This window comes from Neovison vison, chromosome 14 (genome assembly GCF_020171115.1).
Source record: "Neovison vison isolate M4711 chromosome 14, ASM_NN_V1, whole genome shotgun sequence".
Lineage (NCBI taxonomy): Eukaryota > Metazoa > Chordata > Mammalia > Carnivora > Mustelidae > Neogale > Neogale vison.
In genome coordinates this window covers 4,580,474-5,728,551 of record NC_058104.1, presented here as the reverse complement: position 1 = coordinate 5,728,551, position 1,148,078 = coordinate 4,580,474, and the positions used below count along the sequence as shown (strand labels likewise).

Sequence of the window (1,148,078 nt, the reverse complement as noted above, 5' to 3'; positions counted from 1 at the left end):
GGTAAGTTTGTGCAGAGTAAAACCTGGGCTCATACAGTTACGCACTAGCCTTTGGTGGCGGGGTCTCGGGGGTCGAGGAACCCCTCTCTGGGTCCAGGAGGTGGGACCCGTTCACAGAGCCGTGGTGGGCTCTGAGGAAGTCCTTCTAAGGCACCAGCTGGGTTTTCTTCTGTCTCTGGAATCTGACCACTCCTGGGGCCTCCTAGAAGAGGAATCGTTCAGTGCGATGGTCTCTTGTATCCCCCCACCAAATCCACTTGTTGAAATCCCGCCCCCCACTATGATGATAAAAGGAGGTGGAGCCTTTGGGAGGTCATGAGGAACACTTAGTGCCCTGTTAAAGGGACCCCAGGGATCCTTCCCCACCAAAGATGGAAGATCGGACTCTGTAAGAGCTTCTCAAAGCCCCTGTGAACCTTTCATCCCCCCGCTTTTCCTTTTGGACTGGTCTACTATTTATTTATCTGTAATTTTGGTTAGTCTGTTGTTTGCGCCGTCTGTGAATTGTTTAAGGTGCTGCACTACACTGAAGCACTATTTTCGTAACTATTTTCAACAAATGCCCCCCCGCCCTCCCCGGGAGAGGCTTTTAGCAGGAAGTGAGCTCTGAGTCAGGTCAAATAAAGAGAATTTCTCCAACGGGGACTCCAGGGAGGCAGCAGCCGTGTCCAAAGATGCTGGTTTTTTGGAGAACGAGGCTTTGGAGCACCCTCCATTCCTCCCGGCTCCTCCGGGACTGGGAACATGGGCTGCTGGTTTTCAAGGCCCCTGCTGAGCTGCCAAATGAGAGATGGGATGAGGCAGTCAAAACCCCATAAAATGCTGAACCTACCGAGATTCAGTCACTTTTCTGGAATAAACATTCCCCCGATTGCTACAGGCCTCTGGTTGATTTCCAGAGTTCTGGAAAAGTTGATTCTAATCATTTGGGGGGGGGCCGTTTTTTCCATTGCTTCTATGAGGGGTGAGTTTTAAAGGTTCCCACTTGGCCATTATTCCTCCTGTGACCGCCGTCACTTTAGACGGCTGTGTAATATTCCGCGGGTGCTGTATGCTGTATTAGGACTTCAGCTTATCCCCTGTGGCTAAATTTTTTATGGTTTTCAGTCTTCTGCTCTTCCATACGATGCTGCAAATTAAGAATAGTGCTTAACTATTACTTTACATGTGTGGAAGGGTCTGTAACAAATTCCCGGGAAGGAAGTGCTGGCTTGGAGAGCATGTGCCTTTGTGATTAGAAAGGCACCGCCTGCGTCATCCTCCACAGGGATGGGTTGAACCAACTTACATTTCCACTAACAATGTCCAAGAATCTCTGCTTCCCACCTTCTTTTTTTTTTTTTTTTTTTTTTAAAGATTTTATTTATTTATTTGACAGAGAGAAATCACAAGTAGGTGGAGAGGCAGGCAGAGAGAGAGAGAGAGGGAAGCAGGCTCCCTGCTGAGCAGAGAGCCCGATGCGGGACTCGATCCCAGGACGCTGAGATCATGACCTGAGCCGAAGGCAGCGGCTTAACCCACTGAGCCACCCAGGCGCCCCTGCTTCCCACCTTCTTGCCAATAGAGGATGTTCACTAACTTTTGAATTTTGCCCATCGGGTGGGTGAAAAATAGTTCTGAAGTGTGATTTCACTGAGCATTTCTTCTATGAGCCAAGTTGAGCTTCTTTTTCTTTATTTTAAGGGCCATTGAGAGTCTCCATTCTATGTTACTTTTTTCTTTAAATATTTATTTGAGACAGAAAGCGAGAGAGCATGCACGCTTGCACAAGCAGAGGGGAGGGGCAGAGGGAGAGGGAGAGAGAATCTTAAGCAGGCTTCCCGCTGAGTGAGTGTGGAGCCTGATGCTGTGCTCAATCCCAGGACCCTGAGATCGTGACCTGAGCCAAAACCAAGTGTTGGCCGCTCAGCCGACAGCGCCCTCAAGGCACCCTTATGTTATTTTTTTCTTACTGGTTTATAGACACTCTATCTATAAGGAAGATGAGAGCCTTTGTTTTATTTTTATTTTTTAAATTTTTAAAAAATATTTTATTTCTTTATTTGACAGAGAGAGATCACAAGTAGGCAGAGAGGCAGGCAGAGGCAGTTGGCAGGGGTGGGGGGCAGGCTCCCCAGTGAGCAGAGAGCCGGAAGCGGGGCTCGATCCCAGGACTCTGGGATCATGACTTGAGCCGGAGGCAGAGGCTTAACCCACTGAGCCACCCAGGCGCCCCAGCCTTTGTTTTATATCCTTAAGAAGTGCTTCGTTCCATTTCTTTCTGCTCCCACGGCTTGCTCTCTAGGGACCTGGAGACCATGGGAGCACAGACTCCGTAAGCAGCCCCTGCCCTCTGGGGGCAAGCCCCAGGCCCTGGGCCCTCCTGGGGGCTTCTGCTGTCTGACAAGCCAGCCTCAGGGACCCACCAGGTGTCTCCTGCCCATTCCTGTGCTGCTCCCTCCACTTCAGTGCCCTCTTCTGCCAGTGACTGTGGAAATCCCCACCCCCCGCCTGCCATGTCCCTCAACATCCAGCTGCCTTTGATGTTAGCCTCCTAGGGAGCTCTCCCCCTGGTCCGGGCCCTTCCAGACAGAAGCAACCCCCTCTTGTCCTGCACAAGACCGTTATTGTCCTGCCTTTGGCTTTGGAAGCCGTCTTTCTTTCCTAATACAATAAAGCTCATTTGAGAAACAGCCAGTATAAGCAAAGGAACACTAAAGTAATCCCAACACTAATATTTCAGCGCACATCCTTCCAGCCTTTGTCTTTGGGCTGCGGAGATGTGTGCGTAGGTATCGAAGAGATTAAAATGGGATTATATTCCACAAATGACTTCGCCCAGAGCTCTTTTCGCTTCCTGTGTATGTGGTGCACACGTTCCTGCCCCCCGTGGTCTGATACACGGAGACTTGTGATGGCTTTACTTACCGGACTTATTTAACTGGTCCCCCATGGTTGGGCAGTCAGGTCACTTCCAGTTTTGTTGTTTCTGGAAACAGCTGCAGTGTGTGTTCTTATAAACGGACTATGCGTGTGTGTTTCTTTCTTTAGAACAGAAGGCGTTCCTAGAAATCCAATTTTAGGGTCCAAAGGTGTTTAGAATTTGAGGTGTCTGTACAGCAGGGACCGTCTCCCCCAGTAGCGAATAGAGTGTGGTTCCTCTCCTACGGCTCATCTGTTCCCTCCGTGGATGAGGACCTTCCCCAGGGAAGATGCTGGCCCGTCTCCCCTGCGCAAGCACCCGGTCTAGGCGCAGGCTTGGACAGGCTGTTGGAATGTTCGGTGACATGAACTCATTCCATCAAGAGAGAGACTCTTCAGTCTGGTTCGGTCCAGGTCAGTCTCTGGGGAACGCTTGTGTCTGCAAAAACAAAAAAACAAACAACAAAAAAAAACCTGATGCTAAGGACTTTTGTTCCTAAAATGTGTTTAAAACCCTAAATGTTAAAACAAACCAATAACCAACAGCAGCGGCGAACCCTAGACAGGTTAGTGCAGTCGTCCTTGTCTTGGCAAGGTTGTAGGTCCTTCCAGGAGGAGGCGGCCAGGTCAGCCGTGAGCCACAGACCCTGTGGGGTGGCTGAGAAGAGAAGAGGTCCGGTCCCAGCAGTGTTGATCGTCCCCCCAACCCCAGCAAAGACAGGGCTGGTGCAGGGCCCCCAACCCGGGCCCCTCTCGTCCACTTGCCCTTGACCCCCGAAGCAGTCTAAGCTTTAGGACTCCCAGAGCCCAGCCGATGGGGGGTTGTCAGCGACCGTGTGAGGCTGGGGCTGGCGACCCCATGTGTGGGGTCTCCTCCAGGAGGACTCTCGACCCCTCTTTGGGCTGATGAAACCGAGGCCCAGAGCAGGCCAAGGGCCAAACTCCTGCGGGGACAGAACGGTCCCCGGGAGAGAGGTGGGCCGAGGACAACCTCGTGCGAGGGGCGATTCACGCACAAACAGCATTCGTGTGTGGAGGAAGAATCACTTCTTTGGACAAACAGGACTCTTGGCTCTGTTTCCCAGAAGCACTGTAGCTCGGAGCAGCGCTGCTCCCCAAAAAGAAAGAAAAGATATAGTGAGGGAAGAGAAAAAAACCTTTCAGTGGCGGAACCTTTCTGGGGCAGAGGGCGTCGGGCAGGGGGTAGGGGTGGTGTGGAAGGGCAGGCGGCTGCCCTTCTGCCTCCGCCGTCAGACTGGGCCAGGCCCTGCTGCAGGGACTTCAAGCCCCTGACAGACTCCTCTGCTGACAAGGACCAGGCCAGGGACGCCGCCGACTGTCATGCTGGAGTCTGCCACTCTGGCCAAACAGGCTGTTCTGAAGCAGACACAGACCACCCCCCGCTCAACCCCTGGCCAACAAAAAACCCACTAAACACGCACGCACGCACGCACGCACGTGCACACACACACACACACACACACAGAGTCTTATCCGTAGCTGTCCCGACACACAGGACCTGGGAGTAAAAGCACACTTCCTTGTGTGGCCTCCTGTCCCCTCCCTGGCCTGTCAGCCACGGTACCACAGGTCTCTGAGCCCCAGAGGTGCCCCGTGTGCCCAGCTGGCCACACTCACCATCCGGTCAGTTTCCCCCAGGGCTGCAGCCCCTACTGGTCCCTTGTGTCCCCCTTCCCTGTGAGGACAGAGGGACCTGCCGTGTCCCCCGAGCTGGGCCCAGGTATCTGGCACGTGAGAAAAGCCACCACAGTGCCGGGACTCGAGTGTGCCCTGCCCTCTGCTCCAGGTTCCTGGTAGTGGCCCCCGGTGACTTGGCTGGGCCTGGCGGGTCAGGGTGAGGCCCGCTGTCGCCATGGGCACTGGCTCTAGAGGAGATGTGGGTAGGTCTGGACACCCTTCCCAGGCGTCTGTCCCTTCTATTTGTGCATATGGGTCACAGGGTCTGATGGCCAGCAGGGGGCTCAACGGGCCCAGGACAGAGCTTCTGAGGATCCCGGTCCTGACCTCTGCCTGCTCAGAAAACACCCCCAACAAGGTGTGCCCAGGCCTGCTGTGCACGCTCCTTCGGGGTCCTTGCTGGGGCTCAGCCGTCTTACTCCTCATCCAGTGGCCGGAAACCTCCCAGGCCTTACCTCCACCGCTCGCCCCCATTCAGCGTGCGGGGCCCAGCCCAGGCCAGCCCACAGCCCACTCCTCCAGCTGGGCAGTGGGATTGTGGGAGAGCCTAATGGAGACACTGCTCCCACTGAGCTTAGGGGCACCATCCCCTCCGAGGTGTGCCCAGCCTACAGTCTCCTTTACTGCTGGGCAGCTGTGGGGCACCAAGGGCTGCAGGACACCGTGGGGGACAGACTGCGGACACCTGCTGGGGCTTGGCCACACATGTTCGCCTCCTCCTTCTGGCACACCCACAGGGATACCCCCATGACCCCACCTCGTGTTTGTGACACTTTTTTCCTCCTGGGCCCCCAGTAAGACTGTACTTTACATCATAACCTAGAATGGAGAACACAGGCATAGTACCCCAAACTAGGTGGTCGGGAAGCGGTAGTCGCCCTGAGTGAGAGGGACGCACGCTGATACTTGACCTTGTCTTCTCCTGTCCTGTTGTTTTGTCCTTCATTGGAAAACTAACCTTCAGTTGGACGGAACCCACTAAGTGGCTTTCATGGCTTGTTTACCGCATTGGGTGACGTCTTACGTCTTTGGGACATTAGCTTCCCTGGCTCCCCCCACTGCCAACCTCGTGCTCAATGCCAGGGATGCCTCATGTACCAGCAAATCAAAGCCCCCAAACATTTCCAGATGCCTCCCTGGTGTGTGGTATCGCCTCTGACCCCATGAGCGGAGGGTCGGCAGCCGGTCCTCAGGCTCCTTGGGTTGTGCAACATCCTCGCCAGCCCTTGGTTTGGTCAGTCTTTCGTTTTGGCCTGGTGGGGTGTGTGTGTGTGTGTGTGTGTGAGATATTGTTCATCCATCCACCAGAGTAACTTCTGCCTTGTATTGCCATCTATGCTGCTACGAACATGTGCATTCACATCTCTCTTCGGGTCCCTTCTTTCCATCTTCTTTGCTGGATTTTAGGGTAGTTCTGTGTCGAAAAAAATTTTTTTTCAAGTACACTCCACACCCAATGTGGGGCTTGAACCCATGACCTTGAAATCCAGAGTCCCCTGCTCTACCAGATGAGCGAGCTAGGCACCTGGTGTGTTGAATTTCCGAGGAGCTGCCGTACTGTCCTCCGCGGCGAAGGCACCATTTGTGTTCCCACCAGCAGGGAGATTCCGGTTTCTCCACGTCCCCAGCAGCCCTGTCCAGATGGGTGTGAAGTGGCTGCCCCTTCCGTTTGAACATCCCCGATGATGAGAGATGCTGAGCATTTTTTCACGCATTTATTGGCCATCGGTATGTTTCCCTGGAGAAATGGCCATTCGAGTCCATTCTCAGTGTTAGAGTTAAGATGTCGGCTGTTGTCGGGGTGGTGATCCTGTCTTAGTCTCACGCCTCACCACCCCCCAGCTGTCTGGCTCCCCAAAACCATGTCTGGCTGAGTGCTAGGCCAGTGACCCCTCTTGGAAGGGGAGCCTCAGGCCAAGTTGAGCCTTTTGATGGCTGAAGCCCCAGCCAGCAGCTTGACTGTCATCTTGAAGGAGAGCCTGAGTCACAGCCACTGGGTTAAGGGGCTTCTAGTTACGCACCCCCCTCCCCCGCAAGCAGCGTGAGACCGTGCATGCTTGTTGCGTAGAGCTGCTGAATTTAACACAAAACCCAGGCAGGTGTCTCTAGAAATAGCCGCCCACAGGGAGGCAGTGGGGAAGACCACTGGAGACGGACAAGGAAGTCCTTATAGGATCCGAGTGGAAGGACACAGATTTCGACACACAAGAATCAGGGGAGGTTTTGTGACAGAGGGGAGATCGCTAACCACCCCAAAGCCAAGGACAGCAGCATCACGGGGAGGAGGGAGAAAGGTGGGCAGGGACACTGGAGAGGACAGGGATCTGCAAGTGACAGATGTCACCCCATGTGTGCCTTCGGCTCTCAGCCTTTTCATTTTAGGACCATTCTTTTCTTCTTCTTCTTTTTTTTTTTTTTTCAGGTTTTATTTATTTATTTATTTAAGAGGGAGAGAGTGAGAGACAGCATGAGAGCTGAGAAGGTCAGAGGGAGAAGCAGACTCCCCGTGGAGTCGGGAGCCCGATGCGGGACTCGATCCTGGAATTCCGAGATCATGACCTGAGCTGAAGGCAGTTGCTTAACCAACCGAGCCATGCAGGCGCCCTTGTTCTTAGTGACTATATTACATTCACACATTGGTGTTGGAAGGACAGCAGTAGTAGCTTGTGTTTGCGGGGGTCCTCACTGCGGACCACATGCTGTTTGAAGCCCTCTCTCCATGAAGTGCGTTAGCTCAACCGCACGGCCTGGGAAGTGGGTGGCGTCATGTCCGCCATCCTGACCCGTTGACCACCAGCTTACACAGTCACAGCCCACCCGACACGGAGCGTCCTGGCGGGGTTTCGTTGCAGTGGGTTGGGTTGGGGGTGGTGATCAAATGAAATATGTGTTTTTTTTTTTTTTTTTCTCCCTGTCTCTCCCAGCTTTTTGGATCAGCTGTACATTTCATCAGGCAATTTCTATACCCTGTGCCACTTACCGAGGAATTCGTGGACCACAGCTGGGTCAAGGCAGGGCCCTGTTGGCCTGAGGTCTCCCAGCAGCCCTCCCAGTCAGAGTTCCCAGGCCAGATGTGCATTTCCCTCTGACTGCTTTCAGGGGACCAGGCCCTGGCCCCCAGGGGCAGTCGCTGTTGGCTTTCCTGCCCTAGTGACACATTGTCTCATGCCATTTCTGCACAGGCAGGTTCCTCCGTTCTGCTCCTCATCCCTCTGGGCTCCCAAATACTTAGGGGTGAAACCTCTCTAGAATGAGAAAGGCCTTACTGAGCCCTGGGCCTGCTTGTGCCCAGCTCTTTGGGGGGCAGTTGGGGTGCCCCGGAAACACCGGGCACTTCTCCCCAGCGGCTCGCTACCATGTTGCCTGGCAACAGGCTTCTCCTTATCAGCTCCGAGCCAAACTCCAGCCAGATCCTGAAACGGCCCCACCTGTTTTTCAGTTTGCGGTTTGGTTTTCGTTTTTTTGTTGTGTGTTTTTTTTTTTTTTTTTTTTAATTTTAGGAAGTGAAATGAACAACACTCGTTCTGGAAGGGGAAGATAAGGCTTGGATCTGCCGGAGCGATGTCTGCTGGAAAGAAATCTCTTTTAACTTGTGGGCAATTTTCCAGCGTGGCTCGGGTAGCGGGGAAGCTGGCGGCACAGTCGTGGAGAGACTTGGACAGCAGGCTGTGGGCACAGGCCAGCCAGGCACAGTAGCTGGGGTGGCATTTTGTCAGGACCTCACTTGGAGATCTGCTGAGCAAGGGGGCCTGGATCCCATCTCCAGGCCAGCCACCTACACCCTCCCGCTCACCCACTCGGAGCATTGCAGGCCTTTGCTGTCCAAGGGTTAAATTTCCCAGACCTTTTGTTGCTTTTTAAAATGCAGCTTGATCCTCCTTGACACTGGAGAGGCATTCCTTGCTTTATTGCCATCTGGAAACTGTTCTGTCTGGCTTCCGAGGTGGCCTCGTTGCTACCTTGAGTCTCTGGGAGAACACATTCCCGGGATGTGTTTGGAAGCAAATTCTAGAGAATAATAGAAAACATAGAGCAAAATGGCTTAATAATAAAGGGAATTTATTTCAGTTAAGAACCAGTAGGGAAGACTTCAGGTCAGGATCGATCCAGCAGCTTAGGAATAGTGTCTCCAAGGACTCAGTTTAGGATGGTGACTGGCCAACTGGGCTATGGGATTCCTTGTTTATTCCTACCCCTGAACCAATTCTTATGACCGGGGAGAAGAGAACACCCTGATTTTCTGGGTCCAATTAGGGTCCACCCAAACCATGGGGGAGACTACAGAATGGGGGTGAGACAGATTGAGTTTTATGGAGCACACAGTGTCTACTAGATCCTTTTCTGATACACAAGTATGATGACTGTGGTGGATCTGACTTGAACTGATCTGATTTGAGTTGTTCTCTGTCAACCTGCAAGTCTGTTCTTAGAGGGGATGGCCCTGGTCTGAGTCTCAGTGGTGCTGTCCCTTCCCCGTCTCATGTTCTTGCCTCTGTATGCTCTACTTTCTGCATGCCTGTCTCCCTTTGAGCCCTCTGTTGCTCTGTGCTTGGTCTACCACAGGGCCTTTGCACAGGTTGTTCCTACTGCCTGGAGTGCCAGAGACAGAGCAAGACAGAGAAGCAGAGAGAAATCAGAGGAATAGATGAGCAGGGGGCAGTCCTAGAGCATGCCACTCTTGATCTTGGGCTTATAAGTTTAAGCCCCACGCTGGGTGGAGAGATGACTTAAAATCTTTAAAACAAACGCAAACCCAACAGATTGATGCGGATGGAGAGAGGAGGGAGAGAGGCCCACAGAGAGAGAGGTTAGAGGTGTTTTGGGAGGCAAGGTTGATCTGCTGACCAGCCCATGGGGCCTCCCCTGACCCAACACATGGCTTCTGGTCACCACAGCCATGGCTATGGCCAGACTTGGCCAACATGCCCTGACTTTCTGGGCACGGATATGTAGTGGCTGCCACCAGCTTTCTGGGTGCAAGACTGGGAGCAGGTGCTGGACCAAACCCCCAGAGTGGCTGGGTACCCAGGGTGTGGTGGGCATCTAGGAAGGACTGGTCTCCCCCTCAGCCACCAGGGTCTGGGGCATCACCAAGTTGTCTGAACCAGATGGGTCTAATCTGTTGAGTACAGATGGGGACACTGAGGCCCTGGAGGTGGGGACCAACCAAAGATCCCCGACCACCTTGGGGCAAGACCAGGGCTCTCTTAGTCCTTCTGGCCCACTGCCCAATCTTAAGGGACCAATAGAGAAGGTGGCGCAATGTCCCATCACCAGGCCCCACCACTGAGTGGCCAGCTCGGAAGGCTTCCAGAAGGGTCACTGCAGCTCTCCGTTTCTGTGTACTGAGGTCCAGTGCAAGGTTCTGGGGGCAGGGAGCCCCGGGTGGGCTGTGCTGGGCGTGAGGGGTAACTTGTGTCATCTCAAAGGGCATGGTCAGCAGGGGTGGGAGAAGCCAGGAGGCACCCAAGTCAAAAAATGCTTCTCAGTGCCGGTGCTGGGCTTAGCCCAGGCACGATGGGGACCCCACAATCATAGCAGTGTCACTGGGGCACCATTGCGGGGGGGACACAATCCCCAGGTAAGGGCAGGGCCCAGAGAGGTCAGAGCTGGTGGAATGTCCTGGAAGGTTTTGCTGAACAGAGATAGAGGGAGCTGGGAAAACCGTTCTGGGAAGTGGGGATAGGATGCTTCAAGCCCCCATGTGGGAACAGCAGGCCTGTGTGGCCTGAGGGAGGATCTGGGACTTTCCCTATGGGACACACACACACACACGCACACGCATACGCACACGCACACACACACACACACTCGTGACTTTGGGGATTACAGAAGAGCAAGGGCCTGGGCCTGGGGTATGACAGCCGCCTGCATGAGGGGTGACAACCACCCAGGTGAAGGGGACGGCTGCTCAGGTGAGGGGTGACAGGCACACAGGTGAGGGGTACCTGGCCCAGAGTAGGAGGCAGGCCAGCAGTATGGAGGAGGGAAACCCGAGGAGCTGGGGTTGAGGGGAGGCACCCCCTGCCTGCCTTCTGGTGGCCCCAGTGGAGAGGGAAGGTTCATGAGGTTCATGGTGCCCGTCATGGGAACCCCTGAAGTCTGCACCCCGGGCAAGTCCTGTGGTGAGGTTTTGGGGGGGTGGACCGAAGACCCTGGCTCCGGGGTCTTTGGGGCGGTGGGGTGTGGAGGAAGGGGAGATGTAGCCAGGCAGGGTGGGGGCACAGCATTTTTTGTGGGACTCATGGGAAGCTGCCCCTGGAGTTGGCCTGCCATTCCTGGTGGGCCCCACGCTTGCGGGCCCACACTGCCCCGTCCACCAGGAGCCACCCCTACCCCATCCACTCCTTGCTGGGGGGTTGGGAGGCAGGGTCCAGGTTGCTATGGTGATGGGACGCCTGGCCAGCAGGGGTCAGCAGAGCCTGCGGAATCTGGAGGAGTAGGTGTGGCTGCATGGGGGGGTACCCTTGTCCCCTCTCCAGGGGCTCTCTCCAGCCCTGCCAGGCCCCGGGGTGGGGGAGCTCAGAGCCACCCCTGCCAGGAGCCTTGGGCAGCTACCGGCCGTGGAGTGCACAAGCAGGGAAGGCAGGGCCCTGGGGTGGGGCCCTGGGGGGCTGTGAGGAGTTTCTCCCCTCAGGAGGCCAGTGAGAACCCAGGCTCCACCACTGCGGGCTCTAGGGTGGGGCCGGCCTCTCTCTGAGCTTTGGCCTCCCGCTCTGTAGCTTCAAGCCCCGGAGAGCCGGATAGCCGTCCCGGAGTAGGGGCCCATGAAGAGAATCTGCCCTTGCTGACCGCTCCGATCTGGAAGCCTCTGTGTGCCAGGAGTCCTAGGGCACACTGGGCACACCCCTCCCCCCGTTCCCACGCGCCGGTGGACCTGCCCGCACCTCACTTCAGGGTCGGTGACCCAGGAATCCCATTGTACAGGATGGTCACTGAGGGCCAGGGAGGCAGGAGCCTGGGGCAGCCCTGGCTTTGGCGTGCTGGCTGTCCCTTCTCTCTGAGCTTCGAGGGTGGGCCCAGGTCTCCGTGGAAGGGGCCTTTCAGGCCTCTGCTCAGGCCACAGGACCGAGGAGGCTGCGGGACTCAGAGCTGGGGGCCAGAGGCCGGCTGGGCCTCTGCTGGGTGATGGAGGCAGCGGCTGCGGGCGCGATGCCACACAGGAATGAGATGAATGCACATGCTCCCTCCTCCCCCTCCTCCTCCCCTCCCCCTCCCAGGCACGCTGCCAGCGCCCGGGAAATGCTGAGGCCTGCTCTTTTTTAAACAAAGTCTCCGCTGCCTCCCTTAGCTTATTTTCTGCACAAACAAATTAAAGATGCTGCAAAGGGGCTGAGTTTGGGAGGAGGGGGGGAGCTGCTTCCGCCGAGTCCCTGCCGCTCTCCGCGTGGGTGCCTCCGGCCGGGTGGTCTCTGCAGCCTCCCGGGACCATGTGGGGCCCCATCTGGGGCAGGGAGGCCCCAGCCTGTGTAGATCAGCTTGTAGATCCCAAGCCTGCAGGAAGCCCTCTCTTCCCTGGCCCCACTGGAGGGCTGATAGCCTGGGGGTCACAGGCTCCTAGCGGTTACCTGCCTGGAGTACCCCTCCCACCGCCTCCCTCCCCAGTGCCCAGCACTCATTACGGGGTTGGGAGGGACAACGGGGTGACAGGGAGGAGAACCAAGCTCTGGTCACTGCGTCCTGCCCATTCTGGGGAACCTGCTTCCTCCCTCTGTGCTCCCCTGCCCCTGGCTCCCTGATCTCAGAGCCCCCCGCAGCGGGGGGGGGGGCAGGAACCCACTTTCAGACGCCCTTACCCCCATGTTCATTTGAGAAAAATCAGGAAGGACAGAGAATGCCAGAAAAAAAAAGAAAAAAGGAAAAACCCTCAACAAAACCCAGAACCTCCTCCTCCCCCTTTACTCTCCACCCTGAGAGTCTGGGCCTTCTCCTCCAGATGCTTTCCTTGGGTGAGAAAAATGAAATTCGGTTCAAAAGAGTGTTTATGGAAAACAGATCCTGTGCCCAGTGTGGGAGCGGCGGGAACTTAGCCCTCGGGAGCTGGGAGCCGCTGTGGGGCTGGGACTGGGCCTGGGGTGGAGGCAGCAAGGCCCCTTCCCCGTGTCCACCCTTCGGGGCCTGGCTAGGGCTTCCAGCACGGAGGTCTGTGACCCAGGTGTTGGCCGGTCCGTTCCTTCTGGAGGCTTCGACGCAGCATCTGCTCCAGGCCTTTGCCACATTCTGGTGGCTCTGGCTCTCCTTGAAAGTCGGTGTTCCCTGGCTGGAGGGTCTCCCTTTGACCTCTGCCCCCGCCTGCACACACCGTGTGTGTGTGTGTGTGTGTGTGTGTGTGTGTGTGTGTGTGTGTCTGTTAACCATATCTGCAAAAACTGTTTCCAAATAAGGTCATATCCTGAGGTTCCTGGCGAAGGTGTCTTTTGTGGGGAACACTGCTTAACCCACCACACCACTTGGCTCTGGTGGCAGGGGGGACTGTGGGCTGGGCCGAGAGGCTGCCTGGACCCCAGACCTTCAGCGATCGAAGAGGGACAGCCTTGGGCCAGCGGGAGGCTCCACCACACTGGCACTGAGTGGAGGTCTGAGTGGGGGGATTCTGCCCCGTTGGTGGCTGGGCCGATGGGTGCCCAGCAGCCCCTCCTGGAGAGGAGCGGTGTCCACCCACCTGGCACGGTTGTGGGTGCCCACATCCCACAGGAACGGGCTGCTGATGGGGCTGTGGAGGCTCGGAAGGCCCCTGGGCCCAGAGTGGGCACATGTCTCTTGTCCCTGTGGGCACAGCGGGGGAGGCTTGGGACTTTGGGAACCTCCTGCTCAGGGCTAAAAACACTCCAATTAAAATGGGAAGCTGGCGTTGCCTCAGGCCAGGAGCTGGCCTCTTCCTTGACAAGTTGGAGACTTAAAAATCCCCAGAAGGGATTAGGTCTCCAGGGACAATCTGGTTCTGGGAGGAAAGGAGGAAAATGAAACTCCCCACAGTGCCCTTGCCAGGTGGCTGGGTTCCCCCAGGAGCGGAATCCGTCCCCATCCCCAACGCCCTGGGCCCCGTTCAGGGATGTCGGGCACAGTCCCCCTCTTTCATCTTCCCGAACTGAAACTCTGTCCCCATTATACGTGCTTCCCACCCCTCTCCCTCTGCCTGGTCGCCTCCAGCCTACTTACGACTCTGACCTGGTGTCTGACCTTAGATCTGTTTGACACCTGGCCTTTCTCAGAGGCCAGCCCTGGGGTCCCTGGGGCCGCCTCGTGGGTGTGGCAGAGCCTGAGCCAGATCCTTGAAAAGAATCCCTTACCTCGGGGCAACCCTGAGCCATGACTGGCTCACCCTAGCTCGGCTTCTCCCCCTGCCCCCTCGCAGGGTACTGTGGGGGACCCTCCCTTAATGAGCCGGGTCAGGTCCCCAGACAGCATAGCCACTGCTCTCAACACCCTGATGGCTGCCACGGCCCATGCAGCCAAGTCAGCTCCCGAGCCCTGACCTCCGGAACCCCCAGAGCCCCCAGAGCACCGGGCGACAGGCCAAGGGGTCTTGGGAGGCTATAGAGCTCCAGAGACTGGCCAGCGAGCCTGAGGGTGTGTGAGTGGATACGAGGTAGGGGGCTAGGGCTGCCCACCTGTCGTGTGTGATGTTTAGCAGCCTCCCCTCTGCGGTGCCTCATTGGGACAACAACGCTGCTACCTCATCAAGCCCAGCCTCCTCTGAGGGGGAGGCTCTGCCCCCTTCCTGGGTGGTGGGTGGCTGGTGGCGGGCCCTCCAGGCATGGTGGGGGTGGGGGGCTGTGTCCTGTGGCTGCTCCCTGCAGGCCATGGCCCTGGGAGGGGAAGGACAAGAGGGTCCTGCCCGCCGCCCCCCCCCGCCGCTGCGCACCCCCCAATCCGCAGGGTGAGAAAGGAGCTTGACGCATATTTGCTGAATTTTCTCTGCTGCCAGGTGGTCCCCCTTCTTGTCCCTGCTTACAGATGGGGACACTGAGGCCCAGAGCCGACCTGCCGCTGAGCAAGGGCTGTGTAGCCCAAGCACGAGCCTGAGGGTGGAATTTCAGGAACGAGAGGGCCGCTGAAAAGCATTTTTAGAGGGAGGAGGAAGGGGAGGGGCGGGATGAAGGAGAGGGGGAGGGGAAGGAGAGGAAACTTGGTGCCCCTCAAGGCGGCTCAGGCCCCTCTACCTGCCCTAGCTGGCTGAGTCATCAGCAACCCCCGGGGGCCCTCCTCTATTTCAGCGAGGCACCCACTCCTCCCCTGTCCGTTCCTTGGGCTGGAGACCTGGAGAAGTGCCTTTGAATCCCCTGGTTTCAAGCCCGGGGGTGGGGGGCTCTGTTTGAAAAGCCACAGGATTCGGGATCTTTAATGAGCACGTTCAGATCTCGGTGGAGATGGGGAGACCACGCAGACCTGGGTCTGGCCCGGCCAAGGAAGGTGCTTCTCGGTCCTGCATCCTGGAACTGGCGGGGTACAGGGCCTGGGGACGGAGGGCCTCCAGGGAGGCAGGGAGAGGCACAGGTATTGGATGGACTTGATGTGGGGGGGGGGCTCAGCCTGTTGGAGCACGCATACAGAAGGTGCTCAATGCGTGTGCGTTTCCTTCCCAGTTTGTGCCACCCTCTTAAATGCTCACTGCCCCTCTCAGGGAGGAGGCTGGGCAGGTGAGAAGGAAGGAGGAACCAGCCAGTTCGGTTGTCAAAAAGCAGGCATTGACTGGGCTGTGGCATCTGGCCTCAACGGACCCCTGGAGGCCGCCTGGGGGGGCAGAGAGGGTGGGAAGGGCACGCCGTCGCTCTCCCTGCTCCCCTGAATCACCTCGTGTCAGCAGCGTTTCCTGCGTGCCCACCATGGGCTGTCGAGTGTCTTCAGCCCCACCGCAGATGAAACGATCGGGCCCCGGGGGACCCGTGGTGGAGCTGGGCCCGATGCCCAGCGCTCCTCCCGCGGCCCCGGCCGTCCTTCTCGGGGACAGCTTGCAGAGCGGGGCTGCATCGTTCAGAGGTCAGCCTGCATGCGAGCACATGTGCGTGTGTGCACGCCTGTGTGCACGGGCCTCTGCTGTCTTTGGGCGGGCTCAGGGGCTCTGCGCAGTGTTTAAATACCAATGTCAAGGCCGACTGAGAGGGGCCAGACGGGCAGAGCTGCTGCACAGCAGACACAATAAAGGCGTGGTGGCTGTGTTGTCACCAGGGGCCCCTCCGCCCTGTGTCTGGGACGCTGTGGGTAGAGCAGGTATTTGTACAGACAGCCGTCCGCGGGGTCCACCGAGCCCTTGGCTCCCAATGGGGCCCTGCGGGTAGGGGGGCTCTCTCTCCCACAAGCAGCAGCCACGGGCAGTCATGGGAGACCCTCCCAGCAGGCCATGGGCCATGGCCAGCTTCCCTTCTGTGTGGGGCAGACCCGCCAGGGGGAGGTGCAGGGTGTTCTGTCGGGCCCGTCCGGGCAGCCCTGCACCCCATTGTAAGCCTTAACCACACCAGCCCCCGTGGCTGTTCTAGTTACTACTGCTGTGTAACAAATTGGTATGACGCGCGGCCACTCAGTACCAGCTTTTTTTTAGCTCAGGATTTTGCGGGTCAGGAAATCAGGAAGGTGCTCAGCCCTACTCCCGCCGGTGGTCTGTGACGTGGTCACAGTCAGGTGACCCTGGGCTCCGCGGTGGTCATCACAGAGTGCGGCAGGCCTGGACCCAGGGAGGCTGGTGGCACGGGCAGGTGACCCAGTGACCGCGACAGGTGTGGGGATGCCTGTCAGGGCGCCGCCTGGTGGCTTCCTTGCAGCGTGATGGTCCTAGGCTATGGGACCCGAGACTTGGTGGCCCTCCTCAGCCGCGTGCACGGAGAACCAGGGGGAAGTTACACTGGACCACAGCCTTTCCTGACCAAGCCCCCGACATCCTATGCAATACTTTGGTCCCATTCTTGTGGTCCAGGCCTTCCCAGGCCTGCCTTGGTTCAGGGGGTAGGGTCTCAGGGGGACCCTCTTGATGGGATGTATAAAGAAGGGCGGGTTCAGGAACTGTCCGTGTCTAGAAAGAACATCCGCTCCACGTGTCGATGGCCACGTGCACCCAGTTCTTTGTGCGGCTGGGGCCCTGGGGGGGACCCTGGATGCCTGGGTTCCTAGAGCTGCCCTAGCAAATTGCCACACACACTCAGTGGCTGAGAGATGTATTTTCCCATAGTTCCAGAAGCCAGAAGTCCTAGATTACATGCTCCCTCTGCAGGCCCGAGGGGAGAACCCATCCCATCCCTCCCTCCCAGCAGCTGGTGGTGGCTGCCTGGTATGTGCACCCCAGCCCCATGTCTGTCTCTGTGGTCACATGGCCCCTTTCCTCAAGGTGGGTGTCTATATCCAAAGCTCCCAGTTCTTATAAGAATAGTAGTCATCGGATTAGGGCCTACTCCAAAAATCCATTGTGTAACTAAATAATAAATAAAATAAAGTAAGATATAAAAGTGGGGTGTCTGGGTGGCTCAGTTGGGTGGGAGCCTGCTTTCAGCTCAGGTCGTGATCCCTGGACCCTGGGATCAAGTCCCATGTCAGGCTCCCTGCTTAGCAGAGAGCTAAGCAGAGAGCTTCTCCCTCTGTCTGCTGCTCCCCCACCGCTTGTGCGTGCTCTTTCTCTCTCTCTCTCTGTGCATCTTAACCACGTTTCAATTGTAATCATCTTTTTTTTTTTTAAGATTGATTGATTGATTTGAGAGAGAGAGAGCATGGGAGGGAGGGGCAGAGGAAAGGGGAGAGAACCTCAGGCAGACTCCTCATTGAGCGTGGATCCCGACTTGGGACTCGATCTCACGACCCTAGGTTCATGACCTGAGCCAAAACCAAGAGTGAGTCAGACACCCAGCCTACGGAGCCACCCAGGTGCCCCTCAGTTGTAATCATCTTCGTGACATCTACAAAGACCCTGTTTCCCGAGAAGGTCCCATTCTGAGGTTCTGCAGACGTGCATTCTGGGGAGAAGCTTCTCAACCCAGGACGGAGCTAAGGTGTTCTCCACGCTGTGGCCCCGGGAAGACGACCGACCCGGTTCCCAACTCTAGGCTTTTCTTGAGCCCCGCCTCAGCAGCATCTGACAAGTCTCGCTGCCCAGTTCCCGGCCGAGTCGCTTCCCCCGAGCAGCCTCGGTCTGGGGCTCTGTCCAGGCTGGTTCCTCCACCTGGAGGGGCTGAGCTGTGTCCCTCAAAGCCCATGTGTTGGCATCCTAACCTCCCGTACCTCGGAAAACAGAGCTGGCACCACGGGGGAGGGCCTTTGGAGGGGAGTTCAGGTAAAGGAACTTGTGAGCTGACCACCGCAGGGAGGCCCACAGGGCAAGTCTGGGCAATGGGTACACGGGGGGCGTCGGGCCCCCACGGGAGGTGTATGTGATGTAGCCTAAGAAATTATTTTCAACTGAACCCCGTGTTTTACTTAAGCCACCTCGGTACTGATGGCCCCAGAACAATGACAGTCATTTATTTTGCTTGTGACTCCGCCGTGGGAGGGGATCTCGGCAAGGACAGTGCCTCTTGCTCCCCACGGTGCACCCCCCACCGTGGGTTCCAAGGTGATGCCACGCCCACACGTGCATGCAGGCTGTGTGGCACCTCTGTGTGGCCTTCTCCACGGGCCTGCTTGGGCTTCCTCGCAGCATGGCGACTGGGCTCAAGGAGTGTCACCCCCAAGACATAGGAAGCAGGAGGTGCCGGTTGGGGGAGACCTAGCTCAGACACAGCACCCTTGGTTCACTCCCATTCTGTCGAGAGGCCAGCTTCAACAGGGTGGCGGAAACCCCACCTTTCAGTAGGAGGCCCTGCTCGGGCCATGTTCTCACATAAGCCCCCTAGAGCAGCGGAGGCTGACCCTTCTGTGTTCATTTCTCATTTCCTTTGGCATCTCTGCCCCCCTCTTTAGGCCTTACAGAGGGCCCCATGCATGTGTCACACAGCTGGGCATGGGTGACAACCCGTGTGGAAAGCAGCACGGACAGTCTCCTATGCTAAATACTCCCGTCAACACCCATTTTTCATATGGGAAGACTGAGGCCCATCATGCTAAAGGAGGGAAAAGGGACAGAGGTGGGATTTGTTCCCCGGTCACCCCCCTTGTATCCCTTCCCCGAACCCTGGCCCTAGTGACTCAGGGGACCATGATCTGCTCAGGCCTCTGCTCCCTCTAGCCAGACTTGGCTTCTAGAACATTCTGAGCCTCCTTTGCTTGGTGCTTGGGGTAGCCTCTGATTGACGGTGAATTGAACTGACAGATAATTTGTACCTTGTGTACAAAGACGCGGTCATTGCCAGAAGAGAACCGAAACCAGCCATGAATAATTCCTGGGCTTTCAACGAAAACACCAATAACATTCAAGTTTGAATAAATAGTGCTCGAGCCACCCAGGCGTGAAGGGGAAAAGATATACCTAGAATCATTGAAGCTGGGCTCCTGGCTGGGGCCCTGCTCCATGTGGAGGCTGGATGGGCCTTGCCTTAGGTTAGGAAGTCGGCAGGTTGGCCTGTCAACCTGTGTTGACCTGGGGTGGCCAGTCACCTGGGATGGGTGCAGGGGGTGGGGTATGCCTGGCTCAGCATGCTACCAGGGAGCCAGGTAGGCCCTGCTGGGAGGTCTCTAGGCCTCAGCATGGACTGACTGTTCCTTTAGCCAGGAATGTCTGTCTCTGCCTTCTTTGCCTAGCGAACTCCTATTCATCCTTCAAAACCCTACTGGGATTATGTCATTTCTTTTGTTCACTGGGTGGACATCTACTGAGGTCTACTGGGGGAGAGGGCCTCTGGTGTGGGCTGTATTATGGACTGAATGTTTGTATCACTCCAGATTCGTATATTGAGATCCTAACCCTCAATGTGATGGTATTAGGAGGTGAGGCTTTTGGGAGGTGATTAATTCCTGAGGATGGAGCCCTCCCAGATGGGATTAGTATCCTCATAAAAGAGATCCCAGAGAGCCCCCTTGCCCTTCCACCATGTGAGGACACAGTGAGGACACATGAACCAGGACAGAGGTTCTCACCAAACACTGAGTCTGCTGCTGGCTTGATCGTGGACTTCCAGCCTCCAGAAATGTGAGAGGTACATGCCTGTTGTTTAGGACCCTCAGGCTCTGGGTTTTTGTTCTAGGAGCCCAAACAGGCTGAGTTATGTCCCCCGGAATGCGTATGTTGAAGTTCTAGCCCCTAAGGCCTCAGAACGCATTTGCATTTGGAGATGGGGCCTTGAAGGAGGGAATTAAGTTAAAAGGGGGTCACTAGGGTAGGCCGTCAGCCAATAGGACTGGTGTGCTTATGAGAAGAGGGGGTTGGGACACAGACATGCACAGGGGGATAAGCATGGAGAACACAGGGAAAGGACAGTGTCCACACGCCATGGAGGGATGGCGCAGGAGAAGCCCGTGCTGGGTGCGCTTTGATCTCGGACTTACCGCGGCCTGAGCAGACTGACCTGGGCTCCTGGCTTGTAGGCTGACTTACCGTGGGCAGTTGTGAGAGGGGTGCAGGGGCCTCCGGGAGGAATCAGCCAGGTCAGGAGGATTGGGGTTCAAGACCTTCTCATCGCCAGCCCGCCATGTGACCTTGGACAATTCACTTGCCCCACCGGGGCCTCTGTTTTTGCATTATGGCAACACCCCCGGAAAGGAGAGGGAGCTGCATGAACAGGTCAGTACAGGCCGTACAGGCAGAACTCTGGTCCAGGCATCCCGGGTCTGAGCCCTGGCTCTGCCAAGGCCCTTGCAGGGTGTGGGACGTGAGGGAGGAGGACGACTTGACTGGACACAGTCACTGGCCGAGGGTTGCTCGGGTCCCTGGGCCTCCCTAGTCGAAGCCCCTGGAGCCACAGTGGCTTTGGGCTGGATCCCTCCAGTGGGGGCACGTGCCAGGGAATGTGTGCCTCAGGGAGGTGGGTACACGAGAAGGCCTCAGTCTCCCCCTCTGCTTCACAGAAGGCTGGAGGACCCCACGCCTTCTGAGGGAGAGGCTTCCGTTGTGTTCTGGTGGCAGGATGGGGCCGAGGGGCAAGGGCCCCCGGGTCGGGGTGGCGGATTGAATTGCGTGCCCCAGAAAGACACGTTCAAGCGTGTGGCCTTATTTGGAGACAGGGTCACTGCAGATGTAATTGGGGAAGATGAGGGCCCACTGGGGTACAGCAGACCTTTCTTTAATCAAATATGACTGTTGTCCTTGTAAGAAGGGGAGAAGGGGCACAGAGACTGACCCACGCAGAGCGGAGGGCGCCACATGAAGACAGACCCAGCGGGGAGGCCGCCGTGTGACGGGAGAGGCAGAGGCCGGAGGGGCTCCTACTCAAGCCCAGGAGGGCCCAGGAGCATGGTCATTCCAGCAGCCACAAAGAAGGGCAGTCTGGGGGCAGGGTGAGCAAACCGAACTGGGTTCCAGCCCCTGCTCGGCCACCCGCCCGCCCGGTGTGTGATCTGAGCCGTCATAGTCCCCAAGCCTCACTCATGCAGCTCTGAGGAGGCTCCTTCTTCTCACCTGCTCGCACACACATCCAGGAGTCGGTGCTGGCGGGTGGCGGGACCTCACCGGGCTGTCCCCTGGAGAGACGACTCAGGGCCTCAGCATGGGGGAGGGGTTTATAGCTTGGTGGCCTTGGGCAATCCAGCTTCTCACCTGCTGGCTCACCACGTGAGCCTCTTAACACACAAGGGCGACCTGGCGTCTCCTCTTACCACCTGACCTCAAAGCCATGCGGTGTCACTTCCGAGCCTCTTGTTATAGACAACGCCACCTTGGATGGGAGGAATGTCAAGGTCACGCTGCAGCAGGGAGATACCGCGTGTGGCCATTGTCCGAGGTTACAACGGGTCGTGACTGGCGCTTGGGAAGGCTGGGACCGTGCCCTATAGTGTGGCATGTTTTCACCTGGAGCTGGGATTGTGACTTGGTGTGCGGGTGGGTGGGGTGTGCAGAGACACAGGGAGGGCAGGAGAGACAGGTCAACAGGAGACAGGGAGGTGACTCTGCAAATGTCATGGGTCTAGCAGGTGGCCGAGTCAGAACTTGAACCCCTGAGGGGGGAGACGGAGGGGGAGAGGAGGAGGAGAAGGAACACAGGGCTGGTGGCTACTGCAAGCCCCCTGGTGACTTTCTGTCTCCTTAGCAAGTCCCCATGGGGGGATCTGTCCCTCCGGCATCTCTCAGGTCTGATTTGATCTTGCCCTCAGAGAAGTGCTTGATGGGTAGAGAGCTGAGTAGGGTCTTCCTGCCTGGTGTTCTTCCTTTTACTACCAACTCTCCCCGTGTCCCTTTGGGGAGGTTCCTTTTTTTCTTGCTGCAGATCTGGCGTTGGCCAGGCCCTCCCGCACCACTGATGCTCCAGGGAGAGAGTAAGGCCAGTAGAAGCGGAGGGAGAATGGAAGGGTTGGGGGAGAGGGAGGGTCCATCCGTCCCCACGGGTGTTCTGTTTCTGGGCCTTTTAGCTGTGGGCCCCAGGATTCCTTTTATTTAAGGAGGTTGATTACCGACTCCTTCCAATACCTCTTTCCTCCTTGCGGACGGAGGGCCTGCCTGGTCTGGCCTGCGCCCCGCTCCCGGGCCCTCCGCTCCTCCTCCTCGTCTGCACTCGCCACCTCCCTGTAGGCCAAACTGTCCCACTCATTGGACCGCAGGCTCCCCGAGGACAGGACTCTGGGCCACTCTGTACCACTTAATCAGGGCTCGAAACAGACAGGAGGGTGTAAATGCAAGGACGTGAGTGTGTGGCCGCAGGAAAACATGGACCTTTAGGAGTGTCCTGACGACTGGAGTGGTCTGAGCAGAACCTCCCTGAGGCTTGCAAACCCGGGACCCGCCGGGGTGGCCCACTCCAGTGTTCCAGTTTGGTGATCACAGTGTTAAGAACAGTGCCGAAGACGGAAAACAAACAACAAATCAAAACATTAAAAATGAAAAAAACAAGAACAAAAACAACATTAAAAATGGGCAAACTTGTGCAGACTCTTCCCTAATGAAGATCTACAAATGGCTAACGAGCAAACCAAAAGGTGATCAACGTCACTGGTCCTCAGGGAAATGCCAATCAAAACCACAATGAGATACCAACTCCCCTATGTCGAATGGCAAGTGTTGGCGAGGATGTGGAGAAACTGGAACCCTTGTGCCCGGAAAACAGCATGGATGTGCCTCAAAAAAGGAGACATAAAAATGCCACAGGATGGGGCGCCGGGGTGGCTCAGTCATTAAGCATCTGCTTTCAGCTCAGGTCTTTTTATTTTTTTTTTAATTAATTAATTAATTAATTAATTTTTAAAATTTTTTTAATTTTTTTTAATTTTTTTAAAGATTTTATTTATTTATTTGAGAGAGACAGTGAGAGAGAGCATGAGCGAGGAGAAGGTCAGAGAGCGAAGCAGACTCCCCATGGAGCTGGGAGCCTGATGTGGGACTCGATCCCGGGACTCCAGGATCACGCCCTGAGCCGAAGGCAGTCGTCCAACCAACTGCGCCACCCAGGCGTCCCAATTAATTTATTTATTTAAAAGATTTTTATTTATTTATTTGACAGAGAGAGATCACAAGTAGGCAGAGAGGTGGGCAGAGAGAGAAGGGGAAGCAGACTCCGTGCTGAGCAGAGAGCCCAATGTGGGGCTCGATCCCAGGACCCTGAGATCATGACCTGAGCCGAAGGCAGAGGCTTAACCCATTGAGCCACCCAGGCGCCCCCTTTTTTTTTTTTTTTTAAAGATTTATTTTATTTATTTATTGGACAGACAGAGATCACAAGTCAGCAAGAGGCAGGCAGAGAGAGAGGAGGAAGCAGGCTCTCCACAGAGCAGAGAGCCTGATCCAGGGCTCGATCCCAGGACCCTGGGATCATGACCTGAGCCGAAGGCAGCGGCTTAATCCACTGAGCCACCCAGGCGCCCCTCAGCTCAGGTCATGATCCCAGGGTCCTGGGATCGAGCCCCGCATCAGGCTCCCTGCTCGGCAGGATGCCTGCTTCTCCCTCTCCCACTCCCCCTGCTTGTGTTCCCTCTCTCGCTGTGTCTCTTTCTGTCAAATAAATAAATAAAATCTTTAAAGAAATAAAAATGCCACAGGCTCGGGCCATTCCAATTCTGGGTAGAGACCCCGGAGACTTGGAGGGTCATCTGTTCCCAGCGGCGTTCTTCACAGGGGCTATAAGGTGGGGGCAGCCCGAGTGTCCAGCAACAGACGCACGGATAAACAAGATTCGGTCCTGCCCCACAATGGCACATTAATCAGCCTTAAAAAGGAAGGACGTTCTGCACCTGCTCCAACATGGGTGAAACCTTGAAGACATTACTCGAAGTGAAATAAGCCGGACACAAAAGGGACAGATCCTGTAGGATTCCACTTACGTTGCGGTATTGAGAGCAGTCCCGTTGATGGGGACACGAAGCAGAAGGGTGGGTGTCGGAGGCACCAAGGGAGGGGGTGGGAGCTGCTTCTGGGGGACGGGGTTTCAGTTTGAGATGATGGAAAAGTCCTAGAGACGGACGGTGGGGCTGCGGGCACGGAAATGGGAACAGACTTGGTGTCGTGAAACCGTGCGCTCAGAAACGGTTACAATGGCTAATTTTATGTTATGTGTATTTTGCCACAATTTTTAAGAAAGTGCCAAGGTCAGGGGGGGCCTGGCTGGCTCAGTCTAGAGCATGCGACCCTTGGTCTTGGGCTGCGAGTTTGAGCCCTGTGTTGGATGGAGAGATTACTTAAAATCTTAGGTTCTTGGGGCGCCTGGGTGGCTCAGTGGGTTAAGGCCTCTGCGTTCGGCTCAGGTCATGATCCCAGGGTCCTGGGATCGGGATTGAGCCCCGCATTGGGCTCTCTGCTCAGCAGGGAGCCTGCTTCCTCCTCTCTCTGACTGCCTCTCTGCCTACTTGTGGTCTCTGTCTGTCAAATTTAAAAAAAAAAAAAAAAACTTAGGTTCTTCTGTCCTTTCTGGGCACAGGGCAGGGTTGGGGGGCGACCCCCTCTTCTAGCACTGTTTCATTGGGTGTGGCCACATGGTTGGTGAGTGCAAGTGACCTACCACTTCTGGGCTCTGGCGGTTGAACCTCCCCCCCGCACCACCCCCGCCCCAGGGTGATAGTCTCCCACTGAGGTCCGAAACTCGGGTGCCTGTAAGTGGCTAGGGTGCCATGACTCGTCGCCCGGGCTCAGAGCAGACAACATGTCAGGGAGAATACATTTTTATGTGTTGTGCTAAGCCTTGAGACGTTGGGGCATTTTTGTCCCTGCAGGATAACAACAGACATTTACTGCCTCTCAGTCCTGAAGGCCAGAAGCCCATACGGTGTGAGCAGGGTGGGCTCCTTCAGGGGCTGTGAGGGGAATCTGGTCCTCGCCTCTCCCTTTGTCTCCTAGAGGGCCGTCTCTGTCTCTGTCTTTTCAGGCTTCCTCCTGTATCTGTCAGTGCCCCCCTTTTATAAGGTCCCGGTCATATTGGATTAGGGGCCCGTCCTACTCCAGTATGACCTCCCCTTAACCAATGACATCTGCAAGGACGCTGTTTCCCAAGGAGGTCACACTTTGAGGTACAGGGGTTAGGACTTGAATATCTGCATTTTGTGGGTATTCAATCTACAACAGGCAGCCTCCCAGAGGAGAGGGCTGGGAAGAGCAGGGCTGGAAAGGGGAGTGGGAGAGAGAACCCAGACACTTCCAGCAGGAGGAACTGAGTGAGCAGGCCTTTCTGGCACGGGCAGCTCTGGAAGGTTCTTAAGAGACTCCCCGTGGCCACAGAAGGTGTGGGAGTGCATTTGTGCCTGTGCTGGGGGGCTCCCTCCTGTTCATCTCCAGGGTGGAGACAGGCTAAGACATGCAGGGAAAGTAGAGGGATGCGGGAAAGGGGGGGGGCCTGTCAGGTTTGATCTTCAGGATTTGCTTTTGACTTTCTGCTGACTCTAGAAATGGATCCACATGGGGGTGGGGGCGGGAGAAAGGCAGAGCGAAGAGGGAAGCTTTCAAAGCTGTAGCCATGGGAAATGTTTTTATTTTCTGCTTGAAAGAAAATGGCAAAGAAGAATAAAAAAAAAAAAAAAAAGGGGAGGGCGGGAGGTGAACAGAGAGACACACATTGTGTGTGTCTATGCATGCACACGTGTGCGAGAGACAGACACAGAGGTCCTGGGAGCCTGAGGGTGTGGGAGGCTCCCAGGTCCCCGCTCTCAAGATGCCACTGTGGGCCCTGGAGTCACAGTGAGGAGCACAGAAGGTGGAGGGCTGGGCAGAAACAGGGCTGGGGTTGCTTGCTGCCACCCAGGCTGGGCAACCTTAGGAAGACCAGCCCATTTCTCTGGGTCACAGGGACCCTTGTGACCAGTGTATCTATGACAGGGGCACAGAGGCACAGGACAGATAGCCTGTCCTACGTGTACAAATAGCAGCATAGCAGCAACATAGTGTGTGTGTGTGTGTTTGTGTTGTGTGTTAGACACCAGAAGACCCCCATGGAGATGGAAAAGGTCCTTGTCCAGGTGTGTTCTGAGCTGGTATCTACAGCGGGTGTGGGGGAGCCCGGGTCTGCTCTCCTTAAGACCTCTCCTTCTGGCCCTGGAGTATGGAATTCGGGCTCTGCTCCCAGGGAAGACCTGACCTCACCCACCCACACCTCAGGCCCAAAGGATGCTGGGCTCTACATTTGTCCCCTTGCTTGGCTTAGTTGAGGGTATATGGTGCTACTGCTGAGCTGTGCGAACTTGTCACTTCCCCTTGGGCTTCTCGTCTGTCCAACGGGCACTATGGTACCAAAGCCAGAGGACTGTCAGAGCTGGCACGAAGCAGGGGCCAGTTTGCATTAAAAGAAATATCCAGCCTGGAAAAGAAGAAACTGGGAGTTGTGTGCCATGGATGGGGAAAGGCTTGGGTGTGCAGAGGCACACAGGTCAGGGTAGTTGGAGGGGACAGAGGTAGGTCCGGGGTGGGGGCCACGGCTGGGGTGCACTTTGCTCCAGAAATCTGAGCACACACAGGCCTGGCAGGGGGTGCTCAGAAGTCCAGACAGAGCAGGGGCCAGGCGGCCAGAAGAATGAGCCCCTAAAGGCCAGGCAGGAGGCAGCCTCCTCCGGGAGCCCTGACTCCCCACCTAGGTGCAGCCCCCTCCTCCCCCAACACACGTGCTGCCAAGCCCTCCATTAGTCACCCTGGCACTGACATTCATAAATCCCATTAGTCACACCCGCACAAACTCGCCTGCAGAGCACACCCAGTACACCCAGACAAAGAAGGAGGCCCCTGAAGAGGCCTTGTACATCCTAGAACTGTGTGGGCACCCCAGGCACTTAATAGACATGGGGCCATCCTCCCCCAAAGCAGGCAGCTCCTACAATCACCCCTACCTGCCAGGCACTCCCAGCTCCCCCAAATAACCACTGCCCCTCAATTCCAAACCTTCCCCACACCCTCTGGGCACACAAGGGCCACGGTAACGCCCACGAATGCCCTTGGCCTCCCCCCTCTCCTGCCTCTCTCGGGAGAATGGCACCGTGGCCCTCTCCCCCTCGGGGCCCGGCCTCGGTGGGGGTCTAACCAGGAAAACCATTCCCCAAGGTCAGCAGAGCTCTTCAGCGGGCAGCCCCGGGAGCTGATTTATTGGCGGTTTATTTGGAGAAACGCTATCGCTCTTGGATTCCGGAGAGAGGGGAAAAAAAAAAAAAAACCAACACACAGGCTCGTGGTGGACTTTAACCTTGGGCTGAAACCGCAGCCTTTGTTTTCCGAGAGGCTTCCTGGGGCGCCGCGGCAGGGCTGGGACCAGGGTGGGAGGCAGGGCCGGAATGCGGCCCTGCAGGCTCTTGGATCCCAGGCGGCGAAGCCAGGGCTCCACTTCCTCCGGGCCCCGCAGAGCCCTTGCAGTCCCTCCAAACAGGCTTCGAGAAATTCTAGGAAGGAGCCGAGGCTCCCACAGAAAGATCGTCTGGGGGCCAGGTTTACCAAACCTTCTGCCTCCAGCTGTGTGTCACTGGCACGGGGAGGGGGAGGCGCCTCCGAGGGGGTGAATGCCTCCCCTTTCCGCGGCCGTCCCCATCGGAGTCCCGAGCAAAGAGCAAAGACCGTTTGGAGGTGCCTGTCCCCGATCGCGCACAGCCTGTGCGGCTTCTGAGAGGTGCCCGCGTAGAGGCCTGTTCCCCGCCCCTCTGGCAAAGAGACGCACGAGGCTGGTGACATTAAGAATTATTATTGCAAATGCACCTTCTCTGGGTCTGTCCCCCAGATGCTCCGTGACTGTTCAGGTAGAAAGACCACCACCCCTACCCGGCGGCCACTAGCGCCCCGCCGATTACCCCTCTCCCCATGGTAGGGCTATTTGCGCCAAAGCCGAAAGCTGGTGGCTGATGTGGGAGCTGACTCGGGGCTGAGAGGCGAAAAGTCCGGAGTATGCCTGGCATAGAGGGAGGGATGGGCTGGTGTGGGGTGGGGAGCTGGATGAACCCCTGCCTCCCAGCACTGCTCGCATAGACACCCTGCATGGTCCTCATCACACTGGAAAAAAAAAAAGAAAAAAGAATAAAGGGGGAAAAGCCCACCTCCCTATATCCCACGCCGGAGGAGGATCCAGGGCAGAACGATGGCGCGGCATTAAAGCAGGGTCGACAGAGAAGGGGGGCTGGCTGAACTCTGAAAAGATGATCTGACCTAACCCCGGTGTCACCCCTTAATGGCGGGGCAATTGGGCTCAAGCAGGTGGCTGTGCGCCCATTCCAGCCTCACCGAACCTTCTTAGGAGCTAGTGCCCGGCCGGTGGCCCTTCCCCAGGCTGCGATCCAGTGAGGCCCGGGCTGCCTGGGGTCCGCCGACTGCAGGGATGGAAGGTGATGGCACTGAATGGGTGAGTCCGTTTCTCTCTTTGGTGAACGGGGAAGCTCCTGGCTTGATTCCCTGCACCATCCCAGGGACCCCAGGCTGTGACCGGGAGAGCAGGGCCCCCGGTGAAGTCCGGATGGGAGGCCGGCCAGGAGCACCAGCGTGTGAGCAGCGGGAAGGAGGTCCCGCATAGAGATTTATGGCTGCATCCGGCCCCCAGTGCACCCAGCACATCTCCGACCTCTCCGAGCCAAACAGTGGAATGGAAGACCCGACCCGGGGCCGGGGAAAGGGGCCAGGGCCGGAGGCGGAGCTGAGACACACCGGGATCTGCTGCAGCCGAGCCTGGTGCTTCAGCCCCGGCTCTGCCCACGAAATGAGCGCTCTTGTCCCTTCGGCGTTCCAGCTTTGGCGCTGCGTCCTCCGGCTTTCTGGAGGGCTGGGACCCCTCGTGGCCAGGCTGGCTGAACCCCAGCTCCGCTGAATCGTGGCTGAGCCAGTCGCAGAAAACGGAGGGCGAGAATGGATGTCCCGGGCGCAGCCTCTCCGGGTTTTCGAGGTGCCCGGGTCTGGAGCTCCCTGGTTGCCAGACCAGGGACCTGGAAACAGGCTCTTTTAAGCCCCAGATCCGGCCAGGGCTTCCTGAGCCGGCAGCAGAGGCCGGTGAACGCTCGGGGTCCCCTTCACCAAGAAGCCAGCACGGCGTGGGGACATACGTCCGTCCCCACCCCCCCAGACGGTTTGGGGCGTCGGGTGGAGGTGGCTCAGGTGTCCTCGCTTACAAAAAAATGCCAGTTTTCTCTGGGGGAAGGGGAGAATGTATGCATGTGGCCAGCAACACCAGGTTCCAGAAAGCGCTGGGCTCTGCAGGAATAGGGCAGCGTTGGCTGAGGCTCAGGGCTGAGCCGCTGTGACAAAGGCACCGCCAGGGAGAACCGGGCTCCAAGTTGGCCTGTTCTTTTTTTTAATGTTTTTTTAAAAGATTTTATTTATCCATTTGACAGACAGAGATCACAAGTGGGCAGAGAAGCAAACAGAGGGGGCGGGGAGCAGGCTCCCCGCAGAGCAGAGAGCCCCATGCGGGATTCAGTCCCAGGACCCCGAGATCATGACCCGAGCGGAAGGTAGAGGCCTAACCCACTGAGCCACCCAGGCGCCCCTGTTCTTTGGTTTTAAAACAAAGGGGAATAATTTTGTCAGTCGGTTCGCGTGCACAGAGCCCGACGCCTAGAACACACAAAAGGGCTCTCGGCTCCGCAGCCCAGGGTGGCCGCGGACGACTGCGCGGGCCTGGGCGCGTTCTCCGGGAGCTAAGGTTTGGGTTTCGAGACGGTTCTCCCCCACCCCCTTCCCAGCCGATTTTCTGCCCAGTCTGTACAAAACACACACATATACACACACTGCGTCAACACACTTTTTGGCCGCAGACCCCGCCGGGTAAACAGAAGTATGTTGGGGGGGGCGGAAGATGGCGGCCAGACCCGGGCGGACCGCGGACCGGGTGCCTCCACTCCGCCCCGCACAGGGCGCCCAGGCCTGGCTCTGACATCGCAACATGGTCCGCCAGGGCGGGAAGGGCGCTTCCCCAGCCCTCGAAGCTCAGCAAGGGATCCCCAGGGGGTGCCCTACGAATGGCAGGGGTCTCTAAAAGGAGCCCGGGCAGCGCCCACCCCTGGGCCTGGGATCCGTCCTTACCCCCGCCCCAAGATGGCTCCCGGACGCAGTTTACCCCGCGACTGCGGGGGCACCGGGGCGCGGTCCCAGCGGCTAGGGGCGGGGGACGTGCAAGGACCAGGGTGCGCACAGGTCGGCCGCGGCGGGCAGCCCCTCGGCAGGACCCGCTGCGCTCCCGCGCACGCTGCGCTCGGAGAGCCGGCGCGGGCAGGCCGCCCTGGGCACCGCGCCGCCAGGCCCCGGGAGCAACCGCCGCGTCCCCAGGACCGGGGCCGCGGCCGGGGCCGGGCTCCGGCGGTGACTAGCGCGGCCGCGGGCGGGCGTGTGTGCCGAGAAGGGGCTGGGGCCCACAAAGGCCCAGGAGGAGGAGGTTGGGGGAGGGGGGTCTCGCCTGCCCGGAACCGCGACCCTAATGAAATGCAGGCTCGGTTCGCCACGCAGACAAGGCACATACTTGGAAAATGCAAACGCCATTGGCAAATGCAGGGCAAACAGGCAGAATTTTTATTAGCAACTAAATGATTTATGGCGCACATACCCCGCCATCACAATTACGGCGTCTTGGAGCATCCAGGGGTGAAAACATTAAACATTTATAAAAATAGGCCTTTCCCCCCCCCAACCCTCAAGTCCTTTGTATTCCCCACCTCAACTTTGTCAAGATACGTATTTTTTGCCTGAGCTATGCGAAAATTAAATAAGAAAAAAAAACAACCCCCCCCCCCAAACCCCATTCCAGATCCAGGGCGGGGATAATGGGGTGGGGGATCAGGGTCTGGGCTCCGAATATTGGAGGGCAACCAGGGGGGTGGGGAAACGATGGGGGCTCAGGCGTGGGAGGGCCTTTTAGGAACCCACAAAGGCCTTCGGATAAGGCTCAAGGATGCTCGGCGCCTACCGGGGCTGCGCCCCTACGCACAGACCCTTCCCCTGCTTCGGCCTCCAGCAGCCCCACGCAGCTCAACTGCATTTATTTTATTTCTGCAGTCAACCCCCTCCCCCAAGGCACACAAAACACAATACCTCCTTTCTCTAACCCCCCTCTCCTCTCCGTCTTTGCTGCTGGCCGTCCCGGGGCCGCACCGGGAACCTCCCGCCGCCCCAGCCGCCACTGAGACCTGCGCGCCCTGCTCCAAGCGCGGACACCGCCGCTGTTCCCCTTGGCTCCGGCTATTTTCGTTCCTTTCTTTACTTCTCACTCCTCCCTCCTCCCCCTGCGGAGCTCCAGCTTCCAAAAGAGGGCAGCCTCGAAACCAGCGCAGAGGCTCCTGGAAGGGCAACTTGAAACTGCCCTCAAGAGGCTGAACTTTTTTTCCTCAAATTTATACTAGAATTAAATTAGACACCCCCAGTTCGCTTTCTCCAAGCCTATCCCCCCTCCCCGTTTTCTTCTAAAAGTGGAGAAAAGAAAATAGAACAAACGGGCGCTAACTAGCTCATTTTCCCCCCTCCAGAAAAGTTGCTTAAAAATGGATTTAAAAAAAAAAAAAAAAAAAGACCCAGCGATGCGAAAACGCTGAGTCCGCAGCGCGGGGCGAAAGAGCGGGCTTCTCTTGTTTTAATTAAAATCTAATCACCGCGGTTGCTCTCCGAGGCAGGATCGGCAAGGATTTCTGCCCCTCCAAGCTTCCATTTGAGGGTACGTAATGCCCAGCCCGGCTCGGGTCCCTGCGGGGCTGTAGAGAGGGTGCGGGGCCCCAGGGCGGCCCCTCCGACCGCGTCCGCAGTCCTCGCGCCCGCAGCCAAGTAGGTTGCCGCGGGCAGCTCTCGGCGACTCAACCCAGAAAGGATTTTGCTGAAAGCGCAAAATAAAAGTACAAAGTCTGGGGGATTGGGGCTCCCCTCCCCCTCCCGCCGCCGGGGCCAGCCAAGCACTTTTTGGGCTTGGCTTCTGCTTCCTCTGAGCTCAACAGATTTTTTTTTTTTTTCCCGGTCTCGCCCTCCCTGGAGGGGGCGCGGCGGATGGAAGGCGAGAGAGGACCCCAGCCAAGAGGTTTTTAATATTACACTTTAATAGGTTTCAGAAGGCCCCGTGGAGAAATGCTAATAGGCTGAAATGTCAGAATCGAGAGGGAGTCAGTTCGCGCTCAGCCGATCTAATCCTTTTTTCTGCTCTGATTTTTGGGGGGGGGGTAAAGGGAGGGGAGCGCCCACGCAAAGAAAGGCTTTGGGGAAGGGCGCGCGGTGCAAAGCGCCGCGGCCCCAGTCGGGGCCGAGCGGGGGGCGCGTCCCGGCCCGCGTTTCTATAGGAACCCCTTTTAGAAGATTAGAGACTCACCCGCTACCCGCCGCCGCGGCCTCTCCAAAATATTAATCAGTAACCATCTGACACCGCGTTTCAGGGAGGGACCCGCAGGCCGAGGCTAGGAAAACGGCCTTCACGCCTGCCCATCCCACCCAACCGCGCAGCCGGGGGAAAAGGAATGAATCGCTGCTTTGTTTTAAAAGGGGGAGTTAAAAATGGAAAAAGCAGCCCTTGTCTGTTTTGGCGTCTCCAGCGCGCGTTCTGGAAGGCGCGCCCCAGGGGAGGTAGGGGGCCAGGGCCCGGGCGCGGGGTGCAGCCCGCCGGGCCCCAGGCCCTTCCCGGCTCGCTCGGCTTGTCACCTCCTCCTGCGAGCAGGAAGCTGACAGGCGGCCCATTAAACCGCGCCTTGCAAAGCCCTGGATTGCGGCGACAACCATCTTCCTCTATTTTGATCACTCAGCCTAGACGCCGGGGGAGGGGGTAGGAAGAGGGAGGAGAGGGAGGAAAGGGGGGGGTCCGAGCTGGTGGAGGGGGAGGGCTGCCTAGAAACGGCCGGGAAAAATTCTCACCACCAGTTTTGATCATTCAGCCCCGCCGTGGGGAGCCTGGAAACTGCTGGAGCCCCTTGGTCCGTAATTGGTTTTATAGGAATGGCTGAGGGCCAAGGTGTTTACATGCGCGTGATTGGCGGTGGGCGCGGCCAATAGATGGAGGCCGGGGGCCGGCCTGGGGGGGGAGGCGGGCACCCGGGAACAATGCGTGTTTCTTCGCTGGAGAGTACTCCCCTCCCCCAGCCACCCCCTCCCCCCTCCCGCTGGCTTTTTTTTTTTTTTTTTTTTTTTTTTTAGATCCAGCGAGAGGAACTTGAAAGGGGGGTTGTGTAATGTACCTTTTCCAATCCCGGGCTGTATATGGAGATTTGGGATTCTTTAAACCGGCGCTACCTGGATTTTATTAAAAAGCGGGGAGCTCCGCGGGAGGAAAGCTGGCTTTTCCGGGGGCTGCGGGAGCCGGGCCGCGGGAGGGCGGAGGAGTTGGCGCGGCGAGCGCTCGGCCCGGGGAGCGGTTTTCTACCAAAAAAAGGAAAGGCGGGCAAAAAGTGTGAGGCGGCTGCGGGTGGCGAAGGGGAGCAGCAGCCTCGGGATGGCGGGCAGCACGGGCGCCTAGCCGCGCCGGGAGCCGGGGCCACCACCGGAGTCGCAGTCACCGGAGCCCGGAACCGGGAGCCCCGCCGCGCCAGGTACGCCGCCGGGCCGCCCGTCCGTCCCTGGCCGGGCGCGACGGTCTCCAAACTTCTCCGGCTGACCCCCCCCAACCCGCCGTCCCCTCGGGGTGCGCGGGGGGATCCCCGCAGCTCTTCGGCCCCCAAGAGCTGGATCGGGGACCGGCGTCGGCGAGGTGGGGGCACCCTGGGAAGGGTGGGGGCGGGCCACGGTGCCCCGGGCGCCCACCTGAGCTCTCAGCCCCGCTCCAGCCCGCCCAGCCGAGCTGAGGGGCGTCGGTTCCCTTCTCGGTTCCCGGCAGGCGGCGGGGGAGCCAGGGACGCCGAGACGTTTTCGATTATAGGCTGTTTTTAATTAAAAGCCGGAATTCAGCCATTTTAACTGCATTTAAGAGGGGGAGAAAAGTAGAGAGAACGCAGCGGAGCCCGCAGATGGCCGAGCCAGCTTCTCGACCAGAGCGAGGGTGTTCCGGGGGCCTTCACCTCGACTTCCCCAAAGTGGGGCGTCGGGGCAGCCTCCGAAGCGCTAGCTTTTAAAAAGAAAGCTACACAAAGAACATTTAAAAAAAAAATCACGGAAAGCTCATCGCCTCCTTAAGACATGTTTCCTCGGATGTGGCGATCTTAGATTTTTCCAAAGTAAACGCGGATCTGGTAACCAGAGCCTGATGGGAGTGAGCGAGGGAGGGAGGGAAGGGGGTGTTTGTAACCAAAACCGGGTTAAAATAAGTACCCTTAGCGAAGTTGGGGAGGGAGGCTGGAGAAGGAGACCGGTGGGGGGTTTGCGGCGGAGGGGGTCTGCAGTTCGGGGGGCTGGGCGCCGGTCGCGGGGCTCAGGGCGGGCACCCGGAGCTGGTGGCTTTGGCGTGGATCGGCGGCTCTAGGAGCGCCCGGGCCTCCCAGAATCTGGAATCCGAGCTGCTGCGGGCAGACGGAGAGCGAGGGCACGGTTGGCTCGAAGACCCCCTCCCGCCCCCATGGGAATCGGCAAAGGACAAATCTTTTAAACAAACAGCTTTAAACTGGAGCTACAGGGGGATTTACCCAGCGCTGGGGGAGGCGCCCCTTGGTCTGCCCGCGTTGCGAAGGTTTTCTTTGTAGATTATTTTTGGGTTGGGGGTGGTAAGGTAGGGTAGGAGCAAGACCCTAGAGCCCCTTGCTTCCACTCTGACCGCCCCCCTCCCCCCCAGATCCCCCGCGCCAGGCCACGTCCTCGGGCCGCAGGATTCCCAGGCCAAGGCGTTGGAAAATGAAACCAAAGCTTGTTTTGAAGGATTCTTTCCAGTCCTCGGGCGAGAATGCCACGTCTCGGGTCTTCGTACTCAGACTCTGCGACTCACAGTGGCCCGAGGGGGGCGGCGGGAGGAGGCACGAAGTCTCTTTAAAAATAATAAACTGGCTTTGCACCTTCTCTCCCGAAAAAAACTAAACCAAACCAAAACAACAACAACAACAACAAAAAAAACGCTAATTGGTGGCTCAGGGCGAGCTTAGGGAAAGTAGACTCAAAATAGGCAGGCCAGGGGCCAAGAAGGTTAAATATTAAACTTGCCGGATCAGATAGTGACACGGGGTTTAGGGAGAGATTTCGAACTGCTCGTGGAAAAAGGTTTCACGGTTTGAAACCCTGCAGCATGTGACGGCCAGGAATCAGCCCCACTTGGGAGGTTTTGTATTTATGCAGCGGGGGTGCGGCTGAGGGGCCTTCCCCACTTTCGGGAGGACCCGTGAGCCGCCGAGCCAGTCTGGGCTGGGGCGCAGCGCGCCGCCGGCCACTTACCGAGCCAAGTGCCGGGGAGCCTGAAGCCGCCGCAGGGAGCAAGGATTTTTACTTTTTATGGAAAAGGGGTTACCCCCGATTTCATTCCTGGCCACCCGATCCGCAGTCCCCGACCCCGAACGGCAAGACGACTTTCTGAAACTTTGTTTCCCCCCCCCCCTCCTTTTTCCTCCCCCCCCACCCCGTTTCTTCTGCGGCCCATCTCCTCTCCCTTCCAAGACGCCGTGTGCGCCGCCTCGCGCAGCTCCGCCTGGCCGCCCGGAGGGGCCCCACCGCCGGCCGCCTGTGCGCCCCGGGCCGCGGGCCCGCAGCCGAGCGCAAGCCCCGCTGGCCGCCGCCGCCATGCACGCCGCGGAGCCCCCGCCGCCCGAGGACTCTGGGACTACGCCGAGGCCGAACTTTTAGGTCCCACTGAGCGAGGCCCGCGGGCCGGGTGGGGGGCTGGCTGCGGCACTCCCGCGGAGGATGGATGGCCGAGACTTCGGGCCCCCGCGGTCTGTGCACGGCCCCCCGCCGCCGCTGCTGTCCGGCCTGGCTATGGACAGCCACCGCGTGGGCACCGCTGCGGCCGGACGCCTGCCCGCTTCTGGCTTGCCCGGCCCGCTGCCGCCTGGGAAGTACATGGCCGGCCTCAATCTCCACCCGCACCCGGGTAAGTGCTCCACGCTGTGGCCGCCCCCTCCGGTCCCCGCAGGATCCTGGGGAGGGAGGCCCGGGGAAAAACTGCTCGGCCTGTTCCTGCGCATTCTCGGCAGGGACGCGGCACCTCCCATTCCCTCGGCGGGTCCACGGGAGTGAGGACAGGCTCAACTCCCCGGGCCTGGGACAGAGGCCAGTCCCGAGGACCCGGCGGAAAGGGGTGCGCGGCTCGGTTGCTTTCCTCGGTGCGCCGGTGCCCTCCCAGAGCACGCGCGTCTGCCGAAATCCGAGCCACCGGGGCGAAATCCCAGGGCCCTTGCGGCTCCAGCCAAGGATGGGGTTTTCAAAATCAAGAATAAACCAGCTCCACACCCTTTGAGACATCCGTTCCCCGAGCTCGGATCCTTTTCTTGGCAAACGCCCTTGCCCGGCGCCCGTGGGCCCCGGTTCCATTCCGGCTCCTTCATTCGCACTGCGCGTGGTCTCCGGGCACCCCTCAGCAGTGGGGCTGTGGGGAGGGCGGAGATCTCGGCCTCCGGCCGGCGGGCAAACACTTGCGGGAGGAGAGCGGCTGTCCCAGAACTCACACCCCGGCAGGAGCGCAGCAGCTCCGACACCAGGAACCCGGTGTTCTCCGGCGGGCGCGCGGCGCGGTGGGGCGCAGAAACTGGGCCACCGCCATCCCGGAGCTAGGGGAAGGAAGCGGCGTGGGAGCGGATCTGGCCGGCCCCGAGCGGCGTAGGGAAAACCTTGGGTCTGACATGGAACCTCGGGGAGGAGGTGGCGGAGAGGGCCCGGAGGCCTCTGCCATTTTCCGAGAGAGCCGCTTAGGCTCGCTAGGGATGGCACCCGGGCAGGAGAAGCTTGTCCGGAGCTGGACGCGGCCGCTGCAGTCGGGAAGGGAGACTAGGGGACCTCCAGACCTGCCGCCGAAGGACACTCAGTCTCTCCCCTGGCTGCCTCTAGATTCTTCGCCAGGCGTCCTACGCTTCACTTTAAAAAGAAAAAAAAAAAAAATCGATCTCTCCCACTTCCAGAGTGTAGACTGGGAGGCTTGCGATTTCTCCGGGAAGCCACCGACTGCGCCCTCGGCGTTGGAAGGGACGCCTCTGGCCTCCCTGGCCCTGTCCCACCGATCCTACCCGCTCTAGCCGAGGCCGCGCTCGCCGGGTTTTGCCTCTCTTTGATTTTTCTCATGGAACTTTTCAGGAACCGGAGTCCCGGGGCTCCGCGGGACAAAGGGCCTTTGTGAAGCGCTGGGCAGGGGAGGGGCACTCGCGGGGCGGCAAGCGCATACATCCCCGCCCGCGGGGGCGCAAGGACTGGGTCTTGGCCTCGGCCTCGGGGCCTGCGTGTGTCCCCGTCCCCCCCCACCCCCAGGAGCGGCGGCCACATTTCCGCCCAGGGGTCCATGACCAGGGCTACGATTTTCTCTCAAATGTGTGCTGTGGGTGAGGGAGGGGTGCCGGGATTCTAGAGGAGGGGTTTGGGCTGTCCTGGGGTACAAAGGGCCGCTGGGGCCATCCCCTTTTGCGCGCCCCCAGAGGCCAGCGGTAATTTTTGTGTTCCCGTGTCTTTCGAGCTCATCCGGTCACTCAGTCCTGAGCAAGGGTGGTGAGGACCAAGTTCTTTAGCCTGGGAGTCAGAGCCTGGATCTTCCTGGCTGGCCTTCTGCCTTCCCCCAGCCAGGGAGAGGGCGCCCCATCTTGAGTCTGGTTCCTTCCTGACCAGAGGCCAAAAGCCCTAATGCAGTGCAAACAGCCTCTATCAAGGGGGTGCCTGGGTCTGCCTGCAGCGAGACTGGGCCCCGCGGCAGACCACGTAACACCCATGGGGTCAATGGGGAGGCTGAGGCAGGAGATTACTAGCAGGCAGGAGGAGGAAGTCCAGTTGGATGTGGCTGCAAAGGCCTGTCTTCTGGGCCTCCTGCTTTTGGAGCTGCCTGACTTCTGCGTGCTTGGCCGCTGAGGTCATGGAGGAAGTAGTAGGCAGGCTCTGGGAAGAGCTGGCTGGCCTGTGTTCACCTGGGAAGGAAGGCCGGGAGGGCGCTGGTGCTCCCCCTTACTCCTCCCACCGTGAGTGGCCGCTGGGAGACCCTGGACCCTAGGCCAACGCCTAGAGCCCAGCCCTGTGCTAATCCCATTAGCCTGGAGGTGGGGAGCTGCTTCCCATTCACTGCTTGGGTGGGGTGGATTACAAATTCCTCAACCCAGCACCCCTCCCCCTTTCTTTGCTGGGTGCAGGTGCTAAATTTTCTCTTTGAGGCGCTTCTCCTACTTGGCTGTCAGCAACTTAGGTCTGGCCAGCGTTATCAGCCCTATCTTTGTTTGTTTGTTTTTGTTCTGGGAACCGGGGAGAGACTGAGCCTTGTGCCCTGGGTCACACAGCAAGGCAGTGAGAGGCCCAGTTATCTCTGGACCCCTTCCCAGTCTGCTCGGCAGAGTAGGTGGGAGTGCCTGTGAATCCAGCCCTCCTAGGCAGAGGGAGTTGCCCCAGAGCTCAGGGCTGGGCTGTGACCCCATGCAGGCAGGTGTTGATGGGGGTTGTGGTGAGTGAAGAAGTCGAGGAGAAGATGCCTTTCCTGTATCATGGGTCTAGGCTGAGGGGTTGTGCGCTTTCCTGGGCAGAAGAGGAGGTAGGTCAAGAATAAAAGCTTTGGTTAGCCATTACTTTTCCCATAATCTTGAGTATTGTAGCCAGTGAGTCCTTAAATGTTAGCAGGAGTCAGTGAAATGGACAAGTAAGTGACAAGCACCTGGTAGGCTTGCCTCTCTGCTCTGGGGTTGGGAGGCCTGGACTCCAGGTCCTCCTCAGGCTGCAATTAAAGACCTATTAGCAGGATTTTGTACTTGGATGTTTATTCTCCCTGCCCCCATTCCTGGGGCTGGCTGGGCCCTGGAAGATACATGAATGGGGGGTGGAACCCAGGGATCAGTTGGAGAGAGAGGCCATGCACTTTGGACTGGCCAGTGGACAATAGGGAGGGGGCCACGGGCCTTTTCCCGGGTGCATCAGCTCTATCTCTGGAATCCAGCCCGTCGGCCTACTGGGATTGATTTAAAGAGATTAATCAGTGGGACTGGCTGGTGGAGTGATGCGATCAAGAGATAAAGGAGATGTGCTGGGTGCTTCCTCCTCCAGCCCGAAGCACGAAGCGTGGCAAAGGCCTGGGGGAGGTTCTGGACTCCAGAGGGGTCTCCCCAGCCCACTGGCTCTCTGAGCCTGCCGGTTCTTTGGCTGTCCATCCAGGCGCTTCCTTTCTTGTTCACATGGTTCGGCAAACCATTTCCAAGTGTGTCCGGCATGCCAGGCACTGCTCTGGCTCTGGGAATCCGGCAATGACCAGACAAAAATCTTTGCCCTCCTTGGAGCTCCCATCCTAGTGTGGGGACTGGGCAGCGAGCACACAAATCAGCGAAGGAAATAATTTTTAAATAGAGGTACAGGCTGTGAAGGAAAGAGTGTGCCGAGGTCTGTTTGAGCTGGAGTGAGGGGCTCCCAGGAGTGAGGGTCGCTAGGAGCAGGGCAGTGGGTGGGGGTGGGGGGGTGACGAGCTGGAGGTAGGGCAGGAGGGGGACCCTGCAGGTCCTTGAAGGCCAGTGTTGAGGTCTTGGGATTTCACGCTGAGGAATGAGAAGGCAGTTCAGGGTTTTAAAAGGAGGTAGTGATTCGAAGTGAGGAACGTTTTACAGAAAGGGTCTGGACTCTTAAAAAAAAAAAGTGTCTGTGGCATACAAGACAAAGGCAGGCCAGGAAATGTTCCTGATTAAAAGACAGAAAAAAATGTGACAGCAAAAGGCAACGTATGGCCTGCGATTGGATCTTGGATCAAGGAAGAAATTGCTCTAAAGGACATCCTGGGGGCAATTGATGAAATTGGAGTATGAGCTGTAGATTAGCTGATAGTATCAGATCAATAGTAGGTCTCATGAAGTTGATAACTGTACAGTGCTTTTGGAAGAGAATGTCCTTGCTTTTTGGAAGTAAGAACGCTGACATGCTTAGGGACAGGGGATGCGATGGCCACCGCTGACTCAGGAATGGCTCGGGAAGAGAAAAAGGAGTATCTGTAATTTATCTATACGTATGGGAGACACGGATAAATCACGGACACCGGGTAACGTAGAGGGTGAGAGAGTTCACGACGGCTGGACCTGGGGAGGGTCATGTGACGGGTCATTGTGCTACTTCAAACTTCTCTTGGAGTTTGAAATTATTTCAGAATAAGCATTTCACAGAATTAGTCTGGGTTGCCAGCTGGAGGCTGTCTGGTAGATAGTGGTGAGGAGGCGGTTGGGGAGGTGACGGTGACCAGGGAAGGAGGATGGAGGCAGCCAGGGTTTGGGGGCCTGCGAGAGGCTTGGGCTGCTAGGATGGGTCCAGAAGGGCGGAAAAGGAGGAGAAAAGTTGGATTGGCCTTGTGTGGTGTGTGTGTGTGTGTGTGTGTGTGTGTGTGTGCGCGCGCGCAGGAACAGAACTGGGGAGAAGGTGGTGATTTTAAGCATTCTTTTTTTTTTTTTTTAAAGATTTTATTTATTTATTTGACAGAGAGAAATCACAAGTAGGTGGAGAGGCAGGCAGAGAGAGGGAAGCAGGCTCCCTGCTGAGCAGAGAGCCTGATGCGGGACTCGATCCCAGGACCCTGAGATCATGACCTGAGCCGAAGGCAGCGGCTTAACCCACTGAGCCACCCAGGCGCCCCGATTTTAAGCATTCTTGATTTGGAAGTGACCAGCTCGGGGGTGGGAGCAAACTTAGCTCCCTTCTGGTCACATGGAGCCCTGTCTTCCACCCCTGTCCTCGACTTCCCAGCCCAGCTTTAGTGGGGCGGGGGGCGGGGCGTGGGAACTGGTGCCCAGACAGGTCTTGGGCCTCCTCGGGGGCTGCAGGGAGCCCTGGCCCACGGTCAGTCCTCATGAGTTCGTGAACGTGAACAAAACACCCTCGCGGTGCACCCTCACAATCTGGCACATTCTGGGCCCTCACAAGCCATCTAAAGATTCCGCCCGGCAGTCTCCAGGTTGGCCTAGGGAGGGGCTGAGGTTAGATTGGAGTCCGCCATCTTCCTTCTCTCCACGTACTGGGTGTGCAATCACTCTCTAAGCCTTGACTTTCTCATCTGTAAGATGGGGCCATTCGTGGTACTAAACGCGTTCCGCGGTTGTGACGTTAGAACGAGCAAGTCCGTTCCAGGTGCATAGCTTAGTTAGGCCTGGCCCTCTGCAAAAGTTACAGTAAAAGTGATTGCTGTAATTACTGTTATCGTTAACTGATGACTCAAGCCATCAGGCTAACAAGTTAATTCCTTGTTCTAGTCCGGTCCTCTCCAGGGGCCTCTGGAATCGTGTATATGGCCCTTGGGCTCCTGGGGCTCCCAAGGTCCCAACCTGAATCCATCAATTTAATCTCTCTCTCTCTCTCTTTTTTTTTTTTTTTTTTTTTTGGTGTAACAGATACACTGTAATACGCTTCAGTTGGGAGTGTTGAGAACATTGCATATTTCCAAAATGAGAACACCCATGTAACTACCAACAAGCTCAAGGTCAGGATGGTTCCAGTGTCCAGAAGAAGGCTCCCTCATGTTTCCCCCTAGGGACTATCAGCCCCGCCTCCAATATCATTCTTATTTCTGCTACCTTAGATTCGTTTTACCTATTTTTGAACTTCTGTCAGTGGAATCACACAGCAAGCCCTCTTTTATTTCTGGTTGGTCTCGCTCAGTGTTTTATGTGTGAAATTCATCCATCTTTGGGTGTGTGCAGTAACTGATCTCTTGTTGTAGAGTATGATACATAAAAATAGCACCATTTATCCACGCCTGTCGATGGACACTTAGATTGTTTCCAGTGTTAGCAACGGATAGAGGGGTTATGAACATGGCCTTTTGGTGCACGTACGTACACGCTTACTCTTTGGAAATAATATCTAGGAGCGGATTGCCGGGTAACAGGGTGTACGTTCAGTCTTAATAGTTGTGAATTTCCTAGTGGTTTGCACCATTGTCCATTCCAAGTGGTAGTGTTCTGGTGCCTCGGTGTCCTTGCCCATAGTAAGACATTGTCCGTTTCTTCAGCTTCTGTCCATGCTGGGGGTTGTGTGTTAGCATCTCATTGTGTGCCTTTTAAACGTTTCTCCTCTTTTATTTTATTTTATTATTTTTTTAAGATTTTATTTATTTATTTGACAGAGAGAGATCACAAGTAGGCAGAGAGTCTGATGCGGGACTCGATCCCAGGACCCTGTGATTATGACCTGAGCCGAAGGCAGAGGCTTAACCCACTGAGCCACCCAGGTGCCCACCTCTTTTATTTTTTTTATCTTTTATTGGGAAAGAAGTCTTCCTACTATAAAGCTCCCCCCCTTGACAGTATGCAGTTCTGCTTTATGCTTAATATAAACCTTAGAGTAAAAGTTCCGCCTCATTTTAAATAGTGTTACAAGGATTATGAAGATGGTTTCCAACGGGCTGTCCGAGTCTGAGTCTTTCCTGACTGTCCCATTTATTAGTGGGAGACCGTGGGCAAGTTTCTTTACTTCTCTGTACCTTAGTTTTCTCATCTGTAATATGAGGGAAAATAGTAGTTTCTATTTCATGAGATTTTTGTGAGGATTTAATAGTGAAGAACATGAAAAACATTTAAAACAGTATCTGTAATATAAGAAGCACTTCGTGGGGGCTCAGACTTTAAGCATCTGTCTTTGGCTCAGGTCACGATTCCAGGGTCCTGGGATCGAGCCCCTCATCAGGCTCCCTGCTCAGCGGGAAATCTGCGTCTCCCTCTCCCCCTCCCCCTGCTTGTGTTCCCTCTCTCACTGTGTGTCTCTCTCTGTCAAATAAAAAAATAAAATCTTAAAGAAAAAAAGAAGCACTTAGTAAGTATTAATCTTGTTTTATCACACCCCCCACCATGTTTATTTTCCCTATACAGTTGTGTTTAAACCAGGCATACTATTATGGCTTTGGCCTTATAAATATTGTCCACATTTGAGCCAGGCAGTATAGTGAAATTCACTTTTTTATTTCCTGGAGTGATTAATTACTTTTAAAAAAATTTTTCTGGAATATTTCAGAATCTCTTTCTTCCAGTCTCTTAGAGCACTTTTCATTTGGTCAGATCTGTGTGAGCTGCTGCTTTTCTTGGAGGTTTCTTTCCTAGAGTTTTCCATCTTCCTGTTCCAGTGTGGTTTGCTTGATGCTTGGGCCTGTTGTGGAGCCATTGTCCTTTAGACTCCCTTTACCTTTCTGCTGTGTTAGACCTCCTGTTTCTTGACTCCCTTGCCTGCCTTTTTTTCTGCCTTACTTCCTTTGTTTTGGTAGAGCACATCCTTCAGTAGTCTTCTGTGAAAGAATCAATCTACGGAAGGCAAGTTTTTTGGAGACGTAATATGCCTGAGAATGCCTTTAATGTGACCATCATACTTGACTGGCGTTTTGGAAATAATTTGCCCCTAATATTTTGAAGGAATTAAAGATTTTATTTATTTATTTGACAGAGAGAGAGATCACAAGTAGGCAGAGAGGCAGGCAGAGAGAGAGGGGGAAGCAGGCTCCCCGCTGAGCAGAGAGCCTGGCGTGGGGCTGGATCCCAGGACCCTGAGATCATGACCTGAGCCAAAGGCAGAGGCTTTAACCCACTGAGCCACCCAGGTGCCCTTGCAATATTACCTTTTAAAAATTCCAGTGTTGGCTCAGTGGATTAAAGCCTCTGCCTTCGGCTCAGGTCATGATCTTGGGGTCCTGGGATCGAGCCCTGCATCAGGCTCTCTGCTCAGCAGGATGCCTGCTTCCTCCTCTCTCTCTGCCTGCTTTTCTGCCTACTTGTGATCTTTGTCTGTCAAATAAATAAATTAAATCTTTAAAAAAAATAAAAATTCCAGTGTTACTGGAGTGTGATGCTATTTTGTTCTTGACCTTCATTTGTGAACCTTTTTTTTTTTTAAATTATTTTCTAAATGCTTAAAATCTTTTAGAATTACTGAAATTCGTGCTTCACCGCATACTGGCCATGTGGTCTTGGACGTGCTTTAGGGGTGTGTGTGTGTGTTTGTGTGTGTGTAATGAGGAATAGTGCCTACCTTTTCTATGAAGACTGAAAGGGCTTATACACATAAAGCCCAGAACATTATTTGGCACAAAATAAGCCTGGTAGGTAGTTAACATTGTTACTCCCTTTTTTTTTTTTTTTTTTTTTTTAAATTTTATATTACTGCTACTTTTCTTTTCTTCACTGGTGTTCTGACGTTGAGCATGGATGTGCCTTACTCTGGATTTCTTTGCCATTTGCTCTCTTGGGTACTCCATAGGCCATACTGATCTGGAAACAGGTCCCTCAGGATGAATTCTTTTTTGTAATTTTTTGGTATTAACAATAATTCTGTCAGTATTTTGTAATTCCCTTCCCACCACATTTTTCTTTTCTTTTTTTATAATTTTCTTTTTTTTTTTTAAATAATTAAACAAAGTTAATTGGGGCATCTGGGTGGCTCAGTGGGTTAAAGCCTCTGCCTTCAGCTCAGGTCATGATCCTGGGGTCCTGGGATCGAGCCCCGCATCGGGCTCTCTGCTTGGCGGGGAGCCTGCTTCCCCCTCCCTCTCTCTGCCTGTCTCTGCCTCCTTGTGATCTCTGTCAAATAAATTAAAAATCTTTAAAAAAAAATTTAAAAAATTTTATTTATTTCAGAGAGAGAAAGAGCATGTAGAGGGAGAATGAGAGGGAGAAGCAGACTCCCCGCTAAGCAGAGAGCCCGATGCGGGACTCGATCCTGTGACTCCAGGATCATGACCTGAGCCGAAGGCAGTCGCCCAACCAACTGAGCCACCCAGGCACCCATTTTTTTTTTTTTTTTTAAAAAGACTAACACCTGTGGGTGAGTGGGGGAGGGTTAGAGGGTAAGGGAGCAAGAGTGTTGAGCCAACTGCATGCCCAGCACAGAGTGTGATTTTGTGGGGTGGGGGGGTTTGAGATCATGAGATCTCATGAGATCATGAGATCATGACCTGAGCCGAAAATCCAGAGTCAGGTGCTCAACCGACTGAGCCACCCGGTGAGGGTGGTCTCCTTTCCATTCCTGTCTTGTTTTCTTTTCTCTCCATTGTAAACCGCATGGCTGTCGTTCCCATGAAATTCTGGCATTTGGGAAAGGGTTTGTCGTGAACGATCTGTGTTGTCCGGGCTTCTGGGATCCAGCCCACTCCCCTTCCCCTGGCCCAGGTGCCTGCATTCCTTGGTTCCTGCCATTTCCACTCAACAGGACTAACTTTTCTGCCCTGGGGTCCTAGAAGGCCTTAGACCTCCCTGAAAGGGAGGGGAAAAATCAGCGGGGAAGTCCTCTGGAATTGGTGTGGAAGTGAGAAGGGCAGGAGCCCTGACCCCAGGCTGGGGTAGACACGCATTTGCATATCACCGTGAGGGCTGCCACCTTGACCCCTCTGGGCTGCTTTGGGATTCCCTTTATTTCAACTTGAGTACCTACTTTGTGGGCTGGACTTTTGGTTGGGGCCAGGCAGGGGGTCCGTGGAAGTGGGACTCGAGTTCAAGCCAGATTGGCCTTCTCTGGTGGCGGGGAGCTGGAGAATGCCTGCTGGGGTCTGACCTCCTGGGTGGGGTGTGTGTGTGTGTGTGTGTGTGTGTGTCTCGGGGTTGGCTCCCAGCAGAACGGGGAGGGAGACCTGGTAGGCGGTGACTCAGAGAGGGAGCTGGAGGAACAGAACCCAGTAGCTGGAGCTGGAGGGGAGGCAGCTGGGGAGCGGAGCGGAGGGGAGGCGGGGCGGGCCCAGCAGGACTCCTCCCCTCCCGGGAAGGCCCTGCTGGAGCTGGTTGATCTGGCCTGGTGGCTCCTGCCGCTCCCAGACCTCTGCTTGGTTGGGGGGAACCTCCACTGCTGCCTCCCGTCACACTGATGGGAGCCCGGGGACAGTGGCAGTGGCCCAGCCACAGCATCAAGACAATGTAGAGAAAGCTGTCTGCCCACCATCCCAGCCTGGAGCTCTGTCCGTCTGTCTTGCTTACTCACGTCCCAGCCCTGCAGTCACGGCTTCTTTCCTGTCCCGCTGCCTTCTTTTTACTTTAGAGGAAAGGAAGGCCCAGAGAGGTTGTGGTACCCCCTCGAGGCCACACAGCTGGGAAGCCAGGGGATCTAGCAGTGAGGCCTGAGCTCGGGGTTGAGGAGAACTAGGTCCTGGGTAGGAATTTTTCTTTCTCTTTCCTTTTTCCTCTCCTGCCTCATTTTCATTTATGTACTTGCTTCAGTTTGTGCGGATTTTTCTCAGTCTGAGAGTTCATAAAAATTACCCAGAGTGCGATATTTACTGTGTTAAGGTTCAGATTGGACGCTTTCCTCCTGCCCCCGACCTTTCTTCTGTGGATATTTGTTGTTGGGGTTTAAGGTACACAGAGAAATGGGCACAGATCATAGATGTACGGCTGTTAATATTTTTCCCACAGCCTCCCCCATCCCTCTGCCCACATAACCCTGGGTCATTTCCCCCTTCCCTGTCCCCAGGTGACCCCATCGAACCCCTAGAGATTTGAGCTGTCTGTCCACACAGTTCATGTGCAGTATGAGGAAGTGTGCAGTGTATGGTCTCGTGTGTGTCTTTTATAGTGAGACTTCTCCGTGGCCCTGCTCTTGCAGGGAGGGGGGGTTGTCTTGCTGGAGGTGTTCCTCCCGTGGCGATGTCATGGTGTGCTTATCCAGCGGGTGATGGACGTTTGGGTTGTTTTCGGATTTCAACTGCTACCCTTGGTTAGCCTCTTAAATTTGGACCGGCTCTTCTCATTCCTGCGCCTCGCCCTTGGGTGTATCCCTGTGGGGGCAGGTTTCCATGTTCTGCCAAACTGTTCTCCAGAGTAGCTGGACTGTTTACGCCTCCTCCCCACGTGTATTAATGTTTAATATTGTCCCACATTCCTTATGGACCTTAACCCCTCTTAATTCACATCTCCTCCCTGGTTTGAGAGGCGGAGTACCAGGGCACTGGGAGCAAGTGACTTGTAATGTTGGGATCATGGGTTCGAGCTCCATGTTTGGTGTAGGGATTACAAATAATAAACTTAAAATAATAAACTTAAAAAACTTAAACTTAAAAAAAAATAATAAACTTAAAAAACTCCAGAGAGGCTGAGTAGTCATTTTCCTGGCCATTTGGATGAATTTGCCACCTTCCCGGTGCCCATTTCTATGTTCTGTTGTCTTTCTCGTCCTTGTGGTGGGGGTTCTTTATATATTCTGGATGCAGACCCTCCCCTGGTGACGAGATGCACAGATCTATCTGCACCACAGGGTGGCTCGCCTTTTCCTTCTCTTCATGGTGTCCTGGGATGAATAGACAATTCTCATTTTTTAAAAGTTTCTATCTTTAGATATAAGACCAGAGCAAGCGGGCTGAGGGGCAGAGGGGGAGAGAGAGAATCTCAAGCAGGCTCCCCATCGAATGCTGAGCCCAGCGCAGGGCCAGATCAGGGCCAGACCCTGAGACCATGAACGTGAACCAAACTCCGAGTCAGACGCTTCACTTCGGAGCCGCGCAGGCACCCCTGGACATTTCTTGTTCTAGTGCAGTTCCGTATAGCAATCTCAGCCTTTCGGTTTGTGTTTTCTTATGGTTTGTAAGAAACCTTTGTTTGCCCTCCAGATGTGAAGGTATTTTCCAGTGTGGCTCTTCTGGAGGCTTTCCTGTTTTTGCCTTTTGGGTGGAGACCCACAGTCTACCTAGAATTGGTGTTGACGTGCCCTGTGAAGTTAGGGGCTCTATCATGGCTTTTCCCGCACAGATGTCCAGGCTGACCAGCCGCATGTATTGACGGCACCATCTTTCCTCTGCTTGTGTACTTGTGGGGTTGTTTGTGGACCGGCCTGTCTCAGGTCTGCTCGGGTACCCCTGTGCCGATGGCACTCAGGCCTCCCTGGCATGGGTGTTCTACTTTTGGGTGTTTGATAGCAAAGACCTCCCACGTTGTTTTTCATCCTTAAGTCAAGGTCGCCTTGGCTCTTTTGGACCCTTTGTGTGTGTGTGTGTGTGTGTGTGTGTGTGTGTGTGTGTTGTTTGTTTGTTTGTTTTAAGATTTTATTTATTTGAGGGAGAGCGAGAAAGCACAAGCAGGAGGGGCAGAGGGAGCAGCAGAGGGAGGGGAGATGCAGACTCCCTGCTGAGCAGGGAGCCAGAGGTGGAACTCGACCCCAGGACCCTGGCACCTGCCCCTCCACTTTCTGTCTCTGTGAACTTGGCCACCCCAGGGACTTCATAGAAGAGGCCTCCAACTTTTGTCTCAGTGTTTGTCGTTCTGTGTCTGTCTTATTTCCACTTAGCGTAACATCCTTAAGATTCGTCCGTGTTGGAACACGTGTCAGAGCTCCCTTTCTTTTTAAGGCTGAATCATGTCCGGTTGCATGGTTGGGGCACATTCTGTTTATCCAGCGGATCCCTGGGAGGCTCCCACTTTTTGGCTCTTGTGAATAATGTTCCAGGGAATATGGGTGTGCACAGACAGACCACTCCCAGATTCTGCTTTCCATTTGTATGTAACATTTGGGGACTGTGCACGCGGGTGTGCGCGCGCCCACACAGACACACACACAGACAGACACACACACACACACAGCTTTCGGGATTTGGATTGGAGTGCACTGAAATTCTCCATCTATTTGGCCACAGTGAGCATCTTAGTAAGTGCATCTGGTGGTTTCCTCGGGAGGGACCCCCAAAAGTGGGTCTGTGCCTTTTCCCAGCCTTGAAGAGTTCTGCTGATTTGCTTTCCAAAAGCTGGGGATAGGTTGGCCCTCTGCTTACCCGCCCCTGGCTGCTTCCCGCCTCGCCCCCTCCTTCCCCACAACCAAACCCCACATGTGCTCATTCGATACAGGAAAATGACATCATCCCGTTTTAATACTTCTTTGTAATCCTAACGACAAATTTTCACCGGATTCAGCCATTTACTGTCCTTGGTGATTTGCTTAGGATTCTTACTGAATGATAAGACTCTTTATACAGCGAGGGCGGCAACCCCCCCACCTCTGGCTCAGATATTACAGAAGTCCCAGCGTCTCGGGATCAGTGGGAGTCTGAAGGTCATTTTATCCGGAGGGTCCTCACACTATTTTCAGCTGCTGTCATAGAAACGCCTGAGTCACATGTCCGTGCTCTGGGCTGGAATGAGCTCTTTTCTGGGCGATCACTCTGATTTGATCTTGCTGATGAGATGTTCTGATAGCCTTTGGTGAGACCGTCAAGGATGCAGGCTCTTTTTCCGAGGCCAGAACCTTTTAAACAGAAAGGGACAGTGTGTGTGTTTCTGTTGTGGTTCAGGGGAGGGAAAATAGGAAAATAGGGTCCGGCGTCCGGGTGGTGTGGCTTGAATGCAAGAGTGTAGATTTTGGAATTAGAGCCTTGGTTCTTCATCTCCGAAAGGGTTCAGAACTCCCCCGCACCACCCCTCCAGCAGGGTGGAGGGGGGTGGGGAGACAGAATGAATGAAGCAAAGACTTGAAGCCTTTTAGCAAGCCCTAACGCTGGCTGAAAGCATCCCCTCTTCTCCTTCCCTCAGCCCTAGCTGATCCTGATCTTGCCCATCCCTCCCATCCGTAAATCCGAATTGAGCAGCTACTGCGTGTGCAGTGTAGGGCGCACTTGGAGTGGAGTGAAGCCACATTTTAACGCAGGGGCCTGCAAACCGGCCAGATTAGGTCCATCTCCTGTTTGCTTTTTGTTCCCTTTAAAGATTTTATTTATTTAGGGTGCTGGTAGGGGGAGGGGCAGAGGGAGCCAGAGAATCTCAGGCCGACTCCATGCCGAGGCAGAACCCTATGGGGGTTCAAGCTCACGTCCCTGAAGTCATGACCTGAGCCGAAATCAAGGAGTTAGCTGCTCAGCAGACTGAGCCACCCAGGCGCCCCACCTCCTGTCTTTGTAAATAAAGTTTTATTGGAACAAAGCCCAATAGTTGAAGTGGTGTCCGAGACTGCTTTCCCTGCAGCAGGCAGAAGAGGCCCCCGGTGCGTGAATGATTTATTGTCTGGCCCTGGCAAGAAAAAGCTTGCCGACTCCTGCGCCAGTGGGTGGAGGGGGACAGTAAGTAAACAAGGAGCTACAATAAAGGAGGGACTAATGTGTATTCGGTATGATCAGTGGTGATAAGCACTGTGGAAAAAAATAATTCAGGAAAGGGTGTGGGGGTGGGGTGGGTCACAGTCTAAAATAACGTGGTTAGCAAAATAAATAAAACAGCAGGGTTAGGGAAGGCTGAATTCATCAGGTGTGACTTGAGATGTTAGAGAGAGGAATGATAGATATATATACAGATGGGAGTTTATAGACGATCTGCCGTATCTGCAGGGAGGAATGGATTCCAGGCTGAGGTGCAAAGGCCCTGGGGTGCAGCCAGTGCAGCTGTGCCGTTCCATGTTCCAGCCCAGCCCATTTGCAGTGATAAGTCCTTCAGTATTGACTAAACCTTTGTACCCACCCTGATCTCACCGAGTACCCTTCCCTGCTCCCACCGGTGAGGACTCAGGTGCCCATTTTATATAGTCAGCTTCTAGAGGGGTTCTCAGTGACTCCCATTGGTTTCAGTGGTGGGAGGCCCCCAGCCAGCTGAGGTGGCCTCACTGTTACTCCGGGTGGGGGGGGTTCTGCTAGCAGATGGGAAGGGCACAGCCCCTTTACATAATACATCTGGGTGGACTTCATTCCCCAGCCCCTAGCACACAGTAGCCCTACATAAGCATTGAGGGAGGGAGGGATGGATGGATGGACCAGATGGATGGACAGACGGAAGGATGGACCTTGTCTGGATTCGAGTTCTGCCTTCTGGTGATCTTGGCCAGCCTCAGTGGCAGCAAAACCCTGACACCCTTCCTGTGTTCCAGGTATCAGTGAGGGGGTGGTGATGGCTGAAAGCAGGCTAGCCAGCACCCCCCAGCTCTTGGCTCCCTCCTGTTCCTGAGGTCCTTGTCCATGGCCAGCAGGATGTGGGGTGGGAGGGGCAGGGATGTTGGTGGGTCTCAGCTTGGGGAGGGCAGGAAGGAGGCTAAGGTCCCCTTGCCCAGCTCCCTGCTGCTCATGCTCCCAGAGGGACCCTGAACCCCTCCCCCAGACAGTGGAGGGGGCCCACTGCACGTAGCTGGGCCTCTGTGCCTCCTTTCTTGCCCCTGCCCCCCCAGGGTGCCCTTGCCTTCTCCCTGGGGCACTGGGGACCAGAGAGGGAGAAGACCATTTTCTAAGCACCTCCTGTGGGGGCTTCCCTTCTCTCAGGGTCCAAGTAGCAGTGGCTGGCTAGAGCTAAGGCCCCGCCACAGTGGGATTCCCAAGCAGAGGGCTTGGAGTAGCATTGCCTAAACAACACGGTCCCCCATGCACCAACCCCTGAGCCTCAGTTTCTCAGTCTGTGAAATGAGGATGAGAAGGTTCCTGCGGCCCCAGGGCTGTGGGAGGTTGAGCTGGGAAGGGTGACTGCTTTGGGCATTGGGGCACCGTGGGCAGGGAGGCTGGTCGACGGGTCAAGCCTGGCCCACTGGGGGACACTGCACTGCTGGCATCAGACGTCGAGAGCAAAGCTTACCTGTGGCTGCTTCTTCAGTTCAAGGTGAAATTCAGATCCTGCACAATGAGCCGTTTGAAAGTGTGTGATGCAGTCGTAGTCAGTGCATTTATAATGGGCAGTCACCAGCTCTCTGGTTTCTAAATTAAAAATTGATTTTAGGGGGTGCCTGGGTGGCTCAGTGGGTTAAGCCTCTGCCTTTGGCTCAGGCTCAGGGTCTCAGGGTCCTGGGATCGAGCCCCGCATCAGGCTCTCTGCTCAGCGGGGAGCCTGCTCCCCCCACCCCCGCCGTCACCGCCTACGTCTCTGCCTACTTGTGATCTCTGTCAAATAGAATCTTTAAAAAAAATTTGATTTTAGGGGTGCCTGGGTGAGACTCACTCTGAAGCATCTGAGTCTTGGCTTTCCTCTCAGGACGTGGTCCTCGCTGTCGATGGATCAAGCCGCTCATGGGGTTCTGTGCTCAGCGCAGAGTTGGCTTCCGATTCTCTCTCCCTCTCCCACCTGTGCGTTCTCGCCCTCAAATAAATGAATAAATAAATAGAAAGTAAAACTTAAAAAAAATAATAAAAGTAAACTTGGATTTTAAAGAGGGGCAGGTGGAATTTGGGTAGAGGAAGCCGCCCTACTCAGACCCTGACCTTGAGCATTTGCTCTACTTCTCTGAGCCCCAGGGTTTGTCCTGGTACAGAGTGAAAACGTTGGGCCAGCATTGCTGGGGACTTCACAGAAGCATTCCACAAATCACCTTTTACTCTGTGATCCACTTCGCACAGCCTGGAGATGTTCAGAAGCCTGCCCAGAGTCCCAGAGCAAATGGGCAGTGGAGCCAGGGTCGGTCTTCCTGTCATCCCTGGGGACCCCTCTGTCACCTCCCTTCCCAGGCTTGTCAGAGGCCCCATCTCCGTCCCCACTCCCATTTCTGGCAAAGAGGATCCTTCACGGACCGTGGCTAAATGAAGTCTAAATTAATTAAAATTTAATAAAATTAAAGATGTGTTTCCTCACCAGCCACACGTCCGTGCTCTGCGGCCACAGGTACTGGTGGCTCCTGTAGGGTCCGCACAGATAGGCAGCGTGCACCCGACACAGTTGGCTATGGGCCCGGTTCCCTGGTCTGTTGTGAATGGCAAGCTGGGCACTTGGCGGGAACCCTCTGACGGGTACCCTAGTGGGCTCCGGGGTCCAGCTCTGCTCCTGGACGGGGGCACCACCATGACTTGAGACTGTTGGCTGTCCTCAGACCCGTGAGAAGATTCCAGAAACGACGCGTGGGGCAGTGAAGTGGTTTGGGCACGTGTGATGCCAGGTTCCTGTCCGTGTTGGTAGGGTGTTTGCTGTTACTCTTCCGAAGGATGATCAAGGATAATCATTGTCTGTTGTGGGTGGCTGGCATTAGTTTCCCCGGACGCCGGGAGCAGGTGGCACGTCTAGCCACCAGGGGGCAGCCTGGGATCAGGGTGGGGGCTGGCCGGACGCGCTGCCGGGGGTGGGTGTGAGTGATTTCCAGCCAAGTCTAGGGAGAGTCTAGTGGGTCCCCAGGGGTGGGTGTGAGGAGCAGCAGGGGTGCATAGCTAGATTTCGAGGAGAGCACCAGGTTTGCTGGGGTAGGGGGCGGGGCCTCACCAAGCCTCCGGGAGATGGAGCCAGATAGCCTGCGATGGCACATGGTGTCCTCGGGGGTCAGAGGGTGTACCTACCCTCTCTCTTAATCCTAACATGTCTACTGCTTTTGTCCCGAGGGCATTAGAAACAGTGTTCCCGTCATCTGTCCAAAAAGTGACACCTGCTATGTGCTGGGCAGGTCCCGGGCACTGGATGTGGCGGGGAGGGAGGATGGCGGAGGGGTCTGTGTTGTAACCAGGTGTCACTGGTGGAGGCTTGGATGCGGCGGCCGGGAGGGCCCCTGGGAGGGGTCTTCAGGGCGACCCGGGGGCTGGTTTGACGTGGGGCTGGCGTGTCCATTGGACATGGTTGTGATCCTGTGGTCTGGGAGGGGTGTGCACTGGCCCGTGGTTTTTCCGGGGCACCAGCATCCTGGCCGGACCCAGGGAAGGGAGTTGGGGCACCGTTGAGCCCCTGTGGCGGGCGGGAGCCGTTGGTGGCATCCGGGCACCAACGCCCCACCAGGCCTTGGGAGCTGCTGGGCGGGTTTCACAAGCCTGGGCAGGGGCAGGCCTGGGCCACCCGGCTTCCGCGCGGCCCGAGGCAGGAAGAGTTGGTGGCTGATGTAAGCCCTTGCGCAAACCTCTGGCTGCCGGCTTCCGGAGCCTTCTACCCGCCTGCCTGCCTGCCAAGGAGGAAGCCTGGGGCCTAGCGGGGCCCAGAGGCCCTGCTGCCCAGGCTGGGGCCACATGGGTGTACTGATCGGCCACCATGGCCCTCGGTCCCGAAGGCTTGGCTCTGGAGTCTGGTGAGGGGGCTGGGTGAGGCTGGGCTGGAGCATGGGGGGCTCCCCAGACGCGGGGTGCTGGATGGCACATGTGGCCAGAAGGTGTTCTCCTCCTGCCTGCTGCTATCTCCCCTCTGGAGGACCAAGGCGGAAGCCCTGCCCCTGCAGCCTTGGTTTCCCCGCGTGCCCCCCAAAGGGAGTGTGATGGACGTTCTGGCATCTTGTGCCCCCGGGAGGCAGCGAGTGAGCACCTGTTGTATACAGACCCTGCATACGGGGCTGCGGGAGACCCAGAGGTGGGACAGGGCTCTGGGAAACCCCTGTGGCCTGGGGCCCCCCTGGAGTCACTTCTCTGGGTCATTGCAGACAGTACCTGCTTCCGGGGATGCGGAGACTAGCTCCTGCTGGATGCTTGGTGATCCTCCGGCTCAGCTCTGTGTACAGGCCTCTGCCCCTCCTCCTGGGGGCGTTGGGGGAGGGTTCGGGATCCCTGCAGACTGTGTGCTGCCGCTGCGTTGTTACTCTTGTTCAGGTTACGCTTCCCTCTTAAGGGAGACGTTAGTGTTCCCATTTTGCCGATGAGCGAACTGAGGTCAGGGGAGGGCAGTCCCTTGCCCAAGTGTCCTAGGGCTCCCTCTGGCCCATGACCTGGAGGCCTGCTGGGATCTTCTCCTGAGGGGTGGGGTGTATGGATCCTGAGGGCCAGTGCTCCTCGGGGTGGCAGTGAGGGGGTGTCCCTCCTGGCATGGGCCTGGCCAAGTGGGGTGTGGCAGGGCCCGGTGCTTTCCACCCAGGCCCCCTGCGCATTATTCCCCAAGCGGCATCTGGCCACCGCATGCCCCATCTGCGGGACCTCGGGTGGGACGCCTGGGGCTCTCCTTCTGTGCTGTTTCTCGCGCTGACTCGCTGTAGTCCTGGGATGTTTGCTGGGTGTGTGTCCCCGGCGGTGGGTCCCTGGCTGTGGGACCAGGCACTCCCCCCCCACCCCCAACCTCTAGTATCAGCTTCCTCATGCCTTAAATGGGTGCACAGTTCCTCCCTCACGAGGCTGGCTCAGAGCTCCTCAGAGCAGGGTCCTTACCGGGGAGGTAGGGGGAGGGATCCTTCCTGAACTGGGAGCGCTCTGTCATGTAGACCCTGAGCCCCCCACCCCCACCCCCGACCCACTCTTGCTGTTGCCTCAGGAGGTCCCTGCCCCCAGCCGTGCCTCAGCTTTCATGGGCAGGTTGGGGGGACTGTCCGCTCCTGCCGAGCGCTGGGTGTCTCGGAGGCGAGGGCCTTCCGTGGCGGTGGGCTTCCTTCTGGCCTCTTCCTCTGGGGCTGTGTGTGCAGGTTTTTCAAGTACTGGGTGTGTGAGGGGACAGGCCTGTCCTGAGCCCAAGGGTCTGGGGCAGGCCAGGAAGGTTTCTTTGGTGTTCCTGCCAGTGTCAGCTCTGAGAAGCGGGGGAGACATGGGGAACTCGGGGTGTTGGGCCGGGCAGTGGGGGCCTGGTGGGTGCCTGACAGCCCCCCCTTCTCTCTGCAGGCGAGGCCTTCTTGGGCAGCTTTGTGGCCAGCGGGATGGGGCCCTCAGCCTCATCCCATGGGAGCCCCGTGCCCCTGCCCTCTGACCTCTCCTTCCGCTCCCCTACCCCCAGCAACCTGCCTATGGTCCAGCTGTGGGCCGCTCACGCCCATGAAGGTAAGGAGTGTGCCAGGTGGGCGGGGCTGAGGGCTGTGGGCTGCTGTCCCTTCCACCTCCGGTCATCTCTCCTGCGGTGGCTGGGGGTGGGGGGCAAGCCCTGGTCATTCAGCCTCCCTGCTGGTTTTCAAACGCTCAGTCCTTCCTCTGGTGCCTGCCGCAGGGCCTTTGCACAAGCCAGTTCCCTCTGCTGCAGCCCCTAACTCACCCACTGTTAATCCTGTAGGACTCAGCGGACTCCCCTCCCCTGGTGCACCTCTCACTTGTGAAGACAGATATTTTCTTACCAGAGTGAGCTCTGAGGGCAGGGCCTAGTTTGTTCTGCTCATCTCTGACTCCCTGGGGGCCCTCGATAATCACAGTTGGAGCAGTGGGACCAGGGCCAGAGGGCTCTCCTGTGGCAGTTCCTCAGTGGCACTCCAAGCTGTAGGCATCTGGGAGCCCTGCAAATCCTGGATCCCCCTGGGGCCACACTTCCCCTCTGTCAGTGAAGAGATGGGCCTGGGGGGACCCTGAGCTGCTTCTCCGCCTCTGATGGACTTTGGATGCTGGGTCCTAGGAGCACCTGCTGCAGGCTGAGGGCTTTCCTGGGCTTTTCACGGCTCACCGTCTGCCCACGTCCTCTGCCAGAGTCTCACCAAGTCCCTATCATCATCTGTACCCCCCGTGGGATGGGGGTGGTCCTGCTTCTCCAGGCCTGGGATGGTGGGCAGTCCTTTGGGACTGGGGTCTCATTTGAGCCTCCCACTTCAGCCAGCCAGGGCAGGGCTGGGGGTGGGGGGAGGCCTGGAGAGCAGAGAGGCTGCCTGGTGTCTCTGTGCTGCCAGTTTGTACCACTTTCCTTCCTGACTCCTTTTTCTCTTGTGTCGCAAACACTAGTCACGTAGAAATGGTTACAGACCTGTGCGCACACTGCACAGCGGAACTCACCGTATCCCCCACCCCTGACCAGCTGTGAGAGAGGGACTGCTAGGTCTCTTTCCCAGATGAGAGGGCGGGGAGTAGGGGGGAATCCCATGTGGTGTTTCAGGGGCAGAAAGAGATCATGAGCATTAGGTGCTCTTGATTATTCGGTGATTGTTGTTAACGCGCCATTATCCAGGAACACCATTATCAAGGGCACTGTGGGAGGAGCGTGGGTCCCCTGCGGCCAGGGTCAGGCCTTGGATCTCTGGTCTTAGAGGGGGCAGCTGGGAGCATGCGGGACCGGCGTCTCAAGGATCTCTGATAGGCCTGTGGTCCAAGAGGACCCCCAGCCCAGGCAGAGCCTCAGGACCCTCCCCTGGTGCCCAGTGCCTGCCATCCCACCAGTCTGCCTGACTTTCTGGGCCCTGCTGAGCTGCTCTTGGGCCTTCGTTCTCCGTGGGCCCTCGGAGGAGTCTCCTTTCTCTGTGGCTACCCTCCCGACTTTTCTGTCCCACGGAGCCCCGATTTTGGGCAGCCCTGGTGGGGAGAAGACTGGGAGGATTCTCCCCAGGAGGCATTGACCGACAGCTGCAGATGCTGTGTCGGCTGATAATTTAGATCAGGTGAGTGACCTGCTCGGGGTCACACAGCAGAGAATGGACTGATTAAACCAGTAAACCGCTCCACTGGTCTGTGCTAGGCTGAGGTGAATAGTCCCAGTGATTTCCATTGAACGTCACGCTCCTCTAGACTGGGCGACTTTAGCCAGGGGTCCTCTCTGAGCCTCTGTTTTCTCATCTATAAAGTGAGGATCCTACCCGCTTCACAGAGTTTTTTTGAAGTTTCTGTGAGAATAACAAAGGCAGAGCTGTTGGCAGTGTTGGGCCTGTGGTTAGGGCTGCTGTCATCGCCATCACCACACAGTCCCCTGCCTGGTTGAATCCATTTGATTCCTCTTCTTGGGGGTTTTGAGAGCCCGAGCCTCTTGGGGCTCCCTGGGCCTGGAGGGAGGCCTGAAGTGCCACAGTCTTGGGGGGGTGGGATGGGCAAGCCTGCCCTGGGGAGCTGGCAGTATATCTCAGGACTCCGTGAATAAACCAGGCTAAAATATTTTATTTTCAAGAAAAAGAGAGGGATGGAAGGAAGTTCCTCGTGGGAGTACATGTGGTGGAACAGTTCAGTTTTTCTCTTTTCTCTTTTCCAGGCTTCTCCCATCTGCCCAGCGGGCTGTACCCATCCTACCTCCACCTGAACCACCTGGAGCCCCCCAGCAGCGGGAGCCCCCTCCTCAGCCAGCTGGGCCAGCCCAGCATCTTCGATACCCAGAAAGGTATGATGAGGGGGGGCAGGAGAAGGGAGACTGGGTTTGGGGGGTAACTTCTGAGGGGCTTGTCTGGGGCCCCCACCACTACCCAGTATTGTTTTCTGAGACCCTGTCCCTAAGCTCCACCCCCTCCCTGCAGCCTTCTGGTGCCTTCTGGTGCCTTCTGGTTATGCTGTGCTCGCCCAGTCCCCTTAGGCCCTTAAAACAATCCTGGCCTCCGCCCTTTTCACAGGTGAGACTGAGGCTCGGGAAGGTCAGTCCGCAGCCAAGGCGAGATTGGGAACTCAGTACTCTTCATTTCCAGAGTCTCCCCTCCCAAAGGCTGCGCCGAGCACCGACCTCCTTCTTAACCTGGGGGTTACGGAGCGCCCCTCAGGGACCCTGCTTCTGCCTGGCTGGAGAGAGGAGACACCCTCACGCCCACACCCTCTCTTCCCCACAGACGGCTTCTACCTGCCCGCCCCGGGGGCTCCAGGCGCCCTACACTCTCACGCGCCCTCCTCCAGGACCCCGGGCGGCCACTCCTCCAGCGCCCCGGCCAAAGGCTCTTCGCGGGAAGGTCCAGCCAAGGAGCGGGCGGGCCGCGGCGGGGAGCCGCCCCCGCTGTTCGGCAAGAAGGACCCGAGGGCCCGCGAGGAGGCTGCGGGGCCGCGCGGCGTGGTGGACCTGACCCAGGAGGCGCGGGCGGAGGGGCGCCAGGACCGCGGACCCCCGCGCCTCGCCGAGCGCCTATCGCCCTTCCTGGCCGAACTGGGGCCGCCGCGCGGGCCCGGCGCAGCCGCCGAGTGCAAGGGCAAGAACCCGCCGCCGCCGCCGCCGCCGCCCCCGGCGCTGAGCCTCTGCAACGGCGCGGGCGACGCAGGGCTTCCCGCGCTGGTGGCCAAGGAGGCGGCGCGCCAGGACGAGAGCGCGCGGCTGCGGCGCGCAGAGGCCCTGCTGCCCGGGCCGTGCCCTTGCCCCTCGCCGCTCCCGCCGCCGCCCAAGGGCCCGCCCGCGCCCCCCACCGCCCCGGCGGGGGCCTTCGCCGCTCCGCAGCCCGCGTCCGCCGGCGTCTACACCATCTTCCCGGCGGCGGCGGCGGCGGCGGCGCGCGAGCCGGGCCGCGAGCACCGCGTGGTGGCGCCCACCTTCGTGCCTTCCGTGGAGGCCTTCGACGAGCGCCCGGGGCCCATCCAGATCGCGTCGCAGGCGCGCGACGCCAGGGCCCGGGAGCGCGAGGCGGGCAGGCCCGGCGTCCTGCAGGCCCCGCCCGGGTCCCCGCGGCCGCCCCCCGAGCGGCCCGAGGCGCTCCGCGAGAAGAACTCGGTCATCCGCTCGCTCAAGCGGCCGCCACCCGCCGAGGCCCCGCCGGCACGGGCCGCGCGCGCCTCCCCGGACGCCCGGGCCTACCTCCCCGCCAAGGAGCTGCTCAAGCCCGAGGCCGAGCCGCGGGCCTGCGAGCGCGCCCCCCGCGGCCCCGCCGCCGCCCCCCAGCAGGCCGCCAAGCTGTTCGGCCTGGAGCCCGCGCGGCCACCGCCGCCGCCCGCCGGCCCTGAGCCCAAGTGGAAGCCTTTCGAGCTGGGCAACTTCGCCACCACGCAGATGGCCGTGCTGGCCGCGCAGCACCACCACGCCAGCCGTGCCGAGGAGGAGGCGGCCGCCTCCAAGAAGGCCTACCTGGACCCCGGGGGCGCGCTGCCCCGCGCCGCGGCCGCCTGCGCCAGGCCCGGCGCCGATGTGCACGCCGCGGCCCACGGGCCGGGGGAGGCCTCCGCCATGCAGAGCCTCATCAAGTACAGCGGCAGCTTCACCCGCGAGGCCGTGGCCGTGCGCCCTGGCGGCTGCGGCAAGAAGAGCCCTTTTGGAGGCCTGGGCACCATGAAACCCGAGCCTGCCCCCACCACCGCGGGCGCCCCACGCACCCAGGCCCGCCTGCCACACCCTGGCGGCCCTGCGGCCGGTGGAGGGCGGCAGTTGAAGCGGGACCCGGAGAGGCCCGAGAGCGCCAAGGCTTTCGGGCGTGAGGGCTCTGGGGCCCAGGGAGAGGCAGAGGTGCGACACCCGCCCGTGGGCATTGCGGTGGCCGTGGCCCGGCAGAAGGACAGTGGCGGCAGTGGCCGGCTGGGGCCTGGGCTGGCAGACCAGGAGCGCTCCCTGTCGCTGAGCAACGTCAAAGGTGCGTCTCGGGTCCCACCTCTCACCGTCTCCACGCTTCACCCTCGCCTTCCAAATCCTGTCCACCTTTGCTTCCCATCTAGCTGTCTCAGGCTCGTTTTGACCTCTACTCCCCACTCTTCTGCTACCGTTTTTCCTTTATTCACTTGTGGGCTGCAGCTGCTATTTTGAAGCTGACTGCTTTTTCCATTATGCACGTAGAAAAACCTGTAAAAGGAAAGGGTGAAGGACAGAGATTACTCCCATTTTCCCAACACCCTGAACACTTCCCAATGATTCCCTGTTGTTGCACCTGCAGAGTTCCTAGACTACACCCAATGCCTGTCCTTGCATTCTTCATGCTTACCGTGTGGGCTTAAAACCTCTCACTGTTGGGAAATCATTATAAAAATACTTCATGGCCTTCACTGTCCTGTCTAGAGCACACACCATAGTTCAGCTAACCATTCCTCTCGTGGGCTTCCCTCTCCCCCCGCTTCTCTGATCTTTTTGTGCTTGTAATGCTGTATTGAATATTTCTGTGCGTTTCACCTTCTTGGTATTTTGAGTCATTTTCTAAGAATAGGTTCCTAGGAGCAGGCTGGTTTTAAGTCTTCAGTCCTCAGTCCTTGAGGGAGTAACTGCCTTACCTAGTTCATTGTTCCCCAGACCTAGTGTGGGGTCTGGTGCATAGTAGGTGTTTGATAAATGAGTGAATGAGTGACCGAGGGTGATGGATAGAAACTGGGTCCTTGTGTTCTCATGGGTCTTGATGTTTGGTACCTCAGTGCCTAAAAAAAAGGCTGTTGCTAATTTCGGTGGGCAAGAGTGGTGCATTTCTTTTAAGTATTGGTGAAGCTGAGTCTTTTTCTGGGGTTTGGTCCGATGTGTTTCTTTTGTCCCTTGCATATGCGCTGTTGGAATGGGGTTTTGGAGGGTTGATGTTTGTGGCGTTTTTGTTGGAACTGTGGACTTGATCTGCCGATTGTGGAGCTGAGGATGTTTTCTACAGGTTGGGTGGGTGCTAGGCCGTACCCCGTACCTGGATGGTGTCTAGTGTGTTGTGGTGTGGGGTTTGAGACTGTATCCCACTGTCCTTGCTCTTGTGACTTCTCAGTAGCTGGCCTGGATTTCTTCCCCGTGCCTCTGTTTCCAGTGTCCGGCCAGCTTCCCTTACGCAGCTGGTACCTAGCTTAGACCTTACCCATGTCCTGGCCCCTTTCTCTGGCACCCACGTGGCCCCCTTTCCTATACCTCCCAGACTTGACTCCTGGAAGCTGTGTAGGCATCTTGGGTGAATGTCTTCTGGGGCCCGCTCCCTTTCTTGGTCTGGCCTACCTGTGCTAAATTCTGGACTTTGGCCTCGGTCCATGGCGTGTAGCCACTATCCTGTCCCTGCTGTCTTAGCCTTGCTCTCCCAGGTGCGCCCAGGAAGGCACAGGGTTGCTGGCCCTCTCCCCAGCCATTTGCATGCACACAGTAGCTGCCGGGGATCTCATGCAGCCTAGAGTGAGAGACACTCTACGGATGTTTGTGGAATGACTGGGTCCATGGTTCTTTCTGGAGCCTGAGTGAAGGAAGCCTGTTCCCTGACCCAGGCGGCTGGCCCGAGGCACTGCCTCATTCTGGGATTGAAGGAGCGGATGACAGCTCTGGGTCAGTGGTGGCTGGCTTGGTGGGGGATGAGCCCTTCTGCTAGAACAGAGGTTTGCATCCAGGGAACCTTTTGGGAGGCCCGAGATCTTTTTGGGTCCTTTCTCTGAAGGAATGGTCCTGTGACATGGTATTTCACCCCTGTTGGGGGCTCACAGTCCTGAGTATCTGCCCAGGTCCAAGGGACATGTGTCCGTGGGGACCTGTGAGAGAGAGAGAGCGCGAGCGTGTTTGAGCATGTGTGAGAGAAAATGTATGTGTGTGAGAGAAGACCTATGAGCGTGTGCACGTGAACATGCGTGCGACGGTGTGTGAGTGCGTGTGCGTGTGACAGCGTGACAGGGTATGTGTGTGTGTGACAGAACGTGTGATGGTATGACGCTGTGTGACTGAGAATTTGTGATGCTGTGACAGTATGTGTGACTGCGTACGGGAATGCGTGTGACTGTAGTCGGACGAGTGTGGGTGTGAGTGTGTGAGAGAACGTGTGTGAGACAGGGTGTGTGTGAGGGTGTGTGAGAAAGTGTGACTGTGGCAGTGCGTGTGACTGGCAGGGACCGTGGCAGCACGAGGCTGTAGTAGGAATGTGAGACAAATGTGTGTGACCACGCGTGTGACTGAATGAGTGTGACCCTGACTGTGCGACTGTGTGTGAATGAATGTGTGTGACAGTGACAACGTGTGTGATGTGACGTGTGACTCCGTGACAGCGTGTGACAGTGCGTGTATATGTGTAACAGCGTATGTGTGTGACAGAATGTGGGGAGGGAGGCAGGAAGGAGGACCTCCCTGATGGGCTTGGGAGGAGACGTTCAGGCGTTGGTCTGTCACTGGCAGCCATTGAAAAGTCGGCAGCTGGGTTCTTCCCTTAACACAGTTCCCATCAGAAGTAGTGGTTTTTCCCAATACTGGCACACTTGGGGAGGGGCAGGAACTGGGGGCACCCCGGCCGAGTGGGGGGTCATCAGCCTGTGTCTCCTGGTCTCTTCTCACCGTCCCTGTCTCTTGAATTTTTGGAGAGAGCCTTCTGCTGGTCAGTGGGTTCAAAACCGGTCTTTGCCTCATCAGGTGTGTGACCTTACACAGGAGGCCTGAGCCTTCCGGGCCCTGGTGTCCGCACTGACCATGCAGCTGCTGGGCACACAGTAGGTGTGTCATAACCAGGCCTGCCTTTTCTTGGCACACGTTCAGCGTTTTGGGGTCTGAGAGCTTGTGACAGCGCCTGTGAGTTCTAGATCTTTTGGAGAAATGCTCCTGGTGGCCCATACAGGCCCGGAGATGGGGTAAGGACAGGCATGACCTATAGCCATGAGCCCTAGTGACTGGTGGTGTGTCCTCGGATACCCTACACAGCCACTGTCATTCAGCGGGTGGCCCTGGGAGCACCTGGTCGTTAGGTGGAACCAGCCCAGGCCCCCAGCAGCCCCTGGCAGGAGGATCTGTTGCTCTCTCGGCTTCCCCTTCAGGGAGAGGGGGCCCCTGAGGAGGTGAAGGGACTGGCCCAGGGTCCCTGGGCTGGAAGGGGCAGGCTGAGCTTGAACAAACCTCGGCCCAGGTTTATGGCTCCTACGTGTTCTTCTTGCCTGTTGGTGTCACCGCTGTGGTGGAGGCATGGGGATGGGGACTCTGGCCCGAGGGGCTGTGGGGGTGCGCCCGCGTCACCCCAGGCAGAGCTGGGGTCGTGTGGGTGTCAGCAGCAGCGATGGCCCCGGATCCTAGAGAGTGCTCCGTCAGCCTGAGCCAGCAGCAGCCACACCACATCTGCCAGAGGGACACCGGGATGGGGTTGCCGTGGGAACCAGGCCTCAGTCCTGGCCTCTGCTGGGATTGGAGAGGCTGTGGCCTCGTGCTCCTGGGCCCTGGGGCAGGGCTGCAAATGCGTGATAACAGCTGTGCTGCCGTGTCCCCAGCACCAGTGCCGTGCAGCTCCTCAGCGGCCGGGAAGCCACTCTGATGCCAGTCCCAGCCAGAGAAGCCGCCTTGTCAGTCTGGGGTATGACCTGGGCAGGTTGCTTGGCCTTCCTGTGCCTCAGTTTCCTAATCTAGAGTGGGTTGGGTTCTGGGACCCATGTCCTGGGTTGATGACCCCTGAGTGAGTGGATGCACGGAGAAGATCTAAGGTCCTTCTGGGCACAGAAGGGCTGGGGTGAGGTTTGTGTCTCTGGGCCCTGCCCCACATGCCTGGGTCATGGAGGAGGAGCTGGTCTCCCACTGGCCTGGGACTCAGCGTGGAGGAGTGATTGGGCCCTCCGGTTCACTCTTTCTCTGGCTTCCCCTCCCACCTTGAACAAAATCTAAACCACGTTCCCTTCCACAGCCTCCAGGACCCTGTAGTCTGTACCCACCTCTTCTGTTACCTCAAGTCCAGGCACCTCTCTTACTTATTACTATCTCTAGCCACCATGGTCTCCTTGACATTCTCTGGCACTCTTCTGCCCCAGGGCCTTTGTACTTGCTATTCCTGCTACATAGGTAGTTTTTTCTGTAGATATCTGTAGGGTTCCTTCTTTTTTTCCTCCCTTCCTCCCTCCCTTCCTTCTTTCCTTCCTTCCCTGCATATTTATTGAGTAGCTCCCCCTATGTCAGGTGTTGTGTTGGGAAGAGGTACACAGCCAGGAGTGGGACTCCTTGAACCAGAGCAGTACATAGGGTTATGGAGGAAGCAGATGGCAAACCACCAGCAAGCAGGGTAGTAGCATAATTGTGGTCACTGATGGGAGGGAGACAAATAAGGGAGCTTTGTGGAGGAGAATTGGTCTGGGAGGGCTTCCTGGAGGAGGTGGCTTTTAAGCCGAGCTCTGACAGGAGGGCCTAAGCAGTCTTGGGGAAGGGCACTCTGGATAGAGGGAACAGCATGTGTGGCCCTGAGGTGACTGGAGTGCAGGAAGCCAAGGTCATAGGGGCATGGTTCTGTGGGGCTGGCATTCTGCGGGAGGGACAGGTGTGAATAAGGGCTGTAGAGGTGACAGGTTGACATGGAAGGAGGAGGGTAGATCTGTAGTACAGCCAAGCCTGGGTAGTGTGGGCATGTCATTTCTTCAGAGACCAACCGGATTTGGAGAGAGCTGCTCTGGGGCTCTGACTTGGGGTTGGTGGGTCCCCCAAGGTGGGTGGGGCTGCAGACAGGTTTGTGGTGGGAGGTAGGGTCACAGATGGGAAGCCACTGACACCCTGAGTGATTGGTGACAGCCACGGCAATGGAGAGGCATCGGGCCAGAGGACAAGAGACTTGGAGTCAGGATACCCTGCGGGCACTTGTCCCTTTCGGGGACTTCAGGAATTAGTGCAAAGCCTGTGACTGAATCCAGGGTGGCCCAGGGAGTGGGAGGCCATCTCCTCTGGGAGAAGGAAGCTGGGCGCACATGCTGACTTCCCAGCCCAGCCACAGGACTCTGGGTGGCCGTCCACATGTTGGCCCTGCCTGCAGCCCAGGCTGCCCTTCTGGCCCTCCCTACCTCGGGGGATCCCTGAACAGGGCCCCTTCCAGTCCTTTATGAAGTGGGTGAGTGGGCTTAGGCTCCCTTTGGATACGGGAGCCACATTGAAACCGGAGGCAAGGGGCACCCTGACTGGGTCTGAGCCCAACCTGGCTGTGGCACTGCGTTCCCACGGAGGGCCTCTCCCCTCCCTGCCTGGGGCCCAGAGGGGTTGCAGTGACGTTGAGCTGGCGTACACGGTGCCTTTGCCGACCATGGCCTTGCTGAATAGTTGAGCGGGTGGCCAGGGATGTACCTTGGTGTCCTCCAGGGGCAGGCTGTGAAGCCACGGTCTCCCTTGTCCGCCCGCACTCCTGCCAGGCTGCCGGATGCCCTCGTTATTGGCGCTGATCCCCAAATGCTCCCTGCGCTCCCCTGTTGTCCCTGCCCACCTCCGGCATCCTTTCCCCAGTGCTAGGCTGCTGGCTGTCCCTCTGTGGACTTGGTCCATGGGCACATGGGCTTGGGTCTCTGGCGTGCTCTCTCAGGGCTCTTGCCCTTGGTCTTGGGGCTGGCAGGCTCCAGCCTTCCCCAGAGGACGGGGAGACGCCCTGGCACCCTGAACCTCTCCTGGGGGCTCTGTTCTTTGCGAGCTCCTCGTTTTGGGGGGTACTAAAGAGGAGATGGCAGCATTCCAAGTGGGGTTCTTTCCCACGAGGGTGGGGGCTGCTGCTGGAGCAGTAACACCTGCGTGCTGGGGGGACTGGGAGCGGCCTCCCCGCCCCCCTCCGCCCCGAGCATGAATCCCAGCCCCAGTGGGTTTCCCTTTTGACAAAAGTCTCCGGTGCTTTCTGTGTGGTCTCTGCTGCCTCCCATGCCCTAGTGTGCCCTGGACTGCTACCTGTGTCCCGAGTTCCGGCTCGTGGTGTAGAAAACGCCTAGGAAGAGGGGCTGGGACAGGAGTGGGAAGATGGTGGCAGGCCGATGAGGGACAGAGGAGACGGTGGGGGCCCTCCACGGGCTCCTGCCCTGCCCCACCTCCCCTTCGGTTAACTGGCTGAGTGCCAGGCTGGACTTGGGGACCTGCCTTCTCTGCTCTGAGGGGTCTCTGGGGGCCGGGCAGCTCATGGGAGGTGTGGTGGTACTAGCCTGGGTGGGTGGCGCGTGCCGGGCAAGGGCGGGGACGGGGGAGCCCCAGTGGCAGCTCCCGCATTTTCTGCTCACCCCCATATGGGTCATCATTGCTCTGGTTTTATTCTGTCTCGGTTTTAGAAAGACGGCTGCGTGTCTGCAGCAGCCAGCACCCCGATGAGACTTCGTGAGGCTTGAGGGTGGTGGCGGATTTCTGGGGACCTGGGTCTGGCTGTGCTGCTTTTTTGGCTTGAGGTCCTCCCTCCATCCTACCCATCCCGCCCCCAGATTCTGCCCTCCCAGCCCCAAAGTAGCAGAGCCGCGACAGTGAATGTACTTGGCCTTCTCGCAGGGTCCGTCTTAACAGCGTGCTGGGTGGCTCCCGTGGGAGTGCGAGTTATAGACGGGCCCTCTGGGGGGTGTGGAAGGGCCTGGCACCAAGGACATCTGGCCGGGAGGGGGGCTCGCTGGGGCCCTGGACTGGGGGTCACCACCTGTCTACTCCCCTCAGGGCACAGCCGAGCCGATGGTGACTGTGGGGATGAGAGGACCAGGCACCGGGAGGAGCGGCTGTTGGGGGCGCGGCTGGACCGAGACCAGGAGAAGCTCCTCAGGTGAGGGCTTGGGGGGCTGCCCAGGGGCTGGGGCGCATGACCCTAGTGGGTGTGGCCTCTTGTGTTGGGAGCTGGAGCTATCCTGGCCCAGGACCCTGATCCTAGGCCAGATGGCCCCACAGTCCCTCTCCAGGGAGTGTGTGTCCCCCCCCCTCCTGGGAGAGGCCCTGGGGGCCATTCTTTCCTGAGCCAGAGCTGGTTCCTCTTCATGCTCGGTGTCCGCTGGGTCTTTCGGGGGATAACTGTCCTTTCCCCCATCCCCTCCCTAGGCCCACGGGGCTGTTGCCAATGCCTGTTTCCCTTTCAGAGAAAGTAAGGAGCTGGCTGACCTGGCCCGTTTGCACCCCACCAGCTGTGCTGCTAATGGCCTGAACCCTAACCTCATGGTGACCGGTGGCCCATCGCTGGCAGGCTCCGGGCGCTGGTCCGCCGACCCCGCAGCCCACCTGGGCACTCATCCCTGGCTGCCCCGCTCGGGTAGCACATCCATGTGGCTCGCCGGGCACCCCTACGGTGGGTGTGGGGTGCGCGAGTTCCCTTCTCTGGTGCTTGAGGATAGCGTGGGCCCCACGTGTTCCTACCTGGAGCCCAGGGCTGGTGCCGGGGCATGACGGTGGGGGGGGGGGGGAGTTGCTCGTTGGTCCCACGCCCAGAGCGGGCTCCTGTCTTCCTGTGGCCAGGGCCTGGACCTCGCTTCCTCTGCCTGCACTTGAGCTCCCTCATGAGTCTGAGGAAGGCGGTCACTAAGACACCCGCCTTGTGGGGGTCTCTCTGCTGAGCCCATTAGGAGCTGGTGCCCAGGGGTGGGTGGCTGTGGACATGCTTGCAGCCTGTCACCCCTCAGCTTCCTGCCTGGAGGCCCCAGGAGGTGGGGGTCTGGGGAGCAGACAGCAAGTGGGTGGGCCTGTCCCCCCCGGCTCCTGGCCTTGACTCGGTTCTGGGTCCTCTTAGGCTTGGGCCCACCTCCTCTGCACCAGGGCATGGCGCCCGCCTTCCCGCCTGGCCTGGGGGGCTCCCTGCCATCAGCTTACCAGTTTGTGAGGGACCCCCAGTCGGGCCAGCTGGTGGTCATTCCCAGCGACCACCTGCCTCACTTTGGTAAGTGGTGGCCTTTGGGTGGAGGGCTCATGGGTAGGAGGCAGACCGGGGCTTCGAGGATGTTCTGATGTCCATGGTTTCCCCGTGTCATAAATCCATAGGCATCTTTGTTTTAATGTTCTCCTACCCAGAACCAAAGCAGGTTTTCCTTTCTGGGGCCTGCACACCCCTCCCCCCTGGCCCTGGTGCCTCCCATCCCTCAGGAGTCAGCTTGGCAGACCACTGGGTGTGGTGGGGAGGAGGGGATTGGAGACCCCCTGTTGGCATGCTCCTGTCGTAAGCATCCCGGGACATCCCACCTGGCGTGTGGATGGAGCGCTTGGGCCTGGGCCCTGGGCCAGGGAGGTGGGTGCAGAGGGAGGCTCCGGGCCAGCCGTGCCCCGCCTCCAGAGGGGGCGGCCGGGGGGCGCTGGGTGGCGGATGCAGCCTCACTGTGCGTCCTGCCCCTAGCGGAGCTGATGGAGCGGGCCGCGGCGCCCCCGCTCTGGGCTGCCCTGTACCCGCCGGGCCGCGGCCCCCTGCACCACGCCCAGCAGCTGCAGCTCTTCTCCCAGCAGCGCTTCCTGCGGCAGCAGGAGCTCCTGTACCTGCAGCAGCAGGCGGCCCAGGCCCTGGAACTGCAGAGGAGTGCCCAGCTCGTGGTGAGTGGCGGGGAGGGGTGGTGACGGGGCAGGGAGCCCGCTGCAGCCCCCCCAGGGATGGAGAGGCAGATGGCTCCACAGGCAGGAACTCAGCAGTTAAGAGCTGTGAGCTGTGAGGGAGAAAAGAAGGCAAAGAGGGCAGAGGCTGGTGGTCAGGGAGGGCCACCTGGAGGAGGAGGAAGCGTCAGCCCACAGACCCGAAGGAGTTGACCATGTACAAGCCCTTCAGGCACAGGGAACAACGTGAGCAGGCCCAGAGGTGGATGGGGACTGGCAGGGTACAGGGTGCAGCAGGGAAACTGAGGCAGGCGAGGCAGCCTGCTGAACTGGGGAAGTTTGCATTGGATGCTGTTTTCTGAGCCCAGGCTGACCTCCTCCTTGAGCTCCCCCGGCCAGGCTGCCAGCTCCATGGTCCCGGCTCCCTTCTCTGGCCAGGGCTGGCCTCTGACCACCATGTTGACTGATCGCAAGAGCTGGGAGACGAGGGGTTCCCCACGTGGGTGGCTCCCAAAAGTCCACAGCCCTCCTGCCTCCTCCTGCCTCCTTCCAGGACATCTGTCTTCTGCTTGGCCTGTCCCTTTTCCTTCAGGAAGTGGCCACTCCAGGGAAGTCCACCAAGGTGGCCCAAGCAGCAGGCAGGGCAGTGGACAGGGCCAGGGCCCGGGGTTTGACCCTCAGCTCTGGCGCACCTGGCTCTGTGCCCTTGAGTAAATGACTTAACGTCTCCGGGCTTAGGTTTCCTCCTCTGGAGAGTACTAGTAACCCTGCGTCATCAGGATTATCAGTGAGATTTAATAATCAGGAGAGTGGTTGGTGCTGGGAGCATTTCTTCCCAGTATGTTTTCTGTGACTGCCTGGCTCCCTGCCCCCCTCACCTCCCCCATGAGCACTGGTTGTCCTTCCATTGCCTCAAAGAGCATCAAATGCAGGAAGAGACACCCCCCCCCACAGGCATTTTGAGACCCAAAGGTGATAAGGCAGGAGGGTACTCAGTAGATAGTGAGTTCCCCGTGAGGGTAGCTATTCTAATGCCATCAAAGTGTGGGGAGTGGGGTGGCTCCTTTATCATCAGGAGCCTCATGCCTCCGCCCTGCCCTCCTTGTCCTGACAGCAGGTTCCCAGCAGGGCCAGCCTGGAGGCGCCCCCCCCCTCCCCGCACCAGCCCTGTCTGGGGGGTTCCCATCAGGGCCAGGCTGGAGGCGCCCCCCCCTCCCCGCACCAGCCCTGTCTGGGGTTCCACAAGGAACGCTGTGCTTGTTACACGCGAGTCAGGATGGAATGTCCATAGCAGGCCGGGAGGTTGGGCAGCCTGCACCCTGGACCCCGCTTGAGGGGCCCCCTGGGATTGGGGAGGTGCTGGGTGATGGCTCCTCCTGTGCTCACCCTGCCTGCCGGTCCCCTCCCCAGCAGGAACGGCTGAAGGCCCAGGAACATCGGGTGGAGATGGAGGAGAAGGTGAGCAAGCGGAGCCTGGAGGCTGCAGGCAAGGCCGGCCTGGCTGCCCCAGGCCCTGGGCTGCTGCCTCGGAAGCCCCCCGGCCTGGCTGCTGGCCCCACGGGCACCTATGGCAAGGCCATGAGCCCGCCACCATCTCCCCGCGCTTCCCCTGTGGCTGCCCTGAAGGCCAAGGTCATCCAGAAACTGGAGGATGTGTCCAAGGCACCCACCTATGCCTACCCCGCCACGCCCAGCTCCCACCCCAGCAGCCCGCCGCCCGCCTCCCCGCCGCCCACTCCTGGCATCACCCGCAAGGAGGAGGCGCCTGAGAATGTCGTGGAGAAGAAGGACTTGGAGTTGGAGAAGGAAGCCCCCAGCCCCTTCCAGGCCTTGTTCTCGGGTAGGAGTGAGGCTCAGACCCCCAGGGGCCGCGTGCTGCTTAGACTGGAGGGGGCTCGGGTTCTGGCAGAGCTGACCCCCGCCGCCGGTCCATGTACCCTCCATGGGTCCGGCCCTTCCTTCCTTCCTCTGTCTGCCGGTCCCTGCCGTGTGCCGGGTCTGCTCCCCGGCTCTGGAATGAACGCATGAGCATAGGGGGCTCGGCCTTTCTCGGGCCCCACTTCCGGGAGCACAGTTACGTTCGAACCTACCTTGGGGTGCCTGGGTGGCTCCGTCTGTAAGGACCCCTTGATCTCGGGGTCATGAGTTCAGGCCCCATGGTGGGTTCCACGGCGGGTACAGAAGCTATGGTATAAAAAAACAAAACAAAAAACCCAACTGTTTCCAAAGGACTCATTCTGAGGCTCAAGCAAAGCTAAGAACTGTCAGGCACACTGTGGCTGGCCCATGGGAGCTGCTGAGTGGGCACAGTGAGAACAGTAGCATGGGGATCCCCATTCTGGGGGTGCCCCCCGCTGCTGTGAGCACAGTGCTCTTCCCCACCCTGGCCTGGGTCAGTGGGAAGTGCAGCGGTGGCCTGAATGGCATGCCTCCTCCCTGGTGGCCCTTAGGAGTGTGAGAGCATGGCCGGGAGGATGTGAGTTCAAGTTCAGATTCTGCCACCAGAATGCTGTGTGACCCCTCTCTGGGGAGATTGCTCATGTCTGGCACGGAGCACGTGCCTGGGCCCCGGGAGGTGCTGTGTGCGCCCATCTCCCCCTGGTCAGCCCAGGGAGCACTGTGGAGATCCGCCCGCAGACCGTCCTGCTCTTGGAGAGGATGCTTCGATGGGGGGAGGGTAGAGTAGGAAGGTCGGGGGGGGGGGGAGGGCAGCACTGCATTACCGTTACTTCTTGAACAGCCTGGATGCCCCAGCTCTGCTCTAATGGGATGGGGCGGCAATGGTGGACTGGAGTTGTCCTGGGTGGGTGAGGGCTGTGGGCGGACTACTGAGTGTTTGCTTCTGGGCCAGCCTCGTGCTGGATGCTGTGGGGTTAGGGCTGGGGAGAGAAAGCAAGCCGATGATGATTTCTGCTTCTGAGACCTGAAGCCCCTTGGGGACAGGATGGTGGCTGACTTTTCTCTCTCTGGTCTGGACATGCCGATGTCCCCAGTTGCTGCCGGGAAGAGCTCCGTAGGCTGGCCGGGACAGGAGGGTGGCCACAGGGTCTCTGTCTTGGCTGGTGGGTGGATGTGCATGAGGACATGGGGGATGTCAGATGTGACAGGTCAGAGCGCCACTGCTGACTCTCCGTGTCCTCGGCAGATATCCCACCCAGGTACCCATTTCAAACCCTGCCGCCACACTACGGGAGGCCCTACCCGTTCCTGCTGCAGCCCACAGCGGCCTCCGACGCCGACGGCCGGGCCCCTGATGTGCCGCTCCCAGCCGATGGGCCCGAGCGCCTGGCGCTGTCGCCTGAAGACAAGCCTATCCGCTTGTCCCCCTCCAAGATCCCAGAGCCTCTGCGTGAGGGCCCCGATGAAGAGCCGCTGGTAGAACGGGAGGTGAAGGCCGAGGTGGAGGACATGGACGACGGCCCTGCAGAGGTGCCATCCTTGGAGTCTCCCCTGACACTGGCTCCCGAGGAAGCCCTGGCAGCCCCAAGCCCCGTGGCTGGCTGTGGAAGCGGTCTGCTGGAGGCCCAGGCGCTGAGCGCCAGCGGGCAGGGGGGCATGGAGCCCCCCGGGGGCCCGGACTTCGCGGAGGGGGCCGAAGCGCGGGTCGATTCCCCAGGCCGGACAGAACCGTGCACAGCCGCCCCGGACCTGGGGGTGCGACTGACGCCAGAGACACTGGTCGAGGCCAAGGAGGAGCCTGTGGAGGTGCCCGTCGATATGCCCATGGCTGTGTCCATGGCAGAGGCGGTGCCTGAGGAGGGCCTAGCACAGGCAGCCCCGAGCGAGCCCCGGCCCAGCCTGGAGTTGGCAGACTGTGACATGCCCGCCGGGGATGGGGAGTGCCTGAGTCTGGAGGCCAGAGAGGCTGCACCTGTGCCCAGCGGCTCCTGCTTCCTGGAGGAGGAAGGCTCCGACCAGTTTCTGCCCGGCCTGGAGGACCCACTGGCTGGTATGAACGCTCTGGCGGCGGCTGCAGAACTGCCCCAGGCCAGGCCTCTGCCCTCCCCGGGCCCCGGCACCCAGGCCCTGGAGAAGCTGGAGGCGGCGCAGAGCCTGGTCCTGGAGCAGAGTTTCTTGCACGGGATCACCCTGCTGAGTGAGATCGCCGAGCTGGAGCTGGAGAAGAGGAGCCAGGAGGTGGGAGGTGAGCCACAAGGGGTGCTTGGTGTCTGGGGCTTTTTTTTTTTTTTTTACATTTTTAACTTTGTAAGAATTTAACGATTTTGAAAATCCTTAGGAAATGGCTTGTGTTTGGTTTTTATATTTTTAAGTGGAGGCAAAATCCACATAATGAAATTGACCATTTCAGTTGGTCACAAGTCAGTAGTGTTCCAAGCGCCTTCATGTTACCATGCAGCTATGGGTTTCTTAGTGATGACGTTTCTCCTTGTTCTTTCAGTGCGGGGTTCTTCACTGGCACCATTCTTGGTGTTGCAGGGGACAGGAACTCTCCTTTGAACCTAGAAAATGGTGGGGTTAATTGATTGGCTCTTGGAACCGAAGTACAGTGGTAATTAGTAAGTTTCAGCTATGGCTGGATCTGGGCGTTTCAAGTCATCAGGAGTTTCTTTTCCTGTATACCCCTTCCCCATCTCTCTCTCCATCTGCTCCATTTTCCTCTCTGTTGGCCTCATTCACAGCAGGCCCACTGCCCCCATGGGGGTCACCAGCACTTCCTTGCAGGTCTACAGGCCTACCCGATTCAGCAGACTCTAAAAAGAGGCCACCGCTTTCTTGGGTACCTCTGGCAAATGTACTTTGATTCATTCTCATTGGCTCCCTGGGGTTCATGCTCTCTGCAGAAGCAAAGTGTGGCTGGGGAGATGGGAAGGAACAGGCTGATTGATTGTTCACTGCCCCTCACGGGGTTCTCCCTTCTGGAGGGCAGGGTGCAGGGGTCCTTTCCTCAGAAGGAAACAGGTACTGTCAGCAGAAGGGCAGTGAATTCTGGGCTAGGCACAAACCCACTGGTGTTCAACACAGAAACTCAGGGCGTTCCAAGAAATGTGTACAGAAGGAGCTGTGGGCCAGGCGAGCCTCACCACCCCACGCTCGGCCCAGAACTGGCATGAAGGAGGGAAGGGCCCAGGCGACAGCTGTCAGGGTGGTAATGTGTTGCTAGTGTTTTGGTGCATTTTTTCTAGAACTTTTTCTGTACACACACCACTTCTAAAATTAAGATCGTTTTGTAAACAATGTTCTGTGAGCCTCCCTTTTCACTTAGCATATCTGTATGAAATATTTTTCAGAGCTGTGTGTCTTGACAGTTTTTTTTAGGGACCGTCAAGTTTTCTAGATCATGGAGGGCCCACCCTTTAGTAACCTAGTCCTAGATGGTACTGCCCTTTGTTTTGTTTTGTTTTGCTGTTGTATGTAATATGATGATTATGCCTGAAGAAAAATCCTTGGCCGTCCCTCTGATTTTCCTGGGGGTCTGTTCCCAGGGGTGGAATTGCTAGGTCAGAACCAAGGCCACATTTTCAAGGCCTGTTCATTGCCATTGTCCTGTGGCCCCCTGGAAGCCTGAACGGGTGCCGCCCACCTCCCCACAGGGGTCCGTTGTCGGGTTCTTGTTGTCAAAAAGTTCATGACTTCTTTTCTCTCGTTTAAATAGTTTCGTACAAAAAATTATTTTTCAGAAGAAAACGAAAATCCTTTTGGAGTCCTGCCAGCAGGTGCTGGGTTTTCAGTGGGGGACGCAGAGGGCCCAGCTGGGAAGGAGGGGCTGAAGATGGGTCGCCTGGTTTGGGGACTGCTGCCCACCGTTGCTCCTTTGCACGCCCCTGCCTCATTTTCTGTTCGGGAGTCCTACTTGCCCTCATCTACCTGTGTGCCGGCACAGTTTTTAGACAAGGCTGTCCATGTGCAGCCCTTGGCACTGTTGGGTGGTGACAGGCAGTAATAGTGGACATAGTGGGAAGGGCACAGGGTGGAGGGGAGAAGGCCAGGGATCCTCTTCTTTTTTTTTTTTTTTTTTTTAAAGATTTTATTTATTTGACAGAGAGAGATCACAAGCAGGCAGAGAGGCAGGCAGAGAGAGAGAAGGAAGCAGGCTCCCTGGCAGAGAGCCCGATGCGGGACTCGATCCCAGGACCCTGAGATCATGACCTGAGCGGAAGGCAGTGGCTTAACCCACTGAGCCACCCAGGTGCCCAGGGATCCTCTTCTTGATTAAAGTGACCCGAGGAAGGTCAGGGAGGAACTCTTCTGGGGGAAACATTCCAGGGTGACAAAACAGTAGGTGCAAAGGCCCTGAGGTGAATGGTGGGTGTGGCTCTGTGTGTGGCACATTGGAACAGGAGCCAGGAGGCTGGGAGTAGAGTGGAGTGGAAGGAGGAGAGTGGTGGCCACAAGGAGCTTGGCGGGTTGGGCAGGGGATGGGGTCCCCGGGCCCTCCTGAAAGAGGGTGTGGAGTTGCAGTGATAGGATCAGATTTCAGTGGGGTCATTTTGGGGGCTGTGTGCATAATTGATGCTGAGACAGGTGTGGATGCAAGGGAGACCCAGGAGGAGACTCTAGGCCCTGGGGGTGGGGCGGGGCAGGTGGAGGTGAGGAGCTGGAGGATTCTGAGTGGAAGTTAAGGTGCAGCCAGTGGGCTTTTGCCAGACTCTGGGTGGGTGTAAGAGCAAGTCCAAGGTTCCTGGCCTGACCTGTGGAAGAGCACTTTTCGGGAGGTGGGGGGTTGGGGATTGGCGGGGGGGGTGGGGGGAGACTTTGTGACCTGCAGGTGGTTTCTGCTGAGGAGGTGTGGTCCAGGGCTGGCTGGGTGGCCCTGGGCTGGATCTGTGGCCCTGGTCTGGCTAGTGCACTTGGGAGGTGCTGGTGTGTAGGGGTTGTGTGTGCTGAAGGTTCTGGTAGCCCTTTTCTCTTCCCAGCAGTTGCTGACAGGATACAGAGCATCAGTCCTCCACAAAAGGCCCCAGGTGGCACTTAGAGCTTCCCCATGGCCCATGGGTCACATCCGTGCTGGTACCTCCACAGGGCTGGTGTGCTGGTTAGCGGGGGCTGCTGTCACAGACACCACCGACTGCGGGACTCAGAGAGCAGAAACGTGTCGTCTCCTAGTTGGGTGAGGGGGCAAGCAGGGCTGGGTCCTGTGGAGGCCTCTCCTGTGTCCTCGCCTGGTTGCCCCTTTTGCCTGTGTCCAGAGTTCCCTTTCCCTTAGGGACACAGTCCTCCTGGATTAGGGTTCCTCTAATAACTTGATTTCCTCTTTAGAGGCTCGCAAAATAAGGTCACTTTCTGAGGTCCTGGGGTCAGGACTTCGGCGTGTGGATTTGGCAGGGGACACAGTTCATCCCATAGCAGCTGGCCTACGGTCATCCCGCCTTCCCTGGGCTGTCAGTCGTGAGAGCCCCAGCAGGACTGGTTTGGAGGGCGATGGAGGAGACAAAGGTGCACCTTGGTCCCCTCCTCTGTAACGGGGTGGCCCTCTCCTGCCTTACCCAGCAACTGACTCTGATGGCTTGGAGGACCTTGTGGGCCCCGCACCAGCCCCCCTTGTGAGCTGATGGGGTTCACTGAGTTGCTGTCTCAGTTTCTGCAAGGATATGGAAGAGCAGAACCCTTGGCTCTTAATCGGTGGTGACACTCCTGGTTGTCACTGCTCGGGGGAGTACTGCTGACATCTAGTGGGCAAAGGTAGGAGATGCCACTGCAGCAACTGTAGCGCATGCCCAGGACAGCCACAACTTTGGGGTGGGGGGGCCGAGGAGGAGCTGAGCCAACTTGGATGGCGCCAAGGTCGAGAAGCCCTGAGCCACGTGAGAAAAGTCACTGATGTTGATTTTATGGAGCTATACGCATCGGTAGTAAAGAATATACTTTTTTCTTTGGTACACGTGAAAAACTAGCACCTCAGGTACACTCACAAAACCCGATCACACGTTAGATCACTGAGAAAACACCAGTTTAAAAAAAAAGAAAGAAAGAAAGAAAGAAAACTTCTTTAACTTTGGGAGAGACTGGAGGGGAAATGACCTCCTATGAGCCACTGCTGAGATGCTGGGTTGGTGCGCCCTTTCTGGAGGTGGCTGGAATATTTGTCAGAGAAATGTACGTACCTCTATTATGTTACTCACACAGGTGGGAATTCTAGAACACGCGTGTCCTGACTGTGTGCCTATCCACCCACTACCAAAAAAAATTTTAGAAATGACTAAAATCTCCTATTAGTAGAGGTTACTTATTTAGATTGATTAAAACTCCGCAGTGCCAGGGCGCCTGGGTGGCTCAGTGGGTTAAGCCCCTGCCTTCGGCTCAGGTCATGATCTCGGGGTCCTGGCATTGAATCCCGCATCGGGCTCTCTGCTCAGCAGGGAGCCTGCTTCCTTCACCTCCTCTCTCTGCCTGCTTGTGATCTCTCTCTGTCAAATACATAAATAAAATCTTAAAAAACAAACAAACAAACAAACACAACTCCGCAGTGCCAGAGAATTTTAGGCACCTGTTACTGGGTCTGGCCATGTAAAGTTGCTGTTATTATGGTGTCTTTGATCTGCAGAGGGGTCAGTGTTGTAAGTTTTAGGCTCATAACATGTGGTAAACATTCGTTTTGCCATGCTGCGTAGAGTCGTGAGGTGTTCTTCTGTGTTGTGGGTTGGTGCCATTTTCGTGTTTATAAAGGATGCCCACGGACATCACTTGTGTTCGAATACGGGCACCTGTTTCTGGGATCTTCTACCAGAACGTCTCCTTTGGCACTTCTGGTGGCAGGGGCAACTCTCTTGGGGAGGGGAAGGTATTCTTTCTTCACCCCTTTCTGCCAGGTTTGTGTTTCTTATGTTCTCATATTAGTTTTACAGTTTATAAAACTTAACTTGGGCTTCTTTTTTTCTGGAAGTTAAGAGTGTGCATATTCCTCATGGAAAATGTAAAGGGCAGATAGTGGAAAGAGGCACACTCCAGAAAGTACCTCTGCCGGCACTTGGTGACTTTGTATAGCAATGGACATTTGGAACGGGGTCATGCTGTGTGCTCCAACTCTCGCTCGTTCTCATTTAGCACCATGCACCATTTCTTGCTTCTTGGAAAGGCCGCGGTGTAGTCGGCATCCTTGGGGCCACCATGTGGCCTTAGGCAAGCCCTGAGCTGGTCCTGGGCCTCATTCTCCTCCCTCTTTGGGGTCGGGCTGGCTGCCAAGTCCAGGAATCCTGCCCCCAGGCAGCGCCTAGAATCCTGCCCCCCAGGGCAGGCATAGACGCATGGGCTCACCTGCCTCCCATGTGCAGGTGCAGAGCGGGGCCCAGCAGTGCGGCCCTCCCTGGAGAGCCTGCTGGCAGCCAGCAGCCACATGCTGAAGGAGGTGTTGGACAGCCCCTTCGTGGACCCACTCAAGAACCTGCGGCTTCCGCGGGAGCTGAATCCCAACAAGAAGTACAGCTGGATGCAGAAGAAAGAGGAACGGGTGAGGTGTCCCGGGCCTGTTTTTGCCTGCCTGTGGGGTCTGGGGTGGGTCCCCCAGAGATGCCATCTTGCTGGGGACATGGCTGGCTTTGGAGTTGGAAGGGCCTGATCTGAGTCCAGCTTCTGCCACTGACTTGCTGTGCAGTCCTGGGCGAACTCTTTTCCCTTTCTGGGTCTCAGTTTATCCGTGGGACAATGGGCGACAGCCTGATGGGTTGGGAAGAGCAGGCCTGCTCTTCGCTGCCTGTGGGCCCCGGGCAAGCACCTCACGTTTCTGAGCCTCCATCTATAAATGATGGGTAACGCGACGGGCCATGCTGCTTAAGCAGCTGTCCGGGGCCACACAGCCCTTGGACTTGGTTTTTGATCCCTATTCTGCGTTCTGCCCACGGCCTTGGCTAATAAGTGGCAGAGATGGGGTTCGAGCTAGGGCCCCGTCACCATCAAGCCTCGCCACTCCTGTGGGTGGCAGGAGCTGGTGGGTGTCAGCGTTCTCACCCCGCTCTCCCCGCAGATGTATGCGATGAAGTCGTCCTTGGAAAGCATGGACGCCATGGAGCTGGACTTCCGGATGCGGCTGGCCGAGGTCCAGCGGCGGTACAAGGAGAAGCAGCGAGAGCTGGTGAAGCTGCAGAGACGCCGCGACCCTGAGTGAGTGTGCCCCCAGCCACATCCCGCGGCCCCGGCCGGCCCGGTGACAAGGCTGCAGCAGGCAGAGGCCTGCTTGGGCTCTCATAGGCGTTGGCGCTCAGTAGGTTGGCTGTGGTAGGCCATTAGAGGTGTGTGTGGACCTGAGTGACGTGTGTGTATCGTGTGTCCTCCTCCGCGCCCCCTCTACCCCCCAGGTTCACAGCCAAGCGTGTGATTCTTTTTAAGGGACAGGCGCGAGGAACCCCATAGAAGCTTGGCACGCAGAGGCCCTGGCAGGCCGAGGAAACGGACCCACGCCCTGAGCGCCCTGTCGCCCCCCCGCAAGAGAGGGAAGAGCCGCAACAGTAGCGGAAAGTAAGGCTGGCCCCTCGGTGGGTCGGGAACTGGCATAGAGCTCGGAGGGGAGGAGCACAGGCCCGCAGAGGGCCTGCGTCTGGGCACCGGGGACCTCGAGTCCCTCGGACTCTGACCCGCCTGGTTGGTAGCTCTCAGGGAGCACAGTGTGCGCTGCCCGGGCCAGGAGGGTGAGCCAGGCGAGTGGCGAATGGACAGGCAGACTCATCCCCCCAGCAGTGAATGGCAGATGAGCCCAGGGAGAGAGGTGTCCCTGCTGTCAGCCAAGCCCTTCCCTCCCCTTCCTGCCACACCTGCTTCCTTCAGGGTTAGGGACGAATTCCTGCCCTTCTTCACCTGCCTCCTCCCTACAGAGGGATTCGCTGAACTTTCAGCCCCGCCAGGACGGGCTCTGACTTGTGCTGTCACTTGGTTCCCTGTGTGACTGACAGTGTTATTCCTGTCCTCCTGGCCTGACCCGTTGGCTTGTTGCACCTGAGCCTGTGACCCAGGGGTGCTCCTTTGTGTGTTCCTTGAGTGGTAGCAGAAACAGCATGTGGCACCTCTGGAGGTTTTTTTGAATGGTGGCTGGAATGAGAGCTCTTCCTCTGGGCTGGGCTGGGAGTGATGCTCCGATCTTCTTGGTGTCGGGAGTAGCATGAGCCGAATGAGGCCCATCAGAGCAGCGGGGTTGGAATGCACCTCGGCCTGGGTTATTGGGGCAGGGCAGATACTAGGCAGCCTGGTGCTTGGCTTGAGGAAGCAGAGGGGGCCGCAGGGTGGCTTCCGAAGGCACAGGAAAGGCAGTGGGTTGGCCATGGGTCTTGTCAGAAGACCTCCCCAAGGGCCCCCGTGAATTGCATTTATCCTTCTCGGATGTTCCTGTTGGAGAAGAGGATGGAGACCAGAAGAAATTCCCTACCGCTGGCCAAAGGAGGGTAGGGAAGCAATTCCTGAAGACAGCAGAGGTTGGGGTCGCCAGCAGGCAGCCCCTGCGTTGGAGCATGGCCCCGAGATGGGCACGCTTTCCTGCTTTTGCGTCCCACCTGCATCCAGTGTTTATTGTGACCTAGAGCTGTGTGCTAGCTTTTTGGAGCCTGTTTTCCCCCTGTGTAAAAAAACCAGCATGTAGAACATTGTTGTGGTTGGAATATAAAGCCCTGGCCTGGGAAAAAGCACATAGTAAGCACCAAGTAAATATTAGTTGCTCTTGTTACTTGTGAAGGTTTAGCTTAAAGTAGGTAAGAGAAGCCTTCAACCTGGGACTGTATTCTTGACTGCGTTAATCCCAGGGGTGCAGGAGACCAGCCGGAGACCCTTAATCCCCCTCCCGTTCTGGGAGTTCTTTGACATTTCTGATCCTTGTTCTTGGCACGTTTTGATAAGGGGTGTGCGTGTGTGTGTGTGAGTGAGTGTATGTATGAAGAAGCACGAGCGAGAAAGAGGCCAGCAGAGGATACTGCTGTGGAGAAGTGTTTCTTCTTTCCTGTTAAACTCACTCTGCCCCATTCACAAATAGAATCCCAGCACCATAGCTTTGCAGGATCGGTTTCCCCAGATTCGTCCCTCTGCCATCACTGTCTGTGCCTCGACATCCGGAGCCCAGCCTTCAGGGCCGTGAGGGCGGACCCCATTCCCACCCCCACCCCTTGAGTCTTCGCTGGCCAGGGTGTTGACCAGCTGTGCATCTGGGTTTCAGGCTGAGCAGCAAGCCTCTGCTGACGTCGGAGGAGTACGAGCTTGGAGCAGGCATGAGGAAGAGGCACAAGGGACCTGAGGAGGAACACGATGGCCTTGTTGCCCCGGGGAAAGCGAGGGGCAGGAGCCAGCCTTGGGACGAGCACGAATCCTCATCCGACTTCATGAGTCAGGTCAGTAAGCTGCCATCCTAGGGTAGAAGGTCTGGAAAGTGTGCCAGAGTTCACACTCCCTCTACAGGTCTGTTGATCATCCTAGTCCTGCACAGAAACTATAGAAATAATTGCTTTAGTGCCAGAGGGACTGTCCTCCAGTCTTATTGGGCTGGGGAGTGGGGTGGGGCATGGATCAAGGCCCAGAGGAAGTCAGAAACTTAGAAGTAGCACAGCCTCAGGTAGCGCTGGGACTGAAAGCCACACCCCCTGTGTGTGCTCCATGACCCTTTGCTGAAGCCACGAAGACAGGCTGCAAGTTCTTAACCAAATAATGCAATTACTGTTGTTTAACAGTGTAATCGTCTAATGAGCAGCTTCATCGTTCCATAGTTCTAAGAAACAAGGGCTTGATGCCATTGTAATTTCCTTGTGAACTCTCCAGGGGTAATGGGGTGAGAGCCAACTCCTTGATTTTTCTTATTTCTGCAGAGCATTGAAATCGTCCACTTAAGGCCCGTGTCTCTAAATACTAATGTACCTTGTCATCCCTCCTCATAAAGCTCCACAGAAGGGAACTCTTTCCGTTGATTTGGCCATCAGAGGGAAATACATAAGGGAGACTGGATCCACGAGGAGTTAACAGAGCTAGTCTGTATGTCAGGATCCTTTATTTGCAAATCGTGAGGGATGCTTCTTGGCTGTTCAAATAACCCTATCCCTCCTTTCTCGCCCGTATGATGTTAACCGATTAAAGAAAATACAGCTAAAATGTTCAGACGAGGGGCGTTAATGGCTTTGGAACTGCACATTGCACATTTCCTTTTGATAGCAAACGACTACAGCAGACATGGCAACCAGGAATTTAATCTGAGATCTCGAATCGCTGTTGACTGCTTCGGGCATCCAAGGCACACCTGAGGCATTCTCTTGGCAGCTCCCGCCTATTCATTTGGATGGGCCAGTTTAGGATGTGCTGTAGTCTTCCTGGGCTGCTTCAGGTGCTCAAGTTAAATGGATGGACCATGCTAGGATTTGAGGTTTCTGTCTTGGTTGCATGCCTCCTCCTCCCCTGCCTCCTGGCGTATCAGCAGGGCCACTTGCTTGAAGGGCTTCCCTAGGAGGCATGAGAGTGTCGGGGAGAGCCAGTGGCAGTGCCAGCGTTAGCGATCGCTGCAGCCAGGGTAACAGCACTGTGATAAGAGCTTCACGGGCCTCATCTCAGTTCACCTTCAGGACAACCCCAAGAGGCCTGCCTATAATTCTCCCCATTTTCCGGATCGGGGAGAACAGAGGCTCAGAGGGGTTGAGCAACTTGCTGGAGGCCACGGAGGCAGGGAGAAGGGACCGGAGCCCCGCTTCATCAGAGCCCGTGCGCTGAAGCCCAGTCTCGTCCTTTCGCCAAACGTCTTAACCCGTGACTTCCCGACTTCCCTCTACAGCTGAAGATTAAAAAGAAAAAGATGGCCAGTGACCAGGAGCAGCTGGCCAGCAAGCTGGACAAGGCCCTGTCGCTCACGAAGCAGGACAAGCTCAAGTCGCCCTTCAAGTTCTCGGACAGCTCTGGGGGCAAGTCCAAAGCGAGCGGGGGCTGTGGCAGGTACTTGACGCCCTACGACAGCCTGCTGGGCAAGGACAGGAAGGCGCTGGCCAAAGGCCTCAGTCTGTCCCTCAAAGCCTCCAGAGAAGGTAAACACAAAAGGGCCGCCAAAGCCAGGAAGATGGAGGTGGGCTTCAAGGCCAGAGGCCAGCCCAAGTCGGCCCACTCCCCGTTCGCCTCGGAAGTGAGCAGCTACTCCTACAGTAAGTAGCGGACGCCGCGCCGCCTCGGGCCGCTTCCTCTCTCTCCTCGGTCTCCTCTCTCTCACGGGCGCTCGAAGGTCTCTTCTGCTTCCGCGCGGGCTCTAGGCCGGAAGTGTGGGGGGGAGGGGGGCGGAGGGTATGGAAAGCGGAAGTGCCTGTGATTGGTGGGTGGGAGGGGAAGTCCGCCGGCGTGTGGCGGTCCTTCGCGCCTTTGCCAGAGGAGTCCGTGCGGAGGCCTTTGCGCGACAGAGTCAGCGGCTGCTCAGCCTAGAGTGGCCGTTTGCGACGACCGACCGTAGAGCGGAGCCTGCGTCCTCTGCCCACAGGCGGCTCTCAGTCCACTGGCGGGGCGTTCAGAGGAATAGCGTCTGTTCGCAGAGCGCACGCCGTGCCGGGCGGTGCTGGGCAGCGCGCTGAGGGCTGTGCGGGCCGTGTTTGCGTCTGTGTTTTCCACAGCACTCCAGGTGGCTGCCCTAGGTTGTGCCCGGGGCTGGATCGCCTGGGTTGGGAGCGCCGAACTGGGAAGTGCAGCTGCTGCTGGACTGAGGGGGCTGCTCGTCCTCTCACTGGCCGGGGCCTGCTGCATGGGAGCTCCTTCCCTGGGCACTCGGGAATGCGGCTTTCCTGAGCCGGGGGCCCCAGACTTGGGCCGGGGGCCTCCTCCTGTGGCGTGTAGTAGGTGCTCCTGGGTGTGCGTGCACGCCTGCGCAATGGTTGGCCTTTCACGGCCTTCGGTGGTACATAGTAGGTGCGCCTGGGTGTGCGTGCACGCGGGCAGATGGCTGGCCCTTCATGGCCTTAGGTGGCACGTAGTAGGTGCTCTGTGTGTGCACGCGTGCGTGCGTGCGCGCGGGCAGATGGCTGGCCCTTCACAGCCTTCAGTGGCACATAATAGGTGCTCCCGGGTCTGTGTGCAGTCTCTGCTGGCTCTGGGACGCTATATGGCAGATGCTGTGTGTGCAGATGGCTGGTCTTCCATGGGCCTGTGGTGATGGGTAGTAGGTGCTCCTTGGTTTGTGTGTGAGTGGAGCCCCAAATGCCCAGAACCCAGGCGCACAAAGCCAGTGGCTGCTGTAGAAAGGCCTGGAGGGGCTTTGCATGCAGCTCCCGGCAGTCCTCAGCAGGGTCTGTTGCCGGAGTCCCCATGCCCTGACTCAGGTGGAGGGCTTTTTCGTTTGGACTGCCTGGATGTGGGTATCTGGGCTTGTGATTGGCTTTGCTTGGTTTATAGGAAGAGTGGTTGGATGTCAAGTGCAGGAAAGTCGACACCTGTAATGCTATTAAAGTTTGTTTTCTTGAGGAAAGGAAATAAAGTGTTTATGGACTTGGAGTTAAATTATTGTTGCCCTCACAGGGCTGTTGTGAGCTCTAGTGAGTTCACGTTGGTAAAAGCTGGCTGTGGCATAAGTTTAAGCTGCTGCTGTTGTTGGTGTCTTTTTTTGTTTTTGTTTTTGTTTTCTTTTAACATTTGTATGTTTGGTTACTCAGGACTAATGGGTCTCTAGGACTGATGTAGAGACAAATATGTGAGGTAAACAGCTCCTTTGTGCCTTATGTGTTGAGGACATGCTTGATTGCCATAGTTTTTGTGGCCCTTAACTTAGGATGGGTATGATATGACCAGGTCCATGGCTACCATGAGCTCATCTCAGAACTCATAGCCCCAGAGGAGGAGGAAAAAAGGACTCTCTGATATTTCCATCTCTAGGTTTTAGAATGTTGGAGGGAATGGGGAGTTGCTGTCTTGACTGCAAGAAGCATCCTGTCCTTGTACATCTGGAGGTCAGAAATGAGCTCAGTTCCTGAGGTCTTTGGCGTGCTCTGAGCCATTGAGTCCCCTGTGTGCAAATGTTTGCACACACAAAGCCATATTCGGATTGCTTGTCTATAACACTGTCTATAACACTAGTGTCGAAAATTCCACTGTCCAGGTGAGAGAAGGGAGTTAAAGTGCAGCAGAGAGATCAGATCTGTGTCCAACTAGATGCTAGCTATAGTAGGTAGCTGGCTCTGAGGAGAGTTCCTCGTTTGTCTAAGTAAGCTGCATGCCCAGTGCAGAGCCCAAGGTGGGGCTCCATCTCATGACCCTGAGTTCAAGACCTGAGCTGAGATCAAGAGCTGGCCGCTTAGCCAGCTAAGCCACTCAGGCATCCCTCGTTTGTATTTTTCACGTAGGCTTTTCTGTAGGTAGATGAGAGCACGCAGTCACAAAGAAGCCAAGAGTGTTTTCTAGCACAGAGATGGGTGGCAGGATACAGGAAGAGAGAAAACGGCTTTGTTTTTCAACTTTGGGTTGTTGGGGTTGGGAGACATGCATGCTTGGTGGGAAGCCAGCTCGATCGTCATCGCCCTCAGTGTCTCCAGCCTGGGATGTGGGCCTGGAAAGGATGGACAGGCCTGATGGGGCTTGTCTGTGTTACCCCTGCCTAGAGTTCTGAGGCCATCCTGGAGTTGGGGTCTTGGTTGAAGTGGAAAGCATAGGTAGGTATAGGCGGAGGCAGCCAGAGGATGGAAACTGCCTCTGCCTCTGACTCACTCCCGCACCCGACACGTGCACGTGCCCATGTAGTTTCTTGTGGGCATGGAGATGGCAGGTGCTGCCAGAGCTTAGCTCTGGTCGTTACTGTTCTCGTGTTCAGCGTGGATTTTATCAGATCACGGGATTACAGTCTTTGGCTGTGGAGCCGTTTTTTCCAATGAAATCTTGCTGGACAGCCCAGCCCCATTTATAAAACGGATCAAAATGGTGTGAGGACGTTTGGGTTGAGGCTGGAAGGGGCCAGAGCTGTGTCCGCTTGATGGTCCCCCTTCCCTAAAGCTGGGTGACCCTCTCCCCGGAAAGTCTCCTGCCCTGTGCAGGAAGGCAGGAGACTTGGGGGAAGCCAGCAGCCGTTTGCTGGTAATGACGCCCTTTGATAGGAATCCTTGAGTTGGAACATCACTTGCCAGTTTCCTTGGTGTGACTGCATTCAGTGGCCATTGCGATGCTCCTGGGCGGGGAGTTGGGATGCGTGTGTGTGTGTGTGTGTGTGTGTGTGTGTAACTGCTCCCCAGTCTGCCTGCGCCGCCCAGCACGCCACCGCAAACTGCTCTTCTGGGGTGGAAGAGCTTTACCCAAGCCCTTCTTTTCTTGCGTCTTGTCTCTCCCCAAAAGGAGCCGTGGGCTGGGTTTAGTGACCTCCATGGCCCTGGCTCAGGCCTTCCTGAAAGTAGGGCTCTTGCCTCCCCCGGGGCCTGGAAAGGCTGTTGGCAGAGGTGGCTGCGTGGTGGGTCTGGAAAGGACGAGCTCTATGAGGCCTGTGGCCCGGGGGCCTCCCAGGCGAGAGTCAAGTTCCAGGCCAGGGAGAAGAGGTCTAGGCGGTGGGACATGGCCTGTTGCACGGCCGGTAGGCACTCGGACCTTTCTGCCCCGGCACGCGCCAGGGCGTTCTCAGAGCCACTGAGAGTGACGAGGGACGCCTCGTCCCCTCCCAGCGCTCCATGACTTACTTTATTAAAAACTACTTTGACTGCAGATACGGACTCAGAGGAAGACGAAGAATTCCTGAAGGACGAGTGGTCTGCCCAAGGCCCGTCCAGCTCCAAACTGACGTCTTCCATCCTGTGTGGCATGGTGGCAAAGAACAAGCCCCCCGGAGGCCCCAAGCTGACCAAGAGGGGCCTGGCGGCCGCCCGAACTCTGAAACCCAAGCCGGCCGCCGGCAGGAAGCAGCCCTTTTGTTTGCTGCTTCAAGAGGTCGAGGCCCGTTCCTCCTTCAGCGATTCCTCGGAGGACTCGTTTGACCAAGGTTACTAGCTCCAAACACAAAGTACCTTCCGTGTTTTCTAGCGAGAGAGTGAGTGAGAGAGAGAGCGAGAGAGCGAGCGAGCGAGCAGGAGATGGCAGGAGATGGCGGGCAGAGGTGGCCCCACCTGGGACTCCTCGGGAAGGGCGGCCGTCTGGGTTCTTGGCAGCGTAGCCTGCTGTATCCGCCTGAGTCCTTCTATTTTTGTTCTTACTTGTACCTGTATCGTTGTGATAACGCCACGGCCTGGCTCTTTTTGAGCCTTTATACGGACTGTTTTTAGTCTCCCCCTCCTCCACGCTCCCCCTCTGCCCCCCTCCTCGCCTCCTCTGCCCCCCCTAGACCACAGGCCTGGGTCGGGTTCTCTCGGAGGCCTCCCGGGGGGACATTTTGTAAATGGAATTCTGTCGTGTGGGCGTGTGACTTGATGTTTGTACCGCGATTTTGGTAATACCAAGCTTTATTAAACATACCGAGTTCATTTTTAACTAAACCCGTGTGCCTTGTCTCTCTTGCTGTGTCCTTACTAGACCATTAGGTTGCCGCTCCCCTCATTCGTTCCTCCTTCCCCTCCCCCTGCCTCCCCCACCCCTACCTCCCCCAAGGGCTAGAGCTGGAAGAGGCGGTCTGCCACTCTCCTCTGTTACTCAAATATCCCTGGTAGCTGTTGGCAGAGCTGTTGGCATGCGTTCATTTCTCAGGCTTAAAGTCAGCTGTGCTCACCTCCAGCTTCATCTTTTGTTTTTGTTTTGTTTTGTTTTTTAGCTGCCTGTTTGTTTTATTTTCTTAAAGCTCTATTTCTATGTAACAGCGGTTTAAAAATATAAACACTTGTTTTCTAACACGTATTTCTGTTTTAAAGGGCGTGTAGGCAGTGCAGGGTCAAGACCATTTGCCGCCCCGAGTTTTGTTGGGAGATTTGAAAGCGTGGGCTTCATTGCCACGTTGAGCGGCGGGGGGCCCGGGGCTTCAGAGAGAGCACTGCCCACTGAGCCCACAGGCCTGGTCAGCTGGCAGCCCCCCCCCCCCATCTGCCTCACCTGTGGGGAGAGGGTGTGGTTCTGTGATCCCTGTGGACATCCTGGTTTTGGCGTCCCAGGGACAAGTGGGGGAGCCAGGGGATTCTTAAGTGTTTCCTCACCCTGGTTTAGGGATTTGCTTCTGGGTGGAGCCCCTTCAGGGATTCCCAGAGTCTAGACCCCGTGTCCCCTGGGGTGGGGCCCGGGCATGCAGGGGCCCACCTGGACGGGAACTGGCTCAGGCCCTGGGACCAGAGGCTACCCTGACTCCAGCTGTGCTCCCGTCCCTGGTCTGCTTTCTCCCTGCCCGCACCTCCCATCCTGACTTGCCCAGGTCCATTTTGGGTGACCAGGAAATGGCACAGCAGGGAGCCAGATGCCCTTGGGACCCATGTTCTCTTGGGCTGTGCGAGAGAATGGAGTTTGGGCCAAGGAAGTGGGGAATTCACTAACTCACCAGTCAGTCTCCTTTGCCCTGAGTCCTGGCCTCTGGACCAGTCTGGCTGGTTCACCATTCTCTTTCCTCCCTCCCTGACCTGCTCCTCTCCCCTCTTGGCTCCTCCCCTTTAAAGCCAGAGTTCCAGCTTCTGTGAGTTGAAGCTCTCCTGCCCCAGCCCCGACCCCATAGAGAAGCAGGCAGCCCCTTCAGATGTCTTGGCACAGGGCCGTTTGCCCAGAGTGGGCAGAGGGAGCCAGAGGCCCCTCAGAGCAGGCCAGACGTGGCAGCGGAGAGAGCCCAGATAGGGGAGGCGAGGGGCCCTGCTGCACGCGTGCACAGACACACACACACACACACACACACACACACACACACTCTCAACACTGGTCAGGTCTTGACAGGGATATTTGGGTAATAGGGTCTTCCTGACATCCGGTACTAAAACACCTGACTGCTTGGCTTTCTAGTGTCTGCTCTCTCCCCCCAGCAGCTTGACCATACCCTCCCCCTTGATCCCTGCCCATGATGCTTTGAATGTCTGTTTTGGTCTCTTGCATTTGCTCTCACGCTGCACTCTGGACGCAAAGCGAAGGCTGGGAGTAGGGCAGACGGCGCAGCGGGTCACTGAGCTTGGGTCCGAGCCTGGCTCGTTGCTCCGTAGGTAGGCAAAACCCTTTTCTTTGTGTCCCCCTGCACCTCCCCTCCTCGGGGTTTGCCCCCACCGGCTATGGCAGCAGCGGATTGCTTTGGCATTTATCGATCGGGTTTTAGAAAACCAAACCGAACCAAGCTACACCAGACAACCCCACATACCGAGCCAAGAGTTTTTTGGTTTTGGTTTTTGTAAGAAAAAGTTTTTCTGTATTACCTTGGGCTGCTTTGTTGGGACTTCTCCTCCCTCTGCCCTTGGTAGGCTCTCTCGCCTCAGGTGTGGACAGCTCCAGAAAGGCTTCCTTGGTCCGGAGACACCCCCTCACCCCCGCCACTGCTCCCCCTGCCCCGCCTACCCCAGCCTGAGCAGACCAGCCACCATGGGAAGCAGCCAGTGGGGGCTTTTCAGGCTCATAGCAGCCGGAGGTGGGGAGGGTCTCCAGAGACCACCAATCTTGCTTTGTGGGAAGCGAACCCTGGTTTTGGGTTTTTCCTTCCAAGTACTTTTTCCATGTCGAGGTGCGGGGATTGGGCTGCTGCTGGTTGACTGGTATCCAGTATAGACATTCCAGGCATCCAGAAACCCAGAGCCAGCCCTCCCCCACTGTACATTGCTGGTGGGGAATCTTTCTGGCTGGGGGAGAGTTCTGAAGTCTCCACACCTGAGCCACCAGGGAAGGCATTCTCTAGAAGGGAAAACTGGCCACGCGTCTGATTCTGTGCCCCCACCCCAGCCAGCCACCGCCCCCCCGCCCGCCACCCTGCTCAAATTGGCCGACCCCAGGGAGGCCTGATGTGGGGGACCCAGGCGCTGCCGAAAGTCTGCCTACACTTAGCCTGCTTTGCCGCTGTGGCCCACTGGGGCGGAGACAACCATGTGATGTCCGCAATGTGGATGGATCGCAAGTGTGCACTGCCTGCTTGCCGCCTGCCTGCCCCGCTGGCCTCCATCCTGCTTCATCCATTGCTCTGGGAGCCGGGCCTCCCCCACTTCCTCTCCCTCCTCCCTCTCCTCCCCATCCTCCTCCTCTTCCTCTTAACAACCCTCTGTCTCTGCCTCCTTCCTTTCTCAACGCCCTTCAGGGATTCCTGAAACTCACGTCCACCTCCCTCACCCCAGAGACCCAGGCTCCCTTGGAAAGTTGGGTAGGCAGACCCCCTGCCGCCCTTGGTGCACCCGGGGCCACCACTTGGGACTGCTGGTTGCACCCAAGCAAGCAGAGGTGGCTCGGGGTGTGGCAGGAGAACATGGAGTTGACTGGCTGTGTCTGGCCCTCTCCATTCCCTTAGCCCAGGCATTCCCTGCCCAAGATAGAGCGGGGGGTGGGGGGTGGGGGGTATGGGCCACCTTATCTGCTGCAGAGAGTCGCCTCTGGCCTTGCCTGGCCCTGCCCTGGGCTAGTGGCCCCCAGAGCCACCATCACGTGCCCAGCACTCCAGGCAGAGTTAGCGGGTGTCCCTGGGCAGTTAGCCCCCAGTGCCCTCGCCTGCCCACTCTGGCGGTGTGAGGCTGTCTCCCCGGGAAGGTCAGGAGCAAGGTTGTAATCTCCCTGCAGTCTCTGTTCTTGGTGGAGAGCTTGGTTCACATGCAGGGGACACCCCTTTCTAGGAGACACTGGGTGACAAGACAGCCAAGGAGCCCTGGGTTTGAGTTCTGCCCGAGTGCTCGGCCACGCCAAGCCTCAGTCCCCTGGCGCAGAGTGAGGAGAACTGACCTGCGTGCCCTCCCTCCCTGGCTCCCCATAGATCAGGAGGCATAGCCAGCTGTGGCTCCCTTGGCCCTGGGGACAGTGGTTTCTTTTTGTACAACAGGCTGGTCCTGTTTCTGTTTGGTCCTTGTTCAGCCTGCAAAGTGCTTTCTCCTTAGCTGGGTGCGTGGGTTGGGAGGGCCGGCCCATGCCACAGATGAGCAAAAGTGCTCCCAGAGGGCCAGGATTTACCCCAGGCTCCCCAGCTCAGGGGAATTGCTGGGAGTCAACTTTGGACCCCAGAGCCTGCTCAAGAAGAGATCGAACTCTACCTAACTCCTGTCACTAGCCCCAGAACCCATGCCCCGCCACCCCCACCAGGCCCCTGAGTCCCCGCCACCCTCACCCCACCCCCTCTCCGCCCCTCCCTGGCCTCCTCTTTCCTCTTCTCCTGCCTCCTTTCTCAGCCTTCATGTTGTACGTCGGGGCGTGTGTGTGCGTGTGTGCGTGAGATGGTGGAGAGAGCTGTCTCCAGTCCTTGTCTGTGTGTCTGTCCCCCTCCCCACGGCACAGGTGCATGTTGGTGTTCCCCCTTACAGAAACCCTCTGATTCCCAAAGCTGCTGCCCACCTCTGGGCTGTCCGGGATGCCCACGTCTTGGGCTTGCTTTGATGGGGGCACTGGGCCATCAGCCGGGGTTGGGGGGATCTGTGGGCTGGTATTGGAACCACCCCTGGCTGATGAGGAGTGAGGTGCTAGGCTGGAGCCGTGCGCCTCTCGCTGTCGGGGCGGTGGGGGGCGGTACCTGCTGAGGCCAAGGCTCTGACTCGCCCCCTGTTTTCTGCACCAGATGAGAGCTCCGAGGAGGAGGACGAGGAGGATGAGCTGGAGGAGGAGGAGGAGGAGGCCGGCAGCGGCTATAGGCTGGGGGCCCGAGAGCGGGCCCTGTCGCCAGGCCTGGAGGAGAGTGGGCTTGGCCTGCTGGCTCGCTTTGCAGCCAGCGCCCTCCCCAGCCCCACAGTGGGGCCGTCGCTATCAGTGGTGCAGCTGGAGGCCAAGCAGAAGGCCCGGAAGAAGGAAGAGCGGCAGAACCTAATGGGTAAGTACGTACCTGCAGGCGGCACGCAGGGACACACCACTGTCCCATCCTGCAGACCGGAAACGGGCTCGGAGAAGGGTAGGGGCAGAGCTGGGGGCTGGGGGAGCCCTGCCTTGTGGGTCAGCCCCATGTGAGCAGAGTGGTACTGGTACTTGCCCCAGGAGGGGGTTCCGGAGCTATGCAGGCTGACCTTCACTGTTCATGCCCCTGACTTCCCCCGTCATAGCCTGACTCCCCCATTTTAGGTGCCCGGTGATAGGTAGCTCCAGGAAGCAGAGAGGCCTCAGGTCTGCACCGTGGGGGGCTGTAGAAGCCCAAGGGAGGCTGCTCCAGGCAGGGGACACCCAGGCTGACCCATGAGAGAGAGGTGGGAATCGGCTAAGCATACGTAAAACTAGAGGTATAGGCCCGCTAAGTCTGGGCATTCGAGGCGGTTCACTTGGTGAGATGGGCATGAGGCCTGGGGTCGGGGCCTGGAAAAGGTCATCACTGGGGGTGGTCATGTGCCGTGTCACTGTTAGCCGTGCTTACTGTCCCATTTCCCTGATGGGCAGATGGAGACAGCTGGCCCTCAGGCTCGGGCAGGAGGCTAGGCCTTGTCCTGGCCCTACTTCCTTCCTCTTTACATCCCCAGCCTTCTTGAGACAAACAGGGGACCACCTTCTAGGCCCACCCCCATTCTCGCCTGGCCAAGTATCCCCTCATGGGGTGCTGGGGAACATGTGTGTTCAGGGTGTGCACTCACCTGGCCTCAGCCTGGTTAAGTCCTCGGCCTGGCCTTCCTGCCCTTTTCTGAACCTCCGGGGTCCATGTGAGGCCCTCTGGCAGGGGCTGTGACAGGGAGAATGAGCACTGGGGTGCGAGCCTGTTCTACCCGCTGGATCTCCCCCAGTGCCCCTGGCTTCATGTCCTGCAGGCTACAGGACAAAAGCTCGTTTCTGTGGTCTGTACCGCCTCATGGGACCTCATCTCTGGGGCAGCCTCACAGTCTTTAGGCCCTGACCTTGCCTCCTTCAGCTCTTCGTTCTCCCTCCCTTTCACCCCCACCATGTCCTGCCATTGTTCCCTGGGGGATTTGGGCCTGGCTCTTCTGGGCAGTGGTGCTGGCTTCCCTTCTGCTTACTCCTCTTGGGTATTTTTCATACATAAGCAGCTAGAGGGCTCTTAAAGCTCAACCTGGACCAGACCACTTCCCCTGCTGAGAACCTCTGACTGGTTCCCTGATGTCCCGTGGTCACATGCCGCCTGTCTGACCCCTTCCCCATTAGGTTTTTGGCTACCCAGACAGCATCCTCCTGTCCACAGCCCCTGTCCTCATCCCTGAATGCGTCAGCTATCTTAGAATTCGCAGGCTTCTGTGTTTTATATCCAGGTTCTCAACTGTATTGGCAAAGAGTGCCCTTTTTATACTTTAAAGTCTGAGGGGTCTGTAGTGATGTCTCCTTTTTCATTGTCAAACCAGATAATTTGTTTCTGCTCTGTTTCTTAATCAGCATGACTGGAAGTTATCAATATCAACAATTTCTGCTCTTTCTTATTTCCTTCCTTCTCTTTTGGTGTGTTTCCAATCATTTCCTATTTTTTAACATGCAGGCCTAGGTAATCCACTGATCCACCCAGGTGCCCCTCATCTTCATATTTAAAGTGAGTCTCTTACAGACAGCTTAACAGTTGGGTCCTTTTCCTTTTCTTTTCTTTTTTTTCTTTTTAAAAAAGATTTTATTTATTTATTTATTTGTCAGAGAGAGAGAAAGAGAGAGGGGGGTAGAGAGAGCACACAGAAGCAGGCAGAATGGCAAAGGCAGAGGAGGCAGAGAGAGAAGCAGGCTCCCCACTGAGCAAGAAGCCCGATTTGGGACTGGATCCCAGGACCCTGGAATCATGACCTGAGCCAAAGGCAGCTGCTTAACAGACTGAGCCACCCAGGCGCCCCAGGGGAGTTTTAGGTTCATAGCAAAATTGAGAGGAAGATACAGAGATTTCTCTATGCCCCCTGCCTCCCCACCACATGCACAGCCTCCCCCATTATCGACATTCTCCCTCCCAGTGGTTTCACTTGTTACCACTGAGGAACCTACAGGCCACAGACGTGTCACTGTCACCCAGAATCTGTAGTTTACATTAGGATTCACTCCTGGTGTTGTACATTCTGTGGGTTTGCGCAGACGTATGTAGGCACCATTGTACGGTCATACAGAGTAGTTTCACTGCCTAAAAGTCCTCTGGACCCCACCCCTTCATCTGTCTCCTCTCTGCATGCCTGGCAGTCACCGGTACTCTGTCTCCATAGTTTTGCCTCTCCAGAATGTCATGTTGTTGGAATCATAAAGCCCGGGGGCTTTTCACATTGGCTTCTTTCAATTAATCGTATGCATTAAGAAGTTTCTGCATGTCTTTCGTGACTTGTTAGCTTGTTTCTCTTTAGCTCTGAATCCTTTCGCATTGTCTGGATGGGCCACAGTTTGTTTATTCCTTCACCTACTCAAGGGCGTCTGGGACATCTTGGTGACATCCGAGTTTGGCAGTTTTTTGGTTTTTTTTTTTAAAGATTTTATTTATTTATTTGACAGACAGAGATCACAAGGCAGAGAGGCACGCAGAGAGAGGGGAGGAAGCAGGCTCCCCACTGAGCAAAGAGTCCAATATGGGGCTCGATCCCAGGACCCCGGGATCATGACCTGAGCTGAAGGCAGAGGCTTTAACCCACTGAGCCGCCCAGGCGCCCCGAGTTTGGCAGTTTTAACCAAAGCTACTATAAACATCTGTATACGGTTTTTTTTTTTTGCATGTGGACGTAAGTTTTCAGCTCCTTTGGGTAAATACCAAGGAGTGTGACAGCTGGGTCACATGGTAGGAGTCCTTTTGGTTTTGTAAGAAATTGCTGTAATGTCTTTTGTGGTGGCCGCCCCGTCTTTGCATTCTTTTTCTTTTCTTTTTTAAGATTTTATTTATTTATTTGACAGAGATCACAAGTAGGCAGAGAGGCAGGCAGAGAGAGGGGAGGAAGCAGGCTCCCCACTGAGCAGAGAGCCCGATGCGGGGGCTTGATCCCAGGACCCTGAGATCATGACCTGAGCCGAAGGCAGAGGTCTAACCCACTGAGCCACCCAGGCACCTGTGTGATGGTATCTTGTTTGAATTTGCCTCTCCCTAGTAACACGACGTGGGACATCTTTTTGTTTGCTTATTTGCCATCCGTGTAACTTGTGGTGACATGTCTGTTAGGATTTTTGACCCACTTTTTAAATTGGGTTGTTTTCTTAATGTTGGATTTTAAGAGTTCTTTATCTGGTTTTGGAAAACAGTTTATCAGGTGTCTCTTTTGCAAATATTTTCTCCTAGGCTGTGGCTTGTCTTTTCATTCTCTTTATAGTGTCTTTCACAGAGCAGAAATGTAAAATTTTAGGAAGTCCGGCCTCTGTGGATTGGTCCTTGGTGGTGGTGTATCTAAGGGTTCACTGCGAGACTCCAGGTCATCTAAATTTCTCCTACATTATCTTCGAGGAGATTTTGAATTTTGTGTGTTACCTTTAGGCCTGTGATCCGTTTGGCGTTAATTTTTTTTTTTTCATTTTGAGTTAATTTTTTTTTTCACTTTGAGTTAATTTGTAAAGGGTGTAAGATTTGTTACATTTTCTTTCTTTCTGTGCATCTCCACTGGTTCCAATACCATTTGTTGAAAAGACCTATCCTTTTTTCCATTGTATTGCCTTTACGCCCTTGTGAAAGATTATTTGACTATATTAATGGGAGTCCATTTTTGGGGTCTCTTCTGTTCCATTGATCTGGTTGTCTTGTCTTTTGCTGATAACGTGATAACTCGTTGTCGTGATCACTGTACCTTTATAGGAAGCCTCGCAGCTGGGTACTTCTAGTCTTCAGACTTGTTATTCTTCCATCTTGAGCTGGCCATTCTGGGTGTCTTGGGTCTCCATGCAAACTTTGACATTAGTGTCTTGGTATCCACTTTTGGGATGTTGTGCAGAATTGTATTGAATCCATAGCCCAAATTGGGAAGAATGAACATTTGACAATATCAAGTCTTCCTCTCCTTGAGTGTGGAAATGATTTTCCATCAGGGTTTTGTAGTTTTCATCCGATAGATCTTGTGCATATTTTGTTAGATTAACCTAAGTATTTCATTTTGGGGGGTGCTAACGCAAACAGTCTCGTGTTCTAAATTCCAAATTCAACTGATTAATTTCTAGTATGTAGGAAAGTGAGGGACTTTTTATATATGAAGGTTGTAAAATGCGTCCTTGTTGTAATGGCTTATCAAATCCAGATTTTTTGGTTGATAGTGTGAGGTTTTCTACATAGACTCTTATGTCGTCTGTGAACAAAGGCAGCCTTCTGTCTTCTTTCCCTGTCAATATAATTTCTTAACCTTGTCTTAGTCCATTAGCTAGGACTTGCGGTATGATACTGAAAACGAGTGGTAACTGGGGACATCCTTGCCTTGTTCCTGATCTTAGTGGGAAATCCTCTAGTTTTTCTCAATAATTATGATGGAGGGTTTTTATGGTTCTTCTTTATCAAGTTCAGGAAGTTCTCTTCTATTCCTGATTTAGTGAGAGTTTTTATTATGAATTTGGGTTGGATTTTGTCAAATGCTTTCTATTAATATGATGAGATTTTTTTTCTTCTTTGGGCTGTTGATGTAATGGATTACAGTAATTGATTTTTGGATGTTGAACAATAAATCTCACTTAGTTGTATATAATTTTTTTTCGTACATTGTTGGATTTGACTTGCTCATATTTTGTTGAGTATTTTTTGCATTTATGTTCATGAGAGATACTGGTCTGTAGTTCTCTTGTATTGTCATCTTCTGGTTTAATACTTCTGGTATTAGAGTAATTCTGGCCTCTTAGAATGAGTTCGGAAGTATTCCCTCTGCTTCTATCCTCTGGAAGAGATTGTAGAGAAATGGCTTAATTTCTTCCTTAAATGTTTGGTTAAACTCAACAATGACCTCATCTGGGCGTGGCATTTTCCATTTTAAAGGTTATTAATTATCGATTCAATCTCTTTAATAGATAAAGGTCTACTCAGATTGTTTCTTCTTGTGTGACTTAAGACCTTATTGCTGGATAATACTGCATTTTATGAATGTACCACATTTGGTTTATCTACTTAATGGGTTTTGTTTCCTTTTTGGGCTGTCATGAGTAATGCAGCTGGGAACATTGGTGTATACGTTTTTGTGTGGTTGTGTGTTCAGTTGTGGCTACAGATCTAAGGGTGCACTTGCTGGGTTATTTGGTAACTTGGTATTTAACCTTTTGAGGAAATGCCAAACTTTTCCAAATATACCACTTATATTTCCCCCAGCACTCTGTGAAGGTTCCCATTTCCTCCCCAGTTCCTCCCCAATACCTGTTATTATGTCTTTTTTGATGATGCCTTATTTCTTGGAGAGGAAGCCATTCTAGTGGGTGTGCTGCGATCTTTCATTGTGGTTTTGATTTGGATTTCTCCTGGTGATAGGAGGACCCTTTCTGATGTTTAGCAGCCCTTTGTATGTGCAGAAATGCCTATTTAAACCCTTGACTGACTTCTTAATTGGGTTGTCATCCTGTCATTGAGTAAGAGTTCTTTGTATATTTACCTATAACGCTCTAATTAGAAACATGGTTTTGGAAGTATTTTTTCTCCCATTCTGTAAGTTGTCTAAAGTTTTAAATTTTGATGATGACCAAAGCTATCACTTGTACTTCTGGTGTTTGCATCTTAAAAAAAAAAAAAAAAAAAAAAAAAAAAAAAGGATTGCCCCACCCAAGGCCAAGATTCAGTCCTGTTTGCTCCTAAGATTATGGTTTGTGACTTACATTTTAGGCTGTGATCCATTTTGAGTTAATTTTTGTGTATGCAGGGATGGAGGGGTCTTTGCCTGTGGACAGTGTTGTCCCCATATCTTTGTGTTGAGAAGTCAGTTCTTTCTCCATTGAATGGTCTTGGTGCCCTAGTGGAAGGAAGATCGACAGAACATAAATATGAAGGATCATTTCTAGACCCTCGGTTCTAGTCCATCAGTGTAGACGTCTGTTCTTAGACCAGCAGCACAGTCTAGATTACCACAGGAATCTTTCTTTGTAGGAGGCTTTGCAATTGGGAAATACGAGTCCTCCATACTTGTTCTTTTTCAAGACTGTCTTTCTGCCTCAGAGACCCTTGCATTCCATATGGATTTTACGATTAGCTTGTGAATTCCTGCAAAAAAGCCCACTGGGATTACGAATAGGAATTCTGTTAAATCAATAGGTCATATTTGGGAGTACTGGCATCTTAACAGTGTAAACTTTTTGATCCATGAACATGGGATGCCTTTCCCTTTATTTATGTGCTTAATTTTTTCCAGCAGTGTTTTATCATTTTTACTGTACAAGTCTTGCACTTATTTTAATTTGTGAGTATTTTTTGATGCTGTTGTAAATCGAACTCATCTTTGCAGTGTTCATTGCTAGTATATAGAAATAGAAGTGATTTTTGCATATCGATCTTGTATCCTGCAACCTTGCTGAACTTATTTGTTCTAGTAGGTTTTTAGTAGTAGTTTCTATAATACAAGATGTGTCATCTGCAAATAGAAATAGTTTTATTTTTTCCTTTCAGATGTGTATACCTTTTATTTATTTTTCTAACCTAATTGCCTAGGGTAGAATCTTCTGTATAATGTCCAATAGAAGTGGGAAGAACAGGTATCTTTGTCTTCTAATCGTAGAGGAAGAATATTCATTCTTTCACCATTAAACGTCATGTCAGCAGTGAATTTTTATGGATGTCTTTATCAGGTTGAGAACATTTCCTTCTGTTCCTGGTTTGAGGGATTTTATCATGAAAGAGTGTTGGGTTTTGTCCGTTACTACTTCTGTGTCCGTTGAGGTTGTTTGTGTGTGTTTTTTGTCCTTTATTAATATGGTACATTACATTGATTTTCTTTTTTTAAATTGAATTTTTTTTTTTTTAAGATTTTTTATTTATTTATTTGACAGAGAGAAATCACAAGTAGGCAGAGAGGCAGGCAGGGAGAGAGAAAGGAGGAAGCAGGCTCCCTGCTGAGCAGAGAGCCCGATATGGAGCTCGATCCTAGGACCCTGGGATCATGACCTGAGCCGAAGGCAGCGGCTTAACCCACTGAGCCACCCAGGCGCCCCTACATTGATTTTCTTATATGTCGAAGCAACCTTCTGTTCCTGGAATAAATTTCACTTGGTCATGATGTATAATCTTTTTTTGTATGCTTCCCGATTACGTTCATCTCTGTTTATAAACTGTATCTTCCTAAGGGACTGACCATTTAATCATTTAAATATGTCCTCCTCTAACAATTTTTATTGTAAGGTCAGTTTTGTCTGATACTTAGTGGAGCACGTTCCGCTCTTCAGTTGCTGTTAGTGTGGTTTATATCCTTTCCATCATTTGACTTTTAGTCTCTTTGTGTTTTACCCTTCTGTTTTATATCTCTAGTGCTTTGTCGGGTCTGTTCCTCCTTTACCACCTTATTTCTTGGGGAGGGGGTAGGAGCACAGGACCCCGGGTGGAAGTCAAGGGCACGGGCTCAACTCCCTGCTGTGTCACCATGTGGCCTTGAGGCCTGGGCAAGTGCTCCTGCTCTCTGGGCTTCTTGCCTGCCCCCACCCCAGGGCCCTCCAGAGAACATACCCCCACCACGCACCGTTCTTGCTGCCCCACTGGCCTTGTCAAGTATTTAACCTCCAACCTTACTCATGCAGTCCCGCTTCCCTCTTCCAAGCACGTGTCCACTGTCCATCACTGCCCTGTCCGCCCGGCAGTCCCGCGCCCTAGGCGACGTCCCTGCAGTGTTGGATGGCGTCTAGGTTTTCCGATGGTGTTCTGTCGGAGGCAGACGTGAGGCAGGGCCTCATTCCGTTACACCCAACAGCACAAATCCAGCCTGCGTTTTATGGCCTGCACCCCTAATCAGCCATGAAAGCCCCCAGCTGCCTCCCTGTGCAGTGGGAAGTCTGTTAACAAAAGATTAATTAGTGGCATCGGTAAGCTTTGCCGGTGGCTCCCTCCCACGGAGTGTGTCCCCTCCCAGCCCAGCCCACTGCCCTGGCTGCCTCTGTTGGGTGATGGGGCTGGGCCTCCCAAAGGAGCCCTGGAGGGCAGGCTGCCAGCTGCCCCGGGGTCAGTAGGCCTGGGGTAGTGAAATTAGGGATCTGTTTCTGTGGGGCCGAGCAGGACAGGATAGACAGATCAGTGGGCTGTGTGCCTGTGGTGATTAAGTGTGGACAGAGGACTCCCCAGGGTGCCAAGTGGACCTTCTCAGATAGGAGGCTGCAGGTGTCCAAGTAGAGGCCCGGAGAGACATGGCGGTCCAGGGCCCAGCAGTAGCTCAGGTGCAGGTTTGAAGGGCTGGAGAACAGCGGGGCATCGGGAGAGGTTTGTGTGTAAAGGAGCCCAGCAGCAGCTCCAGGGCCTGGATTGAGCCCTGCCCCTTGTCTGTGGGAAGGGCTGAGCCTCAGGTGTGACAGGAGGGGGCCGGGCCCCAGGGCTGCACGAGTTCTGGCAGGGCCTCTCCTCTAAAAGGGAGTGGGTGCCAGGGACCTCCCATCTCTGAGAAGAGGCTCCAGGAAGCTGAGAGAGGCCCCGTGGGGCTCGGGGATTTCATGTGGGCTTTCCAGCTGCTTCCCTGCGGGCGTCAGGCCCTCTCTGGCCCGCCCTGGCTTCTGGGGTTCCCACGGGGCATATAGGAGGCAGAGGAGAAGCTCATGTGGGGCCAAGCAGGAATCTTCATGGTCCCTGATGATGTTCTTGTGGGGGTTGGGGGGGTGATGAGGAGGGAGCAGAGTCTGGGCAGCCACGGTGGGGGGAGGGGGCAGTTCGGGATAGCGGTGGGGCCAGCAGGGCCTGCCGCTCAGAGGCCTGTGGCCCCATGAGTCCTCCCCCTCCTCCTCCTCTGGGCCTCAGGTTCTGGAAATGAGAAGCCTCCCGTGCAGGAGGGTGCGACCGTGGCCTTCTGCTGGCAGCCAGGGTGTCTGGGTGGGTGGGAAGTGGGGGTGCCGGGAGCCCCTGTCCACAGCCGCTGCCCTCGTCCCGCATGCAGGCACGGAGTTTGAGTACACGGACTCGGAGAGCGAGGTCAAGGTGCGGAAGCGGTCGCCTACCGGGCTGCTGCGGCCCAAGAAGGGACTAGGGGAGCCCGGGCCCTCCCTGGCCTCCCCTGCGCCTAGCGCCCGGGGCCCTGGTCCCACCAGCCCCGACAAGGCCAAGCTGGCGGCAGAGAAGGGGCGCAAGACCCGCAAGCTGCGGGGCGCTAAGGAGCCGGGCTTTGAGGCGGGGCCCGAGGCCAGCGACGACGACCTGTGGACGCGGCGGCGGAGCGAGCGCATCTTCCTACACGACGCCTCGGCCGCCGCCCCAGCCCCCAGCAGCGCCGCCCCTGCTGCCACCAAGCCCAGCCGCTGCGGCAAGGGTGGCCCGCTGAGCCCCCGCAAGGACACCAGCCGTGCCAAGGACAGGAAGGACCCCAGGAAGGTAGGTGCTCCGTGCAGGGCCTGGGGGGTGGGGCGCGGCAGGAAGGGACCTGGCCTCACCCCTCCCTTACAGGGGCGGGCTCCCTCCCCTCCCGTCTCAGGGGAACACCCTCCTGTGGGAGCGAGGTGCAGGGACCCCAAAGGAGAGCACTGCCGAACCCCCCACCCCCACTGTGATAGGGAGGCACTCGGCGTGCTTCTCGAGCAAGGGCTCTGGTACGGGTGCCCGTCTCCGGGTTGGAATAAATGCCGTCACTCCAGTGAGGAGCTTGAACCATAGATCAGGGTCTCTGCGGTCACGGTCACGTGCTACATCGCTGATTGTGCCGCAGACAGAGTCTGACTCTGTCGATTCTCCTGTGGTGTGTGGCTCCCCCCGACCGCCCGCGGGATTCTTCTGAATTGTCTGCCTGGGCTCCCCAGCCGGAGGATGCTTGCTTTCTGAGCTCTCTAGGACAGGCGTACTGCTCCCGTCCTTGCGCAGGCTGTTAGGAAGCTCCTGGCCCGCTGTCTCCCCACCCCCGTTTGTGTGGTTGTGTTCAGGCCTAGCAGCCGGCAACTCGGCAGTGGCCTCTGACTCCGGCCTCCCCATCCCCAACCCCGATGGAGGGTGATCTCTCGGATAACGGTGACATTCTACAGGATGTCATGTTAAGGGATGAGACTCGGCACTGATTTCCTGTAACGGGCCCGTGAGGCAGGTGCAGTGTTCTTGGGTCCTTGGCGGTGATTGTGCTCACCTGTCTGTCCACGGCTGAAGCCCCGTTAGCCTTCCCCAGGCCTTGGAGGGAAGGTGCTGGATACTACAACATGCTCGTGGTGTTCTCACCAGATGGTCCGCCGTAGGGCTCAGGTGGCCTTTTCACCCCTTTACCACTTTGTACGTCCTTTACCAGCAAAGGGAAACTGCTGTCCGCTCACGACCCTTCTAGCACAGACTCCCTGGAGTTGGCGGAGGGCCGCGTCCCACAGTCTGCCCCTCAGCCCAGCCCCGCTTCTCACGCCCGTCCCAGGCTTCAGCTTGGCTCCGGGCTTCTGGCAGCAGCACTGGCCGTGTAGCGGGGGTTCTCTGGATCCGCGGCTCAGGGTCGATGATTCCCCAGAGTGATGCCCAGAGCCCGGGGGGCGCTTTCCTTACTGTGACGGTTGATCAGGAGGCATACAGTGCAGCCACAGATGGGAGAGAGGCCCGGGGCAGGGGAGGACGTGGTGCTTCCTGCCCTCTGCAGGTGCTCCCGACCCAGAAGCTCCCTGAACCCCTCACGTAGCGTTTATTTGGGGACTTCTTCACTTTGGCAGGATTATTAACTCAGTCTCTGGACCCTCTCCCCTATCCCCTCTCCCCTCTGCGGTGGATGTGGGGGGTATGGATTGAACTCAGAGTTCCTGGCTCCTCCACCTGGCTTGGTGTTGCTGGCAACTGGCACCCATCCCAAGGCTAGCGGGGGGCTAACCCGCAGTCTCGTCATCAGGACAAAAGGTGCTCCGATGATCCGGGATGTCCCAAGGGGCTTAGGAGCCCTGGATCAGGAGCCAGGGGGCAGAGACCAAGTATGTATTTCTTCCATTTTCGCGTATCATGAGACCCTGTGAAACAGGTTATGCGTATTAACTGGACTTCATAGGTGGCTTTGCTCCTTGCCAAGGTCGTGGCTGCTAATGATCACCCAGGCTGGAGCTTTGAATACCCCCTGGGCCACACTGGCCCCTGGGTCCTTGGCCAGGATGTGGCACCCTGTGTCGGGGAGGAGCGCAGGGGCTCACTGAGCCCAGCCTTCTGATGGCACAGTGAAGGCCTGGAACAGAGCAGGCGAGCTGTTGACCGAAAGAGGACGGAAATGCCTGTGGAACCCCCCCGGGACCAGCCAGTGCTCATAGTTTTGGGAGATACGCTTCCATATCCTTCTGAGACTTGTACATTGCTGTTTGCCGTCAGCCTTATTTTACCCTTCTTAAAAGCATTTTTATTTATTTATTTTGCGGGGGAGGGGCAGAGAGGGAATCCCAAGCAGACTCCCTGCTGAGCACAGAGCCCGATCTGGGGCTCGAACTCAGGACCCTGAGATTGCAACCTGAGCCCAAACCAAGAGTCGGATGGATGTTCAACTGACCGGTCACCCCGGCTCCCCGGGAGTTCTTTTCTTACTTAAAAAAAAGAAGGTTCGGGGTGCCTGGGTGGCTCAGGGGGTTAAGCACTGCCTTCGGCTCAGGTCATGATCTCAGGGTCCTGGGATCGAGTCCCGCATCGGGCTCTCTGCTCTGTAGGGAGCCTGCTTCCTCCTCTCTCTCTCTCTGCCTGCCTCTCTGCCTACTTGTAATCTCTCTCTGTCAAATAAATAAATAAAATCTTAAAAAAAAAAAGGTTCACAGGAAGGGGCTTTCTGGCCAGCGGGAAAGAAACCGTTGTCAGTGTTGTTGGATTAGAACTGTGGTGTGGAGTTCGCAGGAAAGGAAGGAAGTACAAGTCCACCCAGAGCCCGTCTTGCTGTCCCCTCCCTCCCACTGCCCCCGCACGCACAGCTGCAGAGACGGTCACCTTGGGGTGAGCTACTTACAACAGATGTTTGGGGGAAAAGTCAACAGAACCACATTAAAGACGGTCCTTCGACCCCCCAGGATGCCTTCCGATTTCAGAAATGTGAACAGGGTGAAGGCATGCATCCGAAACGAGAAAATGTAATTCTGTCTCGTCCCCCTGCAAGTGGGGAGCCACACCGAATACTTTCTGTCCCCGTACCGACATCTGCTCTGTCCCTTAGAATGCCATGTGCTGTGGCTGTCACTTGTCTATTGGGAAGCCATGACGTCTGCAGCGGTCTTTTTAGTATTCGCTCGGGATTCTCTCTTTATGTTTCTTCATTTCCCACATCCTCTGGTCCATGATCTTGGTTGGTGGTTTCAGGAATGTGTCTTTTAAAAAGCAAAAGGTGACCGCGCCCAATCCTGCCGCCTGCCCATCTCCCCGGGGTGGTGCAGACCCTTAGCCTGAGCTGGCTTCTAGCACCGAGTACCCCCACATTGTTCTTCCCGCTGCCACCGCTGGCCTAAAAGCTTGTAACTGGATCTGTGATGCGCCGGTGTTTCCCTAAGGTCCCGGGACAGCCGGGTGCTGGTGCTGAGGCCCGAAGCCGGTGGGTGTGCTCTTGGGGCTCTGAGACCGGTTTCCACGCCGTGGGCAGGGGCGTTGGGGGGCGGAGGGGCGGCCCATCCCGCTCCCCTATCCCTGGGGGGGGGGTTTGGAGTGTGTTGGACTTGGCTCTCCCCTCACTGCTGGGGTGCCCCAGAGGCAGTTGGAAGGGTTTTGCCTGCTCCTTCTGGCACGTGCCTATGGAACTCACCTGTATTGTCCTGTTTTTGTGGCATCCCTTGGAAGTGGAGACCCCTGTGCATCCATCGCTGCAGGGGGTTAAATGACCTGCACCCCGCCCCCCCCAACACACGCACACGCGCGCGCACACACACACACACACACACAGCTGCACATGAGCAGCGGCTGACGTGACGCAGTCTCCGTGTTTATCAGACAAACTTTGGGGAGGAGGAGTTGTAAGGCAGGACTTTTGGTAAATTCCCCTCTGTGTTTAAAAAAAGAAGAAGAACACCATGTGTGTGCAGATGTGTCTGCGTAGCCCGTGTGTTTACGTGGTTGTACGAGCTGGTGGAAGGTTCTGGAAGGATGCGCCAGGCAGCCACTGGTGATTCTAATTAGTGCTGTGGAGTGGATGGGCTGCACTGGAGAGGAAGTTACGCTTATATGCACTTGGGTACTTTTTTTTTTTCTTTTTACAGTAAGTAACTTATAGTAGTAATAAATCAATTAGGATTAAGAACAAACACACTTGTGGGAAGGAGGGGAGGTGTTTTGTTCCTCTCCCTGGAGGGTAAGTGGCGGGGGCGGGCGGCCTCTGATGGCACCTGTGATGCTTCCTCACCCAGAAGAAGAAGGGGAAGGAGGCTGGCTCAGGGGCTGCGCTGCCCCCACCCCGTGTTCCCGCCCTGCCCCCCGACGCCCGGGCTCCCCACACTGGCTCCCCGGCCGCTGCCAAGAGGAGCAAGGCCAAGGCCAAAGGGAAGGAGGTAAAGAAGGAGGTAAGGCCTGCTGTGCCGAAGAATGAGGTCCCCATGGGCCCCTGCAGACAGGGGTGAGCCCGGGTGTGCCCGGCCCCCGTGCCCTCCAGTCCCCGGCTGGGCTGTTCATCCTCAGACCCACAGTGTCTGAAGGTGCTGCGGCAGCATTTGTGGGCTCGACCATCCGACGTGTGGTCCCAGTTTGCCCTCCCTCGGGCCTGTGGGCTGAGGCCAGCTGGACCCCTGCTGCACCTGTGGCAGGTGTCCCTGCCGCCGGACGTGTGACCCTGGGTGTCTGGGGAGGGTCCTAAGCTGCAGGGCTTGGGATGGTGCGTCCTCAGGCACTGGCCTGCTGTGCTCTGTCCCCAGAATCGGGGGAAGGGGGGAGCCGTGAGCAAGCTGATGGAGAGCATGGCCGCCGAGGAGGACTTCGAACCCAACCAGGACTCCAGCTTCTCCGAGGACGAGCACCTGCCCCGCGGCGGGGCCGTGGAGCGGCCGCTAACTCCGGGTGAGTACCGCAAGGCCGTGGGGGCTCCAGCCGGCAGTGGGGGCCCCAGGAGGGAACCTGGGGAGATGGCGGGCTGGGGGCCTGGGGTTGAGTGGGGGCCTGGTGTCCATGGGGAACCGAGAGAGGCCAGCTGGACTCTGGTTTGGTGAGCTCACGGGCTGGGGGGGAGGCACGGGGTCGGGGGGCGCAGAGGCGGATGGCTGAGTCTCGCGGGCCACAGGGAGAGTGTGGTCTTTGCCCTGTGGAAACAAGGAGCTGTCAGTTTGTCTTAAGTCCGTGCGGCCGGAGCGGTTTGGAAAGTGCTTCCTGACTGCTTTGTCGCGGACGGATTTGGGGGGGTCCAGAGGGGGGACGGGGAGTCTGGGTGGGAGGCCCTGTGAGGATCCCGGTGAGCAGCGGTGGGCTGCAGCGCGGTGGGGCAGCACGGACGGAGGCGGGGTGGGATGAGGGAGACGGGGTGGGGTTGGGCACGTTGTGGGGCGGCGTGTGGACGGATGAGAAGGGGTGCGGACGGCTAGTGGTGGGGTGGGCGCGGAGGGAGCAGGGGCAGGTCCTGTGCCATGCTCTGCTGGCTGGAGTGTGGGGAGCCCGGAGGATGTCCCCGGGAAGCGACATTCGCCTGGCACGTGGCCCCCGGGGTCCGGGGCTCAGAGGATGTGAGTTGGGTGGGGCAGCTGGGAGCGAGAGGAGGAGCAGGGCTGTGGGCCTTCCGCCCAGCCGGGAGTCAGCTGTGGTGTGTGACAGCCTCTCAGTGGTGGACGGCGGGAGGTGTCCGCCCTCCCCTGTCTGCAGGCCGGCTGGGCTCGTTCCAGCAGCAGGAGGGCTCAAGGGACTGCTCGGCGCTATGGCTGTGCTGCCAGAGGCTCCCGAGGGCAAGTGGGAGCTCCTCCCTTGTGCCACTGGCCGGAGGAGTCACGTGGCCACGCTGGGCATGGAGGGGTGGGCAGTCCACGCGCCCACGGTGAGGCTGAGGCTGTGGCGTGCGTGCAGGTGGCGATGGCCAGGTGGGTGGGCCATTCTGTGTAGCCCGGTGACCTGTGTGGGCTTGCCTAACCTGGTCGCAGCCGGGTGGATCCAGGCTCAGGGTCCCACGGGGCAGGAGAGTGGGCCTGAGTGTCGGAAGCAGTGTGACCCAGCCTGGAGGAGGAAAACTGAGGCGCGTCTGGATTTGGGGTGCCAGGAGCAGGTGGCCTTCAAGCCGAAGGGCAGAGGCAGCTTCAGGATGAGGACAGGCTCAGAGGTGGTTCAAGGGGCCAGTGAGGGCTGACAGCCTTGCTGGCAAGTTTGGAGTTTGGCTTCTGCCGGGACCAGTTACATTCTCGGTGGAACGTCCTGGACGTTTGGCTGAAGGGGTAGCCAGCCCATCAGGGGTACAATGACCTGGAGCTTCTCGCCCAGGCCCCAGCAGCCGTGGTCTCTAGGGTAGAGGAGGGCCAGGACGAGCAGGCTGTCACGCCTGGTTCCTCCCTGCTTGGAAGCTTTCCAGAGGCCTGGGTCAGGACAGGAAAGGCTGTTCATGGCTCCGCCGTGTGTCCCCGCACAAGGCCTGTCTGGCACAGGGGTGGGCACACATGTGTACACACACAGCCTGCAGGGGTGGGGGAAGGGGAGCTTGGGGCAGGGAGAGTGGGTCTCTGGCTGCCCCCTGGCTCCAGCCCTGCCTCGCCACTGCCCCCTCTGCAGCCCCGCGCTCCTGCATCATCGACAAGGACGAGCTGAAGGACGGCCTGCGTGTGCTCATCCCCATGGACGACAAGCTGCTGTACGCGGGGCACGTGCAGACGGTGCACTCTCCTGACATGTGAGTGGGGCCCCCGGGGGGCTGCATGGGTCGCGGCGCTGGGCTCAGGGCCTGAGGACCCTCTGCTGGTCCCATGTCCAGGGTGCCAGGCCCCTGGGGGCAGGCGGCTTTGCTTCTCGGACCTGGGTGAACGGCCCCGGAAGCCCCCGGGATGTGCCGGCCTCTCTTGAACCCGGAACCCCTTTCCACCCAGGGGAGGAAACAGACCCAGGAGGGGAAAGACTTGCCCTAGGTTTATACAGGGTGTCTACAGCCCCCCAGGCTCCAGTGTCCCACCTGGGAGGTCTGGGAGGCAGAGCTCGCTCTTGGGGGCGGGCAGGAGGGTCCACGGGGTCCGTCCTATCAGCGCGCCCGTGCTGTGGCCTTGCAGATACCGTGTGGTGGTGGAGGGTGAACGTGGGAACCGGCCCCACATCTACTGTTTGGAGCAGCTGCTGCAGGAGGCGGTGAGGGCCGGGCTGGCGGCCGGCGGGGTGGGTGGGGGCCGGGGCCATTCCTGGTCGACCCGGTGCTCAGTCCCTGGTTTTTCCAGATCAACGATGTGAGGCCGGCCTCCACCCGCTTCCTGCCGCAGGGGACCAGGATCGCGGCCTACTGGAGCCAGCAGTACCGCTGCCTGTACCCGGGCACCGTGGTCCGAGGTGGGTCCCCCGGCGTCTTCCCGGTGTCCCCCGTTCCCCCATTCGGTCGGGCCCCAACCCCAGTGGGCACAGATGCAAGTGACTTACAAGGCCTCTGGGCTGGCCACAGCCTCAGGCCCTTGGGCCCTCTGGCTTCACATCAGCCCCTCGGGGGTCCTGCCATTGGGGGAGCCCTCTCGATCCCTGATCCCCATTTAAGTCCTGGGATGGAGCTCGGGTCACACGGGTGTCGCTGACTGTCACGGGTCTCACCCCGAACACTGAGGAGCGACATTAGCTTTCTGATTCCACATGTGGACTAAGAGGGGATGGTGGCCCCCCCGACAGTTGGGGTGCTGTTAGCAGAGTAAGAGATCTGGGAGCTCGACCGATGAAAGTAATAGGAGCTGGAACGGCACCCCCCGTAGCCATTGCAGACCCCACACTTCGGGAGACGGGGGTGTGGATGTCCATTACCTTACAAACATACTACCCCTGACCCGCTGCCCAGGACAGGACAGCCCGCGGCCATCTGGCTTCCGTGTAGACACGGGATGGTGTGGGGGTGCTGGGCAGGAGGTCTCAGTGGTCACGGTTCATCGTGATTCAGGTCCCCCGGAGTTTTCTGTGCCCCGGGCCACGGTGGGGTCACTCTAGGGACTCCCCAGTCATCCCTCTGAGAATTGGATTTCTCCTGGAGAGTCTTCTGCGTAGCTTTCTGAGAAAGCCTGTGGGAGGTAAATCCTTCCACTAGGTGGGCGCCTGATTGCCGTTCCAGTCTGTGCTTAGATACATGGTTGAGCTGGGCATCAGGCCTGGGTTGGAAATGATTTTCTGCCCCCGCCTCAGGGGCACCAGGCCATCGTCACCCGGCTTCCGATGTCTGAGAAGTTCAACGCCGTGATTACTGCCAGGGCTTTGTAGGAGGCTTGCTTTTGCTCCCTGGAAACTGTTAGGATGTTGTCATTATTCCTGGAGCTGGAAGAGAGAGAGAGAGAGAGTGTGTGTGTGTGTGTGTGTGTCTGTGTGTATGCATTGCTGGGGACTTGGGGGCGGAGGGCTCCGTGAAGCAGATGTCCTCTGTCCCCAGCCGCCTGCACTGCCCCTGTGAGCCGGTCCCTGGGACGTGCACTCCCGAGCTGGGCCGCTGGTGGCACTTCTGGCTTTTTCTTCTTGGTTGTCTGCTCCTTCGCCTTCCCCGGGGAGGACCCTCCGCTAACCGCGCTGTTCTGGCCCTTCCGTTCTCTTGAGTTTCTGAAACTCCTGCTGTCATGGGAGAAATTCCCAAGAGATTTTTATTTTCTGAATCAATCCTTCCCTCTCCTCTCCTCTCTCCTCCTTTTCTTTCCTTTTTGAACGTTTGTGTCCTGTCTTCATGGGTTTTTTTAAAAAAATTATTTTGTTTCATATCTTGTTGCTTATATCCGTGTTACTGTTTTTTTAAACTTCCCCGAGAATCTGCGGTTTCCCTGTGGGGCTTCTCCAGCTCCCTTGTCTCCTGAGTCCCCCTTCCTCCCTCGCGGGGGCTCCTGTGCTCGCTCTTTGGCCTCCCCTTTGATCTCTCTGGTCCGCATCTGCCTCTCCTGGGAGCCTGTCCTTTTGGCCCTGCTGGTCCCTAGGAAGCAGATCTGAAACTGTGTGTGTGGACAGACCTGTGTTGTGGGGACCTCAGGTCTCAGCAGCCGGGGTGCATCAGCTGCAGGCCCTGTCCTTGGGGTCTGGCGGGGCGTTTGCATGTGGGAGCGGCTCTCCTGTGCCCTAGGCGTACACTCTTAGCCTGTCTGGTGTTGTGGTCCCCCGACCCCTGGCCACGCTCCCAGCTGCCGCCAGCCCCTTGCCCGCTCCCCTCTGGCCCTTAGGCTGCCTGCCCTTGCCTCACCCCCTGTTGCTCAGGGGAGGCTCTTGGGGGAGAGTCTTGAGAGCGAGTCAGGACACCGGAATGGGAGTGCTGGTGCTCCTGCTGGGACCACGTGCCCTGGAGCTCACATTCTGCACCACTGTATACCTGTACTCGCACAGGTCAAGCCCAGGGCTGCTTACTGGCTGGTGTCTGCTCCCCTTGTGCCCCTCAGAGAGCAGGGTCCATGGGCCTCCCTCACTCTGCCCCTCTGCCAACAGGCTTGCTCGGCCTCGAGGATGACGGGGATTTGATCACCGTGGAGTTTGATGATGGGGACACGGGGAGGATCCCCCTCTCCCACATCCGTCTCCTGCCTCCCGACTATAAGATCCAGTGTGAGTGCTGGCTCTGCTGCTCAGGGATGGGGTGGGGGTGACCCTCACGTCCACACCTGGCTCCCCGCTGAGCCCGACTCTGGGCTCTGGCCACGTTCGGACCATTCACACCCCTGGGGTAGCCGTGGCAGGAGCCGTGGGTCGGGCTCCCCAAGTTGGCATCAGGAAGGGGCTCCTCGGGCTCCCCAGACCAGTCACTGGTACCGGATGTCCCATGCTCCCGGTGTCTACGAGAGCATGGAAGAAGCCCTATGTGTCATACGAAGCTTGGGTCCCCTGGCCGGGCTGCTCACTGACTTCTAGGGCTCAGTGGTTTTGAGCTTCCTCCGTGTTTTTTGAGGGGGCGGTCTTGGCTCATCTGCACCCACGCTGTTCATTTGAGGAGCCCCATGGAGCTTTCTGTGCTTGCAGACACCTGACTGCACCCCTGCAGACAGGGCCGCTCTCCCCAGCTGTGCAGCCCCTGCAGGCAGGCCACGTGGGGTCAGCCAAGGGGTCGTCCAGCCCCTGTCCCCCACGACAGGCAACACTTGGGTGGCCAGGAGAGCAGAGACCTGGGCCTGAGCCCCCGTCTGTGTGCCCTGCAGGTGCGGAGCCCTCCCCAGCTCTCCTGGTGCCAAGTGCCAAGCGCCGCAGCCGGAAGACCAGCAAAGACACTGGGGACAGCAAAGATGGCGGCACCCTGGGGACGGAGGAGCCCGGTGCCAAGGCACGAGGACGTGGGCGGAAACCCAGCACCAAAGCCAAGAGTGGTATGTCGGCCCCAGCTCGGACTTGGCCGAGGCCCAGGGGCAGGTGTGGGAGTTGGGGGGCACAGGCCACATGCCTCTGTGGGGACTTGGTCTCGGGGGTACTTGGACCGTGTGACAGATTGGGAGACCGAGGCCCTGGGAGGCACGTTGGTCTGTTGGGGGCAGAGTGGAGGTTCAGTCAGGTGGTTCACTCCAGCATCCGGGGACAAGGCTTGGAGCCGAGACCGCTGGGGACCACATTGGGGTCACCACCGATAGGATGACAGTGACTACGGAGCCCAGACTGGGCGCTGCTCGGGGCGCGCAGGGCCGGGCTTGGAACAGGGCTTTCTGGTTCGGGAAGCCCCTGGCCCCGGCCTCACAGAAGCTTTTTTCTTCTCTCTTCTAGATAGAGCTGCCATCCTGGAGGAGGGGGCCCCAACAGAGGAGGTCCCCAGTACCCCATTGGCCCTGGAGCCCATCAGCACCCCGAGTTCCAAGAAGAGCCCCCCAGAATCTGCGGACAAGCGGGCCAAAGCCCCCAAGGCCCGCCCAGCGCCCCCCCAGCCCAGCCCGGCACCGTCCACCTTCACCAGCTGTCCGGCTCCCGAGCCCTTCGGGGAGCTGCCGGCCCCCACCACGGTCCTGGCCCCCGCGCCCCTCGTCGCCATGCCCATCACCATGCCCGCCACCCGGCCCAAGCCCAAGAAAGCGCGGGCTGCTGACGAGGCGGCCCCCAAGGGCCCCCGGAGGCCCGGGGAGGAGGCCGAGCTGCTTGTCAAGCTGGACCACGAGGGCGTGACGTCGCCCAAAAGCAAGAAGGCCAAAGAGGCCCTGCTGCTGCGAGAGGACCCGGGGGCGGGGGCCTGGCAGGAGCCCAAGGGCCTCCTGACCCTGGGCGGCTACCCCTCGGCCGCGGGCGGCGGCGAGCCCAAGGCTGCCCGGCCCAAGGCCGCGGACGGCGAGCTGGCCCAGGAGCCCGGGGCCGGGCTGGAGTTCGAGAGCTCGGGCCACCCCAAGAGCCCGGACAAGGGCCAGGCGGAGCAGGACGGGGCTGAGGAGTCGGAGAGCGGCAGCAGCAGCGACAGCGGCGGCAGCAGCAGCAGCAGCAGCTCCGAGACCGAGGGGGAGGAGGAGGCCCAGGGCGGCGGCGGTCGGAACTGCAGCGCCTCCAGCTCCCGGGCGTCCTCGTCCTCGTCCTCCTCGTCCTCGTCCTCCTCGTCCTCGTCGTCCTCGTCCTCGTCCTCGTCGTCCTCGTCCTCGTCGTCATCTTCGTCCTCGTCCTCGTCCTCGTCGTCGTCCTCGTCCTCGTCCTCCTCGTCCTCGTCTTCGTCGTCGTCCTCGTCCACCACCGACGACTCTTCCTGCAGCTCCGACGACGAGGCGGCGCCCGCCCCCGCGGCCGGCCCGTCCGCCGCCCCGGCTCTCCCCAGCAAGACGCCCAAGCCGGCGGGCAAGGGGCGCTCCTCGGCCCACTCCCCGGGCAAGAAGGCGCCGGCGCCCCCGCCCCAGGCGCCCCCGCCCCCGCCCCCGCAGCCCCTGCCCGCCAAGGCTCAGGCCGGGGCGGGGGCCAAGAGCCGACCCAAGAAAAGGGAGGGCGTCCACCTCCCGACCACCAAGGAGCTGGCCAAGCGGCAGCGGCTGCCGTCCGTGGAGAACCGGCCCAAGATCGCCGCCTTCCTGCCTGCCCGGCAGCTCTGGAAGTGGTTCGGCAAGCCCACCCAGGTACCTGAGGGCCGGGGGCGGGGCGGGGGGCGTGTCTGCCGCCGTGTGCCCCTCCCCCCATCTCCTCCTGTCCGCTGAGACCCGGGGCGGGGCGGTTGGGTTGGGATGAGCTGTGCCAGGCGATCCCACATTGTGCTGGTGGCCCCCCGGGGCTGGTGTCCAAAGCCACGTCCTCCCCACCCACCCCCAGCAGTGCTGCGTGTGATGTGGGGCCCAGACCTGCCCCTCTGCAGAACGCAGGCCAGGAAGCAGGCAGGGATGGGCGCCCAGGGCGGACATCCAGGCACCATGCAGAGGGGCTCTCAGAACCCCACAGACTCTCGGTGTGGGCTTCGTGCTTAGCTGTCCTCGGGGGGGCGGGGGGGGCATGTGACCCCAGCAGGAGGCGCAGCTTTCGTTGTGGGGGCTGGGTCGGGTGCCCGCCCACCTGTGATTGAAGGGAGCAGGTGCTGGCTGCCCAGGTCTAGGGTCACTTGGCCGCCCTTGTCGTAGATGCCCACCCCCACCCCCGGGGGGAGCCTAGTGGCCGGAGGAGGGAGGGAGTGGCCACCGGTGGCGGGAAGCCTGGTGGCTGTCAGAGACAGGTTGGTGTGGGAACCGTAGCCGCCCCCTTCAGCTCGAATTTATTTTCAGCCTTGTGCTGAGAAGAACTTCAGCGGGGTTGAGGACCTATATAGGGTTCAGTGACAAGGGCATTGAGAAAGTCTGTCCCCACTGGGGTCCAGGGAATTAAAAGTAGGAAAAGAGGATGCCGCAGCAGGTTGGAAATGAGCGTGTAGGTCTCCCCTGTGCAGGCAAACTGGCCGAGTCCCCCGGCTGAGGGAGTTCAGATCTGAGTTTGGGATCGCGCTGCTTCCGTGGGGGGGGCTTAGCTTTGCTGAAGTCCGATCCGTGGGGGGATGGTTGCCCCAGAGCTACTTGGGCCTGTGGTGGGTTTTGGCGTTTTGGTGTGTTCCGTCTTTGGACCCGCATGTCCGTCTCTGTGCCAGTCTATAAACTTGTTTGTTGAGTGACTAAGAAAAACCCAGCACGCTCTGGAGGCCTGGCTGATGTGTGCTTTGTGCTGGATCATGCAGGCCTGGGGCTGACCTTAGTCAGGAATGTCCCCGGGGGGTGGATGTGGTCCAGGACAGCACCCGATCAGGCCACCTGGGCGGCCGACTCCCAGCCCCACGCTGCCTGCAGGGGTGTAAGAACGGGGCTGTGTAGGCGGTGACCTGAAGGCGGTCACAGGGAGCACAGTGTGATCACTGGGGGGGTGGGATGCTGCTGGAGCTGGAAGCCTGCCCTGTCCCCTTGATGGGGCTCACTGTCCTTCTCTGGGCACGGCTGCACGAGCCTCCTGGACAGTGGGCGCAGGGTCTGCGGGCCCTCCCAGGCGCCTGTGCCAGTACCGCCCCAGAACAGGGAACAGAAGCCCCTCCTAGCGGCGCGTTGACCGTGTCAGGTGCTCCGTGTGCGGAGGGGTGAGGAAGGCTCCCCAGCTAGCGCGAGCAGGGGGTCGGCTCCCTCCCAGGACGCCCCGAGCTCAGGGACGGGGGCGGGCCGGCCGGGTCCCCCTGACCCACAGCGTGTCCCGCAGCGCCGCGGCATGAAGGGCAAGGCTCGCAAGCTCTTCTACAAGGCCATCGTGCGTGGCAAGGAGATGATCCGCATCGGGGACTGCGCCGTGTTCCTGTCCGCCGGCCGCCCCAACCTACCGTACATCGGCCGCATCCAGAGCATGTGGGAGTCGTGGGGCAGCAACATGGTGGTCCGCGTCAAGTGGTTCTACCACCCTGAGGAGACCAGCCCGGGCAAGCGCCTCCACGAGGGCCAGGTGAGGCAGGGGGGGCCGAGCAGCCCAGAGGTGGGGGCCGGGGGTCTGGGCTCCGGGGTCGGGCAGGGCTGCGCAGCGCTCACAGCCTCCCTCTGTCCGTCCCACACGCAGCACTGGGACCAGAAGTCCGGCCGCAGCCTCCCTGCCGCCCTGCGGGCCTCCAGCCAGAGGAAGGACTTCATGGAGGTAGGGACTCGGGGTGGAGGCCAGGCCCCGCAGGCTCTCCGCACCCAGCATGGACGGGGTGCGTCCGGGCCCCCAGCCCCAGCCCCGTGTCTGGCTTGGTGCTGTCGCTGTGCTGTCTCCCTGCACTTTGGGGCCCTTAGGCCTTCGGGCCTTTGTGTTGGTCTGTGTGTCTGTCGTATCTGTCTTGTGCTCTGTGTTTGAGCGCTGGCCTCGGCCTCTCTGGGGTGGGGCGGAGGGGTCTTGCTCTGTCTCTGCCCTCAGGGGCCCCCCAGCCCTGACGCCCGCCCGCCGTGCCCGCAGCGCGCCCTCTACCAGTCCTCCCACGTGGACGAGAACGACGTGCAGACCGTGTCGCACAAGTGCCTGGTGGTGGGCCTGGAGCAGTACGAGCAGATGCTCAAGACGAAGAAGTACCAGGACAGCGAGGGTCTGTACTACCTCGCGGGCACCTACGAGCCCACCACGGGCATGATCTTCTCCACCGACGGCGTGCCCGTGCTCTGCTGAGCGCCCCACGCCCTGCCGGCTGCCTCGCGCCCCAAGCGCCGACGGGGGCCCCTCACCATCACTGCCACGTCTCGGGGACCACGCGCGTTGGTTGTGTGCATGCAAGTGTGCCCTCGGACGGCCCGGCGTACGTGAGTGTGTACATGTGTGTGCCTGTATGCATGCACGTGCGTGCACGCGTGTGCACACGTCCCCAGCTCCCCCCACCCCCAGGCGCCCCTCCCGCCGGGGCTCCTCTCTGCTATCAGGGTATGGCTCTGCTGGGCCCTGGGCTGGGGCCGCCCCTCCCAGCACCTTGTAAGCACTTGGCCGGGTGGGGCCCCCAGGACTTAGGCCCCAAGCGCCTCCAGGCTGAAGCCAAGGCCCACGCAGGGATGCAGCGGGAAGGGGGTTTCCGAGGAACCAAACTGACACTCGCTCTGGGGTTCCTGCTGCTTGAGGGCCCTCCCCGGGGCTCTTAGGGCCCAGCCCCCCTCAGCACGGAGCTGTACCCCAAGCCTCCAGCCGTGAGATGGCGTGGGGGGGCCAGATGCCTGCCCTCTCACCGGCCAGGCCAGGGCTGCTCGGGGCTCCGGCCAGGGGCCCGGCCTCTGCCCTCTCAGGATGGCCTGGACTCCGGCGCAAGAGCCAGGTGCCAGGTTGGGGGAGGCTGCTCACCCTGAGGCCAGGGGGAGTCCCACTCCTCCCGGCCTGGTCCCGTACACTACACACAACCCCAATGGTGCTGAAGCCCCGGCCCCGGCCGCCTGGAGGGAGCGGCAGCTCTCTAACCTGTACAGTTCTATTGTACCAAGACAAGAGACTCTCCCCGCCCCTGTATCATACGCCTTTAAATGGAGTCAACTTTTTAATTATATATATAAAGATAAATATATATAAATATATATAAATATAAACTTTTTAAAACTGTGAAAAAATAGCTATGAAATTATAAAAAAAGCGAACACATTCTGACGTGCAGAATATTATTTTTTGTTTCATATTAGATTGTGAGTGTCTAGCACCCAGCTTCACGGGCCTCCTTTGTCCTGAGCACACCCACCCCCCCACCCGGCCCAGGTGTACTGTACTCGTCCCCGGAACAGAGAAGCAGTTAGGGAGAGCAGAGGCGGAGGGAGGGACAGGGGGCCGGCCGGGCGCAGCGGCCCTGCTCCCCCCGCTTGGCCCCGAGAGCACTTACCAGCCCCTGCGCCTTCCAGGGGGACGGGAGGCCTCGTCCAGACAATCTTAAGGGAAGGAAAAGCCAGACTTCGGTTTTGTTTTTTGGGGGACTGTTTTCCTTTTTTTTTTTTTTTTTTTTTTAAGTTTCTTTTGGAATTTTGTTGGCGAATTCTGTGTGATCTTTTTCATAAAAAAAGAAAACAAAAGAGAAAAAGCTATAATCGGAGAACTGCTATTGTCTGGAGTGGTTCATTTCGGGGCTGGGGGGGTACCCTCTAACTTTCAGGGCCGGGACGGGGGTGGGGAGGGGGGCGCCTCCCCTCATGCGGGGCTGTTTACACCCAAGCTCCCGTCAGTGAAGGGAAATGAAGGGTTTCTCAATGGCCCTGGCCACATCAGAAGCCAGAAGTGGCCGTGCTGGGTGGCTGAGATAGGGGACAGGACCATTGGTGCCAAAAGCACTCTTGGCCAGTCCGAGGCTGGAGGTCTTGGGCTCCCAGCCACGCCCACATCTGCAGACCCCAGAATAAGGCCAGTGAGTGAACAAGGCCAGGGATCCTGGGCAGGGGTGGGGATGCGGGATGCACCCCTGCAGGTTTGGGGGGAGGCTGGGCCCTGCTCCTAGTGCTGCCAGCCCCCCTCCTGCCCTGTCAGCTCTCAGGCTGACCCCACAGGTACTTGCCCAGCGACCTGCCAAGGGAAGGACCCTGGTGGGCCTTTTGATCAGAGAAACCAAGTCACCGGCTCCCTGGCGGCCACACCTACCTGGAGCAGTGTGCTGGCGCCACCTGGTGGCCACTTGCGATATTGCCTTCAGGTCTTGGCTCCCAGGGCTGCCCAGGGCGCCCATCTGGTGGAGTGGGGTGGAGGGGGCGGTGATAACCTGCCCAGGGGGTTCCGGTGGGTGGGTCCCCGAGGCTGCAGGCCTGGACCACAGCCCCTCTGATGGCCAGCCCCTCTGTGTAACCCTTCTCCAAGGGACTCACACCAAAAAGTGGACCAACACCACTGCTTGGGGAAACTAAGACACCAAACCATACAGAAAGTCGTTCGTATCCCACGAATCAGCAGCATGAGCAAGACTGGAGCCCAGCACCCTCAGCCTCCAGTCCTGGCTCCATCCCTGTGGGCAGGGGGCAAGCTCCCCCTGCCTTTTGTCTTTTTCCCTGTTCAAAAACATGGGGTGCAGCCCTTCTCCCTGACCCGAGAGCCGAAGGAACACCAACGTGCCCTATGCACCCCCAGATGCTTCCAGTGCCCACGCCACTGTCCACCACCTGGCTGGTGCATGGAGATCCTCCCGCTACGGGACTGGTTCACCCCTGCCCCCCGCCTAGGAACTTCAGGCCAGGGTACGGACAAAGCCACTTGGCAGATGGGAAAACTGAGGGCCCAGCCATGTGGGTGGCCCCATACCGCCAGGACCCCTTCCCCAACCCCCAGTGAACGAGGTGGCGGGGACAGCCCCCACCCGCACAGATGCTACTCAGAGGCCGCAGCTGAGCAGGTCTCTGCCTTCATCTTTTAATGGCCAGTGCGGTACAGTTAGTGGACAGACGGGGGACAGGACACAGGGGCGGGGTGCTCACAGGGGTGCCATGGGCGTGGCAGGGCAGGCTCTCCTCCCCTGGAAAAGCCTGTCTTTGGCAAAACGCTCTAGGATTCCCTCAGTTCGAGGGTCCTGGCTGGGCAGGGACCCCACACCCCTCCCTCGTCGCAGGGACTCACGTCCCTCCTTGGGCCTCGCTGAATGGAGATCAAGGACTCAAGCAGGCCATGACTTCAGCCGGAGTGTGTCCCTTGTAGCAGACAGGGGGAGCAGCCAGAGACGCGGTGGGGGTCCCCAGGCAGGTGCAGACCGCCAGGCCGGTGGCATCAGGTGGGCGCCCGGGTGCACGGCAGCAGGGGGAGGGGGCACCCAGACCGGTGCAGAAGCTGTGGTCGTGGAGAGGCCAGTGGAGACCATGGTCTGAGGCCACTGGGACCCAAGGCTACTGTTCCTTTGTGGCAAATGGATTTTGCTTGGGAGAACCAGTGTTTGGGAATGGGGGGGAGTGGGGAGCCCCTCTCCTTGAGGACCTCTTCTGTCCATGAGGAGGGCTCCCTGGTGAAGGAGGGCTGGGGTCGGGGGGGCCACAGGTGGGGTGGTCTGCTCTCCAGGCCGGGGATGGCCGCGACCCCAGGGGTCACTGCACACACAGGGGGAAGGGCAGGTGTGAGACAGAACAGGGAGCACAGTGCTGGGTGGCCTGGGGTGGCCGATGGCTCAGCAGAACCCTGGGGCCAGAGTGACGGGCGTGACTGTCACGGGAGGAGGCCGGGGTCCCGCAGGCACTGTAGGCAGGGGTGTGGGAGGGGGCCTCGGGCCTCGGGTCAGGGGCTGTGGTGCGGGGAGGGGGTGGGGGTGCCCAGGCCTGGTTCAGAGGCCGGAGGGGAAGGAGAAGTTGGCGGGCGGGCGGAGACAGCTGCTGGGAGTGTCCCGGGTGAGGCTGTAGGTACAGTAGGCCACCGCCGAGCCCAGCGTCAGCCCCGTCATGTAGGACACGGTCATGGTGTTCCCTGCGGACGACACCGGACCTGAAGCGGCGGGCAGGGGAGGGCGCTCGGAGGACCAGCCCGGCAGCCCGGAGTCCGTGCTGCGGCTCCTTGGGCGTGGAGCAGGCGGCCCGCCGGGGACCGTTAGGCTCCAGTGGATTCACGGGGTCCCCAGGCCCTGCTGCTTCACTTGTCTCCTGCCCCCCCCCCCACCATCTCCACATCCCTCCTTGTCATGGACAAGCCGGGACGTCTAAGGGCTTCTCGAACCACCGTGCCCAGAACACCACTGCAGGACCCGCGTGCCCTCAACCCCCCTTCCCTTCCATCTCAGTGGGTGGCGATCTTGGAACAGCCCCAGCCTGGGGACTCCCTCTTGACCCCCGATTCCTGTGTCACGTCTGCTCTCCCAATCCACCAGCCAGCCCTGTGGGCTCTACCATCAAAACCGATCCAACACCTGCCACTTTCTTGCAAAGACACGGCACCTCTCAGAGCCCCTGTCCCCTACGGTCTGGATGAGCTTACCCTCCCGCCCCACCCCTGCTGTTCCCTCCAACCGTGGGCTGGGCTGTTCCCTTGCATTGCCCCAAGGCTGGCTCCCTCCCCACTTCTCCAGCTCTTTGCTCAAAACTCACCTCCCCCAGGAGGCCTTCCCTGACTGCCCCGCTTACATTTTAAATTCGCCAGCCCGACAGCCCCCCGATCCCTTTTCCCCTCATGGCTTTTCTCTGTCATGCTTCTGTCCACCACTCGACACGCTGCACGTGTCAACGCGTCACCTTGAGACTGTCAGCCCCACGAGCATGGGGATCACTGCCCCAGGTCCCCGGTGCCTGGAATCGGGCCCGACACAGTCAGGACTCGAGTAGTTGTGCGATGCCCAAAGGAATAAGTGACTGATGCACGTTACGCCCCTCTGAGCTCTCTGAGCTCGACTTGACCTTGGAACCCCGACGCACCTGTTGGCTACCTGGCCTTGGTTTCCGTGGGCCTCTGTTTCCCTGCCTTACCTGCCAGCTCGCGCTGCTTGGGGCTCACTTTGCCCGCCGCCAGGATCATGGGCACGCTGCCAAAGTAGCCGCTGCTGACACCCATGAGCAGAGAGAAGACGCAGGGCCAGGCCGGGTGGCGCAGGGTGGGTGCGCCGCTGGGGTAGACGCACAGGATGAAGAGGGGAATAAAGGCCACGCGCAGGCAGGAGCAGGCCAGCAGGTGGGGGCCGCGCCAGTCCACAGGCAGAGCCGCCAGGATCTGTGGGGAGCCGGGCACATTCACGGTCTCTCCGGAGCCCACTGCCCCTCCCTACTGTGGCCCCCAGACCCGGTCCCTGTCCCTGGGTGCTCCCAGCCCAGGGTGTGTCCCTGTTCTCTGTCAGCTGTGACCCCTCAATCCATCAAACCCCTTGTTACAGCAATGCACAGTCCTTGCTACACTCTGCTTCCGTCTGAGCACTGCATGGGATCCCCCCCATCCGTGTCCCTCGCACCTTCCCAGGGTGCAGACCTCCAGGCTCCTGACCCTGCCTGAGAAATGAGGCCCTGAGGGTCTGGTGCACCTGCAACAATTTGCGGAGCAGGAAGTAGCCGGAGTAGGGGTCGAGCCCACTAACTCAGCCTTGCTCCCTCGTGAACCAGATTCCTTTTTCAGACCGTGCTGCCATGTGACCTCAGGCAAAGGGCTTTACCTCTCTGAGCCTCATGTTCCTTCACCAGAAGGCGGCCCACATCAGGCCTGCCCTGGAGATGACAATCTTGAGCTTACCCTAAACCTGACCTCTAACCCTGCCCTTCGCTTGTAGTTCAGGGAGCTGTGCCCACGTTTTCCTGGCCCCTTGGGACCTGCTCCCTGGTAGTACTTTCTGTGCTGTCTGTGGAGGTCCCTTAGCTAGAGAGTGCAGACACAAAATGAGGTCGTCCCCAGCCTTTGTGGGTACCGACAGCGTGTTGTTGCCCTGCAGGGTCACTGGGGCCACCTGCGGGGTGGGTGGGGTACACCGTCTGGGGGTGTCTTAGCTTGGCTGCTCCCCTCCCCACTCGGGAGCTCAGGTGTCCTCAGCTCAGGGCCTGCCCCTCCTCAAGGACCCTCCCCACAGGGCCCCAGGCTCTGCTACCTCAACCCCGCGGTGCCCTCTCCTATCCCAGGGGCACGGGAGGGGCTGCAAACCTGCCTTGCCCACGAAGTCGGAGAGGTTAAACACGGCCATGATGAGGATGGGCAGCCACTCGCCCAGGACACAGTGGCGAACCTCAGACTCGAGCCCCGGGAATAGGCACAGCGTGATGAAGTAGGTCACGGCGATGGAGAGCATGTCGGCCCAGATGGCGCGGGCCACAGCGTAGCGGTGCAGCAGCAGGGCTGTGGGCGGGGGGCCAGGGGTCAGGGGGCGCCCCCGGCAACGTCCAGAGGCCAGCCCCAACACCCCATCCCCTGCCCCCACCTTGGAAGGAGGGCCAGCTCCGTGTCACTCTGGGCTGAGGCATGTCGAAGCGCGTGTAGGCGCCCCCGCCGGTCACCTCGTGGGCCGGGCTGTCCTTGGGGGACCCGCCATTGACCAGGCCTGGGCCTTGGTGCTCCTGGAGGGAGGACGGAGCCCGGTGGGCTATGGGAGTTGAGGGGTCTCCAGCCCCCCAAGTATCTGCCCTGGCTTTTCCCTCGGCCCCCAATGCCTTTCCTGTGGATCTTCACAGCTACCCCCAACACAGGTCAGGTTTCAGACCAGAGGCCACTTCTCAGGGAACCTCCCTGGCCACTGAGGGGCCCCGTTTGTGCCAGCACTGGGACACCTTGCAGCCCCTCCCCCCGTCTGCAAGGACTTCACTGCTGAGGACACCGTGGAGAGGGCCCCCCCCAGCAGGGATGCTGCCCCCCCAAACCCCCCTGAGCGACCCTCCTGGCGCCCTCCTATGGGCGCCCACCGTGGGCTCTCCGGGGCCATGCAGCCCTGCCACCACCAGAGGGCGCCCCACCCCGCAGGAAGGCTCCGCACAGCTCGTGCCCGCCGGGACTCGGGTCCGCAGATGGGAGGAGGGCCGCGGGAAGGAGTCCGAGACCCCAGCCTGGCCTCAGGGGGCCTGGCGGGACCTGGCGACGGCAGCGCCCAGCACACTCACGAAGTGGATGTCCCCCGCGGCGACGTCGTGGTGCACGCGGTAGCCGGCTCTGCGGCCCGGGCGGCTGTCGCGGGGCCGCGCCGTGTGGTAGAGCACGAACCGGCTGCGCCGCACCAGCAGGTGCAGCAGGAAGCAGAGCAGCTCCAGGCCCGCGGACACCAGGAAGAAGATGAGCGTGCTGGCCCGCTCGTCCGGCAGCAGCAGCTTGGTGAGGATGCGGCTGAGGGACGCCATCACGCCCGCCGTGCCTGGGTGGGGAGCATGCGCGCTGGCCCTGGGTCCCAAAGTCCACTTAAAGCCCCCCTGCCCCGACCTGGCCCCATCCCTGGCCGGCCACAGCCCAGCACCTGCCCCAGCCCAGGCACAGGCCCAGGCCCCAGACACGCAGGGAGCTGTTCACAGAATGCGCCTGCTCAGACGACTCTTCCCTGGCACTGTGACCTGCCCATATACACACCCCAAGAGCATTTATACAGCACCTGCTGTGTACCTGGCACCATCCAGCCCTGGGGACACAGTAGGGCAAGGGGGAAAGGGGTCCTACCTCCTCAACACTCAATGGGGGGGGTTGTGCTGTAAATAAGTCGCATAAAAATGCCAACATCTATGCAGGATAGGGAAGCAGGCAGAGGCTAGAGGGGAGCCCCCAGCAGGATGGGGGGTAGGCAAAGGTAGGGGGAGCCCCCAGCAGGATTGGGGGGCAGGCAGAGGCTCGGGGGGAGCTGCCCCAGCAGGGGCTGGCATGAGTGGTCCTTGTTCACGTGCCAGGAGCTGACAGGTGTGGGTGTGGTCTCAAGATCACGAGGGAGGGCAGTGGGATCTTGGCAGGCAGGATGTGGGTGTGGGGTGTGACGGTGAGCCATGAGGCAGCGTCTGGCAGAAGCAGGCCATGACCACTGTGGGCTGCTCCCAGGGAGTGGGGTTCCTGGGCGCCCAAGCCACCCCAAATCACCCCTCGACAGCCGCCGCGCTCACCTCCGTGACAAAACACACAGAAGTGATCCGCCTGCCCCGGGCCTTCCTGGAACCAAATTCCACAGACCTAAGGCTTGGAGTCCTGGGGGCATCTGAGCAACCTCCCCACATGGTAGGGGGGGGCAGAGTACCCCAAAGACAGCTTTCTGCCTGGACCGCACTGTGGGCCCTGGCCCCGCCCCACACAGAAAGAGCCTGAGAACATCTGGAGGGAGGTGCTGCAAAGGGGCCCTGATACGTGGGTGGGGGTGGCAGGGCCAGAGGGGAACGGCCACCCTGCCCTGGGCTGGAGTGCAGGGATCAGCCTGGAGGGCAAGTCTAAGGGTGCTGGGTAGGCTTCGGGTTTGGGGGTGTCATTTGCTGAGCAGGGGCAGGTGGACTGAAGAGGGGGGCTTGGGACAGTGAGTCTGAGAAGCCGAGTGGGGTGCCGGGCAGGGCTCAGTGCATGGGTCTGGGGCTCAGAAAACAGCGTAGTCTGGACAGGCTCACCAACCCCCCACCGTCCCCGCATACACGCGCACACAGACACACGGAACACCCAGCTGCCCCAGCACGCCGAGCCCCTCTAGACCCCGCCCCGCTCGGAGCAGATCGCACGTCTCCCATCACAAAGGTACGCACCCCGGTACAGAGGTGCACATGTCACAGTTGTTCCCTTCCTGCCTGGAGTCCCTGCCCCCACCCGCCAGGCAGGGGGACATGGTGGTCCCCATCCCCTGCTCGGAGCTCAGCCCCTCACTGGGGGTTCCTCCTGGGGGGGGCTGCAGATACTCACTCTCCCCGGTCATCACGCCCTGGGTGTATCTCTTGGGCAGCATCCCCGTGTACCCGTAGAAGCTGGATTGCTGCACTTGGGGGGAGAAAAAGAGAAGCAATCGTGAGACGCCACCATCACCTATAGGCACAGAGATGGGCTCCACCCACCCCGCCCACCAAACAGCGCGTGCCAGGGGCCACGGGCCGGCTGCATGACTAGTTCTGGCCAACGATCCACGAGCAGAAACAACACGCGTCACATTTGGCCGAGGCAGAGAAAAGCTCCCGTGGACTTCTGCATTTTCCTTCCCCTAGCGGCAGTGACCGAAGAGGCCCCATGTGACAGACGGGGACCACAGTGGCCCGGCTCCCAGCGATCATGTGGAGCCTCGCCTCCATCCACATGTTGGGACACGCAGCCAGAGCCAGAAATAAGTCTTGTTCTAGGAAGCCATGGAGATTGGCGTTGCCATGGCCTCCCTGTTCTCATGCTAACCAACAAAGCTTCTAGAAATTCAGCGGCATCTTGGGGGTTAAGACGCCTGGGCTCAGAGACCCTACAGGTTAGCGAATCCGTGGTGTACATGGACAGACCGGAAAGCTCAAACTAGGAAAACTAGGATCACCTGTTCTTTCCAGGCATCTGCTTTTCAACAAAACAGAACAGAACGAAACGGACCTGAGGACACTGTTTCCCGGAGCCCTGACTTCACTGAAAAACACTACACAGTCACCCAAATTCTTCCACTGGCTCATAGCATGCAACATATTTCTTTCTGCTCGAAGAGTGTGGAAGGGATACAAGGCAACGGGCCAGGACCTTTCCGAGCGTCACCGCCATCAAAGAAGGTGGCCGAGGACCATGTGGGATTAAAAGGGATTAAAGACGTGACCGTGAACACGGCGTGATCCCGGATCAGATCCTGGGTCAGAAACAGAACGCTTATAAAGGGTGCTACCAAGGCAACAGGTGATGCACGGACACCGGTCACAGAGAACAGCGCTGTGCAATGTCACGCTTCCCAACTCGGGCTGCTATAACATGGCAATGGAAGAAACATCCTACCTTCTAGAAAATACACCCTCGACCGTTAGTATCTAGGCAACTCCCACATGGTGCAAGGTGAAAACACAGATGATTTCATATGTATATGTATTCAGGGGTGAAACGTATACGTATCTATGGGTGTGACAGGGGACAGAGAGAAAGCCTGCGTGACAAGACGTCAGCCACAGGCAAGCTGACGTGAAAGGTCTATGGGGATTTTGCAAACTTTCCGTAGGCTTGAAAGAGTTTTAAAATAAAAACTTAAAAAGATAAGCTAGAAAGCCACTGTCCAAGCGAAACCCCATGGCACGGTGGCAAGTCAGGATGATTCTGGAAGTGCAGGGTACTTGGAAGCACCACTCCCCACCCCCCAGCCCTGCCCGTACCCCGGCCCAGGTTCCTACCTGTGCAGCCTAAGGCCACGGTGCCCACAGCGGCCAGGTTGATGGCGTAAGCCTGGTCATGAGAGAAGAGCTGTAGCCAGACGTCACAGATGCTGATAAAGAGGAGGGGGCCCAAGGCCAAGAGGTAGCCTAGGGGGGAGAGGCCAGAGAGGTGGGCGGTGGGCACTGGGCTGGGGTCTCCCCTCGTCCCACACTTCCTGCAGAGCCCACTCAGAAGTGCCCTCTCTGTCTGCCTTTCTTAATACTGAGGGGGCTGAGGACATTTTACAAGTGCCTGGAAGGCTTCCTGGAGGAGGCACCATTGGAGCCGGGCCTTGATGCTGGATGTTGCCACGAAGAGGATAAGGATCGGGGAAGAGCAGGCAGGGCCCCCATGGCATGGTGTTGGGGTACACAAAAGCCTGGCCCCTATTTTCACATGCTGACCCCTGTAACGTTCCTAGGAGGCGTGTCCACTTCACACACGGGGAGACTGAGTCTCTGGGACCCTGGGGAGGGGAGCGGCCGGCCAAGTGTGCGGGCAGCCTACCCGCAGTGATCCTCGTGTGCAGGCTCAGTCTCTCCACCAGCACGTTGTTCAGGAGCACGGCCGCCAGAGCCACCAGGATGTAGGTGAGGCTCATGTCGAACACGATCGAGGTCCCTGTGGGGGGAGGGGCAGCCGGCAGCAGGTGCTCAGGGGGAGCCCCGCTCTCCGCACCCCTCCTCGCCAGGTGCCCGAAAGTGGCTGACAGCCCAGAGACGGGGAGTGGCTGCCCCGAGTCACTCGGTGACACAGGCTCCCCAAGCAGAGTTTTGGGAGGGTGGCGGCCGGCCCGTGGCTGGGGCAGGGCGGGGCGCGGGGGACCCACCTGGGTACTTGTGGTGCAGGTAGTCCACGTCGGTGATGAAGCTATTGTAGGGGAGCAGGAAGCCCACGCCGGCCAGCAGCATCGCGAAGTAGATGGCATGGTAGCCGTCGTCGGGCACCGGCTCATCGACCGCTGAAGCCAGAGGCAGCTGGTAAGAGGGGGACGGACCCCTCGAAGCCCCGGCCACTGTGCCAGGACCAGAGTCTACAGTAGCACCGCCATCCCTATAACCACCACGGTCATGGCCGCCCTATCCACCGGCTTGTGGCTACCCCGCCCCCCTTCACTGTCAGAGCTGTCCCGGCAACCCCCCACGGCCATCACCAATGCGGCAGAAGGGCCGTTGGAAGACTCAGCCACGGTGAGACACCCCAGGATGCTGTCTGTGCTTTCATGGGCGGAGTCCTCCCATCAGCACTCGGGTGTCCAGGGAGCGCACACAGGGACGCGGGAACGGGACCGCCCTCGAGAACCTTCAGAGACCTGCTAGCAACGTGGCCGCCTCCCACCCCTGTGCACCGAGGCTGCAGGCCCCAAGGCAGGGTCCAGGTTCCCAAGGGAGAAACACTTCTGCGTGGAGACACGCCGGTGCCGTTGACCAGGAAGCCAAAGGCAGAGCACCGGCCACAGGCAGAGAAAAGGTCCGGCGTCCTGGCTGGGGCGGTTCGTCCTGACTACGAAGGGGAGGTCAGGGATGGAACAGAACAGGAGCACGCCTGCAAAGCAAGAGGCTCCTCACAGCACCTCTTATGACTTCCACTCCCTGGGGCTGAAGTCAACAGAACACAGAACAATCCGACTGTAACCTTTAGAAATGAAGGTCTGGGTCACCCCACTGGGCCAAGAAGCATTACCGGCTGAGGTGCTTGTGGCAAAGGGTACGGACTGGGCAGTGGGGAAAGGCGGTTATAAACCCCAGCCATGGCCACGTGACCTCCCTGACCTCGATAGGAATACATCTGTCTGTGTCTGCGTATTCACCCAAAGCCAGGGTTTTGTCCACTTCATCACTTGACGGGCTAACAGAGGATGTGCTTGTATTAAATCTCAGTATTTGAATCATGGGCTGTTAAGTGAGAGACGGAAACGAGGCACACCGGGCTTTGCGTCCTCCGGGGAAAGCATCGGCGTATTTTGGGTGGTAGAGGGCTTAGCTGTGTTGCTTTGGGCAACGGTATGACTCTGTCAAGTGTCCTTATTTGGAGATTAAGTATGGTTACAGAGCTGTGTTTGGGAGCCAAGCCGGGCAAGGGGTGGACTGTGATGGGTCAGTTTAATGGGTTCACTTGGCAGGCTGAACTAATCCGTTGTTGTTCAATCCGATGCTGAATGAGCTGCTGCTGGGAAGGGATTTTGTGGATTAAAGTCCCTCCTCAGTGGACTCTAAGTTAATCACAAGGAAATTGCCCCTGGGTGGGCCTGGCCTAATCAGGCAAGACATTCAGGTCTTCACAGAGCTGAGACCCAAAATAGCTCAGGCCCCTGGGGTTTCCTGAAGCAGTTGCTTTATGGACATCAGGCCACTTGGCCAAGCTCCACTGTAGTTGCTTTTGTTCTGAAATAAACCCATACGCAGGTACATATATCTACACCTGGATCATTCATACAACTCTGTCTACTGTCCATGTCTCTCCTACTGGCTCCATTTCTTAACTGAACCCTGAGTGACCCAGTGATTGTCACCAAGGCCACTATAGTTAAAACCACCACTGCCATGGCCACCATCCGCTTCTGTGGTCCCATAGACCAGCTGCCAGGGCCAAGGCCACTGGTAATCTAGTGCCATGCCAGGCCAGGGGACATCTGGCACCTTGGGGACGGGCCCAGAGCTGGCTCTGCCGAGGCACTGGGGAGCAACCCGCTTCAGGGCTTGGCCAGCAGGACCTCTGCTTCCCACGTGCAGAGAGGGGCAGGAACCAGAGAACAAGCCCCGATTCCCGAGCCTAGAACTATGCCAGCATAAACTAGAGCCGCCCCCAAATAAGCACAGGGACAGCCCTAAGCCATGTTCTGGGGCTACACTGAACATGGCTCCTGGACCATTCCCCTTTCATAGAAGACATAACCAAAGCCCAGACAACGGTAACTTGCCCAAGGTGCCCAAGCTGCCAGAGGAAAGGAGCTGAACCCGAACCTGTCCAGCATCAGCCCCGCACGCGGCCCTCTACCCAGCAAGTCTGGTTGCAGAGGTAACTGGCCCATTTTCTCAAGGTGAGAGAACCGACACTCAGAGAGGTTTAGGCCCTTGTGCAAGGTCACACAGCCAGGACGAAAATCAAGTTTTCACACCTCGGTCCTCCCTTCGGGCCCTTGCCCATCTCCATTGAAGGGAGGCCAGCGAAGGTGACCAAAGCGACAAAGACATCAGCTTGATCGTCCCCACGGCAGACCCCTCCTGATGGACGCCATGCCCCGTGCTAAGGAACCGCCCCCGCCAAGGCTCTGCGAGGGTTCTCGCTGCCCATCCCAGCTTGCCACCCTCCCCCAACTTACCAGAGTCCGTGAAACCCGGGACGCCCTGGCCCTGAGTCGTCCCCGCCGTCCCCTCCTCCTCCGGCCGGCAGCTGTCGAAGCTGAAGCTCATCACCACACTCCTTTCCGGTGTGCCCGCCACGCTGGGCTCCTTGAGGCGCTGGCTGCCCACGGAGCCCATGGTAGCCTGGACTGCAGAGAGGGGGAGGAGACGGGCTGAGGGATCGCGGGGGACCCTGGCCGCTGCCGTGCCCCTGCAGCTTGGCGGCCACACGCCATTCCCATCTCGGGGCACAGGGACAGGGAGCCCCATGCGGGTGGCACAGTGGCGCACAGGGCGAGAGACCGGGCGGAGGAGGAAGCCGGGGGGCAGAACGTGAGCCTCGAGGGTGCCCTCCCCCGAGTGTCACAGACAGTAAGGGGGGCCGTGCCAACCCAGGCCCAGGCCCGCGGGACACTGTGAAGCACTGCGGCGCCCCGTGCTGGGGCGGGAAGTTCTTCCTCCTGTCTCGCCTGTTTCTCATGCTTCATGTCTACTACCTTTGCCTTTAAAAGAAAGGCAGCTAATTCGTCCGTGATGAAGAGACAGCCCCACTGGGGACTGGGCTGGGGACGGGGAGAGTCTTGGGGGGTTTTCCACCCCCAAAAGAGTTATCTGTTTTTCTTTTTCATTTTTAAAGATTTTATTTTTTTTAAAGTAATCTGTGCACCCAGCATGGGGCTCGCGTTCTCAACCCTGAGATCCCACACTCTAGCGACGGGGCCAGTCAAGCCCAGCAATTTGTGTTTCTAATGATTTTTAACCATTGATCTTGCAGCTCCTCCCAGGGAACCCGAGACAGAGGCAACACCAGAGCCTTGGGTCCTGAGCGTGGCCCCTAGACACCCCCACCACGAGTGTGTGCGGAGCGCCCACCGAAGAGGCCAGCAGAAAGCCCACTTCCCGAGGGATCCCGCGTGCTGGGACTGCCCCAATCTCTGCAGTCGCCTGTCCCCACCCCTCCACCTCTGCCTGCTCCTGTTTTGTCTCATTTCCTCCTGCCCTCCTGCCTCAGTTTACCCGCTCCCAGCCTCCAGGCCTGACCATTACCGAGTGCCTCCTGCTGGCCCCGTGTTCCCACCTTTCCCATTCTCCACAGTTGGGGCCTTGGCGCCCGGAGCTGTCCTGCTTCCAGGCTGGTCCAGGGACTGGCGGAACTGGCTTTGCCAGCTGGGGACTGCCTGGGCTGATGGAAACCCACGAGCACAGAGAAGAGGGTCCAGGGTTCTCCGTCCGTCTGGGGGCTGGGAGGCAGGCGTAACCCCCGGTCGGCTCAGTGCTTTTCCTGAGTGTCCCCCAGCCCTGGGCCTCCTGCCACATTTGGAGCTGGGGGTACCAGGTGGGATTTAGGACAGAGCTGGGCCTGGTTTGAATGACCGTGGCCTTGGGCAGGATCCCCCCACAGGAGGCTCAGAGCTCCAGGGCCCTGTGCTCCTGGCCTCCCGGGCAGACAGGAAGGCTGGGGAAAGGAGCCAGCGTCAGACAGTGGTCTACAGCTGTGGAAGACTCCCCACCGCAGTCCACGCAGGGCATAAGGCCAGCCCCGGAGGATGCCTGAACCCCGGACTCCTGACCCGTGTTCTGCAAAGCTTCCCAAGATGCAGCGCCCCGGCCGCGCCTGGCCACGCCACCCGGGAAGGCGGACGTGCTCAGCATCGAACCCGGAGGGGGCCCCACTCCTCCCTCTGGCTCATCAGGGAGGCAGGCAGCTGCCGCCCATAATGCCAACCTCAGCTGCTGTCCCCACGTGCTGCTCCGGGCCCCTCCTGTGGGCAGGGGGCTCTGGCTTCCCCCGTGGCAGCCCCAGGCCTCTAGGCATGACCTCACTGGGGGCAGAATTAGGGGGAGCACTGACTCGTCTCCACCTCTCCTAGGCCAACTCGCTCCCTCCCAGACCCCTCAGTCTCTACACCCACGGCCTGGAGCCTGATGAGCTCTTACCCCTGCCCATTCCTCCTCCTCTCCTGTGCCTCTTTAGTTAAAATTTAAGGATATGCACGTGGGTTTAAAAATCCCAAACTGGGGGCACCTGGGTGGCTCAGTCATTAATAGTCTGCCTTCAGCTCAGGTCATGATCCCAGGGTCCTGGGATGGAGCCCCGCATGGGGCTCCCTGCTTGGCAGAAAGCCTCCTTCTCCCTCTCTCACTCCCCCTGCTTGCGTTCTGTCTCTCTGTGTCAAATAAATAAATAAAATCTTAAAAAAATAAAAATCCAATAGTGCACAGGCTCCTTTCTGCTCCCCCCACCCTGCCAGGACCCCTCCATGTCCACCCATAAGCCTCAGTTTCCCTCCCTCCCTGTTGTGGACAAGGAAGGTGAGACAGTACTTCACAAACTGGGGTGGGGGTGGCTGGGGGGGGGTCAAAATCCGGGCACTGCTATGGGCCTGAGTGGGCTCCTGACCCCAGCCATCATTAAACCCAGGCTCACGGGCCCCCAGTTTGCACAGAGAGTCAAGGCCAGAGGTCACGCAGCTCGCGTTAGAGTCCCAGACAGGTTGAACACCTCGGGCACCCCCATTTCACCTGTGACTGAGATGTGCCTGCAAGGCCAACTGACCCCTCTACAGCGTGTCCCCCTAGATGGGCCAAGGAACCTGAATTCGATTTGGAAAGCCTGCCCGCTGGCCCTCTTTAGGCCTCATACTCATCCTGGGCCATAAGCCCTAGCCAGCAGGACACCCTTGGATGTCCCTGGGCCCCTGTGCCTAGGCTCATTGAGTTTCTTTGCTGCTCCCCCACAGCCAAGCCCACACATTGCCCAACTACTCCCTGCTGGTTCTGCCCGCAGAAAAGGGGGTTTCAAGGTCCCAGGCCACTCCCTTCCTGCAGTTGCCACTGGAGAGGTGAAGGCACTGGCCACAGGCTCTGGCCGGCAGCTCCCACAGCCCAGACCCAGTCCCTCCTCCCTGGCCTCGGTTTCTGCGGGTCCCAGGGCTGGCAGCACCCTGCGTCCCCCAGGCTGCTTCTGTCTGTGTGGCCCTATCAGCAACAAAGTTGGTTCCCAGCCCTGCACCCCTAGGCAACAGACAGACTCCCCAGGCCACCATGAGGTGACCCCTGGGCACAGGCCCTGCCTCTTACAGCGGCTTTTCCAAAAGCTAGGAGGGAGCCGGCTGGGGGAAGAGGCGAGATAGGGCAGAGGAGGGGGTCCAGGGAGGAACTTCAGGTGGAAGGACCCTTTGGGCATGCCTAGGGAGGGAGGTGACTCTCAGACCTGGGCATGGCCTAGGACCACCGGCCACTCTCCTGGGTCTGGGTCTTTTGCTCTCAAATGGGCTGATTGTGGGGGGGTGCTGGCCCGGTCCAGATGCTCGATGGGGCAGGGTAGGAGTACCCTCTTCCCAGAACAAGGATGGGGTAGGGTAGGAGATTCGGGGTCCCCGGAGCCACGTGCCCCCGCTCCGGGACTCAGCTGCCCCGAGTCGGCGCGGAGGGGGATGGGGCGCGGAGTGGGGCCGCGCGCGCCGCAGACAAAGGCTCCGACAGGTCTCCGCGTCCCAGCCCATCGCCGTCCCCGCCCGCCACCTCCGCGGTGACCGCTTACCTCGGCACGGCCGGGCCCCGGGGTCCTCGGCGCGCCCGGCCCAGCCCGTGCCCGCCGCCCCCGCGCCGGGACCCCTGGGCGCCCGCGCCCCACGCTCGGCGCTTGGGGCCCGGCGCAGCCCGCGTCCTCCGCCGAGTCCGCTGTCCGCCCGGCCCGGGTCGGCGAGCGTGTCCGGGGGGCGCAGCCGCAGCGGCGAGCGCGACGGGGGCTACCGCGCTCCGCCCTGGCCCGCCCTCCACGCAGAGCCCCGCCTGCCTGCCCCGCCCTCCCTGCCCTCCCCGCCCCCTCCCCGCGCGGAGCCCCGCCCCCACCCTGCCCATCCCTGGGAGCCCGCAGAGGCGGGGGCGGGGCCAAGGTTGAGGTCATCGCCCCCATACCCCGGGGAGGGGCGTGGTGGCACCTGGCCACCCCCGGGGTGGGGGCGTCGTATGTAGCCTGCCACCCCCACTGATCTAGCCCACCACCTCCCCTCATGGGTGTGGAGGCCCACCACTCCCATGCCCACCTCCTCCTGCCCTGGGTCCTCTGGGGAGGGGGCAGGCCTGCGGTGCCCAGATTAGTGGGTGCAACAGGTCACGCGGGTGGCCAGACTCAAAGTTTTGAAGGATGAATAGGAGTCCGTGGGTTGGAGACCGTGAGGTACCTGGATTCCAGCCAGGTCGAGGGGTTGACTCAACCCCTGTGCCTCTTCCTTGCATGGTCCCCACCCCTGCCCAGTGTCTCCTCCCCCCAGCTTGGGAGCTTCGGTTTTCTCCCAGGTGAATGGAATTATAACTGTCTCTCAGGGCTGAGGGTCCCAGCTCACCCACTTCTCTTGGACCCTCAGTTTACTCTTTTATAACATGGTTTAAGAGAAACGCTGTGGAAGCTCAGGGGACATTGCAGAGAGAAGCCCGCAGGGTGTCTGGCAGAGGACATGAGCCAGTGATGGAGGGGGATGTCCATGGAGGGAAAGGGGTCCTACCACAAGGTGAGAACAGGACCCAGGTGAGAAGTGGACAGGTCCTGGGTCCCGCCGGGGCTGGGAACTGTGTTTGTGGGAATCAGGCGAGCCCCTTCCCCCTGCAGGACTGGACCACCAGGATGGGGTCAGAGGAGGTGGCTGCTAAGGCCCCCGTCAGGCTCCTGCCTGGATGCCTCCCCTCGCTTCCCAGCAGATTTGGTCCTCCTATTGGGGTGAGACCCACCTCTGCCACCCAGCAGTCAGCCCAGAGTTGCGGTTGGCACCATTTCTCAAAGCCTTGCCGCCCCTTCTGGAAGACCGTCAGCCCCCTGCGAGTAAGCCCCTGCTTGACTTCTGTCTGGATCCTCAGCCCTGCACCCGTTGTCTCGTGTTGTTTGAACAGGGGAGATGGCCAGCTGATCAAAGTGATTGATCTATTTATTTATTTGAGAGAGAGAGAGAACGCAAGCAGAGAGGCAGGCAGAGGGAGAGGGAAAAGCAGACCCTCTGCTGAGCAGGGAGCCGAATGAGGGACTCGATCCCAGGACCCAGAGATCATGACCGGAGCCAAAGGCAGACGTTTAATCGACTGAGCCACCCAGGTGCCCAAAATGACTGATTTTAAAGTAAACGAGTCTCGTGCTTCCTCCGTGGGTCTGGAGCTTTGAAAAGGCCTATGCAGGAAGCCATGCCGAGGAGCTCTCCTGGGTGTAAATAAAAATTATTCAGTGTGTGTGAGACGCTACCCTAGATACCATTGACACGTTGGTGGGGGGGTCTCCGCCCCCAGGGGGTGTCAGTCTAATGGGGGACGCTGGCAACAAAGAAACAGACATTTTGGGAAGCATCCAATGCCAGCAAGACAATAGGACAGAATGGTAGCCTAGTGTGTGACTGTGGGGACTGGGGTGGGCATCATCGCCTAGTGGTCAGGGAGAGCCATTCTGGGAAGGTGACTCCTGAACGGAGTGACGGAAAGGAGCCCATTGTGGGGTGGTTTGTGGTAAGAATGTTTTGGGCGCAGGGAACGGCCAGGGCGAAGTCTGGGAGCCAGAAAAGGCTCATTATATTCTAGAGCAGAAGGAAAGTCAGGAAGAACCTTCTGGTGAGAGATGGGAGGTGAGGGCAGGGCAGAAACCCAGCCCGAGGGGAGGTCTTGCTGTCAGTGGGAAGGGGTGGGAGCCCCCCAGAGTGGTTCAGCTGGAGAAAGAAGCATAACCCGACCTGGATTTTTAATCTTTGGTCGCTGGTGGGAGTGCCAATTGCAACAACCCTTCTGGAAAGTAAATTGACCTAAAAAACATGCTTACCCTTTGATCCAGAAAATCTAGCCCAAGGAAATAACTCTAAATGCAGAAAAGGCTTTGTACCCAAAGATGTGTGTTGTAACAGCCGAGCTTTGCAAATACAGCCCCATTACCCTAGGAGAGTGGGTAAAGGAAGAGTCATCGTGTGCGGACAATGTGATCATTATATTTGAAAGACCTAGGGGAGCCCGTAGACGTCTGTGTAACCACACTGAGGAGTCCTAAGTCGCCCCTGGGATGTACCATTCTGAGGTACCCCCAGACCGTGGAACCGGTCGGGGGAAAGTGGTTAGGGACGCAGAAACAGGGAATGGGAAGGAATACAAAAGACACTTGGCATCTAGGTCACAACATGTTTTTAAAAAATGGGTAAAATCGAGGTGCCTGGGTGGCTCAGTGGGTTGAGCCTCTGCCTCCCCCTCAGGTCATGGTCTCGGGGTCCTGGGATCGAGCCCCACATCGGGCTCTCTGCTCGGCGGGGAGCCTGCTTCCCCCCCCTCTGCTTGCCTCTCTGCCTACTTGTGATCTCTCTCTCTGTTAAAGAAAGAAATAAAAAATCTTAAAAAAAAATTTAAAAATGGGTAAAATGATATTCTGGGAAAATAAAAACAATCAGGCAACCTGCTCCCAGAAGAGAAAGGAATCTGCCTAGAACAATTACTAGACAGGACCTAGAGGATTCTGTTGAAGATCGATTGTCCCTTCTGCTCGAAATCCCAGGCTTGGTTGGGCAGGTTCACAGAACTGCAGAATTTTACTGAAGTTTTAAAAAAGGAGCCACAGCATGGGGAAGAAAAAAAAAAAAAAAAAAAAAGAAGAGCTTCTTCAACCTGACAGGTTTCTCTAGGAAGACAACAGACCTGTCTCACCTATGAATAGCCATATAAAATCCTCAATGAGATGGTAGCTAACAAAATCCACTGACTTTTAGCAGGCTCCACCACGTGGTACATGCAGGGATGATCTCGTGTAAAGAAAGCTTTTTTTTTTTTTTAAAGATTTTTATTTATTTATTTGACAGAAAGAGAAAGATCACAAGTAGGCAGAGAGAGAGGGGGAAGCAGGCTCCCTGCTGAGCAGAGAGCCCGATGTGGGGCTCGATCCCAGGACCCTGAGATCATGACCTGAGCTGAAGGCAGAGGCTTAAACCACTGAGCCACCCTGGCGCCCCGTAAAGAATGCTTTTGCCATCACGCGTCGTAGGAACAGGTCAAAGAAAAAAACACGGTCACGGATACGGACACTGAAATGGGTAAAATACCACATTTGGCTGGCCTTTGGTAAAAGACAATATCTATTCCTAATTATTTACGGACCCTAACGAAATGGGAATTAGGCTTTTATGTGGAGGGCAAGTCAAAGACACAGGTCTTGAAACACGAGAAGCAAGATTTGGATAACTCTGGTATTTTGCCCTTCTGCCCTCCCCCACGTCCGAGTCCTCGCTGGTAAGTCCTCGCTGGTTCAGCAAGAGAAATAAGTAAGACGTTAAAAAATCGGAAAAGAGAAGTCGAATGATTGTTCTTTGTAGGTGACAAGATTATACAACTGGAAGAGCCACGGGACCAAGATAGAAAATCTTTTGAGGGATTTCTGCAGCTCTCCCACAGGAGGCGCAAGAGACAATCAGAGAAAGGAAACAAAAGAAGATTCTTTGACATCACCAGCCCGACAGATAAAAATCCCTGGAATAAGGTTATTTTCTTTTTTTTTTAAATTTATTTGACAGAGAGAGGGATCACAAGTAGGCAGAGAGGCAGGCAGAGAGAGAGAGGAGGAAGCAGGCTCCCTGCGGAGCAGAGAGCCCGATGCAGGACTCGATCCCAGGACCCTGAGATCATGACCTGAGCCGAAGGCAGCGGCTTAACCCACTGAGCCACCCAGGCGCCCTAAGGTTATTTTCTTAACAAAGATTTGTTTATTTGAGAGAGAGAAAGAGAGCACAGAGGGAGAGGGAGACTCTCGGAAGGACTTTCCGCTGAGCACAGAGCCTTACGTGGGTCTCGATCTCACGACCCCAAGATCATGACCTGAGCTGAAATCAAGAGTCGGAGGCTTAATCGACTGAGCCACCCAGGCAGCCCCTATCCCTGGAGTAATCTTAATTAGAAACATCCAATACCCATACGAAAAACTTGTAAAAGGGCATTTAAAAAAAAAAAAGAAAGAAAGAAAAACCTCTGCCAGACACCCAGAAGAAAATAAACAGAAAGGCATGCCCCGTTCTTGCACAGGAAGACACTAAAAAGTGTGACCAGCATGTCATTTCTCTAAATTGATCCTCTGATCTAACATCATCCTAGTAAAAATAACAGCAAGATGTCCTTCCTTTGGAATTAGATAAATTGCTTCTGGAATTCACACGGGAAAATGAATTTGCAAGAATGAGCCCAGAAAAGACTGAAGGAGAAGAGGAAGGAGGAGGAGGAGAAGAAGATGTCGAGATAAACGTCTCGAGATAAACGTCGAGATACGCACCCGAAACAAAGCTCTTGTCCCACAAGTGTGGGCTAGACTTTCACGAGATGAGCTAATCAAGGGGACAGAAGGCAGTTCCAGAAGTCAACCCAAATTCATGCACTGACAAAGGCAGCTTGATGTATCCGTGAGAGAAAGATGGATTATAATATAATATATAACATAATAATATAATATAATATAATATAATATAATATAATATAATATAATTGGATTCTGATCTCGTGCCTTATACGAAACCTAAACCAGAACCTATGGGCTCTGTTTCTCTGGAGATCCTAAGGCAGTGTGAAAAACCATGGTGTTGGGGCGCCTGGGTGGCTCAGTGGGTTAAAGCCTCTGCCTTCAGCTCAGGTCATGATCCCAGTGTCCCGGGATTGAGCCCCGCATCGTGTCCTCAGGGAGCCTGCTTCCCCACCTTTTCTCTCTGCCTGCTTGTGATCTCTGTCAAATAAATAAATAAAAATATTTGGGGAAAAAAAAAAAAAAGTCAGACCCTTAACTGACTGAGCCACATGCCCCTACGTTTCACTTTTTTCAAGTGGGACACGCAGGTTACACAGTTACACAACCAGAACATTCCCTCCACATGGAGAAGTGACTAGAAGGAAATGTAGCAAACTACAGAACTGTGCTCCTGAATGTTCCTGTTTCTCCACCATTTCTACAAGCCCAGGTCGATTTGTCATGCTTTTTGCTGCGAACATGTTTTTTCATGGAAAATGAAACATGTGTTTACATGCGGAGATAGACATCTTATCTGCCTCCCCTGCCTGGTTCCCGTGCTCCCCTCCTGACGGCACCAAGTGATGGGAAGACCCGGGGCAGAGGGACCCCCGGGGGCTGGAATAACAGGAGAGCCTTTGGGGTCTGGATTAGGGCCAAAGTCCCAGCCTGTGATTGATGTCGCCCAGTGTCCAAAGGATCTGAGCAGAGGATGGTGGTGTGTGTGTGGGTTCAAGGCTGTATTGTGGGGGCTCAAGGGGCCATCGGTGGTAGGAGGGGTGGGTGCCTCTGAGAAGGTCTCAGAGCTGAGAGGTGCGGGCCATCCCCATCGCTGGCTGGGTCAGAATACTTCCTCGGGTGCTATCCAGCCGTGGGCTCTGCAGAGCACGAAGGAACCTTTGGTGTCAAGGAGGAAGTGGGGCCGGGATTCCCCGGGTGGCTCAGTTCGTTAAGCGTCTGACTCCTGATTTCAGCTGGGGTCCTGATCTCAGGGTCATGAGATCGAGCCCCTCAAAGGGTTTTGTGCTGGGCAGAGATTCTCTCTCTCTCTCCCTCTCCCCTTCTCCACTGTGTGTGTTCTCTGTCTTTCTCTCTCTCAAATAAACACAGAAATCTCAAAAAAGCAAATAAATAAATCTCCCGGCTCCCCTATGACATGGGACTATTAGCGTCCTCGCCCAAGTTATATGTGAGGCCCAGAAAGGTCCCCGGCTGGTAGGTCCACGCTGAGCCTTGTGACTTTGGATCCTTGACTCTGGGGGGCTCTGTGCAGCACCAGGAAGGGGCTCCCTGCAGGAGGCACCAGGGTGGGCAAGGCTCGGGGCCAGGCCTGCTGTCACTGCCAGTGACACCTGGGCCTCACTGATACCAGTGAGGTCTCTGCTAGTTGATGTCTGTCCTCTCAATCCTGTAAGCAACCCTCCCTTGGAGGAAAGCCACCTGCCAGGATGAAAAATGCAGCCAATAAAGGCCCCATCCATGCAGCAGGTGACAGGCTGTGGCCGGACATGTAGGAGGAGCCTGTGGCATGCCTGTCCCGTCATCTGGGCCCCTATGGCACAGCCAGCTCGGTGCCGGGAGAGGTGGTGCTGGGATCTGCCTCAGGCCCCACCAGCAGGGGTTTGCCTCAGTTCTGTTCAGTCCAGACCAATATGATTCCTTGAAAACCTCGTGGGCTTCCTGTGTATCAGATTATAACTCCCTCCAGTGGGTAAAAGCTGCACAGACACATCGTTCTGAGACATCCTTTCTCTGTTTGGGGCTCTGGGACATGGCACTTAAGGGTTTTTGGAGACTTCTAGTTAAGCCAGGAGAGTCCAAGTGTTATGATTCTCAGAAGCCTTCCCATCTCGCCAAAAGTTTCGAGTTCAGCCTGGAGGGTTGCTCAGCCCTGTCGGTTACTCCGGACAGTGGCACCTTGGAGATTTTGCCGTGTCCACACCAAAACCTGGCCACAGCCCAGGCATCCCCCAGAGGAGATGAGTACCTAGACGGTGGTCCTTCCAGACCGTGGCTTGGTTCTCAGCAATAAAGGGATCACAAGACTGACACGCCAACAATTAGAAGGCATCTCAAGAGCCCTGCAGCGAGCGGAAAGGCGTCACGGGCACAGAAGGGCACACACGCATTTATATGGAGTTCTAGACTAGGCAACGCGGCTCTAAGGCAATGAAGACGGTGGTCCCCCTCGGGAATCGTGGGGGGGGGCCCGGGGGGTTACCTGGGGTGACAGCGATGTTCTCTATCTCGGCAGAGCTCACTGTACACAGTGTGTGCATCTGTCAAAACTCATCCGGTGTCCCCATTACATTTGCGCATTTCACTGTTGGTAAATTCTGCCTAAAAAAACTCCCACCGAAAAACCAAAAACCAAAAACCAAAAAAACCCAAACCCAAACCAAATATCGACCTCTAGCTAATGACGAGCATGTTTAGCGGTGAAGTTGTCTGCCACTGACTTAGAAATGTCTTAAAAACAGCTAAGATGGGTTGATGGCTGGCGGGGGAGGGGGGGCGGCGGGGGGGACGGGCAGCTGTCCCAGAAAGCTAACGGAGCAAACACAGACAGCGAGCATATGGGTGCTCTCGGCCGCATTCTCGCGGATCTTCTTTATGTTGGAAATGTTCGTAATAAAATGTTGGAGGGGAGAGAAGAAGAAAAGAGAGCCTCGCGGTGCCCCGGCCTGCCCCGCCTGGCTCCTGCGGGGCTGTTTCGGGCCACTGCCCCAGTGCTATCGGCTCCCTACGGAGCTCAAACCTGATTTAGTCCCAACTTATTAACTTAAAGCCCATTAGAATCTTCCCATCCACCGGTACTCGCAGCCAAGAGCCTGGGGCCTGTCCAGGACACAGCCGGGGTGGCCGGGGAGGGAGCCCCCCTCCCAGGGCGGAGGAGGGAGGGACGGTGCGTGGGCTGCTGTTCGTGGACGTGCCTGGCGGGGTCGGGCTCAGCAGATCGGGGAGGGACGGGGGTCTCTGCTCCTCCATGTCCGCCTGGCGAAGACGACTTTGCCGAAGTCATCGCCTCTAATTCTTGCACAGACCGGGGTGCCTCCTGAGCCCCCTTTTAGAGGTGGAGAAGCCGGCAGGTGAGTGGTGAGGTGGGGCTCCCGCCGGGGAGGGAGGCTCTCGGCCGCATAGGCACCGCGGTTCATGGTCACAGTGGTCCCAGGACACGGGATCACGGAGGCACCCGAGGCCCCAGGGACCACGGCGGCAAAACCTATTTCTGACCGCGGACAGAAAGGCCCCTGGAGTCGCCCAGGCGCCAGCCCCAGAGAGGAGAAGGCCCTTGGCTGTCGTCCCCCGGAGAGGACACAGAGTCGGCCCAGCCCACCGCCCCTGTCTCTGTGCAAGGACGGCGACGTCAGGCTCGGGAGAAGAGGAGACCCAGCCATCTGGGCAGAAAAGGCAAATCAAATAAACAAGCAAAGCCCATCATTCTCTCCTGAGAGGGCAGAGACACCCATGCGGTGCTGAGCGGGGTGGGATGCGGGGGGAGGGGGGTGGCCCCGTAGAGACAGCAGCCGGGGCCAGGCTCTGCTCAGATTCTCACCGCGACTCGGGGAGGGGGGGAAGCTAGGACAGAGCGGGAAGGCTCCTGTCACACAGCCAAGCCAGGCTGACGCGCGTCCCTCCTCGGCCACCCCTGTCTGTCCTGTGGGTTATGCCATGCCCGGGACCCCTACAATCCCAGGCCTGGAGCTCAAAGGGGTGGCACCCCCTGACCAGGCTCGAGGACCGGGACCCCCAAGCCGTAAATGGGCTCCCAGGTCTCCACCCCTCAGGACACCCCAGGTCGGCCAGCGGGCTGCGATGAAGGCTCCCGGGGCTGCCGCCGCTGGAAGCGGGCCAGGATGACAGAAACAGCCTGGCCGGGCTCCCAGAGCGTTGAGCAAGGAGAGCTCTTCATTATGGCTGCTGTGGGTGAGGTGTGTGTCGGGGGGAACCTTGGGGACCCTGGGACCTGTGGGGAGCCCTGACGCCACCCTCCCTGCCGGGTCCAAACCTTTGGCTCGCCTGCCCCCCTGGCCCATGCGCCGCCTCCCTGTCACCCCAGCCACACCCAGTCTTCCTGTGGCGTCCCCTCCCCCGCAGGGAGGCGACTCCTTCCCGAGCTTTACTCACAGAGTTCCCTCTACCTGGGGGGCGCCTAGGTCATCCCAAGCTCCCGTCTACCCCATCAATATCCGTTTGTCTGCAAAGGCTCTGGGCCACTGTCCCCTCCTCCAGGGAGCCTCCCCGGGCTTTGGTGAGATAGGGAGGGCCCGGAGCTCTCACTGGGTATCCAGCATCGTCGAACCCTTGCTGCAACGACAGCCTGATTTACAGGTGGGGATGAGGCCCAGAGAGGTAAAGGCATCTGGCCAGCGTCACACAGCTAAGCCGCTCTCTGTGTCTCGGCACACGGCTGGGCCAGGGGGTGGGGGAGCTCCAGAGGTGAAAGGGGCTGTTCACAAGTGGAATCTTGTCCATGGGGGGCGGGGGGGTGCAGAGTGACACCAGCCCGTTCGCAGAGCCCCTACACGCTGCCTCAAGTCCCGCTGCTCTCATGCCCATTTTGCAGATGAGAGAAGGATGCCAGGGAGCCCCAGAGGCTGGCCCGGGCTTTCCCAGCCGGCCTCGGCGGAAGGGGCGGAAGCAGGGCTGGAGCCCCGCGCCTGTCTGCGCCTCGAGACAGTACCCTGCTTGCAGCCGGGGCTCCGGGCCACACCTGCGCCACATCCGGGCCTTACCTGGGGGCTTGCTGCGCTCGGTCTGAGGGCTCTCCGGTGGACTCGGAATTCGCTGGTCGGGCACGCTGTTCGCGGGAGCCTTTGTACTCTCTATTTACAAGAGGAGGCTTGTGAGCAAATTAGCAGGGTAACCAGGGAAAATGTTTGGCTTCCGTGGGTGGGAATTGGAGCCATCTGTTCCCAAGCGCCGAGAAAACACTGGAGCAGTCGCGGGGGGCCGCGGGGAGGGCTCCCTAGAGCCCGCAGGCTGTGTGTCCCAGGACGGGGAGTTCACCCTCTCTGGACCTTGCTACCTGACCCTCTGTAGAGCCGATGGGGACTGCACAGCTGCCACGACCTCAGAAGACGGCCCGGCCGCCTCCCCTCTCTGCCTGTACACCCCTACCCCCTGTGGTGTAGACGCGGCCCCTCCCCGGCAGAGGAAACACAGGAAACCGACAGGAGGACAGCGCGGGCCTTCCCAGCACCAGCTTCTGGGGTTTTATCTACCATTGGATTCGTTTTGTTCCCAAGCTGAAAATAGCTTTATTGTTTCCTCTGACTATAAAGATGGTAATTCACCCACCCAGGGAGGTCAGCCGAGTGAGAGGCGCCGCTCCTTGGTTGGAGGACATCTGTTGAGGGGGCTACGGGTCTAGACGTTGCCGTGAGCTGCTTTGCCATGTCTGTGGGGCCTCGTGTACGGTGAGATCACCGACCCGGAGACGGCAGAGAGAGACACAGGGCGGCCACCCCACCCAGGACCCTTTGGTTCCTCATCAAGGTCCCTGGAGACCGTCCCCCGGTGCCTTGTCCCTTCCTCCGCTCGGGTGAGCAGAAAGCTTGAGTTTGAGTCCCGTCATCAGACAAATCTGAGTCTACCCCGGGGCCTTTTGCCTCCTAGCCGTGGGACCGCTGAGCAGGGCTCCCTTGCCTCATTGGCCAAGAGGAGGTTCCCGACAGTGGCTGTATCACAGGGTCGTTGCTAATGACGTGAAGGACACGTGCCGACCGTCAAGCCCGCTAGCACTGAGGTCAGTGCCCGGCGGCTGTGAGCCACGCTCGGCAGGATCAACAGTAAAGTGGCCGGGGCGTCTTGCCAGGCGTGACTCTAGATGCTCTGGGCTCTGCGCCCGGCGTGCAGGGTTTCACGGTGAGGCTGGACCTCCCAGCCCGAGGTCCGTGCAGGTGGCTCTCTGCAGGCTGCCGGTGCAAGGGACAGCTCAGGCTGCAGACGCACGTGGAAGAACAGGTGACGTGCCTCGTCGGGCGGTGGGGGATGCTTTTCGTCCCTTGGTTCCAGAACATCCAGGCAACCCGGTGGGGGGGATCAGCAGCCCGGGCAGGCCTGAGCAGGAACCCCTGCAGGACAGGGCAGGAGAGGAGCGGGGGGCCCCAGAACACTTAGGGCATGCGGGCCTGGGTGCTGGGGGCCGATGCAGGAAGGTTTCCTGGGGCCCTTGGGGGGCGGTGGACCCAATACCCATGTCCCTGCATCCTGTGGGATTTAGTGAGGGAACATTCTAGATGCTTCAGCTCTGCCTTCTCAGGGCTGGGCTGGAGAACACAGCTTCCCCAGATCCTGCCAAAGGGACGCTGCCAAGCGTCCCCACGCTGGTTCCCTGTCTGAGCAGTCCCGAACCCCCTACTGGGGCTCTGCGGGGACGTTTCCCCTGATGACAGGCTATGTGGCTGGCGTGCAGCCCCGGAATGTGGGTGACCAAGGGGCGTGCAGGCGTGGAGTGCGAGGGCAGAACTTGGTCCTGAAGGCTGGGATGTCCATACTCCTGCACGTGTGACGTTTCACCGGGAGCAACAGGGCTGGTGGGGGTGGAGGAGAAGGGAGGTAGTGGACTGGGGTTGGCTAGGATGGAGGTCGAGAAGTCAGAGGTCGGCAGTGTCATTGCCCACCCCCTCCCCCAACCCCGTGTCCTGGAAGGGAGCCCAGTTCACACCAGGTTGTTAGAGGGTGTGAGACAGAACACATTTGTTCAACATGTTTGCTTGATTTATACCCACACCGGGGGCGGGGGAGGGGGTGGTGGTGTCTTCTGTTTGACCTTTGACCCAGTCCCTGCAAATTCAGGGACAAGTCTGAGCCCACGTTCCAGATGGGATGCCTTCATTCACGTGGTTGGATTCCCGCCCCCCTCGGAAGCCTTCCTGAGCTGTCAGATGCCGCCAGTGCCTGTGGTCATTACAATCAATCACGGGCTGCGGGGTTAGGGGGCGAGGTGGTCCGGAGGCCCAGGGTGTTCGCTGTGGGGTCTCCTGCCTGTTCTCCAGGGGCGGGCCGACGCTCAGAAGAAACGCAGCACTGCTGGAAGGCAGCTCTTTTAGCTCTTTCGTCCCTGGAAGGAGCTTAGCTTGGCTGCATTTTCCTAATCCCCTTGGAGGATTAAAGAAACTCGGTCCTTGTCCCTTGATAATGCCATTTAAGGATTTACAGATCTCAGACTCTCCCCCAGAGAAAGCCCAGACGACTTTGTTCTCCGCTTGCTGGGTGACCTTGATCTGAGGCTCTGCTTCTTCTCCTAGGAAAGAGGTTGGCAATGGTCAGCAGGCCCTGGAATGTCCGGTGTCTAAGGGGGTGGACTGTGGTTGCCGCAGTTAGTGCTGGTTCAAAAAGCTTCCTCATGCCACCCCACCCCCCAGCCCCTGTCGGGGAGGCAGGGCTGTCGGGCATGAGGCAGAAGGCCTGTCTCAGCACAGCATCCATGGGAACACAGTGGTTGGTCAGGCATGGGTGCATGGCTTGTGCACGGCCCCCCAGAGCCTTCCTCAGAACTGTGGCTGGATTGAGCTCGTGGGCTTCCCCTGTGGTGTCTCCTGACTTGGGAAGTTAAGATCAAGCTGTCTGCTATGTGCCAAGCACTGACAGGCAGAAGGTGAAGTTCAGGATGACAAGCAAAGGAGAGAGAGGCAAAGCCCTGACCATGCTGTGACCCTGGATCTAGCCTTACCTGATACCTACTCTATGCTCCAGTAAATTCCCTTTCTGGTAGAAAGCTGTTTCAGCTGGTGTTCCTGCTACTTGGAACTGGAGGAGATGGGGAAGTGCCTAATGCCAGGAGGAGGAACACTTAGATTTCATCAGATCCTCAGTGAGGCCCCCACTTCCTCCCAAAGACCAAGAAGCCTCCAGGGAGATTTCTTCCAGCTCTGGAGGCCGACACATCTCAGCAGCACTGATAGGATAGCCATGGTGGGCTCATCATCAGACTACATGGAACGTCTTCCTGTGTTTGCCTTTTGGCCCCCTCCCGTCTGCTCTGTGCCCAGGGAGGCTTCCCCGTAGGGGCCACACCAGCGGGGTCCCTCCCTCGGCTTCTGGTTGGGTCTGGTCAGTGGAAGTCCCCGGCGAGAGACTAGAGAGAGGGAGGAGGGTGGGCTCAGGGCATGTCTTCGCTGACTCCCACCTGGTGACCTCGGCTGGTGGCTTCTCTCCTGCTGTCGCAGCCTCCCAGGGCCCCTCTCTGAGAGATCCTCTCTTTCCAGGCTCCGGTATCTGATGCTTCCCCGACTCCCTGGGTCTGGGGACAGCTGCTCGGGTCTCTGCCCCTGCTCTTGGAGACGAATCGTCCTGGAATTATCCCAATCTGAGTGTGCCATCTATTCTCTCTGGGGGGGGGGGTGGTGGTCCAGGAGACACGCAAGCCGTGGACACCACACAGGATTGGTTGAAACGTGGCAGCTCTGGATGGAGCAGCAAGGGGGGCAGTGGGGGCCACGGGGCCAGTAACGGGCCCACGGTGGGTCTCGCACAAGCCACGTGCCTCTGGCGCTCTGCTTCCCCATGTGAGGGGCCAAGACTTCCCAGACAGCCGGGCCCCAGACGGCGCATCGCGGGCCTCACAAGCTGGTGTCTCCTATCATTTACCAACCATCAGATGGTCCCAACAGCGTTGGACGTGATGACACGCAGTGACGGTGACGTGAGGGAAGAGACCCGCCCGGCCCTTGCTGGGGGGAGCATGACATGCTGTGGCCGTTTTGGAAAGTGGGGTGCTGGCTCAGTGATCCATGCGGCCTCCCCAAAACCGAGGGCTGAGGCAATGGCAGCCACTCATTCTGCTCACGGATCGGGAAGCGAACTGGGCTCAGCCGGACGGTTCTCACTCTGCGTCTCAAATGCGGTCCATCCCGTACCGAGGGTGGGCTTTTCCCCTCGTGGATCTGCTGCCTGGGCCACGGCTCAAAGCGCAGGGGATGGAGCTGCCGTGGCTTCCTCGCCACACCGCTCCCTCCATATGGTGGCCTCGTACGTGGTGGCACGTCGTGGCTTAAATTGTGGCCACCAAAAGTACACCTAAGTCCTATGCCCCAGTGCCGGTGAATGTGACCTTGTTTGGAAATAGGGTTTCCGCACAGGTTAAGAGGAGGGCCAGATGCATTGACGTGGGCTCTATTCCAATGACCAGTGTCCTCAGAAGCAGAGGGAGATGCGGCTACAAGCCAAGGAATGCCCAGGATCGCCGGCTTTCTCTGGGAGCTGGGAGGGAGCCTGGAGCAGACCCGCCTCTAGCCCCTGCAAGATGCGGGCAGGGATGGCTTCTCTTGAGGCCTCTCTCCTTGGCATGTAGGTGGCCGTCTTCTCCCATGTCCCCACGGGGCTGTCCCTCTGTGCTTGTCTGTGCCCTGAAATCCTCCTCTTCTAAGGACACTAATCCCGCTGCATTAGGTGCCCCCCACGGGACCTCATTTTACCTTAATCCCCCTTTAAAGACCCTGTCTCCGAAGACACATTTTGCGACCCTGCGGGTTTTGGAATGCATCATTAATTTGGGGGTCGCGGTTCAGCCCACAGGATGCTCTGAGTCGTCGGTGTGTGGTACGTGCTGCAGAAGCCACAGGAGCCGGGTCCACGGCAACTCCGGGTTCCCGAGTGCCTTTCCCCAGAGACCCGGTCACCGCTGCCTTGTTCTGTCCACGGTGGGTTCGCAGACGCCCTCTGACCCCCACTGAGGGAGGCGTGGGCTAGGAGGAGAGGCGAAGATGACAAAGAAAAGAGGGAGATGGAAAGCGACTGGAAATCAAGGTTCGAGCCCGTGAGCCCCTGAGCCAGTTGCGCACACGGTGATGTTCGGGGGACCATGCGTTGCTTTGTGAAGTCCGAGTGAGACCCGTGTAATAAATATTCATGGGGACAAAGAACACCACCCTTAGCCAAAGGTTCGCCTCTGAGCTCTTGAACATCTATCCACGGAGCCCGGGGACACGGAGGATTCGGGCGTGTTGCTGATCCCACACCCTAAGGCATCACGGTCTCCAGCCCCCTGGCCCCCAACATGTCACAAGGATGAAGGACCAGGCCTGCCTGGAAATCCCTTCCCTCTTCGCAAAGGCCTGTCCTCAGCAGGGCTCAGATGTGGAGAGCTCTTGGCCTCTGGGATTTGTGGCTTCATACCCACCCCAGACCTAATTGTCCCGTTGTGGCCAGAGGCTGTGAGGGGCCCAATGGTGTCCCCATCTCAGTTTTCCTGGGCTTTTAAGGGATTTTTAATAACTGATGGTATGACTGCCTCCCGAGCCGCTGGGAGCTGAGGGGGGCTCTGGATTTTTCCATGTCCCCGCATGGGGGTGGGGGCAGCCTCCCTGAACGGGGGGCTCGGGCCAGGGAAGGCAGGGCCTCGGAAGCACTGGAACCGGAGACCGGCCTGCAGGGAGGTCCTTCTTCGCCTGGTCACTCACGGCTCCCCACCCCCATTTCCCAGGAGGGCCTGACCCTCCTCTCTCCATCCGAGCGGGAGAGGCCCAGGGCAGAGTCCTGGTCGACCCGGCGTGGGTCCCGTGGCCATCCAGTGGTTGATGGGAAGCAGTCTGACAGCCCCATGGCTGGGGGAGCTCATCCCAAGAAGGGGGTACTGTTTCCGGATAGCAGAGGATGCAGCATTCATAGTGATGAGGGTCACGCTACAGCATCTAGAATATTCGTCGGGAGGAGAAAGCCAGAAATTGAGGGAGAAAAAGAGTCGATGAGTTCAGGGGGAACCAGCCCTTCTATTCTGGTCCCTTTGATCCTTATCGGTGTTGTGAGGTGCTGTCAACTCCGTGACGACAGGGCACCTGCGCTTTGAAGCTGCAAATGATTTTTGTAAGCAACCAAGTTTGTATTTTTATCCCCTACAAACCCTCCCAACGACGACTTTCTCAGGGGCGGTGGTCAGGGCGCGGAAGGCTCTAGAGGGCTGTGCTGCCTGCAGGGCTGGGGACGCTCGGTGGGACGCTCGGTAGGGTCCCCCATGCGGGGAGCGGTGGGGGTGGGTAGCTTCAGATTCTGTCCTGTGACTTCATCGTGTGGCCGGGGCTGGGCTAGGTGCGGCCGCCCGGGGCCCCTCCCCTCGGCTGAGACAGCCCGCGTCCTTTGCGTCCTCAGGGACATTTGCCGACTCTTGAGTATCTTCCCTCAGCCTGTGTTTCACTGGAAACCACAACCTTGAGCTCGAGAGGCCACACACAGTGACACAGACACACACACACATTCAGCAGACATCCAGACATGAACATGTGCGCACACACACACACACACACTGACACGCACAGACCCTCTCTGCAGACGGGTCTCTCCACGCCGGTGCCAAGGTCGGCCTGGGTTCGAATCTTGTTCTGCTGTGTGTCTTTGGTCACTCTTCTCAACCTCCCTGAGCCCCAGGTTTCTTATAAAATGGGGAGACCCGTGCAGTGCTGATGCAAAGAACCATGCGTGTTTGGGAAGGTGCCCGTGCGGAGCCTGGTACGCGGCGGTCCAGTGGCCAGAGGCCCAGGGCCATGGCGGGCGAGTACTCTCCAGCCCCAGGGCGGCTTGGGCGGAGGCTCCCCGCTGTTCTTGGGTGGGACTCGGGCTCCCTCCAGGGGTGCAACTTGGGGCCTTGCCAGCTTCTGGAGCCTGGTCTCCTCCCTCCCTGTCCCTCGGGCTCCCCAGGTTGCCCCCAACACACCAGAGATCTGCGTCTTGGGCCTTTGCACAGTCTGGTCCCCACCTCGCGACCGCCTGCTTACTTATCCCTTTGTGGGTCATCAAAGCCCCGTCACCAGCAGCTCCCCAGGGCAGTCATTCCTGACGCCACCCGCTACCCTCATTGTGGGGCCCGAAGATCAGGGGCACACATTTTGTCTGTCTTCCTGAGAAACAGCCAGCTCCAGGGGACAGAGGCTAGTCCTGGCTCTCGTCCCAGGGCCCGACACCGTGTGTGGCACGTGGCAAGAGGACCGCGTTGTCAGGTCGGGACCAAGTGGGTCCAGAGGCTCAACGCCCTGAGAAGCACTGGCCGGCATCGGTGCAGGTGTGGCCTGGGAGTAGCAGGAGCCATCCAGCCGTGAGAAGACACGGAGGAACCTTAAAGGGACATACTTAGGTGAAAGAAGCCGGTCTGAAAATGCGTGGACTCCAGAATCCCAACTCTATGATGTTTGGGAAAACGTGAAAACTGTGGGGACAGTGGTGGATCCGTGGTTGCTGTAGGGGAGGTGGTGGGGGGCGGAGGGGCACGGAGGACTGCAGGGCTGTAAACCTTCTCTGTGGGACGCTATGATCACGGCCGTGTGTCATCACAAACCCACAGACCGTATGACCAAGAGCAAACCTGACTGTGAGTTACGGACCTTTACGTTGTGTCCCTATGGGCTCATGGATTGTAACGAAACGCGCCATCCTGGTGCGGGATGTCGGGGGGAGGCAGTGCAGGTGGGGGGTGGGCAGGGGGATACGGAAGCCTCTGGATCTCCCTCCTGATTTTGCTGTAACGTGTGGCCTCTCTGGGCTGGCGACCCCCCCGGGCCATCGTGGGGGACAGAGCGGCAGCTGCTGAGCCATGGGCTGACTGTCCACTCTCTCCCGGGTCCACCCCCGCCTCCTGCCTGCTGCCAAGAGGCCTCAGACCTCTGCTGGCACCTGGGGAGTCACTTGGAAGCCAGTCGTGCCCAGAACGAGAGCATTTTTTTTTTCTTTTTAAAGATTTTATGTATTTATTTGACAGAGAGAAATCACAAGCAGGCAGAGAGGCAGGCAGAGAGAGAGAGGGAAGCAGGCTCCCTGCTGAGCAGAGAGCCCGATGCGGGACTCGATCCCAGGACCCTGAGATGATGACCTGAGCCGAAGGCAGCGGCTTAACCCACTGAGCTACCCAGGCGCCCCACGAGAGCGTTTTAATAAACGGAAGAGTCTGGATAGAAACCAGCTGCGGGTGACATCGTCGGACGCTGTGTCCAGAGTGAGCGGAGCCAATAAACCCAACCCTGAGCCCAGAATCCAGCCTCTCCCTGACCCCCCATTCCAGGCAGTGTGACGTCCCAGGGCCTGTCCCCCAGGACGTGAAGCTCCCGTGGGCACTTGGAGGCTGAGTGTTCAACCTTCAGAAATGAGGCAAGCCACTATGAAGAACTATATTACATCAACATACGATTATATAAATAATTCTCAATGTAAAATACTAGTTTGGGAGGACACTGTCCGGAGGAGATGTCATTTGGGGGAGCCTGGGCAGCTCAGTCGGGTGAGCATCTGTCTTTGGGCCCGGGTCATGATCCCGGGGTCCTGGGTTCAAGCCCCCATCGCGGGGGTCTGCTTCTCCCTCTCCCTCTGTCCCCGCTTGTACTCATTCTCTCAAATTAAAAAAAAAAAAAAAAAAGAGAGAGAGAGAGAGATGCCCTTTGGGGGTGTCACACAGTTGTTTGTGGGCTCGTCCACCAGGGGGGCCTCCTCTAGGCCAGCTGTCTCCTCCTGGCAGCCTCAGGCCTGCGAGGACTCTGGGGGAGTCCGGGGAGTGGGGGGGGGGCGGCCCTTGGCTTCCCTCACACGGTTTCCAGTTACTCAGGCAGAAATGCTGGAGCAGAAGTTATTTCTTCTGAGATTTTAGAGGCAGTGAGAAATCTCACCCCCCCCTGGAGGAAGGCGGGGAGGGAATCTGGAGACAGCTTCCCTGGGTGATGGGGTCCTGGCACAGCTCAGGGGAGGGGGTGGCTGTTCGGGCCCTGGGCACCTGGGGGGCACCCCGCACAGCCTCTCCTGGGCGGCTCCCACAAGGAGGACTCGGGAAATCGTCCTCCGAACACGTGGGACTCGATGACATCTATAGGCTCCCAGAGGGAAGGCCTCCCAGCTGGGCGAGTGTGAGGTTTCCCGGTGAAGGGCTCTTATAGACTCTCCAAGAGGTCCCTGACCTCAAGGAGAGGCTCTTGAGCTCGGTCTTGGAGGGAGAAAATGAACACGTGCTGTGCGCTGGAGAACGTGGCCCAGGAACACGGAGGTCAGTGGCCTGGTCCCAGCTGTGCCACCACCGGCCTCGGGGAGTGGCAGGAGGTTCCCGGGACCGAGTCTGAGCCCAGACCCGCTTAGTCAGTGTGTGTGCGTCTCAGCCCGCCGCAGGAGCAAGGCTGGCTGCTCTCCCTTTTTCCCCATCACAGACTCTGAAAATCCGACATCCTGTGTTACCCCAGTATGCCAGGTTATACGTCTAAGAGAGGGCACTTCTGCAAACCATCCCTGCGGTACCGTTACCGCACTGAGGAAGAGGGAACGATATCTCCTTAACATCGCCACGGACCACCAGTGCTCGCGTTTCCCGGAATGCTTTGTAAATTTTCCCACCCTTCATTTTGAGAAGAGTCCGTCTTGGGGCGCCTGGGTGGCTCAGTGGGTTAAAGCCTCTGCTTTCGGCTCAGGTCATGATCCCAGGGTCCTGGGATCCAGCCCTGCATCGGGCTCTCTGCTCAGCGGGGAGCCTGCTTCCTCCTCTCTCTCTCTCTTCCTGCCTCTCTGCCTACTTGTGATCTTCCTCTGTGTGTCAAATAAATAAATAAAATCTTAAAAAAAAAAAAAGAAAAAAGAAAAGAGTCAGTCTTATAAAGGGGTCGGAAGGTCTGTAAAAGGAACGCCAACAGACCCTTCTGCGTTTGCTCAGATGGTCATCTGTCCTTACTGATGTCCAAAGTTTCATCCGTAGGTGCACGAACATCATTTTCACATCCCACACAAGCCATTATTACCGTTTTTGTTTTTTTGTTATGGGTCTGTAGGTCTTTGGGCACCTGGGTGAAGCCTCTGCCTTTGGCTCAGGTCATGATCTCTGGGTCCTGGGATCGAGCCCCACGTGGGGCTCCTGGCTCAGCGGGGAGTCTGCTTCTCCCTCTGCCTCTCCCTCTGCCTCTCCCCCTGCCCTTCCTCCTCCTCTCTGTATCTCCCTGTCTCAAATGAATAAGTAAAATTTTAAAAAAGATTTTATTTATTTATTTGACAGACTGAGATCGTAAGTAGGCAGAGAGGCAGGCAGAGAGAGGAAGAGAAGCCGGCTCCCTGCTGAGCAGAGAGCTCGATGCGGGGCTTGATCCCAGGACCCTGAAATCATGACCAGAGCCGAAGGCAGAGGCTTTAACCCACTGAGCCACCCAGGCGCCCCAGAATAAATAAAATCTTAAAAAAAAATCCGTACGTCTTTATATTCATCAAAAGAATCATCAATGTCCTTGCTCATCACTGTTGTTTTTTCCCTCCCAAAACAGGACACAGCTTTTCTCTTACTCGTGTCTCTTTTTCGTTGCTCTGGGGAAACGGGTTCATTCACTACACAAGGGTTACCTGAGTCGCTCCCTGTGTAGACTGGTCATTCCGTTAAGTGCACTCTTTGCTTCGTAGACCTCTGCTACCGTGAGGCTCGATCTTTAGTTGCCCGCTCCCACTGCTGTGTTTTTCTCATTATTACCAGCGCAGAAGACTTGACCTGTGTGGTTTCATGACCAGACACCTGACTGAGCATTTTTCTGTGATCGGACACACTCTCATGGGTTTTCTTGGGCTTTCCAGGGAGACGATCATGTTACTTGCAGACGATGAAAATTCACCTTCTCCTTTCCACTATATTTTATTCTGCTTTTAATTGGGGTAAAATATACATACGATAATATTTCCTATTTCAGTCATTTAAAAAAAGATTTTATTTATTTATTTGACAGACAGAGATCACAAGTAGGCAGAGAGGCAGGCAGAGAGAGAGAGCGGGAAGCAGGCTCCCTGCTGAGGAGAGAGCCCGATGTGGGGCTTGATTCCAGGACCCTGAGATCATGACCTGATCCGAAGGCAGAGGCTTAACCCACTGAACCACCCAGGTGCCCCTATTTTAGCCATTTTTAAGTGTAGAGTTCAGCGGCGTTCGGTACATGCATGTTGTGTAACCTTCACCACTAATTCCGGAACCTTCCATCATCGTTCCAGACAGAGTGTCTGTCCCCGCTCCCCGAGCCTTCCCCACACTGCCGCTGCCGCCCTGGGCACAAGGCACGGGTCCTGGGTCTTCTTCAGGGCTCGTGGCCGGGGCTGTCCTGTCCCTTTTCAGCAGAGTTGCCTTTCGAGTTTCTCACCCTGAGCATTTCCCCTTCTTTCTTTGGAGCCCTGTTAGGCGTTTGCGTTTCTAGCCGGAGTGGGGGTGCTTCTGCGTCCACCAGCTTCGTTCCTGTGGCTAGAACCCTCCACGTTTCCCTACCAGCCCACACAGACTTCCATGGCAGGCTTTCCATTTCTGGAGCAGAAACCACGACGCCCGCCTGGCTGCCTCCCCCGTGGGCTCTCCGGCATCTCCTTTCAAAAGGGAAATGCTCTATCTAGTCTCCGATCGGCTGAAGCACAGTCAGGCGAACACAGCAGACGAGTTCAGGGCTGAGCATTTTTAAGTGACAGCTGGGGAATGACATCTTCCCTTCACTGGTCGGTTTCTTTACCAGGTTTTATTTTAAGCTCCTCGGAGCATGTGTGTTGCTATTGCGAACCTTTGCTCAGAGCTCTCTGGCAGCCAAGCTCTCCCCCAGCTTATGCAAATAGAACCCCCCAGAAGGCAGCCCCCACGCGGTGGCACAGAGCTCTGGGTTCTCAATCAGCGGAGCCGTCAAGCCCGCCTCTCCACGGCCCAGGGATCTGAATTCTGCGCTCCTGCCGTGGATGTGGGGTGGCTCTTTGGACGTGGGGGGCGGGTGTGCTCCTTTTCTCCGTTGTAAAGACACACGTGTGAACCAGACGTGCAGCGTCCCGTGGGGCGGGAAGACACGCACGGACCTGAGTCTGCCCAGGCTGCGAGGGGCTGGTCCGATCTTGGAGCCGTCTCGAAGCACGGAGGTCATCACCTCTCCTGTCCTGCGGGAGCGGTGGCTCCCCGCCTCATGCCTGCCCCGACCCTCTGACCTCTTTTGGCCGGGACGATGAGGTCAAGGGAACAGTATACCAGGTTTTGTTTGTTTTAAAGAGACCTGGCAGATGCTGGGCCGTCAGCGAGCCACCATGCGGCCAGGAAGCCCAGGCAGCCACGAGGGGACAGAGGGGCCTGGGGGCCCCGGAGCGATTCCAGCCAAGTGAGCCGAGAAGCCTTCTGGGGAGCAGCGGGGTCCAGCCCGACGGCAGAATGGAGACCGACAACAAACAGAGTTTTGGGTGATCGGCTGTGCGCGAGGACGTTTGTTATGCTGTCACTATCTCGCACGGGGTACCTTGTCCCCCCCCCCGGCAACCCCACTCCTGGGTAAGAAAGAGCCCCGCAGCATGCCCCAGGACACGTGGGTACAGGGATGTGGGCAGAAACCCTGTTCGACACAGCCCTGAACAGGTGATAAGCCGCACCGCCGACCCCAGGAGGAGGTGCAAACGAGTGACCTCCCTTGCACACGACGGAGAGCGACTCGGCCACGAGGACACGCGGGGATTTCCTGAAAACCCAGGAGGAAAATGTATGTCCGTGTCCTATTCTAAATATATCCTCAGGGATAGTACGGCTGCCTGCAAAACCCAACAGAAAGCCTTTGCATTCCTTCCATCCATTCACGGATCTGCTGTGTAGCTGAAATGCGCTGTATTTGAGGGGGATGAAGGCTGTGAGCAGAGCCCCCCGAGAGGAGGCCGTGACCATGGCCAAGGCACTCAGAGAGTGGAAACATCCCCCTGGGCCTGCGGCGGGATTAGAGGGGAGAGACCCAGCCCACGGGCCCCTTCAGGCAACCATGATAAGTACTGAGGACCCGCCTGCCTTCGGGGCCACCAACAAGGCCACGGCGGAGGTTGCCTGCTCGGCCCCACGTCCAACCACCCAAGAGAACCCGGAAGAGAGTCCTGGTGGCCGGGACACTGTCCACACGAAGCCTCTGTGTTTATCATTGGATAACCGTTACCCCGGTTTCTGTTTGAACACGGAGGGGCTGGGATGAGCCTCACGCTGGAGGACCCCCGTACTCGCCACTCCTCCCTGGGCAGGAGGCAGTACTGGCCGCCAGGCCCCCGTGTCCTAGACCCAGGGAATGGGGCCTCTGGCCCGCACCTCACAAATGCCCACACAGTCCAGCAGCTCCGAGATAGAGGAAGACAGCCCGGCACCCGTCCCCATGGAGTGGCAGCCCCTATCCGGTGGCCGCCGTGGAGCGGGGGTCTGGCCCACCCCCACTGGAGGGAGGAGGGAAGGGACCGACAGCGTCATCACGGGAGGGTGGCATCTCGGGCCGATGTAGGACAGTCGTCCACCCCTCAGGAAAACCTTACCTTGAGGGTTTCCAAAAACGAGTCTCTCACTGGAGCGTAATTACAATCCAGAACAAGAGGTTTCAAGTTTTAAGTAGATTTGTCATGTTTATCCGAAAGGAGTCCAGCAACTGAGGGCCCCTCCCACCAGGCTGACCTGGGAGGTGACCTGCCCCCGTGACCTCCTAAACCCTGAAGAGCCTTGCTAGGGGCCATGCCAATGTGCCTGGCCCTTCCTCTCTGGGAGGTCATGCGCAGAGTAAGCCTGGCCTCGGGGGGAGCCAGGGACACGGGGCAGCTGGGCCGTCATGGAAACGGGAGCAAGCGCTCACTGTAAACGTCATCAGTCTCCAGGACCACAGCCACTGCAGTGATGACAAAGGCGGCAGGGAGAAACTGGTAAGGGTTTCACTGATTACACTTAAGGGCTTGCTTTAGGGCTGGTGCTAGAATTGGAACCGGAGTCCCCAGGGCATCATTTCGAAAAGGGGTCGGATTTGAGAATGCTCTCCGTTTACCAAGCACAGTGCCTTCTGCCTCCAGGGGCCTCGTGCCCTGCAGGACTGGCCCCTCATGGACACAGCCCAGCGTGTGCGATGTCGCCGATCCCCAGCTCAGCATTCCTGCCCCCGCGGACTTGCCTGAACTCGCTCGTGTCCTGGGTCTGGCAGACTCCAGCTAGCTCAGGGAGGGTCAAACGAGGGCAGTCGGGGAGGGGGGCACCTCCTCCAGAGACGTTAGAGGGTGGCAGAAAGCCCCACTGCTCTGCTGTCCCCGCCACTCCGCCTCCCGCTCCCTGGAAACGCCGTCTGGCCGCGGCAAGGGAACGCAAGTCCCTCTTCATGCTCGTCCACCAAAAAGAGATACAGCAGGAAAAAACAAAACCACAAATGCCCTCTGTAAAAAATGGGAACCAAAATGAGCCCATGGCAAGACAGAAGGAGCCTTGTGTGTTTCCCTGAAAAACTGGCTGGTGCGTCCCTGTCCTTGAGCGAGCAGCCAGTGGGACACAGCAGGCAGGCCATCCCCAGGGGCTTTGGGGACTCACCTGTTGGGGGCACTGCGGGCTCTTCAGAAGCGGAGCACTAACCAGCCCTGTTGGAGCCTTTGATTTGATGTAAAAGGAGCAAGTCCTCCCGCCTGGAGGGAGCCGCGTGGCTCAACCATGGCCCGCTCAGAAGGACACGCTTCTAATAGAAGCCACTGAACTAGTCCGCCCCCAAGTCACAGCGGAGCCCAGGTAAGAACGTGCACAGAACTCCTTCCGGGGCCTCCCCGTCACCGACAGGCCGTCATCTCCAGTGGCCTCCATGTGGGACAGCCCTCACCTGGCTGAGCCGACCCATCCCGCTTGTGAGACACAGCGTCCCGAGGACCACCTGTCAGGGGAGGCCCGGAACGCTGGTAGAAAGAACCGGGTCATCTCATTCACAAAGGACAGAAATCATCTCTGGATGAAAACCTTTATGAGATTTCAGTCGGATTGCAGGATTCTGCTTATTTTGCCATAATATTCTAGGTAAGGATTACAGTGCCTTTTATTTATTTATTTAATTTTAAAAGATTTTATTTATTTGACAGAGAGAGAGATCACAAGTAGGCAGAGAGGCAGGCAGAGAGAGAGAGGAGGAAGCAGGCTCCCCACTGAGCAGAGAGTCCGATGCGGGACTCGATCCCAGGACCCTGAGATCATGACCCGAGCCGAAGGCAGCGGCTTAACCCACTGAGCCACCCAGGCGACCTACAGTGCGTTTTAAATATGGTAACAAAAGAGACATCCAGCCTGGGAGAGGGGAACGAAGCAACCAAGGGAGGAAAAGCACATCACAGGTTTCACAGTCTTTAACGCAGTTGTAAAATGCAAACGGCAAGGGCTTCCCAGTCTGACTGGGTCTGGAATGTTACCAGTGAGCACATTTACTCATAGTACATGCGCGTGTGCACACATGGGCAAACACACGCGTGAGCACACGGGCACACACACACACTGCCGCCTTCCCCCGACCCCATACACATGGGCAGCACGTACAACAGGTTCACCTGAAAAGGAAATGTGAGAAGGAACAGAATTAAATTACAACTCAGTAAAGAATGAAATAATATGGAGAAAATGTACCAAAACAGTCCCTTAAAATTCTGAGCTTTGAAAAGATTTAATTTTTCCAAAGGAAAGACTTTCCTGGTCTGATACCAGCGAAGGAGAAGAGGGGGCTGCCAATTTTTTTGTGTGCTTCACAAAATCCACGGGATGAAAAGCTACAATATGGGCCACGGGGGTTTAGGATGTGGGTGGAAACTGGGATATGCATCAGTGAGCTCTGCTTGGCAATGAACTATTGTTACATATTTTCAGTAAGAAATCAGTTGTTCACAAAAGAGAATTCTATAGAAAGCACTCCTCCCCAGCAGAACACCAGTGGCTTGAATGTACACGGTCTTCTTACGTCTCTGACACCAAGTTCTCGACCTGTCCATCTTAAGAATTAAGTACACTTGTAAAATAACGTATTTGGATTTCCAGCTGTGTTAGCTACAGTGTCGCAAAGATATTTTAAATGAGAAGTCCTATCATTCCCTGCATGCAAAAGGTGGGACCTCCGGACGTTTAGGATGGGGGACATACAGACCAACCCAGCACGGCTGGCGCAGAGCCCGGAGGCCATTACCAAGGCTGCCACGGGCCGCTGTGTTGAGCCAGGAACACTGTTCCTGCCACCCGCCGCCTCGTTTCCCATTGTGACTCTGTGACCTGAGGATGCCTAGTCTTTTCTGTATATGACCCCGTCTTTTCATCTGCTCCCTAAATGGATCCGTGAGGAGGCAAAGCCTGGGAACTCTGTGGCTCTTGGTGGCCAGGGGGCAGACCGGCCACTGGTGGAGGGGGCTCTGCTCTGGGGCGGCCGCAGACCTGCAGAGCTCTCGCTGCACGTCTGCCCACACCCCTGCCCAAGACCCACACAGGGGCCCTCTTAGGGGCCCTGGAAACCGGGAGCGGGAAAGGCGGGGATGAAGGGGAGCCACGTGACCTCACCTGTGCCGCGTACGTTGTTATTTTCCCTTTCCCACCAGCTTAGTACTCCGAGACGAGAACGGAGAACCACCTTTGGCTCCGCTCTGTAAGACCCATTTCTGTGCCGGGGTTTGCCAGGTGCCCGTAGCCCGCCAGGCAAGGATTGTCCTGTGGTCCTGCCCAGGAGACCTGGGCCCCCAGGGGGCCCTCGCAGGCCACGGCAACAGGAAGGCGCTAGAATCGGGGGTTGCACACAGGTGTTTTCAGCTCTGGCTTCAATCCACCCATGGCTTCCGCAGCTTTAGAAACATGGTTTTGTCCCAATCCCCACGGGGCAGTGAAGGAAGCGTCTGGTTTTGTTTCCTATCCCGATCGATTCCTTCAGGAGCTTGGAACACTCTGATGTAACAGAAAGTTAACCCTGGTGTACGGTGACCAACCGAGGGCCATGTCGGGTTCAGCCGGGTGCCTTTTCGTCTCAGGAGCCCCGCGAATGGGCACCTCGGCAGCTTCTTCGGGTTCCCTCCTTTCCGGTGTCCCCACCCGCGTCTCAGGCTCGAAGCACCTGACCAGCCCTGCTGGTCACAGGCCGCTCGGGTCGCCTGTTCGAAGCGCCCGTCCTGCCACGGAGGAGATGGCGGCTGACAGGCAAGGGAGTCCCCCCGCTCCCAGGACAGACGTGGCCATGGCCTCTGCCAGGAGAAACCACGAAGCCGAACTGACTTCCCACACTTCGCTGCAAGTGTGGAAGCCAGCAAGCAGACACCAAGGTAGGCAGTATTTCACACACACAGGAGAGGTAGTTCTCTCTTCGGTAAGGAGGAGGCCGCAGCTCCGTGCCCCCTGCCCACCATGCGCACCTTTGATGCCAATTTTTGCAAGAACACTCACCCCGGCCACATGTGCCCCTGAGGACACGGAGTCCAGCGCCTTGCTCCAGAGGGGTCAGAGAGAGGGCCTCCCAGGCCTGACACAGCGAGTCTGCACCCACGAGTCCTCGGGTGAGGAGGACCCCTGCTCAGGGCTCAGCCGATGCGGAGACGGAGCTCACAGCTCATCGGAGGGGCAGGCAGGTGCCGTTGAGGGAAGCTCATCTCTGACTAGCACAGCGTCTCTGGTGGCTGCCATAACCGGCGCTTCTAGAAACTTCTGCCGCAGTTGGGATGCCCTCCGCACAGAGGCTTCCACCTAAGCGGACCGCTGGACACGCAGCCCCAGAATTGTGGACTGACCTCCAGGTTGGGCATGTGGAGTGGGCCGTCTGCGCTACTGATGACTGCCCTTCCCCTTCTCCAGGCCACACGACGGCCTCAACCAACACAACCAATAGAGCTCCGGCCCCGTCCGCTCAGAAGCCCTACAAAGGGAGACAGGAGAGCGGATCCACTGTTTTTTTTTTTTTTTTCCACTCCCGTCCTTAAGCGTCACCATTCCAAAGAATCTATCATGATTTTTCATACCATTAACTCCACTTGAATTGCCTCAAAGCTTGGACTGCTGGATGTCTTGGTTTGGAATGCAGAGTTCGAGGTACCTGCGCTTGTGTAACTCTGTAAAAATGAAAAGGGGAGCTGGGCTAACACTAGGACCTGTGACCACAATCTTGCGACACTCTGAACAACTCTGTAAGGTGAAAATAGAAAAGGCACATATCACCCCATAAAGCAGGTGCTCAGAGCCAAGTGCCGCCCTCACTGTGTTTCTGCCTCTAGTATTTCCAACACAGGTGAGAAGAGCCCCTGACAGAGGGCAGGGCTCAAGGTCAGAGGGCAGTTTGGATGCCCCCCACACTCTGATTCTGTGCTCCATGGGTATAGGGAAAGGCTACAAAATTCCCTAAAGACGAGCAAACTCCCCCCCCCACCGCAGTTTCTCACCAGGAAAATTAAAGACCAGGTCATTTAATTACACAAGTGAGACCACTTTGCTTCGCTCTGGCCTTCCAACGTAGTCTTTCCAGTGCACGTGCTGTCCGAGAGGAAGACTCTGAATACCAGAAAGAAGGCCTCTCTCCAGCACCCACATGGAAAATAAGGCCAGAAAGAAGATACAAGTCCGGCAAGCAAGAAATCCCAGAATCATCCAATTTGGAAAGAATTTAATTAACAAAATAAAATGGGGAAAAGGGCCCAGGAGGGGCTGTGGGGAGAGCGGACTCCTCCCCACAGCGGACGCCCCCCGGCCTGGCAAGCCCGGAGAGGGCTCTTGGACCCGCCCGAGCAGAACCCGCCTCGACACCCAGAACCGCTCTGCACGATGCCGTCTCGTCCTCACGTGCGTGCCTCGTTATGTGCAGGTTTTAGAAACCAAGCAACTGCAGTTGTCAAAAAGTGGCTTCTAGTTCTCCTACGCCGGCTTGGCACAATTAATGCATGCAAAGCAAGGTTTCAAGGGCTTCACCAAACAGTTAATTTTGGCAAAAAGAGAAAACAAACAAAAAGCTAAGATTCCTAAGCAGGATTAAAAGCCACTGAAGTGAAAACGATGTATTTCTCAACAATATGGAATGAGACTACAGCTACGATCTTTTTTTTTTTTTTTCTTTCTTTTTAAGTCTCTGCCATCCTCTCCCCAACTCAGGTCAAAGTTCATAGCAGCATAACAAAGTCCTCCGTCAAGCCAGTGTTCTCTGCTTCGGGGGTCAGAGTTCACAGGTCAAGTTCAGTCCGTCCGAAGAATCATAGGAGGGTGCTCGCTGTCCTCCTCCAGCCTCAGAGCGCTGGCCTCCTCCTCCAGACACGCGCCGCCCACTGCTCCCAGCTCATCTGTGTAGGCTGCAGAGAGACCGTGGCCGCTCAGGGGCTGGGGGGCGGGGAGGCGGGGAGACAGGGAGGCAGGGAGGTGGGGAGGCTGGGAGGCAGGGAGATGGGGAGGTGGGGAGGCGGGGAGGCAGGGCCTGGCAGCTGCCGGGGCCAGACCAGGACAGTTGCAGGCTACGGTGCACATCAAGACTGAACTGTGGGGGCGCCTGGGTGGCTCAGTGGGTTAAAGCCTCTGCCTTCGGCTCAGGTCATGATCCCAGGGTCCTGGGATCGAGCCCCACGTCAGGCTCTCTGCTCAGCAGGGAGCCTGCTTCCCTTCCTCTCTCTCTGCCTGCCTCTCTGTCTACTTGTGATCTCTGTCTGTCAGATAAATGAATAAAATCTTAAAAAAAAAAAAAAAGACTAAACTGTGATCCTTCTCTGACTACAAGCTTTCGGCAGCCTTGGGCAGCTCAAAATGAAGTCCTTTATTTTCCAAAATTCATAAATGTCAAAAGGACGGCTGCACAGTAAATAGAGGCTTCCCAACAGGCCCCAAGTTTCCCTCTGTGATGCCCAACGCTTGACAAAAGACGTCTGGCGCCTCACCTGACGCGGGAAGGGCCACCTCATCTCAGTCACGGTGAGCGAGCACAGTCTCCCACGGGAGCAAACCTACAGGATCGCTCACCTGTGGTCAAGCTGACTAGCGGGGAGGGGGCCGGCGCACGGTCCATCCGTCCGTCTGCTCGCCGGCCGCCCAGCACCCGCAGCGGGAGGGCCCCGAATGCCGGCCTACAGCACCGTCCTCCCAGGGCCCGAGAGCTGAGGGGCATCCCATGTGGGCTTACTGAATGATGACACAGGACCAAGGACACCTGCTTGGCAACGTCAGAATTTAGCGTAATATTTTAGCTGAGCGGCAGCAACCCAAGGACGATTCTATGTACCCAAAGCAGCCTGAGCTGTCGTGACTATTTCTCCTTCGAAAGTGGACACAGAGGATTCAGCCTGCAATCCCCAGCTGACAAGAGCTCGCCTCTGAGCCCACCTGTCCCCTGCCCGCAGGGGAAGCGGCGGGCGGGCAACACAGCTCAGGGGAAGTGTGCCAAGCGCAGACCGCCGCGCGAGGGCCTGGCACCATGCACGTTCCGGGCTCGCGTCACGGCCCTTACCAAGTCTGGTTGGAGACGAAGGCACGTGAGCACCTGTGGCGGCCGCTGTGCTGTAGGTCTGGGTCACTAAGGGGCAGTCGTGAGAGGCTGAGTCTAAGATCTCATTGGTTGTCTCCATGCTGCCATCCAACCTGGAGGAAGCAGAGTGAGAACACTGAGGCCGCTCAGGGGTCCTGACCTCATCGCCTCGGGGCCCTCGGGGCCCGCGGGGCCAGACGTGCGGCAGCAGAGGCCAGAGGCCGCTCGGGGTAGACACGTGAGCGTGCTGCTCGCCCGGCGCTCAGTCAGCTCCTTCCCCGCCTGTCTCTTTACGTGGAGCTGGCGCCAAAATTTGTCCATGGGAAGTAGTCAGATGAAAAAGTTAAAGCCAGTGAGATAATCTTGCAGTTTTAAGACCGAAGATCATAAACAACTTACTACAAAAACCCTGCCCACTTTCTCCCCCATTACAGTTACTGTATCGTAGTGTCACTTTTGAGAATTTCTGGATAGTTTTAAAAAAGCAAAAGCAAAAGCAAACTGCACTTCTTCCCAATGAACAGATACTAATGCCTTCCTTTCAGAGAGGACACCTGCAGGTCGCAGGGAGACAGCCGGCGCTCCGGGACGGGCGCCACCCGGGGGAGGACACCGAGAGCATTGCCCCTCTCTCGCGACATGCCCAGGTCCTGCCGCAGTGCGCCTCACCCCACACCAGCCACCTGTCCGCTCTCTGCCCAGACAGCAAACGGGACGCCGGCAGGGAAGCATGGGAGCGGGGGGAAGCAAGCCTCCCAGCCCAGGCCAGCTCCATGGGGATGTGTCCCCTCGCACCCCGGCTCCCGTGGGAACGGCCGGCGTGAGGCCCACTTACTTGTGCTGTTTCATCAGGGTGCACTCGCCGCCCTCCTGCGGGTCCAGGTTGTACATGTACAAGTACCCGTCGGACGCCCCCACCAGTAGCCGGGGGATCTTCTGAATTCTAGCGAGAAGAAAAGGAGCCACGTTCCAGGACCGTGGACTGCAGCCAACGCTGTTCCTACGCCCGCAGCCCTGCCTTCCGTGCGGCCGGGAGGAAGCCCCTCACCCCGGCCCCACAGGAGCCACAGGTCGGTGCCGTGCGCTCCACAGATCATCTACTGGGGACAAAGATCACACCCGCCGCCCTGCCTGAGGCCGCAGCATCGAAGCCGAGGGGGCACGTCGTGCACCTAACACCAAAGCCAACGGAAGAACAGGTGCAGACAAGGTCAGTCTCACGGCTTCTCTACTTGCTAATGGTGAGTATTTCCATAAGCTTTTTCACCTGAGTTATCAGCTGCACAAGATCGAAGTAAAATGACACAAGATTCACGGAATCAGAGACGTGCCAACCCAGGAAGGACTGTACTTCCCTGCATGGCTCTGCTTCGGGCCATCCAATGAGGCTCCCGAGACACCACGTGCGATCCGTGTGCCCCAGGGCGACACAGACAGGGCCCCACATCCTGTACCCTCCTGCAGTTTCACTCACGGTGTTTCTCCATTACCATTACAAACTTCCCAACCGATAGAGGAAGACTTTTTGGATCAGAACTCTGCAGATGAACCACTCGTGTCTAGTAACAGGGAAGCGGCACCCGCGTGCTCCCTCCACTGCCGCTTCAAACCAAGTTCCTGGCCCAGGAGAAACCTAGCCCGGCCCCTGTGCCGCCAGCTTGGGGGGCGCGGGTGGTCTGCGACCAGGCTCTCGACTGGACGGACAGCGGCAAACGGGAGAGCAGCAACCCCGGCCCTACTCACGTGGCCAGTGAGCAGATGTTCTTGTGGCCGCAGAAAGGCAGGCGGACTGTGGCAAAGGCTCTGCCCTGGTTGAACATCTCTGTCACCTGGGAAGGCAGATAGCTGGTAGAGGCCATGAGAACCTTCCCGAAGTAGCCGGTCCAGGTGGTGGGCTCCTCCTGAGGCCTGGGAAGGGGGAACCATGGTCAGACATGGATCGACTCACAGGAGCCAGGCCTGAAACCTGAGGAGGACTTCCCCATCCCTCAGGACAAAGGGGCAGAGAAGGACAATGTCTTGAGAGCCTGGGAGCACTACGGGCGTGTCTTCCGGGAAGGGTCACAGGAGGCCTGTCACAGACCAGTAGATGATTAGCAGCAAATGCGAAGCCCCCCCCCTTTGCAGCAAATGCCAAGATACACGAGGCCAAATTCACGATCCGCCCCCCGCCCCACATCCTTTTAACACGAAGTCTCCAAAAATCTGATAAGCAAAATCTCAAATTATTTTCCCAGAGCCCATTTTTGTGGTTGTCCATCTTGCATATTTTAAGTCATCTGAAATGCTCTGAGACAGCATACGGATAATGCTCACCCTAGAGGGTCTTGTGAAAACGGAACCCGCCTGTGGGCGGGGGTGCCCACCCTTAAGCGTGTCTGTGGGTTAAGGTGGTGCTAAGAGGCGGACAGGTGCACGGCCCCCAGGACGCCCATCGTCACCCTCCTGGCTTCATCGCTCAGGGAAGGCCATTTCTCTGCCGCGCCTGGACCCGGGGACACTTACTGGAGAACCAGCTCCAGGGCCTTTACTGGCAAAAATGATTGAAGGCAGGGCAGTGTCTGTGCTGGGGTTCCCATCCAGGCAGGGGAGAAGGGCCTGGTGTTTTGTGCAACAAATGTGTCTTTGCAACTCACTTTTCTTTCACAGTCTCGAGTTTGAAGATGTGCACAGTCTCGGTGTTGCTGGACGCAGAGAGGAACATGCTGTCCATGCTGAAGGCCAGCGAGCAGATGCTCACACACCTGGGGGAGAGCGGAAGGGGCGGGGTTACACCGTTGCCCACAGGCCCTGGTGCCCACGAGCTGCAACCTCTCTCCAGGGACTTTTTTTTTTTTTTAAAGATTTGATTTATTTATTTGACAGAGATCATAAGTAGGCTGAGAGGCAGGCAGAGAGAGAGGGGGAAGCAGGCTCCCTGCCGAGCAGAGAGCCCACATGGGGCTCGATCCCAGGACCCTGGGATCATGACGCGAGCCGAAACCAGAGGCTTAACCCACTGAGCCACCCAGGTGCCCCTCTCCAGGGACTTTAAAAAGTCAGAGAAGTTCCCCGAATAGGACACTTGAGTCTACCAGTATCTTTCTTACTCCTCTCCAGATCTCTTTCCTTTTTTTTTTTTACCCCCTAAAAGATTTTATTTATTTGAGAGAGAGTGAGAGAGAGCACAGAAAGGGGAGAGGGGCAGAGGGAGAGGGAGAAGCAGGCTCAATCCCAGAACCCTGGGATCACGACCAGAGCTGACGGCAGACACTCAATGGACTGAGCCACCCAGGCGCTCCTGCAGACATCTTTTCAAAAATTTTTCTGAAGAAAAGAAAATGTTTTAAAGGGAATACCAAGTTAAGAGCAATTCTTTGGTATTTTCTTAGCCCATTTTCTTTGACATTCCAAACAACAAAAGGCATCGAGGCTTCACGAAACCATTTTCAGCTGTATTAGGCTGGATTTACAGCACTAAGGTTAGCAAAAGAAAAGCCAAGAATTTAAATTACAGCAACTCTTAACGTGCAAGAAAGCAAACTGACAACCTTGATAATATTTAAGAATAAAACAAAACTTCCAACATGCTAAGACTCTACAGTTGATTCTAAGAATCACTGTAAAAATGCCAAAACCTCCAGTAAGTGCACTTCCTTGCAGCCGGACAAGGACAGCACACGTTTTGCCCTGAGGCCTTGGACAAAGCCCGGGGCATGAAGCAGGGACGGCTCAGCGAGGCGTGAGTGCGGACGGGAAACGTGCTATGAGCGAAGCTGTGCCAGGGCCGCACTGGAGGAACAGGGGCTCATGAGAGGGTCCGGAGGGTCTCCCCAAGGCAGAGACACTCAATACAGACGTCAAAGGCTCAGGAGTCGGCCCCATCATGGGTGTGACAACAGCACAGGAGACCGCGTGCGGACAGATCACTCCTCCGCGGAACCACAGTTCCACGTGGCCGGAGCTGGGAGCAACTGGGAGCAACTGGGAGAGCTGAGGAAGCAGGGTGTGGGGGGCCGGGCTTAGGGAGCAGGCCCGACGCACGTGGAGTTAGTCCTACCGGCGGGAGGCGCCCTGAAGGCTCCACATGGGCTGTGTGGACACCCTTGAAGAGCAACCGGGGCCATGGTCTGATGAACAGACCAAATGGGCCAACAGCAGAGACCAAGGGGCACGGAAGTCACACGATCGGGATCCAAACCAGGCGGGCAGGGGTCCTGGGGAGACGGAGGTTGGTGGGACTGACCTGGGCACTGACACTCTGCTATCTCGCTGGAAGCAAGAAAGGGGCCAGTGTCGAGTCCCTCTGAGCCACTCTGGCTCAGGTACTGGATCGGACAGTGCCAGTGTCTCCCAAGGTAAGGCCTATGAGCGATGACGGGCAGATAGACGGGGGCACACTCTGGCTGGTGGCTGAAGGGCCGGTACCAGGAAACAGCTCAGGAAAGCAGCCTGGGCCCCACAGACAGGGGAGGGGTCACGAGCACACGGACAACATGGCGTGGGAGCTGGGGGGCTGCACAGGACAGGATGAGAGCGGCTCCGGGGCAGAGGCGAGATATGGGAGAAGGAAACAGGGCAGGAGCAGACAAAGAGACCGATCTAGAATGGTGTGGTATAAGGAAAACAAGGGAAAAAAGGAAAGAAACCCAGGAGGCCGTGATGGGGAAGGGTTGGGGCACCGGAGATAGGACCCTAAAACACGTGTGTGCCGTCTGTGGGAAGGACCCACAGATGAAAGACAGCAGTCAAACAGTGTGAGGTCCTGGGGGGGCAGTTCTAGAACACTTCCTGGCCCAATTTCCGCCCTGAGGTGGGTGTTCTCAGCTGCCCCTTTGGAATGGGGACCAGAGCCCCCGAGCCAGTCCTGTGGCAGAGGCTCCAGGCCTCAGCAGGACAGACAATCCTTCCTTCCAAGCAGGCATCAAGGAAGGGAGGTGTGTAGACAGACAGGGAAGTAAGTGGTGACGGGGTGGAGGGGGAGCGGGGTGCAGGTTTTCGGGGGTAGAGAAGCAGGACAGGTGCAGGCTGGCCGGGTCAGAAATCACTGGCCTGCCACCTCGGAGTAGGCGGAGGAAGCCACGCGGCCCCGCCGGCCACTCCTTCCTCATTCCAGGGCTGTCCGGCCATTGCCCTCCATTCAGTGGGACCACAGACAAAGGAAAACCACTTTGCTTTATAAAAACGTCCCTTTACCCCTCCGGAGGGCTCCACAGCCTCTGCGGACCGTTCGGCTAGGCTGAAAGCACTTCCACATTCAAGTGCGGTGCCCAGCTCGGCTTGACGTCTCCGCGTGACCCCGAGAAACGGAACTGAGGTCCAGACTCAGTGCCAGATCAACGGCGAAGACTTAACGTATCTTACCTCTTCACTCCTCTCCGGAACTCAAAGAGTTTTTGTCCTTCTGGAATGGAGAACACCCGAATCACGGTCCCCTGTGACAGGTGGGAAAGGAGAGAAAAAAGGATTTTAGCCAAGGAGAGGCAGCCCGTGTCTCCTTCCCAAGAGACTCTGAAGGACAGACGAGTGGGCCTCGCGCCGGCCGCGTCTGTCCCCCAGCAGTGTTCCTTCCTTTGGATGTGGCCGCCGCGACTCACTGCTTCTCCCCAACACCAACGGCCTGGCCGTCACACGTGGGCCAGCTCTAGTCCTAAGGCCCGTGACCCCTCGCCTCTCACGCACTGAGCCCCGAAGCACATGCTGCACATCGGGGGCACCACCTAACTCAGCCTAGGTCTGAGAGGTCCGCGGCCCCCAACATCCTTCCTTGTACTTCGGGCTGAGTTACTGACCGGGGTGGGGGGTCCGGGACCCGACAGAGGAGGCTACAAGCCAGCGGTGAGCTGCCGCACTTCCCCGCGTGGAGACGAGGCACCTGCGAGATGCCAGGACTCCCAGGGCCCACCCCCCCCAAAGTGACAGGACTTGGGACATCTGGGACAGGAAGTTAAGAGAACCAAGAAAGTAAACACAAATGGGACTTTCGACACTGAAATGTTAAAAGAATACTAGCAAGCTACTAATAAAAGCACAAGAAAGAGACTCCTAGAACAAAATGGAAAACCTGAAAACAGGGAGTATTCCAAATTTGCAGGGCTGGAAGAACTATTCAGTGTGTCACCTGACACCACACACCTTGGAAGGTTCAAATTGTTCAGTATTGAAACTGTTAACATCTGACCTGTTTGTTATACATAGTAAAAATAAATTAACTACAAACAACCCAATTATAGAACACCAGAAACCGTTGCCCTTTCTTTAAAATGTTTTCTAAAAGGGGTGGTTGGGTGGCTTAGCCTGTTAAGTGTTCAATTTTTTTTTTTTTTAAAGATTTTATTTATTTATTTGACAGACAGAGATCACAAGTAGGCAGAGAGGCAGGCAGAGAGAGGGAGGAGGAGGCAGGCTCCCTGAGGGACAGAGAGCCCGATGTGGGGCTCGATCCCAGGATCCTGGGGTCATGACCTGAGCCGAAGGCAGAGGCTTTAACCCGCTGAGCCACCCAGGCGCCCAAGTGTTCAACTCTTGATTTTGGCTCAGGTCATGGTCTCGGGGTCGTGGGATGGAGCCCAGAGTCAGGTTCCGTGCTCAGCAAGAGGGCCACCCCTGCCCCGTGCCCCTCACCTGCGTGTGGCACACACACTCTCTCTCTTTCACTTTCTAAAATAAATCTTTACAATAAAATGTTTTTTTTAAAGACAATGATTCTCTCTGGATAAAAGAATACCAAATGAGTTTATAATTCTTGAGAATTAGAGGGATAAAATAGCACAATCACATAGGAAAATAACCACAGCAAAGGTTTGATCCTTTGTGGTCTCAAGTTTTTTTTTTTTTTTTTTTTTTAAGATTTTATTTATTTATTTGAGAGACAATGAGTGAGAAAGAACATGAGAGAGGAGAAGGTCAGAGGGAGAAGCAGACTCCCCAAGGAGCTGGGAGCCCGATGCGGGACTTGATCCTGGAAGTCCAGGATCATGACCTGAGCCAAAGGCAGCTGCTCAACCAACTGAGCCACCTAGGCGCCCTCAAGTTTCTTTTTTAAAAGTGTTTTATTTATTTATTTGACACAGAGAGAGAGAGAGAGAGAGATCGCCAAGTAGACAGAGGCAGGTAGCGAGAGGGGGAAGCAGACTCCATGTGGAGCAGAGAGCCCAACGCGGGACTCGATCCCAGGACCCTGAGATCATGACCTGAGCCAAAGGCAGAGGCTTTCACCCACTGAGCTACCCAGGTGCCCCTGGTCTCAACTTTCTGTTTATAGTTTTCTTTTCTTTTTTTTTTTTTTAAACTGGCATATCTAGTGCATAAAACTAATTAACAAAGGGCTGCTGGCCCCAGCCGCCCTGCGCCCCCCACCCTGCCCAGGCCCCTACCCTGCCTGCACTCTGAAAGCAGGATTAGGCACCCATCTAGGCACAGCCCCGGCACCCAGCACCCAGAAGGATGGGGAGGGACACTGGGGGGTTAAAAGGAAATCAAAAGATTGCTCCTCCTAGCCCAGGAAGAAAAAAATTGCTCTATTCTTAATGGCCTTGAGATTCCACAAAGTACTTTAGGGGGCTTCGGGGACCTAATGAAAACAAGAGAGATGAGACTATTAACCAAGGGGGCCGCTTCAGTAGCAGTGGGCAAGGTGACAGTGTCAATGGCCAGCGGTGTTTAAAAGCAAAGCCAGGCTTGGAGTCCAAGTCTCTGTGGCCGCCCAACCTGGTGACTCTGAGCAAATTATTTGAAGTCTCTGAGCCCCTGATACGAAATGAACAAGTGTTGACCTTGTTGAGGGGACGGAATGCGGTCATGAAGATAAAGGGTTCCCGAGGACTGAGTGATCCACAGATGATCTTACAGAAACCGCGTGTGAGCGTCAAGCTCGGAGACCCACACAGGGAAGTTCCAGTAGCTGACTTTTCTCGGCTCTTACTTGGTTGGCTGGGCCGAGCAGAGAGGCAGCGGGAGAGACGCTACTTTCCGTTTTTTGTGAGAAAGCATCAGAGCTCAACCAGGCAGCTGGAAAGGGGGGACTGGTGCTCGGAAGGGAAGAACAAGCCAGAACGAAGGGGATCATCAAGAGCCAGGCCGGAGAGCGGAACTATCGAGATGCGAGGACCAGCAAAGGAACAAGATGTAGCAGCCGCGCGAGCAAGGGAGCGAGGGCCCTTTGCTGTCATGGGAGCTGGAGGGAAGGCCAGAGTCACTCTGTCCTGTGTGGAGGCGGGCAGAGGAGGAGAGAGAATCTTCAGCAGGCTCCTCGCCCAGTGTAGAGCCCAACATGGAGCTCGATCTCACAACCCTGAGAGCATGATCTGAGCCAAAATCAAGAGTCAGAGGCTTAACCGACTGAGCCACTGAGATGCCCACTCACAGCAATCTCTTAAGTGAATAAAGAAGCACAAAAAAGATTCATATGTAAGAATCATCTATATTCTTAATTAGTTATGTTCCAAATGTTTTTATACCATTGCATTGCAATCTAAATGTTAGGAAAAACAGAAACATCCCCAAAGGGCAACGTTCCAGTAAACCAGGACTGAATACGGTACAGCCACTGAAGTGTTTTCCAACTCAGAGAAATCTAGCATTACACAGAGTGAAAGAGAACGGTGAATTAATAACAGAAGGAGGAAAGGAAGCACACAGAAGTGTGTTCAGCCCTGCCAGCCCCAGCACGCACTCGCAGCCCCGGGAAGCTCACTGTGGGTGGTGCTGACGCGCGCTCGCCTCCTGCGCCCGACTCGGCAGCTCCCGCCCCGACCACGGGCGCTGCGAAGGCGGGGAGCGCGCCCCAAGCGGGTTGTTACGTGCTGCTCTGGGAGCCGGTCGGCACAGAAACCTGTTTGCTACCTGGACCGTGTGCGTGCGGAGCGAGATGGGGCGCCAAACCCCCAAGCCAGTTTCCTACCGGGCCACAACAGACGTACCTTCTCCGAGGCAGTGGCGAGCTTGGTTCCAGTGGAGTCAAACGCCAGCGCTGCCAAAGGACTGTCGTGAGCCGGGATCATGTTCGCCGCTCTCTGAAAGGCAAAACCAAAGTGACACGGCTGCCACGCAGCAAGACAGGTCCTCAGGCTGAAGGGCCAGCCTAGTGGTTGTGGCTAAAACCCCAACCGGTTCAACACGAAAACCACAGGCTCTGGAATCACAGGGTGGGGTGGGGGTAGCTGAGGAAATGCCGCTCTTTGGGGCTCTTCCCACTCCCCCAAATAGCCACACGGCCAGGGGCTCCGCGCCGTGGGAGCACAGGCAGAAATCTGCAGGCAGAGGCTGCCCAGGCCTGTGCCACCACCAGGATGGCGGCAGTGAAACCCGCCTTGCCCACCCAAGGAAGAGCGGATGCTAGCGATGCCCCGGTGCTTGGGGCAGAGAGCGGGGCCGCTGGTGAGAGGGACCCGGTACAGAAGGGGCCTCACCAAGTTCATGGTGTCGAAGACTTGCACCTCTCCGATGGTGGCGCTGCCTGGGTACGCCAAGTAGCCATTGTCGTTGTGTATGGACAGCGCGCACAGGCCTGCGGGACACGCGGAACCCAACACGGACAGTCAGGCCCGGGGGGTCCTGCTGAGCTGCTACCCCCAGGTCAGCCCCTATCAGAGGTGTGTGTCTCCAGGCCCGGCCGCAGCAGCCCCCAACCACCACCCCCAGGGGCAGACTGAAGGCCACGGGTGGGACCTTGTGAGCAGCCTCCGAACTGGAAGCTGATGAAAGCAATGATTTCTGTGGCCGCCAGACTAGTGGCAGAAGGCCGGCAGCTTGCTTGGTTTAAGATCAATACTTTCAAAAGCTGTCTACCCGGGTGGGACCTACAAGGAGGAAACAGCTCATCTTTGAAAGGTACAATCAGAAAAGCGGACGATCTCACCCTGCTGAGCTTACCTGCAGGGTTGGGGGGCGTCTCCCTGATCGTGTGCAGGACCTTCATGTCCCGAATGCTGTGTATATACAGAGACTCCTCTAGACACACTATCAGCCTCTAGAAGAGATAAGAATGGAGCAGCAAACATCAAGAGCCAATTCGATCCTTGCTCCCTCCCTTACTGAACCGGCGCCTGGCCAGAGACACGCCCGGTTCCCTCCTGAACAGCACGCAGACCCGGCCATGACCGGGCGGCTTTCCTGGAGTGCCACGTCCGCAGCCAGCTGCGCCTGCCCCCGTGACCACTTCCGCCAACTGCACCAGGACTTCAACCCGTGCGACTCACTGCACGGCTGCAGAAACCAGCCAAATGCAGCTGAGGAAGGTACCGTCTGGGTTTTCAGTTTGTCTGTCCAGATCATCCCTCCCTTTGTGAAAATCAGAGCAAGTGCCTAGGACGGGTCTGGTAAAGGTCAGTTGCTTCTGGAAACCCATGCTGAACGGAGTCTGCCAAGACGGAAGTAAAAGCCTGGGGGTTTCTAAAGTTCTGAGACACCTGAGCCGCAGGTGTCGAAGTCCACACCCACCACACAGAGCAGGGACGTGCTTGTGGTCCGTGCACCCAGCAGACGGTTACGTCAGTTGGTGCGTGAGCGTACATGTGTATGTTCTACGTTTAAGGAATATTTGACATGTTGTGCCTTGTCATTTCCCATCGTAACCACGTCCTCTGGTTCGCAGAGCAAAGCCGGCAGGCCTCTGCCACAACCATCTACCCGGTAGGCATGCTGTGGACGCCCTCCCTCCAGGGCGACGTGCGAGCCACGCCGGGCAACTGCGTTAGATTTCCGCGCGTGGGGTACGTGACTGTCACAGAAAAGCTGGAGGATCTCAGGGGCCGTGCTGCAGTTGGTGGCGAAGCGAAAGCCACAAGATATTGTCGTGAACTGAACTCGATTGCCAGCCACTGAGTCCGCGCTCTGCGCCAGACGTTTTCTGAGTTTGGGGAAGACAGCAAAAGGAGTTAAGTCCTTCATCTTAAAAGTAAAGGGAAACAAGAAGATGGGAAAAAGATGCCAGCAGACTTTTTTCAAGTAACATGTACAAAAGTGGAAGAAGGTGAATAAACCACGGCACAGCCCTCCAGACAAGTGTACGGTGTGCGGAGAAACGCTACTGCTCATGTCCCGACGGATGAGGGGACTCAACCTAGGGGACAGCAAGGGACGGCGTGCTCTGAGCAAACCGCTGAGGAAACAGAGCTGAATCGGGGAGCTGGCGTGAGGCGAGCCAGTGCAGGGCCCAGGGCTGGGGGCCCAGGACCGCCAGCTGTCCTAGACCACTGCAGGAAGCCGCGATGGCGGCGACAGGCCCGAGGCACGCCGAGCAGCGAGCCGCGGCCAGCACACCGGGCAGTCTGGGCCGCGCGCCACTCACCTGCCTGTTCAGCTTCACGGCCAGTATGGTGTTCGAGTAGCTGTAGTTGCAGATCTCGGTTCCTTTCTTAAAGTGGCAAACTTTGAGCTTCCGAGGAGCTTTGAGGCTGACGATGGCCACCAGGCTGCTTGAGAACAGCCTCTCGACAATGCACACATCTTCAGTATCAGCTGCAAGCAGGAAAACAGCACGCATGCGTATTCGCGTCAACAGCTGCAGGCTGTACGCGCTCGCTCGCGCACACACACACACACACACACACACATCCAAGTGCACGCGCACACACACACACACACACACACACATCCAAGTGCACGCGCACGCCCAGCAGAGCGCCACAGGCTGATGTGGTGGCTGTCTGGTGACAGGACCGGGCTGCAGGGACGGTTCCAGAACATAGCGGAGGGTGGAGGTCAGAGCCTGCGGGCAGACAGACTGGGGCCACACTCACAGCCTATGAGCCGCAGACAGATTGCTCCCGGGTCTCCCTGCTCCCCTCCTTGTTCCTCATACCATTCTGCTCACTGGGTGGCTCCTTATACACACCCTGGAACGTGAGCTCCGTGAGGACAGAGGCCTCATTTCCCTGATCGCGCCTGCGGTCCTGGCTCTTGCCCACTGGCACTGGACAAGTCATGGGCCCCACGTAATCTCTACATGACTCGCTCTCTCCACGTCTTGTCCTCCTCGTGCGTAAAATGGGGATCACAGCTCCTCTATGTTACTGCTGAGGGGGTTGCAAATAATGGCCCATAGCCAGTACTCTATACCCATTACCTCCCCGCTCCCCCACATCAAGTGGGGACACCCTCCTTTCATAAAATGTTGAGTTAAAAGTGAGCATACACGACATCTTGCATAGAAAGTCACAGGTACAACAGAGCTTCCAAAGACAGTACCTTATACCCAGCCACCCCCACTAAATGCCCACAGGTCCCCCGATCTTTATTCCTGCCCTTGTTTCAGTGGTAAATACTTGGTAAGTTCAGACCTAGAAGCAAAGAGAAGACTGGACTGTAGAAAAATCAGAGGCAACAATCCACGTTGCTTCTGCATGTGGCCTGTCTCCGGGCCCGGTGTTTTAAGCACACACCCGTTTGTCAACCCAACCATGATCTGCAGCCATACCCTCTCTCTGAACCAGCGCTAGGCACACAGAGCAGAGATGACCAGACAGGTCCAGCCCAGAGGAACCTGGAAGGTAGGACCATCAGAAGCCACAGCAGTGTTTCCACTGTAAATCAGATGCCCGAATATGAAAACGCACACAAAAGACAAAATACAAAGTTCCTCGAAAGGATTCCTTTCCATTACCTCTGTTGCTGGATTTAAATGTTGTAACAAAGACAGGCTTAAGTTAGTTTAGAAACCCAACTACTAGAGACAAGGAAAGAACAAGCTCTAAGGGACCTTACTAAAGTAAGACAAAACGATTTCTAGGAGCACCTCAGTGGCTCAGTTGGTTAAGCGTCTGACTCTTGATTTTGGCTCAGGTCATGATATCAGGGTTGTGGGATCAAGCCCTGTGCTGGGCTCTGCACTCAGTGAGGAATCTGCTTGAGGTTCTTTCTCTCCCTCTCCCTTTGCCCCTCCCCTCTGCCTGTTCTCTCTCTAAAATAAATAAATCTTTAAAAAGAGAGAGAAACGATTTCTAGGAAAATGCGTGGTATCACCCATTTCGGTGTGGCTGTGACGGCCTGAAGCGCTCCACACGACGAGGTTCTCACATACACAGTGGTAGCCAGAATCATATGTGTATGATGTGTGACATGACACATGGCCGTGCGGGAGAATGATAGGATTCTGCTGCTCCTTAGCATGGAATAGGCCGTGACATCAAGTGTCTGATTCCCAGTCACGTTTACACAAAGCACAACTTCTCCTTCCCACAGCAGCAGGCTGGGCTCGATGCAGACAGAGTAGGTGTCAGTCGGCAGCATCTCAGAACGTGGCCGGTCCCTTCTAGGCCCTGACTCTCCGCAGAAGGGCAGAGTCAAGAGAGGTCCTGAGGCCACACGCAGGCAGGGGGTTTGGTCTGTCCTCACTGACAAGCGGGTCTCCAGCCTTCGGAGTGCTGACGGGCACACGGCAGAGCTCAATCCCCACGGCGACCGCACTCAGATGAGACCGACCGGAAACCAGACTGTTGGTCATGTGCAGTGAGAAGGCCCTTCGGGTCCCCATACTTGCTTTCCTGACCAGCCCCTTCCCCCTGGAACCTAGCGGGGACACCACATTATGATCAGAAGCTTGTTTGGTGAGCAGTGGGCCTGCTGGACTGGCAGATGCCGGGAGGGCTCCGGGCCACCAAACTTGGCTGCTCAGGCCCAGGGGCCAAGGGCACTTCCTCCATCCCTGTCCCCAGGCTCCCTCTTCAGGCTCTCCTTGCCCTTTACATCTTGGTCTTTCTTCAAGATTTAATGACTTTCTGGGATGCACTTAATCAATCACTTTCTCTGCTTCTCATTCTGGCAGTTATCCCATTACCACTGGCCAGCCAGCGGCGTCCCCAGCCAGGTCACGGTGCACCCCCCAGGTCTGGCACCCCAAGAGCAGCTGGTTAGAAGCTTGTCTGATGACTGATACAGACCTAGGATTAGATTCTGGGGTACGTCCCAAACCTTCCCAACTACCATTAAACAAAACGCAATCTCTTGAATAAGGACCTATCTAAAAATGGGCTAACGCTGCCCACAGTATTTGTGTCCATGGGGAAGGCGCACCACGCCCTTGGGTGGTCAAGTCCAAGTGCGTTCGTTCTAGCATGAGCACTGGGCAAGCGCTGCCGGTACCACAGTGCTCACGAGGTCAGGGGTATGTCGGGGACCAAGAGAGGTAGGGCACCCCATGGAAATTAGACTGAGTCCTGACTGTGCTGTTCACTAGTTATAAGACCTGGTGTGGACTCTGAGAAACAAACTGAGGGTTTTGGAGGGGAGGAGAGTTGGGGGGTTGGGTGAGCCTGGTGGTGGGTATTAAGGAGGGCACGGTTTGCATGGAGCACTGGGTGTGGTGCATAAACAATGAATTTGGCAAACACACATACAAAAACTAAATTAAAATAAATTTAAAAAATAAAATTCTCTAAATCTCCCCCCAAAAAATCAAAACAGCATATGCCAATAAAAATTTAAAATTTGATAATTCTTAAAAGAAAAAAAAAAAAAAAAGACCTGGTACCCGGTACCCACTTCCTCAATGGCGAAACAGGAGCTGGAGCCTCAGCTTCATTCACTGCACGACCGGGAAGCAGTGAAGAGGTGGCCTACGGAACACTGAGTTCTTACAAAATAAGTAAAAGTTATTGAAATTCACTACTCCTAAATTAAATCAGTGGTGAAAACAACTCATTTCCAAGTACAGTCAATCCTCATTATTCAGATTCTGTATCTGTAAATTTGCCTGGTTGCTAAAGCGTATCTGTAACTCCCCAAAATTAATACTTGAGCTGCTTCTACAGTGATCCGGGGACACACACAAGGCAGCAAGAAAATGTGGAGGCGCGGGACGCACGCGCTCCCATCAGAAGCCGAACAGGGAACTACCCGCCGCTTTCTAGTTTTCAGCTCACACCGTGAACTGTCCTTTCCACGGTCTGTGTTTTCGCCTCCTGCGCTTTCGGTCAGTGATCCCACAGCTTACAATGGCCTCCGGCCACAGCGCCGTCCGGTGCTCCCAAGGGCAAGAGGGCCAGGCTGTGTCCCCTGAAGAATCGTGTGCGGCTGGTAAGCTTTGTTTAGCATGAGTCCGTGTTATTGCTGTGAGTTCATCGTTAATAAATCAACAATATGTATTCAAATCTGATGTCTTTAAACAGAAACACATAAAACAAGCTCATGCATTCATCATCTGATGAAAACACTGTGACCAGAGGCTCACAGGAGCCCCACGCCGGGAGCAGCTCTTCCGTATCCGCTAATCCACTATTCGCGGTAACTCGACAGAACCGGATGACCGTAGTAAACAATGAGAACAGACTATTTTTCTCCAAAGAATGGATTCTACTCATCTGTCTGATACAACCTTATTTCCTTCACCCATTCGACACATGCAATTAGAGAGCTGCTCCAGGCACGAGGAGGGAGGGGTGAACAGGGGCCAACAGCCGGCCGCGTGGAGCTGTGGGCCCTGGGCGGCACTCAACAGTTCAGGGTCAGGCAGAGGAGGGGAGCCAGCAACGGAGACTGAGTGAGGGGGAGAAAAACCAGGCCCCCGTGACCCCGAAGCAAAGGGAAGATGCTGCGGTACAGAAACATCCACTGTGCCCAGAGTGGCTGTGCGGTGCGCTCACCGAATCTGGGGTGACCTTGGCAAATCTTGATGGAGAGGTGGAGGCAGAAGGGAACGCGAAAGGCGGGGAGGAAGTGATGAAGTCTGGCCACAGCAGGAGCCGAGCTATGAAGCGGGGAAGAAACACGGGGAGGGCTGGCAGCCCGTGTGTCACTCACACGCATCACCATACGGTTGAGGCGTCTGTCCTCACACACGAGCTTCCCCATGTGTCAGTGGAGCAACTGATGACATGGTAATGACTGGATAAATGGACAACTCGAAAGGGGACCACAACCTGATCCGGGTCATGTGTGACAATCAGCAGCTGACACGGCATTCACGGGTCAGCCCGGCGAGCTTCCTTCCCTAAGAGCAGGAACAGGACCAGGTCGCCCACTCTCGCCACGTCTATCCAACACAGAGCTGAAGCCCTGAGCACAGCCACAGGGAAGCAAACAAAGTAAAAGGAGGCAAGAATACCCAACGGGTAGAAAAATCTCTTCAAGACGGTGCTGCGAGGCCTGGACGGCCACACGTGGAAGGATGAGCCCGGACCCCTTCCTCACACCGCACACCAAACACACTCCAGATGGACTGAAGACTGAGATGTGAGACCTGAAACCACGAAACTGCTCAGGGAAAACACAGGCAGTGACTTCTGTGACCTCAACCTTGGCAACATTTTTCTACATGTGTCTCCTCGGGGAAGAGAAACAAAGCAAAAATAAACTATGAGGGGACGCCTGGGTGGCTCAGTGGGTTAAGCCGCTGCCTTCGGCTCAGGTCATGATCTCAGAGTCCTGGGATCGAGCCCCGCATCGGGCTCTCTGCTCAGCGGGGAGCCTGCTTCCTCCCCTCTCTCTGCCTGCCTCTCCGCCTACTTGTGATCTCTGTCTGTCACATAAATAAATAAAATCTTTAAAAAAAAAATAAATAAACTATGAGGACTGCACCAAAATAAAGTACTTCTGCACAGCAGAGGAAATGAACAAAATGGAAAGGCAACCTACTGAATGGGAGAAGATATTTGCAAATGACATATCTGATAACGGGTTAATATCATACACACACACACACACACACACACACACAGAGACACACATATATATATAAACTTGGCTCAAACAAATAATCTGATTTAAAAATGGGTAAAGGACCTGAATAAACATATTTCCAAAGACAGACATGGCCAACAGACACAAGAAGAGATGCTCAACATCACTGACTATTAGGGAAATGCAAATTAAAACCACCATGAGATACCTCCTCACACGAGTCAGAATGGCTATCCTCAAAGAGAAGCCACAAATGCTGGTGAGGATGTGGAGAGAAGGGAGCCCCGGTGCACTGCTGGTGGGAACGTGAACTGGTGCAGCCACTCTGGAAAACAGTACCGGGGCTCCGCAAAAAATTAAAAATGGAAATACCGGGGCGCCTGGGTGGCTCAGTGGGTTAAGCCTTCAGTCATGATCAGGTCATGATCTCAGGGTCCTGGGATCGAGCCCCGCATCGGGCTCTCTGATCAGCCGGGAGCCTGCTTCCCCCTCTCTCTCTGCCTACTTGTGATCTCTGTCTGTGTCAAATAAATAAAAAAAAAAGAAAAATGGAAATACCGTATGATCCAGAATTCTACTGCTGGGTACGTACCCAAAGAAAAGGAAAATACTACTCTGAAAAGATATACGCACCCCTACATTTACTGCAGCATTATTTACAATAGCCAAGACCTGGAGGCAACCCAAGTGTCCACGGATGAACGGACGGATAAAGCTGCGGTGGACACGCACACTGGAGAGTATTCAGCCACAGAAGAAGAGTGAGATCCACACGGACGCACCTAGGGGGTATTATACAGAGAGAGACGAATACCACACGGTTTCCCTTACGTGTGGAATCTAAGAACAGAACCAAAGAAAGACTCATAAATACAGGGGACAAAGTGGTGGCGACAGAGGGAACGGAGTTGGAAGGATGGGCACGAAAGGGTGGAGGGGAAAGGAGGGAGGCTCCCAGGTATGAAGTAAGCCAGGGGGACAGAAGGCCCAGCGTGGGCAATGAGGTCAGTGGCGACGCAGGAGCGCCGTATGCAGACGGGCGGTGGCTGCAGCCGCCGCGAGCACGACATGCCTTCAGAGTCGTGGAGTCACGACGTTGTACGCCGGAAACTAATGGAATGTTGTGTGTCAACCATCCACCAGCTAAAAAAAAAAAAAAAAAAAAGCAGGCAGGTAGATCAAGATACGAATCACTGTCCATCCTGCCACACGAGTGGCAGTTTTTTTCCTATTTTGGAGAGAAAAATCTGTCCTGGTTTTCCAGTAGACTAACTGATATAATCTCCCTGGGATGTGCAAATAGCTCAATCAGCCACGGGCACGGCAATGCTAGTCATGGGATTCTAAGAGAAGCGGCCCTCTGGCCTCGCCATATGACCGTTTTCTTGAAGGCCTTAAAATGGGGAGGGGCATATCCACACTGGAAAAGAAGTAAAACGATCACTACTTGTAGATCACATGATACTATAATATGGAAAACCCTCAAGACTCCACCAAAAAATCATCAGAACTTACAAATGAATTCAGTAGTCAGAGAAGAAAAATTAACATGTAGAAATCAGCTGTGTTTCTATATACTAATAATGAGCTATCAGAAAAAGAAACTAAGAAAACAATCCTATTTACAACTGCATTAGAAGAATATCAAAATAAGGGCACAGACCTGTACCCCTGCGGATAAAAACATATTATATGTTCATAAAAAATAAAAAATTAAAAAAAAAAAAAAAAAAGGGCGCCTGGGTGGCTCAGTGTTGGTTAAAGCCTCTGCCTTTGGCTTAGGTTATGATCCCAGGGTCCTGGGATTGAGCCCCGCATCAGGCTCTCTGCTCAGCAGGGAGCCTGCTTCCTGCTTCCCCCCACCCTGCCTGCCTCTCTGCCTACTTGTGATCTCTGTCAAATAAATAAATAAAATCTTAAAAAAAAATAATATCAAAATACCTAGGAATAAATTTAACCAAGGTGGTCAAAGACCCATATTCTGAAACTGTAAGACACTGATGAAAGAGACTGGAAAAGATACAAATAAATGGGAAGATAGTCCATGTTCATAGACTGGAGGATTTAATATTGTTAAATGCTCATACTACCCAATGCAATCTAGAGATTCAACACAATCTCTATCAAAACACCAAAGGCATTTTTTACAGAACCAGAAAAAGGAATCCTAAAATTTATATAGAACCAGAAAAGATCCCAAACAGCCAAACTAATCTTCAGAAAGAACAAGAAGGCTGGAATTATGCAGATTTCAAACTATACTACAAAACTACAGGCACCAAAACAGTATGGTATTGGCACAAAAACAGACACAGAGACCAACAGAACACAGAACCCCGAAAAAAACCTCACCCATACATGGTCAATGGATCTACGACAGAGGCGGAAAGAATATACAATGGGAAAAGACAGTCTCTTCAAAACACGGAGCCGGGAAAACTGGATCACTTTCTCATACCATACACAAAAAAAGTTAAAAATGGGTTAAAGACTTGAATGTGAGACCTGAAGCCATGAAACTTCCAGAAGACACCACAGGCGGTAGCTCTCTGATGTTGGTTTTAGCAACATTTTTCTGGACCAGTCTCCTCAGGCAAGGGAAACAAAAGCCAAAATAAACAAATGGGGTTATTTGAAACTTAAATGCTTTTACCCAGCAAAGGAAACCATCAGGAAAACGAAAAGGCAACCTACTGAAGGGGAGAAGGTACTCGCAAACCATATATTAGATGACAGGTTAATATGCAAAATATATTTAAAAAAAAAAAAAAACTTAGACAACACAACACCAAAAACCCAAATACCCCAATTAAAAAATGGGCAGGGGACTAGAATAGACACTTTCCCAAAGACATACAGATGGTCAACAGGAACATGAAAAGATGCTCAACATGACTAATCTTCACAATGTGACAAGCGTTGGCAGGGGCATGGAAAATAGGCAACCTCTGTACACTATTGGTGTGGTGTCAATCAATGCAGCCACTTTGGAAAAGTAGAGAGGTTCCTCAAAAAATTAAAATAGAGCTACTGGGCACCTGGGTGGCTCAGTGGGTTAAAGCCTCTGCCTTCCACTTAGGTCATGATCTCAGGGTCCTGGGATAGAGCCCTGCATCGGGCTCTCTGCTCAGTGAGCAGCCTGTTTCCCCACTTCTCTCTGCCTACTTGTGATCTCTCTCTCTCTCTCTGTGTCAAATAAATAAATAAAGTCCTTAAAAAAATAAAAAATAAAAAAACAATAGTGCTACCAGAGGCACTTTAATGGCTTAGTCAGTTAAGCACCAGGTCACGATCTCAGGGCCATGGGATCGAGCCCCTAGTCCAGCTCGTGCTCAGCAGGGAATCTTGAGATTCTTTCTCTCCCTCTCTCTCTGCCCCCCCATCTCTAAATAAAATCTTTTAAAAAAAAAACCCCACAATGACTTATCACTATGCACACATCAAAATGGTTAATATTAAAAAGATTAGTAACAGCAAACACTGGTGAGGACACAGGCCCAGAATCCCATACAGCACGGTGGGAATACAAAATGGGACAGCCTCCTAGAGGAGAATCCGGAAGTTTCTCAAAACAGAACATACTTTGCACTTCTAGATATTGACTTAAGAGAAATGAAAAGAGGTTCACAAAGGGATCTGTACAAAAATGTTCATAACAACTATATCCATAACAGCCAAAATTGGAAAAACTGTAGATGTTCATCAACAGAAGGACAAACCCATGTATTCACACAGTGGGCAAGCGAGACACGTACGGAAGCCCTCAGAAACACATATGGGAGCCCTCAGAAACACTATGTGACTGAAAGAAATCTGACCCGAAGAGTACTCACTGCATTTTCACGACATTCTGTTACAGGCAAAACTCATCTACAGCCGGGAAAACCCAGAACAAGCCTTGCCTCTTAGGGGGCGAAAGGGAGCTGGAGCTGATGGGGGGCAGGAGTACGAGGGAACTTTCTGGAGTGACAGTAAACCTTGATATGTCCGTATGACTTGTCAAAACACAGAATGTTTACCTAAGATTTATGCAGTCCATTTAAGTAGATATTGCCTCAAAAGAAAACAAACAGTGCCCCCTAGTGAGTAACATTTCCGGTGGCATGTTTATGGGAAGTATGTGCTGATGCCTGCGATGCCTGGGGAGATGCACACAAAAGAGGGACAGACGGACATGTGACAGGATGAATACCGTGAAGTGTTAATGAGACTCTAAGGGTGGACATATGGTGCAGCTGTACCAACTTCCCTGTGTTTGAAAATGTCCATGAACAAAATGGTGGGAAGAAGACAGCACGTGTCATTCATCTGCTTAAATCTGAGTGTAGAGAAAGTGAACAAGTAGTGGGTTGGGGTGTTTGCTTATTTTTTTCTACCAACTACAAATCTGAAAAAATTTTTTAAATTTTAATGGAGGAGGGGCGCCTGGGTGGCTCAGTGGGTTAAGCCGCTGCCTTGGGCTCAGGTCATGATCTCGGGTTCATGGGATCGAGTCCCGCATCGGGTCCTCTGCTCAGCAGGGAGCCTGCTTCCCTCTCTCTCTCTCTGCCTGCCTCTCTGCCTACTTGTGATTTCTCTCTGTCAAATAAATAAATAAAATCTTTAAAAAAAAATTTTAATGGAGGAAAAAAGTGGATGTAATTTTAGGATGTCTTTAAATGGGGGGATGCGGGAGTCATAAAGCTTTTTTCAACTGCAAATATTCATAAAAGAGAACAGTATAATAAACCTCCTATACCCATCGCTTGGAACACATCTTATCTTTCTGCCATTTGGCTTCAACTATGTTTTTCTTTTCTGAAGTTTTGAAAAGAGGCTCATTATTATCTTGATATTTCACCCCAAATACTTCAGCAAGTCCCTCTAAATAACAAAGGACATGGGAAAACCATCTTTTCCAGCCCATGAATACAAATGAAAGATATCATAACATCAAAATGCATTCTAGGTCGATCAAGTATTTAATGTAAAACACAATACCAAAGAAGTAAAGACACCAGCCGGAGAATGTTTTATGCACCCCCGATACAGGAAACGCCTGTCTGGAGCCTTTCTGGTGCTCCAAAGCGTGGAAGCCTTCAGAGAGCAGACAAATCAGTAGGCAAAAACTCAAGACTCCAACCCGGCAAGAAGACCACAGACAAGGTCAAAAAGCAAACAATCCAGGGGAAATATTTGCAACCTGCAACAAGTGGCTGATTTGCTTTTAAATCAGTCGAATGTATTTATTTATTACCAGACAAATAGTCCAGTAGAAAAACAGGCAAAGGAACGTTAAAAAACAAGAAAGAAACAAGCAGTTAAAAAAAAAAAAAAAAAAAAAAAAGCACATGAAAAAAATAGAGTTCCATTTCAGGTACGATTTTAGAAATGTAAAGGCAAATGAATGTATTTTTTAGCTCATTACTACGAATTTAGATCATTACTGTGAATGTTTGATAAAGCCCAGTGCCGCAGTCAGAACACAGGCACCCAGACCCTGTTAGTAAGAACCCTTTTCAAGGGCGAGTCGGCAGTATCTGTCCATTTATACATGTTCTTTTGTTGATCCCATCTTCCCAGCTCTGGTTTACGTGACCGCTCTACTCACAGTGGGCCAAAGAGAGATCTCACCCAGCAATTCCACTCGGACAGGTGTCTCTGTCCTCAAGAGACAAGAAAACACGCGTCCATACGAACGCTCACAGCGGCACCATTTACAAGAGCTGAGAAGGAGAAGCCCCCTGGCATCCCTCAACAGAACATGGTGTGTCCATGGAAGGGGAGATTGCTGGGCAGTAAAAGAAATGAGGTGCCAAGACAGGCTCCCACGTGGATAAACCTTGAAAACATTCCAAGTGAGAAAAGCTGGCCGGTCACATCGGACTCCGCTTATCTGAGCTGCCCAGGGCAGCCGTCGCGCCGTGGCAGAAAGCAGATAGGCAGCTGCAGGGAGGCGGCCAGTGGCCACGGAGGGACTCAGGGTTTCTTCTAGGGAGAACTAGGTCTTCAAGTTAGATTACGGTATGTTGTACAACTTAGGAAATGTATTAAAACCCACTGACTTGTACACTAAATCGTGATTTTTTTTTTTAAAGATTTTATTTATTTATTTGACAGAGAGAAACCACAAGTAGATGGAGAGGCAGGCAGAGAGAGAGAGAGAGGGAAGCAGGCTCCCCGCTGAGCAGAGAGCCCGACGCGGGACTCGATCCCAGGACCCTGAGATCATGACCCGAGCCGAAGGCAGCGGCTCAACCCACTGAGCCACCCTACAGTATGTAAGTTACATCTTGAAAAAGCTGTTACACAGCACAGATAGGGCATCTGGGTGGCTCAGTTCTTAAGCATTTGCCTTTGGCTCAGGTCATGATCCCTGGGTCCTGGGATAGAGCTCCGCATCCGGCTCCCTGTTCAGCAGGAAGCCTGCTTCTCCCTCTCCCACTCCTCCTGCTTGTGCTCCCTTTCTTGCTGTGTCTCTCTTTGTCAAATTAAAATAAATAAAATCTTTTTAAAATACGTAAATAAATAAATAACAGCACAAACAATTGCAGAATTGGGATTCCGGCCAAAATGTTAAGATGCAAGGTAAGAAGTGTAGACAGCGGGGGTGGAGGACGGACGCGAGTTGTTCGGTGGCACCTCCTAGGAGGGGTGGGGGTAGGTGGGGTCTTCTCAGAAACTCCAAGGCCCCAAATCCTAGAAACCTCCCATAGGCCTCGGGGTCTCAGAAGCCATCACAGCTCTCATCAAACTTCCAAAGGAGCCGGGAACCAGGAAAAGCCCAAGGTCCTTGTGCAAAGGGCAGATGAGTCGGGTGACCCCGCAGCTAACCTGCTTCCGTCCCCACTTGGGAAGCGGCAACCACACACAAGGACCGGCCTTGGGGTGCCTTTCTGTCCTGCACCAAGGGTCTCCGCCTTTTCAGAAAGAAACACACCTTCATAACTCGCACTGCCTTTCTGTGCTGTCGGTGGTTAGGGCCAGTTAATTTTCTACTGCAGGATTCCAAGAGGCTCTGTAACATTCTTACAGGATACCTCACTCCCAAGAACACCTTTAAACATGTACACACGGGCAGTCACTTTCCACTAAACCGAAGCAGACCCAACACGGCCCTCCCACGCAACTAGAGCACACCAGCCATCAACCCATAACCCAAGGGCCCTGCATCCAATGAACGCGGGATAAAGAAGGCTAAATGTTGGGGCGCCTGGGTGGCTCAGTGGGTTAAAGCCTCTGCCTTCGGCTCGGGTCATGATCCCAGGGTCCTGGGATCGAGCCCCACATCAGGCTCTCTGCTCTGCAGGGAGCCTGCTTCCTCCTCTCTCTCTGCCTGCCTCTCTGCCTACTTGTGATCTCTGTCTGTCAAGTAAATAAATAAAATCTTTAAAAAAAAAAAAAAAAAAAAAAAAGAAGGCTAAATGTCTGTGATTCTTCAAGGAGGCCTGCCACGGAGACTCGGGACCCGATAAACACTCCCCTGACCCACCAACCCCTAAGAAAGTCTGAACGTAAACCTCAGTGACCTCAGATGTTGCTGAAAGCTTGGTCTTCAAGGCCCATTCTAGGAGGCCTTGGCTTCAGTTTCCAACAAATGTTCTTCCCAGAGACTGCCCATCTGAAACTTCATTTAAGAACGCAATTACTTGATTTAAAAAAGAATGCTGTTTTGCTTCTGCAGGTGCTGCTTTGAGCTGACAAGGATAAAACTTCTAGAAACCAGGAAGAGACAAGATGCACGTCCAAACAAGGCACATCTGCCGGATACCTACAGCTGTACGGAGAGGCAAGAGCCCGCTCTTTATCACAACGGATTTAGGCAGAGAAAGGCCGCTGGATTTCTTCCCCTAAGATCCAAAACCATGTTTCATGGAAATGAATATTCCAACCAGGGTTGTCTGTCAAATCGGAACGATCTCAAGAGCACCATTTCTCAGACCTTCAGGGGCAGGTGTCGGTCTGTAGGGTCGACGACGGTGAGTCTTCAGATGACAGGTGCTCTATGTCTGGACGTCCGGCTGGTGACAAAGCAGGTGCCGGTCACCTTTGTGCAGGTCAGAACAGTCCGCATAAGCTCGATTTCAGAGCTCAATGCTCCCTGAGGTATGTTTTCTTAGCTCAGACACTTAAAAACGCAAACATACACAATGTAGAATGTGAAAAAGCCAACTTTTCCTCCCAACTTATGGGCTACTCTACAAATGACATCTACACACCCTTTATTTTGTCTACGGGGGAAGGATTTCACTTCAATCCTGTTTCAGGGAAGGGAGATCAACGTATCTGCATGTTATGTATTTATCTCCACACACACAAGGGATAGAGAGTGGAGAGACAGAGAGAGAGAATGACAGGACAAAAGGGCATGGGCACAAACGACAGGAAATACATACACAGCAGTTCCTGCAACTTCAGAAATTACAATATAGACGGGGAAAAAAAATCTTCCACTATTTCTGGGGGAAAGGCTTTTTTTGTTTGTTTGTTTAAATCACCAGCAGAAGAATGAGCAGTTGTTCATTCTGTTCTTCCCAAGACCAGTTCTGGCTCATTCTTTCTGTGACAGCAACAGTGACCGAGAGCAAAGATCTGAGTTTGTGAAATGCAGCTGAGATTACGAGCCTGCACGAAACCTCGAAGCATCACGTGTATTCTTTGCTCTGGGTCTATTTGTAGAAAAATTCTAGAAACCAAACTTTTTTTTTTTTTTTTAAAGATTTTATTTATTTGTCAGAGAGAGAGGGGGAGAGAGAGCGAGCACAGGCAGACAGAGTGGCAGGCAGAGACAGAGGGAGAAGCAGGCTCCCTGCCGAGCAAGGAGCCCGATGTGGGACTCGATCCCAGGACGCTGGGATCATGACCTGAGCCGAAGGCAGCTGCTTAACCAACTGAGCCACCCAGGTGTCCCCAATCTTGATTCGGTAGCTGACCTGTTTCGGAACAGACATTCTTTGATTCTTTGATCTACTCAATAAAAGTGTGTGTGGGAGGGGCGCCTGGGTGGCTCAGTTGGTTGAGCATCTGCCTTCGGCTCAGGTCATGATCCCAGGGTCCTGGGATCCAGCCCTACATCGGGCTCCCTGCTTGGTGGGAAATCTGCTTCTCCCTTTCCCACTCCCCCTGCTTGTGTTCCCTCTCTCACTGTTTCTCTCTGTCAAATAAATAAATAAAATCTTTAAAAAAAAAAAAAAAAAGTGTGCGAGAGAGAGGAGAGTTGGACACCGTTCAGGAGAAAAAGAGTTTCATCACTTCCCGTTTAAAGTATTAACCCTTAAAAAAATTCTTTGTTTTCATCACCTATTTCTAAGGGTCAAAGTTCACTGAGAAGACCAAAGAAATCTTCCACCTTACCATGTTGGTTGCTAAATACCCACTCTTTTCACAGTATTATCAAGACATCACATTTTGTTCCATCAAAAACCTTTTAAAAAAAATGAGGCACCAAGAATCAGTAAATAAAGTTCAAGGGAACAGATGAGTGAGTGAACTGATTCCATCTGGGGAAGGGTAAACACCCTTTCTCAGCCCGAGTCTCCGAATGGGGGCTGGGGGTGGGGGATTCTACGGATTTCGAAGCAGGTGACTGACCCTAGTCACTACAGCCACACTTTCACTGCACAATTCAGGGGCTCACTGGGGCGGAGAGTTAGTAAATGTTTTAGTCATTCATAAAAACCCGATGGAATTCAGAGATCAGGCTACCCTTCTTTGAAGAAATCCCCTGCAGGGAACAATCCTATGTGAGACCATGGGAAGGTGACCAGTTTGGAGATTTTTGCAAACTACTGACAGCCACCTGAGATAAGCAAGCACACGAGTTCCCGGCCGCTTTATCACCCAGACCGCATCTTCCAGCTACATACAAGAAAAGAGGCTTTTTGAAAAGATTTAGTAATCATCAGCAGGCCAAGTCTGAAAACAAAAAAAGGAGTAAACTCTAAGGCAACCCACAGGAAGTATGAGTCAGAAACACTGGAGAGCTCCTGGGGGAAGGCCTGGGTGCTAGCCTTTGGGGCAGCAACAAACATCGGAGAGGAGAGAAGTCCGCCACTCCACTGATGGAGGGGAGGGGTCACCCGAAGGGCTACTGAGGAGAGGGGGCCGAGGCCTGGAGGGAGGCAGTAAACCCTCTCCCCTAGTGGCAGACCACAAGAACTCCTCCATCTCAAGCAACAGGCAGAAGAAATGACATTTCCCCGACGTCTTCGTCTTATGCAACAGGGGTGGGAGGTGGTATTTGTGTCTGTGCTTGTCGCCATGTCCCCAGCCTAACACTGGACACAGATACATGTATTCTGTTGTCTCTCTCCACTTAACCACAAGTGTCAAGGGGACAGGAACGTGGCCGCTACCGCATCTCCATGCACAGAATAGGGCCTGGCACACAGCAGATCCCTGAGACGTGTTCATGGAGTGAATGGAACCAAGAACAAAGGAGAAGCCTGCTGGCCCTACTCATCCCACCTCCCCCTTCTTCAGTGCTATCGGCAGGCAGAGTAGAATTCCAGAACGGAACACCAGACCATCAAGAAAGCAAAGTTGGCAGCACTTGGAATAGTTGCTCAGGAGGGAGATACTGACATTGTTAATAAGGAAGAAATCTGACGGCACAACCGCACGCTCATAGAGCTGAAATGCTAAGTATTCAGTCTCTCCCTGAATGCACACCCCATGTGACCAATTACAAGAAGTATGCTGTGTGGACAGCTCCTAATTCTCTAACAAGGATTCTTAACAGAGGTCAGGCCACAGGCAGGTTTCGGGGCTGCTTATCATAGACAGAGAAAATACTTACAAACCGCATGTCCTGGGGCGCCTGGGTGGCTCAGTGGGTTATGCCTCTGCCTTCGGCTCAGGTCATGGTCTCAGGGTCCTGGGATCGAGCCCCACATCAAGCTCTCTGCTCAGCAGGGAGCCTGCTTCTCCCTCTCTGCCTACCTGTGATCTCTCTCTGTCAAATAAATAAATAAAATCTTCAACCAAAACAAAACAAAACAAAACACCCACATCTGACGAAGGACTAGTATCCAGAATATAAAAAGAACTCTCAAAACTCAACATCAAAAAAGAAAAACCCCAGGGCGCCTGGGTGGCTCAGTGGGTTGAGCCGCTGCCTTCAGCTCAGGTCATGATCTCAGGGTCCTGGGATCGAGTCCCGCATCGGGCTCTCTGCTCAGCGGGGAGCCTGCTTCCTCCTCTCTCTCTCTGCCTGCCTCTCTGCCTACTTGTGATCTCTCTCTCTGTCAAATAAATAAATAAAATCTTTAAAAAAAAAAAAAAAGAAAGAAAAACCCAAATAATCCCACGAGAACACGGGCGAAAACGTGGACATTTCACTAAAGAGAATATGCATGTGGCAAATAAGCATGCGAAAAGATGCTCGACCTCACTAGCTGTTAAGGAAAAGCCCATCAGAACCACAATGAGACCGCACTGCTGATACCTACCAGGATGGCCACAATGAAAAAAACTGATAACACCAAATGCCAGCAAAGACGGAGGAAGTGGTTCTCTCATACATTGTCAGTGAGAAGGTAAAACGGTACAGCCACCTGGAAAATACTTAGGCAGCTTCTTTAAAAAGAAAGAAAAAGGGACGCCTGGGTGGCGCAGTTGGTTAAACGACTGCCTCCGGCTCAGGGCGTGATCCTGGAGTCCCGGGATCGAGTCCCACATCAGGCTCCCAGCTCCATGGGGAGTCTGCTTCGCTCTCTGACTTCTCCTCGCTCATTCTCTCTCTCACTGTCTCTCTCTCTCAAATAAATAAAATAAAATCTTTAAAAAAAATAAAAATAAAATAAAAATAAAATAAAAAAGAAAGAAAAAAATGGAGGGGGGTGCCATATGACCCAGCGTATACTCTTAGGTATCTATTCCAGAGAGACAGAAACTTACATCCACCCAAAGCTCTGTTCACAGCAGCTTTATCTGTAATCGCTAAAAACCGGAGTCAGCCCAGCTGCCCTTCAACAGCGGACTGGTAAACTGTGGTCTGGCCACACCCACAGAATACTTCTCAGTCATAAAAAAGGAATTACCAACACACACACAACAGCTTGGATGAATTTCCAGAGAATTATGCTAAGTAAAAAAAAGCAAACCCCAAAAGGTTATAATCTTCCATTCACATGGCGTTTTTGAAATGACAAAATCTAAGAAACAGAGAACAGATTTGTGATGAGCCAGGATTAGGGTGGGGGACAGGAAGAAGACAAGTACGGTCATAAAAGGACAGCAGGAAGAATCCCACCGTGTCAGAACTTTCTAGAGTCTTGCTTTTGGTAGAACAGGAATGTGCAAGGGCGTTAAGACCGTACAGAACTTATAAAAACTCACACGTGTACAAGCAGAACTGGGGAAACCCGAATGGGAGCGACGGGTCCCGTCAATGTTGCTCTCCTGGCAGCTGACGCTACCCTGCGCTTTCACACAACGCTACCACGCAACTGGGAAAAGGGTGTAAGGCATCTGTATTATTTCCAACATTTGCACGTAAATCCAATCAACTCAATCTAAAAGAAGTCACGTTTTTAAAAACAAAAATAAAGAACAAAGCGTATTACAAGCTCGCCTCTATAAAACGAAAGCACACACAAAAACAAAAGTATACCTTTACGTGTATGTTACATGTGTGTAACTACTAAGTGCACAGGAAATAAGTTATGTATGTAGGAAGAGCCCCAAGCTTTCTAGCATATTCACTCTGGGGAGGAGTGGTCTGTACCTCCCATGCAATCTCCAAGCACAACTTAAACAGACACACACAAACGAAAACCAAAGAAACTCAGGTCTGCGATGAAGCAGTCTGTGTCAAGTCACAAGTGAGTGACTGAGCATGAAGTCAAAGCTCACACGACCCTTCCACAGTCCCGTATCGCCTCTGACATGTGGGTGACCCGACTGCCGGAAGACGACAACAGAAGAAAATAAATCATTCCTACAGCAGCTGTGGTTTTCCATTTTCTGGAAGCCCTTTAGAACAGAAACCAAAATGGTTTACATAATGGCATTTAAAGTGGGGAGGAATGACAGAATAATACATACAACATGGTATCATGTGTTAGAAAAAAACCACCCATAAAACAAATGTTTCTATGCGTACCCGTGGAAGTACGCGCACGCACAGACCTTGGAGGACTCGTACCATCTGTGGGGATCGAGGGACGAGAAGAGCACTGGTCAAGGGGTCTCGGGGCTTCAATCACAGTGTCACAATTTGAGAATGAGAATGCATTCCAATTCAAGTATCATTTGTCTTTTTTTTTTTTTTAAGGAAGGGGGAAAAATAAAGCAAACACTTACTGCATTCATAGATCTGTTCCAGCTTATCCACAGAAGAAAGGGAGAAAAATTTATAACCGGACTTACTACCAACAGCTAGGGACCTGCAAAAAAGCCAAATCAGAAATAAGAGCTGATACGTGTAGACAGTGATAATGCACAAACTAGCTCCAAGTTACCAACCAGCAACCACCACCTCTGCCAAACATCTGCCCCAATCATTTCAGAGAGTTAGCGGCAGGTGAGCGGTGGCTGAGCAGGAACGGGGAAAGGGGCAGGGCGAGACGGCCCGGCTCACAGCCAGGGAAAGGTGAAGGTCAGCGAAGTACAGGCCGTATTCTTGTCTAAAGCCTACAAAACCTTAAAGATAAATGTGACAAATGAATGGAAGTAATCGGCCCTAAGTCAATGAGCCCTTCGGGGCAGAGTGGGGTGTCTCAGGTGATCTCATCTACGTGCCAGTCCAAAGGCTAAATAAGCTGACGCCCCAAACTTTAAGCGAAGACAAGGACAACGCAGGGGACGAAGACACCCTTCGGCCTTTCGGCCAGACCCCAGCAAATGCAGTTCGACCACCTGTGTTACGCCCGGGCCGGACAGTGGGGTGGAAATAAAATGGAGCAAAGCGCTGACTTAGCATCTGGCAGCAGCCTACACAGCTGACCTATGAAGAAGAGGTGAAGCCCCAGGTGGTGGCTGAGAGGCCTCAAGGGACCTCACGAGAGGCCTCAAGGGACCTCACGTGCCCTCCAGGCCCCCAGCACAGGAGCCAGGGGACCCTCCATGAAGGTTTTCCTCCTCGGACGATTACTACCCGCTGGAACGTGACTGACCGCACGAAAAACAAACAAACAGAAGAAAGCACAGCTCTGAGACACAGAAGATGCGCCAAGGAAGTAGGAAGCGTGGGACATGCGAGGAAGTGGCTAATGGGACCGCTGTGAATTGTATCTGGGAGGATGTGGAGACAAGCGGGGGCAGGAGACAAAGCAGAAGACGAGACCAGGAGGATCTGCACACCAAGAGAAAAACCAGGGCCCCTCTAATAGCCATTTCACCTATTAAAAACCTTATTAAAAACTCGAGATTTCCAACCTCTCTTTCATCCATATGCAGGAGGAGAGTACATTCCAAGAACGGAGCTGCTTATAAGCACTATTAAATTTTTAAGCTGTAATGGCTTTATACATCTTAGATGTATAAAGAGAAACAAAACTCCTTCTACCAGTCTGTTTTGGGGGGAATAAAGTACTTCACTGTACTGAATTAACTGTGTCAATGAAGTGATTAGGTATTGTTACCTGTAAATATTTTGAAAAGCAATAAAGGTGCCAATAAAAAAAACAGAAGACTACCTAGGAAAGCTAAGAATAAGACAAACTCTCAGCAATCTACGACTTTTGGGAAGTTGGGTGTTTGGGAGAATGTCTTCCAGATAATTAATGGTTGCTATTATTAAGTACCAACACCTCCCCCCTACCATTTCTGATTAAAAAATGAGAAAAAGGAGGCACCTGGGTGGATCAGTGGGTTAAAGCCTCTGCCTTCGGCTCAGGTCATGACCCCAAGGTCCTGGGATCAAGCCCTGCATCAGGCTCTCTGTTCAGCGGGGAGCCTGCTTCCGCCTCTCTCTCTGCCTGCCTCTCAGTCTACTTGTGATCTCTGTCTCTCAAATAAATAAATAAAATCTTTTAAAATTTAAAAAAAAAAAAAGAGAGAAAAAGTCGCTCTTGTACTATATGCTTTCCTGTGTTCCTACCACAAGGGGATGGGAAATTCTTAACATTTTCCGGGGCTCCCATCATTAAACTTACCCTACTATTACAATACAGTGACCCTTTCAGACGCTAGCAAGGAGTTGAGGGTTTTGTGTACTGACCTCAGATGGCCAGGCTGTAGTGCTGAGTTTCTAAATACATTTTCCACCTTTTGTTCTGCTGACAGGTGTCACTTCCTTGTGGCCCTGCCCCCAGCATTAACAGCCCCTCTCCCATTCTAATTTCTTGTTGACTTAGGAACCAAATCACCAAGCTTATTGGCCTTATATATAAAAGAAGCTTTCATGGGCAGAGTTAAGGAGCTTTAACTAGTTAATGAGAACATGGATTTTGATGCTGTGCTCCCAACAGAAGCTGTCAAAACTGGGCTTTGGGGATGCCTGGGTGGCTCAGTGGGTTAAGCCTCTGCCTTCGACTCAGGTCATGATCTCAGGGTCCTGGGATTGAGCCCAGCATTGGGCTCTCTGCTCCGCGGGAAGCCTGCTTCCCCCTCTCTCTCTGCCTGCCTCTCTGCCTGCTTGTGATCTCTCTCTCTCTCTCTCTGACAAATAAATAAATAAATAAAATCTTAAAAAAACAAAACTTGAGAGAGAGAGAGAGAGAGAGAGATCTTTTACTGACAAAGGGAAAACCCAGCTCACTATAATAGAAAAAAGGACAGATCTACTCAAGCCCCTACTTCACTACTACACCCCTGCCTTCAGAGGTGCCTGCTGTCAAAATCGAGACCTCCATTATATACCGAGGAGACAAGGTCCAAGTCCTCTGCTAGGATGGGAGAGGGAGTGCTTCTGGAACATGCTTGGGGCCAATCCTCTGTATTGTCATCCTGTCCCCCTGTATCCCATTACTGGAGCTTCCCTAGACCGCCAATCCTGGGCCTGGGGATTCTGCAGTTTAAACTAGGCTGGCTCTCCGCTTTCTCCACTAGCAATTTGGAAGCCACGTTCCTTTACTACTCGTTAGCTGCCAAAATGTTTTTGCTAGTGACTCCTTCCTTACGGGTTTCAACCTTTTAAAATATCTTTTGGTATTTTACTGGTTGACATTTGTAGTAGGGTTTTGGGAGGGAGCCAAAATAAAGGCTTGTGTCTGACCCACCCTCTTTAACTGCAAGTCTGTCACTAAATTTAAACTTGAATGTCCACTATCTAAAAGACAGTGATTGCCACTAAAAACAAAACAAAACAACAAAAACAACAAAAAACCCTCAAATGTGAATCAGATCTCTTTCTTAACTCCTTTTTTCTTTTCTTTGCCTTCTTATCAGTAATTAGTCCTAAAAAGTTTTCCCTTTCCGTCACCTTCTTACCTGATTAAAGGGTTGCATAGCATCCGTCCACACCCATAAAAAGGAAACCACCTGAACTGCTGACCTTGGGCCCTAGCTTGTAAGCTAATAGAGCAGCAGGCCCTTCCCTCAGCTCACAGATTTCCAGCCTAGATCTCCACCTGTATAGTCCCACAGCCTTGAAAATTCCACAGGAGCCAAAGCAGAATTCACCCTTTGTCCCCAAATTGAAACTTCCTCTAACCTTTCCCCCATAATGGAATCACTATTCACCCCAAACCCAAACGAGGGATTTGGGAGTAACCTTAACTGCCCTGCACTTTCCACATCCCACAGGTCACACCAAGTCCCAACGGCTGACCAGGCTGCTCTCCACGGGCCACTGCTGTTGGACAATATCCTCCTGGGTGACTGTCCTGCCTTCCTCCAACACACTCTCGACCCAGCAGGCAGACTAACCTAAAACTTTAAGGCTGAAGGGTCCTTAAAATCCATCCACAACCAAGCCTCTCAATTTATTGAGGAGGAGAAAGTGGAGACTAGTGACTTTCCCAGAATAATCTCTGTAACCTAGAAGAACCTCATTTAAACAAGCGTCTCTATAACTTTTCTGGACACTAACAACAATGCTACAAACGAAAAACTTGGAAAACCAAGTCCCTTTCTTTCGTCTGCCCCTTTTGGAGTGTTGTTTAAAACAGACGTTGCCCAACTACGGGCTTCCCACAAGCTAAGTGGCATCTGATGGAGGCCTTCAGTCCCTGACATTTTCATTTAAGTGACACTCTGCCACTTATTAGTTTGTTAACTTCAATTTCAAAAGCCAAAAATTCCTCCAAAATAAACCTTCCACACTGTTACTTCCAGAAACTAGGATTGGAACTAACTAGACAATAGGTGACTGAGATCAGCTGTTTTAGTGCTTTCAGTGCTCTTGCTTAAAAACAAAACAAAACAAAAACAAAACAAAACTTATTCATACTTCCAGGGAAAGAATCCTAGAAAAATGAGCACACTTTCTGGACAAAAAAGCAGGATATAGCTTGCTATACAAGGAGTATTCTTTGTTAAGCCTTCCTGTGTAACATACACCTATTCTACTAAGTGAAATGGCTTCCAGATTTTCTCACTCAATACAGTGAATGTGGATCCCACACCAATCACCTTTGTCTTGTGAAAAACTGTGTTCCTCTATAGTTTCTAGAGATGGATAAGGGAGGCAAAGGGGTAAACCATGCAGCCTTTCCTCAGGAACTCATGTGTTTCTTTAAGACAAATTACAGTCTTTTTAACTGATAAACTTCTAGTATAATCCTAACTTACCCTTAACAATTTATATTCATACTATATCAAGGTCTCTGGCAAGTCCAAATTAGGACACAGAAATCTCAGAAATCTCTTGAACTTCAGGACCCACTGAGGAGTGGGGAAGCACATGATTTTCAAGTGTGAAAAGGTCTAATTTCAAGCCAGACTGATACAGTCTATTATATATGGGATTTGTAGCCCATTTGAAATGAGAGCCAAAGAGAACACATTCTCATATTTTATTTACTTCAAATAAATAATGGGTAGTGAAAGCCTGAAAACAAAAGGTATAAAATGTTTTGGAAATTCACTAATTTATACAAGACATAAAAACAACCACGAAGCTACCACTTCTTACCAATCTCAAAATACTAAGGGCTGAAAAACCAAATCACAGATGGTTTGAAATGCTCTATTCGCTTCTTGGATGAATATAATATAGTCTATCCCAATTACAACCATGTGCAACAGGTTGTCCAAGATGTTTCTGTTGTACTGGTTTTTGGTCACACAGTATGCTTATATATCTGGCAGTTATAATCTTCAAAGATCGCTACAGTATGATTTCTAAATTCACTGTCCTCAAACTCCTACCTTTTAGGTAGAAAAGACAGTGGGGCAAGGTTGGGAAGATCACTGGCAAAGAAGTCAGTCCCATCCTCCACTCCACTATTGGCCAAGTGGAAGATCCAAGTATAGCTCTGGACCTCTGTGAACTTCAGGTTCCTCATCTGCAGTCCCTGAAGAAGACTGGCTTCCTTTCCACCCTCGATGGGGTCCCCTTGCCGGACCCTCTGCACTAACCTCCCAAATCTGGGGAGATGCTGCTGAGCACCTGCTGCTTGCCCTTCCACAATGAACTTTTCATTAAAAAAAAATTTTTTTTCTACTTTGCTGATACCATTCAGCCAGTAACAACTCAATCAACTACTTACTATGAAGCCAATGACCCATTCCTCCTCACTTACATCACTTCCTCTTACTCACTTCCCAAGATGGCTCTCCTCCCTTCCAGTTCCACAACTCCTTCCTTCTCCAGAAACTTCATCTATTAACTATCCTCACAGGTCACCCGCACAGCCTCCGAAGAATCAGCCTCAAACCCACATGGGTTTGGACAAACACCGTTCCAAACCATGGGTGGGCATCAGTGGCCGCTCTTCCCCTTGGGACATCCCCAAGATGTCCCTCTTGGCTCAGTTTCTCCCCAGATCAGAGGCCAGGGTTATTGCTAAATCTGTTTCTTGCTCGGGCAGGACATCAAAGTCACCTAAAAAGGAACAGCGTGACAAGAAGTAAAAGAAAGCAAAGAAGGGAAAGAGGCCCTAAGGTGAGGCGACTAGGAGAAGGGCCTGAAGAAGGGAAAGAGTGGAGGAAGAGGGCTGACGAAGAAGGGGAGGTGGACTACAGGAAGAAACGCACTCTCACCGCTTCGGAAGCGTCGGAGACAACAGGTCAAGCCACAAAGTTGTGCCCCTACTTTGTGAGAAGGGAGGTCCCACAGGGTAAAGCAACCTCTCGGTGGGTGGGTGCAACACCTCCCTATCTCCATCACTTTCCCCGCCCAGAGATCGCAGCTCCAGCGCAGCGCGCGGAGGGTCCCCGAGCAGAGCGCCCCTCCCTCCACGCTCCGGGCCCGCCCCCAGGGACGCCCCCGCCCTCCCCGGCCTCCACGCCGAACCTCCAAGGCCCGATCTCGAGGCCGATCTCGGGCCCGGCCCCGGCCCCGGCCTCGGCCTCCGGATCGGGGTCCCGCCCGCTCCAGCCCCGGCCCCAGGCTCCCGCCCGTCCCGACCCCAGGCCTCGGCCCCAGGCCCCGGCCCCCCGATGCCCGCCCGGCCTTACGTGTTGTCCTGGTTGAAGTTGGCGAAGAGCAGCTGGCCGGCGCCGGCCTCGCCGCTCTGACTCGCCAGGTTCATGGTGGGCGCGCGGCGGGCGGGCCCGGCCCGGGGCTCGCGCGCGGGAGGGCGTGTCGGGTGCGCTCAGGGTCGGCGCCGGGCCCCGCTCGCCGCCTCGCTGGCCGCAGCTGGCTGCCCGGGGATCAACCGCCGCCTCATCCCGTGCCCGCTCTTGTTTATGCTCCGGAGCCGGAGCACCCTGCGCGTCTGCGCGGCCCCGCCTTCTCGGCGCACGGCCTCCCCACGGCGCAGGCGTACTGCGGAGGTCCCGCCCCTTCACCTCTGGCCGGCGCCTGGGGTTCTGGTCGAACACGCGCACGCGTGGGGACGCGCCGGCCGGGCTTGCTGGCTGACCCAGGGCGGCGCATGCGCATGGAAAAGAATAGGTGCTCGGTACACTCCATCACTTCATCAATATTAAGAGGGCCCGCCGTGTGCCAGTCGTGCTAAATATTTATGTACAGCATCTTATCTGATGCTTACAGCAATGCTACTTAGAGAACACTGCATTCCCATTTTACAGATTTGAAAACCGAAGCTCAGAAAGACTAACCTCTTTGCCGAGTGCTCGATCCGAGAACAGAAACCCCTTTCCTCAAGGCCCACGCGGAGGAGTCCACCTTATATATATTCATACATTAAATAATATTTAGGAAGTACCTTCCATGTGAACTAAATGGGCCTCCTTTCCCTTAGAGAAATTACAGATTACTTGTAATTAAACACAACTACAAGCTGGGGTACAAGAGAGCTTATAATGAGGTCACTCAACCTAGACTTAAAGGATAAGGACCGTGCAGTCAGAGAAGGCTTCCTGAAGGAGGGGAGACCTGGAATTTGAATCGTAGGTAACCAGTCCAAGGAGATGGAAGCATTCTGTATCGCAAAGGTCCACAGATGAGAGTGTGTCCCGGGAATGCTGTGCTCAGTGTGTCTGAGCTCAGATGGGATGGCGAACACGAGACAGATTTGACTTGTGAAATCGGAGGTGGCCAGACCAAGTTGGGTGTTGTTAAGCTACATTAAGCAAGAGACTGAACATTATTCTAAGAACAATGCGCTGCCATTGGAAATACTTAGGCAGGAGAACGGCACAATCAAATTTGTGGGTAGGGAAGTTATTTCTAACCACAGAGTCAAGAGTGCACTGAAAATCGTTGAGGAAGGAAGGGTCTTTTCTATAAAAGGTGCTGCCTCTCCTATCTCACGCCAAACTCAAAAACTAGTTTGAGATGAATTGTAGACATAAATGTGGGCGTAAAACAGTAAGCCTTCCGGAAGAAAACATGAGAGAATGTCTTCATGACCTTGGGGTAAATAAAGTTTTCTAAGCAAGTACTTTAAAAAGTACCAACCACAATATAAAACATTAATCTTCATCAAAATGAAGCACAACTGCTTACCAGTAGACTATCAAGAGACGTTGAGAAGGCAAACCTCAGAATGTGTTACATATACTTGCAATACATATATTTGCAAAATGAGTTTTGACAAAGGATGTCTTTCCAGAATGTTCAAAGAATTTCTGCAAATCAGTAAGGAAAACACCAACTCATTTTTTTTAAAACTGGGCAAAATACTTGCGCACTTCACAAAATAGCAAAATGGCTAATGAGTCCCTGAGAAGGTGAACATCATTAATATTCATCAAGGAAATGCAAATTAAAAGCAAATGAGATACTGCGTGCATCTACCTGTTAAAATCAAATAGAAACAAAGACTAGCCAAGGGCACCTGGTGGCTCAGTTGGCTAAACATCTACCTTCAGCTCAGGTCATGCATGATCTCAGGGTCCTGGAATTGAGTCCCACGTCAAGTCCCTGCTCTGCGGGAGTCTGCTTCTCCCTCTGCCCCTCCCACCTCCTCATCTTTTCTTTCTCTCTCTCTCAAATAAATAAATAAAATCTAAAAAAAAAAAAAGGAAGAAACAGAGACCAGATTTGAAAATACTCTGAGTATACAAAACCAGTTTAGTCAGACAAGCAAAGTTTAATTTAGCTTATTTTGCAAGACAGGCAAGGCTAACTCGTCCTGAGTCACTTCTTGCTGGTGTCTCTGAAAATCATAAGTGAAACAAAGTAGTTCCCCAAAATTGTGATAACTGCTAACCAATTCTCTTGCATTTGAGAAAATTCTAATATCGTAACCAATCACTGTGAAGAGTGAATAGTCACTGTAGGAGCTGCTGTATAATGATATACCTCTGAGGGGTGCCTGGGTGGCTCAGTGGGTTAAGCCTCTGCCTTTGGCTCAGGTCATGATCCCAGGGTCCTGGGATCGAGCCCCACATCAGGCTCTCTGCTCGGCCAGGAGCCTGCTTCCCCTTCTCTCTCTCTGCCTGCCTCTCTGCCTACTTGTGATCCCTCTCTCTCGGTCAAATAAACAAAAAACTTTAAAAAAAAAAAGGTAATCCACATTTTCTCACATTCTCTATCCCTTTCCTTGCTTTATATTTCTACATAGGACTTATCACTTCCTAGGGGACTACAAAACACCCCCTTCTGACCAGAACATAATCCTCCAGGAAGGGAGAGTTTCTGTCTGTCTTGTTTACTCTGAGCTCAGATTACCTAGAAACTTGGAACTTAGTGCCTGAAGAACTAAACTCTGGTCTCCATTCGTGGTGCCCATAATGGGCTGGAGCTGAGGGCTGTTGCCCACGCACCCTTTATTGGTCCCACGGCTCTCCTCTCTGGGTGGCACCGGGAACCACAGGCGAGTGTTGCTGGGGAGTAGTAGCCTGGATTTACGCCTGAGAGCTGACCTGTGTGTGACTCAGAAGCGCACCCTTGTGTCCCAGCTCACCTGGGGACGGCATGAGCTGACGTTCCTGACGGCAGGTATAGCAGGAAAGATGCTCGGGACCTTCTCTCATCACTTGAGGAATCCTCCAGCTAACTGACCTGACGATGCCAATCCCATGAGGAAGAGGATCCCTTCCTCCTTTCGACCTTAGAGCAGAACCGTCATCTGCTGGTCTGCTGGTGCTTAAAGCATTCCTCAAGTAGTCTTCTCATGCGCCACATTCAGAGATGAGCAATCCTCCCACGGGCGAGTTTCTAAATAAACCCGTGGGTTGAACAGCTGGCACAGAGGAGGGAACTACGGGCTGAGTGAAAGGGCGTTGGAGTGCACCTTGCAGTAGGTGAGGCAGTGGGAGGGAGGTCGGGACAAGCACAACACTGAAATCAGACAGGCACACTGAGGTTCAAATTGGAGGTATGTCTCCTTAAGTAAGATCGCACCCTCTCTGAACATCTATTTCCTGAATAATAACAAGGGCTATATAATTCGCCTCTTGGGGGCGCTATGAAGATTGGATGAATGGCAGCAAGCACTTCCGAAGAGGGGGGCAAGAATCTTTGAAAACCATCCCTCCGTGCAAGCAATGAGAACACTGCCCAAAATGAGCAAAATTAACTTCTTCGGAACTCTTAAGGCTTGCAACCTTCTAAGAGGCGTTTATACAACCACAACAGCGGAATCTCTGTAAGTAAGATTTATAGCAGTAAGATTTATAGCAGTAAGATTTATAGCATTTTTAGTTTTTCCTGATACCATCTCTCCCTCCAGACTCCATGGTACCCTTGAATATCGGTAGCTTTGAACATCAGCAGCCTTGCGATGGTGACAGGTGTAAAAACAAGCAGTCTAGCCGTCACTGGAAGGGGCGGAAAGGGCCTGGAGCTCCCCAGAAATCCCATCCCCAGAAAATGGTCACCATTCTGGTACAGTTTTTGCCCAGGAGCTCCATTTTCTTTTCTTTTCTTTTTTGAAAGATTTTATTTACTTATTTGACGCACACAGAGAGAAATCACAAGGAGGCAGAGAGGCAGGCAGAGAGAGAGGGGGAAGCAAGCTCTCTGTTGAGCAGAGAGCCCCATGCAATACTCGATCCCAGGACCCTGAGATCATGACCTGAGCCGAAGGCAGAGGCTTAACCCACTGAGCCACTTAGGCACCCCAAAGAGCTCCATTTTCAAAGCGTGTCTTTATTTGATCCAAGAGTCTGCTAGTTCATCGTGTGGATGAAGTTTCCTCCTTTATTTCTATTATTCCGAGTTGGTTGAGTTTCATTGTGAAACGTGGTTGGATTTTGCCAAAAGCATTTCTGCCTCTACAGGATGATTCCATTTGGAATTTGTTTATTTGGTCAGTGGCTTGGCCGGACTGATTCTGAGAATCGCATCCCCGAGTCCCACCCTGAGCAATCTCTGATTTTTTCCTCTTCTTTTTGCCCCTTAACATGCCTACCTAGGGGCATCCCTGGTGCAGCAGGAGCCACTGATGAGTCCAAGCTTGTGCATAAGCCCCTTGGCCAATTAGATTTCTGCCATTCTTGTTGCATGTATGGGATAGACGCTGCTCTTGTAATTCAGAGAATTTACTTGTTTCTGCCATATTCAGCCAGAAATTCGTAGCTCAGTGTTCTTTCTCTGCTCTATCCCGAGAGGGTGTAGCCCTGGGCACCGTCTTCCCTAAGGCCAGGTTGACTGGAATATCATTTGAAACCCTGGCTTGCTAGGAGGCACTATTGAGAAGCAGGAGCTAACTGCTCTGTAAATGCATGTGTGAACTTCTGGTAAGCTCCTCGTGCCAATGAGATTTCCACCTGTTTTGACGCAGCTGCATACAGCATGGAGAATGCCTTCAAGTTTACCCCGTTTACAGCCGCTCTGAATGTTCTGGAGTGGTGCATTCTTCCTGGCTCCCAGAGCTGTCCGGAATCCCAGGAGGGCTGTGGGAATCTCCCAGATTTCTCTCTAGGTTTGGAGTTTTCAACTCTGGCTTCTGCATGAAGTCAGTCTTCCCTGCTGGAGCAGGAGAGCTCCCCATCCTGGATCCCCGCATTCTGGATTTGGCTGATTACTTTCCTGTGGGTTTCACTTAACACCAGGATAATGGAGAATGTTCCTCTTGTTCTCTTTGACTTAGAACTAGAGGAAATAACATTTTGGGAAGAAGATATTATCTGTGATTCCCAGAGCGGGGGTCAATGGGACAAAGGTCTGTGCATTTTAGAAATTGACACGTATTGCTGAGAAGGTTACTCTGATTATATCCTCAGGGCGGGTTGGTGGGTGAGTAGGCCTATTCTCAGCCCGACACTTCCAGATTGAGCCAGCTCCCAGGCTTGTCATTTTTAATGTGCGATAATGTGATAATTCTGCTTCTGGCCACCAGAGGCCAGCAAGGCCCAGACAGTGGACCCGAGGGGATTCTCTACAGGCTGGATCCTATGCTTTGAATCCTCTTGTTGGGGCTGGGATTGGGGTGTCCAGTAATCAGGAAGTAGGAGAGTAGGGCAGACTGGACAGGGATGGATGAGGGCTGGGACATATTAGAGAGACCCTGGAGAGAGAAGGGCTGAAAGCCAGAGCAGGCAGTCAGCTCCCGGAAATTCAAACAGTGAACATTTCTGTGACTGATGTTAATTAAAGCTTATAATTATTAATTATAGCAAAACTGGGCCTGGGAGCACCACACACTTGAACTTTATCTCTTCTGCATATATACGCATGACAGGTACAAAGATACAGACTTTTAAAAAAATTACTGTACGGGGGGGCGCCTGGGTGGCTCAGTGGGTTAAGCCTCCGCCTTTGGCCTAGGTCATGATCTCAGGGTCCTGGGATCAAGCCCCGTATTGGGCTCTCTGCTCAGCAGGGAGTCTGCTTCCCTCTCTCTCTCTCTCTGCCTGCCTCTCTGCCTACTTGTGATCTCTGTCTGTCAAATAAATCAATAAAATCTTTTTAAAAAATTGCTATACAGGGATGGCTGGTGGCTCAGTTGTTAAGTGTCTGTCTTTGGCTCCAGTCATGATCCCAGAATCCTGGGATGGAGCCCCAAATCATGCTCCCTGCTCAGCAGGGAAGCTGCCTCCCCCTCTACCCCCTCCCCTGCTTGTGCGCACACACACTCTCACTCTCTCTCAAATAAATAAATAAATTCTTTCTAAAAAATAGAGAAGATTGTTATAGCAAAGAATCCATTGTTTTAGGCAAGATCACCCTTCTAAGGGGAATGGATGGGGTCTATTCATAGATTTCTTAGAGCTGACTGGGGAACTCGCTTATTGACCTATTAAAGGTTATGTTTCTGGGTCGTTTGAAACTGCAGTTGGATGGGCTCAAGTCTTGGCTGACTTAGGGCCTTAACCGAAGTGACGCCATTTTGGTCCTATGGTTTTCTCTTTAAACATTCAATTAAGTTTTGTGTTTCTTATACGTATAAAACCAAAACGAAGTTTTTAAAACCTACTTACCACATCACACCAGTTTTTATGAATATTTTGAAAATGATATTTTCCTCCTGGGGTCCCAGGAAAAATTTTTTTTAATTTTTTTAATTTTTAATTTTTTAAAGATTTTATTTATTTATTTGACAGAGAGAGAGATTATAAGTAGACAGAGAGGCAGGCAGAGAGAGAGAGAGAGAGGGAAGCAGGCTCACTGCTGAGCAAAGAGCCCGACGCGGGACTTGATCCCAGGATCCTGAGATCATGACCTGAGCCGAAGGCAGCAGCTTAATCCACTGAGCCACCCAGGCGCCCCCCAGGGAAATTTTTTAAATAAAAAGCCAGAGGATAATGTTGTGTTGAGGGGGAAGTCACCTCCTCCGCCAGCAAGATGTTTGGTGTACATTCTTCTCATGACAAATCAGGTTATCATTACTGATCTTACCTGCCTGGTTGTTTTTGCTTTAAATCTGAGGCCCCCAACTCAGTGGAGGGACGTGTGGACGTGTCTCTGGGTCTAATGTCCTTTGAATGGTGCCCTGGGTATTTGGCAAATGCAGAGGTAACTTCCAAGTTCCTTTCCTCCTCCAGGATTTGGATAGTGTGCTGAGATGAGGGGTGTCTAGAATGCAGAGACCAGATGCCCCAGGATCTGGCCCCCACACCCTCCCTTCCCCAGTTCACTTCCTGCTCTCATCTCTGCTGGTTTAGAAGCTCGGGATTTGGATTCCTGGCTAAGGCTGGAGTAGAGCAGAAGCAGAAGGGCATTCATCTGGAGGTGGTGGGTGGCTGGGACAGTTCAAAGAGGGTCCGATGAGGCACTTGCTAGAAAAGAGGAGGTACCCTCCAGGCTGTCAGACTCCTTAAGGGATTGCTGTGCCCACCTTGTGCCCCTTTCCTGCAGCTGTACCCAGTGATTGGTGGATAGGAAGCGCCCCCCCACCACCACCTTGCCCCTGCTGTCCGCCCCAAGAATAATCCCTTGATCAATCTCATTGCCTAATCTCCTCTCAGAGCCCAGTTCCCAGGAACCCTAGCTGGAACAAGCTGTTTTCTGGGAGCTGCTCCTTTGCCTTCCTGCAAAGATCTGAAGCTGGTTCCAGGCCCGCAAAGCTGGAAGAGAGGAAAGTCTCCCCTGCCCCGGTCACAGTGGCTTCCCCAGCTGAGCTGATCAGTGACCAGGACAAACCCTGCTCCTTCAGGCTCAGAGTCCAGCACACAGTAGGCTAAACAAAGAATGGATAGTCAGAGTCCCAGTTCTGAGCGATGACAGAGGTCAGGGGATCCTGATCAGACAAGCTCTGCAGCAGTTAGACAGACATGGTTAAAAAGAAAGCTATCGGCCCTAAATGGAGTCATTTGTGTTAAGAGCCTCACATCAGGAAACCTGGACTTAATACCTAATCTAACTGTAGTTTTCTCCCTCTACCCTTCCCGCCGCCCCTCCCCCACCCCGCAAAGGTAATCTTGAACCCATTAACCTGGAATTTCCTGGTTGGCACTAGGAAATTGACAGATAGACACTTTCCTGTTCCCCATAGGAGGGCAAACTTGTCTAAAATCACGCATTCTTTGCGTATAGTGTCCCTTTTCCGTTCTCTCTGTCTCTTGAAAAACCTTTCCTTTCTTGCAGTGGAGTTTCCCTCTGCCTGCTGGATGGGATGCTGCCCAATATTCATGAATTGATTAGTAAAACCAATTATAGCTTTACTAGATTGAATATTTGTTATTTAACAACCTGTATCAAATAAAATCTGAATATATATTATAAAATCTGATATTTACAAGTATATATATAAATTATATGTGAGTGTGTGTATGTATACAGACATACGTGTATAAATTACACATACATGTACATAGAGATGGATTATAGATAAAATATAGATATAGATACTGATGTAGGAAGTGTTGGGGTTTGGGAGCAAATGGTCAAGAAAGAATTCTCGAGATGTCTTTGGTGCAAAAAAGTGGTTTAATTAAAGCACGGGGACGGGACCCCTGGGTAGAAAGAGCCGTGCCCATTATATACTTTCAAGTGGAGAGGAGGTTAGGGAGAGCGTAAGTCTCTTAGGAATTTGGAAGCAAGGTTTCCAGGACCTTGAGGGGCTAGCTGTTGTTAGGAAAAGGATATTTATTCCTGTCTAGTAAAACCCTAGTCATGAGACCCTTCAGATGCATATCAGTGGTCCACATGCTTGGAGGATGATTGCTAAGAAAAATCTTGGGGGAGGATGTAGAGATAAAGGAAGTTTCCAAAGGATTTTTTTTGCGTGTTAAAGGAGAATTACAGGATCCCGGAGGTCAGGATAATGTTAAGCTAAGATTGCCTTTTGACCTTAGCAAAGATTAACATGGAGGCAGTTTCTAGAGGAAGGTCACTCTGCCCGTCCCAGGGACTTGTCAATGGGCTGTAAGTCGGAAGGAAATTTAATTTTTTGATCTTTTGCCTTTGTTCCCCGCATCAGATCCCATCTGAACCGACCAAGAGCAGTCAGAAACTGGAGAGAAGCTTGAAAGGAGTAACATTTGCAAGTTTGTAGCTGAGGACTGCTTCAGTGTGGATGTCAGCTTTCAGTGTTTGCAGTCATATCATTAGAGGTGCAAGGGGCTGATGGAGGATTTAAAAATGTTTCCGGCGTTTCCGCAGAGTGCACTACACTTTGACATTGACCCCTATGGTCTTCGGTCACGTAGATAGCAGTCTGGTGGGTAGTGTTTGGAGAAGAGCGTGGACAGTGAGATCTGGGATGGGGACCCTCACCTCTGGGGGGCAGGGAGACCAAGGACAGACTTACACTCTAGACCCTGTCTGGACTTCACCCAGATTATCTGTAGAACCACACAGGTACTCAGTGGCTCCCCAACCAACTGGCCAGGGGCTCTGAGAGGGGGCCCGAGGCATCAGGACTGTGGCAAGCTTCCCAGGAAACGCTGGCAGGTGAGCACCCCTGGGCCAAAGTCAGTGAGAAAGTGTTCCCACAGCGCCCCTCCGCTGCAGAACCGACCTGGGGCAGTTGTCCAGAGACAGAAAAAGAGACGGATACAGGCAAAGCACCTGTCTGGCTTTGTGATTATCATTCTTCTTCTTATTTTGCACACCAGGAAGATGTGGCTGGCTGGTGGCAAAGCCAACGCCAGAGAAAAGTTAACGTGGGACAAGCTGCCTACTGTCCACTCATCGTCTACCCACCGGGGGTGGGTGTTTACCTTGAACCCAGTCCTGTCCGTAGCCGTGGTCCCCACAGGTTAGAAGAAGCTGGGCAGGAAGCTGACCTCACGGCAGAGGGCTGAGAGAGGAAAGGGAGTCCCAGCCAGCCAGGAGCTGTCCACCCATTGCAGACATCGTCACTCTGTGACCTTGGTATAGTGAGACAGAGACCAAAACCAGCTCAAAAACGTGTCTAGCCACAGAAATTAAGGTCCCCGTGCAAAGCACAAAAATACCAAAAAGCCATACTCTCCTGGCTAACGCAAATGACTTTCACGGATTTGTCCATCACAGCCCCACCCTCCCCTTGCTCTGTCCCCCTTTTAGAGAAGAAGATACGCCACCAAAAATCGGTCCTGCTTCCTAATAGTATCCAGTAAAAAGTACAACCCCACTTCCTTGAACTTCCCCAAGCACCTAAGGCAAGTACAAATTCTGCCCTGAGTCTCTCCTGACCCTTCCTGGAGGAGACCATGGTTCTCCTGCCCTCTGACTTCTTGCAACCTTCTCATGCCCTCTGACTTCTTGCAACCAGTCAGTAAACCTCCCTGAAGTCTTTCGCTGGTGGGCTTTGACAGGATAATACTGTGGGGCCCTGGGGCTTGTTCGAAGGTGGCACAAAGAGAAGGAAAGCCCATTTCCTTAAAACCTCTGGCAAAAGTGACCTTTGAACTGGATCTGGAAGAATAACTAGAGACCTGCTAGCCAAACTGAGAGGGAAGGGCCTTCCAGGTGGAACAGCATCTGCGTAGTCACAGAGCATGAGAAAGCTGTACACATTCTGGGAGTCTGTTTGGATTCATTTGCTGGGTATGGGGGCTGGGCAAGGCTGTTTTATCCTAACTCCATCCTGAAGGGAAGGGGGCCACTGAAGGATTTTAGGGAGAGGGACTTAATCAGACTTGTGTTTCAGAAAGTTGCTCTGGTAGGGAGGGTCTATGGCTGGTGAGGCCGAGACAACGGGGACAATGGGGACTTTGTTGCTAAGCATATAGTAGATGCTCATGTGGGATCTGCTGATTGAGGATGGAAGTCACCAGGAGGGAGGAGGAGAATCAGGTCAGGTCAGAAGGGGTCATCGGATCCTGGGGACAGATGGCAGAGGGTGGCCTCATGGGAGGAGACTGGAGGTGTGGTCAATGCTCCATCCAGGGAAGGGGTGAAAAGCATGGGTGGTTGCTGGGGGGGGGGCGCGGCTTTCTCTCCCACCCCGTTTGCCACTCTGCCCCTCCAAAGAGCCAGGAAGGCAGTAGGTACTTAATCAGTGCCATTCAACAGTGCAGGGCATTTCAGGGACAGACAGATGTAGGTCTGTGTCTGCTTGAGCACAGCCCCTCACCTGCAAATTAGGAAGGGCACTCCTACCTTGTAGAGTTACAGAGGGGACTAGAGGGGTAATAACAGTGATGACACTGGGCCTGGGCTGCCTTTGTTCCTTCAGTAATCCTGCAAGGAAGGTGCTGTTATTTCTACTTCACAAGTGGGGAAACTGAGCCTCGAGCGCACACAGCTAGCTGGTGGCAGAGGCAGGTGACGGATCCTGGGAAGGCCACCTTCAGAGCTCCCAGCCGCGACTGGCCTGGCCGAGGGGGTGGCGTGGGGTGGCCTTCTGGGTCGGGGGTCAGAGAAGGAGCCCCAGAGTCCCAGGAAAGATGGGGTGGGTTTTGGCCACCTGGTTGTGGGTCCGATCTCTTAGGTGACCGTGAGCGGTCACTGTGGGAAGGGCTGCAGTTTGCATCTGGAGACAAGGGGACATGCACCCCCTCTCAGGAGTGGTGATGGACAGGCCCGGCGACAAGGCTGGGGGAGCCCAAACCCACACAGTGAGCAGGAGGTAGGCTTGCACCAGACGGCTGGCCACAGTGACATGGGCACAGGTGAACTTCTGCCATGGGGGGAAAGGACAGAGCCGGGGAGGTAGGAGTGGGGCAGCGGGGATCCCGGAGGGCTCCAGGGTCAGGAGCCCAAGGCCTGTCCGGTGGCTGCTACCACCCCTGGCACCCATCCCGTCTCCTTCATGCACAGTCTAACCCTGACTTCCCCGCGGGAGTCAGGCCCTCAGTTGCCATAACAACTGGATCCCAGCAGTAAAAATAGTAACATTTCTTATTCAACTTTTTTTTTGCTCTTTGAGAAAAAGAAAATTCAGTTTGAGGTTTGTATTTCCCTTCAGGGAGTCTCCTCTGGGGCCCCACTGAGCCCACTGCCAAGACCTGGGGAAGGTCGACCACAGGCTGGGGCCGGGAGGAGGCAGGCGGGCCAGCAGCCTGCGGAGCTCTGATCCCACACCTGTGGCTTCCCTCAGCTTCTGGATGGCTGTGCTCAATGATGATCGATGCCCCGGGCCTGCCCTGGACTCCCCGGGGAAGAGGGGGCCACAGGGAGGTCAGACCCCTGGGGGCTTTCACTTCTATAAAGTCAGCAGGGACCTTTTTGGAATTGAAGTTGAGGGCAGAAGAGGAGGTATGCCTGGCACCTAAGGACAGGTGTGTCCCAGTGGGGCTGACAATAAGGTGTTGGGGGGGGTCACAACAATGGTGAGGGAGGTTAAGGTCAGGGAAGAAGCCATGAAATGCAGGTTCAGAGCTCAGATCCTGGGCAGGTCCTCTGGCTGTGTGACCTTGGGAGGGTCCCCGGTCCCTCTCAGTCTCTTTCCCTCCTCCATTGAGAGGACAGGAGGTGTTGGTCCCTGTACCCATGAGCCTCTCCCAAAATGTAAAGAGACAACTGAAACAAGTTTCCTGAACGTGACTTATTCTCTCCTGGCACCGAGTCCTCTGGACGGAATGTCTTTTCTGTTTCATTTCCAACAGCTGCTCGTCGCCGGCTGGCTGACTCCCTGATCTTCTAGAACCACGCTGCCCCCTAGGACTTTCTGCGGTGTTGGGAATGGTCCCACACGCCAGCCACTGATCACATGTAGCTCGTGAGTGAGTACTTGAAATGTGGCTTGTGTGACCCAAGAGCTGCATTTCAAATTGCATTTCATTTTATTTAACGTAGAAATAACCAGACGCAGGAGGGTGGTGGCTTTCATGCTGGAGGTCGCCGCTCTGGGAGGTCCAGATGGAAGTTCAAAACCTGCAGCTTGCTCTGAGGAACCTTCCAGTTCACCTGGAACCTTGACCTCAAGTCCACCTGGCCAAAACCCAAATCACATCTTCCCTCAACTCCCTGCTGCTCCTCCCTTGGTCTCCTCCCCCTCTCTCCACACCCACAAATGTCATCAGTACTCACCCAGCAGGGCCAGCCAGAAGCCCAGGGGTCACCCTTCACTTTTAATCCATTTGACCTCCTAAACATCCCCAGACCCCTTTTCTGGTCCCTGTCTCCAGCCCTCCCTCTCCGCGCAGCCTGTGAATGCCTGTACCCGCAATTCTTCTTGTCCACACTAATCCTGGGTGTCTCTGTGCCCAGCATTTGGGAGTGCAGAAATGAATTCCATAGGGTGGCTTTGCCCTGGGTGGGATTATTTCCTGAATGGGTACTAGGATCTCAAAGAAAGTCTTGTTATTTAAAATCACAGGGAGCTTGGGTTTGGCAACCTAAGGGAAGAGAGAGGACAGGGGAAGGAGGTGCCTGCCTTTCAGTTTAGACACCTGTCTTTCCATGGTGAAGGTTCTTCTGTTTCCTTCAGTCCCCAAAAGTGTCATCCGCTCCTGTTGGTGGTTTCCCACAGCCTGTAACCCGAACCAAGGTCTCCTAAAGGAGAGAGCTGGATTTAGTAGAAGATGGGGGGTGGGTGAGTGGGCAGATCGTGGGTACGCTGCGATCCGACATTAAAATGCGCGTGCCCCTGTCTGGGGGTCGTGAGGGTTCCTAGAGTCACAGTCTCTGGGAGTGGAGTGGTTCCGCCAGAGACTGCGGCCATTCCCGGGCGGATCCCCTGGGCCGTCGCGCCTCGCAGGCGCTCGGAAGCAGCAGGAGCTGGCCTTGTGGGAAGCGCGAGCTACAAGTCCACTCCCCCCGCCAGCCACGCCGGGGGCCTGGACGCCTGGCGCGCCAGCAGTGTCCGCTCCCTTTCCAGCCCAGTCCCGGCCGAGGACAGCGGGGCTCCGTCTAGCAGGCCGTGACCTCGCTCTGGAAACTACCGGGGGAGGGCACACCCGGAGAGGGAGGGAAGGGGCTCCAAGGGGAAGCCCCCATCCCTCCGTATCGCCCCTCCTCCTCCCCCAGCCAGCCAGGGCGGGAGGGGTCTGCGGGGCTCCGGGAGGGGGCCGCGGCCGAGGGGACTAAGGCGATTGGCCCGGAGCCCCCCCGCCGGCTCCGCCCCCGCCCCATCTGCTAGGGATTTGGCGTCGGCGTCTCGGGCTCGGGCTCGGCTCGGCTCCAGCTCGGGCTCCGCGCGCCCCCCGGCCGGCCCCCGCCCCGCGCCCGCCTACCTGCTGCTCCCGCGCCCCGCGCCTCCCTCCCTGCCTCCCGCGCGCCCTCCTCGCGCCGGTTGTCGGAGCCTCGGGCTGGGTGCTGATGGAACCGCCGCGATGTTCGCTCCCCGGCTCCTGGATTTCCAGAAGACGAAGTACGCGAGGTGAGGTTTGGGCTCGCGCGGGGAGAAGGGGAGGAGAGGTGGCGTGCGAGGAGGGGCGTGCGGGGAGGGGCGCGCGGGGAAGGGAACGCGCGCGGGAGGGGGACGCGTGGGGAGCGGACCGCACGGGGAAGGGCGCGCGGGGAGAAGGCGAGAGGAGGGGGCGAGCCGGGAAGGGGACACGCGCGGGGAGGGGGCGCGCGGGCAGCGGACCGCACCGGGAGGGGCGCGCGAGGAAGGGGACGCGCGCGCGCGCGGTCGGGAGGGGCGCCGGAAGGGGATGCGCGGGGAGGGGGCGCGCGGGGAGGGGCGGCCGAGGCTCTCTCCCGGCCCGGCTCAGCCGGCCTCGCTCCCCCCGCCGCGCGGAGAATTCGAGTTGACAAATGGACCCTAGCTTCGGCCGGAAGAAACAGAAAGGAGACTTGGCGGTCTTTGTGAGAGTCTCGCCGCCCAGCTTTGCGCCGCGGAGCGGGAGGAGCGCGGGTTCCCAGCGCCTGCTCTCCTGGCGGCGAGCCCCGAGGCGAGTCGCTTCACCTCCCGGAACCTCAATTTCAAGGTCTGCAAAACGGGGATAATGAACGTCCCCGTCCCTGGGCACCCCGTGAGGCACTTTGCGTGGTTCCCGGAGCAGAGTAATCGCTCAGTTTTATCCGGTGTTTCTGTTAATGAGAAAAGGTGTTGGCACGCCCCAGCGGTGTTCCCCCAGTACCCTCTACACTGCCCTTGCCTTCCCCTCACCGCGCCCCCACTCCTTTTCCCCCCCAGCCTTCATCGCCCCCATGACAACTGGAGGAATGAGTTTAAAGCTCTTTTTAGGTGGGGAAACTGAGGCTTAAAACCCAGGGAGAGCTGCTTGTCCATCTCGGCTTTTTCACAGTCCTGAGGCTCAGTTTCTCCTAAAATGGTGATGGCAGATACTCCCCCCAACTCTCCGCCCCGCCCGACTGCGGAGGGGAAGCCAAGCTCCCCCCTTGCACTGATTACAAGTTAAATGGGGGAGGTTCATAACCATGAAGTTTCTCTGAGATTTTTTGGGGTCTGCTTGCCTGAAAGCTGACAGGAAAACCCTTCCTGGAAGTAGCCCTCAGCCCCTAGAGGTCATGAGGGAGGACAAGCTGTTCCAGGAGTGTGGGCGTTTGCCTGTGCTTGGGCACCCAGGGGGGGCACCCAGCCTGCTCTGCCGACTTTTTGCCCTCCCCCTTGGGTCTGCTGCTTCTGGGTGGGGTAGGCAGGGGGTGAATTTGAGTCAGAGTGGCATCATTTTTTTTTTTTTTTAAAGATCCCATTTATTTATTTGACAGAGAAAGACCACAAGTAGGCAGAGAGGCAGTCAGTTAGAGAGAGAGAAACAGGCTCCCTGCTGGGCAAAGAGCCTAATACGGGGCTCTATCCCAGGACCCTGAGATCAGGACCCAAGCCAAAGGCAGAGGCTTTAACCTGCTGAGCCACCCAGGCGCCCCAGAGTGGCATCATTTTTGATATCCACATCTATGTGGCTCATTGTCTCCTGACAATTGCTGAGGATCCCTGTCCCCAGGAGGTCTCCACACGTTCTGATCAGATGGCAGAGCTTGATCAGAGATGTTCAGGCTGAGCATGGCATGGGTAGGGGGGAGGCTGTGCATGTCTTCTTCGTAAGGTTGGGGAGTCCCACTGGAAGGGGGCACATGGGGAAGTTCTTGTGGGTTTTCATTTGGCTGGAAGGTGGGAGGGACTGGCTGCCCAAATCCATGGAATCCTCTCTGATATGGGCACTTGGATTTTCAAAGGCTTGTTCTCAGCGGTCCTGTATGCTATTCTGAGGTAGAAGTTGGTAGAGGGTACGCTGGAAGGAAAGGGAAGATTCCGGGACTTGAGGCCACAGGTGCAAACAGGCGCAGAATGAGCTCTGAAGCCTGTACCATGGTACCATGGGCCTTCGCCTGTCCTGCATCTGCTGTGTGGTCTCGGGTCAGTGTCTCAACCTCTCTGGATCTCCGCTGGTTGATTTGTAAGGACAGGAGGGTTGTTCTGAATGAGCTGTAGATTTGGACTCTGGTGCTACCCTCCCTGGCTGGGTTAGAGCTCTCCAGCTGTGCCAGGGGCTGCACCAGGAGCTTTTTCTGTTCTATGGGTGACAAGTCCAGGGAGGAAGTAGAGGACATCAATTAGAACTATTTCTGTTCCCTTCCTCGTGGCATGGCCCTTACCCTGGCACAGCCCACAAGTTAGGTCCTTAATAAAGGCTTCCTGATTGAGTGACTTTAATAGTATGAGCTAGCGTCATCCAGTAGAAATGTCACACCAGCCACATGCGTAATTGTACGTTTTTTAGTAGCCATTCAATTTAGTGTGTGACTGATTTTCTAAGGCAAAAAACAGTGAAATTACTTAAAGAATGTATTGTAATTGATCCTTAATATGCAAAATGTTGCATTTCAACATGTCATCAATATGAATGGGTCATTCATGAGATACTTAACATTCTCTTTTCATTTCATTCTCTCAACAAGTCTTTGAGATCTATTTGTGTATTTTATACTCATGGCCCGTCTCGGTTTGGACTAGCTATTTTTCAAGTACTCAAGAGCCCGACGTGCCCGGCGGCTGCTATATTCAATAGCACAGGAATATCCTCCAGGACGAGAGATGTGCGTTTGTTTCATTTAGTTCGGGCTGCTGTAAGGAAGCACCGTAGACTGATGGCTTATAAACAATAGAAAATGATTTCTTGTAGTTCTGGAGGCTGGAGGTCTGAGATCAGGGTGCCAGCATGATTGGGTCCTGGCGAGGGCCATCTTTTGGGTTACAGACTACAGACTTCTCATTGTATCTTCATGTGGTAGAAAGAGAAGGAGCCGCTCTCTGGCCTTTTAAAAGGGCACTAATCTCATTCATGAGGGCCCCACCCCCTTGAACTAATTATGTCCTACATGTCCCAGCTCCAGATGCCATCACAATGGAAATTAGATTTCAGAGTAAGAATTTTTTGTGTGTGCGGGGGCGCCTGGGTTGCTCAGTGGGTTAAGCCTCTGCCTTCGACTAAGGTCATGATCTCAGGGCCCTGGGATCGAGCCCCACATCAGGCTCTCTGCTCGGTGGGGAGCCTGCTTCCCCCTCTCTGCCTCTCTGCTACTTGTGATCTCACTCTCTGTCAAATAAAATCTCTAAAAAAAAAAAAAAAGAATTTTTTGTGGGGAGGAGGGAGAACACAACCATTCAGCCCTTACCCTTGTTCCGAGTTAAATGCTGTGTGATACTGTAAAAGATGTTTTCTCTTGTTGAGCCTCTGTTTTTCATTGGGTGGTTGGACCAGCTTATCTTTCAGGTTCTAACCGGAACCCTTGAATGGTCTGCCTAGATCAAGAAATACATTTATCATGAAGCTATAGGAATTAAAGACTGTAGTGTTGGTGCAGGGCTAGGCAGATTGGCCAGTGGAACAGAATAAAGAGGCCAGAAACAGATTCATGCCTCTAAAGACATTGATTTTTGAGAAAGGTAGTATTGCTGATCAGACGAGGCAAGCCTTGTCCATTGAATAAACAGTACTGAGACAATTCGTTATCCAGACAGAAACAGTGACACTGGAGCCCTACCACATTTCTGGATGGATTAAAAATCTTAGAAGTGAAATTTTTAAAAAATGAAAACTTTTAGAAAATAGGAATGACTATCTTTTGGATTTCATGTTAGGTAAAGATTTCTGAAGGCACAAAAAGTTCAGATCATTATAGGGTAGATGGGTAAACCAGACTGCATTAAGAATTATGGATTTTTAAGAAATATTTTATTTATTTATTTGACAGACAGAGATTTCAAATAGGCAGAGAGGCAGGCAGAGAAAGAGGAGGAAGCAGGCTCCCCGCGGAGCAGAGAGCCTGATGTGGGGCTTGATCCCAGGACCCTGGGATTGGAACCTGAGCTGAAGGCAGAGGCTTTAACCCACTGAGCCACCCAGGCGCCCCAAGAATTATGGATTTCCAGTCACTGAAAAATGCCATGAAGGAAGTAGAAGACGAGCTGTAAACTTGAAGGATATATTTGCAGCACATTTACCCACCAAGATCATTAACGTCCAGAACATGTAAACCACTACAATGAGAAAAAGACAAACAAGAAGACACAAAGTGTAAAAAGACCAATCGCTTTGCAAACGAACACGAAGAGAGAGAAGAGAGAACGAATGGGCCGTGAGCATATGAAAAGCTGCTCGTTTTCGTCGGGGATCTTCCCTGGAGGAACCTGTGCACACATGCGTCACTGGAAACGGACAAGAATTTTCTCAGCAGTGTCGTTCGTGATAAGCAAGACCAGGAGACATCCCAAAGGTCATCGGTAGCATGGTGGATATCCATAAAGACCCTGCAGGAGAGTGGCTTTCCCATTCAGTCAGCCATGTAGATAGATCTCATAGACGTGTTGAGTGATACAAAACACAAAGGAAGGTATGAATCCCATCATTCAACGCTTAAAAACACACAAACCAACTGTCGTTTAGGAATGCAGAGGAAGGAAGGTACGTGGAAAGCAAGAACACGATTATTGCAAAATCAGCTCCGTGGTTACCTCTAAGGGAGGGGAGAATACAAAGGGTGCTTCTGGGTCCTGGCAGTGTTCTAATTCTTGACTTGGGAAGAAAACCAAGCTGGATTCTCCGTGTTCTACAAGACCGTTCCCATTCCCAGGGGGAGACTTACGCATGTGGCCACGCCTTCCTGCAAGGGAGGCTGGGAAGTGTCGTCCCCGCTGTCTGTGCCCATTGTTGCCTCCCTGGGGCCCAGAATAGCACCTGTCATCTGAGTAGGTACCAGTTCGATCTGGTGAATGACTAGTGGCTGTGCACTTTTGGGCAAGGAAATTAACCTCTGGGCATTAGCCAACATCTGTGGGTCTCAGTTCCCTGTGATGCTCACTGACTGCCCAGTTTAAAAGGACCAGGTCTTGGGGTGCCCCCAGGGCTGGCCCCCATCGCGCTGTTCTTGCCACGGGTTTGAAGTTGCCGCTAAGGCCACATGAAGGTCAGGGCCCAGCTCTTCCCACAGTGGTGTCCTTGGGGAGCAGGAGTGGAAGGAGCTGGGAGCTTGTGTTCTGATTCTGCTCATCTCTTGCTGGGTTCTCTTAAGTAGGCAACTTAGTCACCGAGCCATGGCACCCTTCTTGGACCATGCACCTTCCTTTCATCATCTCCTTTGGTTCTTAGCTGTTGGGGGCAGAAGTTACTGGTTTTGTTTTGTTTGTTTATTTATTTATTTATTTGACAGGCAGAGATCACAAGTAGGCAGAGAGGCAGGCAGAGAGAGAGAGAGGGAAGCAGGCTCCCGCCGAGCAGAGAGCCCGATGTGGGGCTTGATCCCAGGACCCTGGGATCATGACCTGAGCTGAAGGCAGAGGCTTTAAACCCACCGAGCCACCCAGGCGCCCCAGGAGTTACTGTTTTTTATCCTTACATGGTTTGCCCCTGGTCCCAGAGCACATAGTGAGGTTCACATCTGGACTGTGCTTTCCTCTTCTGCCTCCCACGCAACCATGGGGATCTCGATCCCTATGGTCACCTGTGTTTGTGGCACAGGGCCAGAGCTCATGCTCTCTGTGTGCGGCCTCCTTCGTTCACCGACAGGCCCGTCCTGAGCATTGATGGGGCCAGAGCAAGTGTCCCACGGGAAGCCCACACACCATATGTCTGAATATTTTAAGTTGAAAATCTAGCTAACAGGCTTTTCAACAAAACAGGTTCTGTCCTCTTGGGCAAATATACTTCTATAATGACAAAAATGGAACACGCTGGTAAAGTGTGGCCGTCGGGCAGTTGAAGGCTGGCCGCGGGTGCCTTGGCATTTATGGCTGGACCAGCCGTGCCTGGATGGGGAGTAAGATAGGGGCATGCATAATTTGCTAATTGCTGTATATTTCATACCAGTTATTTTTCTCTTCATTGCAGCAAAATCATTAATTATGTTATTTCCACTCAAGATTTTCCCTTTAAGTTGGGTTCTAGTAATCATCTAGAGTTGTTTAATCCAGGGCAGTTGCACTAGGCCACCTGTGGCTCTTTATTTATTTATTTATTTAAATTAATTAAGTAATTAGAGTCAGCTCCATGCCCAGCATGGAGTGCAACGCTGGGCTTGAACCCACAATCCTGAGATCAAGACTTGAGCTGAGACCAAGAGTCAGACACTTAACCAACTGAACCATCTATGTGGCCTTACCTGTGGTTATTTAAACTCAAATCTAGGGGCGCTTGGATGACTCAGTCAGTTAATAAGCATCTGCCTTGGCTCAGGTCATGATCCTGGGGTCTTGGGATTGAGTCCCATATCGTGCTTCCTGCTCAACAGGGAGGCTGCTTCTCCCTCTCCTGCTCCCCCTGCATGTGCTGTCTCTCCCTCTGTCAAATAAATAAAATCTTTAAAAAAAAATAAATAAAAATAAAAGATACCCCACAATTATAAAGTAAACCAAATATATAAAAAATTGATACTCTAGAGTATCCAAACTTTTCTTAAAATTCGAAAGGCAAAATACAAATGAAGATTAATAAGCATAAAACTTGAAGTCAGAAAGTATTTACGTAAAATAAAGTATGTGTATTTTGTTTACTTAAGTGCTTAAGTACAGCTGAAGTATTTTTATTTTATTTTCTTTTATTTTTTTGCAAATGTGATGGAGTCTCCTCTTAGGAAAAGGAAACTTCTCACCTCTAGAGCCAAGGTGAAGAGTAGGTATCATGTCTCTGGTGGGCACATCGGGCCCCGACGAGGGCAAGTTCAGGGTTGATACGAATTTATTAATCATGCATGGTGTTCCTCGGCTGCCATGGGCCCCTGTTGGGAATTCTGGGTCAGGTCCTGAGTATATATGGAGCCTGGAACCATGGGCAGAGTGGGCCACGGCGGCTGAGACCGCTGGGCAGTGACTCTCGGGTAGGCACCCGTGCGCCATGTCTCCGAGAGCAAGGCTTTGATGGATGGGTTAATGGGGCTTCCTTCTGACCTCAGCACTGGGACTTCCCATGCCCTCCCCGCTACCTGGTGTCACCCACAGACCTCCACAGCACATGGACACAGTTTTTTCTTAATATGATAAAGTATACCTAACATTGCATTTACCATCTTAGCCGTTTTTAGGGGTCCAGTTCAGGGGCATAAAAGCTCGTTCACGTCGCTGTGCATCATCACTCCCACTCTGGTCCCATCACATACACCCTTCCTGCCTCCCCTTCCCCAGCCCCTGGCACTGCTGTCTGCTTTCGGTCTCTGGGACTCCGATGACTCTGGGGATCTCTCGTAAGTGGAGTCATACAGCGTTTATCCTTTCGTGGCTGGCTTATTTCACTCTGCAGAACGTCCGCAAGGTTCATCCCTTGTGTCTGAGTTTCCTTCCTCTTTAGGGCTGAACAGTACTCCACTGTATGGGTTTGCAGTTGTCTTCGGTCTCAGGGACAGGGGACAACAGAGGTGGAGAAGTCCTCTCCTGGGGCTTGCCTGGGTTAGTTATAAAGTAGATGGCTGGGGCGATAGCTCGGACTGTTGCCAGTGATGAGCACTGGATCCCCCGTGACCCAGATGCACGAGGCTCCTTTAAGTTGGTTTGTGGGTGTTGGCGAGAGCAGGACCCTCTAAGGCCGCTCTGCAGAGTTCTCCATGGATCAGTTACACTGGCGTCATCTAGTGCTTGTCAGAAATGCAGAATCACGGGCTCCATCCCAGACATATGGAAGCTCATGCTTTAGGGGAGGACTCAGTTTCCCAATAATACCATGTGAGTGATTGCAGAATTGAAATGTTGACAAGCATGCAGGGAAAGATGGGCACGGTTTCTGCTCGAGTGCCCGGGGCTAGGCGGGGGGGGGGGGTGAGTGCTTGAGGGTCAGCCAGGTCCTCTCAGGCATAAGTAGTAACAGAAAACCTCATCTTGAACTGGCTTAGAGGAGAGAGAAGGAAGGCAGGACAGAGGAAGGGAGGTAGAGAGAGAAGGAGGAGGAGGACAAGGAGAGGGAGGACGAGGAGGAGAGAGAAGGGAACATCAGAAAAAAGAAATGAGTTTGTGTCCAGAACTGAAAAGTTCAGGAATGTCTGGGTTCGGGTGCAGCTGGATCCAGGGTCTCAAAGAGGATCCCGGCTGTCTCTCTTTGTCTCTGGGCTCTCTTTCCTCTGGGGGCTGCATTGTCTGGACTGCTCGCAGCCTTTATGGACCCAGAGTTTCTCTTTCCTGGCAGGATCACTACTGTCCTGGACTCGAGTATCTGTGTCCTGGCTTGGATTGCATGGCCACTCCTGAGCCTGTCACCAGGGTCAGGGGGGAAGGGCTAGGTCAAGTCTAGATCCTTTGGAGCCTGGAGTTTGGGAGTCAGGCATGGCTTGTTGGGGGTGATGATGTGTGGTTCCACCTGAGCCCAGTGAGTTAAAGGAGGAAGGTGTGGCCAAAAAGGAAAGAGAGTGCCATCAGATAGGATTGCAGCTTGTTGCATCTGCTGAGGAGGGGATGGGGGTCAGAGTCTCAGTGTGGGGGGAATGGAACATTCTGGAGCCCGATAGTGGTGGCGGCTTCTCAACAGGGTGAACGTGCTTATCACCCCTGAACTGGACCCTGAAAACTGGTTAAGACAGTAAATTCTACACTGAGAATATTTTATCATGATGAAAAAAAGAAGATAAATAAATAAATGAAACCTAGCTGAAAACGGGGACACATGTAGGTCATTTATTAAATGCGAGGGAAAGAGGAGGGAAAAAAAAAAAAAAAGGAACGTGAGCATTGATGCAAGGTTATTTCATGAACCTTCCAGATTCCGACTTTGCCACTTTGTCCCATCACTGTCCTGGCTGCCAAGTCCGATTCGGGGGTGCCCTGTGCTGTTTCCTTAACCTCATCAAATCCAGAATTCACCCCCCCCATCTCCCTGTCAGACATCCATGTTTCCTGGGCCCGAGGTGTCCAGGCCGGGTGTTCTGGAGGCTGTCCCAGTGTGGGGGTCCCTGGGCTCTGTTTGGGGGTCTCGTGGTTAGACTGAGGCTCCATGTTTTTGGTCTCCGTGTTTTTGGTGGAAACGATGCCAGTCCTTCTAGGCAGTGAACCCCGATCGCTTGCTCACGTTGATGTCCTCCAGGTGTTCTGTCTGTAAAAGTTATTGTTGGTTTCGGTAATTGGTAGCCTTTGCGGGGAGGGATTATTTTGCGATTGTGTAAATAACTCCAGTCCTCACGTGATGAAAACTTTCATTCATAAAAGCAGAGAGAAGAATGAACCCCCGATGCCCTGTAGCCTGAACTTGACGGTTACCAACGTTTTGCTAAAGTTGCTTCATCTCTCTTCTCTCTCTGCCACCGTTTTTGAGGACAAATCCTGGAGGGTGTGATTTCAGTGCACATTTCTAGCTGGTGAGGACAGGTTTTCCCTAACCTGTGAGCGTTGGCAATAATTCCCTTGTGCTACTGATGCACTTGAATTGTAACTTTTACCTAGTTTTAGAGAAGGTGTATTTCCTTAACCACATGGGGCTCGTGCTGTGTTAGCTAGCCTACCTGTGGAGGCTAGATCAGGTTTGGGATCGCGTTCTTGGCCAGAAAGGCAAGACACTTCACCGTGCGTCTCTCCGGGGGGGGGGGGTCTTAGACATCTGAGTTCCCCATTTCCGCTGATGCCAAGATTGATCTTGGGGTCCCTTGGCTCCTTTTGAATATCCAGCCGCTCAGCACCGTCCCCCCCCCAACTCCTCTGCACTTAGTGTACCCAAGTGGTGGGATCTTCATTATTCATCCAAGAGAAAACCATGGTTCATTTCTTGGCAAGAAAGGCCTCTGGAGGACAGATGAATGAGTCTGTTTGTAGAGTAGATATTCTAAGATTGTGAGTGTGTGTGTGTGTGTGTGTGTACATGTGTGTATATGTGTGCCTTTGGTCCCAGAGAGGTGTAGATCTCCTAGCGGGCAGCCTCCGTGCTCAGGGATGGGTGCCTGAATCTTGGTCATAGGTAATGGAGCTGGGTGGAAATCCAGCTTCTGCATATCCCCCACCCCCTGCTTCGGAGTTCCTGTGGTTCTGCCTGTCCCGGGAGGGCGCGCTGGACCGTTGGCCGTCGGTGACACGAGGTTGGCAGGGCTAGTCGTTCCAGGGGCCGTCCCTATGAAAGGGATGTTTTCCATGAGCTCTCATGGGGGATGTTCTGGATTGTAATCCCATCGTGGTAGCAGGGAGGGGAAGACCACCGAGATGGGGATGGGTCAGGGAGGCCAGGGCGGCCTCATCTGGGGGAGGCTGCGGGCCACGCGTTTTGGTGGCAGAGCCAGAGAAGCCCTTGCATCCCTAAGTCAGGGTCTGGCTGTACTCTGCTGGCCGCCTTTATGAGCCTCATTTCCTCTTTGGAAAAATGGGCTAGGAAGCATCGCCGCACCCCCCCCCCCACCCCGTCCCCGCCCCGCAAGCCCCGAGGGATTTGGAGGGGAACTGAGGAGTGACTTCAGATTCATTTCAGGCTCTGCCCCAGGGAAAGCGTCAGTGAACCGAGCAGGTGTGGGTCCCGGGCTCAGGCAGCTGTTGTCGCCCGGAGGAGCCAGGGGGTGGGGTGTGAGCGAGCCTTGCGAACCGTGGAGTGCCGTACAAACAAGCCTTCTGGTGTCACAGCCGCATCCCCAGATGGGACTGGACGCACCGAGAAGTGATGGTGCTTGCTTGCCCCGGGGGCCTTGTGGCTGGTGTCCCCAGAGGCCGACTCTTAGTCACAGATAAGCCGCTTTAGTTTGGGTCTCCCCAGCAGCAGACCCCAAGCAAGGACCCAAAGGCAAGCAGCGAGTGTGAGAGGCGATCCCAAGGCACATCAAGAGAGTGGGGAATGAGCCCAGGGAAGGGCACGCAGCCGCCATGGGGTTTGTTAAGAAGCAAGCTGGTTCTGCTTGGGAGGCCGTGTGGCGCATGCGTCGGATGCTCCCCACTGGGCACAGAGGCCTGGCACCCTCCTCGGCTCACTGTGTCCCTGGCAGAGGCCGAGTGCCACAGGCAGTAAACCATTGCGCGCTTGGGTGGGGGGGTGGTCTTGCCTCTGCTCTTGTTGCAAGGACTGTGGAAGGCCCCCCGCCCAACCTAGGACTTCTGGTTCAAAAGGTCTCTCACTTGCTGTCTTCCAGCAACTTTGGTGAGGCAGGGGACAGGGGTGGTCCCTGCTTCAGAGATGGGGACTCTCATTATCCCAGAGGGGAGGACGTTCCCCAGGGAGCCGCAGGGAGGGTACGGCGCTGGGGCTGGGGTCTGTCCAGGTCTGTCCGGCCAGTCCTACCAGGTACACACCTCCAGGTGCTGTCCACATGGAATGCCCTGAGGCCCGTGTTCCCTCCTACAGACCGTGACAGAGTTCCCCCGCCCCCTTCCCACCCCTTCCTCAGTTTCCCCTTCCTGTTCCCACTCGCTTTCCCTGGGGATTTTGATCTTGAGACCACTGTGGGGAGGCACCGGCCCAAAAGCTCTCTCCCAAAGCCTGAGCCAAGATGCTGTCTGCACCCAGGAGGGGCCTGCATTCATGAATGGACACAAAGAAGCATCCTGGGACCAAGCTGGAGAAAGGGAGGCTCTCAGGGCCCAGGGCCAGCTTGGCCCTGGGCTGTCTTGGCCTCTGTGGGACAGACAGACAGACCCCCCTTTGTGTGGAAGCCTGGACGCATCTCTTTAGTCCTCTGTCCTGGGATCCCAGGGCTGCCCGCTGCCAGGCACGGCCCCGTCCGGAAGGGCCGGCCGCTCTAGTTTTCCTGGGAGAGGAGGGCGGCTTCTCTCTGGGGGCTGCAGCCCTGGGCCCGGGCTGGGAGGAGAGGGAGAAACTGCAGCAGCTCCGAGGCTGGGCCTGACAAGAGGGGCGGTGAGCAGCTGGGACGTGCTGGGGGGTCCAGGCGGTGGGGACCCGGCAGGTCAGCCACCCTTGGCCCTCCCTGGGGCAGAAATGGTTTAGAAAGCAATCCCCCACCCCTCTTTTTAAAAAATATTTTATTTGTAAGTAATCTTTACACCTAGTGTAGGGCTTGAACCCACAACCCTGAGGTCAGGTATGCTATGCTTCACCCACTGAGTCAGCCAGGCACCCCGAAAAGCCTCCCTTTTCAGACCCCACCCAGACCTAGCCCTCGGGAGCGTGGGGCTGCTCTGCGGGCTTCTGCGGGATGATAACCTACAGGAGAGCCTGCCTTTCGCTTCTAGCTCGAACCCCAGACCCGCTGGGGAATCAGCACCTAGATCAAGGTGTCCAACAGTACCAGACACCCCCCCTGAGGTGCACTCCAGACACTGCCCCCCACTCCCGAGGGTACCCATTGTCCAGGTTTTTATTACCAAAGCCTCCTGTGGCTGATTCTTTGAAGTTTCTAGAAATAGAGCCGAAGAGCGGTACCGTGGTCCAGCGCTGTGTCTCAGATGTGCGCCGGGTTCCCTGTGCAGCTGCGGGCCTGTCCACCCCGTCTGCCGTTCCATGGTGTGGCTCCCTCAGTTTCTGTCCCTCCTGCCCTGGATGAGCATTTTGGGTAGTTTCCAGCATTCTCCTTGCGACCAGCCGCTTCCCTCCTCCAACTCTGATGTAGTCGTTTTGAGAACGCCTGGTCTCGAATACGGATTTCAAATACGGACTTCTGTGTTTAAGATTTTTTTTTTGATGAGATTTTAAAAAATTACTGATGTAGTAGATGGACACTGGAGTTGGTGAAACAATGCAGAAATATAAGGGAGAAAAAAGTAGTGTTTTCCACGCTTCTCCCTGAAGTCTCTTCCCTAGGGTTCCCCATCACATCTTCTGCTTTTCCCGTTCAGCTCCTGGGCCCGTCTCTTAGGTGGCATGACCTTGGACTAACCTCTCATCCTGGCTGGATTGACCCAGATGTCTCAGGAGTCTGTCTGCTCCAAAATTTTTGGAAGATTTTAAAAGCTGGGACTTTTCTTAACTTCTCTCTCAAGTCGTAATGACTTCATAAACACTGAGATGATGGGCGATTCAGGTAGTTGACATGGGCCTTACCTGTTGCATGCCTGCCTATGCCCTGGTACTAGGAAGATGAAGGTAAATCGGGGACCGGCCCTTGTTTGCAGTTTGGGGGCCAAGACCGACCCTGAAGCACCCACAGCCATGTCGCAGGTGCTATGATAAGCGTTGTAAGGGCAATTGTGGGAGTCCAAAGGAAGGAGCCACTCTCTCTGCCTAGGAATGCCCCAGGAAGAGAAAGAAGGGGTCCATGACAGCAGTGGCTTGTGCAGAGACCCACAGGTGAGAGAGAGCTGTTTACTCTCTAGTCCAGATGGGGGTGTAAGGATCAAGAAAAGCTTTTCAGAGGGTCCTTTGGACCTGGGCTTTGAAGGCTGAATAGGAGCTCTCCAGCTAGAGAAGAGGGGAAGGGATTTTTAGGCAGAAGAAAAGATATGTGGGAGGCCCAGAAACATGATGACTGTGGGCCATGGGGAGGGCTTTTTTGGGTGGGGAAAATTGTGGGGTCTAAGGCAGGGATAGGAAACAAAAGAAGCAGGTCCCCTCTGGGACACAGGCTCTTTTTGTTCTTGTTGTGCTCTCGGTTGACCAGGGTTTTGCCCGGGTGCATGAGATCTTTGAGTCTTGGTGTTAGACTTTCTAAGATGGGAGGGACTGACAAAGCTGGGGCTTGGGTGGGGGGGGACTGGGGATCATGGGCCACTTGTGACCAGGGTTGCTGTGACCACTGGCCAATGAGGCAGTGATTTCAGGAGCTGGGAGAGGGCTCTGTCCCTTCCATTCTTTGCCTCCAGATTCTCCATCCTGGAGAGGATGCCCAGATATGTTATACTGTCGTGTAAAAGACTGATGGCAGAACCACAGACAGGGCTGAAAGGGGACGTGAGTGCAGTGCAGAGAATAAACCAGAAGTCTGAAGGTCTGGGCTCACATCTCAGTGGCACTACTTCCTAGCCTGTAGTTCAACGTCTCTGAATCCTTGTATAAGAGGGCAGTCAGAATCTCAGACCTGCTCACTTTGTACCAAGGCTCAGGCCGGAGGAGGGAAGGGAAAGCGCTTGCCACTTTAAGACAGGACTGGGACAGGCACCTCCTGGGACTCCGGTGCTATATTAGGCAGAACACTGAGCCTCAACTAAGCATAATTTATTTGAAGGAAACACTTGAAAGTGATTTGGTGTTCCTCTTGGAAAACATTTTCTGCCATCCATCCTTCTGTCCATTCAGACAGCTTTGCATCTACGTATACACTTATTTTTCTACCAGGCTGTGTACATATCTCTCCTACTCACATACTCACCCACCCCTCCCCCTTCATCCATCCATCCATCCATTCATTCCCCATCTTCTCATTCGTGGATCCATCCACCCAACCTTCCAGACGAATATCTACTTACCTAGTTACTTGCCTATCAAGCCGCTTGCCTCTCTCTCTCTGGTCTACTTACCCACCTTCCCATCCAGCTAGTTCCAAAGTTGGGAACTGGAAATGTATTGGGAAGTATGGTTGTTGTCTTGTGGACAGTGGGAGAGCCAATGAAAACATTTTATAAAGTCACGTTATCTTCTCCTTTTCATGATCAGTTAAAAATGTTCAAATTTGAGATCTGTAATACCGAGGTGCATTGATAATGTCTTTAGGGAGTTATGGGGATAAGGCAACATTTTGCAGCCGCTGAGAAAGCTCTGTCAGCCCTACAAGAGTAGGGGGACATGGGTAGACAGCCTAACTCCAGATGTTGTCCTCCAGGACTTCCTTTATTCTGGGCAGCTGTGCACTGAGTGCAGGGTCGGTTTCCTGGGGAATGAGTCAGGAATGGTTCTGGAGCTGCAATGCTGGGATCCTGGGACTGGCATTGCCTCCTGACCCCTGCCACAGGCCCAGCTCCCACTCCAGCCTGGCGGGCCCCTCCAGCTCCAGCCTCTGAGCACTCCTCCACCTTCCCACTCCTTTCCTGCTGCCCTTTGGGCTCCAGAAGTTCCCACTGCTGTCTTCCGTGTGACCATCCCCATCGTGTCTGTGACATCACCTCCCAGCAGAGGACTGGTCTTCTGTTGTTGCGATCTTTACATCATAAAAGCATTGGCATAGTGATCCTAAGAGAAGTTTCCCCAACTTTTGATTCTGAAAGATTTTGAATGTGTATCAAAAAGTCGCAAGAAGGGGCGCCTGGGTGGCTCAGTGGGTTAAGCCGCTGCCTTCGGCTCAGGTCATGATCTCAGGGTCCTGGGATCGAGTCCCGCATAGAGCTCTTTGCTCAGCAGGGAGCCTGCTTCTCTCTCTCTCTCTCTGCCTGCCTCTCTACTAGTGATCTCTCTCTCTGTCAAATAAATAAATAAAATCTTTTTTTAAAAAAAAGAGTGAATCCTATGGCCTCACCACAAATATGTATTTCATTTTTGTGCATTAATGGGACTTCTTCCATCTGTATACATATTTTGACCTTATTATAATCATAATAAGTTATATAGTCACTTTCCCACCTGATGAAAGATATATGGCAAACATTTCCTATGTCATTACACAGTTAAAAAAACTGACTTCTAATTACACACAAAGACCTTGAATATAATCCCATAAAAATTCAGACAGTATAGGGCAATGGAAAATCTCCTTTGATCTCCCACCTAAGTCCTACAAGTTCAAAGAAATAAGGGGCAGCCAAAGTCCTTTGTGACCAGAAACCCCAATACCATCCACCTCTCCTCTTTTTTTCCCAGGCATCTTTGGATGTCTTTACCACTGATCTACTGTTAGACATTCATATTAACTCCTTTACTGGGATTTTCCTGCTTGGGCTTTTCATGTACCTCACTCAGTGCTTCTCTGTCTCGGCGGCCTATTGATGTCCCAGCTTTAATACTGATGCCTGGGTCCCAGCCGTGGAACTCTAGAGATTCCAGATGATTTGATCTGGGATGTAGCTGGGGGCATTGGCATGTTTAATAGCTTCCTGGGTGATTTTTTTTCTTAGCATTAAAAGAAATTAAGGTGAGGGTGCCTGGGTGGCTCAGTGGGTTAAGCCGCTGCCTTCAGCTCAGGTCATGATCCCAGGGTCCTGGGATCGAGTCCCACATCGGGCTCTGCTCAGCAGGGAGCCTGCTTCCCTCTCTCTCTCTGCCTGCCTCTCTGTCTACTTGTGATCTCTCTCTGTAAAAATAAATAAATAAAAATTAAAAAAAAATGAAATTAAGGTGAAGTTGACTTATGGAATTTCCTATTTTATTTCATTTTAAAGTAGGCTGCATGCCCAGTGTGGAACCCAACACAAGGTTTGAACTCACAACCCCGAGATCAGGACCTGAGCTGAGATCAAGAATCAGATGCCTAACTGATTGAGCCACCCATGTGCCCCCCCAAATTTGCCATTTTAAAGTGAATGGCAAATCCCCCGAAAAGGAGACCCTGTACCCATTAAGTGGTTGCTCCTTCCAGCCTAGGGCAACCACTAATCTCTGTCATTACGGATTGGCCTATTCTGGATATTTCATATAAAAAGAACCATATAATATGAGACTTTTTGTGTCTGGCTTCTTCCACTCATGGGACAGCATCCCATGCTTGAGGTTTGTATGCGTAGCAGATATCAGAATGTCCTTCCCTTTTACCACTGAGTACTATCCTATCATATGGGTGGATCATGGTTTTTTTGACCTGCCCGTCCTTGTGCAGCTGAGGCTGAGAACCACTGGCCTAACCTTGTATGGCCTCACCTTCAAATTGGAATAATAATATCTACTTTGCTAGGATGTGGTGGGCTTTAATGGGAGGTACATGGGTGGGTCAACCATCAGTAAGAAAAATGGTGCCTGGGCTCTTTGGGCTCTCCAGGAAGAGGTGAAAAGTGTGTCTATTCTTGTGGCCTCTTGAGCCATTTTTTTAAGAAGACTTACTTATTTTAGAGAGAGGGAGAACATGAACAGGGGGAGGGGTAGAGGGAGAGGGAGAAGCAGACTCCCCACTGAGCTCAAAGCCTGCCATGGGGCTCAATTTCATGGCCCATGAGATCATGACCTGAGCCAAAATCAAGAGTCAGTTGCTTAACTGAGTGAACCATCCAGGTGCCCCACTTTTGAGCCATATCACCTCATGGTACCTGTAGGGTTGGTAGCAGTGTCTCTTTTTTTTTTTTTTTTTTTTTTTTAAACAAGGAAGCTGCAGTGCAGAGAAGGGAAGTAATTTCCCCCCAGGTCTCCAAGCACCTAAGTAACTCTGCAGAGATTTTCCATGCAGCTATGCCCAGCTCCAAAGCCCTGACTTCATCTGTTTAGAATGGAATTCAGCCTCTGTCCTTGCCTCCCTGCTGGCATGGACTCTGGATCATGACTCTGTATGGGAGCTCTCCATGTGGAGTTGCCCTCCCCTTCCCTCACAAATGCCATGGCCCCACGGTTATCTAAGCAGAAGGGTTGGCCATGGAATGGTGATTCTGTTCTTCAGAGAGGAGGCAGAAAGGCCCTCTTCCCTCCTTTAGTTTAACTAGTAACAGCCTCCTGGAAATATCAACTCTTTGGAGAGGAACTTCCCAAAATCTGGAAGGCTGCTCCTTGCCTGTCAGCTCTGTTCTAGAACATTCTAAATTTTATCTATATGCTTCATCTGTTAAAAACGAGTCCCTTATCTCTCTACTGGGAAACGGATAAACAAGCTATTGTACGTCCAGACAACAGAATAGGACTCAGCAGTAAAAAGGAAGGAGGCATCGGAACACAGTGACAACACGGATGGACCTCACATACATGATGCCCAGTAAAAAAAGCCAAACTCAAAAGGCTATGCAGGAAAAAAAAAAGAGAGAGAGAGAGAGAGAGAGAAGATGGAAGGGCTGAGAATAATCGCCAAGAACAGTAATGTGTGATTTAGGAAGGCCCATTTTCTCCTTGTATAAAACAAGTTTATCTTAGATGATTTTATTTTTATTTTTTTTAAAGATTTTATTATTCTTTTGACAGAGAGAGGCAGCAAGAGAGGGAACACAAGCAGAGTGGAACTGGAGAGGGAGAAGCAGGCTTCCCGCCGAGCAGGGAGCCTGATGCGGGGCTCGACCCCAGGACCCCCAGACCATGACCTAACGGAAGGCAGATGCTTAACTGACAGAGCCACCCAGGTGCCCCCTTAGATGGATTTTAAATAGAACTAAGTAAATCCCTGCTTGGCTTTTAGAGCCATTTCTTCCCACCTGAAAGCACTTTGACTTTATAAAATAAATTCTTTTTAGACATAAAAAAAAACAACAACCCAAAAACAAAACCGCTGCAGGCCAACCCTGCGAGGGCATTTACACGCAGAAAGACAAAGCTATAGGGGCAGAGAACAGGGTGGTGGTTACGCCCCTGGGGAGGGGTAATCAGGGATCCGTGTGTGGGTGTTTGGGGAGGATGAAGGATCTGTTATTAATCTTGATTGTGGTGGTGGTGACGTCAGTCTCCATTTGCCTGAGCTCATAATACTGGGTAGCAAAAAAGGCAAGAAATTATACTATATGTAAATGCAAAGGAAAAGTGACAACCTAAATGAAACAATCTGTTGTTCTCTTAAGAAATGTCTGCCTAGAGGCTCTGAAGGAAGAAAGTAGGCCACAAGGAGGTAAAGAAAAAGTTCTTGGTTCTGGAGGGTTGTGGGAACTCTGTTTTTTGGGCATTTGCCCCGGGGCCCTGGGCCCTCTTCTCCCAGCCTTTTTCTCGCCTGCCGTTCTCCTGTTCAGTGGCTGGAGCACGGGGCAGAGACAAGGAGGGTTTTGTGAAACCCAGAAACAAATAAAGAGCTGCCCATCGTGGGTCGCCACGGCAACGCGATGTCGCCCTTGAACCCGTGTGGCTGGCACCATGGGTAGCTTACTGGTGTTTGTTAAGGGAGCAGAGGAGAGAGTGGCCGGGCCGTGCCTGGTGGCAGGAGGACAAGTGCTCCCTCAGCCCCAGACTCGGTTTTCCACCTTGGAGAAAGACGCCGGCCGTGTCTCTGCACAGTTGGCCTCTGCCCGCCCTCAGCCTCGTTGGCACAGCCCTCTTGGGGGCTTTTGGGCGGCATCTATCAAAATGAACACAGTGCCTACCTATGTTAGTGTCTCTAGGGCTATAGTACAAATGGCCATACACTTGGTGACTGAACACAAATTTGGTCTCCCAGCTCCGGAGGCCGGAAGTGCAAGACCAAGGTGTCGACGGGGCTGACTCCTTCCTGAGGCCCTGAAGGAGAGGCTTCTGTGCCAGTCTCCCAGGCTCCGATGGTTTCAGCAGCCCTCTGTGGTCACAGCACTGTGATCTGTGTCTCCATTGTCTCGTGGGCTTCCGCTCGGTGGTTCTTTCCCCATAAACAGATTAGGGGCTCACCCTCCTCTGGTGGGACCTTATCTTAACTGAGGACACCTGCACCAGCTGTGTTTCCAGATGGGGTCACTTTCTGAGGTCCTTGGGGGTTAGGACCTCCATCCACATAGGAATTTTGGAAAGACACCAGCCCGTAACACTGCTCCGTACACACTGGGCTGCTTGCCACCCTGCTCGGCATATCCATGTCTACTTCTCCGTGGGCCAGTGCCCTTCCTTCTCCTACCTGTCTTTTTGTCTGGTAAACTCACTTATTCCTTGATACCTGTTGGCCGGTGCCCACTGTGGAGCTGGGTGCTATGTGGGTGTGCCCGTGCCTTGGGGAGCCTGCGCCCTCTTGGAGTCCTTCACACTCTGCCTTATCCCTCCTCTCAACTCCAGCCAGCATGTGGTAGGAGCTCCTGAGGGTTTCCTGAAAGGATGGGGAGCATGAATCACATGGTATTGGGATTTCTGCTTGAATCTGGTGCCTTCTGGATTGTGAGCTCCTTGAGGGCAAGGTCAGGTCACTCCAACCCACTGTCCCTAGATCTCAGTGTAAAACCAGCATACAGAAGGTGCTTTAAAAATGTTCTATGAACTGTGTGGCACTGATCTGGCATAGAGTTATTGACAGATCCTCAGTGAAGTATGCTTAATGTGGATCCAGCATACAGGAGGTGCTCCATAAATGCTCTGTGAACTTTATTGGCATAGATCCAACACACAGAAGTTGCTTCATAAATGCTCTGTGATCTGTAATGATGTGGTGCCAGCACCCAAAAGCCCAGGATATGCTCGGTGACCTGCACCAGGCAGGGACTCAGCAGACAGAAGGTGCTCCGTAAATGCTCTGTGAACTCTTCCGCGCTGAGCCCTTTGTTCTGAGCCACATGCCCGTCCCTTATGTCTGTGGGTCTTCAGAGTAATTACTGGGATCCTGGGGGGAAGTGTTTGATGTCGCAGTGGAATTTAACTCCATCCGGGGGCGGGTGACAGCAGAGTCCAGGGGGAACAGGTGAACGGCCCGTTTCCCTGATCCTGAGCCTGTGTAGTCCGGGGAGGGAACCAGGTACTTGCAGACTCACCCCCCAGCTCTCTGATGCCCCTTCCCCACCCTGCCGGGCGACCTTCCCAGCCTGACTCGCACCCCCCCCCAACCACACACAGAGTCACGCCAGCCTGGCCCGCCTGTGTCCCACCTGGGTGGGGGGCAACATTCCTATACTCTGCGCTCTAGCCTCCCCTCTGCAAAATGAATGGGGCATTGTCTCCGTCTGAGCTCCAATATGGTCAAAGGAGAGACTAGAGGGGGCCCCAGGAATGCCTACTGCTCCAGATAAAGCCTACTGGCGTTTCCACATGTGGACCTACGTGGGCAGCAATGAGTGCGATGGTCACAAAAGAAGTGTGTGCAGACGCTTACGAGCAGAGTTCTCCGTGGTGGCCCCAGATCGGACCGTCCACCTCCGGGAGAGCGGATAACATAAAACGTGTCTGGAATTCTCTATGGCAATGAGAACAGCCGATCCCTGCGTCCAACAATATGAATGAATCTCGCCAAAGTCACGTGGGACCCAAGAAGCCAGACAAAGAAGGATTTGTGCTGTGTGATCCCATTGATGGGAAGTTCAAGAACGGGCCAAACTAATCAATGATGACAGTGTCACAAGTGGTTTCCCTTGAGGGAAGAGTCACTGGGAGGGGCAGGCCATGAGCTCGGGCTCCTCCTGCGTGGTGGTGGTTATGCGGGTGGGGGCACAAGTGAGACCCGATCAGGCTGTACGAGCAGGGAGCCCTGCGCTATGTCGGTGAGACGGAGAGAAAGGAGAAACAGGAAGTGAAGAGAATTTTGTATTTAGCGAAGTTTTGTAGCGAATACCACATTGGGGATCAGGCACTACTACATGCTGGCCAGTTCAAAAAAAGTGTAATAGAAAGAGCGGGGAGAGGGAGGTGAGGAGAAGATGGGAGGGGGGAGAGGGAGGAGGGGGAGGGGAGGAGACGGAGGCGGGGGAGGGGAGGGATCCTCTTTTCCCACCAGGAGGGACCCCCAACGTCAGGTCTCCTGGGAATCCTGGGACCACAGCTGCTCCCGGCTTCCTGGCCCAGCTTCCGGGAATGATGCTTGTCTTTCCAGGTTCATGAACCACCGAGTCCCCGCCCACAAGAGGTACCAGCCCACCGAGTACGAGCATGCGGCCAACTGTGCCACCCACGCTGTGAGTTGGCTTTTGGGGGGCCGAGAGCAGGAGACACTTTCAGGCGGGAGGGGAGCAGCCTCTTCACCCTTGGAGAGAGTACATTGGGTACATTGGGTACATTGGACTGTGGTACTGAGCGTGCCTCTCTTTTGCTCTGTGAACCTTCCTGGCTCCCTGGTTCCTACACGGCACCTGGACCCTGTAGGAAGCTTGCAGCCGGTGTTAGCTCATAAGTCTGCTGGCGTCCCCCCGCCACACCCTTCTCCCAGGTTCCAGCTGTTTCCCGGGTAGAAGGTACACTTCCAGGCCTGGGCATATGCCGTTCCCTCTGCCTGGAGTCCTTGTCTTGTCTAAGAAATCCTTCTCTGGGCAGGGGACCCCTTTGGAAATCATGAAAACTCTAGACCCACGTTGTCCGGTTTGGTAGCTGCTGGCCCCGAGTGGCTATCATGTCCTTGAAATGCAGCGCGTCCCTTGGAGGTGTGCCGGGAGCGTGACCTCCATGCCCACTTGGGAAGCCATGGCAGGGAAAACGGGATGTAAAATATCTCCTTAATCTGTTTGTGTATAGTACACAGTATTTTGGGTCTACTGGGCTGAACACAATATAGTATTCACGCTCATTTCACCTGTTTGTTTCTCCCTTTAAAAACACGGGTCCCAGAACATCCAAGATGACCTGGGCGACTCACGTTACAGTTCTGTTGGCTGGGGCTACCATAGACTGTTTCTCCTGAAAAGGTGCTCCCGATACAAAGAACTGGGCACAATTTCAGGGGGGTCCCTGAAAGTGCTTTGGAGAGTTCTAGACTTCTCCAGGGAAATGATGGGTTAACCAAGGTGTGAAGAGAGAAGGGCTCTCCAGGTGGGCCTGGTGGGGAGGTCTATTTTCTCCAGAAGGCGCTAACTACATGGGCAACCACACGGGTGTGGGGCAGCGTGGCGTGCCCGGGGACCGCGAGGCTGGTGACCGGCGATGCTCCTTGAGGTGGGGAGCCTTCGTGTTTTCCACGACCTTCTCTAGAGCCGTGCTGGCCAATATGGTAGCCACGGGCTCCGTGGGGTGGCTGAAATTGAGACTAAAATCAATGAAAATGAAATAAAATAAAAAACTTCACGTTATTGGCAAGTCACGACTCAGGTGCTCGGATGTCAGGGGCCCAGTGGATCCCACGCTGGATGGTGCTGGTCTGGGACCTTCCCACCAGGGACGGAGGTTCTGTTGGACGGTGCGAGTCTGGAGGAGACGGTGGGCACATGCTCGGGGAAGCTCAGGGATTGCGTGCCTCCCTACTCCCCACGCCCAAACCTGGCCCTGCAGCACCCGCCCCCTCTCTGCTTTCAGCTCTGGATCATTCCCAGCATCCTCGGCAGCTCCAACCTCTACTTCCTGTCCGACGACGACTGGGAGACCATCTCCGCCTGGGTCTATGGGCTTGGCCTCTGTGGGCTCTTCGTGGTGTCCACCGTGTTCCACACCATCTCCTGGAAGAAGAGCCATCTCAGGTGCCTCTGCCTAGTCCACGGGAGCGATGTGGGCCGGGCAGATGACCGGGGTGGGTGGGTGGGGGGCGTGCCTAGCTGAACCCAGAGGGGTCTGGGGCGGTGACTGTCACGCTCTTTGCTTCGGCTGGCCACCCAGGATTGGGTCCCAGCTGGGCAGACCACCTCACCCCCCCAGGAGCCTCGTTTGCTCACCCCCAAGAGGCCCGGAGAGCAAGCCCCCAGCTCCCAGTATTGTTACGGGGGACCCTCCTAACTGTCAGAACCGTCAGAATGACCTCCCCCTTCTGGGCACCCCCCACACCCCGCCACCGCACCGGGTCCAGGCCTCGTGTACAGACATCACCCGTAATCTTTTCAATAATTCTGCGGTCTGGGCCTTGTCTCGGATTTTTTAAATTTTTGCTTTGCTTTCCATTTTTAAAAACACTGGGGCGAATACCCATAACATAAATGGACTCTCTTCGCCCGCCTGAAGCATCCAGCTCAGGGGCTTTAAACACATTCACACTGTGGCGCCAACACCACCGCCCAATTCCAGAACTTTCTTCCTCTTCCTGAATGGAAGCTCTGTCCCTTTTTCTGCAGTGACCCCTCATCTCCAGCTGCAGCGGCCCCCTCCTCCCCCCAGGCGCCCCGTGACTCCGCTCTAGCCCCCATTCCTGTTTCCCGTTCTTGCCTTCTCTGTGGGTCTCGGTCCTGCCCCACTGTATGAGTTTCTTGTGGCTGCTGCAACAAAAGACCACGGACGGGGCGGCTGGAAACAACAGAATTCATTCTCTTGTAGTTTAGGAGGCCAGAAGGCCGAGATCCGGGCGTCGGTGGGGCTGTGCACCCTCTAAAGTCTGTAGGGGAAAATCCCGCCTCTTCCACCTTCTGGGGGCCCCCATGTTCCTCGACTTCCGGCTTCTCACTCCCCGTTGCCTGTGTCTTCACACAGCCTTCTTCCCTGTGTGGATCTTTGTCCAAATCTCCCTCCCCTTTTTCTCACTAAGAAACCAGTCATTGGGTTTAAGGCCCGCTTAACCCCCGGTGGGACTGTGCTGGCCCTTCCTGCCCTCTCCTGTCACATAGCGGGTGAAAAAAACAGCACCTGCCTTCCAGGTGGGATTAAGAAGTTAATGCTCATAAATACCCTTAGACCAGTGATGTGCTTACGGCCCACACTGCACGCATCACGCTAGCTGCTGTTGCCACTTTCATTTCTAGGAGGACACGCGATGAAACCACATGCAGGATCCCCGGTCTGTTTTCCCGAGGGCTGCAGTTTTCTGGGCAGAATCAGTTTATAGTAGTTATCTGTGGTTCTGTAATACGTTACCCTCCGTCACAGAGGTTTTATCTTTTTTTTTTTTTTAAAGATTTATTTATTTGACAGAGAGAGAGATCACAAGTAGGCAGAGAGGCAGAGGAAGGGAAGCAGGCTCCCTGCTGAGCAGAGAGCCTGATGCGGGACTCGATCCCAGGACCCTGAGATCATGACCTGAGCCGAAGGCAGCGGCTTAACCCACTGAGCCACCCAGGCGCCCGGTTTTATCTATTTTTAAAGATTTTATTTATTTGTTTACTGGGTGAGTAAGAGCGAGAGAGCGCAAGCCAGGGGGTGGGGCAGAGAGGGAGGGAGAAGCAGGCTCCCCGCTGAGCAGGGAGCCCGATGCGGGGCTCGATCCCAGGACCCTGAAATCGTGACCTGAGCTGAAGGCTGCCAATTCAACCGACTGAGCCACCCAGGCGCCCCAGTCACAGGGGTTTTAAATAACGGGAAACCTTGGAGCGTCTATGATCCAGCCTCAGAAATCACCATATTTCTTCAGCCCTCTGTTGGTTACATGTGTTTGCCTTATTCATCGTGGGAGGGGACCACGCATGGGTGTGGATACCAGCAAGTGGGGCTCTTTGGGCACCATTTTGGAGGTTGGCCACCACACTGGGCAAACACTTTGACGGCTACCGTTGGCTACTCAACGTGAGGTCACGACAAAAACTGTGAACGTTTATCGAGCACATCCTGATATGCACGGTGCTATGCTAAGTACCAATGTGCTTAACCCGCACGGCCGCCCTGTGATGGGCTGCTGATGTCCTCCCCACCCCACAGATCAGAGAGCTGGTTCAAGGTCATAGTCCATAAGTGGTGAGGTCGGGATTAGAACTTGGGTCTTCTGGCTCCAGACCTGGACCTGAACCAGAATGCTGGCACCCGAGCCCCCAGCCCAGTCCCCTCTGCACCTACAGGCAAGGAGGCACGTTTGTCCCAGGGCGTGGCTCTGGGACCTTAACCCTGTCCCCTACCCCTTCTCTGCCCCAGGATGGTGGAGCATTGCCTGCACATGTTCGACCGTATGGTCATCTACTTCTTCATCGCGGCGTCCTACGCACCCTGGTGAGTATCTCTGTATCTTCCTGGGCATGGGTGAGGCGGTGGGGGGCCTGGCCTGGCTTCCTCTCTCTGAATGTCTTCTCTTTGGCTGGGTCATCTGTTGACCCCCGCACAAAAGCATGTCGGTAAAAAGACGCCCTCTGCCCGTTCTCCTTCTGGAAGCAACTACTTACGACCAGTTTCCTGAGTCTCTTTCCAGAGTTATTTTGTGCAAAGAGAGCCCCAGGTGTGTGCCCATAATACCGTAAATGCATCTGTGTTCATACTTTTCCTCCGCCTTCTAATACAAAAGGAGGGGCACTATACAAACTGTGATTTGCTTTTGCTCTCTTGGTGATTTCACCGGGGGCGACTCTCATTAGTACATTGAAGAATGCCCCGTCTTTTGTTTTGTTTTTCTACAACAGCATAACATTTCCTGGCCGTCCCCTGCTTGTAGATGTTTCTGGGATTGGGGCGCTCTGTCCCTTGGGTAGGAGAGACCTTGCCACAGTCAGTCTCCTTAGTACCCGCGCGTGGGTGTGTTGGCTTGAATCCTATGACGTTGCTAAGAGGCGGCCTTTTCGGACCTCCAGAAACAGTTTCATGTGGCCGAGCGGGTTGATTGGATGTGTGGGAGGAGGTAGACAGACAAAGGGGCTTGGTGACCAGTTTCCGGGCTGGGTGCATGGGAAAGCGGGACATGGGGCAAGGCGGTGTAGAATCATTTGGTGGGTATTTTTCTTTGAATAGTTTTCACGCCGTTTTCTGAAAAGCCCTGGAGGTCCCCAGAAGACCATGGAGGGGTGGGGGTGTGCGTGACCATGGGTTTCCCCCATCCTTGCCTCAGTCAGGAAACCCCATATTTTTATGTTTGTTTTTGATAGATTGGATTTACATGTAAGATTCCGGAATACAAACTTAAAGATGCTTTTTTTTTTTTTTTTAAAGATTTTATTTACTTATTGGACACACAGAGATCACAAGCAGGCAGAGAGGGGCAGGCAGAGAGAGAGTGGGAAGCAGGGTCCCTGCTGAGCAGAGAGCTTGATGCGGGGCTCGATCCCAGGACCCTGAGACTAAAGGACCCTGGGCCAAAGGCAGAGGCTTTAACTCACTGAGCCACCCAGGCGCCCCTATTCTTAAAGATTCTTGAAAGCCTCTGGAGTAGCAGAGAGCGAGCGAGGAGCAGAAATATTTGTTTGCAATGCAGCACACTTTTTTGGGGGGGGAGGGGAGGGTTCATTTTCTTCTTTTAAAGTCAGGTGGAGATTCAGTGTGATATTTTAGGAAGCAATGACCTGTGTCATCGAGGCTCCCCATGACCCCATCTGAGCCCGTCTCCTCCCTTCCCTTCCTCCGCCCGTCCCCTCCGTCCCATTTTATACTGATTCTCCTTCCCACTGGCCTGTTTTGTGTCTGTTTGGAAAGCCAGTTAGAATGATCCTCACTGATGGTTCTTCCGAGTAAGGCGTCAGTTTATTTATTTATTTATTTATTACCTTTAGATTTTCCAGTTATACATGAACTTCATAATAACAATTGGACTCAGAGCCTATTGCTTTTTGGGGGACACGGGGGTGGACAGAGGTTGTATATAAGACATTCTCATTGAAGAAATTCACTCCAGAAAAAAGTGAAAGGCTCCTTCCCCCGCAACCCCTGCCATCATCAACCATTTCTAGAAGGATCTCCTGCTCCCCACCCGACAAGGGGCTCTGATCGGTGTCCCGCACACAGTTACACGTCTCTCTTCACGTGTGCGAATAACGCAGTCCTGTTACTCTCCCCTCGCTGCCCGCCACCACATCTAGCGACACGCCAGGAGATGTCCGCACCTCAGTACGGACCGGTCTCCTGGTTCCCAGCTGCTGTGACAATGCCACAGCGTGGTGTATTTGGCAGGGTGCCATTGGGAGACAGAAACTATACAATGATTTGAACGCGGCACATCTGGTATAAAGGATTCATCGTAGAAGATCAGAGGAGGGGAGAATCGATTAATGAAGGTCAAACACAAAATCTAGAGAAGCCCGTAGTGACAGATAACGAGGGACGGCTAAGACCAGGCCCGCCTCCGTCCAGGGCAGAGATCCCCCCGCTTTCGTCGGAAAGGGCCTGGCCTTTGCCCACGGGGTGACAGAGAGGCTGCTGGAGGGGGCCGTGGGTGTGGCCTTGCTGCTGTGGCCAAATACTAGAGAGAGCCGGGCCCCTGCAGGTGCCTGCCCCAGGGGAAATGGCCTCAGCCCAGCAGCGCAGAGAGAAGCCTGCTCTCGGAAGCTGGTGGGAGAATCAGGAAGGAAGAGCCTTTTCCTCTAATCATTGCTTATTGTTTCTGTCTGTCTTTCCACCCTGAGAGCCCACATCCCACTTGCAGAGCCACGGGGCCCAGGGCTTCTCTGGCTTCCCAGGAGGGGCTGGGCCCCCGGTAACCCCCCTCAGGCTGTGCCCTTGGCTCTCTCTCAGGCTGAACCTTCGGGAGCTGGGCCCCTGGGCCTCCCATATGCGTTGGCTGGTCTGGATCATGGCCTCGGTGGGCACCATCTATGTCTTCTTTTTCCACGAGCGGTAAGCCAAGGCTGGGGACGGGGCAGGGGATTGGGTGGGCTGGGCCTCCTCCCTGGTCTTGGGGAGAGGAGGCCCCAGGATGACCCCCAAACATGAGGGCACAGCTCTGCCCGGCATCCTGGGGTTCAGGCCCCGGGGGGGTGGCCACCAGAGCCACAGCCTGTAGGGTCGATCTGAAGAGGTTTTGAAAAAGACCTTGTAGGTTCCGTGTTACCTGTGTTCCCTAAGCTGGGTTGTTAGATGAGGGGAGAGGCTCCATTCTGCTGTATGAGGAAGGAAACAGAGCTATGGAAGCAAAAAGGAGTAGCTGACTTCTGGAATTTCCAGGGAGGGCAAATCTATCAGCCAGTGAAGCCACTCGGATGGATGGAGGGCAGCTGCCTGGGCCTGGCGGGAAAGAGGTCCTGGGATCCTATGGTGTTGACAGTCCCTGGCCCGAGATGTGGCAGGGGCCCGCACATGCACTATACTTAGCAGGGACAATTCTGGCCTGTTCTCCCACCGATGGAGACCAAGTCCCAGAGGGAAGGACAGCCGCCCAGGGCCACCCAGCTCTGCCGGCACCTGCCGCGTGTCCCGGGGTGAAGTCAGAGCCCGGGAGGGCTGGGCAGAGGGCGGCGTTCTTCTCACTCTTTTGGTTGGGGTGTCCCCTCCTACCCAGAACGGGGAGCTGTGTGCCGTTCCTCCTGGGGAGGCTGTCCCGAGGCCCAGATGGCTTGTCTTCCTGCCAGGTACAAGCTGGTGGAGCTGCTCTGCTACGTCGTCATGGGTTTCTTCCCCGCCCTGGTCATCCTCTCAATGGTGAGTCCCACCCACCCGGCCAGGGGGCTCCCAGCGGGCTGGAGGGACCCCGAGTGACTCTGGGGATGGCCGTGTCTGAGCCCCGCCTCTGGTGCCTGGGCAAGCTGAGGCCTCAAGAGGTGCTCAGTAGAGCAGAGAGGCTTGCCCTGGGGGGCTCGACTCCCTGGCCTTGCAGGGGCTGACCCTGCCTAACCTCCAGGGAGCACGGCGACCCTCCCCGTGTCAGCCCCCGTCCCCCCCGCTTCAGCCCCCATCCCTGTGTCAGGCTCCCTGTGTGTTTAAGGATTCGATAGGAAGACCCACGGACAGCGAATAGGACGGTGCCTGGGACATAGTAAGTCCCAAGTCCCTGGAGATGGACATGAGGTCCTGCTCATGACGGCCTGGCTGGCTGGCGCGGGGGTGGGGCCGCCCTGCGTGGCTGAGCTGAGATTGGCCCCCATCCCCCTGACCGTGGGGACGAGGATCTTTGGGCCGCTCCGCCTGGGCCCGTGAGGGGCAGAGCCCAGGCAGAGAAGCAGCTGGGTGGGCCACACGTGGACCACCTCGCCTCTGCCAGCCTCCGTTGTCCCATCTGTCAAGTGGGCACAGTGAACTCACCAGCCTGGCACCTTTCCCGAGTTTATTATCTTATACAGTGGTTATTGGGAGGTGGTAAAATTCTACATCGTCGCGTTTAGCAGGGGTTTTGGGTTTTTAAACATTGTATAGCTTTACAAACCCAAGCGGTATGGCTAGGAGGGTCTTCTTTCTCCAAGTTCACGTAAATCTTTACCTGTGTCTTCTCCTGTCTGTCTTGTGGTTTAACCTTCCCGCTGTGGTTTCTCCTGGGCGCGGTGATCCGTCCCCGAGCCCCTAGTCAGTGATGTCAATTATCTGTCCTTTCCATGAGCTCCTTTGGTCACACGTTTAATTCACACGTAGATGGGGGGTCTCCCTTCGATATTTCAGTTCTGTGTCGCTCAGGGGCCCATCTCTATCCTGACACCAAGCTGTTTTACTTAAGGTAGCTTAATTATGTTTTAATCTGTGGCCCCATCATTTCGTCTGCTCAGCATTTTCCCAATGATTTGTATTTATTCTCACAGACAGCCTTTTCCCCTCCACGTTCACTTTTATTTAAATATATATATTTATCTATTAGGCTGTATAATATTAAATTAAATATTATATTATTGTATCTATATTAAATATTTTTAAAAATTTTTAAAGTTAAAAAATATTTAAATTTATTTTTAAAAAAATTTCTGAAAATTATTAAGTTAAACTTTACATTATATCATTATATAATTTATAATAAACAAATATTAAAGTTTAAAAAATTCTTTTAAATTTGTTTTTTGATAAAAAAATTTATAATAAATATTTTTAACATTTAAAAAAATTTAAAATATTTAAATGTATTTTTAAAAGAGTTTAAAAATCTATGAAGAGTATTTAAAAAATAAAATAAGGATGCTGTCATTTAAATGAAAAATGTTTAATTTCTTTAAATTTTAAAGAATTCACTTAAATTTATTTAAAAAATCTTATGAATTATATTAAACCAACTATTATATTGTAATATTTTGAAATTTTAAAGCAATTTAAATTTTAAAAAACTTTTAAAATTTTTTGAAGTATATTAAATATTAAATATTAAATTATATAATTTATGTTAGATAAATATTTTTTTAAAGTTTAGACTTTTAAAAAACTCTTTGAAACTTACTTAAAAATGTATAAATTTTAGGGGCACCTGGGTGGCTCGGTGGGTTAAGCCACTGCCTTCGGCTCAGGTGATGGTCCTAGGTTCCTGGGATCGAGCCCCGCATTGGGCTCTCTGCTCAGCGGGGAGCCTGCTTCCCCCACTCTCCCTGCCTGCCTCTCTGCCTACTTGTGATCTCTCTCTCTGTCAGATAAATAAATAAAATCTTTTAAAAATGTATAAATTTTATAAATTGCATGAAATAAGTACTAAGGTATACAATATCCATCAAACGATGTATTACATATGTTTAAGTACATATATATACTTCTGTATAGTCAGGGTATAGTTAAATACACAGTCCCTGCAAAAAATAAGTCTGAAAATGCGTGAAGGAACCAAGCCCCCCATCCCCCTCCTCCCCAGTACGGTGCCCCAGCTGCAACCAGCGTTCAGTTTGCGAGTCCTTTTCATTTATTTATTTCTGTGCAAATCGACGTGGCCACGCAGACATATGGACTCCGTTGTTCCTCTTCTCTGCGACTCGCTTTCCTCCCGTAGTACGTGCTGTGGGCGCGTCTCCATGACCGCCACGTGCGGTCCTGCCTGCCTCCTTTGCTGGTGGAGGGAGCAGGAGTGGGGAGGGGCTGGGTCTCCTGGGTCATTAATGCTCCAGTATGACGCTCTCGAGGACCGAGGGCATCCGTGTCCACAAGGACGCTGAAATACAGTTGGAGCTGTTTAGAAGCCGGAGGGGGCTGTCCTTGTGAGACACGGACGGGTCCCCCCACAGGGCAGTGACCCAAGGTGGAGTTGTAGCGTGGAGGAGATGGTGAAGGGACCCCTTTGTCTGGAACAGTCAGTTCCTGGGCCTCGTACATCCCCCTGAAGTGCCTAGCGTGTGTTTCTGGAAGGATACGGTCAGCAGTGGGAGCCTGTAACAGGTGTATGGGCGGCCCCGGGGAGACGGGGGGGTGGCGCTGGGGGGGGTGATGGTGTGGCAGGTTCTCCTCGCTCGGTCTCTGCCATTCCCTTTAACCACGAAGCACTCATGTGGGTGTTAACAGCGTCCATCTCTGAAAGCGACGACTCCTTTTTTCCTTAATGTTTTTTGTTTGGTTTCTTTATAATTCTTCATCCCGGACCTGTATTCCTTTTAAGAAAGTTGTGATACAGTATACATCAAACTTGGCTGCTGTGAACCTGGAATAGTCTTCGAGATTTTGATAGAAATGGTAACATCTGATAATTAAGTTGGATAGACAACACGCACCGAGACCTCCTACCCAGGCATCGGGGCTGGCTCGCCATCTACGTCTCCTTTCGTTTTTGGGCTGTGGGGGAGTGGCGGGAGGGGGCTCTCAGCCTTGGCGGCTGCCTCTCTGACCCGTGCCCCCACCCTTGTCCTTCCCGACAGCCCAACACCGAGGGCATCTGGGAGCTGATGACCGGAGGGGTCTTCTACTGCTTGGGTATGGTGTTCTTCAAGAGTGACGGGAGGATCCCCTTTGCCCACGCCATCTGGCATCTCTTTGTGGCCTTCGGGGCTGGTACCCACTACTATGCCATCTGGAGGTACCTCTATCTGCCCAGCACCCTGCAGGCCAAGGTGTCCAAATGAGGCGGCCCAGACTGCACAGGGCCAGAGCATCGCGAGAAATGTTTCTATGAACTCTGGTCCAGAGCACGGCTCCCAGGCCCGTCTGCACGTCCACGGGCAGCGTTTTGATGGGTCGGAGGCTACTCCTGGGAACAGCCAGAATGTCCTTCGGGTCCCAGGTGAGGAAGAAAGCATGTAGTCATTTTGGCAGAGAAGCAATTAACCCTGTAACGTGTTTCTATTCTAGGCAAGTGTTTCCTAATTCAACCAACATTAACATCCACAGAAAAGGGAGCAGACACTGTCCTGGCAGACGGGGGGGAGCCCTGGGCCCGTAGTGGGAGTCGGTGGAGTAGTTCGTACCCCACTGGCCAGGGTCTCCTTTGTGACCAAAGTCCTGGCTGGGGGATTGTGTCCTGTTCAGGGAAGAGGTCACCCAGCCTGTAGATCAGGGATGGTGAATATCCGTGACCACAGCAGACATCACCAATCAACTGCAGCATGGCACGGAATCAGGATTCTCCTCTGGGAGGGGCTCTGAGTGGCCACGAACCTATGGACTCATCACTCACGATGGCACCCCTTAGACTCTCCTGTCCAGTGTGCCCTGCCGTGGGAGCACTGCCAGATCATGTTGGGGAGCCTGCTTATCTCCTGCTGGGGAATCTCCCGGGGCAGGCTGTCTGGGGGGCAGTGAAGGGAGACGGAGGCAGACAGCCCGAGCAGCCGCTGGCCTTCTGCTCCGCATAGCTGCCTCTCAGAACAGAGGAGGGGTGAGTGGTAGGGGATGAGGAAGCCGTTACTTGGCCATTTCTTCTGCTGAAAAAATCCAGAGAAAGTATTGGAGCCATTCGTTCTGGGGGACTTGCTCACCTGCTCCAGATTCAGGGCTTGTGATGCTAGCATTCAGATTCTTGCTTGGTGCCGAGCAGCGGCCCTTGGAGGCTCCTCCGATGAGACCTGGAGAGAAGGCCTGGCTAGTTTGATAGGGATTTGGGCAGAGCGTCCCCAGTGTTGGGATGCCCCTACCTCTCAAGCCCCTAGAGGCCCCATGACAAGGCTTCCAGGGACCTGTCCTCAGAGCATCCCCCCAGGCCTGGGCTGGCCCCTCTGTAGCTGATACTTGGATGTTTACTGGGGAAGGGGATCCAGGCCCAGCTCCTGAGCAGAACGGGAACCTGGGAATTTCCAAATCAAGCATCTCTCAAGGCAGACAGTTCTCAGCCTCCAAGACAGGATGCCTTGTGCTTAGTTCTAGTACATTCCAAAGTATTTCAGGGCTCCTGAAATCCCATGTACTGAAGCCAGTAGGAAACCGTCAGACACATTCCTCAGACAGGCGGGTTCTGAGCTGACAGACTCTGGGGGTAAGCTTTATCCGCTTGCCGTGTGTGTGTGTGTGTGTGTGTGTGTGTGTGTCTACACTGGCACACCCAGCCTCCAGAAGCTGCCTTCATCCAGTATGCCCACCGTCATTTGGGGTCAGGGTTGGAGGTTGGGGTGGGGAGAGGAAGTTTGTGGGGGAGGGCCCCCTAGAGAGGGGCTTGCCAGTGATGGGGGCACAGGGACACTGACCTGGGACTTCTTTATTGACCCCAGAGCTGAGCTCCTTCTGTGACACCTGTATCTCCTTCTGTCCCCTCCTTTTGGCTACTTGATCTTGGATTTTCCCCAAGACAGCCTGCTCCTTTATGCCCACCTTTGGAGGTGCTGGTTCACCCCCCATCCACCCCTCTTACTCCTACTCATCCTCCAAAGCCCTGCTCAGGCATCAGTATCGAGGGACTTCTGGCCTTTCTCTGACTTAGGGCTTCCCACCTGCTTCCCATCACCCCCCCTCCACCCTGCCCCCGTGCTTACCTGCATCGGAACTCTATCCTTCATCACCCTGGTCTTTGCACCTGCCTCCCACCCCGGGAGCTCTTTAAGGGATGAGCTGTGTCTTGCTGGACTTGACATCCAGTCTGGCTGCTTCTGTTTGTAAGGGCTTGGGCAAGTTCCTTAACCTCAGCTCTAAGATGGGGATAGTAAGGCAGCACCTTGCAAGTTTGCTTTAAGATTCAGTAGGGTAATGAATGTGAAATACCCAGCCTGGTATTCTGATTAGCTCCTTTATCTGTCCTTGGGAAGCAGCCTTTGATAGTGAAGATGACCCTCATCCAGGAGTGTCAGCTGTGCTGGCCAAAGGAGTGAATCACTAATGGTGGAATTTCCGACTGTGGACAGGCTGGTGAGGACACTGCTTTAGGGCCGTGACCACGTTCCTTCCCCTTGGTCCAATTCAGGATGTTTCCCATGAACCTTTTCTCTTCCTCAGCATCATTGTGAAAGTGAGTTTCCCAGCATCCCATTTCACCCAAACCTAGGCCCCGGACCTCCCCCAAAGTGTGTCACCAGCAGTGCAGGGAAGGAAAAGATGTTCCCCAGGCCAGTCCCTCCTGTGGGTAAGTGTTCCAGTCTTTACGCTGGGCAGGTGGGGTAGAGAGGGTAGGACACTGGGAACTCAGATGCCAGCTCCCTCTTCCTGGCCACTTCTGAGGCTGTCACATGCTAGAACGATCCTGCAGAGTGGCTGTCATGTCCCAGGGAACCAGTGAGGACGTCAGAAGGACTCTTCCATGCTCCGGGCTCTTCTGTTGCTGCTCCTGAGTTAGGTGGCCTGGGGGACAGGCCTGGAGGTGACAGCCTGCTTAGCGAGTCCCCTGGCCCTCATGAGGGCCAGCCAAGGCAGGTGTGCTGGCTGGTGGAGAGTCTTGCCTGCCAGCTGGCAGGCTATCCCTGACAGGCCCTGAGCGGAGCTTGCTGACGGCTGTCCCCGGAGCCAGCAGCTTTCAGGCCGATGGGCTTAAAGCCAACATCACGGACCAGAGCTGCCTTTTTCCCTTGATTGGAAATCGTGCATATGGTGGGAACAGGGCTGAGCGTCGTTCTTTCAGGGTCAGGCTGGGGAGGATCCTAGGAAAGCGCTGGGCAGGGATGGGGGCAGGATGGGAGTTGCGAGGGGGCCTGGATGGAGGGCCCAAAGCCAGGCTGGTGGTGGGCGGGGGACCAGTACAGTGGGGTGGCCTGGAGGGCTTCCGGAAAATGCTGCCCTCCTGGGTTTTCACCGCACCAGGCTCTCCTTTCCAAATTCGTCTGCAAATGCTACGGAGCTCCGAATGTTTTCCCACAGCTCCACTGAGCTCCTGCATTTGTGGTCAGGCCCCTGCTGGGAAGCAGGGGTGGGGGACAGCTCAGGTGCTAAGAGAGGCAGGTAGAGCTCAGAGGTCTGGGAAATGAACCTAGAGACTTAGTCAAGAAGGCACTGGTCAGTTTCGTCCACACACACTGCGCGACCGGATGCTGAAAGGTGGGTTCTGGGAAACACATTGCGCGGTCCCGAAAGAGCCTGGAGCCGTCCCACGTGAGTATGAAGACACACACACTCACAGGTATGGTGCAGCGCAGGTGTGAGGGGAAGGAGCAGGAATCGGGTGGCAGAGGCTTTACCCAAAGGGCGCCCCTCCCGGGGGCCGGTCTCTGTGCTGGCGGCTTCCTAGACGCTCTTGTCCCGTTGGTTGACATAGTCCCCTCTGCTGGGTAAGGTCCATTCGCTGATCTTACAGAGTGGGAAGCCAGAGCACAGAGAAGTTTGGCGACTTCCCCAAGGGCACCCAGCGTCCATCCAGCAAAGCCAAGCTCTGAAGCCAGGACTATCTAATCTCCCAAGTGTCAGGTCCCACGGCCGCACCACCTGTTTTCAAGGACACCCACTGCCCCCACGTCTGTCCTCCAAGGAGGAATGCTGGGCTGAACATTCTTAAGAATTTCAGAAACAAAACAAAACACTGGTGTAGAGCATTTGCTGATATTCATGGCATAAATGTTCCCATGGCTGATTTCAAGCCGCTGAGGTGACATCACAGAAGAGGTCTTGGGAGGGATTCCCCCTCTCTGGCCCTTGAAGGCCCGCACGGGCCCGTCTGGCACACCACTGCCCCCACGGCTTCCCTCACTTCCCAGATCCTCACGGAGCTAGCCAGGGGGCCCTGGGGACCCTGGCAGGAAGGGGGAGTGGTCCTGGCACTGGGCTGCCCAGATGCTCTGCCTTCCGGGGTCTGAAACCTGGAGCCAGGCAGACCTGCTCAGGGTCCAGCCCTCCACGGGCCAGCATGCCAGACTCTCAACTCCCTCGGGTCTGGCCAGGGAGCCTCTGCAGGGGTTTGCTGGATCCCAGATCCCGGCTGCCACCCGCCTAGGACTGCTGCTGAGCCAGTAGATCAGGATCGTGCTCTGGAGTCTGGACACCGGTTCCAGAAGCCCCACTCTGGAGCTCATCTACTTGGAGGCCATGCCCCACATGCCAGTGATGGGGTTCCCGAGTCAGAGTCCAGAGGACAGACTCGTGTCCAGGAGCAAAGGACCTAACCACGGCTCTTGCTTTGAGCTATATCTCTCTCACTTCGTTTCCGACATTCACAAGGTAGGAAATTCACAAATACCCCTTAGCAGCCCGTGTTTCTACACGGGCCATTCCTGAAGTTGGGCTCGATCCCTAATGCTTCATAAGCTCTGTGCCCAGCCCTGGGATTTGTGTGGTCTTTATGACAACTCTGCGAAGCGGGGAGGATCCCCTTTCATCGACTTGGAGACCGAGGCTCAGAGAAGTGAAGTAACTCATCCGAGGGCACACAGTGAGTAAGTGGCCGCCATGGGCTCTCTCCCGCTCCACTGTCTGCTCCCTAAAACACTGGCAAGTCCGTTTTAGGGTTCCCAGCCTGTGAATAGCTGCTGCTGACATGCCGGTGGGCTTGTCAACTGGCCTGTGTGCTCTGACTGGTTATACTGAAGGTCTGAGGCTCCAGGTCCAGGTCCATGTTGGAAGCACTGACAGAAGCTTCCACTCAGGCTTTCCAAAGAGGCTGATCTGGGAGAATGTGTAGCCATATGGCATGGCTCCTAGTGGCCAGGAGCCCGGCAGGAGTGGTGCCGCCCCCATCCCTGGGCTCACTCCCAGGACATTCTCTGGCCTGAGGCTATCCTGCTCACACAGAAACTGGACCCCTATAAAGAGCTCCAAGCCCCAGGTCCCAGCGGGACACCCTTCCTGTGCGCAGGTGGCCGGCCGGGATCTGTGCTTCCCAGGCTGGGAGGCTGAGTAGCAAGACCTTGAACCTGACACAAAAGGGTTGGGACAGCTCGGTTTTGTACCCAGAGAGTCAGGGGGAGGGCCAAGGAGTGACCTGCCCGGGGTGCAGAGCCGGGGAGAGCTGGGGCCGGTGCCTTCTCCTCCCACACCCCTCTCTTTCCTTCCCCAGGCACCTTGGCCAGGCTTGTCCCCCTCCAGCGACAGAATGTGCAGCCTGCTGTCTCTCTCACAAACCAGCACAGGTGGCATGGGGTCTCTGCGTCTGGCAGGGAGGAAATACCAGCCCTCCCTCGTGGCCTGGTTTTCCGTGTGTGGTTGTAGTGCGCTTGAACTTCCCACATGCTGTGTGACTTGGGGCAGGTTACTTACCCTCTCTGGGCTTCCTTCTGGTCAGCTGTAAAAGGAGTTGGTGATCTCGCTTGGCTGATTGTCAGCTGCTGGTCCGTTTCCAGACTCTGCATGTCCAGGGTGGGCACAAAGCCCATATGGGGAGGGGGGCTATTTCATCATAGTGCTAGTGTTTCTCCAGCCTTTTTATGATCGTGGCGCTCCTTTGTGCTCTTAAAAACTATGGAGGACACCAAAGAGCTTTTGTTCATTATTGTTAGATATATCTAATATTAACATTCGCCATACTAGAAACTCAAACTGAAAGTATTTGAAACTGTCTATTAAATCACCTAAAGATACACTCCCTACACGTTAACATCAGTAACATTTTTTTCTATTAAAAAGAGCTACATTTTTCTAAACAAAAGAGACTTTGGGGGGGCGGCCGTGGCATGGTTTCACGTTCTTGGAAATCTCTGAAACGTCTGGCTCAGCAGAAGCCCACAGGACTCCCCTGCCTTGGGTTTCGGTGAGTGTGTGACAGTCACCTGTGCCATTGTCTCTGGAAACCATGTGCATGAAGGCAGGACGATGTCGTAGTGCTTTCATGAAAACAGCTTCATCTCGTGAGCCCCCGAAAGGACCTCGGGAGGCCCAATGTTGTGGAGAACCACTGATCTAGACTTTTCCCTCTGTTTTACAGCGGGTTACAAATGTCGCTCGAGGGGCCGAGATCCCAGACCAACACTCCCCTCATTTTAGCCCATTTTCACTCCCTAAAACACTGGTAGGATCCTGGAGATGTGAGCAGGATGGGGAGGCAGGACAGGTGTGGGCATTGGTCTGGGACACCCTTGTGGATATGTTGGCCCTTTGCATCCAGGGCCGGGCAAGTTCCCAACTGTGGTCCTCGTGGACTCTGCCCCGGCCTTTACTCTAGGCGAGTCTGAACATCAGAGGACAAGCCAGAATGCTGGTAGGAGGCTCCCGGGCTGGTTTTTCCCAACTCAAGCCTGTAGTGGGTTTGACTCTGCCCTGAGTGGGCTCTACCAAGAGCTGGTTTTTCTGGAAGGTTTAGAGCAGCCGGCTCCGGCCCTGGCATGGGGCGTGAGCTGTGGGGGGATGGGGTGGGGAGGGGAGCACGGCCCTGTTCTGCGGGTGGTCTGATTTGTAGTGGGGCTAGGGCAGAAGAGGGAGGTGTGGATCGGGGAGGGGTCCCTGCCCGCTGCCCGCTGCCTGCTACATGGCTGCTTGGGCCTACAGGATCCTGATTGTCGCTGTCCACTGCCCATGGGAGACAGGAGGCCGTGGAGGTATTGGGGTGCTCTGCGTGCTTATGACATCCTGGAGACCAGTGGTTAAATATCCCGGGACTGACAAGTTGTTAAACCAGGAGCGGTGTGAGATTGGCCTCAGTGGGTATCCTGATGTGGTGGGAATCCTGACACCGTGGGAATCGGCAAAGGCTACAGATCAGAGCCTGGTGTCTCTGGAGAGCTGTTTGAGCAGCATGCTGCGGCCTGCGGTCTGTGTACACGTCTCTGCAGTCGACGCCGTCTTTATCAGCGTAACGGGCAGTATACACATGGCTCTGAACGTGTACACATTCCCATTCTTGTGTACTTCTCCCAGCAAAATCGGCAAGACGGGGAAACTGAGGCTGTTCAGGGAGGCTATGTGACTTGCCCAAGTTCATCCGTGGTGCAGGGCCGTGCTGGAATCCGCGTCATGGCCCTTGGCTGTCACATCGTCCTCCTTCTGCTGCCTTGCTCCCTGGGAGCTGAGCTCTGGGGACCGGGGACCAGGCATCTCCTTCACGTCCTTCCGGGGCCCCGTTTCCCTGACCAGAGCAATGCTGTCCTCTGGCTGCTCGGTTCCTGCTCTCCGTCAGTTTTGCCTGAGCCCTGCGAGGCCCAAGGATGAAATGTGGGTGTTCTCTGCTCCTGCCTTTGGGAACTGGCCAGGGCTGGGGCCCTCCCCAGGGGGTGTAGGACACTGGAGCCCAATGCCTCCCACAGGGCCTGACAGCCACGGAGACCCGAGCTGTGGGGCAGCCCTTCATCACTGGGGCCCGGTGGGTGGTGGGGTGAAGCCACAGTGGGTTACCCCAGCTCTGCATGGAATCTCTCTGCCCACACAAACTCAGCTCAAAGGTGTCTGGACACCTACTCTTTGCAAAGCCGGCCTCCTGATGGGCTCTCAAACCCACCTGTACCCTCGCTGTGGCATTGCCATTGGGGGGGGGGGGTCACCGTGTCCCAGCTGCAGGCCCTCACAGGAGGCTCACCTATGTCTCAAGGGATCAGGCTGAGGCTGCGTGGGTCAGCTGTCCTCCATTTATTCCCAGGCGTCTGTGTTTTCCAAAATTTTTGATCAACATCCATCATAAGAAATGCATTTTACATTTGGATGCCGGTTCACACGTCTATCGCCGAAACAGACCTACCCGCGTGATGCACAGGGTTGTTTCCCACACTGCCCTTGACATCCTACCCTTTGTCTTTCTCTCAGCTTGCCGGGTGCAACCTGTTAACAGTGCTTGTATGGCTCACAAGTGGGTCTGGGCCATCAGCTCTGGAAACTGATCTCGGTGGTTCTGTCCCAGGAAGGCATGGGCGTTGGTATTATGTACGAAGTGCCCAGTTGTGTGATTGGCAGGGGTCCATGTGGGGCCAGACCTTGAGAACTTGGGGGCCCAGGGCCAAATGGGGACGGTTAAGGAGAAGGAAGTTAGGAGCTTTGGAGGATCTGGCTGCTCAGAACCCTGCCCCTGCTAAGAGGAATCCAAGACCCAATTTTGGGGTCTCTTGTCCTGATGATGGCCCCAGGTTCGGGGGGACCTGGGGGGGCTGGATGGTCCTAGAGACCTCAGGAACGTGGGTCATCGTGCCTTCAGTCAGGGCTAGGAAGGTAGGAGGGAGACAGCGAATCCGACTGAAAAATGAGCAACTTTGCAAAAGCTATTGTGCGTCCAGAAGCAATTTCAAATCCCAGGCCCTGGTTCCCGTGGAATGAATTTTCCGCCAGTCCTGTTTACTCCCCCGGGTTTCACGAGGAATCTTTCCACTCCTGTTGCCTGGGAAGTCCTTTCTTTTGAGGGGTGGGGCTGGGGAGCAGGAGGTCTGACTGCCTTTCACACGTGTTTTTTTAGACAAGTCGTGTCTACAGTGTTGGAGACTACCATCTGTGGCATGACTTTAAAAAAAAAAAAAAAGACGTCCTGCTGGTATTGGACCTTCTCTGTGTTTGTGAAATTTCTCTTTTGTATTAATACAACCTTTGATAAACATTTGTAGCCAAGAGGAATAATCCTGCTGGTCAATGTTATTGTTTGCCCTGAAGTAGAAAGAACTTAAAAAAAATAAAAATTCAAGATGGGTCATGCTTGTCCAGCTGTCTTTTTAAAAGTAACGTCTGTCCAGAGATGCCTGGGTGGTTCAGTTGGTGAAGCATCTGCCTTCGGCTCGGGTCATGATCCCCGGGGTCCTGGGATCGAGCCCTGCGTCCCGCTCCCTGCTCAGCGGGGAGCCTGCTTCTTCCTCTCCCTCTGCCCCTCCTGTGGTCTCATGCAACTGCTCTGTCTCTCAGACAGATAAATAAAATCTTTAAAACAAATAAGACGTATTAAAAAATGACATCTGTTCATTCTTTTTATCCGAGCCGTTCACTGTAGAAGACTTGGAATATTCAGAAAAGCGTAAAAGTAAATTAAAACCCCTTCTGTCTCTTGGTGCAAAACGAGGGACCCTAAAATACAGTGGCTTAGAACATCAGTAATCACCGGCATCTCTCATGGCTTCCGTTAGTCGGGAATTCAGAGTCTGGGCCTCAGCCCAAGGTGTGAAGGCTAGTGGCGAACTCCGTCCGCTCACAGGTCCGGTGGGTACCCTGGCAGCCGGGGAGGGCCCTGACGGACCAAGCAGCCTGTTCTAAAATGTAGATTTTATTATTCAGGGATGGTAAGGCCAAGAGATCAGGAAATGACTGACCTGGATAGGACAGTGTGTCCCTCACAGTGCCAGGGTGGGGGGGGGCACAGGATGCCACACGGGGCCACGCAGGAAGCTCTAGGGTCGATCAGGAGATAGAGAGCAAGGGGAAGACATGTGAATTGTGGCTTCCGAGGGAAAGGACGGTTAAGGTTTAGGATCAGGTTTCAGATCGACTAGTTTGAAGAATTTCCGCAGGCTCTGGGGCCCAGGGGCTGTCTGTTCTTCCTTGTGTCGTACTTGGTCCTGGGGTGAAGAGGACAGGGGAGTATTGGTCTGGAGAATATCGGAGCCCAAAAGAGAAGGTGGGGGAGGGCTGGTCGCCATCTCTTTCTGGAGACCACCTGCCTCGCAGGTGGGTTGTTGACTCTCTCCAGAGATCAACTACCCCCGGGGACGGGCAGTCTTCCCATGATGGGTGTGAGGGCTCAGCCATGAAAACATCAAAAGCAAAGACATCTTAATACACACTGAGTGACTTGCCCCTTGGTCTGAGTTTCCCTTTCCAACAGGGCGGCTGGGTCCCAAGAGAAAGAAAGAGCCAGGTACGAGACACGACCTTTTTTATGACCTAGCTCTGGAAGTCTTCACTTCTGCTATGTTCTCCAGTGGACACAGCTAAAAAGTCCTTCCAGGAAAAAAAAAAAAAAAAAAAGTCCTCCCAAGTTCAAGGGGGAGGGAAGGCAGATCTCCCCACCACCTGGAGAGTCTGAGTTACAATGGAAGGAGTGTGTAAGTTGCAGATGTATCCACAGGCCATCTTTGGCTACTGCCTCAAACTCCATCACCCAGAAATTATCACCTTTCATAATCCTGGTCTATCCCACTGGCCCCTCTTCTTGAATGTGTTTGGCGACAGAGAAGTGATGTTATTAATAACATTTCGTGTTTTGGGGCAAGTCCGTTAGCCTCTCGTGGCTTCCGTGTAGACACTGAATTAGATTAAGGCTCTGACACATGTAAAGTTTTTTTTTCCGGCGAGATAAACACAACACCAGGCAAAGTGGGTGCAAGACAAGATTTATTAAAAACACTCTCCGGTGAAGTTTCAGGGCTCAGGAGAAGGGGAGCCGGGAAAGTTGCACCGGGAGGAGGTGGGCACCCTCGGGCGAGGTTCCGAGACTCTGGAAAGCAGAGCCGCGGAAGTCGCGCCCAAGGCAGGGGGGGAAGGGGCTTATTAAGGGGTCTCAAGGGGAGCTCCGGGGTCTTTTGGCAAGTTTCCCTTATTCGGACATCTCGCCTGCTCGTCGGGGTCCCATTGGTTTACTGGAGCCCGGGGCAGGGGTCTCAGATTCCTGCTTGGGCCTTTGTTCTCCTGTCCGAGCTCAGGTCTTGTGGCAGGAAATTTCGCCATCTTAAGTAGCCCTTTCTGCCAGCCCAACAACACATGTCTCTCCTTGGGTGATAGAAAGATCTCCAGCTGGACCAAGTTGCTCTTTCAGCCCAAATTGAAAAATGACCACGTGTTCCCAATTCTCACTTCAAAAAAGTTACTGCCTCGTATTTTCTCAGTCTTAATTATTTGTTCTCGTACATTCGTCTTAAACCAAAAGGTACCCTCCGTAAGAAATGGTCCCAGGTGTCAAACCAAGTAAACAAAATAATGAATGGAAATGTCAGACTTAGCCGAACATATTTGGTTTCAGACGTGTGTTTCTTGAGACCACCTGTGCTCGTGTTCGTGATTTTATGTTGTGATCCTGTCACATGATCGTAGTTGATCCTAACTCCTACTTGGTTGGAAAGATAACTTTTTCAGTATGTTCCCCAGCCCAAGACTGGGACTAGAGTTTCCAGAGCCTGCCTCCCCATGCATAGTTTACTAACCACAAAGGTGGGTGATTTCTTAAGTCCCACTGGCACTAAAATCTTTGACAATCAAACAAATGGGGCTCAGGTTTCCTAGAACAGACCAAGCAAGCAAGGGTCAAGTGACCTTGACCTCAGCCATTTTAACGGCGTGGAAAGCTTTGTTTCAACTGGACACACCTACTCCTGGCTTCATTTCCCGTGTCTGTGCTTGGAATCAGTGTTTTCCAATGAATCGTCTCACCTGAGCTGCAGATCGAAATGCCTATTAGGCACCTACATCAGAATAACCATATCAACTTTAAACTGAGTAATATCGAATATCATTTCTCCATATTCCTGGTACCCCATACGTTCCCAGTGCCAGGAAGTACTACACTGTTGACTGGAAGTTGCTCAACATACAACACGGCAAGAAAAGTAACAATCACTGAGTTTTGGCTGACAAGTGTACAGGGAACCACCAAACCCAGATTTCGGTTTCGGTGCCGAGTTCATCGAGAATGGAATCCCAGGATTCAGTCCCTTGTTTGGACAGAAAGAAAGGCTGGGATCTAAGACCGTGCATGTGCTTGCTGCCACCTGTCCTTCCTCTCCTCTGGTCTTCCCCCCCCCCCCCCCCCGAGGGACAGGAGCCCTGTCTTTCTGCCTCTAAACAGGTCATCTCTTAGGAACCCTGCATTTGGACCTCCAGCGCCTTTCCTTGATGACATTCCGGTCTCTGTCGTCCTCTGGTGGCCATAGTGGGGTAGCTCAACACTCTGTTTTATTCCCTGGATTTCCGAAGACATTCAATCTTGCAGCTCAAAAACGTATTTTGCTCACCTGCCCATGGGCCTGGAGCAGATGAATAAAACTCAGTTGTTAGCCCTTGATAAGCCTCCAGCTGTAGGGACGAGAAGGAGATGGGTGGCGATCTATCAATTCCTTTGTTTACCCATTTAGCCAGTATTTAATTGAGCACCTGCTAGGCATCCAGTATTGCAGTAAACAAGGCAAATGAGGGGCCTGCCTTTACAGAACACGTTTGAGAACAGAAGTTCCGTGTGGCTGGAGTGCTGGGTTGGAGGGGTCATGGAGCGGTCAGCAGGCCAGGTAGGCAGGGTTTGATAGAATGCGAACCTGGGAGCACAGGAGAGTGGTGCAGGTCCAAGTCTGGAGGACAGGAAGCCCTTCCTTGAAAAGGTATTAGCTACCTATTCCCGCCTCACAAACTGTCCCCAGACTGGTGGGTTAAATCAATAAGAATCTGTTCTCATCCTGCGGTTTCCGAGGGTTGGGCATTTGGGAGCAGCTTTGCTGGGTGGGTCTGGCTCATGGACCCTGGGGAGATGTAGTCAGCCTGACGGTCAGGACAGCATCCGTCTGAGGGCTGCTGAGGCTGGAGGGCCCTTTGGGGATCCCCTTGGAGGTTGACTATCCCATAAAAAACACCAAAGCTGAGGGACGCCTGGGTGGCTCAGTGGGGTAAGCTTCTGCCTTTGGCTCAGGTCATGATCCCAGAGTCCTGGGATCGAGCCCCGCATCGGGCCCTCTGCTCGGCTGGGAGCCTGCTTCCTCCTCTCTCTCCCTGCCTGCCTCTGCCTACTTGCAATCTCCGTCAAATAATTAAATAAAATCTTAAAAAAAAAAAAAACCCACCAAATCTGAGTCCTAAAGGAAGAGTGAGGATTGGAGGAGGGATGAAGATGTGTGTGAGGGCTGAACTGGGTCCCTCTAAAATCCACAGGTTGGAGTGCTGACCCCCCAATGCCTCAGAACACAACTGGATTGGCAGATGGGTCCTTTAAGAGGGGATTAAGGCAAAACGAGGTCATTGGGGTGGGTGTTAATCCACTATGACTGGCGTTCTTAGAAGATTAGTACACAGACACACCCAGAGGGCCGTCCACATGAGACTCGGGGAGAGTGGAGCCATCCCCAGGCCAAAGACAGAGGCCTTGGGAGAAGCCAACCCTGCTGACGCCTTGATCTTGGCCTTCTAGCCTCCAGACGGTGAGAGAATAAATGTCTGCAGGTACAGCTGCCCAGCGTGTGGTGTTCTGCTACAGCAGGTCCGGAAAGCTAATACAGTTGGGAAAGTTGAAAAAGTGTTCCAAGGCCTGAGGCAAGATCTAGACGTGTGAAACAGTGTAGCAATCCCATATAGTTGGCATTATGAGATACCGAAGAACAGGGGCCACGCAACTCCTGTACAGAACCAGAGAATAGTATTTCCTTTATGTTATTCCAGGCTGTAAACTCTCTGTTGCGTAACAATGGTTACAGACAAGACATAAACAAATGGGTGGGGCTGTGTTCCAATAAAACTTTATTTACAAAAACGGCAGCCCACAGGGCATCGTTTGCCAACACCTGTTGAAGAGGGGTGCAGGGGCTGGGTCAGGCCAAGAAGTACCTTAGGAGGAGAACACAGAACCAAGCCCAGGCTCTCCTTCCAGCCCTGATATTTACCTGTTGAGGGTCGAGGTTGGGGGGGCGGTGGTATGTGGGGAGTCCTGTAAAGGGTCTTCTATAATCCAAGCTCAGTTCTGGGCTCTACCTCTGTCTGGTCTCTCTGAACCTTTTTTTCTTCATCTGAATAGTGGCAGAAAAAATGTCTGCCTCCCACGAATCAACGTGAGCTCTAAGTGAGATGACACAGTAGGTAGTCCATTAATGACTGTCCCCCCCCCCTTTCCTCTTGCATATAGGAAGTCACTCTTACAAGACTTTGTACCCCAATAGCAAGCTGTCAGCAAAAATGTTCACTGCCAGGGTCAGAATTCTGCATCTACATTCAAGACCAGGTGAATGCCCCGAGTGTGGACAAAGGGATGAGTCTTTCCCCAAGGTGAAACCCCAGCAGGAGGACTGATGCTAGACTACTAAGGACGTGAGCTTCTGTTGAAACACGTTATCCAAAGAGGGCCGTTGGGCCAGAGCCCCGGAGCTGACCTGGCCCCGTTTTGCATCGTTTTAAGCAGAAGTGCCATTATTTGATTTGTTATTTAAAACTCTGGCTGCTGGGTGGGGACAGGTTTTCTGGGAAATGGGACACTTTAAGGGTCTTAGCTGTTCATATATTGGGGCTGTCCCTTTTCTGGTAATCGTTTGCTTTGCCTTTTTCCCTCCTTTTCCTGGGCCTGTCCATTGGGGAACTAAAAAGTGGGGACAAAACAGCCCACCGGTCCCCCAAGGCCTTAGACCAGCCAGTGGCACTAGAGCATAGCACAGCTCCGCCTCTCCTGCGGAGGCCCCACCCCTTGAGGTGCGTTCAGGGGTTGGCTGCTTTGGTCCTGGCTCTCAGCGGCCAGCCCCGCCCCGGGGACCCCGCCCCTGTACTCGAGGCCACGCCTACATCCATTAATTGGCCGGCAGGTGGCGCTGGCGCTCAGCCCAACTCCTCACGAGCCCCGCCCCCCCGTCGAGGCTCCACCCCCTCGAGGTCTAACCCTCGTTCATTAGGTAGGTGGCCGTCAGGGGGAAGCCTCGCTCTGCCCTAGCAGGCCCTGCCCCACCCCACCAGGCCCCGCCCAGCAGTTGGCGGGGGTGGCAGGAGGCCCCGCCCTCCCCACAGCCCCCGCCCCTTGCAGGCCCCGCCCCGTCCGTTGGGCGGCCGGCAGGAGGCGCCGCGCCACGCGCGGGGCGTGGGGCGGGGGCGCGGGCGCAGGCTAACGGCTGTGTGGGAGCCGCGCGGGAACGCGGCGGCGGCGGCGGGCTGTGGCGGAGGTAAGCGCGGGTTGCGCGAGGAGCGGCGGCCAGGGCCCCGGGGCGCAGAGTTGGCCGGCGGGGAGGCCGCGGGGCGCGCGCTGGGGCAACGGGGCCCTCACGGGGCATCTCCCGGGCCGTTCCGGCCGGGCTTGTCCGGTTGTCATGGAGACCGGCCACTGTCTGGCCCCCGGCGCGGCCCCGGCGGGGGGAGGGAGGTGAGACCCGGAGGGGGGCGAGCGCGGGCGAGGGCGGCCGGGCCCTGCGGGTTCCAGGGTTCGGCTGCGGCCAAGGTCCCCTGAGACCCGGGAGTCTCGCCCTCCGCTGCAGGGCACCCCAGTCTCCGTGGTGGTCCGTTCAAGGAGTTCTGGCAGCGCGGGCGCTGCCGGGGAGCAGGGCATGGGGGTCCGCGCCCTCCCTCCAGGGTCGGCGTGACATACCCCCGGGCGCACAGCCGGTCCTGGTTTCCCTGCTCACATAGCCGCGCGTTTCCCACTCGTGTGCCAGCTGAAAGCATTGTCTCCCAGCTATTTCTGTACCACCTCCAGCCCCTCGACAAATAACTGCAGCTAAGAAAACAGATGCTGAGCTGGAGCTCGGCCACCCCCCCCACCCCCCCCCAGGAAGAAACTGGCTTATTTCCCATCAGGGAGCCGGTTGGTAGGACCAAGGTGGGGGGGAGCTGCAGACCCGCCTGCTCAGCACCCCCCACATACCCTGTTAAGTGGTTAATCTGAATTGCCCAAAAGAATTTGCAAGTGGAGGGTGATTACAGGTGTCTCCAGTTAGTACCTCTTGTGCATTCCAGAGAGGAGCCGGTCCTTCATCCCATTGGTGGGAAAAGTCGCCTCTCAAGAGGGTAGCCTGTCAGAATTACATCTGATTAAATTATTTTTGTAATTGACAGCACTGCTCTGGCTAGAGCTGTCAAGGTAGGATTTATGGAGGGTGGGGACAAAGCCGAGCCTGAGAGTCTACCCTCTTCCTTCCCTGTCCTGGTGGAAATTCTAATGAGTTCCACATTGCGGCATTGGGCCGGCCATGTGCCTCCACCCATTTCATCAGCCCGGTTCTGACCTCGCTCATTGCACTCACTGGTGTGACTTGAGCTTGTTTTCATCAGAAATCAGATTCTTTCTGCAGAACAAGAGAAAAACATCGCCCGAGAGAAGCAACAGCAAGTGTCTTACACCCTTGGGCCTGTGTTTCCCCCAAATGATTGCGTGGAAGAGGAGTGGGCAGCAAGGGGAAGGACAGGTCATGCCTCCAAAACCCAGATCGGGTTACCCAGGGCGCGCCCTGCTCTGGAGGGTGTGCCTGCGCTCCTGGCCTTGCTAGGGACCGTCCGGCGGCACAGGGGGACAAATAGGTCGTCCTCTGCATTCTGCAATCAGGGAGGACGCTGGCGAGGGGACACGTGGCCGCCGTCAGGGGGGGCTGCTCTCTGAAGATGGCCACAGAGGGAGTGACCATGGGGAGAAAAAGGCTTCCTGACCAGATAGACCAAACAGACCAGGGTCTGTGTTTGCCTGGACTTCTTGGGGCTTAAGAAGGCGCTCGTGAAGAGAACAGATCACAGTCTGTCCTACATTTTCTCTGCTCTTGATGTGCGTTTGCGAACTTTGCCTTGGAATCCTGCTGAAGAAAAGGGAGGGGGGGAGCTCACTTCTGAGGCCCTGGGAGGGGACCTAGCAGCTGGGTCAGTTTCTATTTCTTGTTTATTAAGGCAGAATTAATACAGAACCTGGCCCCCGTGCCAGGCACAGCAGTTCCCTTCTACGCCGCATCTGGGGGCCTTTCTTGCAGTCTTTTGACGGCATCGTATTTAAGTTCGAATTCAGACCCCTTCTCGAGAGGCAGAGGCTTCCAAGCCTCTGGGCCACTTTGGGTTTGGGCGGAGACCCTGAGACCTGTGCTTGAAGGAGGCGGCCAGGTAAGCAGAGAGTCTGGGGAGGGTTCAGGTCCTTTGAGAAGGTGCTCACCCAGAGGCTTCTGAGCCGGGGTGTCCTGAGAGGCACGTTGTGTAACGCTTGTGTAACGCGGAAGGCTCCAGTGGGAATGGGCTGCGGATGTGGCCTATGAACTTAGCATGCAGGTTCTAGCCAAAAGGCCTCAGTTCTATCTGACCGGCCCATGCAGGGGGGTGCGGGGGTGGGAGCCGGGGCCAGCTCTGGCCTCCTTAGGATTTCACAAGGAGATGGGTCTCACATTCCTTGGGAGGAGAGAAACGAAGCCTTTCTAGAGCCATTCACGGAGGCCACAGAGAGCCCCATAGGCTTGTTCTGTTGAGGACACTGACTGCATATGCTAAAGAGCTTTGGGAGAGGGCGGGCGCGGGGTGGGGGGCACGAATGATAGGCTACAGGACAGGAGTGTCCCCCGCCCGCCCCGGAGGGGCAGGCGTCAGTGTTTGGAACCTCGTCTTTGGCCTTTGGCGCATGAAGCTGTCAGAAGGTTCTGAAGCATTTGGTATTCTCTGAGGGTGCGGCGGACAGACCCAGGCTGGTCCTAGAGGAGTTGAATGGCAGGTCTGCTTCCACGCTTTCGTCCAGACTCTCCATCCCAGATGGAGTGAGGGACTTAGAGAACGTGACGGAAGCCTAGAGGACGGCTAGCAGGAGGCCCAAGCACAGGTCCTCTGTGGGCTCCCTTGGGGTCAGTGTGGGTCTTTGGTTGGAGGGGGTCCTCAGTGACTTTCTCCTGCCCTAAGCATACAGCTTCGCTTCCAGAAAGCCTTCTCTGGTGCCTATGGAACCGGGAGTGGGTCAGGACTGCAGACACTGGCTGAGTGAGTGCTGATATTTGTCCCAAAGGCAGTGGCCCACTGCTGTACTCACTGGGACCTGGGCCATTGTTTGCAGAGCCTCGAGAGGATAGACTTTTCTGGGTTAGTCTGCCTCCTGTTTCTTCAGCAAGGACATGAGCACAGGAGTTGAATGTAGGGTGGCTGGGTGATGGAGGGTTGTGGTTTTTCAGTGTCCCCGACTTGTTGCAAAGCTTCGGTGTTTAGGAAGCCGAGGCTGCCCTCCTGCTCCCATAGCTCCTGGGCAGGGAGAGCCTGGTAAACTCTCTCTTTAGAATCCTAAGCCCTTCGAGCTCTAGGTGCATGGAATTATGATTTTATGACACACCACAGTGTCCCAGAGCTGTCTTCTGATTTGTCCAGCGAGACTGTATCGCTGGACTGTATGGCTGAATACCAGGCTGGATGCGGTGGGTGGGATGCATACATTCCAGTCATGCCTCCGCTGGTTCTGGAAGAGCCCTTTTGTGTCCATTGTGATCGCGTGGACGTTGTAGAGCAGCTGTCCCAGGGAGGCAGCTCCTCCAAGCCAGGACCAGTCATCGAGGAGCCGCGTTTTGGGGGATCTGTGTTCCGGGTGTCCGATCACTCTGTTAATGTGTCCGTGTCTTTGCCCGTTTTCTTAGTTCCATTGGTGCTTGTGATTAATTTCCCGTATTAGGGGCTATGGTGTAGGAGAGGCTGAGCTTAAGGCAATGAGCGTTGCTGCCCTCTGTGGGCTGCCTCCCACGGACAGCGCCAGCCCTGTCGCAATTCTGCTGGACAAGTTTGCTCATCCACGTGCCCGCGGCCTGTTTCCTGGCTGCCTGCCACAGGGCGCATGCGCCTGGCTCTCCGCAGACATCAGAACCCCATTGCAGAGCGGGTCTTACCTCTTGGTGACCTCTTCATGCTTCCCAGTAATGGCTTTCCTTGAAGGGCACTTCAGGCTGTTCAAACCTGCTTTGTCCCCTGCGGTCCTTGCGACTTAGGTGCTCTGGTGGCCAGAGGGAGCATGCTGCTAGCTGGGTTGGGACGAGAGGCCCTGGATGACCCCTTATGTCCGCTAGACTCACCTGAGCCTCGTTTGCTCTTGCCACTCGATGGTCGATGCTAACCCACCTGACGTTTTTCTCCCAGGACACAGTGTTTTCCGTGCCATTGGCCAGAGCCACCTGCCCTTGTCCATGACGACGGGCCCGCCATGTTTTATGGGACCCACTTCATCATGTCTCCCCCCACCAAGAGCAAGCTGAAGCGGCAGAGCCAGCTGCTGTCCAGCATGCTGTCCAGGACGCTGAGCTACAAGTACCGGGACCTGGACACCACCTTCTCCAGCCTGGGTGCCAGCGACGACCCCGCGGAACTCTCCACCCAGCTCTCGGCCCCTGGGGTCCTGAAGGTGTTCGGGGACAGCGTCTGCACGGGAACGCACTATAAGAGCGTCCTGGCCACCTGCATGTCCAGCGCCCAGGAGCTGGTGAAGGAGGCGCTGGAGCGCTATGCCCTGAGCCCCGAGTGCGCCAGCCAGTACGTGCTGTGCGACGTGGTGGGCCAGGCCGGCGGCTCGGGGCAGCAGTGGCAGGCTGAGTGCTTTCGGGTCTTTGGAGATAACGAGAAGCCCCTCTTGATCCAGGAATTGTGGAAACCCCGAGAAGGCTTGTCCCGGAGGTTTGAGCTAAGAAAGAAGTCTGACGTGGAGGAGCTGGCAGCCAAGGACGTGGACACCATGACCGCAGGTGAGGAGGGGGAGAAGCCTCAGGGAAAGCGGGGGCTGGCCTGGGGAGAACAGAAAGCCAGAGGCTCGGAGCTCTGTTTGGGGGAAAACTCAGGAAGGTATGTGTGCTCTATCACGGCGTTTAAGGTCATAGATTTCCCGCTTTAATCCAAGCTGCCGTGGAGACTGCGGTCCGTCTCTCCTGCTGGACTGGGGCTGGTGCTTTAGTCTTGTGGTCAGAGCCGGGCGCACCACGTGCTCTGGGGCCCGGCGGGTGGCGGGTGCGTTAGAGAAGTCTGGACTCTTCAGGGACGAGCCGGTGGAAGGACAAGGGAGGAAGTCGGGTCTCCAGAGGGGACGGGGTGCATTGGGTGGGCCTGGGTCTGTGGCTGCCTGGGGCTGCTGGAGGCCTATGGGCCGCTGCTCTGTGTCTGCTTCTTGTTCGGTTGGTGGGAAGTTGATTATGTTAATAGGTGAACACCATAAACAATAATTTTTTTCAAACGTGAAAGACTCCTAAATGTATTTTAAGTTGTTTTTTGTTTTTTTCTTAATTTCCTGGAGAAAATGGTGGCTCTATGTAAAGAAGGGACTTGTTCTATGTGGCCCTGTGTTGTCGTTTGATTTCATGATGTCCCTGGGCTGAAAGGGGCCTTGAGCCCTCCTGACCTGTTGTGTGTGTCCCCAAGGTGTTGCAAATGCTCATTCTCTCTAGCCCTGCTTCTGCTCCGGGGCCTGCTTTGTACTTTCAGTGTGCAGAGATGAGCAGGGGGTGGGGTGGGGGTCCTTGGGTCTCCCAGGGGCTGGGGTCACTCGGGCCTGATGGGAACCTCTGAGTCTCACAGTCCAGAGGGGGCCATGGTTGACATTCAGCAGCAGTGGCCCTCTGTGACCTTGGGCAAATTAGTTTGTCTCTTGTGGCCTTGGTTTCCCAATCTGGAGAATGGGGCCATGACTTCAGCATCATGGGTGTTAGTGATACAGTAAAGCGCTTAGCATGGTGCGTGGCAGACGTGCAGGGGGTCATAGTTGCGTGTTATTAGTGTTTCCTGTATGTGGCAAGCAGTCTGTTCCGTGTGCTCCTAGGCAGAACTGAGCTGCGGACAGAGCTGGGGTCCTTCTGATGCGGGGGGAGTTACCCCTGACGGCTCTGGGAGTTGCTGGCACATGGTGAGAATCACAAGCAGGCCTGGGTGTAGTTTGTATTGTTGTTTCCAAGCCTCCCTGGACCAGCACCCCGAGTTCCCCAGCCCTCCGGCAGGCCCAGGCTTTGGTTTTTTATCTGGTCCTGCCTTGCCTCCCACCAGGCCAGGCAGACCTGCTGAGAGCCTTCACTGGTGTTCAGCTCCTGGTCACTGTCTGCCCTGGTGTTTTCTCTGCTGAGTGAAGGGCACAGGGGTCACTCTGCCCTGGGTGCCCGGCCAGGGCCTTTGAAAGCTTGCTCTGTGTCGTACAGGTGATGGCTGGTGGGGCCCTGGGGCCAGATGCCATCTATAGGACATGGGACTCTCTCCTTCTTCACCAGCCCCTTGCAGATGGCCTGCCTTTTATGTGAGTCGAGGCAAGAGAAGGCCTGATTGCCCACAGCCTATTCAACCTGGTGCTGGTTTTGCAAAACCTTTCAAATAAAGAGTCTATTGACAGGGAGCGGTCTCACTGACACACTTCTCCGGGCTGGAAACGGGTTGTGTTACCTGCCTGAAGCAGGCCTCCTGGACCCCGGGAAGTTGGCCTTTGCTGCCGGCCTTCCCTTAGGGTGTGGTCTGGGCACTCTGGGACCCCTGACCATGCTGTACCCCGCCCTGTCCGTGATGGGCAAGACGGTGCAGGGAGGCATGTGGAGGCTGTGGGTCGTCTGAGCCGCCCCCCAGGAGCCGCAGCGAACATTCTGTGTGTGTTGACGATTCTGGGCCAAGTCCGATAATGAGAAGGAATCTCAAGCTTGTTGGTCCGCCTGCTCGGGAAGACTTAGCCCAGTGTCTCCTGCCGAACCCCACCTCCCCCAGCCCCTGCTGTGCCTGCCTGTCCTCTAGAGAGGGGGCGCCTCAGCTGGCCTGTGTGTGGCCAGGAGGCTGCAGGGGGCGGGGTGTGGAGGGGATGGGGGGATGTATGCACAGGGGCAAGCAATGCCTGCTGAGGTGGGGCGTTTGGTGTTCAGGACCCGGCTGAATTCCCCTGCACTGCAGGGCTCCACGCTCCTCTGCTCTCCTTCTTCCCCCAGAAGCAGGCGAGCTTGTCCCTACTCTTCCCGTGAGCCGCAGCAGTCTACCTCGTCTGGGAAGAGTGGTGGGGAAGGGAAGGGACCGTCGGCGTGTGCACATATGCATGTGTGTGTATGTGTGCATCTGTGTGCACCAGTGTGTGCAGCGTGCATGTGACTTCATGCGGCCTGGGGGTCGGGGCTCGCTTAGCCAGTGTCCAGGGCCGTCCTGGTGGCTCTTTGGAGCTAAGCAGCAGCCGGAAGTGGCCCTCTTCCTGCAAACTCAGGGGGGTCCCCTCTGAATCAGGGCGTGAAAGGGTGCGCCGGGCGCTTCCTGGGGCTCCCCTTCACCTTTTGGACCACTGCTCTGCACCCATAGTAATGCGCTCAGGCACTCTGGGTTCTGTTTTCATAAACACTGTCTTTTCACAGCTGCCAGCTTCCCCCTGATTTCCAGAGTATCAAAATATTGTGCATCCGCTCCGGGAGAGAGGCGGCTGCGTAGGCGGGGCAGCAGGGCCTCTCCCACTCCCGTATTCCCAGGAGGCTGGTGTTTCGGACAGGGCTCTGGGTCCTGTCACTGACACGGAGATAGTGATCGCTTCTGCACACTTTGGGGAGGGGTGACAGCTGGGCCATGTGGTCTCTATCAGTGGCTTGGGAGGGGGAGAGTGAAGGTTCCTTTGTGTCTCTAGGACTGAAGGGTGTGTTTAGCCTGGGTTTCTCAGCCTTGGCCTCACTGACGTTTTCGGTCCGTGGTTTGCTGCGAGGGCCGACCCGTACACCGGAGGGTAGTTTGTAGTTCCAGGCCTCTGCCCGCTAGGTGCCAGCAACACCCCTACTCGCTGTGGCAACCGAAAATGTCTTCTGGCATTAGCGGGTGTCCCTGGGGGCAAACTGGTCCTGGACTGGGAAGCACCAGTTTGGACCCAGCGGCCTGAGCTCAGTTTGTTGGCCACAGCAAGTGCTTGACCACTGGGGCCGGTGGTCAATGTTTCCTGTATGTGGAAACGTGGCCATGTGCCTTCATGGTCCTCAGGCCATGCTCGCTCTCTGTGGCTCACGGAGGGACTTGGGTGCCTTGAAAGCCCACTAACTTAAGGGTGACATGCGGGGCTTGTTTTCCTGCCCGTGGATGCTTTTCTGTGTGGCCTGCGTGGGCCTCGGAGGCTCAGCATTGTTCCAGTCCCTGCACATGGGGCTCCTTCCCTGCTTCGGGTGTCCTCTGTGAAGGAGGAAAGCTTAGAGTGGGTCTAAAACCTCTGACCCGAGGTGTGCTGGCCATGCCACTGTAGGGCCTCTCGGCCTCGGGGCTTGTGACCAACCACCATACAAGGGTCTGTGCAGTGTGGGGCATACAGTAGGGGCTCATTAAGTGCCTGTTGAAGGACTGCTGCCTATAAGGGGAGCAAGCTCCTCCCTGAGTCCCACTTCCCACGTGTGTCTAAGACTCCAGAGTTAGAGTCCATTTTCTTTGCTGGGGGTTGGGGACAGGGAGGAGAGAGGGTGGTGTGCTGATGGGGCGGCGGTCCCTCGTCCAAGCTGCCGCTTGAGTGACTATGCTCCTTGGGCACCTGACGGTACAAGCTGCCCACCTCCCCTCTCCTTCAGGCCCAGTGTGAGTGGCCGGTGGTGGCAGATACATTGACTCTGAGCACCTGACTTCGGTGTGTGGTTCCTTAAACCTTTCCATCCACAGATGGGCAGATGGAGCCTGGGCCCCCCCACCCCCCTGCCAGTGACAGAAATGTTGGGGCTGCCCTCTGCTGTCTCCACTCATGGATTGTGCACCATGAATTCTGTCCTCACACATCCCCCAACCTCCCCGTGCTTCTGACATTTTCCTTCTGCAATGAATCTGCTCTTTAGGAACTTCTCTCAGGATAAAAGGCCATTTTCGTCTCCTTTTATTTGGGGGGTGACTGCCTTGTGAGTCTTTTTTTTTTTTTTAAAGATTTTATTTATTTATTTGATAGAGAGATCACAAGTAGATGGAGAGGCAGGCAGAGAGAGAGAGAGATGGAAGCAGGCTCCCCGCTGAGCAGAGAGCCCGATGCGGGACTCTATCCCAGGACCCTGAGATCATGACCTGAGCCGAAGGCAGTGGCTTAACCCACTGAGCCACCCAGGCGCCCCTGCCTTGTGAGTCTTGAGTGAGACTCCTTTGAGCATAGTCGCAGGGATAGAATCATTGTGGGCAGAGTTTATTTTACGTGGTTTGGTGAAAAGCAAGACAACTGCTAACTCTTCTTATCAGTCCGAAGTCATTGAGCTTAAAAGACATTTTTGAGAATTTTTAATTCAAAGAGAACATAAAGTCGAATGGTTACTTGCTTGTACCCTGTCTCATCTTTAATTCCTTGTGTAGATTTTTAAAAAGTCCAGAACCTTCAGTTTCACAAAGAAGTGCAGTGTTAGAGGCGGCTTAACAGTCCTATTCCCCTGAGCTGGGTCGCGCCCACTGGGGGCCCGGCCAGCAGCACCCTCGCCTCCCCGGGGACTTCCGGCCACTTTATACAGGGAGCCTCCAAAGCTTACCTCCAAACCCACAGTGGGAGGTCAGAACTGGTGTAAAATGTTGACAAGCTGTAAACTAGAGGGATTGGCGAAGTGGCCAGTGTGGACACTGCAGGGCAGGAATTTGGGCAGTGAAAGGGGAGTTTGTGTGCGGGTGTGCGGGCTCCCTCGGGGTGCTGGGGCCAGAGGGGTCAGGTGTCGGGGTGGGGGGACGAGCAGGAACACCAGACATCCGGCAGCCCTCAGATCCCCGGTTCCTCATCTTTCTTCCTGTTCGGCCCCCAACTGGGATGCTCACATGGGGAGAGGGGGTGATAATTGCTTGTCACTAGTAACTAGTGATTCTATAAATAACACTTAACTCATTTTCTAAAACCTCTTTACAGTTTTACCGAAACTGATTTTAAAATTCTGGAAGAAGTATGTTAAAAAAAACCAAACCCATTAGCCAGCATTTGTGCCTGGTATAACAAATCCACTGGTTCTTGATCCCTTCTGGGTTGTACCAAATTGCACCAAAGCAGATCAACCTCTTTAAAGTTGTCTTGAAACGGGTAGACATAAAACCAAAATTTTGAATCTGGTTAAATGGAAAGAGGAACCTCATTTAGTCCAGCCAACCACATGAAGCATATCCAAGAAGTATTAACATACTAACAACTATGTTTTATTAACATTTAAAGCAGGTTGATATCTGTTGGTTCCCAAAAGGGTCTTATAATTTTGGGGAAAGCTTGCCGGGGATATATTTAAATCATATAGCACAGCGTCTCTCACTGGTTTTAGATAATAATAAACAGAGAATGCTAGTTGACTCCTTTTTTCCCTTCTGATGGTTGTAGTGGCAGAAATGTCTCCAGAGATCTTGAACACATGTTCGGATGCGTATGGAGTGAAAGCAGTAAGTGAGGCCCAAGTTCACCTTCCTTTGCTGTGCTGTCCTTGCACAGACTGAGTCCATCTTTGTGAAAGGAACCTGTTCTAGATGCCCAAGATCGGTTTGAACAAGATGAGCATGGGGGCTATTGACCTCCTCAGCTCTGAGACGTGTTTTAAAACCATGGTAATTCAGACATGTGGGCAGGAATGTCCAAGCAGATGGAGGGCACAGGATAGAGAAGGCAGAGGCAGACCTATGTTGACTGACCCAATGGGAATTTGGTGCAATGTAGATTGCCTCCTAGGTAGTGGGGAAAGGATATTGTAATTGGTGTTTGGATAATTGGCCTCAGCTAAAAGAAGGAAAGACTTCACAGAAGGCTTAAAAGGCACAAACTGCAAGGGGAAAAGGTAGATGGATTTGACTATATCAAAGTTTAAACTTTTTTTAAAAATATTTTATTTATTTATTTGACAGAGATCACAAGTAGGCAGAGAGGCAGGCAGAGAAAGGGGGGAAGCAGGTTCTCTGTGGAGCAGAGAGCCCGATGTGGTGTTCAATCCCAGGACCCTGAGACCATGACCCGAGTTGAAGGCAGAGGCTTAACCCACTGAGCCACCCAGGTGCCCTATCAAAGTTTAAACTTTGATAAGATTTGATAAGATTAATATCTCCCTGTGGTGCTGTAAATTTCAGTTTGTTGCTTTTGACGGAGGCATAGTTTTCCTTCATTTACATGTATTTACATACACCACATTATCTGTTCCCCAAATCACGGGCACTCAGGTTGCATCCAGCTTCATCCTACTATGAACAATGGCACATCCACCCTCTTAAGGGTCCATCCAGAGTTCTCTGATGGTATTCTCCAGAAACAGAACTTCTGGCTTGTAGACATGTCCATTTGGTTTCCTAGTAAGCACTGCTGGACCCCAGCTTCTTCCAGAGAGGCTGCCGTGACAGTGGTGTACTTCCTTGTGTGGCCCTTCCCCATCCTCAGGCAGAGTATGAGCCCCTGACCCACGGACACCTCCCTCATCAAAAGGTGCTGTAGTGTCGTGGGCTGCTGGAGTCCTGAGGCCACAGGAACTCCCTGTAGCCTACTGGGATGAGTAGCTGCGAACCGAGCCCCGAAATGAATTGGGTTGCAATGTGTAGATCGGAAACTGACCTCTACCTAATCAAAATCCAAGAAACAAGTCTTCTGGATGTTGATTACCAGTGACTCAAAGGAGAAAGGATTTTCTTTTTCGTGCTCATTCATTAATTTGTCAACGAATGTTTGCTGAGCACTACTCCATTGGTGCCTGACCGGGTGTATATATAGATAGCCGGGAAAAAACAAATAGATCATGTTCTCATGGAACAGAGAGTCTAGTGGGAAGCAAAGGCAAAGAAACAATCACATGGAAAACGTAATTACCAACTGTGGTCAGTGCTGTGGAAGAAAAGCACATGTGCTAGTCGAGCGTGAAGGTTAGGAAAATTCTCTCTGAGGAGGTAAATTTTAAGCCAGTCTCAAGAATGACAACACGTTAACCAGGTGAAGAGTAGTGGACACCTGTGGAGCCAGAACAGCTTTCTGGGTGGAGGGAAGAGCATTGTGTGCAGACGGTGAAGCAAAGGCAAGGCACTGCCTTCAGTGCCTTCAGCACTGGAAGAAGGCCGTGTGGCTGGAGCATGGGGGGAAGCTGTGGGCATCGAGGCTGGAGAGATGGTCAGGGAAGACCGACCTGGGTTGTTGGGTATCTTAGATTTTAGACTAAGTGTAATGGGAGGTCCCTGAAGGGGTTAAAACACCACTCTGGCTCCTCATAGAAAATACTTGAAAAAGTCCGTAATAGGCAGTTAATTAAGTTATTATAGGAGTCTAAATGAGAGTTGATGGTGACCTCAAGTAGAGTTGTGAGAGAACAGGTAGAGAGAAGTATATGAACCCCAAATATATTCTGGAGGCAGAATCAACAATATTTGTAAATGAACTCGATGGTGAGTTTGAGAAAGAGGGAGGTGTTGAGAACGACTCCCCAGTTGCTGGCATGCGCATTTGTGGAGATGCCATTTACTAAAATGATAACTGAGAGAGAAACAAATTACGGAGGGAGGAGTAAGAGCTCTCTTCGGACTAGGTTAAGTTTCAGATGTTCAATGGAGATGGTAGACAGGAAGTCAGAATACAGATCTGGAGCTCAGAAGGCAGTCTGTCATGCGGCATCTGGATGACTCAGTTGGTTAGGTGTCCGTCTTTTGGTTTCGGCTCAGGTCATGATCTCAGGGTTGTGAGACTGAGCCCTGTGTGGGGCTCTCTGTGTGCTCAGGTGGAGTCTGTTTGGGATTCTCTCCCTTTCCCTCTGCTCCTCTCCCCTGTCCTCTCTCGTGTGTGCATGTGCTTTCTCTCATATACATACATACATACATACGTATGTATGTGTGTGTATATATAATCTTTAAAAAGGGTCTGTTACAGAGGCTTAAATTAAGCTGTAAATAGATGATATTTAAAGCTGTGAAAATAGGGGCACTTGGGTGGCTCAGTAGGTTAAAGCCTCTGCCTTCAGCTCAGGTCATGATCCTGGGGTCCTGGGATCGAGCCCCGCATCTGGCTCTCTGCTAAGCAGGGAGCCTGCTTCCCCCTCTCTCTCTGCCTGCTGCTCTACCTACTTGTAATCTCTCTCTCTGTCAAATAAATAAATAAAATCTTTAAAGCTGTGAAAATACAGATCAAGGTAGTGAATGTACATACAATAAGGAGAAATGAGAGCTTAATATCGAAATGAGAGAAACACCAACTTTAGAGGCCAGGTAAAGGAGGGGCCATCAGCAAATTAGCCTGAGGGGAGGCTCAGGGTATACGTGGCAGCACAAAGAGCGTGGTGCCATGGAGGCCAAGGAGAGGCTACTATAGGTCAAAAAAGATGCAGACGGTTGATCCATTGCATTAAGCAACATGGAAGTCACCAAAGACCTTACTGATAGCTGTGTTGCTGGAATGCTGAGCATGCAAACTATATTGAAATGGGTAGAAAAATAGGTACTTCTGTTTCTTGCAATATGTTGGGATTACTTACCCTAGAAAATCTTTCTATATAAAGTGCCTGGAAGTGTTGGTTGAAATATAAAAGAATCTCCTTTACGATGCATAGCTGAGTACCCAAGAAAATAAAGTAAATCAGCAGGGGTGAAAAGAAACCAAAAAGAGGTACTTCGAAACCTCAGACTCTTAGCTGGCTCTCTATGTTATGATTGTTCTGGAGGCATTTGCCGGTCTTTGCAATCAAGAAACTTTAACAGCTGCCCAAGAAAGAGACCTAGAGGGGCGCCTGGGTGGCTCAGTGGGTTAAAGCCTCTGCCTTTGGCTCAGGTCATGATCTCAGTGTCCTGGGATCGAGCCCTGCATTGGGCTCTCTGCTCAGCAGGGAGCCTGCTTCCTCCTCTCTCTCTGCCTGCTTCTCTGCCTACTTGTGATCTCTATCTGTCAAATAAAATAAAATCTTAAAAAAAAAAAGAGAGAGAGACTTCAGGACCTAAAGAGGCAGGGAGTGGGAACTGAAACCCCTGGATATGGTTGCAACTCTTGAAGGGCGACACACTGAGTGAGAAGATGGGAGAGGAAGAATCCGATAGCTGGTGAAAGAAGGTGACAGAGAGTTCTCCTTCTGGATCTGGGCTCTGGGTGGGGAAAACTCTTCCCTAGAATAAAAAACCACTCTTCCTTTAACGTATTTTTGGGATTCAGAATCACACTACTCAGGTGATCTGGCTAGTCCTTGGAAAAGGAATTCAATTACAGCGTACAATTTGATAGCATACAAGGACATCTGATAGGGACGAAACGATTCCTCTTCGGAAGGACATCCACACAGGCATCCCCAGACTCACCAGAGATGAGATTACGATCCAAAAATTATAAGACCCCTGAAGCAATGCCTGTCTGAGTCCATAGAAAATAAGCTAGACTCAGATTCTCGAGAGTATTAAGAATTAATACTCAAGAGTATTAAGAATTGGGACCATTAGTAATAGTTATAGCTAGTTATAGAATAATAAGTAAGTTTGAAATGTTTACTGAATAAAAGGTGGAAAGGAAACAGGAAGTAATAGAATGTCTTCCAAGGAGGGAATATGTGGAAAAGAACAAGATAATGCTTCCAGTAATTAAAAATGTAAGTACTTAAATAGATGCTTCCGCGATGGCTTAAACAGCAGACTAACTACAGCTGAGACTAACTACAACAACTGGAGAATTGATCACCACCCAGGAGGAAACAGGAGGTAAGAGACATGGAGAACCCAATGAGAAAGTTTATCGCTTGTCCACATGAAGAGAATCAAGAGAACAGTGTGGGGAGCATATTCTAAGGACATGCCTGAGTTCCTTCCTGAGGTCATAGAATAAAAAGCACGAATCTTATGATTCAGAAATCACGTGTGCCCCTTGACACCTAGTGGTGGTCACACCGCAGGAGACTGAGGGCACAGAGGATTTTTGCAGCTGCCAGAGGAAAGGACAGGGGAGCAGGTCAGCCAGACTGGGCACTTCTCAACAGAGACCATAGAAACCAGAGGCGGCAGCTGGGAAGAACAGAACTGGCAGCCCGGAGTTGCAGACCCAGCTACACCACCCGCCAGGCACCTGGCCGCGGAGGACGCAACGCAGGTACTTTGCACCGCAGACCCTAACTGAGAGGGGCTTCTGAAGGATGCGCCTGAGGGCGAAGGCCACCCGAAGCTGCCCCTGGAGAGGAAGACGATCTGAGGTGTATGGGAAAATGGTGATCAAGGGGCTGGACGGTAGGTGTGTGTAACCAGTACGGATGAAGCCGAGAGCGAGGCGTACCCCTGACTACCTACACCTGTCGGAGTTTTTGCGGCGGAACCTCGGAAACTACAACTCCCGTGAGGCTCCGCGCGGCACGCAGGCGCCGTGGCATACGTGTTGTGCGTGGCCGTTCTAGAACGCTGCTCTGAGGGCCCGGGCGCCATGTTGGGGCCGAGGGGACTACGGGGAGGCGCTTGAAGCGGCGGGAGTGGTGCGGGAGCGGGTTGGACCTGGGTTGGTAGGAGCCCCGCCCCTCCCGCCTCAGCGGATCATGACCCGGGCAGCGGCCGTGGAGGTCAAGGTGGCGGGGGACGTGGCGTGGCAGGGCCGGCGCTAGAGATGATGCCGTTTCCGGTGACAACCCCGGGATCACAACAGACACCGCCGCCGCCCAAGCGCTATGGCATCTCCTCCCCCATCAGCTTAGCAGCCCCCAAGGAGACTGACTGCGTACTTACCCAGAAGTTAATTGAAACCCTGAAGCCCTTTGGGGTTTTTGAAGAGGAAGAGGAACTGCAGCGCAGGATTTTAATTTTGGAAAAATTAAATAATCTGGTAAAGGAATGGATACGAGAAATCAGTGAAAGCAAGAGCCTTCCACAAGCTGTAATTGAAAATGTTGGAGGGAAAATCTTTACGTTTGGCTCATACAGGTTAGGAGTACACACGAAAGGCGCTGACATTGATGCGCTGTGCGTTGCGCCGAGACATGTTGATCGAAGTGACTTTTTCACCTCATTCTATGACAAATTGAAATTACACGAAGAAGTAAAAGATTTAAGGGCTGTTGAGGAGGCCTTTGTACCAGTTATTAAACTGTGTTTTGATGGTATAGAGATTGATATTTTGTTTGCTAGGTTGGCACTGCAGACTATTCCAGAAGATTTGGACCTAAGAGATGACAGTCTGCTTAAAAACTTAGATATTAGATGCATAAGAAGCCTTAACGGTTGCCGGGTGACAGATGAAATTTTACATCTAGTTCCAAACATTGACAACTTCAGGTTAACTCTCAGAGCCATCAAACTGTGGGCCAAATGCCACAATATCTATTCCAATATATTAGGATTCCTGGGAGGTGTTTCTTGGGCCATGCTAGTAGCGAGAACTTGCCAGCTCTACCCAAATGCAATAGCATCAACTCTTGTTCGTAAGTTTTTCTTGGTATTTTCTGAATGGGAATGGCCAAATCCAGTGCTACTGAAAGAGCCTGAAGAGCGGAATCTTAATTTGCCTGTATGGGACCCAAGAGTAAATCCCAGTGATAGGTACCATCTTATGCCCATAATCACACCAGCGTACCCACAGCAGAACTCCACATACAATGTGTCTGTTTCAACAAGGATGGTCATGATTGAGGAGTTTAAACAAGGGCTTGCTATCACACATGAAATTTTGCTGAGTAAGGCAGAGTGGTCTAAGCTTTTTGAAGCTCGAAGCTTCTTTCAAAAGTACAAGCATTATATTGTACTCCTAGCAAGTGCACCAACAGAAAAACAACATCTAGAATGGGTGGGCTTGGTGGAGTCAAAAATCCGAATCCTGGTTGGAAGCTTGGAGAAGAATGAATTTATTACTCTGGCGCATGTGAATCCTCAGTCATTTCCAGCACCTAAAGAAAATCCTGACAAGGAACAATTTCGTACAATGTGGGTGATTGGGTTAGTGTTAAAAAGGCCAGAAAACTCTGACGTTCTCAGTATTGATCTCACCTATGATATCCAGTCTTTCACAGATACAGTTTATAGGCAAGCAATAAATAGCAAGATGTTTGAGATGGATATGAAAATTGCTGCAATGCATTTAAGAAGAAAGGAACTTCATCAACTGCTGCCTAATCATGTGCTTCAGAAACGGAAAACCCATTCAACGGAAGGTGTCACTTTAACAGCTTTGAGTGACAGCAGCCTTGGCTTGTCTACAGACAGTGAAGACAGCATGTCTGTGCCTTTACCTGCTGGCACTATGAAGACCGGCCCAGCGACTGGCAGCTCTCAGGGCAGAAACAGTCCTGCTCCTGCTGTAATGGCAGCATCTGTGACCGCCGTACAAGTTACTGAAGTTTCCTTGCAACAAGGGACTCCCAGCGAAAGCTTAGGGGGTGCGTCAAGCGAAAGCATTCCTCAGACTGCCTCACAGCCAGCCCTCCTTCCACTACCAAAGGCCACAGTTGCCAGAGTTGTTTCTTCAACACGTCTGGTAAACCATCCACCCAGGCCATCAGGGAGCACTGCGACAAACATAGCTAATCCTATTGTGGGCGTCTAGTCGGCATTCTCACCTCATAAAGGACCAAGGAAACTAAAAGAAGAGGAACAGACTCATAAAGAGACAAGTACAACTCCATTAGAAACTACTCCGACCGTGCCTGGCCTTGTGGCAAACATCCAGTACAGAACTTTCTAATATCCCGGCTCTCCCTGCAAATCCTGTTACCAAGAATTTGGGAAGACAGATTGAACTGATACAAACAACCTCAAAGGTCCATAAACTATATCTGCCAACACAACCTGTTGTCTTCAAATGCTAAAGGAGGAGAACGAAGGGTACCAAACTAGATTTGACTCAAGCTAGATTTAGCCTTACTTGGTAACTTCCCTTACTTGGCTAATTTGATCAGAGGTCCAGGTTAGTATGTGATGCTAGAAGTACTACTACAAATGCGTCAGCAGCGGTTACAGTAACTTTTAAAGGAGACTGCCCATAAAGAGAAAAGAGAAAAAGCCCTCCAGCTATATTTGTACCCATGCCTGACATCTGGACTGGATTTATGTTTGATGCATTGTTGGGGAAAATTTGCAATACAAACTGGTATTGGAATTCCTTACACTGATGATGCACTTTATGTATATTTTTATTAGAAAGTAGAACTAATTTTAAGTTTTTCAGCTTGATGAGTTTTAGTTTTTTTCCTAAAGACTTTTCTTCATTATTAACTGTCAAACCGGATGCACTTGTGCAGTGTATACTAAACTCCAGAAAAAGCACAAACATCCATTTAGCTTGGTCCCCATGACGTAGCTTTAACCCTTTAAAATGAAATGTCAGCTCATTGGGTATATATCTGACACTGAAACAGTGATCAGTAATTCTTTGGTTTTGCCGGGATGCCATCAAGAAATAATATGTTGGTTTTATCTGTGGAATTGTTTTAGAGTGTGTACAATCAGCAGTCACACAGCAAATACTGTCTCATAGCTAACAGAGCTCCATGTTCATGTGTCCTTAAGCATTTGTCCTAAACAAAAAAACTTTTACTTCCCCTCCCTTCTCTTTGCTTGTATGTACGAGGTATGCTTGTATGTAAGAGTCCTAAAAAAAAACAAACCCCAGCATGCTAATGTATTCTTAACCATGATGTGAAACCCATAATCCTGTGGTCACATGGTACAAAACACTGGATTTTGATTCCATGGCTTTTGATTCATGAAAGCTTTACTGAAAGTAATGAATTGGGAAACAGTTACCAGTCTCGGATGGCTATTTGACCTATACAGAGGAGAAATTTTGTATGCACCCACAGAGTATCTGCTTACAGTAAAGCTAATTTCCAGTTTAAACCTGTAGCAAAAAGGCATCTTCTCCAAAATATTTAAGCCAATTTTTATTTTAAAGGAATCGCTAAAATTTATTGGTAAATTTTATATGTGGAAACATACAAAATAGTTCCTAGCAAGCACTTGATATCTAGTAGCTTCCGGTTTTTGTTTTATTCTACAAGAGATTAGGAATGCCTTCCTTTAAAAAAAAAAAAAAAGACTACTCATAACTAAGTGGCAGGACGTCCATGTTTAGGACACGTGAATGGCCGCAGATGTAGATGAATTGAAGTTTTGTCTTAATTTGGACACAGTGAGCCTGACAGTTTTCCGGTTAGCCTGGTCCTAATTCCTGCCTTTCTACCACATGTGCATTTTTCATGTGAAACCGTAATTTATTTCTTAAGCCCTTTCCCTATCCTTCTAGATTCTTTCCAAAGTTGGAATATAGTCTTCTTCCTTTTAGGCTCTGCAGTAATTGAGGCTTTGTTTTCACCCCTACTTTGTGATGTCAAGTTCACAGTGTTCCTATTGCCCACATCTTTGCCCCGTGCAGTCACCTTGTCCTTCCGCCACAGTAAGTCAGGTGAAGTGTGCCCGAGACCTGCGGGGTCTGGCTGGAATTGCCAGGCACAAATGTAGCTTGTCATTTTGTTTACATGTTGGCGGAAAAATTAGTTTATTAAGTGTTTTATGTAATTCTACTTGTTTAACCACATTGGAAACTTGGAGCTTTCTAGTTTTCATTAACTGAATATCAGACAAGTTTTTTTCACATGTACATAGTGTCTCATAACTGGAGTTGGCTTTGTTTTGTAAAACCAGTACCCCTTGTATTTTTCAAGCGCTGTTTTGCAAACAGATGTATTTCTCCATTGAAAACACAATAAAAATAAAGAAGCAAGCAAAGGGGTTTAAATCTGACAAAAAGAGTTCAGATGCTTGGGATGCCTGGGGGGCTCAGTTGGTTAAGTGTCTGCCTTAGTTAGGTTCAGGTCATGTTGATCTTGGAGTCTCTGGATGGAGCCCCCATGTCAGGCTCTCTGCTCAACAGGGAGTCTGCTTCTCCCTCTCCCTCTGCCCTTCCTTCTGCTCCATTTTTCTCTCCCTCTCAAAAAAAAAAAAAAAAAAGTTCAGTTGCTTTTACATTGTTGCAGAGGAGAGTAAAGACACTGATGGAATTTTTGACTTTATTGAGTCTAGAATTCATGTTATCATGCTAGGGGAACATGTGAAACCGTTAAAACTTCATTAGGCAGCTCCCTCCTCTCAGGTTCTGCCTGGGGCAGCCGTGTGGGAGGGAGGCCGAGATGGCAGATGAGATTGTCAAGGCTCAGGCCGCACGCGGCCTGGTGGCAACACAATCTTCGGGAAGATCATTCGCAAGGAAATCCCAGCCAAAATAATTTTTGAGGATGACCAGTGTCTTGCTTTCCATGACATTTCCCCTCAAGCACCAACTCATTTTCTGGTGATATCCAAGAAACATATATCCCAGATTTCTGTAGCAGAAGATGATGATGAAAGTCTTCTTGGACATTTAATGATTGTTGGCAAGAAATGTGCTGCTGATTTGGGCCTGAAGAAGGGTTATCGAAGGTGGTGAATGAAGGTTCAGATGGGGACAGTCTGTCTATCATGTTCATCTCCATGTTCTTGGAGGTCGGCAGATGAATTGGCCTCCTGGTTAAGCTTGTTTTAGGGTTGATTTTCCCTCCTCTAGGCAGTGGTCAATATTTCCCAGTTCTGTAGGTTAAACAATATACTTCCTTTTGCCTATGTATGGAGAGATTGAGGAAATAATTTTTAAAAGCCGTACATAATAAAAGACAGTGTTGCATGGTTAAAAAAAAAAAACCTTTATTAGGTAAAAAAAAAATGGAGTAAAAATTTTAATCAAAAGAAGGCAAGGGATGCCTGGGTGGCACAGTTAGTTAAGCCGCTGCCTTCGGTTCAGGTCATGATCCCAGGGTCCTGGGATTGAGTCCCACATTGGGCTCCTTGCTCAGTGGGGAACCTGCTCTCTCTCTGCCTCTGCCTGCTTGTGCATTCTCTCTCTCTCTCTCTCTCTGAGAAATAAATAAATAAATAAATAATTTTTTAAAAAGGCAAGAAAAAAGGGGGGCAGAGCATAGGAAAAAATAGGTAAAAAGAAAATACAGTCTAAGAGGGTGGAAATGAAACCAAGTATGTGTCACTATACATAACGAATGGACCAGACTTTCTGACTAAGAAGCGCGCATCGGATTACACAGAATAACTGAGCGCAGCTGTATGCTATATACGAGAGACACATCCAAAAGTTAAGATAGGAAAGAATGGAAATAATTCACGCTAAGGAAGAGAGACCGGTAGAGTGACAGTGTCACCCAGGCAGATTTCAGAGCCAATAACAACTAGGGACAAAAAGTGACCACTGTTCTAGTGGTAGAATAAATGATATACCATGAACATTGAACAATTTGAAACTTATTTGCACAGGGCGCCTGGGTGGCTCAGTGGGTTAGGCCGCTGCCTTCGGCTCAGGTCATGATCTCAGGGTCCTGGGATCGAGTCCCGCATCGGGCTCTCTGCTCAGCAGGGAGCCTGCTTCCCTCTCTCTCTCTCTCTCTGCCTGCCTCTCCGACTACTTGTGATTTCTCTCTGTCAAATAAATAAATAAAATCTTTAAAAAAAAAAAAGAAACTTATTTGCACACAATAAATGAGCCTCAACATAAAGTAACATAACAGGTGAGGATTAGCAGAAATTGCAAAGTATCATTGTCATAAAAGATTTTAAAGCAGCTCTTCCATTAACTGATACCAAGCAGACAAAAAAAAAAAAAAAAAAGGACAGGGGTAACCGTTTTGAACGTGAGAGGTTGGCAAGCTCCTATAAAGGGCTAGATAGTAAATATTTTCAGCTTCGTGAGGCCATACGGTCTCTGTCTCAACTACTTAACCCTGGCTTTGTGGAGTGCAAGTGGCCACAATATGCACACAGATGGCCGGGGCTGGGTTTGTTACCTTCCCCTACCGACCAGTGTTGGTCATCCCTGATCTATTGGACATCTATTAGAGCACCTTCCAGCCAACTGTTGGAAAGTGTGTATCATTCTCAAATAAGCCCTGGATGTGTGCAAAAATTAGCCTCCTGCTTGATCAGAAAATAAGACTCTGCATATTACAGAACATCAGATTCATAGAGCATAGTCTCTGATTACAAAACAGGTTTTATTTTATTCAGTAACAAATAGCATAGAGAAGCGTTTCCTAAAGAAGATGCCAAAAAATGACCGAAACCATTAAAGACTGATGCACAGAATCTCTTAATTGTCATAAATAACGAAGAGTGAAAAGTGAAAAACAAGCCCGTGCAGGGAGATTATAGAATACATAAAGCTGCCAAATGATTACTATCTGGACTGTATCAAGGGTGCCAGAAACAGTCTGTTCAAGATGAAACTCCCCAGTAAAACATGGGCAAGAGAAGTACATAGGCTTCTCAGAAGAGGAGCTAGGAATGCAGTCAGCACAGAAAGATGCCCCATCTCCATAGCGGTGAGGAAACGTGGGTTAAGACCACAGCAACTGGTCCTACAGAACATCAGTCTGACAACATGTGGGCTTGTGGACGAGGGGGAGCCGGGGGAGCTCTAACATGGGACTGTGAAAGTGGGAAGTGCTCTCTGCCCCTTGGGAGACAGTTTGGACTTAACCAGCACCATTGGCCCGCTCATGCATGTCTCTGCCACTAGGCTGTGCGGCATTGCTGTGGTTCTTTTTACTGGTCCCCCAAACCTTAAAGGTGCCTTTCTGCGGGCCCCCTCTGCAGCTGCCTCCAGAGTGCTACACGCCTCCAATTTTCCTCCAGTGTGCATGTAAATGGCACTTTCTACATATGCCATGATGTCAGAAGAGTCGGAAGCACTCTCCTAGAGACTCTGTTCCGTGGATCACCAGGAGACACGTACAGGAATGTTGGGAGCAGCATTTTGTAATAGCTTCAAGCTTGAAATAACCCACAAACCCATAAATGGGGGAACGGATAGATGGTGGTGTCTTCATGCAACGAGCAGCGTAGAGCTGTGAGGTCAAATGAGCCGTAGCTCCATGCATTAGCGTAGAGCTAGCTCGTAACCTGGAGTAAACAAGACAATTGCAGAAAAATAGTAGGGTACAAAGTAGAGCAGTATAACTTAGGGATACAAAACTGCATGATCCAACCGTAAATAAAGAGTAAGGGGGATGAAGCAGTGTTCGTTTTATTGTTGGTCTAAGTTATAAATGCTCTCAGACGTCTGACTATTCTGTGGTCAAAAACCCAGTACCACAGCGGTCGCTTAGAAGTGTCAGGAGCTGCATTAGGTAACGAGCTGAGCCCGAGACAGGTTTCTTTTCTTTCTACCGGCAGCGGTAGTCGGGGTCATCACAGCTGCTGCTATGTTCAGCCCCACCATTCTAGATCATGCCTGCAGTCCAGAAGGTCCCCTCCAGCACGGGATGATCCCAGGGCCACTGCCATCACATCAGCATTTGAAGCAGGAAGAGGGGGCCGGGCAAAAGTGTCTTTGCCAACCGTATCCTCCTCCCGTGGAACTTTCCTAGAAGTCCCAGTGGGAACATGCCGTCCTCGCTCAGTGACCGGACCTTTGTCGCGTGGCCCTGATGATCTGCAGGGAAGACTGGGAAAGGTAGTTTTTGTGAGCGGTGCGTGTTACCTCGTCATTGCTCACCATGCTGCTGTTAGGGAGGAGGAGAGAATGGGTCCTTCCCAGCACTGAAGGCTGTCTCCCACACAGCACTCAGATATGTAGACGTTCAAACACTTCCAAGTAACTCAGGGATCAAGAAAGACTTCAGTGTGGATCAGAACTTGGGGGAGGCAGCTGATGTGGGATTTGGAAAGACGGGGATAGCTTTTTTAAGATTTTATTTTATTTTATTTTTTAAAGATTTTATTTATTTATTTGACAGAGAGAGATCACAAGTAGGCAGAGAGGCAGGCAGAGAGAGAGAGGAGGAAGCAGGCTCCCCGCTGAGCAGAGAGCCGGATGTGGGGCTCGATCCCAGGACTCCGAGATCATGACCTGAGCTGAAGGCAGAGGCTTTAACCCACTGAGCCACCCAGGCGCCCCTTATTTTATTTTATTTTATTAAGATTTTATTTATTTATTTGACAGAGATCACAAGTAGGCAGAGAGGCTGGCAGAGAGAGGGGGGAAAGCAGTCTCCCTGCTGAGCAGAGAGCCCAATGCGGGGCTCGATCCCAGGACCCTGGGATCATGACCTGAGCCAAAGGCAGAGGCTTTAACCCACTGAGCCACCCAGGTGCCCCCAAGATTGTATTTATTTTAGAGTCCTAGCACCAGTGGGGGGAGGGGCAGAGAGTCTCTCAAGCAGACTCCGTGCTGAGCGTGGAGCCTGACACGGGGCTCAGTCTCATGACCCTGAGATCATGACCTGAGCCGAAACCAAGAGTCAGACGCTCAACTGACTGAGCCACGCAGGCGCCCCCAAGGAGGGCCATTGCTTTACATGCTTATACTGAATGAAGACTGGACACTGGTGAGCTCCCCGCCTACTGCGTCAGGTACAAATACATGTCTAATAGCCTCCGTGAGAGAAGCAAGTAAGCAGTACAGAGCAGAAAGCAAACAGAAAACGCGCAGGGGAGAGGATCAATAAAATGAAAAGTAGGTTCTTTGGAAAGACTGGTAGTGCAAGCTGGAAGTAGTGCGCGAGCAAAGACCGAACTCCTGGACAGTCTCCCTGGCGGAGAGCGTGAGCAGTTTGGACGCACGCCCAGACCAGCCCGCCGTGCGGACCCCAGACCCTGCGTCTGAACAGGCCAGTTCTTCCTCACGCTGAGGACAAGATTATTCCAATACTGCTCCCCCGAGAGTCCAGAGGACAGAAGGAGAAGCAGCAGTTTACGAAGCCCGAGCCAGAGAATTTAAGGGCGGGAAGGTGGGGAGGGTCTCTCCGGTGGGCCCTCCAGCTTGGTGAGCCCGGGGCTTTGGTTTCTCGCCGCCCCCCTGCTCTTGCTGCCTGGAGCCAACCGACGCTTCCAGGACCAGAGTAGCTTCAGAAACCCCCACCTCTGGGTTCTTTTTGGTCAGAGGTTGGCTGAACAGTTTCTTTCTCAGTTGTGTGTGCCCCGCGCGGCCAGTATCTGTTTTCAGTAGCAATGCTGTCCTTGTCCACAGTCAGCTGACTGGTCCGGATTAGATTGTTGTATTTTAGGGAACAAACACCTCTCTTGGGGCGCCTGGGTGGCTCAGTGGGTTAAAGCCTCTGCCTTCTACTCCAGTCATGATCCCTGGTTATTGGGATCAAGCCCCACATCGGGCTCCCTGCTCAGTGGGGAGCCTTCTCCCCTCCCCTGCTCCGCCGCCGCCTGCTTCTCTCCCTACATGTGATCCCTATCTGTCAAGTAGATAAATAAAATCTTTTTTAAAAACCACCTCTCTTAATGCTAACAAATTCACTCGTATAATTTTACATAAATCTGCTCACATGATAGAAACTTTTTTGTGCCGCGGAATTCTGCCATTTCACATCAGTGCCTCCGCCGTTGTGATGCTTCCTGATTTCCCTGGTAATAACGTGGTATGGGCCTGTGTTCATTTTCTCTTGCCATAGGATAGCGTTCTGTAAGCACGGCACCCAGTCCTCAGCTCCTGGGTTGGAAGTCTGTTGTGGTGTGGCTGGGATCTCCAGGCACCACAAGGTCAAATCCAAGATGTCACCCAGGCTAAGCTCGTGTCAGGAGGCTGAATTTGTTTCCTCGCGGTCAGAGGACTGAGGTTCCCACTTCCCTGCTGGCCCCCATCTCCTTTCCACATGGCCCCCCACCCCTGCAGGTCAGCAATGTTGGACCAGCCCTCCCTTGTTCTTCGAATCTTTGCCTTCCTCTTGGCTTTTAAAGGTTCATGGGCTGGGGTTAGGCACACCCCCACCCCCCGGGTAATCTCCCTTTAGATGAACCCAGAGTGAACTGATCACTCAAAAACCTCTTTTGCCCTAAAGCAGACCGTCACTCAGGGCGTGTGGTTTCCACATGTACGGGTCCCTCTGCATTCAGGGCAGGTGACGCTACAAGGGCAAGGGTCGTGGGGGTCATCTTCGGTCTGGCTACCCGAGATCCACTTCTATAACCGTAGCAATGGCAGAACATTCCCACCCCTCCAGGCCCCACAGCCTCATGCCGTCATGTGTCCGTTCAAGTGCAAATGCTTGTCGGGTACATTGTGGGAGTCGGGCGCGGAGCAGGGGCCCAAGTTCGTCCAGTAAGCACAGCCCCCCGGTGCAGGGCGCCAGCCTCCCCACCTGCCCGCCTGTGGGACTGGAGGCCCCCGGCAGGCCGTGGCGGGCCAGGGGCAGGACAAGGATCAGGTGCTCCGGGTTAGAAAGAGGACCGTGGACGGCGAGGCGGAGTCGCTGGCGGTGTTTGAAATCCAGCCAGGCAAACCGCAGCTGGAGTCTGTGGTTGCATTTCAAGGCCTGGAACGACTCCGCCTGCCGTCCGCTGGGCTCTGAGCCAGCCTCGCGTTTTCCTGAAAGTTGGGACTCCTCCGCAGCCCAGCGAGTGACTCCCTCTGGCCACAGCCGAGGGGGGGTCTCCTTGCCCGGCTAGCTCACTCTGCCTTTGTCTGAGCTGCTTGTGCTTGGGCACCTGGAGGCCCAGCCCGGCCGGGACTCCAGGGGCCTTCACCTGTCACATAGACCCCCGCCACAGACCACGCTCCTGACATGGCCCTTCTCTGCTTCCAGCTTCTGCTGAGACGTGCAGGTGCTCGTGAGCTGCTGCAGCGCCCCTGGGTGGATGGGGAGAATGGCTGAGGGGCACCCCGAGTTGGTCTCTCCACAGGGGCTTTGTGTGGCCCAGCGCTCAGACCTTCAGGCCCTTCTGAGGCGCCGAAAGAGGATGGGGCGGGACAGTGAGTCTCGTGTCTGTGCCACACTCCCCCGAGGCGGGGTCTGACTCTCGGCCTCCTCTGTCTGCCGGGAGGCTGAGCATTTGCTGTCCTGCAGTTGGGCTCCCTGTGGACTCTGAGCTCTTTGCTTCTCTCCTCTCGGTCTCTCGAGGCGGGGAGCCAGCGGAAAGCAGGTGGCTTCTGCTGAGTGGTCTGTTCGGGCCCTTCAGTTACAGGTTCTGCTGTTACAGGACCTGAGCCGAAGGCAGAGGCTTAACCCACTGAGCCACCCAGGCACCCAGGTGCTCAATATTTATCTGGATGTAGAGTTGAAAACAATGTTCTTCCTAGAACTTTGACGGTGTTGGCCCATTTCTCGTAACTTCCAGTGCCCTTCTGAGAAGCTGCTAGATACTCGTCACCTCTCATGCTCAGTGGCTTTCTTCTCCTTCTGGAAGCACATAATTTCTTTATGCTGCTCCCGCCCCAGCCTTGCCCTGAGCAGTGACCCGTGTGCCTTGGGAGGGTGTGGATTTTCGGGGCACCCGGGTGGCTCAGTGGGTTAAAGCCTCTGCCTTTGGCTCAGGTCATGATCCCAGGGTCCTGGAATCGAGCCCCGCATCAGGCTCTCTGCTCAGCAGGGAGCCTGCTTCCTCCTCTCTCTCTGCCTGCCTCTGCCTACTTGTGATCTCTGTCTGTCAAATAAATAAATAAAAATCTTTAAAAAAAATGTGGATTTTCATCAGTATTCGTTTTGCGCATACATGAAAAGATAAAGGCGAGTGAACTAAGTCCAGTGTCTGATTCTTCTTTTCAAGCCCGGGCCATGGACGTGCCCCTGTGCACACAGTGGCCTCTTCTCTGCCCTCAGGAGCACAGAGAGGGCCCCACTGTGATCTCTGCGGCCTTCTTCCCAGCAGTTGGCATGAAATTCTGTGAGTTTTGTATGTGACAGCCCATGCTCATGCTCCTTCAAATAATCTGTAACTGACTGAAATATTGTAGGATCTCCCCCGACCCCTGGCCTCGCGGGGAGTGACAACCAAGTTGTGGCCAGGCTGACCAGCCATGTGCATACAGGACAACTTACCACTTTCAAAGATGCAAATAATGGCAAGAACTTGAAATGTAAAGAAAAGTGTATCTAGGAATGGATGATATGTTGACCCTGAGTGTGTACGTTCATTCATTCGTTTAGTAGATTGAAGAGGATATATGTTTAAAAACATTTACTTACTGGGATGCCTGGTGGCTCAGTTGGTTAAGTATACAACTCTTTCTTTCTTTCTTTTTTTTAAGATTTTATTTATTTATTTGAGAGATATAGAGAACAGAGGGAGAGTAAGAGAGAAAAGCAGGTTCCCCGCTGAGCAGGGAACCCAGTACGGGGCTTGATCCCGGGACGCGAAGGCAGATGCTGAACTGACTGAGCCACCCAGACCCCCTCAAAGTGTACAACTCTTGATCTCAGCTGGGGTCTTGATCTTGGCTCGGGACTTGATCACAGGGTCATGAGTTCAAGCCCCACGTTGTGCTCTGTGCTGGGTATGGAGCTTACTTGAAAAAAAAAATTATTTTCACCAAAGTTACATAGGTGCACAGTTAAGGCAGTCATCATTAAAAACAAAACTGTAGGGGTGCCTGGATGGCTCAGTGGGGTAAGCCTCTGCCTTCGGCTCAGGTCATGATCTCAGGGTCCTGGGATCAAGTCCCGCCTCTCTGCTCAGCAGAGAGTCTGCTTCCTCCTCTCTCTCTCTGCCTGCCTCTCTGCCTACTTCTGATCTCTCTCTGTCAAATAAATTAAAAATAAAAAAATTATTTTAAAAAAATAGAAAAATAAAAACAAAACCACAAAGACCACACGTGGAGTTCCCTGCCCCAGCCTGCCCTTCTTCCCAATTTTGCACTCCTCCAAGGAAATCATTCTCATCGGTGAACTATTTCTTTCTTGTCATTTAATTCCATCAACTCCACAGCTTAAAATGACAAGCTTATCCTACTACTACTTGATTTTTTTTTTTTTTAATTTTGGGCACATGTAGTGACTTCCTACTGTGAAGGTGGGAATGGCTCTTGTTCAAACGTCCAGCTGCCGTGCATGCTCCTGTGCAGTCGGTCGGAGCGGTGGTTGGATTAGGAAACAGGGTGCACTTTTCCTTACTGCCCAACCTTTAGTTTCTTTTGAAATTAATTATTGTCATTATTGTTTGTTTTTTCTTGATACTTTTCGCTAATGCAGTATTCCCTAGCTCTCTGCCAATTACCTTATTTCAAGATGCTCAGGTATCTGGGGATGCTGGGGTGGCTCAGTTAGTTAAGCATTTGTCTTCAGCTCAGGTCACGATCCCAGGGTCCTGGGATCGAGTCCCACATTTGGCTCTCTGCTCAGTGGCGAGTCTGTTTCTCCCTCTGTCCCTCCCCTGCCTTTCTCTCAAATAAATAAATATATAAGCATCTTTTTAAAAATCAATAATATATATATTAAAGAAAAAGATGAAAAGATGCTCAGACATATGGCATATTTGATTGGCTCCAGGGTTTTGGAGTCTCCTGCCTTATTTCAGTCTGGGCTGGCCACCCCTGAAGCCTGTAGCCATGGTTCGCATGCCTCTCCCTGGGGAAGGACCCCCTGTTTCTCCTGGTTCCTCCTTCCTTGTTCTAGGTTATACGCCCCTCTCTCAGTGGGGTGTCTCCCTGGTAGCTTCCTGAGAAAGTGCGCATGGGAATTAAAATTGCTTAAGACCCTGTATGTCTCAAAAGATCATTATCCTGCTTAATGCTCAATATTTATCTGGATGTAGAGTTGAAAACAATGTTCTTCCTAGAACTTTGACGGTGTTGGCCCATTTCTCGTAACTTCCAGTACCCTTCTGAGAAGCTGCTAGATACTCCTCACCCCTCATGCTCAGTGGCTTTCTTCTCCTTCTGGAAGCACATAATTTCTTTATGCTGCTCCCGCCCCAGCCTTGCCCTGAGCAGTGACCTGTGTGCCTTGGGAGGGTGTATTTAGACTCTGATGTTAGTCTTACCTTTTCATTTAAAAAAATTATGGTTGTATATCTTGACCCTTCATGCATTTTTATTATTATTTTTTTATTTTTTAGTTTTTATTTATTTGTCAGAGAGAGAGAGAGCACACAAGCAGGCAGAGCAGCAGGCAGAGGCAGAGAGAGAGGCAGTCTCCCTGCTGAGCAAGGAGCCCAATGTGGGACTCGATCCCAGCGCTCTGGGATCATGACCTGAGCCAAAGGCAGCCACTTAGCCGACTGAGCCACCCAGGTGTCCCCCTTCATGCATTTTTAATCTCTCTTATGTGTTGGACTTTGGATGGGCCATTTTAGTCTAAAAACTCGTGATCTTCAGTTCTGAAAAGCTATGTTACTGCCTTGATGATTTCTTTTGGCTCTTCTGTTATTCAAGTCCTGGATCTGTTTTTCTGATTTTTGGTCTCCTAGTTTCTCATCTTTGTCTTTTTGCTCCACTTTCAAAGCAGCAGCCTCCACCATCTCTTCTAGCCCGTGGTGAGTGGTGAGCAAGGGGAGCTCATTCCAGGGCAGCAGTGGAGGGCCGTGGAGATGCAGAATTGGGGGGGTGCGGCAGGAGTGACCCTTCTCTGGGGGCAGGCTTCCTTAAGAGAGACGGGACTGCTCTGCTTTGGTAGAAGGAACTGCTTCTGCCGCTGGACCCAGGGGACGCCCACTGGCTGTGGCTGGAGGGGAAAGTGGCCCGGGGTCAGCCGTGTCTGTGTGTGCTAGCTGTCACGTGTCGCTCGGTCCTTCCTGAGAGAAGACTTAGCGCCATCTCGTCACCTTGGGGGAACCAGACAGGGCCTTGCGTTCAGCTAAATAACATCTTGGTACTGCCACACTGCTGTTTCTTTGCCACGGTTCTGGAAGGCTCTTCACAGTCAGTCTGTCTGTCACTGATTGACAAATGGCTTGAGCATTTTATCTACTCGGTTACCCATGATCTTAATTGAGTTATTAATTAGTTCCTCCTAAAGAGGGGATGTTACTTCCTCACTGAGGCTCGAATTAATGTGAGAGGGTCCAGGTTTCACCACGGAAATAATGCTCATCAGTGCTTTAAAATGCAGTGTCTCGGAGGTGGGGAGGGGGTAACTGGGTGACGGGCATGAAGGAGGGCACGGGATGGAAGGGGCGCTGGGTGTTCCGTGCAACTGACGAATCCCTGACCTCTACCTCTGAAACTAATGCTATACTGTATGGTAATTAAACTGAATTTAAGTAAAATAGAATAAAATTTTTAAAAAATGCAGTTTCTCTGCTTCAAAAATGACATTCCTATTGTTGAAAATTTGGAAAGTAGAGAAAGTATAAAGAAGAGACTGAAAATCACCTAAATGTCCCCGCCTATTGTTCCAGGCTCAGTGTCGTATTTACTTTCTTACACAACTAAATATACATAGTTATATCCCTTTTTTTTTAAATGGGCATTTCATTATATATTTTGTGTTCTTTATATGCCCTTTTAATAAACTTTTATTTATTTGCTCATATTGGGAACATAATTTTTTTTAAGATTTGATCTGATCTCTGACAGACAGATCACAAGTAGGCAGAGAGAGAGGAGGAAGCAGGCTCCCTGCTGAGCAGAGAGCCTGATGAGGGGCTCGATCCCAGGACCCTGAGATCATGACCTGAGCTGAAGGCAGAGGCTTTAAACCACTGAGCCATCCAGGAGCCCCAGGGAACATAATTTTTAATGCCAGTGAGTGATACCTGCCATATCTCTATTGGAGTTAAGAATAGTTCCCATTTTTGTTCATAAATAAGCTTATATAAGCACCTTGTACATAAATGTTTGATTCCTTTCTGATTATTTCTGTAGGACAGCAGCCTAAAAGTAGAATTGCTTTATGGAAGGAAGGAGACGTATCTAGATACTATGTCTCTATCTGATAGTGGTAGAGCTAACATATCTTGAGAGCTATTTTTATTTTTTATTTTTAAAAAGACTTTATTTAGGTATTTGACAGAGGCACAGCAAGAGAGTGAGCAGCAGGGTGAGGGAAGGACAGAGGACGAAGCAGGCTCCCTGCTGAGCGGGGATCCTGATGTGGGGCTCAATCCCAGGACCCTGGGATCACGACCTGAGCTGAAGGCAGACGCTTAACCACTGAGACACTGAGGCACCCCTCGAGAGCTACTTTTAAAGCTGGGGGTGGATCAGGGCCACTTTCCATCCCCACCAGCAGTTTCTGAGAATGCCCATCTCCGTACCCTCAGCATCTCGTGATTCCGTCATTTAAAATTGTCTGCTGGGGGCGCCTGGGTGGCTCAGTAGGTTAAGCCTCTGCCTTCGGCTCAGGTCATGATCTCAGAGTTCTGGGATCAAGTCCCGCATCGGGCTCTCTGCTCGGCAGGGAGCCTGCTTCCTCTCCTCTCTCTCTCTCTCTCTCTGTCTCTGTGCCTACTTGTCATCTCTCTCTGTTAAATAAATAAAATCTTAAAAAAAAAAATAAAATTGTCTGCTGGTTTGACAGGGGAACACGGTTTCTTGGGGCTGCAGTTTGTGTTCCCGGAGGATCTGCCAGGCCGACCGCTTTTATGATGTTTATCAAGTGTTTATATTTCTCATTCCGTACCGGTGTGCTTGGTTTTGAAATACGGCAAGCACGTGAGAGCAGACACAGATTGATGCGCTGAACTATTAGTGTCCGTCTGACCCCGCTGAAGGGATAGGGCTGCTACAGAGACCCGGGGGGCGGGGGGCACGTTGTTCCCGTGGAAGTTTTCCTGGATTCTCCCAGGGTACATGGAGAAAAAGTCAGGGAGCTCAGGACATCTGCATTTTCCCCGGGAATCGAGTCCCTGGGTCGCCGGCAGGAAGCAAGCATTGGCAGCTCCTTGGGGAGAGAGCTGGCAGTGCGCAGTGGCGGCGGAGCCGGGGGCAGCGGAGGCCGCAGGGCTGGCAGTGGACGGTGCGCGCCCACTGCGGACTGCCTGCGTGTGCCCAGGAGGGAGCGGACTGACTCAGCCCCTCCTGGTGGCAGCCCGTTTTCAGAACCGCTGGGGTAGAGTAGGCTGGTATAGACGGCTACTGTGAGTGGCCTCTGTGCCGTGTGCCTGGCTTCTGGGGTCCCCAGTGTCTCCTGCAGGGCCCCCCCGCCAGCCAGGTTGTGTCCTCTATGCCCTGGAGAGGCCAGGGTGGGGTATGTGTGGCGGCAGTTGGGGAGGGGACCGTGTGCAGGTGAGGCGGGAAAGCACGAGGGCTGGCCTCGGGGAAAACGGTATGAGGCCAGCACTGCCCAGCTGAGCTGTGCCTGGAGGACAGGCGTGTCCCCGCATGTCCGGGTGCATCCCTGCTCGCTTGGCTCCTGGGCGGGTCATGCTGTGCCATCCCCATCAGGTCACTCTGACTCAGCCCTCGCCTTTCCCTCTCTCAAGTCCCTGTCCTGATTTCCTCACGTCCGCCTTCCCGCTTTTCAGCGATAGCAGCCCCGTGGTTTTGCCTGCGCAGTAGTGTCATTTCAGCTGTTATGAGAGTGTGGGTCTTTGGGAAGAGGATTTGCGGAGACCCTTCCTCAGCTGTCCCAGGCGTCCCGAGCACTGTGCTGTGTCTGTGGGAAGGATCGCATGGCGTAGGCTCCTAGTCTCTGGATTTGGTGCCTTCCAGTGATTGATTGCTTTTTGTGTGTTAAATCCACCTTGCGTTCTGGCATAAATCCCGCTCGGTGGTGATGTACCCTCCTTTTTATCTCTTGCCGGATTTGGTTTGCCATTGTCTTGCTGGAGACTTTTACATCTCTGGCCTTGCTTTTGTTGTTGTTGTTGTTGTTGTTTGCTTAATATCCCGTTCTGAAGACGTGCTCACATTGCTGCTTAGGAAGCAGGTCCCTCGTTATCATTGCTGTACAGTACTGGGACGTGTGAGTGCGCACGGTTTGTGCGGCCATTCTCTTGCTGACACACACTCGGCTTGTTTCCAGGCTGGGCTCAGTCAGGTGATGCTGCTGGGCCCGTGTTGTGATGGCGTGTGCGCTTCTGTCAAGTCTGCAACTGGGAGGTGCGCCTGGGGGGACTCAGGCGATCGGGCGTCCGCCTTTGGCTTAGGTCATGATCCTGGGGTCCCAGAGTCGAGCCTCACATCAGGCTCCCTGCTCGGTGGGGCGCCTGCTTCTCACTCTGCCCTTCCTCCTTCTCGTGCTCTTTCCAATAAGTAAATAAAGCGTGCACCTGGCACTGGAGTCGGGGCCGGGGGCAGTGGGCGCGCGCACGTCCCGCGGCCAGAGATGCTGCTCAACCTTTTTCTCCTAAGTGAGCCTGCTTGTTCTCCCTCCCGCCGGCGGTGTGAGAGTTCCAGCTGTTCCGTTTTCTCTCTCACACTCGGTGCGGCCTGTCTTGTCCGTTTTAGCTCTTCTCACAGTGGTACGGTGGTACTGCTTTGTGGTTTTAATTTGTAAATCTGATGATTAATGAGGCTAACCACATTTTCCTATGTTTAAAGACCATTCGGGATACTCTTACTTTGCAGTATCTGTTCAAAGCTCTCGTCTACTTATCTGTTGGGTTCTCTGCCTTTTTCGTATTGATTTTGGAGACGAGTCTTTTTCCAATGTGTGTCCTGCAAATGTCTCCTCTTACTCTGCACTTGGCCTCTGGATTCTTCTGAAGAGAAGCTCATAATACAATGATTGTGTCAGGAAAGCAGAAACCACCCCAGATGGGGAGGGGAACTCAGGTCCCCGGTCCTGCCATATCCCTTTATGAGACCCTCCAGGTCCCACTCAGTGACGGATCAGGAGTTATTTCTCAAAGAAGAAGCCATGCTCCCAACCCCAGAGTGGCCGCAGATTCTCCTGGGGCTGTCGGATCCCCAGAGTCGGGGCAGCTTGCCTGCGGCCCAGACTCGCTGCCCATCTTCCCCTGCTCTGGTCTCCAATGAAACTTGGCCCCTGTGGGTCTAGTCGCTCACTGAGGTGTGTTCTTAAGGGCGGGAGTGGGTGTTCAGAGAGGGAGGCCTCCTCTTGTGGCTCCCACAGGAGGTTATTGTATGTTCTGGAAGCAAGGGAAGGCCGGTCTTTTTCAGATTCAGGAAGACAGTCTACTTCTCTTGGTAAGTAAGGCTCAGATTGAATCAGGGGTTCAAGCTTCTCTGTGTCATTGGAGCCCACCCTGCTTTCCCTCTTCCAAGCGTTAGGGTCCCTCTTTTTCCCAGTCAGTGTCTTAAATTACACACGGGAAACTTGGTGAGGCTGTGAATTCAGTTTTCGCTGTTATTCCACAAACCACACAGTTAAACTTTATATCCGATTTTTAGTTTGGTTGACAAAAGAAACTTTGTTTTCCTTCCGAAACTTTCTTGTTTCTCTGAGCAATGTAAGCGTCATATTGGAGAGCTGTACTTGTCAGGGTCTGTAACCTCAAGGAGGACTGCATCCGTGGGCAGTCTTCCCTTCGTGAGCAACGCCTTCCCCCCCATGCAAGAAGTCTTCGTGTGCCCAACGTCATGGACATCTTGGCCTGTGTTTTATCCTGAGTGCTTTCTTGTTCTGCCTCCGTGTCTAGATCTGTAATCCATCAGGAGTTAATTTTTGTGGATGGTGTGAGGTAGGGGTCGTGATTCATGTTTTTTCTGTATGGAGATGCAGTTGGCTCAGTATCATTTATTGAGAAGACCATCCTTCCTGTGGATGTGAGGTTCTGTTCCAGGACTCTCATTTCTGTCCCAGTGCTCCATTGGTCCGTATACCGGTGCCCCATTCTCTCAGTTCTTGTAGCTTAAAACAGGCTCTTATCTGGTAGTACGTGTGTTCAGCGTTGTCGTTGGTCTTCAAGGCTACCTCACCCTTTGCATTGCCATATGCATTTTACCAGTTTGCATATACACACACATGCATGCACACACTCGCTCATGCACACGTCCCTGCGCGCGCACGCGCACACACACAGACACACACACACACACCCCTGCCAAGACCCTATCTGCACTGCATTGGGCTTACACACCAATTTGGAGAGAACTGACCTCGTACACTCCATCAGCTTGGTATAAACCTTCTATATGTCAAGACTTCTATTTCCGTCAGCGGTGCTGTGCAGTTTTCAGTGTCGTGGTCCTGCACATTGTCTGATGGACTTACTCTGCAGTGGTTTTGTGTCATTACTTTTGCAGATCCTTTTCTCATTGTCTCTCCCGTGTGAAAACATGATGGGACGTGCACACCTGCCACATCTCGCCTCACTAATTCTAGTAATTTGTCCATAAGATCCTTCCGCAGTTTCTGGAAACACGATCACAGTGTCTGCAAAATACTTATGATTTTCTTTCTTTCTTTTCCATTCTTAGACCTTTCCTTTGTTTTCCCTGACTTAATTATACTGCCCGGGGACCTCCAATGTGATGTTGAACAGAAACGGTCAGCAGCATCCTCGTCTTCTTCCTGCGGGGGGAGAGGGCTCGGTACACACTTTGTTGAGAATTTTCTCTGCCAGTGGTCAGACTGGTCCTCAAAAGCTGTGCTAACGTATTCCCATCCTCCTGCGGCATAAACCTTTATGGGGTTTAATGTGAGAACGAAGTAGAATTAAATGCAGAATGCCCAGAAGAAGGCTGGCTATGTAGTAAGTAGGTGCTCCCAAATTATCTGTAAGTTAGTTGTTCTTTTTTGTGTATTTTGAATACAAAACATTAACTTCAAGGATTGCTTGGTACCAAGAACTCCATCCCCTGCCTTTGCTAAGGTCAAAAAGGACATTGTAATTCAAGAGGACTTGCTTGAGCCCCCCTCTGCATTAGTTAAGAGTGTATCCCAACTGTTATTAGGGATTATTTAAAATAGTTTAATTCCCCCAATTCTAGTAAAATTCCCTTACGCAGGACCGTTTTGTTGCCCTGTCCATTGCCAGTGGTAACCACATCTGTGAGACCTCCAGTCCCGGCCGGCGGCGGGTGCACACAACACTAAAATTTCCAGATCATACATACTGTTTCAAACTCTTAGAGTCCCAGAGGGAAGAGCAAACAGGATTCTGAGGTAAAACCAGCAGGTTAAATTTATTGTCCTGAACTTAGTGACGTTCAGGAAAGAGCTGTGTTTTTCTTTCCAGTGCTGTTCTGGACCCAGCGTCGAGCCCATGACTGGACGCTGGTGACAGCTACCACTGTTTTCAAAATTAATTTTGCCACCCCTGGTATGCACAGTTTTCTCCTCTCTGCCAGCAGAGGGGACATCTGCTCTAGCCTGTTGTGGCGAGAAGAGGGGATACATGTCAAAGAGTGTGGCGCCCAGGATGTCACCCCCACCTCCTCCTTCCCTGCCCGGCTGGCTGCCTCCCCACCCCCCAGCATGTCCGAGCAGGGGACGAGGAACCAGGGAGCCCTGCCCTGCGGAGCTGCACGCCGGGGGGGGCTCCTCCCCGGGCTGGCGAGGGGCAAGCTAGGGCTGGTGGCCAGGGGAAAGCAAGGCCCAGAGCTCCTTTCTGCAGACGTGACCATTCTCTCACGGTCTCGATCACGGTCACACCTGCAGGTTTGGAGCCCCTTCCCAGTTCCCGGGTCAGAGGCAGACTGCCCAGGAGAGGCTGGCGGCCCCATGCTTCCTGTTTGGGTTGTGCCTCCAGTTGCTTCAGAATCTCCTCGAGTTCAGAAATCCTCTCAAAACGTGGAAAGTAATCACTTTGCTTCTGGGTCTCGTGCCTGTGTGTATTAGCAAGTGTTAGGTGGTCTGCTGGGTCCTGTGTGTGTGTCCTTGGTTGTGAACATGACAAAGTGGATGCCTTGTGTGTGTCCTTAGTTGTGAACATGACAAAGTGGGTCTCGTGTGTGTCTTCTTGGTTGTTAACATGACAAGATAGGTGGTGTGTGTGTGTCCTTGGTTTTAACATGACAAGGTCAGTCCTGTGTATGTCCTTGGTTGTGAACATGACAAGGTGGGTCCTATGTGTTTCTTTGGCTGTGAACATGACAGGGTGGGTCCCCTTGTGTGTGTCCTTCGTTGTGAACATGACAAGGTAGGTCCTGTGTGTTTCGTTAGTTGTGAATATGACAAAGTGGGTGCTGTGTGTGTGTGTCCTTGGTTGTGAACATGACAGGGTGGGTCCCCGTGTGTGTGTCCTTGGTTATGAACACAAGACGGGTCCTGTGTGTGTCCTTGTTTGTGAACCGGACGAGGTGGGCCCCGTGTGTGCCCTGGGGCTGCACAGAACCCTCCCCAGTTTCTGATTACCCAGACCCCTGCTCTCCCTCCTCTGCTGGGTGTTTCTGCTTTTCCACTGGCGCGGGTATGTCGGGGTGGGAGTGGGGAACCTGTATCTGCCACCTTTCCGGGAGCTGACAAACACTTGCCTGGAGAAAAGAATTAGAAATCCAAAACTCAAGTTAAATTGGTAGGTGGTCAAGTAAGTTTACCGAGGGCTCCGTGCATCTCTGTAGACAGGGCTTTGGGGACAAAGGAGGGACAGTGGGCCTGCAGGAGCTCCTCTGCCTGTCTGCCGTGTTCCAGAGCCTTCTGGGTGCTTTTACGAAGTACAGATTCCTGGGTGTCCCTCAGACCTACAGAATCAGGCCAGAACCTCTGGCCCCACTGAGCTCAGTTGCAGCGGAGCAGGAAACTGTGGGATCAGCACGTCCGGCCCACGTGGGGCGGGTGGCGGGTGTGATGGGAGAGGGGGCGTCCTCTGGCCTCCCAGGCCTTGGAGCGCATCTCCACCCGCCCCGCCCACAGGCCGGGGGAGGCGGGGGGCAGGCGCCCTTCCATAGGGTGAACCGCTTTCCCCCTAGACTCCCTGTGGCCTGGAAGCTGTGGACCCTGCCGCCCTCTTATTTTATTAGAACTCCTTCGCTGGAGAACAGTACTTCCTGGTCCAGTCTCCCCCTTGTGAATGCTAAGGCAGCCTGGGCCCCGGGGGCTCAGCACCCTGAAAATTGCCGCACTGTGCAGGCCAGCGGCATGTGCCATGCTTTTGAAGGTTTCTGAGGGTAAATCTGGCCAGGATTCTGTCGGGCTGTGTGCCACCTGGCATCCCCCACCCAGAGCAGAGGACGACAAAGTTCAGCAGCTCTGTCCTTGTGCGCGGTGCGCAGACACATGTACCTGACGATGGCAAAGCTGAAGGAGAATCAGATGTCATCAGGGAAGGGGCTGTCCTACAAGCCCTCAGGAAGCCTTGGGTCCTCCTCTGAGCTGCTCCCCGGGCGCGGGGCTGGGGTTCATCTCTAGCAGCGGCATCAGGCTGGCCTGACCCCTGAGCGCCCCACCCCGCCGTGGGGAAGCCATGGTCACACGCCTGGGGCAGGCCCACAAAATGTTTTTGAATTTTACTTTAAGAAAGTTTAAAGAAGTAACAGTTTACAGAATAATTTGACTGACACCCGTATCTTCCTCCCAGAACTGACACGACATCTTGAAATCATACCGATCTAGAATTTTCTCAAGTGAAAGCAGAGCATTGTCTGTATACGGCCACAGACAGGGCCAGGTCCTGGGGCAGCACAGCATGTGGTGTCCTGCCGGCTGCGGTTCCCGGTGTCATACGCAGACTCCACATCGCCCCCTCGAGACAGCCGTTTCCCTCAGTTCGCTGCGTGTCTTTTCTGTCTGTTTTTAAGAAGAGCTTTCCGTGGGTGACCCGTAACCCGTGAGCAGCGCGTGATGACGTTTCCACACTTCTGAGGGGTGTGACTGGGAGGTCCTCCTCCTTCCGTGTTACGCTCTGGCCTGCTGCTTCCACCCCGCTTCCAGGGGCACGCTTGACCCCCCCCTTTCCCCTGCAGCATCTTTATCCTACGATCACAGTCCCTCACAGGGTCCCGTGGCCCTTTCTGTGTCCTTGCATGGGTGTCCACACATGCGTGAGGGTTCTCCCGGCGGTGCCACGGGCTGGGGGTACACGGGGTCCTGTCAGGGTCATGTCCGCTGGGTGCTGTGGGCTGCGCTGCCCTTGAGTCATGCTGGCCTGGGTGCGTCCCTTCTGATGGCCGCTGCACCCCACCGCCCCTCAGCCCTGGTCCTTCTGTGCTCACGTGGCCACCCCGGGACCCAGTAAGGGAACCTGGAAGCCAGACCGAGCTGCCTAGGAGGGTCTGAGTGCAGGGTGAGAACTGCTGCTTGCCCCAGCGGGGTCAGGGAAGCCGGCCCTGGGCCCGGGGAGGGCCATGTGCCAGGGGCTGTGGGAGCCCAGCTGCACTGGAGCCTGGTTGGCGGGGAGCTCTCCTGTGGGCTGCAGCCCGGGGACTCTGCCGTTGGTCTCAGGCCTCATCTGGGGGGCCCCTGGGAGCCCCTGGGAATCTAAGAGGAAAGGACCACCGTCTTAGGCTCCGGACTCTTGGAAGGTGGTTCTGAGGCTCTTCCCATCCTCTGGCTCCATCCCAGATGGAGAAGCTTCGGGCCTAGAACTTCATTTTGGGCTGAACTTCATTTCTTCTTTTAGGTATGGCCTCATGGTCATACTGTGCTGCCTCAAGTGCTGGGATCTGTCATCCTTAAGAGGGCAGGTGGGACAGGGCAGTTGAGGCAGGGGAGGCTGGCTTCCATCTGCCCTACCAGCCCCTGCCGGTTCCCCCTGCCTTCACCCCACCCTTGGCCCCGCTTGTCCCCACCTCCTTCTGCCTCTCCCATAGCGCCCGGTAGCCTCTGCCTCCCCCTACCTGCTCCCATGCCCTCCTGCTCCCCCACTCCCTCCTGCCTACTCTCCCCATCCCCGCCTGCCCAAGGCCCCCCCCCCCCCCCCCCCCCCCTTTCCTCCCCCCTGCCCTGGTGGTGCCTGCCAGGGGCTGGGCTGGCCAGCTCTGCAGCAGGCAGGGAGCAGCGGGCAGGGAGCAGCGGGCGCTGGGCAGACAGCCTCGCACTGCGGCTCTCCGCCAGCCGGGCCTCCTGCAGACTCGGCTTCCCGCCTCCCGCGAGCTGCAGAAGCTGGCTTCCTCTGGGAAGGGCAGGTCTCTGGTAAGGCAGCACCTCGCTGCAGCTAGCCTGCCTCTCCTTCTCGGGCTTTGTCTGGTCGGGGTGAATGGTTGTAGGAAGGGGAGGTGGCCGGGCAGTGGAGGGAGGCTGTGCAGAGCAGAGTCGGCAGAGGGCTATGGAAGAACGCGCCGGGGTCAGCCCTGCCCGTGCTGGTGACGGGAGCCCGACCTGGGCTCTGTCTGGCTTCTGGGTTTGCAGCGGCACCAGTTTATAAGACCACATCCTGGATGCATAAGACTCTTTCATGGGGGGGGGGGTGTTTGTGCACATGTGTGCGTGCGTGTTTGCATGTGTGTGTGTGTCCGTGCACGCATGTGCGTTCTGACCTGGCCCTGGCGGGGGCGGCCTCAGGGGACAAGCAGCCATGCTGTCCTAGACAGACCAGCCGGCTCAGTATGCCAGGCGATGAGGGCACGGTAAGGACGGGTGCGGGGAGACTCTGCAGGTGACGCGGGCACTGTAAACGGGGTGCGGGGGGGGATGTGCAGGTGACGCGGGCACTGTAAAGGGGGTGCAGGGGGACCATGCAGGGTTCTCGTCTCGCCTGGTCACAACACGCACTCGCGTACATGCACATGGCCACTGCCCCCCCCGCACACGTGTGCACACATGCTGGTGGGCCAGCAGGGCTCTGGGGACAGGGCAGCGATTCACATGAGCATGGTGACCCGGCAGAAGTTGATGCTGCAGTGGGTGTGGCATCTGGAGGGGAGGGGCTGCGGTGCCACTGGTAGGGATGGGGAGGGTCATGGGCTCCTGCAGGGCATCTCAGGTCATGGGCGGCTGGGCTGCCTGCTTTTCGGAGGAAGCCCCAGAGGTGTCCCGGCCTGGCCGGGATGGGGTCAAAGGGTGGAATCTCGCGCGCTTCTCCAGCTCTGCTGAGCAGACGGTGCCTGGTGTCACGCGTGGGTCCATGAGATCTGAATTCAGCGGTGCCCAGAGGCGGGACTCAGTTAGCCTCTGACCATTTGCCCCGTGTTGCTTCTGTTTCAGGGATAAACGCCCAGGCCCGGAGGCTGCAGCGGCACCGTGCCAAGGGAACCCCAGTCCTGGCTTCGGGGGGCGCCCGGAGCCCCCCCACGCCCCGGCTGCGCCGCACTGTCAGTGAGAGCAGCCTGAGCTCGGCCGCCACCCAGGGCCCCGAGGAGCGCGCCCGGGACACCATGCGCTTCTCCCTCTACGAGTCACCCCACCTGCTCCTCCTGCAGGGCTACAGCCAGCAGCACGTGAGCACCCCTGCCTGCTGCCCGGCCGCCCCCACCCCCCCACGGAGTGGTCCGAGCCACCAAGTCAGCTCTGGCGTTGAGGAGGCTGTGGAAGTGGGGCTGTCCTAGATTCTGGAGGGAGCAGAGGCTTCCCCTGTGTTTGGTTTCCAGAGCATTCTCCGTCCAGGCCCCAGCAGGAGCCCGCAGGGGGGTGGGGGGGCTCACCCAATACCAGGTTCCTTCTCAAAGAATCGTCTGCCATCTTCCAGGCGGTGTCAAAGACCATGCTGTGCCCTGGCTGTGGGGACCCCGACACAGGCCCGTCCCCTTGTTCAGATGGGTGCTTGGTAGACTTGTGAGGCACATGGCCCTGGGTGTGCTGCGGGAAGCCGCCTTTCAGGTGGCTCTGGCCCCCAGGCCCATGCTTCCCACCATGTCTGTGGGGGGCTCTTGGCTGGAGGGGCGGAGGCCCCAGAAGCTCCCGCCGGCTCTTCCTCCCGGCTCCTCTACCCCCACTGGTTTGCTGAGCCCCCTTTAGGCTCCACCGGTGCGCGCTGTGCCGCTCTCCGAGCTCAGCTTAGTCCTACCAAACCCGGCCTGGCGCCTGCAAGCCATAGACAGGAGGCCGGACAGGGTTATAGATGAGGCTTTCCTGGGGCTCCACTCCAGCCCACGGGCAAGAGCTGGAGGGAAGGAGTCCTCAGGCGGACTCCCCGCGGAGAGGTCAGGGTGGGGGGTGTTTCCTCGAGTACCAGGTGGGCAGGGTCGGGAGCGGAGGGCACCCTCGGCACGTGCGTCCTCATTGTGCTTCTTCATACACGGCGCGTCTCACTAGTACGTTAGACCTTCAGTGGTGGGTGTGACTTGTCGCATTCCTGTGAGGCGAGCTAAGTCGAGGGCCCCTGGTGGTCACCGCACACACTGGGAGGCCAGTGTCGGGGGCCCGTCTTGGTGCAGGCTGGTACGGACCGATCCCGCTGGTTCTTCTGGGTGCAGACTCTCTCTTTAGCCTGACATCTGCTTTCTGCACTGCTAAGACCTATTGCTCCAGAAACGCAGGCTCAGGAGTTTTCTTACAGGAAGTTTCTTGTTTATGAAACCGTGTCAGCGCATGAGGGTTTGGGGAGACGCTGTCTCATGAGGAGGCATCTGTCCTCGCCAAGCTGGAGCCGCAGGGGAAGGAGTTTGCCCACAGCGGGTCACAGATCACTGGCCGGGGCGGGGGGTGCCTGGCAGCTCTTGGCCATGCCTGTGAACCAGTGTCTGTGCCCTGCGTGGCCCTAGTCGGGCCTCTGTTGTCTCTGAGCTGGAGTCAACCCTGGGTGTCCGGTGTGCCCCTGAGGTCTCTCTGGGAAGCATCCTCTCCTGGGGACAGTGTGGGTGCCCAGCATGGGTCAGGCTGGGGCCAGCAGCAAGCTAGGAAGGGCTCCAGGGCAGGGATGGCCCAGGATGGCGGCCCTGGCCATGTGGCTTAGGTGACCAGAGACAGGGACACCTTTTCCTTTCTTCCCAGTGATGGATTTGCCCGAGGTGGTGTCCTGCCCCTGAGGCCTAGTATTTGTGTTTCAGGACAGCCTGGTGTACCTGCTGAACCGGGAGCAGCATACGGTGGGCCAGAGGACCCCATCCAGCAAGCCCAGCGTCAGCCTCTCGGCCCCGGACATCCTGCCCCTGCACTGCACCATCCGCAGGCACCAGACCCCAGGCCCAGAGCCGGCGGCGAGCAGGCTGGTGCTGGAGCCCATCCCCGGGGCGCCCGTCTCCGTCAACTTTGCAGAGGTCGGGGGCCGGGCCGTGGTGCTGCGCCACGGGGACCTGCTCTCCCTTGGCCTCTACTACCTGCTGCTATTCAAGGACCCGGCGCAGGCCCAGCCCCTGCCTGCCCAGGCCCTGGCCCGGCTGCGTGCCATTCCGCGGAGCTGCGGGCTGTGCGGAGCCGCACTCCGGGCCCGAGGCGCCTCGGCCTCTGGCTCCGCGCCGGCCGCCCTACCCCGGCCGCGGCTGCTGCACCTGGAGTTCGAGCCAGAGGTGGAGGACGCGCTGCTGCAGCGAATCCTGACGCTGGTTGAGCCTGGGGGGGACGACCACAAGCTGGCCCCCGCCTTCCTCCTCTGCCTCTGCATCCAGCACTCGGCTACCCGCCTGGAACCCGGCTCATTCGGGCAGCTGCTGCTCAAGATCGCCAAGGCCATCCGAGAGACAGTCTGGGTCAGTCACAGGCGTGCTGGGTGTGGTCATGGCAGGTGGGAGGGTGCTTGTGGCTGTGGGAGGTGCTGGGTGGGGGCTGGGGCCACCGTGGGAAATCTGAGGGCCAGCCTGCCCTGCCTGTGCACACCCAGCGAGCCCGGGGTGTCCTCTGTGGCGCTCTGTCTCCTGTGCAGTCAGCTGTGGCATCCTGAGCTCTGGTCCCGTGGCCCTCCCAAGCGCAGCCCAGCCACGGCATGCCCCGAAGGTCCCAAGCCCCAACACCCACTTGGCCTTCGTGCCCCGTGCTTTCTGCCAGGAGCAGGCTGGTCTTCCGCCAGCACTCTGGTGTGGAGCCCTCATCAGCCGGTGGTGGGGGCACAGGGCTGGCTGGCTTCTGTCCATGGAAACACTTCCCTCCATCGGGGTCTCTAGAGCACAGTACCACGCCTATTAGGGCCCAGCTGTGGGGCCGGCCTGCATGCGGTCCGATGTCAGCCAGCGCCCCTGGGCTCCCCCTGCTGCCTGCCAGCGCTCCCTTCCCCTCCCAGAAACGGCTCCAGGCCCCACCAGGCATCCCCTAGGGGCAAGTGCAGGCCTGTCCCTACAGGGCCGGGGCAAGCGTGCTGCAGGCTGCCTGGGTCCAGCCCTCAGGGCCCCCACCGACTCCTGGCCCCTCCCACTCTCTAGTGCCTGGACTCCCCGGGGACCCAAAGCATGGCTGATAGTTACACGCAGTCCCTCCAAGAGTTGCCCATTCATCTTGGCCTGTAAACTGCATAGGTTGTAGAAACTGGATGGGGTCCTAAGATTAAAACCCAATTTAAAATGTTCAAAACCTTTTAAAAGCAAAAACCAACATGGGCCGTCATGTCCAGAGGTTTATGTAAGTTACCATTGTGCATCGCGGGCATCTGAACCTCCCAGGGTTCCCCCGTGGATCAATGTTGGGACTGTCCTGGTGTGGTCACTTCCCTCGTGTGGTCTGTGCTCTGGCCAGGTCAAGTCCGTGCCACGCGGGAACCCGACCACACTGGGGCCTGCGGTGACTGTCTACACAGAACACTGTCCCGTCCTAAGTCAGCTCTGGGGCGGACACTTCCTAGTGAGTCAGACGCTATGATGCCTGTGCTGTAGGCTATGTCCCAGCTGGGGAAACTGAGACTTGTTGAGGTGAACAACCTCATCCAAGGTCTGGAGCTCAGAAGCAGAGGAGTCCAGACCTAGGCCATTCCCTGGGTGCCTCCCCACGTGCTTCCCCCTGTTCGTGGGCCTCAGCCCTGGTCTTCTGAGACTCCAGACATTTCGTTTGTCCGTCTGCATCTTGGGCATCAACCGCTCTGTCTCCCACCCACTCGAGGCAGATCCTAGAACAAGTAACAGGGTCCGCAGCCAGGGCTCTGCTTAGACAGAAGACAACTTGCTACAAAAGCAGGAAACGTTTCTTTTCTTTTCCTTGTTCTTTTTTAAAAAATATTTTATTTATTTATTTGACAGCGAGAGAGAGGGAGATCACAAGCAGGCAGAGAGCGGGGGAGGAAGCAGGCTCCCCGCTGAGCAGAGAGCCTGACACAGGGCTCGATCCCAGGACCCTGGGATCATGACCTGAGCCAAAGGCAGAGGCTTTAACCGACTGAGCCACCCAGGTGCCCCGCAGGAACCATTTCTTGATTAAAAAGGACAGAAAATGTTGGTTAAGCCTGCGTCCCTGCCGGGATGTTTAACTGTAGCGTGGACACCTGAGCACACGTCCATGTACTCACTGCCCCAGTGGCGGGCGCCGGAGAGCTTGTGTGTGAGGCTCAACAGTAAGCGGCGTTGAGTGTTCATTCTGGGGTGTGTGAAATACGTGACCACTTTATTTCTCACGGCGCCAGTGGTTCCGTCAGCGAGTGGGTGTAGGTTCTGTCTGCTGTGGGAAGTGCGCAGGTCACATTCAGGAACGGAGCGGGAACTCATCCTTTCCAGCCGTGCTTCCGGTAAACGGCCCGCACAGTGCAGGATGTCTGCCGCAACAGTGCCGTGGTTTTTAGGTGGACGGCGTCCCGTGGATTTAGTGGTGTTCTCTTGGAGCGCATCCTGTGGTATCCTGTGTTTTCTCATGTTTGCTCTCTTGTCTTTGCAACTGTAGGAGAAAACCAAAGAACTGGCGGAGAAGCAGGCGCAGCTGTAAGTCTGGCTTCCCCGTGGGCCCCTAGATCCCGGGAGACCTGCACCGCCCCATGGGGGCCAAGATTGGGGGGGCAGACGCCTTTGGGGTCAGCTATGGGCTTCTGTTGCACTCTCCTTCTGTCTCCGAGTGGCTGTTTCCCTGTCTGTGCTCCGCCCCTGGGAAGCGCTGGGTTTGGGGAGTTTCTCCAGGGCAGCCGTTAGACCGAGTAGGCGAGAACCTCTCCAGAGCCTCGTCCTGCCTTCACTTCCGCTAACGACTGAGCTCCAGCAAGCCCGACTGAGCTCCAGCAAGCCCGCCTCTTCCGGAGAATGCAGACTCTGGGCGTGGAGCTAGGGCGGGCCTTGTCCATTGAAAGCCCTGTCGTTGTGTGCAAAGTGCTGCGGGGACTTGGGAAACTGGTGTTAATGATGGGGACGGGCGTGTGCAGCCACCCAGCCGTGTGCACTCCCGAGGGGGCCCTGCCACAGGGTGCTGGCACACGGGGCACACGTGGCTCACTCCGAAGTCCTCGTCCATAAGCACAGAGGCTAGAACAAGCCACGTGCCCCCGGGGCAGCGTGCTGTGTGCTTGTGCCTGGATGCTCGGGAGACAGGGAGCGTGAATACCCCATGCGCTTCGCCTGCACTGGAATCCCGCCCCGGCGCGCAGTGGAGCCCCACGATGTCACTGCGAGTGCGCTTGGCCGTCCCTCTGGGCCGTGCGGGTGCAGCAGCAGCCAAGGGGCCGTGGTCACAGGGGTGGTTCCTGCCCGTCGCCGCTGGGTCCGTGGTCTGCTCGACTCTTGTGTCTGCCGCTGGTCCACGACGACTGTGCTGTAGCCACAGTGCTTCGGTGTCGTCCACGGTCCAGCGACGGGCAAGGAGGACTTGGCTCCACCCCTGTCGCAGGCAGGGACTGGAGCCTGGGGCCGTAGTCCACCCCCCCTCCCCCATGAGTGCGGCTCCTGCCGCTCGCACATACGGGCTTTTTGGCCCACGTTGACAATAGGGGACGTGTTCAGGGCCCAGTGCAGTGCCGCCAAGGCCGAGTCTGCTCCGGGAGTCCCGGGCTCTGCCGCCCAGCTCACCCTGCGGTGCTCAGTGTAGACCAGGCCCCTCAGAGGGTGGCGGAGACAACAGCACCGGCCACCGTGCGCTAGGTTTTCTGTGTGAGGGACTGGCCTTGGGGACCCAGGGGCAGGTGTGGCCACCTCACCCCTGCCCCCCTGCCTGAGGGACAGCCTGGCTTCCAGGTGGTGTTGGGGCCTGGAGGGGATGGAGCTGAGGATTTAGGGGCTCGCCCAGCCCTCACCCTAACTAGCTCCTCCTCCTCCCGAGTGCCCGCTCATCGGGGAAACTGAGGCCTCCCCCCAGCAGCTCCTGCCCGGTCTGCGTCCAGAATGCCTGTCGTTGGGGCCAAAAAACAGCCCCGTGTCCATCCCCAGGGAATGCCGCCTTTCTCCTTTTTAAACAGTTTTTGATTCACTGCCAAAATGTAGAAAAGCACAGACGACAGCAGTCACTCAAGAACCCACACCCGAGCTTCATGTTCTGAACATTGTGCCCCGTGGGCTTCAGGTTCTTGTGCTCTGCTTCTTGTCACATTGTGAGCGACTGGGGACCTTCACCGCGTGCTTTTTCTGCCCCTGTGGTCCTCAGCCTTCTCCCCGGGCGCCTGTGAGTGTGGGCGCGGCGCTAGCCGCTCTTCGGATCCGGATCCATGGCCGAGTCCCTGGGATTCAGCCCTTCGTGGCTACGGATTTGTGCAGGATGGTGACTGACCGTTTGTGGACATTTTAATTAGCATTTTCTCACCTGAATTCACACGTCAAAGTGATGGAGGATTTTTCACCCGTTGTCCTGGTCTGACTTTAATAGCAAGGTTCCCAGAAGGCAAACAGGGCTGCCTGGTCTGTTTCCAGTTCACCGCGTCGGGTCGTGTGTGGTGAGGCCGTGGGGGCTGGCGAGGTAGCCTGTGGCAGCGTCTGGGCGACCTGGCCCGGCCTGCTTCGTCAGTGGTTATCGGTGTGTCTGGTTCTGTCCCTCTGCTTGTATTGATTTTGGGGACTTCTGCTTTCGTCCTCCAAGTTACTAGGATAAAATCATTCCTTGTATTCTTTTGGGACTATTTTCATCTCTCATGTATTTAGTTCCTGTTGGATTTATGTCTTTCCACTTACCTCCCTTCGATTTATTTTCCCAGGGATTTGTTTGTCGTCATGTTTAAAAGGACCAGTTTTGTTGTTTCTGCTCACTTGGGTTTTGATTTCTACTCCATTAACCTCTTTATTATTTCCTTATTCTTGCACAATTCCCATTTTAATTTCTTTGAATTTTGAATATTTTTAGAACTTCTTAAATTTTAGTTTAATTTTTATTAGCAAAAATGCATTTGATTTTCTTTTTGGTAATAATTTCTCTCCCATATGCTTCCCAAGTAGGTTTTTAAAAATTTATATTTTTAATATTAAAAATTTATATTAGTGCAATCAGTGATTTGGCTTATTTTTATTTATTTTATTGTGGTAAAAAACACCTAATTATTATTTTTAAAAAGTTTTTTAGGGGCACCTGGGTGGCTCAGTGGGTTAAAGCCTCTGCCTTCGGCTCAGGTCATGATCCCAGGGTCCTGGGATCGAGTCCTGCATCTGACTATCTGCTCAGTGGGGAGCCCGCTTCCCTTCTTCTCTCTCTGCCTGCCTCTCTTTCTACTTGTGATCTCTGTCAAATAAATAAAATTGTAAAAAAATTTTTTTAAATTTTTATTATAATTTTATTTATTTGACAGAGAGAGAGTATGCATAAGCATGGGGAGCAGCAGAGGGAAAGGGAGAAGCAGACTTCCCGCTGAGCAGGGAGACCGATGCAGGGCTTGATCCCAGGATGCTGGGGTCACGACCTGAGCCGAAGGCAGACGCTTATCCAGCTGAGTCACCCAGGCGCCCCCAAAACCACCCCTTTAAGTTCTGAAGTGCATATTAGCAGTTTCCGGTCTCTCCCTCCCTCCAGCCCCTGGCAGCCACCATTCTGCATGAGTCGGACTGTCCCAGATATCGCAGCGGAACCTTGTGGTATTTTTCCTTCTGTGATCGGCTCAGTCCGTTTCACGGAACGTCTTTAGCACACTGCAGGGTTTCCTTGATTTTTTAAAGGCTGAAATACATTTCATCAGACCATTTTCGTTTTTACCCTGTCTTCCGTCCGTGGACACTGAGTGTGACCCACATGTCCCGTATTGGCAGCCGTGCGGCACTGACCTGGGCACCGCTCGGCGATCCCGATCGGTTCCTTCTGGTGAATACGCAGACGTGGACTTGCTGGGTCAGACGGCGGCGCCGTTGTCCATGTTCTGAGGGTGTCCGTCCTGTTTCCCACAGCGGCCGCTCCCTTTTGCACCCACCCCCAGCAGTGCACAAGGGTCTCCGGTCTCTCCACACCCTCTCTGACACTTGTCATCTCTTGCCCTCTCGATGACAGCCACTCCAACAGGTACGAGGCGAGTGCACGTCGTGGTTTTGGTTTGCGTTCACCTGGCGGTTGGCGAGGCCGAGCACCTGCCCGCGTGCCCGTTGGCCGTCCGGAGGTCTTCTCTGGAGAAGTCTCTCTTCAGGTCTTCAACCCATTTTTTATCCAGGTTGTTAGTGTTTTTTGCTTTCAATGATCGGCATTCCTTCCGGGTCTGGAAACTAGCCCCGTGCAGATGCAGGATTTGCAAGTGTTTCTCGCGCGCCGTGGGTGGCTTTTTCACTCTACTGTGGCTTCCTCTGCTGTGCAGGAGCTTGGCAGCCCGAGGTCATCCCACTTGTCTGCTTTTGGGGTCCCGTCCGTGAAACTGTTGCTTCTGCTCGGTGCTCGCTTGAAGGGAGGGCCCGGACCCCCCGAGTTCGTGCGCTGCTGCGTGTGGCCTGTGGGGACAGGTGTGCTGCGATTCGATTCCAAAACGCCGTTTGGCCATACCTGGTGGTTGACTTGTCAGGAGAGGCCCGTCTGTCCCTTTGAGTTTTGGGTGAAATTGAGAAGGGCCACGGATGTGGAAAACACAATGGAATTCAGCTCCGAAGAGCTGAATTGATCCTTTCTTACTGACCCGCAGCAGTCGGGGCTCTGGAAGACGAGCGGGGGGCGGGGGGCGGCAGCCACACATGTAGCAGTGAGAGCAGGGACACCCGGCCCAAAGCCACTGCCTTCCCTCGCGGGGAGCAGGGCAGCGCGAGTGGTCACACCATGGTGACATGAGCGAAGCTATGTCAGAGCAACGAAACTGCAGGCACAAGAGAACGTGTACATGGGAGCCTGAGGTCCCCGCCTGGGCCCACGGGGGCTGCCTCACAAACCGACTACCGTGACGCTGGCTGTGACCATCATGAACGACAGGAAGTCCCTGAGCTGCTGTGATGTCCACCAGGCAGGACAAAGGGTCCTGTACCCTGGCCGGGCCCGGGGACAGCACTGTCCTCGCAGATGCCGCCGCCTGGTCTGCCCCTCTCGGTCTGCCCGCAGGGTTGCTGTTCTGGCGCGGGGTCACTTGCACCGCTGGGCACCCGGGCGCTGTCCCTCGCAGACAGACCTGAGTCACATCTGTGTGGTTTGCTGCTCAACGGATCTGTGCTCATCTGTCAGAAGAGTGAGTCCCCGGGTGCAGTCACACCGGCCCTGGAGACCGTGTCCTGGCCCTGCAGCCACCAGGCTCGGGCATCCTCAGAGGCTACCACAGTGCAGCCTGCTGACCTGCCTCCGCTGAGTGGGTGCGACAGGACAGGACATCAGGCCCAGAGAGACTGGCCCTTGACGCTTGCAGTCGAGGAAACCCCAGAGCTCGGCACAGCCTCGCCGCCTCCCCCCGGACTTCTGGAGAGTGGCTCAGGACAGTGCTGGGGGCTTCCTGCCACAGTCACAAGGTCCTGGATCCCAGGGGCTGGTGCACGGGAGACCAGAGGCGAGGAAAGGGGCCTGGGGTGGATCTGGGCTGGGCCGGACCCCACTGGACCCGGGAGACAGGTGGCCCTGATGTCGCCATTGTCCCCCACAAAGGGAGCATGGAGTCTCGAGGTGCCGGCTCAGGAGGGAGCAGTGCCCCTGGGGCTACCTCCAGCCCGAGCTGGCTGTCGCCCAGGCTTGAAATGGGCATCAGAGGGGCGGGAAGATTCCAGCCCTGTGCCCGGTGCCTGGAAGCTTTCCGATTTAACGAGCTGCAGCGACACGTGCGGCCCTCGCAGGGGAGTCCGTGTGAAGAGCGTGTGTGGGCAGCGCCAGGCCCGAATTGGGCAGCCTCTGGTTTCCTGACTGTTAACCCTTAGTCTCCCAGTGACGCACTCTCAGGGCCTTGTCTGACCCACGGAGTCTCTACACTGTCTTCCGGCTACAACCAGAGGTTTTTAGCTAATCCCGCTCGCGCGCCTCCTACAGCAGTTGGTTTGGCCTCAGCGACAGCCGGACTCTCGGGGGGCTGCTCCTGCCGCCGGCTGCCCCCTCCGTACACACCCACGCGCTCCTCCACGCTCCCTCCTCGTCTCAGTCCCAGAAGAGAAGATGCGAGAAGAGTTTACGAGAGTCCTTTCCCAAGGGCTGTGGCCCCTGGTGGCCCTTCCTGCACCGTCTGGAGGGCGTGCGTCTCCAGCCCACATGTCCCGCGGCTTGTCTGTGTAGCCCCTGTCCCAGCCGGGCCGCGGTGGGTTTGCTTGGGTCCCACTGGAACGTCGTGTCCCGTTGGAACGAACGTCCTTGTGTGCACAGTGCTGATCCGGCCTCCCTTCCCGGGGGCCCGTCCAGGACTAACCCGGGGTCCTCTGTCTCGGCAGCCAGGAGCCCCTCTCCCTGGCCAGCTTCCCCATGGCGGGCCTGGTCCCGGACCTGCAGCACATTCTCTTCTGGATGTCCAACTCGGTGGAGCTGCTCTACTTCATCCAGCAGAAGTGCCCGCTCTACATGCAGAGTCTGGAGGAGGAGCTGGACGTCACAGGTGCGGGCTGCCGCTCCGGGGCGAGTGGGGGACGGGGGGACCCCTGGGGGGGCAGTGGCCTGGCCCCTCTTCATCCCAGGCTGGAGTCTGCCGCTCAAACCAAGGGAGGTGGCGCTGTGTCAGGGTCCCTCTGAGGGGGTGACCCTGGAGGTCAGACAGACCCAGCGTCATGTCCCCTGTCGTGTCACGCACTCAGTGTCGCCTGGGGAGGCTGGTAGAAAGCACGCGGTGCCTCGGCCCCGGGCTCTCCCTTTCTGGGGGCTCCGGGGTTTCTGAGAGGAGCCACGGTGCCCCGGGGGCTGGGTGGCTTCGGGGTCTCTGTGGCAGGGGGTGCGCCCGCAGAACCTGAGATGGCAGCAGCGGGAGAGACTGCCTGGGGCAGCCGGAGGTGGGGCTTCCAGAAGAGGGTGGCTGCGGCCGGGCCCTGAGGCTGGCTGGGACTTCAGTTGCCACATGTGTGCCTCGTGGCCCCAGGAACGAGCGGGGAAGGAGGGTGGGGTGGCTCCAGGGGCCGGGGCCGCAGCCTTCCGTGGGTGAGCCTGCTCTTGATCCAGCTCCCTCACTCCTGGGACGAAACCAGAGCCGCTCACCCGCCTCGGTCCCTGTGGGGGGTGGTCCTGGGCAGGCGTGGTCAGCGGCCCTGTCCCTGAAGGCTGCCCCCCCCTGCTCCCCCCGGAGCTGGGAGGGAAGCCAGGCAGGCAGGCCGGGCCTGGCCAAGGCTCCCCCGTGGGCTCAGTCTGCCGGACGCAGCTAGGCGTCTGTGTGCTTAGCTGTGTCTCCCGGAGGGGGGTGGCCGTGGGCTCCGCGTGGGAGAACCCGGAGCAGATAGCCTGGGGCCCTGGACCCGCCCCTGGACCTTGTCCAGGCGGTGTGGGACCCTGCTGAGCCCCCAGGAGGTGCTAGATCCCCAGAGCTGAGGCTGTCCTACTGTGTGCTGGCTTGCCCGCCTGGGGGCTCCGCAGATGGGTGGGCCGGAGGGCCAGCTGGGCCGGTGCTGGGCCACGTGGAGCCAGTGGAGGAGGCCTGGCGGGGACGTGTTGGGGTGATGGGACGCAGAGCCAGCCGCTGTGTCTGGGTCCCTTCTCGTCAGTCATGGCTTCTTTGTGTTTTCTTATCCCCCACCTCACAGCGAAAGGGACATTGGGAGCTTCCTTGGGCTTCTGGGGCCTGGGAATTAGGGCTTCTGGGGAGATACAGAGGGATATACTGGAACCTTCTGTGTCCCAGTGGGCATTCAGGCCTGCTGACCTATTTCCCCCATCCCTGTAATCCTTGGGTGAACGTTGTGCAAGGCGTCCAGTGAGACCTCGCAGGACAGGCTGCTGTGTGCTCTGTCCCAAGGCCTGGGCCTGAAGCAGCCCGTTACCTGTTTTTTCCCCCCGAATATGACATAAACGGCCTTCCCTGTGCGTCTCCAAAGCCAGGGCACTGGGCTGTCCCGAGTGTGGTGCTTCCAGAACCTCGGACCTCCCTCCTCCGAAGCCAGTCTCCTTGGGGCCTCCAGCGGTTCCAAGCGGAGGGGCCCCTCTTCTGGACGTGGCGCTGGCCGGGGAGCACTGGGCCTCTGGCTGGTCTCCAAGTGCCTGTGGCCCTTCTGAGCTTGGGGCTGTTGACAGCGAGTCCCCCCATTCTGGCCGCAGCAGAGTGAGCGGGGAGACCTGCTCCCGCCGTGGCTTCTGGGCACAGTGTTGGTGGGTGAGTCCCGCGGCCCCATCTCGTCTGCCCTGGTTTCACACGCTCTGCGGAGAGGCTGTGGTCTTTGGGTCCCGTCGGGCCTGCTGCCCGAGCACAGGGACCCCGCATCTGGCTGCGTTAAACGGGCTACTTGGAGCTGGTGCGGGCTCCGCTTCCGTAGCTGCTGTCTCTGCTCTTGGAGGGAGTTATTTTTGGTCTGGCCCTGGAGGTCGCTTAGGCTGGCTGATGCTGGCAGAGAGCTGCTGCGTGGCCGGGGCCCCGCCTCTGTCCACCCTGGGGAGTGTGTGGGCCGGGGAAGCTGTGGCAGGACCCGGGCATCCCACAAACAGTGTCCTGTGTGGGGCAGGCGCTGGAGAGCTTGGAGGAAACATCACATCAGCAGAGGCCAGAGGCCAGGTTAGAGTCGTCTCTCGGCCTCCTGACCTTCAGCAGGAAATTTCTGTGGGAAGAATTCTGAAAACAGATGTCACGTCCTGAATACTGGAAAATCGCCTTTGCGTTCCACAAACAATCTCGGTTGTTCCAAGCTCTTACCCAGGACGCCTCCCTCCCACAGGCAGCCGGGAGGTGGGCCCAGCAGGGGTTGGGGGGCATTTTATCCACGGAGAGCTCTCTGGGTACCTTCGTGGCTTTGCCTTAGCCATTGTGGATCTGGGGGCCTCCAGTAGAGGCCCCTGACCCCCTAAGGACTTGTGTGAGTGTCAGCTTGGTCAGAAACTGAGCACAGGGACCCTGTATCTGGGAGCAACCCAGCAGAGCCTGCACCACAGGAGCAAGTGTTTCAGCTGGTTTCCTGTGGCATCAGAGAGACCCATGGGGCATCTGCCGGAAGCCTCCCCATGGCTGTGCTCCGCAGAGTCCTGGCCTCCTCTTTCTGCCGTCCCTCCTCTTCCAGAGCCCTCATGCCCATGCCGGGGGTAGAGTGGGCTTTCTCAGACAAGTTGGCTGCCTAGGAGGTCCGCTGGTCTGGGCCCCGCTCTAGGGAGAGGGTTTGGAACTGGTTTCTTGGTCCGGGTCCTGCTGGCTTTGGTCGGCCGGGGGTCATGTTTGATCTACAGGGGCCGTGGTCAGCAGTGGGCACCTTGCGTGCTTCTGTAAGCCTGGGGTTGCTACAGTCCAGCAGCCTAGTAAGAGCCTCTTGCTCCCCCAAGCCATGGGACCCCCAAAGTTGCCTGATTTACCTCTCCTCTGAAAGGCAGTGGGGCTTCCGGGAGCAGCCAGACCCCATCAGGGTCAGTCCCAAGTGCAACCCCGTAGCCAGGCTCAGGGGAGGACCCTGGGCAGGTGGGGCAGGCCTCTGGCCGGTTCCAGGGGAGTGAGCCCTTCGGGGGTGGTCTGTGGGCCCAGGGGCAGGAGAGACCCGAGACCTGCAAAGAGAAGTGCCTTGAACAGTGGTGCATCCAGATGTTGCTGGGTGGGGGGTGCAGCTCTGTTTCCATCCTGTGCTCCTGGAGCCCCTCCCCAGCCCTGGGAGGAGAGCCCGAGACCGTGGGACCTGCGCTGCGTGGGAATGAAAAGGCCGTAGCAAGATGAGCAGCGCCTGTCTCTGCGGGACACACGCGTCCCAGCTGCCTGCCCGCAGCTCCGCAGTGAAGCAAGTTGCTGAGAGGGTGGGAGACCGGGCCGTGGGCACTCCGGCTGAGCGCTGCTGGGGCGCTGCGTGTCTCCCGTGTCGGGGTGGGGGTGCCCTTCAGGACATTCCCCTTCCCCCCTCCCATCCCCGGGCTTCTTGCCTTTGCAGAAACCCCTCCCAGAAGGAAGGAATCACCAGGCATCCACGGGCACCCCGTCACCCTGCTGGGCGGCCTCCCTGCCAGCCGCCCAGGCTCAGCTCCAGCCTGATGGGGGAGGTGGACGCCCCTGGGCCTGTGGTTCTGGGGGACGCGCATGGAGACCAGGCTGCCTCCCTCCGTGGGCTGTGGGGATTCCGGGCTTTCTCTCCCGGGTGCTGGGAGGAGAACGGGGCACGTAGGCCACTTGGTTTCTCTCTTCTCGGAAACGTCACGGTTCTGGGGAGTGACGGTCTCCTTCGGAGCTCTGGCCGGTGTGCCTTTGACCTGTGTGCGGAGTAGGAAGTGGCTGCAGGGGACCTGGGTCGGAATCTGCTCTTGCTGGGGCTGCTGGTTCCAGCAGAAAACGTGTCCAGAGTCTGTTCACTAATGAGCCGCGGATGCACCTCTCGTGGCTTTGGCATCGCTGGGCCTGGGAGTACAGGGCCCTGGGAAGGTGCGGCAGCCGGGCTTGGGGGGGCAGCCGGCTGGGCTGGGTGGCTTTGGCTCTTGCAGCCCCAAACCCCAGATGGGGATGTGGCCTGCGCCCTCCAGGGGTGACTGTGTGCTGCCGTCTCCCCGTAGGCTCCAGGGAGTCGCTGTTCTCCTGCGCGCTGACGGCCAGCGAGGAGGCCATGGCGGCGCTGGAGGAGGTCATTCTGCACGCCTTCCAGCAGTGCGTGTACTACGTCTCCAAGGTGCGGCGCGCGGCTGGCTCGCTCCCACGTGGCGGGGGGTGCTCCTTGTGGCGCCCCTCCGGGCTGGGGGTGGGGCGCCGGGAAGGAGACGGGTTCTCGTCCCACCACTGCTTGAGGATTTGGGGCTCTAATGGCTGCCTCTGTGCCCTTGAGGGCCGGCTCCGAGCTCCTCAACCTCCTGCTCGCATCGCCCTTGTCCTGGAGGCGGCCGGCCGTGCAGGGCCCGTGGTGCTGGAGGCTCTGGGCAGTGATTTGGAAGGGGGAGCGTGGCCTCTGTGGGCACTGGTGGCCATTGCGGTGAGCAGAGAGGGCGTCGGAGCCTCCGGGTGTGGAGAGGGTGCCAGCAGGTGGAGAGAGGAGGGGGGCCCCTGTGGCAGGTGGTCCTGACTGGGGGAGCCCAGGGGACTTGCTGAGAATGAGTGTGAACTTGGGTGGATTTGCTGGGGCATGTGGAGCCTGGCCCAGCTGCTCTCCAGCAGGAAGCAAGAAGGGTTGGTTGGGGACAGCGCGCTGGGGACAGTGCTCGGAGAACCGATGGGGTTAAGACAGTTGAGTCAGGCAGCCCTGTGCTCAGTTGCTCCCAGCTGCGCGGAGCCCTGTGTTGAGGAGGACACAGCCTCAGTGTCTCGGCCAAACGGGGAGAAGACTCCAGTCCACGTGCCCAGGGGTCCGAATGGGGATGCACGTGGCCCGTGACCTGTTGTCTCAGGATCACCTTGAGGGGTGGGGGCAGCAAGGACTCCCAGGGAGGTGTGCGTTCACCTTGTTTCTGGGGAGCAGCTGATGCTGCCCTGTCACCCCCGAGACGAGTGTGGGTGCCTGCTGTCCCCCCGGCCTTCCGCCAGGGCTGCTGCCTTGGGCCCCAGGCCGCCGTGCCTGGCTTGGCTCTGCAGGAGGGGTGCACCAGTACCGGGGGTGTGGTCCCGAGAGACCAGCTGGCTGCCCGCTGGCCACTCTTCTGTCTGCGAAAACAGGAGGGGCATAGCCCCCCTCACCCCCAGACCTGCGGGGCATCTCTGGCAGCCCTTTGGCCAGGGCTCTCTGCCCCTCCGGGTGTCCTCTGCACCTTTCCCCTGGGCTGGCCCTAGGCAGCTGGGGCCTGTCTGGCAGGACATGCACTAGGCCCAGGCAGGGCCTTGTGTGCAGCTGGTGTTTCCCTCTCGCCCCCAGTCCCTGTACGTCTGCCTCCCGGCCCTGCTGGAGTGTCCCCCTTTCCAGACAGAGCGCCGGGAGAGCTGGTGCTCCGCCCCCCAGCTGCCTGAGGAACTGCGCCATGTCGTGTCCGTGTACCAGGCCACCATGGACCTCCTGCGGCAGTTCCGGGTGCACCCCGAGATCGCCTCGCAGGTGCTGGCCTACCTCTTTTTCTTCTCCAGCACTCTGCTCTTCAACCAGCTCCTGGACAAGGGTGAGGGCCGGGTTGGGGGGGGCTGGGGACCCCTACCCCTGCTGCGGGAGAAGCCAAGCGGGTGCTGGCGGGCACTGGGGGTGCTGAGGCATCTCACTGCTTGGGGGTCCAGGTGGCTGATCGAGGCCCAGGAGAGCAGCTTCTGCGGCAGAGCGGGTACTTCCAGGAGCAGTACTGTCAGGCAGGGTCTGTAGAGCGGCCCCAGGGTAGGGGTGGGGTCTGCACAGGCCTTTTCTGTTCCTTTTATCTCCACACAGCCCAGGCGGGGAGCGAGGAGGGACAGGCTCAGAGAATGGGCGTGGCCTCTGCACCCCTGGCTCTCCTCCCTGCCAGGGGCTTGGGGTGCTAGTTCCTTCCAGCCAGGGGCCCCACTGGGACACAGGAACGTGACCATGACGTGCTGCAGACCCACGGCACATATCACGAGCGTGACCTTCCTGGGCTGGTCGGGGTCCACGGGCAGGATCTGGGTGGGAGCAGGGGTCCTCGGCTATAGGTGCGATGGTCTTTGCATTTGGGATTCTGTGGGTGTTCCAACCCTCCCCTCCCAGAGAGGGGTCCAGAAGCAGGCTAGGGGCCTTGGAAACCCGTGTACGGTTATCAGGCCTGTTCTCAGAGGCTTTGCCATCAGGGAGGACAGGCGTTGGGGAGGCCGGATACCCGCCATCTGGGAGGGGCTGCGGGGCATCAGGTGTGACCTTGTGTCCCGGCTCCAGGCCCCTCTCTGAGCTGCTTCCACTGGCCCCGCGGCGTCCAGGCCTGCGCCCGCCTGCAGCAGCTCCTGGAGTGGATGCGGAGTGCTGGCCATGGGGAGGCTGGGGAGCGCTTCTTCCGGAAGCTTTCCTGCACACTCAACTTGCTGGCCACGCCCCGTGCGCAGCTCATCCAGGTAGGGGGGCGCAGGACAGATCGGGCGAGAGTCACGGCCCTGGCTTCCGGGGCCCCGAGAGCTTGCAGAAGGCTTCTGTCCCACAGCTGTGCCCACCCGCAGCAGGAGGCCCGCACCGTCTGACCCCACACGGCCGGGGGCTCTGCATGTGTGATGAAGGTCAGGGGCCCCGGGATGGGGGCCTCCTTTGCTTGTCCACTGGGCCCCGTCTAAGCACGTGACACTTAGAAGCGGAAGGGGAGGCAGAAGCCTGGGTCCGAGAGAGGACGGGAGGAGGCGCTCGATGGCCCAGCTGGCTCTGCAGAGGGACTGTGGGCCATGCGGCCTCCAGAAGCTGGGCATGGGCCTCAGCCGGATTCGGACGGCCCACATGTGCAAGGAGGATGCAGCCGTGCTGGCTCCTCAGCTTTGGCTCCATGTCTGGGGGCGTCTGGCCCCCAGAACTGTGTGTGGTCACTTGTCGGAGGCACAATAGGAAGCTAGGACCCCCCCAATCCCCTGGTAGCTACCGGACAGTGGTCACGGATGATCCATGAAAGCGAACCAATGGTGTCCCTTTCCCGCCTGGCAGTAGTGCCGCAGGGACCACGGGGAGAGGTGCGCATGGCTGGCGCCGCCGGGAGCGTCAGGACCATGGGCACCTTGGGCATAGCCAGCAGGACACCCCTGCGGGGATCACAGACCCGCCCGTCTGGTGTCAAGTCTGAGCCTCCGTCTCAGCCTGAGGGTCTCCACACAGAAGGTCTCACGTGCTTTGGGGTCACCGGTGCTCTAAGGAACGGCGGTAGCTGCTGGCTGACTGCGCACCCGCGGGGTGTGACCAGCTGCCCGCACAGCGACCTCAGCCTCGTGCTGGCCACCCTGGGGCCCCACGGCCACGGATCGCTCAGCGGGTACAACCTCCCACGTGCTGGGGCCTAGACCCTGCTCAGGTGTCAAAATGTTGAGTTCCGGGATTGTTTTATTCTTGAAGTAACACATGGGTTCACCGGAGGAAATTCAGAAAGAGGACGTGTGGGTGCAGATCACGGATGGGACCTGGGCATCTGGTTGGCTTCTCGGTGGCACGAGCCCCCAGGGAGAAAGAACGCAGAGGAGATGCGACGCGCCAGGCTAGCAGGCGGGTGACCGTCAGCTGCGGAAAAGGCCCGAGAACGCGTCGAGAACCGGCCCGAGAGGGAAGGTCCTGGCCCGGGAGCAGCCAAACCCAGCAGTGTGAAGAGAGAGCAGAGGAGCAGCAGGCCAGGAGCGGCTCTCTGAAGAGCGGAAGAAGTGGGAGGTCACCAACAGCCAGTGTGGAAACAGAGAAGGGGACAGCTTCAGCACGGACGTTGACGGACAGTAATGACTGCGTCTTTGTCAAACTGCAGAAAACACCTGAAACTGCTCACAGGAATGGGCGAGTTTGCTGTGGCTGCCCTGCTACAGGGGCTGCGGCCCAGACGTCACAGATGCACGCACAGAGGTCACCGGGCCACCAGCGCCCCACTCGGCACCCAGCCACCCTCATCAACGTGAGACGCACAGGAAGAGGACGAAGCAGCGGCGCCGGGTCCTACTGCCCCTTCCCGCACGGCCAGGCGCCCGGGCTGAGTTCTAGAGCGCAGACGGCAAGGAGGCTTCCTGGGGGCCAGGGAGCTTCTGAGCACTGCAGGCACGACAGCTGCCTGCTCGGTGGGGGCCCGTGCCCTCCCCGTGGCACAGGCTGGCCTGGCAGTGCTGGGTGGTTGGTGACCGCCTGGGGGGTGCAGACCTGCGTCCCACCGTGAGCCGGCCGGGCAGACTCTCTGGGAATGGGAGGGAGCGGGTTCCAACACGAGAGACGGATGCGGGGAGCGGGGGTGGGGGACACGGATCGGGTTGGTGGACTTCTCTGTGAAGGGCTGCGTGGTCCATATTTCAGCCTTCGTGGGCCATGGAGAATTTGGCCATCCCAGGTTCCTTGTTGTTGTTTTAATGCTTTTATAAAAATCTGAAAACCATTTTTAGCTTGAGGGCCCTATAAATATAGGCTTCAGGCCACAGTTCACCATTCCCTGAAACAGACTTCAGGGAGAAGAAACTTAGAAAACCATCTTCATAAAGAGACGACTTAGTGTCGGTAAAATAACAACAGGACTTTATAAAAGAACCTAAAGGATTCTTGGAAACTAAAACCATGACAGCGGAGAGGAAGGACTCAGTGGCAAGACTGGGAGACAGAGTCCAGGAAGTCACCCAGAAAGTGTCCCTGCACTCAGGTAAGGACACGGGAGTGTGCTGGGCCCGCGCTGACACCAGCCCTGGATGCCACGGGAGGGAAGCCGGGATTCTAGGAACTGAGCAAACCCAAAGGCACTGACTCGGGCCAGCAGAGGCCATCCTGAGCTGGGCGGCAAGGGGGCAGCTCCCAGAGGCTGCCCTGCACCCCAACAAGGTAGCCTCAGGACACGGTTGTCCCTCCAGCGAAGGCACTGGCTACCCACAGCCCCAGCCTCTTGGCAGTAAACCCAGAAGAGACAGAAGCAGAGGAGCAAAGGGAGGGGAGAGAGGAGGACCTGCCGGCGAGGCCCAGGCTCCAAACACTGAGTCAGGAAAGAGCAGGGGAGGTGGCTGCTGCGGCATGGGGGGGACCAATACACCCCTCCCCCAACTTTCCCTGAGGTTCCAGAGCACGCTGCCAGGAGCCAAGAGCTTGAAGGGGGAGCAGACTTGCAGGGGGCTGAGCGCCGCACTGTCAGGACACGGCCATGAGAAGCCTGTGAACTTTCTGGAAGAATAAGACAGGACACATCCTGGAGATAAGCCATCAGGGTGCTTTCTGAATTTCAAGAGCCAAGTCAGAGGCTGGGGGCCCCAGAGGGCACGAGTTGGGCCAGCGCCTCCAACGGCAAGTCCTGAATGACGGCATCACAGAGAAGTGGATTCACCCGCAGAGGAGAGACGGACCCAGAAAACCAGAGAGGAGGAGCGTCCCTGGCCAGTGGAGACCAGGGTTGCAGGGGATGGTACAGGCTGTTGGATTTCATGCACAAGTTCACCTTCTTCTGCACTGCTTGGACTGCTGGTCCCACTTGAGGGAGCCTCTCTCTGCTGTGCCCACAGAGCCAATCTTGGGGGTCCCAGGTGGTAGGAGGCTTTGTGTTTATGCTTTCCTTTCAGCCTGGTGGGTCAGGTCTCTGATGTGCTGTCAAGCAGAATCCTGCTTTTCAAATCCCTGCGACTCTTTCCCTCCCTTCTCAGCCCTGGGGGTGGGTGACGTGGTGGGCATAGTCAGTACACAGAGCCCTGGGTGGGGTGCCTGCTGGCTGCCTCCAGGGCCCCTCAGTGACCTCACCGGCCACCAGGGGCACCAAGGCCCGCGTGAGTGAGCTGGGAGCATGGGGCCAGGCAGCCCAGGCCCTCTGCCCCGGCCCTCAGTGTGACTAGGACACCCTGGGGGTGTGGCTGTGCTACCCGGGAGCCTTTGATCACGAGCTGCTGCTTGTTGCATAGATGAGCTGGGCAAACCTGCGGGCCGCCTTCCCCACCCTGAGCCCCGCGCAGCTGCACCGGCTGCTGACCCAGTACCAGCTGGCCTCGGCCGTGGGCCCCATGAGTGCCTGGGAGCCAGGCGCCCAGGACAGCCCCGAAGCCTTCAAGTCAGGTGAGCTGCCTCTGGGCCACGAACTGGAGGCCCTGTGCGCCGTGTTGGGGCAAAAGGAGCTCCCTGGGTGACTTCCTACAGGAGCCTGCAGAGCCTTGGGGACCTTCATCCTGGGCCATCTTCCCCTGGAAACACCCTGCCCTGTCTCCCACCTGGGGACCTGGAGACCCTCACAGAGTGGGGTGGGGGTAGTCAGAGCCCACAGGCCATGACCCAGATCCAAGCTCTGGGTCAGGCTGGGTCCTACCCATTGAGGAGCCTGAGGCTGCGGTCTTGCTTGGGGCATAGCCGACCAAGAGGAGAGCAGGGTCTGCGCGTGGAGACAGTGTGCTTGCCACGCGCGTGCGCACACATGGCCCACATCTCTCTGCTGCATAATACACTATGACACACAAATTACAAGGACGTAGAAACTATAGTTGGAAACTGTGTCCCTGTCCCCCAGGGGCTCAGCCTGGACAGAGCCACTGCTCTGAGCAGGACTGTGGGCTCCTCACTTTGGAGGCCTGTGACATGGGGGTGCTCTGCCGGAGGCCCCCATGAGGTGGGTGTGTTTTAGGGCAGACATGCCCCCCACCATCTGGGTTCCAGGGCCACATGCAGGTCACAGTGGATGGGGGCAGTGGGTGGGGGGGTGCCCGGAGGGGAAGTGTTAGGGGCCCACTGTGGGCAGAGGTTCCAGCCGGCAGCTCGAGCTTTGCCCTGGCGGGTCACTGGACACAGACGGCGGAGCGCTGGTCTGGGCAGGCTGCCTTTGCCCGGATGCCCCACGGCCGCGTCCCCAGTCCTGATGGTATGGGGTGGGGGTGGCTGGCACACCTGGGGAGGAACAGGAAGTCTGGTCTTGCTGGGCCTGTCATGCCGTCCCCTGCCCCTCCCCCCAATAGAGGAGGTCCTGGAGTCCTATGAAAACCCCCCACCCATTGTGTTGCCGAGCGAGGGCTTCCAGGTGGACTTGGAGGCCGACTGCCTGGACGACAGCATCTACCAGCACCTTCTCTACATCCGCCACTTCCTGTGGAGTCTGCGTAGCAAGCCCAGCCCCAGTGGGGGGTCTTCCCAGCTAGGGGGCCTTGAGGTACCGGGTGCAGCTGGGGGGGGGGTGTAGACTCGGATAGCAGGGTGGCTGGGGGCAGCCAGCTCAGGGCCTGGCTGCTGCTGCCCCTGGGAGTGCCCAGAGCACCTCTACTTCTCCCACCACGCCCAGCCGCCACGTCCCTGAGTTCTTTCTCCCCTTGCCGCCCAGGGCCCACACCACACCATCTCTGAGGGCCAGAGCGGCCCACTAGTTTGCAGGGGAGCCCGTGAAGCTGGCCAGGGGCGCACTCTGGCTTCTGCGGGGGCTCCCCGTGCTGGGGGCCTTTCAGGAAGGCAGAGCCGCGGGGGCCCCCAGGCTGGCCCCCTGCACGTAGACTCCTCGTGCCTACTCACGCCTCCCAGCACCCCACTCAGCCTCGAGCCCACTGTCCCGGACTGGCCCGAGCCTAGAGGCACCTGTGGGAAAGTGCTCCTGGAAGGGAGGAGGAACGCAGCTCCAGGAGGTGAGATGTGCCCCCGGGGCTCACGCTCGCACCCCAGCCCTGTGGCCACCTGGCAGAGCCCCTTGGGAGTCCTGCCGCCGTGAGGTCCTGGCGGTATGTCCGCCTGGGGCTCGCAGTGCCTGCCCAGGATGCCAGAGGGCGGCTGGGCCGTGCAGAGCCATCTGTGGGACCAAGTTGCTACCCTGAGGATAGAGGGAGGCAGGGAGGAATGGCTCAGGAGACCAGCACAGAAGGGAAGGTGGGGAGGCAGAGGGATGGGGGTCTCTGGGCCATGGCAGCGCCAGCCGAGCTCCTGGAGATCTGAGTGCTGGGGCTGCAACCACAGGTCTTTCTGGGGCTCCCGCTCAAAAGGGGGGCAGGCTCGCTCGGGGCCCTGGTGCTGGGCTGGGGGGGCGGGTCACACGGCGGGGTGGACAGAGGTGGAGTCAGCACTTAGAGGTGCAGAGGGAAGAAGCAGGGTCTCACAAGGAGCCTGAGCAGAGGCCCCTGTTTGGCCCCTGGAAAGACCAGGGGGGTGGTGGTGGAGGTGCCACTTCCAAACGCACGGGGGTGTGGCCTGGACCCCTTACCTTGACCGTAGTTGGGGACTTGCTAGAACACAGTGAGCACCCTTCCTGGGGACAGGCCGCCACAGCAGTGCAGACAGAGCCCCCCTGCTCCTTGCCCACCCAGGGGACAGCTTGGGTCCCGCGGACGAGCCCCCTCCGGCCCCTTCCAGCCGCAGCTCCAGCACGGAGGATTTCTGCTATGTCTTCGTTGTGGAGCTGGAGCGGGGCCCCTCCGGGCTGGGGATGGGCCTGATCGACGGGCTGGTGAGTGGCCCTCTGGGCTCCACTGGGCCGGGCCCTCTCTTTCCCGGCCCCCAGCTCGTGGGGAAGGCTGGGACCAGGGCTAGGAGTGCAGCGGGTGGCTCGCAGGCATCAGAGGAGGGAAGGGCCTGCAGGGGACGTGACAGTGTCTGGTGCTGCCCTCGCAGCCCCGTGGCAGAGCTCGTGAGGGAGCCAGGCCCAGGCGCACAGAAGCCTGAGGCCGCCACTTCTCCCCCAGCATACGCCGCTGGGTGCCCCCGGGCTCTACATCCAGACCCTGCTCCCGGGCAGTCCCGCGGCTTCGGATGGCCGCCTGTCCCTGGGAGACCGCATCCTGGAGGTGAACGGCAGCAGCCTGACGGGTGTCAGCTACCTGAGGTACCCCCCGCCCTCGTGCTGCAGCCACCAGGGGAGCCCCTGGCCCATGAGCAGGTCCCATCCCGACCCTGTGCAGAGGTGTAGCGCTCAGCCGGCTCCTTCAACCTCTGAGCACACAGCTGCCCCGCCAGGGGGCCCTTCGAGGGGGTGTGTCACAGCAGGGTGACAGAGCGGGTCCCTATCCCAGGTTCCCCCAAAGCCCTGCCTGCCTCACCTGTCCCAAGGCTGGGCCTGCGGGGAGTCCCCACAACGCGAGCCTGGCTCCCTCCTCCTCCCCCTGCGCTGGGTTTCAGAGCCGTGGACCTGATCCGAAATGGGGGCAAGAAGATGCGGTTTTTGGTCGCCAAGTCCGACGTGGAAACAGCCAAGAAGATCCGCTTCCGCACGCCGCCCTCCTAGAGCGACGGCCACCTCCTGCCGTGCTGTTCCCATGTTCCCTGTTGTGGAAGACGTACACCTTAGTGTATATTTTATTTATATGACAGAGAACACTAAGTTGTGATGTTTGTTACAGAGCTTTTATGTGTAAAGATTTTAATGGAAATGCACAGATTCAATAAACTATCTTTCGTATTCTAAAAGGCTGGCCGTGTGTGGAATGAAGGTGGGCGCGGCGCCGAGCTCCCCAGGAGGACACAGGGTCCCAGTGCTGCCGGTGGGGTCTTACCTCTGCCCCCCGGCCCCCACCCTGAAGCACGGAGCTCCTGCTCAGCACACAGCATAGCTCAAAGATGGTCTAGAACCGCCTGCCCCAACCCCCGCCAGGCGGTAGCTCGAACCCTTACCCCACCGGGGGCACCTGGGCCTCCTCTCGCTCACCATAGCCATGACTGGGCCCTAACACCGCTGGTAATCTGCGGCCGGTCCGACGTCCCCCGGGTCACCCTCCCCTCACCCCAGCAGGAGACTCACCTGGTCCACCAGGTGGCTGGCTGTGGTGGGGGTCGCGGCGACAGCACGGCTTGGACACCTGCGCCAGGCGTGTTCAGCAGGCTCGGCAGCAGTGGCCGTAGCAGGGAGCTCAGGGCTGGGCTCGGGGCCAGAGTCGTCTTCTTGGAGAGGAAGAGAGACCTGGAAAAAGAGGGGCCCTGTCAGCTGCTGACACAACCCTCACAGGGAGAGGGGTCTCAGGGAGGAGCCCCCCCCCCCCGCCCAACCTGTGATGTCCTCGGTCGGTCCTGAGCACTAGGCTTCCCGCAGCCCCATGTGGCCCGCTGCTGAGTGCAGGGGAGAGGCGTGCCCGTGGCCGCATCACATGTATTTTTTAAAAAAACCTCATTCTAGGGGCGCCTGGGTGGCTCAGTGGGTTAGGCCTCTGCCTTCGGCTCAGGTCATGATCCCAGAGTCCTGGGATCGGGCCCCGCATCGGGCTCTCTGCTCTGCGGGGAGCCTGCTTCCTCCTCTCTCTCTGCCTACCTCTCTGCCTACTTGTAATCTCTGTCAGATAAATAAAGAAAAAATCTTTAAAAAAAAAAAACCAAAAACCTCATTCTAAACACATGATTGAACCCCAAAGGAAAATGCTTAGAGCCCCAGATCCAGGGGGCCAGTTCCAAAAGGCCAGCAGCAGCCCAAGGGAAGCCTGGCCAGCTCCTGGTCTCGGCGGCTCAGCACCGAAGGAGAGAAACCCGAGGGGCTGAACGGGGGCCCTACGTAGCTGAGTTCCCAAGGGGCTGGAGCCCTGGGAGTGGGGACACACGCAGAGTCCCCAGCAGGCCCCTTCCAGGCAGTAACTGTTTACTGCGCCCAGCTCCCGCCCACTTTCCCAGACGCTGCCGTAATGTCACCCCGAAACACCAGGACAGCGCTCAAGTCTCCCTCACCCGCACTCGGCGGCGCAGCTGCAGGGGACTCAGAGCTCCAGGTGGGGTCCTCGCGGCCTGAGGCCGACTCACCCGCCAGGAATGCTCTTAGCCACGGCCTAGCCCAGCTCCCCAGGATGTCTCAAGCTCCCGTCCCTCATTTCCACAGCCTGTTGGCCAAAGCACGGGGGACGGAAGCCCGCGGTGAGCGCGCAGCTCCCCGCTCCCCACCAGGCAGGTGGCAGCAATTGTGTGGACTGCAGAGTCCGGGAGTGAAAACTCCCAGGGTTTGCTTCTGTCTAGACTCTCAGGCAGCAGGGAGGCCCATCAGGCAGAGAAAACGTAAAGGCAGCATCTCTGGCCTGGCCCTGGCTCGCTGACAAGCGGGGGAACGCGTCTTTCCCAACCCACGCTCACCACCTAGTTCGCGCGCCGCTTTAGGACCCAAACTTCCAGCACCTGGAAACGCCGCAGGCCGAGCGCCGGCTGAAAACACGCCCTGAGACCCGGCAAAACCAGCAGCTCCCTCTGGACCGACCACCTCCTCAGCCCCGGCCTGCCTTCCCGCCTCGGGCCCGGGCCGAGCGGGGCGGGCAGGGGGCGGCCGAACCGGGTCTGTCCCGTCCGGCGAGGACCAGGGGGCCCCAAGCGCGCTCCGCCCCGACGCTCACCGCTCCGCTCCACGGGCGCGTTACCTGTCGTCTGCCGGAGGTCCTCGGGGGCCCGGGACGCCAGGCGGAGCCGAGGCGGACACTCTGCCGGCCGGAGCCCGGTTCGGTCCGGTCTGCGAACCGCGTCCGCCCGCCGCAGCTGCAGCGCGGTTCTGGCGTCCGCACGGTCCGGCGTCCGGGGGCGGGGCCAGGGGCGGCGGGCGGGGCGAGACCGGCGAGGCGAGACCGGCTGAGACTCGCGGAGCACCAGCGCCACCTGGTGTCCCGGATGCCTGCGCGCAGCCCGCGGAGGTGAGGGGCAGCCCTGGGAGCTAGTGTCCAAGGCAGGAAGCTGACCTCAGTGGAACTGGGGCAGGAGGCACTAAGGGGTCGCGGGAGGAACCAGGACACCTCTCTTGCGCTCCCACACTCGGCTAGTCTCCCCCACTCGGCATAATACCAGCGCGATCCTGGCTTGCGGGGGGTGGGGGGGTGTTGGCCCTGCCCTTCCTCCAGATGGCAAGAGACTGCAGGCCAGAAGAGCCGCAGCTTCTACCTCTGCCATCATTCAGTAGCATCAGAAGGCGGGCTAAGAAAGGACACTGAGCGGAGGCCCTTCCCAGAGGTGGCTGCGCCAGTGGGAGAGTCACGCGGCTCCCTTGCTGATTGCCTACATCCATGCTGTTATTTCTGTAACATCTGGGACACGGTGGGGAGTTGGTGGGAAGGAACGGCCCCGAGTGTCTGGCCCAACAGGGCGGGGGTCCCCACCTGCCCAGGGCCAGGCCTCCCAGCCCAGCAGCGCTCCCCACACCTGGCCCTCTCCCCTGCCTCGTGCACACAGGGACATTCTGGAAGAGGTTTATTGCCGCTGCACCTCCTTTTGCCTCCCAACAAGGAGCTGCCAGAAACAGACCAAGCAGCCCCCACCCACCCCCAACGGGGTGAGAACTCCAAATCAGATCTGTGTCACCACACAGCTCAGCATGGGACAGAAACAAACACCCAAAGGCTGAGGGCGGGACAGCCTGACCTGCACAGAGAGCCCCAGACCCACCTGAGGCTCCTCCCCGGGTCTCACGCCCCGCTGGTGGCAGCCGCAGCTTGCCTCTCATTCTGCGGCTGGGCCGGCGTCCCGCGGGTGGCGCCCCTCACCCCGGCAGGAGGCCCATTTCCTTCTCCACCAGGCGGCTGACCGTGCGCAGGGCCAGCGGCAGGGCGGTGTTGGCGTCACGGTGGTAGCGGGGCTTGGACAGTTCTGCGCTGGGCGTGAACGCAAACTGGGCCACACTGGGCATCTTCAGCAGCGTCAGGAGCTCAGCAGCCCGCGCGCGGACGGCTGCCGCGCCCTCCTCACGGTGCATGGAGCTCGGCGCCGGGCTCTGGGCCAGGGTCCTCATCTTTGACAGGAACAGAGAGACCCTGAGAACGAAGGGATCCCGGTCAGTCAGCTGCAGGTGCACCCCACACGTGAAAGCTGAGGCCCCACAGCGGGGCCCAGACGCCCGAAGCTCTGGGTCGGGGGGCATCAGCTGGGAGCAGCGAGGCCGTGGGGACAGTGCTACTACCGGTATCTGACCGGAGCCCTCGTGCTGCGAGCCACATGCAGACCTTGGGGACCAGGAAGGCAACCGGCACCGGCTCCCCTTCTCCTGTCCCAGCCAGTACCTGGGAATCAGGTCTTGGCTCCGGGAGGCCAGCTTGGTCAGCGTGGTCACCAGCACGGCGATGACCTGTGGGGGGCACTCGGGGAGGGCGGCAGAAGGGCGCGACTGGGTGAGCTCGAACAGCAGGGCCTCGAGGGCCTCAAAGAACCTGTTGATCTGCTCCACGGTGCACCGCCGGTCCCAGGACACAGACAGGTACTCGCCGATGGCCCAGGCCTGCATGGAGACAGAGCCTTAATCCCGGCGGGCGCCCCAGCGTGGGAGAGGGCGGTGGCGCGGCGGCCGGCCTTACCACGGAGGCGAGCATGGCCCCCCGGCTGCGGACACTGCTCACGCTCCCCACGAACTCCAGTAGCTCTTTCGCCAGCTCGACCACCAGTGACGGGTGCAGCGCGCAGAGAGCCAGGAACTGGGAGCTCAGCACCCTGCCCGGGGAGGACACTGCTGGGCCGCGGCTGCCCCCAGGCCCCAGACCGTGGCCCCCCATGTAGAACCAGAGCCAGAAGGAGAGGGGGAAAGCCTCTGAACAGGTTCAGGTCCAGATGCTTTCAGCCCCTAAAGGAACCCAAGGCCCAGCTGGGGCTGGCGAGTGGTGTGGGCACAGGCCTGTGTGGATCAGGCCTTCGGAAAGGGGCACAAATGGTCTGGAAGGCTCTATGGAGAGGAACTGGGGCCAGCACTGGAGATTATAGATCTGGGAGAGGAGGAATGGAGGCGGGGGCATTCTGGACCGGGGAGAGGAGTGTGGGCAGCGGCTGGCCCCAGGTGATGCTGGGGAGCAGGGCACAGGCTGCAGAGGGCAGCTGGAAAGGGGCACAGCGCAGGGGAGGTGGGACTCAGAGCCATGGCAGCCAGAGCTAGGGGTGGTGAAATGGGGCTGGGTCGGCGGGGGGGGGGGGTGACACCTCGTGGGGCTGGCAGGAGGGCCCACCTGTGCACACGGGCCTCGTACTGGGGCACCTGGTAAAGGGAGTCACATCTCTCCAGGAGCAGCAGTGCCAGCTGGTTGGCCAGAACCCCGTCAGCAAACTGGGGATCAGGAGGGAGACACAGACTCAGCCCCCACCCCATCAACCTTCCCCACATTCTGCTCCACACCCGCTGGTGCCCGCCCGCCTGGGGCTGCTCTTGGGGGCCGTCAGGCCGCCCTCCCGGTGCCTCTCGCTGATCCAGAGTGGGATCTGTGTTCAAGGACACCGGCTCTGCGGAGGCCCAGGGTCACCCCAGCCGCGGGAACCGAGCAGCCCGGAAGCAGGCTCACCTGAGTCACTGCGGAAAAGAAGGCCTGGAGCAGCGTGGGCACGGCCTCGGCGCACTGGACCACCCGGGCGCAGCTGGCCATGGGCTGCAGCAGCTGGTGGAGGGGCGCCAACCTGGAGGGCAGGCCGCACGTCCCACTGAGCGCCCGCAGCCTCTCCCCCGGGGCCCACAGACATGCTGGTGCCCAAAGGGACAGGGCACAGGGTCGCAGTGCTGCGGCCTGGGAGAGTTCTGAAACCACCTGCACCGCCTCCTCGGAGGACCCCCCCTGCCCCTCACCCTGGGAACCATGCACGCCGGAGGGTGCGCATGGGGGTCTGCGCTCAGGACGCCTTGTTTCGGTCCTGGCCCCCCAACCTGCTCCCCCCAATGCCACCCCTCAGTTGCTCCCTCTGGACAATGGAGTCATCACAGCACCGACTTCACAGGGTTGTGGGAACCGAACTGGCACGCTAGTAAGGGGCCGAGCGTGAGGCCTGTGCCCGGCAAGCTCCCACAGCGTGGGTAGCGACTACCAGGGCAGGGGGACAGGGGGCAACAACAGGGGCCTCTTCAGCTTAGAAGGCATGATGCTCAGGGCCGGATGTCCCCAGACGTGTCCCACCCACCCTGGGAACAGGCTCTGACCATGCGTAGTGCTCTTTGAGCCGACCCAAGGCCGTGGAGCCAGGGACCCCCACAGCCAGGCCCCACCCCAGGGCCCCCCAGCCTGAGCAGCCCTACTTCTCCACGGTTCCGCTAGCCTTGGCCCGCAGCAGGTGCTGGAGAAGAGCCTGGAACTGTGGGTCCCGGGAAGCCTCCAGGCAGCTGGGGTTCCTGAGGGAGGCGTCCCACAGCGGCCTCTCTGACGCAGCCGGTGACAGCCTGTGAGCAAGCAGACGCCTGAGACCAGGCTCAGATGTGGGCTCTGGGCCCAGGCCACCAGAGGCCCGACTCGGTCCCAGCCCTCGCGGACACAGAGCAGGCGTCATCCCGCACCAACGATGAGCCTGAGGAACTAAAAGGGACCTGGGGCTCGGTACTTGCAGGGTGAGGCTCTCCCAGCGAGAGACACAGGCCCGGGCCTCCGGGGCCTGGGGCTGGAGAGAGGTGCTCTCGTCTGGGCAGCTCGCGGAACAGCAGGGGACGGGGAGGGATCCAGTCGGCAATGGGGAGGGGACCCGGGGACAGGCATCATCCCTTAGGCTCACCTGAGCTGCAGATCCAAGGCCGCGGTCAGACAAGGCAGGTCCAGCAGCGCGTGGAGCATCTCCACAGCTGTGCCAGGGTCCACCAGCCACGGCAGGAGCTCCACGAACTCGGAGGTGAGGGGCGGGCTGTTCCAGGCCAGGAGCTGCAGGAACAAGCGTGGCGGCTCGGTGGGCACCAGGAGGGCCCATGTGGGGCGTGCGGGCCAGCAGCTGGACCCGTGGCTGCCCCAGAGGAGTGCACCTCGGTCCCGGATGGGCGGGGTGCCGGTGCCCCCTACTTTCCCTGCGCCGCCTTTTGCACCAACAGTTACAGCAAGCACTTTGCACTTGTCACTGTTTCTCCTCTACCGGAAGGACCGAGGCTCCAGTTAAATTTGCAAAGACCACACGGAGACCACGGCTGGTCACAAACAGCGCGTCGAAAGGTAACAGCACAAAGAGCTGAACACAGCCGGTGAGGCTCCCAGACGACAGGAACCTACCAGCTGCGACAATCGGGACAAATTCTAGAATGAGCCATGGTCCAGCCTCGCGGCTCCTCTGAAGGGGCTCAGCCTGGGGTTCTCCCCGGCGGGGACGCTGTTCCTACAGGACGCATGGACCCCCCGGGCTGTCCCATGGCCGGCATCCCAGGCCCCTCCCCGGATGCTAGCGACTGGTGCCAGTCTGGAGGACGAGCCGGGGGGGCGCTGTACCCCCCACCCCCCACCGGCCCGAGAACAACCGAGCGTGCCTTGAAGAGGTTGGGGAAGCTCTGCTTGAGAATGTCAAGGTTCCTGCCGAACAGGGGCAGGCTGTCCCCGCAGAAGCGGACGAACTCGAAGGCCAGCGTGGGGCTGTGGAAGAGCTCGCAGGGGATCCTGGTGAACAGGTGCTGGAGGATGGCTTCTGAGTCCACGGCGGCGGCCTCCCCTAAAACGCACCAGCCTCGTCAGGGCCTGGCCCCGGCACGAGGGACCTCACCTTGTCAGGAGGACGCCCCTCCTGCTGGGGGGCACTTAGGGTTCTAGACACCAGGGGCCCTGAGGTACGCACGCTGCACGGGGAGCCCCGGCCGAGCCTCGCCCACCCCGCCCCGAGAGCCTCTGGCGACCACCCAGTCCCTCTGGGTCACGCGACGAGGAACGCTCTTTAGAAGGTGCTGGTTCCACGGTCCCTTATATGAAACTCCCGCCAACTCTCGTGGCAAAGAGCGTTCCAAGATCAGCGTAAAGCTGCTCGGCTTCAACGAGCCCCTCAAACCCATCTAACGCCTTTCCACCGGACCACTCAAAGCCACGGTTCTACAGACGAAGGAAGCCACCGACGGAACAGAGGCCCGGGCCACCCGGCTGCTGGAGGCTCACCGTGTCTCAGGAAGAACTGCGCAATGGGCAGCAGCGCCCGCGCCCGCGCCGGGTCCCCGCACAGCCGTGTGTGCAGCGCCTTCAGGCAGGACAGCGTGCGGTACAGGAAGGACGGGTCCTGCCGGCAGAGCACGTCCAGCACCAGCACGGCCTCCACCAGGCACTGCGGAGAGGCGTGGGGGGACTGGATGACAGGGAGCCGCGTGGGGGCCTGCCCCGGCCCCCGACGCCGCGGGCACTTACAGCTTTCTGCAGGTCCGCGTCCCCCTTTCTCAGGGCTCCTGGGGAAGAAAGAAAGGCCCCCCGTCCCCGTCAGAGGCAACACAGTGAGTGAGCAGCACCCTGTTCTGGAAGCTGGAGGGGAGGGTGGACAGAGACCCCCGCAGGGCAGACGCACGGGAGGCTGGGACAGATGCCTGGGGGTTGGGGACAGGTTCTGCCCCCTGTCCAGCTCTCAGGGTCTGCGCCAGGAACACAGAGTCCTCAGGGACACAGAGGCTGTGCAGGCCCGGCCCCCAAGGAGAGCCAGGGACGCCCCCTCGGGGAGGAGACGCGGCGACAGGACTCACGCCGCGTGCTCTGCTCCGCTAGGCGCTGGCAGTACTCGAAGGCCTTCTCCCTCAGCCGCTCCTGGGGCGGCAGCAGGTGGCTGGCGGTGGACGTGGCCGATAGCACGGACAGGGTGGAGCCCTCCAGCTCCGACCTGTCATCTGGAAAGGAGAATGAGGTGCTCGAGGGGCACGGAGTCCCTGCGGCGGGCGGCTGAGGCCCAGCCCCACCGTGGCCGCCTTCACCCCCACCGGAGGCCATGGGCAGGGCGGGCTCTCTCCCGGAAGCCCGGTCTGTCCCCACCACTGGCCAGTCTGCACGGGGGAGGGCGTTCGGTGAAGCTCTCAGCACCCATGCTGCCATGTGCCCTCTGTGGCTTCTCCTGCACCATGGGGACTGGGGACGGGCCTCCTAAAGCTGATGAGGCTCAACCAGTGCTTCCAGCGCCACCTGGGGCCACACCTGGTGCCGTCCACCTCCTGTCTGTGCGACCCCCCCATGTCCCCCCGACCCCCATGTCCCACCTGAGTCCGGGGCGCTGGGGCCCTGGGGGCTGCTGGCCAGCAGCCACGCCCGCAGCATGGAGAAAGCCTGCACGTTCAGCCACTGGTCCTCCGTGAAGTGCTGGCCCGTGGACAGCACCGTGAAGAAATCTGTGGCTACTGCTCCATCCACCTCGGTGACAGGGCCCGGCTGCGGGAGGCAAGGAAGGACAGGTTGTGGGGACGCAGGCTGGGGAGGTGCTGGGGTCTAAGGCTGGGGGGTGCGGCCAACGGGCTCACAGATACCAGGGAAGGCAGGAGGGGGGCTGCGTGCCAGTGGGAGCCCCGCCCTCATGCTCTCGAGGACTGGGGGCGGCCCCCAAAAGACACATAAACGCTGGCACCTGAGTGGACGTGGTCCTCTGTCAGGAAAGTGACCCCTGCCAGTGGATTTGGCGCATAGCATCACGGGCTAGGCGGGCTGTGACCCCGGGGACCCAAAGCCCCCCCTCCCCACCTGAGTGCAGACATGAAAGAGGGATCATTCTGGAACCAGGGCAGGTGGAAGGACAGGGAGGTCCTGAGTCTCCAGGCTCACCTGCCGGGCTCTGGGTGTGGAGAAGAAGCCTCCAGAAGCATGTGGGACCCCTTGCTGGATGCTGGCATAGCGAAGCCAGTCCACCAACCTCTTGCTGAGCAGGCTGGTCTGGTCTATGGGTGGGAGGCGGGCAGGGACAACATGTGGGAAATAGTCAATCCCACAGACTCGGGCTGCAGTGGCACTGGTAGAACTTTCTAGAAAACAAGCTCTGGACAGGGTGCTGGGCCCTCAGGGCGTGCCTCTCCCTCTGAGCCCACAGTGGCCTCTCTGGAAGGGGGGCTACCTTCATGGAGGGAGTGCGGGGCCAGGCGCGTGACCTTGGACACGACTGGGAGCAGGTGCCTCAGACTGGGCCCCTCAGGCTGCCGGCTCTCGAGGACTCTGAAGGCGCGCTGGCCCACGCTTCGGACCTCCTCCTTTCTGTCACCCTTCAAATGGAACATGGGAGAATGTGAAGTGATTGCCTGCCTGTGTGTGTGAGCAACACAGCATCTAGTCTGGAAACACCAGGGAAGGGGCAGCTGGTCCTGAAGGCCGCCGCTCCACGAGCACACCTGTTTCCGTACCACCGCCGCTCACGTCCGGGGTGTCACCGGAGCAGCCGGAAACTGGGCCCTTCCCAGAGCCCTGCCCTGTCCCCGGGAACAAGGGGCAGGAGAGCAGGAGGGGGCGGGGGAGGCTAGTGGGTGCCCCAGGGCCACCAGGGGCAGGATGGGCACATCACCTGGGCCAAGAGCACCGAGGCCACCAGGCTCAGCTGCTGGCTGCTCTGGACACGGTCACAGGACAGGCTCAGGTCGTCGGAGGGCGACCTCTCTCTCAGGATGGCCGCGCACAGAAGCTGGAGCTGCTCAGGGCACTTGGGCGAGCAGAGGGTGGTCTGCAGCAGGTCCACGCACGTCTTCTCCAGCCTGGGAACGCAGGGCCGCGTGCACGGGGCGGCACATCACTCAGCACCCCACCAACGCGGCCGCACCCCCGAAGGTCGGCACACTCACCGCCTCTTGTATTTCGTGGCCGAGACGATGAGGAACAGCCTCTGTAGGGCGTCCACCGCGTCAGGCCCCGGCTCGTCCTTCTGCAGCAGCTTCGCGACCCGGGAACAGAACTTCTGCAGCTCCTCATCCTGGATCTCCCTAAATGAAAGCGGGGTGTTGGCGACCTGGAGTTGGGGGACCTGTCCGCGGGAGCCGGAAATGCCGCCCTGAGCTGGGTCTGAAGGGATATCCCCAGGGAGCAGAGAAGGCAGCATTACGGGCTTTGTGCGGCAAAGGGAGGACACCACCTGCAACTCCGCCCTCCCTGGGATGCAGCCACTGTCCCCTCTCACCCTGGGGTTAGTCCCTTCCCCTGCCGGTAAGGCTTCTAGGAGAGACGCCACACCTCCAGGTTTTTGTTGTCCCAGGAGTCAAAGAACTAAAACCCACTGATGTTAGCACACAAAATGAAGGATAGTCTGAAATAAGTTGCTTTTCCAGCAGATTCCTTCAGTGAGCCTCCTGCTCCTGGGAACAAGAGGGAAATCTGCTACCTTAGAGGACAAACACTGGGTCACGTTCTCAGGTATGACTACCACGGTTCCTAGTATTTACTCGGCTTCGTTAAAAAAAAAAAAAAAAAGTATCTTCAAGCATCAACAGAAACGGAAATCAAGACAGCAACCTGGTTTTCTGGGTTTCTCTTCCAGTCTGAAAGGCAAGCCAAGCCCAGGAAACACAGTACTAGGGACCTCTGGCTGGGCGGGGGGGGGGGGGGCGGTGTTCTCAGAGGAGGGCCCCCTCCAGCCCCCTAGCCACAGTGGAAGTCCACTGGATCCAGGCTCAACTGATCACTCGACCTCAGAACCTGGGATTCTGAACCAAGACGGGGCAGCTCCAGTCTTAGGCTGACGAGGAGGACGGCCAAGCATGTGGGGCTGGGGGCCTGGGGCTGCTTCCTCTGTTTCTTGTTCTTCCTTGAAGGTTGGCCGATGAAGCTCTGTGAATTCCCCACCACTCCCCATCTCCCTCCTACCTCCTAACCCGTTTTCATTTCTTACAAACACAACAGTCATGTGTGGGATGAGGATGTAGGAAAAAAGAGGCCTGGTCAGGTGTGTTTCTCCCCGGGCTAACGAGACGGATCGGGAAGGTACCAGGCTGCCTGAAACTCACACAGCAGACTCTTTCCTAGAATGGTGGTACCCCTCATCCCAGTGAATCCCTTCCAGTATGTTCTCTAAATCCCAGGATTCTAAAAGGCCAATTTGCTCAAACCCTCCAACAGCTCCCCAGTGCTTTCAAACCTGAACTCCTACTGACTCTAACAAGGCTGACAGGGTCCTGGGCTTGTCTTCTCGGAGAACCACGAGTCCTACTTCTCTTGTGACACCCCGAATCACAGGCTTCTTTAGGGTAGAATACAGTGAAAAACTAAGACCTAACGGATCATGACTAGCTTTCTTCAAACCCTAATGGAGAGAATTCGCGTAATTCTTGCATAATTGCATAATAATTCACGTGATTCATGCATCTTGCTTTGGGATATTGGAAAATGCACTACCCTCAACTCCCCCACTGCCCTACCTGAGACAGAGAGAGAATGCAGAGAGTGAGGACTATTCACTCTGCAGATTTATGACCTGGAGTAGAAGCTGAGCGGGGGAGAGGTGACCCCCTTGAGGTTCTGGGTGGGTCTCAGTTCTTACGTGTCTCTTGGCGAGAACACTAGGGTGACTGTGTCACATGCTGAGTGAGATGCTATCTTCACGTACTACATCCCCGAAGTTCAGGTAAGCTCGATTTCTAATCCTCGAGCTTGAATACTGGAGTATCTGTCCAACAGGGAAGGAGACGCAGCCGGTGCTATGAACCCACAAGGCACCTTCTGAGCAGATTTTTAAGGGTTATTTTGACCACAGAAGATTTTTGCCCTGTTCCGAGCCTTCAAAACCTAACTGGTATTCAGGATCTTGTTTCCCTAGCTGGCGGCAGCCTCGGCCATCCCAGTCTTTCCCGCTAACTGGTCCAGCTCCGGATCCAGTTTTAGGTTTTTTTTGTGTTTTGTTTTGAAGTTTATCACTGCCCTGTGGTCCCGAATGCATTTTCTTCTAAACAAGCGGCGTCAAGTTTTACACCGTCTGATGGACGGTGGGCTTTTAGTCCTAGCCTGCATCCTGCTTTCTCCCGTGGCTGGTTAGGGGCTCGGGAAAGGCGCTACGGACTAGTCAGTGGGAGTCCAGGGCCAGCTGGGGGCCAGAAGCCGGTGGGTAATTTCTCCACCCTATCTAATGCACCCTGAGGAGAGCGAGTTTCTAAATCCGGGATTTCGCCCCTGGCTCCCCAGAGCCCTCGGACGGTATGCGATTGCCGAGGCTGGCACGCAGAGCTCGCCGGGCCTCACTGCCAGCAGGCTCTCCAGCCTCTCGGCGGCTTCATGCTCCTGTCCCTGAGCACCGGACAGTCTCTGGCTCCCCGCCTGGCTGCGGGACGCGCGGGTGTCGCCGCAAAGCTGGGGGCCCCCGCCCCGCTTCCCCCGCACGCACCCTTCGCCGGGAAGCTCAGGCGCCGCTGCCTTCTGGGACCCGCCGGACCGCCCCGCCCCCCGGGCCTCTAGCGCGGGTCTATGTGGGCTGCTGCAGGTCGCCGCGCGCGCGCCCCGCTCTGTAAGAACACCCCCCGCCCCCGCGAGGAGCCCGAAGGGAAAGGCCGGGCCACCTGGCCTGGTGGAGCAGACTCTCGGCCCCCGCCGTGAACATGCCGCCGCCGCTGCCGCCGCCCGGAGACCCAGCCCCGCCGCTTCCGGGTCGCGTCACGTGCTGCGTCACGTGGGCGGGGCGGCCGGGACGCCGGCCAATGGACTTTGGTGGAGGCCTTTCCCTCGGGGGCGGGGCCGTCCGTGAGCCGGCCGCCAGTCCCCGTGGACTGGGACCCTGAGACCTCGGAACCTGAGCATCCCGGGTCCCAAGACCTAGGAGCTCGGCACCCCGGGATCCCGAGCTCCCAGGAGCCCATGACGCGGGAACTTACTCTGGGACCCGAGGATCCTGTGATCCCGGGACCTTGGCACCCCAAGATCCCAGGTCCTCCTCTCCCCCCGTGGACTCTGGGGCACGCGGGTGCCGTCAGGAGAGGACCTGTGGGCAGCCCCGCACCACTGCCCCATTTCTGGGTCGTCTCCTGACCATCCACGGCACTGTCCTGTGGGGGTCCTTGGCTCAGTATGATCTGAGCACCGGACACACGCTCCGTGGCTGGGCGGATCCGTGTCCAGCAGTCTGCAAGGGCAGCCGACCCCCTCCGCAGTGCAGCTTTGCTGTTCTGAGGCTCTCACATATTTAGTGCCTATCATGGGCTGTAGCGCTGCTATGAATAGTCTTATTCCCTGCCCGCCATAACCACGGACAATGGCTGCAACAGGCTTAGAAGAGGGAAACTAGCTTCTAACCCTTCTGAAAGACGTGTCTGCCACAGTATTCCCGCCTGCAGGCTGCATGTGTGGTAAATGCACCTACAGCCTGAACTGAGCAGGCAGGGGTCTCGGGGGTGGGGGTGGGTGGGGGGTGGAGAAGACTTCCAGAGGGTGTCAGACCTAGGGTGGGGAGGGGCAGGAGGGAGCCAAGGTCCTGAACAGAGCGGTTCAGGCCTGCTTCCTGAGACTACATGCACTTGACTGGAACCTGACCCCTGGCAGCAGGATAGACAGCGCGTGGGGAGGCTGCCCAAGCTAGGTACAGGCCATGAGGACAGGAAGTAGGCAGACTCAGTCACCATTCATGACTAGGATTTATAGGACCTGGAGAGGGACTGGGGACAGGAGGAGGAACAGGGCAACCGCAGGTTCCTGGCTTTCCGCGTGGTCCCTTTCCCTTGGCACTGGGGCAGAAGAGGCATCTGGGGAGTCATTCATTCAATGAGCTGGCAAGGACCGAGTCCCTTCACTGTGCTAGGGAGTATTTTAGTTCCGGGGAACAGTGAACAGGGGAGGCCAGGCCCCTGCCCTCGGGGAATTTATAGCCGACAAGTGGACAGTGATCAAATACGCAAACACACACCGCGGCCTAATAGTGGGAAATGCCACGGAGGGAGGATGGTGCCGAGTGAGAGCAGGCGCTGTGGGTAGTCGGGTGTCTGGGCAGGGTGGCGGGAGTCAGCAGCGAGGAGACGCCTGATGGAGGAGAGGGGGCGGAGAGAGGACGGGCCAGCTACTCACCTGCCACAAACCCGGACTTGACAGTTTTGAGATGCCCTGATGGTACCCAGGAGGCGTGGAGGGCGGCCGGTGCCAAGGAGTTAGGGATGGGAGCTGCAGAGGGATTCGGAGGGGAGCTGGGCCTCCAGGAAGTCTGTTACAGGGGGTCCTTGGGGAAGGCCAAGCACTGTGCATCGGCGATCTCGTTGAACCTGTCAGTCAACTCCTAGCCAAGTTTTATTACCATTTGAAGGTTGATTGGACCGAAGCTAAAACCAGGTAAGGTGCCCGAGGTGCACACCTGTCAGGGGAGAAGCATGATGAGCCAAGCAGACATGCTGTCCCCCACCTGTCACCCACTGAGGAATGGCCGGAGCACCGGGAAGACATCTGGGAGGATGCGGGGCCACAGAGGTCAAGTCCCAAGGGCTGCTGGGGCTGCACACCTGAAAGGGAGGGTGAGTCGCAGCTGCTGCTGGGAGAGGGGTGTGGGAAGATTGCAGGGGGGTGGCGGGAGGGTCCCAGGGCTAGGAGGGGTGGCCACTGGGGGTGGCCCGAGGTGCTGGCCCTGGCTGGGCTGCAGAGACTAAGCTGGCTGTTGTCAGAGCGTTTGATGAAGGATGTGACCAGGGCCAGGAAGCACCCTCCTGCCTTCCAGGTCCCGGTAGGAAAGGGAGAGGCTGGCAGAGCCGAGGCGGGGTTTGCGCCCACTGCCCTGGCTCGGCCCGGGAATCACAAGCACACAGGAGGCTGGGAGTGAAGCTGCCAGCCCGTAGCTCAGTCACCACACACAGCTGTGGAGGGAGTCTGCTGGTTTACCTGGGCACACACAGCAAATCCGCAGGTACCTGCACTGAGACCTGGAAAGGAGTTAGGATACTAACATCGGAGCTTAACGAAGCATTTATTAAGGTAAAGCATGTATAAAGTATACAGATTGTAAGTGAACTTCATGATCCTTTCCACTAATCTGAGCGTGATACACTTGGAAATGTTTAACGGGGGAGGGCAGGGAGGCGAGGGGCTGACCTGTAGTGTTTGATGATTTCCATGTACAGATACCCACCAAATGGCAGATTTTAGGCTGCCACCATGATGTCACTGCCCCGCCGGGAGAGCTGCAGATACCAAGTGGACACGAGGGATGGGGGGGTGACTGGGAGGGCACAGGGAGAGTCAGAAGATAGTAAGAAACAAACAGCGTACTTACTGCCTTTTAAATGTAATGTATTTAATCCTAAATTTATATCACTAAAATCTGAATGATGGCTTTAGCAGCTGGCTGCCCACATTCCTGAAACCATGGTAAGCCGCTGAAGCAAGCTGACCTGGCTCAGCCCTCCGCTTGCTCTCAGCACCTCCTCTTGTCGCTGTAGGTTAATCCTGCCTCTTTGCGGTTCATACAAACGGGGCCCTGCATCGTGCAGGCTTCTCTGTGGCTCCGTCCCCCATGGGCGGGGGTGGTCACAGCCGGCCGTCCTCATGGCCTCATTCTGGGAACAGATGACCGCGGGGACTTACCACCTCTCAGCCATTCCGCTGTCGGTGAACCCCCTGGTCGGCCTCCAGCTTCGGCAACCGTGAACACGGCTGGGGCATGCAGGCGGTCTGTGGCGGGGGCTGTGCCCTCTGCCCACTTCCATACCAGCCCGCCATCGCCGGCTGGCTTCACTTCTGAGAACACAGCCATGGGCCAGGACTGTTCTCTCTGCACACACGCATAGCCCAAGCCTCTTCCCAGGGGTCGTGACACACGATGGTTTCTCACGAAATTTATGTTTGTGCCAAATATTACCCAAAATCTTATTTTTATTACCTATTTTTTGAGTGGGCTCCTTGCCCAGCATGGAGCTCAGTGTGGGGCTTGAACTCACCACCTTGAGATCATGACCTGAGCTGAAATCAAGAGTCGGTCGCCTAACCCACTGAGCCACCCAGGTGCCCCTGTCTTAAGCTCTTCCGGGTGAGAGATGGTTGTCTTACTCAAAACCAAAACTGAAAAAGCCGTGCATTTCAGGAAGATGCTAACTGGCCATCAAAACCCTCGAGACTTACCATCCTCACTCTTGCTTGTGGTTTGGCTAAAATCCTCCAACCGTTGTGGTGAGGCTGACCGTTATGATCGTCCGGTGTCCGTGGGGTCACATGAAGGACCGCCGTGGTCAGATGTCAGCTACAGCTGCAGGTGCCTGTAAGACCTTGGAAAAGGCCAGTTCCTGAGCTCAGAGCGGCGACGAGCCACAAGCCACAGGCACATACACCAGAGAACATGGACCAGAGATGCGGGTGTGTGACAAGTGCACGCCTCCCGGAGATCCCAAGCCAGGGGCCTTCTCAGCAGAGGCACCCTACTTCCTGCGACGACGTAACCGTAAAGCCAGTGGGTGCTACAGAGAGATTTCACCGCTGCCGACGGGCCCTGGCCCCCGTGATCCGCAGAGCACTGCGAGGCCGGGCGCCCGTTCTGCGGATACAGAAATGGAGCTTCTTGCCACTTAAACCCCCCAGCTGTCCAGGGGCTGCTCCTCGTGGGTGCACGGGTGCAGCCGCAGAGGCAGCCATGGGCACCGGGGGCATCCCCAGCAGAGCTGCTGGTGCCTGGGTGCACCGCGAGGCTCCGTCAGCTTGTCCACGTCCGGGGGCCGATGGGAATGGTCTTCCTGTCCCTGGGGTGCAGACACTCCGATTCAGGGAACTTGCTGCGGCTCTGTGAGGCCAGGAAATCACGGGCGCCTCCCCTGACAGTCTGCGTCTTCCCCGGAGGGGGCCGCTGAGCACAAAAGGCAAATGCGCACCTTCCCCAGCGGCTGCCCCTCGGGTCAGGCGCCCCCCTCCAGGGAGCCCACGGGAGCTGCGTGTCCAGGCATCTGCCCATCCACCCGTCTGCCTCCAGGAGCCACTCCCAAGGACCACATGGAGCCCCGGGCTCGTTTCTGTAATATATAATTTTATTTCTGGTTATAGAAACAAATGCTAAGGGGAGAAACAGAACTTCCCCACCCACATACAACAATTTAATAGATAAAAGGACAGTTAAAATAAGTGGAAAACAAGTAGAAATCTTAAACTTTGTTATAGCTTTAAAACATTAATGTCTGATACAATTAGAAATCACATTCAGATCTCAAACTTTTAAAAAAAAGTATGGCTCCTTATTAAAAAAATACTGTATCCCATTTGAAATGAAAACGCAGGCAGGCCCGGCTGCTGTGGGCCTCTCGTCTTTCTGAGGACAGGACCGCCGGGGCTTCCCGCGGGCCCATGCGTGCACAGGTGGCAGAAGCCAGCAGCACGGCGGGGCCTTCGATCCCGTGAGCTGGTTTCCACCGTATGGGTACCACCGCTTTTAAAGCACTGATTATTACACGTACTGTGGAAAATACTTTAGACAGCCACTGTAAAAAACAAAAACAAAAACAAAACGCTCCCACACGCGCGCGCACGCACACCCCTCACACCCGCCCCCCAAGTTATCTTTACAGAATTGCCAGCAGGTAAGAAAACCAAGTCTCAGTACTGGTTTAATCCCTCCGCCCGCGGGCCGAGCTTCGGGGGGCAGGGGTCTGTGGGGCCCGTGCGGCTCGTGGGGCTGAACTGGGCGGACGCCAGTGAGAGTCGGGGTCACACTTTTGTTTCTTTCCTCCCCAACCCCCATCCTGAAATACAGACCGAGTCGTGTAAATTAAGAATATGGGCATCCAGAAAGCCTTCGGAAAGGAAGCTGGGAGAGAAGCACGGAAGGGCCAAATTTTAAATGTGTTGATTTTAAATCCCATTTTTAAGGATTATTTAAAAAAAAAAAAAAAAGAAAGAAAAAGATGGGGGTCAGTTAACACAGAACTTAGAGGCCAAGAGCTTAGGAGGCCACAAGCCCGTTAACTTCACGTGGGAAAACCCAGCTTGGAGTCACAGACTCGTTCCTGCCCAGCCCGCTGGCTCGGCGTTCAGGGGCCAGGTCTCAACGCGCCTTGGGACTCGGGGAGACAGCTCAGAAGGGCAAGGCCCTTTACTGCGGCTAAGAACCTTCCTCCCGGGCACTTTTTACTATTTCTGATGTGGAGAAAACCATCAATAAGTATTTGAATGAATCAAACTAACTATTCCAGAAAAAATTCCCGAACAGAGAAGGAGCCAGGATTCTTCCAATTGTATTTGAGCCTTAAAAATTAACAGGGTTGGAGCAAAGGAGAGAGGCACCTGGAGACTCTCTGGCCTGCCTGTGACGCGGGTGGGAGACTAGAATCCGCAGGAAGTAGGCTGCGGACACAGCTCCCATGCAGCGGGCTCCCGGCCGCCCCCCACCCCCGCGGTCCTGGATCCCCGCTTCTCCCATCCCCCAAGCGCACCCCAATGACAAGCAGGTGCCAGGACTGGACAAAGTGCTTGGTGGCGTTTGTCCTTAGAGACAGCGCTGCTCCGCTCACTCCCGGTTGAAACAACGAGGGCCCAAACCAGCGGTTAGAATGGACACGCAGGAGCCCCAAGTCTAATCCCAAGACTTTCAGTTCTGTCCCCTGTAAAAACGCAGCAGCGTCCCGCACCCACCTGGCCGCGTCCTGAGCGTTTAAAACCTCATGGGGGAATCGAGGTCTTGGGAAACAGCTCTGAAACGGAAAGGGCTTTATAAAACGGGGAAACAACCTGAAAACGATGGACAGAAACAGGGTGAGGGGCGGCGGCCCGTCTGGAGCAGCCGGTCTGCGAGATTTCATCCGAGCACTGTCCCTCCGAGGCAGAAGGATCGTCAAGGCGGCTGGCGAGGGACTGCGGGAAACGGTCTTTCCTTCTGGCCAAACCAGCCGTGGGGCCGAGGTCAGGCGGCCTTCCGCCTCCCAGCTTCTAGAACCTGGTTCTAGAACAAGGAGTGCCCTTACGGACTCGCTTGGACACAGGCGTCCACGCCCACGGGCTGGGCTGCCCTGAGGCCCCTTTCAGGGGAGCTGCGTCCTCCCACAGACGGGGGGCTGGGCCGTGGGCCCTCGAGGCGTCCCGCGCCCCACACAGTCGCTCACCGCCCCGGACTGACAGCTGAGCTCCAAGAGCTCAGGGCGCCGTGTCTCTTCTCTGACACGTTCTCATGTTCGATGACGCGCCCCCTTCTTTGCATGAGGCCTGTTTCTGTTCTATGAAGAAACTGACCCCAAGGCCAGATGCGAGCCTGCTCTTTCTCCGGAACTCTGGACCCACGGCAGGGCTTCCAGGGCGGGGACTCGCGTCACTCCCTCTGGAGAGGGTGCCCGCCTCGCAGTGCTCCACGGAGAGCCCGAGACCTGTTCTCAGGAAAGCGAGCGTGCGGACCCAGTGATGCTGGAGGCCTCAAGCCGGCCATCCGCCAGTCCCAGCGAGCGGCAGGAAAGGGACCAGGATGTCCCCACTGGACCCTATGTGGTCAGGCTGCTTGAGGCAAAGTGGGGACCCCCACGCTCCAGCGGTGCCAACACCCCCACCCTGAACTTGTTCCCTCCCAGCTGGAGAATCACGGATTAGTCATTTTATCAACGCAGAAAACCCCCCTCGTCTTCTCAACTTTGTTCGGTTCTTAAAGAGAAAAACAGCAAACCTCAAACATGAACCTGCCAGAGAGGGAAGCTGACGGGCTTGGCCGTGGGCACAAAGACCCCGCTGCCCCGGGTGCCCTCATGTGGCTCTGCATGGCAGACCCGGTGAGGGGCCCTGCCATCCCCGGAGCATGGGGCAGGGCCACGACGGCCATGTCCCAGCCCTCGGGGCTGTTCCGGCATCTGTCGAGACCCCTTGAGGGACACACGCCATGTAAACGTGTCAGAATTTACAGAGCTGGTGGTAAAGGGACAATCTGTCTGACTCCCCACGGTGCCGGCTGGCCGGTCCCGGCTAGCACGCGGTGCTCGGGAGAGCGTCCGCATGGATAGATGCAGACGGCTCAGGAGTCCACCCTGGGGCGCCAGGAGCCACATCTCCACGGCCTTCAGTGTCCCACACTGCCCCATGCGCTGGGCCCTGTGACACTGCCGTGACCTTGGGGTACAAGTCTCTCCCTTCCAACACGATAGCAGACTGTCTTGCTGGGAAACGCCCAACTACTGAAAAGGGGTGACGTGTGTGACTCCCTTCCTAGGCAGAGAGGGTGTTTTCCCGTCTCTGGTGCCGGTAAACATGGCGACCGGGCCAGCAGGACGACGAGACGAGGCACCTGGTACCGGGAGCACAGGGCCTGCGTGCCCCGGGGCACGGCGCGGAGGAGGTGGGCTCATCACCTTTGGCCTGGCTGACCTCTTCACACACGCGCGAACCGTGGGGTGATCAAGAAGGTCCTCGGACCCCTGAGGCCACGGTGACACTGCCCGATGCCAGAATGGACCTATTTCTGCTTCTCCCAATCCTGGTCAGGGTTGGCCTGCTCTCTAGGAGGGCGGGTGTGTTTGTGGCTTGTGATGGGTCATAGGCAGCCCCGATGCGGAGGGCCGCAGTCCTCTGGTGACGTCTGGCCTGGTGCCCTTGCTTCCCAGTTGGGGAGGCCGTCCCTTGGTTGGATCTGAGGGCACAGAGGTGGGGGCCGTCCCGGGCGTTCAGGTACCAGTCCCAGGACGTGTGGCAGCATGAGGTGACCAGAAACCCATGCAGAAGCTCACTGTCTGTGAACCCAGAGTGGCTGTTCCCCCAAGGGCCAGCCTGGGCGGACCCCACAGGGTCCCCTTCCCAGCCCCAGCAGGAGCTGGAAAGGCGCGAGCTCTCCGCGTGACCCAACACCAGCCACGGACATTCTGACCTCTCCGCGCTCCCTCCTCATGGAACCCCTGCCTGGATAGTGCGATCCTCACCCAAAATGAGCAGAAACCCAAACATCTCAAGAGCTGGGAAAGCAAAGGGTCAGAGCCAGACTGATGCTTTCAGTCTGGGCAAATGCCTGATGCGCGTCCGTGGCTGAGTGTCCTGAGTTCTCTGGAGATGGTGACAGCTTCTGCACGGTGGACAAACCTGGGCAGTCGCCCACGCAAGGACCCCGTAAACGATGACCACGGGGAAGAAGCAGCAACAGGCGAGCCGAAGGCAGGTCTTGGGGTCAGACCCTTAGAGGTAAGGCCCAAGGCAAGGACCTGAATCGCCCGCGTGCGTGCCTCAGCCTCCACCCAACTTGTGTGCCTGCTCAGGCACACACCCCACGCCACAAGAGACCAAGTTCATAAAGCAACGGGAAACACTGATGCGGAACAGAGTGCGACTTCTCATCACTGCGGACGACACACTGGCCAAGTCCATGCCCATGTCACTGAAGCCAACGGGTGTGGATGTTACAAGAGAGCTTTTTCCCCACTTTAAGTTTGGTGCAGTAGAAATGCCTCATTCGGGCTCTGAGGATGCCAAGGCAGCTGTCACCACGAGCCAGGGAGGAGGACAGGCCGCACGCGTCCCCAGCAACCAGCAGCTGCGGGCTGTGGCGGCAAGACGGCTTGTCACACCCAGCCCAGCCACAGTGCTGCCGCCAGGGCGCACGGCACATGAGCCAGTCCTGTGTGAACGGCCTGGAAGTGGAGTTCCACGGTTTTCCTCTTGTTCTGAAGCCAGTATCTGATGTGGCCCGTGAGGCCTGCTCCCCTTCTCAGCGGTTTTCTCGGGACTGCGTGCTCTCATGGGTGCTGCTGTCGGGGTGGGTGGGCGCAGGCAGCTTTGCTGGGGTGGGGGGTGGGGGACCAATGCTGAGGACAGGCTACTTCTAGGAAGAAAACTGTCCCCGCCGGACTTCGGTGCAGAGCCGGGGGCTGCTGTGCCGCACAGGGTTCAATGCCGGGGCGGCCGGCCATGTTCAGAGTCACTTTTCACAGACGCACTTGACATTTCCTGAGAACGTTCTCCACGAGGAGCTGGAGAACTGTGATCTGGCGGGCTCTCTTCCTGCTCTGGGAACCGCTCCAGGCAGCAGGGGATGTCTGCAAGCACAGGGGACCCTCCCTGGGGAAGGTGGTACCACTCGCCAGGTCCTGTGGCCAGGAGTTCGCAGGAGCCAAAGGCAGGGGCGGCCCCCACTCCCGGCCCCAGTGCCGCAGGCACGGGAGACAGCGGGACATACGGCAGGAGGTACGGGTGGTAAAGCCAGTGTGACTCGGTGACAGAGGTGGTGGGAGCGACCTGGCCAGCGCTTCCCACGGCAGCCCGGCACGGGGCCTCGGGCCGCAGAGGACATGGCGCTCACCAATTCCTAGTTTTGGAGCCTCCAGGTGAGGGGCGCCGCTCCTCCCCCAGATAACTTTCTGCCCCCAAGGGCAATCCAGGCGGCCGCCGATCTTTCTCGAAGTTAGCAGACGGAGCAGCGGTGGCGGCTCTTCTCGGGATTCATGTCGGCTCGCAGCCCAGACCCACAGCTGTTACGCCGTCCACAGACACGGCCTCACAGACACGAGCTTACTCCTGCGTTTATCTCAGATCTATGATGAAGCCTCAATTCATTTCAATGAAACAAGAAGTCTTTGGGGTCCAAAGCCAAACCAGAGTCCCCTCCCCCCGATTAATGCCAAGACTTTGCGTGTCGCTACTTTAGGGCACAAACCCCACGAGACAGTCTGAGCTTTGGCAGGTCCTCCCTCTCTCCTGCCTCCTCCCGCTCGGCGGCTCATGGGCCTTGTGCCTGCTGGGCCCTCCTGCGCACAGCCTCTGTCGTCCTCGGGGGCCAAGGCTGCTCCAGAAGCCTGGTCTGTGCGCGTGGCCGGGCCGGCCCGTGACCCAGCCCTCGACCGCAGGCCTGGGAGGAGACGGTGCAAAGGAGAAGGAAAATAAAAACAAGCATTCCCGGATCATACAATCAGCTGTCTGAACTTGTTTATGGGTTTTGTTTTAAACCACAGCAGGGGCAGGAAACAGAACAAGGAGGACGAGCGTGTCCGGGAGCAGGTCAGCGCGGAGCCTCCTCGTCACGGTCCGCGGGCGGCGGGAGGCCGGCGGTCAGGGCCCGGCCCCAGAATCCCTTTTGGCGAGCGTCCCACTCGGCCCACACACAGGGTACGTCACTCCCCGGTTCCGGGTCCCTGTGGGCCGGCGGCCGCGATCACCCCGGCCTGCGCCGTCACAGTCCCACTGGGTTCCTCCACACGTGACCTTTTAACCTCGGGTTCCCCGGTGGAAGAGGCAGAGGTGGCAGCGGTGGCCGGGGTCGCTGGGGTGGCTGGGGTGGCGGCCGCTGCTGCTGGCTCCTCGGGCCCCACCTCGCACACCCGCGTGACCACCACCGGCGTGGACGAACTAGCCTGGGCTGCCAGGAGCTGCAGGGGGCTGGTGAGGGCTAGGAGTGGAGGAAAAGAGACGTGCGTTGGGAACGGGCGAAGACCAGCGCAGGCCAGCTCTGAGCACGCGGGACCCCTGCTCCCAGCAGGCCCAGCCCCAGGGTGCCTGCCCCTCGCCGGCGGAGCCTTGCCTGCCGCGCCCTCCCTGCCCCCACCCGGCTCTCGCCCGAAGGGCCTCCTCTTGCCGTTGCCGCCGGCATCCCTGAAGACAGCCAAAGGCTCCGGCCCTCACCTCTAGCAGGTGCTTCACACAGGCCGCCTGCCCTGAGCCACCCTCCCGGTGCCCGCCGTCCCCGTCCACCTCCAACCGTCGCCCTTCCCTCCCACCTCTCGTCTGACCCAGCGGGCACAAGCACCGTGACTAAGGGATCTGCCTCTGTGGCAGGGGTTGTGCCTCGGCCCGACCACGGCGCCCGCGGACTGAGGGGACACGCGATCTCGTGCCGCAGGCCTCAATGGCAGAACAGTGGGGCTGAGGCGAGCAGGCGTGGGCAGGGCCTCACCGTAAGTGCTGCCGGCTAAACTGTTGGCGGGGACCGCGTGCTTGCCGTTCTGAGTGACGGCCCGGACGGGGAGGTGGTGCTGCCCGAGGGTCACCGGTGTGGCCGGCTGCAGGATGGTGACCGTGTGTCCGGGGACCCCTGGGGCCATCTGGCCGGCCACGGTCTGGATGACGCGGCTGGCGGTGGGGATGGTGGCGAACGCGATGGTGGGCTTCTCCTCCAGGCCTGCAGGAGAAAGGGTGTCAGAAGCCCATCCGCCCCATGGGGCGGCCCGCGCTCCTTCATGCTCAGCAGGACGTCTGGTTTGTGGGGGAACGGCCCGTGGTTTTGAAGCATCGACTATTCTCAAGAAACATCCCCCAATGAAATACATTCCAAGTGAGAGAAAAACACCTGTAGGATTTTAGAAAAACTTCTAAATACCTTGAACTTTAACCCACCAAACATAATGGGGAAAAGAAAACATTATTTGGAACAAAGACTGGCAAACTGCTTCGTTGTCACGACGCTGTGAACGGGCTGCAGATCAGCAGACAGAGGCCCGCAAGCCCAGGAGACCGTGTGTGGCTCGAGGGCTCCCGCCCAGGCAGCTGCACTCTCGGTACTGACCCCATGCCCCCCTGGGCTCCAGACGCCACACACAGGGACGTGTAGTGACGTTCTGTGGGACTGCTAAAGCCTCCCGGCCAGGGGCCCCAGAGCCATCACCCTCTGGACGGCAACGTCAAGCCCGTGTCCCAGGCCTGTCACCTCGGGGGCCGCACACCTGGAGGCGGTTTAGAGGACCATCGGCGTGGATTTAAAAGGACATACTCCCCAAGACAATAAGTAGCAGGGAGGAAAGGCAGCAGCCTGAGAATCGTGGGCCCCCGGGGACTGCCCGTTGCCCCGGCAGGTGGGCTCCATCCCCATGGCAGCCTGGTGAGCACATGCCCTCCTTACCTCTGGCCTCGCTGCCCAGGTCCAGCACGGCTGTGCCCGCTGCCTCATGGGCGCCCCCTGCCGAGGCCTGGCTGGCGAGGATGTAGCCATTGGCGGAGCTGGCGGAGGTGGTGACCACCCTGAGCATGGTGACAGGGGGGGCCTGCTGCACAACGTGGATCGCGTGGCCCGACGGCTGCTGTGCCGTCACTATGGACGCCGGCATGTAGGCGACGGGCTTGGCCACCAGGCTGGGTGGGCGGGGAGGCACGGCCATGATCACGGGCTGGGCACTGACGGGAGAGCCTGCGCGAGAAGGAACAGGAGCGCTAAGGCCCACAGACGCGCGAGGCTCCGTTCCGCCACGCCGGGGCCAGGGACGAGACCATCTTACCAGGTGCACTTTGGGAATATCGGTACTCTGGAACAGAAGCTAACTTTGACCCAAAGTCAGGGTCGTGTGGAATGGGTGAGCCCTCTCGAGACAGGCACTCTGGGGTCTGCAGGCCACTAGAACGAGGGGACATTAGCCCGGGGTGAGTGGGCGAAGCTGGAGCGCTCCTGAGGAAGACACAAGAGAAGGGACCATGGCAGTAAGTACACAGGTCAGAAATGAAAGTGGTGCTTCGCAAAACACAGACACCCCAATATCCACGCTCCGTGGCCCCTTGGCCAGCCTTTCCTGATGCTTCTCTGTCCTCACGAGGTAGTTCCCACGCTAACGTAATACCGTGCGGTTCCAACGAGCTACCGACAGACCAACGGCCAACAGGCTTAAGTCCAGGAAGTGGGAAATGCTGTCATTTGTGGCTTCCAGAGAATTTGCTTCCTGAAGGGGACCAGCCAGTCCCCCACGGGAGTGTTAAAGAGCTAGGCTTTGGTGGGATGGGTGCGAATTTCCCACCAGGACAGACCTACGGCCGGAGGACCAGACAGGCTTTGGGAGCACGGCCGTCCGGCTCACACAGCTACTAGTCTGGGGGAGGCTGCTCCCTGTCACCACTCACCATGGTCGAGGCTCGTGCTCGGCCGGGGCTATCCCGGGACTGGCTGTGCAGTGCGGGGACTCGTGGTCCCTCAGAGTCCCAGGGTCAATGCAAACTCTCCAAGGCAGGATGCCGGGGCTGCCTGGAGGGAGCAGTCTTTGCTCTGCATTTCCCGTGAGCATGGTAAACGTGCCCATGGGTGGTACTGTTCGCCCCTCCAGACATGGGGTGCTGTGAGCACCCTGGTCTCCTCAGGCACAGACCTGGCCCCCTCCCCCCGCCCCCTAAGGCTGTGACAGACAGCCTTCCTCTGACCTCAGGAGCCCAGATTCCTGGCAGGCCCTCTTCAGCTCTGCGCCGAGCCTGCCCTGCTTTCTACCCGCCCCCCACCCAACACAAACACACCCACCGCCTTCCTCCTACAGAATCCCAGCTCTGCAGCCATGAGACGCCCTCCCTCTCCTGAAGACACAGCGCGCACAGCCTTCCTCCCGGGCCCAAGAATTCCCTGCTGGCCACTGTGCGGATTCACGAGACTGTGGCCCTCACTCCCAGGGTGACGGTGAAGATAGGCCCCCTTGTCATCCTCCAGAGACACCCCCAATCAGGGTTCCCTGGGAAGTGCCGGGCGCATAGAGCCAGCCCCGTACCTACTCCCCTCGCTGGCCGCAGGCTGGTCGACAAGTGACAAGTCATGGCGCTCACCATTAGGGGCTAAGCTGCGTCCCCAGAAATCACCAGTGCCTCAACAGGGGGCCTTGCTCAGAGTTGGTGGGTAGGATGGTCCCTAACCCAGTGACCGGTGTCCTGTCACAGGGGCAATCTAGACACTGGCATGCTCGGGGAGAACGGCAGGAGAGATGCGCGTGGAGGTCGGGAGCCCCTCCGCGAGCCTGCGGGCGCCGGAGATCGCCAGCCAAGTGCCAGGAGCGGGGAGAGGCCTGGAGCGGATGCCCTCACGCCGCAGAGACACGCACCCCACTGCCACCAGGGCGTCTGGCTACAGGAGCGTGAGGGAGGAGGAGCTGTCGTAGGCCACGTCTCTGGGCCGGCCCCCAGCGAACTCAGCTCCTCCGGCAGCACTTCTCTGAAAGCCCTACTCGCAACGTGGTGTTCGGGACAACGTGAGCTCAGCTGACGCGTTCTGAATTCCTACCTTACCAGTACGACTGTCACCTTTGCTCCGATTTCTGCTCTGGCTACAGAACCGAGAATCAGGCCAGACCCCATACCAGACGTTTCTGGACGTCTGAGCAGTCTTTCGCGGAATCACATTAGCTACACGATGTGGAAAGCACAAAGTTTCCTTCCAGGGGGAGAATTTCAGAGAGCGTCTGTCCTCTCTTGCCCCATGCTCTCCCTGGACTGGCGACCTCGGGAAGACCGCTGGGCCCACCCACGTGCAGAGCGGGAGGGGCCCTGACCAGAGGGCGGACGGTGCCCACTTCGCCAAGGCAGCTTTGTTAATGACACAGCCTGTCTGAGCTCGACCCGAGCTGGCCCGTCGGGCCCTCTGCCAGCACGCTCACGTCCACGGAACCCCGCAGGCCCCTTCCACTCCTCTGGCTTCAGGTTCTGGTCCCACCACTGCCCACGTTTCAGCTTCTGAGAACGGACTGGTCAGAGGAGCAGCCCATGGCCCACTTACTAACTTCACTGTCCCAGAGTCACTGGTCTTGACACCGTCTCACTCAGAAACATAAAAGTGACGCGTCTGAAGAGCCAGAGGCGGTCCCGTGAACGTGGACGTCTGGGGAGCCAGGCTGCTGAGCGAGGGCAGAGCAGGGCCTTACCTGGAAGACAGAGGCCCGAAGGGGGTGCGGAAACAGGAGACACCCCTCTGCCTCCGTTTCCGGAATGCCTGTTCCACGAGCTTCGCTTCCGAGGCAGGGTCTATTCGCCAAAAAGACCCCTTCCCAGGCTCCTCCTGGGAACGAGGGACTTTAATAAAGTAACGGTTCAAAGAGAGGTTGTGTCGGATGGAATTCTGTGGGCAAACAGAGACAGTCACCAGTTAGCATGTCAGAAAACGGAATCTGAACGTGACACACACGAGACCAGAGGTGATGGGAGAGCCCAGCGTTCGTGCTGGTGCGGGCGCTCCACAGGGGGCAAGGTCACTGGATTCTACCAGGAAGTGCAAAGGCACAGTGGTAGCTTTTCCTAAGAAAATTTAGCACGGCATTTCTTGGACAAAAAGTGAAACCGAAAGACGGGCCATGACCCAGAGTCTGCGGATCACAACTGGTACTAAGTCAACTGGCCAGGGGAAAAGAAGAACCACGGGGAAAACATTCCTAAACAAGCCTGATAAGAGGTCTGACGGTCCCGGTATACGCGGGCCGCTGGGAGAGCACAGGGACATGGTCCATTTCCAACACAGCGCACGATCGGAAGCCACGGTAGGCTTGAAAACACCAGGCAACTGCCCTCCCTTTTTTGGACGTCGGAGGGAGACAAGACTATTTGGACTCACTAGGACTGTGGCTCAGCTCCGATGTGCCACGGGCCATCAGCAGAGACAGTCCCCCCTGGGATCACTCTGTCCCACAGAAAATGACCTCCCTGTTAACCTCCTTGTTCCCAGACTGGGAGTCTGGCTTCTTGGGCTCGGGCCTCACCTGCCAGCCTTTGTCAGCCGTGCGGTAGTAGGGGTAATGCTTGGTGATGTGGGCGTAGATCCCACTTAGTGTTAGCTGCCTGTCCTGCGCAGACGAGATGGCCTGCACGATCAGCTGAGCGTAGGAGTACGGCGGCTTCGACTCATCCTGAAGGGAAAGGCAGCAGCCGTCAGCTCCAGCAGGCTTTCCGGGCCACCCGCCGGGTGCCCCCGCTCCTGGAGAGCACCCGAGTCCAGCTAACTCAATCCCAGGGACCACCGGCGGCATGCCAATGCGCGTGCCCTCAACAAGGGACAGCCGTTCTAGCCCCACAGGGAAAAATCAGAGTTTCCTCATAATTTAATTCTGAAATTTCTCGCTTCCTTAGCAAATCGATTTAAAGATAGATATTGGAGAATGAGCTAAGACACCAAAGCTTCAGGTAAGGAAAAGCCCTGAAGCCGTCGTGTCACCCACAGAGGGGAGGAGAGCAGAAGGCCGAGGAGGTGCAGAGCCGGAGAGAGGGCCTGGGGCCTGAGCAATGTCACTGAGGGAGCCACGTGTGCTATCCAGGCAAGGGGCTGGCATCCTGCCCCCGTGAGCGGCTCCTTCTCACGCCCGCACCCCGCAAGCCCGCTGCGCTCACTGGAGCAGCCCTGGGTGTGCCCGCGCCGTGCCCCGGGCACGGTCATCACGTAGCCGCGTGTGCCGTGAGGCCTGAGACCTTAGGGCTGTCCCCTCCGGATGTGTCTGCCTGCTGTTCCGAGGCGGCCTTCGCGGCAAACTCTGCGGCCAGCTGCAGATCCGAGGTCACGTTCTGAACAAAGCGGTAGCCGGACGACCCAGCCCCACGTGGACTGGCCGGGCAGGAGTTGGGAACACTGCGGAGAGAAACAACACGGCCTGAGTTCATGACCCTGGCAAGGAAGACTTGAAGTCACAGAACTTCAGGACCTGCCAGGTGATGCCGGGTGATGCCGGGCGAAGGGGAAATGCAACCCCTTCCTTCCCTGTGCTGTCAGGATGCTACACCTTGACTCTGATGAAGGACAACCCGAGAGCAGCCAGACAACAGTGTGTGTCCACAAGCGGCAGGTGCGATGTGTGGTATTACAGCGGCAGTTTCTGACTGTGGTGCGGAGCTGTGGGTCCCGACCCCCCCCCCCCCAGCCCCGCACACAGCCTGGGCCCAGAGGGGCACCACCTACAGGGCAAGGGGTGCTGAGCCTGCCCTGGGCTGGCTGTCATGTGCTCACTGTCCACACGAGGACGCTGTGGACCAGGGCTGGGGAGACAAGGCCTTGCGCAGGGGCATCAGGACCTCCCCCAGTTTCTCCGGGCCAGGACTTTCACCTCTGTGGCCCAGTGGCTCTCTCTCCCAGGCTGCTGTGCCAATAGGAAGTGGGGAATTGCAGCCAAATACATGGGCCAGACACACCTGTGGCTCAAGCAGGTCCGGAGCACACACTGGCCACTGCCAGGCCTACAGGGTCCCTGGCCCACATCCTGCTGGAGCTCGCCTGGCCCGGCCCAGCCCAGCCCAGCGGTGACAGGCGCTGGCACAGTGCCTCTCGTTGACAAGGTGGACTTTGGTTATCAAACTACAATGAAATTCTGATTCTGAAAACTAATTCTATTATAAAATGTTCAGAGAACACCAGTGCAAACACTAGGTAACAAGCCCAGGTAAAAGGTGCCCCGTTGGCCAACCCCACGTGGGACCACAGGCGCCCCATCCCCCACGGAGTCTGGCCCACAGGGAGGGGACAAGCCAGTCACAGCGGACCTGGGCCCCTGCCCTCAGGAGAGCTCCTCCAAGGCAGCACCCCACCAGGAACGGTCCAGAAGGCCCCAGCTTTCGGAACATGCCCTATGTGCTCCTGCATCCTCCCCTGTCTCTCTCCTGAGCCGCCTGGGTGCCCCAGACTCGAGGAATCTTAGCTGAGACGTTCTCTTTTTCTTAACTTAATTCGGAACCAGATAAATAACACCCAAGCTCGTTAACGTTAGGGGACCGGTAACACAGTCACACGCTCGGAAGCAGGCTTCTCAAACACAGCCATCTGGGAACCAAATGCCACCGTGTGGCACGAAGCTGTGGTTCAGCGGTCACACGACCCTGAGGTGAGGTGCCTTTCCTGAAGATTCTCTGTGCTGTCCTCCGCCAAGCAGCGCAGAAGCACAGGATACCTGGTGGGTGGCAGCCCTGTCAGCCCGCTTGGTTCCCGCACACATGCGACGCCCCCTGTGGACCTGAACACAGTAAAGCACATCAGACCACAGGGATAAGAACCATCACTCCTGGACGCAAAGTCACACCCAGCCGGGGGGGGGGGCAGGTGGCTTCCTGCCCTTGCGTGATGCAGACTGGCCACCTCTACCAGGGGCGAGGACACACACGACCTCTGGGCTTAGGCACATGGGGCTGTGCTGGCCGCCACAGGTCACTGTTTTGCAGAAGACTGCTGAAAATGTATCTCTAGCTCTCAGAGGCAAAACCCAGAGTAAAGGCTGTCATTCACCAAGAGTGACTTTGAACGGGAATAATTCACAGGGGAGCAAGCACGGGGGCAGCCAGGGACTCATGCCGGCCAGCGCTCGCAGGGGACAGAGCGTCACTGTCGCCACAGTCCCTGCGGGCCCGTCCCGGGAGAATGTGTGTATGCGCACAGCCCTTCCAGTCTCCAAGCCTCAAGCTTCCCCGTGACCCCCTCAGTTGTCCCCGCGGGCCTGTCGGTGCTGAAACGGCTGTCCCTGGCACCCGGTGGCCCTGATGTCGCACCGCCTCGGATGAAAGCGAGAAGGATGAAAGCGAGAAGCCACATGAGCTCAGCTCCAAGATGGGCCTCCAAGGGGCGGGTGTGAGATGGGGGCTCAAGGGGCTCAGGAACCAACCAAGACACTCGGTGTCCCATACAGAGATGTATCCCACCGCACTGGAAATCTCCCTCCCTACTAGCAAAAGCTGGAAAAGAGATTTTTTTTTTTGGAGTAGACTCCATGCCCAATGTGGGGCTTGAACTCACGACCCTGAGATCAAAAGTTGCAGACTCTACTGACTGAGCCGGCCAGGCTTACTGAAGAACTGCTCACTTTGTCAGGGTGGCGGGGAGTCTACATCTGGGCACACAGGGAAGGAGCGGAGCCCGAGCGGCTGCCGCCTACCAGACGTCACACCACACGAGTGCCCATTCTTCCCAATTCAGGATTCCAGGTGGAAATGCAGCAGAACATGCACTTTCAACCATTGGTCACTGACTCCCCCCTTTCTGGGAAACCAGCTCTGAAGTCACATTTTTGTTTCAGGCACGACAGGTTCATGGTCTCGGGGGGTGGCTGCTTGGGCTGGCCTGTCCTGCCAACAGCTCTCTGGGCTGGGGCAAACCCAAGCTGCCTCTGTGACTGCCGGGCCCAGCACGGGACCTCTGTGACCACGCGGGTCACGCCTGGCTTTGACTGTGCACCCTATGTTGGCAGATTCTGGAAAAGAAGGAGCAACCGGATGGGAAAAGGTGTTTCTAGGTCTCACTACGACGGTAAGAATTCATGCTGAGAAAAACCAGCGGGAAAGAAGGCAGGCCAGCCAATTCCGTCCCTGTGGCCTTTTCCATGGCGCCCCACTGCCACCCCTCCAGGCTGCCCCAGGCTCCACCGGGCCTGGACCCCCACTCAGATGCCAGCCCGCCTGCTCTGCCCTGGGACTGTGGGCATTTTCTTTCCGTGCCAGCCTCCCCGGATTCGAACCGCAGAGCTGAGATCAGTGTGGGCGCCTGGGACCACCCAGGTGTGGGGGCTGGAAGAAGAGGCTGGGCTGAAGTCTGGAAGGCGCAATCAGGACCTCTCTCCTCCCGGGACCGTTCCTGGCCGTCATGCAGAGGACCACGGCCCCGTGCCCCTAACAGTGTGCTCAGGACGGTTGCTGGGGGCATCTATGCCCCGCTTCCCGCCCCAGCCCCTAGAGTGGCCACCGGGAACCCTCCGTGAGCCCCATACCACCGCTTCAGCGATCATCCAGATGGTTTTCTGGAAGCTCGGTCTTTTTTGTGGAATGCTACTGAGATTTTCATTAGATTATTAATTTTTAGTCAAGAAACAGAATCAGCTCCTCCACGGCGGCTGAGCGAACAGACTTTTCAAGCAGAAGATCATCCGTCCCAGGAAGACACAGAGCTGACTGGTAATTCTGTTTCTCATTCACACCTTTCGACCTTTTCTGAAGATTAGGATGTTTTTGTTCTCTAAAATAAGTGTCCCAGTTCTCTCCTGATCACTGTTCCTCGATTCCCGCAGCTCTGACCCTCCCAGAGTTTATCTTCAACAAAATAACCAAATCTGAGAATCCATCGCCCCTGTGGAAGACACGTAGGCAAATGTTTCGGGAGGGCTGCCCCTGAGGGCAGGACCCTGGAAACAGCCCCTGGGTCCCCTTGTGGGGACGCAGGGAGCAAATCCCAGCCCCTGTAGTGTGTTGACAAGGGAAGGAGAAACCCACATCAGCCCTTTGAGACAAGGGGTCGGGAGAGGGCACTGAGCCTGTCCTGGGAACAGTGCACTCCGCGAGCTTCATTCTCGGGAATGTTTGAGTTGTGTCTGATGCACACACAGTAATTCTGTAACCTGGAAAGAATGAAAGAACAGGGAAAGAAGAGCCAAAGGCCAGCTTCGGAGGCCTCTCTTAGGAACGCTTATGATAAATGTGATGCTGCGAAATCCTGGGAAGCTATTTCAAAAGCCCAACACATTTCTGCAACGCATTCTGCCCCGTGCACAGCGGTCCGCACTCTGGCCCGAGCTGCTGGTCAGCCCGGGTGCTGCCAGGCACACAGACCTTGAGGGGCAGCCTGTCTGGGGCAGACCTTGGGGGGATGCCTCCAGCCCCCGCACGCCAGGTTCTTCCTGCTTCCCAGAGTGTGGGGCCTGGGAAAGGCCCAGTATCGCGGGCTCATGGGCCCACGCCGAGCAGCAGTGCCCACAGGCTGGGCGTCACCCACAAGGCATGGCCAAGAACACTCAAAGCAGGAACCTTCAAAGGGCCCCCGTGAGATGTGGCCAAGAACCAGAAAATGGCTACTCCAGTGAAGATAAGAACTTTCTCTCAACATTTTAGACCCAAAATACATCCTGGCACAGATTTGGCAGAAGGGAAAATAGAGAGAATGCGGGGGCTCGCTTTTCTGTATGGATGATCCAATTTTTAGATCCAATTTTTATTTCTTGGGAGTTTGGGAAGGGCAAGGGCAAAGTCAGGGTGGGAGGCCCACAGGAAAGGTGCCAGAAAGGAAAGTGGCCCCCAAGTGAGCCTCAGACACTGGGGTTCCTGGAGCAACGGATGCATCAGCAGGCAAAGGCCCCTGCTGGCATGACAGAGGAGGCATCTGGAGGCAGGGCTGGGAGCTGTGACGCAGGAAACGTCACCCCAAGAAAGGGCCCCCGTTGGCTAGAAAAACTCAAGCACTTCTCCCCAACGGACGGGACGGGATGGATCGCAGGGAAGGGAAGGTGGCCGAGCTCCAACCACCGACGGTGGGGGGACTGCCTGAAGACCACGGTCAAGGGTGGTTTCAGTTTGAAGTCGGTGGCCTAGATTTTGCCAGAGTCACAACACACATTACTCAGGATTTTGAGCTCTACACCTTGAAAAAATCAAGGAAAGGAAAAGCTTCTTAAAGAAACGGCTTGTAAAGTCTGGCTCTTGTGAAGACCAGCTCCGCCCCCCGCCCCTTCTGCCTTCATTTCCGCTCTGTCCCTGAAACTCCCGGCTCCAAGAGCTCTTTATAGATTGGGGTCTCGCTTTGTAAAACCCAAAAAATGATGAACTGATTTTTTCTTCCTTTTACACCACTTTTTGTAAAAAAAGAAAAAAGTCAACAAAATACTGCTGGAGACAGCAGAATTTATTCAAAGACCATTCATTCATTTTCTGGGTGGAGTACATCAGTGCGGGGGAGGGCACACAACACACACACACACACACTCACACACACAAACACCCAAAACCAAAACACAAATCCAACTGCAGGCGCGCCACACCCCCTGGCCTGCCGGGGAAGCAGGAAAAGGCCAAACTGAAAGGAAGGTGGGTGGGGCCGCAGCATGGGGCGGGGCTGTTTGTTCTCCAGAAAGTTCCTCCCGGGATTGTTCCTCCAGGGACAGCCACTCAGAAAACCCTGGAGGGGACTGGGGGCTCAGGCCAGGGTGCTGGAGAAACCAGGTTCCGGCAAGAAAGCGACCCAGACCGAGGCCCCTAGGCGGCGCCGGTGAGCTAGCCAATGGCGAGAGCAGGACGCAGGCACACCAAACTAGGAAAAGGGGCTCCCTCCCCTCCCGCCGCTGTCTAGTCAGAAGGGACAGGAAGGGTGGACAGCTGCAGCAGGCAGGCCACTCGCAGGGGGCCAGCCCCACCCCCTCTGCCCTCGGCCCATCCCCCAGCACTGTGGGGTGGGGAGTGAGGGAGGGGGGCATCCCAGGGTGGAGGAGGGGGCGGGTGTTTGTAAACACATGGCCCCACCCCTGCACCCGCCCAGAAGATGAACAGATCTTGGCAAGTGAAACCACAAGGGCCCCTGAGGTTTCTAAACACTCAAGTGGATTCCACAGCGCTAAGATAAACGGATGTAAACAGAGGTCCTTTCTCGGATGTTTAAAGGCCAGAAGGGGAGAGAGAGCCAGTCCCACAGTGGCTACTTTCTCCCCAAGTCTGCTGCCAGATGGAAAGGAGAAGGGGGGTGGGCAGGACACAGCACCCCCACAAATCAGGCTAGGACCTGGCCCCTCGCTTCCCCGAAGGCTCAACACAGCTCCAGCCACACGGGCTCAACCCCAACAGCAGTGTCCACACTTCCCTTGACCGCTTCCAGCTCGCGCCTCCTCCTGACACAAAAGTGACGTCCGGACCACAAAGCCTGTCTTGAATATCATAACCCGGTGGCCACCGTTTGGACTCGGATTATTCCTGGGAGACAGATTTACTTTCTGCAGCCCTCCAGGTAAAAAACCAACACATTTTTCTTTCTTAGAAAGCGTCTATTGGGCTGGATCATAAGCCGATGGCCTGGGCCCCCCAGGCGCCCTCAGCCGCCAGGACCAGCCGCGAGCGACCAGCAGCACGGGCATGGCACGCGGCTGGTCACTGCGCCCACCACGGCTTTAGGCCACTCCTGGACGAAGGTGTCAGGGCAGGCCTGGTTTTGTGTCAGCTTTGCTGAGAGGGAAGTCCCGCATTAGAGCACAGCCCCGCATTTCTGGGGTACTCACGGAGTCAGCGGCCATCCCCACTGTCTCAGTGCATGGCATTTCCATCATCGCCCCAGAAACAAACATCGCAGCAGCTGGCGAGCCCGCCCTCCAACCCCAGCCCCACAGCTGCCCGCCTGTTCCAGGCGTTTCCTGTCAACGGTGTCCTAACGGTGGCGGAGTCTGCCCTGGCCGCCCTCACTCCGCATCATGTTCCCACGGGACAGCCACGCTCCGCCACGTGTCAGCACTTCATCCCTTTTTATGGCCAAATAGCATTCCACCGTGACTGCACACGTCTGACCCCCAGGGGCTCCCGCCTCGCGGCGGTTAGGGACACTGATGCCCTGGGCGCTTGTGCACAAGTTCGGGCCAGGACCTGCCGCTCCGGTGAGCTGCCCGGTCCAGAGCGGCCCGTCAGCCGTGCGAGGAAGGGCCAGAGCCTCGTCCGCTGGGGCCACCTCATCTCCCCGCGTGTCATTTCCTATCTGTGGATACATCCCAGATACTAAGTGCAGGGATATTTTCACGTGAGCATGAAACTCCCGCTCTACACGAAGTTGCAGCTCGCCATCTGGAACAAGATTACACGTTCCACGCGGGGCTTTAGAGCAGAGTCGTTCGAGGAACCCGAAGTGAGCGATGCTGCCAGCTTGGTGCCCAGCACAGGACCTCACGTGCATGTGGCTCGCAGGACGCTGCTGCTCGTCCCCATTTCCCAGAGAGCCAGGACATCTGCCTCTGGGCTCACGACAAGGAAAACAAGGCCCAAGGAGGCCCCTGGCTCTCCCATAGATACATGGCCAGAACCAGAACCAGGGGCCCAGGCTTGAGTTCCAGGCCACACCAAGATCAACACTGTCACTCCCTCCCTAAGAGGGAGACACACCTTGTCCCTGGCTCTTCAGGACCTGGACTCCAAGCCGGCTCAACGCAAGCTGTTCCCAGTGTGTGAGCAACGTGTCCTAGCAAGAGAACAGGACGCACGGTGAGGCATGACTGTTTCAGAAAGACCAAGGGACACACGGTTCTAGAACATGAGGGCCACCAGAGCGTCCCTTAGTGAGGGACGGCATGGCATCTGACCAGATGGCTGTAGGCACAGCAAAGCTCTCCCCCGAGCAGCAGCGGTTCTCTAGGCGTGGCTCGGAGACACCCTGAGGACCGAGACACCTGCAGGAGGTATGTGGGGGCAAAACCAGACTCAGACACGACCTGCCTTTTCCAGGTCTGACATTCACACCAAGGATGCAGCAGCCACGGGCAGGCGGCCGGAGCCGAGGCCGGGGCCGTGACACCAGCACCAGCAGCAGCCCCACCCGGAGAGTGGGCGGGACACGAAGTCGAGAGCCCAGTGAGCCCCTCTCTGCGGGGGTCTCCCCGAAACCCTCCTCCAAGGACTCTGCACACCACACCAAGGACGAGAACGTCTGAGGACTTTCTCTCTTTCTGACTCTAGATCAAGTCCTAAAACTTCATAAATGAAGTTTAGAAACACAAAGTTCAAGTCCTGCCGTGCACAGGTGGAAGTGCTGCCTGTGTCTTTAGAGCAACCACACCTGTGCTGCTTCTCGAGAAAGCTCCGGAGACGCAGAGCGGCAGACTGAAGAAGTGATTCGTACAGCAGGGCCTCTCCAGTCCAGGAGAAAACTCTCCGGAGATTTAAGGCCTCAGGTCCCTTGATGCACTTAAAATAGTTTCAAAATCTCCAAGCCCTGCAGTCTTCCAGAGACTTGGAACGCCCGTGTCCCCCTCCTGCTTCTCACACAGACGGCCAGAGCGGGGGGACCCCGGTGCTTGGTGGGGGGAGGGGCACTTACCTGATGGTGCCGGTTGGGGACGGGACGGGGCTGACCAAGCTGCGGAGATCCGGCTCCGGAATGTGAATCTTCAGAGGGGAGATCTGCGGGTAGAGGGGCCGGAGGGGAGACGCTGGGGCCTCCTCCGGACGGTACAGCGACGTGAACTGGATCTTTATGGCCGTGCTGGGGAATCGGAAAGTGCACCTGCAACAAGGAGAGCGTGTATCAGCGCGGGGAGACAGGGCTAAGGCCACCAGGGGGCCGCAGAATGTTCTGGTTCACCTGATGGTGGGGTCGCCTGACGTCCCAGAACCCCGGCATCACTCTGGGTTCATGGAGTGAAGCCAAAGTCCGATCTGGGACACTTGCGGACACCAATACAGGTTTTTCATTTCCTGCACACGTGCAGATAGAGGTAGGAACCCGGCGGGGCCCCAGGAGAGGCTCAGACATGCTGCCACCTCCTGTCCACCGGGCTGGCTGCAGGGGTACCCGAGAGGGGCTCACGAGCTCGCAGAGAACGCTCGTTGGGAAGCTGAACCACCATGGTTGCCGCTCAGCAGCAAGCGTAAAGACAGGCTGCGCCACGAGAAGCTCTGGAGCTGGACCACGGGGTGGCCGGCGGGCACCCCGCCGAGGAACGGCCCGTGACTCCCCGCGCGACCAGCTCTCAGCTCCGGGCCTCTGCTGGCGGGCGGCCGCACAAACTCAGCCTCACCCTGCGCGCGCCACACCAAACCAAGGTCACCTACCCTCCAAGAAACGTCTGCGTAAAATCTGGACATTACATATACGGCACACCTGACTTCCAGACGCACAAGTCATCAACAGGTTGCTAACTGCAACTTTAGTTACAAACAGAAATGTAAACTCAAATGACAGCAGAGAGGACAGTCCTGCCTGTATCAACTGCTCAGAAAAAGCTCTTTGTAAGACAAGGAGGGTGTGGTTGTGGGACGGGAGGGGACGTGTGTCCACTCCCACCATCGGTGCGCTCCCCACCGTTCCCGAAAGGTGTCTGGCGCACGCCGGGTGCTCAAACAGGCTGCGTGCCCGCTCCTGCCTGTGTTAACTCAGCAGCATGATTTACATGGCAGGGACACCTCCACACGCTGGGGGACACAGCATTCACCCTCTTCATTTGAATTTTCCTCTTCGTCAAATTGTTTTTAAAAACCTGACTTAAGAGCAGGTCAAAATCGGTTCTGGGCCCATGAGAGGCAGTGAACGTCTACAGTGGGCGCACGGGGTACTCGAGCTTTCCCCTCGGGAAGCCCCTGCTCCTGGGATGACTCAGCAGCACACGCTGGCGTCTGCTCCAACAGCCAGGCCGCCCGAACCTCCCAGGGGAAGTCAGTAACTCAAACTGGCTCGACTGGCCAGTACTCATTCTTCCAGAGATGCCCGAGCACGGGGACTGGCCATCTCCGCAAAGACGGGGAGCAAAGTGCCAGGCTGCTGTCTGACCCACAGGCACCAGCTTTGTATTTCCAAACCCAGAACCACAACATAGAGATTCTGACACCGTTTCAGTTCTGGGAGATGCGGTCCAAACACCAGCACATCAGGGGGGTGGGGTGTCCGCCCTGTCGTGTCCACATCACCCCCCGGCCCCTGTTCTGCGTAAGGCCACCTGCGGCCATCCAAACACATTCTGCAATTTTCCTCTTGTAAGCCATGGTTAAAAGACGTTTGATGTTACTTCCACTTTCCTTAGTTTTCCCACAACCCAACAGAAACCTCCTTCGTTAGTATTTTGGTTAGAAAGTTACATCACACACTTGCCTACGATGCTCTCTGAGGCCTCCGGACTCTCCAGACCTGGAGGGCAAGGAGCCAACATCCGTCCCAGCTCATGCCCGAGGACGGCTGCCGTTCCCGAACCAGAGGAGGAAGGAAAGAATTTGCAACGGGGAATCTGGCTGAAGGCTCCATGCACACGCATACCTGTGAGCGCGCGCGCACACACACACACACACACGTGAACACACCTAACCACGCACGCAGCCTTGTGCCACAGTGTCATACACAGAATTAAGGATGACGAACATTTAAAGGCAGTGATTCCGTTCTTAACCATTTGTCTCTTCCTTTGGCAGCTGCGAATGGACACAATAAACTCCACTCCGCTACCTGCCAGGAGGGCCCGGCATTGCGCCGTCCAGGCTGTGAAAGCCCCTGCACGAGGGTACACTCACAGCACCCCCTACCATCATCAGGGCAACCAGAAAGAGGATGTGGCTTCTGGCCTATGACAGGTCACAAGGCAGAGTGGAACATCAGAAAACAGGGCTGTGGGTGAAGACAAGAGTTGCCACAGGATCCTGGGAATGGGGGTGGGGAAGCCAGGCTCCAGGCAGCCCCGCCCGCCCAGGGCTGCATTGCTCCCAGACCCCAGGGCAATTCTTGGGAAGTGAGCTACGTGCCCAGGGAGGGCTTCTGAGCTCCCCATGAAGGCGAGGTGTCGGGATGGGAACTGAGAATCAGGGACACAGCCTGTAGGAAGACGGGGGCTGAGAACCGCTCCCGAGTTCAGTGCCCCAACCTCCGTAGTTCCATTCTTAGCTAACAAAAGGGGAGGCTCTGAACACACAAAATGACCTCCTAGACACCTTCCAGTTTAAAAAACAAAGATTCCAGGTAATACATGCACACATGTGGAGTTTTTAGTAAAACAAAACACAACATTTTGTAGGTCAGGGATTTGGGTTAGCAAATTAGTAGCGAAGTCAAACACCGTCTATAACGGATTCAAACACGCAATTTCCTACTGTAAGAGTCATCCCCAATTAAGGTTTAACAATAAACATTTTCTTATTATTTACTGCAACAGCTATTTCAAAAGCAGCTCCTGACCCACTCTTCCAGAAATTACCCCGAGGCAAACTGTTTCCTACCTAGGAGGAGAAACACCAGGAAGCTACTTAATTTTAAACAGACATCTCCCCAGGGTGCTCCCGGGTTCACCAATTACTTCTCTCCCTATAATATTTCCATTCCGGTTTCGGGCCCTGGTTGGTGTTTTAATGAGCATGTTTTGCAATTAAAGCTATTCTCTGGGAGGCGCTCCACATTCGACCTGACCCCAACTGAACACGGCGCCCCGCCGTCAGCGCTGGGGATCGCGGCAACAGAGGAGCGTGTGTGGGCGTGTGTGCATACGTGTGTGCACGTGCATGTGTGCGTGTGTCCGGCCCCAGCCTGCAGCACGTCCTGGAGCAGCATGCGCCCACCCTGGGAGGGACCGTCCTTCCGATCCCCCTGCAGCATGCTGGCCCTCACCTATAACAGAGAGGAAGTGGGTGCTGGTGTAGGGCTGGGGCGGGGGGAGCTGGCTTCCACGGGTGACAGAGAGACATTCTAAAATCCACATTGGTGGGAGCTGCACAACTGTCAACAGAGAACCACTGAACCGGACAACTTAAGTGGGTTAGTTGTGAGCTCCATGAATTACACGTCCCTCAGGCTCCTGTGAAAAAATGTCCGTGCCCCACAGCTCCGGCGCTCAGGGTCTGCCCCAGGCTTGCGCAGTTCCCGGGGCCACGTGGAGGCCAAAGGCTCCTAGAAATTGGGTCAAACCGCGGCGGCCCCGCAGCCACGCAAAGCTGCCCTCTTCAGCAGCAGGTCAAGATCATGGCCCAGAAGGCTGGTTCTGGCTCTGCTCAGCACGAAGGAGCCTAAGGTTTTCAGGGGTGACTGGGGTGGTCGCTTACTGTTGCTTCCACCTGGTCCTTAAAATGGAATCCCACCCCTGGCCCTACCAGCCAGGACATTGTCGGACACAAAAGGGCTCCTCTAATCCTTACCGATACAGATATAAGTACAGAGATCTTCATTCTAGACACGGGAAACAGGCAGAGAGAGAAAGAACTCCATGTGAAACTTTCCAGAAAAATTTAAAAAATTAAGGCAACAGAGCGTTCCCCTCTAAAGCTGTAATAGTCCCCGGCCTGCAGCTCATCCCACTGCGTCAAGCAGAGCCTGGGCCCACACAATGAATGGGGACGACATCTCGCACTGACTACGGAGCCTGAGATTCTGCACGCCAGCCACGCCACCCCCAACCTTCCCAACACCCCCCAGCGGACGACAGTCCAGGACGAAGGCTGCAGACGGGCATTTGTGTCCTGCCCCCGGTGAAGCCCACTGGACAAGGAACCAGCCAGCAGACCACACTGGCAGGTGCAGCAGCCGTCCGTGGGAGGACCTAGCTCTTACGTGTAGATGGAAAGCCAGGAAAGAACAGACACTTGGGGAGCATCTCTTACAGGAAGACAGGAACCAAACAATTGGGGGGCGGTCTCAGAGAAACAGATGACCTGGAGCAGAAGGCAGATCCCTTGTCTCCTAAGATAAAGGCACCTGCTGCCTATGGAGTGAGGGCCCCAAAAGTCACCTCCAGGGAAAAACAAGAAACCTGGACAATGAGACGTACAAAGGAAAGAAAACTCGAGAAGGAAGGCTAGATGAGACTGGAAAACGTCTCCTGAAAAGACACAGAAAATTTTGGTGGCTCTGGCCAAGAGCTTCACATTGGAACAAGAGTTCTTCTACAGAGGAATCCTTCTCAGGAAGCTACGGGGAAGAAGGCACGGGATCCTAGGACCAGACCCGGGGCTTCTGTATCAACTTCCTGAACATCAGAGAACCCAATGTTTGCTACCAGCTGGCTGGCTAGGAGGTCCTCAGCCCTGACGCGAGCATCACGGGCCGCAATCTGTTCACCCTTCCTGGCAGCACGTGACTGCAGGCCTGGTATGGACAGAGCCTGTACCGGGACCAGACGCACGGGGATGCCAGTGTGGCTTGCAGTGACCCAACGCAATGGGCTGCAGGAGGGGGTGCTGTGTCCTCTTCAAGCAGCTGCCATCTGGTTAGAGAACAGGAGCCAGCCTGGCAAGCCTATGGCTTTGGGGAGCCTCAAGGAAGCCCCCACTCATGGGAGACCGGCAGAGAGGGCCCGCACCAGACAACGGTAGACAAAAGACCAGTTTTCAAGAACGACACCTGCCTCCAGAGGTCCCTGCTGTGGTTCCTGCACTAGGTGGGACGGGCTGCTAGGAAGCACATCGTCTCCACGGCCCTCTTCTGACGAGGCCAGGGAGGCTGGTAGGCAGAGATCCTTCCAGAATGCAGACCCAGCAATGGCCTTGCAGGGTCATGCTTTTGAGAACGTCTGTGACCAGTGAGGGTGGTTCCTGTTCTTCTCTTTTCCAGCGGGGAGTTGGGATTGCTTTCTCCTGCCTTCTACTCACCTCAGTATTCCACAGAGGGACCACCTGAAATGCCCTGATGAGGGATGCACTCATCACCGGAGACCCTGCATTTTACGGGGTCCAGTCACCGAGTGGGACTTGGGCAGCTTCCTCTGACGATGGGAAGGAGTGCTTTTATTTTGGAAGAAGGGACACATATGTGTGTGGCCAAAAGGCAGACTATGGCAGAGACAGCTATTTTGCTGGACACACCTCCTCCTGCTCCAAAAGTGAACAGCTACGCACGCAGCTGTCTGCCTAAACAAAACGCTTCTCTGCCTCTCCTGCACCAAGAGACTGCTGGTCAATGAGATGCTAACACTCATGCCCTCAGGTGGAACAGTGTCTTCTTCACCTCTTCCCCTTCCCAATGGCCAAAGTGCGAGTGTGACAGCAGGAGCTGCAGCAGCCACCGTGGGCCATAAAATGCATACAGGGTAACACAACGATGTAATAGAAAAAAGCTGGGAACTGCTCTATCAGCTTACATTAAGACTGTTACATCCAGAAAAAAAAGATCAACTTTGCCCTTGTTACTCTCACCTTGGTTACAAAAACCAAAACTATAACCTAATTGTAAACAGTCGAAGAGCTCCCTACGGCGAAGAACTGCTGAACAGACTACGGTATGTGGTTAGGGGCAAACATTCCTGGAAGGATACATCTCATCACTGTGCATCAGCCTGCTCTCCTCATCAAGAAGCACTGGGTAAGTACAGAGCACAGCGCACAGGGTTCTTCGGGACGTAAACGGGAACAGAAAGCGAAGTGACTAGAAGCACACACAGCACCCGGGCACACCACACACTGACCACTGCCCCATGGACAAGTGTGATGGTGAGAGATCAAAGGCAGAGACCAGAGGGCTCAGAGTCATGGTGAATGGTGTGGGATCTGGAGCTGACCAGGCCCGGCTGGAGAAGGGGCTGTGGGGACAGTGTGGGGGTACCTGGAAGTCTCCGAGCCCAGATGCAGCGAGGACACCAAGCGCGAGGCCTGGCACATAGCAAGTGGCCGACAGCACACAGGTGTTCTCATGAGCAGAGAGAGCGAGGAAAAGGACAAAAGAGCCTTGGATTGGGGTGGCCTTCCAGGACCTTCCGTCTTCTATCCAAATACTCTTTTGGCATTGTTACCGGGTCCTTTAAGTAATGAAACAGTCAAGAACTAGAGAGCAAATACTTGATAACGAGTCCTTTGGATTTTGCAAGACATGACAGGTCTTCCAGAAACCTCGTGGAGAATTAATCCTGGCCCAGATCTGCCCTTGTGTCCGGATCTGGGGGGAGGAAGGTGGCAACGTGGCCAGACCTCTAGGTCTGAAGGCGAGGCCAGGAGGCCCACGGAACAGGACTCCACAGACCACCTGTAGGGCCCCTCTGGCCCGGGGGGCTCTAGCCCTGTGTTCCAGGTGGGGGCCAGGGGCAGCTGTCCTCAACGCAGCCCACAGCGGCTCCCACATACCCACGGCTGCAATTAGAAAGCGAGAGGGGCCGGAAGCTCGGACTTCTGTAAGAACCTGGGCGGAAGATAAGACTGTCCAGGACAAGGTTTTGAAAGACTTACATATCCAATCCCCAAATCAAGGGATTCTGACAATCTTATTATTATTTTTTTAAGCCTAAAAGATCAAATTTTACTAACAATTTCATACAATGAACAGCCAAAACTGCAAGAGGCAGGCTGCAGCCACGGGGGCTCATCAGGCTGTGAGGACAACCTCCCCGCGAAGCCAGGGGCCATCGGTGGAGGGGGGCACAACACAGGTGGACCAACAGGGCAGGGATCAAAATACAAGCTCGAACCAGGAAGAGCAAAAGGAAGCGACTGCCGTGGCGCTGTCCGCACGCTCAGCTCTGGTCAGTGCAGCAGCAACATGGGCGTGGGAATGAAATACGGCAACTTAAATAATTCTTGTTTAGAAGTTATCTTGGTTTTCTTCTTTGAAGATTTTTATTCATTTATTTGAGAGACAGAGAGAGAGAGAGAGAGAACGCGTGCACACACAAGGAGGAGGAGGGTTAGAGGGATGGGGGGAAGCAGGCCCCACGCCGAGCAGGGAGTCCGATGTGGGACTCGATCCCAGGACCCTGAGACCATGACCTGAGCCGAAAGCAGATGCTTCTCCGGCTGAGCCACCCACGAGCCCCTGCTTTCTTCATTAAGTATTTTTCTACGATCTATTTTCTAAAAAAATAATATAGTTTTACAGTCAGGCCAAAACTACTTTTACAGGAAAAAAAAAGAAAAAAGAAAAAAGACTGCAGAATACTCCGGCCCCTCTGGTAAACTCCAAAACCTGGTTAGAAATGCAGCCAAAGGCCTGGTCAAAGCCGGGGGTCCTTGGTAAAAATGGAGGTTTAGCCCCCAGCTGAGGAGCCCTGAGTAGAGACAGCGTGGGAGACCCCTGCCCGCAGGGAGCAGCCGTGATGACGTGCCGTCGTCTCCTGGAGAGAAGTGGGGCCCACTCACAGCAGTCCTGGGCAACCCCTGCAAGAGGCCACCAAGGAGGCGCCCTGGGGTTCCTGGTCCCTCCAGAATCATTTTCACCCCCTTTCTCGGGAGCAAGACTCTGACCAAATCCAGCCACAGGGGGTTCGGGGTCGTTTCTGGGGTGTCCCTCCGAGGACTCCTGCTGGCGTCTGCAGTGTTACTGTGTCCTCTGTGGTGGGGAGAGCCCCAACACCTGTGTTTTCAAGGGCCAGAGACTCCCCCCCCCCCAAGAAAGCCTCGTTCTCGGGCATGTTCCGGAAACTGCCGAACTCCCTGGAACGCACGGTGACGGGCCTGGCTCGGGGCTGCTCCCCCCGCTGCCAGCCCCCAAGGGAGGGGTCACTGCTGGGGCCACTCTGCTCTCCTGGCACGCGGCGCACGTGCGTGTCAGAGCCCGCGACAAGGTCACCGTAACCTATTTTTGGAACTTAAAGTCTATCAAGAGGTGAGTGCATGGGGCGCCTGGGTGGCTCAGTGGGTTAAGCCTCTGCCTTCGGCTTGGGTCATGATCTCAGGGTCCTGGGATCGAGCCCCACATTGGGCTCTCTGCTCAGTGGGGAGCCTGCTTCCCCCTCTCTCTCTGCCTGCCTCTCTGACCACTTGTGATAGCTCTGTCCAATAAATAAATAAAATCTTAAAAAAAAAAAAAGAGGCGAGGGCACAGAAACAGCTTACAGGTGGGAAGAGAGAAATTCTCGCTGGGCACCGCACAAGCCGCAGGACGAGGGAGGGGTGCAGCTGACACCTGGCTGCGGCGGAATCGCCAGAGACGAAGGACGAGAGAGTCCCCTCGTAAGGGTATGGACGGTATACACCTTCACTGTGTTTAGCAGGGCCAATGGGCCAGAGAGTCAGAGAACGTTTGGTGGGCGAGGGGAGGGCCACAGGCCATCGCTCTATCGCTCGTGGGGGCCCCGGGAGCCGCGGACTCAGCCGTTCCCATCCATGTCCGTGCCTTCTAAAGACAGGCTCAGGTGGAGATGGCACTGTTGGCAGCGGCCCTGAGCGCCGCCCAGCAGGCAGGAGACACTCTGCCCACAGAGCCCAGGGTCCTTGGGCCAAGCTGCTGGGGGTCACGGCATCACTGAAATGGTGGGGGGGGGGCAGTCAAGCAGCGACCTGTAACTGCCTAACAGTCACCTGATCTGGAGACGGGGGCCCATACTGCCCCGTCTGTACATACCGCTTCCCCTCCTCTCCTGGAGCACGGGGCACTCAGGCACGAGAGCAAAGCCACCGGGAGCTCCAGGAAAGAGAAGTCACCACCCAGTAAGTAAAGGTCCCATTTGCCCTTCAAAACTCCCTGCCCCTCCTCAGGTCACGGACCCCCACCCTATGCGGGATGACATCCAGGTGACATGAGGAACTTTGGATGGGTCATGGAGGGCTCTGACAGCCATCGGGACGTGATACTCAAAGAGAGGCATTCCATGCAAGGATAATTTGCAACACTGCAATAAACTGCAAAATAATTAGCAAAAAATAATTTGCAGAATTTAGTCTTTTGCCTAAACCTTAACACGAAATTCAATAATAACGCACTAACAGTTAAAAACTAGCATCTGCTGTTAGCGAGTGTGCCAGGGAACCATGCACCCAAGGCTCTAAACACAGGCACTAACCCGGACACCCCAATTCTCCGGACACTGCTCTTATTTCCATATGTGTACTCGGAGGACAGCACAGAGAAGCTGCTGTGGTATCGTTGCCCTGGGAAACAGAGGGGCCGAAAGGAAAGACTTGGGACAAAGCAGCTGTTGAACTGCACAAGGGGCGGAGAAACAGAAAACAAAGCAGAAATCAGCTCTGCATGTTTATCTTCTGGACTCTGGAAACTTTTGTCAAAAAGGCCCAAGTTCAATTTTGTTCAACTTGGCAGAGAAAAATGCTTTCAGAAGCTGAAGGCAGAGCCCGGGAGGGCCTGCCAGAACAGCGTCCCCACCGCAGCCGCCCAATGGAAGGTCTGTGGCAAGGCTGTCCTTCTACAGAGATGCGCGAGCTTGCCAAGAACAGGAATGTTCTGGGCAGACCACGAGGCCACCCCCCCCACACCTCACACTGCACTCAAGACCTTCCCTTCTGATACACCCCAAGACAGCAGCAAAGCCCGAGAGAGAACCGTCAAACAGAAACCGCCAGTTCACGTCCACAAAGAATAAAAGAATAAATTGTTTTTTTTTTTTTCTTTTTTCTTTTTTTAAGGTTCCACTTGTCAAAACACAACAGGGACTGCATGCGAACGCCTAACAAATCACATCCTTGCTTTATCAAGGCCGAGCTCAGCTTACTTTCCTAATTTGGAAAATGCGACTAGGCACAAAGCGAAACCTGCAGGGAGCCAGCTGGGCCAAGTGGGTGAGGGAGGGGCCGCCAGCGGGCATGTGCGGCTCTGTCGTCCCCACCCCCCCAACATCTGCGAGCCACGCTGGCGTCCAGCCACTTCCCAAAGAACTGTAAGCCCGCCAGCGGGCCTGGGAAGCTGTCACAGTTGACAGAGTTTGAGAACTGTGCACAGACCGTCCAGGCCCGTCCAGGCCCGGGCGGGCCCACTCCTGGTGCACCACGCACCCCCACACCCTGAGCAGGCCTGCAGGGCCCCAGAGCAAAAGGGAAAGTGTTCTCCTGCCCTCAGTTCCACCTGGGCTGGGTTTCACTTCAGGCACAGTTGTGGAAATGATCAGACGGGACACTGCGCTGCAACCGTACAGAGCAGCAAGCACCGTCTCGCTGATCCACGGAGCTCCTGCTAGCCCTCCTCTGTCCTCAGTGGCAGCAAAAGGGAAACAGGGGTGGCGTCCTCTGGGGGTTCGTGTGGGAGGAGAAGCTGAGGGCTGTGACTCTCAAGCGGCAGCCCCTACCTCCCAGGAGTCTTAAATGACACGAGGCTGAGTCACAGAAGGAGCTGCACAGGCAAGGCCAGGGAAGGACGTTCCATGGGGGCTGCGAGGTGAAGGGGTGCGCTGCGTGGTGGGGTGCACGGGCAGCGGCCCAGGCAAGCTTCTGCTGGAGCAAGGGGAGAAGGTGGGGCACACACCTGAACACACTTCCTTTATTCCTCCCCTCACTTTTTCCTCCGTGCCCATGTCCCAGCTAAAGGACTATTTTCTAGCTATCTCTGCGGTGGGAACTGACCAGTGAAAAGTGAGCAGAACCTCATGGGAAGGCCACGCAGAAAGTCCCCAAAGAGGCGGAGGGACAGCTACCACATGAGCATTAACTGTCCATTAGTTCTTCCTCCATTTCTTGCCTAGGATGAAACTGTGATGGCCGGTGCATCAGCAGCCACCCTGGACAAGGAGATGACCTTGAAAATAAAAGCCTCTTGCTAAGAATGGTGGGACAGAAAAACAGAAGCAGGCTTGATATTTGCTGAGCCAAGTCAGGCCTCAGTCTGTGAGATCACAGTCTGTGACAGAGGCAGCAGAACTACACTGAACACACACACACACACACACACACACACGGCAAGGTGCAAGCCTCTTATCCTTTCCACACCTTGGCTCAAAGAAAACTGCTTGGTTTTAGAAAGGAAAATAAGTCAGGGCTCCCTACTAAAGAAAAAGTTGAATTACTGTCTGTACAGTGGCTCCCAGAAGGGCGGGCTGAGTTTCCAAAACAGTCCAGGGCACAACAGGGCCCTGGGCAGTGGGCCGGGAGCCTGTCTGGCAATGCCATTATCACTTTAATGCACACAAATTAAAGACCCAAAAGGCCAATGGCTCCAGAAAACCCAAGAAGCAGAAAATGCTGACCACATCGCTTCAGTTTCTTAAAATTTAATGGTGATTATTTTGAGCAGAATGTGCCTGAAGACAGGAGGAAAACACTTCCTGGCCCCTGGAAGAACTCCTCTTCATGCTGCAGCCAGGGCAGTCCTGCCACAGCACCAGGGAAGCAAGTCCGCAGGGAGCAGGGCACACACACGCACCCTGGCCGGGCAGAATAGGCCGGCCGGCACCACACGGCACGGGCTCCTTCTGCGTGTTCAGGAGGCCTCTCACCAGCGACATCACTCAAAGACGGTCCTTGAAAGAAGTCAGCTTAGCACATTCAAAACAAACAAAGCAAAGCAGCCTTGAGAAGACAAATGAAGCCCCTATTTTTAGGCAATGCCAACCAACAGGCTCTCAGGCTACCTTTCCTGCCCCTGAGACTCGGGGGAGCAGCACCAATGTCCTGTGGGAAGGGGGTACACTTCCGAGCACCAGATCGCAGACTCCCACAGCGTTAAGGCAGACCTGGTGTGCTCCGCACTCGGACAGACAAAGGATCTGGGCTTGCAGACAGCACATGTCAGTCAGGACCATGAGGCTGAACAAGCCTCTTGTTCGGATGGCAAAGTCGGAGGGTGCCAGCGCCTGCCACCTCTTCTGGGGGTTCTCCAGGGAGACTCTGTGCTTTTGCCCACATGCCTCCAACAGACAGCTCTGCATACAAGGCTCCAGGGCATGACCCGACTTCCTGGGAGCTGGACCCAAACCCAAGGGAGAAAGGGAAGGGGCGGGGACACGGCGAAGGGTCGTGGTGGCCACTCTTGCCCCCCACCCAGCTTCACTGCCGGTCCATTGTGTTTCCTCAACATTCCTGTAGGTGGCGTTTCTGAGAGAAAGTCCACTGAGAACCTCCCACAACACGCATGAGAGTGCGCCACCGCGTAACAACTAAGCCCTAGGCTGTCTCTGCGACAGCCCAGGACACCATGCCTGCTATGCCCAGATCACAGCAGCACCCCCACACAGCCCGCACTGTCACCAACTGGGGCTCCAGACAGCCTCTGGCCAAGATGTCGTGGGACACCTACCCACAGAACACGCCTGCAGGTAAGGAAATCCTGCCAACACACGTCAGAGCTAAAACGAGAATCCAGGCACCACCCGGGACAGCTTCTATAACAGGAGCATGTGGACGGTCACCAGAGCAGGGACAATCGGGAAGGCGGCAGGGGAAGGGCACACACCCCCATTTCCTTGACTACTTGGTCAGGGCAGGACATGACCCCCACCTTGCTGCAGGCCCCCCTTCAGCAAGGTCCCCACGGATGGGGGGGACCTCCTCCGGGGCGCAGGGAAGCCACGTGTCCTGCGGGACATGGGCTGCACTGAAATGCAAGTTCAATTCTAAAATGAAACAATATGGACGTCTCTCGTTTTCCCAGTTTTATTTGTTCCACAATCTTCCTGTTCTTCTTCACTGAAGACTGAGGGGATTACCCAAGTGACGCCTTCCACACAGCCCAAGACGAGCTCCTGTCGCTGTGACTCTTAAATGTGGTCACGTTTATTACCGGGAGCGGCGGTCACCAGTGAAAGTTAAGAGGAAACACCAGTGTTTCTAGGTCTGAGGCAAACACGCCACTCGAGGAAGAAAGTCATCCTGTGACAGCTCACGACAGTTCTAAGTGACAGTGAGCAAGCTTGCTTGCTTCAGGCTTAACTCAAGGAAGGTTTAAGTATTTCTGGGCTATTTTTCTGTTAAAAATTAAGATAGTATTAAGTTTCACCAAAACTCACACATTTGTCAGATGCTGAGCTGGAATTCACAGGCCGGGCCGGGGCCTAGAGCTCTCGTCGCTAAACTCGGCTCCTCCCGTGCCCACCCCGTCATGTCCTCTGCTCTCCGCACGCCAGCGGGACGGTCTTCGTGAAGCCTCACATGGAATCAGGTTCTTCCTTGAACTACCCACAGCTCTCAGAAGAAAATGCGAACTTCAAGCCCCACGGGGCGCCCCCAATGCATCCTTCCTCTGATGGCTGCCCTGCCGGGAAGGCTCTGCCCCGACGTGGGTCCACAGCATGGTGGCCACACTCGGCGAGGCCCCCTCTGTCCCAGTGCACAGCAGCCCCACACCTGCCCTCTGATGCACGCCGTTCTTGCCCTCCCAGCACACGCTGCACTCTGGGATCACAGGGGCGGGTGCCCAGGGCGCAGGGCCAGGCCCCTCCTGCTCACGGCGGTGTTCCCAGGCCTGGCACACAGGAGAGGCCCAGCAATGCTCCCTGAAACTGGACAGAAGGAAAGTGCTTCTGAGCTGTCAGCCCAGGATTCTCACGGCTGGAGGGCTGGAATGATTCTCATTCTCAACGCTGAAAATTCTTCTCAGTGACTGCTGTCAGCTCATGGTCAGCAGTCCGGCCATTTTCTAGAATACCGCCTGCCTATTCTTGACAACAGGCTTGGTTGTCACAGGGAACGCCACCTTCTCACCAAGGCCACAGGGGAGGTGGGGAGTCACGTTGCCACCAGAGGCCACAAGGCCACAGGGGCCAGCTGGGGAATTCTGGGCTGGGGGTGGGGGTTTCCACGCACTGCGAGTGCAGCACACGCCGCAAGGCCCCTCAAAGCCCAGGACCCCGCGTGAGGCTGAGCTGATTCGTGATAACCCGCAGCTAGATCTGGGCAGAGGTGCCTGGAGGCTCGCGGCAGAGAGTGAATTACCTGGAAGGCTCCAGCAGCGACAGTGAGAATGAGCTCACCTATGAACAGACGAGCCACAGAAGTACACCAAGAAGGAACGCTGTAAAACTCCACTAAAGGACAAGGAGACCCACCTGGATGTGAAGATGTGCTAACACTTTGCCAGAGTCTAGCCGGCATCTGTCTGATTCGAAGGAGGCATCTGCCACCGGGGAGAAAGGACACTGAGCCAGGTGACCGAGACGACACTGCTCTGCATACAGAGAGCGGGGCCGGAGACACACAGGCCTTGTGCTGCTGAGGTCTGAGAGGCAGCCACAGACCCACCGTGGAGAAGAGCCCCTGCAAAACATGCCACCGCCACGTGTGCCGAGGCCAGCGACCCAGGCCGTCCCCACTGAGGGAGCATCTAGGGAACAGGTCATTCCCCTGAGGACTTGGGGACAACAAGCCATGCAGAGAGCGAGAGGCAGGCTGACCTGGGGTGGGAACGATGTGTGTGCACTGGGCACACTGCAGGGCCCATGGAGGCACGTGGGAAGAACGAGGGACATGCCCACTTCACCCACCAGAGTGGGATCAGAGATGGACTCATGAAACAAAGGATTTAAGTAAAATCCAACGTTTTCAACATGACACCCCGAACGTCCGGGTTCCGATAAAAAATGACCTGCCCTACCAAGAACGAGAAGGTCTCAAATGAAATGAGAACATGTGCCAACAGACACCAACGCAGGACGACGGTGATGTCAGGGTCACATGACAAGGGCTGAAGAGTAGCCATCGTGGAAACTCTGGCAAGCAATTATGTGGAAGCAGGGGACAGAAAGAAAGAGGGCACAAGGGACTTTCAACAAAAGATCGAACATCCATGTTGCCCGAGCCCCAGAAGGAGACCAGCACATGGAAGAGGACAGGGAACATTCGAAGAATGGCTGAAAGTTCCCCAAATCTGGCACAAGAGGTAAACCACAGATTCAAGAACACAGATGAATCTTAAGCAGGATAAATGCAAAGAAACCCACACCGACCTTCTGAACACCCAAGACCTTTTCTTCAGATCTTGGAAGCAGCCAGCATGAAACGGTGGATTCTCTATGGGGGGAGAAATTCAAATTTCAAAAAAATTTTGGGAGCTAGAGCTTGGTGCAGAGTTCTTAGACACAACACCAAACACGTGGTCTGTAAAAGAGACAAAATAACAAACTAGGCTTCACCACCATTAAAACTGTTGGTGCATGCTGGTCAGAGAACAAAGGGCTTCAGGCTGTCACCACGGGCCAGGCAGAGGCTCACACTGAGATGCCAACAGCTCTGAAAAACCAGCAGCAGAACCCAAACCACTCGGGTAGAATGCAGACAGGAAAGCACAAGCAGACACGTCGGTGAAAGGGTCCCCAGATGGCGGAGATGCAGGAGGGGAACGCCATCCCTGGCTGTCGGGAACACAAAGGCTGTCTGATACCACCCTGGCCGAAGGGCCACGGCTAGAACCAGCGCTCCCAGGTGGCCTCCCGTGGCGGAGACGCTCACAGACGGTAGGCTGGCAGCGTCTTCACCCGAACACATGCCCACGGTTCAACTTCGCAGCTATGCTCCTGGGCTTCTTCCCTGTGAAATGAAGCTCCCATCCACGTGAAACCTGGACTCCACGGTCCACAGCAGCTCTGTGGGTAACAGCCCCCAAACCGGGCCAGACAGACGTCCCTCCGTGGGTGGAGGAGGCTGCTTGGTGGGCCCAGTCACCTGGCTGCCGAGGCCAAGCACGGCTGGGGCAGGCCACACCTGCACGGAAGGTGTGATGCGGTGCCTGATATCAAAGAGCCGAACCCCAGATCACAGGCGACAGAGTCGGAGAACAGACGTGGCTGCCAGGGCCCAGGGCGTGGGCTAGGTGTGGCCGAGGGTGGGGGGTGGGGTGGCACCAGGGAAGGCTGTGCTATGCCGGGATGGTCACGTGTCTGGGGGGAGCTGGGGGGGGTTCCACAGATCCCACCGTGGGGTCACATGACATAAGCACGCATGGCAGCTTCCTGGCTCTGACCCTGTCCCACGACCACAAGATCTAACGGGCAGCGGCAAGTGGTGAGCACACGGCAGACCTCTCCGAACAGAGTCACGGCTTCCTGTGAATCTACAATGACCTCAACGTAAGAAGTGTGCGGGGGAGCTGGGACTCCTGGGGAAAGTCACACTGATGGCAGCAGGCCCTGCCCCCACCATGCAGGGGGCATCCACGCTCCTTTAATTCAAAATGGAAGTACCACGTAGGGGATAAGAAAGCCGGCGGCCAGTTCATCCACACAAAACAGTGTCCGTGCGCATTTATCAGGAAGGGGAGAGGAGAAGGTAAGGGTGCTTAAGTGGTCTTCCGCTTCTACCATAGAAAAAATAACCCCACAGCCCTCAGCACAGCTGGAGGGCAGAACCGAAAAGCCTTACCGACTCCGGGCTCCTCACCTCTGGGAAGGTACCAGTGACTCCACAAGGGAATGTGGGCAGGTGCACCAAAGCTAAGGCCAGACCAACGCAGTTAACATTTCAGAATCAACAGGACTCAGGAATACGGCTCCCAGCGACATGGCGGGGGGTGGCGGTGGGGGGATTCGGGGGCAGGTGCAGCGTGGCCTGGTCCCGGCGCATGTGCCCCACACAGCACATACCTCCCCTTCACCCAGGGAGCTGTGTCACCTCAAAAACCAGACACAAACTGACAACCAATTGTAACTCTGATTTAAAAAAAAAAAAAAAAAAAAAAGGAAAAGAGAAAGAAAAATCAAGCCATCAGCTTAAAATAAAATTATCGTAAAATTAAAACACACCAACACTGTGATGCCTCCTCTTCGTAAGCCAGCTCTGACTCTGTCAAGTGGGGTTTGGTGCTCTGCTCACGGGCTGCCGGGGACAGGGTCCACCTGCACGGTGTGCCTTTCCCACACACGTGCCCAACCTGAGCCCGCCTAACGGGCACCCTGGCTGCAGGGACACACGACTGCTCCTGGGAGGCTCCCGTTTTCTTTCCCTCCACGCAGACTGGCCTGGCCTGTGTCCGTGCATTCTAATGATGTGGACAGCCATGGCCCCGGGTACCCCTGGGAAATGTCAGAAGTGCCCTCAGACACAGAACACGGCTCCCACAGATACTCAAGAGAGGCAACCCTGTTTTGCTGGTCCTCATAGGACAGATTCCAGGTGGTGAGGTCTAGGTTCAAGTGTGGCAACTCCTAGCCTGTAGACAGGCTTGTTTTTGCTTCCATCTCTTTATCTTCCAAGAACCAGCTGTGGGCATGAGCCCGCCTTCGGGGGGAGAGGCTGGCTGTGGGGTGTCCAAGGGCACATGACTTCCCCAAATGCCCCACAAAGCCTCTGGGCCAGACCCGGCTCCTATCAGTCAGTTACAGAGGAAAACAAAGAACTTGCAAAGTTTCATATTTCACAACACCAGAGTATTTCCAAATATCCTATTCATTCATTCCAAACTTGGCTCTGCTCAAGCCAAAAGCTGAAATGTTGATATACAGAGAGCTTCTCATAGGTCAGGCATCCCCGACTCTGCCACCAGCCAGAAGGCCCAAGGCCCAGCCGGTCCGCTGGAGACGAGGAGGGCTGGGCAGAGTGGGGGCCGGGCAGACCGTCTCGCCAGGGCCTGGGCTCCGAGTCACGCTCAGCCTGACGCCAACAGTGTCACTCGGAGACATGCTCCTCCAGCAAACGGAAGCCATGAATTACGCTTGCTCCTTGAAATGAGACACCCACATGCTCCAACACAATTTCATCTAGAAGCCTTTTGAGTATTTTCTGTATTAGACAAAATCAAGAAACGCAGCTGCCCAGAAAAGCTACCTTTTCGCCTCCACGTGAAGCCCGATTTCTGTTGCTGTGGGTTTGGGTCTGTGGCTGGGGCGGGAAGGGGCAGGGCGTTGTGACAGTCACGCACACCTCTACGTGCACACATGCTCTCCGAGAATGTGCGTGAAAACATTATGCTAATCGTGGCTCTCTTTGGAGAAACAGAGGTCAGTGCAGAGGACACTTAATCTCACAGGCTTGCTGCACAAGGAAGCAGAGCCGAATTATCAGGAAGGGAAGCCGAGAAGACAGAGCAGAGACTGTGGACGGCAGACCTTTGGAATTTTGAACTGTGGGAACATGTCGCCTCTTAAGAAAACATTAAAATCAAAATTTATAAAATGTGTTTTCTAAAAGTGAAACAAGCAAAAGAGCGCCCGATTTGTACACAAATGTGAGACCTGGATCTCATCTTGCACCTGGGCTGTGTCTAGCAGACTGCGAAGGTGAAGGGAAGTTTGTCCCGTCAAACTCCACGAGGTTAACAAGAGGAGAGGGTCTCACCTCTGTCCTCGTCCATCTGTGTGGCAGTGACAAACCCTGCCAGCCGCAAAGCAAGTGCTTTGCAGTGTTCGGAACCAGGGACTTTAGGAACAGCTCCAAGATGAGAGAGAAAGCAAAGAGACGGTGGCTCTCCGAATCTTGTTTGGGAGCTGACCCCCATGGGCCCTCCTGGAGTGAGTGTCCCTGTGGGCTACACGGTCTGGTTCTTGCCCACCTAACTTGTCCACTACACCAAGCTCGGTGAAGGCAGGAGCCCCGACCTCCGTCAAGCCCGGGACCTAGCTCAGGGCCTGGCACAGAACCGTGCTGAAAAAAATCACACGAGAGAACCACTTTTCACTACTTTAAGCTTACAGTGAGCTAGAGAACAGTTAATAACTTAGCTGACTACTTAGAAACTAAGTAACTAGCAAAACAGTAGGACAGGAAGAGACTTTTTGTTAAGTTGCAAACCCGCTTGGATCAACTACCTGGACCAAGGTACCTTTCTACAAACCTGGACGTGCGGCTCACAGACGGACAGGGACCAGGGACAGGCCCTCAGAAGTACTGACCGTTACGCCCTTTCTTACCATAATGTTAAAATGAAATCTTGCTCAGAGTTCTGCAGAAGTCACAGAGCTCTGAGCACAATTTAAAAATAAACGTCCTGTCTTGTCAACTGGAAATACACAGAACAGAGAACTATGACTCCTCCCTCCCCTCCCAAGCCCCTGTCCACACCACAGCTGCTCGGTCGGTAATTCTCACGCCGCTGTCTGAGCAGCGGCTCGTCGTAAGCGGCTCTGAGCACACCCCACAGTATCAGCAGAACCAAGCGTCGCCTCCCTGAGGACCAGATGAGCAAGGAAAAGGACAGGAAGCCCGAGGGGTAAAGCGAGAAGCCAGAGAGCTGGGACACGGACACTGAAGACACACCGTGTGGCCGTTTTCGAGGTGAGGGAATAAATCCAGACTTCAGAGGGCAGTGTCGGACTCTGTCAGCTCTCCGCGCCCCTTCCGAGGAAGCATGGGAGGCCCAACAAGGGGGCTCGCCCACCTGTTAGGAGCGCCTCCCCCCCCGTAGATGGAAAAACAGGAGTGAGCGCAGTGTCCCCCGGTCTGCAGTGACCGTCCTGCAAGATGGAAGGCGCCGGGGAAGACTCGGAAGGAGTACACTCCCGTCTTCAGGGGAGCGGCCGTCCTCAGTTGGATTAGCCAGGACCATCCGCAGCGTCGACCCCAGGCCACGGCGCTCACCACACCTCCACGTCTAGGGTCTCCGGCAGGCGCGGCAGAGCTGGCAGGCACTCCCTGACAGGTCAGGCACGCGAATGCCTGGTTTTGGATGTCCTCCTAAGAAAGGACTCCCGAGGCACCCCAATGGCCGGCCATCCTCCACACACCGCCCGGCTCTAGCCCTGCCCGCCTGCCTCCCTCCAAATGCACGTCTCCCAGTGCCCGGAGGCCCTGCCCCAGTCCAAGAGGCTGAGCTCCTGTCAAGCCCAGCCCAGCTACACTCCCGGCCAACTTGAGGCTCTGGCCTGCTTCTCCCTGAGGCTACCGCGCTCCTTCATGGAGGGCACATCTGAACGTTCCCTTCCTGACGGCCGCACGTGGGGCCTGGCCTGGCTGGCTATGTGCCCCCAGGGAGGGACTCCGTGATGGCACTTCGCCTGCCACATGGGACTACGGGGAGAATGACTGGTCAGCCTGGGTGATCCGCTCAGGCCTGTGCCCAGGCCACGGGCCCAGGACTAAGAGCAGTTGCCACCATCGTCATCATCACCGCTCTCCCACAGGCCCATGGCCACCTCGATCTGACCCCCTGGTGGGCTGCTGCCGACTGGCACTCCTCACCGTGCTGCTAACCACACATGTGCCTCCTCCGAAAACTTCCAACGTCCCCACTCTCTCCACTGGCCAGCACGTCTGAGGTCCACTAGGAGCACCGTGTCCTCCTTTACCCCAGGTCCCTCCTCCTCAAACATCCGGATCGGCGGTCTCGCTAGAGTGACTGCTGGCTGCTTCTGCCAAAACCATGTCATCCTCCGGGGCCACTGCTGAACCAGCCCTCACAGCAGGCTGTGTGGCTGGGGGTGCCCCAGACCAGTTTTCTCCAAAGGAATGTGAGTGCTGGGATGGCAACCGTTTCTGGGCCAGCATCCTGAGGACAGGGTGGCTGTTCCCTGTGGCGGCCCCTCCCGCCGGGAATGAGCTCCGCTCCCCTCAGCAGCAGGGCCTGCCGACCACTCTTCCTTCCGTTCCAGCCGCTGAGAAACCATCGTCGGCGCTGTCCCTGTTACCCAGCCTCGCCTCTGGCAGACACACGGTTTCACGCATGAGCACGTGGCCTTTACCGCTGCGCGCCCGGAGGCTGCCCTCCGCAGAAGCTCCCTGGGCAGGAACGCACCACGCCTGTGCTGCTGGAGGGACCCGTCACACAAACACCAGCACACCGCGGCCCAAACCGAGCCATGGTAAACTCTGTCTCGGGCACGGCGCCATGCAGAAATACCTCTTTCCATGCCAAAAGCAATGCCGACCAAGGGTCAGAGAGGAGGGATCTGTCCCAGCTTCGGCACCTGCCAGGTTCTCGGTGCCCTGTGAGCCCTTAGTGGCTCAGAGACCGTCTCAAGTCTCGGACTTGAGGCCGGGTGTCCCGAGCACCCAATGGCCAGAACAACACCGGACGGGGGCTCCGGACATGACGCCGATGGACACATGCCTCCGTAGAAAGAAGAACTAGCAGGAAAGACACCAGTCTAGAACAGTTCCGTACATAAATCCCCCGTCTGCGTCCCGCATTCAGTTGTGAATCAAAACACAGACGGAGGCCACTGCGGCTGGAGCCCAGGCATGTGGGTCAAGTGTGCGCAGATCCTAAGGCCGCACACTGCCTCATCCAGGACTTTGCGAGGCTTCCGTCAGCCCAGGAAGGAAGTGGGTCTGCTCTGCCTTACAGAGGAGGACACCGGGGCCTGGGGGGATGAGTCATTTGTCCCAGGCCATCGAATTATCGAAGCAGTCAATGACAGCCTCTGTGTAAGCCCTGACCTTTTACCTCCTCAGATGCAAAGGCAAAGAAACCGAATTTCGTGAAAAATTTCAAGAGTGAGAACCATGGATGGTGCCGATGAGTCAGCTTTGCACTGGACGATCAAAGCTTACAGGACCACTTCCTCCTGCCTCGTGTTCTCTCCTGGAGCGTCAGACCTGAGCCACGGCGCCAGGCACGGGTCTGCGCACTTCCCGGAAAGGAAGCTGCCACTGAGTGTGGCCACGGACACACGGGGAGCACCCGGCCACTCGAGCCAGGGGCCTTCAGCACGGCATGTACCTGCAACCGCACGGCCTGAGTGTATTATTGTGTGAATGAAACCTCACGTGGCAGAATCAGTCCATGTTTTACTGAAGTTAAATTCTGAAACGCCCCCTTTCAGTGCCAGGTGGTCACCTGCCGTGCCTGCCACAGACCTAGCCACCACGTCTCCATGCCAGGAAGACCTGTCCGTGTGCGCAGGGGATAGTCTGAGCTCTGGGGCAAGGTCTGAGTCGGCTGACAAGACCCGAGTGTGGCGGTGAGGCCCACAGCAGAAGAGAGGGCAGCACTCACCGGGTCACCGGCCGGCAGCGGGAGTCACCGCAGCCTGGCCAGCGACGGTCCAGGCCACCGTGCACCCTGTAGCCGGTGACTCAGCCACCGAGAGTTAGTAGGTGCTTATGAAGCGCCCCGCTCCCCACGGGCCCTGAGAAGAAAACTAGTCCTTTGTGGGGCCTGTGACCGAGTCAGGGAGGCAAATAAACACGGCCAGGGGAGAGATGCTGCATAGGAGTGACAAGGGGGGCCAGAGCAGACACAGAGAAGGGCCTCAGCCCAGCCCCGTAAACAAAACTGGAGGAGGAGAGGTATGCGAGGCCGGGAGATAGGAGCGGACATGGCATTCGAGGCCACGCATGGAGGAGGCACTGGGGACACAGGGACGGGGCTTGAGGCTCACAGACACCTGCGCCCCACCGTCTGCATCCCACCGTCTGCGGGCCCAGGCTGCTGTGACTTCACCACAGAAACGTTTGGAGAAAACCTTTTCCCGGGTCACACAAAAGAAGCTGAAGCTTATTGTCGGGGGCAAATTGTTACATTTTTATGACACGAGTTTATTATACCCTATACACCTTTGTCCTTATTCTGACACATAAAATCCCATACTAAACCGAGAAACTTGAGATAGTTTAAGGTTGAGTGAGATTCAAAGCGATTGTCCCTTTCCTAAGGGAGCAGTCTTCTCCTGAGATGCTCTCCAAGTTACCCTCGGGCTAATCTCCCCCAAGTTAGCAGCCGTTGATAAGGCAGACGCTGGATCAGAGAATCTAGAAGCACATCCGGTTTTCCCGAGTGAAGCCGGATCATCGCTGGCAACCAAACGATGTTTACGAAATGACGGGACTCGCTGGAGAGACCTCGCTGCCATCCTGGATCAGGCCCAGAAGCAAACACAGCGAACAGCATCAGCACCAGGCAGAAAGTGAAAAGGCCTTTATCTGGCTCAGGACGCAGGCCCTTCCAAGAGCGCGGCCCTGCCCGTCCAACCCCGTGTCTGGCCACGGAGGGGAAACCGCGCCTCCTTCCCGGCTCATCGGGAGTCAGGCCTGCGCAGGACCTGCGTCCTCCTCCGCGCTGACTCAGAATCGGGAAAATGTGGGAAAACCCGAGGGTGGAGGGCGAGACACGCTTTCACACACGGAGGCCAGGCAGGACCGTGTGGCTCTTGGGGGCCATGCACATGGGAAAGATGGGGCGAGCGGCCAGCCCACCCCCCCCCATCCTCGACGGACGGCCCCGGCCGGGGGCGGAGAACAGGCCACGGGTGCCATGGAACCAGGCGCCCGCTCCCAAAGACCCCGGTCTCCGTGCGTACTTAGTGCTGGGGAGAAGAAATGAGCCATCTGGGGAAAGCGGGTCATAAAGCAGATTAATACCGCCCAAGACTCTTGCGTGGAGACAGGCCTGGTTTCGGAGGCAGCAGGGGCGGCCTACTGAACTAGTTTAATTGTTATGTAAATCGCACACCCAGCCACATCCCCAATCCCCGACTGCCTATTCATCAGCTCAGCTCGGTTTGCTCTGAAATAAAAACGGAGCAGACCCTTCTCCCGCAGCCCCGACATTCCCAGGCACTCTTCCCTCCTTCCGCATCTCTGCGGTACACATCGGCACTCCCAGCGGCACGGAAAACGGGGAGAAGGGAGAAGCATCTCTCTCCCTCCCACCGGCCACCAGGCAGGCATGCCAGAGCATCTCGTCCCGGATCGGGCGAAGGCAGAGACTCGCAGGCTGTAGTCGGCGTTTCTCCAGAGGGCAATGGAGCTGAGCCAGGGCAAAAATAGCGGAGTTAATTCTAGGGGACAGTTTTTCACGAACCGGTGTTATTTGTTCACTTTCAATAAATTCATTTGAAGACCCTGCAAATCCAAAGTGTTAAAAGAAAAGTGGCAGGTGTCTGTAGCCTCTGGAGAGGGAGCTGCCCAGGTAGGTGAAGCCCCGGAGCCCCAGGGGACCCAGCCGGCCCTTATACCCAGTCCCTCGCTCACCCTGCAAACACGGCTCTCCCATGAGAAGTCTGCAACCTGGTGCACCGGGACCTCTTCTAAGTTTTCCCACCCTGAAAACAATTCAGAAAAAACTAGCAATCATATTTGGGATTTGGTTACCACGAGCCTTATCTGGTGCAGTCTGCCAAGGACGGGTGGAGAGGTTCCTTCCCGATAAGGGGGAATCACAGAAAGCAGGGCCAGGTGCCAGGAGCTCCCTGCCAGGCCTCTGCAAGCTGGGGCCTCCCCCCTGAGGAAACTTTAGCACGAAGCCCAGTGGTGAGCGGGCTAGCAGAGGACTCCCAGCTTAGTGGGGCAGAGCAGTTAGGTTAAACAGACATTAACATTTAAAAAAGGGCACCTTATAGTCCGGTCCAGAGAGACTCAGATCATCAGTGGTTGTGAAATTGCAAATATGCACTTTCAGCAAAATGCCTTTCTTTAAAAAGGAAGCACACACAAGGAAAAGACATGGTGTTGTGTTAGCGAGGGTCCCCGCAGCAAGCAGCTGGACAGGGCTTTTCTCCTTTCCACATTTCCATGTTTTCCCAAATTTCTCTAAGTGTGGACCGCAGACAGAATAGCGAAAAGTCTCACACAGTAAAGGAAACACAGAGCACAGAAGCTACTGAGCACTGTCTGGGGCTTTCTTTTAAAAACTGGCTGTTAGAAATGACCAAAAATTGGGGCGTCTGGGTGGCTCAGTGTTGGTTAAGCCTCTGCCTTTGGCTCAGGTCATGATCTCAGGGTCCTGGGATCGAGCCCCGCATCGGGCTCTCTGTTCATCAGGGAGCCTGCTTCCTCCTCTCTCTCTGCCTGCCTTTCTGCCTGCTTGTGATCTCTGTCTGTCAAATAAATAAATAAAATCTTAAAAAAAAAAAAGACCAAAAATTTTTGACTTTTAAGAATTACAGAATGGAGGCTTATAGGATAAACTCCTAAATAAACTGCAGAACAAAAGACTTTGAGCTTTCTGCTAATTTATTAGCAGTCTGGAATCCTCCAGAACAGAAGGCATTTTGGACAGATGAATTCTCTGAAGAGATATAATCATCTGCTCCTGTGGAAAGTTACTGACTTTGAAATTTTCACATTTTAAAGTTAATTTATTAAAAACACATCTTAACCTCCCTGGCTTCGTCGGTGACCATGAACAAAATGAGATTACCGTTCTGAACTAGTTAAAGATGAAGGCAGAGTTGTAATAAAATATGGACAAAATTACTGATGAGAAAAAGAGGTATGAATGAATGCGTGCATCAAATCTCCACGTGTCAGAGTTACAGTTCAGTCCCTTAGAGGTTAGAGGGGAATCAGAAGACCAGAAACTCGAAGGATTAACCATCTCCGAACATGGGCTGACCGTGCTGCTAGGGTTTGCCGTGCTTGCGGAGGTGCCTGAAGGCGGCGCGGGAACCGAACGTCCCAGGGATGCCGACCGCACATGCACAGGGAGGAAGGGACTATTCAAACAGCCATGTCACCCGTGAGTCCTGGAAGGCGGGAGGGGACACTTACGCTCTCCTCTGCCACCACACACTCAACAGCTTGGAAGAGGCCCAGATCAATCTCACAGGCCACACCAGAAACGCTTCCACGCGTGGTTCTCACCCTCCTGGACCTTCCAGATTAACAAGGCAGGGAGGCGGGAAGGGAGGGGAGCACTAAGTCTAGAAAATACACAGTTACAAACAGCACTAATACCTTGAAAAAATGCAGAGCCTGCAAACAACAAGTGCCCCAACTGGGCCTGAGGAAGTGACACTAGAACGACGTCACGTTAGAAGCTGGACAGAGCTCCAGGCAGGGGACGGCGAGGGCTGAGGACGAGCTGGCGGGACAGCAGGCAGTTAGCAGGGACACTGCAGGGCCCGGCTGCTGGGAAGTCGTGGGCCTACACCAACACAGACGTTAAGGAGCCGTGGACGTTTGGACAGGCAAGAGGGGTAAAAGGAGGCCAGTCCAGAGAGGAGAGGGAAAGGGGGTGCTGGGGCGGGGGAGGGAGTGTTTAAGGGGGGGTGGAGCTGCGGCGGGGGGCGACTTCTGGGCCTGGGGTGGCAGGCGCGCTGCCCCTATTGGAGGGCTCAGTTTGTGCTCCCACCCCCGCTCAGTTAAAGCTGCCCAGTGAGGCCCCATCTCAAATCTCAGTGGCATTTGAAAAACAAATTAAAAAAAAATCTACTTTAGAAAAATTAAATTCTTGGGCTGACGCAAGTTCGTAAATCAAAGTATTAGGAAGGATCTTACAGGAAGGGACAGTACATGAAACAGGCGGAAGAAAAGCCGTTCTGCTCGCCCCCAGGTGAAGCCGGGGGGATCCTGGGACAGTCCGACACCCTGGCCCAGAGAGAGAAGTGGACGTCGGTCTTGTGTGTTAGAGGGAAGCACCCCCCCGCCGCGAGCCCCTGCCCAGGGCATACCTGCAGGAGTCCACAGGCCCCTGCACACAGGGACACAGCCAGGGACAGCCCCTCGCTCCACCCTGCAGTCCTGTCAGGCCGGTCTGGCTCTGTCCCACCTGCTGTTCCCTGTCACTGGCCTGCCTGCAGTCCCCCTCAGAGAGCCCCCGAGGGACACCGTTCACGTGGCTCCAGCCTCCGGGCTTTTGGAGTTCACATCCTCTCGCCCCAGTGGCTGGGTCACCTGTCTCTCTCGGCAGACAGTGACCAGGGCCACGGACAGCCCTGGCACGCACAGGGCTCCCAGCAGCCGGGAGATCCATTCTTTGGGCTCCATCTGGAGCCAAGGCCCAGGTCTCCTAGGTGCGAATGGGGTCGGCAGGGAGACGGGTGGCAGAGCTCACCCTGTGCCCCCGGGGCCTGCAGGCAAGGGGAGGCGGTGGGCCAGGGCAACAAGCACGCACGCTCTCGCCAGCGTCAGTCGGGGGCGGTCTGGCCACCCCACCGCCTCCCACAGGCCTGGCAAAGTGGCAGCAAGTGCAGACCATGGCATGTGTGGGAGAGCTGCTAACCTGGGTCCCCAATGCTAGCCTCAGCCATGACACCTGGACCCCTCTGCGGCGGTCTGCACCTCGGCTCATCGGTCTCCAAGCAGGGGTCCCCATCACTCACAAAGGACTCAGGATCCTTTGAGCCAAGACGCTTCCTGCTTCCTGCGCTGCCACCAAGCCTACAGGGGCAGGGTCTGGACCCCGCACAGCCAGCTGTTGGAGGAATTTAGCCCCACGGTCTTCTATGGAGCAAGCAGCCTCCAAACACATATCCCAAACACGGAGACAGATGCTCTTAAAACAGCCACAAGCACACACACACACACACCTTTTCCCTCCACGGGGAGGTTTTCCGTACTCACAGACACAAGCGGGGCTCAGCTCCCAGGCACAACCCACGCGACTACCACCTGCTGCTCCCCGCTCCAACCACCGGATGAAACCACGGCTGCAACGGTACTTTCATTCATTATTCCTGGAAAGATGAGCTGAAAACGTCTCCAGAGTCCGAAAGGGCCTTCCCGCCGTCTGGGCAGCGCTCTGATTCTTGGGGAGCAACAGCCCCTGCCTAGGGGGCTCCCGTCAGCTCATGAGCTTTCCTTACGGAAGCTTCTATCTTTGACACATAGAAACAATCATTCCTAATGCTGTTCTGTCCCCAACGTTCAGGGGTAAAAACCCGCCCTTGTCTACAGGCTCCATACATCTTGTGCACATTCTATTTCCTCCTGCACCACGAGTCTAGGCACGGCTGGAAAGCCCTGTGCGAGGTGAGGACCCCAGGCCCAGGAGAGGGGGGGGTCCGTCAGGAGCTCTGGGGAGTTGTACACACACACACACACACGTCTCCCACGCTCAGAGCCAGCCCATCACCGAGCCCTGCAGACTCTACAGACTTCTCCCCAGGGCCATGGTCAGCACTCTGGTCCCTGTGCCTGAGTGTGACCTCCCAGGGGGCCCTGCTGGGCTTATCACTCCTCTCCTTCAAACCTTCCCAGGGGCCCTTGAGGTCACCTCAATTTCTGGATTTCCCTATCAGAGGGTCTTCCCCCTGTCACTTCAAGCCACCGCACCTGTGGGTCCCACTCCCAGGAGAGTCCCCATCAGGAGCTCCTGCTCGCAGTTTAGATCTGAAAACAGCATTTCCCCGGAAGAGTCCTCCCATCCACCTGAAGAACATGTCCTCTGGTTTACTCCTTGCACCGGCAGAAATGACACCACATGCTCCTCTCTGTGATTATGACGTCCCCCCCCGATTCACAGAGGCGAGGAGCGAGTCTGTCCTGCTCCGTCTGCTTTTCCAGCTCCCATGGCACTGAACACACAGGGAGCACCCACTTGCAGCGAAAGGAACATCGAAGGCCTGAGGAGCCACTTGGGCATGGGGGTGTTGGGGGGGCGGGGGGGCCATCTTCCCAACTCCGTTTAGTTTCCACATGGGGATACTGGGGATGGGCACCGCACAGGGTGAGGCCCAGGGTAGACGAGCCTGGGAACGCACCTGAGAATCTCCCCAGACCGGGTAGGAGCAGAGCAGGCCTAGATGCTCCGGCGGAGACACGGAGGGGCCCCCAGCAGGCCAGTGCACACGTGGGAGCGTTAGAGGGGCTGAGAGGAAGACGGGGAAGAAGGGGACGAAGGAGAGGCAGGAGGCAGGCTGCAGAGCCGGGAAGCACGGAGGTCCGGGTACCTGAGCCATGGAGACACAGGCGCAGGCCTCTGTCTCGCGGTGTCACCTCTGAAGCCGACTTCTGGAGAAGTGCAGAATGCACACGGCACGACAAGGAGACTCACAACGCCCCCGCCCCGGCCACTGAGACAGAGCGCCGGCTCTGCACCGGGCACCAAGAGAGAGAACGGGGGCTCCGTGCCTCTGGAGAAGGGACAGAGACACCGTGGCAAGGTCACCTTGACATGATGCTTCTCCACTGAGAGTACACGGCGAAATGTGAACGAGGGTCCATTCTCCATGGGCCCCGAGCACACGCTGGATCATCTTCTGTACTTGTCTGTACCGTCAAACACCTGGACGGACAGACCGATCGCGGAACCACATCTGCCTTCCATCCCGTTCTCGCTGCTTCCCTGTGGACTGCCACAGGGTGGAGCAGGCCGATGGCGGCCAATGGGAGGAGGCCAGCCTCCCTCTCAGCGTCCTGTGTGAGCTGGGGTCTGAGCCCCACGAAGGTGACTCAAACCGATACAAGAGAAAGCCCGAGTTCATCTTTTCACATCCCCACCCTCTGGGCAAGCAGCTCAGAGAAACTCCCGACAAATCTGCTCGGCTCACACCTCTCAGGAGCTAGGAGGGACCCTGGCTGCCCGTTCTGCAGCCGTCCTCAGCGACACCCTGTCAGTGACCGGCGCCTCTGCTGGAAGTGGGAACCAGGCTACCCCACCGGGATTGGCTCCAGACCAGGGTACGGCCTCCAGGCCACTTCTGACACCCAGACGCCGCACAGACGGTCACGATGACGGCAGCGACGGTGATGATGTGGGCTTGTGGGGAGGGCACCTGGGCACCACACGCCAAGCCAGCGCTCTGGCACGCCACCTTTAGTTCTCATAAATACCCAGCAAGTGGGCAGTGCGCCCATTTTACAGATGAGGAAAGGGGAGCTTGAGGTCAGGGCACCTGCCCAAGGGCACCCAGCTGGGGGGGTGATGACAGGCCTCTCATTATTTTTTAAATTTAATTTTAAAAAGGATTTATTGATTTATTTTAGAGAGAGAGTGTGTATGAGCAAGGGTGGGGAGGGACAGGGAGAGAGAGAGAGAACCTAAAGCAGGCTCCCCACTAAGCACAGACCAAAAGCAGGACTGGATCCCAGGAGTCTGGGATCCCAACCTGAGCTGAAATCACAGGTCAGATGCCTCACCTCCTGAGCTGCCCAGGCGCCCCACACGCACACCTGTTAAACGCTAAGCTTCTATCACTTCTGATCACTGCCTCCTACCAGGTTGTTTCTGCATTCAGACCTCTTCTGTTGGCGTCTTTATTCATTCTGTCACCAATTTACAAAGTCCCAACCACGTACCCCGCCTGGGATCACTTGGGGAGGTTTGTCCTGTGGGCCAAAGGGGCTTCTGAGCAGCAAAGCTGCACCGACTCGGACATGAAAGCCTTCCTTGTAGGGCTGGGAGCAAGAACGGAGCCCACCACCATGGGATTTATTCTGTGGTATCTGGACATTCTAGCAAGTTCAACAAGACAACAAGGAATGAGATTTAAAAAAAAAAAAATCGGAAGAAAGAGACCAAATCATCATGTGTGGATGAAGATTTGACCTAGAAAATGCATGCAAAAAGTCTGTTGGGGAAATGGTAGCTGTGACTGGATACAAAATAAATATTTTATTCCGGCACTGAATGGCAAAAATTACTTATTAACTACAAAAAGAAAAACAGTAACCATCGGGTGGAGAAGCTACGGCCAATACCTAAAGCAAGCAATTCCCGTGAACTCTGCCGGGAAGGGCAGCTGCGCCTCCGAGAGATGCCAGAGGAGGGTGGGCGCCCTCCCGCCCCACATTCCAGCCCCAGGTCCCCACCCCCGATCCCAGCAGCCCAGCAGAACTCTCTCATCAGACCAATCTCATTCCAGAGGCATCTGATAAAACAGCTGTCCTGCTCTGTTTTTTTAAATGTCAAGGTCAATACAGAGAAAGGCCAAGGAACGGTCCCAGAATAAGGAGACCACAGAGCTCCACGCTGGACAGGACGCCGGACGCTGCAAGGACACCCCCGGGGCAGGTGACGTGGTCCTGGTCCCCGCAGGGGCTGACGGCCCTGGTCCCCGGGGCGGTGGGTCAGAGAGCACCACAGTGAGGTCCGGTTTCCTCAACTCCGTTACCAGGCTGTGGTTATGGAAAATACCCTTATCCTAAGGAAAAACAGACTGTAGTAGGAAGGGAGAAGGGGGTACAGTCCATTTAACCGACTCTTACGTAGCACGTACGCATGCAGGGAAAGAGTAAAGGGAATATGCTGGAATGTTAAAAATGAGTGAATCATGGCAGAGGACAGGAGTTATTTGAACTAGTCTGAACGAGTCTGGCAACTTTTCTGGAAGCTTGAAATGTTTTCAAAGTGTAAAATTTTTAAAGTAAATTGGTATTATAAAGCCCATACCAAAAAAGGGAGAGAAGAAGCACACACACATAGGTGCGCGCGCGTGCGCACGCACACACACACACCCCACCTTTCCTACATGGAAACACTAACCCTTTAGAAAATAAGAAAAAAGATCCCATTCAATATTGACCATCCCCAAGACAAATATATAAAACGTCTGAAATTGGCCATAACATATTAAAAAACATAGAAGCTCCATACAAAGAAAACCATAAGATAAAGGTGGGGATTAACCCCACTAGAAGGCATCGTCGGCAGGGAGGAAAGCGTATGAGTTAGAGCACGGGTTGGGGGGGGGAGGCACACACCGTTTCTATAAAGGGCCAGACACTAAGTAAGTTAGGTTTCCAGGCCACGCAGTCCGTCTCAACTAAGCAGCCACAGAGACCATGTAAACAAATGGGCGTGGCTGTGTTCCCATAAAACTTTATTTATACAAACAAGAGTCTGGCCACAAATGGGCGTGGCTGTGTTCCCATAAAACTTTATTTATACAAACAAGAGTCTGGCCGGACTGGGCCCACAGGGTGCAGTTTGCTGCCCAGACTGAACGGGGCTGAGACTGGCTAAGTGCCCTCCAGAGCCTTTCCTCTTCTTCCTGGACACAGGGCCCTCCGCTGGAGTGGTCGTGGCCTCCGCTCTGATCACCAGTGGGATCCGCCACTTCCAGGCCCGGCCCACCAACACTCCCCCCACAACCCTCCTGCAGCCTGGAGAGTCGCGCTACCAACGGTGGGCTTACCAGATGGTGTCAGCTGAGTCCCTCCTTTGCCACACGAAGGACACATTTTCTGACCACTGACTGGAAGCACTGATTTGGGACTGACTGTGAGCCAGATGCTGGAACTGATCTATTACAACCAGCAGCGGCCACAGAAGATTGTGTCTGTAAGTCAACATCCAGTCAATATGTGCTGCATGTCCTCCAAGTGCCATGCACTCTGCCGGCACCAGAAATACAACATGCCATGGAGAGCTCAGCCCTGCCCCCGTGGGCCGTGCCACTCCCTGCAGGGGAGGACGCAACCCACGGTCACAACACAGAATGACCAGCCACGCTGACCAGTGCCAAACGCTATGAGCAGGAGTCCACGTACGCGCCACACGGGACAGGCAGACACACGACACTCATGCGTTTGTTTATAAAGGAACTGCTCAAAAGAAATCCATCAATAACTAATATACGTGGTAAATCCAGGGCTAGAAAGGGCCACAGAGTTTTCAGAAAACTCCCTGCGCCAGCAAATTTGTCTCTTCTCTTTATTACCCCCAGGAACCATCTCTTGGGTCCCTTACTTCTTTCCTGGGGCTTCCAGAACTAGAGTAATAAAGGGGAAAATGAAAACTGCCCATTCTCCACTTATCTGCAGTTCAGAGTACTAGAAATTGAAGACAATGACCAGCCTCTTCGGCCAGAAGACGTTTCACAAATGCTTCGGCTGGCTACTTCCTCACCGTAGCCCATGGAATAGCCGTGGGTCTGCCTGAGCCCCAAGCCCAGACCAGACCAGTCGGTCTTCCTCACCTCGAAGCACACTGCAGAAAAGAACACTTGTGCCTTGGAGGTGAATGGGGTAAACTGAGGCAGCGGCCACAGCCAGGGGCTGGGGATCCAGGCTTGCATGGCCGTCAGCACGTGTGGCTACTTAAACTTAAATGAACTTCCAGCTAAAAATTAAAAACCGAGTTCTCAGCCACATTTCAAAGGCTCAGTGGCCACACAAGACTAGAGCCACCATCCTAGACGGCTCAAAGAACATCTCTATCACTGCAGAAAGTCTCGACTCCGTGAGATCTCCTGTTGGCTAACCCAAGGGTCAGCAGGTGTGGAAAATCCATTCATGCAGCAATTTGCAGAGAAGAACACAATTGCTAAGAAAACGAGATACTCTGCAGTCTTCCCGCACACTGGGAGTGCGGAAGGGAGGGCTATAAACGTTCCTGGTTAATACGGAACCAACCAAAGGGAGGTGGATACTCTAAAGGAAAAGATGTTTTGCTCAGGCTGTGATGAGTCATTGTTCCCAGCTTCAGGGATGTACCTGCCAACTGACCGGATATATTCGTGTCCCCAACGGTAGAGGAGGAGGTATACAAACTTCTGTTCATAGAAATTCATAGCCAGCAACCTGTTTGCTCTGCCATCAGATTCCCTGTTCACGTTCTTCTAAATCAGCTCCAAGAGCTCATGTGGTTCCCAAGCTCCTTCTCACTGTGTTCCAGACACAGCTTAGTGGGAGCGCACAGAAGGAACCCAAGCTTCATCAGTAAACTACAGTCAAATCATGTGATATGAGGGAGTTTTCCTGGGAAGGCTGTCCATGGACAACTGGTACTGGTCATTGCCTGTGCATAAACGTGAGCTCGAGTCGCACGGGGCTCCCCAGCACTGGGCGCCAGCAGCACTAACCGATGGGCTCATCCAAAGTCATCACGCACTGACTGCGCGCGCGTGCGCGTGCGCGCGCGCACACACACACACACACACACACACAATACGAGATGTAAGCCAAATGATGTTATGAGGTACTAATGAGACCAATGGCTACATCATATGACTTTTTTTTTTATTTCTGTAAAAATATACCGTCAACTCAACTTTTAGAGCAAATCTGAAATTAAACTATACCAAAATGCCGGATCCTTTCAAAGATTTCTGTTTTCAAATGTGATCTGTTGAGTTTGACGGGGATCAAAATATGCCTTTCTTTATATAATAAGACATACTGACATTAGAAGATCTTCTTAGTTCAGTCAATATTTCCCCCAATAATCAATGCATGAAGTAACAAAACCATGCATGGGTAATTGAAGATGTATTCAAAATGCAAGACAGAGCAATGGATTTTAAACCTAACAGAGTACAAAAGCTCCCTGAAGACGCTTCAGACCCCACAGCACAAGTGACTGTTAAGAAACCACGGCATGTGGGGCGCCTGGGTGGCTCAGTGGGTTAAAGCCTCTGCCTTCGGCTCAGGTCATGATCCTGGGGTCCTGGGATGAAGTCCCGCATCGGGCTCTCTGCTCAGCAGGGAGCCTGCTTCCTCCTCTCTCTGTCTGCCTCTCTGCCTACTTGTGATCTCTGTCAAATAAAAAAAACAAAACAAAACACCACGGCATGTCCAGTTTTGGTGCAGCATCAAGGAAGGGCATCTACTACCATCTGAAAGCCCATGAAGTGCTCGCTTCGGCAGCACATATACTGAAAGCCCAGGAAAACAGCCGTCCCCCTGCCAGCCCAGGTCTATGGAAGGCTGGCTCTTCTCCCCAAGCTGAACTGAAACCTATCACAACAGAGGAAAAGTACAAGCACCATGAGATCCCAGCTGTCCTCCACAAGCCAGACAGGAGAGACTTACAAAAAACAAATAGCCCTATTCTCTCGTTCTTTGTTTTGGGAAATACGGCGATTTTATCCCAAGAAATGATTCCGGAGATTTGTTTACTCCTGCTGTTTTTAATGGGTTCATAAATAAGTATATTTTAACTTCTTGGTTCTCATCTCTAATGAGGTGAGTGTAAGAGACAAACCGCGCCCACACATGAGCTCGCTGGGGTCCCCAGCAAAGTGTGAGGGCGTGAAAGGGCTCTTGGACCCAAAACCTTGGGTCTTCCTGGAACAGACGGAAGCAGGGGGTGGCCGGGGGTAAGAGGTGGCAGGTCACCATTAGCGACGCGGGGACCTGGGCTGAGGGGCCAGGCCCGGCCCGAGTGGGCTGGGGGCAGCTGCTGTGGCTTCCAGCAGAAAGGTGACGGTCCGAGCCCCGTTCGGCACACACGTGTGGAAGGACGAGAGCCCTTCCCCGTGGAGGAAATAACGCCCTTTCTGGGCATGGTTAAACATGTCACCAATGACTAAGGGGGGAAGTTTCTTCTTCATCAAACCATGTATAAAACACGCCTCTCTTCTCTGTGGGCCTCCTGGAAAGTATTCGTAGGAGAGAGAAGCCACACGTTTGCAATCAGCTCGTGATTTAGTGTGGGAACTGCTACGTCCAAAGACAGGAGTCCTGCGTCCTGCCGTCGGCCTCCCAGAAGCGGGGCCGCGGAGGCCCAAGGGGCACAGGCCAGCTGCACCGGCACCCCCACAGCCTCGGTCCAGGCTGCCAGGCGGCTCGCGGCACACCCTCGCGGCTTCCCTTTGTATGTTCACAAAATACGTTTACACCCAGAGATTCCATTTTCTGTCCTTTAAATCCATCAGGAACCTCTTACCAGAAAACCGGAAACTTGCAAAAGGCGAGAGAGCGGCACTGAGCGTTAACCACACGAAACCTCCTAGCAAGTCACAATGCCAGGCCCTACTTCCAGGAAATCAAAGTAAAAGCATTTCTATAATCTTCTCATTTTAATATGAAATGCTTTAAATGTAGGGTAATTATGGAGATGAGACATTGCTGTAATTTGAGTTGTCACTAATTTACCAAGTTTATCCCCTGACACTCACAAGATGCAAAAACAGCAAATAGTAAATGACTGTATCTCCAAATCAAAAGCTTTCCTTTCATCTCAGCACATGATCTGAAACAGAGCTGTGTCTCTTTTTCCAAAGCACTAACCGTGAACATCGTTAAAACTCTACAGAATACCCTTGTAGCATCCACCAACCGTCTCCCTTTATCCACATGAGGCTTTCCTAAATTATTATAATAAATATATAAATATATAAATAAACATATAAATACATAAATTCAATTCAGCACACACATCGTGAGAGACCGACGTCTACAATACCATATATGTTCTCCTGTAAGGGCGACAGGCCGGAAAAACCTCGGTGTGAACTGAATGCTGGAGAGTGGCCCATATTTTCATTAATAAAACATTCAGGGTCCTAGCCCCCAATTCACTACAGTCCCATAAATCCGGGACGCCTGGGTGGCTCAGTTGGTTGGACGACTGCCTTCGGCTCAGGGCGTGATCCTGGAGTCCCGGGATCGAGTCCCACATCAGGCTCCCAGCTCCATGGGGAGTCTGCTTCGCTCTCTGACCTTCTCCTCGCTCATGCTCTCTCTCTCTGTCTCTCTCTCTCAAATAAATAAATAAAATCTTTTAAAAAAAAAAAATCCTCACAAAGGAAGCGACAGAGTAACTCTGGAAAATGTATGTGACCCACAATGATTGTCAACGAGCAAAAAAACCAGAATAAAGGGTTTACTTAGCAAAAACGCACATGCCAGGTTTTGGCCACACTCCCCAGACACGACGCGGCTGCACCTGCTACAGCTCCATCTCCGCGGCTCCTGCTCCCAGGGTCCCCGTTTCTCCACGTGGCATTTCTCACTCCTCCAACTTCCACGTCCAAACGGGCACCAGACCAGAACGTTTCTTCCTCAGAGGCTCTTCGGGCTACTGCTCCTCTCTCTGGCCCCGCACAGCCCTGCACAGCCCTGCACACCTCCCCCACACGGGTCCGCTGAGCTGACACCCCCCGCTGCCCCCCCGTGTAAACCCCGTGCGGCACAGGGCCCGCTCCCAGGCCGACCGCCAGGGCCAAGTACTGCTGGCTGACTGCTGTCTTCAAGTCTGCAGCAGTTTCCAACGAATTTCAAAGTGACTTCAATCTGGTAACTACTCGTGTGACGGTTAGTAACTAATCCCATACTTTTTTAAGGGACCGGTTGGAAGAGCACTGGGAAACCATACGAAACAAACTCATCTGCAGTAAAATGCTATGGGGGTCACAGTCACATCCCATCGCAGTCCACGCACAGAAACTACGATCCCTCCCACAGGCCACCCTTCACATGTCCTTCCGGGGGTGGAACGCACCCACGTGGCCAAGGTGAACGGCTACAGTACGGGGAGTAAACACTTGATGGACCCAGGCAAGGACCACTAGAAGGTGCTAACATAGACAGACAGACATCTCTGCTTCCTGACAGACACACGCACTGGCGTCTATGAGGGGGCTTCTGGCCCAAAACACATCAACTCTGAGTCTGATCAAATCTCTGGGTCCCACAACTGATTTACAGTAAGCGTACACCAGGGGACCCAGTCCATAAACACAGGGGGTGGGAACTCTACAGGACAGAGGACCTGTCTCTTCAGCGAGGAAGAAAAAAAGACACAGATGGAGCCTATAGATGACAAGAGATGTAATGACACCAACCAATCATGCTGTCCGATTTAGCTCCTGATCTGAACAAACGCGCCATAAGAAATCTGTGAGGCAGCAAGGGAAATGCGAGCGCTAACCAGAAGTTTGATGACAGTAAAAAATTACAATTAACTTTTAAGGTGTGTTCATGACATTGTGGTTAGGTTTCTTTAAAAAAGGATCTTCGGAGCGCCTGGGTGACTCATTGGGTTAAGCCTCTGCCTTTGGCTTGGGTCATGATCTTGAGGTCTTGGGATTGGGCCCCGCATCAGGCTCTCTGCTCGGTGGGGAGCCTGCTTTCCCCACCCACGCCCACTCTCCATCTGACTGCCTACTTGTGATCTCTATCAAATATATAAATAAAATCCTTTTTTAAAAAATAGGATCTTCATCTTTTCCTGAAGTGTTTACACATGCAGAACGATGGGACACCTGTGACCTGCTTCCAGGTCGCCAGGGCGCTGGAAGAAAGAGGAGTGGCGACAAAGGTAAAGCAAGCTAGGTCCCGACAGGTTAACTGTTGACGATGGGGACGATCACGTTCAAGTTCACTGCTCTATTCTCACATTTGAAATCTTCGGTAACAGAAAGTGTTAAAAAAGGAAAAAAGAGCCATGCTCATTGCAGAAAGTCTGGGAAACGCAGAAAAGTAAAAAGAAAAGAAAGAATCCCATGACCTTACCACTCACAGAGGCTACCACAAACAGAAGTCTTGTTTTTACTGTAATTAATCGAGTAGTTCACGTCTATTACAAACATGTTTAAAAGAAAAAAAAAAGGATGCCAAAAAAAAAAAAAAAAAAGAGGGAAGAGCAAGTGAGGGGCTGTGTATGGGCCTGTTTCTGTGTAGTTCACATCCAATTCTAAATCTGACGGCATAAAGGACCAGTCACCAGGAACCACGCTGGCCCGCTTACCCAGAGAGGGCGGGCCACACAGCCTGGGGGAAGCTGACTTGCCACCTCTGAAAACCACGCGAAATCGATGACATTGCTTCCTCCACACCCCCGGAAGCTGCAAATTCATTCAGTTAACTCCTATGTTCATTCAACAAACACAATTCAGTTGTGCACCTCCTGCCAGCCAGTTACTGTCCTGGGTGAAAGAGAGCTATTCTCGGCCCAGCCCTCAGGGAGCTCGCGGGCTGGAAGAAATAAATGCTAGACTTGGGGCCCAGAAGCCTTTGCTGAGTCAAGTCAGGTCGGGGCTGAGTTATAACGGATGTACACTCCCTCCCTGGGAGTGTCCAGGGGACTCGGCACAGTGTGGCCACACGGCAGGAGAGCAAGATCACTTCTGAACGGGTCACAAGGAAGGGTCTTCCCGCCAATAATTTAAAAATACTGATCTTTGGGGAAGAACGTACTTGCAGTAATAAATGGGGGTAAATTCTGGTATTCATCTTAAGCACACGCTTTCTGCAGTAGGAAAGAAGAGGGAGGAAAGGCATCGTGGGAGCTGTCCCTGGGAGTGGGCAGTGCGAGCGATGCCTCCCAAGACGGACGTCACCTATCAGGAACTGGCATGCATATCATCACAAAGCTAACAAAACAAAACAAAATAAGTTCAAGGCTCATGCACCACACTCCACTAAATCCAAGCATAGCAAGTCTATGAATTGCCCAGTACAACAGGAATTTTTAATTTATGGGGGCCGCCTGGGTGGCTCAAGCCATTGAGTGTGTGTCTTTAGCTCAGGTCATGATCCCAGGGTCCTGGGATCGAGCCCCACATCGGGCTCCCTGCTCGGCGGGAAGCCTGCCTCTCCCTCTCCCACATTCCCTGCTTATGTTCCTGCTCTCGCTGTGTCTCTGTCAAATAAATGAATACAATCTTTAAAAATTAATTAATTTATGGTAAAGAAATTCATAGCTTCAAACATTAAAGGCAAAACCACGTACCAACACCCGAGAGAAAATGGACAGTAATTACTACCCTTCTTTAAAAGCCAGTAATGAATTTCCCACTTTGGAGTAACAAAAACGTACACATTCAACTTCCTTGCACTAAATTCATTAAAATTTCTTGATTGCTTTCTATGTGACAGGCCAAAGAGTCTTGACCCAGCGCTAAAAAAGGAGTTTACAACAGCCCACTCCACATACAGGACTACTCAGGTTTACACTCTCTAAAACAGAAAAAACTGTAAGCTAGCTCCAACTGCTAAACGCACAGGTCCATAGGCTCGGCCAATTTTCAGAAGCAAGCAGGAGGAGGGAGACACAGATGCCCCCTGAACGGTTCTCCTCCTGCCTGGTCGTTCTGTTCTCATGCATTTTACATCACTGCCTACGTGGAGATTGCTCAGAAGCCCAGCCGAAGGCAAACACAGGCACAGTGGGGCAAAGAACGTGGTCAGAGAGCAGTCAAGGGCTCAGGCTGTTGGCCAGAGCACAGAGCTCCATGACGTGCCCACCCAGAAGTCAAGCCCCTTGAACACAAACCAGCCGGGGGCCCACCAGCTCCCACGACACAGTGTAAACGACAGACCTGGTACTGGCCTATTCAGAGGATGATCTGAGGCCTCGGCGAGCTGGCATTCCTTCCCCTCCAGTTAGAGAACAAACTAAGGGGCACCAAATTCAGTAAGCTCAGCCCCAGTCAGGAGCGGACCTACACAGCAGGTGGGCAGGGAGCTCTAAAAATCCCACTGAATTATGGAAAGGTGCATCAGCGGAACAGGTCTCTAAGAGCCCGGGGGCAGGGCAGGGATGCGGCTGTTCTGCCCGTCACTTTCTCACCAGAGGAGTGAGTGGTTGGCCCTGAAATGTATTTAATGACCCAGAACAGACACTGAGCAGGTTAGGAAAAGAGAACAAAGTAGTAACAAAGATAGGACAGAATAACTTTGTTACTCACCAAGCCTGGCTTTACCGAACTACATACATACCTTGCACCTTTGTAAAATAAAGGTATGCTGTTCCTCTCACATCCTAAGCAGGAGTGAGTCATTGTTGAGGCTGCACTGGGAAACCAATGCAATATTTACAACCAAACACAGCGAGACCCTAGAGAGGGGAGAAGTTTACAGAAGCAAGCTTTGGTCGCTGGGAATCACCCCAGCAAAAATCCCCCGGACTCTCTCACAGAAGCATAACTAAACCATCAGAGACAAGCAGGGAACAGGAAGCCCATTGGAGAAATATAAACACTAGTGAGGGGTTCAAGGCACTTACTACACAGAAACAGAAAGTGCCCAAAGAGGAAGCACAGTAGTTAAATAAGTCCTCTCCTGATCAACAGATCCTGAGAAAGCAAGGATCACGGGGCACAGCCCATGGCAGAGAAAAGCGGACACGGGAACCAGAAGACAAGGGAAAGTGAGTCAATGTCCCTAAAAGTACCCATGGGGCATCTCAGGCCCAGCCATCCCTACAGCTGCTGGGGGCTGTCTTCTCCCTGCCCTGGCCCCCATCCCTGCTGTTTCCCCTTCCGGCCCAGGAACCCCAGCTGTGCTAGGAAAGCCTGAGTGCTGGGTACCACTGTCCTGTCCCAGAAGCTTCATCTCCAGGGACATTGGAGAGTCAGCACTTCCTGTCCTGGACCCCTGCCCCGGGGATGGGAACGTCTGTTCCTAGCCCAAGTCACTGCCATTCAGACCTGAACCCCCACTGTGGGGAAGTGGGGGGCACACCTCCAACACTGAAACCACCTGATGCTACCCTTTTCAGGAGTGCGTGCAAGGTGGACCTGGGATTCAGACCTGGTGGGGAATGGGGTGAACCTGGGGACCCAGGCTGGCCAAGCCTCAGGGGTGTCCTCTGGTCCAGGACTGGCAGAAACAAAAGTGACCCTTATACTTTAGGCCAGGCGGGGCCAGGAGACCCTCGGAGCCCAGGGTCCGGGCAGGCTGGAGGTCGGGAGCGGACCCGGGGTCCAGATTGAGCACGGATCGGACCTGGGTCGGAGAGCGTCCCTGAGGCCCCGGCTGGGCGGGGTCGGAGCCGTCTCTGGTGTCGGGCAGGACAGGGCGGGGTCGGGCCAGGGCTTGGAGTGACCCCAGGGTCTACCCAATCGGGCTACGGATCCAGGGGGTGGTCGGGTCCCGGGCCAGGGTGACCTCCGGGTCCATGCCGGGTCAAAGGCCGAAAGCGACCCCAAGTCGGAGTCGGGCCGAGGGTCCTGGTGACCCTGGCGTCCAGCCGGGTCGGGGGTCCACGGGTGGCCCGGGGTCCAGGCCGGGCGGGGGCCGTGGCACTCACTGTTTGGGCAGCTGCAGGGCGGGCGCGCCGCGCCGCTGGAAGGCCCCGTCCACGAAGACGCCGTTCTTGCCGAGGCAGCGCAGGTAGAAGTGCGGCTCCTGGAAGGTGAGCTGCAGGTGGCGCCGCGAGATGAAGCTGGACAGGCCCATGCTCAGGTCCACCGAGCCCTGCGACGAGTTGCGGCCGATGGTGACGCTGGGCTGCCGCATGAGGAACTCGAACTCGCGGCCCTCAAGGCGCGCCAGCGCGGGCCCGGGGCTCCGACGCACCGAGGCGGCCGCCGCGGCCACCAGGGCCTCGCCCGCCGCAGCCCCCGTGCCCGGGCCCGCCGCCGCGCCGCCCGCGGCCCCCGCGATCGCGCCCCCCGCGCCCGCGGCCCCCGCGCTCCCCGCGATCGCGCCCGGCAGCGGCGGCGGCGGCGGCGGCGGTGGCGGCGGCGGCGGGGGCTGGGCGGGCGGCGGCGGCGACGGGGCGGCGGGCCCGGGCGCCGGGGCCGCGGGGGCCGTGGCGGCGGGGAAGGCGGCGGCCGCGGCGGCGGCGGCGCACAGCACGGGGCTGCAGGGCGCCGAGCGCAGCGCCAGCAGGGCGCGGGCCCCGCTGTCCTCGCCGACTTCGGCCATGTTCGCGCAGCTCCGAGCGGCCTCCGGCGGCGGCGCGGCGGCGGGGGGCGGGGCTCCGCGGGGCGCGGGCGGGCGCGGCATCCCGGACCGGATCGCTGCGGAGCGGAGCCGGAGGCCGAACGAGCGCGCGCCCCCTCCGGCCGGCGCTCCCGGGGCGAGCCGGGGAGGTGTCCACGCCGGCCGGCGCACTGCCCTAACCCCGCCGCCGCCCCCGGCCCCAGCTGCCGCCTCGCCCTGAAGGGGTCGCGGAGGGGAACCCCCAAAAGTCTCCCTGGAAAGTTTTGCTCCAGGCTCCCTGGGGACAGGGACGAGTGACCTCAGCAATCTCCTGGCCGGACTCGCTCCCTCCCTCGGCCCACCCTAAATTGAGGTCACACTCACTGGAATGAACCGTTTTCGGAACTGTAATTGAAGTTTGTCAAAAGATGCTTGTGATCCCTAATGCCCCGTGTGTCTTTCTAGAGTCATTTATTCACTCAACAGCCAGCCAGCTCAAATCTCGCGGCTGCACTCTGAGCACCAGCCACCGCCTCGCCTTTCAAACCGCTGACCGGCTGGCTCACGGGGAGCCAGATGCCGGGCCAGTGTGGAATCGGGGCTCGGATCCCTTTGGTGCTCCAGTGTGCTGGTCAGGCCTTCCCCCTTCAGCCGGTCTGGTCCCGTAAGAAATGTGGCGAGTCCTGCAAGGCATTGCTGGGTGGTGGCCTGTGAGTGTGTGGGGAGATGGGGCCCCCAGGGTGGGAAGCTTGTCTGTTTACTCACTTTCCCCTGGACCTGCAGTCCATGTTGGGCCAATCATCATCTCAGCGAATACACAGAGACAGAGATAGGCATATGTAGGGGAGCAGGGTTGGTCAAGGAACATATTTTTATGAAAAGCTGTAACAAGAGAACCTTCTTGACAGAGGGAGGAGGACAGTAAAAACAGGGTCAGGGATCTCGTCCCTAAGGAATGACGCAAGTCCAAGGCTGATCTGGGGGATGGCATTCCAGCCATGCAACAGCACGTGTTAAGGAAGGGAGCGTGGCACCCTCGGGGGGATTGACAAGTCCCTGGGGATGGAAGCGAGAGTTACCAGGTCAGCTGAACCCGATTAGGGCCATTTGGGTCATGTCCGGATTTAGGTCTTATTCCACTAGCCACAGAAACCAGTGAGGGGTTATTGGCAGAAGGACATCATGTAGACCCACATATTTGAAATAGAATCACCAACTGGTATGTGGAGTCTGGATCAGAAAGGGGTCAGTGACCGTGGGTGGCCGGTTGGGAAGCTGGTGGCCCAGGCAAGGGGGTGTTGGAGGAGTGAGGTGGACAGACATTGGGGGATCCGGGCAATATTTATGTCACCCAAAGACATTTAGAAACACACTGGTGTTAAGGAGGTAGAATGGGGCAGTCACTTGAGAAAACAGGATGGCCCTTCTTCAAAACATTAAACATAAAGTGACCACACGATCCAGCAATGAGACTTCTAGGTATAAAGCCAAAAGAACGGAAAGCGGGGTCTTGAAAAGGTATTTGTACACCCACATTCAGAGCAGCATTATTTTCAACTCCCAAAGGCGTGAGCCAAAGTTCCATCGACACACGTGGGATACACAGGCAAGGGAATAGCGCTCAGCCTTGAAAAGGAAGCCAACCGACACCACGTGGAGGAAGCTCGCAGCCACACAAAGACACGTCCCGTCCCGAGAGTGGTCAAGGTCTTAGACGCGGGCAGTGGAAGGGTGGACCTCAGGGGCTGGGTGGAGCGGTGGAGAATGGAGAGCTAATGCGGACAGAGTTTGGGTTTTGCAAGATAAGGAGGTTTTGGTGCTGCATGGTGGTGGCGGTTGCCCAGTACCGTGACTGTACTCAACACCACCGAACTATACACTTAAGATCATTAAGCCGGTGAAATTTGCATGGTCTATTTTACAGTGGGATCTATATTTTTAAGAGCAAGGGATTTACATGCAACCTCCAAGTTTCTTTCTTCTGGCTCAGCTGAGGGGACTTCTTGCATTTTAATGCCAGGTCTGTTTGAAGACAAGTGGTCCATGTGTACCTCCAGGCCCTTCTGGACTACGACGCATGAAGACTTATGCACAACCTAAGCTATAGGAATCTTTTCCCGAAGACCAAGAACCTGCGTGTGCTAACACCAGGAGCTCACAGGGCTGATGCCGGGTGACCTTGCCAAGTCCAGAATCCCATCATTTGTAATTCCTTCCTCCAATAGCCAGCGGCTCGATATACTGACAGAGTCAGCAGAGGGCACAAGGAAAGGGCCAGTAAGGACCACTGAAGACAGTGGGTTCTTCTCGCTCTGTCCTGGTCTAGAGGGCACGCTGAACCTGGTCCAGAAAGCACGCGCTCAAGAAAGGAGCAATGAACGGCTGGCCGGGGAGAGCCTTGTCAACCTTTGGGATCCAAGATACGCAGGCTCTTACCCTGTTAGAAGCCTCTGGAGCTGGCTGCGGAAACAGGAAGGAACAGAAGTTAACTCCAAGGCACTAAACCATCGACAAGGAGGCCGAATTGGGAGGTGACCATTAAGGCTGTGTTGGAAAGAGGCAGTGAGCTATCTGGAGAATGAACTCATTAAAAAAGACAGACAAGACAAGACAAGACATGGGAACACATTATTTCTCCAAGAAGATACATCGATCACAGACAAGCACAGGAAAAGACGCTCAACTTCATTGCTTGTTAGGAGCCAGTTAAAACGACAGGAAGAAATTACGGGACACCTATTAAAATTACTTAAAGGAAATGATGAAGCCATCTGTCGTGGCCAACGAGGAGGGGTGCGGGCCCCCCGACATAGCGGGTGTTTGAGAAAACGGTCTGGCGGGTTCTCGTGGAGGTCAGCAGACTGACCCGATGGCTGGCAGTCCCATCGCTAGGCTTTAACCCAAGTGAAACGAAAACTTGTGTTGACACAGGGACCTGTACACAAATACTCACCACCGAGCACTGGAAACACCCCAACCACCCAGATGAACTTCAGCCGGGAATGGGGTAAACAAACCGCCGTACAGTCAGGTGATGGGCTTTGCGGCCCCAGGAAAAGGAGCAAAGTGTGAAATGACACGGAGGAACTCCCCCAATGCACTGCGTGTGCTTTCTCTTATAGGACATTCTGGGCGAAGTACAGCTCGAGAAATGGAAGCAGGTGAGTGGGGGCTGGGGGGCTGGGGAGAGGCTGAGCATAAAATGACACGTGGGAATTTTTTTTGTTGGGGGGGGTCAGTGATGGTGGTGGAGACTGTGTGACTCTGTGTGTCTGCCCAAAGTAGCAAAACTGTACACTCAGAAAAGTGAATTTTACTGTATGTAAATAGTACCTTTTTACAAATTAAAACAACTCTACAGAGCTTGTGTTTACAGACCCCCGTCAAGGATTAAGAACCAGGCTGCCCAATTCAGAAACCATGAGCCACGACTGGCTGTCTATATGTATATTCTAATTAAAATGAAGGAAAATGAAACTTTCCGCTCCTCCGTGGGCATGGGCCATGTTTCCAGTGCGGGATCTGGACAGCTGCGTGGCTGCCATGCTGATCGCTGCAGATAAAGAACATTCCCATCATTGCAGAAAGTTCTACCGGCTGCGCTGCTCCGAGGGTGGGGTGAGGCTGGGCTGCTGGCTTCTGGTTGCTCCTCTGTTTATCTTTCAAAGTCCGGATTCACGCCCTGTGCAGAGTAGCTGCGCAAAACCCACCAAGAAGGGACGGTGGGGAGCCCAGGCAGCTCTGAAAGGTTTTCACTTGGTCTTGGGGCGGATATGGGCAAAGAAGCAGAGCAGAGCCTCAGCATGAGACAGGAGGCTGAGGGAACCTTCAGCCCCAGAGCTGGCTGGTGGGGCCGAGGAGGAGAAGCCTCCGAGTTTGGAAGCTGCTGGTCCACACCAGCCTCCTGGAGGGGTGGGAACTCTCTTAACATCTGTCGAATGCCCGGGGAACCCAGACCGCCCGTCTTCTCATCCTTTTCCTGTCTGCTGAGTGTCTCTTCCTGCTGCTGCCGTATCCTCCTGGGATCCTTCCTGCGGCCCCGGGGCTGCTTCCTGCCTCTTTGCTGAGTTCCGAGGGCCTCCCGTCACACAGCCACGGGACCTCGGGCCCTTACTGGACGGGACTGCAAAAGACAGCCAGAGAGGGACACAGAGAGCGAGAGACAAAACAGTCCTCCATCGGAGCCCTGCCTTGCGGGTTTGAGAGGGCAGCCCAAGAACCCAAGAGATGTGAGCCCGGCTGCGTGCAGAGCTCCCTGGGAGCAGGCTGGCTTGTTTTTCTTTTACAGCCTACCACCCTGTCCTTCCTGAAACACCAGTTCGGGAAAAGCTGTGTCTGACTTCGGCAACACAGGACGAAACCAAGGCTGGGGTGGGAAGTTCTCTTGGCGGGATACCCTGGTGCTGGCACTCGGGAAAAGGGGCCGGCTGGGTGTGACTCATCCACTGCTGTGTGATCAGTGGCTTCCGTCAGAAACACACATGTCACCTCCCAGTTTCTGTAGGTCAGGGACTGGGGAATGATTTAGCCAGGCGGCTCTGGCTTGAGGGTCTCTGTCAAGATGGTGCTCCCCAGCTGGGGGACCTCCCCACAGGCGGGGTGGGGGCAGGGTGGCTGGCTTCCCTTAGGAGGAAGCATCCAAGAGAGAGCAGAGGGAGGGCCGCACGGTCTCTGTATGACCCTCGGAAGCCCCACCCTGCCATGTCGACCACATCCCCGTGGTTACAAGGTCAGGCCAGCTCAGTACGGGAGGGCACCCCCCGGGGAGCGCTCTGGATGGATTGCAAGAGCATTGCAGGATGGACATGCCCAGGGTAGGTATTTTCTTCTGATCTTCACCATGAAGACCTGATGGGGTGGGGAAACTCACGAAAGTCTCAGGAACCCCCCCCAGGATTGAGACTTTTCAGCTCCCAGACGTGTCCAGTGTCGTCGAGGGGTGGCTTTCCTGACCCCTGCGGGTTCCCCCTCTGCTTCCTGTTCTCAGGCTTGCACTCTGGGCAGCTGTGGCTCTCTGTGTCCACTGCCTGTCTCCCGGTGTGTGGACAGAGGTCTGCCCTGGGGCCTCGCTTCTCGGAGGGGTCTGAGAAGAGCCGTTCATTTCCCGCGTGCTCGCCTTTCTCGCGCAGTGTGGACGGAACCGTGGCGTCTATATGGCCCTGGCACGCGGGACTGGGAGCGGGAAGTGAGCATAAGTGATGGTTCAGCAGCTCCGTTTCTGCTTCTCAGCAAAGGTTTGAGCGTCCACCCCCATCGCAGACGGCTCGATCCCCCAGGAGCTCAAGTGCTAGCTCTTCTGGAGAGGGGTCTGAAGGGCCCCGTGGATCACCTCTGCACCTGGTGAACGGGGTCCCCCCAGCTTCCCGGCCTCAGGTCAGAGCCCGGACAGGGAAGCACTACGGCATGGCGATGCGGTGGCCGTTCTAAGGGTTTGCGTTCCCGGACATGTGCAGGAATGCGTGAGGGACAGCTTCCAGCCCCTGAGTTTCCAACATGCAGCCACTGGTTCCACGCAGCCACTGAGCATGTGAAATGTGGCTGGTCCAGAGATATGCTGAAAGTGTCAGGTACACTAGACAACGGATTTCAAAGACTTAGTTACAAAAAAGGCAACATATGATTGATACATTCATAGTTTTTATATGGGTTACAGTTTGAAATGATAATATTTGGGGCATACTGGGCTAAATAGTGTAACACTAAAATTAAAGTCACTTACTTATTTTCACCCTCTTAACGCAGCTCGTAGAGTATTTAGAAGTACATCTGTGTCCCACATTCTATTTCTGCGGGATGGTATGTTAGAGGCCAGCGACCCTTTTTGGGTCCGGTAGATATTTCTGTTTTCCTGACGATGCTTTCCATTTGTGTTTGAGCAGAGCGAGGACTCCTAGCTCTCAGTCTGGTGTCTCTGTGGCCGGGATTCCTTCCTCTCTTACTTGTCAGATCGCCTTGTGCAAGTCGCCGTGTCCAAGTGGCCTGCGCCCGTAGCTGAATCTGCCATGGGAGGGAGGTGTAGACGTCGAAGGGATGTGCAGAGCGTGTGCCGAGCCATGCGTGGTGTCTGCCCCAGGGTGCTTTGGTCTTTGGCCATGGGAACCAACACCGGCCAACTTAAACAATAAGGGAATTCATCCATGTGTTGCTGGGTAGTTCACAGGACCAAAGAGAGCCAAGGTCTGGGCTTCCGGAAAGGGTGGGAGTCAGCCGCCGTGGGAATTTAGAGCAGCAGCACCCCAAGGCTATTCTCTTGTGGGGGAAAGGGGAGCAGTGGGGGTCCCTGGGGATAGAACAGCTCAGGCTTCTCCCCTTCTTGCACTCTCCCTTGTGTGCAGGAATTCCCAGGGGACGGCAGCTGGCCGGCCGGCAGGGGCTCGGACCCAGGTCTGGGCCAAAGGTGGGCAGACCTCGAAGACACAAGCAGAGGGCGGCCGGTCCTCCAAGCAAAGTCTAGCCACTGTGAGCAGGAGGGGGAGGGTGTGCTGAGCAGGCAGAAACAGTACGTATCCACTGCCTCATTCCAACCTGATTTCGTCAGCGACCACTGGAGGACTCCGCCAATTCAGCTCTTTTGAGAGACTCCTTAAGTCCATCTTTGTAAACTCCGAAATGTGGAAACACATCAGACTTGTACAGAAGAGGAAGGAAAAAAATAAACCTCCATGGACCCGTCACCCAGCTTCCGGGAGGATCCAGGTAGGGTCAGTCTTGTCTCATCCATAAGCCCCCCCCAAATCCTCCTGAATCATTTCGGAGCATATCCCAGGCATTGTATCATTTCCTGGAACTCCACGGGTATCTCTCCGAGACAAGAGTTTGTTTAAAATAAATAAATAAACAGCCACGGTGTCATCACCCATAGAAGAATCCCAACAATGCTGTAATCGGACCACGTTTCTGGCCGGTGTTCAGATTCTCACTTTTTTTTTTTTTTAAGATTTTATTTATTTCTTTGACAGACAGAGATCACAAGTAGGCAGAGAGGCAGGCAGAGAGAGAGAGGAGGAAGCAGGCTCCCTGCTGAGCAGAGAGCCCCATGTGGGGCTCGATCCCAGGACCCTGAGATCCTGTCCTGAGCCAAAGGCAAAGGTTTTTTTAACCCACTGAGCACCCAGGTGCCCCAAGATTCTCACTTTTTAACAACGTTATGGAGGCAGAGATTCAACTTCACCCCGGGAGTGCAGTTTGACGAACTGTCACCCCGTCCGGTCTTTTGATGTTATTTAGGATGTTTCCGCCGCTCACAACGGCAGCCAGTCCTTGCTTGGCAGAACAGCGTAGTGAAAAGTTATAACGTACACTCAGGGCTCAGCCCTGCACCTCCACCCTGGGGAATCTGTTCAAAAGAAATGAACGCACATGCCACAGACTTCTCCGTGAATGTTCACAGCAGAATTATTCATAAAACCCGAACTGGAAATGATCCACATGTCTATCAACTAGTGGGCTGGTTTCCCTTTTTTTTTTTTTTTTTTTCTTTAAACCGGTAGATTCCTACAATCAAGCCCGATCGGCACGAACAAGGACAATAAGGATGAACCCCAAGCCTGGTGCTTAGAGAAAGCAGACCACAGACCTCACGATGAATAATTCTGGGTCTGGGAAATGGGTAAGAAGGGAAAATTTTGGAGGAGAAAGCATCTCGGGGCGGCCTAAGGGCCCCTTCTGGAACTCTTCCCTTTCTCTCCTCCCTCCTCAGAAGCTCTAGCATCAGCTAGAGGCTGGTGAGTTCAGTTCTGCAGTCCCAGCGGCCTCCACGCAAGGGCACACGAGGCTGGGCTAGGTCCAGAAATAAATGCAGACAGAACAAGATACAAATTTAGACACCAGGAAACCTCCTGCCCATGTCTTGTTAGGGACCATGTCTTTGTGTCTTAAAACAATACTTTGCTTCTGTCTTGTTCAAAGTCTTTTAAGTGGGGTGGGGGGTGTTTTAATCTGATTTGCAAGCAGATGCCAAAACGGAGAGAGATGCTGTCACATCTGTTTTCTTTTTTCTTTTTTCTTTTTTAAGATTTTATTTATTTATTTGTCAGAGAGAGAGAGGGAGAGAGAGTGAGCACAGGCAGACAGAATGGCAGGCAGAGGCAGAGGGAGAAGCAGGCTCCCTGCCGAGCAAGGAGCCCAATGTGGGACTCGATCCCAGGATGCTGGGATCATGACCTGAGCAGAAGGCAGCTGTTTAACCAATTGAGCCACCCAGGCATCCCTGTCACATCTGTTTATAACCAAGAGGCTACCCTTCAGATAGGGTGGGTCGGGGCCCCCAGCTCACAGCGTTTTGCTTGTGCCTATGAGGACGTGATCTTCCCCAAGACCTCCGGCAGCTTCTCGTCCATCCTCACAGGCCACTGTTGTCCTGGTTCGACAGCTGGGAGGACGGAGACTAGATTTGAAGTGTTGTCACAGCCCATGGAAGCTGCTGGTGAAAAATGAACCCAACTAGTCCCCAAAGCAGATCTCTCCCTTTGGCGATGCGCTGCATCATACTTTATTTCCGTTAACATTTATTGTGTGCTTGCTGTATGCCGGGCACTGTGCTAGGCACCTCGCCCGTCTTATTTCGTTCTCTAAACGACTCCGTGAAAGTGTGATCACCAGCCCTGTTTGACAGCGCAGACAAGTCAACCAAGGTTTAAAGAAGTGCAGGGGTCACCCGAGGCCCCCGGCTTGTTTAGCTGCCAGACCAGGGTGTTGTCAAAGCCCGCTTGGGCCCTTTGTACCCCCTGCTCCTTGCGGATTGCTGAAATTTATTAGGGGAAGGGGAATTTCATAAAATACACAGGCAAAAAGCTTTCCCTTAATGCTTCCTACAAAATGCTCTGTCACCCACACAGGTGACAATACGCTTCTGCTCCCTCGGTTAGGAGAGCTGATGGCTCACAGGGGTAGTGGGTGCGTGGACAACCCCCTCAGGTTCCAGGTGCGGCTCCCACACTTAAACTGCCTGCAAGTTACTCGCTCCCTCCTGTGCCTCAGTTTCCCACTTCCTGTAAACATCTGGAGTAGATGTGGGGGGTCCTGTGTGTAGAGGGCACACTGTAGCGCCTGGCAGGGAAGCCAGATCTCAGTGTGCTACTTGTCATCAGGTCCAGTCACCCCACTGCTGTTCAAGAAAGGTCACCTCTGTCCAACGGTCACTAAGCTCATATGTTTCAACCAACGGTTATCATCAGAACCCAAGCTCAAAAAAACAGACACACACCCAAGTGCAGAGTGCAACCAGAAATCCCCCGAGGTCTGTACAGGGAAGAAGATGGAGCCACACACAGCGAGACAAAACGAGACTGGACGTCACGGACGCGGCACCACAGGGGGCGGCTGCCTGCCTCTCACCCGCTTCCAAACGCACATGACCACAGTCTCGGTTTTGAAGTGGGAGGAAAGGAAGCAGCGAACGCAGCTCCCCACATCTGTGAAGAAATGCGTAGCTTAGAGAAGGAAATGGAATTCCAGAAGCCCTGGCTTCCAGCCCAACGCCCAGCCATTTATCAAAAGCATGGCTGGGCCAGACGCACTCCGATCGGGAGTCACTGAAAGCAGACGAGATGCTGGCCTCCGTTCTGCGCGTACCTTTGCCGCGGACGCGGTGCGGGGAGGCGGCGGAACACACATGACACCCGCACGGCCCAGCATCCCCCCGGTGTCCGGTATCCACCGGTCGTATTTCCCCTCCGCTGTTTACCCAATCACAGCATCAGAGGGAAAGGCAAGCTGGCTAAGAGAGTCTCACAGAGCTCATGCTAATGGAAATGGACTAAATAAGTAAGACACCATTTTGCTTCCCTCTTTGTATGTCTGTCGGTGTCCTGGAGAATGAGCAGCGAGCTGCCGAAGTTGAAGGGCACGGGCACATCCACTCACCAGGTTGGAAATCCTCCTGGGCAAGCGTTTTCTTGCCACGCCAAAAGCAGCAAATACAGGTCCTAAAGGGTATTTAGAATAAACCAAGAATAAAAGGATAACGTCTGAGAAAAGCACCAAAAATAACAACAACAACAACCACAACAACAAAAAAAAACAAAAACCAAAAAAAAACCAGAACACAGCAAAAGAAAGAAAGGAAAGAAGGGAAGAAGGAACAGAGTACAAGACCCAGGATCCCTGAACGTCTCTCAAAACTAAGAATGAAAACTGCTGATTCCCACTTGGGAAAAAGCCATGCTTGACCCCACGCACAGAGAAACGAGCGGGACTCCTATGACACATGTTTCTCTGTGGGCCGACGACCACGCAGCAGCTACTCCCGCGGGTGGGACCTGACGGCCCGGCCCCTCCCCTACAGACTTGAACTAGCCATCGAAGACTTCCAACGCTCCAGGGGGGAGGGGGCTCTCCTCTCTAGGATGCCAGAGGTGAAGCGGTGTTGGGGTGAGGAGGTCGGGCCGCACGGCCCCCGGGAAGCCACCGTGGGCAGTCGTGGCTCTGGCCCCGTGCTGCCGGCACTCACGTGCTCACAGGGGGTGCTGCGGGGTGGGTCAGGACCACAGGCTGGAGTCATGAGGGCAGAAGCACTAGCAAGCTCCTCCGTGCCTGTTCTGCACTCCTCCTAACTCGCACAACTCTGGTGTTGCCGGAGATGGCCCTGAGCCTTCCTTGAGGCCAGGGGCGGCCACTCAAGGTCACTGCGCTTCATGTGCTTCAGCACAGGTCACAGGGCTCAGGATGACCGACGCGTTCCAGTCTGCCTAGACTTTCTTGGGTGTAGTGACCAGAGTCCTGCGTCCTGGGATACCCCATGGTCCCGGGCAAACTGGAACTGTTGGCCATTCTCCCAAGAAGGTTTTTTGAAAGGGGAAGAGGCCGCTGGCCAGCACGTGTCCCTCTGCCTGTCCCCCTTCTGCTGCACGGGGTGTGGGCTCACTGGGCTGCAGTGGGTTAGCAGAGGGCTCATGGGTCAGGCCCTCTCTCCACGCACCATCCTGGCCTGTGACGTCCAGGCCTTCCTCAAGGCTCCTCTCAAATGCTAACAGCTCAGGTCACTGGCAGCTGGGAGAGTCCTTCCTCCTCAGACACGGCGTGTAGGCAGGATGACTGGATGAGTGTCCCGGGGCTGCCGAAACAAAGTACCCCGAACCGAGTGGCTTAATCCACAGAGAAGTGTTGTCTCAGTCTGGAGGCCGGAAGTCTGAGACCGAGGCACAGGAGCTAGGGCAGGACCCGTCTCCAAATTTCCCCTTTTCGTAAGAACCCCAGTCATACCGGATCCGGGGCCACCCTCCTCCTGAGCGGTTCCGTTCTAACGAATTATACCTGTCGTGACCCTGCTTCCAAGTAAGGCCACACTCAGAGGTGCCTGAGGCAGGGTTTCGACATATGACAATCGTGGGGACATAGCTCGACCCAGAACAACGACCGTAGCGTCAATCATCCGAAACTGGGGTACTCTGGAGAGAAAGATAGGACACGTGCTCAAACTGTGCCGGGATCACGGTGTGAGTGGGCTGGAGAGCCCGGGACCCGTGAGGCACCCTCCGTGACGGTGACCGGGGTTCTACATCACGCACACATGTCTAACCTCAGCACTGGCTTGGTTAGAAGGCTTTAACTGTGAAGAACAGAAAACCTGACCCCACGTGGCTGCGACACAAAGGGGACTTATGGCCTCACATGTAAGGACTTAGGAGAAAGGCTGGGCCTTGGGCGTGTGGATTTGCTAACTCTGTGGCACCACCGGGCACTCAGTTTCTTTCCGCCATGTGGCTCTTACGGCCTTGATGTGCTGACTCTGGGGCTTCTGAGGTGGCTGCAGGGGCCTTAGGCACCCTGTCCTCCCAAACCAGGATCTGGAGACCACGTTTGCTTCGTGCATCCCTTTTTCGGAACAGAGACACTCTTCTCCCTCTCCAGTCCACCTCCCTTCATGTCTTGTTGGCCAAAATTACCCTCCGTACCTGTGCCCAAACTACGTCCCGGCAAGGGCTGCGGGACCCACCACCACGCTTTTCTTAGCTCAGTCGTGATGCTCTCTTGTGAGCCGGGCCCCACTGTTCCTGCAGTGGAGAGGGGGGTAGGTATCTGGACAAAAGTGGAATTCTCTGGGCAGGAAAAGGAGGGGTAGGGAAGGGGCTGCTAGGGAGGCAGCCAGAATGCACCTGCCACAGAAGGGCAGAGAACACATGCTGAGAACCAGCGGCCCCATCGGGGGCAGCTGAAGAGGAGAGATTTCACGCCTGGGTGTGGAAGTGAAAACCAGGGCCCTGGAACCTGCAAGCTGCTACTCTGGCGGAGAAGTTAACGAAATGCAATGTTTGGGGAAGCTGGCAGCAGCCCTCACGCCTCATAAGGTGGAAGGTATGATAACTGAGAAGACGAGATGGTCTTGTTGACCGCCCTGGACAGAAGACCCTTTCGCAGCAGATGGCACCGCAATGCAGCCTCGCTAACGAGCGCGGACGAGAAGCTGGCCATCAGTAAAAATGATTGTTACCAAGCAACAAGCCAGCACGGCAGGAATGGAGTAAAGGGGGCCTGAATGGGCCACAGAAATCAATCACCAGAGAAAGGGGGCATGGAGGGGGCTGGGTGGGTAGGAATACCGGAGAGCCTTTCCCGCGGCTGGTCTAGTTCATCGTAAGAAAGGACACTTCTCCTGCTTAGAAATGCAACGTATGTTCGTTGGAGAAAATCACGAAGGAGTTACAAAAAAAGAAATGAGTCGCAGGCCTCAGCTCGCCACGGACTACTTTCCAACAGGTGAGCGCATTTCCCTGAGTGCGCACGGGCGCGCGTCACCCCCCCCAGCCCTGTGTGCGCGCGCTGGCATGTTCTGTCTCCTGGCTTACCTGTTTCGAGTCACTTCCCTGTACGTGGTATTTCCCCCACGTTATTAAAAGTTCTTAGCTGACATCATTTTAACCACAGAGCGCATACATCGATCAGTGACTTTTGGCAGAACAGCATAAATCTGTGCTTCGGGAGGACTATCACCGGGTGGGGGGGAGCGGGGAGCGGAGAACCTAAGCGTTCACGTTACTCTCTGTTGTTTTTGCTGCCTGGTGCAGGTAAGTCAGAGGCTCTGCCGCCTGCTGGTCTCTTCTAGAGCTGGGGGGCGGGGCGGGGGGAGGTGGGGAGAAAGCCTGTATCAAGGAGGAAGGGGTGGGAGGAACGTGTCTAAATTGTGTGTATGGGGGGGGGCCAGGGGGGATCCCGGAGCATTGATTTGTGCTACAAACCATAAAGCGGAACATCAAACTCTCTAATTATTAGTGGCATTTTTCAAAAAGATGAGCCATCAAGTGCCCGAGCTCTTCCTAGAATAACAGTGAGCTGCCCCCCTGCTGCACCTTAAATCTCCTCCCTTAACTGGTCTGATGGATCCTTAAGCAGCACTGGAGAGCCATTACCATAATCATCTCTATTATGACTGTCATTTTTTTAATTAAAAACAAAAAAACACAAAAAACAACCACCTCACAACAGCGAGGCTGCAGAAGAACTTTCCACCTCCCCTAGTAAGACTCCCCCTGATTTGCCCACGAGGCTGGTCTATCTACACCCCGAACACGGATATGGTCCACTCATTTAATTCCGGTAACCTTTAAGGAGTGAGGAGGCCTTGCCGATATCAAATCAAGCCACGTGATCTGTTTCTTGGGTTTATTATTTTTGCAAGGCGAGCATCTGCCCTCCTGAGCTGAAGCAACCCACTGATCACCCAGCGTGACGACGCTAGTCCCCCCCCCCATTGCATCATTCCTGTCCTCTGTACCAAACCTGGTTTAGACCCACAAGATCACCGCTGTACCCGAGCTGGGCCAAATTTTACACTTCAAAGCGTGTTCTCTGTATTGCTGGGTGAACGTTGATGCCTTTCCAGTGAATTCGTTGTCTCTGTATCCAACTGATTTTCCAAGCTAATACGATATACTGATTTTAAAAGGAAGGTCTTCCGTCCTCACGCGAACGGATGGCACGCCGCTATTCTTCAAGCCATTTTTTTTCCCCTTTTGGCTCAGTGGGTTAAAGCCTCTGCCTTCGGCTCAGGTCATGATCTCAGGGTCCTGGGATCGAGCCCCGCATTGGGCTCTCTGCTCCGCGGGGAGCCTGCTTCCCCCTCTCTCTCTCTGCCTGCCTCTCTGCCCACCTGTGATCTTTGTCTGTTGAATAAATAAATAAAATCTTAAAAAAAAATGTTTATGAAAAAGAACGTGCTTCCATTCAGAGGCGTAAAAATCTTGGACTGTTGGTCCTCATGCCTGATAGGGGCCGCAGCATCTGGACGGAAAAAGCCATTTCTCTCTGCGACAGGAAAATCCGAACGCTGGCCCACAGATACCAGGCCTGCTCCCTGGGAAATGAAGACTCATCTCGGTCAGTGACGGCTTGCTGTTTGGCCTTGGTGTGTCTGTTTAAGAAAAGAAGCCAAACTTCATATTTATAGAATAACGAATAACGCAGTACTAGTTCCTGGTTGACAGCAGAATGGCAACATCAGAATGAAAGACAAGCATGGGAGCTGAGAGTCAAGGTTATGTGAGGGGAGGGAGAGAGATGGAATTTTTTTTCCTCTTCCCACCTTCCTAGTAGGTGTCTGCTTTAAAAAAAAAAAAATCATGTAATTGGTTGTTTTTTGATTTTTAAAATAAAGAGGGGGCTGCATGCAGGCGAGACTGCTCGCTCACGGGCCCCGCCTCCCGCGTGGAGCCTTCTGGAGCATGTGGGGGACCTGGTCACGTTCCAAATCCCCCTCCAGCCGCCAGGAAGCAAGTGTTGTTTGTGTGAGTCTGGGAGCCCTAGCATCTTGTTGGTGTCATACTGGAGAGCGGTGGGGGGGTGGGGGGGTCCGTTCTGCTCAGGTCTCTACAGAGCTCTTCCTGCTTCGAAAAGGGGTTTTGTTTGACTCTTTTTGGCCTCGGGGGCACCAAAGGGAGTGATTAACAGGGAACCACCTCAAGATTTCAATAGAGAGCTCCCACGGCGGGCAGGGCCTTTGTTTGGCAGAAAACAGGCAATAAAGCCGAGATAGGGCTGCCAGCTGGGAGTCCGGTCCTGGTCCTCCGCTGCTTGGTTTTGCCCCTGCCGGGCCAACCTCAGACCTGTGCTGGTCTGTAAAAATGCATCTGCCTGCATCCTGGGCAGTGCGATTCGCAGGAGCTTTCTCCTCCGGAGTGGGCTCTGGAGTCTGGCCGGCAAAGTGGGGAGGCCTGGCCTCACAAAGCGCTCGGTGGCCAGGGGCCCAGAGACCCTGTTCTCTTTTGTGAGATCCCACAGGCAAGAGAAGAGCAAAGGCGTGGGGGGAGGGGGGCTGGGCCCTGGTGGCGTGTGGTCCTGGGGAAGGGGTTGCGAGACGGCCCCTCCATGGAGGTGCCAAGTTGGCTGGGCCTCCAGGCCTCAGTGCTGGGAGTAGAAGACAGGCTCCTATGACCACAGCAGAGTCTAGGGAGTGCTTGGGAAGTGGAAGGGAGGGGACATGGCAGAGGGGAATTAAAGCAGGAGACAAAGCAACAGCCAGGAGGTCCCGGCCCGGCAACCGTGGCCCCAGCAGGTCCCACACCAGCTTGACATTGCTTGGGTGCCTGAGTCTGAGCGCGGGCATCAGCGGGTTGTTCTAGACACAGCTGAGTGAGGGGCAATGGGGACGTTTCCCTTCCTCAGAGCACAGACCCCTTCTCTCCATTGACGAGCTGCTGGGTGCCAGGCAGGGTGGACGGCAGCCTCCGGAGCAGATTCCAAACTCAGGCTCTCAGCATCGGCGGCTCTGACTCAGTGGGAGGCCCAGCGCTAACATGGCCACCAGCGATTTCACCCAAGCGTGGAAGTGCTTTGTGACAAGACTTCAGAGGTAGGGGCGCCTGAGTGGTTCAGTGGGTGAAGCGTCTGCCTTCAGCTCAGGTCATGATCTCAGGGTCCTGGGATCGAGCCCCTCACTGGGCTCTCTGCTCAGCAGGGAGCCTGCTTCTCCCTCTCTCTCTGCTCCTCCCTCTTGCTCCTTCTCTCTCTCTCTCTTGCTCAAGTAAATAAATAAAATCTTAAAATGAAAAGAAAAAAGACTTCAGACACAATGGCGCGTACTGGTTGAAGCGGGGAGTGCATTAAGCCGCTCAGCCTGTGGCTACAAACTGCTCGGGTCCATTTACAGACAACAGACGCTGACTTCTCCCAGCCTGGAGGCCGGGAGTCCAAGCTCAAGGTGCCAGAAGACGGCAGCCAGGCGGCAGAAAGCCTCCCAGGGCTTTAGCCACGAAAACGTGGTGCCCAGCGCGCCGTGCCCAACACACCCAACTCCAGGGGGAGCTGCGGATCCAGAATCCAACATCCACCGTCCACTGTCCCTCATGCCCCCCCACTCCGCCCTCCCCAGGGTACAGCTTCACGTGATGACCTAACAAGGACGCAAACTCAGCTGTCAGGAGCCAGAAAACTCAACTCGAGATGGTCTCAACAATGCCGAGCTGTGTCGGTCCACACGATGGGGCTCTGGATGTGGGTAGAATTTGGGGCTGGCTTGACCTCACGGCCCCAACTCCCTCAGTCGGCAGTGAGGCCGGCTCTGCTTTCTTTCTGCGGCAGCCTGGAAGGCCACGGCCACAGAGCTCGCCCCTTCCCATGGCCTCTCTTCTCACAACAGCATCTCAGAAGGAAAGAATACTTTTCTGGAAATTCCTATCAAACGGAGGCCTGACCTCTCCCCGATGGCCATGAGAATGGCAGACAGCGACCGACTTAGATTCCTGAATCACTCACCATGCACAGCACAGACCCAGCTGGGCGCAGAGCTGGGGGAGCCCCCCCACCCCCCGACGGCTCCACAACACGTGAGGGCTACAAGGGACAAAGGCCACACCACACGGTCCCCTGACAGCATCTGTCCCACCGAGTCCTGTCCAGCGGTGCCCTGAGCAGTTACTCTGGTCATCTCCACGTTAAAGGTGAGCACCTAGAGGCGTGCTGAGACACACAGGCAGGGAGCTCTGGCACCGAAGTGTAAACGGGGCTTGATCCTGACCTCACACCCACCTCACAGTGCGGACAGGCCATGCAGTCAGGACAGAGAGTCATCAGGATAAAGAAAAAACCCCAAATGGAAAACCGCTGTAAGTTTCCTTACAGTCACACTGTCTAAGAGCATTCTGGTCAGCACATGGGTACAGTTCTTTCCTGCTCTTTGTATGGTGTACCGTGTACATTTCATCTCCCCAACCTTTTAAAATTGAGGAATGTAATGCATGTACACACACACACACACAGGTGCATACATCTCGCAAATAAAGATGTGTTCACTTTCTGCTTCAGTATAACAAACGACCACAAATTTGGAAACTTAAAAATGCACTTACCTCCACTTCTGTAGGGCAGGAGCTGGGGCTTGGCTATAGCTGGGTCCAGCTCAGTGTCTCCAGGGTCTATGATCCAGGGACAGGCTGACCTTTGCTCTTGTCTGGAGATGCGAATCTTTCAAGCTCATTCAGGTCAGTGGGAGATGCGTATCCTTGTGACTGCATGACCAAGGGCCCCAGCTTCTTCCTGGTTGCCGGCGGGAGGCCACCCTCAGGTTCTGGAGGCTGCCCACAGTCCCCGGCCATGTGGTCCTCTCTGGGGGCTGTTCACTTGGCTGTTTGCTCCTGCAAGGCCAGCTACAAAGTTCGTCTCCAGTCATCCTGGGAAAACAAGCATGATAGTGTGACATCCATCATCCTTCACAAATGACATGACATCGTCAAAGGAAGGACATCCCGCCCCTTTCACCAAATTCTGTTGGTCAGAAGCACATGACAAGTCCAGCACACACTCGCACGGAGAGGATGATACAGGGAATTGACTCACTGGGGGTCCCCTTGGGGTGTGCCTAAGTAGAACCTAGGTGAAGAAACGAAACATCGACCACCAACCTGGAAGCCTAACTTACCTACTCCCGTCTCCACTTAGGAGTAAGACCATTGCCAAGCCGGAACCGGCTCACGAGAACCAAATGTTAAATCTTCAGGCATCCTGTGGGCTTGCTGTTGAACAGGTACTATCAAAAGTTAAAATTAGGTAAGTTTACAGTGAAATCGGTGCTATTGACAACAAGGTTTCAAAATCCGTTACTTCCCAATTATCCTACCTTGACCTATGCTCTCCAGATTATCTACATCTATCAGATCCCTATGCTGGAAGTAGCATTCTCAACCCTGCCCTCAGACACTCCATGTTGGCCGCTTGAAATCGGCCACCGGAGGAATATTTATATTGCCAGAATCTAGAAATTTTACAGTTCAGAGCTTGGAGGTTGAAAAGGGTGGCAGACAAAACAAAGACTATGCTGCATAGATTGCACGTGTCTGGCAGAGCCTAAAGTATTTGCCATCTGACCCAACCCCTAGTCTAGACTTCAAGTAATAGAGAAAATTAACAATGTATTTAAACTTAACTTTGTGTCAAGTCTGTAGCCCTTATCTAGTAAACAGCACAAAAGCTGAGGGAAAACTGTATTTGGAAGCCACCATCGAATTTGGCAAAGCAGTTGTTCACAGCACTGATGGAATTCCCACGTCTCTTTGGCTTCCTTCCTGTCTTACTTATTAATGTAACATCAGCCGTGTTCATACCCCGGATTACATTGACTGACAAGTTTGTCGGGAAAATACTAGGTTGGGAGGCAACTCAATCTGCCAGATGGGGGGAGAATTTCAACTAGGGGTTGGCCAGGGTACAAGAGTCCAGCGAAAGCAAGTAAAAGCGTTCTCCGAGCATCAGTGGGCTCTAAGAGATTTAGAAACGAGACTTTTGTTTATCATACAGAGGGGCGCTGCCCTTGCTTGGTATCAGGGACATTCCTAATAAACTGAAGCATGCCTACAGTCCCATGGCCTGACCTTCATCATGAGCCCTTCCTGGCTTCCCCGGGGAACTCGGCCAGGTTTAGAGTCGCCTCTTTCCCACGGGTGACCCAGGCCCCTCAGAGCCCAGAGCAGCGCCTGGCACACAGGCATTTTAGATGTTGCTGAAGCATGCAAACTCCAGCGGAATACTGACTTTGACAGGGCAACCCGCAGTAGCAAAGCAAATGTGAGCCATTCCGAGAAAATGACAAAAAGGAAGGGAAAAAAAAAAAAAAGTCGGGGGTGGGGTGGGGAGTTTGCTTTCTCAGGTCGGTAGCCTCCTCCTGTCTTTCTGGCATTAATGGGGTATAAAATCAAAGGCGGGTCGAACAGCCCTACTAGGGGGCCGCACAGCCATGTGCTCAGCGTGCGCTCCGCAGCTGACGGGAGAAGCTGGACACGTCACTGCTCCACTCTCTCGGCCACCCGCCAGCGCCGCCCAGCCCGCATTCACCTCGCACGGGGCACCAGGGAGCGCCCCCCTGGCCGCCGCACAGCAACGGGGACTCAGGATGCCGGCGGCGAGCCCAGAGCTCCGCCTCCGGGGCCACGTGGACGCCGGAGGCCCCGCCCCGCCTGCCGCGGGATCCCAGGGCCAGCCCGGAGCCGGCGCCGCGGGCGCGACCTTGGGCGGGTCGTACCGCCCCCGCCCGGGACCCCGGGATGGGCGGAGGCGCAGCTGTCGCGAGGACTTAACCGACCCACGCCTCGCTCGCGCGCAGACCGGAAGGCGCGTCGTGACGCGTTGTGCGCAGGCGCGACGTGCAGTGCAGGGCGCGGGGCCGCCACCTGGGGGCGCAGCTGGCCGCCGGCGCCGCGGGGGGAAGGGAGGCGCAGCGCTGGGACCGGACCACGTGCGCACCACGTGGCGCACCCGGCAGCCCGGGACCCTGGTAGGGCGACACGACCCGCCACACCGCGCAACCAGCAAGCCAGAGAAGGCGAAAGAATCGGTCTCCCCGCTGGCACCCCTGCTGACCTCTGGCCTTCGACCCCACCACCTTTAGGGTTACCCCTGGCCAGTGGCCGCGCGGTATGTTTATAAACAGAGCTCCCGGCGGGACCTAAACCCCGGATCGCGGATTATCTCCCGGGGAGCGGAGCCTCATGCGCATGTGCTTTGTGCCCTCTGCGTGGCTCTTTCTGCGCAAGCACACTGGCGAGAGGGCACGCCTCCGCACCGGGCTGGGACGTGTGTCCGGGATGGGGAGGGCGGCGGCCAGGAAGAGCTGGGGATCACGGCTGAAGCCTCTCCAGGCCCTGCGGGGGTCCTGCCGTGGCTACACCCCGCAGCAGGCTGCCTGGGTGCCCTGAGCTGGGGTCTCGGTCTCGCCTGTGAAGGAGACCTCAGGTGGCTGGCCGGGCATGTGAGCTCTGGACCCGGCCCGATGTCCACCTTGGCCCACGTGGAGGCCCCAGAGAGTGTTTAAACACAGCAGCTGCCCGCCCCCCCCCACCCCGCCAGCCTCCTATGAAATGCATGAACAAAACGTGGTGTTTACACTAAGTGGAATGCTGCTTAGGTTTAAAGGGCATGGAAGGAACTTTTATGTTAGGTGTCTTTCATCACAATAAAAAAGGAGGGCAATTCTGACCCAAGGATAGGTGAACCTAGGGGACATTAGACTGACTGACAGAAGCCAGAACGGAAGGACGACTAATGTAGGAGTCCACTAAGAGGAGAGATCTAGAAAAATAGAGGTATCCAAGGGATGAAAATTCTTTTGATGGGGACAGTCAACGGATGGTGGTGGCAGCTGCTTCACGCCCCTGAACCCTGCACAGAAGAATGGTTAAAATGGCAAATCGTATCGGTGTATGTTTTACCACATCCTCCCCACTCAACATCACACCGACTGCTGCCCAAGGATATCCTTTCTAGGTTCTGAAAGGCTCCACCTCTCCAGTCCCTGCTCACATCATCCTGAACCCCTCCAGCCCCAACTAGCCCCCGTTCTTACCTCGAACACACCATCGTCACTGCTTCTCAGTGTTCTGATAGACATGCTTTTCCTTCTCTACACAGCTGTTTCCTTCGTGCGGACTCATTCAACAGACACAGACCAGTGCTTATTTTCTTCTAGACGTGCAAGACTGGGGGTGCACAGGGGATCCAAACAGGAAAAGACTCTCCTCGACTTTTTATTCTGGCAGAAGGCATAGTCCATAAACACCAACAGCAAAATGTCAGCAGGCAGAAGTGCTGGGAAAATCATAAGGTGGCTGGGGACCGGGGTTTGAAGCTAGTTGGGGTGCTCTGAGGGCTGGCGGCTGGAAGCGAGTCCTGAAGGACAGGGAGATTTCCATGCAAGAGATGGGGGAGAAGTGGAAAGGAGGATTTTTCTGGAGAGAGAGGACAGCTAGTGCAAAAGCCCTGAGGCCTGAGCCGTTTTTGGAGTGTTTGAGGAACAGGAAAAGACCAGGCAGTAGGAGCTTGTGAGGGAGGGAGGGGTTTAAGAGACGAAGGCAGAGACTTAGGGCTCCTGTTATTATAATTATGGGAAGTGCCCTCAAACTTGCTAGTGTAAAGCGATCGCTTTGTTGGCCCATGGTCTGGTAGGTCAGGAGTTCATTTAGGACTCAGCTAGGCAGTTCTCCATCGAGGTCTCACGCGGTTGCCGTCCAGTGTGGGTGGGAGTGTGGGCATCTGGAGGGGGCTGGCTGCCCCTGTGGCTGGTTGGTGTGGCTGGGAGCTGGGACCTCAGGGAGGGCTGCCTTGGGCTTGCCCACCTGTGGCTCCTTCAGCTCGGTGGCCTTAGGGTACTGGACTTCTCGTGTGCAGAGGCCCCCGAGTGAACCAGGCAGAAACCATCTGGCCTTTTAGGATGTATCCCCAAAAGTCACATAGCCTCACTTCTGTCATACTTTGTTTGGTAGAGCAACCCGAAATCTGTCCAGATTCAAGGGCAGGGGACACGGATCCACCTCTTGGGGGGAGGAACGTCCACGCTTTTCGGAGCCATTTTTTTAAAAAAAAATCACTACAGGTGATCTTAGCTCTTTCTACACGTGGAGAAAAGGATGTGTAAGGTGAAATGACGGGACCAGGGTTACAGAGCGGAGAGGGGCCTGGAGCTCGGCTCTCTCTCCCGCATCCATCCCAAGGCCTCTGCTCCTGGGGGCTTCAGGGTCCGAATCCAGCGGACGTCGTTTGGCTGAGATGTCTCCTCAGAGAGCGGTCCCCTCCTAAAGCAGTGCACAGCCTTCTGTTTCGTGACCCCGTCTCACTGCCTCCAGAGCCTTGGAGGGTGGTTTACCAGGCCTCGCCTGCTTCTGAGAGCCGCCCTGCTCCTGTTCCTGGGCGTGTCGGCAGCATGAAGGCCGGCCTGACACACCAGAAGCGCTCAGTAGATCCTGTGGAAGGAATCGCTGGATTCCACGCCGGGTCCGCACAAGCTTGCCATGGGTTAAAGAGGTGGTACAGGCCGGGCTTTGGTCAGCTGTGGGGTCCCACTAGTATCTGGCGAGAAAGTCTTATTAAAACGTGTGTTTGGGGCACCTGGGTGGCTCAGTGGGTTAAAGCCTCTGCCTTCGGCTCAGGCCATGATCCCAGGGTCTTGGGATCGAGCCTCGCATCGGGCTCTCTGCTCAGCAGGGAGCCTGCTTCCCTTCCTTTCTCGGCCTGCCTCTCTGCCTACTTGTGATCTCTGTCAAATAAATAAGTAAAATCTTAAAAAAAACCAAAAACCGTGTTTCCATCACACCTCCTCTCTTAAAGGTGCCGTCACCACGGGCGTGGGTCTCCCGCAGCGGGAGCGATGAGGCCCCTCATGCCTCGTCCCACGAAGCAACAGTGAGCTGAGGCGTCTTCAGTGCAGGACCTATTTTTAAACACTTAGCGTTTCTCTCCCACCCAATTGTAATTCGTTCAGAATTTTAAAACCCTAGTGTTTGGCCCAGCTTCCTCCTGCTCCTTCCCAATCCTCCAAATCTGGAGAAAATCTGTATCAATATCCGTATCTATATTTATCTTTCAGTATCACTATCTCTGTATATCTATCCTGGAATATTGTCCTTTCTTCCTCGTTTTATTTTTTTTCCCAGTTTTAGACATAAATCTACTACACACACACACACACACACACACACACACACATCAGGACTATGGAACTGACTGACCTAGCTTCCTGTACTCGGCTTAATCGCTGCTGAGGACCTCACCGTCGGGAACAGAATTTGGTACCTAGGCACGGAGCGCGAATCCTACCTAGCATCTCAAATCGTCAGAGAACAGGGCTAAAGCAACGAGACGCGGAGTGAGGTTCTGGATCTCTCCTGGTCTGCCAACTGCTCACCGGTCTGTGACCAGAAAGGACAGACGCTGGAAATTCACATTATGGAAACTTCTTTAGGATTCTGATATTTTAATGACATCTGACAGTGGCTCCCACGGACTTATCATCTGTCTTAGAAAACGCACTGGGAAGAGGCCCAGAGCCTGGTCCTCCACTGCTCCTAGCTTGGGAAGGGCTGGAAAAAGGAACTCACCTAAAACTTTTGGGCATGACATGAACCATACCTAGAAATCCAAGACAACAACTGGAAAATTACTATACGATAGATGGATATTTAAAAAAAAAAATCAGTGATATTCCTATATACAAAGTGGCAGCTCCTCAGAAAATAACAGTGGGAGAAACTATCCCTTTTACCTTGCAAAATAAATGACACCAGAAATACACGAAAAAAATGTGCAAAATATATATGAGTAACTTTCTCTCTCTGAGAACTGGAAGGCACCAGAAATTCAAGCTTACGAGGGTCCCCAGCTCACTGTGCAGGAGGCCTAGAGGACCTCCAGGTGAGCCGCGATGTGGTTCTCGAAGCTCGTGGCTCCTTGCAAAGACATATGAGTACATACATGTCTCTCTCCTCGGGCCTGCCTGTTTTAGATACTTCGTGTAAGCGGAATCATGCAGTGTTCTTTGGGTCTGGCCGGTTCCCTTCACTGAGCATCACGATTTGGGGGCTCGTCGTGTTCTGGTATGAGTGAGCACGTCATTCCCTTTTGTGGCCCCATAGGATTCTACTCTATGTCCACATTTTGCTTACTTGTGGACCTGCTGATCAACACTTGGGCTGTGTCTCCCTGTTGGCCCTTAAGAATAATGCTGCTGTGAGGGGCGCCTGGGTGGCTCAGTGGGTTAAAGTCTCTGCCTTCGGCTCAGGTCATGATCCCAGGGTCCTGGGATCGAGCCCCGCATCGGGCTCTCTGCTCAGTGGGGAAGCCTGCTTCCTCCTCTCTCTCTCTGCCTGCCTCTCTGCCTACTTGAGATCTCTCTCGGTCAAATAAATAAATAAAATCTTAAAAAAAAAAAAAAAGAATCATGCCGCTGTGAACCTGTACCTACAAGTCCTGAGGCTCTGTGTGCAATTCTTCCGAGTGTACAGCTGGGACTGCCAGCGGCTGGGTCACATGGAAATTCCATTTCAACCTTCCGAGACATTGCCAGGCCGCTTTGCACAGCGGCCACACCTTCCTACATTCCCAGCAGACGTGTGCGGAGGGTTCCAATTTCTGGACGCTCCTTGCCAGCACTTGCTAGTTTCCGTTTTAAAAATTATATCCGTTCCTTGTGGGTGCGAGGTGGTCTCTCGTGGTGTTTTGATTTGCATTTCCCTAATGATTAATGATGCTGAGTATCTTTTCACGTGCTGGTTGGACATTTATGTGTCTTCCCTGGAGAAAGGAAATGCTAATCAATATTAAAAAAAAATTAGTCAAATTTAATGAGGTTTTTTCTCTCTCTCTCTCTGGGTTTTTCTAAATGACAGCCCCGCAAACATAATTCAACATGTATTACAGCAAACCTTATAAACAATATCAAGGGGTAACAAGAAGCAAGATAAATAGTGTTTAACGTGCAAAACAGACAAAGAAAGGTCTAGAATCTACAACACTTCAGGAATCTAACAGCCAGGACGGGACCTTTTTTAAAAAATAAAATACTGAGAAAAGATTCTAATATAGAGCAAAGCCCTCAAACTCTGCTTTATGTTGGAATAACGGAAGAAGTTTCTCCAGTACCCTGATAGACAAGTTGTACCCAATAAAGACTAAATCAGGGTCTCTAGGAATTCCCACAACAGTATTTTTTTAAAGCCCCACAGGTGGTTTGTGTCAACGTGTGAACAGGGCCCGAGGACCAGCATTCGAGAACAGAGAACAGAGCATCTCACACTTCACTGTGTCTGTGACTCACTCCAGGAGGGGCGGGGACTGGATCAGATGTAGATTCCCATCCGGGAAGTCTGGCATGGGGCCCAGACTCTGTTTCTAAGGATCTCCGGATGCGGGAGCTGCCGAAACAGGACGGCACTTTGAATAGCGAAGTCTTCCAGGTGATACCGAGGCCCTTGTTGCTGGCCCTTGGTCCGCATTTTCAACATCGAGGATGGACTGTGACATAAGGCCAGCGGCAGCTGGGGTTTGCTGGGAATTCAGACTCTCAGGCTGCACCCCAGCCCCCTGCCTGGGAAGCTGCATTCGACAAGGCCTAGGGTGCTGCTCCCTGTCTTGGCCCTGTGATCTCACCAGCTCATAGTGGAGGTGATGGGCAATGGGTGTCGGGGCTTCTGGCTTCTGGCTTCTGTCCCTGGTAGATTGCCTCCGCACGCCGGGCCCCCCATTCTTGGATTGATTGCCCCTATTAGGAGGGTGGCTTTGTGTTTGCTGGCCCGGTCTGCCGCCCCTTTGGCAATCCTGGAAAGCGCCACAGCGCCCTGGAGGGGGCAGTGCAGGCCGGGGATTGAAGGAGGCCCCAGCCGCAGACCGCAGCAGCTCCTCCAGGATCAGGATGGGTTCTCCCCGGGCTTCCAGCCCTGAGCCCTGGGTGTCCTGGCAACATGGGGAATGTGAGGTGAGCACCCCTCCCGGAGCCATCCTCCGACAGGACCGTGGGGGTGGACGCGGGCAGTAGGGCCATGCTGACCGGCCAGAATGGGGAGCGTTCCATATTCGACCAGCAGTACTTAGGTTGTCTACTGTGTGACCAGCAGCCTGCCAAGTGCTGGGGACCGAGATCCAAGGCAAGAAAACCAACAGTGAGCAAGTCTCCCCGTGTCCTTGTAAACTCTAAGTGCTCCGAGGAGAGCCTCCTGGTGCTTAGGGCCGAAGGGAGAGCGCTGTGACCTCATGGGGAGGCGAGATCTAAGGGACAGATAAGGCGCTCCACAGGGTGGGCAGTGCAGAGATTGGGAGACAAAGCCTGATGCGTGTCTGTGCAAACCACACACTTCCCTACCGTCGCCCCTTATCGCTGGCTCAGACTAGTCGTAGCCAATCAGAGCTAGAGTTTATGGGACATTGTGTCACTCCCAACCCACAGAAGCCCGACTTTTGAGGAAATAGCCACCCCCGAAATAACGAGCATGTGTCCCCGGGGCGTGCACCGTGTGGCCCACGTGGCGCTAGGTCATGTGGAGAAGCAAAGCCCAGCTCTTGCCTGCAAAGAACCACTGCTTCCATCAAAGAGACGGGAAATCACCCGGGAGAAGAAGAGGACAGGCCGGCGTGGTTGTGGAGCAGGTACTGCAGGGGCGAGGAGGCACCATGGGGTTCAGAGGGAAGAGGGTGGGTGCTGGGGAGGAATGGGGGTGGTCCCGGCAGGTGAGGGACACGGCGGCGGGCAGGTTAGGGCAGTGTGGACCAGGGTCGTGAGGCATCGGTGGGCGGCACGGCTGATGCTGGGAGCAGGGAGTCCGGGCCCCCCCTCACTACGCCGAGGGACCAGACAGCACCCACCTTGCTGAAAGTCTCCTGAAGCATCCAGCTTTATCTTACAAATGCTCATGCATTTTGCAATCTACTGACAGAGGTGTGTTTAGCATAAAAACAATGTTTTGAATTACTCGCTAAATTATTAGAATTTTCTTCCTTAATAGTTCAAGACAAACAGGTTTCAGGCATTTCATTGACCCCCTCCTCCTCGGCTGGACAGATGGGCCGGGCAGACCTACTTCTCTGGGTGCATCGGGGCCTGATGGCCTGGGCTCAAATCCTGCATGACCTTCCTATGTGACCAGGTCGGCACCTGGGCTCCCTGGAAGGGGAGGAGCCAGGGGCCCCAGCTCCCAGGGTTGGTGAATCACAGGAAGTCCGGAGCACAGCACGTAGCCAACAGCTGATCTCTGTTCCATGTCACGACCCCACGTCAGTCGGTAGGTGGTAGACGTTCTGGTGATCGGCATCACTGACAGGTCATGGGGGTCTTGAATGGTTCACCTTCGAGTGTGTCCAGGTCTCAGGTTTGCAGCTGAGGTCCTAAGAGTTCAACTGTTGTGAATTTGGAGGCCAGCAGGGATGTAGCGGCAGGGTATGAGGCATGGGGATCTGGCTGCCGTTGGCCCTGGGGGAAATGTCGAGGGGAAGTCCTAACAGGCAACCAAGTTCACCAGCAGGAAAGATGATGGAGGGGCCCAATGCCGGAGGCCAGGGAGTGGAAATTGCTCCGGGCACTGTGCGGTGAGGCCACTGCGGGTGATGGATGGGCGCTGGGGCCTCTCGGAAATGCACCTGTTGAGCCTGGGCCCTCAGGGGCGCTGCATCTGGATATGCGGCCTCCGGGGAACTGATGATGTTCGATGCCAGTGGGGCCCGATCCGGTCCACTGAGTGTCCCTATTAGAGCTTCTCTCTGTCACGTAAGTTCCACCGCGAGGGGGTGGCCATCTGCAGGCCGGGGCGGGAGCTCCCACAGGCTCTGCCGGACTTGACCTCGGGCTTCCGGCCGCCGCAACTGTGCAGAAAGTGTATTTCTGTTGTGTAAGCTGCCCGGTCTGTGGCACTTTGTTGGGGGCATCTGGGTCAGCATCCTCACCATTCAGAGCATAGCTGGTGCAGGGACCGTCATTGATTAGATACCTACTGTGTGCCACGCTTGAAAGGCTCTGCACAGATGATTTTTTTTAAGCTCAGAGAGATGTGTTCTGATGCCCCACACCTTTCCCCGCTCTCTCCCTCTTTGTCATGATACGTTCTTTGGCTCATTTGTCCATTTTAATTGTCTGTCCATCTGTGGCCCCTCTGCCGGATTCCTGGCCTCTCACGGAGTACTCGGCACGAGCCGATGGCGGATCCCGGCGCTGGAAGGTCACAGTGGTCCTTACTGAACCCTTGAAACGGTGAGGGAGGTGTGGTCTGCCTCTTGCAGAGCAAGAGCAGGTCCTGAGGCTACGGGAGGGCAGGAGTGGATGCCTTGTCTCTGGCGCGCACATCTGGACCGTGGTGGCTTCCGATGGCTGGAAAGACCCCAGGCCTCCCTCGAAGCCCGGCTGCCTTCAGAGGCTGGAAAGCTCACTTGCAGACGTGTTGAGTTTGCCGACATGGCCGGTGGGGCGGGCGGCTGTGGGAGACGGGTGTCCAGAGCCTGCATCCAGGCGGGAAGGGTGCTCGATTTGGGAAGGAGGTCACTGTGCCCTTCACCTGGGACTTCACATTTCAGGGTCACAGGGGCTGCTCCCACAGACTCGGGGATGGGACGCCCCACCACAATGGCTCTCCCATTTCTTTTTTCAGACTGCTTAAGTTCTTCTCTATCCTGAGCTGGTATCTATTTCCCTAGTTTTTTAGAAGAAAGATGATAAACAGGACAGAGCCACGAGAACGGTGGGTCACAAGACCTTTCTCTTGCTTGACATCAACCCATTAATCAGAACTTTGCACTTGGCCCTTCGGCTGCTACTGAATCTGTCTCACTTGACTCCCTTCGGCTCGTGTTTGTCAAGCCCGCCCACAGGAGCCTCCTGGGGACCTCTGCCCACTGTCTGGCCAAACCCCAGACTTTCGCCTCTCCTCCCAGGAGGGGAGATAAGCTTCCTCCGGGATGGGTGGTCTCCCTGGATCCAGGCGCCCCCCTCCAAGGGCCATTTGCTTGTCCCTTCTGGTCCTAGGGTTTACAAGACTAAAGAATTTTTGCCCAGCCAGACGTCGAGGTCCGCAGCTTCTAGAATCTGCCTTTTGTTCGTTTTTGGCAAAGAAGGACCGATGTTCATCTCTCCTCTCCTGGCATCTTCCCGCGCCTCGGGGCTCTCTGAGGATGGGGGTTACCTCTGTCCTGGGCCCTGACCGGTGTGCCGCGGCACCCCCAGTGCTTGGCAGAGAACGTGCGCACAGTAACCAAGTCGATCTGCCCTGAACTGAAATGCTGCCATCCGGCCATCCCGTCTGTGGTCCTCCCGACATCCTGGATCCTCCGCCAGGCTCCTACATTAGTTCTCCTTAAAACACAGCATGTCCTCTTTGGTAACTCTACAAGTCACACATGCCCACTGAGGATCCTAAAAATAACCCGACAAAAGGCAGTCCATACTTCAGTGCTCAAGGGAATGACTGCCGAGGTGTTCTTCCGGAGTTTTCGAATCAGATTTCCAGGTACGTATGGAACAGTTCTGCTGGGGGGGGGGTCTCCAACACATCTCAAACCCTACCTGACCCCAATCAACCCATCATCCGTTGCTCTGCTTCCCGAGTTCCCTAGACTGGTTAACAGCATCGTTATCCACCAGATCACCCAAGACAGAAATCTTACATTATCTTACATTTGACCCCTTGGGAGGTCCAATTATTCATCGAGACTTGCTCGGTCTTGCTCTCTGGAATGTGGCGTCTCCTCATTACCGTAGCTTCCCTGGGCTCTGAAACAGCCCCTTATCGTGTCTCATCCGAATTACCACCACCACATTCTTGCTGGTCTCCTGACCTTTAACCTCTCCCCCTGGGGTAATCTAATCTCTACCCTCCTGCTGAGATAAGACCGTATTCTATTCTTCTGCTCAAAAACCTTCAGAGACTCTCCCATTTTCCAGAGGAAAATCCAGCGTGACATTCAAATCTCCCCATCCTTTGGTCCAAGTCGCTGTCTTCATCCTTATCTTCTACTCAAGAGTCACCTCCTCCAGGAAGCCTTCTCTGATCTTGAGGATCAAAATTAACAAGCTTTTTTCTCTGCTTTCCTGTGGTGTTTTTGCCAGGTACCTTTGACGGGTCTTACCCCATACTTTATGGTTTGTCACTTCTAGCTCTATCTCCCTCTCTGGACTGAGGACTTGTCAAGGCCGGTGACCTCTTCACTCACCTCTGTGCGGCCGGAGAGAATCACAGCGTTGTTCAGGCAGATCTCAGTGCAGGATTCATCTGGGCCTAGAAATGGGAACCCGTAAAGCACAGACACGCCATCTGAGCATCTCCTCACTTTCCTGGATCTTTGGTTTTCTCTTTTAAAAAGTTTTAAGTGGAGGTTTTAGATTACATAGTCTTTTTTTTTTTTTTTAAAGATTTTATTTTTTTTATTTGACAGACAGAGATCACAAGTAGGTAGAGAGAGAGAGAGGAGGAAGCAGGCTCCCTGCTGAGCAGAGAGCCGGATGTGGGACTCGATCCCAGGACCCTGAGATCACAACCTGAGCCGAAGGCAGAGGCTTTAACCCACTGAGCCACCCAGGCACCCCTACATTGTCTTTTGAACATCTAATTTTTATGTATTTAAAAGTTAAGAAGAGGCATATTTCCCAAGTACCCATTCCCTCTCATTCTGCCCAAGGAGTCCCCTGTCTCTTTCCTGCTGGGGACACCTCAAGGGTGATGGGTGGGGCTTATATAGAGTCCAGTGTCCACCACCCCCCCACCCCCCACCGCCAGCCACTACTGTTAGGGGGGTCACATGACCCAAGTCAGCCCCCCCCGGAGGCTTCTTCCTCTGGAAACCCCACCCAGGGCAAAGAACAAAGAGGCTACAAAATGAGTGGGGTTCTTTTCTGAGCCCCCCCTTTTAAAAGATTTTATTTATTTGACAGAGGGAGACACAGAGAGAGATGGAACACAAGCAGGGGGAGTGGAAGAGGGAGAAGCAGGCTCCCTGCCGAGCAGGGAGCCCGATATGGCACTGGATCCCAGGGCCCTGGGATCACGACCTGAGCCGAAGGCAGATGCTTAATGACTGAGCCACCAGGCGCCCCTTCTGTGCTCCTACTTATGGAGCCTTCTGTTGTCTTAGGATGTGCTGAAGAGAGGGCCCTGCCCCCTATGGGGTTAGGGGACACTTAGATTTTTGACAATTACAACATGATGGAATTTCTAGAGCTCCTGAGGGTTTGCTAATTCTCCTCGTCTTCCTTAGGGACCGCCTCGGGACACCATATTGAGGTGGCGTCCACGGTCCTTCCAGCTTTCTGCTGGAGGCTGCTGTCATTGCTTTTCTGGGGCATCTGAGGGGGCAATGCTTATCTGGTGGGGGTGTGGGCACAAGCAGCTTCTCACAGCTCACTGTTCAGCATGGTGGGGAAGTCTCTTCTGATAGAGACCTGTGGGCACATAACTTAGGTTTTATTTGAGACAAGGAGAAGGTGAGTTTTGCCCTAGAAACACCGTGACAATAAGCAACAGAACCTCCGAAGAGGGGCTTTTAGAAGGCAAATGTATAGACTTTGGTGTTTTTCTCCTTTTCCTAACCTATAGCTTGGCTTCCAGGAAAGGATGTGGTTTGCTTTCAGACCCAGGTGACTGTTTACGAACCCAGCTGCCTCCTCCAGAAGGAGGGTCCTCACATGTGGGTGAGGAGGTCACCCATAACGTTGTGGGTGTGGTTCTTCTTAACTCTTGTGTTGTCTTCCTTCTGGCCTGTTCTCAAGCCTGGCTCTCTAGCTTCTTGTGGGTCCTGTGAGCCCAGAATCACCCAGAGAAGAGCTTGCAGGCTGTAGAAAAAGAGTGACTTAAATATCAGATAGGAGCTGGTCTGGTCTGTGGCCCCACAGAGTCACTACTGTCCCAGACTCTTCCTGTCTTTCTGCTCCAACAAGGGTGTGGCTTCCATCCTCAAGGTCACATAATGCCATGACTGCTGCTGCAGCACCAGCCATCACATCACATTCATATTCCATATAGGAAGAATGAGGAGGGAGGAGGGAGAAAAGGGCATTGCCAGCACAGTCAGCCATTAAAAAAAAAAAAAAAACTTTCGCAGGATTTGAACCCAGTGGTCTTGCATTTATATCTGGTCTATCTTAAGTGTCACACAGCGACCCCAAGTTTTAAGGGAAACTGGACACATTCCACCTGACTAAAAGCAGGCTTCTATTAGGAAGGAAGAGAGACACAGAGTGGATGTTGGGGAGGTGGGGACAAATCTCACTCTTTGCCTCAGCCCCCAACATCCTTTCCAGGACTCGTCTTTTCTTAGATTCGTTAGTTTCTGTGACTTTCAGCCAAAGGAGACTGACACCGTAACTTACTTTTTTCTTCTTATAAAAACAATGCATTCAGATTTACCGTGGGGGTAAAAAAACCGAAAATACAGGGAAGAAGAAAAAAAAAAGATCAAAATCACCTGTAATACCACTACCCAGAGATAAACATCATTAATAACATATTCATAACAATAAACACTCCACCAACTTGTGGGTCTCTAGCTTTTAGGAAATAAACAGAATCATAGAGGGACACAGGATTCCACGGCACATTTGGTAACTTGGGTGGTTTCACCCTGGGGTCTGTGTGCGGCTGCTGGGCCACCATAATGGGGCTGACCACACGGGTTGTTCACGCCTGGGCTCTGTTCCGACCCGTTACTGCCCGGGGAGTACTGGCTGCTTGCTGTGTTTGTAAATAAATGATCTGTTTTTAAAAGGCTATTTATTTTGGGGGCGCCTGGGTGGCTCAGTGGGTTAAAGCCTCTGCCTTCGGCTCAGGTCATGATCTCAGGGTCCTGGGATCGAGTCCCGCATTCGGCTCTCTGCTCAGCAGGGAGCCTGCTTCCTCCTCTCTCTCTCTCTGCCTGCCTCTCTGCCTACTTGTGATCTCTGTGATTTTATTTATAAATAAATAAAATCTTAAAAAAAAAGGGCTACTTATTTTGAACAGACTGTAGGCGCTCAAAAAGTTGCAAAAAATATATATGCGGGGAGGTCCCACGGACTACATCCCGTTTTCCTCAATGGTAACACGGATAATCAGAGTCCGGTTACCTACCCAGGAAACTGACATTTGGGGAAAACTGCAGAACTCAGCTTCAGTGCCTGTGGGGGGGGCAGTTCTGTGTGCTTTTATCTCAGGTGTAGACGTGGGTAACCGTCACCACAATCAAGACCCAGAACTGTGCCACCACCACAAAGATCCCTCTTATGCTGCCCCTTTATGGTGCACACGACCCACCCACATTCCCACCCCTGGGAAACCACGAATCTGTGGTCCTTCCCTATCATTTTATCATTTAAAGAATGTTCTAGGGGCGCCTGGGTGGCTCAGTCATTAAGCATCTGCTTTCGGCTCAGGTCATGATCCAAAGTCCTGGGATCGAGCCCTGCATCGGGCTCTCTGCTTGGCGGGAAGCCTGCTTCTCCCTCTCCCTCTCCCCCAGCTTGTGTTCCCTCTCGCCCTGTCCCCCAGCCTCAAATAAATAAATAAAATCTTAAAAAAAAAAAAAAAAGAAAGAAAGTTCACTAACTGCAATCTTGTTGAGTGTAACCTTTGGAGACTGGCTTTTTCTCTCCACTCAGCATCAATCCCTTGGGATTCATAAAAGTTATTATGTGTATCAATGGTTTGTTCCTTTTCATTGCTAGGTAGCATTCGTGCTGGTGGAGGTAACCATTTTGTGGAAGGGTACTGGGTTTGTTTCCAGTCTCGGGCCGTTGCAAATAAAGCTGTTACAAACAGCCGTGTACAGGTTTTTGTGAGCACCTCAGTTTTCATCTCTGGGCGGATGCCCAGGAGCACAATTTCTGGGTTGTACGGTGAGTGCGTGTTCACTTCTGTGAGAGATCGCCAAGCCATTTTCCGGAGCGGTTGGCCCGTTTTACGATTCTGCCAGCAACGTGCGCGGGATCCAGTCTCTCCACACCCTCACCAGCATTGGGAGTTGTCACTGTGTTTTATTTTAGCCATCCTGGTAGGTGTGTGGTGACATTTCATGGTGGTTTTAATTTGCATTTCTCCAGGGGCTAATATCGTCAGACTCTCCGCACATGCTTTTTGCCATCTGTTTATTTTTTTTCAGTGAAATGCTTTTCATTCCTTTTGCCCATTTTCCAATTCGATTTTTTTCCCAATGGATTTTGGAATGAATGTTCTTTTAAAAATATATTCTAGGGGTGCCTGGGTGGCTCAGTTGGTTAAGTGACTGCCTTTGGCTTAGGTCGTAATCCCAGAGTCCTGGGATTGAGTCCCATATCGGGCTCCCAGCTCCATGGGAGTCTACTTCTCTCTCTGACCTTCTCCCTTCTCATGCTCTCTCTCTCTCAAATAAATAGATAAAATCTTTAAAAAAAAATATGTGTGTATATATGTATATATATTCTAAATACAAGTCCTTTGATAAAGAAGTTGCTTGAAAATATTCTCTCCTAGTCTGTAACTTGTTTTTTAACTCCTTAACAGGGTCTTTTTTTTTTTTTTTTAAAGAATTTACTTATTTATTTGACAGAGAGAGATCACAAGTAGGCAAAGAGGTAGGCAGAGAGAGAGAGAGGAGGAAGAAGGCTCCCCGCTGAGCAGAGAGCCCGATGCGGGATTCGATCCCAGGACCCTGGGATCATGACCTGAGCCGAAGGCAGTGGCTTAATCCACTGAGCCACCCAGGCACCCTTAACAGGGTCTTTTATCCCCCGCCCCCGCTGAGATATAATTGACATACCAGAAATTCACCCCCTTAAAGTGCACACCCCACTAGTTTTCAGTGTATTCACAATGTTGTACACAATGTTGTACAACCGTTCTCACTATTAAATTCCTTCACTTCCATCACTCCAAAAAGAAACGCCAGACCCACTAGTGGTTCCTCCTCATTCTTTCGCCTCCTCTAGCCCCCGAAATCTATTGTCTGTCTGGATTCGCCTGTTCCGGCATGAATCCCACACCACGGGACCTTGTGTGTCCGGTTTCTTTCCCGCAGCACCATGTTTTCGGGCTTTGCGCATCCTAGCAGCGGCTGGCGTCTTCTTCGCCTTTCTGACTGAATAGTATTCCCTTGTACGGACAGACCACGGTGCGTGTATCCATTGTTACAAGCTGAGTTGGGTCCTCCCCAAAGGAGATGTTGAAATCCTAACCCTCCGAACCTGATTGTGACCTTATTTGGAAATGAGGTGGCTGCAGAGGGAGCTGGTTGAGTCCGGGGCGTGCTGAGGAGTGAGCGGGGAATGGCTGGGGTCTTGATTTGAGAAGATCGGCAGAGAGAAGAGGGCGGGGTGAGAGCAGAGGCAGAAAGGGAAGGGACACACCCACGAGCGCACGAGCGGAGAAAGTCCGAGCACGGCAGGCCACCACGAGGCTGCGACGACCAAGGGAGGCTTCCCCTCCAGCTCCCAGAGGAGCGCAGCTCTGCCCATGCCCCGATTTCAAAACATCTGGTCTCCAGAGCTGTGAGACGGGACACTCCCCTGGTGGCAAGTCACCTGGTTTGCGGAAATTTGGTTCGGCAGACCTAGGAAGCTCACACACGCGTTCATGGTTCGAGGGACATCGGGATTGTGTCTCCCCGTGGCTGTTGGGAGTCCCGCTGCTGTGAACAGTCATGGACAGGTTTCCACGTGCACATGTGCTTTCACTTTGCTTGGCTCTAAACTTAGGGGAATTGCTGAGTCATATGGCAGTTCTGTGTTAGCTGTACGAGTGTGTGTGTATGCGTGTGTGTGTGTGTGTGTGTGTGTGTGTGTGTGTTTGGCAAAATACACAGAACATGAAATGTATCATTCGAGCCATTTTAAAGCGCAAAATTCAGTGTCGCTAAGTAACCGGCAAATTGTACAACCATCCCATGATCGGGTTGTAGAATGCTGTCCCTAAACTGAAACCCTGTACCCACTCCCCATTCCCTTTCCCTCCAGACCCTGCAAATCGTTCATCTGCTTTCCGTCCCTATGGATGTGTGATCTCAAGTATTTTATTTAAATGGAATTCTACCATAGATGTCCTTTTGCATCTGGCTCTTTTCACTTAGGTTTTGCAGTCCAACCACATTCTGGCATGTGGCAGTAAGCACTTCGTTCCTTCTATGGAGGAAGAATATTTTACTCCCTGGACGGACTGCATTTTGTTGATCCGTTCCTCCACTGATGGACACTGGGCTGTTTCCACCTTCTGGCTCTTGTGAATCATACTAAGGAACGTTCACGCACAGGTCTTGGTTTGAAAGCCTGTTCTCCTCTCTTCTGGTCGTTTACCCGGGAGTGAAATTGCTGGATTATTCTATGCAAAGGTGTCTACATCCCAGAAAGGGGTCTTTGCCAGAACCTGACCCCCTTGGCACCCTGATCCTGGACTTGGCAGCTTTTGGCACTGCGGGAAATAACTTTCTGTTGTTTATAAGCTACCCAGTCCGTGGGAACTTTGTTGTAGCAACCAGAACTGAGATAGTTTTGCCTGTTTTGAACCAGAGGGGGTTTGCTCCCTCTCGTTCCTGTCTCAGATTCCATCTCCAGAACATTCTACATGCTACAACTCACCGAGGGATGTCTGGGTAGCTTCCAGCTTTTGCTGGTCATAAATGAGGCTATGGTGGATATTCTTGAACTTGCCTTTGGGTGCATCCGGGCCCTTATTTCTCTTGGGAAGGGGAGAGCTTGCCAGAACGTGGGTTGTGCTCCCACGGAATGGGAGAGACTTGTCTTTTGCCCAACCTGTGATAGAGTTGTACGTTTTCTTTCTTTTTTTTTTTTTTTTTAAAGATTTTATTTATTTATTTGACAGAGATCACAGGTAGGCATAGAGGCAGGCAGAGAGAGAGGACGAAGCAGGTTCCCCGCCGAGCAGAGAGCCCGATGCGGGGCTGGATCTCAGGACGCTGGGATCTTGACCTGAGCTGAAGGCAGAGGCTTTAACCCACTGAGCCACCCAGGTGCCCCAGTTGTGCGTTTTCTTTGCATTTCTTTGGTGGTTAATCACGTAGAACACCTTTTCAGAGGCTGATCTCCCACTTAATGTTCTATTTGAATAAGACTCACGATAATCCTGAGAGGCTGGCGCTCTTGTGACCACTGGGTGGATGGGGACATTCGGAGGGCAAGCAGGGCCCGTGGCTTGTCTAAAGATGAGCAGCTTGTAAATGCTCAAGCCAGGCCTCTTCCCGTGGCAGAGGTGCACACTCACACTGGCACTGCAGAAGGGAACAATTTCTTTTCTCCCCTCAAACTGGAGGAAGACCACAAGAACTCAGTTTGTACTTTGTTTTTTTTTCCAGATGAGCGCTTTAGTCATTAAAGCTCGGCCACACGTGGGTCAAGAAGACTCTGTGGGGAGCAGGCTTTGTCAGTTACGGTGCCCTACCCGATGCTCGCTGTCGCTGTGACTTTTACGGGAAAGCGTGTTGTTCCGAGTTCCAAGCCAGGGATGTCAGAAAGAACCCTGGTGCACTGCCTGTGGGAGCCTGTCTGTGTACCCAAAGAAAACATTACAACTTGAGTAACAGCAAGTCCTGGAAATGATGACAGCCGCTTGCAAGCTTGTTGCGAGCCACTGGCTGGCCTTTGCAGAAATCTGATACTCAGGCATGCGTGTGGGAGGCAGGAGTCCCTGCCACGGCCATGACTGTCTCAGATTTCGAAACCTCCGAGATGCTAGAATCCATTTCCCCCTCTCTTCTAGGTCAGGCTCCCTGGGAGCAAACCCTGAGATGGAGATTGGCGTCCAAGTCACCCGTTAGGGTCGGTCGTGGTCCCAGGGTGGGAGGGGCCAAGGGGGAGGAGACCAAGAATGGGGTCAGTGGTTTTGGCAACTTCCCCCAGAGGGTGTGTCCAGGCTTACACCAAGGAGCTGGGCTTTCACAGTCAAATACCTGTGTGTCCCTGACCAAGGGCTCAGCTGGGGGCGCACCCTCCAGGCACCTCTCCATTTCTGCAGGTGCTTCCATCAGAAGCAAAGCTCCCCGAAGCCATCGGACGCCAAAAAGAACTTCGAGACTTTGGGGGAGCTCAGATAGTGCACACGGTCATCTCCTGGGACATGGGAGATGCTGGGTCTAGACTTCGACCTCGTGGCGTTTCCTGCCTGAACATCTCCGTTTTGGAACTGGGGTGGGGGATGGGTCCCACCTTGCTCACGAGTCACAAATCAACTTCATCAGGCTCCTGGGTGTGATAAACTGTTAAATGTGTGCTGATAACTTGTAACAGTTTCATTTCTTCCAGGAAGCAAGAGGCCAACAACGCTTTCCAGTGGTGTGGTGGTTTTCTCTTCCCCTCTCCTCCAAAGCCCTTCCCTGCCCGATGCACACATGGGACTCTCTACTGTGACGTTGTTCACTGGGCTAACGCATGCTTATGGGAAAGTGCAGAAAGCAAGAGTGTGAATGCATGGGTAGATGTACCCAAAGTGAATCTGTTTGTGTGACCACCACCCGGCTCAAGAAGCAGAGCCTTCTAGCACCTTACGAGGTTCCCTGTGTGCCCTCCCCCGCTCCCCAACCCCCGGAAAGTGCTGTCCTGATGTTGGGCACCAGAAGTGAGCTTTGCTTCCTGTTTACTTTTTTTTTTTTTTAAGATTTATTTATTTATTTGACAGACAGAGATCACAAGTAGGTAGAGAGGCAGGAAGAGGGAAAGAGGGGGAAGCAGGCTCCTGGCTGAGCAGAGAGCAGGACCCTGAGATCATGACCTGAGCTGAAGGCAGAGTCTTTAACGCACTGAGCCACCTGGGCGCCCCTCCTGTTTACGTTTTATCTGTCTCCCAGGAAGTGCTCTTGGGGGGCTGGGTTCACTTACTCATTGTGAGCTTTATGAGCTCCTCTGTGTTATGGTTTGTGGTGGTGGTTCCTCTTTTGCATGGCTCTCTACTGATCCTTCCGGTCACTGATGGACATCAGAGCTCCTTCCGGTCTGGGGTCTCTGAAACGGTGTGCTCGGGGGCAGTCTAGAACGCGTTCCCGGGTGCATGTAGGTATGTGCGCTGGTGGGCGTACACCTGTGGAACTGCCGACTCATGAGTATTTGCACGTTCACGGCCGGTTTGACAAGTGGGGCTGTGCTGATTTACCTCCCGGAGCCGCGCAGCAGCTCTGTGTCCTCCTGGAACTGCTCTGACACTTGGTTTGGAATCTCCATTTTGCAACCCAGTCGGAATGAACGGATGGGATCATACTCTTCAATACTCTCCACCCTCAGGGGGCACCTGGGTGGTTCAGTCGGTGAATCGACTGCCCTTCGCTCAGGTCACGATCTCAGGCCCCTGGAATAGAGTCCCGCATTGGGGTCCTTGCTAAGCGGGGCGTCTGCTTCTCCCTCTCCCCCTCAACTCATGTATGTCTCTCGCCTTCTCTCCCTCTCAAATAAATAAATAAATAAATAAAATATTAAAAAAAGTATTCTCCACCACTGGTTCTTACAACATTTTTGTGGGAATTAGAAAAAGGACACCCCTGCCTTAAGACACTTGGATCCAGTGAAAATGTTCTTGATAAAAGCTGATTTTGTTAGAGCATGACATGTGACTGCCCTCTGCTGGAAGACTGCTGAAATTCATAGTACCAACCTTGGATATCTGAGATGGAACCTGCGGCCTCCTAGGTGTGGTACCCTTGGGCAGTGCACACCCTGGACAACCACACATGGTGACCCTGTCGCTCTTCATCACTGAACACACACAACAGAGGTGATGGTGAGGACGGGGTAGAGATGACCCAATGAAAGTTCACAAAATGATGGCCCAGGGGCTGCATCTGGCCTGCTGTGCTATTTGGCCCACACAGGAAACAAAATTGAACTGATAAATTTTTAAATCTGGCAGATCTTGTCTAAAAATCTGGAAAAATCTGGGAAATCAGAGAAAGTAGAGAATTAGGGCTCTCACTCCCAAATTATAACACAGAGGCTATTCTGCCACTATCTCCAGTTAGCCTCAGTTTCCACCACACCATACTGTCCCCCAAGCCCAAAGCCTCTGTCAATGGTTGTAGCAAAATGGAAATATGCTAATGCTGGCACCAGATTCCTTCCCTGAGTCTTCACTTATTTATGGTAACTGCTGCTTCAGGCATATAAATCTGTGATTACTAGTCTTATACTGACAAAGGAAAGGAAAACAAAACAAAACAAAACAAAAAACCCACCCAAGCTGCTCATCAAATTGTGAGATAAAATAACTCCCATCTCCTTGGTGCTGGAGTGCAAATCCCATCGGACAAGGTTTCTGTGGAACCAAAAGGTCGAAAGGCTGCAGCTGACCAGCAGGACCTGCCCCAAGGGTTTGGTGCTTCCCACACCAGTGGCCAAGCAATGGTGAAAAGTGGGTGAATACGACGGGAAGGCAGGGCAAGCAGGAGGGGGAGGGGCCGCATCTAGGACTTGCTCGGAGGGAACCTGGGGTCCCAGGGATCAGGGCTGGAGGGGCAGCCGCTTAACCTACTGTGGGGCTGAGACAGAATTCGAAATGTCAGGTCTTTCTGTTATGTTGCTTTAAGCTAGTCTCTTCATTAACTCAAGAATTTTTCAGTATCTATCTACACCTCTCTCTCTTCCTTATCTATATATTGGCATCTGGTGGCTAAGTCAACTAACTCTGAAGTAACTGTCTTTATCATTTTTGTTCAGTGTGAATGATCAGAGTATTAGGTGTGCTTTCTGGACCCTTCCGTGTGCAGGCGCTCTGTCATCTCCAAGAGCCTTCACTGCGACGCTGTCTGCCCTACTGTGCATGCTAACAGAAGCCCCGTTTTGTAGACTGGTTTTACAGGTAAAGCCCAGGGTCCCACTCCGCGGGGGCGGGAGGGTGGGTGTGAACCCAGACCTTCCCGGTGGCGGGTCTCCTGCTCAGACGCTGTCTGATTTAGAAGCAGAACCTCTTAACCTGTGGCAGCAGATAGAATGTGGGTGGGAAGCCAGTGCTTTGTAATAATTACCAGTGTGCTGGTACAACACTGCTGCTCTCTGGGAAATGTGGGTCTTTTTGAGTTTGGAAGTCATGGACTCTGAGAGCCCACAGGCTGAAAACTCCCGGAAGCCTACCTTTATCTTCTTCTTACAGGGCCTCCCAGGGTGACCCGGCACTTTGTACAAGGTCACACGGCCCCGACGGTGGCAGAACCGGAATTAGAAGCCTGCGTCCTGACTCATTGATTTTTTCCACCCGATGTCGAGCCTCTGAGTTTCCAAATCCGGCAGGCATCAGAGCACGCTGCCTTTTAGAAGGACCAGCCAATTTACATTCTCCCCGGCAAGGGGGGAAGGCAAGGCTGCCCCCTCTCCTGGAGGAGCCTTTCTTAAATTGACGGCTGTTGGCAGCCTTGATCCTGTGTGTGGCTGTTCCGAGCAGGTGTCCTCCTGGGGGGCGGGGGTGGCCCACGGGTCATCTCTAATTCCGGGTGCGGCGCAGAGGCAGCCCCGATCCAGAGCTCCTGCTCCCGTAAACTCTGTCTTGCCCTTGAGGCTGGGCCTCTGCGGGAGAGCATGGGGAGTAACCAGGCTGGGGGGATGCCCTTGCAGGATCCCACGAGAGCTCAGCATGGGAGTGTTTGCAAAGCTCGTGGCCTGCTGGGCAAACCCAGAGTAGTGTGACTGCAGTGGTGGTGGTAGGGGGGGCACAACAGCGGGCAGGAGGAGGAGGCAGATGGGAGGGTGTGACGGTTTCTCCTCCGGAGTTGGGCCTGGAGCCCGGCGCTTCCCTCCCTTCGCTCTGACATTGCAGGGCTCACCAGGTTCCATGCCAGCCAGCGGAGGGGGTGCTGGAGCTCCCCAGCACTCGGGCTCTGCACGTTCCGCTGTGCTGGAGCCTTCCATCTGAGACATCTGCCAGCTAGATGCAAGAAGAGGTTTTTTTTTTTTTTTTAGGCCACGAACAGGTGATTATTTTACATTACATAGGAGTAGCCATCCAGGAGAATGAGATATTTCCCTCTGAGAAGGAGATAAAGAGCCGTTGCCTGAATCCTGGCCATTCTACAACTCACGGAGCCTTCTTTATCTTCGTAGGGAAGGGTGTTGGGGATGGGCAGCGGGCGGTGACGTGTGTGGAGTCCTTCCAATTTTAGTATATGTGCTGCCGAAGCGAGCACTGTGGAGTCCTTCCATGGAGGGGAGTCAAAATGGGTCGGACGTGTTCATCCATTTATTTCCTCATTTAAAAATAAGGTGTTGAATACGTGCCTTATCTCCTGTACGGACCCAGCCCTAGAGGCCTGGAGCACAGGCATCAGTGGATACCCACAAAAGTGACAAAGTCCTGGAGGGGCACTGCTGGGGGTGCGTCAGTGCTGCTGGGGAGGAGGCTGTCAAGGAATCTTCTGGAAATGAGGTAACACTTGCACTAGGTCTGAAAGGATGCATACAGTTTTCCCCTTTAGACAAAGAAAGGACAGGCAGGTATGGTGGAGGAACAGCATGAGCCAAGGCCCTGAGGCAGAAAAGTCCACGGAGTTCTGGGGCAAAAGGGGTCACCTGGGGTGGCTGGAGCATAAGGCACTTGAGGAGAAGGGGTGCAGAGAACCTCCGAGGCTGGGTGGGGGCGCCTTGCCTCCTATTTCCATGGAAAGGAGGCTTTCTCTTGGAGGGCATAGTAGGAGGGGGGAGGGGAGTTTGTCTCCCTTGCAGAAGGAGGGTGGCTCCAGGATGGGTAGGTTAGGCTGAAAGCCATTGCCAATGTGTGCTTTTCTCTTTCCTTGGAGGCCTGTTTGCCCAGACCAGAGTGTCCCCACTGTGCTCAGGAGCACAGCACGCCTGCTGGTCCCGTGTTCCCTCCCCCACGATCTTCCATGTGGACAGCCTGGAAGGTCGGCCTGGGAGACCCAGACCCACCCACGGCAGCGAAACTCCCGGGCAGGCTGGGCCCTGGAATGCCGGGGTGGAGCGGAGCCCCCAGCCCATCAGCAACACCCGGCCTGGGTCTGGTTCTCGAATGAGAGAAGTGCATTCTCACTGCTTTAAGCCCCAGCACGTTCGGGGGTTGGTTTGTTACAGCAGCTAGCCCGGGTTTGATGAATGAGGTGTTGGGAGAAGACCCGCGGGCAGGAGGAGAGGAGCAGAATTGACCGCTGAGAGGGGCTCCGGACACGCCAACGCACGGGAGACAACATACCGACCACTAGGGGGCGCTGTTGCACACGCTGCATCAAAAGTCTCCACAAACTAAGCTTTCGGTAAAAAACAGCCAGCGCGCGCGCACGCACGCACACACCCACACACCCACACCCACCCACACACGCCCCCACACACACACACAGGGCCATGGAAAACGAATTCCAGTATTGCCTCTAATCTACAAGTTTTGTGTTTTCCAAAGAAGGTAATAGTCAGTGATGTGCTGCCCTAAAACTTGAAAATACATTATTTGGGGATTGTGCACGCCCACAGACACCAAGTTCTCCCTCCTATTTGCATAAAATATGTGATTTCTTTGTCAGAGGTTGCCTTCCGTCTCCAGAGAAAACTCTGAACGTGTCAGAAGTGATCTTAGACAACGCACCACGCGCGTCTCGGATACACGGCTTGTACTCCAGTGGGCATCCCAGCGCCGCCTCTGGGAGGACCCAGGCTGAGAAAGCCCGCTGTGATCACTGATTGCACCCGACACAGAGGGACACACGACATGGGGGGCTCAGCTGGAAATGCGTTTCCAGGTCCAGGGCTGGACGTCAACCACAGATTTTGAAAGTGCAGCTGGAAACCCTGCGATCTTGTCTACTCAGGCTTCAGTTTGGGAAATTCCCCCCACCCCCCTGCCCCGTGCCTCCAACATCCAACTGAATAGTCCCAGCGGGAGCCACCATGCTTGTTCAGCACTGGCCACGGATGCTCTGGAGGGGATTTCTGACCACAGCTGGTCCAACCAGAGACTCCAGGCTGGTTAGAGTTGAGTCTGACTCACTGGACCCCGGGGAGGGAAGCCCTGTGTGCTTCGGGCAGAGGACATCTTCTCCCAGGTGACCGGGCATGCCAAGAAGGCGGACTGATGCCTGGGTTCCTTCAGCGGCTCGGGTCCCTGGCTGCCGTCTGTCCCGGAGCCTTGAGTCACGCTCACGACTCCTGCCTCCTTAGTATGCCAATCCCATCTGCTGTTGGTTGTAACCCAGAGCCAAGGAAGTCCTACCTCACATGGAAACCGAGGCTCCCTGGTGTCCAAAAAGGCTTGTCATCAAAGTGGGATCCAATTATGTTTATTAGCCAACACTTACCGAGTCTGGAGAGTAGAGAGCTTTACAACACCAAGAATCAGAGCAGAATGGCTGCAGCTCGACTCTGTCAACCAGAAACACAATTAATCAAAGCAGTGCGTTTCCCAAGCTCCCTGCCAGCCTGACGCTTTACGGTATTGGGATATGATTTAAGAGGAAGCCGACGTTACAAAGCGAGGGGACTGGCGTGCCTTAAATACGAACACTCAGACAAACAAGGGAGGGGATGGGTGGTCACAGTGATTGCTCCGGGCGACACGTAAGGTTCCTGAAGGGATGCCGGATCTCCTACAATCAGACGGGGAGTCTAAGGCGGGACGCTTCCTCCCTGCTCCACACACAGCCCAGCTTCCCAGGGCACAGGGTGGGGACTGGGCGCGGATTCGGTACTGGGTCTGCCTGGTACCTTGCAGAGACACCGCCCTGGGTCCTCATGGTTGTCTTCCTCCAGGAGCAAACCAGGCAGCAGCCTGCGAGGGAGCAGTTTCTCTCCTGAAAGGCAAATGTGGAGTCTTAAGTCTTTGAAAGCAGAGCGCGGATGCCAGGCACATAGGGGGTGCTCAATAAATAGTACCAAAAAAATGGATGAATGAATGAAGTTTACTCTTCCCAAGCCACCCGGATTCCAGGGCAGGGGACACAGGTCCTGTCACTTTGCAGAAGGAGCATCAAGTTAATATTTTTAGAAGAGCAGGTGGGATGGGAGATAGGACTGTGGTCACTTTCAGAAAACGCGACCTGCTAAAGACTGGAGGGAGACAGTGATGCCAAGGAACCTTCGACCTGCACCTCCCCCACACATGAGAGCTGGAGTGTGCAGTGAGTGGTGGCCGAGGTGCCTGTTAGGGTCACCGCCCCAGGTCAGCTGCCAGGCCCTTTGCACGTCTTAACTGCCGTGCGTATGGTCTGTATGTGACATGGCTTGTGCTGTCAGGAAGACTGATGTCTACCACAGACTTTGTTGGGACAGGCAGATTTTGCGGCAGAGAATTTTTTTTTTTTTTAATTTGACAGACAGAGAGCACAAGTAGGCAGAGAGGCAGCAGAGAGAGAGGAGGAAGCAGGCTCTCTGTGGAGCAGAGAGCCCAATGTGGGGCTCGATCCCAGGACGCTGGGATCATGACCTGAGCCGAAGGCAGAGGCTTTAACCCATTGAGCAACCCAGGTGCCCCCTTTTTTTCCTTTTCTTTTTTTTTTAAGGCTTTTTTTAAAGATTTTTTTTTTTAAGATTTTATTTATTCTTGAGAGACAGAGAGAGAGAGGCAGAGGCAGAGGGAGAAGCAGACCCCCCACTGAGTGAGGAGCCCGACGTGCGGCTCGATCCCAGGACCCTGGGATCATGACCTGAGCCGAAGGCAGACGCTTCACCGACTGAGCCACCCAGGCGCCCTGATCAGTGGCAGAGTATTGCCAGAGGAGGAACACTGGGGAGAGTCCAATGACCCAGAGGTCCTGCATTTGTTGAGAGAATGGCTTGGACACAGGGAACCCGGAGAAACAATGCTGGAGGCAGCCCCGGTGGGGTGGGTCTCAGCTTGGCAGCCCTAGGTGGGCTCTGCTGTGTGTTTATTAAAATCAGAATCAAGGGATTTAGTCTCTGGACTTAGATAAATTCCACGATTCTCTCCAGGTGAGCGCTGCGTCCCCCACGCCAGCCTCCAGTAAGTCTCTGGCTCAGGGTCAGGATCAGGATGGGGCCGATTCTGTATTCTTCCTTGTAAAGGAAGATGCCCAGTCTGGGCCCCCACTCAGACGCTGGTCTTGGGCTGTCCCTAGATTGCCCCAGGTGTGGAGGGAGCAGAGGAGGGCGCCGTCAGGTTGGGGAGCCCCTGCACCTTTCTTGGGATCCGGAGCTCTGAACTGAGCTTTGGCCAATGTTCGTTGCCATCTTCCGAGCAGCTCACGGTGCACGTTTTGTGCCTGTGTATTTCCATCTGCAGGATCTCTCCTCATTCTCTAACTACCTCACAGGGATATAAAATGACTGCAAAGTACTTTTTTGTTCGTTAGACAAAAAGAGAAAAAAAGGCCCTACCGAAATAGAAGATATTATTAATACCGCACGATTGTAAAAACGGTGATCAGGGAATTGAGAATTAAGGCATTATGGGACAGCCACGGCAGTGAATATTTTAGAAATAAAACATACATGATAAAATAATTATCACAGCTACTAATTATAGAACGGGGACTATTAAGGGAATGGAGGAAAGTCTGTGCCGAGGGAAAAATGGGAAGAAAATTGGTGAGCAGAGAAAGTGGAAAACGGAGTGGGAGAGAAATATTTATGTGCATTGTCTTTTCTGTTAGTGCCGTCTGAGATGTGATGTGTGGAAGGGAACAGAGTCCTTTGGAGAGGGAAGGGATCACTGTTGAGTGAGAATGATTTATTTTAAATGTTTATACTGAAGTCAGTTTCCCGGAGGTGTAATTTACATCTAGTGAAATTTGCCCTTATTAGTGTGCAGTTCTATGAGTTTTGACAAATATCATCATGGACCCTGCCCCGCAATGGAGTTCTAGAACATTCCATCATCCCCCAAAGCTCCATGTCCACCTCCTCCTTTTGACCTCCTACCACAATCTGCCTTACGCCCCCATCCCATCTGGAGATGTCCTGCTCAAGGCTGGGAATGACTTCTTTTTTTTTTTTTTTAAGATTTTATTTTATTTATTTGAGAGAGAGAGACAGTGAGAGAATGAGCGAGGAGAAGGTCAGAGAGCGAAGCAGACTCCCCATGGAGCTGGGAGCCCGATGTGGGACTCGATCCCGGGACTCCAGGATCACGCCCTGAGCCGGAGGCAGTCGTCCAACCAACTGCGCCACCCAGGCGTCCCTGGGAATGACTTCTTGATGACCAAATCCAGTCGATGCCCTTGGGACAGTTGAGCTATCAACGCAACTGAGTGGGGCCAGGAAACAGGTGTGCGCAGAACGGAGGCACCGGCCCCGAGGGGAGTAGAGACTAAAGGAGACATGGAATAGTTTAGACCTGAGGGTCCTGATCCCCTTGAAGGGAGAGGCCAGGCTGCCCATCTGAGGGATGAGTTTGGGGCTTTGGATAAGGTGTGGGAAAGGTGGGGACAGCCGGGAAGGATCAGGAGGAAGGGGAGGGGGTCACACTGTGGGGGACCAGAGCTGGCCTCTGGGCTCCATGTGGTCAAGGAAAGGGGACGGTGAAGGGAAGGAGCAGGAGGTCAGTGTGCAGCAGGGTTGAGGGTCTGGGACAGCTGCAGGGGACAGGGGGCACAGAAGCAGTGCTGTGTTGGCTCCCCACAAGCTTCCTGTCACCAGGCCCTTTCTCAGTGCAGTAGGAGGAACAGGATCAGGGCTTCCATTTTCCAAAGCACCTATTTACAGCCTCCTTTTTTTCCTGATCAAATTCACCTTGAGCAGACAGTCCTATTAGACTCCCTCTGCACCTATCCTACCTCCGGGCAGGTGGACGTGTGCACTCAGCTCTGACAAGAAGACTTCTGATGTTTTCTGTCTCCAGATCCAACTGGAAGCCTGCACAGCTCACATAACAAGACCGAGTGGCCGATGCCAGCCTCCCTCCCAACCTTCCATCCTTCCTGATGAGTCGAGGAGAGTGTGTCTCGGGGTCCTGCCCTTGCTTCCACTCACTTCCTTGGTGATCTCGGCTGCACTTAGAGCAGACATCGAGCCGCAGCTCTGTCCGGCGCAACTCCCGAGACCACCCCGCGGAGCCTGCCTGGAGCACCGGGTACATGGCTCCCCCCGAGCCCTGACTCTCCTCCATGACACACACCTGTGCACCCCCACCTGGGCCCCAGTTTTCTCTCGTGTTGCTGGTCCACCTGTCCACCACCCATCTGTGCCCAGGCCCCTCTCCAGGGGCACCGGGACATCCCCTTCCAGGCAGATCTTTGCCGAGATTGGCACCTGCCTCCGGTTCGGGCGCCCTCCTCGGCACAGAGAGTCCGCCAGGTGTCTGGTGGCTGGTTGGGTCAAAGAGCCAAGGTCAAGACAGAGCTGTCTCTTCGGACCTCATTCAAACCAGGTAGGCCAACCTGAACCAAACCGACAAACCAAACAAACAGCTTTCCCGTAAATCAGACTCGAAGGGCAACTCTCCTTGCCTGTGTGCATCTGGAAGGAGTGGTCGGTCACTCAGAGCTCTGCTCACACAGGGCAACGGGCGACCTTGCCGTCTGATTACAAACAGTTCATACCCAGTGCAAAAAAAACCTTGAAAAACAAAACAAAACAAAATGAAAAACAAATAAAACCCCTAAACCAACCCACAGAAAACACTGGGAGGGATTAAATATCCCTCACAAAGCCTGCTGCCCGGAGATAACCAGCACCAATACTTTAATAATGACCCTCTGGTTTTTTAAATATCTGTATACACCCACCCAAAATACACATTCTACGTACTTATAGGATGATTTCTGGATGATGATAAAATTATATATTTGTACAAAATTAAAAAGAACATGTTTACAAAGCTAGCAGCATATGCGGAAGCTCTCTGCAACAGATTACGAATTTCTTTCCATCATAAATCTTCTCCTCAACCTCAGTTTCTATAGCCATACTGTGCTAATTGCCCAATTATTATCTTTCAAAGATTTTATTTATTTATTTGACAGAGGGTGGGAGGGGGAGAGAGGGAACAAGCAGGGGGCGTGGCAGAGGGAGAGAGAGAAGCAGGCTTCCCACTGAGCAGGGAACCTGATGCGGGACTCCATCCCAGGACCCCGGGATCATGACCTGAGCCAAAGGCCAATGCTTAACAGACTGAGCCACCCAGGCGCCCCTGTCCAATTATTTTTTTAAGGGGAAGTTTCTTGTGCAGTCTTTCTAACCTTGGGTGTGTTCCCAGTTTCTGTCTCGTTTAGCTCTCAAAGCAACCGGCCAGGAAGTCTTCCTGCCGTCTTGCAGGAAACACAGCTAACAGGAACTTCGTGAAGCTACGTGTTTTTTTGTACCTGGAGTCAGAACTCCTCGCCAGGGCCTCTGACTTTAACCCGACATTCTCTCTCACTCTATCTCAGCTGCCTTGAACTCACAGACAAATTAAAATTCTCCAGGAGTTATCTCAAAGGCGATTTTCACTTCTAAAATGATCTTTTAATAACTTTGAAGAGCCTACGCGATCTCTCCAGACTTTAATATACATTTTATATGCAAACGATGCTGGAATTCACAAAGAAGCATTATGTGTTGTCATGACTTGAATCACTGGTTCTCAAACTTTGTTCCTTGGAGCCAGGGTGCCGTGGGGCCCTTCCAGCACAGGGCAGAGAGTGAGGGGGTGGGCAGGTCCTTGTCCATTTCAATCACAGCAGCTCTGAGTGCCAGTGACTCTTCATATGGGGGTTGGGGGGGTGGTCTCTGTATCCACAGGGACTTTTCCTTCGACAGAAGCATTTAGATACTAATAAATAAAATATAACCGAATAAGATGTTCTCTGTGAGTTTATGAGAGACAGAACTGCACACCTCAGATTCTATAATGAGATGATTAAAAAGGCATGATCCTGCCGTCCAGCCGCACAGCCACACTCAGAGGAACAAAGCAGACATTCGGTCCACGCATGGTTTTAGGTGGCTTAGCAGAATAATGTGTACTAAAAATAGGAACACATACAGAGATAGAATCTGCCTCAGGGGACACGCAGGACAAAGCACGACCCTGAGGAAGAGCTACCCAGGGAGGGAAGGGGAGACAAAGCAGCATGGGGACGAGGGCGTCCACCCCAGGGGGCTGCTGGCCACACGTGGTTCGTGAGCCCATGTCACCAAGGCGCCTCTGTGGGACCGGAGCGTAGGGAAGGGGAGGTAGGGGTAAAAGCTGGAGAGCGTCCCACTTCACAGAGCAGATGGGGCCTGGGATTAGGACTGGGGCATGGTTAGGATTTGGGGCTTGATCTTAAGAAAAGCAGAAGCCATGGACGGTTGTAAGAGGGTGTCCCGAAGGACGGAGTGGGAACAGGCGTGTGTGCAGAGCCCAGGGCAGGGGAGGGGGAGGAGGAGGACAGCTGGGGCTCAGACACGGTGCAGAGATGGAGGGACGTCGGTGGAGTCTGGAGGGCTTTGGGAGGTGGAACTGGCACATCTCTGGCTGGCTTGGGTTACCCCGATTAAGGGAGGAGACAGTGAAAGTGCTTTGTAAATGGAGAAACTGAGCCGAGAACACGTGAGTTCTGATGAGCACTGAAGGGTTTTCTTGGGTGATGGATCTGGCAGGACTGGGTCCTTTTGCTGGCACCTGGGGAGAAAGGCAGCCCTGGCTTCCATTTTTAGATGGTTTTATTTATTTTATTTTCTCGTTGAAGTATAGTTGACATACGGTGTTATCTTAGTTTCAGGTGTTCAATACAGTGATTCCACAGTCCACGCCGTACGCGGTCCTCATCGCGGTAAAAGCACTTCTCATCTCCTCTACCTCCTCCACCCCTCCCCCCACCTGCTGCCCAGGGGCAGTTTGCTCTCTGCCTTTAAGAAGCTTTTTGTCTCAAAAAAACTGACGTTAAAAAAAAAAATTACATTAAAAAAAAAAAGAAAGCTTTTTGTCTCTTTCTTTGCCCGTTTGTCTTGTTTCTTAAATCCCACATATGAGTGAAATCACACGGTATTTATCTGCCTCTTATTTCCCTCTGCACGATCCCTCTAGCTCCATCTACATGGTTGCGTGCAAACGGCAAGATCTCCTTCTTTTTTTATGGCTGAAGAATATCCCGTTGGGTGCATACACCACATCTTCTGCATCCATTCACCTGTCAGCGGACACTAGGCTGTTGCAGATAACGCCGCGATTCTAAGTACAGGGGTGCGTGTGTCTTTTCGAGTCAGTGTCCTCGTCTTCTTCCGGCTGGTGGTTTTGTTCACCGTTGGAGGCAAGTCTAGCCGCTGCTGCCACAGACACACCTCCATGTCCCAGGGCTCCTTCCACAGAGCTGGCGCCCCCTTCAGGTCACAGGCTGATGCGGGCCAGGCTTTCTGGAGCCACTGCCAGGTTCCTTCTTGGCGGGGCGGCAGATCTGCTGAGAGACAGGGCACCTGCTCTGCGCCCTGCTGAGGGGGTACAAGGTGTCCCTCCTGTGGACGCTGGGGACGCAGATTCCAGAGACGGCCACAGTGATCTCTAGTTCCGTGTGTTCTTCTAGAACCTTGTCTTCTTCATCAAGTTTCCCTTTACCTTCTGAAACCGAGCAGACCTTCAAGACAGCCTCAGGGAACACAGTCTGGCGGAAAGATACCATGTGGCTTCTGAAGTGAGGTCATCAATGTAGGGCACACTTCCGCCTTGTTCTTGTGTGACACTTGCTCTCAGATGTGCCACCATGCGGTGAGCGAGCCCAAGCGGCCACGCAGAGACCACACGGGGATGCTGAGTATGGGTGCACTGGCGGCCCGGTGAGGGCTGAGCCAATGGACCAGCCATCAGATGTGTGAGCCAAGACCCCCTTGGGGGACTACCTCGACCTCCAGCGAGGCCCCCACAGCCTGGGAGCCCCAGGTCCTCTGACCCTGCCATGCCCTACCCAATTCCAGACTCACAGAATCTAGGCAAGGAACGACACCCTTGCAGCACTCAGGTTTTGAGGACAGAACCTTCTGGATGCCCCCGGCTTCCTGACCTGCCTTGTAGAGCCTCAGCTGCTCGCTGCCTTCCCTGGGCAGGGGGGCCTGCACGGGCGGCCGTGTGAACGGCTCGGTTTGTTAGGTTGAGCTTTATGTGGTTTGGTCCCGAGAGAGCCTTTGGAGCTGTTGCACACCCTCTAAAACTCAAACTAATTAAGCTCCAAATTAATTACAAACATAAGGAAATTGATCAGAAAAGCAACGTATATGGAGAGGAGAAAGGAAGTGGAAGTCAAGCCTGAGACAGAAGGCCAGAGGCTGCTCGACCAGCGGACGCCCTCCTATTGGGGGTGTGGCTGTTTCTAGGCAGGGCCCCTGCTGCTTCCTCAATGTCAAGGTTCTGGAAGGCCCCACCACACCACGTGTGCGTGAGGTCCCTGCTCCTGCTTCTTGGAGCCTGACCACCCACCCCTCTGTCAGGTGGAGGGGCTTGGCCTGGCTCCGAGCGGGTTCTGGCAGAGCCAGGATCTGAATCCAGGAGGCCTGCTCTCGAAGCCTGAGCTTTCCACCACGGAGAAGTTTGCAGGAACATTTTCCAGGGAGAGGGATCCTTCTTCACACAGGGCCACAACCTTGGCTTTTTTTTAAAAAGACATTTTCTAGAAAGTACTTTCCTGCTGTGAGAAGAGGGGCCTGTCCTCACTGTATGTCCCCTTGCTGTGGCCTCCTCGGCTAGTCTCAGTGCTTACTGGACGCTGGGTGGGCTCCACAATGCTGGTCCCATGGGAAACCCAGAATCAGAGTTGGGATCCGCTTAGCAAATTAGGGTTTAAGTCCAAGCAGCACAGGGTGCCTCCTGCGGTGGGGACGTCAGACTCTTGCTTTTGGCTCAGGTCAGAGCCCTGTGTCGGGCGTCTGCCTGGGGTTCTCTCAAGACTCTCCTTGGGTCCCTCCCCCTGCTCTCGTACATGTGTGCATGTTCTCTCTACATAAATGAAATATTAGAAGAGTATATATATTTCCAACATAATAATGATCCTGAGGTCATAGTTTCTGGAGACAAAGCCCTGCTCAGGACCTCATGGCTACTCAGGCTTTTAGAATCTTCTATCCAGAACCACAGGTAACTCTGTATTAATTAAAAAAAAAAATTCTATGTATTGATGGGGATTGGGCTACATAGGGTGTGCTTTTGTCCAAACCCAATGAACATGCTTTTAAAATCTGTGCATGTTGGGGCGCCTGGGGGGCTCAGTCAGTTAAGTGTCTGCCTTCAGCTCAGGTCATGATCCCAGGGTCTGGGATTGAGTCCCAGGTCTGTCTCCTTGCTTAGCGGGGAGCCTGCTTCTCCCTCCCCCACTCCCCGACCCCCTGCATGAGATCACTCTCTTTCTTTCTCCGACAAATAAATTTAAAAAAAAATCTTAAAAAAAAATCTGTGCAGGGTGGCTCAGTGGGTTAAAGCCTCTGCCTTCGGCTCAGGTCATGATCCCAGGGTCCTGGGATCGAACCCCACATCAGGCTCTCTGCTTGGTGGGGATCCTGCTCCCCTCACCCTCTGCCCGCCTCTCTGCCTACTTGTAATCTCTGTCAAATAAATAGATAAAATTAAAAAAAATTTATGCATATCATTCTATGCAAATTTACATAAAGGATAGTAAACAGACTAGATAATGATATGCATGCAGATGTATTTAGGAAAAAGCATATTGATATTTGCAATTTCTTTGGAATGCATCAAAAAAAATAAGGGAGGGGTGAGCGATGTGATGGATAGATAAGCGATAAGGTCAGCACAGCTGAGTGTTCACGGTGGAACCCAGGTGTTGGGAGTTGACTGCAAAATTCCTTCCACCTTGCCGCTCGTTTGGAACATTTCATGATAAGCTGTTGGGGGAAAAGCGCACTCTGGGGTGACCCAGTCCCAGGGGGCCAGGTTCATCAAGCCTCCCGCTGGCTGGGTTCCTGTCCCACTCCTCCCCTTGGGGGCGGTGGGCTGTTTGGCAAAGCACAGCTGGGCAAGCGGGAGCCTCTCCGTCCAGCCCACCTTCATGAAAGCCCTTGGATTCCCTTTCAGATATATTTTTTTAACGTTACAGACATTTCATTTCCTGGTGAGATGTACATGCCCAGCTTAAGGCTTTTGTTTTTCTTCTGAGAGGCTTCTTAACCTGCGCTTATCCTCTGGAGTCATTTCCAAACCGTCTTAGTTCCTGTGGCTTTGTAACAAGTCCCATAGCAGAGTCCCTTCTGCTTCTTCTCGCCCCTTCTCCGGCAGTGCCTTGCCCCTTCCTGGCCCTCTGTGTTTCCCCGTGAGTTTGAGTAGACTTCCTTTAGAAAACTGTTCGGCCGTAGCTGCTGAAGCTGACCTGTTTCCGCCCTCCGGCCCGGAAGATCTCCCACCCGAGGTACATGTTCCAGTGAAACGCATGAAGTCCCCCGCTGGAAGCCCCGCCCGCCCGCCGGCCCGCCGGTAGGGGGACGGGTGTGTGTGTTGTGCATGGGTGCCGCTCGGAATGCTCCGCGGCCGTGAAAATGGACGGATCACCGCCACACACGGACTCATCTCACAAAGGTGACGTTCAGTGAAGCAAGGCAGATGGGAGGCTCCATCCCACGTGATGGGTCGTATATAAAAGACAAAACCAGCCCCAAGTCACCTGTGCCGCTGGAGTTGAGAGAGAGGGTACCGTCTGGGGGGAAACAGTGGACTGGAAGAGGGTCCCGGGGCTTTTGGGGTTCTGGTCATGTTCTCTCTCCCCTCACCCTTCATGCCCTCTTCCTCTCTCCCACTCCCTCCGGGCCGGGAAGCCTTTCTGGTCTCACAGGGGAGATGCCTTCTTACCCTATTCAACTTGCTTCTCCAATCTCATGACATAGGAGAGAACATTCTAGGCCTCTGGGCACAGACTTTTGACATTCCGTCTCTTCAGGTGGTCCTGCTACAGACTGGGGCTGGGGGGCTTGTAAACAGCAGACATTCATCCCTCACCATCCTGCAGGCTGGATGTCCAAGGTCAAGCTGCCAGCATGGCCGGGTTCCAGCCAAGGCCTTCCCGGTCTGCAGATGGCAGCGGACTTGAGGTGTCCTCACGAGGTAGAGGGGGTGGGCAGCGCCGTGGGGCCTCCTTTATGAGAACACAAACCCCGTTTGTGATATCCCATTTTATAGGAACCCTCCACCATCATGACCCAAGCGCCTCCCATAGGCCCTGCCTTCTAACACCAACACCTTTGGGGATTAGGATTTCGACATACGAATTTTGGGGGTCACGTTCAGAGCGCAGTGATGGCTCCCTCTCTTTCTGCATTTCTGCTCTGGCATTCATTGACTGAAGCACTACCAGCAGGGTCGAAGGAGGTCTCGGGCGTGATGAGAGCATCACTTACGTTTCGGAATCACGGGGAGGCGATGTGAATGTATCCCAGACCCCATTGTGAATGTACCCAATGCCACCGAACCGTCTACAAAAGTTCATTTTTACGTGATGCGGCTCTCACCCCAAGAAGAAAAAAGAAACAAAGGGCATTCGTTAATAATTCAAAAACAGGACCGACCTGCATTGTGGCACAATTTCCGAGCCGGGTGCAGGGAGTGAACCCAGCACCTTTAAATCTATCCTTGCTAATTGCGGTGAGCTCAGACTCCTGGCCGTGGCAAACCGACTTTATGTGATTAATTTAGCAAATGTCATGGTCAAGAGGACAAGCTGTGGAGCGTACTGAATGGGGTGGAGGCTCGGCTCTGCCACTTACGAGTTCTCTGACCTTGGCGAGGTTTCTGATTCCAGAAAAATTGTTCATTTATTATCAGCCGCCCGAGAGGCCTGGCTCTTCTCGCACAGCCTGTGTTTAACTTTTAAGGTCTCATGAACTTTCCCCCTGGGAAATGGCAGATCCGGCCACGAGACGTCCAAGAAGAAAGAGGGTCATCAGAAGTCCTAACACCGCCCAGATGGTGCCGAATGTTAAGAATAAAAAAATGAACCACGGGCCGACTGAAAGCGCTCTGGGAGTCACAGATCCTGAAATTCTTTGTGCTTCTGTCCCTTTATTGGTGAATCGGGAGTGATCACGTGACCTGTCTTGGTGTGGGCAGGATAGGACAGGGGTGTTCGATGCTCAACCCAGCAGCTGAGAGCTTTGCTGGTCTTCTTGTAATTTTTTTTTTAAGGTTTTATTTATTTCTTTGACAGAGATCACAAGTAGGCAGAGAGGCAGGCAGAGAGAGAGAGGAGGAAGCAGGCTCCCCGTTGAGCAGAAAGCTCGATGTGGGGCTCGATCCCAGGACCCTGAGATCATGAGCTGAGCCGAAGGCAGAGGCTTTAACCCACTGAGCCACCCAGGTACCCTCTTCTTGTAATTCTTATTATTATGAATTCACCTGCCGGTTCTCAGGGAGTTCGGTGAGGGCAGAAAATTGCTTGTTTTCTTCTGTGCTATAGACTCAGCCTTGAATAGCATGCCTGGCCCTCAATAAACAGCTCAGTGAGGAATTGAATGAATTATGTTAATATTCAAGATGCAAACCAGCCTGTGCCTTTATCTCTGGTCTGAGGTTGAGCCACATCCTTCCGCTGCTCTAGGTCTCCCATTCTCGGTGCCCCCCTTGTGGTGCCCAGCAGAGCCCCTGGGAGGCTCCAAGAACACGTTCGCTGAATGAACGGCCACATCACGGACACTCATTGGACTCCTTGAATACAGAAGATTCCGAGGAACCTGACTTTGTGGTTGGGAGAAGTGCTTCCTGGGGGTTGAGCCTGGTGGGCACAGAGTCACCGATGCTCTGGGTGACTCTGGACAGTGTAGGGTCGGTGGGACCGGCCAGCTTTGTCTGAAGCAGCCCGAGGGAGTCAGCAGTTCTGACGGGCTCCTGCGTTGTGGACGGGTCCTCGGGGCCGGCAGAGCCGAGGAGCTGGATGGCTCGTTGTAACCCCTGCCTTGGGAGTCACTCCTCACTCCGGGATCCTGCCAGGATCTCGGCTGGCCTCAGGGGGGGTGAGCAGTGATTACTGACCCATGGCTGGCGTGGACCAGTGTGCGGGCCTGAGGCTGCAGCAAAGCCGTGGCCGTGAGCATCTGAGGCCTGAGGACCTCCCATGAAGATGAGGCTGGTGGCCCAGCAGGACCAGACTTGGGAAGCAGTCGGGGGTTGGGGGGGGGGACACACACTGTCACCTTCCACTGGTTGACCACACTCTGTCTCCAGGTCTTCCTGCCCTTTCCGTCTGTAACTCTGGCTTTAGCAGAACCCTACTTTTGTGTACCACTCTGCGGCTGCCCCGACAGGCCTCCCTCCTTATGGTGACCCACCTGTCACCCACGAGGAGGATGAGATGACCCGCCAGGTCAGTACGGGCCTCATTTTCTGATCAGCAGGTCTTGTTTGCCCAATTATTGCAACAGTTTAATTGCATGTTGCCTTTGTAGGTCGCAGCAATGCTCTTATAAGTCCCCGGGAGCTGGAAGCAGAAGTGGAATGGCTTAGAACAGAAACGTATCCTCATACAGGTTCAACATCAAGGTGTCGGGGGCCACACACCCTCGGAGGGATCAAGCCGAGGATCCTCTCCTGCCTCGTGCAGCTTTTGGGCACTCCAGCGTTCTGTAGCTCGCGCCACATCACTCCACTCTCTGATCCCCTCTCTCCCCCTCTTCACAGGCCTGTCTTCCGGGGGGCATCCCACGTCTCACATCCCCCCTCCTTCTCTTACAAGGACCCCCCCCCATTGGGTACGGGAGCCACCCACAACCCAGGACGAGCTCATCCCAGGATCCTTAATTACAGCCTCATGGACTCTGTTTCCGAGGAAGGGCGGATGCACAGGTCCTTGGATCAGGACTTGGGCACATCTTCATGGGGGACACTATCTGATCTTCCAGGACACTCTGGTTGCCAAGGATGAGAAAAGCACTTGAACTCATTCCTTGTTCAGGGTCTGGCAGGCAGTTGGGTCCTGTGGCTGGGAAGAACAGGTCAGCTCTTTCCACTTAGGATCACAGCCTTGACTGTTGTCCCCCAATGCGGTCTTCCTTCCAACCTTCGAGGCCTTATTTATGAACCTACACACACCTTGACAGAGAAATGTCTCACGTGCTAGCTCTAGGTTCCTGGCTGGAGAAGGGGTGGCTGGAGATCTTCTCAGCTGGCAGGTGACTTTGGGTGGACGAAGGGGGAGGCTGGGTTGCACCCGGTGCCTGGAAGTGTCCCGTTGAGGCCCCGTGGGCAGTGGGCAGGCACTAAGTTCATCGTGATGACTCTGAGTGTGATATGCAAGACACAGCCCCACCAGGACATCCAGGATTTCTATCGTCCACACATGGAACTCCGTCTGGTGGGAACGAAGGGATGGTAGAGGACATGTGTCCAGGAATGAGAGGGAGCAAAGGGGACAGATGTTGCAAGAAGATATATTTATCCATCCCTCCTTTAGCTAAAAATTCGTTAGGAAGCAAGAGGTTCCTTCCCTCCCTCACCTTCTTCTAAATCAGATCGATTTTTATTTTAATACTTTTTTTTTTTGAGGGGGAGGGCAGAAGGGAGAGAATCCCAAGCAGTCTCCACACCCAGCACAGAACCCAAATGGGGCTCGATCTCACGACCCTGAGATTATGACCTGAGCTGAAATCAAAGAGTTGGACGCTTAACTGTGCCACCCAGGTGCCCCCAGACTGATTTTCCTGTTTAAATGTCAGGGAAGGTTTTGATTCCTTGCGATAACATCATTCATTAAGAAGGCCTAATGTAGCGTGCTAGGAATGGCTGCTATCAGCCGTTGAAATTTATCCCCCTTTGCATTTCATTTGGGATTGGGAAGCCTGGGCAGGTCATATGCTACCTTGTTCTGCCTTGTTCAGCTTGGACTTACTGCTCGATGCAGCAACAGAGAGTGTGGGTTGCAAATCCCGGCTCTCACCCCTCGGGCCCTGAATAAGACGTCTGAAATTCTTTACCAAAAATCAGATTCAGATATCCCTTCTCCATATTCAAGTGCAGTGACCTCCAGCAGGCTTTGTCATCTCGTTTTTGAAACCTCTTGAAACCTCTTGAAACCTCTGGCTCTGTGGAATATTTCTCGGGTTGCAAACCTAGAAACGTGCACAGTATGAAAACACTACATTCCTTGCATCAAAATGTTATCCATATTGATAATTAGCTTCCCGTTTGCAACCACAATCGCTCCCACTTCCCTGAGACGCCCATAAACTTTCACTTATTTCCTAGGCTCACATTGTGTTTCCCACATTTTCCCTTCTTTCTGCCTGTTTCTTGTATTATGGTCTCGATTCACGGTGGTCGTCCTCTTGATTCTTTCTTGAGTGGGCACATCATTGCCGCTCATGGCCACGATGGTCTGAACATCCTTCTTTCTTCCTTCTCCTGGGCCCCCTTAAACAAGCCTCCTAAAAGTGTTTTTCTAGACAGGCCTTCATGATTCTCTTTCTTGTAAACTTGACTAATTGACTCCCAGAGCAGTTCATGGGGAGGCATTCGTGGGGCCGGGTGTGGGGGATTCCCAGAGAGATGTTAAGGCCGCTTAGAACAAAAGACATATTCGATAAGGTTATGGGAAAAGAAAAAATAAATCCAAGCCGCGAAAAGGAACAAACAAGCTCCCTCAAGGACTAAGTCACTGTGATTAAATTTCAAATCTGGAACTGGAAATCCTATTGGTCTGTGCAGTAAGGGAAGTCGCATTGCCCGCGTCCCATTATTTAACGGGGAATAAAGCTGGCCCATTTGTCATTTTCCAGTTTCAAACGATAAAAGGACTTTCTCAGTGCTTGTGACACCAGGGACACTGAGCAAAGTAATGTGCAAGACAAGAACAAGCTCGACCTGAAAGATTCCTGCCCCTCCCTCACGCAGGAACTGGGACATTCCCTCCTTGGGGACGCTGCTGGGTGACTCACCGAGAACACCCCCATGGGACTGGAGAGGGTGCCTGCCCAAGCCAAGAGAACGGAAGAGCGCATTTCCTCATGGGGCAGCACTGGCCGCACACCTGCGTAGACGCTGCTCTCTGCACGGCCCTACGCTCCCCGGAGCCGCTCTGGGTTTCCGATGATAAGACTTTCACCTGGGGACGCGGCAGCAGGGGGGCTTCTCCACGCACCTTATCCTGCTTCCCGGACCGTGCAGCCTTGCCCCTCTGGCTTCGGCGCTCGGCCCCCAGTCACCACCTGGACCCCGGAAGGTCTTCAGAAACGAGGCTGCTGGCCACGGCGCATCAGCCACCTGCTCAGCTGGCCTCTGCTACCTGTTCGTGGATCCCAGGGCTTTCCCTTTCTCTGTTTCTTCTTCCGCTTTGGTAGAGGGCACCTTCTTATCACCCCCCCTCCCCAGCTTCCTTGAGCTATAATTTACAAATAACATTGTGAAAGCGAAAGGTGTACAATGTGACAATTCAGTTGTGTCTATGCTGCGAAATGCTTCCTGCAAGAAGGCTGGCTAACACGTTCTTCAGCTCCCATCTGGAACTTTCCAAGAAGTGATGCATAGGAGTAGATTTGTTTGTTTGTTTTTTTTCTTCTTTTAAGAACTTGCAGAATAGAATTCTGCTTGATGGATAGTTTAGCACAGAATTCTAGGCAGGCCGGAGCCTTCTCTCTGAATTTGAAGACACAGATTCTTGCTGTGGTGGTCTTTTTAGGATGTGATTCACTTTTACATCAGTACCTTGAACGAAGCATCTTCCTCTCCACGATGGGGGGGGGCGGCCGAGGGCAGGAGTGGGGGGTCATCCTGCCAGGTGACCAAAAACTAGGCACTGAGGCTTAGCCGCATTGACCCATAAAATTAACCATCCCAGCACAAAGAGACATTTCCCCCCGGCCTTTTCACCCAGAAGAGAACCCCCTAAATGCTGGGAGAGTCAACACCTCTGTCTTCTTTTTGGAACTGCACTGGGCTACCGTCAGAGAAGCATTGTTTGGGCGTCCTTTTTTTGCTCCTTATGGTTGCAAATCCTGGCTTAGTCTCATCGTAAAAACGGCCCTCCTCAGGAAGAAGGGCTTAGGTTTCAGAATTTCCAGAAGTGCGGTCGCAGGCCCCACCCGGCTCGTGGCCAAGTCTACACGTGGGCTCTGGTGTCTGCTGTTAGGAGCACCTGTGGCCAGTGGCACGGGGGACAGCCCCCTCCTGGGCTGATTCAGCCCAGGACTTGCTGTTCCAGCTTTGTTTCTGGCAGGTGCAGATTCCCAGGAAGGCATCATTGTACCGGGTATGAGAAGAAGAACATCAAGAGGGTCCACGCGGCTACGTATGCTAGAGTCAGACTTGTCTGTTCCTCGTATGAGCTCTGGGCAGCCTTTTCATTTTCCAGGATGGCTCTGGAACTTCAAATTGTCGAGCAGCCCAAGGTTCAGCTTCAGGAAACGTGCACATCCTTGAATCCTCTCAAGAATTGAACTCCCAGCCCCCTGTGGTTACTTCCAAGCTCGAACTCACCGCTGGCTAACGGCGACATCTCTGGGGATCCGAGTGCTTGACCCAGAGCTGTCTGCTTTACTTCTCTACCTTCAAGGGATGCACCTTATGGTTGAGTTGAGCTTGGAGGGGAGAGGGTGCTTGTCTACGGACTTCAGATTTTAAGCTTTGAACGAGTTATGTGTGTGTGTTTATACAAAGGTAGAATCACTCATGCACTACAAGAGAGATGCTTGATGTTATCATTGAGAAATTACTGTACTGAATGGGATGTACGAGCGGATGCACAGACCGATGGCGGTCATGTTGCTGGTAATCCAGCTCTGATGCCTCGTCCTAGGACCAGCTTCTGGACAGAGGGTTAGGAGCTCCTGTCTAGAAGGCCAGTGGGCAGTCCTACCTGCAGGCTGCTCTCCGCTGTGGGGTTCCCTTCCCCCAGACCTGAGGCTTGTTTCCCCAATTTCACTCCTCCCTGCTGAGACCCTGGGTGCCCAAGTACAGTCTAAGAATTTCCTGGACATCTTCCCTCTGAAAACACAATAATATTCTTTCGACTTTTCCCGTATCAACTCCTTAGTAGAGTTTTGGGACCCTGTTTTGCAGTTAAAATACCCAAATCAGAGCTGAAACTCAGTGATGGGAAGTTTTGTTGTGTTGTTGTTTTTGTTTAAAGTGACAGAAGTGAAAACTCAGAACAAGCTTTTTTTTTTTTCCTTTAGCAGTCTCCATGCCTAGTGCATTAACGCAATAAATGTGGGGCTCGATCTCATGACCCTGAGATCACAACCTGAGCTGAGATCAAGAGTCGGACGCCCAACTGACTGAGCCACCCAGGGACGGCACAGGACAAGTGTTTTATTTTCTCTGTCCTTTGTGGACTGGTGGCATTGTTCCCACTTTCTGTGTTGAGCTGGACAACTGGAAGGGGAGTCTGCCTGGTCATTTACTCATTCATCTCTCACTTATTCATTCAACAAACATGCCTTAGACTTCTGTAAATCTGCTGGGCTAGAAGAGGTCACTGGTGTCTGAATTTCCTAAACCCACTGGCGTTCCAGTAGGGCTCAGGAGATCCATGACAGAGATGCTGACTGGGCGTTCAGACTGTCCCTCAGCTCGGGTTTCCCATGTGTCCCTGGAGGTAAGAATTCAGGGGTTCTGAGATTCAGCAACAACACATGCATAAGCCAAACTTGTGAGACAGACGGGGGTTATGCTGGCCCCACAGACAGGGTAAGATGATCAGTACCTACGATACTCAGAGAGAATTCAAGAGGGACTTGGAATTCTGTTTCAATATATCCTCTGTTTTCTCTCCTTTCCTGTAAGTCACCTGTGAATAGGAGCTCCCCTCTAACTGCCCGGGAGAGGGAGCAAGCTGCATTTCATGTGATTTGAGCCCTTGTTGTCCCCAATAGAAGGAGGGCTCTGGGCCTTTAGATTAGTAATACGTTTTGTTTCTTGCAGGGTTTTGTGATTTTGATGAGAAATGTTTTAGGAAGTATGGTAGGATGTGGGGGTGAGTATTCTGGAAACTTCCATCGGATAGGCTTGTTGTGATGAGGCCCCCGTGGTGTGGACGGTCTCAGTCCACATCAGGGCTACATCCCCTTGGGATGTAGCTCGCTGTGGTAAAGCTTCTGGAACCTCTGCTTCCTGGGGTCCCAAGTGTCATCTGGCGTGCACTGGTATCCAGGAGAGTGTGTCCAGGGGTGTATGTGCATGAGTACATGGGTGTGTGTGTGTGTGTGTTGATCTGCTCAGAGGCTGAAGATCGCTGCCGCCACAAGGCAGTGCTGGGTGAGGTGGTGCTGGTCGAGGGGCAGACTCTCCCTGGGCTCACCAGCCAGCTCTGCCAGCTGAAAGCTGGGGAATCGAGTTATTCAACCCCAGGGAGCCTCAGTTTCCCCATGTGTGCTGCAGGGACGATCCTAGCACCTACCTGGGGATGTCTTCTGAGGACCGAGGGCGTTCATGGCAGGTGACGCTCCGGCAGGACTCCAGGCGCGACGTGAGCCGCCGACGCTGCTGGCTGAGGTCCCGGAGCCCTGCACTTCCTGGGCAGGCCCTCGTGGGCTGCAGAAGGCATGGAAGTCTAGATGGGTTTAGACCAAACAGATGGGTTTGCTGAATGACTCCATCACTGGCTTCCTGAGGATCGCTCGTGAGGCTTCAGACCCTCCCCCACCCCCACCGCTGTGTGAACTGCTCGTCCCTGCAAACACATTTCACTCTTTTCTATCAGGACTGAGGCCCTGCCTTGACATCGCCCGCCATCTGCACTGTCCTCTCTTTGTCCTACCCCGCCGCCCCCTTCTGTGGGCACACGGGTACTCGGGTGGGCTTTCCCATAAGCCCACTTCGTTGTTTTCTCGATTTAAAAAAAGATTTTTTTTATTTATTTGAGAGAGACAGAGAGCTCGAGAGGGGGAGGGGGAGGCAGGGGAACAAGCAGGCGCCCCGCTGAGCGGGGGGCCTGTCGCGGGACTCGATTCCAGGACCCCGGGATCACAACCTGACTGAGCCACCCAGGCGCCTCTGTTTTCTCTATTTTTGTGGCGTTACCTCCCTGTCTCTAACAGAAAAATGAGATTATCCTGGACCTTATTGTCTTACAGTTTTGGCGAACTGACTTATCTTGGATGAAGAGCCAGAAGGCAGCTCTGGGCTCAAAGCCAGCTGCTCCAGACGTTGGCCTGGTTGGGACAGCGGCCGCCATGGCTAACGCTCGACCCTCCCTGTCCCAGTGACTTGCGGGAGGCTTCCATCATCACGCCCCACGGCCGTGTGTGAACGTCACAAGGCCTGGTACTGGTGACTTGACTGGTCTGTTCACAGAGCGGTGTGACCTCTGCACTCTGTGTCCGTCTTGGCCCGTTCCGGCTGCTGCAACAAGATACCGCAGACGGGGCGCCCTAGACACCACAGACCTTTTTCTCTTCAGTCCTGGGGGCCAGACATCCAGGATCAAGGCTCTAGCAGTGTCTGGGGAGGCCGCTTCTGGGCTGACCGTTCCCTGGGATGTCATGGGGCATCCAGTCCTCTTCAGTCCTGGGGGCCAGACATCCAGGATCAAGGCTCTCCAGTGTCTGGGGAGGCCGCTTCTGGGCTGACCGTTCCCTGGGATGTCATGGGGCAGAAACAGTGAGGGAACTCGCTGGGGTCTTCTTTATAAGAAAGCGAATCCCAGTCTTCGGGGCTCTACTCACGCGGCCCCCTTTTGTCCTCATGGCCCCTCCCCCTAGGACCGCCACCGTGCGGGTTAGCATTTCAATATGTGAATCTCCCTGGATTTGCAAGGTGGTCGTGCCAAACAAAGATGATGTCCTCATTCATGGATTCGTTCAAACCCCTGTGGCCCCTGAAGCACCCTAGGAGCCCGGGCTGCAGAGACAAGCAAGGTGCAGGTCCTCTCCAGGAGGGCCGCACAGTGTAGCAGGAGAGACAGCAATGTCATTATTGCATATACGGTGTGACCAATGTCACGGTAGGCACATTCATGAGGCACCGTCGGGTTTCAGAGGAAGAAGTCGGGCGAGGAGGCCTGAAATCCCCACGGTCCCATGCCACCTGCGTGGGAAATGCCCAGATGACCATGCTTTAGTGGCACTTTGTAGCCAGGACACCTGGCCTGTGGGATTTACCGGCAAACGGCGACAGCATCGATGACCTCTGTCACAGAAGATACTGCCTCAGGGTTTCGAAGGAGCTTCTGAAATTCGGAGAAACGTGACGGCAGAGGTAGCCAGCACCAGGCCCTATGACTCAGAATCCAGAATTCAAATTGTTCGTGTGTTGCTGTTTAAATTTCAGATGAGCATTTTTTAATATTTAAAGGAGCTAGAATAATACAATAAAGACGAAGTATGCTCTCTACCCTTTCCAGTTTTAGTCTCTCCTTTTCTCTCTCCAGAGGCACTATACCATAAATTCAGCTTGAACTTGTCTACTCTGTTTATAAGGATTTCACCACGTGTCCATGAACGTATATTTCTACACCGAATGGTAGAGAATCACTTCATGCCTTTTCCACTTTCACGGAAGTTCTCTGTTTTGCACAATATAACATCCGAAAGCTTGAGTTTTAATACAACATTGTGTTTTCCAAGCCACGGGCCTCTTGATACATATATTAGCTTATTAATTTTAAATGCTGGATGGCATTCTTCTATAGAATGGCTGTTCTAAGATTTATTTATAATTTTTTCCTACTGATGGACCTTTAAGTGGTTCTATTTTTCTGCTCTGACCGGCAATGTTGCAAAAAGCGCTGTTCCCACAGCTCCTGGTGGGAGCTGCCAACATTTATGGACAGCAGTTTGTGTGTCTGCTTTCCCAGATAATGTCGCGTGGCTCTCCACAGCCATCGTGTCCTTTTCCGAACCTGGCACGCGGTGGGGCCTCTTTCTACGAAACCCTTGGTGGCCTCAGGCTCTGTGATTGGTCAGCTAGATGGGAGACACGGTAGCACGCGGCAGCTGTGGGCTGAACTGGTCTAGACGCCCACGGCCGCTGAATGCAGCTTTCCCTGGAGCTGGGTTCAGGGACGTCACGGCATTTGCTGGACATCGGCCCTGATGGCAACATTTGCACCACGGAAACTGGCAAATGGCTGCGAGTCAGGATTTTCCTCCTGGAGATTCAGGTGATAAGCACTGACCACCATGGCTCCGCGGTCCATTTCAGCCCTAAACCCCGTCTTCTTCACTCCCAGGTTATCAGACCCGGGACAGACTCCACCTGTTGGTGGCCGTGAGTCTTAACACTGTGTAGCTGTGGCAGCTGTCACGGAATTAAACACGGAATTAAACACGGCCTCGGCCACGCTGCTGTTCTGGACTGAATCGACGCCAGCGAGAGGCTCTTCTGGAAGCGAATTTTAAAACTGATATAGACTGCACATGGTGCCTGGGTGGCTCAGTGGGTTAAGCTGCTGCCTTCGGCTCAGGTCATGATCTCAGGGTCCTGGGATGGAGTCCCATATCGGGCTCTCTGCTCAGCAGCGAGCCTGCTTCCCCCCCCCCACCCCCGCCTGCCTCTCTGCCTCCTTGTGATCTCTCTCTGTCAAATAAATAAATAAAATCTTAAAAAAAATAAAACTGATATAGACTGCAATGGAGTCTTTATTGAAAGGCTATGCAAACACACATTTAAATACATTACTACCCCTGTTCTGAAAGTCCTTTACCAGTGAACTCTTTTGAAGCTTTAGTTCTCCCACTTAACAATATTTTGGGGGAATCTGTTATACAGGATATGCCATAATCTGCTTCACGCCTTTTTACGGGGGCCGAGTCTCCATTTTATGGATACACCACAAGCTGATCGGTCCTCCACTGACGGGCGTTGGGGCTGTTTCCCATCTTTGCTTATATACCAAATGCTGCAGTCAACAGGTTAATGCCTGGGCCGTTTTGCATTTTTGCTAAGGCGTATTAAGGATAGATTTTTGGGTGTAGAGTTTCTGGGTAACATACAGAACACTTTTCTGGGGGAACGGCTTTCCTGAAGTGTAATTTATACAGCATAAAACTCAACCCCTGTTAAGTGCAGGTTCAATGGTTTTTACTAAACTTACACATTCTGCACCCATCCCTGTGCTCCGATCTTAGAACAGTTCCGTCACCCCTCAGATTTTCTCGTACCTGTTCCCGATCTCAAAGTCAGACAATTACTGATCTGCTTGCCATCTCTGAAGTTCTATCCTTTCTAGAAATTTCCTATGAATGAAATTATACAACATGTTGCTTTTCGTCTTGAGCTGCTTTCATGTAGCATCGTGCTTCTGAGGTACCTCTGCGCTGTTCACTGCACCAGCAGCACCTTCCTTTCTAGTGGGGGGTCGTGGGCCACTGGGCGGGTCCATCACACTTGGCTTACCTCTCCACCAGCTGATGGACACCCGGCTGGTTTCCAGCTTGGGGCTCCTATGAATAATAGTGTAATGAACACTCAGGGGAGAGGCTTTGGGTGTGCTTTTCATTTCTCTTGGGTAGAGGGATAGGAGTGGGGTTGCTGGCTTATGAGGGAAGTGTACATTTAACATTTCAAGAAACTGCCGAGCGTTTTCCGGTTTTACACGCGTACGGACAGCGTGTGCCGTCCCTGAGTCCTTGCCCCTCTGACAGTCCTAGGCTTGTAGCTGTTCTAGCAGGTGTAACGGGATCCCGCAGTGGTTTTAATCTGCATCCCCTAATGACTAAGGATACCAAGCATTTTTGTCTTCTGCTTATTAACTATCTGCCTAACTTTTTGGTGACCGGTCTCTTCAAGTCCTTCGCTCATTTTTAATGGGGTTCTTTGTCTTCTTCTTACTGAAATGCAGAAGTTCCTTATATATTCTGGATACAAATTCTTTATCAGATACACCATTTGAAAATATGTTGTCTTAGCCCGAGGCTTGTCTTTTTGTTTCCCTAATGGTGCCCTCGGGAGAGCTATAGTTTTTAACTTCTACACCGAATGGTAGAGAATCACTTCATGTCGAATTTATCTCTGTTTACAAGGATTGTGATTTTGTGGTCAGATATAAGAAATTTCTGCCTAACCCGAAGTCACCAAGTTTTTCTTCAATGCTTCTCTTCTAGATGTTGGGGGATTTTCATTCTTATATTAAGGCCTATGAGCCACTTCGAGTTAGTTTTGTACGTGGTGTGAAGTAAGGATTTTAACCCTGTTTTCCCTTCATGGGTATTCCGTTGTGCCCGCACTGTTTACTGGAAAGGCGATTTCTTTCTCTGTGCGTGGCCTTGACACTCTTGTAATAAATCACTGAACTACCCGTATGTGGTCTAATTCATAATTCATTTCCTTCTTCTATGTATCTCTCCCCTTTCAATAGGCTTTTACATAACCCTTGGGGGTGTCATTTTTTTTTTTTTAATTAGTCTCTTTTACTGTTTGCTGTAGGAGCTCCTCTTCCAGGGACTCTAGCCCAGGTGCCCTGAAGGGTTGGATAAGACGAGGTGTGTGCAGGTGTCCAGGGCTGTCCTTTAAAAGCGTTTTCATTATTCGGCCCACTGCCCCAATCCCAGCCCTCCTGCCCCCCCGGGGACCCAGTTTATGGGACTCTTAACCTTGGACCTGGCCAGGAACCCACCCACTTCCATGGGTCCTGGCTTTGCCTGGAGCCTTCCTGAGACCCCCTAGAGATGTCTAAAATTGCAGTAACACCAGCCTGGGAGCCTCTGGTGTGCTTACCATTTAGGGAGGTTAGGAGATGCCCCACAAAGTCACAAAGTGTGCATGTTTATGGCCAATATAACCTCTTTTGAATTACACTCCATCTCCAGATATTTGGGTCTTTGCTCTCTGCCCCAGCTGGCTGAGAACCTGCCTGGTAACCGTCAGCTTTCATGGGCCCTCCCCACACAGTCCTGGCCGACTCTGGAAATCTTCATCTTCCAACACTGGAGCTCTGGCCCCATTAAACCCTGACTCCCTTCTGCATCCCTGGGACCCATCTTTCACTCTCTTTGTCTCTGTGCGTTTGACTGCTCCAAATGGAAGGGCGCTCGGTAATAGAACCGTACACCATTTGTCTTTCCGGACTGACCTTTCACTCAGCACGACCTCCTCATGGTTCACTCACGACGGAGCAGGTGTCGGAGTCCCCTTCCTCTCGGAGGCTGATATTTTCCTGTACGTGCAGGCCATATTTTGCCTCTCCGTTCATCCGTCCACATGCATGGAGCTGTTTCCACCTTCGGCTAGGGTGAGCAATGCCGCTGCAAGCACGAGGGTGTGAACACCTCTTCTGGACCACGATCTCAACTCTTGGGGTCAATGTCGGGAGGTAGAGTAGCTGGATCCTATGGTAATCCTATTGTTAACATTTTGAGGAAATACTGTATTTTTTTATATTCCCACCTGTAAAGCATGAGGGCTCCAATTTCTCCACATCCTTGACAACACTGGTTATTTTCTGTGTTTTTTTTTTCCCCCTTGTGGTTAGAAGCTATCCCAACGGGTACATCTACCCCATTTTGATAAAAGACTCATTTACTCCTAAGCCACTAGATTATAAAGATTGGCTCCAGATAACTGGCTCCAAGGACTTGACCAAGGACTTGATGGAGGTCAATCAAGGCTGGGTTCTTCGGCTAGCAACAAGTCAGTGAGGGTTGTTTCTGGATCTCAAACACCAGGTGGTATTTTCATTACAGACCTTGCAGGTATGCTCCGTTTCCCTGGCTGGAGCTCTGACTCCTCCTGCCGCCGAGCCCCGTTCTCTGTGCGCCGAACTCTTCCTCCTTCTGCAACAAGAGAAGAGGGGAGTGTGTTGAGCCGATAGAGGGTTAAGAGAGAGCAGATGAACGTTAGGGGAAAATGAACGTATCTCTGAGCATTTCCACTAAAAGCTGGGAAAAGTCACCTTTCTGTCTCCCCTTCTTTCTGTGATGAAATTGCGTGAGTCCTTGGCTCCCTTGAACCGGGTGAGAAAGTGTTGGATGTTCTTGACGTGCCCATGGGGCCGTTATAAGGATCAAATGAGATTGTAAGTGAGCAAGCACTCAGGTTTGAAGTGTTACATCAATATATGGGATTGTTATTAGTGTCCCGTGGATCTCTTAAGACAGAAAAAAAAAATAAGCCTCCTCTCATGGGGCGTCCCTGGCAAAGAGATGGCCATGACTCTTGTCGCCCCTGCCACACCTCCCTTTCTCTGCTGGAGTCAAAGTTCTGGCCCCAGAAATTTAATCGCCATTGCGAATTATTTCCCATTAGACTTCGCTGCAGCTGGACGTTTCCAGTCTATTCTGAATCAGGTGCATTTTGTTTTGCTTGCCCACAGAATGTTTAAAAATTATTTTATTTTGTTGGCAAACTATAGAAGTCAGCGGAGTCCCCAGCCAAAACCCCCAAATCTAGGTTTCTGCCTTTTTGGGAAAAGCGAGAAGACAGGGATACCTCGGGATGGCTCTTTCCACCTGCTAACCGAGGTCCTTTCCCTACCTGCTTGGCTCACCCTGGGGACTCGAACTGCAACTCTGATGTGAACCAAGAACCCGCATGAGGATGGTAAGCATGAAACACACCAATGATCTCTTTGGGGAATTTGTGAACAACACTGAGTAGACTCAGGGAATGTTTGATTTTGGAGTGTGTGTGGGTGTGTGTCCCTCCAGGGGCCTGGATGTGGTCATTGTCCTCATCTCCCGGTGAATTAAATCCCTCCAGAATGCTGGGGAGCAAAGTCCTCTGGTGGATAACTGTATCAAGGCTCAGAGAGATTTTGAAAAGAGGCAATTCTCAGGGTAAGCCTACAACCTTGAGTGTTCCATATTAAGAGGAAAAAAATCCCAGACAAATTTGAAATATAATCAGATAAGAGGATCCAGGATGATGAGGGGGTCCGGAAACCAGGGTATGAACTAAAATCCTGGGGTAATGCCAGCAAAGCGGACAAATAAGACATCCCCCTGCCCCCAACAGCCATGTGGCATCAGTCCATGGACAAGAGTGTCTTTGTGGGAGCCTCTGGAATCCAGGTAGGAGACTGTAGCCTCAGCACAGTCCAAGACCAAGGAGAGGATTTTAAGAAGGAAGGGTTCGAACCCAGGCAGCTGGTTCGCCAACAGTGATCTTGGCCACAGCCCCAGAAATAGCTCTGTGTCCCTGAGAACTTGGCCACGCCCCGCTGGGTTTGGTCCTGTCACCATCACCAAGTACCAAAGGGCTCAGGAGTGGTTACGCCCACCCATGTCGGGGTAGTAGGCACACAGACCTCAGTACTCGCTGTGACCTCAAAGTGGCTCGTGAACTGGCACCAGCCCTTCTTGGTTGTGGTCTGGGGGCTGCTGGCAAGAAGCCCACTGTAGATTCTGAAAGTGCCCTTTAATGGACTCCAGAAATAGACATACAATCCTAAAATTCATATGGAAGCACAAAAAAGCCTGAGCAACAAAAGCTATCTTGAGGAAGAAGCTATAGTGGTCCAGCAGCATGGCGCGGGCATGAAAACAGACATGTGCACTGACCGAACAGAACCGAGAGCCCAGAAACAAACCCTTGCACATACGGCCAAATAATATTTGATTGTAAGGCCAAGTTAATGGGGGAAAGAGAGTATTTTCAATAAACAGTGTTGGGAAAACTGGATATTCACACGCAAAAGGCTGACACTAGATCCCCATCTCATGCCACTCCCAAGAATGAACTCAAAATGGAGACAAGACTTGAATGTAAAACCTAAAGCTCTAAAACTGCTGGAAGAAAACAGGGAAAATCCCCTCGATGCTGGTCATGGCAGTGATGTTTTAGATACAATACCAAAAGCATAAGCAAAAACAAAGACAAAACAAACTTCTGCATGGCCAAAAAAAAAAAAAAAATCAACACAAAGAAGAGGTGAACTGCAGAATGGGAGAAAACATTTGCAAACCATGTATCTGACAAAGGCTTAATGTCCGAAACACATAAAGATCTCACACAACTCAATAACAAAATAATCAGAACGGTAATAATCTAATAAAACATGGACAAAAGGGGTGCCTGGGTGGCTCAGTGGGTTAAAGCCTCTGCCTTCAGCTCAGGTCATGATCCCCGGGTCCTGAGATCGAGTCCCACATCGGGCTCTCTACTCAGCAGGGAGCCTGCTTCCCTTCCTCTCTCTCTGCCTGCCTCTCTGCCTACTTGTGATCTGTCTGTCAAATAAAGAAATAAAATCTTAAACAAACAAACAAACAAACAAACACGGGCAAAGGACCCGAACAGACAGTTTCCCAAAAAAGAGATATGAATGGCCAACAGGTCCACAAGAAGGTACTCAACATCACTCATCATCAGGGAGATGAAAATCAAAACCACCGTGAGGTCACCTCACTACTGCTAAAATGGGTGTCATCAGAAAGGCAAGAGCTAACAAGGGCCCACGAAGATGTGAAGGAAAGGGAACCCTTGGGCACTGCTGCAGGGAATGTGATTTGGTGCCATCACTACAGAAGGCAGTAGGGGGGTTCCTAAAAAAATTCACACCAGAACTACCACATAATCCATCAAGCCCACCTCTGGGTATATAACAGAAGGAAAAGAAAGCGCTGTCTGAAGGAGAGGTCTGTACCTCCATGTTTATTTTAGCATGATTCCCAGTAGCCAAGACGTGGAAACAACCCAAGCGTCCATCAATGGATAATTGGATACAGAAAATGCGGTGCATATATAATGGAACATTATTCAGCCTTAAAAAGAAGGAAGTCCTGCCATCGGTGACATGGATGGACTTGAGGCATGATGTTAAGTGAGGTAAATTAGAGAAAAACAAATATGATATGATCTCATAGTGGAATAAAAAAAGAATGGCAGTGATCAGGGCTGGGGTGGGGGAAATGGGTGGGGTATTGGCCAAAGGGCACACACTTGCAGTGATAAAGTGGAAATGTTCTGGGGGATCTCAGACTCCACTTAATGATGTTGTATTATATTCTTGCAGTTTGCTGAGAGAGTAGATCTTAAATGTTTTCACCCCGAAATAAAATCGTCGTGATGTGATGGATGTTAACTAACCTGGTGGTGGGGATCACTTTGTAACATGATGTTCAGACTTTTGAGGTTGTTGTTCATGGTCTTCTAGCACCATTGTTGCCAAAGAGAAGGTAGAATCCAATGTGATGTTTGTTCCTGTGCAGGTCAATGCTTTCACCTGTGTTTTTTTTTTTTTTTTGGCCTGCTTTGTAATCTTTTAGGACTTTCCCCTTGTGATTCACATGTTTCATGCATTCTGACCAACTTTTAGGGAACTCAGTCAACCCCATACATGTGTCTTTATAGAACTCTGGATAATTATATTAAGAATTCTTTCTCTTCCTCATTCCCACAATTCTCTACATATGAAATTCATATTAGGTGTCTCTCGGTGTGGTTTGATTATCCAGGAAGTAATGCATCTCTAGCTGCATCGGTCTGCTGGTCATCTGCTCTGTTGAGTTTAAAATTTTTAATACCATATTCTAAATTTCTTTGACTTGTTAACCGGTCCTTTTTATAAAATGCACGCCACCCTACCTCACCCCGGCCTGCCCACACGTATCTGTCTTACTCTCACCAGCCACTGCTTTATTTGGGGCAACAAAATACTTCATGAAAAAACAGAAACCTTTTCGGTGTCAGTTTCAGTATTTCAAAGAGCTTGAAAATTATGTATTTGTGGTTGACCTTCACCTTGGTCAAGTGGGGAAAGATCTGAAGAAAGTAATGCATCTAGAACTGCTACTGTTTTAAAAAAATTACTCCTGTCAAGGCTCACGCTACCAATCTTGAGATTCATTTTAAACTGAAGCAACCTGGGACTTATTCTATTCTCCAAAGAGGGACAAGTGAGCCAAACAGACATTGTCTGAAAAGCGTTAGGAACTCTGCTACTGCTATTCTGACTTGTCACACAGTTCTCTCTACACACCTAAATTTAGATTGTTCCTTGTTATGAAACCAGGACATTCCGTTTTTGTTCAAAAAGGAATGACACAGAAGTCAGCTCAGCTGCTTTTAATTCATAAAACAGACTTAAATTTAGCCGAGGAAATAAAGATGTTAATTACGGCATTATTTATAATAGCACACATTGGAAACAACCCAAGTGGTCAAAAAGAAGGAGAACAGAAAATAGACCATGGTACATTCAATCAAAATATATTATGTAGATATCAAAAATGAGAGCTACGAAGATTCAGTGGCAAGATGGGAAATACTTCTATGATGTTAAATGAAAAACGGGACATAAAATTGCAGGTGTACTACTGCTATCATCATGCGTATGTAAATACACTTGGAAATAGGAAAATAAAAAAGAAAGATAAAAGAGAAAAGGTCACAAACTAGGATGTTTCTTTAATGAGGGAATTTTTGTTTTTATTTATTTATTTTTAAAGACTTTTATTTATTATTTATTTTTTAATTAACATATAATGTATTATTAGCCCCAGGGGTACAGGTCTGTGAATCGCCAGGTTTATACACTTCACAGCACTCACCATAGCACATACCCTCCTCAATGTCCATAACCCCACCCCCCTTCTCCTTATCCCCCTCCCCCACCCCCGACAACCCTCAGTTTGTTTTATGAGATTGAGTCTCTTATAGTTTGTCTCCCTCCCAATCCCATCTTGTTTTGTTTATTCTTTTCCTACCCCCCAAACCCCCCACATTGCCTCTCAACTTCCTTATATCAGGGAGATCATACGATAATTGTCTTTCTCTGATTGACCTATTTTGCTAAGCATAATACCCTCCAGTTCCATCCACATCGTCGCAAATGGCAAGATTTCATTTCTTTTGATGGCTGCATAGTATTCCATTGTGTGTGTGCGTGTGTGTGTGTGTGTATGTGTATATATATACCCCACATCTTCTTTATCCATTTATCTGTTGATGGACATCTAGGTTCTTTCCATAGTTTGGCTATTGTGGACATTGCTGCTATAAACATTTGGGTGCACATGCCCCTTCGGATCACTATATTTGTATCTTTAGGGTAAAAACCCAGTAGTGCAGTTGCTGGGTCATAGAGTAATTCTATTTTCAACTTGTTGAGGAACCTCCATGCTGTTTTCCAGAGTGGCTGCACCAGCGTGCATTCCCACCAACAGAGTAGGAGGGTTCCCCTTTCTCTGTGTCCTTGCCAGCATCAGTCATTTCCTGACTTGTTAATTTTAGCCATTCTGACTGGTGTCAGGTGGTATCTCATTGTGGTTTTGATCTGTTGCCGAGTGATGTGGAGCACTTTTTCATGTGTCTGTTGGCCATCTGGATGTCTTCCTTGTAGAAATGTCTGTTCATGTCCTCTGCCCATTTCTTTTTTTTTTTTTATTTGATAGACAGAGATCACAAGTAGGCAGAGAGGCAGGCAGAGAGAGAGGGGGAAGCAGGCTCCCCGCTGAGCAGAGAGCCCGATGTGGGGCTCGATCCCAGGAAACTGAGATCATGACCTGAGCTGAAGGCAGAGGCTTAAACCACTGAGCCACCCAGGCGCCCCTCTGCCCATTTCTTGATTGGATTATTTGTTCTTTGGGTGTTGAGTTTGATAAGTTCTTTATAGATTTTGGATACTAGCCCCTTATCTGATATGATGTTTGCAAATATCTTCTCCCATTCTGTCAGTTGTCTTTTGGTTTTGTTAACTGTTTCCTTTGCTGTGCAAAAGCTTTTGATCTTGATGAAGTCCCAATAGTTCATTTTTGCCCTTGATTCCCTTGCTTTTGGTGATGTTCCTAGGAAGAAGTTGCTGTGGCTGAGGTCGAGGAGGTTGCTGCCTGTGTTCTCAAGCATTTTTTCCCCCAAAGACTTTATTTATTTACTTGACAGAGAGATCACAAGTAGGCAGAGAGGCAGGCAGAGAGGAGGAAGCAGGCTCCCCGCTGAGCGGAGCCTGATGCGGGACTCGATCCCAGGACCCTGAGATCATGACCTGAGCTGAAGGCAGAGGCTTTAACTCACTGAGCCACCGAGGCGCCCCCTCCTCAAGGATTTTGATGGATTCCTTTCTCACATTGAGGTCCTTCATCCATTTTGAGTCTATTTTCGTGTGTGGTATAAGGAAATGGTCCAGTTTCATTTTTCTGCATGTGGTTGTCCAATTTTCCCAACACCATTTGTTGAAGAGGCTGTCTTTTTTTCCATTGGACATTCTTTCCTGCTTAGTCGAAGATTAGTTGACCATAGAGTTGAGGGTCTATTTCTGGGCTCTCTTTTCTGTTCCATTGATCTATGTGTCTGTTTTTGTGCCAGTACCATACTGTCTTGATGATGACAGCTTTGTAATAGAGCTTGAAGTCTGGAATTGTGATGCCACCAACTTTGGCTTTCTTTTTCAATATTCCTCAGGCTATCTGAGGTCTTTTGTGGTTCCATATAAATTTTAGGATTGTTTGTTCCATTTCTTTGAAAAAAAAAAAAGGATAGGATTTTGATAGGGATTGCATTAAATGTGTAGATTGCTTTAGGTAGCATAGACATTTTCACAATATTTATTCTTCCAATCCATGAGCATGGAACATTTTTCCATTTCTTTGTGTCTTCCTCAATTTCTTTCATGAGTACTTTATAGTTTTCTGAGTATAGATTCTTTGCCTCTTTGGTTAGGTTTATTCCTAGGTACCTTATGGTTTTGGGTGCAATTGTAAATGGGATTGACTCCTTAATTTCTATTTCTTCTGTCCTGTTGTTGGTGTAAAGAAATGCAACTGATTTCTGTGCATTGATTTTATATCCTGACACTTTACTGAATTCCTGCACAAGTTCTAGCAGATTTGAAGTGGAGTCTTTTGGGTTTTCCACATATAGTATCATATCATCTTCAAAGAGTGATAGTTTGACTTCTTTTTTGCTGATTTGGATGCCTTTAATTTCTTTTTGTTGTCTGATTGCTGAGGCTAGGACTTCTAGTACTATGTTGAATAGCAGTGGTGATAATGGACATCCCTGCTGTGTTCCTGACCTTAGCAGAAAAGCACTCAGTTTTTCTCCATTGAGAATGATAATCGCGGTGGGTTTTTCATAGATGGCTTTGATGATATTTAGGTATGTACCCTCTTTCCCTACACTTTGAAGAGTTTTGATCAGGAAAGATGCTGTTCTTTGTCAAATGCTTTTTCAGCATCTATTGAGAGTATGGTATGGTTCTTAAAGATTTTTATTTTTAAACAATCTCCACACCTAACATGGAACTCAGACTCACAACCCTGAGATCAAGATTTGCCTGCTCTACTGACTGAGCCAGTCATGTGCCCCTTGTTCGCTTTTTAAAGCCAAGATCTTGCCTTCCCTTCCCCTATATTCATGTTTTGTTTCTTAAATTCCACTTATGGTGAAATCATATCATATTTGTTTTTCTTTGACTGACTTACTTTGCTTCACATAATACCCTCTAGTTCCATCCATGTCATTGCAAAATGCAAGATTTGGTTTCTTTTGATGGCTGCATAGTATTCCATTGTATATATATACACACCACATCTTCTTTATCCATTCATCTGTCAATGGACATCTGGGCTCTTTCCATAGTTGGGTTATTGTGGACATTGCTGCTATAAACATTTGGGTACACATGTCCCTTCAAACCACTACATTTTTTTAAAAGATTTTATTCATTTATTTGACAGAGAGAGATCATAAGCAGGCAGAGAGGCAGGCAGAGAGAGAAGGGGAAGCAGGCTCCCTGCTGAGCAGAGAGCCCGATGCAGAGCTTGATCCCAGGACCCTGAGACCATGACCTGAGCTGAAGGCAGAGGTTTAATCCACTGAGCCACCCAGGCGCCCCAAGATCACTACATTTTTATCTTCAGGGTAAATCCCTAGTAGTGCAATCACTGGGCTGTAGGGTAGCTTTATTCTAAACTTTTTGAGGAACCTCCATACTGTTTTCCAGAGTGGCTGCACCAGCTTGCATTCCCACCAATAGCATAAGAGGGTTCCCCTTTCTCCACATCCTTGCCAATATCTGTTGTTTCCTGACTTGTTCATTTTAGCCATTCTGACTGGTGTGAGGTGGTATCGCACTGTGGTTTTGATTTGTATTTCCCTGATGCCGAGTGATGTGGTACATTTTTTCTTGTGTGTGTTGGTCATTTGTATGTCTTTGGAGAAATGTCTGTTCATGTCTTTTGCCCATTTCTTGACTGGATTATTTGTTTTTGGGTGTTGAGTTTGAGAAGTTCTTTATGGACTTTGGATACTAGCCCTTTATCTGATGAGACATTTGCAAACATCTCCCATTCTGTTGGTTATCTTTTGGTTTTGTCAACTTTTTCCTTCATTATGTAAAAGCTTTTTATCTTTATCAAGTTTCAATAGCTCATAGCTTTTGTTTTCCTTGCCTTAGGAGACATGTTTAGCCAGAAGTTGCTTCAGCCAAAGTTGAAAACAGGAGCGGGGGGGGGGGGGGAAGGGCGCTGGGCATTAAGGAGGTCACGTGATGGGCATTAAGGAGGTCACGTGATATCATGAGCAGTGGGTGTTATATGCGACTGATCACTATACTCTACCTCTGAAACTAATAATACACTGTATATTAATTAATCGATTTAAAAAGGGCAAAATTTTATAATCTGAGAGTACTTTTAAAATATTACATTATTTAGGAAAATCTTTAGTGAAGATAGGGAATATGGTAGAGCAGTGAGTGGCCAGACAGGAGTTCCGGAGTCTGACCTGGGCTTGGAAGTTCCCCAAACTGTGTTAGCTTTTGTGTCGCCTTTGGGCTATTGTTTGCTGTGTTTTCCCCCTCACTAGTTCATATGCTGTGTACTTTTTATACTTCAAACAGATCTTCTAAAGTTCTAGTCTAGTACCATTATGTATTTCTTTTCCTTCTTCTATTTTTTTTTTTAAGATTTTATTTACTAATTTGGCAGACAGAAATCACAAGTAGCCAGAGAAGCAGGCAGAGAGAGAGGGAGAAGCAGGCTCCCTACTGAGCAGAGAGCCTGATGCAGGGCTCGATTCCAGGACTCTGGGATTATGACCTGAGCTGAAGGCAGAGGCCTTAACCCACTGAGACACCCAGGCACCCCATGTATTTATTTTCTTTAAAATTGTATTTTCTACCATTTTATGGGATTTGGAGTCAGAGGAAGGTGATGTTTTGTATATTATTTTGCTTTGTCCCTGTTGTTTATTCTTCGTGGACTAATCAGCGATTATAAAGGCAGTCTTGTGCACAGTCTTTGTTCTTCTAATGGTGATTCTCCCATAAATCTTTTTTTTCCCCCACCACAATGCCTTACCGATTGTTTCTAGAAGCTTAACCCATGAAATAATACGCTGTTTCTAGCTAAACTGTAGGATTTATTTCAGTCTTTAGTGATTTCTTTCTTCTTTGAATCATATAAGCTCCATATTACTCATGGTATAGATTAAGATTCTCACTCTTTGCTCTGTGTAGCATGGGCAGGAGGAAATGTGAAGCATTGATGTAACATCACATTGAAAGTCGCAACTCGTGGGCTCTGAATTTGGCTGAGGCTCCCCCTTACGGACCAATTTAATCTTACTATGTCAAATTTTGTTTCACTTGACATGTATTTCATGATGGACCACTACCTGGGTTGGCCAGCCTGGACCTAGTCGTTAAAAAAAAAAAACAAACAACAACCCAGCACCAGTGGGGAAATATTCGGGGCCAACTAAACTGTGGGTTATTAAGATAGCAGTCCCATAACTATCCACCCTTGAAAATGTGTCTACTAGAAATTTCAAAATTACATTTGTAGCTGACATTTACATTTTGCATTATATTTACACTGGGTTGGGCTAAAATAGAGAATCCAGAAATAGGTCCATACACATATGATTAAATGATTTTTTGACAGGGATGCCAAGGCAAACCAGTGGGGGGAAACAGTCTTCCCAACAAACGGCATTACAGTAATGGGATATCCGTGTGGGACACAAGTGAGGCATCATACCACAGACAATACGAACTCAGAATGGATGACAGACCTCAATGTGAAGGCTTAAACTATGAAGGTTCTAGAAGAATGCATAGAGCATTCAAAAATTTTTCAAACAGGACACAAAAAGAAAATGGTGAAATTTAAAAAAATGGGTAAACTGGACTTTAGAAGACATTTAAAACTTTCTGCTAGGGGTAACTGGGTGGCTCAGTGGGTTAAAGCCTCTGCCTTTGGCTCAGGTCATGATCTCAGTGTCCTGGGATCGACCCCTGCATTGGGCTCTCTGCGCAGTGGGGAGCCTGCTTCCCCCTTTCTCTGCCTGCCTCTCTGCCTGCTTGCGATCACTGTCTGTGAAATAAATAAACAAAATCTTTAAAAAATAAAAAATAAAAATTAAAAAAGTTGGAAAAAAAAAACCTTTCTACTAGAGAATATCATTGAGTAGATAACAGGGCAAGTCACGTGATTGGAGGATTTGTGTGTTGGTTTGCAATATTTGTCATACACGTATCTTACAAAGGACCTGAATTGTACAAACATTCTTACAGCTCAATAAGAAGACGGATTGCCAGATTAAAAAAAAAAATGGGCCAAATATTGGAAAAGACAATTCACAAAAGGTGATATTGTTGGAAGGCAGTTCTCCATGGGGTTCTTGTGTTCCTGCACGGTGGAAGCCTTTCGAACAAAGAGCCGGCTCGAACAGCAAGCCTGTGCTGCAAGCTAGAGAAACTGCCACCAGAGAAATTTAGAGAAATGCCTCCCTGGGGAGGTCTGTGGATAGGAAAGACACCATCTCCTTCGTCTTCTTGAAATATTTGCTTACATTTCAGGGTAATGAATAATCTCTCACTTCAGAGGCGAGGACCAGCAGCTAAGCAGCCACAGAAAAGGTCAGAGTCTTTTAATTTTAGGGTCCCATGGTGCACCCCACTGCGCATACAGGTAACATCTGGCCCTCGGCGCCTGGCCCTGCGGGAATTAGGGTATGGAGAAATGGACGAGATGCTGCTCTGTTCATCTGTTTGCTGTGAGTAATAAACCTTCCCTGTCTCTGCCCCAGGAGCCTTGGGTCCTTCTGTTGCAGTCTGTGTATAAAAATTTGGCAAACTAAATAATTAACTTGCATGTCGGGGAAAATCCCAGGCCCTGTCCGGATTCTGATTTCACGCGTCCAGCAACGAGGCTGGCGTGACATCTTCGGCTGTTGGGGACAGAACGGGCATGAAGATCTCGCTAACTGCAGCCTCTGGGCTCCAAGGGGAGGCAGCCTCCCCCACGAGAGTCGCCGCCGAGGACCCCGTGGGGCTCTGGGCTTGCATCTCAAGGCTGCTCCTGGATCACGTGACCCTTGAAAAGCAGCTGTCCACGTGCTCCTGAGCTCTGGTGGAAACGGGATGTCTGAGCCCCAGATGTCTGGGATTCTCTGGCGGAGATTTCCACTGCTCTGTGACCGGCCCGTGGACACGGAGCATTGATGCTGCGGACAGCCTGGCCCCAGTGGTATCTTCGCTTTGTACGAGAAAGTGTCTGGGGGGAAGGCTTTGTCTCCCGCTCTGTTGTCTGAAGCCACAAGGGAGTTGCTGGCTCTGCTGGGGTCCTTCATTCGCAGTTCACAAAATCTCCCCCGGACGGCTGACCCCCGACAGTGTCTGCGAGGGCAGGGCAGCCTTGGCCTGGGCAGGGCGGGCCAGCTCCACCATTGAGGGAAGCTCAGACTCTTAGACCTGGGCATATCAAGGACATCCCGAGCTGGGGTCACGCACTGTGGAAACAGAGCATGGTTGCTGATGGAACTGGCCAGATCCCTCCCGGTGTTGGCCGTGACAAAGGCCACGACGGGAGGGACCGGATTCCTGCCATAGGTGGGAAGGTCCGCAGTCACTGGGCACTCGCTGTGCTCTCCAAGCAGACCCACGGGAGGCACGCGGTCGATGGAGCCTGAGACCTGCTCTCAGTTTTCCACAAACAAAGCCGGGTCAGCATCCAAGGGCACTCCTCCTTGGGTACGAGAGGAGGGGCAGATGCAGAGAGACAGAGCTCTGGGGAGGGAGGGAATGAGAATTTAAAATGTTTCTAGATGCTGATAAATTGCCTTCCAAAGCAGGATACAAATGTTTTTTGTCCCACCTCTTGTGCTTTTCAGTACGGGGTTTAAAATATATTTTACTAAAATACAGAGCATCTGACTTCTGTTTTATAGTACTCTTTTTACTTGAAAAGCTCTAGGAAGTCTAGCACCTGATGCACTGCTTTTCACTAGAAATATTTGCAGAGCACCTACTCCCAGCTGGGCGCTGTCCTAGATGTGAAAACGCAGCTGGAAGCAAAACAAAGACCCGTTCCCGTGGAGCTTCTGCCAAGAGTGGGCCCAGCCTGCAGCACCCAGCAGGATTGCAGCACAGGCGGTGGAGGAGGAGGAGGAGTAGAACAGGCCCGGGGGTTGGGGGTGGGGAGCGGAGGGGGTCAGGGGTCAGGAAAATTTCCTCCAATGTGGTGTCGTTTGAGCAACAACCAAAAAGAAGCCGTCGATATCAGGATCAATAGATATTGAGTCCTTGAAGGTATGTTGTATATAGAAAACCCCGACTCACAGCCGCACGTGTCCAGGAGAGGTCACACGACTGGCCCCAGCCAGTGGCCGTGGGGGGAGGGTCGTGGATTTGAACAGATCGCAGACCCTGCCTGGACCAAACGGACCAAACTGACAGCGTTGTCCAGACCAGGGAGCAATAGGGCTTGTTTTAACCAATGGTGCACACACCGGTGGGCTCATTCTGTTCTACCCACAGCAGAAGCTGTTGGTTATTAATTAGCACTCCCCTGTCCAGAACTTAACCCTGGCACTTCTGCTCTGTGCGTTTCCTCGTGGGCCCACGCTCCTACTCTGCGTTTGCAAGGGCTCTGCTTTGTACATTTTCTTTAAGCTCTGGCTGTCTTTGTTTTATGTTTCGACGGTATCCATTCTGATCGGAATAAAATAAAGATACAAAGAGTCAAAGATCTGAAAAGGTCTGTGGCCTCTAGCCATTCTTCCTCACCGCTGCCGGTCCCTGCTGAAAGGTGTTGGCCCAGCGTCCTCACCCGGCCACTGTGCCACGAACGATGACCACTGGTGGAAACCAACTCCCACGAGGCTTTCCGAGCAGGTCTTGAAGCCAGTACAAGGCCAGGAAAACAACTCCATGAAACTCAGAAGCAAAAGACAACTGACTTTCTGTAGCAGACGGACTGCCAGAGGTTTGCAGTGGGGCTTCTGGCTGCCTGGGTCTCCGGGGAATATTGTTCTGGGGCTGGTCTAGTGTCTGCTCGGCTACTCTGGACTCCCCTGGAGCCGAGAGCTGAGCCACGACTCAGCCATTTTTGCTCAGGGTGCTGAAGATATCCAGTAGCATAGTATTACTTGAGGCACAGACTTTGTCCTCATGGTCTGTAGTGTTCTAGGATGCCATTCAGTAAAGATATAAATTGAACACAAAACATACTGTCCAATGCCTCATGTACGTCAAAGTGGGATTTATATACTATGCTGCTCTCTAATATAAATTACTATTGTTGTTATGTTTCTAATATAATGATATGATAGAATATAACAATATAATGTAATATTCATAGGATGACTTGGTTGTTTGGTCATCTCAGTCCTTGGAGGAATAGCTTTAAATCAGACAGAAAGAGCAGAAATCCAATTCGATTGTTAAATAGCTGGGATTTAATCCACCAAAACTTTGCTCACTAATTAGGTTGGAACTTTGCGTCTTGAGCTTTAATGAGCACATAAATCGATGGTGATCCTGTTTAAAATGCGAAGTCTGGCTCAGAACGTCTGGGGTGGGCCCTGAGAACCTGCGTTTCTGACCTGTTCCAGGGGGTGGGGGGATGGGTGCTGCTGGGCCGTGCATTGCGTTCTGAGCAGCAGGGGCCTGGGGCCTCCCCGTGGCCAGCCTGGAGACCCCGGTGTGCTGGGCGCTGAGATCTCGCTCTGCAGCAGACCCAGGGGCAGCGGGAGGCCCTGCACGGCCCCTCCTGAGCTGAGAACAGCCCACCCTTGGACCCCAGCTGTGCTGTTTTTCTCCACACTGGGCTAAGAACTAGCTTTGACTTTAGATAGCAATGGGACCATATGTATCATCACATTTTTTAGATTTCAAGGGACAGAAAACCACAGTCCGAAATGATCTTGATGAAAAGGAGACACTGGTTCATGTAGTTGGAACATGTGGGAACAGGCCTGGCTTTAAGCCTTCAAGTGATGTTACCTAGACCTGGTGTTTTGCTACGTTCTCCTGGTTCCACTCACCACCAGGAGGGGGTTGGCTCCCACCGTGTGTTCTCCGACTCCCATCCTACCCAGACAAGCCCCAGATGGTTGGGCCACGTCAGACCTCATGTCCTCCAAGTTCCAACCTAGAATCTTGGCAGTGTCTTGTCTCCTATCGGGTCACAGATGCCCCTGCCTGTATGAATCACAATCGGCGAGAATTAAGTTGTGATTGAATTGTGTCCCCAAAGGGATGTTGAAGCCCTAACCGCCAGTAACTGTGAATGTGACCTTATTTGGAAATAGGGTCTTTGCAGATATAATTAGTCAAGACGAGGTCTTGAGGGGGTGCCTAACGCGGTATGACCAGTGTCCTCATTAAAAGGAGACAGCCGGGCACGGGGATAGAAGGGCGCACAGGGAGAAGGCAGGTATGGGGGTGAGGCCTCCACGAGGCAAAGAATGACCAAGACTGAGAGCAAACCACCTGAAGCCGGGAGACAGGATGGAAGAGACACTCCCTCACGGCCTCAGAGGACCCCCCTCCCCCGCCATGCCTTGCCCTCGCCTGCCCAGCCTTCAGACGGAGGGAGGACCTGCACGTGGGTTAAGTGACGCGGTCTGTGGGCTTCGATGCGGCGGTAGTAGGAAAGGAATGATGCCGCCTAGGGCCGGCGCCATTGACCTTGGCATCATCCTTGGCTCTGTGCCCACCCCCACGACCACCCTGGGGCTGCCCTTCCTTCTCTCCTCTGCAGACCGCCCTGGCTCCTTCAAGCAGCCGAGGGGAGAGAGGCCCGCTGGACCGCTGATGCCCCAGCTGGAGTCCCCGGGGTCCAGGGGACAGGTAAGAACCCCGGGTAGCTGGGCTCCGGCCTGAGTGTCTGCTTCCTGAGCTCGGGCCGCCCTGACAGGCGCCCAGGCCACGCTGCCCCTGCGCTCTGAGGACCATGCTTCGAGAAGCCCTGCCCGAGCCATCCTGTCCCCGAGCCTCCCTCATTTGGGAGGCTTAGCCCCAAGTCTTACGTTCACCGCCTCGTGAGACTGCTCAGACTTTCCTCCCTGCCCGTCTCAGCCCCGGCTACGCCTCGGGGAGCGGAGTGTAGCCAGCCTCATTTAGAACACAATAGATGCACAAATTGCCCAATGGTGTCTACATTTGGAAGGAAAAAGCTGAAAGCCTCTCTGCGGTTTGTGGGTCCGCAGATGGACCCTTTTACCCACGACATCTTTCCTTTCAACGTCTCCAGCATTGTTCACGTTTATATACATCCTGACGCGCCCCACCCCGGTTCCCCAGGACCCGGCCTAATTTACAATGTTAGAAAGTGAAATTGCGCTTGCTTTCCCCAGAGGTTTAAAATAGGGAGTCATTAGTGCAAGCGCCGTTGGTCTTCGGCTGTCTGTTCCTCCGCTGTGCTGCATGGGCCAACTCGATCACCAACCCCCTGCCGGCTGCCGGCCACCGGCCACCGGCCATTGCCCCATGCCTCCTCAAACAGAGGGACAACGGGCTCAGTTCTTCTTCCTCCCGTGGCACCCTTTACATGAGGCTGGCAAATCCCTTTGTGCCTCTGACCAGTGTTCCATCTTCCTCCCCCAGGCTGCTAGGACTCAGGGAAGAAAGCTTACCCCAACCGGGAAAGGTCCCATCCTCGCCGAAGAATCTCAGAGCAGAGTAAGGGCTTGGTCAACAAAACATCAAATCTGTGTCTTATTTCCCCAAAAGAGACACCCAATCCACCGTGCAGGCAGGGCTGTCCTCTCCCTCAGGAGGAATGAGTGGCTGTAGAGGGCTGCATGGAACACTAGTTGATCGGGAGAGAGGGCATGGGGATGGACACCTGAGCCCGCAGAGGGTACTGCGCAGGTCCAACCACTGGTCACTTTCCTTGAATGCTCCCTTCTGTGGGCTTCCTGGCCCCCCTGTGGCTGGGCATTTGCTCTAGCCAAAGGGGCGTTAGCAGGCTTGACAAGTGTAGGAGCCCGAAGTGTGCTGCTGGGATTATGCGTACACTCCTGGCCCTTGACCTTCTACCTCGACAGAAGAAGAGCGTCCCCTGAATTGCCTCTGCCCTTTCATCTGGACCCCAAGGGAACACACGCGGTGTAGACTAGAGTCTGAATCCTGGAGTTGGATGGGAGAGAAGCCAGCCAGACTCAGAGAGTCCTCAATGAGCCCAGCATCGATCAAGAAGCACACGCCAGTTTTCTTTGCCACTGAGGTTCTGTGGGCTGTGCCTTACACGGCGACAGCTGACTGGTACAGAGGCAAAGGCCCTGATGGAGAAGTTGAGATACGAAATAACAAAACTGCCTCACCTCCAATTTACCTAGCCGGGCCCTGCTCCCCTATCAGAAACCGCAGGTCCGTGCGTGGACTTTTCAAACACCAGACTCGTTTTTGCCTCCCTCGTTAGGATTTGCAGGGTAATGATGTCATTAAACCGCTTTTAAAACGTCCACATTAGCCAAGTGATGGGATCATAACCAACACTTTGGCGAGATTTCAAAACTGAAGGGGAGTTGTGAGGTGGGTTCATTTGTAATAAAATGAAATGACTCGGAGGTTTTAGTTTTCAATTATAAAAGTTCTAGTGCCAAAGGCTCAGCTGTGCAATTTAGTCCTTAGCGATTTTTACTCATATCTTCTCAGCACTTGACATCTAAATACCGGGGCAGTCGACGGCTGTCAGGGAGCTCCACTCGTGTGCAGGGCTGTGCGCGGAGCTGGGGGAGGAACGGAGTGAAAATGTTCCCCGCTCCTGGGGAACGTAGAACTTAGAGTAAACCTGAGCCGCTAAATAGATCAATTATTCACTTAAAATGCTGCAAGAGCTTTCACAATGGGCTCTTTAGGAACCTTCTTTTTATAAACCATTATAATGATTTGTGTTTATTTAAAATAATTTACCCAATATAAAAAGGCACAAAGAAAACACAGATTGCTAGTCATCCTAACATTCAAATAACCGCTGTTAACATTTTAATGAATAACGTCGCATTTTTTTTCAACGCACATACTAGGTAATTTTGTACACGCATTTCTTTCTTTTTTTTTTTTTAAGGTATCATATTGCTTTTTTCATGCAATGTAACATGGCCAACTTTGCTGGTAACTGCTGATCTATGGCGTAATTATAGTGGCTGCCAAGCATTCCTTTGCAAGGATATGCCATGATTTGCTTCATCAGTTTTCTATCCATTTAGATTATTTTCTGATTTTCTGGTTGTAAAGAGCAATGCAGTTAACATCCTTATACATTTGTGTATGTCCAAGGGTCCCCTTATAACCAGAAGACAAATGGCCCCCTGTGGAATTTCTAGATCAAATGTCCGCTTTTTTGAATCAAGCCCTGGATATATTTTGGGACACTGACTTCCAAAGTCTCTGTTGTAAATGTCTTCTCTAAAAAATGTTCATTATCTTGATTGGATGATTATGTCACAATTCAAATACATAATGGATATGAATCTCTCTCCATGTCCAAGGCTATGTCCATGTCAAGTGTGTAAGTTGGTTCTAAAAAGTTGATGTCCTTGTGACTCCGTCAAGAGCTCTGAGTTTTGGTTCTTTCAACTCATGTCCGTCAGTCCTTCCCTTTCCTGTTGTAAGCTCTACACCTCTCCCCCAACCACCCCGGGGTGGGGGCCCAGCCATACCTGTGCAGGGGGAGGGGCACAGGCATACTACTGCGTCTCTCCTGAGACTTGGACTTGACCTTGCTCTGCACACTTCAGGCATCTCCCCCCAGCCCACCAACCCACGAAAGTGGGGTTTTCAGTAAACCAGTACTAACCTCCTCTGAGCAGCTGGGAAATCACGGGGCTGGAAAACCGGCAGCCTGTAGGTTCCCACGGTTCCCCGGTTCCCCCATGGTTAAGGCTACTCCTTCAGCCACTTTCACTCCTGCCTTGTTTCTGCGGGTACAGGAGTGCCATTCTGGATCTCGTTTCTTCAGGTTTGGAAAGAGAGGGCATTACAAGCAGATAGGGAACTCGTAAAGGGATTCATGTGGGTGCTGGATTTCACGGCGCCTTGTAGGATCAACGGGTCTGGGAAGGAAGCACTTCCCGATGCGACGGGGAGGGCTTTCCACTGCGTTTCTGGGTTACCCCTTCAGCCTCTGGTCCCCGAGTCCTGTGTCTGAGCCCGTGGAATGTGAAGGCAACTCAGAGGCGAAATATAGGAAAAGCAGAGGTAAGGGCAGCTGGAGGCTGTGACAAGGGGCTCCCTCTAGCCCTCCCAATAAAGTCAGTCCAACTTGCTCTCCCCCATGGTGCTGGCGATTCCAGATGCGGCTCCCCCAGGGGGCTGCTGCAGGACACGGACCCCTTCCTCTAGTCCAGGTGATGTGGCTTTGGAGCTCTCTCTCTGGGGGCAGGGGAAGGTTGCTCTCCGATTTCCCACTCTTTCCCACCCCATCCCCTGTTTTTAAGAGGAACATCTAATTAGGGCATTAGGCCCACAGAGGTTGAAAATAAAAGGATGGAGGAAAAAGCTCATCGATAATATACTCCCCCAAAGACCACCGTGCTCAGGTAAACAGCAGACAGAGTAGAGTTGAAGCTGAGACGCGTGATAAGGCCCGGAGCTCGTCTCTGCCTAACGGCCACAGGTTCCAGCCAGCAAGAAGACACAGCCGTTGGAAGGACGGAGCACCGGACAGAACGGCCCCCCTATGGAGGGGGCTAAGAATGCACAGAGCGGCAGGGGAAACGGACAAATCCCCTTTTGCAATGATTTCAATTACTGGAGGATAATCAGGCAAAAGTAAGCAAGGACGGGGGAGAGCAGCGCGGATCTCAGCAACGGCCTAGCGGACCCTCGTGGAATTCCACGGTCAGTGGCAGGGCCGCAGCAGAAGCCAAGGGCAGTGAGCGGAGGTCGGAGGCTGCACAGTAGCCCCCCCCAGCCCCCAGGCTGATGGGAAGACTTTTACATGGCCCCCGTCCTCTGACCACATCGCGATTAAGCCAGAAGCTAATACAAAAAGATAAAGTTAAAAAAAAAAAATGCACTGGTTGGGAATTTAGTAACACATGGATAAATTAGTTGTGGGTTAGAGAAGAAATCTGTTCGGAAGTATAAAAAGAGCCCAAAGTTGATTCTTTGGGGGAGGAAAAAAATGCACAAATACACAAAAAATACACACACACACACACACACACACAGACAAATTTCCGGCGAGACTGTTACAATGGTTATGTCACCAATGAAGAATTATAATTATTTAAGATTTAAACAAAGAATGCTATTAACAAATACAGCTAATCTGGGTTCTTCCGGCGTCCGTGTTTTATTAAGTGACCATGAACTTTGAGTGAGTGAGCGCTGAACCCCTGCTCCCTGGGGGAAGCCGGCCTGCGTTGCTGCCAGCCTCTGGTCACAACGTTTTCATCAGGCGATCAATACATCACCTTGTTTTATGTGTATTTCTCTTTAAAGACACCTTATTTAATATATATTGTTGATTCATTAACAGCAAACCCACAGCCAACAGTGCTATAACTCACGCCTGAAGGAACCTTGACTCACTTGCGTGACTTCTCTGCAAACGGCCTCTAGGCACGTAGGAACGTGCGTTATTGCTGGGCTTTGGGGACATTGTAAACAGCAAAGAGCTCAAAAATGCAAAAATCACGACACCAGCTAGATGCAGGAAGGATTCTTGCTTGTGCTATGAGAACCGAACGAGGGGCACGGAGAGGGTTGGCTGGCTCAGCCATGGCCAAGAACGTGTGCCTTGTGTCAATGTTCTGTGTGGGTCGGGGCTCCGCACACCCACGGCTCTGCGGGTGCTTATTCTGAAGTTACACGTAGGCGTTAGTGCACAGGCAAAGTCGGGAATTTGGAATCTGTAGACAAGAGGGATTGACCTATTTATTTATTTGACGATGACTTCCTTTAGAGCAGTTTTAGGTTCGCAGCGAAATGGAGAGGGAGACGCAGAGGTTTTGCATATGCTCCCTGCCCCACCCCCAGCACAGCCTCCTAGCTATCCACATCACTCACCGGGATGGCACCTCTTTCTCGAGGATGGGTCGCAGTTTACCTTAAGATTTGCCCTTGGTGTTGTACATTCTGTGGGCTTGGACGAATGGATAATGGCGTGTAATGTCACACAGAGAATTTCACTGCCCTAGAAATCCCGTGTTCTGCTTATTTCTCTCTCCCTCATCCCGCAACCCAAGAAACCCCTGATCTTCCTACTGTCTCCATAGTTGGGCTTTTTCCAGAATGTCCTGTGGTTGGAATCATACAGGACAAAGCCTTTTCAGACTGCCTTCTTTTGCTTAAAAACATGCATTGAGGTTTCCTCCTCCTCCTTTCAAGGCTTGATAGAAATGAGCTTAGTAGCTCATTTCTCTTTTGCGCTGAATCATATTCCCATCCGGTTGGACCACAGGGTACCCGTCACCTACTGAAGGACATCTTGGCGGCTTCCAAGGTCGGACAGTTATGAATAAAGTGGCCATAAGTGTCTACGAGCAGGCTTTCATAGGGACGGAATTTTCCAGTTCGTCTGGATCAATTCCCAAGGAGCGCCGCTGTGGGAGCCGCCGGTGAGGGCGCGTGTGGTTTTGTGAGAAACCGCCAGACTGCCTTCCACAGCAGCTCTGCTGTCTCTTGTTCCCACCAGCCGTGCAGGTGAGTTCCTGCTGCTCTGCATCCGCAACAGATTTTGGTGGCGTCTGTGTTCTGGATCTGGGCCGTTCTGCTGGACATGCCATGTTCGTTGTTTTAACCTTTAACAGCAACTCTTTGTGGTTTTGACTTGGGTTTCCCTGATGATACATAAGGTGGGACATCTTTTATGTGCTTATTTGCCATCTGTAGCAATTTCGCTAAGGTGTCTGGTAAGATCTTTGGCCAAGGTCCACTTTTATAAAGGTGAAAGAAAGCACAGAGCTGGGATGATCTGAAGAATTTTATCTGATTCCTGGACTCAGCTAGACTATCATCTTAATGAGGGCGAAACCTTGTGTTTTGGTCATTGCTGAGTTTCTAGCCCAGAGAATGGTGCTTATTACATGACAGGAGACCTACCTGTTGAATGGGTCTTGACCATTAAGCAAGACATTTGTGGATTTGTACAGGGTCAGCAAGTATGGCCTGCAGGCCAAATCTGGCCCTCAGTTTGTCATTGTAAATAAAGTTTTATTGGGACACAGACACACCCATTTATGTACATGTTGTCTAAGACGGCTTTTGCACCACGAAGGTGGAGTTAAATATTGCAAACGAGACTGGTTGGCTCCAAAAGCTGAAAATTACTATCTGGCCCTTTACATAAGTTGCCATAGCCTAGGATTATCCGTCAGGTCAGTCTGTTGCCCGAGGAGGGGCAGCACCCTGGAGAAGGGACGGGGCACCCCTTTTCGAGTCCCCAACACTTCCATTTACTTTATGTAGCATTGGTTTAGTCTCACAGGGTACCGAGGCTTCAGATGCTACGGATGGTTAGAGAGCGGCACCTCCTTCCTGGTGTCCAGTCTGGTGGGGCAGAAAGAGATGTCAATACAGGTCCGCTAGCCTCACAGGTAACTCCAAAATTCAAAAGTTCTCCAGACTCAAAGTTTTTTTTAGAACTCTTTTGGTTGCAAAACCTGACCTGAACTGATGAGAGACTATTTATAATCATTATTTTCCCCACTTAGTCTGAATATTCATGTGTTTTCCTGCAGAAATATTAATGGATTTGATTACAGGGTGCTGCCCCTGGAGTCTTTGGGCTTTTTAATGTAATACAGAGCATATGCAGTGCGTTATCTTTTGAAAGCTGCAAAGTTGTGAATTCCAAAACACATATGGCCCAAGAGTTTCTGAGTAGGTACATGGGCCTCTAATGGTGACATGACACGGTATGGTTATAATTCAGTTGTAATCAGGCCTCAGCTTTGATCAGGAGAAGGACAGTTCTGGAAGGTGGGGGTTGGTGAATGGGTACGGGGGCGGACTCAGGAAGCAACCCTTTGCGGGCACCTGGCAGCTGAGCCTGGGCTATGAGCACAAGTAAAGGATTCAAGCCGTTTGGGACGAGACAGAAGGAGGATATGGCTGTCGTACTGGAAGGAAATTGCGGAATTTTCCTAGGACTCATTCACCTCCAGGCAAAGTCAGGACGTTTATACTGTATGGGTGTTCAGCCCATGCTCCCTCTAGCAGGCAGCTAACCGCGCCTCAGAATGGGGTCTGCGAGGGTCTCCGTGCCCCTGCAATGACAGAGAGCCCCCTTCCTTGTTCCTGACGTTATTAGCCTGGGAGTCGGTGCAGGTAGGCAGCGTGTCCCGGGCTGAGCTGGAGCTGCGGGCCGACAGGGAGGCAAGTGCCTGGCCTGAAGTCTTGGCTGCTCCCACCCCACTGCAAAGGGCGGGGGGCCTGGTCGAATGCTCAGAGGGGCTGAGATGCTGGCTGAGCAGGGTGAACGGCAGACTTGGAGTGCCCTGGAGAAGCAGGATGACAGGGAAGCAAGATGGAACCAGAAAACCAATGAGACCATCCACTCATGGCTGGTGTTGGTTGGTGTTGGTGTTTCCTTCTTGTGGGTGCCAATCTTTTTTTTTTTTTTTTTTTCCTCTTCTTACTTGGGACCAAACTATGCTTTCAATAGCTAGTCATTTTTTATGGACTGATTGAATGACTTCATTGACTTGAAAGAACTTTCTGCCAACTACCTTTAATTGCTTTTTTTCCTTTAAATCAAAGGTGCTTATGTTCAGTCCTGGATCGGCTCCAAATTAAGTGATTATACGTTGTTGCCTTGATCCTTGCCTCTAATTTCCTCCAAGTAAATGGACTATTCACATCCCTGCCTAAAAGTAACGACCCATTCACAGAAGGAACACCTGCCAGGGTAGGTGACTGGCTTCCTAGGGAGAGCTGAATTTGCACAGGGAGGAAACTCCCTCAGAATTCTTACAAAAGGGACCAAACCAGAAGGCAGGAGAGGGAAAGGGGGATGGTTGGTTGCCAGGATGATAAATTAAGAAGCACGGTGCCCGTGATGCGGTTGCTTTTCTTTTTGGGTTCGATTCATGAAGCTATGGGGGGGGGAGACCATCAGAGCACTCATCCTGCGTGCAGCGGGGGGGCCTCTGGGGACATGGGGGGACACCGCTGAGGGCAGTCCTGGGGAGGCACGGCTCCAGCACACAGGGGGCAGTCCTGAAAAGAGGCACGATCGGCTCTCATGACCATGTTTCAAGAGGCCGATGCCAGGTCTCTGGGCCCATGCCCGTTCTCCTAGCTTCTGCAAGAAGATCTTTTTGTGTGACACCAAACCCTTTGGAAAGCCATTTTTTTTTTTTCTGGGGTGCCCCGAAAAGCGAAGAACACAAGTTCCTGTCATGGAATATAATCTAGTTAGAAAAAATTGCCCAGGCATGAAGGTGAATTAGCTACAGAGGCGCGGACTGGTGGGGAACTGCCTGATTTGGTGATTGCCATCTGCTCAATTATCAGGGTGATAATTATTTGAAATGACCTTCCAGCCCATCTCTAGGAGAGCACAAGAGTAAATATATTCCTCAATCCGTTAACTGTTTTTTTTTTTTTTCCCCTCCCCTTCTTCTTTTAACTTTCGTGTCTTAGCTCCGATTGAATGCAGGGAATTTAGAACAAATGGACAGACTGGATGGGGACACACGGGTGCCTGTGAGAGGTGGCAAAGTTGGGAAATGCATCCCAACCGTATTCCCCAGCTGGGAGGGTTCGGCCTGATGGGGACAAAAGGAGAAGAGAATCCAAGAAGGTGTCTCGACAGAGGAACGAACGAGGAAGCCAAGCTCCTGCCTTGTGAGAGCTGCTCTCTCCTCCTGAGCTCCTCACCTCCTGCACACATCGCCTCCATTGGTGGCCTCTGGGGACCTTCTTGGAGGCCCAGTCTGCCAGCAGGGGTGCCTTCACTAACGTCCTCTCCTACGTCTCCCTCCAGTGTTTCCAAGATGCCATCCTACGAGGTGCCGGGGGAAACAGTGCTGCGGCAGAGGCAGGCAAGAGCCCCTCCAGGCTTGCGGCGTAGAGGAGGACACAGAGGAAGCCCTTGTAAACCATGAATAAATCATGTAATTACAGACTGTGAACGGCTACAAAGGAGGGAAGGCAGTGCAACGGACCAGCAGACGGAGAACGCCTTATGTAAGAGCTGAGGGCGGGTTTCTCAAGCCAAGACCTAGGGGAGAAGGAGCTCACCTTGCAAAGCAAAGATTGTTCTGAGCATGAGGAGAAGCAGCTGTAAAGGTCCTGTGGCAGACTGCCGCCAAATTTGTTCTGGAAACTAAAGACAGAAGCAAATGTGGCCGCGGTGATGTTGCTTAGGTGTTGGATTCATCTAGGATAGATTTCATCAGTGGTCATTAAGTTCCCTGAGTATACGGGTTGTATTTAGCAACTTTTGGGAATTTCTCAAATTGCTAAAGCAAAAAGCCCAGAGTGGTGGCAGTGAGGAAATATTCACGGAAAGGAGTTGTCAGCACCTTCCAGAACTCAGGGCGCATGGCTTGGAAGCCTGACACGCCCACCTTGGGCTTTTCCCATGGGTGAATTATTTCTCGTGTCTCCATGTTGGGAAGAAAAAGAATTAATAACCCTCCAGGAGCATGCCTGGGCCCTATGGTTTATATTTAAAGATTTAACATCACCCATTTATAACTTCTTCATTAATTTATGAGGTTCTAGTGTTGTTAGTTGCCTAAAACTCTCGTGGAGACACTGTGGGATGGGAATAAATACGAAAGTCATTACCATGATCGTGTTTTCTGAGCCTGGGGTGGCTGAAAATAAACCATCAACTGGTTTGGGCGATTTGCTCCACTGACCGCAAACCGCGGCTTTGTTGTTAATAAGTTCAGTAACGGCAAGCTGCGGAGGCGTCGGGAATAAAACGTCGCACTCGGAAGAGAGCTTCATATGGATTAATGACATCATGTTGGAGGCAGGGAAGCAATCGATAAACACACAATATGGACAGGGGCCAGAGGCCCGTCTAATGCTATGTGGGAAGCCGGGCTCCGCGGGCTCCGCAGGCTGACCCAGATGCTGTTCAGCGCGCGTGGCCTGCTGACCTCGGGACGTCACTCGAATTCTCATGCCTCAGTTTCTTCACTGACGAGGGGACGGCTTCAGTACTACCCCCTCTCACGGCGTGATGGGGCCTGCTGGCCAAACGCGACCTGAATACCTGTAGAGGCTGTGAGCTAAGACATTTTTTGCATTTTTTAAAAAAAATGTATCTACTTGACAGAGAGAGCAATAGCCACAGGCAGAGGGAGAAGCAGCCTCCCCGCTGAGCAGGGAGCCCGATGCGGGACTCGATCCCGGAACCCTGGGATCATGACCTGAGCCAAAGGCAGACGCTTGATTGACTGAGCTATCCAGGCGTTACAATAGAAATACAAAAACAAATTCCAAACAATTTTTATCTGCTTGTTAAGTCGAGTTCAGTAGGACCTCTATTTTCTAGTCGTTGATTTTCGAATGTGTATCAGGTTAATAGAACTGCCATCTTCAATGAATATCTCAAAATGAAACTTTTCATTGAGTCCGAAACTAGCTGTCTTTAAAACCAGTGCACTGGCCGTTTCTTCTGCATTCTTTCTCAGTTCTGTGCTCTGTCGGAACAGGAACTTGACCTTCACACGACCTTCCATGTTCACTAGGTCTCAGCCAGAGACAGTGGTCAGTCCTGACATTTTTTGCAGCCACGTTCTGTTGGTGGGTTTCATATAACTTGCAGGAGTGGGACGAGGCCCCATGGAAACCCCAAGGATGGGTATCCCTGGGGTGCATTCCTGAAACATGCTTTGAGCCACGATGACTTATCAGAAAGAGAGGGCAGGGCATTTCTACTCCTTTCCCTGAAACATCCGTTTTAGGTAACTCGTGGTCTTCCTCTGAAAGTTTGAGGTTCTGTGATTTTAGGTTTTCCAAAAATAGTTTTCACTGCGGCTGCTTTCCAGAGTCCCAGGCAGCTGCCTCTGGATGTAGGACTTCTTTCAAAGAAACAGCGGTCACGCTGCTCGGGACGGTTTTGCCCTTGGAATGGATACGTCCTTAAGGTATGTTCTGTCTGGGATCTTGGCGCAGATGGGCAGATTCCTTTAGCATTTCAAAGTATTTCTAATCAGCCAAAAATATTTAATAGGTGCTCAGAGTTACATAGTCCTAGATGCTAGAATTTCTGATAAAGGGGAATCATTGCCCTTGTTCCCACATGGCTCATGGTTTGAAAGGGAAAAAAAAGGCTATCGGAAGACTCTGTTCTAAAGACAAAGTCACAGAGGTGTCACAGGACGTGTACGTGGAAATCTTTGGTCTCCGAGCTTTGCCGGGACAGGCAGATGTCCGGTGTCGCCATCAGCTTCAGCCCGTAGAAGAGAAGGCAGGGAATTTACATGGGCGGCGAGGAGACGGGCAGGGGAGGGGTTCTTTGGAGAGGGAGAGGGTTGGTGTGCCTTTGCAAGAACACGTGGGGGAACTTAGTGTGAGCCCCGTGGAGTGGGCACGTTATCAGAGTCCCTCCCAAGAACTGCAAGGTGACAGGGCTGTGGAGCGCCCCCTGGTGGCAGGGCTGAGAATGAGGAACAGGTTGCACCCATGCGAAGGGGGATGGGACCACTTGCTCCGCGCTGGTTGGGGTGAGCAGGCAGTGACCAAATGTGGACTCAAGCAGGGAGTCACCCGGAACGTGACTCCCACCCAAGGAAGGCTGCCTGGGAGGCAACATGGACTCAGTGGGCGGGTGGATGGCAAGAAGTCTGGGGTTGCTGGAAGCAGTCCGATGGAGGAGGCACTGCTCGGGTTGGGGACGGGTAGTGAGATTTCCTGTAGGGAATATGCAGGGTAGCCCCAAAATACCCTCAGAGCCTCTTCCACATGCAGGGTGTTCCAGCCCAGAGCACGCCAAGAGTCGGCTTCCCTCCCGGTCCCTCTCCTTCTCCCCACGGAGCCTGCCCCTGGGGGACGGTAACAGCTGGTGAGTGTGTGTGGAGGCGGAGCAGGAAGAGGAAACAAAGGGCCCTTCTCCTTCCCGTAGACGTTTTTTGATCCCAAGGGCAGCTCAGCTGATGGAGAGTCAATGATATTAGACCATTTTTATACTTTATCCCGGAGAAAAAATGCTGCTTGTTGATAGTTTCTGGAAGTGGCCCAAACCTCTGTGCGATCTGCCGGAGACGTCATTAAGGAGTCTGAAGAGCCAGCAGCAGGAAGGACAAAGTGTGCTCCTGTCTCGCGCCCTGGTCTCGCTCTGTCCATGGGTCTCTTACATGGGGTTTTTGGAAGGACAGGAGAGCTCAAGTCGAATAAGGGATTCATTCCCATAATTCAAGAGTCACCATCGTTTCCAGGCGACTCTAGAATTCATGGCTTATCCTGGCTCTCCAAACATCTATCTTAGAGGAAAATGTGTGTGCACATTTCCAGTGTGCATGGCTCATGACGCCCCGAGACCGAGGAATTTACCAGAGTTTTATTCAAGCTGGGGTTTTGTGGCTACTGGAGCCCAGCGCCTGGGAAGGGGCCGGGAGGAAGCATGGATCTACCTCTGGGGAAGGAGCTCCAGGCAGCCACCAGGGCCCCCTCAGCCTGGGAGAGGGGGTGCTCCGACAGACACACTCCAGCCTGGGCCCCAGGCTGAGGGGGTCCTGGTGGCCGCCCGGAGCTCCTTCCCCAGAGGTAGATCCCCCAGGAAGGGATGGACTCTGCAGCTGAGTCTCCCCAAGCTGGGAGTCCCGTGGGCACAACCCAGTGTCCGCCACCGAGGGTATCTCCTGTCTGTCAGGATCTTTGAAACCAAGCCCTCGAGACTGGCTGTTTCCCTTCTCTGATCCACTTCCCTGCTCGGAGCATCAGGCAGACACGTCTCCCTGCTACTCAGAGAGCTCAGGTTCATGGCTATAAGGAGCTCATCTCGAATGTGCTATGAACATTATTTCAGAAGGTGCTCAAATTTTTATTGTTATTTACTTACTTTTAAAAGATTTTATTTATTTATTTGTTAGAGAGAGAGAGAGAGAGCACAGGCAGACTGAGTGGCAGGCAGAGGCAGAGAGGGAAACAGTCTCCCCGCCGAGCAAGGAGCCGGATGCGAAACTTGATCTCAGGATCCTGGGATCACGACCTGAGGCGGAGGCAGCAGCTTAACCGACTGAGCCACCCAGGTGTCCCAGTGCTCAGATTTTTAGAAAGCAACACACCTGAGGTTCAGATCCGTACCTTTCTCATGAGAAACACACCGTTAGAACTTCGAGAATCCCCCCATTGCAGTTTCTGAAGGGCCAGACCAACAGCAGGAGAATGCAGAGAACACCAGACAGAGGGGCAAGAGGAGGCATCCGTGGCTCCTTTAAGCGCCGACCTGCTCCGTGTGTCTGGAATCCAGGCTTTCCCCTGATCGCACCGGCCCCTAGCCCGACCTGTCTCGCCCGTGACAGGTTTCACCTTCACCAAGGGTGTCTCCTGCAGGACGGGGCTCGAACCACCCAGAGGAATGCTTGCTGTTTGCCTCTCCACCCTCCAGTGGCACCTTCATCCCTCGCCAGGCTGCAGAGCAGCAAGGAGAGGGGGCTCAGCTGTCAGGGGGCTTCATGTCGGGAATGTCAGGTCCTCGTGGCTGTTTTTCTCAATTGTGTTTTCTGGATAAACATATTTCTCTCTGCTTGAGAGCTAGGTCAGCATCTTGTTCAGCTTTCTGCTGTGGAGAAAGCCTACCGGTTCTCGCTCGGTCTGCATGTAAGTGTGAGAAACCGTCTCTCTTGTCCACTTTCAACTTTTGATTCAATCTGGAAAAACTGAATGTATTCTAAAAATATGCATAAGATTGCATTAGTTTCCCAAGCATATTTAATGGGGCAAGTAGCTTCTAATGTTTAAGAACCAACCGACAGATAGAAAAAAACAAGATTTGACTTGAACATTGACTTTTATAAAATGTGTACCTTCATTTAAAAGGAGAAGTACAAAACTGTAGTCTGGGAGTTTGTGGTTACCTTACTGGATATGGAGTAATCTGGAACCCACTGGAAAACCGACATCACATTTTGCTCAAGAACTGCTTGTGTTTGGAGTGCCTGGGGGAGCTCAGTCAACTAAGCGTCTGCCTTCAGCTCAGGTCATGATCCCAGGGGTCCTGGGACCGAGTCCCACATCAAACTCCTTGCTCAGTGGGGAACCTGCTTCCCCCTCTGCCTGCTGCTCCTCCTGCTTGTGTGCTCGCTCCTTCTCTGTCAAATAAATGAATGAAATCTTAAAAAAAAAAAGATTTCATTCATTTATTTGACAGAGAGAGAGATCACAAGCAGGCAGAGAGGCAGACAGGGAAAGAGGGGGAAGCAGCCTCCCCACTGAGCAGAGAGCCCGGTGTGGGGCTCGATCCCAGGACCCTGAGATCATGACCTGAGCTGAAGGCAGGGGCTTAACCCACTGAGCCACCCAGGTACGCCAATGAATAAAATCTTAAAAACAAACAAATAAACAAACAAACCTGTGTTTATTCACTGTTTGTCTGCCAAGAAATGCCCCTGTCCTAAAAGAAAATGGGATCATAGGGAACAATTTAGAAAATGGGATTCGAGAATTCTACACTGATTTTTTTTTTTTTAAAAGCAGACTCCATACTTAGCATGGAGCCCAGTGTGGGGTTTGACCTCATGACCCTGAGATCAAGACCTCCTCTCAAGTCAAGAGTCAGAAACCTAACCAAGTGAGCCACCCAGGTGCCACTGCCACACTGACTTTTGAGACAACGCGGGTCTATGTGGCTACGCATGTCTGTCTCTCCATGGACTCTGTGACGGTCTTTACCCCCCGGTGCTCATCGTGGTCCAGCCTCTTCCCATTAGGGCTCACGGCAGAAGCGGCAGTGCCCTCCCCAAGTGACCCGTCGGTTTTGGTATTTAAGAGCGAGTTCCTATTGGTAGGAATCCTACTCATTTCTTTAGGAAATGCTGATAGGGCCGATTATGAATGCTGCACTATGGAGGGTGAACGCAGATGGAAGCCATCCTCTGTGTTCAAGGGCTTGGCATGCTCCTAGGGAAGGGAAGGCTTGGCCGCAAATGACTAGTGTACAAGGGGACATGGGAGAAACGACACAGGACATCTGCAGGTGTTACGGACACCTGGGAAGGCAGAGCTGACCTCCAGCCACACACCGGATTATTGTGTCTGGAGGCGAGGGGCATATTACCAACATGGTGGGCCTTGATCCGGACTCGGGAATGTGAGCAGGCGTGTGAGCTTCTCCCACCACCCCCTTATCACGTGAAGGGAATCAGTTTCCTACGTGATGGTTAAGCGAATGTCCCAGTTTTGAAAAAAGCTCATTAACTGGAAAAGTTTAAATTGAGTCTTATTCTTACTTCCCAGAGGTTTAGCCCACGGGGGCCGGCTTCACCTCTCATCACGGATGACCAACATTGAGAGGCGTTTCTGTGTCCTCGTGACACACACTAGTGGAGTGAAAAACAATTTTCTTTTTTGAAAATTAGGAATTGTAAGAATGCACCTGTAAGCAGAGCCTACCTGAAATCTTTGGCTTCTCTAGTCTGAATTTAGTCTCCTTGGGAGATGAATGTCAACTATGCTGATCTAACAGAAGTATTTTCTTCATTGTTGGGGGGCACCTTTATAAAATATCATCTTTCTCCATAGTCTTGAAGAGAATCATGTCTTCTAGATGTTTCCGTTGGGAAAGGCAGTCTCCTGTGGGTAACACTCCCACCCCTGCTCTGCCTCATGGGCACAGACTTGGGTCCGGGGCACGTCCTCACCGGGGCCAGAGAGCTCCGCCCGCACCTGCTGACCGTCTCGTGGGGAGTGCCTCCCCTCCTGCACAGCCAGCGCCTGTCCTGTGCTCTGAGTGTGTCATACGCGCATCATAGGGCACCTGGCCAACCCCAATGCTGCATCTGTCCTCCTGGGGTGAGGCGACAGGGCTCCCCAGCTTTGGCATGAGAAGGTGCGTGCAGGCTTCTGCCCAGCACCAGCTGCCAGGAGGGACCCGGGGTCATGGGGTCAGACACCCACCACTGAAGTGGATCCTGTGAAGCCTCTTCTCTGGGGGGGCACGGCGTCCCGGCCGAGAGGCCGCGGGCACAAGCACATGGAGCTCCACGCCTGGTGACCGGTCTCACCCTGGAGAGCCCTCTGTGGAGGGGCTGGCATGAGTAGGGAATGGAGGAAGGCCAGGAGCTAGAATACATCAGGTCATGTCCAAGGAAGCCGTACATCACCGGCGGCAGTTCGAGACTCCCACCCTGGCTGTAGGGTTCGTGGAACTGCTTTTACTTCCCCTATTCAGTAAGTTCCGGGTACATAAATTCTCTGGCACTGTCGCTGGTATGGAAATGAGAAACTCTCGACCAGCATAGTTGATACGCACTCAGGATTCTGAAGTCTGATCTGAAGCATGGCACGAATATCGTAAGCATTCAACCTATCTCCCCTTGATCATGAATTTAGATCAGGAACCTCGGTCCATGGGATGGAGTTGTCTGGAGGCTCAGAAGGAAGGAAGCTGGGCAGTTTGCTTCACTCTCACCCAGAGCCCAAGGCGCCTCTAGACACGATGAACAGCGTGTGACCCGGGGGTAAATATTGATGTCTTGAGTGATCCAAGCACTGGATGAAAAACTCATTTGTGTATCAGTTATCATTCTTAGAATGTTGTTTAGAAATGGGGCTCTATCACAGGCTTGCTGCTGGCAGAGGAGGAGGGAGACCGACATTCACAGCGTACGGCACCACACCGACAACGTCCGTCTCCGTGGCCGTGTTCCTACTATCTCTGACTTAGGGAGGGGAGAACAGGGCCAGAGCAGCCATACGGGAAACCGGCCCCACTCACAGTCAGCTTCCCAGAGCCCTCGCCCCGGCTGAGCCCCGAGCCCTCTGCTCACCTGGCAGTCGGAGATGCCGGCTCTGGTGGGAAGCTCGAGCAGGCCCGTGTCTGAGGTCCATCCCTTTCGAGAACTTTCAAGTAGGCAGTTTTGCAGGTCAGGGGAGACCAGATGCTCCTTGGCAGCGCTTTTCGTGGAAAAGATCCGTGAGTTTCTGTTAATCACAAGCTGAATGTGAGCTGAAGCGCCATGCGACGTCCAAGCAGTAACGCTAGTTGCTGGAAACAGATGGTTTAAACCGGCCCCTGGTCGCGGGAACCGACACTGCCAGGAACAGGTCCGTCTTCCGGAATGCCTCTCCTTTATTTCGAGAGAGACACTGACAAATTAAAGAGAATGGTGATGTGGGCAGTGGGTCTGGAAATTCCGTCATGTGGGAAAGGGATGAAGGGACGGGAGGTGTTTGTTTGGTAAAGGCCAAAGAGCTCGCAGGAAGGAATTTGGTGGGGGAGGCTTTGTTCAGCCAATGTCCAGGAAACCCCTCCTGTATGCTCAGCTCTGTTCTGGATGCCAGGATACGGCAAGAACCCAGTGGACACGATACCCACCATCAGGTAACTACAATTCTGGGTTGGGGGGGAGGACACAAAATAAAACAACAAATGATTAAGCAGTCTGCTAGATCATAGGGAAGTGGGACAGGCCTGTGGGGGTGGGGTGTGAAGCTGCAATTTTCAATGAAAGCGTCGGGGGGGACCCTATTGATGATGGGACATCGGAATGGACCTCCAAGAGGTGAACGAGGGTGCCACCTGGGAGATGTGAGATGGGCAGCCAAGCAGAGGACAGCTTCGGCAAAGGCCTGAGACGCGGCAGGCCTGACCCCCAGCAGCGTGACAAGCGGGGGTGGGCAGGGGGAGGAGGGACGAGGCCTGGGTCAAGGAGCTCCTTGTGAAACCCCGCCTGCACGGGGAGCTGGGACCTGAGGATGTGGTCGGCAGGGAGGCTGGAAGGGGAGGTTATACCAGCAGAAAGGGGACTCGGGCTGGGTCCAGCGGTGGAAGGGGTGAGGAAGGGGCTGGTGTGCAGGGGCCTTGAGGGCAGGGGTGCAGCAGCTGCGGCTGAGCAGTGGACGGACGGAGCTGCGTTCACTGAGCCTGGAGTGCATGGAGTGCTTGGGCGCATAGGGGTGGGGGAAGCCTGTTGGAATGGGAGGGAAGGAGGTGGGGTTCCAAGTCTGAGGGTCAGGGACGGCTGGGCTGGGGGGGCCTTTCGGGGTCCTCAGCACAGCAAGGAGAACTGAAAGCCCCGAGCCTGGGTGGGGTGGCCACTAAGGGAGCGTGTGGAGCTGGAGAGGGTCCGGTGTCTGCACACACCCCAAGGTTCCAGGGATGGGGGAGAGCAGGACGCAGCCCAGGGGTCTGGGAAGGAGCCCCCGGAGCAGTAGGAGGGAAGCCCAGAGGGTCTGTGTCCTGGAGGCCAGGCGGAGAAAGTGGCTGGATGAGAAGGCGGTGACCACATGGCATGTCACATGTTTTGCCTCTGGAACCAGCAAGAGGCAGGCTGAAGACCGAGCGTTGGATTTGACAGTGTGCAGTTCTTGGCAGAGTCGGCAAAGAGCGGGCGACATGAAATCGGCTGGAGAGGTGGCAGGAGGGGAACGGGCGCGGCTCCAGAAGCAACATCAGGACCGGCGGGTGATGCTGGTAGGAAAGAGCGTAGGCCCGCTAGGATCACCCACGCGGACCCTGACCAACAGGGACCTCCCTGACCGGACCTGGCCCAGCGGAAACGGATGTGCACGTTCACTAGGAACATCGTGGCAGGATTCCTGCAGCCCGTGGAAGGCGGCCTGCGGTGACTTAAAAGGTCACTTAACAGTGCTAAGACTCGATCATTCACTTTGTCTTGGGCTCCGTGAAAGTCACCTGCCGGGGACCGCACCGTCCTCGGGAGCGAGGACATCCCGTCCCGGTGATAACATCAAGGCAGACAGGAAGCCTCTGTTTCCGCCCCGTGTTCTTTTTCTTTCTATGATTGTATTTACGTCCCCAGCTCCTCTTCTTAAACTGTTGAATGTAGTCCAACTCCCCAAAGGAGGACAAGAATTCTTCGTAGGATCAATACGCAAAATGGAAAGAAAAGCATCAGAAAGAAAGCTGCACAGTAAGCAGGGCCTCCCGGTGGAGAGGAAACAAACGTTCTAAATGAGTAATGAGAATGAGCCTCGTTCTGGCGGAGCCACATGGGGTGCTCACAGGCGCAGCACAAAGAGCCGGGGAACCTTTGTTTCAGCGGGAGGATGATGTCCGGGAGCTGCCGAGAGCCGTCTTGGGAGGCAGGCAGATCCACACCGGCACTTTGAATTAGAAGGCGGCTGGAGTTTTGAAAAAGAGGCCTGGTGTGCGGTGTGGTTTTTCACAAATATTATTTTTATGTTTGGGCCTGAATTATTTGTTGAATATCGCTACCCCATGATGCCCTTTTATTTCCTGGGAGGCGGACATCATCATTTGAAATGACCACGTTTCCTTAATGCCTATGTGTTTCCTGCCTGCGTGTCCTCCCTGAAATGTAAGTTCCCGGAGGAACCTTAAAGACCTTCTCTGTCTTGTATATGGCTTGGCATTTCATAGAAGCTTGATATGAATTTGCTTATTAAATTTGATTTTATGGGGTTGAGGCTATGAGAACAACCTCCTTTTCCAGGGTTGGGAGTAGGTGAAGCTCTAGGATGGGTCCAAATAAAAAAGAGATGTTGTCTTCCACACAGCAACCATTCCCAGCTTCCTTCTCCTTTGTTTATCTTCCACTTTCAAGAACGGAAAATGGCCAGTTGTTGGCTTTCCAGTATTTTAATTTTTTTTGCCACAAGGGATTATCATAGACCACAATCCTAAGGGAACATGATGATGGGTTTCAATGAAAGTTTTTTCTCTGTTGATAACAAGAGAGAACCATTACAGGAAATGACCTCTCGCCACTGCCCCCACTGTTTCCTGCTTTTGAGGTCATGATGCCTGGAGCTGCAGCAGCCACCTTGTGACCATTAGGCAACAAACATGAGATCAAAAACTCACTTCTTGGAGATGAACAAGCAAAAAAAAATGGAGTGATCTTGATCTCTGACAACTCTTTTAAGTTAAGGGCAGCCACCACTGAGGACTCTGAGGCACAGAAGAGTTTACTAACTTGTTTAGGTTCACCTAGTGAGCTCGGCCACCAGAACTTGGCCTCAAATCTGTGTTCAGATCAATTCCAATTTCCCATGAACTCTGCAGCCATGGGAGGTAACCGACGAAGATAGTGCCAGCCCAGTGGGTTGGGTGTGCATGGTCTGGAAGAGATGCGGAGGAGCTTTTTCCAAAGTGAGCTTACCTCCCTGGCTGTCTGGGGGGCTCAGTCCTGGAACCAGCATATGGGATGAGGAAGCCCAAGTAACCCCTGCCGAGAGACGGCACAGAGGTCACAGGTGAGCCTCCCAGCCCCCAGCCCAGCAGGGGTGCTGGTGGATGGCCAGCGCCGGCCGCCAGACTCTGGAGTGAAGCTGACTCTCTGTGCTGTCCGTGGGATGGCCACCATCTTATGTGGCCATTTCAACTTAAGAACTGAAATTAGTGAAATATAAAATTCAGCTCCTCAGCTGCACTAGCCCTGTTTCAAAAAATGCTCAAAGGCCATTGAACACCCAGCTTTCCCGTTTGCCCAGCTGAGGCCTCAGACAGGTGAAGGAACAGAGATGGGAGACAAGCTGTCCCAGGGGACCTATGTCTAGATTCCTGACCCACAGAGCCTGGAAGCAAAACGAAATGGTCACTTCCTGCCTCTGCGTTTTGGGGTGGCTTGTTGGAACCCCACAGAAGGACGAGCTGGGATTGCATAGCTGGACAGGCATGGGCAGGCTCTCCGTCCCAGCAGCCAGGCACATCGGTGCAGGAGCTGGAAGGGACAAGAATCACTTGGCCAGGGATACGGTTGCTCCTGTGTGAAATGTCCTCTGCCTGGATGCCGGTTATCGGGGAAGTTTGCATCCCGGCCTTGTTTTGACCATGGCCTTGGAGGAGCTCTGCGAGTCATCAGAAGCTGAGTCACTGAAGAGGGGTCGTCCTGTGGACAAATCTGTTTGTCTCAGCTCCATTTTACTCCCCTGTTTTCCCCTAAAGAGGTTACTAGTGACTCTTTTTTGGTGACTTTTGGACAATAATAAAAATACATATATATAAATTTCACCTTGGGTGTAATAAAAATCACATATATTTTATAAATAGGAAGGCAGCTGCTATGACCAAGGTGTTTTATTTTTTGGGCAATAAAAGGGAATGTGTTTGAATGTTCTTTTTTTTTTTCTCTCTATGGCGCATCTTGGTTATCAGAAAATCTGTTATTTGGAGTAAAAATCAGTAAAGAGAGTACAGAGTGGAGTACACAAAGGTGTTGATTTGCAGTAACATTTCAAGCAGAGGAGACAAAGTTTAGCTCCATTATAACTACGTATTTGGTAGCTATTTTTCTCTGTGAGTTTCCTCCCACCCGCGAGGTGTCCAGAGGCAGAAATGGGGGTGTCTGAATATAGTGGCGTGTGGCCCTTGGACCACACTTTCTGCCACGTCCAGAGAGACGAGTCACAGGACCCCTGGAGCTGGCTGAGTGACTGGTCCAAGGGAGGGTGGCTTTATTTCCACTCCATTCTTTTACGGTCATCTAGAACATGGGGCAAAGTTTAGGGGGCCCAGAGCATAGTGTAAGTGTGAATGGGGGTAACCAAAAGCCTCTGTGTTTCACGCCCATTCTGTTCCTAGGCTTGGCTGAGAAGACATCAAACAAGGAGTTCTGACAGCCTATATCTGGATCTACCTAAATATCATGGTGGTCAGTTTTATGTTAACGTGACCTCCATGGGACACCCAGAGTGAGCACTGTTCCTGGGTGTGTCCATGGGGGTGTTTCTGGATGAGACGAGCTTTGGAGTCCGTGAACGCAGGAAAGCAGACGGCCCTCCCCGGTATGGGCGAGTCTCACCCCATCCCTTGAGGTTACCGAATAGAGCAAAAGATAAATTCCTCTCCCCGTCTTCTTCCTCTGCTCCCTCCACCTGCCCTCCACCCCCCATTCCAGTCTGGTAAAGGTTTAGTAAAAGCCATGGAGGGAATCCCATTCAATTCCACGTACAGGTGCTGGTCCGGGTCCTGGGGGACAGAGACCATGCCCCGCCCACGGGAGTAGCTGTCCCTCGGCCACTCTGGGGTCGGCCCCACACTCCCCCAACACAGCGCAGGGGACCCTCACCGGCATGAGAGCCACCCTTGTGACTGCTGTCATCTACTTCCTCCGCAGTGAAGGCACAAACCAGGACCCTCGAGATAACGCACCTGTTTCTCCCCATTTCCTCCTTTCTCTGTTGATGAATCCGTGTTTGTGGTAGAAAAGCCAGACAATAAACTCAGCAGAGAGATACAGAAGGGAAGTTGCCAGAATTCTGTCCCCACCGCCGGAGCCCATCATTAGCGTATTAAGGTTTTCTTGACTGTACTTATTTCCATGCAAATGTGCGCACGGTGTTTACGGTATCAGGATTACACTACTGTGTAATGCTGTGATCTGCTTCTCTCACTTAAAAATATATTCTATTTCCCATGCAATTTTCTTTGCAATCAAACGAACTTTCCAGCCCGAGTCGAGAAGGACAGGATGGAATAATCAATGCTTTTTTATGCTTATTTGCTAGTTGAGAATTTTATAAAGATTTGGCCTCGTGGGTAAGTGTCACAGGATCCAAACGTATTACCTGAAAGGATGTTATTAACTAGAGGATTTAAATAGGTTCAGCAAGAAAAGGAATTGACAACATGAGTCCCTAAAGGATGCAGTCTGCGTGGCTGGGTTAGTCCTAAAACAGCTCTTCCAGGGGCGCCTAGGGGCTCAGTCAGTGAAGCATCTGCCTTCGGCTCAGGTCATGGTCCCAGGGTCCTGGGATCAAGCCCCACGTTGGGCTCCCTGCTCTGCGGGGAGCCTGCTTCTCCTTCTCCCTCTCCCCCTACCCCCCGCTCATGCTCTCTCTCTCTCAAATAAATAAAATCTTAAAAAATATATATATAAAACAACTCCTCTAGATGTGAACCAAGAGTACAGAATTCAGCTAACAGAAGCAAGAGGGCAGTCTGTCTGTAGTAAATGTTCTCTCCAGGATCTCTTTGTTAGAACTTAGGAAATTCTGGCTAGCTCCATGGGGTTAAGGCCCTAGCGTTTCAGGGTGAGGGCAAGGGCCGTCCGTGATTAGTGGTTGCAATGGACTACTTGTGTGTCCTCCAAACTCCTATGTTGATATCCTAAATGTGAGAGTTTTAGGAGGGGCCTTTGGGAGGTGACTAGTTCAGGAAGGAAGGTGGGCCCTCCTGAGGGCATCAGTGCTCCGAGAAGAAAAGCAGGACGTTTTCTCCATCTCTCTCTGCCGCACAGAGGACACGGCGGAAAGCTGTCCATCTGCACACCAGGAAGAGGACCCTCGTCGGGAGCCTGACCCCGCAGGGACCCCACGCTCAGATGGCCAGCCTCCGGAACAGTGAGAAAGACATGTTTGTTGTTTTAGCGCCGGGTCTGGAGTTCCAGACAGTTAGAGCGGCCTGGACCGAGTCCGACGGTAGTGAACAGAGGGGCTGAGGCCGGAGGTGCCTCGCGGTGAGACGTTCCAGGCGTGCCCGGCGAGAGCCTGCCGTCCGGGGGCCTCCTGCACCACCCTAGGGTCCAGCGACTCACTAGAAGGGCTCGGACTGGAGAAGGTGCTACAGTCCCAGGGAGGTTTATCGCGGCAGAAGGGTGCTGGCTGAAATCGGCCAAGGGACAGGCACGTGCGGCAGAGCTTCCTGTCGTCCCCTCCCGGGGCAGCCATGCGGACAGCACCGATTTCTCCAGCACCGACGCGTGACCATACACACGAGCACTGCCCACCGGGGACGCTCACTCATGCCTCAGGGTCCGGAGCTCTCCCTGGGAGTCCGTTACCAAGGCATGGCTGACCATCCGTGTGCCCGAACTTAGTCTGCAACCTCTCCAGAGACCAAGCTGATTCTGTCTGGCCCCAGGAGGCCGCCATAAATCTTGCTGTTAGTGTTGACTGTCTGGCAGGGCTCAGGGCCCCTCCCCCCCCCCCGGGGAAACAAAGGCACACTCGTATCAGGTAGGACATTCTAAGGGCTTTAGCAGTGACCTCCCAGGAGCCGGTCAAGGGCAAACCTTCAATGTACACGGTTCGGACACCTGGGCCTGATGCTCAGCCCTTTTCAGCCCCGGCCCATGGCATCCATGGCTCCCCATGCATTTACACTGTGGTTCAGGTGCCTCCCATGCCGTCCATGCCCTTGACTTGAATTTGTCCCAGGGCTGAGATGACAGCTGAGCAAGGACCTGCCAGGGACTGCCTCCTGTTCAGCTGCTTCTCTTTATCTTGCTCTTGGATCTGATTGAGAAACTAAGAAAGGATTTTTTTTGGGGGGGGTGGGAGGGGGCAGGTGGTGACGTTTCCTCTGGTATGTTGATAGGCAGAGAGTAGGGGGCTGGAAAAGGGAATGCTAGCTAAACAGAATCAGAAAAGCTCGGCTTGCGGTCAAAAGAGAAGGGAGCCGTTCAGAATCTCATGGAACCACACCGAACTGGAAGGGTTTAGCCTCCCTGGGTACTCGCGGTTTAATGAACACACACGCGGGCAGCTGTCCAAGGGAGAGATCAGAGGGAAGCTACAAACCATAACATCCTGACCAAAATAGAGTCCTGTTTCCCAACACCACACCACACTTTAGTGTTCTAGTGGTTCAAGTCATTATTACGATCTCCGTAAAAGACACCGTGAATAATCGTCACAAGCATTTTCCCTAGGTGGCTCAAAGAATTTTGCTTGAGGATGTCCTCAAGGTGCACAAAGAATCCACACACATACCTACACACCCCAGCCCCTTCCCGTGCCACATACATGGGCTTAAGGAATCAAGCGCTCAATACCAGACTCTTGTTTTTTTTTTTTTTTAGGCATTCAGTGGACAACAAGCATGTCCTTATTAAAGATGATGGATATGCAAATGAGAGCCTTACTCACCGGTCGGAGAGATGGAGTGGGAAACACTGGTGAGGACGTGAATCAGTAGGAATAGTCATGGACGGCCAATGACCTTGCAGGGCCTCTGGTGGTTGCCCACCCCCTGCTGGAGAGTGGAGAGCCGCTCCGGGGCCTGGCACGTGTCTGCAGGGACCCATCCGGGCAGGTGCACAGCGGCAGTGTCTACAGAGACAAAACGACGGGAAGAATGTAAGTGTCCATCACGAGGAGATGGGGCAAATGCGCAGTCCTGACCACACGATGGACACCACGGGTGGTTCCTGTGAGCGCGGACCCTGCTTCCAACTGCAGGCACCTGTGATGGGGGCCACCCAACCCTCCTTCATGCAGCAAGGCTGCAAGTTCTCGGTGTTGGCAGCCCCGAGAGCCATCCTCCCGCGGGGGCTGGGGAAGCCGGCGGCCACGGAGCTCGCTGGCCTGTCCTGTGCATCTCTGAGACGTGTCCCGGGGCTGGAGCCCTGTGCCGAGCCGCGTTCCTTTCCTTTGTTTATTTGGAGGTGGGTAAGAGAGGAGATGTTATTATTTAATAGTTACCGTTTATTACTATTATTTTTATTTCCCTCCAGGTAAATGACCCAGCCCCTCATCCTCGTCTTAGGGTTGGGCCTTTGGGGGAAACACAGGCTACGACCTGGCTGGCAACAAGCTGTCTCTGGGAACGTTCCAGCAAACCTTTGCAGATGTCCCGCAGGCTCCTCTCCGAGCAGGACACATTAATTGTCTCTGCTTCACTCGGCTCTCTCAGCTGACCCCGTGCCCTCCTCTCTGTAGCCCTTGGCCAGGAGAGGAAGGCTCTGACCTCCCCGATGTGCCCTCATCTGTCACCAGACAGGAGCCCCTGTGGCCGTCAGCTCCGCTAACTTGCTAATGACACGCCAGAGAGAGGTTCGTCTCCTTAAAATGCCTCTGTGCCACCTCCACCTCTACAGCTCATATTGCAAAAATCTCTCTTCCGTTCTAGGATGTTCAGAAACTGTAGCACAAGCTAGACTCGCATCCGAACAAAAGCACGCTGTTCTACCCAAATGTTTGATACAGAACCTTGTTGCTCACTTGCATCTCCTCATCCTCATACTCTAGGGTCCCTCTACCCCACAGGCGGGGGAGGGGTATCCCTGCCCGGGTGGGGGGGGCTACTGATTTTCATAGTAAATGTGGGACGGCCCCCCCCCACCCCGAAAAGCGTGTCCTCCCCACGGTATCTGTAATTCGCTTCTTGGCAGTTACGACCAGTCAGCTACATTACTAGGGACGAAATAAAATCAAAACCAGTGATCCTGGTTTTGTTTACAGTAGCAGCTAATCAAACTGATGTCATTCTAGCTTGAAACCGGTCATTTTATTTTTAACAAGATTTTATTTATTTATTTGTCAGAGAGAGAGAGGGAGAGGGAGAGAGCACACAAGTAGGGGGGAGCGGCACAGGGAGAGGGAGGGGCCGACTCCCCGGATACGAACTCCATCCCAGGACCTCGGGATCATGACCTGAGCCGAAGGCAGACGCTTGCAAGACGGAGCCACCCAGGTGCTCTAAAACTGGGCATTTTAACTAAACCCAGGACAAAGCCTAAAGAAGGGCTTTGAGCCTCCAATATATGCCTGACTGAGGCTGAAAGCTGGGATGGCCCACGTCTTTTTATGTTGTCTCAGTCTCTTCTTGAAGACGAAGGATGATTAGATAGGTGAAACCATGTAATTTTTTTTTTTTTGGTCTCAACTGGGAAAATTCCCAAATGAAAGAGTGATACGAAACAAATAATTAATTTAAACAATATTTATTTTTTGGCTGGCGAATTAGTTTCATGATCTTGGTGGGATTAGAACACAGTTCTTTTCAAAAACAATTTCCAAAACATACATGTTAAGAAGGTAATGAAAATCTACATGCGTTAAAGGAAAAACAAAGTTACATTCTTTATATGTAAGGGCATATCTACAATATTATATATTTAAGATCATGTTTATCTGGACCCTGGGGAATCACATGGGAAGAATTGTCCCTGGGAGCTAGTCACACATTTCCGTTTTTAGCCAGATCTTCTCCTAATGTGTGATCACTGGTATTCTTCTGAAAAGCAAAGATTTTCAATGTTGTTCTATTTTATTTTTCACCAGGTTGCCTGTGGACTTCTTCAAAGTGTTATTTTTTTTTAAGATTATTTATTTATTTATTTGACAGACAGAGATCACAAGTAGGCAGAGAGGCAGGCAGAGAGAGTGGAGGAAGCAGGCTCCCTGCTGAGCAGAGAGCCTGATGCGGGACTCGATCCCAGGACCCCAAGATCATGACCTGAGCCGAAGGCAGTGGCTCAACCCACTGAGCCACCCAGGCGCCCCTTCAAAGTGGTTTTTATGGTTCATGAATTGGAAATCCTGGACACCCTCAGTGAATTCTTCTCTGGTATTCCTAACGCTTTCCATGACAAAAGCTGACTCGTGTGCAGGTGGGGAGGGTCCTGTGAGCACAGGACAAATGCCAGTGAATGGAGGTCATGGTCAATTCTATGACTTCCGTGTTTAAATGTGTAAGCATTTTAGTCCAATGTGTAAGCATTTCAGTCCAAATTTTTACAGATCCCATCTTTCTGCTCCCATTTGGAATATTCTCAGTTGACAAATATTTTCATGAATCAAAATTCATGAAGGAAGTTTACTCTAGGATTCTTTTGAGCGTTTTGCTGATCAAAGATGTGGGCAAACGACACGTACTCTGCAGTTAAAAATCAGAGCGTCATTGAGAGAGTCTTCCTGTGAGCCTAGACCCAAGTTTAGAATCTTAAAATGCAGTCTTGTCATGGTTTGAACGCACACGATTTCAGTTTACTTCCACGCTGGCTTTTGTGGGAACACATTCAATACCTTCCTGATTGCTGACTTTATTTTCAGTAATTGCATTTTGCTAAGATCCTCAAGTGCCGAAGATCTTTTGGAAATCCTTGATTACTTTAATTAAATATTTCAACTAATTTTGTAAAAAAAAAAAAAATGCACCCAAAACTTGGAGAATTCATATATTTACAAGTCACTTACCATTGCAGGATATTTAAATAGTTTTCTCTGGGGGCGCCTGGGGGGGTGCAGTCAGTGAAGCATCTGCCTTCAGCGCAGGTCACGATTCCGGAGTCCCCGGATCGAACCCCATGTCGTGTTCCCTGCTTGGCATGGAGTCCATGTCTCCCTCTCCCGCTACCCCTCCCCCAGCTTGTGCTCTCTCCTCGTCTCATATAAATAAAATCTTAAAAAAAAAAAGTTTTCTCTAAAGGTTCAGACAGTTCTAAAAATGCATCTCTGAGAAACGAGGAAAAGTGCTGAATTTTTAAAAAGGTTTGCCATCAGTTTTATTTCAGTGTTTTTGTAGTTCAGTTACTCTGTGCATAAATAAAACACTGCAGATTGCGACAGGCCCAGTTTCTGTTTGCACTGGCAGAATACCGCCGTGTATCTGGAAATAATTATGTGTGTGGCCCAACCAAGTTCCGGATGTGTCTTTGCCCCACAGAGCTTATGGTTTGGTGGGAATGTTGTTCTGGCCTTGCTAGGAAGGTTCTCCGGCAAGTGCACTGAGTTATCACAGCTCCCACGGCGGTACGATCTCCAGCTCTGGACTTTCTAGTTGGAGTTCCCACGGCATTCATCACAGTTTTAGGTATTTTATCTTCGGCGGTACGCATTTTCAAAGGGGATGGGGAAAAAAAGAATCAAACTACAGCTGGGATGAACTGAAGTCCTGTCGGACACATCTCTTGGCCCTGACACAGCACTGACCTCCCGTGGCCGCTGGTGGAAGCCTCCGGTGGAAGAAGCGAGGACATCAGCAGCTTCTGCTCCACGCTCGCGCCCCGGTGCTGAAGCTCGGGAGCAGGAGTGAGCCATGCGGATTCAGAAGAGCCGTCGTTGGATCTAAAGGCAAAGTCACGCCTCAGAGATGGCCGTGTAAACGCACCGGCACACGCGGTTCCACGCTGTCCCCGAGCGGAGTTCAACAGCAGTGAACTTCTGAAGCCGACGGCGAGCTTCTCCAGCGGGTGTGCCCTCGCCTGGTTTGCACGTAGCGGGAGGGAGATCCCAGGGCTCCCTGGCGGGTGCTCAGCGTCCACAAGCAGGGTGTGTCAATTCTGTCTCCGCCATCAGGCATTACCAAACAAGAGGACGCATAACTAGTCGTGGATTTACTCCGCGCTAGACGTCCACGCTACGAGAGCGGCGTGTTCGGGGCATTCTACCAGCCCCGCCACGGGGCCACCCACCCTCCACCTCCAGACGAATTTCTCCTGCGTCCCTGTGCTTCTCGCTGACCTCGCCAGATGGGGGCTGGCAAGTCACCGCCTTTTGTAGCCGAAGCCCGGACAGCTCTGCTGAATTCTCTCCCCCAGCCCCACTCCGCAAGGAGTCTGCGGTGTCTAGCCTCTCCTGTCGGAGCCCGCTCCATTCCAGCAGCTGCTTCCGTTCACCAGGGAGTCCCCCACGCGCTGTCCTCCGAAGAGAGGTGTGAGTGTGTGTGCCGGGAACGGCCGGTCACTCCGGGCGCTCCCACGTGTCTCCCACGCCGCGGGACGATGGCTTCCGGACACGCGGTGAGCTGTCCGAGGGGGCGTCTTCGAGGGCAGCAGCCACAGCGCTGTGTTGTTAGACGTGAGGAGTCCTGGGCCAGAGGCTGTAAGCCGGTGCTGTTTCAGGTGACAGGTAAACACACAGGAAGCTCACAGACTGCACACAGAGGACAGGCGATGCGGACAGAAGATGCGTGATGGACAGTTCTGCTGTCAAGGACTTCTGAAGCCAGCTGGGCTCCCGCGGACCACGGGTATTTGGCGCACGGGCTCTTTCGTGACATGTGCGGTTGTGGTGTGCACTGAGAAGCCTTTTGTGCGAGAAATTTGTCATTAACCCGGGATTTAGTTTCCTTATTTTATTTTATTTTACTTTACTTTTCAAATTTTAGTTTTTTTTTTTTTAAATTTCATGTATTTATTTGAGAGAGAGAGTGCACACAGAGGGAGAGGGAGAAGCAGACTCCCTGCCGAGCAGGAAGCCCTACACGGGACTTGATCCCAGGATCCTGGGACCAATGACCCAAACCTAAAGCGGATCCCCAACTACCTGAGCCATCCAGGCGCCCCTAGTTTCCTTATTTTAAAAATGAAGATAAGATGCACTTCCTCGGGACGCCTGGGTGGCTCAGTTGTTTGGACGACTGCCTTCGGCTCAGGTCATGATCCCAGAGTCCGGGGATCGAGTCCCGCATCAGGCTCCCAGCTCCATGGGGAGGGAGTCTGCTTCTCCCTCTGACCTCCTCGCTCATGCTCTCTCTCACTGTCTCTCAAATAAATAAATAAAATCTTAAAAAAAAAAAAAGATGCACTTCCTCATCCTATGAAGGTAGGATACCGAGTCAAATGAGGATAACAAGCATGCTTTGAAAAATGTGAACAAAAAGCCTTCCCTCCACCTAAGAGAAGGATGTCTGATATAAGAATTCAGTCTTCCAAACTGCATCCACATTTCTGCCCATTCTTTTTTTTTTTTTTAGTTTATTTATTTGAGAGAGAGCACGTGAAAGCTAGAGAGATCATGACCAGGGGTAAGGTCAGAGGGAGAAGCAGACTCTCTGCTGAGCAGGGAGCGTGACATGGGGCTCGATCCCAGGACCCCGGGATCGTGACCTGAGCTGAAGGCAGATGCTTCTTGGTGGAGTCCCCCAGGCACCCGTCTGCCAGTTCTATCAGGGAAGAGAAATGTGGTATTTTTCATTCCGGCAAGGTAAGAGACAGGGGTAGAGATGGTGGTTTCTCTATATTCTTTCTTTCTTTCTTTCTTTTTTTTTTTTTTAAGATTTTATTTATTTATTTGACAGACAGAGATCACAGAAAGCCTGATGCGGGGCTTGATCCCAGGACCCTGGGATCATGACCTGAACCGAAGGCAGAGGCTTCAACCCACTGAGCCACCCAGGTGCCCCGGTTTCTCCGTATTCTTATATGTGTTTCCTCTTCTTCCAACTAAAAGATACCACTTACTATGCTTGATTTTTTAAAAAAATATTATTTATCTATTTTATAGCTCTATTGAGAGAGGAGGGGAATGGAGGAGCAGAGGGAGAGAGACCAGCCGACTGGGCAGAGCCCAATTCGGGGTTCGATTCCGTGACCCTGAGATTATGACCTGAGCCAACACCAAGAGCCAGACGCCTAACCGACGGAACCAACCGGGAGCCCTGTGTTTGATTTTTTTAAATTAAAATATCTATATGCATATTGCCTACGTGTAATTACAAAATCAAATACCATCACCAGGCTTATATCAAAACCCAGTGCTCCTTTGTCCCAAGTCCTGTTCCTCACAGACAACCCCTTGTCATGTTCCTATCATGGCAAGATGCACATATAATTTACCATTGCAACCATATTTCAGCGCAGGCTCCATGGCATTGAGCACAGTCACGCTGTTGTCCAACCTCTGCCACCGTCTGTCTCCAGAACACTTCGGTCTCCCCACATGGAGACTCCGTCCGGCTTGCTCTGACCCCCACCGCCTCTGCAGCTCCTGGTAGCTACCATTCTGCTTTCCGTCTCTGGGAACCCACAACTCCCAGGACCTCGCAGAAGTGCAAACATACAGGATTCCCATTTTGGGACCAGCTTACTTCACGGAGCATAATGTCAGGGTCCGTCCCTGTTGTAGCGGGCGCCTGAATGTCTCTGCTTTAAAGGCTGAATAATATTCCGTTTATACATAAATATGTGGAAAAATGGAACATGCTGTTTATAAAACACCACATACAGAATGTAGTGGGAACTTTCTGGCTCTCCATTCCTCTGTCCCTGGGCACTTGGGTTGTTTGTACCTTCTGTCTATTGGGAACAGTGGAAAATCACACCTGCCTCAGGTAAGGTGAGGCGTATCGGTCCCTAACTTCTCCTGCAGGTGTTGGAATGTCTGGGCTACAGAATCCAAGCCGTGCTGCGAAGGCGCTGTGCCCCCTCCACCTGCCGGAAGGGGGAGCCCGTTTGCAGGGAGCGAGTGACTTGGGGAGACACGCGTCAGTACACCTGTTAGCAAACCTAGGGAGGAACCGTGAGGGGGGCCGCCGTGGACCGCCCAGATCAAAGTAACCAGAGATGACGAATGAAGTTGTGGTAGAACCTGGAACCTCCAGGCCCCGAAACTGCTGACTCCTTTCCGATCCCTCCCCTCAGGAATCTTATATGTCCCGTCCTGTACCTGTAAATATTGCTTTGGAGCGCCCCGCCCCAGACAGCCATGGCCACGGTTGGCTGCGGGAGGGAGGTGATGCTCTGGGGGCACCTTCCAGCAGCCCTGAAGCCTGACAACGGGCCTCGCAACATCCCTTCCAGGAGGCGCCTTCCACCGGGCCTGCATCGTCCCCTCTTTGGACCCCCCCTCCCCCACCCCGGCTTGTCTTCCTTGGTGTCTGCCTCGGTGGTTGCTGTCCTCACGGCCTGGGCCCGGGTCTCCTTCCTTCCTGCTCTAGGTGTGTCGTTCCTGGCCGGGATCCCGCCAAAAAAGAGAAAGGAACCCCCAAGGTGAAGTGTAGGAGGTTGCAGGTCACACAGCAGGGTCCTGCGGCCACGCCGGCGAGCCCAAGTCCACGGAGGCGGGACTCGAGCGGTCTCTGCAGCGAGCTTCCTCGATGACCTGCCAGCGGCCCGTTCGTCATTCTGACAGGGCCAGCTGCTCCCTCCTCTGGGACTTCCCCATGCCTGCGTCCCACCTGGCTCACAGTCCTGCAGCACGGTCTCAAATGTTCACCCACACAGATGTGCCCGTAAAACATGGCTTCTTGGTTTCCTACCCCGGGTCTGATTTTCCTTAGGAGGGCCCCACCTGGCTGGAATCAGGGGTGGGAGGGAGACTACCCCTTCGTCTAAGCAGCCTCTGCCACCCTGAATACCGTCTTCTGGATGCAGGATTCAATCTACCAGTGTTCCTGCTCTCCTGAGGAGGCTTCTGTGGGTAGAGGAGCGTCAGGGAGCACCCCTGGCCTCATACCTGCTGGTCTCCAGTAAGAGGGGCTGCTCTGCCCCGTGTGCGTTCTCTGGCTGGTATCCACTGGGGAGCTGTGCTCACGGTCCCACTCCCAGGTTCAGCGGGCATCTGAAGCTGATTCCTAGCTGGGCTCATCTGTGGTCTGTTTTCTTGCCATAGTTCCAGGAAGCCTGGCCAGTGCCATTCCCAGCAGGGTCACTCCTTGGTGGGGTTGGCGCTGAGACCCCCATCCCATCCCACGTCGGGGTCCCGTACTCTCTTGCTTTGGTGCAACTTGCATCAGGAACTTCTCCAAAACCAACTTCTCTCTGAACCCTTTATTTCCCAGACACACTCTAAGACAGAGAGCTCAACCAGGCAAAACATTTGCTTATCAAACAACTGTACTTATCAAAACTTCTTGATCCTTGCCTTACAGGGCCTGCTGAACCCCAGCTAATATGTGGAGAGTTTGCAGGATCCCACTGTGGGCTCCCTATTGAGAGATCCACCCTAAACCACTGAAGACACATCGTGGGCTGGAGGGTGGCCCCCAAAGATACATCCGCATCCTGATCCCTGTAATCTGTGCTTGTGGCATTATTAGGGAAAAGGGTCTTTGCAGATGTAATCAAGGATCCTGAGATGAGGAGACCATCCTGGGTTATCTTGGTGGCATCTGAGTCTAGTCACCAGTGTCCTTCCAAGGAACACAGAGACAGGAGGGGAGAAAGCGCTGTGGCCGTGGAGGCGGAGACTGGAGTGGGGTGGCCACAGGTCCAGGAGGACCAGCAGCCACCAGGAGTGGGGGGACCAAGGGCGGGTTCTCCTCTAGTGGAGAGTGTGGAGAGGGAGTAGGGAGTGTGGGCCTACCAACGTTTAATTTTGGACTTCTGGACCCCAGGACGGGGGCAGGAGCGATGTTTTCCTTTAAAGCTGCCCAGCGTGGGGCGGCTTGGTACAGCAGCCACAGGAAATGAATACAAGCCTCAATATCAAGACCCCTTCTGTGTCGACCCCTGACCCCCGTGTGGGGCGCCGGTGACTGCTGAGGAAGGGTGATGGCCGCACACCGAGGGTCTCAGCTCAGCTTGCCTGGTTGGCACCTGTGCGTGGGCGATCACTCTATTCTCTTATCTTGCCCACTTTGTCTTTGCCACCGGGTTACAGGGGCTCCCGAGACCCTGCACGGGACACACCTACATGAGTGTGGAGAGGTCCCCGATCGAGAGAAAACCACCCCAAGAATGCCCCTTCATGTGCGGAGTCGCGCCCTGGGACCCGCCGCATTCGTCTGAGGCATTTCGGTCCAGAAAACTGACAAACTGATTGGTCTGCCCACTGGCTGGACATCTGCTGGATGTACCTCTTTGTTTGCTTATGCAACATTTTACCAAGACCCGTGGGAAACCGGAGTTGGTGCAGAAAAGTAGTTCATGGCGTAGAGAGTGGAGAATACTTGAATAAAACAGATCAGGTGGGAAAGAGGATACAGATCCACAAGGAGCATCACGGGTGCTCTGGGGCCCACCACTGTCAGAATTACTGAAGCTTCGCCCGCTAAGAGCCATTACCGCCAAGGACAGAATTACAGCATGCTTAAAAACACAGGAAGTGAAGGAAATGCGCATTTTTAAAAAAAGATTTTATTTATTTGACAGACAGAAATCACAAGCAGGCAGAGGCAGTCAGAGAGAGGAGGAAGCAGGCTCCCTGCAGAGCAGAGAGCCCGATGTGAGGCTGGATCCCAGGACTCTGGGATCATGACCTGAGCTGAAGGCAGAGGCTTAACCCACTGAGCCACCCAGGCGCCGCAGGAAACGTGCATTTAATAACGTGGGTGTTTCAAGACCTGCTACTGTGTTGGCACCCAGCGTGGCACCCACATGCCTGGGTTTCCCAGGACAGTCTGGCTTTCAAATGCTCACCTTCTGGTCGGATTCTGTGTTGTAATTGGAGCCCCAGCCTCCAACTAGGAAAAACCCAGTTACCCGGGAGAACGCTTCTTTGGTCTTTTTCAGGAAATATCCAAGTGACACCAAGAGGAAAGTCACAGATTTTGGACTCCGACACCATACTACCTGTGACCTTGGGCCAGTCACTTTACCTCTCCTGGAATCTGTTTCTGTATCTGTAGAGTAAGGATGGTAGCTAGTAAGGGGTAAATGAGGTCACTCGTGTTTAGGGATGACTGTGTGGAGAAGGACCATGTTCCTCCTCTCTTAGTCCCCGAACATTGTCACTTGTAAGGTGATGACCTCCCCGGTGGCTTCCAGCCCGAGGGAAACTAGAATATCAAACCAAATCATGGGATTTCAAGTTTTAAAAGAATTAGAGTTAGATGGAAGGTAGAGAAATTTGGTGGAAATATTGTGGAGTCAGCATCCCCAAACTTCATGTCACCCTGGAGGAAAGAACATCTGAACGGGGGGCGGGGCAGGCGGTAGGAAAGAGAGCTAACGTTCAGATGCCGGCGAGAGTTCTGCAACCCACATCCTCCACCAGGTGGACAAGGAGGAGAGAATCTTCTGGAAAGTTCTAGGATCGAAGCATGGAGGGGATGCCTGCCCTCCTTCCAACTTGGGAGAAGTCCTCTTTAATTTGTTACACGGCAAGTGATACCACTACACCCTCGCTCTCGGTTACCACTGGGTAACTGTGAACACTGTGCTTCCCATTTTCACCCGTAAAACGGAGACTTTAACACCAGTGCCCCGCCCACATCCCCCGGGTCCTAGCGGGGGTCTCGGCAGATGGGTCGTACACTTACTCGCAGCTCCCTGTGTCCCCCACCTAAATCCTCTCTCTGGAGCCACGGGAGGGCCCCGGGCCCAAGCACGTTAGTGTCCCAGGAGACACCCTCAGCCAGAAAGGGGGTGCTCGGTGAACACCCCAGCTCCCTCGCTGCTGGGGGAGGGCACTTAGGGCTGTTGTGCTTGCAGCCTCTGCGAGAGTTCTTTTTCCTCCCCCCAGCATGGAGAAGTGCTTTTATTTATTTATTTCTTATTAATTTTTTAATTTTTTAAAAAACCTATAATGTATTTTCATCCCCAGGGGTACGGGTCTGTGAATTGCCAGGTTTACACACTTCACAGCACTCACCATAGCACATACCCTCCCACCACCAACTCCAGGGCCCGGAACATTCTGTGATGCCCCAATCAGGCATCTGGGCTTTGACGGAATCATGGCCCCTTCGCAGAGGAGAGGCCAGGATCTCAGAGGTGTGAGAGGGTAAAATGGGGCCTGAAGGAGAGAATTTCTCATCCAGAGCCCGGCTCGGATTGTGTTCTGTGGGCTCTGCTGTTTCTCAACGCAGTTATACCTCAAATTCCTTCCACAAACATCCCTTACTTTGTTTGAAGTCCCGAACACATTTTAGGGGGCCAGAGCCCGACGGGTGCTATAGGACAGCCTGAAAACCAAGGGGCACTGACCACCGCGACGGCCTGACCCGCAGCCACGGGGACGCACTCCTCTGTCGTCTCCCGGCAGGGGTCACTGATTTACACGGACACAAGTGGCCCCTTAACCAGCAACCTCTGATGGCTGGCTGGGATCTCAAGCCTGCCTGGGAGGGGTGAGCACTACTCCTGTCCCCCAAAACACCGACCTTGTGACACTGCCCGTGCGTGTGGCTGCTCTCATCATTTGCAGATTCTGTCTCGGGGAATTTGCCTTCCTGCTGAAATCTGCCCGCGACCCCCAGAGCCAAGCTCACGGTGTGTCCACGCGCACGGGCAGACGCAGACAGGGCAGGGGGACATCGGGAGGGTCTCGGCTTCCACGTCCCCAGCAGGAGTACCGCTCTGCCCCCCGCCACTGCCACTGCCCTCTCTGGGAGTTAGTCCATCTGCGACAAATTCTAACTGGTTCTTGTTTTATGGATGTTAAATCACTTTAGATATATTAATATTGTTTCTTTCCCTGTTTTGGCCTGTGGCTTCCCACGAGGGCAAGTCTCCCGTCTACTCGTAATTCCCGTTTTGCCCCATTTCCTCTCGTTCACCCTGCACTTCCCCGGGGGCACTTCTGTCTCCGGGGCTGGTCTTGGCTCCCGTGGCTACCGCCCAGCCAGGGCCTCCTTCACGGTTCTTCTGCGACGCGCGGCCACGGTCAGTCCTATGTCTTGCTGTTTGCCGAGACATTCCCAACCACCAGAGAAGACAACGTGGTGACAGCGGAGCTTAGCGAGGGGACTGGGGCCAGGCCTGAGGACGCCGCTGAACCCCTAGACCGGGATGAGCTGTACCCCTGGATTTTTGTGAGAAGCCAGCTTGACTCGAGCCATCCGGCCGCCACGCCAAAAGCTTCCAGTGACTCAGGCACGAGCCACTCTTCATCCTGGCTGTCACCGCTGTCACTGCCTAGGGCTCCAGGTGACGGACCCCTCACTCCCACCATCGGCAGACTCTTGGCTGCGGGTCTGGAGTCACAGCAGCCACCAACGACTCGTGGCCCCCGTCCTCGCCACAGCGCAGCCCCCTGGAGCTGCGGCTTGGCGGTGACTTCCTGGATTTCCCCCGAGGAGATGTGTCCCCACTTTGTGTTTCGGGGGGACCACCGAGTGACTTTTCTTTGCTCTCCGAGCAGCGCCCTCCCTCTGTTCATCTCCCCAGCTGACCCCCAAGCACGCAAGGTCCAGCACCTGTAATAAACCTCTATCCCCTCTGACTCAGGGCGGCTCTGCTGAACCCCAACAGACACACCAAGAAGAAAACGTGAAATGGTTAAAATTCCCCAGGTGGCTGCTGAGACTTGGAGTGGCTGGAAGCCTTTGCCTCTGAGCCCTGCCCCCGGCCCCTTGGGGCCCGTCAGGAGCCGCTGCTGTGAGCGAGACAGGGCGAGCGGGAGTCTGGCCCCGAGGGCAGAAGCTCACATTTTGGACAACGGACAATGTTGTCATTTCTTTTTTTCCTGCTTGGTCGAGCTCAGGCCACTTATGAGATCATCATCCTTCTAGGCTTCTTTTTCTTTCCAATTCTTGGTTGACTTTTGGATCCTGTCCGTCTGGGTGATGCTGTTTCTGAGATCCTGGGTCTGTCTCCAGCAGCCAGAGCCTAGCAAGCGGGTTCCAGCATTTAAGGTTGTGATTTCATTTCTGGTACGGACTTCAGGTCAAATGTTTCTTCCACCGCCTCGAAGTCTCTCCGTAATCATTTCCAGGTTTTCCTGCAGGGACTGTGGCGGTGAAGGTTGCTCTGGTTGCAATGGCGGGGGCAGGGTGGTGTGACACCCCCCCCCCCATTTTAACTCCATTCCCAGTAATCTTTCCCCCAACATCCCAGGCTCCAGTCCGACTGAATGGTGGCAGATTCATGGAGACCACACATGCTTCCTTTTTGGTTGAAAGGCCCTCTCCTTCTTCCTGACCTGCCTGCGGGCTCTCAGTCTGAGTCACTGCGCCGGGAAGGGCTCGCTGGTCTCCCAGCAGGAGCGGAGCCCTCCACCCCATCTCTGGGTCTCTGTGGCTCATACATCTGGAACAGCATCTACCTGCGTTGTGCATCTGGGACCAAGTCTTCTCCCACATCCGACTGTGAGCTTCTCAAACATTGGGAACTCCATTTATTAAACTTTTACAATCTGGACCCCGAGTCTTGGAAGTCTATACATGTGCATTGGTCAGCTACGGCCACAATCACTTTGCATAACCAATCACCCCCAAACTCACTGGCATTGAGTAACGAGCCTTTATTCTGGGCCCACACGTCTGCTGGTTGGCTGGGACTGGATCCAGTCTAGGTCTGGCTCTGCTTGGTTCCCAGCAGGCGTTCAGGTCGGGTCTGCTCTGGGTGTCTCTTATTCTGCAGGGACCCCTGAGGCACGTTCTTCACACAGGGATGGGCTAAAGGCAAGAGAGCAAGTCCGACTGGACGAGCGTATTTTGAGCCTTTGTATCTCACTGCATTGGCCAAGACATGACGTACAGCCAAGCCCTGTGTTGTGTTGTGGGGAGACCCTCTGCCTGCCACGGAGCCACGGCAAGGATGTGCCTACACGACTACACGGGGGTAAAGAGTTCACACCTGTGGTTCGGTCTAACCCAGGGCACTTAAAACATCTGTTGCATCAAGGAAGGAATATTCAAGACATTCAAGAAGATTCCTCAAGGTTGCATAGAATTTAGCAACTACAAATTCACGCATGTGTGAGACCGGATTTTGGGAAGCTGCTTCCTCCGCGTCCGTTTCTTTTCTTTCTTTCTTTCTTTCTTTTAAGGATTTTGTTTATTTACTTGACAGACAGAGATCACAAGAAGGCAGAGAGGCAGGCAGAGAGAGAGAGAGAAGGAAGCAGGCTCCCTGCAGAGCAGAGAGCCCGATGCAGGGCTCGATCCCAGGACTCTGGGATCATGACCTGAGCCAAAGGCAGAGGCTTAACCCACTGAGCCACCCAGGTGCCCCAGTCACGTCCATTTCTAAAGGAGCACTGGTGGTCTCTCAGCGTCAGCCAGAGCCTCTGCTTCGTGAACTGACAACAGTCCAGCGTCGAGAAGCCACACAACCCAGAGCCATCTGGGTAACCCCACGTCCAGCCCTCCTGTTCCCTCTACTGATATTCTCGCATGCATCAAACGGGAGCAGAAGGCTGAAACCATGTTAAATTTTTGGAGACCATCTTATTTTAGCAGACCATCTCTGCAAGATGGGTTTTGGCATATGTACGGCCCTCTTAATAAAAGCTTACGAAAGAACAAATATTTTGGCTCCTTACTGTTCTTTTCTTAATGTTTGTTCTTTTGATTATTTGTGAAATTCTATTAAAGAAAACCGAGGGAGATGGGCCCTTGCCAGCTCTCAGCCCACTGACGTTAATCCTAGGGATTTTTATGCAGTGAAATTTGTTTTTCAGGTTCATTTTTGTCGCGTTGGTGCAGAATTTCCCTTCATAATTTGTAGAGGTCCAGAGGTCAGGCATCATACGCATAAATATTTATTTCCTCAACAGTTAATTCTTACTCCAAAAATGACTTTGGAAAGTTGAGGGAATAAATTTTCATTATGGAGCAGAAAATGTTGAATAATTTAATCGGCGTTTTCAAAGACCTGCCTACAAAACAAAGGTAAGGCACATAGAGGGAGGGATGTTGGCATAGTTCATATGGGGAAGTCTGCCTGGTCCTGAGGGTCAGAGGGGGACAGGCAGGGACAGAGGAATCACATCAGGGAGTGACTCAAAAACCACCAAACCTACTACTGATCTGATTCCCCATCACCTGAAGGTGGAGAGAAGTAAGGTGGGGTCATATCACTAATTGCCAGGGCCGGGAGGTCCTGCCCACCTGTATGTCTTGTGTATTTCATTCTAGAAGGCACTGCTCCAATACTTAGGGAAGGAGATGAGGTTTGGCTAGGAAATGTCTCATTATCATCATTTCTGTAAAAACCACATGAGCTGTTTTGGACAATCTCTCTCTCTGTCTTGGCACAGTTGCCCCACGAGGTTTTATAAAACACATCGTTTGGGTGGGCATTCTCGGGCACTGTTGGCCTTCCTTGTGCGGCTGCCCGGTGCACAGCAGGGTGTGGAGTGGTGTCCTCAGCTCTGACCACCTGACCCCAGGAGTTCTGCTCCCCTGGGTGGTAACCAAGAATGTCTCCAGTCATTGCCAAGTTGCTCCTTGGGGGCGGGAGGGGGGCAGCATAGTCTCTGGTTGAGAACCACTGCTGTAGCCCCATCGAAAAACCATTATGTGGTTGGTAATTGGGTACATGCAAACTAAAACAGGAATTAAATACTATTTGCCTCACGAGGTTTGCAAGCACATCAAGTTGGATAATGCAGAATGTCGGGAAAAGTGCAGGGAAACAGGTTGTTCCTAGCAGGAGTGCTGGAACAGGTGTGGGGGTGGGTGTGCAATTGGTAGTTTCTATTAAAATTATAAATGCAATCTGCAATGACGGGAGACTTCCTTCCAGTATCGACCCAGAAGAAACAGCCACACTTCAGATGAGGAAGCATTTAAACAACATTCATTGCAAAATTACTTGCTATAGTGAAAAATGGAAAGTCTACGTGTCCGTCCACAGATCAGCAGCTAATTACACTGCTGTGACTGCCGCTACGGACTATTTTGCAGCAGCCAAAAATGATTAGGTGCCTCTGTGTGTACTGACGTGAGGGAACATCGAGACGCAGCATTAAGAAATAAAAAGCAAGTTACCAAATGAAAGATACAGGATAATTTCTTCTACCTTCCACTCTCTCTCACACACACAAACACCCCATTTTCCTCAGCTGTGCTTTTGTGTCTGTAAATAGGAAAATGTAGAGAAAGATGGGGAAACACTGGGAGCGGGAGGGCCACCAGGACCGCCATCTCCTCTTCCTTCGGGATTGGGGAGGGCTTTTGGTGGTGAGTCTAGAAGAAGGATGGGAGTGGGGGGTGAGTTGAGCGGGAAGCGAGGGCTTGGAGAGCCTGCCTTTCAGAGCCGTGCCTGCTGCTGGAGAAGCAGAAGGAGAGGGGTCCTGGGGAGAGAGGGCAGGCGGAAGCATTTGGGGAGACAGTGCAGGGCAACGTTTGATCAAAAGGAGGGCATCAGATACGCGTGTGCATGGCAGCATTATTCACAACAGCCCAACGGTGGAAACAACCCGGGTGTTCCCTGAGAGGTGAATGAGTAAACAAAATGGGATCCGTCCGGTAGATACTATTCAGCCATAAAAAGGAAGAAACGTGACACCTGCTATGACACGGGTGAGCCTTGGAAACACGGCGCTCAGGGACGGGAGCCTGGCACTAGAGGCCACACTTTCTGGGATTCTGTTTATATGAAATGTCTAGGGTAGGCAAGTCTACAGGGGCAGAAAGCTGGCCGGCGGCTGCTGGGCGTGGGTGGGGTGGGGAGTAACTGCTGATGGGGATGGGGTGACGGGAAAGTTCTAGAACAACGTTGTAGATGGGCTAAATGCCAGAGCTGCTGACTTTAACATGATTAATTTTGTTTTTTTGTTTTTATTTGTTTTTTTTTTAAAGATCTTATTAATTTCACAGAGATCACACATAGGCAGAGAGGCAGGCAGAGGGAGAGGGGGGAAGCAGGCTCCCCGCTAAGCAGAGAGCCCGCTCTAGGGCCCTGGGATCACGACCTGAGTCTAAGGCAGAGGCTTAACCCACTGAGCCACCCAGGTGCCGCAACATGATTAATTTTGTTACAAGAATATCGCCTCAAGAAAAAAAAATATATATATATTTTGAAGTAGGCGCATCTTACTCTGAGAACTAACGAGGAAAGAGGCCAAGTGACTCTTCTGTGACACCAGAGCTCAGGGTGAACCCTTTGTGGAGTTCGTGTTTGTCGTGGAGGACACGGGGAAACTCTGTTCACTCTGTTAATTAGCGTAAGGCAAATACTTGGATTCCTGACAAGACACTGAGGAAATAAGTTTGCCAAATGCTTGTTTCAAAAACATGGAGAAGGCGCTGCCCCGGCCCTACCTGGAGCGGAAACAGTCGCGACCACAGATAACTGTGTGATAAGCAGAGTGCCAAAGGGTGCTTCTCGTTTAGGAGAAACACAGAGAAGGGAATTCTCAACTCCAGCTCAACTCCAACTCAAAGAGAAGGAAATTTCCGAGGTGGGTATTCGGTTTCGCCGGGGTGGGGGCTCAGCAGGGGTGAGGCTGAGCCCCTTTAAGGGCAGACAGAGCACCCAGTTTGAGCAGGGGGAGGCGGCGGAAGGAAGTTTCCCTCCAGCGGGACAGGCCTAAGGGAAAGGCTCTGGGTGGTCCTGCACGTCCTTCCGTGAGGCTCCTCTCACCCGCTCCTTCGTCCGCCCCCCGACTGTTCCCCATCTCCCTTCAAACCCCCAACCCAGAGCCCGCCCCACTCCCACCCTTGTTTTAAGAAAATGACTTTGTGCCCTTCGCCGCTGGGGAGCGGAGGCCACCAGACTGAAGCCCTCTGACTTCCCAGTCTGTGTCCGCACGTCTCGCTTCTTGCCACCTGCTATGCGGGGCGGGGGCGGGGGCGGGGGCGGGGGCGGGGAGCCACCCCCAGGTAGGCCTGAGCCCTCCCCGCCAGCCTGCGCTTCCCATCGCCCCCTGGCGGGCACGCGTGTTACTACAGATGAGCCAGCGCGGCTACGTGATTAGTCACTCAAGCCCACAGTATACTTTAGGGTTCTCTCTGGGCGTCGTTCACCCCGTGGGTTTCCGCCAGTGCGTAATAACACGTACCCGCCACCGCTGTGTTGCACGGGGTAATTTTTCTGCCCTAAAGATCCTCTGGGCTCAGCGGCTTTATCCCGCTCCCCCCAGCCCTCGCCATCACGTCTCCCTAGTGCTGCCTTTTCCAAACGCCGTGCCGCGTCATTGGAGTCACACAGCGTGTGGCCTGCGCAGGCTGGCGTCTCCCGCTCAGCGACCTGCATTTAAGGTTCTTCCACGTCTTTTCAGGGCTCGATGGCTCGTTTCTTCTCACTGCTGGGTAACAGTGCACTGTCTGGGTGGGGCACATCTGTGTCTTCATCACCTCCTGGAGGGTGTCTTGCTTGCTAGAGCACCGCTGCCCTGCCCACTGGCCATGGGGGTTTGTCCGGTTGGACCTCCACAGGGGCCAGCGCCGATGGCTGGGGTCCTTCTCCACTCTCCTCCCTTGTCTCTCTTTCTTCCCTCACGCCACCTCACTGCTCAGCTCCGCCCCGTCCTGCGGCCTTTCATGCATTGAGGCTCTCAGATCGTGGTTCCCGGAGCAGCAGCAGCTGAGAACCCACCAGAAACGCAAAGAGCCCCCCGAATCAGACAGTGGGCCGGGCCTGGGCTACTGAGTTCGCTCGCTCTCCCGGCGGATGCTGGTGGGTGTCCAAGTTAAAGGGCCACCACACTCCTAGACAGACAGCTCCGGGCTGTCCCGGCACAGCCAGGCTTCAATCCACCCAAAGACAAGGTGACATCTTCACGCCCCCTGGAGCAGACGGAGTCAGTTGGACGGTCACAAGGGTCAGCACAGGGTGCGGAGAAGCTGGAAGGCTCGGGCGCTGCTGTGTGGGAAACGGGCCGGGGGCTCCCCAAACAGTGAAACCGAGTTGGGGCCCGACTCAGCAGTTCCCTTCCTCCACACCCACGAGAGGGGCAAACGTGCCCACACGTACATGCGCACGGCCCTGCTCGGCACACCGTCCACCACGGCCAGACGGCAGAGTGCCACCAACGAGGGCAAAGCAGTGACCCGCGGCTGCAGCACGGCCGGACGTGGACAATGTGAGGCTCGGCTGGAGAAGCCGGGCACCAGGCAGCACGTGCCATGGGATCCTGCTCGCGGGGAGAGTCCAGAGTCTGCAAAGCCATGCAGACAGCATGTGGGTCAGACAGCACGCGCGGGTCAGACAGCACGGGGCTGTGGGTGGCGGGGTGACGGCTGCACCCATCTGTGACTACACGAAGAGCCACGGGCACGGTACCCTCGCAGCGGACCAGCTGCAGCTCAGGGGGGCTGCTCAGAAGCAAACTCTCGAGGGTTCCCGCGTGGCTTTAATTAGCAGGCTGGACCCCACCCACCCTGCTCGCCTGCTTGCTCCTGCGGCCACACGTCCTGGGCCCCGCTGCCTCCCCCCTGGGGTCCCGCCTCTTTCCTGGGCTGTGCCTGTCCCAGTCTGTGAAGTGTCTCTGCTTTTGTTTCACTGGCGCCCGGTTCTCTCCCGGGACCCTAAGCTCCACGGAGCCGGGCACCAGGCTCTCCAGCATCGAGCACAGTGCCCGGCACCGCAGAGAAGGTGCCGGATAAACACTAACCATATTAACTAATATTAATGGAAATGCTAATTTACTTCCCCACACCTGGCGGGAATGCATCCCTGTTCTCCAAACGTGTGTAAGAATCATGGTAACTGCTTTCCTCCTTCTTAGCGGAGAATAAATTTCTTATAATTACCCATCTTTTGAGTTTGAAATAAGCCTGGAGAAGACAGAGTCATTGATTGTATTAGGCTAACTGGCCCATACTCCGAGCTGACCTTTTCGTCCCCGGACTCCTGTTGCTGGAGGAGGGGAAGGCCGGGTGTTGAAGCTGGGCATGTCAGAGACACCCACGCTAGAACCTGGAAGTACCCCCTCGTTAGCCCATCTGAAAGGCGGGTTCCGCTGGGATCTTGATGGGAACTGGTCAGACTTACTCACTCAACGTCAGTCTTAGGTTTCAAGATAGTTATTATTTCCTGAGAGTCTATTACAAGAAAGTCACAGAAAAGCATGAGAATGAGGGATTGCTGTCAGGGCAACAGATTTTCCAAGGATAAAGTCAAACGACACTCAGCAAACATATTCTCTGATGGAGCCCGGCTTCTGTCCAACCACCGGCCCGTATCAGTCTTCACGGGGGGCTGTAACAAAAGCCCCACACTGGGGGGCTTCGACAACATACACTCATGCTCATAGTTCTGGGGTCTGAAAGTCCAATATCAGGGTGTCGGTAGGGTTGGTGTCTCCTGGGGCCTCTCTCCTTGGCGTGGAGATGGCCATCTTTTGCGTCCCACGTGGTCGTCCCTCTGCACGTGCCTATGCCCTCATCTCCTCTTAGGCGGACCCCAGTCCTACTACAATAACCTAACTGTAACTTAATTATCTCGCAAGAGACCCTATCTCCAAAGGCAAGCACATTCTGAGGTGCTGGAGGTTAGGATTTCAACATTTGAATTTGGGGGAGGGACACAATTCAGCCCCTCCCACCATCTACGTAAGTAACCAACGGACAAGGTCACAGAGGACCCAGGCATATATATATATTACCCCGTCCAGAGTAGTTAAGGCAGGGTTAGATATTCTTTGAGTGATACTTGGATCAAAAGTAGAGAAAACATGCCATCACTCACGGGACACACACTTTTATCAGTTAGGACATGTTTACTTATTATCTTGGTTAATTTGAGAGCAGTCTCCACAATTTTGGTAAATGTGACAACACTATCACTGGTGGGTTCATTGCTACTATGAACAAAGGCCGTTTCTCGTCTGATGGCAGGGCTAGATCCAGCACTTTCCTCTCTGGCCAACTTCTCATGCTTTTGGAGACAATTCCTCCTACCTCATTTCTCAGCCCACTGGCTGGTGAGAGTTTTCAAGCTGTGCAGATTTGTTAAGAGGTATTTTTAGGCAAACGGAGCCTGTGGACCTTCCCTGCGTCTTTTCTCACCAAGGGTCCCCAACGGTGCATCCTTTAGCTAGGGGCTGGGGCTGAACTATCCTACTGAACATCTCTGCTAGCTTTAGAAAAACAAAAAAAAATACACTGCCTTTATGATTTTCCTTAGCAGAAGACCTAGAGAAAAATCCCATTTGTCCCACTCAGTGTGCTTCTGCAGCCACTAGCATTTGCCAAGCATGACGTAAGGTGCTCCTCTGGCCGGACCCCTGAGCTTGTCTTTGATTCAGGGTCAAGTCTCTCCATTCAGCAGTGAAAATTTTCTAGATGTTTCTCAAAGTGTGGTCCAAAGATTTCTTTTGGTCCACTGGGACGCTTGTTAAAAATGCAGATTAGAGGGGTGCCTGGGTGGCTCCGTGGGTTAAAGCCTCTGCCTTCAGCTCAGGTCATGATCCCAGGGTCCTGGGATCGAGGCCCGCATCCGGGTCTCTGCTCAGCGGGGAGCCTGCTTCCTCCTTTCTCTCTCTCTCTGCCTGCTTGTGATCTCTGTCTGTCAAATAAATAAATAAATAAAAATCTAAAAAAAAATGCAGATTAGAATTCTCTTATGAACGTATCTGTGAAACTCAATTTCCTCCATGGTCCAATAATAAAAAAAAAAAGACTAGTAAAAAATGTAAACTTCATTTTCAGCTGCTGAAAACATATGGAGACACGCTGAGGACAGATCTGAGTGCGGGCAGCCCAGATGCCACAAAGCTCGGAGCAGAACAGCAGAAGCACATTTCTGGAGCACTGGAGACACAGCCTGATGGGCAGATCCTCTCGTCGGTGGCTCGGATGAGCGCAGGAAGAAGAAAGGTGGACAGATGTCCCCAGTGGAACCGCTCAGGTCTAGAGACGTCTGCACCAAGAATCATGGACACGTGTCACGTTCCAGGAAGCAATCTGTCCTTGCCGCAGTTCCCGAGACAGACCAGGTGCCGTGACAGTGTGCGGGCTATGATGCTGCGGGGGCCTCCCTACCTTAACTCGTTCAGTAATAATATGCATACACATCTAACGTATACATAAACTGTATATATGTGAATATATATGTCTATATATATACACACACATGCATGTCTAGATACATGTACTGCAAGAAAAGAGAGACAGCAGCAAACATTTACAGACAAAGACTACTCGAGATATTTTGCATTTCCTATTGCTGCTATAAAAGATCATCACTAAATTAGTGGCTTTCAAGAACGCAGATTTATTATCTTCTAGTTCAGGAGGTCAGACGTCTGAGAGGGGAGTCAGTGGGCTGCGTTCTTTCAGGAGGCCCAGGGGGAGGGCTGTTTTCTTGTCTTTTCCAGCTTCTGGTGGAACCCACATTTCTTGGCCCATGGCCTCTTCCTCTAGCTGTCAAGCCAGCAATGGCTAGTGGAGTTTTTGTCGTATTTTATCACTTTGATTTCTCTCTCCACATTTAAGGGGATCTGTGATTACATTAAGCCCATCTGATGAGCGACCTTAACTCTATCTGCAACATTTATTCCCCTTTGCTACACAACACAGTGTAGTCACAGGGTCCATGAGTCAGGATGTGGATATCTTGGTGCGAGGTGGTGGGGAAGGACAACATTATCTGGCCTACGACACCGCAGCATACAGACAAAAACTGTATCTGCAAACAAACATCTCATCGTGGGTTTTTAAAACTTAAGGAAACAACCTCAAATAGAGGAGGTGGAGAACAAAATGCCCAAAATATCAGGTGAGAGAGAAGGAAGGTAAAGCCAACGTTGACAGAACTCAGGAAAAAGACAGAAGAAAGAAAACCGTCTCAGGAAGGCAGAGGGGGTTGGAGGAACAAAAGGGATACCATTCAAAGCTAGAACCCATATAAAATAGCAAAGTGGAAGCCGCCTTCTCAAGTAGAGGACAGAAACAAAAATTAAAAAAGTCTAGAAGAGACCGTTTTAAAATGGGGTACAGAGAGGGTGATTCAGAAGCCGTGGGAGAAGAAGGCACATATGGAAGTAGAGTCCCCGAAGAAGGAAACCAGCAAGGGCAGAGAAGAAATATATCAAGATACAACTCATGAAAACACCTTCCAAATGAAACACGGCTTGAGCCTGTGTGATGAAGAAGCACAACATGGTACCTGCAGTTCATGCTAGAATGTTCCTGGCTGGTCACTAACTTTCCACCATAAAGAAAAGCCTCCTTTGGGTGGTCATGCGCAAAAAGGAAGACATGGGGAAGAGATCTCAGATGTTTTTATAGTGACACTTAAAAAGAGACAGAGTTAAAGAACAGAGAAATGCTTACAACATCCTCATGGAAAGAGGATGTCATGATATCACCTCCCTCCAAACTGTCCATAAAGTAGCAAACCTACCCACAGAAATACCTCTGACCTGAAAGAGCTATGAACATGTCATTCTACGAGTATGTAGAATGTAGCATACACCCAGAAAAAGGAGGAAATGTTTCAAATTCTTTTTACGAAAAGAGCATACCCTTGACATTCCTACCCGCCAGACTGCAGCGGGAGCAGACACGGTAATGGTAACAATAATCTCTCACTCACGAACGCAGATGAAAAAATTCTAAATAAAATCCGTCTACGGCAAGATTCCATTCTTTTTTTATGGCTGAGTAATGTTAATTATACTTCAATAAAAATATATTAATGAACTAGCCCAGCAACATTTCCAAATCCGTCATGACCAAGTACGCAATTATGTGAGGAATATACGAACAATTCAATTTGAGGAAATCTAATAAAATAATCTAATTCAAAGGAAATGAAAAGATCATCTTTGTTTTAGGCTAAGAAGGCATTTGAAAAATTTCAATATGCATCCTTCCTCATCCAGCATAGATGCGTAATAAAACATATTTGTCTCAGCTCAAAATCCAGCATCATTCCTAAGGGCAGCCCCCTAGAAGGGCTTTCATTACAATCAGTAATGTGGTAAGGATGCTTGCTTTCACTATTATTAGTGAACATTGCACTGGAGATTCTAACCTATGTGAGTAGACAAGAGACACCACCTAGAGTCTTGCCGGAGAGATGAAATGGGGGCCTAATCAAGCCTCCGGATCCAGGGGCCACTTTGCAGGAAACACAGAGACCAGAGGGTCATGCTGAATTGCACTGTGGGGTTGCGATCAGCCAAAAATACCCCAGAACTTTCCACAGGTGAATTGCAAGAAAAAAAAAAAGGATGGAGGGCAATTGTGAAATTAAATGAGACTTAAGAGGAATTGCATGATTTTTAAAAAGTGGGGAAGACTGAATGATAGTGTCCTATGGATATGCCCTGGGTGACCAATTTATTCAGAAAAGCAAGGAGGCTGGGTGTCTGGGTGGCTCAGTGGGTTAAGCCTCTGCCTTCAGCCCAGGTCATGATCTCAGGGTCCTGGGATCAAGTCCCACATCGGGCTCTCTGCTCAGCCAGAGCCTGCTTTCCCCTCTCTCTCCGCCTGCCTCTCTGCCTGCTTGTTATCTCTCTCTGTAAAATAAAGAAATAAATAAAAAAAAAAAAGAAAGAAAAAGAAAAACAAGGAGGCAATGACCCAAGGGCTCAGGAGAGTGGTCACTCTGTGAAGGGGAAGTGGCAACGGGACAGATGGGGATGGTTTCCAAGGAGGCTCTTCTTGTCCTGGGTTTTGTTTATGAGGGTGTTTGCCTTAAAATCACTCATTAAGCTATCCATCTCTTTTGTGTGCTTTTCTGTGCCCATGCATAGAATTTCATTTTCCAATAAAAAGGTTTTTTAAAATGCCTAACTCTGCATGGCTATAAACCACCATAAAAATCGAAAGTCAAAAAGCAAACTGCAACACCGTGTTGGCAGCTTCTATTGGAAGCAAAGCGTCGGCAAGTTCCTTCACATTAATAAGGAAAACCAACAGCAGGTTATTACCAACTGACAAAAGCCAGGAATGAGGGGCTCGAAAATATACAAAAGGGCCCCCGCTCCCACCTGTGGGGGCACCCGTGGCGATGCTTCCCCTCTTTTCTGGACCCTATGCCCTTGAGGTCATGTGACTGGCTCTGGCCAATGGCACGCAGCGGAAGTGAGACATGTCCCTTGCAGGTGGAGGCATTAAATGCGTGTAGAAGAGGCTCTGGTCTTCTCCCCTGCTGCCAGAACAGTCCTGGGAGCACAGTTACGAGGGGGGAGCAGAAATGAGCCGTTACGGGGCAAGCAGCTGCGGGGACATCACTGGCCTCACTGGGGACTTCACGGAAGCAAGACACAAACCCCTCTTGTTCTAAGCCACTGAAATCCGGGGGCTGTTGCCCGGCATCACCTAGCCTTTCAGAGTGTTACGGATGTCCTCAGTGTGCCCTGTGACAATTATTATCTCAGTCCAGACTAGGCAGAAAAATGCTGCTGTTGCCAGCGGTAAGTCATCAACTGCATCTACAAAGTGGGGAGACTTCGAAAATGCAGCTGATAAGATGAAAAAAAATGACAACCATTTTCGTAAAGCGGGATATCTTCATATTTCAAAATGCTACAGCACAGACAATAAGTTTTGATGACCCCACAATTTCATTTATTTTGTGATCTCAACAAATGCACTCTATTATCAAAGAAATAGCCGACACTTTCTTTATTTCACTTATTTATTCAACAAATATTTATTGAGCTCCTACTCTGAGTCTGGCACTTAGCTGGGTGATATATCAGGGAATAAAGGAAGTAAAAATGCCTGCTGGCCTATAGTTTACATTCTAGTGGGGAGACATGGACAATAAACATACACGGTACATAAATAAGGGGCACAGCATGACAGAAGGTGTTGAGGGCTACAGGGAAAAACATAGAGCAGGATAAGAAAGATGGGGAATTCTGGGGGAGCTGTTGGTACTTTAGATGAGTGGTCAAGAGAGAACTTATTGAGAAGGTGACCTTTGCCACAATTTGAAGGTAGAGAGATGCTGAGCCATACGGCTGTTAGGCTGTCAGTGCACTAAGGCAGATGAAGCAGTCTGTGCAAAGGCCCTCAGGTATTAAAGGCTAAAGAAGGAGGCTGGATTGGAATGTATAAGAATGTGTGAGTGGGAAACAGAAAAGGAAAGAGAGAGAGAGAGAGAGAGAGAGGTCAGTTGGAGGACCCTGTAACAGCCTAGTATATAGAAGTACGAGAGGATGGGGGAGCTCAGATTCTGGGTTCCTACTTTCAAGGTGGAGGCCAAAAGATTTCTTGACGGTTTGACTATATGAAAAGTGTGTATGAGAGAGAAAAACCAAGAATGTCTCCAAGATTTTAGGCTGAGCATCTGGAAGGAAGGAGGCAACCAACTTAGGTAAGATCCTGAGTGCCGTGGCCTCAGGAGGAACGTGGAGCTCAGTGTCAGATGCATCAACTGTGACATGACAGCAACACTGGTTCCTTGTGGCTGCCATAACAAATTCCCATGACCTATGTGGTTTAATACACCAGAAATTTCTTCTCTGACAGTTCTGAGGACTAAAGTCCAAAATCTATCAGGGAGCTCCCAGGGAGAATTTGTTCCTGGCCCCTTCCAGTTTTGGGGTGATGATCAGTATCTCTGGGCTTGTGATGGTACCACACTAGTCCCCACTCTGGTGATCACCACACTCTCTTCTGTGTCTTTTATAAGGGTGCTTGGCACTGGGTTTAGAGCCCGTGATATAATTCAGGATGATCTCCTCATCTTGAAGTCTCTCAATTACATCAACAAAGACCCTCCCTTTTACCCCCCTAAATAAGGTCACATTCACAGATTTGAGGGATTAGCACATGGACATATCTTTTGGGGGGGTCACCATTTAGCCCACTATGTGTCTTCAGTGGTTTAGGGTAGGTTTTTCAATGGGGAGACCACACCAGGATGGCACAAGCTTCTCCATGTAATAGTTTAGGTTTGGTGGGCATAATAAGACAAGGATCTATCCTTTGGGTAAATATTCAGGAGTGCAATTGCTGGGTCATAGGGTAGCTCTATTTTTAATGTCTTGAGGAACCTCCATACTGTTTTCCAGAGTGGCTGCACCAGCCTGCATTCCCACCAGCAGTGTAGGAGGGTTCCCCTTTCTCGGCATCCTCGCCAGCATCTGTTGTTTCCCGGCTTGTTAATTTTGGCCATTCTGACTGGTGTGAGGTGTATCTCACTGTGGTTTTGATTGGTACTTCCTGAGGCAATTGACGCTGAGCACTTTTTCAGGTGTCTGCTGGCCATTTGTATGTTTTCTTAGGAGAAATGTCTGTTCATGGCTTCTGCTCATTTCTTGACTGGATTATTTTTTCTTTGGGTGTTGAGTTTGGTAAATTCTTTATAGATTTTGGATACTAGCCCTTTATTTGCTATGTCATTTGCTAATATCTTCTCCCATTCTGCTGGTTGTCTTTTGGTTTTGTTGACTGTTTCGACTGTTTCTTTAGCTGTGCAAAAGCTTTTTATCTCAACGAATTCCCAATAGTTCATTTTTTGCTTTTGTTTCCCTTGTCTTTGGAGACACATCTAATAAGAAGTTGCTTCTGCTGAGGTCAGAGAGGTTGCTGCCTGTGCTCTCCTCTAGGATTTTGATGCATTCTTGTCTCACATTGGGATTTTTCATCTGTTTTCAGTTTTATTTTTATGTAAGGTGTTAAAAAGGTTGTCCAGTTTCATTATTCTACATGTGGCTGTCCAATTTTCCCAGCACCACTTGTTGAAGAGACTGTCTTTTTACAAACATAGTGATCTGAAGGGGCACCTATACCCCAGTGTTTACAGCAGCAACATCCACAACAGCCAAACTATGGAAAGAGCCCAGATGTCCATCAACAAGTGAATGGATAAAGAAGATGTGGTCTATATAGACACAGTGGAATATTATTCAGCCATCAAAAAGGAAATCTTATCATTTGCAGCAACATGGTTGGAACCAGACGGTATTATGTTAAGTGAAATAAGTCAATCAGAGACAGGCACTTCTATGATTTCACTCATATGTGGAATTTAAGAAACAAAACAGAGAAGCATAAGGGAAGGGAGGAGAAAATAAAATAAAATGAAATCAGAGAGGGAGACAAAGCATCAGAGACTCTTAACTCTAGGGAAGAAACTGAGGGTTGCGGGAGGGGAGATTGGGGGGAGGGGGTAACTGGGTGACGGGCATGAAGGAGGGCACGTGACGGAAGGAGCACTGGGTGTTCTGGGCAACTGACGAATCCCTGACCTCTATCTCTGAAACCAGTAATGCACAGTATGTTACATAACTGAATTTAAATAGAGAAAAAAACAAGGCTCTAGAAAGAGTTTTGATAAATATACAATTGCTTACAAGTAAACCCAAGGCCCAGTTGGAAGGACCTTCTTGGGAAATCTACGGTTCATGTAAGCTGATCTGACAAAGTTCCTCAAGCAAGTGGAGAAGTCCTGCACTGCTTTACAGCCATGTGTGTCTGAGCAAGAGCTCCCAGTTCCCACTTGGGATAATTAAGTTGGACTTAGCTCTCAAGAGGGCAAAATGATATCCTGATCTCCTACCTCCAGGCCAAAGCCTTGGAGCGCAGGCACGTTACAGACAAAGGAGAAAGCTGACGGTAGAGAGCCTCTGCCATGTCTACTGCTGGCACTCTTGGTAGATACTGGTTCTACCAGGGGCCCCGCAGGCCTCCAGGGCAGGGGGACTGTGGCGGGGGGGACAATGGCACCACCTTTCCACGCAGGACAGTGCTCTAAGTGGAGACACCAAGTCATACCAGATACTACCCGTTAGCCACTATCACATCACGTCTCTAGAGCTAGAGGAGGTCTTCAGGTCATTTGCTGTACCTCCTGCATTCTTGGGCGAGGAGCCCCAGGGACATACCAGTAAGAATCTCACTGTGTGTATCCAGCGCACTGATGAGAGGGCTGGGTTCAGATCCCAACTTTTGTCCTTCCCGTAACATCGCTGCCATGGCTACCCACAGATCCAAGGAGGTAAACCTCAGAGGAGGGGACGGTTCTTGGTTAGGGTTTTTAGTTACAAGCAACAGAACCTGAATCTAGTTAATTAAAGCAGAAAAGGAACTTATAAGAGGATTTTAGGGAGCTCCCAGAACTCCAGGGGGGTCTACGAGTCAGGGATAGAGGCTGCTTTGCTGTGAACAGTGTCCCAGTTCACACTGGCTGGAAGATGCTGCAGCCGCCACCCTGGGGCCCTGCCACATCAGCTTCCCCCACTGGCCTCTCTGGTCCTTAGCACTGGGGCTCTGGACACTGGACACAGCTGCTCTGTGGTGGCCGCTCTTGGCAGACTGTTCCCATGAGGTCCCTGCTCCTTTGCCTACAGGCTCTGATCGCAATTGGGGCCAGGAGCCCTCGTCTGGCTTCCTAGGAGGTGTGAAAGCAAGGAGCTGGCACTTTCAGTCTGTCTGATGGGAGGTCTACAGGCAACCGTGCCTGGTTCCCCAAACACAGAAGAGATGCTCAGATGCGCAGGGGTCGGAAGTAGCAGCAAAGTTCACAGCAAGAAGCTGGGATCCCCTCACCTGAGATGGGGACACAGTAATCAACCTCCCCCAACACAGTTTTGGTCACATCACACTCTTACACTAAAACTTCCAGTGCACCCCATTTCATGGCGAAACACTCTGGTCACCTGGTCAGGGCTCTGTGGTCAGCTCCAGCCTGCCTGTCCGGGCTACCTCTCAGCAGAGCTCCCCACCCTCCCTCTGCTTGGCTACAACAAGCCACTTACATCACCCCACCTTCTCTGTTGGTTGGTTTCTTTTTTAGGTGAAATTTTTATACAGCAGCACGTACCAGCCTTAAGCGTGATGACCTGATGAGGGCTGACACATGCAAACACCTGTGTCAGCCGAACCTCTATCAAGATACAGACGTTTTTATTGCCTGCCTCATTCCCTCCTGTCTCCTCCTCAGTCAGTCCCCAGAAACAACTACTGATTTGCTTCCTGTCACTACGGATCTGTCTGTTCTAGAACTTGTCATCCACGGAATAAAACAATAGGTCCTTTCACTGTGTCTAGTTTATGTCACTGGCAAAACGTCTGTGAGGCTCATCTACGCCACGCCGTCGCGTGGGTTAGCAGTTAGCTTAGGGTTCCTGCTCAGTGGGCCTTGGGAGACTGTAGAGCTAATGGGACCTCGGTCACTTTCAGTTGAACAGGGATGGTTCTGATCCCCGAGACTGGCCGAGGGAGGAGGAAAGAGGGTCACATGGGTTCAGAACCACCTCGGAACCACCAGACTCGGGCCCGGTTTTGTCTTTTTATACACCGATGCTTTGGGTCAAGTTTTGTTTGGGGATGAAAAGATGATTTTCTTCTCTAAACGTCATGTGGGGACCAGGGGCTGGTCACCTTAGGTAAGTGCATGAGTGCCTGTCCCCTGAACTGAGAGCACCTGCCAGGCAGAAACTACTTTCATCGTTGGGTGAGCCTGAGATTTTTAGAAAGTCTGTGAACATACATGTGGCTGCTCGGCATGCGCGAATCTGGAAGATTCCCCAAACCTCAAGACCCTACCTGCAGCGGTCCGGGGCCTCCCTGGTGAGATGAGACACAACACCGGTCAGGAGTCCTTGCTGCGTTTCCACAGTGAGCTAGACGCGGTCGCGTTCAGAGCAGGGGCCTCGTGGAAAGCCAGGAAGCCTGGTAAGCGCTGGCGGAACCCTGGGAAATACAAAGAAAATATTAGAGGTGGGGGACACGCGCGATAAGTTCACTGTGGGGTCGTTGCCAAGCCATTCCCGTGTTCCCGCACAGTCAGGGCTTTCTGGGCACACACTCCTGAAATCGGAGATCCTGGACGAGGAACAACTTGGGAACTTGGCTGGCAACGGCGTGGTGGGAGGATTTCAGAGAGATTTGAGGCGAGTGGTGTGGGGAGGGGCCTGGACCGGGGACACCGGGCTTCCCACGCCGGGAGTGGCTGACACACAGAGAGGGCTGGGGCGGAGATTCCCGGGGAGCCCCTCACGGGTGTCACTCCTGCTAACGTGACGCCCACTCCTCACTTGTGGATGCACGTTTATGTGTAAATAGAGCCTGCGGGTTCAGAACGTAGGGGCTGACAGCTCGTGCGAACCCAGACCCGCCTCTCCCACACCACGCCCCAGGGTTCTCCGTCCTGGCAGAGACGGGTGCTCCCTGCTACCCGACGTCACGCCAGACCCAGGTTCCTCTCCTCCTGCTGCTCCCTCGTCCCCTAGACTCCTGTTCCCATCGGACACACTGGAAGCACCATTGCTCTTGCACCCGCGTTCCAGCCTCTGGACAAGACTGGCTAAGAGCAGACACGGGAAATTCGCAGTTTGCTCTTAGGCCAAAAGAGCACCTTTCTCTTCTGCTCAGTTTCCACTGGCCCCTAATAGTCACATGATCATGAGGGGGGCTGAGAGGGAGGCTGGGAGAATCCCTTCTGCTCACAACCCTCTGATTGGCCTCTAATGGTCACATGACCGCACTAAGCTGAAAGGGAGGCTGGGAGGTGTAGTCTCCACATGGGGGGGGGAGTCCAATGCCACTGAAACTCCATTAACTTGGAAAAAGGAAAGAAAGATTTTGGGAAGGCAGTCAGCAGGAAATCCTTGAGGGATGGCGGAATTAATTCATCAGCCCGGATGGGTTTTCCTCCTCCCTGACAGAGTTAGGCTACATCTCATAAGCCCCAGTTCTGTTCTTTACGGATCTGCCTTCTGTGCTTCTGTGGCCCAGAGGAGAGGACTGTTCCGGGCCTGGTGCCCTTGTATGCCTCTAGGGGCAAACCCCTCCTCTTAGGACGGGCAGGCTAGCTGGTGTGCCCCTCAGCCTCCACCAGCCCCCCTCACTCCCCGCCTCCCCCATTCCGCAGGGTTAGTTCTGCTCCGTCTGGGCTGGTTGTCAGTCTGCACACGTACCCTGAAGTCCGTGGACTATCTCTGTTTTCTGGTTTCCCCGAAAATGGAGTTTATGGGGTTTTTAAGTTCTCCTTCTTCCTTATGCATGATTTCCAGGAGGAGACATAGAAAAACCGTCTTATGGAGCTATGTTCATTCTGAAAGGCAATGGACTAGTTTAACGAGTCACTTTATTCTGGTTAGGAGTCAAGGACTTAGCCTCTTGGGAGATGGTGGTAAAAGGGATTTCTCTGTGGGGTGAAAAGACTGCGGCGAGTAGCAATTTAGGCTGGTGGCGGAAAATCGTCTTGATTAACGACAACAAGATCCAACGAGGAGGGGAGAATGCATCTGAGTTAGGATTGGAAGCAGAACAACCTTGGTAACATTGCTCTGGGCAAACATGCGAGCTGGTTTTCCAACACGGAAATTGATCCTGATGTACCTTTCCTAGGATCATAGGTAATGATCCTACAAGAAAAGTAAAAAAAACAAAAAACAAAACAAAAAACTCCAGGAAGGGAATGTGTAAGTGGCCCTGAGTGAGTGCAAGAGATTTCCGCGGGCCATGGTGGCCTGTGCTGGGTGCAGCAACTATGCGTCATAGAGACGCAGAGAGCAGAGGTCTGGGAGACGCACGGTCAGGGCTGCAATGAGTCCCTTCTGATGTCTCCGGCCACTCCAGCCACATCCAGTGGATGTGGCTTGCAGCGTGAAATTTTCTCTGCAGCATACAGATTTGACATGTTCTCCTTCCAAAGCAGATTGCGGGCCAGAACTGGGAACACTTCTGTTCCCACGATGTGAACCACCACCAGGTAACTCCAGATATTCTTTGATGCATTTCGATAAGGCAGCATGGCTTTCTTCCAGGAATGCCTCCATTCAGGACATCCTCAGTAAGCCAGGTGCCCCTTTTGGATGCTGAGGTTGGGGTATTCCATTTTACAGGTAAATAACTGAGACTCACGGCTTCTGGTGTCTTATTCAGTCACTAAGACATGAAAGTGGCCAGGTGGCTGGGGTGGGTACTGCTAACTGTCTCTAAAACTTCTCATCTCCTTCTTCCTTGCTAAACGGAACTCAAGTTTAAGGCTGCAAGTGATGCCCCAAGTGAGGACTTATGATTAAGACAATCATGACAGAGCTGCTTTCTCAATTCCTCCGCCCTTCCTGCAGTTAGATGGAGCCACGAGATTCAGATCCGACCTGTGAAACCCAATGGAAACACTGCTCCATGTGGCTCTGAAAAGAATTTTGCGCTTTTTTTGGCGGGGGGGATAGGGGAATGTGGCTCAAAGGACTTCTCATAGTTCTCGTTGCCTTGTTAGCAGATGTGCTATCTGGTGCTTCTGCAGCCATTTTGTGACTATGAGGAGTTTGCAGGAAGGGAAGGAGGCAGGAAGGAAGGAGGGACGATAAAGAAGAAAGGGAGAGAAAGAAAGAAAATCATGAGCCTCAGAGTTAACATGGCCTGGGTCCCTGATGACATTATTAAAACAGCTAAAGCAATGCCAGCAATTGTCCACTCCACATTTCTGTGAGTAAAATAATCCTCTCTTTTAAAAACCCATGTTGTTCACATTCTCTCTTAATTGCAGCCAAATGCACACCCAGAAAAGTAGCAGAGCCGAGATGGACTTTCTTCAGAGCTGTCTGACCCCAAAGTCCTTGTGGTTCCTACTCTGCCATGGTAGCCACTTGGCAGAAGACTCCTCAGGAGGTTCTCAGAATCCAATGGAACATGGCAAAAACGTCACGCAAGAAGGTCAGACTGGAGGAGCCACACGCAGGATGCTGAGTCTCACCTTGGTGGGTGAGAGTCACCTAAGTCCTTCCTGCCTCACTTAGCCCCAAGTCCTCTGGACTGAGGCCGAGCCTGCCCCATGTGTGAGGTCTGAAGTGTGTGGGAGGGTGGGGTGTGTAGCTTTGACCAAGGCAGGGAATCCAGCAGCACTGATCCTCACCAGGCCCTCTGAATGGACTAGGAAATCAATATTTTTCTGCGGAGGAATAGTTTCAGATTCTACAGAAACAAATTACCCCAAAACTTAGGGGTGCAGAACAGAATTCATTCTATTTTGCTTGTGATTTGGGGGGATAAGAAGGTGGGGAGGAGGGTTTGGCAGGCAGTTTTCACTTGAGTCCCTCATGCTGTTGCCACTAGATGGTGGCTGATGGTCAGTGGTCTGAGGACTGAGTGGGGATGGGCGTCCGGGATGGAGTACCCAGCAGCCTTCCTCCTCAGCCTGGAGGTCGATGGAGCTGGGGGCTTGAGCACTGGCAGTTGGTCTCTCCAGCATGGTGGTCTCAGGGCTGTTGTATTTCTAACAAGGCACCTGGTTTCCCCCAGAAGCCTCCAGAGCAAGTGTCCAAAGAGAAAGGGTTTTTCCTGATCTGACCCTGGGAGTCACACACAGCATCATTTCTGGTTCATCCCACTGGTCACAGACAACTCGCTAAGGTCAGTCTCGCTCTGGCTGGAGGGATGCAGAATTAAAGAATTCTAAGCAAGTGTTTTTGCAACCAAGCACAATTATCCCAAAGGAGATTCTTCTGGCAAACCATCTAGAAGGGAAATGTTCTGTTGGCCAACAGCACTGTGCTGAAGGCAGAGATACCCAGAAATTGTAGACCATGTTTTCAAGCAGCTGTTGTCTCTTTTCTGATCAGAAAATAATACAAGTTAATTGTGAAAGCTCTGGAAAGCAGCAAGTTAAAATTATGCCGCATGTAATCTCACCCAAGACAGAACCATTGGTAACATTGTGTTTCCTTTCAGATCTTTTATCCCTAAAATAATCTCAGACCACACTTAGTTCTGTGTAAGAAATGAAATAGGATAGGGGCTGGAACAGGCCTGAGGTTTGAGAAGTTACTTAGATGTGCTTGTTAGGGGGGCCTCTTGGAGGAGATGGTGTTTTCACTGAAACCCAAATGATAAAAAGGCGTGAGGGAAGAAAAGCCAGTGCAAAGGCCCTGAGGTAGAAGAGGATCTGCTATGTCTGCAGACAAGAAGGGGGTCCAGTGAGCCTGGAGTGCATTGCATTTCAGGGAGAGGCATAAAGTAGGGTAGATGTCATCAAAGGCCAGGCAACACAGGGCTTACATGCTTTGGTAAGGAGAGTGGATTTTATCTTAAGTGTGATGGTGAATTTTAAGTAGAGTTGGAGAAAGGATCCAATTTAAAAACAATTTTTCCTGTGTGTTTTAGTTTGCTGGGGCCGCCGTAACAAAACACCACAAATGATGTGGCTTGAAAATAGAAGTATATTGTCTCCCAGTTCTGGAGGGCACAAGTCTGAGGTCCGAGTGTCCGTGGGGTGGGGTTCTTCCGAGGCTGAGAGAGGGAGGGTCTGCTCCAGGCCTCTCCCCATCCACTTCTGATGGGGCGCCACCAATCCATGGCATTCCTTGGCTTATAGAGGCATCAACCCAATCTTTGCCTTCGTCTTCATGTGGCCTTTTCCTGTGTGATATCTGGGTCCAAATTCTCCTTTTGATGAGGACACCAGTCATATTGGATTATGACCTGCCCCGATGAACCCATTTTCACTTGATCATCTGCAAAGACTCTATTTCCAAATAAGATCACATCCCAAGTACTAGGGGTGAGGGCTTCAACATCTTCTGGGGGTAGAAGGCTCAATTCAACCCATAAAATTGGTGTTGCGTGGGTAGGTGAGTTTGGGAGCAAGCGTGCAAAGCAGACGTCTGACTTCATTCCCTGAGCATTGCGCAGAGTCCCTGCATGGGACTGACAGTGTCCCCACTGGTACCCTACCTCCAGCCCGCAGTTATGAGGCTCCTGGGAGGAAATCAGGTTAATAAAGGGACAGCAAGGACAGGCTGAGCAGCAATCACCTGCAGGCCCCAAGGACTCAGGGTCCAGCATTCCTGCTGGTGTGAGCCTTGTTCCGGTCCCACCTTGGACCCCGAGTAACTGACGTTCCTGGGACAGGGTGACCGACCTGCTAGCTTTGCTCTCTCTGCACTGCCCTGCATCTTTATTTCCATCACGGGTCCAAACCTGGTAGCCTGACCCCAGCTCTGATTAGAAGGACGCCCTTTCCTCTTGCACTGAAAATTCAACATGGTGGCTTTGAGAGAGGAAGTATTTAAGATCCTGACATCCTGAATCGAGACAGTAAATCCAGGTGGCTTTAGCAGGGCCTTGAGGGATGGGACTCTTATGGGCTGAACTGTGCCCTCCCTGAAGTCACACTTCACAGTCTCAAAAGTGACGGATTCTGCAAGTGGGGCAGGGAGAGAGGTCATTAAGGAAAGCTGAGGTCACGAGGGCGGGCCCTTCTCTGGTCTAACTGGTATCCTTGTAAGGGCAGGAGATGGGGACCCAGACATGCACAGAGGGCAGGTGTCTTGAAACCATGGGGTGAAGACGGCCATCTTCACCTGTGCGGACTTCATCTGTCCATTCTTCTCCATCGTTTTGGTCAACAGAGATGATAACTTAATTTTCTTTCCAAAATAGTGCAGGCCCAGCATCAGCATTTTTGGCCGTAGTCTCCCTTACTGGCCTTAATTTTATATCAACGGCTATTACCGGAGAATACAGTCTGTGCCAGGCAGGAGGCTAGGATGACGTCATATGTGTGTGGCTGTGATCCCAAGCGCCACACAGCGGGTTTGGGGAACCTTCCGTTCTAGGAAGGCGGAGGCATTGGGGGAACGCGTCACGTTCTGAACTGGACAACAAATTAGTTGCTCCTGGGATAAGTTGGTTTTTTTTTTTTTTGATTGTTGTTGTTTTAGTTATTTTTTGAACTTTGCTTTTACTTTTGGTCACCCGGGGACAGAGCTATCTTTCCATAAGATGAACCATATAATTCCCCAGAAGATAGGTGAGAGAAATCCAGATTTCAAGAGGGGAGGACTATTTTAAAATAAGGGGTTGAGAGGGCACCTCACTGGAGAGGGAAGAAGAGTAAAGTCCTTTTTATCCCTACATTAACTCTGGATTCTGGAGTCTGAAAAGAAAGTACTGCCAAGGTCTCCCTATTTCTCCCAGATAAAGGACCCGGAGCCACGTGACTATTGATTACAGACCTTGGAAAGGCAGAGGGGGAGCTGAAAGTCAAAATGAAGGGCCATCAAATAAGGAGAAATACATTTTTCCTCTATGGAAATAAGCTCTGTATTTCAGCCCGGCACTCATTGGGAGATATAATTAACGTGGGGCAGGAGGACAAGACAAATCACAGCAAACTGATTCAGCAGAAATCATATCGGAGCTGGTTATTGACCTCAGCAGGGGAGAGAAAAACCAATCATGGAGGCTCGGAGCTGCCAGTGAATGAAATGCACCCTCCGCGCCCCCCCCCCAACACGGCCCTCTACTTGGGATGAACAATTGTTAATCTGCACGCAATAAAATAAGAGCAGCACATAAACAATACTCAGTGTCTTAAAAAATGAAACCATTAGTGTAACTGCATATGCTGCTCATCCTTTCCCTCCTGAAACGTATGAAAAATCCCTTCGCCGGGGCCAATTAGGATCTTCTACCCCTTGCGCAAGGAGGCTACTTATTATAGGTGACAACATAATGCTGAAAAGATGCTTAGAAATAAAATCCAAGCTGTAATCATTTGGTTGAGTAAGACGCCCTGGCTTTGGCAGCCTCCTCTATTTGCTGAAAATCCTCCTTTCCGCAAAGGTTATGTCTCTGTTTACTATTTATTATTGTGCATGTGTGGCTGGTGGCAGTGGTGGGGGGTGATGGACAGGAAACGCGGCCCACAACCTGGGTGTGCCAGAAACGTTTTATGTCCTCCGTGTCTTTAAATCAACTTAATTTTATCTCCACTTGGCTGGTGGGCACACAGGAGGCATTTTTATGGCATTTTCCCACTGCAGCTTTTTTCTGGAAATTAAGTCTCGCCTTTTTGTGGAGTTCCAGGTGGAGCAAAGACAGCTAACAGCAGAGACAGCCCCTGCCAGGTCCTGTGGACCCTTCAGATCTGAAGCCCCTTTGGTGCCTCTGAACTAGGTTTGGGGTGGGATCCACACCCGTGGGACATCACATGGCCACTGTCTCTGAGGTCAGGGCACAATTTGGAGTGTCCCTTTCCTGCCCTATCACTTTTACACCACACACCCAAAAGATGATGTTCTTCTTCTTCTTCTTTTTTTTTTTTTTTAAATCTGAAACTCTGTCTCCACATTTCCCTCAAGGGCTCACTTCTTTCTTCCAACTCTGTGTTCCCAGGGAGCTTAAGCTTTTGAAGCTAAACCAGGTTGGGAAAAAGGTATCGGGCAAGCACTTCCCTTCCTGCACCAGATCTCCTCATGCTGACGGAATCCATGGGATCCGCCGTGTGAACTCTGCATTTCCGTCAAGTGGGGACTGTGGTCTCTGACCTCTCCTTGTGTCTTGCTGGGCCAGCTCTTAAAGAATCAATAGGGGGAATCAATACGTGTGCATCTAATGATGCGATCTAGTGTCTTCTAATGGATGTTTTTGAAGTTGGCACTGCCATCAACTTTCTTGTCAAAATGGAAGCTAGTATCTAAGATGGTGGGTTTGAGATAACGGCCACAGGACCTTGGCTGTGGAGTCAGCAGGATCCTGGCGTGTTTGCGTTATGAACCATCTTGAAAAAGTGAGCATGTCCCCGAGAGTCATTTGTTTATTCATTCAAACTAGTCTAGAAGCAGCTGGAAATTTCAATGAATATGAATAATTCTTTCAAATCAAGCAGAATTAGATAAAGATATGCCTGGGCATGCAATTCAGATGAGGGTAATGAAGCCATCCTTTGTAGATGAGGAAACGTGGCTACCCTACCAGCAGCAGACAAGGGGTTTAATGATCTCTCCAGTAAAAATAATGGATTCACGCTAATCTGTGTTTCTCTTTTACTTCTGGTTTCTAAAATGCACTTCAGGTTCCAGGTCTGGGTAAGATGGAATAACACTTCCCCTGTATTTTCTATTGTGTCTAATCATAAAACCTGGGTAGTGTGCACGGGGCAGCTACCCGAGGACCCTCAGAAGAAAACAGTGCTGGCAAGACTGGGGAAGAAGACCAGGATTTAAAGGACCTCCAGTTGGGGGGAGTTTGCCATTTTTTCCCTTCAGTGTTGCAGCCCGGATTGGATGTAGCTGGAAACCCACATGGGAGCTGTGGGGGTACAAGCAGAGAGCACTCTGGGGAAGATGCTAGCTAGTATGAAGTAAAAGAAGAAGGGACTCCTAATCCCCCAGAAAATCCCACAGAAAGCACAGTAGTGCCCAGAGCTTCCTTTTCTTTCTTTCTTCTTGTTTTCCCCATTCTCCCATATCCGGGCCGTTGGATAATCCCAGAGGTGGTGGCTGGTGAAGGGGCCAGAAGAGGTCCAAACTCAGAGAGGGGAGATTCCTATGTTCAGTGGAACTATGACCCTCAACAGGTCGCTGACCGTAGGACTCTCCTCTCCCTGTCCTCCTTCTACAAGGACATGCAGTCCTGAATGCAGAGGTGGCCATCAGACTGCAGCCTTAAGCTTTAGCCAGAGGACCATAAATGGGGCCTCAGAGAGAGAAGTGGAATGCCTCAATACACTTAAGGTTGAAACCATACAAGGTACACTTTCTAACAACAGTAGGGTTCAATGAGTGACTGATGGCAGGAGAAAAATTTGGAAAACTCATAGAAACACGAAATAAAAACACACTTCTAAATAATGTAGGGCAAAAGAAGAAATCACAAACACAGAATCAAAAAATATTTTAACATGAATGAGAAGAAAATGCAACATACCAGAACTTAAAGAATGCAACTGAAGAGTGCTTAAGGGAAATTTATAGTCATAAAAAACAAAGAAAGAAGAGGAATGATTCAAACCAATCCAGCCTGTCCCCATTAGCAAACAAGAAAAAGAAAAGTAAGCAAACCCCAAAACAAATAGAAAGAAGGAAACCATAAAGAACAGTTCAGAATATGATAAAATAGAGAATAGAAAATCAATATAGAATATCAACAAAATACAAATGGGTTCTTTAAAAGATCAACAAAATTGACAAACCTTATGTAGACTGACCAAGAGGAAAAACCGGAAGAGTCACATTACTAACATCAAGAGTGAAAGAAAAACTTGCTTAGTGACTTCACAAAAATAAAGATTATAAGGGAATTCTGTGAACAGTTATAGAGATAACCAAGAAAACAGATGAGAGAGACAAATTCCTAGAAATCCACAAACGACCAAAATTATCTCAGGAAAAAAATAGAAAATCTGAATAGATTTATAGCAAGTAAATAGTTTGAATCAGCAACAAAACTTCCCATGAAGGAAAACCTACAACCAAATCACTTCACCGGTCAATTTCGTCAAACACTGAAAGAAGAATTAGCACTAATGCCTAACAACCTCTTCCAAAAAATAAGAAGAGGAAGAACATCTACTAACTAATTCTGTGAGACCAGAATTACCCTGTGAAACCAGACAAAGATATCACAGAAACAAAAATACTCCAACACAATATCCCTTATGCATAGAGATGAAAAATCCTTAATAAAGTCTTAGTAAATGATGTCCAGCAACATATGAAAAGATATGCCATGTCCAACTGGGATGGAAAGTGAGGTTGGTTTGATACACGAAAACAAAGCAATATAATAAAAACATTAAGAGACTAAAGGACAAACGCCATATGATCATCTCAATAGGCACGGGAAAAGCATTTGACAAAATCCAATACTCTTTCATAATATAAACAGTCAACAAACTAGGGATAGAAGGGAACTTCCTCAACCTGACACAGCATCTATGAAAAACCTGTACCTAGGACAGTTATTGGTGAAAAATTGAAGGATTTCCCACTAGGATCAGTAAAAAGACCACTAGGCCTGCTTTTACCACTTTCGTGCCGTGTTGTACTAGAAGCTTCAGCCAGTATAGTTAAGGAACAAAAAGATATAGAAAATCCAGTTTTGAAAGGAAGAAGTAAAACCATCTCTATTTGCAGAGATATGATTTTATATTTAGAAAATTTCAAAAAATATGTTTAAAAAAAAACCAGACCCATTAGGACAGATGATGAGGTTAGTAAGGTTTCAGGATGAGAGATCCACACACAGAAATCACTCGTATTTCTCTACACTAGCAATGAACAATCCTAGAATAAAATTAAGAAAACAGTTCCTTTTATGATACTATCAAAAGAGTAAAATAATTAGAAGTATGTTTAATAAAGGAAGCTCAAAACTCATACATATTAAACTACATAACATTGTTGAAAAAAAAGTTCAAAGATCTAAAGAAATGGAAAGACATCCTATACTCATGGATTAGAAGGCTCGTATGGCTACGATGGCAATGCTTCCCAAATTGTCTACGTATTCAAAGCAATCCTGACCAAGGTCTCACATACCTTTTTTCCTTTTTGCAAAAATTAACATACCCATCCTAAAATTCATATGGATATGCAAGGGACCCAGAATGGCCAAAATACTCTTGAAAAAGAAGAATAAAAAATGAGTACTAACACCCTCCCACTTGAAAGCTTATGACAAAGCTACAGTAATCAAGATAATGTTGTACTGGTATAAGAAGTGATGCTCAAATCAAGGGAATGGAATTGAGAGTCCAGAAATAAACTCTTATATTTACGTTTGATTGATTTAGAAGAGGCTGCTGAGACAATTCAGTGGGAAACAATAGTCTTTTCAGTAAATGATGCTGGAACAAGTAAACAGCCACATGCCAGCGAACAACGTGGACCCCTTCTCCTCATGATCCACAGGTATTAATTCAAGGGACTGTAAACCCAAGTGTGAGAGCTAAAACCACAACTAGAAGAAAACACAGGAAGAAATCTTCATGACCCTGGGTTAGCCGAGGGTTCCCAAGATATGAAACCAAAAGCACGAGCCAGAAAAAATAGAGATAAATCTGACTTTATCAAAATTAAAAACTTTGGAGCTTTAAATAAAAACATCAAGGGGCACCTGGGTGGGTTAAAGCCTCTGCTTTCGGCTCAGGTCATGATCTCAGGATCCTGGGATCGAGCCTTGCGTCAGGCTCTCTGGTCAGCAGGGAGCCTGCTTCCCCCGCGCCCTCTGCCTGCCTCTCTGCCTACTTGTGATCTCTGTCGCTGTCAAATAAATAAATAAATAAATAATCTTAAAAAAAGAATAAAAACACCAAGAAAGGGACAAGACAACCCTCAGACCACAACAAAATGTTTGAAGATTTATATCTGATAAGGAACATAAAACCTCTTATAACTCAGTAATAATTAATTTTTTAAAAAAGATTATTTATTTGACAGAGAGATGGAGATCACAAGTAGGCAGAGAAGTAGGCAGGGGTGGGGAAGGCTTCCTGCTGAGTAGAGAGCCTGAGGCGTGGCTGGATACCAGGATCATGACCTGAGCTGAAGGCAGAGGCTTAACCCACTGAGCCACCCAGGTGCCCCAATAATAATTGATTTCTAAAGAAAACCCCAATTTGAAAAAACATGGGCAAAGGATCTGAACAGATATTGCTCAGTAGAAGATATGTACATGGCCAGAAAGATTCCAAACATCATAACAAGTAGGGAAGTGGAAATCAAAACCTCAAAGAGCAACCATGTCCCACCATCCAAGATGGCTGCAGTCAGCAAGACAGAGGACACGAAGAGTTGGCAAAGATGGAGAGAAATTGTTACCCTTGTGCACGCTGGCAGGGATGTGGGATGGATCAGCTACTTTGGAAAGCCCTGGGGCAGTTCCTCAAAACGCTAGACACAGAGTTATCGTCCAGCCTGGAACTTCTGCTCCGAGGTTTCTTTCTCCCCAAAGGAAACGACAACACAGAAACCGTGTACCTAAAAGCGCACGGCAGTACTACGGGTCAACTCGCCAAAGGGGAAGCGAACCGGGTGTCCACCTACTAAAGAAACTGTAGTCTGTGCTCTAGCCATGCAGTGCGATCCTTTTCAACAACACAGAACAAATTACCGAAACATGCTACCATGACCTTCGAAAATAGGCGAAATCAAAGAAGCAGTCACAAAATACCACGCTCTCCTCTGTCTCTAGTGTGCAGAATGCAGATCGACAGAGAGAAAGTATATTAGTGTTTGCATGGGGCAGGAGGGTGGAGGTCACATGGGGGGCGGGTGAATCCCAAGGTGCAGGGTCTCCACTGGGGGTGAGGAACTGTTCTGAAATACGATTTACAGTGGTTGCAAAACCGAATATACTCAACACCCATTGAATTGTACCTTTTAACTGGTGAATTGTACAGTGTATGAATTCTTTCTCTCTCCATCTTTGTATGCATTTATTTAAAGGATCAGCACACGCTTCTGGCTGATTCTTAGGACCTCTTTACCGTTGACATCAGAATTTGTGAGTGTTAAGATATCACGATATTCTGGGCTAGGGTCTTAGCTGTACGCCGGTGGAATGGCAGTGGGCGTTGGCCTTATGCATCACAATAGGAAGCCTCCATTAATCTGGGCGAGAGCCAGCAGGTCTAGGATGCCTGTTGTCAAGCCCCAAGCAACCCCACGCCCGTGGGACAATGTCCCCACCTCGAGTTGATGACTCCTCCTGCCTCAGGTTGCAGCCACCCTGCGTACTCATGGCCACTTCGGAAGGAAGAACAGAGAGCATGAGATGCACTGAACACATTTCCCTGCCGGAGCTCTGTTCCCTATGAGGCATGTCATGCCAAGGCCTTCGGGGCTGGACAGACGATGGACAAGGCATGGCGGGGGGATGGCGGCTGAGGCTCCTCTCCAGTGCCTGCTGCCTCTCAGGGGGCCAGTCTGCAAAGTGTCACATGTCACACGGGACTTCTCTTGGGGGAGCATATGCAGAGCAAAGCAGGGAACCCCCACTTTAGCAATGCAAGACCCTACTTAATCAGAGGGAGCCATTTTGTTGTTTATGCAGTAAACTTAGATTGACCATGCCTCTCCCAGAGGAATTTACTTGCAAAGCCCAGATACAAGGGCGGGTCAGGCCAGGTGGAGACATCCAATCAGTGGGGCACGCCTATATCTACTAGGGGGAATTGTAATTCAATTGGCCGCCCATGTGTGACCTAGCATGACTGTGCAGTTTTCTCTGTGTATTGCAATCTCATTGGCCACCTGTGTATAGCCTGGCTAAACTACCTCTATAAAGTTAGTCTGTGAGGCTGGGAGGGGTCACCTCTTTGCAAGAGACGGCCCTGACCGGTCAGTTTGATTCTCGATGCTTGGCACAAAATAAAGCTTTGCTTGACCTTCGCTTTGTATCAGTCTCACTCCTTTGATTATGGACCCTAACAAGCACCAATCTTTGTGTCAGCTCTGGTCTGAGGTCCTGATCTTCGGGGGCCGGGAAGGACAGTTGGAGTCCTAGGAAAATGCCGCCCTACAGGAAGCCACGTGGGGGGCTCCTGGGGGCACCCTGGAGGAGGGAAGAGGCTCTGGGGGGGGAGGTGTATTTTATCAACCATCTCTTCATAGTCTCACTTCTATGTATGCCCTCCCTTGGCGGGGGGCAGCGACTGACCCCAGCTTGTCGCCGTTCGGGCAAGCCCTACAGCGGCTGCACTGTTTGATGCTTCTCCGGCGATCTAGACTCTGAAACCACAGTGTTAGGGCTGTGACGGTACATCCGAGCGAAAGAAGAGAATCTGGAGGAGGCGGTGGGATATACCGGACAGAGTGGTTGGGCTCGTCATGCAGCTGGTTAACGTGCATCACATTATGTTGTTCGGCTCAGACATAATCCTACATCTTCTTTATTATCGGTGCCCCTGCCACTCTCCAGGAATGCTGCCGTTAACTCTCATCAACAGACTATGACACAGCCTGGCTCTCCGGGCTGGGAGGGTTTTTGGATTTCAGGTGACATTTTAGACATTTTCGCTCTCTAGGAATTTGGGTCATTCGGTGCGTCGTTAAGGACTTTTCACCACGTGGGAAAATAATCCAGGATTGCGCGCGGTCAGATTCGAACGTGGAGCAGGAGCGTGTTCGGTTAAAGGTCCGTGGCCTTGAGGGGCCACCACCTGCCCCTGGTGTCCACGGGGGCCCCGCTGGCCTCTGAGGTGCTTTTCTGGTTTCTGACAAAACACCTGTCGTGAGCCACGAGTGACAGCCTCTCTTGACAGAAGGGACAGTGATTATTGACAGGGAATCAAATGAGAAAGAAACCCCAGTGAAATGTCTTGTTGGTGGCGACTCAGTTTTTGGTCCGCACAGCTGCATGCGACTGGAAATGAACCTGATCTCCTTCATCAGCGACCAAGAGCCTGTTCCCTCGTCCGGTCCCAAGGCCTGACTGTTCTGCTTCTTCTTTGCCGGGACTTGTATTTGACCGTTTTCACCTCCTTGTGAAAATACGGGCAGCTCTCAGTCTTTTTCTCCCCCTGACATCTCTACAGACGTCTAAACTGGAATCACATGATGTTCTGATTGGAAGGTCAGTTTGTGCAGATGGCAGAAAATCGAGGAAATGCACAAAATTGTGAACAAAACAAAGACTGCCCCAAGGCACCTCCCAAAAGCCAGCGTTCCCCTCTTGGCGTGTCGCTGTGCTCCCATTTTCCGCCGTTGTGCACGGTTTTCCACGGCCTGACGTGCATCAAGCGCTGCTCTGTTCGGGATTTTATTTTCCTCTGTGTCGCTTTGTCTCTGTATTTACTCATTTCAGATTCGGACCTTGCTTTCTGCCCCATAATGTTTTAGAGCATGCATTTCCCAAGGCCGTTCCGTAACATTTTAACTGGGACGTAGGACCGTCAGACAAGCTTATCATGGTTTCTTTAACTGTACACTTATTTTTACATATTTAGGAGATTTCTTATTTCTGGTTGTGAGTAACTCTGTATCTCTATCTGTACCTTTGTGTGTCTGTGGATTTTCTACTTGGGTTGAAGTTGCTAAGTGAGATTCCTGGTCCAAGTTGTAAATAATGTGTGTGTTGGGAATGCTTCTGCCCCAGGGCTCCTCCAGAAATCCTGGGGGGCTTTTTATTCTCTGAGCAGTTGAATGAAAATGTCCATGTCGTTGCACTTACACTCAAGAGGCATGCTACCTTTTCTAGAGCCTCGAAATTTCAATTTCTTAAAAAAGATTTATGTATGTATTTGAGAGAGAGAGAGAGAGAGAGAGAACACATTAGCAGGGGGAGGAGGAAGAGGTAGAGGGAGAGAATCTCAAGCAGACTCCATGCTGAGTGCAGAGCCCAATGAGGGGCTTGACTTCGCAGTCCTGAGATCATGACCTGAGCTGAAATCAAGAGTTGGATGCCCAAGTGACTGAGCCACCTGGGTGCCCTGGAATTTCAAAAATTTTTAAAAAGATTTTATTTATTTATTTGACACACACAGACAGAGATCACAAGCAGGCAGAGAGAAAGAGGGGGAAGCAGGCTCCCTGCCGAGCAGAGAGCCCGATACGGAACTCGATCCCGGGACCCTGAGATCATGACCTGAGCCGAAGGCAGCGGCTTAACCCACTGAGCCACCCAGATGCCCTCTGAAATTTTAATTGTTAATACTTCATTTTGCACTGTTCTGTATTTTTGATGAGTACATCAAATATTGTACATGTTTGGTAGTTATTTTTCTAGTTTCAGACTGGCTTCAGAGCCATTGTTCTTTACGTACACTGTAAATGTTTCTTCCCACTTTGTCCTTCCATTTTTAATTGTGTTCATGGGTCCCCCCCCAGCCGATTTCCATAGGTTGGTATAATTCCATTAATCTCTGGGCCATTTATTTTGTCTTGTTTTGCCTGAAAGTTCCTCTCTACCTTGAGTCTCTCTGTATTTCTTTCCACATGTTGGTTTGGTTTTTATAGTGAGCCCTTTAGACCATCTATCACTTCTCTGGTATATGACACAAGGAAGGAAAAGGACCACTTTCCATTCACTCACTCCCTATCTTGCTGCATTTCGTCACGAGCGGTGGGCCGGTGTGACATGTGCTGCCGGATATAGGAATAACGACTGGGGATTTGGGACCACACTGCCAGGCTTCATGCCCCGAACCTCTTAAAATGCAGAGAAATGGTGGGCTTTTTTGAAGCATTAATTGACTACTTTTACCTTGAGATGTAATTCACATACCCATAAATTCACTGATTCAAGGTGTCTAATTCAATGGTTTTTTTTTTTTAAAGATTTATTTATTAATTTGAGAGAGACAGTGAGAGAGGGGGAGACCATGCATAGCAGGGACAGAGGGAGAGAGAAAAACTCAAGCAGACTCTCCGCTGAGCCCAGAGCCTGACTTGGGGCTTGATCTTGCGACCCTGGGATCATGACCTGAGCTGAAGTCAAGAGTCGCACGTTCAACTGACCGAGCCGCCCAGGTGTCCCTGAATCATTCCATGTTTTTTAAATAAACTCACATTGTTGCACATCTAATACCATCATCAATTTTAGAATGTTTTTATCACCCAAAAAAGCCTATCCCGGATTATTTCCTATGGAAGGAATCACACACCAGGTGGTCCTCTGTGATGAGTTTCAGCCGCCTGGCCTGTTTTCAAGGCCCCCACACATTGGCTGAATTCAGCTCAGCTCAGCTCCTAGGGTATGCCGTATCTGATTTATCCGTTCTCCGGCGGACACTCGAGCCGTTCCTACTCTTCGGCTGCTATGAATCCTGCTGCCGTGAATATTCCTGATCATCACATGCTTTCCTGTCCCGTGGGCATGTACCTAGGAGGGGGACTTCTGGGTCCTACGGTAACCCCATGCCTGTTTGACAATTGGCCCAGCTGCCTCCCAGAGTAACTCCCCCTCCTTCCGTTCCCGCCCCCTCCACCTCTCTGTCACTTGTCTGACTTCTTGATGACAGCCCTCCTACCTGCTATAAAACATTACCTCCTTGTGGCTTTGATTTGCATTTCCCTGATTACTAATGAAGCATTTTTTTTCATGAGCTTATTGGACATTTGTAGACCTCCTTTGGGAAGAAAATAGAGAACATATAGAGAATTATAGCCTATACCTATTTTCAATTGGGTCATTTGCTTATTATTGAGTTGTAATAGTTCTTTATATGTTCTAGATATTGTCTCTATCAGATCTAGATTTCTATCTAAGCACAGGCCCCACCCAATATAGGATTAGCAATTTCGTTTCCCTCCCACTCTGTGGATTTTCTTTGCAATTTCTCCACGGTGTCCTTTGAATCACAAAAGTTTTGAGTTTTGATGATGCCTCAGTGTATCTATTTTGTCTTTTGTGGCTCAGCGTTTTGGTGTCTTATCTGAGAATCTGTCCTAATATAAAGTCATGAAAATGTACAGTTGTGTTTTATTCTAAGAATGTTACACATTGAGCTCTTGCACTCAGGTTTCTGATCTGTTTGGGGTTGATTTTTGTGACTGGTATAAGGTAAGGGTCCAATATTCTCAGCACCGTTTGTTGAAAAAGCTATTTTTTTCTCCCATCAAATGGTCTTGGCAGCCTTGTCAAAAATCAACTGCCACAGACGTAGGAGTTTATTTCTGGACTCTCAGTCCTAGGGCACTGTGCCGGCACCAAGCTTTCCTGATTGTCACAGCTTTGTCGTGCGTTTTGAAATCAGGACAAGTGAGTTCTCAAGTTTTGCTCTTTTTCAGGGCTGTTTTTGCAATTCTGTGTGCCTTGAATTCCTACGTGTTTTAAGATCTTGTCAGTTTCTTCAAAGAAAGGGATTTAGGAGGAATTTCAACAGGGATTGTGCTGAGTCTGTAAATCACTCTGAGGAGAATTGCTACCTTAAAAATATTAAGTCTTTTGTTCCATTAATACGGGATATCTTTCCATGTATTCAGATCTTTAATTTCTTTCAACAATGGTTTGTAGTATAAAGCGTAAATGCTTTTCACTTCTTTTATTAAGTTTATTCTGATGCTTTAAATTCTTCTTGGGTGCTATTGTAAGTGGGATTGTTAATTTTGGATTGTTCATTGCTCATATATAGAATTTTAACTGAATTTTTTGATTAATTGGTCTTGTATCTTGCAAACCTGCTAGTAAATTAGTTAACATTTTACCCGGCAAGTGTCTGGCTCATAGTATGCATAATATAAATGCTTAAAATAATGAAATAAAATAATACAGTGAAATGAAATGAGACTTTCACAAGACGTAACGGTGGTCTGCATGACTTTTAGGCATGGGGTACTCTAAATGTTCTTGAGTTAACTTTGCCTGCTCATTGTTACCTAAGAAGTCATTTGTCTCAGCTAAATGTTCGGATGTACTGGTCTTCCGTCTCCATTCTGCATGAGCTGGCTGGGGCTGCCGTAACCGGGTACCACCTGCCGAGTGGCCGGACCATCAGAAATACTGTCTCACGGTCTGGAGACCAAGGTGTCGGCAGAGTCGCACTCCCCTGCAGGTGCTGGGGGATGATCTGGTGGCTCCTTGGCTGGTGGTGGCATTGCTCCCACCTCCTGTGATGTTCTCCACGTGTCTTAGTGTGGAGGTGGATGAGGGGCACTGTGGGCAAGGTGTGCGCCAATACAGGGCTGCTGGCAATGGGCAGAGGGAGTCATCGGGCGCTGGGGGAGCCGGCATCTCAGGCACACCGTGAAGGACTGTGGGCCGTGGCAGGTATGGAGGAGGGAGAAGCCAGTGGGGCCTAAGAAGCCATGGAGGGGGTGTGGGCACATCTGCAGAAGATGGACACATTCTGGTCCTAGAGCCCGAGGACGGGGTACCGTTGAGCCCAGCAGCTGGGCTTGCAGTGGCCACGTATTCGGCCCACGGCTGCTGTGACCGGGGACAGGCTCTGCCGCGAGACTGCGTGGTGACATTCTCACTCCAGGTTGACTACAGGATTAATTCCCACTGTGCCTGGCCTGTTGTGCATAGCGACTCAGTCAAATAGGTTCCAGACGATTCCCCGGATGGTGACCACGATTTATGCAAAAAAAGGACGTCGACTTAATATCCTTCTTCGAGGCTGTGCTTGTTACGGATCCAGCCCACACAGGGGGCTGTTAAACCTTTCTCGGTCCGCCGCTCCCCGGGCCTGCCTCATTTGTTAGGCTGTGACCCCACGGTGAGGCCGGGATAGGGCTTGCTCATAACCACAGCTGGAAAATTAAATTTTATTTCCAACACATCTTTACCCTTCGTGCTGCTGATCTGTCTGGCTCCAAGCCAGTCTCCCCGTGGCATTGGGTTTAATATGTGGCCATAAACCCCTCAGTGTTGCAGCCACTATAAGCTGGTCCTGGTGTCACTTTCCTCAACACAGTTAATTAAATTCCAAGCACAGTGTGCACAGGAAGGTTGTAAAACTCCTTGGCTGGAGAGAGTGGGTTGGACGCATCAGGCGGACATTCGGATTCTCTTCTTACAACGGAGTCAACCCGGAATGAGTGGAAGACGTGTGGGGCTGGACGGGAAGCGACACCTCCTGAGGTCTTTTCTGAAACTGCACGACGCTCCCACCTATAGAGACTTACCCAAGGGAGAGGAAGACACAGTCCACGGGAGGCTTTCCCAAGAATGAGAACAGCTGTATTACTGGTTTCGGCCCCAAACTGGAGACAGTTTTAAGTGTCTGTCGCCAGGGGAGAGGATAACCGGACGGTAGTACCTCCAGGCCATGAACTATCGCTCAGTAGTAAGAAGGAACAACAGAAAAAGCACATCCTGGGCGAGTCCATCGTGTGAAATTCAGCGGCCAGCAAGGCCAAGCTGCGGTCACAGAAACGAGAACACCGGTGCCTTGCGGTGGACGCAGAAGGGGCGCGAAGAAGCTCCCTGATGACCGCAATGTTCTGTGTGTTCATCAAAGTGTAAGTTTTCTCACAGGTGCATTTCGCTCTATGTAAATGTTACCGCATAAGAATAATAAAAAAAATAGTTCCACAATGATCCAACGCTGAGAGTTACCAGAAACTGGGGGGCTCAGCTCACTTACCGGCTGCGATGGAACTCCGTGGGCTCCAGCCAGCGTGTGCGACGGACAATGGTGCAGGACGTAGACCGGGGATTGCGACCAGTGTTCACTCCCTTGTGAATTTTCTTTCAGACCCTTCCAGACATCCCCCTGGCGGCAGAGCCTGAGGGATTTCATGCCCCACGAGGCGCAGATCCTCCACCTGGAGAAGGACCTTGAGGCTGGGGTCCACCTGCCGGAGAGAAAGCCAAGTATGAAGTGGCTGCTGAGTGAGCCCGGGCTCCGATGCTTATAAGGAATTCCGTCTTCCTGAGCTCTGCGAGGGCCTGTCTGCCTGCTCAGAACCGGGAAAGGAATTCTCTGTGGAGCAGGTGCTTTGAGTGTGGGTGACATTGGGGGGAAGGACCCGAGGCTCGGTGGACGTCGTCACGTGTTTGTGTGTCTCTCCCGCCGGGCTGGGGTGGTTTGGGCGCGAGAGGGAGACACACTGATTGCTTTTAGGGTTGGTGTGACCTTTCCTTTCCCAGAAGAGCCTGTGTCTGCATCCGTAGGGCTTCCCTCACCGGCTAACTCACTGTGGCCACACAAAATTCTCCGTCCCCATGGAACTTTTCTTCCTGCTTCTGTCAGTGGTCCAAGCACCCACCCACTGCCTCAGGCACAAAACCTAGTTTTCCTTGATTCTTTCTTTTTAAACACACCCTGTCCAACCCACTGGCAATCCCATCAGTTCCCACTGGGACCTCAGCCTCCTCACTGGCCTCCCTGCCTCTGTCCTCGCCTCCTGCTCCTATTCCATCCCATCACCTGGAGAAGCCTTGTGGGATCTTATGAGCCGGAGACAAGCGCTCCGAAAAGCCAAGCCCCTCGTACAAATCGAATCCATCGTGACGTACCGCTTCATGCCATTAGGATGGCTATTCTAAAACAAAACCAGAAACAAAACCAAACAAAAAAACCAGGGGCACCGCGGTGGCTCAGTGGGTTAAACATCTGCCTTGGGCTCAGGTCATGATCCCAGAAGTCCTGGGATCAGGTCCTGCATCGGGCTCTCTGCTCAGCAGGGAACCTGCTTCTCCCTCTGCCTCTGCTGCTCCCCCTGCTTGTGTTCCCTTTTTCTTTCTCTCTCTCAAGTAAATAAATAAAATCTTAAAAGAAAGCCAAACATAGAGACAACTGAAATTTGAGCCCTCGTGCACGTAGGCAGGACTATAAAATGATACGGGCGCCGTGAAAACCCGTATGACGGTTCCTCAGGACACGTACAACATGAGCCCAGAACCCAGCAGCTCCACAAAAAATGGAAAACAGGGACTTATTTGCTCACCCGTGTTCATGGCAGCACCACGCGCAATCGTGGAAAAGGTTGGAAGCACCCCAAGTGTCCACTGATGGATGAACGGACAAGGACGTGACACACAGACAAGTGGACAGACATTGGAATACCGCCCCTCCTTAAAAAGGAAGGAATTCTGACACGCACCACCACATGGATGAACCTTGAGGACACGACGCTGATGGAATAAGGAAGACACAGAAGATAACGCTCGCTGAGGCCACATCTGGGAGGTCCCAGAGGAATCACGTTCACAAGGACAGACAGCAGGATGGAGAGGACCCCGGGCTGGGAAGGGGAATGGCCAGGGAGTGTTTAACAGGTCCGAGTTTTAGTTTTAGGAGATGACATCCTATAGAAATGGATGGTGGCAGTGCCCCTGAACCGGACACTTAAAAATGATTAGAACAGTGCATTTTATGTTGTGTGTAGTTCACCCCAGTTAAAGAATGAGATACTTTCAGTCTGGGAGACGGGCCCCTGGACGCCAGTGGGAGGCTACCCTGGGCAGCGGGGGGTGGGCGGTTGCTGGTTGGCTGTGCTGGATCCCTGGCCCGCCTGGGCATCAGTCAGAGCCGGAGAGGGGAGAGGTGAGGACCGCGGAGTTGACGCCCGCCTGTGTCACATCCGGGACCGTCCCCGCACAGCCAGAAGCCGGTCACCCCTGCCCTTGTCTGCTACCTGTCCACTGCCCTGCGCCCCACCCTCGCTCCCCTTCCAGGGTCCAGCTTCAGCAAAAACACGAAGTATGAATTTATTTTCATGTGAATTATTGTTTAGGTTTAGGTATATATTTGAACATTCCCAAGAGTTAAAAAAAATCAATCATAAGCCAATTCCTAAAAGACAGGGGGTTGTGGTTTTGTTTCTTCCTAGCCTTTCTTTCCGAGCGATGTTTACGGAGATAAGCTAACACTGTCCGCATCATCCTGTGTTTTGATGTCTTCCGCCCAGGATGATCATTTTGGCATTTTCCTATGCTGTACACATTCCGCGGCGTTACCGCTAGCACACCTGCGTGAGACGGAGCCGTGACCCTGCCACCGTTCATATCGCTCCTGCTTCGTTTCTAATTGTTTCTATTTTGTGAATAACGTGCCAATAAACAACCTTTCTCGAGAATCTTTTATTTATTTATTTATTTATTTTGGTACACATTGCCAACGATCAGTGGCCATACTGGAAGAGACTTCCAAATGTTTTTTTTGTTGTTGTTGACGTGGACTCATCAGGTCAAAGGTGGGAATCATTTTAGAATCTCTCCCACACACTGCCACTCTGTTCTGCTAATGACAACGCTTGCTTTCCATATATTTACTTACCACCGTAAACCTGTACGCGAGCATGGTTTATTTTCTGGGTAGTAGCAGGGCTCAGACAATTTCCTTCGGTGACTTTGATCTAAGTCCTTTTTATTTATTTTTTTTATTAATTTTTTAAAAACAGATTTATGCATTTGACAGAGGAGAGAGAGAGAGATCACAAATAGGCAGAGAGGCAGGCAGAGAGAGAGCGGGAAGCAGGCTCCCTGTTGAGCAGAGAGCCTGACACAGGGCTTGATCCCAGGACCCTGAGATCACGACCTGAGCTGAAGGCAGAGGCTTTAACCCACTGAGCCACCCAGGTGCCCCCTGAGCCCTTTTTACTTGTTTCCGTATTATTTTTCTTGTTTTCTAGGGATTTTGTAACAACTTAGTTTCACTGAGGGTGTTCATGCTTCCGACTCTTTCCATGTTTCATACATGCACTTAACGTATGTAATATACATTATATCACTGTTATATAATATATGCATGTTATTACATAATAGTTATCATATAACAATAATTTTAAAGTTCCAACTTGGTAGTCAAATACGGCATTTACAAAGTTACGTTTCTGGTTACCAGCGAGGTTGAACGTCCTCTCCAATGTTTACTTACATTTGTGTTTCTTGTTTTATGAATGTCCTTTGAATGTTTACCTGTGGGCCCTGCTGTTCTTACTGATTCACAAAAGCTCTTTATAACTGAAGTTATAAACGAACATTTCATCTGTCGTATTTTTGCAGACATTTTGCCCACCTCACTGTTGGCAAGTTTAATGAAATGGATTCATGGTGTTCCTGACTCTCTCCTCCCCCATTTTCGCAGGGCTCACTGTGGACAGGTGCTGAAAGGGAACCGTGCAGGGGTGGCCTGGGGCGGTAGGTGGAGCCTCGGGGAGTCTGGGGTCTCCAGACCTGAGTTCAGGAAGCTGCTTACCATGTGCATTTGGGTTGCATAATCTCAGCATCAGAGAAATGTGCAGAACGAGGTCAGTTGGAAGGCAAAAATGGGCCCTCATAAGAGATCACTAGAAGCTATGGGTTTTTTTTTTTTTTAAGATTTTTATTTATTTATTTGCCAGAGAGACAGAGAGCACAAGCAAGGGGAGCACTAGGCAGAGGGAGAAGCAGGCCACGAGGGTGCCTCTCTCAGATGCCACGCAGAGCAGAGGAGAACGGACGAGTAAGAGCCACAGAACAGGACCAGAGCACGACCGCGTCCGCACAGAGTGCAGACACAGGCCAGCCTTGTCCATAATTAAGTGCTGAAGAAGTAGTAACCTGGGGGGTGGATTGGCGGCCAGGCCGTGGAGGACAAGGTGGGGAGGACCATGAGGGAAACTTCTGGAAGCTGGAAGCCATCTGCATCTTGACGTGGGTGATGGTCACGCAGGCAGAAACACAGGTAGTGATGTACCCGCTGTGCACGTGGGATTTGTGTGGTTTACTATCCTGGCTCCATAGAAGTGGGTTTAAAAAGAACTAAAAAGAATCATCACTCAGATAACTCAGGCAACGAGAAGAACCACATTCCGGTAACTCATGGCGAGAAACTTCTGCCATCCGTTTTGGGAAAACGAAGTCTGATCTTTTTGAGTTGTTGTTCTCCGTACGTCCTCCCTGAAGCAGAAACACACACTTCCGCAGACACACGTGTCCAGGCCGTTGCCGGCCGAGGGCCTCGTCCCTGAAGTCTGCCACACGTCATCCATCCTGGGCAGCGGGGGAAATGCTCTGAAATGCATCAGTATTCACGGCAAAATCGTCCTCCCCTTAACGCTTCATTGAACAAGATGTGTTTCAGAGATTGGAAATATGCAGATTTATTTAGTGTCTAAAACAACGCCCTGTACAGGAGGGCCACCGAGTGCGTCTGCAGCAGGCAACGTTTAAAACTGTTTTAACATTCAGAAAACCGTGGGTGGCCCCTGCGGGGCACACCTGTCGCTCCCTCACCGCCGGGCGGAGGCAGAACAGGGCGCCGGGAAAGACACATTTCCTGCTGCGGATCTTCCGTGGAGAAGAGAGGAAAAAGCGAGTTCCAGTGGTGGTGGGGAGGGGAGGGGGCATCGGACTTGAGGCCGGTAGGAGGCACTCAAGGAGTACTCAGACGTTGAAGGAATCAAAGGAGATTAAGCAAAACATCAGTTTCTCTTCTGCTAACAGCTCGGAGCTGGGTCTGGATAGATCATCCCAGCCGAGGACTTGCCGTTCCCCCTCCGGCTCTGCAGTTCTGTCCCCCCGACGTGTGCTGCCGCCAGGTACCCCCAACCCTTCCCACAGTCTCCCCGCAGCTTTGCCGCCAGGATACATGCTATGCGCTATGCGTGCTATGCATGGTGGGGAGGGAGAGGGGAGAGGTGCACGGGGATTTGCGCGTTCCTAGGTGTCCGGGCTGCAGTTGCTGCCCCAAATGGCCCCGCTCCCTTGCAGAATCCCAGCCAAGTGCAGGGGATACATGCCAGCTCGGCTAGACCCACCTCCGTGCTTTGCGGCCTGGCCTGCAGGGGCCGGCGTGAGCAGATGACCGTGGCCTCAGGTCATAGTTTTTAGCTCCAGTAAAATCCTCTCGTATTTTTTTTTTTTTTTAACACCTGTTCTAAATTCATTTGGGCTCTGGGCCTTTTAGGCCAGGCTAATAATGTGCAGGGCTGGGAAAAGGCAAATGGGGCTCGTCTGGCCTCGTACTGTCTATAAAAAGGGGAAAAGAAAACTCTGAATATTTATGCCTGGGGCCCTGGACCCAACCCCCTCCATCCATCTCGCTCCCATTCCCAGAAGCCGTAAGGAGCCAGCTGCCGCCCCTCTCTTCCCTGATGGCCGCCCTCCTTGCCACTTCCTTCCTGGTGTTTGGCACCAGAAATGCTCCCAGGCGTCCGGTGCGGGGAAGCATCGAGGGCACCACCCAAGCCATCCGGCATTTGACCACTGGTGTCGGCATGAGGAACCAGTGCCGAGAAAGACATTCGGGCGCTCGGGGATGCCCGCTTGGCCAAAGTTCACGCTACGCCATCTCGATTTTAGGAAAGATCTACATCGGTGCCTGTTTTCACGAAGCAAAAGAAACGTGAAGAGGATTTTCACTTTTACGAGAAAAGCTGCTTCCCTTACTAAGGTATGCCATGGTGGCTTGGGGAAGGTTTCATAGAAACGTTCTCCTTTTGGTTACTAGGGGAAGCCCGCGTCTAACATACACGCTCCATCAGCCTGCGTCGGGGTCGTTGAAGTAACGGGGATTCCGGCGAATTAAAAGAGGCGTGACATCCTCTGGCTAATTCCACTGCGCGAGAAAAAGACTTCTTTCATTGTGGTTGTTAAAATGTTTCTGGAGCGTGAGCGGACTTCCCTGGGTCTGCAAACCCCGTCTAGGAACATCGGCCTTTCTAGGACGTCCAGATCATCTTGGTTTAAGGAATCCCCGGGGCCAGAGAGGAAACGGGCGAGTTCTAGAAGGAGGGGTACCGTGGGCAGGCTGGCAAGTGTGCATCGCTGGCTGTCCCGGGGCAGATGCCCGGATTCCCGGGGCTCACCAGTTCCATGGTGTAAAGTCTCGCGCGTGCCTGACTTCAAGTGGCCGGTGTGACGTCCTTGCATGTAAGTGGGGGTGACGTGTGTGTGACTGGCTGTCTCAGCTGTTACCAGCAGAGGCTGTGCCGCTCCCAGGGACTTTTTATTTTTATTTTTTTTTAAATTTCAGCTATGAACTTATTCTGCTATAATCCGGCATCTTTTACCTAAAAATCAAGTGCAAAAAAAAAAAAAAAAACAAACCAAAAAACCCCAAAAACAAAACTTAGGGATGAAACAGTTCCATGGGGGGTCATCCTTCTGTACCCCAGTCTGGCCAACCTGGGGGCTTGGGTTCGTTTCTGGCTAAAAAGAAAAAATGCTGAGACAGTACAGACTCTTGTCTTTTCCTTTAAGATGCTCCTCGATGAACAGGATCTTGTTCGAGAAAGCTCACTGAGGAGCACAGAGGTTTCCAGCGCTCTCTGCTCAGAGACTGGCCTGGACTAGAGGAAGGACCCTGCGGCTCCCCAGCACTTCAAGTCTCTTCTCGCAGGAGGATCTGCTCTTTGAAGCACGTCGCAGAAAGCTGCACTCGCTCCTCATGTGGGCAGGGTCCCAGGAACCTCCTCACCCCCAGCTCCAGGCGGGGAGAGGGTGAGCCACGGGGGCTCTCCACTTCCGGCGGCTCCTGTGTCACTGCCATTTACCTGCGGAATTCCTGCTTCTAGGTGCCCCCGTGGTGAAGGTGGTCATTGGGGAACTGGGACAGAAAACACAATGAAAAATAGCGCCATGGCTGTACTTATACCTGCACACTTGAGTCCTGTGAGCCTCCTCCTCCCCATCCACCTTGTCCTTCCTAAAAACACTGGTTCGGTACGCACGTTAGTGGTGTAACGGTGTTGCCCATGTTTCCCTGTATCTAAGGGCTTTTGCCAGATGGGGAGCTGGAGGTCAGAAAGGTGGTTTCTCCGGCTGAGAGAAGCCAGGATGACGGGTGAGCTCCATCCTCAGGGAGACCCCCCTGGGCCTGGGTTAACTGTGCTCCCAGAGCTGGTTCTTTTCCATCGGTGCCTCTAGATGCAGCTCCGCTTATTAATGTCTGTGTCTGGCCCTCCAGGGTACGTAGGGTGATTATGGGTACCATCAGATGTCTAGTAAAGCTGTATTAGAGAAAGATAAGCCGGATGGAAAAGATGATGAGGAAGAAGGAAGACAAAGGGGACGTGATGATGGAAAATGAAAGGAGTTTTAAGACCCTGACACTGCTCCCCCGTCCCCCGCCCAGGCATCTCCCTGGCCCCTGCGCACCGCCCCCCATCCCCCTGCCTGCTCTGTGGGACCGCCTTGCCGACACCAGCCCCCTTGGAGCTTTCCCGCTGGCGAGGGTCCAGGAGAGGCCAGGTCTGAGCCGTTTCCTCTCGTCATCCTCTGCGAAGACGAGGCTTGATTCCAAAGTTCCATTTCAACCCCCAGTTCTAGAGCTTCTGTGACTGAAAACAGGTCTGGCTTGGGGTAGAGAAGTGGCTTGGGAGCAACTCCAAGGAGGACCTAGATGCATGACCCAAGGAAGAAGAAGGAAAAACCCACAGGGAATCAGATCGTGTGTGATGCTGGCTCTTTCCCGAGCATTCTGAAGAAGTGTGACGGCAAGCTGGCGGGCCGACTGCCGCGTGCTGACAGCCAGCGCTGCGTGCCAGGCCGACGACTCTGTTACTGCGTCCAGGGTCTCCGAGGAGTCCCCGCCGCTGAGCTAGTCCATCTGTTTCTTTGCTGGGAGTTAAGCTGGGGGGATGTCATGAGGCGCAGATACTCCTGAGCGATTGGTTTTTAGTCTCATGGAACAGACCTGAGGGAAGACTGCTGAGATCTTGCACCAAGAGGAGCTAATCCCCTGGACTGCCCAATCTTTTTGGAGATGTGAGGAAACCCAGGGATCTATGGGGCCTGCCGCTGACTTGAGCCAGATCCGAGGCTGGAAACCAGGTTTGGGAGCTTGGGTGCTAATAATACGTTGAAAAATGTGGGAAAGAAACCTTCTGGAAAACTGAGGCCCAGACTGACACAGGGCTGTCCGATGTTCTTTCGCCGTGTAGAAGAGGGGAGGAAGGATGGCCGGGAAAGGGATTAAAATGTGGTCTTGACCCTAAAGTCGCCACCAGACTCCTGTCCAGCAGTAGAGATTTAGTTGTCCCAAGCAGTGGAGGTGAGAGAGATTTCGGGACAGGCCTGCCCAGGACCTCTCAGAGTCCCCTCCCGGAGACCGCCGCTGGTGAAGGCTCCTAATCCGCAGACACCACGCAGATCCTTGCTGCCCGGACAGCTGGCTATTTCAGCTTCAGCATAAGGATAGATGGTTTTACTCTGGATGCCTCCGTTGGGTAGATCTAGTCATTTCCACAGTGACCTGCCTTTATTTTCCAGCAATGACTGCCAATTTGCAGGCGGCTGCTCACTTCTTGGGTTCTGGCACGGTTGCAAAGAGTCACACCGTATTTTTCAAAGCCATCAGAGTATGAAATGAACCTATGAATATGAAAAGGGGTTTCCAGCCTATTAGCTGATGATTAATTCCCATCTCGGGTTGAGAGGGAGGACAGGACGTTGCCTGCACAGAGAGCTTGGGTTTAACTCGCTTCCGGTCAAGGACACATGTGGAAGAGGTAAGCGTGAGCTGGAACCTGCCCTTTGGTTGGTTAAAAGGGTATAAGACTCCTTCACGTATAAGAACAGGGTATAAGAACACACGCATGAGGACAGAATCCAGGATGACCAGGTCGGGCTGCTGCCCCCGGACTGGCTGGTGCAGACACCAAGACTAAAACCAAATGGGCCATGATGATATTTAAAAAAATGTGCCTTGAGCCAAAAGGTCCTGGTTGGCTAGCCTGGCGTTTTGATTATTTCTTCTCTGAGAACTTTTGGATTATGCAAGCTCCTATCATTTCCCTCTTTACAGCATACAAAATCTGAGTATTTAATTGTAAGGATATAGCCTAATAGGATTTCTCTATCCTGCTTCCATCCACTTCTCACTTTACCAAAGGCTACAGTAAGCTCCAGCTAGACTGAAAACCTTAGTCTTCACTGTATGTAGAATATCCCAGGAACCCAGCTGGCCCACGTGATCACGGCTTTGGGACATGTAATCCCCTCATTCTGCTTTGGGACATGTAATCCTAAGAGTTTTGGTATCAGCATCACCACCATGCAAAATAAGGCACAGACAGGTCCACTGCTTAGGAAGACAGTGGTCCTTTTGCCACCCAGCTTCCCATCCCAAAACCACCTTCTGGTTTCTACCGCCATCGATTTGTGCTTTTGTCTGTTCCTGGACTTTACAGGAAACCCCACACTAAATGTACTCTTTTGCAATTGGCCTCTTCTGCATGACGTAATGTCTGTGAGATTCATGCACGCTGTGTATCAATCACAATGTATCCAGAGTTTGGGGCGCCTGGGTGGCTCAGTGGGTTAAAGCCTCTGCCTTCAGCTCAGGTCATGATCCCAGGGTCCCGGAATCGAGCGCCACCTCAGGCTCTCTGCTCCACGGGGAGCCTGCTTCCTCCTCTCTCTCTGCCTGCCTCTCTGCCTGCTTGTGATCTCTCTCTGTCAAATAAATAAATAAAATCTTAAAAAAAAATGTATCCAGAGTTCGTTTCTTCTTATTGGTGAGTAGGACTCCATGGCCTGGAGTTTGTTTACCCACTTTCTGAACAAATCCCCAATTTACCCACTTGGCGCTGATGAACGCTGGGATGACGGACAAGGGCCATGAATCTTGTGCACATGGTTTGTGTTCACTTCTCCCCAGGGAACGCCCAGAAAGACTCTCTGGGTTACAGAGTAAAGGTGTGCTTAGGAGACGCGGTTTTTCGATGGGAGGGAGCCAGCTTCTGCACCCCCCAACGGCGAGGGCGTCCCAGCAGCTCCACACCCTCACCGACGTTTGGTAATGCCAGCCTTTTAGGTGGTTCGCCATCCTGGTGGGCGAGAAGTGGTTCTTCCCTTTCTGTGTGGCCGTCCGCTCTCCATCCTTCCAGACCCATCAGACAGCTCCCTTTCTTGTGAGGCTCTCCTGCTTGACGCTGTTCCCTCCCAGACTTCCGTGGCCTTGCTGTTGAATTTGAACCAGCCTCAAGTTCCCCGAGGCAGCAGCTGTGCTTTCTCTGTCTCTGTCCACCAGCCCCTCCCCAGTGCCTAGCAAGGTGCCTGGCCCGGAGCAAAAGCCCGAACAAGCCCAGTGAGTGAATGGGGAGTAGAGCTGGAGTTTGAGGCTGGTTTCTGATTTCAAAGTCTTGGCCTTTCTGATTCTTTTAAAATGGGAATTTCAGGAGACGCTGAGGTTAAACTGTATACGGCATTATCAATATATGGATTGATGGTGTCCGATACCATCTCCCGGTCCTCAAATTCCTTAGATCACAGCGGGCAGTGGCAGCACGATTTGTTCTGCTTGAGTCCTCAGAGGGCAGAGGGAGGGAGCGGAGCCCCGGGGGTGCTGTCCACGGCACGCAGGGTGCTGCCTAGACTGTGCCTTTCATATGGACCCGTTTTAATGAAGAAACCGCCTCCGTGTACACTGGAGAAGGTGCTCACCTTGCTAGGGGGGTGGTGGCGGCTTCTGCTCCATCCTCACGGGGATCGCCAGCCGTGATCACATGGGCCAGCTGGGTTCCTGGCTGGTTCTACGTTCTCCCTTCCCCGTCCCGGTGTGCTGTATGTGAACTGGCCTGGATCTCCCCTACTGGACTCCAGTTTCTCTATTTAGCCAGCTCTGTTCAGCCCTATGCACTTCTCAAGACCCCACTCAAGTTTCACCCAAGCCAAGAGGCCTCTGGAAATTCTAGCCTTTGCCCCGTGCCCAGTTCAGGACCCTGCATTCAGGGGAGGCTCGACTGCTGGGTTAGCTTTGAAGGTGATGGGGCTACGGCGATACCTCCATGGCCAGGGTGTAAGGGAGAATGGGTGTTCTAGGGCTGAGATGACAGTGGGCCCTGCGCTTGCTGCTGTCATCCCCTAACAGGGAGATGGGCAGGCTTTTGTATAGCGCGGCACAGGGAAGAAGGCCCCCAAATGCCTTCCCTTGCTGTTGGGCGGAGAAGGATTAACAGTGAGAGGCTTAACCCCAGATTCTGCCATATTTCTTAAAACAATCCAGTTCAGGGGTGCCTGGGTGGCTCAGTGGGTTAAAGCCTCTGCCTTGGGCTCAGGGCATGATCTCAAGGTCCTGGGATCGAGCCCTACATCGGGCTCTCTGCTCAGCGGGGAGCCTGCTTCCTCCTCTCTCTCTGCCTGCCTCTCTGCCTACTTGTGATCTCTCTCTCTCTGTCAAATAAATAAAATATTAAAAAAAAAGAATTTCTAAGATACTAATTATTTCCTAAATAAAATTACACTGATTTAGGTTAAAACGGAAGAACAAAGGTTGACGTAAAGAAAGTCACAGAATGAATTATAGTACAGATTGTGTTCGGATATGGATAAATTAGTCAATGCCCCAAATTCGGAGAACAGTGCACTAGCCCAAAGCCCCGTCACAACGGAAGAAGACCACGCAGGAATTTAAATCATCCGCTCTTGGCCTGTTGCTATTCCCGCTCGGGGGCGGGAGAGGAAGTGGTCTGTATGGTCTGCACACTTGACTGTGTGGCTCAGCTACTTTTCAGCCTGAAAAATTAGCCCTGGTTGGTACTTGCATTTGCAAATTAGTCCAAGAGGCGGGACTGAGCTGCAAAGAATGGGCTTTCCCTTACACAGAGACGTCATTCTCAAGGACGCTCCACAGATGGGGACACTGGGTCCACTCACTTCTGCCTGAGCATCTTGTTTCCAGGAACTGGAAATCCTCCTCTTTCCTTTCCCACCATGGTTGTTCCAGAATGTTCTGTCTCCCTCTGTTCCACGACACACCAGGATCGCCCTAATCCGCAGCACCTTCCGTCCCTCCTGCCGCGAGCGCCATGTCCTTGGAACACGTGAAGTGACAAGGGTGATAGCTAATGTCAGCAGGGCCAGGGCTGACTCCTCACACCTTTGTCGGAGGCCCCCGTGTCTGCCCTGACGTGCCTGAGGGCCCCCAGCGTGCGGCACTTCACGCAGCACTTTACTCTGCCTTATCTCCTCCACATTAGCTCCCGCCACGGAGCTCACATGTCACTCACTGATGTTGCTGAGTGTGTCACCTAAGGATGAGCAGGGAGCCCTCCCAACACCTTCCTGACCCTCCCCGAGGCCTCATTCTGCTCTGAGAATTCAAGTTTGGCCAGCAGGCCCCACTCTGTCCCATCTGGATCCCCGGATGCCTCTGCCACCACCCCCAGGTGTGTCCCCAAGGCCCTGCCAATGGGGCAGAGGATGCCCTAGAGCCCAGCAGGCACGTGTCCATGGGCCTGGAGATTCACTGCCTTCCCACCTCCATCTTCACCCCCATCCAGCTGTCCCCAGACTCCCCGATTCCACGAGAGACACTGTACATCCCCACCCTCCCCCAGTCCCTCCCTGAGATCTAGACAAGAACTGCCAGCCCCACACTGACAGGCCTAGGAAGTCTGGGTTCCGGCGGGAGACTCAGCAGCAGGTGCGTGACACGGGCCGCTGGGTGCGTCCAAGTCCCCACAGACAGGCTTGGACCGATGGTCAAGTCCTCAGGCTGGAGAGGCCTGGGCAGGCCCTAAGAGCTGCACTGCGTGCCGCTCCTGAGTCGTCCCCAGAGTGCCAGCCCATGCAGTCTCCTGCCTCATCTCCCTTTCCAACAAACAAGAGGGGAAGGCGTTACACCCTCTTCCTTCCCAGGCAGGATCTGTGCTTCGGTTTCAAGGTGCTACGCTTGTTCCTGAGCTGGGGGCACTCAGGGCCACCAGCCTGCCCCAGGGACACACCCCTGAGTCCTGGGAGGAAGGCGTGCCCTCCCTGCCGGACTGCAGAATTTAAAAATGCAGGTCACACAGCGCAGAACATCATGGTTCGCGCGGACCCGGGGGACCTGTAGGGAGTGACCGGATCTGGACCCACAGTCCCCGTGCTTGCTTTCCTTCTCTCCCTGCGGTGTTCCCTTTGGCACTGCCACGGGTCTGTGTGGTAAGGACATGATGTTTACACCTCTGTGTGACCTCTTCGTCGTGTCATTTTCACAGCTGCTGCCAACTGCAGGCAAAGGAGCTGGATATGCAGAAACAGAGGTGGAGACAGGCCCTCGGCCTCAGAGGTCTGAAGCTGGGACTGGGGGAGGCCTGGGAGCGGCTCCCGGAGAACGACAGGGGGTGCAGCAAAGATTTGAGGCCAATGACGCTGGCACACAGGGACGGGAGTCTGCACGGAGGGGCGGCCACACAGCCCACTATCAGGAGGAGGGGTGGCACGGAGGGTGGGACAGAGAGGGCTTCACCGAGCAGGAGTGTGAGACCCACACCTACCCGGCGTACCATGCGACAGGGGCCTCCGCTGTCCCACTGCGGTGGGAGCAGAAGGAGGGGGAGGTGGATGCCCCCTGACCTGAGCTCTCATCCGCCATCAATTTTCCCCAAAGACTGTATTCTTTTTTAACTTTGCTTTTAGCATTATACACAGATAACCCACAGATATATTTTCTTTTTTTTCAATGTTGGCAGATTTACTGGCATATAACTGACATATAAAACAGACATTTAAAGACACACACACACACACACAGAGTCATCCCCACAATCAATGCAGCTAACATATCTGCTCCCCATAAAACTCTAATCACTCCCTCCTGCACCCCATGAACTGTCTCTCACTTGCCCCTCCCCCAGTGAAAGACCTGCTTTCGTTGGTATGGATGTGCTCATGTTTATCCTAGAATCTTACATAGGATAAAAACCACACAGCACATTCTCTGCTTGGCCTGCCTTTTTCGCCCAGCAGATTACTTTCAAGATTTGTCCACGGGGCTATGTGTATTCTATACCCATTCTTCCTGTGGCTGAGCAGTGTTCCCCTATACGAACATCCCACGGTTGGCTTATTAGTTCCCCTGCTGATAGACGTGTGGGTTGTTTCCAATAAATATCCTTTCATCCTTTGAGATAAATAACTAGAAGACCTAAATGATATTGCACGTGTGTGTTTAACTTTTCGGGAGACTCTGAAACTGTTTTCTAAAGTGGTTGTACCACCTGACTTTGCTACCAGCAGTGTATGAGGGTTCCAATTCCTCCAGAACCTTACCAACACTTGTTATAGTCAGTCATTTTAATTTTAGCTCTTTGGATAGGCACGTAGGGGTACCTCCCTGTCATTTTTAAAACTTTTTTTACAGGGATGCCTGGGTGGCTCAGTTGGTTAAGCCGCCGCCTTTGGCTCAGGTTACAATCCCAGCGTCCTGGGATCGAGTCCCACATCAGGCTCCTTGCTCAGCAGGGAGCCTGCTTCTCCCGCTGCCTCTGCCTGTGCTCATTCTCTCTGACAAATAAATAAATAAAATCTTTAAAAAAAAAAAACAACTTTTTTTTTTTACAATGGTCACAGATACACGGGGAGTTGCAACATTATCACGAGTTCCAATATACCTTCACCCGGTTACCCCTAATGCTTTCATCCTATGTGATGCTGACACAAGAGCAAGGCTGGGAAGCTAACCATGTTACAATGTGGGTGTGTAGCTCTATGCACCCTATTGTATTCTGGATTTGTGGAACCACCACGGCAATGGAGACACACAACGGTTCCGTCACCCCAAAGGTCTCCCTCCTGTCCCATCTTCCCCACCGGCCATCCCCAAACCCTGGCAACCACAAGTTTCAAGACTGTTGTATAAATGGGACCACGCATTTGTCTCTCTATTGACACACTACCTTGATGAGACTTTTTTTTTTTTTTTTGAACTGAGCTCATCTGATTTTAGCATGAGGCTAATACGTGCCTCCTAAAATTTGCTGGGAAGTGCTCTCACCTCTTTTGTTTTCTGGAATGGATTCTATAGAATTTTTCTTTAAATATTTGGTGGAGCTCTCCAGTGAATCCATCTCAGTGTGGAAATTTTTTTTTTATAGGATGCTTGAAATTATGAATCAATTTCCCTGATAGCGACAAGGCTATTCAGATGATCTATTTCCTACTGAGTGCTTTGTGGTAGCTGGTCCTTTTCAGAAAATTCACCCACTTCATCCAAGTTGTCAAATTTATGTCTGTAGAGGTGTCTGTCGTATTCCTTTATTATCCTTTCAACGTTTGCAGAATCTGTTAAGGACATCCCCTAATTCATAAAATTGTGTCTTTTTTTATTCTTAGTCTTGTTGGAGATTTGACCATTTTCTTAACTTTTTTAATAACCAGCTTTTTGTTCTACTGATTTTTATCTATTTTTTTAAATTTCCTTGATTTCTTCTCTTATCATTATTTCCTTCTCCTTGCTTTGCTTTTATTTTATTTTTTGTCCTTTTTCCAGTTTCTTGAAGTGGAAGCTTCAGTTACTGATATCAGAATGCCCTCTCCTCCAATGTAAATATTCAGAGCTAGAGATCCCCTATCAAGAGTTCTTTGAGCTGTTACGTATTTTCATTCGAATTCAGTGCCATGTGCCTTTGAAATTTCCAAGAGACTCCTTTGCTCCCTGGATTATTTAGAATTCTATTTTTTAGATATCAAATATTTGGGGAATTTCCTGTTACTTTTCCAGTATGGATTTGCAGTTTGAGTCCAATGCGCTCAGATTACGCACTCCATACAATTTCAGCGCTCTCGGATACATTGAAATTTGTTCTATGGCCCAGGATATGATCTCTCTTGGATAATGTTCCATGAATACTTGAAAGTAATGTGCATGTGGCTGTCTTCGAATGGGGTTTTCTATAAATGTCAGTTCATCCCAATGGTAGATGGTGTTGTTGAGCTTTTGTGTAACCTTATCAGTTCTTGTTTAGTTGTTTTATCAACTGTTGAGAGAAGGGTGTTGAAGTCTACAATGGTGACTGTAGACTGGCATTTTCCCCCCTTTCAGTTCTATATCAATTTCTGCACGTCACATTTTAGTTCTGTTGTTCAGTGCACACATATTCAGGATTGCTGTGTCTTCTCATCTAACTGACTCTTGAATCATTATATAATGTCTGTCTCTAGTAATTTTCTTTGCTCTGAAGTTTGCTTTATTAGCCATTCCTTTTTTTTTTAATTGACATTTTCTATTCCTTCCCACTTACTTATATCATTATATTCGAAATAACTTTACTATAGAAGACATATAGTTTGGTCATTCCCCACTCCCTGTCAACTCCTGTCTTAGACTTGGTTTATTTAAATTATTTACATTTAATGTAACTATTGAAAAGTTAGCACTGCCTTTTATTTTTTGTTCATAGTGTGTTCTCCCTGTATTATGTTTTTTTCTGTTTTTGTTTCCCTGCCTTCCTGGGGGGTTCATGAACATTTTTTCTTCTTATTGGTCCATAGTGATTTCCAGTGTCTCTTGAAGTTTTTCAGTCACTGATCTAGAATTACGTACATAAAGTATTAATATACATACATAAAGAGCCACGGGCACGTCACGTGCATCCCATGTATATAACTCACTACAGTCTATTTGTGTCAACATTTCAGGAGTGCAGGCGAAGTAAAGAAACTTACATCTCTCTTCATCTCTTACTTCTCCCATTTATATAATAATTGTCTTAAATATTTTTCTACTTACAATGAGAATACATTAAAAAGTGTTGTCACCTTTGCTTCAGAAGTTGGAAAACTCAGAAGAAAAGCCCATCGCATTTACCCATGTTTCTGTCTTTCTGCTTCTTTCTTGTTTCCTCAAGGTCCCCAATTTTTTTTTCTGGTTTCATTTCCTTCTTATCTGAAGGGCTTCCTTTAACAATATTCTTTTACAGATCTTCCGACTACAAATTCTCCTAGTTTTCCTTTATCTGACACTGTTCTTAATTTCCCCTTTGTTTCTGAAGGTTACTTTTTGCTGGATATAGGGTTGTAGGTGACAATTCTCTTCTTTTAGCACTTAGAAAATGTTGTGACACTTCTTTCTGGCCCCCGTGGTTTCTGATAAGAAAACACTATACTTTGAATTATTTTTCCCCTAGAATTAATGTCCCTTTCTTTTTTCTTTTCTGAGTGGTGTTAAGATTTTTCTTTGTCTTTAGTTTTCAGAAGTTGACTATGATGTGTCTCAACACAGATTTCTTTGCATGTATCTTTTTGGGGTCACTCAGCTCTCTGACCTTTTATGTTTATAACTTTTCCCAATCTAGGGAAATTTCAGCCATCATTTCTTTAAATACTCTTTTATCCCAACCCCTCTTTCTTTTCTCCTTCTGGGACTCCAATACCCAAATCTTTTATTATAAATTTTTTTGTTTAGCTTCCAATGTCTCTGAGAGTCTATTCATTTTGTTTTTCAGCCCATTTTCTCTTTCATGTTTTGGGTTGAGTAATTTCTATCATTCACCGATTCCTGCATGTATCCTCCTCATTCCACTCTCCACACTAAGACTTGAGTTCAGTTACGGTATCGTTCTTTTGGTTTTTATTTATATCTCCTAATTCTTTGCTGAATCTTTCAATTTTTTCATCATGTTTGCAATTGCTCCTTGAAGTTTTTTCTTTTGAATGATGGCTGCTTTAAAATCTGTCAGGTAATTCTAATAGCCATGTTTTCTTGGTATCGGCATCTGTTAACTGTCTGTTCTCATTCAGTTTATGATCTTCCTGGTTCTTGGGTCTGGATCTTACTTAAACCTTGTGTTTTATTACCTGGCCTCCTCTGACAGGGGAGGAGGACAGTACCTTGTTCCTGCCAGGTGGGGGCGGGAGTCCAGGTTCTCTGGTTGGCTTCTGGGTGTGGATGGGTTTGTCATTACAGGTGTGTGAGTGTGGGCTTTCAGGCTCCCTGTTGATACCAGTTTGGAAGGGAGAGGAACAGGCACCTCATGACTGTTCTCCAACTGCCTTCTACTGACACTGGGTGGCAGCGGGGGACGTCCTACTGCGGAGTGGTGGCAGAAATCCCGACTGTCCACTGTACCCACTTGGCACCACCCCTGCCCCTCTTGGGGAGGCAGAGGAACGCTGTGTTACCTCTAGGTGGTGGTGGAAGTCCAGGCTGCCTGTGTGATCTTGGCACAGTCTCAGCCTTCCCCTTGGCCTGATCTGAAACCACCAGGTGGCAGCAGGAGGGAGAGGTCTTGGGACATCTTGTCACAGTCTGGTGAGGTGGGAGTGTGAACTCTGTGCTGACAGGGGTAGGGGATGCCCTGTTTTTTGTTTGTTTGTTTGTTTTCCAGTAGTATTTAGCTGGAGTAGAACAGTCATTGTCTAAAATGTTTCTCCTGCTAGGTTGCCTTTTTCTAGACCTTTGGTTATGGAGAATAGAATTTCCTTAGGGCTTTTTGGCCTGCACCTATTCCAGGTTCTGGGTTTCCCCACACCTTGCTGGAGCTACATGAGGCCAAAAACCAGAGACTCTGGCCAGAACATGGAAAATCTGGTCAAAACCCCGAGAAGTACCACTGTGTCCACCGCTATGTCTTTCCTTGACTCCTGAGGTCCTTCTCCACTCTGCCAGCTTCTTTCAGTTTCTTTCGTTTGTTTTACCTAAATATCTAGTCCAGGATATTACCCATATTTAGTGGAAGGAATAGCAAAAAAGAAAAAATAAAGACTAAGAAAAGAAAGCACATATACTCCATTTTTCCAGAGCAGAAGTCTCTTTTTCTGTATCTTCTTTTTAAACACTTGACTTCCCTTGTCAGACTCTCCCACCTTAAGACCCTTCCCCAGAGCTAATTAGTTCCCAGTTCCTGTATTTCTTCATAGCCACACCCACCCCGTATTTACCTACACACGTTCACACCTACAGAAAAGGATGGTTTTGCTTTCTATAAGTAGTCAAATGCTATATATATTGTACTGTAATTTGTTTTGTCCTTTTATTTTTATAAATGGGGCTCAAACTCATGACCCTGAGATCAAGACCTCAGCTGAGATCAAGAGTCAGACGTTTAACTGAGAGTCACCCAGACTCCCCATGCTTTGTGCATTCACTATGTCTCAGGAATCACTCCATGTCACTACACAGGGACTGTCCCCATTTATTTTAGCTACTGTTAAAAAGGGAAATGTTGGGGTGCCTGGGTGGCTCAGTGGGTTAAGCCTCTGCCTTTGGCTCGGGTCATGATCTCAGGGTCCTGGGATCGAGCCCCGCATTGGGCTCTCTGCTCAGGGGGGAACCTGCTTCCCCCTCTCTCTCTGCCTGCCTCTCTGCCTACTTGTGATCTCTCTCTCTGTCAAATAATAAATAAAATCTTTAAGGAAAAAAAGGGAAATGTTCTCCATGTTATGAATAAATGTAGTTTATTTAACCACTGCTATATAACTTCCGTTACTTATAATTTTTTATGATTATAAACAATGGTGCTATTAATCCTGGCTATTTGAGTGCAACCCCAGACTGGGTGAAAATACTGACAAATCATGTATCTGATGAGGAACTTAAATCCAGAACATATGAAGAACTCTTTTTTTTTTAAAAAAGATTTTATTTATTTATTTGAAATAGAGAGAGAGAGAGAGAGAGATCATAAGTAGGCAGAGAGGCAGGCAGAGAGAGAGAGGGGAGGAAGCAGGCTCCCTGCTTCCCCGGGTTCTGAGCAGAGAGCCCGATGTGGGGCTTGATGCCAGGACCCTGAGACCATGACCTGAGCTGAAGGCAGAGGCTTAACCGCCGTAGCCACCTAGGCACCCCCATATGAAAAACTCTTAAAACTCAACGATACGAAGACATGTGGCTCAATTGAAAAACAGGCAAAGGATTTCGATAATCACTTCTCAAAAGGAGAAAAATGAATGTCTATTATGTACACAGAAAGATGATCCAGGCTATTAGCCTTTAGGGAAATGTACTTTATGCCCTCTGGGGTGGCTGCGATGACACAGACACACGATTACAAGCATTGACAGGGATGTGGAAAAATGAGAACCTTACACTTCGATGTCGGGAACGCAGAATGGCACAGGCACGTCGGCAAACAGCCTGGCAGCTCCTCAAAATGCTAGAGTTGCCCCGTGATCCGCAATTCTACACTCAATGTATGCGCTCCGATGAGATGAAAACCTGTGTCCCAACACTGTTACACAAATACTCAGAGTGGCGTTATTCGTCATAGACAAAAAGTAGAAGCGACTGATGTCCATCGGCGGCTGAGCGGATAAACAAAGTCGGGTCTAGCCACACAATGGAATATTATTGCGGGAAACAAACAAAAAAAGGAATGAATTGCTGATTCATGCTGCCGCGCGGAGGGCTCCTGAAAACTTGATACTCAGTGAAAGAAGCCAGTTTAGAAGGCTGTTTATCCGATGATTTCATTTCTAGGAAATGTCTGGAAGAGGCTCATTTGTAGAGACGGGAGGTAAACGAGGGGTTGCTCAGCCCTGATCTAGACCCATGACCCCACCGGCCCCACCTGGGAGGGGGTCCCAGGACCTGCTCTCTCACAGCAGGGGTGGTGACCTGCCGGGAGGCTCGTGGACAGCTCTGCCCTTAGATTCTCGGCGCGTGTTCCACGTACAAGCCAAATCGCACAACGCACTCTGCTCTGCATTTCCTAATGTTTTTATCATTTTTTGTCCCCACAAACCCCGTATTTTTAAGATCTTATCCACTCAGCAGATTTCGTTCCCCTTTCCTCAAACAACAACACAGTCAGCTCCTTCGAGTTTTTGGTGGAAAGCCATTTCCCCCCCCCGAGGGCTTACTCAAGATGGAAACCAGTCCTCCTGCCCCCTCCCCAGTATCACTCCCCCCCCCGCTCTACTTCTCCTTCTATCATACTTCTCACCCCGAGCAGCCGAAACAATTTCTGGGTGTTGTCTGTTACTTATATCTGCATCCCCTTACTTGGAAGTTGGTTCCACAGGAGGGGTGTTTGGACTCATTGCCTGAGGTGTCCCAGGGCCGGAGACCTCGTCTATGCTCAGGAAGAGAGCTGTTCAGGACTGAGTGACTGGTACCTAGTACTTGGCTTTCCTTTTGGTTTTGTTTTCAGAATCGGGTACTACCATGATCATGACCGTCTCTTGAGTATTCCGTGTCCCTGTTCTACAGCTGGGAAAACTGAGCTCAGCGTCAGTAAGAACCCAGCCGCACAGCCAGGAAAGATGGGTCTGGGTGCGAAACCAGACAGCAGGCCTCTGGAGCCCACCCCTCGGCACCTGCCAGTTGGGGGGCTGACGCCTGCACGGCCTACGAAGGGAAAAGGAGATAACTTTCCTTTGGGCATTTTGAAAAATTGAAAATTTGAAACCCCCTCACAGGATCTCAGGGAACCCCTAATGGGGATGGGCCGGCCAGTTTAGAAACACTCATGGGCAGTGAGAGTCTACGGCTCCGGAGAGCAGGAACGAATATGCAGGCGCATTTCAATTTAGAGAATGCCTCAGGGTTGTGACAGCATCTGCCGTGGGGCCAGCTTCTGGAGACCCTTGTGGGGTTTCAACTGAGAAGAACCCCCCGCAAAGGCAGAGCCTCCAGGGGACGGAGGCAAGCAGCAAGCTCCCTCAATCCGGGACATCTTGCAATGTCCTCATCCTCTGTTTAGCTGCCTCCTGCCGCCCTGGCTCTTTCCTAAGCCCCGGCACGATGAGTCCCTCTTCCTGTCAGCCAGATAGGAGCAGGGTGTCAACGGAAGGCAGACAGATTGGCTGGTGGTGGATTTGGCAAAACCACCACCTCTCCGAGTGCAGATACGGGCAGCGGGGGTTGTGATTACAATGACTTCATCGAACCGAGTGTTTCTGGCATGAATCTTCTGACTTTCCAATCATCTCTGCTAATAGCCACCAGGATTCTCCGCAGCCTCATTGAGATTCCAGTGCATTTCCAGTTTTAGCCCAAGCTGGATTCTGAGTCACTCAAAGGCAGTAGAAAATTCAGAGACCACATTTATTGGTGATTGTTCTTGGCATGATGAAAACAGCCGTGAGTAGATGCTATTCAGGAGGCCAGGACAAAGAGGACATGATGGGGGAGGGGGGAAAGAGGGGACAGGGCAGGGGGAGAGCAAGGCTTAGTTTTCAAGTCATGTGTTAAATATGCAAATACTTCCAAAACTTCATTAATAATTTTCAAAAACGTTTGACACTTTCCAGTACGACAGAATTCTAAGTGGAAGATGGGACTGACCCAAGGTACAAATTCTTAGCTGAAAGAGCCTAAATCATTCCAAAACACCATGTTGACCACAGTCCTGTTTCAGGGCAAGGGGGCTGAACCAGGGTCGTGGATTTTGATTTGGATGGGGCTACTCCGACCTAAAAGCCTATGAGCAGGAGGGGGTTGACGGCGAATTCTTGGTGTGGCTGGTGTGGGGCAGTCTGGACCTCTTCGTCAGAGCAGGTGCCATGGCCTTCCACTTCCGGTCCTCCTGTGCGTGGCTGGGCAGCCAGGCTCCCACTGGAGGCCCCATTTCTTGCTCGAAGTGTCCTGAGCTGATGGTGGCGGTGACAACATGAGCCTGCAGACAGCTTTCCTACCTCCTTCTCACTTACACCTCAAAACAGCTTAGTGTGAGATTACAGAAAATAAACAACTCCGAGAGCATCCGCAATCTTCCCAGGACCGCCACATGGCTAGGTCACGGCCCACTCTCTTTAATTCATGTCCATGAGCAGCAGCCAGGATGCCCAGAACAGACAGGCACTGGGCGGGGGGTGGAGGGTGTGTGGCTGTCAGCCTGGATGCCCTGGTACCATTTTCCTCTTCTGTTTGAAAAGATACTCTGTGTGTGTGGTGACAGCTTCAGACCGTGCCCAGGATGGAGGCAACCACTGTGACTGTGTTCTTATCTGTCTTTCCAGAGCTGGTCTCTGTACATCCTGACATGCATGTGTGTGTGTGCATACATACACACACATGAGCACACACGACTGAGAGCACATTGCTTTTTGCCCCTAAAGGCATAACCTGAGGACTGCTCTGTGCCCAAAGATGTCATTTCAGCTCACATGTTCAAACAGCTGCGTAAGTTCCAGTGTGTGGACACAACAGATTTCCTGCCGCGGGTGGCCTGGGACATCTGCGCTAGAGGTGGCACTGGGCCAGAAGGGCCCTGTCTCCAGGCCCATGTGGGGGGCGAGGGGCACTGTTGAGGTCGATGACGAAGGGGGCCTCCCCTCATTGGGGTCCCTGGGACACTGAGTGTCCTCTCTAATCAGAGATGCCCTTGGAGACCTTCTAAGTGGCTCCTCTGGGTCTCTGCCTGGCTCTGTCACACCTCCTCTCTGGAGCTGACAGTCCCCAATCTTTTGGCCCTGAACGCTCTTGAAAAAATGTTCCCTGTGGAAGAACATTCTAGAAAAAAACGTTCCTTAAGACACAGAGAGCACAGGACTCTTAGCTGCAGGCTCTGGGCCTCTACCAGCTAAATGCAATTTTTCTCTTGGGCTCCCTCTGGGGACCCCACTGGGCCCCTCACCCCAAGTCATCAGGCCAGTTATGCTGTCTGCTGGCTGGAGTATCCCACAGAAACATCTCAGGATGCCTCAGAAATACGAATTTTTCGTTAAAATAGTTGAACCTGGATCACATTCAACCCCATAATGTAGTGGTTTGCTCAATGACTGTGGAATATGGTCTTATCTAAGGAGAAGCAGGACATTTTAAGACCATGGAGCCCAAAATTAACAGCTTGGAATTTTCGCCCATGCTGGCTGTTAATTGGCTTAAGCCATTAAAGGGAAAGAAATTTTGGCAAATCCTGCAGCACTTGTACAAGTGAGGCCGTGGACACGATCAGACCATTTAACAAGAGGCATCTGGCGAACCGATCAATTTAGGAAAATGGGCTGTTTCATCAGAAGGTTTGCAAAAGCTTCTGTGCTTCCCAAACAGTGCCTGAGAACAGTTCCACCTCGAGACAGAACCAAACCCCTAAAACCCACAAAACACAGCAACCACCATCGAAGGTGCGTTTTCTGAGGAACACGGTGAGGCCTTGTCACCAGCCTCCAAACCTCTTCTTGCTTTGCCTTTTATCTTTGGGGCAGCACGGCTTGGTGCCCGAGGTCAGAACCGGGGTGGATAGAGCCTGAGAAGAGTCACCCCAAATCACAGCAAGGTGAAGGTCGCGGGGTCAAGGCCACTCCCCAACCCAGTCAGCTCAAGGCCCACAGCGCATCTCCAGCTCAAGCCCTCTGGCTCCTCTCCCCAGCAGGCAGATGTCTGGTGAGGTGTGGTGGCAGGGCTCGTAAGGGTCCCCTGACCTCCAGAGATGGGGCCCTGCCAAGCCAGGGCCATTTAGAAACATTTCATGATTTTTACAGAGTATTTCCTTTTTGTCCCCCAAATACCTCATTTTGCAGAAAACACACGTTGGGTTTCCATCCATAGCTTACTGCAAACAAGGCCCCGCCTTGGCTCGCAAATCTTTTCTGGAATGACCCACCATTTGTGTTACCCTGAAGACAGCCCCAGAGACTTTCTCCTGAGCCCACGGAGCAGAGTGGCTGCTACTCCCAGGCCTGAGGGCCCTTCCTGGCCCCACAGGCTGGCCCCCTCCAGCTGGTGCACCGCAGCCGCTCAGAGAGCTCAGAGCTCCCCGGAGGGCGACGCCGGTTGTCCCCCAGCCCCCCAGGAGCAAGAAGCAGGGTTCTCCTGCTGCAAGTCTCAGTCTCAGGCTAACCTAAAGCAAATGGAACTCATGGAGGGAAGGTCCCGAGCGTTCTCCATTGGCAGGAACTGGCACAAAGTAAGGCGATCTCCCTAAAGAGAGGCAGAGGCGCCTCCAGCTTGCTCTTCTGCTGCTGGACCCTCATGCTGTAAGGAGGGGGCAGGCACGCCACTCCCTCCCCACAGCCTAGCCTGGGCACTTGTCACCTGGGAGGCTGGCCTGTACAGTGCGGCCTGGGGGAGAGGCGATGCCGCAGGGGCAGCGGGGGCGCAGGTGTGCACGGAAAGGCAGCCAAAGCGCGAACCTCCCTTCTCCGTGTCTGGCCCGGGGGCCCAGCTCTGCTCGAGGCGCTTAGTGGAGGGCCGTGCCCAGGTCCCCTTTAACCTGTGGATTGGGCTCTCCCTGAAGGACAGGAGGAGCCAGAGCCCCAGTTCCTTTCCGCGGAAGCCTGGCTCGCGCGGAGGCAGGTCCCCACTGCTTCCCGCCCACGGAGGCGCACTCTGGGCTGTCTGCGGCCCGGCTCTGCGGGACTTGGGGTGCAGGAAGCCCCCAGCCCGCCGCGCTCCGCTCTTCCCCCTCCCCAGTCGCCAGTCCTGTCCCCAGGAGCCGAGGCTCCGCGCCACCAGAAGTCCCGGCTGCGGCTCTCACCCATGTCGCTTTTCCCGCCTGGGGCGGTCCACCTACCTGTCACCCAGCACGGCGGTGGGGTTTCTCTTCCTGGCGACGAATGCCACGTTTGGAAAGGCCTTCCATGAACTTCTCAACAAGGACAGCCGTCCTGAGGAAGCTCTGCGCCCAGGCGAGAGAACGCGAAGGTCTTCTCTGCGCGCGGGAGGCGAGCATGCGCAGACAGGACGCCTCCTGTGCGCCTGCGCACAATCGCACAGGTGCCTCCCGGGCGCCAGGTGCCCGGCGGCACGCACCTGCCTTTTGAAGGCCCTTCATCTCGGGCCCTGGGGGAAAGCAAAACCCCTCCTAAAAGGCTGTTTAGTCCTGCTGTGGCTCAGGACTCCGGCCCTGCGTGCCCCCAGCCGCCTAGGTTTGGAGCCCGATCTGCCCCTTGCCAGCTGGCTTCACCGGGGCAGGTGGCTGCACCTCTCCGGGCGGTTTCTCATCTACAAACAGGGAGCCCTGACTGTGCCTGCTGCCCAGGGCCTGGGGGAGTCTCATGGGTTAACACAAGTAAAGAACACAGAAGGCCGCCTGGCAAATGGTCGTGTTCAGTAACCAGCCACCGTCTTGGACGCGCAGGTGCAATGGCAAATCCTGGGGACTGTTGGAAATGTGGAGATTTCAAGGTCCTGTTTATGGACGATGGAAATTAAGTGGTCAATGGAGGCGGGATAAAGAGAAAAACAAAAACGTTCTTACCTCTGGCTTGTTGATGGCAGAGCTGGCTTCTGGAGCAAGAAGGCAAAATTGGAAGGACAGGCCCCAGTGCCCCTGAGATCTGGACCCCTGTGCTTCCTGCAGCCAGCAGCCCTGCCTCTCCCCAGGCCCGGCCTGCACATGGGAATCACCTGGGTTGCTTTTCAAAAGAGAAGCGGATGTCTGTCCCAGCCCTCAGAGATCCTGTCTTTGCTGGTCCGGCTGTGCCCACAGCACTGGGATTTGCGTGCGTTCCCAGTGATTCTGAAACGCACCACGCACGATGGAGAGCCACCCCCGGATGCAGATGGGGATGTGGGGAGGGACACCTCTTCTGGGGGCTCAGGAGGGAGGCCTTGCTGCGGGCTGCATTCCCGCCACCAAAGGTAAGTTTGGTAGAGAGCAGTGGAACCTTTGGAGAGCACGGCAGGGGCTGGCCCTACATGGCCAGGTGCCCCTTCACCCCCACCCCACGTCCGTCTCTCCAGGAGAGCCTAAATCCCTCTGACCTCAGCCCTGCTGTCTGTGCACACCTGCGTCTCACCAGAAGTGGGGGCTGGGTTGGCTGTGCGTGTGGTTCAGGCCCGCACTGGGGTTCATCTTTACAGCTCTAGAATTCATGAGTCATTGCATCAATTCTTGAAGAAAACCACAAGCGAATAAGGAACAAAATGATGTTTTTATTAAAAAGTGTACCCATAGCACCTCTCTGTCTTCCTACAAGTTTTTTTTTCTTTTCTTTCTTTTTTTTTTTTTTAAATGAGATCTGGTTTTCTGCACAATTCCAGAAAACATTGTCGGGAAAACTCCAGGAGTGACCTAAGCTCTGGATAACCCAGAAGGTGATGTTGGGGGTGGTGATGAGGGGTGCCTCCGCGGACTAGCTCGGTTCACGGATGGCTGCAGTGTTTCTGCCTTCCTGACCCTGTTCATGCTCCAGGGATGCTGCGTTAAGGACAGCCGGCTTGGGATACGCGGATGGATTGCTCATTGGGAGAATAACTACACTGTGTGCCAAGAATTCGTAAAAACTAGAAACCATGCTACGATCCATTATGCAAACACCATGCTTCAGTCCAGTCGTGATCAAGTACAAGCCCAGCATCCAAAGACGTTTACAGAGCGCGCGCACGACCCTTCCTCCTGGCGGTGTGGCCTCGTCCCATGCTCATGGGGGCATGGGTCCCCACGTTGCCCTAGGTCACACCGTCCTCTGCTACGACATTTTATCGGGTACTTCTTAAAAGTATGACAGTAAGAGCAGCGGAGGGGAAGGCCGGGGGAAGAGGGGATCGGTGTGGGCCTGTGTATCCAGGAAAAGGTGCGTGAGGCCATGCTGATGTGGTTCACACCGGCTAGGTGTGGGGACTGCCTGCAGCTGCCCCGAAGCTCATCTGTCTGGGAAAGCTGGTGCCCAGCGGAGGGGGGCAGCCCCATGCATGCCCAGCCCTGCAGCTCCAACAGAGAGCCCGGCTGCTCCTGGCCGCTTAGCGGGTTCATTCTTGCTCACCTGTCGGAACTGTCTCCAGGGACCCACCCGGGGGTGTGCATGGGCGGGGCTCAGCTACTGCTGGCGGGAGAGCACCTGGATGACGTCACTAAGGAGGAAGGCCAGCGGCGGACTTTCCCTCTTGTCTTGGTTAAAGAAATGTTGCTTGTTCGTGTGAGATATTTTGTTTTTCCTCTGTAAAGGTGAGAGGCCGGGAAGTGACGCTGGTCCAGGCGTGCACTGCTGGGGGAGGCCGAAACCGGACTGGAAACCTCCCTTCCCCCGGTGCAGCCTCTCCCGAGGGCCCAGCTGGAAGGTGGATGCTGACAGTCCATCCGCAGCCTGCACCACCTCAGTTCCACAGAAAGCAAGTTCAGGGAAGGTAGAGAAAGCTCAGGGAAGAAAAGGAACCCCCCAAAAATGTCATGTCACAGCAGAAACCCGCAAAGCAAAGAACACAACTCAAACCAAATCGTCCTCATTCCAACACGTCCTAACACTTTCCCCCATTATTTAAAGCAAAGTCCATATGGCTTAGAGAGCGAAGTGCACAGGAGGCAGGGTTTGTCGGAGTTCTTCCAAGAAGTTCTGCTTGCAGCCTCGAGGTTTCCTGCCCCCTTTCCCGGTGGTGGAGGCGCGGAGAGGAAGGAGCGGAGGCTCCGGACCCGAGGGGCGTCCTGTCCAGTGAACTGCGGTGGGTGATTCTCACACACAAGTGGCTTTGGGCAGAGCGTCTAGGATTTTTGGTTTAGAATATTTCTGCCTCCACTCAGAAAACGAAGGCAGCAAGGGAGGGAAGGAAAAGGAGGGGATTGAGAGAGAGAGAGAGAAAGGAACCTTTGCATACCCTCTAGTTTTCAGAAAAACTGAAAAGGGGCTTTTCACCCAACACAAAACTCTCCTCGGTCTCCTGGGGCCACAGGCAGCCTCTCTGAAACCAGAGGCTGCCATGGAGGTGTAGAAGGAAGACAGTGGAGTAGGCACCATGAGCTCTCCACGTGGCCTGGAGATGGGCTCCCCCACCCTCAGGGCACTGCAGGTCACCTGGGAGAACGGCACCTGCCTCGCTCCCCTGGGGCTCGGGGGTGTCAACAGAATGGCTGGACAGTGTCATGGCCACACTCCTTCTGGTGAGGTGGGGACACCGGGCCATCCCCGAGCTCTGGGCACACTTGGGCTGGCATTAGCGGCTCGCAGCGTCCACCTGGACCTAGGCTCTGGCCTGGAGAGTCGGCCACATTAGACCCCTCTTGCAAGAATAATGTGACGGCTGGGCCGCAACTACAGTTTGGACTCTCTATTTTTCAACATAGTTCATGCTATTTTCATGTAGCTAAAAACGAAAACAAAACAATAGCAAAGGGGGAAAGAAATAAAACGTTTCCAGAAAACCCTTTAAGGCTAGAAGCTGGGCGGGGGTTGGGGTCGGGGACAGCAGCAGCACTGGTGGTCAAGGCAGTGTGCAGTGGGCGGAGCAAGCAGACCCGGGGGCAGCACTGGGAGGCAGGCCGGCGCCCACCTGCGCAGCAGGCCTGGCGAGGAGGAGGCAAGCCGGGGCCTCGTTTGCTCAGAGCTGTTTTGCTTTATTTGGAGACACTGACGCTTGTCGTCTTTCTCATGTACAAAGCTAAACAATTAATAAAAAGGCACCTGGAGACAGCAGAGACTCATTCATTTCATGTGACATATTTTAAAAAAAGATAAAAAGATTTAAAAAATACTCTGGTTAACAATGCACACGTCTTACACAACAAGCAATTATTCTGCAAGCGCCGTCTGGTTCTCTCTGGGTTAGCGGGGTTGGCCGTGTGCTGTGTTCTCGGGAAGGAGCTAGCTCGCTAAGTGAGGGCCAGCGTGGCGGCTTCCGGCCCCGGGGGGTGGTTTCCTGCTCTGCACCGTTGGGTTTAAGGAGAGAAAGGAAGAAAAAGCCCCGGTGTTTCACCGTTGCAGTGACACAGGGTGAGACCAACGGAGTCATCGCCGGGTCTGAGGACCCCACCTCGCAATCTCTTGCCCCCTTGCCAGGAACCTGGATGCTGATTCCTTGCCTAGAAACTGCGGAGGGAGAGTATTTCAGAGGTGGATGCCGTCAGGTCGAAAAGGGCCCAGCCCAGGGCAGACTTCACTCTGCGGCCCCAGGAGGCGGCGAGAGCCCAGCTGGTCGGTGTCACCGATGGGGACCCTGGCGTGTGACTGGTTCTCCAGAGGCACAGGAGGTAGAGAAGCGGAAGGAGCGCCCTGGATGCGGGCGGACAGCTCCCTGGATCCCCGCTCTTCCTCCCCCCGCAGCCTCCCTAGTCAGGCATCGGGATGGAGAAACCCGGGACTGGGGGCTGGGGGGTCTGAGGCCTTCCCGCCATTGCACCACTGAAATACACCTTCTCGTAAAAAGAAAAGAAAACAAAGAAACCCGCTTCCTGCAGCGATGTTACAAAAAGCCGTTAAAAAAACCTTCCTAATTGAAATCTAGTGTCCACAAGTAGGTAAAATCATCACTTATCAGAATTCTCTTTTTAAACAAAAGCTTGAGCTCAGTTATTGGAGTTGATTGTCTTAACAAAAGGAGGCTGGGAGGTCCACTGAGGCCCCGCTGGGGCCGTCACACGAAGGAAGAGAAGCCGGTGAGTGGAGTCCGGGCGCCAGGGCCCGTGGGCGCAAACACGGCGCTCTGCGTGGTGACCACGGTGTGCAGGTGCGGCCCCGCCTCGCTGCCCGCCACAGCCTCGTACCTGTGCGGGGCACGGCCGCCCGGGGCCCGCCGCTTCCACGAGTTGTAGTAGGTGGGGTCGCTCATGTAGTGGTTGACGAAGGAGTGCTGGGGGGGCGCGTCCTCAGACTCGGAGTCAGTGCCCTGGGGGGACAATGAGATGTGAGCAGGCGCAGGGGAGAGGAAGGACGGACACGTGGCGGGGTTGGGGGGATGGACGGGTATGGGGGAGGGGATGGGGTGGCCTGGAGGGAGGGGGAGGACGGCAACAGGGAAGGGCAGCCATAAGGGAGCAGGGGGGCACAGCCATGGAGGGACGGGTGGCCACAGGGGGAGGGGAGGGGAGTCCCGGGGGGGAGTGGCCACATGCAGCAGGGCTGAGCTGGAAGCGGGGAGTGGCCAGGAGGCAGGACCAGAACTAGAAACCCAAAGTTCCCACCCTCTGCCCCTTCCTCCCCCGACTCCCACCCTGCACACTAGGAGCGCCCACACCTCCCCAGACTGACAGCTCCCCCCCCCGCCCCCTGCTGAGCTCAGCATCTCCCCTGTGTTCACATAGGGACCATGTGCTGTCCCAACTGCTCCCGAGCCACCCTGTATCTGAGCCTGTCGCAGGAGGGGTCTACATTGCTCCTCTGCCCCAGGACAGACCAACATAGCCTCCAGGGGGTGCTCTGTGCCCTCACAGGGCAGAAGCCTTGCATGGTGGGGGGAGTCGGAAAGGCCCAGGGTCCTCCTCTTGCTCAGGCTTCCAGTGTAGGCTGACCCACAGCACGGGGAGTCCGCCTTGAGCACACAAGGAGAGAAGCAAGGGGTATCCTCCATGGGACACAAATTCCACGTGCTGTCACCTCCACGAAGACCTCTGGGGGAGGCCTGCTGAGGAATGAGGCCCTAGTGAGCTATGAGCCCTCAAGGACGCACCCAGCCCCTGCTTCCGCAGGCCCCAGAGAGACCTGAGCCCTCGCCAGTGGTACAGAAGAGCCCGTGCTGGGAACACCAGTCTGCGAGGGTTTCATTTCCTTTCTTTTTATAGAATAAATCCAAAGTTTCCACGGAGAACATTTAGTCCACATTGTCTCTATGTCTCTAGACCTGGTTTCTGGGGGTTGATTTTAAATCACTAGAACCAAGGCCGGCCGGGACAGTGGATGGACACTGTCTTCCCAAGACAGTGGAAGCCCCCCCCTTCCCTGCCTCAGAGGCGCTCTGTGGCCCTGGGGGCTTCCTGAACTCTGGGGAGCCCTGCTACCTGCAGGGGTGCAGCCCGCAGTCTGGCCAGGTTCTCTGGCATGCCCCACACCCTGAAAACACAGGGGGTTCCCCCCTGCCCCACCCGGGATGGAGCAGAGGCTGTGGACACCTCGGATATGCCAAAAATGGGTCCAGAAACATGTGCCTGTCCAGGCTTTCAAGTTCAAGGTAAGGGAACAGGAGCAGGTGGCTAGGTAAAGCCTCTCCCATTCCAAGATGCCCTGGCAGGGCTCTGTCCCTGACACCCGGCATGCCTCCTTCCTGGGCTCCAGTGCCTGAGCTCTGACCTTTCCCCTCTCCACAGAGGGTGTCAGGAGGCCCCCAAGTCTGTCTCAGAATCAGCAGGGAAGTTTCGGAGAGCGAAGATTACTGGGTGTGGCTCCTGCTGTCTTGATGGAGAGGGTCTGGGGAAGGGCCCTGGAATGTGCATTTCTTAGAAGCTCTGGGAGGATTCTGATCGGTGGTCAGGCTGGAGAGAGGGAAGGGAATGGGGAGAGAGCCGACTGCTGGCCTCTAGCCTACATGTCATCTGTATAGAGACTCATGAAAGCCAGAGAGGGTCCCTTGGTGTCCTGAGCCACTCTCCCCCATCTGATGGGGAGCGCATGGCCCGTGTCACCCACATGCAGGAAGCTCGACCCAGGGACTAGTTCTCCATCCGAGGAGCCGGCGCTGTGTCCTGTGAGCCAGTAAAGGGGGCAGAGGTCCCTTTGGACATCAGGGGGAGCTGGAGCCTCCTGGGATTTTCCAGACACAGACTGAAAATCTGGCTCTCGCTGGAACATCTACAGGAAAGTAACAATAAGTCACGGAGCTGGGACTCCTCAGGACGTGAGACGTAAACGGTTTATGTTTCGACCCAATCAGAGCGCGTCTGTGGTCCCTCCGCTTCTCCCGGAGTCGGAGCTTGCATAAACACAGGAATGACGAAGGGCTCCCTGACACATCCCAGGACGCGGACAGCACCCAGCTCCGCCACCAGCGGACAGCGATGGTGGAACAGAGCCAGGATGAGCCGTGTTTTAGCAGCTGCTGTGCACACCGAGTGACACCCCCCCCCCCGCCCCGTCCAGTCTCTTGACACTGCACAGCGGCCATGAGCTGGGGATTTTTATTCCTATTTTAGGGATGAAAAGAGAGGCTCAGAGAGCAGTCATATGGCCGGTGTCCCAGGCCGGGTGGGAGCCGCCCAGGAATTGGCTGTCCGCTCCAGCCTCTCCATGTCACAACCCCGCCGCCGGTCGGTCCCAGACCCACCGTGCTCTGCAAACCAAAGGCTGTTTTTGTAACTCACCCCAAGCCTGACCTGCGTGGGGCTAGTTTGGCCGCTAACCCCGAGCTGAACTGACGTGAAAATGTGTAGTGTGAACAGTGTTTGGTTTTGCGGCAGGAATGCTAATGGGTTTGATGGGTGATGCTGCCCGATCCTGCCGGGGCCGTGGCCTCATGTCCCATGCATTCCCACACCTGGAAAACACCGAGCTCTTCAGTGGATCTGGCCTCAGGAGTTGCAGATAAGAAATGCGACACCTGTAATTCCGGCAGCTAAGGTTTGTTCTTCCTCTGTTTTCTGGAGGCCTCGTGGGGCTTTGAGGCAAAGCTCTGTGTACATCGAGATGGACAGGAACAAGGACAGAGGTCACCTGAAGGATCAGGTGGCAGCTGTGTTATCGGCCTCCGAGCTGGGTTTGTCCCTTCTTCAGCCGTCGTGGCTGTAAGTTTTGCAAGTTCAGGAGCAAAGAGCTCACGTGGAGATGCGTCGGGGGCAACCCCCTCTTGAGAAAGGCCCAGAACACTCAGGATGTGAACCGCAGGTCCCACAAACTGGGGTCAGGAGTCATGGTTAGCTGAAGACTGGATGTAAGCTTGAAGATTTTCTCCCTCTTCGCACTGAACCCTCTGGTGCTCGGAGGCTGCCCCACGCACCGTCCATTCCAACCATGAAGGATACACGGGAGCAAGAATGTTAGAAGGAGCAGCTGGATTCAATCTCCTCGCTTTGTGTCTGAAGGACTGAGACCCACACAAGCATGCTACCTTCTCCAGGCCATACCGACCGGGGACGGAGCAAGGCCAGACCCAGCGCTGGTATCACAGCCGAAGGTGGCAGAAACGAAGCCTCTTTCGAAACATGTTGGACACCTTCCAGGACAGCTGTATAAAGGGTCAAGTCTCTGATTGGAGGAAATGGCCACACGCAGGAGTCCCCTGTGGCCCTGTCCAACACTTGCTTCTCCCCTGTCTCGTGACCCCTGCCCACTCCTCTTGCTGCTGTGGGGTCATGGAGAAGCCCGGCTCGCAGTCGCCAGGAGGCAGCAGATCTAGAAGGGACTCCCACGTCCTTGCAGGAGGCAGCCTTTCCGCGAGCACATCCAGCCCGGATGCGGGATGTGTCCCACCCCCACATGCCTGTTTATGTGATGAACTATACAGTCTCACTGGAGAAGGCTCAGAAGCTTTATCATTATATGTTTTCTCAAGCACAGACCTCAAAGTCCTACGGAATGGAGAGAGGGGTCTGTGACAGATGTGGGTGCTGAGAGGAAGCCCCAGCAGGAGACGGTCCCGTGGTTGTCTGACTCACAGTGATGTCCCAAGTGTGTGTGTCTGGGCTTTGGCCTTCCCAAATGAACTTCAGAAAGTGATCCTTCTCTGCCTGTCCTCGTCCACGGGATGAATGGCCTGCCCCTCATTAAACAATGATTGGTTCATGGGCACGCATGCGATTTAAGCTGAGCCAATAAGAATCCTCCTTGGGACTCTGCAGGGCATGGGGAAGGGCAGGGTTTTTTAGGTGGCAAAGCTGGGCGCTGGCTGTGCGCCCTGAGTGGGCAGGGCCCAGAGACCCGGCCAAGAGCCCCGTGAGAGGAGAAGACCATCTTGCAGAAAGATAGGAGAGACAGGAGCCTAAGAGTAGAGGGTCAGGACTTGTTAAGTCCAGTCTCCAGGCTCCTGCTCAGCCCTCGGCATCACCTCCATGAGAGAGCCCCGAATCCAAATGCCACCCTCCCTCCTCTGCCTGCTCTCTTTATTGTTTATATGACATTATTATCTTTTAATGGGGATGTATTTTAGTGAGTTAGAATTATCGACAAAAAGGCAATGCTGCAGGATCCTTTTTTTTTTTTTTTTTTAAGTTTCCTGTGTGATATGAAGTAGTGATGTGTGTTGGTTTCCCAGGAAACCAGAGAAGGACAGCAGGTGATTGGACGTGGTGGCAGTTTCTAAAGGTGCACAGATGCCTGGCAAACGGCTCACAGAGATAAGCTCAACACCTTCGGCATTATATATGCAAGATGAAAGAGTCAAATATTATTAGGGAATTAATTAGGTATGAGGGGGTTGGTCTAAGTTGATTGGAGCAGGAGAGGTTTTGAAAACTGTTTATTTGGATTTTGAAAACAGTGTTTCTCATGCGATTTGAAGAGTAGTCCTGCTATGCAGTTGCGTGAAAACCTGGTGACAGACCCTCTTATTCCCAGCTGGAGAAAGATAAGGAACCACAGCAGGTGTCCTGAGACACCAAGTGTCTGATTCAGAGCCACTCCGATCAGGCAGGTTCTGGGGCTCCTGTGAGCCCATTTGCAGAATGTCCTCTTTAAGCAATAATCCTGAAAATGGGTCAAAAGATACCCTGTGGAGAAAGGGACAGCATCACTAGCTTCTTAGTGAAATACTAGCTTCACAGAAGAGAACTTCCAGCCAGGACCTCACGGGGTTTCTGCCTCCTTCCTTCCTGGGGCTCTGCAGAGGAGGGTGGGGAGGAGGGGGAGGGCATTAAACTCTTGACGAAGCCCAGGGCCCAGAATGTGCCTTAATGTTCATGCCTGACATCTTAGCGTGCAGTCGATTTAAACCTAGAAGCTGCCTCCAGTAGAGAGGATTACGATCTGAAATCTAAACCCAGTCCTAGTTGAGATAGGTGCCCACTCCTGGGTCATTCTCTCTGGGACCGTTGCTGATCTCTCTGAGGGCTCTGTCTACAGTTCCATACTTTGACTCTGTTTCTGTGCATTTGGGGTTAAGGGGCCAGGTCAGAAGTCATCATTGCCAGATTTAGGAAGATTGTACGTCTCCCCTCTGAACATCAGGACCTTCAGTTATGAATGGAAAAGGTGTTTCCAGAATGGCTGGAGAGGAACTAGCAGATTCTCTTCCTGGTGGGAGAATGATTTAACTGAGCAAAGCTATTTTAGAAGCAGGCATTTAAAGTCTCTGGAAATAGTGGCGAGGACATATAGCAAATGGAGAAAGCTTTATTCCTGAAAAATCTAAATTTCTCTAAGAACAGCAAGAGTCGGAGGCACTGAACAGTGCCCGTATCAATGCCCCACCCGTGACCCCCAGCTCAGTGTGATGGAAGCTCTATCCCAGGCAGGTATGGCTGACAGAACTGGGTTCCCTTGCTCACCTTGTCTTCACCCATAGGCTGGATGCCCTACATCACTTGTGGTGGGCTGGGAATACTGACCCCCGGATGCCCCTACCTCAGCTGGCTTGTAGGGAAGACGATGGACACTGGGAGGGGTGGGCTCAGAAGCCCAAGGACTACCGTGTCCACCCAGTGCACTGCTTGCACAGTGGGTAAGTCATTATGGGAGAGGAGGGCCACCGTCCCCACCCCCAGCTTTGGTGCTGTGACATGGAAGAGGACACAGGAGAGAGAGACAGTCCATTAGAACCGAGAGCTCTGGAGCTCTCCTTAGGGGAAAGGCCTTGTTTGAAACAGAGCATGCCTAAGGGCATTGCTGAAAACAGCAGGGTCCTTTGGGATGAGAAATTAAGAGGAAGCTGGTAGTTCCATGATTGTAACAAGTGAGGCAATCAACCAGCCAGAAGTTTAACAGAGAGGACCAGGGAAAGAGAGACAGCTCAGGAGAGCCCTGTTGGATCAGAGCAAAATTCAGATTGACAATATCTTGCCCCTACAAAAGGGCTATACTTTAACTGGTGCAAGCTATGGAGTAACGAAGAGCCTGCGGGGATTGTGAAAAGTAATACAGCCAGCCGGTGGCGGAGGTTAAGAGCTGGGTGTGATACCAAGAGGGACAGACCATTTGGAATCTTAACGGGAATGAGAAAAAGAGACAGAGAAAGCCTGGCTGGGACCATGGTCATCCCTGGTATTCAGGGGCCCTGAATGCATCCCTAAGGCTGTTCCTTCTCAGGGGTGGCATCAGAGTCCACACTGCGGAGGAACCAGATTTCCAAAGAACTAGTCCAGCCCAGTCACTAAATAAGAAACAAACAAATCAGCAAACAACAAGAACAGTCCTTGGGGTGGAGGCTATCAGTATTTGGAGTTGGCACAACATATTAGCTACAATGACTAATTAAAAAAAAAAAAGCAGGATAGAGTGTGTGGTACATGGGACAAAAAGCAGGCAGCCTCCAAGGAGGCCCAAATGTTGGCAGACATAAGACTCTGAAAGCAACTATTATGATATATTCACAGAACCAAAGGAAGCTATGTTTAAAGAATGAAAGTAAGATGACACTATTGCACCAAGAAGAGAATATCAATAGGGATAGAAATTATTTAAAAAGAGCCAAATGAGAAGTTTTGGCATTGAAAAATACAATAGCCAAAATGAACAATTCATCAGAGGGGCCCCACGGTACGTTGGGTCTGGACGAGGAAAGAATCAGGGCACATGGAGATATCGACAGAGGTTATGCAATCTGAAACACAGAGAAGAAAGAATGAACATGTACAAGAAAGAATGATCACAAAAGAAGAGAGAATCTGATAAGTGTATAGAGCACCCGTATGCGAGATAGTCACGGCAGCACCAGGATGAGTGGAGAAAGAAAGAGGCAGAAAAAACAGGGGAAGAAATGACTTAAAGCTTTCCAGATTCAATCAAAAGCATTAATCACATACCCAGAAAGTTCCATAAACATCCAGTAAGATAAATGGAACCAAGTCCGCATCCACCCACCTCAGAGTAAAAAATACAAATACATAAACTCTTGAAATCATGGGCAAGGGAACTCATGTAATGTTAAGGGTTGGCTTCTAATCAGAAAAAAGCTGGAGGACAGAAGATAATGGGGCAACGTAGTCAAAGTGTTGAATAAAAACTGCCAACCAAGAATCTTCTGTTCAGAAGAACTACTTTCAAAAATGAAGGTGAAATAAAGACATTCTGAAATAAACAGAAACATGAAAATTCATTGCTAGCCAACCTGCCTTACAGGAGATATGGAAGGAAGACTGTCAGGTTGAAAACCAGTGATACAGACAGAAATTAAAATTCATACAAAAAGACAGAAAGTACCAACAAAGCTGATCACCCATGGGTAATTATAAAAGATAGTATGATTGCACGTCTTCTCCTTTCTTCTCTTGCTTGAGTTAAAAAGCGATTGCATAAAGCAGTATGTATATGATTGTATTATTGGGGCTATAATGTATAGAAATGTAACATATTTAACAATAACAGCATAAAGGAGAAGGTGAAGTAATGGCACCCAGTGGTGACTTGGACCCACAAAAAGAAATGAAGAGGACCAGAAAAGTACATAAGCAGGAAACACAGTAAACTCTAGAAATAGACTTGCTCTCCCTTCCTCTTTCAACTTCTTTAAAAGACATATGATTCTATAAAATAGTAACTGTAAAAAATGTATTCTTGAGTTTGTAACAGTACAGATATACAGACATAGCATGTATAATAATAGCACAGAAAGGGGCAGAGGCCATAGAACTGTATTGGAATAAAGTTTCTATATGTCAGTGAGGTTTAGTATAAGACTTTTATTTTAAGATTGATTTAGTTATGTGTGTGTCTTTGTGTGTGTGTGTGTGAGAGAGAGAGAGAGAGAGAGAGAGATTGAGGGAGTATGTGTTCATGAGCTGGGGTCGGGGGCAGAGGAAAGAATCTCAAGCAGACTCCCTGTTGAGCACAGAGCCTGATGTGGGGCTTGATCCCAGGACCTGAGATCATGACCTAAGCTGAAATCAAGAGTCGGAGGCTAAACCAACTGAGCCACCCAGTCGCCCCCAGTATATATCTTAAGTAAATGTTGGTACTAGAGCAACCGCTAACAAAAGTAACGGAAAAAAATACAGTAGAAGTAAAAACAAGCAAATTAAAATAGTACACTAGAAAATTTTCACTTAAAAAAGAAGAAAGTGGGGGGAAAAAGAGGACTAAAGATGTGAGACCTATAAAAGACAAAACATCCAAAGGACAGATGTAAATTCTATCTTTGCCATAATTACATTAAATGTGAATGGATTAAAGAATCATAAAGGCACAGATCAGCAGAACAAAACTGATAGGGACCCAGCTACATGCTGTAAGAGATACATTTTAGATTCAAAGATACAAACATGTTGAAAGTAAAAGAATGGAAACGATACACCATGTCAACAGTAACCAAAAGAAAACCATAGTGGTTGAGTAGTATCAGACAAAATAATCTTGAAGACAAAATTGTTACCAGAGACAAAGAGGAACACACTAATATTAATGAAAGGCTCAATCCGTCTAGGAGACATAGCTATCATAAACATATATCCACCCAAAGACAGAGCACCAAAATTAAACAGACTGAACTGGAGTGAGAAATAGATAATTCAGCAATGATAGTTGGAGACTTCAATACATTAGTGGATGGCAGAAGATCAAAAACCTAGGTGGCTTCCATAATACTGTGAATCAGTTAGACCCTACAGACATGTAAGGAGCACTCCGCACTCTGCACGTTCATAGAAAAACATGCTCTTTTCAAGTGCATATGGAACATTCTTCCAGCACAGACCGTAAAACGAGACACAATACATTTCAAAGGACAGAAATTATATAAAGCATGTTCCTGGGCCACAGTGGAAGAAAATTAAAAAATCAATAACAGAATGACATTTGGGAAATTCACAAATATGAGGAAATTACAAACACTCTCCTAAATAACCCATGTTCCAAATGGGTGAATTGTGCGGTATGTGAATTCCATCTCGATCATGCTGTTTAATAAATGTGGCTCGAAACAAGCTCTCCCAACTGAGCTGGCACTTCTGAGATGATGAACGTCCCCAGGTCCCTCTGTTGGGATTCCGTGAACGTTTAGTGCCTACAAATCTCCCAAACGCATTAGGTTCAAAGATAGGACCTAGCAAGATGATAAAGTAAAGAATTCTGGAAGAAAGATGGGCCTTCCTGTATCTACCTGAGCACCCAGGGGGCAGACAGAAGCCAGGCATGGAAATTCTCAGCTGGAGGTGACTGTCAGAGCTTTCCAGGGGCCTGGACCCCCAGACTCTAGCTGAAATTCTGCACGTGCATAGAGAGAGTGTCTACACCTCTCATAGGGTGTCTGATAGAGGCCTTGACCCAAAAACTAGTAGGAAGCATGAGAGGCATCTGTGGGAACTTTAAAAGGAACCCCTTCCTCCTGGCACAGGGCTTGAGCTCAGCCACAGTCCTAGAGCTAGGACAACTTGATTCTGTGCAGCAGGTCTGTAGGGATGGATGGAACTGGAAGCCTGGCACTCAGATCTGCCTCTCAAGCCCCCTACCCCCACCCCCCATCAGTGCATATCCAGGAAAGACATAAAAGCTTCCATAAGCTTTGGGTTTGTCCTCTTATTATAGGAGGATCACGACAATCTCCTTGCAGGATTTTGTGTGAATTCCACGCCCCTGTCTCTGACCCCTGCCCTCCTCCCCCTACCCTTCCTACGCCCATCACCTTCCCTCCTCCACCCTCGGCGCCTGTGTGTGTTTGCATGTAGGAATCTGCGCATATATGTACGCGTGTGTATGCATGTGTGTCTATGCCGAGCTCATTGAACAATCCTCCATAAAAAGCAGCTGAATTTGCATCTCAGTACACCCCATCGACCCATTCTGAGAATGCTTTCACCAACAGAGAGTTCAGAATTCATGCATCTAACCCAGGCTGCTGACCCGGGGGCACTGAGCTGGAGGGGACGGTGGAGGCCGGGGCTCAGATGACCTCATGCTCAGTCTGGTCGGCTGGCCAACGAGAGAATCTGTCTACGTCATGGGGTGGTGTGAGAATGGGCTGAGTGTGCCCGGCCCACTGTAGGTGCTCCATAGTGCTTGGCCTCTGTTGGCCCGTCATGAGCTTGGCCTGCAGGGCTAACGCAGGAAGTTCTGTGAGTCCCGTCTGTGGGGCCGGCGAGCTCTCAACAGCCTTGGCCCCTGGGAATTATGGACAGACCCCGGGTAGGGGCCCTGCGAGCGCATCTCTAATTGCTGCTGGAAGGCCATCCTCTCCTTCCCAATGTGTGGCTTTTGATGGAAGCAGCTAGAACAGCTCCAGAACAGCTGCTCCTTCCTTATCACAAAGCGGCAGCTCATTTTTGCCGCATTTCACTTGACAGCCCCTTGATTTCAGACAAATGTACCTTTCCGAACCTCTGTGGTGCTGCTTGCTGTTTTCCCCAAGCCCGAGGCTACTGGACAGACAGGGTGCCTGGCGTCCTTCGTAACAGAAAGCCGGAAGCAAGCAGGTGCAGAGTCACACGACACCCGCCCTGTGCCCCGTCTCACCTGGACTTCATATACAGAGCGCAATTTAAGAGAAGCCATTTTATTGAGCCTCGGGGCTTAATAAGGTCTGAATTCAGGTCCAAATGAAGGTGAGACTTATTTTAGATTAAATATTGATTTAGCGTATGAATGCCAAGAGGTAGGGCAGGCCTACGTGTCCAGCAAATGGCTTGGTGATTTTCCTCTCTCTCAAGACTTGGCATATGAGAAATAAAAGAGCTTAGGGACTGATGGAGGACCACCTCTCTACGGCCGTATAGCTGGTTTTGCTCGTAAATGCGAGGCACGGAGGCCGCACCCTCGGAGTGGGGGCATGCTGCGGGGGCTCGGGGTAGGGGGGCTGAGCGCCTGAAGGAGCCTCCCTCCACTGCCCCTGGATGATATCCTCCCCCGCCTGCTCGCTGATGGAGGCCTTGCCCCCCAGGTGAGCTCAGCTCTGCACATGAACACAGGGGCCCAGAAGACCTTACATATAGGCAGGCCCGTGGGTCCTGGGCAGGGGACATCCCCTTAGGGGCATCTCCCTGATCCATCTGCTCAGTGAGGACGGGGACAAGTCAGAGCTGCCCAGACCCTCTAATGGTCCCAGAATGGCAGTGGCTAAGTCCCCTTTCAGCACAGGGAAGCAGGGCAGGTGGGAGGGGAAGGGCTGCCAGGGCCGGGGTCCCAGGTTTGGTGGCTTTTGCAGGCTGAGGCCGCCCGCCCCCCCCAGCTGGGGTCTACAGGCCAGGTTCTATGGTCACCACCAGAAAACACGCTTTATTTCCTGAAGCCACACGGAAAGTGAGTTCTGGGATCAGAAGCCACTTCGGTGAGGTATTGATCTGAGAGCCGGCCCAGCACCTGTGACCTCTAGGCCTGAAGGGGTTAAAGCATGGACTTTCCTCATCTCACTTGCCACCTGCCCTGTTGGCTCCTGTGGCTTTGAGATGCAGATGAGACCCAAGGGGCAGCGCCTTGGGAAGGCAGAGCACTCATCACAGAGGCAGGGGACAGCGGCCGCAAGCACTGACCTCGGATTCCGAAGCGTCCACCGACTTCTCCTTAAGGTTGGCGCTCTCGGTCAGCACAGCTCCGTTGTACTTGTTGCAGATGTCCTCATCTGAGTAGTGCAGCCCACCGGGGCTGGGCCGGGGCGGGGACCTAGGACAGGAACGGGGCCACAAGGGATGGATGTGGGCTCAGGGCAGCTCTGGGCCGCGGACACCTCCCCCTGGGGCCTCCTGACCCGCCCTGTGGCCGCCGTCACGTCGGTGAGAGGACATCCTTGCTGGTGATCAGTCCGCCGCAGTGTTGCGTGACGGTGTGTGAAGCAGGACTTCGCTAATCACACGTGCGCAGCCGGCTCCCTAGAGGGCCAGCCGGGAGCGGGGGCTCTCCTGAGCTCATTCCCCTCCTGTCTGAGATCTGCCTTCTTTTTGTAGTTCCAGAGGAGGTAGGATGTTTCTTGCCCCCTTCCCTTCCTGCCTCCTTCCCAACACTGCCCTACTGGGGTTGGGTGGGTGCCCGTGGGCACGGCGGCATGTCTGCGGCCGGACCCCCACCCTGGCTGGTTAAGGTCTTCGGGCAGATGGGGGCACCCCGTGGGGGGGGTTGAGCGACTGCAGCCCTACCTGGTCCCGTTCTTCTTCGAGAAGGTGTTCTTGACGTTGAGATGACGGCTGTTGAGCTCCAAGGCAGCAAACCCTCCGTTGTCCAGGGTCACGGTCTCCTCCATGTTGGAGATGCTCTTACCTGCAGCAGTAACGGGAGAATGAGTTCAGAAGTTCCAGGAAAGAGCCCAGTTCCAGCTGGTCAGCCTACAGGTGTTCACTGAGTTCCGGCCGGAAGCAGAGTCCAGACCCGGGCTTGGGCTCACAAGACAGTCGGAGGCACACGGGGGAGGAAGCCGCGTGTTAAGGATGACGCTGGGGCATTTCCGTGTTTATTTTGCCCGACACTAAAGAACTGAACTGGTATTCTTACCAGTATCTGTCATAAGAGTTTCTAGAATGCATCATCTTTTTTAAAAAGCAGGGAAATTAAATATTGAACACATTTCAAAACAAAAAAACTCACGACAACATAACAACAAAATCTCAGTAGAAAGTAGATTTACAAGGGGCGACCGTGAAGGTAGTGGACAGGGCGTCTTTGGGGTGGTGAAAATGTTTTAGAGTTGGCTGTGGTGATGACTGCAGACATCTGTCAATATACTAAAAGCCACTCAAAACCCATAAATTTATAAATACGTATGGAAACATATTTTAAAACATGTCAGGAGATCAGATGAATAACAGTGTAGTTGTGAGAAACCAAAGGGGCTGAAAGGTTTCCAGTGGCTATCGGTCCTCGGGGCCGTCCCTGTACTGGGAACTGGAAGAATCTTCCAGACCTCCTCCTCTGCTCCCAGAGGCCCACAGAGCGCCCCCCCCCCGAGTCCGGAGTGCATTTTTGACATACTGGCTTGTTCCTTACTGTCTGCCTTCCATCTTCCCCGGCTGGACCACAGCTCATGGACGTGGGGACCTCTCTCATTTATCTCCCACTGTCCTCCAGAAGGACTCCAGGTTTCCTAAAACCCCATGGCCCCCTCTCTGCTGTGAACCCAGCGCCCCTGGACGGGCCCAGATGCTTGACGTGCTCGCAGCAGAGGAAACTGACAGAACACAGGCAGAGGGAGGACGGAGCTGCTGGCCAGTGGGATGTGGGCGGATGAGAGGGCGAGCAGGAGAAAACCGCTCTCAGAAAGGAAGTCCCGTGAGAAGGGGGTTGTGAGGGGAGCAAGCGGGGGGGGGGCGGGCTGTAACTGCAAAGGTCTGGGTTCTGCATGGCTCCTGGCAGCAAAGCAGACATTCCAGTAGATGAGTACGGTATCTTTTTTTTTTTTTCCCCAGGCTTCAATTATGATGTTAAATTAATACTCCAGGGTAAGGCTGAGTATCAGAAGCTGCAGGTCAGATCTGTCTTTTCAGGCCGGTTTTCGAGATGCAGAAGGAGAGGGAAAAGCGGGGAGATTTTCTATGCACCAGACGCAGGGTTCTGTAATAGCATTAACTCAGTAAAATGACATGCCGTTCATACATAGTAAATCCCATAGGAATAAAGTCTGATTTACGAACACTTGTTAGAAGTGAATTTATACAGAAAAAAATAAATCCTTTCTTGGAGGAATGAATTGCTTAATGTTAGGAAAGCAAATGGTGAAGCGCCTGGTTCTTTTAACCCTTCAGGAGCAGTGAGGGGTGGTGCAGGGGGCTGGGGGCCGGGAGGAGCCATTCAGCCCAGTGACTTGCCCCTCTGGGGGCTCAGGCGCCCACTTGCCTGTGGGAGGACCCCATCAGGGATCCAACTTCCTAAGAAGCAAAGACAGAGGGGTCCAGCCATGGGACCCGCCCTCCGCTGTGGTGATGTTACAGAGCTGGTCCCATGCGTGGCCCAGCTACAGCTGTGTGTGTGTGGGGGGGATACATCACCATCCAGAGCCCAGTCACAGTCCACTGGTGCAAAAAACAGGTCTCACAGGTGATTATGAGAGTTTTTTAAAAATTGAGGAGAGCAGAACGCACGGAGTGCACTAATCTTAAGCTTCCGGGTTGTGGCATGTGTTATGGGTAGAACCACCATCCGCATAGAGAGTCAGAGCAGAGCACTCTCGGAACCCCGAGGGGTTCCCTCACGGCCCTTCTCTATTGATACTTCTTTGCCAGGGGACAACCAGTGTTCTGTCTTCTAGAAACTTCAGCTCGTTTGCCTTGTTCCTGACCTTCTCATAAATAGGTCCAGCTTTGCCATGTTCCAGCTTTGCCCCATATTCATTTATCCATTTCTCTGATTCGGGGTGGCTCATGCAGCAACAAACACTTATTAAGCACCTACTGTATGCCAGCCATGGAGCTTATGCTTAGGGAAGCAAAGGTGAGCCGGGCGTCAGAGGGCTTAGAACCGGAACGTGGGATGTAAGGTGCGGTACACGCTCTGTGGGTCTACGGCTGCACCCCGTTGTGTGTTTCCACGTATGGGTCCGGGAGCCACACCAGCATTTCTGAGATGCGCCTGGGCTCACTGTGCTCGTGATACTGAGAGGTACGGTGAGTCACCTGTTTGATGCTCTGTGTGTCCTATTCAAAAATCCTGTTGCGTTTGGGCAACGGTGTGGGTGAGGGAACAGGCTCAGGGAGTCCCATCCACCCACGAGATGGAGAGGATCCAAGACACAAGGCTCTTTGTGGGGTGGAGACAGGATGCGAACCTGGGCCTCAAGGGTTGAGGGCGCTTGCCTGCTGCCCAGAGCTGCCTCCCAGAGGAAATCTGAGGCCTGGCCTTGGTCACCCACAGGCAGACAAAACGCAAAGCCCGCACCATGGATCCCGGATTGAAGCAGAGAAGATGTGGCCATTTTGGCTCCTGAGTGCATGGGCCCTTCTAGAGGTGGGGTGGGGGGCGGGGCGGGGGTGGGGGACAAGGCAGACGCCCCACCTGTGCTGCAGCTCCTGTATCTCCGGTTCTGTCCGTGCAAGACCAGGGCAAACACCAACAGCAGGATGACGATCAGGCTGGAAAGGGCCATCACCAGCAGGAACCACCACTCCTGGTAGAATGGGGTTTCCACTTGAGCTGAGGGGCACAGGAGCACACGGTCACACGGGATGGACACTGCTGCCACCAGTTCGTGGTGGCCAGGGGCGGGGGAGGAAGGCAGTCTTGGGGAAGATGAACCCTGCCCCCTGCTGGGGTGGGCGGGGTGGGGGGTGGAGGGGGGCAGCTGGTGGGCTGGTTTCCCAGACACAAGCTCCTTCTCTGTGGGAATCGGCTGGGGCCCCTCAGGCACCCTTGCCACCCTGTCCCGGAGCTCTCCCTGTCCTTGCCCGTCCACACCATGCTTCATGCCATATCCCCCGATTTTATCTGCTTATGGATGTTGTCCAGGGGAAACGGAGGAAGGACCAGTGAGCCTGGATGTCTCTGATCCTCAGTGCTCAGGCTTCCCTCCCAGATGGCCCCTGGGGCCGCTTACCCCCTCTCTACCATGGCTGCCAACCTATAGCCCCTTCTGGTGGCTTCCCCTCTTCCTGACATCCTCCCCCAACCATTCAGTCACACACTGTCATCAGAGAGATCTTCCTTGATGGAAACAAAGCGTCCCTTCCTGAAAGTCTTCAGTGTGGCCCACATGAGCCTTGGGGCTCAGTCCAAGCCCGTGAACCCCATGAGCTGACTCCTTCTTGCTCCCGCCCAAGGCGGATTCCATCTACACCTGCACAAACACTGCTGATTGCAAACCCTCCCTGCAGGCCTCTGCCACCACGGGACTCCCCAAGGCCTGCGCTGTGCTGCACTTTCCTGCCTCCTGCAAAACAGCAGAACCACTGGCCCCCGTCTTGGGAAACATTTTTTGAGAAACAAATAGTTTCACTTAAAAGTTGCTTTGAAGGAGGACACCCTTCCTGCTCATGTTTTATTCTGTTTACTAAGAACAGAGACATGGGACTCGCTGCTTGGGAGATGCCGGATGGCCCTGGGGTCCCGCTGGTGCCTTCCACAAGCCCCCTGCAGGGGAGCTGGCTGGGAGGCACCAGATCAACAGAATAGGAAGCCCTTGTCCGCCTCCCAGCTGGTGAAGCCCCCAGAAGATACTTCTGCCTTACGTTAAATCTCTCACCGGTTGGGTAAAGACTGTGCACACTGGGGACAAAATGGGGGAGCTGCCTTTGGGTAATGCAACGGTGCAGGGCTTCCTGGGAGACGACAGCATTTTGAATCCAAAATATATCAGTGGTTTTCAGGCTGCACATTAATTACTCTGTAAAATGAGCCAAGAAATTACAAATGGCCACCCAGGTGGGTGTGGAAAAGAAAGGCCTGGGTGCCTGCAGGACCCTACTCCTGGCCCCTGGGGCAGGACCCCACAGATCTGCGGTCAGGGCTGCTGCCCTGAAGGATGGAGGAAGCTGACCACTGTCCCACTGGCAGCCGCGGGTGGCAAGGGCGTGCAGTGGGCTTCAGAGGACAGCCCGGCCGTGGGCTCCATGAACAGAAGGGCGAGGGGCTTGTGTTCTCCTGCAGGAAGCAGCCTTTGCCCCTGGCTGTGTGTGTGTGTGCAATGAAAGGCTCTGTGCATTTGGAATTGCTTTACCTGGGTTCCACAAAGGAACCAAGAGGGGCAAATCTTGACTTGCTCGACTGGGGTGAGGGGTGCCCAGGGTGTCCTTATTCTAGTCTCTCTTCTGGAGGGCACGTTAAATCTTTCATAAGAAAGTGATGGAAATGAGAAGATTTTGATTTTGCTACGTCTTACTGCTACAGAAGCCCGTGGCGTGCTGGGGCTCCTCTTGGCGGACCCAGCCATGGTCCACGAGGACTCATGGGCCCAAGCCTGCCTGCAGGTACTGTGCTCCCTCCAAGGTCATGGCAAAGAGGGACAGAAGGTATTTTCAGTTTAAATAAGAGCAGTCAGTATCTTGAACGAATCTAGAAGCTGGGGAAGAACAACGTGTTTCTCTTGGTCCCAGGAACACCCCATGTGGTTTCTGGCCTCGCCTGCCCCCTTGCCTGAGCCGCACCTGCTCCCTGCCTCCCCCACAACTGCACGCCCAGCCTGGCCCCTGCCTGCGGTGGGTTGCCAGCTCCCTTTCTAATCGCCTCCGCGCTGCTCCCTGCAATCGCTCCAGCTGCCTGGCAGATCAACAGTAGAGCCCCAGGCGGCATCACCACTGGGTTGGATGGGGTCCCTGCAGGATCGTCCTCCAGGCAACCCCAGGAACGCCAGGTGCAGGCGGGGCAGAAGCTGGCCTCCCCTCCCCTCCTTGCCTGTTGTCTCACCACGAGGACTTTGTCTCTGCTGCTCTCTTCCCCTGTGGCCTCACCCCCATGCACCGTTCGCCAGCCAGACACATGCTCCCTCTTCTGAGAAGCCCTTCCTGATTTTCCCGCATCTGTTACACCCCTTGCCATAGGGCTGGCGAGGGCGGCTAGTCTGTCATCAGCACCCCATGAGCTCTGGTTTGAAAGAAACCTTGCCTCTTCCACCCAGACTGGAGCCTGGGGGTCTTTGTACAGGTTGGCGACTGGCCCGGGAGGCACATGGGCCCCTCAGCTGTCTCAGGGGAGGCCTGGATCAGACACACCTGGGTCAGGTGCTAAGACACCCCAGCCCTCCCCGTAGCTGCCAGGACTTTGCCCAAGGCTGCCCAGTAAGGAGACTTCCGCTGACGGGAGGGGCTGGGGGCTGCCTTCCCCTGGATGGATGGATAGACAGGACAGTGCTTAGCTCAGGCTGACTGCTCTGACTCTGGCCTGGGTCTTTGATTAGGAAAAAAATGAGACAGAAATTAAGACTTGCTTAAACGCAGCCTGGTGAGGACAGTCAGGGGCCCGGTGGCGCCTGCTCCCCCAGTACCGTGTTCTCCAGACTGGGCCTGTGCTGCTGGTACCTGCACGGCGCGGGGCGCTGTCCTCTTTCTTTGCACCATGGCTCCCAGCCATCCCCTCCCCCTCCGAGGGAAGAACTGTACCCAGAGTGTCCCCTGCTTCGACAGGGCTCCCTACCTGACACGGCCGTGGAGGGGCTGCTGGGCTCCCCATAGCCCGCCTGGTTCACGGCCACCACCCGGAACTCGTAGGTCACTCCCTGCCTGAGCTTGTCCAGGCTGACAGTGTAGGATGTGGCGCCTCGGGGAATGTCCTTCGCGAACACGTCCCAGAGGCCTTCATCTGCAGAGATGACACAAGGGGAGAGGGGAGGGGTGCTCTTTTTCTGCTTCCGATGCACCACCACGGAATCCCTGCCGCCCTTACCAACGGAGCCCCTGTGACATGAGAGCCAGAGGCGGGGTGTGCGGCCGGGGGCAGGGAGGCGGCCAGCCCTCTCCTCGTGCACAGGCTCTGCTGCAGCTGTAGGCGGGTGCACAGTGGCGTGTTCCTGAACGTTCTCCCTGCCGTTGGATCCCATCGCATCCCATCAGACTCCAGGACTCCCTCTGGTTTCTGACTTACGTCATCTTCCGTTGAGGGTTTCTGGCTCCCTTCTGGCTGGTCGTGGTCCCTCCCGGCCCCAGGATCCCGCCTCCCTGGCCGGCCTGCCCATCAGTCTCCTGCCGTCCCGCACACCCCAGCCAGGGTTCTGGGTTCTTTGGAGCACCTGCCGTCCCCATCCTAACTGGAGATGACAACCCCACCCGAGGCCCAGAGAGAAAACTACATGACAGTGTCTTTACCAGCCAGCTGTGAGCACTGTGGGCAGACATGTCACCGGCTCATTGGAAGGAAAGGTGCTCAGGACAACCGGCATAGAGATGCGGGGGTTCAGGGGCTGCCCTTGTTCACCCTCGGGACTCTGCCCTGCCTGTGCACACCAAACCCCCTGAGAGGCGCCCTCCACTTTGCTCATCCGTTGGACTAGCTGCAGCATCTGACCTGCCTGGACCCCAGCTCGCTTTTTTCATTTCTGCCCCGATGCTACCGAATATGAGCACAAACGAGACAAACACATACTGAATTCTGAACACTTGCACGCCCATGTTCATGGCATTATTAACAACAGTCAAAAGGTGGCAGCAACCAAGCATCTGTCAACAGATGAACCGATAAACAATGTGGTCCGTCTGCACCATGGAATAGCATTCAGCCTTAAAAAGGAAGGGAATGCTGGCACTGGCCCCAACATGGATGAACCTGGAGGACGTGATGCTCCGTGAAAGAAGCCAGACGCAGAAGGATGAATGCTGTGAGACCCCCATTTATAGGAGGCCCCTGAATGCGTCAAAATCACAGACACAGAGAGTGGACGGCGGGGCCAGGGGCCAGGGGCTGGGAGAGGGGAGGGGTTATGGGTTCATGGGGACAGAGTCTCAGTTTGGGAAGATGCAGAAGTTCCGGAGACGGACGGTGGTGATGTCTGCAATTAGAGTGCATGTTCTCAACGCCACTGAACCCCGCACTTACAAGGGGTCACAACGGTGAATTTTATCTTATGTATTTTTTGCCACAATAAACATACATATTGAATTTATCTAAACCCTGGCACGTGGGAAAACATTCATAAAGCTGACATTAAAGCCAGAAAGTTGAGATGCAGAAAGATAGGAAGAAGCTGGTAGATCGGACTCTGGATTGTAGGCATCTCCCAACAGGGCCAAGGGAACGTGATCAGCGGTGTCGGTCATCAAAACCTCATAGAGAGCACAGCACTGTAGCTGAAAGAGGACTAGAGTCTAGAAAGTGTGCGTGCCAAGCCTGGCCCTAACATGCCTCAGCTGTGTGACCTTAGGTGGAGCACCCAACCTCTCTGGGCCTCAGCTGCAGAATAGTGACAACAAAGGCATCTACATTGTAGATTGGTTTGGAGGGTTAAACAAGGTTCTATCCGTAAAGTGCTTCTAACAGTGCGATACATAGGGGAAACCGTGCATGGCCTGTGTATATATAAACCCAATCTCGAAGGAGGTGCTTTGGTAAAAAGTGGGCTCCGAGCCCAAAATGTTCATTTGAAGTGCTGATCCTTTATGAATTATAATTTCTTTTACAGGCACAGGTATGTGATCTTTTTAAAAAGAGCAGAAGATCTGGAGAGGAGAGGCACGCTTGAATATGCGTGCTCATGCACAGACAGCTTTCCGGGGAGTGGAGGGTTATCTGGCACCGACCTTATCACGCGCCTCGGAACACCAGATATGCTCAAGTGGATTAGCCCAACGGCACACAGAAAGAAAATTGCTAGTGTACAAGTCCATATTTGCATAGGATTTAGAGTTTGTACCGATTAAGTCCTTACCGCCACAGGTTAATGAAGGAACAGATGTGAATGAGATTTTAAAGGCACAAACCTCTGCAGAGGCAGAAAGAGAGCGCAATGATTATTTATTTCTAAATATTCACAGTTACACTCATTTCTCACTAAGGTACCCATTACCACTAATAATGTCAAAATGGCAAGCCATAGCTTCAAGTCTCCCTGCTCTGGCCCTAACGGGTTGAGGTTTGCACATGGAATGATGGCTGTCTAAGATGTTTGTTCAGATGTTCTGCACAAGAATGATCTGGCAGTAACGACGGCAGAAGAGTGCATTTTTTCTCCACAAGCCACTCCCTGTGCCTCGGGAGCCCCCAGGGCCCCGCCCCCTGCTCTGCTGCTTCCCATCCATGCACGTGATCATTGCACAGATACTGAAGCTCTCCCTCTTTGCCTTGTTCCACCCATCGAGGAATCAGGTGAGATTTCTGCTCAGATGAGCAATTCTTAAGTCCAAGGGCAGGGGGGTGAAGGCAGCTAAACAAGGTCATTCCTCCCTTTCAGACTCTTCTTGACCTCGCTCCCACCCTCCAGCAAGAGATGCTTGCTTCCACCAGTGGGCTTTCTGAGCACTCCGTCGCATTTATCTGTCCGCATCATTGGGCCCTTGAGGTTTTCACGAGTTCTATAAATACCTATTGATGTGATTACCTTCCCATCCATCCATCTCCCCACCCAACCAACCATCCAACCACTTTACCCTTCCTTCCTTCCATCCATCCACCACCCATCTGTCCATCCATCTCCCCATCCAACCATCCATCCACCCACCCATTTATTCTTTCTTTCCTTCCTTCCTTCCTTCCACCATCCATCTATCCATCCAGCCATCTACATATCTCCATAGTCTTTTGCAGGACCTAGCACAAGCAGGTCATGATCTCAGGGTTGTGGGATCGAGCCCTGTCAGTCTCTGGACTCAGTGTGGAGTCTGCTTGAGATTCTCTCTCTCCCTCTGCCCCCATACTGCCTCTCTCTCTCTCTCTCTCAAATAAATAGAATCTTAGAAAAAAATAAAATAAAAGAGTAGACTGTTTTATGCTACTCAAGAAATTAAAGGAAAAATAATAGGCTCTTTTAAATGAATGTTGCTTAAACCATTGCAATTAAGGGACTAAGCGTGAGAGGTATTCTCAGACGGTTCTGAGTGGGTCTGAACTCTTCTGGAGTGGGTTCCCTGAGTGTCTTTTGCATTAATGTTTCTGTAATGCTTTCCTGCTACCGAAGAAAAAAAATTATTTCCCCTTCCTCTGCCATCACCTAAAGGCCACATTTTATTTTAAGTGTTCTGTCATAGCTCCAGGAATTGCGTGCATTTTTCAAAAAAAAAAAAACATTTTAAAATATTGATAGAGAATCTCAATGCAGAACGATTTATTTAGTGATCCGTTTACACTGAAAAATGTTGGGGGAGGGAGAGTCATAGCAAGAGAATTTCCTCCTGAGCTAACAGAAGAAAATGTTCTCATTTTTATTTTGCTTAATTTTTCCTTGCCAAAATTAGCGCATTCGGCATTTTGGCCGTTGCTTGTAATTCACCGGGTGATCTGTCTACACTAACATTCCCATCATGGTCCTGAGTGGGTAAGGAAAGCCGGCCAGCTGTTGACGCGTCCACTCTGTCTCCGCCGCGGATTTCTTTCCTCATTTGTATTATGCCATTAAATATCTCAATAAATCAATGATGGAGAAAAGTATCTCTACAAATTAGGGGGAAAATAACATTACAGAACTATTAGCTATAATGAGGTTTGTGCAACTGATTTTCCACGCACTGGGATAATCCCCAGCGCCGGATTCCCATCTCAACCAACACGTGGGAGGCGTGCATGCCTTTGCACAGACTATAGGCCGCTCTGGGGATCCGACTCAGCAAGCCTCCGGACCCCAGATGAGGCTGCCCCGTGCCGGGATGCTCAGGGGACCCCAGCCTGGCTTTGCCTCCCCATTCGGACGGCTCCTCCATCGTGCTCCTGGGAAACTCAGGATGGGCCAGAAGAGAAGAACAGAAGTGTCTTCCAAAGCCGCTTCCCTGACTGCCAGGTGCCTGGTGCAGAGTCCCCGGCTGGCACAGGGCTCTGACTGTCCTGGCTGGCCTTCAGGCGGACGCCTCCTGATGTCTGTGGGAGGGGGACCCAGGGCGGGGAGTGAGCCCACATCACGTTTGTGTGTGGGGCCGGTCCTCCGTCCCCATTCCTGGACGCCTGAGGGAGCACCTGCCCGGACTCTCGCTACCACCCCCGCCCCCGGCAAGGTAAGTGGGTGGGACACTGCTGCAAAATGAACCTTGCAAGTGTTCCTACAGGGATCCCATTGGTCACGCACCCCAAGTCCCACCGGCCTCAGGGGAGGCGCACACACAGTCTGGCTCCTCAGCAGTCGGGTGTTTCTTTAAGGAATGTGAACTCTTTGCTTTGTCTTTGCTGCCTTCACGGCCTTCTCTGTGCCCTAAACAGGCGGAGAAGCTGATAGTAAAGGTCCTTAAAGAAAGAACATTTTGGGGGCGCCTGGGTCGCTCAGATGGTTAAGCATCTGCCTTCGGCTCAGGTCATGATTCCAGGGTCCTGGGATCAATCTGGTATCAGGCTCTCTGCTTGGCAGAGTCTGCTTCTCCCTCTGCCTCTGCCCCTCCCTCTGCTTGCGCTCTCTTTCTCTCTCTCTCTCTCGAAGAAAGAAATAAAATCTTAAAAAAAAAAAAAGAAAGAAAAAGAAAGAAAGAAAAAAGAGCCCTTTTCCCACCTAATAGCTTTGGCTGCCTCAAAGCCAACCTGCCTACAGCCGACAGAACGTGTCCCTTCTCATCCTGTGGCCCCCGCCTCCCCTCCGCCGGCGGCAGGAGGCACATCTGCTCCCAGATAATGTCCTAATAAACCTGGAAACATGAACACCTCTCTTCTCAATTGAGATGGAGCCCAGCTCAGGCACATCGGCGGGCCGCTCAATTTACCCCTCCAACGCCCGGAACCGAGCTGTGTGCTGCCGGTACTCAGACAGACGCCAGGCCCCCACAAAAGTTTGATTTCATGGACAATTAAACAGGGTCTCCATGCTGAATGAAACTGTCACTCACGGGCCCCAGATTTCTGGTTCCACTAACTCACGCAACCAGCAACGTGACTGTCAGCCCACAGCCCGGAGCAAAGGGAGGCCTGTCAGCTATTTATTTCTTAAACGCTGCCTTTTCTCTCTGTGTCAGTGGTCAGTCTCAGTTCGAAATCTAACTGAAGCAGTGGGGTTCAAACAAGAGGCTAAATACCTTTGAGAAAAAAAGAAAAAAAAAAGGCACCTTTTATCTGATCTGGTTTAAGGCAGGAGATAAAATGAGATGAAGGTCTAGAAGCAAAGGGTACCTATGCCCAGAAGGAGGCGGGCACGGGGCAGGAGGACAGGAGGGAGCACCGGGCCGGGGAGGTTGGATCAGTGGCAGCCGCCCGCCTGCCTCCCGCTTGCCACATTTGCTGACTTGGGGATTTCCATTGGTTTTAAACCTTTGGAATAAGGCTGAATTTCTTCTTTGTTCAGCCGAAAAGTCCAAGCACCAAAGACGAACATGAACAAAATGAGCGGGGAGATGCAGACAGGTGTGTGTGGGGGGTGGGGGTGGGATCAGGGCCCAGGACCAGGGGCCTGTCCTCTGGTGGGCCAGCTCTCTGCTCCGGGCTAACCACCCCGTTCGTGAAAAAATGCTGCCTGCGCCGGGTCCGTCCTAAACTTGAATTTCACGGCTGCCTCGGAGAGGAAAATATATTTATAGCTCCTTTAGTGCCATTCCAGTCTATTGTGTAAATATGTAAATTTGGTTTCGTGAGCTACACAATAAAATGCCTTGGGATAATTTGTGTAAATAAATCATCTGCATAAGCCCACTGCACAGCTTCCATGGCCTTCCAGGGAACTTTGCGACACTGACTCGGAGGAAATGTAGCACAACCCGAGACGGGCCTCTTTCGCAAGGCTGTCCCTGGCTCTGTGCGCTCACTGACCGTCCTTCCCGGGAAGGAGAGAGTCCGCGTTCTGGCCCAAGACGCTAATCTCCTAGCTGCTGTCAGGTGGGCAGTGGGGCGAGCCCGCAGAATTTGCAGGGGTTACCGTGACAGTGCAGGAGAGGAAGAGGCTGGGTTGCCACCTGCCCCTGCCTGCGCCAGCCCGCTGGGCGCCTCGTGGCACTAGCCACTAAGCTGACGAGCTGCCTGCCTCCCTGGTGCAAGGCGGAGACTTGCCTGGGCGGGGAGATGGCAGACTCAGCAGACAAGTGACTCGGGCTCCCCAGACACTTGGTGGCAGGGACCCACGGGGCCCAGGTGGACTCCATCAAAAATAAGGCCTCCTCATGGCAACCTGGGCCCATCTCCCAGATCCCCACTCCCCTCGAAAATCACTCCCCTGCCTGGAGAAAGTCTTGCCAGAGAGCTTCGGTGGAGAAAATAAGATAGAGTGTTTAATGTTTTGTGTAATGAGGCCTGTAATAGATGACAGCTGAGATCCAAAGCCCTAAGGCACCAGCAAGGTGTTTAAATATTGACAATCCATAAAAGCATTTCATTTGCCTCTGAGTTGCTGCTGGCCTCTGTCACGGGAGGGAGGAGGCACCCCTCTGTGGGGAGACGGCGAACCCCGAGGCCGCTCTGGTTCGGTCCACGGTACGAAAGGGGAAATTAGGGGCAGAAGAGAGCAGAAGCGAAATCTTCAGCGCTCATGGAACAAGACAGCATCTCACAGGTCAGCTTCCTTTTGCATCTTGGTCCCCGGGGTTCAGTTTCCTCATTGCGGCACCAGCTGACGGAGCTCAGGGTCCTGCGGATCTCTGGAGGTGTCCACCCGGCCAAGGCCCTCGGGGAGCGAGGCTCAGTGCGAGACCTAGCCCTGCGTCCTGGTCGGCTCTTCACACCACCGTGCAGACTGCCCAAAGCTGTGCTCCTTCCAACAGGCCACCTGCTTCCTTCTTTAGGGTAGATGGAAGTTATGCTAAACCCATGAGAAGCCTGAGAATCAAAACCTCCCTTTTGCTCAGAAAATGCCAGAATATGCTCTCCTCTGCTAGGATTCTGAGCCCATGCAGCCATGTCTGGCTGCTGACGTGGTCCATTCCTCACGCTGACCTCTGACCCAGAGATGCCCTTTCCAAAGATGTGCTGTTGCCCTTGACTCCTTAGGACACCATCGTGGGATACGTGTGTGTATATATGTATTTTTAAAATCCTAAGCTGAGCTTTACATTTTGAGATAATTGTAAACAGAACTGCATGCAGTTACGGGAAATCATGCAGAGAGAAACCATATGTCCTCTCTCTGGGGTCCACCACCGGGATCGTCTTGCTGACACAGCCCAGACATGGAGCATTCCCATCACCCCAGGGACCCCACTGTGGTCCTGTCACAGCCACTGTTTCAGCGGGGGTTGGGGGGGGGATGGTCCTAACATTCTAGTCAGGGAGCAAGCCCTCGGCAGGAGGGGGCTTGGCAGGGGTCCGCTGTGTATGTGTGTCCGCTAGTGCAAGGCCTCTCACCTTTTCTCGGGCCAGAGATCCCATTGGCAGCCTGCTGACTCTGAAGGGACACCTTCTCAGAATGGCTTTAGTTGCATAAAACATGAAGGGAAGCCACTTATGCTGTTAGTGCTTGTAAGTACCTAGAGGTGGCCGAAGGTTCCCGGCAGCACCGTCTCCCTGGACTGCGGACCATGTGGTTCATGGGTGGTTTTCGTTGGGTGACCTGTTGGGCTACGTGGTTCTCTGGATTTTGGGGGGCACCGTGATGCCAGGGCCACGCTGGGTGATGAGGCCTGGGCAGTGTTCAGACGACGAGGGAAGCCATGCTGCGAGGTGCCCGCGAGGCCGGGATGGGGTGGGATCCCCAGATTCGGGGAGAAAAGCGTTGAGTTGCTTCCTTGGGGTAGGTGCGGCCCCCATGGCCCTTGGGTAGGCCCAGACCTCACCGGGCCCGTGTTTAAAGGTCTTGAAGTCTCAGAAAGTGCTCGGGAATCATATGCCCTCAGCGGGGCACCTGCGTCCGCTCTCGGGGCTGCCTACTTTCAGACTGACAGGCTGGTAGGGGGCCCAGTGGACACAGAAGGCCCAGCACCCTTTTGAGACCCCTGCTTCCAGAACCGACCAAGTGCCTTGGTCAACACAAGCTCCCAGGACCCCTTGGGTGGACGCGCTGAACATGCAAGTGCTTGAGCCAAAGAATTTTTCACATCGCCCTTAAAGGATGCTGTTTTGGTCTCAGGCACCAGATTTTCTACTTAGGACTTTCTGGGAGGGTTTGCGACTAGTCATCTCTCAGAAGCAGTTTGTCGGGCAGTCTGACACAGGGATGAATGTGACCCCGCAGACCTTCCCTCTCAGTCCAACGGCTTCTTGAACCATCCGACCACAGCGATGCCCAGCGCCGTGGGTGGGCTCGGCCGGTGAGCTTTCTGCTGGCAGCCCAGGCACACCATGGGTTTTCATGCTCAGATACGATTAAATGTGCCGCCCTCTGAAGGTCACGGTGGACGTGCTCTGTGTTCTCTGTGTTTGGTGACACCCCCTAGCTCCAAGGACTAATGACTGGCTCAGCACAGCAGAGATGGATTTTCTGATTTTCTGATAATATCCATGCTTCGTTATCACCGCTGACAGGGAGGGAGGGAGCAAAAACCCTTAGGGCGGACAGGGCAGGGAATAGACCTTAGACCTCATTTTCAGGAGCCTAAAGATGGGGCACGTGACTTGTGGGCTTCACTGTGATCAGAAAGGAGCGGGTCTCAACTGGGTGCAAAGACGCAGCGCCTGAGATGAGCCCCTGGGAACACTCTTGGATTCCCACTGTGAGCAGGAAGTGTGTGCAAGTGTCCCCAAGTTTGTTCGCATGTGTTTCTGAGGATGACAATGACCACGCCTCTAGGGACGCGCGCTGTGGCGAAACACGGAGACTCTCATGCCCGCGAGGTGACGGAGCAGAGGGAGAGACGTGCCTAGCATTTCATCGAGTTCCCCTCATGTCTGTGTTGTTAGGAAAATGCTGAGAGGAAGCCGAGGGCTCGGACTCTCAGGCTCCCACCTTGACAGGTGTCCCGGCCCCACCCCTTACCTGAGGGCCTGGCCTCGATGACGTAGCCGGTGGTGGGCGTCCTGCCTGCGTTCCCCTCGGTCCATTGCAGGGTCAGTTCGGAGGCTGACTTGGTGACCAAGACATCTCTGGGGGACCCTGGGGAGCCTGTGGGGTAAAAGAGACAGGGGAGGGTGGAGATTGGCACTCTGGGCTCCTCATGCCCCAGATGGGGCCTTCCCTGTCCAGGCTCTGTCTTCTTCTCCAGGCAGATGGCTTAGCCTTTCCTGGTCACACTCTTCTCATCCCAGATGTGGGAAGGCTACAGTGGCCTCACATGGGGCCAGTGGTGGGCCAGATGTGAACAGAGACAAGCCATGCAACAGACCCAGGACTGTGCCTGGCACGCGGTGGGCCTGCCGTGAACCTAGATCCTGTCACCCTCGCCCTGCTGAGAATGCAAGCAAAGGCCACACTCGTTTAAGTGGGAAGCTATGGGGCTTCTTTGCACGATGTGAAGACTTCATACTTCTTTTGTATATCTTATTTCCAAAATTCACTAATTTTGGGGGTGCCTGGTGGCGCAACTGGCTGGGCTTTTGCTTTTGGCTCAGGTCATGATCTCAGGGTCGTGAGGTCGAGGCCTGAGTCAGGCTCCACGCTCAGTGGGGAGTCTGCTTGGGTTTCTCCCTCTCCCTCTGCCTCTGCCTCTGCCTCCAACAAAAGTAAATAAATAAACCTTTAAAAAATTCACTTGTTCTTTCCAAGGCTTTCCAGAAAACAGCCCTGAACATTACGTGTTTAAGACCCAGGAATTTGCTCATCTCTGTTTAACAAGTCCATGTGGAGAGGTTGGGGCTGGCACGAGCTTTTTGAAGATAACCCTGCTGCCGAAAGACCTCTGTGTTTCTGCTGCTCCGGGTGGGCCACCACCGCCTGGGCTGCTGTGAGGATGGGCCCATCTGGCACGGCAGTGGATGCGGGGCCCTGGGCGGAGCTCCACTTACCCTCTGCTGGCCCTGCCGTGACGTTGGCTTGCAGCTCGGGCCCGTAGGCGATGGTCCGCGCCTGCACGCGGAAGAAGTAGGTGACTCCCTTGGTGAGATCGCGCACCTTCAGCCAGCGGCGCCAGTTCCCCTTCACGTCCACTGTCACCACCTTGCTCACCCCTGCAACCACCGAGAGAGAGCAAAGGCCGGTGGGGGGTGGGTCTGGAGTCAGAAGCGCCAGGAGTTCCACCCATGTTGCCGTGACAACAGTGAAGGCGGCCCCAACTTGCAAAGGAAGGATTTCTTACAATTAGGAGGAGTTTAAGTGGTGGTAATGGCCAATTTTCAGCACAGATAAGTGTAATTAGTGTTCAAGGCTGATAAGTGGTACTAGCAAAGGGAAGAGCCAGCCTCATGGGGCGATGCAGGGAGGGGCCCACAAGTCCCATATTGTGCCGGGGAGGCTCCCCTCCCCCGTGAGAGGTTCCCCTCATGCCCCGGTCAGGTTCCCCTCCCCACGGACTCTGTGTTGCTTATTTTGGTGACCCAGAGCTTCCCAAATCTGGAGAAGAGAGCACGGACCCCCTAAGAGACCCCCTAAGAGGGGTGTCCAACCCGACTGGGCTGGCCAACCTGTGGTCTTAAGGACCCCCAGCCACAAGTGAGAACTTGATCCTTGGACTTGGAAGCAAGGATGGAGAAAGACCATCATACCAAATATCAAAGCCCTGATTCGAACAAGGAGGACAGACACACAACAGGTCGCGGACATAAATGAAGTGAACGTGTTGTTGGCTATATTCTGTGTCATGGGAAAATCAAGATTTAACATTTGGGGAGGAAGACGCATAGTGAAAATTATATGATTGCAGCGTTTTCCAGGACAGAAATGGGGCTCCCTGGTTAAACCAGTTTGAAGATGACGTGTTCAAAAAAAGTCTCGTAAGCTCCAAGACCAGGATTTCTGAGAATTTTCACCCCATATGTGTCTATGGGGCATCCCTGGGGGAGGACAAAAGGGTGCCCTGCTCTGACATTAGCCAGCAGAGCTGGCCAGGAGAGCAAACGGACCGTCCAGGGTGGCTGTGGCCGGGCCTGCCGTCTGTGTGGATGGCTGGTCCTATCCCCACCCTTCATCCTCGTGTAGCCTTGAACTCAGAAGAGCCCCACAAAGTGTGTTCTTTACTACAAAACGGGTTCACCCTTCAAGTCATCAAAGCCAATGTCTCTTGTCCTACAGTTGTCCCAATACCTTCTGGCAGGTTCAATGGTTTCACACCATACCTTGTACAGAACATTGATTCAGCTAAATGAGTCTTTTCCAGACTCTTTCAGAATGAGTCTTACCATGTTTGAGTGACCTCTGAATCTGAGGTTTCTGGGCCATTTCTGCCCTGAGAGGCTGCCCTCTTCACCTTGCACGGCTCAAGAAAGGGGTTTCGGGATGACAGTTTGCACAATGACCATCATTGCAAATGGGTGGGATCTTCTTGGATATAAAGTTATTCTGCATAGCACTTCCCCTCTTTTTAATTAACAAATGCCTTCCTTTTCCCCAGAGCAGAAACAAAGCCATGCACAGATTTTGTGAATTCCATCCCACTAGGAGGTAGAGCTGGTCCGACCTCCCCTGCATCTCAACGATGTCAGAATCTTATTTATTTAGTCAATTTTTAAACCGTGCCCTGCACTACAAAGCCCTGGGGTGCAATCACATAAAATACTACCGTTTAAAACATTAAAAAGAAACATAAAAGTAGCTCTGCCATAAAATCCGTTCCCCAAGAACATGACTCAGGCTCTGCGTGGCTTGGTGCTCCCCACCATGACCATGGGACTGGCCCTGGGGAGGCGGGATGAGGCGGGCCCATCTTCTCGATGGAGTGACCCCCGGGGCCCACTGGCCGGGGGAGGCTGCTGGGCTTTCTGCCGCCTTGGCCCGGGCTGGTGAGTTTGCCTGCGCAAATCCCAGGCACCACCCAGCGCCTGGGCCAGGAGGCAGGAAAAGCAGTCGGTAGAACCACCACTACTCGACATCACCATTTCACAGCCTCCCCCATTCTTGATGGCACAGACGTGTATAAACTCATACGTCACGTCTTCTGCGATCTTCGCAAGAGGGCCGGCATTCCCGCAGAGTTCATAGGACTCTAGCCCTCCAGGAAAGATGCCCGAGGTTTTCACCATATTGGCCACTCCATCTCTGGGGCATCGGGAAGAACCAGAAACTGTTCAGAGACCCACCTGCTACTTTCTTGATTTCCTGTTGGAAATCTGGATCCAACGTGAGGGCAACAGGGTTTGGGTTTCTCCAGGAGACCCCCACTCTAGGGCCCTGCACACTGAGCAGTTTGGCCAGCTGCTGCCCTAGGGGAAGGAACCCAATGAAGACTTCCTGGAGCCACAAGAGGAGCCCCCCACTCCTGCCTGCCCCCGGGAGAGATGGAGCTGGGTATGGAAGTGGGACAGTGAGGGCTGGACGAGCCTGCCCGAGATGCAGGGCAGTCTGAGCTCAGCAAGGCACGGGACGCCGAGCTGTGTGTTCGCCATCACTGCCTTCTGTTCAGCCCCTCTGGCCTCGTCCCTGAGCATCTGGTCCTTTTCACTACATAACAACACACACCATCCCATGAGCAACTGAAGTTCCCCTTGCCCCTCGCCAGCCCCAGGTCAAAATGCCCCAAAGGGCCTAAGGCTAGAGAGAGGTCATGGGCGAGGCTCTGCCCTTTTTCCTTTCACCTGCCAGGACTGGTGGCCGCTGTCTGGCCAAGCCAGGGATTCTGGCAGATGCCGTCTGACCAGGCAGGCTCACAGTGACACTGATGTTAGTGAGGAACAGGGGCACCCCAGAAGGTCACAGGGTCAACCAGGGTGGTGAGCTCTGCTCCTCAGCAAGAGCCCGTTGGCTGGTGGCCAGGGAAGCTGGAGGACGGGGGTAGGACATGGGGGGCCCGTGGCTGGCCTCATCCCCGGCTGGAGCGGGGGTTAGTGCTGTTTCACGATGGGTTCTGCAGTTGAAATGGAGGGTGCTCTGACTTGCGGAAAGCCTGGAGCTCAGCGGCAGCTTCGGTGTTTCCCATCACCAGTCCCAGGCCTGGACCAGCCACGCAACGGAGCAGGATTCATGGAGTCTGGGATGTGACCGAGCCACCAACGTGGTCCAAGTTTGGGAGTCTGGACGGTTTGCTCTCGAGTGCCCCAGGGATCTGAAGAAGCTGTGAGCCCCGAGATTCTGGAGAAATGCATGAGTTGCCAAGCTCTCCTCCTGCCCTAACTTCAGAGTGGATCACGCTCACTGCCCGAGGCCAGGAAGATCCAGGTGGGCGGAACCAGCCCTCCTGACACAGAAGAGTCGATGCTGGTGACCCACAGTCTTATTACTTGTGGGAAGAGGTGAAACGGTGCTTCCAAGTGACTCCACGTGTTGTCACTCGAGGGAGAAGGGCAAGCGCCACAGATGGCCAGGAGACAATTTGATGACCACTTGGCACGCTCCTCTCTGCGGCCTTCATGCATGTTTACTTGCAGAAGTGCAGGCATTCCAGAGGTCTCCCCATCATGGTGGCTCTCGAACCAGCCTGCCCCAGTTCAAACCCCTTGCGTGTCCGCAATACCCCCCTGTAGCCCTGGGCGGCCATCTCAAGGGCTTGAAGCCTGAGTTCTAGGGAGATGTGAGTAAAAGCGGCCGCTGCACCCTGCAGCCGCGGGAGGACTCAGACCAGTGCGTGCAGGTGCTTCACACAGGCCTGGTCTGTAGAGCGCGATGCACCATCGCACCTACGATCACGGGCATGCACGTGGGGCCGTGTTTACAGGGAGCACCGAGAAGCCACGGGTCAGCCAAGCACGAGGGACCGGAGTGTCTAGCTGCATCATGTGAGTGATGCCGTGTTGCCGTGTTTCCTGGACCACAACCCTGATCACACCAGGGAAACCACATGCAGGACCGTCTCCCTGGAAGGTGAGGCGAGGCCGTGGGTTCAGGTACATGGAGAGCCAGCGGGACTCTGGGACATCGGGACAGCAGAACTCGGGGGACAGAAAAGCAGGGCCTGCCGTGGCTCGTGACCAGGCGGGGACAATGGCCGTAGTCTTGCTTGGACAGCAAGTACTTTTACGAGACTCGGGGAGCCATCCTGGGCGCCAGGTCCAGGGGTGCCTGCCACGGAGTTTCTAGAGATTCTGCAAACCCATTACTGCCCTGATTTGGAAAAGCCACTTATCTGAGGGAGCACAGGCAGACTCACTGTCTTGGTGAGGAGGTCGTGAATCTTGGTGATCCTTTCTCCTTTGCGTGGAACTAGTGTACAGTGTCTGCAGCATGGTCTCGTGCTGTGTGTGTGCATGTGTGTACACACCTGGGCATATGTGTACACAGTACTGGGCAACAGAATGGATGGTGTCCAGCGGCTCTCTGCCCTTTTGTCCAGGCACTATGAGCACGTACAGATGCTCCTTCTGATTTGTGCCACTGGGACCCTGACCCCCTCCACGCCCCAGCCACCCGGTCCCCAGACAGGCACCCGGGTCTGAAAGGCACACAGCAGGTGTGACTGAGCCCCCGCGGGGCCAGGGCTGTGCCCTCTGCCATTCCCGAGCCACATGCCTGCCCGGCCTCTACGATTATTCAGCGAAGTGCATCAACCGTGTGAGACTCTCGCTGCATGTTTTTGCGTCTCTGATTTGGGATTGATGTTTCCTGCAAGCATTTCTTCTTTCCTAGCACTTCATAAAATAACAATGAATCTTATAGTCAATAATGGCAGTTTAGATTCGAAGACATAAAATCTCGTGCTTAAATTTTCTTCAAATCAACCCCCTGTTTTACTTGAACGTACTTATTTTAAAAGGAAACTTTTATCATGGCTTTAAATGGAGCGCCAATATTATTTGATGTGTTGGTTGTATTTTTTCCTCCTAGACATTAAATAATCTGTAATGGTTACAGTCTGGTGGTATGTCTTACCAGGGGGAGCCTGCCCTGGGCTGGTCTCCCTTTTCTGGCCCGGTGCTGGGCAAACAGCAGGTGAGGAACAAAGTCCACGGGGCTGTCCGAGAGCATGTCAGCCGTTAGTGGGGAGGAGCGACGGGTATGCGAGACATTACGGCAGGGCCAGAGAGAGTAACGCAGCAAGGACAGGGCTGTGCCCCTGAACGACGGAGCCCACGGCTACTCCCTTCACTTCCCTCGCTAGGCGGTGCGCAGTCTCCACCGCAAACACACGCATCCCCCGTCCCCACTTCTCACCCCCAGACCCCCAGTTCCAAGCCCCTTGCCAGGTGCTGCAGCGTCGCTGGTCTTCCCGGGCCCGAACCTCTGTGCTGGGCCACGACCCCTTCTCCCCAAAAGCTTCTGTATCTTCTCTTTCCATCTCAAATTCGTCTTTATGCCTTTGTCATTGGGTCTCTCAGGCTCCTCTGTGTGCAAGTATTTCCTCTGCTCTCCTTGGAGGGTCTGTGCTTCTGCTGATTGATCCCTGGAAGTGTGGAGCTGATCAATAAATCTTTTCATTCCATGGCATTGAGACTGTGGTTGTAGCCAGAGGAGGGCCTGGTGTGTGTGGGCCAGACCCTCTTGGGCCCTGCCGCTTCAGCCCTGGTGACACGGCCCTGGTGACCCCTCCTGCTGCTCTCATGTGACCTCCTCCCCACTCCTCAGGCTTGGCGTCAGGACCCCGGGTCCCAGCCTAAGTGGCCCATGAGCAGTGGAGCTTCCCTGGGAAGGCCTTTGCCTGGGGCTGGGAGCTCGGTGTGCCTGGGTCCTCCCAACACTGGTCACCCTCACATCGCGGACCGCTTGCGGGTGTGTTGCTTTTCTCCTCACTGGAATACAGACTCATGGACTCAGGGAAGCAAGGATCTTGATAAACAGTTGGGTAAGGACCCCTGCTTCCCCAGCTCTGTGGATTCCCGCATCTAGAATAGTACTTGGCATGCAGCAGGTGCTTAATAAAGACTCGAGGAAATGAAGGTGTGAAGGGTGTCAGCAGAGACACCTCTGAGGACACTGGGGGCTCAGCGCCCCTCCTAGGTCGCCCACGGAAGCTGATGGGCCTCTGTGCTCCCTGTGGTCCTAACAAGTGGTGCCCACGGGGATGCAACGGTAACAGGAAAACTTGGGTCAAGGGGTGAAGGTCAAAGGTATCTCATTGTAAGTCAGTCGGGAGAGGGCTGTTCTGGAGCCCAGAGTGCGGGGCTTCTGGTCCCGGCCCCGCCACGACTCACAGGCCTCTTGTGGGTGAGGCTGCCCACCGTCAGCCTAGGGAGTGGCGTGTGTGCCCCAGTGAGGCCGGCCATCCCCGTGCTCCCCTCAGGCCTCACCTTGGACTGGTGCTAAGGGCTCGTAGACCACTCGGTAGCCCTGTAGGACGCCGTTGGCTGCTGCTGGTTCGCCCCACGAGACGTTCAGCGTGGTAGAGGTTATTTCTGAGAACGCCAAAAAGCTGGGGGTCCCGGGAGCTGGAGGAACAGAGCATAAAGGGACTTTCAGCCAGGCTGCTTTATTGGTCATTTACATCCACGTCTATGCCTCCACATACGATAATAGTGCTATTAGATGTTATTTTCAACTCAGCAAGTCTCCACGATCTGGAATGAAAAGATTTATTGACCGTCTCTAAACTTCCCAGGATTAATCAGAAACTGGGACCCTCCCGAGAAGAGCAGAGAAAATGACGGGGTTTAAACGCAAAGGAGCCTGAGAGACACAGTGACAGAGGCGTAAAGAGGAATAAGACAGACAGACGCAGAAGGAAAGGGGGATGGCTTCTGGCTTCGGTTCCAGCAAATGAGGCCGCTGGAGGCCCTGCCCACCTCTCCTCCCTTGCCTGTGGGTTCAAGGGGGGCCCTCTGGCGCTCCACCCTGGGGCTGGGGAGGGGGGGCCCCAGCCAGCCACTTGGGGCGGGAGAAGCTGCCTGTGGGCCAGGAGGGCCAGGCATGGGGTCAGGGACAGAGCCTGCTCCCTGCCCCCTTCCCTGGGTTCTGTGGAGCGTTTTGGGGTCCAGACTGATCCCCAGAATCAGCACATGTCCTCTTTGCTGCGCTCCCGCCAGTCACCCTGTGACCTGCCAAGTCCTCGGTACCCTGGGGAATAACAGGTGACCCAGCTTGGATTCCAGAAGCGGCCCCTCCCGGTTGCTGGCTGAGGCCCTCAGGAAGCCGCCCTTGCCCGTTGGTCAGTCATCTCACGGGAAGGACACGTGATGCTCGGGAGTCCCTATCTCCAGGAGATGAAGCACCTGGTAGGGTTCACTGGCTGAGCGCACGGTCCTGCACAGGACAGGTGTCCCTGGCTCTCCTGGCCTTACATTTCCTGGGTCCCACACACGAAGCACCTCTCAGAGATCCCCGGGACCAGCTGCATTCCTTGGGAATTCCTGACCACTTCTTAAGTTCTCCAGGCTGCTTGGGAAGCTGAGAGGTGGGGGAGAATGAGGCTGGAAACACTCTGTGTGTGGGGACGGGGCGGCAGGCAGGGTGACCCCCGGCCACACAGAGCTCTTGGGCCCGGCTGGTAGCAGGAGTCTGGAAGGTGGCAGGAGCTGCTTCCAGTGGTCTGTGGCCTGGAAACCTGGGGAACACCTGATATTGTGGCCTGGGCTCTGTGCACAGGCGCTGGTCTCCCAGTGGTGTGGACGTGCCAGGGCCAAGACCCCAGTAAGAAGCTCCCTGAGAGAACCTGATGGAGGCCTGGGTGCGGACTCGGAGTCTGCCTGCCCTCCGCGATCCTAGAGGGTCCCAGGGAGAACACGCTCCACTCGCAGCCCTCTCACGGGTACCGGAGGCCACCACACAGCAGGTGGAGGCCAGGCCCTGGGGGAAGGAGATGAACTGAGCCCAGGCCTGCCTCTCCAGAAGGCGCCCAACACACAGCTGCGTGTTACAGGTAAGGCAGAGCAGAGAGCGGTGGGGACAGAGAGTGGGGCCCGCTGTTTCAGCTGGGCTTGGGGGCAACTATAGGTTTGGGGGCGGAGGGGTGCCCAGTGGAAGCCCGGGGGGAGGAAACACATTGCACTCCTACCGGCCTGATGGGTGCGTCCCTGCCGGGGGTCACTCTGCGGCCCGTCTCCCGCCGCGTTGAAGGCAGAGATGCTGACCAGGTACTGGGTGTGGCTGGTCAGGTTCTTCAGCTTCAGCACGGTCTCCGGCAGGAACAGGACCTTCATCTTCTCTGTTTCGTTCTGGCTGTCTGCCTCCCAGTAGTAAACCTGTTGGAAAGAGTCAGAGGTTGCAGGCAGGCTGTGGGGATGGGGTGGCAGCCCCATTTTGGAGCTCATTGGGGAAGGGGCAGGCCCAGTAAGCAGGACTGTGGGCCTGAGCCCAAAGCCCCTGGGTGGGGCCACGCTGTGGCCGGGAAGGCAGAGAACAGGGGAGAGGGAAGTCTGAGCCAGGGTTAGGCAGGGGTTCCTCAGCTGCTACTACAGTTTGGGAAGCCAGTAATTCATGTTTCTGAGTTGTTCTTCCAGCCTTGGAGCTTTGCCTAAATGAACACAGAAGTGGCACTTTCCTCCAGCTCCCCGTGAATGCCTTCACCCTTCTAGAGCTGGGGGCTTTTGCTTATGGCCTCTGCCCCCTTCCTCAGTCTTCTGGACAGTATCCGTCCCTGCTCCAGCCTGTGCAGAGAACCCGAGCCTCAGCCCTGTGCTCCCACGGCAGGCCGACACGTGAGTCTTCAATCCGCGTGGCACAAAAAATAGCCCGGGGAGAAAACAGGTTGGGCTCAGCACTGTGGGGAAGGCCCCGCGCTTCTCCCAGATGTGTTTCCCCTCCCCCAGTTCATATGTGCTCCTGGGTGAGTAGATGCCCACGTACAATGGCTGGACGAGGTGTCCAGGATCGCTTCCCTGGACAACTGGCCGAGGACCGCCGCCCCGTGCCAGGGCCAGCCCAGCTGCCCAAAAACAACACCCATTCGTGGGTCCACCTTGGCTCTGCGGGCTGAAACCCAGCCAGGCCTTTAGAGCCGCTGGCCCACAAGGCAGCCGGCCGCAGAGCTGGGGAGTGCCTCCCACATGGGTGCGCACCCTGACTGCAGGCACTGCCGACTCGGCCCGGAGGGGGCCAGCCTCTGCTCTCCCAACTGCGCACATCCGATCCTGCACTTGGTCAGGCCTTACTAACTTGAGATCAATACCCAAGTTCAATGTCTTTATCATTAAGGAAATTAGAAAACATATTTTGGACATACATAAATAGCATCTTGCCTCCAAGCTCACAGGACTTCGCATTACCTCATTCATCACTGAACAGCCCTGCTGTGGAGGAAGGTATTTATTTTCATCAAACACTGACAAAAATCATTTTTAAATGGACATTTAATTGGCCCAATAGTCGTTGGGGTAGGCTGGCCCACAGAAGCCGATGACTGACTGAGCTGGGCCGACAGTGGGGAGGCGCTGGGGGGGTTTGCCGGGGACAGCCCGGGGCTGCTTTCTTTGGGGCGCTCTAGCTGGGTCTTCTGAGTTCTCTGCATAGATGTGGCCTTGCAGATGGGCGTGGGGGGCTTCCTGCCTGCCGGATGAACCTGCTCTGTGTTATCACCCATTGGCCCGCTGCCTTTCTTTTGTCCCATATCCGAAATGTTTAGCTAATGTGGAATCCTGAGTTGAGTGCGGTGGTTGTCAAAGTGGGCTTCCTAGGAACCCCCAGGGAACGTGTGAGAAATGCAACTTCTTGGACTCCCCCCAAGACCTCATGAAATATCCAATAGAAACCCAAGGGCAGAGCTGGACTAGGAAACCTGCCCTTCTTTAGGTTGCTCCGTTTTACTCTTAGCAGAGATACTGGAGGCTCCCAGAGTGGGTGCAGGAGCTGGAAGGGTTCCTGGCTGGGCCTGGGAGGGAGGGGCTGCTGGGTATAAGCCAGCTGTGCAGGGCACCAGACCTCCACCCCCGAGCCCAAAAGGCAAGGTCAGGCTAAGCCTGTTCCAGCTGCTCAGGATCGCCTGTGGCCTTCTGGGCGGACGGTCAGCTGTATGTCTGCCGGAAAGACACGAAGTGTGGCCGGGGTTCCAGAAAAGCACTTGGGAGCTCTGGGGAATGAGGCCACTTATCCTGGCCTACAAGTGACCTATAAGGAAGAGTCAAACCACGCGAGAAAGCATTGCCTTGTAGCCCTGGATGTTCCCGTTCTGGCTTTCTGGTGGCGGCGGGTCCCATGAGACCTCCAGCTGGCTGGCCGTGAGCGGGGTCACCTGGATGTTCTGCGGAGCCATGGCCGGGGCTGAGGAGAGAACAGCACAGGACAGAAGCTGAGGCATCTGCTGACATGTGCAGGGCCCCTAAGTCCAGAGGGGGCTGCCTGAGAGCCTCCCCAGGCCGTCCAGCTTTTATGCCAGGGAACCCTGCAAAACGTTCCCAGAATCACGTTTAGAGATGCATAAAATACAGTCTGGACAATTACAGAGGAAACGGATTCTACTGAGACACAGTTGGCAGAGTGTTCATAAACAAGGGTATGATCTGCTCGTCTGCAGAGTGGGACGCGGGGTGGTGCTGCCAGGCTGGGCTAAGGGCTGCTGGGACATCAAGGTGTGACGCGTGCGGGAGGATCTGTGGTTTTAGCACCAACCGGGGCTCGACAGGGGGCGTTTGGGGGCCTGGTTGCTGAGTGAGCGGCAGGTCCTGCGGGCCTCGGGGCTGTGTCGCTACGTTAGCAGTGGAGAGAGGCACTGCGTTTTGGATGGAACACGGAGAGACTAAGGCACCCGTGTGCCCATCCCTGAAATCTTATGCTGTGGGACCCTGTTTCCTGGGGCTGCAGACGCAAGGCTGCCCCCTAATGGGGTCAGGAGCACAGACTGCCCTGCTCCCAGTGCCCCTGCTCCGAGGGCCCTTAAGGCTCCAACACTGAGGACCTGGTCCTCCCGCCCTGAGGGCCACACTGTGCCTGGTGAGGTGGGGAGGACACTGCGGCCGTCGGCCCCTGGGAAGCTGGGAGAGTGCAAGAGCACATGCGTACCTGCAGAGCCTGTCTCCTTTGCGTCCATGAGCTCTGCGCCATTTCAGAATTCCGTGCATGGTGGGCCACTCTCTGCCCCCCTGGGAGCTACTCCCTTGTCCTGCCTGCCAGTGTGCTGCACCAGCGGGTCTGTGCTGGGCTGGACCCCGGGGCCCCAGGAACTGCCTGGGGGCCTCAACCTGTGGGCCCAGGAATATTTCCAGGCCATGCATGGAGACGACAACAGCTGCTGTCCGAGGGTGACGGCCCCGCACACATGCTCTCGGGAGAGAACGACCTTCGAGAGTCACCCTGTCCCCCCACCCCCGTGTAGAATAAAATAGTAATTAACACCCACTCAGCCTGACACCGACTATTTATTTTGTTCTAACTGTGCGGCTCCCGAATTATCGCTGCCCACCCTGCCGTTAATGGAAATGTTAATAACCCACACCAGGTTGTTGTGACAGATGCTCGACCTCATTATCAGAAATTCTTATTTACCGCTCCATTAAACAACAGAATCACACAAAAAAACAATTCAATCAAAACTAACTGGAGGAATTTTAACAGCCACATTAATAATCCAAAACATAAATAAAGTTAATGTCTTTTGCATGTTTGCCATCGGCAACTCTATCGCAAAATTACTGTTGTACAATTAAAACGTGAAAGGCAAAATTGAGCACGGCCATTACCCTGGCAGTGGGTTAGAACCTTCTGTGCGTGGCCCCCTGCCCCCACCCCGGGGGTCTCCTTCCCAAAGCCCGGGCTTTCGACTGTTCTCTGGACGTGGAGGTCCACAGAAACGGGGCTCGAGGCGGCTCCCAGAACTCAAGGGCCATGTGCATCTTGGCCGGGATCGTCACATGCTGGCCAAAACCCACCCACCATCTTGTGTAAAGCAGCCAAGCTGCATGCACTGCTGTCCCCAAGCTGAGCTGCTGTGATGTGCTTACCAGCTCTCCCGCAGCCCAGAGCTTTTGTGTCATAAAAATGCTGTGGGGAACAAGGACCTTTTTGATGACGACATAAGCAGGGAAGAGAGAAATGCGTGTAAACACACAGCGGAGCATGTCAGTTTTGAGGCATTATTTCCTTGGCTCCCAAAAGAATTTGAGTCTCCGTGCCAGCAGGACAACCCGACTTAGGGAGGCTCTGCTATTTACAACCCCAGATACAGTGCTTGTTGGTCGTTGCGGGTGTGCGGGGGGATGGGGAGGCGTGGATGGAACTCCCGGTGAGCCCTTGCATGCGTTCTCCCCAATTCGTGCCCGTGCTGTACGGTAAACACAGAAATCAGACCTGGATGCTTTCTTTACATGCATGAAATCAGGGCTCAAGAGCATTTTCGCACAGCAGTCTCCAGGACCTGCTGAGACACAGACTGCCCACAAGCAGCCCCGAGAGCTGGCTTGCAAAGGGGACGCCTTGCGTCAGGGCTAACGATCCTGCCGGCCTGCTGGGAGCAGGGCCTCTGGGGGGGGGGAGGTGGTGGTCCCTGCCACCCTGGCCACAGAGGCCACAGAAAGAGTGAGCTCACAGAGGAAGCAACGGAGGAACTTCGGTGTCCTTATAGGTTCCTGCACCTGAAGAGTTCTGGAATCTTCTGGGGTTCTGGGTGACTGCATAGGGAGGCCCTGCATGCAAGCTCCCCAGAGCAGGAAGGGCAGCGCTCTGTCCACCTCACACGACACCGGGCCGACGTGCTGCCCCAGAGTGGCCAGCCAGCAGCTGCCGGAACCACGTGGCTGTGCCCGGCTCAGTCTTAACTTGCTGGTGAGAGAAGAGCACTGGCTCACGGCTGCCTAACTCTGTGCCCACCAGGTCCTGAGTGGACCTGGTCACTCCTCAGGCCTGAGCTGTAGACTCCTCCCTTGTCAGCATTTAAGGGCTTCCACTATGAGGTCCGGCCCCTGGACAGGTCCCGCCCTGTGCTCTCACCATGGAGAAAAAGAGATGACCGTGGTTGCCTGCTTGAGTGAGTCAGGGAAATGTTCTATCCGCAGGAATGAACTGTGCAGACTCACCCACCCATTCAAACTACCCACTGCCTCCGAGGAAGGGTGTTGCGGCCTGTGATATCTCCCTCCCGAGGGGACCACATATCTCCCCTTCTGACCCCAGTGTAGTCAATGACAGGGAAGCAGTAGGGACATGTGGGCAGGAGTGAGCCAGGCCACCTCCCAGAAGAAGCTTCCTGAAGGTCCCTGGCCTTCTAGCTCCCCTTTCCCCACTACCACCTGAGCAGCAGTTCCCCTGCGGGGGCTGACTCCTCAGTCTGTGTCTTGGGGAGAAGATGACAGGGAGCAGGAGAGACACAGTTGGCCGAGGAGAACAGGGAACGTGAGAGAGAAGTGGCCGCTGGTGATTAAGCCGCTAGGACTAGGTGACTGGTTGTCGCCACAGTGTAATGTGCTGACATTTTCCTGAGTATCCCCCAGGCCCTAGGCTTGGCACTGAGGGGTGGGTGGACACAAAATGCAGCAACACGCGTAACAAGAGAGAGAAATCGCAGTAATCATGATAGAGCGTGTAATGGGAAGACAGGTTCAAAGGGCCATGAGAAGTCACTTCTGGCTGGGGGACACGGGGTCTTTCCTGGAAAAGGGTGTCTTTCAATAACGGGGAGGATTCGACATGTGACTATGGGCCTGGGAAGCGAGGGCCACGTAAGGGGTGGGAATGGGAAGGGCAACAGGGTAGGGTATCTGCTGGGGTCACATCGGACAGATGGTCATCCAGGTGCTAGTGGCACCTGGGCCCATGCTGGGCTTCTGCCAGTGCTGAACCATGCTAGGCCATGTCAGACCATGCTAGATCATGCTGAGTCATGCTAGGTCATGGTAGGCCATATCATATCATGCTAGGTCACACTAGGCCATGCTAGGTCATGTCAGATCATGCTAGGCCATGATAGGTCAGGCTAGACCATGTTAGATCATGCTAGGCCATGCTAGGTCATGTTAAATCATATTAGACCATGCTAGGTCAGGTTAGATCATGCTAGGTTGTGCTAGCATTTTAGATTATGCTAGACCATGCCAGGCTTCTAGATCATCTTAGACCATGATAGGCCATGCTAGATCATATTAGGCCATGCTAGGTCAGGTTAGATCATGCTAGATTATGCTGGACCATGCTAGGCTATGTTATATTATGCTAGGCCATGTTAGACCATGCTAGATCATGCTAAGTCATGTTAGACCATGTTAGGCCATGCTAGATCACAGTAAGCCATGTTAGACCATGCTAGATCATGCTAAATCATGTTAGACTATGCTAGGCCATGCTAGGCTATGCTAGGTTTCTTTCACTTTCTGTAACCCAGGGATTTATTATTTGGGTAGAACAATTTTTTAACTGATGCCTTGAGGATCACTGTTAACATTTCAATGTAACGAGACAGGTATTTGTTTGATATAATAAAAAAATTACACACTCATCAGTTCCCTTTAACTACATCACCATTTTTCTGGCCAAACATGCTCTCTGATTTCCTGTCGAAGCAAACAGGAAATAGAATTCTCTAATGTAGTTTACCTTCTCGGCAAACTCTGCCAATACAATTTGTTCCTCTCGGCCAAGATACCTGGAGACAGACTCCGGCTCTGCGTAATTATCTAACCTCTGGGGCCTTTGCAATACAGAAAGGAGGCTTAACCAGATCATAGTTCTTCAGCTCAGTGGGGGGCAAGTCAAGACTGGAGACGGAACAGTGACTCAGCACAGGAACCTGGGGAAGGAGCAGAATCTCAAAAGGTGAGCAGAGCCCAGAAACACAAAAGCTTCGTGCACTTCTGGGGCAGGGGCACAGTCCCTAGAAAGAAGATAGGAGAGTCACTGTTGTCACCCAATGTCAAGTCCAATGCCTGGGGCCCTGCAGGAGGCCAGGCAGCTGCCAGGGCCACCCAGAGAAACTCCGGGTCTGGAAACGAGCGCTCAGTTCGACATCGTACTGCGATGTTTAAAAAAGCCTACAACAGAATTCAAAGTGAGGAGATCGTGTTTTATAAATCTGTAATGAACACAAAAGACACGGATCACCCTTTTCTCAAGCGAAAGCCCCTGCTCGCCAGAAGCCTGCAGGGCCTTTTGAAGAGCGTGCTCTCATCTAGTCTGCAGCTGCTGGAATCATGGTGACCCAGCAGTGGGGTGTGACCATGGTGCTGAGGGCGGTGCGGGGGTGCGTGTGTAAGCCTTTTGTCTGGGTTCGCCTCACCCCCATAACCCCAGGTAGCGGGCTCTCATCGCTGCCTTTCCTGCACGGGAAGACTGAGAAGGGCCTGGCCCCGGGACTCGACTCACACCGCACTCGATGCCAGGCAGCCCAGTGTCTAGCACAATGCGCAAGGCAGGGCGGGGGAGTCAAGGCCACGTTTCTGGGTTCCTGGAGCAGCCACTGCAGCCCAGCCCCATCTCACTCAGCCCGAGCCCCTCACTTGAGCTCAAATGCCCCTTTTTCCTCCAATCCGCTCAGTGCTGAGTGGGAACTAACACAACTCTCGGGAAGCTTAACAAGAAAAATCGGGAAGCAGGTCCCTAAAACTGTCTTCAAAAACAGTCAGTGTCATGGACTCCAGGCTATGAGGCTGCAGGTGGAAGGTCATGGACAAAGCCCTGGATGGTAAGTTTAGGATCTGGGCTCAGCCTGTGGGACTTGGGACACGGTTCAATCTCTGCGCCTCAGTTTCTTTTGCAAAACAGGAGAAAAGACCAGACTGAACAGGTCTCCGAGGTGAAATGAAGCAACTCGGCGGCCAGCAAGGAGGAGGTACTCTGTAAGGCAGCCTGAACACAGGATCTTGCTCCAAACTCATTTGTTCAGTAGGTTTGGGCAGTGTCCTGGGCCTGCTTTGGCTGTGTCCCCGTGGGGACTGTCAGTAGTCCCATCACTGACATGTTTAAACCTCCGCCCTCCTCTCAGTTCCTTTGTGGGCCAGGAGCAGCCCAGGTGTGTCCTTGACACTCTAACTTCCACAGCCTTGGATGCCGGCATCCTGATGGCTGATGGTGTGGTGCTCCATGGTCCCGCCTCCTGGTACTCACACGCTCCCTTGTGTGATCCCCTCCTGAGAGCATGTGCTTCTGACCAGCAGAATGTGCCAGACACGGAAGGTGGCGGCCCCATGATTGGCTTCCAGGAGACTGTGCTTCCCCATGGCTAGCGCCCATCTGGCTGGCCCTCTGTCCTGCTCTTTCCCGCACTAAGGGAGCTAGCAGCCATGCAGGGAGACACCCCCTCCAGAGGCTCGCCATGGCAAGGAGCCCAGGGAGGCTTTTGTCCAACAGCCCACAAAACAGAGACCTGCCAACACACGTGGGCTTAGAAATGGCTCCTTCCCCAGTCCAGCCTTCAGATGAGACAGCCGCCCTGCGTGCCACTCTGGGCAAGAACTAAAGCAGAGGACACAGCTCAGTTGTGCCTGAACACCTGGCTCTCGCCCCCCTCCCCATGGTGGTGTAGCACATGCATGTTTTTTCAAGCAGCTTTCCAGGGGACATTTGTCACACAGCCTTTGATAACCAATCGATAACCAATACAGCCAACGAGCATAAGCTCCTCTAGGAAAGGTACCCAGCTGAGGCCCAGTCTCTGCACACACTGGGCTTAGACAGATTGGCTTGAATTTAGTGTAGCCCCTGTGCTAAATGTAGGTTCTCATGGTGTTCAAGCAATAATCCACCATTATGGCCACGCGTGTTCAGAAGCAGCCTGAACCCACCTCTGGGCTTGGCACCAATAAGTGTGCAGAGGAAGATGGCTCTGGCCTTCAGACTGGTGGGTGTGTTGCAGGAATTACGGGAGTCTGGAGCAGTGTAGGGGGTTGGAGAGTTTCTGCCATGGGTGCCTCCCAGCAGGGATAAGGAGGACGTCGGGAGCTCTCTGGTAGCCCAGTCCCTGCCAGGCACCCCCTTGCTGGCAGGAGACACGGCAGTGAAAGCTGCTCAGACAAGCCAGCCATAAGGCCTGCGCCTGTTTTGGGGTTTTCCTCCTTGCCTGTAGAGTGAGTTTCCCACCAGAGCAAGACCCAGGCCCTCAGGCCAGGACTGGACTGGGACTGCTGGGGGTCTGTGCAGCGCAAACCATGGTCCCTGATTCACCAACCACGTCATATGCAGTTTGTATTTGCAAAACTCACAATACAGGGAGGATGTCTGCTCCCATTCCACACCTTAGAAAATGGAGCCTAAAGGGACTTACGTTGTTTGTCCCAGAAGGGGCTGGATTTGCGCTGGGGTCTGCGTAACTGGGAGGCTCGCTGATTATCAAGGACAGGCATCAGGGAGCTTCCCATAAAGGGCCGGGTAGCGTTTTAGATTTTGAGGGATGCATGTTCTCTGTCACAGTGACTCAACGCTGCCTTTGTTTGGCAAATTAGTCACAGACAGTGTGTAAATGAATGGGCATCTCAATAAAACTCCATTCACAAAATCAGGCACTGGATTTGGCCCATGGTCCTGCTTTGTGGACACTGCTCTGGGTCAGTAACGCAAGGATATGGCACCTGGCGCGGTGAGGGTCCACGATCCGTGTGTCAGCTCATCTTTGAACACCCAAAAGCCACAGGTGTACTTGGAGATGGCTGGGCTGAAGCTGGGGGATGCCCCAGCTGTGAAGACCAGCTGTGGGACCGCTGCATGGATGCAGACAGCAGATGGCACCTGAAGGAGGGTGGGGGCCATGACAAAGAAGCAAGTGATGGTGCATTTGATGTCGGGGACTGTGAGTCAACAAATAGTGACCAGCTGACGGGCTGTGGGCATGAGGGCTGGAAGGTGTCAAGGCTTCCCCCCAAAGGTTGGCCTGGAATTTGGAGATGCATGGAGGCATTGCCCCCGGAGCACAGGGGGGAGAAAATTCAGGAATTGCATGGGTCCAGAAGGCACCTAAGAGTGCATAAATGAGGCAACCACCCCAGGAGAGCAGACAGACAGAGGGAGTGAATGGCGCCAGGGAGAAAGCAGAGGCAGAGCCCAGGAGCTGGGGGTCGTGCCACAGAGATGGGGCCCGGTATTGGCCAGAGTCAAAGGAAGCAGTCCTGGACTTGGTAACAAGGAGCTCAGGGTTTGGCAGTTCCAAGGGCAGATGCGGCGGGGACCCATGGAGCTAGCCCGTCAGCTTCTGCTCATACTCCCGGCATCCCCAGTCGGTGGTGGACAACACATGAAAGGAGGGAGGTTCTCAAATTCAGCAAGAGCTTGGCTGGGAAGGAGAGACACAGGCGAGGCCAGGCTCTGGGGAGAGACTGCGGGGTCAGAGCACTTCCAAATCCACAGCTCTGTCTGTATCGCCAGCAGCCCGGTGGCCGGGTGTGGACACCCTGTCCCCACGTGGCTGCTGACTCACACATGTGGGAATGATGTCTCCTTTGTCCCCGGGGACAACCAGTGTCTATGAATCCAGCAGGCCTGCCGTCCAGGTGGGGCTCTGGAAGGTGTGAAGGCCCCTTGGCCAGCACAGCTTGACCCCAGACAGCCTCACCCACCTATAGGGCCCAGGCTAGGCTTCTCTCTCCACCCAGAATTTGCACTGCTCAAGGGCAGGACCTGGTCTTCCCCCTTCAGGGGCCCCTCTAGCCGCTGAGGGAGTGGGCGCTCAGCAGTGAGGTCTCCATCCACCCCCAGTACGATACTCAGAAGAGCGTCCTGAGAATCTGCCCAGCCCAGAACTTAGACTCCAGATGGTGTGATGTTTGGGATCCTTTCCAAATAAAGCATTAGGATTCAAATATTCTCCATAACCTTCCTACGCTGATGGAAATTAGGTTAATAGAAATGTCATTTATCTACTAACATTTCATCTGCTGGGGAAGGCAGTACTCTGTGCTGTGGAGCACATGGTGCAGGAGAGGGATACCCAGAGCTGTGGGACCAGGAGATGCTCGCGGAGGCTGGAGATGCTGCTAGGCGGGAAGGGCCCCAGGGCCCGTCGCAGGAGCAAATTCTATATATCTCCCTATGAACAAGAGGGAATCCACTGAGGGGTTGAAATCAGGGTGGGGAAGGATCACTCATGCCAGGGTATGGAAGCTGGGGTAGTCGTGGTGATTCTAGAACTTTCCATGGGTCTCTGCTATAGGGCATCAGCTCACACCTGTGCCCTTGGTCTGTGACCCTCGCGGCACCCCAGCACTGACCAGACTGTGGGAGCTGCCCTCCTTTCCTCTCACCTCTTCCAGGCCACGTCTGACTGCACTGACGGCTTAATCCTGGGTGCAGCCCTGCCTCAGGCCTCCCCTCACCTCCTCAGCACCCCATTCCCTATGTGCTTGCATTGGCTTTAGAATCAACACAGCTGCCTGACTCTGTTACCTCATTCCCCACGCGGCCTCAGGACAGGAGTTCCTGGAGTCAGGGATGCTGAAGACAGGCTGGAGGAGGCAGCAAAGGCCAGGACCATCCCTAGGAGCTCTCTCTGGTCTGGGAGGGGACAGGCAATGTCCCCACTCCCTTATCAACATCTACTGGGTCAGCTGGGGTCAGGCCCAGCGACACAGGAGGCTGTCCCTCTGTGGGGACTCTCTAGTCTGGTCTCTGAGGCAATGACTCGGGACTTTGTGCATCAAGAAAGCAAACAGTGTGCTGTGGCCCCTGAGGGCAAGAAGGAGCCCCAGGACCCCTGGCCACCTCCAGACTGGGTGACGGCCTCTGGGCACCCACGGCTCACCTGGGACCAGAAACAGCGACCAACCTGGCCCACAGAAGGCTGTCACGTCCCAGTGAACACCCGCCACACCATTCGTGATCGCTGGCCTGTAAGCCCTGTGTCTCCACCTGCACTGTATACACACCGCATGGCCCACCACATGACAGGCGGGACCTGCTATGGAAGCTGCCTGTGGTTTTGATCCTGTCAGGACCCCCGTCCATTACTAATTACCTGGAGATCGCAGTGCGTGATGCGGGGGAGAGGCTGTGGCCAAAGTTCCTTGACCCCTGGCCTTGCACCAGGCTCAGACGAGCAGAGCTCCAGAGCCTTCTCTGGCCCTGAGGCTGGAGCAGGGCCCTGCGTTGCTAGGGGGAGCTAAAACGGCGAAAAAAGTGGTGCCATTCCTCCCTCCTTCTAGCCAGCCGCAATTAAAAACTCCAGGACTTCCAAGAAAGGTAGAACCTGCAGTTCCTAGTAAGTTTCTTGTTCTTTAAAAAAAGAGCCAACCAACCATTCCAAGATGTTCGCAGTCTTGTGAAGGGACAGTCGGGCCCATCGTGACTCAAATGGCCCCTAAACCAACCAACGAGTAGAACAATGCCTGATTCTTTTCCCTTTTAGGCAAAAGTTATTGGGGTCAAAGAGCAAAGGTCAGGGCGCTTTCCACTGGGTGCAGGAGAAAGTTCTGACTCCCTCTTTCGGAGGAAGAAACCGTCAAGTCCTTCCTTTCCCTGGGGTGGCAGTCAGGCTCCAGTTGCTGTGGGTAGAGTGAGGACAAGCTGCTGGGGGGTCAAGGCTTGTGGTGACGATGCTGCGGGGACCGAGTTCAGCAGGTGACCCGCAGGGCGGAGCCGAGTGCAGCTCCAGCAAGAGGCACGGGGAAGAGGTGAGGGGGGTCCGGAGAGGGAGGGAGGGAGAGCAGGATGACTGCGGGGTGCACTTTTCTGTCCCTTCAGAACATAACACACATCCTGTCCAACCCCAGCAGAATTTGCCGAAATGACTATAAAGTTCCTAAAAACGGCTGAGAAGTTCTGGGAAACAAAAACCAGAGCAGAGTGTTGTGGAACAGGAAGGATGGTGATAACGCAGCCACGAGAGGGGCTGGTGGCCTGAGCGCGACGTCGCGAGAACCCCTGGCCATGTCCCGGAGCATCGGGGGTCCGGTTGGTCGGAGATGGAACTGGGGCAGCGGCTGCGGGAAGCAGCCAATGAGAAGCTCACGTCCGCCCAGCACCGAAACGCATTCCAGATGTGCTCCAGAGTTTCAGGAACCAGGGACCCACGCCAATCTGGAGGACAAGCCGGGCACCTCCCGGGCTCTTAGACCAGAAGCAGACCCCGCAGAGCGAGAGGTTTGGCCACAGGAAACTCTGCGACAGACAACAGAACAGGGAAACTGCGGGCCTAAGGGGGGGTTGGACGTGATGTCCCTGATGCACACGGAGCTCTCACAAATCACCCCCAGGACACTAAGACCCCGTGAGACACGTCGCCGTGTACGGTCGGGGCATTTAACAGCACGGTAGGGATGACAGGTCAGTGGCCAGAACACTAGTGAGATACACTGTCACCTAACAAGTGAGGCAAGAGCCCAGTGTGGAAGCAGAGAGGCCACAAGACCCCCATCCTGGTCCCCAGGGCTCGGCGTGTCAATGGGTTTCAGTTTCTCCGAGCAAGAAATGCTCATGTCCTTTGAGCCAGGGAGTCTGCTTCTAGCATTTTCTCCCAAGGACAGAATCAGAGAGGTTATAAGGGATTTGCAACAGTGCTCACAGAGGCTTGATTTATGTCAGCAAACCCCTGCGCCCTGCGTCTGTGCCAGTCCCTCTCTCCCAGATGAACAGCAGGAGTAACCCTGGGGATGGTTTGTGAAGGTTGTCCACCATCTGGACCCAGCCCTGCATCTGGTGTCACCTGTCTCACCCGGCAAAGTCACCCCCTGGCCCTGACCTCCTATTCCTTATACAGCAGTGAGCCCCACTTGCCTGCTCCCCCAAACCACTCCCATGGGGATATTCTGGTGGCCCTGATGCTTCTAGCCCCAGACGAGTCTCCAGATACAATCCCAGACCTGGCTTCCACCCACCACTGCCAGAGCCCAGTGCAAGGGGCAAGATCGGGAGAAGCCTCTGGAGGCCAGGAGGGGACATCTTCCCTCTCTGCTCTCCATTGAAGAGCCCTGTGCTCCCTGTGGGGGTCATCCCCTTAACCAGCGGGGCAGAGAGAACGGGCACATTCAAAGCATCTGGGGGCTCAGCGGGTATAGAGGAACCTCCTGGCCTCTTTCCTGAGTGGGAGCAGCTATGGGCTGCACTCAGAGCCTCTGCAAACAGGCGGGCCCACATGGGTCACCTTATGCACGTTCATGGGAAGGTGCTGGAGGCGCTCATGGAGGAAAGCGGGCACAGAAGCCAGACCGGCGAGCACAGGAGGCCTTCGGCTGCCGGCAGACACCATGCTGTGGCCTCAGGACAGACAGGCTACACGGGCCTGGCTGCCCTGACCCCATGGGGCTGGCAGTTGGGGGTAAAGTCCCAGCCAGGTTTTGCCTGGGCTTAATGCTTGTGGGACCACAGGGATGGGGAGGTTGTGGCCAGCCTGGGAAGGCCAATGCTGGGCTTGTCACCGTTGAAGCAGTGGAAAAGGGGGAGCAAGGGGAGACCTGAAGGTTTGGTTGAAAACCCCCACCGGGCCCCCTGTGAGCTGCTGCCGACGGCCCCGGGGCTCTTGATGGTCAGAGGGGCTACTCCAAGTTCGGCAGGGTTCTGACTTTGCTTTCGGGGCTCTGGCAGAGAAACACCTGTCCAAGGCTAGTGACAGCATGGTCAGGCCAGGAGGTGGCCCTGGGCCTGGTGGCTGGACCTTTCTTGGAGCTTCTTTTGGCCATATGCAAAAGGGACTGACGGCTTCCTCGGCAGGACTGCTGTGAAGCCTGACCTCGTGAGCCCATCCTGCTCGGAACCCTCTGTGGATTGCCTATTCCCCTGCGTGGCAATCTCTGTGATGGCAGCTTTTCGAGGCAAAGAGTCAAAGGGTGAGACCGACCCTGTGTTTCCTGCCCTAGAGCAAGACGGCTGCCCCATGAGGCCCCTGCGCATGCACCCCTCCCCTCCATGGCAGCCTGCCTTTCCCCAGGCGCCCATGGCTCTCCCAGCCAATCACACCTGGGCCACGCATCGACCCCGACTCTGCGGGCTCTGCAGCATGCCCCTCATCCTGGAGCCAGCCCGTATTCTCTGGGCCCCTGGCCAGGCTTTGAACATCAGGTGTGTCCAGGCCAGCAGCTCAGGCCCAGGCCGAGCACTTGGCCTCTTTGGTCACTTCCTGGGCCAAAACTGCTCCTGGCCACCATCACCCTGTCTGGCCGGGGCTTTCTCGGGGTTGACACTGGCTTTCCTTTCCTCTGCCATGACCATCTCGGCTCTGTGGGTGGGCTCCTCTGAGTTGGGAGAGGGGGCACAGTCTGCCTTTAAACCTGGGCTGAGGCCCAGAGGGGAAGCAGGGCTAGAGGTGGGCGGGGGCTGCTCACCCTGCCTCACCCCTGGAGTGAGGATGGCATGACAGCTGTCTGTGCATCTCCGGGCCAGGCGCCAGGCCAAGGACCTGTCATTCTTCAGGCTCACTGAATCTTCGCTGTGACCTACGACAGAGGCGCCTGGGTCTGTTGCTTCAGGAAATCGAACCCCAATTCACAGGGCCTCTACAACACTCCTGTCTCCTCAAATAAGACCCCTTGGTACAAGTCCACCCACTCCAGGGGCCTTGGCCTGCACAGTAGAGTCGGGGGGCTACAGGGTCCTGATGCGGCACCTGGTATGGTGTTGATGGGGCGAGGGGTCCCTGCTCCGTGAGAGTGGGTGCTGTTATCCCCCTTCCCTGGCAGCAGGGTGTGTATGTGTGTGTGGGGTCTCTGCTTCTACAGCCCCCACCATCAGAGCAGGAAACAGGTGCTCTGCCTTCAGTGGTCCCCACAAAGCATTCAGGGTGCAATCAATTTTTGACCAAAACAGAACAAGGCTCAGAACAGAAAGCCCTGGGCTTGGTTTGGGGCCAGTCAGGTCTGCTGTGTTGTTTTGTCAGAAGCCCTTAGGTTTCTGGGGTCCCCAGATGCGTGCCCTTCTTGAATGGGCAGGGGTGATGGGGCAAGCAGGAGCTGGGGCTTCTGAAGCCTCTGTTAGGGCACTTCCTGTGTGTCCCTGGCCCTGGGGATCCCCACCCCCACATGGCACTGCCTGCTGTCATTTGTCTCCGGTGTCCATGCTTCCGAGCAGGGCTGCCGGCTTCCCTCCTTCCTGTCTAATCTGGTCTTGTCCCTTCCCCCACTCCTTCCCCACAGCATTGCCGGCAAACCATGGAGTCCTCAGGACAGTGGGGTGGATAGGAGGGGCTCTCCGCTCTGTGGAGCACTGAGCACAGACAGACCACAGACGGCGAGTGCAGAAAGCTGTGTGTGTGATGTGTTCTGGAAGAGAGGAGGGAACCCCAGCTCTGCCTGGAGAGAGGGAGGAGACGGCTACTCCCTGGAGGCACGGCCCCAAAGCAGGGCAGGAGGAAGCCTGCAGGTCCTCCCAGGACAGGGAGCAAGAGCAGGGACTCTAGATGACACAGCCAGTGTCTGTTCCAGGGGAGAGCGGCTTGGGAGGCCTGGAAACACAGGCAGTAGCTGATGTCATTGTCCCAGGGCAAGAGGGCAGCCTTCGCCAGAAAGTGGGGGCCCATCCTTGAGGAGCACATGTCTTGAAGGCCAGGATGTGGTCTCCTTTTTCTAGCCCTGTAGTACCCGGGACCCCAAGAACACAGAGATGGGCTTGGGGATCTCAGTGGGGACAACTGGAACAGCAGTTATGTACCATGGCACTCCACACAGGGTCTCTCTCACCCCTCTCTGAAGCAGCTCTGGCCACCGGCACTCTGTCATCCATGCGTGTGGACTGCAGCAGGGAGCACCCATTCCCTTGTGGATCCTTCCTCCCATCTGGCCCAGGGGCCCAGGTAGAGATGACATCATCGCCTGGCTTTGGGGACCTCAGGCCGCTGGCCACTGCTCTGGTCTGCAGAAGGCTGTATCACTAAAGGCCAGCTCTTAGGACCGAGTAGGTTTCCTCTGCAGACGTCATCGAAGGGAAGCTGTCTTCTTGCTGCCACAGCAGCGCCACTGTAACAAGGAGCCTCCCCAAGATAGGAGCAAACTGACAGGACAGTGGAGCCAAGACGAGCCATCAAACCAGCCTGTTAGGGTGCTAGATCCAGCCATGCCTGAAGCTGGACCTTCAACTTTTCTATTACATGGGTTAATATATGATTCTTTTAGCCTAAGCCTGTTTGGGCTGGGCTTTTATTTCTGGCAAACTGGAGTCCATACTGATGTATTATTTTTACCCATTTGCGATGCCTGGACTCAGAAATCAATCTCAATTAGAAATTTCCTAAAAATTACCTTGTCTCCATGAGGTGAAACAGACTTAAATCCTGTATGTTTGGGTTAGACCCAGAGACCCCCTATTCTAAACACCTTGCTCTGCAGATGAGGCCAAGGGAGTTAAGTAACTCACCCAGAGTCTAAACCATTCATTCACAAATACTGACCCACCCCGTGTGGTCATGTTCTCCACATTCATCCTATAGGAAGGACAGACGAGTTAGGGACAGAGTTGGCATGAGGCTCCGAGTGTCCTTAGTCCTAGCTCACAGTGCTCCTTTCTACACCGTGATTCCTCAAGTTTGGGGCCCAGAGGGTTCAAGTGACTTGCCCATGGTCACACAGCCAGTAACTGGCAGAACTGCCTACGAATGGGTAGACTTTATTCCAGAGCAGCCAATGCACGCTGAGAAGGCTGCTTCCCTGTTTTTTCTATCCAAACTCCAAAGACTCCCTGATTTCATCTGCCAGGGCCATGGCCCTGGTCCTCCCTGACTCCAGCATCTCAAGGCCTAGAGTCCTGGTCAGTTACTATTTGTATCTGACTTGGGCAGGCAGGTCTCGCCCTTTCTCCCCTGGGGTGCAGAGCACACCCTCTCCTGGTGTCCGCCAGGCCGCTCTGCCTCTGTGCTCCGTGTCCTCGGCTGGTCTCTCTGGAAGGCTCTCACCCACATTACGGTGGAAGGAGTGAGCATACAATTTCCTTCCGTATCCTGTAGCCTCCCTCCCTGCCCCCATCCAAGTTTGTGCAGGAGGGAGCAGAACTGCAGGGACATGCGCATGCGTTCTTCCTGTGCGGTGCTTACAAGAACCCCTTGCACAAAGCCTAGCCCATAGCCCTTAGCAGCCTCTCTGGTCCCTGCCCCCGCCGCCTGCCTGCCTCCGCAGACTGCGCTCCTGCACCCTGCCAGCTGACCCCCTTCCCCGCCCAGGTGCTGTAGGAGCCATCGATGGTACATGTGTGTGCCTGTGTGAGCAAGGGTACTGGGGTCACAGCAGTCACAGGGCAGATACCACTGTCACGTGTCTCCTTGCTTCAGGAGGAGACATCTCTGATTAGCCCCATCCCCCCACTTACTCCCACCTGCTCTGAGACATGAAACCCTCCCACTTTATCTCAGCCCATCTGGGTGCTTCCCAGTGTCCAGGATTCCCACAGCTGCTCTCCTGCCTTGTCCTCATGGGAGTCTGGGGACCTCTATTTGCAAGGCAGCAAAGGCATTCAGGTCCCCTTTGGTCCTAAGCTCAGGATGGGGAGCACTGTTGAGAGGAGTGGTCCTGGTCCCATGGGGAAGGAAGACAGAACCGTCCCATCTGATAATGAAGGTAGAGGTGTCCACACTGCACCCGAGACTCAGGCACAAAAGCGGAAGGCAGGACCTCTGGCGGGATGGCGGTGGGGCGGTCAGAGAGAGCTTTCTGGAGAAGCAGCCCCTGGAGTCAGGTCCTGGGTGGGGGTCAGGGGAAGAGGGAGCGCGAGGAGGCTGAGCAGTGCTCCATGCACGGAGCCCACAACCATTCAGGAGGCTTGAAGAGCCACTTCTCAGCACCTCCAGCGAGGGCCCTCAGCAGCACAGCTGGCTCATCAGAGCGTGCGAGTGGGGTCAGACGGCCCTGGAGCCCGGGCTCACCAGGTAAGGTCCCCCGTTTTCCATCTGGGGGCTATGGGGTCCAGGAGGCTGACACCAAGATGTGGGGGGACAGCACGGGGAGCAGGTGGGTGCCGGGAGGACAGGTGCCCTAGGAGTGGGGGCCCCTCCAGGAGAGTGGAGGAAGGTGAGAGGCCCCAGGGCGCAGGAGGAGCCTCCCCCCCCCACCTCGGTGGCTCCCCCTGCCTGTCTGCCATGGCGTTCGCTAGTGCTGCTGGGTAATACCGTGAGACTGTCCTCACAGCACCTGGATGGTGGGGACCAGCCAGGTGTCCCCCTGCGGACGGGAAGAGACGGAATCTGAGTGTGCAAATGGCGAAACGTTCCCCAGGCACGAGACTAGGTGCAGCCGCGTCGGGTGAAAGCACCCCGCTCGTGGGCGCAGGTGCTAGGAGACATTCCGCACGGATTCATAGACGGTAACCTCCAGGCCACTGGCTGGCTGGGAAGCAGACGGGGAGGAGGGACAGCTGGATGGCAGGGGCTTCTATCCGGGAAGTGGGGCTCTGTCCCCGCAGGCGTGACGGCTGCCCATAGCTGTGCACAGGGTGTATGCTCCAGGCCGCACCCTCTGCTTCAGGGTCGGGGGGACAGCTGACCTCACACTGCTCGCGGTTTGCCCTGATGTTTGCTAACCCGCCAGCGCGGAGTGGAGCGCGGAGCAGAGCACGGAGCGGAGCATAGAGGAGAGCGTGGAGCATGGCATGGAGCACGGCACGGGGCATGGCTCAGAGCCGGAGGAGAGCACAGAGTGGAGGATGGCATGGAACACGGAGCCGGACGTCAGGCCCACGGCGACCTGGCCAGTGCACACAGCCCCCCATGCCTCCCTGCCTCCCTCCCTGGCGCTAGTCTTCTCCTCGGAGCGTCCATCTGGGCCCCTATAACTCAGGCTCTGCCTCCAGTGCCCCGGGCCCCTGATGCAGGCCACCAACGGGCTGCCGGGTGCTGCGGTTCCGGCTGGCCGGCAGACCCCCGTGCTGACCAGTGTGGGCCCGGGTGCCAGAGAGGGCTGGAGTGCCCGCCTTCTGGAGGGCACTGGGCACGTCCTGTCCCCTCCCTGCCTGTGCTCCTGCCTGGCCGCAGCCTGGAGAGGGAGGATCCTCTGAGGGGAGGCGCATCTGCCCAGAACACTGGCTGCCCAGCCCCATCTCACCACGCCATTTAACCCCTGGGGGCAGACATACAGTGCCACCAGCGCAGCCCACGCTCTAGGCATCACATTTCACTCGGCCTCACTTGGAGCAAATGTTGCTTGACCGTTCCAGAAAAGTCCTGCTCAGTTAGTCCCCCAGTGCTGTCGTTCAGTTTCTAACAGTAACCTCTCCAAATGTTGAAAGGTCACCTGACAGGTTTCTGTGGGCTGGCCTAGCGGCCCAACCACCGTCTCCTGCAAGCCTGGGGCTCTGACCTCAGAGGGAATTCCTGTGGTTCCCGGCCTGAAGCACGATGCTCTCACCACCCTAGCTGACCTGAGAAGGAGGCCCGGCAGAGGAGGGGAGAGCGGGCAGTGCCCGTGGGTCAGACGGGAGCCCAGTCTGCTCTCAATATGACATGTCTCTCTGAAGCCTCCACACAAGGGACAGCCCTGGAAACAAACTCAGGGGCCGCGTCTTATCTAACAGGGGTACAAACAATGATCCATGTGATTTTCCCAGACAGGAGACCGGGCGGTTACTGGGGGGTCAGACCGACGCGTGCCAAGCCGAAGCTGGGGCCCCACCAGGAACTGTGGGACACTGAGCACAAATGTCCTGGCAGAGGCCAAGGTCCCCACGCACCCGGATTCCCGTGGAGGCAGCAGCCTCCCCGCGGAGCACATGCTGGGAAGCACAAGGAGGGCTCTGGAGGTAAAATCAATCCCTGAGTCTGAAAGCAAGACTGCACGGGTCTCTCCAGCCACCAGGTCAGCCCAGCCCTCGGCAGATCCATCTTTCTCAGGAGAGAACCCGGAACCTCCCGGAGGCACAGGTGGCAGAATCAGGCTCCTTAACATGGGCATGCTGCCGGCCCCTGAGGGCACCATGCCAGGCCTTCCGGAGGGCAGTGGTGCCCCGAGCTTACCAGCCTCGCCGACGAACACCTCCACGGGCGCGCTGGCAGGGCTCTCGCCGATGATGTTATAGGCTGTCAGGATGACCTCGTAGCGCCGGTACCTCTTCAGACCTACAGGTGGAAGGAGATGGGTCAGTTGGCCTGGGACCACCTCTCTGCCTTGGAGCAACACCACAGGGCCACGGGGCAGAGTGGAGGCATCCCCTGAGGGTCTGTGGAGCGGCCTCCTTCTCCTTCCCTGGCCCAGATAAGCAGCTATTGTGCACGGCCACAGGCCTCCTACCAGAGGGAAGAGTAGAGGCAGCAGGATGTGATGTAGGCCAACCTGTGGCCCAGAATCTCTCTGTAAGAACAGACAAGGAAGACCCTGGTGTTTAAGGAGGAAATGCACTGGCAACACAAAGCCCTCTGAGTTTTTAACCACCACATCCTGGGAAGACAAGGGCACGTGAAACCACATATATAGGGTTCCACAGGCCGAGCCGAGTGACAGGTCAGAAGTAGCTGACCTGTCAACGAGAACTCTCTGGAAGGTTCTGCTAGTTCATACCACTTCATCGTCGCGGGTCTTTCCTGAGGCCCTATGTGCGGGTCTGACCCCTGGGTGAATGGTGACTTAGCTCAGGCTTCAGATCTCTCCTCTTGGGGTCTGCAGAGGTTCAGTGAATCAGAACACCAGGTTCCTGCCCCTGCTGGCTTCAGGGACATGCAGGGACCCACCCTTTCCCGCTCTCAGCCTGGCTGCAGCTATGCTGCCTTCTGTGGCTCACGCACCTGCCTGGCCTGTTTGCCCCACCCCCATGTCTGGGGACCATGTGTCTCCTCAGCATCAATGGAGACAAGCCAGGGTGGACATGGGCACGGTCAGAGTCGAGGACCCTCTCCTTCATAACCCAGACCCGGACTGCAAAGCCTGGAGGTCCAGCCTGGGAAGCCTCGTCTCTGGGACCTGGGCTGCACAGAATTTCCTAAGCTGCTCCTCAGCTGGGTGTCATGGGAGACGAGGCGCTGGGTGGAGGGGTGGTGGCTGGGTAGGGATGCGGGGCAGACTGCAGAGCCCTTTTTAGGGGAGCAGAGTAGAGGAGAAAATGGCATGCCTGAGTCTCCCCACCCCGACTCCCACCCTGGCCATGAGGGCAGGGCCAGCTGCCCAGGCGCTGCCTGCGATGCGGTGGGTGGTGCTCACACACTTTAGGGCGTCGGGAAGGGCCAGCCCCTCCTCTTCCCCCCTTGTTTATCCACGTACCAGTCCAGGGAAGCTCCCGGCACAGGGGGGAGTCACACTGGGGGGCCCCTTCGCCCTACCTCTGGACCATGGAACCTTGTAAGGGCCAGGAGCGTGAGAGCAAGCAAGGTGGCAGCCAGAGGGAAGGGGTGATGAATGGGGCGGCCGAACCAGGTGAGTGCACGCAGTGGGGCGCTACTCAGTCTTGAAGACATGGGGCGTCCCAGCTGTGCCCCCGCAGGGCTGAAGCTGGAAGGGATAGAAGCCAGACAGCAGGGCAAGCACTGCTGCAGTCCTGGAGGACTCCGACACAGAGACAGAAAGGACAGGGTGGGCACCGGGGGCCAGGTGGGGGAGGGGTGGGTGTTTCACGGGGACGGAGCTCGGTCCAGGGAGAGGGATGGACCCTGGAGGCGGGCGGTGGTGGCTGCACAGCAGTGTGAACGTGCTTAATGCTCCCGAACTGCACGTTCAGAAATGGTTACAATGGTACATTTTGCACATATTTTACTGCAATTAAATAAAGAGTAAAAGGAAAAGGTCAAAGGGAAGCAGAAAGGAGCTCTGGCTCCCTCTGAGTCCCCCCAAACTCAAAGACCAGCTGTCAAATGCCTTCCCAGTTTCTGCTTCTGGAAGTGAACTTTCCTGTCTCTGCGATGGTTTTGGTGTGTTGAGAAGCAGCGCTGGAGAGGGGGAATTCCAGAAACTAGAGCCATCAATCCCGGCTGCTTCTCACTTGGTCCACTGAGAGGCCAATTGGCACTGGCCCCGGCCTGCCCCGCGGTCACGGCGCCTCCTGCTGAAGGCGGTGCGCACTTACGTGTTAATTCATACGTCGTTAACGTGGAGCTGCTGTTCACGGTCTTGAAGCTGCTTTGGGCTATTAGGGGTAAGCAAAGCAGAAAGGCAGTTAGCAGGCAGGGAGCAGTTACTGCAAACGATGTCTGCAGACACGGTGGGCGGGCTGGCGCTGCGCTCGGAAGCCACTGGCCGTCCATACCGCCGCCTCCACACTCCCCGTTAGCAACCTGGGGGTCCCCGCCTGGCTTCCTGAGATAGCCAGGGCACCTGGCCCACAACAGGAATCAGACGAGTCTCTGGCACGACAGTGCAAACACCACCCGAGGAGCTAGGAAATGGGTTTCTCCCAGGGTGGCAACTTTTCCAGACACCCTGCGGCAGGCACGGTTATCTAGGCTCAGGTGAGAGCCCTGCTTGGACGGGGACGAGCAAGCCACAGACTGTGAGCACCTGTGCAGGTAAATGGACCCAACCGCATCCTGGATTCTTTTATTTTGTGGTTTTGATTTTGCTACAAAGCCCAGGAAGATATTATCTGGCCACCGGCAAGGGATGCCTGCGGGGTGGGGATGTGGGAGTGTGACCAAGAGCACGGGAGGCAAATGAGCCATTGGTTCCGGTCAGCACACTTCTGGGATCAGCCAGATGTAGCTGCTGCCCGTCTGCTGCCCCATGACCCTGGTAGGCCCAAGGCACAGCCTGCGCTGTGGTGGGAGGTGGACAGAGCAGGGATGCAGTCCTGGAGTTGCACATTCTGATGTGACACAAGGATGCCACATGGCAAGAAGAATCTTCTGTGACACTGTTTGGGGGATACCCTCTGACCCCCTTCTGAGACAGGAAGGTGCCCTTTCCAGAAGTTCTAGAAGCTGCCTCAACTGCCTTTGGATCCAAGCCTGGGGAGCAGGTGGATTGGCTCAGAGTGAGAGGGCTGTGCACCCCATGAGGCTGGGGGTCCCCCGAATGGACCTCATCAGAGCAGTAGGCTATGACCGGCCTCTGTCGGCCCCAGATGGGGCGGTGACATGGTGTCCTGGGAGGGCCTTCCCTCCCTAACATACTCCACCAGCCTCCCGTGGGCAGGTGCTCCTGGCTGGCCCACCGGAAGGCCCCATCCAGGAGCCCCTTGGCTCTTCCCACCTCCTAAGCACTTACCTTTGCCAGGCCCTTGTGAGTCGTACCTGTCCTTGTGTTCTCAATGAAATCTCTTTTCCCTGACAACCTATCTCAAATGGCTCCTCCCCCGGGAAGCCTCCCCTGATCTCCACACTGGGAGTAAGCCCCCAAAGCCCAGGGGCTCTCCGTGGGCCACCGCTCTCTGTGCACACCTGGGCTGCCACAGACCTGTCCACCCCATGGCCATGCTCCCTGGAGGAAAGCCGCATCTCCTTTGGCCTTCCAGGGCATTTCCCACCATGCCTTGCATAGAACTAACATGCACAAGGGTCCCTCTCCTGGGTGCATGGTGCGGCACCTGTGCTGGGATGGGTAGGTGTCTCACCTGCAAGCTCGGCCCGTAAAGCCGAAGGGGTTTTGAGCGTCTTGGACACGGTGGCTGAGGATGCCTCGGACTCCAGCTCCCGGTAGTAGATCCGGTAACCCTGAAGAAGGCCGTTCAGGCTCTCATCCCTTGGAGGCTGCAAATACAGCACGATCAGCGAGCTGGCAGGGCCTAGCAGCCCCGCTTCAAGCAGAATCAGCCAGCTGCGCTGGAGAAGTCACTAAGTCAAACAGGTTGTCCTTGGTTGTTTATGCACAAAAAGGCAGGTGCCACATTCATGAAGAAGGGCACAGGGGACCCCCAGGTAAAGGATTGGGCTCTGAGAGCCCAGGTTTCCTGGTTCCGGGACATGGGCACTGAGCACCTTATCCCATGTGCAGACCATACTTGTAGGAGCCCCAGGCTAAGGCAGGGGGCTCCATCCCAGGACGCAGGTGGGCGGAGAAGCTGCCTGTTGCCTGGTGAAGCCAGAACTCTGAGGAGCTATGCATGTGGGCCGGTTCTGCATCACCCACCAGCTGGCCCCATCCTCTCCCTGATGGCCACCCAGGCTCATGGCAGATTCACAGGGGGGCCCAGTGACTGCTCCGCATGCCAGGTCACCCCCACTCTTGCACTGACTCAGACCTAAGCCAGAAACCCCGTGGTCCCTCTCATGACAGCTCGTGTACAAAGGGCCTGGAGTAGGGTAGGTAGGGCAGGTGCTCACTCAATGTTTGGACACACTGTGGACTGTGAATGGCGGGAGACGGGCCCCGAGGCTCAGAATTTAACCCACTCCGGGTTGCGCACCAATATGCACGGAGGTGTCCAGCCCACATTCTCCCTCCCATCAGTTCCTATTGATTAATGAATCTTGGGAGGGCTGTAGTAGCCAGAGAGCTGACCTCAGGGGCCAGGGGCTCTGGGTCCTGTGTGTCCTCTGGAACACTCAGCAAATAAGGACAAGAATCATCTAAACTGTGACCAGACAGATGGGCAAATGGCACGCCCAGGACCCCTGGCTACAGCAGAGTCGTGAAGCCGGAGATAGGGATGGATGTCGAATTCCCCATGACACCCACATGGCTACTGTGTATGGGGGTGTCACCAGCACCTTCGTAAACACTGTTCTTGTCCACAGTAGAGGCCACAGCTTTGTTGTAGGAAAACCCCTTGTTGGTGGGTTCAGCTGTGCCCTCCATGTAGATATGAAAGTGCCCTACCCCTGGTATGTGTGGCGGCCACCTTACATGGACACAGGGTTTTCAGAGCTTGCAGTTATGACGTCACACTGCAGTAGGGAGGGCTCTCATTCAATGATTGTTGCTTTTTCGGAGGGTAATTTGTTTGCATATAGAGTCCTGAGTCCTGCAAATACAAGCTAAACCGCCCAACCCCCGCCAAGCCCCAAAACAAAGTATCTACAGGTCTTTTCAATGACACCCAAAGACAAAAGGACTACCTTCAAGCCTGAAGGTCACGAACAGCACAGCTGCTTGAAAATATAATGACAAACTTTGGATGGATGAACATGAGCAAGGTATCATAATCGCTAATTCACACGGGGAGCCTGTGTTCCACATTACCAGTTGCTGAACATGAAGACAGCATATTTGGAGAAGCAATTTAGGGTCTAGCCATTATTTGACAAATACTGAAGGAATGAGAAGATCCGAAGGTCCTTGGGCACAGCCCTGGGAGAGCTTCATGGGAGCCGGAAGCAGAGATGGGCAATGGGCTGCGATACCGTGACTTAGGAGAAGAGGATCTATTTCATCATTCAGATGAGCCAAATATGTTCCTCATACACGTGTCTTTGTCCAGAGTGACAAAGCTGTCACTTGTTATGTGAATGAGAATATGGGCTGGTCACCAGGAGAACCAACCTTGTGATCAGAGTTTCGGTCCCATCCCTGACTTCTAGGGACAGGAGAGGGGAGTTTCAATCAATGGCCAATGGTCGGTGCTTTCATCAGTCAAGCCTGTGCAATGAAGCAATCAGGACAGCCCTAGAGGATGGGGTTCAGAGAGCTCCCGAGTCCGTGAACATGCAGAGATCCTGGGTGGAGGGCATGGGAGCTCTGTGCTCCACCCCCAGACCCTGTCTGGTGCATATCTTCCATCTGGAAGAGGCAATAGGCAGCAAACACCCCACGCAGGGTGTATGTGTCCATGCACATCATGGGGCTGGAGGATGGAGGGGAAGGGCCGAGGCCATAGATCCTGGGCTCACGGACACTTCTGATGAAGGAGGAGAGGGGTGCTTTCGAGGCACAAGGAGAAGAGGCCGCATCCGCATCCGACAGGCACAGCTGCTACCTGTGACACAGTGGGACACACCCCGATGCTGCCCTCTGGGCTCAGGGAGGGACACAGGTGGCCACGTAGCCTGGGGGCGGCCTCATGAAGTCTGCGGTAGGTCCTGGGCACAGGAAGGGTAGGCTCCATGGCAACTCTGGGGCCTGCCAACATGGGATTTGGGATTGGGTTTAACCCAATTCTGTTTCTAGAGTTTGGAGAAAACACATCTGTCATTCGTGAAAGACTCTAGACCCCCTGGGAGGTATCAGTAGGGCAGCTCCATGTGACACATGGAGAGTTCTAGAAGCCATGGGCCATGTTCAGGCTCTGGATTCGAGTCCTGGTTCCTTGCAGTGTGGGCTTGGGCTGGTGGCTCACCCACCCAGGCTCAGCCCTGTGCTCATAGTGGGTGGAAATCTGGCCTGATGGGGTATAGCGCCTCCTGTGACTCTGGACAGAAGGTTCCCTTTCAGCCACAGACCTGCTCTACAGCCCTCGGTCCTGACCACACTGCGCCTGCCGTTTCTGCCTCCAAACTGACTGGTTGTAAGTCCAGGGCTATATCTTTTCATTGCTGTTTCCCTGCAGCACCCGTGACAAGCTTTGGTCATGGTGGGCACTCACTTAGGGCTTGTGGCTGTGAGCTAGATTTGCTGACATCCAAGATCACCCCATCTTGGGTTGGTTTCATCCTGGACTGGCTCTCTGTCTGGGAGACGCTGTAGCACAGGAAGCCTTAGAAAACCTGGTTCCAACGTGCCTTCCCTTGATGCCTGGTGCTGAGTCCCAGGGGTTATCACACCCCTAAACCTTTGTCCAGCTGTGGGTGATGCCCAGATGCCCATCTCTGCCATTTACCTGGGAGCATAGAGTGGGGGAGCATTCATCTTGCAAAACACAGTCAGAAGCCCCCTCCCAGATCCCCCTCCACTGCCTTCCCAGTAACATGTCCTAGGGCTCTGCCCAGTGAACAGAAGCTCTGCAAGGCCTGGAGTCTGGCTTGTCCCCCTATGGGTGCTCAGACCCTACACAGGAGCTGGTCCTCTGCAGGGGATGGAGCCCATGTGAGAGAAGGAACAAACCCCAAACGTGTCTTGAAGAGCCCCGTGGCCCTCTCCCCTCTTTCTGGGTGGTGGTTATGCTCCTCTGTGGAAGGCGCCTGTCACAGCCCTGAGTTCACGCTCTGCTGGGGCCAATGTGCATGATGTGATCTATTGCTAAGAAGTTTTTAGTTTTTTTGTTGTTGCTGTTTTGCTAAAAAATGGCCTGAAAATCCACTTAGGGAAGTCTCTAGCTACCCCGGGGGGGACCTCCACTTGAGTGACAGACTGTATGAGCCACTGGAAGTTTCTGAGCAGCCAGTTTCAATGTTGTGAGCAACTCAGAAAGGCCGGTGTCCATTATGAGTGGCACTCAGTGTGAACACAGTGCCGCCACTGTCTAGAACACATGCTCAAATCCTCAGATTTCAAATTGCGCTGGACCCCATGAAAGGCAGGGATTGATTATCCTACCAGGAAAAATCAAACCTGACAAGTTTCTACAGAGGAGACATTTAAGTGGGTCAGCAGCCTTGAAATTACAGGCGGTGTTCGCATTTTTAAACAAATTACTGGAAAAAAAGGGGTTTACAGGTGAAACATTTCATTTGGAATGCAAATCTATATTTAAACATAGTCTCTTTGTTCTGTTCGTGCTGATTTAGTAAATTACTCATAATTTTAATTATACTTCAACTGCCTGGCGGTTGACAAGCATTTATTTCTACAATACATCATATTGACCACCTCCTGCTCTGGGCTTCTTGCAATTAGTTTGTTCTGCTGGGCTCTGAACGGGGACAGCTGATGGACACGCATGCCAAGTTCCTTTGGTACAGCTCTCCCCATTCACAGAGCTGTCCAACCACAACCATGGGGCTTGGAGCCCCCTGCGGGCGTGGGGGCCGGGACAGCGGGGGGCGACAGCCACCGTGTGGAGGTGATGGTCCATCCCAAGCCTCCAAGCTGCTTTTACAGGAAAGGAGCTTAGCTAGTTACCGGCCAGCCAATTGCCACATGTACAAAGAAAACGCTGAATTTCTGGTAAAATTTAGCACAGTAGAGAAGACCAACTTTTGGGTTGATTAAGTTAGTAGAGGGTGGGAAACAGAAGCTCTTGGGACCTTGAATTCCCACTTTGAACGTCTCCTACCTCCCACCAAAGGCCCTAATGGAAGTCAGGGGTGTGAGACCTAACAGGCCTTGCCTCAGAGCCCCTGGAGGTCACCTTTGACTTCCTATTTTTACAGAGAAAGAACAGGAGCCAGCGAGGCCTGCTGGGGTCATGTCATCCACTGGCAAATGGGAGTCCACGGACCTAGAGCCAGTGGGGCCCTGAGACAAGCTCAGGGGATGAGGCTGCCCAGAGGCAGTGGGGGAGCCAGCCCCATGCTTTCCCCACACTCTGGTGAGGTTGCAAAAGACAGAACGCCAGGCAGTGAGTTTCCACGTTCACTGGAAGACATCTGGAACTGTCTCCTGATCACCTGTAAGGGTTCCCTCACTTCCGAGACGTGTCACTCGGCAGTGGAGTGAAGGAGGAGCCCACAGCCACTCCAGCAGTACCGGAGAGTCTGCGTGTGGCTCAGAGTCCAGGCGATGTACGTCTGGCTCTCATCCCTTCCGAAGCCGCGTGGCAAGTCTGTTCGTTTGACCCGCGTGGAGTTTCCACCTGTGCTCCTCGCTTGGGGTCAAACTGCATGCGTGTGGACTAACAGCCAGGCTGCCACCAAGCTGCCCCACCAGGGGGGACAGGGGAATGTTGAGCAGTTAGGAGCCACCCCGAGAATTCTGCGAGCCCCCTCATGGCCGACACACGCATCCCAGCCCTGTCTGCCTGCCCTGACTTCCCGCCCAGCACCCCGCTCCGTTAGCAGCCCCGGGAGGCCGGGACGGCTCCTGACTTCTCTCCCCCTTGCTCCTTGCTGGGCACCAGTTCTAGCCTGGAGGGGTCTCTGGCATGCTCTGTCCCGGCCTACAAAGCCCCTGGAGGCAGTCCCTGTAGGACAGGCCCCCCAAGGGCCTCCTCTAGGTTTCCCGATACAAACAGGGGTGGTTTACCCACTCATGCCCTCTGGTCCATCCCTTTCCAAGGGAGTCCCTTCTAGTCCTCCCCTCTTGCCAGCCTCTGCCCTTGGCTGGGCACAGCCTCTGCCTCTCTCAGCCACAGTTTGCTCTAAGTTTCAACATTACCTGGGCCCCTATATCTCCTGACCTCGAACCGTCCCCTCCCGCCCGCCTGGTCTGGATGTGATGTCGGCACTCTCCTGGACGATCTCATTGACAGAAGCAGCTCGGCTGCACGGACCCCTCCACGGACCACCAGCCCAGTGTGGCCACAGTGGACACAGACATCACACCTGCTCCCCACTCTGACCCCGCGGCCCCGGCTCTAGGCACTGCCCTCCTCTGGAAGGCCACCCCATTCTGGGCTCAGGAACTTCCCTGGCTGCCCAGAGCTCCCCCAATGTTCTCATTGCTGCCCTCGGCCCTGCCCGTTGCTGTGCTGGTTCTGTCCGGCCTGTGTCCAGACCAGCTGCTGAGCCCTACCGCCTGGCCTGGTTGAGCCCTCTCCACAGACCTGTAGGCAGCCTCGCTGGGCTTGCCCGGGGCCGGGGCAGCCCTCCGCGCAGTTCTCCCCTCTCTTATTTTTGTCTTCCATGCACGTTGTCGTTGACAAGAGTATCCAAATTGGAAATGAGGCCAAGAGAGAGCAGAGTGTCCTTTTGACGTCATGTTACTGTTCACGGCCCCCCAACATTACTTGATTGTCTAGGATAAGGTGCCTTGACGGGACTGTTCACTGAGAATCAACACCAGGCACACAGGGAGGATGCACGTAACCCCGTGGGTATTTTGTCTGTTAGTGGATGATTCCTGTAGAAAAGATCACTCCCCAGCCTATGGTTTCGCTGCCCTGTCCGATGCCACCTAGTTCTGTGTGTACCACGGAGGCCTGCTGGACCATCCTTCCCCAATAGCCTGGGACATTCAGCCCAGATGCCCCGTACCAGCCCTGCCGTCCTGTTGGCCCTCCCAGGGAGCCGTGCTCAGGCTCCTTCCCGCAGCGTGGCTCAGGGGTCCGTGGTGCTCCCCCCTGCAGTGGGCACGCCAACTACACGGAGTCCCGTGACCTGCCACCAACCCTCAGACAGGGGGTCCAGCGGCGGGCAGGTTCTAGCCTCGGATGCAGGTTCAGGACACACCCTGCCCGTCCCGGGCCTTACCCGCCACTGGATCAGGACAGAGGAGGTGGTGTGCGGTGTCACTGAGATGAAACTTGGAGGCTCTCCCGGAACTGGAATCCAAGAAAGGAGAAAGCGAGGATTAGCGGTTTCTGCTTGTACTTGGCTGCTGTTCTGGAGCCAGCTCCCTCCTGGTTCTGGCGGGGAGGCAGGGCCAGGGACCCGCTGGTGGGGTGGGGGAGGGGGTGGGCGGCTGGGGAAGCCAGCAAGCCAGCATCCCTGCCTCCGCCTCCCTCCCTTCCTGTACTTGTCCTCCACCTGCGGAGCCCAGCTCCCGCCCAGACTGGATCCTGATGGATGTGACAAGATAATGTCCTGCTTTTGTCCCTACCGCCCCCCAGCCCCCAGCAGACCCACACAGGACATACAAAGGCGCTTGGCTATCTTTGGGAACGCTGCCTGGGGAGCCTTCCTGCTGTCCCCCATCTTCTCAGGGCTCTCCCTGAAGGAGAGGGATCATTTGTTGAAGGTACTTAAATCAGAGAGGCTCTGAATGGGACAAAGAGCCCATCCAGGCCTGAGTGCTCTTAGTTTCAGACACTAAGGGAGGGAGGCTGAGTTCTGGGGTGGAGGGAACGGCCGCTATTTTCAGGGCAGTGGCCGTGACAGCTTGGCTCTCTTCTCTGGAGGGATACGGTCAGTTTGGCTCTGCCCGTGGCCATGGCTGTGCCCTCCATGCTGGAAACTACAGTCCTGCCCCATTCGAATGTCTCGGCGCCCCTCCTCGGACATGCCTTCCCTACCTTTGCTCCCACTGGACCTGTGCGGTCCCGGCCGGCATGCTAGGTTGGCTTTTTCACGGCTGCTCACTCTAAGGTCCTAAGACTGTGTATCAGATGCTCACCAGGAGTCACTGAGTGGAACAACTGAGGCTGTTGTCCCCACCCTGCCCTACCTGACTGTCCGAGACTCGGCCTCTTGGTCGCCGGCTCTGAGTCTCCTCCACACCTGCTGGGGCACCCTGGGACATGCTGGCATCAGCCTCACCTACAGCCCCCCTGCCTTCTGGGGAGCCCCCTACCCTGTGCTCTCTGGCCTCCTGCTGGCCTGAGGTCCACGCTGGACCCTTACCCAGCTTTCTAGGATTTTACGCTGGATTGAGGGGGTCTCACACCTCAGCCACCACAACAAGGAAATGTTTATCAGTGACCCATCCACACATCCAGCCCAGGGCTCCCCCAGCCCCGGAGTCTGTCCATCCCAGCAGATCTGTTGTTCTGGCCAAACACAATACAGTCGACACAAGAGGACTGCAGAGGAAGAGGACAGGGTCGGTGCAGCCAAAGACAGGATTTCAGTAACAAAGGATGCAGATAGGCCTTTGGGAACCTGGAGAGGCCTTCAAATGCCTTTTTTTCCCCCCAACAGGCCAGTTCAGCAGGATCCCAAGCCGTGTAAGGGCAAAGGAAGTCTGTGATATCTTCCTCACTGGCCCACGATTTCCTCAAAGACTCGCCAACAAAATTAGCTTGCTGCATTTCCCTCTTTCTTTTAAGCATCAGTGCTTCTCCCAAATAGAACCCCAGCTGTGTTAAATGTAAGACGAGAAGACGAGCCACAAAGACTACCACAGGGTTTCTTGCAGGGCCTGTCCCAGCGGCAGCGGGAACCCTGGGTGTGCATGATCTCTGCGTGAGACCCAGAAGCTGGAAGGTTCCCCCTGAACCCCTCCTGCTGGTCCCCAGCTTGCCCGAGGCCTCATGTTGGTAAAGGCAGGCTCCCGGCTTAGAAAGGAGAAACATGGCAACGTGGTGAGTCAGTTCCCAATGCCGTTGGGGGTGCTAAAGGCTCAGGCCTGCAGCCCGAGATCCAAACCCCCGCATCTGCAAGGCAAGAGCGACCCTCCCGCCCTAGAAGTCGGCCTGCCAGCAGGCCTGGCAGGATGGGCGCCCGAACTCACAAGGATCTTCGGGCCTGCTCCTCTGAGGTGGGGGAGGGCGGGTAAGAACCACCTGGAGCTCTCGGGGGATCTCAGCTCCTTCACTTCCCTGGGCTTCCGTCAAAGGGCAAAACTGTGGAGCGGTTCGTGAATGAGGAAAATGGGGAAACCGCTCAAAACGCAGCTACCCTTCCATATTTATTTTTAATGACCCTATAAATTATTCAATTTCTAGGATGCTAATGGATTGTAGGGGTTTGGAAGCCAATCAAAGGAACCTCCGTTCCACTCGCCAGTCCTTGAAGTCGGCTTCAGGACCACAGGCTGTACGGAGCTCCGAGCAGTCTTCTGCTAATTGAATCCTCCTGCTCGCCAGTCATCGCCCTCCCTCCCCGGGGCGACCCCTTCCTGGCTCGGGATGAAAGCGGGGCCTCTCTCCCTGGGAGCCCTTGTCTCAGGGTCCAAAGGCAGCAGCTGGCCAGGGGCCCGTGTCTACACCCCTGCCTGTGTCCCAGCTGGCTCACCGTCCTGCAGCGTGGTCACTGCATCCGTCTCTGCACTGAAGTCACTGTCGCCGATGTCATTGGTCGCTTTCAGGCGCAGCTTGTAGGAAGTGAAGGGTCTCAGCCTAAAACACAGATGAGCCGTAAGGGCCTGAGCCCTTCCCTGTCCTGCCCCACGCTCTGGCCGTAGGGAACGAGCAGCCCGGAGGAAGAGGCCCTCGCTCGGGGACCAGGAATCCATCCTGCTCCTGCCTGGGAGGGGCCTTCAGGCAGCCGGTACTATCCTCCCCACCTGCCCCAGCGGCTGAACGTCCTGGCCCGAGGGTGGCTGTTTTACGCTGGGCTCTTCCTGTAATTAGAGCCTCTCCTGCAAAGCAAATCACCGCTCTCTGAGGGACTCAAGAATTTCTCAGGAGGAGCTAATTACCGCAGCCCTCACACGATTCAGAGCGTGAAACCAGGGCCCGCCTCGCGGCTTCCTCGCCCGCCCGCACGTGCACCTTCGTGGAGGCCCGCCTGTCCCTTGTCCCCGCAGAGGGCCCGGCCAGGCAGTGTGATTTCCATTGTAGGGATGAGAAAACTGAGGCCCGGCCCCATTAAAGTCCCTTGTCCCTGGCTTGGCCAGGACTGGAGGAGGATCTGTCTTGAGGCCGCCTCTAAGACCAAGGTAAGGTCAATTATCTGTTGGAAACCGGGGAAACACCCCCAACTGCCTGCTGAAAGGGATTTAAGGGGCCCTAACGGTCCGGATGCACGGCTCGCGGCCACCGCGCAGGCCTGCCTGCCTGCCTCCCTCCATCGACCCGGTCCGTGTGGACGGTCTGAGCTGAGCTCTGTACCACACAGACATCGAACAGTCTTCTAAGCAGATGAGCTGCGGTCTTCCTTGGGTCCCTGGCTGGCCGGCTCCTCTGGTTGTCCTTGCTGTGACTTCTGAAGGAGCTGATGAGGAGAACAGCCACCCCTGCCCCATGGACCGCTGCGCTGTTTGGGGCAAAGCTCTGCCCATGTCCATCTCCCGGACCAGGAGAGCCGGGCGGCTCTGGACTCTGCCTGCTCGCCCAGCTACCGGTGGGCAGACCCTCACTGCCTCCAAGCCAGTCCTCTGTCCCCCTCCCAGGCCGACCTGGAAACTCATGGGTTTCAAACCGAGCACCGTGGAACACCAGAAGCTCTGAGGGGTCCTCTAGGAGACCAGGGGGGCTCCCATGCCCTCTGAGTTAGCCAATAGCAGCCCCACTCCCAACTGGTTTGCAAGTGGGGTCTGGGGAATTCTTGGCCTAGAGGAAGAATTCTGCATTTTAAAGACCGATTACCATCTGTGGACACAGGACTGGAAGAATCTTCCTCTGTGTTTTCACATGCCCTCCCGCCTAAGACGGGATTGCACTGGTTCTCTGTCGGCCCCCGAAGGTACTCTGTCGGCTCCTCCGTGCCACGGCTGGTCTGTGACCGCAGGCCTGTCTCCTGGCCTCTCTGTGCCCCGGTTCCAGCTGGAGAAGCCATGCCAGGCGACCTTGCCTTGGCCCTGGCTGTCCTGGGGGCGCTTCCAAAGTTCCACCCTTAACAATGATCTTTGCTCGCAGCTTCTGGGGGAGCTATCCTTTATCAAGTTAAAACAAATAACTTCCCATCTGTTCCTAGCTTCCTAGGAGCTATTTTATCTAATTCTTGTGACAACCGCATGGTTTTCTCCTTTGGTTCCTGCCTCAAACACCTGAGGCCCCACATTTGCATTAGCTTCTCCTCAGATTAAAAGGCAGCCCAGGGCAGTTGCCAGGAGCAAGCACTCTGGAGCCAACCTGCCCCCACACTGACCCCCACATCACCTTGGGCAGGTCGATGAGCCGCAGGCGCCTCACCTGGGCCGACCGGAGCACGGGGTCGTGAGATGGTGTGTGGATGGCGTTGAGAAGCGCTTAGAAGAGACTGACACATGCAGCGCGCTCACTGAATCCTGGCTGTTCTTCCCATCACGACCCTCTGGCCACAGCTCACATGGCTTCAGGTAGAGCCCGTGCCCTGAGCGCGGTCCTCTAGGCCTGTCCATCCCCTCACCAGCCCCACCATGATTTGTAAGGAACCGTTTGCTTCCTTGACAACAGTCTGCCTTCCCCACAGGGACACAGACCGAGGTGGCCTCTTCCACTGCTAAGCCCCGAGCACAAAGAACCAGGCCTAGTGCCCAGGAGGTGCTCAGTGAGTATCTGTGAAGGAAGGGAGGGATGAAGGAAGAAGGAAGGAGGAAGGAAGTGAGGGAGGGAGGGAGGAGGAAGGGGGAAGGGAGGGAAGGAGGGACGAAGGCGCGTGCGATTCAGGAGGGGTGAACGATTAGACGCAGGTACAATCAGCATAGCGTCTGGCACACGCTGGCGTGTGGGAAACGACCCCCGTCCTTGAATTCAGCGCTTATGCTCACTCAGCGCGTTACATTTAGGACACATGTCAGACGCATCATTGATCCGTTTGTGTTTAGCACCTTACTGTTTTCCAGGGCTTTCGGAATATGAGGCCAGTGGCAGCTCCTCCGTTCCCACCCCACCCCCCGCAGGGGGCACACAGCAGGGGTGAGGTACGCATGTCAGATGGTTGAAAGAGTCCACCCAGGTCTCAGGTCAAGGGGAGGGTGTGTAGAGAGCAGGAAGCTGAGTTCCCAGTATGAGGCCCATTTCTGGCCCCCTGCATACCAGAACCCCGAGCTGTCTGGGGGGGCACGCAGGGCAAACCCTCGCCTCAGAGTAGGAAGGCCAGCAGGTGACTTTCCCGGGAACCTGGCCCTCGGTGTATGTCTGCTGATGGGCGCGGGGGCCTGGAGAGAACTGACCACAGCGTGTCGCACACCAGATCAGACTGTCACTCGGCAAACTTCCAGTGGGAAGTTCCCTGCACACACTCGTCTGATCTCAGGAGGCCCCGGGACAGAGGAGGCCACTGGAGTTTAGTTTTCTCCTCTTTTTCAGAGGAGAGTGCGGCCGAGTGTGGATCATGAAGCCACCTGGGCACGCTGGGCCATGCCTCCCGAGGCCCGGGGCTGTGCCAGGGGTGGGTTTTCTGGGCTCTGGGGGCGGTGGTGGGGGGCAGCCAGCGGAGATCTCTGAGGGGCCAAGAGCAGGGCCTCTCGGGTAGTGTAGCTGCTGTTCAAAGGGTACGAGGGGCGCTGGCAGAAAGCTGGGGGACAGAGCGGGACTGCTTTGCATGGCCTTCTGAGATGGCGGCCTGGTTGCTGCCGTCCGTTCTGGAGGCAGATCTCGGGCTCCCAGAGCTGAAAGGAATGGCAGGGTGGCCCCCCACTGGGCCATCACGTGGGTTCAATGAGAAATGTGGGTGCGATTTCCCAGCACAGGGCCCAGAACAGGGGGCAACAAGTGTGTGGTTGGCGAGCCTGGGAAATGGGGTCTAGGCCTCCTCCCCCGTCCCTGTGAGCAGGGCTGGCTGGGGTACTGGAATCCTTGGAGCCCGCGGGCCACACTCCTTTGTGGTCCCCACATAGCCTGATGTGAGCTTCATGGAAAGTGACCACTGTCAGAGCCAGAGGACAGGAAAGATGCCGGCCGGCTCCTTGGACAGGCCTGCCCACCGGAGAGACCCAGGGGGCTTCTGCAAGGTGGTGTGAGCCTGTGCAGCCCAGACCCCCCAGGTCGGGATGCAAGGTCTAAGGTCACTGCTGAGAACCCTTGCCTAGACGGTTATGTAGCCCTGGTCCCTCACCCCAGAGAGGGGTACCCTCATCTCTTACTGTAGAGGGGCGTGGGAACATGTGAAGGGGCCCAGATGAGACCGTAGGTGCCAAGAGTGAGCTGCGGTGGTCAGTACCACTCCCCTCCGCCTTTGCCCGGTGGATCCCTCAGTAACTGGATAAACGCTGGGTTCTCAGGGTCCAGTGGGGACACCCCTCCCATTTCCCTGAGCAGCCATCACTAATGGATGACAGCGGCCATGGGGGCCACTGGCCGTGCCAGCTAGGAGAGGGAGCACAAAGAGAAGGTGCGAGTCTCAGCCCGTGACACCCCTTCCACACACACCCCCCCACTTCTGCTTCTCAGGGGCTCGGGGGCTGGAGCCCACATTTCAAGGCTCCCCGGCCCCGTGATCTGTGCCTCTTCTCTCCCTGGGGCTTGGGGCGTGCCCGCCACCTGCACAGGGCTGGACCTAGAAGGATGGACCTGGGGCAGAGGCTGGAGGGGCTCCAGGAGGGGGAGTCCTGGTCCCTGGTACAGGGAGCTAGAGAAGAGGGGAGCTGTCCGGCTGTGTCTCTGGCCCCCAGGTTCCCTGCACTACTCCCCGCGGAGGGCCCGCCTGCCCCTCGGTACCTTTCGACAGCACAGGCTGTGGCCTCATGGCTGACGGACGAGGAGTAGGTCTGCCACTCGCCCCCGGGCAGCTCTCGCACCTGCACGGTGAAGTAGCGGATGGGGGAGGCCCCGTCGCTGCCCGGGACCCACTGGAGTCGGAGGCTGCGTGCGGTCACTTCGGCCTGTGGCACCAAGAGCTCTCTGGGGGGCGCCGGCCGCTCTGCAACCGAGAGAGAACAGAGCGGGGACATGAGAGGCTGCTGCTCCCGGAAGGCCCCCGGCGAGCAAGGACAGAGAGGGCCGAGGAGAGGGAGTGGACTCCGGGACCATGGCCGACTCGGACACGCCCCAGCGGGAGCTGATTGGAGACCCTGGCTTGCTCCCGGAGCGCTGCTCTCTCTCAGACAGCAGACAGACAGACAGACGGGAGGGTGAGCCCACACGTGCTCCCCAACGACCACACGTCCCCAGGGGAGTCTCGAGAGACATCCTCTCCCTCCGGTCTCGGGCTCAGAGCATCTGTCCTGTTGATGTCCTTTCCCTGGAAGCCACCGCGAGGCCGAAGCACAGACAGAGGCCCACTCAGCTCCCCCGGGGGCTGTCACCGCTGCTCTGTGCCCAAAGCGCTGGTGACTGGGGATGCAGGGCACAGGGCCGGGACCTGGCTCCTGAGCTCGGATCACTTCTGTCACGCATCTCCTCACCCCATCGATTGCAGCGGAGAAAATCCACAGAGGGAGGAATAATTGTTTAATTGTTTATCATGAAGATTATCGATCCTGTTGAGAATGTGTTGTGGGTAATAAAGCAGCGACGGCTGGCTGGCCCTGTGGTGACAGTCGGGGGAGCCCTTCCCCCTGATGTGGTCTGTGCTCCTCTGGGAACACATGCTCGGGCTGCCTGGTTCTCCTCGCCCGGAGCAACAGGCCTGCGTCCCCTCATCAGTCCTGGGCATCTGGCAATGGGCAAAGCTCTGCTGGTGGGGGGGGGGGTCAGTGGGCCCTGGCAGAAAGCCCCTCAGCCCTATGGGCCCCAGGCAGCTGGTGTGGGTGATCGGGGCACAGGTCGGGGTACAGGCTGGGGTGTGGGTGTGCATCCCCCCAGCCCCATCCAGTAGCAGACCCGCCGTGGACCGGGGATGCCTCCTAAAAGGCACGCCCGTTTATGCTTCCATCTGGATTGAAGTCACACCAAACTATTAGCAAACCTGTGTCTTTCCCTGGGACTTAGAAAGTGCTGGATTCCCTTCTGGGGCTGTATCCACTCTGAGGAAGAAGGCAGGAGCCTTTGCGAGAGGCACTCAGGGCCCCGAGCATGACCCGAACAAGGAGGAGCCGGATGACCTGGGCAGGAGGGATTCTCCTGCGGCCCGTCCTCTGTCTGGCCAGCCCCCACCCCCAGCTGCCACGCTGTGCCAGGACCATAGGTTAGACAGTGTCTGTGCTGATAGCCAGGACCCCGAGTGTGCTCGCTGTCTCTCCATTGGCTTCACGCTCCGGCATCTCCGTTGACTCCCAGGCTTCCGTCCTTCAGTTAAAAGTAGAGGTAACTGTTGTCATCAGAGGGGCTGCGCAGTTGTCTTCATCCTTGGGGGACTGAGGCTTAGTGGTTGGGGTTGGGGGACTGACAGTGGGCTGAAGGGTTTGGTCTTCCCCTGGAAGATGGAGCCTCTGGAAGATCCAAAGCCACAGACAGGTGATGCTAGCGTCCCTCCATTGGCCACTGGAAGGGTCAGCCGGGTGTTCTAGCCGGGGCGGCCACCGAGTAGCTGCCGGACCTTGGTCGGCCCTTCCACCTTGTGGGGCATCAGCTTCCCCACCTGCTTGGCCTGCTTGTGTGGGAATTAGAGAGAGAAGTGGGCTGCCTTGCCTGGAGCGTGGCCAGAACATGGTGAGGGCTCAGTGTCTGACAGCCTCCTTTGCGTTCTACCTTTCGTAGGTTTCAGATCGGCCCTTTGGATTCTCAAGCACTTCGATTCAACTCATGCCTCCCTTAGACTGTCTGCTCTAGATTATGTCCTAGAGCGACTGCACAGGCCGCGGGGACACGGGCTTACCCTCTGAGCGTGGGCGCTGCACCAGCTCTGCCCCCAAAGGCCGCGGACCGTGCTGGCCCTCGTATTTCCCAAGAAGCCACCGGGTGGGTGCCAGGGCACAGACAGGGGAAGGGCCTTGCCTGAAGTCACACAGCACCAGAGCCTGGTGCTTGGGGACTCCCAGATGGGAGGTAGGACAGGTCATTTCTCCGAGCAAGTGCCTTCCTGTCGTCCTCTTACTGAGACGTCTGGACTAGAGTTGGGGTGGCCCTGGGGAAGGAGCCTGCTGAGGCAGATCCCAGAGCGAGGCTGGAGGGCATGTCAGGGGCTTGCTGAGATGGGAAGCCACAGCAGACTGCTGTGGGAAGAGGCAGCCTGTGGCCTGGGGAGGGTGTCCACATCCCTGTCCCACAGCTGTGTCCCTGGCCAATAGCTGACTGTCTGGGCCCCACTTCTTCTGCAGAACAGGGGCTCACAGCGCTTCCTTCGCCAGGCTCTGGTGAAGATAAACCAAGACAACGCACAATAAGCACCTCGCCAGAGCCTGGAACAGAAGCAGTGTCCATGAAGACAGATCTCCGCAGGACTACTCGGTAGGAGATGTGTTTTTTGAGCACCTGCTCAGTGGGGTATGTGGGTCGGAACATCAGAGACCTGGTGCCTGGCTTCAGGGAGCTGCCCTCAAACGTGGTGACTCAGACCCGCTCTGGGCCAGTTACACAACCTCTCTGAGAGCAGAGAGGGACATTCCTGCCTGTCCGGTAAATGTCGGGCTGTGCAGACACGCTACGGTGCAGGGTCTGCCCCGGGAAGCTGTGGCCCAGCAAGATCATGGCTCCCGCTCGGGCCCAGCTCTCCGCCCCGGAGCTCCACGACAGTGGACGTGGGCCCTGGGTCTTACCTCTCTTCTCAGTGGTGATGACGGTGGCCTCCAGCGGCTCCCCCCAGCCTTGCCTCGTCTTGGCTGACAGCCTGAAGATATATGCAGACTCTGGGGCCAGCTCGGTGGCCGTGAACTGTCTCACGGTGGCACCCACCTCCACCGTGGTGAACGTGTTGGGGCTACTGCTGGCCAGGCGGTAGGCGATCTGGTACCCTGTGGGTGGGACAGGAGGGCCGTGTGTCAGTCACGTCAACCCCCCTACAGACCCCCACATTCCTGCCACCCCCCACTCTGCTTTGTCTCCCCGACGTCCGTCCTCCTCTACCGGCATCTGAGAAGGGGAAATGTCGCGGTGACGGATGGAGCCTTGGAACGCTGGGCCCCCATGACCCTCATTCCCCTTCATCCTTCCTGCCCCCAAGATGTGGCAACAGTTTCATCTTCCCCACGGTTCCTGGAGCCCAGAGCACTTGGCGGGAACCAGCTGGTGCTCCTGAGGGGCAGGCCCAGTGCTCCTGCTTTTTCTGTCCTTCCTTGCTCCTCCCGTCACCTGCCCTTCTCCTCACAGGGCCAAGGGCAGTGCCTCCTTCTGGAACAGTCCTCCAAGGGCGCGCTTCTCCCATGGTTACATGTCCTTCCTCTTGGTCATCTTCCCTATCTGCCCGCAGATCCCAGCTTTGGAAGCTCTGTTTCCTGCTGTCAGCCCCTCCTCTGTGCCCACACCCCAGGAAACCCCAGCATGGCCCCCGACTTGGGGGGCTCCCCACCATGTCATCCCCCTCCTGCTGAGGAGGCAGTGGGGTGCATGTCATCTGTTCTGGGGGGCTTCTGTGGCTCTGAGGGCTCCTAAAGTTCCTTGATTATCAAGAGATTATGGGTGATCAGATGTTATTAATGACCGAGCCACCTAGCCAGGCTGTACCGAGAGGCCCTCTGCCCACGTCTGAAGAAGCAGCGCCGACTGTCAGCCCCAGCCTGGGATACAGCGCGCTTGGCCTCCCCGCCGGCACCCATAGCTGTGCTCTGCCCTGATTAACACCAGAGCTGGTGGCGCACGGTGGCCTCCACCAACACGGATGACAGCGAGCTTGCTCTGGTGACGCAAGGACCTCCTGGGGCAGGGGACGTGCCTAGCAGAGCTGGACTCTGTCCTCCACCAGCTCGGGCTCTGCTGGCTTCCTGGGGGCGGGACAGTCGCCCAGTGACCAAGCCCCAGGAACTCCACGCTGCCCGCCCGCCTCTCTGGGTGAGACACCCCCACTCCTTTGCTGTCCTTCTCGCACCTTCTTTGGCTCAGTTGGGGCCCGAGCCTATGGGTGTCTTCCCAGCTCCCAGCTCGTCATCCATCCAACAACACGAGAAGCCCCACCTGGCCGGCTGTGAGTCCATGGGGGATGGTTCCAGGCACCCAGCATCAAGCTGCTGACCACTGTAGGTCACTGCCATTGCCACGCAGACCAGGGGTCGGGCACACCTTGCCTGGTCCACAACGACGGCCACTCACAGGCCTGCTGTTTGCAGGACCTTATGGTTCCTTCTCCTCCCGAGGATGACCGGCTGCCCTCTAGCCTCTGGCCAGGGTGTTCTACTAGACAACTGTCCTTTACCATTTAGGGACTGATGACCTACAGCCCAGAGAAGCAGAGCCGAGCTTCTCTATACCCTCTTCCCACCTTTCATTCCCTGACCCCATTGTAGGTGGCGGCGTCTGGGGCCCTGGTGCCTTGGGATGCTGGTCCCAAGCCTTTGGAGAGTCCTGGACACCTCACCTCCTAAGGGTGAAAACACCGTGGTCACTATAGCCACCACAAGGGGCTCTCCTGCTGACCTCCTGGCTCCCTGAGCCCTCACAACAGCCAGGACAGGAAACCTACGAATCCCCAAGACCATGTGGCCACTAAGTGAAGAGAGGGTAAGTGGTCTGCCCGAGGTCACACAAGAAGTCACCAGCAGAGCTGTGCTGAGAGCCCTGAGCCAGTCCCACTTTCTACTGAGTGATACTGTTCCTGTGAAGAGAAAACATCTGCGCCCATCCTCCAGCAAAGGGAGAGTCCCCTTGCCCAGTCCTGGCTGCTGGAGACCATGCATCGCAGCACACCAGAGTATGTCTGAGGGATGCTGACATGTGGGGTGTGACCAGCACATGCTCTGAAATCACACCTGCCCGGAGCGCGATTCAGGCTCTGGGAGTTCTCTGCTGTGCCCCCCGGGTCTCCGCATGTTAGGCCGCCTGAGGGGGCTGTGTGGCCTGGATTGGCCCGCAGGGAGGGTGCCGACCACGAGTGGAGGGGAGGGAAGGGGTGCTGGGCCCAGTACCAGCTGAGCATCACGCACACTCACTCCAGGTTGTCAAGTGATCACAAAGGAAGGACTGTAGGCAGTTCTCCATCCTCTGTGGCTGCAAGACTCGGCATTCCCACCAGCTCCTCTGCCTGCCCTCTGGATTGTCCTTGGTCACGTGGCCTCCGGGGAGTTTCACCCCCAGACCTCTGGGCCTCACCCACGCACCTGCTGGGTCTGGCAGCTCTGGGGAAGGGCAGTGAGTGCGAGGGCAGCCAGGGATGGGACCCAGACAGACATGGGTCAGACTCCCGCTCCGTCCCATCGGAGCTGGGGATGGACCAAGACGTAGGAGGGACACCCCGGCCCCGCCACACCTGTCCAGTTTGCCGTGTGCTGTGTGCTCCGCACTGAGCCCGGCACAGAGCCGATGCTGAGTTCAGGCCTTCTGTGCGCGTTGCCTGATAGCGGCCTGTGTTCCGGGGCCCAGACTGCGTCCCTGGCCAACGGCCTTCTGGCCGGAACAGGGTTTCCTGTCCCGGAATTCGCAATTGCATTCATCTTGGAAAATTCCTAGCCTTAAGCTGCTTTTTTTTTTTCCTTAATGAAGGCATTAAAATGTTCTATTGCAATGTTTCGTCATTACTCTTGAATTGTATTACACTCACACGGCTCACAAATAACACGGGAGTGTGAGGAATGAGCTTAAAGACGCCTCTTCCTGCCCAGGCCCCAGCCTGCCAGGTCGGCTCTGCTGGCTTCTTGGGTGTCTTTCTGGAGAGTGTCGGAGAGCACAGGGTTGCTGAGGCCTCCGTGGAGACGCGCTCGTCCTTGCCTGAGTGTGCACGAGCTGGGCCCGCATCCCGCCCCGTGCCGGGCTCTCCTCTGTAGCACCCCTGGGTAGGCATTCACTCGGCCACAGGTCTGGCCCTTCACAAGTCTCGGCATCTGTTTGTGGCCCTTCTCCTCCCCATGCCCGAGTGTCACGACATCCTCGCCTCTGACGGTCATGATTTCCACAAGGTACTCAGTCCTTAATTCCTCCTACAGCACCCACGGACTTGACCCTGGGAATGGGGTGATGTCGGTGTACTTCCTCCCCCAGCTTGTCAGTCACACACGGCTGATTGCTTACAGTATTGCTTTTCTTTCCCTGCTGGTCTGTGCGTTTAGCTCTGTTATCTGAGCTATTAACTCTGAACTTCGGCTCTGACACTCACCCGCTGCTATAAAAGTTATGTAAATCAACGCTCTTAAAGCACTTCTGACCTCAGGATGCCTCTCTCTGGCTGTTACGAGTCGTGTTATTATTTTTATGTTGTCAGGATTTGCGGCGAGGCTGGGGGGTACTAGCGATGCCTGCTCAGCCGATTTAAAGTGGCGCACGGGACAGATCAAAGCTTTCAGGGAAGGCAGCCGCTGTCCCAAGGCCATGTTGCCTGCGTGGGGATGTGGTCCATACACAGGGGCTGAAGCGAGCCTCATGCAGGACCGGTGTCAGCCAGAGGCCTTGGTGGTGACCCCTTCCCCGCCCATCCCGAGCATGTGGAGGAGGGTTGTCTGCATCCAGAACAAAAAGCACGTTAATGACTGACCAGTGACATTAACATATGCATCTCCCTCAACTAGAGAAAGAAAGCAAGGCAAAATATTTTGCAAAGACAAACTGACCTTTACAATGAAGCCCAGAGGCCACACTGACAGACACAGACGTTACCTAGAAGAACATGAGCAAACATAACATTTTTAAAACCTCAAGAATGACGTGGGACCTGGTGTCAGCGAGTTCGGCCATCTGTATATCGTTCCTCGTGATGAAGAGACACCAGCCCTCCTCAAAAGGCAGGCTGATGTACGTGGGTCTGGGGCTTGGGCCCCGTGCAAGGGCACATGGGATTTCTGGGTGGGAGGAGCTGAGCAGGTGCTGTTTTCACAGTGTGAGAACACGCGCCTGTGCCCGAGGGAGCAGGGAGACACAGGGACCACCTGCTTGCATATGCTACCCCAGCACCTGGAGCGGGCCAACAGCCCGCCTTGCACGCACAGGTCTTGGGAGGCATCCCAGGCCCCATGGGGCCCAAGATTGCGGCCTGCAGGCCGTTCCTCCATGCGCGACACCTGGGCCGACCCCAGCGCAACTCCCAGATTCTCATTTCCAGCCCCTGAAGCAGAGTTAGAGTAGGCCATCCCCAAATATGCCATTTTCGCCTCTTGATTATTTTGGATTAAAGTTACTTAAGAAACGGCCAGCACCGGAGGGACGCTCAGACCCTCCTCTGTCCCCCTGAACACAGGACGTCAGTCCCCTTCGATGCACCAGGAGGAAGAGAGCAGCCTTGTTGCCCTCCTGGGACAGTTTAGGGCCAAGGTGGCTGTAGAACCCTGTTCACAGTCGACCCCCCAAGCCCAAACCCCTGGTCTTGCCAGTTCCTCACCAATTCACTATTTCTTTAACTCAAAGGCATTAAAAAACAGCCTGCTTTGGTCACTTTTGAGCCTCCGATCTTTGGGGCTCCTGTACACACAAAATTAAATTTTTCTCCCGTTCACCTTATGTCAACTTAATTCTTCGACCAGCTGTAAGACCCAGAAGGGAAGAGGGAGAAGCTCTCAGCCCTACATTGTGAATCAAGCAAAAACTCACCCCACTTATTAGCACCTCCCACTTTTAGAGCAGCATGGGAGCCCCGTTGTGCCCGGGGTGGGAAGGTTCTACTGCTTCCCCAGCTCCTTCCTGCTCTAGAATGGTAGAATTCTGATGATCTGAAGAAAAGAGAGACAAGTGGAAAACAATCTGGCCACTCCACAGGACATTTGCAAGGAGATTTTGAGGGACGGCAAGGCATCTGGGAACGGGGAGTAGAGGGGCACAAACCAGTGCCCAGGGGCGGATGCCAGCACAGCAGAGAAGCAGGAACTCTGAGGCCAGGGTTCCTCTGGAAAGGATGGGTTGTTTCAGAAAGCAGACAGAAAATCTGGGGTTGTCTGGAGGAGGCTTTAGATACCTGCACCAGGAATAAGGTCAGGGCGGTGGGTTTGGGGCCCCTGCAGCAGGGTTTGGAGTTCGAGCTGCCGCTAGGCATGGAAGGAACATGACAACCCAAGAAGAATGGACCCCCACCCTGCCCACCCCAATGCCAGAGCCCTCAGCCGCCGGAGCCCAGAGCACCAAGGAGGGGTAGAGCGTGTGTCAGGATGGGAGGTGGCCCGAGGCCCAGGCCCCTCTGAATGTCACATCCCATGGGCTGCTGTGGGTCACTGTTGGCCACACCGGCCCGGAGAGGAGAACGGAGCTGGTTATGCAGGGGCAGGGGCTAGACAGCCAGGGGGGCTCTGCCCACACCAGACACTTTCTGTTCTGTGGATGTTGTTGCCTGAGTCCTGAGGGGCCCAGTCGGCTCCAAGACAACCCAGGGTGAAGAGTTTGCTGGGGAGGCGAGCCCAGGAGACAGAGGAAGCTCACAGACGGCACGAGGAAGCAGTTGCCCTGCTGGGCCCTCAAGGTTCTGCCAGCTTTGGGGGGTGTGGCAGGGGCTACGGCGGTGACCCCCCAACCCTAGCTGTTATGGGCTTGTGCTGCTGGCAGGCAGCTCCCCAGGAGTCTGGCCCCGGGGCAGAGTGTCTTCGGGCACAGTGCCCTGCTGGCCCCAGGACATGGCAGGCCAGGTTGTGTGGGGCGATGCTGGGGCCCTGAGGGCCAACGGCGTACATGGCACCTGCCACCACCTCGAGGTCACTGTTCCTGTCTTAGAGACTGCTTGTTATCATTTTTCTACACTTATGAAATGGAAACAAAACCAATTTTACTCCAGGTGCAGGCTTTTCATTCGTGTCTTCCCACCACATCTGGAAAGCCTCATTCTTGTCCTTCAGGAGCGTGAGTTTGGATTGGCTGGAATATTGCACGGCGCGGACCTGCCCCCCAAGGCGCTACCAGCACAGAGCGGGAAGGGGGTGTTTGTGGTGGGCTTGTCCTGGGCTCCTCCGCCACCGAAGCATGGAGCCCACAAGGCCCACTTCCTGCAGCCACGGCGTTGATTCAAGCAACACACGGAACAGCAAGGCCCAGCGTCGCCCCTTTGCAACTGCGGGAAACCCGGCTTGACAGCTCTGCCTTTGTTCCAGCTCCTAACACGAGCTACTGGGAGAAAGTCCCTCAACCTGGGGTTATGTCCTTTCCTCTTCTCCGCCCCCAAGTCAGGGTGATGTCCCCCAGTCCTCATTCTGTGGCCTGGTGAACATAAAGACGGGGCACCTCAAACGTCCTTAAAATGCTACGGCCTCAACGGGCAGGAGAGGAGAGCTTTTCCTGTGCACAAGTGCGGGAGGAAGCAGCCGAGTACCCTTTCTTGCATTTGTCGGGAATCATGGGAGATAGTGTCATGGTGGAAAAGGCCAGTTACGTAATTACACAGCTCGAGTGCCATCAGGGACATAAGCATGCTAGGTGTCCGTGGCATAAGGGCAGAAGGCTGCGCTGGGTGTTAGGAAAGAATGGGCAAGCCGAATCAATACCAGGAGGGAAACATGGCCCGAGTGAAGTCTGATTTGTAAGGTTATGGGTGAATTATGATCATACAGGCATTCCGGGGGGCAAAGGCCAAGTATGAGCCGCATTGATCCAAGGCGAAGATGGAAACTACGTGAGCTCTGAACATGCCCAGAAGATGGAAAAAAGCACGCATCTTGAAAATCAGAATCGGGAAAGGGTGTGTGTTTCAAGCCCAACACCAGTTCTAGAACCTTCTACTATGGGAGATGCAGGACGAGGTTCTAAGATGCTTCTGTGCTGGGAGCCTGCTGGGGTGGGTGTGTGGCTCCTGGGAGGGTGGGTCTCAGCTGCCTCCTCAGATGGGGTGACTGTGGAGCCCTCCGGGGGAGCTGCGCACCGCCTGTTGGGGGGTGGGAGGCCTCTCTTGAGTTGCATGCATCCTGGGCGAGCGAAATGCCCCCATCTGAGAGTCGCCTGTTCAGTGGTGTGTCCCTAGGGCCCGATGCTTGGGGGCCCGAAGCCAAGGCCACCCATGGGGCACGGTGCTGCTCACCCCCTCGGCAGCCCCAGTGGGTGGGCATGAGCAGTGATGGCCCTGCCAGCACCCACGACTTGTCGGGAGAGCCCACAGCCACAGAATGGCCCCTGGAAGGCCCAGCCCAGGCACCGTATGGCTTGTTGGCTCTACGGCTTATCTGCGTGAGGGCTGGGGGCAGACAAATGCAACAATGGATCAAAACTGTATTTGCAAACAGGGATTACAGTCCCTTGCGATCCTAACTCTCAGCAGAGTCTTGGCACCCCCTTCCATAATAAGCTGAGGGTAAATGTTAGGCCCTCGGCAGGCAGGTGGAGGTGGGGGGAGGCTCTGGTGTGTGTGCGGGCAGCCCCACATGGATTTAAAGAGCACATGCCGCATGTTAGCTTGGCAGCATTTAAGGGAGAGCGGAGTCGCCAGCGAGGGAGGGAGGGTGACCGTGCTCAGGGGGCTCCTGCCGCGTCCCCCAAAGGCAGGCTCTAAATGCTAAAAGCTCTCCACAGTAAAATATTTACGCAAATAAGCAAGTGTTTTTCCCTGCAGGCGCTTGGTGCTGTTTCATGCTGTTAATCTTTTTTGGAAATGCAAGAGCATGTTTTGATATAGATTACCGAAGCCTGGGCTGGGGAGGAGTTCATGCACGTGCCCCGAGCAGGAGCACTGATTCGAGGTCTCTGGGTAGAAAGCCAGTCGTGCGAAAAAGATGTTTCCCTTTCTCTCCCACGAACACTGATCTGAATCTTCAGGCACTGTTTTCTCATCCTTCCTACGGCATCCGCAATTTGATGTGCTAGCTGTAATAATATCCAGGTGACGGGCTGCCCAGACAACATTTGTTACCGTTATAACTAAAGGCCATTAACACAGAAGACGCTCGGACGTGGTGTTTTTCTGCATTATGGGTAGACAGAGCACGATTTTATCTTTTCTTTGCTTTGCCATGGTCAGAATGCATGAGATATTAAATGATGCTCTCTCTTTACCTGGTTTTTAGTGACCACCCCCCACCTGGCACCCCCAGGGACTACAGATCAAAATCCAAACTTTTGAATGTCCCTTATAGCCTGAATCCAACTTCTGCTTCTTCGTTCTTCTCCCTGTTTTGTCTGTGTGAAACCTGGTTCTTCTCCCTGTCTTGTCCGTGTGAAACCTCTGCTTGGGATGACCAGCTAGATGCGGGCACCGGGCGAAGACTTGGGGGACAAGAAAGAATTCTCCAGTCCAGGAGACATAATGAAATACTAAATAGACATGCATGTGAGCAAACATTTGTTGAATGCTTACCACGTGGCAGGCATTGTCCTAAGGTTCTCATGCACAACTCAGTCAACACTACAAGGGAATCTGTTATTCCCATTTGAGGGATAGGGAAACTGAGGCACAGAAAGCCTCAGTCCTGTGCCTAAATTCATCGGCCTGGGCTGCCGAGTCTGCAAGCTTGCCCACATTGTCGATGGCCTGTCCAGAGTGTGGTGCTTCAAACCCAGGGGAGAGTAGGGGAGGACACCCAGGATTCATGAGTTTATTATGTAGACACAGCATTTCAGAAAGGAGAGTGTGACATGTAGGGGAAGAACTCTGGAAATGTTCTAGCACCTTCTCTCAGTTAGTCTGCTTCCAGACCTGCATCCTGAGGAGATCATCAGAAATGCTGTCAAGATTTGCCTCTAAGGACATCAGTCACATCATTATTTCTCACTGCACAATTGGGAAATGATCCATATTTTAAAAAAATTTTAATTATAATGTATTTGCATTTCAACATTACATTTTTGGGATGAATATGTTTGCATCTTGGACGTCCGAGCAGCACTTAAGTATATAGACAAAAGTCTGCTTTCGGCATGTGGTAAACCAGATGTCCTGAAAAAACTTCCTGTTAAGACATCCCAAACTAATAAATATGGTATCAAGAAACAAAAACCTAAGTGCATGTTTGAACCAGCAAGCGAGAAGGAGAAATCAGAGACTGAAAAGGAAACAGAACAATAAGAATTGAGATGAAGCCAAGGGCAGCCCAGGGATGGGAGCAGCCAGCCGACCTGAGAGGCTGGGCGCGCTCATCTGGGGCTGGGGACCCTTCCACATGTGCACCCAGGGGCAAGCGCCAGGACGCTGTAGAAGCTGCATACATCCCGGTTGGGTGTGTGCAGACACAGACAGTGGGGTGTCTACACAGGAAAGATATATGACGTGGGAAGAGAAGAGCAAAGTCACAAACACGTGACAAGAGTTGGAATGAAATCTAAAAACAGGCAACCATGATATTAGATTTTTAAGCTTAAGTTTAACTCTAGGAATATCTTATAGAAAACCCAAGAAGAGATAAACACAAAATCCCTTGGGAGTCCTGGCAGGTTGGCCGTGGTTGACGGGGCAGGAGGGACACGTGCGGGTCACCGCCGCTAAACACACTTGTAATACGACGGAGAGGCTCCCTTCTAAGTAGGAAATACTTTGTACTTACAAGTTTAGAAAAATGATCAGAAAAAAATATTAACATTATTTTTTGGACAGTGGGATTGTGGTGATTTTCATTTTTTCCTGTTACATGTCTGAATTTTCTATTTTTTCAAAGTTTAGAGTGAATGTGTTATTTTTCTCTTATGATTGTCCTTTTTTATTATAAATCTTTCCAATATAGAGAAAATACTGGGAATAATATAGATGGAACACCCAAGTGTTCATCATACCGATTTGAATAAATCTAGACATTTTGCCAAATTGGACTTCTTTTTTCATATAAGAGAGAAGATGAGACGGGGTAGTTGAGGCCGTCCTGTGGCCCCATCAGACCTACTTCAGAGGCAACATCCCTTCTCAACTCGGGGTGTATTTCTGTCCATGAGTTCACACGTGCACGGACCGTGTGGACCCGTAAATGGTGATAATCACACTCATGGAGGTTTCTACGTGCAGGAACCTTCTCCCGCTGGGTATATTCTCCCCCCGAACAGGCTTGTGAGACTTCCTCATGCTGACTCATGTAGGCCTTGGTCATTCCTTTAACTGCTGCGGGAAGAGTCCACAACACACCTTTCTGTGGCCTGACTGATGGACACTCGGGTGTTCTGTCATCAAACACAATATGGCAGGAGTGTCCCGTGCATGTCTCCTTGGGTATAGCTGTGAGAACTCAGGCTTATGACCTAACAGGAAGGGCCTCTGGGATTCAGGGACAGATGTGCTCCCCTCACCCAGGCATTCCAGATCATTCTCTGGGAGTATATGAGTGTGTGTGTGTGTGTGTGTGTGTGTGTATTTGCCTATGTCCCTGTCTCTCCTGGGTCATATCCAACCTTCTAGGGCTCCAAATCTGAATGATGTAAATGCCATCTCATCGTGGTATGAATTCTCTGTTCATAGTGCTTTTTCAATCAGATGTACAAACGTTAGAAATGACCTTTGAGGTAAGTGACAAGATTTTACCTTTGGACAGCGAGACTTGTGTGATAACAGTGGGCATGAGCAGGCAGGGACAGGCGTGGAGGGAGCTTGCAGACGGAGACAACATCAAATGTGATGTTAGAGGCACAGAAGGCCAAAGGACCCGCAAGTACAGTACAGGGCTGGCCCAGGTGGAGGGCAGAGGCCGCAGTGGGAGCACTGGGGGTGGGCAGGGGCTGTTAGGCCTGGGGGGTGGGCACAGGGCCTCCCTCCTCGGCAGGCCTGGGAGACTCTGCTTCTTGGAGACTCTGGGTACTGCAACAGGTCAGAATTCACATTTTGTGCTCCAGGTTTCCTGTCTCGTGGAAAGCTGGGGCTGCTGCCTGGGTCATCAGACATTTAGCCCAGTTCCGTCCAGGAGAGACAGCAGCCGGCATGGTGCTGAGGGGCCTCGGGGAGGCCTGTGGCCCAGCCATGCACCCCGTGGACCATCTCCTGCCCCGGGTCTGGAGCACAAGGCACGGGGCCTAACGGGTCTGCAATCCCGTCTCATCTGGCGGGATCCAAAATACACATTCTACCAGCAGCTTCTTCTGTGGCTCATTGTGGTATTAAGGTACCAAGAACCTGTAGTTCTGAAGGTCACCCAATTCAGAAATACTCTTAGCTAAGTATTCCACCCAGCAACCCCGGGAATGGCACCAGGAAGGGAGAGACTGAGCAGGGCCCCAGCCTTGCAGCAGACGACGTCGGCACACCCCAGGCTCCGTCCTCCCTGTGTTCATGAAGCAAGAACTCAAAAAATATTTGCCTCTCTGTGTAGTTATTACCTAAAAGACAAACCTGATTATGTCACTTTGCTGCTCAAAGTCCTGGGGTGACTCCCTACTGCCCTCAGCACAGATTTTTTTAAAAAGTGTTTTTTAATGACGTAAAACCCCCTTTTAAACCAAATCTTAGAATCCTAATGTCAGAAGCTGGCGGGTATGAGTGGTGATTGTTACTACCTGTCTGTAACTGCAAGGTTTATAATCTTCCTGTAACCACCCAGTGCATAAGCAGACACACACGGGGGTCCGCTGCGAGTCTGGACTGGGGAAACACCCTATTGGATGCTGGCCTGGGTCTGGAGAGTTAGATGCCTGATGTAACGCATCCGGGCCCCTGGGCACTCCCTGCATGGCCGGCCCGACCATGCCCAGCCGTCCTCGGCCCGGCCCAGCCCATGTCTCCAGGCTGGGGTCTGTCTACACTGCCACAAGCACGAGGCATTCCATCTGGTGAGTGGGTGACCCTTTTCCCTTCCTCCAGGGCTGCAGAGGCCACTCTCCAGCAAGATCCAGCCCCAAAGCTGCCTTCCGTCCGTGGCAAGCCCCTCAGCCCCGGAGACCTGCTTGCGGGGCATCTCGTGAATGGTCATTGGTCAGCTGTCATATTGCATTGTCCTCATGTCCTTGTGCCTCTCCCTGACAGTGCCAGGAGCCACTCACATCCCAAGGATGGGCACCTCTTGTTCACTCCTTATGGCCCACCATGCATGTGACGCCATGCATGGGAGAGGCCCTGAATTCGTCATGCCGAAAGGGTGACTAAATGAGGGAACTGATTTAAAAAAAAAAAAAAAAAAAGACTTGCTGCCTTTGGGGAACTAAGAAAAATTAAGGCTTTTCATCAATGCTATCCGAGAGGCCTCCCTGGACAAACCATTAAAAGTAAACAATTTCCCAGGGACCCAAGGCACACAATTCACTCTGGAAACTTCTTAAAAGGATGAGGTGAGGACCTGGCAGCCAAGGATGTTTCCCGGAACTGGGGAGGGAAACCCGGGTCTCTGGCTCCCATGAGGAATGAGGCGGCTGCTTCCCAGATGCCCATGGAAACAGCCTGGTTATTTCAGAGCTGAAGGAAGGGCCAAAGACAGATGGTTTTGTTGCGAACCCCAAACAAGTGGAAGGTGTTCTGGGCCAACAAAATGTAAATTTCAACCTGCAAAGGAACCTCAGCACACAGCTCACAGGACAGAGGAGGTATCCTGCTTTCCTTCACACAGAAAGTGCCGGGTGGCGGCAGGCACAAATTTTTTTTTTTTTTTTGGTTCAACCTCTTTGATGTGTAATAAAAACAGATGAAATCAATGTAATTGCTATTTTCCTCTGAGCTATGATCTCTTTAATCGCGGCCGCTTCCTTACCCAGAACGATGCCGTTGGGCTCTTCCGGCGGCTGCCACACGATCCGCACGGATGTGAGTCTCACTTCTGGGAACACGAGCCTTACTGGTGGGCCCGGGGCTGGAGGGAGGAGAAGACACCTGTGAGCCAGGTGTCGATACGGGGCTACAGGGGGACGTGATGAGGTTACAATGTCACACAGGGCTCTGTGGGCTGGCCAAGTGTTTGCGACCATGGGTGACTCTGTTCATGGACCAGATGCTCCAAGGCCGCGAATGACTTTTGGAATCTAACTGGCTCCATGTGGCCCCCTAATGGTGTTGAGAAAACACCTCATTTAGAACCCAGCTCAGCTGCTTTTCCAGCTTCTAGAAGCGGTGCTCACAGACCGTGCTGGGAGCCCGTGAGTGCAAGAGGAGTGAGGCTGCAAGTGTGTCAGGCCCAAGGTCAAGATTCTGCCAATGTGGGCTGAATCCTTGTGGGGGCTTGACACCTGCTACCAGGAGTTAGATAAATCCGATGGCCTAAAGTCCCTCCCCATGTTTACAATGAATGATTATTCCCCTATGCACCGTCTTAGAAAATTAAGAGTTGATGTGCACAAACATGTATAATAATTCTGTGTGGCGTGGTGCCATTGCCTACCAGTGTCATGGCCCTCGTAAATATATTTACTTAAAGGGGGAGGCGAGTGGCCAGTCCAGAACTTCTTGCTGGAACTGAACAGATTCCCAGATAAGAGGCAAGGGGCTCAGAACAATGAACACAGAGATAGGATTATGGGTGTTACAGTCATTCTGAGGCTGCTGAATTCTGCCTCTCACTATTAAGTAGAGAACAGTATTTAAAATTTTAAACCTGTGGTTTAAATAAATCTGTGACCCTTGTGTTTGGTAACATAAATGTAAGGAGGGTATGGGTTCAGAAGCCAGGACCAGCTGCAATTATGCGAATTTCAACAGCAGGCTTATGTGGCCTCTGTCCCCTGCCCCGTCCCCAAGCCGCATCACTGGGCTCACACTGAAACGAGGGAGTGGAAATCGCACTGTGGGAGAAGAAGGAAAAGCAGAGTTCCAGCCTCTACTTTAGAAGGAGGCAGTTGTGACTGGCCAAGGTTGGAGGCCCCTCGTACTTTCCGTTCCTGTAACCTAGGCCGCCATGGGTTCGCAGAGCTCTGCTAACATCCTTGAGGCCACTGCCCCCGCATCAGACCCCAGCTCCCCCAGGGCTCTGCATCCAGGACAGGACAGTGTGCAGAGCTCCTTCCTCTCCTCGACTCAAGCCCAGCCTGCTGCCATCTCCCAGGAGAGCACAAACCACCGTGGGGCTAACTGAATGACCTCGGCAGACGTGTACCAGGAAATCGAGTTGTTGCATTTCTGTGAGAAGCTTCTGATCCCTAAGGTGTGTGTGTGGGGGAGGGGGCAGGGAGAGCTGTATTTTCCCCTAGAATATATACCACCCCCTCCCCGACTATTTGCTACAGCCCATGTAACAATAAAAATGTAAAAAGAGATAACCTTTAAGTGTTTGACATCTGCAAAGTGGAAAAACATATGTGCTGATGATTTAGACTTCCATAAAAACAGAGCTGTCAAGAGGCGCTTGTTATCCCGGCCTGGAAGCACGGGTGCGGGGAGCCTGGAGCCCATGGAGCCCACGGAGCCTGCTGCACGCGGGGCATGAACTTCTTGGGACCTCTTGGTGTGCGGACTGCGGGAGCGGCTGGCACCAGGGAAACAGAGGCACCCAGGCTCGGGGTGGGGCTCCTAACCCCATTTGTGCGGACGCCGCCAGCCGGAGCGGCTGGACGTTTTACGGCCCCCGCCCAACCCGGCCTTTACTGTGAGGCCTCTTTCAATTTACGACCGAAATTCGCAGAGGTTCATAATTAGGCTGTAAAAATTCACTCCGGGCTGAAATTGGCCATATAAACGCTCAGTGACTGAAAAACAATCCTGTTTTGTTTTTCTCAACTGAGAAAAGGTGGGGGGAGGGGGTGGTGGAAGTGGTTTGAAAATTAAGTTACAAATGACCAGCGCTCGGGTTGCTGGGGCTGCTGGAGCACGCCGTTACCGTACCGTCGTCCTTGGTCCGCTCCAGGACGAGGGGCGAGCTGGGCACGCCGTTGCCGATGCGGGTGAACGCCAGCACCTGCAGCTCGTACAGCACGAACTTGCGGAGCCCGGCCAGCAGTGCCGACTGCGTGTGGTTCCCTCGCACGACGTGACTGCGGGGCTCGGGGTCCAGGTCTTTGGCCCGGAACAGGATCTGGAACCACAGCGTACACGTGTGCGGTCACGGGGGTGTGGGTGCCAGGAGGGGGTCCCTCCAGCTCACGGCCAGGACCAGCTGACTGCGGATTCTTCGCCACAGCAGCTGTGCTCCAGGCTTACGGGTCTAGTTTCCATACACTGGTGTTTTGGGGGGAAGCCGGTCTCCGGGGCAGGAGAGGAGCTGGAGTCATGACCCAGGCCGGGGCTGGGCGGGCTGCCCCCGAGCCATGACTAACAAGATCTGAGGTGCACGACTGACAGTAGACACAACAACCGCGGCCACGAGGACAAGGCCTCCATCACAAACGCAGACAGTGTGCCTCCGGCAGAAGGAACCAGTATCCCCCCCACCCCACCTTGGTTTCCCAGCTTCTTGGGAAATTGGGCTCCTGCCTCAGGACAGCTGCTGTAAGTCCCGGAATCCCGGGCCTCACGCACAGACACAGCACCCTGGGAGGCGCTGCTCCATGGCCCTGCCGGCTGCCTCTGGTTTGCTAAGTCATTCACAGCTCACCCTTCCTGCGCGGGTCCCTCAGTCGGGGGCCCAGAAGGCCATGGAAGATGGCGGTCCTCAGGGAGGAGCCTGAATGCCACAGGCAAGCTCTCTTCGCTGGGACCCAGGTCACTGCACCTGCCCAGTAGCAGCGCCATGTCCAGCAGGGCCCAAGGCATCCTGAATGCCCAGGGGAAAGGTGGGGAGAACCAGAGACTAGGGATGGAAACCAGGAAAGCAGGGAGTCCCCATGCCCAGAGGCCGTGTGGGGTGGGGTGTAACAGACCAGGGTGGAGGGGGGCTGCTGGGCACATCCGGGAAAATCCATCCCTCTGCTCAGGGGATGGATCACAAGCACACGTGGGTAAGTGCAAGTAGGACTGAACCCAGAAAGGGCTCCGGGAGCACACGCCCCCTCCTGTGCCCGCCATCGCCCGGGATTGCCCAGGGTGCTGGCATGCCCGTGTGTGAGCAGGTAGTTCGCACTGACTCGGCACAGGCTAGGAGCAAAGCGCTTCTTACAAAATCAAAGCCACTTGCTTCTCAGGCCAGACTCAGAGCCAGCCACCGTGGGTGCTCCTGTTGTACAAGCCTGGAAGCAGAGGCTCGAGTTTACGCAGCTCCCATCAGTGCCTTGTCTGCGCCTATGTTAGGAGGTCGTACCCGGGCCTCATCCCCAGATGGGAATGAAGTTTAGAGGAGACAACAGATGTGAACGTCACAACACAGGCTCGTGCTGCAGGTCTGGACGTCCCTCTGCGCTCCTTGGTCTAGGGGAGTGACACGCGGGTGCACCTGCACGGCCTAAGCATGGGAGGGTCACCCCCGACATACCTTGTAGCCCAGTATGAGCCCATTCTGGTCCTGTTCAGGCACCGAAGCCCACGTCAGTAAAATCTGGGTGGAGCTGACAGCCTCAGCGGACACGTTTTCAGGCGCGGCTGAAGGAACTGCAAAGGCGAGTAAAACAGATTGGTACCCACAGTCCAAAGGCTTCTGTAAATAAAGGTCCAATTTTTACCCAATCAAGTTGTCCTTGAAAGAGCAATGAATTCTGAGCATTTTGCAGTGATCAGATTAAGCCTGCAGGGGTATAACAGAAATGTAAATCTCTTTAATATTAGCAGCAAATTCCACAAATCCGGAGTACTTAGGAGCTCAATCTTACCTGAATCCACCCAGCAAGAAAATCTGCTTGGTCTGTTTTTATATTAACTTGTGGGACCTGCAGACTTTGATCTTAGATCACTCTCACACACCAGTTCATCTGCAAAATACGTGGTATTTTGAGAGGGGGCAGAGGTGCTGGTGAGGAGGGGACAGCATGGTCTGCATGAAGGGGAGGGGAGGGGAGATTTCCTAGGCACTGAGTGCACGTCCTGTCCTAGGGGTCTCGGATCCACTGTCATCTCTAAGAGCCACAACAGCCCTGGGAGGCAGGGGTTATTAGCCCCATTCTGCAGATGGAGAGACCAAGGCTGGAGGACCACCTCCCTCTCCAATGCATTTCAGTGAGGGCTTTCTCACGAGATGGGCCTGCGGATATGAGCTATGCAATTCTTGACTTGTGTATGTGTAGGGTTTTATTCTCTTCTGTTTAGGTATCTCATTGAACAAATTTCAGTTTGTCTTCCATGTTTGCAATGGTTCGGATAGAAAGTGTGTAAGGACAAGAGTCAAGGTTTAGAAGCAAGGCTTTATATTCCAGATCATCTCAATTTGCTTTGAGAGTTTCCTTGTGAACCCATTTAAACTTTATTCAGACAGAAAAGAGAGATCCCAGAGCTCCCCAGCAAAGTCAGGGGATGCAGTGTTCATGGACAGGCACTGAGCACAAGGCAGCTGTTGGCTGTGGCCTGAAGGTCACACCTCCCACCACCTTCCCGAGCCTCCGTGGTTGAACAGGAGATGAAACCCTGCAAGTCCAGTGGGTTTCATGGAGAGTAATACGGGATAGGACTTGGCATTCAATGTGGGAGGGACCACTCTGCAGAGGAAGGAATGGAGGCTCCGAGCGGTCACCTGCCCACATCCCTAGTAAGTGACAAAACCATCTGAAGCTGAGAGACACTGAGGTGTTCACAGGGAAGGAACAAGCTCATAGGCTGCAGAGCGAGAGCAACTCGACAAGAATCCCAAGCCATGGGACCTGGGGAAGCTGCTCTGCTCCTCTGGACCTTGACTGTCCCATCTGTGAAATGGCCAAGTGCAGCCCACCCGTCCTTGAACCTACCCTCTTTCTCCCCTGTGCCCATCCCCAGCACTCAGCTTTGCAATGAGGAGGCAATCCGTGGCTCTCTGTGCTGAAAAAAGTGAGACAATGACACCATAACCTCCCTTCCCTACTGAAGGAGGGTGACTGAAAGGCTGCCAAGCCCCCAGCCCTCGAGGTATCCATCCCTTCTCTGCAGGCCATCGTGGCTCTGTGAACAGAAGGGGGCGTGCCCTCAAGTACACCTCAGAAGCAGGGATGCTCTGCTCATAGGGGCTCTTGCCACCCTCTATCCACAGACCCACCCACCCTCCTTCCCTCCCTTCCTTCCTTCCCACAAGTACTCTGTCCTCCTAGCAAAGCAACTGTAGGCAGCTCAGTCATTTGCTCTGAACACACAGTAACACGTGTTCGCACAACAACGCTGCTCTGATGTTTGATTCCTGGATTTTCTTCACTGAAGTGATTTGGTTTTCATTATGGGTTGAACTGTGTCCCCCTCCCCGCCAGCCTCCATGTGCTGAAGTCCTAACCCCTGGCAGGTCAGAATGGGACTTATTTGGAACTAGGGTCACTGCAGATGTCATTAGTTACATGAGGCCATACTGGCGAAGGGCAGGTAATCCAGCATGACCAGTGTCCTTCTGAGGGCATTGCAGGAAGAGACGGACACGTATGCAGGGAGGCCACTGTGGCAAGTCTGGAGGGATGCGGCCATGAGCCTGGAAGCCAGCAGGAACAGGGACAGGGTCCTGGAGCACAGCCTTCCCCAGGGTCTGCAGAGGAGCGGGCCCCTGCTGACGTCTTCATATCTGACTTCTGGCCTTCAGAATGGCAGGAGAGTAAATCTGTGCTGTGTTAAGCTCTCAGTCGGGGGTGCTTTGTTACAGCGGCCTGGGAAACTAATACTGTCTTCAAGAAAAAAGTGCCAGGAGTCACGTAGGTCCTCGAGGTGCTGTCACCTTATCCTCCAGCTTGGCCAGGTCACCACCACAACCAGTGGCTCCTGCAGACAGAGGCTGAGAGGAGAAGACCAAGGGAAGCCCGAGAAGGCACGTTGCTGAGGGAACATGGAACCTGGTGGGGGGGGCGGTGGGCAGGGCTTGGCACCTTCTGGTCCCCAGACAGTGGAGTCGTGGAGGCCTCCCGGCAGCAAAGACCTGGGCTCCAGCCCCAAGCCCTGTGACTTCCCGGCCTCCACGGCCCAGCGGTGGGCCTGTCCCCGCTACTTACCGCATCAACCACCTTCAGAACACAGGCGTTAGTTAGACTGGCTGCTGGTGGAGGCCAGTCAGCCTGTCCCCAGAACAGAAGAGTCACCTGTTGGTGTCTGTTGACATAAGGGTTTAGGGATCTTCCTCATGCTTTGAGAGAGACAATGTCGGTCAGCCCACACCTGCTAGATACACTTTTTCTTCCCAAATATGTCAGTCGGGAGTCATTCCTATGGTTTGTCAGTCGTTCAACAAAATAGTAGTAATTTATCTGAGCAGCTAAGTGTCACAAAAAAGAATATTCATAATTTCAAGCTTCCTCAGCCCTCTAAGGGATACGTGCTTGCCACCCATACTTCTCTGTGTCCCCCGTGACTTCTGGTGGCGGCTCCCACAGGGCTCATGCACGTTCTCCATGTCCAAGGGGGCTCCTGCCATGGAAGTCACCCCAGAACATCACTCACACATATGTTTATTGTGTTGCAGAAACAAGGGATACTCTGCTACCTTGATTCAACTGTGAACTGAGTCATGACTTGAAGAACAGGCAAGCTGACAATTTATCGGACTCTATTTAGAGTAAGATGAGAACTCCAAAGGGGCTACGTGCCCACGACAGCAGTGCTGCATTCTAAGAACCGTCCCTGCCTGTAAGAGAGAGAGAGAGACTGTTGTCATAGCAACACAACGCGTCTGCCTCTCCAATCTGTAATGGTTTCCTGCGGGCCCATGTGTGACACGGCGAGTGCTCAGTCCTCACCACGGATCTACAGATCACACTGATTTTCTAGGGTGTGGTAATATGTGCATGCGTGTCCTGAAGGGCACCCACTGTCCCAGAGAAGGAAGGCCACCCAGTGAGTGGGATGACTGGATATGGCACCAGGCACTCGGCTGGGTGTCCAAGTACGGAGCCACAGAAAAAGGCCACGCTCGGGATTCAGTGTCAGTGGATTCAGATCCCACTGGGATCCAGTCTGCCATTTAGTTACAAAGAATCTGTGGTTTTAAGATTTGGTAAGAAAAGAAAAATCTTTTCCATTATCTGATTCGAGGTAGATTTGACTTCCTTTCCAACCTGCCATCTTGCATCTGGGGACAGTGCTAGAGATTCCTTTCATGAAGAACAATTCTGATTAAAATGCTCCTCTTTTCTTCATCTGCTCTCTCTCCAGGATTCCTCACAGCTCAGTCTTTTGAAGTTTAGGGCCTCATTTATCCTTATATCATAATAAATCAGAGGATGTCATGAAGCTAGTTAGAGCATACTTCAAAATGGGAAAAGTCATTTCAGAGTGCTTCAAGATGTTCTGCCTTGTGTTCCCCAAACCAGCTTTCCGTACGGCCATGACTATGCAGTATGAGAGGACCCCTGTGTGGCTATCTCCACAAGACATGCATCTGCAGTTCTATTCTCCCCATCGGCTCCCTCCCCACCCTTGCCTCCCCATCAGTTGCACTCCACCCCTGGGCCTCACAACACTTGCCCTCTCCTACCCACCCCCATGGGCTGAGTGGTGCTTGGCAGGATCTGTTCTAGGAAGGGGCGATTCCTCTGCTGGACCAGGAAAGGTAAGGCATCAGCGTTGCTGCAATGGGGAGGGGACTGCTTGTCAGAGATGAAGCGTTGCCCCAGTAGGAGGTTCTGGAAGCACTGTTCAAAGGTGGAGGTGCTGAAGCCCCAAATGACCAGCAACAGTGGAAGGGATGCCAGAGAAGGCCCCAGGTTGGGGGGACCAATGTCTGAGCACCAGTACTCTTGATGGAGAGATCAGCCCAAAAGGGGTCCTAGGAGCCCACATTTCCTGTACCCCAAATGTCTGAAGTCTGAGTCATCTCATCTTGAAGATCAATAACCTTATTATTCAATTTGTGATGAAAACATCTGGAGAACCAAAACTCTTCTAATTGAACAAACATCCCATTAAAAGCCAAAAAATAATTTTCTGTAAGCCAGAACCCTCAAAATAAGAAAGAATGTGTGAACATAAAGCAGAACTTACATTGCAAAGACAATTTCGAGACCAGAAACTTTCTCAACAAGCAAATGATGAAATTGATGCAGTTAGTTCAGGGGTCCTAGTTCCAGCCTATGATTGTCCTTTAGGTGTGCGAAAATATGTCTGTGTTGTTTTTGTCAACCAAGACAAAAACAAACTCATCGTGCCTTTTTTTTTTTAATACCAAAGCCACATCTCGATATTAACTAAAACACAGAAACGCCTACAAAAGCGAACAACATCATTCAAGAGAGTCTCCTCAGAGTTACCGGGTAGGAGGCGACACAAGATTGTCTGAAGGGAACAGAGCTAGAAGCAAGCATCTGGGGTGAGCCGACGCCTAGAGTGATCTCCTCCGTATTCTCCTGACCACCGTAAAGGAAGCTTTGCAGAAGCTGAACAGATTCCTATGAAAATATAGTATCACCTCAGCAATTTTGCCATGGGTTTGTCTTTTGAGAGTGTTCTTTGGAAACCTAACAAAACAGTATTATTTTCCATTTTTATTACATTTTATTCAACCTTATATGTTATTTAGCTTACAGTTTCTGGAACAAATCCTTGAAAAGTAATTTAGCTTTGTGTAACACTTGAGGTTAACAGCTATTTTCCCTCAGCTCCTTCAAGATTATTCTCATTCCATTATGATTCCATTGTTCCATTGTCCTCTGGCCTCCACTGTTCTTGAGAAGTTGGCTTCATATTGTCTTGTCTTCTGTAGGTAAGATGCCTTCCCTCCAAGTGTTTTCAAGATTTTCTTTGGTTTTCATGCTCTACAGTTGCAGCATAATGTGTTTCGGTGTGGATTTATTTTATTTATTCTGTGCAGGATTCACTTTTCTTCAGTCTGATAAAATATCAGTTCTCAAACTTCTCGGCTATTATCTGCCTATATTTTCTCATTCTCATCTCCTCCCCCCTTCCCCTCTGAGTCTTATTAGTTATATGTTGGGCCTTCTCATTCCATTCTTTATGTCTTTTAGCCTCTCTGTCACGTTTTCAGTCTCAGTGTCTTTGTTCTATATTTTAAGTTATTTACTCATACCTAGCTTCCGATTTGGTAATTCTCTCTTTAGCAGTGTCTAAACTGCTTTTCACCTAATGGTAGCATTTTATTTTCAGTGGCTGTGTCCTATTTGTTTTCTTAAAGAGTGCTTCCAAAGTGGCATCTGAATATTTACCTAAAGTTTTAATGCTTTGTTTTCATAATTTAAGACTACAGCCTTATTTTATATTTATTCCAGTTCTTATCAGGATATAATTGATACACCACATTGTGTAAAATTAATGTGTACAACATGTTGATCTGAGACACTTATGTACTGCAAAGAGACTACCACCATAACATTAGCTAACACATTGAAGGGTCACAAAATTATTGTTCCTTTCTTGTAGTGAGAACATTTAAGATCTACTCTCCTGGCAACTTTCAAGTATTTAATGCAGTATTATTAACTATAATGATGATGCTCTACATAAGATTACTCAGAACTTATTCATTTCACACCTGGAAGTCTTTAATAATTTTAAACTTATATAAATAAGTAAAGAACTTATATAAGTAATTTTATACTTATTACATATTCTCTTTCATACATTTATGTATTTTAAAGCAATCAAGGCCCTATTTCCTCCCTACCTCCTTTCCTTTCTTCCTTCTTTCCTAAAACAAAAAAGATCTTACTCTTACTCATACCAGAATATTTCCTTGTGTGTTTGAAAGTTGTAACTTTATCTTTAAAAGCAGATTTTTCTTTGGGACAAGTTGGCTGTGGCAGTCTCTCTCTAGAGGTGTTTCCTACTTTGGTTGCCCAGAAAGTCTGGCCTAGAACTGTGTTTCTTTCTTCTTCCTTTTTCATTTTTTATTTTGTCCTTCAAAAAAAATTATTTTGTTTTTGGAGGATAGTGAAATCATTTATTGGGGTATAATACATAAACTTTCAGAAGGAGTGGATCACTGTTTCCCTGGGGTAAGAAGATTTTCCAGCCAGTGACGATGGTCTTCATGGTCTTCCAATGATGTAGAAAGTGCACAATCTCTGAACCATACTTATTGTAATATCACTTAATACCTGTTATTGTCCAGCTTGTTTTTTAAATTTTATTTTAGTCACCTTAGGGGTATGAAATAGAATCTCATTGTGGTTTTGGTTTTCATTTCCCTGGCGGTGAATAATGTTGAACATGTTTTCATGTGATTACCTGACCATTTGTATGTCTTCTTTGGAGCAATGTCTGTTCAGATCCTTCATCCAGTTTTTAACTGGGTTGTCTTTTCATTGTGGAGTTGTAAGAGTTTTTTTTTTTATGTACATCCTGGATATGGGTCCTTTATCAGATGAATGATTTGCAAATACCTTCAATGATTGGGGGACCACTTTTAATTGTTTTTTACTTTATGGTGTTCTTTGAAGCACAGAGGTTTTCGTGTTAGTAAAGTCTCAGTTATTCTTTTGTGGCTTGTGCTTTTGGTATCTGGAACCAAGTTTTCCATTGGTTTCTTTTCTAGGAGTTTCTGGACCCAACAGAGTAAATTCAAAACTCAAACCTGAGTTGGGCACAGGACTTAGAGTTACATATTTTTCCTATTCAGAGTATGGGTAGACAGGTGGACTTCCTGTCTACTTCCTGTCTCTGGGCAGAGATTTTCAGTCTCTCCTTTCAATGAAGGTACAGCATTCAGGAGCCTCATCTGTGTGCAGAGGCCTTGATTCTAACTCCCTACCTTGTGCAAACTTGTGGCTGGAACTTCTATCCCTGTTTCAAGTCTCAAAGATCCCAGGATGGATGTATACCTCCCAGGCCAACCCCCCGGGGTGGCCACAGGACCAGCTCAGACCATGTCTGCCTCTGACTTCTGGGGAGTTCCTCTGGTTTTCTTATGAGGACATCAATACATTCTAAATCTCAATGATATTTTGCCCATAATTTTCTAGTTAGTTACAGCAAAGTTAATGTTTTCTTGCTCCGCCTACTGCTGGGGTTAGAACAGTCCCCTTAGAATGTTTCAAGTCCTCCTTTTTGTCACAAAGACTGAATAGAGCTTTTTAAAAATCCATGTGAACACAGAGCCACAAGCTGAGTGAGTGTCTCGATCTTTTCTTTCTAATGTAATAAAATCTACAGCCTGAAAGAAAGCCAGGAAGGCATCTGAGCCAGCCCAGCAACTCCGGCAAACCTCTCTTCAAATATTGGTCCTCTTGGAAGGGGAGTGGTACGCTTCCTTCTCTTCAGGAGATAACCTTGCCATTTCAGACCAGGTGGAAAGAACTGGTCTGTGTCACTGTGCGTCTTTAAACATGACTGGAGCCCTCTTTGTCACTCCACTAGCTCACACCAGGCTAGCAGGGGTCCCCTAAACCACAGGTTAGCTTGTAAAGCCTGGCAGATCAGGGGAACTCACTGCAGTCTGGACTGCAGCCCAGACTACTGAGTGCTGACCCGAAGTACTTAGTACTTTTCCTTTCCTCTCCGGGCGCCAACAGTAACCCCGAGCCTGGTGGCTCTGTGCAGAGGGGTGCGTGCCATTTCTGGACAGGTGTTAGGGGCCAGGGGGTGTATGCTCTTTGCTTCTTCTTCTTCCTCGGGTAGCTGGGCCCAGACAAGGATTGGGCCAATAGCACAGCAGAGTCTAGGTCCCTGAATTATGAGGAAGAGAGCCCCCTGCCAAACAGGACCCCCGTCCTACTCAGTCATGAGTTTGAAATGAAGCTCTGTTGTGTCAAATCGAACCTTCGAGGGGCTACTTGTTAGTGCTGGGGAGATGGTCTCAGCCCCTCCCACACACTACTTTGTCAAGAGGAGGCCCGGAGTGCCTTGTGTTATAAAGATCTCCCTCAGAATCAGTATACACCCTTGCTTACTATCATTAGAGTGAAAGTCATACCTAAGTTAAAAGATAATACCATGAGTCCAGCCCCCAGTAAGACCCATGATTAATTTCAAATTAGTGGCTTGGACTCTAATGACGTTTTCCTGAAATTCCCACTGACATTGACCTAATTAATGGGTTAGGAAAGTATCGGCATAGACACGGGGAGGGGGGGCAGAGTCACTGAGATGTGATGTGGGGACAGGGGACACGGAGCCCCATCTCCAGGGAGACCCAGGTAGGGGCTGAGCCTCTGCCTCACCTGACTCCCGAGTGCGGCCCCGCACCGCCTCGCTCCAGGGCCCGGCCCCGATGGCGTTGAACGCCTGCACCTGGAGCTCGTACTCCGTCCACTCCTCCAGCCCCTCGATGGTGAACTCCCTTTCCAGCCGGTCGTGGATGACCTGCGCCAGCGCCGGGGCCTGGAGGTCGGGGCGCCAGTACTTAATCCTGTAGCCCACCGACTCGGGGTTCCCGTTGTACTGGGAATCAGGCAGCGGCTGGAAGCAAACAACATGCGTGGTGAGCCGACATCTCAGAACCACCCCGTCAAGGTCCCCAAGCATCCGCTGGTCTTAGCAGGCCAAGTCCATGGAAAATACTTTCCGGGGGGAATAGTCTTAGAACCTCTACCACGTTGTTCCCTGAAACTCTTCTTTTGTTAATTAAATGAAATCCTGTCAGTAACTCAGGCTGGACATAATTTCTTTTAATACATTTTGGCTTAGTTTTGTGGGGGAAAGGTTCTGAATAAATGTCAAGCCGCCTCTCCTACAAACACCGAGTGTTGGCTCCGCGCTCACCCAGCTTAAGGACTTACGGGTCCGGCCTGCGGCACCACTGGCTTCCCTCCCCCAGAGACGACTACTCCAGTCCAAGAAGGCAGTGAGTAATGCTACTCATTAACAGGATTGCCTAGGCTGGTCTGCGACCCAACACCAACTGTGCAATGCAATACTTTTTGGTTTAACGGAGAGATTAGCTCTGACTAGGACAAAGCCATGACTGAGATACCGCTAAGCTCTGGCTTCACGTGCAGACCTGGATATTCCAGGCGACTGTCCCTGCAGCCAACGTCCGGCCCCCAACTCACCACCCAGCGGAGCCGCAGGCTGGTCTCGCTGGCCGTTCGCACGGTGACGCTGGTGGGGGCCACATCGGGGGGTGCCTGCAGGGTCTGGATGACCCGGGATGACTGGCTGAAGGGGCTGGCACCGACGACGTTCACCTGCCTCATGCGAAACCTAGACGCAAAGCCGCGGACAGAGTTATTCTGCAGGAAAGACAACAAAAACCCACCACCTTCTCAGGATGTTCTGCTGTGTGTCTGTGTCATGAAGGCTCTCCCGAGGACGCCCTCTTTCCACTGGCTTTCATGAAAAATGCAAATTGCGTATTTGGCCCTTCCCACTAGAGTCTCCAAGGAATGGTAAATTTGTTCCAACGCAAAGATTTTAAATTCCCCAAGCAAAGCATAACTGAATGGGTTACATGGCCATCTGTCAGCAGATGCCATTGGTTGACTTGTGTTTAGGGTAAGGCCAGGGTCAGAGGGCAAGGAGCCAAATGATGGCCTTCAGAGTCTGGTGTTGTTTCAATGAGCACGGGTGCCTGGACCCCATTTTCTGTTGGCTTGGGGGAGGAGCACTGGCCCCAGAACCCACACCCCAGGGCTTGGACCCCATTGGAACTGAGACCTGAGGCAAATCAGACTTGTCCCCATTTCCTTACCTACAGAATGAGGGTGGGATGGATGTGCTTTAGAGCCTCGATTATTATTTTTGGTTCTCTCTCCTCTATTTATTTGTACAATTACTTTGACTGAACTTCTCCCCAGGAAACACACCCTGAGCACACATGCGCATTCACCACAGGGGCTGGGAGAGGAGAGGGGTCTCTAATCACAGTTTCTGACCTTGGCTGTGATGATACAGCTGGTACCAGTTCCACAGGGTAAGCTTGGAGCCCCTGCAGCTCACTGTTTGAGAAATGTTTTTTTCTCTAAAAACAAGTGTACAGGGCCTTGATCCATCTGCTCTGATCTCAGGGAGGATGTCACAAGGAACAGAGTCTGAACAGCAGCTCTCATTAGGCATTGTTTTAAAAAGCTCTAATGTCGGTATTATACCAAAAAGAAAATGTTCTTCACGAAGATGTAATGTCACCTTTTACTCTCTGAATTAGTCATTCTTAGTCTTTTACTCCCTGATCTTATGAACAATGACATTATCAAACCCAACATCTGGTGATAACTGGAAATTTCATCTCGGTCAATGATCTTACGGGAAGTTATAACGTCTCTAACGGCTTGTGATCACGCTACCCTTTGTTAAAGCCAAGGATTTACTGCCTGGATAGGTTTCAGGATCAAGAAGCGAAAGGTTGCACAGCATGTTAAGTGCTTGATTAGTGAGCCCCATCACTCCTGCGTCCCAGGAGGGGGAAGGAGAGGACGTTCCAGGGAAGACTGCTTTGTTTACGCACGCATGTTAATAGTCCCAAGTGGTTGTGGACTTTGTGGGGAAAAGCCCCACCTCTCGGCTGCCCATGGCTCTTGATATTGAGCCCAGTGGAAGAGTGAGCCATTGCAGCTGGCACTGATGGCCGGAGCGCTGCGGGGCCAGCATCGGGTCTGCACCGGCAATAGTACTCAGCCATGCATCTTGCTCCTAAGGTTCAGTGGACTGTTAATACCTCTTGGAAATGTCTCAGTTATATGCATGGAATTGGGTTTTGCTCTTCTAGGCTGAAGCCAACTGTTGGCATTGCTAGCCTTCCTCCTGTGGTGGCTTATCACCTGCTGCTCTCACCTGTAATGAGTGTACGGTGTGAGGTTTGGGATCTCCAACATTTGGGCGTCGGGCTCATTCTCCTCCTCGTAGAGGCTGACCCACTCCTCCTCATCACCGATGGCTCCAACCTACGGGAAAGATGATGCTCAGATGGGATGGATGAGCTGGGGCACGGAGACGGCCATGTACAAGACGTGCGGCTGCCTGGTGTGTGTCAGGCTGGACAGAGCCATGTGTCTCTCCGACATGGGAAGATAACTGGATCTTGCACACACACCCTCAACTAAGCCCTGGAGATATGGCTCCTGCTATTCCCGCCAAGGGCAGGACCTAGAGGATGAAGTCTCTGGGAACAAACCCCCCAGGACTAATCCACCATGGGAGAGGACCTCCCATGCCATCCTGCCCTTCCTCTTGGTTGACAGGCGAGGACTCAAAGAGAGGCCCAGAGAGAAGACTTGGCCAGGATCCCACTTAGGGTCCAGAGCCATTTCCACTACACACTGACCAAGCAGACTCTTGTCTCCCTGTTCCCACCCTGCCCATTTCTGTCCCAAACACACACCAAAGAACCAGTGCAGGCCTTGCACAGAGAAGGACTGGGCCCTTCCCTGGGAACCAGACCAGTGGGCCAAGTCAAGAGAGCCATGAAGGGAGAAAACAGGACTTCATACCAGCCAGGAAAGCCCTAATTCTCCAACACAGGTTTCCGCATCCCTGTGCCAGGCACACGTGGCCTTGTGCAGGCCATGTGGCTCTGGGGGACCCGGCGGACACGTGTGGAGGGAAGGTTGGGAGTGCAGAGGGGGTTTCAGGCCAAACAAGCGGGGGTGAGGTGTGTCAGCCCAGGCCTCTTTGATTTTAACGCTCCGTAAATCTGTCAGATGACAGTGCAGAAATGTGCTCATTAAGTCTGCGGAGAGATCATTCGGCAAGTGGCCAGGTGGCTGGAGGACGGCTTAAGAATTTAAAGTCTTGGGTAACTGGAGAAAGGTTCAGGAGGGCATGAAGGAGGCCAAGCAGACACAGAGCTGGGTGGCCCACCTCCTCCAGAAAGCTAAGTGCAAACTCGAAGCTCGGAACAGCCTGCATGGAAAGCACAGACACAGTCTGGCAGTTCCTCAGAAAGTTAGACGGAGGATGACCGTGTGGGCCAGCAAGTCCATGCCCAGGTGGATGCTGGGATGACCTAGAAGCTGGTCCTCTAGGGAGCATGTGAGCACTTCTGTTCCTGGCGGCTCTCTTCACAGTGGCTACAGGGGAAGGCCTCATGAAGGCCGGTCGCAGGAGGCACAGAGGAACACCATAGTGCGTCCACATGGGGGAGTCCTAGTTAGCGGGATGCAGGCACCTATGGCATGGGCGAACCTCAAAAACACGAGGCTAAGTGAAAGAAGCCAGACCCTAAAGACCACATTTATATGATTCTACTTCATAAAATTCACAGCATAGGTAAATCCAGAGTCAGACTGCAGATGGCAGGTGCCAGAGGCTGAAGGAGGAGGGAGCTGGGAGTCACTGCTTAATGGGTACAGCATTTCCCTTTGGGGTGTTGACCCCAAAAACCAGGTAGACGTGGAGGTTGCGGAGGGTCTGCACTCAGCGTTGGCTCTATGCCCGGCTCAGGGCAGAGCACGTGGCACCCAGCAAACGGGACGGTGTGGCTCAGTGGGTTAAGCATCTGCCTTGAGCTCAAGTCCTGATCCTGGGGTCCTGGGATCGAGCCCAACATTGGCCTTCTCTGCTTGTGCACTCTCTGTCAAATAAATATATTAAATAAGTTTTGATAAGTGTTAAAATGTGGGACAATTGGCCAGAACCATTTGGTAGAAAAGACCTAGAGATCAGAGTCCACGAGCAGCCGGGAGACAGAAAGCAGCGAGGCAGTTGAAGGGGGCAGTGAAATCAGAAAACGAAGCAGTTTCCACCACTGGCTGGTGATGGGGGGACAAGGCGGCCAGCCTCCTCCAGTCCTCAGCCCTGGGACCCCCACTGGAGCCTGCAGACCCTCACTTCAGAGACACAGAAATGAAAGAGGGAGAAAGCAGACATAGATAGAGGCTCAATCCAGGTGGCACGGAAGCATGTCTTGGAGAACAGGAGGGCCAGGCCAGCCCCAGACAGCACTGCATGCCCCCAGGGCCCACAGCGGTCACCTGCCGCCTCCACTGTGCCTGCGAAGTGGGAGAGGCCCGGCAGGGGAAGACCGGCCAGCACTGTCCATGGCGTGGGTCCATGCAACGCTGCTGGGCAGATGGAGGTGAGTCCCTCTGCAGGTGCGACATCAGGGCAGCGCACGAATGTCCACGTGGAAGCCCTGCATATGGCTCAGTGTCCAGCCCACAGGAGACGCAGTGGGCATCTGTGGGATGAATGGCTGAGGGCCCGTCTCGGCTCCGCATAGCTCACAAACGCCTTCTGAACCCTCAGCAGCGGGGTCGGGAGGTGGGGAGGGCGGGAGGACTGGGACCACGTTCTCTGCTCAGTTATCGCCGTTCTAGACATGAACAAGATTTATGAAGGCCATAAAGCCAAAATGCTAACAATCCAGCTGCCCTGTATTGAGCAGTGGGCCCTGCGGACAGGGCCTCACGGGAGGATCTGGTGGTTTCTGAGTCCCAAGTGACAGGGATCCCTGGGAGACTGAACCAGAGCACCTGTACTCGTTCTTGGAAGACAAGTTGAGGGGGGGAGGGAGAAAGAAAGAAAAAAGGAAGAAGAGCCAACTTCAGTTTCGGGGCAATCTGTTCAAGAGTTTTTATTTACCGCCAGATCCCAGGCTGAGAGCGCGCGAGTGGGGTACTCAGGACACTGAGGGATGGAGGCGAGCGTCGGCCATGGGTACCTGCTCGTGGTCATTGGGCACTGCGGCACTGGTGCTGCCTGTGCCTTCATGTCTTTACGTGTCTGCCCGCATGTCGGGGAAACCTGCTTGCTTGGTGCCGCTTTTTGGCCAAATCCCCAGCCCAACTGTGGAGCCCTCTTGTGCTTCTGCAAAGCCACTCCCCTCCCCTCCTCTCTCCAGGTGCCCTAGCTTCACCCCTCCAACTGTAGTTGCTTTGTTGGAGCTCCTGGGGCAGAGGGATGTCCCCAGGCTAAGAAACAGCAGGGTGATGGTGGCAAGTGCTTGGCCTTGGACCCTGGCTCTTGGCATTCCACCTGCCTGGTTGCCTCCCTGGCCTAGAAGCGTCCATCTGCCGGCTGGTGGCTGCCCTGACCCCGTGGCCATCACCCCTCCCCCGACATTGTCTGCTCTGGCCACACAGCTGCCATGGTTGACAGGGCTCGGCATGTGGCCTCATCGGGGTCAGCAGCAGTCAGCTGCACTGGGTCCCAAGCCCGTTCCACTCACGTGCCTGTAAAGATGGGTGGGGAACTGGCAAGGCCTCCTTCCCGGGCCAGTGGCGGGGCTTTGCGAAGGGAGGACAGGATGAAGCAGCAGGCTCATTTGGGTCTTGGGCCAGGCTGGCCCACAGCTCCACTGCCAGGACGTGGGGTGGGGATCATTGGATGAGGACTCCTACTTAGCCTACCCGGGGAAGGGGGTCCCCCAGTGGAGGGCCGCTGAGCAGGGAGGGCTCTCCTTCTGGAGTGCCAGGGCCCTGCTCACCTCCACCAGCCCCAGCCTCCTCCCTCCTGAGAAGGTGGCCACTGGCTGAGGGCAGGGCTGCTGTTCCGCCACCAGCAGTAGGGCTGGCACTGGTGGCTGGGGACCCCCAAGGTCATACTTCCTGCCTTCTCACGGAGCACTCTGTCTCCTTTTGTAAAAAACCTGGATTTGAACGTCTGCCGAGTGAGCGGTGAGGCCAGGTGGCCCCGCACAGCTTCTGGGCTCTTCCTGCCACTTCTCCCTGCAAAGCCAGTCTGTCATTCTGGGGAGGCATCGCTCAGCCTTAAACACCTGTACCTCGCGAATGTTCTGCCATCTCTCTGGAGGGCGCCTCCCCCTCCTGCTCCTGTCCTGGTGACTGGTGAACTCCTCCAGAATCCACAGAGCACCTGGGCCTCTGGGAAGCTTCTGTGACCCACACCCCATCTCCCCCAGCTCTGCCCCCACCACCCCCAGCAGGCTGCTCCCTCTGTCAGGGCATCTTCCCTGTCCCTGACACACAGCGCTCCTCCCACGTGTCACAGCCCCTTAAAGACACGACTCTCCTACAAACACAATGGTGTGTGTCCAGGATTCCTTGTGCTCACAGATGAGGGAACCAGCAAGGGTCTAGAAATGGTTCAGACAATACCAGATTCAAAGTACGCGGGGTCCGCGAATGAGGACAGTGAGACAAGGTGGCCAGGTCAGAATTAAGGCCAGCTACAAGAGCACGGCGATCATAACCTCTGGGCGTTCGGCTTTCTATCTCCTCTACGGTTGCATCGAACGTCACAGAGCCCGGCCGAATCATAAACAGTAAGATGAACAGATACAGTTCTTAAGACAGATGAACCTTAGGAGTCAGCGCACTATGGCTGAGGGCCAAATCTGGCCCACCTCCTGTTGTTGTAAATAAAGTTTTATTGGAACATGGCCACTCTCGTTGGTTTGTGTACCGCCTGCCAATGGCTATTTCCACGCTCCCGTGGCAGAGCTGTGTGGTTGTCACAGAGACCATTTGCCTGAAGGCCTGAAGTATTAACTGCCTGGCCCTTTATAGGAAACGTTTGCCAGCCCCCCTCCAGAATTTCACACACAGGACATGCAGCACTCCCTCTGTCTTGCTTCCGAGGTGTCTTGCCACGTGTGTTCTCCCTTTTGTCTGCGTGAGAGCCCCCAGGCATGTTCAGGGTCTTACTCCTCTCCGTAACCCTGGCATCTCCTTCAGGGTTCCAGACCAGGCTGTTGGCTCCACAGACGAAGGAACATGAGGGAACACGTGCACGGTTTCCAAAATCGATATTGAAAATGGGTTGTCCTGCATTGAGCTCCGAAAGCAGATGATTACCGAAAATGTAATTTTACTTACGGAACTCTGAAGGGGGGATGGGGTGCTTACATTCTATAATAAAAGGTTTACATTTTGATCTAAAGCGACCAGAATTCTTCTTAGTGAGAAACAGAAGTCTTTTTAACACTTGCTGGGCTCCTCTGGCTCTCTAGTTAGATTTCAAAACCGTCATGATGGAGTGTTCCAGAAGTAGCTGGCTGTTCACTAATGATGCACTGGACATACAGTGTGGCAGAGCTCTTTAAAGATGAAACAAATCAGAGCTCCATGGGGAAGCTGGGATTTTGACGGGTTTTTTCTTCTGCTGCTTCTTTTAAAGCTAACAAACAGCACTTTGCAATACTTAATACAAAAGCAGAAATGCCACACATTTCAAATGCCGCACATCAGGGGGTGGTCGTTAGGACCCATTAGGAAGCTGCTGTCCTTCTTAAAGCCCCAGGACTTGCTGCCCTGCCCACTTTCCTCCTCGAGGGAGGGCTCCGACAGGCACATCTGCTTGGCTGGGAGGGTGGGCTCTTTTGGACATAGGTACTCATTTAATACCTGGTAGGGAGGGGAGGTCCTGGACTACCCCCTGCCCTTGCCAAGTGGGTTTTTCCACCAGAGCTGGATTTGTCTGTCCTAGGAAAGCCTCTGCTGTCAGCGGGGCCTCCAAGGAGTTGTGGGGAAGTCAGCCTTCCCTGGGGCAGGACCTCCAACACCCCGCCAAGGCTACGAGGTGAATGGCTACTCAGAGGACGGTCATTAACCTCCTCTCATGAAAGGAAGCCGCAGACGGAGAGGGAGCCCGGGAACCCACATCTGTGCTGGTAGAGGAGGCAGGACGGAGCCGGACGGGCGGGAGGAGCCAGCTCTCCTTTCATCCAGAGCTAGGAGAGGGAAAAAAGAGTCTCCAAGAATTCATTCCATGGAACCCTGCCAAGCCAAGTGCACCCTGCTGGCTGAAACTCTGGTGTCAGCAGGAAAACTTGCGAGTCAAGCAACTTCCACACTTCCCGGGTCCCCTCTTGTTCTGAGTGCTGTCCCCAGCACCCCTGCCAAATGAAGCCCCCACAGTGAGGACGGGGGACAGACGGGGCCTCTCCACAGGGTGCTGCTGGCGGGTCATGCACAACCAGGAAGGGGCTGAGGCCTTAGCAAGGCCCAAGGCCAGTTCTCCAAAAGGCCCCACAGTCACGGGGGGATTGTCCGCACACCTGACCAAGGAGGGTTTGTTCTTTGCAAAAACCCGAGCCATGTTCCCCAGGCCTCTCTCCCGTTCACAGCTGGGCTTGCTGGTTATTTCTTTCCTAATCGTTTAACATCCTCTCCATCTTCAGACTTGGGAGGATTGGGAAATGACGGTTGAGTCTTCTACCACGTGAGGCGTCAAGAGCATTGGGTTCTCCTGGCCTCCTCTGGCCTTCCAGCTGTTTTTTCTCCTTTGCCTCCAGTGACCCCAAAATGAAATCTCCCTACGGGTCTGTCCTGGCGCTCCTCCTGTCTCCCTCGGCATCGCTCTCCTCCCTCCGCGGATGGCTCGGACCCTTGTATGTGGCCTTCACTCCTATGGACTGCCAGGTGGACTAGATAAGTTCTGGCCATCTCTGAGTGAGTCCCTCCGACCCCACAGGCCTGCAAGGGCCCCTGTTCTCTCCCTGCCAGGATGAACCCCTTGTCCGGGTTCCTGCCATCTGGTCATGATACCACAGCCCTCTGTCATCAAGGATGGAAAACCTGTAGCCCCATCTTGGCGCCCCGTTCTGCGCTGTGCTGGTGGCCCCCACTGCCTCTCACAGCGATCTGACTCCAGTGACGTGACCCTGGTTTAGAAGCTCCTGACCTGTTGTTTGAATGACTTTGATAGTCTTGCTCAGTGAGTTAAACACAGAAGAGAGACTTGCTTATAAAAGACCGAAGGTCCAGGCCACTGACCACTGCCTGTAGGATCCATAGGGCAGTCACTGGCTTGGTGAGTCACTGGCCTGGTGATTTGCCTCCCTGACTGGCTGTTGGAAAGCCGCCAGTCTGACGGCACCCTGACTTGCACCTCCGGAAGAAGCCCCCTCCTCGCCAGTCACCCTGCACAGCACACCTGCTTGTGTCCCTCAGGTACAGCCCCAGAATGCTGTGAGCCCCGGCTGCTGTGGCCATAAAGGTGGATTGGGCATGGGGGCAAGGTCTTCCCTGCGGCCCCGCACTCCAGGCTGTCCCCGGCCTCACCTGTGCCCCCTATTACCCAGTCCTTCCTGTCTCACCTCCCCTGGGCTCTCCAGGTCTCCCTGACTTTACACACAGTCCCCAAATGCATCCCCATCCAAAAAATCCTTCTAGGGACAATTTTTCCATGAGGTGCTCCCCTTCCGCGAAGAGGTTTCTCCCATAGGCCCTCTGTGCACTCCTGACAATCGCTTTCTGGGAGCCTGGCTTGTGAGCATGGCTGCCTCGAGGCTGGGGTCCCTTCCTCCTGTAGTGTCCCAGCTGCCGTGGGGATGATCAGCTGCTGTCCCCAAGCACCTGCCCCTGCTTATCTCTGAAGTGCAAGTGGCCTTCTCTGCGTCTGTTCCTCCTCACTCATCAGATCCAACTCATCTCAAGGACAAACAGGAAATGCCCATACCTCCCTGTGCTGCTTCCCAAGATGCCGAAATGCCAGCGAGGACTTGGGCCCCATTGTGCTCAGAGTGGGGCCCGAGGGGAATGGCAGGACAGGCATGGGGCCAGGAGAACCGCCTGCTACCTGCTGCCTGCTTTGTGATGCCAGGACCTCGACCTTGCCTGTGAAGCGAGGACAGCAATGACATCCCCTAAATGTCACCAGGAGACTCTGACAGGACGGGAGGTGTGAAGGGCAGGGGACACCCGGATGCATGGCACTGTGCTGTGATATCCCAGGGGTAGTTTCCCAAGGACACTCTTGGGCAGAAACTAATCAGGCCATTCCTATGAGCTCCAGCTTGCCTTCCTGTCTCCCGTCCTGCCTGCTCACACACCCACTCTGCGGCCGCCCCGCCTTCCCCCCACAGATACACCCGCCAGGCTTCCAGGGTCCCTGATGTCTGGAGTTCTGCTGGCCCTGGAGGACTCAGCCCACAGCTCTCCGTGATGCACTTTGCAAATGTAGACCACCGACCCAGAGCCCACACTGCAACCCTCCTCCCCGGGGCTCTAGAGCTTTAAGTGACCGTCCCCCCATGCAGTCCCCCAGGGCCGGGGACCACACAAATAGCCATTATGTCCTAGAGCCACTGGAATTACTCCAACTAGCCATCCTGGGCCTGCTCACCCCGCCTCGCCCGCTCCTTCCCGGGGAACCCACGAGAAGGCTCTCACCCACGGTGCGGCCCCCTTCTGCCTGCTGACTGGCCCTGCTGCCTCCCCGCGTGACATCCCACGCACCCTCCTCTGCAGACTGTGAGTAGGACTCTATTCGTGGTGAGTCATCTCCTGACCTGTTGGCCTCACCCTACCTGAATAAAATCAAGAGTTTAGGTTCTACAACAGTAGGACACAGGCAACTTTGTGACTCTACCTTTCATGCCACTGTGCTCTTGGCTCCAGCGCCCTCCTCCCTGCCTAAGGCCTGCTCACCCTACCTCGCCCCACGTCAACCTCGCATCCACAGGAGCCTTCCTTGGCCACTCCGGCCAGGCCCCCGCTTGCTTTTGGGCTCCCTTCCAGCAGCAGGTGTCATCTGTATTGGCCAGACTCCAGGTCAGCCGTCCCTCCCACGTCCCCCAGCCTGGGAGGCTCTGCAGCTCTTTATAATCTGGCACTGGGCACGAGCCCCCAGACCTGTAGCATGGCAGGTGCTTAAGAAATGTTTGCAGGGTGAATGGGTGACTGAGCGGAACAGAAACAAAACCCGACGACCGGAAAAACGAAACACGGGTGAACCTAAAAATCCAACATGAGAATTAGGAGAGATGCTGAGCGGTCCTCAAAATGAATAGGAAAATATTTCTCTTATGACGCTTAATTTGGTTTGACAGTTGTGACTTAGCTATATGTTGACCTCCTCCTGAAAATGACATTTGTGGTAAAATGTTTCCCTTGGACTGACCCACATTGTCTCTTGCCCTACAGTATTTTTGGCTCTGCGGTATTTTTTAAAGTCCCATAAGAGGACACAGAAGGATCTGATAGACTAATGAACAAGAAGGCCAGTTCAAACCGTTCATCTTCTATAGATTTCCCACACTGGTCAAGAAATAAAAGAGAAGAGTCATTGTCAGGGTGTTATTAAGCACAATCAAGCCGACACTAAACATTTTGAAAAATCCGAGCATGTACTCTGCCGCCGCCTCTCACCGTGGCGCCCAGACACTTAGGCAGAGGTGTTGTCCCTCTTATCCAGGTGACAGAGTCATCGCTGAAGGAGCCAGAGAGCGGGTGACAGCCCTCCTTTGCATACTCAACAGGCTATTCAGAAATAAAGTCGCTCTTTTTCTTCTGATTACGACAAAGCAATTCCACCAGTCAGAGCTCATGAGAGTTGACACGCTGACAGATACTGATGAAGAGAGCCACCAACGGCCCTAACCTCCCTCCGCGATGAGGGAAAGGGGAGAGAGAATTAGTGATCAGAAGTTCCCACCTGCAGATCTCGAAGTGATGAGGCAAAAAATGTCTGGCCTCTGTCGCTGTAGGAGACAGAACACAGTGGAAAGCCTTTCTAATGTCAGCGGTGACAGGAGCAGGTGGACCGATAAAGAAGGAAAGGAAACGTTTTGAAAGCATGGGAAACTCTGTCCCTAGAGTTTGTGCTGTGACCCACACCCCCAACAGGCAACAGGCTTCTCTGGGCACCCTTTTTCCACGTTGCAGGCCCTGTTCTGGGCCGGAGGGGAGCGCCCATAGGACAGATGAGGCCCCGGTCTCACCAGGCTTACGTTCCCAGGAGACTATGCAGCCAGTGGAGAAGAGCCTTTCTGTGACGAGGAGGAGCAGCTCGAGAGGTTCCGGCCCTCCTGGCCTGTCTGCTTCCTGAGCAGCGAGCTGGGAGCCCAGGCTGGCCCACGCCCTCCAGGCCAGGTGAAGCCTCCGAGCCCAGAGTGCCACTGGGAATGCCCCCTGCCATGCACAGCCCTGGACATTCCAGGGAGAGCTGGACTTGACATTTTTCAAGCTGTGGGATTTGGGTTCCGTGTGAGTGAGTTCTAAGTACCGCCAGCTTGACTCTTAGCGGACACTCTGGGCGCTCTAGCCGGGCTGGCATCTGGCCCCAGGAGCCTGGGCCTCTTCCCAAGGGGCATGGCCTACCATCATGGGGACTCTCAGCCCTCCTTGGCTCTCTGAGCTGGAGCAGTTCCTGCCCTGAACTGGCTTGCCTTTCCAGGTGTTTCTGGGTGTGCTCCTACAGCCTCCCCAAGAACACAGTCTTTCCTCAAATGCTTGCCTTGACCTTATTATTTTTATCATGAGATTCCACTTATTAAATACTTGATATGTGTGTGTCCCACGCTAAAGCTTTCAACGCTCAGTTCTTCCCATCGCACGTCCTGGTGTGTGTGGTCTTCGCCCTCAGCCAGCCGGTGGGAGCCCATGGACCCTCCCATACCCAGGGGCCTCAAGGCCAGCTCTGCACAAATGTCCCTAGGGGCCTGCTTTTTGGCGCTGTGCTTTGCTGCTCAGCCTGTTCCTTTCCAGCCTTGCCTGGGGCTGAATGGACCACAGGGGTCCTTGCTGGTCCCACCCATCCTGCAAAGGTCAAGGGCAAAGCTTCCACTATGAGTACCTTATTGCAAGAACCCTCCCATCTCTTGGCCTCCAGATTTACAAATTTGCTCTTTAACACTCTGATGGATTCTTAGAAGGCAAGAAATCACTGAAAATAGTATACAGGCAAGTGGACGGTTTTGAGCAATAGTTTACGGGAGCTTAATGTGTACACCTCCTACTTTCAAACGCAAGGTCTTCATAACTTCAGTCTCTTTGGAGGCCGACAACCATTTGTTCCCTGCTGGAAGGCTGGGGCGTGAGTGTCTCTCTACCTGTCAGAGCCACGGCTGCTTTTCCCCCGAGGCTCCAGGTTGGTGCAGGACTGGGCCACAGGGAGTGGACGAAAGTGCAGAATGGAGGCGAATCCAGCTGAAGGGAGTGGAGGAGGAGAGCCATGGTTCTAGAATTCTCGGGCTTCACACTTGGCTTTAAAGCCCTGGCAACCTGGGCATGAAGAGAAACACCCAGGCTGTATGGGCTTCTACCTGGAAGAGGAGAAATGAGATACACTGGTCCACCTGGACATCTGCCCCGAGGCTCACTGCCGGGAGAAGTTCACTGCGAGAGGCCACGCTCACAGGTGGGCATCTAGCACCCAGGAAAGAAAACAAAGCCCGGCCATCTGTTCATCAGCCCGTGATCCAGTCCCTCAGTGCGAAGTGCCCTGGGAAGTAGAGAACATCGATCGGCACCTTCACTTTTTCCAGGAACGCCGCGGACGGGGGGGCCACCCTGGACATCTGGGGTGCCCCGACCTCCGTCCCCACTGCTCTGTAGTTATGGAGACTGCAGTCGGCAGACTGGCGCTTTATTTTATTAGCCCATGATGCTCTCTGAAACAAGTCCTTTTAAGAAAATGGTGCCATTATGCACAAACAAGCAGTAAGCGGGCTTTTCTTCCCCTTCCCATTTTTGGAATGGAAACAGTTTTATCTGTACCACTAGTACCTTCATTACAGGAAACCTGCTCGAAGCAGCCTTTGGAGGAGACCCGATGTTATTTCGGCTGTTAGAGCACAGTGAATGGCTGCAGACGGCAGGGGTTTATGGAGGGACCGAGAAGGCAAACAGAAGCGGCAAATGAAAACATAAAACATTTGCATTCTCCCCATCTATGTGCACCATAAAAATGCAGGGGGACAGGTTTTGCTCACCTACAGTCAGAAGTTACTAATTAAACAAAGCATTACTGAGCCAGAAATGCCTATAAAAGCTGCTTTCTAGAACTTTAACCTACATCTGAGCATCGGCTTACTATAGGGCCTGGCAATGCGCTCCTCCAAGGATAGGGTCTTTTCTTCCATAATTCACTGGAGAGAACGCTGAGTGTGATACAACCTTCCTTGTGTGCTTTCAAAGCAGTCAGAATTTAAAGGAAACTTTTCTGCAAAGATGATGTGATTGAGAAGTGGATCAAAGGGAAGAAAATACCAGTATCCTGTCACAAAGTGTTTGGGGAGCCAAATCCTCCCACCTACAAGGTCGCTTGGCCATGATGTTCACAGCACCTGGAGATGGGGCACAGACATTGTCTTCTTCCTGGGCCTCCACCAACCCCCAAACCAGGGCGGTGCCTTCTTCCCGCATTTTGCACAACCCCAGGCTCACTCTGAAATCACCCCCTGCTTTCAGCGTGACGAGTCATCAGATGGCCGCCTCCTCACCAGCCCTGCTTCTCTGGCCTCTTATTCCTCTCTGAACTCTGGCTCATGGCCAGGTGCAAGGCAAGAGAATGCTGGAGTCTTATGGCATAGAAAGCCTGGGTTCAGCTCGCATCCATACAAAGAGAATTAGGTGAGGAATATTCCAGAGGCTTTGCCTACCCCAGTGACAGTCTCCAGAGCCCTGTTGCTCTGAGTTTAGGAAAGTTGGAGCCTGACTTGACCATGGAACCCACTGAGATGTTCTCAGAGAAGTAGCTGGTAAGCTGAAGGTAGGCTTCACAGGGGGTACTCGACACAGGCGAATCTTATACACAGAGGTCGGGGACATAGCTACTGCGGCCCAGAGTAGATTTCATTTGTACAGAAACTCATGCCTAGAGAAAGCAAAGGCGTGCTCATCTTAGATCAGAAATATGACAAAGTGTTCTAATTCTCTCGCAACCCCTCAGAGGAGGTATGACTATCCCTGCTTCACGGCCCAAGAGCCTGAGCTGGGTGGCTTGCTTGTGGTTGTGCAGCTGGGACATGGCAGAGCTGGGGTTCAAGGTTCAATGGTTCAAGGCCATTTGCTCTCATGTCCCTGCTTCATACGGGCACCAGGTAGCCTCAGGGAACTTGTCTGTGGCCTTTCCTGGGAGAAGAGTCGGACAGTGATCCATGGATGGTGGCAAACACCCAGGAAGGGGAAGGATGGGGTTTCCCAAAAGATCTCACAGCCAGAGTCCTGGCAGTAGGAGTGGGAAGAGGGGCTGCAGACCTGCTCTTCCCCTGGATGAGGGCCAGTGAGCATTGGAAGGCGACGTGGGTGGGTTGGGGTACATTCCGCCAGGACTTTGTAGAGAAGTAGCAGTGGAGTGTCTGCCAAGGCCTTTAAAGAAACGCCCTTTGCTGATTTTTAAAGGCATACCTTCTGCAATAAGTCTTCGAGATTAGTAGGAACAGGTTGAAAAAAGAAAAGCAGGATTGGTTCAGCCAAAAGGAAAAAAAAAAGGATATCCATCCTAACCTTTGCAACTTCATCATGAAATTTCCCTGGGATAACTAAGTATATGATTGAAAACGGGTCCAACATGTTCAACCCAAACTGAATGGACTAGGACAACAGAAACCAGGGTCGCAGTCTGTTGAAGGAGTCAGTTCAGAAGTTTGAGGAAAAGGGCATTTTTCATGTGGCCAAGCAGTTACTGGAGAAGGCCGCACCAGCTCTGTGACGGAACCAGCTGGGGGCTCCCAGCACACCACGTGGTGAAATGCCCATGGTTTGTCTTCTGTCTTCTTCTTGGCCATGACCCTGTCCAAAGGAGCCTGGGAAAAGTCTATAATCCTTACCTTCTGGGCTTTGGAACAGAGCTTCTGTTTATAGATGACTGTTTACTCTCTAGGAACATTTAAACACAAATAGTCCAGATAATGAGCTTCAGGATGAAAAATTCTCTTTGGATTTTCAACGATCTACACCACTACCAGAATTTTTAGGCTTGCGGAGTTAATTTTAAAATACTTTGGAGAGAATAGCTATGAGGGACTTCCAGTTTGAGCAATATGGCAGACAAGATAAACTTTAAGCTTAGCCTCCTGCCCCAAAGCCAGAGCAGTGCTGGATAGGCATGACGGATGTCTTCTCAGATGCCTGCCAGAGCGCTGGGGAGCAAGGGATGTCTCTCGAGACCAACATAAGTGGGAGTGAAGCTGTAGTCAAACCCACCTCGAAATCTAAGCAAGCACTGCCTGTGGGAGAAGGTGCTTATAATAATCACAGCTTCTGGGCGCAGAGAGAAACACAGTGGACTTGAAATAGGGACATAATCACAAGTGTGACTGGCTCAGAATTAAGACCTAATGATTAACTTAAGATTTTGGCAACTTCAAAGTGCATGGTACAATTTTTAGGGCAGCTGGTGGGGGAAGGTGGGGTCGGGGCCCATGCAAAGGTGTCCAAGCAGGTGCCAGCTCCCTCAGGTGGGAGGACTGCCCACTTACAGGGGGATTTGGCAAATCAATAAATAACCAAGGTGAGTGGGAGCCAATAAAGGCTAGTATGAATGTGGAAAGGGGCGGCTTGCACAAATAGATGCTATTGAAGTGTATTTGGAGGTGCTGGTATGAACTTGTGATTGTCAGTGTATAAAGACAGATACGGAAATAGACCAAGGTGGAGACATGTGTGTGCCCAAGGGTATGTATTTCCTAGCTCCGTGCACTGGAGGAGGCCTGGAGATCCAGGGGCAGTGAGCACATCTAGTGGCCAGATCTTGGTTTCTAAATACCGCTCTCCACTGAAAGGACCCAAGGGTCCTAGGAGAAATGGGAAAACAGAGCAGCAAGAAGAAGAGGATCCTAGAGTACTCTGTTGTGCTGGAAGACAAGGGTGTGCTTAGAGTAATGGGGGCACGTGAGGAGAACACAAAAACCAGGTGGGAAGGCCAAAGGCAGGAGGGTCAGAGCACCAACGGAAATAATGATAGCAGTGGAAGAGAATCTGTTCAGTAAGATAGGGATCCGTGCGTCTACACTGATATCAACAAATAAATGAATAAATAAATGGGAGGAGAAAAATTGTCTCCTGCAGGAAAGTCCAAACAATAAACACAGAAGAAATGATTGAATCAGAAAGGTTGCTATTTGGCGCCCTCGTTGTACTAATTACTTCAGGCAAGAAATTTCAGTGGATGACAAAAGTAGTGGATGTGAGTGGGAAGGGGAATGAGATTTTCAAAAGTCTCAAAGTACCTCCCTACAGAAGACTTAACAAACTGTGAAGCAGAGGAAAGCAGCTTTACCTGGCAGACGCCATTTTAATCACATGTACAAAATTAACTCCACCAGTGATGTGATCCATCCACATCTTATTCAGCCCAACAGGATGCAGAGGGAAGAGCCCAGCATCACTTCCATGACATTCTGACCAAAAATGGGTGAGCTGGCTCTACTCATAAAGAAATGTACAAGTCAAATTGAGAGGTATTCCAGGAAACGAAGGGCCTATCACCTGCAAAATCATTAATCCCCCCCAAAATCAAGGACTGGCTGGGGAACTAATCCAGGCTGAAGGAGACTGGAGAGATGGAACAACCCCAGTGGCAGTGTGTCACCTGGGGCTGGATCCTTTTCCCACTGAGGACACGTTGGGCCAACGGACCAAACTTGCATGGGGTCTCTGAGTGAAGGGAACTTTCAGTAGTATTCTTACGACTTTTCTGTAATTTTGAAATACTCTCGAGGTGAAAGGCAAACATGAACTTCAGGGAAATCTCAAACTCCTGCTAGAACCTTTAACCACTGGTTGCAAGCCGAGTCGCGGTGAGCACAGCACCCTGGGGCACATACCTGGGGAGTCTGTGTCACTGCAGGCACCGCACCGAGGACCTTCACCACCTGGGCGCATGAGCCCTGGGGAGAGGCACGGAGCCTGCACAGACCATGCTTCCCTGTGGAACTGGAGCCTTTAAACCCATGGGAGGAGACATGGAGACGTCAGATCCCTATGCCCTGCTCAGAGACCCAGCGCCCAGAGTCCCTACAGTGGGACCAGTACAACAGGAACCGTGGCTCTTTAATTCACTGTGCCACCCGGAAGTTCTCACCCACAGGACAATGTTCCACCCCATCCCACTCGCTAAAGCTCAGCCAGGATTGGGAAACCCAGAGCATCTTCAGAAGATACCCTTGAGGCTCCTGGTCTATGTCTGAGTTCTGTGTCAGCAGCCCCACCTCTTACCCTGCCTGGAGGGCAGTCAAATCTTTGCTTATGAAAACTAATGAGAAAATAAGCTATTGATCTTAAAAGCCAAACCAACAACCAGAAAAGTCCAAGTTCACTTTCAAACATGAAAACGACAATTTCAGCTCCTAAGTAAAGCAAACAAAAGAGCCAGCATGATCAAGCTCTGTTTATCCCAGGAACACCGCAATGGCTGGACACTAGAGTATCAATGTACATCATCTTACCAACAGATGATGGAAGAAAAACCACGAACGACTCAACAGACACAAAATAATACTTTGACAAAAATAAACATGAATGATTTTTTTTAAATTCTAAAACAAACAAAAACCCCACAACTCCTAGCAATCAGGATTAGAAAAGAGTTGTCTTAACCTGATATAGGCTAGGTATAAATACAAAAATATACCATAAATGTTGTAAATGTCATAACTGATGATAAAGCCTTAATGGAATTTCTTGAAAGTTAGTAATGAAGCCACCACTGTTCTGTTACTGTTTCTGTTCAATCACTATGGGAGTATTGAATTATATTCACCCCCCCATCCAGATTACAGAATAAATACATTAAAAGAACAAAAACAGAGAAACAGGATTTCAAAAGAAGAGAAAAAACGGTCATGATTAACAGACAATAGGACTTCTTTGTAGAAAACCAGGGTAGAATTAATAAAATAAGAAGAGAATTCTCAAGAGTTTTCTGGCTACAACCCCATCCCATAAGGCCGAGATGTAGCTTAGTGCCAGTCATTAAAATAAGAAAAATATTTAAAAATCAATTGTGATCCTATATGCCAGCAGGATGTCAGAAAATGTATTTAAAATTATATACACATTAATTAACCTTCATGGTGATCTTGCAAATAGTACTACTGACCCCATTTCACAGATGAGGAGATTAAGGCTCACAAAGAACTTAAGAAATATGCCCAGGATTGCAGAGCAGGGAAAGAGGGGGGCAAGGCAAATGGCGCACAGGTCTGCTTGAGGCAAAGCCCACACTCCTTCTACAAGTTTTCGAGCCATGCTGATGGCCCCTGGCTTTTCCTGTATTTTTTCAGAACGAAGTAAGGGTAAGAATAGATAGCCCAGTGCTTTTGCCAAGAAGAAAACAGCTGACAAAAGTAGATTTAAGCAAATAGAAAGGGTATACGTGTCATGTTTCTGAATAGAAGACCCACCATCCTAGGACATCAACAAGAGTAGCCAGACAAATCCTAAGCACGGCAAGGGCAGGGGGTGCGCGTGTGTGGGGGTGAGGGTCAGGAAGACCTTACCAGATATGAAAAACACATTTTAAAGCCTTTATAATTCAAAAATGTGGCATTTGTGCATGAGTAACCAGACTAATAGAACAGAATAAAGAGTTCAGAAATAAACCCAAGTACCTATGGGAATCTAACATTATAAATCAGGAAGAGGGAAAAAATGGGACTTTTTATTAAATGGCTTTGGGATAATCACATAGCTATTTGCAAAATTACAAAAATGGATTCATACCTCAGTCCATATATGAGGTCGAATTCCAAATGGTTGGGGAGCTAAATGGCAAAAAAGACAGTGGTGGTAGAAGTCAGGTGAATTCCTTCCTGACTGGAGGGTGAGGAAACCTTTCTGCCACTGACAACCTAAAAGCATGCAAGAAATGATAAATCTGACTTCTATTTTTTTTTTTTTTGGCATGGCAGAAATTCAAATATATTGCTGATGGGAATGCAACATGTTTCCACCTATAGCAGAGGGATCTGTTAAAGTCTAGAGAATTTACATATTCATTGTCAGATCTAGTGATCCCACTCCTAGGAATCCATCCAAAAGAGTCAAGATTCAAGGCCGAAGACAACTTTTCAGGCAGAATAATACCCCAACCTGGGAACTCCACACCCTAATTCCTAGGACCTGTGAGTACTCGTTACCTGACTTTGTAGATATGATTACTGTTAAGTGCTTTGAAATAGGGAGATTATTCTGGATTATCTGGGTGGGTCTGGCCTGTTCCGAGTCCCTGCCAGTGGCTCAGATAGGCAGGAGGGTAGTCACAGATAGGAGGAGGAGGAGTCGAAGCCCAAGAAGGACTGGACCCGTCACTGGTGGCCCAAGGGGTGCAGGAAGCACGGTCACGGGCCTAGGAACATGGTGGCCGTGGATGCTGGGGATGGTGATGGGCAGCTGGGTTCTAGAACCATAAGGGGTGAATTCTGACAACACATGAATGAACAAGGCCAGCGACACCCTGAATTTAGCCCAGGAAACCTGTGTTGGCCTTGTGACCTATGGAAGTGTGAGTTAGGGCACGAGCGCTGTTTGAGCCACTTAGGGTTTGGTCCTTCAACACAGCAGGAAGACAAGGGGTGCACTGCAGGGGGAGCCCTGGCACATGGGCATGGGGAGGGCTGCGTCTGCAGGAAGGGACAAGGAAGATCTGCCTGCGGGATGTGCAGGGGTCCTCAGGACCCGCCTTCAGGCCAATGGAGTGAGAAGCAAGGAACACAAGTGTGTGTATTTGTTTATGTTGCCCATAACAAGGAAGGGTAAACCAAAATCTAATATGGGACTTTTGGGGGACAGAGGCCACAGGATAGAGGGGGAAAGAGGAACATGAACGTCTCTTAATAGACTTTTTCCATGGTTTTGACTCTGAGCTCATGCGAATGAGTTACATGTTGGAAAATAAAGTAAATTTCAAGTATTTTAACAACTTTTTAAAGTAAAATGATTTTTCAAGAAAGCAGTCATTAAAAAATGAAAGCAAAAGAACAAACGAAACCCAACCCTGAAATGAATGGACCTAGTTTTGTATGAAGCTGCTGATGTAACCACACAGAGAAAATAACTTAGAGCTCCGTATTTTGTCTGTACGTCCATAGCGCGACACAGCGACACAGCCCAAGGACAAATACACCGCATTCGGCAGTCTTACTGTGAGGCGTAGCGTTGAAATTATCACTGTGAAACTCTTTGTACGAGAGTAGGAGAAAGAACATAAGTAATGATGTTAATATTTCTAAAAACACCATTTTAGAAAAAAGGTATTTCAACCATAAATTCAAAGTTAGAGTAATCTTAAGTTTGACTGGAAATACCAGCATGAACTCATGATGCCTTTTTTCTCTGTCCCCTGGAAAGGACTCTGAGATCATACCCTGAGCCTAAGGCAGATGATTAATCGACTGAGCCCCCCAGGCACGTCTGATACAAAGGAATATTTAATTAATCATATCAGGTGTGATAAGGGCATTATAATTTTGAAAGTATCTGTATTTTTTTTGGACATTTTTTCCCCAATTTATTTATTTTCAGAAAAACAGTATTCATTGAAAGTATCTGTATTTTAATGTGAAGTTTTTGTTGAAGGAAATACAGACATACAGTCAAGTACACTGACCACAGGGTGTGCACTCAGATGTCACCCACATCCTGACTGAGAAGCGACACTCCCAGCGTGCCGGGGCCTTCAGTCACCCTCTCCAAGATGGGACCCCAACACCAAACATTACTTTTTCTTGTTTTGGAACTTTATATAAATGGAATCAAACAGTGTCTCCTCGAAAACCTGAGTCTGGCTTTGCTTGCTCAACACCATGTCTGTGAAATTTTGTCCGCAGTGTTAGGCACATGTATAGGCAGAGACGCAGCTGAGAATTTCATGGTGGAACAACATGCTGTCTGAGATGTGCTTTAAAACCCTGAAGCCAAATCAAATCATCAGGCCCTACACCTTAAATTTAGTGATAGATATATGTCGACTATTTCTCAATGGAGCTGAGGGGGATAATGTATAAATATGTATATAGAAATAAAATTACATCCATGTGTATCTACATATGTATAAAGAAGTTAAACTCCCTAACCAGATGAGTTAGAATTGGTCTTCATGAGATAAAGTGATTTTTCTCCTGTATTTTCCTGTGTTTTAAAGTTCGCTGTTCTCATTTTGGTTTTCATTCACTGGGGACCTCTGTCCTCAGCTCGGTGTGAGGTAGGGACGTGCTGTTGATTATTTCCTGAGGAAACGGGCTGTTCAGGCCCTTATGTGGATGTGCCCCGACCAGCTGATTCTCACTTTCAGATTCCTGCATCTGTTTTCAGAAATTGTTGCTTAATGGAAGTTTTGTGGATGCATGTGGACTTCGTTCCCTGAGTTACGGCCAGTTTCTGAGAGCGAGTTGTCTTACAACAGAAAACAAGCACCGCGACAAAAGTCCCCGAGATTTTACTGGAGGAGAGAACTGCTGTGACACTTCCTCCTTCCACAGTTTGTCTCCTCAGCTTTTTTATCTCCTGCTCTTGTGGGAACTGGAACTGTGGCTCGTGTGGTGCCCCCAGTCCTGGGGAACCCCGCGTCCAGGACCCTGTGGGATTTGTGCCTGGGGCTCCTTGAGCCCAGTGCCTCCCACCCTTGCCCACCCTGGCTCCAGTCCTCAAGCCTCTCTGCTGGTCCTTGACTGTGATGTGTGTTCCTTTCTCCCAAGAAGGAAATTCCTCCTTTCCGTATAGTGCTTGGGAACAAACCTGCTCTCTACATGTTGCAGACACGTTCCTTCACGCAATAGACAAGTTGTACCAAAAAATAATCTTATTTGTACATTTGGCAGCTTATTGTTACACGGAATTCAAAAGAAATAAATCAGCTATGCTATCCAATTTGGGGACCTAGTTGGAACCGAAGCTCAAATGTGAAGCCGTCTTATGGCTCTGTCGACGGTCCATGCAGACCTCAGCCTAACATCCTGGCCCCCTTACCTTTCTACATCCTGCCCCCAGCAGCTCATCGTCTCCAGTATCTGGCTCTCGTCCTCCAAGCCCCCGCCCTGGGAGGCACTGTGCCCCCGACTAGCCATTCTGTAGACACATCAATCCCTTGACCCCCACGCGCAGGGCCATGAATGCCTGTCTGGAAACCCTGCAGTCCCTCCCTCGAGAGCATACCTGACCCTCGACGATCCACCTGGAGATGGAGGTCTTCCCGTCGTAGCCCGGTCGGAACTGAAGCGTGGCTGAGCGGGGGCTGATGTTGGAAATGACCAGATTAGACGGGGCGCCAGGGAGCTCTAGAGACAAAGGAGAGAAAAGACGTGGAAATGCAAGTTCCCATAGCTCAGGAAATGCACCAAACACGTCAGTCAGTAAATGGCTTCAAAATGCTTAGATTTGTTTTCAAAACCACGTGAGAAACACTGCTTCCCCGGGGATGTGACCACCACACGATCCTTACGCTCTGCGTGCCATACACTAGGCCCCACGCCTCGGAGGTGGGACAAGGACACATATTCATGTGGTCTCTGGATTATCCGCCCTGAAGGTCAGGACTTACTCATCTCTGTGCGCGGCAGGTAATTAACAGATACTCAATGAAGGAAGAAAGGATGAAAGGATGTGATGCTTCCAGGCTCTGAAAAGAACACAACCAAACGTCCACCCTCCCCTTGGTGAGGACTGTGATGCCGGGCACGCAGAGTGGGGCGGGTGGGAGAAAGCAGGTGCCGCGTGGGGCTGGTGCGTGTGCGGGTCCTGAGCCCGAGGCCCCGGGTGTGGTTTCCAAGACAACCGCGTTCAGGTTTAAGTGCAGAGCTCTCCCCACTCTGCCTGAGCTCAGTTGCTCTGGCAACTAAGTGGGTGAGAGGGTCTTCTGATGGGGCTCCCATCCTGGGAGGTTACCTGGGGCTGCAACCGACTCACTGAATAGAGACCTTCGGCCAGGCTGCCCCCCAACCCCAAAGAGCCTGCCCCACTCACACGCGAGATGCCACCAGTCTGATATGCGGCTCCCGTCTTACCAGGCAACACAAACTATTCCGGGGAAATACTCTGGGATGGAAAGAAGGAGAGAGGGACACCGTGCAGGGGGCAGGGGTGGCATGCTGCGTGCACAGTGTCTGAGGGGCGCCTCCTGGTCCAGTCCCTGGTCCTGAGGGGCTGGAAACCCAGACTCGCACGGGGACGATCGAACTGTTTCAGTGATCTGTTGGGCACTGGCGCAAGGGGCCTTTTCGCATCTCGTGTAATGAATCTGAAGCAGAAAATGTTGACATCGAAGGACAAATGACTCTTGTCTTTGTATGTCTCTGCTCGCTGGGTTCTCTCCATGGTGCTCTAGACACGAACGGATGTGGACTTCCGGCACAGATGGTGGAACACAGTCCTCCAGAGGGATGGTCGTCCTGGGGGGACACCTGGGGTCCTTCCCAGCTCCGGGTGACCTGACCTCTCGGGGAAGCGGCAGCCTCTCCACTGCTTCCATCCCCCGAGCTCATGAGGGTGTACTTGGCACAGAGGGGCTCACAGCAGAGGCAAATCCTCTGGTCCGCATTCCCCCCTCCCCGCACTGAGCTGCTTTAGAAGCCCCTGGGGTGCTGCTGTGGGGGAGGGCGCAACTGCTGCTCCCCAGCAGGCAGGGCAGGTGGCTAAGGGCCTCTAGAAAATATCCTCTGAGCTTGTCCTGTGCAGGGGGAAGGAAGTATGGTACCTCCTCCTCGGCGCTTCCCAACAACTCAGAGGGCTGTCGGGCTCTCTCCAGACAGTCCCTGGGAGGAGGACACACTCATTCCTATGTGGGTTTCCTGCTTTACTGTATGTGTTTTACATGCTTTGCATCCCGTGCAAGAGAATAACGGGCTCTGAACACAGGTCTGGAGGCGCAGGCCACTCTAGGAGGGAGTGCTGATTTCAGAGGGAACTTCAGGGCCTTGTCTTCGAAGACTGACCCGCATGAGGCAAACTGACATCTTTTAAAGAGCAAGAGGCCCACAGCTCTAATTGCAGAACTGAACCGAGAGCCCCACAAGGCTTCCTCACATTCCCTTGTATTTGTGAATTCCCAGGAAAAACACTTTCATTTTGAACACAAACTTAAAATCCGAGAGAAAGGAGTTGAGTGCAGAGCTCTGAGGCTGAAATGAGTGTGCTGCACGTTGAGGGAGGTAATCTGAATTTCCAAAAGGACAGGACAGCAGGGATCACTGGCACCCACGCCGTAGAGTGACCAACGGGGCACCCTCCCTGAGCCCGTGGGGACTTCCATCTGGAAGACCTTCCCTTCTCTCCCACCTCTTCCTACTCCCTTCTCTTATTGCAAACCAAATCGCCATGGTTTCGCTGAGCGAACAAAGCTTTATGCTGCCTATTCTTTGTTTTAATACCCATGCCTCCTCCTGCTCACTCGGGAGGAAGCCTGCATCTCCCTGTCCATGGACCCTGACCGATGGTCTCCCTGGAGGACAGGATCCTGGGGCCAGCTCGCTCCCTAGGGCACGCCCCCTCCAATCTGCACCCCAACTGCAGACGCTGGAGGACAAGGCCCACGTTGGGTCACGATCCACTTGCCACCCCACTGCCCCCTCAGGAAGCAGACGTCCCTCTTCGGAAGGACCCCAGGCCCGCGCACAGGGTTGCCATCCACCCAGAACACCAGAATCTCAGAGCACCATGCCCTTAAAGACGTGGCTGCAGGGTTTTACTGACCTGGGGGCACTCCAGAAGAAATGGTGGATGAGGTGGCCAGGCCAGTCCCTGCGGCGGTGACAGCGGCCACATCGATGGTATAGGTGGTGAGAGACGACAGTCCTTTGATTTTGTACTCATGCGTCGTGTTACTGAGGGAGTGGGTGAGCCGGGAGCTGTTCCGACCGTACACCTCCCAGGAAATCTGGTAGCCTGGGGAGCGAGAACACAGGGTTAGCTGTCCAGGGGCTGCTGTTGTCATGAGGATCTGACCTGGCAGGAGAGCCCGGCAGGTGTGCCGAAGCCAGGAGGGAACCTGCTGCCCCGCCCACACGAGACTGCCAGCCAGGCCCTTCCTCCATCCACAGGGTCCCCATCCCCCTGCCACCAGCGGACAGCAGGAGCCCGGCCCCCAGGGCCCGAGCTGGCTTGAGGAAAGATGAGTGATGGCCGCCAGCCTGCGGTGGCTGATTTCATCTCGTGTCAAAGTGTGGGTGCGTTTCATCAATATTTCCATTTTTATACGCTGATATTTTCATTACACACTACTCTAAATCAGGAACCTGCTCCTGGCTTGTCACTAATTCGTGGAAACACGGCCACTTTTTCCCTCCTGAAATGATTGACGGACGCTCTCTGCCACGCAAAATGCTTTCCCTAAAAAGTCCCTCTCTGCCGGAGTGCCTGAGCTCTGCTGTGTCCCCACTCTCTGAACCTCCTGTTTCCCTGGTGAAATCTGATTCTCCCCTGGTCTCTGTTCACTTCAGTGGGGCCTTGTGACCACAGTTTATCCAGCCCCAGATTCCACCGTGACTTCAGGCTCAGAGAAGAACGCCCCAGCGATATCCTGAAGCAGCCCCCACGGAGGGGAGTTTATGTGGTTGGGGGCCTGGCAGAGCATCTCCTCAAGTGGGAGACAGGGATGGAAGGCGCTTGTGGGTGCAGAGGCAAGGGGGGGGCTGCTGAAAACGCTTGCTCCTCCTTCTTTCCAGTCAATAAACTCAGGGCGAAGCACCAAGAGGCATCTTAAAGCTCATTCTGATGAAAGCAATAAATATAGTTAGAAACTTGTGCTTGCAGGTAAACAAGAATTTAGAGAGCATCTCGGGACTTTAATATTTTGAAAAAAACAAAAAACAACCCCCCCCCCCCAAAAAGCCCCGAATGTTAGAAGCCGCTGCCTGTCCGTAGTCCCACAGCCTGGAGACCCGTGTGTGGATACCAGGCGCGCGGGCTGGGTGGTGCTGATGGGACATCCGGGAGAGCAGCAGAGGGGCACTGGCCATGGCCCCTGCCCTGCATGTGCATCTCCCATTACCTTCTGGTCCCAACACAGGCCCCTGTGCTCCGTGCAGCCTACCTGGGCCATGGGCTCCCCCAGACCGCCCACTGCCCTGCTCCCTCCAGACCTCAGACTCTTCCTCTTCACACTCCCTGCGCCCCATGTCCAGCCTCTGCCCTCCTCAGTGCACCAGACCAATCAGTTCTTTTCATTTTGTTAATTTGGGGTTTTGGATCTAATGGTACAATCACCAATCAAGCCTTCTGGGCAATGAGTATCAGGACCTTCAAGCGCCCAGTGTTCCCAATGTTCCTGGCGTTCCAAGCACGTCCCCTACATTAGTTCATTCGGTCCTCACAGCAGGACCTCCACGTCACCATCCCCATTTGCAACAGAGAACACGAAGGTGCAGAAGGGTTCACGAGCTTACTGGAGACTGGCAGGGGTTTCTAGGGTTGGCCCAAGCTCCCGGCTTCCCCACAGATCCTCCGTCCGTGCACGGGCTTCCCTCTGAAGCGCGGATGTGCGTGAGAGTGACTACCAACCCTCTGACCTCAATGGGTCACTCCCGATACATCACTGAACGATCTGATCCTCGGAATCTTTCCTGAACATCCAGGAAGAGAGGGCTTTGTGTTCCAAGCTTGTCTGCCAGGTAGTTAACTTGTTTAGAAGCTGTTCTTGATCAACATTTATGAAAACACAGCATGCGGCTCGTCATGGCAACCTGGACTTCAAGCCCGGAGCTTCCAGCATCCTCGGGAGGGCAGTGCTGCTGGGGTCTGTGACGTCAGGCTTGGGGGTAGGGTGGCATCATGGATGCAGATGAGACCAAACGACACAAGCAAAGCCCCCCCCCCCCATGCTGGCAAGAGAGCATGGCCCGGACAGCTTGCCGCACACAATGGACAGAGCAGGGTGCACGGGGTTGGAGGGGTGCTCGGGTTCCCACACCGCTCCTCAGCAGAGGGGTGGTGCATGGCAGCTCGGGAATGGCCAGAGAAGGTGGAGGGGCTGCCCCAGCTGGCGCCCGGTGCCTTTGGCGGGCGGGTGTCTTACCCGCTCTGAACGCTGCCTAACCGAGACTAACGACCACAGGAGCTTCAGAAATAATTTTCTGTTGATCTGAAGTAAATTCTCTACAGGAGAGCAGTACATCCAATCACAAGCTGTCTGTCTGCATCCTGGCCCTCATAAATCAGAGTTTACGCAGGGAGAGTGGAAGATGCTGGAATTCACAATAAGTGCGATGGGCAATTTGCTCGGCCCTCCGGCCACCCCTGCTCGGGGCTGCCCTCTCTTTTGGGGCCGAGGCTGTGCATTGTGGCTGATAAGGAAGGGCTTCCCCCAGTGTCTGGACCACCAGAGGCCCCATGTGGAGGACCATGCCCGGCCCCTGTCGTCCAACCTGCAGTGGCTCCAATAGCAGCTGCATCAACAAGAGGCTGTGGCAGCCCAGTGCATGGGGTCCGAGGCTGGCTTTACCCACAGACCAGGCTTCTCTTCCACTCATGGGGGAGATACTCGGTCTGGAGCCTGGGATAGACTGTGGTGCTGCTGGCATGCCCTGCCCGGAGCCCCGTCTGTGGGGAGTGCAGACCTGTCTGCGGGGGCAGAGCGCAGGCCCGGCTGAGGGCAGGGGTCACCGGGCAGGTGGCTGGATGGACAAGCAGTGAGGGGCAGGAAGAACCGCCATTGGGTTCAGCTCCCACAGGCTTCTTCCTCTGCAGTTTTCCCCAGAGCTCCTGGGACCTGGGCACAGTTCATAAGGGAAAGGAGACAGCACAGGCCAGACAGAGTGAGACGGGGCACGTGTGGCCACTAGGAGGGGGGAGGACCCCAGTGGGCGGCCATCGGAAGGCCAAGCTCCACGTTGACTATAGGCTCTGCTTATAACGACACGATTTGTTTAAATAAAATACGAAATGAGTTCATTAAGCCCTATTAGCTGGTGAGAACGGAGGATCATAAATTGCTATATTGGCAACCAGCGCTCGGCCGGGAAGCGCTGGCCCTGCTGGGGGGTGGCATGTGCCCGTGGCTTCCCTAAAGCATTACACCAGGACTGAGGTGTGCGCTGTGTTCACGAAGGCCCACACGCGTGTGGAAGGAAGTCAGTGTGGACGTGCCGACGTCCACCCGGTAGCCCTCACCAGGTGGCTGCAGCTCAGCTGTGATGAAGCCCACGGGGACACTCCGGCTCTGAGACGGATGGTGAATGTGAGCCTCATTCCAGCCACAGGACCCCCAGTCCCTGAGGGGTCTGCTGGAGACTCTCAGCTTCCAAGGGCAGCCTCCCTCTGTGCGCTTTTGGTGTTTTGCTCTTTTGTTTTCCCTACCACTGCCCGGCCTGCTTTGTTCTCCCTCCAGATGGCTTAAAGCAAAGTCAGACTACAAGGGCTCCCTTCTCTGCCTATCCCCCACTGCGTCCGGCTCCTGGGCTGCGGCGGGGGCCTCTGTGATGGGCACATGCACACTGGCCATCCTGGGCTGGAGGCAGAACACACGTCCTGGCTCCTGTGGTCCAGTTCCCGTAGCTGCTTCTCCTCTGCCCCGGAGTTCCGCTGTTGCTGGCTGTAGGTATGTCACAGCATCAGCTCTGGGGCCGAACCAGACCCACACACGTACTCTGCTGAAAAGCTGGGGGACGGGCAGCTTCAGAGCAGACGTGCCCTCTGGGGTCTGTGGGGGTGCTCTGGATGAGCACAGGTGACTATGCTGTGTTCTGTGGATAAGCAGGCAGGGTTGGCACCAAGAGGTTTCCTGACTAATGGGAGAGAAAAGAGGCATTTAGGAGAGGAACACAGTCCCCAGGCTCTGCCCTCGGGCACCCAGACACCACCCAGAGCCCTAGAAACAGCGCAGGGACACCGTGATGCTGGGCACCTCCTGCATCACCAGGGGTTGGGGGGGGGGAGACATTCCCCCAGGGAATGTCCCCAGGGGACGACAGAGAGCTTGAGCTTGAGCTGTTCTCAAGGTTAGCGTCAGGGTATGCTATGTACCCATCCGGGCACGCATCCTGTCTTTGAGAAGCTGAGTTTCTGGTGGTTTCTGTGATACAGCAGCAGAAACAGCATGAAGACCGATGTGGGAAATGAAGGAAATTAAGGTGGTGGGGTCCACTCTGACCCCACGTTCAAGAAGGTGGGCAGAGCCTGACCCCAACATCAGGAACACGCATCCTAGCTGCTTGAAGAAGGAAATACAGATGTTTTTCTCTTTCAGTTCATTTCAAACAGCTGTTAAGTTGTTAGCATATGAATCAGTTGTTTGCACCAAGAGACCTCAGAAACAGCTGTCCGGGGCTTCTTTTGGCCCTAGGTGCTTTGAGAGACTTGGTGAGAGGCTGTGACCCCAGGAAGTTGGGAGACTTTCTCTGGTCTGGGGTTAGGAGCACGTTTCGAATCCCAGCGCCAGTGTACTCGCATCCCTGTGCTGGCCCGGTCCTCTGCTGGCCCTGCGACATGGGGACAGCACAACCCATGGTCTCAGATGCAGTTTGTAGGAGGGGCTTTGTGTGGCTGTTTGAACAGGATCCTGTGAGGCTAAGGTGTTGGCATGTGGGAGTGCCCAGGGCTGCCACTGTTGCTGTCCTGACACAGTGTGGCGGCGGGGGGGTGGGGTCGGGGGGGGGGCCTGAACTCTGAGGCTGGGCCCGGGGTACACACGTCACTGCTGGTCTCTTCTGTGCACCTGCTAGTGTGTGGGGGCTTCCACAGGCTTCTGTGGGTGGCTGGGTGAGGGACAAGGAACGTGGCCCAGGGTTCTAGCAGACTCACAAGTAGGATGAATGAGCCTCACTCAGAAGCTAGGTCCCCTTGAAGCCTCAGAGTCCAGGCTTAGAGAGTGGAGGTAAAAGCCCTAGATGTGCAGGTAGTGCTGTGGGCAGAGTCCCAGAGGGACTCAGAGCTCGTGGGACACAGACCTCTTGTCCCAGACCCAGTGGCGGAGCTATGGGAACATGAGTTGCTGGCTTGACATTTCAAGTAACACGAAATGGACAGGACTGCTGGCAGCTGTGACCCTGGTGCCTTGTCCCTGTAGTCCCATGAAGAAATGGAGGCTCTGGGAGGTAAGGCGAGGCTTCCACCTTCATGAGACTGAAGCCACCTAGAATTTTTTTTTTTCAAGCCAAGATTTAAATTCAGGTTAAAGCTCTTCTGTTTGAAAAAGTCATCAGAGCTCCACAAGAAACACCTGCAGCCCAAGAGGAGTTTTCCCGGACACCCGGCAAGTTGGCTGTCTTCACCTCGGGTCCCAGGGCGCTGGACAGAGGACAAGGGGCGCCAGAGCCAGGACACCTGGCTCTGCTGTGGGGTCCTGGTTCAGGTGGGGAGGGACTGGCCACTGCCCCATCAGCAGTGTCTCAGCGAAGTGTCCTGCACGCTGTTGGCATCCGAGGCATGTGTGCTGAAGGCGAGCTCTCCAGGCCTCGGCCTCCTCTGCCAGGGGTCATGATACGGACACGAACTTTACCGTATTGTTAAGAAAACTGTGGGGAGCGGTGTGTGTAGGGGGATGTGCCAGGAAATGCCAAACTTGAGAGGTTTGTTAAGATAAGACTCGGCGGCCACAGGTCGTCCAGGGCCATGCCCCCCTGCAGGTAGGGTCCCAGAGGCATGCTGCCTGGTGTGCTGACTGAGCCCTGAGCCGACGGTCAGGTGGACGGGGCCGCTTTCCGGAGAGGCCGCTGGCGCCTGTGCCCCGGCCGGCTGGGCTGTGTACAGCCAGCTGGGCTGTGTACAGCGATGCCCGTCTCCCTTGTTGGGACAGCTTCTTTTTCCCTCTTCTGAGATGGGGATACTAACCTGTGATGATGCCGTTTCTCTCCAGGGGCTCCTGCCAGCTGACCTTGAGGGATGTGTCCAGGATCTCCGTGAAACTCAGATGTCCCACAGCTCCTGGTTCTAGCAATCAAAAATAAAGTCACCTGTTAACACCAGAGCCCCTTCTCATTGGGTCAAATGTGTGTGGAAAGTTCTCACCAGGGAAGGGAAGCGGGAGCCCAGGCTGGGGCCCACAGGCCGGACTTGAAGGAAACGCCAGTAAGAACCAAGAAGAGGGGAGGGAATTAGAGGTGTAGAAGAATTTGAGGTGTAGAAGGCATCCCGGACACGTAATTTGTTTCATCAGCCGCATCCCAGCCATGCTGAGAACCAGACAGGCAGCAGGAGGTTCATACACACCCCATTCTCCTTCTCCTTGATCTTCTCTAATGAGAACAAGCAGGCTGGCTGGGCTCTGAAAAGTGGCGGCTGGCACCCGGTATGCCTGGACACGCCTTGCAGCGAGCATCTGGCTGGCGTGGGGTCTCTGCTCTGTGCAGCCAGGGCCGCCCACTGCTGGAAGCAGGGTGACGCCCCCAGACCCAATCCAGAGCTCCAGGCTCCCTGCTCCCACCCCCTTCCCCTGAGGGGCCCCAGAGGGTCGGGCACTGTGCAAAAGTTCCAGCAACATGCGCTCCTTTGCCAGGAATTTCTTTGAGCACAGCTGTTCGTGGCGTGGGGGGCGGATGCTCCACGTCATCCGTTAAAACGAGGAGTTGCTGGGTTGGAGGCTTGTCCCCGGACAGGTGGCTGCTGCTCTTAGTTCCTAGCTGTCTTACCATCCCAATACCATGTCATTTTTCAGAGGAACTGTCTGCCGCTTTGAAAAGCACCCACAGAAAAAGTCCAAGAGGCCCAGTGTGAGGCGAGCAGTCCAAGGTCATGGACGTTCATTGCCAGGGGCCCTGACCAGCCTCCTGCCCGGACCCCCCGCCCTCTTTGCAGCTGTAGCATGCAAGGAAGGCCAGGCCTGGTCAGTGAGGACCTGAAGCCCCTGCGTGCGGCCCTCTCATAGGGCGGCTTCCTTCCCAGCTCTGTGGGGCTGGGCGTGGCGGGGGGCAGAGAGAGAAGGAAGGCTGGAGTCTGGGAGGGAATGGGGATGGGGCGAGGGAAGGGGTCAGAGATGGGCTCCACTGCTGAGGGGCCTGGGCGTGGGTCGGTTAGTTGGTTGTCTCCTGTAGCTGGTGGGGCCACTGGCTCAGGTTCACTCTGCCCCCCTAGGCCTCCCCCTCCCTGTGCCCAACTCTGGAGGCCACACTTGACTGAGTCAGGGAGGAAGGAAGGGAAGCTTGATGGGCAGAACCAGAGACAAAGCAGGAACAGAGGAGAATGGAGAGGAGCCAAGGGACCCACCAGCTCAGCACAGACGGAAGAGGCACACGCCCCGGCCCTGGCCCCTCCAGAGCTGCCCCGCCACAAGCCTCCCCTGCTCTGTCCTGAACCTGCTACACAGAGATCTTTTTAACCAGACCACGATGCAGTAGTTCAAGCTTCAAATCGGACAGCATGTAGACAAGGGTGCTGGTTGTCCTGCCCTAGAGTGGAGTTGGGGCATCCCCCATTCTGGCTGCTGTGGGGCTGGCTCACACAGATAGTGGGTTCAGTACCGGCTTCTCACCTGGCACCTGGACAAAGCCTCCTAATACATCTAATTTAAAAAAAAGAAAAAAGATGGAAACAGCCTCAGCAAACACACTCATCTGGGTGAAACTTCCGGAAGACGTTTTATGGCGAAGCTCCAACCCCGATAAAGGCCACTCTTGGGGCGGGGGAGACATAGAACTGCTGGCGAATCCCACTCATCTTTCTCCAGGTCTGAGTTTCCAGAAAGACATTCTGACGGATTTTTGAACGGACTTGTTCTTTTTTCGATCGATAGAGCGGCAACAAAAGCTTTTTGCTCCTTTTATATTCTCAGTGTTTCTGCTTCTTGGATTCCTGCCCAAATCTGCTGTCCCCTAGGTCTGCTGGAACCAGCTGGCAATGTCTAGCCTTAAAATTTATATTCTGTTTCCCCCGTACTGTGTTGCCCACCTCCCCCACCACCCACTTGCCCCCCCACCCCGGGTTCTGATCGCGTCGGAGCTTCAGGAAAGGAGGCCCGCGGGATGTGGAGCCAAGGGAGGTGCCCTCAGCTGGAGAGCACATGGGGCCAGGCCAGGCCAGCCTCGACTCCCAACCTTGCCATGACACAGTCCATGCTCTGAACAGCATCAGGCCCCCCAGCTACCGAAAACTGGTGACTCTGTTAGAAAAATTCTAAAGAGGGGACATCAGTTCTAGTTCTCTCAATTCCCAAGAAAGAAATGTCCAATTGCTCTTTTTACCTGCTAATGGTGGGCAAAAATTCCCTTAAGGCTCTGCTTCCTGACCACAGAACTGAATGGGGTATGTCCCCACGGTGTCCTTCTGCTTGCTTAGCTAGCAACAACTGGGTTTCTGTCTTTGAGCAAAGAATTCAGCCAGGACTTTTCTCTCTTTTCTTTGGAAGGAGTTACCTTTTTCTGCCACTTTGTCTTTTTAATCAACATCCTCTGGAAAGTGAAGTCTGATACGCCGCAGTTGGACATGGCTGTGGCTTGAGCAGAGGTGTCGCCCCAGCCTCTGCTTTGGTAAGTGAACTAGATGAAAACGTCCACGTAATGCAGAGGTGTAAGGGGGAGCTCTCAACATTTGTCCCCCAGCACTGCCCTCTGCACCCCATCTACACACGGAAGGGAGTTGGGCTGAGCCTTCCTACGGATGAGTGCAGAAAGTACCCTATGTCCACGCCAGGCTCCTTCTTCCTGCGAGACCCCATGCGGGCCCCCTACATGCCCCCCTGCAACCTCAGTCCCACACGACTGGGCCCACACCCCCTTGTCGCACACCTTGGCCCACCAGATCCCTACAGTGACTTCATCTGCTCAGGGGGCTTTACCTGCTGGGGACCTTAGAGCTCAGACACCCTGAGGTGGAATGGATTTCAGATATTTCCATCTGGGGTTAGAGCATATACTCAGTTACCTTCCTAACCCTTTCCTGGAAAGTAAGATCGCAGTTGGGAATTGCCAGGACTCCCAAACCCACTCAGACACAGGGGCCCAGACACCCTGCAGTTGCCACACACCAGGCATGCCCCAAGTTGGTGCTGCGTCTTCACCCACCCAAGACCCGTTTCCTACTTTGGTGGCCTCATTGCCCCCGTAGTCACATAAACCAAAGCACATTGAGTCATCCTGGATAATCCCTTCTACCCCTCTATCAGAGAGCCCCAAAGTCCCCGTGACGTGTGCTCAGGATCCATCCCCCTTGCCGCTGTCTCCACGGCATAGGTGTGGGCTCTCTTCATATCATGCCTTCTTCCCGGCTTCCTTCACCTTGAGCTCCAGAGCCTCTGTACAAAACCCGCAGAAAGAACTTCTGAAACACAGATTGAGTCAAAGCACACCCCTCATGGAGAACCTTCTGTGGGTCTGTCGAAGTGCCTGAACATAGCAGTTGAGACTCTTCTGACTCTGGTTTTCTGGGGCTTGTCCCCTCCTCGACCCCCACATGCTGCACCATGGCCACGCCAAACACCTCACTCAAGTTCTCTCAACCTCACATTCTCTCCTTGCTGCCACAGATATGGTTTCTCCCATCTTCAACGCCCTCAGCTCTTCTCGGCTCATCTGTTAAGACCAGCTCAGCTGCCACCTTGTCTACAAGACTTACCTGATGCTCCTCGACCAGCTGCTCTTCACTGGGCGGTGGCAGTCATGTCTCTTGACCTTCCTTCTCAGTGGCACTGGCCTCAGCCACGTCCCTCACGTCTGACTAGGTGAGAATCTCTAAATCTCTGCTCACTTATCTTTGCAACCCTTTCAACACCCATCTGGCCGCCTCGTACATGATCACAGACAACCTGCATATAAGTGTGCATGCTCGTTTCTGTGTTGGGAAGACAAATGAGTGCACCGATCAAATGACATTTAACTATAATACAATCACAGTAGGTATAAGACTTGATGAGACAGGCATACGTTTTTTTTTTTTAATGGAAAAGCTGAACTTGATCAGCCTCCTTTAATCCTAAACTCTGGTTGGGGGCAGTGTATACAAATTTATAATGGAAAAACAGATCTCACAGCAGAATACACATTCTTCTCAAGTGCTCATGAAACATTCACCAAGACTGAACATGTTCTGGGCTATAAAGAAAACTTTCAGAAACTTAAAGGAATTGAAGTTTTACCGTGTGCTGTCTGACCATTATGGAATCAGGCAAGAAATCCACAGCAGAAAGACAATAGGAAAATCTCACACCCATGGGAACTAAATGGCACACTTCTAAATAAGGCATTGGCCAAACAGGAAGTCTCAGAGGGAATAAAAGCACATAAAACTGAGTGAAAATGAAACACAATATATCAAAATATGTGGGGTGCAGCTAAAGCAGTGTGGAGAGGAAAATTTATGGCATTAACTCTTTATAAAAGAAATGAGGACAGGCCTCAAATCAATAGTTTAAGTACCTACCTCAAGAAATGAAAAAGGGAAGACCAAAAAAATAAACCCAAAGCAAGCAGAAGGAAGGAAATATTAACAGCAAAAATCAATGAAACTGAAGATTGGAAAACAGTGGAGAAAATTCAATGAAATAAGAAGCTGGTTCCTTGGGAAAAAAAACAACAACAACAATAAAATTGACAAATCTTTAGGAAGAATGACAGAAATAGAAAAAGAGATTAGCAATATCAGGGATGAAACAAGGAAGATGATGACATATTCTGCAGCCACGGGAGGATATGAAGGGAATCCTGCCAGCAGCATTACACGCACAGACACGACAACTTAGAGGATTGGTTCCTCGAAAAATCACAGACTGCCAATGCTCAGCCAAGAGGAAGCAGACAATGAATAGTACAATAACCACTGGAGACACTGAATTTATAATTAAAACACTCCCCCAAAAGAAATAGCCAGGCCCAGAGATTTTCATTGGAAAATGCCACTAAAATCTTAAAGACGATTGACACTAATTTTACACAATGTCTTCTAGAAAGCCAAACAGGGGCTGGAGCACCTGGGTGGCTTTGTTGGTTAAGCATCCGACTCTTGGTTTCAGCTCAGGTCGTGATGTCAGGGTTCTGAGACTGAGCCCTGCGTTGAGCTCTCTCTGTGCCCAGTGGGGAGTCTGCTTGGGATTCTCCCTCTCCCTCTACCCCTCTTTCTACGTATGCACTCTCTCAACTAAATAAATAAATCTTTCAGAAAGAAAGAAAGAAAGATAGGTAGGAGAAGGGGAACACTTCCAAACCTACTTTAGGAGGCCAGCGCTACCCTGACACTACCCCGGACAGACAGAAAGTCCAGGAAAATAAAACTGCAGACCAGTATCTCCCATGAAACCCAAATGCAAAACATCACCCACAAAGTATTAGCAAACTAAAGCCAACGACATGAGCAATAATTACACACTAGGACCGAGTGGGATTTCCTCCGAGTGTGCAAGGCCACTTCAGTGTTTGCAAATCAATCCACTGTACCGACAACTTGCTGAAAAGAAAAATCACAAGACTGTGTCCCTCAATGCAGTGACAGAAGCTGACAAAACTGAATGCTCGTTAAGGAGGTCAGAGTCCAGGGCTGGGGTGAGAGTGGCTGCTGGGGTTCATCGGGGGTGCAAGAGGTTAGGGGTCTAAGAAATAGCTTCTCAGAGAAGGAAGTGAGTTCACCAGGAGCTTGGTGGGGCGGGGTGAGTACGGAGTTGCCACTTTCGGATGAGGGAAGATCTGGGCATATTTGTGGGCTGACAACTAGTCAGTCTTCATCCTCTGATAGAGAGGAACTGGGGTGAAAGCAGAGGGACCCTGAGATAGGAGCAGATGGGGAGGAAGCTATCTCAGATGGCCTTGACCTCTGTAAATGCTGCCTCTGTAAGTACAGTGAAGCCGAGGCCTCAGGGAGCAGGGAAACGCTGGGCCATGATGCCAGCCACACCCAGAGCCCCATGGCTGGGACAGGAAGAAGCTGGAGGACAGACGAGTGGCAACCCCCAGTGACTTTTTCTTAAACATATATTAGTTACAATATAAAGAGATAAAGAGAGTACATACCCACTGTAGAAGCAAGAATATATGGCAAAATCCAAACAAGAATGTAGAAACATGCATGATCACACCACGTAGAGCTAACAACTGTGTGTCATACAAGTGTGTTTTTAAAAAATTTGGATCGCCTATAGTTTTGCATATTATTTTTTTCACCTAACAGTAGATTATGACCATTTCTTCAAAAAACTTTTTAATAACGACAAAATATTTAGTATACTGTCATTCCATAATTTTTTAAACTACACCCCTCTGGAACACTTGCATGTTTTTCTTTCTTCTTTTTCCCAATTACAAATAACTGCAATGAGCCTTCCCATATTCAAGTCTTGGCACACATCTGTGGTCATTTTCTCAGAGAGCTTCACTAGATGATGTTTTCTACAGGTGTCAGCTGGCCCGAGGACAGAGAAGGAGCTGGTCTGAAGTGAGCAGATAGGTCAGTGCCAAGTGAAGGTGCTCAGAGGGGCTGCTGGGTTGAGATGCCCCAGGGAATGTCAGGGAAGGTGTAGCTGGGAAGCCTGACAGGGCATTCGAGAAGAAGGTAAGGGGATCTGGCAAGATTGTGGAGGAGTAGGAGGCCTTAGTTTTGTCTGGTCCCAGGAATCCAGCTAGAAAGCTATCAAATCACTCTGAACACCTGTGAACACAAGCAGAGATGGAAGAAAGAACAGTTGCAGTTCTACAAATAGAAGAGCGACTCTGTAAGGTAGGAGGTGCGGAGAAGTGAATCCAAGGTGATAGATCAGAAGACAAGCCATGGTGGGAGGGAGCCTCCATCAACTGGCACCAGAAAGTGATAGAGCAGGAGAGCACAAAATCAGAACTTTTAGAAGTCTGCTCTGGTGAGAGATGGCCCAGCCTGAAAGGCACTCAGGCAGCAAAGTGGGGCAGAATCCTAGGTAGGACAGTGTAGTCTCAGGATCCCTGGGGTCCCAGGAACGCTGGGGTGCCTGACTGTGGCAGAGCTCCCAGGCATCAGAGCGGGGAAGCCACCTGCAGTCAGTGAGCCCAGGAGTGGGGTTCTTAACTTGGGGTTGCCTCATACTGGAGCTGTGGCACAGTTGGGTGACTACACTCTGAGCAGGGGCCCAGTAAGCGGCAGGACCGCAGCAAGACCCCCCGTCCCTGTTCCTGGGGAGGAGAAGTGTGGGTGGGCGCCACAGGAGTCTGCAGGTTGTGGAGACTCAAAGCATGGTCATGTGCCTGAGATAAACATGTTCAGTCACAGGCGAGGTGAGCATGGAGTGCATCCAGAGACCATGGGGGGGGGGGACTGACTGCTTTTCCCTGATGTCTCACTGAGGAGTGGGGCCCCGAGCTGTTGGTTCCAGGGCTGGAGACTGGGAGGCTGCCAGTACATTCTCATCCTCAAGAATGGCATGGAAAGGCTTCAGGAAACAAAAGCCACATAATACAAACCGGAGCTACTTAGCCTGGTCCCCAGCAACAGTGATGCCATTCATAAGAGACAAAGACACCTGAGAGTCAGTGCAATAGGGCCCTCCCCCAGGAGACCAGTAAGAACATTCAGCCAAGACCAAGTTTACCGGTCAAGGAGAACCATAAAACTCCAGTGCTAAGGGAAAACAGTACACAGAAGTCATGGTTTTTCCCCCACGATTTTTTTAGTCTGATAATTTTATTTTTTTCTCTTTCCTTTCTCAACCAATTTCTTATTTTATCAACTCTTTTTTAAAAATCACTTTTAATTTTCATTTTTTATACTTACATTCTACCCTTTCATTGTATTTAATTTTATTTTTATATATATCTAAGTTTTTCTTTCCTTATAATTTTGAGATGTAATTTCTTCTAACAAAGAGACCAAAATACACTCAGGATATAGTGTATTGTTCTGTTCTCTTCACCTGTCTATTTATATTCCTTTTTTGTCTTTTAATTTTCATTTTTATACTTATATTGTATCCTTTCAATGTATTTAGTTTTATTTTATGTATTTAGTTATATTTATAATTTTGGGGTATAGTTTTCTAACAAACACCCCAAAATACACATAGGACTCAGTGTATTGCTGTGTTCTGTTCACATGTTTGATCATATTCTCCTCTCTCTGTCCCTCTCTCTCTCTTTCGGTTTCTGGTCTCTTCTGATTTGTTTAGTGTACATTTCTGAGGTCATTATTGCCATTTTAGTATTTGTTCTCTTGTTTATCTATTTTTCTCTGGATGGAATTACAAGATGGAAAAACTCACCTCAAAAAAATGAACAAGAGGCAGTACCGACTGCCAAGGACCTAATCAGTATGGACATTAAGTAAGATGTTGGAGTTAGAGTTCAGAATAATGATTACAATAATGATTACAAAGATACTAGGTAGGTTGGAAAAAAGCATAGAAGACTAGAGAATCCATTTCTGGAGAAATAAAAGAACTAAAATCTAGTCAAGTCAAAATCAAAAGGTTCTTAATGAGGTGCAATAAAAAAATGGAAGCTCTAACTGCGAGGAGAGACGAGGCAGAAGAGAGAATGAGTGATATAGAAGACCGAATGATGGAGAACAAAGGAACTGAGCGAAAGAGAGATAAACAACTACTGAACCGGAGAGGAGAATTTGAGAGATAAGTGATACCATAAGATGAAACAATATTAGAATAATTAGGATCCTAGAAGAAGAGGAAAGGGGAGCAGATGATATATTGGAGCAAATTATAGCAGAGAACTTTCCTAATCTGGGGAAGGAAATGGGCATTCAAGTCCAGGAGGCACAGAGAACCCCTTCAAAATCAATAAAAATAGGTCAATGCCTTGACATAGAGTAGTGAGCCTTACAAATTTCAGAGACAAAGAGAAAATCTGAAAGCAGCTCACAATGAGATGTCTGTAACCTACAAGAGTAGAAACATTCGACTGGCAGAGAACCTATCCACAGAGACCTGGCAGGAATAAGGGAATGTTGAACATACACACCTGAACTTTTTCACAACTTGAACAGACTGATTTCTTGAAAAGTTGAAAACAGAGCTATCCTATGACCCAGCAATTGCACTACTAAGGATGTACCCCAAAGATACAAATGGAGAGATCTGAAGGAGCACCTGCTCCCCAGTGTTCATAGCAGCAATATCTATAATAGCCAAACTATGGAAGAGTCCAGATGTCCATCGACAAATGAATGGATAAAGAAGAGCTGGTGTGTGTGTACACACACACACACACACACACACACACTCACACACAATGAACTGCTACTCAGCCATCAAAAAACTGAGATCTTGCCATTTGCAATGACATGGATGGAACTAGATGGTATTATGCTAAGCTAACTAAGTCAATCAGAGAAAGACAATTATCATAGGCTCTCACTTGTATGTGGAATTTAAGAAACAAAACAGAGGATCATGGGGGAAGAGAAGAAAAAAAAAACAAGATGAAATCAGCAAGGGAGACAAACCATAGGAGAGTCTTGATCATATGAAACAAACTAAGGTTTGCTGGAGAGGAGGGGGGTGGGGGGACGGGCTGTGACAGGCATTAAGGAGGGGAGCGCATGTGACACAATGTGCACTGGGTATTGTATAAGATTGATGAATCACAGACCTCTACCTCTGAAACCAATAATACATTGTATGTTAACTAATTAAATTTAAATTAAAAAAATACTGGAACAAAAAAAAAAAAAAGAAGGGAAGGGGACTGGAAGTTGAAATCTGGGGGAAGAAAAGTCCATCAAGACCACAGGTGGACCACATGGCTCAGACCAGACTGTTTCTCTGGCCCTCTGAGCTCTTTCGGCTAGTCTGGCTTCCAGTTCCAGGGACCACCTCCTGCCGCTCACCACCAATACTTCCCACTGACTGATCTCCCTCAGTCACGCAGACTACAAACTCTCTGAGGACATGGAGGTTCCTGATGATCCCCTCAGCCCCGGCCTGGCGTGGGATAGGATGGTGGTGGGGACCTCCCTGATGCCTGAATTCTGACCTTTGAGAAGAAACACAGTGGAGCTGTACTCACTGTCTTCATGAGTCCAGACGAGCTGAGGCGTGCTCGGAGGCCCGTCCCCCGGAGTGGTGAAACACAGAACGGAGGTGAAGTACGCCGTGAACTTCTTCAGGTTCGTTATATACCCGTGGTGGACTCCGTGGAAATCTGGCGCAATGGTGACCACAGTGGTGGCCTCAGGGACCTCAGCTGGCCACGCGAGGAGCTGTGATGAGACACGTGGAGAAAGAGATGCTTTTGAACTGCACATCTTCACTCTCGATTCTGTTATCAGGATTTTTAGTTTGTAATTAATGTATTGTCAAAGAAAGCAAAGTCATGACTAAGAAACTCCATAAAGCCTACATTTTATAATGCCACTAAAAAATCTGGAGTTGAAAAGATATCTCACAGATAACTGAACACAGATATGTACATATATATATATTTTATACATGTACGTAAAAAAAATATCTAACTTTAACCCATGTTGGAATAATAGACACTCCTTAAACCTTCACTTAAAGATGTTCCAGAGTGTAACTTTTTTTAACACTAAGCAATAAAGACAACACCATTTTTATTCGACTTAATCAGTACAAAGAAACATAAACACAAATATCAACAAAACATGAACACAGATTTTTTTCCCCCCCCGGGTAGGCATCTACTCTGCCTCAAAGACAAGCCCCTGATTCAATAGAAACGAATCTTAATTATTTACGATTTCTATCACACTGGTTTTCTGAAAAGAATTTTAGGAGGTTGAGTCCAATTTTAAAGAAATATAATACACGTACGCATTCCAAGGGAAGTCATTTTAACGTTTGGGCAACATTATGTATGAGCATGACTTTTAATTCCTTTGACACCAAACATTTCCTGGGTTAATTAGGTTTGAAGGTTGACATGCTGCAGGACACAAACATATTTGTATAGATCAAACCCACACTGAGCCATTGAATGAATGCTCTGGTCTTGCCAATAAGACTTGACAGGAAAGTCAAGGAGGCAAAATCATCTTGGTTGATCAATATGATTTTCTTTCAGACAAAGCTTCTGAGTGTAGATTCCTCTGGGGAATTGAAAAGGAAAAGAAAAGGCAGGGCAAATTCCTAGCTACCTCTGCCTTTCTAGTGAAAACAAAAAAGTGTTTTTGTAAGATGAATCCAAATGGGAGAAAAAAAAATTGAACCATGTGTCTAAGGAAATAATACTCTTTGAATCTGAAATTACCAAGATTTCAAGCAGAACATGTGGAGTCCTTTTTCCACAAAGATCTTCCCTGAGTTTACCTGTTAAGGAAGACCACTAGTGACTATGCTGTAGCTAAAATCAGGATGGGATCCCAAGTCCAACCAGGAGCTGATCTAGAAGGCAAGACGGACTACACCTTTGGAAACTGCATCCAAATACATCTATGAAGGTAAGAGATTCTGGTAGCTAAGGGCAGAGGGAGGTCGGACAGAGGGAATTTGTGGCTCTAATTCAGGCCAGGTAGGTGCCCTGAATTCACTGAACAGAACTTTCTCTGATGTTGAGATGGGGAGGGAGTAAATATCTTCATTTTCTAGAAGTCTCATTCCCTTGTATCGAGCGCCCTTTGTTCTAAGTTGGTGCTCCCGGGAGAGGTCTCTTCTCCAGGAAGATGTGGTTTGCACAAATACTGGTTCCAATCAACCCAGATAGGTTTTCCACTGCTAATTTAAAAATGGATAGTTTTTCTCAAAAGAAGTTGCTCTGTTACGTAGGACCACCCACTTAAAAACTAATAATTTGAGTTTCTGAACCCATAGAGCAGAGAAGACCTTGGGTAAATGGTGACACCCCCACCGACCACCAAAGCTAACACACTTGGTAATTTTATGTGGTGGGTTCTCCATGAAATAAGAAGTGGGCAGCCTTCTCATTGGTCACAAGACTGTGACAGACCAGGATGGCCACCCAGGGCTGAATGGTGTACCTTGTATCCCTGGTTGATGCCATTGATGAACTGCTGAGGCGGAGGGTTCCAGAGGAATTGGATGGTTGTGGAATTCACAGCTTCTGTCTGCACATTCTGTGGGGGCGCAGTAGGCACTGTTCCAAGGCAGTTGTGGAAGACGGCAAAACAAACAGTAGGAGGCCCAGTAGGGAGGAGAGAGGAGAAAGAAACTCTTAGCTGCCACTCATGATTCACAGGCCATTACAGCATTGAGAACAGGGAAGTGTGATAAATGTTTCTGGAAGCTAATAGTGGCATTACAAAGAAAAAGAACTGGGGCTATTTCTCGTTTTCTGTGGGAGAATTCTTTAAGGCATCGGCGGAAAAGTGGACCGGATCACCTCATTCCACGGGTGAGGCTTTCTCAGGGATCCCCAGATAAATAGCTAAGGAGAGCTTTCTCCGGTTCATTTCTCAGTTACTCAGGGTTTGAGATCTAGGCAAGGTCTCATTGAGAGACCCTCTCCCCCAGCAGGTACCACTATGTTTCAAGTCCATTAATCCTTTATATGGAAAAACAAAAAACAAAAAACAAAAACCACCCTCTCCCCTATGGATTGTTCATTCATTTGGAAGCTAAATTTCTCTTTGTCTGTTACAGGGACCACCATTTTGTCTTTCTGTTATTGACCAGTTACACACTTGCCAAACGGCTTGCCTTCCAGACGTCGCGATCTCAGGGAGATACTCATGCAACAGAAATAAGCACACAGCTCTCTGGGGCAGGGGACCCCCAGGACAGAGCAGCTGACTCTGCCCCAGGAAAGCACGGAAGGCTTCCATGAGGAGGCACCTGGACTAGGTCTGGAAGAAAGGGCAGATGTCTGAAGAAGGAAAGGCCTTCTCCACTGGGAAGATGGAGTGAGCAAGGCCTGCTGTTACGAAACCCTCTTGTACCATGAGAACACAGTGCACAGGCTAGACAAGGGTCATATAGGGGCAAATGGGCGTGGGAAGTCGCCTTGGGTACTGCCTTGTGCCAAACACAGTGGTTGACAATGTACACGACACACCATGGGGAATCCAAAGTATTTTGAAAAAGGCAACGATGTGATGTGGCTAGCTGTTGAAGGACGAGGACCTCTGTGGCCTCAGAGGGGACCATCCCATGGGCTGTGATCCAACTTTCTGCCAAAGAAGGTCTTGGTTCTCTAGGGCCTTGTTTCAAAAATAACACACAGAAGCCAAACGGATCCTTGGGCTCCAGGTAAAGAAATAAAGATGACACAGAGTCTCCTGGCACAGAGCACATGGGGACAGAGCATGGTCCTGCTAAAGATGGCTAAGCCTTCCATTATTCCCATCTTGTTAGGCAGAAGTGAAAAAAGCATAAAAGAAGTGAAAAGTGAAAAAAGCAAAAAAATTCCCCCAAGCCCCTCAAGAGTACACTTCAAGTCATGCTCTCTTCTCATCTGCTCTGGACTCCGGCTGTGATATTCCTCCGTCCCCTGCCTCTGCATGTCGCCAAGCAAATGGTCCATTTCCCCATTCCGCATTTTGTAGATTATAAAAAAAAAAAAAAAAAAAAGCCAGGGGATCCTAGTGCCTGGGATGTAGAATGCTGGGAAGAACATGACATCCAAGGACAAGAGGAAGCTGAACTAATAACTATAAAACCTGAACCTCTCTTGAGCCCACAGGAGAGCCGAGGTCAGCAGGGCCAGTGAATGTTGAGAAAAGATGGGCGTCTTGGAGGAGAGAGCGTGGGAGTGCCAGCTCACCTGGGACGGAGCAGGAGAGAGGACAGGGGGACGCCGCATAGCTGGGTAAGGAAAACTCAGCTTAAATTCCTAACAAAGTGCTAGAGGCTCAGTGGGGGCCGGCAGGGGAGGACAGAGTGTGTGTGTAGGCTGCGGACGCCCAGACAAGTTCAATACCGCGGAGACGCAAAGGAGGGAATCACCAGGGCCTTCTCATCGGAAGCCAAGTGAGCCAGGAGCAGTAGAGTGATATGTTTCAAGTACTGACGGGAAAATCTATGGTCCCAGGCTGCTTGTCTTGGAAAAGCGTCATAAAAGACATTTTCAGGAAGACGAACGCGGAGAGAATTCATTCCCGGCACACCTGTGCTGTGAAAAACACCGGAGGCTTGTGCTAGCAGATGGACACCGAGGCTGATGATCTATGCAGGGAAGTGGGTGATTTCCAGAAATGGTTAAGATGATGGTAGGTAGAATATATTTCTTATTTTTGACTCCCTCTCAAATATGGCTGACTGTTGAAGCAACCAAGGTAGCATTCCACTGGGACTTGCAGCAGGAGTTCGAGTGAGACGAGGGGTCCCAACGCCTGAGAGATGGGGAGAAGCCCCAGAGGCACCGACCAGGCTCATCCGCCGTACACGGGACCAACTTTAAGATTAACTGGGATTCAATGAGGAGATCTATAGTAAACCCCAGAGCAATCACTAAAAGAGTCCGGAAAAGGGATCTAAGATAAGGCAAGAGTGGGGAAAATAATGTAAATATAGGAATATCTAATTAATCCCAAAGCAGGCAGGCAGAAGGAATGGAAAAGGAGAAAACAGGAGAGGGATCAAATAGAAAACAACTGGCAAGACGATAGATTTTAACCTCATTTGTCAAGTCGCGTAGCATGTAAACAGTACACATACCAACAAAAGACGGGCTATCAGATGAGAAGCAAGGTCCAGCTGTGTGGTGTCTAAAAGGATCTCACTTTAAAGGTGGAGACACAAAGAGATTACAAATAAAAGAACAGAAAAAAATACATACTGAAAAAAATGACGCCTTGGGAGCACAGAGGGACCGCGCGGGGGGATTTTGGGGGTGAAAGAGATGGCCCAAATCCATTGCGGTTGGGGTTGTGGCTGGCGTGCGTTTATCAAACTGTATCCAACTGTACACCAAAAAGGGGGAATTTGTTTCGTATTCTGTAAATTATATCATTGGGAATCTGGCTTCTAAAAAAGTGCTTCAAGCTCTTTGATGTTTTTCTGCCCCCGAGAAGTGATGTCTGGGTCTGGGCCCCTTGCGCAGAGGCTCCACGGGTCCTCCAACCAGCAGAATACCTCCCAGGCCCTACTGAGCCTGAAGCGTCTACGCTTCAGGCCCAGCCTCTCTGGGAGCACCCAGAGCAGTCCCGTAAGAAGGCCGGGACCCTGACAGCACCCTGCAGTCCCAGGGCAGCCCAGCCTTGCGGCTTTCCCTGCAGAGGCCCTGACTTGTACAGGGATCCACGGGCCCCCCCGCCCCAGGCCAGCCCAGCCCAGCCCAGCCCAGCTGCCAGTGCACTGAGGAGCCACCCGTCCAGGCCCACTGTGGTTCCAGGCCCCCAGCACCATGACATCTACGAGAAGGCTGCTTGTCGTAAACCTCCAACTGTCTCAGGGAGAGGGAAGAGAAGTCCCGGGGGGGAACTGGGAGGACACTCCGAAGGGTTTGGCTTCTTCTCTTAGATGCTGTGCTCGTGGGGGCCGAGGAATGCAACGCTCTTTGCGGGCTTCCTTCTGGGGTCTCGTGGGCCCAGTTACTGACTCTAGTGTTCCATAAAACGTTCCCATCCGACGCCGCGAGACTCCCTAGATAACACCACGCTGATCTAACGTTTTAAAAAACTTGGCATTTTTGCATAAATTAAATTGAGCGATGATCTCCTAGGGCTCTAAGGGGACGTCTAGCAGCTCTGCATTTCTTTCTGGCACCACAATGGGCACGCGGAGGGGCTGCTGCTTGCCTGGGTCGGCCTGTTCAGCCTCACGTTTCGTCAGTGCGGCTCTTCGCCCGCCCACATCTCAGCAAACCCCGGGGAGCTGGGCTGCCCCCCGTCAAGAAGGCAGTTCTGTCCTCCCTTCTCATTCCCCGGGGTCATGGAAAGTCAGGAGGCCAGCAGGGCTCTGCCGGCCGCACCCCTGCACCCAAGTTCATGGGGCTGGATGTGCGTTCCTTCCCAAAGTCCCGGGAAGCAGGTTCTAGAGCCCGAGATTCCTTTCTCTCGCCCACCTGGGGCTTTGTCCAAAAAAATCACCAGTTGTCCCAGCCACCCTTCAGCTTCTTGTCACCCTAATTATTGTCATCAGAAATGACTCACCAATACAAGGATGATGGAATTAAAAATTCCCTAGAGGGAGAGAAAGAGCTGCAGCCAGGAAATCCTTCTCCGCAGTGTTCCCCACAGAGCTGAATGGCCTTAATTACTGCAGGCCGTGGAACCCTCCTCTTGTAAGGAAAGGCAGGGGCCTCGCTCCCAGGTGGGACTTCTCTGCAGTCTTCACAGAAGAGCTCAGGGAAGCAGGGAGGGGCGCCTCCCACTGCTCCGAATAAGGCCTCCAGGGACATTTCTCTCCCCAGATAATTAGCATTTAAAGTGCAGTTCTTTCCTTGTCCCTAACTGCAGGCCTTGAAGTGGTCTGGTAAAGTGACAGATGGTGTTACGCTCTTTTGTGGTTTTCTTTGCTTAAAAAAAAAAATTTTTTTTTAAATCTTTTTTTTTTTTTTTCCTAGATGGTTCCCCCTGCACTGATCCTAGGATGCTCTCAGTCTTAAATTCAACACAACTTAAATCCTGTCTTGATTCTCCCAGCCAAGGACGAGGAGCTCTGTCACATAAGCACCCAGCACCCAGCACCCAAGGGCACCTTCCTGCTGTGGCACGTGGAGAGAGAAACCACGTGAGCAGTTTTAGGAGCAGGAATTGATCCGTTACAGGCCAGACTGTGGCCGGGATAAAGCCATGGCCAGAGGTGGGATTTCTTGGGATGGGCACGTAGGAGGCACCAACGGGAGGGAGGCCCTGTCCACTGGGTTATACCAGCACCGGAGTTGCTCATGTCCGTCAATTCTTTGTTGTCGTCAGCCGTTGTTCACAGCCACTGGAAAATTTACAACTGTTAAATTACATTTGAAACCTTACCCAGGCATCACGTATTGATGAGTGAGAGGAACCAAAGTAAAGAGTCTCTATGCTTTGTGATTCCAACTACAGGATATCCTGGAAAAAGCAAAACTATGGAGGTAGTGCATCCATGGTTTTCGGGGGTGGGGAGTAGGCGGAGCACCAGAGGATTTTTTAGGGGAAACTATTGTGTATGATTTCATCACGGACACATGTCATTACCCTTCTGTTAAAAGCCACAGGGCGTACGACACTGAGAGTGAACCCCAATGTGAACTACGGATTGTGGGTGCCAGTGATGTGTAGCTGAGTTCCTGGACTATAACAGATGCACCCAGCATCCTGGGGGAAGCTGATGGGGAGGCAGCCGTGGTGGAGAGGGGTACGGGGTACACGGGAAATCTTTGCACCCTCCACTCAGTTTTGCTGTGAGCTTAAAACTGCTCTAAAAAGGGGGTGGGAGGTTGGGGTACCAGGTGGTGGGTATTAGAGAGGGCACGGATTGCATGGAGCACTGGGTGTGGTGAAAAAATAATGAATACTGTTTTTCTGAAAATAAATAAATTAAAAAAAATTTTCTTTTCTCCAACTTACTTTATTGTGCAAATACAGTAAAAAAAAAAAAAAAAAAACCTGCTCTAAAAATAAAGTCTATTTAAAACACAAGGGACGCCTGGGTGGCTCAGTTGGTTAAGCAACCGCCTTCGGCTCAGTCACGGTCCCGGAGTCCCCGGATCGAGTCCCACATCAGGCTCCCAGCTCCATGGGGAGTCTGCTTCTCCCTCTGACCTTCTCGCCTCTCATGCTCTCTCTCACTGTCTCTCTCTCAAATAAATAAATAAAAATTTAAAACATAAAATGAGCCGTGACTTTGCTAGACGCTTTCTGAATCCAGTCCGTGTTACCGACTTTCCACGAGCATCTGTAGGGAGGCCCCAGGGCAGCAAAGTGCACAGCACCCTCCCTGACATCCCCATCAGCCCATCTTCTCAAGTTCACTTCCATGTTCATTTTCACCCAGTCATACATAGAGGGTGTGTGCAATTACGGTTATTTCCTGGTGTTAGGTGTTCCCTGGAAAGATAGGAAGGATTTTTTAAAAATTTCCTTCTTCCTCCTTCCCTTCCCTTCCCTTCTTCCTGGCTAGTCATGTAAATTCAGCAAGATCTGATTCTTGATAGATTTCAACATGAATCCTGGGTTTCAGAAATATAAAAATGTTTTAAAATAATAAGCTACCTAAATAAATCAACTCATTAAAGAGGATGACAGAATTTTACAGCTTCAAATAATTGACTTTTTGAAATATTTGGGATCAGAGAGTACATAATTAATATTTATAGGTCATGAATTTTTCAAAATTTCAGGTCTTTAATCAAATAGAAATGAACGTGTCAATATTGCCTAGTGGATGCTTCCCTTTTTTTTGGATTTTTTTCACTCCAAATATTCATCTGCAAAACTTCTTAAGAATACATGTAGCACCCAAAGAACAAATAACCCAACCAAGAATTGGATAGAAGACATGAACAGACATTTTGGCAAAGACGACATCCAAATGGCCAACAGACACATGAGAAAGTGCTCAACATCACTTGGCATCAGGGAAACACATATCAAAACCACAGTGAGATACCACCCCTCACACTGGTCAGAATGGCCAAAAATAACAAGTTGGGAAATGACAGGTGTTGGCGAGGACATGGAGAAAGGGGAACCCTCCTGCACTGTTGGTGGAAATGCAAGCTGGTGCAGCCAATTTGGAAAACAGAATGGAGGTTCCTCAAAAAGTTGAAAATAGAGCTACGCTATGACCCAGCAATCGCACTTCTGGGTTTTTACTCTAAAGATACAAATGTAGGGATCTGAAGGGCCATGTGTACCTGAATGTTTATAGCAGCAGTGTCCACAATAGCCAAACTATGGAAAGAACCTAGATGTCCGTCAAAAGATGAATGGATAAAGAAAGTGTGGTCTATATATACAATGGAATACCACGGAGTCATCAAGGGAAATGAAATCTTGCTATTTGCAATGACGTGGATGGAACTAGAAGGTATTATGCTGAGCGAAATAAGTCAATCAGGAAAAGACAATTATCATATGATCTCTAATATGAGGAATTTAAGAGGCAGGTCAGGGGATTGTGGTAGGTAAGGAGGGAAAAAAATGAAACAAGATGGGATGGGGAGGGAGACAGACCACAGGACCCTCTTAATCTCATGAAACAAACTGAGGGTGGCTGTGGGGGTGGGGGAGTAGGGAGAGGGTGTATGGGTGATGGACATGGGGGAGGGTATGTGCTATGGTGAGTGCTGTGAAATGTGTAAGCCTGATGATTCACAGACCTGTACCCCTGGGGCAAATAATACCTTATATGTTAACTTAAAAAAATGCATGCAAACAAACTTTTTGAAAAGTTGATTTCTGATGTCATTGAGGCCCACAGTCCACTGTAGGTACTTTATATTTAAATATATAGATACTTATTAAAATTATTTATGTCTATATTATTAATACTATTTTGTATTTATAGAGACATAATGAACAACGTTCTGATTAAAGGGAGCCACTGGGAATGGCTGGGTGGCTCAGTTGGTTAAATGTCTGCCTTTGACTCAGGTCATGATCCCGGGGTCCTAGGATCAAGTCCCGCATCAGGCTCTCTGCTCAGCGGGGAGTCTGCTTCTCCCTCTCCTTCTGCTCCCTGCCTCCTCCAACCCTGCCGCTTGTGCTCACTTTCTCTCTCTCAAAAAAACTCAAAAATAAAAGGAGTCATCAGGTACACCACGTCAGAGAGTAAAAGAATTTTCTACCCGGGGAATGTCAAGGCGATGATCTGAGACTGAAGTCTGTGTGTTCAGATCATCTTCTTCAGCCTGAAGTCAGTCTTTGATGGCAAAGGAAGGGGATGAAGTGAGCGAGGATCCCAGGCAGATCACGCCAGCCCTGATCCTATCCAGAAAAGACTAGAAGTGGGAAATTGGCTGTAGCTACAAAATAGGAAGGAGGGGTATTTACGAGTTTGGTTACAACCGTATCAGGTTGAGGACAAGAGGCCGGCTACAATGACCGGCTCCTGAGAGCTAAGGCCAACACTCCTCTCGCCGCTGTGGGATCCTCCACGTTGTCGGACCGGCGCGGAAACTGTCGGCGACACACCTGGGGCCGGTGGGCACGGGAGACAGGACAGGAACCCCTTCTGAGGAATGTGGTGGGGAGCTGAGTGGACGACACGTCAGACGATGCAGGGATAAACTTAGTGGGAAGGTTATTGAAGCATGATGCTCTGATTCACTCTCAAAAGAAATGCTGAGAATGTTCCGTATGTTGTAAAAATGCACACCTGTGTTAGACCGAGCCTTCTGCTCGTGAAGCATTTCCTGGATCAGCTCTATGGGGGTTCTAGAGATGCCCTCAGAAGGAAGTGGGGAGGTCAGGAGAGCTCAGGAGAAGATGCTCTTCGAGAGGCCGGCTGGCAAGGCCTCAGCTGAGGCCTTCTAGGTGTCCTCACTTGAGTCTGAGGGACTGGGTTTTCCCACGCCCCCAGTAGCGCCGTTAGCCACAGACTGGCCTGTGGCAGGGCAGGGAGCCCTGGGGGAGGCAACGGGCCATTCTTGGCGGGGGGGGGCACAGCAGTGAGTCCAGGCCGTGTTTCAGCGCTGGGGGAGGGCAGGCAGGCCCCCCAGAGCAACTGATCGGAATGGGGGCACCGCAGCAGACACCACTCCAGACACGCTAGGAAGGATGAAATGGCCAAACCCTAAATGAACGTTGGGAATAAACAAGGCGTCAAAGGACATAGTTATAAGTTTTGCATACCAAAGCCAACAGCACGGTATAAAGATTTTACTGCCACATTCAATCCGAAAAGCCTCAGATACAAGAAGTCCATTGTTTTATTCACAGAGAAGTTCTTCTCAGTAAGAGGTGGCCTGTGGCCTCAGACTCCTCATTAAATGATGCTATCGGAATGGTAAATCTAGTAATATCCAAGACCTTTTTTTTTGGTTGCTGTTTTGTGAAAGACAAAAAAAAAAAAAAAAAAAAGAAAGGCATCCCTTTTGACAAAGGATTTCTTTTGAGGGACTGAAGATAATGCTACATGTCAGGTGAGGTTAGAACTACCAGTATTTGTCCGCCCGTGATGCAGAATTTTCAGAAAATAATCATCTGGACTAAGTGTGTCTCTGGGCCACCTGACGTGCCAGCTGTTGGTCTTCTGATAGCATCACCCCAAAATGGGAATTTTGTTTCCTATTTCTTTCTTTCTTTCTTTTTTTTTTAAAGATTTATTTATTTTAGAGAGAGAGGAGGGGGAGGGGGAGGAGGAGAGGGAGAGAATCCATAAGCAGACTCTCCTGCTGAGCACAGAGCTGGATCTGGGGCTTGATCCCAGGACGCTGAGATCATGACCTGGGCCGAAATCAAGAGTTGGTTGCTTAATGGACTGAGCTGCCCAGGTGTCTCCCCTCCCCCGTTTCCTATTTCAAGTTCAGATGGAAGCCTATGGACTGTTGGAAAGCAGACCTTCCCAAGGATGTGTGACCTGTATTGTTCACTTTTGTTATCGGTTTTGGAGACTGGGTGTCACGATGAAGATTTGTGGAAGCAGGAGTTATTGGTACTAACAGTGGCTGAGTTAACTGACATTCTTTTTTAAAATATTATTTATCTATTTGAGAGCAAGCAGAGTGAGCGAGAGAGAGCACCCAAGTGTTCGGGGGTAGGGGCAGAGGGAGAGGGAGAAGCAGACTTGCTGCTGAGCAGGGACCTGGGATGCGGGGCTCAATCCCAGGACCCTGGGATCACGACCTGAACCAAAGGCAGACGCTTAACCGATGGAGCCACCCAGGTGCCCCACTAACTGATATTTCTTCTTTTTTTTTTTTTAAAGATTTTATTTATTTATTTGACAGAGAGAGATCACAGTAGGCAGAGAGGCAGGCAGAGAGAGGGGAAGGGAAGCAGGCCCCTGCCGAGCAGAGAGCCTGATGCGGGACTCGATCCCAGGACCCTGAGATCATGACCTGAGCTGAAGGCAGCGGCTTAACCCACTGAGCCACCCAGGCGCCCCCTAACTGATATTTCTGAGCACCCGAGTGGACAGAGAACTGTGGATAGAGAACTGCCAAGACCTCATGGAAGCATCCTGACCCAAAGAGGGTCAAAGCAGAAACTCAGCTTGGCTATGGAGTTAACTGTGCACTCGTGGTAAAAGGATGGATTTTATAATTCTAAGGAGTCACTGTTTGAACTCTGAAGGCAAAATATTAAGACTGACAACAACACCTGTGTAGATTCATAGAAACACCCATTATTTTGAAATACTTGCTATGAAAAACATTTGCCCAGAATTCAATCCATTCACCTCATCACAAAAAAACATTCAACATTATGTCTGTCAAGGAAATAAAAGGAAAAGCTGTTAACCTAGGGGAACATTATACCCGTAAAGTGCCATTTAAGGAGGCTGAATTATCTGCATTCCGGTTAACAGCAAGGAAGAGGTTTCTCCTAACTGCGGAAGGGGTAGTAAATAATCTTCAAGCATGTGATCAGCTACTTGTACAAGTACTTTCTTGTCAGTGGTAACTTCCACGTACTTGAAGAGGTTAAAAGCCTGCACGCGGTCTGAACAGGGCCATCTCAAGAACAAAACCAGACACTAAAGACATGACGTTCATCAATCAAGGTCAAGTATCTCACTATAGATCTTGAGAGTTATGATTGGGAAGGTTTACATAAATTCAGCATATAATAGTTTCTGTTACATTATCCAAAGGTGACCAATGAGGCTTAAAAACAATACTGTTATGAATCCATGGGCTGAAATGTATTTGAAGCTTTCCACTTTATTGCAATTATTACTAGCGTTGATTTTCACAGGTTCCCAACTTTAACTAGTGGGAGCCTCTCTAGGTGGGCATGAGTCTTTCAGACAAGCCCTCACTGGCATTCAATGGTTTCTTTGCTTTTTCAGAGGTCAAGATCTCGCAGGCTTCTCTTACGTATTACCTGCCAGAGACCTGACCTGGAATCATCCATTGACTTACCCAAGAAAGCTTGTTTATTTTTGTGGTTCCTTGGAAGCTCAGTGCTCCTGGGTTGGTTCCAGTTTCTAGACCTTTTTAAAAAATTCTTTTTGTTTTTTTCAGATAAAGTCATCATACTATTAATTCAAATTCTGAGTTTCGACTCTGGCAAAAATCTCAGTTCCCAATTTTAGCCTTTTTTTCCCCTCCAGTTTTTGTTTTTATGCTTGGATTATATCCTGCTAGGGACACACTGTCAAATGATCACGGTTTAAAGAGACTTGAAGTAATCGCTTTCTATTTGGTTATGCCACCAATTTGAAATACACTTATACTAATTTTTTTTAAAAATTGCCTTTCATTTTTTTAGAAGTTTTTTTTTTTAAAAAGATTTTATTTATTTATTTGCGAGAGCGAGAGCAAGAGAGGGAAAGCAAAGAGGGACAGTGACAGGGAGAAGCAGACTCCCCGTTGAGCAGGGAGCCCAAATTCGGACTCGATCCCAGGACCCCGAGATCATGACCTGAGCTGAAGGGAGATGCCTAACTGACTGAGCCATGCAGGTGCCCCTAGAATTTCTTTTCTAAATGTTTTAAACTTAATTTAGTTTCATAAACAGATCAAATAGATACATGGGCTTGAAGTTGATGAGAAACCTGATTTCTATTTGTGTTCCCTTTTTTCCCCAGGGGCTGTCCTAGGAATGCCCGAGTTCCTTCCTGACAGCTGTGTGATGGTTTATGAGCCAGGCTTTGTTCCGCTACGACCGTGGTGATGGACATTTTGGTAGGTCTGGTTCTCATGGAACCTCCAGGGCTGCGCTGGACAGTCTCCTGGATGGGCCTTCCCATCTTCCCATTTGTTGACATGTGTCTCATTGGAGTAAGTTCCCATAGGTCGGGGGTAGACGGTCTTGCCAGTTAGTGGCATTAGAAGTTCTCCAGTTTCGGGTAGAAAGTGAAAAGGAATTAGCAGTAGTTTAAGATGAGACAGATAATTCTCATTTTGAAATATGTGAAACTTACAAAGAATCTGAAATTATATGAAGACTTCTTTTCATAACTGTTTGATGGTGAGCTACCAAGGTACGCCCCTCACCCCCAAAAACCCATGGCGTATAATTCCTAGAAAAAGGACATTCACCACCTGACCACAGGGAGCCGCAGAACCCAGAAAGTCAGGACTGCCTCTAACCCACAATTTCTCCTGCCTCTCCGGTAAGGAGTTCAGCCAGATTCCACGCTGCTTTCAATTCACCTCTCTTCAGTCTTCAAGCTGGAGCAGTTGCTCAATTCTTCCTCGACTTTCACGGCCTGGGCATTTTGGGGTATTCCAGACTAATCTACTCCAGACTAATCTACTGTGTAATCTGGGCCCCATCTATGTCTGGTGTTTCTTCTCGACTACGTTCCAGCCACGTGTCTTTGGTGTTCTTTGGTGGAATCCTCTCTCTGGTGCACGATTTTGATCTGTCCCATTGCTGGGGATGAAACCCCCGCTGCCAAGTTTCCCCTCCATAGAGTTATCCCTTTCCCCCTGTCAGTTGTATGCATTTTGGGGGGAGATGCTTTGAGATCATGCAGACCTCTTCCTCTTCGGACGTCCTCCTGCGAAAGGTGGCATCCACCGCCCTCTGCTGCCGGACCTGCCTCTGTTTGTGTCCTGTTGCCTTCCCAGCAGCAGGGAGCAAGCGTGCCTGTTTCAGGCCTTATCACGGAATATTGTCAAATTTTCACATTTTTGCCAAAACAATAAGTGAGAAATGGTGTCTCTGTGTAGTTTCTCTTTGTGCTCCTCTTATTTTGGCAAAAGTGAGCATTTTTTCATGTGGCTAAGGGTCATTTGCACTTCTGTTAATTCTCCTTTCTTATTTCTTGACTTCTTTCTCTTGCTTACAGGTCTTTTTTCTTCTCTATTTTAGAAACTCTTAAGGTAGAGCTTAATATACAGCTAATAACAACTTGTGTGGGATAGAATTTGCTGTTTTTTTCCCTCCTTGCTTTTTTTTTTGTATACAGAGTATTTCAACTATTTAAACATTTTATGTAGTCAAATTCATCAATTCTTTTCATTTATTACTTCTAGAATTTAAAAGAAAAGTTTTCCCCTCTTCCAGGTTATAATGGAATTTGCTAGATTTTTTTTTCTCTAGTACTGCATGTTTTTATTTTTATTTTATTTCTTAGTTTCTTTTTTAAGATTTTACTTATTTATTTGACAGAGATCACAAGTAGGCAGAAAGGCAGGCAGAGAGAGAGAGAAGAGGAAGCAGGCTCCCTGCTGAGCAGACAACCCAATATGGGGCTCGATCCCAGGACCCTGGGATCATGACCTGAGCCGAAGGCAGAGGCTTTAACCCACTGAGCCACTGAGGCAGTTTTTAAATAATTTTAAAAATATTTTAATATTTAATTTAATATTTATTATTTTTAATTAATATTTTAATTTAATATTTTTAAAATATTTAAAATATTTTATTTTTATATTAACTATTTTAATAAATATTTTTAATAATTTTAAAAATTATATTATGTAGTCACCGTACAATACATCGTTAGTTGTTGGCATAGTGTTCAATGATTTATGGTTTGCGTATAACACCCAGTGCTCATTGCCATCCGTGCCCTCTTTAATACCCGTTGCCAGGCTCACCATCCCCCCACTGCCCTCACCTCTGAAACCCTCCGTTTGTTTCCCGGAGTCCATAGTCTCTCATGGTTCATCTCCTCCTCTGATCCCCCCCTTCAATTTTCCCTTCCTTCCCCTTATGTCCTCCATGCTATTCCCTATGTTCCACAAATAAGTGAAACCATATGATAATTATCTTTTTCAGTTTGATTTATTTCACTTGGCATAATCTCCTCTAGTCCCAACCATGTTGATGCAGATATTGGGTATTCGTGTTTTCTAATGGCTGAATAATATTCCAAGTTTTTAATATGGATTTTTCTGACCCATTTGGAATACATCCTTGAGTATGGTGTAGGGCATGGCTCGACATCCACTCACCTCAATGCAATTTATCAAAAAGTCTGTCTTTGTGGCGCCTGGGTGGTTCAGTGGGTTAGGCCTCTGCCTTCGGCTTGGGTCATGACCTCAGGGTCCTGGGATGCAGCCCTGCATCAGGCTCTCTGCTCCACGGGGAACCTGCTTCACCTCCCTCTCTGCCTGTCTCTCTGCCTACTTGTGATCTCTATCAAATAAACAAAATCTTAAAAAAAATAAAAAGTCTGTCTTTGATTAGACATGCAAGATGCCACTTTTATCGTGTACTGAATTTCCAGGTCTAACAGTCCATTTCTAGATTTCCTACTCTGTTCCATTCAACGTCCCTTCCTGCACCAATACTACACTCTTTTAATTACAGAGCTTGATAATATATTTTCATTCCTAAAGGACGAGTCCATCCTTGCTGCTTTTCTTGCTCAGGATTTCCCCTGCTACTCTTGTTCATCTTCTTCTGGATGAACTTTGAAAGTGAAATTCTCTAGTGAGAAAAAATATTCTGATACTGTTTTTATTGAGACCATGGGGCATTTCTACATTAAGGTTGGGAGCACCACAATCACTGTGACAGTGGGTCTTCTCGCCCAAGAACACGACGAAACTCTCCATTTGTTTGTGTCTATTTGTATGACTTTCAGGAATGTTGGTAGTCAGCCATTTCTTATTAATTTCACCCCCAGATTTCTTCCTTTTGTTTCCTTTCTAATGCTTTCTGCTATTATAAGTGGGGTCTTCTCTCGGATTATAGCTTCTCGCTGTGTTTTGTGTTTATGGAGTCTCCTGTTTTCCTGTGTTGATTTTGGAACGGGCTAGTTTGATAAATTCTCTTATCGGTGACAGAGTTTCTCAGGGGGCTCTTTCAGAGTTTCCAGATATCAAATTGTATTGTCTGCAGGTTAATTTTATTTATTTATGATTTATGAACTTACTGTCTGCAGGATAATTTTAGCACTTGTCTTCAGCCCTAGTGGCTCTGATTGCTTTCTCCTGTCCACTGCTTTGGCACACAATCTCCCTGCGATATTCGAAAGTGGAGAGTGTGGGCAGCCCATCGGTTCTCGTTAGCAGGAGCACTGGCGGTGCTGCCTCATTAAGTGAATGGAGAAAATGGCCTCGGGGGCTGAGGCACCAATGCCCTTTATCAGACTGAGTAAATATGTATGAATTCCTATTTTATGACACCTTTTTACTACGGAGGAGTGTCGAATATTGTCAAACATCCAGACCACATTCTTGGATTAAACCTCACTTGGTGATGATCTAGTACTTTTTCACAGGCTGTTGAGCTTTGTTTGATGATTTTGGGGGCATTTTTGCATCAATATTCATAAAGTGAAACACTAGTTTGTAACTTGCCTTCCTTGATACGATCTTTGTATTCTCTGGAATCGTCTGGGATTTTTCGTGGCCCAAGACATGCTCGATTTTCATAAATGCTCCCCATCCCTTTGTAGAACAAGGTGTATTTTCTCTTGCTAGGGTTCACAGTTGATACCTAAGTTCTACCTTGTTTATCGTGTCATTTAGGTATTCCATGCTGTGGCTGATCTTACTCTCTGTCCACATCTGCCTGGGGCTGAGAGACATGTCAACGTCTCTTCTTGTTAGTGTCTCTCTGTTCCCTTCGCGTCCCATATGGTTTCTGCCTCGTGCAGGCCACTGCTGTGTTCCTAGGTCCACGAATGAATGGGGTTACTTCACGGTGAACTGCGGCTTTTGGCATTAAAACATGCTCTCCTTTGTCTTTGAAAGACATTTGGGTCTATGGGTCAGAAATCAAGAGTACTTCACCTGCTTTCTTTTATTCCTGTTTGTCTGTATACCTTTTCTACATCTTTTTACTTTTTGCCTTTCTAAGTCCCTTCCTTTTGGGTATCTTGTGTCTAGGGTGTCACATTAGGTTTTGCTTTGCCAGCCAATCTGGAAATGTTTTTAATTTTTATAGGCTAATTAAAGTCCATTACAATTATTTATTATATTTTACATTTATTTATAGAATCAATATATATATTATATATTATTATATTATATATTATATTACATTTATTGATAGAATCAATAAATTTGGCTTCAGTTCTGTATATTGCATACACACATGTTACATACGTGTTATAATTACACACATGCTTATTGCTATGTCTCTGTGTGTATGTGTACATGTGTATGCCTCACTGTGTGGTCTAATTTTCTTTTTTCTTTGGTATGTTTTGGTAACTGGAAAGGTTTGTATTTTTGTTCTAATATACGCACACACTAACATGTTTACATAGCCCTGAAGTCCTCTTTTTTGATACAATCTATTGGTTCCCTGCCATGGGCAATATGGCAATGAGCTAGTGAACTTGCATCCTTCCCTCCCTGGAAACACTGTGATGTGATCTCACAAGCTGATGATAAAGAGAAACACACCAGCTGGATATAGAAGGATTAGTATAATGTGCTGGAAGACTTGTTATTTTGGCTTCAGATTCTCATTTATGCACAGAGAAGCCAGGTTTATCTCTGGTGAGGGCATGCCAATGTGTGAGTCCATATGTGTGTGTATATGTCTGTGTGGGTGTGCATATGTGTATACAAATGTGTGTGTGTGCATGCATCTGTGTGCAACGGTGTGTGTGTGTGTGTGTGTGCCATGTTTGCATATGTGTATCAGGGCCTACTGTGATCAGGTCTGGTCCTTCCTTGGTGCTTACATGGTGAATAAAAGGTCTGTGGTCTCTGCCTTCCTGGGAGTTTAGCATCTAGTGGGATAAGCAGACATTTGTAATCCCATGCATAAGTGCTACTTGGAAGGTCAACACAGATTTCCCTCAGGAAGACTCTATGGAGGAGACAGGTCCTGAGCCAGATCTTTAAGTCTAAGTAGGAATTACCAGGTGCAAATGTGGATGGCAAGTTATTGCCTGGGTGTGTGTCTAAAAGGCACAGACACAGACTTAAGTCCATGTTCTAGAACAACATCATGGTCCTGTTCTATGACATTACAATAACCAGAGCTCTGATACAGAATGCTTCCTCTGAGAAAATGTCACAGAGGCCAGAGCCTGACCAGGCACCCCGCTGCTGCTAGTGTAGAGAGAGGTGTGCAGAGCAGAGGAGGAAATGCAAGGGCCCATCTGAGGCCATGGGGTTCACCCACAGCACCAGACAGGTGGCCCATTAGCTTCTGTGGGCACAGCGTCTCGGAGCTTCTCAGACACGGTCTTCCTGCTCTAGAGGTCAACCTGCACCTCTGCTGTGCCCAGTAAAGGGGCTTTTCCTTATTCTCCACTCAAACCTCGACTTCCACGACGTGTGCCCAGTGACCTCCATTGGTCTCCTGGGTAAACTGTACCTCGCACATATTAGACTATTTCAAAAACCACAAAAATGTCCAGTTAGGCTTTACTCCTACTGGCCAGACAAGCATCCTGTTTCTCTCTCTCCCGTATAGCAGGATTTAGGGAGCACTGCCCACTCTACTGGCTGTCCTCCTCCCAGAAGCCTTGGTTTTTCCCTTGGTGAGGGACCTGGAGCCGAGCTCAGGGCTCTAAGCAGCATCCAGCCGAGATCCGACTCCATGGGATTGTGATCTGCCTTGATTTGGAAAAGTGTGGTCTCTACAGGGAGATTGAGATTGTGGTCACAGCTGCCGTGGGTCCGGGTTCACCATGCCCATGTGCCTCTTGCCCCCTGTTTTCTGCCAGGAACGTGTACTATTATTTACAACCCAGAGCATCTGAGATGATGCCAGGTGAGCACATTTCCTGGACCGTTCTCTGTGGCTGAAAGAGTGTGTCTCAGACAAGTTCTCCAACAATGTTCTCCAGATTCTGTAAAAGCTTACGTGCAACACCCTTGAGTAAACTCTAGCCTGTCGTTACCATTCATTTGTGATTCAGTCTGTGTAAGCGGCACAATCAGTTTATGGTCATTGTTAATCTAAAGAAAGTGGTGCGGACCACCGGGCTATCTGACATTGTGGAGATTTACAACACGTCAGGCAAAGTGAACCAGGTGACACTGTGGGGAATTCATGAGGCCTCACGGGGCAGGGGTCATGGGCGTTCAGGCCTCTGTGCTAGGACCATGCTTGCCTTCTGCACCCCACTTCTAACCCCCACCAGATGGGGGCAAACCCAGGCTAACGGTGCGGGGCAGCCCCCGCTGATGCTGCAGAATCAGCTGAACTGAGCACGGAATGAAATGAGGGTGCTTCGCCCCACATGGTTTTCATTTAGTGAAGGAGCCGGGCCTTATCTGTTGCAGATAAACCCAGAAAGTGTGAGCGATGCTGCAGAAAGAGTTAATCTCTTGTGGCTCTCAAGGGCACCAGGGGGCAGCCTGGTGTGGGGCCGTTCAGGGACCACCTTGCCTGGGAAATGGTCTCTTCACCTCAGACCTGTGCGCTGGGGATGGACGCGGGCTGGACCGCAGGTCCTGGAGGGGGCCCCCACCCCAGGTGGCGCAGGGGCACTCGGGTCTTTACGTCTGTTTTTCATTAGCCTTAAAGTAGATGATTTCACATATTAAGGATTGCAGTGTCTATCTGGAGCGTAGTGGAGATTGATGGGCACCCAGTTCTCCAGGTGATCCTAAGGAATTAAATGTCTCTGCCTTTCAAAGAGGGGAGAAGCCAGCTCGTTATTTGGAAGAATTATTGGCTCCACATCGCTTCATGGATGTATATATTACGATTTGTGTGTCGGGTGTTATCGTTAATTCCAGATCGTTACAGGCTGTGGATGAGCTCTTGTGTTGTTATGGTTCTCGTGGTTTGGATACACCTGAATGTTCCCACTGCATTAAACATTCCTAGCACATTATTAGCATAACAAATCTTGGACAAATAAGCTCAAGTATCTTTTTTTAATGGCCTGAATAAAAAAACACTTTAATACTTTAAAACTTTAGAAGCGTTGCGTGGCCCTTTCTGAACTTATTTTCCCTGATTTTTTTGTCCAGGCACTGAGAAGAAAACATTTGTGACCGGTTTTTAGGCCAGGGAGGGGCAGTGCGTGGGGGCAGAGGAGGCGGGCACTGGCCTTTCCTTTGAGATTCTGAGACAAAAACGAGCAGGAGGGAAAGGAGGGCATCATGCTGAATATGGAGATGAAATTGGCACAGCCTTGGAAACTGAGGAAGAAACGAGAAGCATCTGTCTTTAGTCCGGCCTCTACTTACACCTTGTGTATTTTCATATCAGGCACTGTGCTTGGGTTTGGGCACACAGATACCAATCAAAAAATCGAACCCCCACCCTTGAAGAGTTCCCAGGCTTGTAGGGAAGACCAGTCTGTGGGACAAAACAAAATGCTTGTCACAGCAATTTAAAACTGGTTTGATTGTTCCTTGTGTCTTTCAGAAGTAGCTGAAGGTCAAGTCGTACCCTGGGGAGCCTCCCTTCACTCACGAGGTCATCTGCAGAGACCCAGGTACTGGAAGCTCCTCCAGCACCCAGATCTTAGCACTGCACCCAGGACCATGACCCCACTCATGCCCCAATTCAGACCCTTGTCTGGTCTTTTATCGTGGGCTTCAGTGGTGTCCTCCTTGTGGACCCTGATGCATACTACAGGCTAGCGGGAGCCTCTTCTGAGACGGATGCAAGATCCGCTGAACCAAGTGCCCTGTATTGCTTGAATTCAGTGTTCTTCAAACTGTAGGTCACAACTGCATTAGCAGACCAGGAAATCCATTTAGTGGTCACAGCCAGCGTTCATGGGAGAATGAAATAGGACAGAAAATATCGAAGAACATCACACCGTGTAAGGGTGGCTATTGTGCTGTGACTGTTGTTTCAGCTGTGTGTGTTTGTGTGTATGTGTATTTGTGTGTGTGTACTGGGTTTCAATGTCAAATAGACTTCCTGTTGTAGACTGCTGTCCGAAATGACCACAAATTCCTGCAAACCCAGCTGCCGTGTGAATGGAAGTAAGGTGAGATCCTTCTCTCTATTCTATATTCAAGCTGCACTGAAAATCTGGAAGTAATTTCTGTGCATGTTTGTTTGATACACACAGAATGAAAAGAGCACAAATTCCAGCATTTTCCAGCTACGTGACTTTGGACAAGCTAGCTCCCATTTTTCTCTGTGAAACAGGAGCAGTGACGGCTCTCTCTCACGACTGTCGGGAGATGACCAAGGCGAGGCGTGGTGTGTACGTGCATAGCAGATGGCAATAAAAACCTGTATAGAGTGGCTTCCTCCCAAATTCTAGTTTCCTATCCTTTCCTTTCCTTCCCTGGAAATTCTCGAAGACTGAATCGAGGCCATTCCTGATGGAACATCTCACATCATTTTGTACAGTTCTTCCTTAATGTTGTAGGCGATTCTGGGAGAACCCGCCGCATTATCCTATTCTGTAGGCAAAGCCCGAGGTCTAGAAAGTCTTAAGGATTGAGAAACAAATCTTTTGTGCAATGTCATTTATGCCACATTGAGAATTTCCCAAGAGGAGATGCGAATGGAGCTTGCAAACAGAGTGTTCATTTATAATCCTTACTTTAGAAAACCTTTCAAAGCCCAAGTGAACACTTAGGAGCTTTTACTAATGTTTTAGAAATGTGGATAACCAAATGTTTTTTCCATCTCTCTTTAAATATGAAGTATTTCTCTTTCATTAGAAGGTAATGTTCTGAAACCAGAATAAATCATTACAGCACAAAAATACCTGTTACTGGAAGAAAAATGATAAAGAAATAAAACCAGAAAAAAAATTAAAACCTTGGTGTGCTTAAAATGATGATTTATAGTATCATTTGTCTTTGGACCCTTTATAGAAAAACCAACATCTGCATCTTTGTGAACACAGTTAAGAAGCGGAGGGAAGTTCACTCATCTACATGGGCATATCTTAGGATGCTGCGGTTGTCTCTCACACTTACGCGCCGGCAGGAAGCCACGCTCAAGCTCTCCCAAGAACCCCATGGTCACAGCGCACCTACACCAGGCTCTTCTGGGGAGCTGAACCGTTTTTAACAAAACCTGACTTGGGGAACCAAACACTGTGTCAGTGTTGGATTCGGACCCCTCATTGCTGTAATGACTGCAGTGCTCTCCTCCTCCTAAATGATTGGGAAGTTGCTGACGTCGACATTGGCAGTAAGGAAATGCTTGTAATTATATGGGGCGTTTCGTTATGCGGAGCTTACACGCTATGGCCTTTTCCACTCACAGCTGAAAGCATATTGATTTCCAGAGCGTCTTGAAAGAAATTCCTCAGTCAATTTCAGTTATTTTCCACTTCATTTAGGGTAATCATGATGGAAGTTTGATGAGCGGGTCCCACATTAGCCGGGTTTTAGGCTGCAGCTCCTGTGGCTGGAGGGACCTTTCCTCTCACCCCTTTGGAAATTTCACGTGGCTGGCAGTGTCTTAGGGTTTGCCGCTCGATTTGTAAGTTGGTATGTCGCATTTTAAAATGTCTAGAGCAGGGGTGCCTGGGTGGCTCAGTGGGTTAAGCCGCTGCCTTCGGCTCAGGTCATGATCTCAGGGGCCTGGGATCGAGTCCCGCATCGGGCTCTCTGCTCAGCAGGGAGCCTGCTTCCCTCTCTCTCTCTCTCTGCCTGCCTCTCCATCTACTTGTGATTTCTCTCTGTCAAATAAATACGTAATCTTTAAAAAATAAATAAATAAAATGCCTAGAGCAGAAAAGGTCAGGGAGGCACTGCTAAGATCTATTCAGTGGGATTGGTGGACAGGATAATGGCAGAATGGTGGATGGGGGAGGGGTGTGAAGAGTCGGGGGAGGTGAGAAAGTTGATATTAAAGAACCCTCGCAATAAAATTAAAAAAAAAAAAAGAACCCCCCACATGTCCAAGATGTTTGCCAATGTCAAGAATGCGAAGAACCCAAGTTGACAAACCAGACGTTTTTAATAGATCTCAATGATAAACGGGATTAAAAAGAAAACTGGGCCATATGACAGGCAAATAGGAGGGGTCGATAGGCCATGGTGTTGACCTCCAGGCACAGATGACTTGTTGATCGTCTTTTGGGAGCTTCCGTGCAGTAAATCTACTCAAGAGCCAACAATCTGTGTGCCCAGCAGCAGGCAGGCGCCTCCCCCGCCCCCTGGGGTCAATGCTTGTCTGCCCCTCTGTGTCCGCAGGGGGTGCCAGCAAGGGCCACCTGCGCGTGCGTGGCTCTGTCTCCCAGGCCAAGGCTGGGACGTTCCTGAGTTCTCTTTGAGAATGACCAGCCACTCTGTCACACACCGCCTCATGGTGGCGGGATCCACACCAGCTCTCCCTGGCATTCCGATGCTTTCTCCAGAGGAGCTAAATCCAAAGAGCTTATTAAAGTCAGGACAAATTACATCTCATTTCCCCTGATGGATCAGGCGTGCCGCTCAGCTGAAGGGAGGAGGACAAAATCAGGCGGGCTGGACGGAAGCTTTATGTTTCCAGAAGCCTGGGTGCTTCCTGCTGTTCCCAGGGTGTCCTGACAGACTCCAGAATTATGTGCATATATGTTCCAATAATTTTCCAAATTAGGCTGAACAAAAAATTAATTTTATGAGTAATTCTCTTCCCCTCTAATAATCAGACATTGAAATTATTCTCTTTCCAGCTGCAAGGGCCAGCTCAGTCCTATACGCTTTGTCAACACGAGGCACTAACAGTCATGGGGCACCTTAAGCCCATGGAGAGGGGCCCCAAGTGTCCACAAGCTTGCTGAGCTGGTGCCCAAATGGACCATGAGCTGAGACCCCAATGCCAAGGGCTGGAGGAGCCATGCGGCTAGTGTCTGCTAATTCTTATGTGGGTGATTCCAAGGATCCTGAGGCCCTCCGCATGCAGCGGGCTGTGAGACAGGAGGCCATGCAATTTTATGTCTTGAAATTGCATATCCTCTGCGTTTCACTCCTCAGCAGGAGTCGCTGTAGAATGCGAGGCAGAAACTGGTAGCTGCCCTCCACTGTCTGTCCCCCCTTCCTTTCTTAGCAACTGGCAGAAATGTATCCAGCCAAACGAGCACCTTTCTAGGCTTTTCTGCACAGAGAACAGCCCATGAATTGTACGCATAGTCAGCAGCAGAGGGATCTTCTAAGAAAGTTCTTCCAAGACGAGCATACCTGCATAGCTGGCTGCATGCTGTAACACCGTGCCTTCCTCCTTCTAGAATGTGGACATGATAGCTGGTATCCCAGTAGCTAGCTTGCAGCCACAAGGCAAACTCTAAAGATGGCAAAGCAAAAAGAAGGAGCCTATCTGGGGGCCATGGAGCTGCCAGTAAGACCCTGTGCAGCCCAAGGCCCACTTGGGATGGGAGATAATAAAAACACCCCTTCATTGTGTTTCATCTGTTACTCTGGGTCTGTTTCCTGCAGCTGGACTCCGTTTCCAACCACTACGCACGGTGGAACCCTAACTCCTGCGCTGTGGTCCCACCATGTCGATCCTAATAAAGTCCCTTTCCATGTTGATGGCAGGTTCCTCTGAGTCTCTCAGCTCGCAAGTCTTGGCAGCACACTCGTCACACCGATCTTTGGGACAGAGGGGAAGCGACCACACCCGAGCGAGGCTGGTTTCGTGGGTAGGTCTTGCTCTTTCATCACAAATGTTAGTCTCCCCTCCCAGGCAAGGCTGCCCCAAATTGGACAGCGTGTCTGGTGTCTTCCCCACTCTCAGGGCTGTGGCCCATCACGGGACACTGGGCACGCACTAGGTGCTCACACCCCTCGAGATTTCCCTATTGGCAGAGATTGACCCCATTTCTCTCAGTACAACCGTCACCACAGAGACATTCAAATACAAAGCAGATGCCGGGCATTGCCCTGGGAGGAGGGAAGGGGACAAACAGTAGCCACTGGGTATTTGTGTAGGCGCTCAGGGCTTTTCAAGGCCTTGCCTGTGTCTTCTCTCACACCCGCCCATGAGGCAGCCAAGGGCACACACTCTTCCAGGGTATAATTTTACAACAGGGAACCTGCGGCTCACAGAGGCGATGTGCTTCTAGAAGGCAGATAAGCAGTGACTGTGGAGTCAGGCCTTGATGGGCTAGCCAGAAAGGGCTGTTTCTGGACAGATGTGAGCGAGCTCGTGTGTGGGAAGACAGCTCACAAACCCGTGCTTTCCATCATCATCTCTGTAAATTATTCATGGCCCCTGCTGTTGCCATTTTTCTTCCTAATGCCTCACCTTTTAATCGGATCATTTTTTATCTGGTTTACTCTGCCCCTGCTCGAGACCAGGTCCCCCACCTCCACTCCCTGGTTCTTCCCATCTGCGCGTCTAAATCCTCTCTTACATGTGTCCTGTCTAAGGTAGGAACACTGAAGAGGGACACAATTTACAAGCTGTGGGATGGCTGACCAGGATTCTCCTGAGGAGCAAGACTGGACCCGCACGGCGGGAGCACATGGCATGCTGGGGCTGGCCATCTCCCTGCCTGGGTACCCCTCCTCATGCGAGTCAAGCGCCACAGCCACACCCAAGGGACAGGATTCCGATGCTGTGCTCCACAAACATCTCAGCCCTGATTTGCCCTGGGGCTCAGGCGTGGCGCTCAGAGGAGGGCCAGGGTGGATGGCGCTTCCTGTTGACGGGTCAGAGGCTGTCAGAAGCCTGAGAAGCTCTATCAGGTGACCAAGGGACAGGTGGAGGAGGAAGTCTATGGCAGCATCTGGAACAGCAGGAAAGGACCCACTGCATTCAAGAAGCACAGGGTCCTTTCCCCAGGATGTTACAGGCATGTGAGCACATAGGAAGAAGCAAACATGGGTTAAGAAGCAGACTGTGTCCCCCAGAGGGAGGATAAAGACACCCATGTTTCCTGTGGCCATGCCAGAGGCAGCAACACCAACAGGGAGGAAGATGTGAATTATGAGAATGTCCCCTGGGTGCCCCGAGACCTGCAGGGGCTCCAGGCTCGGGGCTCCAGCACCAGCCCTCCAACGCCCAGACAAAGGAAGACAACCCAGCTGCAAAAGCTGAGATACAGATGGGGAAATTACACACAGGGCGTCATCGAGGGATGACATCGAGGGATGTCAGCTCATCAAGAGTTTAAAAAAAGAACGACAGTATGAACCATACTCGGGCAGAGAACTAAGAGAAGCCACTTGGCACCTAGTGGAGGAAAGCAAATCCTCGCACCTAGCAGAAGCATCCTCGGTCAGTCTCTCCATCATCCGACCCAGAGATGGGAGCCTGCCCCCTGCCACCTCTGCCTAGGCCTGCACCCTGGTGTTTCAGACCAGAAACTTACCAGCGCGCCCTTCTCACAGCCTGTGTCAGAGCTGTAGGAACCCATCCATTCATGGCCACATCACTGCCCGTGGGCCTGGAGTCGCTGTGGCCACTGGGCTGCTGTGGCCTCCGCTCCCCTGCACAGCCGCCAACAGGCTCTTCCTCCTCATATGGCATTTTGCTCCTGTCGCTCACTGCTCTCAACCTTCAATGGCTCCCCAGTGCCAATGGAGCCAAAGCCAAACTCTAAGGCACAAGCCCTTCTCAGTGAGATGGAGCTGTGCTTCCCTGTGCCCAGCACGGGACTCAGACATCCCAGGACCAAAATGAAGCAGTCATTGTTAATAGCAATAGGGGATTGTTAATAGCAATATTCATTACTTTAAGTATTTCCAAATTTATTGTTATTAAGTAGACGAATTAAAGCAAACATTAATTGTCCAGGTGCTCAGCTGTCTCCATTTTCCAACGAGTAATCAAGCCTCAGGTGCGGATGAGCGGGTCCACCCTGGCTGTCTTGCATTTGAACTATTCCTGCCGGTGACACATTTCCCTATGGAAGCAGAAATGACTGTGCTTCATTTATAAAGGAGGCTTTATGGACTTACGGATGATGACAGACAGCCAATCGATATGGGGTGATGATAACAGTATGTAATATCAAGGAACATTAGGTCTCTGGCATGATTTGGGGAGAGAAGGGGGCAGTTAGAGACCTTATCATTTGACAAAGGTCAAGGCCTGGTGGCAATAAAAACGTCGAAGCAAATAAACTCACACCTGCGAGTCAGCAGTGGCTAGAAGTGCCAAATGAAAGGAGTTGTTGATTTTGTGGGGGAACTGCTTCCCGCGACCGGGATCGGGGTGCTGAGGGCACACACAGCCGCCCCAAGACAGGGTCCATCCATTTCTTCCAGGTGTACCAAGAGCGAAATGTTTCTGAACGCCAACCTTCCTGCAGCTGAGACCCAGGTCCTCCAGAATGTGGTGCGGGGATCAGGTTCAAAATGATGGGGTTGGGGTAGAGCCTACAAAGGTAGGACCCACTGGCTTTATGTCATTCTGCCTGGCCATTTTGGGGAAGGGTAGGTGCCAGGAGGGGTTTTTACCAATTTAGTAAATTGTTTGGCTTGTATAACTGAAAATCAAAAAAAAAAAAAAAAACCCACCAAGTTGCAAATTCCTTTACCAAAAATCACAGTACACTACTAAAAACAAAATTCTAAATAATCCCTCTCTTTGGAGAACGTCCACAGTATCGCCTGGGACTCCACAGCCAGCTTTACTGTGAAACGTAGCACTGTTCCATTTAGAAACTGGCGACTGCATGAATCTTTCAGCGAGCGCGTGGACCGCTGATGGGTGTGTGGAGACCCTCCTGGCCTTACCACCCAGAAGCAAGCAGCTAGAATTTCATCTGTGTCCCTTTTCCAGTCCTGCTCCAGTGTCGGAGCAGAGACCGGGTGACGTGATTCCTTTCTCACTGACCCCGAGAGGCACAGGCCCTTTACTTTTATTTCTAACAAGCTGCAGGCAAATTTGGCGCGCCCTGCTCCCCAGCAACCGTGCGGGAAAGCCAGCTTACCTCCCTGGAGGGTGTATTCCGTCACGGCCCTGCTGAAGACGCCCAGGCCCGCCCCGTTGTAGGCGGCCACCTGGATCTCGTACTGCGTCCAGATGATCAGCTCTGTCACCAGGCAGTAGTTGACCTCCGGGCTGGTGATGTTGCGCTGCTGGTGTTCTCCCGGCAAGCCGGCCAGGCGGTACCTGCAGTGGAGCAGGGAGAAACAGCTGGAACCAGGCAGTGGGCACACCTGCATTTGCTCCACGCAGGGGGAGGGAAACAAAGTCAGCAGACAAGAGCGAGGCCAGAGGGCAGCCCCGGAAAACACGGCCTCCTAAGCCAACCGTTCCCAGAGGGGTCGTTGAGTCTCCCAGCGATTTTAAGTTCTGGACAAAACGGAACTGACATCTCCACAGTGTGATGGGTAAGGAAAAGAGAAGGCTTTTTAAGTGTAACTCGTCGGGGGAGCACAGGGACTTAGTACCAGAAGTTCCAACCATGATTTCTGTCAGGGTGTAGCCATAAGTGACAACTTGGGAGCCATGCTTTCTCCCCGCAGCTCTGAAATGTGTGGAGAAGGAGGGAAACCTCTTGGCCTCCTCTTCCATCTGGGTTCTAGATCTGTTCCGTGAGTGTCGCAGCACCAGAACGAGTATCTCTACATGGTGTTCCCATTTTTCCAATGTTAGTCAATGCTACAGGACAAGCTGCTTTGTAGAGGAGCTTTGCAGACACAATGGGTGAAGGGGTTAACTGTATCGTGACTGCAGGTGGCCAGACTTACCAGGGTCATCACTCTGCAGTGTATGCAAAGTAAATTATTACGGTGTACCCTTGACACTAATACAGTGTTATAGACCAATTTTACCTCACTGTTAAGGAAGGAAACATGTAGAATAAATAGAACAATTCACCCCCCCAAGACATAAATTTAAAGTTGTATTTATTTTTAAAAAGTGACATACATACACCACATCTTCTTTATCCATTCATCTGTTGATGGACATCTAGGTTCTTTCCATAGTTTGGCTATTGTGGACATTCCTGTTATGAACATTCAGGTGCACGTGCCCCTTCGGATCACTACGTTTGTATCTTTAGGGTAAATACACAGTAGTGCAATTGCTGGGTCGTAGGGTAGCTCTATTTTCAACTTTTTGAGGGACCTTCATGCTGTTTTCCAGAGTGGCTGCACCAGCTTGCATTCGCACCAACAGGGTTCCCCTTTCTCCGCATCCTCACCAGCATCTGTCATTTCCTGACTTGTTCATCTTAGCCATTCTGACTGGTGTGAGGTGGTATCTCATTGTGGTTTTGATTTGTATTTCCCTGATGCCAAGTGATGTGGAGCACTTTTTCATGTGTCTGTTGGCCATCTGGATGTCTTCTTTGCAGAAATGTCTGTTCATGTCCTCTGCCTCATGTCCTCTGTCCCTTTCTTGATTGGATTATTTGTTCTTTGGGTGTTGAGTTTGTTAAGCTCTTTATAGATTTGGATACTGGCCCTTTATCTGATATGTCATTTGCAAATATCTTCTCCCATTCTGTCATTGTCTTTTGGTTTTGTTAACTATTTCCTTTGCTGTGCAAAAGCTTTTGATCTGGATGAAGTCCCAATAGTTCATTTTTGCCCTTGCTTGCCTTGTCTTTGGCTATGTTCCTAGGATGAAGTTGCTGTGGCTGAGGTTGAAGAGGTTGCTGCCTGTGTTCTCCTCAAGGATTTTTGATGGAATACTATGCAGCCATCAAAAGAAATGAAATCTTGCCATTTGTGACTATGTGGATGGAACTAGAAGGTATTATGTTTAGCGAAATAAGTCAATCGGAGACAGACAACTATCATATGGTCGCCCTGATATGAGGAAGTGGAGATGCAATGTGGAGGGTTTGGGGAATAGAAAAAGAAGAAATGAAACAAGATGGGATCGGGAGGGAGACAAACCATAAAAGACTCCTAATCTCACAAAACGGAAGGTTGCTGGGGTGAGGAGGGTTGGGAGAGGGTGGTGGGGTTATGAACCTTGGGGAGGGTATGTGCTATGGTGACTGCTGTGAAGTGTGTAAACCTGGCAATTCACAGACCTGTACCCATTGGGCTAAAAATACATTATATGTTTATAAAAAAAATAAAAAAATAAAGTGACATACATGACCCTGGACTTAGAAAATGTATAAATTAGGAAATTGCCATGTGTACTGTGAAAGGACTTTGGCAGCATTATTGGGAAGAGCAAATGTTTTTCCTGATTTTGTTTGTAGAAGTGGATTAGTTCCTGGGGTCGAGCGCGGGGCATATGCAGGGAGGACCTGTCCTGGGAAGACCTGCTTTGGTCATCCTGAGGCTTCAGGAACACCCCAAATCCTGTCCAAGCGGCAGCTCCTGCCTCTGGAAGACCCGGCTTCATCTGATGAGGGGGAAAGGGTGAAGACGGGGAGCGCCCTTGAGCGAGGGCTCTTGAGACAGATTGGGGTCTGGCTCTGCACTGACACGGAGCTCCCCTGAGGGCTGCAGCATCTCTCTGGTCCCTGCGCTGTCCCAGGCGGAGTGCCTGGGCAAAAAGGGGAAGGCTGTGCCAGGCTACTGATGTCAGGAAAAGGAAGACACCCCCCCCACCCCAGATTCAGGCCCTTCCACGGATAACAGCTCTCCGAAGAGAATGACAGCTAAAAATACAGTATGGAAGTCTGGAGAAGGCAGTAAAAGGTTCTTCGTGAACGTCCGAATTTTCTGAGGGCAGTCTTTCAGCTCCTCTTGCTACAAACCATTTGTACAGGTGAGGCCCATGTAGTGGGAAGATACAGGAGCAAGAGCAGGCAGCTCTTGCTGGAACAGCAAGAAGGTTCTAGGCGTCCTCCTGCCCCCTCCTGCCTGAGAGCAGCAGCTGCTCACAGGGCCAGAGGAGCAGGGACAGCTGTGCTCCCCCGTGACGGGCAAAAATGGAAGCCGATGCCTCACCCTGCATTTTTGCTTCAGATTCCATCCACCTCTGTCGCCTACTCAACTGCCTGCACCAAGCAGGTGTGGACGCTCTTCCTAGCAGGGGGTTCATCTATAGGATGTCACGGTCTTCAAAGCCCACAGAGAGAGAGGCCTGGCATCAAATAAGCCACGTGCCAGAAAATCCCACTTAAATTCCCTGTCTACAAAATAAATAGCACTGAGACAATCAGCCATTTGGGAGAAGGCAAGTGTTGGCCCCCACCCAGCGTAGCCCGGTGTGTGAATGGTGACCAGGACCACTTACAACCAACATGGCACACACTGGGCACTATCGCTTACTGGAAAGGCTCATTAGTGTGGACCCAACACGACACAATACGCCTTCCAGGGAAAAGCAAAGAAGTCAGCTCCGGAAGGCACAGGCTGGGAAGAAGACAGACGGGCTGGGTGGCCTTGAGCATGGTCTTAACGTCACGTCTCTGAGCCTTGGATTTTAACTTCTGAAAATGACATCATCATCATAGCCTTTCAAAGGGTTGTCACAAGAATAAGATGAAATGATGGGAGCTGGAGAGCTGTGACGGTGCAGAACCCACTGGAGATACTGCTGGTTTGGAAACGCCGCGCGTCCAGGACGTGTGCTAAGCAAAGACACTGAAGCCATGCACAAGCCATAGCCTCTCCTAGACGCCTGTTCATACGATCGTGCCGAACAAGCCACAGGATTCGTGTCTTGGAAGCGGGCTGCCCTCCTTTCCGCGGCAGGCAGGTTGGTCCATTCTGACCTGCGGCTCAGGGTGCTTTTGTAATAGTCACAGGATGTCTGGGAAGGTCACAATTAATAACAAAAGTGCAGGGCATTGTCCTCTGACTGGTGGGATATGTTGCCCGGGAGACCGTCTCAGGCAGAACAAGATGATTTTTTTATATGGAAATAAACAGGAGAATGTTTTTAAAGGACATAACCCCTACGCTCCTCTCAAAGAAGCACCCTGCCCATTATTATAAATATTTTATTACTGCACACACATCCTAACCACTTCTTACGGCCGGAGCCACGGTGGTGATTTATTTCCATTTTGTGCCTCCATGGATTCGGCTGTATGTCTGACACAGACACTTGAGCCCTGGAGGGCTCACAGTTGCAAACAGAGCTGATTTGCAGACTGGAGGATTATTTGGAAATGTTTCCAAGTAAATGCATTTTGGCATGGGCCTTTAATTTCTGGAAACTTTGCTATTCACAGGCCTTGGGTCGTACACCCTCATTTTAGGACTTTCTTGATTTAAACCCCTACAAATACAGATGCCCTCTCTCCCAGCACTCGACTCCACTGACACCATCACACAAGATCCTTTTAATGGTGGTAATCCCGCAAAATAGAGAAACGTGCAGTTCCTGACGGGGCCTTGTAACATCAGAAAGATTTTCTTATTAAAGTCCTCGCCCCAAGGTTGGTTCTGCGGGTTGACTTTTAAAGTCCTTCCTTGGCAGCTGGAACCTGAGGATCCTTCTCTGTGCATTTGAGATGGAGGCAGTTGGGATGACAAGCATGGGTAGGGCCAGGCAGGGAGGGCAAGGAAATTATTTTCATTACCTGATGAGCACAGACCATGAGTGGCAGCCGGAATGGACAGGAGATCTGGGCCTGTGTGTGTGTGGGAAGCCCCAGCCTGTTTTGGGGAGGGAACTGGGGACTGCTCCAAGCCCACAGGTGCCCCCTGCCCAAAGGGGCCCTTTCAGAGTTTCTTGTTGAAAGGGGCAGAGTCGGGATGCCTGGGTGGCTCAGTTGGTTGGACAACTGCCTTCGGCTCCGGTCGTGATCCGGGAGTCCCGGGATCGAGTCCCACATCGGGCTCCCAGCTCCACGGGGAGTCTGCTTCTCCCTCTGACCTTCTCCTCGCTCATGCTCTCTCACTGTCTCTCTCTCAAATAAATAAATAAAAACTTTAAATAAAAAAAAGAAAAAAGAAAAAAAAGTGACCAAAGGGGCCCCAAGTGCTGATTCCAGTCCTCTCGTCCCCGTGAACCCTGCAAGACGGCCAACTTTAAGCCACTTCATGTAATGATCTAGCTTGTGTTTAGAGGATAATTCACATGCTTGAGCAAGACCTGAGAAGAGCAGTGAAGTGGTTGCGATGGGCTAATATGTCACGCGTATGGATAAAGGTATGTTAAACCACGAGCGGATGATTACATCAATAGCTACTGGGAAGAGCGGTCCTCCCTATGCAAAAAGCACAGAGCTAGAGCAGCTACACTTTTGTAACTTCTTATGTTTTTCTAAGACATTACATTTAGCTCCTTTCAACCTCTGTTAACCCAGTATTTGCTGATCACAGGCTCATGAGAGCACGGGCCTGATACTGGGGGGAAGGTAGTGATGGACACCCATGGTTCTTGTCGCATAAGGCTGGGGATGGACGCAAAGTGCAGGTCGTGGAATGAATATGTCTGTCGTGGCTGTACCGTCTGTTAGAAGAGATTTCATAAATACCTTTTAACATGGCTTTATTTTTTCCTGTTCACTACTTGCATCAACAAACCACTGCAATTATCACATTTGGCGTGATTTCAAGATTAGCAGTTTTGACAAAACAGATTTCTTCTCTCCCACCCAGCCAAGTTCTTGTAGAGTCCCCTCAACATTCTCAGAAGCCTGACTGCCCCATATAAGGCAGGGAAAGCAAAGTGGCCACGCTTTGGGCCACATCTGGCCCATGGAAGTGTGAATTTGGCCTGCCCCATCTTTCGAAACATACAGACTTCATTTCCAATGTTTAGAAACTGTGAGATCACAGGTAAAAAGCTAGAATTTTAAAAATTTCTTTGACTACACTAGGAAACCTGGCAATACTGAACATGTAAGAGTTAGCCCAGTAGCAACTGGTCAATTGTGATAATGTCAACTGCATTATTATTAATTAAAAATTATTCTATTAATAATGCATGCCCCGGGAAAAACTGAAACAGAAAGAAAAAATTTGAAATGAATAGCACACCTTGACCCCAACACATAATATCCCCCTTCATTCTTCTACCAAGATGCAAGCTTCGATACGTATGTGGATATGCTATGGGGATATGCAGAGGCTGCCCCTGCAACCCAAGCAACCCACAGTTGCTTGTTGGCCATAGTCCCCACCACTTCCTAGAGTCAGACATCAGCCTGAGTCTCTTGATTACTGTTGGGCTCCTCTAGACCTTTCAGTTTGCGATCCTAGCAAAACAGAGCCTGGACTCTTTATAATGAGAACCTAAAAATGGCCAAACACGGGCTACTTGCCTGAGGATGTACCCACGCAGCACCCCATTGTGCTCTGTTTCTGGGGGCGGTTGCCACTGGACCATGATGGACTGATTGGTACGCCCGCTGGCTACGATATTCTTTGGAGGAGCACTGGGCGGCTCTTCAGGTAACATCAACCTAGAGATAAAATATGGTGAGGGAAAGAGAGATTAGCATCCGAGACAAACGGTCCCCATTTGCATTCTCTGTCTGACTGAATCTGGAGCTTAACTATTTACCAAAATCAAGCGTTGAACAAAGCCAGGCACACAGCTGATCAAACTCAGAGGACATGCATGAAATAGGTACAGCAAATCAACATAATAGAGAATCAGTTCAGCCAGCAAGCAAGAAGACACAGGAGGTGACCTTATTCTGTCTGGATAACCCACAGCATCTCCACTCCGGGAAGGGATTACAAGCCTGAGCGAGCCAGGCCGCCGGCCCACAGCCTGAGATGCCTTCCAAATTGTGTTTTTCCTTAGCCCTTTTAGTATTTCTCATACCAAACTCCCACATTTTGAAAAAAGTCACTTAGATCTCAACTCTCCTATGATTCGGGCCCCGCCAGTGCTCAGGTTGGTTGGGGTGGGCACACTGAAATGGGGGGAAGCCACGGTCCCAGGTCAGGACCATTCAGGAACGTGCCGTGCCCTGCCAGACGCTTGCTTGTCAGGATGGTGGCAGCAGCTCCCGTCTCGCCGGCAGCCCGAGAGGACAGAGGGAGTGAAGACACGGTCAGTGCCTCATCTCGTGGATACCAAGGCCTGTGCTCTCAGAAATGCCTTGTGTTGGTGTGGCTGGAGCATTAGGGAGGTTGGAGACATTTCCCTCTGAGCACTGAAAGAAAACCCAGCTAGTCCAACACACGAGTGACTCCCTTTCTCTCTTCCTTCTGGTCTTTTCTGTGCATGTGTGGCCGATACCACTAAGGGATGCAGGTTGACTCCTTCTACCAATGTCTTCTTGTTAACTGGATGCTCAGTCTTGCTTTCGGGTCCCAGCTGCCCCGAGAGCCCACCGCGGCTGCGCGAGCACACACCTGCTTGTCTCTGCGCTGTACTGGCCTTTGCCCACTTGATTCACGGCACACACCCGGAATTGATAGGTGCGAGCTGGAGTCAGGCCGCGCACGGTGACGCCTGTCATCTCGGGGCCGACATTTGACAGATGTACTTTCCATGGAGAGTCTGAAAGAATGAGCAAAAGGAATTCAGAACCACACAGACACACATCTGAATAATAATAAGAAAATGCAAACTACATTTCCATAAGTTCTCTCATTTCATTTCCAGGGCGGAGGGAAGGGTTATCCCTGTTCCCCAGAAGTGGAAACCAAGGCTCGTGGCCACATGGCTAGCCGCTGGTAGCCACGGGGCCTGGCATTGAACTCCGAGACCTCCCGTCGTCCTCATGCTGCTGTCGACAAGCAAAGTGGCTTCTCCTTCAACCCCGCATATGGCAGTTTGAACTGAACCAAAATATTCCTCATTCCTGCGTTCCCTGTCAGCGCACACGGTGAGGCAGATTGCAGATTTGTCTCCCAGAAAAGGATGCCGCACATGTCACCAAATGATAAATAAAAACTATATTCATTAACATTTTAATAAAAGAGGAAATGAGCATGATAAAGACAGATGGGCTGTGCATTTTGCAACCCATCTGCGTGGCGGCCCATTACAGCACCGCACCCCTCAGTGGCTTTGGCTGGAGACAGACGTAATGAAATTCGCAGCTAGTTTAGAATATCTTTGCACCCAGCTTTCCGGCAGGTGTGCAAGAGCGACTCTGTCAGCCAAATGGGCTCTCGCCTGCAAGGCTTCAGAGGATTCTGCTGGGCTCCCACACCTTTGCGAGATTTTATTTTATTTTTTTCTTTCAGTGCAGAGTTGAAACATGCTTTCTGGCCCAATCATTTCGTAGAATGATGCCCTGGAATGAACAGGACCTGGCAATGACTTTGAACACCCACTGTCACTTCTCATTTGGAATCGTCATGATGCCTGACTGCATTTGCAAGTTATCAGTGAAGTGAAATTGGGGGAAGGGGGTTCTTGTGGAAATCAAACCGTCTGCCCCCTTCCTTGGAAGTGGTGCCCGAATCTCTCTCCCCCACACTAGAGATGGTCAGAGAGAGGAGAGCCGTGATTTTCCACGCTGCTGCCAGCCACGGGCGCCCTCCACACGTACAGTCAACACCTCTTCAGCAAAAACCTACAGACCTAACTATGAGGATCACAGGTCTGTGCCTGGGAACACATGCTGCTCCCTTAGGAGTCACCAAGAAAGAGCCACAAGCCCCTCCGAAATGAAATGAGACTCAAGGGCAACTTGTGTTGGCTCTCACAGCCAGCTGTCTACCGCGGAGCTGGAGTTTGGGAGCCGGATTCCTCGACAAAAAGTTATGCCGCTCTGGAGCGGGATGCCAGTTGGGCTACAAAGGCTGAATCTTTTTAATTATTTCGAATAAAGCTGCCTCCAAAAATGGCTTTCTGGGAATGCAGTCCTCAGCACCAGCTGGGCATTTCAGTGTACTTGGCTTTTGATTCTCAGTGATCTAGGTAATCTACGTTGGATGAGGACCCCCTGCTCTTTCTGTTTCCTTCAGAGTGCAACGTGTGCATCCCCAGGGAACTACAGAATTGCTCACACCGATTTCTCTTCTCGCTTTGGGAGTCTGAGACCCTTCTAGAAGCATTAAACATTTCATGGTGCTCTGGTCTGCCAAGCAGGCTCCCCTAGCCATTTGTATACATGGACAATGCAAGAACTTTCCCTCGCACCCCTGTAACTGCTGGTGGGGAGCAGCGCCTCTCCCTGCCAAGCCACACAGCAGTGGAGACACAGCTTCCCTCCAGAAGGCAGCCGGTGCAGAGCCGTCACAGCCGACTACGTGTTTCCATTGACAGTTGTTCACTTTTGTTTGAGCTTCTTCTATAAAGCAGGGGGTAGGAGGGGCAAGTCAAAACCACAGGGAGATCCCCATCACAACCACAGGATGACTACTATAAAGAAAGCAGAAATGGCATGTGTGGGCAGTGGGGGGGGCGGGGGGGGGAGAGAAGCTGGAACATTCGTGCCCTGCTGGTGGGGATGTGAAATGGAGCAGCGGCTGCAGAAACCAGTATGGCGGCTCCTAACTAAAGGCAGAACTACCGTATGATCCGGAAATTCTACGTCAAAATATAGGCCCCGAAGAACTGAAAGGAGGGTCACGAAGAGATATTAGTTAAGAACCCTCGTGTCCACTGATGGATGGACAGATGAACAAAATGTGGTCCATCCCTGCAATGAAATATTGTTCAGCTTTGAACAAGAAATTGACACACACTCCGACAGGGCTAAACCTTGAAAATAAGGCAGTCACAAGAAGATGGGTAGTGTAGGATTCCACTGATGAGAGGTCCCTGGAGGGGTCAGATCCGCAGACGCAGAGGCGAATGGCAGCTGCCAGGGTGGGGGTTGGGGGGGAGACAGGGAGTCACATTTTCAGTTTTGCCAGATGAGGATAAGAGATGGGTGGTACGACGTGAATGTACCGACCACTCAACTGGACATTTAAAAGTGGCTAAGATGGTAAATTTTATGTTATGGTATGTATTACCACAATGGAACATTTCTTTTTTCAATATGTAAGAAAAAAATGGGGAAATAACATAGCACTCCCGAGACTGGCATTGGTCTGAAGTAAGAGACACGTGCTGACTTAGCCAGTGCAGAGCCAGGGCCCGGTGGGTACTGGAGCTGGATGGGCTCATACCCCTCCCACTACTCCTTGTCTCTCCTCACCTCCCTGCCCCAATCTGGGCCCTGGACGACCTGCCTGGCAGGGCTGGGCTCTTTCTTACTTACTGGGAGATGGCCCAAGACTATCGCATTCTTCACCCAGAGGTTCATGCTCTATTTGGGAAGGTCTACACCACCTCCCTCTGGGCTCTGCATCTCCCTTCCCTCTGTGTCCTGAGTTAGCCAGCTCTGGCCCCAGGGTCCTGGTGTCTCTCTCCACCCGCCCTGGGCAGATCTTCCCTTTGCTGACTCTCTGCTTGGATGTTCTAAATCAAGACAGCCACCTGCTTCTTGTGGGGACCCTGGCCGAGGCAGTGTTCAATAAAACTTACCTCTGACCCTCTCTTCCTACAGACCTCAGTGTCTGTAAGCAAACAGCTCACCTGCTCAGTTACCTACAGAGTCCAAGGTCAGAAAAAAGCAAACTCAAAAGGATGGTGGCCAAGTCCACTGATGGAACCCATGTGTGTCAGCACAGAGGGGGCAGAGAGTGCCACATGACCCATCTCCTTCCCTCCTTCCCTCCCTCCCAGATTCAGCTCAGAGTGTAAACAGCCCCTCCAAGTGTGGAACCCTATGGAGCAGCAGCAGCAGATGTGAGGCCCAGCCCCAGTCTGACTCCCCAACAGGGCTTACTAATCTGCCCTGTATCCGGGGGCTGGGCTCAGTCCTTCGGATGCATCCAAATAAAACTCTTTATTTATTCTCTTCCCTCTCCCTCATAGAAGATAAAAGGTCTGGCAGGAAGAGAGATTAAACTGAAAACTAATACAAATGAACCCGATCCATCTCATGGGAACTCTGATTTGAACTGAAAAAAAAAAAAAAGAAAGAAAGAAAGAAAGAAAAAAAGTGGTGAGGGAAGGATTTGCTCCCTCCCAAGTCTCTGAACTTGAAGCTTGCTGAGAACTGGTGAAATGTAAAGGGCAGGTCTGTCCCTGACAATCCGTAAGCAAAATCCCTTTAGAAGATGCTCCTCCTGGTCCTCAGAAAGGAGGGCTCTGAGAGGCTCCTCTGAGGGGCTGGGATGTAGAAGATTCTTTTGAGAAAGGAAAGCATCCCATAAAAGTTTCAATAGCTTTTTTCCTCCCCTTCAGGGATGCCTCTTGCTCCTCTGATCTAGAAGCCGAAGGAAACTTGGACTTTCCCAGTCAGGCTATTAAACACACCTCCGCTCCACGCGGCCATCACTAATCTTTCTCTTGGCTTCAAGTGCCGGAATCCGCGAGGAGTTAATCACTCCTTTGCTCTGTGGATTGGTGAAAAAACAGGCAGTTTTCAGTCGCCATAAATGTACTGGAAGCTTTTCTTCCCCCTTCAGTAAAAAGAACCTTACCATGTTCTCAGTTAAAGGTATCCGAGGAAGGAAAAGACTTTTTCAAAGAAAATTTTCATTGCCGGAGGGCCCGTAATTATTACTTAGCCCTAATGTCTACATGGTAGCCTCTGTCTGGACACGCACTCACAGCTGTAACCATGAGACTCTCCTCGGGGAGGAGCCATTGTCTCCTCATATGGGTCAAGAAATGAAGACTCAGGGAGGTATAAATACTGTCCCCCTGGCCTTACAGGCCGTCACTTTCCAGACTCGGGGGCAGACCGAACATCACCAAAAGAGCAGCTGGGCCTCCAGCATCTTCTTTTGAGATGCAGTGGGAAGTACCGAGCGACATCCAGGCACCAGTGATAGACACACACACACACACACACACACATACGGTCCGAGAAAACACACAAAACCAAAAGCTGATGCAAATTCCTTCCCATCTCTGGGCAATTAAAGAGATGCAGGAACAAATGAAATGACATCATGAGGAAGCAATCGGCATGGGACATGGTGGGACATCCAGACGCCCTGGCCTCTTCACCAGACGAGAACAGGGGAAAGGGAAGTGGGGCTCTTGTTGATCAAGAGACAGAACCACCAAAGCAATGGATGGACATTGTCTGGATCTGGATTTATATTCAAAAGAATCAACTACAAACAGTCAATTTTTAAAAAAGCATTTGAAGAGGACACAAAGAAATGGAAAGACATTCCATGCTCATGGATTGGGAGAACAAGTATTAAAATGTCTATACTGCCCAAAGCAACCTACACATTTCATGTAAGCCACATCAGGATGCCAACAGTATTTTTCTCAGAGCTGGAATAAACATTCCAAAGACTTGCAGGGAACAACAGAAGACCTCAAATAGCCAAGTAATCCTGAAAAAGAAAAGCAAAATTGGTGGCATCACAATTCTGGACTTCAAGCTCTGTTACAAAGCTGTGATCATCAAGACAGTATGGTCCTGGCACTAAAACAGACATATAGATCAATGGAACAGAAGAGAGAACCCAGAAATGGACCCTCAACTCTATAGTGAACTAATCTTCGACAAAGCAGGAAAGAATGTCCAATAAAAAGACAGTCTCTTCAACAAATGGTGTTGGGAAAAGTGGACAGCAACATGCATAAAAATGAAACTGGATCATTTCCTTATACCACACCCAAAAATAGACTCAAAATGGATGAAAGACCTAAATGTGAGACAGGAATCCATCAAAATCCTAGAGAAGAACACAGGCAGCAACCTCTTTGAAATTGGCCATAGCAACTTCTTTCTAGATACATCTCTTGATGCAAGGGAAACAAAAGCAAAAATTAACTATTGGGACTTCATCAAAACAGAAAACTTCTGCATAGCAAAGGAAACAATCAACAAAACTAAAAGGCAACCAACAGAATGGGAGAAGATATTTGCAAAAGACGTATCTTATAAAGGGTTAGCATCTAAAACATAAAAAGAACTTATAAAACTCAACACCCAAAAACCAAATAATCCAGTTAAAAAAATGAGCAGAAGACATGAATAGACATTTTTTCCAAAGAAGACATCTAGATGGCCAACAGACATATGAAAAGATGCTCATTGTCACTCATCATCACGGAAATGCAAATCAAACCTGGAATGAGATATCACACTAGTCACAATGGCTAAAATCAACAACATAAGAAATAATGAATGTTGGTGAGGATGTGGAGAAAGGGGAGATGTCATACACTGTTGGTGGGAATGCAAACTGGTGCAACCATTCTGGAAAACAGTATGGAGGTTCCTCGAAAAGTTAAAAATAAAAATACCCTACAATCTAGTTATTGTACTACTAGGTATTTACCAAAAGATACAAAACACAGCTTCAAAGGGGGTAGCTGTACCCCGATGTTTATAGCAGCATTACCCACAATAGCCAAATTATGGAAAGAGCTCAAGTGTCCATTGACTGATAAATGGATAGACAAGAAGTGGTATATACATGCATGGGAATTTTGTTCAGCCATAAAAATGAATGAAATCTTGCCATCTGCAATGAGACAGAGCTAGAGAGCATAATACTGAGTGAAGTAAGTCGGCCAGACAAAGACAAATACCGTATGATTTCATTCCTATGTGGAATTTAAGAAATGAAGCAAATGATCATGTTATGGGGAGGGACCAAGAAACACTCTTAACTGTAGAGAACAAACCGGGTGTTGCTGGGTGGGGGGAGGTGGGCCAGGCGATGGGGTAACTGGGTGATGGGCATCAAGGAGGGCACGTGTCCTCATGAGCACTGGGTATAGTATGGAAGTGATGAATCACTAGACTCTACACCAGAAATTAATATTACACTGTACGCTAACTGAATTTAAATAAACACATAAAAAAGCAATTTGGGCCATATAAATATGGACTGAGTGTAAGATGATATTAAGGATTACCATTAATTTTGCTATATGTGATGTCATTTAGTTGAGCTATGTATAAAATCACTTAAAGTTGAAATGACATAATGTCCGGGATTTCCTTAAAAATACCCTAGCAAAACAAAACCAAAAAAAAAAAAAAAAAGGTGGGCACTGGACGAAACCAATATGGTAATATGTTGTATCAAAAATGAACACATGAATACCTTTGTGTATGTGTCATACTTTTCATACTAAAAAGTTTCTAGAAAGTGACTGTTTAATCGCAACATTGCCAGCACTGAGCATTGTGACCATCTTAAATCATGTTTGGTAGACGAAAAATGCGATTTCACTGATGCTTTGCCTTATATTTTTTACTGTGAATGAGAATTAACTTCTTGCATTAAAACAACTTCCCCTGGGTTACAGAGCATTAAGTGGAAGACTTAAGATGCACATTTATTATTTTCTTAATGCTGATTCCACTGTGGTTTTGGCTACAATAGTCTGTGTACTGTGTCTCTTAAAATATAAGCTTTAGGTTATAATAATAATAATATACATAAAATAACACCCATTTAAATAGCCACCCACAAGATAAACTCCATTGTTTCGATTTTACTCACTATTCGATCTTTCATACCTAGAAGCGTGCCTGACGTGGAGCAGGGGCTCGATCAGTATCTGTTCCGTGAAAGTACCTGCAATGTCCTGGGCACTGATGTGACTTCATATGTACACAGGTAACCTTCACAAAACCTTGTGTCAGGTATGATCACCCGCACGTTCATATGTGAAAAGGAGACACAGAAGGATGGAATCACAGATCACAGTCTCATCTTTCCACCTTGGCAGAAACTCCCAGGTCAAGGCAACTTTGCTCTTTTCGACTTCTCATTACTGGTCATAGTTAGTATTGACTCCTGCAAGTCAAGAGCCTGGTCCCAGGGATGACCCAGAAGCAGAGCTACACTCTTGGCCCGAAGCTTCCGAGAGTCTCAGCCACGCCACACTTGTGAGAGGCTCTCCTTCCCCATGCTGGTTGTTTAGAATGTAAGTGCTCTGGATTTCTCAGGAGGATACTGCACACTCAGGATGGGTGAGAATCAAAGCCTGGGCACAAATTAAGTTGCTCTTTCCAATGGCTAAACGCCTCTCCAGCATCAACAGTGGTAAGGCTGGCTGATGGCACGTACCCCTGATTGGAAGGGACAGGAGTGGCACTTGGCTTTTGTGTTCTTCCTTTTAGAACGCTAGAATTGCTAGTCTAATCATTAGAAAAACATCCCCAAATCCCAACCCAGTGACATCCTACAAAGCACCTGACCTGCACTCCTTAAAACTGTCAAGGTCGTCAAAAACGGAACGTCTGAGAAACCGTCCTGCCAAGAGGAGTCCAAGCACTGTTAATGCGGTGTAGTGTCCTGGGTGGGATCCTGGGTCAGAACTGAGTGAATGTGAATAAAACATGGACTTTAGTTAATAATAAATATGTCAATATTGGTTCATTCATTGTGACCAATGTACCACACGGATGGAAGATGTTCCCAAGATGGGAAACCATGTCTGGGCTTTTAGAAATTCTCTATCTTCCCAGTAACTCTGCAAACCTGAAACTATTCTAAAATAAACTAGAAGAGAAGAAAAGGCCTGTTTGTTCATGCTGGAGTGGACCAGGAAAGGGAGGGACAAGCTGGGGCAAGCAGCGTGGGACCCGCACTGGGAGGCCCTGTGCACTCCGTGGGAGAAGAGAACAGAGCTGTGTGTGCGGGTGCACACAGTTCGCGCAGGGAGGCGTGGACAGCAGGCTCAGAGCTGCTGCACAGCCGGGTTTCAAGCCACCGCGACCGTTCCTGACGCTGGAGCCCACGAGAGATGGGCTGTCCCACTGTTCCAGATGCAGCTCACTTCATCTCTCAGCGTTTGAGGGCCTGCTGTCCGTGTGGTGGAGGGACAGCAAGGGGCCGTGTCTTCCACAGCTGTGAACGGCAGTTGCTGAGTGCCCTCATGGTCGGAAGCTGGCGTCTGTTCTGGAACGCAAGGACAGATGGGCCTGGAGCTTCCGGCCCACATTGGCACTGGCCCTGACTGAGGCTTCACAGAGACTCCTGGGGCTCTGAATTGTTTTCCTCAATGAGAGCCCCAAGCAACATGAGCCATCCAAAACCCAAGTCCACCCACGGCATCATATGCCCATGAAGTGATGAGAGAAGGGTAAAAAGAACCAAAAACCAAAAATATATATATATATACACATACATATACACACACACAATTTATATTAATTATATATACAACTACACAAAAATTTCATATACATATAAAAATCATCTATATATATATGAAACACATCACAAAAATACACATATATTCATTAACGAAAACTTGGAAAATAGAGTATAAAAAAAAATGAAACCGAACAGGCCCAGGTACATTCTACTGCTTTTTAAAAACCATTTTCATGACTTCTCAAGCACTCTCTGCAATTATCTTCAAGTTTTTCAGACACTACTCTGACCTACGTTTCAGTGTCCAGCTCACTGAGTCACTGAAATTAATTCAGTGGGATGATCACTGCTTCTCAACAGTCAAGTGCCCTGAACATCCGGTTGTCACGAGAACTGAAAAATGGGGCTTGAAGGCCCACACAACCTCCGTATGGCTTGGCTGCTCAGGCCAAGAGTCAATCCCTGCCCCAAGCTCCTTGTCCACAACAGGCTGGAGAGGGGACTCAGAGGCAAGCTCAGTGGGCACTACAGAACGGTGTCTCTTGGCTCATTCAAAGCTCGGCAGGACATTCCAAGAGAAGCACAGATAAAAACTAGTTCTGAGGGCTGCCTGGGTGGCTCAGTGGGTTAAGTCTCTGCCTTCAGCTCAGATCATGATCTCGGGGTCCCGGGATGGAGTCCCGCCATCAGGCTCTCTGCTAGGCAGGGAGCCTGCTCCTTCCTCTCTCTCTCTACTTGTGATCTCTCTCTGTCAAATAAGTAAAATCTTAAAAAAAAACAAAAACTAGGTCGGCAAAGGGTAAAGACGACGCCAGTTACAAAGTGTTACGGATGAATGGATACGGAAGATATGGTCCATATATACTATGGAATATTTTGCCTCCATCAGAAAGGATGAACACGCAACATTTGTATCAACATGGACAAGACTGGAGGAGATTATGCTGAGTGAAATAAGTCAAGCAGAGAAAGTCAATTATCATATGGTTTTGCTTATTTGTGGAGCATAGGAATTACATGGAAGACACTGGGAGATGGAGAGGAGAAGGGAGTTGAGGGAAATTGGAGGGCGAGACTGTGGACTCTGAAGAACTGAGGGTTTTGGAGGGGAGGGGGGGTGGGAGGTTGGGTGAGCCTGGTGGGGAGTATGGTGGAGGACACGTATTGCACGGAGCACTGGGTATGGTGCATAAACAATGAATTCTGGAACACTTTAAAAAAATTAAAAAATAAATAAATAAAAATTAAAAATAAATAAATAAGTAAATAAATTAAAAAACAAAACAAAACAAAAGAAAGTGTTACAAGACTGAGAGGCCTTGACTTTGTAGTTGTGCTGCAGTGTCCTGCTCAGCGGGTAGAAGGCACATTGAGAGGATGGGCCATGCTTGCGACACGAGACAACAAGGTCCTCGGGACGGACAGGACGCCACGGAGCCATCACACATATCTAGAAAGTGCACTGAAGCACAAGATTGGAAGGATTCTGTGACTCGGACCTGCTCACGGCAACCCTGGGAAAGAAGCCTGAGGCCTGAGTCACGGGATGGATGGTCACAACCTGCAGGGTGTGGCGGAGGCCACCAGAGAGACCTGTGTCAGGGAACTCCCCGGCCTGGGAGTGGGGAGGCAGCAGGGGCTCTCTCCTAAGACAAGGCCCCAAGGAGCAGACAGTTAAAGTATGGTTTGGTGCCCCCCACTTAGGGAGGGCTTTCTCTGTTGGAGAGATCATCAGAGCAACAAAAAGTGTGCAGAGCCAGAGGGAAGAGGCCCCAAGTGTGGCCTTCAAGGTCGAGAATGAAAGCACTGAGCATCTGGGAACTAAGTGAGCCTCCCTGCCCCCACTACAGAAAGCAGCCAAAGCAACGCCAGGAATGGGCTTTGGGACATTATGCTCTTCACATCCAAGGGACTGGAACCCATGCACTGTGGGTGAGACCTCAGATGAGACCAAGGCTTAGGCTGCAAGGGGATATGCACTCCTGGACAGGACATGCGTGCTGAGCGGGAAAACCCATCTGCTTCAGAGAGGTGGAGAGAAGTCAGGGGGTTGGGAACAGGGATTGGATAATTCCAGAGCCGGAGGGGAACGGGGCTGTGGGCAGCAGCCACATCATGATGGCGGCGGTGTGCCCACTCAACAGGCCGGACCTTGGAGAGCTCGAACTTTGGCTGGCTGGAAGCAGGCGGCCTCTCTGCATCGGCACCAAGCAGTCATAGCAGTGTGTGCCACAGGCTTTAAAGGGCCTGCCACAGGGGCGCCCCAGCAAGGGCTGCAGCACCGCCCCCCCATCCCCCCGCTGATGTCTTTCTGGAGGGCAGGGAGCAGAGAGGGCAAGAACCCCCAGCTCCCCACCTCAGCCCCTCTCTGGGCCCACGGCACAGCAAGAGAACCACAATGAGTGTCAGTGACACAACTCTGTCTTCCTGCACGGATTTTAAAATAGGAGCAAACGCCATTAATGTGAGGTTCAATATGCAAAAGCCCCAAGAAAAATGAGCTGAGACATAAAATACTTCCTAACAACTCTGAGGCTATTAGTAGATACCTGCGTGAGCTATGTTTCAAAGACAGCATTAAAACGATTGGAAGCATAAAGAACAAAGTCTCTGCAATTTTGGCAAGCAAAACAGCGCAAAGCCTGTCAGCTTTTAAGCACATAATAGCAAGCGGGGTTGAAGACGTCGAACACGTGGTGCAGAGCCAGGCGGGAGTGGACTGCACTTGGGAGCAAGCGAGCTCATGGGGAGCGGGGTGCGAGGCAGCTGCCAGGCGCTGGCTGAGAGGACTCTGGGACCGCAGAACAAAGAGCTGAGCCGCACGGCTTAGAGTTATGCCTGTAAAGGACAAGGGAGCCCTCCTGCCTCCCCGAAGATTCTAAGCCCCGGAGAATGCCCCCCAGAAGCTGGTCATAGGCCAGCCACTGACAGAAGGTGCCCTGCTTGAGAAAGCTGAGGCCATGGCACTGTCCTGTGCCCAAGAAGACACAGGCTTGGGGAAAGTGCCCTCTGGAGCCCAAAACGTCCCCTGGGACTCGGCATGCTACAGCCAGGTTAGCTGATGACCACCCAGGACAACGCCCCTTAGTGGGCTCGCAGATCCCAGGCCCAGCCCCTGGCCTCCCAGGGGTCTTCGGCACCCTTCCTTCCAGGGGCTTCAATCACCAATTCAGAATAAGCAACCTTCCCACTCGCTCTGGCTGCCTCTGTCCCTCACACCAGGACAGAGCTGCCCACACACCCCGCCGGGCCCGTCTGCCGGGTTCAATATGGTTCTCGTGGCATCGCTCCGTTACCTAGTATGGCCCTCTGGGGATCAGGACTGTGGTCTGGCCTCCCTTGGTCTCTGCATGTGCATGTGCGAGTGTGTATATGTATACGCACACACACACACACAGAAGCTTTTAAAAAACATTTCAACATCTGAAGTGAAAATACATATAATATTGGATACAAAATGAAAATGAAAAATAAATAAACCCCCAAATAAAAAATAAACCCAAAATCATTAAGGAGGAGAGGACAGTGCTGAGCCCCTGGGAGGTAGTCCAGCTAAGCACTCAGTTCTGACTGCTCTGGGTTTCCCGGAGGCCAAAGAGAAAAGTGATATGCTAGACAGCAGAGTTTGAAAAGAAAGCTGCTAAGTCACCAGAGAGAGACAGGCATAGTCTTGGTGAGACACCCACCATGCAGATCCCTCCAGCCTAGAAACGAGTATGGCATTAACTTGTGGAAGACAGTGTTCCTCTCGAAGTTAAGGGAAAATACCTTAATTTGGAGTGTGAGGCTCAGGACCCTGGCATCATGATGGGGACCAAGGCCCTCGGCGTGTCTCCTTTTAACTCTGGAGGGCAGGACCTCAGGAATTCACCTCAGGGCTATGGAGGTGAGGACGTTCATAAGAGGAAGTTGTAGGCTATTGTTACATGGAATATTGCTATTTTAGGAGTAATTGGCTCGACAGAAGAAATTTCCATAAAGATATTTTAAAAATCCTAAGAACTGTGAATAGGAAGAATGTACTAGATCATGAAGAATTGTTTCAAATCAAGATCCTGTTCATTTATATGAACAGGAACAGGCTGCAGGGGAACGAGGCCTGCTGAGTGCTGGTCCTTGCAGGAGGAGGACGGACTGAGAAGGGCCACGGGGGAGCCTCCCAGCAGGTGGAAACATTTTGTACCTTACTTGAGGTAGGAGCTATGTGGTGTATGTGTATTTGTAAAAAGTCACTTAAGATCTCCACATTTCATGATATGAGAATTATTTGCCAGTATGCAACAGAAGATCAGTATCATATGTAACAGTAAACCCCTGGCAGACATTCCACTGAGATCAGAGGATGAACAAGAGACTCGCTACTGGGGCGCCTGGGTGGCTCAGTGGGTTAAGCCGCTGCCTTCGGCTCAGGTCATGATCTCAGGGTCCTGGGATCGAGCCCCACATTCGGCTCTCTGCTCAGCGGGGAGCCTGCTTCCCTCTCTCTCTCTGCCTGCCTCTCCATCTACTTGTGATTTCTCTCTGTCAAATAAATAAATAAAAATCTTTATAAAAAAAAAAAAGAGACTCGCTACTATGCTGATTATTCTTTTAAACTATTCTGGCCAACCCTGTAAGATTAAAAAAGAAAAAAGGAAAAAACAAGTCCTTATTATTTGGAGTAGATATGACTGTCTACCTAGAAAACTTAAGAGGATCAACAAGAAAATCATTAGAATAATAAGAAAATATGGAAAGTGGCTAGACAGAAGACAAACACTCGAACATCAGGACTATTCCAGTATCCCAACAATGTGAGCTACCTCCAATATGGAATAGAGAGAAAATCTATTCCTAGTAGCAACAGAACAGAATCTTGGCACAACTTTCACACAGAAGTATAGAGCCTGTGGCGTAAGCCAGCAAGCTTCCCTACAAGATATAAAAAAGGAGCTAATGAAATGGAGAAACAGGTTATTTTCTAGGTGGAAAGACAGAATCTCCAAGAAGTCAGCTCTCATAAAACTCATGATAGGTTTAACATCACTAAAAAAAGTCAATGGAACTACTTTTGAAAGCTGACAAAATAATTCCAATTTTTTTTCAGAAGAATAAACAGGTGACAAGAACTAGCAAAATTCTTTTTTTAAAAAAGATTTTTATTTATTTGACAGAGAGAGAGAGAGATCACAAGTAGGCAGAGAGGCAGGCAGAGGGAGAGGGGGAAGCAGGATCTCTGCTGAGCAGAGAGCTCAATCCCAGGACCCTGAGATGATGACCTGAGCCAAAGACAGAGACTTTAACCCCCTGAGCCACCCAGGCTCCCCAAGAACAGCAAAATTACTAAATGATGAAGGAAGTTGCTTTATCAGTTATTAAAACACATTTCAGAACCAAAACAATTAAAATAGAGACCAGGCAGAAAAACAGAAGATTAATGAATGGGTCCAAATAAACCCCAAACAGACCTTTATAGAAATAGGTCCTCTTCATGCATAAAAAAGGGAAAAAATCAATAAATAAATGGAATAGTCAGGGAATTTTGTTGGGAAAATGAATGTCATTTGGAAAAAAATAAAAATCACATGTCAGGATTTCCACCTAAATTTCAGGTGAATTTAAGAGTTAAATATATGAAAAAGTAAAGCTTTAAAAACAAGAGGAAAACTTACAAGAACCTGTATTTTATGCTTGTGTTGAACTATCCAACCAAATACACAAGTAACAAAAGAAATCACAGAGGAAAATATCAACAGATTTAACTATGTAAAAATCAAATACTTCCATATGTCAGAAAGTAATACATAAAAATTAAGAATAAAAAGCAAACTGAAAGAATATGTGTCATACATGACAGAGAAAACCCTAAGGCTCTGATACAAAAGCAGAGGAAAAGAAACAGACAGATCATAGAGAGGAAGTACAGAAAGCCAAGGAACTTGGAAAAATGTGTTCAGCAGGACCACTAATCAAAGAAATGCAAAGTAAAAATCTTCCAAACGCAGACATAGGAGAGTATCTTTGCAAGCTTGGGAGGAGGAAAAATATTCTTACAAGTTTCCTTCTAGGTATTTTCATTTGTTGGTGCTCTGCCTTCGCTGTGCCCTCAGGGCCTGGTTTGCCCCCAGGGTAATTCAGCACCACTGGAGCAGGAGACCTGGAACGGCGCTCCCCATCCCAGAGCAGACCTAGGACAGCACCCCCCAGAGCAGGAGCCTGGAAGCAGTGCCCCCTCCCCAGAAGATCTGGAATAGTTCCCCCCAGAGGGGAAGATCTGGAGAGAGTCCCCCCCTCCCCAGAGAGGCTCTAGGACAGTGCCCACCCCGGAGAGGGAGACCTGGGACAGCACCCCCTCCCTCCGAGAGCAAAACCTGGGAACAGTGTTCCCTGGAAGGGGAGACAGGGGACACTGCTCAGAGGAGATGCTACAAGGAGTTGACTAGAGACAGAGTGGCAGGGATGGGGAGAGAAACCCCGCAGCCCTGGATATTCGGCGGGTGCAAGGATCCACGGGCCGTGCCTTGTTGCTAAAGCTAATGGGCAAAGCAGTGAGTGGCTGGAGATAAGTCTGGAGAGGCAGGTGGCAGCTGGATGACGAAGAGCTCTATATATCACGCTCATAGCCTAGAATCTATTCTTTAAGCAATGAAATGTCTCTGGTGGAATCACGGCTGGTTGTGTGTCCAGAAGATGGCCTAGGGACCAGTCTCCAGGCCGTGCAGAGCCCTGTATACTCTGGGGGAGCAGAGTACATAGCCAGCCCCACTGCAGCCCCTTCTCTAGGGACCTCTGAAGGGTTTCTAGCAGGGGCTTCACTTGGGCACATGTGAATTTCGAGGGCTCCCGCTGATGGCCCCGGGGAGGGCACACTTGTGGAAGCGAACTGGAACGGCTTATCTGATGGGGTGAAAACTAGTCACGGACAGAGGCTGCAGGAACAGAGAGGGCAATGGGTTGGAGAAACATTTATGAGGTAAACCTTACTATCTGTGGGGAACAGAGTCAAAACGATGTTTGTTTAACTTGAGAAGGAGCAACTGTGGGGGAAACATGACGAGTTCTGACAGTTTGAGTTTGCTGAGCCCATGGGACAGCTGGGCAAGGATGTCTGGGGGACATTTGGTCACGTGAATCTTGGGTCCAGGGCCAAGGTCTAGGTCACAAACACGTTTTAGGGGACAGCCCACTGGCAACAGGTGAGCCGTGGTGGCATGGGGCTACTAGCGGGGGGCAGAGAGGAGGTGAAGACCCGTGGGCTGAGCAAGGAAAGTAAGGAATGTCGACATTGTAGGGGAGAAGAGGAAAGGAGGTCTCCAGACAAGTCATAAGGAATGGCCAGAGGATTGGGAGAAGAAGGGCTAGGAAGCCAGAAGGAGGCGGGAGTCAAGTCAACGGAACAAGTTGCTCTGGGTGGCGAGAGATCAAGGGCACGGACTGCACAGCTGTTGGGGAGGACCATGACCACTCCCTGCATCTGCCCTTCAGGACGAGGAGGCTCTGGTCTCTGCAGAGAAAAGAGGAGGGTAGGGCTGGGAGGAGGAGGAGGGATTTTCGTGAAGCAGAAAGAGTCAGGAGGGAAGGAGAACTAGAAGATAGAGGGCATCAGGTGTTAATTCCTGGAGGACCTGGGACAGAGAGGCTGGCTTTCATCTCACAAGGGACTGTCGTGATTGCTGTCAGTCGCTGTACTTCAAGTAAGCTCTAGATTTCTATTAGTGTGCATGCCTTTCAATAGTAACAATTACAAAGTTACCTTATATATATATATATATATTTTTATTTATTTGACAGAGAGAAATCACACGTAGATGGAGAGGCAGGCAGAGAGAGAGAAGGAAGCAGGCTCCCTGCTGAGCAGAGAGCCCGATGCGTGACTCGATCCCAGGACCCTGAGATCATGACCTGAGCCGAAGGCAGCGGCTTAACCCTCTGAGCCACCCAGGCGTCCCAAGTTACCTTATATTTTAATTAAATTCAAGTATTGTAAGATGTGATGGCGAAACCACAACTGTGAACACCTGGCTCTATTAAAAAAAGGGAAGGGAAGAACGAAGCTCCGGGCTCTGCATAAAGGTGCTTGTTCCCCGCGACTGCTCATGGGGAGACGTGCGCTACGGTGTAAAAAAAATTCATAGGAAAGAGACAATCTTTCCAGCTGGAGAAAGACCTCAACTCTTCTATTTCAGCAGTGGAATAAACGCCTTAGCGCAGCTCAGGGAACAACACATGCAAAGGGCTCAGTTTGAGGATTAGATTAAAACAAGGTTCGCCTCTCCCAAAGATCAGGGTTATCGTGAAAGCTCATTCGATGAGTACCTGTGATTCTCATACTGTATGAGGCCAACTCATGCATCTGAAAGGATACATTTTTTTTTAAAAAGGTAAAATTGCGGCTCTCATCCAAATACAAAACGAACACATGCTAAAGATTTTAGGCAGCTCATTAATTCAGGAAGGAACCAGTAAGGTGCTCCAACAGGATGAAAAGTGAATTCGAAGTGCACACTCCAAATGAATTCGCATATAGATGCAAACCCGGTTAATGTCTACAGAGTGATAACCGGTTACTGCAAGACGCACTTATAACCCAGACATGATTTATTTGCATTTCTATGGATGAGAATTATTCTCATTACCCTTCAGTTCTGTCCGAGCCACGGAGCTGTAGGAACAGCTTGAAAGCAATGGAAAGTGTGGGCATCTAGAGACAGCCAGCCCCGAAGGCTGCCGGATGAGACGCCTGGTAATGTGGGTTTGATCTGTCTCTGAGTCCACTTCAAAGCCCTCACAGTTTCTTCTGGCAGTCTCCTGCCTTGTTATCATAATCATCTCAAAGAAAGATTATTCTTGATCCAACTCAACAAGCACTTAAGAGACTGGGCCAAATGCTCTAGCTGTTCACCAGAATTCTCGACCAGTTCACTGCATCCTTGCTATCAGGCTCTCTTAACCCAGGACCCCCAGGGTCCCCTTGCCTGCAAACCCCGTGTGCTCTCAGCCCTGCCCGGCAGGTACCTTGAACCAGGCCTTCAGATGCTGCTGCCCTCTTTGAACCCCCACTCAGTGAGGAGAATGATCACGCCCCACAGAAAGGCAGTCCTCTGGGTGCCCGCGAGGCCCAGAGTGCTCTCCGTGGAGGGTTTTGACTCTAGGCAAGTGCACAGACAAAGGCTCAGCGGAAGCTGCAGAGCTCTGCTTCATGAAAGCTCTGGAGAGGCCCTCTGGTAATGGCTGGCATGTGGCGAGGGCAGGTGTTGCGAAGGGCCTGCCCCCACCACAGAACCATGCCAGTTTGGCCCCTGCAGGAGCCACGGTTTCCAGGAGAACGGCATGCTGATCGGCCTGTGAGGAGGAGCTGGCTGCAGAGAGTGGCCCGAGTAGCCGGGTGGATGGAGTTATTTAGAGTCGTCTGCTGGCACAGTGCAGAACGTAGGCCAGATACAATTTCCATTTTAGTGTATTGTTGCTAAGCTGTTCTTTCTGACCATAATTAGCCAGCATGTTCAGCTGTTTCTTAAGGGCATTGCTTCCTAGTAAAAATCAAAACCAGATCCTTGGCTCAGGGGACAGTGCGGTCTTCCTGTTTGCCGTGGCAGAAACAAGGCCCACTATGCAACTGGCAAGGCTGTGAACTGTTTCGGCAAAGCCCACAGAAGTATTTTGCCCAGTAGAAATCGGAATCAGCACACAGATAAGCACATCTTTCCACTCGAGGTTCTTCATGTAATAATATTTTGAGCAGTAATACTAAGAGTGTAGATTACTCTGGACTCTTCTATATCACAGTCTCTTTAGGAAAAACAGATGGGAGTTGGAGCCAGCTCCAGAAAGTCCCAGTCAGGAGAGACAGACGCTAATGAGGGACTAATGATGTTCTTAGACCCTCAGACCCGCAGGCATGTGAAGAGACTGAACGGCCACAGAGAGGACCGGTGTGTGCCAGGCTCTCTGCCGGCTGTCACGGGTACAGGGAGAATCGGGCTCTGCCCGTCCTTATGGGGTTCACAGTCTCCCCGGAAGACACACATGTAGACCAGTAACTATCATACACAGTGCCAAGTACTCGAGGGATAATATATACATAATGGTACAGAGACCCCAAGGAGGGAAAGAGGAAGCCCGTCTGGGCATGATGGGGGTGTGGGTCAAGGACAGCATGGAGGAAAGCCGTTAACTGAGCTAGGACACGAAGAGGGAGGGAGAATTTTCCCAGGCCAACACTTCCATGGCACCTGGCAATGTCCCAGCCCATTCCCCACTGTCTGTTGAAGCTGGCTATTCTCGCCGAGTCTCGAGGCTCATGCTTTGGGGCCTTTGCTGAGGCTGCCCCGTCCTCTGCCTGGCCCATGCAATAACCCTGTCCCCTTCGAAGGTTCTCTGCTTCACCTCCCAGCTGGTCCCTTTTATACCAGGGTCTCACAGCACAAGGGAGTCCTCCCACGGGAGCTCGTTATGTGGCAGGATGTGGTGATGAGTGTGACCTTCTCCCTGCTGTTAACAAGCAGAGACGGATCAGCTCGGCCCTGCAGCCCCGCAGCTGGCAGAGTGCTGGGGGTGAAGCCGATGCCTGGTTGGGATTTAGTGTTGGGTGAGCGGACACATGGGTGGAAGGCGTGACGGCTCAGGAAGTCTGCTTCCTGGAAGAACCCAGCACACGTGGCATCTGCCGAGAAAATAGCAGGTATGGTGTTTTGAAACGATGTCTTATTTTGGTAACCTGAGGAGAGTGGTGCACTGGTCTTAAGGGAGAGGGTCTAGGACTGTAGTCTGAGGTGTCACAAAGGGACTTAACCCACTGAGCCACCCAGGCACCCTCACAAAGGGACTTGACCAGAGAGAGCTTTGCTTTGGTTCACTTGCCAGGTGCCCACCAGGTGTCAGGACTGAGGAGACAGAGACTGGCGAGCCTGGTCCTGGTCTCAAGGACGCAGATGGCCAGCAGGGTTGTGTTTGTCTGAACCCCGAGGGCAACACTTCTGCCCCTGCCTCCACCATCTCCATACAGAAGGTTCTCACAGGCCGCATGAGTGCGGTAGCCTCAGGAAACCCTCATCACCTCAGAAAGGTTATTTTAATAAAGAATGCCGATGCCATCCCCCCTTGGCCAGAGCTGTGGAGCTGAAGCCACGATGGACAGTGGCATGCAGACTGGGTTCCATTCACACCCAACCCCCCAGAGTTTGAGAAAAGAGACCAGGTGGGCTGTCAGGGGTTCCCCGGAAAATGGGGACCAGGACCTCGGGCATGCCTGGTTCTTAGATGAGGCTTACAACCCAAGCCATCACAGCTAAGGGTGTAAACTGAGAAACCCAGGCGATGGGACTCACATCTTGCTCCTGGGACCTCCCTCAGGGGACCGTCTTGAGAGCCAAGACGGTCAATGAAGGCAGCTTCGTGGAGTGGGTCCCTTTCACCTCCGCATAGATGGAAACCTACGTGTGCCATCCTGGGTCCGTATTCATCTCAGAGCCATGGCAGAAGTGCTAGGAGGAGACTCTGCTCCACGGACCATCTCTGTAGCTGCCCGACGCTCGTTAAGAGCACAGGCTGTGGAGGCAGACAGCCCCGGGGGGAACCTGCCGTCACCTCCCATGGGCCCTGTGATCCTGGCCAGTGACTGACCCTGCAACTCAGCAGCCTCTGCAGGGACATGAGCGTCAGACAGGGCCTGCTGCAGCGTGAGCATGTGGGGATCAGAAGGAGGATCTCTTGTAGGAGAGGAGGGGCAAGTGTGAGAGATCATTAGGAGAGAAGGTGAAGTTACTCATTATGGGACGTGCAGCTGGGTCGGCGTGAGTAAGGGCAGAGATGTGGGATGCTTCCCCCCACAGAAGTGAGCAGGGCCCACCAGCCTCATGCACTTCTGCCAGCCTGACTCAGGTGATGGGACCCCAAGAGGGCACCATTCCTAGCTGTCCTGGAATAGAGACCCATTTATCAAAACAATATCCTGAGAAGACAACCCATGGGCCCGTGACACGGATGTCCCAGAAGCCCAGCTCCCTGTGGTCTGGCTCACTCCCCCATGGGGGAGGCCCGGGGAGGACTGCGGGAGCACGGGGGAGATAACGTGATAAAGGGAGTGGCGGGGGCAGGTGCCACCACGCAGGCACCCAGCACTGTGGGTTTCATTGTAAGCCCTGCAGGGTGTATCCAGGGAGGACACGTCCTTCATGTTTTAAGATGTTTCTGCTTGTGGCAGAATGCTTTGGAAAAGAAGAGTAGAAGCAGGGGGACAAGTTAGAGGCTGTCTAATTAGGGGTGCAGGGACCAGCTCATCCTAGGACACAAGCCAGCAGCGTGGGTGAGCTGGGGATGTGGGCGTGGGGCCAGGCAAAGGAGAAAAGAACAGAGGACTCTTTTTGGCCTGCCAGCTTGAGCAACACAGGCCTCCCCAAGGGTGCCGTGGGGCTGGATCCGAGACTTGAATGCCCACACTAATGTGGTGAAGACTGCCAGGGTTAAAAGTACTTGAAATCACAGTCTGAAGAATTCACACGGCCTCACACGGAAGCGTGAGGCCACCAGAGATGGGGAGGGACGATGCTCTGTGCCTGACTCCAGAGGTCCGGGCAAGGATGCTGAAGACCAATATCTCTTTTCAGGGAAAAGAGGTCCCTTGAAATCACAGGAATGCCCATGACTTCCTAAGAAGAGATTGCAGGTGGCAGGGAGGAGAGATGCTGGGGAGCCCGTCCCATGGCCCATGGGGAGGAGGGAAGGACCAGCAGGGCTGAAGCAAAGTCAGAACATGCTGACCGAGGCCAACAGGTGGAAAAGGTGCAGTCCCGGGAATACTTAGCCCTTGTCTGCGCCAGAGGAAACATGCAAAGATGCCAACAAGCATTGTGCTTGGCTCCCAGCCAGCCCCAGGTGGAGGCAGACTGTTCCCCAAGCCCGAGTTTTCGCAGGGGGAAAGGGCTGAACGGGTGTGTGCGCGGCCTCCCCGTGGCGCCTGGGCCTCCAGATCCGGGCTCTCACGGGAAGACCCCAGGCTTCCTCTCATCCCTCCTGGGTGCCCAGGTCACCTTCTATCTCCCCCAAAGCCAGAGCTGGGGTTTTCACTGGAACTCTGCAAAGCAACCGTAGCATTTGGCCACTTGTTTGGGGTCTGAGCCCGAAATAAAGGTGGAGGGTGTCACGTGTGCAGAGAGCAATCTGACTGCTGTCCACAGCAATGACTCGGCTTCACTACTTACTGTTCTCAGACAGCTCCACGATGTAATAAAGCACCGGGCTGTTTCCATCAAATGGTCGAACCCAAGACAGCATCACCGTGTGGCTGTGGGAAGAGTTCAGGTTGGCCAGCAGGTTCTGAGGTGAGTGAGGCAGTTCACTTGGGCACAAAGGAACAAAAAGAGAAGAGCGCACATCAGAGTCCACGTTTAGCCTGGTCTTTACGCTGCACAGTCCTGGTGGGCAACGCCTGGGAGATGGAGAACATAAAATATGCCCCAAACCCAAATGCTCCTCTCCCACTGCCCTCCAAAACCCTTTCTCGTTCACAGTGTTGTTTTTTCTACCAGAAATTTGATCTGATCCTTCCCGTGGAGATTATGCACCTGACGACTCTAACTTTCGTTGGGTGGGGAGGGCCAGTATCTATACAGTATGATATTTAATTGAGAAAACTCCATCTGCAATTAGCTCTTACAACTTGAAGCTGTTAATGGAAATGCAGGAAGCCATCACCAGGAAAAAGCTAGGAAGTAAGACTGAACACGAGAGTTTTGGACGCTGGCCCATAGGGTCCTTAGCTGAAGGGCCTGCATGAATTCCTGGAGGGCTCCCTATCGACGGCATGGGGCTATGCTCATTCCATCTTCTGCTGGGTAACAAACAGGGTTTGGGGGAAGGACTCAGGGGAATGTGGAGAAAACTGTAACTAATAAATGCCCTGGGAACGGGGACTAACACATCAGCAGGGCTCTAGAATGGAAACATAATGAGAGCAAATGAATACCGCCAACTGTTTACGGGGATTTACCACAGACAAAGCTTCAAAATCCAGCTGCATGGTTTCTGCTACCAAGAGTCCACTGCCAGACGATCCTAAAAGGCCCCAGGCTGGGGCTTTCCCTCTCCATCTCACGGATCGGGGGCAGCACCCTCTTCCGTGGCCACTGTTGGTAACAGTTTCTTCTAGAAATGTCTCCAGGCGGTGCTGGGAGAGGGGTTCCACGTGGACCTGATTCACCCACTAGCTAGGTTTTGGTCTCTCTTAGGCATCAATTACTGCTGGCCCACATAGGTCAGCACAAAGAGCCATAATTATGCTTGATATTTTTAATTTTTAAAACGTACTCATTACACTGTGAAATTTATTAAGCCTTTAGATGCTTGTAGCTACCTAAGAAACACGGCTCTCTCTAACCCAGGCACACTGTTAATAAACAGACTAATATTTCCAGGGTAGACTGAAACTTTAAATTAGTACAATAAAGAAGCAACGTGAGCCCGAGACATTGGCTTGTTTTCTCTTTAATTGTGTGTTGGTTTTAAATCAGAGAGGGACCTGTTTGTTATTTCTCTTTGAGTTCTCCAGTAACTGATTCTCCCTTAAATGCCCAGTGAAGGCCAATCTGAAGGGAATGTCAGCGTAAAATACCTAATCTTCTCCCACACCCCATTTCCTATGGAGATCAGTTTGTTCTGAAACCTACACCAAAGTTGTTGAAACAGTCCCACGTGACAACAAACTGAGATAAACTTGGATAAATAAGCCCAAATAAGACTGTGGTATCGTCGAGTGTTCGTCTGCTCTTCACCCCAGGTTCCTGAGGTAGAACTCCAAACCTCTGGAAGTTCCTGAGGGACAGTCTTAGATCTTCGTGGGGCCCCCGTCGGGCCACACCTGAGTTTATGCCAACAAGGGCACTCAGGGCGGCCCCTGCAGAGTTCCAGGAGGGGACTCGCTGTGCTGGAAAGACCAACCATGTGGTTAGAGGGTTGGGTCTTTGAGCCAGTGAGATCAGCCAGACCTTGTGATCTCCTGGAAGGGGAGGGATGGGAGCTGGGGACTGAGCTCAGTCATGTGGCCAGCGACTAGGACATCCCAGTAAAATCTCTGGACACCGAGCTTGGTTGAGCTTCCTGGTCAGTCATCAGACAGCCGTGTGCCAGGAAGATGATGCCTCCCGAAAACGCGGAAGCTGTGTGTTGGGGACCCTCCCAGACCTTGCCCTTGCCTCTCTGCATATGTCTGGACTTGATTTTATTCATTAAAATAAGACAAATATCCTAAGTAGGGCACTTGACAGAGTTCTAAGACTTGTTCTAGGCAGAACAGGGTGGAGGCACCCTGCTGGGGTCGTGGGACGCTCCAAGCGCTAGTGAGCTGGTCAGAGTCACAGGTGGCCTGGGGGCTGTGGAACTGTGGCTGGTGTCAGAAGCGAGAAGCGGTGCCGGTGCCCTTCAGCCGTGGGGTGCGTGCTGACTCAAGGGGATCAGGATCACACTGTAAAGAATTCCCCTAAAGTACAAGGTTTTCTCACGTGACGAACACTAACCAAGAAGGCTGACTGGGATAGTTGGTGTCCCAGGCTGTTGTTCACTCGGGACACTGTCACGCACTGGCCTGAGGGCCACCCCCTCTCACTTCCAAGTTGGGAGGAGAGATGTACATGTAGCCCCAAGGCTTGGAAGCAGATCCAGGAGTCGTAAGAGCCTGGAAGGACCGGGGTGATGGAAAGAGGTGCTGGGAGGTCCCAAGAGGATCTCATAGTGGGCAGGAGGCAAGTCCAAGGACACATTTCAGAGGAACAATTTCTGGAGGCTGACACTGCTCATGACTTTTTCTTCTCACCAAAGCCAGGGTGTTAGTTTGCTCGTCCTTCTCTCAATCAGTGGTTACACACCCATCCCCGCTCCCACATTCACTGTCACATGCATCTAAGTAGTCGCTATGTCTGACCAAATGTACCTGAGAAAGGGCCAGAACCCCAGCCCCTCATTGCCACAGACCGGCCTCAGCCCAACTGACACTGGCTCTCCCGAGAGCCATGACACACGACCCTCCCGAAGGTCTGCTGGCTGCCTCTGCACAGGGTCATGCCGTGAGCTAGCTCCCACATCCGCTGTGACCCCCTCCCACACTCTTTAGCCCCCTCCCCATACTGTGTGCCCTCCTGAGAGCATCAAACTTCCAGCAGCTCCCTGAGCAGAGCCATTGCGTGAGATGTCCCATTGACTGGAGGGGCACGCCAATCAGAAACTCAGCCTCCGAGGCTTGGTCTCCCTCTCACCTTCGACTCATTCTTGAGCAGAACCAATCACTTCTACCTCTTGATTCTCATTGCTGTTTATAGATTTTTCCATTCACCAAACATCTTGAAGCCCTACAGGGGCCAGAACCCCACTGTATCCTGTCTGATTATGGATCTGCCTTTCTCTAGGGTAGGAAATTTCTCTCTTCCCTTCTTATCCTCTTTCCCTGGATCCCAAGGGAGAGGCTGCTACTTTCCTGCTCTCCCAGAGCTGACAAGCTACGTAAGGAGGGGCATGAGGTCCATATGCAGACTGGGACACCTCAGGTCAAGAGCCACAGGATGGTTCTGAAGATAAGGTTGGGCTGGAATGCAGAGCAGGGCTGCATCAAGGGTCAGCTTATGGGGGGGGGCACATGGCTGGAGGGGTACGGTGGAGATGGAGAGGAGGCTCCCTTAGGCAGAAAGGATAAGAAAGGAGAATGGCCTGATGGCAAGGCTAAGATTGGGGGTGGTTTGGGGGGTAGCGGTGGGAACGCAGGGTTTGTGCTGGGTCACAGAGGAAGGCAAGTAAGAGATACATGTGTTTAAAATTTCTGGGCTAGCTCTGTGACATCGACTTTCCAGGGCTGGAACCAGAACCCCAAGGGTATGATAGATCACTGGAAACTGTCCCAGGGACTGGATAAAATACCACATAACATCCGTGTATTTGTCGGGAGAGAGGACAGATTCTGAGATAAAAGCTGGGTGAGAGGTTAAGGAGGGAGTCAGGCATCCAGTGAAGGGGCACACAGCATACTGTGGACAAGCCTGGCAGAGTGGCCCTTCTGGACCTTGAGTTTGGATGAACTGGACCCAAGCCTGTAGGGGAACAGGCTCCTATTAGACAATAGGAGTGTCAGCTTGCGGCCCCAGAGAAACTACTGCGTCTCTGTACACCTTGTCCTGCGGCCTTGCGTGGGCCACGCTGGATCCACTTCTAAATCTTGAAAGCACATCTTTCCCACACCTGGGAAAATATGGGGGTCTTCCACTCAATTTCAGATCACGCTTCTCTCAGCCTAAAATGAGAGCTAAGAAATGCCCAATCTGACAGGTGACCAGACAGCTTTTTTCTGGGGGAGTGGAGTGTTCCGTAGACTATGGGCCAGTCACAGCCACTCTGGGAGTGAGAGAAAATGACCTGAGCACTTGCCCCTGGAGGGTGCTTGTGCGCAGTGCCTGCCTGCCCCTCAGAGCTGGCGGAGTCTCACTCAGCCCGTGATTCTAGTAAGAGTGGTTTCTGACTTCCCTCCTCCTTGCTGATCAAAAGCCACCAATGAACAAGAAGGCCCTAGGGCCTGGCAACATCGCAGCCAGGGGCCTGAGATGGAGGGGAGATTGAAAAGACTTTGGAACTACAAAGACAAAGTAGACCTGAGACATTTAATGTAGGAACAGGGAGCCACAAGCCCAGTGGTGCCCAAGGATATGACGTGATGCATCAAGAAACAATGAGCTTCCATCCACCACTGCCCCCACAGAGTCTTCTTCAAGGGCTCAAGGTCACGCCCAAGATGGTGGCCCAATGAGCAGTGTAACCTTTTACATGTACCACAGGACTTGAGAGTCGGAAGGAAATTTAGATTTTTTTCTAGTTCCAGCCTCAGTCCTATAGGAAAATCCCCTTTATAGAATCTCTTGTGTTCAGGACTACTTGCTTCTCAATGCAAAGAACTTTTTAATATACATTGGAAATGTAAACTGTTTCTTTAAATGATAAGTTTTGGTTATCAAGAAAATTAAGCTTTGTGCAGTACTTGACTGACCCATCAATAACCGATAAAGGAGGCTTTAATATATTCTGAATCCATTTCAGAGAATCTTATCTAATAGGAATAGATTGTGTCTCGGCATTTCTCTGCCAACTTTGAAAAGAGATAAATGATCAGGACAGTGACTCACAGACAGTGATATGCAGACAGGGTGACAAATGAAAGGGGATCTGGGAGCAATGGGAGTGAAGTCGGTGCTGAGTCACGTTGTAATTTAAAGAGAGCTGGGGGGAGTCACCATCAAGCAAATTACATCACAAGACTATTGGAGATGAACAAGAAACCAAGACTGTATGGGAATGAGATTAAGCCAAGTGCGTTAGGGGAAAACAGCTTTGAAAAAGACATGAAGCAATTGGCAAAATTGTGGCCATGGGGGGATTCACTGTGTGGAACAGGGTCAACTGAGTATTTTTCCAGGTGGAAGCGCTGCCCCTTTAATGAACAAATGATGATCCTGGTCAAACCCATCTTCTCCGACCTCACCCAGAGAATGAAGATGATGGGGACCTGAGAGCCCTTGAGAAGCTGTATTAAATTGTTCACTCCTTATTATGGCTTTGTCAGATGTTGCTTTATTGAGAGAAACCTCTCCCACTGCCTCAGGGACTGATCGTCAAGTCAGCTCCATAAATTAGGTTTTTCTCTGTACTCCAGGCTCCTAAGAATTAGTCTCTGATCTCAGAAGGAAAGATGCAAAGCTAATTGGGTCTTTAAATGATTAATAATTACTCAATCCATAAAACCCTAGGAGCCTGGTCCCCTGGGTGTGTTCAATATAGCAAGATGCTTTGGGGTATGGGGCCATCCCAACCTAGCTCCTTCCTGTGAGGCACCTGTGAATTAGCAGGGAAGACACGACCACCCAATCAGTGACTGGCATCTCATGATGGCCTGCATATGATTAATTTACAGGGCACAACATAGGACCATGGGGATTTGTGGGAGCCTCTCCTCTCAGGGAGGCAATGAAGGCAGACCCCTCATAAATTAGACTTCCTCTGTGATACCAATTGCACAAGCCCAGTTCAACCTCATGGAGGGAGTTGAGGCTCAGGCTGATGTTTATGGGACATTTATACTTGGCACTGTTCCAGGCACAGAGGGCTCAGCAGCAGAGAGACATACATAGTGGGTCTGAAGGTCATAGAGTATGGTCAAAGAGAAAGCAAGACACAGGGGAAACTTCCTGGCCCCGGGTGTGGGGAGGCTGCCCTTGCTGAAGGAGTCAGGGCCCTTCCTGTGAGATGGTGAGGGAGGAAGAGGAGCTGTGATTTATCGAGCACCCGCCTGAAACTGGCTTCCAGGCCAGGCTTCTACAAACGCTGGTTCGGTCAAACCTCACAACAGCCCTATATGGCCATGACAATGTGTCCAGCTCACGGTAGGGAAAACCAAGGCTGAGACGTGGTGGCTAACTTGCCCAAAGTCAGGAAGCGGGGTGTTCAGTCCCACCTGGCTGGTGGGCAGCAGCCCCCTGAGGATCTGCCGGCCGCTGTGGTCCTGCCAGGACTGTGCCTTCTTCAGCACTGTCCTAGGGGTAAGGCGACACATATTTATCTGGCCAGGCTGGCACAGAGGAGGGCACTGAAACTCACCACAGACATGCCGAGAGCAAGCCAGCGGACGGTCTGCTTCTGCAAAGCCCACTTCTGACGCCCCTAATTTCTATATTTAACAAAGTAGCTTTTAACTCAAGTGGGGAGGTAGGGGAAGCAGGCTTTCAGCCTCTTTTGAAGGACACTATTTAGCCGTAAGTACCTCTCAGTCACTTCTGCAATATGAGATTTTTCCTTTTTTTTTTTTTTTTTTTGTCATCTCAGTAAATCACAGAAATGTTACGGAGCTTGATTTGAAAGTTCTCTGAGAAGCAGCAAACACCCTGCAATCGTGACTTATGACTATTATCATTACTGTTGTCATTACTGATGTCGTAGAGTTAAGACCTATTTGGATCTAAAGATAGACCACGCTGTAACCTACAGCTTCCTCAATTCATTCAGATTTGCAAGAGTGGAGTGTTTATTACACTCACAATTCACAAGGAGCCACGGGCTTCCAAATCAGCTCTGCAACCCGTTGTACCTAAATTGGTTTGAATCACAAATCTGCAAATATTTCTATATTTAGGGATGAGGTGTTTTACCATTACAGAAAGCCCATTATTTTATAGATACAGCAACATTTGCTGAAAAATGCATTTTACTCAGAGGAAATCAAATAAGCAAATAGAAGGGAAGATATGTAAATCAGTAGAACATAAAAACTGTGCGGAATAAAAAGCATGCACTGTATTGGAAGCAAGCAATTTGGCTTCTGCTGACAGAGTCTTTACGAAATGCTAACACTTATTTATTTGATTCCAATGATGGATGATCTAAGAGTTCTCAAAGGTAGTTTTAAAAATGGGAATAGCACAGCGGATTATGTGACTTTGCTGGTCATATACTCCAGTATTATCAAAATACGAAAAAAAAAAAAAAAGATCCCCAACATGACGGAAGGAGGAAAGACAGGAGGAAGAAAGACAGAGGGCCAGAGCCAAGTAGGGGTTTGGGAGTGGGGGGCCTGAGCTCTCCATAGTGGGACCTGTGTGCTTAGGAGGAACAGCCTGGGGCGTATGAGCCTCAGAGAGAAGAGCCAATCAGAAGGAGGACCAGCCAGTGGCCGGTAACCTACACACATTTATCCATTCATGGGCACATCTACCCGCCAACATATATTTATGGAGCCTTGCTGGGGTCCCAGTGCACCGCCACATACTTGGAGTCCAAAGCCGTGCCATCCAGGTGTGTCTGCTTCAGTAGGGAAGGAATGGTGAAAATTCACACCCCACCCCTGGACAACCAGGGCTCGGGCAGAAGGTCCACTCGAGGGCCAGGAGGCTGTGAGACATCCGATGTCCTGACCCAGGGGCGACCCCCTGGCCGAGCCCTAGAGGAGGCATGAGCCCTTCAGGGGGGATGGCAGAAGACAGAGGCCCCACCAGGGAGGCAGCAGCAGGCTAAGGCTCCAGGCGAGGGCTAGGTGAGCGTGGAAGGCAGAGAGCCCAGGGTCAGCAGGTGCGGAGGCTAGAGCTGGGGCGCCGAAACCTGGCACACACACACACACTCGGGCAGCCGTCTGGACAGCGGCCCCCAGCACACTGGCCTGTAGCTGCGGCACCAAACCCCCCAGCACACTGGCCTGTGGCCGCAGCACAAACCCCCACAGGTCTCCTGGGGCTGCAGGGCACCCACTGCTCCCTGACTAACAAAGGACTAACGTCTACCACACGAGAACAAGGGGTCATCCTACAGAGGCTAGTGAGGAGGTAGAAGGGGCTTTTCCAGGTACTAGAGGCACAACATAAGGCTTTCTGGATTTGCGGCTACACATCATTAATCCACCAGATTTCACCAAGAGAGGCTGCACAAAGTGGCCCGTGCTCGCCTGCTCGTGGGTGTGTGCAACAGACACAGGACACCGTGCGTAGCACGGAGCCTGCGTTTTTCTCATTCTCATCCCCTCGGCCAGAGTCTAGGGATCCAAAGACAAAGGAGACTGACCCTATATGTAAACCATTCACACCGTGTGTTCGGAAGTGGCTTTAGTCTGTAGAACCCTTCCCAGATGGAGGGGCAGAGACCTTTCCTATGGGCCCAGCAGGGCCCCTGTTGGCTGCTGGCCTCACCCCCAGAGCTGGCTGTCCTAGGACACCGGGATCACGCGGCTGCCGTATCTTTGGAGTCACTGTCGCATGTGTGCTCAGGGACTGTCTGGAAGGACACCATTCTTCAAAAAATAAATATGTCAGAGAAAGGGAATTTGTCGGCAGGCTCCTGAGCCCCTGCCCGCGAACAGAGAGCAGCTGTCCTAAAGAAGGCCCAGGGACAGAGGAGGGCGGTGGTTTCCAACCCGGGCCCCAGAGACCCCCCAGGAAGTCCAGGTCAGCCTGTTGCTATTCTCAGGATTTCCAGAGACTTCATGGAGAGTGTGTCTTTGCCCGCAGAGAAGCAGCCAGCTCTCACGGAATGGTCTTGTCTCACCAGGCCGACCCCAACATTCCTCGCCGATGGCAAGTGCTGACGGGCATCATGCCACAAAGCAGACTGAGTGTTCCTCACACATGATATGATGAACAGGGCCTGCCACGATGCGGTGCCAATGGGAGAAACGAGGGAAACTGAGAGGAGGAGGATGAAAACCAAGTATCAACTTTCTAAACCAAGAGCGCAATGTTGTCATTTCGAGGATCCGGTGAAACCCCAATGTAAGGCCATGGCCTCTGACTGCTGGCTTGGGACCCACTATGGCACCACGTGTGTTAAGTGGCAGTCACTGGGAGTCAGGACAGCGAGCCGTAATCCTGCAGATAATGGGGAGGCAAGGCAGTTAGGCTATGCGGTGGCGACACTCACATCACCTCTAGCCGGGCCGTCCTGGAATCGTTCCCTCCTTCGGACACGATTTCACAGGTGTAGTCTCCAATGTCACCCGACCACGTCTGGCTAATGAGGAGGGACCCGTCCTTCTCTACCACAATCCTGGAACTGCTAGATGGGGTGATGACTGTGTTGTCCTTCTTCCAGATGTAGCTGTAGGCCAAGCACGGAGACATGAGTTAGAAAAGATCTCCAGTTAGGATCCAGCCAAGAGCCTAGAGTTAGGATCTGGGCCACAGGCAACGGACCACCTTGTGAGTGGACCAGAAGCCACGGCACCGTGCTCTTTAAATGGGTGAATTTTATGACATGGGAATAGATCCAAAAGAAAGAAAAAAGAAAAGCAACCAGCTAGCTTGGTCACAATACAACAACAGATGCTGAAGTCAGAAACAGGTCAGTGAGGACCATGGAGAACACTGATCTGGTCTTTGGGTTTAGAGATGGAAGTCTGTTGTGTCATGATCACACTTGTCATTTCCTAAATCTACTTCTCCTTCCCACCCAGGAATGCGCCTGGAAGAGGGGGTTGTTGACCAAAGAGGAAGTGATGACTGTCCAAAAACTCTTGAGAGGGGAACCACTCAACTTCTAGAAAAAGACAGATCATACCCCATAAACGTGTTTTCTTAAAATCCAACCGTTCTGGCAGAATGTCCTTAAAACTGCATTTCTTTCTCATTTAATTCTTTATTTATGACCACTTTCACACATTTTTCTTTTTGAATGTAGGAGCAATTAAGAGTGTGCCCAGCATCTGGCTGTCAGTGGACAGGAGCCACTACTCACTGCTGGATGGGATCAAAGTGCTGGCTTTCCTTTCCAAAATAATTTGCCTGGACTTACAAAACGTACCCAGTTCTTTTAAAGGTTTAATACACACAGAGCACAGACATTAATAAACTGCTTATCTGCAACTACCCTGAAATAGAACAGACCTGGTCTCCCCAGAAGGAAATGAATAAACTGCTCACTCGGGGGTACAATGTTCAGCTGCGATTGTCCCTTAGAGCCCATGCTCTTGGGGCAGAGAAACCTGGGCACGAGGGGTGCCCCAAGAGTGAACGATTGAAGTCCTCTTCAGGAAGGAGGCTCCAATTTTGTTTGTTTAATCACACATAAAAGCTCTGAGAAACCCACATGGATCCAGAGGGATTCCATGTAAGCTCACAGAGTAGCAGAAAACCAGCTTATCTGTCCTTTCTTTCTGGAATCCTCTGCCCAAACCATTTAGAGATGAACGGGTTCTTTTCTGGGAAGGACAGCTCTCGCGAAGATGATCTCCATGGATTCCCTAGGTAATCCTGAACCTGTTAGTTTCTGCTTGTTGGTTTTGCATCCGACATTCTCATAACTAAACCAAACTTGGCTTCTGAGCTCTGGGGAACTCCAGAGAGCCAGGTGGAGGCACGGAAATTCATGATTTGCCAAACACCTGCCCAAGAAGAGTGAGAAAGCAGCTCAGTCTCTGAATCCAGTTAATAATGTATGTGGCAGCCACCACCTCCCTCTGCCCAGAGTGAGACGTTCCAGAAAGAAGGAATGCATCTCGATTCTATCCATTTGGCTAATCGCATGCCTTCTGGGCTACGGCCAGAGAGACAATTCTAGGAGGACTTTATTTTTCTTTCAAGATTTATTTTCCAGGCTGGTTCTGAAAATTAAAAACTACTCTGAAATTGGCCGCTCTTTGGGAAGAAGCTTACCACCCACAGTCACCTGTGTCTGCTGTCACACATTTACCTGGAAAGTCACATGTTTCATTGCTACTGTCCCGTTCGAATCAGACAAAGACCAGATATTCCGATGCCTTTAGTGGAGCTTCGAGGCACACAGTCCCATCTTTACAAGTACTTCCTATATGCACGAGGGGACTGTGGTTGCCTTTCTTCTGGGTGTGGGTCTCCCTTGCTCCCCATTTCAAAACGAAACCATCCCGGAGCAGAGAAAACCCCTCTTGAGTATTGGACGGCCCAGCGTAAACACCACTGAAATCCTATTCGATCCTTCCAGATTTTTCTCTCATTAAGTATCAGCCTCTGACAAGTACGTTTTACAGATAGTGTATTAACCTTGGCAGAAAAATCATGAAAAGCTGTACCGAAGTCATGAAGTGGAACATAGCTCACTGTAAATAATACATAAGGCTGAAGTAGAAAATGGATTTGTGTGATTAATGACGGAGCCCAAGACTGTGAGATGCCGTAATCAGGGATCTGTGGCTGAAATCAAAGCTTCCCAAATCCTCCCTTCCCATCTCCACATCAGTTCCTAAGCTCCCAGGACATCAACGAGCCCCAAATACAGTAAGTGACGGAACTGACCGAAGGGCGATCCGGGGGTCGTGAGTGGCTCCACAGTGCAGCGTGGCAGTGGTCCCCTTAATCACCACGCGGTCCTCTGGAGGGTTAACGATGGACGTGCGATCTGTGAAGACATAAGTCACAGCTCAGACAAAATTACATGCTCCAGAGTTTTCTCCCTCGGCGGGAGGAGGGGAATGAATTGGTCATCTGACAACAAAACCTCCAAGTTTTCTCTCATCTTGGCAAAGCGAGCGTAAATGGAAGCGCTGGGAAACACTCAGGGAATTGAAAGTGAGCCTTCCCAGGCTACAGTCGTCGGGCCTCCCTCCCCACAAGGGCCACTCCCGAACCTCTAAACCCTCTGGGAGACATTGAGAATGACAAGCATGTGCCGAGGTTTATGAGGTTCTGCAGTCTTAGGTGGGAATCTTGGTTCTTTCCCAAGATCATTAACATTCTGGTCATTTCTGCTGTCTGCACAGCACTTCATGACTTTGCAAAGTGCTTCCATTTATATTGTTTTACTTAATCTCACAACAACCTTGGGAGGGCTGTAAGAGCACCACTCCCAGGTTTCCGGACTAGAAGGTGGAGCTCAGAGGCATGGTGGCTCACCCAACACTGGGCACGGGTCAGGTTGGGGCCACAGCCAAGGCCCCAGCAAAAGCCCTGTGCTGGGGGTCCCCCCTCCTGCATCCCTCTGAGGTGAACACTGCTCTGGTCCCACCAACAGAGCCTGAAATGTGGGAGACATAAGATGAGGTTGGCCCCCAGCCTAATTGCTTGTGGCTGAATGTCCAGGAAAACATGCGAGCTTTACTGTCCGTGGAAGGGGGAGGCAGGCTGCATGAGCGTACCTATTGCTCTAGTGCTGTTAGAATCTGAATCTTAGCAGATCTACAGAACTTTCTGGTGAGTGACCTACAGACATGCAGACATCAACTCTTCACAAGCTGTTAAATATAAGGTTAACATGTTAGGGACGTGTGACCAGCCGGAAGTGGGTGGACACAGTGGGCCACGAAATAAGACAAAAATCTTTTTTTTTTTTTTTTTTTTTGGGTACCCGACAATATCGGGGAGGGGATGAATTCATTCCTTTCTAAAACTCCTGGTGTTTTTAGAATACCCAATAAATTAGTAAGGTCATTGATTAAAGTGCACACAAACTGTATCGCAGAGAGCGAAACAGACATGAAATAAAGCATGGTAATTCAGTTTCTCTTTCAGGATTTTAACAAATTCATCACTGATGCAAATTAAAAGTTTTTCTCTATAGACAAACTTTATAAAAATTGTGAGCCCTGTCTTGATTTAACAATGATTTTTATTTATTATTATTATTAATTTTAGTAACATGCTTATAGATGAAGCAAAGAGGAAAAAGTATGCCAGCAAGGGAAGCTAAAAGTTTTGGTGGGGGCAGTGGGGGGGTTGGTGGTGGGCAGAAATACTCAGTAATGAATCCTTACATCTGGAAAATGATCTGTTCTCCATTTCAGAAAACAGTGTTCTCGATAAAGAAACAAAAGTTGGAGAAATAACAAAGATTTTCTCCAGTTCACTCCTAACATAGAAAACACTCATATTTAATATACTAGGAGTGTTTGAGTTGGTTATAATGATATTATAGAAAAAAACCATACTTTCTCTAAAACATTAACTCTTGATTCGGTTTCTTTACGTGAAGCTTCCAAAATTAACCGCCCTACCGGTTTTGTCATTTGGGCTCATTTGGGCTAATACCCTCTCTGCCACCAACTATAAAAAGTCCCTCTTTTCTCTCTCCTGAAATGTCCCCATTAAATCTTTGAATACAGTTTCTAATTACGCTTTCAGAAACTGAAAAATTAATTACTCGACAGATTTCTATAAATTAGTTGTAAAAATAATCATTCTCTTATGATTCAATTAGAGAGTCCAAGGGCATATTGACATCCCTAAGCACAGCTGACATGGCGATTAAGCTGTGATTAACAGAAGGCTCCACATGGCCTGTGGTCCTTACTCCAAACAGTTAGGGCTGCGGACGCGTTCAGGGACCCCTCCGTGTTGGCTGCGTAGCAGGTGTAGCTCCCGGCATCCTGGAGGAAGACAGGGGCGATCTGCAGACCCCCAGACTCCAGAAGCATGAACCTAGGAATCCGCACGGAGCCACTGGCCAAAATATGTTTTCCTGAAGAAAAGTTGAGAAAGCGGGAGGGTTAACACCAAGACCAAGGAAATGACTTGAAACAATCATAATGAAGTGAAAACTATACGTACAACAGTAATCGAAGCCGTTCCCTTTAACATAATTAAGGATAATGGAGACCAAAAAAATCTTAATAGTCCGAAATTGAGAAACTTGGTTAAATAAATTATGAACCATGTATGCGGTCATTATCTCTGGCTGACTGATACTGAGTTTCCCTTATATCTGTATGCGCTTGAAGATTTTCTATGTAAAGCTGTCATTACGTTCTGAATCAGGAGAGCAAAGGATGTGTAAGAGAAAAGAACACCCTCTTGCTTGCTGGCCTGGAGCTCCTCAGACGTTCATGCTTGAGCGCCATGGTCTGAGGGTGTGGCGAGGCCTTTACGTGAACCCACATGTGTCAGCACATATTTATTAAGGACGGACCACATGTGTGGTTCATTTAGTGACACATGTGCCTGCAGAAGGAGCTGGAACTAGGGAGCAAGCCCGTGGCATGAAGCCCCTCCTCACGGGGACTGAAAACAGGTGACACCGAGAGCATCACGTGTGTCAAACGAGCCAGAAGCATCTTTCTCTCTCGGTTTCCTATTTCAGTAAAGCTTCATCCCTCTGCGGCCACTCTGCTAAGGGACACCGAGAAGGACCTGGGTGTCACCCAGGCTTTGGTTTCTCTGCCTTTTGTGAACCGAGGTCTCAACGGCTTACGTATCCTATCAGTTTAAGGTGTGCAATCTCGGCACCCTTCTTTCTTAAAAGAGCAAGGATATTATTCTTAATTTTTAACAGAACCTTCGTTTTTCAAATAGGGACACTGGGTCCTGGCGGCACGTCTCTGAATCCACTCCCTGGTATTTTGGGGGAACCCCTTCATAAGCCTAAGGAGCTCTATGAAGGGCTGAGGCAGAAAACAGGGATATTCCCATGTTTTAAAACACGGCTGTTTCCTCTCATGGAGGTAAGCTCCGTGACGCTCCCGGGGGCCTTGCCTGTCCAGCTCACGCGGGTGGCCCGGGCCTCTGACACCCGGCGGGTGCCCCACAGGTGGCTGCCAGTCTTCACTGAATGAACGAAGGAGGGCGGGACAAAAACACACATGGCTCGGCCCGATGGGCTCATCCCCGTGTGGACCAGGCTGCACTGGCGACCTACCTCTCCTCCATGTGATGGCGGGCTTGGGGGCTCCGGACACCTCGCACCTCAGGACGGCCGTCATCCCATCGGTGACCGTGGTGTCCACCGGAAGCTGAGTAAACGCTGGGGCGACATCTAAGCGGGAGCCAACAGGGAGATACTCAGTGCGCTGTCCCCAGACGCGCTCAGACCTGCCTGCCAGGGTGGCCCATATGGGCTTTTATGGGACTAATCACAGAGATAACTGTAGCAATAAAGGAGGAAAACCTTTCAGGAGTGACTATAACCTTCCCTTATTTGTCCCCCAGGAGCTGCCTGTGTTTACAACCTGAAGAGAACTGTAGTCTCGTGGCGGAATGGACATGTGCGCGAGCGCAGGAGCCCGGAGCAGCTGCTTCAGGTGGATGTTAACGAGGGGGACAGTTATTCAGGTAAATCTAACAAGTTCGCCTTTAGTACTTTTGGAAAAATAGAAAAACCAAATTTTTGAATATTAAATATTACCCAAAGGATGACAATTTCACAAAATAACCAGATTTGAAGCACATCAGGGAGGGATTTCCAGAAGTATCGGGGCCCAGGCACTGGGGGTGTCTTCTTATCCTTGGGGGTCGGCACGGGCCTCCAGCTCCCGAGAGCCCCCAATCAGACTGAGACGGTGGTGAGGAGCTCAGGATGGCTTTAGCGAGACTCAGCAACTTTTTCTACTCTGATCTGCATGTCCCCAATCCCATGAGGGCCCTGAGGTTCCCAGGAGCAGTGGAGGAAACTCGGGGCCGAAGCACTGCTGCCACCTCTCCTTCTACCACAAACCACCTACGCCCCATGGATGCCACCTCCAAAGCAAATCCCAGAGCCCCCTGCTTCCCTCCCCGGCTGGGGCCCCCAAGTAGACAGTACAGTGGCCTCCTCCAGGGTCCTAAGCCTTCCGCTCTTCCCTGCATTGGCCATCCTACACCCGGCCATTGGTGCCCTGTAGAAGCCATGAAGGACACCCTGCCACTCCCTGCCAAAAGCCAGTAGAATCTTCCCTCAGGCTCCTGGGCCTTCGCCCTGCTTGTCCCTCCAAACTACCTCCTAGCATGACCCCTGGCTCCTCACCAGACTGTGTCCCCACCGTCTCCTTGCTCCCTGCACACACACCTCCCCAACCTTGTGTCTGGAAAGCACCTGCAGCCTCCCCCATCCCGTGACACCCATGTCCCCCAAAACTTTGCACCTTTGGGCCTCAGCTCTGGCAGCATCACAAGGAACGCAACCTGATCACCCTCAAAGAGGCCTCCCTGGTCACTCTGGACCCTGCCTGTCCGCTCGTTTCCCAGCCCTCATCCCTGGCTAAATTACCCCTCCTCTGCTGTCTGTCTCCCCGCTTCCTGACCTCTGTCCTGGAGGCATGAGAACCTTGCATGTCTTCCTCGGAGCTCTGTCCCCAGTCCCCACAGTGCCTGACACAGATGCTGTGTAAATGTTAGTTAAATGCATGAACTAATATAACACTGTGTTAACTATACTGGAATTAAAATAAATTAGGAAAAAAAAAGTATGCTCATCTGTGCCCCACAGCCACCCGGCCAACTTGTAAGATATACTTTAAATAATTCTAATTGAGCGAAACTCAGTTTCTGGCATAAGTACTCAATATTATTGCCATCATTTGAAGCGATACTGGTTTCCTATGCTCTAAACCAGAGATTGACCCCTGGACAAGGTTCAAGGTAATGACCCCTACTTTACCAAAACACACACACAGAATCCTTAAATTCCTAAGTTCAGGTGGACGACAGCCGTCTGCATACGGACATTATTTGCTTCCTCAAGTGGCTCTCACACCTGAGGATATCAGCATTTGGATTCCAAAAGGTATAATTCCATAACCACTAAATACGACTTGATTTTAGAACAATATTACAACTGTGGGGCTGAAAAAGGAAACCCACAGATACAGTGAAAACCTATACCTTCACTTTAGTTTTCAAAGACAGGGTGCCAAAGTATTTCTGCTAATGGGGTAATAAAAGAAACTTACAGAAGAACTATAATTATTCGATAAAACTAAAATAGAATGTGAATATAAAAAAATGGAAAAAAGATCAAAAGAAAAAAATTAGGAATGAGCTATTCACTGAACAGTCCTTCCAGTTCAGTGCAGAAAAGTGGAGATACTTGTCCCATCACTTCTCAGCAGAGAGGAGAGCACGAGGCTCTCCTGAGTGCAGGTCGGGCGGCAGGGCATAGGGACAATGGGGCGTATTTGCTGCCTGGGGGCTTAGCACGTGGGCTTTCGTGGGCCGGAGAGTGGCCCTCCACAGTGGGTCACTGCTGGTTCCCACATCTTGTCCGTTTGCAGAACAGATACTACGGTTTTCCGAGTGGGGAGCTCTGGTTGAGGGCCCAGCGCAGGGGGTCTGGCTACGGGGGGGGGCAGGACTCACTGGTGACGTCCAGGTAGGTATAGGTCTGGATCTCCCCTCCTTCATTACTGGCAAAGCACTGGAAGATCCCCGAGTCCTCAGGACGCAGCTTTTGGATACGCAGGCCTCCACTTGACAGCATCTTGTACCGGGGATCCTGGAGCTTGCTGATGGATGTGGCATCCTTGTACCACTGGAGAGTGGGAAGAGGGACCCCTGCACAGGAGTGGAAATAATCGGGCATTTGAAAGAACTCAATTGCAAACACTTTATATGAGGGCTGAGGAGAACATGTTTCAGATGTTACAAGGTGATAGTTTGGCGGCACGTTTCGTCTAGAGTCCCTTTCTCCACCTTGCACAGTGTTATGTGCAGAGAAATGGACACAGAGAAGCAGCAAGAGGAAGTGCAGTAATGAACTCTGGATCTGCTGGGCTGCAGATTGTTCTGGAACCCCCGAGCCGGTGCAGGTTTGTGCTCTGGTCTGGAGAGAGAGGGATTCCAGCCGTGACCATGACTGTCCTGGGAACAGACAGGGATCAGGAAGGCCCCTGCTGCCCTGTAGTGCCCGCCTCTGCCACTCGAGACTCAGGGACGGGCCACCAGGACCGGAGACACATTTGGAAGGAAGTGGTCACTGCAACCTTGAAATGCTGCTGGAAGATTAACCCCATCAGTGCATGCAGATGTCCCCAGTGCCTGGCACACGGCCAGTGCTCAGTGGCTAGAATGACTCCGATAGGACTAACCATAAGAAGAAGGCATCCCATCTTTTCAGCCGTCTCCTGCTGAGGGGGCTGGACATCACCGGTCTAAGCGGACGTCCATGGCAGTGGAGGACGGTGGAGGTAAATCACCCGAGGTACATGTGGGAGGGGTCCTGAGGGGCATTTAGCTGTGGACATGGGAAAAGCTGCCTTGGCTCCCAGACAAATGTGAGTCCAGCAGGTAACAAGGTGGGGTCAAAGGATGGTGCCACCCCTGTCCCTAGGAGCTAAAGGCACTCGAGCAAGGCCAGCACTTGGAGCAGGAGAACGGAGGGTCAGACTGAGGCTGGCTGTGCCTTCCTCATCTCATTCCTCATCCCAGTGATGTTACAGTGAAAATTCAGGCCTCGGTCAGTGAGACCAGAGCTCTGCAGCACCCAGCTGGCCCAGTGGATGGTGGCGGGGAGGCTGGGTTTGGGAGGGAAGATACAGGGGACAAAGGGCAGGCTCACAGGGGGTAGAACCTGGGTTTTGAGTGATGGGACTCTGCTCAGCCTGAAAGCGTGAGGACCTCTGTTGCTCGGCCCCGACATGGCCATGCTCAGTGTGTGGAGCCTAGGGCATGACGAGGCGTGTGCTAGTCCCTGGTGCCTTACTGCCTAGGATGACCTCTGACCTGGGAGACCCCAGTCTCCTTCCCTGGGCAGCTCCCCCGGAAGCTTGTGTGACTAGTGGTAGGGGACACTGCCACCTGGGTGTGTCTCTGACCTCCCAAGCCACCTATGCCAACTGGGTAGACACGACAGGCTGTGCACAGTCACTCCGCCAAAACACATGCGACAACACGGTCCTGAGCATGGCGGGTGCGTGTATGTTTGCTGTGGGCCCACGGGAAGCGCGCAGGAATGTCTAGGCTGGTTCTTTACCTCGGTTTCCCTACCTATGAAATTAATTGAAATAAAACCCATGTTGGCAGGATTCACGGTGAAAAGCACACCCAAATCCCTTGATTTCAGATGCCATGTAGGTGTAAGATGTCTTCTTTAATAAATAAAGTTAATGTCATGGAATATTTCAAGATAATGTATTCTCAGATTCTGTTCTTTGCCTTAATTATGTTTCCTGTCACTTTTCATTAAATCAGGAAATTAAAAAAATCCATTTCAAGGTAAAAGCATAACCAATTCATGTAAAATCTCCTAAGAGCAATTACATGATCGAGCCTTCATGAAGAGTAACCACTTCGCATGCTGCTGTAGTCTCATTGCCAAAATTTTAAAAAAGCAGTAAATTATCTGCTGGCAACGTTGAAAGATCTGCTCAGTATACATGTACACATTTGTATTTACCAAGCAGTTTACCCTGTAGAAATCATGCAAAAAAGAGCATTCTCTTGTCAAGGGAAGGGCTTAAGACTGTCATTTATTGAAAAATAATTGTTAGTATATGGGGAACCGGGAGTCTTTCTGTTTTGGGGTGAATAAACAGAAATCTTATAGGGTCATAAACAGAAATCTTATCCCAGCAGTGCTGCAGATTCTGGTTTCTAAAGTCTGAGCACTCGAAACGCTGTGGAGTTCCACTTCTAGAGCACCGCTGACCTTGGAAAACGGTGTTTATGCCAGGAAGAGAGCAGTGCGACCCACCACGAGGGGGACATTTATATGTAAAGGTCACATCACTCTCCCCACACCCATCCCCAGGATCCTGAACAGAGGATGGCCGCAGAGCAGATGTGCCAACAGTGCTCCTGAGACCTGCCCAGGTGGGGCTGGGGACTAAGCCTCCCAGGACACAGGCTCCAAGTGGAAGCACAGTGGGTAGAGGAGGGTGGCCTGTGGTAGACCCCGATCTCTGCAGGAGCCATCAACACTGCTCGGAGCACACCCCCACTCCCTTTCAGAGACGGACAATGACATGTCCGTACCCGTGGATTGCTGGCATGAGTTCTAGGCCCAAACCTCAGCTCTCTGGGAGAAGCCAAGTGCCCCGGCCAAAGCCCTTGCTTTGGGAGCTGGTGGGTCTGGGTTTCATTCCTATCTCCGTTGCCATGAGACCTCTGACAGGTTGTCTAGTCTTTAATGAGCAGCTCCTATATGCCAGATGCTGGGCTGGGATTTTAGAGGTGTCTCATCTCCTCTCCCTGGTTCTGTGCCTTGAGCACATTACTTAACCTCACTTTCTAAGATCTTGTTTTCGTATGTGTACTCTGAGATAATAATTTCTCTTTTATGGAGCTGTTTTGGATATTTACAAAATTGCTAATCCTTACCCTCCAAGCTCTTAGAATGAAATACCCACCCTTAAGATGGACAAGTTTAAACATAAAAAAAAAAGGTCTTTTCACTGACAGTGTCTAGTACACTAACATAGCCTTTGTTAATGAAATTGCCTTTAAAAAGCCTGTCTCTAGGAGGGGGGTTCGTATAATTGTTGATGCTGCCTGACAGTGGACAGCCTGTCACCAAGACGGGGGGGAGGGGTGAGATTACTAGGATAATGAAGAAAAAGTCAACCTGAAGCAGAAAAAAGAGAAAAAGAAAAAGAAAAAAAGGAAGGCTTCCTGTTCAAAGACTTTAGAACCACCTCTCCACTGCAGAACACGCGTTGTCACCAGTGCCCGTTGCCCCACAGACGGAAGAGAACCTCCTGCTCCAGGCCTTGGGGAGTCATGGTCTTGTGGAACCAGAGTGTTTGAAAGGAGTTGAGAGGACAAGGCTGTCCATCTCCGTGGGGACAGATGGGGTGAAGTTCTTCTTCTCGTTCCCTTGGGTGAATATTCTTATCTCTACTCTGCAGGTGAGGAAGCAACAGCTCAGCTAGGTCGAGGTCACCTTCCTCAAGGTCACATGCCCAGTAATTGAGTTCTGCCAGGATCCAAAGGCCCTGTCACTAACATCACACTCAATGTGTGTCCCGACAGTGATGAAAGTGCCTCTTTGGTCCCCCTGCCTCACAGCGGCCCGTGGAGCAGCCGCCCCACACTCACCCATGGCTCGACACACGATGTCCACGGTATCTTCCACTTCCGCTAAAATCCGACTCTCGGGCTCAGCAGTAAAATACGGTGGCTCTTTAAACAAGAAAGAAACAAAATAGCCCCTAAGCAAAAGAAGTATATTTTGGGAGAACTGTCTGGCCTCAAAGAGCTTAAAAGCCTTTTAAAAACTATTTCTGGAAAGTTCTTTCGCTGCCATCGTACACGCGAACTCAAAACTCAGTGAGCGGGGCTAAAGGCGGTTTATCCTACGGTTTCAGAAAGCAAATTACTACTCAGGGTGATGGCTACTTTTCTGTTTATGGGCTTGAATCATGGAATATCTTAATTCACATTTTAGAAGGACTGTCCCGAGAGGTTCATAAAGGTTTATATTTACAGCACAGTGTTTTATAGGCTAGTTTGTTTCCATATCCAAACCAAACCCCAATGCATGCGGGGTTTTATCCAATAAAACGTCACAGCCGGGCATGGGCCTGTGTCAGGGGACTGGGTGGCCCATTAACATATTTTTTAAAGTCTTAGTGGTTCTTCTTCTCCAAAATATAGATTTACTACTTCAATGGAAGGCTAAATAATGGCGAAGAGAAGAAAGAAAAAGGGCCTCTCATCCATCTTCAGGAGCAGAGGAAACTCCACGGCTTGTGTCTCTCCAGCTACTCCCCTCGCCCATTGAACAGAACAGTGGCGGGTGTATTCACAGTGACTCTCTCCTTGGAGAGTTAACTGCAAAAATCTTTTCAGTTTTCTCAGCAGAACCTCAACGGTGGCATGGCCAGATTCTGCCGGTGTGAAGGTGCCAGTGATTTCATTACTGCGGTAACAAAGGCTGCTGAATTCCCTTTCTGTGTGATAATTAGTCTCTGGGCACTGTCTTCCTGGGTGGCTGATTGCCACTGTCACCGCGTGGGGACTGGGTAGCGTGGCTTGGCATGCCTCCTGCACCACCTGGGTCTTTAAGACAGGGTGGGACCCACAAGAGGGAAAGGAGACATGAGCACTTAAGAAAAGGCTGAAGGTTTCTCCGTGGGGGTGGGAGTCTGGGACCCTTTCTGCGATGAGCCGGGTCACTCGGGCACATGCCATCTGCCTGAGGAATGGGCTGCCCCCTCGCCAGGTGGACATGGAGTCCTCGACTAGGTTCTGGGTGTGCGTAGACCAGGCTTTGGAAAGACACACCGCAAAGATTCACGGTCTCTTTTCAAGCTGGTCTTCACTGCACACCCACATGTTCACATTCAGCTGCATTCCCTTCATCAATAATCATGACAGCAGTGAAATTTATATTCCGATCATCCCGGAGCTGCGTCCTGTCGCGGCCCTCATGTGCGGGTCATGCCCCATATTCATCAGTGAATGGGAACGTCGATATCTACCTCCACGGTCTGATGAAAGGGACATAAGTGAAAAGAAAAAAAAAAAAAAAAAGACCAAGTGACAGAGTCAACATTTGTCCGTGATTAATTATGGTTCTCCTTTTTTAAATTAAACATTTTATTTTGAGATAATTAGAGAGTCCCACGCAGTTGTAAGAAATAATAGAGATCCCAGGCTTCCTTCAGTTTCCCCCAGCGGTGACACCTTGCACAACTGCAGTCCAACATCACACCCAAGATACTGACCTACCCGACGCTCACCTCCGCCGTCTGCCTTGTATGCGTGCGTGTGCACGCAAGCACGTGTGCGGGCTTAGCCCTAGGGGACATAATCAGTGAGGGCATGTGGACCCATAGTCTAGAGGCAGAATGGGACTGTCCCCCAAGGGTCCCACATGCTGCCCCTGCAGGACCCTGGCCACCCCAACGTCCTTTCCCTCACCTCTGGCAGCCATTCATCTGCTCTCCACCTGTAATTCTGTCACAATTCCTGAATGATACAGGAATCATACCATGTGTAACCTTCAGAATTGGCATTTTTCACTTTACCCAAGTCCCGTGGGATTCATCCCAGAGGAAGCACACTTTGATAACAGACATACGCATATAGAAATGGTCAACATCTACAGGAACAGATGGCCATCTTGAGGCACTGGGTGCAACGGCCAGTGTCCAGTGCTGCTTCTCCTCCCTCTGTGATGCCACCCAGCTTTGCCCCCGGGGCCAGGGGAGGACCTAGCACGGGGTCAGAGACAGGGGGTGCTCATCACATGTGGCCCAAAGTTGGCTTGAGCTGAGCAGTGGCACGGCTCCAGGCCTGGGGTGCATCAGAGACCTGGTCAAGGCCACTGGCCTGGGAACACTGCCATTCCCCTCCCCCCGGCCCCCCTGCAGACAGTTACTGTGGGAACCTGGCACTAATTCACCCACCCCATGCACTCGGCAGCCTGCCTGCAGAGCCACCAGGCTCCCCGGGCACAGTCTGGAAGGGTGTCCTGCTGATGCATGCCAAGGGCTCTCTCTCTTTCCTGGAGCCAATAACCAGGGAGGCTTGCGTGGCTGACAACTAGGAAGGCCAGGAATGGCCTGGGCTGAGCAAGTTTGTTCATTTACTGATACTCCGGCCTTGTTCCCGAAACTTTTCCAGGAGGCTGAACAAAGCAGAGCGGGCGCAGAGCTGCCAAGCCTGGAAAGGCCCCTGTAGCTTCTGACGGTAATTATATTTCTTTCCCCACCATATGTGTGACGATTTCGCTCAGGGCTGACCCTTCCTGTCGACGTAATTCAACAGGTGCTCCGAAGAGACCTCTTCTCTTGATCCCCAACTACTTTTACACGTAGTCAGCTCAAAGGACAAAAGTGGGAGCACACGAGGCGCGTCCACAATGCAAGGACTGTGGGCTGAACTGGAAGCTGGTCATGAACTAGTATGGACTCCCGCAACCACTTAACCTCTAAGGGGCAAGTGCATGTCTTAGCTAATTGGCAGCCACCGTTTCTAGAAAGGGCACACTGCCAACACCAGTGCACATCAGACTTCTAAAAATGTATCACAAGGACAGCCGGTAAGTAAAGCTCACAATCGCAATGAACACTTTCTCTCTCTTGAAACAATATGAAGACATCAGGAAATCAGGAAAACATTCCCGTCCCTGTTCAGAAACAGCCAGCCATGCTGATCATCCTCCATTGGCCCTGTCTCAGAATAGGAGGTGGGATGTCTCCCAGCCAGCCTAAGGGCAAGGCCTCTATTGAATTCCCCACCTTCCAAAATGCCAGGGCCATACAGCACTCACCCTGGCCTCATGGAGGCAGCCATGGCGGATGGCCCCTGATCCCAAGGATTCCTCATGCTCTCCTGCTGAAGCCCCCACAGCTGAGTGGCAGGGCCTGTCGTGAGTAGGGCTTACCATGAGACCCGAGGGTGTTCCCTGTTCTGTTTTTCCTTCTGCTCCAGAATGACCATCTCATGCCAGGAGATGTCCTTGACTTGCCACCATCATCTGCACATGGTGTCTCTGTCCACTGTGGTGGGAAGAATGGCCCCAAGGTGCCCACCCCCTAGTCACTGGGACCGGTGAGCCCATCACGCTACATGGCAAGATGGCCTCTGCCGGTGTGGTTAAGGCGGTCAATCTTGAAATAAAGAGCTGACCTTGGATCAGCTGGGTGGACCCACTCCTATCACCAGAGCCCCCCAAAGCAGTGGCCTCCCTGCTTCTGGAAGGGGAGATGAAGAAGGGAGTTCAGAGTCCTGCAGCACAAGAAGTCCTGGCTTGTTGGAGAAGAAGGGAGAGAAGAAGATGGCTAAGCCAGGGGGAGCAGGGGGTCCTCTGGGACCCCAACCAACAGCAGAAAGGAGGTGAGGACCTCAGCCTTACAACCTGTGCACCGGCCTCTCCCCACCCCGAGTGAGCCAGGAAGTGGCTTCTCCCCAAGAGCCCCCAGAAAAGAGCCCAGACCCATTGAAGGCTTGATGACAGCCCCATGAGACCACCAGGAGAGGAAGTGGCTGAGCCTATTCCCTGGGACTGTGGGGCCCGAGCAGCCCCCATACTCTGGCTCTCACACAATAGATGCTTGTCTTGTTGGCAAATCCTAAGTCGGTCTTCAAGATCAGCCCCAGTGCCAGTCTTCTGGAGAGTTCCCCCCAACCTCCTCAGGCAGGGTGCCCCCTCCACCTGGGACCTTCTTCGGAGAAGAACTGTGTCCTCCTCGTCTCTGCTCTGGTAGTGCCTGGCACAGCTTACAAGGAAATACTTAAAAATCATCCACTGGAAGGAGAGATACAGGAGATCACTGAAGACCTTACAACCTTGAAGTCCTTCCGGGGAGCAGGTGTGTCCCATTCCAGCTCTGCAAAGCCTCCTTCGTCTTCTGCCCACACTGGCCCTTCAGCAGGGTCCTGCACACACCATGTGCTCCACGGATGGTTGGCAGAGCAGCAAGGAGGGCAGAGATGGCCAGGGAGCCGGGAAGGACAGATAGTACATGAAGAGCACGCTCGTGGATCCCTGCCTGCTGAACCCCACTCCATCCCAGGGTATTACAGCCGGCCTGCCCATCCCACATTCAGAGCAAATGACCCAAGCGCTACTGGGCTTTGCTTCATACAAGTTTCTCTCTTGTTTTAGAAACAGTTCTGTAACAGCTCTATTTTCTGAACTTTACTTGGCAACGTTTAGCTATACAGGTAAGTTCTAGCTGTCACATCAGCACCGATGATTAATGGGGGTGCTTCTAATGTAGGCCGTATGTAGAGCCAGAAAAAAGACATCTTGAGTTTATCCTAAACCAGGGCGGTGGGTTGCAAGGCCCGCCGCAGGGTTCTGGCCTGGCCTTATGCCCCAGGGCCTCTGTGCCCCGCACCTGCTGCGTGAGCTCAGGCACCTCTGCCTGCTGTGCGCGCTTGCTGTGCTGAGTCATCCCTGCCTCGTGCGCGCCTGCCTTCCACACCAGACTCCTGGATGCCGGGGCCCACGGCTCCTTCTTCGCCACATTGTCATCGATGCCCAGAGCGGTGTCCGAGATGCAGATTCAAGAAATGTTAAGTGGAGGAAAGGAAGGAAAGCGGGAGGGCGAAGGCATTTTCTGTTAGGATTCAGACAGTGAAGAGTGGCTTGGTCTCAGCTCTAGAGAACCTTCCAGCACAGTTGTAACTCCTTGGTTGGGGCATGTATCAGCCTGCCGATGGTGCAAGTAATCTGGGATTCTAATGATACGATTTTGGCATTCCTGAATGATCCATGTCTACAAACACCAGACCAGCCCGAGAGGCACAGAGATGGCTCTGGACAGCAGCCACTCACACTGATGTGTGTCTGAGGGCAGGGACACAGACACTCATGGACACAGGGTAAGCATGTGAACGGCAGTGACAGGAGACAGTGTTGGTCTGTCAGTCTGGAAAGGAAGATGTACACGCTGTCTCACTGAATCTGAGACTTTGCAGCTATAATTACCCTCAGGAAAGAAAAAATGCTTCCAGGGATGCTGAGACACACCCTGACTTTAGGGACAGCTAAGGTGAAAAGTGCATGTCACGTGACCATCGGTAAAGAGCTGAAACAATGCCACAGGTGGGAAAACAGCCCTCTGCCCACACCTCATCACAGAGGCGGCCATCCCCCCGCCTCTGTGACCAGCACTACCTTTACTCTCACGGTATGAACCCCGATCATTTCCTACCTCGTCTACAGCTTACACATGTGGAAACTGAGGCCAGCAGAGGCAAAGGGACTTTTTCACGCCCATGAGTGGTGCCTAGAGGGTCTGAGCCCAGGTCTGTCCCCACAGCCCAGCCCAGCGGCCCACGGTTTATCGGGGAGGTGATGGAAACACCACCAGAAGAGGCAGGTCAGCTGCAAGGAGCACATGAGCAAGTGAGCTCATCTACTAGGGGCACTGGAAGCCAGGACCTCCAGATCACACCCCCGTCGCAGGAGGGCGGGAGCTCAGCTGTCTGTCCACTGTCCATCAGACCCCGCACTGCCAACCTGCCGCATGGCGGGCGCCACGGCTCCAGTGGCCCAGGAAGGCCGTGAGGGAGGAACGGTGGTGTGAGTAGTTGAAGCAGGGAGACTGGGGGCTGTGTGGGCCATGGCAGCGGTCTCAGCATGTGGGGTGTGGAGAGGCTCTCGGGGAGCATGTGGAGGGCAGGGCGGGAGAAAGAGCTGAGGAGCAGCATCGGGACGGAGCAGAGGTCCCCCTGGAGGCCGGTGCTCCCTGTCGCATAGACGGCCACCAGGACTTGCAGCAGATGGGACGCAGCCCGCATTTCTGTATAAACCTCAGAAATCTGGTAATACGCTATTGAAGTTGACAGGCAGAGGAAACAACCACCCTGTCCTGTCTTATTCCGTCAGCCGTGATGGAAGTCCCTGAAAGCCAGCACGTTTCCACCTTCCTGCACTGGCCTGCTTCGGGGACAGCTCCCTGCCGGGCCCCACGGCGCCCTTGGGAACCTCCTCCCAGTGCACTGCGCCTGGGGCCACCATCTCCCAACCAATCTGGATTCACAGAGGCTCTCCTCAGGGCTTCCCCAGCACCACTCCTGCACAGAATCCTCCCTGCCATAGCAAATTCTTATAAATAAAAGGGAATATAAATCAACATCCTAAAGACGCAGAGTTGTGTCCCTTTCAAAGCCTGAACACAGAGCGGCACACAGTCTGCTTTGGAATTCACTTGTCGATGTGAAACCAAAGTTCATAGGATAGATTTAAATATTTCTAAAGGGAATTATGATGGAAACAAACATTCCAGTTCACAGGAAGATAAATTTCTTCTCTTGTTTAAATCACCTTAAGATGTTTTAACACAATACAGTCCTGTCTCCCAGAGATGGACACGTGCTGAATGTTAATTTGATTCTATCTATAACATGCTATGCTCACAGGGGGCAGAAGGATGTCATCGCGGGGCACAGGCCTGCGGTGTTTCCCTCCGTCTGGAGCACAGGAGGAGAGGCAGCAGGACAAGCAGCGGAGTCTGCGGTGACATGCGACTCGAAGTCTGCCTTCCTGATGCTTTAAAAGTCTTTACGCTCCATTTGGAGGGACGGATGGGTTTGCGTGTATTTGGCCGGGTCGTTTCCAGGCCATGGAGCCATTTCTTCATGATCAAAAGGAGTGTGACACACTCAAGGCAAACTGCCTTTTACTCGGCATTTCCTGATACCCTTGCTAATTTCACAGGAGAACACGGCTTGTTTTCTTTCTTAGTTGGCAAAGTGGCAAGCTGTGACACACGTCCTGTGAGGAGCCACAGCGCTCCCTAGGGCTCTGTCGACCTGACCTTTCTTGTTCTCATTCCCTTCTTCCAGAAGGAGAGAAGAGGCAGAGATTCTCCTCCCTGGCATTGCCTCGGCCCCTCCTACCTGCAGCGGCCACTATCCTGCTGGACGGGTCACGGTGAGAGTGACCACAGCCACTAAGGGGACTAAAAGTATTAAAGGAGCCGAAGAAACGTGAGAAACAAAGGCACTGTCCTCACAATGTACCATGATCTTACCATAATCCGCAAATACCCTGAGGATTTCCTTGGCCACCAAACAACGCCCACTCCCTGAACACTGACACTTTCTAGCGTCCACAGTGACTCCCGGGTGCTGAATTTTATCTTGCTGTCTTTGGCTCAGGAGTGGCCCTTAGTGCACGTCCTAGGAAGCAGCTCTGTTCTCCCCTTTTCACTTAACAGAAGATAATATCCCAAAGCTTCTTTTTTTTCTGGGTCGAAAAATACCAATCATGGAATAATCTCTGAAAACTGACCATGAACGCCCAGTAAGGGCTACAGAGAAGCTTCGTGCCGGAGAGGCCAGCGCCAGAAGGTGACATATGGGACAAGGACCTCACCACACCACTTCTCGAACTTTGTGGTTAGAAGGATTCAGAATCACAATTCTTAGAAGAACTCAGAACGTGAGCGCTTTGGGTTCAGTGGGCTCATGTTCTTGGATAAAGAAGAGCAGGGTGACTCTGGAAAGCAGCCTCCGCATCACCCTCCTTCTCTGAGTTAGAAAGGGAGCTGGCCAGAGGTGGCTGTTTCCTGGCCGCTCCACAAGGGGCCACGTGCCTCCGAGCCCCGCATTACCTATGATAGCCAGAAAGGCTTGCGCTGTGGCCGCACTGAACGCGCGTCCTCTCAGCGTGGCCTCACAGACGTACATCCCGGTGTCGGCGGACGTCGGGTTGCTGATGGTGAGGCGTCTCCCATGGCTGTGGAGCCCCCCGGCGACCTTCACCCCGTTCCTCTTCCAGGTCACGTGCAGCTCCTCGACAGGCCTGGGAGGGCGCAGGGCATGATTGACAACAACGGTGAATCACGTAGGTGGCAAGAATCGTAATTTCAGGCATTCAGCACAAGCCTGACAAAGCTAATTCTACCAGGAACCACGGCGGGTTGAACAATGGACATTTAAAAATCAATCCAGATGCGGCCCAACTCCCTCACGGCGCGCACCGACAATACATTCCGCTCAAGGGCTATTGAGCAAGGATAGCTAATTGCGGCAGCGATGGACCATAAGTGCTAATGATTCCATTTGCTCAGGAAAAGAATGTTTAAAATAAATACTGCTAGGGGATGTGGCTACATGGGAGGCATGATCATGGGAACCAAATTCTGGAGCGACCGCTGATGAGGCCGAGAACACTGAGCCCTGCCGAGGAGAAAGGTGCTCCTTTCCTGTGCACCCACGGAGGCCCTCTACCAGCACCTCGGTACGTTCAGTGCAAGCACTGCAGACCCAGGCTTGGGAAGTCGGGCCCTATTTTCCCAGGTGTGTCATGTGTGTAGCCCAGCTGGACAAACGAGACCAGCATGACTGCTAGAACAGCAAGCACACGCGTGATGTGGCTTTTGACTGAAGGGCCATCTCATCAGTTACAATGGATTTGTACCTCCAGGGTGGGACCCGCTGCATACCTGGCATTGGCGATGCATTCCAAGGTGGTCTCACTGGATCCGGCCACCACACTTCTGTTGCCGGGGGGGATCACAATGACGGGTGCCATGGTTTCGGGGCTGCCAACCTCTCCTGTGGCAGAGAAAGCAAAACTTCATGGGACTCTCCTAAGCATGGAAGATGTCAAGACTGGAACATAACACATGGGGGAGTCTTTTCAAGCCACTCTGATGGGACACCTGAATGTCACGACCCCACCCTGACCATGGAGGGGAGCCCTTGGGCGTGGTCATTGTCCCTGGCCTTCATCGGATCCTGGGGTGGAATCCACAGCCGGCAAGTGAACATTCCAGCTGGGAGTCAAGGGACCCAGTGCCGTCTCGCATTGTGGGGATAAGTGCTTTCGAGTGTGGAGTGCTTGCCAAAATGTTTGCTGACTTTATTTTCTTATTGCCTTAAGACTTCGCTTATTGAGTTACCTAGTTCACCTGCTCTTTTCAAGTCTGCCCAGTTCCACAAATATTCCATGTGTCAGGCACTCTGCCGGGCACGTGTGCAGTTAGAATGGGGCTGGCGTTCTCACTCGGGCGCAAATGTGGCTCCCCAGAGCAAACACATTCAATCAGCAAAGTGTTCTGTTCTGTCCGTGTACTTTCAATCCCTTGTTCTTCTCTGAAAAGTAAATATCCTGAATCCACCTCTGTTTTGTGAGTATCAAACTATAAATAATTTAGCTTGTACTTCTGGTGACAAGGGAGAAAAAAGTATGACACGTTTTTGCCACTTTTCTCTAAAATACATGTAATATCAAAATTAAACTACCCACAGTACACTTTACTGCTGTTTATTTAGGGGAAATGAAGACAGATCAAACATTTTTAGAGTGGGGATTTCGACAGGGGGTATAGAAGGCAGAGACTGGAAATAAAAATAAATTTAGATTCTGCAAATGCGAAATGCTTCATCTGGTACCTGACACTAGAAAGCTGGGCCCCCATCCCAGAGCCGGGGACAGCTGTGGCAGTGAGGCCCTCGAGTGCCCACTACCCAGCACGGCAGGGAAAATGAGGACTGGCCTTGTCTGTGTTCTGCCTCTCTTGCTGAAGCAGGATGTGATTTAAAGGTCCATGTGAGGGGCACCTGGGTGGCTCAGTGGGTTAAGCCCCTGTCTTTGGCTCAGGTCATGATCTCAGGGTCCTGGGATCGATCCCCACATTGGGTTCTCTGCTGAGCAGGGAACCTATTTCCCCATCTTTCTCTGCCTGCCTCTCTGCCTACTTGTGATCTCTGTCGAGTAAATAAATAAAATCTTTTTTAAAAAAATTAAAGGTCCATGTGAATCACACACACACACAAAGCTTGAGGTGCACGCAGCCACCATATTAATTTTTAGCCTATATGTTGATGATGTCGATGGAAACCGGTGTCTATGAGTCCCAGGGGAGGTGTCAAGCCCTTCCCAGCCCCTCTACTCCCAAAGCTAGCCCGGAAAGGCCTCTGTGAGCGCCTTCTGAGGACACTCTCTGCTCAGAATATTGTAGAGGCCGCTAGGCTGCTTATCGGATTCCTGGGGAGATGCCTGAGCACTGACACTTTCAAGATGGGGCAAAGGACAGACCTGACTGCCAATCAGATTAACAACCTGCCTGTCATCTGTGAAAGTTGCTGATGAGAAGAAATGACCTGAGAAGCTAATATTTGCAAATAGTTAATGCGAAGTGAAGGAGAGCAGCAGCGAATGCTAAAAGGTCACTGAGCAAGGTGCTAATTTGGCATTAATCACCGCTCAGCCACGGTGGCAGAAGAGGAAACCCATGCTCAGCACTTGTCACCGCCCAGAGAGGACAGGCCCCCAGCTGGTGGGCCTCGACGGCTCCCTGACCCTGGGACACTGTGCACGTGTGACACCAGGAAGCGCCAAGGTACAGCCCCTTGAGGGCGGGGCGAGTGGGACAGAGCAGCGCCACCCTGTCCAGGGTTCCGGCCACATTGACAGACGGAGCAGCAGGCGATATTTCTGTAACTCACTGTCACACGTGCTGACATGTGCCAGGTGCCTTGCCTGCGGGGTCGGCTGGACAAATCCAGTGACTCCTTGGATTTGATTTAGGGCACAGGACACTTTTGGAGAAGCAGGGGGTAAGAGGTGCAGATTAAACTGCGATCGTTCCTCACGGGAGCATTTGTGATCTGGGGGTGAGGTGACCTTGACTCCTGGGAGCTGCCACAGCAAGATCAAAGCCGTGCTTCTGCTGCTGAAGCTGCTGTCACGATATTTCAGTGCCCTTTTACCCAAGCAGTCAGAGGGCACATCTCCCAACTGCAGGGGCGGTGCTCACGACAGCGCAGGACGCTGAGCACTCCTTTCTTCTGAAACACTGATATTTCAATTGAATCTGCATGGGCGCATGGATGACTCCCGGGGGACCACTAGGCTAGTGAGCTGGGAATTTCGGTCACGTGGGAGACTATTATTCTGCAGAGACCCCGGATCCCAGCGTGCAGAGATTTGTCCTTGGGCCATTTGTCCTTGGTGGAGGAGAACCTTCCCTATTGTCCGTCTGTCTGTCTGCCCTATTTAGCCGCTGACTACTCTGCATACAGTAGCCGGGCAGGAAGTAGATTGTTCCAGAGACAAACTATTACGTCTTCCCTCTGTGTCCAGCTCCAGCCCACCATCAGCCCCGCCGTGGCCCAACACACTTCAGGCGTCCCCAGGCCACTACCATCGCCCCCGCGGGGCCCATTCCGCCAACTGAGAGCATTTCTCCAGAAACCGGTTTCACCCCCCCCATCTGTGAATCGTTTCTGTCACTTTCTTTTTGTCATTGTGCTCCTCCGTCTCTTCTTCCTTTACTGCTTTTTAGAGGGTTTTTACTTCTTTTTTAAGTGAGAGGTGGTAATAGAGGTGCTTTATCTGCCATTCTGAACCTGCCATGCTGACTTATCTACCAGGTTTTTTTCCCCTCACATTCAATTTTTAGAAGAGAGATGCAAAGAAGAATACCCAGGCATTTCAAAAAGAATAAAACGACCTCTTTATTTCTGCTATTCCACAGTGTCTGAGATACAAAAGCCCTCAAAATCCTTAATGATTGGTTATTTTTTCATAAGTATTCCACAATAATGAGTCACTATACTTCCACAAGGAACAGTACCCTCTTCTTCAATGCTCTATAGTAACACAAGATTTTTTAAATACTATATGCCAATGTATTAAGAATTATTCCTGAAAAGAAGGCACTTTACCAAGCCTACTGTGTAGCAAGCAAGCCTATTGCTAAATGACTTGCAAATGTTTCCCCCATTTAATCTAATGGCAAGACAATAAGAGACCTATTACTGCCCCCCTTTTACAGCCGAGAAAACTGAGGCCCAGAGTCACGTGACTTCGAATGTCAGAGAACGGGCTTAAATAAAGGACCGCCTCCACCCAAATTGGTCAACGTCCTTTCACTTAATGCCATCCGATCCTGGTAAAAACTCTGGTGGTGCTCAGTTAACCAAAAATTAAATTAACTAGAACGCTCCTTCCCCCAAGCATTTCCTTAATGGAGACTTTACCGTCATTTTCCACCTGAACAATTCCCAGGCTGGTTGGAGGTGAAGACGCTGAATCAAGAGGCTTTCTGCAGAGGTCAGCAACAAATGGGCAGCAGGGGGCTTCGGTGGCCCCAGGGCTGATGCTCAGTCATTTTGGAAATACAGCATCTGAGCCCAGAAACTGCACCTAATCCTCGTCAATCTCCCCCACCACGAACCCCTTAATCACTGGAGAGCTGAGTAGGGGGAAGCTGTTGAGGTTGCATGTAATTAAAAAGTACTTCTAAAGAACATCAAAGCTCTCAAAGACAAAAAAGTTCAAAGTTCCCCTGAACTCTTAAAGCCACAGAGCTGTGGAAGAAGGAGGGTAAGCGGCAGACACCCTGTTGTACGGCTTTAGGGGAAGAGAAAGTATCGGGAGAGAGACTCCGGCCTGGAACCCAGCAGGAGTAGGGGGAAGTGGGGAGGAAAACCAGCCTGCGGAGGCCTCGGGCGTTCCTGGTGGGGGGTGCAGTGCCAAAGAGCCCTCGCTGCCCATGGGCTCAGGGTGCTGGAGGAGCTGCAGGGGGCCGCAGCGCAAGGGGAGCTGTGGGGCAAGGGGTGGCGACGGAGGGGTCGGCTCAGGGAGGACCTTGTGCCCTGGGGAGAACTCTGGGCAATATCCTAAAGGCAGGTGGGAAGAGGACAGGACGGGGGGTGACATAATGTGAGCCTGTTTTAAGACTCAAACCCTGGAATCCACCCTGGGGGTCAAGAGAGGACACGGGAGGTCAGGCAGGTGACCGCAAGCCTGGGTGGTGGGGGTGGAAATGAGGCGTGGGGCACTTTTCGAGGAGTCAGAGTTTGCCGACGGCTGGCTAGGGGGATGTCTGTGGAAGAGGAGCTGTGGAGAGGGAAGCAGCCGACTCTGAGAGGGAAAGACCAGGTGGGTTCAGGCTTGTGGGGAGCAGTTCAGGAATGGGGTTTGGGATGTGTGCTGCGGGGTGGACGCCGACTCCTCGCGCGGTTCTGCAGCGACCCTGGCATACCCCCACCCCCCACACTTGTTCTTCTGCCTTTCTGCTCCCAAAGTTCCCTCTTCCATCCTGCCTCCAACACCACCGCTGCCCATTCCTCAGAAAGCTAAAAATTAAAAATACAACTACCATATGATCCAGCAATCCGATTTCTGGGCATGGACCCAAAGGAAAAGAAATCACTGATGCCAAAAGATGGCTGTAGCCCCATGTTCACAGCAGCGTCATTCACAACAGCCAAGACATGGAAACAACGTACATGTCCACGGATAAAAAACTAAAGAAAATGTGGTGCGTTTATGGAATATAATTCAGCCACAAGAAGAAAGGGAATCTCACCATTTGCTATAGCACAGATGAACTCTGTCAGAGAGGAGTCCGAGAAAGACAAACACCGTGTGATCTCACTCACATAAGGAAACCCGAACAGCGGAGCTCACAGAAACCCAACAGAGGCAAGGGTGTGGTAAAGGTAGTCAAAACGGACCAACTTTTATTTCTAAGATAAGTAAGATCTGAGGATGTAATGTAAAAAATAAAAGTCTCTAGGCACTGACAAATGTCCCCTGGGCAGCTCAGCTGTCCCCAGCTGGGAACCACTGGCTGGCTATAGGTCACACTCCTGGTCAGTGATATGGTCAGGAATAAAAAAAAAAAAAACCTTTCTTCAGAGTTAAAAAGAAAAGGAAAGGAAAGAAAGCAACCCCCTGCCGTAGGGTGGTAAGCAGACAGCCTCTCCCTGACCAGGGTCTCTGTGTCCAACGGGACACAGCCTCTTGGGATTGTCCCCAGCACAGCACACCAGACACTAACGAAATTCAGCATCGGTCTCTGCGCGCCTGTGTCCTGAGCCTGTCGAGACCTGGTCCCTACCCCAGGTGGAGCTCAGAACTGCTCCTAAGGCCTACCTCGGACACTACCACCCTCTAACATGTGGCTGGTCTCCTCCTGTCCTACCAGCTGTGGTCCCCATAACTGTGCCCACCCTGCTCGCTGCTATTTCCTTGCAATTGGCGGCGAGGACATCCCCATCCTGAGCACAAGCAGTGATGACCTGATCACTGTTGGCCACTAGCCCTTCTGTTGGACACGTGGACATGGGGATGTGGGGTGCTGGCCCAGTCTCTGGGAACAGACTCCATCAGGTTCCTCTGGCCTGGTCCCCTACTCTACTCCAAGCTTCTCTCCCTGCCCCCAACTACCCTAGGATGAGGGTCCCACAAGTCCAAAAGCTGAAAGGCACAATTACAAAGAGAACAGTTTTGAATCCAATCAACCTGGAAATGCCACCACAGCTCCTAATTGCTTGGGAACAGGTCACCTAACTTCTCCAAGCCTTATGTGTTTTGTTTGTAAACCGATAAGCACGTCACAGGGCCGTTACAAGCAAGGGAACATGTATGTGGGTCTGTAGATATGCATGTGTACATGGGCCCGACACAGAGAGAGCACTGTCCTCCCCACTGGGGTCCTGAAGCTGTTTGGGGTCGGTGTCCTGGCTTGTGAATATGAATACCCCAAGCCCCGAGAAGGCCTGGAGCCCCAAGTCACAGCTCACAGGCAAAGCAGCACTCGGAGCCCGGAGCAGACACCTTTCCCCCACACTCCCTTGTTCCACAGATATCAACATCTCATTAAAAAAACACAGACTTCTTTCTTTCAAAAAAGAGTCTGTGCCCTAAAGGAGTGGAATTTTCCAGGCCATCTGAGACAGCAGATCCCACGTTTTGGTTTTCACTATTAGCACCACTATCTCGAGTTTCCTGATTCACAGGTGGGTGCTTCTGGCAAATATGCCTCAGGAAAGCTTTGCAGCAGGCAGCTCGGGCAGGGTTGAGGTCATGGGCTCAGTTGCCCGCACGCTGCCTCGTTTTTTCTCGGGACACGCCAGAATATAATGAGGTCGAACTCTGCCCTCCACCAAAGGGTGCTGAGTCCCACTGGCCCTGAGGTACAGAACCCGGGCACGGCTCCCACGTAAACGTGTGCCAGACGAGCAAGCCATGGGCCCTTCTCACACACAGCGGACGTGTCCCGGGAGAGGCGCCTCTGTGGGAGGAAGGATGGTTCTAGGACAGCTCTGAGATCAGCTCTCCTTCCTCAGTGCTTAGTATGTCTGCACTGGAGTTTCAGTGCACAGCGGCTAGACACCAGGATGGTGCTGGGGATTCCAAGTTTTAACCCCCGAGGTCAGCGTCATCCAGTTTTGCAAACAAAGCAGCTCATCAGGAAGCTCACAGGTTATGGAATCTACAGGACTATCTGAAATCTCAAAATCTTCCTGCTCCGGAAAGAATCAGCCCCGAATTTGGAGGAACAAAGGAGACAACAGGATTGAAAACAAAGGGAATAAAAGACAGTGAAGGCTCCCAGTGTTGAGCAGTGCGTTCCTCGGCGTTTGTCTTTTTTTTTTTTTTTAAATCTTTCTTCAATGCCAATAATAATAACACATGTTGCTTGTGTTGAGCAGATGACATTAGCAGTTACAGAAAAGCTTTTTAAGATTCAGGCCACCGGCTTTCTGGACAGAACAGCAGTGGCCCCGCCCAAGCCAGAGGCGCGGGTGCCCGGCTCCTCCCGCACGTGGCTCTCAGATCCCCACATCACCATGTGCCCGTGGGTCTGTCCACCTTTAAAAATATTTTTAAAAGATTATATTTATGTATGTGAGCGTGAGAGAGAGAAAGAGCATGAAAAGAGGGAGCAGCAGGCAGAGGGAGAGGGAGAAGCAGGCTCCCCACTGAGCAGGGAGCCCAACACGGGGCTCAGTCTCAGGACCCTGAGACGCTCACCGATGGAGCCCCCCAGGTGCCCCTAGGTCTGTCCACCTTTTGGAATAAGGAAGGATGTATGCATTAATCATTTTGGTATGAAACAATGTGCTTTGGCCATAACAGCCCTTTCTGCAGGGACTCGTTCAATGAAGAACCAAGTCTTGTCCACATAGAACGGGGTTAGTTATTGTCAGCAGAGCATCTATGGACAAGAACAACAAAAAACTGCCTTGAATTTCAGTGCACAGCGGCTAGACACCAGGATGGTGCTGGGGATTCCAAGTTTTAACCCCCGAGGTCAGCGTCATCCAGGAGGCGTGGGTCAGTAGCAGAAGCCACCCGCTGAGAGAGGGAACGAGAACAGACTGTGTGTGGCTAGGAAAGGAGCAAGGCAGGGACACCCCAGGACAGGGTGGGTGTGTGACAGCGAGGTCCATTCTTCCAGTGGAATCAGGAAAGCCTGAGCCATGTCCTTGAGAGATGGACAGGCATTCACCAGGCAGAAGAGGGAAGGAAAGGCATTTCGGGAACAGAAAATGAAGAAGGTAGAAACCCATCCAGCGTGTATGGGGAAGTGTCAGTTCCTTTGGAAGCTGAGGGAAAGTGCTTCTGGGTGCGCCATGGACTCTGTCCAGTGAAGAACGGAGTCACTGGAGGACCCCGACGAGGGGACCGTGCTGAGTAGGAGACGGTGGGACACCATGGGGAGGAAGAAGAGAGAGCAGAGGTTCTCTTGGTGCACAGAAGTCCTCCAGGTGGCTGGCTGGTGTGGTTTGGGCAGGCAGCAGAGCGACTCAGGGGTGAAAACTTGGAAGAAAGAGCGGGACTGGGGGCGAGGACACTGGCGTGTTAGGATGGAGGAGAAGGAAGGAGTTTCTGGAGACAAGGGTCATGTTCAGGTGCCTGTGGGGGTGTAGGGGACATTGGCTGGTCAGCGAGGGAGCAGTAACTGAAATCCTGAGACTCCTAAGTAGACCTCTCTGGGAGAGAGGAAGAGTAAGGACAGGAGGCAGGACTGGGGCAAACCCCCGCAGCGCACCTCTACAGGGTGGGCAGCCACGTCCACGTGGGTAGGACTGCCGGAAGAGCGGTCAGGGAAGGGGAGGAGGAAGAGAAGGAGTTTCCGACACCGCCGAAATTAGAGTCTATGCTGTTCTTTTGTTCCAAGTGGACAGGAATTTCCATGTATAAAATCAAGGCTACTTCTGCTCAGTTTTTAAAAAAATTTTTTAATTAAAAAGTTTTTAAATTTACATTCAATTACTTAACATACAGTGTATTATTAGGTACAGAGGTAGAAGCCAGTAATTCATCAGTCTTACGTACCACCGAGTGCTCATTCCATCATGTGCCCTCCTTAATGCCCATCACCCAGTTACCCCAAACCTCCGGCCCCCCCAGCAGTGTTTCCTATGATTAAGAGTCTCTTATGGTTTGTCTCCCTCTCTGATTTCATCTTGTTTTCTTTTTCTCCTCCTTTCCCCATGCATGCTCTTCTGTGTTGTTTCTCAGATTCCTTGTATGAGTCAAATCATACCATATTTGTCTTTCTCTGACTGACTTATTTCACTGAGCACCATACCCTCTAGTTCCAAACGGCAAGATTTCATTCTTTTTGGTGGCTGTGTAATATTCCACCGTATATCTATTCCACATCTTCTTTATTCATTCACCTGTCGAGGGATGTCTGGGCTCTTTCCACAGTTTGGCTGTTGTGGACATTGCTGCTTTAGACACTGGGGCGAGGGTGCCCCTTCGGATCACTGTGTTTTCATCCTCTGTTCTGCTTGGTTTTTGAAGATCAATCTTTGAATTTACCTTGTGGGGCAACGGCTAAGGAAGGCAGAGCTATATGCAGCTGAGACGGCTGACCTTCGGCAACAAGGGCTGCAGTGGCCACAGACACACAGAACAGAGCCGGGGGTGCTCTCTGGTCACTTCCGTGGCACGGTGTCTGCCAACAGCCTGGCTCTAGCCATCCTCAACCTGATTTCTGACAGTACGGAGGGTCGTTTAATTGGTCAGTCTTGTGATTCTTTTTTTTTTTTTAATTTATTTGGCAGAGATCACAAGTAGGCAGAGAGGCAGAGAGAGAGGAGGAAGCAGGCTCCCTGCTGAGCAGAGAGCCCAATGTGGGGCTTGATCCCAGGACCCTGGGACCATGACCTGAGCCGAAAGCAGAGGCTTTAACCCACTGAGCCACCCAGGTGCCCCCAGTCTTGTGATTCTTGACCTTCTCTCATGCACAGCGAAGGACGCTGGTGCTCTTTCAGGGGAGGAGTGAAACTGCTCCAGGATATTCCGCTTCAAGAAAATCAGGTGGCTTTTCTGTTCATCACTTGCTTTTGCAACCACTTGGAGTCTGTCATCTTTCTCTGCATTATTAAAATGGCTTGGTAAAGGGATTAAGTGCTTTCCTGGCTGCAAGCGCCTCAACAGGTATGTTTGATTTCCCGCCACCCTGGGGGGCCAGCGTCACAGCAGCTCGAATCCCGTAATGCTGAACCCCCAGGTGCACATTTTTAAGAGACTGACATACACCCAAGTCCATATATGTAATTTATATATATATCTCCAAGGATTCTGAGAAATCAGTAATTTTTTTCATTAAAATGTGCTCCAGTGAAGGGTATGTCGGCACCACAGACCAGGTCATTCACTAGGACCCCATGAGGTGATTTTCTTGTGGCAGGACGCGGACAACGTTAATAGGAGCGGTTCTATGAAAACTGAAATAAACAGCATGACCTCTCCTGATAGGAAAAAAAAAAAATCTTCTTCACTAAGGAGAAGGGTCCTCCTACCTCTTTCGTTCCCCAAGTTCACCTAATTTCTCGTCACCTGGCTCCGGAAGAGGCGAGGCTGGAGTCCCAATTTCTGGGTTAACAATCTGTGGTGAGAGGAGGTGTCTCAGCAAACTTTCCCACTCTTCTAGATGCCGTGTCCCTTATCATTTGTCAGCCAGAATCTGGTCACGAACTGCGATGACGTCACGCCGGTGTGGGGAGGGGGAGGCGGGCGTGTGGGGCCGGCAGCAAGCTCGGTGGGGGTGGGGGAGGCAAACCCCATCACAAATGCTCTGCCAGCTCTCCTGAGGGGAGCACGCACCAGCTGACCCAATCCTTCTGGTTTACTGTCCAATAGGAGGAGGGAAAGAAAAATGGGAGGAAATACAGCAGTCTATGCCATTCACAATTTTATCTTTGCATGTACTTCCATTTTTATCTCACTACACTTCTGGACTTTTCTATTGACAAGAGACGATAAATAAAATAATATGACAGTATGACGAACAATCCCCCAGTTTCTTTTCTTCTCATTTATAATGTATTTGAAAACTTGTGCATTTGGAAATGAATGGAATGTAACAAAGAATGTGTTTTCATCAGCTCTGTACTGGGCCGAGAAAAATGAAGGTGATAGAAGACAGCTTTACAGTGGGCTTGTTTACCTATTTCTTTGGGGATGAGCATAAATTGGTAGACAGAAGGCAGGATTTACCATGCTTGGACACTAGAGTGACCCAAATATCTGATTTGAGAGACCGGAGCTGATAAACTGTTTTTCATTTAAACACCTAAAGGCACAATCTACCACTTCATGGTACAAGAACCATAACCAACAGAAAAACTGGTACTACGGGCAGGCTAGGTGGGCTAGAGGGCTAAGAGAATCTATTTTTCAGGAGAGTAGGTCAACTTTCTGAATGGCAGTCTAAAATTATTGAGAATGTAATTAGGAACAATAACAGATCACTTTTAGCTTTAATGAAGACATTCCCTTAAGTAAATGTGCCAAACATGCAAATCCGGGCATGGAGCCCAAGCCCACCAGGGCAGCTCATGCCCACCCGGGGCTGTGAGCAAGGACGAGGGGAAAACACAGGACCCCTTGGCAGGGGCCTTTGAAGGCTCCGTCTTCCTCCACTACCCAAGCTGGAGGAGTTCTCTGGCCGAGAGTTTTCTTCAAAGTTCAAAAGAGAGATGCAAAATATTTAGAGGTTGGCAGATCTGTAGGAAGAAGATCACTGCATTTACTAAGGGAGGGATGAAAACCACATTCGACTTTTTCTAATGACCACCAAGCCATCATGTCGAGGACACAAGCGACCCTGCCTGGTGATCTGTGGCCCTGTGCCGGCCCCCCAGCCCTGCTCAGCTTTCCCCTGGCCCTTCACCACCTGATGTACTGCTCACCAGACTTGTTAGTTTTGTTCGTCCGTGTCTCCCCACAAGCTTGCAAGACCAGGAGGCTCAGACAGTGCCTGATGTTTTGTTAGGTGCTCAATAAAAACCTCTTATGTGAACTCGGGTGGAGGTCTGGGACAAGTCTTTCCTTCTGGTGTTTTGGAGAGAGCTCTACCAGGCTGGCTGCCACAGGGCTGAGGAGTAACGGTGTCACTAGGGAACATTCTGCTCTGGGCCCTCGGCCACGCCATGGACAGCTGGGTCTTCTGTGCCTCAGTGTTTCCCTCAAGGCTCCAGAGTCCAGAGTTCACTGTCATCAGACCCCATGGCATCCAGCCACCCCCTTCTGACTTGAGTGCCCCCACCTGACCTGCTCCCCCCGAATCCCATCCATGCAACCAGGCCTGGGAACATGTCACTTCCTCCATGAAAGTTTCCCAGGCCCACAGTAAAAATGATCCTTCCACTTTGTACGTGTGGTGCACTTTTTTTCCTTATTGTGGTTAAATCTACTTAACAGAAAGGTAAGCATTTTTAAGTGTATGGTCCCATGGCATTAATTCACTTTGTTTTGTAACCATCACCACCAGCCATCTCCAGAACTTTCTCAGAAATCTTCCTAAACTGAAACTCTGTTCCCAGGAAACACTGACCCCCCCCATCTCCCCTAGTCCCTGGCACTCATCATCTACTTTCTGTCCCCGTGAGAGTTTTATTCGAGGTGCCTCGTATAAATGGAACCATACAGTAATTTTCCTCTTGGTGACTGGTTTATGTCACTTAGTCTTCAAGGCTCACATATGCTATAACGTTTGCAAAATTCCCTTCCTGTTTAAGGCTGGATAATATTCTGCTGTAAGGAAGGATTGCATTTTGTTTATCCAGATCATTAGTGAAGTCGATCATCTTTCCATGTGCTTGTTGGCCATTTGTGCACCATCTTGGGAAAATGTCTATTTGCGTCCTTCGCTTGGTGTCTTATATTGAGGGTGCAGGTTGCTTGCTGTGACATAGGAGTTCTTTATGTATTCTGGATATGAATCCCTTATCAGACCTAGGATGCACCAATATTTTTCCTATCTCATGGGTTCCCTTTTTACTCTGCTGATAGTGTCCTTTGAGGTAGAACTTTTTAAATTGTGATGGGGTCCAATCTATTTTTCTTCTGTTGCCTGTGCTTTGGGTGTCATAGCCAAGACAGTGTCACCAAATCTATCACGGAGCTTTCCCCTGTGTTTTCTTTTAAGCGTTTTATAGTTTTCGGCCCTTGATTGTTCTGAATACAAGTGTGCTGTCCACAGTATAAGGTATGCGGTGCACCGTTTACACGTGTTGGAAACATCCTGTAGCCAGTGGCGCCCGTGTCCTGCCCGCAGTCTCTGCTGCTCACTCCTCATGGACAAGCCCAGGGCCCTCTGCTAGCAACTGGGGTTCACACCTGAGGTCACTTGAGGGTCAGGTTTATGGCTGGCCATCTGTGGGAGTCACAGCCTATCAGTAACCTGTGCTGTGTGTGGACGGCCTCGTGGTTCTTAGTATGATTACAGCACACCTTTCAGCAACAACCACTGGGGCTGCTTGGGCAAAATGAAGGTTTATTACTCACGAGACTTGGGAATTAGGCAGCACTGCCAGGGCCATGCAGGGAGGCAGCAGGTAGAAGGGGTTCTGCTTCTATGGGGGTTGCGGGTAGGGGCCTACAGTTTCACAGGCTCACTCTTTATTGGTGCATTAAAAACATAAAAGCAGTCATTTAAAGTCGAGGAGGAGAAAAAGTAAGTGGCCCAAATGGTCAGTTATCAAATTCAACTCTGAGCTCTAAACAAAGAGCCTCGGTGTGGAAGGCAGCCTGGGTCCACGTCTGGTCTCGCGGCTGGCCGAGTGTTTATGCCAAGACCCCCATCTCTGAAATGGGTGCCTGGACATTGTGGCTTAAGTCAGGCACTTGCATCACAAAAGGGAAAAACAAAAAGGCCTGTCAGGGACATTCCATGACTCTGGCCCACAAGCATGAGGTAGATACACAGACCAGAAGGCCAGTAAATTAATATTTCTGAAAGTTGTACTCAACCAAGAAGGCATAAGTGGCACTCAAGTGGCTTCTAATCTCTCCCCGAGGTCTCCTGGGTACTGAGAACAGGTGCTCACAGAGGTGATGGGCACACTGTGTTCTCCATATCGGCGCCTTGCTCTTCCCCATCTCCCTTACACACCCCACACCCCTTTACGTGTGTGTCTGGGGAGCATGTCTAAGTAAACTATCTCACTCACATCTTCATCAGGCTCACATACTTGGTTTCTGGGGGAAAGTAGGACAAGATCCTCTCTCCTCCAGACAAGGGCATCTGTGTAAGTTCTCTGCTCCATCCACTCTGAACTCCTTAGAGGCGTGTGATGCTCATAAACTCCTTTATGCTCAAAGCCTCTGGCAAATCGTAAGTGGTCTAATAGATGCTTGCCAAACTGAACGAACCTAACTTACATTTTCCAAATAGATCTGCAGATCGATTCCTAAAATATCAACATCTCTTCCCAAGACAAGAGCTGTACACACAGATGTCTGCAGCGTAGCGTTGCTGGGCTCCTGGGGTATGTCTGAGACTAAGTGCCAAGCTCACATCCTGCGGAAAATCAGATGTTCTTTACAAAGCATGGGATTCACAGACAGAATCTGTAACTAGAAAAGTGTCTTTAATAGATAAAACAAAGAACAAAGGAATTCAATCCCGAGTCCCTGGAGAAAAAAGAAAATTAACTTAACAAATGCTCTGAGCACATGAGAGAAAGAGAAAACTAAAAAGGAGATAAGTAAGAGAGAAAGGGGTCACAGTCTGTTCAGCAGAACAGAGCTCAAAAGTCACAACTGTGCCCTCCTCCTTAAAATACAATAAGGATCTTTAGAAAACCAGACTAAATTGAAATTATTTTCCCTTGCAACAGATACTACTGTTCAACTCAGAGACTAGAAATTATGGCCGTCGGAACTCCAGGTAAATTCGTAGTCTGGTTATAAAGAAGCCTGCTCAGGAAACCATGCGGCTGGTGAACAGTCCCAGGGCTGTTATATTTTGAAGACTTTGCTTGATTGCAACAACATAAAATAGAACGCTTTGTATTTTATATCCTTCCCCAGCCATGTGAAAACAGACAAAGCTGAGGGCCAACATGGGATGAGAAACGCATTTCTCAAGGCTCTGGCTCCTCGCCAGAAGGGGCACCCACGGACCAAGAGATGACCCTCTTTTGATTTTTCCATATGAGGCTGATACCGTAAATAAAACCAGAGCTTTTCAAATTAGGAATCCAAAGCCAAATAAAACCTCTCATTTCCGTTATTAGTATTTCGTAAAACTTAAAATTCTCAAAGGTGGTTATACACAGAACTGAAGAGAGATTTTATCAATCACCTGGCATTTTCTTATGTACCCCCACTCTAAGCACAAATGTTCACACAAATATATTGATGAACATTCCCCTTGCCGTGTTTTGGGGTCATCAGTTTCTCATTTATTTCACCGTGGAGGTGGGCAAACTCTGAAACAGAAAATCTTGCAGGCTTTCTATTCCAACCATCTCAAAGCAATGGTGAAACGTAAATGTTCCCAGACAATAAACAGTGAGTGAGCAACCTGAAGGACGCCAAGCCCCTCAGACAGATGCATCCCCAAATCAGTTCAGGAATGGAACCATGGTCCGCTTTCTGACGTTAGGATAAAGGAGCATCTCCCTCTGGATAAAGGAGCGGGGACTTTACCTCACCTCGCCTCTAGGCGGGGCGGGCAGGGGCTGGACCCTCTACCATCAAGGCAGCCCTGACTTCCCACTGTGCCAGGGCAGGGGCTCCGCTGCTCATCAGCTGTTTAGCAGCCTGCTCAAGGAGCCCTGACCCTGAGCAGTGTAAATAATCAGGCTCAGAAGTGGGCTGCAGGAGAGTGCCACATCCAGTGTGACCACATGGGTAAGACAGGACTGTGGGTCTTGGTGCGCTCGCTCTCTCTCTCTCCCTCTCTCTCTCCCTCCTATCCATCCTGTGCACTCTTTCTCCCTCTGTCTCTGGGAATTAGGTGGGTCCTTGTCCTTGTAGAGGGGCACAGCAAACAAGGCCACAGAATGAGGCAGAACACACAGATGCTTTGAGAGTGAAAAATGAGAAATCACAACTATAGAGGTATTTCCCCGTCTGTTTCTCCTATTTTATTTTATTTTGTTTTTTTTTTTTTTTGGAAGTTGCTATATCAGAATTACCCTTGGGTGTCACAACATGGGTACAAACAAATCAGGAAATCTTAAGAGAAGAAAATATTTCTTTTCCTGTCTGCCCTAGCTTCCATTAAATGAATAAAGTCAGTCCCACAGTGCAAGAATAGAGTACTCAGCTAGAACAAGACATTTTCTGATGTGACCCAAGGTTATCTATTTAAACCGACTGGTTCTCTACTCCATCTGCTATGAAGCAAGGTTTTTTAAAATGTCAACAGAATCTCATTTATATTTTGGTCTAAAATCAACACCTACAATAAATCTAAGGTTGATGACAAGAGATGGAGAGAATGTATAAAGCAGAAGCTGGTTATAGAAAGAATTAAGTGTACAAAAACAGAGCTAAGATCCCTCTTAAGATACATACTTACAAATGCATTATCACGTGTGTTACTGAGAGCGGAGTGTATTGTTGGTGGAAACATAAGAAGTCTGTTCACACAGACAGGACGGCAGGTGAATAAAAAATAAAGCCCTAATCCCATTTATGCAGTTGTTCAAATATATTAAGAATGAAGCCGGTCAGTTGGGCCTATTTAAAATGTGGAAGGTCGATGATTACTCAGCAAATCTGGACTGTGCAAACGATCAGTTCAAACAAATGAACACTAAGCGCATTTCACATACTTAGCAGTCTTCTGTAGATTGCAAGCTGCGTGGGTGCTCGGCTTTCTGTGAGGCGGCAGGAGTAACAGATTTATAGAGAATTTATAGGAAATCCAAAAACAATTATGGCAAATCATTAAACAACAGGCACCTCCACCAAACCTCTCCCAAAGCTCCCAATAAGAGGATGGCATCTATTTATTCCAAAATTTGACTTAGTCTCTGTTCAATTGCTGAGACAACTTGTCGATAAGCAGTCAAACGCCCCATAAGCCTGCACACAGGGAGAGAGGGAAAGGGGCTGAAGGCAGGAAGGCACTCTCTGGGTAGCCAGGTCTATGGGCCTCGGGATGCCTAGTGAAACTCACTGAGGGGAGGCAGAGCGGAGTGTTAGGAACCTGGAAGTGACCCCATACAACTGAGTATAAGTCAAGAATTCTCCCCAGAATTACTCCTCCACAAAGAGGAGTAACCTGCCTTTGGTTGAGTCTTTGCAACATGTCTGAAAGAAACAAATATGTATTTTGAAATTTAAGTACTGTTTGGGGAAGACACAATAGTCTAACATAACCTCAGCTGGAAGGCTGTGGTGGTTACTTGAAGGAGTCCATTTTTAGAAGAGACATAGAAATTTAACATGGGTTTTGTAATTATTTTCTGGGGCTAGGACCTCTCACGGGTGAGTGTAGGTTACTGTTGTGTGAAAGACTCTTAGACATCATCTGAGAAGCGAAACGTGAATCTGGTTCTGTGCAAGCATAAAACGTGATGAGAAAGCTCTCCCGGGCTGGTCCAGGTAGTTCCACGGTACGCAGACACGGGAACAGCACTGTGCTAAAGGATGAACAATGGGTTGCTTGGAGGGAGAAAAGGGGGCAGAAATAAGACTATCCTGTGAATATTTGCTATTATTTACACAAAGAAAAATAACAAAAATAACTCAGTACAACAGATGAGGAAATCATTCTCTTATAACCAGGCTTTTGTAAATAATGGTTATAGACAAAGATGCTCTGAACGATGACAGAAGTAACCAGTCTTACATACATTTATAAATACGCTTTTCTTTTCCCAAACCTGGTCCAGAATTTACTTTCCTTAGAGAGTCCTTTCTGGTTAATTTCAACCCATTCACTGATTAGCTTAGTTTGACATCAGTAGTTTCAGTTTCCAGAGCACTGAAAACCACATAGGGTTTTACACCCACTTTTAAGACCTTTTTATTTGTATCTTCTAAGTCAGTGCTTCTCGAACCTTCAGGGGCAGAGGGGGGCACCACCTGGGTACCCTGTGCACATGCAGTCTAAATCAGGTTCTTCATCTAACCAGCCGCTGGGTGAGGCCTATGGGAGGAGGCAAGCCCCAGGACCACCAGCAGGGAAAAGGCAGCAGGAGGAAGCTGAGTCCAAAGATCTCTGTGCAGCACTGACATTCCCCAGAGAGTGTAGACACAACCATCTGTGGAACTTCAGCCCTACACAAGGGAAAGCAGGGGGAAGATGGGCAGAGCCTTTGCAAGGTCAAGAGAGGACTGATGTGCACAAGGAAATAATGACAATGGGGCCATCACGGTGCATAAGAAAAGACTCACAGATCGGTTGAGCAGACACGAATTAGGTTTCAATAAGGCAAAGTGAGCAAATCTAGGGATGGTGGATGGGAGGGAAACTGTGAAGAGAATTACAGATCCCATCAGCGGAAAGTTTTCAGAGATTCTAAGAATGACAGCAAACATTTCTTATCTGTTACATATGGGTGGACACTGCGCCAATCATCTTGCGTTCGTCAATATGTGTATTTTTTATTGCTCCCATTTTGACAGAAAATTGAGACTCACAAGGTAGGTCACCTGCTCAGCCTCACAGGGCAGAGCTGGGATACAAACCATCCAGGGCTCTAGGGCTAGAATTTGTGCTCTTAACTGCTGCCCCAGCCTGGCTCTAGTGAGAAGGTCCAAGGTGCGACCATGTACATGCCGCCGAGGGGAAAGCCCACAGAGAAGACTGAGGAGCCCCACAGCCAGAGCGGTCATCTCAGAGCCGAACCCAGGCTGATCTTCCTGGAACCCCGGCTCCTCATTCTCAGACTCTGACCGCTTCCCCAGTGCCCGCTGATTCAAGCTTCACCGTGAGCTAGGGAGGGAGGCGTCACCTTCGTGATGCTCACCCCTGTTCTGATTTCATGTCTCTAGACCTGAACTGTGCTAAGCCACAACTTTGGGCAGCTGCTTTTTTATTTAAAAAGTTTCACCACCATAATCAAATAATATTTGTCCATGTAGGTGAAATGTGCACACGGTCATAAAATTAACTTGTGAGAGGTGTTCAATTATATCAAAGAATCGAGGCATTTTAAACTAAATAACATTATTAGCTCACTACAGGGAATTATATACTGAAAGCCTAACGAAAAGAGGTGTTCAATTATCCAGAGAATTCAGACCAAAAATCTACTTGCACTTTAATCAGCGGGCTTGGCAGCCCCGATGGTTCTGGATACAGTAGATAATGACTATAATTTATGTGAACTGAAAATTCTATTAATTTTCCTATACCTTTTTTGAAGTTCCATCATTAATTGCTACTAATGCTTCCTAATCAAGACGGAGCCAGTCACCGAAACAATTAACCTATTTCTGAAGGTGCAAATGGAAAGATAATTCATCAATTTCCTAATTTTTCCCCTGCTGCAACACCCGCCTGGCTTTTGTTACTAAACACTCTTCTACTCAGAACGCGCAGCGGCCGCTGTCAGCAATCAGGAGAAAACAAAGAATGTGTTCATTCGTACGGGTCAGTCCTGTAGTTGTGGGCAAGGAATAATCATTTGTTAACTTACGTAAGAACCTCAGGTGCAACCACAATTTCCCCTCTACAGACGTAGAGCGGAGAGAAAGAAATACACAAAGAAATACACCTCCAAATCCAATCTGTTTATGAGATTAGAGGAAGTGATTTTTACTGAACTCTCCCAGGTGGCCTAGGATGGGTCCCGACAAGCAAGCTGGACTAATGGGTAGCAGCTGTGGCAGACGAGTCCTCTCCTGCGGCTGTGGGGGCTGCGTGTGCTCTGGGACCGTGGCGCGCTGTAGGCCCTGTTCAGGGACGGGGCCGGGGGTCCCAGGGCCCAGGAGTCCGAGTTCTGGTGTTCTGCCTCACCAGCTGCAGGAGAAGTGGCTTATGCTGTGTGAGGACTCAATGAAATAACCTATGTAACGTGATTATAACCCACGTCTGGCACATAGGTACTCAACAAACTGAATGCCCCGAAATATCTGATTAAAAACAGGATATTAATGAAAGAACCCAACATTTACTGAATGAAAACAAATAGTCTTTTGATAAGTCATGTGATGGCTCTGGAATGTCATATATTTTTAAAGCATTCTTAAATACCAACATGTTAGTGACCTTTTACGCATAGATAATGTGAGGTCAGACCTGGTTCAACGAGAACCCCCAAACCCACACCGTGAAATCTAAGGGAGAAGAGAGTATTAGCTCCTACCAGTCCATCAAGCAAAACATGAGTCAATGGAAGCCCGCTGGTGGATGGATCAGGAATTCATCTGCGGCCTGAAACCCAGTATTGGGTATCCTGAGGGGCCCTAAGGGTGACAGGGCAGTCCAGGCCAGTTTTTCTTTGTGTTCAGGTTCCTGTGAATCCTGCTGTAAATATGGCTTCTGCCTCCTCTCTCTGATAAACACAAGGGATTACTGTTCCTGTTTTACACATAAGGAAACTGATGATGGGAAGTCGCGTAATTTGGCCTGGGTATCCCAGTGGCTGAGCCGTTGAGAGAATGTGATCCGCACAACCCAGAGCCTGCGTGCTTAACCACCAAGCCTTACTGCGTCTTAGAGACCCTTGTAGGAACCCCCTGGGTGTTAGTGGGGGAATGTAAACTCAAAACCCATCTCATGACATTTCTCTGTAAACAACCCCAGGGGACACTGGGAGCAGAAGATAGCGGCAAACCCACTCTTGTGGACACCTGCTCTGGGCCAGGCTAAGTGTCCACACCTTGAGGCCATTCCTGTTGCTCACCATGAGCCAGAAGGCCTGCCATCTTGGTGCTGGGAGTTCGGATGAGGCGGCCCTCTCCTGTTAAGAAGGACCATGTACAGGTCTGCTCAGCACCACAGCCCCGATCTTTCCACCCTGACTCAGCCCCCACCCCTCCATCCCAGCATATTTGAGGAGGGGCCTATCCCTCCCCCTGGAGCAGCCGCAAAGACTCCCCACGGGCTCTGGGTCCACAGGGTCACACACTCAGCAGTCCCCCTTCTCTTGAGGATGCGAAAGGGGCACAGAGTTTGTAGGACTTACTACTCTAATTAGAAACTTGTGGAAATACAAAGGGTTATTAAAACAGTTCAGCACATGCCGTGGATGGCAGCTTCCAGCGGGAAGCTTCCAGGGGAAACCTGGGCATGCTTCCTCCTGTGAGCAAACCGAGAGTGTGGGGCTATCACTTTCTCCTCATCGCTTTCCTTGTTTTCAGCACCGGTTGTGTTCACGGAGGGCGCAAATTTCCCAAGGTGTCGAGGGTTCTTTGCAGATAAGGAGGAGCGTTTCCGCCTGCTTGTGCTCTGCCTGCTCCCTGGCAAGAGGGCACCTGGCTTTGACTCTAAACCAGGCGGTGGTGAAGCCCGAGGGCACTGGGACTCAGCTCCACCGGCGCCTCAGAGAGCAGGCTGGCCTGGGTGCTCTACTCTATGCTCAGCATCAGCAGACAGACTTTAAGTTACACCCGGATAAAGAGAAAGGGAAAGCGAGTGGACACAATTAACTGTCGAGGGTCAGCTGAAGAGGCTGGCTGCAGCAGGTCACGGAGCACTTGAGACTCTAGCGACGTCCCCAGTCGCAGCGGGGTGAGAACTAGCACGACCGTAATCAGGGATGAGGATCCAAGAGCTGAAACAGCAGACAAGGGGGCCAGCTCCTCTGAAGGCTGGCCCCGTCATCCCCATCACACACATACGGGAACGGAAAACAAACACTCCGAGTGGGAGGAATTACGGCAGACGGGAGGAGGGTAATGGGTGAAGAAATTCATTATTATCTTCAGTGCCACTTGGTAAACTTGAAAATTAACATGCCAAACTCTCTGAGGGATGGCTGGAGGGAAAGCTTCAAACACGGACATGGCGGAGGGGTGGTGAGCTTCAGGGCGGTGCTGTTTTTCCCTGTGACTTTCAGGAACCTGGAGAACGTCCTCAACACTATTTTCATCAGCAACAAAACGGAGTGTAAGAGGCCCGGAAGGAATCGGGTGGCACCGTTTCTCCGTCTGGTTTGCTGTGGGACATGAGCGCGCTTGTGACCAGCACCGCCCGGGACGAGCCTGAGCAGGTGAGACGGCAGCTGTCCGTGCTCTGAGCACCTGCTCCTCCCGTTGTCTTGGCTACGTTCCCCCTGCTCCGGAGTGGTTTCCCCTCCCCATTCCCACCTCCAGAGCCACCATTCTGCCCAGGCCAAGTCCAGTTTGCCTCTCTCCCAAGAAATCATCAGGGGCCAAAGCAGAAAACATAGCCTGCCTCACCTCTGTCCTCTCTCACGCCCCTGTCATTCCATGGGTTATCAGGCTGGGTCCCTGTCCTCTGAAACTCATGGGAGCTCAGCTTTTCCCTGTCCCCACACCACTCGCTGCCTCAGGCAGGCTGTCCTCACCCCCACCTGAGGATCACAGCTGCCCACAGCCCTGTGAGTCTCTGAGGTTACAGTCCTTAGATCATCTTAAATGCCCTCACTACAAAAAGAAAAAAAAATTCAAAGTTCTGTCCCTAGGTGATTTGAACTCACCCATTTTGCACTTCTTAAATCCCTACAGAAATGTCCAAAGGATAAAGAAAAAAAATAGGGGAATAAATATATTGATACTGAAAACCAGGATAACCACCATCCACAGGGGAATTTTTGCAAGAGGGCACTAAGGCACCTGGTTTGAGCAAAGCCACTCTGATCTGGAAACCTCCCCCCCCCCACCCCCCAACAATCTGCAGAAGGAGAGCCAAAGGGATGACCCCTGCTGGACAGCCTCTTCCAGAGAGCACATCAGAGCAGTCTGTGGGGCTGGGGCTAGGGGCCCAACTGTGACCTCCTCAGGACAGAGCACTGGTTGGTGTTGGCATGAGAGGCCGGACATGAACTTGCATGGTGTGAACTTGTTAGGGACAGAAATCAGGGGACAGTAGACAAGCAGTTCCCCATCTTTGAATGGCATCTGTGTCACCAGAGGGCTTGCTAAGGCACAGATTTCCAGGCCTTGTCCCCAGAGATTCTGCTCCAGTAAATTTGGGGTGGGGTCTGGGAATCTGCACTTTTAACATGCACCCAGGTGACGCATATTACCAGGACACAGCTGGCCGGTGTACCCAACTTTGAGAACTTCCCCAGAGCCGCGAGCACACGTGAGAGAGGAGCAGGGCCCCAGCAACCTCTGGATTGTGAAAACTACGGGGGAAAGAATTCCGACGGCCCTGAAATAAAAACTGCCTTTGCCCCATTAGGGTGACCTGTAGATGCCTCACTACCATCTACACGTTCCCTAATGTGGCAAAACAATACCTAAATAGTCCTAATAACAAGGCCATAGCGGAAAAAGTTCATGAAATAGAGATTGATTAATTTAAAGGCTATGAAGACATATCCCTTTTTGAAAAAGAACACTTTAGGAAATTTCTAAATCAAATTGATTCAGATGAATCAGAAAATCTGAATTGAATAAAAGCCCCATTGAGAGGGGTTAATACATGAAAACAGAAAGATCTTAGCTCAGGAAAGTTTTTTTTTTTTTTTTTTTATGAGAATACAAATTGCCAAAATTAAAAATGCAACAGATGCCCCAGAGAACAGACTGGATAGTGCATAAAATCAGATAAGTGAATTTGGCTGGAATTGAGAGATTTTCCTAGAATTTAGAGAAAGCAGATTAAATGAGCTATGATGAGAAGATGAGCAAAATGGAAGATTGATCCAACAGATCCAGTGTGAGCACAATAGGAATTCCAGAAGGTGAAAATAGAGTCTGTGAGAGAAACATATCAATCAAATTAACAATGTGGAAAAAGTCCCTGATGTGAACAAAGAAGATCTGCATCTTCAAATAAAAGGGGCTTACTGAGTACCAAGAAAGAGAGAGCCACTATAGTCATCTCCCAACAAAAAGTCTGAGCTTCAGGGACAAATCAATAAAACTTAGAGTCCAGATACATGAAACCTGGTATCAACCAGGAGAAAACAAAACCCAAACCCCAAACCCCAAAACCCTCCAAATTTCTTCTCTGCAGCATGAACTGATAGAATAAAGTAATATCTATGATGTTTTCATGGAATTAAATGGTCAAAAGCCTTCTTTTATTCTTTTTTAAAGATTAAAAGAAAATCTATTCTATGGTGGGGGGCAGAGGGAGAGGGAGTTCTTTTATTTTTTAAAGATTTTATTTATTTATTTGACAGACAGAGGTCACAAGTAGGCAGAGAGGCAGGCAGAGAGAGAGAGAGAGAGAGGAGGAAGCAGGCTCCCTGCTGAACAGAGAGCCCGATGCGGGGCTCGATCCCAGGACCCTGAGACCATGATCTGAGCTGAAAGCAGAGGCTTTAACTCGCTGAGCCACCCAGGTGCCCCAGAAAGGGAGTTTTAAGCAGATTCTGTGCTGAGCACAGGGCTCAATCTCCTGACCCTGAGATCAGGACCTGAGCCAAAACCAAGAGTCAGAAGCTTAACCAACTGTGCCCCCCAGGCACCCCTGTCGAAAACATTCTAAAGATGTCAGTCACTGGCCATGCCTTTTTCTCAAGGAGTCTGACAATTGTATTCCATGTGACACCCAGTGGTTTTCTGATAAACACGGAACAACCAGTCCTGATGCGTACTATTCGCCAATTTCCGAGGTCCAAGCACGCCGGCCACGGCAGATCTTCAGCTGCAAATGTGTTGTCATGGAGTGCGGATTTGGGAGGAGATGCCCACAGTCTGTTCTCACTAACTGACAACTGACCGAAACCCCTCTCTCAACCCTCAAAGTTAATTGGCCAGGACTCATGGCTGTCAGGAGCTGCCCATCATTTTTATCTAAAGGACAGACATGACTATCAGCCACCAGAGCTGTGTGGTTGAGCACATAAAATTGAGTCTGGTGGCAAAAGGAAGCAAAAACGGCTGGTGAAGGAGAGGACAGAGCCTCGAGACCTCCTGAGTAGTTGGAACAGAGCTCTGGGTCCAGGGAGTTTGTATTTCTGGCTTTTCACTCTGGAGGAATCTTGTTCTCAAGTTACACGAGACCCTCCTCCCCCATTTCCTATTGTTCCTATGAGCCCCATGCCCCCATTTTTACACTGGAGCTAGCAAATCTGTATGGGTGTCTATTTCTTGTAACTCAAAAGCTTGACTACAACATAACAGCTCTGCTTCTAGGAATTTATTGTAAAGAGATCATTTTGATGTTCGCACAGATGGATCTAAAAGGATATTCACCATTCTGTCTGTAACGGTGAAAATCTAGAGACAATCTAAATGCCCAATGGTTGAGAGCTAGGATTATACACTTATAAGACTGGTAAGTTTGCTTAAAAGAGCAAATGAGGCAGCTATTTAAAAGGAGACAGTACTAGATAACACTGTATAAATAATGAAATATTAAGTAATGAAGCCCACAAAATAGTATCTATGGTATAATCCTGTTTTGCTAAAAATGTTAATTTTTCTGTTTGCATGAAAGTGTAGGAAAGTGTTAACTGTCCCGAGTCTGGGCTATAGAGTTGCGAGTTACGGATATCTACTTTTTTTTTTTTTTTTTTTAAAGATTTTATTTATTTATTTGACAGAGAGAGATCACAAGTAGGCAGAGAGAGAGAGGAGGAAGCAGGCTCCCTGCCGAGCAGAGAGCCCGATGCGGGACTCGATCCCAGGACGCTGAGATCATGACCTGAGCCGAAGGCAGCGGCTCAACCCACTGAGCCACCCAGGCGCCCCGGATATCTACTTTTTGCTTATTTGTATTTTCTCATTTTCTACAGTTAACATTATTACTCCTCTAATAAGGAAAAAAAAAGTTCTTTTACTTATATCTCAGTTACAGGAAGCAGGAAGTTGAGCTGAAATTTCTTGGTCTCTGCGGCCTTCCCCTAGCCCTTCCGCTGAGGACAGGGACAGCACTTGTGCACCTGTGCTTGCAGTTCCTGTGACTGCCACAGGGGGCACTCAAGATACCACAAAGCCTGCCTGCCTTCTGCAAAGGGCCTTCAGTCTTTTCACAGGGGGTTCCAGAGCCCTTGTTTCATGCTGCAGCTGTTGGACACTTACCACCTATTGCTTTCCACTAGTATCTGTCCTGTTCCTTCACTATTCAGTGTTGGCTCATCCTTCACACACCCTCCCAACCACCTTCTTCTTGGGGTATTTTCTCTGGGGTCATCAAAGCCACCCTAGAGTAATGTTTCCCAAATCTCCATCTCCAGCCCCAGTCTGGGAGCCTAGGTGCCAAACTGCCTTCTGGAAATTTCCATCTTGGGATCTAAAACAGTGTATCAAAGCAGAATCCACTGTCTCGTTGTTCTTCCCATCCTGCCATGCCCCAACCCCAAACCTACTCCTGTATCATCCCAACCCCTGGGAACATCACTGGAGCAGCCACTCAGGCCAGAAACAGGAAGGTCATGGGAGATGCTGCCCTCTCTCTATCCCCATAAATTAATATGTGTGGCCTCTACATCTCCCCCAAACTCCCAAGTGTGTCCCTTCCTCCACCCTCACTGCTGCTCTCTTAGCTCAAGTCCTATGACCTCACATCCAACACACTCAAAAGCCTTGCTTCAAGCTGGCCACACACTGTAGCCAGAACGATCTTTCTCAAACGTTCCTAGTTTTAAAATCCTTCCCTAATGAATTACTGTGACCCGCAGAGAGAAGTCTGGAAGTCTCGGGTATGTACAGCATGATCTTCCCCTCCTGAGCCCAGATCCCCTCCCAGCAGCCATCGGGTGGGGTCATCACCTTCCTGGGATGCACCCGTCTGCACAGGGTTCCCTCTGGCTGCAACTGAACTTTCACCCAGCCTTCCCTGCTGCACCCCTGCATCCAGAAAAGCCAACTAATTATTGTCTCCTCTGTAAAGCTTTCCCAGACCTGGCCCCTCCCTCAGGCTAGTGAGGTGCCCCTCCTCTGTGACCCCAGAGCCCCCTGTGCTGACGCTGGTGTCACAGCACTGACCGCGTCTCTAACTGTTGTTTTGCTCTCCTCCCCTTGGAGGACTGCAACCTGCCTGAGGTGCAAGTCTGAGATGTGAGGTGTGTGTGCAGCCTGACCTGTCCCCAAGTAGACTGTCGATCCCTTCAAGCCAGCAGCCATTAACTGTCCCAGGGGGCCCAGAACAGCAGCAGGCAGACAGTTGATAAATCAGACTTTTTAAAAAAGGATTATTTATTTATTTGAGAGTGAGTGAGAGAAAGAACACGAGCTGGGGGAAGAGCTGAGAAAGAAGGAGACGCAGGCTCCCTGCTGAGCAGATCCGGGACTCTGGAACTGTGACCTGAGCTGAAGACAGATGCTTCACCCACTGAGCCACCAAGATGCCCCTAAATCAGACTTTCTAAACACTCTAGATGCTGGTGCTCTTAGAAACAGAATCTATGGAGCATGAAACGTGATATTTTGGTCAACGCCCTGATGTTAGTGACACTGTCCACAAACTTTTTCAGTTTACCAGGAGTAAGGGAGGGACTCTGGTCCCTCTGAGGCCGCCAGTCTGCCCCTGCCCCTGCTGTCATCCACTGCTGGAGGAGGGGCGGGGGGCGTGGGGTGCATGGCCTTTCTGATGCTTGCCCTGCAACATCAGAGGGGCCTTGGGGCCCCAGCAAAGACAGAGTCCCACATCAAGACAAGAGCGATCCTGGTGACACTGGTGCACCCTGTGAGCCGTGAAGCCAGGGGTTCCCCCTACCTCTTGCCTCTGCTCTGCAGACCAAACTACGTGTTGGTTGGTTGCCAGGACACTTTCATTCTGGCCCAGGAGAGAAGCCCCGCTCCTGGGATCTGCTTGGAACACAGGCAGGGCCAAGGTGAAGAGAAGTAGAGGGAGATGAGGCAGCAAAGACAAATTATGGAAGAGGAAATATACTTAATAACAGTAATTATATTAGTGATAGCATGAATTATTCATATTTAGTTAATAGTTATTGTATTAGCAATGATAGTAATAGTCATGAGTTAGCGGGCTAATGAGGATCCCACTGAATGCTGTAATAATAATGGACGGAAAGATAATTCCAGGCCCACAGATCAATCTGAGAAGTGGTGAAATATAACCCTGTCAGTGACACGGACGGGTCCATGGGAAGAAGGCAGAGAGAAGCCACGTGTGCGGAACAGTATGTGGACGGATCGGGGGCCAGAAGGAGGCAGGCTCTCTGGAGAGCGGTGGCTCCGACGGCCTTCCCAGAGGCCCCCAGTGACCCCAGTACTCAGAGACGCTGCAGTGTGGAAACAGAGCACATGCAGGAGTGAGGACTCCTCCCGGGACCCCAGCCTCCCAGGCATCTGGGGCGGGAAGGCAGCACCTGTGGCGGCAGGTCTCAGCCACAGCCCGAGGACACGCTGCTCTGCCTCTGCCCATGAGGGGACGCCTATGGAACCCTGAGCCTGCAGGCACAACAGAAACCAGAGCTGCAACAGAAGCTGTCTGGACATTAGTAGGAGTTTGAGCCGAACCTGTGAGCACCCTCCCCCCCATCTTCCCAGGGCGCCCATACAGCCCGAGCACAAGGAGAGTGGTGTGTGCGTGTGCTCCCGTGTGTGTGTGTGTGTGTGTGTGTGTGTGTGTGTGTGAAAGCAGCAACGTCGCTCAGAGAACATCTGTCAGGTGTCCAGCGGCTCCTTCCTCAGAGCTGGAAATACATGGCACGACTCATGTTTTTAATTTGACAGTCAGTTGCGTGGGAGCGCCTGTAAGCCTAGCTGAGGCAGCTGGCCGCCCTCCAGCAGGAGTCCTGACTTCCTTCCCACGGCCATGGGCGCCTGCCGCAGGGGCAGCTTCAGGTTCAGGTGCTAAGGCCTGCCCCACCCCCGGGCGCCCGCAGCCCTCCCTCAGGAAGCCTGTCTCGGCCTCCTTCCACGTGGGCTCTTCTCTCCTCTGGGACAGAAACCCTCTCAGCTGGACACCTGGCGCTGGAGTCACCCTGTGGACCTGCACGGCTCCCACAGAAAGCAGACGCTCAGTCAACATGAGCTGAACACCTGATGAGCGGTGAGCTGAAAAGGAGATACTTGCCCACGAGACAACGGAAGGAAATCACAGACTTAACACTAGCAAGTGTTTGATTTTCACTCAGTGCCAGATTAGATTCAAAATGATAAGCCTGAAAATAATGTTGTGTATGTGTGGTCCATGCAACAGACTGAGTCCTCCTGTTTTCTACACTACTTCAGGCGTCATTTGATAGAAACCAACTGCTTACATTGTAGTTGGTTTCTTAAAGGATGATGGTGATGTGTTTCGATGGAGAGCTGCTTTAGGCGTATGAGCCTTTGGGTCTAGGGGGATTGCTCAAATGGAGAAATGCTATCAGGTACTCAGGCTTTGGCAGAAATTTGGTATGGCAAATGTATATCTGTGCCCAACCAGGAATTGCTGGAGAGGTTAAAACCCAGTATCTGTCTGTCTATCTACCTTACCTACCTATCATCTATATAACTTCTCTTCTTCTATCAGATGGAAGATAATACTAAGTGTACAGAATTTGGGAGGAATATTACTAAATTTCTCTAATACCTAATAATCCAGTAGAAAGTTGCTGTTCAATGTTTTTCCTAGAAATACAATGTGCGTGCATGCACACATGCACACACACACAGAGGCAAAGTGTGTAATACAGGAAAATATGAATAATCCCGAGCCAGGCTCTTAGTGATTATTTCAGGCTATGTTAAACCTTACCTAGGAATTGCTTAAAATTACTGATTTGTCTGTAACACACAGTCGACTTTCAAATGTCTGTAAAGACAAGGGCAGCAGTAGTACAATAATCCCTTTTTCTACCAGAACGCTAACAAGTAACAGGACAGACTTCTCCGAGTTTAGCTCTGTTCTCACTTAGTAAAGGCAGTAGGGACAAATAAATGGACAGACAGCGGTTACAGAATAAAGAAAAAAAGTAAGTGTCTACACATCTACCAAATGGATAGTTACCCCAAACACACCTGGCCACGCCGGGCTTCTTGATGAAGCGCTCCGAGTAGAAGGCGCATACAGTGTGCGAGGGCCTGTGAGTCACCCTGGGGCTTAGTGCTAAGCTCTTGAGGGCACTTATGTCAATTTCCATAACTTGGAATTGGCCGCAGGGAGAGAGAAGTACAAAGACTCCCTGCTCCACCCGGATCCTTCCCTCATGGCCACAACCACCGGCTTTGCCGAAGAGATGGCGAGATTCAGGGAGAAACAAGGCTCATCCCACCACTGCCACTGCCTGAGGGTTCATTCTGTTATTTGAGAAATATCCTTGACCCCCTGGGCTCCAAGGGTCACCTCGGCAGAGGGTCTGTAACGGTGAGTAATCAGGGACTGTGAGATTTCCGAGAGACCTGTGCCTCACAGACTGGACTGACAGACACACAGAGCAGGCCTGACGCCGGCATCCCCATCACCAACCCCCACGCATGATGGGTTCAAGCTCCACAGGCACTTAGACCACAAAACACACGCACGTTTGGAGGCTTCCGAAATGAATTCTTTTTAAAAAGTTCAAATGATGGCAGGGGTCTCACTGAAATTCTCAAAAAGCAAGTAGACTGACCAATCAGACTGTATGGACTTTTCTTATCGTTCCATTCAGATTTTCATTACCCGACGGGCTGGAGCTGCCTGTCGGCCCATGTCACCATGCTCCTCGCAGGTTCCCCCCACCTGTCTGCCCTCCAGCGAAACATCAAGGTGAAACAGACTTGGGGGAGCACCCTGCGTGTGCAGGACCATCCTCCAAGGCCGCCTCCGCCATCGGACAGCCCGCCCAGGAACATCGCAGCAGCACGGAGCCTGGGTCTGTGCGGCGGCTGCACACACACCATGGCTAAGTTCCCAGGAGCAGGAAGTGCTCTCGGTGGCTAACCTTATGTCATCCCATCTCTGCACAGCCTCGCTGTGACTGCGGTGCCATCTTCCCAAGTGTGCCTGTATATATGCACGTTTTTTCATTTCCCTAATTTTTGACATAGTCTATGCCCGCCCCCCACTGTTGAGCTCAGAAAAGGGAATGTTATAACCATTTAGAAGATCTGACATGATGACAATAAGATGAAATAGCGTAAGAAACTAAGCAGGAGCAGAGAAAAGGCAAACACTGTAATAGCGCAGACAAGCAACTTCCAGCAGCAACTTACTTGCACCTAATTATGATAAAGGCATAAATGAACTGTGTAATGTGCGCGCTTTAAGCCACATATGAGGAAAAACTGCAAATGGGCTTTCGCTAAATGCAAAACGTGCAGCCACCTCCAGTCCGGGCCTTTGAAATTGCTCCTTACCTTTCCTCAACATATGGAGGAGCCTCTTCTATCTTTATAATGAGAGCAGCTTCTGGAAAAGCAGACACTGCTAAGGAAGGGTGTGAGGTACTGTAGGACAAGCACAGGGCTGCAGCCCCAGGGCAGCCATGAACCACACGTGTCCTCTGCCAGTCACCTCCCGGGCCATTTTCTCGGCTTGCACAGCACATCAAGAGAAGAACAAAACCAAAGACCAGGGAGAAACGTGAGGGAAAATCAGAGAGAAATGGGTAGAGGCCAGCATCGGTCTGGCCCCACATCAGCTTCCTTATTTTAACCACACACAGAGGCGACAAGAACAGATGAAGAGGTGGCTGTGGGTGAACTTACCCAGGCAGGTTTCAGGGAGCCGAAGGCTGCTGTGACAGCAGCGATACATTCTGGGGGAAATAAAGGACAAGCTTGGGGGCCAGGCAGAGGAGAAAGGCGAGAGGAAGGGAGAGAAACGGGGCGATCCAGAGGAGGCCAGAGGCCTGGAGCTTGGAGAATGGCCCTGAATGGGGGCGGGGGGCTTCCAGGTGATGCCCTGAGGGGCGGCCTCACCCTCATCTTTTCCCCTTTCACTGACACAAACCCCCTGGATCACAGATTTTGGGCTTAGAGGTGGGGAAGAAGAGCCACCAGAAGAGACCAGGAAGGCACAGCACACTTCTGGCTCGGGCTTTCTCCTCCAAGGCTTCTCAGGCCGTATCTGTAGGGATGACTGGTGCAGGGCCAAGGCCCACGCTTCCTGTACCTCTCAGCCAAGTCAGTGTACAAGCGAAGAAACCAGGGCTCCCTGCCAGCCCTCTAGCTGCCAAGCCCCTTAGGTTCACCTTCCTCTCTGTGCCCTCGAGCATCTTGAGGCTTAGGCCCTCACTGCCTGCCTGGAGGAGAGGCCAGTCAGCCTGCGGGGCCCCTTGGAGCCCGCTGGGGCCCACGCTCTGGGCTCTGCGTCTGGGGTGGGCTTTCTGTCTTTACCCCGCTGACACTCAGCATGGGCAAGCGCTCCTTCTTCCCTCCCTGCCCTTCCCTCTGGAGAACGCTATGTTCCTGAACCACATCCTGTGGGGTATAGGTGTCCCGCTTGCTTATCTGTCCACACACAAGCACTGATGGCTTATTGGGCACCAGCTTTTGGGAAAAAGAAGTTTTGTGGTCAAATAGAAGAACTCTCCCTCTTCTCAGAGTTCACAATAATGCACATTAGCGTATATATGAAAGCAAAATTGGCAAGAAGCAAGGGCACCTTCCTTTCCTGTGACCGAGGAAACACAATTCTGAAGGTGAGCCCCCAGCTCCCCTTCTGCACACCAGCCCCATCCTCTGAGAACACAGCTGTCATCACAGAGCTCCCTATCTTCAAACCCTTCCGTGACGACACAGAATACACTCCCAGGTCCCTCCAAGCTCCTCTCTCACCTGGCGCGTCCTGCACACTTACTTCCTGCCCTTAGTCCAAGTAAACAGGGCCACTTGCCTGGCTTTGCTGCCCCTCCCCCATCCATCTCCTGGGATGTTCTCCCTTATCTCCAAATCCTGCTTCCACCCAACCTTCAAGGTGCATCTCAAATGTCTCCACAGCCAGATGAATTCTTCATCCCATCCCTTGGGTCTTTAATGTGCACCCCAGCCCCAGAGTATTTGTGTCACACACCATCATGGGGGGCCTGCTTCAGATGTATCCTATTCAACCTCATATATGCGTGATGTCTTTTCCCCAACACCTGATAGAAAACTGGGGACAAAACAATGGTCCAGTAAGGAACTGGCTGGCCCAGCCCACTTACCAGTGGGCCTTGAGGAGGTCACCTAAGTTCTATTGCTGTTGCTTTCCTCAATGGAGGGTACAGGCATGGCACCAGGTAAACACGGGTTTGACTCCAGCCCTTCCACAGGCAGCCATGGTGGCTGTGTTGAGGACACGTACATTCAACTGGATTCATGTTTTATTTACATGTCATTTCACCTTCTGTCCCAGCTGAAAAATAGGCTCCACGAAAATTTCCCGGCTGGGCCACACTAGCTGCCACAGAACAGGGAGCTGGCATAGAGTCAAGGGCGCCGTGTTGCCGAGGCCGCACAGAGCTAGCACAGGGGAAGAGCGGAAAGCCAGGAGAGCCGTGCACGTGAACTCTAGGAGGGAGGATCCATGGGGCACGGAGGAGGAAGCCCGCTGTGCCCCATGGCATGTGTCACATTTATGGGATACAACAGGACGTCGATTATCCAGACTAATTGGGGATTTAACGATCCAAATAATCAATTTTTCTGGGTAAGTGCTCATGATGGATTCAAGAAGAGGAATCAACGGCTACTTCGGCAGAGGGGCCAGAGACTGACCTTTCAGGGGCCCTAGCTCTAGAGGGTGGCATTGAGGACGACTCGCAAGCAGAGGGCAACCAGGAGATAAAGCGGCTTACTTCTACTCCTCTCATGCGGATGTGCCCAGATTCCACGCTTGGACACAAAAGCCCCACTGGGGTAAAGGGCAGAGGGTAGAGGCTTGGGAAGGCTTCCATCAGGATGGTGGCACCAACAGAACAGAATGGTCTAGCCAGTTAATATCTCCAGTGACCTCGGAAGGCTCAGGCACCTTCCAGAATGCTAAGGAAGCAGACTTCCCGGCCACAAGAACCTGGTCCCTTCTGGCAGCATTCTACTTCGTGCGGCCCTTTTCCCTACACGCGCAGAGTCTCCCACACAGACAGCCGTCGGAGGCATAATACAGTTTAAAAATGTGCCTCACAAGAGGCACTTCTGAGCAGAGGACGGTGCTGGGGCGACGCAGCAGCACAGCAGAATAATCTGGTTTTGTTTCGTCTTTGAAACATTCCAATTCTCTCTCTGCTGTGGTTCTGGGCGCTGGAGAGAGAACGAGGTTCAGAGCACTGCACATTCCACCGAAAAATAATGGGACTGTCTGCTGATGCAGCGGGAGGCAGGAGCCGCTCGGACAGCATTGCATTGTTTTCCCGCGAAGAAACAATGCTCCCACATCAGCACCACCAACAAAGTGAACAGTCCTTTCAGATGGTCTTTCAATCCATGAGCGCTTTTATTACTTTTATACATTTTAAATGAACCTTAGCCTTGGCCTCTACTGCCTCTCACATAAAACAGTCACTTCCCCGGGGGCGTCCGTGCCCAATGATCCCTACTGCTCATTTATGTTTTCAAGGCTGTGCTGTATTTAACTTTCACTGGAAAGGGGCTGATTTATGCATTAAGAGGTATCTTTAAGCAAGCAAGGTACACAAAAAGATAAAGCCATAGATCTTGCAAATTAAGAGAAGATTCTTTAATCGTTGAACTCCTCTGTAGTAAATTTTGAACTACTTGTACCTAGGACTTGCGTATCTGTTTATTCTAAGACCTAAGACAAGCTCATGCTGCGTGGCACCTACAGAGCAAATCCATGTGTACACCCTTGTTTTCTGGAGGACAGCACACTTGGCCCTGCGGGGACCACTCACGTGGCGCCTGCCCTCTAGGCGCTCCCCAGCCTGCCCTGTTCGGGAGAGCCGGGACCCACTGGGAGTATGAATGTGGACTCGTGCTGCAAGGTGGCCATGCCAGCCTGAGCAGAGGCCGCAATGGCAGGATCAGGGACGGTCCCCCGGATGCGCCCACCCCACCCCTACTCTCCCGGGTGCTCCTCACACTGGCTGATAACACTCCCCATGGAGCAGATGGGGCATGTGCCCCATGGCAGAGGCAGGACTGAGGCCGTCTGGTCACCACCTGAGACTTCGCTTGGGAATGAGGCCAAGCTGGAGAACAGACGAGCCTGACGTGGAAAGAAACCCAGTCCGAGGAAGCCAAGTATGTGGCCCTACCTATGTCTGAAGACCACCTGCCCTTGGGCCCTTCCGTTACCTGTGACAAGAAATTCTGTATCTGTTTCTAAAATGCATTACAGGAATAAATAAACTCAGGGCAACCAAGAAGAAAATGGGCCAAGAGGCAGAGCTAAACGGGCTGCCTTCCTGACCTACTCCCCACCCCTGTCCGGCCGAGCAGAGAAAGACCATGCACATGTGGCCTCGTGTTCTGCTCCTGATGGACCATTCCTAGACCTCCCAACATGACCTGCAGTGGTAGAAAGAACATCTATGGAAGCAGGGGACTTCAACTCTTGTCTCTCCATGTGGCTTATTTCTGCTCCACTGCAAGGCATCCAAAAAATCATTTTGCTCCCTCCTGGACCCCAAGGGATGCTTTCCTTCCCTTCCACCTACTCTAGATACCTGGGAAGACATGGGTAAAACACATTTCTTATGTATCCACTTACAAAAGAGACATCAATAAGTATATTAAAAGTGATTTGGAGGAAAGAGGCAATAATCCAATGTTAGCTATAGTGTGAGGAGAGTGTGAGTTGAGCACTGCAGAGTTCATCCAGAAAGGGACTGTAGTGGCTGGTTGTGTCGGCCAGACGAGGCATCAGAATATCCTGACACGGCCACCATGCCCTTTAATGGGTTGCTCCTTGTGAATCACCCAGCTATTTCCCTATGACCCACCCATTCTGGTCACAGCTGACCTGACCTGGGTGGCCATCCCCCCAGCAGCCCATGAAGGGATCTGCCAACATCACCGAGGCTCATGGCAGCTAACCAGACCAAGCGCTCCTCCTCCTGGATGGAACAAGTTTCCCTTCAGTCCTACCTTCCTATTGCCACGTGTGCTCATGCAATGAACACGCCGTCACTTGCTGGAGCCCAGAGGAGCATTCGTTTCTTGCAGCCCATTGTGCCAAGTGTTTCAGACACACATCTGGCACCCTCTGAGTTAGCAGCAGAGCTCTGTGAGCACATGCACGGCTCTGCTCAGCCCTCCCTATACTGCGCCACCATCCTCCCTCCACCTGTCCCACTGACTGGGACCCACGTCTCACTGTACCCCTAGACAGAGCCGAGCACATTGTGGGTGCTCAGTGAATGCTTTTCTAGGGACAGAAAACTAAGTGGCAGTCAGAGGAGTGGAGAGGAAGACCGGGAAGCTGTATTAAAGTAGAAACGAGTATTAGGTATTAAGCAGTATTAGGCATCACCCCAAACCCTAAACAAACAAACGCTCACCCGAAGGAATGATAAAAATAAGCAATACATACACAAACACACATTCAATCAATTTTGGTACCAATGAAAACCACACTGGACGCACATGGTGCGCACAGCTGAGCAGCACGTGACAAACACTGGGCAACATGGGGCTAAACCCGGAACATCATAAATGTTATCCAAAGTAGAAGCGAGCTGAAAGAAGACCCTCACTACCTCCGCTGCTGGAGTGCTACATCTCTAGGAGCCATTTCATTTTGCTAATCATATATTTAAAGAAAAAACAGAGAATTACCACTCCTAGGTCTATACCCCAAAGGACTGAAAACAGGGACCAAGACAGACACCTGCACAGGAAGGGTCACCGCAGCACTATTCGTCACAGCCCACAGCTGGAAACAACCCAAACATACGTCATCAGGGGAACGCATAAGCCAGTTCTGGTACATATGACGAACTAGTGTTCAGCCATAAAAGGAATGAAGTTCTGCCATGTGCTATAGGGTGGGTGAACCTTGAAAATGTCATGTTAAGTGAAATAAGCCAGACACAAAAGGACAAATAGTGTAAGATTTCACTTATACAAAATATCTGCAACCTGCAGGTTCATAGAGACAGAAGGTAGATTAGGGGTCATGAGGGGTGGCGGGGGAGGAGGGAATGGGTGGTTATTAATATTAATACATAACAGAGTCTGTCTGACATGATGAAAACATTCTGGAAATGGATATTGGTGATGGTCGCACATAGGAAAGCAGTTGATGCCACTGAATTATGCACTTGAAATAGTTAGAGTGGTTATGTTCTACATATTTTTAGCACGGTAGAAAAGTAATCTATTTACATTTCTGATTTTAGCTATCATGAACCCCATTCCTGGTATAAGCACATAAAAATCAAGATGAGATATAGGAAAGATATTTAAAATTTAGAGCTAAGCTTGGTAGAAAAAGAAGGGCAAGTACTATGTGTCAGACCTGGGTGGCTCAGTTGGTTGGACGACTGCCTTCGGCTCAGGTCATGATCCTGGAGTCCCGGGATCGAGTCCCGCATCAGGCTCCCAGCTCCATGGGGAGTCTGCTTCGCTCTCTGACCTTCTCCTCACTCGTGCTCTCTCTCACTGTCTCTCTCTCTCAAATAAATAAATAAAATCTTTAAAAAAAAAAAAAAAGAAAATGACACAGGTCAAAAGGACAAAAAAGTACCACCTGTGTTCTGTAGGAGTCCTTAACCCGAAAAACTCATTTAAACCAGTTTCAGACCAATAAAGCCATGGGGGCAATGGCCCAAAGAAACACAAAACCATTCCAGAGCAACACACGTACTGTCCACGAATGTGAGAACCGATTGCTGATGAGGATCAGCTCACCCGCAGACAAAACACAGCCACCACTGGGAAGAGCCAGTATATTAAAAAGCAGGCTTTCATATCCCTGAATTTGAGATAATAGAGTAACCGGAGAGACCCTGTAAATTAAGGAAGTTTGAAGTTATGAAGAACAAATGAAAATTGGAAATTCTAACAAAAAACAGAATGATATGAAAGAAAAAAAGGTAGATTTTGAAAGTAGCAAATAGAAATTTCACAAATGAAAAAATGTAGTCATTGGAATAAAAAATTCATAGGTGAGGTTAAACATCAGATGAGACAGAGCTAACGTGAAAATAAAGTTAAATGGAGGAGAGATCAAGGAAGTTTTCCAGAATTAGCAAAGACAGATAAAGAGATAGAAACTAGGAAAATGAGGGTAAGAGAAAGCAAGGGGGAAAAGGAGGTCCAAAATGCATTTACCTAGGAGTTCTAGAAAGGGAGACAGCCAGAGACAGAAAAGCAGCCTTCAGAAAAAGGAAAAAAGCTGAGAATTTTGGAACTGCTAAGGTGTGATTCCTCAGACTTCAGAAACATGGTGACTGTGAAGTAGGACATAAACCGTGTTGCAAAACTGCAGACAGCAGAGACGCGGAGAAAATCTTAAACACAACCACAGAGAAGGATGACCCGCAAAAGCATAATTGAACTGGCAGATTTCTTATCAGAAAAATAAAGTGGCTAGAAGAAAATAGAGTAACAGCATCAAGGGGTTGAAAGAGAGTAAACAATCAACCGAGAACTTATGAGCATCTAGACTATTACTCAGGATCCAGGGTAAGATCACCTCCAGTGGCACGCAGGCGTGTGCAACAAGTATGCACTAAGGCATTACTTATGATCAAAAAATACTGGAGACCATTTAAGTGTCCATAGATAGGAGACTGGTAGGATGAAGCATGGTGCAGAGGTTTGTAATGCTGGAAGAAAGGAACCTCTGTGAACTGATGTCCAGGATGATTAAATGAAAACAAAACAGGAAACAAGGTGGTGATGAGTATCTAAGAAAAGAAATGCTTATATTTTTATTGATCTAATTCATATGCCATAGAGCTCACCCTTCAAATGTGCAGCTAAGTGGATTTTATCATATCCACAAGGTCCAGCCCCCATCTACACTACCTCATTCCTGAACACCTGACTACCCCAGAAGAAACACCGCACCTTCCAGTGCTCACTTCCCACTGCCCTAAAACCCCGGAAACTGCTAACTGACTTTCTGTCTCTATGGGTTTCCTGATTCTGCACATCTCCTATCAAGGGATCACACAGTATATGGGACTTTTTGTCTGGTTTCTTTCATGCAGCCTGATGCTTTCCAGGTTCACCCACTTTGTACCATGTAGTGGTATTTCCCTCTTTTCTACGGCCCAATAGCATTTCATTGTTTGGACAGACCACATCTTATTTCTCCAGCCATCTGCTGTGGACATCTGGGCTATTTCCACCTTTTGGATACTATGAATAATGCTACTGAAAACATTCATGTGCCAGTGTTTGGGTGAATGCACGCTTTCTCTTCTCTGGGGTCTCCACCTAGGAGCAGAATTGCTGGGGCATATAGTTAACTCTATATTGAAATTTTTGAGGAGATTTTAAGTTGCTATGTGTTGTCTGTACAGCTGTACCACTGTTCATTCCCATAAGCAGATAGAAGCATTCCAATTTCTCTGGCCATTTTCCATTTAAAAAAAAAATCCTAATCATCATCCTAGTAGATGTGAAGTGGTATCTCATTGTGGTTTCATTTGCTTGTCCCTTATGATTAAATATTTTCTCATTTGCTTACTGACCATTTGTCTATCTTCTTTGAGAACTGTTTATTAAAATCATTTGTTTTTTACCTTAGATTGTCTTTTTATTTTTCAGTTGTAAGTATCCTTTGTATGTTCTAGACAATAGACCTTACCAGACATATGACTTGCAAATATTTTCTCCCATTTTCTGGTATATGCTTATTTTTGCAAAAAGAAATTTCTATGATAGAAAGGATATACCAGGAACTTAGGATGCTGCCTGTGTACGGGGAATGGCTGGGAATGGGGTGCAAGGTACACATAGGGAAGTGGTAGGGCTTCTCTAAGTGTGTCTTTTTGTGTGGTTTCAACTTTTGAACTATGTCGATTTATATTTCCAAAAATATATTATTAAATCAATAGGGACAGAAAAATTTTCCTACAATTGAATCATACGGAAATGAGTGAACCTAAATGTATAACAATACACCAAGATAACAGTAACCAAATAGATAACACAATACACAGAAGAGGAAAAAAAACAATCCAAGAAAGCTTTGAACTCAATATCTGACTGTAACTCTCCAGAGGGTATCTCCTCACAAGCACAAAAACAAGACAAACAAACAAAAAAACACAGGAAAGAAATCTTGAATTGTGCTTAGTGACTTTGAAGTATGTGGTTGTATCAGTATGGCAATTCCAAAACAATTTAGTGTGAACTACAGAATTGGGAAAATGAATAAATAAATTAATGCCTTTGGGATTTGGTGTTCTCATTGTTGGAGAAGGGAGATAAAAATATAAAATGGGGGAAGGGAAGAAAAAATCCTAGGATATTGATACTGACCTGGATCTTTGAAGTCCCAGCATAAACTATTAAAACAAGAACTGCTTACATATATATACACATATACATATATGTGTGTGTATATATATGTGTGTGTATATATATGTGTAACACACACAATACACACTTAAAAAGATATACATGATGTAATTACATATCATATATAATAACATATACATATCTATCTATATATACATCTTCTCGTTCTGTCCAGTGAGAGTCTAGAAGCAATCATAACTCAGTAGTAATGAGCACAACTAATATCCAGATTCCCAGATCTTGGGTTCTAAAGACCACACCCCAAAGGAACCATGGCTTCTTGGAACAATGGCTGATGGCAGGGAAAATTCAAGGTGAGCGCGGAACACCTTGTTTTGTCAGAAAGCAAGAAATGCTCACAATCAGATAAGAGCATATTGAAAAGATAGAGCAGACACTCTGAATGGACTCTTCCCCTCCCCTGGCCAAACGCGGAGCGATTTGAGTCTCAAAGTGAGTAACTGGAGGATTATATTATAACATATTGTATTAATAAAAGCACCCACAGGCCCCTTCTAAAGGATTTTGAAAGTGGAGGTCTGGAGATGTAAGAGCAGTTCTTTGCAGAAGAGTGCTAACCCAAAAACACAGACAGATGGTGGAGGTTCCGAGCATGGTCGTGGTGGTGCCCAGCCGTCACGGTCATATCTGACTGACGCCGAGAGTCTTCCAGGAATGCTGAGCCGCCGCATAGACTACTGGGCGACACAGCAGTTACACAGTGTCAAAGTATCACCGCACAGATTTCTAACTAATTACAGAGGAGGAGTGCACCTTCATGTTTGGAGAAATCTGCTGGCCTCCATTTAATCAAATCATCACTTGACCAAAAATCATCAATAATGAGACAAGTGACACCCAGTGGCTCTGGTGTGGGGCACTGAGATGGGCAGAGTATTGCCAGGATGTCTAACCTGAAGCTAGTGCAGAGCAAACAGTCGGATACATTCAAGATTGAAGGACATTCTACAAAACAGCTGGTCTGGGCTTTTTGAAAGTGTCCATGTCAAGACAAACAAAGGGCGAAGGACCTCACAGATTACAGGGAGGGAGACAGAGGGACGTGAGAACTAATACAGAACTAACACAGAGACTAACACGCGATGCTTAACTGGACACCAGAGCTGAAAACAATCTCTGGTGTTCTTTATTGTTATAATTAGGGACATTTAGATGTGGGCTGTATGTTAGATAATAACACTAAATCAATGCTCAATTTTAAAGAGTAGATAATTCTACTATGGTTATGGAGGAGAATCCTCGTTCACAGTCCATACATGCTGGAGTACTGGGGGGGGGGTCTCTGACAAATGCTCAGATGCTTCAGTCTAAAAGAAAGCGGAGGGGGCACAGAGAGAGGGACAGACAGAGAGATAGAAACATAGAGACCAACACAGAGAGAGAGACACACACAGAGACACAGAGAAAGCAGAAGGACCAAGATGCTAAGAATCACTGAATCTCGGTGGAGGGTATAAGATACATATTTGACTTGTCTTAGACTTCTGCAGGTTGAAATTTCGCGAAACAAAAGAGGAAGAACATGAGTGAGCTGAACTGAAGATCTTTTCAGGCGATTCCACAGGAACTGACTTCTGGAGGAGGTACTTGTGGGAGAGGGAGGCTGGGGTGTGAGAAGCCCCGAGGAGTAAACCATGTTGGCAAATGTATCTAAACACTAAGTGTGAGAAGTAATTGTGTACATTATTATAACTAACCTGGGGATTAAAAACAGGATAGAACCAACACAGAAAACCACGAAGATAGGAAACCTAGAAGAGAGGCTGATTGCTGTGGAAATTGGGAGAGTCCATTTATATTCAGAAAGTGTTGCCTAATTTTAGACTCCATTAAGTCAATTGTGCATGATAAATATTTGAGGGTAACTGCTTTATAAAATGGAAATATTTATGTAAATTAAAAATACACAAGTGATATACTATAGAATTACAGGCATGAAAATATGTCCTAAAATAGGAAACCCTGGATTAGGAGTCACCCCAAATTCAGGTTACTGTTTTCTCAGGAAAGAGAGGAGAAGGGATGAGAGAGGTTTGTTTTTCAGTAAAAATAACCTCATTTAAAATGTTCCTATTTGTTACATGTTGGTGGAGTACAATGGTACCAAGTTACAGCTTCTTACATGTCTGAAATATTTCACAGGTAAAAATTTTTAGGAAGAATCCACTCACATATTTTTCAGTTCATGTGGTCAGGCAGAATGTGAGCAAGAGAACCAAAACCCAAGGGGAGACTTTCAATTTGCTCAGACAATTCCTGTAGCTGAGCCTGGCACTGACCTGGGGGGAGCAGGGTGCTCAGGGTCAGGAACGGCCCCTGGAGGAGTGTCAGCCTGCAGTGACACCTGAGGACATCGACAGTGGCCAAAGGCATCAGGGCAGAGAAGCAGGGTGGCAAAAACACAGACACAACATAGCAGGGCGTTCAGACTTTGGCCTATGGTAGGAAGGTTCTCACCTTCCTGGAGAGTGTAGAAGTAGCAGGTCCCTATCTGGAGAGCTTACCCCAGACCAGAAGCTGAGCTGTGGGCTTTACCTGCCTTAGTGCTCAGTCTCCCCAGTTGTCCAAGGAGTCACGGCTGCTCCCATCACACCGACAGGGAGACTGATGCACACAAAGGATGGGTAGTTCTCTGCAAGTCACATGGGATGGGGAAACAGAAGACTTGCACGCAGGTTCTTCTGAGTTCAAACAAGTTGTGATCTGTAGGTGAAGGTGAGGTATTCAAGAACCTTCAACAGAGGAGGGCATGAACAGACATGCCCTGGAAACACCCCAGTGGATGTTTTGCGGCAGGACACCTCTGTAGGGGACTGAGCGTATGATATCAAAAGTAAGGCTGGCTCGCCAGGCCAAGGAGGCGGAGTGCCTCTGTCTCCCAAACCGTTCTCATGCACTGATTCCTACCTGACGATGCCAGCAAATCTGGGGAGATTACAAGAAAGATGATATTTTAATAAATTTCTCATAATTAAAAACCGGAACCAAAAAGAAATCTAGAATTGTGCTATTATAAAAATAAAATGAGGTACATACAAACTGTTCTACCTTCCTGTGTAATTGGAAAACCATTAATGCAGAATTTATGATAATTCATTCAAGGATTAGGCTAAAAAAATCTACATTTGTACAAAGATAAATTTTTCTCAGCAAATCAACAATATAAACAAGATGTTAGAGAGTGTAGAACTTCTTTGCACTTATAAATGAAAAACGTTCATGGAAATAAAATCACCATCTATTTATTAAAACATGTTCCCAAAGAGCTCTAATTGCTTAGACTTAGTTTGACGATCAAGGGTGACAAGATGCCTCAAACACAATAAAACTAAAATTCTAAATTAGTCATTCAAACTTTTTATGAATTCAGATGACTTATCATTAGTCAGAATTACTAAGCGCCTACCTGCTCTTTTGTATCAGAAGTCTTATTTTCCTAAAGAGAATAGGATGTAAAAAGCAAAAGATGAATGATAAAGTTAGAAAACTTATTTGCAATACACAATGTCTAAAACCAATAAAAAATGGGCAAAGTGCATGAAAAATAATTGACTTAATTATCATTGTCTTATTTTCACAATTACATGCATATATAACCTTCCACATTTCACCCTGAAGTTTTAGAAGTTGTTTAAACAGAATTCTTGGGCAAAGACATGGGAATGACATAGGGAAAAAACACAGGAGGAGAAAGTGTAAGGTTTTCCTGGTTCTACCACTCTTCTACCTGAAGAAGCTCTGGCACCCAGGTGAGCCCCACAGTGCCCGGCTCCTGAGGCTGCACTCGGCCGCCAGACCACCAGGCCTTCCAGGGTTGTCCCCAGCCAGAAAAAGCCCGGCTCCCAGAAAAACAGAGGGACCGGAGCCATGCTCCTCCAGCCATCCCAGGTCCTGCCCCAGGCATGGATGTGCCAGGGCTGACTGTACATGCGTGCTGCCAAGCGCTGGCCATCCAAGCTCAGCCCGCTGCCCACGGTCAACTTGCTGCCCACACCCACCCACCATGTACACAGTTGGCTCACCGCCCAGGCCCAACCACCATGCCTAGGGTCGGCTCACTGCCCACGCCCGCCCACCATGCCCATGGTCCACTCCCTGTCCACGCACGCCCATGGTTGACTCAGTGTCCATGCCCACAGTCGCCACAGTGCCCATACTCACAGTCAGCACGCAGCCCACGTCCGGCTCGCTGCCTGTACCCATGGTTGGCACGCTGTCCATGCACGCCCACAATCAGCTCGCCATCCACAACCACGGTCACCATGTCGTCCATGCACACCCACTGTTAGCTCACCAACATGCCCATGGTGGGCATGCTGCGCATGTCAGGCTCTTCACCCATGCCCATGGTCAGCACGCTGTCCACGCACACGGTAATCACAGCGCTGGTGCACGGGAGAGAGAGCAAAGGGGAGCAGGCAGGGAAGGAAGAGCAAAGTGCAGGGAAAGAAGGAGGAGAAAGCAGGGAGAGGAGAAGGTGAGAAAGAGAGAAAGGAAAGGAAGGAAAAGGGAGATGAGAAGGGCGAGGCAAGGGGAGGTGAGCAAACGTGGCCAGTTCGCTGTGTCTGCTCTTCTCCTGCGGGGCTACAAAGGAACACGCACGCACACACACCTGCAAATACTGGACAGCGTGGCCGCGTGGCTGCCGGCATCTGAAGCACATTTGTGGAACATGTGAAGTGCAGGGATGAGAGCGTTTTTCCGAAAGGTGGAAGCAACCCGACTGTTCACAGACAGCTGAGGATGAGCATGGTCCTCACGTACTTAGAAGGAAGGGTTCTGACACAGGCAAGGATGAACCTTGAGGACCTGGCATTGCGAGAAATTGGCCAGACAGAGCAAAACTGTTATGTGCTTCCACTCCTTGAGGTGCCCAGAGGTGTCAGAGTCATCAAGAAGGAACTCAGATGGAGGCGTCAGGGGCTGGGGGAGGGCAGGTGGGGAGTGCATGTTTCACGGGGCCAGGGTCTCAGGTGGGTAGACAAAGACTTCTAGGGACGGATGGAGGGGGCAGTTGCACAGTGTGAATGCACTCAGTACTACTGAATTGTGCACTTAACATGGTTAAAACGGTAAACTTCCTTATGTGTATTTTACTACAATTAAACATTCTTTATTTAAAAAGCAGCTGGAGGGGTGCCTGGGTGGCTCAGTGGGTTGAAGCCTCTGCCTTCAGCTCAGGTCATGATCCCAGGGTCCTGGGATCGAGCCCCACGTCGGGCTCTCTGCTCAGCAGGGAGCCTGCTTCCCCCCCCTCTCTCTGCCTGTCTCTCTGCCTACTTGTGATCTCTCTCTCTCTCTCTTTCTCTGTCAATTAAATAAAATCTTTAAAAAATAAAAATAAGAAGCAGCTGGAGAGGAATTTTGCTTTCAGTCATGAAAGAAAAGAGGCTTCCGATTTATTCCCCCACCTTAACCAGAAAACCAGACAAGAGATTATGAAACAATGATTTTTAGAGGCTGGACCACAGGCCGCCTAGGACAATGACCCCGAGAGAAAGAAAGCGAACGGGCGCCCCAGCTTGCTGCCTCAGATCAGTTTCCAATGCAGCAGGAGGGAACCCAAATAGATCCTACAAGACAGAGTTCAGCATTTTGGGGGCTAGGAAGTCAAAGCTGGTGGGAGCAGAACCCACAGAGGTGCCAGTGTACACGGAGCCTGAGGGATCTGTGAGGGTGTCCCCTCCAGGCTTTGCTGAGTGCTGAGGTGGACATCTGGGGTCTGTGCAAGGCAGGAAACCACCAAGGCTGGGGATTTCGAAGTGGAAGGCATTGAAAGGATGGAGAAAAGGAGCAGGCAGCACAGCACCAAGAGCTCAAGAAGGCCACAGCTCCCACCACACCAGGCACTGGATAGACTCTATCACCAGCAGAAAGAAGAGGATGTCCACAGGGGAATAAGAAGCACCAAAAATGGTAAATATGTTAGCAAATACAAAAGGCTTTTGTTTCTCATTTTAAAAATTCTTCTAAAAATCAAACAGGATTAGTAAAGACATGAGACTAGGACAGCTTTGTAACTAACTTGACCTGATAGTTACAAAACATTCCATCCAACAACAGTAGAATATGAATTCCTTTTAAGTGCACACAGAGCACTTGCCAATATATTCTGGGTCATAAAACAAATCTCAATAAGTGTAAAAGGATTGAAATCATGCAAAGTACATTCTCTGACCACAAGAGAATTCAATCAGAGGTCAATACAGAAAGCTATCTGGAAAAATCCCCAAATAGTTGGAGTTTAACATCACACAAACAACCCGTGGGTCAAAGGAGAAATTACAAAGGATATTAGAAAATATTTTGTCATGAATGAAAATGAAAACCCAACACATTAAAAATTTGGGATGCACCTAAATACAGCACTTGTATTAGAAAAGAAGAAAGGTCTCCAAACGGTGATCTAAAATCCACTTTATGCAACTTCAAACACAAGGAACACAAGACTGGGGAGGGGGCGGGAGAGGAAGCACATGTGTCTGGGACCTTCAGGGAGCCGTCATCTGCCCTCATGATCACTGCTTCACACTAGCAAGATGGCTGCGCTCTCCCTATTTTTACATAACTTGTGCCAGGCAGGAAAATGAGAGAATGGCAAAGTGGTGCTAGCCATGTCTTTCTCTCTTTATTCTAAGCAGAACACTTTCCTGGAAGTCTTACCTAGCGAGCTCCCACTAAATTCTCATTAGTGAGAACTCTGTCACATGGTCCTGCCCAGCCAGAAGGGCCTCGGGACTGCACGTTGGGTCAGGCAACCTACAGTGTTGGCCTCATAGGTGAAAGGACCTGATTAACCATAAATCGCATATAAAAGTGAGGGATTAGCTCAATTATGCCCCATAACCAAACATATGAATCAATTCTTGTAGTGATTATCTAATCAAATCCATGGGTACCAAGCTCCTGACCTACTTTTTATCACAATCTTCTTCCACTACCATATGATTTTTCCCACACCCTTTGGATATTTTGTGTTATTCTTCTTATTCTATAGTAAAAACAATAAAAGACTTCGAGGAATGAACGAGCAAACGTGCACTGTCAGGGATATGTTGACGATGGACAGGTATGCAAGAAGGAGAACATAATTCTGCCTTCGTTCGGTACATACCGCACATACAGTGAAGAACACCTGTTTTTGGCGAATTCAACGCCCTGACCCTACAGGTGTCCAGGAAGATGCTCCCATGAGTCTCCAGGAGACCCTGAGGCCTCGCAAGGCTAAGGAAGGCACGGAATTCCTTTCCGTGTCTGGGTCCATCTGGGGAGTTTTTTTTCCCAGACACCCTGTTAAGGCTCTGTGGGGTGGAGGCCACACACCCCACTTGCTGGGGGCCCTGTGTTAATGCTCTGCAGAGGCTCTAAGGAGGTTTCCCGACAGACAGACACGGAACCATAGCGTCCCCTCAGTCAGTCACCAACCTTCCAGGTGCAGACTGTGAAGCCCCCAAGCCCAGAAGGCTAAAGGGAAGCTATTAATTTAGCAGGAGCTGTGCACATTTTAAAACTGCTCCTGATTTAAGTTACACGAAGAAGTAAATTAAATTTTATGAAAGCTTTGACTTTTAATACTATCGGCAGTATATTAAAATGTTCTGAAGATTATTTATGGTACATATTTTCTAAAACTGGTCCAACTCCAATGATGGAAAGCATGAACAGCTCCAAGCAGAAGTACTTAAAACCCTCCAAGCCATATTTAGAGTGGGGGACCTTGGGAGACATTGCTTCAGAACTTTCCTTGTCTTTCAGTGAATTTATTCTCATACCTTAGCCATTGCTGCAGTGGCGGTCATGACGAAACCAGTCAGGATCACCATCAGTCAAACTCAGAAAAGCCCAGAGAGGAAAATGCCAGGCACATGGCCTCAGGCCACAGGTGGTGTTTAGAGCAGCTCTGCCCCGGGTGCCCCTGCTTGTATAAACCCCGTGTTCCTAGAGTAGACCACACTTCCCAAAAGATGGCTCAGTCTTACAGAAGCATTGCGGGAATCGGCTGTTCATCTAGAGTGCTAACATGGTTTTCTTGCTATCTGAAGATCGAGATTTTTTAAAGAAATCTTAGTTGACGTATGGGGATAAAAATGTTGAGTTATTAACCCCCACTTTAAAAATAAGGAAAGGAATAAGTGACCCACATCATAAATTTCAGAAAAATTATACATTTTCCCCTTGCTTTCTGTTTAAAAAGAGCAAGAAACCACGAGGATTGTGAAATTTTCTCTCCCCATTTGATTCGATTACATCTTTCAGGGACCCACTCAATAGGTTAACCATTCCAGATCGTTAGAGGAATAAGAGATGCACCCTAATGGAAAATGAATGACTAAGTGGTTTATGACATAAGGATTAAGAAGTCCATTGAAGGTAAGCCTGTAAAATCCTTAATACCAGCCCAGGAAATCAAAGTTGGGTAAAAAATATCAGCCGGCGAATGGGTGGCCCAGGAGACAGGGTCAGATGAGTTGAGATGAGCAAGCGGGGTCATGAGGTCACCACCTTCAGGAGAGGGCAGGGCAAGGCCCACAGCCAGGTGAGCCAGCCAGGGGGCAACAGGGAGAGCTGCGGGCACATTCTGAGTGTTTGTGGAGATATCCGGAGACGTCCAGAGTGTGACCACCCCTGTGGGCATGAACTCCAGCTTGGAACACATGCTCTGTTCCTTCTCCACCAGACTTGCTGAGGCAGGTTTGCAAGAGGAGAGCTAGGCTGGCCAGAGTGCAGGAAGCTGACACCTCGGGGATGCTGAGGGACAGAGACTGTCCAGCCTGAAGGATCTCGGGAGGGCACAGAAGGCACTTGCTGAGCTACCTTGTGAGGCAGAGACAGCGATCTTCCTGACAGCCAACTAGCACTGGCAGGCGTCGGCATACTTGTTCTCACGGGAAGACCGTGGGGTGCACGTCGGGGGAGCTCAGGGACAGCTAGGTGTCCTGAGGCCTTCCTTCCCACAGCCACCCAATCGGGGACCTGGCAGAGCTGGGCCTGGGTGTCAGATGCCCACGCTCCTAACTGCTTTGCTTTGCTGTCCCTCAACACAGGGAAACTCAGGCCAAAGCTCAACAGGGAGGGTCGGATTTGGACTCTTTGCAACTAAAACTTTTCTCACAATGGCAACTGTACAAGAGAATTTGAACAACAGCCCTGGAGGCCAGGTTCCATTATGTTTGTTTCCTAGGCAAGGGAACACACCCAGAGAGTTCAAGATGGCCCATGTTCCACATCTGGTAAATGGCAGAATGAGACTAAAACTCAAATCAGCCTGATTCCTAAACCTATATTCTTCCTGCTGCAGCCCAAGCTTTTTTTTTTTTTTTTTAAGATTTTATTTATTTATTTGAGAGAGAGAGAGCATGAGAAGGGGAGGGTCAGAGGGAGAAGCAGACTTTTGCCAAGCAGAGAGCCCAATGTGGGACTCGATCTCAGGACTCCAGGATTATGACTGAAGGCTGATCTGAGCTGAAGGCAGATGCTTAACCAACTGAGCCACCCAGGCACCCAAGCCCAAGCTCTTAATGGTGCAGCCGGTGTCCTCACCATGTAAAGTGGTTTGGCAGAGAAAGCATCGTCCTCAAAAGCAACCCAAGATGCCATTTAATCCAACCCTTTGCTAACAGCTGAGAAGGACTTGAGATCCACAGAGGAGAAGTTGTAGGCCTAAGGTACATGCAGGGTTGGCTCAGCTGAGGCCAGAACTCAGGGTTCATAACTCCCCACAAGGTTCCTTCTGCTGCATGGATCAGGATGCATAGCTGGGTGACCAGCCGAGGCTGGAGGTCCCCCAGTCCTGTGACTTGTATCCTGCCTAGATTCTGCCTCTCCAAAAATGCAACCCAGGGGTTCTGGCTGATTCACCACCAGGGTCCTTTACAGAGTCTATAGCTAGGAGAGACGGAACCACTTGTTTGAAATCCCCTTATTGTGACTCCCCAGAAGGTAAAGGGTGCTCCCACCCCATTAACTCTGGGCTTGCCATGTACCTCGTGGTAGGAGGCCACAGTGTGCCAGTTCCCAGCAGAGGCCTTCTGAGGTAGTGTGTTGTCACTTGCCCTCTGGAGCTCCTGACCCCCACCACGAGCAGAGTGCGGCCCAGATGGCGGCTGCTCATTCAGCCATCTTGGCATGAGAAGGCATGGCGAGCAAAGCCAAGCTCCACGGAGCTGCAGCTGACTCACAGGATCTTTAAGTGAAAAATAAATATTGGTTGTTGAATGCCACAGCGATCTGGGGGCTGTGAAGTTACTGCAGCAAGAGCTGGCTGATGCGGAAACTGGTCCACAGCAATAGGGGCTGCCATAACCCAATACCCATCAGTTTTGGTCTAGGTGATGGGAAACCAGAGGACTCTTATGGGAAGTCGGAAAAATGGCAACCCAAGGGATGCAGCGCTGAAACATTTGGCTAAAAATATCACTGTGATAACTTAGAAGGCAGAAAATGTACCCACTAAACCTGTTTTCGAGGCAGAATGTTACCTGTGTGAGTTCATTGTTATAGGATGCCTTTATATCCCATGTAGGAAAAAAATGACCCTCCCCCTGCCAAAAATACTTTTAATGCTTTGCAAACACCACTGAAAGGGAGAGTAGAAAACCCCCAAATTCCAGGACTTGCAGTATTTGAAAATGGTACTATTTCTCAGAAAACCAAGGGTGGTGATCAAGGCATCACCTCCTGGCGAAGGCCAGATAGAAGGGACGGCTGTTACCGGCTTTGCTGGAATGTCCAATTAGTTTAGTGTGGCCCTGAAGAAATTGCTCCATTGCACGAAATGCTCTAGGGAAAGACATCCAGAATTTGGTCTCTTGGATGCACTAGGAACTGCAAGTACTTGTGCTTGAGTCTGGAGAGAAGCCCCTGGGCTGGAAGGACTGTGAGCGCAGCAGGCACATGAAGCCACTGGCAGCCACGGCTGGAGACCAAGGCAGTGGTTTCATGAAGCGTGAAACATACTTGAGCCTGAATTAAAATTGACTATGACCATCTGAGGTCTAAAATCACCCTTAGCTTCCATCTTTTCTGTGGGTAGGAAACAGGCTAAGAAATCTGTTCGGGCCTATCTCTGAGCACCTTTCTAGAGGTAAACAGCAGACTGGGTTCTCCCAGGGGCCTCTTCGAGGACCAGTCCCCACTCTCTGCATCTCTCAGGGACCTCAAAGTATTGCCCCCACAGAATATGAGGACTCACACGGATGGCTGTGGGGCTTCTTCCCTTCCTCTTTCTATGGGAGTGCTATTGAGCTAGTCTGGTCCTTGTTTCAACATTAAATATGGGAGTTGGGGGGTGGAAAAGGACAAGAGGAAGCAGTTAACTTGCCCTGTTGGTTCATGAGAAGGTGAGTCTAGAGGAGTTGTATCTGGGCATGCTGTGGATCTTGACGCCAATGCCATAAATGTATACTACATGTAGGCTGTCTTGAGGCCAGGATGAGTGTATTTCCATGTGGGAGGAGAGTGAATGCGTGTCCACGAGAGGGCAGAGTGTGGCAGGCTCTATCTGGTGCTCAACATCACTCCTCAGGTCCCCGCCCATGTCGCTTCCCCAGCAGGGCCCTGCCACGTCTACTCTGGCCTTGGGCACGTGGCCCAGTTGGGACAATGGGAATAGGAGCTGAAGTGACAGCTGGCCAGTAATCCCCAGCAGAGGCTTTAGGAGGCATCGTGTGTTTCTGCTCACACTCTGGAGCTTCCACAGGGAGGAGCACGTGACCCAGAGAATGGCTGCTCCACCAGAGCCTGGGTCCCCACATAAGTACCAGCTGAGTTGAGCCAAGCCTGGCCAAGCCTAACAGAGCCCCAGCTGACCCGAAGACCCACAGTGAGAAATACATGTTCATCGCCTGAACATCTGCAGATTATCTGTTACCACAGCAAAAAACGACTAATGTAACACTCAGGCACAATAACCCCAGACCCGGGGCACCTGGGTGGCCCAGTGGGTTGAAGCTTCTGCCTTCCACTTAGATCATGATCCCACGGTTCTGGGATAGAGCCCCACATTGGGCTCTCTGCTTAGCGGGAAGCCTGCTTCCTCCTCTCTCTCTCTGCTTCCCTCTCTGTCTACTTGTGATCTCTGTCTGTCAAATAAATAAATAAAATCTTTAAAAAAAAAATAACCCCAGAGGCCAGGCTACCTGGAGAGGCTCGGTGTTATCTTTCCTCCTGATTTTTGTATTCAGCAGCTTTATTCAACAGAAATATAATCTAAGTTAAATATAATATAACTTTAAATCTACTGGTGGACACGATAAAAAATTTAAAAGAGGTAAAAAGCTTACAAATATATTTTATCTCACCCAGCATATGTAAACTATTATCATTTAAACATGTGATTGACACCAAAACTTTCTTTTGGAACTAACTCTTCAAAACACGAACGCCCCATGCACCACTAGCAGCAGACGGCGGTGTGAACGAGCCACATTCTAAGGGCTCAGCAGCACACGTGGCCAGTGGCTACTACACTGGATGGCATGGGTCTACAGAATGGCTCTTCATCCTGGCTGGAACTTCCACAGTGAAAAGAAACCAAGGCACAGAATTCTGGTCCCAGGTCAGTGGCCAGTGGTCTCTGGGACTCTGAGCGAGAGGCAGGTCTGGGCGTGGTCTCAGCATGAGGGAGGAAGCTATCTTCCACTCCTCTTTCTGCTTTGAGTGCTCAGGAAATGTCAAACCAACACAGACTACCCAATCAGTCAGGCTTTCTGGGTAAATGATAGAAAGCCCCTCAGGCTAACTCAGCACAAGCCAGGAAGAAGGTGGGGGAGGTTGCCTGGAAGCTTCTCAGGAGCTTACAAAACTGGAAAGAGGCTGGTGGGCCGGTCTTAGCAGACAGGCCAGCAGGAGCTAAGCTCTCTCTGCAATAGCTCCCTATCTTCTCGTGGAAAGAGTCTGGCAGGCTGCTGGTGGCACTGCTGTGGGACCTGTCACCTTCGGACACCACCACTGTGAGCTCAGAAGTGGCCACGGCTGCTTTAAAGCAGCCTAGCCATGCCTCGATCTTCATGTCACCCACGCTGCTTCCAGCGTCCTAAGAGTCCAGGGAGATGCCCTGTCTTGGATGCCCAGGGCCAGAATGGGGAGAATCACCATCCTTTAAGACTCACTGCCATCGTCGCCAAGGTGAGGGCTTGCGGACAGGAGGTGCCTGTCCTCCTAGTAAGAAGTTTGCAGGAATTCAATGAAATACTCTTATATCCTCCAGCATTCCATTATTCAGCTGGATTTTGGAGGCAATGATTAGACATCGCTTTCAGTCTCTGTTCTTAGAAGACTTCAAGGAACCAGTAGCGGTTTGTGGGCTTTTAAAAAAAATTTTCAAGGCCCAGGGGACAACAAGAGCTCCGGGCGATTTTGTCAGGATCCTTAAAGTAGTATCAACAGGTCTCCTTTAAAAATTAGTGGCAGCGCATGGGGGCGCCTGGGTGGCTCAGCGGGTTAAGCCGCTGCCTTCGGCTCAGGTCATGAACTCGGAGTCCTGGGATCGAGCCCCGCATCGGGCTCTCTGCTCAGCAGGGAGCCTGCTTCCTCCTCTCTCTCTGCCTGCCTCTCTGCCTACTTATGATCTCTCTCAATAAATCTCTCTCAAATAAATAAATAAATAAAAAATAATAAATAAAATAAAATCTTAAAAATTAGTGGCAGCACATGGCACCTGGGTGGCTCAACTGGCTAAGTGTTTGACTCTTGGTTTTGGCTCAGGTCACGATCTCAGGGTGGTGGGAGGCTCTGTGTGGAGATGGAGCCTGCTTGGGATTCTCTCTCTGCCCCCTCCCAACGCTTTCCCTCTCTCAGTGAAAGAGAGAGAGAGAGAAAAATCACATTTCAATCAAATTCAAACTTCTTAAAGTTATGGCAATTTTCAGAAGTACGTATAGAATCATTTTTAAATAAAATGAAAAAAAAACCTAACATGAATATGGCTCCTATAGAATAGAAAGAGAAGAGAATGAGTCAAAAGAGGTGCGATCCCTGCCAGTGGTGCACCAGTCACTTACGGGGGAAGACACCGCTTCTCACGATAGGTGCATTCTTCCTCCCGGGAATTTTTGCTCCTCTGTACAAGGCAAAATTGAAATCTACTGCTCTGCAAGTCCTGATAACCCCAAATTAGATCTCCACTAGAATTCTAAGATCCTGTTCCTGTATAATTTATCAACGTCATTTCTACTGGGGTGATACTGCTATTGTTTTGCCATGATACACTGTACAAAGTGCCGTTATCAAGGAATTACATTCTGTGAACAGTGAACACAGTAGCAGTCTGTTAATGCGGCATCATTGATTTATTCGATACATTTCTCTCTGGGCTTTCAAAAGCCTCTGTCAACCCACTCTACACCCGGGCATATTGGCATAAGCCCTCCAGAGGCCGGGTACAGTGTGTGCCCTGGGCTGTTAGCAGCGGAGGCCGGGCTGTGGGATGGGGCAGTGTTAGAACTGCAGCAAGGGATTAAGGGATGGGTCATTCTCCTTCGGAACAAGAATTATCTCCACAGTTTTCACAACAAAGAGCCATGTGAGGACAACCTGGGAACAGCTGTAGAGGTAGGACTTCCTCCTTTATCAGCTGGGATCTGTGCAAGTCAGGCAGAAGGCATAGCATCTGTTATTTTCTGATGAAAAGAGAGTCAAACTTCAAGCATCCGTTTCAAGAGAGCACATCCAAGGCCTCTCTAATCTGCTGGACTCCTTTTGGCTGAATCATCTACTTTTTAAAATACCCTTTGGAAAGTATTTGTACAGCTTTCGTGTTAATGTGGTAAGACCTACATCATTTGATTGTCACTTTTTCCCCCTATAGAACAACCCGATAGAGCAAAGAAAGAGATCGCCAAGTGCAGGTGAAAATTTGCAGGTTCCTACACCAGCAACAGACCTCACATCAGTTGCTGGGGGGAAGAAGGGAGTATTCAAATGCATTTTTTTTAGTTATTTAGGTTTCAAAACAGCTGTGTGAACAACTGTTGATTGATACCCCATGATGATATTTCATGCCAAGGAGATTTATTCCCAGCCATAACTTGTAGAGAGAGAGAAAAGAAAAGGTGTTATAACTAATATGATGTACAATATGGAGAGTATTCATCTGCATAAAGAATCCTCAGGACTGGGGCGGTGTGGGGGGGATGACAACATGCTTTCCTGATTTGTTAAATAACCAAACAAATACATCTTATTAGTAATAGCAACCTTGGCTCTGGGCATTTCTGACAAATTAATGAGCAACTGACATTTACAGCCCATGGCAAAATTCTTCCAGCCTTTTGGAAACCCCCAGGAATTGCCCTAGGCGGGCCTTGATCATGATTGTTTAATTATCATTACTTCTCTGAGTGGGGAGGACTGTTCTGGTACTCACTGGGGCCTAGGGGTCTTTGCCCTGCAGCCCTTTCTGGGCACTTGGGGCTGCCCTCCTCAGCCTCCCTGTGACTCGTTGGGACCACATGACAAGGCGTGGGCAATGTAATGGAAACAGAGAGGGCATCATCATTTCGGGACTGAATTATTGAGAGCCCAAGGAGTATCCGGTCACTCTTGTGACCTGCCACAGGTAGGGGTGTGCTTGGGATAAGGGAGACACAAGATTGAAGCTGCCCGATCCTGGAGTCACTGTGCGGCCCCACAGTGGGCTCTGTGGGTAAGAATTAAACCTCATGTGTGAAATCACTCAGATTAAGAGCCTTGTCTATTTATTACTCAAAGTTTGGATTATAAATGCATCGCTCCAGCAAACATGTTTGCCCAGCCTCATCAGTTTCCCTTCAGACCAGGCTGAAATCTACTTCACAGAAGCGATTTTGCTTTGTACCCCAAGCGCCAAAGACATGTAACCTGGACAGAGGCAGGTACCAAGCTCAAGGAGCAACTATTGAACTGAATCTCGAGTCAAATATGTGGACTGGCTGGAAGGAGGGAAGTTGCCACAGCGGGAAGAACATGAATGACTCACAAGCGTTCCTGCAGCAAGTTACTTAGTCCACTAAGACTCAGTTTTATTACCCGTCAAATGAAAATAACACAATGACCTCCCGCAGACAGTGCTGCCTGCCCATACCCACCCACCCCGCCTCTGCGCATGGTGCACACCCGCCGCCCTCCCCGGGCCAGCACCTCAATCAGGACCCGGGACAGCTCTCTCTGGTCTCAGGGCCTGCTCTGCCTTCATCCCCAGAGGCCAGACCTCCCACAATGATGGCAGACTTCAGCCTCTACCCTACCCTGCTGTCAGACTGACTGCGGGAGAGGTCGACTTCCTCCCTCGGCTCTGAGCTAGGTCAAGGATGCCTTCTGTGCTGTGCACTGAGCTCTGGTCTTTCCGGTACTACCAGAGTGTAAACCTCCAAGGGGCTGCCTTGCCTTCTCTGTGTCACATGTCACTCCCATCCTAGGACTGCCTCCTAAATGAACTCCTTGCTCTGAAATCCTTGTCTCAGGGGATGCCTCTGGAACATTAAAAGCTCCTAACTTAGCTCAGGGTCTAAGTGGGAACACTCAAAAGGAAACAACATGCAAAATGCACTCCTGTGCCCTCTCTTCAGAAAGAGCTTAATAGATGTTAGCATTTGTTACTGTCATTGTATTTATGAGGGACTCTGGAAGGAAATGAGAGAGAGGCGAGGCCTCCGTGGAACTGCACGCCTAATGAAGGCTGGCACTGCGGCATAACGGGAAATGAAGTGGGCCAGGGGTCAATCCAGTAATTAAGCAGCATCTATCCCGTTTACTGAAAGATGTGATAATGATGCCCTAGCACCCACCAGCTTAGTGGGGGAAGACAGGCACACCATCAGGAGGAAAGGGTGAGGGGCTAAGAGTGTCAGCCAGGATGCCCGGCACCAGGGCCAGACCTGGCTGACCTGACACTAGGAAGACACAGCTGGAGAGCTTATGTCTAATGAACAACCTGTGTAAAGAGGACAATTGTCCAAGGTCTGCAGGGCCTTCTCAACAAAATGTGAGGACCGCGCATGTAAGTTCTAGCCCCAAGTCTCGAACAGTCAGCCCATGAGCTGCTGTCCTCAGGGCCCCATCCCGCAGGCATCAGCCAGCTCACCTACGTCCATTCACAAGGCAGCCAGCCCTGATTAGCTACTGGTCCACTGACATCTGTCCCTCATAACCAGTCACCCCAGGCTGTCACGACCCAGCATGTGAGGCCACTCTCATTCAAGTTCCTTGTGCGGCACACACTGTGTTACAATCCAGAGGCAGCAGCCTCACATGTGGGCAAGTTCGGGTGCAGGTAACCTTGACCCACCCCTCCCACCAGGACAAGAGCAGCACCTAGGGTCTGGGTGGTCAGGGGAGATCACCTTCCTTCTCACCCTATCCCCATTCCAGTTTGTCTACCCGGAGGGACACAGCCCAGTGGTGCGGAGAGGGGCATAAGAAGCCCCCACTGCAGGGTGCCTGGGTGGCTCAGTGGGTTAAGCCTCTGCCTTCTGCTCAGGTCCTGATACCCGGGTCCTGTGATCGAGCCCCATTGGGCTTTCTGCTCAGCAGGGAGCCTGCTTCTCTTCTTCTCTCTCTGCCTGCCTCTCTGCCTACTTGGGATCTCTGTCTGTCAAATAAATAAATAAAAATCTTAAAAAAAAAAAAAAAGAATCACCCCACTGCTAATCTGGAATGACTTATGTGGGTAGGGAGCAAGCATGTTGGTCCATGTGAGGTGGGGGACGTTCCTGGGTAGTCCTGCCCTTGCCGGACCTCCCCTCCTGCTGGACTTCTCCCTCTGAGGGAGGTGCCTGCCCCCACCCACCTGTGAGCCTCCAGAGGGAGTGACTGTCCTCAGCCTCCAGTATCTGCATTCTCAGCACTGAGCACAGGCCTGGTACACAGTAGGTGCTCACAGACTGCGTGCCGGAAGGATGTTAAATAACAATAAGGTCCGGCAAGGCGCTAAATCTCTCTAGAGACTAAGTTTCCTCATCCAGGAAGTGGAATTAACTATGCCTTCTGCTTAAGGTTGTTGTGAGGAAGACACACAGCTACGTCGATAAACAGGAGTGACAACAACAAAGGAAACTGTGCAGTGGATTCAGTTCAGACATACTGAACACCCTTTAAGTGTTAAGCACGTGGAATTCAAATGCGAGGGGCCCTCAAGGAGCCCAAGTCCAGGACTGAAAATATGCAGAGTCATCCAAAAGCAGTAAACACAGCAGTCCCTCAGGAGACTGTACCCTGTGGGCAGCCTTGCATGCTTGTTCGGAGGTGCGACATCTTCTCCGGTGCGGGCAAACAAAGAAGAATTACCTGTAAGGGGGAGGTGACCTGAGCGCACCTGTGTTTTAAAGGTAGGCTTTTGGAGGCCGTGTGGAGCTTGAGTAAAGGGAGGAGGCGGGAGGGAGGGTCCTGCATCTGGGAGGACCACTAAGTGTGGGGCAGCTGCGGGAGCAGAGGAGGACAGGAGGACAGGATTGGAGCCCCAAGGTCTCCTGTCACTGGGCACAGTGACCACTGACTGGATACACCATGGGAACGAGATCTGCAGAAGAACTCTTGGTTTCTGGTTCTGTCTTCGTGGTAAAGTCTTCATTTCTTAGAAGGGACATGAAAGGCCTTAATACTGTGGGGTCATCGAACTCCTCCCCTGGCTCATGTGTCTGGTTCCGAGGTTACCCTTCAGGGTGAATTTCTGGAAGTCAGTTTTGCAGTGAGGCAGTCTCAAATGACAAAGAGCTTCTCACACACACACACACATACACACACACACACACACAGAAGACATACTGTGACAGCCCAAGGTCTTTCAGATACAACCTTTTACCGATGAGACCAATCTTCCTTTTTAAGTTCGTTTGAGACAGAGCAAAGGACTATACAAAAAGGGCTGTACAAGCTGTTCAACTTTCAAGAATCATTTTTCCCCCAAAAGAAATCTTAGGAGAAACTTCAGTGTGGAAAACAGCCATCCTGGATAAGTGTGTATGGTGGGCACTCCTGGAGCCTACCCACTAGCCAACCAGCTCATGTGCTTAACCCTTGGAGGGCCTCTCGGCACCTCCCCAGGAACCCTAGGCTCTGGAGGACCCCATGGAAAAGCCTTTGGGTGCCAGAAGTCGTGCCAGTAACTCAGACTGACAGTTCCTATGTTCCAATTTCTTATGAGGGTCCCATCTGTGTGGCCCTCCCAGCCAACACATGTACCGATCTGTGGAAATGGGGCCAATGTTCCGTTTCAAAAATTACATTTGAAGGGAATGAAAGCCAGAACCATCTCTCAGGTATGCATGACTAAATTGTTTCCTGCATTGATATAGTACAGCAGTCCAGAGGAAGCAGAAAAGTCTAAATTATAGAACATTTTTTAAAAACTCAGTTTCATTCATTTTAACTGCTCAAATGAATTGCTGACCAAGTGGTTGGTTCTAAGGAGAGACCCTGCCAAGCCTGCTTTAGTAAAAAGAAAAAAGGAAAGGAAAAAAAAAAGGTTCACTTGTAAATAGTGACATCAGTGGTCTCTGAGTCCTTAAAAATAGTTTGTTCATGTAAGTAGGCAGAATGTGCCCCCTATGATGCTATTTACCTTCTAAATTAGCTCTGTGTATACTTCTCTCACAGTGCAAGGGTAAATTTTGTTCCAGGCTAGGCTAGATGGTCATAAATTCTCAATGAGTAGAATCCAAACGGATTCAAGCACAAATTCTAGAAGGACAGAATCACTCTTTAGGGTCAGATTACAAAGAAGAGAGGAAAGATCAAAGCCCTGAGAGAAGGATGCCTCCAGGGGAAAGAGGGTCTCCCGGGGAACACTGGCCTTGACCTTCACTCCCAGCATCCTCAGGTCAACCTGCCTGTACCTTCCCAGCCGCCTAGAGCAGTCTGCTGCCCCCACCTGCTAATCCCCGCCTGACCCTAACATGGAGGGAGACTGCACGTTGACCTCTCAGGAGAAGGCCAACCTAACACATGTTTAAAGACATGTGAATACAAACCATTTATATACAGTAACCCCTCTGGATTCTTCTGAAATCATGGCCCCTACGGGTGAAGTTCCTCTTCTGATCCTGAGGGTGAACAGCCACCCGGTTACATGCACCCCCAACCATCCTATAACCATGTGTGGATCCGAAGCCTGCGCTGGGCACCAACTCCAGCCCCATTTTCCCCAGGATCGGTGACCCTGGATGCATGGGATTTCTGAACGCTCCTGCCCTCCCTTACCGCAGCTCAGAGCCACAGCTGGCCAAGCTTGCTCTCAGCCCGCCTGCCTGCCCGCCTGCCTTGTGACTTTCTGTCCAGGCTGTGTGGCTCCTGCCACGTCCCCTGGACCAAGAGAACATGTTTTGGGGAAAACCCAACATGAAAGGAAGTGGGTGGAAGAAGCACAAGCAGCCATCTGGGAGTTGGCTCAGGTGCTTCTGAGTTAAAGGATTTTTGTTTTTCACCTGTCTGCGTGTTCTTAAAACAAAACAAAAACCCAGAGCATTGTTTTAAAATGTCACCACACATCTGTGCATCGCCACACTTGTATTTTCATCTTGGAAGCCCTCCAGGGAGGCATGAAGTTCATGCTGGGCCACGTTCCCACTGCCGTGGCCCAAGTGCTAATCACAGGATCAGGCCCTCCTCACCTGCTGGCGGCTGCGGCGGCTCCCTCCCACCTTCCTCCATCTCTCATGGCTACTACATGTAGCTGGTCTGCAGCCCCCACCAGCTGTTAGGAACTTATTTCTAATAGAGCTAATACTTTAAAATCAGTCCTGCCAGACCCTGAGGCATGCCTGACCATCCTAAAGTCATGGGACATACCCTTCTCCCTGCAGAGCACAGCAAGAATTACGTTCATTAAAAATCTTTCCATAATGACATCCTTACTATCAAAGGGCGCAGAGATGATTGACCTTGGCATCTAGGATTAAGGCAGCATTATTTTTCTTGATTACCAGCAGCAGAATAGAAGGGAAATTATAAAGCCATTGAGAGGATTAATACGGCCTTGATCTCTCTCTCCTGGCTCTTTATCTCAAGTGATTAAAATTCTGCAGGAAAAAAAAAATGGTCATGTAGCATACGCCGGCTGCCACAGACAGATACAGTATCAGCTCCATGCATCAGCTCGCAGTGACAGCCGCGCAAAGGTTAATTATGCATGCTGTATATAGTTTTAATCACCTTAATCAGAGCACTGTTCACTACAGACTAGGCTATAACTTTTCTACAAGCAGGGGAAGCAGTTCAGGCATGGCGGTGTTTGTGTAGGGGAAAAAAGAGAAGAAAAATGGTACATTAACCACAAAAAAGAAAGATAATGCAAAAGCTATTGACTGAACAACAAGATTAAACCAGGTGTCCATCCTGCACACGCACGGAATGGTAAGCGGCTGGAGCCGGCCGCTGGGAGATGAGGTCTACCACGAATCCTCTCTGCCAGAATTCCCAGGCACAGCCTGGCCCCTGGGGAAGAGCATGGCCTCCAGGAGTTGGAGGGGAGCTATGGCTCCTACATTCCAACCAGGTCTGTGTCTGCAGGCAAGCGCTGCACCAGATCACCTTACAGGCACTTCGAACTCCCTGCTAGATCCCCTGATGCAAAGCACATGGTTTACTACGGTCCCCCAAGCGTCAGCTAGTCCCCGCAAGGTCAGCACCATGTTATGATGGGTGCCAAACCCTGCATCTCTGGGTTTTGACCACTTGTGTGCAGCAATGTACTCTGAGTCACACGTTATTGCAAACCACCACGTTCACCCTTCCAGTTTCTTGGTTTGGTTTCACTGTCAAAGCCTAGAACTACCGAAAGCTTTTTCAGAGCTGTGGATACTATAAAAAATTAGGCAATTTATTACACAGAGAATACTGAGAATTCATTACTCCTGCAGAAGAGAAGAGGGGAGACCAGGGGGTACATTGTCCCAAAGAAAAATTGCTGCCTGATATAAATGTTGTAGTTCAAGAAACTGTCAGGACATTTTTTACATTTTTCATTAGGATTACCTATATTAGAAAATGTTAATAAAAATATTTTTCTGACCTTAACCTGGGTGGCAATTACACAGGTGTATTTACTTTGTAATAATTCATTCAGCGAAGATTTTTATACTTTTCTATATGTGTGTTACAGTTTCATTAAAAGAAAACTTAAATGTCACAGGGCAGCCCTGAAGTTAGCAGAAAAGTAATGGATCTTCCAGGACTATGGAAAAGGAAAAGTGGCTGGCAGGACTCAAAATACTCTTCCATTCAACCCTCTGACTTTAGGCCTCACTGGGTGCAGGCTACCCGGGAACTCCAGGATTCTGGAAAATGCAGTCCTCATAGTTGTGTGATGAAAGGACTTGCTTTGTTTACTTCAAACTTTAAGAAGCTTTTTAAAGGTACTAATTAATTTTAGGGAGAAAATTCTCTTACTTATCAAAGAACATAGAAAGACTTTATTTTATTCTAAAACTTCCAAATGTGGAGATAGGCATGCCACCTATGCTTTAAGGGGACTGTAATTTGGAACCAGCTTTCCCAAGTGAAGTTGGTGATCTACTTCATTCTTTAAATGTGCATTCTCGGGGCGCCTGGGTGGCTCAGTGGGTTAAACTGCTGCCTTCGGCTCAGGTCATGATCTCAGGGTCCTGAGATCAAGTCCCGAGTCGGGCTCTCTGCTCAGCAGGGGGCCTGCTTCCCTTCCCCTCTCTCTGCCTGACTCTCTGCCTACTGTGTTCTCTCTCTGTCAAATAAAAAAAAAGAAATCTTTAAATGTGCATTCTCTCTGTCCAGCAGATCCACATCTAGGAATGCATTCTAAGAAAGTAACCATGTCTGAATGAAAAGATAAACATCTAAAGCAGTTCGCTGGAAGTCCACTGATGGCATGATGGCTTATTTATTTAATAAATAAATATCAGTTAAATAAACGAATGGTTTATTTATTTATTTAAATTTAAATAAATTAAATTTATTTAATTTGGGAAGACCGTATAATGGCATTCTATGATAATGTTATTTACTGACACAGACACATTTGTGATACAGGAACTAAACTGAAAGGGAGGTTTCAATATATTGTGTTTCATATGTTCCCATTCTCATAAACATTTATGTTTTTACAGGAAGAAGTATGGAAGGATAAACTTCAAAAGTTGACAGTGGTTGACAGGGTTATGGGTGACTTTGCATTTCTCTTCCATAATCTTTCTCTATTCTCTCATTGTTTTATACTTCCATAGTAAAGATTTAAAAGGAGGAAACTGCCTAAAGATTTTTTAGCTGGAAAATAGAGAAATGTCTCCATTAGATATAGTTCACATCTCTATCAATTAACCAACCCCAGAAAGGTGTGACTTCAAGAGTAGGCACGTGGAATTGTAAGGCAGCAAAGGAGCCCACAACAGAGATTATCACCCCCACCCAGGGAAGAAACTGAGGCTGAGAGAGGATGGCCACTCAGAGCACCGGGAGTACGGAAGAAGGGCTGATGCTGGTGGCTATGGGCCAAAGCGGCCCAGGGCTTAGGGGCTTGGACAGGTCAGGTTGGCCATCATGATTAGTCAGCCACTCATTCTGATGGATCTGGTGGCCACTGTGATTGATTAGTGGTCTGCTTCTGGCCAGAACTTGAATCCAGATGTCTCTGATTCTGAAGCTGGATCATTTCACTGTGTCCTTTATGCTATGAACATGCTGCCCCAGAATCTAAGAATTAAGATTTCTACATAAGGGAGGGAAAAGATAGTGGGAGAGAAGCTATTTACTTAATCAAAAAAGTCTTGGGGCGCCTGGGTGGCTCAGTGGGTTAAAGCCTCTGCCTTTAGCTCGGGTCATGATCCCAGGGTCCTGGGATCGAGCCCCGCATTGGGCTCTTTGCTCAGTGGGGAGCCTGCTTCCTCCTCTCTCTCTCTGCCTACTTGTGATCTCTGTCTGTCAAATAAAATAAATAAAATCTTTAAAAAAAAAGTATTTGCTTTATGAAAAAAATATAGAATTCATTTAAAAAGAAAATCCCCATTAATATTACAATATATTTCAACTCCAAAAAAATATTTTAGGGACACGGACTGAAGTATGATAGAGCTGTATTAAAATGTTAATGTTTGAGAAATCTGGGTGGCTCAGTTTGTTTAGTGTCTGACTTTTGGTTTCAGCTCAGGTCATGATCTCATGGGTCCTGGGACTGAACCCCATGTTGGGCTCTGCATTTGGTGGGGAGTCTACTTGGGGATTCTCTCCCTCTGCCTCCTCCAACTCCCTCTCTCTCTTTCTCAAATAAATCTTTTCTAAAAATGCTAAGGTTTGATGAATCAGCTCAATGTCTATATCCCGCCTTGCTAAAAAGATGTCACATGGAAGCATGGTCACTTATCTTGGTTAAAAGAGTCACTATGACAAAAGAAAAGACAATAAGTATCCATGAACCATCAAAAAAAATCTGTCCTTTGGCCATTTAAGATATATTATAGCATTGCACTTTGAGTCTTGAAATCTAAAATATCAAATGTAATCTTCAATATCTTAAACTTGAAATGATGTTATGAGCTCTCTGTGGTCATCTCACTGTTTCGACATCTTAAAATCCTAAAAATAACACCCAGATAAAAAGCACTCTTCTGTGACCGATTACTGAAAACATCTATTCACTTAAATAGAACAAGCACTGGTAAGAAGATGTTTACATTGGATTCCTCCTGTCTTGTTGAGAGCCCAGGAAACTTAAGTCATGATTCCTTCCACATCCACATCCCACTGTGCAAGATCCTCAAAAGAGGACCACAGCCCTGGGTGTCAAAAATGTGTTTTGCAATTTTTAGCTGATCACACATTCCCAACCAAAAGGAGATTGGTGAAAATGGCACCAAAAAGCTAGAGATTAGAAAAAAAACGGGGGAGAAAGTTGTCATAATGCTGGGAGTCCGACCGTTACCACAGGCCACATTGAGTCAAGTGACAGGGTTTCTGGGAGATGACTGGGAGAGCATCCATGTGTCCCTAGCAAACACAGAAGAAAAGGCCCCGAACCTGGCTGCCGTTCCTGCAGCTGGGACTGCCATTTAGAATGTTGTCCTCCTCCTTCCTGTGGTAGCAGGGCCACTATGGTGGATGTTTCCTGGGGATCACATAAGAGCTTTTGCAAGAGAAATGTCTGGAGAGTGAGGGGGAAGCATTGCACCTGATCTCTAGGGGCTTAGAAAGGGACACAAGGACCCACAGGTAGAGGACATGCATTCTTCCAGAGTAAGGGATCCTAGGTGAACCTCTAACCAATCTTTCCTGCCCTAGCCCTAAATCTCCACACTGTGGGGGTTCAGTAAAACCCACAGCTAGCCTGGAGGGCAGAGTAGAAACAGCTGGAAACATGAAGGAGAGGCCGATCACAGTCCCCTCTCCCAAGGCACCCAGTTCAACACAAGCCTGAAAGGGGAGGAGGATCGACTAGCTCAACAGCATTTTCTGTATGTATTACCAGACAGTCTAGCTTCTGAACTGGAGGTTATCTGGAGTGTTAAAGTAAGCAAAAGGCTATTTATTGTTCTGAGTGACTTGAAAGGGAAATGGTAGGAACCAGATGCAGTGAATTTCTGGCTCCAGCTCCTGCATGTAGACACTCGGAAAGAGCATCCCTGCCCCTCACAACAAGCAAGACACTGGCCAGAGTGCAAACCAACAACTTCTCTTGAACTTGCCAGAGAACAGAAGTGGCAGGGCAAACAACCCCAAATCTAGAAAGAGACAGGCACCTCCGTGGAGAAACAGGACCCAAGCACTTGCTTGTTTAGAATGCCACTCAATAGGACTCAGGCACAGAGGAAGATTCTACTAAAAGTTCTAATGAATTGCCTAAGGCCAACAGGGCTAGCACAAGTGCACACTGTCCCAGGGGTCATGGACAGAAAGGGGCTAACGGCCTAGTGCAGGGTTTTCCTCCAAGAACCCAACCAGGTCTCACAGGGAAGGTCAATGGGGATCCTGAGAAAGCTCCCTCCATGGCGCTGGCTGGGACTGGGGAACAGCACCACTACTGAAACTCTGCCCTGACTTCTCTCTTCTGTGCCCTGAAGAACAAAAGCCATAATCCATAGGGGGAAGAACAACACATGGCCTTAAGGCACTGGAGGAAACCTGCTGCAGCTGGGAAGGGGGATGGCAGCCATTGCTGCCCACACTCTCTCTCCTAAATTCCCAAAGGAACAAAAGCCTTGATAAGCAGGAGAAAGAGCAACAAAACTGTAGCCTCAGGGCATTGTGGGAATCCCACTAAGTAATCCTAGTAAGGCAGGGCAGGGAAGTGGGGGTGGGAGGTGAAGGAGAAGCTCTACCCCAGGGGGAAGGCTGGAATGTATGGTAGACAAGCAGGACAGGTAGCAGAAGAGCAGCAACAACTTCTAAGGGGCACACCTCCAAGCTTACATCCACAGGGTCTGCCCAAGAGTGAGGCTTAATCAGAACACAGGACACCTCTGCCCTGGTACCCCCCACACTAAAAATCAGTGAGTAAAAATAACTGAGGAATACAGCTGGGGACTCTGCAAGACACAGGTTCCTCTGGTAAAAAGTGCAAAGAGAATCCCCAAAGATAAACTGGGGGATTCCAAGAAAGTGGGGGCAGACAAGGGAAACAGAAAAACCCTCTGGAAAATGAGCCCACACTGTACACAGAAGATATTGCTAGAGGAATTTGAAGCTCCAGTGGAAGGAGGGCAACCGTAACAATAGCAAGCTTTAAACCCAGCCCAATCCCTGACTGAATTAACACACCCTCATACTAAAGCACTATCAGAAGAAAAGGCATGCATATTTCTGAGCATAAAAAATATTTAGCTAAGTATCTATCATCTTAGATAATCTGGCTTTCAACAAAAAGTATGAGGCATATGAAAAAGGCAAAGAAGAACATTCCATGAAGAGATAAAACAATCATCACAATAAGACTTAAGATAGGATGTTGATGTTGGAACTAAGGAATTTAAATTAACTATGGTTAATATGTTAAAAGCTCTAATGGAAAAAGATAACATACCAGATCAAATAAGTAGCTTTACACAGAAATGAAAACTATAAGAATTAAATGGAAATGATAGAAATAAAAAAAATTATGGTAATGAAGAATGCTCAGGAGTACCTCTGAAAGAAAAGACTACTGAACTTTAAGAGTGATCAATAGAATAGCAATCAACAAAATGGAAATTTAAAGACAGAAAAATAGGTGAATAAAGCAAAAGAAAGCATGCAAGAATTGTGGGAGAATATAAGCAGTCTAACACACACAAAATTTAAATAATAAAGACAGAAGGAAAAGAGAAGAAACAGTTGAATAATGGCCACACATTTTCCAAAATTAGTGACAGGCTCCAAACTATAGATCCAGGAAGCTCAGAGAACATCAAAAAGCATAAAGACAATACAAAACCTCTAGATATTATATTCAAACGCTGAAAACAAAAGACAAAAAATCTCGAAGAAGAGGGAAAAGACATTACATATAGAGGACCAAGATAAGAAACACAGAAAACTTCTTGTCAGAAACCAGAAAAGCAAGACAACAACGGAATTACATGAAATTTTGAGAGAAAAACACATCAGTATAGAATTCTACATCCAGTGAAACTCTCCTCCAAAAGAGAAGAAGAAACAAAGACCTTTTAAAGAAAAACAAACAACCCCCACCTCCAAAACTCAGGGAATTTATTGCCAGAAGACCTGTGATATAAGAAACATTAAAGAACATTCTTCAGGCATAATATGATACAGATCAGGAACTTTGATATACACAAAGAAGTAAAGAGCATCAGCAAAGAAATAAATGAAGGTAAAATAAAATAGGGTGCATTTTCTTATTTTTAAGTTATCTAAAATACTACTGACTGTATAAAGCTGTAATAGCAACAATATATTGTATGTAGATAGCATATTTAAAATTAAATAAATGATAATAATAGTAAAAGAGATGAGAAGGAGGAATTGGGAATATTCTGTTTTAAGATTATACTATATGTGAAATAGTATATATATTTGAAGTTTGACTCAAATTATTTGAAAATGTATATTGTAGACTCTATAGCAGCCATGACAAAAGTTTTCAGAAAAGCTGTATATAATCAATGAAACCAAAACCTGTTTTTTTGAAAATATCAATAAAAGTGATAAACTTCTAGCCAAGCTGATAGAGAAAAAAAAGAGAAGACACAAATTACAAATACTGAATAAAAGAGGAACCATCAGTGTTGATATCCTATACTTAAAGGATAATAAAAAAATACCACAAACAATTCTATGCCAATAAATTTGGCAATTTCCAATTTTTAAGGACCAATTCCTTGAAAGAAACAAACCACCAAAACTCACTCAAAAAAAAGAGAACACCTGAATAGTCTTATATCTATTAACAAAATCGTATTTGTAGTTGTAAATTTTTTTTAAGATTTTATTTATTTATTTGACAGGGAAAGATCACAAGTAGACAGGCAGGCAGAGAGAGAGAGAGAGAGAGAGGGAAGCAGGCTCCCTGCTGAACAGAGAGCCCAATGCGGGACTTGATCCCAGGACCCTGAGATCATGACCTGAGCCAAAGGCAGCGGCTTAACCCACTGAGCCACCCAGGTGCCCGGTTGTTGTAAATTTTTTTTTTTAAGATTTTATTTATTAGTGAGAGAGGGAACACAAGCAGGGGGAGTGGGAGAGGGAGAAGCAGGCTTCCCGCCAAGCAGGGAGCCTAATGTAGGGCTCAATCTCAATTCTGGGATCATGACCTTTCCAATCGGATCTAAAGACACAATTCACTGTCAATCAACTAATCTCTACAAATACCTTACCAGTACAGTTCCAAAATATCAAAGTCATGAAAAACAAGGGAGGAATGAGAAACTATTACAGATTGGAAGAGATAAAGTAGACATAAAAACTAAGTACAATGTAATAGCCTAACTAATAACACTGCAACAGAAAAAGAATGTAAGTGGAAAAATAAATGAAATATGATTAAATTATGTTTTAGTTAATGGTGATGTACCAATGTTAATTTCTTAGTTTTGATAAATGTATTATGGTTATATAAAATGTTAATGTTATATGAGAAACTGGATGAAGTGTATAAAAACTCTCTCTACTAACTTTGCACCTCTTCTGTAAATCTAAAATTACTTAAAATTAAGTTTACTTTCTTTTAAAAATAAGTAAATGGCACCTGCTGGAGATTTCCCTCAAGGAGTCAGGGAAAGACTAGTCTAAGGACAATGTTTTAAAATTATATATGGAGAACAGAATTAAAGTTATTTATCTAAAAATGATTATATCCTTCTTAAATTCTGCTTGTTCAATGCAACAGTTCGATGCTTGTTCAGTGCAATAAAACAATGTTTTATTCCTGATGACCATCTATTGGCACATAATGAAATCAGCTGCCTTAGTTAAAAGGGCCAGAGAATTAAAAAAAAAAATAATGAGAAGTAGCAACTATTTGATTTATTAGGATGAAAGCATTAACTTTAATATATCAGAAACTCATGGAAACTCTGGTCCCTAGATCATAATATCCTGATGGAGATTTAAAAGTGAAGCATTGTGTAGGTTTACATAAACTTTTCTGAGTGCTGACAAAGACGTGGTATTAAAGAATAATGCACATTTAAATGCTTTTTACTTTTCTGATCATTTTTACTTCTAATGATACAAGGACAGTCCTGCATTTATACAGAACCTTTTATATTACACTTAAGAGAGATGATCTAAAATAAATCCCCAAGATGTTTACCTTCAAATACTCAGGGAACTGTAAGTATCAAATGGCATTTCTTTTGAATAAAATTACTTAAAGAGCACTTTCTTTTTCTTCTCTGTGGGAACAAAGGGAACCCATATGTGATTTGTTAAAGGTTGTAGGTAGTGTGTTATATTGGCTTTTAATTTAACTGTACACTGTAGGCCTCCTCCCTTTTGCTTAGCAGCATGATATTGCCATGCCTAGGTGACTACCAGAGAGCCAATGTTCCACTCCAGGTAAGGTCTCAAAATTTTAAAATTTTGAAGAGTTAAAAATAGTGTGTCTTCATTTTCTTACTTGCAAGGAAAATCCACCTGGCCTGTGGAAGCTGAGCACTGGGTGTGCAGGGAGAGAAGAGGAAGAATAGGTATGAGAAAGGCAGGCAGAATGTTGGGTCATCTGGGTTGACTTCAGAAAGTTGGAAGCTGGCCCTGACTCCTAGCCACCACACTTGCCTCTGGGGTTTGCTCCCAATTGATATCTTGGAGAAGTAAAAATACAGCAATGCCTATCTGCACAGTGTGTTTGTTTCCACTTACTTTTTCAAAAGAAATCTTCAAATGACAGCCTTCTGTAGCCAAGTAGAATGCCCCACACAGAATGACCAGAATTAGCTTTGTTTTTCTCGAATGAGAGATGTCAATCAACTTATTTCCCTTTTATATTATTGCCTTTCAACAAGGTAACACAATAATTTATACTTTCTTATATAGAGCAGTGATATGGTACATGTCCATTATTAATCTCAGAATACTAGGCAGCAAAGGCAAGCAATGTATTTGTCTTGAAGCTAAAATGATGCCAAAGGAAACTCCTTTTTATAAATAGCTGCTCTTGAACATGCCTATGCGTGCACATTAACAGGGTATTTGCCATTTAACTTTTGTTACAGACAAGAAGGTATATGCCATTGTACATATGTGTACAAGAGGTGCCCTTAGTTTCTGAAGAAATACCATCAACAGGAGTGTTGGTTTACATTCATGCTAATGTCTGATATTAGGATGTAAGTCTAGATTTTTTTATCATGACAGAATGCAGAATTAAAATATGGGTAGATACTTGTGGAAGAAAAGCGTAGATGAAAGAACAGGGTTTGACCATAGTAGATCATATTACATTATCTGGTTACGAAGACTTTCACATTTTTTAATCTAATAATAATGCAAGTTATGTTTCCAACAAAAATAGCACATTTATTAACCAGATGTCACCCAGTCTGTAAAGCCAACTTTGATAAGGTAGCTTTCTTTTCCTATTTCTTTTTTAATAAAGTCTAGTTCCTTTGTATGGACGGTTTTAATCTCATTATATCAAGGGTCTGCCTGATGGTATTTAATAATCGCTGCACTTCCCTGAGACAAACCTCTGCTCTAATGGTACCAGTCAGTCACTGCAGTAAACTAAGCAGCACATTTTTCAGAATCAATGATTGGTGACAGGTTTGCTTATTGTTGATTAATAAACAATAAATGGTAACATCCCTGGTGGGTAATGTCAAATTGCTTGATTGTATTTCCTTCCAATTTATAAGGCTGACCTATGACTCACCGGTTGGGCATTTCTTCTGAATTTACATGCCACCCACGGGCAGTCCTTCATCAGGGCAGCAAAATATGCCAGGATTCACATTCTGCTCAACATTTGAACCAAAATTACTCTTGAGATATGAAATAGGGTTTTGTATGAGAAGTTTCATGTAATCTGTGAACTCTGATCATCTCTAGAAAGATGTAAAGGATAAGTAATGGTCTGCCAAAAAATATTTATCTCTTCCATGAAAGAAAGAAAAGAGCACGCTAATGCAGTGGTAAATCACACATTGCCAATGGATGATAGCTAAGAAGTAAAACACAGTATTATTTCTAAAGAAAATTATGATGAAAATAAAAAAAGAACATCTCAAAGGTGAAAAATAATCTATAGATCAAAAAGTGTATTTTAAGTTTTTAAAAATGTTTTAATCAGGGGCACCTGGGTGGCTCAGTCAGTTGAATCTTGATTGCAGCTCAGGTCATGACATCAGGGTCGTGGGATTGAGCCCCGTGTCAAGCTCCATGCTCAGCATGTTGTCTGCTTAAGATTCTCTTTCCCTCTCCCCCTCCCCCAGGTTGTGGGCACATATGTTCTCTCTCTCAAATAAATAAACAAATCTTTAAAATAGAAATATATCAAAGGCAGCTGCATTTTTATATATCTCTAACACCAAAATAATCAAATTCCCTTTTCTTAATGTGCTTGTGGAAAATATGCTCTCAATGAGGAGTCTACTTTTTCTCTCCTGGGTTGAAGGCCTTCTCTTCTTCAGGTGGTTTGAACTCATCTCCTCAGACAGACTGGCCAGGGCCAATCCTTGTTTCATTTAAATCCTACAAGGTAAAATTACTAAACACACTTTTTCTGTGTTTGCTTGAACCTTAGTTTGCCTTTGTTCTCCATCATCACTTGGAGGACTATGGCTTTTCCATCAGCCCCAGGAATGAAAATCCACACCCACATACACTGGTCTGTCTACACTCCCCTAGTGCCTCGCCCATCACTCTTAAGGACAGAGGAAGGAGGTGACCCTTCTGGTGTCCTTCCGGTCTGAATCCCTGCAGGAAACCCACAGCCAGGTCACCCCACTTGGGGGACATGTGCCGTCTTGGTGATCCAGCTCCACAACCGGTGGGATCAATTTCAAATTCTTCAGCTTTCCCCACCCTCCCCCCGCCCCTTCCCTGCTGCTTCTCCATTGTTGCTGCCCTTAAAACATGCACATGGAACAATGGTATACACTCCCAATCTAACCAGCTTGGCTTCTGCAGGTACCCAAATCAACATTTAGTCTCTCCCTTGAATTAATCTGTGGCCCACAGATTCTGGGTGGGGGGAGCCCACTGCCTCCCTTGAATTGTATGAAATGTCTAGTAGGTGTGCTAGTTTGGAGACCCAGTGTAGCATTCATCATCTCAGACTACACTCCCCCTTGTAACCACAACTCAGCTACTCTGGCTTCTCTCCTTAACCTAACAAATCCCTTCCCTCCTGAGGCCTTTGTACTTCATCTCTGCTTCCATGCTCATCATTCAAAGTATGCATCACTCTCTGGAATGACTGAAGTTAGGTGCTTGTTGACTTGCTTGTCATCTGTCTTCCCTTCTGGGATGGGAGCTCACTAGGGCAGGGTCACCTCTGTCCTGCTCACTGCAGAATTTCTAGAACCTGAAATATGCCAAAGTTGCGAGAGATGTTCAATCAATACTTGCTGAATTAATGAAGACCTGAATGAATCAACCTTTCAAAGTGGTTTGAGATCTAAGAAAAGCTCTGATTTGGTTTTTCTACATGATGGAAATCAGCCTCCCAATAATCAAAAGGGCTGTATGTTATATATTCTAAAATATCTAAAAAATAAACTAGCATAATATAATCATAATTTTCTATTCTCTTTGTCTTCTGATCTATTCTTGTGGCTCCCTTTCTTTTCAAATGTGCATCAGAATCTCCTTTCAGATATGCAAGCTGCCTTGTTCACTGTTGTTCTCTTTGCTTTTCAAATGCATATTTAAAGTTTGTTTAAAATTTTGTAGTTTACTTTTGACTACAAGGGCTTCCCTTCCAGGGTGCCTGGGTGGCTCAGTCAGTTCAAGCATCTGCCTTCAGCTCAGGTCATGATCCTGGAGTCCTGGGATCGAGGCCTGCATCTGGTGTCTTGCTAAGTGGAGAGCTTGCTTCTCCCTCTCCTTCTGCCCCTCACCTTGCTCATGCTCTCTCTCTTCCTCTCATTTTCTCTCTCAAATAAATAAATAAATAAATAAATAAAATCCTTCAAAAACACACACAAAACAAAGGCTTCCCCTTCTTATGAAGCCCAAAATAAGTGGTTTCTTGGGATCCTGGTTTATTCTTGAGTTATGTAGAAGAAAACCCACAAAACTGGTGTGTTAAGAACAGAGGTGAAGTGGTCATCTGGGTCTAGCTGGCTGCTGTTCTATCTTTTCTTCCTGCAGGCACAAGTTTTTGTAAATGTCCAGGTCTTCTTTAAAAAAAAAAAAAGGAGTCTGTGGTCCTATTTCTACCACATTCCTACATTCCTCCAAAAGGAGATGGATGAAATGCCCTTCTACGCTCTCTTTCCCTGTGGAGTTGACTCACCCTTTTAAGCTGATTACACCCTCACTTTTCCAGGAAGATCTGCACATCTCACCAAACCTTGGCTTTTGTCACCCTCCTACCTCCCCTTCTCCTGTCCACTTTTTAGGGACTCCAATATGGCTTCCTTGAACATGCTGTACCCCAGGACCAGGGGCCAAGACATAGTCTTTTTTCTAGTCTTGTCAATAAAACATGTGGGCGGACATGGGGTGGGAGGACATGGGGCCTAAGGTCAAAGAGCACTGGGAAGTAGTGGGAAGCTGCACAAATGTATGGAGAATGTGGTCATGGCTAGCATCCCCAAGATGCCGGTAGCTGCGATCAAGCTGAAGAGGGAACGAAGGATCGTCTGTTGAATATGGAGGATTCCTACTGGACAATATATGTCTTATCCACTTCTGTTTTCTTTTTTTGTGGAGAGAAATCCATTCCTGATTTTCACTATCTGTCTCTGTCTCTTTCTCTTCTTTACTCATTATCTCCCTCACTGCAGAAAGAGGTGGAACTTTACCTAATTCGTGAATGTGGGAAAAATAAATAAGCAACATGTTTAGCTTAGCTTCTCACTCTTTCTCTTTCCTACGCAGGCTCTCCCAAGGACATACACCTACTTTGGCCCTCCATGCTCCTTGCGGGCAGCACATGTGCTAAGGCCAACTAACACCAAGTGCTAAGTTCAACACTTGCTCTAATGTTAGAGAAACCCACTTCCCTGCAGATCTTAGCCACATTTTTAAACTCTGCTTTACCAGTTATAAAGATAATATCTTAACCTCCTATCCGCTCTATCCATTTGTCATGTTCTGCAACAGATTGAGAACTTAGACTGAAAGGAGAACTTGGCCTGTTTACTGGGCTCCACAAACTATAACTGTTGTTAACATATATTTACTTTCTCTCCCTCTCAACACCCTACTAAAATGATGTAAAAGATTTTTTTAAATTATTGGCCTATAAATACAAAGCAAGCCAGAAGAAGAGATACAACAAATTTTTGGAAGAAGAAAAAAATGATGGGAAGGTACAACTCAAGTGCCTGTTTAAGATACTTTTATTTAAAAAACTTTTTTAAGGGCACCTGGGTGGCTCAGTGGGTTAAGTCGCTGCCTTCGGCTCAGGTCATGATCTCAGGGTCCTGGGATCGAGTCCCGCATCGGGCTCTCTGCTCTGCAGGGAGCCTGCTTCCTCCTCTCTCTCTCTCTGCCTGCCTCTCTGCCTACTTGTAATCTCTCTCTGTCAAATAAATAAATAAAATCTTTAAAAATAAAAAATAAAAAAATAATAAAAAAGTTTTTTAATTATTATTTTTTTTAGATAGGGGAGGGGCAGAGGGGGAGAGAGAAAGAGAATCCTAAGTAGGCCCCATAAATAGCATGGAGCCTGACTGTAGGACTTGATCCCACAACCCTGGGATCGTGACCTGAGCCTAAAATCAAGAGTCAAGAGTCAGACATTTAACTGACTGAGCCACCCAGTCACTCCTGTTTAAGTTACCTTTAAAAAGTGAGGCAATTTCTACTTTAGAACCCAGAAAAGAGGCAGGCCTTGTAGACTGCAGGTGTCACAGAAGGCTTGGCTGAGTGTGAGGCTGGAAATGCTCCACAGCTCCGAATAATTGGAATCTTCTTCCCAGTCAAGGGTTACACACACACACACACACACACACACACACACATATATATTACTCAGCCATAAAAAGAATGAAATCTTGCCATTTGCAACACCGTGGATGGAGCTAGAGTATATTATGCTGAGTGAAATAAGTCAGTCAAAGAAAGACAAATATCATATGATTTCACTCAAATGTGGAATTTAAGCAACAGAACAAATGGACAAGGAAAAAAGAGAGAAACCAAGAAATAGACTCTCAACTCTAGGAACAAATGGATGGTGACCAAAGGGGAGTGGGTGGGGGGCTGGATAAAGTAGGTGACGGGGGTTAAGTGTACCCTTACCACGCTGAGCACTGAGCAATGTATGCCAGTATTGAATCACTATGTTGTATGCCTGATCTAATATAATACTGTATGCTAACTCTACTGTCATTAAAACGTGAAACTTAATAAATGACAACAAAAAGGTACACTGAAAAGGAAAAAAACAAACAAACCATGTCAGTCAACTACTTCATATGCATTAGAATGCCCACTGTGGTTAAAAAGGAAACAGAAAAAGTGTTGGCAAGGACATGGAGAAGTGAAATTCCCTATTGTTGGTAGGAATGGGGCTGTTTAGGAAGGCAGGGTGGTGGGTCCTCAGAAAGTGAAACACAGAATGACCACAGGACCCAGCGATCCATCTGGTGGCACACAATGAAAAGACCTGAGAGCCGGGCTCTGGACAGGTGTCTGTGCAACCCTGCGCGCAACAGCAGGATTCGCAGGAGCTAAAAGTGGGAGCACCCTGAGTGTCCACAGGCGGATGGATGGAGAAACAAAATGTGGTTCGCATATGCACAAATGGAACAGTCTTCTGCCTTGGAGAGGAAGGATGTTCTGACACCTGCTCCAACATGGACGAACCTTGAGGACAGCAGGTAAGCGGTCAGCCACCAAAGAACAAATCCTGGATCATGCCGCTTATATGAGGTGCCTGGTCATCAAACTCAGAGATGGAAAGCTGATTCAAAGTCCCGGGGAGTGCAGGGAGTGGGTGACAGGCATTTATTTGTAATGGCCCAGAGTCTCTGTTCAGGAAAATAAGGAAAGTTCTGGAGATGGGGCAGTGATGGCTGCACAACAATGTGAATGTGCTTAATGCCACTGAATTGTATAAGCAAAAGTGATTAAAATGATGCACTTTATGGTATGGATATTTTACCACAGTTTTTTCAAGAAAGGACTTGCTAGGCAATCAGGTGCTGAAAAGGGCGCTAAGCCAGCAGCGGAAATGGTGAGGAGTGGGAAGAAGTTTTGTCCAGAACTCCTCTCAGAGAAAAATGTCTGGTGAGTCCATTTATGTGAGAAGTGAGGCACTCCAGGGACAACACCTGCTCCCGGCATTTCTCCTGACATGTTTGCATCGTTTTGCTGAGTAGAATATTCTAGTAGCTCTGGAATATGGAGCTAAGGGAAGATGCCTCAGATACACAGCCCATAATTCAAACTCCAGTTCTGTCAGAAAAAGGCAGACCTTTTTGGTACATCCAAGGAATGCCACTCACATAGTATTCACTGATATTGCCGAACAAATAACTCAGATGATGACCTTTTCCAAATCAAGAACTAGGAAGCACTACCTGAGGAAGGGATCTTTGTGATTTGGAAACTTGAAACATGTAACTACGAAACAAAAAATCTGGTAAGGTTGCAGGAGTTATCTTCAGTTACACACACTTAACACACAGCTTTATTGAAAAGAACTAACTGTCAAAAATAATCCTATCCCAAAAAGATGCAGTCTCTGTGTCGTAACCAGGCAGACGGACGGCACTGGCCTGGAGAAGCTCCCTCAGCCAGGGTTTCTCCATCCTGGCTGCACCCTGAAGCCTAACAAGGTGCCTGCGCCTGGCATCTTCCTCTGACAGTCTGATGAAATGGCTCTCGGAAGGTTCTGGGACTTTCCAAAGCTCCCGTGTGGCTCTGACAGGCAGCCGGGGTGGGGAGTTGGTCTAAATAAAGGAAACCAATTTCCCGATCATTGTGCAAGTGGATGGATCTGCAGACGCAGTAATTCAAATGAGATGTCTGTGCAGGAAACTCCCACCGCCATCGGCAAGGAGCTTTTTGGAAACTCACTCTCATGAACTTTTATACAAAATAATTCCCCCGAGCCTTTGTTCTGTGCTTGGTCACTCAGAGCAGCCAGCTAGGGCCTTGCCCTCACTCTCGGGGCCCTGCGGAAAGGGGCCCTGGAGCCAGGAGGCTCCTGCCCCTCACCAGCTGCTGGGATTGTTTTCCACGGAAGATCCCCACCTTTACAGCGGGACAGATAAACACAAACTCCTAATTCAGTAATCAGGACAGATAATTGCATCCTCCTAATTGTCTTCTTTTCTCAGCTTAGGTTCACATTGATGGGAGACGGTAAAATTAGTCCACAAGCCATGTGAAGTTTGCTACTTTGCTGATTAAAGCCTTAATTGATTCAGAATGTTTTACAAATCAATCTCTGTGAATCACTTCAGGCACACGAAGGCATCTTATAAAGGAGTGTAGCCCCAGACAGGGTGCGGAACGAGCACCAAGTTACCAGACAGCCCTTCTGGTGAAGACATTCAAGTGCTCTGTGGTATGAAAATGAGTCTTCCTTTCTCCCATTTGTGTTCAAATTACTCGTTCCGTTTCTTTTGGGTGGTCCCCGAGCAGCAGAGGGGGTCAACGAAACCTCTTCAGCTGAAGCACACAAGCACTCCCTAAACCCCAGAATGTCTCTGTGGTGATTACCCTCCTTCGGCAGGCACCTGATGCAAGCCAAGCGCCTGAGCAAGGATGCCCGGAGATGCTCTGATCTTACACAGACTTCAAAGGAAATGGGTACATTTTGTTCAAACAAAATGGCTTCACTTGAGCAAGGATCAGGAACCTTTCCCCATCTGGGTGTGCGGTGTCGCACTGAACTTCACCCAAAACACTGGGTGCTGGACACACGCTTGCCTAGCTAGCTCCTACTCAGGACCGCGAGGACTATTTCCAGTTGACATCAGTGCAAAGAGCCTTCCATAGATGGCCTTGCAGTCAACACACCAAGTAGTTCTCAGAGCAGTGAACCTAAGAGGTATAGAGCTTGGGAAATCAGCCTTCGTTATGGTAGGAGCTGATGGCTTATCAAAATGATTGCCTTAATCTACACATCAAATTCCAGAGTTTTGAAAATTCCGTAATCCTAAACCCTGCCCAACCCTAGGTATTATCAAACTGGATATTGGATATCACCAAACTTCTTAAATGTTCAACAATTTAATGGGTGAAATTTCTACTCTATTTTAACTTGTATTTTCTAGATGAAGAGTGACCTTGTCCATCCTTGCATAAGCTTAGTGGAAATATGTATTCACCTTTTATCAACTGCCTTGTCACATCCTTTGCCCATTTTTGTCCTTGAGTTACTTTTTTTTCCAAGGTAATTACTTCTAGAATATTAAGTCTTTGTATATCAACTGTGTTGCAAGTAATCATTCCAGTCTGTCTCTTGTCACTTAATTTTGCTTACAGGACTCCTCATTACACAGAGGTTGTAAATTTTGATGGGATAAAGTATTTTCCCAGTTGTTGCACTGCTTTACATTTTTGTTTTTTAAAAAGGTCTTCCATATACCATTATTTTCTAAGGATTCACAGTGTTTTTGTTTACATTTGTGAATTTGATTTATTTGGAATTTATTCAGATAAACATGGTGTAATGACAGAGGTGTCAAGGATACTGTGGTTGACTAATCAGTATTATTTCAATCCCTAAAAACTGGTCTAAGCCAATGACCATTTGGCTCTCTCCTGGTGGCTGTGATTGCCGTTGATCTAATAAGGCAAAAGGGAAGGAATATTCATGGTGTGCTTTCATCTCCTGATGAGGAGGCATGAAACCCTAACTACTACCAGACGTCACCTTGATGTGAGATGAAGCCAATGCTGAGCAGGCTGAAGATGACAGAGCAGAGAAGCAAGAAGAATCTGGGGCCCTGATGACACCATGAGCCACACCAGGACCTGTTCTGCCTTTGGACTTGGTGATTACAAATCTCCTTACAGTTACAGTTTGAGTTGAGGTTTTCTGTTGCCTCATGTCCAAAGCAATCTAACTGATAAGTGGATTACATCACATACGAGTGCCACGACCCTGAAGCTACCGTAAGTAAGGCCCCAGAGAATGAGACATCCCAAAGAAAAGCCACCTTAAAAGGAGACAGCTAGCCCAACCCCCCAGCTGACAACAGGTGGGGCAGAGAAGAACCTCTCAGCTAAGTCCTGCACCAATTCATGAACCATAAGATCACGAGCAAAAAAAGAGATGATGTCATAAACAACTAAATACGGGGGATAGCTGTTACACTAGATAACCAAACAGCACATTTGTACATTCCTGCTCCAATGCGACAAATTTATTACCTTATGCTAACAGGGAAATTCTTTCCTCTTTCCATAGCCTTTGTATAGCTTGTGCTGGGGACTTGTGCTTCCGGGAAGATGGCCTAGATGCATTTCTACCAAGTCCTGCTAAACAAGAATATCCGAAAACCCTGTGCTTTATGTAGAAAGCAAACTGAACGGAGTTTCAAATCCCTTTGAGATTTTTCTCCATTCTGTCCTCATCCTCCCTCTCCAGAGAAAGCCATGGTTTACAGTTTGGCGTGATTCTTTTCTGGATCTTTCCCAATTCATTTATCTGTATATGCATGTACTAATAAAATGTATAAAGGACTCTTTTGTGTTTTTAAAAATAACCCTATCAGGGGTGACTGTGTGGCTCAGTTGGTTAAGCATCCGACTCTTGATCTCAGTGTCCTGAGATCAATCCCTGCCTTGGGCTCCAAGCTGGATGTGGTGCCTACTTAAAAAAAAGAGAGAGAGAGAGAGAGAGAGAGAGAGAGAGAGAGAGAAATGTAAACTAATCATACTATATGCACTATTCTATGACTTTCTTTTTTTCCACAGAAAAAGAGTTTTGGAATTGCAGCCATACTCGTATATACAAATCTACTTCATTACCTAGAACTGATCTGTTGTATCTCATCATATGGATGTATGAGGGTTTATTAAAGGCTTCCACATTCATTCTTCAATAAACTTGGTAAGTCTCATCATTGTACTGAATTTATAGATTAATCTGAGGAGAGTTGATATCTTCACATAATTGAGTTTTCCATCCTCTAACATTTTCTAACACCCCATTTGTTCCTTCTTTCAAAATCTTCAGTGAAGCTCTACAGATTCTTATGTATTTCTTGTTCGGTTTATTAAAAAAATATTTAAAAATTTAGCTTACTATAGTGATGGCATGTTTTAATTTTTATTACCTTTCTATTATGTCTTTCTAAATAGTGATGGCATGTTTTAATTTTTATTACCTTTCTATTATGTCTTTCTAAATAGTTATTCCTGATGAACAGGAATGTTGATCTTGTATCAAAGCATCTTTCAAGACCCTCTCATAAATCCTAATCCCCAATAGATTATCTTGGATTTTCTGTGTCAGCAATCACACTGCCTGAAAAAATGATACTCTGGCCTCTTTATAGTACCTATAACTCTTTTCTTTCCTGTCTTTCTGCCCCTCTCTCTATTCCCCCACCCCTATTATTTCATTTACTGTGCTCAGGATAATGTAATAGCCGATACTCTTGCCCAGATCCAGTCTTTAAACTCAAGACTTCTAATAATTTATGACTAAGTTGTTTCCAGTAGATTTTTGTTAGATACTCTCTATTTAGTTAATATGCTTTTCTTCTACTCCCAGTGGCTGATTAACTTTAACAATGAATGGGAGTTGAATTTTTTCATAGTGTAATTCTAAACCATCCTTCCATTTTTAGGTGTCCAACCCACCAAATTAATTATGACTGTCATAGTGTCTTGGCAGATCCCTTCCCAGCAGGAAATATCTTTGGGATTGTGTGTGTGTGTGTGTGTGTGTGTGTGTGTGTGTGTTTAAGATTTACTTACTTTAAAGAGAATGAGTAAGAGAAGGAAGGGGCAGAGGAGGAGGGAGAGAGTGAATCTCAAGCAGAGTCCATGTTAAGCATGGACTGCAATGTGGAGCTTGCTCTCAAGACCCGGTGATCATGACCTGAGCTGAAACCAAGAGTTGGACACTTATACGACTGAGCCACCCAGACGCTGCCCATCCTTTGTCCTTTTTAATACCATCTGACCTGAGTTCTAATTTCTCTAATATCTAATATAATACTGTTAAATCACTTAACATTTGTCTCGTATGTCTTTGCATCTGTTTACTTTGACCTTCCTACAAGAGATGAGAGATGTTCCTTAGAAATCACACATAATCAACTGCTTATTAAAAACCCAGTCTGAAAGGTTTTGTCTTTCATTAAGGTGAGTTTGAATTAGTTACATTTACTGAGACTCCACATCTTTGTAGTGGTCCTGATATCTTGTTTCATATATTTATTTCCCGTGGTTTCTTCATGCTTTTTTTTAATCCTCTTTTCCAATCCTTTCTGGGATTGATGTGATTCATTCCATTTTTCCCCCCTCCAGTTTGGAAGCTATCCATTCACTTTCTATTCTTCTAGTGGCTATCCTTAACATTTTAACATTTAGTGGGATGTACTTTTACTTTATGGCTAGACTTAATCAGTAGGTGTGTCCCTCTGAACAAGATAAGAAAGTGTGTATACTTTTTATTCATTTCTCCAGCACTCCCTCCCTCTCTTCTCCCCAGATCATCAATATTTCTCATTGTTGACAATTCTTGGAATTTTGTTTTGTGTTGATAGTCTATACAAAACATTTAATAATAGGTTTAGCAAATTCTTTATTCATTTTTACTTCATTTGTATATAGTTTTCTTGCTCCTGGAGTATATCCTTTATCGATTCTTTCACAATGAGTAGGTGGCAAATTTCTGAGACCACAACTGTCTGCAAATGTCTTTGTCACTTGAAAGACTATGGTATAAAGTTTTACATGCAAAGTTATTTTCCCTCAGAATCTCTACTAGAAGTATTCTATTTTTTCTTTCAGGGCTCCTTCAGAATACTGTGTTGGGAGGTTTCTTTGTTGCTATTTCTACTGGCACCCAGTGAATGCTTTAATTTGCTTTGCTTTGATTATGGAAATTCCTTAATATTACTTTGCATAGCACTTCCTTCACTTTCCCCTGACATGAAACACCTGTTACTGAATAAATGCTGCCTGTAGAAATATGCCGATTCGCTTCTCCCCACCTACATCATATGTCACAGTTTATCTGTGGCACATGCTAGGGGGGTTCCTAAGCTTGTTCTCCAATGGTGTCCACGGTTTCCTCCATCTCTTGCATTTTTGTCTCCACAGTCCGTCTTTACTTTCCAGGATGTGCAGTTTTTACTGATGAAATCTTTTCTTGCATGTCTCCCAGAACAATAACCTGTGTCTTCTCTGTAGGTCTTTTCCACTTGCTCTCTTCAGTGCCTCCTCGAATGAATATTCTTTGCTGAGTTTGTGTCTCTCTTTCCTGGGGCTTCCCAGATGCCCAGTGACTCTGAATGTTATGTGCATCTTTGTCCTGGATATTCCATGTGAGAATCCTGCTGTGGGAGAAGGGATGGGGTGCTGCTGACCAGGATGCTCACCTAGATGATCTCCTTTCCTCCTCGTGTATGGCAGAACCAACCATTCTTTAACTCCCACCCCAGTACGCACAGCTCTCACCTGCAGGCAAATGCATCTGGGGCCCAAGGGGGATGGGATGAAGAAGTAAGGTGTATATGCTGACTCCTGTGGATGGAGCTGGCAGAGCTCAGTCTCCCTGCATGGGCACCGGGTCCCACCCTACTCTCCCTGTCTTCTGTCCCTAGTGCTTCTCCCACTGTCTGTAGACTTCCTCTCAGGCACTCCCACTTACTTTTGCCCTCTGGAATTCCTTGTAATAATATATCCCTCTATGTCCTATCTGTGCTATTGATCAATCTACATATCAATCATCTACCTGTCTTCTTTTTTGATTCTATTATTTGGAGTGAGAGGGAAAGACTATGGTAGATTCTTAGTCTGCCCTCTGACCTAACCCCTCATATATTCTTCCTGTATTTTCAAAATAAAATACTGCAACATAAATCCAAATAGTTGTTTCTATGTTTTCTGATAAATACAGGCACTCAGAGTTCCATGGCTCTTTTTAAAATTTCATGAGCAAATATTTCTTAAAATATATTCCATTGTCATTGTCTGTATTTTGAGATGTGGTCACCATCTTACCCTAGGATATCCAATCATCCTCAACAGTTAATAATAGGGACTGGTAATAAGTATAGAGACTGCAGGCAAGGAGAAGAGAGGGGGACATAATTCACATTTACTGAACATCTACTGTGTTCTAGGGGCTCTACTTATATAATCTCATTTAATTTGCACACATATTCTGTAAGGGGTGGATTGTTATGTTTATTATTCACATTTTGCAGATGGGGCATCTCACTTGGGCTTGAAGAGCTGTGGTAACCTTCCTGCACTCGCAGGCTTGGGAGGAGAAGTTGAGATCCGAATAGAGGTCAGATGATTCCCAAACCCCGCTCCTCCACCAAAACTCGGCACCAGATTGGGCTCCGATGAGTTTTCCAAGAAAGTGAGGTTTGCTTTGTCACTCTCAAGTATTTTATTCCTTGGAGTTATAATCTCTATTCTCAAACTAAGAAATTTATAAGGTTTATTGTTTAAAAAAATAAAAATAATACATATATTCACAGGTACATATACAAAATCTAATTAGAAAATTTTTCTACCAAAGCTTTCAATATGAAAATCACTTGATAAAAAAAACACACACCCAAAGTTTGTGAAACATAATAGGTTGTGAGGTCCCTGAGGACAGTTGTCTTTATTACTATATCCCCAGCATCCAACACCTGCTAAATGCCCTCCAGAACTGTTGAATAAATGAGCAAAAAACTCCAGAATCTACACTCAGCACTGCAAGTGTTTCCCAAATTAGGGCCACCTGGGTGGCTCAGTGGATTAAGACTCTGCCTTCAGCTCAGGTCATGATCTCAGGGTTCTGGGATTGAGCCCCAAGTCAGGCTGTCTGCTCAGCAGGGATCCTCCTTCTCCTTCTCTCTCTCTGTCTGCCTCTCTGCCTACTTGTGATCTCTGCCTGTCAAATACAGTGCTCGCTTCGGCAGCACATATACTAAAATCTGCCTGTCAAATACATAAATAAAATATTTTAAAAAAATGTTTCACAGATTAGTCTGAACAACAGATTGCTTTCTGTCATTCCCACCAGCAAAATCAATACAAGCACAGGGCGTCCTCCAAAGGGCGCACACCCGTTTCTCCACACTGTTGCGAGGGAGGACAGAACCAGTTAGTGGCACTGCAAGCGAATCTTTGGCCCTCATGTGAGGTCATTCCCTCCGAAGGACTCTGGGGTCAGTGACTACTGTGACAATGGTACATAGTATTTAAAGACAAAAGAGATATGTTTTTCTTTCCTTAAATAGCATGCCTTCAAGGTAAATTTCAAGAAACAAAACAAGCGGTATCTCCTTGCCTTATACAAGACTCATACAACTGATGTGTGTCCAGTGGTGAGCCCTGTACCCACAGCAAGGAAACCGCAGCTTCCAAACATGCGGGCTGTCTACCTCTAACATTCTACCCTCCTCACTTGGGCTGGGTATTTCCATGCTTCTACAGGATGCTGGCCCGAATCATTTTTGTAATTGACAATTCAAAATGACTTAAATAATCCCAGGAAAGAGCAAGAGTAGACCCCACTCTTGCACATCACTTCTCATGAATAAGAGGAGCCAGGAAATCTTACTTGGTTGTCCAAAAAATGTTCTAGGAAAAGCAGAGCTCTGGTCCGAAGCAACCCTTCCTTCTCCTTTTGTTCACCCAGATTAACTCCACTTTGGTTCCACAACCAAGCTCTCAATGCCCCAGCAGCATTAAGTAGTTTAAAATATACCTCAAACACGTATTTCCTATTAGGGACACATTTTTCTCTTATTTGTCAAAATCTGCCAGGGGTATGAGAATGAACTGCTTTACTTATAGCCTGATTCTTTAATAACAAGGCTTTAAATCTTATTTTTCTCCCGCTAGGGGGTGTCTGAAGCAATTCAGCCCTTAAGCTTTGATGTTCAGTCCTTCTCCAAAGGCCACCTCTCCCATGTCCACATGGCCACCTATGAGGACGAGGCTTCCCGTAAATCACGTCCATATGCCCCAGTGCTCACAACTGTCACTTGGCGAATGAGGCTCTTCTTAAAAATACACTTCTTCACAGGAGTGTATGATTGGCAAGTTTTCACATCAAAGATATTACTTATCTCAATTATTATTTCCTTGGGATTGGTATTTTCCAAATATAGCTCCATTAAAGGAAACACTGATGACAGAGCAAGAATGATACACACACGCTACAAAGAAGAATATTATGCTTCTATCTTTATGGAAAAATGAAGCATAAATTAGCTTTAACTGAGATTCTAAATATGTTAAATACTTATAACATTAGTAACATGAAGCTGAAATTAAATATCAGTTTCTTAAGAAATATGGAAAAAGGATAATTCCTTCATTAAAATGTTAATATCACCCAAATAATTCAATTTCTGAAAAAGACTGTATCATGTCTTCAAGAAAGACATTGTCTCCTAAAAGCTTATTATTCGTGGTAGATAGCATCTTTGTCTGCTCTTAACAAGCTTTAAATGCATTTTAATAAAATGATAATTTTTACTCCAATTGTGAGTTATTAATAATGCACACTTCTTTTTTTTAGTCAGCCCATCAGACAATTTTTGGAATATTTCTGAAGTGTCTTATTTTTATTAATAATAAAAATAATAATATACAATAGTTAAAACAAGACAATAGTAAGATAAGTACCACTGTACTTAGTAATTCTACAAGAATAATAATTATATAATAATAATTAACATAGGAATGGCTTTACTACATGGCAGGCCCTGTTACATACCTCACATGGACTTAACGAACACTCCACACACTCCTGTGAGGTGGGTGTCACTATCCCCAGCATGAGACAGATGAGGAGCTAAGCAGAGGGTGTGCTCAGAAGCCCAGGCAGAGCCACATGCCTGCTGGCAGTGTGGCCAAACTCATGCAGGGGGTCTATCCCCAGGGCTAGTGTTCCTCACCCCAATGGGCCACTCCTGCTTACTGGCTTTGGTTAGAGGATGAGCAGTTTGGAAGACAGTAACACAATTATAGAAGGATACACCTTCCATATATATTTTTTTAATTAAATTTATTTCTTTTTAGCATAACAGTATTCATTATTTTTTCACCACACCCAGTGCTCCATGCAATCCATGCCCTCTATAATACCCACCACCTTCCATATATTTTTAAAGATTTTATTTATTTGACAGAGAGAGAGAGAGAGAGTGAGTACACGCAGTGGGAGAAGGAGAAGCAGGCTCCCCGGCAAGTAGAGAGCCCTACCTGGGGCTCGATCCCAGGACCCTGGGATTGTGATCTGATCAAAGACAGACACCTAACCGTCTGAGCCACCCAGGCACCCTTGCCTTCCACATTTTAACCTGCTAGGCAATATTGAAGAAACTGTGCTATGTCTCCTGTTCTTACCCAACTTGTGAATTATTGGTAATTTCAACTTGTGAAAATATATTATTATTCCTAACTTCTGAATTCTCTTTTTTGTAAAGCTCATATGTTATTGTGGTGCCAAACACTGCCTTCATAATTAAAGGTCTGTCAGCTTCTCTTGTACACACTTCCTATGGGACCTTCCATACAGCTTTTTAAGAAAGATTTGCTTATGATTTTTGAAAGTCACATAGATAGGTACAGTAACAAGAAAAGAAACCAATGATCCCACTACCCAAAGGACGGTGCGTTGTACTATAGATGATGGTTGCTATCAGCAACGTTCCAATTTATAATCAAAATGTATGCCCTGTCAGAATCATTCGTCAAAATGAATTCTATTTCCTGCTTTAAACTGAAATTCACCAGTCAGTATACGGCTCAAGAGATCATCCACCTTCATAATATTTTCCTGCCAGATTCTCTCAAGTCAAAAAATTACCCTCTCAATCAATGAATACAATATCAAACTGTTTAAACAGATTTTCCTCAGGAAAATGATCTTCCTAAAGAACAATAAGTCAATTTTCTTACAAATATTCAAGAGGTTTAATTTCTTGGCATCTGAAACTATCAATTCCTTTCCAAGCAGGACTCTGGGCATTGTGCTTAACCTAGGGACCCAACGTTGGAAGGGAGGTGATGGTCTAGAAGGGAGCTCAGGCCTTGTCAGGTGAGGTGGGTGCTCAGACTGCCATGCTGGAGGCATTAGGACAGAGGTACAAATGCACTTAGGACCAGATACAATTTCACAAGAGAGGGGATGTGTGAACCATCTTGGAAATGTTGAGGGTAGAAGTAAAGAGAGTGAGGGCATTCCAGACCAGGGGGACTTTTTTGAAGAAGAGCAGAGCGGGAGAGGGGTGCATTAATTTGGGGAGGGGAGGAAAAAATCTGGAAAACCTGAAATTCTATACGTAGGCTGGGACAGGTGCGAAGAGTCTTAAGTACCAGGCAACGAGTGAAGACCTTAAGTTCTGAAGAAGGGAAGTGGCACAGAAAGTGAACACTGTCGCCTGGGCTTGGGCACCTACTGGAGGAGGCCACTGAGACAGCCCCGAGTGTGGTCTTCAAACTAGGGCACCTCCGACTGGGGGTAAATTGATGTAAGGAATGTTCTAAGCACAGCCTGTTTTAAAAGAACCAACTTCCAGATCTTCAACTTGTATACATATTTTCCCCTAAAACCATCTGCCTGAGAAGCCCAAGCTTCGGGCTCTCCCTCTGCCTTCCCCTTCACCACCACCCAGCCACTTGAAAAGGAAAGGCTAATATCTTTCTACCCTGAATTGTCAAGACTTACCACGTCGAACAAAACCCTTCTGGGCCCCAAACCACAGAACCAGTTTGAGTTCCTGTCATCAAGGTACCAAAACATAAATACCCTTAAACCTGTCTTATTAAGAGATATGCTTCCATTAAAATTTGTTTAATAATTATTTATGAAATCTGTAATAATATACTTAATGGTATTCTGATCTAATATTCTTTGCAAGGAAGTACGATAGGGTGATCAATGACAATTTTTGAAGCATTAAAGAACATTCTATTGGGATCAAATTCCATGGGGGTGGGGGAGCAGAAGTCAATAATGTCTCAGTGCCTCTCCAACTGTCCAAGAAATCATTTTTCACATACTCTGGAAATAGATGGCGATATCAAATCACTATAGGAATTAGTTATTCCAGTAGATCCATTCTGAAGAATCAAGTGAGTTTTACTTTTAAATGTCAATATTCATAATAATATCCCTTGCACCTATTTGCACTCATGAAAGTCACTAAAAACATGCAAGGAGGTAGATGGCTTCCATAACTTCTTCTGTGAAGAAGAGCAGCGAGAGTGCCCGGAGCCCCACTCCAGGGTGGAGACGATGAGAGCGTGGGCATGACAATCGGGACACAGAGGGAACCGCGAAGCACATCTGTGGCTGAAATACTGGGCTTTGCTGTTGCAACCAGGTTCGAATCCCACCTCTACCACTTACTCATCTCGCGGCCTTGACTAGCCCGACATCTGCGGGTTCCTCTGTAAAATACGTCCCTCAGCGTAGCATGTTATAGGCCCTGGAAAAATGCTACATAAAATTACTACTATTTAAGAAATAGAACTGAAAGAGTTTGGGAGCTTTATGGAACTAGGTGAGGAATTTAAGACGATCCGATCCTCTGATTTCCAGTTGTAGGAGGTCTCAGTGATAGGGAGACAGTACTGGGTCTGGGCAAGGAATGAGGTCTGGCATCACACAGACACCGGTCCGAGAAGGCTGTGTGAGAGCCCAGCAGCGGAACACACCATCACGAGAACAGACTGGGGCTCCGGGCCCAAGAGACCAACACTAACAGGAAAGGGCTGTGAGGCAAAGACAGCTCACCCAGTAGGACCTGTAATGGGGAAGGGATGCAAAAGACAGAATCCAAGAGAAATCCTGAGCAAGAGCTGCCTGTGAGTTGACAAAACTGGAACAGGGGGCGCTGAGGAGACCAGCACGGAGCCCACCATCTGGAGATGAGCAGGTCACTTCTGACCTGTTGGTGGCAGTGCCAGTGGGGACCAGACCCCAGAGGACCACGGAGGGCGAAGGTCCAGGAGAGGGAGTCAAGGGTGTTTGACGGCAACTGGGGATTTGGACACGACACCGAGGAGAAGACACTGAGTATGCCTCCATACCTGCAAAGGCTGGGGAGGGAACAAAGGACAAGGCGGAGCCAACCTCCGAGAAGACAGGGTCAGGGAAGTGGTGGTGGGGATGTGTCAGGGTTGAACAGGAGCAGAAATGCCCATGGGACGGGTCAACACACAACAGATTTGCAGGGACTTTATAGAGGGATGGCTGGCTACTTCTCAAAGAATCAGGGAGGTGAGCAGACAGCGGGGGCTTGGGGAGAGGGCATCCAAACGTCAGCTCTGTGGGGAGATGGGCACTCTACATTATGTTCAGAACTGACCCATCACAGATAATCCAATTCCTTAAAGAAATGTCCTTCTCTTTTCAAAATCAGAGGGCAAAATTCCCTTAATGCATTTAGAATTCTTACCTTATGCTCTACTTGTTTATACGCAATAAACATAATTTATAGGAAATCTTTATTGAGATCCCTTTAAGCAGTATATTAACTACAAACCCAAAGGGATGTGCCAGCACATTTTTCTTTTCCTGTGTGTGTGTGTGTGTGTGTGTGAGTGTGCACGCAAACATGCCTATGGTTGGGTGTGGGTCCCCCTGTGAGCTCTTTTATTATTCAGCTCATGAAAATGAGAGTGATATTTATCAGCACCCTAAACTTAAAGTTAACAAAATTTCTACAGCTCTCTCTCCTCCTGCTATGTGTGAGTTACTCTCATTTACTTCAAACAGAAACGCAAATCCGTTATCAAGAAATACAAACCCACCCTTCTTCTTTAAGTAATTGGGAATATGGTCTAAAATTATTAAATTAGATTTCTGTAAGGTTGTATATAGGACAGCAGTTCAAATAAAGTATTTCTATTGAACTTATTCCAGAAACCACAATTTCAATCTGCTTATACTGATGATCCCGTCACTTTCTAAATGTATCCAGTAATTTTCTCTATCCACTCAAATATGTTATTTTATTTGTATTATTTTGGGGCTCGTATAGCAAACAACCTGTTCAGCGTTAAATAAATATTCCCTGCAAATGGAATTTCTTTTTAATTGACTCGGCTGCATTTGTTAAAAAGAAAAAAACCACGTGTCTGAGAGAACGTGATCTGGGATGCTGGAGGGACGCGCACAGCTTCAAGGACACTGGAGGGAAATGCACAGCTTCAAGGACACTGAATCAAGAGCAGGGTGTTTCAGAAGGTGGTTTTGTGATCTGTTTTCAAGTCTGACCCCTCCTGCCTCCATTCTGCTATTGGGCTTGGCTATAAACCTGGCAGTCTCAGAAGAAGATTTTCCTCTTCTCCCAGCCTGAAGTAGCTTTGTCCCCCAACTCTGCTCCCCTCACTCTGCTGTCCCCAACTGGGCACGTCCATAAGCACGTGTGGGGACATTGCTCTCAAGCCACCCTGGCTCTCGGGAGCCCCCTTTTCTGCCTCACCTCCCTGGGCCAGGCCACTGAGCCCCGTAACTTGTGTGATAAGAGACATTCTGCTGAAGCATAGAGTCTGACTAATTAAGTATTGTGTTAAAAGCCCTTTTCTTAAAGCAACAACATTTATTTGGTAAGTAATGAATGGATTAATTCAGGAGGTTCTACTCATAATGGATTTTGAATACAGGATCAGACATTTTATTAAAATTAAGGCTCTTGTTTCATCAGACCAAGTCAGAAACACGGTAGGTAAACAGATTTGACTTTTGTCTCCAAGGCCTTAGGCAAACAGTGATGTCAAAGGCAGCTTGAAGAGCTGCATTAAGTGGTACTTTTTCCCCCCTCTCTTTCTCGAAATTCTTCATTATTGAAATTATAGTTAAGGAAGTGGATTTTTCTTTGGCTTAGCGACATTTGGTTTCACAGTTGCCTGTTGCAGAAGAGATTAAGTTGCCCAAAGCCAGCTATCTGGGGGTTGATCAGCCAAGGTGTAGACTTCAAGCTTGACTGTTCCCTGAGAACCAGGACAGCACATCTGGGGATCCCTCCAGGTCAGCACATCTTGGGGCTCCCCTAGGTCTTAGTCACTAGTTTGGGGTGAACCTGATGATGCCTGGCTGAGTCTATTGTTCTCTCATCTCCTACCCCTCTGTACTTTTTCTTAGGCTTTTACAACTTACAATTTTGACTGCCATTCTACATTGGGCTATGAAAATGTTTAATCAGTATAACATTTATATAATTTTTGCAGGTATTCTTCATATATTTTATAAAAATTCAATTTTGTTGGGCCCATGAAACAAAAGTTTAGATAGGGCTCACCTGGTTGCAGTCCTCGTTTTACAGATGAGAAAACTGAGGCCCAGATCGCCAGCAGCCAGATGCCTATAGAGCTCTGCCCTACAGTGGGATCTCTCTGAAAAAGACACACACTCTGGACCCTGAGGCTGGCTTTATAATAGGGACCTTTCGTAGAACAGCGTCTGAGAGCCCATGATAATATTGTTTCAGTGCTTAAAGAAACTAATTAATTTTCATCAAAAGCATTATGAATAAAAAAAATCAGATGTGCTTAAAAATGAATTAAAACTAATGAAGGAATATCATCAATTGAAAACAGGTTGATTTTAGTTAATTCAGAGAAGAAAGAGCCAAGTCCTCCTTGCAGGTGATAGGGTTTTAACAATTTCTTCTTCACAAAAAAAGCTCTTTTCTTAAATAGCTGGAGACAAAGTTAATAAATCATATCCGGCCTGTAGTCATAAAGAAGACAGTCTGAAACCAGAATATTCAGCTTGGTCCAGAACACAAAGCAACATGGGCCGATGCAGAATTCTGAAGTAAACAGAAGTCAATAGAAAGTCAAGGGAAGTGGCTCTGGTTTTCCCTTCGGGGTTCGTTAGCAACCGGCTCCATGCTGCCAGGAGGACTGACCTATAAGCCTGTTAGCCTGGCTGAAGCCCAGCATGGAGGAAGTCAAGGACATGGGGAAGGCACGGCTGCCCTGAGCTGCAAAGTTCCTTGGTCATGAAGTACTTGAAGGCTACTCACGAGATTCATTACTTCCTAAGTCCGAAGGGACTGAGGATATAGGTAGGGGCTGGATGCATCTTCACCAAGGAGGACTATGAGTTGGGCCACCTTCCTTTCCATCATTGACCTATGTTCTTCTGAGAATCCTACTCCAAGGAGACACGTTTGGTTTCCGCTGGGCCTCCACAAACACAATTTCCTGGCTGCCCCTGTGGTGATATCACATCATCTCTGCTAGACAGATTCAGTCTGTCTGCCCCTGGGTTGAGCACTGTGAGGGAGGCAGGTTCCTGTGGCGTAGGATGGCAAGAACAGCCGACACAGGCAATCTCCGCCTGACTATCCTCAGGACTCAGAGGGCCTCAGGATACCTGGCTTAAAACAGGCAGTTCAGAACTGGTCACTCAGTGATCAGTGTCTACGAGGGCCCAGAAACTCATTAGAACGAGATGTCTGTCCTTCTCGAATGATGAACAGTGCTCTGCAGCAGAAGGAATGGGCCTGCTCTAATCTGGGGCCCCAAACCGCAACTCTTCTCCTGGGGTGTGCCGCAGACACGCATGGTGTCCCTCGCAACACGGAGGCCTCTGGCTCAGATCTGCGGGCTCAGATGAAGCGAGCCACTGGGGGAGTTCACACCCGGATCTAATGGGCAGCCCTCTCAGATCTGGTATCCAGCCTTCTGAATCCCCAGCACACAGCCAGGGCCATGTTTCCAAGGGCCATGTGTGCCAGTGGCACAAGAGAAGATGTAAGGTGCTATCGGGTTGCGCCTGCATAACATCGGCCAGACAGCCAGGGCTCCCGGCAGAACAGGGGCCTGTGCGTGGGAGACAGATGGAGCTTGCGATGAAGGTTAGCATCTCTCTCATTAGGCTGGGCTTCCAGGCATTCAACTCCTAGCCATCTCCCTAAATTGACCTGAGGCACAGAGCTGGTCCCTGTTTCTCTCTACAGCAGTCCTTCCCCAATTTTAGTGAGTCCCAGAATCACCTGAGAGTTTGTTAAAATCCAGATTCTTGGATTCTATTCCCAGAGACTCTGGTCAGTAGGTATGGGGTGGGAGCCTGAGAATTTGCATGTCTACCGAATGTCCAGGTGAGCCTGACGCTGCAGAGCCCTGGACCACCCTTTCAGCAGCAGCTCTGCTCTAGAACTCTGCTCCGGTACCAGCAGCAGCAGCCCCCGGGAACTTGGTAGAATTCCTGGCTTCCTCAAACCTGAATGTGCACATGAATCACCTAAGTATATTTCAGATGCAGAATCCCACTCAGTAGGACTGAGGTGCAGCTCAAGATTCTGCATTTCTAACAAAGAAGATTCCAAGACGATGCTTTCCTCTCTGGTTCAAGGACCATACTTTGACTTGAACCAAATAACTTATAGCCCTGGCAATACAGTAAGATCTCGGGGATGCCTTCAAGAAAAGTCCTGAACCCACCCAGGTGATTTTCATGGGCACTTAGGGTTAAGAAACTGTCATATACTTAAAATACTTTTATTCTCCTTTGTCACTTTTCATATGATTATTATTTAATATATTGGCCTGGCATGTTTATAAATTTTGTGAGGTTTGTCCTCTGTCTGACCTAGTTTTCACACAGTCCTGGCGCCCCCGCAGTGCCCTTTGGAGGTTCTCCTATACCCTTCCCCACTTCACCTTTCATTTGTAAATCAGTCAGAAAACTCACATCTGGTATTTTTGCCCACTTAGTCCATAAAAGAATTTTGAAAAACTATATCTCCTTCACATAAACTTTACATTTAAATATTTACATTTAATTCTAGTGTATTTTAAGTGAAACTTTAGACCACACTTTCAAATGTATCCAAAGAGATCTAGATATGATTGTGGTTTCATTCCAACTATCCTTTATCCCAAAATCTCTGTTTTAATACCTGGAAATTTTACATCATTCCTTTCTCTCAATCCATGCATAGAATTTTATTTGCTGTCATATATATCACGTTTGAAAGTCTTTTATCAGACTTCTCTACACAAGAAAGGATAGATATTTCTTTTCTTTTTTTTTTTTAAATCCATGACCCCAAAACTCTAAATGTTAAAAAATTCTGGTTGGTCATCCATTATAAAAATTAGTAATAATAATCACACCAACATTCATCATTACCAATTTTGACAAATACTGAACATGGGAAAGTATACTTTTATTGGAAATACCTCTCTTGTGGACAAATGATCCTATTTAAAAAATTAGTTCATATATTCATGGATGAATATTACTTCCAGCTAAAATCAGAAAGCATTCAGCATCAATTTTATTTCTATTTTTTGTTTTTATAAATGTATGCAGTGAGAAAACTTATTTTCATACATAAGCATATGGGAATGGAAAGAGTTTTGTTAGAACATTGTTAATTCCTTGACATCATTCCAATGACTATGCCCTAAATCACACAGTAATTTATCATCAAACATTATTTTTAATGATCTATTGGCTGACAACTTGATGAGGTCCTCCTTCAATTTTGCTGCAAGCTGGGAACTGTAGGCCACCTGACCTTAAATAGGATTTCTTACCCCATTGTGAAAGTTACCCACTTTCTCAGCCCTGGTCTATCTTTGGAATTGTCCTTGGTCTGGCAGGTGGAGGGCTGGACAGTCCAGAGCAACGCACCAGGGGAGACGAAGGGGGGCCCTGGGCTGTGAAGGGAGGTGGGAGAGGACCTCGCAGTGGGAGGCGCTTCCTCAGGCACCACTGTCCCAGAGACAGGATGTGTGTCCATCGTGGAAGCCAAGTTTGGTAGAGCCCCCCACACGGAAGGTCCCTGCAGTGACAGCCCTGATCGGAGATCCCTGATCTGGAGGACTCCAGCTGTTCATGGTGAGCACCGCTGACATGCCTTCACCCAAACTCCCGCCTGCAGGAACCAAGCAGACAAGCGGCTGAAATAACCCCATCGGGCAGGGTGAGATGCTCTCTACCTCCTTGTCTAACTTTTACTGCCCTATTTTGGACAGAGACTGGGGAGAGCAAGAGTTCTCTACTATAAGAAAAACAGCAGCATGGACATTATAATAACTCTTACCTGGCTGGTCTTCTTATTAGGGACACAGCCTGGGAGAGTTGGGGCCATGGCCAAGGAGCAGACGTACCGTGGAAAGTGAGTCACATCCGCTTAGCTCAAGGTAACTATTGTCTTGAGGGGGGTGTGGGTCCAGGTCACCAGATCTTCAGTGTTTGGCGGAGTCCCCTGGCTGCTAAAGCATTGTTCCCATTTCCCAACGGTTGTTTGGGCCCTCTGCTAGGGCAGGGCTTTGTTCTTATCTGGGAAGTGGGTACGTCTAAAGTCTGTGAACAGAAAAGTTTCAATGGCTGCTCCCTTCATTGTGGTGGCCTTCCTCCCCAGCTCTTCATCTAACGGTTCTTACTCAATCTTAAGGTCACAGTCAAATACCAGTTCCTCAGGGAAAACCTTCCCAGTCCCCCAGACCTGTGTGGGTGCTCCATGCTGGGATTTCCATAGTGACCTGTGCTTCTCTCTCAAGAATAAGAAGAGACTTCATTTTTATTTTTTTTTAAACTCTAAAACACCTGCCTCTTATAATGCTTTAAATCTGCAAAAATTTAGGGGTGGCTAAATTATTTTAAATTTTGGGGTGGCTCAGTTGGTTAAGCATCTGACTCTTGATTTCAGGTCAGGTCATGATCCTGGGGTTGTGAGATCAAGCCCCACATTGGGCTTCACACTGGGTGTGATGCCTACTTAAGATTCTTTCTCTGCTGCTCCCCCTGTGCCCCTCCACCCCGCTCTCTCCCTCTAAAAAAAAATAAGATAAATCTGTAACAATTTAAAATCCACAACAAATGTTTTCCCCAAACAAACCCTGCAGTCCCTGGGGAAACAGAAGCCTCGGCCCCCAGAGAATGCTCCAACTGCAGCCTGTCCAAACTGGGAATGTGGGCCCGGCACGGCCAGCTTGTCAGGTGTCATTTAAAACCAAAGAGTTTGTCTTGATGCAGAAATACTAGTTCATGTATTTTTAGCGGTATTGGGTGGACTAAATGGAACAGAGCCCACAGATGGATGAAGTGGACACGACCTCTAGAGGGAGGCTGTACTTTGGGAAAGAAGCCACAACAAGGATAGGGTAGTTGCTGGGCACTGAACTGTGTCCCCCTGAAAGTCGTATGTGGAAACCCTAGTCCCCAATATGTATTTGAAGAAAGGGCCTCTAATGAGGTAATTAAAGAAATGGGAGGTCATAGGGATGGGGCCCTAATTTGATGGGACTGGTGTCCTTCTAAGAAGAGGAAAAGTCACCAGCTCTCTCCCTGCCACTCACCACGTGCGCAGAGGAAAAGCCGTGTGAGGACACAGAGTGAAAACCTCTATCAGAAGCCAGCAGAAGAGGTCAACTCTGCCAGCACCTTGTTCTCAGGCTTCTAGCCTCCAGAACTGTAAGAAAATAAATGTCCGCAGTTTAGAACCCCAGCTGGTGGGATCCTATTTTGGCAGCTCTAGTGCCCAATGTTGTAGTTTTAACTTCTCCATCCAAGTTATTTTATGTGTATGTCTATAAGTTATATACATAACTTAAACATAAGGTATAAGGAAATCAATTTTTACAAATCACATATTGAATGGCTTAAAGATGAAGAACTTTTATTAATAGTCCATTTGTAAAGCAACTCATCTTCTGAATTACAGTCTGACACACTGGGCTCACGCAGCGTGGGTGCTGGCATTCTTTCCGGGCTCTGGCAGTTTTGCCCACAGAAGGGCCCTGCTCAGGAGAATAATGAGCCCATGGCCCAAGGGCTGTTAATTCTACTGACTGGTTCCATTTCTCACATAATCCATCTCTTAAAAATGTCCACCATTTTCTCTATGTAAGTCTACACCAATGGCCATATAAATAAGATCTATTGGAGCTCTTCCCCCCGAAGTGTTTCTTCAACATACAATCTTGCCTATCTTTATATTTACCAGCCCAATCTTTTACAGCAAACAAAGGACTAGAAATGGAAGTGGCAGACACTTAGGATAAATGGGAAAATGACTACTCCCTAACTTAGGACATCCCGTATCATATTAAACATGCTTGTTGGCCTTCCTATCCCACCAACATAAGCTGGGATGGCAGAAACCAGTCTACCTCGATGTCAACGTCCGACACAGTGTTGGCACTCACTAAGTCCTTAGTAAACATATGTTGAGTGAGCAGATTAAAGGATGGATGGATGGATGGATGGATGGAAGGATAAATGGACCAACGGACTGATGGATATGTGTTCTGAAAGAAGCAGGGATTCAGGTGAAATGCTCACGGACAAGGAAGGGGTGGAAATATGGAAAGGCAGCAAGAGGACTCCCTGGGGACTTTAGGAGAAGAGCCTGCTCTGCACAGGAAGCGTAAGGAGACAGGCTAATTAAATCTCCAAGTGAAATCGTGCTGCAAGCAACACAGTGGATGTCTTTCTCAGGGCACAGTGTCCCGAGCACTGCATAAGACCAGGAGCAGCATGGCCTGGTGCGCGAGTGACAGTGCCACACAGAGGGACGTTGGCCAACAGCAGGCCAAGTGGCCACAGCACAAGAAAGAATTCAGTAACTGAGGCGAGGCTTGGGGACATGCCTTCCATTTCAGGGCATCTGACTAAATCAGACCAATAAGTTGAACAATTAGGAGATAATCAGAATGCTACAGCCATCGAGGACTTACACTGTTTCATGCAACTTTCCACTTGAAGACTGAATGCTCAGCCTGGCCCTGAGGTCTGGAGAGAACACCTGATCCAAGTGATACATGAAGTCACAAGAATGAAGGCGTTCTCCAGGATGAAAACAAAGGAGCAGAAAAGCAAAATGAAATAGTGCACTAAGGCCTAAAAACAATGGAGAACCCTCACATTCGGGGGTCAGGAGAACCAGAAGGAGCTATGAACACCAAAAGAGAAAGAGCTGTCAGAAGGAGCAGGACAGAGCTGGTGAGCAGGCTCTCGAGGAGGTAGAATTGGAGTTGAGGGAGGATCAGGACCGAGTGGGCGCGCGGAGAGGCGTGCAGCCCAGGGCTAAGCAGCAGAGTTGGGAAGGCAGTGCGCTGGGTTCTAAGCAGTCTCGCTCCTTCACTGAATGAGCCCTCACGAGGTCCCACTGCTTGTCATGTGTGCCTCTCGCTGCTTTTGGGGAATGGAAACAAAAAGCCTACCCTCATGAAACATCCATGCTGGTAAGAGATTGAGATGGGACACTTACTGGAATGAGCATGTGGGAGACGCAGTCTTGCTGGGAACACTGGTAAGGAAAACAGGGAGCAGACAACAGGACAGCGGTTGCAACCATCCTTAGCTGAACAGAGTGTTGTTCAACCCCCCAAACCCCTTGCCCTCATCGTGTCACCAGGAGTGCATCTCTCCATAAATGAATGAAAAGGTGACAGCGTTCTGCTGAGGATGCTTTTCCAACGTGGGAGCAGAATTTACGCTCCCCGGCCTGCGCTTCCACAACACTCCCACCTCCACACACTCCACTGGGCGCTCCACACGTCCCATCCCTGCCATTCACTCGTGGTCTGCCTCTCCTCAGCAACGCTCGAGCTCGGGAGTGGCAAGAATGTGTGTCATACCCAGTCTCCTCGGCATCAAGCATATGGCCGCACATCTGAGATGCATTTCTGTTTTCTGAATGAAAGAGCAGAAATGAAATCTGAATTTATAAAAGGAGAGATTATATGCCGTGGAACAAAAATGAAGTACGCAGACCATAAAGGCAGAAGGAAATCCCAAATCCCAGGGCAGCCTGCCCAGCTGCCTGTTCTGTAGAGACGGACAGTAGGGTACAGAGGTACAGAGGTGCTGGGCGACTCCGGGACCCTAGGCTGAGTACACAATGTGTTTCCACAATGATGACAAGCTTACTTTTTTATGCCTTCTCGAGTATTCTTCCAGGCTGGACTGATAGTCAAAATCTACACTGACCGGCAGTCAGAACAAAAGCCGGTGGGGGCATAATGGCTTACTACCCGTCTGCTGCATACAAACTTATGAGGGGGATATGATCTAGCTCATCTCAGGCCAGCACAGGGTTCAAGTCAACTAGAAGTTCCTGGATTTTTATCGAGAACATGCTCACAGTCATGATATTGTGACTATTATAACTAAAATGCTCAGAACACTGCCTGTTCATTTCATATTTCTTTATGATAGCAACATTTTTGCATAATTTTTTTTCTGAGGCTCTTTTCTCATTTCAGGAGTTTTCCTATGTAGGCTAAAAAAGTGTGAATCCACTTGAACTTCCTGAAATGAACTGAGAACCAAAGGTCCACTTCTGCGTGTGGTCTCACGCGTAAGTCATCCTGATGAAGGTGCTTCCCAGAGACTTAAGGAATGGAAAGGGAAAAGTCTGAATCCTGAAGCACATTTGTGCTGGAAGGCTTCCCACTGGAGAACAAACTGTGGTGTAATTCAACCCTGTCTGCCTTAATACAGCCTCAGAGTGACATCCTGATGGGGAAATATATTGGAGTGCACTACGGTCTGCCCAGGAAAGTGAAGGGGGCAGCATAGCGTGGGGCCTGCCACAGCATGATGGCTATAGCCCCCAAGTCCATTCCAGTTATACAAGCAAACAACTAACTAACCCCCCGGGGCCAACCGGCAGGTCGCCACTGCTGGTTTCCTCTGTCTCCAGCTCCGATGCTGACTCCTTAGTCCACACTGGGGACCAAACAGAAAGACAGCTATTCTTCCGGGAGTTCCACTATGAGCTACTGCCCCTTTGGGTTGGTGTCTGAATCTTGCTCCCCAGGAAAATCACAAAACGGTGACAGCCTTCAGACTTCCCAGACGGTCGTTCAGGTGTGTAGCCAGGGTGGACCAGAAAATTCTCACCTCACGTTTTCCTAATCTGTGGAATCTTTGGGATTCCGCCTGAAAAAGCTACACTTACCAAATACCCCTGGGCAAACAGCAAGTTACACTGACAACCAGCAGTCACGTTTCTTGTAGCCCCTACAACACCTACAACAACAAGACAGAACTACACTAGGCTCTGAGGGTAGGAACCGGCTTTATGCCGAGGAGGGTCTTCCTGGAGATCATAAAAGATGAGAGAGTACATGCTGGGTGATTCCCTGAAAGAACAAAGAATCACAGGTAGTTCTATTGCTAAGAACTTGCTAAGTAGAACACATAGACTGGGTTTACATCTTAAGACAAATTTCTGGTTCCTATTATTTCTGATATAAATTCCATCAGCTTTTATACCTCAGAGAAAAGTGTTTTGGAAAAGCGGGGAGTCCGGCTCTCTGGGTTTGGTAATGGTCTTCAGAGCTGCTGAGTGACCTTTTACTTTAACAGATGCTTTATGCTTGATTTTCTTAAGGCTTGATTTAATATTCACAAGCACACTGTAAAGATCTACAATTTTAATTATGTGCTATAATTGCCTTCTATAAGAGCCGAAAGAACATCATTTACGGTGATCAGCGATAAAACATTATGACAAAGCTGTAAAGGAAGAACGGGACTGTTACCAGAAGGTGACCAGTTGTTAGGCTGCGAACAGAAAAGCAGCAACCGGAGTAAGAACTTTCAACATGAGCTTAAAAGCCGAAAATGATCTGTAATATAAATAATCTCAACCAATAAAACGGTGAAAATCTCTTTGGGAGCAGACAGACTGGGGTTGAAAGTAAAACATGTAATTAACTGTGTGGCTTTGTGTTGCTCTTTATTCCCTTCATCTGCTTCCTCGTTTGTAACATGGGGATAATACTGACCCCTTAGGGCTTTTTTAAAAAACGAGGGCTGAGATTACGTATAATAGTTACACACTGGACACAGAGCAGACACTCAGCAAATGATGACTGCTTCGCCTACCGCAATACCCTGCAATTTTCGTGCCCCCCAAAGTTCCTCGGTTGAAATCCTAATCCCTGAGCTGGACACAGGAGGTGAGGGCATCAGGAGGCGAGGGCTTCGGGGGGTAATCAGGTCACAGGGATGGAGCCCTGTGAAGGAGATCAGTGCCCTTATTAAAGGGACCCTTCCTGTCGTGTGAGGGTACAGTGAGACATCTACAGCCCAGAAGAGAATTCTCACCGGAACCTGACATCTTGGCCCTCTCCAGCCCCCGGAACAGTGAGACAGAAATGCCTGCCGTCTGCAGCATTTTGCTAGAGCGGCCCAAACTATGACAACCGCTCTAACACACTTTCATTCCACGTCAGGCCAGATCATGCCTTCCCATTCTTACCTGACTGCTCCAAACCTGGGCTATTATGCCTGCCCTCCACAACCCCGGCCATTACTAAAGTCATTGGTTCCACTCTCCACGTTCCCTCCATATCAGAAAATCACATATTCTCCTTTTCCTGGAGGATGAGCTATGAAGACAGTCTAGCCCAGGTTGGACAATGTGGAGCCTGCAAACCTCAGAAGTTCTGAAGAAAGACAAATTGAACAGGTGTTTCCTGATTAGTGCCTTCAGAACACTGAGCCCATTCAAAAAAAAAGGAAAGGGAACACCAGGAAGAACAGAGTGCGATTATTTCATCCAGAAAAGAGTGAAAGCTCGAACACCAGGGGACTAAGCATGGTCGTCGACTCTAGCCAACCACTGAGTAAACACAGCTTTTCACAGAAAACTCTATTTACAACTAACAACTGGTTCTGTGGCCTCATCTCGGCTGATAAACCACGACTTCGCTTAGGATCTCCCCAGACGAGATGTGCGATGGATGTATGTTAGAGACGATGAAATGATTGCAAGGAAAATTCAATTTTCCATCTCCCTTGCTTGTGCCCTCTAAAAATCGCTTATCTTTTCATATCAATTATAGCGACAGCAAGAGCAGACGGAGTGCTTCAGTGAACGTGGCATCCAAAGGGATCTGGGCTGGCAAGGTTCTTATCGCATGAGTGAGTTGCAGTGTTGAGTCCCTCCCAAACCATGACAAGTTCCGGAATGTTCTGTTTAATTATTAAGCGCCTGCAATGACAGGATGCTAAGTCCTCGGTCACCTGAATGTGGGCATGCGGCTGTTTGCCGGCTAAGGTGAAGAAGTGAGATCCCAGAGCCAAGGGTAAAGTTATCAGAGCCACGTCTAGTCACAGCCCTAGACTGCCATGGTCAGAAGACTTTTGTGTTTAGACGTCTGAATATAATATTTTCAATTGGTGTATTTCGCAAGGGGGTAGGAGAAGAGGTAGTTTTGAAAAATATTAAAGATGGACTTTGGGGGAGGTTTTAAAATCTGATTAGGCAAGTCACTACCAGATGACCCTTTCTGCCCTTAAAAAATCATCCCATACTGGGAGAAGCAAAGGAATATGGATGCTTTGTTTACTGAATCCACTTGGCCCATCATTCTGGGATGTGGCTCACTCCCCGGGCAGAATCTGCCACAGCAGGTCCCCAGGAAGGGGTGGGAACACGAGGATGGGTGGGCACGTTGCCGGGACAGACCACGTCTTACTCTGTACCCCGCAGGGTGTGCACTGCATCACGGGGGATGGCAAGCGTGCTGTTAGGAACTGGAAGTTACCGCTGCACCTTCCGTCAGCGCGGACTCTCACCTCTCCCACCACACCTTTGGCCCATCTGGGCTCTGGTGAGCGAGTGGGCTCTCATCGCAGCCACCCAAGTGGCCCTCTGTGGTTGCAAGAAGGTGCGAGTCTCTGGGCTGTGTGTGCGTGAACAGTATGCAGGCTTTACTGAGACTGTTTCTTGGGAGTGGGTATGGCATTGGAACAGCCTCCCTTTTAAAGTCAAAACCAAGCCCCTCTGAGACTTGGGTGTGGAAAAGCCCCTCACCAAATCTCCAGTACAACGGGAGGGCTACTTCCCCTGAGCTCTGCCTTCTCCTCGGCTTCCCTCACTTGGACACAAGTTGACACCAAAGCCCATACAGCATCCAAAATCTATGCTGTTCCCTTTTCACGGGAAAACCTAGGGGGTTGGGGGCTCAAAGAAGCTCTGTCTTGAATCCCTAACTCCCCACTCATTATTCTTGTGATTTTGGTTGATAAACTAACTTCTTGGGGCCTCGGTACCCTCAGATTTGCAGTGGTGTTAGTTATGGATTCACAGGCTGTTGTGGGATTTAGCGGCAAAATGTCCACAAAATGCCAATCCAGAGCTCAAGGCTCATCCGGGCCCTACTTCTGCCTCTCCCTTAGGGACTCCCCGAATAGTACACTTATTTACAAATTATCATCAAATCTGCATATAGCTCAGAAGAATTTCTGCTCTTACATTACCTAGAAGAATTCTGCAAAACTCCGTGCTCTTCCACAGCTGATGTGAACCACGTTAACACCTCATTTTTTTAAGACCGATTTCAAGGACTGCAGAGAACAGAATTTCTCATGTATTTTAATATTTGACTATGCTGATGTATTTTAATAATAGAGAAGGCTGCGGTACTCTTTTATGTGTGTCCAGAGGAATCCAGAGACTGAGTGGGTCTAAGCATCGGATAAACATCATCACGCACTGAGAAAAACAAATGAATGAGCTCTAGTGTTTAGTGGCCAGAAATCTGTCCTCACTCCTTTTTCTTCTTGAACCTGCATTTTCATTCCACATCTCCCAAGGAATTTTGTCGTAATTTATTACGTTCAGTGATTTGGAGTATTTTATTGATCACCCTATCATACCCTTTGATAAGGTATGCATATAAATTAAAATTTCCCAGCAACCATATGGCTCTGGGGTTAAAAAAAGTTCTCTTGGATTGAGTTACTGTTACAATTATTATTTGTACTCAATTAATCAAAACAAACATATAACGGATTTTGATGAATACTGCCTATAAAAGAAAAAAAAATCACTGAAAATGTATCTCTCCCTGAAATGGACAGAGGTTTACCCTGATTCTTACCCTACCTCCTTTCTGTAGATACAACTCCTGTGAAACTATGTTCATGTAGAAAAGCGCATGAGGATGGGAGGAATTTTATTCGAGGATATCTCTGAATTCTTTTAGTCCCAGAACAAAGCCTAGAGTCGTGGTGCTCAGCACACACAGGCTTATTAGCGGCTCTGTAATGCTCCCCACTCCACCGGGTGACTCTCCAGGCTGTTCTGTCCACATGCTGATTCAGATATCTGGGCAGCTTCCAGCCTGTGGCCCAGCCACAGGGAATGGGGAGCACGAAGGTGGCTTGCTGCCTCTTACATTCCTGGCCTGGAGGTGACATACTTCATTCCACTTACATTTCAGTGACTAGAGTGAGTCACGTCACCCACCCCCCCAAACTGTGAAAGGGCTGGAAATGTCTTCCTGTCCTACAAGTTGGTGCTGTACTGTGTTAGCAATCTTCCCAAATTATTTGTAATAAAATGTCAACTGACAATGTATGTGGGTCCTGCCTCATTTGGTGGACAGCAAGAAAGTGAAAATACCTAATTTATAAAATGATTTATTTCCCCACTATTAGAGCTCTTCACTTCCACAACTCTGACACTGACGTTTAGGATTCTTCCTTCCTTTGGCGCCTGGTGATTTACGCCCTCACACGAGGCCTGTATTAAAGGTTCAGGATGTGTGTGACTCGCACCCTATGACGGGGGAACCGGGGCAGAGAGCCCCTGGGATTCAGCACACACACCTGGTTTTAGGAACAACCCAAGAAAGCACCTGGAAATAGACTTCCTGAAAGGTCTATGGGCTGCTTGCCCCGCAGAAATCCATGTGTCCCCTGAGAGGTCTGCCGTGCCCAGTGTGAAGACGGCTGCTTTGGGAGACTGGGACTATCCCTGATTCATTCAAAGGTTTAGGGCACATTCCAATTCACAGTTGAACCTGATTCCCTAACATCTACCAAGGGGGAGACTGGGCTGAAAACGGCCAGAAAGGGAAAAGATGGGTAGTGTGGGAAGAGAAGACGGGCGATGGCAGGGATAAGGAACAGACAATGCAATTTTGTTACATGGATTGTGGAGAGAATTATGGACTTATTCTTGCCTTCCTCATCTTTGCTTTTTATTTTTTTTTCTTTTAAGTTGAAGTCTGGCTGGGAATCACCAGTTCTACTTGACTTTAAACCTGTCACTAATCCATATAAACATACATCTGTGGTTCAGAAACAAATGTGAGAACAGGCATTTTTATCTCTTTTTAAAACCAGAGCCATAAAAAGAAAACTGATCTTCACTAATACCATTCATTACACAAAACACATCTCTGGGGGGGATGGCCTCATGTCACACAGTATAATGTACACGACCTCAGGGGGAGAGCTAAACGTGTTCATTTTCAAGAAGGTGCCCAGATGAGTGTTTGTATCTGTGGGCTCTCAGAACTTGCCATGGGTAGGCGTCCTTGTGTGGAGTGGACCCTTGAACAACATGGGGTTTGGGTTGCTGACACCCCACAAAGCCGAAAATCTGTGTATAACTCCCCCAGAACTTAACTCCTAATAGTCTACTGTTGCTGATTACATAAGAGTCAGTTAACATACATTTTGTGGGTTAAATATATAATATACTATATTCTTACAATAAAGTAAGCTAGAGAAGGAAATGTTATTACGAAAATCATACGGAAGAGAAAATACATTTACAGAACTGTACTGTATATTGGAAAAATTGTGCGTAGAAGAGGACCCATGCTGTTCAAACCTGTGCTCTTCAGGGGTCAACTGTATTTGGTTTTAACTGAACTAACTCTCACAGAACAGATACGCGGATGAAAGTGACCATGGGAAGAAGTTCAGAGTCAAGATGCTCCGAGGGGAGCACGAATGAGGACGACAGACAGCAGCACGCAGGTCTGAGCTGTCTGTGCAGGCTCTTCGTAGGCAACGGGACCGGAGAAATAGTTCTCCTGAAACATATGTCACAAGAATTTGTCCAAAAAAGTTAACCATCATCAGAAAGACCACTCACAAAGTGTTTATTGTGCCATGAGACACTAGGAACTAAAGACCAAATGAATCTGAAAGTTAATAAAGGGGAACCCCACTAAAGTGGGTTCAGGGAATGGGAAGGGAAGGCTGGAAGCGGAGAGCCCATGCTTGCCCTCGATTACAGGAGGAACTGTCAATTACAGACCCAAGCAGAATGCTCACCAGGAAAGAATCCTCAACTCCAGGCCCCAACAGGGAAAGACATGTAATGCATCTCCTCCAAGAAGTCAGCCATGCCTGTGCCTGGGAGGCTTGGTCAGTTGAGCATCCAACTCCTGGTTTCAGCTCAGGTCATGATCTCAGGGTAGTGAGTCTGAGCCCTGCATGCGGCTCTGCATTCAGAGGGGAGTCTGCTTGGGACTGTGTCTCTCCTCTCCCCTGCCCCTCTGCTGCTCACTCTCTGTCTCTCTCAAACAAATAAATAGTCTTTTTAAATAACAGAACAAAACAAAAAGAAATGAACCACTCCTGTAACTCAGCCAATGAGGAACTGTCATCACCACGAACTCTTGCTTTTCTCCAACAGACTTTTGTTCAAATTCCCCTGCAACTTCCTCCTTGTTCTCCAAAAATAACACTCCTGTTTTGTTTCTTGAACTTGCCTATGGCTTTGCCATAGTTTGCTTGTCCTGAATTAGATTCTCTGTTATTCCTGAATAAACCCACTTCTGCTGGTAGAATAACTTGTTTTATTTTTGAGATTAGTGAGATGTTGCTGATGAGAAAGTTACTTAAGATAGCATTTATTTCACCATCGTCGCTTTTGTAGGATAGTTACATGCTTCTAATTTATAAATAACTGAGTACACACGTATGAGGGGTGAACGCACAAGGCTTATTTACCGATGGAGTGCCTACGGAATTGCTCTAGGGACCCCAGGGTACACTCCATTCTGCTCATAACCAGCTCCAGGATGCCGGGACCAGAGAATGTCTTATGCTTCATTACACAGCCCCCTTGGAAGGTTCGATACATCCTAAATGATTAATTAACTCATTACTCTACCATAAAGTACACTTTCTATTTATGTTCCTGAAAATTCTGGCCATGAAGTTCCGTCCAGTGTATTAAGCTATAGCTGTATTCTAAATTCATCATGTGTGGTGTGGACCCTGTCTCTGGACAGGCTTCCAGTAATATTGCCAACCGTTCCTATTGCTTTGGGAATCCAACCCATGTCAGGGTACACTTGAAAGTCTTCCGCCTCGCCCTCTCCCAGAAATATTTAAGGCAGAAAGAAAATGCGAGAGAATTTTATCTGGGCACACAAAAGCCATGTTTTACCGGGTGGTTCTCTCAGACAACTGTTCCTAGACATTATTCTCAGGAATCCACTTTCAACTCCTACACATATATGAGGTCTGCACTTAAATTAGCATTATAGAGGACAAAAGAATGTTAAGTGGTCTTCAGAATGAAAAGCAAGGGTTTGTCAGCCTGAAGGAGGATCGGCTGAAATGATCTCCTAACTGCAGATGTGGTTTGAAGAGGAGGCATTAAAACGAAAGAGGTGGAAACACGGGAAGGAGATGGGCACCGCTTCCTTTTCAACCCTCCTCCCCGCCAGAGGCTTTCATTACCCTGGCCATCTCACATGTTGGGTCAGACCGAGGACGTGTCAAGGCGTGCATAGTGGCGTCTGCACAGTGATGGACTCATCATCCTGCAGAATTCCTCTCATCTCCCGACTCTACCCTTTCTTTTCTGATTTTAAGAAGAAACTCTTATTCACGTATTAATTCAGTTCAGAAGATCTGATCCACCAAAGTTCACTCGATGTAAAATCTTCAAAGTGAAAACCGAAAGCAGGTTGACAGGTTTATAAAGCCTGCCTGGGTTCGACCTCAGAATAGAAACGTCTACTCTCGGGTGAGCTCAGCCCATTCTTTTTCTGGCGCGCACCTGAGCTGCGGGAGCCGGCTATGAAAAATTCATGCAGGATGCTTCCAAAGTCCCACCTACGTCCTTAACATCTGCTGGCTGCACGTCACATTAAAACTTCAAAGTGAATCCAGCCCTGAGATGGCAGCGGCTTTCTCTGGGGAGCAGGGGAATGGATAGCTCGGAGATGGCCTCTCCTTCTGGACAGGAAGTGTCTGTGCAGAACACACTGCAATTTGTCTTCTTAGCCCCACAAAAGGGGGAGAAGTGGGAAGAGACAGTACCACCACCTCCTAAACATGCACGGAACAGTGGGCAGCGTGGGGAGGGGCTGCGTTTCCCTTCTAATTGCCATGCCTTTTTAAAGATTTATTTATTTTTATCTCAATCCTTTCCCTATTTTTTCTGCCCATAGGCTTTAAATATGCCAAGACATTTAGAGACTGAAAAGGGGGTGAGGTTTTGAGCTCTATAGTACACCACTTTTGGGAAGATACATTATTTCCTCCTGTTAGCGGGGTGTTAAGGACGTTTTGAGACAGGGCTGGCCCCTGGGTGCTCTTCTACTTTGACACTGGGCTGTCCTGCAGGAGGAAATGCTTATTATTATGACAGGAAATAAGAGGTGGGGCCGCCTGGTGCTCTACAATTTTAAATTAATTACAGTACGATCCACCAGGAATTTAATTTCCAGTACCTGACCACCTCAATCGTATTCCCTACATAAACCTTCCTTATTTTAGCCTCCTGCTGCCGAAGAAAAATTTAGCTTCATTAAATGATAATTGGCGATAATAATACCTTTTGATTCTTCAAAAATGCTGGCTGGCAAGTTTTTAAGAAATGTCATCAGTCTTGGTTGGTGTTTTTACAAAGCCTCCATCAGAAAAAAAAAATAAAACAAAACAAAATAACTATGTCTCCAGCACACAGTGTGTCCTACCACGAGCATGGACGGGTCTTGAGGACACCTAACCCCATGATAAGCCCAGAGGTGTTGCATGTCCCCCTTCCTTGGCCTCACCAGGTGCTGGCCATGGACCTGAGAGCGGGTTCTGCTGCTGAAAGCATTTGCTGTGATCCAGAAAGGAGAAGCCCTTACACATACAGTTCTGGGGATGTCTACAGATTTATCAGTATTTCTCGTCTTTAGAGGTTTCAAAGTAGAATTTTCAGTGAGAAAATGCATAATAGAGTGCCATTTAACTTTTAGCTAAATCCAATATGTCAACAGAATGTTATCCTGAGAATCAAAATAAGGCTGTTTCCTCCACCCTCTGATTCCTCACACATTACTTGGTCCCAAATAAAAAGCAAAGAATATATAAGGAAACAATATGCAGGTTTTCTCCCAAGATTTACAATAAGTCCAACCACATCATCTACCTCTTTCTATCTCACCGTCCACACATTTTACCTGGTGCCAATGAAAAGATAAAAATATACGAAGGAGCAAAATGCAAGGCAGTTAATTATAATATTCATGAGCTGTTTCCAATATACTTCTTGGTTGGAGTAGAAACTGAAATTATTGAAAAGAATTTACATATTCCAATTACCTAACACCATGGTATTGCATTAGGATGGCGACTTGCAAATTCATTGTATTAGTTTTATTTCCTACTGGCCATTCTAGAATGGGCATGGGGGAAACTACAGGTACAGACTATTCCACAGATCTGTGATAGTAGCATCATGGTAACCAGATGATTTGTGGAATTTTTTCCCCCTCTTCCAACTGGCTAAGGTCAATTTCCTTGTTTCTGACCCAGAATTCTTCCAATCTGACCAATTATTATCCTGGTATATATATTACAATTGAGTGTTAAATCAATTTTCTAACCAGAATAAATGGCTCTAACTGTAAAGCTCAGAAATCACTAAAGTAATCAATCTATTTGATAATATAATTTCCATCCTTTATTATCAATATTGAAAAAAATCTTGGTAAGTCACATTTGTTTCTATTATGATTCAAAGGGTCCTTTAAATAGCACATCATGGCCTGTGTTTTGTGAAGCCCTCATTCAGTCAATGCACATAACTCTCCAAGGCATTAAAAAGGCCACAGTGACAGCCCAGTCCGCACCTAGTCAGGATTCAGCTCCGAGGAATGAGGTGCTGACGGCAGGATGATGGCCATTGAGGAGCACCTACCAAGAAGGTGACAGGCCCGTGGCAGCACACTGTGGTCTTCTGCCCCATGTTTGCTACAGACATTCACCCAGTCAGTCTACTCAACTTCACGTAATCATATCCCTCAGGGAGCACGAGGAGCAAACACTGTGATCCAATCCTATGTATGACACGAGACTTCCCAAACCACCTGTAGGGAAAAGCTGTCCCTTCGAGGTGTTTCCTAAAGACACAACATCTACTACTTACTACACAGACAAACCCGTTTAATTCGTTTTTATTTGATATGATCATCAAGTTTTGAAATTTACAAGCATTTCCCAACTGTATGCTCTTAGGAACAGTGTCATTGCATTTCATCCCAAGAAACTTCATGCTGCCAACATCTGGTGACCTGCCTGAGAGATGCACATTTTAATCTCCTGTAGCTCAGAGCTCTTGCTTCTGGCCATTTCCCCCTGCTGCAGCAATCAGCTCTAGCTAGTAGACTTTTTAGAGCCTTCTTTTAAAGGCCAAATGTTTAAACTGAGTTTCCTCAAACTTAGTTTCCTCAAAGTAGAATTTCCTTAAATAAACTAAAGGTGTAACTGTAATTTGTGTTCTCTTCATTATTCAGTTAAATCAGGTAGGAAGAAATGGTCAGCTGATTAAAATTAAGAAATATTGTTAATCTGGGGCACCTGAGTGATGCAGTCAGTTAAGCATCTGACTCTTGCTCTGCTCAGGTCATGATCTCAGGGTCATGAGATCAAGCAAGGCCTGTGTGAGGCTCTGCACTGAGTGTGGAGCCTGCTTAAGATTCTCTCTCTCCCTCTCCCTCTGCCCCCTGCTCTCTCTCTATCTCTAAAAAAAATAAATAGATAAAAATTTGAAAAAAGAAATACTGCTAATTTTAAAGCAACTTAGCATATATGTATTTTCTCAAAGATCTTATTTTTAAATTAAACTTATATAAACTATGCTTAATCTAGTCCCAAAGAAGGTTCATAGTTACAGTTCCTTATAAATCAGGATTTTTTGTTGTTGTTCAAAACAGTATGCAGTTACAGTCCGCGAAAGCAAAAATATTTTAAATCCCCAATCAGATAAGAGCTCACAGTCAGAATCATCTGTTGTGCTCCGTTTTCTGCATACCACTTCAAAGAAAGCAACTATTGGCACTGGATCCATCTTAAACCATCACCGCTATCTCAGAGAGGGATTTACTGCGAAATGTCCCATGAGATATATATTAATTAAATGAAGATTTTTTTCACTTTCAGAATCACTATTCGAAATTTCAAAACTCACTTGCGACACTCAAGTGAATGAGTGGGCCGGTCTTGTTCTCCCCGTTCCGCTCGTTGACGGCCTGCGCGTAGTAAGCCCCGGCGTCACCCGCGGTCGCAGCAAGGATCACCAGTTGGTTCTCCAGCGTGATGGCTCTGTGTCAGACAAGAGACAGGGTCAAAACCACTCCATGGGACTTCTTGTTCGTAAGGCAAATTAATTTATTAGGCCAACTAGAAAGGAATGTCCAAGATACAGAAAAGCTAGAAGGATAAAAAACCAAACATACAGGCAGACCTCAGGAATATGGTGTTGGCTAAGTCTTCTCTGGTGCAGTTCACACTCCTGCGGGGAGGGTCTGAACCCTCTGACCCTTGGCTGTGAGGAAGACAACATTTTGGAACAGATATATCTAAGGTATGTTGAAACTCAAAGTTTCCTATGGGAATGTGTAAAAAGTTAGAAGAAAATCCAGAAGAGCTGGTCTTTTCCCTTCAAGTAGGGCTGTTTGATCACACAATGGTCACAAACCTTGCAAATGCAGAGCTAAATCACCTCAAACCTGGACTGGGGGCAAAAGAATTCACTGCAATTTCCTTCACCTCCCAAGGAGCCTCATTAGAGCCTCTGTACCTCTATTTTTCAACTAGTGGGTTGAAGAAAAGTTGCCAGTGGGCAGTGATGACCCCTTCCACTTGATTTTCCCATAACCACTAATGCTAAGACTGCACATTCTCCACCCGGGCCACCTCCCCTCATTCCAGAGCACGGTCTAGCCCATCATCATTGAGACCCTCTCGTATGCTCCAGTTCTGCTACAAAAAGGAACCTCAGAGACACATTTGACCCACCACCTTCTCTTTAGAAATGAGAAATAGAAAAGATCATAGAGGTTAAGTTATTTGTTCAAGGTAACAGAGCAACATGACAATACCAGAAGGAGGACCTGTCTTCCCACAGGTGGACTAGTGCTCTGCTGGGCAGATCCACACAGACTCACCAGAGTACTTATTTAAAAGAAGAGGAAGAAAAGTAACAAAGATATAACTTCCATAAATCCAAGCAGCTTTCAATGAAAATAAATGTCCTAGGAGTCCTTTGCTCTTGCTATAATTTGCAGAATTTGTTAACAAAGCAAAAAAATACAAAGGGTAGACTTGGCGTTGCAAGAAAGACACACATTCTGAGCACCCAAGCACCCTTTTGTCTCAGCTCTTATCCAAATGCCAGAAGCACCCAGGATCGGAGTGAGCTGTGTTGCTGCCCACAGGTTGTTACTCTATAGGGAATACGTTTACTTGTTCATTTTAAATCCTAGACAGTTGCCGCCCTTCCAAATTCAGGCAAGATCTCTGTTCTTGTAACATTAAAAAGAAAAAAAAAAAGAATGTAAACTGCATGACCAATCTGAATTTTACTATAATAATTATCTTTTTCTTCTTGCTACTTTCTGGAAAGCCCCTTTAGACACTCTCCACTTTTGCACATTATACAAGATTATCTTACGAAGTTACTGCTTATTCAGGGTTCCAAAGGATATATTGCAGTTTGAGGTCTCTGTGACTAACCTACCTCCTTTCTCACTTACGAAAATTTCCCTATTAACTATTTTTCAATTTTTAGTCCCATAAAAATATCTCAAAGAAGTTTTACTATAATTATTTATGACTCCTTTATAGATTCCTTTATAGAGCCATAGAAATTGTTCCATTTTATTTTAGTATATGTTACCCTGGCACCTAAAATTAAATATGAATATTTATTATACCTAAGTTACACATTTAATAGTACAATTTAAAAAACTGAATATGTCATAACTTTTTTCCCTAACATCTAATTTTTGCTGTAGTAATTTCAAATATGCCTAGTATCTTTCAGAATTATTCTTCAAAAATGCCTATTAATTCTCTATATTATTTATGAAATTGTCTCAAGGGTACTGAAAATGAAAAGTACATAAAGAATAAAAATGTTTAAGTTTACATCTATTATAATTTGTATCTTTAAGTTCATTTTTTTGCCCTTCTAGATTTTAATTTCTAGATGATTTTAAATCAAAACTTATGAAGAAAAACTTGTCTAAGCCAAAAAAGACAGCACAAAAATGCCCAAACTTTAGAGAACACTAGATTAATGAGGATCAGTTCCCCAGAAGACTTTATTCTTTCTTCTCATCCAACTCTTTCTGAGCAGAGCATTTCTACAAAAGAAACTGAGTTTTTAAAATGAAAATTGAACCATCTGAAGACATTTTTCTTAATTTCAGATGATTCAGATCATTGTTATAATGCTTAAGAACAGAGCAGTTTTTAAAGACACTGAAGCAGGTCATTTACCATGCATGCATTCTGAGTCTTCCTCCATAACAGACCCCGATGATTCTGTTGTGCTCACGCCCGGCCCAGGTTGCCACGTATGCCATGAAGCTGGCCCTTCCTAGCACCAGGTTTGGATCTTGGTCATCAGAGGCCAGTTCAGGTACGGGCACCACACCGCAAGACCCGAGAAGTGGCATGGGACCCAGGCTGCCCAGCTGGACAAAGGGGAGGAGCACACTTGGGGGCAAGCTCTCACCCCTGTTGGAGAAAAGGCAGGAGGTCCCACAATTAGAGGCTGCCAGCTACCCTCACAACGCTGGGGAAAGCGTGTGTAGACAAAAGCAGGAGGGACAGAATTTTGAAAGTCAGAGCACATTAGACAATAGCGTGAAGGTGATGATGAGAAAATAAGCTAAGTGATCCTTTCCTGTGAATCTCCTATGTGTCCATAAAACATTCTGGGAAAACATCAGGTTACTGAGCTGGGGGCTGACTTCCCACATCTATTCCACATCCTCACCATTTTACAGTAGGCCTCTGGTTTGGAGAATTGACCCTAACCAGTCTAAACCAGTCATGGTGATCCAATCCCTCTTGCCAGGGACTGACAGAGAAACCTGGGCTAGAGCCGGTTGGCCTGGAGCAGGTATCTGGTGACTGTATCTGGTGATTGTCCCCAAGTTCTTCTCACCAGATGGAAGGGCAGGATTGCCATGTCCTCCACCAGACGTGAATGAAGAAGCGTGCTGTCCAGATGTTCACGGTGGCAACTGTATGGCCATGAAGGGTACAACCTTAGCATGAAGCTGATGAGGTTGGTGGCAGGACAGAGAGAAAAGGAAGTATCTAAGTCAATGACCCAACCAGCCTGCAGCCCATCCTCTCTGGCTTCCTATTTCATAAGGTGATATACTTCATTCACGTTTAAACTTATTGAAGTTAGGGTTTCTGTTTCCAGAAGTCAAATGAATCCTGACACAGATACAAAACAGCATGGCCAGGAGCACCTACTTGGGGTTCAAAAAAAGAAGAGTATGTCCTCGGTTCATAGAAAATAATCCTGTGTGTTTCTATCTGTATGTGTATATATAAATGCTAATAGCACTTAACTTTGAGTGGTAAGATTATAACTAATTATCTTTAGATTTCTGTATTTTATTTTTTATTTATTTATTTTTAAAATTTATTTTTTTTCAGCGTAACAGTATTCATCGTTTTTGAACCACACCCAGTGCTCCATGCCCTCTCTAATACCCACCACATGGTTCCCCCAACCTCCCACCCTCCACCCCTTTAAAACCCTCAGATTGTTTTTCAGAGTCGATTTCTGTATTTTAAAATATCTTTCCACAATAAATCACTTTTGAACCAGGAGAACAACTTTCAGAATGAATGCAAGGCATGCGTTTACTACTTTGCCCATCATACAGACTATTTGGCTTTTTTAATCACATAATTCCAAAGTACTAATTTAAAACTTACATTGACCTTACAGGAATATTATAGCATTAAGTCAAGGAGATTTTTACTTTATTAAAATAAATGTGTGTATGGTTTTATATGAAATTATTTCCTTAGCCTTCCTCCATTTTAATTCTACATTTCAAAATGAAACATTCTAATTCCATTGGATAGTAATAAAGAAAATAATACAGAAATGTAAAAAAGTTCAGCTCACTAAAGCTTGGGAGAGCAGAGTGCCAGACTCATGAGGAGCAGGTTGAAGGGTTGCTAGCTGCCGACCATAAGCACAGGGACAGTTCTCAGAGAGAAATCGGCTGTCCTGAGTAATGCAGTGGTTCAGAGGAGGACTCATTTGGAAGGGCACATTCCAAGTGCTTTTGGGATCTGCACTTGATTCTCCCAACATTTTATTGAGGGAGTTGGCAAAATGAGAATTCTCTATTTCAGGAAGTTAAAACCTCAGAGGCGATCCCTGGAGTCGTTGACCATCAGCTCTGATCAAAATCACCTGTGAGGGGAAAATGCCCCTGAACACCTAGATCCAAGGGCTCAGGCACTGGCTGCATGGAGATGGAGGCCGGCAAGCAGTGGGCATATCTACAAGTGAGCTTCCTGCCCCGCTTGCCAGTGTCAGAGATCCTCACTTTCTTAACGCCGTATAGAACACTAGCTTTCCAACCTGCGGCCCTGACATGTTAATAATGGCAGCACCAGCTTGGTGGCTGCCCTACTTGCCCTTCCCCTCGGAGCTGCCCAGGACGGGGAAGGAAAGTGAGGGTAGACATTTGCCCGGATTGCTGTGGGAAGACAATCTACTAACCATATTCCTTATGTAGTCACATCTGAGTCCCCAGGCCTAACCATATTCCTTATGTAGTCACATCTGAGTCCCTCGTCAGAGCAGAGGCCATACGAACCCGAGCAAGGTGCACAAAGCCCAGGTCCCATGGAGCTTAGATTCCGTGCTTTTATGAACTACAGGAAGTAACAGGAAACATTTTATTGACTTTCCCTTAAGAGTGGGAAGGGAGAGGGAGGGGCTGTTCAAGCTTTCCACCAGCTTAGTTGCCAGTGTGGTCCATGCCTTGCCAAACACTTCAATTTAATCCATGCAGGGACTCTTTCCTATAGGACGTGTGGTTAATTTCATTAGGGCAAGTATATGGGGAAATATAATTCAATTTATATAAATTCTTCAATCTATTCTACATCAGCTGTGAACCATTAATTACAGACACAAGTGGGGGTACATTAAAGGATAGGAGTTCTAAATGATAACTCCCTTAAAACTGTTTGGATCTGAAGCCTGTTCAATACACACATGTTCTGTCTTAGACACAGTTGCCGCCAGTATTTAAGCACAGAGCGTGAAAAACATGCACGTATTCATATGGGCATAGTTTCTGTGATTGTTCATTTTTGGAGGAACCCAGGAAGAAAGGGGGTCACCTGACCATTCAGTGAGACTGTACCAAACACCAGTGGTGTGTGCGACACTATCCAGGGAAAGTCATAGGGAAATATCGTTCCTGAACACGAGGATGTAGCTTAATGGGAAGAACACACCCAAAAGACAGAGAAAGAAAATGATAGGTCTGCAAAGTCCCAAATATGTATTTTAGAGAATTTTAAAGGAGGAGTAGAGAAGCCAAAGAGGCAGCTGAAAATGTGGAGGTCTGACCACATCTATCTTCCCGGTGACAGCTTCTTAGTACAATGCGGATGAGATGTCATATTAGAAAGGCAGGCCAGGCTCTCTAATCAAGAACACATGTAGCAGCTCAGGAACAGGAGGGCTGCTTCTGGAGGTGACACGGAAGGAAGTACCATCCTCGGCTCTGCCGAGCCTCCCACCTGAAAATCTGGTCAAGGGCTCCTACTTGTCCTGCCCCAAAGGACAAAGCATCCACCTTTCCCCCAAACTGTGGGCCTGGCCTGGGGCTTCCCAGACTGCTCGCCAAGAGCACAGGCACTGGGTGGGCATCAGGGTCAGCTTGCCTAGCAGCGGCAGAGAAGGAACTTCCGTGTGCCGTAAAGAGAAGCAAAGAGGGACACCTTCCTGAGTGCACGATGTCTGTCTTTGAGTAAAAGCAGAAGGGACACCAAAAGCAGAAGGGAACGAGCTCAAAGCTCGTTCATCTCCAGGACTGCTTCCTGGTGAGTTGAAGTAAAACATGGTCTGCCTTCAAATTAAAATCTCAAATGGTCTGCAGAGAAAGCACCCCCTCGTTCTGCCAGTACAAGATGATTACAGACGACGGGTAGTAAGTCCACAGGTAGACCCAGGCCGAGGGAAGTACAGTACTCTGTGCTGAGAGAGAGAGGTCCTGGAAATGCCCAGATTAAGGATGACCTGGGTGGGTCAAGAGGCCTGGAATGAGGTCTGGCTCTGGTTTGTTCCCTCAGGCTCACTACTTGGTTTTGTCATCTATGAAATAGGGGTGACAGTACTCATCACAAGGGCCTTCGTGTGCCAGGGAGGCAGTGCTGGGAGTGGGGCTGGCATGAAGTCCCTGCTCAGTGTCCGCTGGATCTCAGACGTGGTGCGTGTGGATGGCAGGTGGTCAGATAACAAATGTAGTCAACTATCCTCCTTCTAGGGCTAAATACCAGATACTTTTTAGAGTTTCACTGAACAGGTGGCCATACAAACATGGCTGAGTCGCTGGGTCCCTAACTTAATATCATCAAGTCATCCGAAGCTAGTATGACCTGAAGCCATGTGCACAGGGGCCAGAGGGACGTTTCAGCAAAAAGGCCCAGAAAAACCTCCTTTCCCGGTACCCAGCCCCCATCTCCTACTCCAACAGCAACACCTACGATATTAGACTTTAATGCTGGAAAAGTCCCTGGCCTCTTCTCAGCACATGTTGATATGACAGTAACAGAACCCATCCTTTTCCTCTTGGAAAGATACTGCACAACAGAAGAGAGAGGAAAGAAGGAAAGAAATTTCAGGGTAACCCGATACACCACTGAAGGGTCTATTCCATCGGGATTTTTGCCCAGGAGAAATGTATTTCTTTACAGCAGTGCTTCTTAAGTTTTCTAGCTACTTTTACGTATTTATTTTTCTAGTTTAGTCATTTGGTTTTTTAAAAAAATTGTTTTTCTAGTTACTTTTAAAAAGGATTTTAATCAATGAATATTTTACCCAGGGTCTTTTGTTATTTTAGGCTAATGGTTCCAGTTCTGGGCACGAATAAGAGGTCACGCCCAAATTCTGGCCTGGTCATATGTGGAAGAATGAAGTTGACCGAGGAAGGTTCAAACAGAGCTGAAGTTCGGGCATAAGAATTCCAGCCACATTCATTTTTTTCCCCTACCAAACAAAACAAGTAGAAAAAGAAAAAGGCTCAGCACAATGTGTAGAATGTGTAGTCAGGTCCTTAAACATTGGCTCTGACCCAGACCGTAAAATCTACTCAAACTAGAAACCGTTAAAAAGGATGACAGAAAGACGTCTAGAACCCAGATAGGCCCCAACCAAATCCTCCCCAGAGGGGGCTCTCCTGAGAGTGGACAGATCTGAAAAAATTCACTTTATATATGTCATCATAAAAGCAATACGTATGTCAGCCCAGAATTAAATGTGTATTGCCATGGCCAACTGAGACACTCTTCCCTGAACTGACGGCCTGCAGAGCGAGGTGCCGCCAAGCCTGTGGACACGAGAACCCCCAGTGAAGGCCCCCAGCCGGCGTGTGTGCGCCTGTGTGACGACCAGTCGTTCCCGAGGAAGCCAGCCCCGCCTCGTGGGCTACGTCGGGAAGGCTGAGCCTGGCGATTCAAACATCCAGACAAGCCAGACAGTTTCTCTCCGAATCTCCCTTCCTTCTGCACATGGCATATGGAGGCTTTCTCCCTCCTGCAGAAGTAGGGGCAGTGGGCAGACCACTTGACCCAGCTCTGCATGGTATCACCTGTGTGGGGTCATGTCGTTGGGACAGGATCAAGCACAATGAGTACGGCCATGAAAGAGAGTGCCTCTTGAAGAGCAAACAATAGTGAGGAATGCTGGCAGATCTCTGGGGGACAGAATGCTTCTGGAATGTTCTCTCCCTTGCAAGTCAGTCATGGCAAAAGTTCCTCTTTAAAGGAAGGTAATTATGACAAAGAGCTTCTGCTCTTTGTTAAACGTTCTTTGATGATTCAGGGACAAAGCCGTGCCTGCAGAGCACACGTGGCCGTGGCACAGTCACAACGCCCCGAGGATTCTAGCTGCTGCTCCGTGGCGGCGCCCCTGCACGTGCTTCAGGGAAACACACGCTCCCCTGACTGTGGGGCAAGAGTCCTGTGCTCCAGGACAGAACTCTGCCAGCAGTGAAGATGACAATAAATCTACAAGAATACCCGACGTTCCTGTAACTCTCTGCTTCTCGGAAACCACCAGTATGGGCCATGGCCTGTGTGTATAAACCAAAGGCTCCACCATACAGCCCAAAAGCCTTCTAGGCTCACGCACACAGCCCGGCAAACAAACACAGGGCAATGGCAAAACAGTCAACAGAGCAACTAATTTATAAATAAGGCTGGGAGGTATTTACAACACTGGGCTCCTAAACTAAACCCTCAGGAAGGTTTACCACATCCCTTGTTAATGCGAAATGAAAATATCCTCCGGGAGCGCAGGCTGGGCTAAGGGCCCAGAAGACCTTGCATTATTTACCTCGCACTGGGAGTTACTCCAAAGGTGCGGATCAGCGGATCCAACAGAACTGTTAGCCACAGCTGGGAGATGGACAGCCGTGTTTTTTTCCCTGAGTTCTGACAGGTCCCTCCGCGTTCCATGTCAGCAGGGGTGAGCCTGTCTGTCTTCGATGTATCTCCCTGAGAACAGGCCCCCTGGCTCCCCCCGTTCATCCCACGACCTGGGGCTTCATGCAGTTTCACAGAAGGAGCAAGAAGCCCCTTTCAGTCATCCTCCTCTGCCAAGCTGCTTTGCCTGCCCTGCAGAGTAGTAAGGGGCAGACTTTTTTGAGCACGTTCCAGGGGCATGGCATGTGCTCAGCGCTCTGAGCACATCGCCACAGCTGGTTCTCCCAGTACCCGGTGGTTGTGACCAAGAAGTGGATGGAGAGATCACTGCAGGGGACCCTCCTCTACCAACCCCCACCCCACCCCCCGCCGGCTGTGGGCACTGAGCAGGCTGCTTGTCTGTCAGTGGGGATAACAAAGGCATCCATTGCTTAGCACTGGCGTGAGAAACAAACGAGATAACATAAAGACTGATTAGCGACATGCCTGGCATATGCCCCCAACTCCAAAATGGTGAGTTACTGTTGTCACCCCTACTTTACAGATAGAAAACAGATACTATTAGAAGAGAAGGAATTTTCCCAAAGAAAGCAGAGGAATCAAGACTTTAACCCAGTCCCCTTCACCGCACCCACCTCCACCCCACCTACCCAAGTTCCCTCACCTGAGTCTAGCTGCCTTCCCTCTCCCAATATCTGGTGGGGCACGAGGCCAGGAACGGTATTTGACACAAACCTTTGTCCTGGTGTTCAAGAGTGTTTTGGCCTGGGTGCATGCCTCTCCCTCCTTCTCATCCTCTCTTCCACCCTTCTCTGTCTCCATCTCTCTCTGTTTTCATCTGTCCCTTTCTGTCTCTCTCGCCCACTTCTCTAGGACTCAGGTCAGGCTCCCCAGTAACTAAGACAGTGCCCAGAATGAGGCAGTGATCATGGAGGGGGTGATGCACTCAGCTTTGTCAAAGTCCCAAGGGTTGACGTCTACTGGGAGGACCACTGCTCCACAATAGGCCAGAGCTTGGCAGGGGAGCCCCAGGCCTCCGAGGTGAATAAGCAGGAGGTGAGGGGTTCCCCCTCTTATCCTGCAGAACCCGCAAGCCAGGCCTCCTTGGTCACTCTGGTAGGAATTAACTTCCCCACGAGGTCCAGCCATTGCTCCTGCTAACAGGAGGCAGAGATTAGAGGCTTGGGGTTGGCTATGAAGATTAGTGATCATTTCCTTTGGAGACAGACAATCCTTTTTTCTCAAGAACTACCCACTTCAGACTTCTCCAGGAAAAGCTTCATAAAACCATTTGATTTGGACATTAGGATGTGTCTAAACGGAGAAAATGGGCAGGCAAATTCAGATTTGCCAGGGTAAATGGTGATATGCCCAAAATATAGCCATAAATAATTTAAAGAGGATCATTTTGGGAAAGTCTAAGTATATTGAAAACATTATTAACCATGACAATACACCTGTGAGTTACAGGCCATGTGCGTATTTAGGTAACATCACTCATAGTGCCTAGACACCCCACATGAAAACAAAATGAGGAAAATGGATAAAAATAGAAAGAAAAGGGTAACAGCCACTTTCCCAACTGTCTCCACTTCCCGCGATTGTTAACGATCATGCAGTTCATTTCCATGACAAACATAACATAGTAACATAAAACGTAATTGCCTCCGTTTGTCTTCATGGAGAATGGCGCTGTTGTTCGTTAGGTGCTGATGGATTTGTTCTTGGTCCTTGGCCACATTTCTCAACAGGCATTTTAGGTTTGCACCAAGCAAACCCGCATCCTGGCCCCAAATTATTACAATGAACCAGGCACTAGGACTGAACAGAGTGAAAGACCACAGCCCACTCTTTGCCAGAGTTACCCAAAGGTAAAGCCCTCTGGGAGTCCCTGAAGGAGAGGTCAGCCTTGCAGGGTGGACAGGCAGGAAAAGGTGCGGCCCCCTCCCAGACCCCATGTATAGCGTAGGCGCTCCCTTTGAGTTTACAGAATGGTGGCCCCAGGGCTGGCCACGTGCTAACCCTCAAAGCCAGTAAATATAAAACCTCACATGGCAGAGGATCTCTGCAGACGTGATTAAGGATTCTGAAATGGAAGATGCTACCGGGTGATCTGGGTGGGTCCAAGTTATCACAGGGGTCCCTAAAAGGGAAAGCAGTCAGGACAGCCAGAGCCAGAAAGAGATCTGAGGGCTTGAGGATGGATGAGGGGCTACAGGTCTAAGAACACTTAGAGCTGGAAAGGCAAGAAGCAGATTCTTCCCCAGATCCTCCAGAGGAACGCAGCCCTCTACACACCATCAGACTCATGTCAGACTTCTGACCTCTAGCACAGCAAGAAAATAGACCCTGAAAATAGACCCTGGCAAGAAAATAGTCACTGAGTTCGTGGAAATTTGTTACAGCAGTCACAGAAAAGCCTTAAGAACGTATCAGGTGGTGGGTATTATAGAGGGCACGGCTTGCATGGAGCACTGGGTGTGGTGAAAAAATAATGAATAATGTTTTTCTGAAAATAAATAAATAAAAAAAATGCAAAAAAAAAAAAAGTTAGTTCTCTGGGCTCCGTTTCTTCATCTCTGAAACGAGAGATGTCTGCCTAGCTCCCAGGGCCATCTTGTGTATTAAAAAATCAGTTGGAAGTGTGTACATGCGCTAAGCATGGGGCCAGGCACTACCAATACTCAACAATGCACGTCCCACATCACACCGCAGGACGAACACAGAGCTTTCTCTGACTGGGTGTTGGCATCTGTGTGCTTATTTATGGCGAGACTTTCAATCAAGGGCATTTGCAACCTCTCTCTTCCTTTCCTGCGGGGTCTTACCAAGCAATCTGGGGTGACAGCACAGTCTAGAGAAGGGAGAGTCTTGGGAATTCACAACAAGGAGAGAAACAAAGTCTGGAGTGGATCCAGAATGGGAGAGGGAGATCAAAAAGGCCAGGCTGGTGGGGAGGTCACTGGGAGGAAGGAGAGAGGGTGGAAAGAGAAGTTGTGTGGTTCACAGGAGTTTCAGAATTCTTTGGAAGACTGGTAGTGATTTGAACGGTTCTGACAATCTCCCTCTTAGGTGGGCCATATTATATATATATTTTTTGTTTGGCAATGATCAGAGTCTAGCACAAAATGTGTTTCACTCATTCCTTCCTTCATTCACTCACTCACTCATCTTACAAATGATTGTTAAACCCTTACTAGGGCATTTCCTGTTAGATAAGAGAATATCAAGGGGTTTAATTAGTCGCCACATTCCAGCAGAGAATTGTGGAGTCAGACAGTCTCTCGCAGTGGTTAAAACTGATGGTTCCAATTCCTGAGGCCAGATGTGGTCTCTAAATGCCATTTCCACATGAAGAAACCAGTTCCTTGTGGAGAAATGGTTGATGATGGGCCTTTGCCAGGAAATGTACAAGATAAGCCTTGAACATGCTATTATCACACAGGCAGGAAATGATCAGAGGCTAGGTCACATCACAAGGACTCAGGATTCAACTAAGGAATTTCCCGGGATCCTAAAAGGGCATGATTTCAGCATCATAAATCAGGAAGGAAGGTTTTAAGATACAAGATTATAAGCACAGAAAAACCAACTATGTTTCCGTGTAATGGCAACAAACATATGAAAACAAAAATTAAAGATATAATATCACTCATGATCACTCAACAGATGTGAAAATTATATTTATGTGAAGATCTGACAAGCATGACTAGGACTTACATGTGAAAAACTACAAAAACATTGGAGGAAAAAAAAATCTCTAAATATATGGAAAGACATTGATTTCATAAACTGAAAAACAACAAAGAGACCAGTTTTTTCCAAACAGATAACGTGATTCCTATCAAACTCCCAGAACTATTTTTTTTTGGAGTTATAGGGAAGATTTTTCTAAAATGCATGGAACAGTATGGTATTGGCAGATAAACAGACATAGAGACCGACAGAATAGAATACAGAATCTAGAAACACACCCATAGAAGTCTGTCCACTTGGTTTTTGACCAGGATGAAGATGCAGTTCAATGGAGCAACAAGCACCTTTGCAGCAAATGGTGTTGTAGCAACTGGACATTCATGAGGGAAAAAAAAGGTTAATCTGGACCTCACACTCATACACCTCATCCAAAAATAGACTCATAACAGATCCAAGGTGTCTATGTAAAATGTAAAACTATAAAATTTCTAGAAGAAATTCAAGCGATGTTCTTTGTGACCTACAGGTTGGTGTACTTCAAAAGCACAACCCATAAGTGAAAAAAATAATAATAAACTAGACTTGAAAAAATAAAAACTTCTGTGAAAAACCCTGTGAAGGAACAGACATATTACAGATTGGGAGAAAATATTTGCAAACCACAAATCTAAGATCATACATCTAGAAGATATAAAGACTCTCCAAAGTCAACAGTGGCAAAAAAAAAAAAAAAAAAAAAATCCAATTAGAAAACAGACGAAGGACATGAAGAGACGTTTCACTGAAGAGGATATACGGATGGCAAACGAGCCCAAGAAAAGCTGTTCAACATCACTAGCCATTAAGGAAATGCAAATCAAGACCACGATGAGCTATTACTATATGATTACTAAGACAGCTAAAATTAAAAACAGTGATGTGAAGAAACTACATCCTTCCTTCACTGCTGGTGAGAACTTAAGATGGTACAGTCACACCAGAAAATTGGCTGTTTCTTGAAAAAGTTAAACATATACTTACCATTTGACCCAGCAGTTGTACTCCTGGACATTTATCCCATATAAAAGGAAAATTCACATTCACACAGGAGCCTATAGGCAAATGTTCATGCAGCTTTATTTGGCATAGCCCAAACCTCGGAACAACTCAAGCATCCCTCCACAGGTGAAGGGTTAGGCAAACTTTGCCACTGCCACACTGGAGAACACTACTGAAGCAATGCACACTGGAGAACACTACTGAAGCAATGACGGCGGGCTATCTGCAGATACACGCAACTTGGATGGATCTCAAGGGCACTATACCGAGTGAAGAAAGCCAGTCTCAGAAGGCCACATACTGTAGCACTCCACTTACATCATTGTTCTTGAAATGACAAACTTACAGAGATGGAAAACAGGTTAGCGGTTGCTAGCAAGGGTGCTGTAGGGGAGGGAGCGGCCTCTGGGAGACCTGGAAGGCTGTGGGGCAGCTCTGTGTCCGGACTGCAGTGGTGGGGACACAGACCTGCACATGTGATAACAGGACACAGAACTAGACACACACGTGGGACCAACATCAATCCCCCAGTTCTGTAACTGCACTGCGGTTCTGTAAATATAACCACTGGATGAAAGATACACCAGCCTCTCTGAAGAAAAGAGGATTTTTGCAACTTTCTGTGAATGTATAATGTAGGATTATTTTAGAATAAGAACAAAAGAAAAACAAAACCAAAAAACCATGCCAGAGAAAAGCAAAAGAAGGAATACTCCTAACTCATTCTATGAGATAGAATGGTTTGAAAATGAAAAGCAAGCCGTTTTGTCCTCCCAGAGCAAGGAGAGGCAAATGTTGGAGAGTGATAACAGAATAAAGCAAGATGTTCCATGTGAAGCCAAGGTTATATGATCCAGACAGAGAGTACCAAGTGCAAGGCCCCAGAATGTTCAAGAAGCCAAGGAGGTAAGAGGGCCATGTCATCCAGAACCTTCCAGACCTTATCAATGTGAAGCCCACTTCCTGCTTTGGCCAAGCTTGAAGAGAGACCCTCTGGGTCAAGGAGGAGGATAAAATGGACAAGGGTACTGTCAGCACAGTGATAACCAACCATGGGCATAAATAAAGTACATGAAAGTAGCTATAAGAATGCAAAAATACACAGCTGAGGCCAGTCGGTGAATTTAAGAAAAAAAAGGATTGAACAATTCAGTAGACTCTCAGGGTCATGAAACAGGAATTTATGTTTTTAATTATAACCTTACAGTGATATTGAAAAGAGAATAAATTATATGCACTATGCTCCAAAAGGTAGAGACATATTAGAAAAGTTTTCATTAAAGCTACCACAAAGAAAAAAAAAGTTATGGTGAAATATTACTTTTGGCTATTTAAAAAAAAATCCCATTATATGAAATAGCTAATTACACAAGAATGCCTCCTAAATGAAAAAGGGATGTGTCTTATGTTATTGTCTGCATTCATGTCTTCCTTTGCTCCCAAATTCTCAGCTTAGTACGGCTAGCTCAAATGTGCTCTGGGATGTATTAGTAAAATAAAGGAATTTGCTAAAAACTGCATTTCACTATACAGCTATTTGAGTTTAGGACATTTCAGTTAGGGCACAAGGAACAAAGAGGTTGACAAGAAGAGAAGTTAAAAGTGAGTTAGCTTGGGGCGCCTGGGTGGCTCAGTCGTTAAGTGTCTGCCTTAGGCTCAGGTCATGATTCCAGGGTCCTGGGATTAAGCCCCGCATCGGGCTCCCTGCTCAGCAGAAAGCCTGCTTTTCCCTCTGCCTGCTGCTCCCCCTACTTGTGTGTGTGCTCTCTCTCTCTCTTTCTCACTATCAAACAAACAAATAAAATATTTAAAAAAAAAAAAAGTGAGTTAGCTTAACCAGAACCCAGTCTTAGGACAGGAACAAGTCCACAGAGTCAAGGAAAAGTGAGGCCAGCCTGCTGGTATACCTGGGCTTCCAGCATGCCTCTGCAGATGGGTAAGATATCTCAAAGGGCACACAGGGCTTTCCTCTTTTAATGCAGGAATAAGCTGTGTAGGAGGGATATTGATAACTCTGAACACTGTGGTACTTTACGAACCATCTGCCATGTGGAGGAAACAGCACTTTGATTTACAAAAACAAAAGATAATTAGTAGTCAAGAGCCCAGCGATATGGCTAGACATTTTCACCAATGAATAACAGGAATAAAGATATGTATACATCATTACTCAAATACCAAATTGGCTAAGAGGTGATAGGGCCAGATTTTTTTATTTTACTTTATTTTATATTTTTTTAGAAATAAGAAAACAGAATTGCGCCCTTTCCTTCAGTTCACCAGACTATAAAGCAGGAAACCTACCATACTGAAGCCTGCTCATAAGAGTCTGAAGATCAAGTAAGAAATCCACACCCCTACTGTAATCTAACAAAAAAAAAAAATCTGGTTCTTATTGTATGTACTTGAAGATTCTAATGAAGCCTATGTGAAAACCTAACTAGCTACATCACTCTGGGAAAAGTATACTGTTCCATCTCAAAAAGACATGAAACCAAAGTGTAAACCAGAAAAGGAAAAAAGAAAAGTATAGAATAAAGTTAGAAAAAAACGTGAATCGAGCACCCATGAGAGAGCAATGTAGTCAGTAAGACAAATGTCTAAACAGATACAAAAGCAGAGAGCTCCAAATCTGCCATCCAGCAGAACAAGTAAACCGAGAGAGTTACAGAGGCTCATCTGTCACTCTAGAATGAAGGATCGCTAACACAGTCACGTGCCTTCAGCTTGGAGAAGCCAGAAGAGGTTTCGGGGAAAGAGTGGGGACACAGAAAGGTGAGTCACTTTTCCAGGTAAGAAAAATTCTGGACCGTAATGATATAATTTCTTTCTAGATTTAGTTGAAAAGTTTATCAAAGTTCTAAGGAACACCCCAGTTGAACGTTCAGAAAATGGGAAATAAATGTTTTTTAAGTTTATAAGAAGAATGAGAAAGTATTACGAGGCCGCAAATTGTTTTTAAAGGAAGAATCAAGATCCTATCAGTTATAGAATGACATTAAACCCATACCATTGTGAGTAATGACGGAATAATGGATGATTGAAGTAGGAAGGATACATTTTCCTTACAGGAGGATTTAGATTAGTAGATGTGGAAGGAATGGGGAAAGTAGAAAAGCGACTGTGAGGAAGTCGCGGAAAGTTGATGCAGACAAGAGCCGCGTGATGAATGGTAAAATTAGTGAGCAGAACTTTAAGGGAAAAAAGGATATTTGTATAACTTCAAAATATCCACCGCAAGTATTTATTGTTTGTGGTGGTTTTAAATCATGTCCACACTTTCTCTCCATGGGTGGAGTGTGCACGTGGCCAGACTAAGAACACATCTTGGGAAAGAAGAAGCAGGAGTTTTACAGGGGACGCAGTCGGCCAACTTGACCTGGAACAAGTGGCCAGGGCTGACGTCCGCAGTAATCCCTGAGGCCCTGATCACTGAGTTGAGAAGTTCACCCTCTGGGACCCTTCCTCCTTTGCTACTACACAGATTAACATGAGAAAACACCAGCTAAGCCCAAATTGGGGGAAATTTTATGAAACAACGGGCCAGTGCTCCTCATCAAGAGCGTACAGTTCAGGAGAGACAAGAAAAGACAAGTGTCACAGGTTGGGGGAGACCAAAGAGACACGAGGACAAACGGTAAGTGGGGTCTAGGGCTGGAGCCCGAACCCGGCACAGGGCGTGAGGAGAAAGGTTCAGACAAGCGGCACAGAGTCTGCAGCGCGGTCAGCAGCCTCGTACCCAAGTGGGTTTCTCAGATGTGATAATGGCCCCAGAGCCGGATAAGCTGGTGAAGGGGGTACCGAGCTCTCGTATGGCTCTGCTATCACTCTAAAATTATTCCAGAATAAAAAAGTGTTTTCACATGAAAGTGAATAAAACCATGTAAAGCTGACATCTCTGCAGAGAGCCTCCAGACACGACACACCCATGATTACCGTGCAGCGAAGGAAGAGCTGCGGGTCAACAGGACGGCAAGATGGTCCAACAAACATCAGGGAAATACTAGCCAGCCATTCAGCAAGGAGAAGTAATTAGATCCTTCCTCATGCATACAGCACTATAAAATCCCCACAAGAAAAGATATTACGGAAGAAGGCTTCATGCGTTGTGACATATGCATGCAGGACCCTGCACAACCTTTTTTTTTTTTTTTTTTTAAGATTTTATTTATTTATTTTACAGATGGCGATCACAAGTAGGCAGAGAGGCAGGCAGAGAGAGAGAAGGAAGCAGGCTCCCCGCTGAGCAGAGAGCCGGATGCAGGGCTCGATCCCAGAACCCTGAGATCATGACCTGAGCCAAAGGCAGAGGCTTAACCCACTGAGCTACCCAGGAGCCCCCCTGCACAACCATTTAAAAGACTGAATTGGAGGGGCGCCTGGGTGGCTCAGTTGGTGGACTCTTGATTTTGGCTCAGGTCTTGATCTCAGGGTCATGAGATCGAGCCCTGCGTTGGGCTCCAGGCTTAGCAAGGAGTCCGCTTAAAATTCTGCCTTTCTTACCCTCTGCCTCTCCCCCACCTCTCTCTCTATGAGAAAATAAAAAATAAGTAAAAGACTGAACTGGGGCAATACAAGCTGAGTTCAATGATTTTTTTGTATGCATTGCTGAGTGTGAAAAGATATACAAAATGTGATCCAATTTTTACAAATGGTGGCAATGAAAGCTCTGTGTGTGCGCGTGCACACATTTCTACATGGGACTACACGACTAGACCAAAAACAAACAAAAGAGAGAAGATACAGTATAGGCTACCAACACGGGTTGGACAAAAAGAGGAGAAGCGGGGAAGGAAGCCTCAAGGAAAAGGGGGGGAAAGACGAAAGGAAGAACATGTATATGAGCACAGTTATGTACATTTACAATGATGTGCATATGTGTTTAAAGATATTAAATATTAAGAATTAAACATCATAATACAAAAATAAAATTTAGTAAGTGTCTAACTGCTGAAGATAAATGTATTTTTTACAAAGTGTGAAAACCGTGTAACATAACAAAGAGATTTATAATAAACCTGACTACATAACATTTGTAATTTTAGTTTATCTAAAAAAACAAACAAACAAACAAGAAAATCAGAAGGCAAACTGGCAAGAATATATAAAACAAACACAAAATCCATTAAAAGATTAAACTGGAATATTGCGCATTTGAAAACCACTAAGCATGATGAATAGCCAGAGGAAGACAAACCGAAATGGTGGATACCACCACTGTCCTCAAAGCAAATCCAGTGGGGCACACAGTGGTCCAGGTGCCGTGGCCTCAGTGGCCATGGGGAGGCCGTCAGAAGTGGTTGCGTCCAGGATATCTGCTGCAGTTGGGGCTGCCAGGAATGTTCCAGGCGGGGTGCTGGGGGTCACAGAGCAAGAATGCCAGGATGAATGGGACTGGCACTGTGCTGGGCAGGAGGCGAGAAGGCTCACCCCTGTCTCCAGGGAGCTCTGCTTTCAGCGAAGGATACCAATACGCAAACAGGAAAGTGGCCTCAAAGGCTTGCTCTGAGACCCACTTCTATCTCCTAGTAACTTCCTGAGTAAGAAATGCTTTTTCACTGCCGAAGAAACCTCTCTATTTGATGTCTCTTCCATTTTATCTGGTCAGCTGTGGGCATCCCGTTCTCTCAAGCTTAAAGACCTCATTCGTCTTCCCTTTATTAACCTAAACTGATTGCAGAAGTATTTTCTCTCCCTTTCATCATTTTATCTTCCTCCTTGACATGTCACAGGAAGCAGAACTTAAGACCTCTAAGCAAATCCAGAGAGGGAAAGACAGACAGCACAAATTGTTGTGCTCCACGTTACCGGCCCCCCAGGCAGGCTGCCCAGGCCCACAGAGCAGTCAGTGGTTTTGAAAGCCAAAGGTTACGGATTCCATTTCTTCGTGCTATCGTGATGTCTGCGCGCGTCTGATCATGAGTCATTACCTTCCCAGAAACACATTTTATGAGAGCTGAAGCTAGATTTATCATTCTCGCTGATATTATTCTGACTGTAATCAGTCAATTTCACAGATTTTACTACTTGACTCAAGAAAGAATACAAATGGGTACAAACCCACGCCCGAGACTGTCCTGTAACGGTGCGCAGTGGAGAGAACACCTGCCACTTCCCGGAGCTCACACTTCAGAAGGGGACATTTCACATCAAGTCTCAGCTCTCAATTTACTGTGATGGGTTACAACACATCTGTGTCACAGTTCAATTTACTGTAATTTAACTTTTTGTGATAAATACTAGAAAGGAGAGAATGCCAGCTGAAAGACACACTTAACAACCAGGCGCCCCAGGGACGGGTAAAAGAAGACTTTGTTTGAGTGCAGCCAATCCGCCCCTTGTTGCTCTTTAAGGACACCGAGGCCCCTCTTGGGCTCCATTTCTGAAGGAGGTCTACGCACTCTGTGTCTGTGTCTAAGCCTTTACACATCCCTCTCCGTCATAAACTCACAAGGGATCTGTGAGACTTGACTGGCCTCTCCTACAGGAAGAGCCTGGGGAGTGTGCTGACAGCCCAAGCTCCTCTGGCCTGGCATGCCAGGTGATGTCAGTTGACAAGACATCATCTCCGATATTCCTGTACAGGAAAAAAAAAAAAAAATCACAGCACAGCACGTTGTCCCATAGAAGCATGACATGGAACTGAGGAGGCCAAGTCCTCACTAATAAAGTCCATCTCCTCTGTGAGGACGTTTGGGTCTGGCTGAGAGGCTCAGGAGGCCGTTTGCTGTGCTACTAACCTTGGACAAGCTGCCCGACCTCATCAGGGCCCCAGCAGATGCCTCCCGGGACCGCCACAGGAAGGGCATGAGCTGGCCCATGCAAAGCTTCGGGTACAGAGTTTACCTTGTAGCATAATAGTAATGATGACAGCAAGACAATTCTACTAGTATTTTTTATAATCAGCCCATTCACCTTCCCTTAAAGGACAAATTTAGTGCCTAAGAATTCATGTAAGACAACAGGCAGAGGGTCTAAAGCTGATGTCTTCTGGGCCCGCCGCATGGAGGAGTGGCGATGAGGCCCAGCAGAGTGGGGTGTGCCCCAGAGCTTGCCCCCTCGCTACACATTATTTTCCTGCATTCATTTCTTTCTTCCTTCCTTCCTTCCTTCCTTCCTTTCCTTTCCTTTCCTTTCTTTAACTTTCCTTTCCTCTCACTTTTAAAAGTTTTCTGGCCTTACTCAGATATAATTGGTGTATTAACATCTTTCTTTTATTTAAAAAATTATCAAAAAATGAAAGAAGTGGCAGCCAAAATGGGAATGTTAAGTAGGAAGTTCAGGATCATGTCTGCGGCCTGAGGCCGAGACATCTCACACAGGCAACACTTTATGCCTTCAAACTGCAAGCCAGGTAGGTGGGTGGGCATTCGCGACATGCTCCTTTTAATCTGGTATTGTAAAACTTAAGTAATTTATTTTTTTTAATTATAAAATATAAAGTGAGCTCAAGGAACATATTAGAGAGATTTTATAAAGATAACATGTTTATATAGAGAACATACTGATGGTTTCCATAGGGGGTGGGGATCAAAGAGTGCATTTATCATGATGAAATAAAATGATAAAAAAGATAACATGTTTATTAAAACTAGGACAGCTGGGCTTGTGCTAAGTCTGAGGACCCCCTTCCAGAGGCTGGGGGGGGGGTACCTTCAGAGTAAGAGGCTTCTGGGGAGGAGGATTTTCTTGGTCTCCTGAGAGCAGGGCAAGGAGGGCCCTATTCCTAGACATCCCTTTTAAGACTTCACAGGGAGGGGTCCTAATCAGGCTCAGGCAGACAGAATTCTGGTTTCCAAGGTGACTGCAGCTGAGCAAGAATACTGCCCCCACCCCTGTCCCCTCGGGGCTCAGCCCATTCCCCTTCTGTGACCTCGGGATGACCAGATGACCGCACTGCACAGCCATTAAGGAACTGGCATTCTGAAAGCTGACACCCATTTCTACTTTAGATCTCACTTCCAACAGCTCAGTAAGTGGCAGAGGATTGGAAGGTTAAAAAAGATGCAGTTTATAGCTTCCCAAATCCGAAGAAAAAACAAGATTGCTTAGTTGCTGACAATAGCTATAGAGCAGAGACGAGGAGGGAGCGAAAGCTGTGAAGGGCAGAAGCTCAAGGGTCTACTTAGAAGTCTGCACGCAGAAAGGAACCTGGAGACTGTCTAAGGCACAAGGAAACCTTCCATAAGCTAAAAGTGACCATCATTGTGTGTGGAAAGAGGCAACACTCATCATGTCAACGGCTGGGGAGGCTTCTCTTCGAGGGCACAAAGATCTTCAAATGCACAGCTTTTCTATTAGAAGATACATCTGTGTGGCTGGTTAATCTATTAATAATGATCACGTCTTTTCAAAGAGGAATATAAGACGACAAGATTCAAAGCTAAATAAGGGAATCATTTATAGGATCTTAAAATAGGCAAGGGGCTGCCCTTCAAATTTAGAAATTTTCTTTTATAGAAATAGCCACAATATTAAACCTATACACCTTACACATTACTATAACTTTTTTAAAAAGGATGCTGGGTAGAGTTTCTCATAACAGGACATTACTCTTCTTAATGGAATGAATTTTTTCATCATCCTGTCCATAGGATTCCAGCCTTTGACCTTTCTTCCATGATCTCCCACACAATTCTGTGTATTATACTGAAATTTTTTCTTTCCCATGTATGAAAGGCTTGAGTTAGTACTATGTTAATATTTCATTGTTTCAAAGCTACACCTAAATGCATTCACTGAACTTTCCCTGTCAAAAGCTAGGCTGGAACGTGTGCTAGAAGAGGTTACAGTGTATCAGAATCTAAGCAGGAACCAGCAAGGGCTCTGATGTTCAGTAAACAAGCTCAGAGTGAGATGCATGGAGAAGCAAAGAGGATGGATGGGTGGATGGACGGAAGCATGGACATAGGGACAGATGGACAGATGGATTAGCAGGTGGGTGGGTGAGTAGTTAGATCTGTGTCCGGGTGGATGGATGGATGGTTGGATGGGAGAGAGAAGAAAGGGGAATTCCATTGGACAGTGGGAAAGAGAGTAAGAGCATGAAAGGCTGGTTTGTATAACTCATTTATTAAGCAATAAACAAGGGTCAGCTCTTTGTTGGGCCTGCTTGGCAGCGAAACACTGAATATAAAGATGTATAAGCCACAGCACACCTTCAAGAACATACGTCTTAAGAAGGAAGGCAAATGAAAAAATTAAGCCTTTAATGTTCACTAGAAAAGAATAAGAAAAAGGGAAGAGGAATGCAAGAAGGGACAGAGGGAGTGACACATATGGGCAGGTGCTCAGGTGCTCTGTGGGTCAGAGCCACGAGGCTCCTTCCCTCAGAGTCTGGATCTGGCCATTATCAGCATAAAGTAGGGGTCCAGGATAGTCTGGAGCCTGGCAGTTCTAAGAGGTTTACTTCAGAGATCTGGAAGCTTTGTTCCTTGTTTGGCCAGAGGATCCGGAATCAAATACATCTCTGGAACACGTTTTGCCCTGGTCACCTAGAGTAAGGTCTCTTTCAGAATGGATCCTCCCTTCAGAGACAGGGAACTGGAGGCTTCCGGGACCTGAGAGGGCACCTGCTGTGAGTCCCTGCCTCCCCAGTCTCCCCAAACCACCAACCCAGGAGCTGTTGGCATCATCCCATTCAGCCTCAGACCGGGTCTTGAAGGGACGAAGACCAAGCAGGAATCCCGTCAGCAGCCTTATTCCATTCTCTAGTAGGATCTAAAACACTGTACTGCTTTGAGCTTATGACCAGTGGGCCCGCAGGGGCCTTTGAAGAACAGCTGCCACCAAGTCTTTCCTCGTGTCTATACCATGCCTTGGTCCACAGAACATGGTTTCTGCCATAATTCCCTCAGAGTAGCTGAAACTCTGACATCTGTCTCATTCAAATCAGTTCCAGGGGTTAACTCTGCTGCCCGCCTCTCATTTCACGAGCTGTAGTTCTATTAGGTAGGCTGATCTAGCAACTTGGTGCTCCCGCTCACCTAAATTTTGCTTCTGTCCACCAGCTCAGCCCTCAGCAGTCAAGCCAGCACTTTCGTTATATTTAGCAGATATCAGACACTTCTCAGCCACAAAACACGAAGTAATCCTCCTAACATGCCAGAAACTAGGCACTATTATTAGAGACTGAGGCTCAGAAAGGCTAAGTAACTTGTCCAAGGCCACACAGCTAGTGAGTGCTAGGGCTGCGATTCAAACTGAGCATAGGCTCCACAGCAGAGCTCCTCTGACCACTGTGAAAACTTCAGCGAATCTCCCCGTATTTCCCTCTCTCTCTGATCACAGCAGTTCCCTGTCCCACCTCTCTCCAGATCCCCAGGCCCACTTTGAGAGGCAATCACTTTCAAGTCTTTCTACAAGGCAAAAGCCCTCTTTTTCCTTGCCTCTGTGTGGGCCAGTCACCGATGATCTCCCAGCCCCAAACCCACCCTGGGACAGTCCCCTACCCTGGGTGCGGGGCTAGGGCTCTGCAGACTAGCGGCAGACTGCTTTGCCGGCCAGCAACCTGCTCGGTCCTGTGGATGAGTCCTGCTATGGAGACACTGAAAGGCGGGAGGAGAGGGGAAGAATTCCTTCCCCTAGCCAGCTGTTGGGTCTGTTGGCCCTGACAATGTGCCCCAGGAGCTCACTATGCTCCAGGAACACTGCCATTCCAGCCTCCAGCTCTTGTTCCCAGGACCGGCGAGGAGGCCATGCAGTCTGAAGACGCTACTCTTCGTCTTGTACTGCCGCATCCTTTCTGATGGGCATTCAGAGCGTGCTGCTCAGTACAGCATATGAATAAGCTAAAGGTATAGAAATAATGACATGAAAACAGTGCAGCATGCAGAATTCTAATGGAAAACTTTCTAAAAATATGGCGTATCTGCCTCCAGGAGCCGACCACATTTTACATGCAGATCGGGTGGCTGGTATCACGGACGGCCGCTCGACTCCAGCCCATCCCCCTGTGCCAGGCCAGCGAAAGCTCAAGACCACATCTGCAGACTCCAGGTTTTACACGGCAACTGCAGGCACTGGTGCAGGTGGTGGAGACGCTTCTCTGACAGGCACAGACACGGGGCATCCCGCTGTGGTTCCAAAGACCCTGTAAGTCCCTCACTTCCTGAGAGGCACAGTATGGTGCTGTGGATGCCGGCATCTGGGGAGGTCTCTCCTGGAGCCAGCAGGCCCCACAGGTGGCTTCCTGCTTCCCATGGAAGCAGAGGGAGGGTGGACCAGCAGCCCTGCTTTAAGACCACCCACCAGGACCCCCACTCCCAAGAGAGGCCGGTGCCTTGGCAGTCACCTGGGGATCATTCTCAAGCTCAGTCCAGAGCCTGCCCCCAAAGTCTTCCTGCTGGCCCCGAAGGCATTGAGCTCTCCTTCGGCAGCTGTCTCTGCTGACTTCGGAAAGCGGCTTCTATCTGTCCGCCCCTGACAATGGCAGCAGCAAAACTCAAGTCCTGAGGCAGGAGGGCCTCCAACGAAATGACCTCTTAGGTTTAGAAATGTTTTTATGCAGCACTTCCTGAAGCATCTAAACATCGAGCAGAGAGAGCAGACAGGTTACGTTTCTGCCAAGTGGGTCAACTTCACTGGAGTTTTAAGAGTGCATCTCTGGGGGTGCCTGGGTGGCTCAGTGGGTTAAAGCCTCTGCCTTCGGCTCAGGTCATGATCCCGGGGACCTGGGATCGAGCCCCGCATCGGGCTCTCTGCTCAGCGGGAGCCTGCTTCCTCCTCTCTCTCTCTCTCCGCCTGCCTCTCTGCCTACTTGTGACCTCTGTCTGTCAAATAAATAAATAAAATCTTAAAAAAAAAAAAAGAGTGCATCTCTGAGTTAACTGGTTTATGGAGAACCAGCCAACCTCATATAAAGAAAGGACAACTGTAGATAGGGCTGGCCTTAAAAAAAAAAAAAAAAAAAAGAATCCTCACCTAGAGGAACGAATCTTGCTAGTATAAAAAGGTACTTTGGGAATCCTGGAGATACAGAAATCAGGGGAACCGGAAGAGGTTTTGCACCAATGCCTTAAAACTCGTTTCTAAAAGTACTTACTTCTGTTTATATTGGTTTATGGCTAGGCTAAGAAGATGCTCTTCAAAGCAGTGAAATATGAAACACAAATATGTCTTCAGTGAGATCATCTTTACTTTGTTGTGCTTTGCCACCCTTGCCTTTCTGCAAATGAAAGAAATATTTTCTTTGTACTTTCCAGAGTTAATCAGAATTTAGATGCAGATATTTAGAAAACAGAATTTTGTCAAGTATAATTAGCATTCCAACAATGCCAGAAAATTCAAATTAAGTGGGCGAAAAAGGAAAAGAAGATTAAGGACCTCAGTACATGCAGAAAAGTTTTCTTTATGGGATTTAGAAACTGATTTCAATAGTGAGTCTTTTCCGGGATGAGAGAATTTTAATGACAATGAGCACATTGTCAAGAAAAGTCATAGTTCTTATTTGCCACCTGAGGACAAAGGCAATGTTCTCATGGTCACAACTGAAGTGTCCAGGAAAGGACTAGCAACTTGGCTTGAGCAAAGGAGAGAACATGGCTTAAAACCTTCTGCTACTTCTGTTTTTATTGTTTTAAAACGATGACGTGGAGTTGCAGGGATACATTTTACATAAGCTGGTGTGTTTTTGGAGGAGTATAAGAAGAGCCAAAGGGATCTGTAGGGTATGAACTGTAGAGAAGCAACTACTTATGCATTTTCAAAAAAATCTTCTTAAAGAGGTAAGCCTACCCCTTTTCTCCCTCTATCCCGGATGCAAGTGTGCATCCCATCATAAAGATAAAGACCGTAAAGAGCATTTATCGTACAAAGTTCATTTGTTATCAGGACAAAGAGATGGCACAGGGCTTCAGTGAACCCATTGGGGCAGAGGAATAGCGTCACTAATCACAAGATGTCCAGTGGTAGCCTTTGCGTCTTTATCTGCACCCTCTTGCATGGAGAGGCTTCTAAGGGCACTCACTAGATTCTTCTCTCCTTGTATAGTGTTCCACATAGATGACTGTCACTACGCCAGAATTTAAGATCCTGGACCTAACACGATCTGGTGTGCATTTAGGTGTGAAAGGAGAAAAAGTGCTAACTAGTGCCCACAAAACAAGTGGTCTATGTCAGGAGTTACCACGGTTCCTCTGTGCTAGGGATATTGCTTGACCCTGCAATGGTGGTCAACACCAGTTGCTGGCTTTCCATGAAGATGGCAGCTCTTTGAGAGGACTGAGCCCCAGGTGAGCCTGGACGTGCTTCTGTAAACCTTATAAATGCTGGGTTCTGGAAGGAGTGAAGGAAGCTGGGCGGCAAGGGGCAGGAGGTGGAGGGAGACAGTGAAACCAACAGACTGATTGACCCCAAAGAAAAAAAAGTGGAACAAAACGAGGGAAACAGTCTGGCCTCAAAGTGCTCCACCGTGACCCTCGCTTTTCCTGTTTGGCATGTGATCACATGTGTGTGTTACATCCATGACTGTAGCCGTATTATCTGACCCCACCAGATGACGGGATTCATGACCAAATAAAAGGAGGCAATTCATGGAAACCGTGTTTATCTGAGATCCCATAAGGCATTTACTCAATATCTACCTACCACTCTGCATAGGGAACAAGATAAGCACATGGTCCTTTTGATAGGATGGTGATGTGAGTCATGGCGGTGGGGGTGGGGGGGCGCCAACTGTGGGGGGTGGCCTCTGAAAATCCGTGGTGCTTCAGGACATTTTTGAGAGACTGCCTATTCCTTCCTTAGGCTCTTCAGACACAGAGCTTGGAACGGTGCTTGTAATCACCAGCGATTGTATTTTTCAAGCTAAATCCCTGTATGTGCTGAGCAATTTCCCAAATGTATTCTGTTTTCTATCCCCTTTCCCTCCAGTAGACAATTACTTCATGAAGGATTTACGCCAATATTCTGTTAACAAATTAATTATTTAGTTTTTAATGTTTCCCTACATTTTCTTTTCTGTTTTGACATTTTCGAAGCAGACTGGCCTTAGTTAAATAACTATATTCTCCCCAGATCTTCATTCGGTTAGAAGATCCTAACTTTTAAGTGCATTAAAGGAAAAGAGATGCATATCAAGACCGTTAGTATCCCAATATAAAAACTGGCTTCCACTCATCGATGTTTACATAGAACCAGGGTGGACTTGCCTGACTCTGGCCTTGACTCGAACATCTATGGGACACTTGTTTTTGCCACACTAAAAGAGCGTGGCTTCCTGAGCAAAAACCAAGTGCTAGTCAGTGTCTCCTTTCTGTCTGGAGAGTCACTTGTAACTCTGGTGGTTACAGCACTGAAGATGGATCTGCCTGGCCCTTCCCCACTTGTAGATGCGAGTTTACTGCACATCTTTTGAAAACTACGCTGGCCCCGATGGAGTTCCCTCCCAAGCCCCAGAGAGACACTGTGGCGAATGTCAACTCCACACTCACCCTAGTTCAAATTTCTCGGACCAGATGGTACACCTAAGTCTTAAAGGTAGTGTGTTTATTTTTTATATCAATCAGTTCAAAATAATATAATTAGAGAAAAACTCTGCAGCATTCTTAGCCAAATGATAAAAAAAGGAACATCCATAATTTAATACTGTCTTTGTTAATTTCATTTTACTCCAAGGCATTCAATTAAAGTGTCCTGCAATGAAGCGGGGGCTGTCGTGGAATCCCAAATCCTATTAAGTGTCAAGGATGTTAAATGTACAAAACTAACAGATTCTTTAGTCTCAAACCATTCCAGGGTTTTACGGCGCTGCCAGCTAGCCTCCCACCTGAGCAGCGTCTGCCTGGAGAGGCGGTTCGTTAGGTGTAATCACTGAAGCCCTTGAAATAATCGACCCCACAGGGCCCTTCAACCTTACTCAGTTTACATTAAATAATTATGAGCTCATCATTTCATTCCCGCTTGTGTTTGAAGTCAGCCATTCCATCAAGTCTGTTCTGTCAAGCTTAAATATATTCTAGTTTATGGATCTTGCTAGAGTCGCGTTTGATCTAAATATACTTGCGTCTGCTAGAAACGTACGAGGTGTACTAGACCATAATGAAACACGAAATACACACTCATGTTTTCGATGCACAGACAGATGCACGCGAGCCGTCTCTTCGGGTGTGAAAAAAGAACTGCTAGGTGGAACAGAAATATTCTCTGACTATATTTGTCAGATATAACAAGATAAAGAACATGAACTTTAACCTGGCCGGCTAAATGGAGTTTCTCAAGGACGCTTTTGTTCAAACTCCAAAGCACTTAACAAAAGGATTATTTTTAACATCTAAGCCAGGAAGCCTTGTTCTAACATAGAGTATCACTTTGCTTCCTCATGCTGACAGATTTTTCTTCAGGAAAATGCTATTAAAATATGGACTAACGTGAGTTCAGAAAATTCTGGCTTCAGCTTAACCTTCTTTCTTAATAGGGAAAGCAAAAATTTGCTTAAGGTTAGAAATGTCTTTCATCTCGTTCGTACATGGGTAGTTGTCCCCAAGATGGCGGTAGTAATGTCACAGAAGTTGCTTGGCACCATTTGATTTCTCTGAACATAGACCAAAAACATTTTTTTTGCCTGAAAGGAAAATGAGAGAATGATCTCAAGAAAGACCTGCAGCTACTCATGTAAAATAACACCGTGTCAGCAAGCGCTGGCTACCAAACAATGTCCATCATCCCCTGCAGACCATTTCTCAGCAGGAAGCCAGCGCTGGTACAGTCTAGAGCTGGGCTGAGCTGGGGGACTGCATTCCTTTCATAATCTCCTTAAAGGAGCAATCCTTTAAGGACTTCTGCAAAGTCCCTAAGCTTCAGAAAATCATTGCAAAATAATTCGTAAACACACATCGTAGGACAGTATGAAAAGCTGTAGCGTGAGGGTCCATCAAAAACCTCGGCATGCTTGCTCTGGGCTCGGGGCAGCACATGACACCAGGAGCTATGAGAGGAAACAGGTGGCAGAGAGAGGGCTAGGGTTCTGGCCAAGTCTGCTGTGGCGGCGTCAGCACAAGAACACGAGCCTCGGTTCCGGTTCCTGTTCCACCCTGGATTTGCAAATCCACACCAGAGGACATTCCCCTGCCTTTAAGTGACAAGCCCACTCCCTGTCCTGACGGCCACACCAGGTGAGGATCAAGTTGGATTACAGGAGTAAACACTCCGACAGCCGTAGAGGCTTCCTCAAACATTAGACTATTTGTACAAAGACTTAGGGATATCTATTAAGCAGCATACTAAATAAAGGCAAATTAGCGCATAGCCATCTGAATATAAACTATGGGACAAAAGTCACTTGAAGATCAAACTTGTGTTTCACTTCGGTCTGCAGTTAAAACATTCATTTTATGTGTCAAGTGTTTTTATCATGATACAAAGTTTGGGGCCCTACGGTAACACCTTTATCTCGTCCTACATTAGTGCCAAGGGTATAGAGAGTAACACTAGAAAGGGTGAGCTATGAAATGGATTTGAGACAAAAACATCATCATTATTAGTGATGAGGAGGCAGGTGTGTGAGGCGCTGGGGAGTGCAGAGATGAAAATGAACAAGTGGGGAGTGGGGAACAGACAGGGTTCTCCTGCGGGATCGGCATTCATGCAGGTATATGCAGCTCTCAGTGATACAGCTCTCTGCGTGTTACCATGGAGACTTTGAGAAGTTTCACTATATGGTTATGCAAGACTACTACATGACATTCTTAGGTCTCTGTAACAAAGCCACAGTCCATTTCTGTTGCATGTTCTTTTCAGATTTATCCTTGTCCAGGAAACCATCTTATAGGTACATGATTAGGGCCTCTGCTTTAATTCTTCTAGAAAAAAAAATACATTAGTGAAGTACTTCCTTTTCTCTTTTTCCAGTGGTTGTTGCTTAAGTTCATTACTGTGGGCCATTAGTATACTCGCTTTTTGATCAACTATTCTCATACATGGTGACTACATGTTCAAAATCCATGCCACGAGCTGGGTGATTTACACCCAGTCCCCTATCACTTCCTTCCAAGTCTTGCCGCAGCTCTGCAACAGGTGGAGGAGGGCGGAGAAGGGTCACACAACACTCCACTGGACCTGGTTCTTCACGTGGGGCGAGAAATGTCAAATGAAATAGATTTGTTCAGGTGATAGAAACAGAGGCCTTACATTATCCAAACACAAGCCTGACAGGAGATCTTTTCAGGATGTAATTGAGAAGCACGATGTGGGTATGGTATGTAGGAGAAACAAGTCTCCTCTGTATTTCCAGAGCACCTTGTGTGGACGGCCATCATTGTCCTCTGCACACTGGACTGAAGCTGTTTGCTTCTAAGTTCATCTCCCCCGAGGACAGAAAGCTCCTCCAAAGCCAACAGCTTTCCTTCACCTACTCACTCTCATGTATTCATTCAACAAACACTGAGCACACACAGTCGGTCTGTTTCCTATGATGTTCATGACCTGAGGGCCTGGCATGTGGCCTGATGTATGGCAGGTGCTGAATGAAGGACACTAGGGAGGCCCCAGAGTGGGGAATGGATGACAGCTGACCAGGACGGCAAAGAGGAACAAGCTTTGTGAGTCAGCATGAAGACCGGTCACAAGCAGTTAAGTTGTAGGAGACGGAGAATCAAAGACATTAATCAAAAATGATTTCATTTAAAGAGGTTATAATGACTGAGTATAGGAATTAAACAGGAAAAAAATGAAGAGAATAAAAATGTTACGGAAGCCTAAAAACTACTTTAAAAGCATCAGCCTGCACGGTCAGGACAGAAGTGCACATGTCAAGACAGAAAGATGTCAGGCCTCGGAAGAGCCTGCCTGCAGACAGTGAGGAAAGGCTTCCTTGGAAGGTCGGGAAAGCCACCCAAGCAAAGCCACAAGCCGCTTCAGGTAAAATGCAGAGTGCCAGACAGCCTTACGCAACTGCCAACATCCAGTTGCTTTTGACCTACAAACTGGCCACTGCACAGAGGTCAACGTAATAGAATTCAAGGAGGCCTAAAAAAAGGCAAAAACAGTGAAGAAAGACTATTAGGAGCTCAAAGAACAAACACCCAGTACTACTTCTAAGCCTCTAATTTGACCCATATTTACTGAAAACCAGTGCAGGCAGAGCAGCGACCCAGGTAATTCCAAAATGACTGAGACTGAACATTCGTGAAGGGATTTCCTCCAGGAGCAGGAGTGGAAGAGCAGGAACAGGGCTGCCCGCAGAGCTGACCCTGCCAACCAGTGTCTGGGCACTGTCCAACCTTCACAAGTCCTCAACAGGGGGACCCTCCAGAGAGGAATTATCACTGAGGCAAAAGGCCTCCCTCAGAGGAGAAAGCATGAATTTGACAATTTAATCTCATTTAGTGGCCCATCATGGTTTGTCAGACTCTGACGGTCAGTTACCCAGATATGAATATCACAAAATAACTTTAAAAGCTCAGGCAAAGAATAGAATTCAGAAGATCATAAATCCTGGAAAAACACCTCCAAGTTTTGTAACTATTTTTTAGATTATAAAATCAATGCACTCTTTTCTTAGAAAACTTGGAAAATACAGAAAACTGTCAAGAAATAATCTGGCAAAGTCACCAATTTCTGAGAAGGTAAAGCATATTGCTTTCCATGGTGGATGGCTTAAACTGGATTTGTTTAAAAACCAAATCTATTCCATGAAGCAAAGAGAAATGCCACAGATGGCAGTTTCTGTAAGCAGTCCCCAGGCAGGTTAACGGGATTCAGAACCCAAGAGACTAACTCAATCACTCCTATGGGTGACGGGGAGGACGAGGTAAATTTATTACAAGAACAGCTTCGATTCTTCATCCCCCACCCCACCCCGGATCTACGCTCTTTGCAGTGACTTTTGAGTGCCTCCCGTGGGGAAATGGAACCTATCTCCCCTTCCCTGGGATCTGGGCTGGTCCTGTGACCTGTTTCAGCTGACATGGTGCAGCGGGGGCGGGGTGCCAGTTCCAAGCCAAGGTCTGTTCTTCCGCAACGCTGCAACTTGCCACGTAGACAAGGGCAGGCCGGCCTGCTGAAGGGTCAGAGACCACACCAGGAAGAGGACTGCTGCCTCAGACGAGGCCATCCTCCATCAGCCCACGGCCCGCCATCCCCACAAGTGTGGCTAAGCCAGGCTGCTTCAACAGAGCCACCGCCTGACTTTCAGCTGACCACAACCCCATGGATGAGCCCAGCTCAGACCAGAAAATGCACTCAGGTGACCCTGAGATGCATGAGTAAAGATAAATGCTGGTGCTGAACCAGAAGGCCAACTGGTCAGAGACCCCAGGAGGGAGGAAGAAAGCATGGGACACTCATCACCACCCCAACCATCAAAAGATACTGATCCCAGCCTGGTGTTGCACAATCCCCAATGTAGCAACAGAAGGCAATCAAGACTGGCTGCTCCCTCACCTGAATTGGACAGAAGTCCCATCGACAAACAAAGGTGAGCCAAGCAGCTCCCAGAAATAGGCCAGGGGTCCATCAGTCAGGAGCACACTAAGAAAAAGCAGTCAAAAGAAGGGCCTTCCTTCCATACCAGGCTAAGATTCCTTTCTTCACCTAGAGATTGCCGGTGACTGGCAGCCATGACCAAGGAGATCTTTTCACAAGTATCCAGGCTGGAAAGCCCCTTTGTTCTCACAGATTTGAGACCAGGCTCACATAGCTAGCTGGCACAAACCTGGGAAATGCTTTCCACCCCCAACAGGCAGAGGAATCCAACTAAAACAAGGAGCCAGTATCAGAAGTTCTGTCCTTTCTCTCAAGCGTGACAATGCTCTCCAAAGCCAGAGGTACTGGGCAGTCCAGCCTACAAGAACTCTTTCTGCCCCATTAGAAGCATCAGAATACTAGTGGGAGACCCACAGGCATCAGACGAACTCAGCAGACTAAACCAGCATCACCAGGGCTCTGAAAATGAAACTGTCATTGTCATTAATTTGCCAATGTAAATGAACCAATTCTTTGAGTCACAAATAGCCAAAATTCAACCAAGATGAAATAGAGTAGTCCTATGCTGTTAAAGAAATTAAATTTGTAAACAAACAAAAAAAAAACCCACAAAAAATAAACAAACAAAAACAATAAAACTCCCAAAAAGGAAGCTCCCAATCCAGATAGTTTCAATGGAGAATTTCACCAAACACTAAAAGATGAATTAACACCAATTTTATATAACCTCATCAAGAAGATAAAAAAGCTTACACCAAACTAATCTTATGATGCCCATTTTATCCTGATATCAAAACCAATGATGGCACAAAAAGGGAAAATTATGGTAAGTATCTCTCATAATCTCTGATATAGAAATCCTCAATAAAATATTAGTGAATGGAATCCAAGAATGTGTAAAAGAATTACATACATATGACCACATAGACTTATACTGGGTGTGCCAGGCTGGTTCAACATCTGAAAATCAGTTTATGTAATCCATCCTACAGACAGGCTAAAAAAGAAAAATCACACAATATCAATTGATACAGAAAAACTATTTGACAAAATCCAGTATGCCTGATAAAAACTCCCAGTGAGTTAGTACAGAGTGGAATTATCTCAACCTAATGAAGAATATCTACCACAAACCTACATTGGACTTGATACTCAAGAGCAAAAGACAACATTTATCCTTAAGGTTGAGAGTAAGAGAAGGATGTCTGCTCTGACCACTGTTATCCAGGCCAGCAATGGAAGTTCTAACCACCACAGTGAGCAAAGAAGAAGGAATAAAAGGCATACAGATTGGAAAGGGAAAAGTGAAATCATCTCCTTTTGCCAATGACCAGATTTTTCTCTGTAGAAAATCCCAAGGAATCCAAAAAGAAAAACCTTCTGGAGCCAATAAATAACTTAAGCAAAGTTACAGCATACAAGACAAACACACACAAAAATCAATTACAGTTCCATTTCTGTACACCAACAACAAACATGGAAATTACAATTAAAAACACAGTATGATTTATACTCACTCCAAATTAAATGAAAAACTCAACTATAAACTTAACATCTACAGACTCTGTATGCTAAAAATTACAGAATGTTGATGAAAGATATCAGAGAAGAGCTAAATAGATGGAGAGACTCACCATTTCTTGGAAAAGAAGACGCCACATGGGAAAGATATTGGTTAGTTCTAAAGAGGTCTGTAGGGTTAGTGCAACTCTGATCAAAATTCCAGCAAAATATTTGTAGATATACAAAGACTATTTTAAAACTTATATGGAAAGCCAAAGTCACTAGAATAGCTAAAAACAACTTTGACAAAGAATACTGAATTAAGAGGAATCACTCTACCCTACGTTAACAGAATATAAAGTTACCGCAATCAAGACAGTATGGTATTGGCAGATGGGGAGACACACAGATCCAAGAAACAGAAAAGACAACCAGAAATATAGAAATATGCACAACTGATTTTTGACAAGTCACAAAGGTAATTAAATAGAGGAAGGATAGTGTATTTAACATTTGGATATTCATAGGAAAAAAGAAAATTAACCTCACATCTATACAAAATTAACTCAAATGGATCATGGACTTAAATGTAATACACAAACTTATAAAACTTGAAGAAAAAGACATAGGAAAAATTCTTTGGGACCTAAGACTTAGTGAAGAGTTCTTAGACTTGACTCTAATAGCATGATCCAAAAAAGGAAAACAAAACAAAACAACTTGACAAATGAGACTTCACCAAAATTTTAAACCTCTGCTCTGTGAAAGAGTCTATTTAGGAGGATGAAAAGACAAGATACACACTGGGAGGAAATATCTACAACCCACCTATCCAAAAAAGGATTACTATCTAGAATATATAAAGAACACTTAAAATTCCAAAAGAACAACAACAAAAAAATCAATTTGAAAATGGGCAAATGAGGAGTGCCTGAGTGGCTCAGTCAGTTAAGGGTCTGACTCTTGGTTTCAGCTCAAGTCGTGATCTCAGTCAGGGTTGTGGGACTGAGCCCCGCACTGGGCTCTGAGCCCAGGGAGGAGTCTGCTGGAGTTTCTCTCTCCCTCCCCCTCTGCCCTTCCTGCTCGTGCTCTCTCTAAAATGAATAAATAAATCTTTAAAAAGAAAATGGGCAAACGATATAAAAACATATAGGAAGGGAAAGATAGATGCCATATAAGCATGTGAAAAGATATCCACATCATTAGCCATTAGGGAAATGCAAGTTAAAACCATGATGAGATAGCACTGCTTACCTTCAAGATGGCTAAATTTCAGCGACAACACCACATGCTGGCAAGGACGCAGGGAACCTGGACCACTCAAACATTGCTGGTGGGGACATAGTGCATGGTACAGGCACTCTGGACAGTGGTTTGGAAACTTCTTATAAAATCTGACGTACAGTTATGAAAAATACAGCAACTGCACTCTTGGATATTTACCGATGATAAGTGAAAGCTTATGTTCATTCCAAACTTATATACAAATGCTCACAGCAGCTTTACTCATCATAGCCCAGAGCTATAAATAACCCAGGGGTCGGGCCATGGCTGAATGATTAAACACACTGTGGTGCATTCACACCCTGGACTACTACTTAGCAATACAAATGAATGGACTATTGATACATGAAACAGCATGGATGGACTTTAAGGGACTTAAGTTGAGGTCTGATCTCAAAACCAGTATCAAAAGGTTACGTACGGGGCACCTGGGTGGCTCAGTGGGTTAAGCCTCTGCCTTCGGCTCAGGTCATGATCCCAGGGTCCTGGGATGGAGCCCCGCATCGGGCTCTCTGCTCAGCAAGGAGCCTGCTTCCTCATCTCTCTATGCCTGCCTCTCTGCCTACTTGTGATCTCTGTCTGTCAAATAAATAAAATCTTAAAAAAAAAAAAAAGGTTACGTACACACCATATGAGGCCATTTATGTAACCCTGAAGTGACGTAATAACAGAAACGGAGGAGAGACTGGTTGTTGGAGGATGGGGGAGATGAAGTGGAGTCCGGGCCGGCGAGGTGGCTCTGACAGGGCATGGGAGGGCCGCTGTGGTATGGCACTGGCTGAAACTTGACCACACAAACTTACACAGTGGAGATACACAAACTTACACGGGATGGACTCACACAGATCTAAACACATGCACACAACCAGTACACGTAAAGCTAGGGAAACCGGAATAAGGTTGGTGAGTTCTACCAGTGGCAATACTGGTGGTGACACTGCAGCACACTTGCGCACGATATCACCAGGATAGGGGACATGGGATCTCTCTGGATTCTTTCTTACAGGTGCATGAGCTTCTACAACGATTTCAAATAAAAGATTTCATTTAAAGAGCTCTACTCTCCGGAACTCAGTGGAAGCCGCAGACAGGGCGCCAACAGCGAACAGGACCACCGCAGCCATGCCCCAGAGGTCACTCAGCACACAGACAAATCGTAGACATGACAGAACAGAGGTGCCGGGAGTCTGACTGTCCCCCAGGGAAGTGCTTCATCCTGCCGTGCTCCCACAGCAGGTGCACCAACAGGATCTAAGGGAGCGTGAAGGGAAGAGCTGACCAATGACAACCTGGGTCATGGGAGAGGGTGGAAGGAAAGAGAAAGAAGAGGCTTCGGAGGGACGGGCACAGGGGTTTCAGAAGCTGTGAGTGCTGGGGACTATTTCTAGTCATGCCTTCAGGACTCCTACAGCGGTGGGCCAGAGCTTGACGCTGCACACGAGGCAGGTGTGAAGCGTCAAGGGGTGTGAAAGTCTCTGTCAGGATGTGAGAATATGCATGCATATACTTTACTGCAGATATCCCGTGGCCCTGGAGTTTTCAAGAAGCAGTTCTAGACATTCCAAATGCATGACCCACACCTGCGTGCGCTAATCAAAGTATCAGACCGCCTCTGAGAAGGCTGCTGGGCCAAGGACCATGAAGAAGTTTAATGACAAAGACTTGTCTGTTTAATGCAATACTGTCTTTGAGGTTGCTGACTTTTTATTTCACTTCCCTAAAATTTAAGGATCAGGATGATAATGAAATATTTCATTGGCATGCTAAATCTGCTCTATGTGCCCATTATGATATTCTTCTCGAATATGGGGGCATTTACCCTCTGTTTGTTTCCTTTCTTCCTTCCTTCCTTCCTTCCTTCCTTCCTTCCTTCCTTCCTTTCTTTTAAGATTTATTTGTTTTAAAGAGAGAGAGAGAGAGAACGTGAGTGCAGGGAGGGCCAGAGGAAGAGGGAGAGAGAATCCTTAAGCAGTCTCCCGGCTGAGCACAGAGCCTGACACAGGGCTCGATCTCACAACCCTGAGATTAGTACCTGAGCCGCAATCAAGAGCCAGACCCTTAACCGACTAAGCCCTCCAGGTGCCCCTACTCTCTCCTTCTACAGCGTACATCTATGCTGCCACTTGTGCTTCAAACCATGAGTGTCTCAGGAGAAACTGCCAGAGGAGAGGGATCATTGCTACCATGGGGGCCATGACCACAGTAAAGAGAACAGAACTACCCCCCAACCTGCAACCAAGAATGAATGGGACATATTCAGGCAGGAACCAGGACCCCATCGGGCTTCTGCCTCTTCCCTGCTCTGCAGCCCTAGGCAGATGACTGTTCTCTGGTCTTCTCAGGCATGAAGGGTGGGAGCAGCAGGGCTGACCCTTTGCCCGTGTGAGGGCTGCAAGGGGAGAGTCATATAAATGACATGAATAGTAACTGGCTCCAAGTAAGCATTCAGAAATCATCTCTCCTTGCTTTGATAAGAAGCCATCCCATGACAATGATGACCTCCAAGGAGGAAAACTGTCAACTTTTTGTCTCACTGCATACTTTTGTTTCCTTCTAGAGAATTCCAAAGTTGTTTTCTTGTCTTGCTTTGTTTTATGAGGCATCACATCATAGTTTAGGCCAAGAGTCAGGCCTCTGACTGCTTGGTTGGGGCCCCAGCTCCTCCACCTAAACCTGGCTCCTGGGCCTGTGACCCTGCATCTTGGTGGCTGTTTCCTCACCTGTGAAATGACAAGCAGGAGACCGCCTGTCTCTTAGGGCTGCTGGCAGGCGAAAGGAGCTCAACTCTTTAGACAAGAGCAGTGACAGCGCCCAGGAAGCGTTTCACTTGGTGTTAAAATGAGCACTTACAAAGAAAATAATGGGAAATAAACAGGAGGAAAGCTTACCATACCCTTACCCTCACGGGTCTTGTCCCAATGCTCTCTCAGCACCCCCTTGCACTTTTAAAAAAACATCTCTCTGGGCTGCTTTTGTTCTCATTCTCCTCAGCAGTTATTTGAAACCGGCTGCGCTCAGCCCTCGGACACCTCCCTGAGGCCAGCTCCAGAGCACCCGTGGGATTCCCAGCCTTGGAGGGTCTCTTGACCCCCCCCCCCCAGTGGGCCCTTCCTTTCTCCGCAGCACCTCCACGGCCGTCCCTCCAGCCTGTACGGCCCCTGTCTTCCCCTCTCCTGGGCTTACCAAGGGACCTCCCTGATGCCCATTCCACTCCATTCTTCTCCAAACTTCCCCAAATGGATATACTGTTTCTACTTCCTTCCTATTCCGAATTCCTCTGGCTTTTCCTGCAAGGATTGCTAACAGGCTCCTCTTTCCAAATCTAAGCAGCGGCCACTGGAACTCAGCCTTCCACTGGGTACTGTCACTTTTCTTTGACAGCTTTTAAATACAACCACTTTGGGTTTGTAATTCTAGAGGCAATCAACTGAGCTTGTTCCAAGGAGTAAATATTATCCCTTCGTATCTTTCATTCCCAAGTGCCTACACATCAGAGGCTCAATATATACTGGTTGTCTACCAAGAAATCTAATTCCAAAAAAATTCATCAGAGCAAAACAATCCCTAATTTCACCATCAATTACTATTTGTGATTAAAAAAAAAAACAAGCAAAAGCTATTGTTTATTGATCATTTACTAAAACCTGGGCACTATTGTAGGTATCCACATTATATTATTCCACTAAATAATTGCGACAACCCTATTTGGTAGGCACAGTTACCACCACCTGATGGATAAGAAAACTGAGGCAGAGGTGTGACTAAATCAGAATAAAAATCAACCTGCCCCGACTTCAGAGACCTCACTTGTAGCCACCATTCTTATTTCCCAAGGTGAAAAATAAGATAACACACTTTGCAATTCGTAGTGGCTGGATCATTTTCTTGGAATAAAAGAACTTCCTAAGGCATGAATTTAGAAAATGTTCAGACTGAGAAAAAAATGGATAACTAGTTTCCTTATTTTACATTAACTAATGCAAATCAGATACCAAGGAGATAAATAGAATCATACACAACAAGAATAATGCCCTCTAAAAATCAATTATTATTAGAATTTTACAGAGAATTCAAGATGCCAATCCTCAAACATGATGTTTCTATACATCACAGCAAATCTTGGCCAACTGGCCAGAAATGTCATCTCTTGTAAAAATGCCATTTTAAAATAAATGGTTGGTGCACTTATTAAAAACAAGTTCTGATGAAGAAAATGATTAATTCTTCACAGTGAGGTTACTGCTACTAGGTTCTGTATTTCAGTGGGGATGATGGGCTAAGACGGAAATAAACAATTTAAACCAAGGTCCAAGAAGTATTCTCAATCCTCCTGGACCCAAAGCCCACCCCTTTTTAACAACAAATATTTAATAATGCCCACCTACTTCACTCTTCTGAGATGAAATTCATAGATAAAAATAACCAGCCTTCACATATAATTTCAAAAAATCAATATAATACCCAAACAGCAATAGAACGGGGTGCGGGGAGGGAAACGATATATAATGACCGTGTGTTTCAATCTATAAATGCATAAGCTCGCTACGCTAGAGGCATAATAAGGCTGGTGGATGCTTGTAGCTCTTTCTAATGAATATGTCTGCACGCATAAAATAGAAGTTTAAAAACCATTCCGTCGGGCTCTCTGCTCAGCGGGGAGCCTGCTTCCCTCTCTCTCTCTCTGTCTGCCTCTCTGCCTACTTGTGATCTCTATCTGTCAAATAAATAAATAAAATCTTAAAAAAAAAAAAAACTATTCCGTATGGAAGTACGGGGAGACAAAAGAGTAGAAGTTCAGGAGGCAGAGAGCAGAGCAAGCACTGTTAGAAAGAAGAAACTGAGCAGGCGGCCTTTGTACAATCAGTAGGCATGTGCTGGGCTAAGGAAAGAGACATAAAAGAGTGCGTTCCTTATTTTCCGTTCATATGAGAGGTGAGAATAACAGCTACCTTTAGGGGGGCAGTCATCATGGAAATAGTTCATGCTTCCCAACTGCATAGGGTTTTCATGGCTGTGTATGTGTATATGTGTGTGTGTGTGTGTGTATTTAAGAATTCATTGACTGTGGGGTGCCTGGGTGGCTCAGTCATTAGGCATCTGCCTTCAGCTCAGGTCATGATCCCAGGGTCCTGGGATCAAGTCCCATGTTGGGCTCCCTGCTCTGCAGGGAGCCTGCTTCTCCCTCTCCTGCTCCCCCTGCTTGTGTTCCCTCTCTCACTGGGTCTCTCTCTGCAACACACATAAACAAAATCTTAAAAAAAAAAAAAAAGAATTCATTGGCTGTGATGTTTTCATACAATAGAGTATTATTTACCAATAAAAAGGAAAAAAATTGCTGGTATACCAAACAGCATGGATGAATCTCAAAACCATTATGTTGGGTAAAATAAACCTTGAGCACATACAAAGCATGAACAGTATACAGGATTTCATTTGTGTGAAGTTCTAGTACAGGCTAAACAAATGCTTCTTAGATATTTTGGTCTGAGTATCGTCACGCAGCCCTAAAATTGTAATTCTGAGAACTCCCAAAAGCTCTGATTTATATTGGTAACTATTTCTATTTGTCATATTAAATTTTAAACTGAGACACTTAAAAATATTTGTTGATTCATCAAAAATGGTAATACCAAACCTTACATATTAGCACATATATATATTATGAAAGATAATTATATTTTTAAAACAAATTAAAAGAATGGTACTGTTTTACATTTTAGAAAATCTCTTTAATGTTTAACCTAATAGAAGACAGCTGGATCCTCATATCTGCTTCTGCATTCAATTTACATATTAAAATACATATTCATTATGGATTGCTTTCTTTTATTTCTCCTTACTATCAAGGCGAGGACATTATACTGATTTTCTGAAATTATATGTGTGGGATTTTTTTAAATCTATGTATTTCATTCCAGGACAGTAAGGAAGCTCGATTAAATATCTGCTATAAAAAGGGGGGATATTTTGTCCAGGAGGATTGAAAATAGTGCCTTAGCTCATGTTTTATGTATCTCTTCCTCCCTTAGCTCATTATCCTCACTGAAATAAGGACCCTACCAGCAAGAACACTAGCACACAAAACATGACTTTAGAACGGGGGAAATCCCATGGGACACTCATCAGGGAATGAGATGGAAAAGGGCAAGCGACATCTAAGAAGCATTACAAAAATATTTTTGACCCCAGGTTCCCCTTCATGGGTTTCATGGTCACCCATGAATCCCAGACCAGAGCTAAGCTAACCGATGACCACAAAGTCCAGAAGAGCACTCTCCCTTGGTGGCTGGAACGTGTTTGATGGGAAGGGCACCAAAACCCTTCAGGGGGATGGTGATTTTCCGTACGGTCGGGCTTGCTGTGCAAACACGGATGCATTTGTAAAAGTGGTTCAAATAAGTAAGTATACTTACTATTTATGCATTTCATTGTGTGCAAATTTTACCTTTAAAAAAGTAAACAAATACTGAACTCCGATTACTCATATGTGTGATGACACATCCTTGGGGTGCCTGGCTGGCTCAGTGGGTTAAAGCCTCTGCTTTCAGCTCAGGTCATGATCTCAGGGTCCTGGGATCGAGTCCCACATCGGGCTCTCCGCCAGCAGGGAGCCTGCTTCCCCTTTTCTCTCTGCCTGCCTCTGCCTACTTGTGATCCCTCTCTGTCAAATAAATAAATAAAATCCTTAAAAAAATAGTATGTGTGGTGAAGTGTTCAGGGGTGAAGTGTTCAGGGGTAAAGTGTACTAATGTCTGCAAGTTACTTTGAAATGCATCAAACACTAAGAGGGACTGGTAGAAAAACAGAGGTATGGGTTGGTGGATAGACATGTGATGAAGCAAACAGAACAAAATGTTAATTGTAGAATCTAGGCAGAGGATATAAGGGTGTTCACTTTATAATTCTTCCTACATTTGAAAATGTTCATAATAAAATGTTGAAAAAATTCAACGAGCTGTATACTTAAGATTTGTGTACTTTAGTAATCTTTTCAAAAATTTTTTGAGAGAGCATGAACAGGGAGGTGAGTTTGGAGGGGCAGAGGGAAAGTGGAGAGAGAGAAATTCAAGCAGACCTATGCCCAGCACAGAGCCCAGGGCAGGGCCCAGTCTCATGATCTTCAGATCATGACCTGAGCCAAAATCAAGAGTTGGATGCTTAACCAACTGTGCCACCCAGGTGCCCTGTGTACTTTATTATATGTAAGTTACATGCCAAGAAAAAATTTAAACTCTTAAACTATTACAAATACCAAGGTTAGGCTAAGTAATAAGAGACTAAGCTTATTTGCAAATGATAAGAGAAAGAGGAAATGATACTTATTGAAATAAAACTCCCAGACAAATGACACATTACTTAAGTGAAGAAATATATGGTGTTCTCAGGAATAATGAGGGCTGTTTTTAATAATGAGGGATAGGCTACTGATAAAGGATCCCAGAACATATAGCTCACATCCACAGGAGCCTGGGTGGCTCAGTTGGTTAAGTGTCTCCCTTCAGCTCAGGTCATGATCTCAGGGTCCTGGGATCAATCCCCAAGTCAAGACCCTGTCCCGCCTGGAGCCCCAGGTTGAGCTCCGAGTTGGGTTCCGTGCTCAGTGGGAGATCTAGTTGCCTCTCTCCTTCCCCCTCTCCCTCTGTCCTTTCCCCATTTGTGCTAGCTCTCTCTCTCTCAAATAAATAAAATTTTAAAAATAAATACACACACATATATATAGATAGATATAGATATATCTCAAATCCCTGTCACATGCCAGGCCACAGATCATATGGGGGTCTCTGAGACTTACAAGGAAAGAACTGAAAAGCTGTGACAAAATGACACTGTAGATTACGGGGGGGGGGCAGTCTCAGGAGAAGACTGAAAAACAGCAGGCAACCCCCCAAATCAACCACTGAGTTATATGATTTTAAAACTTACTTTGTGGGAACGTGTTACAAAAATTAAAATAGAGAGGATGACAATAAATGACATCTTAAAAACTTTCACTGGTACAGATTCTTTTAAATCTTTAAAGTGTGATATCGTCATAGTTGATGCTTGTGGTTGCACTAATTAAAAAACATTTGGTTCTAAGTCTGTTACAATGAAACCCAAACCCCGTCTGTTACATAGTTGCAGGGCTCAGTCAGAAAGGAAGATGGATACAGGTGTGTTTACTGGCAGCTCCCACTCCATAGGGCATTGCTAAAATTGTGAGTGGCTCCTGGTAACGTTCCCAACAAAACAAAGTACAATTTTCCCTTAATTTGCGCAGTAATTGCATTTGAAGAATTTCAATACATGTTAAAACACTACAAAAGTGCTATATGTTTATTTAAAAAATGGAATACTAGGTCCTGTGATGAATAGAGTTTATGTAAACAACAAGGGGACATGTGGAAGACACAGGAGGGCAGGGAGCCGTCTTCAACATGCAGGACCGTCCTGGCCCTGCACATGGTCTCACCTGGCTCCTGTCCTCTTGATGACTGTCCTCACTGGGACCACCAGAAATGGGCCCACAAACATCCCGTAGGAGGCAGTATTCCATCCATTAAACACTGATCTAAGGTGAACAACGGTTTGTTTTCGAAACATTTAGATTTTAATTGCAGAGAAATATTCCCCAAAACAGAATTAAGAGGCTAGCGCATATTCATTGCCAACTCACTCCGTCTAAAAAAATTTTCAATCTCTTTAAACAATCTGTGGCCAAGTTGTTGTTGAAAATAACACAACCTCACAAAGACATGCTCAGGTTCACATTCATCTACTGGTATTTTGTGACCATCGTTCACCTCAAAAAAGTATTTCAAATAGCAGCTAAAGACTTGTCAAATGAAAACAGTATGTGCTTATTCCTGGCCTTGGGCTAGGTTTAAACCACTGAGCAAGAAGTGAAAAGCTCCATATTCTGCTATTCAAAAATCAAAGCCAATATAAAAACTTCACACTTGTTCTTAAATATGATTCTTATGATTTTGTTATTAATTTTCAGATTATTCAACTTCAATGTTCCAGTACTGCATGATCTCATAGCCTGAATGTTCCCATCTCCACGACTGACCTAGCCACAGCAGCCGTGCATAATTCTAGCCTAATCAGCCTGTATCATCAAAACTCCTGAGTCATGCCTATGTCCTCACTGCTCGTCCCCAACATCCTATTTGGTGTCTGCTTTTGTCTCCTCTCCTCCACCCCCATCATCCCTATATAAGGATTAGGCCCAGTTTTTTAAGGCAAGAAAAGATAAATGGCACATGAATTCATTCATTTAGATGAGCTGCCACCTAATAACTATAGAGGTCACTAAGTATGGATCAAAAGAAAAATCTGCTTGATACATACAGTAACTTCTGGATTTTCCAAAGAAATTAAGGGGAAAAAATCAGTTAACTTTAAAAAGCCATATGTAATTTGACAATCAGAAAGTTCAATAAGGGAGGGTGCTATTCATTCTATATTTCAGATAAACAAAAATTTTGCAAACACTTACATTAAAAGTAAGTGTACGATCTGACCCACTCCTATGTCTCATGTGAATTAAAAATGTAAGTTTACAAAAGATTATGCAAGCAAATGTTTGTAGCAGCTTTATTTATTTATTCATTTAGAGCAGCCTTATTCATCACCACCCCAACAAACAAAACATCCTTCAACAAGATGAGTATATAAACAAATCGTGATACATTCAGACAATGGAATACTACTCAGCATTAAAAGGAATGTGATGTTGATTCACATAAGAGAATGAATAAATTTTAAATGCACTTTGCTAGGCAAAAGACCTGAAGACCCCATTTGCATGACACCCTGAAAAAGGCAAAACTATGATCAGAAGCAGACCAGCAGTTGCTGGAGGCTGGAGGGAGGGACTGCAGGGGTTTTGAGGGTGATGGGACCATTCTGGACAGTAGTGATGGACACGCAACTCTATGCTCCTGTGGGTCTCACTGAAAGGTTCACTGTGGAGGGAAGAGGAGTGGCAGGTTGGATAACTAGAGGTTGGGAGTAGGGAGCACGCGTGTATTGAAGTGTTGAATTACTATAGTGTACCCTTGAAGCTAATAGAACACTGTATGTTAACTAGAATTGAAATAAAAACTTTAAAAAAAAGAAAGAAAGAAAGGGTCACTACAGAGTGAACTTCATTGTTTACAAGTAAAGACAAACAAATGCCAGCTGGGATACTGGGAGAAGACAGGATGGATGCAGAGGGAGGTAAATGAATGACTAATGACCCAAATACCCATGTGCCCCAGATCCTCGTGGGTGGGGCTGGGGGGCGAGCCCCCAGAGCAGCTCCATAAGGCAGTGTGTGGTCACGGCAAGGCTAATCAAGAAAGGGGCTCCAGAGAGACATGGCTCAGGTGGTCTCTCTGTTTCTCACAGGCATACGAGTTAGCAATTCTGAAACAGTGTACATGTACTATAGGGTTAAAGAAGTGAGTAAATTGTAGATAATGGGAGTTAGGTTTCTCACTGGCAGAGAAAGAAATGACAAATAGGAAGCACAGGAAAATGGAGTGGACCCATGGTTCTGCATTACGGTCAGAGATGCCGGCAGGAATTCATGGTTATTTTAAAATATACACAGACAGCTAGGGAAATAGACTTGCAGGTTTACATGGGTCAGAATACACGCATATAATTGCAAGCTCTGTCCATGGAGAGGCCTTGGAATGTGGCAGTCCAGCAGCAACAAGCACCCGGCACCCAGATCTTCATTTCTAACCCATTTTCCAATAAAAGAAACCAGGGATCTTATTCTGGGGCTGGTGCAGGTCATTTATAAAAGAAGCCTGGAGCATCTCCTGGTGCCAGAAAGTGAGGAAGTGCTAAGAAAAAAAAAATCAAATGGATACAGGAGTCAACCTAGAAAAGCTCCAAGGTCAAAGCTGGAAGAATTTGAGGTACAAATTGGGATTTTCTGAGTGATAAGGGTGATACAAGCATCTTTGTCTGTAAGAATACAATTCTTGGAGGGCTCCTATCTTGCTTCAGAGTGCAGAGCACTGATCAGAAACTTATAACTTGCCCCTCAAATCCCCCAACCTCTGGAGAGGGAAAATGGATCGGAGCCGGAGTTAATCACCAATGACCAATGAATTCATCAATCAAGTTCAAGTAATGGATCTGCCATAAACATGCCTAAACTGAGGGGTGCGTACAGCTTCCAGGTTGGCGAGCACATGTGGGTGCTCGGAGGGTGACATGCCCAGAGAGGGCTTGGAAACTTGGTAGCTCACCCCCCTCCCATACCTTGCCCTAGGACTCTTCCATTGGCTGTTCCTGAGTCGCATGCTTCCGATTATGAAAAATAAAGCACTTTCTTGGGTCATTGTAGGGAATTATCAAACTGGGGGGGGCGTGTCATGAGAACTTCTGAGGTTGTAATAGGTTTAGGTAGAAATGTAGGTGCCTGAGCACCCTATTTGTGCCTGCCTTCTGCAGGAGAGGCAGTCCTGTGGGATCTGTGCTGCCTCTGGGAGTTGGTGCCAGAGAACCGGGGAGCCAGTGTGGAAAAACATCACATATTTGGTTGGTATGAGAAAAAACCTCCCAGGAATGAAACGTGGGAACAAAGAGCAAGTGCGCCACGGGGATGCTTGTCCAGCCCTACCTTCACCAAGTGGTCCAACTTCCCGCCACCAGGAGTAAGTCTTGTTGAACTGTACCCCTGGATAGGACGGCACGAGAAGGGCACATCTATGGTATTTTTCCCCAAAACCCATAACACTGATCTAATCAAGAGGAAACATCAGACAAACTCAAGGGGAGGAACATTCCACAGAACAGCTGACCAGACTCTTCAGGAGTGCCAAGGGCATGCGGTACCGGGGAAGGCTGGGAAACTGTCACAGCAGAGGGGACTAAGGAGACACAAGGATGAAATGCAACATGATGTCCTGGGTGGAACCTAGACCAGGAAAAAGACCTGAGGAGAAAAACTGGCAAAATACAAATAAAGACTGATGTCTGGTTTTCAAAAAAAAGGTACGAGCTATTGACATACACACAACAGTAAGGACGTGCCTGTGCCTTGTGCTATGGGAAAAAAGCCCAATCCAACAGCTCCATTCTGTGTGTATCCATTTACATGACATTCTGGAAAAGGCAAAACTATAAGGTCAGGAAACAAGTCCATGGTTGCTTGAGATCAAGGGGGAGGGAAGGAGCTGACCTTCTGGAGGTGAAGCTCTGTATCGTAATTGTGGCGGTGGTCCCTAGACTCTACCTCCTTCAAAAAGAGTGAATTTTACCATGAACAAATTAAAAAGTAAATTTAGTAAATACCCCATTGTCCTTCTTAATTTAAAATTTCTCACTGACATATATTCAGTTCGCACTTTGCTTGATATATTTCTCAGTACAAAGTAAGAGACGGAATGTGCCGAAGACCCTGGCCAAGCCACGCACACCAAGAGAACTACGACCCATGTGACAAGTCAGGAAGGCAAACACGTTCTCTGCACCAATGGCCCAGAACGCTTGGGACTTGGGCAATGACCAATGACTTTCTCTACTTTTGTTCCCCCAAATCTTTTCCAGCTCAGGACCAACCAGAGAAAGCCAAATATGTTCCCCAAAGCAATCCCCTGGGAGGCCCCCTTCTAGCCAGCTGCCTCCAGCTTCCCCGGGTTACCATCAGCCTCCAAGCTGACTCCCGGCCTCTCCTGCTCTCCCTGCTGAGCTTTTGCCCTTCCCAGGCCTGCCTTTGCATATCTGCCGGAAGCAAGGCTCCCTTGTGAGAGTCAACTATTGCCAGCGCAAACTAGGAATCAATAGTTTCCGTTTGTTCTCCTTTGCTCTTGGTTCATATCCACAGAAGCAAGCCCACTTTATAAAACAAAGCCTTATCAGAAATTAGATAAAACATCCTCCAAATGCCATGTAATCAGCAATGCAAGAAGCTCCAGCCGCAACCCAACAGTAGAAAGGAGGCTGATGAAGCTCCCCAAGCTGTAATTCACTTTCAAAATCACCAAACCCTTTGAACTCCCGTATTCCCCCAACTAACGCTGGCCTTGTTTGCACACTCGCTGTTCACTGAAACAGGTACTATCTTGTCAAATGAGGCTTTCTTTCATCATGTTTGAATTATTCACTGATCGTTGTAACCACTGACGAGGGACTTTGTTGTTGTTGTGACTCAGAAACCAGGTCGAGCTGTTAGCGCAGTCAGCAGTCCTGGGAGGACTTGGAGGGGCAGGAGGAGATGGGAGGGAAGGATGGCATTATGGAAAACAGAGAAAGAGACGAAGTGGAAAAAGAGAACTGGCTTTTTCAATAAAAGTTGACTTTTCTTGGAAGGATACAATGGAATTAGTTATGGACTGCCTCCCAGGACTGATAAAATGATTTCACTCCACAATAATTTAACATTTTAATGTTTCCTATAAAAGAGTTTTCTTTCTCACCACCTAAAACAGCTTGCCAAGCTAGCTGAATTTCAGGGGAAATATTAATATGAGCTAAATTAGCTGATGTAAAATTAAATTATTCTGACAGAACAACACCAAGCAAAATTTGCTGAAAGAAGCAATAAATTAAGGAACCTTCTTAAAAATGCAATATTCAATTATAACTTAAATATATCCCTGGGGTATGAACCAAGACAATTGTATTAAAAAGTAATAAGAATTTCTCAGAGAAAGAATTTCAGTTTTGTTGAATAAAAACTCTCCAAGAGGCAATTTCATTAGCCACCACAACATCAATGTATGTGATGCTCCAAGACTCTTGGAAGGACTGGCTAATTTAAAACATCTTTTACAACCAATTTCCATATGGTCTAGTCGTTTATGTTTACACTTTGGGCAGAAGTCTTGAATGGAAAGCCAAGGGGAATACTAGAAATATCAAGTTTTCTTTTAGAAAGATTTCCCTCATCAGATTTTTTTTTTTTGCACTTCACTTTTTTTCAGAATTTTATTTTATTAGGTGATGTTGAATTCTTCCCGACGCGTTATATTAAGTGTAGTACAAAGATAAAAAAAGGACAGTCATTACCAAAGCATCCAGTTCTAGCTACTTCAAGGCGTGCCTTTTAGAATGTGTTATTTGCAAATCACAGCCATATTCAGCCTACAAAAGCCACTTCACGAACCTAAGGGTGTCATCACAAACATCTCATCGGTGAGAACAACTCCGCCACAGCCAGGCCCCTTGGCACTTCCCTGTGACAAACAGCCTACAGAATGTCCACTGGCTCCAGTACCTCCAGCTTTCTAGTGGAAGGGTCCAGAGCCAAGTGCAGTAATCTGAAGGTATCTTCCTATCTTGGGGTGACTGCAGTTCCACCAGCTTTACTCCTGTCTTCTCTTCTACAAAAGCCTTCTGCTCTGCGTTTCTCTTCTTTTTCTATTAAGGTTAAGTGGCACTCACTCTAGTTTAGGATATTTTCATTTCTTGTTTCTCTAATACTGATGGTGATGTTTCTGCTCTTTTTTAAAATCATCCATGATTTATTACGGTAATGAAATATGGCTTGAATTTCTGAAGTTTTGAGGAGAATTCAGAAATCAAGCTCATAAAATGACAGTTTATACTTTTTATTTCCATAAATTCGGGTTATAAAAACTGTAAAGAAATTACTGTGAAATTACTATTGAAATTATACTCTTCCAGATATAGTTAAGTTATAAACCAGTTATGAAATCTAGCTTAGGAATGACAGTGTCTGGAAATAGGGCCCCAACCCTCATTTCTCTCAATTTTTGATCATCATCCCAGACATCTTATTGATCTGACAGCAACAGAATTCAAACACTATGTGGAAGTTCAGTGGATGTCCTTTTATTTAGTTAGAGAACTAAACTATCTTTAGGGTGGGGGGAAAGTATTTAGGAAAAGTTGGAATTTAAAACTGAGATAACTAGATAGAAAAAAGATGCAAATACTTAACTGTATATTTATTACAAATCTCATTGGAATTTCAGAGGGAGAGTTAAGATACTAGACTGTGAAAACAGATGCATGCAAAATGAAATGGGGAAGCACTGAAGGGAGGGATGTCCCACACAGACCACTCACTCCATGGAAGCCTACCTCACTTATTCCGGCAGGAGGATTTTCTCCTGGCTCAGGAACCACCCAGCTAACAAGACACCACAACCTGGCCAAGGAGATGCCGCCCCAACCTCGAACACTCACTCGCCTCCCAAGAACATATGTTCAGAACAACCCCTCCACACCCATTCTCCCTGCTTCCAGAACCCTCCTGTGCTTTGTTCTCCGGACTTGCTTGTGGCTCATCACAGTCTGCGTGTATGTACTGTGGTTCTTCTACTATTCTGGAGTAAACCTGATTTTACTGGCTCAACTGCTTACCTTTTCTCTTGTAAAGGTTGACAAGACTCACTACTTATTTACAAGTAACAAATCAAGAGTTTTTCACATGTTGTTTCCAATCATGAGGCTTTTTGCCTTGGAAGATGAGTCTCTTTATTTATAACAATAAAAATGCAAAGAAAGAAATGAATCCCATACAGATCAAGATGAATTCTAAAATCAAACTCCCCCCAAAAAAGCAATTTCTATAAATGCTGTTTCTAAAGGCATCTCCTGATATATTTTTGATTTCTTAAACACAGAATTGCACTTTGACCAAGACTTTCAAACTTCTCCTAATGCTCACTAACAAGTAAAGTTTCCCTATGACCCTTGTTTTCTCATGTTGTTTGCATTTAATTCTATTAAAATCCTAAGGTCAGATGACATTAGAAGTACCGAGAGCTCTTGCAGAATAATAATTATGTATCAAAGTGGAGGCGCAGAAGCAGTGATGTTCAGGAAACCATTTCAATGAAAGAAAACCAAAAGAAAAGGGTCTTTGAAGTTTTAAACATGCATTAACATAAAAATAATTGATCTAATAAATTCATTACACAGATTGCAGTTCCTAATAACAGTGGATAAAAGCTTAGGGAAGACAAGTTAACAAAGTCAGTTTCAGGCTCGACCATCAGGCTGGGCAAGATGAAAACAAAAATTGCAGTCTATGTTCATTAATATAGGCAACAACTTAGGAAGTATCTATTAGTTAACCTCTACCAAGAGGTTGTTATCATAGGAAGCAAAAGAAATTCTTTTTCCACTGGTGGAGAGTTCATTTTACCCTCTGCTCACTGGAAATATATCTCACATGATATACTGTCTTAGTCTCTCCCCCATCATTCCTGATGTTTTTTAAAATTGCATGTAGCCACACAAATTTTACAACCAGGGAAAGAAATGGAGGTAGGAAACAATTTTCCTGGGGCTTTCAGGAGGGAGTGGTCATCAGAGGAAAGATCAGGAGGGCTGCCGCAGCCCATGTGTGCCCATCACTGAGTAAGGTGGCCCCAGGACCCCCAATAAATGTCCTGCCTCAGACCCCCTCCCAGAACCTGTGTCAGCTGTGAGTCTGATCAGAGCTCTGCACTGTCATCAATGAAGTGTTGAATCATTTCTTTTGAGGAAAAGGATCTTTTGGGAGAAAGTCTGTATGGGCTGTTAGAGAAGCCTCACTGGATGAGACTCAGTCCTGTGACAACAGTCCATGCTGGACAGTTACCGATGACTAAGTTGCCTTTAGGCTTGGAGAATTTAACTGCATTCACAGTCCGCCCACTTCCCTGCCCCCCAGACTCTCCTTTTTTACATCCAACTATCTGGTCCTGCCCTCGCGTTCTGTTTGCTACACGCAGCATCCTGAGGTAAGCAATTATGGCGCAGCAATGAGTTATGAACGCAGCACTGACTTCAAGGTTTATGGGACAGGAAGTAAAGAGGGCATCATCCTAGTTTTATAGCCTCTTATTTGATACCTTGAGAAATTTGAGAACTTCAGGAGGCTGAAATGCACATGAAAACCACCAGCTGAAATTTAAGTTTCATGTCAGTGGAGGCCTCAATGTTCTATAATGTCAGAAGCGCTGGCAGCCAGGCAGGGACTGGCGGGAATGCTAGGGACCCAGGCGGGAAGGGGTTCCCAAGGCTTTCCCGGGGACAGCAGCCGCAAGGGGGATCCAGTCCTGTTGGGGATGCAAGTCCCTTCTAGAAGAAAAAGTCAATCCTCAGAAACGAAAGTTTTTGCACATGTAGGTATATATTTTTACACAAAGAAGCCTGGTCTTGACATCTGTGCCCTCCGTTCTACGGTCATCACCCTGAGGCATCTGCATATCACTTAAGCAGAGAAAGGTGCAGAAGAGAAAGGTGGGAACAGGTGGTAAAAACAGGAATTGTTTATCCCATTTGACTCTGCCAAATATTTTTTCTTTCACTAGTATTTACCCACAGAGAGCATTACCTATAAGCTACACATTTAAATACTTTTACGCTTGTTGATTTGGCCCATGAAAGTGGATGTCAAAATGAAATGGTTTGCCTTACTTCTCACTTGTCTGCAATGCAATTAACACCTTTTGCATTTCTTGCTGTCCATCTACTCACTTTTTTTTTTTTTTTGCTTATATCAAGTGCCTCCCTTTAGAGAGCCCTGTGAGAGCTTACTAAATCTCTAGGCCTTCTTAGCAACGATAAACTGATACTATTAAGTGCTTTTAATTGAAGCATGTCAAAATAACCACATCTTCTTAGAGTAAAAATTTTTGCAAATTTTGTTCCATAAATTAGATCAATTTTGCCCTGGACAAATAAATCTTGTCTTGGTCCCTAGACACGCATCTTACCATAGTCTGTAAAAGCCTGTGTGAGTTTTGTACTAAAAAGTGTGGGAAAAAAATGCCTGGGTACTAGCAGCAACTCATGTTAAACCAAGCTACGTTGGTTCAATGGGGAAAAGCTGACAGCCTTCCCCTTGAGATCAGAAACATGACAAGGATGTCCACTCTCACCACTGTTGTTCAACATAGTACTAGAAGTCCTAGAAACAGCAATCAGACAACAGAAATAAAAGGTACTCAAATTGGCAAAGAAAAATTCAAACTCTCTCTCTTTGCAGATGACATGATATTGTATATGGAAAACCCAAAAGACTCGATCCCCAAACTATTATAACTCATACAGCAATTAAGTAATGTGGCAGGATAAAAATCAATGCACAGAAATCAGTTGCTTTCTTATACACTAACAATGAAAACATAGAAAGGGAAATTAGAGAATCAATTCCATTTACTACAGCACCAAGAACCATAAGGTACCTGGGAATAAACCTAACTAAAGAGATAAAGGATCTGTACTCCAGGAACTACAGAACACTCATGAAAGAAACTGAAGAAGACACAAAAAGATGGAAGACCGTTCCATGCTCATGGATCAGAAGAATAAATATTGTTCAAATGTCTATACCTCCTAGAGCAATCTATACTTTCAATGCCATCCCAATCAAAATTCCACTGGCATTTTTCAAAGAGTTGGAACAACCAATCCTAAAATCTGATGGAAGCAGAAGAGACTCCAAATTGTTAAGGAAATGCTGAAAAAGAAAAACAAAAGTGGGGGCATCACATTGCCCAATTTCAAGCTTTACTACAAAGCTGTGATCACCAAGACAGCATGGTACTGGCACAAAAACAGACACATAGATCAGCGGAACAGAGTAGAGAGCCCAGATATGGACACATAGATCAGCGGAACAGAGTAGAGAGCCCAGATATGGATCCTCAACTTTATGATCAAATAACCTTTGACAAAGCAGGAAAAAAATATACAGTGGGAAAAAGAGAGTCTCTTTAATAAATGGTGCTGGGAAAATTGGACCACTATGTATCGAAGAATGAAACTCAACCATTCTCTTACACCATACACAAAGATAAACTCGAAATGGATAAAAGACCTCAACGTGAGACAGAAATCTATCAGAATCATAGAGGAGAACATAGGCAGTAACCTCTTCAACATCAGCCACAGCAACTTCTTTGAAGACATGTCTCCCAAGGCAAAGGAAACAAAAGTGAAAATGAACTTTCGGGACTTCATCAAGATCAAAAGCTTCTGCAGAGCAAAGGAAACAGTCAAGAAAACAAAGAGACAACCCACAGAATGGGAGAAGATATTTGCAAAGGACACTACAGACAAAGGGCTGATATCCAGGATCTATAAAGAACTCCTCAAATTCAACACACACAAAACAGATAATCATGTCAAAAAGTGGGCAGAAGACATGAACAGACACTTCTCCAATGAAGACATCCAAATGGATAATAGACACATGAAAAAATGTTCATCATCACTAGCCACCAGGGAGATTCAAATCAAAAGCACATTGAGATACCACCTTACATCAGTTAGATCAGCCAAAATCAACAAGACAGGAAACAACAAGTGCTGGAGAGTATTTGGAGAAAGGGGAACCTTCTCACACTGTTGCTAGGAATGCAACTTAGGGCAGCCACTTTGGAAAACAGCGTGGAGATTCCTTAAGTTATTAAAAATAGAGCTACCCTATGACCCTGCAATTGCACTACTGGGTATTTACTCCAAAGATACATATGTAGTGAAAAGAAGGGCCATCTGTACCCCAATGTTCATCGCAGCAATGGCCACAGTTGCCAAATTGTGGAAAGAGCCAAGGTGCCCTTCAACGGATGAATGGATAAAAAAGATAAGGTCCATATATACTATAGGGTATTATGCCTCCATCAGAAAGGATGAATACCCAACTTTTTTATCAACATGGACAGGACTGGAGGAGGTTATGCTGAGTGAAATAAGTCAAGCAGAGAGAGAGTCAATTATCATATGGTTTCACTTACTTGTGGAGCATAAGGAATAACACGAAGGACACTGGGAGATGGAGAGGAGAAATGTGTTAGGGGAAATTGGAAGGGAAGACAGACCATGAGAGACTGTGGACTCTGAGAAACAAACTGAGGGTTTTGGAGGGGGGAGGTGAACCTGGTGGGGGGTATTATGGAGGGCACGTATTGCATGGAGCACTGGGTGTGGTGCACAAACAATGAATTTTGGCACACTGAAAAAAATTAAATTAAAAACAAACAAACAAAAACCCCAAGGTACGTAGGCACACCCAGCTGGGAGAGGCGAGGTTTTTGTTTTCATTTTTGTTTCTTCTTTTTAGTTCTGACTTGGTCCAAATTAATGTTTATTGCTGCTTTTTCTACCAAGATGGCTTCATTACCATTGCTGGCATATGAAAGACTGGACCTGCAGCCCAGCAGGCACATCAACCACAGAGGAGCCCAGGCCACTGCTCCTGGCACCTTACAGGAGGAAGAAAGGATACAAGGTGCTTTTCTTCTTCTTCTTTTTTTTTCTAAGATTTTATTTATTCATTTGAGAAAAAGAGAGAACAAGAGAGCACACAAGCAGGGGGAGGGGTGGAAGCAGAGGAAGAACTAGAAGCCCTGCTGAGCAGGGAGCCAGATGCAGGACTGGATCCCAGGACCCTGAGATCATGACCTGAGCCGAAGGCAGCTGCTTAACTGAATGAGCCACCCAGGTGCCCCAGGATACTTTTCTTTTTGCCACCCCAGAGTTTAATTGTGAGCAAGCCCTGGCGTAGGGGAAGGTGCTAGACTAAGCAGCAGGACCACTTTTGTCTGTCATTAATCAGAATCTTGCTTCCTTTTCTTATTTCAGATTAAGGGTTGGTGTTCTCCTTTTCTAGTGAATGCGCTAGTCTGTCCATTAGTCTATCCATTAGACCATCTGATTACATTCTGGAGGCGCGGAGGAGTGAGACTATGATCTATCAAAACATTTCCATTACTGACATGTTTCCATCCACATACAGGATGTGTCTCTATTCCCCGCTCTCCTCATATTTATCCTAAACCGGAATATCATTATTGTTACAGAATTTCTGTAGAACAGAAAACGTATGTCTAGTTATGATGAATCAGATATCCCTGAACCACAGTGATGCTGTGAACAATATTGAAAATAAAAGCAAAGTGTTGCTGAGATTCTGAGTTTATGTATAGTAATTATATGGTTGCACCAAGTACTTTTGAATTTCGAGATTTGTTTTTGCTCCCAGTCAAATAAAACAGGAATGAGATTTAATTCACCCTATGATTTTTCTATGGTAACAAAACCAGAATTTTTACAGTTCAATACATGAAGCATGAAGAAACTGAACATGTATTAGAATTTCTAAAGCAACTGCCTGAGGCTCGCTGATTTCAGTCTCTCTCTCAGATCCATATGATTGAATAATATATTTAATATATTTCAATAAAAACATCGAAGCTTAAGGGTCCTTAATGGAAAAGTGGACATTGAAGGAGACCTCAAAGGGGCAGAGCCAGCTTTAGGCCAGACACTACGCCATCTAACTAGTATTTGTCAGGATCATATCATAAGCCCATTATAATTTATACAAACTATTCATGTAACTGTTTCAAGATAAAACTGAATGTATTTTTCTGACATAATACATTTTTTTTCTAAGTGAACAGTAATACCTATCCATTTTAGAAGATTTAGAAAGAAAAGGAGAACATAAAAAGCTCCCTTCGCTCCAGCACACAGAAAACTCTGGCACAGCCACTAGAAGTTTCTCTCAGCTTTTCCACGTACATACACACGATTTTCTTTCTCAAAACTGGGATTAAACTGCACCTGCTTTTATCATCTCATATCATTAAATATTGTATCATTGTATTATTGAATAATGTAATATAATATTGATTATATAGTTACTGAATACTATACAATAGAATCACAGTATTTATCATATACAATATAATAATGACCATATGCTAATATCATTAAAATTATATAATGTAATATTGAATCATTGCCTTCTTTAAACATTGTTTTTCCTATCAGTTTCTTGGTTGGAACCTTGGACGCATGAAAAGCCTGGGGCAGGACGGCCCTTCCTGCCTTCCCATGGCTGTCACTAGCCCCACCTCTGGGTCCTCTCTGCCCCATCCCCTTGTTCCTTCCTGCCTGTCCTACCACCGACCTTCACACATGCCACTGCTCCAGGCTCCTCTCCCTGACTCCTACTACTTTCCCGTGTTCCAGTGTTAACTGCTTCTCCAGGGCAAGCTTCATGATGGCTGTGCCCAGCACACACAAGTTCTCACACTCAGGCCAAGCTAAATGCTCCAGTGAAAGGGCTTATCTCTAGCACTACCTCTTTGAACAATGGCGAGCATTTCCTTTTGCTCTTTTATGTTTGTGTTACGTGCCTCTTCAATATTTGTCTTCCTATCTTCCCCCCAGGTACCTAGCTTCATTTCCTACCCACTTCAGTTCCGGTACCTGGTATAATGTCTTAGTAAACAAAATACATAGTGTGAGCACTTTTCATCATAAATTCCTAAAAAATAGAATTCTCAAATGTTACCTAATTTTAAATGACATCAGTAAATATTCCCATGTATCCCTCCAGAAAATAGCACAGCAAGCATGATACTCCACCCTTAGAAGTACACACAAACATTAATTACTAGATCAGTATTTTCTAAATGTTGTCTTAATTAAAAACAAGTGAGATGCCTTTTCCCATGTATTTGCCCGCTAGTGGCAGATCTTCTACAATACCCTGTTTGTGAGTATATCTGCATCTCTCCCAATTTATTTAACATAATTTTCTAAGTAGTTGGCCATCTGTGTCAGTATTTTTTGAAAAGTCATTTCTATAATCATTGCTTTGATATTCCACTTTTGTTGTTCTTAAATCAAGAGTCTTTATCTTTTTTTTTTTTTTCAAATTTTTGTCTTATTGTTTCTAACTTAGGTTCTTCAGAAGTTGAATATCGCTGTATCAAAGTGCCAAATGTATCTTCTAGGAGTTTGGCTGAAATTGCATTTAATCAACCTATCGATCAATCTGGACAGAAATGGGATCCTCACAATGTTGAGATTTCCCATTCAGGAAATGGGGTCATGCAGTCGGGATCTTATTTGTATGCCTTTGTAAAATTTAGATTTTACAGAGGTCTTATACACCTCTTGGTGTACTTGTTCCAAATATTACATTGTTTGGAGAATTTCTTTCTGTGATATTTTCTATATGGTTACTGCTAGTTAAACAGGTAAGCTAATTATATAAAAAAATTTTTAATTGTGAAATAAAAAGGGTGTGTGGGTGGCTCAGTCAGTTAAGTGTCTGACTTTACATTTTGGCTCAGGTCGTGATCTCAGAGTTGTGAGATTGAGCCCTGCATGGGACTCTGCACTGGGCATGGAGTCTGCTTGAGCTTCTTTCCCTCTCCTCTTCCTTGGCCCCTCCCCCTACTCATGTCTCTTTCAAATAAAAATGATAAATAAATAAAATCTTAAAAAAGTAAACTGAGAAATAACATACATATAAAGGAATATATAAAACAAAAATAAGTACTTACATAATTATGACCCACATCAAAATTTAGAACCTTGGCAACATTCTTGCCTGGTGCCCCTAAAACAATTAACCCTCTTCACACCAAAACGAACAACTCACAAATACCCTGATGCAATTTTTTTTTAAAAGATTTTATTTATTTATTTGACAGAGAGAGATACAGTGAGAGAAGGAACACAAGCAGGGGCAGTGGGAGAGGGAGAAGCAGGTTTCCTGCTGAGCAGGAGCCCGATAGCTGGGCTCGATCCCAGGACCCTGGGATCATGACCTGAGCTGAAGGCAGACAGTTAAAGGACTGAGCCACCCAGGCGCCACTCCCCGCCCCCCTGCTGATGCATTTCTTGATCCATTACCACCTATGTGTTCATCTCTATATATCATAATTTAGTTTTACCTATATTTTGAACTTTATAAAAATGCAATTATAAAATAACTATTCTAAGATACTGACCTTTTAAATTAAGAATGCAAAAAATATTTTATTTTACATTAATTTATTCCCTCTATAATGCTCTTCCATTCTTTATATAGATTAGGGTTTCTGACCTATATTACTTTCCTTCCATCTGAAAAGCTTCTTTTAACATTTCTTTCAAGACAGGTTTACTGGCAATAAATTCTTCAGTTTTTGTTTGAGAAAATCTTTTGTTTGTCTTTTGAGAAAGTCACTCTTGAAGGATAATTTTTACTGGATATGGAATTCTAGGTTGCTGTTTTATATTTTTTAATTTATTGCTTTAAATATTACACTCTACTCTCTCCTTGCTTGAATGAGTACCAGCAAGACTTCTAATGTATTTTTTATTCTTGTTTCTAAGTAATGCATTCTCCCCACTCTGTTTTTTTTTCCCCAATATTGTCTCCTTGTATGGTTTTCTATGGTTTGAATATGATTTGTGTAGTTTGAGTATGACTTTTTGGAATTTATCCTAATGGGTGTTCTATGAGTTTCCTAGAAAAACAGTTTGGTGTTTGTAATTAATTTTAGAGAATTCTCAGCTATTGTTACTTCAAATATTTTTCTCTTCTCCTTTTGATGTTATTATTCTTATTATCATATGTTACACTTTTGTTAACTGTCCAATAGTTCTTGGACACTCTGTTTCATTTTTTTTCTCCTAACATTTCAGTTTGAGAAGTTCCCATGGTCACATATTCAAGTTCACAGATTAATTCCTCATCCATGTCCAGGCTACTCATGAGCCTACCAATGACTGTTCTGTAATGGTATTTTTGTCATTGTTGTTTTTCCTGGCATTCCCTTTGATTCTTTCCTGGGGTTTCCATCTCTCTGATGAACTGTCTGCTGCTGTACTGTTTTTCATTAGAGCCCTTGAAATACCAATCACGGTTATTTTAAATTCTCTGATAATTCCAAAATCTGTATCATACCTGAGTCTGGTTCTGATGCCTGATTTGACTCTTCAGACTGACTTCTCTTGCTTTTTATTTAGCATTCCTTGTAATGTTTTTTGAAAGCCAGGGATGATGGATGGGTAGTAGAAACTGATGTGAAGAGGCATTTAGAGTGAGGTTTTGTTTGGCTGGCTAGCAGCTGGACTGTTTAACATCTGCTGTCGCTGTACTGCCAGAAACAAGTTGCCTTGTTGTTGTCCTCCCCTTCTTGTTGTCTTCAGAATCCTAAAATCTCCTTGAGCAGAGCCCATGTCTTGCAGCCGTTTCAGTCGCCATCCACTATAATTACCTGGGACCCCTGCTGATGTGGTGGTAGGTGTTTGGAAGGGAGAGTATCTATAATCTTATGATGAAGTCTCAGTTTTTTTAGTGGGCTGAGACCTTAAGAAGTATATCTAGACCATTTTTCTCCTTCCTTACATGAGACAAGAAGGCTACAGGAGGCTAGAGCTGGCGAACTGTTCTGCTCCAACATTAGATAAGGTTCTGATGAGTTCTTTTCTCTTACAGAACTGGACTTTGTAGGGAGAATGCTCTGGGTGTATTTCAAAATGTTTGCTTTTTCTCTTCCCTGCCTGGAACAAGAGGGAGTTTTTCTTCCATTTTTATAGTAAGAATCTGGGAAGATTCCAGGAGATAGACCCCACAAAAATGTGGGAGCCCCCTAAGACTGAGCTTCCAAGAATTTTAAATCCCAGGCTAGACCACACTCAGTCTCCAGCAAATCATCAAAACCACCACTTCAGTGTTCTCATCATCTAGTGGCTCAGTGGCTTCTGTTGAGGTAGCTGACCTCATCTGTGATTCTCTGCATTTACCTGTCTCCCCAGCTTCTGAGGTGGAGGTCTGCCCTGTGACCTTAATTATCTGATGGATCTTTAACAGTGAGAACATGTAGTTTCAAATTACCATCTAGAATCATGCTTTCAGCTTCTGAAAAAGTTTCTTTTGTGCTTCTCATAAGGAGGATCTGACAGCAACAACTTCAATTTTTATCTGGGAACGTCTTTATCTTCATTTTTCAAAAATATCTTTGTAAGATACAGGGTTCATGGTTGACAGCTCTTTCCTCTGAGCAGGCTGTAGGTTATCCCACTGCTTTCTGGCCTCTATTATTTCTGGTGAGAAGTCAACTGTGAATCTTATTGGGGTTCCCTGGCAAGTAACAGCCATTCTTCTCTCTTACTGTTTTTAAGATCTTCTTTCAGAAACTGGGTATTTTAGAAAATACACTGTTGCAACTCTGGGTATTGGTTTCCCCCACTATGGGGCTTGTTACTCTTATTTGCTTGTTTACTTATTTATTGACTGGTTGAATTATTTTAGTAAAGTGTATTTCTACCTGAGAATGCTAAGGGTCTGACACTGCTCTTTGGGAATACTGATGGTCACCCTAGATGACAGTGTTTTTGTAGGGTCTCTTCCTTTCTTTTCCTGAACATGCCCAGCTGTTAAGCTCTACTAATTGCCAGTTGATTGCTTTATTGTTTCCAATAATACCTTGAGGCATAAATCAGTCAATAAATGATTTTAACCAAATTCTGGCCTTTTTGAAAGAATGGATTTTGAAGCCAGTGTTTGTTATTTGTTCTGACTTCAGGGGGATCTCCCTCCCATCACTGGCCAGAAAAAAATCTCATAGAGCTCTGGAGCTAGGAGTGGGGGCAATGGCAAATTTCTCTGAGTGTCATGCTAGGAACTGAAAAGAGCTAGTGTTTAATTAACAGTTACTTCATTTGGTAAAGTTTTGGAAAGGAAACATTATTTAAGCTGCAAATGGTAACTGATCTCAGATAATATCTTTAACTGAAATGTTTAACCTCCTATTGAATTACTAACTTAACACAGAACAGCTCCATTACAAATTCTAAAATGGATCTCTTTTTGAGTATCATGTTAAACATCATCTATAGTGAATCGAAGTCAGGACACAGATTTCATGGCCTTTTATTAATTTGGATAGATGTGTGTAAGGACAAACTTAACATTCTTTTTCATCTAGTTAACACCAGTGTTGATTTATTCTTAAGCAGGCGACAGAATTCAGGCATCCCCCCCACCCAGTTCCTTACTGAGGACCCCCTGTGTGTTAGGCCGCTGCTCCAGAGGGGACAAGTCTAATGACAGAAATAAATTTTAAAACAAGTATAATCAAATATCAACATGATCCTATAGGTAAGTGAAGAGAAGTATCATTCCCTAATTCCAGTTATGGATCATGAGGATGAGACAGGTTCTATGAGCCTTCATCTTATTGGGAACTTGGGCAAAAGGAAAGGAACTTTCAGTACAGGCACAACCAGGGCATGAAGCAGGTCTACATCAACAATTCCTGACATGTATTCTCAGGGTTGATGATCTGAAATATTTTGAAAATTAAACTCTTGGGGCCCACTCCTCAGAGATCCCAGGTCAGAGCTGGGGGATGGGACTCCAGACCAGGTGTCCTTGGTGATCCTGATTTGTATTCAAATTAGAGAGCCATCTGTCCTGAGAACAGTCATTGTAGGGAGTGAGGACTGGGATAAACTCCACGCTGAGATGGCCAAGACAATAGCCTTCTGAAACACCACCCAGAGAGCCTCTTCCAGTCACCCATGGTATTCCATTCATTCCCCCATTTCATAAATGTGTACTCATCACTTTATTGCTAGTCACCGTACCAAGGGTTAAGGGAGCAAAAGCCAAATAAGACAGACATAGCCTTGGACAGTCAGGGACTGGGGGGTGATGCAGATACTAACTGCATGATCAAAATGGGGTGGGGTTCTAGAAAGCAGCCAGGACACCTGCCACAGCTCCATAGCCACTCACCCATCAGTGCTCTGACCCCCAGAGTGGGGAAACTTAGAATGTGAGGCTCTGAAGAGAGGACCAAATGAGTCCACTTAAAGCAAAGAGGTTGCTTCTGTTACTGGTGGTCTCCACATATCAAGAGTGAAAAATAACTCATGAGACAGTCTCTGTTGGATGAAATACAACAAATAATTTATTGTGTGCCACCATCTAACTGAACACATTCAGAAGGCCTCCCAATGTAGTAACTATTTTCACGCCATCTTGTTCAAGTTCTTCAGATAAAGTATCTACTGGGAAACTGAATTTTACTGAAAAGGCCTATTTAAAGAAGCAAGATGCTTCTGGAAGATCCTTTAAAGTCCAAATACATTATAAAAGTAGGCAGTCATAGTGATAGAACACTTGCTTTTCAACAAACCTATCAAAGTGCTTTATGCTTATCACTGAACTGCCTAATGCCTGTTCTATTTAATTGGGGGAAAAATTACAGAGCCTCAGGAACGGGGTCACTTGCCAACGTGTAGACAAATGAACAAAATGCAAGCTCATAGCTCACCAAGATTACACCCTACAAACTGGGTTGTCGCCCCCCTTCCCCAGATCTGTGGATGACTTCTAATCAAAATACTCAAGCTCCACACCTAGGGTGGCCACTTGAAGAAATGTTGACTAGCACGTAAAGGAGATCCAGCTGGCACCCCAACAGTCCATTGAGGGTTTAAACCTTGAGCTGGTTCACAGGCTCTGTCTTAGATGCTTATTGTGGCATTGATGGAATCCTGAATTGAAAGATTCACATCCTCTCTGCCACTAAATTCATAGGCATTTCAGCACCTCAACTGAACAAATAAAGAAGACGTATTGTAGGGATTAATTAGTGTTTGCCTCTCAGTCTCAGAACACCTCACATGGAGAAAGCAAAGAAATGTGTTGCTAATAAGAACATAAAAGTATAGTTATTAGCACTGAACAAAAAATATGTGACTATGGGGCGCCTGGGTGGCTCGGTGGGTTGGGCCGCTGCCTTTGGCTCGGGTCATGATCTCGGGGTCCTGGGATCGAGTCCCGCATCGGGCTCTCTGCTCAGCGGGGAGCCTGCTTCCCTCTCTCTCTGCCTGCCTCTCCATCTACTTGTGATTTCTCTCTGTCAAATAAATACATAAAATCTTAAAAAAAAAATATGTGACTAGACAGGATTGAGAGGGGACTGAGGGAAATGAGTAAATATGAATGTTATAAAGCAGAAACTTATTGTGTAAAGTTTTTTAAAACACTTCCTGTCTTTACTTTGGATTTTTAGAAAGTTCCACTTTATTCTATCTAAATAGCTCCAAATAATATGTCAGCTCTCTCCTGACAAAGTGCAAAAGTATATTTTTATATTCATATATGTTTATAAATTCTTCATCCATTTGATCACAACAATTTGAAAACAGGCAGTTTTTCCACAACCTCCTGACAAAACACACCAACAGTTGGGGTTTCCCAGTTCACCATTCTGTACCCCTACTCTTAAAAACTGGAAAGCCAGCTGGAATAAACACTCCCTCCTTCATCATTTCCTCTTAAAAATAAAATAAGTAGGAGGCTTTTCTCCATGGGGATTCCATTCTGTTTCTTCATAAATCTCAATACTTATTTTAGTTTTCTGAACATGCTATATAAGAGTGGTGTTTGTATTCCTGGGATTTGTGTCATCATCATGTAAGTGACAGAACAATTACAGACAATGAGTTAAGAGACAGAAACATTATCTATTTAAAATGCCTACTCAAGATGTCTACTGAGGTATATCTCAACCACCAAGTAGCTTAAAATACATAATGTGTTTTTCTCCAAAGCAGGAATACCAAAAGTAAAAGAATATACAGGAGAAAAGTCATTCTGACAGCTAGTAGATATCAACTGGCTTTCTTAGTATTTCACCAGTTCTGGTACATATCTGCCTCCCTGTATCCACTTTTGGGAGTAATGTCCTTCTCTATTGATGCTGGACTTGGTCATGTGACTTGCTTCACATTGGTTCAGTAGCAAATGTTACACAAGTGGCAGCTTGAAAAAGCACTTATGAATTTCTGCTTTCTCTCCTGAACCTACTACTGTGAAAACATACCTGTGTGAGACTTATGGAAAGATATGGGAAACAAGTAGAAGAGAAATGATTCCATCTGAGGCCATCCTTAATCAGCCATTCCCAGGCAACTTGTTTTCCATGACCATGGATGCATTAAGGAGCCCAGATAAGCAGAACAACCTAGTCAACCCACAGACTCATGAGAACTAACAAAAAGTTACTCTTTGAAACCGCTAAGTTGGAAGTGGTCGTTACACAGCGATAGCTAACTAATACACTACTCAATGGAAAAGCAGAGAATATTAAACTGAGAAGCAAAATTATCAAAATAAAAGCTATCCTGAGGTCCATCTGGGACCTTAAGCCTGATGCTGTATTTCAAAGACTGATGGCAGAGCCATGAAAATGCCTCTAGTTTGGGAGCCAAAGCAAAATCTTCAAGGCCAGAGTATGGTGGGTACAGTTGCCAAATAGCTGATTATACATCCTCTTGCTCCCTCCACCCTCTTACCACATCTGAGGCTCTTCCACTTGGCTGCCTCTTGATCTGTTTGCTCTAGCTAGTTTCCTGGAAGGAATATGGGCCTTAATTTTGTGAGTAAAGAAAAATGATCTAAGATCTGGAACCCAAGTCACAACTCTCACATGTCACTGGCTTCCTTCCCAGAGAAAAAGGCCATTTGTCACCACAGCCTCTCAGTCCTGCTGCCAGGACACTTAATCTTCTGATGGGCTCTTCCCACTGGCACCAGTTCCCTCTCTTCCTTCCTAGAATCTTCTTGTTCACATCTCTATTACCCTCCATGTCCTACACCCCTGTCATTTTACAATCTGCTCTTTGAAAAAGTGGACACAGATGGTCCCAGAAGATTCAGAGTCTTGGCAATAGTCTTCTCTATCCACTGGCTTCTCTCCCGAGCTCTTACTCTGACTAGGGCTAAAGAAAGCAGTCTGATGCCTTAGCTGCCAGAGTCCTTAAATGACAGGCGGCAAGGCATGAAAAGTAGGGGAGAGCCTCCACCTTCATTCACAGACATTTAATAAGCAGTCACTGTGTGTGAAGATAAGATATCCCTTCCAGGGACGCCTGGGTGGCTCAGTTGGTTGGGCGGCTGCCTTCAGCTCAGGTCATGGTCCCGGCGTCCTGGGATCGAGTCCCACATCGGGCTCCTTGCTCGGCGGAGAGCCTGCTTCTCCCTCTGCCTCTGCCTGCCTCTCTGTCTGCCTGTGCTCGTTCTCTCTCCCTCTCTCTCTCACAAATAAATAGGTGAAATCTTTAAAAAAAAAAAAAGATATCCCTTCTATATCCCAGACTGACCATTACTTAAGCTACAGATGTGAGTATTCATAGATCACCTATGTCTCAAAAAAATACTCATTAATTATTTCCATTTCCAAGCTATTTGCCATTTTTCCTTGTGAGGGCAGATTTCCTTCCAGGGGCCATCAAATACATATGCATCTGCATCTAAGCACTAACTATAGACTGAATAAACAGTGGGCCTTACACAGGCACCGATTATTATTTTTTTCCAAATGTTCTGATTAACAAAATACAAATTACTGTAAATGCCGCACTAAATCTAGAGTCATGTATGTGTGTATATGCATATGCACTGGCACCACTATGCATTTTCTCAGTTATCAAATAATAAGAGTTCAATAATTATGAGACTCCTTGGAATTTTTGGTCATTAAAAAAAGGTCTTCATATTCTTTTTTTTATGTTAGTCACCATACAATACACCATTAGTTTTTAAAAATTTTTTAAAATTTAATTTCTTTTCAGTGTGACAGAATTCATTGTTTATGCACCACACCCAGTGCTCCATGCAATATGTAACCTCCATAACACCCACCACCTGGCTCCCCCAACCTCCCACCCCCCGCCCTTCAAAACCCTCAGATTGTTTTTCAGAGTCCATAGTCTCTCATGGTTCATCTCGCCTTCGAATCTCCCTCAACTCCCTTCTCCTCTCCATCTCCCTATGTGCTCTGTGTTATTTGATATGCTCCATAACACCATTAGTTTTTGATGTAGTGTTCCATGATTCATTGTTTGTGTATAACACCCAGTGTTCTATGCAATCTGTGCCCTCCTTAATACCCATCACTGGGCTAACCCATTCCCCCACCCCCTTCCCCTCTAAAACCCTCAGTTTTTTTCCCAGAGTCCAGAGTCTCTCATAGTTCATCTCCTCTTTTATTCACCCCCCCCTTCATTCCTCCTTTCCTTCTCCTAATGTCCTCCATGCTATTCCTTATGTTCCACAAATAAGTGAAACCATATGATAACTGACTTTTTCTGCTTGACTTATTTCACTTAGCATAATCTCTAGTTCCATCCATGTTGATGCAAATGTTGGGTATTCATGCTTTCTGATGGCTGAGCAATATTCCATTGTATATATGGACCACAACTTCCTTATCCATTCATCTGTTGAAGGGCATTTCATCTCTTTCCATAGTATGGTTATTGTGGACATCGCTGCTATGAACACTGGGGTATATGTGGTCCTTCTTTTCACTACATTTGTATCTTTGGCATAAATGTCCAATAGTGCAGTTGCTGGGTCATAGGGTAGCTCTATTTTTAACTTTTTGAGGAACCTCCACACTGTTTTCCAAAGTGGCTGTGCCAACTTGCATTCCCATCAACAGTGTAAGAGGGTTCCCCTTTCTCCATATCCTCTCCAACATTTGTTGTTTCTTACCTTGTCAATTTTTGCCATTCTAACTGGTGTAAAGTAGTACCTCATTGTTTTTTCTGTTTGTATTTCCCTGATGGCTAATGATGATGAACATTTTTTTTTCATGTGTCTGCTGGCCATTTGTATGTCTTTGGAGAAGTGTCTGTTCATGTCTTCTGCCCATCTTTTGACTTGATTATTTGTTTGTTTGGAGGGTGTTGAGTTTGAGAAGTTCTTTATAGATCTCGGATATCAGCCCTTTATCATACAGGGCTTTATATTCAAACAGACTAAGTGGAAACCACAGTTGTAGCAGTCATTCTAGTACATTCTAGTAGTTTCATTCTTAGGTTGACCTAGGGTCACAGACATTCTCTAGGGTTATCTAACATCTTTCAAACATTAAATATAAATAAGTCTCAGGGTCTAGGGGAAGGTGCACCAAACAAAAACTAGAGACAACATAACCAATTATGTGTTTCTCAATCTTGGCACTGTTGACATTTTAGGTCAGATTGTTCTTTGCTGTGGCTTGCTGTGTGTGCATTGTAGAATGCTCAGCAGCATCATTCACCCTTCACCTGACCTTCACCCTTCACCTGGCCTTCACCCACAAGATGTCAATAGCACCCCTCCACCCATTTGTGACAACTAAAAACATCCCCAGATGTTGTCAAGTGTCTCCTAAGGGATAAAATCCTCCACTGCCCCTGAACCACTGATCTAGACTACCATGAATATCTGAAGATAGCACTACTAGAGTGAATACCTTCAACGTCACACAATTAAACCGTATGTTCCTTTGTGAAAGCCTATTTTCCTTTGGGCTAATAAGCAATTTCACACCCGAATACATGACTGTTAACTTTGCCTCTAAATTGAAAATAAAATATTATGTGATTTATAAAGATAAAGACACTTAATTTCACTGGACCTTACATCCAAGCTTCCACTAATACTCCAAAATAGTTTGACGCTGTGTTTGATGCCTGCTATTCCTGCAGGACAGTGCTGCCAACATAGATTAAACTAAGTTATCAAGTGGAATCCTACACTGACAGCATAGCTGCTGAAAGGCTAAGGTCATGAGGTCTACGGAGATCCTATATTCTTCCTCAAGTTGCCGTCCTTTTTTATTTTTAAATACAAGTTTTTCTATGTATCTTGTTGACATGAACAAATTCATTCTTGAATGTTGTCCTTTTGATGGAAATTTGAGGTTGTTTTATATTGCATTTCTCCTATGAGTTATAAGGGCTTCTGTTGCTGTTTCTGTTTAGAAGATCTGCTCTGTCCTAGGCACTAGACTTGTGCTTCAGATGCATCCCACTCCATCCTTATAGCACAGGCAGATGGACCCACTAGTGGCAACACAATGGGACACATGGTAGAAGCCAGAGACAGAGCTTTCCGAACACATTCACAAGTGCTCAGCTCTGAAGACATGGTCTCTGACTGAAAGTTAATATAGGGGAAACTGTCAGATAAAATAAGAGGGAACACCATAGGCTAAGAACAGGTAAAAGCTCAGAGTTCTAGGGAGCAGGAGTCCAGGAAGGTCAACCTCTATGGCAGACAGGGCTACATGTCATGTATCCTGGCAGTTGGCAAAGGCAGGCCAGCAAAGTGACAGATCCAGAGTATTTTTTCTCAAAACTCTGGCTCCCTCTCAAATATCTATTTGCACTCCTAGATTAGCCACTGGAATTTGCTAACTCACAACTATGTAGTCTCTCCCCTCACCTCACCTCAGTAGTACAAGGCCCTCCTCCACTTTTGACTACGAAGCAACTCTTAGAAGAGTTCAGAGGTTCTCCCCAGGTGTAAAAGAAAGACAGTAATTTTGATATGTTGTGGAATTATAGTGTGGGTCACTCAGCTAAGAGCTGGGCAAGTACTTCCCACCTTCCTTCCTAACTCAGTTCTCAATAAATAAGTCTTGTTTCCAATAAGTCATCTATGGTCTAATAATCCACAAAACTGATCAGATTCAAAGGAATATACATAGAAGGCAGTGAATCCTGAAGTAATCTTTGTGGTACAGACAGAATAAACTAGGTAGAAGTAGTTAAAAAGAACCCCGCAGTGGAGAAACCAAACACACACTTCAGCCAGGTGGTCAAGGTCAGCGTCAGCAGTGAAGAGTCATGTTGTGTTGACAGGGCATGACCTTGATATCACATGATGAGAATAGCATGTTACTGCCTGTGGTCCTCTTCCCACACACTTATAACTCCTGTCTAACCATGAGGAAAAAATATCAGAAAAACCCAACTTAAGGGACGTTTTACATAAATATATGACCAGCATTACCCCCAAATCATCAAGGTCATAACAAATAAACAAGTCAGAGAAACTATCACAGACTGGAGGAGCTTAAGGAGATAAGCTGACCAAGTGTAACTATGGGGTCCTTGGAGGGGATCCTGGGACAGAAGAGGGACATTAAGTAAAACAAAGAAATTCCGAATGAAGTATGGACTTTGGTTAATATGCTTTATTCTTCATGATTCCTATTTAACCACTGTCCCTGGGAAAAACACAAGGTTTGGCAGGGCAGAAGCAGCCTCATGAGAGCAGAGAAATAACGCAGAGGGCTTCAACGCCTGGCGGTGACAAGCAGGTGGTTAAAGATCATGGTAAACTCAACATCACACTTTCCTTCCAGAATGCAGAGCACTGGAATGAAGCTGCTTCCTATTTAGGGATTCTGATTACACATTACATCAGCAGACACAAACAAATAGAACTCTGATTAAATCAATATGGCAACAAGGTTGCTTTTTAAAACTAGAAGTAACTTGCTCCTCTATCTGTCATGTAAACAATCAGGGAGGGATACTTTCTCCAAGGCCTATTTATGATGGCAGTGAAAATTTTAAGATTCAATGCCCTTCAATAAAGGGAAACATTGTTGTCTAAACAGCAAGACTGCTTTCTTGTCACAAGTATGTCATGGCTGTAGAGACTGAAACGCACGTTCCTGAGAGTGTCACTTCAGAGACCTACCTTATTCATGATCTATTTATCACGGAGACAGGCAATTACAGTTTGATTAGCGTGTAATGAATGGCATTTCTTTCCAATATATCTAGCAAAGTGGGTGAGCAAAAACCTTTTGTTGTGATTTACACCACTCTGGACTACACAGGGAAGAGGGGGTTAGTGACAAGATGTTGGGTGAAGGGGGGAGCTGGGCCTGGTGGTGGACTGTTCACCAGAACTGTGGGAGCAGGAGGTCTGCTGGCTCGGCGGTGAGCTGTGACTTCCCTTAGCTCCTGAGTGCACGGGAGTGCCCAGAGTATTTAAGTTTTTGAAGCATTAAGTGTGTAACTCTTTCAAAACTTCATTTGTAATTTTAGAAATGATTCTATAACAAAGAATAAAATCAGAAACAACTGCAATGCAATGGATTAAAACCAATAAAAACAAATAATTTAGAAAACTTACTAATAAAACACAAAACAAAGAATTCACGTATTCCCTTAAGTGAAAACATGCAAAGAAGTGACAGTTGGGCCTAAGATCTTGCCATACGGCTATAAAACAAAACCAAAAACAATCCACTTTGCGTAAGTAAGAAATGCCTATCGCTGAATTACTACTGCCAATATCGTTGTTTGCATCTACCATCTATCTTAATATTCAAAAGCCTTAACTTTGTTCTTCATTAACTGATCAGAGTTCATGGATTTTGGTAAGCATCCCTCTAAATTCAATGCTTAAAAAAGAAAATTTCTGTCAATTAGGGGGCCGTCACTTTTTGCCTGAATTAGTATGAAGATCCTTACAAACTGGGGGCTGGTAACTAGGTTAAAAATATTCTCAGCCAAGAACTTCTCAGATCCTGAGACTCTCTGAGGTGGGAATTCCTGCTTTGTCTCACTGGGATGTTGGGGTGCTGGGATGGTGGAAGGTGATATGGCTTCAAGCATACTTAGAAGATCAGCAATTTATTTTCCCCTAAAGAATTTTAATAGTGTCCCTCTTGCTCAGAGATATCGGTGCCTGAATACAACCTTATTTCTCTGAAACTAGTCATTATTTTGTGATGTAAGCATGTTTTAGCCCAGAATCAATTGACTGTTCAATACAATTGAATTCCTTCTGCAGTAATTTTAGAAACTTTATTACAGTAGTAAATTGTGGTTTCAAATCAGATGTCATTCATGGCCAGGCTTACAGGGAGAAGAAGACCGTATGCGCTCAGGCTGGTAGTCGCAATTTTCTTCCCTCCACTGGTCTTGGTTTGGGCAACTGTGAAGTTGGTTGGCTTCGGGCCAAGTCACTGGGAGCAGAGGGCATGGATGACCTCCTTAGTGCAGCTCCCCTCTCTGTTCCTGGGGCCCCCATATCTCTACTGGTTATTTATATAGAGAGTGGAAGGCAAGAAATAAACTGCAATTTTGAAATTACAATAATGTTATTGATAGTATTAATGGTTGCTGGAAGAGATCCTTAATTACAGATTCTTCTGTCACTGTAAGTGAAAAACTCTTTTAAAGTATGAAATTGGTCAAAACCCAAGTCATCTTCTAATTTCAAGGAGAAAAACCAGAGGGTTATTTTCAAAAGAGCGCATCTGTGGACCTGCCCCGCCCTTGGTCATACAACAACACCCTTACATGCTGAGGTCTTAACGCCTGAGTTGATGAGGCCAAGCTCTCAGCTTGTAAAACTCCCAGGAGTGGCACCCAAAGACTCGTTTCCTTCACCCTGCATTACTGTACCTCTCCGGTAAAAAGAAGTATGTTTTCGTGAACTTTTCAGAACCCCCCAGCAAGTTTTCCTTCTTGACTGAACTCTAATCAGAAAAACCAATTCCTTGACAAATTAAAGTGAATTCAGCTTTCTAGATCTTTCTCTTTAAAGTACTTGTTTACACCCGTATTTGGGGGAAAAGAATGTGGCTGTGAAGGAAATTATAAGCAAATGCAGCTGAAAAAAGCTCCCATAGCAGCTGGGTTGGCTGTCCACCAAAATCCATTTGTCTGTCTGTCTGTTTGTTTGTTTCTAAAACACACATTTCCACCTGGAGAAGTGCCCCTCAGGCAGAAACAGTAGGTCCAAGCCCTCCCGCAGATAGGTGTGGCCACAGGACAGCGCCCTTCCCAGGAATACAGGCAGGGATGCTGCTGAGGCCTCCAGGCCAGGCTCTCACAGGGGAGCCAGAGCAGAGGGCACTGCAGAGCGGCCTGAGCCCGTGTCTCTGGATCTCCTCAAGGAAGACAGCAGGCCAGGGGAAGGGAGCACCTCTCTTGAGCTTTGCTGGGAAACTACTGGATAGTGTTTGAACGCCACGTCTGCGTCCATTTGTCACCACAGCTTGACAGAGGACCCTCACCTCAGAAGACGTAAACACAACCGCATAAAAAGTTTTCTCTTGACCTCACCTCTCAGCACACAAACAAATTCTGCTCAGACATAATAAGCTGACAGTGCAACAGAATGACTACTTAATATACTGTGTTTTACTTTCTAAAAGCATGAACTGTCTTCTTACAGTACTCAACCTTCATGAATACAGTACAGCTAGAAATTCAGGTTTTATAATGAAAAGTTACATTATCATTAGGTCAACAAAACAGATCCAATTCTCTCACTGATGTCTCTCATTTTGTTATTAATGTATGAGTGAAGAAAAATGAAGTACTGTCCTTCAACTTCTGTGCTTGTTAAGTCAGCAAGACATTGGAGTAGCCCTTACGAGTTCATTTTTAGCAACAACTATCTTATTTTTCAAGGGCTTATATTTAAGACATAAAGATTTTTATTCTAGTACTTCAGGAAAGTACTCTCTGATTTCTATGGTAATCATATAAATTTATGTCGATACCTCAGCACATTATTTACTTTCTCATTTCAAACTCTTAATTTATTACTCAATAGGGACAAAGCTAAGTTTTGAGTTCAGAAGTTTTTTATTTTAGAACACACTTGAAAAAGGCCCGAGAACAGAATTATATAGTTACAAATTCCTTCCTAATGGATATGCTCTCTGGCCTTGCAAAAGTGACTTAACCTTACTGTTTCTGTTTCCCAAGTGTGAAATTGAATATTATATGTTACCTCTTTCTTCTCCCGAAGAGTAATGTGAAGTTTAAAATTTGTAAAGCAATTTCAAGGTGAAAGGAGTTTATAAATACTAAGTACTCAGGCTGCTTCTACTCTCTGCCTTGGGGAAATACATATTTCCTGAGAGTGGAGGAGAAAAGGCCAGAAGGGGAATGAATATGTGGCCTTGGGAGCCAGAAGCCCATCTGTTCCAGGGTTGGGCGTGACCCAAAGAATGAGCTGTGGGGTATATGACAATCCCTGTCTCCAAGGGACCAGGGACCTGGGACCAGGTGTGGGGGTCTCCTGCTTTCCCCAGTGCACATGTCTGGATGCTGTGGGGGTGTCAGGGCGCTGTCAAAGGCATTACAGCCCTTTAGGAGCACCCCTGCCTGTCCGGCATTGGGTGGTGCGCTACAGAGTGTTCTCAGTGCCTCGGTGAAGAGCTCCCTACTCTGTAAGAGCCCATAGACAGAAACCAAGGTCGGAGGCCATCCAGGCCAGGGGGCTACTGTGTGCTCGACCCCCTGGGGGTGTCCCTGCAGGAAGCAGGAGAACCCCGTGGCTTCTGCTGGTGGAAAGCCATGTCCCCACAGCTGTGGCCCAGGTGGACTCCCTGGGAGAGCCACATTTCTGGGCTGCAGTGCCAGGAGACAGAAGCTGCTCTGTTTCTTCAGCTCAGCTATTCACTGTTCAGGGGTTTCCTGTCTCTGACAGCGGCTTCAGCATAGGATGTGGCTCCTGGCCTCCCCTTCCTCCATCAAGCCCACCAAACCAGAGCCCTCTTTTCATGTAAATCCTCTTAGCAAGATTTAGGACACATAATTAGGAGAAAATCAGGGGATAACTGCCATACGAGGAAGAGGTGACAGGACGGCAGACAGTCCACGATGGTGCTCTGCTTCCTGCTCCTAAGTCTTAGGAAAATGGTGCAGAGCACATTTCCATAAGCTCCCAGCTCAGAGTTTCTTTTCTTTATGGGACATATCTCGTCTTCCCGCTTCTTGCCCTTCCTTGGGGAGAACACAGTGTACTCTCCAAGCCTGTCCCTACTTCCTTGAGAAATTCCAGATTCCATGAAGTCTGGTTCCAGCAGAACTGACAACACAGGGTCTTTTGCTTCATAAGGGGACACCAGTGGAGGTGAGAGCAAATCACTGCAGGATTGTCTCTGAAATTTGGGAGCTTACACTCTCAAAGCCTTGCTGTTATTTGATTTTTGCACATTCAAATATTTTTGTTATTTTAAGAACTGGATTTGAAATAACTACAGAGTCATAAAAAGTTGCAAAGAACTGTACTGAAAGTTACTTCTCCTAACCTGAGAACTTTTATCATGGCTGCTGAGAATTTTTATCATGAAAGATAAATGCTTTCTCTGTGTCAATAGATATGCTCATAAGAGTTCCCCTTTAGCCTTTTGATATGATGGATTACATAGATCAATGTTCAAATATCGAACCAGCCCGGCATACCTGGAATAAAATCTACTTATTTGTGGTGTTGAGTTCTTTTTATACTTTGCTGGATTCAGTTTGCCAATGCTGTGTGAAGGATTTCTGCATCTATATTCATTAGACACATCTGCTGATAATTTCTGCTTTTGTGCTTTTTGGTTGGCCTCATAAAACGAATTGGGAAGCGTTACCTACTTTTGTATTTACTGGATGAGACTGTGTAAAACCACTGTGTTTTCATCCTTTAAATGTTTGGTAAATATCTCCAATGAAAAGATCTGGGCTTGGAGATTGGGGAAGAGGAAGTTAATTACAAATTAAATTTCTTCAAAGGCTGTGGTACTGTTCAGATTATCTATCTCACATAGGTTGAGTTTGGGTACTTTGTTAACTTTTGAGTACTTGATCCAATTAATCTAAACACATTTATGAGCCCGATGTTGTCTGTAGTTTTGCCTTTTCACTAGCTGTAAGAACTGTAGTGATATCTCCTATTCATTTCTAATATTAGTAATTTATGTCTTCTGTCTTTTTTCCTTCTTCTGGTCTTAAGGAAGACTCTAAAAATTATTGATTTGAGACCTTCTCCTTCTTTCCTTCCTTTCTTTCCTTCCTTCTTTCTTCCTCTTTTTTTTCAAAGAGATACTTATTAAAGTAAGTAGGGGGTGATGTAAAGGAAGAGGCAGAAAGAGAATCTCCAATAGACTCCAGACTGAGCATGGAGCTCATCTCAGAACTCAATCTCACGACCCTGAGATCATGACCTGAGCATCCAAAGCCAAGAGTCAGACACTCAACTGACTGAGCCACCCGGGTGCCCTTCCTCTTTTCTAGTATAAACATTATGCTACAAAATTTTCCTCCCAGCATGTCTTTAGCTGCATCCCACAATTTTGGTCTTTTCTACCTCATTTCATTCAGTTGTTTGTATTTCTTTTATTTCCTTTCATTATCTCTGATCCATGAATTACTTAAAAGTATGCTGCTTAATATCCACATGCTTAGAGATTCTCCTGTTATCTTTCTGTCATTCGCGTCTAGGTTGTTCTATTATGTTCATGGAACATACTTTGTATGATTCCAATTATTTTAAACTTACACTGAGGTTTGGTTTTATGAGCTAGGATAGGTTCTATTTTGGAAATGTCCCACGGGTACTTTAAAAGAATGTGTATTGTGTAGAGTTGTTCTAAAAATGTCAGTTAGATCTTGTTGGTTGGTGGTGTTATGTTGTTCAGTTCTTCCTGTCCTTGCCATCAATTGCTTCTGTCAATTGGTGAGAGACCCCAAATAAAACTGGGGCTGTGCCTCTGCCTCAGTTTAGCTACTGTTTTCCATGCTTTGAAGTTGTGATGTTTGGAGCATGCACAGTGAGGATGCCTGTGTCTTCATGGTGGTGTCATCCTTTCGTCCTTAAGTAATGGCCAGTTCTTCCTTTTGTAATGGTCTTTGCTCTGAAGTCTACCTCGGTGGATAGTAACATAGCCAGCCCTGATTTTCCTTAAATTAGTGCTTGTATGACACAAATTTCCACCTCCTATTTTCAACCTATATATACATCATTACGTCGAAGTGGCTTTTGTAGTTACGTAGTCTTGACATCCTCTCTGCTAATCTCTGTCACTTAATTGGCATATTGAGATTTTTATTCACTCTGTTTCTCATTCTTCCTTTCTCTTGTGTTGCCTTACTGTGGGTTGTTGAATGATTTCTAGGATTCCATCTTTTTTAAAAAAAATATTTTATTTATTTATTTAACAGAGAGAGAGAGAGAGATCAGAAGTAGTCAGAGAGGCAGGCAGAGGAGGGAGGGAAGCAGGCTCCCTGCTGAGCAGAGAGCCCCATGCAGGGCTCGATCCCAGGACCTTGAGATCATGACCTGAGCCGAAGACAGAGGCTTAACCCACTGAGCCACCCAGGCACCCCTTCATCTTAATCTACTTATAGTGGCTTTTAATATCTCATTTTATGTAGTTTTGGGTTTTTTTTTTTTAGCAGTTCTCTAATTATTACAGTAGACATAAGTAACTTGTAGGAACACCATACTACTCCAGGTTAAGTATGGAGAGCCTGTTCCCTTCCCTGCTGTCTGAATATAAATGTCTCAAGTACCCCTCTCCATACACTTAGCACCACTTCACATGGTATAATTTTTTTCAAGTTCCAAATATAAGAAACTCACAGGAGAAGGAGTCTGTACTGTTCACTTTCATCCTACCTCTCTGTTCTTCTTTCCTTTCCACAGTCTCAGATCTTCTCTGGTCATTTCCTTTCTGTTGGGAGGGCCTCCGTCAATCACACTTCAAGCACAGGTGTTGTAACGACAGGGTCTCTGAGTTGCCGCCTTCATTCCTGAAGGACATTTTTGCCAGACACAGACACAGAATTCGCAAATTGCCAACTCCCTTTTGTCAGCCTGAAGAGTTGTAATTTTTCTCTACTTTTTATATGCTTAAGTATGATACATCTTTGAATTGATTTCATTGATCTTTATCTTCTTGGGGATCCACTCAGCTTCTTGAATCTGCAGGTTTGTAGGGTTTTTTTTTTCCCCCCCAATCTGGGAAGATTTTAGCCATTATTTCCTTGAAGGCTTTTCCAGCTCCACTCTCCTGCCCCTTTCCTTCTGGCATGCCTACGACTTGAATGTTAGATAGCAGATCCTGGAGGCTCTGTTCTTTGTTTTATGTTGTTGTTTTGTCTTCTTAAGTCTATTTTTCTTTGTGGTTCAGACTGAGTAAATTCTACTGATCTATCCTCATATTCACTATATTCTATCCTTGTCATCTCTACTCTACTACTGAGCTCATCTACCAAGCTTCTTATTCTGATTATTGGAAGCTTCAATTCACTAATTCTTACTTGATTCTTTTTTTAAAATTTTTCTTCTTTGCTGAGATTTTCTATTCTGTCATTTCTTTGAAAAGAATCAATATATTGCTATTGAGGCACTTTTATGAGGGCTGCTTTAAAATCCTCGTCAGGTCATTCCAACATGGGATTCATTGCAATGTTGGCTTCAGTTGACTGGTTTCTCATTCCAGTTAGGTTTTTCCTGGTTCTAGGTATGGTGAGTGATTTTCAATTGCATCCTTGACATTCTGGATATTATGCTGACCTGATCTTATTTAAATACTTCATTTTGGCGGGCAAGGCTAGTTTCATATATAGGGTCTATAGCTGTCTTCTGTGTCTGTAGCTTCAATGAGAATTTATTTTGCAGAGCTATTCAGGTCTCATCTGTTCTATTGGACCTGCTCAGGCTCCTGCTCTCTCCCTACCATTGTTATCCCTATGGTATCCCTAGGCTTCCTTTGTCACTGGTTACGAGGTAGGGGATACCTGGCCATGTGGACTGAGAAAGCTCCTCTGGGCCATCAGGTGCTAGTAGGCTTCTCACTCAGTCTTGGCTGGTACCACCTGAGGAAGGAAGCCCACCTGATCCATGTTCTTCTGGTAGGTATGGATCAGAAGATGCTGAATCAAATAGTTTTTAATTTAATAACATTTCTGGTAATATTAAATAATTCATCCATTTATAGTCTGCAGTTCATCTGCAAAAAGTGAAATAAAACCTTAAGTCTCCAATTGTATTTGGACAATTTATGACAATCTAGTGTATTTGTAAGTAGTGTTGTTTAATATCTATCATTAACTGATACTAATTACATGTGCAATTTTGGAATATAGTGAACAATAAGGACAATTACAGTCTTAGCATCTAACAGATTTTAAGTCATCATTTGAGAGGTTGAACCAACTCAGAGATGAGCATTCTTTCTATTTGATTCTTCACTTATTTTTTATTTAATTGAGTTTTAATGTATATAATATTGATTCACAATTTGAAAGATCAGAATTATAATCAATCTAAGCCCACACTACACTCTCTCAGAGCCTATGCTAAAGTCTAAAAAATGGTGTCATTTATTAATTTCATTGTAATTTGCACTTAATTAGAACCTCTCTCTGTTTGAGACTTATATACAAAACAACTCATTCTGGCACAACTGGGAAATAAGATATCCTACAAGAGCAAATTTCTCAGGCATTTAATGCTCAATGCTTAAAGCCTGGGAACTTGTTTTAGAATCATTATTTAAAGAAAAATTTTGAAATTAATTACACTGCAGTTCTTTTCCTTCTAAAATAAAGGGTATTTGATGACATTTAACCTTTTCTTGATGTCTCTGGACCATTTTCACAATTTGTGTGTTGTCCTATAGTGTAGAGCTAATGATACCGTCTACTTACATGACACGTACAGAACACAGGGCACTTCAAGGGCATCATCTTACTGGTATGAAATGGGCAAATAGTATAGTTAATATTCTCGATTTGGGAGGAAACAGTCTCAGGGAAGTTGAATGACTAGTCGCTGCTTAAACAGCCCATTAAAAGGCAGGAAAGGGGTTAAAAAAGCTAACATTCACATCGGGCTTTTATCAAACCAGAGCCCTTTTCCTGAATACTGTTTCATTTCATTTTAATAACACTAATTATTATCCTTCATATTTCATAAGGAAAATGAGGCCTGGAGATTTTAAGCAACTGTCTGGTCACAGAAGGAACCAGCAAGGCCTCTGCCTCCTGATCCTGCGTTGTTTGGAGTTCCAGGGTTTTTAAATCCCCTCAGATCTGAAGTCCAGGCTGCGTCTGCTGCACCGGATCTGCAGGATTACTCACACCTTCACGACGTGGCTTCCAACACCCGATGCTCTGCGATCCCACTCCACATTTTGCATCTTCCATCCCCTCTGCTGCTGCGGGGCTGTTGGCTCACTCCTGGCTGCTGTCTGTACCCTGTCCTCTCACTGTTTCTGATCTGATATTTCAAATGTGTTTGTGGACCAAGATGAAACAGCCTTTGAATTAGGGTCTGGGGAGCTCTCCCTTTTAAATCAAGCCATGAATTACTGTGATGCCTATCTTGGTTGTGCAAAACCCACTTTGCTGATTCCTGGTTTCCATTCATGTTCTCGATCCCAGTGATTACCAGGTAGAGGACTCATTAACAAGTGACAGGTTGTGACTGTGTTGTCTTACAAGCAATATTACACAAGAATGAGTTAAATATTAAACTGTGGAGTGGTTTCGCTTTCCAGGCTAGTGTATTCTTCAGACGAAAGCTCTAGTTCAGATTCTGTGGCTTAACGATCAGATACTGCAACAGAAAGCTGGGAAAGGTATCTGGTGACTGACTGGCTCTTATTCTGATAGAGTTGGCATAGGTTTGAAAAGATAAGTTTCTGGGCTTTCTGGTTACAACTACGAGAGCCTAGACCAAGCCTAATTCAATGGTAAAAGATGGTGTTGGGGAGAAAAAAGTTGGGGGGGAATCTAAGATCATGAAAGCAACCAATGCGGAAACTCCTGAGCAGAGGCAGAGAAAGTGTACTCCTCTATGCCTTTCCTTCTAAACCCTTTCTTACTTTAAACTCTTTAGAAACTCCCCCTTTTTTTTCTCTCCCAGGATTTCTTCAGGCACAGAAAGAAAAACAACCACAACTGTCCTTTACATGGAACCTCAGTTCCCAAAGGACACTGAAGTGAAACATCATTATCTTCTATATCCTAACAGAGGAAGATTATGTCTTCACCATCGGCCTATTTGTCGACCAGACGCATGCAGCTCTGAAGCAGGTGTTGGTCTCAGGGGTGCGCTCACACCTGCTGGCTTGCCAAGAGATTCCCCGCATCCTCCACCAACTCCTGCAGGCCAAATGGGGCCATGGCCACACAGGGCTGCCCTTTGGCCCCAGCCACACGGCCACACAGATGTCTCCTTGGTTGTATCTCTCCCCTCCAGATGGGTTTGGGGCTAACAAGACAATGGGTTTGTACCTTCGCAAAGACTTTTGAAAATGCTCTAACCCAAAGCAGGGAACTGAGTGGTGTGACCAAAGGGTCTGTGGGGCAGACGCTGTGAGGTGCCAGGGCCCTCACAGAGCCACTCAGTGGACAATCAGCCACATTTAGCCTCAACTCTTTATGTAACCTTTTCTGAGCCTTTCCTCCAGAACAAATTTTCGGGTCCAGGTATACCCCTGAGTGTATGTGTGCCCAAGGTCCTGGGATCGAGCCCCACTTTGGGCTCTCTGCTCGGTGGAGAGCCTGCTTCCCCCTCTCTCTCTGCCTGCCTCTCTGCCTACTTGTGATCGCTGTCAAATAAATAAATAAATATTTTAAAAAAAAACAATAATGGGTGACAATTATGGTTCATGACATTGAGCACTTCCTTTGCTCCAAACAGAAGCTTTTCACATTGTCTCGTAGGAACCTCCCAACAACCTTCTTATGTAGATACTAACATTACTCTCAATTACAAATGAGGAAACTGAGCTTTAGAGAGACTTAAGTCACTTGCCCACATAGGACAGCTGCCTGAGAGAACTCTCCCGAAGGGTCAGCCATGCCTGCTTCTGGTCAGCCAGACCCCTGCTTCCCACAGCAGCCAAGTGCAGAGAGGATCAGGCTGCACCCCACTCAATAGATGCTCAGAATGAAATTCCAAAGGACACAAATGGTCCAGAGGGCCTCAAGGGTTCTGGTCCCTGCCTCTCTCCATCCCTACTGCTGGGCTTCTCCCCCTGACTTATCATATTCCCATCCATTCATTTCCTCTTGCTTCGCCAATAAGCTTAACTTTTCTGCTTTGGGGTCTCTGAGTGTGCCGGGTACCTCTAAGGCCTGGAATGCTCAAACCCCACGTATTTACTGGCTCATTTTTAAACTTCGGGAATCAGCGCAAGAGTCACCTGCGCAAGGAGCAGCCTTCCTTGACCATCCACAAAATGACCCACCACCTGTGTTACATGAATCTGTTTCCTTCATATAATTTCTAGCAATCTGGAATTATCTTGTCTATTCATTTGTTTGTTAACTGCCTGTCTCCCCTACATAAACCTAATGAGTTCAGATATCTTATTTGTCTACTCTTTGATGTATCCTTGAAGTATAAGTGCAGAACTAAACAAATCTTTAATGATAAAATAAGTAAGTTCTTAACAGCAAACATGATGGAAAGTATAGTCTCCTAAGGTAAAGGAGAGTAATTATTTATTTTTTTAAAATTTACTTGTTTATTTTAGAGAGAGCAAGCAAGTGAGTGGGGGGGGGGCAGAGGGCAAGGGAAAAGTAGACTCCCCACTGAGTGTGGAGCCTGATGCAGGGCTTGGTCCCACAACCCTGAAATCATGACCTGAACCGAAATCAAGAGTTGGACGTCCAACAGGTCACCCAGGTGCCCTGAGAGTTTTTTCATTTTAAAGGGGAAAAAAAAGAAAAGCTGCAAAAGTGTTTAGATATACTTCTATGTTGTCTAAAAAAGTCAAATGATAACATTTCCTGTGATAAAAGAGACATTATATCAACTTTCTTAAATTACATAATTTGAACTTTTGGACACAAAGCTTTTCTACTTTCTGAACAATAATAAAAATTGCTATCAAATTATGGTTGATGAATTCACAAAAGCACCTCCTGGGAGCTCTTTGGAAATAAAATTTAAGTTTAAAGTTTGAAAATGACATGAATGTAAAAGAATGGCTTTCAAATGTGCTTGATATTTTAGAAAAAAATCTCTAGATTACTCCATGAAGCCGCAGTAATAAAGGTATCAGCCAGGTAGTTATTGATGATACAGCATTTGGTTCGCTGGGTAACAGCATAAGGCGATCTGAAAACAGAAATAATCAAAGGCCAGGGCCCACACTCCCAAGACATTTTCCAAGATGCAGATGGAGGTTGTCTCCTGAGACTGCTGACCCAGCGGACTCCCTGTGGCCTCCTCCCGGAACCGCGACCCCTCCTGTTCAAGCGCTAGCACAGACTGCACGCCCTCCCACCTTTCCGCCTCAGCGGCCACTGTTCTAACACATGACAGAACACAGGAAATGTGGGAAGACTGTTCAAGAAAATCTAGGAACTAGACAACTACTGCAAAGCACTGAGACAGCCTGTCCTCATATCAAAACTGGAAACAACTCCAACGAGAGCTCTGTCCTTAATCATTCTAACATGTGAACTTCAATAAAAAATGATTTTAGTTGAGCAACGCATTTTTTTTTCCTGGCCTCCTTAAAATGGCATGAATTGAAGAAACAGTGGACAAACAAGCTGCTGTGTGTCCACCATGTAATAATCCAACATCAGGCTGGTCATCCTGAAGGGCACGGAGGTATTTCACATGACCTCTCTTACAAGAAACCCAGGTAGAAAAACAAGATGCCAACAGGGGAAACAAGGGAAAAACTAATTATAGCATACCAGGGGCTATAAGTACCACAGAATCTGTCACTGAAAAAAGACACAAATATCCATTCTCTATCTGTCCTAAAGGGATTGAAAATAGAAAATATGTGCTAAGCATTACCTAAAGTTAAATAAGAAATGCTCGGAGTTTTAAGGTAAGTCTATGTAAGTCTTGTGCACCAGCCCAACACGCTCTGCTCCCTTGAACTTGCAGCAGAGCTCATCATGGGGTCCTAGGTGATAAGCACCAGAGGCGAAAATCTGTGATTTCTAACCTTTGTACGTGCTGGTGAGCCAGAGACTCCTTTGATTTTAGAAGTTTAGTTCCTCCCACAAAGTAGCTAAAAGAGTTTTGCAGAAGCCAAATTTCAAGGTAAGAATTTTACTTTAAAAAACAAGGAACCATCTGCTGATGCAAACCAACAGACACACAAAACTTCACAGGATGAGACCGCAACCGAACCAAGCCGCCTGGAAAAGGGGACAATTCTGACCCAAACAACATCTAAGAAGACTGCTTTTTAAACCCAAAACATTTTATTTTTTGAAACAGTTTTAGATTAACAGGAAGTTGGAAAACTAGTACAGAGAAACTCCGTGTGCCCTTCATCGGACTCTCTGGACACATCTTGAGTGCAGGGCGATGAGACACCAGGAAGCTGACGTGGGGACAAGGGCTGCTCTTTAACACATGTGCAGCTGGCCTCACCCCTCCAGTCAGGGTGCAGAACTCCTCTGTCACCACAAACACCTCCCTGGGAAGACCCACTCACCCCCCATGACCCGACATCCACTAACTGGTTCTTCAGGTATATCATTCTGTCATTTCAGGAATGTTCTATAAACACAGCAGGTTGAGAATGTTCAGGGTCTCTTTCCATTCAGGATAACTCCCTGGGCTCTCGCCAAGGGGCCTCGCTGGTAACAGTTCATTCCTTTAAGATGCCGAGCAGCATTCTACGGGATGGATGCCTTACCCTTTGTTTACTTGTCACCCACTCGAGAACATACAGCCTATTGCTAGTTTCTGGCCACTATAAACAACACTTCTGTGAACAAGTGGGGGCCCATTTTGTGCGGACATAGGTTTTCACATCTCTGGGATGAACTGTTGTCTTAGAATCAGGGTATGTTCTGTTTTTTATTTGTTCATTTTTAAAGAAACTGTCAGACTATTTTCCAGCGAGGCCAGACCATTTTACCTTGCCCCCTAGGAATGTCTGATCCATGCAGGTTCTCCAGATCCTTATAGGCATTTGCTATCGGTTACTACTTTCTATTTCAGTGGTTCTAAAAGCTGCATGTGATATCTCATCGTGGTTTTAATGCGTATTTCTCTGATTGTCAGGAGTGTTGAGTATGTTTTCATGTGCGTATTTCCATTCCCCTGTCCACTTTCATGGAATGTCCCCTCAGGTAGCTTGCCCATTTTAGAACTGGGTTTTTTACTGCAGTTTTGAGAGTTCTATGGTCTGGACATGAGTGCTTTTTCAAATACGTGGCTGGCAAATACTTTATTGAAGTCTATAGCTCTTTAGCAGAGCTAAAGTTTTAAGATTTGAAGAATTCCAATTTAATGCTTTTTTCTTTTATGGACCATGCCTTTGGTGGCATGCCTAAGCACTCTTCACCAACTCTTAACCCCACAGATTTTCTCTTATGTCTTCTTCTGAAAGTTCAGTCATTTTACATTTAACATTTAATCCAACACATTTTGAGTTCATTTTTGTATGAGGAATAGGGTTTAGGTCAAGGTTTATTTTTTTGCCTATGGATGTTCAATCATTCTAGCACCACTTGCTGAAAAGACCATTATTCCTCCTTCATTGAATTGCTTTGTACCTTTGTCAAAAATCAGTTGGCTGTACCTATGTGGCTCTATTTCTGGGCTCTCTGTTCTGTCCCATTGATCTATGTATCTATCCCTACGCCAATACCACAGGGCTTTTCTTACTTTAGTTATCTAGTAAGAATTCAAATTGGATGGAGTGATTTCTCCCACTTTATCCTTCTTTTTCAACATCGTTTCAACTCCTTTGCTTTACCACATACATTTTATAACCATCTTTTCTGTACCTACAAAATGATCTTGCTAGAATTTTGAAAGGAACTGTATTAAACCTACCTATACATTGGTTTGGGGAAAACTGACTTCCGTCAATCCATGAACATGGCACCTCTCCCCAAATACTCAGATTTTGATTTTTCTCATCAGTAGTTCACAGTTTTCAGCATTAGGCCTTGAACATATTTTCTTAGCTGTACACTGAATTATTCCTTTTTAAAGCAACTGTATTTGTATTTCGATTTCCATATGTTCACCATTACTATATAGAAATGTGGTTGATTTTTTATGCTGTATCTTATGACATTAGAGTTTATTTATTCCAGGTCTTTTATCCATTTTGAGTTTATCTTTGTGTACGGTGTAAGAGAATGATCGAGTTTCATTCTTCTACATATAGCTGTCCAGTTTTCTCAGCACCATTTATTAAAGAGACTGTCTTTTTTTTCCACTGTATGTTTTTTCCTGTTTTGTTGAAAATTATTTGACCATAGAGTTGAGGGTCCATATCTGGGCTCTCTACTCTGTTCCACTGGACTATGTGTCTGTTTTTATGCCAGTACCATGCTGTCTTGGTGATCACAGCTTTGTAATAAAGCTTGAAATCAGGTAACGTGATGCCAGGAAGGTTTGTTTGTTTTTTAAAATATAGATTATTATAATTATGTTTTAAAAGAATCCTCGAAATTGGGATCCCTGGGTGGCTCAGTCAGTTAAGCCACTGCCTTCGGCTCAGGTCATGATCCCAGAGTCCTGGGATTGAGTCCCACATTGGGCTCCTTTCTCAATGGGGATCCTGCTTCTCTCTCTGCCTCTGCCTGACACTCTGCCTATTTGTGCCCTCTCTTTCTGACAAATGAATAAATAAAATCTTTAAAAAAAAAAGAATCCTTGAAATCTTCAAGGTTGACCATCACATCAACAGCAAATACAAAGTTATTTTTCTTCTTTTCCTAACTGTATGCCTTTAGTTCCCCCGCTCCGCCCAGCCCTCACTACAAAGCTGGCTAGAGATCCTAACACTGTGTTGAAGGGGCATGCTGAGAGTGGAGAGAGATCCTTGTCTTGTCACCAAGTATGGGGGGGGGCACACACTCAGTATAGCACCACTGAATATGATGTGAGCCATAGTTTTGTGCATGCTACTTATCAAGGTCAGGAAGTTCTCTCTAGTACGAGGTTGATTTTTTTTTTTTGGAATGGGTATGAATTTTGTCAAATTTTCTGCATCAATTGATATGATCATATGACTTTTCTTCTTTAGGCTATTAGTATGGTTTACTGCATTGACTGATTTTTGAATACTGAACCAGCCTTGCATAACTGGCATAAATCCTAGGTGATCACAATGTATAATTCTTTTAGATATACTGCTGAATTTTATTTGCTAACAATTTGTTAAGGCTTTCTTATTTGTACTTATGAGGAATACTGGTCTATAATTATCTTTTGTTGTGTGAACTTGTGTGTGTTTTTTTCTGTTTTGGGTATCAAAATAATACTGCTGATTCATAAAATTAATTAAGAATTATTTCACCTTCTTCTATTTTCTAGAAGATATTGGGTAGAATTGCTGGGGTTAGAGGAAGTTGTTTTGTTTTTATTTTAAAGTTTGGTACAACTCTCCTGTTAAACTATGTGGGCCTGCAGATGTCTTTTTAGGAAGGTTAAAATTTTGAAATCAATTTCCTTACTAATTACAGGGCTTTTCAAATTGTCTAGTTCACATTGAGTAAGTTGTGGCAGTTTGTACTTGTTGGGAAATTGACTTATTTCCTCTAACTTATCAGATTTTACATGTAGGATTATTCATAGCATTCCCTTATTTTCTGTTCGATGTCTGCAGGGTCTGTAGTGCCATCACCTGTTTCAGCCCAGATACCAGGAATTTGTGTCCTCTTTCTTTTCTGTGTGTCGGTTTTATTACAGGTTTGTCTGTCTTACTTATTTTTTAAATTAGCCTTTTTTACACTGATATTCTCTATGTTTTTATTTTCAACTTCATTGTTTTCCTTCTCATCTTTGTTCTTTTCCTTCTTTCTGCTTACATTAGGTTTACTTTGTTCTTATTTTTCTAGCGTCTTAATGTTGGAGCCTTGATGGATTTTAAACTTTTGTTCTTTTCTGATGTAAGAATTTAGTACCACTAAGTTTCCCACTTCATCTGCTTTAGGTGTATCCTACCAATTATAATATGTTGTGTTTTAATTTTCATTGAAAATATTTATTTTGTGGCTTCTTTTTTTTTTTTTTTTTAAGATTTTACAGAGAGAGAGAGATCACAGGTAAGCAAAGCAGCAGGCAGAGGGAGCAGGGGGAAGCAGGTTCTCTGCTGAGCAGAGATCCCAATTTGGGTCCCAGGACCCTGAGATCATGACTTGAGCAGAAGGCAGACAGATGTTTAAGCAACTGAGACACCCAGGTGCCCCTTTGTGGCCTCTTTGACTCGTGGTATTTTGAAATGTGTTGTTTCCAGGTCTTTGGACATTTTCTCGCTACCTTTATGTTATTAATGTCTAATTTGACTCCATTGTGGTGAGAGAACATACTCTATGATTTCAGTTATTTTAACTGCATTAAAGTATCTTTTGGGGTAAGGACAATGACTGTCTTAGTATATGTTTAATGAGAGCTGAAAAGAATGTATCACTCAGCTGTTGCTGAGTGATATGTCCTATAAATACCAATTAGATCCTGTTGGTTGATAGCATGTCTAAGTTATTCAAATCCTTGCTGATTTCCAGACTAGTTGTTCTATATAATATTGAGAGAGGGTTATTAAGTCTCCCAATGTAAGTGTGGATTGTGATTTCTCCTTCCACTCTATAACATTTATTTCATGTATTGCAACTCAACTGTTATACATCTTTGGAATTGACATGTCATCCTGGTAGACTGACCCATTTTTGTTACATCCCTTCTTTGCTCTAAACTCTATTTTAGCTGATATTAATCTAGTCAGTCCTGAATTCTTTTAATTTATGTGTGCATGGCCTTTTAGGTCCTTTTACTTTCAGTGTACAATTATTTTGAAATTAGTTTATTGTAGACAGCATACAGTTGGGTCATGATTTTTTTTTTTTAAACTAGCCTACCAATCTCTGTCTTTTCACTGGTATATCTTAACCATTTATACTTACTGCAATTATGGATATTTGGGGGGTTTAAGTCTCCCATTTATATTTTTGTTTGCTGCCTGTTTTCTCTGTTTTTTTTTTTAATTTCTCTGATTTCTTTTTTGATGCTCCCCTCCTCCCTCGCCAAATGTTACTTGAATATATCCAGAATTCTATTTTGATGTATCTGGTGTTTCTGAGTGTATCTCTTTACATAGTGTTTTAGTGGTTGTTCTAAGTATTACATTTTAATCACATAACTTATCATGGTGTGCTTATGTCAACATCTTACCAATTTGAGCAAAGTATAGAAACCTTAGCTCACTTTAGATTCCTTATCCTACCCCATGTATAATAAGATTATCACCAATATTTCCTCTACATTTCCAATAAGCATTTTGCAGTGTTATACTTTTTTGCTTCAACCATCAAACATAATTTAGAAAATTCACAAGTATCCTCAAACTATTCCAAGAAATGTAAGAGGAAAGAAAACTTCCAAATATATTCTACAAGGCCAGCATTATCCTGATACCAAAACCAGGTCAAAAACAAAACAAAACAAAAACTCAAACAACAACAACAACAAACCCACAAAAAAGAATCCTACTGGCCAGATCCTGATGAACACAGTCGAAGAAATCCTCAACAAAATATTAGCAAGCCACATACAATACATGAAAAAGATCATTCACCCTGACCAAGTGGGATTTATTCTAGGGAATGCAAGGATGGTTCAATGTTTGCAAATCAATGTGATACATCACATCAACAAATTGAAGGATAAAAAACACAAGATCACCTCAATAGATGCAGAAAAAGCATTTCACAAAATTCAACATTTACTTGTGAAAGAACTCTCAATAAAGTGAGGTTAGAGAGAATATACCTCAACACAATAAAATCAATGTGGAAAATGCACTGCTAAAATCATACCCCACTGTAAAACAAACAACAACAACAAAACCCCAACAGCTTTTCCTCTAAGATGAGGAACAAGATAAGGAAGTCCACTCTTGCCACTTTTATTCAACTGGAATACTAGTACTGGAAGTCTTAGCCAGAGCAATCAGATAAAAAAAAGAAAGAAGAGGCATCCATATTGGTAAAGAAGAAGTTAAGTTGTCACCATTTGCAGAGGACATGGTATTATACGTAGAAAAACCCAAAGACTCCACCAAAAAAAAAAAAAAAACAAACACAAAAAACTAGAATAAATGAAATCAGTAAAGTTGCAGGATACAAAGTTAATATTCAGAAATCAGGAACATTTCTATATATTAATAACAAAGTAGCTGAAAGAGAAATTAAGAAAATGGCATCACTTCTAATTGCGCCAAAAAGAATAAAAGACCCAGAAATAAACTTAATCAATGAGGTAAAAGACCTATACTCTAAAAACTATAAAACATTGATCCAAGAAATTGAAAATGACACAAACAAATGAAAACATATTCCATGCTCATGAACTGGAAGAGTTAGTACTCTTAAAATGTTCATATTGCCCAAAGTGATCTACGATTCAGTGCAAGCCCTATCAAAATACCAATAGCACTTTTCACAAAACCAGAACAAAAAATACTAAAGTTTGTATGGAACCACAAAAGACCCTAAATAGCCAAAGCATTATTGAGAAAGAACAACAAAACTGGAGGTATCACAATCCCAGATTTTAAGATATACTAATAAGCTATAAAAATCCAAACAGTATGGTACTGGCACAAAAATGGATGCATAGATCAATGGAAAAGAATAGAGCATCCAGAAATTAACCCCTGATTATACAATCAATCTATGACAAAGGGTGCAATAATATACAATGGGCAAAAGATAGTCTCTTCAATAAATGGTGCTGGAAAAACTGGACAGCTACATGTAAAAACATGAAACTAGGCCACATTTTAAAACTTTACACAAAAATAAACTCAAAGTGGATTAAAGACCTAAACATAAGACCTGAAACTAAAAAATCCTAGAAGGGAATACAGGCTGTAATTTCTCTGATATGAGCCATTGAAACATTTTTCCAAATATTTCATCCTAAAGCAAGGAAAACAAAAGCAAAAATAAACTATGGCACAACATCAAAAATAGAAAGCTTTTGTACAGCAAAGGAAATATAAAGCAAAAGGCAACCTACTAAACTGCATAAGATATATATGGTAAGGGGCTCAAATTCAAACTATATTAAGGACTTGCACAACTCAACATCAAAAGGAAAAAATACTTTTAAAAAATGGGCAGCGGACCTGAATAGACATTTTTCCAAGGAAGACATATAGATGGCCAACAGACACATGAAGAGATGCTCAATATCACTAGCCATCAGGAAAAACCACACTGAGATATCATTTTTTTAAAATTTTATTTATTTGACAGAGAGATCACAAGTAGGCAGAGAGGCAGACAAAGAGAGAGGGGGAAGCAGGCTCCCTGCCGAGCAGAGAGCCCGATGTGGGGCTCGATCCCAGGACCCTGAGATCATGACCTGATCTGAAGGCAGCGGCTCAACCCACTGAGCCACCCAGGTGCCCCTGAGATATCATTTTATACCTCTTAGATGTCAAACATAAAAAAGACAAGAAACAGTAAGTGTTGGCTAGGATATGGAGAAAAAGGAACTCTCATACACTGTTGGTAGGAATGCAAATTGATACAGTCACTCTGAAAATAAGTATGGAGAGTCCTCAAAAAATTAAAAATAGAAATACCATATGATCCAATAATTCCACTCCTGGGTATTTACCCAAAGAAAACTAGAAATACTAATTTTAAAAAAAGACATGCACTCCTACATTTACTGCAGCATTATTTATAATAGCCAAGATACAAGTGCAAGATCTAAGATATAAGCAAGATATAAGTGTCTACTGATAAACAAGTAGATGAGGAAGGTGTTACAGACAGACACACCCATGCATGCGCATGCACACACTGGATTACACAGGCATAAAAACAGATGAAATATTGTCATTTGAGACAACATGGCTGGACCTAGAGGGTATATATGTGAGATAAGACAGACCGAGAAAGAAAAAAATACCATATGATTTCAGTCATATGTGGAATCTAAAACAAAAAAAAATGAATAAACAAACAAAAGGCAGAATTGACCTTGTTAATACACAGAACAAAGTGATGGGGGTGGGAGGGGAGTGGGAGATAAAGGCTTCAGTTATGGAATGAATAAGGCACAGCATGGGGAATATGGCCAATGATATTGTAATAGCTATGTATGAGGATAGATGGTAGCTACACTTGTGGTGAACATAGCGTGATGTATAAACCTGCTGAATTATTATATTGTATACCTGAAACTAATGTAACATTGTGTGTCAACTATACTTAAAAGGAAAAAGAAAAGAACATTTATATGGAAAAGGTAAGTATCTTATTTATGCATTTTGTTCTGTTTTTTTTCCCCTTCTTGATGTTCTAAGATTCCCCCCACCTTTTTATTTCCTTCATCATTTCTGTTTTTTAGAGTGCTTACTTTAGCTATTCTGTAAGGGTAATTATTATAACAATACATACTCTTTTCATTCATCTGAAAATAGCTTAATTTTCCCTTCATTCCTGAAAGATAGTTTTACTAGTTATGGAATTAGTGGTTGACAGTTCTTTTCTTTTCATTACTTGAAAAATATTCTGCCACCTTCTTATGCTCTCCGTAGTTTTTTTTTTTTTTTAAGGTTTTATTTATTTATTTGACAGAGAGAGACACAGCAAGAGAGGAACACAAGCAGGGGGAATGGGAGAGGGGCAAGCAGGCTCCCAGCTGAGCAGGGAGTCCAATGCAGGATTCGATCCCAGGACCCTGGAATCATGACCTGAGCTGAAGGCAGATGCTTAAATACCAAGCCACCCAGATGCCCTCTCTGTAATTTCTAATGAGAAATCTGATGACATTAAAATTTTTTTGTTTCCTTATAGGTAAGGTGCTATTCTTTTTGACTGCTTTCAAGAATTTGTCTTTAGTTTCAGAAGTTTAACTACCATGTTTCTTGGTGTACATTCCTTTGGATTTATGCTATTTGGAATTCACTCAGATTATTAAACTGTAGGTTTGCATGTTGTGCCAAATTTGACATCTTTCAGCCATTATTTATTTAAATACTTTTTTTTTCCAATTTATTTATTTTCAGAAAAACAGTATTCATTATTATTTAAATACTTTTTTAACCCCACTCTCTTCCTTCTCTCCTTCTGTGACTCAGATGACACAATGTTAATTTTTTTTGTCATAGTCCCATAAGTCTCAGATGCTCGTTTTATATTTGTTTTTGTTTTTGTCTATTTTCTATGTTTTTTTAAATTAAGTAGTTTCTATTTTTATCTAATTTTCTAATTTTATCTTAAAATTCAGAGATTCTTTTCTTTGCCCTCTTCTCTCTGCTGTTGAGCCTATCCACTGAAAGACATTTTTATTTAAGTTACCATATTTTTAAGTTCTAAAATGTTTGTTTTGTATTGCTTTATCTATTTCTTTGCTGAGACTTTTGATTTATTTCACAGGACATAATTCCCCCTCCCTCTTTATTTCCAGCATGCTTGAAGTTGCTTATTAAAACACTTTTATGATTGTTGCTTTAAAATGTGGTCAGATATTTCTGAAATCTGTGTTATATTGGTGTCTGTTAATTATCTTTTGTCATCCACATTGAGATATTCCTGGTTCTTGTTATGTAAATGATTTCTCAATTAAAACTTGGGTATTTTGAATAGCATGCTATGAGATTCCAGATGATACCTAAATATTCTATCTTAGCCAGCCTCTTTTGACACTACTTCAGTGGAGGAAGTATAGTCCTCCCCCTCACTACTACCAGGTGTGGGTGGAAATCTAAGATTCCTACTTGGCCTGTACTGACATCCAGGAGTGGTGGTGGAGGGCTCCTCATTAGTGCTGGGTTGGGGTGGGGGTTCACGTTCCAAAGTAGGTCTGTTGATATCTCTCCGGAGAGGTGGAGGGAAGTCTATCACTGTTCCTGATTTTCCTTCTACTGACATTATCGGGGAGGGGATCCTTTTTGCCACTGGGGGAAATTAAAGTCTATTGGCCTCCTAGTGAGAGGAGAAGGGCACCTTGATAGTACCAGGTCTGAGTAGAAGGCCAGGATCACTGTGTAGTCTCCTCTGAGGCTAGGCAGGGGACTCATTACTATCCAGAGGGATGTAAACCTTGGCTACACACACAACTTCTTTTTTATTACTCTGGACAGGTGTGGGGGATAAGAACCTCATAATAGCCTGGCAAGACTGGAAGTCTAGGGTCCCCACTTGGTCTTTGCTGGTGGGGTTTGTGAGTGTGCCCACAGTGTTTTCTGTAGTGTTTACTGCAGTAAGGTAGTTATTGTCTTGATAGGCTGTTCCCTTTTTATGGTCCCTTAGCTAGAAAGGGCAGGTTTCTTGGAGGCTTTTTTTTTATCCTGTGTGCCCACTGGCACCTTGGTTTTTGGCTTCTCTGGCACCCAGACTAATAAATATGAGAAAAATAATAATATCAAGGAATCCGCCACTGTGTCATTCATTGAGTCTCAAGGTCCCTAGGCAGTCTACCTCCTCCTCTCCACGATTCAGTCTCCTCATGTTTTTCATACAAAATGTTCAGGGACTTTAGCTGTCCTTTGAAGGGAGGGGTAGAGAAAAGTAGGTCCACTCTGTCTCTCCAGAGACATGAATTGGGAAGATTCTCTTAACAGTTTTTCCTTCTCTTCTACAGATTAATGATCAGCAAAATAACATTCAAGGATCATTAGCACACAGAAATGCCAGAGGAACAATAACAACAGAAAAACCTACATAGGAGCGAAGCAGGAAGAAGAAATGAATAAATTACTAACTCTACACCAAGTTTGAGGGGTTGGGAGGGATGTGCCTCATCTGCTTAGCTTAGGGCAGAAGATAATGACGGAGAGGTGGAGATGGTAAGAGAACTGTCCAGGGCAAAGAATAAGAAGCCAGTAATAATTAAAGAAAAAGGGAGGAATCAAAGTGTCTTAATATCATATGACCTTAGGAAGAAAAAAGCAGGAGACGTTTTTTTGGGGGGGGAGGGGAGAGAGACAGCATGCATGCAAGCAGTATTGCGCAAAGGAAGTGAGAGAATTCCAGGCAGGCTCCACACCCAGTGTGGAGCACAACGTAGAGCTCAATCTCACAACCATGAGATCATGACCTGAGCCAGAATCAAGAGTTGGACGCTTAATCAGCTGAGCCATGCAGGTGCCCCAGGAGACATTTTTTAAGGTTTCATGTCAATGTTTAATGCAGCAAAATGGAAGAGAAGTTCTCCATATCATTAGCCTAGTATTGCTCAATTCCATTAGTTGAAGACAAAACCTAATTGCTGAGAAAAAGCAGAGGCATAAGTTCCAAATCAGCCACTGACATCCTAGAGACACACTGTGAATTATAGCAGGAGAGAAAGGGATGAATAATTAGCACTACACAAATTTCAGTATTGTGCCTTTTTTTATAATTTGAAGTCACGTAATTTTAAAACTGCCTTGTACAAAATCATTATTGTTATTTTCTGAACGTATCAGAAAAAAACCTAACAAGGAATGGTTGACATTCCCTTCATTCATCCCATCTAGCTTTACTCTAAGAGTTGGTCAGAGATAGCTAGAGAAAGAAAATAAAGGATATCTTTAACATTGCAATGGGTTTATCCCTCCAAAGTCTTCAAACTTTTCCTATACTACAGCTTTGCTCAGCACCACTGTTCTATATATACATGCCACGTTGCTTATATATTTTTTTAGGGATCACAACAGTAAGTACTAGAAGTCTTCTTGCTGCTGAGATTGACACCCTAGGGTGTTAGAAACAATAAGATGTTCCTCCTTTATACTGGGTCACCATTTATAATTACATTTTAGTATCTAAATTCAATAAACTATTAATACATTAGAGAATGTTATAAAATAATTAAATATGATATTCCTTTCATACTTTAATTTTCTTAATCTTGTTTTGTAAGTTAACACCTAGGAAGTATTAGAAAGAATTCTGAATAACCTTAAATACAGATGGTGATGCAAAGGAAGAGAGAAAAGCATACTCTAGAAAGTTGGACTACATATTTCAGAGCACCATCACCCAGTCCTGGGGACAGAAAATAAGAATTATTTAGGAACTGATGAGGGAGGAATTTTCATCATCACTGGTCAGTCCTTCAATCAATCACTGATCACTCACTGTCAGTGCGCTCTATCCCCTGAAGGAGACAGACCTGGCAACCCATGAGTCCTATGTTCTGCAGAGGGAGAGAGTGTGTTATAAGGAGTCTGGGGCAAGAAGGCTTGTTAGGGGTCAGAGAGAGGAGCATGGATTTGAACCAGGACCACCACAATGGCACATGTTATCTGCGAGTTCCGAGGCAGAGAGAAGAGCAGAGCATGTAAGCTGAGACCGTCGTCTCTAGGAGGCCATTTAAAGACCTGAGAGTAAGAAGAAGGAACCCAGGGAGATTGCTCAGAATGGAAAAAAAGAAGGTCAGATACAGAATGCACCAGGACACCAACATCTTAGTGACAAGGTAAAAAGGAATTAAGAGGAACAGTTCAAGGAAGACAAATAAAATAATGTTGAAAAGGCAAAAGAGATGTGTTAGAAAGCTGAAAGTCATAACAGTTCTAATGCTGCAAAAGGCAAAATAATGTAAAAAGTGGAAAATGTCCATTAGCTTTGATAACTGGGCTGTCACTGAAGAACCACAAGAAGGCATTGGCAGTGGTGTCTACTGGGTGTTAGTGTCAATCACCTTCAGGGTCCCCCACTACATATACTGCCTACTGGCTCGTATTTTCTTCTCTATGTCCAGGCATTTATATTACTCAGATTAATAAACAAATTTTACAAAGGAAATAGGAAAATGTTTATATGATATGAATCTCAATTAAATACATTTAGTTGAAATGCGTTGTTGGCAATGCGTTTCCCTGCGTTTTATATTTCTGATTTTATAAGGATACTCATGTCAAAGTATAGCACCTCCCATCTAAGTATGGCAAACTCTAACTCAGCCATTAAAATGAATTTTTACAAAGTTCTTGACAAATGAAAATATCTAGGATATAATCTCAGTTTGAAGATGTTTACAAAACAGTTTATTAAATAGGATCTCAATAAATAAAAACACACATAAAAGAAAGTGACACATGACAAAATGTTTGTAATTGCTTACAGAAAATAGCATTATGGGAGATTTTTTTTACTTACTCATACTCTTCAGTATTTATGTAATATATCACAATAAGCATGTGTTTTATATAACTTTACTAGCCATGAAGAGGAATAATTAAACACTATTATAAAGCCAGAATCAATTTCCTTTCTTCCCACAAGTGTGTTTATGATGCAAGTTCTTCGAGGGAAGTACCTCCTGAATTTGCTGTGTGAAGCAGCCAGAAGAGATCATATGGCTTTGGAAGAGAGCAGTCTCACAACAACTCGAAGATTATGTGCCAAAAATATCTGTAGTGATCAGGAAAGCGTGAGCCCCACAGCACTACAGAAAAGCTGCATATTAGAGTGACTCTGCCTGTCACCTGCAGTCCCCACAGAGCCACCTCTGTGCCTGCTTTCTTGGGCAAAGTATTTATGTACCAAAACAGTTTCAGAGGCGGCTTGATCAATAAGACGATGCACAGAGAAATACCAGAGCATGGAAATGCCTATCACTGCGGGGTATGTGCTTATACACATGTCAACTTTTCATTTCATAAAAGAAATGATTCGCAGCAAGACTTGCAGGTTACTAGGAAGAGTCCTGTTGTTCTAGTGACTGTTTCACAAACATGCATGGTGATATGAATTATCAAGGCCACTTGTGAAAATGTAGATTCCTGGGCCCAACCTCTAGGATCAGAATCTCAAGAGATATGGCCTAGAAACCTGTGTTTTTTAAGTTTTCCAGGACACTAATAGCACCAAGATCTGAGGATTATTTTCCTGAGAGTATTTCAGAGCATCAACTGAAACGCTCACTTTCCCAATTTCCTAATTTTCCCTCTGCAACTGTTCCTAGGAAATTGTGCACACCCTTTCCGGACCAGCGTGAAGAAGTGCCAGTGATCCTCAGAGATACCCTGGTCTGTAACTATCATTTCAAATTTCACCACTTGTCAGCCTTCCCTCCATGCATCCCAGAAAGTCTGCTAGAAGTCAGCTGCTGTCCCCCTTGCCAGGAGTGGCCACCCACTGGTTCCATCTAACCGAGAGGGTCCAAAATACCAACATCATTTCAGCCACTAGTCCCATTTCTAGATTATAAGTCAGACTAATAATCAGAAATGTGACATAAATTTATACTTTCATCACCACATCAGGTAAGACAAAGCAAAACAAACACCAACACATACACAAAAATCAACAGGACACACTGGAATGAGCCCAAATAGAGAACAGATAATTTATGATACATAACCAAAAAAGCATTCCGCAGACCTACAAGATGTTTTTAAAGAGTACTGAATAATATGAGAAATTCTCACTATTTAATGGTCACTTAAAGGAAACAACAAGACAACATACAGTATGGCCCCAGATGCACATACATGTCGGTGCCTACGCATGCACACAGGCACACAGAGAAACAAAGAATATATCAAAATGTTAACAGCAGTTATTTTGGGTAGGTGGGTGATCTTAGATTACATTTTCTTGGTATTCCAATATTTTCTAAATAGTCTATAAGACATATATATATATTTCTCTCTCTATATATATATACACACACATATACATACACACATACATATATGTATGTGTGTATAAATATTTTTAAATATATAATATAATATATTTAAATATACATATATCTTTAAAAATATATATTTTTAAATATATATAATTTTTTTTTCTTTAAATATATTTTTAAATATTTTTTAAATGTAAACTCCATGCCCAGACTGGTAGCCAACCTGGGGCTTGAATGCTCAACCCTGAGCAGAGATCAAGAGTCAGTCGCTTAATCGAATGAGCTACATAGGTGCCCCAGAAAGAACTCTTTAAGAAAAAAAAAGTCAGAAGTTACTTGGGGTCTTGGAATAGGAATTATAATTACAGTAATATTTATACAATTAGTTCTTTGATGTTTGTTTCCCCAATTATAAATAAAATTAGAGTCGAAATCATATGCATCTTGCTTACAACTATACTCTGAGTGCCTGGCACATTCTAGGAAGCTAATAAATATTGATTATGAATAAATGAAAGAAAGGAAGAAAAACAGGAAGGGAAGGTGGGAAGAGGGGAATGGAAAAGCAAGGTCCGGGTGAATGTGGCAGACAAGGAGCTTGTCCGTCAACTTCTTCTTTTTTTTTTTTAATATTTTATTTATTCATTTCAGAGAGAGCACAAGCAGGGAGAGAGGCAGAGGGAGAGGGAGAAGCAGACTCCCCACTGAGAGGAGCCTGACATGGGCCTTGATCCCAGGACCCTGGGATCATGACCTGAGCTTAAGGCAGACACATAACCAGCACCCAGGTGCCCCGTCCGTCAACTTCTTAAGAGTGTCGCTGTGGCCTAGCTGCTGTGGGGCATATGATAAACACTGAACATGTTGTGTATATGAATAAGTCAATAAACTGATATTTACTTCTTTGAAACTTTTTTCAGCTTTATTGAGGTATCATTGACATAGGGATCCGTAAGATATTTAAAGTGTTTGTTACAGTGATTTAATATACGTGTACCTCGTGAGAGGACCCTCATCCACTGACCACGGTGAGGATTCCTTTTACCTGTCAGCTTGACTGGGCTAAGAGACGCCCACATGGATGATCCAACGTTTCTGGGTGTCTGTGAGGGTGTTTCTGGAAGAGGTCAGCATGTGAACTGGTAGACTGAGTAAAGAAGATCTGCCCTCCCCGGTGTGGGGGAGACCATCCAATCTCCTGGGGCCCCAAAAGGAAAAAAGGTGGAATCAGGGTGAATTCACTCTTTCAGCTTGAGCTGGGACACCTGTCTTCTCCTGCTCTCTGGCTTCCACACTCCTGGCTCTCTGACCTTCAGGACTGCAATGGGAAATTACACTACCGGCTTTCCTGGGCCTCCAGGACGCACACGGGACATCGTGGTGTGGACCAATCCCTCCTAATGAATCTCCAAACCAGCTCTATGTATCCTATCGGCAGTTTCTCTGGAGAACACAGCCAATACACCCGTTAAGAGCACCCAGCGCCCTCTATCGTCCTGAGTCTGCTCAGTGCTGAGAGTGTCTTGGCATCTTCATGTTCTCCAGCTCCAAATGGACATCGCTTTGGTCAACTGCATATTGTTTCTCTTGCACAACGGTTATCGACTTCTCCCAGACTTCCCAAGCCCCACTCTGCCCCCAGCTTCTCTGTCTCAGCAGAGGGCCCTGTTTCTTTACCGACACTATTAAGTACAACATTCCCACCTGATTCTGCATAGCCTACAAGAGTTCATAGATTAGATGCTATATTATCTTAGGGTCCCCTGTACTCTTCTCTCCGTGTTTATCACACATGCAATGGCACCCTTATTCTTGGTTCCCTGCTTAATGACTGTCTTTCCCACTCTGCTATAAGCAACTTAAGAGCAGGGACCATGCCTCATTGGCTCATTGCTGTGTCCCCAGACCTGGCACAGTACTGGCACAAGGACACAGCTAGGTTCTGATCTCCAGGGAATGAACAGCCTATGGATGAGGTCTAGTAGGAGAGGGAGAGAGGGAAGCACGCTATGAAATGGGCACCCCTGTGATCCCTTCCCAGGCCTCCTGCCCTGCTGCTGCTCCTCTTTTCATGAAACTTAACCATCATTAAGTGAACACATCACCCTAAAATTGTTGAAGAGACTCCCCTTCAGGAGAATGGGCTGAGGATGCCACTGGTCTCCTTACCCACACCTCCCCCTGTCCCTCGAGCCCCAGGTCCTGCATTCTGCCTGCAGAACATTTGCCATGATCCACTGTTGTAGGAATGAGGCAGCATCATGCGTGTCCCCTACTTACCACCCTCTCTTTCCCGGTCCCTCTCCTCAGAGCTCATGGGTCCCCAACGCATCCACACCACTGTTTACTCCTCCTGGCCCTCTCTCCTTCTCAAGGTTCATCTTGCTTGCTAAAGCTACATTCCTCCTTTCCAGTTTCCCTTTTCCCTTTCTCCCTCCTGTCACTTCTGCCCGACTCCTTGTCACCTTCGTGCATCCTTCCAGCCGGCAAGAGTTAGGAACTCCCTGATCCCTCCTTACTTTCTGCTTCCCTTCAGTGCCAAAGTTCTTGAAAAGCTGTCTCTGTGGCATTCACTTCCTCCCCACCCAGCACTCGTTTGTTTTTTTTTTTCCATTCATTTTTTTTCCCAATTTATTTATTTTCAGAAAAACAGTATTCATTATTTTTTCACCACACCCAGTGCTCCATGCAAGCTGTGCCCTCTATAATACCCACCACCTGGTACCCCAACCTCCCACCCCCCCGCCACTTCAGCCCCTCAGACTGTTTTTCAGAGTCCATAGTCTCTCATGGTCCACCTCCCCTTCCAATTTACCCAAATTCCCTACTACTCTCTAACGCCCCTTGTCCTCCATGCTATTGGTTATGCTCCACAAATGAGTGAAACCATATGATAATTGACTCTCTCTGCTTGACTGATTTCACTCAGCATAATCTCTTCCAGTCCCGTCCATGTTGCTACAAAAGTTGGATATTCATTCATTTTTTTTCCCCAAAAGTTAGTATGTGCTCACAATACATAAGGCAAAACACTCCCAAAAGTGGCAGTAAAGCACCTTCCTGCCACTGGTGTCCCCAAGCCCCACACTCCCCTCACAGGCAACCCCACTAGCAACGTCTTCTATATTTTTCCAGAGCACATATGCACACACATCTTAGTCATTTTTTTTCAAATGGAGGCATTTGTGTGCATTTTTTACCCTTTGCCTTTTTCACTTGAAGTATCTTAGAACGTATCCTACATAAGTGTATCCAAAGCTGCTTCATTCTTTACTGAAATGTAGTTGCCATATGATACCCTATTAGTTTAAGATGTACTTCTTCATTAAGGCAAGAACAAGTGCTATGAGCCCCTACTGTTCTCTCCTCCGACTTGCAGGCATGCTAAGCACAACTGAAACCAGACCGAGGAGCGACGGGCATGCACCTGTGTTGGTGCTGCGCAACCAAGGTCAGGATGGGAGAATCAATAAGATTGGTTCCCATGGATCATGTCAGATAATAATCTTTTTAGTTCTTTTTAAAATATCATACCACCAGAGAACATTTGTCTTCTACTTTTTATTGTGAATACCACTGCCTCCTTATATAGGTCCCTGAGGAGAGGAGAGGGTATCCTGTTTTCTGAACCATTTCTAGCATGTGGCTGCTCCATGGAACTGGTGTTTGTAAATTTCCACAGCTGAGGTGGGAAAGTTGTCTATCCTAGTCTGAAATTCGGTCTGTGATCCACCTCGCGCTTCCGGGAACAGCCAGATCTCTCCATATCATTAGACATTCTTCTTCTATGGCATGTTTACTCTGGTTTGTGACAACCGTACAAGTGAAGGAAAATCTGAGCCATTTCTTTCTCTCAAAATCTGACATTCAGAAATTTCTAATTGGTTTTCATATGCATTTGACTTTATTTGTGTTGAAAGGTAATTCTAGGTATGAAACATTGGTGTAATTGTCTGAAATAAATCAGTGGGCTTCTTGCTAAACAATAAAAAAAAGAGAGACAAGTATCTTTTTTTTTTTTATCATAACTTAAAGAAAATTTCTTCCAAATAATTTTCCTTGAAGAAGAAAATCACCTGATAAGGACAAACACAAAATATTTGAGTATTTCGGGTGGGTCATAGTCTTGTAAGGGAACATTAGCCCAGTGAATTGCTTGTAAATCCAGGCTAACATATTAACGTATTTTATTTCCAAAGTGTTTTGAGACCACACAGTATGAAAGGTGTTATATAAATGCAAAGTACCACTTTTAAATTAAATTTTCTTGGAACTCAAAAGACAAGTCATATGGCTTTTATTAATGTAAAGTTTATCTTGACCTTGCAGCAGAGAGTATAATCAAGTTGAAAAAATATTGGTATAATGTTTAGGGGTTAAAACAAACGTGGAATCTTAAAAAGAAGAAACGCTTCCCTACTTTTCAAACAAGATTGACTGTGTGACACTGGCTTGGTGATTTATCTGTAAAAGTTATACCGTGATCTCATAATTCAGTATTGGTAGGGCCACTCAATGCATGATTTATTAGGTTTCTCTTTATCCTAAATGCCAGCAAAAGACACAGGCTATCCAGCGGGCTTACTTTTTCATTGACTACATGTAAAATGTGAACGAGAAGCAAAATGAGGATTACAAGAGGGTGAACTCTCGCCACTATCACTGAAAATTAATAATAAGCCACAAATGAATTATTACAATTTTGGCAAACAAACAAAAAATTCTATTTACTCATGGCCCTCAGAGGAAAAAAAAAATTGTTATGGTAAAAAAAGGTCAGTGTTGTCTGGTGCTTGAGACGGAAGTACAGCATGTCGGTTCATACTGGATATGGGGTAATCACCACGTGGAGGCCCAGCCAGCCAGTGCTGGGCATAATGTGAGCGCCAGGAGGAGCAATGTGGATTGCCACACTGACGGCCACCAAGCTGTCTGTCGCAGCTGCCACCCCCTATTTGTTCGAAAGGTTAGATCTGCTCTGGGTTATAAACTGTAAACCTCTCCTAAGAGCATCATTGTCACTGGGTACTTCTCCAAGGCAATATTCTAAGAAATGGACAAATATATTTGCAAGAGCATTTAGCAAATATATTTTGTAGCTCAACAGCTCAAATACAAAACGTTCATTTCCACACAGATGATCAGAACAAGCATTTCTAAACTGGAAATATTTTTGTTTGCAGTAGAAACATATGTTCTGGCTGTCAAAACATTTCTAAATAAAACATGATTCTTGCAAAAAGTATTTAATTTGGCAAATATGGGCTTGTGTAGACACAGACACAAAGTGTTTTAAAATTATGTATGGACTCATCAAAGGTAAAAATAATAACTTCCAATTATTTGCTTACTCTCTGAAAAGAACTGAGCAAAAGCTTTTTATCTATCACTAATTTAATCCTGGTTTTTATTAAAAGTGAGAAACAGAGAAGGAAGCTGAGAACTGAAGAAGTAATTTGTGCAAAGTTTCACAGACTGTGAAAGAATAGAATCGCACTGGGTTGTAAGCAGTAACAGCAACAAAGATGTTTAAGAGACTTTTGAAAATAGTCCATTTTCTCATAAAATAAATACTTAGAGAAAGGGAGCCAGGGACTAGTGGCTCAGTGATGTCAGTCAACAATCTTGCCCCTTCCACCTTTCTACAGATGGAAGGGAAGCTAGGAAACCAAAGGGAAGGATTAACATAATTTTCATAGAGAAGGGCTTGGCCAACAAAAGTTCTCTGTAAAGACCCAGACAGTAAAGAGTTTCAGGTTCGCAGGTACACGGTCTCTGTCCCAACTACCCACCCCCACCTGTGTCACTGGAAATTGGCCACAGACGATGCGTGAATGAATAGGTGGTGTGTTCACAGCAACACAAGTCTGGTGGAGGGTGCTGACCGGCCTTGGCCAGCTGTGCTGACCTGACGAAAGGCAGCCGGGACTCGGCCAGGGCATGGGCAGGTGAGCCAGGTTGGCAAGAACAGAACCACCGTCCTGATGAGAAAGCCCAACCGGCTGCCAGGCCTGACACACAGCACACCTAGACCTCGAAGTCTCAGAGCCCACACTCCCAACTGCTATGCGACTCTATCATTTCGCCTGGAACAAGTTCAACTCAGAATCCACACACATGGAAGTTGGAAGATACTCTGCGCACGATTTACTCCCACAGAGGAAGATTCTAGATAAAGAAACTAAGGGCTGCGGAGTATGTGACTTCGTGGAAGTCGCAGGATGAGTCAGAAGCAGAGAAGCAGAGAACTGTGTCTCCTGATGCCCTTGCGCCACGGGTCCTTCCCCTGCTTCTCATCGGAGGAGAGCAGCGCAGTGCTGGCATCTGTGGCGCCGTCAGGAAGTGCTGACCACCCAGCACCGGCATCATTTCTTCTCCGTGACACCCTTCAGTACAGACACACTTAATCCTGCTGGGGTCTCACTGTGTCCCAGGTCACACAGCCAGGAAGTGCCAGAGCCCAAATGAGAACCTGGGTTGGATCCGCAACCCGCCAGCCTGTACCAAGCACCTCCTGCACACTCCATGGCTCTCCGGGATTTTAGAAAGGCTTGGAACGCTCGGAAGAAACATGCAGAAAGCCTCAGTTGCTATAAGCTGCAATAACGCAATTAATTTGGTGGCCACAACACTGAGAAAGGAGTTCGGAAGCAGCCGCAACATTACCACACTCAGCACTGATTGTCCTAAAGCACTTAATGCTCGTGCTGCCTTGAATGTAGTTAAAAACAGTTTCCAGAATAGTTTTCCTTTAGGAAATATTCTAACCTTTGGAGTAAAACCTTTCTAACAATCTTGGAACATGTCACAGTTCCACTCTCGTTCCCTTACTCTGGGCTATTAGTGGCTCTATACTCCGTTTATCACTGTGCTGAGCTCACAGAAAAAACAAAGTGCTTCCCATAGTGTATTCAAAGCAACCTGAATCTAGAAACTTTAATTATGATTTTTTCTTTTTTCCACACATCCTGAGAAGCCATAGGACGTAAGACCTCATTCCCCCCTGACTTTTTTTTGTGGGGGGGAGGGGAAGGCATCTAGAAGAGGCAAAGTCCTTCCTGTACCTTCCAATGCCTCTTCCCAAGTGACTTCATACAAATTAAGTTCAGTGCTTAGCTTGAGGCTGCATCCCACGAGCATTCCTTCCTTTATCCACTCAATAAGCGCTTTAAAACATCAGATTTTTGAGATCAATGCAGATTCCACTGCAGCAGTAAGAAACAATCCACTGGTGCAGATACAGAGCACCCCCGCCCCCAAGGACCTCCTGTGGCACCCTTCACAGTCACTGGCACCCGCCTCACTGACCCCTGGTGACCTCTAATCTGTCCTCCATCCCTTGAACTTCATCATTTCAATAATGGCACATAAACAGATTTATACAGGATGTGACTTCTGGGGTTGAATCTTTTCATCACCTTAATTCCTTGAAGATTCTCCCAAGGTGTTCATTCCTTTCTGTTGCTGCGTTGTATCCCGAAGCTTAATTAACATTACCCAGTCAGGGGACACTGGGTTTGTTTGTTTGTTTGTTTGTTTGAGTTTTCAGTGATTATGAGTAGAAAATGCTATGAATATTCATGTACTGATTTTTATGTGAACATGAGTTTTCATTTCTATGGGAAAAATATCCACATGAAATTGTTTGTTCTAAATGCTATCTTGATCAAGTTTGATCAAATGCTATCTTGGTCAAGGACGCCCTGACTAGGACCAGTCAGTTCCTCTTGAGCATCGGGTAAGTCCACACCCAACCACTTCTCTGACATGGCTCTCATGTTCCAGGACCACTGTGCACAAGCCCTCATTACTCTAGGGCCAGGCAACAGCAACCAGGGACAGCCTCCAGACCCTGCAGGCTACTGAAATTATTCAAATCAGCCAATCCCCAAGGGGCCCAAGAAACCTAGATAATGTCATCCTGCTTGACACGGTATCTGTCCACCACAGCTCCAGCTTGCAACTACCTGCATGGCTCTACTGGGGCCTGGTCTTTTCCTGCGGAGCTCTAAGTAACAAAGAGTTCTATCTTCTTACCTATCCTAGGGTCAGCACGCGGTGTCTAGCCATGAATCGAATCTTCAAATCTTATAAAATAGTCCAAGTCTGCATTTGTTGTATGTAATGGTATTTTTAACTTTATATTAAAAAAAGTCAGTCTACTCCCATAGTTGTTGTACCATCTTACCTTTCTGCCAGCAAGGTAAATTATAATAAGTAGGGTTTATAATATAAAGTTATATTAGTAGGGTTTTTTTCTTTTTTTTCCCTGATGCTTTTTATCAATTTGAGGAAGTTCCCCCTTCATTCCTAGTTTGCTGGGAGTCCTTACCAAAATAAACACTGAATTTTGTCAAAAGTTTTTTTCTGCATAAACTGATTTGATCATGTTTTTTTTCCCTCTTTTTGACTGCTGTTATAATGGGTTACATGAACTTTCCATGTTGAATCAACCTTTTATAGATAACTGAAGTAAATCCTACTTAATCATGATATGTAACTTGTTTTCCACATTGTTGAAATGGATTTGCTAATATTTTCTTGATTTTTATGACTAAAGGTGTGAGAAATATTGGTTTATAGATTTTATTTTTTTTAGCTGCCTTTATCTGGTTTGGGTATCAAGGTAATATTATTTTCATAAATTAGGAAGTTTTCTCCTCTCCATTTCTTTGGAAGAGAGTGTGTGAAACTGGCATTCTTTATTTTTTTAAAAGATTTTGTTTATTTATTTAACAGAGAGAGAGAGTTCACAAGTAGGCAGAGAGGCAGGCAGAGAGAAAGGAGGAAGCAGGCTCTCTGCTGAGCAGAGAGCCTGATGCAGGGCTTGATCCCAGGTCCCTGAGACCATGACCTGAGCGGAAGGTAGAGGCTTAACCCACTGAGCCACCAGATGCCCCAAAATTGGCATTCTTTAAAAGGCTGGTAAAATTGAGTAAACTTCTCTGGAAGCTCACTTCAAATGCAATGACACTGGAAACTGCGGGCAATTTTTACAGCAAATTCAGTTTCCTTATTGGTTATGAGACTACTCAGGTTCTCTACTTCATCTTGGTTGAGCTTTGGTGGTTTTTCCTTTTTAAGGAATAGTTCAAGTCACTTAGGTGACCAAATGTATATGTGCAGAGTTATTCATATTACTCCTCTCAGTTTTTTGCAAGGACTATAGTGATTCCCTTTTCATTTCTCATATTGGTGATATTGGTGATTTATATCTTTACTTCCTTCTAAGTCTTGCTATACTTTTGTCCACTGTACTGTTCTTTTCAAAGAATAAGCTTTCTTTTTTTTATCTTTTTCAAATTTTTATTTAAATTTTAGTTAACATATAGTGTACTATCAGTTTTAGGAATAGAATTCAGTGATTCATCACTTACATACAACATCCAGTGCTCATTACAAGTGCCCTCCTTAATACCCATCACCCATCTAGCCTACCCCCAACCACCTCCCTCCAACAACCCTCACTTTGTTCTCTATCCTTAAGAGTCATTTATGGTTTGCTTTCTATTCTCTTTCCCCCCACTACCTTATGTTCATCTGTTTTGTTTCTTAAACTCCACATGTGAGTGAAAACATAGTATGTGTCTTTCTCTGACATATTTCACTTAATATAATACACTCTAGCTCCATCCATGTTGCTGCAAACAGCAAGATTTCATTCTTTTTGATGGCCAAGTAATATTACATTTTTTATATATAACACTTCTTCTTTATCCATTCATCAGTTGATTGCCACCTGTTCTTTCCATAGTTTGGCAATTCTTGAATAATGCTGCTATAAATATCAGGATGCATGTATTTTGAATCTGTATTTTTGCATCCTTTGGGTAAATACTTCATAGTGCAATTAGAACCAGCATTCCTTAATAACAATTTTTTTCCTATTTTTGTTTTCAATTTCACTGGTTTCTATGGTGACCTTTATAATTCCCCTCCATTTCCTTTGGGTGTATTTTGACTTCTTTACCTAGTTCCCTGAGGTGGGAGTTTATAGTATATTGAGACTCTTCCTTTTTTCTAATGTAAGCATTTTAGGCTATCAATTTTCCTCTCAGCCCTGCTTTACCAGCATCACAAAAATTTTGACATTTTGAATTTTATTATCATTCACTACTCTGCATTTTTTAAAAAGTTCCTTTGTTTTCTTTTTGACCCAAAGACAATTTAGAAGTGTGTTGATTAATTTTCCCATGTTCAGGGGATTTTCCTGTTGTCTTTTTGTTACTGACTTTTACTTTGATTCCATATTCCAAAGAATATTTCTATATGATGTCAATTCTTTTCATTTGTTGAGGTGTGTTTTATGGCCCAGGATAATGTCCATCCTTGTGGATGTTCCATGCATACTTGAAAACATTTACTTTGTTTTTGTTGGGTGAGGTGTTCTATATATGTTAAGTTCTATTGGTTGATTTTGTTGTTCTGTCATTGTTGATTTGGCATGTTTCTATCATTTACATTTACTATAATTATTCATATGTTAGAGCTTGAATTTGCCATTTTATTGTTTGTTTTCTGTTTAATGTGCTTCTTGTTACTCTATTTCTCTTTTCCTATCTTCCTGTGGGTTATGTAAACATTTTCTGGAATACATAGTTATTTCTTTCTCGTGTTTTCCAGTATCATGTTTAGTATATTTTTCTTAGTGGTTGATGTTGGTATTACAATATACATATATAATTTACCACTCCGAATGAAGTTTGAAGACCTTACTTTTGCTAAGGTCTCTTTACTTTCTCCACTTTTTAAATGAAATCATTTTAGTATTTCATCTACATATACTGAGCACCATAGCAGATGCTGTTATAATTTTTGTCTCAAACATCAGATACAATTTAAGAAATTCAAGGAAAATAGGAAAATCTAATATGTTTACCCCTATTTTTATGCATTCCAATGTTCCTCTTTCTGAAGTTTCAGGTTTTCTTCTGTTACATTATTTTTTCTGTTTAGAAAATTTCCTTTAGCTATTCCTTAAGGATAAGTTTTTTTTTTAAGATTTTATTTATTTATTTGACAGACAGAGATCACAAGTAGACAGAGAGGCAGGCAGAGAGAGGAAGGGAAGCAGGCTCCCTGCTGACTGAGCAGAGAGCCCGATGTGGGGCTCGATCCCAGGACCCTGGGATCATGACCTGAGCCGAAGGCAGAGACTTTAACCCACTGAGCCACCCAGGCGCCCCAAGGATAAGTTTGCTACAACAAATTCTCTTAGTTTTCCATCATCTGAGTATGTCTTGATTTCCCTTTCATTCCTGAAAGAAGTTTTCACAAGATATAAAATTTGCCATTGATAGTTCTTTTCTTCCAGTATTTGTAAATGTAAAATGTTCTTCCACTTCCTTCTAGCCTCCATGGATTCAGATGATGGCTGTCATTAAAATTCATGTTCCCCTACAAGTAATGTGTCATTTCACTCTGACTTCAAGACCTTTCCCTTTTCTTTGGTGTTCAGAAGTTTAATTCTCTTGGTGTGAATTTCTCTGCATTTATCTTATTTGGGGTCGTTCAACTTCTTGAATTTGTTGGTTTATGTTTTTTTGCCCCGTTTGGGATGTTTTCAGACATTATGTCTTCAAATACTTTTGACTCAACCTTTCTTCTCTTCTCCTTTGGGTGGGTCCTGATGATGTGAATGTTACTGTCCCACAGATCCTTATGGGTCTCTCTTTTTTTCCCCCCAAGTCTATCTTTTCTCTGTTACTGAGCCAATCCAGTGAGTTTTTATTTTGGTTACTGTATTTTTCAGTTCTTTAATTTCCATTTTTTTTGGTTGTTGTTGTTACACTTCTTTGCTGAGCTTTTCTATTTTTTTCATTTCTATGAAGAAAATTAATAATTACTTTTTGAAGTACTTTTATGACTGGCTGCTTTAAAATCTTTTCCAGATAGAGACGCCTGTGTGGCTCAGTTGGTTTAGTGTCTGACTTAATTTCAGCTCAGATAATCTCAACGTTGTGAGACTGAGCCCTATGTCGGGCTCCATGCTGGGTATGGAGCCTGCTTAAGATTCTCTCTTTCCCTGTCCCCCTGCTCCTCCCCCTCTCTAAAAAATAAAATAGAAATAAAATCTTTCCACATAATGCCAACATCTGATTTCTTTCTGTATTAGTTTACTGGCTTTTCTTATAAACGTTGTGATTTTCCCAGTTCTTAGTATGATAAGTCATCTTTGGTTATATCCTAGACATTTTGGAGGCATGTAATAAGTCTTGATCCTATGTAATCTTCTCTTTCTTGCAGGGATCCCCTTGGTTGATGTGTAGCATAAGGGCCAGATGGGTGTTTATGTACAGCTTTGTACCAGGCTCCTCTAATAGACCCTGGCAAAAGCAAGGGCACTGACTCCCACTACTTCATTGCCTCAGAGTGAGAGCAAAGATCAGCTCTGCTGTGGGCCCCACAACCACCCAGGAAGAGCGGGGGAAAGGCTGACTGCTTTGTTGCTGCACAGTAGAGCTGAAGTTCCTTTTCCACTGGGCCCAGCTGAAACAAATGTGGGGTGTGAGGCCCAATGGTAACTTGGCCATTTCTCACCAGCTCCTTAGGTCTTGTGGCTATTAAGTTGGGGTGATGCTCAGCTGTTAGAGAGCCCAATGACAGTACCCTGCTGGAGGAATCAGAACACCAACTATTTTCACTGGGCAGAAGATGGAGGATCAGTTCCATGCTAAGTCCTGCCAACACCACCCAACAAGCAGCTCAGAGTACTTGCCTATATTGATAGAGTGGAATAGGGATAGAACACTGACTTTCACACCATGCAGTAGTGGGGGAGGGAGAGGCATTTTTTCCCTATTTGTTGGCTAGAGTAGCACAGATGCTACCAAGAAAAAAAAAAGGAACCTTTCTCTGAGAACTTTGGCTAGCAGGAAGAGGCTTTTTTTGGAGTTTGTGTGTGTGTGTGTGTTTTGCTGGTTCATATGAGTGTTATCTACAGGTCTTTGTCTAGGACACATGAGCAATAATAAGAAAACTGGGGGATCTTGCCAACATCTTGATCCTTAAATGCCAAAGTCCCCAGGCAGGGCTTTTATTTCTGCTTTTCCCAGATGTCCTATGCTTGTTTGCTGTGTTGTATCCAGGAAGTTTTAGTTCTAAGGGAAGAACTGGGGAGCAATGGGGCAACTCCACCTTGGCAGAACCTGAAGTTAATAAATATTTCCTGAATGCCTATTATGTACCAGGCACAGATGAGCTTCTTATTCTCATGAAGCTACTAAATTTTAATAAACGATTACATAAAAAATAAGGGTAGTAATTGAGTGCTCTTATAGGGCATGCCAAAACCTACTTAACTCCCCCACAGAAATCTATCTATTTCTTCCAGTCTGAAATTGTTTTTAAACAGAGCTTAAAGGCATATATCTCTTAAAGATATAAGGCATATACAATCAGTAATTTATTAAACAAGCACAGAGTATGTGCTGGGTCCTGTTACAGGTATTGGGAAAGCAGTAGAGAACAAAATAATGAAAAGACTTACACAGATACAGCTTACTTCTACTGGAGGAGATGGGCAAATACAACAAATGTAATTCATAAGAAGTCTATAATCTACATTCAATCAATTCACTCAATGTCAATGCCTTACCAGGTAATACCCTGCCTGAAAATCACTCCCGGTAAAAACCGCTATTTAATTTATAAATCCAGATGCCTTATTTCAGATCCTCCTCTGTTTTGAGAGCAGAGAGAGGCTTTGTAATGGGTGGCACTACAGAGCTGATGTGGGGAAAAAAATCTCAACAAAGAAAAGAGAGAACGCAGGAAGGGGAGGTTGGTGCCAGCTGAAGGCAGACATCCCCGTGCGTGGAAGGTCAGAGTCTTCACCGCAACAGGCAAACGGATGCTGACCTGGACGGTTCAGCACATACATGTGCCTCGGTGGGAGCACTGGCATTAGCTCTGTTCCAAATCTCAGGACAACTGCGCATGATTTATGACAGCTTCATTATGAAGCAGCTTTCTCTCCTCTGGAAATGTTAATTTACGAATCAGAAAAAATGCCACTTTCATCAACGAGAAGCAGCTGTGGCATTGTTGAAAAAGTATTAGAATCACAAGACACGGCTTGCTTTTTAGCTCTGCTGTTTAGTAAAACTTGGGGTAAGATCCTTATTTCCTGGTGACTCAATTATCTCATCTGTAAAGTGAGCATAATCATATCTATGCTGCCCATCATCTCCCAGAGTTGTAAGGAAAGGTAAGACACTTGTAAATTTTGATCTAGTATATTTTTAGCATCAAAATCTTCACCCAGTGATCTGACATGTAGATCCTTTACAATTCCATTAATCAAAAGCTGCTTTAACTGACATAAGGTTATTTTGAGTGTTCCTTATTTCATTCAATGATTCACCATTCCACCACAGAGACACTGATATGTTTGATCATGGGATGCTCCTAGAACCCACACCCACGGTATTAGGTAACACACAGTGTATGGACTGTATTACCCTTCCAAACGATGAAAAACAGAAAACTCTGAATTTCAAAACATGTCTGGTCTCAAGGGGTCCAAAAAAACCCATTCTGGACTCTATCCATTTCAACCTGATCCAATAAAAGGAGGATTAATCAGTGAAGAAAAGCTATCCTTTGGACATAACACCCATGGCTTCAACAAACAATCTTTAAGTGTCTACTATGTCCCTCCCTTATAAATACCAGAGACATGGAATGGAAAAAAACAAAACAAAACAAAGCAATACATTAGGAGCTTATATCCTAATAATGGAAGACATAAAATAAATATTGTAAATAAGTATAAAAGGCAATTAAGTGTAATGGAGAAAATGAAAATAGGCATTTTCTCATAAATTTGAGAAATACTTGCCTTTATAACCCAGCAATTCCATTCTTTGGCAAAACCCAACAAAAGCATGTGCTCAGGTGACCAGGGGACATGTATAAGTACAGTCATAGCAGCACTGTTTGTCGTAGTCTGATGAGGAAACAATTCCAAAGTCTATTAATGCTAGAATGGATAAACACACTGTCGTGCATGTATACCATGGAATATTAAACAGCAATAAAAATGCTTTCTCGAACAAGTATGGATTTCATAAAAATTAACATTGAGTGAAAGAATTCAGATGCAGAAGAATACATACAGTAAGAATTCATTTATAAAAAGTCCAAAAACTGAACAATAGCACTTACATGGCAAAAATGACAAGGAATCACAGAGTAGTTACTATCCACAGAAATCAAGAGAGCTGCTATTTTAAGGGGGAAAAAGGGCAAACCTGGGGCTTTTCAGATGACACAGTGATCCTTTTATGGACATTGGTTCTGCAAATACATACTTTATGATAGTTAAAACTGTACAACTATATTTTAAAACCCTAGATATCACATAGTAGCAGATCACAGAAAAATGCAAATATGGTACAGAGAGGTTTAACGTACCCTTCACCCAATTTCCCCTAAAGATATAATACCAAGCCACAGTATAATGATCAAAATCTGTACAGGTGCTGGTACACTCCTCCAGACCTTATTTAGATCTCCCCAGTTCCAGAGGGACTCAACCGCATGTGCATATAGTTTTATGCCAGTGTAACATGTACATAAATTGTGCAAAACCACCACAAGCAAGACACAGAACCATTCTGTCGCCACAGAGATCCCTCGTACTGCCCCTCTCTATTCACATCTTTCCCTCTTCCTGTGCTGTCCTCCTGAGCCCTCCTCTATCTCCTAACTCCTGGCAACCACTTCTCTACCTCCATAACTGTGTCCTTTTGAGAATGTATTCTGCATGAAATCATACAGCATATAAACTTTAGCGACTAGGTATTTCTCACTTAACACAATGACCCTGAGATCTGCTCAGGTTGTAATAAGAAGTTCATTCCTCTTTGCTGCTGAGTAGTGTTCCACAGTAAGGATAGACCACAGTTGGTTTAATCATTCATTCACTGAAGAACATCTGGGTTGTTTCTAATTTTTGGCTAATTATAAATGAGTTTCTAAATTTGGCTATTACAAATAAAGCTGTTGTTAATGTTTGCATGCATGTTTTTGTATGATCCTAGTTCTTCACTTCTCTGGAATAACTGCCAAGAAGTGTGCTCACTGGGTCATACAATAAGTGTATTGATATTATTGATAAAATGATTATAAATCTTTCAAAAAATATGTGGCTTGCCCATATGTCCTCCCAATCTACAGTTTCTTATTCTACTGCCTTCACAACATCTGTTACACAGCAAAAGTCTCCAGTTTTGATGAAACCCAATTTACTTACTTTTCTCATTTATGAATCATGTTTTTGGTGCCATGTCTAAAAAATCTTCACTGATTCCTAGGTCCTGAAGATTTTCTACTATGCTTTTTCTAAAGACTTCCACAGGCTTACATCTTATACCCAGATCTAAACTGCACTCTTAGTTTATTTATTTTTTTGCATAAGGTGTGAGTTTTAGGTTAAGGTTCATGGTTTTTGCCTTCTGATGTCCAGTTTCTCCAGCACCATATGCTGAAAAGTTTATTTTTCCTCCACTGAACTGCTTTCTTTAAAACTGTAGTAAAAAATACGTAACATAAAGTTTATCATTTTAACTACTTAAATGTACAATTTAATAGCACTGAGTATATTCACAACATTGTGCAACCATTGCTATTTCTACATCTTTTCAACATCTCAAATGGAAATTCTGCGCCTATTAAACAAACTCTCCAATCCCTTCCTTTTTTTTTTTTAATTTCTTTTCAGTGTTAACAGAATTCATTGTTTTTTGCACCACACCCGGTGCTCCATGCAATACGTGCCCTCCTTAATACCCACCACCTGGCTCCCCCAACCTCCCACCTCCTGCCCCTTCAAAACCCTCAGATTGTTTTTCAGAGTCCATAGTCTCTCATGGTTTACCTCCCCTTCCAATTTCCCTCAACTCCCTTCTCCTCTCCATCTCCCTATGTCCTCCATGTGATTTGTTATGCTCCACAATCCCTTCCTCTCCCAGCCCACTCTCCTTTCTGTCTCCATGAATTGGCGTGTCCTAGGTACCTGCTATAATTAGAAGCAGATGGTATTTGCCCTTTTGTGTTTGGCTTTTTTTCCACTTAGCATACTTTCAAGGTTCACTCAAGTCATAGCATTTTTCAAATGTTCCTTTTTATAGTTGACTAATTCTCCACTGTATGTATAGGTTGCATTATCTTCATTATTCATCTGCTGGTGGGCACCTGAGTTGTTTCCGCCTTTTGGCTATTACGAATGATACCACCACAAATGAGTGTGCAAATATCTGCTTAAGTCTCTGCTGTCAGTTCGTTGGGGTATATACCTAGGAGTAAAATTGCTGGGCCATGTGCTAATTTTGTTTAATATACTGAGGAATCACCAAACTTTTCCACACCAGCTGCACTATTTCACATTCTCATCAGCAATACATGAGGGCTCCAATTTCTCCATATCTTCAACAAGATTTGTTATTTCCTGATTTTGTTTTTATAATAGCCATCCTAGTGGGTGTGAAGTGGGTATCTCTTTGTGGTTCTGATTTGCATTTCCCAGATGACTAATGACGATGAGCATCTTTTAATATGCTTTTGGCCATTTTTAAGATCTTCTTTGGGGATGTATCTATTCAAATACTTTATCCATTTCTTAATTGGGTTTTTTTTAATGGTTGAGTTGTAGGAGTTTTTAAAAACATGTATATTTTGGATATTAATACCTTAGCAGGCTTGAATTTGAGGGATCTATTAGATTTCCAAGTGGAGATGTTTCATAGGCATGATAAAGTTTAACTGGCAAAGTACGGCCTGTGGGTCAAATCCATCCCAGGTCTGTTTTTTATATGGCCCAAGCTAAGAGGCCTGAGGTCACTGTATCTCTATCCACAGAAGTCAAAAGGAATACCAAACACTTCCTACACTCTATCACTCATATTTTTGGCCAATTATCTGCCTTTGCTCAAAAACATTAATCCAAGTATGCCCTTTATCCAGTGTTGCTGAAGCCAGCTTCTATTGGCTCACATGTGCCAATTTTGTGCTTTTCTATCCAAATCCATACGAGATGATGCCATGCTGGTAGTTGAAATCTGTTTTGGTGGGAGTACTAACACCATGGAAATTGGCAAATGCTATCAATTAGGATTTTTCCTTGCCAAAAGCCAGTTACTAAACATTTAACAGCACAACACTGCCTTTATCCCTGTTGATGGGTAAAGCCCCAGAAGCTCAATTTTTCTCTCATTTCTTACACTCAAATCCCTAGATATCTCTGTGCATCTCCTGCTTCACTGCATCCCTCTTTGGTTCCACAGTCTTTAACCACTCTCAGTGTGCCTAAGGGACTCACAGTTGAACCCCCGCAAAACACCCGCTTGGTTGGTCAACCTCTTCTCCTGATTTTTCCTTCCTCATCTTGCTCCACTTGGAACCTGGTTCTCCCCCGTTGACCCTCCTGTGCTTGCAAACCTCTCTGGACTTCCCATAGCCTCATACCACTGGACTTAGAGCTGAGGTAGCTGTCATCCTAGCTCCAGAATGACATCCTAGCTGTCATTCACAGCTCTGTCCAGTCCACTCTACCTTCTTCTTACCTGCCTCCATCTTTAAGCCTCATGTGATCTGACTTCATTTCCCACTATCAACTCACCTTCTAGTCAACTTCTGATGCTGTCTCTCCCTTATTTTTTATGATCTATCTCTTGGCTCACCATTTCCACATGCACATTGATAGTCCTTCAATCCACATAGGATCAGTCTGGGCTATCCAGAGATATTTCCTCATTCTCTTTTCGCTTGAACAAACTTCCAAACTTCCAAAGTTCTTAGAAACTCTGTGATCAAGGAAATCTCCCTGTTATCACCTATTACAACTCTTCGAAATAATCCCTTATTCTCTATAAAATTATATGAGTTTTAATGAGATAAAAACTCCTATGTTCTTATTTCCAAGAATAATTTATAATCATTTTATCAATATCAATATTCAAGAAGAGATACTTAGAACTGAGTTTTATTATATAATTCTCAAATGAAATCAACATTTGAGACATGTTTTCCTACACATAGGTGAAAACTATGGTTAGCCACATAAGCAAGTGACCATGCCAGCAACCAACTACATAACACAGCAGGGAAGAGAAGCTCATGAAAAGAAGCTTATGTTGACGACAGACCTTTTACCTTCCCACAGTAGGACAAAACAACTAAATGCATTAGGAAGGCATAAAATTCAAAATAATTTAAGACTATACCAAGGCCCTTCACAAAGGTTGTGGATCAATTCATATAGCAACACACCAGCAGGGCTGAGTTCTGCCAATATTTTGACATTTTAAAATTTCCGATTATAAGTTACTATGATTTTTAAGATTCTCATATGAGCTAATGAATAAGGAGAAAGGACAGGATTCTGAAAAGAAGAACCTGTTAACAAAAACCATATGACTCGAGGGAGAAGACTCTTCCAGAAGGCTAATGCTATCCTGTCATCTTCTCTATTGACACTGTCCAGCCCTCAGATATTTCCATCCAGTGAATGATCCTGTTGATCATGAACATCTCCCAGAGGATTTATTATTGCAATGCTTCTTTCTAGTTTCACACTTCCATTCTATCAAATGTAGTAGTCAATATCCTGTCTGTAGGATGAAAGTATTGCAGATAAAAATCAATTCCCTTTGGAACTCATTTTCTGTAAAGCTTGGTATATCATTGAAATTTAGGAACCACTGCCTTTCAAATTGGTCAAATGCTACAAAAAGGTATCTTAGTATTGTAAGAATTTATTCGTTACCAACCTGACTGCCCCACAGCCAAAAGAAGTTAAAAATGAAAAAAAAAGTTTATCCTCTAAAAATGATAGAAAAAAGAAAATGAAAAGGAAATCACTTGGAATACTACAAAAATATATTGAAAGATGCACTTAGAAAAAAAAAATTAAACAGTTTTGGAAGTTAGTTTGAGCTCTTAAGCCCAACCCAATGCAGGTAGTCCAAAGCAGGTCCCTGGGCTGGGGTCTGTTGGGGCACAAGTGTGTCCCTGAATGCTCAGAGTTCTCTCAATTCCTCTCACTCTCCTCCATGTCATCTGAGACTTCATGGAGCCAGTCCCTGAGTCTATGGATGAGGTTCCTTCTGGACCTTTCCAGGCACTGGTTTCCAGTTCATCATCTTCTTCATCTGTGTATCCTCTCTCTTTCAATGATGCCTCAGTTTTTGTCTCAAGAGTTCTCAGCAGAAAGATGAATTTAGATAAAATTAAGTTTTTCATACTGGCCTACATCCAATAAGGCCAAGAAATGAAAGGCACTTCAAGGTGTTGAGGGTGGTGTGGAGTACAAGAATGACTTGTCATATAAGAATAATGCATGGTAGGCATTCAAGATAACCCAGTACTATGGAAACAGGACCAGTGTGGAAGCCATTTGGGGGCACGTTTCCATTCTCACTGGAAGTCACGGACCTCCTCTTCACAATTCTCTGCCCCTCAATCCTACAATCCTTTAATTTACACATATAGTCACAACACCATGACCCACCATTCCTCAGAGTCACCAAGAAAATTTCTCAAAGACCTCAGGAAATTTTATATTCCAAAGCATTGTTAAGCCCTCCCAGAAGCCAAAATGACTCCAGAGTAGCTATTTCTCAATTTCTAGGATCCTTCTCCATTTAGGTGTAAGCAACTGCTATGTATGCATTTAACAGTTGGAAAGGGAACAGTCAAGTTTAGCAGATTTCCTCACATTATTAAATACAAACAACAAGCAAGCAAACAAACAAACAAAAACCTTCCCAACCTCACAGACATGCTGTGTGACCCAATTAAATTAGGGGAAAAAACCCCTTATAAAACGGTTTCAAGATTTCCCACTAGTGTTACAGATTTCATTTCCTGCTCTTATTTTCTACTTAATTTCATTACAAAGCTCAGTAAAAATGCTTTGGACTTTTCAGGACACTCTCTCCTCAAGGATTATTTTTTTGAATGACAACAGCAACAACCAAAAATGTCTTTAATTGGCTACCTACCTAGAGAAAGACAAACTTATTTTAAATAATCTTAACTAGGTTTTTTTTTTCTTCTCCTATTAGCTCAGTTTTCAACTTGTTAACAGGTATAGCAATGATCATATAATCATACAGACTCTATATTCTTCTCATATATATTGAGGAAAAAAAGGATAACATCAGTTTATACATTAGGAGTCCATAACAAGAGAAGGGATAACAATCAGGGCTACATTCACTGGGTAATACAGTGATATTATTCTATTTTGGGGAGGATTAAACTGATTCCATGTATTTCTTTAGAATTCATGATTCTAAATATTAGAAAATAGGTAGGAGATTTCTTTGATGTGTCCACACTCATGTAATGTAGAGTCAAAGGAGCTTTAGAGAACATCAAGTACAGTTTTGTCATTTTTCAGGTAGAAACTGAGGCCCAGAAAGAGGACGTGACTTGACATTTAATGGAAGAAATAGGACGAAAGGCCAGATCAGATTCCTAGCATAGTGCTTCTTCTTTCCTCTAATGATATTTAGGGAGCAATGACAGCAAACAAGAACAATGCTGTGGAATCAGTGACAATGCCAGACCAGCCAGTTCTCATCCTCAGAGATCTTACAACTTAAGGGAAGAAACAAACCTCAAGTAAAGAGTTACACAAGGACCTGGTAATAACTACAGCAGAGAAAGATGTGGGATGTGTTATGAGAGCAAATAGCAAGACACCTGACTTGGTGGAACTGGTGAAGTTCCCTAGAAAAAGTCACTTTTGAACTGAGCATGGGAGGGTGACCATATAATTTACCACATAAGCCAGAAGTAGGGGACACCCTAAAAATAATTAATAGGCATTAACTGATCTACAAAAGACATGAACTGGCTCTGCGTGACCCAACGAGGATGGAAGGTATTCCTGGAGCAGAAGGATAAGTCCATATAAACCAGGTGAAATGATGGAGTATCCTGGGTGGAGGGACGAACCAGTAAGAATTCCCCGGGTCATGAAGAACATGGTCCATTCAAGGAAATAAGCTAACATCTACTGGAGGCTTACTTAATGTCAGGCACTATGTTACCACTTAACACGTTTCATCACATTTAATTCACACACACCCCTATAAGGTAGACACTAATAATTCAACTTCAAAAAAGAACACAAGTATGTAAGCTCAAGAATTTGTCCAAATCATAGCTAGAATAAGAAAAAAAAACCCAAAAAACAAACAAAAACACTAAGATTCAAATTCATGCAATCTGACCCTAGATACTGCGAGTCTGACCATCATACAAAGTGGCATGGCTGAGTTTCAGACACGGAGATGAAGCCAATAAATTAGACCACATGAGGAAGTAAAGAACCATATTAGATAGACCTCATAGGTTACATTAGGGTTTTTGGTTACTCAGACCAAGATACTAATGGATTTTAAGCAAAGGATTGGCACTGTGTTCACGATTAGCAAATCATTCTGTCCACAACAGGAAGAATGGATTAAGAAAACCAAAGCAGACATAGGGAAAGAAGTTATAACACCCTGGCAGAAATTTATGAGAGATGTAGCAGTTGGGGCAGAGATGGTGACAGAGGTGGACACAGAGATGGGGATGGTTTTGTGGGATATTAGGTGGTACAATAAAAAGAACCTGGTGATTGACCCGATGTAGTGGTGGAGAAAAAGGAGCATCAAGGACAATTCCCTGTTCTGGCTTGGACAACTGCTGGATGGTGGTGTCATCTATATGAAGAAAGGAGTACTGGAGGGGAGTCAGGATCTTTGTGAAGTGAAGCAGGACAGAGGGAAAACAGGATCAATGTGCCTTGGAAGATCTAGGAAAATGCTATGAAGAGGGGATTGAATACAGAGGTCTGAAGGCCAAAGAAGTGGCTTGGGCTAGAGAAATAAATTTGTGAGTCATCTGGAAATACTATACTTGGTAGGTGAACTATGGACTTACGTGAGATTGCCTAAGGAAAGAAAATAAGGTAGGCAGGTAAAAGAAGTCTGAGGACCAAAGACTGGGGAGAGTTCAAAGCAAAGAGAATTTTTGGGGTGAGGGAAGTATTTTATACCTTAATTGGAGTGTGGATTAAGAATGGCATGTGTTTGTCAAACTTCACTGAACTGTACCCCAAAGAGAGTGAGTTTTATACCTTTTTAAAGTTAAGGAAGAAAAGATGTTACTTCTGGGTAGAAAAGACTCAGGGAGGAAGGAGTTGGGAGAGAGACTTGTTCTTCGTGCCCTGTACATAGCATGAGGACACAGATCCCATGAGAATGAGGCACAGTCATATTCAAGAGGACGGGCACTGGAACGGAAGGTGCTGAGCCATAGGGGACAGAGGTGGCATTCTGTCTCCATCTCTCTTTGGGCCTCACACCTCTCATTTCCCTTCTCCTGGTTGCCCCTACGCCATATCCCCCTTTGCAGAATGGCTTCCTCAACGAATTGTGCCCCCTCTGTAACTCTGTGACTCCAAATGATTCATGGCTTTGGTTTTTCCAAGAAACAATTCTATGGGCTTTATAGTGTCTGGATTTCTAAGCACAGCTTTCTTTGAAGATTATAATTAGTCAATGACCAGCCAGTGCATTAATCGTTACTTCAGAGGAAGAGTCATGTGGTTCAAAGATGGTCCACCAGGTTCTGTCCTTCAGTAGGATACATGACTGTAAGGCATTTTCTAGAGAAGGAGGAATAAACTGGAAAGGTTTATTATATGTCATCAAATAGGATTTTTTAGAAGTTACAGATTTAATGGACCCAGGGACAGTGTAACTGAGACAAAGCAATGACATAATTAACCAAAAGTAAAGAAGTGAGAAACGAGATGTGTTTCCAAAAAATAACAAGTCGCCTATTCTGCGTAAAGCACAATACTTTCTGTAGTAGGATTAAAAAGACATAAGCTGGGACATGCTCACATGCTCAAATGAAACAGATGTCCCTGGGTGGAGAGAGTGCCCGAGGGCCGGGGTCAGGAGCTAAAGAAACAATGAAACATATGATATCTCAGAAGAAAAGGCTACTTTCAGAATTGTGGTGGTAGAAGTTCATTCAGCTGTACTCTGCTCTTCCTGATGGAGGAGTATAATTAGTGAGGGTTGGGGAGCAGGGCCGGTCATCAGGCAGCCTGAAAAAACGAGTTTGAAAGAACAAAGATTTGGCTGTGTTTCTCTGGCCCAATCCAAGAGAGAAAAAGAGATTGATTTGGATGCATATAAAAAACCCAGGTAGACTGCTGTAAAGACAGAACAAAGTGTCTAGCCTCACTGTGGCTCAGAATAAATATTTGTTAAAATGTCCTAGCTCCTTTTGTCTGCACAGAAAGCAATTTTGTAATACCAACGTGGCTTCCTAGATACTGTGATACTGGAGAGAGGGTGGCCTAGAGAACAGATATGAATATAATGGTTGTTGGAATGTGCTATTCCTCACTGTAAATGGGTGTTCAGCTCTTACATTACTATCTCTCCTCTGAGTAGGATCAATTCCAAGGGTTCAGAAAAAAAGTACAAATTAAAAAAAAATAAACACAGCACTTTGGGATGTGCAGAGCTGAGGACTGATTCCAGACATGGTGATGAATTGCTGTACAAGCCAACTCATCTTCCCTGATGAGATGTTATCTCTTCTTAGTGAAACTACAAATAACAGCAGATTTTTGAGTAGCTCTGAATATCAGAAAAATAGACAAAATTTAATCATGAGTGAAGTAAGTGACACTATGGGGGTTTTTATATTCATATACAATTATCAGAGAGACATTTAGGAAAATCTACCAAGTAAAGTAACATGGACCATGAACTGGAAGATGAGGGCAGGAAGATAACAAGGCAACAACCAGTCAGAAGATAATAAGAACATAAAATGATGGTGGATGTGGGGGAAAAAAAGGGACCTAGAAGAAGGAAAAGGAAAAACAGACAGGGTTTTCCCCTCATGACAAAAATCAACAGCATGTAGATTAGGGACTCAATTGTGAAAGGCAAAACCATAAGGCTTTCAGAAAATAACTTAAGAGAATATCATCATGCCATAGGACATGGAATGATATCTTAAATAGAACTAAAAAGGCATTAACCATGAAGGACAAGGTTGATGAATACAACTATAGTATAAGTAAGTTCTTCTCATCAACAGACACCCGAAGAGGAGAGAAAAGGCAAGCCACAGAGATGTGGACTTGTGCCCAATGTCTCTAAAGAACTCCCACAAATCAGTGAGAAAAGACAGGTAACCTAATATAGGGAATGGGCAAAAGATCTGAAGACTTAAACAAGCACTTCACCAGAGGAAATGAAACTGACAAATGAACATATGAAAACATACTTAACCTCATGAAGTAATCAGGAAAACCACAATCAGAACCACCATGAAGGGTGACTCTACACCCACTGGAATGGTGAATATTTAAAAATGTAACAATTCCATGTGTTGACAAGGAGTTGGAGCTCTTAACTCCTGTAATGATGGTGGGAATGTAAACTGGTTCAACCACTTTGAAAACTGTTTGTGAGATCTAGTGCGGTTGTAGACAGGAATATTAGGGGCCCGTGCATCGGGAAGTATGTGCCTGAGTACTCACAGCATGGCTGTTCATTCTAATCATAAAAACAAGACTAACGATCATTCACAACAAAAGGATAAATAATGACATTCACACGATGGAAAACCATACATCGATGAACATAAAACACAGTTATAAAGGACAACGTGGACAAATCTCAGACACATAATGCAAGATACCAGGGGCAAGATACCAGAGGCACCTGCGTGGCTCAGTCGGTTAAGTGTCTGCCTTGGGCTCAGGTCATGATTCCAGGGTCCTGGGATTGAGTCCCACATCAGGATCCCTGCTCAGTAGGGAATCTGCCTCTCCCTCTCCCTCCCTCTGCTGCTCTGCCTGCTTGTGCTCTCTCTCTGTCAAACAAATAAAAACCTTTAATAAGAAAAAAGGAAGCAAGATACGAAAGAATACATTCTATGTGATTCCATTTGTTAAAAAAAGATGGAAGTGGTAAAACTCTAAAGGGCAGCATAGAGGCCAAGTCTTCTGGAGGAGGACTGGAGGGTGCTTGGAAAGGAGCCCCACGACAGGTCATGTTCAGTGTTGGACTCAGAAGTGGTCACATGGGTGTTCACCCGATAATCATGTATCATTCTCTACACATAGGTTTTATGCAGTTTTCTGCATCCATACATATTTCATAATTAAAGTCCCTCCCCACCTCACCCAGTAGTAAAATCTGTAGAATTGACAGTTAACGTTCAGGTAGTAAAGTGAAAAAGGAAGAGTCCATCACAGAACCGATATGACTGGGAAACAGGGCCATCGACAGTACAGCTGGGCTGCAGAAGATGACAGATTACAAAGTAATGAGTTTAAGGTGACAGTGGGTTAGTACTCATAGAAATACATGAAACAAGATGGGATAGGGAGGGAGACAAACCATAAGTGACTCTTAATCTCATGAAACAAACTGTGGGTTGCTGGGGGGAGGGGGTTGGGAGAAGGGGGGTAGGGTTATGGACATTGGGGAGGGTATGTGCTTTTGGGTAAATTGGAAGGGGAGATGAACCATGAGAGACTATGGACTCTGAAAAACAATCTGAGGGGTTTGAAGTGGCGGGGGGATGGGAGGTTGGGGTACCAGGTGGTGGGTATTATAGAGGACAGCTTGCATGGAGCACTGGGTGTGGTGGAAAAAATAATGAATACTGTTTTTCTGAAAATAAATAAATTGAAAAAAAAATACTCATAGAAATATAGAAACGTTGAAGGAGAAACAAAGATATGAGTTACAATAGTAAAAATACATATTTATTTTTTTCTCTTAATATTGTCATATTATAATCTTAATTCCACAGAAGTGCTTTTCTAAAATAAACTAGTTTATATAAAATAAAGTAAGCGACATTTGCATGTGTTGGCTGGTAAAATCTCAATGCAATGTGCCTCTCCCTCTTAACTGAACAGAGTGAGGATGAGCATTATGGATTATGGCTTGCTGGAGCATTAAACCTGCGAGTCCTCTTACTGATGTGAAGCCCCCGGAGTTAATGTAGGGCATGTTCCCGTTACACTATCAGTGGTAACCAGCACTACCAGTCCTCACGAGTCAGCTACTTATGGTTTTTCATTTAGCCCTGATTTTTCAAAAATAGCTTTAAAAAAAATCGTTCTAGGCCAAAATGTTCTATAAATTACTCATATAAAAAATAAATGTGTTATCATTTTAATAATGGAATAAATAGAAGCTGCAGAGTCCCAAAGATGCATTTTTGATAATAATATAACAAAACTACATTTGAACAACTATATAACCTTCATGGGTATGTATTTCTCAAATGAGAATTTACCTACATTAGGTCAGAATAACCTGGCAGGGTGCAGAGATAGGCACAAGGAATTGCATATGTCATAATTCATTGGGATTTTTATTTCTTTTATCATTTATTTTTCTTCGGGGAGCACTTAATCGAAAAACAAATCCCTACCACACAATTTCCCAGACTCTAAGTGCACGCAAACTAACAAAGCACAAGTCCTTAAAGAGAAAAGTAAATTAAAAACCCACTCCAATTCCAAGTTCAAAAAGAGTGTGAAGAGTGTGAAATGACTGTACCTGCAAACCTCCCTAGTGACTCAGCAGACATACATAAGAGGAAATGTGAGCATTTATCCCTCATTTCCCTCCTTCAAGACCTGAGACAGGAAAGGCGAAAGTCAGCATACCCCTACATAACACTGTTAACGTGAGTTCTCGCTCTTTGATTTCTTAATTTCCACAAATGTACTTTAACAGACACATTATGAAAAGAAAATTCATAGTAGGCATAAATCAAACAATTCTTTCAAATAAATACCAACTGCTTGCTATGTCCCAGGAACTAATTTAAGGTTTGAGAACACACGGGCAACTAAAACATGGTGTTCATCTTCAAGAAGGTCACAATGCAGAGAGAAACCAACAAGCAGACTGTTCCCTCACGTCGCTGATGGGTGCCACAATGGAGGTACAGGTGACAGGGGACCACACAAGCCACTCTGAACCTGGTCTCCAAGAGCAGCTAGGCTGAGGAAAGCGGTCTGAGAAATATTCTTAGAGAAAGTGATAGGGAAGATGAAAGCTGAAGCCAAAGTAAAACCAGTCAGAGGAATGGCACTGGAGGCAGGAAGAGCATGCAGAATGGTCCTGCGACAAAGGAGAGCCCATGGTGGGGTGGGCACGGAGTGTTTGGTGTGGCTGGGGAGATGTGAGGAGGCTGGAGGGAGGCTGGGGCCAGATAAGGAGGACCACAGCTCAGACTTCATCCTGCAGCCATGGGAAACCGCTGATGCTCTTTAGAGGAGGGGGCCGTGTGTGACTTGCAGGAAGATCTGTTTAGCCTCCAGGGTAGAGGCTGGACTGGTGGGAGTTGGGGACAAAGGACAAAGTTGGGGACCTAGAGATCAGCTGAGAGTTTCTGCAGGAGTGGGAGTAGAAAAGCTGACCACCAGGGGCGCCTGGGTGGCTCAGTGCATTAAAGCCTCTGCCTTCGGCTCAGGTCATGATCCCAGGGTCCTGGGATGGAGCCCCACAGCAGGCTCTCTGCTCAGCAGGGAGCCTGCTTCCCCCCTCTCTCTCTGCCTGCTTCTCTGCCTACTTGTGATCTCTGTCTGTCAAATAAATAAATAAAATCTTAAAAAAAAAATAAAGAAAGAAAAGCTGACCACCTGAACAAAGGTGGTGGCAGTGGAGGAAGAGAATTCCGGACTGACTGGGACTCGAAGGTGAGGCACTGGAGGACTCCAGGGAACGTGGCATAGAATGTTCTAAGTTTCTCAGCCTTTTCGTTAATGAAGCCAACTGAGAGACTGCCTTTATCACTAAAAATCAATGTAAATCTGTTAACAGAGAGAGAAAAAACAAGGAAAATGGCACTCAGTGTTTCCAACAGGAATTGACCGTTGATCCCTTCTATCTCCAACTCTGGGCAAGGGGAGCTCTCAGCAGGCCGAAGTGTCAGAGACCAGGGTCCCACGCCACATCCCAGAGTAACCTCAAAATACCACTCCTCGCTGCCTTTTGTTGTAGCATTATGTCTCTCCCAAAGGAAAGGGAGAGGGAGGAAAAAAGTAAGAGACGAACTCCCATGACATCAGGCACAATACAAAGCTCATTCCTTCACTCCTTCTCACTCATACGCTCATCAAACCGATCACTACTTCTCGCGTGCCAGTATGTGTGGTGCACTGTGTTGCACGCAGGAGATGCAAAGGTGAACAAAAATACATCCCCGCTCTCAAAGAATTCCAACCTAGCTTGATTTAAGGTAGTAGTAGTAGGAAGAGGAATTAAAGTGTGGTATTCCCTATTTTAATTGATGTATACGTTCATAGGAATTATCCCTTATGTCAAAGAGAGCTTGCAGAACCTGCTTGAAGCTTTCCATAGGTCAGGCTATTAGTTATCAAGTGTGCTGGAAAAGGGGCCAAGGCATCACTACAAGGTGGAGATGAGACTGCATGCTGTTTGGGGTGCATGGCGGGTCTTCCTGCACAGGGGCATGAGCCAAGAAGGCACAGGGAATTCACGCCTGAAACCTACTTCACAGATGAAGGGCTGGTCCACAAGTTTTTATAGGTTTGGAGAAAACAACAGAGAGAAAGCCCACTCTTGCAGAGACTTAATATCATTAATTTATTTCTCTACTTTCATGTAAACTGAAAGATTTCTGAGTCAGTCAAAAGAACCCACTCAAACTTACAAAGGTCTTAATCATTCTGCTGTTAATTTGGTTCATATATACTCTTCCTGAAAATGGTAGACTGTTCTTTAAAGGCACTGTTATTTTTCAAGTATGAAGATAGAAAAGTACAATTTGGATTTCCTGGAGGCAGCGCTCTTTTGTCTGAGAGCCACAGCGAGATGCCAAGCTGTTAGAGCTCATGCGGATTTCATCTACTTCCACGACCAGAGGGACAAAAAGTTTCCCTAGAAAGAAATATAAGCACACCAAATGCTGAATCATACCACTTCTGGTTTCCAAATTGATAAGCACAACAGCAAAGGCTTTAAGATGACCACAGTAAAGTGTGCAGGGAGAACAGAGTACACATACTCGATTTTCTCACTGCCCTTTCTCACAGCACAATTGCATTTTAGCTGGAGCTGCCCTGAGCTGTGGGGGCAATTAACGGCCTGGCGTTTCTCATTATAAAAATGCTGTGACTAAGAGTATCCCAGTGACACAGCTTGGTGGCACCCTTCTGACTTGCCTTGTATTTTACATCTCCTTCAAGGCATGTGTGTTTTTGTCAGGCATTCTACCAAGAAAGAAAAATGCCTCCCTGTGAGCATGCGGGAAACGCTGGCCGAGCTCATTTCAACAGGTGTGTTTCAACAAGCAGGAGTGTTGTTCACAAGGAAAATTTGCTAGAAAGCTTGTAAAAGGCGTGACTAGTCACCAGTCACTCTGAGAAGCCAATATGAGATCCTGGGGTCAGGGAAGATCCTACAGCTCATTTTCCCAAATCTACAATGCCTCGCATTCTATGGGAGTCTATCAAGCTCTTCCTAGAGTGACGCTGATATATTAGGTAGCAAATTGCTTTGCAAATAAATTCTGTCCACAACACATTTCTGCCTTAGTTGGCATTTATAGGATAGTTAGCTAATGTTTCCAGGCTTCCTCAGAGATGCAGAGCCTTTGACAGCCATAGGGAAAACGTGTCACTGGAATATGGCAATGTTTACCCCCATGGGAGCCATAAACAAGCAGAGTGGCCAGCCACCTGGTCTGCCAAGGTAAACTTAGCAAATCTGAGCCCTAAGCTGGGGCAGTCCTGGGCAGACAGGGATGAGCTGGTCACCTACATGTCACACATGCTCCCTTGCTAGCCACATGGTATAAAAAGTATCTCTTTTTCCTCACCTGATCGACTATTTTCTTGTACAAATCTCTCAATTACAGCACGAAGCTCTCAGAGAACAACTTTATAAAAAGTAAACAAAACCATGAGGATACCCAAATCAAGACATGTCTCAAGTATAAATATTTAAGTTCCCTAAATATTTTATCTAATTGAGAACTTAAAGAAGAAACAATATGCATGAAATAAGCTTTGGTTTTTCTGATATCCCCCCAAAATTACCCCACTTGAAGACAGAAACATGGATGTTCCTTTCTCGGATCCAAGATGTTTTAAAAGATTTTATTTATTTATTTATTTATTTGTGAGCAAGCGAGAGAGAGAGATGAGAGAGAATATGAGAGAGAGAGAGAGAGGTCAGTGGGAGAAGCAAACTCCCTGCTGAGCAGAGAGCCCAATGTGGGACTTGATCCCAGGACTCTAGGATCATGACATGAGAGGAAGGCAGCTGCTTAACCAGCTGAGCCCCCCAGGCGCCAAGCATGTTTTATTATCATTGCAAATCTTACTCCAGAATCTGTACCATGATTCTACTCACTTTAAATACGGATAAGAGTCAAAACCTCTTACCACTACAACAGATTTTAAAATATGGAAACATTTGATTCTATTTAGTCTGAGTACATTGACTAATTTAAGACAAAATAATCTATGCATTCTTTCAAAGTCCAAAATGAAATCAAGTGTACTAGCTGTCTGATACATGTGTGCATATACAAATACACACATATCTAAGCATGTATGCATATACATGTGTATATGCCTATATTATGTTATTTATGTTTGTGTGTGCACACGTATTGGTGTGTATGTGCACAGGCATGTGTGTGTGAATATGTGCACATTGTGTTTATATACGCATGTGTGTACCGAGGTATCTGTGTATAGACATGTGTGTGTACGTGCACTCACATTACACATTTGTAGATTTACATGCACATGCACGTATAGGTGTGTGTGTATGCATGTATGCAAGTAGGTACAGATCCACATGTGTGTGTATGCAAATATTACTGTACACTCGGGATACATGTTTCGAGAACACTAAACACTTGTGCTCTCGATAAATGAGCCACTCCCCTGACCCTGAGATCTGTGAGTTTCTGACGTCCCACGGCAGCGCTTGGTGGCACTAACTCCTAGTCCCTTCTCCAGCTTGTTAAATAGGGTCTTGAAATAGACAAATGGCTTACTCATTTTGGGACTAAAGCACAAGGCACAGAAAGGAGTAGGAAGAAGGGACCCTGCTCCAGGTCTCCTACTGAGAAACATTCCTCTGCTTCTGGTTACCAAAAAGGATGTAGCCCCAAAGAACAATGGGACATGTTCTGATCATATCTTCAAATTCTACACAGCTTAACTACAACCCACCCTGTAAGACCTATTTACTTAAAGAGAACTAACACCAAGAGGATGATACAACCATTGCTTCTTCCTCAATTTGAAACATTCAGATTCCTAAAAATAATAATGAGTAACGTGACTTACTACCGTTATGATGTCCTTCTGTGATCCAGGTGCTGGTCCAAGCCCTCTGATTTCACAGGTGCTACACAAGTGATCCTTTCCCTCTGATGAGATAAACATTATTAGGAATACCGGCATCACAGAAGAGGAAACTAGGGTAACAGAGAGGTTGAGTAACTTGCCCAAAGTCACACAACTATGAAACGGCAGAATCAGGGTTTAAACTCAGGCAGCCTGATTTCAGAGTTCACTCTTAGCCATGACTTTGTATTGCTTCTTTGCAAGCTGTACATGTTATCCTCTTTAAAGATACTAAGAACAGTAAGATCATAGAAAATGCTAAGACCAGAGCATTTTCCAGTAAATATTTAGAAACAGTATTTTTCTATCTTAATCATTAGATGCTTCTCAAAAATTCCATGATCGCCACAATTCCTTACTTCATTAGATCCAAGAAATGACTAAATTTTATCCAGGGCATTTACAATGTATTTAAATTCAGTCAGAGTCTGTTAGCCAAGAGCCAGACATCACAGTCACAACTAAGGACAGGAGATAAGCAAGTGGCGGGCTGCCAGCCCCTTCCCTCTCTCTGACTTTAAGTAACACAAGTACTCCTGGACATTCATTCCATAGACAAAATTCTTCATTTTATCTAAATGTAGTTCAAGAATATTAACCCACAGATAGCAGCTTCCAGCCATATTATGATTTCTTTGTCCATATCAAGTTTGAGAATAAGAAAAGGTTAATAAAATTATTGACAGTAAATGAGTTATTCGAAGAACTTGGCACAACACAGGTTTCCGACAGAATACTAAGCTCAACAAAGCAGGTAAGTAAATGGCCGTCTGGATCTTCAGAAAGTACTCATGGTTGAGCAGTGATTTCACGGGACGACAGGTACGTGTGAAAATAACTGAGTACAGGTAGACTTCACATAGGTAATTTCTCAATGCCTGAAACAACTCAGCATGGGTCATTCACAGAACCGCTCCACACATAAACCACAGACGCTGATTATAGAAGTACAGTATGCACATTGCGCATATGACTGAAGGACAAAATTGATCTCTTGGATAGAGCGATTTACCTTGTCCAATACTGAATGAGCACATCTAGACTGAAGAAGGAAAGGTTCACACTCTCAAAGATGAATGAGTGCTAAGGATTCCTCCCCACGTAGTACCTTCCAAGGTAAAACAGTGCAACTCCGTCAGTGGTGATAAAGACGAAGCACAAAAACACGAAGAAAAATTGTCCTAGGTGAAGCATGAACTAGTGCTGCTATGGCTGTTCGATCCCAAACTTTCTAATCTGTCCACAACACATTTTTTCCAGAGGGCCTCCTGATCCGTGGCTGTGGCAGAGAGTGAAACTGGACCTCTTCCCAGCCGGGCGGCACAGCTGAGCCCATTATGTGCAGGTTTTACCAAAAAGGTGGCGAGAGCTACAGAGCACAGGGCTTTCCCTTGCCCTTCGTCACGACCTCTCCCTCCTGTGCTTTGCTGATCTCTTCTTCCTCTCCGTTTCTACTTGACTTCAAGACCACATGTGGGCTGGACTCAAGTGAAACATTCTCCCGGTGACTCCACGGCATGCAGCTCCTGGCGGCCCCCCCCTTTCCTGCTGTCTCCTTCTTCTCATGGGTATCTTATTTCTTGATCCTTCACCAAATGTTGGAGTTCCTCAGCTTGCTTCTCTTCTTTTCTGTCAAAAACCTCTCTCCCTAGAAAGGCTCACCCACCCCTGTGGTTGAATCCCACAAGTACACTACCCACATATGGATGGCTCCCAACTTCATACCCCCAGCTCAGATCCCCCAGAGGAGCTCCAGACTTGTGTACACCCACATGCTTTGTTGGTCTCCCCACCAAGATTTCTCACAAGCCTCTCAAACTAAACATACCCCAAGCCCATCCTTACCATTATTTCAGTAGACATGTAATGAAGGAGTCGAATCAGAAACAAGAAGTCTGGCTCCCCTATACACCTGCTCCATCTGTAAGTCCTATCGATTCTATTTAGTCATCCTTAATTTGTTATTATTTATTCATATCATAACTATTGATTCCGCTTTAACCGATTAATTTGTTCCGTTTTCCCCATTTCCTCTTTCCCATCTTCTTTCAGGCTATGTAAGCTCCTCTTGTCAGGATGTTTGCAAGAGCTTCCTAAGTATTCTGGTTCTACTCTTGCCCCTTACTAACCATTCTTCACAAAGCAGCTAGATTTTCTGAAAGCAAATCAGATCAAGGTATCCTCCATGTCTTTCGACCACACTTGGAATAAATCCCCAACCCTCTGGGGCGCCTGGGTGGCTCAGTCAGTTAAGCATCTGCCTTCAGCTCAGGTCATGATCCCGGAGTTCTGGGATCTAGCCCAGAATTGGGCTCCTTGCTCAGCAAGTCTGCTTCCCCATCTGTCCCTCACCCCTCTCATGCTCTCACTCTCTCTCTCAAATAAAATAAAAATCTTTTTAAAAATAATTTAAAATATAAAACCCCAACCTTCTGCCATGCGTACATAACCAGGCCTCGCTGACCTCATCTGGGACTGTTTTCCCCTCCCACAGCACGATGACCAGGCCAGCTTCCCTCCAGGTCTCACACCTCCACTGGGCACTTCCTGACTTCAGTTTCTCGGCAATACCCAGAATGTCCAGCCCCATTTCTTCCCATTGCTGGCTTCTCTCCTTTAATTCTGTTCTAAATATTATATCCTGGGCTAGGCTTCCCTCATCACCCAATTCTCTTCATGTGTTTGTTCGTTTGCCTATTTTTTGGTCTGCTTCCCCTTACTACTGTAAATCCTGTGAGAATAGGGAGCTGTGTGGTATCATACGTGTCCCTGCCAGAGTGCCCTACACAAAGGAGACACCAGCCAAATGTTTGTTAAAGAAATGAAGGACATCTTTTCTTTACCCAGGTAGAATTTAGCTCATGAAAGGTAACCAAAGAAGACCCACTGAAATATTTAATGACAATCAATAAGGGGGGGGGGATTAAAAAAAATCACTGAATAAAGACCACGAAGTGTCAGAAGGTCACATAGTATATGATTCCTTTTATATGAAATGCCCAGAACAGACAAATACACAAAGATAGAAAGCAGACTGATCACGGCCAAGGCCAGGGGGCTGGGGGTGGGACGACTAGAGGGTCTGGGGGTCTCTTCTGGGACGGTGGAAATGCTCTGTTAGAGAGTGGAAATGATTGTCTAACTCAGAATATACTAAAAATCACTGAATTATACCCTTTAAAATGGTGTATTCTTTAAAAAGAATTTATGATAAGTGAATTACAGCTCAATAAAGCTATTATTTAAGAAAACAAAGAGGCTAGGCCGGATGAACTATGAAGAAGTAGCTACAATCCCCTCACTAGCTTGTGAGCCCTTCAGAGTCAGGTTTGTGTTATTGATCTCTTTATCCCCAGAGCCTCACACCTGCTGACTGGTGGGCAGACCGAGCGAATGAGTGACAGCTTTGACATTCGTGACTGTCCTCTGGATGCAAATGCTTGAGCAATTCGATCTAACTAGGCTTTGGTCAGATCTGATTACAGCGAGGAATGAGCCCGCGTGAGAAAAGGAGTCCAGGTCACACAGACAGGACATTCTGCAACTCACAATAGGCTCTTCTATCCGCTACCATATTTGATTATCACAAACAAAAATGAAAGTGCTGCGAGGTCACTTCTATTATCACCTGCACCTTATTGAGGCAGAAAAGGCGCCTTCGGAAGCTTCAGGCCTACCGCTGGGCACCACACCACAGGCAGCATCATGGAGCCAGAGACGGGGTGCCAAATGCCCAGCAAGGACCTTTTCCCCCTTCCCAAATCCCGTGTGGGCAAGCTGAGTGTCATAAACGTTCCCCAAATGACCCGAAAGGCATCATTCAGGCACTGAACTCCATCCCTGGCTCTATCACTTACATTGTATTTGACTTTAAATCACAGAGCCTCTTTCTTCCCCCATGCAGTCATCCACAAAACTGGTGTGGTAAGACCTCCTCTGCTTCCTTTCCTCGGGTGCCGTGAAGATTCAGAGCAGCCTTGTGGAGGAAACGCACGAGTCTCCAGAGCGTCCACACGGGCTGCACAGCACCCACACCCAGAGGCCAGCCCGCTTGGCCCACGGCACAGCAGAGCCCCAGCCGACACACTAGCAGTGTGTGTCACATCAGGCAGTCACGATAACTGCTTTCACCCCGCGTCACAGGTGATGGAGCTGAGCGGCTCAGTTATTAAGTTAGGTCTGCCCAGAATCAGAAAATGATTAAAGAATCCAGCCGGTTCTCACGGTCAGCCCTTCTTACTTAAATGTCATGTGCTTTCTAAAGCCTACCCTATCCCCTGCTCCCCAATCTCTATCTGTGTGGGGTCTTCAACTCGCAGTTTGTGCTCCTTGATCCCCTTTGAAAACATGATCTCAAGGACTCTGTAGGCAGTACTGTACACCCCCGCCCCGCTCCCTGGCCCATCCCTGGAAATGCTTCTCTTCCCACCTGCGGACACAGGCGGCCAACTCTAACAGCACCTCCTGCCGTCGAGCTGGCCCACCACTCACCTTTCTTGACCCGCCCCATTCCCCCAGTGCCTCAGCCTCTGCACATCACAGCCTCCTCCTGGTCCTAGCCCCGAAGTGCAGACACACCATTGGTCACATCACACATAAGGTGACTTTCCCTGTGCTCTGACCACATCCCTTCCTTCCTGGTGCTCATTCCCTTCCTCTGTTGTATGAGAGAATTTCACTTTGGTAGCCAAGATTTCTGCCCAAGGACTCTGGGGCAAGCCCAGATGAGACCTGTCTTGCCATGACACAGAGCCCCCACGGTGCCCGTAGAAACTGAACTGCACTCCGAGCGCTGGCTCTCCTTGGATATACAAGATGACATGCATCCTGGAGCATCACTAGAAGCTGCCCTCAGGGGCCAGGCCCTATGTGTGGATTACAAAGGAAACAGTGTTACAAAGTCTTCTTGACTTATTAACTATAGCAGTATCCCCTTGGCCAGAGTCCAAAGCACATTTCCTTTCTAGAGAATTTGGTGCTTCAGGAGTAACTTTCATGGATGATGCCAGTGCAATCGGGTACTTGTTAAATGAAGAGACAAGTGAATGAATCAGTAGCCTGTATTTGGGAGAGATAACCAGTGGCCCTGATAATCCAAAAGAGAAGCTAATAAAAGTCACTTACATTTGAATGTGTAATGAACTACACATTAGATGCACAGGCAGCAATGCTTCCCTAATTACCCAGCCAATACCGGGACCTGCTTGAATCTTCAAAGGACATTATAACTGGAGGAAGCCGAGGGGGCAGGACTTGTGTTCTGTACCACAAGGTGCCACTTGACTGAGGACTGGAGTTTCATTATGGAAATAACCTAAAGAACCACAGTTCCAGAGGACTTGATACATGGTGGATTTTCAATACTAGTGCACATTCGTGTGTATGGAGAGTATAATGAGCAGAGGCAGAAATGATAGAGACCAACAGCAGTACATTACATTTATAGGTTAGAAAGCATTCTCACATCTATAATTTTACTCAACAAATGCATGTTCCCTGTAGTAATTCCAAGAGCTTGGTAAGGTAGCTACTACTCTCTCCGTTTGAGATGTCCCGCTATATTACCTTGGCTGGGAATAGTTAAAGGACTTGGTCAAGGTCATGTAGCTCCTAACTGATGGAGCCGAGACCAGGACCATAGTTTTCTGGGTCTTAATTTAATGTACACTGTCCTGCACTATCTCCCCAGAATGGGTCAACTACTACTACTTATTCATTCAGGAAATACTTATTCATTCATCTAATAAACACTCACTATTTGGGATGGCCAAGTGTTTTGCTAAGTTGCCGAGCCTTCAAAAACAAAGAAACAATCCAATTAAAATCAGGCAAAGGAGCCGAGGACGCACTTTTCCAAAGAACATATTCAGACAGCCAACAGTTACGTGAAAAGGTGCTCAACATCACTGATCATCAGGGAAATGCAAATGAAAACCACGTCGAGATCTCACCTCATGCCTGTTAGGGTGGGTATTATCAGGAGGTAACAGGTGTTGGTGAGGATGTGGAGAAAGGGAACACTGGCGCACCACTGGTGGAAATGTAAACTGGCGTAGCCTCTGTGGAAGGCAGTTTGGAGGTTTTCCAAAAATGAAAAGCAGAACTAGTGCACAATCCAGTGATTCCACTGTGGGGTATAGATCTGAAGGAAATGAAATCACTGTCTCAGAGATGTGTGTAGCCCGTGTTCACTGCGGCAACGTTCACCACAGTCAAGGCATGGAAACAAACTAAGTGTCCATTGACAGATAAATGGATGAAGCAGATGTGGTGTATACTTAAACACACACACACATATGTGATGGAGTATCATTCAACCTTAATGAAGAAAGAAATCCTGTCCCTTGTGGTAATATGGATGAACCCAGGGGACATCATGCTACTTGAAGTAAGTGAGACACAAAAAGACAAATACAGTGTGAGCTCACTGACACATGGGATCTAAAAAACAAACAAACAAACAAACAAACAAAACAACAACAACAACAACAACAAAAAAACCCACCTGAATTCGTAGAAAGGAAACAATTTGGTGATTACCAGAGGTGGTGGTAGGGGGAAAAAGGGGCGAAGGGGGCCAAAAGGTATAAACTTCCAGTTGTAAGATAAGTAGGTTCTGGGCATATAACGTACATGGTGATTGTAGTTGAGAATACAATATTGTAGGGGCACCTGGGTAGTGCAGTTGGTTCAGAGTTTTACTCTTGATTTCGGCTCAGGTCAAGATCTCAGGGTCGTGAGGTAAAGCCCACATCAGGCACCATTATAAGCACAGAGTCTGCTTGAGATTTTCCCTTCCCTTTCCCCCCATCCCTGCTTGTGCTTGCTTCTCTCTCTCTCTCTTTCTCTCTCTGGGGAAAGAAAAAAGAATACCATATCATATATTTGAAAGTTGCCAACAGAGTAAATCTTAGAAGTTCTCAATAGAAGAAAAATGTTGTAACTGTGTGGTGATGGATGTTAACTAGCTTTACCGTGGTGATCATTTTGCAATACATATTTTAAATCATTACACTGTTCACCTAAAACTAATAGAATGCTATATGTTAATTATATCCCAATAAAACTGGGAGGAAACACAAAGAAAAACTTTTCCTTGCATCTAGGGTTTATAACTAGTAGCAAACAATCAACTGTATGCCAGGGGGACAGAGAGATATATGACAGCCACAAAGAAATCTGTTATTTATTAGAAGCATTTAAAGAATGCCTCCCACTCAGATCATTGCCATTGCAAAATGTAATGTGGATACCGATTTAGCAGCTAAAAAGAGAGCAAGGTATGATTCACATAACACATTCTAGGCTTGACAACTTCAGAATTTATTGTTCATTAAAACTGTATTTTAATTATCCTAGTTTTAATTAAAGTATTATGTAGAGTTGGTGAAATGCAATTATGTGCAACTGACTTGAGATGTATAATAGGCTAATATTTGTAAAGAAATGCATTATTGTCACTAGATCTGCTCATGTAAAATGAAGTGGTATTTTATTTTCAAATGAAAAATTGGTACACAGAATATTAAAGTCTTGTCATTAAATACTACACTGCCAACTCAAATGGAACCAAGTAATTCTAAGTTCCTCACCCCTGCCCTTCGGCTACTCACTGTGCCCAGGAGTGGCTCCCTGGCTGAGAGGTAGCCTGATCCCAAAGCAGGAGGACGCTGGAAGCTGCCCACACATGCTCAACAAACCCTACTACACAGAAAATGCTTTAACGACCTTCACCAATTCCGTCCACGTCACTGATAGTGCAGGTCTCACTGTCCACGTCGGCGACCACCAGCCACAGCCCAGAACCTGATCGAATGTTTAAGGGTGACCTTCCATTTAATAGTGTCAAAATGCCTAACAATCTGAAAGGAAACATGAACTTCTCGGGCAGTCTTGGGTCTCCTCCAACCGTGCACAGTGACGTCTGCCCTGAAGTACTGAAAGGCAGAAAGGTAGTCAGCATTCCGGAGGCCATTCACTGAAGCAATGCCGTGCTTCCCATCTCTCCCTCTTCCCCATGTCCACGGACACTGATCTGCATGCCCTCATATCAGCTCAGACAATGGGACTCCTCCTGGATGTGGTCAGAACAACAACAGGAACTTCCTAGGTGTCAGAAGCCAGCACTTGGAAAAGCCCATAGGACACGTACGGGAGCGAAGGCAGACTGGGGCACAGTGGTACCCACGGCCCCAGCATATTCTCTACCCGTGGGTCCCTTCCTGCCAGTTAGCACTAGGTCCCTAGACATCGACACACACAGCCATGCACAGAGCCACATGTACACAGGACATCATTAAGGAAGCATGAGGACACCATGGGGTCGGAGGAAATACAGCATGGATCCTCTTCACCTCCTCAAACATTAGTTAATAAATTACTTCTCATTCATTACTTCTTGTTAAATCTCAGGACAACTCAGGACAGAGACCATCTGCCCGCTCCCAAGTACAGGAGAGGCACTGGGAGGTGATGTGATCCGTCACAGGGTAGACTCTGCCTACGTGGGTGTCTTCATCCATCTGGCTGCTATAAATTCCACAGACGGGGCGGCCGGTACACAAGAAACATTTCTCTCACAGTTCTAGAGGCTGGAGATCCAAGCTCAAGGCACTGACAGACTGGGTGACTGGACTGAGCCTCTTTCTTGTCTGTGGCCACCTTTTGGCTGAGTCCTTACGTGGCAGAAGTGGGGAGGGAGCTCTCGAAGGTCTCCTCCACGAGGGCAGTAATCCCACTCCCGAGGGGTCCACCCGCATGACCTAAGCACCTTCTGAAGGCCCCACCTCCTAACACCATCACAAGGGGGGTTAGGATTTCAACAAATGAACTGGGGGAACAGCGGGAGACACAAATTTTCTGTCTACAGCAGAGGGATTCCAAAGTGCCATACGCTGGAGGACCCACCCAGAAGAGCAGTTCCAAAAGGGCTTCCCAGAGCCTACTCCATCAGAGCAAGGGCCATCAGTGGGACCCCCAAAACCGTCGCCTCTCCTTCCGAGCCCCAGCTCCTCTGAAGCCGCCGTGGCGGAGTCAGAGCTCCCTTTACTCTCCGGAACCCCCTGCCGGGCTTCGACTCACTTCCACCACCTGCTGCAGAAGGAATCTCCTGGCTCTGTGTCTCCCTAGTGATGCGGGAAACAGAGGCAGAAAAGAAATGAAGACAAAATTACATGTCCTTATAACCTGCAGCCCATTGATGAATAATTGAGCCAGGCAGACCACAACACTCTTCTAGCAAACCCCAACTGTCTTAATGTTGATACTTTGCTAGAGGGGAAAACAGCCTTAGCTTGATAACAGTAAGGCTCCCAGTATCCCCAGAGTCTTCTTTAAGGGTGCTGCTTCTCCCCCTGCCTCTGTCTCTTTGCACGGCATGTACGCTCCCTTCTTGCTGCCTCTGATAAATGAATAAAATCTTTAAAAAAGAAGACTATTTTTTAGCATATCAAAGTCCTTTGGACACCTCCCTTTTTCCCTACCTCCCCCAACCCCCAAGTATATAATCGGCCATTCCTCACAACCCCAGGGAAGCAGCTCTTTCTCCTGTCCTGACCTTTAATAAAATCACCTTTTTGCACCAAAGACGTCTCAAGAATTCTTTCTTGGCGTTTGGATCCAGACCCCAACAAAACACTAATCACAACTACATCACCAGGACTCCTCCTGCTGCGGTCATCCCACGTGGCTGAGCCCCCTGCTGGGACCTCGGTGACTGACCCTCCCACCTCTGCTGATACTTTCTCCTGTGCCATCCCCGCCCCACATGCAGGGTCGCCCTTCTCAGCCTTGCCAACCCCTATGAGAGTTCATTCTGAAGTCCCATCCCAGATCCCCGACATCACACCCCGGGTCTCCCGGGGAACAGAGTCCCCTCAGCAGCATCTCTGTGGGCCCGCTGCAGGTGCGTGAGGTCGCTGTAAACAGGGAGAAGGGAGAGAGGAGAGAGCACAAAGGAGGGCGGGAGCCCACTGGCCTCCGCTTGGCAGCTGTGCTGACTCACAGGATGACTTCAGAGAGGAGGCCTGAAGCCACCTGTCGCTGGACAGTCCAGCTGGGGTGGTGTGGCGACTTCTCTGCTGGTCTGCTCCCTCTCCTCCACAGGGTCTCCTCCTAGACCCATTCTAGGCTTCCATAAGGGTCAAGTTTCACCCTACAAAAATTTAACTTGGGCCAGCAGTGTGCATTGCAACACTCACTCTCTCCGTTCCGATGGGAGGAGACACCTGCTGTCCGGGACCGGAAGGAGTGGCCAAGGTGAGGATGAGTGGATCCGCGGGGCCCAGCGCAGCACTTCCCCTCACTTCCCCACTCAGTCGTTCCTCTTCCTTCGCAGGCTCCCGCGGTCTTCTGACTCCACACCGCCACGTATGACCACCCCACACTTCCTCCCTCAGATGACCCGAGTCCACTGAGAGCCATCGCCCCCTTGCAAACTCCCTCGATGTCCTTGTTTTTCACTCCCATGCGACAGGCAAACTTCACTTTCTCTGATCCCAATTAGTTGCCTTCCCTACGACTGCAACAGAAACTGTAAAGCTTCCTGAAGAGCTCCAGTAGCACAAGCCGCAACCATGCATGTGCACTCAGCTGGTCCCACGGCCTAGCATGTTTCTCCGTTTGCTTTGAGTCCCAAGATGATTCAGCAGCTTCCCGCTCATCGTGTGCCACACTCCACTCTGAACTCATACCTCCTCTCAATACTCACAGAGGAAAGAAAACCCTACAAGCCCTCAATTTCCCCTAAGAACATCTGCCACACAACACACACAACACACATCCACACCTCATTAAGCTTCTGTTGTGACAGTGGAAGCTGCCCTTGACTCTCTCTAAGGCTCCCTGCTGAAGGCCCCCCGTGTACAGGTGCAAGCCTGTGGACCCCACCATGCCAGGTCCTCCCTCTCATGCTGCTTGTGTGTGTGCCCAGGCCACGTGGCCTCTCACCCTCCGTGGATTTTGCTCCCCTAGCTACATTCACGCTCCCTAGACCCTTCACATTGTCCTTTCCTCCTGAAGAACTGCTTCTGCCAGCATACGAATATTCTCTGGTATTTCCCACCTCAACAGAAAAACCACCCCCTTGATCTCAGGTAGCCCATGTGGACACTAGCCCTTTCTCTGCAGCCATTCCCAGTAAAAATATGCCCAAAGAACTATCTCCACCTGCTCCCTCCACCTTCCTTATCTTTTATTTAAACATAGTAAAGCCACAATTACTAAATATTTACTAACAGGAAAAAAAGATCAAATGAAGACCAACATTTCTAACTTTCTCCTTCCTTTCTCCTCAAGCCCACTGTTGCTGGGTCTCTCAGGGGAGCTCTCAGAAATATACATTCCCAGTCTTGTCCGAAAATATCCTCACACCTCCCTCAAATTGGACACTAGATTAGCAGGATATGGGTTTCCACAATTACAGTTATAGCCCTTGGAATTTTGAAGCTGTTAGTCCGTTATCTTCTCTACTATCACTGCCCACAGAGATCTAATGGCTGTGCCTTTGAGGCAATGGGAATTACACGTATGGTTGCTGTTAAGATTTCTTCTTTGTCTTTGAAGTTCAACGGTGACATTATAATACATCTAGATTTGGATATATTTTCATTTGTCCTACTTGGAGCTTAATCTGCCTTTTGACTCCGAGGATCCATCATTTTAGGAAATGCTAGGACAATTATCTCTGAACATTATCTCCTCCCATTCTTCCCAATCTTTCCCCCTTCATCTTAGAGCTTGAGTGATTATTCTATCCTCTTTATCTCTTAGCCTGTCTTCCATATTTTCCATCTTTTTTATCTCTGGGCTTTATTCTGAGTTTTCTTCCTCACACCCACCTGGACAATATTTCCCACTTTAGCTGCATAGTGTCTGCTCTCTCACCGATTCAATTGACTTTTTAGATAAATAATTATATTTTTCACTTCAAGAGGTTTAGTTTTTCCTATTTGGTTCCCTCTAAAATTAACACATTAAACGATATTCAACATCATCAGCCATTAGGAAAATGCACATTAAGAACACCCTGAGTTATAATCACAGACCTATCAGGATGGCTAAAACAAAAAACAGTGCAAGTACGAAGTGCGAAAGAAGGGGCTGAGAAACGCGATCGCCCAGACGCTGCTGGGGGCAGTATAGCGTAGTACGTCTGCTCTTGAAAACAGCTGGGCCTTTCCTTACAGAAACTAAACATGCAGCTACCAAGTGGCCCAGCACCTGCATTCCCCGGTGTTTATCCCAGAAAAACAGAAACTTCTGTTTCCACAAAAAACTGTACACAACTGTTTATAGCAGCTTTATTTGAAATGGTGGAAAACCGAATACAACCCAAATGTCCTTCACCACCAGCTACACAGGCTGTGGTATGTCCGCACCATGGAACACGACACAGTGAGAAGGAGCCAACCACAAACGCAGGCAATGACCTGAATGAATCACAGAATTACGATGAGTGAAGAAAGCCAACCCTATAACAGATTGCATGATTCTACTTACATAACATGGTCTAAGTGATGAAATTATAGAAGTGGAGAGGGTGGGTGGCAGGGCTGGAGGAAAGGGGCGTGGCCATAAGTAAGACTGAATAAGACTGGAGGGACTCTCTGGTGATAAGAATGTGTCCTGTTTTAACCCTGGCAATGTCAATATCCTAAATGTGATATGGTGCAACAGTGCAGCAGGATCTCACCACTTGGGGAAACTGGTTAAAGGGTGTATGGGCTCTGCCTGTATTATTTCTTACAACTCTATTTGAATACACAATCAACTCAAAATACACAGTTTAATTAAAGAAGAGGGAAAAAAGGACTAATACTGCATGGTTCCACTTGCATGAGGAACTCTGGAGAAGTCAAAATCAGGGACAGAAAGCAGAAGAGTGGATGCTGGGGTGGGGAGGGCCGAGTGGGGAGTTGTTACTTAGTGAGGGCAGAGCCTCAGTGTGGGAACAAGAAAAGGTTCTGGACATGGATGGTGGGGACAGCTACACAGCAATGGGAATGCACTTAACACCACTGAACTGTACGCTGAACCAGAGCTAGGATGGTAAAGTTTATGTGACATGTATTTTACCACAATCTCAAAACATTTTCCAAAAAAACACAAATTCCACAAAGACTTCTTACAGTATGTGGAATAAATCCAGATTCCTTCACAGACTCTGTTGCCTCCAGGTCCCGTGTCTCTTGTACTCCCTTCTGCCTCTTTTCACACCTCAACCGCACAACAGCCCCTCCAGCTGAGCAAACACGAGCAGCTGTTTCCTGGGTTTGCAAGTATTTGCCCTCTCTGCCAAGAACACTTGTCCTCCAGCTCCATGCAGGGCAGGCTCCTCGCCCTACAGACAGAAGCTGAGAAAGCAGGCAGCACGGCAGGGCAAGCGGGTACTAGGACACTGACCAGCTGCTGCCCTCTCCCTACCTTAGCAGCCATCAGTCAAGTGGGGACAATAACGGGATGACTCATTGGGCTGTTGGGAGGAGCTCACGAATCATTCCATGGAAAACACTTAAAACAATGCCGGCACTCAGAAATATTAATAATTACTCTTACTAAACACCGTCCTGAGAGTATCACAGAAATTGTCTTGAATGAAATAAGCCAGGCACAAAAGATTTCATATTCTATGATCCCATTTATAAGAAATTCTGGAATACACAAACTACCCTATGGTAATAAAAATTAGATTATTGGGCAGGGCTGGAGAGAGCATGTGAGTGCTAAGTGCACCAGGGAACTTGACTGGGGGAAGGGCTGACATTTGTCACATATTTGCTAGAATTCATCCATTTGTGTGTTGAAAATCTGTTCGTGTTGTATGTAAATTATACTGCAGTAATGTGGTTGTTAAAATGTCGCCTGCCCAGAGAGGCTGTCCTGGGCCACCCAGTGTAGAGCAGCGACCAGATCCCTCCCTCTCCCGCTCAGCTCTCCCATCCCAGTCCCGGCTCATTCCCTCATGGTGCCTGTCCTCCCCTGAGAGTATCCTGTTTATTAACCTGTTCCCACGGGAGGCCATAGCTCACTGATGGCGGGACCTTCAATGCCTCATTCACCTTTCTGCCCCTGGCAGCTAGACCAGTGCCTGGCAAAAGATTAGCACTCAGTAAATAACTACTGAATGCATGAGGAGAGGGAGAGGCAGAATGGGCCTGCCCTTCCATGAGCATGGCTGAGTGTGAACACCAGAAAGGACTTCAGTGGTCATTTAGCACACCTTCCCCACTTTGACATGAGAAAATGGAAGCAAAGCAGAGAAAGTAATTTGCCCAAGGTCGGACTTAATGATGGAAGCAGGTCTGGAGCCCACATCTCCTAGTCTTTTTCACTTATAGCAAATAGGGCTCAATTCACATGTATAGACATACTCTATAAACATTCACAAAATGCCTATAAAATATAATATAAAATTTTTAAAAGCATATTATTTTGAAAGCCCAGTTAACTATAAAAATATTATTACAACCAGATCTACTTCATTCAAGCATTAAGTTGTGACTTCCACTACAAGCACTAATTTAAACAAATCTTTCTTGAAGCGATTGAAATGAAATGGTAATAAGTTAATGGACATTCGAGTATTTAAGCATGGACAATTACGAGTCAGGCTGTTTCCACGTCGCCTGGGATGCTGTTTACTGCCTATACTTCACAATTCACATCTTCCCTGGCAAGTCATCCTGCAAAAAGCTGACTGGAGGTTGAAATATTTAATCTATAAACTTCGCATTCCCCGGCAAACACAGGCAAGTACGCCGTGCTTCCGCATTCCCGTCAGGTAGGCTGCCGCACGCAGTCTGAGCACAAGAACCTGCAATTAAGCCAGAGAATGGCACAGTACAAAACAAGTTTTTGCGTCCTAATCTGATAACTGCCGACATAAATTACCTCCTGGAGGTGGGAGAAATATTGCACGACATCAACATTCACATTTCACATTCCGAGAAATAAAAGGAAACAAAGAACATATATCAAAACCAAAATAACAGAACAATTTTATTATCAAATTAGACGATATTTATAAGACAAGCTATCCTCACCTTTGACATGCAAAGATAGCAAACTAACTATTTGGATTCAGTAAATCAGAAAAACAAACACACATTTTTTTTCATCTTCTTAGATAAATAAAACCTATAATTACCTATTCAAAATTCTGAGTATAACTTAGTCTCATTTCTTTTGAAGTATAGTTTGCCTTTTCTAAGATAGACTTCCTCCTTCATCAATAGCATTTTTCCTCAAGGTTATGTTCCCCCCACTTTTGGTGAGGAAGTTTACAAATATTACTGATTTTACTTCACATTTCTTCACACACTCAGCCATTCCAGGAGTGTGTATCTGCTGTGCAAGACAGAGTTCTCAGAACAAGAATGTTTTCGATGGCCAATACCCTGGGGACACTGAAACTCCTGGAGGGAACGACCTAACATGCCACTTGGGGTCGTGACTCTCACCTGCTCATGTCTGAGGGTGAGAAGAGTGAGCACTGCGGGCAGCGGGCACGGGGGCCCCCGACACTGAGCACACCTGCGCTCGTCTTAAGACTTCACCTTCCCTCCTCTGTCCCACCTTCCCAGCTTATGAGTCTCCTCCTGCTTCTGCAGCCTTCTTCCCCATCTGCCCTGTTACGTGACATAGTTACAAGTTCCAGGAAATTGGACCTCACATTCCTGGGAAGCCACTAAAGTGCTGACTGGCTCCCTGCACCTTGGCCTCGAGCACAGTCCCACTATGCATCCCCCCTGGTCCCGCCCTCTCCCCGTCCTTCTCCTGGCTTGGTTCTGAAATGCTTCAAGTTCTCCAGTTCATGGTCCTTTAGCTCGGTCAGACTCACCCTCTGTGACCTCTGACCAAGAGCATCTCAACTGATACGATGAACTCTTTGGGCTTCGCTTACTGACTTAGGTGTTTCATACGGAGCATTAAAGAGGTCTAAAAATCACGAACATACTAACAATGCCCAAGTTTAGTGAGACCTCTTTGCTGACCTTGAGTCTTATACAAACAACTATCTCACGACTGGATCCTCGTAACCATCTACTATGCATCTCAAACATGTACAAAATTTTAGACACCCACCCCCAAATAGAGACAGAACTTGCTTTGCCCGCAAATCATCTCTCCCGTTCAGGAAATGGTAAGCCCATCCTATCAGCTGTGAAGGCCAAAATTCTTAGAGTTGTCCATGGCTCCTCTCCTTCTCTCATACCCACAGCTAATCCAGCAGGAAATCCTACCAGTCTATGTTCAGAATATATCAGTATCAGCCACTTCTCACCAGCCCTCCCCAAACCTGAGTCACCTGAGCTACTGCAGCAAACCCCTACTGGGCTTCCTTGTTTCGGATTCTGCTGCCCTATAGTCCATTCCTCAAGAATTCCTAACAGATGGATCACAAGGGAGATCACACTGGTGCTCTGCTCGGATCCTCAGAACAAATGCCAAAGTCCTCCCTCTGGCTAAGTCACCGGCATGTAGGAATCAGGCCCAGCCAGCTCGGGAACCTCCTCTCCAGCCCTCTCCCTCTCTCTGGCCTGGCTGTTCCTCCAACATATGTGCCATTCCCTTACCTCGGGTGCTCTTCTCACTGGTTTACCCCAGGCCTCCTCCCCAGACTTGTTCCAGTCTCTGCTCAAAGAGGTGGTTAGGGGAGAGACCTTCTCTGATTTTACATGTATAGCAACCCAGCTGACCCTTGTGTTCCCCACTCCGCCCCTGCTTCATTTTCTCCTCACTATTATCACCAGTCGGCATGTCATCTGTTTCCTTCTACTTGGAGACAGGGTTCCTGAGGACAAGGACTTTCTTTTGTTTCCTGCTGCATATTCGGTGCCTAGCACAGTACCTGGGATGTGGTATGCCCTCGATAAGTACTCAGCAAAAGAATGGGGGAAAAAGCCCAAAGTGCAATCAGAACTTCGTGAGTTTTTCCTTTACCCTCATTCTGACGTGAATGTGCAGCAGCTCACACCCACCATGGGGACATTCACTTCAGCTAATTTTCTGGGATGGTGATGGATTTTTGCTGCTCCTTTTGCTGCACAATTTAAACCTCCTCCTTCCACAAGTGTGCAGCTCAAGAACAAAGAGGCTGTCGGGGATCGGGTGCTGGGTTTTGCACACAGAAGCTGCCCTCTCTGGCCTGCTGCCCCCACACTGTGCTACACACACATCATTTCCACCTTACCTCCCACGAGGCCTCTGAATTTCATAAAGCCCATGCCTTAACTGGATAACCATATTTGCCTTCTCTTTTGTTAAAAACTTCTGAAGTTAGGGACTTACAGACCCGATACATCGAATACATAATACACTTGCAGGCAGGCTCAGGGCTAGATGGACAATGTGTCTGTGTGTGCCTGTGGCTCACGGCAACCTGTAGTATTTCAATTTGAAGGCTGGTGTTCTAAAAAGGGAGAAAGAGGAAAATAAGAAGTATAGGGAAAGAGATATCAAAAGCACCAAGAAGGTTTGGCAAAATAAAGTGAAAAGAAGAATGAGTGTGATGCAGAAGACAGCATGAGACTCAGAGCCAGACAGGCCTGAGGTAGAACCCTAGCTCTGCCATTGGTCAGTGGTGTGTCCTTGGGTGGGCTGGTTAACATCTCCAATCCTCTAGAAGCACAGCTAATTATACTTCTTTGGAAGACAGCTGTGAGGTTCAGGGAGGATGTGTTTAAAGTAGGTTCTCAATAACAGCTGCTGTTAAAATTATTAATAGGCAATTCAACTGACTTTACAAGTTAGGAAACATTAGAATTATTATTTCCCTTGAAAATGAAAAAAAAAAAATTTAATTGTAAGCCAAAAGCTCACATTCTGAAGGTCACAGTGGTGAGGCACCTGGGTGGCTTAGTCATTAAGTGTCCGACTCTTGGTTTCGGCTCAGGTCATGATCTCAGGGTCCTGAGATCAAGCCCCGCATAGGGCTTGGGGCTCAGGGAGGAGCCTGTTTGTCCCTCTTACTCTGCTCCTCCCTCTCATGCTCTCTCTCTCATGTAAATAAATAAAATCTTAAAAAAAAAAAAGTCAGGAGGTAGGGCTGGCAAGACGAGGTTCCTCCTCCTCGTGGCAAAGGATCATCTCCACAGCCATGATAGGGAACTGACAGGTATAGAGTCTTGACCTGTTTCCCTATAGTGAAACACTTTCAGCCAAATGTTTCAGTTTTTAAAGGACACCTCTAGTGGTGCAGAACAGATCTAAGCCATCTGACTCCTGTTTGCCAACTGCTTGGGCAGGGGCCATGCAGAAATGCCCTCCCAACTGCTATCCAAAGCCAAACTTTCTTAGAAGTATAAAGCAATTTATCTTTGAATGATGTATGAACTTAGGAAGAAAACCACATGGGCACTGATTTATGACATCTTGCACAGCAGGGACTTAATAAATATGGGGGTGATGATGAGGTGGAAAGTATGAAACAAAAGGCCTTGCAAATGTGGAAATATCCATAACCAGCCTCATCTCATCTCATCTCCTAAGTGGGGCGGGGGAGATCACCAGCGTATTATTCTACCGAGATTGGAGATTTATCAATAGCTTCTCAGATCATTTGTTCGATGGGACACTAAGTTAAAGCCTACTTAGCATCTTTACATTAGTGGCTAGCTAGGAATTGAATGGTTTTAACAAGAATATGCAAGAAGAAAAAGAAAAGCTTATAAAATTAAGAGCTGTTATTTCATTCTATCTCCTTCCATACTTCTTGAATAAATGCTGCCTCGTGAATCTGGCTAGACGGCAAGTCAACAAATGACAGGCTGTACAGCTGCTTGCTGCTGGGTTAGACTAATCCTTCCACCATGGACTGTGTTCCCACTGACATTACTTAGAAGCACCGATTTTGGAGAGGAAACTTAGTTCAATCTACCCACCCTCCCTAGCACCCACCCTTCCCTAGCATTCATCCCAAATTGGCCCAGCCCACATTGTGCTCAATGCTAGAAATTTCCAGAATATTTTGCAAGAGTCTACCTCAGCTGCCTTTTGTTCAGCCTAACAGCCTTCTAAAAGAATGAAAAATTGATCCCTGTTCTTTGTTTCACTGACCTTGAGAGGCATTTATTATCATCGGAATCAATATAAACGTGGACACCCAAGCAACTCTTAATAAAATAAAAAGGAAAGCAGTTATCTCACTTTCTACTATAATTAGTATTTTTTTTCCAATTTATTTAGTATTTTTACTAAATTTTTAAATATGGCCTTTATACACTTCAATATTTTTCCTGTTCCAATAACAAGACTAGAAACATGTATTCAATAAGGCTAAGGATGGTCTGGTGTCAAGCAGGTTCAGAGGCCCAGGCAGAAGAGCCATGGAGCCTGGTTTAGAGAAGGGACCCCATGGATGGGCAGGTAGGGAGAAAGCAAGTTGACACCTCACAGTGACTTTCAGAGTTACATTTAAAACCTTTCCAGCAAACTATTTTATAAACATATCTGTTTTAGAAAAACAGAACAAAACAAAAGCATTTTCTTCTCATGAATTTTTGTACGAGTGCAACCATCTGACAGCATAAGTATTTGACTTTTAGCCCAAGCTTATAAGCATTTCATGATTCTTTCAGAAATGTTCATCCCTGAAATGTTCATATTTGGTACATTATCTTTAAATTATATTGCAGAATGCCCAGTTATGAAATATATACCAAATGTTCTTTTTAATCACTTAAAGCTCTAAATGAAGAAAATCTGTTTGGCATTAGATAAATACCTTGAATGTGGGATAGGCAGGAACACCTTGAAATAATGCTTAACTAATCACAAAGCAACTCTTCTGCAATAGATGGGCGAACCACTAATTAGACGAAGGGAAATAAAACTGTCACGGTAGGATAAAAGGATAAAGAGAAATAAGCGGTAATTACTGTTTTATTGTCAGAGAAAGTAGTATCAAACATGGCTCAGTAAAAAGAGGGGGAAAAACCCCACAGCTCTGTAAGTAAATACCAGCACTCATTAAATTAGTACTTGGAGCTAAACACAACTCAGGGATGACGATGACACCTCAAAAAGTGCATTCAAGAAAGGGAAAAACAGACCATAACGACTAGGTAAGGACGCTTCATTCTGGGCACGCAGCATCCCGAAGAGTAACAGGACATGACGATCGCTTTAAACTGCTTAAACATTTCCAAGCCAAGTTTTCCAAAAAGCTGCTTAGAAGGACTGGGGGAAGACTACCAGACCAGGTCATTATTCTTTTCAAGGCTTAACTGATACAGTGAAATTCATTAAATAATAGGTCAGTGGTGCCAACAAGTGGAATGAGTTGTGTTTTAAAGTTTGGAGCAACTTACATTCTGTTGCTGGGAATGATCTTGTGCCCTTCTCTGAACCAGGTCACTTGCGGTCTTGGGAAGCTGGTGATGGGTGGTAAGTTGAGAACTACTGCATGTCCTTGAGACACCGTTTTCCTCTGGTCTGTATCCATGAAATTTCCCATATCTGCAGAGAAAAAAATCAGATCCTTTAAGTTCCAGAAAACTTTTTTTGGGGAGGGGGTAGGGTCAAAGATGGAAATAACTATACATTACAGCAAAGTCACCGACGTTGCTATAATTAAGCAATAAGACAAGAGAGATTGAGCAGTAATGCTGATGAGTGCAGATCTGGGGGTGAAGCGAAGCATGAGGCAGAGCCATGTGCCTCCAAAGTGCCCACAAAAAGCATTAATCAGCAGAACTTCATGGTCTTTGTGTCGCGGCAACACTACAATGAAACGTTTGCAACTGATTTTAATATTGGAATAAACTGTGGGAAAGCATCCCACCACCACAGAGAAGCGCCTGCAGCTCGCCCCGCAGCTCCCCCCCCCCCCCCCCCCGGTCTCTCAGGCTGGTTCCGCCCAGTCAGCCACTGTTGCCCGGTTCAGTTTCCTTTAATCTGGGGCAAGCAGGCTTTGTTCCAGTCCCTGTGCTACCAGTAAACAGCATCTTTTTAAAAATGGGTGTCACAGAAAAAACCCCAGTCATCAGAATGTAGGTATAAGAGGCCAATTTTTAAATTAGTAACATTTGAAACTTCTGAAAAATGTCTACATTATGCTTAGGTACAGATATATGCGTATACACACGTGGCATATGTGTATTCCTTTCAATGTATATAAATTTGGAATAGTCCATAGAAAATCTTTATTATCTATGCATGTTTTTATTCAAAGGAAATTATTTCCTATGTAATAAGCCACATTTAATATTCTAGGAAAGAGATGAAACAAACTAATGAAACAGATTAGGAAAATAGTCACGGTTATTCTCAAAGTGAAACTTGTTATCAAAAAGGAGGAGAAAAGAGAAAGAAGAGAACATCAAAGAGCCAGAGATAAATGATAGAAACAAGGGTACAAATAATTGACCAAAAAAAAAAAAAGCCCCAAATAATATTACATATATAGCATTTAATACATGATAATAAGTTCCAAGCAATTAACTTATTCAAATATGTTTGGGGTACTGATCTAAACTTTGTATGTATTAATTATGTTTTCAATTATTCAATTGAACAGAAGTTCTCAGTTATTCTGCAGAAAAATTTAGCTGAGAAACTTCACAACAATTCAGAAAAGTTGAGCCTTCCTAATTAAAAACATAACTAAATGTATACAGGACCAGCTCCTTACTCAGTCACTAATAATTATAGAATAGTAGGGTAGTAAGAAATTACTTTATTTGATATAGTAATGCTGAATACTATAGGCCTTACCTGTAGTCAAAAAAACAAATAAGAAAACATTCTAGTTACTGGTTGACAGTTCAGTTTAGGAACTCCCTAGAGTTCTCTGAAATCTGTCGTAACATAGTAACATGTAACTTAAAGCTGCATAAATAGTGCTTTCTTTTCAATGACAAGACATTTTGGTAGTAAATTCAAAACAAAATAAAGCAGACAGGCCATTTTAGAGAGACCTGACCCTTGACAGATTTTGGACTACAGAAGTATTAAGTGCTTTGCGTTGGCCAGCCTGTCTCCAATTCCTTCCAAATACAACATCAAACACAAACTCCCTGCACTCTGGTATCTCCCTCAGTTACTTTTACTCCAAATGGGTCTGCCCCACAGAGACCTCATCGAGTCACTAATAGTAATGCCATCTAGAACATTACTATCCACCTACTTTTATTGTGTAGCTGAAGGATTTTTAAATAAATCACTGGAAAGAACTAATTATGAACTGACAAAATTTTACCTAACTGGGTTTAATTTGTTATTTGAAAAACATTTGAATCTGAGTATCAGAAACGCTAAGAGCCCCTAATCATAAAGCAGAAGGCATCTTGTTACTACTTTGTTTTCTGTCCTCCACATAGCCTGACAGAGCCCCTGACTGCTGGATGGCCAGGGAGGGCATTGACCTCATTAGCCCCATCACCACCATTGGACCAGCCTCACTGCCTGTTTACTTATCTCCCAAAACCTTTAGCAATTATTCTGTTCTGAAGAGAATCCAAGACAGAATCTCGATTCCTACAATGTTTAAAAGTGATTTTGATCAGCATTCCCCACAGACATTTTGTTTCTGTTATTTATCATTCGGAGACTTTTCCAATGCACACATACATGCGACTTGAACTTCTGATCTTCTCTGCAAGAGAGCTCCCATCCTGTTTCGCACCACACAGCGGTAAAACCCAGCATCAAGCCTCTGTAAAGACGGGATAATATACCTGCCAAACACCAAAAAGAAGTGTTAATGCTTCTATATCTAGAGCAGCTCTGGCATCTCATTTCGCAAGTGCTCAACAAATATTTTATTTTTGGTAAACTATTGTCCGTGCAATCCTTCTCTGGTCAACACACTCACCAACCGCCATTTGTGAGATTACGTCATCGATGTCTGTCTCCCCAGCAAGGCTGTCAGTAATTATTACCCCAAGCTAGGTTCTAGATCTGCCTTGTCCATCACTTGCCCCTGACGCCTAGCACACTGCCATGCATGTAGTAGACAACACTCACAAGTCGTTGAAGAAATGACAAAAGTAAAATAGCTATAGGTCATTACACGTAAACTAGACCTTTCAGTAAAAGGTGTTTATAATTCTCTCAGAATCTCTAAAAGTCATTTCTAGAACTGACAATAAACTTTACATAATGTGTCATGTTACTCTACCTAAAAATTCAAATAACACTTTCAGGATGAGATACAGGTGTCATCGAGGCAAAGAGAGCAGTGACATGGAGACACAATTCCCCTCTGTGCTCAGTTATAGACCCTCTCCCCTGCCAAAACAATTCACACACTTCCCTCGCTTCCTTCTCCGCATGTGGAGTGACATTAACTTTAAAAATGTTGTGGGTAACTGAAAGGTGACTTCATTGGTATTTCTCAATGCTATATGACTCTAAGTAATCATTCTCAATGCTATATGACTCTAAGTAATCACGTCCTTCAAATCAACGCCTTTCTAAAAACTTCAGTAACATTTTATAGAAGGAAAAAAAGTAGTTAGAAGATACAGATTCCATAAAAGCCCTGCTTTCGGTTTACTGTTAGTTTTATAACTTAGGATATTTTGAAATCCGTAAGCAAGTACAATTTATAGCCAAGGACCATTCCAAGTGAGTGTTATAGCTCCAGAGCCCAAACCTTTCACAAGACCTAAGAGAGTTTATTAATTGGTTTCTAGGCCATGTCCAAAAACAAATCAAGAATAAGGCTGAGTCCTGGACACTTTTTACAAAAAGGAATTTGCCTACCACAAGAAAGAAAAAGAGAGCTAACACCCAATCAAATGGTAGCCTATTTCCCGAAAAGAGAAAACTCAGCGATGCTATCCTTTATTACAAAGATGTTCTGTTAATAGTTATCTTCAATTTAAGAATACTTCTCACAAAGGATAATCAGAGAAACTTTTAAAAATGAGGTAAAAAGCACTATGAACAGTACGCTTTCTTGGCTCACTTCCTAAGCATAGCTTGAAATTGCTTACATTCAACTGATTGCTCATCTTTTTACTCAAGTATGTCCAATTAGTCAACCTGAAAAAGGAACTTAAAGGCATAATTTTTAAGTGAATAAAACATTTGAACAATCTAGGTAATTCAGCACTAAGCAAATATTAATCAAAGTATGTTTTCCCTCTGATAATGATCTTGATATTCCCACGACAAGATTAATAAAATCTTTTATGAAAAATATTACTGAGTTTTAATCTTCAAAATTTTATTTCATTCTGGGCAATGGCTCATTTCAAAAAATTAATTAGTGTGGATAATAAGAATAGTATCAAACTGAACACAGAGAGTCAAAGCCATTTATTTAAATTACAAATCAAGGCTAGAAAGATGAGCAGCTTTAACTGTCAGATACCATGATTATAAATAAGGAGGAGTTTTGAGATTAAATTACAATGAAGTCCATAAAAGTTTTTGGAAACGAAATAACACAAGTTATAGGAGTACATACTTGAAAAACTACATGAACAGTTTCATCATTGCAACATTTCCATATTTAAATAATTGTTATCCATTGCACTTTCTCTTTCTTTTTTGCAGTATCCTAAATAGATTTTAAATTCTTATGAATTTCTATAGTAATCCTATGTACTAATGAACAAAAATAGCAGTGTTTTCAAACCACAGGGAGGAGCAGATACAAAAATGAATATTAGGCATATGCTGTTTTGTACCATCTCTTTAGTCTAATGTCTCGCCAGGGAAAAAATATACTAAAAAGTTGCAAAGTACTCCACCTATTACAGGAATTCCTACACAAATTATGTTCACCTAACAGATGGGAATATTCACTGCAAGCCTATTGTTTATAAACACACATTTTTAAGCAGAGAAAGTTTCCTGGCTCTTTATAAGAAAGTATGATAAAATCTTAGCACCATATGCCACTAAAGTATAGAAAATGCCTGCTCCTTTTTCAAATAAACACAGCAGGGAATGTTTGTACTCACTGTAGAAAGGCAGAATTCTACTAGACCAACAGAACATTTACCAGGGCTAGTTCATTATCAGGAACAGCAAATTAAAGAAGACCAAACACAAAATCACAGCAAAACCAAGGGTTTAAATGTCCATTCCTGCTAAGTGGGAGAATGCCTCAGCTCTGAAATGCCTCTCAAGATGGGCCACGCGAACCACCCCAGAGGTTCTCTGGCTGTGGCTCGAGCTCTATTCCAGGCCACAGACAACTACTTGACTAGCCCTGCCTGGAGTGAACATCTGACACTTTTTGTCTGCCTGGGATCTACGCCATTTTCCTGTGTTTGGAGAATTTCCACTCGGAGTCTCGGTGGAGGAAGACCCCTGGACATAGGGAGGAGATGATGCGTGACCACTGGCCACAGGTACTCTGGATTTTGGGGTCTCAGGCTGGTGATACACAGGAACTCATCTAACAGCAGCGGTGCCAGGGCGCAGCGGAGCCCGGGCCCCGGGGGAGCAGAGCAGTGTACACTGCCAGTCAGGACAGTGGCTCCAACAACACCCCGGCTCTCACAGGACTCTCACAGGACTGGCTCTCGGGCTGCTTTGGCTCTAGCGGGCTCACCTCACTCTGCTCCTGCCCCATCTCCAGCTTGCCTGGTGACTGATTCTAAGAGCAACCCAATGTCCGTGCAACAGCTTCCTGTTCCATTTCACTACGAAAGTTTGTTTCTGTCGCTGGTCCTAGAATTCCCCAAGTGTCTAGCCTACAGGACAAAGCCAAAATAATCCCAGCTGGAAAAGCTTCTGAAGCTATCAGGCACTCACCATGGTCACAGAAAAACCCAAATAATGCCTCTTCAAGTCATCTCTCTTAAAAGTCGTGGTTTCCTGGTAAAGCACTAAGAATCATTAGGCAATCAACAGTCCCTCAAAAACTGGGATAAATGAACCTGTTAGGAGTTTTCTTGAACACAAAACACTAAAATTTGAGAAAATGTCTGACAAAATACTGCCTGGGAGCAGACAGGTTACTGTGGAGCACATCTTTTAGCAACAATGAGATACCATGACTAAGGACACAGGTCGACAGACCTACGCTGGTTCTGAATAATGAAGGCACATCTGCATTTCTCCCTCTCAGGTCAGGCAACATAATTCAATCCAAGAGAGATTTTCATGCCCATTAAAATTAGATGTAAAGCTTTTTTTTTTTTCTTTCTTTGAATGGGGGTCTTACATCCATTTCATGCCACTCCAGGTGAGACTATCCCCTCCAACTTCAACCTTTTATGCTGGTATAAAAACATCTATTTTGCATGAAAATAAGCAACCAAGTCCTATAATAAACTTCCATATCTTGGCCCAGAGCCCAATCTTACTTTCAAAGGGAAAAAAATGGTTATGGGGGAAAAAAAAAAAACCCTGTAAGTCATTTATACCCTTCCTGGAACTACTTTGATTCTTCTTTTTGGAGATGTGATGATAAATAATTAGGCTTTCAATTTTATTTTTATAAATTTCCTACATGAAATTAAAAAAGCATAATCAAAAGTGGGATCAGTCAGTCCACAGCTTTCTTTACAAACAGAATACTGAAATGAAAAATCCAGACTGAAACATGTTAAGAAAAAGATAAAGGACCCAGAGCCTTAAGCAGTGTGGGACTATGAGGGATTCTACTTATTTTAGCCAAAATGTTCAAGACTAATTCACGTGAGCCAAAAACACAACTGTTATTGTGGTGAGCTGCACAGCTCCTAGAGGACAGGGCCAATGGAGAGTTAGCCAACAGAAGAGTGACGATAAACCAAGTCAAGAAAACTGAAGCCAAACAACTTGGGGAACTAAGCCCTTTGTGGGAAGACACAGGCAGGGGTCACAATCAGTTCAGGGGGGTGATGAAGAAAGCAACTGGTTACATGTCACCTAACAAAAGAGTTCTCAATTCAGTAGACTTTTCCTTTTGGTGAGTAGGGGGCAGAGCAGGTTAAACAAAACAAAACAAAACAAAACAAAACAAAAAATAGAGGAGTCTCCCGTAGCTTAGCAATAAAGCATAATGAGATGCTTCGGCTCAGCGTCTTAAGATTTTTAAATACTGTTCTTGTATCCTGTAATATTGCTGAGTCCACTTACTAGTTTTAGCAGCTTTTTTAATAGATGATGCCGCATTTTCTACATAGGTGATCGTGTCACCCTCAAAAAAAGACATTTTTCTGTCTTTCACTTCGGATGCCTTTTTATTTCTTTTGTGTTGGTTTTCCTTACTGCTCTGGCTGGCAAGTCCAATCCTGGCATCTGCTGAGCTTCCTGCCTTGGTGGGTTTACAGTTTTCAACAACTGTAAAACATTTTCAATATTATTTCTTCAATTATTTCTGATCCTGCCTCCTTAGGATTCCAATCACACATGCATTGGAGTTGTCTAGCTTAAGTTGTCCTGGAACTTATTAGTCCTCATTTCACTGTGTTTGATTCCCTTTTATTTTTTCTAACTGTCTTTCATTGTGGATAGTTCTGTTGCTATACCTTTAAGTTTACTAACATTTTCTTCTGCCATGTCTAATCTGCTAATACCCATCCAATGTGCTTTTCATCTCAGACATTACAGGTTCTGTCCTCAGAAGTTTGATGTCTGCCTTTTAATATCTTTCATGTATGTATTTAGCTTTGATCACAGGGAATACATTTATAATGTTTCAATATCTTTTCTAATACCTGTGTCAGCTTTGGCTTAAGAGATTAACAGACTGACTTTTCTCCTTATTATGGATCATGCTTTCCTTTCTCTTTATGTGCCTGATAACCTCTGATTCAATTCTAGACATTGTGAATTTTACCCTGTTTGGTGCTGGAAATTGTTGTATTTCTATAAATATTCTCAAGTTTTACTCTCTGATGCTTGAAAAATACTTGAAAGTCACCTGATCCCTTTCCGGTCTTGTTTATAAAATCTCAGGCAGGATCAGAGCTGCATTTGGCCAAGGTTAATAATTCTCATTACAGACCTAAGATCATTCTGTATCCTCTACTCAATACCCCCATAAATTATGAGGTTTTTTGGTATGGCTGGTGAGAATAGGCCCCCCACCCAGCCCTACGTGGTGAGCATGGGAAGAACTACCATCACTTCTGGGCAGTCTTTTCCTGGGCCTTGGGGAATCTCCTCACGTGAATGTGCTGATGAAAATTCTAATACTCAACAATAAACCTCTACAGATACCTAGTACTCTTTCTCTGGTACTCAACCTTGATCTCCCTGGATTCTCCAATCTCTCCAACTCAGGAGTCCTCCAGACACATGTGCACCCCTGTGTGTGGGTCATAGCCTGGAAATTCTTGCACAGCATTAAAGCTGGGGCAATCACACATCGGGATCTCTGCTCAGCAGGGAGCCTGCTTCCCTCTCTCTCTGCCTGCCTCTCTGTCTGCTTGTGATCTCCGTCTGTCAAATAAAAAAATAATAATAATTAAAAAAAAAAAAAGCTGGGGCAATCAGAGGGCCCACTGATTTTCTGTTTCTGAGGCATCACCACCTTTGGCTGCCTGATGTCCAATGTCTTAAACACAACTGCTTCATATATTTTGTCTGGTTTCATGGCTCTTTAGATTTCCTATCTGGGGCTCTCTTTCATATCTCTTAATGAAGTTTTCCACTTCATGTGGGTTCTTATAAAGGTTATTCCCAGGTATTTAATAATTTTTATTGATATTGTGAATTTTTTCATCTTTTTATAAGACATACAAAAAAGTTACTTTCTTCCTTAACCATTCCTATTTTCTTACTGGAATAAAAAAAATCATCATCATCTATCAAACTTCTTTTATTGATACTGTCACAGAAAGTGAACCACAGAGATAGGTCACCTAAGGAGATGATAAGATTTTTCACAGTTTATAGTATCCAATTATCCCTCCTGTTTATAACAATGAATATCATGCCTACCACTAAGAAATTATTGGCTTAGATAACCATCTTTTCGTATTGAATATAATTATTTATCTCAAAGTAGAAAATAATTGAAAATAAATATTTTCTAGAAAAAAAAAGACAAACAAATCTGCCTATGACAGCTATGAAAACTTGGTTTAATTGCTGAACTACTACAATTTTGCCAATACAGTCACCTCTGCCTAAATGTGGATACAAGCTTGCATCAATATGAAAACTCACTGAAATTCATTGTGCAGTTTGCAACACAAGCAGCAAAGAAAATGCTATTTTTGGATAAAGCTAGAAAAGCTGAGTTGATATGTTGTGCCCTTTATAGGATAATTATTTTCTATTGACACAAAGTGGGGGTAGGGGGAGAAGGACTCAATTTCAGTGAGAAAACAGCTACTATTTTCATAAAGTAGCCATGTTTTTCAATTTGAGACTTGGAATGGTCTCCTGAAGGTTAACATATGACAGCTGAAGGTGCTTGTTGGAAGGAAGTAGATGAAAGAGTAATTTGAAAAAATAGCATGAGATTTTTGGGACAGGTTTTATGTCTAAAAAAATGATGACAAAATACAATGGATCCTTGATAACCCATCTGAGTGTCTGAAGCCCTCAGTGAACAGAATATAATTTATCACATCTACCCCAAACCATTCTTGCTTTAGAATAACCCATTTCTTTTTACTCAGTTTCTAGTGAAATGGGAATGAAGCTTGTATCTCATTTTAATGATCCATATATAACGAGCTGCCCATGCAATCTTGCTTCAAAGACCCACAATGCTTTGCCTTCCTGTGGATCATCCAGAGTGTGCCAAATTAACAGGTAAATCTGCTAATGCAAAGCGCAATGCAAAAAAATCCCCACCTCTTTGTGTATTTTAAAGTGAACACCAAAACTATTTCATCATAAATCTGAATAGTTGCATGTATAATAATGGCATGGTGTATGATTCAGCAATTTTTTAAAGATTTATTTATGTGTGTGTGTGTGTGTGTGAGAGAGAGAGAGAGAGAGAAGGTAGAGAGAGAGAGAGAGAGAGAACCAGAGAGAATCCACAAGAGGATTCCCTGATTCCAGGACCCTGAGATTAGAGCCTGAGCTGAAACCAAGAATCAGAGACTTAACGGAGTTGAGTCACGCAGGCACCCCTGATCTAGCACTTTTTTTTTTTTTTAAAGATTTAATTGATTTGTCTGAGAGAAAGAGAGAGCGTGCCCAAGCCAGGGAAGTGGCAGGCAGAGGGAGAAGCAGCATCCCCGCTGAGCAAGGAGCCCATGCCAAACTCGATTACAGGACCCTGAGATCATGACCTGAGCCGAAGGCAGATGCTTAACCGACTGAGCCACCCAGGAGACCCTGATGTAGCATTTTAAACAAAACTGTTACACTGCTGTTTTACATGTATCCAGTGGAATCTAAACAATGATTTTGAAATCCACATTATCTATTTTTAATAATGAACTCTTTAACAGATAGAACCTTCATACTGTTCTTTTTTATTTTTTTACTCTTTGAACTTGAGTTGTTAATCTATTTATCCCACAGAATTTTATTCCGACCTATTTTCAATTAGCAATAACCGTGCCTCGGATAAACCTCATTGGCTACGATACTGCCACTGAGCAAAGCTCTAACGTATTTTCATGCCTGAAAGATACTTATTGATCATCCAATATACTTATCTGAAATAAAAATAGACATACAAATGGCAACTTTAAAAGGATGTCCTTTGATCAAAAGATCCTAAATGCTTATAAAAAGTCTTCTGTATTACACATTCATTGCAATTATTACAGTTAATCAAAACAACATAAATGTGTTAATTTTGAAATACAATTATTAGGCATTAGAAATTTAGAAAGAAAATGTCTCTTAATGACAGGAAAGTGGCTGGGTTTTTGTTTTTGTTTTTTCAATTATTTTAAATTTCATTGACTAGGAAGTTATTTAACACTAGAATAAACAGAATTGGATAGAAATTAACAACAAAGAGAAGGTATTGACCACATATTTGTGGTCATTTAGGTGTTCATTTAAATCCAATGAGTACACAGGAAAAGCAAATAAACAAGTAGAGAAGAGGTTGAAGCATAGCAACAAACAAAACACAGGAAAATAATTAAAAAATGGGTATGGATTGAAAATATTAAATAATCTTTTTTGCCAAAGTTAATGAAGGTGTCCTCTGAATAAATGTTTGAGAAAATACAAAGCCCTAACTTTCCTCTTGGGCATGTTCCTTCTATATCAAGATAGAACATGGATCTGATCAAAGTAAACAGCACTTTTTACCTCGTTCTTCCTCAGATCTCCAATTGAAGCCTCATCACGCTCTTATCTCAGAGGAGGGGAAAATGCAGACAGACTGTGCTTCATAAAAGAATATTTCTCAACTTCATTCTTCTTTCTAACAAATCCCGAATACTCTCGTCCTACTCTGTGTAAGGGGACAAGCCCCAGGGCACAGCTGTAGGCTTGCCACCTAGATAAAACAAGATGCCCCTGCCTGCCATGGGTCTACCTTGCACACACTCTTTGCTTTGTTCTCATTACCTGTTCCTAGAGGCACAATATGTTCTCTGACAGCAGCTGGAGAATGGAAAGGAGGGGGGGTTGTTAAAACTGGTATAGCTCCTGCTGCTCATCTACACAACATATCTAAATCTTTAAAAGCCCAAAACTGATCAAAATATCCCATTTCTAGTATCCTACTTTCCCCTAAAGAGAATATGTAAAAGGAAAGAAGTTCCTCTGGGGTTGTTTAAAAGAGCCCAACATTTTGTTCAAGCCGAAAATTCTGAACTACACACTTGTCTTGCACCCTGGAGAAGCAATTCCACAGGAAGACTCAGGGAAAGTGAGCCTTCCTTCTGTGAACTGGGAGAAAGCACAAAGAGGGCAGGAAAAGAGAACCATAGTGCCCACACAGAGGCATGTTCTCAGTCAGCTCAACATCAGCAAAGACACATATGGAAACTGAAAATCTAGAAAGCAATTCCTTTGCCACTATCCAAGGCCATGTTCCCCAATTTGAAGACCATCATTATAGATCATCCATATTACTACTTTTTTATAGGAAGAACAATCTGGAGTCTTCTGCAACTTCCTTCCTTTCTTCCTGGGACATACAAAGCATTATGTCATTTCATTTTTTTAAAAAATATTTTATTTATTCGTTTATTTGAGAGAGAGAGAGTGCAAGCAAGCAGAGAGAGAGAGAGGAGGAAGCAGGCTCCCCGCTGAGCAGAGAGCCCGATGCGGGGTTCGATCCCAGGACCCTGAGATCGTGACCTGAGCCGAAGGCAGAGGCTTTAACCCACTGAGCCACCCAGGTGCTCCATGTCATTTCATTTTTATTAGAACTCTCTTCAGTGGCTTCTTTTGTTGTTGTTGTTGTTTATTTGACAGAGATCATTAATAGAGAGGCAGGTAGAGAGAGAGGGGGAAGCAGACTCCCTGCTGAGCAGAGAGCCCGATGTGGGGCTCGATTCCAGGACCCTGAGATCATGACCTGAGCTGAAGGCAGAGACTTAACCTACTGAGCCACCCAGGCACCCCTCTTCGGTGGCTTCTATCACATCCATTTTACAGATGACAAAATCAAAATCAAATTGGTTAGGGCACTTGTCCAAAATGACACACAGGAGTTGACTAGAAGTATCTGAATCCAAGGCACCTACTGCTAAAGCCCATTACTCACACATGGCTCTCCTTTGTAAGCTTGCTTGTCTTTTCCTTTCTTATGCCCCCCTACAAAACCAAATCCCTAACACCTCATTATACTAATATACAATGTTATCTCGGATTTATTAGCAGATTGCTTGTGGGCCAAAAAATACACCATTTTACCTGCATTAGAGACCTTTAATGTTCACAACACCACAAATGAGGTATGATCATTCCCATTCTGTAGATATTCCTGGCTTGCCTGAGGTCACATTGTGGATGCTAACTGGTGGTGAGCTGGGATTCAAACCTGGGTCTGTTGATGTCAACGTGCTCTGAACGTTGCTCCAGCTTAGGTCATTAAGCTGGAGCTCCAGCTCCAGATGGAAGCTCCAGCTTCCATCTCTCTCTTTCTCAACAATTATGATTAATTGTTCCTACAACAGCAGATACTCTGACAGTATAGGCCTAATAGTGAAAGAGGCGGTCACAAACTTCTATGTCTACAAAGAGCAGGTAGATAAGGGAACTAAGCAAAGCACAGTTCTTCTGTGTGGGTCAGCAGAGCCAGGTGGCCAGGCCTTCTGACTGATTAAGAGGGACCAGAAAGTGGATTTTTATATGAAATCTTACAAGTGTTAAATGCTGGCAAGCAATTAAGAGAGATATCCATGTGTATATCCATATATATTTTCAACTGATTTTTTAAATACATATATACCACATAGTGGGCAGGCTGGATGTGGTTCACAGGCCATCATATTACAAATTCTGACAGTTTTTTAAAAATTTTTAAGGCTTATTTATGAAGTTATCTCAACGTGGGTGTAGAGATCAACCCTGAGATCAAGAGTCACGTGATCTTCTGACTGAGCCATCCGGATGCCCCTAACTTCTGACTTTCAAAGTCAGTGAGTGATGGGCTATGTCCCCCCACCCCTGAGCCATGTTGAGAAGCCCATTACTCTATTTAAAATACCTTTGGACAACCAATTTTCCTATTTCCATTAAATAAGAGCATGACATTGCTGATATGGGGACCTCTGGAACTTTTTAGGCAGTCACTAACTCTCTGTCCTACTCAGAGCTATAGCGTCTGTTACAATAACCTTCCCATAGAAATGGAAGCTAAATAGGTTTAAACCTGAAAGACCCAAGCCCTGCCAGGAGACCAGGAGGTTTAGAAGCCGGTACTGTTGGCCCTGGGAGAAGCCACAGCTTGTGTGTGACCTCATCTTGGCCTCCCCCGACCTCAGTGCTTGTTCTCTGCCCCCACACCTGGCGCAACCTCCTTTTTTGCTGCTGGAATGAGAGGCTCTGCTCATGTCCCTCCCTCACAGCTTCACCTTCTCCCATCCTGACTCTAAAAGTTAGCCAGGTAAATTTTCTGTTGACTGCTCAGAGCTCCAGAAGCTACGGATTTAAAGAACTCAGTTTAAACATTCATGCTCCTTAAATAGGAAAACACTGGTGGGTGGGGCTGTTGCCACAAGACAGCAGATTTATCATGCTAAAGCTGTTATTTGCATTCCTCTGTAACTATAGCTTTTTTTAGTCTGGTAATTTCACTAACGGGCTTCCTTTTACAAATATAATGATAGACTTCCTAGGTGTAAATACAATGTAGATCAGAATATTAAATCACATTCTAATTAATTCTATTCCTTTAATCTTAATGCATTAGAAATTCAATAAAATATTTTCACCCTCTGTGCTATTATGGCCAATAAGGCAAATATTCTAAACACAACAACTTGAAATGGAATCTTATTTTCAAGCAGTCAATTACTTATATTCGCTGGTGTAGGTGGTGAGCTCACGGTCATTGTGCATCCACTTGAACTCTAAAGGCCAGCTCCCTTCAGCAAGGCAGGTGAGAACAAGGCGGTTGCCTTCCAGGTGAATCTGTGGTAGGCCCGGCTCTGTTTTAAAATACGGCACAACATCTTCTGAAATATTAAAAAGAGAGAGAGAGAAAGTGAATGAAGTACACATGAAAATGGCATTCATCCAATTAACCAATCACTTATTTAAACAGACCTACTTTTAAAGAAGTATAAATGACGGCTATTTGGCCCAATTAAGTAGCCAATAATCCTTGACCCCTTAGAAACATGTAATACCCTGGATGATATTTCAGACGGCTGAAAGCTCAATGATCAGCATCATTGGAAAACATCGGACAAGTTCATCCAAGTTATTTCCATTTATGATTAATATCTGTTTAACAAAGGGGCATAAAGGGCAGTCTCTGGTCATGCAAGTCTTGGTTTTAACCAGGCATTATATTTTCAAAGTAACAACCAAGGGTCAACATGGAGGCTCTAAAAGAAATTTCTTCATAAATCCTTCAGTTGGTTAAAAAAAATAATAATAACTAGGATAAGCAAGATTAACATGCATACATAAATGACAGGAATCGCCATCCAGCTTCCATCTCTCTCTTTCTCTAGCTCACACATACCCCTTGTCTCTTTAGGGCATTCTGCCAGGCTGTAAAACTGGAAACCTGTGTGTATTGATATACTAAAATCCTGCACAGCAATGGGAATGCAACAACTATTCCCACCCCCACCCCCCACACACACACCACTGAATCTCAGACACATGTGGAATGAAAGAAGCCGGAGAGAAAGAAGTTACAGCATATGCTTCCCTCCCAAAGTCCAGAAAAGCTCAAAACCAGGCGAAACTAAACTGTGCTCTTAGAGGTCAGGATAAATGTCACCTCTGGGGATAGGGATGGTGTAGGGGTGTAGCAGCATGGCTTACAGCAAGCAGGCCAGGACCGATCTCTCAATGTGACTACACAGGGCACTTAACTTCATGAAAATTCATGGAATATTATTCTGTGTAAGATTTGTACAATTTCTCTATGTACACTTCGATAGTTAAAAATACATAAATATGAACACAGGACACTTAGCTTCTAGTTCTCGGCCCATCCCGAATTTTCTACATGACCTGATTAGGACACAGGGTTTCTCTTTCTTCAACACTAAAAGAAACAGAATTCTAGCTTCTTACTTTACGAATACAATCCCCTGACACACCTGCCTCCCTCAGGCCCCAGACCCTCTCTACTTACACATGAACACTCTTTAACTCTGAAACCAGGTTGAACCTCTTCCTATGTGGGGCCTTCCTGTGTGTTCCTTCCCACCCCCACATACCCCTTGTTCTGTATGAGGTAACTCATTCTCATCCTTCCAGCCGACAAAACCTCTCCCCACCAACATGCCCCAACAAACCATGACATTTGTTTCAGTCACGACACCTACAAGATCTTGAAATTAAGAGTGCTTATGGGTTATCTCAACACACTCCATGCCCTCTTCTTGACTACTTCTGAATCCCAGCACCTAGAACAATGCCAGAGGCAAAGTAGATACTGAATAAAATATTTGCTGAGCAAATAAAAAGAATAACAACAACACAGATAACAGAGTTGGTAGTCACTGGGTATTTATTATGTGCTGGAAATTGTGCTAAGCGCTTTGTATGCACTACCTCATTCAATTTTCACGAAAGTCCCATGAGAGAGATGTCACTATTTTATACCTTTTACAGATGGGTAAAGGGAAACCCAAGGAAACTAACTTGCTCAAGGCCACCCAGACCGTAAGTGGTGAAATCACCATTTAAATTCAGATAATCTGTTACAGAATCCCTAAATAGTATACATAATGACTCTAAATGCCATGGGTGTCTTCTTAAGGAAATCTCAAGAACCCGGATTTTAACTTCAAGTTTGGATAAATTTGTGGAATTATTAAACTAGGCTTGTAAATTACTGTATTTTTAACAAATTAAGCATCAAATAGCATATTAACAGTGTTAAAACTAAGACGGTATTTTTACATTAAACTGTAGTACATATAACTGGGTTTTTTTGTACTTAATATATACAATTTAATTTTTTAAGGTTTGCTTATTTGAGAGAAGAGAGCAAAAGAGAGAGAATGTGCGTGCACAAGTGGGGAAAGGGGTAGAAGGAAAGAAACACAAGCAGACTCCAAACTGAATGTGGAGCCCAACTTGGAGCTCGATCACATGACCCTGACATCATGAACAAAGCTGAAATCAAGGAGCAGATGGTCAATGAACTGAACCTAGGCACCCCAATATATATTACTTAAATATAGTTGGCCCTTGAACAACACAGGGGTTAGGGGCACCAATCCCCAGAGTCAAAAATCCACATACAACTTTGACTCCCCAAAAACTTAACTACTAATAGCATACTGTTGACCAGAAGCCTTATCAATAGAAGAAACAGTTGATTAACACATATTTTGTATATTGTATGTATTATATACTGTATAATATAGTAAACTACAGAAAAGAGATATTAAGAAAATCATATGGAAAATACATTTATAGTATTGTACTACCAAAAAAAAAACATGTATAAGTGGGTCTACACAGTTCAAATCCATGTTGTTCAAGGGCCAATTGTACAGAGATTATTTTGCCATTGTGTTGATCACTACATTCTATTACTGGTACATGGATAATAGAATATTGCCAATCTCTTACTACAATTCATTCAGGTAACTAATGTTAAATTACACTCATGAATGTGTTAAGAGACTATAAAAAAAGATTTAGCCTAGTCAATGGGATGTTATACAGAAGTTAAACAGCAGTAGGATTCAAAAACTCAAGTAATATCATGTGCAAAGGCCCTGTAATGGTAGCAAACATAGTGAGTAACCCTGGGAAGTACAAAACACTGAAAAACAAGCAGATCTATAGGCGCACAGAAGACAGAGCAAATGGAAGCAGGGTGAACAAGGTCTAAGCCCTTCTTACTGGTTGTTGCAGGCAAGGCAAGCTAAGACCCTTGTTTCCATGTCATCCCTGTAGGATTTTCAATGGCACCACTTCACATTCAAAAGTGTCCTTGTGTGAATGATAAATTGTATGACCACCCTATTCACTGTCCTTGGTCAAAGTACTTCCAGAATTATGATGATAATGATAATTAGCCTTTATTACAGAGGGACAGCAGACAGTCTTTGAAGGGGCTGTGCTGTTAAAAGCTCATCTGGCCACACTACGGAGAAGGAATTAACAGGGGCCAGAGCGGTGGGAATAGACCACTTAGGGCCACTGTGATGACCCAGCAAATGCTCTCAAAGGTGATGGGGGGTTGGGCCAAGGTAACAGTAGTGGTTGTAGTGGTGGAGATGGAGAGAAATGGGTAGCTTTAAAACAGTATTTACGTACCAAAAAAGAAAATTAGTGATGGACTAAATATGGGACTGAGGGGGAGAGGTATCAAGAAAGATTCTTAGGTCTCTGACTTGCATGATTTTCTGTTCAACACACACACACACACACACACACACACATTTTGTTATTAGTGCTGGAATACAATGAGAATAAGGCACAGTTGCTGTCCCATAAGAGGATACAGGCTAGGTGTGATGCAGGACTAGAGGTGGCAAAGTGTCCAGCAATGTGACTGAAATTTGTGACTGACAGACAGGAAAGCAGTCGATCCTCGTCCTGTTCCAAGGTGCTGCGGCAAACCACCCTCTCTGAGTTAAGCTGCAAGGGCATCCTCAGGCTGCCCGCCAGGAGTGACAGCCTGTCCAGGGTCCCTCTTTGCTACATACTTCAGCTCAAAGTGTCTGCTCTCATGGCCTCCTAAGGCTGAAGTGTGATGACTACAGCTTTGAAAACTTGAGGCTGGCTGAGCTCGGGGCTTCATTAGTGCCCTGCCATGTGCACCATATTTAACCACTTCACATGGCTCCCATGTCCTACAAAAATGAGTCATAGAAAATACATCTTTTAAAAGAAAAAAGGCTTCAAAATAGACACTCAAGGATGTGAATTTGGTTTTACAATCGACAGAGTATCGATTTAATATATGACTGTTTTAAATGTAAATGATACCATAATTCGTTTTTTCCTAGAATTCATAGTTTAGTAAACACGTCTATACTCTGTACAAATTGTGCTGCATATTCAGAACAAGCAGGAAAAGAAATCTTCTTAAAGAATAGTTTCATGCAGCTGGCAGGCAAATATATTGTGGTCCAAATGATCACAGAAGTGTGATTAGTGCAGACACTAATATTTATGGTAAGAGGAAGGGGAGGCAAATGCGTCTGTGCTCTGGGATCTTACGTGTGTAGGCGACAGTCATTACACGACACAGATCAGTGTGCAGAATAACAGGGTTATTGCTCTGAGCCCAGAACTATTTACCACTGAAACACATGCAGATCATGAAATTCAGAGGGCATCAAGGCAACAGAGCTCAAAAGCTTTGGTGACCAATAAAAGAGACAGAAGGATTGGTATTCGGGTCTGCAGAGACCCTGACAAAAGCATGTGATCCTTATATACCTTCAACGGAACAGAGAAAGGTCTGAAAAGATCCATAAAGACAAAAATAATTCAGTTACCTCTAAAATAAGATCATCAAACTTGGACCTGGGGAAAATTCAGTGGCCTACCTGGTGCTTGTTGAGGGGTTTGTGTACATGTGTACTTATGTATGTGTGTATATGTGTGCACATGTGTGTTTTCCCAAATAATGACTAACAGTTCTCCCTCTTCTTGGGAAAAATGAGTAGACATTATTAAGCCGGCTTCTTTGTCCTTAACAATGAACACTGTAAGACCCTGGGATGAATTATTAAGAAAAACTCTGAAATTTCCATTTCCAAATGCTTTTAAATAGAATAGAAATCAGTTATGAACAAGAGAGTCTTGTCTGTCTGGATAACACAGACTTCAGGCTCAGCCAAAGAAGGGGAATGCACGTAATGCTCTCTCGAGATAACATCACCATTTTATGATGTAGAGGTCACTTTCCCAAACGGACTTTCAAGGTTTTGATATAATGTAAATGGATTTAACTTTACCCATCCCACATAGAGATAATCTTCTTCTCATGTACAAGGGGACCACAACCCATCTTCCACAGCAAAGATCATTTACTTCTGGGGGAAAGCGGGGAATAGGCAGCTGTAAAGCAGAACCCCGTCCTATGGCCCCAGGTTTTCCTACCCTGAAGGAGGCTGAGCTTGCCATGGGTTTTAATTATCTGCTCCATCATGGAAAACCATGGGTCTGCTACCAGAAACTCTCTCATGGCAGAATGGATAGGAATCAACAGCTTGTTGCCAATAGAGTCCAATGTCAAGCTCATCTGTGACTCTGCCAATGAGAGAGGTAAGCCCACGTAATCATGATCGGTTCTAGGACCTCACCTTTCTCCTCCACTTAAAGTGATAATGAATACGAGTAATTATTATTTCTCCCACACAGCAGAGGAGCCAAGTGCACCACAGATGAGGGGTGTCTAACGCAGACAAACCCCACACATTCTGGTAAAGTGACGATGAGTGCTATTAGGCCTTGGTAATCAGCGCTGTCGATCAGGCAAGGGTCCGGCGGGAAGGATTAGGAATTGCAGCATGAATGGAGCAATCAGCTGGAGCAGGACCTTTTATTACTGAACTCGGCTTTTTCGACAGCTGAATTTCCCAAGGCGACTAATCTTTTGGTTTAAACCACTAATCTTCCTTTCAAAACTTCTTTTATATCAAATTCAAACATTTTCATGCCCCAAGCTTATGAATTCACAGCTAACGGAAAGTTTTATTTTTCAAATCCCAGGGAGAAACAAAAGCACAGGGCATAATGCATCATTTGTGAACACCTATTCTGAAAAATACAGGTAGAGGATCCTTTTCTGGTAAATATAGTCCTTCAAATCCCTGCTGCTGGCAGGTCATTAGGCATACCTACTGAAGCCGGGGCTTCAGTCTCACAGTGTGTTGTGCTTTCTCATAATAGTAATATTCATCTTTTTAAAAGCAGTAGTTGTGCATTTCAAGTGTATTTCTGAGGTAAACTGGGATCGAGTCCCCATCGGGCTTCTTGCTTACCGGGAGCCTGCTTCCCACTCTGCCTGCCTCTCCCTCTGCTTGTGCTATCTCTCTGACAAATGAATAAAAATCTTGTTAAAAAGGCCCATTTTAGTATATGTGCTGCCGAAGCGAGCACAAAAAGGCCCATTTTAAAGAATGTTTTAAAACATTGTTTGGACAGCAATAGAAGCAAAAGCAGAATGGCATAATGTAACGACAGATAGTTTATATGGGAGCCCTTTGGGTACTCTGGTGGATGAATGTTTTTAAATTAGTTTTTCGTGGACATGGGGAGTTAGAGAGGAGAAGAGAGGTGGGGGAAATTGGAAGGGGAGGTGAACCATGAGAGACTATGGACTCTGAAAAACAATCTGAGGGTTTTGAAGGGGCAGGGGGTTGGGAGGTTGGGGTACCAGGTGGTGGGTATCATAGAGGGCACTGCTTGCATGGAGCACTGGGTGTGGTGCAAAAAGAATGAATACTGTTATGCTGAAAATAAATAAAAAATAAATTAAAAAAAAAGTAAATATGATCAGGTATGTTCTACTACAGTTAAATACGTAAGTATGGAAAGGTGACCCTTCAATGACATGAGATGATCCTAGAAGATAATTCTCTCTGGAGCGAGTCCTCCATATGCTTTAGGACAAGCTGATGCAAACTGTGCTTTCTGGGACCACCTACAGAAGCCCTTGCTGTTTACAGGTGAAATGAAGGAGGAGGCAGCTCTATCACCAGACTGAGTTCTCAGGCTTCATTCTCCTAGCTTATCAGAAATATTTATAAATATTTTCCATCATATTCTGTGTGTCTAAAAAAAAAAATCAGCCAACCTCTTCTATATGTCACTTTATATATTTCCACCACTGCTTTATAAAATAAATGAGTATCAGAAATCTCAGCGCAGAAGGTAGATGCAATTAAACAAATACATACATTTTTTTTTAAAGATTTTATTTATTTATTTGAGAGAGAGAGACAGTGAGAGAGAGCATGAGCGAGGAGAAGGTCAGAGAGCGAAGCAGACTCCCCATGGAGCTGGGAGCCTGATGTGGGACTCGATCCCGGGACTCCAGGATCACGCCCTGAGCCGAAGGCAGTCGTCCAACCAACTGCGCCACCCAGGCGTCCCACAAATACATACATTTTAAACATAATTTAAAAAAACTGAAATGAGGACTACAAAACATAGTGGGTTTCCCACATGTACACTCTCGAGCATGTCTTAGTGGGGGACTGCAGGTTTCACGGCAAGGCCAGTCGCCACTCTGTCCTCTGAGAGCCAGAAGACCCTTTATGCCCTCCTCATACCCACAGGGCCCAGCCCAGGAGAGGCATGGCCTGGAGCTCATGGTTGCTAAAGTCTTGTGGTCCCTGGTTCAAGCATTCCCTGAGAGTCTCAGACAGCTAGTCCCTGCCCCGAGGAGCCACAGTCCAGGGAGTGTGATGCTGGTTACCCAGCCGAGAGCAATACCAAGAAGCAAGAGGACAGAGGCAGGAAGCTGCTGCCTATGGGACCCTCAATGGCATGGCCAAAAACCCCCGTGGCTGAAGTGTCTACAAGTCAGCCAGGGAAGGAGCTGAGGGGGCATCAGTGCCCAAAGAGCCCGGGGCAGCTAGACTCAGACTTCCCAGGGGCCGAGGCTCTAAGATCTCATAGAAATGTGAGGGCCTGGGTCCATCTCTTAGTGCTGCCTATGCTGCACCATGGCTTTCAAAGGCATCTGGAGGCTTATTAAAGAACCATTCCATCCTTGATGACAAATGAGAATTTTTTTAGATTACGGCACATCTCCACCCCAGTTAAGAAGTGGGCCTGTGCAAGCCTCTGTGTGTATGTGTGTGTGTGTGTATGTGTGTGTGTGCACGCATGCGCACGTGCATGGGTTTGCGTGTGTGTGTCTGGCCCATGAAAGGTAAGCAGGGCTTAGGAGCATCCTGGCCACCCAGGGGCAGCCTCTGAGGGAGAGAGATGGCCTGGTGTGGAGTGGCAGTGACTGACTGCTAAGCTCGGTCAGGGGCTGACTTGGGGGAGCCTGAGCACATCACGTAAGTACACCTCACCCCTCTCCCAAAGGCTCTTGTCCCTTTGTCTTTTGGAGGGCACTATAATCGGAGGAGAGAGAGCAGAACAAAGCTCCCAGTACATATTCCCAGATCTCACCATAAAGTCATCATTTTGGACTCAAAAGTTTGACTAGAAGTGTGGGATTTTCTCTGAGTAGTGTCTGCAGTCTTCTCTTGGCATCTGGATCTGTGCACACGAAAACCCAGAAAGCAGAGGGGCCCTCAGGTTTCCATTAAGCAGTGCTGCAAACAGCTGGATGATACATTCAGTCAGGGGGAAGTCAAACTGATTATCTCTGTTTTCTCTGAAATCAATGCGAATTAACAGCGTATTTAAGAGAACTCATGGGGTAAACCTACCCTTCCTATATTTCCCCCTAAGAAACCATTCAAGCTTTCAGTGAGATTAATCTACAGCGAAGCTTATGGTAGAAACATAAATGGTTGTATTTATGTACTGGTTTGATTCTGCACCGTGCTAATATATTTCAGCATATAAATTAATAATAAGAAGAGGCAGTGGGATAAAAGCAATTCCCCTACTTCTCCAAACTGAAATAAGCTTCCAGCTCTCCAATATTTTATTTCAAAGTAGAAATGCACTAAATTGTCATTCTATGGTTTGTAGCGAAAAAGTAGGACCAACCAATATAAGAAGAGTTATCAGAGATAACAAACATTCTTCTTGAACATGGTACAGTATTTCTTTCAAATAATCCTGAAAGTCCAACTCTGATTAAATAAAAGGCAGAAAAATCCATGGAAAGAAATTCACAGGTGATTTACCTTGCCCTGCTTAGGCGCTTACCGTGAATTTATGCCATGTATGTACTGACATCAAAAGTGGGACTCAAAGGGTACCCCAATGGCAAAGATTTAACTTTAGACCAAGAAAATTACATGGGGAAGAAACTTCTTATGGATATCAACGTTCCAACAGATAAGACCCATTGATCTTGGCCAAGTTACAAACCATAAAGTCTTCCCACTGAGAAGTACTGGTATATGGTGGCAACTACTGCAAGGAACCTGGAACCAGACTGCCCAGGTACAGATCTCAGCGCTAACCATTTCTAGCTCCTGAACTTGGTAACCCTGCTTCCTATGCTTGGGTTTCCCAATCAACAAAATCATAAAACCAACCTCCTTTACAGCGACAGTGAGCAGACTTGCTGGTCTCAGGACCCCTTTACACCCCAAATTCTTGTTTATGTGAGTTATATCTTTCTATTATATATAAGAATGTAAAACTGAGAACTTTGGAAATATTTATTAATTCATTAAAAATAGTAACAAAGTTATCATACTATAACAAGCTTTGAAAAATTAATTTTCCCCAATTAAAAAAATTATTGAAAAGAATGGCACTTTTTTTCCTGAATTTATTTAATGTTTGGCTTAATAAAAGATGACTAGATTCTCATATGTGCTTTTGCGTTTAATCTCTTGCAAGTATGTTGTGTCTGCTGAAGGACATGAAAAAGTCCCACCTCTCACAAACATGTAGCTGGAAAAGGGAGAAGTATTTTAAAAGCCTTTTCAGATAACTATGAATATTCTTGCTACTGCACCAAAACTGAATGAGTAGCAAGTTTCATAAAGATTAGTTGCCATTTGGGATCTGTAACTCTATCAGTGAAATTCTGGTGGCTTCCTACATTAAAAACTCTTGGCCTATCTCACACTTTGAGTAGATTTCTTATGCCTGCATGACTTTGTTGGTTTGCTAACTTATGTAGCTCTTCAAAATGTTGACATACTTTGTTATGCAATATAGAAAATACCGTGTTAATATAGCTCCATATCTCATCAAAAAATCCCTAAATAACGGGAATTGTTCAGCTCAGGGTGGCATATATAAAATTTCCAAAATTCTAATTTTTACTTAAGAGCTCAGTTTTTAGGGGTGCCTGGGTGGCTCAATTGGTTAGACATCCCACTTTTGACTTCAGCTCAGGTCATGAGCTCAGGGTGTTGGAATTGAGCCCTGCATCAGGCTTCATGCTGAGCATAGAGCCTGCTTAAGATTCTCTTTCACCCTCTCACCACCCCCACTCACGGTCTCTCTTTAAAAAAAAAAAAAAAAAGAGAGAGAGAGAGAGAGAGAGAGAGAAGGAAAGAGAAGAAAAACCAAAAACAATGGATCAAAATCCTGTCTTTTTTTTCAAATTTATTTATTTTCAGAAAAACAGTATTCATTATTTTTTCACCACACCCAGTGCTCCATGCAATCCGTGCCCTCTATAATACCCACCACCTGGTACCCCAACCTCCCACCCCCCCACCACTTCAAACCCTTCAGATTGTTTTTCAGAGTCCGTAGTCTCTCGTGGTTCACCTCCCCTTCCAATTTACCCCAACTCCCTTCTCCTCTCTAACACCCCTTGTCCTCCATGCTATTTGTTATGCTCCACAAATAAGTGAAACCATATGATAACTGACTCTCTCTGCTTGACTTATTTCACTCAGCATCATCTCTTCCAGTCCCGTCCATGTTGCTACAAAAGTTGGGTATTCATCCTTTCTGATGGAGGCATAATACTCCATAGTGTATATGGACCACATCTTCCTTATCCATTCGTCCGTTGAAGGGCATCTTGGTTCTTTCCATAGTTTGGCGACTGTGGCCATTGCTGCTATAAACATTGGGGTACAGATGGCCCTTCTTTTCACGACATCTGTATCTTTGGGGTAAATACCCAGGAGTGCAATTGCAGGGTCATAGGGAAGCTCTATTTTTAATTTCTTGAGGAATCTCCACACTGTTCTCCAAAGAGGCTGCACCAACTTGCATTCCCACCAACAGTGGAATGTTCCCCTTTCTCCACATCCTCTCCAACACATGTTGTTTCCTGTTTTGTTAATTTTGGCCATTCTAACTGGTGTAAGCTGATATCTCAATGTGGTTTTAATTTGAATCTCCCTGAGGGCTAATGATGATGAACATTTTTTCATGTTTCTGATAGCCATTTGTATGTCTTCATTGGAGAAGTGTCTGTTCATATCTTCTGCCCATTTTTTGATATGTTTGCCTGTTTCGTGTGTGTTGAGTTTGAGGAGTTCATTATAGATCCTGGATATCAACCTTTTGTCTGTACTGTCATTTGCAAATATCTTCTCCCATTCCGTGGGTTGCCTCTTTGTTTTTTTTTTGACTGTTTCCTTTGCTGTGCAGAAGCTTTTGATTTTGATGAAGTCCCAAAAGTTTATTTTCGCTTTTGTTTCCTTTGCCTTTGGAGACATATCTTGAAAGAAGTTGATGTGGCTGATATCGAAGAGATTACTGCCTATGTTCTCCTCTAGGATTCTGATGGATTCCTGTCTCACGTTGAGGTCTTTTATCCAGTTCGAGTTTGTCTTTGTGTGTGGTGTAAGAGAATGGTCAAGTTTCATTCTTCTACATATAGCTGTCCAGTTTTCCCAGCACCATTTATTCAAGAGACTCTCTTTTTTCCACTGTATATTTTTTCCTGTTTTGTCGAAGATTAATTGACCATAGAGTTGAGGGTCCATATCTGGGCTCTCTACTCTGTTCCACTGGTCTATGTGTCTGTTTTTATGCCAGTACCATGCTGTCTTGGTGATCACAGCTTTGTAATAAAGCTTGAAATCAGGTAACATGATGCCGCCAGCTTTATTTTTGTTTTTCAACATTTCCTTAGCGATTCGGGGTCTCTTCTGATTCCATACAAATTTTAGGATTATTTGCTCCAGCTCTTTGAAGAATGCCGGTGGAATTTTGATTGGAATGGCATTAAAAGTATAGATTGCTCTAGGCAGTATAGACATTTTAACAATGTTTATTCTTCCGATCCAAGAGCATGGAATGGTCTTCCATCTATTTGTGTCTTCTTCAATTTCTTTCATGAGTGTTCTGTAGTTCCTCGAGTACACATCCTTTACCTCTTCAGTTAGGTTTATTCCCAGGTATCTTATCTTATGGTTCTTGGTGCTATAGTAAATGGAATAGATTCTCTAATTTCCCTTTCTGTATTTTCATTGTTAGTGTATAAGAAAGCCACTGATTTCTGCACATTGACTTTGTATCCTGCCACGTTGCTGAATTGCTGTATGAGTTCTAGTAGTTTGGGGGTAAAAGCCTGGTTTTTTAAGGAAAAAGAAGTGTAAAGCTCTAATAAGACTGAAAGAAATAGTGAAGAAATAAACCACCAACAAGAGCAATGAAATAGGGGATATCACTACAGATTTTGCCATCACTAAAAATACAATGAGTAGCTTTAAACTCATTAATTTGAGACTTAGAAGATGTGAACTAATTCCTGAGAAACTATAAACTACAAAAATTCAGTCAAAATGAAATCTACAGCCCAAAGAGTCAAGGTCTAGCCATTGAAATAAGGAAGAAAATAAAAAAAAGTTATACATATTGGAAGGGAAAAATGAAATTGTCCCTATTTGTAGATGACATGATTATATCTGTAGAAAATCCCAAAGAAGCTACAGGCATGCACGCGTGTGCATGCACAAACACACACACACACACACACACAAAATTAAGGAAAGTGAATTTGTAATTAAAAAGCTTCTGAGAAAAATCTCCAGACCCAGATGGTTTCACTAAAGAATTCTATCAAACATTTAAAGAATTAACATCAACTTTACATATTCTTGTCCAAAAACCATAAGAGAAAGAAATGTTTCCCAACTCATTTTTGAGCCTAGTTTTTCCCTAATATCAAATCTTGGCAAAGATAATACAAAAAAGTCAATTATATACCAATATCTCTACTGATCTTAGACACAAAAATCTTCAACAAAATATTAGCAAGTCAAATACAGTAATGTATTAAAAGAATTATATGCCAAGATTGAGAGGAATGTATTCCAGGTATGCAAGGCTGGTTCAAATTTTGAAAAATCAATCAGCATAATTTACCATATCAATGAGTTAAAAAAAATCTGTGAACTATAAACTGCAGCAGAAAAAGCATTCAACAAAATCCAACACCCATTCATAAAGTTAAGAAAAAAAAACACTCTCATCAAATTGGGAATAGAGAGCACTTTCTTTATAAAGAAAATCTACCAAAACCCTACATCTAATAACATCTTACTGAACAGTTAAAAGACTGAATACATTTCCCCTAAACTTGATAACCAGTCAAGAATGTCTGCTCTCATCAATCCTAGTCAAGGTCTAGCCATTGAAATAAGGAAGAAAATAAATAAAAGATATACATATTGGAAGGGAAAAATGAAATTGTCCCTATTTGTAGATGACATGATTATATCTGTAGAAAATCCCAAAGAAGCTACAGGCATGCATGCCTGCACACGCATGTGTGCGCGTGCACACACACACACAGATACACATATCCCTTCTAGAATTAATAAGTGAATTCAACAAGAACTACAGGATACAGGATCAACACACAAATCAATAGCATTTCTATAAACTACCAGTGAATAAGTAGAAACCAAAATTAAACAATAATACCATTTACAATTACTCCAAATAAAATAAAATGCTTAGGTATAAACTTTAAAAAACTTATCATGATCTTTATTCTGAACATTATAAAATGCTAATCACAGAAATCAAAGAAGACCTAAAAAAATTTTTAAAGATATACCATGTTCATAGATTTGAAGACTCAACATAGTGAAGATGTCAATTCTATGCAGATATACAGGGTTAATGGAATTTTTGTAAATACACCAGCAACATTCTTTGTAGATATACACAAGAGTATTCTAATATTAATACAAAGACAAAGCAACTAGAATATCTAAACCAATTTTTAAAATGAACAGAGGTGTGCCTGTGTGTCTGAGATGGTTAAGCGTCTGCCTTCGGCTCAGATCATGATCTCTAGGTCCTGGGCTTGGGCCTCACATCTGGCTCCCAGCTCAATGGAAAGTCTGCTTCTCCCCTCTCTCTGCCTCTGCCTCTCCCCCTGCTTGTGCTCTGTCTCTTTCAATGAATTTTAATAAATTTTAAAAAAGAAAGTAAAGAAGAAAATGAGAAGTATCAATCTTCCTGATTTCAAGATTTATTATATAGCTATAGTAATCAAGACAATATGGTATTAATAGGAGATAAGAAATTTGAGTATCAACCAGTCCGGAAATTCTAACCACTATGTGACAGAATTCCAGAGAAAGAAAACAGTAAAATAAAGAGGAAATTATTAAAATATTGATACACAAAATATTCTCTTAACTGAGAGACGTAAGTATTCAAATTAAAAAGCCTACTGAATGTATAGCATAATGAATTTTAAAAATCCCCATATCAGGTTACACTGCTATGAAATTTCAAAGCATTGAGGATCAAGAAAAGATACTATAATCTCCAAGTCAGAAACAACTAGTTCACATTAAAAGATGGTAAATATGAATGTCATCTGACTTCTCAACAACATGGTCAAAACTAGAAGTCAATGGAGCACAGCCTCAAATTTTGAATAATATTTGCATCTCAGAATTCTACATTCAAGGGCGCCTGGGTGGCTCAGTGGGTTAAGCCGCTGCCTTCGGCTCAGGTCATGATCTCGGGGTCCTGGGATCGAGTCCCGCATCGGGCTCCCTGCTTGGCAGGGAGCCTGCTTCCTCCTCTCTCTCTCTCTCTGCCTGCCTCTCTGCCTACTTGTGATCTCTGTCTGTCAAATAAATGAATAAAATCTTAAAAAAAAATTAAAAAATAAAAGAATTCTACATTCAAATTATCAATTAAGCATGAAAAGATACATATTATATATTTTCATATTAATACCTATTAACACTTTCAGGGTCTCAAAAATATTTCTCATGCATGCTTTCTTATGAAACTACTAAAAGATGTACTCTACTAAAATTAGAGTATATATTAAGGATGAGAAAGAGATGGAATTTAGGAAACAAGACAGGAGCAATGAGAAGGGCCAGGAGCACATCTATATGGAATACCTAGAGCACAGCTGGGTCAGGAGTCTTTAAGAATAAAGAAAAGAGGATGCATTGGGCTGGGTGGGAAAATCATAATCTCAGGAATTGAAAGTCTGAAAATAATTAGTAATAGGAACATAGACAAATAAATAAGTGAGGGGAAATTAAGTAATTATTAACTTCAGAAAGCAAATATTTTGAAGAAATATAATTACAAAATATTAAAAAATTAGTCAAATATTTTACATTGCTTTAACTAAAAATTTTGATATATTTGGAAAACAGAAGGGAAAGCATGAATGTTGGACCATATAAGGATACAAAGTCCTCATCTTCATAACAAAAAGCCAAGAAAGGGGGGAAAAGGATAAAATCTGATAAATGAAGAACTAGCATTCAACAAAGAATAATTTGGGGAGGAGTGGAGCAGGAGAACTCCCTTCTGAGTTTGTTTTGTTTTTTAATTTTCCTTTATCAGCCTTGCAATTCTATTTGATTTTAGTAAAAATTTAACGTGACTTTAAAAATGAAATAAATTGTCACATATAGCCTGACCTCAGCTAGTGGTTATGTGTGAAGTTTTCAACTGAAGAGATTGTAGCATGCTCCAATCCAGTTAGAATGACAAAGGAAGGGGGGCGCCTGGGTGGCTCAGTGGGTTAAAGCCTCTGCCTTCGGCTCAGGTCATGATCCAAGGGTCCTGGGATCGAGCCCCGCATCGGGCTCTCTGCTCCACAGGGAGCCTGCTTCCTCCCCCTCTCTCTCTGACTGCTTGTGATCTCTGTCTGTCAAATAAATAAATAAATCTTAAAAAAAAAAAAAGAATGACAAAGGAAGGGAGGAAGGAAAGAAGGGAGGAAGGGAGGACAAGAAAAGAGAGGGAAGAGAAAGAAAAGAGAGAGTATGGTATTGGCAGAGACAGAATTTTAAATCAAAGAAATGAATAGAGAACCTAGAAAAAGCCCAACACAAGTACAGCCAACTGATCTTTTACAAACGTGAAGGACAAATTCAACAGAGAAAAGACTGGGGTGCCTGGGAGGCACAGTTGGTTAAGTGTCTGACTCCCCTGGTTTCAATTCTGGTTGTGATCTCAGGGTCACGAGATCAAGCCCTGTGTCTGGCTCTGCATGTAGCACAGAGTCTGCTTGAGATTCTTTCTCCCTCTCCCTCTGCCTCACCCAATCATGCACGCTCTCTCTCCCAAATAAATAAGTAAATATTTTTTTTAAAAAAAGAGCAAAGACAGAGCAACTGTATATCCAGAAGATTAAAAAAAAAAAAATAGAGAACCTCTACCTAACCTTCTTATTTCATATAAAAATTAACTCAAATCGGTCATGGGTTTAGGTATAAAACCAGAAAACTGTTAGAAAAAATATTAGAGAAAATCTTTAAAATCTACAGCTAGGCAAAGAATCTCAGACCTGACACCAAAAGTACAGTGCATTAAAAACAACAACAATGGAGCGCCTGGGTGGCTCAGGGGGTTAAGCCTCTGCCTTCAGCTCAGGTCATGATCCCAGAGTCCTGGGATCAAGCCCCGCATCGGGCTCTCTGCTCAGTGGGGAGCCTGCTTCTCCCTCTCTCTCTGCCTGCCTCTCTGCCTACTTGCAATCTCTCTCTCTCTGTGTCAAAGAGATAAATAAAAAATATTTAAAAAAAAAACAAAAAACAAAAAACCAACAACAACAAGTTGAATCTTACAAAATTTAAAACATCTGTTCTCTAAAAGCCTCTGAGAAGAGGATAAAAAGACGAGCACTGATTAGGAGAAAATATGTCCAAACCACATATCTAAAAAAGGACTAGTATCTAAAATACATAAAGAATCCTCAAAAGTCAACCACACAAAACAAATAATCTAAATAGAAAATGGCTAAAAGATATAAATAGACATTTCACTGAAGAGGATCAATGGATGACAAATATATACATGAAAAAATGTTCAACATCATCAATCATTATAGAAATGTAAATTAAAGCCCTAATAAAGTTATCAGCACATATCTATCAGAATGGCTAAATTAAAATAATAGTGACAACACCAAATGTTGATGATGTGAAAACAAAAACAAAACTGGATTACTCATACACTGCTGGTGATGCATGGAGTAGTACAATCATTCTAGCAAACAGTTTGGCAATTTCTGATAAAACTAAACATGTATCTACTATACAAACCCAGCAATTGCACTTTAGACATTTATCCCAAAGAAATGAAGAATTGTGTTTACATAAAAACCTGTACAAGATGTTAATAGCAGCTTTAGTCATAACAGGCAGAAGCCAGATAGAACCCAGATATCTCTGTACACACTACAGGGCATCTAAACCATAGTACACCGCTAGGTAATACAAAAGAGCAAACTACTGATACACACAACAATCCAGATGAATCTCCACTGATTTCTGCTGAGTGAAAAAAAGGATCTAATCCCAAAGGTCACATACAATAGGATTCCTTTTATATAGCATTGCTGAAATGACAAAATCACAGAAACAGAGAAAAGACTAGTGGTTGCAAGGGCCAGAAATGGGGGTGGGAGGTAAAGGGGTGGGGAACATGGGAAGGGCAAGAACATAAGGGATTCTCTGTGCTGACTGCATGGATGTCAGTTACCTGGTTGCAATCACTGTTTCAGATATTTCCATTGGGGAAAACTGAGTAAAGGGCACAGAGGTCAACGGGATCTCTCTGTATTCTAATAACTCCTCTGGATGTAAGAGTATCTTTAAAAATGTTTAATTAAAACAATTGCACTGTGAAGTGTATTGTTAAGGAATGAATATGAAAGCCACAAAGTGGAAGAAAATATTCTGGTTACATACATCTTGAAAAAACTTGTATCCAAATTATATAAAAATGCCCACAACTCAAAGATTAACATGGAAGGAAACAAATAAGTAAAAGGAGCCAAAAGGCCTGAACGTGGACTTCACAGAGAAAAAGGAACCAACAGCTAATAAGCACATTGGAAGTTCTTAACATCATTTGCCGCTACTGACTACATGGCTCAGTGGGAAAAAACAGACAACACTAAATGTAGGCAAATGTGTGTGGCCACAGCAGCTCTCCTCTGTTCCTATTAAGACTGTACAAATGGCACAACCACTTGGGGGAAAGGTTTGGCAATCTCTTACAAAATTAAACAAACATCTACCCAATGACCCAGAAGTTCCAGGCCCAGATATTTCTTCAAGAGATATTTCCTGAAGAAAGTACACATCCACTCAAGTAAATTTACATGAAGAATCACAGTAGCATGATTTATAATTCCCTAAACTGAAAACAACAGAGAGGTACATCAATAAAAATGAAGAAACTGGTAAACTCAACACCATGGAAGAATTTCAGGCATCACGCTGGGTCAAAGAGGCCAGACAAAACCACCCATGTTACACGACTCCCTTTATATGAAATTCAAGCGCAGGCAAAATTAATGTATGTGGAAAGAAATCAGAGAAATGGTTGCCTACAGAGACGGAGACTGATTGGGACAAGCATACGTGAGGAGATCTGCTGGAGTGACAGAAACGTTCTCTATCCAGACTGAGGTGGTAGCTGTGTGAATGTATACATTTGTCGAAAACTCATTGAGTAGTACACTTAACATCTGTGAATTTCACTGTGTAGAAACTTGACCTCAGTTAAAAGTCCTTAAGGCATCCATCTATCCACCCTTCATAATGGAGACCCACCTTCCTCACACCACTTTAAGGCAGTACCTGCTGTCCACTCTGGTGGTCACTGGCATTTTAAAACCTAAGCTCCTGTACAATCATGCTAACTATTTTGCTATCTGTTCTTGAGCTTTCAATCCTCCAGGTACCATTTAACTCTTCAGGTGCATCTTATCTCCCAATTAGATGGAGGAGGCAACATTCCTATTTGGATTACTAGCGCTACTATCTAACAATTACTGAGCATTTACTGCATACCCGGGAAGAAATGTTTTAATAAACAAAATATCAGGTATCTCTGCAACAACTCCATCAGATAGAGGTCATGTTTTTATGCCCATTATACAAATGAAAAAACTGAGAAAGAGATTAGGTACCTTGTTTAAGACCACAGAGACAGTAAGTGGTAGTGTAGTATCAAGGTCAAACCTCTTTGCCTAATTAATTCTATGACCATGCATTCTGCCCACTGGCCCTCTGGTTCAGAATGTAAACTAAAAATGAATAGAAACATAATTGCATGACAAAATACTAACATTAGTGTTGGTGAGTTTTATATCAGAGGGAGTGATTCATGTTTCTCTTTCAAAAACCAGAAAATGTGCACCAAATATGCCTCTTACCTGAGATTAACGCACAGATAAGCACTATTAGAAAAGCACCCAGAGATAATCACAGATTTCATGCAGGTAACATTCAACAAGGTAAAATGAGGTATAAAAATGAATATATATAATTTCCTACAAGCAAAAATTACATAAACCCACCAATACTATAGAAAAACCACTGTTAAGTGACCAGCTGAATAGCTTACATAATTCAGGTAAGACAGGGGGGAAAAAAAGAAAAAAAAACTTTAAAAAAGTAAGAAAAACGGCCACATTTTATTTCAATCATCTGAGAGTTCCTGAGAACAAACTGGAACTTACAGTGTGGCAACAAAGCCATTTTCCATGTTGTCAATTTAATTTATAAAAATTAAAACACAAAAGCAAGTAGAGATGAAACCAAACAAAATTATCTCTCTAGGGCGCCTGGGTGGCTCAGTGGGTTAAGCCGCTGCCTTTGGCTCGGGTCATGATCTCGGAGTCCTGGGATCGAGTCCCGCATCGGGCTCCCTGCTCAGCAGGGAGCCTGCTTCCTCCTCTCTCTCTCTCTGCCTGCCTCTCTGCCTATTTGTGATCTCTCTCTGTCAAATAAATAAATAAAAAATATTAATAAAAAAAATTATCTCTCTACACACAAACCTATTAGAAAATGATTAAGCTCTAGATACTAATGATGACTTAGCTTTATCTAGAGCTAACATTTTCTTACTGTTAATGAGATGCAGATAGGACTCTTTAAGTATGCTTGACTCAAACTAACTTTACTCTTGTCATGGTTGTAAACTTCATAAAAGCAGAGACTGATATTTCCTATATCTCTAAACCAGCAAGCCAGTTTTCATATAGTCAATAGTATATTTAGGCTAATAAGCACATGAAAAATGTTCAACATCATCTGTCATTAGAAAAATCAATATTACTATGAGATAACCCATCTCAAACCACCCACATGAAAGGCTATCATCAAAAAGACACTAACAGGTGCCGGCAAAGATATGGAGGAATTGAAACGCTCAAGTGTTGCTGGTGGGAATATGAGGTAGAAACAGTCTGCTAGTTCTTCAAAATGTTAAGACAGTTCCACAGGACCCATTATTTCCACTCCTGGGTATATGTCCAAGAGAAATGAAATGTGTGGGTTATGTCCACACAAAAACTGTGCATGAATGTCCATGGCTAAGAGCCAAAATCCGGAAGCAGCCCAGAGGTCTGTCAAGTGACGGCTGGATAAACAACATGTGGCATATATATCTAAGAGATGAAATATGACCCAACAATTAAAAGGAAGTAATAAATACATGACTCATCCATGCTGCAACATGGTTGATCCTTAGAAACATGTGGAATGGAAGCAGCCAGTCACGACCATGCACTGTGTGACTGTATCAATAGGAACGTCCAGAAGAGGCAACTGCACACAAAGTAGATGGATGGTTACCTGGCAGAAAGGGAAGTCTCAGTGGGGATGGGCCACTAGTAGGTATGAGGATGATTTGGGGATGTTCTAAAATTAGAGTATGGAGATGTTAGCACAACTCTAAACATACTAAAAATCTAGAGTTGACACTTTAAAACAGATGGATTTTATGGCTATAAATTCTGTCTCAATAAAGCTGTTAAAATAGTATATTTAGGAAATAATAATAGTTATTTGTGCTACACATGGTGAGTACTATTATTTTTACTCTCTTACAGATGAGGAAAGTAAGGCACAGGAGGGTCAAGGAATTTGCCCTGGGTTACACAGCTGGGAAGTGGCAGAGCCAGATTTGGGCCCAGGGAACCTATCTGCAAAGTTTATTCTCTTGCCCACTGTGCCATGTGTGCTCTTGAAAAGAGCCAGCCTTCTGTGTGTGGGTGTTAGCTGCAGCCTGTGAGCAGGAGGAAGAGCACGGAGACTGGAAGGGGGGCACAGGAGAGATGACAAAAGAAGTAGGGAAGGACAGCTGCCTTAAGTTTACACATATATTCTTGAAAGCTAAAAGGCTCTCCCCAGTAGCAAGGGGTACCCTCTTTTGGATCAGGTCCTTAGACAAGGCTAACTGATGCAATTTGGGAATGGGATGGAAAACATCATGAAAAGATGTTCCCCAAGTTTTCTTCATAGTAGTCATGTTCCAGATAAGCAGAATTACACAAAGAGGAGCTAAAGTACTTTTAGAGCCACCAAGGTCTCCAACTAAAACAAAATTTGAGGAAAGGTGGGAAGAGATAGCCCACGGGGAAGTGGTCTACACTGACCCCAATTCCTCTAACTAGAAAGGGAGGTCAGGGTCAGCAGGCGTGCGTACAAATCAGCGAAGGCCAGGGCCCCTGATGGAAACCCTGAGTGCTGAGAAAAGCGGCATTACTGCCTAAGAATGTCCTTAAGGTCAACAAATAAGCCTAAAGATGAGTAAGACTTCTTAAAACAGTACCTAAACTCCAGCTTGTTGTCACAGATACTAACTCCAATACTTTCCTCCACAAGTGGTGGAGGCAGGCTCTCTTCTGCACCCCCATTAAGCTCCAGCGGCAACACTAATTTGCGTGGGAGTCAACAGCGTTCTTACAGAGGAGCTCTCTTCTCCTAGGTTCATGTCCCAGCTCTTAGTAAGCCGTGGACAAAGTGGGGCAGGAGGGCATGGACTCCAGATTACTCATCCCCAACTGGCTCCTTTCCACCTTCACCCCAAGAATATTAACAAGAAATGCATTAAAAACCCTACACCAAACCAGTTTAGCTCTTCAAAACCATACAGCAAACAGAGACTTTCAAATTGTCAGAAAAAATTTGTAAGATGTGGCAATCTAAGCTTTTTCTGGATGCGTGATTCGGCCAAGTTCCTCTTTGTCTAAAGAGGTGACATTTACCCAAACAGGACTCCCACGACAGGAGTCCCCAAGCTCCTTCTGCCCACTGTGCATTACACAATAGCCATGTAAAGGAACGTCTGGTGGCAGTTCAGGAAGGAAACAGAACACCAAGATAAGTAAACAGAGGATAAAACCCAGCTCAGGGAAAAATAAATAAGTAACCTTCACCAGGCCGAATTCAACAGCAGCAATACACAAACTGCATCATTAAAATGACCAGGAGGTAGACGAAAGAAAAGGGCAGTAGGTGGAGTTATAATTATCTGGACTATTAAAAGACTTAAAATAGATGCAGTTTCTCAAATCTGCAAGGCTTGAACCCTGAGTGCTCCTTCTCATTCTGCAAGGATTCTGTTCTTCTGAAATGTTTAGATGTGAGGGGAAGAGGGGAATGGCAATTATATTTTTAAATGGCGTGTAATCTTTTTACCATAGATAGCTGACATTTTATAGTAAGACATCATTTTCATTTCAAACTGTTGGGTGATTCTTATAATGACTTGAGGAGCTCTAAGGAAATAAAGTGCCAGCAGGCGGTCAGTCAAATACTAAGAAATTCCTCACTCCACAGGCAGTAATCAGGTTGAAATACTTCCTCCATTACTTCCAAAAATAGAGCAGATAGTGATACACAGGCCTCCGAGCTTCAAAACTATGATTTCCACAAATGTTAAAAATATATTCATTTGTTTTTATATGGAACCATCAATAGCCTTGTTTGTAATCTGTATCAGGGTATCTAACAAAAGTAGCTTTTCAGAGAAATTTATTTAAATCTTTGCCTCTCAAAGGTTAGACCCTATCTGAGGCTGACTCTATCTGGTCCTGATATACCTACAAAAATTTGAGAATCACCAATTTAAATGTTTCTCTCTCTTTGGACAAATTCTGCAAGCAATTTAAAAATAAGCCTCGTGTTTGAAACCCACTAAAAACTGGCATATGTGCATCCTAGCGTGTCCATGTACGCACACATAGGCATACACACACACACCCTAGTACGTCCAAGTGTACATGCGCATGCACACACACACTTGCACACACACACCCAAATGAGTTACAAGATTTGGGACAATTCCAGCAGCGGTGACCCCAACATGACCATCAGCGCTTTTCCACCCATTGGTGAACAGCAGGCCCACTGCAAATTCTATCAAGAAATACACCAAAAGCCATCGGTGCGTATTCTTTCAAAGGAGAAAGCCCCCCCATTACTGTGATTGTTTCTCTGAGCGTCAGTGTGAGCAGCCAGTATAAGAGATTTCTTTAATTTAATGACTTTCACAACGTACCCAATGCCAAGGCCTCTGGGCAGACACACAAAGGACACGCAGAAAGGAATTAATAATGGGAAGGCCTCCCTTAGGTGGCCAGTGATCCTCCCCACGTCAATCAGATGAAAGTACTGAATTAACAGCTAGGTCCTGCCATACCCTGCAGGCTCAGAACAGTTTAAAAAGGGTCTACTGGGAGGTTTCAAAAACTTGGGTCCTAGCACTCAGTATTATGATGCTGCCAAAGGAAAAGGGTAATCCTTACAGCAACTGCCATCTAAACATAAAAACTTGAGAGATAAAGGTCAGCACTTTAAATTGCCTGTAAGTTGATCTGAGCTGCCCGCCTCAGAAGAGTACAGCTCTAAAGTCAAAATGCTAAACTGCAGAGCTCCATCTATAAAGACATAACCAAATATAATCAAAGAATGATTATAATATAAACAGTGGTTCTTAACTCAGATGCACATTGAGAACCCCCAGGGGAGCTTTAAAAAACACTGCTAGCCAGGCTCTCCCCCAGGCCAGTTACATCTGCATGTCTGGGAGCAAGGCCCCAGCGTCAGGATTGCCCAAGTCTCCCTTGTGATTTTAGTGTGCGGCTAAGGTTGGGGACCCCTGCAAAGAGTAGAAACAGATCACATACAGTTAGCTGAAACTAGCAATCTTCCCTAAAATATGTTGACTTCTGATTGTAATTAATAGAACTCTGCTGCATAAAGCAAGAAATTACTATGATTTAGTGATTTCAAACTTATTAAGTATTCACTTTTTAGGAGCCACACAGCATATTCTACATTGCCAATTCATTCCTTGGTAGGGTTTACCTAATTAAATTTGTTTTGTGATTTTAAAATAATTGAGCCTTTGTTCCACAGAGTTTGATTCTCTATTTTGTCCATAACCTGACCTCCTGTATTTCAACTGCAGCATTATCCGTTCACACTTTAATCAAGAGGAAGGCAAAGGACATGGAACCAGGAAAGGCGGAAAAATTCTCTTTCTTTCCTTCACACCAACTAGAATTCATAAAAGACTATGTATGCTACTATTTCAAAACCACTGAAGTTCAACTTCTAGCTACCTGTGCCCATAACAGGTACAGAAACTGGATAGGCACCCCCAAAGTTCTGGGGCACAGCCAGAAGCCACCTGCTCTAAGCGACGCATTTCAATTTCAGCTTTCGGCTTTACAAACCTCCACGTTCACCCTCTGGCCCTGACACAGTTGTATTTACACGGACATGAAAGCCAACATTCCACTCGTTACCACTTTTCTGTATATCCTAGCACAGAGCCACAGAACAAGTTCAAGCAGCACACAATTCTGGTTAAGTGGGGACTGGGATGAGCACAAATACTGAGAGTTTGGATAACCTAAAGATTCCACTTATCCATACTTTTCACAGTGTTCAAAAAGTATTATTTTAGGATTATTTATTTAGTATTATTACTATAAGACATTATTTTTTAAAGATTTTATTTATTTGAGAGAGAGAGAGAAATAGAGAGGCAGAGAGAGCACAAGCTCAGGGAGAGGCGAAGGGAGAGGAAGAAGCAGACTCGCAGACTCCCCGCTGAGCTGGGAGCCCAACATGGAGCTGGATCCCAGGACCCGAGATGAAGGCAGCCGCTTAACCATCTGAGCCACCCAGGAGCTCCAGGCATTAATATGTAAGTAATAATCACGGTGCCTTCAAATATTTATTTCTTTATTTACGAGACAGCAAGAGCAGGGGGAGGAGCAAGGGAAAGGGAGAAGCAAATCCCCTGCTGAGCATGGAGCCCTATAATTGAGCCCCTATGGGTCTCAATTTTAAGGACTTCAAGATTATGAGCTGAGCAGAAATCAAGAGTCAGACACTGAACCGTGAACCACCCAGGTGCCCCATATATCACAATATCTTCAAAAAGTAGTAGTCACAGCAGCCAACACTAATAATAAGTGTAAAAATGGAAGGAAGACATTCAGGCTACAGAGACAGTGCTGATGAGCCGGAGGAGTCCAAGCACTTATGGCAAAGGGCACAAACACACCCGTGCGATGGAGTTTTGTTGCCCCTATAGGTTTCAGTCCTCACATCTATAGAAGGGGGGTAATAATGTCTACTCCCTGCCCCCCCACAGAGTGCAAACTGCACAACAGCTCTGAGCTAATATCAGTACAAATTAACTCCTGCCCCTCACATCTGATTCAATGTCTCATGTCAAGAAACTAACATCCCAAACCCAAAGGAAGTGTCTCTCGTAGTAAATGACAACTTCAAAATCATTTTTGACAAGCAGAAGCCCTGTGAAAACAACTATGGAGAAAAAGGAGAGCAAGTCAAATGCACATTTTGATTCTCTTATTCGGATCATCCAAAGATAGTAATCCAAAGTAGCTCTGCTTTTTTTCTCAAGTTTCTCACATCTAACAAATTACTTTATTCTAGAATGCAGCAAGAAGAAACTAAATCAGCCCATACAGATGTTGATAAAACCCGATCAATTTAAAATGAATAATTCAATCAGTGAGGTGTCCAAAAGGTTTCACTAAATCTTTTCAACATCTTTCTTCAACTTAACATGAAGCCACTGACTGAAGAGATTGCCATCACCTCCACAATGAAGCTGGGAACACACCCTCCGGACCCCGATAACCAGCACCCGTCCAGCACATTCATCACCCTCACACAAGTCACACAAGAAAAACTAAATGCTTCCAGCCAGGATCTTTTAGAAGTGATTTTCTTAGCCAGAAGCTTTTTCTGTCTGTAGATCTTTGGTTTTTGGTTTTCATTTCCCAACCTGCTATACAGCCTGCAAAACTATTCAGTATAGACTGTAGTCATTAATATATTGCTGAAATAATACTCTGATTTACGCAGATCTACAAGTATCTGCAGACTAAAATACATACTGTTAAAAGTATGATGTTATTGATCTGACAATACAAACCCTATAGCCGGGCTCTTCACCAAGTCACTCTCTACCTAAAATAATAGGAATACTTCTCTTGAAGAAACCTTATATTTGACCAACAAATCAGATGGTGACAAGTTACCTAATTCCTCTATAACAACTTCCTTTTCTGTAAAATGTGAAAAACAGAGTAAAGGACTCTTGGGTTCCCAAAAGATTCACCTAGGGTCCCTTTAAAAAGTGCTGAATGTCCCTGGTACATGTGAAATAAGATTCAATTTACAAAGAATTGATTTACCCATAGTTCTTCAAGAGCAATTCTGTATTGGCACAGACGTAAGTTTACTGGATCAATGAACCATCCAACACACTTTTATTGAACATTTAGTACATGGAAAGTATTGTGTCAGTTACCGAGAACACAAAGGATAAGACAGGGTCCCTGCCCTGGAGGAGCTTACAACACAGATAAGGAGATTGGATGAAACATGGGAAGCTAGGTAACAACCCAAAACAGGTCATGGAACACTGTGATGGTTCATTTTATGTGTAACGAGATTGGGCCAAAGAATGTCCAGATAGCTGGTTAAACATTATTTCTGGATGTGCCTGTGAGAGTGTTTTAGGAAGAGACTGGCATTTGAATGGACAGATTGAGTAAAGCAGATGGCCCGTCTCATCATGGGTGGAGACCATGCAACCCACTAAAGGCCTGACTGAACAGAAAGGCAGAGGAAAGCTGGATTGCCTTTCCTCTGTGTGACTGAGGAGCTGCGGCACTGATCTCCTCCTGTCCTCAGTGGTCCTGGTTCTCTAGCCCGCCTGCAGATTCGGGCTAGAATCTACATCATCAGCCCTTGGGCTCTCAGGCCTTCAAACTAACTACACTACCTTTCCTGGGTCTCCAGCTTACTTCCTGGGACTTCTCAGCCTCCACAGTCATGTGAGCCAATACTTTTAATCAATCTCCCTCTGTCTCAGATAGATACGTGCTGTTGGTTCTGTCTCTCTGGAGAACCCTGACTAATGTCAAGCAGCAAATGCTCAAAGTCTCAAACCCTCCAGCCCTCTGACTGCTGATCCCTGCCACCTTCTTCCTCCAGTCCTGTGCTCCTGTCTTTGGCAACAGTCTGACTGCCACATTTTCAATTCTTCCCACTGTATTAAGACTTGGCTATTGTGTCTGGACCCATAACCAGTCCTTTCAACAAGATTTCACATATGCCCAAGCATTCCTCCCTGACCTACCCTTGGTCCGTGCCCACTATGCCAATCCCCAAACCTCTGCACTGTGCCCACTGCCCTCTCTTCTTCCCCATCCTCCTCAGGCCAGCAGTTATGCTAACTGCTTTGCCAAGGTGCTCGCTAACCCTGTATGGACCCTCCTTGCTTTAAAAAGAAATCTCTTATGGAGTCCTTATCACATTGGCTCTCTCACACTCCTCCAGCATGTCACCTCTGCAGAAGTGGCAGAAATCTCTGTCTCCATGGAGTGCTTTCCCCCTTGTCTGCAGTAACATTAAGAAATCCCCCATGACATCCAGATGACAGTTAAGGTTACTCTGTCCTTGGACAGAGGAATAAAATTGCGGCTGTTGTCCTTTCCTGCATACTGTGGGAAGTCCAGAGCCCTCCTCAATTTCGCTGCTGATCACCAGAGATGCGTTCTCAGGGCCGCATGGGCTGGGTGTACTTGCTCAGCTCACAGCTGTGGACCCCATGGCTCAGTTCTTCTGCCAGTCCATGCTGACCCAGTAGAAATTATAAAAGTTTGAAAAGACAAACTTTTATAAAGACAATAAAAAGTGGGGTCCCTGGGTGGCTCAGTTGGTTAAACACCCCTTTCATGGCATGATTTAAATTCTTCCTCTTCACTTCCTCTTGCCAAAGACAGTCATGTGTCCGTGGCCACACCGAAAGTTAAGACATATGAGCAGTGGCTCCTCCCTCTCCCCCTAATAGTCACACGCCTCTGCCTCTCTGCCCTCCCAGGCCAGTCCATACCTGGAAGTCAAATGCCTCACTCTGTAAAGCAAAGCAATTCAGTTCTCTAACTGCCCCCCCCCGCCCGACCCCCACCCACTCTGGAGCCACATGTGCGTACTCAGCAAAGAGCCATAACGTCTGGCTCCTTTGGCAACACAGGAATGGCAGAGGCCCTGAAATGTGAGTCTTCCACGTAATCCCTCTGCCACCAGTGTCGGAAGGTGGAAGAAACGAGTTATTTCCCCACTGACAAAACTTAAAGCCTGTCTTTAGAGGTGAAAGGGGCTAAACCTGTTGTACTGTTGGGTTTTTCTTTATTCATCTCCCCAACCTTTTCTCACTCCTGATGTAACTTCTCGTTCCCACCCTCCCTCCCTCCACCGCCAACCTTCAAATCTTAGTGCCACCAGTGCAGCACCCACTGTCTCACCCGGAACTCACCAGTGGTCATGTGCTTAATACCACCCCTTCCCTCTGCCACCTGCTCCTGTGCTCAGGGCACCACTTCTGCTTCTGTCATTGGTCCTCATTCTAGCCTGAGCTGTTCCTCCTCTCTTCCCATGCCAACACGTTCCCAGTGCTCATCTTTGTCTCCTTACCGCCCCCCCCAATCCCTGCAGTCTACACTACCATCCTTTCAGCCACCTATAGGAGACCTCCCCCCAAATCTTCACCTCTGGCTCCTCTTGTTCCCAGTTCTGATGTACCTCATCAGCCACCTACTGGACATTTCCTCTCCTTCTCATTCTCCCTATTGTTTGTCTGGACTATTGGGAAGCCAGTCACCCTTAGTACTCAGTGCCCCTCCCTGTCTAGCCCATGTATCCATCAGACCACTCCTGCCCAGAGTGAGCCCTGGGAGACACTCATCAATGAAAAAGGGATTTTGACTTTGTCCAGGTCCTCCAGAAGGCAGAGCCTGAGGCAAGGACTACATGCCAACACTTAACTTGGGAAGTGAAAGCTAAGCAGGAAGATGTGTAAGAACACAGACTCAAGGTAAGGAGAGATGTGAAGTAATCGGTCATCCCAGGTGCTGCCATGGCACAGACTCAAAGGTGCATTGGCTCGCTTGCTAGACATGTCCAGGCACACAAGACATCTCTGGAAGGTTCTCAGAAACAAGCACACCTTGGAGGAATCCACAAAAGAAGAGAAGATGGGAAATCCACCAGCCTGGCTCCCTCTGATTCCCACCAATGGAAATTCATCTCTTGAAGAGCTAAGACACCCTAGACGCCCAGGCCCTTGGGTGCCAATCTGGCAACACTGTGGGTGTGGCATTTTATCCAAGTCCAGATATAAGGAGGCCACTAATTCAGAACTGTGCCCAGACTGAGAAGCCAGGCAGGGCTGGGGCTACATGTTAAACTGGGCAGGGAGTGCTGGGCAGACAGCATTCCAGAAAGAAAGAGGAGGCCAAAGAACTCCAATAAGGTGTGCCTGGTTTGTGTCCCACTCAGGTTCTGTGGTCAAATACGTTTGAAATGGCACATAATGTATCCCCGTCCAAAAAGTCACAAGGCATCTCAAAGGCTCTAAGAAATCTTACATTAAAGATCTGTTTATTTCCCAAACTTAATTAAACACAGAACCCTTTTCACTCACAATATCCCAAATGAGGTCAGTAAAAACATGATTTAGAAAAAATATTCAAATCAACTTACTTTCCTGGCTGTACAAACTTTAGAAACTTCTCCATCATCAACCATCTCAGGTTAGCATTGGTGCCTCCCGGGATGGTGAGGGGCAGGGTACCTGACCCCACACCAGGGTTCTAACCATAAGCTGTGGGCATGTAAACTTTACTCCAACAAGACTGGCCCCCAGGCCACCAGGCTTTCCTCTGCTGGTAATGTTCCCTCCACCGCAAATGCCCCTCACCCGCCAACTACCGCTGAATCAACCCACTGTGAGAGACGCCGCCTGTCTCCACACCGGCTCTTCGGGCGGTCTTCCCCTGAGCCTTCCTCTGCATGCCAGCCTCTCAGAGGGCATGTTGGACTCTCTGCCTTTTATTCAATACTTGTTTTATTCTTCTTTTCAGCAGCTGGAGACTAGTATGTTATTCATTTCTGTATCTCAAGAGACCCCCAAGTAGAGGGTCTTGCACATAATAGCTGCTCCATGAATGACACAGAAATAGGTGCTATGAACTGGACAGAAACAACCTCTCCAAAACATAAACACAGGTGTGGACTCCAGTGTTTCAGCTCCTCATGCAGTTCCAGTGATGGATTGCTGAGTCTCCTTGTGTTTTAATACTGTTCTAAACAGAATGTGATTTCAAGGTAAATAAAATACTCCTTATGAATCAGTCACCTTTAAGAGCAATTTGGCGTCAGAGTAAGAAAGTTTCTAAACGGTAACATAATAAACTGAAAATTTGTTTACTAAGAAAGCAGTTTACTCCCGGAAAGATGGAGAATGTTATTTTAGAGCAAGAACTGCCAAATTTACATACTCTCAAGCATAAATGATAATCTTCATTAGTCTGAGAGCTGTAAACAAGGTCCTGCTGATATACGGCCCACTTGGCTTCAGCCAGGGCTGAAATGCAAGAAGCAACTAGAGGCCTGAAAAATGTTTACACCAATCTATCCTCAGTCTCCAATTTGGTTTTTTTATCAAAATGCTTTTACTCCCCTCTACCCCTGTTCCCACCCCCATTGTCCTTTGGGCCTGGGCCTGAGTCACAGAAGGGAAGACCTTGGGACACAAGTCTGCCGCAGGGTTGTGAACTCCTAGGTGTGCACCCATTACTGTGCAAGTCCTTTACTACCCACCACAGTCCTCTCCTGTATGCGGAGTTTCCCTCGATGGCACCTGGAGATCCCAAGTAACAAAGCCACCGACCACAGAGCTGCGTGGAGACAAGACACTGGCATCAAGTCCATTACTTTTATGAAGCCCCCTTTTTCTGAGAAAATAACAGGGAAAATACCTGAGGTGCATGCGGAAGAGGGGAGGGAAGGTAGGAAGAGACCCCTGGGTGCCTCTTCAGTGTCACAAGGTAGAGGCTGCCTCTCATAAATGTTTCTTCCTCTGATCAGTCCTGACAGCTTCGGATTTCCTTCACACTTGGATGCCTGCCTCCTTGGTGTGTGGACAGAGTAGGGATTGCCTGAAGAGATAGGAAATGAAGCAATTCTGACTCTTCCCTCAAGAAGCTGAGAACATGGTTGCGGACCATAAAACCAAACAAAAACTGAGTGCAAGTCCGTTCCCTCATTTCTAGAAGAGAGGATGCTTTCTTCACAGGAATGCTGAAGTATTAAGTTCTCAGTTTATGTCACTCCAATTGAACTTAACAGACAGAGAGAGTACTTAGCACAGCTCCTAACACACGGGGCTCCAAAAACAGCAGAAACATGAACGCGTTCCATGGTGGTTCCATGGAAGAAGAGCAAGCTCTACTAAGAAGAGCACAGAAGGTTGCACTGGGGCCAGGAAGGCATGAAAGAGCCCATTCCTCAGGCACACAGACCCCAGAAGCACGCCAAGTCCAAGGTGGTTGAGGAGTGACACTGGCCTGGCTGAAATGTGTAGCCTGCGGCTACGACCTGCCAGAGCTGGGATGTTGGACTGGGCACCTCCTTCCAAATGGTGTTAAGTAAGAGGACTGACCTTGGAGCAGTGTTATTAGCTAACATCATCACTACTGGCAGGAGAGGACTTGTAGAGAAGTGTAAGGAAAGGAAACGTGCAGTGGGGGCGGTGGTGGTATGGCAGTGGGTCTGGGATCCAGATGGAGAAGCACAGGTTTAATTTAGGGTGGGCTCAAAGGCAGGGGAAACTCTCCAGCATGGCCAGGCTCCAGGGGGATTCACATGCGGGCTGGTGTCTGTGAGGTGGACCAGAGCCAGGAGTCATGTCAGGAGGCCAAAAAGGCGCAGAGGAAAGATGATGAGAGGCTGCCCTCGGTGGTGGATGTGCAGTCAAAGGCCTGCAGCCAGCGGGGAAATCAAACCACTATTCCCCATGGGCAGCTTTCGGCAGTCCCAGCAAAGGGCAACCAACCTCTGTATAATTTACAAATCTTCCACCTAAACCAAGGAAGATCAAGAACAAAATGCAGAAACTCTAGTTTCCGGGACAATAAAACAACACTCCCTTTCATTTATGCACATGGGCTTAACATGCTGCACACCGCCCCACACGTGACCACGCCACATGCCACAGGTATAAATAAGTCAGGTCTCCTCTACTGCAGAAAATGGTAGATTTCATTACCACCTGTTTTAGGTTATATTTCTAGCAAGTTAAAAATACCAGCAGCTTTACTGTAATGAGACTAAAATTCTCAAGTAAGGCAGTCGTTTGCAGGGATCACGAAGGGCACGGCACCCGTGAACTGGATCAGTTCCCTAAAAGACCCCACAGGAAGGTATCAGGGATCTCCAGCTATCACTGCTGCCATCTGGCTCCACACTGGGACTGCCTGCCCAGGCTTTCTTGGCTCACGCCCCAGCCCCCAGACGAAGGCACGGGCCTTCCCTGAGGAGTCACAGGCAGCCAACCCTGTTCCCCAGGCCCCTCCTGGTTCGAAGTCAGACTGCGGTGTCTGGTGTCACTTCAGGAGCCCTCACCTGGGCCAGGCCGCTCTCAACCTGTAAACAGTGGTGACCGCAGGGGCCCTACTTGAGGGTGACATCCATAAAAGTGCCGTCGGAATAGCATGGCTTTATCATCCTCCATTATGTGTAATGATCCATAAGAGATCCAAGGCACAAGTGGTTTGATGGAAAACTGTGTCGAGAGCTAGAAATGATTGTGGGGCTTTCTCTAATTACAACTTTACCTCTGTTCTAAAACGTAAAGTCAGATTTGTCATTTTCCTTCTCCACTTCCCTTTTCGCTTTAGCTCGAACACAGTGCAGGTAAACAAACACGGTCCTGACAGTAGCAGCAACACTGAATCACTGCTGACTCGGGTCACACAGGGAAAGACTGGGCAGAGATGAAAGGCTTCATCTCCTATTTCTCTTGGCCATTCACGGGTCTCGCTCCAGAGCCTGCACCTTTAATAAAAAAATAAATAACAGATTTACAGCCTCCTGGTTTGTAACAAGACAAATGCTATTGTGTTTTGGGTTTCAATGATACATGATAGACTGGGAAGCTTGTTTTTAATTCATTCCCGTAACTTTAAAAGAACAAAGAAAACTTGACGGGCTCGAATGCTATTAATAAGTTGATCCCCAAAACTTTCTCCAAACAGATTTATAGCCTTTAGTAAGATGGTCCCTTTGAAGCTCCTACTTAATGGAATTTTATTGTTTACCTCTAGACTTATGTTACTTGATCTTGAAAAAAATCAAAGCCTGCTGAAACCCCTATTTATAGCCATGTGGTTTTTATTTTTTTCCTTCAGAAAAATGTATAAATGTATTCTTTTAGCTTAAATAAAAATACCAAATGAGATGTTGTTCTGGACTGAATGTTTCTGTCCTCCCAAAATTCACATGCTGAAGCCTTAACCCGCAGAGACAGTATTTGGAGCTGAGGCTTTGAGAGATAATTGGGATTAGGCGGAGTCATGAGAGTGGGGTCCTCACAAAGGAATTAATGCCCTACAGGAAGAGACACCAGAGTGTCCTCCCTCCTCTCTTTCCCCGCCATGTGCAACACGTCTGCGAGCCAGGAAGAGAGCTCTCACAGGGAAGTAAGTGGGCTAGCCCCCTGATCCTGGGCTTCCAGCCTCCAGAACTGTCAGAAATACATGTCTGGTATTTGAGCCAACCCTTCCCCTGGTCTGTGGTATTCTTCAATGGTGATGAAGCCAACTAACACGGATATCAGTTCAAACTTGGGGCCTGTCTTCTGAGAAGAAAGGAGGTTTCTTTGGCTCCTCATGAGTGTAAAGCAGTAATAACTTAATAACTTGACAACTTGAAGGGGCTGGAAGGAGAAACTGAGAGAATTACTCCCCTGCACTTGGGAGATACCAGTGGCTCCAATGGGACACCTCATACTCAGATGACTAGAATTCACACAAAGTGTCTTTTACACCATTAATCGGTGAGCCCTCCTCCTCTTCCTCCTCCTCTGCAGTGGGCAGCTGCATATATTAGACACCTAATATATAGCCCTTTCTTTAATAAGTAATCAGTACATGCACAAAGAATTGATGAAGCTATCAGGAAAAAAAAAAGATTAAAAAAATATAGTATTTAGGTTTGGCCTCATTACACAGTCAGCTTTCCTTCCTTCCTTCCTTCTTTCCTCCTCCTCTTCCTTCTCCTATCTGTCTGAGTGAGCGCTAGAGTGAGAGCACGGAAAGACAAAGGACCACAGAGGCTTCCAGGGCTCTCCCTAAGCCAGAGAATAGAAGACCAGAAATCACTGTGGCACCTGGCCACAGCCAAGGGGCGCAGCCCAGTTCCCAGAAAGCCTTCCATTGTTTAGTTAGCTTTGGCCTTGATGCAATCTGGATAACCCACCTAACCCCTGGGGAGAAGATCATTTAATTATTGTTCTTCCTCTTCAAAGGCTGGCTTTGGAGGAAGTTCCCTAACCTGGTGCTGGGTGTGACTAAAAACACACCGCCAGTGTGTCCTCCCAGTACCACAGGGGTTCTGCAGTGGGCAGCTGCATCTCCTGTCCTGTGACGTGGCTCTCTGACACCTGCTCTTCCCTGGGCCCATGAGTAAAGAGATCCTCCCCATTTCCTGTTGATGAAGAGCATACAGAACTCCAGGACTGACCCAGCAGAGACCAGCCCTCTGCTCAGACCCTCCAGCTCATGATTCTGCCCACTGTCCACACCTCTGGGCCATCTGTGCCTTTCCAGCCCTCCCAACCAACAGCTGCTCAGCGCCAGCCTCTTGCACAATTCCAGTCCTGGTTCCACAGCTTCTCCTCCACCAAGCCGGCCCATTCTCAGCTGAGACCACAGACAACTTTCTAAGTTAAGGGTTTTGTCAGATCCTGGCAATATTTAAAACTGATCCACAGCTTCTGCACTGCTCTGGGATAAAGCCCAGACTGCCTCAGAGCAAGCTCAAGGCACCGTCCCAGCAAGGCCTACCAGACCTCACACCCAGGCTGTACACACAAGCTCCAGGTGCTTTGCCCTTTCCCTTGTTTTGGGGGTCACACAGGATGCGGCTTCTGCCAGAACACTGCTCACCCCAGCTCCTGCTCTCACCAGCTTCTACCCACCTTTCAATGGGACACTGTCCTGTACCCCTAGGAACAGGGGAATACCCCCAACTGCACCCCATATTTCACCCCTACCGCACTTATACGCTGTTTAGGCTGTGCGCTTGTCTGAATGGCCTGTGTAACTAGAACCTCTAAGGGGGCACTGAGAACGTCTATCTATACCAACCACCATGCCCATCACAAAGCAGGCACTGGATAAAGAGCCACAGATGAATGGCTTTCCATCTTTTCTAAAGGAAGTTAAAGAAGAAGAATAAGAAATAAAAATAGGTAACAGAAGCTACCATTTATTGAGCTCCTACACTGTGAGACAATTTTCAAGGCCTTTTCATGTGTTTGGCTTATTTAATCCGTGCACTTTCTGGCACTTTCCAGTGGTCTCCCCAATGGCCCTTCAGTGATGGGTGTCTCTCTGGGACACACGAGGAGCCATCAGTCCAGTCAGACACAACGCCTATGCCAAGCCCAGGTTTTCATACCCATTATGAAAATGATCTGAAACTCTGGCCCTGAGGGTCTAGAAGATCCTAATCCCTAAGAGGCTCCACATCCTCCCCCATGAGGCATTTTTTTACCTCGGATTATCATAAATTAAAGCACCTCACTTTACAAAAATTCATGAAATAGCATTAAACAAATTAAAGGTCTATCAAAGTCATTTTAAAAAGAATGTAAATTACTTGAAATTAGGAACCATTGACTTACTAGTTTTCCTATCATCTATAGTATTCTGATAGTAAATACCCAACAGATATGTATTGAATTGAATTTAAAAATAATTGTCACTTCTTGCTTATCTGAAAGTTGAAGTTAACAAGTCAGTGCCCTTTCTTTGATGTTAGGCACTAGTAGTTAGCCAATTAATCCTGTGTACATAGAGGTTCGACAAGGAGATTTTGAAGATTTTCCTATTAGGATAGCAAGTGAGTAATTTAAATAAGAGAGAGGAATAAGCGAGTAGGAAGACAATGAGGGATTTTTAAAGACGAGGCAGGGTTTTTAAGGGTTTACCAATTACCTTAAAAAATACAAACAGCAGGCCACCTGAGTGGCTCAGTGGGTTAGGCCTCTGCCTTTGGCTCAGGTCATGGTCTCAGGGTCCTGGGATCGAGTCCCGCATCGGGCTCTCTGCTCAGCATGGAGCCTGCTTCCTCCTCTCTCTCTCTCTGCCTGCCTCTCTGCCTACTTGTGATCTTGCTCTGTCAAATAAATAAATAAAATCTTAAAAAAAAATACAGACAGCAGATTTAGCTCAACATTAAGAAAATAAGTCACTTTACATCTCCTCCTAACTCACACCAGAACTGCTTGTTCACGTTAAAAATCTGATTCTAATTCTTCGATTACCAAGAATGCTATATTCGATGAGCTCACAGGTCTCAGAGTTGATTATTTTAAAGAGGGTTTTAGATGAGCTAATGGTTTTTAAGATGTATACTTGGGATTTCCTTGATAACAAACTCTAAAACAAAAAGCTACTTTGTGAACAGCAAAGATAGCCTGGGATAACACCAGTAACATCACGAACAAGATTTTGTGGGTTGATAATGTAAAGCATCCAAAATAAGTTGATATATATATATATAGAGAGAGAGAGAGAGACAGGTATTCCTGCTGTTACACTTAAGTAAATAATGAACTTCAGTAATCCAACTCTAAATCAAATAACATAGGACACTTAACTGGAATATTTAAAACAAGCATTCCAATGGGAAGATCCTAATTTCATTAAATACATATATTTGAGAAAAATATAAAATATCAGCTCCCTGGGAAAACATAAAACAAATTTATGTATTGTGAGTACAAATATCTCAGTACATACTCTGACAGGGAAATTCTTAACACAGATGGTAAACACATAAATCACCATAGATTAAAGAAGCATGCATGAAAAGTCAGTATGCAAAATGAAATCTGAGCATTTATGTATGATAAAAATCACTGAACAAAATAAAGAACATTAATTTGTGTTAAAATAAAGCGCTTTGTGGCACACAGCCTTTGGGGACCCATTGGTGCAGGAAATCACACCGACTCTTGCCTGCCGCCGCATGCCATGCTGGGGGACGTGACCAGGCCAGTGCCATATGTTGACTGTGACAGAAGTTAATGATCGTGTTGTTATAAACAAAACTATCATAAGGAAACAAGCGGTATCTCTAGATGAGACAGGAGTTCAGAGAGTCTCACAAGAGCAAGGGATTAAACGGGAATCCTCATCACCAGTGAGATGAAGATAGCAGTCTGGGGAAAGGGAACCATAGTTAAGTGATAACTGAAAAAAGACAGGGAGGAAGCAACCTAAGGCTCGTCCCAACCCAAACGGGAGCTGGCACTATGCGAGACAGGAGCGCCAATGGTTTCTGTCCCCGCGTCTCTCAAATAATGGAACTGTTGTGTGGGACTGACAATTGTGAGGAAAAGAGTGAGAAGCAGAAAAGATGGTCCAAAGGCCAAAGTTAAAGACACTCTGAGACTCAGCAAGGTAGCAGCATAGGAAGACAGCAGTTTCTCACACAAAAGACACACCAAGGGACACAGTTCCCAGTAAAATAGTAAACCAAGTGTTAGCTGCATGTCACAGAGAACAGGCCCTAACCAGTTTAAGTCAAGTTCTTCCCCTGAAAGTAAGCAGTCTGTGATGCAGGATGAAGACGTGAACATTTCCTTCAGTAAGTGCAAAGCAGAAGCCAGTGATGCCCAGGTACAGACACAGGGCCTAACCGGCACAGGATTGTCACACCAGCATCGAGAGAAGGGCCTTCGCTTCTAGTCCTGGCTCTCACAGCAGGGTTACCTTGTCACCTACGTGGACAGGTAGCCCTCCGGGACCCTTCCTAAGGCTTTATAGCCAGGACACTGCTCATTAAACCACAGCGTTCACTGCATCAAACATCCCAAGAACAATATCCGCTGGTCCTGGCCTCATGAATGGCTGTGCTTCTCTGCAACAAAGAATTTGCTTTCCCTGCTGAGCCTTGGGAAGCCTGGGCTGAGATCCCCATGTCCCATGGGCCGCTGTGTAGCACTACCACTAAACTCGGGCATCTTCATAGCAAAAGACCCAGACTCTCCACATCTTTTATCTGCCACACATCTGGTTCTAGCGTGTGAGCCCACTTTCATTTTTCTTGTTTTTCTCACTTCTGATGTGTTTGTTTTTTGTGCTCCTTGTATCATTTTCACCAGTTTTAAATGCATTTTAAAACTAAGCAAACTATAAATTTTAAATGAGTAAATAAATACAAAAAATACAAACTCATTAATTTTTCAAGGGAGAAAATTAAGGTCCAAAGAACCGCTGGTAATGATGTACAGATAAAACATGTCGCACTAAATATTCAGTGATAAATTAGAGCAGCTAAACTAAAAATAAATGTTTATTTATATAAAGAAAAAAGATACTAAATCAATTTGTCTAATTCCTTTGGGAAAATATTTCCTATTTATTAACAACACCTAATGTACATGCTCCTAAGTCAGAGCAAAACTCGTTGGAATCTGAATGGTGTTTGAAGGGATCTGTTGACCAATGATACCCATCACATATAATCCAAGTTGAGGTCAGCACAGGAAAAAAAGACTTCATGTCAGGGAGTCTGCTAAAGGTAGGTCACCAAAGGTAGAATTCATTAATTATAAAAGCTCTGTCTGCCAACGGTCTGCTTTTTACCATAAACCATTGGTACAAATCATTTCTGAAGTCTTTGGAAATGTGGTAATGGATATACTCGTTGGTCACACAATATTTACCAAAAAGAAGCCCAAAGGATACCAGAAGAAAAGGTCAAAATTCAACTAGACAAAACTCCCTGAATGTTGACCATTTTAGGCATTGACAGATGAACCATCCACAGTCCCTGATCAGAAGCATCTGAAATCTGGGCATAGAAAAATAATGTGGTGTTTACTGCTCTAACAGGTACCGAGTCGTGGGAGCAAAGAGAGGGAAAACATTTTCATCTGGACAGAAATTAGGGATGGCATATGGGAGTCATCTCAAGCAGCTGACTAACCAAGATTAATTAAGTAAATGAGCTGATCTATACCTTATCATTAGTGGCCCTGGTTCAGACAACACATCTTTTAATGACCACTCTCTTGAGAACATGTAGAATGAAAAGAAGTAAATGACTCAGACGCTGAGCAGGTTTGAACCAAAGTACCATGAAAACTAACCATCTTACATATTTCACTGATTCACTTTTTTCTTTAGGGCAGCAGTTTAGTTCCACCAGGGCAAGGATTTTTGCCTACTTTGTCTAAATGCTAAGACACACAGTGGGCAATAAATATTTGGGCAAATAAATATTTAGTGAATGAACAAGCCAATGATAGATTTTTATATATATTTTTTAAATTTTTTTACTTTTTTATTTATTTGACAGAGAGAGAGATCACAGGTAGGCAGAGAGGAGGAAGCAAGCTCCCCGCTGAGCAGAGAGCCCAACGCGGGGCCCCATCCCAGGACCCTGAGATCATGACCTGAGCTGAAGGCAGAGGCCTAACCCACTGAGCCACCCAGGTGCCCCCCAATGACAGATTTTTAAATGAGGTTTGTACCACAGGTGCCTGGGTGGCCCAGTCAGGTGAGTGCCCTACCCTTGGTTTTGGCTCAGGTTATGGTCTCAGGGTCATGGGATTGAGCCCAGTGTTGGGTTCTGTGCTCAGTGGGAAGTCTACTCCCCCGCCATATCCATGAATCTTTAAAAGTGGCTCGGTGGGTTGGGCCGCTGCCTTCGGCTCGGGTTATGATCTCGGGGTCCTGGGATCGAGTCCCGCAACGGGCTCTCTGCTCGGCGGGGGGCCTGCTTCCCCCTTCTCTCTCTCTGCCTGCTTCTCTGCCTACTTGTGATCTCTGTCTGTCAAATAAATAAATAAAACCTTTAAAAAAATTTTTAAAAAAATTTGTACCTGGGTCTACCCCGTGTTTTATTTCCAGGAAAAATGCTATAGTGACAGCTGCTACTCACTGAGCATTAATGACGGGCTCAACAATCTTCAGATCCTGTTATAAGTTCAACCCATCTAATTCTCAGAGCCCAGGGGCAAGTCAGGCACAGAGGGATCAACATCTTGCTTGAGGCCACACAGTCAGCAAACCAAAGAGCCCTGCTCTTTCTCTCTCTAAGCAAATAACACAAAATGTGACCCAACAGATACATGCGAAGATGTTCATCACACTGCTTTTAAAAAATCCTACAACGGGATGCTTGGGTGGCTCAGTCAGTTAAGCATCTTCCTTCCGCTCAGGTCATGATCCCGGGGTCCTGGGATGGAGTCTCACGTGGGGCTCCCTGCTCAGAAGAGAGACTGCTACTCCCTCTGTCCCTCCGACCACTTGTTCTCTCAATCTCTTGCTCTCCTCTCTCAAATAAAATCATAAAAAACAAAAACAAAAACCCTAAAACAATCTCCTGAGTTTGGTGGGAGTCTTTTTATTTGTGCTCTTAAAAACTGCAAACTGTTCCACGGCATGTACCTTTAATTCAAATGAATGATGGTGTTCTGCTACTCATCTCATTCAGCAACTTCCTCTCCCTGCCCCACCACTGCTCTGTGACACCTTACACCTTGCCCTCTGTGCACAATAGCTGCAGTTGCTTCTAATCGCTCCATGTGTGTAGTCCCCACATCCTACCCAGTTGCTCTCCTAGAAGGGCACCCAAACTTCTTGCCTCTAGAACCAACAAACATCGCCACAAACACCTTGTCCACATACATTATTCAATTATTGACAACGTCCTTGGGACATAAACCCAGGAGAATAAATTGAACCATTCTGTGTTCCTAATTCCGTTAAGAACTTCCAGACTGTTCTCTGTTACAGCCGAAGTCTACATTCCCACTATCACTGCATGAGAATTCCTAAACTCATTTGTCAGCTTTCTAATTATTATTACTAGTTTAATAGTGATAATCACACCATTGCCTCCATTCTCATTACTCTGGTTACTAATGAGTTTGATGACTTCTTCATATGTTGGCTAGCCTTCTGGTTTACTCTTTGGTGAAACAGAAGTTCCTATCTCCTCCTTCTCCTAGTAGGCCTGCTATCTCCTTCATACCATTCTGAAGGAGTTTCTTGCAGTTTTAGACATCGACCCACTAATAATCTCTTACAGGTTTTAGACATTGCATACATCATCTCCCTTTCTGTCACCTGGCCATCTGTCCCTGGATGCCAACATGGCACATTCAAAACTTAATCAAATTCATCAATTTTCTCCTTTTGTTGAAGTTTATCAAGTTCTTCAAAAACAACCAATTAAATTCTGGGAAAGATTTAACTGAATTTAAAGATTAATTTAAAAAGAACTCATGTCTTCTTAATACTATACCCAAGGGAATAAAAAATCTATTACTCCCATAATCTTGTCTTTTATTAAAATTAAGATTTTTTTCTCTCAAGTGGCATTATGCATTCTTGATTAGTTCATAGATACTATATAGTTTCTGTTGCTATTATGAGTGATAGCTTATGTTTTATTACATTTTTAATTGGATATTTCTAATATGGAGAAATTATATTGATTCTTATAGACTGAGCAGATATACCCCCAATGTCACCAAACTTATTAGTTCTAATAAAGCATTTATTACATGTTGTTAATTAAGATGACCTTATTGTCCATAAATAATGATAATTTTATCTATTCCTCTCAATACTAAGCTTTTATTTCTTTTTCTTTCTGGATAGCATTCCTCAGGATATCAATGCTTGGTTGGTCAAGCAGCAGCAGAGATAGTGAGAGAATGTGACTCAATCTCTCAAACTCCATTCCGGTCCACCTCTATCTAGATAGGTCTGAAATCCAAAAGCTTCATTTCTCAGGCTTCCTTATAACCAAGATTGTGGAAGCAACTTGGAATCTGTCACTTGAGGGTCACTCTCCAAAATATTTAGAAGAGGGAGGCAAGCCCCTGTTCCAGTGGATGCTGGAAAGGAAGCTTGGGGCAATGTGTTTGTGGGACCTGAGTCTGCATTTGGGTATCTGGTTATTTGCTTGCAGGGATAAAAAGCAAATGGTGCCCACTCTCACCACTCTTGTTCAACATAGTATTAGAAGTCCTAGCAACAGCAATCAGACAACAAAGAGAAATAAAAGGTATTCAAATTGGCAATGAAGAAGTCAAACTCTCTCTCTTCACAGATGACATGATACTTTATATGAAAAACCCAAAGACTCCACCCCCAAACTACTAGAACTCATACAGCAATTCAGTAATGTGGCAGGATACAAAGTCAATGTACAGAAAGAAATCAGTTGCTTTCTTATACACTAACAATGAAAATACAGAAAGGGAAATTAGAGAATCTATTCCATTTACTATAGCACCAAGAATCATAGGATACCTGGGAATAAACCTAACCAAAGAGGTAAAGGATCTGTACTCAAGGAACTACAGAACACTCATGAAAGAAATTGAAAAAGACAAAAAAAGATGAAGACTATTCCATCTTGGATTGGAATAATAAACATTGTTAAAATGTCTATACTGCCTAGAGCAATCTATACTTTTAATGCCATTCTGATCAAAATTCTACTGGCATTTTTCAAAGAGCTAGAGCAAATAATCCTAAAATTTGTATGGAATCAGAAGAGACCCCGAATCGCTAAGGAAATGTTGAAAAAGAAAAAACTGGGGGCATCACATTACCTGATTTCAAGCTTTACTACAAAGCTGTGATCACCAAGACAGCATGGTACTGGCATAAAAACAGACACATAGACCAGTGGAACAGAGTAGAGAGCCCAGATATGGACCCTCAACTTTATGGTCAAATAATCTTCGACAAAACAGGAAAAAATATACAGTGGAAAAAAAGAGAGTCTCTTGAATAAATGGTGCTGGGAAAATTGGACAGCTATGTGTAGAAGAATTAAACTCGACCATTCTCTTACACCACACACAAAGATAAACTCAAAATGGATAAAAGACCTCAATGTGAGACAGGAATCCATCAGAATCCTAGAGGAGAACATAGGCAGTAATCTCTTCGATATCAGCCACAGCAACTTCTTTCAAGATATGTCTCCAAAGGCAAAGGAAACAAAAGCGAAAATGAACTTTTGGGACTTCATCAAGATCAAAAGCTTCTGCACAGCAAAGGAAACAGTCAACAAAACAAAGAAGCAACCCAGAGAATGGGAGAAGATATTCATAAATGACAATACAGACAAAGGGCTGATATCCAGGATCTATAAAGAACTCCTCAGACTCAACACACGCAAAACAGATAATCATGTCAAAAAATGGGCAGAAGATATGAACAGACACTTCTCCAATGAAGACATGCAAATGGCTATCAGACACATGAAAAAATGGTCATCATCTCTAGCCATCAGGGAAATTCAAATCAAAACCACATTATACCAGTTAGAATAGCCAAAATTAGCAAGACAGGGAACAACTGTGTTGGAGAGGATGTGGAGAAAGGAGAACCTTCTTACACTGTTGGTGGGAATGCAAGTTGGTGCAGCCACTTTGAAGAACACTGTGGAGATTCCTCAAGAAATTAAAAATAGAGCTTCCCTACGACACTGCAATTGCACTACTGGGTATTTACCCCAAAGATACAGATGTAGTGAAGGGCCATCTGTACCCCAATGTTTATAGCAGCAATGGCCACGGTTGCCAAACTGTGGAAAGAACCAAGATGCCCTTCAACGGACGAATGGATAAGGAAGATGTGGTCCATATACACTATGGAGTATTATGCCTCCATCAGAAAGGATGAATATCCAACTTTTGTAGCAACATGGACAGGACTGGAAGAGATTATGCTGAGTGAAATAAGCAGAGACAGTCAGTGATAACTGACTTCAAATGGTTTCACTTATTTGTGGAGCATAACAAATAACATGGAGGACATGGGGAGATGGAGAGGAGAAGGGAGTTGGGGGACACTGGAGGGGGAGATGAACGATGAGAGACTATGGACTCTGAAAACCAATCTGAGGGTTTTGAAGGGGCAGGGGGTGGGAGGTTGGGGGAGCCTGGTGGTGGGTTTTATGGAGGGCACGTATTGCATGGAGCACTGGGTGTGGTACATAAACAATGAATTCTGTTACACTAAAAAGAAATTTAAAAAGAATGCAAATGGTAATGAAAGTGGCAGCAGCAGCAACTTCTGTCCTCTGGACTATAACCACTGTGGGGTGACCTTGAAATCTAGCCCTAAACCTGCTCCCCCAAACCTGCTCCTCCAAATCTTTCCAACAACCTAAGTACTTAAGCCACTGCATCTCTTTCCACCTAAAAACCTAAAATGTTTTGTTGTTTCCTGCACTAAACTGTGACTGACAGCAGTATATTTGTTTTGTTCCTAGTGATAGAAGGAATTATCTAAAATTTCTCCATTAAGTTAGACTTTGATACAGGTTTTGGTATGAAACCTTAAAGAAGACACCTTCCCTTCCTAATATGTAACCTGTGTATGTTTTTAAAAATCACAAATAGTTGGTGAGCTTTATCAAGTGCTTTTCCTATGCTGTTTAAGATAATCTTATTTTTCCTTCATTATCTTAACATGGAGTACCGCATTCACAGATTTTGTGATTTGTGGCTTCGGTAACATTAGGGGTTGGGCATCGTTCTACCT

General features: G+C 50.6%; 8 protein-coding genes, 2 long non-coding RNA genes and 2 pseudogenes across 16 annotated transcripts; 4 read left to right on the top strand and 8 right to left on the bottom strand.

The window, feature by feature from the left end:
- The first annotated feature begins 33,150 nt into the window (after positions 1–33,150).
- On the top strand, positions 33,151–116,267 carry TNRC18 (trinucleotide repeat containing 18). 3 transcript variants are annotated; one of them, XM_044232567.1, is made up of 29 exons: positions 33,151–33,525; positions 55,380–55,535; positions 57,646–57,771; positions 58,208–59,920; positions 66,610–66,712; positions 67,020–67,225; positions 67,664–67,810; positions 68,261–68,451; positions 69,859–70,288; positions 71,594–72,592; positions 77,679–77,854; positions 78,368–78,504; positions 78,730–78,858; positions 80,537–80,708; positions 82,130–82,490; positions 86,006–86,278; positions 90,923–91,171; positions 100,245–100,675; positions 104,611–104,763; positions 105,112–105,253; positions 106,937–107,054; positions 107,425–107,500; positions 107,587–107,695; positions 109,793–109,909; positions 110,497–110,661; positions 111,050–112,365; positions 113,948–114,184; positions 114,296–114,370; positions 114,671–116,267. In XM_044232567.1, exons 2-29 carry the CDS (start codon positions 55,415–55,417, stop codon positions 114,875–114,877), a joined length of 8,679 nt encoding a protein of 2,892 aa, XP_044088502.1. In that variant the 5' UTR covers positions 33,151–33,525; positions 55,380–55,414; the 3' UTR covers positions 114,878–116,267. The 3 variants fall into 3 exon arrangements, with proteins under 3 accessions (XP_044088502.1, XP_044088500.1, XP_044088501.1); XM_044232565.1 differs by lacking the exon at positions 33,151–33,525 and adding an exon at positions 35,690–35,939; XM_044232566.1 differs by lacking the exons at positions 33,151–33,525; positions 55,380–55,535 and adding an exon at positions 35,690–35,939.
- A 2,132-nt stretch (positions 116,268–118,399) lies between these two features.
- On the bottom strand, positions 118,400–128,413 carry SLC29A4 (solute carrier family 29 member 4). Its single transcript, XM_044233442.1, has 10 exons — positions 128,214–128,413; positions 125,721–125,852; positions 125,399–125,512; positions 124,870–124,998; positions 123,437–123,511; positions 121,687–121,934; positions 121,014–121,149; positions 120,744–120,931; positions 119,587–119,827; positions 118,400–118,597 (listed from the first exon to the last, which is right to left on the bottom strand). Exons 1-10 carry the CDS (start codon positions 128,371–128,373, stop codon positions 118,458–118,460), a joined length of 1,563 nt encoding a protein of 520 aa, XP_044089377.1. The 5' UTR covers positions 128,374–128,413; the 3' UTR covers positions 118,400–118,457.
- A 31,608-nt stretch (positions 128,414–160,021) lies between these two features.
- On the bottom strand, positions 160,022–198,161 carry WIPI2 (WD repeat domain, phosphoinositide interacting 2). Its single transcript, XM_044232533.1, has 12 exons — positions 197,959–198,161; positions 191,758–191,840; positions 173,147–173,316; positions 171,730–171,826; positions 171,267–171,364; positions 170,778–170,870; positions 167,221–167,291; positions 164,514–164,621; positions 163,621–163,785; positions 162,713–162,820; positions 161,860–161,990; positions 160,022–160,717 (listed from the first exon to the last, which is right to left on the bottom strand). The coding sequence occupies exons 1-12, from the start codon at positions 198,030–198,032 to the stop codon at positions 160,605–160,607; spliced, it is 1,311 nt and encodes a 436-aa protein (XP_044088468.1). The 5' UTR covers positions 198,033–198,161; the 3' UTR covers positions 160,022–160,604.
- A 12,270-nt stretch (positions 198,162–210,431) lies between these two features.
- LOC122895843 lies at positions 210,432–211,882 on the bottom strand. Its single transcript, XR_006382321.1, has 4 exons — positions 211,843–211,882; positions 211,060–211,162; positions 210,831–210,919; positions 210,432–210,598 (listed from the first exon to the last, which is right to left on the bottom strand). It is a non-coding gene; the product is annotated as an uncharacterized LOC122895843 (long non-coding RNA).
- Positions 211,883–239,786: 27,904 nt separating this feature from the next.
- RADIL (Rap associating with DIL domain) lies at positions 239,787–323,882 on the top strand. Its single transcript, XM_044233591.1, has 16 exons — positions 239,787–239,859; positions 240,591–240,660; positions 262,816–263,414; positions 300,165–300,397; positions 301,946–302,584; positions 304,692–304,729; positions 310,511–310,671; positions 314,721–314,833; positions 316,004–316,241; positions 316,958–317,130; positions 320,605–320,755; positions 321,643–321,833; positions 322,002–322,296; positions 322,945–323,108; positions 323,344–323,483; positions 323,777–323,882. Exons 1-16 carry the CDS (start codon positions 239,838–239,840, stop codon positions 323,880–323,882), a joined length of 3,333 nt encoding a protein of 1,110 aa, XP_044089526.1. The 5' UTR covers positions 239,787–239,837.
- Positions 274,148–276,542, top strand: PAPOLB (poly(A) polymerase beta). Its single transcript, XM_044233590.1, has one exon. It carries the CDS (start codon positions 274,148–274,150, stop codon positions 276,074–276,076), a length of 1,929 nt encoding a protein of 642 aa, XP_044089525.1. The 3' UTR covers positions 276,077–276,542.
- On the top strand, positions 278,658–279,185 carry LOC122895841 (annotated as a pseudogene).
- AP5Z1 (adaptor related protein complex 5 subunit zeta 1) lies at positions 318,074–336,802 on the bottom strand. Of its 5 annotated transcripts, none has more exons than XM_044233589.1 (20): positions 336,726–336,802; positions 334,029–334,166; positions 333,755–333,941; positions 333,314–333,458; positions 333,028–333,140; positions 332,472–332,640; positions 331,968–332,108; positions 331,642–331,679; positions 331,399–331,561; positions 330,786–330,964; positions 330,053–330,195; positions 329,586–329,726; positions 328,864–328,975; positions 328,534–328,631; positions 327,895–328,027; positions 327,604–327,818; positions 325,981–327,357; positions 324,396–324,554; positions 323,698–323,920; positions 318,074–321,574 (listed from the first exon to the last, which is right to left on the bottom strand). In XM_044233589.1, exons 1-17 carry the CDS (start codon positions 336,764–336,766, stop codon positions 327,087–327,089), a joined length of 2,427 nt encoding a protein of 808 aa, XP_044089524.1. In that variant the 5' UTR covers positions 336,767–336,802; the 3' UTR covers positions 318,074–321,574; positions 323,698–323,920; positions 324,396–324,554; positions 325,981–327,086. The 5 variants fall into 5 exon arrangements, with proteins under 5 accessions (XP_044089524.1, XP_044089522.1, XP_044089521.1 ...); XM_044233587.1 differs by lacking the exon at positions 336,726–336,802 and having other exon boundaries at positions 325,981–326,267; positions 326,993–327,357; positions 334,029–334,757; XM_044233586.1 differs by lacking the exon at positions 336,726–336,802 and having other exon boundaries at positions 322,250–323,920; positions 334,029–334,757.
- A 4,324-nt stretch (positions 336,803–341,126) lies between these two features.
- FOXK1 (forkhead box K1) lies at positions 341,127–403,593 on the bottom strand. Its single transcript, XM_044233779.1, has 9 exons — positions 402,974–403,593; positions 361,517–361,702; positions 353,188–353,344; positions 352,485–352,631; positions 351,657–351,850; positions 349,272–349,438; positions 348,899–349,183; positions 347,957–348,181; positions 341,127–347,452 (listed from the first exon to the last, which is right to left on the bottom strand). The coding sequence occupies exons 1-9, from the start codon at positions 403,591–403,593 to the stop codon at positions 347,178–347,180; spliced, it is 2,256 nt and encodes a 751-aa protein (XP_044089714.1). The 3' UTR covers positions 341,127–347,177.
- Positions 403,594–417,664: 14,071 nt separating this feature from the next.
- On the bottom strand, positions 417,665–422,953 carry LOC122895935. The gene is made up of 4 exons (XR_006382337.1): positions 422,848–422,953; positions 421,439–421,546; positions 420,870–421,190; positions 417,665–417,937 (listed from the first exon to the last, which is right to left on the bottom strand). It is a non-coding gene; the product is annotated as an uncharacterized LOC122895935 (long non-coding RNA).
- A 170,069-nt stretch (positions 422,954–593,022) lies between these two features.
- On the bottom strand, positions 593,023–1,103,065 carry SDK1 (sidekick cell adhesion molecule 1). The gene is made up of 43 exons (XM_044233031.1): positions 1,102,929–1,103,065; positions 1,091,210–1,091,316; positions 1,088,950–1,089,097; positions 937,843–937,976; positions 826,029–826,140; positions 825,195–825,385; positions 817,216–817,299; positions 813,541–813,735; positions 811,127–811,243; positions 809,786–809,953; positions 807,796–807,898; positions 805,448–805,624; positions 796,225–796,361; positions 774,362–774,509; positions 773,317–773,457; positions 767,110–767,291; positions 740,433–740,548; positions 738,503–738,695; positions 728,433–728,531; positions 722,361–722,552; positions 719,829–719,950; positions 698,884–698,993; positions 697,167–697,317; positions 696,336–696,573; positions 687,611–687,726; positions 686,089–686,278; positions 684,029–684,127; positions 671,159–671,353; positions 668,241–668,442; positions 663,952–664,055; positions 661,531–661,601; positions 654,981–655,116; positions 651,463–651,564; positions 632,842–632,957; positions 630,757–630,943; positions 629,057–629,194; positions 622,754–622,915; positions 621,789–621,914; positions 612,473–612,637; positions 609,404–609,541; positions 606,559–606,679; positions 605,959–606,088; positions 593,023–594,311 (listed from the first exon to the last, which is right to left on the bottom strand). Exons 1-43 carry the CDS (start codon positions 1,102,970–1,102,972, stop codon positions 594,060–594,062), a joined length of 6,159 nt encoding a protein of 2,052 aa, XP_044088966.1. The 5' UTR covers positions 1,102,973–1,103,065; the 3' UTR covers positions 593,023–594,059.
- Positions 1,098,980–1,099,103, bottom strand: LOC122896210 (annotated as a pseudogene).
- Positions 1,103,066–1,148,078: the final 45,013 nt, after the last annotated feature.

Coding starts and splice junctions, on each gene's coding strand:
- TNRC18 (XM_044232565.1), top strand. CDS start 35,753: ATGGATGGCCGAGACTTCGGGCCCCCGCGGTCTGTGCACGGCCCCCCG. Junction 67,811..68,260: donor CGACCACCTGCCTCACTTTG/GTAAGTGGTGGC, acceptor TCCTGCCCCTAG/CGGAGCTGATGGAGCGGGCC. Junction 70,289..71,593: donor CTTCCAGGCCTTGTTCTCGG/GTAGGAGTGAGG, acceptor TGTCCTCGGCAG/ATATCCCACCCAGGTACCCA.
- SLC29A4 (XM_044233442.1), bottom strand. CDS start 128,373: ATGGGCTCCGTGGGCAGCCAGCGCCTCAAGGAGCCCAGCGTGGCGGGC. Junction 125,853..128,213: donor CCCGGGTTTCACGGACTCTG/GTAAGTTGGGGG, acceptor CTCTGGCTTCAG/CGGTCGATGAGCCGGTGCCC. Junction 125,513..125,720: donor CCTGCACCACAAGTACCCAG/GTGGGTCCCCCG, acceptor CTCCCCCCACAG/GGACCTCGATCGTGTTCGAC.
- WIPI2 (XM_044232533.1), bottom strand. CDS start 198,032: ATGAACCTGGCGAGTCAGAGCGGCGAGGCCGGCGCCGGCCAGCTGCTC. Junction 191,841..197,958: donor AACTTCAACCAGGACAACAC/GTAAGGCCGGGC, acceptor GCTTTTTTGCAG/GTCCCTAGCTGTTGGTAGTA. Junction 170,871..171,266: donor TCTTCGACACCATGAACTTG/GTGAGGCCCCTT, acceptor TTTGCCTTTCAG/AGAGCGGCGAACATGATCCC.
- RADIL (XM_044233591.1), top strand. CDS start 239,838: ATGTCTTCTTTTTCCACGAGCG. Junction 300,398..301,945: donor AGGGCTACAGCCAGCAGCAC/GTGAGCACCCCT, acceptor TTTGTGTTTCAG/GACAGCCTGGTGTACCTGCT. Junction 321,834..322,001: donor CCCAGCTAGGGGGCCTTGAG/GTACCGGGTGCA, acceptor CTTGCCGCCCAG/GGCCCACACCACACCATCTC.
- PAPOLB (XM_044233590.1), top strand. CDS start 274,148: ATGATGCCGTTTCCGGTGACAACCCCGGGATCACAACAGACACCGCCG.
- AP5Z1 (XM_044233586.1), bottom strand. CDS start 334,282: ATGCTGCCTTCTCTGCTCCCTGGGGATATCCCTTCAGACCCAGCTCAG. Junction 333,942..334,028: donor GCCACGAAATACAAGAGGCG/GTGAGTGTGCCG, acceptor CTGCGTTCCCAG/GCTGGAGAAGACGTGCGTGG. Junction 332,641..333,027: donor CCACACCCAGAGCCCGGCAG/GTGAGCCTGGAG, acceptor TGCCTCCCGCAG/CCGGGCCCTGTCACCGAGGT.
- FOXK1 (XM_044233779.1), bottom strand. CDS start 403,593: ATGGCCGAAGTCGGCGAGGACAGCGGGGCCCGCGCCCTGCTGGCGCTG. Junction 351,851..352,484: donor CGGCTGACAAAGGCTGGCAG/GTGAGGCCCGAG, acceptor GTTTGCCCACAG/AATTCCATCCGACACAACCT. Junction 348,182..348,898: donor CCTGGGCAGCGAGGCCAGAG/GTAAGGAGGGCA, acceptor TTTCTCCTGCAG/GCCTGGAGGAGAAGCCCACC.
- SDK1 (XM_044233031.1), bottom strand. CDS start 1,102,972: ATGCACAATGACCGTGAGCTCACCACCTACACCAGCGAATATAA. Junction 738,696..740,432: donor GCATCAACCAGGGATACAAG/GTACACCATTCA, acceptor GTCTCATCACAG/CTCCTCGCGTGGCCAGCTGA. Junction 630,944..632,841: donor GGAACATCCAGGGCTACAAG/GCAATGCTTTCT, acceptor TCTTTCCAACAG/GTTTACTACTGGGAGGCAGA.